The sequence below is a fragment of the Podarcis tiliguerta genome (genome assembly GCF_965153285.1).
Source record: "Podarcis tiliguerta genome assembly, chromosome: 10".
Taxonomy (NCBI): Eukaryota; Metazoa; Chordata; class Lepidosauria; order Squamata; family Lacertidae; genus Podarcis; species Podarcis tiliguerta.
Genome location: NC_139543.1, coordinates 16,446,936 through 17,600,368, shown reverse-complemented (window position 1 = coordinate 17,600,368; position 1,153,433 = coordinate 16,446,936). Strand labels below are relative to the sequence as shown.

General features: G+C 43.7%; 2 protein-coding genes and 1 long non-coding RNA gene across 7 annotated transcripts in view; 1 reads left to right on the top strand and 2 right to left on the bottom strand.

Annotated features, from left to right (window-relative positions):
* The window catches only part of LOC310658318, a 648,769-nt gene extending 243,384 nt beyond the window's left edge, over window positions 1–405,385 (top strand). Inside the window, exon 3 of the long non-coding RNA XR_014502225.1 lies at window positions 405,315–405,385. This is a non-coding gene — a long non-coding RNA (uncharacterized lncRNA). The remainder of the gene's footprint in view (window positions 1–405,314) is intronic.
* Window positions 405,386–479,464: 74,079 nt separating this feature from the next.
* On the bottom strand, window positions 479,465–1,035,784 carry GRM8 (glutamate metabotropic receptor 8). 4 transcript variants are annotated; one of them, XM_083399543.1, is made up of 11 exons: window positions 1,035,261–1,035,784; window positions 1,014,778–1,015,640; window positions 897,666–897,882; window positions 739,650–739,785; window positions 736,961–737,115; window positions 734,328–734,465; window positions 661,711–661,911; window positions 576,994–577,130; window positions 544,026–544,961; window positions 490,124–490,370; window positions 479,465–480,049 (listed from the first exon to the last, which is right to left on the bottom strand). In XM_083399543.1, the coding sequence occupies exons 2-11, from the start codon at window positions 1,015,285–1,015,287 to the stop codon at window positions 480,000–480,002; spliced, it is 2,727 nt and encodes a 908-aa protein (XP_083255669.1). In that variant the 5' UTR covers window positions 1,015,288–1,015,640; window positions 1,035,261–1,035,784; the 3' UTR covers window positions 479,465–479,999. The 4 variants fall into 4 exon arrangements, with proteins under 4 accessions (XP_083255669.1, XP_083255670.1, XP_083255667.1 ...); XM_083399544.1 differs by lacking the exon at window positions 1,035,261–1,035,784 and adding an exon at window positions 1,034,798–1,034,948; XM_083399541.1 differs by having other exon boundaries at window positions 479,854–480,049; window positions 490,069–490,370.
* Window positions 1,035,785–1,062,474: 26,690 nt separating this feature from the next.
* ZNF800 (zinc finger protein 800) lies at window positions 1,062,475–1,087,751 on the bottom strand. Of its 2 annotated transcripts, none has more exons than XM_083399600.1 (5): window positions 1,087,188–1,087,751; window positions 1,082,363–1,082,473; window positions 1,080,244–1,080,339; window positions 1,069,568–1,069,711; window positions 1,062,475–1,067,414 (listed from the first exon to the last, which is right to left on the bottom strand). In XM_083399600.1, exons 2-5 carry the CDS (start codon window positions 1,082,421–1,082,423, stop codon window positions 1,065,313–1,065,315), a joined length of 2,403 nt encoding a protein of 800 aa, XP_083255726.1. In that variant the 5' UTR covers window positions 1,082,424–1,082,473; window positions 1,087,188–1,087,751; the 3' UTR covers window positions 1,062,475–1,065,312. The 2 variants fall into 2 exon arrangements, with proteins under 2 accessions (XP_083255726.1, XP_083255727.1); XM_083399601.1 differs by having other exon boundaries at window positions 1,082,363–1,082,470; window positions 1,087,188–1,087,599.
* Window positions 1,087,752–1,153,433: the final 65,682 nt, after the last annotated feature.

Genomic DNA, 1,153,433 nt, shown 5'->3' with positions numbered 1-1,153,433 from the left:
GTGTGGGCGTTCTGCTGGGAACATGTCTTGCTTCGGGGTGTATAGTATATACTCCCTCTATTCACTGTCAAACCACTGCTGGCCATATCTCAAGAATGCTGACAGATGAATACAAGTCAGCATCCATAACGCTCAGTGTTATTTTACTTCTTTTTAAAGTAGTATGTGCGATTTCTGCTCCTGCTGGGCTCAGGGTGTCACTTGAGTTTAGACACATATTAAATATGGGTGCTTGTTTTTAAAAAACAACAACTCCGTGATGCAGAAATACATTTTGTACTACCAGCTTGCAAAAAGCTTTCCTGGCTCCCTATGTAGCAGAAGGAGGCAACATAATCCATTATTTTATTTCCACCACCAGGGTGAGAGTGGAGGAGACACACATGAGCTAAGGAAAGGCGAATACGCCTAAATAAATATAGCAAGTGAAGCCTCTCAAAAGCAAAGAGAGAAAGAGAGAGAGGCTGAGAATTTGGTGTTGTTGATTTTTTTTCCAAGGACAGACCATATGGCCTGTTTGTAGAGACGTACAAGGTCTCGCTGTGTTTTGCTTACAGCAAATAGTAACTGTTGTGTTTTGTGCAATGCCAGATGTCTAGTTAATCAGATAGCCTAATTTTTCTTAATAGGGCCAGACTAAAAATGGACAAATCCATGAAATGTGACATCCTTTACAGAATAAGCGATCAAACCTAGGCCTTCCTCTTGTGCCAGCTAAATATATTGTATTTCATGCAAACACACACAATTGACTACCTCATATTCGTTACCTGTGCAAAAAAGTCATAGCATTTAGTTTGTCAGACTAGAACTTTGGAGCACAGGGCTCAAATCTCCAGCTGGCCATGAAGCTCATTGGGTGACTATTGGCTGGGCATAAAATCTCAGCCTAATCTACCTCACATAAATTTGAAAGTGTTACTTGAAGCTTACCTTCAGTCCTGCTTTTGGATTTTCAGCAAAGGAACAACCACGTTCCCAGTTTAGCTCCCCATTGTTCCTCTGAAGCCCCTTCTTACCTGCTGCACACCTGATGTCATGTACACCCAGTTTGGTCTGTTTGAATTGTATGAGGAAATAATATTTATTTATTTATTTATTTATTTATACATACATACATACATACATACATACATACATACCCCGCCCATCTGGCTGGGTTTCTCCAGCCACTCTGGGCGGCTTCCAGCAAAACATTAAAATACAATAATTCATCAAATATTAAAAGCTTCACTAAACAGGGCTGCCTTCAGATGTCTTCTAAAAGTCAGAGAGTTGTTTATTTCTTTGACATCTGGTAGGAGGGCATTCCACAGGGCGGGTGCCACTACTGAGAAGGCCCTCTGCCTGGTTCCCTATAACTTGGCTTCTCGCAGCGAGGGAACCCCCAGAAGGCCCTCGGCGCTGGACCTCAGTGTCTGGGCTCAACGATGGGGGTGGAGAAGCTCCTTCAGGTAATACGGATACACAAATGTACTGAGTGTACACTCGTTGAATGTAATGTACGAACATCCCTAAGGTGAAAACTGACCCTTGTTAATTTGGTAAAGCCTTTGTTCCTACCTTCATGAAAATCTACACATGCGGCAACTGGGTCCAATATTTGGGGCTGTAAAGCTGAAGAAACCAAAATGTACCTTACTTAAAAACTAGGGTTGTCATACGTCTGGAATTTCCCAGACATACATGGAATGCTGCATTCGATAGCAGTGTCCAGACAGAAATCAGTTAAATGTCCTGGAAAATCTGGACGTATGGCAACCTATGTCAGCAGTGTCATTTTTGCCAATTTTCCTCAGAAATAGCAAAAAAGGGGGTCCAATTTCTTTGTGATTTTGAAAGAAGAAAAAAAAAAGCTCAAGAACTTTGGTCAAAAGAAAAAAAAAGAAACATTTCAAGATAAACTTCCTGCGATTTACAATAGCCTAGCCCATAAATTAAAAATCTCTAGCAGCATTGGGACATCACACACACACACACATGAATGACATGACAAAGATTAAGTTCTGTTTCTAAAAAAAATAACAATCCTGCATTTTTCTTTATAATATAAATTAAATGTACTTGTGATGTGTGGCCTCCAGCAGTTTTTTTTTAAGAGATAGAATAATATGTAGATGCAAACATGCATAAAGTGGTGCTGTCATTTGTACACAGTATGATGCTTGAATGAAAAATGCAAGTTATACAGCTGTGGATGCTCAATTTGTAGCCTGCCTCCAAGCAAATAAATCTCTTAAGCAACACCTTTCCATACCCCAGGCTGGAATCAGATAGAAATAAAGAATCTATTGGTGCTATCTGAGGCACCAATTTTTTACTAGTCATTTTAAATATTCCTTTTTAAAAAATATATATTTTATTAATTTTCCAATAAAAAATATACAAAACAAAATATCCAATTTATCACCAACATCCTCTTTTTGGACTTCCATCAGCATGTCTGATAATTCTCCGCTTTGCTCACTTCTTCCACATTTCTTAATTTAATATTGCACTACATTAATATCTTATTTTTGCCTTATTTTTTAAACAATATTTCTACTATACATTCTCACAGAACTTCCTGAAAACTTACAAACGTTATCTGATTATCACATATACTTTTCATATAATCTGTAAATTTGTTCCAGTCTTCAGTGAATTTCTGGTCTCGTCGGTTCCGGATCCTCCCTGTTAATTTATCAAGCTCTGCATCTTCATTCTCCATTCTTCAGTCGTAGGCAATTCTTCTTGTTTCTATTGTTGGGCCAACAAGATTCTTGCTGCTGTTAAAGATGCCCGTTACTATTGGGAAAACATGTAGTTTAGCAGCACAGCCTGCACCTTGCAAGCAGAAAGTTCAATCCCAAGTGTCTCCAGGCAGGAAAGGCTGAGCTGGTGAAAATGGGAGCTGAACAGGAAGAGCAAACAGTTTGTCACGCACTGTGGATTTTGGAGGGGTTTTTACTGAGAACTTTTGCAGATGCCATAGGAGGTTCTGGTGTGCATATTGGATGCCTGAAAGTTTCACATTCCCAACGCCTACCTTCGAATCGCGAAAACCTTAAGTAGGAATACGCCAGGCGGAAACAGTGTCCGGACAACACCTTTTTTAACTTTTTGAAATATGGTGACCCTACCTTAAGGGAACAAAGATTGGAAATGGGAATCTCAAGGTAGCATCCATCTTCTGAAAATTACATTGCAAGAAAATAAATTCCAGATTCAATTCTAAGCAATGATTACCGTATTTTTTGCTCTATAAGACTCACTTTTTCCCTCCTAAAAATAAATGTGTGTGCGTCTTATGGAGCGAATGCAAGCTGCGCAGCCATCCCAGAAGCCAGAATAGCAAGAGGGATTGCTGCTTTCACTGCGTAGCAATCCCTCTTGCTGTTCTGGCTTCTGAGATTCAGAATATTTTTTTCCTTGTTTTCCTCCTCCGAAAACTAGGTGCGTCTTGTGGTCTGGTGCGTCTTATAGAGCGAAAAATACGGTAGCTCCTCTTTTCTGAGGCCTTAAAAGGTCTCAGAAGGTAAGGACCCCTGACAGTTAAGTCCAGTCACAGACAACTCTGGGGTTGCGGCGCTCATCTTGCTTTACAGGCCAAGGGAGCTGACGTGTGTCCTCTTCTGCAGACAGTTTTTCTACTGTCTACATCTTACAATTTCTTGAAAGTTTTTGAAAGCCTATGAGAGACGCTTTCATTTTCCTACCCCATTCTTAGGACACTGTGTTAGAATTTTGGTGGGTTTGGGGCTTGTCTTGTCATTGCATGTTGGTATTCTGCAGACTCCCTGCCTGCCCATGCTTCTGGATCTACGAGAGGAGGTATCTTAGGACATCTCCCCTGGGTTTTAATAAGCTTGGGCACCCAGGGAGACTGATGACATTTGGGCTGGATCTACACAGAAGGGAAAAAAAACGCTATAAACTAGTCCTAAATTAAATCGTTAGAACAAAAGGGGGGGGGGAACACTATGTAAAATCGCATGGAAAAGTTTTGTGCTCTGCAGCGCCATCTGGTGCTGCATGTTTATAATGCGTTCAAAACACTGTTTCTTGACTAACGTTGTTGGAGGAAAGGCTAATGAAACTTTCAACACAGTCCTAATCTGCATACTTATCTAAACAGTGTGTGTGTGTGTGTGTGTGTGTGTGTGTGAGATATATATATATATATGGTATATAGTAGTCCAAATACAGAGAACATTTAATGTTTTCTTAGAAGGAGTAGGAAATAAATATCATAATTTAAACTGTCACTTTTCGTGTGCAGGAATGATCCAGAAAATTCTTTATTTCCTACACCCTTATAATATTTTTACAGCAGAGCATGCAAAAACATGCATAACAAATGCATTGCATGGTGCAATCCTTCCTGTTTCCTGCCCTTATATTTTCTCACAACAGCTTTCTTTCGACACCTGCAACCCCAACGGCACTTAAATAATGTGTGTGAAACTACAAGAAATCCCAAGTTCTGACAATGTTAAAGGGAGAATTGATTAATCTTTATGAATCCCATATAATATGCATAAAGTTATACAAGCAGAACGGAGTACATGACTTTGCATAAAGTTAGCAGTAAATTTAACTTCCTCTTTTTCTTTCCTTTTTTAAACTTTTGAAGTAATATCTCGCCCTTTTTTTCATCCTCCTGAAACGTTGCCAAAGAAATCTGAGCAACTAACTGCTTTTGGGGCATTTACCATACAGCGATGCAGCTCTCATATGGGAATGCAGAGCTGACAGGAATGGGGCAGCGGAGAGTTGGTCTTTGAGATATACAGTGGTGCCTCGCAAGACAAAATTAATTCGTTCTGCGAGTTTTTTCGTCTTGTGAATTTTTCGTCTTTCGAAGCACGGTTTCCCATAGGAAATGCATTGAGGGTTTCCCATAGGAATGCATTGACGGTTTTAAGAAAAAGGTGCAAGACGTTTTCATCTTGCAAAGCAAGCCCATAGGGAAATTCATCTTGCGAAGCAACTAAAAAACCAAAAAACTCTTTCATCTTGCGAGTTTTTCGTCTTGCGAGGCATTCGTCTTGCGAGGTACCACTGTACTGAGAGGGAAGATTTGGATTTACAATCAGTCACACAACCAGTTAAATCAATTACAGCAGCACCAATAATATGTAGCCTGTGCTATTTTTTTGAACTCTCATTAGGAAATTTTAATTGTACTTCCAAAAGCCCTGTTTTGATTCATCACCGTGGAAGACTCCTAACAGCCATCTTCTCCAATCCTTGCAAGGAAACAAATTCTGCCATGGATGCATCTTACATCTGTTGTTGTTGTTGTTATGTAACATTCCATGGAGGAACTCAGGTTGTTATATGTGAGAAATGCCATGTTGCATTTGATTCCTGATTGAAGTGTCTCAATGGGGCACTTTGAAACAAGGCATTATGAAAGCTTATACTACAATAACATCATGCTTCTCTCCCAGTTTTTTATACCAATATAATCTTTCTTAGGGAAGCCAGTAAGGATCACACACACACTCCAAAACAGTACAGTGGTACCTTGGTTCTTAAATGTCTTGGTACTCAAATGCTGAAAACCTGAAAGTAAGTGTTCCGGTTTTTGAACATATTTTTGGAAGCCAAATGTACGATGCGGCTGTCAGCTATTGTTTCCGGGGCGCCTGCACCAATCAGAAGCTGCGCCTTGGTTTCTGAAGATTTCAGAAGTGAAATGGACTTCTGGAACAGATTAAGTTTGGCGCTTTTGTTTTTGCTATTTATTTTGTGTTTTTGTTCTTGAGACTTTTTCGGTTAATTTGTTTTTGTGACTGTGTGGAACCATGTTCAGCTACCGATTGATTGACTGATTGTGTGACTGTGGACATGGATAAAAGCCCCCCATCCAAAAGATGACTATCATCAGTGCAGGTAAGAAAAAATAATAATTTTAATTTTTATCATCTACAATACTGTCTTATTTATTTTATAGTGCTGTACATTGATTATTGCTTTCATTTTATGGATCAATGGTCTCGTTAGATAGTAAAGTTCATGTTAAATTGCTGTTTTAGAGGTTGTTTTTAAAAGTCTGAACGGATTAATCTGTTTTGCATTACTTTCTATGGGAAAACGAGCCTTGGTATTGGAACGCTTTGATCAGATGGAATCATAGAATCATAGAGTTGGAAGAGACCACAAGGGCCATCGAGTCCAACCCCCTGCCAAGCAGGAAACACCATCAGAGCACTCCCGACATATGGTTGTCAAGCCTCTGCTTAAAGACCTCCAAAGAAGGAGACTCCATTTTGATTTTGGAACAGACTTCCGGAAGGGATTAAGTTTGAGAACCATGCTACCATTGTACTCACAGTGCAAGTTTTGGCTGCTCACAGTTCTCAGTTTATTGTGGGACAAGCCTGTTCTACTCCAAAATACTCACTAATTATGAGGTGCTTTGAGTTAAAGCGTGTTCTCCCTAGCAGAGAGCACGTGTTGCGGTTGGGAAAATAAGCCACCCCATTTTTTGCTGGACAGACTTGGTTTAACCCAAGCCATTAAATGGTTAATGGCCACTGGGGAATTTTTGGTTGTTGCCAATTTTTGGAGGAGGAGCCAGAGCTTTTATATACAGGTCGCCCATCTCTGGGCGTCCTCTTGGCTGTTTTGCACCGGATCAGGAGCAGTGAGACGGTTGTATATTGCCTTTCCTATTCAACTAGTTTCAATTTCCCTTCCCATATTTCTTTTGCTTTCTCAACAAAATTTTTCCCTGATTTAATTAGTTACTCCATCCCTCCCCCACCCCCAATCCTAGGCTGTTCCCTCTTTAAAACCTCTCCCTTACCCCCACCCCTGTTTATATATTATTTATTGTTATAGTTTAAGTGGGTGACAGCAGAGCCGTTGCCTGTGAGGGTGGGTTTCCCCCCCCCACCGTCCGGGAGAGGCTCCCTCTCCCTCCGGGCCCCCTGTTTTGGGTCCGAGGCATGGGGAATTCGCACAGCGGAGGTCCGCTGGGCCGCATAGGCCGCATACGCGCCCGCGGCGTTTTCGCCGGCCGTTTGGCAATCCTGCTCGTCCACCCCCCCCCTCTTACCTTTATGATCGTGGGGAGCCGCGGCGGGCCGTTTTTCCTCGGTTTTTTGCCGGACCTCGCAGGGCTGTTTCTCGCGGCCTTCTCCTAGGCCTCAGAATTGAATGAGAACACCCCCGTGGCTCCTTTGACCAGTGCGGCCGCACGCAGCGGCGCGCCGCCCATTTCGGCGGCCGCAATTTTTTCTCCCTCTCGGCCTAACGCGAGCGAGGTTTGGGCCTACTCAGGGGCCTTTTTCGCGTTGTTAGGCTGCGGCCTGGGCCCACCGAGCCGGGCACGTGACCGGGAGTCGCTGCGCCCGCCATTTTGATTTTGCCCGCGCATTTCTCCGGCGGGAAAATCCCCCTATTGGAGCGCTTCCCTGCAGGCCCTCTGGTGGCCATTTTAGGCAGCGCAAGTGTAAATTAGAGTTTGAGCTCACCCCCCCCCCGTGATTCAGCAGTTTTGAGTTCTCTTTATTTGCGCTTGCCCAGTAGGCGCTCCCTGCTGGCTGGCGCTGAAGCAGCACATAACTCCGGTTGGGGGGGAATCCTTGGATTGGATAGATAGATAGATAGATAGTCAGTAACACGACTGCTAGTCTAATTAAATTAGATCTTTAGTGTTATTTAGGTAATTTTATTTTATTTATTTTCATTTAGTCTTTTATTCATGCTGTTACTTGCATTTCCCTGAAGTCTAACTTAAACAGGAATTCCCAGGCGTGGGTGCCTGGCTGGAACAGCAGCATTGTTGCAGCTTTCTAATTTAATCTTCTCTAAACAGTAATTAGCGGGATGGCTCCAAAGAAAGCCGTGGTTCGCTCTGTCCCTTCTGCTGCCTCAAAGCGGCCAATAAAAGGCCCTTCTCAGGCTCTTCGCACACCCACTCCAGGACGTCCAATAGGGAGAATGCAATCCCTGGTGGCAAGTATGGCTGGTGATCCAGCAGCTCTGTCTCGTTTCGCAGCAGATATGGATGGATTCCTTCAACACTGCTCCTCCCAGCCCTCTACGTCTGGAAGGCAGCTTCGCCCAGCAGGGGCGGTGTCTCCGGTTTCACCGTCATCTAGTGAAGATGGTGGCGAAGGACCATCAACTGGAGAGTTTTTCGGGGATCCACAAGTTCCACAAGCCTCTGTCGTCCCTGCTGTGGTGGGCCACTCACGGAGGGCAGGCCGTACCTCAGGGAGGGCCATTAGGAGGAGGGGCTCCTCGACATCCTCCAGTCGTCGAGGGGCACCCATCCAGCCATTGGCTGACTTGGCTTCAGGTTCTGGACTTTCACGTTTGGTTTCTCATCAGTCAGTTTCAGGTGCAGCGCAGCCAAGTCATGACTCCGAGTCCTCTGTCGAGGATAGCTTGCCAGTTCCTCCCAAGAAATCCTCAGGCGGAAAGCGTCACCGTAGGAGATCTTCCAGGCGGCATGCCAAGAGAAAAAGGGATGACACATCTTCCTCTTATTCTGGTACGTCTTCTTCAAGTTCTGATGAGGGGGGCTCCTCAATGGAGCTTTATTGGGGCTTTGGCGAAGCGGTGTCGGGGCTCCCGCGGTGGGCTTGGGAACGCAGGGCCAACTCCCACCGTGCGAAATACGGGGCCGTCCAAGAGTGTAAGGATGGTGTTTTAGTACCTGACGTTAAAGTTTCTACTAATTCAGCCAGGGACATCATTCCGGGTTCCCACTTGCCCACGAAACTGCGTGCCAGAATCTTGAATGGCCGTTACGTGGACATTTTCAAGTTGGCCCCTCCCTCTGAAGAACAGGAAAAAGGGAGTTTCTCCCACAAAAAACGTTCTGGTACTCCCTCTACAGACAGGACGTTTGAGCAATGGCTGGATTGCTTCCAGGTCTTTGCTGGCGTGGTTGTGGCTGCTTATCCACGGAGATCGCTCCATTTATTAGTTTATTTAACCATTGTTCGCTCCGCTTTCACCAAAGCTGGTGAAAAAGCTGCGATCAAATATGATGAGAATTTCAGGCGCCGGGCTGCCAGGATACCTTCGGCCCGCTGGGACCGTAAGGATCTCGATGTATGGACCACTCACGTGGCCCCGCTTATCGAGAAGAAGGTTCCGGAACAGCAGAAGCTGAGAACTTCTGCGTTCAGACCGGGCCGCCGCTTACTGTGTTGGGATTACAACAAGGGCTCTTGTCAGCGCTCGCCGTGTAAATTCGCCCACATGTGTGATAAATGTAACGGCACGCATCCGGCCGCCTCGTGTTTTGGCGGCCGGCGGCCCTTTCGAGGGGGGAGAGGGGGGGCTCAGCAGCCCCCCAAGGCTGCCCCCCTCCCCTCGTCCTCAGGAACTGGAAAGTAGCGCCCTGACTTCCTTGGCCTATACTCCAGTTCTTCTTCCAGCCCTTCAAGTTTGGTTGCAGTTGTACCCTAACCGGGTTGCTGCGCAATATCTTAGTGACGGTTTTTCTGTTGGTTTCAGGATTCCGGTAGCCATGCCTCCCGTGGCACGGAATCCCTCTAACCAAAAATCAGTGCGTGACCTGCCTGAGGTCGCTCGTAAAAAGATTGCAAAGGAGGTGGCTTTGCAGCGCATGGCTGGTCCTTTTGATGCACCCCCTTTCTTTAATTTGCATATATCCCCATTGGGTATAGTTCCCAAAAAGGCACCAGGTGAATTTCGTTTGATTCATAATTTGTCGCACCCCAAGGGGTCCTCAGTCAATGATGTCATTCCTCCGGAGCTTTGCTCAGTGAGGTATGCCTCGCTTGACCACGCGATCAAGATGATTCGTGGGTTTGGGCATGCTGCCTTGCTGGCTAAATGCGATATTGAATCGGCATTTCGTTTGCTGCCCATTCATCCGGAGGATTTCTGGCTCCTTGGTTTCCAGTTTGAGGGCAAATATTATTTTGACAAGGCCATGCCTATGGGCTGCTCGATAGCTTGCGCCGCATTTGAATCGTTTAGTACATTTTTGGAATGGGCCCTCAATTTTAGAACGGGATTGGGCGGAGTCACGCACTACCTGGATGACTTTTTATTGGTCTCGGCCAGTGATACCGGCAATTGCGCGGTGTTGCTGCAGGCCTTTGCTGATCTTACAAAGGAACTGGGTATTCCACTAGCTGAGGAAAAAACTGAGGGTCCGTCGACCCAGCTTATTTATCTGGGTATTTTGTTAGACACGGTTACTCAAACTTCCAGCTTACCGAAAGATAAGCTGGTCGCTTTGAAGAAGATCATCGAAGAATTGCTCCCGTTAAGGAAGGTCTCATTGCGGCAACTTCAATCGCTATTGGGACACCTGAACTTCGCGTGCAGAGTGGTGGCTCCTGGGCGCCCTTTCTGTTCGCGATTAGCGCGGCTCACGGCGGGCTTGAAGGCCCCATATCATCGAGTTCGCCTTTCCAGTGGGGTAAAAGCTGACCTCGGTATGTGGCTGGAATTCCTGGAGGAATTCAATGGAGTGTCATTATGGCAAGACACGCTAAACTTGCAGAATGACTTCCAGGTTCAATCGGATGCCGCAGGCTCACAAGGGTTCGGGTTATACTGGAAGGGAAGATGGTGTGCCATGCGTTGGCCGCTTGCCTGGCAGGGAGGAGCCATTACGCGGGACCTAACCTTTCTCGAGTTTTTTCCCATTGCAGTGGCAGTGCACTTGTGGGTCGCTGAGTTCAGGGACCATCGTGTTTGCTTCTGGACCGATAACCAGGCGGTGGTGGATGTATTGGCCAAGCTGTCTTCACGCTCCCCCAGGGTGTCTGCCCTCTTACGGGCCTTTGTCTTACATTGCTTACGTAATAATATAGTGTTTTCAGCTCGTTTTGTTCCTGGGGTGTCTAACGAAATTGCTGATGCTCTGTCCCGTTTTCAGATGGAGCGGTTCAGACTCCTGGTTCCAGAGGCTCGGAAGCGTCCGGAGTATTTCCCGGATCATCTCTGGAACCTTGGCAGCAATTAGTTTTGCAGGGAGTAGCGGCTTCTATTTCCCCTTCCACACTCAGGTCCTATACTAGGGCTTGGTCTGATTTTATGGCTTTTATGCAACAGTCAGCCAGTGGGACTGGAGGGTTAACACCCACCTCTTCCCAGGTGTTGAGATACCTGGCTCATCTATTCCAGTTGGGGCGGGCGGCGAAGACACTTAGAATTCATGCGGCTGCCATAGCATTTTTCTGCAAATCATTTTTTGATAAAGACCCTTGCGCGAAGTTTGTAGTGCGGAAGGCGTTGGAAGGTTGGAGTCGACTTTGTCCTCCCCGCCCTGCAGCCCGTCGCCCAATTTCTTTTGACTTGCTGGAAAAGATGCGCAAAAAGTTGCGGAACGTGTGCTGGTCGAGGTATGAGGCTCGCCTCTTCTCGGCAGCCTTTTCCATCGCATTTTTTGGAGCATTGAGAGTGGGGGAACTGGTGCTGGAGGTTCACAGGGGTGGCCGAACCAGGGGTCTTTTGCTTCAGGATGCCCAGTTACTGCCCACGGAATTGAGACTCACGATTAGGAGTTCAAAAACGGATCAAGTGGGCAGGGGAGCCCTTATCCGCCTTCCTGCTACATGTGGGGCCGGCCCTTGCCCGGTAAAAGACGTCAGGAGGTATTTGGCGGTTCGCCCCCCAGGGGATGGCCCTCTGCTGTTACATGAGAGCGGGCTGCCTCTGACAAGGCAGCAATTTGCCAAGATAATGCGTAAAGCGATTATGGCTTGTGGTGACACGGCTTATGGTTTTGCCCCCCATTCCTTCAGGATTGGTGCCGCAACGACGGCTGCGCACTGGGGACTTTCAGCCGCCAGGATAAAGGATCTGGGCCGCTGGAAGTCAAAAGCGTTCAAAGGTTACGTTCGCTGATTCTTTTGTTCTTACACGTTTTGCTTGTTTTATCATAGGTGTGTCAGCCGTCCGCATCTGGATGGTGGGGCACAGCATCATGCATTGGGCCGGCATCAGAGCTCGGCAGTCCAACTTGGGTCCAGGTCTTGGCCTTCCTCCACACGTGCGGATCACTTGGCTATCCAGAAGGGGAATGCGTTGGGCCGAATTCCTGCCGATGTTTCGGCGGCAGGTGCTGCTGGAAGGGCCGCCCACGGCTGTTGTGGTTCAGCTGGGTGAGAACGACCTGACTTCATTGGACTGTTTTTCTTTGCGTGCTGCAATTTTGAGGGATCTGGCGGAGCTGCGGTCAGTGGCGCCGTTAGCAAAAATTTTTTGGTCAAAACTCTTGCAACGACGCATCTGGAGGGGGAGTCGTTGCCCGGCAGCCACTGAAAGGGCCAGAAAACGTATTAATTCTGCGGTGTCTAAGAAAATTTTTGAGCTGGGCGGAGATGTAATTTCTCACCCCGAAATTTCTTTTCAGTCTGAATCCTTTTTCAGAGATGACGGTGTGCACCTTTCTTTTTTGGGAAACGACATCTGGCTGGGTGCAGTGGTGGCTAAGCTGAGGGCTTGGCTGGGTTTGTGAGTGGTTTGGCGGGGAGCGCGAGGCTCCATGGCGGTTAGGCATTGGTTAAATTGGTGGTGGAGGGGTAAGTGCCTACCCCTCCAATGGTGGTGCGGAATGGGAATTCCGTTAAAGGAATCCAGGGGCTTGCCATTCTTTTCGTCCTGTCCCTGGCAGCGGATGTTGGGCCGTGCAAGCCCCACAGGAACATGAGGGTGAGGAGTGAGGGACTGTGACCCAGCTTCATTTCCTCACCCAATACTTGTTTCCCACGCTGGCTTCCGTTGGAGTACGGAAGTCAGTTCTGTCCCTGGGCAAGGACAGATAGTCATAACCAATGCCTACGCAACCACTCACATTTTTTGTATTTTTAATAAAGTTGTGGCCAAAATCATGCCAAAAACCCAAACAAAAATGGACGTGTGATGTTTGAATTTTTTGGGGTTGGGTGGCTTTGGGACTCAACTCGCAAAGCGTGTTCTCCCTAGCAGAGAGCACGTGTTGCGGTTGGGAAAATAAGCCACCCCATTTTTTGCTGGACAGACTTGGTTTAACCCAAGCCATTAAATGGTTAATGGCCACTGGGGAATTTTTGGTTGTTGCCAATTTTTGGAGGAGGAGCCAGAGCTTTTATATACAGGTCGCCCATCTCTGGGCGTCCTCTTGGCTGTTTTGCACCGGATCACCCGCCCACCCTCCCTTTAATTAGGGGGGGTTTTTTGTTCTTTTGACCTTGCTATTACCTGTCATGGAGTCGTCTGCCTTAGAGCAGGGGCTCGGTAGGAATTTTGCCATATGGCTGATTGGCTGGTGCCATTTGGTTTTTGCCTACCGGGTAGCAAATCGTCACAACTTGTAAGGTTGGCGGTTAGGCATTGGTTAAATTGGTGGTGGAGGGGTAAGTGCCTACCCCTCCAATGGTGGTGCGGAATGGGAATTCCGTTAAAGGAATCCAGGGGCTTGCCATTCTTTTCGTCCTGTCCCTGGCAGCGGATGTTGGGCCGTGCAAGCCCCACAGGAACATGAGGGTGAGGAGTGAGGGACTGTGACCCAGCTTCATTTCCTCACCCAATACTTGTTTCCCACGCTGGCTTCCGTTGGAGTACGGAAGTCAGTTCTGTCCCTGGGCAAGGACAGATAGTCATAACCAATGCCTACGCAACCACTCACATTTTTTGTATTTTTAATAAAGTTGTGGCCAAAATCATGCCAAAACCCAAACAAAAATGGACGTGTGATGTTTGAATTTTTTGGGGTTGGGTGGCTTTGGGACTCAACTCGCAATGTCCCATTTTGGAGCCCATGTAGCACTTGTTGGTGTGTATGCTCAGAACAGATTTCTTCCTTTGACCATTCACTCAGCTTCACAGAAACCACATTTCCTTCTTTTTAAAAATATCACCAGGCTCCTCCCCTTGCTACAGACCCCCCCCAACAGAAAGTCACAAAGGCCTGAATGGTAGGATAGCTCTTACTGTCAGAAAGTTATTCCTGATGTTTAGTCAGAATCTCTTTGCACCTTGTACCTTGAACTCATTGGTTCCTCCAGAGCAGCAGCAGAAGAAGAGTTTGGATTTGATATCCCGCTTTATCACTACCCGAAGGAGTCTCAAAGCGGCTAACATTTTCCTTTCCCTTTCTCCCCCACAACAAACAATCTGTGAGGTGAGGCTGAGAGACTTTGAGAAGTGTGAGTAGCCCAAGGTCACCCAGCAGCTGCATATGGAGGAGCGGGGAAGCAAACCCGGTTCACCAGATTACGAGTCCACCGCTCTTAACCACTACACCACACTGGCAGGAGAAAACAAGCTTGCTCCATCTTCCATGTGACATCCCTTCGAATATTTGAATATGGCTATCGTATTTCCTCTCAGTCTACTCTTTCCAGGCTAAACATCCCCAGCTCCTTCAACCGTTCCTCCTAAAGCTTGGTTTCTAGATCATCTTTGTTGCCTTCCTCTGCGCACGTTCCAGCTTGTCAGCATCCTTCTTAAATTGTGCTTCCCACAGTTACTATAGATCTTACTACAGATCTCCATATGATGCTATAAAGATGATCACCCATACCTGTATGACAGAAGAACCACACTGCAAAGTCGTACCTTCCATTTCATGGCCACAGGCCAAAATTCCAAATCTTTATTTCTTTCTCTGATTTAAAATTGTGACGCCCAGAACTGGCATGTGTCTGCTTTGGGGAAAATGGATGACCTTTATAAAAGGAAATGAAGCAAACAAAGATATTTGGGAAGTGAATAAAGGGCTTATGTAGGAGTTCGATACACTTACAGTATTATGTAGACACAGGAGTATGTTAGCTAAATTGAGCCATTCTGTAAGTGCAAGTCCCATTCAACCTGATATGCTTTGTATGGCATAAACATGCAAAATGGGCATATCTGTAAACTTCTGGGATATGGCACACCAAAAGAATCTCAGAGAAGAGTAGAAGTGATTGCTCTTGTGTTTGTGTGGATGCGTTTGGGGCTACCTTTGAAGGTGACCCGGAAACTACAACTAATCCAGAAAGCAGCAGCTGGGAGCAGCCACTGAGACTGTATAACAGTGATCCAGAAAGACCTACATTGGCTCCCAGTACGTTTCCAAGCACAATTCAAAGTGTTGGTGCTGACCTTTAAAGCCCTAAACAGCCTCAGCCCAGTATACTTGAAGGAGCGTCTCCACTCCCATCGTTCTGCCCGGACACTGAGGTCTAGCACCAAGGGCCTTCTGGGGGTTCCCTCCCTGCAAGAAGTGAGGTTATAGGGAACCAGGTAGAGGGCCTTCTCAGTAGTGGCGCCCGCCCTGTGGAATGCCCTCCCATCAGATGTTAAGGAAATAAACGACTATCTGACTTTTAGAAGACATCTGAAATGTGTGATCTTTTATCATGTTTTTAGTATTCAGTTGGGAGCTGCCCAGAGTGGCTGGGGAAACCCAGCCAGATGGGTGGGGTATAAATAATATGTTGTTGTTGTTGTTGTTAAACACAGCATACCTACATTTGATTAATATTCAAATCAGTCTTAAATTATGGGTGTAGTTCATATACAGTGGTACCTTGGGTTAAGAACTTAATTTGTTCTGGAGGTCTGTTCTTACCCTGAAACTGTTCTTAACCTGAGGTACCACTTTTGCTAATGGGGCCTCCCGCTACCGCCGCACTGCGGGAGCACAATTTCTGTTCTCATCCTGAAGCAAAGTTCTTAACCTGAGGTACTATTTCTGGGTTAGCGGAGTCTGTAACCTGAAGCGTCTGTAACCTGAAGCGTCTGTAACCCGAGGTACCACTGTATTATGGAGTGCAGGAGTCAGGAAGGCAAGGGAGCCATCACCTTTCCTGTGTTTCAGATCTCAAGTCATTATTCTCTGGAAGCATCTATTTCCCTTGTCGGGTTGGAGATCTCTGGGTTTGAAAACGCATTCCCCAGGGGTGCACTTCACTGAAGATTATTTTCAGTCTGCATATATGCCATTGCTTACATTGTCACAAAGTAGTAGAGTTGCGATATTAAGACTAAAGAGCGAGTCAAGTAAAATAATGCCAAGAGATAGAAAATAAAATGCATGGAAAAAGAGGGCTTGTCAAAGATGATATAGGGTCTAAGTCAACAGCCCAGAGAAAAGAATGGAAGGCACTTTTATGCTGAAGAACCTTAAGGGAGGAATCAATCAAGGTCGCTTGGATGCTAGAGGACAATGCAGCAGATCTGATAATAGGGATGACTGAGGAATGTGCCAAATGGTGAGAATGCTCTTTCTAATCGACCAGCACTTAAGAGCGTAGGAGCAGCTCTTATTGCTGATACTAGTATTACTAAACCTGGTTTTGAAGAAGCATCAGGTTACTAAAAATTTTTTTACAAAGCCTTCTGGAATGGGCGATGTCACTCTACTTCAGAACAGGAGAATGGTCTTATAGATATGAATCAGTGTCCAAAACCAACAGAGCAAAACAAGTGCTGGGTGCCTGGAATGCAATCATAACTTGTTCAGTATTCAAAAAGGTAAGAAGTTAGAAAGAAAGTAGCTATAGATGCATCTTGAGGCCATGTAGCAACAGTGGCGTAGCGTGGGTTGTCAGCACCCGGGGCAAGGCAAGTAATTTGTGTCCCCTAACCAGTGGATTTGCGCCCCCTAACCCTAACCCCCAGATGTTGTGCCCGGTGCGGCCGGCCCCCCTGCACCCCCCACGCTACGCCACTGTATAGGAAAGTTTAAATCTGGCCTCATTCCTCATTCTGTTCCTATAGGGCTGCCATGTTTCAATAAGTAAAAATCAGGAAATAACAGTTGTTGAAAAAGTTGTTTAGCTTTTTTTCGGGGAAATGAACCTCAAAGTTCACACTTCCTGGTTCTGTTGTTGGCAAAAACCCAGACATTTTTTCAAAATTTCCCCTGACGCTAATTTTGCTGTTTGAACCCCGGAAATGTACAGGAAAATCCAGACGTATGGGACAGTTTTCCTTATCTTTAAAGATTGGAATACATCTCAGCAGATTTCATTTACTGTTGGCCATTGAGACTATGTTATTTTTTCCTTACTAGAGTACATTTATTGTTGAGCATTAAAACACAATAATTCTCTTAAGAATTAAAGTTGCAACTCACTTACCTGGACATAAGCCCTGTTGAATTTAATTTGACTTAGATGTGAGTATTCATGGTTAGGATTGTGTTTGATGCCAGGAGAGGGACAAATCATTACATAGAATACGAGGGGGGGGCGAATCCTGCACTCCTGGCTTTCTTAACCATTTCCTAACCATTTTATAGGGTCACTGTGAACATCTTCACTTGCCAAGTGAGGAGCAGAAATAAACCAAAGTGCAGCAAGAAGAATACTGGTCTGGCTACACAGTAAATATCAAGATTATCCACAAATAATATAACACAATGCAAACTTTTCCAGCTTAATAATACTTGGAGAAATTACTCAGAGATTGAACTACCTGTGGTAGCTATTCTAATACACATTTGGATGATTATATGAGCACATATTTGCCATGTGGGGAGATGAAGCAATATATCCAGTCTTTTGGTTATGGCTCAGCTTTTTCATCAGCTGAAAGAGAGAATCAAAGAAAGGGAGAAAATGAAACATAAAAGCGAGTCCACTTCTCTTTGACTCATTAAGTGCAGATGCAGAGCTCGTATACGGCAACAGATGGCCAACCTCTGCAAACAAATTAGCCTGTAGACAACCATTTTCAAATTCAATTAAATGTGAATCAAAATATTAATTAGGGTTTAAAAGCAGAAGCTTAAACACAATAAATAACATAGTATTGGAGCGCTGTGAAATCCAATTGCCGAGCCCAGAGAGCTCCAGTCGCTTTGAGATGAGTGAGTTTTCCAAAGTCTTCTTGGCTTCAGCTCAGAAATGATCTGAGTTCTTCTCATTAAACATGCTAAGAATCAGGAACATTTCCTTCAGCCAATTGAGGGTTTCAGAAAAATGCTCCTGCCCAACCCTACCAGCTGCCAAAGCCTTCTCTGCAAACCCTAGCTCCCCAAAGGTCATTTCCCCATTCCTTTTGTTGTTTACCTGTCAAGTGACAGCAGAAACAACATTTCAAAAGGAATAGAGAGATTGCGGGGGTAGATACAAAGGTAACATTAGGGCTTGCTCCAGTTGAACCACAAGGCTCCACAAGGCCAATTGACACCATTTGCCCTGTGGGAAGGAAGAAGAGCGCAAGGAGATGGGCAAAGACAACATCTGGGCCTACCCCAGTCAGACTGACCCCATCCCATCGCAGGGCCAAAGGACACCATCTGCTGTGCAGGAAGGAACATCTGACACCAGCTCGTGCTTCACTGGGACTGGTTGTTTTGTGAGCGTGTAGCTCTTAGTGTATCTGTTGTGTCTCATAAATGTTGTTAATTAGCACCTTTTGGGGACTCTTGCTGACAAGCAGGATCTAAATCTACTAAATAAATTTCCAAGGAATTGGGAGACATGGGGTGGGGGGCAGCCCCAAAAGTGCAGGTATGTTGCGCCGTTCTCTTCCTCATGTTTATCAACGTAACAGGGCAAATAGCAGCACACTGGATACAAATCCCGGAAGGCTATAGGACAGGTAGCCAGTGGAATAGTGGGGGGGGGGCACAGGGGTGGTTGCCCCAGCTGCAAAATTGTTAGGGGCACAAAATTTCAACACCCAATGCTGCATGCTTCCATTGCTGGGCTCTGTTGAAAATGGGCTCTCCATGCAAAACAAGGAAGTGACCTCTCCAGACAATGGAATGACTCTTGGCTGGGTGATGTAGACGCCATTAGGCAGTTGAATGTGCATGAGTACTCCGTCCATTTCCCTCCCTCCCTCCCACCCCTCCATGTGGCCCCGGGCAGTGGCAGCCCATGCTATGTCACTGGATTTAGCTGTTTCAGTGGCTGCTGCAATGGTTTAACAACACTAAATTTGAATCCGGTCAGGAAAACTTGGATGGCATCGCTACAATCACATGCTTATTGCCAGAATCACATTAAAGGTGAACTGCAATATGTGAACTGATTTGTATGAAGAATGAAGCGAACTTCAGCTAATTGGCTGGAGGTCAGATTCTCAACTGGACCAAAAGCAGCCAAAGGCAAGAGGCAGGAAACATTGTCATGGACATAGCAAGTCTGCCTTACTACTCAAGCAAAATCTTGCTCAAATAAAAAAGCTAGCTTGGGAGGAAAGGTTTCGTAGGGCCTCCTGTGTTTCCAGTGGCTTGTGAGATAAGCACACCATCTTCAAGCTGTGGGGGTCACCTGACAGCACTCAGATGAGAGATTGGTGTCTCAGGAAGTACGGAGCTAGCTTCTGGAAGTACTGCTTTGAACTTCTCCAGAGGCTTTGCACAAATATGTTCTTCTCTACATGGTAAGAATTCCATCTCAAACAAATAAGTAGCAGAGACTTTATAGGGCCCATAACTGCTGAGAGCCACATTGTAACTGTGTTAATCCTGGTGCTTATCTCTGCTTGTCCAGATCAGGAGATCAGCCGAGCCGCATTAGAGGTACAGCACATACTGGGGATTATTCTGGGATTGTTACATGCAGTTTTACCTTCCCCTGTCCTTTTCCAGGCACTTCTTCAGGTACAGCCAATTCAGTGCTAAACCACATAACTAGTTGGCACCTACATAGAGCCACATTATACAAAAGTTTTAATGTATTCTCAACTAAATGAAGGCAGCGATTTCTCTTTGTTCAGGGTGCTCCAGCAGAATCTAATAAATGCTTCCCGAATACTATATTTTAGTCAAGAACAAATCAGACGTGTTTCCCAAGACTAATGGTTCATTAAGCACTACATTAATTTGCAGAAGGGTAAATGGCAGTTTCCTCCAGAGTAGAGGCACAAACTATGATGTCTTGGCCACATTCCCAAGTGGTAATTACAGCCTTCCTAACTTCATTCTCTGTACTGATTACATGGCTGTGTGAGAGCGCGTGTGTATTATGGTTTTGCACCGACCACGCAATTTGGCTTGGGCTCCAATTTGACGGTTTTTATAAAAGCTCAATTTGGCTCAGAGCCCTTCAGCATCTGCCCAAATCGTCTCGGAGAGGTCTGAGTTTCGCTTGGTCACCTCAACCCTTGATCATATGGAAGGGGGGAAAATGCTAAATATCTTTCACCCCTTCTGACAGAAGTAACCCCTCCAGAATAGGTAATAGCTGTATAAATCACAGAGATTTCATAGATTTCATAGAATCATAGAGTTGGAAGGGACCACAAGGGTCCATCTAGGGTTTCATTTCATGCCCACCCAATAAATGGCCAAGAAAGGAAGTTTATTTTTAATATTGATGCAGGGACTTCCTTTATGATTTCATTTTATTCGTTATTTTTCAAAACAACCTAAATGTAAATTTGAGGTCTGGATGTATGTTGTAATGAATGCTGGCCTGGACGTATCTTTTATCAGGCAAATTGCTTGTAAAAAGGAAATGGGGGGAAAAACCCTGTAGCTTGAAAGATAGATTCAGAGACAGAGAGAAAGAGGCCTGAGGATGCTCATCATCTGACACCCTGGAGGAGCCACTAACACTCAGTATAGATCAGAAGTAACAAATGTGTGGCTCTCCAAGTATTTGACAGCATGGCCAAAAGTCAGAGATGATGGCAGATGATAGGACCTTCAAAGTGCCCCCATTTTCCAAGAACAGTCCCATATTTTCAGAAGCCATCCTGGTTTCTGATTTGATCCCAGGATGTTCTGTTTTTCCTTAAAGGTAAAGAGACCCCTGACCATTAGGTCCAGTCGTGAACGACTCTGGAGTTGTGGCACTTATCTCTCTTTATTGGCCGAGGGAGCCGGCATACAGCTTCCTGGTCATGTTGCCAGCATGACTAAGCCACTTCTGGCGAACCAGAGCAGCACACGGAAACACCGTTTACCTTCCCGCCAGAGTAGTACCTATTTATCTACTTGCACTTTGACGTGCTTTCAAACTGCTAGGTGGGCAGGAGTTGGGACCAAGCAACGGGAACTCACCCCGTAGTGGGGATTCGATCTGCTGACCTTCTGATTGGCAAGCCCTAGGCTCTGTGGTTCCGCTTTTCCTTAGGGCATCCCTATTTTCATTGGAGAAATGTTGGAGGTTGTCTGGCTCATGTAGCTTACTCTATTCCTACGATCTTGCCTTCTAGAGAAATCACACCTGAGTAAGCCCTTCCACTGGAAGCTCTCATCATTTGGGGAAATGGAGAGCATGTAACAAGATTATATAGTGCAATGAATGCCACATTATAGTGTAATGAGGTTGGGAAAAAGCTGTAAGTTAGTGCCAAGGTGTCTGCTTTGCATACAGTCAGGTTCAATCCCTGCTATCTCCATGTAAGGGCAAGAAAGATCTCCTGTCTGAAGCCCTGGAAAACTGCTGCCTATCATTGTGTAGGCCAATGATCTGACTCAATAGAAGACATCTTCCCTTGTTCCAATGGCATGGAGTACATGTGAGGCATAGATCTTGCAAATAGAAATGTTAATTCCAGGCAGAGGGCCTTCTCAGTTGTGGCACCCGCCCTGTGGAACACCCTCCCACCAGATGTCAAGGAAATAAACAGCTGTCTGACTTTTAGAAGACATCTGAAGGCAGCTCTGTTTAGGGAAATTTTGAATGACAGATGTTTTAATTGATTTTTAATATTTTGTTGGAAGCCGCCCAGAGTGGGTGGGGAATAAATAATAAATTGTTGTTGTTGTTGTTGTTGTTGTTGCTGTTAATTCTACCATATTTTCATGCTGAAATATACTGGTTCACCTCAGCTCTAAATTGCGCCATGATCTGAAATGTTAAGCACGGGTTTTGCACTGCACCTTGACTGAAAGTGATATTTCAGATGTATTTTTAGAACTATGTTTTACATATCTCTAGATGAAGGAGTTGTTGTTGTTGTTTGTTGTTTAAAAAATCATTCCACTGATGCTTTGCTTCTCCCCTCAGTTAAATTGAACCACATTTTCTTGTGCGCAACGGTTAAACTGTACAATTATTCAAACTGGGTTTTGTGATAATCAGGTAGAAAATCTGTAATTGATTTGTATTTGGTTTACAGACTCCAAATAAACCCACTGCATTCTCTCGGTGTCTTTCTGCCTCACATTTTGTGTGTGCATTTTCTCCAGCCATTAAAGAGGCTATTGCACTTAAGTGGAAAATCAATAGGAAGCCAGAGGAAGAAACACAAACCAGGTGGATGACAGAGCTGTGGAATCAATTTATGCAGCAATCTTTTTCCCTTCTTGTAGAGATGCAGGGATAGGAATGTCAGAGTGCGTTGGAAAGATCTTCAGAGATGCCTATACTTGCTTTTAATCCAACTAGCAAATGAAGGCACAGCATAGTCCTCTGTGTGTTTTACTCAGAATTAAGCTCCCACAATTAAATAGGACTTGCTTCTAGGCAGAGGTGTGTGTTTGTGTGTGTATCTCAAGATTGTAGCTGGGACTTAGCTAGATTGATGAAGAAAAAGCATTTTGTATGTGTTGTATATGCGATATAACACTGTGATGCCAGATGGCGCTGTGGAGTCCTCTCTTTCCCTACTGGATTTCCTTGTATGAGTTTGCAATGCGCTTAATCTGCCCCACTTCCCAGTGGGGAGGGATTGTGGTGGACCACGTGGCCACCCACTCCCCTCTGGGGGCGGGGGGACAAAGTCCCACATCCCCTGGAGGTTCCCAGCCATGTCATTCGCTTGCCAGCCAATCCACTGACTGGGGAGGCGTGGCTGGGCCCCATTTAAACTGAGGGAGCTTCCTCCTGGCTCACTTCCTCGATCTCCCACCCTCTCTCCCTATTTTCAGGTTTCAAATTTGGCCTTGCTATGGACCTTGGTTGGTCGCCATTGAGGGGCCGGGTAGGAATTTTTCCACTTGGCAAATTGGCATGGGCCATTTGGTTTTCACCTACCTTGTAGCAATCGTCACAACTTTGGAAGGTTTGGCGGTTAGGCATTGGTTGATCTTATGATGGGGGAGGGGAGGTGTGGCCATCATCTGCTCCTCCAAGCTTAAGGGTATTCTGTTAAAGGAATCCGGGGGTATGGATCTTGTCCAGGGCTGGGCTAGGGCCATGCCATGACCCCATCGGGAAACCTGGGAGAGCTCAAGTTGGTTTGCATCGATGGGGCTCCCCCTACTGGTGGTTGACCCTTACTGGACTCCCTGCATGACGGGCAGGAGTCAGATATAGTCGGGTCAATTCCAATGCCTAAGCCAATACCACTCACATTCTGTAACCAATAAAGTGGCCTAAATTTGCCCAGTAACATTAACCTAATATTTGTGTCCTTGTGTCTTATTCATCAATGAGGGTGTGGTCCTGGGGTCTCGGCACGCAAACTGAATCGCTTCTTTGACATGTCTATATCCAGCCCTGGTGTCTGTCACTGACATTGGTTGAGTTTTGCTTATGGGACTTGGAGCAAAATGTAACTTACACAACCTGCAAAAATACTTTTAGTGCTGCACAAATTCAGTCTAGACTGCTGTGAATTAAAGACATAACTCCAAAAGGAACGAGTGTGGGTTACAGAGGTTGCCAACTTTTATGGATCAGTGGGCACATTTGGAATTTTGAGAAAGGGTTGTGGGCTCCATTCATAAAATGGCTGCCTTGGAGAGGGTATCATAACATTGTCGTGCCCACTGGTTTCCTCCTGCAATCACCACATGGCACTTCTCTTGTAATGTGTAGCTTTGCCCTTGGTACAATCCTCACTAAAGAAGTCCAAGAGTCAGCAAACTTTTTCAGCGGGGGGGCCAGTCCACTGTCCCTCAGACCTTGTGGGGGGCAGACTATATTTTGGGGGGGAAATGCCCCACAAATAACCCAGAGGTGCATTTTAAATAAAAGCACACATTCTACTCATGTAAAAACACCAGGCAGGCCCCACAAATAACCCAGAGATGCATTTTAAATAAAAGCACACATTCTACTCATGTAAAAACATGCTGATTCCCGGACTGTCCAAGGGCCGGATTTAGAAGACAATTGGGCCGGATCCGGTCCCTGGGCCTTAGTTTGCCTACCCATGGTTTGAACTCACAGTTCTTTAATTTGGGGTGATGAAATTCAGTGCTGCCATTCCATTCAGGGAACAGCTTTTGAGTCAATGGAGGCATCACGTAATGTAGAAAGAGAGGAGGTGATTTTCTCCAGTCCTCCTTTACTACAACTCCACTGTTCATCCTGAAAATCAGTTACAGAGGATTGAGGGACCCTCCAAAACAGCATAAAAGGGGTTCTGGGGTCTGCAGAGGGAAAGGAAGATAGGTACTCTCATCTCCTCTTATGTTAGCTAGTGATGGGGGAGAAATTCAATTTTCTTTTTTCTTTTAGTAACAAATGACTATATTTGTGCTTCTCGAACCAATATGGTAGCAAGAACACAATTATTATTTTTATATGTACACTTCTCCAATTTTTGCAAGGTAGTTCTCCAAACAAACCAAAGTCTGCAAAAATGCATACAACAAAGGGAAGTGGGCATGAAAATGCATACATTAGTGAAAATAACATATAAATATGCATTACATTAAGTAAAATTGCTTGTGATTATTAAGTCAAAAGTGCATACGAAAATATGTATAACGAGAAATGTAAACGCTAAAATTCCGGCCAATTTTCATGAGGGTTTAGAAAAACAAACATGATTTTCAAATCACTGTAGAAATGTGGAGAAATGGATTTAAGATGGGGAAATAAGAAACTGAAATCAGCAGACTTGTCCACCCCTAATGTCAGCATAAATACCTTTACTGGATCAGAAACCATTCCACAAATGGGATGGCAGCATTCAATTTCACAGGTTGAGCCAATTTCATTGAAAAATGTGTCAGACATTACGGATGAAAATGTGGGAGCTGCATGACGCAAAATATATGTGCAGGAAGCTTTCAGAATTGTATTTGATTCGGAATTCTCCCTGACTATTTCTGGGGAAAGAGTCCTCCGTGTGGAATTTCTTCCATGTAATCACAGGTTTGTAGGTTATGACTGAGGAAAGTTTGCTCTAAGAAAGGCTATTTCCCCTGTCCCTTTCAAGCTAAGCGAGATTGTCTAGAGAAAAGTTTTGCCTGCTTCTTTGAAAATTGTTCTAATTTTCATTTCTATCTCTCAAATGTAAGAAATTGCATAAGCGGTCAGGAGCAAATGACACACAGAAGTGGCCTGAGTGAAAAAGCTTTATTATTTTAATGGCAGCTATACTGATGTGGGCATCCACACCAAAAAAAGCGTTATTCAGTGATCGCTTACATGGCAGTAATCAAGTCAACTGAAGTAAAAGTAATCTAGCTAGACAAGCATAAATACTGATTTGAAGCGGCCCTTAAGAATGTTGTGTATTCAATAGGGCTATTAGACATACTTCAGTCCTCCATGATTTTTCTTCTAGAGATTATGCCCTCCACAGAAATAAATGGGCACAGGGGCAAGATCCAATATTTTGTTGAAAGGTAGGTCATCCAGGGCTGTACCACTGCATTCGTCAACAAGCGATAATGAAAGATCGTATTCCTGTCTCCATCATCATGAGGAATGTGGCAAGGGTTTCTTTTATTGCAGTTACTGGAAAATTTAGGTTTCAGGTCATAGCACAGCTGATCTGAAGACTTAGGGGTAATTCACATTTTACTTCCTGTGAGACCTAACTGCAAAATAATGCACAGTGTATCATTTGTGAACGATGCGTGCACATTGAAATTGTAGCTTTCCTCTGCAATAAATATGCAGAGTGGAGGCCGAGTCTTTTTGTATTCATTATACTGCAGAGAAAAGTGGTCATTTAAAAGTTATATTTGATGCTCAGCATGTGGACTTTTTATTCAGACATCCATACGTGAATACATGAACTGAAGTATGAATCAGCTCAAAGATTCAAGGTGGTGACTCTCAATATTTTGGATTCCACCTTTCTTCTGTAAGTTTCTCCTGCTTTCCCCTGTAAATGCTGGACAATGTGTACAAATTGGGACTTAATTTTTGGCACTAAAAGAAATTTGCAGACAAGAGAGGGAGAAGAGTTAAGAGCCTCGGATAGAAGAGCACCAGGTTGATGAACTATACAAAACTGATAGAAAACACTGACAAAATCCGAGACCAGGGTGAAGAGACGGTGGAAGAAGATTGGGAATTTTTAAAATATTATTTAGAGTAATATAGTATAATTAAGGAATATTGGGAGATGGTGGAATGAACTTATATGACTTTAGTAGAAATATGATAAGGATTTAAGACTTAAGATTTAAGGATTTAAGATTTAAGGTTTTTTTTTTTTTAGATTGAAGTATAGATAAATTTTAAGATTTTGATGGGAAGATAAGGTTAAAATGGATTAAGATAATTAAACGATAGTAAGCAGTGAAAGATGGAAAGAATTTGCTGATTTAATTATTAACTGGAATACAAAAAAGGGAGGTGGGAGGAGGTCAAGGAAGTAAGTCATTGAAGGATAGAGTTGTGAAAAATGGAAGGGTTTTAAAATGTTTTTCTTTTTTTCTTTTTTTCTTTTTCTTTCTCTAGTGGGGTGGAGGTGTTGTTTTATTTTTTGCTTTTTTGCTTTTTTTAAATTTTTCTTTATTTTTTTCTCTCTTTTATATATATACTGTGTTTTTTCTTTTTTCTTTTCCTTCTGTAATTATAAAACTTTTAATAGATATCATTTCTTAAAAAAAAGACAATGTGTACAAATGTGTTATGTAGTTATCAGCACACAATTTGCTTTGTTTTTCTTACTAGTTCCCAAAATTGCTCTTCTTAATATCTTACAGGCCACTGTATAATTGTGAGCGGTCTTTGCATACTCTGAAATTTTTTACACATCACTTGGGAAGACAGGCAAACTAATGGCAGTGTACTGGAAGAAGCAAAAGATCACCAGTGTCAAAGCAATGATTCTTCAACACCAACTTTGTTGGACTGGTTATGTTGTGTGGATGCCTGTTTATCGTCTTCCAAAGCAACTACTCTATTCCGAACTTAAAAATGGAAAGCGTAATGCTGGTGGTCAACAAAAGAGGTCCAAAGACTCTCGCAAGGCAAATCTTTAAAAATATAATATAAACACTGACAACTGGGAAACACTGGCCTACGAGCGCTCCAATTGAGGACAGCCCCTACCAAAGGTGCCATGGGTTTTGAAGACACTCAAACTCAGGACAAAAGGGAGAAATGTGCTAAGAGGAAGGCAAGTTTAGCAAACCCTCATCGTGATCACCTCCCTCCCAGAAGCCTATGTCCCCACTGTGGAAGGACGTGTGGATCCAGAATTGGCCTTCACAGTCACTTACGGACTCACTGTTTATGGAAAAGAATCTTACTTGGCTACAAGTGATCACCAAAGAATAATAATAATTGTGAGTGGTCTTTACATACTGCACAATGAGCATTATTGAATGTGCAGTGGTACCTCGGGTTACAGATGCTTCAGGTTACAGACGCTTCAGGTTACAGACTCCGCTAACCCAGAAATAGTATCTCGGGTTAAGAACTTTGCTTCAGGATGAGAACAGAAATCCCGCGGTGGCAGCGGGAGGCCCCATTAGCTAAAGTGGTGCTTCAGGTTAAGAACAGTTTCAGGTTAAGAACAGACCTCCGGAACGAATTAAGTTCTTAACCAGAGGTACCACTGTATATTCATAATTTGTGCATTGCTTCTCCACCCCTCTCTCTGCTCTGGCATTTGGTTGTTAGCAGTATCGAGTCTGAATCATTCTATTCATTCTATTCTACAACAAACACTCCCCTGGCTTTGATCTTAGGCCAGAGATGGGGAATTAGTGACCCTCAACATGCTGGCCAACAAGTCTCTTTATCACTGACCATTAGCCATGTCACTTGGGTCTGATGTGATTTACAGTCCAACAGCATCTCTGGAGGGCTATAAGTCCCCTGCTGCTGTCTTTGGCACTTTAGTTTGGGCGCTAGAATTTCCTCCTCCCTTAACAAGGTAGCCATCATCTATCATGGAATCCTTGTTGTTTATCTCCAAGAGTTGCCTGCAGATGCCAGTGATATGCACCTTCCTAGGTTCTCCTCTCAATTATTACAGCAGATATTTCAGGCTATGTTTCTTCATGTGTCATGATGATGCTTAATGTACTGTATGTGCAATGCTTATGTGCGTGTCAACTTGTGTGTTTGTGTGTGTCATGCTTGTGTCCTATTCAACAACACCACCTCACAGCAGAAACAGAACCAAAAGAATTTATGTGTGCACATTTCACATATACATGATTCTGGCCATCATGAAATACTTTTTTATGCCATTCTGATTTTAAAATAAATACTGATTTTTAAAATAATGCCTGTACATCACATTTGGGAAAGGTCTCTGCGTTCAAAAAGAATATTCTTATTGTAACAGAGGTAAATGGTAAAATGTACAGTCTTGATATACCGTCATGGTGATGGGGTCAATGTTGAAGTTGATTGTGTGTTTCTATTTAATAACCTCAGCTAAATCCCAAGAAAAGTCCAATATACGTAGAACCAGAGAGATTTGGATACTTTACTCCTTGTCTAAATTGCGACAGCTTTCCCTATATCAGCAAAAAGCAAGCTGCAGTGAACTTTGGCTCCAGGATAATTGCTTTTGTTAAGCTTTAAGATGCCTACAAACTTGAAAATATTTTTTTTAAAAATGTTTTCTTTCACATGGAAAAACATAAAGTGATATCAGTCAGTTTAGTCCAATTTATTTTGATAAGTATGATGTGTTTCAGACTACAGTAGTACAGAATTTGGAACAGACCTGTCTGAAGCTCAAAGGAATTCTGTTTTGAAATCTGCTTTGCCCCAAATAGTTTTCTATAAAATACAACCCAGCTGCCCCTTTATATTCCAGCCAGTTGCGTGGGTGTGGTCATTTATTAAATGTTATAAATTGTTTGCCTTAAGTAATGGGCTCAAGATGTATGGAAGTGAGAGCTGAACCATAAAGAAGGCTGCCTGCCGAAGAATTGATGCTTTTGAATTATGGTGCTGGAGGAAACTCTCGAGAGTCCCATGGACTGCAAGAAGATCAAACCTCTCCATTCTGAAGGAAATCAGCCCTGAATGCTCACTGGAAGGACAGATCTTGAAGCTGAGGCTCCAATATTTTGGCCATGAGAAGAGAAGACTCCCTGGAAAAGACCCTGATGTTGGGAAAGAGGGAGGGCACAAGGAGAAGGGGACAACAGAGGACGAGATGGATGGACAGTGTTCTTGAAGCTACCAGCATGAGTTTGACCAAACTGTGGGAGGCAGTGGAAGACAGAAGTGCCTGGCATGCTCTGGTCCATGGGGTCATGAAGAGTCAGACACGACTAAACAACTAAACAACAACAATGGGCTCCAAGCCTTTGGGCATCAGCCTCACTGCAAAAAGTGTTCTGTAGTTGTCTCAGACTGTACCAATATGACTGTATCTGATGAATGTTAGAAGAATATTGGAATGAAGTTATATGGTTTTAGCAGAAGTGTTATTAAGAACTATATGAACATTAATTGTTAAGGCGCTAAAATGGAAATTTAAAGTTAAATTGTGTTAGGATAAATTATAGAACAAAAATTGAGAAAGAGGGAAAGGATTTGTTGAACCAGCTAATTTGAACTAGAATACAAAAAAGGGAGGTGCGAGGAAGTCGAGGAAACAAGCAATGAAATGAAATTTGGATGTGTTTTTAAATGTTTTAGTTTATTCTTGTTGTTTTGTGGGATTGTTTTTTCTTTTTATTTTTGATGTACTGTTTGTTAAATTTTTATTGTTTCTTTTTCTCTCTTTTCTTTTTCTTTTTGTAACTACTAAATATTTAATAAATATCTTTTTTTTTTAAAAAAAAAAAAAGACTGTATCTGTGCATGCCTTTGGATGACCAAAAGTAGCTTGTGGACTCCCAGATATGACATGTACAGTGTTTTAACAAGGATCAGCAACAGCACTGATGCTGAATGAGGTAGGGACCTCATACATGCATTTTTGGAGGATGCAAACCATAAGCACACATTTCTGAGTTGTATTGTCCCAGAGGACACCCAGCTCAAAAATCTCAACCCAAACTTCAATTTTCAAAGTGAACTACTGTTTGTCAGAGCTGTCCTGGGATATTTCCATGCAATCTGTTTACTGAGCATTCATTCAAGTTTGCACAAAATTTGCATGATGCTTATACAACAGCGGCTGTTGGTTGAGCATTCATCTTGAATGTGCACTCCATTGACTCCCGAGACAGACATATGCAACATATTGATTGCTTTGTGTGGAGGTTATGTAGCGTCCCATTAACTGATTGGAAGCAACCATGCTTATGAACACCAGTTGCTGGAAACCACAGTGGATTTCCCACTGGCATCTGGTTGGCCACTGTGAGGACAGGATGCTGAACTAGATGGACCATTGAAGTGATTCATCAGGCTCCTCTGATGTTCTGATGATTGCTATCCCTCCTTTGAGTGCATTTTCTTACTGTGAAAGACTACCAGGAGGGATGGGGAAGGGCACGGCAGCAGTGAGGTTGGTGTGGTGCAAACACACTGGCGGAGCTAATCTGGCACTCCAGCTGGTGTGCTTGCACTGCACCAACCTAATCATGTCCTCTGCTCTCAGTAGACTACAGCAATGCTGGTGACCTGCCCTGCCCTGCCAACTGCTACTGCTTTGTTGGACTCCCATGTTTTCCAGCTAATGTAGCCTATGTGAAGGGATGTAGAGAAACCAAAGGAGAGAAGACATCAAGAAGAGGAAAAAAGGAGGGATGAAATCTGGAAAATGCACAACAGTCAGAAGAAGAAGAAGAAGAAGAAGAAGAAGAAGAAGAAGAAGAAGAAGAAGAAGAAGAAGAAGAAGAAGAAGAAAAAATAATAATAATAATGATAATAATAATAATAATAATAATAATAATAATGATAATAATGATAATAATTTTGTTATTTATACTCTACCCATCTGGCTGGGTTTCCCCAGCCACTCTGGGCAGCTCCCAACAGAATAATAAAAACACAAGAAAACATCAAACATTAAAAACTTCTCTAAACAGGGTTGCCTTCAGAAGTCTTCTAAAAGTCAGATAGTTGTTTATTTCCTTGACATCTGATGAGGTGTTCCACAGGGTGGGTGCCACTACCGAGAAGGCCTTCTGCCTGGTTCCCTTTAACCTCACTTCTCGCAGTGAGGGAACCACCAGAAGGCCCTCGGAGATGGACGTCAGCTGGGCGATGGGGGTGGAGACGCACCATCAGGTATACTGGGCTGAGGCTGTTTAGGGCTTTAAAGGTCAGCACCAACACTTTGAATTGTGTTTGGAAATGTACTGGGAGTTAATGAAGGTCTTTCAGGACCAGTGTTATATGGTTTCAGCGGTCACTCCCAGTCACCAGTCTAGCTGCCAACTGGCCAACAATCTAGATGTTGTGGTTCCCCAATAAAAGGTTCTGGTGGATGGTGTACATGATTCTAAAATGTAGTATATCATTTTATTCCACACTTGTTAAGATGACAGACTTTCCTCCTGAACTGAAGAGCAGTTTGTGCTCCCCCTTACTTTCTTTTGTTTAAAAAATCTTCCTGAAAGCTCAGAGAAAAAGCTTCCTTTGACATGTGGCTAATGAACGAACATAAATGTTATTCCTGCCGAAAAGAAAAGGGATTGGAGGGAATCTAAAATATTAGAGCAATAAGAGCCAAATCAAATATTTAAAGTAATATGACAGTTTCCCAAGGAGTTGTAAAGCTACCCACATTTTAAACAACTCTTGGGGTGCGTGATTCATGTTAAATAGGCAAGCAGGAAAGGAATCACAGCACCGTTAAAACAAACCCCAACTTTTAATAAATAAATTCATCTTGAACTTTTGCTCAAACTCTATTCCTGTCAAGGATGGGCCATAGATATATTCAAACTGTCTTACCTTATTAAAGCAAAGCCTAATTTGTCCTGCATTATATTTCCATCAGAAGCCTGTTAGATGCCACACATTGCTTGAAACATTTTTTTTAATTAAGTTTTGGAAAAATCTGTGTCAACCTTGAGAAAATGTTTGGGGAGGGGGGCAGTTCACATGCACATGTACATAGGAACACAGGAAGCTGTCTTACACCAAGTTAGGCCATTGATCCATCTAGTTCAGTATTGCCAGCACTGACTGGCAGAGGTCTCCAGGGTTTCAGACAAAGGTCTCTCTCAGCCTCACCTAGAGATTGATCCTGGGACTTTTTCGCATGCAAAGCAAATAATCATAGAGTTGGAAGGAACCACAAGGTTTATCCAGTTCAGGAATCTTTCACCCAACGTGGGTCTTGAACCCACAGCCCTGAGATTAAGAGTCTCTACCAATTGAGCTATCCCTCTATGCTACGGAGCTATAGCCACTTCCTTGCTCAACACTTCATGACTTGCAGGTGAAATGAAAACATTCATTACATTCCCACAGGAGCCCATGACAGGGGCAGTGAGTGGCAGGAAGCCCCTGGATGACTGTAACAGCTAACAATCCCAAGAGCTAGACTGAGAAGAAATGGAGAAGTTTGAAGAGTGCAGTGGCAGTGACTTCCTTGTTCCTCTCTTTCAGGGGACTGCCATCGGAACAGGGGAAGGAGGCAGGGGGGCCATTAGGATACAGAGAGCCTCTGAAGCTCCTGAGGAGCAGCTGCTCATCCAGCGGTGGGAAAAGCCACACCTCCAGTGGAGAAGAGAGAGAAGTGGCAGCCAAGCAAGGAAAGGGCTTGAGGATGCTGCTGAGAGCCCCAGTGCCTCACCTCTTCAGGCTGGCCAGGAGGGACCCACGCCCCCTCTGTCACCCAGCTTGCGCAGAGGAGTGAAACTCAAGGAGGGGAGGAGGAGGCTTGGGGTGCCGAAGTTCTTATGTTGGGGGAGAAGCTGGAAGGGGTCACTCTCGGATTCTGCAAGTGACCAGTGGCGTAGCGTGGGGGGTGCAGGGGGGGCCGGCCGCACCGGGCGCGACATCTGGGGGGGCACACGCTCGCACTCACAGCTCTCTGCCCCTACCTGGCTCACTCACTCTCTCTCACTGCAGTGCTGGCTGTGCGAATCCGATCCGAGCCGCCGGGTCTCCGCCCACTGTGGAGGGGAGGGTGCCAGGCGTGCGGTGCGGTGCGGAGAGAGAGCGAGGGACTATCTGGGGGAGGGACAGTGCAGCGGGGGGGGGGGCAAATTACTTGCCTTGCCCCGGGTGCTGACAACCCACGCTACGCCACTGCAAGTGACTAAGACGGACATGAACTTTGTAGGTCTGCACTGTAAATAGTTTGCACAAAAAAACCTGTAAAAGACAGGTCGGAGTCCTGCCTGGTTACTCATGAGCAACCACCAGCAGCATTTGACACTCTCTGTTGGTCCGTGTCCAAGAAGAATCAAGCCCAATTTAGTCCAGCATCCTGTTCTCACAGTGGCCAACGAAATGCCTGTGGGAAGTTGACATGGTGTATATTTAATGTTGTGTACTGTCCCGAGATCTGTGGGATGCCCTCCCTTCAGATGTCAAGGAAATAAAGAATTACACAGTTTTAAAAAGACATCTGAAGGCAGCCCTGTATTGGGAGGTTTTTAATGCTCGATGTTTTTATTATGTTTTTAGATATGCTGTTGTGTAAGCCATCCGGGGTGGCTAGGGAAACCCAGCCAGATGGGTGGGGAATAAATAATTAAATTGTTGTTGTTGTTGTTTAGTAAAGGGACCCGTGACTGTTAGGTCCATTCACGGACGACTCTGAGGTTGCGGTGCTCGCTTTATTGGCCGAGGGAGCCAGTGTACAGCTTCCGGGTCATGTGGCCAGCATGACTATGCCGCTTCTGGCGAACCAGAGCAGCGCATGGAAACGCCGTTTACCTTCCTGCCGGAGCGGTACCCATTTATCTACTTGCACTTTGACGTGCTTTCAAACTGCTAGGTTGGCAGGAGCTGGGACAGAGCAACGGGAGCTCACCCCATCATGGGGATTCGAACCGCCAACCTTCTGATCAGCAAGTCCTAGGCTCTGTGGTTTAACCCACAGCACCACCCACATCCCTGTTGTTTAGGGTGGTATACAAATTTAATAAATAAATAAAAATGGCTTGGAGAACATAGAAAGGCTATAACTCCCTAAACTAGCCTACTGCCCTCTGATGCAGTGGAATGTTTTACCTTATAGCATTGTTTACAGATAAGTCGGCAATTAATCTCCCCCACCCCCAGGTATACAATATTTGGAATCATTATTTCACCACTTTGGGGGATTCTGCTGTGAAACTGAAGCATTTGCACAGCATTTCAAAGTGTAAGCCCATATTCGAAAGTTCTTTTAAATTGAAACAGCAGTAGCAATGAAGAACAGCTTTCATATATGAAGCAGGCAAGTAAACAGCACATCAGTAATCTCAATTTCAAGAGTGGAATGCTGACCTGACAACACAAACCTATGCATGTCTACTCAGCTTATGTCCCATTGGGAACTCATAAAGGTTTACTTCTCTAAGTAAACATGCTTAGGCTTCCACTGCACATTAGAATTTTTCCTTGGGCTAGTCTCACAAAAGCAACATCCATCAGTGTTTACCTTTCAGGAATGCGTGTGAGGACATGGCTAGGGCTGCTTGAGAAATTTGTTAAGTCTGTATCCAAAAGTGCATGTTCTAAAGCAGAATGCACCTCCCAGGCTAATGCACAACTCTAAATGTTCTAGTCAGTGGCGTAGCGTGGGGGGTGCAGGGGGGGCCGGCTGCACCGGGTGCAACATCTGGGGGTTAGGGTTAGGGGGCGCAAATCCATGGGTTAGGGGGTGCAAATCCACGGGTTAGGGGGCGCAAATTACTTGCCTTGCCCCGGGTGCTGACAACCCACGCTACGCCACTGGTTCTAGTTTGGAATCTGCTCTGCACCTAGTTTTATAAAATGCTCCAAGGGCTGCTGTGCAAGTGGCTGAACTGGAAGAGGGAGGTGCTGCAATGGGCTTGTCCTCTTGGTAGCAGCACTGCTGCTGTGTACCGGGATGGTGTGGTGGTGGGACAGGGTGCCAGCCAGGTCAGGATGGTGCGGATGCACTGGTGGATCAAGTTCAGTGCTCAGACTGGTGTGTCTACCCCCATCTCCATATGCAAGAGCAACAATGGTGTCAGAAGGTGTTCATCTGCTGAGATTCCTGCATTGCAAGGAGTTGGGCTAGATAACCCTTGGGTCCCTTCCAACTCTAAGATTCTATGAAAGCTGATCCCTTCCCTATTGGACACTTCTTTGGTGCAGAATGATGTCGCTCCTTCTATTAGGAGCACAATTCAAAGTGCTGGGGTTGACCTTTAAAGCCCTAAATGGCCTCAGCCCGGTATACCTGAAGGAGCATCTCCAACCCCATCATTCAACACTGAGGTCCAGATCCGAGGGCCTACTGGCGGTTCCATCACTGCGAGATGTGAGGTTACAGGGAACTAGGCAGAGGGCCTTCTCGGTGGTGGCGCCCACCCTGTGGAATGCCCTCCCATCAGATGTCAAAGGGATAAATAACTATCTGACATTTAGAAGACACCTGAAGGCAGCCCTGTTTAGGGATGTTTTTAATGACTGATGTTTTAATGCATTTTTAATCTTTGTTGGAAGCCACCCAGAGTGCTTGGGAATAATAAATAATAGTAGTAGTAGTAGTAGTAGTAGCAGTAGCAGTAGTAGTAATAGTAACAACAACAACAACAACAACAACAACAATAATAATAATGTATGGGTGGTGGTGGTTGGGAAGAGGCTGCAATGGACCATAAAACAAATGAATCTGAAAGTGACACAAACTGGAATAGGACTGATTCCTCCATCCCTAGACATTCCACTGTTCCACCTGTCAGTTGTTCAAATGCACAAAATCCAAAATAAAATTGTTATCACTTTGCCGTTGGGGACATTCCTCCCCCACCACCCCAGAAGTGTATGGCATGCTTTCACCAAAAATAAACTGCTTTTGATTCCCCTGAATTAACTAGGTGCTTCACTTTCCTGTTGAAATAATGGGACTAAAAGTGCTTAAGGAACCTATTTCTGTTCCTTTGTCCTTGCACAGAGTGTGTTCCATGCAGTTAACTGCGTCAACTGATTACAGTGGTACCTCTGGTTATGAACTTAATTTGTTCCGGAGGTCCGTTCTTAACCTGAAACCGTTATTAACCTGAGGTACCACTTTAGCTAATGGGGCCTCCCGCTGCCGCCGCTGCGCAATTTCTGCTCTCATCCTGAAGCAAAGTTCTTAACCCGAGGTACTATTTCTGGGTTAGCGGAGTCTGCAGCCTGAAGCGTCTGTAACCTGAAGCATCTGTAACCCGAGGTACCACTGTATAGTTAATAATCTGAAGATAGTAATGTAACATAATAGGTCAAATGCATACCTCTTTAGACTACTGGCTGATTAAACTAGCTCTTGTTGGCGACGTTATAACAGTGTGTCTTCTTTCCACACATTTTTGCTCTCAAAGAGAAATGTTAAAGTTCATTTTTATTCCTTCTCATTGTAGTGGGGGGGGGGGACAAAATATTATGGTTCGGATCCAGAGTGTTCCTTTCATGAACAAAAGGACTCCTTGGTGGTAGAGACTGAGATTCAGAGGGTCGCCCAGCTCTCTGTAGTAGATTTTCAGGGGACACAGGTGGGTTGCAAGGAAAAAGAGAAATGGGGGTGGAATGACTTGCCCCCATCCTTCATGTGAGCATCCTGTGAGCAGACTACAGCTTATGGGAAGTCTGGATGCAACCCAATGAGAAAAAGCCCACGGTTAAAAAATACTGTACCTTTCAAGTGAACCCTAACATAGTCAATAAAACAATGTCTGAATGATGGATCCGAAGTCTCAAAAAGAGACAAAGAGGAGATCTCATGTGTCTGACCATTTTTTGGTCCTCCCGTTCCCATGTATGAATTCCCCTTTTGTTCATTTGCTCGGCTTTCAGAAATAACTCTGAATACAGGCTTTGGCCTAAAGCTGCTCCCTTGTCTGGTTCATACACTTTATTTCTGTAAAAGAAAAAAGGGAGAGAAAAACTTATCAGACAGCTGCAGCAGTTCAGCTTGCAGAAATGAATAATGTCATTTTCAAGGTAGGTAGGTCTGCAGCTGTCTTGCTGTCACTTAAAGTTTTTAAAGACAAGTCTAATTAAATGTCTACCTAAAAGGCTGACAGAATAATTTGGAGCATGCTAATGAAATTTGTCACAAGGCAGAAAAAAAATGTACAAAGTGTGCTGGTGAACATTGCTCCTGGGTAACCTAACAATCAGAAGGCATTGCTGTACTCCCTCCCCCCTCTCTGTCCAGATACAGACACAGATACACAAATGCTTTTTTGACCTAGGCACTAGTATATCTCTAATTAAACTATATTTTAGTTTTACTTCTCCACCATTCCCACAGCCTAACTGAGCATCCCTCAAGAATGTAAACTATCTAGGGCACATCTGAAAGAACTGGTTCTAAGGAGCAATGCACGTGAAACATGGCTCCTGGGGAGGCTGTTTTACATTTCCTTTAAAGAAAAATGTATTTGAAAGCTCAATTGCATAATGCTTATTTGACAAGATAAAACGCCTAAACATGTTTCATCAAAAGTGAAATATGAAATATATATTAAACGATTAAAATTGTTGAAATATTAATTGTTGACATACCTCTGTGGGATCCATAGTTCCATAGTTATGATTAACATTAACATTATTTCTTGCTTGTTGTGTTTCAGGAACAAATTTCATGGACTGTGGGTCAGATAAAAATCTGGTTCTAGGTATGGGGCCACCCATATCTATGTAAAGGATGCGGGTGGCTCTGTGGTCTAAATCACTGAGCCTCTTGGGCTTGCTGATCAGAAGGTCAGTGGTTTGAATCCCTGTGACGGGGTGAGCTCCCATTGCTCTGCCCCAGCTCCTGCCAACCGAGCAGTTCGAAAGCACACCAGTGCAAGTAGATAAATAGGTACTGCAGTGGCGGGAAGGTAAACGGCGTTTCCATGCGCTCTGGTTTCCACCATGGTATTCCATTGCACCAGGAGTGATTTAATCATGCTGGTCACATGACTTGAAAAGCTGTCTGTGGACAAACACCAGCTCTCTTGACCTGAAAGCAAGATGAGCGCCGCAACCCCATAGTCACCTTTGACTGGGCTTAACCATCCAGGAGTCCTTTACCTTTTTTTACCTATCTATGTAAACAACATGGCACCATTGCATTATGATTCATAGTTGCAGCTGGACATCAAATGTGGATAGAGATTTCGGAGTATCAGAATGTGTACAATACTTGCCTTGGAGACCAGGCAAAAGTTGTCTGACTTGACAAACTTGTTGTCAATCTCTATTCTATACAAGAAGGTTAAATTAGAAGGAAGTCGTGGGGTGGATGGTGGGAGAAGTGTTTTTTGTGACTCTGCTGTCTAGCGATAACACAACGGCTACAGGATATAAGCTACTTAGCGATGAAAAACTAAGAGCAGGTAAATGGAGTCTTACCCTAGCTAGTGCTTGGAGAGTTATTTAAAAGAAACCAGTGGCAAATTTAACAGCTCAGATTACTAGGAGGATTACTAAGGGAACAGCTCTACATTGTCAGCATTTTGACAAAGTTCACCTCAAATTCCCCTGAAACCCTCATGGGCCAAGAGATTCTTTTGCATAGAAAATAATTTTTTTCCCAAGGAAATGAAGATGCTGATAACTTGGGAAGGCTTTAAATCCAGCCCTGAAGTATGGAGTTTGCATTGACTGTAAAAGCTCTGTTGCTTATCTAAAGGAATACCACCGGATTTGTGAAAGCTTTTGCACAAAATGCCTTTGGGAATTTTACACCGCACTTCGTTTAACTGGGTTATAATTGCTAATACCCTGAAACAAAAGGCTTAATGTAAAACTTGAACTGTTGCTACCAGACAAATGAAAGTGTCATTGAGGGCATGCAAATTGCAATTATATAGGCTTTAAATTTTAAAGAAGACAAATAATGGCTACATTGCAGAAAAATCACATTATTAACACCTTGGCATTCGCCGATTTGATTACCTCCTGAAATTACACATGTACATTTAACTCAAACACTTAAATGCTCACATGTCCGTAACTCACGTTGTAACTGTTACCATTCTGAAAAGCGCAATTCGGAAAAGTACCAGTATGGGTCATAAATAATTTCATTGCTGAACAAGATAATGGAAGCACAAAACCCAAATGCAAGTTGATAGGTGTCATTTAACAAAGCAGCGCAAATGATACATTCACAAAGTCTGAGTAAAACACTCGTTTCTCTGCAGAATCCACAAGGAAGCATTGATAATTTCAAGTTAGGAGCACCAGAAAACTTATTTCCTTGAGTCAGAGATATTAAACTGCATTCTCTCAATCCTCCTGCAATAAATAAACAGAGTAAAAATGATAATACTCCAGCTTGGGTTCCCCCAGCCACTCTGGGCAGCTTCCAACAAAGATTAAAAATACATTAAAACGTCACACATTAAAAACTTCCCTAAACAGTGTTGCCTTCAGGTGTCTTCTAAAAGTCAGATTGTTGTTTATTTCTTTGACATCTGATGGGAGGGCATTCCACAGGGTGGGTGCCACTACTGAGAAGGCCATCTTCCTGGCTCCCTGTAGCTTCACTTCTTGCAGTGAGGGAGCCACCAAAAGGCCCTCGGAGCTGGACCTCAGTGTCCGGACAGAACGATGGGGGTGAAGATGTTCCTTCAGGTATACTGGGCCGAGGCCGTTTAGGGCTTTAAAGGTCAGCACCAACACTTTGAATTGTGCTTGGAAAAGTACTGGGAGCCAATGCAGGTCTTTCAGGACCGATGTTATATGGTCTCCCTCACTTATTCCTTATGACAGGTTAGTTGGTGGCATTACATGGCATTGCACTGGGTGGGTGAGGAACTCCATCTGAGGTGGTATTTGCCTGTGCGTGTCCCCCCCTCCTTGGAATCCTTCGCACAGGACAGTTGATGGTAAATGGCACTGTAACATTAGGCTGGGGCAGGGGAATGAACATCTGAGGAGGTCTTCATCTGCCCCTGTCTTTAAGATCTGTTAGATTGTTTCTAAAAAAATCTCCAGCTTGGCTTCTGAAAGTCCAGAGGGGTGGGAAGGGGCCTAGTGCCATAGGACGTTGTCGTATACCAAGTCTGCCTGCCTCAGGAGTGTCTACTCTGATGTCATGAACTGGCAGGACAATGGGGAGGATGAAAAGGGGGGAAAGGTGAGGGGTTCAGCTGGGATTGGGACACAGTGGGGCAAACAGGGGATGGAGAAGGAAGTACTCACAGGGTGACAAGGGATGGGGGTCAGTGCATAGGAACAAGACCAGCAAGACATATCACCAGAACCAGAGGGACCCCTGTCTCCACAAACATGGCGGGCTCTGAGGCTTAGGGGGCAGGGTGCTCCAGGAGGCTGAGACAGGCCAGGGCCCACAGCCCAGCTCCCTAGCTGACCAGGTTGGGCTCACTAGCTCTGGGAGAACCCTGATTCCTCAGCTGGAGTAGCCTTGGAACAGTTGAGGGTCACCTGCCTCATCAAGTGCATATGCTGCAATCAGCATGGAAAGTACAAAAGGGAAGCAGAGCTGAGATGCTATGTCTGCTCAACTGCCCATGTTGATGGATCTCAGCTTGGATGCTACAGGAGCTCTGTGAGACTGGGCTTTGGTATGGACTTTGTGTTGAATTGTTTCTTTAAATGTAAAGGTTCATCATTGTTTCACCCGGTGTGTATATCTTTAAGGGGCCAGAGCAAGGGCCAGAGCAAAGTAACGAGATCCAGCTTTACAGCTGTGAAACATAGCAGGTGCTGCTGAGTTGCATTGATTAAGCTGTGTCAGGAATTGGGTGTAGTATATAAGGAGCAGCACCTAGCTCTGCCATCACCCTGGGGGATGGGTTGGTGGTTGGGTTGTGTTTGTTTGTTAATGTATTTAGTGTAAATGGAGTTTTAGTTTTTGTAATTAAAACCTTCTTTAAGTTATTTTTGAGTCCCTTTTTAAATGCATGGTCTCCCCAGCAAGCTCTCTGCAGCGCTACCATACTGCAAATAGCCAACACTTTGGACATGTAGATTGAGCCTCGGACTGTGAACTCGACATACTGATTTGCTGGTCTAAACAAAGGCTACAGGAGGGGCCGTTTCCCACGAGGAATAAAGGACATTCTGGATTATCATATGCGTAAGAGTTGTGCTGTGGGAATTCATGAAAGAAAGCAAAAAAGAGAACATTTGGAGGGCCCCACTGAGATAATATGCTTGTATCAGAGACACGAGGTTGACTGAATCTGAAAGTGAGTTCTGACTGACCCCTTATTTTGTTCGTGGTATGAATACCTAGCAACAGGATAACCCTGAAGTAGTTGGTGTCTGAAATAATTGGGGCTGTTTTTGACATCGCAGCCATTCTGTGCTGCTGTCCTTCAACCTCTTTGTTCTTATACATTTATGAGCATTTGTAATTCTCTCTCTCTCTTTTTTTTTAAAAAGCCATTTTCTCTGTTCTGAAAAAAGCCACTCTGTTTGCTTCCACAGGAAGCAGCCTCATAATTGCAATCCCGTACCTCGTATCTGAAATGGCACCATTTTAGTAGGCTGCAACTTGTCTAACTGAACAAATAAATGAAGAGATTAAGCTGCTTTATACAAAATAATAATAATAATAATAATAATTAATAATAATTAATATAATATCATTAGTCCAGAGTAACATCAGCACCTGGTCTTCTTAGACAGCTGGCAGGACCCTAGTGCTCTGACAGGGCCCATTGCTGAAAACTGCCTCAGGCCACCGTTAAAGTTGACTAGATCTGATGACCATTTCCCCATAATGCCCTGGAACAGAGGTTCCCAAACTTCTTTGGCCCGCCACTCCCTTTTCAGAAAAGAAACCTCAGTGCCCCTTGGAAATCTACCTTCTTTCAGGGAACAAACGGAAAGATGCACTTACAAATTTGCTTTCTTTTACGTATCTATAGTTCTACCCACATCCTACGACATAGTAAAGAATGATGTTGTAAATAAGACACCTTGAAGCTGGTAATTATAAAATTATTTATTAAAACCCATGGGGCAGACCGGAGTGAAGCCTGCTGCCTCAGTCCAATCTGCCTTGGTGGTGGAGCTGGTGCCACAGCCCTCCTGTCATTGGCCAAAAGGGCAGGCAGGTTGTGATCCACTTCCTGGGCCTGGGTGAAGCCGAAAAGGGTTCACCCAAGCCCAGAAAAACTCCTAGCTTCCAGCACAACTGCCGGATCCAGGCGAGGCATTGTTGCCGTCCCGCAACAGTGCCTGACCTTATGGTAAGCATCATTATACAACAGATGAAACAGGTATGGACAGCTTTTCAAAATTCAATGACCTCCAGTTGCACCTGAGCCCCCCTGGATCATTCCAGCACTCCCCAGTATCACCCACTTTGGGAAACACTGTGCTAGAGCAATGCTACATTGGGGAAATTATTTTTTTAAAAAATCAGTAGATTGGTTGTAAGCAGGAAAACAGGCAGGTGGAGACTGGCTGAGGGAAGAATGAGGTTGCTGGTGCTGTACTTGCCATGATGAAAAAGTCTCCACGGATTGTTCCCAAGTCCAGGAATTGAATTGTTGGCCTGTTCTAGATGGAGTTGTGCATGGTCTGAAGGAGTAGGTAGTCTGGGTTTCAGATATTTCTTTGAGATCCTCTCTCTATACCACCCAACCCAGAATAGAGTCCTTCTTGTTGTCCCACCAGGTAGTTGTATGAGTGGTGGCTACATGGGATTGAGTCATCTATGTGATGGCACAATGACTGTGAAGTTCTTTTTTCCTTTAGGTGCAGACTTTAAGTGCAAATGTCTCAACTTTGATGGGATTCAAACACCAGGATGAAACACATCTAGAGCAGCCTTATTAATTTACACTGTATCTTGTTGCAACAGACACACTGATTGGTTTCCACCATGTTCATTTCAGTATTCGTTTTGTCCCATCTTACTTCATCATCTCTCACACCCCTCCCTTAGCTCAGGCGACCGCCAGAGCCCCAAGATTCCCTGACTTTAACTGAGACATCCTGTTGAATCCTTTCTTACTGAAATAGGAAATTCAGGAGCCCTCTCATCAGGCTCATGCTCACATAACAGATTTCTCCTCTAGACCCCATTCCTGAATCAAAAGAGCTGGCTTCATTCCTGGAGTTGAATGGAGCAAGTTCAAGGTTTTCATGTCCCCGTTCCTTTCTCATCTTCCCAGCAGTCATTGTGTTCTGAGTCCTCCTTGAAGCTGTCCTTTCCGGTAAATGTAAGTACGGCACCAGTTTGCTGTGAGCACCTAACTCTGACCCTGACCTACTTGTGTTTACCTCCGCTTGGCTCAAAGACAGAGCAGAATAAACAGCAGCAACTTCTGCCCTGTTATAATCACAGAAATAATATTTTCAGTGTTTTAGATATTAAGACTAGAATGAAGACTGAGAGACAATATCACTAATCAGAATAGGCAGGATTGATCTACAGGGGCCAATGGCTTTATTCGCCTTGTGTTAATATCTTCATAGGTTCATTTTTAAAACAGACAATATCTTATGTAAGAGGCAGAACTCCAACATGTTAGGTGGGTGTAATATCTCACATTGAAATTATAGAAATACTCATTTATCTTCTTGGATGTTCTGAAAGAAAGTGAGTCTCTAAGAGGTGCTGTGCTTTCCCGGTTTAAAAATATTCTTTGCAAAATGCCCCTTTTTAGAAGAAAAAAAGAACACTGTGTGCAATTTAATGCTTTTTAATCATTTCTGCTGAATTTCAGGTCACTATTATGCTTTGGCAGTGTGTTAATCATACTGGAACTATAATGAGCTCCTGTATATGCTTCAGCTTTGACTGTGGACATGTAAATTACAAAGACAAATAGACATGAGCAGAATTTTTTTTTATCATCCAACTTACTCCATCTCCCTGAGTTGTTTCAAAATGGAATAGGGCAGGTGCTATGTAAAGGCTGACCCACAGCCATTGTGTTTCTACAACACTGCGAAATCAGCAATGGCTTTTTGCCTCTTACAAAGTCATGCAAGAGTACCAAGGCCAGAACTACAGCTGAGTTGTGTTTCCCGCATTTGAACTCATTCAAGGACAGACTGCAGTGTAAGAGAGGCCGATAAAGGGAAGAGACCAAATGAAGAGGTATGAATACGGCACATCAAACAATGCAATGTGAAAAATTGGACGGCTCAAAAGCATGAAGTTGGCTAGTAAAGCATGCCAAGGCTCCCGGTGGTTAGCAAGAAAGAGAACAAAGGAAGGTGTTCAGCAATCTGTCAAAATAAAAGGAAAACTTCAACCATGTTGCTAGAGAAGTTACAGTTACAGTTAAGATAAAATCTAAGCTGAGTGTAACTATATGCAGGTCTCACTCAATTTAAGGTGATAAGGTAGGAAGGAAGGACTACTAAATTCTGTCCTTGTTAAAACGAATGGTGCATTTTAAAAAGTTGGGTGTCTCCCCCTCTCTCTGCTAAGTGGTGGCAAGAGCCCATGGGATTCCAGGCACTCGCCCAGATTCTGTGTTCCTTTGGAGAATCAAGACAAGGTGGAGATTGTCGTAGCTTTAAGAAATATGGTTTATCCACCTATTAACACCTTCCGTCTGTGTGAAATGAGTCCAGATCTTACAGCATGGCCATTTAAAGAGGGGCTTGTCCCCTACAGCAGTGTGGCCATGCTTTCCAAGGCACCTCTCCCAGCCTGCCTTCAGCCAGCCAGCCCAAGATGGATCCCAGTCTTTCTTCTTCCTCCTTCCCAGAACACCTTGCTCAAAAACTCTTTACCTGTCACCTCAAACACATACCCCACCACCTTGGCAACATCCGTCTCCCCGGGCCAAAGGATTCCTCTCAAATGACCCGTCAAGCCCTTTTGTCAAGTGAAAAGATTGCTCCTCACTAGGCCAGCCAGTCTGGATTGCATAAGCCGGTTCAGGGATTCCCTGTCTGGCAGAACTTGTAAGGTAAAGGTAAAGAGACCCCTGACCATTAGGTCCAGTCGTGACCGACTCTGGGGTTGCGGTGCTCATCTCGCTTTATTGGCTGAGGGAGCCAGCATATAGCTTCCGGGTCATGTGGCCAGCATGACTAAGCCGCTTCTCACGAACCAGAGCAGTGCACAGAAATGCCGTTTACCTTCCCGCCACAGCGGTACCTATTTATCTACTTACACTTTGATGTGCTTTCAAACTGCTAGGTGGGCAGGAGCAGGGACCAAGCAACAGGAGCTCACTCTGTCAAGGGGATTCGAACCACCAACCATCTGATCGGCAAGTCCTAGGCTCTGTGGTTTAACCCACAATGCCACCTGCATCCCGGCAGAACAAAATCTTGCCATTTTTTAATTTCTAGGGTTTAGGGGAGACATTATAATGGAATGAAGATCACCCTCTTCAGTCACCTGGCCAGAGGTGGGAAGGCAGTTGATTAGGAGCTTAGATTTGCTTAGCAGTGGGCATAGGCTCCTGGTAGGGTAGGTAGGTTTTACTGAATATGTGACAGACAAAGGAGCGCATATCAGAAACATAGCGGAGTTATATTGTGTGACCAGAAGGCGACAGCCCCAGGGAGCATTAGGAAGGAATAAAGACTCTGACAACGTGTTATGGTATTAAAATTAGGCCACAACTTTATTAAACTTCTGAATGTAGGAAGACCTTACCCACCAGGGAAGAATGGCAGATGAAGTTGATGGATTATATGGAACTGGCGGAAATGACTGGCAGAATCCGAGACCAGGGAGAAGAGTCGGTGGAAGAAGATTGGAAAAAAATTAAAGCTTATTTACAAAAACATTGTAAAATTAACGAATGTTAGAAGGATGCTGGAATGAAGTTATATGGTCTTAGCAGAAATGTAATAAAGAATTAAGTAAAAGTGGATTGATAATGGGACAAAATGAAAAATTTAAGGTTTGACCGTTAAGATAAATTATAGGACAAAAATGGAGTAAGATGGAAAGAATTTGCTGAAATAGTTAATTGAAATAGAATACAAAAAAGGGAGGTGTGAGGAGGTCGATGAAACAAGTTAATGAAAGGTAAAGATATGGAATATTGGATGTGTGTGTTTAATGTGTTGTTGTTTTTTTCTTTCTTTCCCCCCCCTTTTTTCTGTATTGTTGTATTGCCTCTTTATTGTAATTGTAATGTATGTTTTGTTAAACTTTTTATTGTTTCTTCTTCTTCTTTTTTCTTTTTTCTGTAATTTCTAAACTTCCAATAAATATTTATTTAAAAAAAATGAATGTAGGCCTTGGGAGTGTATCCCTCCCAGCTCCCCAGCCATGGGCACTGGGGCACATCAGGATGAATGGGATATGTGGGTGCACTGCAAGACGTATGTGTAGCAGGCAACTGACCCCAAATAACCACACGCAGGGTAGTTCACTGACAGCCTTTCGGTGTATGGCCAGTGACACCCATTATATAACCCCTTTTAAGAGGAGACCCTGGAATCGACGCCGTAGGGTGGTGAGTCACCACTTCACACACACACACACACACACACCCCATTATAGGGAAGAAAAAAGGATTCCACCCAAGGACATAACCGCCAAAGTTGTGATGAATTGCTATGGGGAAGACACAACCTGCCAAAGCAGGAAAATTCCTCCCCGATCCTTCAATGGTAACCAGTCAAAGACAGCAGCAGCGCCCTCTGAACAGGAAGAAAAAGTTAACCTGCAAACAAGAAAACATTAAACTAAGGGAGGGGAGGGTGGGTGAATCTCCTGAGCCGACTGCCTGGCTACTGTCAGCTCCACCACCTATATATAAATGGGACTGGCCCCACCTCCCAGCAATGAAGCTTGACTTCTGAGGCTGGGCGTGAACCTCCAAATAATAACACTGAGAGGCAGGCCAGTCCGTGTTTGCCAGTAAGTTCCCTGGGAACTGTAGCACCACGCTTGATCCAGCAAAGGGCACCAACAATGTAAAGTGTGGGTGCTCATTATTGACATCCCTAAGCTTTGCCCCTTTTCAAACAGACACACCTTACAAACCCTGAAGGAGGTCCTCCTCACAAAGAAAGGGGCACTAAGACCATGCTGCTTTCACTTCCTCCAGAGACCTAAAACTGCCTTCTCTATGCCTGCACATTGAGTGTGAATGTCAAAGAATCAGAAGCTTTTGCGACAGGCCTCTTTCTAGACAGATAGTCTAGGATGCTGAGCAGTTGGCGTTCTAGATCCCACAGGCACCAAGGCCCTTGCCCTTTCGCAGACATCCATGGATGTCAGCAGTGGGGCGAGGAAGCTTTACAGTGGTACCTCAGGTTACATACGCTTCAGGTTACATACACTTCAGGTTACAGACTCTGCTAACCCAGAAATAATACCTCAGATTAAGAACTTTGCTTCAGGATGAGAACAGAAATCGTGCGGCGGTGGCGCGGCAGCAGCAGCAGGAGGCCCCATTATCTAAAGTGGTGCTTCAGGTTAAGAACAGTTTCAGGTTAAGAACGGACCTCTGGAATGAATTAAGTACATAACCAGAGGTACCACTGTATACGCATGAAACCCATCAAGCAATTAACATGTGAAGCAGGCTTCCAACTTGCATTCAAGATATACAACAAATATTTCTCTTCTGTGCGCAAATTCAGACACACAGCTGAATCTAGGTACCCAGAAATTTTCATTTCATCTCTATTGTGCGTATTTTATAATGCCCTGAATATGAGTCATGTAATAATATGTTCCACATTTCATAAGCCTTCTCAGTGTCGTCATTGCCCGTTTTCCAACAGTGTGGCTTACAGGAAGCTGAAATCTCTGCGGATGTACTCAACAGTTAGCTGGTTATTATTATTTTTTTAGCTGACATTATACAGCCAATGTTCCATATGTGCTTCCTCCCCAGCATCTTCCCCTTATCTCAATAAGCACTAGATTGCACTGCTACTGACTTCTTTTTAGCCTAGAGAGTGGAATTCGCTTAATAATCTTATTTGTTTGTTTTCTCAGGCTATAATGGTTCATTATCTAAAGGACTTTCTACTATTTTTGCATATGGGAATATGTGAGACAAAGTAGCTCATATTGGGTACACCATCATTAATTTCTACTGAGATCCATGAATTTAACATTAAATCTACTACGGGGAAAAATATATTTTGAATGCACAGTGCTATGGCAAGGTCCCTCTTACCTCTTCGTTTTTATTAGTTAATTTGTTTGTTTTTACGCTGGTGTATGGAGTTTGGTTTGTCACCAATTAAAGCCAAGTGCATTTTTTCACCAGGTACAGTGGTACCTCTGGTTAAGAACTTAATTCGTTCCGGAGGTCTGTTCTTAACCTGAAACTGTTCTTAACCTGAGGTACCACTTTAGCTAATGGGGCCTCCTGCTGCTGCCATGGTGCCGCCGCGTGATTTCTGTTCTCATCCTGAAGCAAAGTTCTTAACCCAAGGTACTATTTCTGGGTTAGCGGAGTCTGTAACCTGAAGCGTCTGTAACCCGAGGTACCACGGTATAGCGGAACCTATACAGCCTGCACCACCTTCCATCCTATCTGGGCCAACCAGATAGATGACTACGTCAGGCATCAGAGGAGGGGAAGATTAAGCAGTCCCCCTCCAGTCATTCCCCCTGAGCCCCCCAATTTTCATTGAATCAGAATTGTAGAGTTGGAAGGGACCCCAAGGGTCATTTACCTCAACCCCCTGCAATGCAGGAATCTCATCTAATGCATCCATGACAGATGGCCATCCAACCTCTGCTTAAAAACCTCCAAGGAAGGAGAATCCACAGCCTCCCATAGGGGATTGTTCCACTGTCAAACAGCTCTTACTGTCAGAAAGTTATTCATAGAATCATAGAGTTGGAATAGACCACAAGGGCCATCGAGTCCAACCCCCTGCCAAGCAGGAAACACCATCAGAGCACTCCTGACATATGGTTGTCAAGCCTCTGCTTAAAGACCTCCAAAGAAGGAGACTCCACCACACTCCTTGGCACCAAATTCCACTGTCAAACAGCTCTTACTGTCAGGAAGTTCTTCCTAATGTTTAGGTGGAATCTTCTTTCTTGTAGTTTGGATCCATTGCTCCGTGTCTGCTTCTCTGGAGCAGCAGAAAACAACCTTTCTCCCTCCTTTATATGACATCCTTTTATATATTTGAACATGGCTATCATATCACCCCTTAACCTCCCCTTCTCCAGGCAACATGCCCAGCTCCCTTAGCCGTACCTCATAAGGCATCATTTCCAGGCCTTTGACCATTTTGGTTGCCCTCCTCTGGACACGTTCCAGTTTGTCAGTGTCCTTCTTGAACTGTGGTGCCCAGAACTGGACACAGTACTCCAGGTGAGGTCTGACCAGAGCAGAATACAGTGGCACTATTACTTCCCTTGATCAAGATGCCATACTCCTATTGATGCAGCCCAGAACATTCCTGATGTTTAGTCAGAATCTCCTTTCTTTGTACCTTGAAGCCATTGGTTCGAGTCCTATCCTCCAGAGCAGAAGAAAACTAGCTTGCTCCATCTTCCCTGTGACAGTCCTTGAGATATTTGAAGATGGCTATCGTATTTCCAACAAAGGTCCATATAGTTAAAGCTATGGTTCTCCCAGTAGTGATTTCTGGAAGTGAGAGCTGGACCATAAAGAAGGCTGATCGCCGAAGAATTGATGCTTTTGAATTATGGTGCTGGAGGAGACTCTTGAGAGTCCCGTGGACTGCAAGAAGATCAAACCTCTCTATTCTTATGGAAATCAGCCCTGAGTGCTCACTGGAAGGACAGATCCTGAAGCTGAGGCTCCAATACTTGGGCCACCTCATGAGAAGAGAAGACTCCCTGGAAAAGACCCTGATGTTGGGAAAGATGGAGGGCACAAGGAGAAGGGGACGACAGAGGATGAGATGGTTGGACAGTGTTCTTGAAGCTACCAGCATGAGTTTGACCAAACTGTGGGAGGCAGTGGAAGACAGGAGTGCCTGGCGTGCTCTGGTCCATAGATTCACAAAGTCGGACACGACTAAACGACTAAACAACAACAACAATCGTATTTCCTCTCAGTCTCTTTTCCAGGCTAAACATCCCCACCTCCTTCAACCATTCCTCAAAAAGCTTGGTTTCTAGACCCTTGGTCATCTTGACTGCCTTCCTCTGCACACGTTCCAGCTTGTCAACATCCTTCGTAAATTGTGGTGCCCAGAATTGGACGCAGTATTCTAGGTGTGGCCTGACCAAGGCAGAATAGAGTGGTACTATGACTTCCCTTGATCTGGACACTATACTTCTGTTAATGCAGCCTAGAATTTTATTTCTATTCTTCTAGGCTGGCAGCAGTGCTTTCTTTTTTTGTAGCAAGATGTTGGAGCGTAGAACTGTCTGCACATCATGCCCTTTCCTGCACCCGCTAAGCCAGCCTGTTGCCCTGAAGAATTCTTTTCTTTGCCAGAGTTGATGCAAGCTTCAACTGCCACTCCTGCTGGCTTCTGTAAATGGTAAGAGTGGGGCTGACATCTTGATATTTCCTTTGGGCAGCAAAGTTTCTTGGGCAGATGTGCAAACAATAGACACCAGGCTCAACAATATCTGTTTCTCCCCCTACCCTTATTGTTCTTTGTTTTGATTATGAAGACTCCTGATTAAACACAAAAGCTTGCTCAGTTTTTGGTGAGCCTTATCGGGACCTAACAAAGGAATTCTGGTAATGTTGCTTTAAATTCAGAACTGGAAAAACTGCATTAATGCAATCCATAGACTTGCTGTTTGCTCTTCAATGACAGTGGAAATTAGATTAGAAAAGTGTAGGGTGTTTTCTTTTTATTGGGGGCGGGTATCCAGAGATTAAGAAGCATAATATTTGCTTATATAATATGTGTGTTTTAATATTCTTGAGTAAAAAAGAGAAAAAAGAACAACAGGGAAGGGGTGGAACATGAATAAAATGAGGAACATACATATGAGGCAACTAAAGAGCTTTTCTTTAAAACTTTTCTGGCTATATTCATCACTCACTGTCATTCTAACTGTGTTTGCAAAGATCCCTCTGGGTTGTATTGAGATATTTAGTTATTTACTCTGCGGCATTTCAAAACCGCTTAGCAGTCTTGTATAAGAATGGAAAAGTTTTGCGTCTGTCACTTCTGAGTTCCACATTGCAAAGGTGTGTGAAAATGCACTTGTCTGGCAGGGAAGAGACAGTCAGCGGCCAAGAAGAAACAGGAATCTTTCCAAGGAGGTAAATCACAGAGTTGGCTTTCTGAATAAAGACCATTTAGGCAGGGAGAGCCAAATTTGATTTAGAATAATGTGAGTAATATTTACAACTCGAATGGGCTATGAATTCTAGCAAAGAATTGGATAAACCAGCAGAAACCAACATGGCGACCTCCATATTTTGTGGACTACAGTTCCCATGAACTGCAGCCTGCAATGGATCATGAAATTTGTAGTTCATCATTTGGAGGTCACCATATTGACTACCCCAGGGATTTTGGAAAGGGACTCACTGTTGTTCTAAAAGAACATCTGCTCACTACGAATCTAGGGATGTGAAGATATCAATGAAAATCTTTTGACTTTGCTTGAAATTTCCCCATTGCTCCGCTAGCATAAATACAAGACAGGTTGTTGGGGGGGGGGGAAACTGGGCAGCTTAGAAATACTTTACCTGATGCAGAAATGACTTCAAAGCAATCCATTAAAATGGCACACAGGTGTTATTCTCCACCAGACGGAAGGGAACTGGAACAACCTCTCTCTGACTGTACAAAAACTCTCTCCTGAGTTTCCACTGGACTAGGCCCATGAGCACTGACTCTGAGTCTCCATCTCCGGTCCACCTAAAATCCCCTCAAGGAATGGAATTGTGGATTTGTCCCACTTCTGAAGCCCACTTCTACACTATACTTCCGTACATATCTTCTCTTCCCTTGCCTGCAAAAGAAAAGGCATCAGCCATGAGCTAGACAGAATATTATCGTGCGACATGCATTTTACATCTGGTTATTAAATGAAATGTGTTCTACTAGCATTGTTCTTTGTGGATCCTCTTAAGACAGCTTTTGCAAGGAAGAGCTGCATGGACACAGCTGCAGATGAAATGTTTGCAATTTGCAACACCCTATCTTGTACCAGATGTTTTTGTGTTAGGCAGCAATGCACAGATAATACACTATCCCCAACTATACCAGATACAGCCTGCATTTTAATAGACAGTTTTCTACAGGATGATAAAAAAAAATGTCAAGGATGAATCTGGAGTGCTTTGTACTTCAAGCTTTTCAATATCCCCAAGTCAGAGTTATAGTACTAGCTCAAATTGCATGTTGCTGAGCACACTTTATAATACTTTTCATTGATAGATTTGAAAAGAAGAAAGGTTGTTCTTATGGTTCTTTTGGTTTCCACCTGCTTCACTCCCAGTTGCATTATTGGTTATGACAGGAGTTATGATATAATAGATCCTACATCATAAGTTGAAGGTAGGAGATGGTGTATAAAACAGCAGTGCTACATTCTGAAAATGCCTCAACGTTTATTTGGTGAAATGATTAAGTGCTTTTATGCTTATCTATGACACTAAACAATCCAAAGGCCATCATTTCCAACACTGGAAGTGGAAGCGCCTCTCGTAAGTAATAGATAATGGTAACCTCATTAGTACTATCGTTAAAAGGGATTTCATGGAATCAAAGTTTCCTCACCATTCTAGGTCAGCTGTACTAGAGGGAGCAGAAACAAAGCCACTTGATATGTCATTCTGTGGGATCTGCTGCACATGGCAAACCATAAGATGCACATTTGGCACATGGGAAAAAACAAAAAATATCAAAGGGTTCTCTCTCTTTTGTCTTTTCCATTAGATGATTCCCATTTTATATGTGTATTTACACCTATGGCACAGAAGAAGAAGAAGAAGAAGGAGAAGAAGGAGAAGGAGAAGAAGGAGAAGAAGGAGAAGAAGAAGGAGAAGAAGGAGAAGGAGAAGGAGAAGGAGGAGAAGAAGGAGAAGGAGAAGGAGAAGGAGAAGGAGAAATTTTTATTTATACCCCACCCTTCCTGGTTCAAAAACTGGGTTCAGGGCAGCTAACAACAAATTTTAAAAAGTTAATTGTAAAAGCAGCATAAAATACAGTATAAAAACATGAATAACAATAAAATTCAAAGTTCAGAAATCAATTTTGGGGAAATCCATCTAATAAGCATTACATTAGATAATCCCAGGGCTAGCTGGCTGAATTTGTCCTACTTTGGCCAGCAAGGAGGCCAGGGGAGAATTAGCTGTGGGGTCTCAGAGCGGGTAATCTTCATAAAAGGGGAAGGGGAGGGAAGGGAGGGGAAATAAAAGATCAGGCTGAATTCAAATTAAAGGCCAGGCGGAATAGCTTTGTCTTACAGGCCTGATGGAAGGAGGTTAAATCCTGAAGGGCCCTAGTCTCATGGGACAGAGCATTCCACCAGGTCGGAGCCATCACTGAAAAAGCCCTGGCCCTGGTGGAGGATAGTCTGACTTCCTTAGGGCCCGGGACCTCTAAACTATGGTTATTCATGGATCTTAAGGTCCTCTGAGGGGCCTACCAGGAGAGGCGGTCCCATAAATACGAGGGCCCTAAGCCACATGCCATACATGTGATCACAGTTACAAATCTAGATTGATGGTCCTCAAACTACCACAGTAACAGTGTCGTATTGGCATCCATCTGTCTTGAGAGACAATGGAATGTGCCTCCAGGGGCGAAGTCAAACCACTGCTTTAGCGGCACTGAAGTGACCTCCTTGGGAGTGCAAGCCTGGGGAGTGTGCATGGAGGTCTTGGGTTGCCCAGACAACAAAAATCTTCCTCTCTGCCTCACTGATGTGGTCCAGAAGACAGCAGAGCAATACATTTGACACTAGCTTGGCTGCAAGAGTTGCTGGAAGGAGATGTCCAACCATCTTAGGCACTCCACTCCAGATTTGCGTAGGGTTTCCTCCTTAGCCTTTTCTTCTCCTGAAGATATCCCACAAGGCAGTGGAGCTTTAGGATCAGAGTTTTCCTCCTCTAGAAGGGCTACCTTTCTGGGTTGATGACCCCCATCTGCCCCTTACTTCCCTCTATAGCACTTGTAGAAACCGCCTTCTTGACCATTGGACCCCAAATTGGTCTCTTCTGCTCAGTCCACCAGAGCCTCTCTTCACATGCAAAGGAAGTCCCTAACTCACTAGGGTTTGAGACCCATCGGCTACCCTAACCTGGTTTAGACGCCCAATCGAAGTCATTTCCAAGGTGTGGCTGATGTTGCATGCTGAAAGCTTCTAGGAGCCACTGGTGATAGCTGAGTGCATGGTGGGAACCAAAGGGGACCAAACTATTCTAGAAGGAGCACGACATATCCCTCACCAGTAGTACTCCCCCTCTCTTGACACCCCATACACCCCACTCCATTAATAGCTAACTGAACAATTGCCATGGCACAGCTCAGAAGCGGCAGTGCTTAATCTTACACAGGCTTCAGCTATTACCAAGTGAGGAGAAACACCTGATGTACTCTACTCCTTAATATGTGATTTTCCTCCTGTATCCTTTTTGCAATATGAATATGAAAAGTTCCTGTAATTGACCATATTTGGTTGAGAGAACTCCAATAACGCTTTTAATCTAAAAGTGTGCTTCACAGAATTTCTGGGCATTGCTACTTATTCAGCCTTAGGATTGCTTTTCTTTTCTTATATTTAAGCACATAAAAATATTAAAAGACCTTTGGAGCATAGTCTTTGTTTGCCAAGCTCTGATGAAAGAAATAAACCTGCCAAACAATTAAAATTGTTATTCAAGAAGATTAGGCTCTTTTCTTCTTTTCATAAGTTCCGTTGCCTGCTTTAGATTGGCTTACCCTTTAGTTTTTATAGATAGTTCTTTCGGCTGTTATAATTAAATGTATCATTTATTGCCATATCTGTTCCTGCTCCTGTTTGGGGAACATTAAAATTTACATTTTGCACTTCTTTGATGAGAACCCTGCCTAATAACAGTGGCACAAGCTCATTAAGGTGTCTATGCCTCTGATATGAAATGAGTCACATTTTGAGGTACAGCTATGGGGAAAATGATACTGGTTTTCAATTCCAAAACAAGGACTGCAGAAATGAAAGTCTGCCATTTAATTTTTAAGTGTGGGTACAATGATTGTGGTTCTTCCCAGTAGGAGTTTTGATGATGATGATGATGATGATGATGATAAACCAACTCTGGGTGACTCCCAACAGAATGTTAAAAATGCAACAAAGCATCAAACATTAAAAACTTCCCTAAACAGGGCTGCCTTCAGATGTCTTCTAAAAGTCAGATAGTTGTTTATTTCCTTGACATGTGATGGGAGGGTGTTCCACAGGGTGGGTGCCACTACCAAGAAGGTGCTCTGCCTGGTCCCCTGTAACTTCTTGCAGTGAGGGAACCGCCAGAAGGCCTTCGGTGCTGGACCTGAGTGTCCGGGTTGAACGATGGGGGTGGAGATGCTCCTTCAGGTATACTGGGCCGAGGCTGTTTAGGGCTTTAAAGGTCAGCACCAACACTTTGAATTGTGCTCGGAAACGTACTGGGAGCCAATGGAGGTCTTTCAGGACTGGTGTTATATGGTCTCGGCGGCCACTCCCAGTCATAATGAGATGGTAGGTCACAAAGATAAGAAAACACATAGCAAGCTGCCTTGGCCCTATTCAGTTGTTTTTGTGCTTCAAGGGAGAGCAGAGATGTACTTGTACACTCCATGTATTCCACAAGAAGGTTGCATACCTTCCATGCACCATACCTGTGCACTTCCAGGCTCCTGAATCACTCCAGCAGGCTCACCACTGAAGACTTTTGCCATCCTATGTGTGAATCCCAACTAGTGGATCTCCACGCTCCCTGTATGCAATTCTAATTATGCATTGAACACACAAGCATGGGGCTCTTGTTTTTCTGTATCCATCAAATCAGATTATGCCTTGGTATTCACCCAATTAAATTATTGTTTATTGTTAATACTCTATTCTCCTCCCTTCCTCCCAAAGGAGCCCAGGGTGGGGTAAAATTATATATAATCCCTGAGATTGATGGGTCTTTAAAAATGTTACTCTCCATTGTATCCACAAAAAATTAATTGGGGAGGACAAAAGCACCCACACATTCCAGTTAACAGTGCTGGGAGAGAGATATTTTCTCTGCCCTGCCCTGCCACGCACACCTTCTTTGCCCTATGATTCCCATTGTATCTGCCCCCAAACAGTAATGTCTACCCTTGTGGAAGAACCACTGCAGCTGTCATTCTGAAATTTGGCCTTCTTCATCTCCTCAGAAGCAGTTACCATGCCTGCAAATTGCATCAAATTTTAAAGGTGCCAGTACCACCCTTCCCCACCCAGGATGTAAAAATAAAGGTAAAGTAAAGGACAGTTAAGTCCAGTCAAAGGTGACAATGGGGTTGCGGCAGTCATCTCACTTTCAGGCCAAGGGAGCCGGCGTTTGTCCACAGACAGCCGTGTGGGCCATGTGGACCAGCATGACTAAACCGCTTCTGGCACAACAGAAACATCATGATGGAGTGCACAGAGATGCCGTTTACCTTCCTGCCAGGGTGGTACCTATTTATCTACTTGCACTGGTGTGCTTTTGAACTGCTTAGGTTGGCAGGAGCTGGGACAGAGCAACGAGAGCTCACCCCATCGCAGGATTCGAACCGCCAACCTTCTCATCGACAAGCCCAAGAGGCTTAGTGGTTTAGACCACAGCGCCACCTGCGTCCAGGATGTATGCACTTGTTTGGTAGGCACACTCCAATGAGAAAGTGCTGTCATACTATTCATCTACTTCTGTGAAAAAAGTGGGCAGTGGTGGTGGTTGCAGCTATTTTAAATTGCACATTAGCGTGAATTATGGGGTAGATGGGACAAAGGTAGCATTTTCAAAGATCAAATTTGACCCCAAATAGCAAATCAAATTGGAATGGTGCAGAGTTGCTCTGAAACAGCTCAGACTGCTTCTCAAAGCAACAGATACAGATGCAAGTCAAATCTTGCGGCCAGTATACATCCCATTGTAGCCATGGGTCCTGTGGTGAATTCTCCTTTAAAGCCAATCTATGTCCTGATCCAGGGACGCGGGTGGCGCTGTGGGTAAAAGCCTCAGCGCCTAGGACTTGCCGATCGAAAGGCCGGCAGTTCGAATCCCGCGGCGGGGTGAGCTCCCGTTGCTCGGTCCCAGCGCCTGCCAACCTAGCAGTTCGAAAGCACCTCCGGGTGCAAGTAGATAAATAGGGACCGCTTACCAGCGGGAAGGTAAACGGCGTTCCGTGTGCTGCGCTGGCTCGCCAGATGCGGCTTTGTCACGCTGGCCATGTGACCCGGAAGTGTCTCCCGACAGCGCTGGCCCCCGGCCTCTTAAGTGAGATGGGCGCACAACCCTAGAGTCTGTCAAGACTGGCCCGTACGGGCAGGGGTACCTTTACCTTTTTATGTCCTGATCCAAGCCAGATAGCTGCTCATTTCTTTTAAAACAAGAAGCATCAGAAGGATATTGTCGGGGACATTGTTGAGGAGGGCTGCACAGATGAGGAACAGTGGGAGCCTCCCCCTCCCCCTGCTCCTGCTCCGGATCCTGAATCTTCCCAGGAGCAGTGGGACAGTATAGATTTGGAACAGTGGTTTGCAGAGGGACATAGTTCAGAAGACAATAGTTGGGATGAACTGGGTGGTGAACAGCTAGGAGAAGAAGAACCAGGAGAGAGAGAGTTAACAGTCTCTGGTTCGCTGGAAAGTGTCCAACTGATCAGTCCAAGATCACAGAGAGTAGATAAGGCAGCTGCAAATAAGGCACAGTGGTTGTGAGATCAGGTTGCAAGATGAGGAAGTGACTTGGGGGGGAAGTGGGGGGAAAACCCTAACTGGGAGCACCTTTACTCTGAGAACGGACTCTGTTCTTTCTCTGTGATCATTAAAATCTCTTTGAAAGGTAAGAAACTATTTTTGCTTTCTTCTGCTTATCCACAGCCAAAGGGAGGGAGGAAGCCACTTCCCCGAAGCCTGCCAGATATACATGCATTCATGACAGACAATGTGAGCCTTTTGTAAAGATGTATCTGTGGACTAGTCCTGCGAAGCAGCCCATTTCCCAAGAAACACACAAGAATGATTCAAAATAAACTGGAACAATGATTTCTGGTTTGCTTTCGGGGCAGAACAGGGTCCCCAAATTATGTTTTCAAAAGCTGCTGTATGCATTAATGTTATGTACTGAGTTGAATAGGATCCAAAAGGCAGCAGTCTGATTGGTCCTAGAACAATAGGGTCCAGAATGAAGCAGTCTGATTGGTCCACAGGAGCCACCCAATCCAGCTCCAGGTGGAAGTGAATCTGTAACCTGATTGGCCTACAGGTGAATCCCGGAATTAGCCAATCACGTGGGGCCCATTGTGTAAATAATGTATATAAAGCAGACATTCTGGGGGAACTTCCATTCCTCCTCACCACTATGAGCTGCATAAAGAGCATGAAATCCACTTTCAACTCCAAGTATATTTCGATTAATTTCCAGACCTGCCATGTCTTGGTATCAAGCGCTCTGGAATAATTCAGATGCCCAAATTAAAGTGCCTATATTCAAAAAACTGAAGTTTATTAGGATTGGCAGTTGGATCTTACGTCCGTGCTGGCAAATGGACAGTCTCCTTTATGTCATCCGAGGACACAGGCTAACATAGGGGGCACAGACCCAGGCTGCCTGGCACATATATCTAACTCCCACCAGAGGGAAATAATGGTGGCCAAGCACAAGAGGAAAGGCTGGGGGCTGCTGTCACTGTCTGACTGCATGTACCACCTGAGACAGATCTGCATCTACCTTCCTCACCCTGACTGGTAGCAGGACTGGCCTCCCTATTTGCCTGTCAGAAGTTCTCCCTGTTCAGTTTTGTGCCATCTCTTTTAGGGTTACGTTGGCTGATCTCTGAAAAGATGGCCAATGCATAGGCATGGTAATGGCAGCTACGGCAGTATTTACATTCTACTTTGCTGGGAGATAATGTGTCCCAAATGGTTGTGATAATAACTTTTATGGGTCCAGCTGTCACGTTATGGTGGCAAGCTTGCAAGCTGCATTGGGGGAGGGGAATATTCTGTGCAGCTGAAAAACCTGAAATGGCACCAGCCTAGCTGGCTTTTATAAGAGTTGCAATCTAAAGCAGTGGTTCCCAACGGTTTGTCCCCCACTTGGAAACTGCTGAGGGTCTTCGCACACCACTTTTCTGTCTTTTGTAGCAATTATAATGCACTGTGCAACATTCTGTATGATTTCCAATTGCATTTTCATTGCTTCTTTTACTTGTTGTTACTTCTTCCGTTCCTCTCCGCCTGTCTTTCTGGTTCCTAATCCTTCCCACTCCTTTCAAGTCACTTCCTCTTGCTCTGTATTTTTGTGCTCCTAATCCTCTCTGCTCCTTTCAAGTGCTTCCTCTCTCTCTCTCTCTCTCTCTCTCTCTCTCTCTCACACACACACACACACACACATACATATCGCTTCTGCTCCATCCTGCCACAGCTCTTTTCATTCTTTAGACTTGCCGAATGAAGTTCATGGACCACTCGTGGTCCATGGACCACAGTGTGGGAACCTCTGATCTAAGAAATACAATCTTGGAAGAAGAATGTAAGGAAAGTCTGTTGGGTCAGTCCAGCAACTCATCTAGTCCAGTACTCTGTTTTCACAGGAGTCAACCAGATGATGACCATGGGGAACTGTCAGGGAACTGCCATCGGAGCCAGAAGGAGAGGGAGGGCTCCAGAGGGATTCCGGAGAGCATCCCGGGAGGGAGAGAAGCAGCACATCTTCTGGGGAAGGAAATCAGCGTAGCACCAGTGGAGAAGAGGACCAGCAGGGAGAGCACGGGTCCTCCGATGCCCACACCCTCCCCGTGCAGAAGGCTTCCGCGCAGGGAGAGTAGGCGGCGACTAGGCGTCAAATAACTTTTATGCTGGAAGAAGTTCAAGAAACGCCCACTGACGGATTCTGCCAGCGATTGAGACAGCCACGGGCGAGTGGCTGTCCAGACAGAAAGGGTTCACTCAGGCAACCCACCCAGGTGTGGTGCCGATTTACGCACAAGCAACCCCTAGAACCATTACAGGAACCTATAAGCAGGACCTGAATACAGCAGTGCTTTCTCCACCTGCAATTTCCAGAGCAACTGGTAATTTTATTTATTTTTATTTATTTAATTTATATACCGCCCTATACCCGGGAGTCTCAGGGCAGTCCACAGAATAAAATCAAGATTTAAAACCACAAAATACATAATAAAAAACAAAAAAACAACCCAAGAGCCCCCCCCCCCAAAAAAAACACATTTTAAAAGGGCATAGGATGTCAACCAGATCAACCAAAGGCCTGGTTAAAAAGGAACGTATTTTGCCGCACCTAAAGGTGTGTAATGAAGGCAGCAGGCGAATTTCCCTGAGGAGAGCATTCTACTGATGGGGAGCCACTGCAGAGAAGGCCCCGTTCTCATGTTGCCACTCTCCATATCTCTCGAGGAGGAGGCACACGAAGGAGGGCCTCAGAAGATGATCTCAGGGTCTGGATAATCAGAACAACTGGTGTCCAACAGTGGATGTAGAGAATTTAATGTGAAACTTATCTGCAAAAAATAAGGTTGCCATGTGTCCTCTTTTTCTAGGACATGTCCTCCTTTTAATGGGTAACATTTCTGTCCTGGTGGATTTTTTAAAATCTGCCAAAATGTCTCTGGCTATACTTTCTGGATGAGACATAGACATAACTGGTGGCTGAAGACATGCTTTTTCCTTTCTCTTCTCCTGCCCTACTCAGGAATATATCACAGCTTCCATAACCTACAAATAGTAGGGGTATTTAAAATGAGAGTCATCATAGCGTCTTCTTTTTTGCTCTTTAAAATATGGCAACCCTAACAGCCCTTACATTATCAAATGAACAGCTGATTCCCTACTACACACATACACCTACTATCCAATTCCCTAGCTTTTGTGCCCTAAACTTGGGAAAAGAATACATTTCTTGTGTGATCTGATCTGCTTTCCTTATATTGAACAATATGTCAATGTTGACAACCTTAATCTATTCTATCCCTTACCATTATAGGTGATTTATCTCAATTTATTAACTAGATTTTCTGTGTGACCCAGCAATATCACCATCAGATTCAATAGATCGTGTCCTCCCTAAAAGAGGGCACATGTTGCAGTGAGACCTGGAGACTGGCCACCTGTGTTGTGGGTGGGAAAGATTGGTCAGCCACAACACCTGATTGGTAGGTCCCTCGATATTGGGTTCAATCTGGCCAATGGAGCACAGTCCAAACGGATTGAGGGACCTATATATACCTATGCACGTGACCCAGAGCTTCCTCTTTCGGCGCATGTATTCGGAACACCCGCCCACCTCTCCCTACTTTTAGGGCTGTGCGCTTGACCTTGCTATGCCGTCGTGTGCCGTCTGTCATTGGGACAGGGGCATGGCAGGAATTTTCCCCACTTGGCTGATTGGCTGTTGCCATTTGGGTTTAACCTGCCACATAGCAAATCGTCACAACTTGTAAGGTTGTGGATAGGCTCTGGTTCAGGTGATAGGGATGGGAGAGTGGTCTCGCCATCCCTATGTGAAGGATATTCTGTTAAAGGAATCCAGGGACTCAACTGGTTTGGTCAACACCTGTGAGGGGGTTGTGCCCATGACTGAGTCCAAGGGGGCATCTGGGTGGTGAACATAGTCTGTTCCCGGCTTTTCACCTACCCAGGTGTTCACCCTTGGCTGACCTATGCTGGTGCCCTGGGTTAGCGCTGCCTGCAAGGGTGCAGAGGGCTAGTCGAACCAGAGCATATGCAACCACTCACCTTCTGTAATCAATAAAGTTGTGGCCTAAATTCTGCCAAAAACCAAAACTAAAATTTGAGTCAAGTGTGAATTTATTTAGGGGGGAGGTCTCTGGGTCTGAAGGGACACGGGTGGTGCTGTGGGTTAAACCACAGAGCCTAGGACTTGCTGATCAGACGGTCAGCGGTTCGAATCCCCGCGACGTGGTGAGCTCCCATTGCTCAGTTCCTGCTCCTGCCAACCTAGCAGTTCGAAAGCACGTCAAAGTGCAAGTAGATAAATAGGTACCACTCCGGTGGGAAGGTAAACGGCATTTCCGTGAGCTGCTCTGGTTCACCAGAAGTGGCTTAGTCATGTTGGCCACATGACCCGGAAGTTGTACGCCGGCTCCCTCGGCCAATAAAGCGAGATGAGCGCCGCAACCCCAGAGTCGGTCATGACTGGACCTAATGGTCAGGGGTCCCTTTACCTTACTCTGGGTCTGAAGACGCAATACCATTTATAGTCTTAATGATTGTCATGCCTTGTATCTGATAGTTCTTAATTCCTGGGCAAGACTACCAAGAATGAAGGAACCCTGCTTAAACACTAACAGATCTCCAGCTGTCAGTTCACCCCACATCTGTTAGCATCCCAGGAGTATGAAAAAAGTGCCCTATGCAATTTAAAACTTGACATCATACCAGCACAGATGGTTTTAGGAAACCCACTGGCTTTTATCACCTACCAACTTTAGGTGCTGACTTCCTTGGGCTCACCATGGCAACTGCTTCCAGAATCCCTTCTGGTGTTCAGCGGCAGGCAGTACCTTTTCTGTCAATCAGAACCAGATACACTACGCTAAGCAGCCATCTAGCCTTCATTTGACTACAAGAATGTATTTGATACTCTTTTAAAATTAGGGGTTGCTGATTGCCAGGGATTTCATTCTTCGAGTGGGAGAAGAGGTTATCGAACTGAATGTAATGTGGAGAGACATGATTTGGGAGAGATCAATGAACTCATTCAGCCGAGCTCAATTTGTCCTTGTGAAGATTTTATGCTAACCTCCTCCATCACGGTCTGGGAAACTGTAGCTGGAGGTCTGCAGAACATCACCCCAGGAGTGGCTGCATTTATATCTATTTTTAAATGGAAGGATGGAGGGAGGGAGGGGAGAGCATTCTCAATTATACAAGTCTCAAGAGTGCTGGTATTCATTAGAAGGGCTAACTTCTTCTGTCTTTGCCGTGAGTATCTAAAAATACTCGTGTGGCTGGTTCACAAATAAGCCAAATGACATAAGAGATGTAGTCTGTGCAGAACCCAATTAGCAAACAGTTTGATGTGTAGCAGAGCGTCAGGAAGCCGAGCCAGAAAATGAGTTGCAGGAACAGATGGAGCGGCGATTCGCGTATGTTGTAAAGACGATCATCGCAAGGAAAACATGAATGGAAATAACAGCAGTGAATGTCAAGCTAAACAAACTCAACCAAACAGCAGTGAGTTTCAGACAGAGCGTTTCTGAATACGGGAAAGTGTGCAGGAAGAACAATGGAAAAGTCCGCAATATCATGAATATGAACGATTCTGTAGCATCAGGTACTCATACCAGTATCCAGGGAAAATTGGATTGGCTCAAAAGTGAAGATGTTGTGCTATTTGCTGATGTTTATGCATGCCATTAAGGGACGCGGGTGGCGCTGTGGGTTAAACCACAGAGCCTAGGACTTGCCAATCAGAAGGTCAGCGGTTCGAATCCCCGCGACGGGGTGAGCTCCCGTTGCTCCTGCCCCTGCCAACCTAGCAGTTTGAAAGCTCATCAAAGTGCAAGTAGATAAATAGGTACTGCTCCGGCGGGAAGGTAAACGGCATTTCCATGCACTTATCCGGAAGCTGTACATCGGCTCCCTCGGCCAATAAAGCGAGATGAGCGCCGCAACCCCAGAGTTGGTCACGACTGGACCTAATTGTCAGGGGTCCCTTTACCTTTACGCATGCCATTATTTTTGTTGTGCTTAGACCAGAGGTTCCCAAAGTATTGTCCATGGATCACCAGTGGTTCCTGAGCTTCATTCAGTTGGTTCACAGCAAGTCTGTAAAGAGCAGTGGCAGGATGTGATAAGTGGGGAGGGGAGAGAGAAAATTCACTTAAGAGGAGCAGGGAGGATTAGGAGCACAAAAATTCAGAGCAGGAGAAAGTGACTTGAAAGGAGTCATAACATTCACAATACATACACTTCCCCAAGCATTTCAGCAAAGCAAAATGTACTCTCTCTGATCCTGTGGAGTCAGAGTTAGCTCTCTGGTTCTATTTTCATGTGAATACTTTGATTTTATATGATTTTAACACTTTAGTGTGGATTTCGCCTCTTCAAACTGCTTTGGGATCCTGGTCCATAAAGTGGTCCATAAATTATTTTAATATTTATAAACAAATAGCTCATCATAAGCAGACCTTTAAAAAGCTGGCACTTTTAAAATTCCATGCTTTTAGTTCTTAGAACTATTTTGCCTTCTCCTTGCTCCTGTTTAAGTGCTGCCTACTGATTTTATGCTGGAGTAGGATCTTACACTGCGTTTTATTAATTTTGTGCTGGTGTCACTTTTATATATGGGATATTTTTAGGACTGTTGATGATATTTGCATTTTATTGATTTTAAAATTATAAGCTGCCCAGAGGACAGAGTTGATTGGGTGGCAAAGAAAAGCCTAGATGATTAAATGAACCTTGCTATGTGAGCAACATTGTCAAGTCTACCTATATTTCTTTTCTTTTAAATCCTTTGGGCATGTGTGCAAAATATGGCTCTGGATAAGTATTGGCTCATCAGAACTCTGTAATTCAAATAAAATATTGATTTGATATGCTTGACATTGGCCCTAGGCATGTCAGGAGGTATCTTCTCACCCTTCAGGACTTTACAGGTTCCTACATCAACTTAAATTGTCCCCCTGGGCCAATAGGAAGCTGCTGGGAAACCTGGTATGACTCAAGTTGATTCAAATCTCTTCACTTCGTGTCATGAGTGTCAAAATCTGCTTTCACTTTTCAGCTTTATTTATGCTGTGAACATATTCTCATTGCTTCAACCATTGCTATTCCTCTTTGCCTTCACTGTCTCCTGCCTCATTTGCTGACCTTGCTTGAGCAATTTTAAGGATGATGACCATGTGAAGACATCATGGCTGCTTGTAATCATGTGGGCAAAAGGAGCAGCCTATTCATTCAAAAAACACATGAATGGGATTTACTAGCATCCTGGTTCACCTCCTTTCCCTGTCCAGCCTGATCCGAATTTCTTCTAATTCTGCTGCTTCACCCCACTGCCAGGTTTTGTTCTATAGCTGGGAGCTCTGGCCTTGTTTACAGGGTTGCACATTCTGTCTGAAGGTAACATATCCTGGTATCATGCATCCTCATGTGGATCTCTCTGATACTTGGAGGTGCTTGCCAGTGATTTCTAGAGACTATTGCTAAAAACAATAGTTTCCACTTCCTTTGCCAGCCCCCTCTAAAATAGAGAATGAGAGGTATTGCAGCTAACCATTCTCTTCCAATTTGTAAGGAATGTAAGACCATTCAAAAATTATTCAAGAAACCTGTGTGGAACAATTTTTGAATTGTTCTTCTGCAATGTCTCTCCTGATCTGAACCTACCTGGATTCTTAGATCTTCACCTGAGGGAGGCTTAGAGTGTGAGAACAACATATAGGATCTTTTTAGTTGTCACCCTCTCTGCCCAGTGAGGTCCACCTGTCCCTTTCATTAACGTATTTTTGGTGCCAGGTAAAGGTTGACCTTGGATGCGGGTGGCGCTGTGGTCTAAACCACTGAGCCTAGGGCTTGCTGATCGGAAAGTCAGCGGTTCAAATCCCTGTGACGGGGTGAGCTCCTGTTGTTCAGTCCCAGCTCCTGCCCACCTAGCAGTTCGAAAGCACACCAGTGCAAGTAGATAAATAGGTACTGCTCCGGTGGGAAGATAAACGGCATTTCTGTGCGCTGCTCTGGTTTGCCAGAAGTGGCTTAGTCATGCTGGCCACATGACCCAGAAGCTGTCTACGGACAAATGTCGGCTCTCTCGGCCTATATAGTGAGGTGAGCGCCACAACCCCAGAGTCATTCGCGACTGGACCTAATGGTCAGGGGTACCTTTAAAGGTTGACCTCCCCCACCCCCAGGACTTTGATGGCCTGAGCTGATGAGAAGAAATGCCATGGTGCATCCGCACTAGTGAATCTGAACACCCTCATGTGCTCCAGCCACAATAAACCACATCTCTCGTGTACTGGTCTCTACAGCCACAGGAGGCACTGTAAGTCGCCAATGGTTTGACTCCCGAGGTCTCACTCTTCCCTTGTCTCTCTGGACAGACAGATACCAACATGATAGCAGAGTCATCTTGTTCTTTGACAGAATATATAATTTACAATTAAATTATGACATAACATATGGCTATCGTTATTTGAATCTTCTAAGATGTATTCAAACTGAACAATTGCATCCACATTAAATTTTATTGGGAGGTTTCTAATGGATTTCATGCTCCGCTGTAAAGGTAAAGGACCCTTGGATGGTTAAGTCCAGTCTAAGATGACTGTGGGGTTGCGGCGCTCATCTCGCTTTCAGGTCGAGGGAGCTGGCGTTTGTCCACAGACAGCTTTCCGGGTCATGTGGCCAGCATGACTAAACCGCTTATGGTGTAATGGGACACCATGACGAGTGCCAGAGCACACGGAAACACTGTTTACCTTCCCACCACAGCGGTACCTATTTACTTGCACTGGTATGCTTTTGAACTGCTAGGTTGACAGAAGCTGGGACAGAGCAACAGGAATTGACCCCGTCTGAGATGGCCAGGGAATCCAATTCAGAGGCTGAACAGGAGGAATCCCAGCCTGCACAGGAGTCCCCGCCTCCAGGGCCGGCTGAACTGGGGCAGGACCTTGTTTCCGAAGCGACAGCACCTGTGCCGGATCCTCAGGAGCAGGCACCAGGTGAATCCACTCTGGCTCCGGAGGTGGTTGAGGACACAGTGCCTGCAGGTGCGCCTCTCCCAGCCCTGTCAGGGGAAGGTAAGTCTCCCCCTGGGTCCAGTAACCCTCCAGCCTCTCCTGAGCTGCAGAGGCTCAAGGCAGAGAGGCGGAGGGAACTGGTTTCTCCCAGGAGGAGTGCTCGCCTTAAGGCCAGGAGAGGGGGGTCTCCTGGGGGAAGGGACCGCCCCTGGCCTCAGAGAAGATAAAGGCCAGTCAGCTCGGTCCCAGGTTGCAGGAGCAACATCGTTGAAGAGCTGTTTCGGCCAGCACCCAGTCCTGTTCCTCCAGAGTTCCTGTCCTTGCCCGGCTCCTTGCTTCGGACCCCGCTCCGCCCTCGGAGGACAATCTACAGACCCTCGACCCAGGACCCTGACCTCGCCTCCCGGTAACCTCCCCCCAGGACCAGCACACTGTCACATGGACTCGAACTGCTGACCTTCTGATCGGTAAGCCCAAGAGGCTCAGAGCTTTAGACCAGAGCACCACCTGTGTCCCTTGCTCCACTTTATAGTTAGCTTGTGGTATAAAATCCGTTCCGGTTTTTCCTACTGACCTACTGCTTTCTAGAGGCCTACGTTCCCCTTCTTGCAATACTCCACTCCAACAGAGGACTGAATAATATTAATTTCATCATGTTGAAAGCAACTAATTATAATTCCGATCTCTCTGGGTCACCCACGGTTTGCATAAGTCCTACAGTGTCCATGTTTGCTGCCCCTCCAATTTAGCTGTCACGGGCAAATTTAATCAGAGGTGATTTTCTACCTTCCATTAATGGGAGAAAAACCCCTCAAATAACGTTCTGTGTCCTGGCCTCCAAAGTGCACCACAAGAGAACTTACCATAAATGATTATTCTGCACCTGTCACTTTTTAATCCATGCCATGATATTTTTATCTGCTTTGGACTTAGTCAAGTGTTAAAAATGAGAGGCACAGTATCAAATGCCTCGCCACGTTCTAAATATATCCACCGAAAAGAAAGTATCAGCCACAAAGAGTCTTGAACTCTCAATCTCCTGCTCCAAAGTCAGAGGCCCTATCGATTAGTCATCAGACAGTGCACACTAGGGGCATAATCCTGCAACCCTTCTGAAAGTGCTGCTATTGAAGTCATTTGTTAGAAGGCGATGTTACTTCCCAGAAGACCCAGGCTATTTTCTTTTTATAATACAGTGCAGTCAAATTTCTTCCAAGCTTCACATGCATCTTTGGGGGGGGGGGGAGGCTTAAAAAAGCGAATCCTCCACCAAACATTAGGGAATAGTAAGAAGGCAGAGGATCAAACCATGGCTCAGCATAACTCCAAATCTTCCAGCAGCTGTCATTGCACTCGGGACACAACAGAGTGGCGTACTAAAGTACAAGTTATAATGAAGTATGCCGTTATGCATGCCATCTGCTTAACCTTTCACAGATAAAGGCTAATAATAGTGGCATGGTTCAAAATCAGAAGAGACTATATAGAAATGGAAGTTTATGGGCCAAATTCTGCAGGGCTTATGGTGAGCTTTGCCTGAGTTGTACAGTGGTGCCTCGCAAGACGAAATTAATTCGTTCTGCGAGTTTTTTCGTTCTACGAGTTGTTTCGTCTTGCAAAGCACCACTGCGTATTGACGGTTTCCCGTAGGAATGCATTGGTGGTTTAAAAAAAAAAAGCCGCAAGACGTTTCGTCCTGCGAAGCAAGCCCATAGGGAAATCCGTCTTGTGAAGCAACTCAGAAAACAAAAAACTCTTTTGTCTTGGGAGTTTTTCGTCTTCCGAGGCATTTGTCTTGCAGGGCACCACTGTAATTTCAAACCCGGTCTCAAATGGCAGGGCAAAGTAGCCCTGCCTTCCAAAATGGAAAGACAAAGAACTAAAGAAGAATGGCTAGTAAAATTAAAGGATTGTGCTGAAATGGCCAAATTTGCTGTAAAACTAAGAGATCAAATGATGGGCTGTTTATGGAATATCAGAGGCCTTTTTGGATTACCTGTCAAAGTATTTTAGCGATATGAAATTGTGAGCAGTATTTGATATATGAGCAACGGAGGGGCAGGGGCGGGGAGAATGATGACAAGATGGAGTTTAGTACCAAGTACAGTGGTACCTCTGGTTATGAACTTAATTCGTTCCAGAGGTCTGTTCTTAAGTTGAAACCGTTCTTATCCTGAGGTGGGCTTTCGCTAATGGGGCCTCCTGCTGCACGTGCGCCTCTAGCGCACAATTTTCGTTCACATCCTGGGGCAAAGTTCACAACCAGGAGCAGCTACTTCCAGGTTGGCGGAGTTCATAACCAGAAGCATGCATAACCAGAAGCATTCGTAACCAGAGGTACCACTGTACAGTCGTACCTTGGCTCCCAGTGTGAACAGATCACACTGTTGACCAACTCTTTCTTCAAAGTATCTGGCAGCAGCTTTCAGTGTGGTGTAAGTGAAACCATATACTGCCAGGCATTGTAGAATACACTTCAGTCATGCAATAATCTGCCAGCCATTGTAGAATTGACATTTATCAAAGGAGAACAGAAAAATTGAGCTGAAACTCATCTTTATTGTATTAAATTGAAAGCATTAAAATATCAATTTTGGTGACATTTTTATGATGAACAAAATATAGCTAAGTACACACAAGTTGTTCTCATTTATTACTTGCCGAAAAACACAGCATTTACTTGGTTTCCTGATAGTAAACGGGGAGAGGTGCAATATTTATGCCATTTAGCTAGACTAGTACATTCAACAAATAATCTAGCAAAATTTGCACTAGATTATTGCAAGATGCTGTAAATTTGGCTGCCTTTGGAAATGTCTCTTGGTGCAAAATGCAATGGATGGACTCTTAAATCACATGAGCCATAGCTTGCCACCGTCAAGGATGTCCCTATTTTTATTAGAGAAATGTTGGAGGTTATGCAGTGTATCTTCATTGGCTTCCTTAGAAGTGCTGGTTGCAATCTTTTCAAGCCCTTTACTGCTCCAAGTGGACTTCCTACGCCAGGCATAGGCAAACTGGGCCCTCCAGATGTTTTGAGACTACAACTCCCATCATCCCTACCTCATATGACCAGTGGTCAGGGATGATGGGAGTTGTAGTCCCAAAACATCTGGAGGGGCGAGTTTGCCTATGCCTGTCCTACGTCCATATGGGTCAACCTAATAGTTAAAATATTTGAGGGCTTCTCTCCAGAGATTAGATAGGTGGAGACTGGGGACAGGGCCTTTGACATGTTGTTGTCTCAGCTCCCCAGGGATATTTGACTGGAGTCAGTTTTGCTGAGCACGGTTGGCGCTGTGGGTTAAACCACAGAGCCTAGGACTTGCCGATCAGAAGGTTGGTGGTTTGAATCCCTGTGACGGGGTGAGCTCCCGTTGCTCTGTCCCAGCTCCTGCCAACCTAGTAGTTCAAAAGCACATCAAAGTGCAAGTAGATAAATAGGTACCGGTCCGGCGGGAAGGTAAACAGCATTTACGTGTGCTGCTCTGGTTCACTAGAAGTGGCTTAGTCATGCTGGCCACATGACCCGGAAGCTGCACGCCGGCTCCCTCGGCCAATAATGCAAGATGAGCACCGCAACTCCAGAGTCGGTCACGACTGGACCTAATGGTCAGGGGTCCCTTTACCTTTTTAGATGCCACATGGACATGCCTTTATTTGCCTGGGATTTTAATGAATAACCCTCCCCCCATAATGATGATTTTACTGCTGCTTATGATCTTTATCTGCTTTATTTTTCTTTTCTTTTCACTGATGTTTTTCTTAACATTTTCATGATGTTTCATAAAAAGGTAAAGGTAAAGGTACCCCTGCCCGTACGGGCCAGTCTTGACAGACTCTAGGGTTGTGTGCCCATCTCACTAAAGAGGCCAGGGGCCAGCGCTGTCCGGAGACACTTCAGGGTCACGTGGCCAGCGTGACAAAGCCGCATCTGGCGAGCCAGAGCCGCACACGGAAACGCCGTTTACCTTCCCGCCAGTAAGCGGTCCCTATTTATCTACTTGCACCCAGAGGTGCTTTCGAACTGCTAGGTTGGCAGGCGCTGGGACCGAGCAACGGGAGCGCACCCCGCCGCGGGGATTCGAACCGCCAACCTTTTGATCGGCAAGCCCTAGGCGCTGAGGCTTTTACCCACAGCGCCATACTGACCTTTTAATTGGTGGCTGCCTTGAGAATTTCATAAACTAAGAGACAGGTCATCAATATCTTAAATGTATATACTATAAATAAACATTATTGTGGGTGGGTGGGAAGTGGGGGCATCAGAAATCTCCAGCAGTCTCTACTCAGGAAGAAATAGGCCCTATAGCAACTGCCTCTGAAGGTTCCTACCACTTTGGTAAGTTGAAAAGTCTTTCCCCCCAAAATTATATTCTGTCACAGATGACACCATGTTGCTAATCTATATAACCTGGATCACAGGCTGCTGTACTTGAGAGAGGGGCAGGGATGTTTGCATATGTAGACAATCATTTCCTAACCTTTCAAGCCTTTTTTAGTTTATTTTATTTTATATATTTATATTCCACATAATATTAAGATAGTTTCTATAAATAGTTTGCAAAACAACAAATACCATATGTATGTATAACAACCAACAAAACTGAAAAACTACGGTAAAATAGAAAACTACAAGGCAATATAAAACAATCAAATCCCCAAAGAGTGAAAACATAGCAGCACACATTGAAAAGATCATTTTAATTAATTAAAAAGGGGTCCAACAGAGCTGGTTTTTCCAGACTTATGAGGAATTAAACCTCTTTTAGCATGCCCCCAATTGCTGCTCTCTAAATGTATGAGCTGGCATGAATTCTATTAAACCAGTAACAGGAGCAAATATTTGACGGCTTCAGACACCTTCCTGTGTATTCACCTTTCAGAATGTTTAAAAGATGCTTTGCTTAGATGCCTCCCAGATAGGCCGGTTCAGGTGTAGATTTATCTACAGCTGTCTTCGTTTGGGTACATATCTCAAACCGCATTCACATTTAAATGCATGCTATCTAGATGCCATTATCATTTTTCGACAGCTTAAGAGGACAGAGCTGACACTTCCTTTATCCTAAGGAATGTATTCAGCTTAGGATATTTCCTTCAGTTTGAGGCAGTGCATTCTCTCTGGCTGTAGAGTAGCCGTTTAAAAGAATTTCTGAAGAGCACGATGGAATTCTACACCAACTAAAGAACCATTTCTTTCCATGAAAATGTAATCGGGCCAAGAGCTTTTGCCCCCTTCCACTTGAATGGCTTTCTGTCATGGCATCATTCTTTCCTTTTAAAACAACGTTTTGCATACCTCAGGCTCTCTCTCTGCTCAATGGGAAAACATTAAATAAAGAATGAAAAGATTGGTCTTTTTAAAAATTCATCAGGGTTGCCGTGAGTCACAATACAAAGAGAACCATTTCCACTATTCTCACAGAAATATATAGTCCATCAAAAAACATTAATAACCTACGGTAAATTTTAAAGTCTCTGGTGTCTGGATTAGCTGATGAAGCCAAGGAAGTGCTGTTCTTGTTGTCGTTCCACCCATCAGGAAGGGCTTAACAGTTGTGATAGAGCCACTGCGGTAGCTTTTTGGCAGACTGGTCACTGTTGCTTACCAGGAGGGAGATGTGCTGGGACAAGATTGTGGCAAGATTGGCATGGTGCACATGAACTGGTAAAAGGACCTGATTGTCAGGATGCTGTCAGTGGCTCCCAGCTGGTTGCCCAGGAAAGTATAAAGACAAGGAAAATTTCTTACTGTCCTTTTTTATTTCAATCTTTACAGACAGTGGCTATAGAACCCAGATTCTTGGATAAAGGCATTGTCCCGAGTGAATCTCCACCCCCCCCCCGGTCTCTCCCGCTTCCTCATTTGTCACTTCTACGGGTGCTGCTATGTGCCTTCTGCCTTTGAGCTCTTTGCTCTCCTACTTTTAAGGCTCGCTGGGTTCTGGGAGATGGAGGGTCTGGAATGCTTTCTAGTGACAACTTGTCAGCCAGGTGTTGCTCTGGCTCTCCCATGATTTCCCAACATTCCCCCTTGTGGCGATCACACAGGGTCCCCGGACGTTTAACGGTCTATTGATCCCTGTGCCACCACTGTGCTTGCTTCCCCACTCCCACCAACCCATTACTCTCGGGTACACACTGAGTCCAGACAGTTGTTAAAGTTGAACCAAATAAACAAGTTTATTTTATAAGTATTAACAAGTTTATGGTTTCTCAGATAATATTCTTGTCAGTTTCTTAACTTTAGTTTCTTTACCGGCCTGTACCTTCCTAATACCTTCTGACTATTAGATCAACTGTTTGACTGACTCCTCTTAACACATTCTCTCACTCTCCCACATCAGACTAGCCCAACCCATAGACTTATCCTCTCCGTCTCCTCTCTAACTCCAGACTGACTTCTTAACAACTCTAACTCTAACTCCTCCTCTTGGGTTCCTATTGGTTAGTCATTTTACAATTAGCTAACCCTTTCCTTATGAACCCAGTATGATGTCACACACCTAGGAGGGCAAATGCCACACCCCTCATCTGCCTCTGGCCTGCAACCTCCCTCAAACCACTGTAGTAAATCTATACTGTCTTCCTCTTCCTGGAAGGGTCAGGGTGGGGAGTTGGTCTCCACTATTCCTCTGCCCAGTCCCTGACACAGATTGACTCTACCGTGCATTTGCACTGCACAAACCCACTTGCCGTTTCCCCCCTCACAGTGAGCAACAGTCACCCACTAACCAGCAGTCTATTGTAGCAGCTGCCCCCTCTTCTGTTGGTCATCATTTTGTCATCCCCTCACTCGCTGATGATGACTTAGTGATGTTCAACGAGTACCTTATGGACCATGTTTCTGCCAGAAGAGGCTGATATTTCTGAGCTCTTGGTAGCTCCAACTGGTCTTCTTATTGCAGGAGCCATTTGTTCCTCTGCCAGAGCAACCTAAGAATGAACCTATTCCACCTGGATTTCATAATCCTCTCATAGGGTTTTTTCTTTTCCAGGACACATCCTCTTTTTCAGGGGTAAAATTTACATCTGGGTGGATTTTTTTTATATAAAATTTGCCAACATGTTTCTAGCTATACTTTCTGGATGAGACATAGACATAACTGGTGGCTGAAGACTTGCTTTCCTCTTCTCTTCTCCTGCCCCCTCAGCAACATATCACAGCTTCCACAGCCTACATACAGTAGGGGATATTTAAAATGAGAGTCGTCATAGTGTCCTCTTTTTAGCTCTTCAAAATATGGCAACCCAGCCCAGTAAGGATTTGGGTAAGAGAGAGATGGCTGGGAGACAGGGTTTGGTCATTTTGATAACTTTGAACCATCCTTAAAAGTGAATTGAATGACAAGTGAGAGCCAGTGTGGTGTAGTGGTTAAGAGCAGTAGTCTCGTAATCTGGGGAACCGGGTTCACGTCTCCGCTCCTCCACATGCAGCTGCTGGGTGACCTTGGGCCAGTCACACTTCTCTGAAGTTTCTCAGCCCCACTCACCTCACAGAGTGTTTGTTGTGGGGGAAGAAAGGAAAGGAGAATGTTAGCCGCTTTGAGACTCCTTAAAGGGAGTGAAAGGCGAGATATCAAATCCAAACTCTTCTTCTTCTTCTTCTTCTTCAAGTGGAAATTTTATTTTCTTAATTACAGAGATGGACTTACAGGGGAACAAATGTGAAAGTGACAATGCCAGAATTGTGAATAAACAAATGTAATAATGATGTGGACTGGAAATGGACCAATTTGGCTGTCCCTTACTGGTGGCACTAGTATCAATCCCCATCCAGATTCTTTAGTAGAGCATTCAAGTAATTGCAGCTCTTTACGTCTAAGTTCAGAAAACACTTTCATTTTTTCTCTCTTACTCGGTTGTTATCAAATAGCTATATTTTTTTTTTTACAAGCGTAAATATGGAAGGAAATTACGAAGGATTCTGTAATTCATGCAATGCAAGAAAATCACGGGGTTCTGATTTTTATTCAAGCCATCTTCTAACTCTCTTGTTCCCAGCATTCACCGTGCCCCTGCACCTTATTCATACTTTTTTTTTAAAAAAAGGAAGAAAAATCATTAGGAAGCTGCCAGCTGAAAAGCACCATGTGAAGCGCTATTGTCAAGATATTCTTATGAACTATGTGCACACAGTTGATCCTCCACTTACACTGTGGGAGGTAGGAGAGATGAATGAAGTTATTAAGGATTTTGGACCAGCTACATCAACATATTGTCAGCACTTAATGCTCAGCAAATTAGTCACACTTTCTATTTAATTGCTGATGTTTCATAAAAGTTTACCATGTAAATCCATGTGTATTATCATTACAGAATTGTAGGCAATTTCGTATTAGTACTGTATTCTCATTAATCACCATTCTTAGTTGAGGATTATGATTTGCTGGATTTAAATACTACCCGGAGGCGGGGGAGGGCATTAAACAGGCACATTAGAACAAAGTCTGAAATATTACTTTCTGATGTCAAAGCTTAGATTAGCATTCAGGTAAAGAGGTATGGAATGTCCCACTATGGAACAGGACAGAGATCTTGTGTCAACTCTTTTCCTAGCCAATGTACAAAATCCCTTCTTGAGTGGAGCCTTTTAAAGTGCTGAATTTGCACTACTCATAGTCACCATAGACATTTTGCTCGCTTTCTTCTGCACTTTTCCTTCTGGATGAACCTGGTTAATTTGTGATTTCATATCTCAAGGTCTGTCCACACTTTCTGGCAAAGTGAAGGTGGATTTATTTATTACTAGCAGCTTCATACGTAGGACCACTCAGGAATTCTAAAATACAAAACACAAAGAAAGAAAGAAAAGAAAACCAGTGCAGTTTTGAAATCAGTGGTTCTAATCAGTGCAGTTTTGAAAGGTTTTGTCAGCCATCTTGATTCAAAATGGCATCCGGTTAGTATCCAAAACACAGATTGAAACCTGTTTCTCAATCTCAGGACCTAAAAAATCATCTCATCCCTTATATACCCTGCCATTCACTGGACTCTGTAGGAGAGGCCTCCTGAAGATACCATCCTATTGAAATACCCATTATGCACACTACAGTGGTTCCTCGGGTTACAAACACCTCGGGTTACAAACACTTCAGGTTACAGACTCCTCTAACCCAGAAGTAGTACCTCAGGTTAAGAACTTTACCTCAGGATGAGAACAGAAATTGTGCAGCGGTGGCGCGGTGACGGCAGTGGGAGGCCCCATTAGCTAAAGTGGTTCCTCAGGTTAAGAATGGTTTCAGGTTAAGAACGGACCTCCAGAACGAATTAAGCTCATAACAAGAGGTACCACTGTATAGGAATCGGGGCTTTAGTGTTGCAGCACCTACCCTTTGGAATTTAGCAATCCACCTGCAAGGAAGCTAGCACGACAATCCTGCTCCACCCACCAAGCTTCTTCTGACAATAATCGAGCAACGTCTTCAGATGGAGTTCTGGCAAGAAGCACTGCTGCAGTGGCAAGTTGAAACTTTAGCAGCCCTATTTTCAGAATCATAGCAGCTGGAAAGGTAAAAGGTAAATGACCCCTGGAGATAAAGGACTTTCAGGATGAGGGAGCCAGCGTTTGTCCACAGAGAGCTTTCCAGGTCATGTGGCCAGCATGACTTAACTGCTTCTGGCGCAACGGGACACCGTGATGGAAACCAGAGCACACAGAAACTCCGTTTACCTTCCCACCACAGAGTTACCTATTTATTTACTTGTCCTGGTGTGCTTTCGAACTGCTAGGTTGGCAGGAGCTGGGGCAGAGCGACAGAAGCTCACGCCGTCATGGGGATGTGAACCGCCGACCTTTTGATTGGCAAGCCCAAGAGATTCAGTGGGTTTAGACCACAGCGCCGCCCGCATCCATATAGGTATAGGTATGGGTGGAATTCACAAAGGTTCATACTGAGGCAGAGAAAGAAAAAAGCCAATGTGTAAGAGTGCAAGTCTGGATTCAGCTTCTCTTATATCAAAATTCAAGACGTCTCCTAATAGGCAGTCTAATGACATAGTTTTCTTTCATGACAGGCACTCCTCTGTCCATTTGTGATAGAATACAAACCACTTTATTACAGGTACTTTGGAAGCTAGCCGAGCATGCAGGTATCCATGGATGCCAATATTTTGTTGCAGAAATGTGAGCCTTAGCGTTTGTGAAGAGCTAGCATGAACACAGTAAATTGGACTCTCTCTGCCCAGCACATGAACAGGAATGCATACAGATACTGTTAATTCCCCCCCCTTTTCCCTCCCCCCCCCCTCTTTTTTGGTTTCTTACTATGAGGTAAAGCGTGTTCTCCAATAAATGAGAGCACGTGTTGCGGTGTGGGCCACCGGGCCAGGCCTCTTGTTGCCAGGCTGGTTAATAGTTATTGCCTGGCATCTGTGATTGGATAACCGGGTTGCTGGGGCAAATTGTATGTTGCAAATTGAGTGGGTGGGACCATAGTCTTTAAATATTGGTGCACTCTGGTTTCTCTTTTTCTTTGCAGAGTGCATCGGATCACGGATCAGGAGCAATCTTCTCATTGTCTGGTTACATTTCTTTATTTCCCCCCTTCTTTTTAATCCTCTCTAGTCCCTTAATTAATTTAATTCCCCTCTCTAGTCCCTTAATTAATTTAATTCCCCTTTTTTCCTGTTTGATTTCCCACCCCACCCCTTTCCCTGCCCTGTGGGAAGATTCTCCCTGTACCTGTGAGCGCTGCCTGTGCATAATCCTCCTGGGCTTGCCTTTCCCAATAGGGAGAGAGCCCCCATTTGGGGCTTTCTTTTGCAAAGAGGTTTCCCCTATTTTTGCATGTTTAATTGTGGGGCTAGTCAGGGCTGTTCTCAGCCTAGCTAGAATCACTTTGTTTATAGTATCCCCAAAGGTTGGCTTTATTTTGGTTGCATGCAGTGCTGTTGGCCGAGTTTTAATTTAGCCTTGGGCAGGAGCACTATATTGAGTTCCTTTAATATTGCAATGAGACAAAAAAGGCAGAGAGCAGAAGCATGGAGGCCTTCACGGCCTTCTCGGCCTGCACACATCATTCAAGCCTAAGCCTGCTACAGTTAGCAGTACAGTAAATTCCCAGTTTACCTGGAATCACTTTCGTTTATAGTATCCTCATAGGTTGGCTTTATTTTGGGTGATTGCAGTGCTGTTGGCCGAGTTTTAATTTAGCCTTGGGCAGGAGCTCTATATTGAGTTCCTTTAATATTGCAATGAGACAAAAAAAGGCAGAGAGCAGAAGCGGGGAGGCCTTCACGGCCTTCTCGGCCTGCACATATCATTCAAGCCTAAGCCTGCTACAGTTAGCAGTACAGCAATTGTTAGTCTCTGTGGCATGTGACTCACTTTCTCTATAAGAATTTATCTGTTTGCAGGCTCACTTGTGGCTAATGTATATCGTAGGCAGACAGAGTGGAGCCAGAGGCTCTCCGTGCCTCCAGTGAGCACTCTGTGTATGCTCTTTAACTATGCTGTTTCTGAACAAGTTTATTTTCTTCAAGTTTGTTGCCCTGATAGTGGCAACTGCCATTTTAGAGACGAGCCATTGTGGCTTAGTGGCTAGAGTGCAGGACTAGGACCTGGGAGACAGGGTTCATATCCCCCACTTAGCCATTCTTATCACATAACAAAACAAGCTGCTCCTTTTGGACTATTCTGTTGCATGGTAGTTCGGCCCACTTGTGATATTGCTCCCAAAAAGAAGTTCGGGTTTCTTGAGGGCATGCTTCCCTCTAAAGGGCAAACAGGGGCACCTGGACAGGCGGTGGGCTGCCTCGAGTTTGTTAACTCATTGGAAACATTTATGTCTGGCCTAGCAGGTGATCTTAGGGCTTGGCCCGCTTGGCCCTAGAATTTGATGGCCTCTGGCAGCGTTTCCGGCCTGAATAGCTTCCCCATGTGGTGCACAAAGCATTGGTTTCACCAGTTCCTCACATTTAGTTTTTTGCAGACTATGACAGAGCCTTTGCAGATGCCTCCAGAGATTGCTTCTCCTGCAGAGGTTGACTTGCTGATGCCCTAGGTGCCTTCTTCCAGAAGGAAGCGTCTTCAGAGGTGGCGATCCAGGAGCAGGGAAAAGGGGAGCAGGGATGATGCTTACACCTCCTTGCAGGTATGTCAAACCTGGGTCTCTAGGGACCATCCTGGATAGCTCAGCTGGTCAGCGTATGGTGCCGGTAATCCATCAGATGTCTACTACCAGACTTTTAGAAGACATCTAAGGCAGCCCTGTTTAGGGAAACCTTTAATGTTTGCTGCGTTACTGTATTTTAATCTGTTGTTGGAAGCTGCCCAGAGTGGCTGAGCAAGCCCAGCCAGATGGGTGGGGTACAAATAGATCATCATCACCATTATTATTATTATTATTATTATTATTTTGTGGGAGAGTGGACTAGATCATCCTCAGGGTCCCTTCCACCCCACTATTCTTTAAGTTGCAATTCACTATGGGAACGTTAGATGCAGGGCTGCCATTATCCCCTCAGCTTGCTAGGATCGCAGGGATGGGGACATGTGGACCACTTGCGCAGCTCCACATTTCAATTGGAAATTCCCTGAGCAATAGAACCTTAAGCTGTATGCAGGAAGCTGGCCCGGCAGCAGCTTTGTTGGGACTTTTTAGGGTTTCTGGCCGGCGTTGGCCCTGTAAATCTACACGTCATGGTGGCAACTCAAGGCAGGGCATTCTGCCCAAGTGGGGGCTGGCGACTAGCAAGCAATAACTCGATACCTCTCACCCATATTTCCATAAAAATATCTTCCTTGAAAGCCTGGCTAAAAGGTTATCTAGATGGGTCAGTGGTTTTGTGCTTGTGGGAAGGGTTTTTCCCAAGGTTTGGGATTCCTCTGGCTTTTCAGCCAGTGGCTCAGAACACAGCAACTCTAAGCCAGTCAGAGAGCTACCTGTGGTAGCAAGTAAGAAGGTTACGAAGCAGCTTTCATTGGGATGCATGGAGGTATCCCCTTGATTCTCCTGCTATTCCTATTTTCATTTATCCCCTTTAGGGATCGTCCCTAAGAAAGCCCCATATAATCCCCCTTATAATTTATCGCATCCCATAGGCACCTCAGTGAATGACTCTCTGGAATTGTTCCGTGAAATATGCATCTTTGGATCAGGCAGTTGAGCTTACCAACAAATTGGATGAGGGCCTGGTTGACATTATGCGATATTGAATTGGCTGTTAGGCTGCTGCCAGTTCACCCTCTAGATTATAAGTAGTTGGGCTTTAATTGGATGGTCCTTAGATTTATAAGGCGATGCCAATATAAGGCGATGCCAATGGGTTGCGCTATAGGCTGTGCAGCACTCAAGTCCTTTCTGGTTTGAACATTGCGAGTCAAGACTCGTTTAACTGGGGGTACCATTATTTGGATTATCTTACTGGCTGGTTCATGTGACATCAGCCTCTGCTAAGGCTTACTGTACGCCCCTTTTATTCCCTGAGGAGCTGGGTGTTCCCAGTGGATAGGTCAGTGGCTCCACTACCCCTTTAACGTATTTGGGGGCTAGCTGGATACCGTTGCTCATACCTTTGCTTGCCTGTGGAAAAGCTGTTTGCCGTGAAGGACGTTATTCTTGTAATACTTCCTCTGATAGCAAATGTTGCTTTGTCAGATTTTATCATTGCTAGGTCAGTTTAAAAAATAAATAAATAAATAAAATAAAATTGGCATGCAGGGTGGTTGTTCCAGGCTGCCCCTTCCATTCCTGCTTGGCCAGGTGGTCTCTTCATCATCCTGTACAGTGGCCTTGAGCCTGGCAGGGCAAGGCAATCACATGTGACCTAACTTTTCTTGAGTTTTCCCCATTGTAGTGTCAGCGCACATCTGGACTGAGGAGTACAGGGACCGTCGGGTCTGTCTTGGTCTGATAACCAGGCAGTGTGAAGGTCCTGGCAAAATGGTCCTCATGCTTCGGCAGTCTCCGCCCCCCTTTTATGTGCTTTCCAGCTGCACTGCTTAAGGTTTAATATTGCGTTTCTGCTCGTTTTATTACGGGATCATCTATTGTTTTCACTGTCACTATATCCCGTTTTCAGTTGGAGAGCTTCAGATCCTGGGCTCTGGACGCCCAGCTATAGCCGGATTTTCTGGAGCTCCTGTGGCGCTTTGGCAACAATTGATAATTTAGAGGAGGAGTAGCTTACATTTCCCCTTCTGCTTTCAGGTCTTATGAGGAGGCCTGGACTGATTTCTTAGCGTTTAGCTGGCAGTCCTCGGCCATTCAGAGGAACTTGCCTCCATTCTCTGAGCAGGACCTGCAGTAATTCGCCCACCTGCTGCAGATCGGATGCACTGTTAAAACTATCAGAATTCAGTCCGCTGCAATGTCTGCTGGAGTAAAGCTTTAATTTTTCAGAGACTCTCCTAAAAGTGTGTCGTGCGCAGGGTCTCGGAAGGTTGGTAAAGGCTCCAGCCTTCACAGGACTGCAGGCAGGAAGCCGGTCAATCTTGACCTATGCAGTATCCGCAACAAGTTAATATTTGTCTCCTGGTTCTAGTTCCAGACGAGACTTCTTTCAGTATTCCATTGTAATTTTGGTGTACTGAGGGTTGGGGAAATTGGAGCCAGCACGGGGCTGAGAGTTTGGAGGCTTATTGCCTCTGGATTTTTCCTTATCTGCTTTGGAGCTTGTCATAAGTGTCTGGAGCTCTAAGTCAGACCTAGTGGGCAGGGTTGCCATCATCGGGCTTCCATTCACAGATAAGGTGGGCCCTTGCCCTGTTATTGTATACTGAAATATTTGGCTTTTCGTTCCCCGGGGGGCTGGCTCGATTCTAGAAGTTGCTGGTTCTCGTGGGTTGCTCCTTCGGGATATATGTGTTTCCCTTTTGGAGTTGAGACTTGTAGTGCGCAACTCCACAAACTGACCAGCTGGGTCGGGGGGGAGGTTGTCCGCCTCCCAGTGACTGGGGAGGTGGGCCCGTTCCCGGTCAAGGATGCAAGGATGCAAAGAAGTACTTGGCCTTGAGACCTCCTGAGGACAGCCCCCTACTAATGCAATAAAATGGTCACCCTTTGGCGCGACACCAGTTCACATAAGTCATACGTAAGGCCATCTCTGCTTGTGGGATCTCGGCCTCTGGTTTCGCTCCTCATTCCTTTCGCATAGGTGCAGCGACTATGGCAGCCCATTGGGGCTTCTCAGCCACCAGGATCAAGGATTTGGGGAGATGGAAATCGTATGCTTTCAAGGGTTATGTGTGAAACAAAATGCTGAGTTTGGTACTAATGCTTGTTGTTTCAACCCTTGTAGATCCCACGCTGGTCCACGTCTGGATAGTGGGACACAGCATCGTTCATTGGGCTGGCAGCAGAGCGAGGCAGTCTGCAAGGGGAGCGTGTCTCGGCCTCCCACAGCACGTGCAAGTGTCATGGTTTTCCAGACGCGGAATGTCATGGGGAGAGTTTATGCCGCTGATTGGTCACTGGCTGCTCTCAGACCTCCCCACCCTATGGCCATAGTGGTGCAGCTGGGAAAAAATGATGTGGCAACTATTGATTGCCTTGCTTTGCGCACCTCAATCCAAAAGGGATTTGGAGGCATTGGCAGCCTTATTACCTTCAGTGAGAATAATTTGGTCTCACTGGTTGCAGAGGCAAACCTGGCGCGGTGTTCCCGCCCGGAGGCCGCTGAAAGGGCCAGGAAGCGCATTAACTCTGCTGTTTGCGTGAAGGTATTGGAGCTGGGTGGTTTGGTGATTTCGCACCCAGACATTAATTTTAAGGCTGAGGCCCTTTACCGGGCAGATATAGTGCACCTCTCCGATTTGGGGAATGATGTTTGGCTGGATGTGGTGGCTACTAAATTGGGTTCCTGGTTGGGTTTGTGAGTGGTTGGCGGCGAGCGTTAGAGCTCTTGTGGCGGTTAGGCATTGGTTATAATATGCTGGTGTTGGAGGGGGCTGAACAGGCGGTGCCTGCCCCTCCTATTGCGATGAAGGGAATTCTGTTAAAGGAATCCTGGGGCTTGCCATGATTTCGTCCAATCCCTGTTATGGGACCAGGGCCGCCCAATCCCTGTTATGGGAATCCCTGTTATGGGACCAGGGCCGCCCAATCCCTGTTATGGGAATCCCTGTTATGGGACCAGGGCCGCTCAATCCCTGTTATGGGAATCCTTGTTATAGGACCGGGCAGGCAAGCTTTCGGGGAGCTGCTGGGGAGAGCGGCGTGGGTCCGACGCTTAGCTCAGGTGACCCCCCAGTTTGACTTTCTCTTCTACTGGCTACCGATCGGACCTCGGGATGCCAGTTCTGTCCCAGGCGGGGGGACAGATAGTCATAACCAATGTCTAAACAACCACTCACTGATTTTGTATTTTAATAAAGTTGTGGCCAAAATAGTGCCCAAAAACCAAAACTAAATTACGTGTTATGTGTGAAGTTATTTGAGGGGTGGCCTGGGGACCTACACGCGCAAAGCGTGTTCTCCAATAAATGAGAGCACGTGTTGCGGTGTGGGCCACCGGGCCAGGCCTCTTGTTGCCAGGCTGGTTAATAGTTATTGCCTGGCATCTGTGATTGGATAACCGGGTTGCTGGGGCAAATTGTATGTTGCAAATTGAGTGGGTGGGACCATAGTCTTTAAATATTGGTGCACTCTGGTTTCTCTTTCTCTTTGCAGAGTGCATCGGATCACCCGCCCACCCGCCCTCTTTTCCGGTTGACCTTGCTTTGCCTGTCATGGGGGTCGTCTGCCTTGGCGCAGGGGCCTAGTAGGAATTTTGCCATTTGGTGATTGGCTGTGCCATTTGGTTTTCGCCTACTACTCTGCAATTCGTCACAACTTGTAAGGTTGCGGTTAGGCATTGGTTATAATATGCTGGTGTTGGAGGGGGCTGAACAGGCGGTGCCTGCCCCTCCTATTGCGATGAAGGGAATTCTGTTAAAGGAATCCTGGGGCTTGCCATGATTTCGTCCAATCCCTGTTATGGGACCAGGGCCGCCCAATCCCTGTTATGGGAATCCCTGTTATGGGACCAGGGCCGCCCAATCCCTGTTATGGGAATCCCTGTTATGGGACCAGGGCCGCTCAATCCCTGTTATGGGAATCCTTGTTATAGGACCGGGCAGGCAAGCTTTCGGGGAGCTGCTGGGGAGAGCGGCGTGGGTCCGACGCTTAGCTCAGGTGACCCCCCAGTTTGACTTTCTCTTCTACTGGCTACCGATCGGACCTCGGGATGCCAGTTCTGTCCCAGGCGGGGGGACAGATAGTCATAACCAATGTCTAAACAACCACTCACTGATTTTGTATTTTAATAAAGTTGTGGCCAAAATAGTGCCCAAAAACCAAAACTAAATTACGTGTTATGTGTGAAGTTATTTGAGGGGTGGCCTGGGGACCTACACGCGCAAAGATTATGCATTCACTCACACCCCACCCAGTGCATACGGAATCTGAAAGGATAAAACTCCTGATTGGCATTAGAAATTCTTCATTCCTGAGACTATTCAGAATGCAGCCAACATCTTAGTTACATTTTAACTTCTTTTGTGGTAATTTCTTCAGTGGTTTATTAAACTTATTTGCATGAGAAGGAAAGGCGATAAACTTAATAATCAGGTTCTTTCTGCAAGATAGCGGAGAAACTTAGACTTTATAGATGCATTATCATCTATGTTTTCCACAGTCATTTCATCTCAGCTTTTTTGCAGCCTATACGAAACGGTTCCTACCTGTCTGAGCTGCTGAAGAGTTGAAAATTATATATACATTTTAGCTATAAATTGTGGCCTTAATTTCATCCAGTTGCTATGCCTTGGCCTCCCCATCTTAAAATTCAAATCTCAGCCCAGATATAAAATATGATATTGTCTATTTTATCTTTATTAAGAATGTATTGGTCTTCATGATACACACTATATTTATCCCTATTACCAAAAAGTAATAATTGATCAACAGAATAAGTAAGGAGAGAGGCTGATGCCTCATCTACATTCTACAGTGGAAGCAGTATCAGACCACTTTAAACAGGCATGGCTTCCGCCCGAACAATCTCAGGGACAGTAGTTTGTTAAGGGCGATGAGTGTTGTTCAGAACTCTGATTTTCCCCTCACAGAATTGCAGTTCTCAGAGTGGTTTCACAGTTAATCCCACTTCCCGGGGAACTCTGGGAATTGTAGCTCCATGAGGGGAACAGAGGTCTCCTAGGAGCTCTAAGCTCCAATTCCCAGGATTCCTTGGGACCTGCTCAACAGAATGAAGATGGCAGGCTGGGGAGCAAATGCAGCGGGGCTGATTGCATTTTGATGCAAGTGTAGCTATATGTAAAAGGTAAAGGGACCCCTGACCATTAGGTCCAGTCGTGACCGACTCTGGGGTTGCGGAGCTCATCTCGCTTTATTGGCTGAGGGAGCCAGCGTACAGCTTCCGGGTCATGTGGCCAGCATGACTAAGCCGCTTCTGGAGAACCAGAGCAGCGCACGGAAACGCCATTTACGTTCCCGCCGAAGCGGTACCTATTTATCTACTTGCACTTTGATGTGCTTTCGAACTGCTAGGTTTGCAGGAGCAGGGACCGAGCAATGGGAGCTCTCCCCATTGCAGGGATTTGAACTGCCGACCTTCTGATCGGCAAGCCCTAGGCTCTGTGGTTTAACCCACAGCGCCACCCATGTCCCTTCCAATGACCATAGGGATGTCCTATTCCAGAATTAATATTAAATTATTATTATTATTATTATTATTATTATTATTATTATTATATTATTATTATTATTATTAACAACTATTTATGCCCCTGTCCATCTGACAGGGTTGCTGCAGCCACTCTGCAAAGCTACCATCATATATAAAGCATAATAAAACATTAAAAAAAACACCCTTCCCTATACAGGGCTGACTTCAGGTGACTCGGGGGTCAGATAACTGCATACCCTCCAGCATTTCTCCGTTGAAAATAGGGATGTCCTACTGTAATGGTTCTAGGGGTTGCTCGTGTGCAAGTTGCCGCCAGTCCTGGCTAGGTTACCTGGTTGAACCCTTTCTGTCTGGACAGCCTCAAGTTTTGTGGCTGGCAGAATCCGTCAGTGGGCGTTTCTTGAACCTCTTCCAGCATAAAAGCTGTTTGACGCCCAGTCTTCTCCTACTCTCCCTACGCGGATGTCTTCTGCGCAGGGAGGGTGTGGGCAGCGGAGTACCAGTACTCTCTCCGCTGGTCTCCGGCGAGGAGTCCTGGAGCCACCTCTCTGATTCCCCCATCTGCCCCCCTTCTCCACTGGTGTTACGCTGATTTCCTTCCCCAGCGGATGGGCTGCCTCTCTCCCTGCTGGGACCCTCTCCGGTATCCCTCTGGAGCCTTCTCTCCGCCTCCAGCTCCGATGGCAGTTCCCTGACACCTACCATAGCCTCCAATATTTCTCTGATGAAAATAGGGACATTCTAAGTAAAAAAAACAGGGGACATTCTGGGATCAAATAAGAAAGTAGTACGGCTTCTGTAAATCCAGGACTGTCCTTGGAAAATAGGGATACTTGGAGGGCCAGGGATTAGAGTGAGAATGCTGAAAACTAGGGCCTGATTAGAAGTACAGTGGAGTTTTATAATCTTTATTGGTTTCCGCAAAGAGGCAAGCGTGCATTTTTGTTTTATGAATAGATATCCAGCTGTAGGTGTTGTGGAATGGGTGCTGACTAAGAGATGGAGAGGATCTGTTGCTGTTTTAAGGTCAGAGGCCAAATCAAGCTATAAATTGTTTTCTTCCAGAAGCTATGGCTTTGTGGGCTTATTCTGCTTTCAGCATGATCATTGCTTCAGCACTGAGCAATAAAACATCATCTTTGGGACCAGAGCACTGACATGGCACTCGTATTTTGCACGGGAGTTTGCTCTTTGGAGTATCAATTTCTTCTTTATTAAAGGGCAGAAGGGGGGAAATGGTGGCGCCTTTCATCTTCCGAAACATTATATTTCCCATGCAATTTCTTGCTGCCTGCAGGATAAAAAAAATCCCCCTCATTGTTCAGTCACTTGAAAAACTGTGTAGGTAGCCTTAGGTTAGGAGGGATTGAAATTAGGAAGAGGATAACACATTAAAAGTGCCCACTGATCTGCTGCTGCTCTCGACTAATTTGTAAAGTTTGAAATAGGTATTTTTTCATAATGGCAAGAGGATTTCAAGGTCACGGGTAGAAGCTCCTTGCTTGAACACGAGCCAGGTGGCATTTGAGAACAGTTATAAATACATGCTTAGGAAAATGGGATGAATCCGTTATCCATTTTGGAGAATAGAAAGCTGAGAAGTATATTTGGAAATCTGTACGGGTTGGCAGGCGGATTATCCACAGAAGTACATAAATAATACAGGCTGTAAACTTCGAAAGAGGTTTAATTTGATCAATGGATGGCTAGTTCCTCTTATAAATGATGGTGCTGTGGTCTAAACCACTGGGCCTCTTGAGCTTGCCGATCAGAAGGTTGGCAGTCCGAATCCCCGCAACGGAGTGAGCTCCCGTTGCTCTGTCCCAGCTCCTGCCAACCTAGCAGTTCAGAAGCACACCAACACAAGTAGATAAATACTGTAAGTACCGTTATGGCGGGAAGGTAAACAGCGTTTCTGTGCGCTCTGGTTTCCGTCATGGTGTCCTGTTGTGCCAGAAGTGGTTTAGTGATGCTGGCCACATGACCCGAAAAGCTGTCTGTGGACAAACACTGGCTTCCTCATCCTGAAAGTGAGATGAGTGCCACAACCCCATAGTCACCTTTGACTGGACTTTACTGTCCAGGGATCCTTTACCTTTTTTTATATATAAATGATCATGTACTTTAAATTGTGGATTTCTTTCCCTGAGTTGAGATCTGTGGCCAGCATGTGTGTCTGCCCCACTCCTCCATCACGTGTTCAGTGATTGCACAAGGGAATCTTGTCTAAGAAGGACTTGATTCTCCCCACCCCACCCAGGGCTGTCTTTAGCATATGTGCCACCAGGGTGCAAAGATCCGCCCAGGGCCACCCTCCATTCAAACACTGATAAATTATATTTAATCTGGTCCGCACAGCATCCCAAAATTTAGTTTAGCCCCCAAATTAACTTCCGCGCCATTGGACAAGGCCGACAATGCCCCACCACCACCCCTCACCCGCCCCGACACCTCCTGCCCCACAGACTCACGCTGCGCTGGCAGCCAAACCACCAACACCATGGCACCCAGCCGGCCTAAGCCTGTCGCTGCGCTCCACCGCCAGACGCCAGGCCCGAGGGAAGCACCTTCTTGCTCCAGCCCCGCCAGCAAAAGGCAGCAACCTCCCAAGTTTCCCCTTCGAGGGGGAGGCCAAACTTCTAAGGGGGCCAGGAACCCGGTGGGGTTTGTCTTGTCAAGACTACATGGTAGCAACATTGCATTATCTTGTGTTGCCGCCTGAGGGTTGCCTTTGCAGTTTTCTCATTTGCTCCTCTCAGAGGCGGGCGCCCTACAGAATTCGGCACTTGGGTGCCCACACCCCTTGCACCCCCAGGTAAAGGTGGCCCTGACCCCACCCCACATTCAGCTGTGTACAGTGGTATCTCAGGTTACAGACGCTTCAGGTTACAGACGCTTCAGGTTACAGACTCCGCTAACCCAGAAATAGTACCTAGGGTTAAGAACTTTGCTTCAGGATGAGAACAGAAATCGCACGGCAGCAGCGGGAGGCCCCATTAGCTAAAGTGGTGCTTCAGGTTAAGAACAGTTTCAGGTTAAGAACGGACCTCTAGAACGAATTAAGTTCTTAACCCGAGGTACCACTGGATATAGAATAGCTGTGCATGCTGGAATGGACCAGCCAAAATGTTGGCTGTGGGCCTCTGGTTTCAACAGTATTACTAGTAGTGGGACTCCTACTTGTGTGTAGGACCTCCTGACAATATCATTCCCTTCAACTGATGTCGCACAGTGGCCAAACCAGAATTTATCCCCAATAAGTCTTTTCGTTTTGCCTATTCATCAGAACAACAATCAGAGCCTCTTGTGAAGATATTAATGACATATGGATGAATATCTAGCGAGGAGCTTGCGTTTCCACCCTCCCACTTCCCCAGGCTTAGGATAATGCGGCAACTTCTAAAGTCAGAGATTACAGATTTTCTGAATTATTAAGGAACTTCATCAGTACAAGTGTAGCGTTGTTCAAACACACTGACAATAAGCATTCCCTGTTTTTGTATTATTTCCATTTCAATTAGCTTTGCAGCTCGCTTGCTTGATTTTTAGTGAGATGTGCATTTCTGCTGTATTTCTAAGACACAAAATAAATGAATTAAGGAGATGCTTGGGTTTCATACTGGGTCGGGGATTTGCATACCAAAAAGCCTCCTGAAATATATAAACTCCCTTTCATACCAGTGCGTAGCAATTATTTTTTATCCACACAATTGTCCTTTAAAAGGGGGAGGGGGGACTGTCCGGCTCCATATCTCATTGTTTGAATCAGATGAAGCACACATTGTGGCTCTGCTATATCATGACACTATAGACTGTTTATCTGGGCATGTCTTTCTTGTTCTATGGTACATACTGGAGGTCCACTGGCTTAATTACTCTGTAATACCATGGGTTGGCAAACTAAGCCCCGGGGGCCGGATCTGGCCCAATCACCTTCTAAATCCAGCCCACGGACAGTCCGGGAATCAGCATGTTTCTACATGAGTAGAATGTGTCCTTTTATTTAAAATTCATCTCTGGGTTATTTGCAGGGCATAGGAATTTGTTCTTTTTTTTCTTTCTTTCCAAAATATAGTCCCATATAGTTTCTTTCCAAAATATAGTCCCACAAGGTCTGAGGGAGAGTGGACCAGCCCCCTGCTGAAAAAGTTTGCTTATCCCTGCTGTAATACTATTGGATGTCAATGATTTATTTAATTTATTTATTTTTGTAAATAAACCCCGTATGATTAAAGTGAGATAAAAGCTTACATTATTCTTCACCTTACAGTGCAACTAAAGTGTGAAGCACTTTACATCTGGAAAGCCTGATCCTCAAACAAACAAACAAACACCTCTGGGTCTAGGAAGTGGAAGGGGCAAGCAGATTAGAAAACGGAAGAATGGTATAAAGAAGTGTGGGATATAGCCATTAATGATAAATTAACATGTGCCATTAAGGTAAGATGGGGAATGCACAGGAGAAATTACCGTATTTTTCGCTCTATAAGACGCACCAGACGACAAGACGCACCTGGTTTTTGGAGGATGAAAACAAGAAAAAAAATATTCTGAATCTCAGAAGCCAGAACAGCAAGAGGGATCACTGCGCAGTGAAAGCAGCAATCCCTCTTGGTGTTCTGGCTTCTGGGATAGCTGCGCAGCCTGCATTCACTCCATAAGACGCACACACATTTCCCCTTACTTTTTAGGAGGGGAAAAGTGAGTCTTATAGAGCAAAAAATACGGTATTTTGAGGAGATATGGAAAGTGTTTGTAGAATTTGTTCTGTTAAAACCGAAAGGGATCAAACCATTGCAGGAGGTGTTGAAATTTTGGGAGATTGGATAGTTACAATGGAATGGTCTTGGTGGTGGGGTGCACATTCTTATTCTTATTTATTTTTGATTATTACTTTGTCAAAAAAAGAGACAAACCTCTGGGTAAAGAATTTCATATATGCTGCAGGGTGCTGTAGGGATATTTTATGCCTTTGCTCCCATCCCTGTTGGTAACATGGTGACTGCGTTGTTCTGTCATCAAATCCCTGACTTCAAAAATATTTTGTGGCATTCTGACATAACACCAGTCCGTATGATTGGAACAGTGACAACTCTCTCTCTCTCTCTCCTCTCTCGTTTTCTCTCTCTCTCTCCTCTCTGTGTGTAATACATTATATAAATTTTATTAGATTTTATAAAGAGAGATACAAAGATTATTATCAACTATCCTTTTTGTCCAGACTAAAACATTAATCTTGATAAAATAAAAACATAGAACGAGAGGAAAAGAAAGAAAAAAGAAGGGGAAAGAGAAAGCAGGAGAGATAAAGAGAGAGATAGAAGAAGGATTAAATGAGAGAGAAGATAAGAAACTAAGGAACTTCTGATTCTTTGTCAGCTATATAAAAACATTATTCAACTCATCCACTCCAATATAGCACCCAGCACAACTACTTTCTATAAACCAACATTATCTTCAACCTTCAAACCCAAATGTCATTATTTCATTTTCTTTTCCACGCAAAATGTCTATGAGAGGCTTCTAATCTTCAGTAAATGTTGACAATGATTTTTCTCTGATTAAACATGTCAATTTTGCCATCTCGGTTACGTCTAATCATTTTAACAACCATTTCTCCATCGTTGGCAATGATGAGTCTTTCCACCTTTGTGCATAGAAAAGTTTGAGACCTGTCGGCTACCCTCACCTGCTTTAACCAGCCAGTCATTATTTATACTCTTCACCTCTTAAAGCAGGCATGGAGAACCCGGGAGCCTCAGGACAAACACCCCCCTGCGGCATACTCTTCATGAAGCCCTACTTTGCACCTTCCATGAGTGTTTTTGCCAGGCTGGAATCATCCTTGTTGATAGATAGATAATAATAATAATATTTATAAAATATTTATATTTATATAATTATTTATATCCCGCCCTCCCCAGCTGAAGCTGGGCTCAGGGCGGCTAACAACAATAAAATAATACAACATTCTAAAATCATTTCATTATAAAATTAATTCAAATCAAATTGATGGCAACCATTGGGCTAGAGTTCTGTGAAGATTGCCAAAGGAGGGAGTCAGGCTGTGCCCTGGCCAAAGGCCTGGTGGAACAGCTCTGTCTTGCAGTCCCTGCGGAAAGATGTCAAGTCCCGTAGGGCCCTAGTCTCTTGTGACAGAGCGTTCCACCAGATCAGGGCCACAGCCGAAAAAGCCCTGGCTCTAGTTGAGGCCAGCCTAACCTCTCTGTGGCCTGGGACCTTCAAGATGTTTTTGTTTGAAGACCGTAAATTCCTCTGTGGGACATACCAGGAGAGGCGGTCCCGTAGGTACGAGGGTCCTAGGCCGTATAGGGCTTTAAAGGTTAAAACCAGCACCTTGAACCTGATCCTGTACTCCACCGGGAGCTAGTGCAGCTGGTATAGCACCGGGTGAATGTGATCTCGCAGCCAGGACCCCATAAGGAGTCTCGCTGCAGAATTCTGCACCTGCTGGAGTTTCTGGGTCAGTCTCAAGGGCAGCCCCACATAGAGTGAGTTACAATAATCCAGTCTGGAGGTGACCGTCGCGTGGATCACAGTGGCTAGGTCAGGGTGAGAGAGATAGGGAGCCAACTGCTTTGCTTGGCGGAGATGAAAAAATGCCGCCTTTGTTATAGCTGCAATCTGCGCCTCCATGGAAAGATAGAGAAACTTTATTCGCATTAGCCAACGGCCATAGCAACATAAAACAAGCAATATATACAATTAAAAAGACAACAATGGGTAAAAAGGGCATTCAAATGACCAAGATTATAGTTCAGATAGTGATCCTTAATCTCATTGCACCCTCGATAAACCTAGCAGCCTTTGCTGTTGTCTGATCATTTTGATCTGATAAAAGAAAGAGCAATGTGGCCGCAGATGGGCGGCCTGGGATGGTAAGTAAGAGTGGGGTGATGATCTCATTCCTCAGATCTTTATAAAGGAGGCAGGACAGGAGAACATGAGCCTCGTTGATGCTTCGTAGTTGGTTGGATGAATGGCAGGGAGGAGTGTGTGACTGAAGAAACTATTTTTGTGTACAGAGGTAAAAAACCAAACCTCCATTTTTCTCTCTAGTCCCACTCACCTCTGAGATTTGGCCCTTGGAAACTATCACCCCCCACAACCCCATCTTGAAACTACTTTCATGTCAGGATCTGAAGCTCGCTACCATTTAGTCTGCATCAGGCACAGAGTCCTTTCTCCATATCTTTTATTATAAAATTGTACAGGCTACAGTGGTACCTCGGGTTACATATGCTTCGGGTTACATACACTTCAGGTTACAGACTCCGCTAACCCAGAAATATTACCTCGGGTTAAGAACTTTGCTTCAGGATGAGAACAGAAATCGTGCTCCGGTGGCGCGGCAGCAGCAGGAGGCCCCATTAGCTAAAGTGGTGCTTCAGGTTAAGAACAGTTTCAGGTTAAGAACGGACCTCCGGAACGATATAAGTACTTAACCTGAGGTACCATTGTATAGGTTCCCATGCACTGCAAGAAGATCAAACCTATCCATTCTTAAATCAGCCCTGAGTGCTCACTGAAGGGATAGATCCTGAAGCTGAGGTTCCAGTACTTTGGCCACCTCATGAGAAGAGAAGACTCTCTGGAAAAGACCCTGATGTTGGGAAAGACTGAGGGCACAAGGAGAAGGGGACGACAGAGGACGAGATGGTTGGACAGTGTTCTCGAAGCTACCAGCATGAGTTTGACCAAACTGCGGGAGACAGTGGAAGACTGGAGTGCCTGGCGTGCTCTGGTCCATGGGGTCACGAAGAGTCGGACATGACTAAACGACTAAACAACAACATAGGTTTGAAAAACAACATGTCTTCAGATGTTCTTGATCTCTCAGATTTGTTAGCTGATTCCTGTGATTAGCCACACCACCAATCTCTCTGCCCTTATCAAATGATCCCTTGATGGTTTCTAGATATCATGTAATGGTAAAGTTCTCTACTTCCTATTCTAACTCTCAAAAATATGTTCGTCATACACTTCCAGGGATGTATGGCTGTGAAGGGAGGCTCAACAAAATGTTTTGAAATTGTTGGACAGCATGGTTATCTGTGTTCAGGTAAAATGTAAATTTTCAATGCAGTAATAAAACTTTCAAAGCATCACAGCGTTATTTGGTGGAATATCACATTTGCTGTACAACGGAGTGCTTAGCTTTGGCACTGAGCTATTGAGAAAGTGAATGAGTGGATTAAGTATGTCACATCCAATAGATTTATATTTAGCCTTCCTGTCTAAAGTTCCAAAATGAATGTTCTGGAATTGATTTGAATGAAGAGTTGGAATAAGCATTGGTACTATTATCCTTTTTGTAACATTCTTTCAAATCAAGGACAAGACAGATACCAGTGCTTAGCCACAAGAATCTTTAATGGAAATCAATTGGTTCTTTTCTGTTAAAGATCACCAACATAGAACTTTTCAACAAACGTAGTTAGCACATAATTATGAGTTTGGCATCCATGTCCTAATGATGGGAGAACAAAAGTCATCTTTGGTCTCTTAGTGACTTATTCCATTTTTAGCCATTTCTTGATACCTATGGTAAGAAGAGTTTTAATCCAAAACACCATCTCCCCTGTAGCTACAATTATTGGGATGGGCCATAGTTTATTGCTATCATGTGTAATCTAAACGGCCTCAGCCCAGTATACCTGAAGGGGTGTCTCCACCCCCATCGTTCGGCCCGGACACGGAGGTCCAGCATCGAGAGACTTCTGGTGGTTCCCTCATTACAAGACGTGAAGTTACAGGGAGCTGGGCAAAGCCTTCTCAGTGGTGGAACACCCTCTCATCAGATGTCAAAGAAATAAACAACTATTGGACTTTTAGAAGACAACTGAAGATATCCCTGTTTAGGGAAGCTTTTAATATTTGAAGAATCATTGTGTTTTAATATTCTGCTGGAAGCCACCCAGAGTGGCTGGGGAAACCCAGCCAGATGGGTGGGGTATAAATAAATTTATTATTATTATTATTATTATTATTATTATTATTATTATTATTATTATTATTATTTCTGGTATCTCAAAGTACAGCGATCCTGTAGAGCTGCTGCCAGTTGGTATACTGAGCTACATTGACCAATGGTTTGACTTCTTATAAACTGTGAGAAATCAAAATGGACAAATCTGTCCATCTCTATATAGGAAATATTCTCTATATCAGAAAAATAGAACTAAAAGCATTTGGATTTCATTTTGATTGGAGAACTTCTTTCCATGTAGGAAAAAGCAAAGGTATGAAGCATACCCCTCAACTGTCCTGGTTTTGGGGGGTGTCTTCCCGCACAAGATTGTAGCCCCGGAGGACACACATTTTTTGGCAGCATGCTCTAGCATGGGTCATGTGTCTTGCGTGAGAGTGCAGCCCATGCATCCCAGTTTTCCTCTGGGACATGTTGGAAGATATGATGAAGTGGTGCTGCTACTGAGGAATGTTTCAGGTTTTATATACAGTGGACGCTCGGGTTGTGAACACAATCCTTGCGGGAGACACGTTCGCAACCCACAGGGCCGCGTCTGCACACACACGGGTTGCAATTTGGTGCTTCTGCGCATGCGCGAGTGCTGAAACCCGGAAGTAACATGTTCCGGTACTTCCGGGTTTCGGCGCATACATAACCCGAAAACATGCAACCTGAAGTGTCTGTAACCCAAGGTATGACTGTAGTTGCAAACATGTGCTGTACTTCTGACGGTCAGTTTTTGGGAATAAACAACACGGAACAGATATTCTACCATACAGTTATACTTTGGTTTTTGAATGCCTTGTGACTCGAACATTTTGGCTCCCGAATGCCACAAACCTGGAAGCAGGGGCGTATGAAGGGGGGCGGAGGGGGTGGGATGCCCCAGGCACTGCCCTGGGGGGGTGACAAGATGGCCTTTCCCCAGCTGTAGAGCAGCGGAGGGCCCGCACGCAGTCAGTGTGGGCACTGCTTGTGGCGCATCCACACGGCATCTGTACAGGCTGCCACTTGCATGGCGACTGTATGGGCTGCAGTGCCTGTGCAGTCCGTATGGACATTGCACAAGCATCACTGGGCAGTTCACCCCGCCCCTTGGTGTTCCACCCTGGGTGATGGAGAGGGTTCCTCCACCAAGTGCCCGGAAGTGAGTGTTCTTTTGCAAACGTTCTATGGAACCTGAACGTCCAACGCAGTTCCGTGGCTTCCGATTGGCTGCAGGAGCTTCCTGCAGCCAATCGGAAGCCGCGCCTTGGTTTCCAAATGTTTTGGAAGTTGAACGGACTTCCAGAACGGATTCTGTTTGACTTCCGAGGTACGGCTGTACATTGCTTGTTTCCTTCCTACAAGCATCTGAATACATTGTTTGATAGAGCACTCTCAATCTTCATGTGTTGTGTGTTAGGGAGGTTCACCTTTAAATATGAACTCCATCAAATATATCCTCTATCATCCAGTTGTATCTCTGTCTTGTTTTAGGAAGTATGAATTAAATTTGCCTTTAAATGAAAACTGATCCAAAATTGTCCAGTCATCCCACATTATCCTTACTTTTCTATCCTTAGTATCTTCTGCCTTTGTTGCCCTCTCCTTTCTTGAAATTTATATTGTTAGCTCCTTTATGCAGGCCTGGTCTTTCTGGCTGATGGTTTTGATGCCATTGCTACTCATTCATACTGCAATGTGTTTGATGGAGCTGACATCTGAAGATCCTATAGTAGTTACTCCAACCTTCTGTCTTTCTCAGGGGTAAGAAAATGAGTAATGCGGATCACTTCCAAAGTCAGAATGTGGAACAGCAGAGAATTGTAGCAACCTGGTGTTGCTCCTATAATGTAAAGCCTTGATAAAATGATTCCTCTTAGGCTAGGTAGCAATTGTCCCAAGCAACTTCAGTAACTTGAATTCAGTCGCATCTATAGTCAAGAAGTATTTTTTAGACCGGTTCCACAAACATTAATCCACCTGGGGTTTTTACAAAGATGACACAGTTCTTGTGCTTAGTAGATTTTCATTTGCTCTCTTCTTAATCTCCTTTGATGGAAGGTGTATGGCCTTTGGCATTGAGTTCATTCTGTATCAGGGAAAGAAAAATATCCTTGCATGGTTGTATTCATCTGATGACTGGATGCCGAACTAGGATAAGACCGGACCAGATTGCTTTTTGTTTGTTTGTGAAGACGATTCTTACAGAAAATGGCATATTTAAGAACTGCTCAGGTCATGATAGAATTCTCCCTCAGCTGATTTTGTGCATAGCCATTTCCTATACCAATAGCCACTAAATGTGAAGACTGCAAACATAAGTATCAGATATGTTATGTACTGAAGTTCTCATCCTGGGCCAGCAGGGGGATACTGTAGATAGTTATGCAAATAAGGGATTGAAAGTGACGTTCAGTTATTGGATAGTTTTACAAAGTTGTTACAATTATGTTGTACTGGAGCTCTATATAAGCAGGCTGACTGAACCCTTCATTTCAGTTCTGTTCTGGCCCATAGCTGTCAAGTGAACCATATTTGAAGGGACCGTCCCTTATTCCAGCGCCATGTCCTGCTGCTGTCCCTTATTGATGGATGTCCCTTAAATGTCCCTTAAATGATGTCCCTTAAATTTCAAAGGAAGCAGCTCCTCTCCCTCCCTCCCTGCTGGCCAGGGAGGAGGGAGGCTCCAACTGTGTTGCTTGGCTGTGTTGCTCACCCAATAAGAAGTCTAAGAACGACTGGGGGGTGGAGCTTGCATGCCTTGTGTGTGGCTAGTTAATGCAAGCTGAGGGGGTTTTTGAATGCTGGATGCCATTTTGTTACACGTGCTGCTGCAAACTTTGCAGTGCAAAGCCAGGCTGGGGAGCCATCTTAAGTTTAGGCTGCATAGGCCTTGTGGTGCATGTGATTCAGATTCTATTCAGTTGAACCTCTGATTACAAAGTTGGTTGGACAGTGTTCTCGAGGCTATCAGTATGAGTTTGACCAGACTGCAGGAGGACAGGAAGACTGGAGTGCCTGGAACAGGTGAGGCTGCAGGTCCCTCATTTTGGCTGCTGGTCATTTAAATGTGGCGCAAAAATGTCCATGGGGAATCAGTTTTGAGCAACACTGCTGTGATATAACTGTTTCTTGCACAATGGCGAATGGAGGGAGCAGACCATGGTTTGCAGAATTATATAAATCAACCCACAGCACTCCCCCAATTTTTGCATTACAGTAGTCTAAGAGCTAGTAGATACATTTAAAGAAGCAGAGAAATAAAATTTATGATTCACATTTATTTCTCCATGTGAACAGGCCCCATCACAACAATTATTCCAGAACGTTACACATAATAATAATGATAATAATAATAGCATCTTCTTGACACATTTTCATCTTTCCTTCCTTGCAATAGAATGCTTATCTGAGATTCATGTGAACTGATCCCGAAATGAATGCATGAGAATGATCCTCCTTTACCTTGCTAACTTAGAGGGTCCTGCTTTGCAGTGCAGTCAGAGACAGATGCCTTCCCCTGATTTATGGCAGTAATTTAGCTTTGTTCTGCAACATGACTTAGAGAGTTCTGTCAAAATTATTGGTTTTATTTTCAGTTGGCTAACTTAGTTGTTCATTAGGGTTCAGTGCTTAAAGGTGACCCAAAGGGTTGTTATTTTTTAGCTGCATTAATTCTAGACCCATGTCTTCAAATTGTCCGTGATGTGTTTAAAGCATCTTCTGTGAAAATGTCTGTTTGTAATACAGGGAACAGACAGTAAGGGAGCCTCCCCTCTTTGCCCTATGGAAAATAGCCATGGTGGAATAATTTCCCCTCTACTAGGCTAAGAAACTAAAGAGGCAACAACCTCCGCTTCCAAAATACTGGAAAAATGTGTCTAATTTGAGAGTGCACAGCAGGTACATTGACATTTACTGGTAGAGAACTTTCAGTAGATCAGTCAGATTTTCTGACTCCTAACTGCTTAACAACAGCTGAATTCAAATAACCTCCCACTGCACAGAGACTTCTGCCCCAAATGACTAACTGTTGAACCGAAAAAAGCTGGAAAATCTAGAGGTATATTTTATGCATAGAAGGACGGTGTGCTCCGTTCATTTCTGTGCTGAGAACAAATTTCTGGGCTCAGAATTCTTTGATTCTAACTAAATGTATTTTGTTCCTGGCTCTGGTTGGTAGATCTGGGGTTTGTAGCAGAAAACAAATCAGAACTCCACAGCCAGATCTTTGCCCACCCCTGGTCTAAATCACAATTTAGCCAAGAAAATACATGGCTTACAAAGACCCTCTACTACATGTTTTTAAGATGTTGCTGTTGTTTTATCACTTGTTTGCCACCTTGGCATGGCAGGCCCAAGACACCGAAAGTACTGCAGATTGCTATATCGGCATCTTTAAGTAAAATCACCTCAGCTAAAGGTAGGCACTTGGAATAACAATACGCTTCGGCTCCATTCTGCAGGCAGCAAAGTCACACCTCTTCTCCTTTGACTGCTGTGAAAGGAAGAGCACATTACACAACAAATTCCCCTCACTAGGCTGAATATCCAGACTCAGAAAGCCAGTTAAAACACAGAAGTTATCCTTAACTGCAATGCCAAAAAATAAATAAAATAAAAATTGCTTCTATCCAATATCAGTGGGAGGATATAATAGCCATGCTGTTTTTCAGACCTAAACTTCAGAGCTGGATCAAGAAGCTTTCATTTTCTCTTGAACTGTTAACAGTTGGTAACAAAAGACCTGAAAACTCCTGCAAGATTAAATTTGTGTTAAGATGAACTGAAGTATTCTGTATATCTACCCACCTGCACTGTATTATACCTTCTCTTATATTTGCTATGCCCAGATAATAGACAATCTAAATAAGTTATCCATAAAGATAATAATAATTGATAATCAATTATCTAAGAAGGAAATCATTGTATATTATTAGTAAGCTGTTCATAATATTTGAACTTCTGGGTACTAAACACAAAACTGTTTGGTTTTTCCCTCTGAATATCTTAGCATACTACTTTCATTCCCACATCCTCACTAATCAGTCACATGTGGATGAAACTCTTTCAGGAATTACCTTGGTGTAGTAGGATGAAGCGATAGATTGCCATTACTGGATATTGCATATAAAATAGGATATAAGATTTCGGCAACTATGGATAAAGACCTTGTAATGGCTAAACATAGAATTTTATTGCTACCTCATCTACTTCTTGGATTCTTCTTAGTCACTATTGTTGTTGATGTTGTTAAAATTTGTATACCATCCTTCATCTGAAGATCACAGGGCATTTTACAATATAAAAACAAAAAAAAATAACATTGTTGTTGTTTAGTCGTTTAGTCATGTCCGGCTCTTTGTGACCCCTTGGACCAGAGCACACCAGGCACTTCTGTCTTCCACTGCCTCCTGCAGTTTGGTCAAACTCATGCTGGTAGCTTCGAGAACACTATCCAACCATCTGGTCCTCTGTCGTCCCCTTCTCCCTGTGCCCTCAATCTTTCCTAACATCAGGGTCTTTTCCAGGGAGTCTTCTCTTCTCATGAGGTGGCCAAAGTTTTGGAGCGTTAGCTTCACGATCTGTCCTTCCAGTGAGCACTCAGGGCTGATTTCCTTCTGAATGGATAGATTTGATCTTCTTGCAGTCCATGGGACTCTCAAGAGTCTCCTCCAGCACCATAATTCAAAAGCATCAATTCTTCAGCGATCAGCCTTTTTTATGGTCCAGCTTTCACTTCCATACATCACTACTGGGAAAACCATAGCTTTTACTATATACAGACCATACATAGCATAACATAATAACAAACGAAAACAATAACCCCCCCCAACAGAGTTTAAAAGGCCATAGTTTGTTCAATTACCCAAAGACCTGGGAGAAGAGGAATGTCTTTGCCTGGAGACAAAATATATTTAATGAAGGCACCAGGTGAGCCTCCATTGGGAGGCTCCCTCCACAAGCAGGGAGCCACTGCAGAAAAGGTCTGTTCTCGTGTTGCCACCTTTTGGACCTCTCACAGAGGAAGCACACAAAGAAGGGCTTCAGATGATGATCACAGTCTATTTTGTACAATTAGGATGCAGTCTAGTGGTGTGTGTCCTGCTTTGCATAGTTTCAGTGGCGTAGCGTGGGTTGTCAGCACCCGGGGCAAGGCAAGTAATTTGCGCCCCCTAACCCGGGGCAAGGCAAGTAATTTGTGCCCCCCCGATGCACTGTCCCTCCCCCAGATAGTCCCTCGCTCTCTCACCGCACCGCACGCCTGGCACCCTGCCCTCCACAGTGGGCGGCGACCCGGCGGCTCGGATCGGATTCGCACAGCCAGCACTGCAGTGAGAGAGAGTGAGTGAGCCAGGTAGGGGCAGAGAGCTGCGAGTGCAAGCGCGCCCTCCCCCAGATGTTGCCCCCGGTGCGGCCGGCCCCCCCTGCACCCCCCACGCTACGCCACTGCATAGTTTTAAAAAACTTTGCAGATTCACAGGAAATGGTCTAGATGAACTTTAAATAGGGATGGTTGAATCTGTCATTCTTAGCAATATCTGGAAGATATCAGGTGGGGGGAGGCTGACATAAAGAATAGCTTTTGCTCCCCGTTTGATGTGGGTCACCTCAATCCTGTCAGTTTCCCCATAACTATTTGCCGCATTTCAAACCTCAACAATGCACACTTACTTGTAGAGTGTAGCTGCACTTGTAAATTTCAATAGCACACTGATTGAGGTCCCCGCAGCCTGTGTTGTTTTCCCCCCACAAAATATTTTGTTATACTTCCCCAGGGGAGTTCTTGGCAGATATATTGTATTGCTGTTCTGTCACTATTTTGTAGTGAACACCACAAAATGCTCTCCAGTACTTTCCCCAATGCTACTAAGAGTCTGAATCTAATCAGAATCAGAAATATTGAAAATGAACCGGCATGGAGACAGGAGCATATTGTTATTTCCAGAGGGTGGGAGGGAAGTCTGAGGCACAGAGGTAAATTTAAAGTTGGAAAAAATGTCTCTAACATATTCCCGATATCTAAATCTCATGTATTATGAATATGCCATTTCATTTTCTCCCAGCAATTGTTTATGGTAGCATCGAGAACGGTTTGCCTTCATGTCTTGTGGGGGGGGGGGGAGGCATAAAATTGAAGGTTCAAATAATAGTCTTGCGACCCCAATATCTGAACTGTGCAAGACTCCAGATGTTCCAGGGTTTGGTTTCCTCGGAATGAGAGACAGTGGAGACTGTGGTGTCTTTAGGATTTATGGTTTATTTAAACATATATACAACCTGAGCAAGGGGACGCAGGTGGCACTGTGGTCTAAACCATTGAGCATCTTGGGCTTGCCAATCAGCGGCAAAGGAGGAGGAGGAGGAAGGAGCAGCCCGAAAGGACCCTCACTCGAGTATAAGGGGGGCTTTTTCGGCATAAAAAATGTACTTGAGTATATATGGTTTGTTATTATTCAAATCAGTAGTTTTTTATCTAGAATTGCATGGTGGCTTAACAAACCCTTCCTACTTGTTGAGTCTATTTAATCTGAATCCCCCACCCCACCCCCAATCTCCCATAAGAAAGTACAGTGGTACCTCGGGTTATATACGCTTCAGGTTACATACGCTTCAGGTTGCATATGCTTCAGGTTACAGACTCTGCTAACCCAGAAATAGTGCTTCAGGTTAAGAACTTTGCTTCAGGATAAGAACAGAAATCGTGCTCCGGTTACATACGCTTCAGGTTACATGCGCTTCAGGTTACAGACTCTGCTAACCCAGAAATAGTGCTTCAGGTTAAGAACTTTGCTTCAGGATAAGAACAGAAATCGTGCTCTGGCGGCGCGGCGGCAGCAGGAGGCCCCATTAGCTAAAGTGGTGCTTCAGGTTAAGAACAGTTTCAGGTTAAGAACGGACCTCCGGAATGAATTAAGTACTTAACCCGAGGTACCACTGTACAAAGAGCTGGTGATTTCTTCATGTCTTAAATGATCATAAATGATAAAATAGTGTGTCAAAATGAAAGCAGGCTGAAATTCTACAATTCCTTCTCTTCATGGTTCTTGAAGCCTATCACATATTCTGCATCTGCTTCTTCTATAGTGACTCTCTGGAGTCAATGAATATTGTTATTTCCTCTTCAGAATGGCCATGGGACGTAGTCTGCAAGTTAAAACATTGCCAGAAGATCCTTTTTTTAAAAAAAATCTGTTGATAAAAAGAAACACATTTTATCAGCAACATGCATCATGGTGTGTCCTGTCTAGCTTTGCAGAAGGGTATAACATCTGACAGTGACTCAGAGGGTAACATAGATTAATGGATCTGCTTTTTGCACCAAGGCTGTCACAAAGGGTGCTATTACTGGAAAACACAGCTGACTCCTTTTACTCCTCTTTGTCATCATCATAGTGAGAAAGTGAGGAGGAAAAGGAAACATCTGTGACCAGCTCACTAATGGACTACCAGAGCACCTATTTATATGCTGCAATTGTTCACTGTGGAAATGTGTTTCTGTAATGAAAGTTTATTATTTAATTTAGGGATCTTTATTTTGTTTTGCACATATCAAAACAATCCCCAAAATTCTTCTCACACCTTATTTCAATGAACATGGACGGAACATATGTAGAAGTCTCTCCTCTCACAATATAATTCCCCCAAAAAGCATCCAGTGTTTCTGGAAGATGTTGTGTCCAGAATAGATTCACCAGTGCTCTTTTTCTAGAACTCACCATGAACACCTCCCCTGTTCTCTTATAATGGCAATGGTGCCCACCTCAGAGGTGCCAGAACTGAGTTCTGGTGAGTTCTGACTGAAAGAAAAAAGCCATGGGATTCACACCAAAGTGGAAAAAGATGTCACTATTCTATCAGGAGCCATCTTGGGTTGCAGTCAGTACTTACATGATAGCTAAAGTATGCTGGTTTTGTGCCAAACATTCCTGTTTGGTTATATTTGCAGTAAGCAGTTAAAAAACTAGCAAGCAGAAGAGGAGGAGGAGGAGGAGGAGGAGGAGTTTGGACTTGATATCCCACCTTTCACTCCCCTTAAGGAGTCTCAAAGTGGCTAACAATCTCCTTTCCCTTCCTCCCCCACAACAAACACTCTGTGAGGTGAGTGGGGCTGAGAGACATCAGAGAAGTGTGACTAGCCCAAGGTCACCCAGCAGCTGCATGTGGAGGAGCAGGGAAGTGAACCCAGTTCACCAGATTATGAGTCCACCACTCTTAACCACTACACCATGCTGGTACAAACAGTAAATGTGCAATATTCAGAGGCATTATGACAGTAACATGTATTGATGGCATGAGTCGATCCCAGAGAATATATAACAATTGTACCTTCCTAAGAGCATAGGGTGACATTGTTTCCCATTTTACAGAGGACAACCCTCCATTTGCAAGCATCCTCTGTTTGAAAGGCTGTCCAATCCAAGTTTCACTTTAAAGATAAATAACCTTAAGAAGAGAGAACTGGGTCCCAGAAGATCTCCTTCTGCAGTTACCATGCGGGCAGCAGGTACAGGTCACTGGGCCCCAGACTTCCCCAATATGATGAGACGTACTGTCTTCCCATTTAAATTATGTGATGTGTTTCTAGAAGCTCATATTTACATATAGCATAGCATGCATGCATTTTTGCAAATTGGCATCCTCTTTCATCTTCGTTTGATGTGATGCATTTCCTCTTCTTTGACAAAGCACAAGTGCCCATCCTGAAATGGCACCAGCTGCCTCTTTGCCGCTAGGTTCAGTCTGAGGTGTGGATAGCAATCTCAACACAAAATGAGAGTGAGCCAATGGCAGTTGTTGATGGTGTGGTGAGAGACTGCCAGTCATCTGATTTCTTGTTGACAGTGCCGGATTTACGTATAAGCTAAACAAGCTATAGCTTAGGGCCCCACTCTCTTGGCGGCCCCAAATTTTTTTAAAGGGGGGAACTGGATACTTCTTAATTGTATTTCAGTTCAACAATTACTTTGATAAAATACTTATTTTGTTATGTGCAAATGGCTATAGATAACTATTAGGTTATAGCATATATTCAACACAAAAAACACCAACAATTTGTTGTTGACAAAGGACAGCTGGACATATAAAGGGCCCTATTACCTTCAGTAGCTTAGGGCCTCATCAAACCCCTAAATCCGTCCCTGTTTGTTGATCATGTCACTGCTGCTTACTAGGAGGTAGCAGAGGAAGCATGAGGTAGGCGCAGTGTAAACACACCAGCAGAGCTAATCCAGCACTCTTGCGCTTGTACTGCACCAACCTTCTTGTTGCCTTGCCCCTCTACCTCCTGGTAAGCAGCAATGACACAACCAACTGGTGGTCAGGCAAATAGCAGTGTCCCAACATGTCTTCTGCTACTTACTACTAGTTGATATAATCAGAGGAAGCGGCCACGTACCATAGGATGGTCCATGAGAGCCCTACTTTGTATTTCTTTTCATAGACATATTAAATCTTTATTCAAATTGACAGTTACGGACGCCATGTGATATAATTTTCCTTCTTTGTATAATCTTGTGAGCAAAATTTATAATTTTATATTCTTTAAATGCATTTTTTATTGTTAGCTGCTTTGGGCTTCTGACAAGAAGAAGGAAGGGGATATAATTATATACAAATTAGCATGAATAATAAACTCTATTCATCCAGGAATGTTTCAACCTGGGCTAACACTTCTGGGTGCGATACTTGCATGCAAATGGCAAAGAGCCATCAAATTTTGACGAAACATTTAGAAACAACTCAATTAAGCTGTATGCCAATTTGAAGGAGTAGACACCGAAAGGATCACAGCCACCTCTGAAACAAAATACCCTAAAGTAATTAGTAGCAGCTTATCTAGTGAATTGATTCTCTTCATTTTGACTCCATCCCTATTTATTTCCATCATATAGACCATGCAGATCCGCTTAACACAAGGGTAGAGGTTATTCTTATCACCCATATTGAGGATGAGTGACTGTGATGGCCTGGAACTCGGGCTCAGACTCGGAACCAGAGGAGTCTCAGTCTGCACTGGATCCTCTGCCTCAGGTGGCATCTGAATCTAGTTTGGAGCCTGATTCTGAAGAGCCTCAGTCTGCCCAGTTTCCCCTGCAACAAGCATGAGCTGGGCCAAGTCAGGGGCCTGAGCCTGCCCTGGCTCCAAATGCGGGGATTACCTTGTTGCCTCCAGCTGGGCAATCACTTACAGCTGCTCCACTACCAGTTGGGTCAGGAGAGGCTGAGGCAGCCTTTGGGTCTAGTACCCACCGATATCTCCTGAGCAGCAGAGACTTAGGTCGGAGAGAAGGAGAGACCTGAGTACTCGCAGGAGGAGTGCTAGCCTTCAGGCGAGAGAGGGAGGTGAGTCACCGGGGGATCAGGACAGGCCGTTACCCCGCCAGAGATAAAGGGCTGTTGGACCCTGCCCCAGGTTGCGGGAGCAACATTGCTGTTTGCAAGAACCTGCCTAAGACCCAGTGCCTGACCTAGCCTGGTTTCCTGCCTTGGCCCTGTCGGATTGATGCTTCACAAAATCCTTGGATTCGGGACCGGACCTGGACCGCGTTGCTTGGGTTAACCCCCGGGCCCAGCAGAGTGACCACCACTCCCAAAACAAATCAAAGCAAAATTCCATCAGTCAGCCTGCACCGTATTCCACCTGAGCAGCATCATGTGACTGCCACTGAACTTTGCTGAACTTTGCTTGAAGAGACTTTTAGCATACTACAACTGCCAAAATACATACATTTACTAGAATTGAGGTTGTCTTGAGCTTGGTTTTCACCAGCAGCAGTCAGGGCCTAAGTGGGTTGCGTATGATCGACACATCCTAAAGGACCAAATATTTGGATGCTATTGTTCTTTGCCATGCAAGATTTTGCAAAACTCCTAGTCCTACCTCTGAGCACTTCTCTACTTGGAAGACAAGCACTGTTAAATAACATGTCACCCTGAACACTGGAATATACCCCAGGGCATATTTATCACCTGATTCAGATCACATCATTAAGAATCTGGCTATCTGTCAGGTTTGGGAGTCAGGCTAAGGTCTTCAAACTTTATGTATGATGAAATGTGAAAACCAGTGCTATTTTTTCTAGAAAAAGAAGTGCCGGAACTCAACATGAACACTTCCCTCATTCTGTTAGAATGGGAATGGCGCCCACCTATGAGGGGCCAGAACTGAATTGGGAAACCGATAATAAATGTTGGAAATGTAATGAGACTGAAGGTACTTTCTTTCACCTCTGGTGGACGCGCCCAAGGATTAAGACCTTCTGGGAGATGATATATAATGAAATGAAAAAGGTATTTAAATATACCTTCTTGAAGAAATCAGAGGCCTTTCTCCTGGGCATGGTCGGCCAATTGGTGCCAAGGAAGGATAGAACCTTTTTTATGTACGCCACAACAGCAGCAAGAATACTTATCGCAAAGTATTGGAAGACACAAGATCTACCCACCCAGAAAGAATGGCAGATGAAGCTGATGGACTACATGGAATTGGCGGAAATGACTGGCAGAATCCAAGACCATGGAAGAGTCGATGGAAGAAGACTGGAAAAAATGTGAAGTATATTTACAGAAATATTGCAAAATTAATGAATGTTAGAAGAATACTGGAATGAAGTTATATGGTTTTAGCAGAAGTGTTATTAAGAATTATGCAAAAACTGATTGGTAATGGGCTAAAGTGGAAAGCTTAAAGTTAGATCGTGTTAAGATAAATTATAGAACAAAAAATTGAGAAGGAGGGAAAGGATTTGCTAAATTAGCTAATTTGAACTAGAATACAAAAAAGGGAGGTGTGAGGAAGTCAAGGAAATAAGTAAATGAAAGATAAAGATATGGAAATTGGATGTGTTTTTAAATGTTTCTGTTTTTTCTGGTTGTTTTGATGTATGGTTTTTTCTTTTTACTTTTGATGTATTGTTTGTTAAATTTCTTATTGTTTTTTTTCTTTTTTCTTTTTCTCTCATACCTTTTTTTGTAACTATAAAACTTCTAATAAATATTATTTTTTTTAAAAAAAACAGAACTGAGTTGGGAAAAAAGCCCTGGTGATAACCATGAAAGCACACACATATAACTAGACAAAAATAATGTAAGCCATACTAAAAGGGTTGTTGAGTTGCATGTTGTTTCCTTGAACAGAGTTAATTCTACTGACAAGAGAGCCCTGTGTCTTCTGTGCTGACCTGAGTCTGAGATCATGACATCATGTGCATATACCACCACCTCGTGTCCCATTCTTCTGCCATTCCTCCCCACCATCATCCTGAATGTACCACAATTGGGAGCAGGGTCAAAGGTTTGGATCAACTCTAATTTTATTACATTGTTACTTTATTGCAATGGGTCAAGCATTGCCCTCCTTCTTTCCCTTCAGTGAAATTTCTACTGCGGGTAATTTTCCCCCATGTAACACCAAACCACACATCTTATCATTAACCCGTCAGCAATAACTGAAATGATACAATATGCAAGAGTTATTTCAATTAACCTTTTTTTCTCTGTGGCTTGACAGGGCCCATTGTATCTTCTCCAAGGGCATTGTAAGCTGCTTTTTCTATGTCATGGTTTGCCGGGAATGACCCATCAGATACTAATTGGAGATCTGGAGATAATGCTACTCACTCTACATGGGGCTGTCCTTGAGACTGACTCAGAAACTCCAGCGGGTGCAGAATGCCGTGGCGAGACTCCTTATGGGGTCCTCTCCGCGGGATCACATTCACCCGGTGCTATACCAGCTGCACTGGCTCCTGGTGGAGTACAGGATCAGGTTTAAGGTGCTGGTTTTAACCTTTAAAGCCCTATACGGCCTAAGACCCTCGTACCTATGGGACTGCCTCTCCTGGTATGTCCCACAGAGGACCTTACGATCTTCAAATAAAAACATCTTGGAGATCCCGGGCCACAGGGTGGTTAGACTGGCCTCGACCAGAGCCAGGGCTTTTTCAGCTGTGGCCCCGATCGGGTGGAACGGTCTGGTCACAAGAGACTAGGGCTCTGCGGGACTTGACATCTTTCCGCAGGGCCTGCAAGTTGAAGCTGTTCCACCAGGCCTTTTAGCCAAGGCACAGTCTGACCCTCTCTCTCCTTCTGTAATCCTCATAGAAATCTAGCCCAATGGTTGCCATTAATTTGATTCAGAATTGATTTTAGAATGTATTTCAATTAATTGAATGTGTGATTCTATGTACACTGTGCTATTTTTACTTGTTAGCCGCTCTGAGCGCAGCTTTGGCCTGGGAGGGCTGGAGATAAAAAATAATAATATTATTATTATTACTACTACTACTATTATTACATGTTAACCTTGGTGGGAAGCAGCCCAGAACAAGTGAGCTGTGCCTGTATGTTTATAGATGAAACAGCTACACTAATACCATTTTGAAACCTCTTTTCAGTAGACACACTGCTCCAAAGGAAACGAATGAAGCAGACTTCACTTTGGAAGCCGTGTGACATCATTTCATGTGACACAATATTTCAGTATCACGAAAATAACTTCCTGATCCTAGATTGCTCCATATTGACCTTGTCTAATCTCTCCATGTTATCCTTCAAAATCCCTTCCTCTTTATTTCTCTTTTTATCTTTCATTTTTTTTTATCTCACTTTGGCAACTTTAAACATTTTCCCCATTTTCCTGCCTTATATTGAGTTAGATCATTGGTTCATCTAGCAGCGGAGTGTATGCCTGTGCTGCCTGGGGGGGGGGGCGTGCTCCCGAGGGTGCCCTCCCAGGTGCGGGATAGTCGCTCGGGTGCCCCAAGTCGCATGCACACCCTGCAGCCAGGGGCGGAGCAAGCCACCTATGGCGGACATTCGGCACACCGCCCACCTGCGACTCCCAAGCCTCCCCCAAACTGTCAAAACGAAGGGGGAAGGGGGGAATGCCACAGGCAAAGTGGTGCAGCTCCCCCCTTCCCCCGACGGTTTGTGGTAGGCTTGGGAGTCGTGGGCAGGTGGTGCGCCAAATGTCACCCCCCTCAATGAGGGCACCTGGGGTGGACCGCCCCCACCGCCCCCTTCCTCCGCCCCTCGGTTCATCTAGCTTGGCAGTGGCTCCTCTGGCTGCCAGTGGCTCCCCAGGAAGTCAGGAAAGGGTTTCCGAGCATGGATCAGTCACCTCCCCAATGCTCTCCAAAATAATGACGCATCATCACATACTGTCACTCCCACGGACAATTGCACCTCATTTTCAACACACATGGCTGTGGTGTAAGAGATGATTTCCAGCTCTACATTTAAAAATGTTTATTTTTTAAAGCAGCCTTCAGATCTCCTCTTAACTGTAAACTTTTTACAGGAACTTGCCCACAAAACCCCCCTCAAATGTTCCCAGTCTTTACATCGTTTGCGCCCTCCCCGCGAAAACCCACATTCTTGAGTTCCAGCAGAATTGTTCAGTTGCATCCATCAAGAGGCCTATTATTTTTGATGATGATAATTTATTTTTTGTACCCCGCCCATCTGGTTGGGTTTCCCCAGCCACTCTGGGTGGCTTCCAACAAAGATTAAAAATACATTAAGATGTCACACATTAAAAACGTCCCTAAACATTTCTGCCTTCAGATGTTTTCTAAATGTCAGGTAGTTGTTTATCTCTTTGACTTCTGATAGGAGGACATTCCACGGGGCGGATGCCACCACCAAAAAGGCCCTCTGCCTGGTTCCCTGTAACTTCACTTCTCGCAGTGAGGGAACTGCCAGAAGGCCCTCAGCACTGGACCTCAGTGTCTGGGCAGAATGATGGGGGTGGAGATGCTCCTTCAGGTGTATTATTTTTGAAGGGAAATCAACCTTCGTCCAGCCAGTTCATCACACCTGAGTAGTACATGAGGGGTAGCAGTGCAGGGCAAAGTGGTCCAAGGGCTTCTTAATTTCTTCTTTTCTCTGTGATAAAGGGAACTAAACCAACTGGGTACTGATATCAAGAAGGTCCACTTGCAGGTCTCCACCGAGCAACTGATGGGGATGAGAGAAACAAGAATTTTCAAGCTGCAGCTTGGCAGCTTTTGCTTGCAAGATGTAGTTGTTTCTCCTGTCCCCATCACGTGAAGAATCAGCTGTGGGTTTTGCAGACAAAAGCAGCAAAGCCTCTCTTGCTACTGTTGCATGTGAACAGCCAGAACAAGCAAGATCTCTATTCCTTTGCATCAGTCAAGGTGTGTGTGCGGGATCCTGCTTAGTGCTGGGGCTGGTGCATGAAAGAGCTCACAGCAATCACATGCACCCAAGGCCAGCACTTAGCAGGATCAATCTCCCTTCTCATTGGCTGATGAGAAGGGAGAGCAATCCTGCTTAGTGCAAGGCTCCAAAAGGGCTGTTTGAAGCATCTGCCCCATTCACCTTTTAAAGAAGGAGTGTGGGGCTTCGGCTGCTTCAAACCGCAGTTCTCAAAAGCGCTGTTTGAAGCAGGTTGCATGCTTCTTCTGTGAGCAGGCAGGCAGCTGCAGGGGGGAGAGTCTTCTTCTCTATCCCTCTGCTGCCACCGCCACCAGCTGGCTGGCAGGAAAAGTGCACAAGCTGCTTCAAACAGTACTTTTGAGTAGGATTTAGTCTACATTCATCAGTAGATGAGCAGAAATTGAACCCTGCTGCCTTGGCTGCACATGTCTGTTCTCTGCTGGGAACAGGGCATTCAGCCATGCTGACATCACCTGTGATGTCTGAAGATGGGCAGGTGGATGTGGGTTGAGTAAAATGGTCTCATGTGCCAAAGTGAACCCACTGGCAGGTCAAGACTGGCACATGGGCAAAAGCTTCCCCACCCTTGACTTAAGGGTTGAAACCTAAATTAAATAAGTGGTCAGAAGGGTAGAGGAAAGGAGACACCCACATGCACCTATTTCCCCCACCCATTGCTGCTAGACCACCTCCTTTATGGCAGTTTCAGATTACTCTGGGTGGACATGATTTGACTCATGGTGATTCTAGGCTGCCTCAACATCCTCCAACTGAATCTCCAGTTGACCCAAATTGGCCTGATTCCATCTGGGATTCAGCCAGAGCTGGTGCACAGGCGTAGTCAACCTAGCGCTTAGCATCGCAGCCAGAAACAAATTGGAAGCCAGCAAAAATGAGGAAGAGCTACTGTAATATGTTCTGAGAAGCAAACGCCCCAAGCCACTCTGATAACTGCATTTTGCATCAACTGCAGATTCTGAACGTTTTCCAGGGCAGCCCTTTGTGGAACACATTGCAGCAGTCCATTCTGTATGAGATCAGGACCTGAATGAAACTGGCCAAAGTTGCACGATCTAGTTAAAGGTGCAGCTAGGTCCATGAACATGGGACGTGGGTGGCGCTGTGGTCTAAACCACTGAGCCTTGGGCTTGCCAATCAAAAGGTTAGTGGTTTAGGAAAGAATTTGTTGAGGAAAGGATTTGTTGAACCAGCTAATTTGAACTAGAATACAAAAAAGGGAGGCACGAGGAAGTCAATGAAACAAGCATATGAAAGATAAAGAAATGAAATTTGGATGTGTTTTTAAATGTTTTAGTTTTTTCTTGTTGTTCTGTGGTATTGTTTTTTATTTTTATTTTTGATGTATTGTCTGTTAAATTTTTTATTGTTTCTTCTTTTCTTTTTTATTCTTTTTCTTTTTGTAACTATTAAACATTTAATAAATATTATTTTAAAAATAAAAAAACAAACACAAAAGGTTGGCGGTTTGAATGCCTGAGAAGGGGTTAGCTCCCGTTGTTTGGTCCCAGCTCCTGCCAACCTAGCAGTTTGAAAGCACGCCAAAAAGTGCAAGTAGATTAATAGGTACCACTCCGGCGGGAAGGTAAATGGCGTTTCTGTGCACTGCTCTGGTGTCGGTGTTCCATTGCACCAGAAGAGGCTTAGTCATGCTGGCCACATGCCCCGGTAAAACTGTCTGCGGAGCAGACAAATGCCGGCTCCCTCGGCCTGTAAAGCGAGATGAGCGCCGCAACCCCAGAGTCGTTCACGACTAGACTTAACTGTCAGGGATCCCTTTACCCTTTACCTTTAGTCCATGAGCATTCCCCAAATGCAGACCTGATCCTTCAAGCAGAGTGCAGTCCAAGCCCTGATCACCCATCCTACTGCTGACCAACAACACTTTTGTCTGGCCTGGATTAAATCACAGTTTATTAGCCCACATCCAATATTAAAGCTTCTTGGTTCATTAAATGAAATCTCTGCCTATAAAAAGTCCATGTCTTCTTTATGCATCAACATATATCCAAGGCCTTCATCTTTTAATGGTTATGTCTTCCCTCTGTTAATGTGTTTATTATGTTGTCAACATTTTGTATTTATAAAAGGTCTGTACATTGGAAACAACTGCGTTTTACTATATGTATTAAACTTTACATAAACAGCTTGTTTTATGGGATGTAGTTATAGATTTGCTACTCAGTGTTGCAGAGAATCTTTGCATGGGGAGCTTGTATCCAGGCAGATTTCTCGAACGTGTTCCTTTCTTAGAAATTCTAAATGCCATGTGGTGTCAAGAGTTAAGCGCTCCAGGGCTAAAGGGAGGATTAAGATGTTGGTGTGAAATCAGCGCTGTTATAAATCACCTGCTCACTCTGGAATTCAATATAAAAGGTCTAGGAGGGACTTACAAAACCAAAATGATGGCATTGCTATGTCTGAAGATGTGAGCCACATCATATTGGTCTCCCTTTGTGTTATCCTGGGCACGCTAATAAAACATCAGCCTTTGGAATAATTGGGAATAATTCTGCCACTGCAGACAAGTAAGGCGCAAAGGTTTCACATGCAATCATACATGCGAAGATCGAGATCAAGCCCAGGATAAGCTCAGACTCCTACTGGCATTAGACAGCTATTCTCCCCATGTGGATGTTCTGCAGGTGAGTCTCAGGCATTTGCCAGAACATGGAAACTTTGTACCAGGGAGGAAGTGCGGGTACACAAGTCCCAACATCCTTGTGCATGTCATGTGCTTCCTCAGTCCCTGATTATTTCTGTGTTGAGTAGGAAGCTCTGCAGGGGACTTCTAGACATGATTACTTGAACATGGTAAAGGTAAAGGGACCCCTGGCCATTAGGTCCAGTCGTGGCCGACTCTGGGGTTGCGGCGCTCGTCTCGTTTTACTGGCCGAGAGAGCCAGCGTACAGCTTCCGGGTCATGTGGCCAGCATGACTAAGCCACTTCTAGCGAACCAGAGCAGCACATGGAAACGCCGTTTACCTTCCGGGCGGTACCTATTTATCTACTTGCACTTTGACGTGCTTTCGAACTGCTAGGTTGGCAGGAGCAGGGAGCGAGCAACGGGAGCTCACCCCATCTCGGGGATTCGAACCGCCGACCTTCTGATCGGCAAGTCCTAGGCTCTGTGGTTTAACCCACAGCGCCACCCGCGTCCCACTTGAACATGAGTACAATGCAATTATTTATTATGATTATTATTTATTAAATTTTATATGGCCCTCTACCCGCAGGTCTCAGGGCAGTTCAATAATGCCATGAATAATTGGAGACACTTTATCAGGGTTTCCAATCCCGCAGAGTTCTGCTTGCATTTGAGCAAATGTGGGTAGAAGCCCTCTGCAAATCTCCCCCATTCAACACAGAGATATTTGCAGACTGAGGCTGCACAAGCCTAGGAACATTGGGACTTTGGCCACCATGCATAGATAAAATAGGTCACATGGTCAAGCAAATGACTGAACATGATTATGCCCTCTATATAATCTGTCAGTCTGTGTCTTCTCCCTGGAACTCCCCCCTTCCTTCTCCTTGTTTTCGGAACTCGGGCTTCTACTGTGAGCCATTCACAAGCTTTTTTGCGGAGAAAGTCCTGTTGCTCCGCCGTGACCTCCGTGCCAATTTAGATACAGTGACTGAACTGGAGGCCCCTCGGCTGACTTCAGGTCCAGTGTTGGACCATTTCGATCGGATACTCCCTGCTGATGTGGATAGATTCCTCCAAGTGGGTAGGCCCATCACCTGCCTCCTTGATCCGTGCCCATCTTGGCTGACTAGGGAGTGTCTAGATGTCACGCGGACGCCCCTGGTTGAAATTATCAATTTGTCCCTTGGCACGGGGACATTCCCAGGGGAACTGAAGGAAGCAGTGGTGTGTCCACTCTTAAAGAAAACTTCACTAGATCCCTTAGACCTATCCAATTACTGCCCAGTTTCAAATCTTCCATATCTGGGTAAGGTAATTAAGAGAGCGGTTGCTGAACAGCTTGTTAGGTTTCTGGAGGAAACATTGGCTTTAGATCCATTTCAGTCCGATTTCCGTCCTGGTTTTGGGACCGAGACGGCTCTCCCGGTGGAGTACAGGGTCAGATTTAAGGTGATGCTTTTGACCTTTAAAGCCCTTCACAGCCTATGACCCTCGTACCTACGGGACCGCCTCTCCCGGTATGTGCCACAGAGAGCCTCAAGGTCCATAAATAGCAACACCCTAGTGGTCCCCGGCCCTAAGGAAGTTAGATTAGCTTCAACCAGAGCCAGGCCCGTTTCAACTCTGGCCCCGGCCTGGTGGAACGCTCTGCCTCATGAGACCAGGGCCCTGCAGGATCTGATTTCTTTCCGCAGGGCCTGTAAGACAGAGTTGTTCTACCTGGCCTTTGGCTCGGAGCCAATTTGATTCCCTCCCCCTCTTTCTTTTTTCTTTTCCTTCTCCTCCTGCGATGAGGCTACATTTTAATATTTTAATGTTGTATTTTAATTTTGTTTTTAAGTTGTAATCATTCAACTTGTTTTTATTATTGCTTGTTAGCCACCCTGAGCCCGGCCTTGGCTGGGGAGGGTGGAGTATAAATAAAAAAATATTATTATTATTATTGCTGCAACTTGGCTGCTCCTCCCTCATTCTGCATTCCTGCCTAATTACCTCCTCCTATCTCTCCACGCTCGAACGCGGGTGGCGCTGTGGGTTAAACCACAGAGCCCAGGACTTGATGATCAGAAGGTCGGTGGTTCAAATCCCCGTGATGGGGTGAGCTCCCGTTGCTCGGTCCCTGCTCCTGCCAACCTAGCAGTTTGAAAGCACGTCCAAGTGCAAATAGATGAATAGGTACCGCTCCAGCGGCAAGGTAAATGGCGTTCCCGTGCACTGCTCTGGTTCGCCAGAAGCGGCTTAGTCATGCTGGCCACATGACCCAGAAACTGTACGCTGGCTCCCACGGCCAATAAAGTGAGATGAGCACTGCAACCCCAGAGTCGGCCACGACTGGACCTAATGGTCAGGGGTTCCTTTACCTTTACCTTTATCTCTCCACGCTCTCCTCCTCTGTCAGCAATGGGACACAACTGACATAGGGGTTGTTTTTAAAAGTCTGGAATGGATTAATCCATTATGCATTACTTTCTATGGGAAAGTTTGCCTTGGATTTGGAACACTTTGGTTTTGGAACAGATTTCCAGAACGGATTAAGTTTGATAACCAAGTTACTGCTCTATCTCCAATAGTTCCATTTTTCTCTTCCTTCCCCTCTGCCTCTCTTTCTTCTACTACTGCAGGGATGGAGGGCCTGTATCAAGGCCAGATGTGATTGGAAAACAACTGCCATCATCCCTGCTGGCTGAAACTGATGGAAGTCAAAGTCCAGCAACATCTGCAAAGCCACAAGTTCTCCATCCATGTCCTAAACTTAGGATGTCCTGGTGGCCTCAGAGGTAACAGCAGTAAAGCTCATTTCACTTGCAAACCTGTAAGCACATCAGTGGTTTGTTCCGTCTTCCACCCAACGGCAGTGACTTTTCAGGAGAGTCGCTGCAGCAGAAGCCGGTTGATCAGAAGATCAGACTGTGCACCTTCAAGGTTCTGTGTCATGCACCCCTTGGTTCTCTTGTTTCAAATGTCTAGCAAGATTTTCATAGCTGTGGGGCAGTGCTCTCTGTTGGGTCTGTATAGTTTCAGATCACAAAACTCACTCACACTTCTCAGCCTCGCCACACAACTCCAGTCGTCATAATCTATTAATGTGTAGCCTTAGCATCCATATACTATTCCTCTATACTTCTGCTGTGCTTTGATGACACTTTACAGCTTAACTTCCTTTTTCTACAGACAACTATCTCATTGCTGGTCTTAAATCAAACATCAGGGCAAAGGAAAAACACTTTCCAAATTAGGAATATTTGATTGTAAAGCGCAGGTGCATGTTAGTTCAGAGAACAATCCCAAATGAATTGAGAGTGCTCCTTGATTGTAAATGGTCTGCGGTAGGCATTCTCTTCTGCGAGGTTTTTCCTTGACTAAAGTAATGCATCGATTAAAAGTCATTAAACCTGACAAAATTTGATTAAACAGACGACGGAAAAAGGAGTGCGGCAGACACCATGCATAATTAAAATATTCCTCCATCTTGCACCAGAGAATCTGGCAAGAGGAAATATGAAAAATTAATTGTCCTCCCAAGCATTTAAGTGGTAGATCCTGCCGCCAAGTTCAGGGTCAACCTGGATAGAATGTGATTGAATTCAAATCCTACATTCGAGCTGGAGTTCTGCAAAAGTCATAGGAAGCAAACCATTAAAATAACAACAAACTCATCCACTGGTGATTGGGGCCCCTCCAAAAAAGTATAGCGGTTTCTATCTTTGATGAACTGGCAATAGGCTTGTGTCAGGAAATATTAAGAATTCATGACCATCGGTAATTAGATCCACTTTCTTCAAGTTGTCTGCTGTAATCTCTCAATGTCTCCCGTATAAGTGAAAATGGCATACGCTGTACTATTCAGACTGCTAATGGCCTTCCTCTAGGGAAACTCTGTAACATCTTTCTAAATGTATAAGGCATCTATAGACTTTCCATATGTATAGGAGCTGTCAGGATCCATTTGAAGCAGGCCCACAATTCTGTTTCCCCCCCCCCAAAAAAAAAAAATTGACAAAGGAGCTCAGAGGGCTTTGATGATTTTGCTGCATATGTTAAAGACTATGGCCAAAGCTTAAGCACTTCCAACCCTATCCTGAGTTTTGCAGCCACGTGATGACAACAGTGCACTGCAATGGCAGAAAGACATGAAAATCACATTCTTCTGCATATTTCTGGTTTGTACCTAATACAATCGCTTTCATCTGTTACATTCTGCCTCCCATTGAGGCTGGTGGGGCAGAATACAGGGAGTTTAGACAGCAGGTAGAGCTAGAGGCAATGAGAGCCAATGCCAAGTACTGTACAGCCGTACCTTGGTTTTTGAACAGCTTAGTTCTTGAACGTTTTGGCTCCCAAACGTGCAAGCTCAGAAGTGAGTGTTCCGGTTTGTGAACTATTTTTGGAAGCTGAAGGTCCTCTGCGGCTTCCTGCAGCCAATTGGAAGCAGCATCTTGGTTTTTGAACATTTTGGAAGTCGAGCGGACTTCCAAAATGGATTCCAGTCAACCTCCAAGGTACAACTGTAATTCTATAATAACCACAATAATTTTATTATTCATACCCCACCCATCTGACTGGGTTTCCCCAGCCACTCTAGTTTATTTCTAGAAATACAAATTTTATCGTTTCTAGTTTCCCAATCTCCTCTCTTTTGAGTTCTACAAGGGCAACACTGAGTTTGAGGAAGAAGAGGCTGTCAGACTGGGCAACCTCCTGAACTGGATGGAATTAAGAAGGGTGGTGGTGACTGGCTGGGGCAGACTGAGGTTGATAGTGTGCCTCCCCACTTGCCCTAAGGGGCCAGCCCCCACTGACGTACATGTGTTGCTCCTCTCTCTTTTGCCTCTCACCCTACTCACAACTGTCATGCATTAAGAAGATTTCCCAGAAGGAAATGCAACCTTTAGGCTGAAGAAGGTTCCCCATCCTTGGGTTACAAGGACAGCTCTGATGTTAGAATATTAACATTTGCAATAAACTTCAGACAATACTTATATGCCAGATCAGTGATGGCCAAACTTGGCCCTCCAGCTGTTTTGGGACTACAGTTCCCATCATCCCTGACCACTGGTCCTGTTAGCTAGGGAAGATGGGAGTTGAAGTCCTAAAACAGTTGGGCCAAGTTAGGCCATCACTGTGCTAGATAGACTATCACTCTGTCTGCAGGAGTTGTCAAATGCACCTTAGTGACCAACCACAAGGGATTATACATTGGCTGAGTGGGACGGAGGGAAGCATAACCTGCTTATGTGCTCCTCTTAATAATTTTCAGTTGCCACAGATGGAAACACTAAATACCTGATAGTATTCTGAGATTGGTACTGTAACAGGATGGATTTGCTCTGTTTACCTCAGATGCATGGGGAAATGACGCTCCAGTCAAAATGTAAAAATCCATGTTTGCCAAGTGAGCAAAGGGTTAAGAGTTCCTGTAAATTCCTAGAGGGCACTCTGTGAGGTCACATCCTCTGCTTCCCAGGTGGGAAGAGTAAGGATAGAAATATAATCTTGATCACTTCTCTCCACCTGAAGAACACTCTCTTTCTGCAGCGTAGGGGTAGGATGCAGGCTCTGTGTATTCCTGACCACAGGCACCATATTTGATCTAAGCCATGTATTTCATGGTATAGAAAGGTATTTTACCTGACTTATTTCACTGCTGCTTCCTGCTTGAATCCAGTCTGCAACTTTGTGTAAGTAAATATTTTTATATTTTTAACATTGTCAACTTTAGTGTTGTAATTTTATTTAAGGGATGAATGCCAAGGCATCCTGAATAAGTACAGTGGAACCTCGGAAGCTGGACACCTTTGAACTTGAACATTTCGGCTCCCAAATGATCAAAAACCGGAAGTGATTCTTCTGGTCTTGGAACGATTTTCAGAAGCCAAACATCCGGCACGGCTTCCGGGGCCTCTGATTGGCTGCAGGATGCTTCTGCAGCCAATTGGAAGCTGAAGCTTGGTTTTCGAACTGTTCCGGGAGTCAAACGGACTCCCGGAATGGATTAAATTTGAAAACCAAAGTACAACTGTATGGAAAACTACAAAACTTTGTCCAAAGTTAATGCTGCAAAAGATGGCATATTTTTAGCTCTGCTAAACTAGACAATCATCTTACTCAAGTGAGTAAGGGTAATTAATCAATAATATATCCTATCCTACCTTCCAAATCCATCCCAACAAGATAGAATGCTCCATATTGGAGTGTTCATTTTTATAGGATCAGGGTTATGGTTTCAGCTCCTTCTGTTTTACCAGCACCCATAATATGAACATAATCATGTTATAATTTACAAATTAGTATAAGAGAAGAGCCAGATGGAAACACAGATAAATAATTAGTTGAGGCTAAGGCACAGTTGTTTTGGTCAGGTTTTTCTTCTCTGTCTGTGAGGTGGACATTTTGCCAGCATAGTACAGTGGTGCCTCGCAAGACAAAAAGAATCCGTTCCGCGAGTCTCTTCGTCTTGCGGTTTTTTTCGTCTTGTGAAGCAACCCTATTAGCGGATTAGCGCTATTAGCGGTTTAGCGGCTATTAGCGGCTATTAAAGGCTTAAGGGATTAGCGGATTAGCTGCTAAAAGGCTATTAGCAGTTTAGCGGGCTTAGTGGATGAGCTGATAAGCGGCTTAGCGATCAGCTGTTAAGCGGCTTAGTGGCTTGGGAAAAGGGGGGGGGGAAACCCCACAGGAACTCGCAAGACATTTTCGTCTTGCGAAGCAAGCCCATAGGAAATTCGTTTTGCGAAGCACCTCCAAAACGGAAAACCCTTTCGTCTAGCGGGTTTTCCGTCTTGCGAGGCATTCGTCTTGCGGGGCACCACTGTACTTGTTACTTCAAGGGAAAGTAGATACATATGTAAATGTGCTTAGGCCTTCCTGCTTGTGTTAAAGCCCTATTTCCTTTTCCAGAGTTTATTTGACTCTGAAATCTGCCACAATAACAACTTGGTTGTTTGCAGGTAGCGACATCTTGAGAAGGAGCTCTCGTTGAGGCATGCTAGGGGTATTCAACAGGCCCCTGACAGAACAATGAAAAATTAAACTGTTTGGCCTGTAATTTGTTGTTACCTTGGAAGGTTTGTGTGTTAGTCATCTTGCTACAGGGCAGAAGCATATTTCTGGGGAGATTAGCAAATTAATTCCAGGTTGGCAATTGAACTGAGCTGACAGAAAATGTGAAATGTTAAGGGCATTTCATGCATTTAAAAGGACAGGTAATGGCTGCCCTTGACTCTTCAAATTTTATAGGCATTATGAGTTATTCTTTCCCTGAGAAGACGGTGGCAGAGGTTATCATCCTGTCCCTAAGCACATAAATACCCATTGTCCCGAAATGCACCAAAAATAATACTCCAAGTCAAAATTAATTAAATGTGCTAGCATGCTAACTTTCTGTGTCACTTGTGGTTGTGGTTACAAAAATAAAAAATAAATACCGTACGTTGCTGGATAGTAGAGAAGCCATTTTGTGAGTCTGGCTTCTTGTGAACATATGAAACAAAAACAGTACCATGCACATTCGTGGGGGGAGGGGATATCAGTGGGATTGTCTGCAGAAAAACAAATATTTTTTGACAGGGTGGATGACCCTGGGGTGGGAGAAACTCCCAAAACAGCTTCATGAGGACTAACCATGATCAGTGGCCACATAATGCTGACAGTCTCTTGGGGGTAGGGCTGAAATACCTGGTGAGGCAGGAATCAAACAGAGCATTGTGGAGGAGCAAATACTGTAGGTGACTGAGTAGAATACAGAACAAGGAGACTTAACATGGCAGCATTTTCTTGGTGGGTTCACCATTGTTATGAACCTAAAATGCCATTGCAGTGGTACCTCGGGTTACAGATGCTTCAGGTTACAGATGCTTCAGGTTACAGACTCCGCTAACCCAGAAATAGTACCTCGGGTTAAGAACTTTGCTTTAGCATGAGAACAGAAATCGTGCGGCGGCAGCGGGAGGCCCCATTAGCTAAAGTGGTGCTTCAGGTTAAGAACAGTTTCAGGTTAAGAACAGACTTCCAGAATGAATTAAGTTCTTAACCTGAGGTACCACTGTACACCAATCTATGGTGTGATCACATTTTGAATACTGTGTAGGAATAATGTTGCATAGCAGCCAACTGCTAGGGGCCAAAGTCCCTTCACCCCCTCCCCAATAAAATATTTTAGGGGGCCAGGGGCCATCAAAGTTTATGGTCATTGCTATTCAAATGGGTGTGTGTGTGTGATCAGTTATGTGAGCTGGGGCTTACCTACCCTCCCCCCATATTTTGTTCAAGTTGGCCCCTTTGTCTAGTTGCCTCAACTTAGAAAGACTATTGAAGAGGTAGGAAAGGTTGAGGAAAGGGTAACCAAAAAGATCAAGGGGAAGGAACAACTCCACTATGAAGAAAGGTTGCTGTGTTTAAACCCCAAATGGCATTGGTTCTGTATACCTGAAGGAGCATCTTCACCCTCATCATTCAACCCCAACACTGAAATCTAGTTCCAATGGCCTTCTGGCAGTTCCCTCACTGTGAGAAATGAGGTTACAGGGAACCAAGCAGAGGGCCTTCTCAGTAGTCGCACCCACCCATGGAACACCCTCCCATCAGAAGTCAAGGAAATATACTCTGGTTTCTCTTCGGATCGTATAAACCTTTCACCTTTTACTAGAAGTCAATGAAATAAACAACTATCTGACTTCTAAAAGAGAGCTGAAGGCAGCCCTGTATAGAGAAGTTTTTAATGTTTGATGTTTTATTGTTTCTGCCATTGCTGGAAGCTGCATGGAATGGCTTGGGCAACCAAGTCAGATGGGTGGGGTGCACTACTTATTATTATTATTATTATTATTATTATTATTATTATTATTATTATTAGTGACATGATAGAAGTATAAGATTATGCTCGGCATGGAGAAATCGGATAGAGAAAAGTTTTTCTACCTCTCGCTCCCACAGAAGGTAGTGATGACCACCCATGTGGATGGCTTTAAAAGAAGATTAGACATATTCAGGGAGGAGAGTGTCATTGATGCCTACCAGCCATAATAGGCCGCAACTCTTTGGAAAACCAGTTTCTGAAAACAACAGGAGGGGAGAATGTTCTTGTGCTCAAATGCTTCTTGTGAGTTTCCCACAGGCACCTGACTGGCCACTGTGAGAACAAGATACTTGGCTAGATCAGCCATTAGCCTGAACAGCCATTGGCCTGATGGTCTTATGTTCTTATATTATGCAAAAAAGAAGACCATTGGCATGTAGAGAGCCAGCCAAAGAGGCAACTACCATACTCTGCATCACATCTGAGAGCTCCCAGCATGTTATGGCTATTTGTGCACAAGGAAGCTCTGCAATTTTATCAGCGAAATGGATCTGTGTACTAGAAGCGCATGCCAAATCATAAATATTCTTGTTTGTTTGTATTTAAAGAGATGGCCTCGGCAGAATTCTAAGTAATCCCTATTGGTGAAATGTTCGTGAGATGGCAGTCTGTGTTAATTATATTATTAGTTGCTATAGAACAGGCACGTCCAACACGTAGATCGTGAGCTACTGGTAGATCACTGGATGTCTGTGGTAGGTCACTGGTAGATCACTGGCTCCCCCCAAAGAAGCTCAACAACTTTGGCTCCCTAAAAAAAGCTCAACCTGACCTGAATCAACTTTGACCTGAACCCCCCAAAAGGGGGTAGATCACTGACAGTTTATAACTCTGTGAGTAGATCGCAGTCTCTTGGGAGTTGGCCACCCCTGCTATAGAACACCCATAGAAAATAATAACACCACAAGGTCTTAAAATCCTTTAATTTCCCATGAGTTGACTTTGAACATATGCAAGTCCAGCCTGTCGGGCCTTGCTGAATGGTGTGTTCCTGAATTGTACATGCCTCCAACTATTGTATTCTCTTGTTTCCCTCTCCACCCCTGAACAAAACAACAATGGTCTCTTCCTTTGGTTTAGGAACCAAAGCTCCGGGCTTAATAAGAAACTCGGCTCTTTTATGTCAAATCTGCAAGCATATAGATCCAGTATTCTCTAGCTCGCTGTGTGCATAACTGCCGATTTTCAACTTTCTTGCAAACCAAAACCTGACATTATTGTAAACACTAAACTTTAGGGCCTAAAGAGACCGATGAAGCCTACACTTGGGTTTTCCAACTGTATCGCTTCTTTAGTATGTTTTAAGTATGGACAGCCTCGAGCCAATTGATGCAATAAACTTGAGCTTTATAAGGTCCCAAGAAGACATAACCAATTTGATTTACCACTGAGGCCCTCCTTCATATCGCATGCCCTTGTTACCAGCTCAGGTGATGTAGCTTTCTAATGCACAACAAAGGAGTCAGCTGTTCATAATAGCTCTTACAAAACTTCCAAGGTCTGCAATGAAACCAATAATTTTGTTTCAAAATGTTATAAAATCGGATGAAGTCAAGGGGCGTTTTATATCTCGGAGCACTTTGCTGGGGTGGCATTGACACTTTTATAATCACCCAACGCTCTCCTTTATGCATCCTCCTGCATTTTTAACAGAAGAGGTTAGCCGAACCAGAGGAGCCAGTGCTTGATTTGTGGCTTTGCCTGCGCTACATCCCATAAAAGATAATGCACTCTCAATTACCCCGAGCTTGTGTTTCATTATTTAAATGAACCAAATCATTGCTCTACCATGAGATGCTAATGCCACGCCACATGCTCCTCCTGCCATCAGGTCCCATCAGCTGGCCTGCTGCCCATTTGCAAAGCACCATAAAAGGTTCTGATGGACACCTGGGAGCTCTCTTTGTAGCTTCTGAAGTATGGTTTTCATTTAAGCACTTCAGTGTGGGCTTTAATGTTCTCTGAGCAACACTGCTGTCATGTAAATGGGCAAAAGCAATCACTGTGGATCACCAAACGTGCCTGAGGATCTGTTATTACATGGGGACTGTCGCACAATGTGTGTCTGTAGAGTGATGGCGGGGGGACAATCTAAGAAATACAGATTAAATACAGATCCTTATTCCCCCCGTCTCTCCTTTCTCTTTCCACCCAACCGTATAATGCATAGGACAACAGTGTCTCATACCAATTGTAAACGAACTATGAAAAAGACTCTTACAAATCGAAAGCGGAGACACTATAGTGGTACCTCGGGTTAAGTACTTAATTCGTTCTGGAGGTCCGTACTTAACCTGAAACTGTTCTTAACCTGAAGCACCACTTTAGCTAATGGGGCCTCCTGCTGCCGCCGCACTGCCGGAGCACGATTTCTGTTCTCATCCTGAAACAAAGTTCTTAACCTGAAGCACTATTTCTGGGTTAGCGGAGTCTGTAACCTGAAGTGTATGTAACCTGAAGCGTATGTAACCCAAGGTACCACTGTATATGTACTTTTCTTTGTTTATTTGTTCATCTGTTACACAAGAAAATTAAATATAAAACTTTTTAAAAGTTAATTGTTCAGATATGCAAATTTTCAGAACTTAAAATTGTAATCCCCCCCCATTGTTTAAATTAAAAATCCCCAGATTATAATATTGTGGTTATGATTTAACAGATAGAAGATAGGGTGCAGCAGAAGGGACGCAGTTTCTAGTCTAAGGGGCTCAGCTTCTAGCCCAATTAATCTGAAACCATTTAGAGCTGTCAGGTGTCCATATGAAAGATGGACATGTAAATACACTTTAAGTATTGGGTTTTAAACCTGAGGATTGGAAGAGTCTCTGAATAAAACCAAGAAAAATGTCACCTTTAAGCACTTCCATATTTCACTCGTTGGTGTTTTCTGGGCTGCTGTTACGTATGCCTGAGAAAATGACTGCACTGATTCATTCCCAACCTTAATTTGTTGCAAGAGGAGCACAGTGATGGACATGAAAATGAACCCGTCAACGTTTCTTTCATACGTTGTACAGCTGATTTAAGTGAGTTTCATCAACAGAGCCCTGATGAAACTACCTTATTCACTCTTGTACAGAAAAGTCATGGGAAGGTGACAAGGAGGACAAAAATTGTATTTTCATGAAAAATAGGATTTCTAACGTTTTATACTATAAGGAATTAGGAATCCTATATTTTATGAAGCTATCAAACTCCCCGCCTCTCTTAGTGCGACTTGGGACAAAGAACCACACTGTGAATGTCAAACATGTTTAAAGCCATTGACTGGCTTGAAGTGAAAGGGATTCTCATCAGCTGAAAGTGAACTACATAAGGAACACTGAGCTGACTTAAAAATAGTGAAAGGGTTCGTGGATATCTGGGGCTGACAAGCAGAGAGAGCAGCCCCATATATTTTAATATAATAATTATAATTATGCAATATCATATAAACCCTTATACAACCCATGTGCAGTTTGCACCCAAGAGGAAGGCTAGAAATAGGCTTATAAATAATCCAATATATTCTGCCAAATGTTATGGCCTTATTTTAACCAGGAGTTCCTCAGAATATTAGATTTTGAGTACACAAGTACACACGTACTTGAATTATGTTCACGAGCAAGGCAGAGGGCACTGATATTCAGGGAGAACTCATAGATAGCTCAGCTATGGAAAACAGGAAGACGCGAGTCCATGCTTATTTTTAAAGAATAAAAGCCCCACTGCCTTAGTTTCCTAGCTGACTCCTCCAATGATTGTGAATTTCAGTCCCCTTTCCCACAAAAATAATAAGCAGAAAAAGCACCCAATCTCATAAACTGTTAAAGACAGCCCTAGTCTGCGGCAATGCAATGAGTTTCTCTGTAGTTACTCTCTAAGGATCTTTCAGGTTACAAGTCATATTTTATATGGTATTGATTTACCATACAATGGGCCGCGATATTTTTCAGTGAAATCAGTTCATGCTAGGGATGGGGGCAAAATCTGATTTTCTTTGCATCTTAATGAGAAACCACTAACCTGCACTTCTTGAACCAATGCGTGAACCCAAAGCACAGCTGTCCTTTGAAATTCGCACTTCCTGAATTTTGCAATGCAGTTCTTCAGTGTAGCTATATATAAGCACTTATTAAGGGAAAGTATGCATATATATAGATGGAGACAACATACAAAAATACATTATAGTAAGGGAAATTGCTTGCAGAAATGTGCATATTAGTCAAAACTGCACACGAAAATTTATCAGGAGAAATTCACACACACACAATAATTTTCATGAGGGTTAAAAAAATGCAAATTGCTGTTGAAATGTGGAGACCTTAGTTTAATATTGAAAACAACGAGAAACAGAACAGAAATAGACCACCCCTAGTTAACAAACTCATGAAGTTTTGCAATCATATATGTGAACAGACTACAAATTTCAGTGAATGTGAATGTGCATGGAAGACTTAGTTTCTATAATCTAGGAAATGATCACAAAAAGGCTGGCCAGCACTGATAAGATTTTCATTTGTGCCGCTATGTTTAGTTTTGGATGGTACATTTCACAAAAGAGGATGGGAGCCTGCTGAGGGTAATATAAAAGAAATCATAGAAGGCCAAAGGAATCAGACACGCTTAGCCTACAGAAATGAACAAGGCTGAACATGTTGACAGCTTCCCAATACATAGAAGGATGTCAGAAAGACAAAGAGGAACAATGGCTCACCTTATCAACTCAGGACCAGGCCAGACCAATGCTTTCTAGTTATAGGATAGTAGATTTGGGATGGGCAATTCTAATAATATCTTCCTTACTGTGACAACAAGCTGTTGAGGGAGACTGTGATTTTTTTGTTTTGTTCTGGGACATTTCACACAAAAGCTGCATGGTAGCACTGTGAGAGGTAGCCGCAGTTGTTTCAACCTGTACCTCAGAACTGCCGCCACAGTCTCTTTGGCCAGCAATAGAAGCAGTATTTATAGAATCAATGCTGTGGCCTCATTCTCCCACTAGAAGACTAGAATGAAATTCATATTTCCCCCGGGTCCTATTCCTCTGCTCACACAGCATGTGTACAGCAGTAGAAATTAGGCTTTTGGGGTCCATAGGAAGTTACTTTATACTGAATCAGACCATTGGTCCACTGAGCTCAGTATTGTCTACTCCAGGGGTAGGGAATCCATTTCAGTCCCAGAGCTGTATTCACTTCTGAAGACCTTATAACAGTGCTGGGTGGAGCCAAAAGCAAAAATGGATGGAACATTGCATGCAACTCTTACCTTCATCCAGTAGGTTGCATTTCAGCCATGTACACATCAGCCATGTCTACACATACATGCACAGCCCTCTGTGTCAGTTTGCATTTCTTAGTGCATTAAGTATTGATCTGATGTGTAGATATCTTTCCTGTTATGGTCGATTCAGGAGGGTTTTGGAAGCTTCTCTGCGTGAAAGAAACAAGCAGAAGGCTCGTGATGTTTGGGTTATTCCTTCAGAGAAACTTCGTGCAACTGACTTAAACTGATTCTGTTATCTTTTTCTGTAAAGGCCATGCTGACTATAATAGTGAGGCCAGAAGGTGCCTGGGATTCACTTTCTCTTTCTATCTCTCTTCCTTCTGTTGTGGCATTACGTATCTAGTGTTACGGTTCAGTCTTATTATAAATTAATTAACGTTATGTCAGCTGCAACTGGATTTCTTATGGCCAGTGCCAATCCAGAATGTATTGAATTTGTGACCATTGTGCTCATTTGCCTTTGGTAGCAGTAAAGCTCTGCTGGATGAAATACAATTGCCTCTGGTCTATTTTGGGGGGGAATCCTGCAACGTGTTTAAGTTTTGACACTGCTAGCTATACATTGGAGTTCTGCTCTGGATCAATAAGAGTAGAATTTCATGATACTCTGTACTTTATCCAGGCATACAAGGACATATTAAGAGGTAGGCAGCACAGGCCTGGTGAGGGGTGTGGCATGGAAAAGAGTCGTGTGGGGCACATATTCAGCTCTCAAAAGTTGACTAAGTTTCCCCACTCCTGGTCTACCTTGACTGGCAGTATCTCTCCAGAAAGGTGTCCCCACCACCATCCTTCATCCTTCGCTGGAGAGGTTGGTGATTCAGCACAGGACCTTCTGCAGACAAAGTAGGTGGTTTAAGCTGCTGACTGCTGAGCTATGGCTTAGACAAGGATGCAGTAATTAGCCTGTGTGTGTGTGTGTGTGTGTGTGTGTGTGTGTAAAAGAGAGAGAGGAGTATTTGAAAAAACTGCACCTATTAAAAATGTTGAAAATTTTCACTGTGCTATACAGGACACTATACAGTGGAGTGAAGGGACAGTCAAGCCAGTTACATCATAGTTTCCATCAAAGCTCTTTAGTAAATCTCTAGCCTCTTGGAAATAGCAGGCCACTTATTTTAGTAGCTTCATGTAGCAAACCAATGGGGACAGCTCCTTTCAACTTGGACTTCAATGGCTGTTTTGCAGAGACCTTCTGTGGAGTGCCTAAAATAGATCCGAGAGCTCTGGCTTTAAGCAAGTGGAAGGAAAGCTTGCCTCATTCCCTGCATCTAAAAAGAAACGCAGGGGAAGAGTATTGGACTTGCGATCTCTGCTACTGTGCTGCTTCCCCTTTCAACATAGTCTGTAGCAGTAGTCTGCTCCTCAGGGCCACTAACGGCTGAACTTTATGCTTATTGAGTCTCTTGACTTTGAATCATTATCTGATTCTGGGTGGGATATTGATTTGGTCTGAACCAGCTGAGCAATATATCACCGGTCCCTTTTTGTTTACTGCCTGAAAGCACAATGGTTCTATTTATCTCTAAAGGAGGTTTTAGTCTTTGTCATAGACCTTTATCTTTTGGAGCCCACAAACACACATCTTCCTAACATGAATCCAGACTTTCAGTAGCTTTCGGGGGCATTGCACTGGTGTGACACAAATGTAGTGATAGTCTTTAAGTAGTTCACTTTTCTAAAAGCAGAGAAATGTATGATATTGCAAAAGAGGCAGTGATGAGGATGTTAAATAAGAAGTCATGATTAGAGGAGGACTTTTGTACGAACCCCTCCATGCATTGAAAAACATTGATTAGCCCTGTCCCTTGACATCACCCCATTTCTGTGGGTTCAGCTGATGTCAGATGGAGTTCTACACACAAGGTAGAGCTCTTCCTTGTAATGAGGAACCAAACAATCTGTGGAACGCATGGATCTTATGGGAGTGAACAGAGCTAGCCTGCATTGCAACAGTGGGACTGGACTGCATTACACCCTCTGTGCATTCTTCCAAAGCATGGAGGGCTTTATCTGAACTTCCCTACAATATCCAACATCTTGGATATATATTAGGAACAAGGAAAAGATTAATAAGTTTTGGAATGCAAGTTCTGATGTACTGTGGCATTACAATTAATAAGTACTGTGGATAATTTTTAAATGCATCTGATATAGTTTCAGTGAAGGAGGCTACCCATCTTTTCCCTAGGCAATACAGACTCTTTAATAATCAGTTACCACTGTGTTCATTATTCTAAGTCTAGACAGGTGGAAATGCAGATCTGCAGTTTTTAGGGAGGATAAAAGTTGAGAGACACCTTGCTTTTCAAAGCATCCAGTAGTGCTAGACAGAGCGACCAGGTGTGGGCGAGATTCTCCAGTTAAAATTATTAATATTGGGACATTCCACATGGGGGACACACAAGGAGGAGCATCCTTGTTCTGGCCCATGCCTTTCATCCTATGTGAATTGAAAGGCAGCTGTCAGAGGTGGGGAGCCCCTACAAGTATTGTTGTTGTTGTTTAGTCGTGTCCGACTCTTCGTGACCCCATGGACCAGAGCACGCCAGGCACTCCTGTCTTCCACTGCCTCCCGCAGTTTGGTTAAACTCATGCTGGTAGCTTCGAGAACACTATCCAACCAACTCGTCCTCTGTCGTCCCCTTCTCCTTGTGCCCTCCATCTTTCCCAACATCAGGGTCTTTCCAGGGAGTCTTCTCTTCTCATGAGGTGGCCAAATTATTGGAGCCTCGACTTCAGGATCTGTCCTTCCAGTGAGCACTCAGGGCTGATTTCCTTCAGAATGGATAGGTTTGATCTTCTTGCAGTCCATGGGACTCTCAAGAGTCTCCTCCAGCACCATAATTCAAAAGCATAATTCTTTGGCGATCAGCCTTCTTTATGATCCAGCTCTCACTTCCATACATCACTACTGGGAAAACCATAGTATAGGGGACTTCAAACAGTTCTTATTATAACATTCACAAGGCAATAGGGATAGGAGGCATAGCTAGCATGCTCATCGCCCCCCCCCCCCACTGCACGTGTGAAATTTCCTGATTAGCAGAACACTTGGAAAGGGCATATGTTGCACCTAGTGTAGCACATTCCGAGCATATGGAAATCAGCTCACTGTAATATCAGTTTGTGCTTCAAAGAAGCAAATCTATTTTCTGCCATTATACCAAACCTAAGAGCTATAGCTCTAGTGGCGGTGATGGTGAATGGGGATTGGAGAGCTAAGAGGAACACACAGCTAAGATAAATGTGGCTGGCCTGTGTTATGACAGTGTTTCCATAGGTGCAGCTTGAAAATATAGCTGCATTTCTTTTGAGCTAGAAATATCGGGCAAGAAAGGCCATAGTAAGCATCTTTCAAAATAATCTTGAGCTTGATAAGATAACCTCACCTGTTGCCTGATTAATGAAAGTGCAGCATAGGTGTGCTTCCCAAATTAGTCTTCCTTGAACCTAGTCAATGTCTATTGAAGTCGACAGAAAAGCTTTCATTGATCCGGTAAAGTATCGATTCAGCCCCCAAGTCTCTGGAGCGGCACTTGGCATAGTCAATGGAAAACTTAACAGACTTTAAAGGGGATGGATGTCCATCTCTCAAGTGTAAAACTAAAATGGCTGCTTCGAAACAGGATATTTTTGAAAGGCATTTGTGATCATCATTCAGAGTCTAATGGTATAGCAGATGCATAGATCTGAAAATGTATGAATGTGCCAATTTTTTTTGTTTTTGTTTTGTAGTTTACAAAGTAAACCCACCAGTTAATGAGATGAAAAATGAAAATTGCTCTTTTATTGAAGCACTGCATTCCCCCCTCCCCTGCAAAAATTAAAATAAAAAATGAATTTGGTGATATCAGCTACACTGGTTTCCACTAGAATAGTTGGCAAGGCACAAAACAAAATGGAGAATTAAAACTTGAATAAAATGAAAACCTGGAGAATTAAAACCAACATCACAAATCAGTACAGTAAATGACACCACCCTGGCTTTATCTTTTGTTGTTGTTCTTAATTACAGCCTGATCATGAGTAGGTAGCTCAAAAGTAGAGATGGAGGAGAAATTCCTAATCAGCACTTTTCAAAACAAGATGCTAACTAAAACACCACCATTCCTCAAAATTCACAGTTATCGAATTTTGCAATGCAGTTCTCTAGCCACATACTGTGTTTGAAAAAGCAGGTACCAGTGAAAATCACAGAAATGCATCCCATTTGGGGAAAGTGGTTTGCAAAACTGTGAATATTTGGCCAAATTGCAGACAAAAATGTGTATATTTGGAAAAATGCGCACTAAACTGATGATGAATTTTCATTAGGACTTTTTTATATATATATAAATGCAAATTGAGGTAGAAATGTACGTAAAATAATGGCCACTGACATTACAAAACAGTTTTGTCGATGAAAAGTTGAGTAAAATAACAGCGATCTCTGGATCACAGGAGAATATTATTCAGAAAAAGCTTTAACACCTTGAAGGGCAAAGTTATGTTGTTTATCTGAAGAGCACTCGTGGTACAAGTAAATTGAAAAGGTAACTGAAGCCACATACCCCGCAGCCTAGATCTAAGCCAAGTTCCCTGGATTTATCATGCATATTGCTATAGCATATATATTTAGCTCCTGCTGTAGTGCTGGCTTTTCCCCCTACGCTATTGCGAATCTCGAATTAAAGATAAAAATGAGGCTTTGCATTGGGTTGGTGAAAATTGCAGCACCCTCCATCCACAGAAGCAATTTCACCTCAGTGATATACCAAAAGAAGTGTGCATTATATAGCAATGATGGTGCTGCAAATAGTCACCCACACGGTGCTCATCTCTGTGTATCAGGCCTTAATTTCAAGTGCCATAATCGTATCATAATCTTAACAGAGTCTCATTGCTCTCATAGTGAAGAAAGCAGCATTGTAAACTAGAGGCCATCAACTGTAATAAAGGAGATGACACATTATTTTAATCAATTTTATATAATAATAATTAATAATAATAATTTATTATTTATACTCCGCCCATCTGGCTCGGTTTCCCCAGCCACTCTGGGCGGCTTCCAACAGAACACTAAAATACAATAACCTATTAAACATTAAAAGCTTCCCTAAACAGGGCTGCCTTCAGATGTCTTCTAAAAGTTTGGTAGTAGTTGTTTTCTTTGACATCTGGTGGGAGGGTGTTCCACAGGGCGGGCGCCACTACCGAGAAGGCCCTCTGCCTGGTTCCCTGTAACTTGGCTTCTCGCAGTGAGGGAACTGCCAGAAGGCCCTTGGCGCTGGACCTCAATGTCTGGGCAGAACAATGGAGGTGGAGACGCTCTTTCAGGTATACTGGGCCAAGGCCGTTTAGGTCTTTAAAGGTCAGCACCAATACTTTGAATTGTGCTCGGAAACATACTGGGAGCCAGTGTAGGTCTTTCAAGACCAGTGTTATATGGTCTTGGCGGCCGCTCCCAGTCACCAGTCTAGCTGCCGCATTCTGAATTATGATTCCCCCCCCCCAAAAAAAAAAAACCCACAACCAAGGCACTTTAAATCAAAATTCTACCATGATGACCCGACCCATTCTCTCTCTATATATGTTCCATTTTGCTGAGTATTTGTTCAGGCACTGTATGAACCATTTGCACAGTTGCACACCTTGGATGTGTGGCTATACCATGCTTATAAGTCTGGCAGTGGGCCAGACATACTGATTGTCTTCCCTTTCCCCAAGAGCCACCCAACTTGCTACGCTTGTAAATTTTATTTGTTCTACTACATTAAAATCAAGTTCTTTTTATACTCGGCAAATGGATAGCATATGATTTGCCTTATTTAATTTGTTGGAATTTATTTATATAATACACAATGTCGGCATTTACTTGATATACAGAACTTTCTCAATGGTAAAAATATATACATATCTGTGATGCGGTAAAATTGTAAAACAGAGATACTATGAATCAGTACATCAGTGCACTGTGTATTTTGTGTGTGTGTTGTGTTTATTTTAAAAAGCGAAACTGATCTGTTGCTGCATATTTATTTAATACTTGTAGGGATATTCCACTTGTACTTTTGAATCAGAAATAAATGGAACAATGGCTTAGTGTAGATTTCGGCAGTCGTTTCCCTTTCGTGAAGAATTAGGAATGGCTTGATTAAATTACTTTCTTGCTCACACTTTTGTATAGACCAAGTATCTATATCATGTCCATCAAATATCCTCCTTTTCATAGCTTAAAATGTGTTTTGATAAAGCTAAACTGTTCACTGGGATGTAAGGCACCTTAACCAATGTGGGCGCCTCACAATTACTTCCACATCAACAGGGATGCACGTAAATATATGTGTTTTACTTGCTCATGAGATTCTTCACATTGACCTGCATTTACATACAATACAAGAGGATGACCAGTTCCCTTGGTGATTCCTTTGTTTGTGTTGAATATATGCCCTGGTATAATTCATGAATCACATGGATGGATGCATTTAAATGTTGCTCACCCGGCGTGGGAGCAAGTGCAGAGACAGTAATGCACATACTCTTAGCAGCATGTGCCAAGAGAGGGGAGTCCTTCAATTTACTGGATTTGCATGGTTATTACTGACCACTTCTCACCCAACCCAGAGAGAGTCCATAATCCCACCCCAAGGATAGGCAAAAAATACATGAGTTCAGAAAGCATGTTGGCATAATTAACCTGTTGAGTTTTGGCTGGGGAGTCCATGAGTTAACATCCCTTATGCTTTTACCTGGCTGGAATGTGTCATTCAACTGTGATCATGCCTCTTACATGCAGAAACTTCTGAGTTCTGTGTGACTGAGATGTACAGTGGGAAGAGTCACATCCATTGTCCCAACCATGTTGGTCTTAGGTCTTCTCATCATTGCCATGTAGCCCATGGATGGTTCTCCATAAAGAAATAGGCCAAAAAATAACTATTGAATAATTTGTTTATCTGGATAACCGAAGGAGCATCTCCATCCTCATAGTTCAGGCCAGACACTGAGGTCTAGTTCTGAGGGCCTTCTTGCAGTTCCTTCATTGTGAGAAGTGAAGTTACAGGGAACCTGACAGAGGGTCTTCTTGATAGTTTGCTAAGTTTTATGGCGAAAGTCCATCTTTACACTATAGTGCCATTACAGAGTCAATATAGTCATGAATCAAAGGTCAATGTGTATGGCAGTTCCCAGTTTTTAACTATTTCTGCTCTATCTCTGCTCTAACAAACAACTAATCCAGAATGCAGCAGCTAGACTAGTGACTGGGAGCAGCTGCTGAGACCACATAACACTGGTCTTGAAAGACCTACACTGGCTTCCAGTACGTTTCTGAGCACAATTCAAAGTGTTGGTGTTGACCTTTAAAGCCCTAAATGGCGTCAGCCCAGTATACCTGAAGGAGCGTCTCCACCTCCATTATTCTGCCTGGACACTGAGGTCCAGCGCTGAGGACCTTCTGGCGGTTCCCTCACTGCGAGAAGCCAAGTTACAGGGAACCAGGCAGAGGGCCTTCTCGGTAGTGGCACCCGTCCTGTGGAACACCCTCCCACCAGATGTCAAAGGAAAAAACAACTACCAGACTTTTAGAAGACATCTGAAGGCAGCCCTGTTTAGGTAAGCTTTTAATATCTCAAGAACTATTGTATTTTAATCTTTTGTTGGAAGCCACCTAGAATGGCTGGGGAAACCCAGCCAGATGGGCGGGGTATTGATAATAATAATAATAATAATAATAATAATAATAATAATAACTGCCAACAGCAAGTTAGACATTTCTTGCTAAACTTGATGTGTTCTCAGTGTTGCCTCTTTCCTATATAAATCACCCTCAACTGCTTTCTTACCTGGGAGTAGCAAAATGATTCTTGACAGCATCTAATGTGTAATCAAACCGCAAACCTTCAATACTCACAGTTTCTCCCTCACAATAATTGACACCTTCTGCTGCCGCCCCCCCTCCTTGTTTCCATTCTTACAGTAAATTTCACAGTATTTGCATCTGCATTTCACTCATTAAAGCAAAACAAAACCCTACCACATCTCTGCAGTAGGAGATGATGATTGAACAGCCTTTTGTATTCTTTGTTTTTCTATTGATATTTGCAATTGTTGCTAATTTCCTTTCTTCTTGGCGCTTGCCTGGTGAGCCCGTTTACCTAACATTGGATCATTCAGAGGATTTTAAATAAGGATGTGTTTTAAGACTGGGAGCGCAAGTGTTTTCATAGATGCCCTACTCATTTGGTTACAGCATTTCTTTGCTTCTCAATTGATTAAAGGGACAAAAATGCTACATCAAATTTAATGCATTTGCAGACAAATTATTATTAGCAGTAGTACTAAATTTATTGCCCACGCTGCACCAGCAGGTCGCAGGGTGGATTATAACAATTTAAAATTCAATCTTAAAACAGATTAGAATCACAGGATAGGCTGGGCCCTGCAAACACACATCTCAGGTGTCAAATGCCAGGGGACAGAGGTGAATGTTCAGCGTCTGCAAAAGCGTGTTCTCCTTCATGGAGAGCACGTGTTGCAGTGGGGTCTACTGAGCCACCCCCTTTGTTGCCAGGCAGGTTCTCCAAGTTGGCCTGGGGGCAGCAATTGGTTTGCTGGGTTGCTGGGGTAAAAGTGATGTTGCAATTTTGGGGGGAGGGGTAAAATGTTTAAATACTCTGCACGCAGCTTGGGGCTTTCTCTTTTGCTGCGTGCAACAGATCACCCGCCCATCCGCCCTAGAGTAAGGGATTGTTGCGTTGACCTTGCTATGCCTGTCATGGGGTCGTCTGCCTTTGAGCAGGGGCCTGGAAGGATTTTTTCCATCTAGCAAATTGGCCGGCTGGGTGGTTTTTGCCTACTGCATAGCAAATCGTCATAACTTGTAAGGTTGCAGTTAGGCATTGGTTATAAATTCATGGAGGAGGGGTTAGGATAAGCTGGGCCTGCCCCTCCGTGGTTGCTGTGGAAAGGGAATTCCATTAAAGGAATCCTGGGGCTTGCCATCTTTTCGTCCAATCCCTGGAATGGGACTAGGGCCAGCAAGCCTTCGGGGAGCATGCGGGTGAGAATTGAGGGCCTGTGACTCAGTTCCAATTCTCCTCCGACTTGTTTTCCCACACTGGCTTTCGGTGGTGCCCAGAAGTCAGTTCTGTCCCCAGGCGGGGGGGGGGGGGGGGCAGATAGTCTTAACCAATGCCTAAACAACCACTCATGGTTTGTAATTGAATAAAGTTGTGGCCAAAATCATGCCAAAAATCTTAAACAAAAAATACGTTTCTGTTGTGAGTTATTTGGGGGGTGGATTGGGGACCTCAACACGCAAAAGCTGTATAGTGAGAAGCCAGGTGTACCTAGGGCTGCCATATGTCCAGGGTTTCCGGGACATATCTGGGATTTTGACCTTGAAAATCACGTCTGCGGAAATTTCCATTTCGTGACATAATGTCTGGGGAAACTCTGGCATATGGCAACACCACTTTTTATTATTATTTTCAAAAAGCTCCAACAGTGGTGAAAATAAGCTCCAAAAGAAGGCAGATTTGCCCAAAGGGTTTAGCACACATGTTGGGTGGTGGGGGCTGAGGCAAGAGGCAGGCGGCGGCGTCTTGTAGGGAAGGGGCTTTGGGGGTGTTGGAATATTCTAGAAAGAACTTGAAATTGGTCTTGAACAGGTTGATAGGCAACAGAAAAATCTCCCCAGCAACAGGTGCTTTTTTTTAAGGGCATGCAGTCAGTAAAGGTCAGTCAGTGTGTAAATAAACAGAAGTGTAAATGAGTTGAGAGTAGATGATCACCCGCCAACATTTGACCCTGGAGGGTGATAGGTATGTGTCTGGTCAAGCAGTGAAAAACACCCCCAAAACAACAACAACAACACCCTCAGTTTCCCCAGGCTGAGGGAGAGAGAAGATGTGCCGAGCTCAACTCAACTTTCACACTTGACTCTCTGAAGAAGGTGGAACTACCAAGAGGGTCTCTCTGCTGATCTTGATACCTGGGAGGTTCTCCAGGGTAGGATGTAGGGGCCTAGGCGATTTAGGACTTCAAACGCTAACACAAGCACCTTAAATTGGGTCTGGAAAACCGGCAGCTAATGCAGCTGTTTTAGAACAAAGGTTATATGCGTTCCAAAAGCATCCCAAGCCAGTAATTTATACTCTGTTCTCTTGGCAAAGATAAGCATGTGCCTAGGCTATGGCCAGCACCATACAGATCAGGTCCTCCTTGCTATCTTCATCCCCAGGGGCAATCAAGATATTAATTGGTGAGGATCATGGCCAGATAGTCACACAAAGCATGATAGATCGAGCTGTTCTGGGAAAACGTTGTGTAACTGCTGGACATGGCTTAAGGACATGGCTTAAGGATGATGTTCTACCTATCTTTCTGAAAGACAGGTCCTTTCTGAAAGACATCTCCTTTGGATGCAGAAGGTCCCATGAGTAATTCCTGGCATCTCCAGGTAGCGCTGAGAGAGACTTTTACCATCAGTGTAGACAACTAGATGGACCAATGGTTTGACTCAATATAATTTTGCTTCATATTTTCCTAAAAGTATAATCTTTAAATCAGTTTAAATACAGTGGTACCTCAGGTTAAGTACTTAATTCGTTCCAGAGGTCCGTACTTAACCTGAAACTGTTCTTAACCTGAAGCACCACTTTAGCTAATGGGGCCTCCTGCTGCTGCCGCGCCGCCAGAGCACGATTTCTGTTCTCATCCTGAAGCAAAGTTCTTAACCTGAAGCACTATTTCTGGGTTAGCGGAGTCTGTAACCTGAAGCGTATGTAACCTGAAGCGTATGTAACCCGAGGTACCACAGTAGTTTCCAATTAGAGGAACAGGGTGGGTCCATATATCAAGTGTTTGAGTCCATGGTAAAGAGATATATCTTCGGCATTTGATAGCTATAAAATGAAGGTACCAGACTCAACTCTGTTGTTGTTTAGTCGTTTAGTTGTGTCCGAATCTTCGTGACCCCATGGACCAGAGCACACCAGGCACTCCTGTCTTCCACTGCCTCCCGCAGTTTGGTCAGACTCATGTATGTAGCTTCGAGAACACCGTCCAACCATCTCGTCCTCTGCCGTCCCCTTCTCCTTGTGCCCTCCATCTTTCCCAACATCAGGGTCTTTTCCAGGGAATCTTCTCTTCTCATGAGGTGGCCAAAGTATTGGAGCCTCAGCTTCACGATCTGTCCTTCCAGTGAGCACTCAGGGCTGATTTCCTTAAGAATGGATAGGTTTGATCTTCTTGCAGTCCAGAAGCTATGAACTATGCCGAGCAGACTCAACTCTACTTAGGGTCAAATAGATGTGTTGAAACCTCTGATAAGACGTTCTAGGGCCCAGTTAAAAACACACAAAGAGATGAAGTTAAGGAACTCCAGAGACTAAACCAATACATCTTGATTAGGTCAAATACCTTAATGAATATTCCATAGTAATGCTCACACTGCCTATTCATTCTGGGAAGCGTTCAGTGGACTGCTCATTTCTGGCAATCACTCATAGAGCCTTGACACTGAATTGCATTCAAGGATGGTTACCTAAACAGAGATTCCGTAGTGTTTTCAAGGTTTTTGTAAGTAGCTGAAGCCTTCAAGAATGAGCAATTCTGAGTACAGCAACAGAATGAAACAAGCTGAGGAAAATGTTAAAAGAATATTTTTGTGTTTTTTTAAAAAAAGGAAAGAAAAACAAAATATAACACTCAAATGGAAGTTGAAAACTATTGACAATATACTGAAATTTGCCATGCTGAACACCGCCCAAATGAAGATTAATCTCTCCACCTTGCGCTATGTTTGAGTTAAGAAAAGATTTTTTCAGGTAAAATGAAATTCTTCAGACTAAAAGTATAATATAGTTCATTGATCCTAGGACGGGACACCAATGTATTCATGAGCTTACTTTGTATTAGCATTTTCTTCTTCTCTGTACAAAGGATGCAGGACAACATCTGAAATATATATATCTCCCGATAGGAGACAGGGGCACTTTGTATCCGTCCTGCCCACAGAAAATAAAATAATGAATGATCAGAGAACATGGTGCTTTTCACGGAATACATAATTCATTTATAATTTATACTTTGATTTCCTTGCCACTGCTTTTATTGCACAATAATATTCACTCCAGCAGACATTATTCAACAGTTGCTCATGCATGGAAAAACTAAATGATCTAAAACATTGAAGGTGTTTCCATTTCTTTCTCCCCCTCCCCCTCATAATTTGCCTTTTACAGTGGAATTTATTTTGCTTTCCTAACCACAGGTATAAAAAAGGAAAGCAATTTCAAGCAGCATAATATCTTTGCATTAGGCCATATCTTCTCTCCTGTCTTGATTTTTATTTAATGGTTACCAGAACAGACAAGCTTACATCTCTCCCCCCCTCAAAAAAAAGTCCATTTGACAGCTAGTCATGTTAGCCAAGTACTTCTCTGCAGCTTTTCATCTCAACATTGATTTTCCCCACCATCCCTGTCAATGGACAGTCATTTCTGCCTCATAGCCAGAATGGATTTATCACCTTATAAATCTCCTCTGGCGTTTGTTGTAACAACAAATATACATGAAGACTGACATCAGGTGTAGTGTCCTGCCTTAAGTTCTCACTGCCAAATTTAGTATGTTCCCTTTCCTCTGGAAGCCTCCCACTTTTCTTTCCCAACATTCCAGAAGATTCTTCAAGTTGCTCTTTGTTCCATACCATACAAAGACAAAATTTGATCAAACACATACCCTCCGACATTTCTCCAGTGAAAATAGGGGCATTCTATTCCATACCCTCCAGCTTTCTCCAGTGAAAATAGACCCCTTCCAGCATTTCTCCGATGAAGATAAGAGTGTCCTTTGGAAAAGTGGGACATTTTGGGATCAAATCATAAACCAAGATGGCTTCTGTGAATCTGGGACTGTCCCTGGAAAATAGGCACACTTGGAGGACCTGCAAACAAACATAGTTGTGCTTTGTTGACACACCATTGCTTCAGTTCTATAATCTTGCTTTGAGGTTTTGGTCAAATGGGAGGGGGGTGTCAGTTTTTGTTCTTAAAAAAAACAACCACCCTGTTTATTTCTGGAAAAATAAGAATGGTGATGGCTATGGTCAAAACTCCTTTCCTACCATCACACTGCGCCATGAGCAAAATAACAGGGGTTTTTTTCCCCATCCAGAACTCAGCAGAACTTAGTTCCGCCACCTCTCAGGTGGGTGCCATTGCCATTATAAGAGAACAAGGGAGGTGTTCATGGTGAATTCCAGAACCTCTTTTTCTAGAAAAATACCACTGGGTGAGAGAGAGAGAGAGAGTTCTTTCTCTGTTAGCCAAGCAGACCATGCTCTGCTACACACATCACAATTTTGTCCTCTTTAGTTGTTACACCCATGAAAGGGCTACGCAACTTGAAAAAGTGTGTTATGATGGTACCTTTAGTGCCACCCTCATTGCCATGTGACTCTTTCTGACATACCCGTGTTCTTCTGCAATGGGAAGCCTTTTCTGTTTATGGAGGTTCTCCGTATAATGAAGAGCGGTGCATAACCAGGATTCTAAGTTTCACAGAGAGCCTTCACAAGTACAGAAGTCTCACCACTGCACCCTGCAACATCTGGAAGGATAAGGATCTGGGCATGGTGAGGCGACAAAGCAGAGAGCCAGTGGGCTTATGCCCACCCTCTCCTCTCATAGGATGAAGATCACATGTTTCTAAATGTCCAAAGAAAGCTTCTGTTTATGCTTTATCTTTCCTCCTCCTTTTGTTTTCCTTTTGAAATTCACTGTTGCAGAGGTGGCAACCCATGGCCCACGTGTGGCTCTCAGTCTTTTAACTGCACCTTCCTTCCACCCTGCAACAGTATCAGGACAAAGAAAGTAACTGGCAGACAGAAGAATGGCAGACAAAATTAATGGGCTACGCAGAATTGGATATAATGACAGGAAGGATTCAAAACCTGCGGCACCAGAGATTCACAGAAGGTTGGAAGAAGTATACGAATTATTTGAAGAGCAACCGTAATCAACAAATTACATTAGTGGGACCACAAGAAGTTTTGTAAGGAGAAATAGATGAAAAGTTGCAAAGCAGAAAAAGAATAGAGATATTGGGTATGAGATTTAAATGTAAGAAATGTATACTAAGTGATTAGACTGGAAAATTTTCAGATGTGATTGATGGAAGTAAAAAAAAAAATTGTATAAGATGTAAAAGTATGTTTAATTACTGTTGAAAATGGTATGTTAAAAAACTAATAAAAATTATACATATATATTTAAAAAAGGACAAAGAAAGTAACTGGTCTGGCAAGTAGACTCCTGTTCAAATTCAGAGCCCCAACCACAGTGCAAAGCAGGATCCACCTGTCTCCTTGTCTCTCCCAATCTGGTCTGCAGCTCTTGAGCCATGGCAAGGTATGGCAAGTATGTTAGATGGCTGGTGGGTGTTTGTGAGTGTCCTTTTTTTCATTCTACAACTCAGCTCTCTGGTGATTTGCCCTCTGTCTGAGCTTGCAGAACTTGGTCACCATGGGGTTTTGAGGAAGTAGCTGATGGGGCTGAAGACTTCCGAAGCAATAGTGGAAGAGACAGACAGAACCTGGTCAGAAACTGACAATATAAAAGATTTTGTCAAGCACCCTGAAAAAGAGGCAGAAGAAGTCTCTCCCAGTCTCCAGCACAGGATTCAGGACAGCACTAGTTTTGGCTCTCTGTGCAGCTGTTAAAGGCACAGTTTGACTTCATCTAATCTATTGGATTTCCTGTCCAATCAGTTTGACTTCATCTAATCTGTTGGATTTCCTGTCGGGCTGTGAATCTCAACAACAGGCATCCCAATACTGCCTCGGTTTCTGGTTTCTATATTAAGCTTGACAATTGACTTCTCTGCAGTTTTCTTGCCTGGCTTATACCAGGACTAAATATGACCCTGAAATATGGCAATGAGGAGAGAGGGAGGGCGATGTTGCCAAAAATCACTTGATTTAAAGAGCAAGGATTTTATCTGAAGGGCTGGGGTAGGGCCTTTGACTGTATAACGGCTCCCATCTTGCATTTATAACGGAACCTTTCCCAAGTGCATGAAGAAATAATTGGCCTTGCCAAATAAATAAGGCGTTACGTGATAAAGCAATGAAATGAATGAGAGTATCTGACCATCTGAACAAATAAACTTGATTAAGAGCCTGTTGGGAGGAAGCAAAATATGTCAAGACAATATCGGCTTGGAATTCATGTCGAAAGAGCAGTTTATCTCCAGACGAAACCTGCTGGAGGAGACACCTCTTCACACTGAAAACCTACATTGGGGAAAGAAAACAGAAAAAAAACAACCGACCTCTCATATCCTGACTGCTTTGAAGCTTCCTTTGTTCATGTCCCTTCTTCTGAGACAGGCTTATGCAACGATTAGCTGTGGACTGCTAAAACAAATACTCAGAAAATCCAATTAATTAGATTTACTAATGTGCCTGGTAAGGCGTTGTGCTGTTTTCTACCCAATGCAGAGCATACACACCGCCACTCATCCGTACTGGCTGCTTGTATTATCCTACAAAGCCCTAAATATTTGGGTGTTAATAATAATAGTTAATGCAATTCTTCTCCTTTCTGTTTTAAGTCCCAAGGCCTCTAGAATTAAGAGATGAGACAAAAGAATCCACATTTTCTGCAAATACTTTCTCAGTGCTGCTGATGTATGCCGTTTGACAATTCTTCAGCATTTCCTTGGCAAAATACCCCCATATTCTTTGACATTGCTCTCGCTCTCGCTTGCCCCTCAGTGACCAAACTGAGGGGTGAAATAGCAACGTGAAATCTCGCCTATCATTTGGGTGTAATTACTCCTCTAAGTGCCGTATTTTTCGCTCCATAAGACGCACCAGACCATAAGACACACCTAGTTTTTGGAGGAGGAAAACAAGAAAAAAAATATTCTGAATCTCAGAAGCCAGAGCAGCAAGAGGGATCGCTGACCCAGACCAGATGGTAAGTGGCAAGAGCAGGGCCCTCAGGCACTCACACAGGGAGTCCTCCTGGGCAGCAAAGCAGTCCTTTTGAGGCTTCAGGCCCCACCCCAGGCCAGATGGTAAGTGGCAAGAGCAGGGCCCTCAGGCACTCACAAATTGCATTTGGATAGAAACTGCTTCTCAAATGGCTAGGCCTAGTCTTTATAACCCTGTACCTTCTTCCAGAAGGCAGAAGCTGAAAGAGATAATTTCCGGGGTGTGCACTACCCTGTTGCTATCTCTGCAGCTTTCTTATGGCACCTGGAAGCATAGATTTGATCCAAGGTGGGAAGAGTGCACCCAATTATTCTCTCCGCCGTCTTGACAACCTTGGACAGCATTGTTTTTTCCCTGACCGTGCAGCTCCCAAACCACACACACAGACCATAAGTTAATATACTCTCAACAGTACAATGGTAAAATGCCATCAACAGGTCCTTTGAGAGATTATTTTTCCGGAGGATTCTCAGAAAATATAACCTCTGCTGTGCTCTCTTCATCAGGTCTTTGCTGTTTTCTCCCCAGGTTAGGTAATCTCTCAACTCCATTCCCAGAAATCGAAACACCGAGACCTGTTCCACACACTTCCCCTCAATAATAAGCGGCTGAATATTCGATTTACATTTCCTAAAGTCATGGATTCTGGCACCTCATCCATTGTTTGTGACCTGTTCAACTTTCACCCACTGGATTCTGTTTCACATTCATCAAAAATCCATGCATTTAAGAGCTGAGAGTTTCCCCCTTATTGTAAATTTTGAATCTAAGGTGAGAATTCTATCTAGATCTAGAGCTTCCCTTCTGGCCTCGTCATTCTTCTTTTCTCTCCCCTCATTCTTCCCATTCTTTTTCCTCCCTCTTTCTCCTCTCTCAAAAAGATGGTTGCCATGCCGCTGATGCAACTTCCTCTTGGGAAGCCCATCGACTGAAGAGCCATTGTCATTAGACTCATTATAGCTTCATAACTTCTGGACCGGAATGCTGTAAGTGGCCATATAAGTGTGTGAAAATTGACTTTAGTTGATAATACAGTTTTGTTGCCTGCATCCATTTTATCTTCCTGCTTTTGTGATATTTCTGTGCTAGGGACTTGGGAATAGCATAGCTGAACATCCCAGAGGCATACTCAAATCCTTCATTTCAGGTCTTGGAACATTAGCTTATTTCACTACCAGTTGCATATATATATACCAGATGGCAGGGGAGAGGACGGAGGGAGGAAATCTCTTCTTCAACTTCATCAGCTGAAAAACATTAAAAGAATGCTAACATTTTAGCAATGCTAATTTATGTAACTCCATGTTGCCTGGCAGATGGATACCATGATCCTGTCTGAAAATAATTACGTGAGGAACTGCCAGATAATAAAATAGGAACTTAAGCCAGGAATAGGCAAAGAAGTACCCTCTAGATGATGACCCATATCTGGGTTATAAACTAAGAGAGATTCAAAACAAAAAATAAAGTTTCTATTTTCAATCTATTTTTTTCCATTATTATTTTTTTACTTCTCCTACTCAGTCCTTAACATGATTTCAGCAAAACCACAGGAAGGAATTTTTTTCAAATTATTTTTTTTTGCAGGGCCCCTAACATGAAAGCTGTGCCAGCAACCAAGCTCTGTTCTTTTGTGTACTCACTTAAATATATGGTAAGCTACTTGTACCCTTCTGCCATACTTGTAAATTTTTTTATTCCCCTTTAGCTGCTTGATTTATCTCCACACCCACACAGATCCCCTTTATAAGAATTCCCATTGACTGAAGTGATACTTGTTTATGTGAGCCAAGCTGATAAACTGCAGGCCCGGCTACTGCTGGGTGTAATGCTGTGATGATTATGACGCCACAGATGTTGTTTTCTTTGAGTAGGCAAAACAGGCTTAAAAAACAAAACAAAAAACACACGACACAGGCCTTCCCTTTGATCCCTCCGAAGGTCCCTGCAGCCAAGTGGCAGCGATTCAACATCAACAACCACCACAAAGCAACTCTGGCTTTTCGCTTGGTGATAAATCACTCCTATTTCATCTGACTCAACTTGATCGAGAAAGGCCACCTGCTTCATATGGAACAGGATTGCAAGGTGCAGGTTTGTTTTCTAGATGACATAAAAGGTAAAGGTAAAGGGACCCCTGACCATTAGGTCCAGTCATGACCGACTCTGGGATTGCAGCACTCATCTCGCTTTACTGGCCAAGGGAGCCAGCGTACAGCTTCCGGGTCATGTGGCCAGCATGACTAAGCAGTTTCTGGCGAACCAGAGCAGCACACGGAAATGCCGTTTACCTTCCCGTCGGAGTGGTACCTATTTATCTACTTGCACTTTGAGGTGCTTTCAAACTGCTAGGTTGGCAAGAGATGGGACAGAGCAATGGGAGCTCACCCTGTCGTGGGGATTTGAACTGCCGACCTTCTGATCGGCAAGTCCTAGACTCTGTGGTTTAACCCACAGCGCCACCGCGTCCCTTTCTGAATGACATAAATTGAAGCAAATGAAGTTCATGCATACAACAGAACTTTCCTGCCTTCTCCTTCCACCGCTGTGCCCCAGTGAACCCCCAGAACAGATTTGGGAGGGGAACATCAATTAGCAATAATCATGGCTTGGATGAACCTCATTGGCTCTGATGCCTATGGAAGACTTTCTACAAATGTTACTGATTGGGAATTTCTTTCTTTCTTTCTTTCTTTCTTTCTTTCTTTCTTTCTTTGGAAAAATGTATTGGGTTAGATCTTGGGCATCCTGTAAGGGAACTACCGCTAAATGAAGAAGGGGATGTGATTTTTCACCAATTCTTCCACATCCAGAGAGCGTCTCCACTCCCATCGTTCTGCCCGGACACTGAGGTCCAGCACCAAGGGCCTTCTGGGGTTTCCCTCCCTGCAAGAAGTGAGGTTATAGGGAACCAGGCAGAGGGCCTTCTCGGAAGTGGCGCCCACCCTGTGGAACGCCCTCCCATCAGATGTCAAGGAAATAAACAACTATCTGACTTTTAGAAGACATCTGAAGGCAGCCCTGTTTAGGGAAGTTTTTAATGTTTGATGTTTTATCGTCTTTTTAATATTTTGTTGGAAGCCGACCAGAGTGGTTAGGGAAACCCAGCCAGATGGGTGAGGTATAAATAATAAAATATAATTATAATTATCCTCAAGATTCCCTTTACCTCCTGAAAAGCTGCTTTTTTGGGGGGGGACCCTCTGTTACCTGATCTGCTTGTCTGTCTTGTGAGCACATGCATGCAAACACATATCTTTGATTTATATTCACTGAAAAGCTAATTTGGGGAGATTAGCAATACTGTATTGTTATTACTAATATTTATTAAATTTGTATACTATCTTTCCTCCGAAACTCTAGGGTGGTTCACAACAGAAAAATACAAAATGAGAATACATAATATAACGGAAACAAAAACCAACCAATACTGCTCCTCCCACAAACAATATTATCCTTGGGAACTTTACCTGAGACAACATCACACATACTGCATGGTTTGTGTTGGCTGTGATTACATTGCTTACTTTGGGGGATTAAACAATTGTGTATTAGAAAACACCATCTCTGTTGTTGTTTAGGTGCTTGTTGGAAACTTTCAACAAGACCTCTAAGTAGAGATAGTTGTGCCAGTTGCTGTTGTATAAGAAGCTGATTTTATATATGAATCTGCTGTTTTTAAAATTGTTTCATATATATTTTCGCTTTAAATTTTGTTTATACCTGCAATTGTTTTAGCTGTTTTTATGTATGCAGTTATTTTAGATGTGTTTTTATTATAGATTGCTTCAATCTACATTGAAGCATGCAGATTCCATGTGCCTCACAGGAAGCAATTCATAAATGAAATGAAATAAGTAATAATAACATCAATGACTAGAAGTAACACCAATAACAAGAAAATAATATTTATGTGCTTCCTCTGGAGAGCTAAAAATAAACACTCCGCAGTTGCAATGACAATATTTCTTTATGGAAGAATAATGACTTGAATGTAAGAACTTCCCAATATAAAATGATATAAAAGCAGCAGAGTGGCTTTTCAGCTTGAAGCACCACCACAGAAAAAGACATAATATGAAGGGTTAATAATGCAGTAAACGAACTAACCCATCCATACATTGCCTGGAACATATGCTTAGTTACTATTTCAGGAACAGAGGGAAAGACTAGAGGCAGGAATTGCCTTAAGGTGAATTCTAAAGCCTCAGCTTTGCCATGGAGGAACGTGGAAGAAAGAGAACACTATTATATGAGTGAGATCATGGGAACAGAATACAGGGAGAGGGAAGGAGAGTGAGATGCATTTGGGACGTGGGTGGCACTGTGGGTAAAACCTCAGCGCCTAGGACTTGCCAATCGCATGGTCGGAGGTTCGAATCCCCGTGGCGGGGTGCGCTGCCGTCGTTCGGTCCCAGCGCCTGCCAACCTAGCAGTTTGAAAGCACCCCCGGGTGCAAGTAGATAAATAGGGACCGCTTACCAGTGGGAAGGTAAACGGCGTTCCGTGTGCTGCGCTGGCTCGCCAGATGCAGCTTGTCACGCTGGCCACATGACCCAGAAGTGTCTGCGGACAGCGCTGGCTCCCGGCCTATAGAGTGAGATGAGCGCACAACCCTAGAGTCTGTTAAGACTGGCCCGTACGGGCAGGGGTACCTTTACCTTTTTAAGAAGAGTGAGATGCATTTGTCCCAGTGAGGAAGGGAGAGAATGCTAAACCCAATTTTCCAAATTTTTCAGTGACAAGTGGAAATAGCATCACACTAAGCTTAGATGCTTTGGAAAGGAGGGAATAGTTGATCGAATTAATCCTTCCACCTGTCAGAAATGTCTAATCAGAGTGGCCAGTTATCTGATCCCGTGGCTACTTCACCAGGTTCTTGTGAACCCATCAAATCATTGGCATTTTGAATAAAAAATCCCCCCTTCCCGAAAAATGCCTGTGGGTGCCTTCCTGATTGCTCCTGAAGCAAAATAACAAATATGGCTCAGAGGGAACAAGGACAGCCAGAGAATGGGAGAGTGTAGTGGATTTAATAAAAGTCTCTAGAAATATATAAGAGCCAACTCTCATTGCCATCCATGGAATAGAGTTCCTGAAAAAGCATAATAATAATAATAATAATAATAATAATAATAATAATACCCCGCCCATATGGCTGGGTTTTCCCAGCCACTCTGGGAGGCTTCCAACAACATATTAAAATACAGTAGTCCATCAAACATTAAAAGCTTCCCTAAACAGGGCTGCCTCCTTGTTATTGTATAGAGCTGCCTCCTTGTTATTCAAAAGGTTGAATAAACCAGGCATGCAAAATTTGATCTGAATCTGAAAGGACGTTTTTCCGTAAATATCCAGGCTTGGACAAGAATGCCATTACCTAGCCAGAGACATTGGTGGTGAGTTCCTCAGTTATGCCTATTAAGGGCTAAAGCAAAGTCACAGGAGCGTTTCCATCTATCCAACAATCTTATTCTAATAAGGGTATATCACGCTTGGTAGTAGTAGTAGTAGTAGTAATAATAATAATAATAATAATAATAATAATAATAATAATCCGGTTGTTCCAGCCACTCTGGGCGGCTTCCAACAAATTAAAACACAATACAACATCAAAGATTAAAAACTTCCCTGAACAGGGCTGCCTTCAGATGTCTTCTAAAAGTCATAGAATCATAGAATCATAGAGTTGGAAGAGAACACAAGGGCCATCGAGTCCAACCCCCTGCCAAGCAGGAAACACCATCAGAGCACTCCTGACATATGGTTGTCAAGCCTCTGCTTAAAGACCTCCAAAGAAGGAGACCCCACCACACTCCTTGGCAGCAAATTCCACTGTCGAACAGCTCTTACTGTCAGGAAGTTCTTCCTAATGTTTAGGTGGAATCTTCTTTCTTGTAGTTTGGATCCATTGCTCCGTGTCCGCTTCTCTGGAGCAGCAGAAAACAACCTTTCTCCCTCCTCCATGTGACATCCCTTCATATATTTGAACATGGCTATCATATCACCCCTTAACCTCCTCTTCTCCAGGCTAAACATGCCCAGCTCCCTTAGCCGTTCCTCATAAGGCATCGTTTCCAGGCCTTTGACCATTTTGGTTGCCCTCCTCTGGACACATTCCAGTTTGTCAGTGTCCTTCTTGAACTGTGGTGCCCAGAACTGGACACAGTACTCCAGGTGTCTGACCAGAGCAGAATACAGTGGCACTATAACTTCCCTTGATCTAGATGCTATACTCCTATTGATGCAGCCCAGAATTGCATTGGCTTTTTTAGCTGCCGCGTCACACTGTTGGCTCATGTCAAGTTTGTGGTCAGCCAAGACTCCTAGATCCTTTTCACATGTACTGCTCTCAAGCCAGGTGTCACCCATCTTGTATTTGTGCCTCTCATTTTTTTTGCCCAAGTCAGATAGTTGTTCATTTCCTTGACATCTGGTGGGAGGGCATTCCATCAGGGCAGGCGCGACTGCTGAGAAGGTCTCTGCTTGGTTCCCTGTAGCTTCACTTTTCACAGTGAGTAAACCACCAGAAGGCTCTCAGAGATGCATTACCAGGTCTGGGCTGAACAATGGGCGTGGAGACGTTCCTTCAGGTACACAGGGCCAAAGTCATTTAGGGATTTAAAGGTCGGAACCTTGAATTGTGCACAGAAACGTACTGGTGAATATTTGTATAAGGATGAGCTTGGATCTTTCAAGAAGTACAATTGTATGTTTAATTAAGTCAGGTTATGATTGTTGTTGTCCCCATTCATTCATTCATTCATCCAGCATGGTTTTACTAATAGCTGTTGCTCCCATTAGATGTGGCAATGAATTATAGAATTAAATAGGGCCATTTCAGCCTTCTGTTTGTGACTGGCACATTGGGACATGCTTGTGACTTGTACCATAGGGACTTCCCCTAATTTACCACAATGTGACATAAAGGTAAAGGTAAAGGGACCCCTGACCATTAGGTCCAGTCGTGACCGACTCTGGGGTTGCGGCGCTCATCTTGCTTTATTGGCTGAGGGAGCCGATGTACAGCTTTCGGGTCATGTGGCCAGCATGACTAAGCCACTTCTGGCGAACCAGAGCAGCGCACGGAAATGCCGTTTACCTTCCCGCCAAAGCGGTACCTATTTATCTACTTGCACTTTGAGGTGCTTTCAAACTGCTAGGTTGGCAGGAGCAGGGACTGAGCAATGGGAGCTCACCCCGTTGTGGGGATTCGAACCACCAACCTTCTGATCAGCAAGTCCTAGGCTCTGTATTTTAACCCACAGCACCACCCGGATCCCACACTGTGACATAGTTGAGAGCAAAACCAAATAATGCATACAGATATGGAGCATGTGCAGAGTTCCAGTTGAACTGAGTACAGTGTGGGAGAAGAGACAGGTGGGCTGCAGTGGGAATTGGCAAAAATCGCTTCCTCCAGCAGGAGCAGTCACTGCACCTAAGTCCGTTCCACGAGTGGAAAAAGCCATTCGTGAAAATGGCTTTCTAGACTCAATCTTCTCTGAATGAGTTTAATACATGGGTTGTTTTCCCACTATACTCAGAGTAGAACCACTGGAATCAATGAACCTGTTAATCATGTCACATGATGCCAATGGGTCTACTCTGAGCAGGACTAGCATTTGCCACAACCCCACAGGTAGTATTCTGTTAATTTTACTCACAGCAGATCCACTGAAATTAATGAACATGTCTAAGATAGGTCCATTAATTTCAACAGGTCTGCTCTGATGAAACCACCCTATATATTTAAAGACATATTTAGAGTAACATAATTATTTTGCAGCTGTTCCACAAAGGTTTACTTCTCATGAAAATACTTCTATTACTTCAGCAAGAATGCTGTCATACAGAACACATTTTCTTGGGTTGCATTTTAATACTGGCAATATTACCATTAGGGAAATGTAAAAAAGTGTAGTAGCAAGATATTAGGCTGTGCTGTACAAAAAAGCTTCCTGTCAATCTTGTATTGACAAGTGAGATGTATTGATCAGTTAGGTCTTTGCAGAAGATTAAGCTGCCAGAGCAGAGAGTAGGGGCACACACACACACACACACACACACACACTGCCATTCTTTTCTGAATTTATTTAACAAAATAAAATGATTAGCCTTTGAGACTAAAATCTCTCACAGTGCCTCTAAAATTGAAAACGTCTCTGCGAATTGCCAGAACAAGTATGAAAACAGTTCGATCGCTTGGCAAATTAGCTGGTAGCAAATTACCGTATTTTTGTGTGTATAACACGCCCCCTGTGTATAAGACGCCACCTATTTAGGGGGACTCCAAATTAAGAAAATGGGGGGAGGGTTGCCCTTTTTTTGGAGGGGATTGCCCACAGTTTTTTAGCTGGGGGGGGGGTGCCTAAAATTGCTCACCTGCCTGACCAACGATGACAACTGCACGGCCACCAAATGCACCAATCGACTGCCCACTCACCGCCAGCTACCACCAATCGACCACACTATTGCTGCAGAGCCAGTCTATCAACAGCACCCTTGCTGCAGCCACAAATCACCGCACTCATGGCAGCAACCAATCGTCAGTCCACCCTCTACACTACCCGTGTATAAGACGACCCCAAATTTTTAACATCTTTTTTAAAATAAAGAACCCTCGTCTTATACATGGAAAAATATGGTAGCTACCAGAATCACCGGTGGGATTTTCAGCTGTTCCTCCTCTTCCTGGTATATTCACATTATAAATTCTTTCTTTGGAAAGCTAGCTTGAACTTGGATCCCATCAATTTTAAGGCCAAACTACACATTACATTAGGGACGCGGGTGGTGCTGTGGTTAAACCACAGAGCCTAGGACTTGCCGATCAGAAGGTCGGCAGTTCAAATCCCCATGATGGGGTGAGCTCCTGTTGCTCGGTCCCTGCTCCTGCCAACCTAGCAGTTCGAAGGCACGTCAAAGTGCAAATAGATCACTAGGTACCGCTCTGGTGGGAAGGTAAACGGTGTTTCCGTGTGCTGCTCTAGTTCGCTAGAAGCGGCTTAGTCATGCTTTGGCCAAGAAAGTGAGATGAGCGCTGCAACCCCAGAGTCGGTCATGACTGGACCTAATGGTCAGAGGTCCCTTTACCTTTACCTTTACACATTACATTGGAGCTCCAGGTTGGGAAATCCAGCTAGACATGGATGATTCTAGAAATCTTGTGATCAGTTTAATCTTCTTGAATTTCTTCTAATTCCATCTCACTCCTTCTCAAGCTCGGTTAAAATATGCATATTTTAACAAACCCTTCCATGTTACATGCATGCTACATACAATGTCCATATTCTGCCTTTTGTTTTCCGGATAGTAAGAGGCTCCCTTCCTCTTCTTGTTCCCTCCACACTCCAGGCAGTGGTGTTGACCTAGGTTCCATTCTCTGTCCTCTCAGTCCAAGACTAGTCTCAGTCACTGCATTTCGGATCATAAAAGTAGGTTTCAGATTTTCAGACTAAGAGACCAGAGGCGACCAGGTGAGTTTTCATTCCAAAATTATATATTTATCGATGGCATATGTGTGTGAAATTGTTTTGAGCCTGGAGCAAAAACCTAGCAAAGAACCCTGCATTTTTCTTACCCTTTGAAATAGTACATATCATATGTTGCCTGGGATCAAACAAAGGTGAACAGTGGTGAGCAGATCACAGAAGAAGGCCAAATTTAGGTGATCACATAAACAATGGAATTTCATGGAAGCTGCTGAATGAATAAAAATTGACTCTTGTGCTGAAATAAAAATTATCCAGTCCAAAAATATGGCTCAAAACTCACAGAACTTAACTTCAAAGCAACATAAAAGAATACAAATTACATTAGTTGCACATTTCTTACGCTGATCCCGGCATTAGGCAAAATAACTTAATTACGAATATCTTGTATTGTGAGCTAAAATCAAAGCTCTGCCTCTGCAGCCGCTATAAGCCTCAGGCTCTTTGCTGGAGGCAGAGAGAAAACACATCCATTCTCTTCAGTAGCTTAGAACAAAGAGACACCACACCCAATATGGATGCCTACCAGATTAGCATATGCATAGACCTGTAATACTACCCTTTTCATGTGATTCTGAGATAATCACCTTGTGACTGAGCCACAGAGTCCCATGATACAGCCCCATTATGATTAACCTGGTAGGCTCTTCTTCAACAATACAGGAACATCATATATTTCCCATTTCAATGGACATTAAACAATTATACTTAACATGGACTGCGTCCTTGAAGTCTGATGATGCCCATGCCTTGCTTGGAGGGTTGATTGAGAAGGTTGCATAAGTGTATAGAAACTAACCAACTGCACAAAGAGAAGATTTATCTTTACCACTCTGCTCACTTTTTTGCTTCAATAATAATAATAATAATAATAATAATAATAATAAATTTTATTTATATCCCACCCTCCCCAGCCAAAGCCGGGCTCTAGATGCTCTTACCACCAAAAGGTTTGGGCTGAAAAGGGATCCTTGCCCCATTTTGGATTTATATCTTTAACTGAAAATGATATTTATTTCTAATTCCTTTCTATTGACAAATTTGCTTGCCTTTCCCCATGTAAAAGAAAAACCTAAGCTAGATTGACATTTTTGTTCACAATGACTTCAGCACTATAATTTTCATGCATAAAGACTTTGTAGAATTAAAGGAGGGAGGGGGGAACGGTGTCTAGGAATTTCCCTGCATGTCTGAGCGAGCGCTTGCTTTATTGCTTCAGCTAATGCATTAGATGTGGAAACTGTTGTTGATCAAATGCTTGAAAGATACTTTGCTTATTATGGTTGTGATGAATGTTAAAAAGAAAAGTGCTGAATAAGTCTAGCAGGCCTCCAAGTGGTAATATTTCTCTCTCCTTCTGATTACTTTGAAGATATTAGAGAGGAGCTGAAAGTTCTCAAGCACCTCCAGGCATTGTTAGTAACATCTGTTTTCAAGTTTTCTTTGCAGGTTCCTGTAAATATAGTTTCAAAGTCACCCATTTATAAACTCCCTATATTTCAATTTATTATTATTATTATTATTATTATTATTAACCTCATCATCTTTCCAAGCTGAACTGACTAGTACATAATCTTTTTTGTTCCTTATAACAGCTGAAATCAAGTTCAGAGCCTGTGTAGTCAATAAATGGTGATCTTTGAACCATATTTTGAAGCACAAACAATTCCAATCTGTTCATGAAATTGCCCCATGTTTACTAGGCACTGAGTGAATAGATGTGCCAAAGAGGAAGAGGGAATATTGTGAGTTGTTTGAAGACGAATACTAGCTATGTGATAACGTTCCAGTATTGTTATTTCCATGCTTCTGCAAACTTACATTTAAGAGTTTACATTTAAGAGTTTACAGCGATACAGTAATGATTGGGATCTATGCGTAGTGGGTTCGTCTTAACTCATACTGGGCGGGGCTCTTGCATTTTAACTGCTGCTGTGCTGAAACTTGTTTTGACATTTCTTGTTGGTTCAAGTTTTATGTCACACAATCTTATAACTATATCTTTGCAAGGTTCAAAATCCTGCATAACCCCCCCCCCCCAAAAAAAAAACCCCAATTGATGCAGAAAAAAACGGAATGCAACATATTCACAGCAGCACAATATGGACCACCTTCAAGAGAAGACTTGCTGGCGCAACCAAGTCTTAAGCTAATGCCTAAATTGCATTAATGATGGGGCCAGCCTAACCTCAGTAGGCAAGAAAGCTCCATCATCTTGGCACCACAACACTTAATGCAGTCTTTTCAGTTGATAGCATAGCATTACAAGGAGCTGTCCATGGTACCTTAGTTATATATTGTAAAGGTCAGGCAGGGTATAACAGGTGAGGCTATCCTTGAAGTACACTGCATCCAACTCTGACTTATAGGATTTTGCCAATCTCCCTTCCTCCTTACAGCTGTCCCTCCTCCAGTGCACTGAGAGAAGAGAGGGCAAAAAAGTAAGATACTCTGAGCCCGGCTTTGGCTGGGGAGGGTGGTATATAAATAATAATAATTATTATTATTATACTAAGGAGGCATGGGTAGCTGCAGTGGCGTAGCGTGGGTTGTCAGCACCCGGGGCAAGGCAAGTAATTTGCGCCCCCTAACCCGTGGATTTGTGCCCCCTAACCCTAACCCCCAGATGTTGCGCCCGGTGCGACCGGCCCCCCTGCACCCCCCACGCTACGCCACTGGGTAGCTGTACTCAACAAGTGAGAGGCAGGGAGCTTTGGGTTGGGTGCTGTAATTTGGAAGTTATTTATTGGATTTGCAATAGTGGACTGAGGTAAGAAGAGGAAGAGAATGGAGGAGCAGTTGGTGCTTCTTTTGATTTTTGCATAACATATTTTATTATTGTATAGGATACTCCTCATGGAACAAGCCATTTTTGCATGGTGTATTGAAATGGTGTTCAGCCAGTGGATGGTGGTTGAAATTTTGGGCTGGAAGGTGGGGAAGAGGGAGGTGGGGAAGAGTCATGGAATGTTGTGGTATGAGTGTGTGAATTGTTAGTTGTGTGGCTTATGGGAATGTGCTGGCTGAGGATTGCCTGAGTTGAGTGAGGTGTTGTTGTGTAGGATATGGAACTGAGCCAGAAATAAGGCATGTGTCAATGTTGTTGTTGTTGTTGCTGCTGTTGCTGCTGTTGTCAGATTTATATCCCGCCCTTCATCATAGGATCTCAGAGCGGAGCAGTTCACAAAATAAAATACAGGATAAACATGGTAACATGGTTTGGACACTTGCTGAAAATTTGCCTGCCTTCTGATGCTGTTGCTGACAACTGATGCCAGTTATTAGACATGGCCTTTTAAAGTTACCATATTTTTTGCTCTATAAGACTCACTTTTTCCCTAATAAAAAGTAAGGGGAAATGTGTGTGCATCTTATGGAGCGAATGCAGGCTGCGCAGCTATACCAGAAGCCAGAACAGCAAGAGGGATCGCTGCTTTCACGGTGCAGAGATCCCTCTTGATGTTCTGGCTTCTGGGATTCAGAATATTTTTTTTCTTGTTTTCCTCCTCCAAAAACTAGGTGCATCTTATGGTCTGGTGCGTCTTATAGAGCGAAAAATATGGTACATTTTGAACTGATTGTCAAAGCTGTTGGATTTATTCTATTGCTGTTACTGTATTTTCAACAAACCACCTTGAGATATTTCCATAATAGTCTTGAGAGAGTTTGAAAATAGGCAGTACAGTATATAAATATTTAACTAAATAATAGTAAAATAGGTAATTGGTGAATGAATATTCAGCAGAGCACTAATTTCAGCAAAGATTTCTTTCTGGTGATTTTGGCCGTGATCAGTAGTAGCTGTTGTTTTGTTTTTGTTTTTTTTTAAAAAGAACAACAATCTTTTCCTGTAGCTGATTGCACTGGTAATGAAGCTAATAGGATTACTCTTAAGGGGCTCACACTGCTGTGAATATATATGTACGAAATATAGTTCAGTGACAGAGTGTATGCTTTGCATACAGAAACTCCCAAGGCCCAGTCCTTGATGTCTCTAAAGAGGGATAAGAAATACTGAAACCCCTGGCCAGCTGCAACCAGGCACTGCAGACAACCTTGAGATAAGTATGGCTTGTAGAAAGAGGCTTCCCATGTTCCTAAATGTCAGAGGTGGTAAATCTCATGCCCAAGACATGTCTAGGCCTCTCTGTTGTAGCCCCATCTGAGTCCTGTTGCTGAACAAGCAGGGGCAAGGGTCTCTGAGGAACTCTTGGCTAAGAGCAGAATCCACATACAAAGTCAAGCCAAGCCAGGGGTCAGGGAAAACAGATTCAAGGATCCAGCCTCAAGGTCAGGAAATCCAGATGATTACAGAACCAAGGGTCCAGTCCAGAGGCCAGGGCTGGAAATTACAGGTGTTGTTTCCAATATCTGACCACTGCTGAGAGCTCTGTTCAAGAAGCCCAGAGCTGGTTCTCATCAGTGCCAGCTGGTTCTCATCCGTGCCTTCTGTTCTGTGACCTTGAAGGCTGATCAGGTGCAGGTGGAGTCCCCCATCTTCAGACTGCTGTTCAGCAGGCAAAACTGACTCCTGGCTCATGACACACACTCTCTGATCCTCGGAACGCTCCCCGGGACGCACACCTCACTGGACTTACTTTGCACCATGTGTATTTCTGGTTGGCTGGAATGTGTCCTTGAACTTTGGTAATGCCCTTCCAATTGGAGAGCTTTCTCCAGATGGAGAAGGCTGTGTGAGTATCTGTATTTTGCCTACTGTAGAAAGGCAAAATTTACATTTGTTGCTCCACCCCTTTCTGCCTCTCGCCCTGTCCAACACTGGCATGTGGCTCCAAGAAGAAGAAGAAGAAGAAGAAGAGTTTGGACTTGATATTCCGCCTTTCACTCCCCTTAAGGAGTCTCAATGCAGCTAACCATCTCCTTTCCCTTCCTCCCCCACAACAAACACTCTGTGAGGTGAGCGAGACTGAGAGACTTCAGAGAAGTGTGACTAGCCCATGGTCACCCAGCAACTGCATATGGAGGAGCAGGGAATCAAACCCAGTTCACCAGATTACAAATCCGCCACTTTTAACCACTACACCATGCTGGCTCAGAAGGGAATCTGTCCCTCAGGCTGAAAAGGTTTCCCCACCTCTGCTGTATGTGACTCCACTGCATTAATGTTGTTGCGCTAGGCAATTTCAAGGCTGGCCTGTGACCCACTGTGTTATGGGAGATGGAACTGTTAAATTCCCCTTTGACCAGAAGTGGCTTATGGTATGAAATGGAACCACTACACTAGCTTTCTGGCAGGTGGGTCACTGTTGCTTCCTGAGAGGGAGAGGGGAAGGGGGCAAAACACAAACCTCCCCACTGCCTCGCTCCTCCTCCTCTCTCTCCAAGGAAGTAACAGTGACCTATCTGCCAGGAAGCTAATGTGGTCATTCCACCCCATACAGCGAGTCCCTTCTGCCTTTTACAAATAAATAAGAAAACCCAACATTGCTCTGGCCCTGGCTTCCATGCAAATAGCTCATTGCATTGGCAGTGGGCAGAGCTGTCCTATCATATTTTGCTTTCCAGACACAAATGTTCCTTCACAGCTGTGACAGAGCAAGCCATTGTTTGCACAACTGAAACAAGAGCAGATGGTTGCCAGAATTACGTAAAGGCTTCATGGAAAGAGAATTCAAGTTGCTGTGCACAGAGTGATTTCCTTTTGCTTTCTTATGGGAGAAGACATAATATTGCACTGGATAGATAATAAATTAGGTTGAGGAACTGTTGAACATATGGGTCGGGGAATTGTCTCCATAACCTTCTCCTCTTGTGTTCTGTAAGTGCTTTGATCTAAGCTCTGTTAATGTTTTATTTCCCTTCTTCGTTGTCGCTGATGGACAGCTGTTTCTCCATAAGGCCCTCTTAGCTCTAATAATCAGGATGGGGGTGTTCTGGCAGAAACCCTCTACAGCATCTGACAACGATAGCACTAAGGTTGGAGCAGCTATGCAACAAACAAAATCTGTGTCACAAAATGTATCACCAGCCCATCAATGGCAATGTTAACATTAAACATTCAGTTGAAATCTCTCAAAGCTTTAGATGTCACCATATGGGTTTCTAGCTATGACGTGGAGTATCAAAATAGGAACCTTGGAAAATTCAAATACATTTTCTGCCTATCAAGGTTGAGAACATTTTAAGGAAAGCATTGACAACCTCAGGAGATTGTGGAAACTGCAACACACACACACATAACGAATGCTACCTACTTAAATCTTCCTTTTGTTTACTTGTGGATAGTCCTTAGTTATTTTATTTTTCTCTTAGATGTGCCTGCATTTCCTGGCATACTTTTCAGCCTCTTTCACGGTTTCAAGAATGTCCATGGGGCCTAGGGGTAACAGGAGCAAGCCACTTCCCCAATATTATCACACCCAGCAAAATATGTGAACAGATCCTAAGTATACATGCATAGGCTCATCCATTCAATTGAGAATCCTTTTTTTGTGTAGAGCAGGCATGGCCAAACTTGGCCCTCCAGATGTTTTGGGACTACAACTCCCACCTGTTGGGATACGGCCAGGGAGACAAAGGCCATCATGCCTCCACGTCGTCTCAGGACAATCCATCAATCTCCTGTAGATACAGTATCAGTCAATTAGCGACACGAGCCTCGGAAATAGCTGTCCACATCCCAGGACTCATGCACGCCCTTTTCGCAGAGTTCGCACAATGAAAGTTGCACTCAGGAGAGCCTATTTACAACTTTATTCAGCGTTGGTCAGAACAAAGGAAAAACATGACTGCCTGCCTGCGTGTCGAGGCACAGAGAGAAAACGAAAGCTATATACAAAACAGAAACTTCCTGTGAGCCGGAAGTACGCAGACTTTGTGACTCACAACAGCCTGCTCCCTTTTTAAGGAGGAACGGAAATATCCTAACACCACCATCCTTAGCTAACAGGACCAGTAGTCAGGGATGATGGGAATTGTAGTCTCAAAACATCTGGAGGGCCACGTTTGGCTGGCCTGGTGTTGAGCCTGTTAACTAAACATCATTAATGGAATACCTATAGGTTAGGAGTGAGACTGGTTCCTATAACCCCCCACCCCACCTTGCCCATACATATTTACTTACTCTAAATGTGATATGAAAAGATCTATAACACCTGATGTACCCACACACCAGTGTTATGAATCCATGGGAGCCAGCACTGCTAAATCATGGGGGGAAGCCATTTTTAGTGGCAGCTAAATTACTTGTATCAAGACTGCAGTCTCTTGTAGAAAAGAGAGATAGAGAAACATCAGATCAAGAATAATGAAGTTCAAATGAAACTTTGAAGTTTACACGGTCTCATAAGTTAGCCATCATCTTTAAAGAAATCAAAAGTTTGTTATAAACATAATATAAAATACGATTTTAAAAGTATTATTTTTAGATTTACCTTGTAAAATGCATATACATTTTTTATTTTTATTGCATGCATAATTGTCTCATCAGAATTATCTCTAATACAGCTAGCTTCTTTTTCTCAAAGATGATCATTTTGACCTTTTATAAAGCTTTCACACGTAATTGCAGAACATCGTGATAAATATATACTATAAATACTGAAGAAACGAACTCCGGCTTATCATATGATTGCATTAGCTGTTGCCTTCTATAGGAAGTAGATTATAAAGAGTGTCACCATTTGAATATGACATTTTCCCAATGGCTGTCTTCACTATATCATGTTCTTTTCAGCTTGCAAATCAAATGTATTTGACATGAGGCATGTCACTTATAGGCATCAAACTACCTTTCCTCTCCTTTATCCATCACTGCCAACATGGGCAGATAACTAAAGAAGAGAGAAAAAGATCATGATAATAACCCTCTGTATTTCTATAGGAAAATATATTCATTTTCAAAAAGCTATCTGTTGCAGAGGTTACTGAGAATGGGAAACTCAATTATTTTGACTTGATTGAGACTCGCTTCAAAATCTTACAAAAAGAAAAGAGAAAAATTGGTGTCGCAGACGTTGATGTAAGACACCCAGAATTGAGAGGAGTCAAATCCATGAGTTTTATTATATAAATTGCCTAAGCAGTGTAAATAAAAATATACCCCCAAAATACAATGATGCAGTTGATGAGAAAGAAGCATTGGGGTTTTCTTTCATTTTCTATTTTTAACACTTTCTAGTCTCTTGACTAGAAGCAGGTGGTGCTGTGGTCTAAACTACAGAGCCTAGGGCTTGCCGATCAGAAGGTCGGTGGTTCGAATCCCCATGACAGGGTGAGCTCCCGTTGCTCAGTCCCAGCTCCTGCCCACCTAGCAGTTCGAAAGCACAAAGTGCAAGTAGAAAAATAGGTACCACACTGGCGGGAAGGTAAAAGGCATTTCCATGCGCTGCTCTGGTTCGCTAGAAGCAGCTTAGTCATGCTAGTCACATGACCCGGAAGCTGTCTACGGACAAACACCGGCTCCCTCGGCCTATAGAGCGAGGTGAGTGTGCAACCCCAGAGCTGTTCACGAATGGACTTAATTGTCAGGGGTACCTTTACCTTTAGTCTCTTGATTGTCCTGTGTTTTTTGATGGAGTCCACATTTCTTTTCAGGCTCTCAGACGGAGGGCTTGAACCCCTCATGGCTTGCCCTGTAAACATCTAGCCCAGCAGCATAAACCCAGTCAGTTGCATTGCGTATTAGCAATTCAGCCACTCAATTCTGAAATATTGCTCTCAGCATCAGACACTAGCATCTTCTATGTGACTGATGAGCATTTAAAAGAAATCACTATTGGCCCGTGATTAAAATGCCCAGTATGAATCTGTTTTCAAGATATACAGGACGTCCCAGCGCTCTTGTTTGGCAGAGTAGCTAAATTACAGCTAGGAAGCCAGATCATGTGTGATACTGACTCTTTTCTTGAAATTAAAACAGTGTCTGAACACTTGTTTAAATATTTAAAAAAAAACTTCTACTTGCAGAACATATAGCTAAAGAAGAATATATACAAAGTATTTCCATTCCAGTTTTTTTTAGTTGAAGATTACAGCATCTTCCTTCAATAATAATAATAATAATAATAATAATACCCTGCCCGTCTGACTAGTTTGCCCCAGCCACTCTGAGAGGCTTCCAATATATATAAATATATATAAACATAATGAAACATTAAACATTAAAAGTTCCTATGCAGGGCTGCCTTCAGATGTCTTCTAAAGGTTGTATAGTTAACATCAAACATTTCTCTGATGAAAATAGGGACGTCCTAAGGGAGAGTGGGATATTCCAGGTTCAAATCAGAAACTGGGATGGCTTCTGTAAATCCGGGTCTGTCCTGGGAAAATAGGGACACTTGGAGGGTCTGTATATTACACATTTTAAAGAGCAAACATGTGTCCAAAATGCTGCTATCACTCTTTAACACAGGAATCAATGAAATTATAAGTAGCAAGATTTTTATTTACTTTTGAAAAAGTACAAACTTGTTTTTTTAAAAAATAACCAATGAAAACCAAATGTAAATCTACAAAACTACAGGCCAACAAAACTGTCAAACAGAAAAAAGGAAACCTATATAAAGAAACTAAAAAATATAATTTCTTTAAGTATTGCAGAAGCATGACACCAGCCAGTGGGATTGTTAGATGACAGAGGTGTAAAAAGAACATCAAGGGAAGGCGGGGAAATTGCCGAGAAGCAGAATTAATTATTTGCATCTGTCTTCACAGTAGAAGATGATGGAGAGAGATACAGACTTGAAGCAGTTGTTTTCAGGTGGTATATCTGATGAAGTGTCACAAAGAGGAAAGAAGATAAGAAGTTTAATAAAAGGTGGTGAATTAAAAAGTAATGCATTACCACAGCTGGGTGGCATTTGCCTGGAACTTTGCAAAATGCTCAGACGTAAACTTGTAGAACCAACACATTTAATACCAGCTGAAAGTGTTGCCTAGCATTGCCTGGGAACTCAAGAAAGAAAGAAGGACGGAAGGAAGGAAGGAAGGAAGGAAGGAAGGAAGGAAGGAAGGAAGGAAGGAACCGCCTAAGCTTAACCCACCTCATTTGCTGCCACCCAGCAAACTGGCTCCTGCGTCATCTACTGCCATCATCCCTGGGGCCATAGGCAATGGCGAAAAATAGATCAGCCCCTAGCACTGGTCCAACACAGAGTTTGTGGTCAGTTCTTAGTTCCCCATCTTTCCACCCCCTAAGTCCTGGGGTTGCTTCTTGCTTCCTTCATTGCAGGGGTTCCAACCTGAATAAAATATGGGGGAGCAGGTAAGCCCCATCCCACATAATTGATCACATGATGCAGCACACACACACACCATGTGAATGGCAATGCTCATCAGCTTTTTTGGAGTGCTGGCCCCCTCAAATATTTTATGGGGGGGTGAAGGGACCTTGGCCCCTAGGATTTGGCTCCTATGCTTCATTGGGGGTCTCTGTTTTCTTTGCAAGTCCTTTTCAAGGGTCTGCTTCTGTAGCACATGCCTTGCTGGTAATATGCTGGCGAAGCGGATTGCTGTAGCTTACAGGATTGAACCCTCAACTCAACAGACTGAGGTTACAGTGGAACCTCGAGTTGTGGATGTAATCTGTCCCAGAGGTATGTCCACAACTTGAAGCGTTTGGATCCAGAAGCTCTGCGTCTGCGCATGCGCGAAGCATGATTTAGTGTTTCTGCGCATGTGTGAGCAGGAAAACCCAGAAGTAACCCGTTCCGGTACTTCTGGGTTGCTGCTGCAGCACACAAGACAAAAACATGCAACCTAAAGTAGATGCAAAATGAGGTATGACTGAATAATAATAATAATAATAATAATAATAATAATAATAATAATAATAATATTATACACTGCCCATCTGGCTGGGCTTCCCCAGCCACTCTGGGCGGCTTCCAAAACAATATTAAAATACTGTAATACATCAAACATTAAAAGCTTCCCTAAACAGGGCTGCCTTCAGATGTCTTCTAAAAGTCTGGTAGTTGTTGTTCTCTTTGACATCTGGTGGGAGGGCATTCCACAGGGAGGGTGCCACTACTGAGAAGGCCCTCTGCCTGGTTGCCTGTAACTTGGCTTCTTGCAGTGAGGGAACTGCCAGAAGGCCTTCAGCCCTGGACCTCAGTGTCCGGGTAGAACGATGGGGGTGGAGACGCTCCTTCAGATATACTGGACCGAGCTTATACCCAGAACAAACTTAGTTGGTCTCTAAGGTGGTACTGGACAATTAAAAAAAAAAATTAAATTTATTTTGACTGTATCAGACCAACACGGCTACCTACCTGAATCAACAGACTGAGGTTCTTCTCAGTCTGACTATGTACACTGGGAACAGGAATACATACATAGTTAAAGCATAGTGCACAGGCTGTGAGAAAGTCCTCTTGCAAATACATTCCCTGTCTCCAGTTCCCCTTTGGGACTTCAGAACTCCACACTACTGAATCAAGGGCATCCTGATCAAATTTGCAGATGACACCAAACTGGGAGGGGTGGCTAACACCCCAGAGGACAGGATCACACTTCAAAACGACCTTGACAGATTAGAGAACTGGGCCAAAACAAACAAGATGAATTTTAACAGGGAGAAATGTAAAGTATTGCACTTGGGCAAAAAAAATGAGAGGCACAAATACAAGATGGGTGACACCTGGCTTGAGAGCAGTACATGTGAAAAGGATCTAGGAGTCTTGGTTGACCACAAACTTGACATGAGCCAACAGTGTGACACGGCAGCTAAAAAAGCCAATGCAATGCTGGGCTGCATCAATAGGAGTATAGCATCTAGATCAAGGGAAGTAATAGTGCCACTGTATTCTGCTCTGGTCAGACCTCACCTGGAGTACTGTGTCCAGTTCTGGGCACCGCAGTTCAAGAAGGACACTGACAAACTGGAACGTGTCCAGAGGAGGGCAACCAAAATGGTCAAAGGCCTGGAAACAATGCCTTATGAGGAACGGCTAAGGGAGCTGGGCATGTTTAGTCTGGAGAAGAGGAGGTTAAGGGGTGATATGATAGCCATGTTCAAATATATAAAAGGATGTCACATAGAGGAGGGAGAAAGGTTGTTTTCTGCTGCTCCAGAGAAGCGGACACGGAGCAATGGATCCAAACTACAAGAAAGAAGATTCCACCTAAACATTAGGAAGAACTTCCTGACAGTAAGAGCTGTTCGACAGTGGAATTTGCTGCCAAGGAGTGTGGTGGAGTCTCCTTCTTTGGAGGTCTTTAAGCAGAGGCTTGACAACCATATGTCAGGAGTGCTCTGATGGTGTTTCCTGCTTGGCAGGGGGTTGGACTCGATGGCCCTTGTGGTCTCTTCCAACTCTATGATTCTATGATTCTATGAATCTCCCAATGTCATTTGTGCCATCTGCTGATTGACAAGTGGGTAGCTCCGCTTACCCATCAAATTTGGCCCACAAGGCAGATTCTGATATGGATCGGGCCTGTGCAGCCAAAAAGGTTTTTCCACCCATGCTGTGGAATTAAAAACTATTCATATAGCATCATTATTTTATATGTATTTTTTGTCACACTGCCCATCCCTACTTGAAGATGTCTGAGCTTATGAAAGTGGCCACATACTGATTGCCCAGAAGTGCACAGCCAACCACTCCAATTATACAAGGAGCTAGTCAACTTGGTTACTATCTGGCCCAGGGATGAGCAAACCTTGATCAGAAATGGTCTGTGCTGTGATACAACTTGTAACAAATGAGAGAAAGTACCAACGATTGGTGCGGGGGGAGTAAAATCTGAAAGGTGGACAGCAAAGAAGGTTTATTGCCTTTCAAAAGGGGCAGTTAGATGCACAGTACTGAGTTTCAATGATGTGCTGTTGTGTCTTTGGACAGTGGTTCACAGTGCTGTGCAACAGCCCCTGAAGAAGAATCTGCAAAATGCATTGCACTAATGAATCTTTTTTTCCCCTGAGCGCCACTGAGATTTTATTTTCTTTCCTCCACCTTTTGTCCTATAATAAAATTCACCACACCGTATAGCCATGCAATAAGACCTTCTTAAAATAAGCTGGCATCACATGGCAAAGGGTTACCTGCTCTTTCCAGTGGGAAGGAAGGAAGGAAGGAAGGAAGGAAGGAAGGAAGGAAGGAAGGAGACCATACTTCCCGTTCCTCTGTGCTTTTTTATAAATGACTTGATGTTCTACCACAGGAAAGCAGCCTGTGGCCCAGCAGATGCTGGGGCCAATGGGAGTTGAAATCCAAGAACATTTGAAGACCTCAGGTTGCCCATCCCCTGATGTATCATATACTGACAGTAGAATCTTATAATGCCTTCTCAGAAGTAAATGCCATTGAGTTCAATGGGACTTACTCCCAAGAGTATGGGATTGCGGCCTGATCCCTTTGCTGTGAGCTTTCGGAGGAATCGTGTTTCTATTTTTGCCGGGCTGTAATCTACTCTATCAGGGACACTGGTGGTGCTGTGGGTTAAACTACAGAGACTAGAACTTGCTGATCAGAAGGCCGGTGGTTCGAATCCCCGTGACGGGGTGAGCTCCCGTTGCTCGGTCCCTGCTCCTGCCAACCTAGCAGTTCGAAAGCTCGTCAAAGTGCAAGTAGATAAATAGGTACCGCTCCGGCGGGAAGGAAAACGGCGTTTCCATGTGCTGCTCTGGCTTGCCAAAAGTGGCATAGTCATGCTGGCCACATTACCTGGAAGCTGTACGCCGGCTCCCTCGGCCAATAAAGCGAGATGAGCGCCACAACCCCAGAGTCAGCCATGACTGGACCTAACGGTCAGGGATCCCTATACCTTTACCTTTTAATCCACTCTATCAGATACATTAAGGGTTATTCTGAATTATAAGTATGGGAGGGGTTGGCAGGGGGGATATAGCACATTACTTTTTTAGGGGGGATATTGTAAAAAGTGAGGCCAGAGGAAAATGAAATTCAGAAAATACAGACTGCGATAATTGCATAATTATCACTGCCTGTACTTTTCGGTGTTTTGTTTCCATCACTCTCTGTACTTTTTCTGCCCGTCATTTCTTCCTGACCTCACTTTTTACAATCCCTTCCCCCCCCCACCCCACCCCCATGCATCTGGTGACATCGACTGTACTCCATGAAAGCTGATGCCATAATACATTTGTTCCTGTTCCCAGCAAAAACGAAAAAGAGTTTCATGGCACCTTAAAGACTACAGCTACCCCTCTGGGAATTAATTCATGTAGTATTCATCGAGTCTCTTTTTCTTTATCAAAGAAACTAAGCAGGTGATTGTGGTGTGTCTGAATACCAGGCAATGCTCCTAAAGTAAGCTTTTCTTTCCCTTCTCAGTTTTGGTGTCTATTATTCATTCTGTCTCTCTCTCTTAAAGTGATGCTGAAAAAAAGAAGAATTTCTGTTCAGTATTTAAAACTGCATTTCTTGTTAAATTATCTCAGCTGAACACATGAGAGGAACAGCAATGTGAAGATTTAGAAAGCCTTAGTGTAGTGAATGGATTACTTTTCATATAAAGAACTCCATAAATTCTGCTTGCAATCCCCTTCTTCCAGGTGCCAGAAATCCCATTGATTTTTATAAAGATGGATTACCATCCTGCAATGACTTTTCATTTTCACCATGATTTCACTAATGGCAGGACTTCCGCCTCCAACAGATAAAGAAAATGATTTTAAAACCTAATGAATAGGAATCAGATCAAGCAGCTATCCTTCTAGCCAGATTCTTGTCTGTCCTTCCCCCACCCCCCTGAATCTCCAATTTAAATTGAAAGGTGTCTGTTATTTAAATACATTGCCTTCCTTTTGGTAACATACACAAATCAAATACAATTGCAGCCCCTTTGCAGAGTGTGGATTTGCCAGCACACCCATAGAGAAGACTGCAGATGCACAAATTATAACAAATTTCAGGATCTGCAAAAACCATCAACTGGATTAACAAAATCATAGGAGTCTGGGAAGGTGGGTTATCCAATAATAAGGAAGCAGATGATCCTCCCCATATTCTGGGTATATGTTCAGCATCGGTCTGTGGCCACATAGCAAAGGACTGTAAGGAATTTCTCCCTCCTTGCTACTTAAACCTTAGGTATGTTAACCTTAGCCTGACATAATGTGGAAGGATGTGTGGATCCAGAATTGGCCTCCACAGTCAACTTACAGACTCACTGTTAAAACTGTGTTTATGGCAGACAATCTTACTCGGCTACAAGTGATTGCCAAAGAAGAAGAAGACAATGGAGGCAGCATAGTATGCCTTCACTGCTGCTAGGTGATTCCTTCGGTTACTTCAAACCTGTCATCAGTGCCAATCTGTCAGTGGAAGCTATGAATAACTTGTATATGCATATGGAATGGGTCCTCATCCCTGCAACTACCTTCCTCATACATATCTTGGTTTCTACGTGTTGTTTTACTTACTTTCAGAGAGGCCTTTCTGGTAATTTTCAAACTCTTGTTATTGATTTTAATTATTTGCATGTGGATGGGGAAATGGTACAAACATATATCAACCTCTAAATATTCCCAGCACATTTCTCCTGATTTGCAAAACACACACCAGGAGAATAGCCCCGCAGCTTCGTTAGTAGGAGATCAGTACTGTGGTTTTTCCCCTGTTTGTTTTGCATATCATAGCTGCAGTTCTTAATGATCTGGGTCTGCAGTTGTGCTAAGGCATGAGATTAAAATAAAATAAAAGCCACAACATGATTCCTTTCCATTTATTGCCAGCATCCATATGATGGCTAAAGAAGCTTAACGTCGCCGCCACTTGCTGGCAGCTAGTGATGCAGGATAATCAAAATTAGCTCCCATTCTGTTTGTTTATTAGCCACATGTGTTGATAATAACTCCCGCATCTGCAGTGATTCTGGCTGCAATCCTATCCACAGTTGATACCCTTGTACAGCTCATTGAAGTCACTAAGATTTATGCACAGCTCACTGAAATCACTAAGATTTAGTCACAATCCTTATGTAGGATTTCCAATTTGTTTGTAGTGATGAAAAGCTTGCATCTGGCAAAATGTACAAAAAAAGAAACAAACCCTTAATGCTTTGTTGTTTTAATTCACAGTTCTGTGGTCCTTTCCATGTAGGTTTCCATTGAACTCATAGGTCAAGCCAAGTGATTGGTGTGGGATACGTAAATACAACTGTGCCAATGTGCCATTCCATAATGTAATATGACTTGGAAGTGGCCATTGTTATGCCACAGTGTGTTTCAGGCAAAATGCACCCATGCAAGTGTGGAAGTAAGGGTAGCAAAATTGCAGCTAAGAAGCTCAGATCATATATATGACTGACTCACTCCTTTGGAAATTAAAGCAATGTCCAGAGTTTAACATTCAAAAGCTTTACTTGCAGAATCTTATAGTTATACATCAATTAAAATATATTTACAATCGCATGCTTATCCAACCATGCTTACAGTCTCTTCTTCTAAACTTCCAAACAACTGTATTTTCCTCTCTTTCCAGAGCTCAGCACTCAGCCTTATGTATTGAGATTAGGCTGTGTGCTGAGGTTAGGCCAGGCATAGGCAAACTCAGCCCTCCAGATGTTTTGGGACTACAATTCTCATCATCCCTGACCACTGGTCCTGTTAGCTAGAGATCGTGGGAGTTGTAGTCCCAAAACATCTGGAGGGCTGAGTTTGCCTATGCCTCGGTTAGGCCATGCCTTGCATCTCCTACGAGAGATTTCCACTTTCACCTTCTCCTGCAGTATTGCTCTCTTTCTTTCAATCAGAGAAGTTGCACTCCAGCACTCTATTCAACATAGCAGTGTTCACAGTGGATTCTAAAACACAGTCATCTTGCTTCACATAAAATGGAAACCTCTCCTTCACTAGATATCTCCCAAGTGATGAGCACTACTAGAGAACCCAATCAAATTTAAACACATAGTAATGCATACAAACATTTACAATTTCAGTGAATTAAATTACTATACTTAAACAGCAAGTGTTTAGTGCTGAGTGTGAAATAACTACACTCAATAGGTGTGCATGACTTGTAACTTAAAAAAAGTTTAGATAGTGCTCTTGTGTGCTTCACATCCTTGGAAGGCTAATCTGTGGCCTTCCAGATGATTTTGGACACCAATTCTCATCAGCCCCAGTCAACAGGACAAATGGCAGGGATACAAATCGACAACAGATTGAGGCCCCCAGGCTCCACATCTCTGCAGGAATAATTGCAATACAATTTAGTACTTTAGAACACAAGAGAAACCATTTTACATATTGGAAACTTTTTTAAAAAAATAATAATTCTTGTTTAGAAGCTGGAGTTCAATGTTTTTTAAACTAATCTTTCATTAGCTGAAGTAAAACAGACAGCACCGGTTGTGGAGAACAATCTTGTCTTAATGACATACGGAGTGCATTAAGTACACAAGCCAATTACTATCTGTTACAGGCATAATAGCAAATAACAAATGAGAACATCAAGCCCTTGTAGTGCTGTAATTATCTGAATCTTTCCCGACCCATGCAAGATAAGTTACATATAATTCAGAGTTGCTTTGTTTTTCTCCTGTGCAGACAAGATTGAGGCAAGCCCAGAGGGAACAGCTGAACTAACCAAACTCACTTCGCACAAACTTCCACTGATATGAAACTCCATTGAAAGGTCAAGTTATTAACACCACAATACCATACATATCTGCTCAGAAGTACGTCACACTGAGTTTCATGGGTCTACTTCTAAGGGAAGTGGGTGTCAGGCTGCAATCCTATGTACTCATACAGCAAAGTGGGATGAGGGGGTTTCTTTGGTGATTTTAATCCAAACCTACATAATCTCCACTTCCTGAACCAATGCATGAGCAACAACAACAAAGGCCTTCCTTCAAGATATACACTTCTCTGAATTTTGCAATGCAGTTCAACTGAGCTAAAGGTAAAGGTAAAGGGACCCCTGACCATTAGGTCCAGTCATGACCGACTCTGGGGTTGCGGCGCTCATCTCGCTTTATTGGCCGAGGGAGCCGGCGTTTGTCCGCAGACAGCTTCCGGGTCATGTGGCCAGCATGACTAAGCCACTTCTGGTGAACCAGAGCAGCACACGGAAACACCGTTTACCTTCCCGCTGGAGCGGTACCTATTTATCTACTTGCACTTTGTGCTTTCGAACTGCTAGGTTGGCAGGAGCTGGGACCGAGCAACAGGAGCTCAACCCGTCGCAGGGATTCGAACCACCAACCTTCTGATTGGCAAGTCCTAGGCTCTGTGGTTTAACCCACAGCGCCACCTGCGTCAACTGAGCTACTGATGAGCAAACAGAGCATGGGCCACAGCTTTTTCCAGATTAAGGTAACAATATCCACACAAAAATTTGTTTCTCTCATGTTTTTGACAAATGCATCCTTACTTGGCTTCAGGCATATTGCTCATTATTTGTGGGTGGATGGGTAAGTCTTGATATATGACAGTATTTAACTTCTGTGGCCTTTTGTGGCAACTTTTAAACTCCCGGCGAAAATGTTTCCATTTCTGTTTCTCCCTTATACTGCTTTAATGCTGTTTGGGAAAAAATATATATATTCCTTGACCAGTTTAACTTCACTTAACTGAAAGTTCTGGACACATCTATTTTTGATGTTGAGTCATGGTCCCCTTTCTTAGGCATATTTCTGTTCCATTTTACTGCTAAAGTAACTCAGCAGATCGCCTTTGTTAATGTGGAAATAGGAATAAAATCCCACAATGTATCCTCAGACTATTCCTCATATTACCTATAAATAATACAGGTATCTGGGTACTCAGCAACAGTGCTACTTCCTAGTCTACAATGTTCTACAAAATACTGGAAACAGCTATACAAAACAGCATTAACACTGCTGAGCTTGCATTTTTGGGAAGAACTATTAAGCCCTCCAGGAAATTCTATAAATCACTCTGTCCACTGATACACCTACAAAAGCTGATTGCAGATGGTAATGGACAAGTGATATGGAAAAAACATTAGTGGCTGCTGGGGGGGGGGGTGATAAAAACCCTGGAGGTATCCAAGTGGGAATGTAAACAACTTTCTCCATTGTGGAACATGAAAAGCAATTAAAAATATATTCTAGCTTATCTATATCACCTTAAGTTCAATTAACTAAGTTCGGTCACACATATTATTTGTGTTTATAACTTCTGCAAGTGGATTCCCTATCAACAAATCAGTGTGATTCAATCTAGCCATCTCATATTAGAACAAAAAACATCCACTAATTTCAATTATTTCCAATAATGATGTTCTCCATCCAATTTTTTCATCAAGACACCTGCCTTTTCTATATAAAGTTGGCATCTAGGGTTGAATTGAACACTATGGGAATTGGTTTCCTTAAGTTTATTGATAAACTGTTTCTTAAGAAAATAATCTTTACAATGTTTTGGTGTACAAAAACAACCAAGATAAATACCAATTAAAATCAACCATACATAATAATAATAATAATAATGATAATGTCAGTATAAAAATATCCATCCTGTCCAAACATAAACTCAGCATGCTCTCAGCAGTTTAGAATTTTCCTATCCATATATGAGTCTCCTAGATGTATAAAGTACAATTTAAAATAAAATACGATGCTATCCTTTATAAGTTTCCACTCTCCTTCCAATTCCCTTGTTCCTGGCAGGACTAGAAATTTTGGTCCCATAACAGCAGAAAGGGAATTAAATCTCCTGTCCTCCTATATTTTGTCAAGTTATCAGATTTCACCTTTTAAAAAAACCAAACTGCATCAATATAATGCCTATGTCCCCGTAGCCATTTTTAAGGAAGGATTGGTCTTTGAAAATGTAGCAGCATTAATTCTGCATGAATATATATGCACATGAAAATTTCAAAAATAAATTCAGAATACTCAATATGCAATTTGAAACTAGCAAGCAAAGCGTGATCACAGCATGAAAAATTAAGGAAGCGAGGTGCTACTTTATCCCTTAAAGTAATTTAACATGTACTGCGGCAGTGGGGGAAATGACAAATTCCATGTTATGGATTATTAGAAATGGGACAAAAAACAAGATAGTGAGGATCATAATGTTGATGTGTGTGTGTGTGTGTGTGTGTGTGTGTGTGAGAGAGAGAGAGAGAGAGAGAGAGAGAAATATATTTGGAATACTATACAGTGGTACCTCAGGTTACAGACGCTTCAGGTTACAGACACTTCAGGTTACAGACTCCACTAACCCAGAAATATTACCTCGAGTTAAGAACTTTGCTTCAGGATGAGAACAGAAATCGTGCGGCGGCAGTGGGAGGCCCCATTAGCTAAAGTTGGTACCTCAGGTTAAGAACAGTTTCAGGTTAAGAACGAACCTCCAGAACGAATTAAGTTCTTAACCCAAGGTGCCACTGTATACAGTTCTGGTTTTCTCATCTAATATTTACACACATACTGCCATTATGTTTACCTCAATGCCATAGCATACCTCCACCCCATAGTCATCTGCTTGAACACTGTGAAAACAGGATGCTGGACTAGACAGGCCAATGGCTTGAAAAGCTTTATCCCTTGATTTTTTTGCACACCATACCTCCTTTAAAAGCAGAGAAAAGAGGCCAGGCTCCTTAAGAATAATGGCAGTAAAAAGAAAAGGAGAAGGAAGGCTTTGAGCAACAGCACAATCCTGTGCATGTTTTCTTGGACTGTGTTCAATGAGGCTTACCTCCAAGTAAGGGTGTAAAGGATTACATACAGCTGGAAATTACTTCCAACTAATTTCTCGCTGTGCTTTGGGTCACCCTAATTTGACTAGAATGAATGTTGAAGTAAAAAGATGGGGAATGGTGCTTTGCGATCCATTGTTGTCTCTGATATGTGTGCGCGCAAATGAATTAACTGAACTTAAATGCATAATTAGGCAACTAATAACACTGAAAATGCTGTTGCATGCTTAAATTGATAATTGTACCCCCAGGCACAACCAATTGTTCCTGAGCTGGCATGTATTAGTAATTTCATTGCTAATAAGTAGCAGCCACAGAAAGTCATGGAGCCCTTTAAGAAGTGAATTTGAATCACTGGGACGACTCATAGAAAAACAGCCCCTTCCATGGGCAGTGCTGCTTGGTAATAATAATAATAATAATAATAATAATAATAATAATAATAATTTTATTATTTATATCCCACCCATCTGGCTGGGCTTCCCCAGCCGCTCTGGACAGCTCCCAACAAAATATTAAAATACAATAGTCCATCAAAGATTAAACAGGGCTGCCTTCAGATGTCTTCTAAAAGTCTGGTAGTTGTTTTTCTCTTTGACATCTGGTGGTAGGGCGTTCCACAGTGTGCGTGCCACTACCAAGAAGGCCCTCTGCCTGGTTCCCTGTAACTTGACTTCTCGCAGTGAGGGAACCGCCAGAAGGCCCTCGGCGCTAGACCTCAGTGTCCGGGCTGAACAATGAGAGTGGAGACGCTCCTTCAGGTATACTGGGCCGAGGCCGTTTAGGGCTTTAAAGGTCAGACCAATCCTTTGAATTGTGCTCGCAAACGTACTGGGAGCCAATGTAAAGTTTCAAGACTGGTGTTATGTGGTCTCGGCACCCGCGCCCAGTCACCAGTCTAGCTGCCACATTCTCGATTAGTTGTAGTTTTCGGGTCACCTTCAAAGGTAGCCCCACATAGAGCGCATTGCAGTAGTCCAAGTGAGAGATAACTAGAGCATGCACCACTCTGGCTTGATCCCGTTCTATTTAATGTTCTGCGGACTTTTTCATAGTTCCGTAATGAAAAAAAGAGTAGGAATTTCAAGGGCTTAGGATTTCAGCTCACAGGGCAGCCTATAAAGGCCCAGTCGGCTGCCCCCCACCCATATGTCCTCCATGGAGGCAGTGGCGTAGCGTGGGGGGTGCAGGGGGGGCCGGCCGCACCGAGCGCAACATCGGGGGGGGCACGCTCGCACTTGCAGCTCTCTGCCCCTACTAAAATCCACGGGTTAGGGGGCGCAAATTACTTGCCTTGCCCCAGGTGCTGACAACCCACGCTACGCCACTGCATGGAGGTAGGAGTTAGCACAGGGCACAACAGCAGCTGCAGCAGTAGCAAGGGCAGAATGAGCACACCTTATTCCATTCAGTTATTATCACGTGGCTTTGAATGCTTGAATAGAGCTAGTGTTAGGAAGGAAAGGTGATGTAAGGTCAGACAAAAGTTGCTTGGTGTAGTGAGAAGGGGATGGATAGATCCACTGCTCGCTTTTCTTTTTAAAAAAATGTTTAGGGGGTTCTCTCATTTCATAGCCGTCAACGTTTCCCTTTTTTTTAAGGGAAATTCCCTTATTCCGAATAGGATTCCTCGTAAGAAAAGGGAAAAGTTGACAGCTATGTCTCATTTTGACTCAAGAAAATCACCATTTTATAGTTCAAATCGAGGGAAACAAATAGAGTAAATGGACAAAAGTACAAAGATTCACAAAATGTTTAGGGGTATGCATACCCCTGTATCCCCCCAGAAAAACAGCACTGGCTAGATCAGTCTACTTCAGGCCTGCCCCAAATTTGATGTCTTCACCCATAAGTCTGTTCCATCTTATTTCTGTATCAATCGGTGTAAATACTTATATAATATTTTAGTTTAGTTTTTGTTCTTTTTGGGGTTCAGAGGTTGATGAGTTCTCTAGAATTTGCCTGGGATCATCCCAGAAATCACCTGATCTTTTCTTGGGAAGGGAGAGCAGGAAAACTCAGGTAGTATTATCAAGCTGATCCGAAAATACTGAACAAAGCCTTCTTTCCTCAACCATGCAGCCATTTCCTTCCTGCCCTTAATTTAAAAACAAAACACATATTTAAATATGCATTTTGTCACAAAACACATGTTTCAATGCATATGTTCCCCCCCTCCCAATGGACACATTTCACAACATATTTTACTCCACAATACACATTTTCAATGCATTTTGGTACTTTTCTGGGCCAATAACTACATTCCAACATTTAGAAAGGTGCAATTTAAAAAAAAAATAAAAATCTGAGGGATAATTATGTTTTTGTCTGCACATTAGATGCAAATCAGGCTGGTTCACATTGGAATTCACAGAAACCAGATTCCTCAAGCATCCCCACAAAGAAACAGATATTCTCTTTGAAAGACAAATGGAAGAAAATGTGTTCCTTAAGTCTGCACAGTGATGGATCTCATTTCTGTCATATAGTGTAAATACTTGTATGTATCTGGTGCCACCTCCTTGCTATTGTACCCTAAGCAATATACAAAAAGGTTATTGAATCCATCAGTTGCGCTCTGGGTAATAATTCACAAAAGCTATTTATTTCCTTCCGTATACCCACATCATAAATTTCATCCCTATGGATTTTCTCTGCAGTTTATAGGCCAAAATCTATCATTAATGTTTAAGCAGGCTGCCCAATGAAATTGATAGGGAACATGGATTAATAATGGATAGATATGGATTATTATTATTATCCAACTACATTATTTCCATTTTACATGTAAGGTGTTTTCTGCGGCTCACTTTTTCAAAGACAGAAGACCTGTTTTCTCCTGAAACCAATTTCCCTTAATGGAGTAATTTGGGATAGAGAGGTTGTTTACCCTATCAAACTTACCTGTCATTCCTTGTGTTTGAAAACAAGGTGGCATTTTTAGATGTCTGCCATTTTAATTAAAAGCAACTTAATTTTCAGCTAAGCAGTGCCAGCTTGTCCATTAGGACAATAAAACATTCTTAACACTAAGATCACAAAAACCAATTGCTAATGGCACAGTTTTATCAGGCATCCTCTGAAACTGCTTGGCAGCGCTATAGTCCTGTTATCTCCCTCAGTTTTGTGTCTTTTGGGGTGGAAAAAACAAAAACAAAAACCCAAACCCATACATTTCAATTTGCGAACCAATTTTTGAGAAGGGGAAGGGGACTCGGACTTTCACCCTTGATAATTTGCCCAAAAGCTTGCAATGTCCCAGTCGGTGAAGTTGCTTCACTGCTGCCAGCCATTTTTTTCTACCAATTTCCCCTCTTTTTGTGGTTTTCTCATACTCACCAAATTGTGGGCAAAAGAAAACTGCAGTTGAGATGCATAATTAAAGCTCTTCCTCAAGTTTCCAGCTCACTGCAGTGAAGGCCCCTCAGTGGCAATAAGAAGTATGGAAATGGGTTGGGATTTTTTTTTTTTTGAAAAAAGAACTTCATAATAATAATAATAATAATAATAATAATAATAATAATAATAATAAGAAGGTTTCCCCAGCCACTCTGGGCAGCTCCCAAAAGAGTATTAAAAACATGATCAAACATCAAAAACTTCCCTCAATAGGGTGCCTTCAGATGTCTTCTAAAAGTTAGATACATTGGTACCTCTGTACAGTACTTGATTCATTCTGGAGGTCCGTTCTTAACCTGAAACTGTTCTTAACCTGAAGCACCACTTTAGCTAATGGGGCCTCCTCCTGCTGCTGCTGCACTGCCAGAGCACTATTTCTGTTCTCATCCTGAAGCAAAGTTCTTAACCCGAGGTACTATTTCTGGGTTAGTGGAGTCTGTAACCTGAAGCGTATGTAACCTGAAGCGTATCTAACCTGACGTACCACTGTAGTTGTTTATTTCCTTGACATCTGATGGGAGGGTGTTCCACAGGGTGGATTCCACTACCAAGAAGGCCCTCTGCCTGGTTCCCTGTAACCTCACTTCTCACAATGAGGCCCTCGGCGCTGGACCTCAGTGTCTGGGCTGAATGATGGCGGTGGAGATGCTCCTTCAGATATACTGGACTGAGGCAGTTTAGGGCTTTAAGGGTCAGCACCAACACTTTGAATTGTCTTCGGAAATGTACTGGTAATTGTGTCAGAATGAACTAAGCAACTACAGAAGCTTGTGGCAGCAACGGACACCTCAAGCATGCTCAGAAGTTCCACCTCTTACTGTATACATCTGAATAACAGGAGCTGGAAACTTGAAAACACTGTTGCCCTCAGGATGTGTTCCCAGCCATCCTGTAGACATCTGGTTGACCACTCTCAGAACAGGATGCTGCACTAAATGGGCCTTTGGCCTGATCCAGGAGAGTCATCTTATGTTCCTAAGGTATATCATTTAAATCAGAAGTGAGGACTTCTGCTTCTTGCTGAGAGAATGTGTTTGGTCCTCCTCTCACTGGGTGATGGGGACAGATTTGTCCCCTTCTGATTTTCATGACATTCACAAACAAATGAAGCATTGTAAACATATGTGCTCCTTGCATTTGCACATATTTTGTGCAAACAACTTAGATATTATTATTATTATTATTATTATTATTATTATTATTATTATTATTATTATTATTTGGTAGATGCATCCTCTTAATAATTAATTAAAAATGAAATAGAATTTGTCTAGTGAGGCATTTGATAAACTTCCTGCTCTTGTACTGAAGGCCGCTGGAAGTTTCTTTATTTGTTATTGTAAACGACAATGAATATTTCACACAGTGGTGTTATTACAATATTATTTTAAAGAAATAAAATTAACGGGAGTTTTAGCTATTACCATAAAGGAGCTGGGCAACACATAGAGTTATTTACTAAGCACCTCTAGAACTGTTAATATGCAGAGGAATAATAATTTGGAGAATAATTTTTAAAGTCTAATACAAATGACAGCAAGTTAAGGAAAAATGGGTCATGTGTTTTAATTAAGCTGTATATGAGAAAGAGGAGCAAATGTAGATTAAATGACTATTAGGGATATAGATGATAGATTATATAGATTAGAGAGATAGATATAGAGCAGGGTTTGGCAAGGTTTACTTTTCCTGGGCCGGTTCACTCTTGCGGAGAGCGCTCCGTGGGCTAGATCGCATCTCCGCAGATGTTATTTCTGGCGCTGTGGAAGTGAGTTTCTGCTTCGCCGGTTTAGCGCAGCACACGGGGACTCGCCAAACAGGTAGCTTGGTTCAGGGGAGGCTCATGGGCTGTTTAAATGATCCCCATGGGCCACTTGTGGCCCATGGGCTGCAGGTTGCTGATATAGATAGATAGATTTGCTGTTGTTTAGTCGTGCCCGACTCTTTGTGACCCCCTGGACCAGAGCACGCCAGGCACTCCTGTCTTCCACTGCCTCCTGCAGTTTGGTCAAACTCATGCTGGTAGCTTTGAGAACACTGTCCAACCATCTCGTTCTCTGTCGTCCCCTTCTCCTTGTGCCCTCCATCTTTCCCAACATCAGGGTCTTTTCCAGGGAGTCTTCTCTTCTCATGAGGTGGCCAAAGTATTGGAGCCTCAGTTTCAGGATCTGTCCTTCCAGTGAGCACTCAGGGCTGATTTCCTTCAGAATGGATAGGTTTGATCTTCTTGCAGTCCATGGGACTCTCAAGAATCTCCTCCAGCACCATAATTCAAAAGCATCAATTCTTCGGCGATCAGCCTTCTTTATGGTCCAGCTCTCACTTCCATACATCACTCCCGGGAAAACCATAGCTCTTACTATACGGACCTTTGTTGGCAAGGTGATGTCTCTGCATTTTAAGATGCTGTCTAGGTTTGCAAACAAACACAGTGGCACCAGGTATATGGAGCAGAGGGGACTTCAGCTACCCCAATATTTTTGGCAAGAGGAAGTGCCCCCCCAATATTGAGGGGCTTGTTACCTCCTGCTCTTGCCAGGCACCGTCTGCATGCCCCAGCCCCAGCATCTGCCTGGCAGTGCAGGAGCCAGCAGGAGCTGGGACAAGTGCAGAGAGTGATATCTGCACTATCTCATCCCAGCCGCAGCCCAGGAGCCCAGGAGCTGGGCTATGGCTGGGGCGAGTTAAGCAACCATCGCCCGCACTTGTCCAAGCCTCCAGGTGTCCTGCCAGGCTGAGCCATGTGACTCGTTACATGACCGTGTTCCCTCAATGGGAGGGGTGCAAGTCAGCACCACTGAACACACACACACATATTTGAATTGAGTTATACACTTCTTCAGGTGTTGGGTTTAAAACAGTGATGAAAACCTGTGGCCCTTCATCTGTTGTTGGACTCCAACTCCCATCAGCCCCAGACTGTCTTCTCGGTGGTCAGGGATGATGGGAGCTGTAGTTCAAAGAACTACATTTGGTTTAAGAGACGAATTCTGCCGCGCCGACCATAAATAACACATAACAATGATTTCAAGGTTTACACATATCCTTGATTATCAAAAGAGCATGTCTTTGATGCTCATGTGGGATGTGGGTGGCACTGTGGGTTAAACCACAGAGCCTAGGACTTGCCGATCAGAAGGTCAGCGGTTCGAATCCCTGCGACGGGGTGAGCTCCCATTGCTTGGTCCCTGCTCCTGCCAACCTAGCAGTTCGAAAGCACACCAAAGTGCAAGTAAATAAATAGGTACCGCTCCGGCGGGAAAGTAAATGGTGTTTCCGTGCGCTGCTCTGGTTCGCCAGAAGCGGCTTAGTCATGCTGGCCACATGACCCGGAAGCTGTACGTCAGCTCCCTCGGCCAGTAAAGTGAGATGAGCCCTGCAGCCCCAGAGTCATCCATGACTGGACCTAACGGTCAGGGGTCCCTTTACCTTTACCTTGATGCTTATGCTGAGTAATGCGCATAAAGATAATATGCATCTTATGCGTAAGATGCACAGCTTGCGTCACTTTCGAGCCATGAATGAAACTTTATTTGCATCAGCCATCGGCCATATCAACTAAAGAACATTGCGATATACAGAGAACAAAATAAAAAGTCAAGTATATAAAACACAGTTTAGGGTCCTGAATGAGCAGATGAACAGTGGACCTTATTCTGATTGCCCCAGCTAAGATCCTTGCAACCTTTGCTGTCATCTGCTCCTCTTGATCTGCCAGGAGAAAAGACACTGGGGCAGTGGTTGGGTGACCTCGAAAGGACAATAAAAGAGGGGTGATAATCTTGTTCCTCAAATCTTTGTAAAGAGTGCACGCAAGGAGGGCATGCGCCACTGATTTGGTACTGCCATCTCCACAGGAGCATTTTTTGTGTGGAATCTGTTGGAATCGTCCCTCAAGTACACCCAAGGGCAGTACATTCAGTCTTGCAAGGGTAAAGGCGCGTCTGTATTTTGGAATTGCTAGGTTATGCAGATAGGGTGCCAGAGAGTTGAAATGGGAAGGTGGAAAATAGTCATACCATGGGCAAAATTTCCTTATTGTGGCCAGGTTGTTCTGATGCTCGGTATTGTTTAGGCGTTGGCAAATTAGACTGTTTGCTTTACTGTAACATACGGTGAGTAGCTGTTGTGGGGATAAACCACAAGTGTGAAGTTTTTGATCGACAATTTTACACCAGGCACTCCGAGCCATGCACTGAATTTTGCATGCATAAAACCGTGTCTTTTAGCCTCATTGGAAGATGTAGAAATGACTTAATTGTGTGTTCTCCTCCCATGTAGCTCCTTCGTAAAAAAAGAATCAATGCATTATTCAAGTGTTGCTAAATAAGGGTTTTTAATGGCTTTTGTGGGGTATGAAAATTTTATGTGTGTATAGAAGGAGAGTACAGAGAGTACAGCAAAGTGTTATGTATCCAACACACTAAGAATGCCAAGTGTCAAAAGAGCCAGAACAGAGACTCTTCTACAATTTGAATCATAGACCGACTGACAAGATAAAAATATATTTTTTAAGAATCTCTTGAGGAAAAGCACCTAATAGTTGCAACAATGAATCAGTACATTACTAAAAGGGGTGTTGATCCTTGAATAGGAAATAAAACCTTCAATTGCAATTTTCTTCAAGTCAAAGTGGCTCCAAATATTGTCTTCTAAATCAGTGGCACTACTACTAAAAATAATCTCTTTTCATTTAGCCCATCTTTTCCCATATTCAGCTGGCATATTGACAGCCATAAACCAGTAATTAAAGTCTCTATATTATTGTTCATAATTGTCTGAAATGTAGCATAGTGCCATACAAAGCAGTGCAGAAGGTGATTTTTATTTTAATGTGATCTGTAGAGCTTGAAGGATTCCTAGAGTCAGATCTTCTGTAGAAAATATTAAGACAGCATATTCACAGCATGGGATATTCTTCATGCCACGAACCCTACAATCTCATTATGCAAATGAGCCTGCTCATGTTATTACATTTCCACATTCCAAGCTCAGTAGCACAGATGTTATCCTGCAATCGCATCCAGCTCAGCTTCTTCATTTTTTGCTGCCGCCTTCAGAATAGCCAACTTAAGGCATTATTATTTCACTCCGCTTTTAACAATCACGCAGTCTGTTCAGACTGCTTCTTTGCTGGAATGCTAAATCATCGCACATGTGACCTTTCGACTTTAGGTAGCATGTACTGAAATTAAACAGGATCAAGTACAGTGGTGCCTCGCAAGACGAAATTAATTCGTTCCGCGAGTTTTTTCGTTGAGTGAGTTTTTTCGTCTTGCGAAGCACCACTGCATTTAGACACTAACAACGGCGGGGAGGGGTGGGGAGAAGCAGGGCAGCTGCCGCAGCCGGTACCTCGGGCTCACCCGCGCCTTGTGGCCACCGCGCGACGCGGCTGCTGGAGGGCGGCGGGGCTCAGGAGCGCGACTCTGGCTGCAGCGCTGGCTGCTGGCGGCAACGGCTCTCTCAGAGGAGCGCACGAGGGTGGTGGGCAGCGGCGCGAGGCAGCCAGAAGGTCGGCCATCAGCCGGAAGGTCGGAGGGAGCCGGAGGAGTCGGCAGCCGGAAGGTGGGAGGGAGCCGGAGGAGCGGGGAAGCGAGCGTGTGTGCGTGCAGTGACCGTCGCCATGACAGGAGAGGCAGGGCTGTTTCGTCTACGGAAGCAAGCCCTTAGGAAAATCCATTTTGTGAAGCACCTCAGAAAATGAAAAACCCTTTCGTCTAGCGAGTTTTTCGTCTTCCGAGGCATTCGTCTTGCGTGGTACCACTGTATAGGCCTCTCTACCTGTCCTTAATTAAACAAAACCCATACAGTCGTGCTGCATTGTAATATTCCCAAATGCCACAGCGAGTGAACTTGGAATTATGGGAAGAGTATGAGGGGAAAGGTATATTGCTTCCCGACCCTGTTTTGCAATATGAGTCATGGGGAAATTGCTAACCAGAGTGTAAAAAAAAGAAGAAGAAAAGTCCAAAATGATGGGAGCGAGTGAAGTGTTCTCCCCACATCTACACCGCTTGTCTTTCCATTAAAAAAAATCCTCTCACAATCTAATGTCCATCTAATGTCACTGGGAGTGACATTAGATGGAGGACTCTTTGGAAGTGAGTTTCGTAAGAAACAGAAAAGTAAAATAATTATGAGGGGAAGTTATAGAACCCTGTTCTTTGGTTGATGTTCAATTGCTTGTACAATTCTTTAACACGTCATACTTGGAATTCCTTTTCTCCCTGCATCTATAAGCTTGACTTCGATAAAAAAAATCCTCTCACAATGTAGAAATAAACAGCACCTTGGGATGGATGATCTAAGGGTTTTTTCCCTCCTGAAAGGAGTTTTCCTATAGCAGAGAAAGCCCTTTCATCCATAGAAGGTCTCCTTTTACCAAAGGAAGACATTTTCCATTGAAGCAGAGGAGCGTTGAGATCCAACATATTGATAAGAATCTATCTCAATGAACCAACAAACACAGACAGTTTCTTGATATGGTCAATAGTTACATGTTACTGGAATTGCTTATGCCAGACTAACACTATTGATTTGTGGCAGATTTATGGAAAAACCAGCACACAAAATCACTTTTCCCAACTCATTTGTAGTTCTTAAGCACCTTTCTCACCCAATCTGCCATTTTATGAGTGCTGAGTGGATTTTATAAAGCCATCTATACACCAAGTAATATTTCATTTGGAAATCTATCTTTCTAGTGGGACCCACTTGGCTGTTATCATGATAATCAGCAAACTATTTCACCCCCCCATTCTGTGATCCAGAGCTCTCCTTCCCCACCTTTTTATGTAGTGTAAGTATAGTTACGCAATCTCCCTTTACAATCAATTATACATGACAAAACACTGGGTTTTATGCAGATATTGTCTTCCGGGGCACGGGGCAGATCCTGCTTTTAAGCTCTTATCTACTTTATCTTAGTCTATAAGAAGTTCAACTCCTGAGAAAGCTAAAGGCTGGGCCTATTTACTTCATGGTAATCTCTGAAGAAGTAATGAAAAGCGCAGGCATATTGGTGTATAATTAAGCTAGCTGATGGATTCCAAAAAAACTGTTTACAGTCTTATAAAATGGTGCATATAAAAATAAATGCAAACCGATCAATTTTATGTAGGCCCTGTAAAATATACTTCTTGCCTTTCAACTTACTGGGTTGCTGGTAGCGATAGTGTTGTTTTTTTTACTTTTTACTTTTTTGGGGTAGCATATTTTACACAGGGAAAAGCTTCTCTTGCCTTTTAGAATTTTAACTTGTTTCATCGAACAGCAATAACCGGAGCCTGGTTGTTTAACAATCCATCTAGGAATAGTATTGCTGCAGCCTTTCCAAAGTAGATTGGCTTGCGTGGGGATTATATATATATAAAAAAATGTTAATGTTAGCCTGCCAGCTATAAACAGATTTCATTATTAATTTGAAATGTCACATTATCTCAACTAAGTTATATACGTGTCATTAACTCAGAGAAGAGAAGAAACGTGCAAGTTTTACGATGCATTGCCTCAAAATATTTCCACTATATACATAGATGGGAGCTTTGATAAATAATTTTGCAATTGGTTTGTGGGGTGCCTGGAATGCCCTCCCCAGGGAAGTTTGGTTGACACCTTTATTATACACCTTTAGGCATCAGGCGAAACCATTCCTCTTCAACCAGACCAGGGGTCTGCAACCCGTGGCTCCAGAGCCGCATGTGGCTCTTTTACACCTTTGCCGCGGCTCCGGGGCGGATACTAGCGAGGGGAGGAGGCGCATTGTGCGCCCCGACACTCCCCACTGTGGCGGGCGCTGTACTGGCTGTGACGTCGCATGGGGGCGGTGCGTGCATTAGTCACGCACCGTCCCGACATCGCCCACCCGCCCGCTACATTGTAAGGGGCATGTACGCTGGTCACTGCATTGGAAGGGGGCATGTACGCTGGTCACTGTTTTGAAGGGGAGTGAAGAACACACACACACACAAAAGGTAACTTGTTAATTTAATGTTTATTTCTATGAGGAGGAGTAACTCTGAGGGGTCAAACAAAGAAATAATAAAAAAGTGATTAAAAAGTTATTTTTATAATGACAAGTTTTGCGGCTCCCAGTTTTTTTTTTCCTTCGGAAACGGGTCCAAGTGGCTCTTTTTGTCTTAAAGGTTGCAGACCCCTGAACCAGACCTTTGACTGATTAAGGAGAGCTTAGGGTGGAGTTTTTGCAGTGATGTTGCAGTCTGTATAAGTCTGCAAGCTGGGGAGAGGGTCAGAGGCACGTTTTGGAGCATGTTTGCTTTTCTTTTTGAATCCAGGTCTGTGCAAGGAGGGGTTCACAAATGAGGAGCCACCACAGAACAGGCCTGTTCTTGTGTTGCCACCCTCCAGACTTCTTAAAGAGGAGGCACGTGAAGAAGCCCCTCAGAGGGGGTTGGACTCGATGGCCCTTGTGCTCTCTTCCAACTCTATGATTCTAAGATGATGGTTGAAGGGCCTGGGAGTTCTCTGACTGTCTCCTCTCTGTGAGGTCCCATACCCTCAAGAGCCAAGTTAGTAGTGAGGTTTCCTTTAAGAAGAATCTTCTAGGAGCCACAGGTGAAAGCTGAGTGCAAGGTGGGCACCAAAGGTGGACAGACAACCCCAGAAAGAACACGACGTGTCCCCCATCAGAGGTACGATCCCTCCCCAAACAGTTTATATACAATATAATATATACATTAAAATTATGTAGGTTCCGAAATCTACATATAAATGAGTCTATCTCTGCTTCAGATGGTCACTTTCCACAAGTTGGAAAGGAACAGAAGCAGCAATGCATCTAGAAACCCATACATGGGTTTCATGGGTTTAATGCCTTAGTCCTGCCACGTTGACTAACTCTCAAGTAAGCATCATAAGATTGTAGCCCTGAGTGCTGGTTCTGATACATATCTGCTTGAAAGAAAACTCCAGAGAGTTGACTGTAACTCATTCAAACAAGTAAGTTTGTACATATGCATCTGCCTCTCTTTTTAACATAATTGCAGAAGGGTTTTAAGGTAAAGCATTGCGCTAGGTATGTATTGCTAAACTCTTGTCAGTATTATGTGTTTCAGGAGAGACTTGTTTTGTTCTCTTTGTTACAAAATGAACGTGTAAAATATGCTGTACCTTTTAAATACGGCCTGTGTTTCTCTTGACTTCATTAGAAGTGCGTGAAGTCTCATTGCTAAAGAAACTGTAAGGCTGTGTATTTTTTATAATCATTGTTTAAATGAGTGTTTAGTTTGCAAAGCAATTTCCCCCCCTAAAAAATAAGTACAAAATATACATTTTCCTGGAGCAAATGAAAATGTCCTTAGAATACATCTCCCATCTGGGGGTTAAACTAATTAGCTGGTTTTGTAAAATGTTTTTACTCAGGAGAACACAACACATTCAGGCATCTATTCCAGAATAGTATTTAAAATGGATTATATAATCTAGGAACAGCTGAAGAACCATTTTTTTCAGAAGGTTAGAAGGGGAATGAAATGAAGAGGAGTTGCATTATCCCATTACATTATGTAACGAGAAAAAAGTCATTATGATAAAGTGTTTTGTACGGAGGGGTGGTGTATTACTTTTGTGCGTGCGTGTGTGTGCGCGCACACACACACACACGGATGCAATGTATGTTATATTGTAAGAATCTAGGGTTGCTGAGCGAAAACCCAGAAACACAACAGTTGTGTCACAGGCACTTATCAGGACAGTGTCGCAGCAGGGCAGCAAGCCGAGGCAACTGAGTGCCCCAGCAGAGACAACTCAGTGTAGGCACCATTGTGCCATTGTTGTGGCAGAGTCTCAGCCTCACTGGTGCTGTGCCCCTGCACCATGCAGGTAAGTTAAATATACTCAGAGTCGAGAGTGGATTTCATGCTCTTTATTCAGCTCATAGTGGTGGAGAGGAATGGAAGTTCCCCCAGAATGTCTGCTTTATATACATTATTTACACAATGGGCCCCACGTGATTGGCTAATTCTGGGATTCACCTCTAGGCCAATCAGGTTGCGGATTCATTTCCACCTGGAGCTGGATTGGGTGGCTCCTGTGGACCAATCAGACTGCTGCATTCTGGACCCTATTGTTCTAGGACCAATCAGACTGCTGCCTTTTGGATCCTATTCAACTCAGTACATAACAGTAAGCCACCATGAGGCCATTTTGGGAGGGCAGCAGCATAGCACTGCTCTGCCATGCCAGCTACTCTTGACATTTCGTTAGCTGTTCTCCCATGGAGGGATCATGGAATGGATAAACAAAGTTTCACTGGATATGTCTCTGTCCTCTTCGACTGCTGTCTTTCTGCACAGGATAAGTATGAAACAAAAACAGCCTGAATTGTTTGCAGTCCATTTTGCTGTGGAATATGTATCCAGCCCTGGTGAAGGGCCCAGGCAGTACTACAGGGGTGGAGTGGGGGACAGGAAAGGTTCGATTCTAGACCAGAACTGCCGGGGGGGGGGGGGAAGACACCCAGTGACATATTTTCAGGACCCTAGCAGACTTGGAATACTCAAGTCTCAACTGGCCATTTTCTACTACCTGGGACTATTTATCACAGGCCTCCCTCCTTTGATGAAGAGGGGCGAACAATGGCTCCTAGCGACAATGGCTATGTTATGCCTCCATGGTCTGAGGCAGTAATGCTTTTGAATATCTGTCGCTGGAAACCACAGGAGGGAAAAGAGCTATTATATTAAAATCCTTCTTGCTGGTTTCCCAGAGGCATCTGTTCAGCCACTGTGAGAATAGGATGTTGGACTGACTAGGAATAATATAATCATAATTTATTATTCATACCCCTCCCATCTGGCTGGGTTTCCCCAGTCACTCTGGGCGGCTTCCAACTAAGTATTAAAATACAGTGGTCTGTTAAACATTAAAAGCTTCCCTAAACAGGGCTGCCTTCAGATGTCTTCTAAAGCCTGGTAGTTGTTCTTCTCTTTGACATCTGGTGGGAGGGCATTCCACAGGGCAGGTGCCACTACCGAGAAGGCCCTCTGCCTGGTTCCCTGTAACTTGGCTTCTCGCAGTGAGTGAACCGCCAGAACGCCTTCGGTGCTGGACCTCAGTGTCTGGGCAGAGCGATGGCGGTCGAGATGCTCCTTCAGGTATACTGGGCCGAGGCTGTTTAGGGCTTTAAAGGTCAGCATCAACACTTTGAATTGTGCTCGGAAACGTACTGGGAGCCAATGTAGATCTTTCAAGATCGGTGTTATGTAGTCTTGGCGGCTGCTCCCAGTCACCAGTCTAGCTGCCGCATTCTGGATTAGTTGTAGTTTCCAGGTCACTTTCAAAGGTACCCCCACGTAGAGTGCATCGCAGTAGTCCAAGCGGGAGATAACCAGAGCATGCACCACTCTGGCGAGGCAGTCCGTGGGCAGGTAGGGTCTAAGCCTGTGTACCAGATGGAGCTGGTAAACAGCTGCCCTGGACACAGAATTAACCTGCACCTCCATGGACAGCTGTGAGTCCAAAAGGACTCCCAGGCTGTGCACCTGGTCCTTCAGGGACACAGTTACCCTGTAGATGGGCCATTGGCTTGATCCAGCAGGCTCTTATGTTTGTATGATTTCTTACCTGTGTGTTGTTTGCGTTGGTGAAAGGACTCAGTGGTGTATGAAGCCCTGGGGAAGAGGATGCCAGTTCCTTGATTCAATCTAACTCAAGGTCTGTAGTAGCTGGAGATCCAGGCTCAGTAGAATCATGGATGCTTGTATTGGGCTAATTTGGATCAGGGTTGAGGTTCATTACCAGCTCAGTGTTCAGCCTTGGACTCTTACCTTCTGTATCTGTGAGACAGCTGAAAGTTGGGGCTACGACCGTGAGAAGCAACTTCAGGAAAGAACAAGCGCGGGTACGGTAAATGAGCAATCTCTACATGCCATTTTGAAAATGCAGATGAAGAATCCGCCGGGTTTGAAAATAAAATTACTGCATATAATAGACTTCCTTCTGTCAGCTCTGGGAAAGTTGTTCTTTCAGTCACTTAAGTAAAATGCCACCCACACACTGAAAAGACAGACTTTTCAGGGTGAACTGAAAATAAGATCCTGGCATTTAGATTTTCATATGAGAAGAGAAGCACTTAATGGCATTTCTTGCCTGTCAGAAGACTAAAACAAGCCCTTGAACTAAGCCTCAGTTTGCTTGTACTTGAGCTACAAAATTATGCATCTTTTAAATGAAAAAAGTTTTGGACTTTCAGACCCAGAAGATAATCTTTTCCTCCGCTTTAATTTTTTAATATCTACATGGTGATTAAGTGCTAAAGTTTACATTGTTCAAACTCAACGAAACCATATATAAAGTTATAAACTAACAGATTGCCACACTGCTTAGATTCCAAGTATGCGAAATCTCTGTAATTAACCAAAACATTTGAGAGTTTTGTCAATTAGCAGCAGCAAGGAGAGAGATCAACCCACATCCAGCCACAAATTAAATTGTCTATTTTGCTCAAAAGACCCCAAACTCCCTTGGAGCAATGCCTCACAGAGCAATCACTCGCTAAGTGCCCAGTGTCTAGTGCATCATGCATGTCACCATACCCCATATGACATCAGAGCAGGTCAGCCAATGGCATCACATGAGGCAGAGCAAGCAGTGAGAATATAAGTGATGGAGAAGATTTCAAATGTGAGAACATCAAAGAAGGAGAACGTAAACCAGGACAACCAGGAAAGGAATCTGGCAACTGTTCTCTTCATTCCAGTGAGCCTTCTGGCATGTTGAAGTAAGGCAGAGGTCAGCAACCTAAGGCCCATGGGCCAGAAGCGGCCCATGAGGGTCTCTTAACAGACCCATGAGCCACCCCCGAACTGAGCCGCCCGCTCGGCGAGTCCCCGCGTGCTGCGCTAAACCAGCGCAGCGCAGCACGGGGAATCCCTTCCATGGCTCCAGAAATCCCTTCTGCGCAGGAACGATTTTTGGCATCTGGACATGCGCAGAAGCGATTTCCAGCACCGTGGACATGCGCAGACGTGATTTCCGGTGTCACGCTGTGCTGGTCCGGCCCACGGAGGATCTCCCTGGGAGTGATCTGGCCCATGCCCAGTAAGCCTTGCTGATCCCTGATGTAAAGGTAGCAAAAATGCAGCCAAGAAGCTCAGATCATATATATGACTGACACCCTTCTTTGGAAATTTAACCAATGTCCAGACTTTAACATTCAAAAACTTTACTTGCAGAATCTTATAGTTACAGATGAATTAAAACATAATATTTACAGTCACATGCTCATCTCAACATGGGCTTTCAGTCTTTTCTAACTTCCAGACAATTGTATTTTCCTCTCTTTTCAGAGCTCAGCACTTTGAGCCTTCTGTATGTCAATTAGGACATATTTTGCAGCACCTATGAGAAATTTCCACATTTATCTGCTCCTGAAGCTTTGCTTGCTTGCTTGCTTGCTTTCAAGCAGAAACAAAGCACCCCAACCCTCTATTCAACTTAGCAGTGTTCGCGGTGGATTCTAAAACAGTCATCTTGCTTCATATGAAATTGAGTCTCTCCTTCACTCTATGCCTTCTATGTGACCAGTGTTACCCAATCACATGAGAACTACTGAACTCTAGAATTCATCTACCAACCAACCAAATTTAAACATATAGTAATGAATACAAGCATTTACAATTTCAGTGAATTAAATTACTATACTTAACATGGCAGCACAGTTATATATGATTCTCTTTCTTTACGAAGCAGATAATAAGATTTATTACAAAAATATTTCCCAACTCAGCACAAATAAACATGGGTCATTAACATGGCTTTCAAATACTCCTCTTTATAAAATAGCTATTTCAACCACAAGCCTTCCTAAGCATTGTAACGCTGATGTACTGGTGTATCCGGTGAACTAAAAAAAATAAAAAAATCTTGCTTATATAATTAATTAATTAAAACGAGGTTTTGGAAATCTGATGTACTTCTGGCAAGTATCATTCTGCCAATAATCTATGGTGCAGCCTGGTTGAATTTATTTCTCCTGTGGAAGGAATTTGTAAATGCCAATTACAATCTGTTAAGGTGTCAGTTCAAGCTCATGTACTACAAAGCTCATTAATATCAGCCGTTTCACAGATTTTAATGAAAAGGTCCACTCTGTCAATTTCACAAAATGAGATGTTAAATCACGCTGAGAGGGAAGTAACACACATTCAACACAATATGTGAAACACCTTATCTTCGCAGATCGCTCATTGCCCGCTTGACACCCATTCTGAATGTGAGAGAATGCGAGGAATGCAGTGGGCTGGGAGAAGAAAAATAAATTTATGTCTGCACATTCATACTCACAGAGAGGGTTGCAAAGGACAGGCTAAACTTTGCAATGGGAGATTCTGCCCCCCCCTTTTTTTTCAAAAGGTCTAATTAGCATGTTGAGATTCCTTGGCAAAAGAAGGTCATGTTATGACAAATGCCTGTTATCATCGAAGGCGCATCTGTGAGACTGAGCGTCGCAGCTGTGGCTATCACAGAAAGTTGCATAATGAATGTGACTTTGTAGAACAATCTTAAAGTCAGCTTCCTGTGAACTAGCTTGATTAATGATTTTTATTGATTGGGAAAAAACACACAAAAAACGCTACTGCTATGATTCTTCTATAAGGTCATGCCATGACATTATTTTGTCTGTCTCTCAATGAAAGTAAAAATAAATAAAAAGGGAATGAAGCTAACTTGTAGGAACTGCTCCCCAGAGACGGCAGCTTTCTACTTGCCATATATTGGAAGAAAACATTATCCAATCATATTCGCTCCCCCATCGCATGAGATGTTGGCCCAATTAAAACGGGGGAAGAGGTTGAGGACTGAATCTAATTGCTCTGGCACATGCAGATAGGTTATCCCAGATTCAATCCCTAACATCTCCAGTAGGGCTAGGAAAAATTATGTCTCCTTCCAGGCAGCTTCTTGTAGTCCTATATAAGGATACAGCGCATTCTGTCAGCTCATGTGTAGTGAAGTTGGGAAATCTTAGCAGGTTAAAACTTCGGCTCATGCTGAATAAGAACATTGTGGGAGAGTCAAATATTGGAGAATTCTGGGAATGTGTATTTGCTTCTTTAAATTGCAGACTTTTTGTCTTTAAGAGTGTGAAAAGGAATCTGAGGGGAAGGGAGTTTCTAGTTGATTTGTGGTTCTTGACACCTGGCTGTCCCAGACGTGGATTCAGTGTGAATGGGTTATCTTGTTAATTTACAACTCAAAGAATCTGGTTGTCTGTGGGAATGCTTTAATCTTCAAGGCGCCTCTGATAAACAGGATTCAGCTGTGGAGTCCACTAACAAGTTTGAGTTCTGGTTCTGCCATGTAACCATTGGCGAATTGCTAATTAATCTAAAGAACTGATTGGCTTTGGAGTTTTGAATCCACATGGGTTCAAATGGGATAAAGCCTGAAGGAGGTAAAGGTAAAGGTAAAGGCACCCCTGCCCGTACGGGCCAGTCTTGACAGAGTCTAGGGTTGTGCACCCATCTCACTCAAGAGGCCGGGGGCCAGCGCTGTCCGGAGACACTTCCGGGTCACGTGGCCAGCGTGACATCGCTGTTCTGGCGAGCCAGAGCCGCACACGGAAACGGCGTTTACCTTCCCGCTAGTAAGCGGTCCCTATTTATCTACTTGCACCCAGGAGTGCTTTCGAACTGCTAGGTTGGCAGGCGCTGGGACCGAACAACGGGAGCGCACCAAGCCGCAGGTATTTGAACCGCCGACCTTTCGATCGGCAAGTCCTAGGCAAATTGCTAATTAATCTAAAGAACTGATTGGCTTTGGAGTTTTGAATCCACATGGGTTCAAAGGGGATAAAGCCTTAAGGAACCAACTTGCAATTCGATGCAGCCCATCTTACCCAGCAGACCATCTTGCTAAGCAGCTGCCGCTTCACCTACTCTACTCTGAAATGTGAGACCTTTGTCATGCAGAGAGGGCCTGACCTGATGCAGAGGGATGCGGAATCAGCTGAGAGCGTTAGGAACTGTACTAATTCTTCTTTTCGTTCTCGTTGTGAGTATGTTTTGTAGCCAGTGATATTATACAACATTTTATTTTCTGTTTGGGATTTGTAAGAGATGTGCCAACTTTTATGTTTGAACAATCTTGTTTTTGAATAAATTCTGGAAAGAGGACTTTTCCCTGTTTCTGTCTTTTGTGCCTTCTGCCGGGGAAGCTAAACCAGCACCTGACAGTTGCCTACCAGACCTGTTGGATTTCTGTCTGTGCCTTCCTTAGGTTACTTTTCTGGACTGTGCTAAGATAAGGTAATGGTGGCAGCAACTATGGTTTCTGTTTGTTTTCTGTTCTGAAAAAAGCTTCTGCGTACCCCTCCCTCTTTCTCAGCCGCGTCTTGCCAGACTTGGAGGGGAGGTGGGGGAGTGGGCATGATTACCATCAAGCTGCCATCATTGAAGTGGACCTGGTTCAGGATCCAGTGGATCACTGGCCAGCTCAACCCATCCCTACACTGGAACAATCCCATCTGGGGCTTTCTTCATACTATTGATAGTGGAAATCCTGACAGTAGTCCTGTTGCCCATTTGTATCTCCAGTGGGCATAATGCAGACCTCCAGGCTGGATGAGTGATGCTTCAAGAGGGTATTTTCAATATTTCAAGGCATTTCAAGTTCTTGAATATCTGTCCAATCCAACTCCAGTGAATTCTTTTGCTCATCAACAGTGCATGGACTGCAAACTCGGCAAGCCACAGTTTTCCCTGGTATGGAAATAAGAATTTCTATTTAAATTATGGTCATCAGTTCCAAATTTGCGTGTGTACATTTAATTAGTTTGTGTTCTGTGGGGTTTTTTTGTGGGGATTTCCCCCCTTTTCTGCAATACATAAGTAGCCACCTTATTCAGAGACCTGTGGAAACTACCAATAATGACTTTGCCTGTACAACAAGCTGATCTTTGTTGTTGTTGTTTAGTCATTCAGTCGTGTCCGACTCTTCGTGACCCCATGGACCAGAGCACGCCAGGCACTCCTGTCTTCCACTGCCACCCGCAGTTTGGTCAGACTCATGTTTGTAGCTTCGAGAACACTGTCTAACCATCTCGTCCTCTGCCGTCCCCTTCTCCTTGTGCCCTCCATCTTTCCCAGCATCAGGGTCTTTTCCAGGGAGTCTTCTCTTCTCATGAGGTGGCCAAAGTACTGGAGCCTCAACTTCACGATCTGTCCTTCCAGTGAGCACTCAAAGCTGATCTTACTCAGGACCAAAGAAAACTATGTAAAACTATTTATGGTAGCTGCAGAGCTGTGTGCAGAGGTGCATCTGCCATTGAATTCCCTAGAACAATGGTTTTTAACCAGTTTGGCCTGGCACCCTGGGGTGCCTTGAATGATGGTCATGGGTGTCACTGGTCTCTCTTTCCTCCCCTCCCTCTTCTGAGGGCCTCTCACGTCTCTGCCTCCCAAAGGGTTGCACAGCTGTTTGTTGCAGCAGCTCTGACTACAAGCTCCCCAGGTGAATGGCGCCTCTGGGGCTGGTCAGGGGGTGCTTCCCAGGCCCTTGTGGGGCAGTGTGAGGAGGCACCTCTCTTTGGGGCAGGGAGGGCAGCTCAGAGACCAGGGGAAGCAGCTGAGGCTGCCCAGAGCACTTTCAAGGGAAAGGGAGGGGAGAGGAGGCTAAGGGAACACTCCACAAGGGAGTGTGTTCCAAAAAGCATGAGAGGCTGCCAGCTCTACAGGCAGTGGGGTGACATAACTGAGCAACTGAAACCCACAGGGGTGTCACAGGAAGAATGCAGTTGGTCAAGGGAGCTGTGGACCCCAAAAGGTTGAAAACCTCTGCCCTGGAAAGTAATTGGAGCATGCAGGTGGTCAGGTGGAACTTCCATGCCTTTGCTGTAGGCATCTGAGTCTAATTAAGGAATATTGGGAGATGGTGGAATGAAATTATTGGACTTTAGTGGAAATATGATAAGGATTTGTGACATTAGGATTTAAGGGTATAAGACTTAAGGGTTTTTTCTTTTATCTCTCTATTAGATTGGAGTATAGATAATTTTTTGGATGGTTGAAGGGAGGATAAGGTTTAAATGGATTAAGAAAAACAAGTGGGTAAACAGTGAAAGATGGAATGAATTTGCTGATTTGATTAATAATTGGAATACAAAAAGGGAGGTGGGAGGAGGTCGAGGAAATAAGTTACAGAAGGATGGAATTTTGAAAAATGGAAGTGTTTTCTTTTTAAAATGTCTTTGTTTTTTGCTTTTTTCTTGTTGGTGGGGCAGGGGGGAGGTTTTCTATGTATTCTTTTTAATTTTATTTTTTGTTTTTCTCTTTTTCTTTTTTCCATTGTATTTTGTCTTTTTCATTATTTTTTTTGTATTTGTAAAAAATGAAATAAATATTATTTTTTTAAAAAACAAAAACATCCCCCTCTGGAGACAAACAACTAAAATATCTGCTAAACAACTAAAATGATCTTAGGGAGAAAAGCCATTGAATGGAAAAAGGAACCTGTTTCCTCTTGCGGCCTATGCTGTGGTTACAAACATCCTTACACGCACCCCATTTTGTAGGGAATTATCCAGGTCCGAATTGCATCTTGTTGTCATCACAACCAACAGCATCCTTAAAGGCAGACGTTGACTTGACATCTAGGGTATACTACTGTTGCATACATTCTAACTCAAGCCTCGTTGATAAAAACAAACATTCTGAAGTTATCCTGGGACCATATAGATTTCTGCTTGGTTTCACTGTACTGGTTGAAAAGTACAGTGGTTGAACTTAAGATCTCAGTAAAAGGAAGCCTGAGGGAGAGAGATACAAATGGAAGATCATAGCCATTGGCACTAATACTATAATACTCTGCAATAACCATTTATATGGCAATTTAACATGCAAGTATCCTTAGTTGCCTTACATGAAATCAATAGAACCAGCTGTGGATTACTGCTCTGCCTAAGGAATTTCTTCGAAAAACTAGAACAAGAAGCAAAGCACAAAACAGTCCAACCCCAGGTTTAATTTGGTCCACTGAAAGGTTAGATGCTGTTTTTGCAACATTACAAGAAAGACCATCCTTTGAGGTGCACAATAGTTTGGCTGTGTATAGAATTAGTTATTTTAAAAGCTGAACAAAAGAGGAATGTTTCATGCTAGATAGCTGTTAAATAATAGCAAGCAGGTGTGCCAGGCACTGAGATTTCAAGGATGTTTGTTTTGCTGAAATGATGGATCAGTGCTTGATACTCTTTTATATTTGAATTTAAAATGCACTGGTTTATCATTACGCAAAGTCACATTCTTGTTCATATCACAAGCATTGATGGAGGTGAGTATTCTACAGACTCTGTAAGCAGCATCAGAAATGTAGAGCACAAAAGGGAAATGAAATTTTACTGCATACAAATATAAATGTGTATAAACTCGATGATGATATTCTCATTATATGGTGCACTGCTTGAATTCCTTCATATATGTACGGCCAGTTAATCAGTCAAAAATACAAAGCAATCAACGTGTCCACAAGGCTACCACACACCACTTCAAGCCAACTGTCCACAAGGATTCAACCACAACATGGTATAGAATTCAGTGGCGGAGGAAGGGGGCGGGGGGCGGCCGCCTTGGGTGCCATCTCTAAGGGGGGTGACAAGAAGGAACCCCGCGGGGGGCTTGCCCCACTGACCCCAGCTGCAGCAGCGGCGGAGAGATCCCACTGCCATCCATATGGCACTCAAGCAGTGCTATCAGCAAACCACCCCGTTGCGCAAGTGTGGCGCCACTATGTACTGTGCATGTGCATGCACATGCACAGTACGTAGCAGCGGCGTGCATGCGCCATACGTACAGCGCACATGCATGCACTGCCAGACAGTTTGTCCCACCTCCGACACGCTGCACCGGGTTCCATTTAGCCTTCCTTTGCCACGATAGAATTAGCAGTGCTATACCAAAGTACAGTGGTACCTTGGTTCCCAAACAGCTTAGTTGTCGAACAAATTGGTTCCAGAATGCCAGAAACCCAGAAGTGTTCCAGTTTGCAAACATTCTTCAGAAGCCGACCATCTGATGTGTCTTCCGTGGCTTCCGATTGAGTGCAGGAAGCTCCTGCAGCCAATCGGAAGCCATGCCTTCATTTCTGAACAGTTTTGGGAATCGAACGGACTCCCAGAACGGATTAAGTTCAAATACCAAGGTACCAAGTATATCCTCTAATTTCTCAAAGGTTTTCATCTCTTGCAAAAAAGAGGCATTCCGTTTTTTCTGCCTCATTCTCGAAGAACTTTAGAAGTTCTTTCAAATTTCTCTGGCTGTGGAATTTTGAGGGTAACATGTTTCTTTTTCATCCCAATGAATGTTTCATCAGCACTCTGCAGCTGCCCACAGCTGCCCACACTTCCTGATCTGAGAGAAGCCCAGTGGGAGGATTTCCCTTGCGATGCCTTCCCTTGGGCTTTAGCAGAAGTGTGTTCGCCCAGGGAAGGAGCTGAGTGCCGACTACCAGAGAGGTAAACTTTCTGAAAAAAGACACAAACACACCTCAGCCACCTCGAACATAAGCAAAGTGTGGCAAAACGCCTACAGCCCACCCACGAGAATTTCACCAAACTCCTGTTTGATAACTTTTTAATGTAATCTAGCTTCTCATTAATTGATGGAGGGAGGAAAAGTGAGAAGAAACGTGTGTCCAGCTTATGTGGCTTTGCAAATAGGTCTGTGTGGGTTTGTTTTTCAGTGTGCTTATTTTCAAGGATTTTCAAGCATTTGGGTGGGCATTTTGTAGCCACTGATGTGAGGTCCCAGCTTGAGCCCTTAAAACTTTATGCAAGATAGTGCAGGTGAAAAAGGCTACTTCCCAAAAACTGCTTTCGCACAAATTATGTACCTCTTTGCTCCAAGTCCTTCCCCCACAAACACTCCCCGCATCTTCCAACTCCCTCATTTAATAATAATAATATTTTTTTATATATATATCCCGCCCTCCCCAGCTAAAACCAGGCTCAGAGCGGCTAACAACAGTAAAAATAGCGCAGTTTACATAAAATCACAGTCAATTAATTGAAATACATTCTAAAATCAATTCATTCTAAAATCAATTCAGAGTCAAATTAATGGCAATCAATGGGCTAGAGTTCTATGAGGATTACAGAAGGCGAGAGGAGGTCAGACTGTGCCTTGGCCAAAGGCCTGGTGGAACAGCTCTGTCTTGCAGGCCCTGCTAAAGATGTCAAGTCTCGAAAGGCCCTAGTCTCTTGTGACAGAGCATTCCACCAGATCGGGGCCACGGCCGAAAAAGCCCTGGTTGAGGCCAGCCTAACCTCCCTGTGGCCTGGGATCTCCAAGATGTTTTTATGTGAAGACTGTAAGGTCCTCCGTGGGACATACCAGGAGAGGCGGTGCCATAGGTACGAGGGTCCTAGCCCATAGGACTTTAAAGGTTAAAACCAGCACCTTATGTTGGTGAAGTGTGTCCCTTTATATTCGCCATCACCCTGATATTCACCTTCTGACACACCCATCTCTGCATCAGGGCAACCTCTGAAAAGGACAACACAGTCTCTAGCTGCTGGAAGAGGCTAGCCATTGGGGTCACTTCCAACTCTACAATTTTATGATTCTATGTCACTGTGTAGAGGTGGGTAGGTGGCTAGATCTTACTTGAGTGAGCAAGCCAGAGAAGAAGAACCAAAATGAACTTCAGGAGAAAAACAACTTCTTGAAACCAGTAGAATACAAAATCGAATACATCGAATACAGAAATAAATCTTGGGCCTATTGAGATTCGCCATAACCTTCCTTGGGTGGGTAATTTTGCAGACTGATTTTCATTCTCCTGGGTATGACATGGGGATAATAAGGATTAGGCTCACAAGTTAATTGCAAAATTAAGCAAACAACAACAACAACAAAAAATAGAAAGCATTTTGGACCCACTGGGTCAAATTCAACTAAATGAACTATTTCCTTGGTCCTTGAATTTTGGGTGGAATTCCACAGAGTGCTAAGGAAATTAGTGCAAGCATTGCTGATTGCCAGATGGAATGATCTCCCCTCTGTGCTGTTCTGGGTGGGTCTCTCGATACTCTTTCTTTTTTCTTTTTTTGGTCAGTGTGGTGTAGTGGTTAGGAGCGGTAGTCTCGTAATCTGGGGAACCGGGTTCGCGTCTCCGCTCCTCCACATGCAGCTGATGGGTGACCTTGGGCCAGTCACACTTCTTTGAAGTCTCTCAGCCCCACTCACCTCACAGAGTGTTTGTTGTGGGGGAGGAAGGGAAAGGAGATTGTTGGCCGCTTTGAGACTCCTGAAGGGGAGTGAAAGGCAGGATATCAAATCCAAACTCCTCCTCCTCCTCCTCCTCCTCTTCTTCTTCTTCTTCTTCTTCTTCTTCTTCTTCTTCTTCAGTGTGTGGTGATGGGAAGCCTTGTTGTACTATCAGGAATCTTTGTGCTGGCTTCTTCGAGTGGAATGGGTTAGTGAATATGGTCCAAATCCTACATTTATAAGCATACCTTCAAGCAAGTAGGTCCCACGGTTAGGCTCATGCCGTGAAATGGTAGTTATATCAGCATCATGTTCATTATCATAAGCCACAATATGGTCAGCATTTACCTTTTAGAATCGCATTTTGTCTGTCTCCCACGTAATATTTAATATTCACTGAGCAGCACTTTGATATTCTTATTAAATGGAGCAGCCAGATACAGTTAGAGAAAGGGCATATGCATAAGGGAGCTATCAACAGCCTTTTGTGAACAACTGAAAAACCAATTAATTTGACACTTCTTTTACTTCTACTGTGTAGTTATCCAGACAAGAATAGACAGTATATTCAGGACATCGTAAAGATTAAATATTCCCAAACAGGTTCTGCTACTGTCTTCACAAAAGGATTTAAGATATGTTTGGCATTTCCAGTTAATTGTTTATGTAAATCAAAATAAAAGGAGGCTAAACTCTTGAAGAACTTCATTGTTTGGCTTACTGTAGTCAAACAGGATTTTGTTTTGTTTTGTTTACAAATCCTGATGGATTCCTCATTTGTCACACTTCACACAGTATTTTAGCTAATGATCTAATTCCCTCCTCACCATTTCAATCTGTTTCTGATATGCCACTGTAGATTGAGTGGCAGATGTGGTTCAATGGAATGAATTTCTGCATTCAGTAAAAGGTATGGATTTATTTTTTCTGCTACTGATGCTCACATGCATAGTTACTCTTTCATACATTTCACAATTCACCTGATAGTCTTGCTTGTTTTAACTGCATTATTTAGCTCCCTTTCAGAATAGAGTAAAACTTATTTACACTGTTGAATTTACCTTAATGCTGCCAATGTTTTCAAATGTACACAATTCCCCCCATATATTCAATAAACGTTTTCCAGTCTTCTCTAAATGTATGTTCTTCTTGTTCTCTTGTTCTATATTTAAGTCCACAAGCTGTGCATATTCCATCAGCTTAAGTTGCCATTCTTCTTTAGTTGGGACCTCGCTCGTTTTCCATTTTTGGCCTAACAATACATGGGCCGCAGTAGTGGCATACATAAATAACTTTTTTTGACACCTGGGAATTTCCGTCTGAATTATCCCCAACAAAAAGGACTCTGGTTTGTTTGTTTTTTGAAAGGTGCTTTTAAACATTTTTTTCAATTCATTATGGATTATTTCCCAATACACTTTTACCCTTTTACAAGTCCACCACATATGAAAGAACGTTCCCTCAACCTGATTGCATCTCCAGCACATATCTGATTCAGGCTTATACATCTTAGCAAACCTGAGCTCTCAACACATAGAAGGGGAATGGAGATAGAAGAAATGGACAGAGCTCTCCTGTCACACTCCCCTGTCACACACTGTTTTGACCAAGATGAATGACTGAACAGGACTTTTAAGTGTTAACCCCTATTTGAAAATGAAAGCTAGAGATTATCTGGGCATTAGTCATACCCATCTGTAAATTGCTTTTGGATATAATAAAAGTACCTGGGAAAAATAAGTTTTTTTTCTCCAGGTCAAAAAATATATGACGCGTTGAATGCAATTAATCTTCATTCAGTTGTGCTTTCACAACAGTGTGAAAAAACCTGGTGTTCCCGAAAGTTCAAAAGATAACAAGTACTTCTCACTCTTAATGAATTACAAGAGATATTGGCAAAATATGTGTCTAGCAGCAGTTGTCAGAAGCAATTTCTTTCAAACACATTTTGCAGTTTAATCATGCCGCAATGTGTGCCTGAACTTTTAAACTTCTGGACCAACTAATATGAGCATGGCTTTCTATAATAAGAATATTTCAGGGGGAGGGGGGGAAGAAACTAGAGCAAGATTAATTGTCACACATTAAGTCAGTGAATGGTACTTATGTCTCATTCATTAGTGTAGGTCTCAGAGTCCTTCAGGGAGTATCAAATCATCCCACAATAACCCCGAGTAATGAATCTGCACTCAGTGATCTGATTTAACCAAAACGCTTCATATCAGTTAATCGACATGAATATCTTGACATTTGCAAGGAGCAATTATGCAAGACAGCCTTCGACATGAAATCACACAATGTGGCACTGGTTGGTACCAATTTCTGCTCGTGCAGTGTTGGAGATCTCCCTCCTATTGGCACCTATCAGAGTCCTCTCCAGTCCCAGTGTTAATTGCCACATGCAGGGGATGAGCAAATCTCATGGATATGGTTGCTGGGGAGGGAGTGATTAAACCTCCCCTCCCGGTGATCTCAATAACAATGCCTCCCCATTACAAACTATCACGTTCCATGAGTTGGTGCCAAAAGGATGGTGAAGTTGAGGGAGGTAGCATATACAGAGTTATTGGATCTCACCCATGGAAGTGGCTTTAAGGCCCCATCTTCACTATGCAGTTGCCCAGGCAGGCACCTTATGTGACCCATGAGAGCAGCAAAATAACCAGACTGTACAACGGTGATGGAATAAAATCAAGCCAAATCTTTATTGACAGCAGCAGGCAGGCAAGGGTTGGCATGACAATCCTGTCCCAGGATCAGTTCATCATTCCACAAGCCCCATGTTGATGGAATGGATCCTATAGGTTTGGATCACTCCAAACCTGTATGACGAAAGCCAGCCAGTGTTGAACCTTGCTGTGGTGCAAGCCAAGGAAGCAAGGTCTCACTGGGCGACGAGGGTGCAGATTCCAACCAGGCATATACAAAACCCACGTTTGAGTTTGTGGTGGTCAATCCTCCCCTCAGGTCCCTTATGGGGGGTCCCCTATACTTTGTTGATCCTGCCCAATGCTATTTCTGCACTCAGACAAACAATGTTCTTCCACCTAACAAAGGAAAGCCATAATTTCAGTGAGGGAAAGGCAAAAGAAATCCCAACCAAGTGCCAATCAGGTTGAGAGAAATTTCCGGCCCTTTCAAACAATGACCCAGAATTGTTCAGTGTAGGCTCTAACCTGACAGTGGGCAAGTGGGAAGCTCTCAAAGCAAAATGAATGTGAGATCCAAGGAAAGCAGCCCTCCCCTCTTCAGCAAGGGCTCATGGGACAGCTTTTTCCCATGAGCCCACCACACAGAGAAGATACTGGGCAAAACCATGCCCAGTATTTTGCTGCAGTCTGTGGGCCACAGCGCTGCTGGGAAAAGGCACCCTCTGCTTATTGGGCATGGAATAGGTCTTAAAGCAGTGTTATACAGTCATGGCCTTTCCCTACAAATCCAAGGAACTGTTAGGATATCCCTATTCCCCTCAAAGAGCTACAGTTCACAGTTCTCTGGGAAGAGGGGTTGATTGTTGAACTACTGTGGGACTAGAAAACGACCCTTCTCTTGGTTTACTGCCAGACAGGATGGAACAAAAGGGAAAACAAAATTTTGGATTATTAGTCCAAAATTAGTCCAAGCATGTGTTTTCTTTGCTCATTTCTATTCGATGGAGAAGATATTCTCAAGGGAACAGAGGGCTGGGGCTTTGTTCTCTTCCATATGGGTGGGATTCATGATTAGATCCTAATATTCAGCATGGTGTAGTGGTTAAGAGTGGTGGACTCATAATTTGGTGAACCGGGTTCGCTTCCCCGCTCATCTACATGAAGCTGCTGGGGGACCTTGGGCTAGTCACACTTCTCTGAAGTCTCTCAGCCCCACTCACCTCACAGAGTGTTTGTTGTGGGGGAGGAAGGGAAAGGAGATTGTTAGCCGCTTTGAGACTCCTTCGGGTAGTGATAAAGCGGGATATCAAGTCCAAACAACAACAACAACAACAACTCTCCTTCTTCTTCTTCTTCTTCTTCTTCTTCTTCTTCCTCTTCTTCTTCTTCTTGTCTTTTTACCTAGACTGGGAAAACACGGATCGTATTTTAAACCTCTGAAAAAATATACATAAAATACAGCGAAATATTTCATTAAGACAGATATATTCTGTAAACAATGTACTGCTGGTTATTTAGGCTATCTTTCACTGCAGTTTTTTTTTAAGAAAAAATGGAATAAAAAACCCCCTCCCTTTCCTGCTTTCCCCTCCTTTGATTCCATGGTGCTTTCACATATAAAGCACTTATCTGTCAGCAGTCAAAAGTCACAGAGGTATTACAGGATCTAGTACTGGGAGATAAGATGTGACATTTAGGATATACAGGGAGAAACATGCTACCCATCCCCTTCCCTCCCACCCCAGCATTTACAGCAATAGCACAATGGCAAAATGGTAAATCAGTGGTAAATGAAATGAAGAAAAGGCAAATATTCAGCCCTGATGCTCAAAGGCTGAACCGTTCTATTAGCTACCACTTTACTGCATGTCCTGCATTTCAACAGGCAGAAGTAAATGGGCATAAACTTTGCATTTATGTCTCATTTTTCTCAGTTCTCCATTAGGCAAAGGACTAGTGCTCAGTGGTTAAGTGCCTCCTTTGCAGTCCCTGGTATCTCAGAAAGAGATGGGGAAGGCTCCCTTTCTGAAATCCTGGACAGCTGCTGCCAATCAGTGTAGAAAATACTGCGCTAGATGGACCAAGGGTCTGACTTGGTATAAAGCAGCTTCCTATATACTTATGTAGGGATGTGGGTGGCGCTGTGGGTTAAACCACAGATCCTAGGACTTGCCAATCAGAAGGTCAGCGGTTCAAATCCCTGTGACAGGGTGAACTCCCGTTGCTTGGTCCCTGCTCCTGCCAACCTAGCAGTTCAAAAGCACATCAAAGTGCAAGTAGATCAATAGGTACCGCTCCAGCGGGAAGGTAAACGGCGTTTCCGTGCGCTGCTCTGGTTCGCCAGAAGCGGCTTAGTCATGCTGGCCACATGACCTGGAAGCTGTACGCCGGCTCCCTCGGCCAATAAAGCGAGATGAGCGCCGCAATCCCAGAGTTGGTCACGATTGGACCTAATGGTCAGGGGTCCCTTTACCTTTACCTATATACTTATGTGGATATTGCACTATTCAATCAATACATTCCATAATTTGCAGTTCGTTCAGAATGCAGCTGATGTCTACAGTCACTCTATGTTTTCTCTTCAAAGATGGACATTCCTGACTTATCAGGCCCTGAAATCTGCGAGGCCACACAGGAAGGCTCCATAACTGAACTATGGGCTAATAACGAAGCCATGTTTATTAGCAAATAATTCATCTTTTTTTTCCAGAGCAGGCATTGCCCTTTTGTTCCGACATCCAATATAATTAAATTTATGAGTAAATAAGCTTATTCAAGGCTTAATTAAAATGCAGGCATGCCCTCTGTCTCATTTATTCAATGTAAGTAGGTTATTAATTATCCAGTTAGAAAACAACTTAATGGCTACTGCTCTCTTTCAAAGTTTGCAGTTAGTACAAACAAGTGGGACTGACAACAAAGGTCTGGGGATTTTTGTCACTCCATAACAGGAGTCCTCCTTTTCAGGGTTCAAACCAACCAACCAGCCACAGCTTCCCACAGGATCCTACATAAGCTCCTAACACCTCAAACAGACAAATTCATTTCCCCCTGCTCCTCATTTTCCTTTTTTTTTCTTTTCCAGATCTCAATCTTTCTTATTTAGTCAAAGGTCATCAGTTGTGCAAAAAATTCTGGAGTGTCACTCAAAACACGGTTAAACCAAAATTAGCATAATCCTCTGCAATATCCAATATAATATAAAAACTACTCATTCCGAAAGATGCAGAATACAAGCATTTATAATTTAACTCAGCACTTTGACACAAAATTGGAAGCTTCCAACTTGGCATTCTCCACCCACTTTTTCATTTTTCTAAGTCGTGCTGGCAGTCACTGATATGGGATTTGGCCTGTTCATTCATATATATATATATATATATATATATATATATATATATATGCAGGTTTTGGTGTCCTCGGGTGTCTTCCCGTGTAAAAGTTGGGGTGTCTAGGCGACGTTTCGACGAGGTCTCACTCGTCATCTTCAGGCTGGTGCTTTCGGCTTCTTGTTACTGGAACAGAGCAGGATCTCAGTGTTTGAGTTCCTATAAATACTGTTGAGGAGGTGTGGTGTATAGCCTCCAATGTTCTGGGCAGAGAGGAGGTTCCCAGGCTAGTGTGCCTTTTCTTCTTTTGTTCCTTAATTACTTGAGGGATATCTTGAGTGATTTCTTGAGTGATTTCCTGAATCCCACTTAGGTGGGTCATTAGGTGTGGATTAGTTGCTAAAGCCTTCGTGTCTTGAACTCTTGAACTTTGTGAAGAGTTTTTCTGAGAAGATGGCTGTACTGCACTTGGTTGTGCTCTGGCTTGGCTTCGTGTATAGGGGCGAGCTGTGGTTTTGTGGCCTGTGCCAGCCAGATCTGTGTAGGGATTGCAGGGGGGTGCAGCATCCGGAGGTGCCACCCTGGTTTGGCTACTGGATGGTGTCTGTAATTTATCTGTGGAGAGGGTCTGGGTTTGGGTCTGGTGTGGTTGATTGGTGATGGCGTTCTGTGTGCCTCTGGATCTGGTGTCAGATTTTGTGGGGAGGGCTAATTTCCAGATGTCTGGCAAGCGGGATGTGTCGTCACGCTTGTTCATGTTGTGAGGGTGTTTCTCTATCTCGATGGCTTCCATGATTATTCTCTTGTGGTGATGTTCCATGTTAAAGAGCAATTTGGAATCTGCAAAATTAATTTCGTGTCCTGTTTCTTTCATGTGTTGGAAAAGAGAGGAAGTTTTTTCTTCTTTTTTGACGGCATTCTTGTGTTCTGCGATACGTGCATTTATTCGTCTGTTTGTTTGTCCAATGTACGTGGCTGGGCAGACTTTGCAGGGTATTTCATAGACCCCTTGGTTTTCCAACTGAATTTTATCCTTGGGGTTTCTGAGGATATTGGCTATTTTTTGGTTGGTGCAAAAGGCTGTTTTGATATTGTGTTTATGGAGGATTTTGCTAATTTTATCTGTAGTGCCCTTGATATAAGGAAGGAGGGCTATGCCATTGTTTTCTTCTGTGTCTTGGTTTTTGGGGGGTGTTTCTTTTTGGATTAGCTTCGTAACCCTGTTTTGCTGGTATCCATTGGCAATTAACACATTTGAGAGATTCTGTAACTCAGTTGTCAAGTGGTCTTCGTCAGCCAGGCGTTTGGTTCTGGAGATGAGAGTCTTGGCTACGGAGTTTATTTGTGCAGGGTGGTGGTGTGATTGTGCATGTAAGTAGCGGTTGGTGTGTGTTTTTTTCCGGTAGATAGTGTGTCCTAGGGAGCCATCAGGTTTTTTGTAGATTAGGACGTCAAGGAAGGGAAGTTGGTTGTTGGTTTCTATTTCCATAGTAAATTGTATTTTGGGGTGTAGGCTGTTGAGATGTGTGAGGAAGCTATCCAGTTTTTCCTTCCCGTGTGGCCAAATTACAAAGGTGTCGTCAACATATCTGAGCCAAAGTTTGGGTTTGTGTTCTGACTTGTCTAAAGCATTGGTTTCAAAGTGTTCCATGTACAGGTTAGCGATGACCGGTGAGAGGGGTGATCCCATAGGTGCTCCTTCTATCTGTTTGTATCTTTGTCCATTGTGGATGAAGTACGTGTTGGTTAGGCAGTGGTTGGTCAGGTCCAAGATGTATTCGGGGGGATTGTATTTGTTTTGAATGGCTGTCAAGGCTTCATTAATGGGCACTTGTGTGAAGAGAGATACAACATCGAAGCTCACAAGTAGGTCATTGGGTTGTAGGTTTTGCTTCTTTATTGTTTCTATGAACTGGAAGGAGTTTGGAACGTGTGAAGAGATGGATTCTGCATAGGGCTGAAGTTGCTTGGCGAGAAATTTAGCGAGATTTTGTAGAGGTGAGCCTATGGAGCTGACTATTGGTCTGAGTGGTGTTCCTTCTTTGTGTATCTTGGGGAGGCCGTAGAGTTTGGGGCATCTGGATGATTTTTCTCTGGGGATGATTCTTAGCTGGATTTCTTCACTGATAGGAGAGGCTTTTATTTTGGATTTGGTGGTTTTTTCCAGATAGGTGGTGGGATCTGTTTTTATAGGTTGGTAGGTAGGGTCTTGGAGTAGATATGATAGTTTTGCTTGGTAGTCCGATGTGTTCATCACAACAGTGGCATTACCTTTGTCTGCTGGGAGAATGATTATGTTGTTGTCTTTCCTCAGGTTGGTGAGTGCTTTCTGTTCTTCTTTGTGTAAATTGCTTCTGGGTGGTTTGCTGGAGCAGAGGATGTTGGTGACTTCAAGTCTGATTTTATTGGCTTCATCTGGATTGATTTTGGTTAGGCTAGCTTCGACTCCGCATATGATGTTTTCTGTGGGGATGCGTCTCGGGGCGACTGCAAAGTTGAAACCTTTGGAGAGTACTTTGGTTTCAGTTGAGGTGAGGATGCTGTCTGATATGTTATGTACTGTTTGTTTCATGGGTTGTTGTGGAGGGTGGCTGGGCTTCTGGCGTTTCTCTAGTTTGTGGAGTTTGTTGTGGACGAAGACCACTTGACAACTGAGTTACAGAATCTCTCAAATGTGTTAATTGCCAATGGATACCAGCAAAACAGGGTTACGAAGCTAATCCAAAAAGAAACACCCCCCAAAAACCAAGACACAGAAGAAAACAATGGCATAGCCCTCCTTCCTTATATCAAGGGCACTACAGATAAAATTAGCAAAATCCTCCATAAACACAATATCAAAACAGCCTTTTGCACCAACCAAAAAATAGCCAATATCCTCAGAAACCCCAAGGATAAAATTCAGTTGGAAAACCAAGGGGTCTATGAAATACCCTGCAAAGTCTGCCCAGCCACGTACATTGGACAAACAAACAGACGAATAAATGCACGTATCGCAGAACACAAGAATGCCGTCAAAAAAGAAGAAAAAACTTCCTCTCTTTTCCAACACATGAAAGAAACAGGACACGAAATTAATTTTGCAGATTCCAAATTGCTCTTTAACATGGAACATCACCACAAGAGAATAATCATGGAAGCCATCGAGATAGAGAAACACCCTCACAACATGAACAAGCGTGACGACACATCCCGCTTGCCAGACATCTGGAAATTAGCCCTCCCCACAAAATCTGACACCAGATCCAGAGGCACACAGAACGCCATCACCAATCAACCACACCAGACCCAAACCCAGACCCTCTCCACAGATAAATTACAGACACCATCCAGTAGCCAAACCAGGGTGGCACCTCCGGATGCTGCACCCCCCTGCAATCCCTACACAGATCTGGCTGGCACAGGCCACAAAACCACAGCTCGCCCCTATACACGAAGCCAAGCCAGAGCACAACCAAGTGCAGTACAGCCATCTTCTCAGAAAAACTCTTCACAAAGTTCAAGAGTTCAAGACACGAAGGCTTTAGCAACTAATCCACACCTAATGACCCACCTAAGTGGGATTCAGGAAATCACTCAAGAAATCACTCAAGATATCCCTCAAGTAATTAAGGAACAAAAGAAGAAAAGGCACACTAGCCTGGGAACCTCCTCTCTGCCCAGAACATTGGAGGCTATACACCACACCTCCTCAACAGTATTTATAGGAACTCAAACACTGAGATCCTGCTCTGTTCCAGTAACAAGAAGCCGAAAGCACCAGCCTGAAGATGACGAGTGAGACCTCGTCGAAACGTCGCCTAGACACCCCAACTTTTACACGGGAAGACACCCGAGGACACCAAAACCTGCATTCCTGTACCCGTGAAAATCTACGAAAGCATATATATATATATATATATATAGCGAGAGAGAGCTGCAACTAGGAAACCAGCTAAGTCAAATATAATCCTGTGTGTCTGGTTGGTTGACAAAAAAACAAATATATCCTCTCCTACCCAATTTCTTTGACTATAGTCTTCAGCAGTGCTTTTTTTGTGGGGAAACTCAAGGGTACGCAGTACCAGCACTATTTTTCTAGAAGAAAAGGTAAAAAGGTAAAGGTAAAGGACCCCTGGACGATTAAGTCCAGTGAAAGGCTCTCATCTCGCTTTCAGGCCAAGGAAGCCAGCGTTTATCCACAGACAGCTTTCCGGGTCATGTGGCCAGCATGACTAAACCACTTCTGGTGCAACGGGACACCATGACAGAAGCCAGAGTGCACGGAAATGGCTATAACCGTCCCCTAATTATCTGCTTGCACTGACGTGCTTTCGAACTGCTTAGGTTGGCAGGAGCTGGGACAGAGCAATGGGAGCTCACCCCATCATGCATATTCGAACCATTGACCTTCTGATTGGCAAGCTTGAGAGGCCCAGTGGTTTAGACCACAGCGCCACCCACATCCCTCTAGAAGAAAAGCACTGGTCTTGAGTGACTATATACAGTGGTACCTTTGGTTAAGAACTTAATTCGTTCTGGAGGTCTGCTCTTAACCTGAAACTGTTCTTAAACCGAGGTACCACTTTAACTAATGGGGCCTCCTGCCGCCAACGCACAATTTCTGTTCTCATCCTGAAGCAAAGTTCTTAACCCGAGGTACTATTTCTGGGTTAGCAGAGTCTGTAACCTGAAGTGTCTGTAACCTGAGGTACCACTGTAAAGGAATTGCAACACTCTAGGCTTGTTCATGTGTTGAACTGAACACAAGTGCAAGCGCTCTCTACAAATGTACATCTGTATATCTGAAAGGGTGTACAGTTGCTTATTTGTACTGCTCAACTATTGCAGCCAGTGTGGTGTAGTGGTTAAGAGTGGTGGACTCGTAATCTCGTGAACTGGGTTCGCTTCCCTGCTCCTCCACATGCAGCTGCTGGGTGACCTTTGGCTAGTCACACCAGAGAAGTCTCTCAGCCTCACTCACCTCACAGAGTGTTTGTTGTGGGGGAGGAAGGGAAAGGAGATTGTTAGCCATTTTGAGATTCCTTAGGGTAGTGATAAAGCAGGATATCAAATCCAAACTCCTCCTCTTCCTCTTCTTCATTATCAGCTACATAGACTATAAATTCATTGAGCAACCCTTACATATTTAAGGGTTTCTGCAGCTGGTTGTCCACACTGACGCAAATGCTTCTCCAGAGGAATCCCTCTAAACCAGCCTAACAAAACTACAGAGGTGAAGGGAGCCTATGATATCCTATCTTGAGTTCAAGGGAGATGCTCTTTGAGCATTAATCTCTGCCAAGAACTTGCGAAAATCCAAACCCAAAATATGCTGCCTTAACAGGTTGAAAGCTTTCTTTTTTCCCTGCATTTAGCAAAAACTAAAATCAAATACCAGATAAAATCTTATCACAGCTATTCATTTATGAACTGATTTAACCCAGCCACTAACTGGAACGCGCTTTTCAAACTGACATCAACATCCTGAAGACAACTGAGTATGCTTAGTCCCCGCTGGGCTGTTTTGTGTCATTCTCTTTCTTTCTTCAGCTCAGAAGCAGCTTGGTCATGCTGGCCACATGACCCAGAAGCTGTCTGAGGACAAACGCGGGCTCCCTCGGCCTATAGAGCGAGATGAACACGCAACCCCAGAGTTGTCCGCAACTGGACCTAACGGTCAGGGTTACCTTTACCTTTACCAAAGCATTTATTTCTGTGTGTCCCAGTCCTTTCCCAAACTAATATGCACTAATCACTTCAGTTTGCTATTAAAAGGAACGAGGGAGGCACTGCAACACCATGTTGCAGTGTGGAATGCTTCTGTTGAGCATTCCACCCCCTCCCTTCCCTGCATTCTCTACCTGGGTATTCCTGTTCCCCTCCAAAAAAAGCATCCACAGTCATCATTGCAACTGTACATGCTCAGGCCCCATAGAACTTTGGCCTGCTAGTTCTTCAATTTTTTCATTGATTTCTATGAGCAACTATCACTTTCTGTCCATGGGCAAATTTTAAAATACCATGTGAATCAGGATATGACCAGTCTAAACAATTAGATGACTCTCTTACCCCTTCTATATCAATGTATCTCTTCCTCCAACTTCCATTTCCAGACACTCCATCACATTCCTCCTTCTACCTGGTTTTCATTTTTTCCTCCCTCTTGGTGGTCAATAAACCATTTTATTGACACGAAGCTGTGCACTCACTTCCTGCTTGGAGAGGGTGTTAAATGATTACTATTATTTTGTATTTCTGAAAATGTCATGGTTCTTCTAAATTTGCTGATATACCCTTGCATGTGACTGTGGCAGTTTCGGCTACAGAAACAACAGCATGCCAGACATTGAATCAGAATGAGACTATTTATTTATTTTATTTTAAAGCATTTCTGAACTACATAACATTTAAAAAAATCTTTAAGTGGAATACAAAGATATGCCATAAAAACAATAAAACAGTATCATAAAAACAGAGGTACAACATAAAAATCAGTAAAGCAATATTATAAAAACAGAATTTCAGTAATAACAGGGTTCAAACTTATGGATCAGAGAGAGCCGGGGCAAAAAATATGTCTCTATAAGACATCTGAGATAGTGGAGGGCATTTTATAATGCAGGGCCAATATAGCATGGTGTGTTTTGTGGGTTCAATATACAGCAACATTATGGAGGAAAATGTAAGTGAAGCATAATGAATGTGGTCTTTACTTCCATCTTGAGATTCCTATCAATATCATAGCTATCTTCAGGCGTTAGGAAGAGAGCTTTTGGGCCATAGCTCAATGATATAAAACCTGCTTTGAATGTAGAAAGTTATAGGTTAAAGCCCTGGCATTTCCAGGTAGAGCTGGAAGAGAAATCCACTGACAGTGGGCACATATCTACCAAGCCTTCTGCCAGCAGGATGCTTGGACTCTTAGCTTCCTTTCTGTTTTAAAAAGTAAGTCAACTGGACATCTCTAAATACTGAGCCCCATGAGCCAATGACCTGACTCGGTATACGACAGTTTCCTATGTTATTGAACGTGGGAGGAAGCAGTGGCAATCTGCAGAGGCTCCTCATGTAGTTTTTGAGCACTGATTATGCAGGGTTCAAAAATGTTTGGGGAAGCCTCCATGGATGTGGAAGTCTCCCTGGTGCAGACAGTTTCCCTTCATGAAGAGACAGAGAGGCACTGATCTAGCTGACTTATCCCTGCTGAACTTCCTCAAATGTTCACATAACCTTCTTTGTAATTCTGGAACAAGACTCTTGTAATTCTAACATTACTATTATTATTATTTATACCCTGCCCATCTGGCTGGGTTTCCTCAGCCACACTGGGCAGCTCCCAACAGAATACAGTGGTACCTCAGGTTACAAACACCTCAGGTTACAAACACTTTGGGTTACAGACTCCGCTAACCCAGAAGTAGTACCTTAGGTTAAGAACTTTGCCTCAGGATAAGAACAGAAATCATGTGGCGGTGGCACAGCAACAGTGGGAGGCCCCATTAGCTAAAGTGGCACCTCAGGTTAAGAATGGTTTCAGGTTAAGAACGGACCTGTAACCAGAGGTACCACTGTATTAAAAACACAATAAAACATCAAACATAAAAAACTTCCCTAAACAGGGCTGCCTTCAGATGTCTTCTAAAAGTCAGATAGTTGCTTATTTCCTTGACATGTGATGGGAGGGTGTTCCACAGGGTGGGCGCCACTACCGAGAAGGCCCTCTGCCTGGTTCCCTGTAACCTCGCTTCTCGCAGTGAGGGAACTGCCAGAAGGCCCTTGGAGCTGGACCTCAGTGTCCAGGCTGAACGATGGGGGTGAAGACGCTCTTTCATGAATTCACAAACATCCCTTTATTTACTTACTTACCCTATTTTTTTATTTACTTACTTACCCTAATGTTGTTTTGAATTTTCAGTCATTCTCTGAATTTTTGATACCTGGATTTGACTCCCATGATTTGCTGATTTCCACATCTCATATTATTTTATGGTGGAACAAGCAAAGGAATCTGAGCATTTCACCATATTTGATGGCTGACAGGCAGCAGTATTTAGGAGAAGTCATTGAACTTCATCTACGATGTGGTTTCTGCACTGTTTGAGAATCTTAATTGACTAGCTGATGTTTAAAAACCTCCCAGGCTTTGATTGCACAGTCATACTGAATGGGGGTCAAATTTTATTAGCAGATATACAGGTCAATAGGAACTACGTTCCTGTAGCCCATACTAGAATTAGTCCCATAAATAATAAATAGCTATATACGAGGGAACAGAATTAAGAAATACAAGGAAGGGAGAAAAAGCTTTGCCCTTGGCTGAAATGAAATGGAAAAGCAATGAGGCAGAGAAATAGACAAAGACCATCACTATCCAAAGTGAGAATTGTATAAAGCATTTACTTGATGATATGTCTTCTTCAGGCAGATATAGATATACTAAGTTCTACATGCGCACCTCATAATATGTAGTATAACTTTAATTGGGTCTTTTCATCGTTATGCTGAGCATATCCCTGAATTCACGACTGGCAACCATAGATGCTGAACAGTGGCAGCCATTGCTGCCAGGCCCTTTTAAGCTGTACTATATGTTACAAAGCAGGAAAAAAATCTGACATAGGGCAACTATTTTGGGTGAAAGGCCTATATTTATAAGTAGTTCTGCCCCTATAGTTAAGGGATTGTGCAAGGGGTCTAGAATGTTCTCTAAAAATAGACACGCACATCTGGGCTGGCCCGAACCATTTTGGCACTTGCGGCAAACCACAAAATGGTGTCCTTCTGTCGGGGAACAAGGTGGGAGTGAAGATCTACAACAGGAACAAGAGGTAAGTGGTGGTGGTGCTGGGAATCAAAGCAACCTTACCCAACAGTTGCAGGAGAATCAAAGGCCATAACTGAGGTGGAGAAGGGGCCCTCTCTGAATCACACTGGGCAGGGCCAGAAGGCAATGTCTGCCATTTCCTCCATAGGCATGGGAGGAGACCGGCAGTGCCTCCTAATTGCCAAGAGAGTGTTGTATGGAAGCATGGCGGAAGAGGCACTTCTAGGGAAGTGGCAGATTCAGCTTTCAAGGAGTGCACCGCTGCCAGTGCTGCAGCCACGGTGGCGGCAGCAGCTGATGCATTCATTGGAGGCTGAATCTGATGCCCCTGTGGACCCTGCCACCTGAGGCGGTTGCCTCACCTTGCCTCAAGGGTGGGCTGGCCCTGCCTGCCCCACAATTATCTCTCTCCCTGTCTGTCTCCTTGCTGACCTTGCTGGCTGTCAGATTCCCTCACATCTCCTGCCCAAAGTAAGCCCTTACTAGGCTTTGGGAAGAGGGTGGGAAGGTGCCCTGTCCCAGCTTGGTGCCCTGTCTGGGAGAACCAGTCACACTGCCCTAAATCCACCTCTGTGGGTGGCATAAGACGCATGAGGAATCCATGCTTCCTTTTCTCAAGCTAGTGAGGCAATAGATGAAGGGGGAGTAGTATATTTAATTGATGGGAATGTACACGTTCCTTCTTCATAGATTGTATCAGAATCACAAAAGCCTAAGTCAACCTCACTTCCATTGAATCATAGAATCATAGAATCATAGAGTTGGAAGAGACCACAAGGGCCATCGAGTCCAACCCCCTGCCAAGCAGGAAACACCATCAGAGCACTCCTGACATATGGTTGTCAAGCCTCTGCTTAAAGACCTCCAAAGAAGGAGACTCCACCACACTCCTTGGCAGCAAATTCCACTGTCGAACAGCTCTTACTGTCAGGAAGTTCTTCCTAATGTTTAGGTGGAATCTTCTTTCTTGTAGTTTGGATCCATTGCTCCGTGTCCGCTTCTCTGGAGCAGCAGAAAACAACCTTTCTCCCTCCTCTATGTGACATCCTTTTATATATTTGAACATGGCTATCATATCACCCCTTAACCTCCTCTTTTCCAGGCTAAACATGCCCAGCTCCCTTAGCCGTTCCTCATAAGGCATCGTTTCCAGGCCTTTGACCATTTTGGTTGCTCTCCTCTGGACACGTTCCAGTTTGTCAGTGTCCTTCTAGAACTGTGGTGCCCAGAACTGGACACAGTACTCCAGGTGAGGTCTGACCAGAGCAGAATACAGTGGCACTATTACTTCCCTTGATCTAGATGCTATACTCCTATTGATGCAGCCCAGAATTGCATTGGCGTTTTTAGCTGCCGCGTCACACTGTTGGCTCATGTCAAGTTTGTGGTCAACCAAGACTCCTAGATCCCTTTCACATGTACTGCTCTCAAGCCAGGTGTTCAGAGGTAGAGGATCTTCTTTACCTGCAGAAGGTCCCAGATTCAAATCCCAGAATCTCCAGGTAGGACTGGGAGAGACTCCACCTGAAACCTGGAGAGTTGCTGCCAGTCAATGTGAAGAATGCTGAGCCAGGAAAATCACTGGTCTGGCTCAGTAAAAGGCAACTTCCTATGCTCCTTCCAGCATCCCCTGCTTGTTTGTGTCTGGTGGATTGGCCCCTAATCTAAAATCTGTAGAGAGCAATCCTGTTTCCATCACCAAATTAGTACGACTGCCATTCAAGCTGGTCACAAAAGGTGGGCTGCTCATTGAAAAGACATTGCCATTCTCAGGGTCAGCATCCTTCTCAAAGGCCACCTGTGTTTATTAATCTGTGATAGCCATGTCAACTCAGAATAGGCCATGGATCAGTAGTAGAGGACATGCTTTGTGCATAGAAGGCCACAGGTTCGATCTGTGGTATATTTATTTAGGACAGAAAGCTCTTAACAGGAGCAAGGCTGTAAGAGATTGCCTGCCTGATATCTTAGAGATTTGCTGCCAGTGAGGGAGCCAGATAGATCAGCAGTGAAAGGGCTGCTGGTTGTAGCCACAAGACATAAATTAGTGCTATAAAAGGAAAGGTTTTGCTTCTGGTAATCAAATATTAAGACACTTACTTATCTGCATTATGAATGTTGTGTTTGTCATCCAACCCATTACTTCTTCAGGAGACATCTACCTATACGTTTGGGATCCGCAGCAATCTGTAATCAATTTCTAATAAAGAGACATTTTTATTGCTTTATAAACACACAGTGTTATTGAATCATAAAACAGCTAATTAGTTTGGTGAATTTAGAATGCTGTGTTTGCACATGAAAGCTAATTAGTCATTATATCTGCTCCTGAATCATATAACCACTCTTCTACTTTACTGGTGACTGTAAACCTAAGTTCAGGAGTGCATGGTGGCCTTTTGACTCAAGACACAATAAGATGCTCTCATTTAGAACTTTACAAATAGTTTCTTGGCTCTATGCCTGAACACCATTCATTGTTCACATACAGGACCCTGGAATGAATAGCACAACTAGCAAGTAATCGCCTCATAAGTTGCCTGATCCATCTTATGAATAAAATTTTATCTGTATTCTCAGTGTAAAGTTAACTCAAGGGAGACCCATAGCTCAGTGGTAGAACACATGATTTGTATGTAGAAGGTCTCAGATTCAAACCCTGCCATATCTAGCTAAAGGGATCAGGTTGCAGGTGATGTGAAAATTGCCTAACTGAGAGAGTTGTTACCAGAGTAGACAATACTGGTCTAGATGGGCAAATAGCCAGACTTGGTATGACAGCTTCTTAAAGGTAAAGGGACCCCTGACCATTAGGTCCAGTCCAGGCCGACTCTGGGGTTGCAGTGCTCATCTCGCTTTATTGGCCGAGGGAGCCCGTGTACAGCTTCCGGGTCATGTGGCCAGCATGACTCAGCCGCTTCTGGTGAACCAGAGCAGTGCACGGAAATGCAGTTTACCTTCCTGACAGAGTGGTATCTATTTATCTACTTGAACTTTGACGTGCTTTCGAACTGCTAGGTTGGCAGGAGCAGGGACCGAGCAATGGGAGCTCACCCCGCCGTGAGGAATCGAACCACCGACCTTCTGATCGGCAAGCCCTAGGCTCTGTGGTTTAACCCACAGTGCCACCCGCGTCTCTTGACGGCTTCTTACATCCCAGTAAACTAAAATCTGGGTGACATTATAATGTATTTAAGTACAGAGAAAATCACTTCAGTAATCCTGCTTCCACCAGCACTGACAGGAAAAGATGTCATCTAGTTATGGGGTTTGGAATGACCATGTATTATTATTCTAATAATTATTATTATTAATCAGCAACTTTATACAAAAGAAAAAGTCTCAAAGCAACCCGACAAGCAAAAATACAACAAATGAACAAGAAAATAAAATAAAACAATGAACAAAATACATCAAATGTTCACCTAGTAGCATAGCAAGAAGGGCAAGTGCTACCCACCCCACTAAAGGATGAGCACCATTTTAGGAGGCAACTTTATTACCAAAGGGTGAGTGAAATAAATAAAGAAATATGCTTTTCATCTACTACTGTAGTTAACCGGTGCAAAGCTCAGCACAGGGATTGATACAGTTTCTGGGTGGATTGAAAGTGTCAGAATGAGTAACTCAGTCCTCTCGATTTTTGATAACCTATTTGACAGCATCTTATGAATTCCTCTGTATAAGTGAGACCACCAACAAAATAGTTTAGGTTTCCACCCACTCCATGCCATTTCCTTCTCCACCTCAGTTTTCTGGATTTTTTTTGCCCCATGAGCTCTGAGCCTGCTTAGACCTAAGTGGGATGATTTTGGGGGTTCGTCCCCTTTCAGGATTTTATCTAAGGGTTTGTATTACTTCCTTACATCTTCCCCAAGTCTGCCAATATCTCCCCTCTTGTGTGTTGATAGTGCCAATTTGGCTACATAATAATACGCACTAATAATTCATTCCCAAGTTTTGAGCCAACATTTTGTTAACGTGAAGTCCTTACTCGTGATGAGACTCTTATTCAGAGCTTTGAAATATCTGATCAGATTCTCAGACCACGTTGGCTTCTGCCTGGTGTGCATCTTTTCCATTTGAGTCCATTGTTTCTTGAAAACATTTTATGCAATTGTAGCTCCCTATCCAGCAATGCAATCCTTTTTCTAGAGGCATGTGTGTTTCAGGATGTGATTAGAATTTCATAGCAGCTGTCCAGCATCCTGGGTGCTGAAAAGGACCGTTCTCAAAGGGGTAATATGATAATACTGACATCCAATACTGTGGATGTCTTAGGGAGGAGAAAGCTCTCCCTGCCCCTATGCGGAGAAAGCTCATAATTACTGAGCTGATTCCAAATTGAGCTGAGAAGGAATTTGTCCATCACTAGCTGAAGGTCACTTAACCCACAGAGATGTGTTCCAAGACACTACTCCGATCACCCTTCTCTACACTTCAGAAATGCTGGTTACAAATCAAAGCGGAGCAGTTTTTCTCACTACATTTCAGAAAATCAACAATCCTTCAAGCTAAGTCTGGCAAAATTGCTTGTGTAGATGTGTTGTAAAAGTACATTAGACAAGAGAGGGAAGAGGGGGGGGGGAGGAAAATCTCATTTGGTGTCAGCATAATAGAGTGAAGCCACATTGCTCCTGAAAGAGTGATTGGAAAAGGCAGGCTTCCAAAGAAACACCGCCCACATCTGAACTTCAGCCATTTCAATTTTGCCATAGTGTAATAGATTCAAGCTAAAGAAAGCAGCACAGGGAATGAGATACTTAGAGAGGTTCCCCTCCCCCCATTCGTAAATAGCTTCATAGATTCATAGCGCTGCATTTGTATGTAATAGCAAGCAGACCTTTGTTCACAGCCTTCACAGGAGGTCCCAAGATTGTCTTAGCATAGGGGTGACGACCCTGGCCCTAGACTGCCATAGAAGACAAAACTGGGTGAGATGACCAACAAGAGTGGTAAAAGGTAAAGGTAAAGGTACCCCTGCCCGTACGGGCCAGTCATGACAGACTCTAGGGTTGTGCGCCCATCTCACTCAAGAGGCTGGGGGCCAGCGCTGTCTGGAGACACTTCCGGGTCACGTGGCCAGCGTGACATCACTGCTCTGGCGAGCCAGAGCCGCACACGGAAATGCCGTTTACCTTCCCGCTAGTAAGCGGTCCCTATTTATCTACTTGCCCCTGGGGGTGCTTTCGAACTGCTAGGTTGGCAGGCGCTGGGACCGAGCAATGGGAGCGCACCCCGCCGCGGGGATTCGAACCGCCGACCTTTTCAATCGGCAAGCCCTAGGCGCTGAGGCTTTTACCCACAGCGCCACCCGCGTCCCTGACAGTGGTACCTCAGGTTAAATACTTAATTCGTCCCGGAGGTCCGTTCTTAACCTGAAACTGTTCTTAACCTGAAGCACCACTTTAGCTAATGGGGCCTTCTGCTGCTGCCGTGCCGCCGGAGCACGATTTCTGTTCTCATCCTGAAGCAAAGTTCTTAACCTGAGTTAAGAACTTTATGGGTTTCTGAGTTATTTCTGGGTTAGCGGAGCCTGTAACCTGAAGCGTATGTAACCTGAAGCATATGTAACCTGAGGTACCACTGTAGTCTGAGCTGCTCTGAGGTAGTTTCCAGTGTTCCTCCATGATGTCCACCTGCCCTTTCTCCTCTTCCAACTGCTGTAGAGCAGAACTCCATCATAAAGCAACGAGTTCAAGGAAATTATTGGTGTAACAAACCTCTCTGCGGAACACCTCCATGCCCTAAAGAAGTTAAGTGTTAGGAGATATTAAATACGTTTTTCAGATCTGCTCAGGACCCACTTCAGTTACTTTTCTGTCAGTCCCAAGCATCTACAGCTGAATCCCTGTGTTCAGTTATAGTAAATATCCCACCATCATAATGTCTTGACATAGAAACTGATGCTAATGGTTTGTAGTTGTGTTCATCTGAACCTTCCATTGGTTATTTTTTTTCAACATTTGATGAGCTGAAGACATGTCTGAAAAGGGCAGGGGGAATGGGGAGTTCAGAGGAAGTGTTACAATTTTGTTTCATTGTGAACACTGCTATTTTTCTGGAAAAAGAGTTGCCGGAATTAACCATGAACACCTCCCTTATAATGGCAGTAGAGCCCACCTGAGAGGTGCCGAAACTGAGTTCCTGCAAGTTCCGGCTGGGGAAAAAGCTCTAATTATGAGCATTTGGAAAGTTTATGACATGAAGCCGGCAGGACTTTTTTTTTTTTTAGAGTAAAAATATAAATGTTGCAAACGTTCTGAAATATGTTGAATCAGTGACTGCAGACAGCTAGTGCCTTGCAAAGTGAGCAGATGATGCTACAGGATGCAGAATTAATGTGGGAACATATGTGTTGTGATTACACATATTCACCTTGATACTTAGCAAGACAGCAACTCGTTTATTTCTGTATTTTGCAGAAGATGTGTGACTATTTTCAAACTCTATTGCATTTCCACTGGACTTCATGATCTAGTTTGCCAAGGGAAGGATTCCATTAATCTGTTCCTTCCATGTACACAGGCTGGCTTGTTCTTCTCATCCAATGCCAAGGGTGCTCTTTGGAGAGCACAGCTGCCCCATTCCCTTTCCACCAAACCACATATTGCTCAGACAACCTAGTTATTTATGGACATTTTTTAAAAAATTACTAAGGTGTATCATGTTAAGCTAAACTCCTTTATTGCAATTTAATTATAAATATTCAAGAGTAGAGCTTTGAACCTTGTGAAATCTCCTCTTACATTTTGAATGTTTGGTGTTCTTATTATATTTTTAGTTATGCTGTAAAGCCCCAGAGTAGCTGGGCTAACCCAGCCAGATGGGTGGGGTGTCAATAATAAAATTATTATTATTTATTATTAAACACTCTTGCCTGTCCATGTGTTTCAGCATTAAATGACACCCATATCCATTGCACAATTAAGACTGAAGAGATTAAACCCAAACATTGTGCATATTAAATCTAGACATTGCCATTCAGATGAATTAAGGACAGGTCCCCAGTCTAGGCTACAAACTCATTCCATGAGGAAAAGACTGAGGCTAAATTACAGATCATACTTGAGTGTTTTTATGTAAACGTATCTCCTATGTCCAGATCTTCTATGCTCATTTGATGTGATTTGCTGAAGGCCAGTGGTGTGTGGTGAATTTTTTTTTTTTTTTTTGTAGGGGAACAGTTAGGGCCAGAGGTGCCAACTTGTGGGAGCAATGGGGGGGTGTTGCACGTCTGATGTTGCATGTGTGAGCATTGTGCCTTCCTTCCTAAGCCAGGCAGAGGCTTTCTGGTCTTTGGGAAGGAGGCCCATGGGGAACATGTAGGGTACTAGCCTAGTCCCCCTAGTCCACTGCGTTGAGAATTCCATTACTCCCGAGCTGCAGGTGTGTGTGTGTGGGATTGTTACATGTCACATGTCTGTTTACATTCCAGCACTGATTGTTGAAGTATTGTGAGAGGAAATTGAGACACACTGTTTCTGCTCTGTATAGCTTTTGCAGCTGTCTCTCCTAGACACAGAGAGAGCCCATGTTTTCTTTGTTCTGTTCTGTTTGATTTAATTTGCAATAAATGAGGCTTAGATGTTACTCCTCAAGGCTGAGCTTCTGCTTTGAAATCTGCTTGTCATGTGCTCATGTCCCTGGATATGGGCCACATCAGCATGATGGGAGACCAGAGTGATGAATCCTGGACCATGCTGCGTTGTGGGGGAGGCACCAGGCCTTGGTGTTATCACCCAACACACTGACCACATGCCACTGCTAAAGGCAGTGTTTCAGTAGCACAAATAACATTTCCAAAGTGAGGTGCAGGGTCAGAATACTGAGAAAGAGGCAGAGAGAGTTCTTGTGTAGAAAACTCTAGGATTGTGGTGTGTGCATGAGGTACCTCCATGGAAGTGTGATCGTGATAGATAAAATGTCATGAATGAGACAGCTCCCAGTGAAGGTTTGCAGCCAACTGAAGAAAGCAGCCAGGAACAGAGAGAGTTAACTGTCATGCAAGAGGAACATCGGCTAGTGCCAACTCCCATGCCCCTTGGAAGGAAGGGAGAGAGAAGGAAGTAGTCTGTCAGAACGGGAAGACATTGGAGCTGATCCAATCCCTCCTAAGAGTCGGTTAAGGGGAGGGCTGTTAGACAGGAAGCAGAACAAGAGACATAAGATACACAAGTTCAGTATCTTCTGCAAAACTCGGAAGGGGTCTTCAGAAGGGTCATCTTTAATGGTGCTGGAGGCTTCGTTAGAGCTGTCCGGAGCGATCTGTTTGTTTTTGCAATAAGCCTCCTTTTTAATGAGCTACACTTACTGTGTTATCAAGCTGGGAACCTGACATAAAAACACAACACTGACATGTATTAGAGCTGTCCATCAGCACAGTGTGAAGGCTGAATAACAAGGGAATTGGGGTGCTGGGGGTTGACCTCTTCCAAGTCAAAACACAGTGTCAATAACCCCCATATTCTTCACAAGGCCTAGAGTTATCCTTCTAAGGATGAGTCCTGAAGCCAGATATTCCTAGCATTGTCCCTTTCTTTTCTAAGTATTATGTTCCTCATGATGTGTACCCCCTGGAAACAATATCACAAACGCAGTTTTCCTTGCAGTTTTCATCCTGAGATGAAACACTGGGGGGTCCTTGATACCGTCAGATTGTGAAAACCCAAGGCAATTAAGCTTTGCTCAGTCCACTTACGAAGGACCGAGTGAGAAAATGTGAGGCACATTTATCCCTGAAGAATGAAGGAGACTGAGCTTCCCTTTCTTTGTGCCATGATTGGGACTATAACATCCAGCTGTGCCTCATCATACATGAAAGGAAATATGTTCAATTGTTTGTGTACAGATTCTGTGCACGCTGAGACACACCGTGATAGGATTTTCCTCTCATTTTTTTTAGTGTTAATTTTTAGAGCCCCATCCCTTAAGACCTCTTTGATTTATCTCACATGGATTTTCTGTTACTGTCTCCACCCCCTCTCCAAGATTTGTTTTCATGTATATTTATAGTATCTTGCCGCTGAATGAATTAACGGGGTGGTGTGGGGATTGCATGGTCAAGGAATACGGAAGCAGTTGCCAATAACAGATGAGATTTTCAAAAAGTGATGGAACTTTCAAATGACTCGTAGGCAATCGCATAACAATTCCAAGGTTATGAAGAAAGATTACAGCATCTGGGGCTTTTCAATTCAGAGGAAAGGTGAGTAAGATGTGTCATGAGAGAAGTATATAAAATTAGGCACAGTATGGAGATGGTGGATAGAAAAAAGTTTTTCTCATAACACTAGAATTCATGGGCAAGCAGTGAAGCTGAATTTTGGAAGACTCCGGACTGCTAAAAGACAGTAATTCTTCACTCCCAGATGAGACAGTGGTGCCAGCCAACTTGGATTGCTTTAAAAGAGGATTAGACAAATTAATGGAGCATAAGGTTATCTGTGCTTATTAACCCTAATAGCTATATTCTTTTTTTGGAAAATAATATTTTATTAAGTTTCAACATTTTTAACATATACAGTCAAAACACAATTTTGTCTTTTCTTTTATTTTTGTCAACTTCCCACCCCTTTCCCATAGAGTCCTACCCACTGTTGTTACATACATAAACAACTTTCACATTTTTTGGTGGAATTTCTGACCCTATAATCCCTAACAGAAATGTTTTGGGCTTTTAAAATGTATACAGTGGTACCTCGGGTTAAGAACTTAATTCGTTCCGGAGGTCCGTTCTTAACCTGAAACTGTTCTTAACCTGAAGCTCCACTTTAGCTAATGGGGACTTCTGCTGCCACCATGCTGCCGGAGCACGATTTCTGTTCTCACCCTGAAGCAAAGTTCTTAACCCGAGGTACTATTTTTGGGTTAGTGGAGTCTGTAACCTGAAGTTTATGTAACCTGAAGTGTATGTAACCCAAGGTACCACTGTATGCTCATTTTAAACATCCTTTTTATCTAATCATGTATCATTTCCCAAATATCCTCGCTTTCTTGCAAGTCCACCACATATGAGGAAAAAAAGATCCATTTACCTGTTTATACTTCCAGGAATCAATAGGAACCATCTTATGCATTTTAGATAATTTGTTTGGTGTTAAATACCATCTGCCTAATGCAGGGGTCGGCAAGGTTCACCTCGCCTAGGCCGGTTCACTCCAGCAGAGATCCCTCTGTGGGCTGCATTGTGCACATGCTCACAATTTCTGCATCTGCATCTGCGCAGATGCAATTTCCGGCGCCACAGAAGTGAGTCCCCATGCTGCGCTGCGCCGGTTTAGCACAGTGCATGGGGTCTTGCCAAGTGGGCAGCTCAGTTCGGGGGCGGCTTGTGGGCCTGTTAAATGACCCCCATGGGCCACTTGTGGCTCATGGGCCATAGGTTGCCTGCCCCTGGCCTAATGGCTATGTTCTATCTCTAGAACATGCCAGTATGGTGTAGTGGTTAAGAGCAGTAGTCTTGCAATCTGGGGAACCGGGTTCGCGTCTCCGCTCCTCCACATGCAGCTGCTGGGTGACCTTGGGCTAGTCACACTTCTCTGAAGTCATCCAGCCCCACTCACCTCACAGAGTGTTTGTTGTGGGGAAGGAAGGGAAAGGAGAATGTTAGCCGCTTTGAGACTCCTTAGGGTAGTGATAAAGCGGGATATCAAATCCAAACTCTTCTATGTTCTAACTCCAAATACGAGTTGATGGAAACCACAGGAGTGGACTTTTGGCCTTCTCACAGACATCTTGTTGGCCACTGTGGGAACAGAGCCCTGGGTTAGATCCAACAGGTCTTCTACTTTTTCTACTTATTTTCCTAATCATTTGAAAACATGGAAAGGCTAATCTTGGTGCACACACTGGGTGAGCGCCACTGAAAATGACAAGAACTGTGGTTTCCACATAAAATGGTTTGCATTCCTAGCTCACCGTGTCAAACTTTCTTGCAGAAAGACTTTATTTGGAAGTGCATAGACGCCTTCCTGTCTCATAATCAGCACCGGGCAGTGTGTGTGTGAATCACAATGCCTATTGACCTATTCTGCTCTGTTACAATCATTAGGCTCTATTCTTTAGCTTGCAATCTCTAAGCACGCTTGCTGAGAAGCAAGCCCCATTGAAATCAATAGGATTTGCTTCCAAGACAATGGGGGAATATTCATCACTGCGCCAATGTAACTGTGATGTTTACATCCTGGGAGTTGCATGCCATTCTTTATGTATAAATCCCATGTCAACACATTACTTTATGGCAGGGCAATTTCAGGTTCATTCAGGAGTGGAGCCATGTCAGGCGGCAGAATACCAAGAGGTGGCATGCCCATGGGCACCATACCTGCCCTGCCTCTGCTACCACCAGCAGAGAAGCGCAGCAGCGTCTGCTTCCAGTAGGATTTGCTAGGACATAGTTCCGTTCCACTTAAAAGGGTACAGGCATGACTGTTGTGTGTCACATGCCTGTTTACTTCCAGCACAAGTCTGCTGGGAATTTCCGTTTGTATATTGCTTTTGCTTTTAGCTGTTTTGCTGGAGATGAAGGGAAGCAGACATGTTTTCCTTTGTTCCTGAACTATGCTGAATAAATGCTGTAAAATAATGCTTACACATGGCTCTGTCCACCGCTTCTGCTGTGAGAAGATTGATTCACTCTGCTTGATAGAGCATGCATGGGGCTCTAAACGTATCTGAGGCTCGTGTCTCTGATTGATGCTAACAACAACAAAATAATACAACATTCTAAAATCATTTCATTATAAAATTAATTCAAATCAGATTGATGGCAACCATTGGGCTAGAGTTCTGTGAAGATTGTGCCCTGGCCAAAGGCTTGGTGGAACAGCTCTGTCTTGCAGGCCCTGCGGAAAGATGTCAAGTCCCGCAGGGCCCTAGTCTCTTGTGGCAGAGCGTTCCACCAGATCGGAGCCATAGCCGAAAAAGCCCTGGCTCTGGTTGAGGCCAGCCTAACCTCTCTGTGGCCTGGGACCTCCAAGATGTTTTGGTTTGAAGATTGTAAATTCCTCTGTGGGACATACCAGGAAGGGCTTCAGATGTTAAAACCAGCATCTTATACCTGATCCTGTACTCCACTGGGAGCCAGTGCAGCTAGTATAGCACCGGGTGAATGTGATCTCGCAGCGAGGACCCCATAAGGAGTCTCGCTGCAGCATTCTGCACCCGCTGGAGTTTCTGGGTCAGTCTCAAGGGCAGCCCCACGTAGAGCGAGTTACAATAATCCAGTCTGGAGGTGCTTTCTTGAGATTTCAGTAAGAGATCTTGAGGTTTCAAGAGATTGAAACCGAGCTGCACTGGCATAGGAAGGGAGGGCGGTGGGAGCGCACCGCCCCCGGCACCATTGGAGAAGGGGTACCATTGCAGCTGCCCCCCGGACACACACCGCACACCCCCTACCACTCTGGGCACCATGCCCCCGGGACACACACCACCCCCCTGAGATGTGTGCCAGCCACACCCCTGCCTGCTCTCCGCCCCCGGTGCTGGAGCATGCAACTTCACCACTCCCTTGCTGAAACCTATCGCTGCACAACCCTGGTAAGGTAGGCTGCAGCAGTGGCAGGGTGGCGACAGCAAGGTGGGGTGACACCTTCCCATTTTGCCTCAGGCGGCAAAACAGGATGCACCACCCCTGAGTGGAGGTATAATTTCAGTCCTGCCCATAACATCACACCAGTTCCTTTAGCAACCACACGTTCCGTCTCCAAGCTCCTGCTCATGTGTAACAGCTCTATGCAACTGAGGCAGCCTCCTGTGAAATCTACTGTGGTGAAATAATTTGCAAAAACTGCAAGGGGAAAATGAGTTTTAATGAGATTTCTTAGGAGAATCCACACACCTCTGTTGTTTTGTTGCTGGAGAGATGAGAGGGCCCCAGAAGCAATATCTGGCCTGGAGCACATAAGCAGACAACTGTCCAAAAATGTGGAAAAAAATCAGCCACATATAATATCTTTAAAAGAACTCCCAGGCTGAACTCATTTGCTGTTGAGGTTCACAGTCCTGGAATTATTTCTGCAGTAATTATGAAATTGTTCACTGAGTTTAGATTAACTAATCACAGTTTTATTAATAATTTGGCATTCTATTCATTATGTAAATACATCGGGGTGGCTGTTGGTGCGGCACATGAATTTCTAATAGGTCAATAATGAATTGAAGCTGCAGCGCTGCTCTTCTTGCCCTCCCACCGCAAATGCATTCTCGAGATTGCTTGAGGTCAACATGCAACGTCAACTTTGCCAGAACAAACATTTCAAATTATCTTTAGGGAGAGAGGGAAACCATGCTGCTTTTTAGGACTGGTGATGCAGTTGAAGCTTTTTAGTATGGCTAAGATCTGAAAAAGCAGGGAACTGGTAACCTCTTTGTGTTGTTGGATTTCCAGTCGCATCAGTCCCAGACAGCATGCTCAATATGATGACGAGAGTTCCATCAAGATGGAGGGACACAGGTGGCGTTGTGGTCTAAACCACTGAGCGTCTTGGGCTTGCCAATCAGAAGGTTGGTGGTTCGAATCCCCGCAATGGGGTGAACCCCCATTGCTCTGTCCCAGCTTCTGCCAACCTAGCAGTTCGAAAGCACACCAGTGCAAGTCAATAAATAGGTACCGCTGTGACAAGAAAGTAAATGTCATTTCCGTGCTCTCTGGTTTCCGTCATGGTGTTTTGTTGTGCGAGAAGCAGTTTAGACATGCTGGCCACATGCCCAGGAAAGCTGTCAGCCTGAAAGTGAGATGAGCACCAGAACTCCGTAGTCGCCTTTGACTGGACTTAACCATCCAGGGGTCCTGGATGGTGACTGATTAACCATGCCTGATTTATTCATATATTTGAAACAGATTTTTAAATGTTTTGGAGGTTCATAATGCTGTTTAATTGCTTTTCTAAATTGTATTGTTTTATTCCTTTAGTGTTCACTTCCCTTAGCTCCTTGGAAGGAAGAGCGGGAAAGAAATAGAAAGGATAGAAAGGGTTGTCACATGGAATATGCAACAAGCTAGTTTTCTCCTGCTCTGAGGGTAGGACTCAAACTTCCAAGTTACAAGAAAGGAGATTACGACCTAACATCACGAAAAACTTTCTGACAGTAAGAGCTATTCAATAGTGGAACGGACTCCCTTGGTAGCTTGTGGGCTCGCCTTCCTTGGTGCCAGGCGGCAGAGGAACCAACCCCCATGACAGATTGCCAGGAATGGACAAGTCAGGGGAAAGTCCTTATCACCTGCTTTTATTCAGTATTCACAGAGAGAGGCTTGGGGGTGTGGCCTCTCAAAATAAAGGCGTTGCCCTGACTGAGTCTTCACCCCTCCCTCTCTCCTGTCGCTATGGGTGCTGAGAAGTGCCCTCTGCCTATGAGCTTTCTGTTCTCCTACTTTCAACACTCACAGGGTTCTGGGAAAGGGGTGTGTGGAATGCTTTCTAAAGACACTGTGTCCGTCAGAATAGAATAGAATAAAATTTATTATTTATACCCCGCCCATCTGGCTGGGTTTCCCCAGCCACTCTGGGTGGCTGTTCCCCCTCTGGTAGTTATTCTTCCTCCTCTCCCATTATTTCCCAGCTTTCCCCCTCATCTGCCTCTGAGCTGTGATCTCCCTCAAACCCCTGTTGTAATTCTTCTTCTTCTTCTTCTCTGGAAGGATCATGCTGAGGAGGTGGTCTCCACCATTTCTCCTCCGCCCAGTCCCTGACACTTGGAGGCTTTCAAGCAGAGCTTGGATAGCCATCTCTCATGGATGCTTTAGCTGAGATTCATGCATTGCAAGGGGTTTGGGATAGATGACCCTTAGAATCCCTTCCAACTCTACAATTCTATGATATGGAGAAAAAGAAGGAATGGGAAGGAGGAAGATAAATATATTGGTCTGACTAGTTCCATGTAGCCAAGGGAGCTGGGGCTTTGTGTTTTAACAGCACATGCTATCAATGGCTGCTAACCATGATGGCTTTGTTCTGCCTCCACTGTCTGAGGCAGCATGCCTTTGAATACCACAAGTGCTGAAAATCACAAGTGCTCATGCCATGTTTATGGGCCTTCCATAGTATTTAGTTGGCCATTGTGAGAACAGGATTTTGGATTAAATGGCCCTTGGACCTGATCCAGTAGTGTTCTGTTTGTGCTCTTCTGTCTGCTATTGATAGATAGAAAGAAAAAAAAAATCAAATATTATACTAGGTATGTGAAAACACTTGGGTATCTCCCAGGTACCTTTCTTTGACTTCTTGCCTACGTCTTTCATGCTTCCATAACTGAAACCTGCAGTTCCCTTACTGCAGACCAGTAACTTTCCCAGCATCATGTATCCTGGGAACTTTTGGCTGAAAGGGTTTTCCTGATGATTCCAGGAAGCCATATACTTTATCCTGGCTGCATTTTGAGTTTCACTGGCTAACTCCACAATTACACTTGGAAATGAAAACGTAAAGCTATTTCTCCCCGAGCTCATGGTGGGCCTGCTTCTTATTCACTAAGTCCTCCTTTCCTTTCTTGCCCAGATAAGAAATAAAACTGGGGCTTCACATTGCTTAACTTGTCATATGTTCTTGCTAAATTCCCTGATCAATCAATTTAGCTTCTCTCTCTGGAAATTTCCCCCCTCCTTCCTGCTGGCTTCAGCACCACATGTTTATGCTAATGGATATGTTTATCTTCTACCAAAGTCAATTACTCTTTTTCACTTTCCTCTTCTAGGGATACATATTATCTACACAGCCTATGTGGTTACTGCATGCGTACGCACACCAGGCTGCAGTGCTGCCAGCAATTGTTTTCGCAGGGAAAAAGCATCTCAAAGAAAGGCTTTCGCAGCACTGTGCTAATACACGCTTTGTGGTGAGCAGTAACCCATAGTCCCACTCCTAATAGAGACTCGGATGCTTCAAATCAATGACTAACGTAAGCCTTATTGAGTTCGGTGGTACTACTCAAAGAATGACAAAGACTATATCCAACCCAACGACTTGTACTGTCAGGCGTGGGGAATTCTCTCCTTCCCCAGTAGCCTCAAGGATCAAAGAAGAAACAAGAAAGTTCATATTTATAGTTTCATTCAGTGATCAGGATGTGAGACAAGAATTCAGTCCTTAACTCCATAGTGTCGTTGCCAGTGGCGTAGCGTGGGTTGTCAGCACCCGGGGCAAGGCAAGTAATTTGCACCCCCTAACCCAGGGCAAGGCAAGTAATTTGCGGGCCCCCCCCACTGCACTGTCCCTCCCCCAGATAGTCCCTCGCTCTCTCTCCGCTGTTGCTGGGGAAAGATGAGGAGGAGTTCAGAGTAAGCAACATCTTACTGTGCAGGGGGGGCCGGCCGCACCGGGCGCAACATCTGGGGGGGCGCACTCGCACTCGCAGCTCTCTGCCCCTACCTGGCTCACTCACTCTCTCTCACTGCAGTGCTGGCTGTGCGAATCCGATCCGAGCCGCCAGGTCGCCGCCCACTGTGGAGGGGAGGGTGCCAGGCGTGCGGTGCGGTGCGGTGCGGAGACAGTCAAACATCTTTGAACCCTTTGCTCTTGGATTCTAAGTGAACGTCAAGTACGAGGGGATGGTGGCACTTCTGTGCTTTCCAAGGACATCTCTGCTGGCAAATCTCTCACTTCCCCTCCTTCTCTTAATACCTCATAACTTGGCAGCTCTGGGTTCTGCTGCAATTCAAGCCTGTCTCCCTCTTCTCTTGAAACTACTGGAGATTGGGGGGGGGGGGCGAACCCCACTCCTCCTCCGAAGGAAGCAAAGGAGGCGGATTGGGTGATTCCCAGCCTTCTATTTCAGTCCAGTCCCTGATATGTACAGTGATACCTCAGGTTAAGAACTTAATTCGTTCCGGAGGTCTGTTCTTAACCTGAAACTGTTCTTAACCTGAAGCACCACTTTAGCTAATGGGGCCTCCTGCTGCCACTGCGCCACCGCTGCACAATTTCTGTTCTCATCCTGTTCTTAACCCGAGGTAATATTTCTGCGTTAGCGGAGTCTGTAACCTGAAGCGTATGTAACCTGAAGCATATGTAACCCAAGGTACCACTGTACTTACTTTATTTTCTTTTAAATATATGTCTCAAACCATCACTTGAGTGCACTTGAGGTATTTGGAGTTGATCTTTGGAAAGGTTTCCCTAGTCTCAAAATTCATGCTCATTCAAAGCACTAATATGGCTTCTATTATTATTATTATTATTATTATTATTATTATTATTATTATTATTATTATTTTATATACCACCCTTCATCAAAAGATCTTAGGGTATCCCTAACGAGGCATTCTTAAATTTCACCTGTGCAACAGAACACGAGGCATGCATACCAGCCATGCTGTGTTGATTGGGAAACTTTGGAAATTGCAGACACGCTTGTATGACCAGTTACGAACTTACAATATTCATTGTGATCAACAACTCTGATTGCGCAGCACTTGTGATTACAGGGACCGTAACTGTGTTCAGCTGAACAGTTAAAAGGTAAAAATAAAGGACCCCTGGATGGTTAAGTCCAGTCAAAGGCAACTATGGGGTGCAGCACTCATCTTGCTTTCAGGCCGAGGGAGCCGGCGTTTGTCCACAGACAGCTTCCCGGGTCATGTGGCCAGCCTGACTAAACCGCTTCTGGCACAACGGGACACAGTGACAGAAACCAGAGCGCATGGAAATGTTGTTTACCTTCCAGCCACAGTGGTCCTATTTATCTGCTTGCACTGGCATGCTTTTGAACTGCTAGGTTGGCAGGAGCTGGGACAGAGCAACGAGAGCTCACCCTGTTGCACGGATTTGAACTGCTGACCTTCTGATCGGCAAGCCCAAGAGGCTCAGTGATTTAGATCACAGCGCCACCTGCGTCCCCCTCAGCTGAACAAACCCCTGTTGAAAGTGAGAATCAGGGTGGAGAGATAAGGCAGCCCCACATCCCCTCTGATAGAAAATGCATGACTATGACTACGATCTCATAGATATTTGGCTTTTAAAATAGAAACATCGCCACCCCCACCCATCTTCCACACCTCTCCCCCTCTCCCCCTTTTCTTCCTAAGGTCTCAACAACTTAAACCGATTTGTAAAAATGTTACATGGAAAAACTACAAGAGAAAGACATTACACATACTTCTGTAAATCAAGAAAATCTTTAATAATATTTATTTTTATTTTATTTTAAATTATTCTAGTTATTTTAAATTTATTTCAATTATTTTATTCATGTGCTTCAAGTAGAATCATTCAGACCACCTAACACAGTAATGATTTGATGTACAGTATGCAACCCTAACAGCCACTGAAGAGACATGTATAGGAAATCCAGCTCATATATATCTATATTTTTGTTAGGGTAATGTAAGTGACCTAAGCATATATCTTTCTTATCCAGTATGGTCTACAAGATCCTGGGCAAAGAAATGAGGTTTACATCTTCATTTGTGCAACAGTGAGCTTGCTATCAGCACCTACTAAATAATAATAAGAGGGTTCTGTGTGTAAAGCAATTTACAGGCAAGTAGTAAAAGTTTAAATTTTATGCTCTGCTTAACAAGCAAGCAACCAGCCTGTAGCTGGATGAGTAAAACTAAAGTGGCTGGCTCTTTTTTTTTTTGGTGGGCTGTTAATCAGATACAAGCCAGCAAACTTGGCCATATTTCTCTCTTGAATGCATGTAGGACATCTTGTGTACGAACATGGCTTTTCTGATTCCATTATCCTCTTGTTGTCTTAGGCTGCAACAAACTTATTGCCTAGTAAGTACATCCCATAAATGTAGTGGGACTTACGATTGAGTAAAGTTTCATAGGATTTGACTGTCGTTCGCAGCACACTTTCCCCATCACTAAAGTAACCTCTCCCACTTTCGCTGTCTGCCACTAAAGCAAGCCCTACTCTTTCTAATCACTGTTGATCAGAGCTACGCTTCCCAAAGAGAAGTTCGGAACAGCTCTGGGAAAATGAACAATGAAATAGTTCAGGGTTGTACATGAAAAGGTAGATGCATGTCATCACAAAAAGTAGACACATGCCAATTGCAATCAATCCCATTGGGGAAAATGTTCAAAATACATTAGCCAATTAGAGCAATCTTTCATACCATGTGATGTTCCTAATCTACCACCTGGGATACTTTAAGAGTTGAGCTGTAATCTATTCAAAGAAAGCACTAGGTGGCAACGTCTGCTGACAAGTGTGTGAGCAAGATTTCCAACTTCAAAGCATGCCGCAGACACTGCAACAAATGAAGTTCTCTCATAGCCAAGAACGAGCCCCAAACTGAACTCTGTGTAGGCCTGCCTTAGGCTGAATACATGGTGTGAATGCTCAATCAGGCCAGCAGCAAACACAATTATATGCTGTCTATTGCATAATGAGAAGTACAGAATCCCATGCACTGTGCTGTTTAAAAGCTGGATTTTAATGGGTTGTGTCCTGTTCTGTTAGGTACCTAGCCTATACAGTCCAAGAAGGGTAAGGGGGAACAACCTTCATTTCCCAAGTCTTTGGTCAACTTCATCCCCCAAAGACTCAGTGTCTAGCCCTGGGTGAAGGAAGACAGACTAGATCAGTAGTGAGCCCAGCAAAACCCACCATTTCTGTTAGGATTATTGCTCCGTGTTTGCAGTCATGAGATAGTTGTCTATCACATGACAGTGTATGTTTTCATTCCACAGTGTGGGAAGTGACGGAGACAGCATGTTTTGGTGTTACTGTGTTCCATGAAGTGGGACTATTAGCCTTTGTTCTTTCTCTTTTTGCTGTCTGGTGAGAAAGAGGGAGGAGCTAAGTCAGAATGCTCTGGGTGTATTATATAAACGTAGATTAGCCAAAATGCTGTGTTATTGAGTTCTGTTACGCAAATTGCCAATACTCTGTGGATCCCTAAGTTCATCGCCCAAAGACCCAGTGTCCAGCCCTGGGTCAAGGAAGATAGACTAGATCAGTAGTGAGCCCAGCAGAATCCACTGTTTCCTGAAAATACTTTGAGGCATCCTATGTTTTACTGAACATGTGAGGAGGATTTTGGGTATCACATAGCAGGACAGAGTTTCAAACAAAGATGTGCTCTCCCAAGCCCACATTCCCAGCATAGTCACTTCTGTTTTAGTGATGTCTATGCTGGCTGGGTCATGTCCACAGAATGGAAGATGAGAGGATTCCCAGTGATGTGCTTTATGGGAAGCTGGCTTCAGGCACCAGGCCTGGTTGGACAGACCAACTCTGTGTTACAAAAATGTCTGTAGACATGACATGAAGGATGGCAACTTCAAGCCCGCCATGTGGGAATTACTTGCGGAGGACCGCAATGCCTGGAAACAAGTCAGGTTGTGTATCCATGGCAGTGACCAGAGGAGGACTGACCACTGGAAGGAATGCAGAGAGAAGAAATGCCATGTGTGGCGATTAAAGAAAATTATATGAAAATGATGTATAGATGGTATCTAACTCCAGCTAAATTAGCAAAAATCTATAAAAGTAAAGAAAGCAAGTTTTGGAAATGTAAAGCAACAGAGGGGATGTTTTTTCATATGTGGTGGGATTGTAAAATTATAAAGAAATATTGGGAAATGATTTATAATGAAATGAAGATGTTTAAAATAACCTTTGTTAAAAAAACCAGAAGCTTTCTTATTAGGTATCATAGGAGTGGCCCTATCAAAATAACAAAAGAACTAGTTAATTTATGCAACAACGGCTGCACGAACCTTATTAGCACAACAATGGAAAGAAGAAGGTGTCCCATCTAAAGAAGATTGACAAGTTAAATTAGGAATATGCTGAAATAGCAAAATTGACTATGAAATTAAGAAGAGACAACAACGAGTTTAAGGAAGAATGGAAGAAGCTTATTGAATATTTACAGAAATAATGTGCACAGGTTAATACATTAGCAGGGTTTTAAGATTACTTGTGGGACGTGGGTGGCACTTTGGGTTAAACCACAGAGCCTAGGAATTGCCAATCAGAAGGTCGGCGGTTCGAATCCCCGCGACGGGGTGAGCTCCTGTTGCTCAGTCCCTGCTCCTGCCAACCTAGCAGTTCAAAAGCACGTCAAAGTGCAAGTAGATAAATAGGCACCGCTCCGGTGGGAAGGTAAATGGCGTTTCCGTGCGCTGCTCTGGTTTGCTAAAAGCAGCTTAATCATGCTGGCCACATGACCCGGAAGCTGTATGCCGGCTCCCTCGGCCAATAAAGCAAGATGAGCATCGCAACCCCAGAGTCATCCGCGACTGGACCTAATGCTCAGGGGTCCCTTTACCTTTTTAAGATTACTTGTAATTTTGTTATAAATGGATAATAGGGATTTAAATAGGTTAAAATTTAACAATACACATGCAGTATGTTGATAGATAATAGAAGCAAGGAAGGGATTAGAGGGAAGTCAATTTGTTTTGTTTTTGTATTGTTGTTGTTTTTATTTTTGTTATTTTTGGAAAATCAATAAAATGTTGTTAAAAGAGAGAGAGAAAGAAGAAATGCCATGGTGCATCTACAGCAGCACAACCAGATGCCTTCATTTGCCCCAGCTGCAACAAAACATGTCTCTCCTGTATTGGTCTTTACGGCCACAGCAGGCACTATAACCCTCCAACAGTTTGACCTCCTCTCCCAAAGGTACACCCTTCATTGTTTCTCCCAAGACAACAATCAGTATTGCATCCATTCTAGCAGCTGACCTCCCTGTTCTTAAGAATTGGCTACTGTTGGGAAGGAATTTCCTAGGATTCTGTCATTTCACATACGTCAAACTATACATTTACAGAATACATTTGCACCTGTGTTAACATATTTTCCCATGTACATATATGTAGATAGTTGAATAGATGAGTATATATGCACTATATGATGATCAGCAGAAAGAGATGTTGAATTATTTCTAAGCACACAGCTCGATCAAGTGTATATTATGGAGGCACATAAACATTATTTGCATGCTTCTTTCACGCTGTGTTGCTTTCATATCCCAGCTATGTCTCCATAATGCCGATATCTTTCACAGCAATAAGAACAGCCCAGATAACGTTTCCTTCTGTGTGGATTTCATTTTCAGCCATTCTAGCTGTTAAAACAGTGGTGCTCTCCAAAAGCCCTCCAGAGAAGCAAAATCCCTGTTCAAATAAAGACAAGCCAAGGAACATGAATGATGCAATATGAAACATCCCTCCGAGGCTACAATCCCAAACATGAGTGCCTTCCTCCTGTGCTAAATACATATATGGCTAGATAAGAATTGCATATGGCTGATTTTCAAAGTCATGGGAATAAGCAATCTTACTTCTTATCTCATCTAACACACGCTAGTCTCATTAATTTCATTTTACCTGCTGTGATCAGATTCTCTGCTACGTACGGAAACGACAGGAGATATATATGGGCTATTAGGAATGAATTATTAAATTAGATGGATAGACAGACAGACCCAGCCGCCCTCAGGCATTAATTCTTAAAAACATCTTGCATTTTCAATCAATATATACTAAAGCAACGGAAGGGAGAAATGCGCACAAGCCACTCCCCAGAGCAGTCAGTAAAGTTAAGGCTGATTATTTACTACTGTAATGTCTGTTCTTATGAAAGTCAACAGGTCTTTTTTAAAAAGAAAAGGGTGGGAGGAACCAAACAAGGGTGTGTGTTGTTTTTCTTAAAAAATGTAACCACATAAAGTACCTTTCACCAGGTAAATAGTTGTGATACAAGGGCTTTTTCATTCTGGAAGATTTGTGGTGGGAAAAGCAGCTGTAGTAATCTAGGTAAAAGGTAAAGGACCCCTGGATGGTTAAGTCCAGTCAACGACGACTATGGGGTGCGCCACTCATTTCGCTTTCAGGCCAAGGGAGCTGGCGTTTGTCCACAGACAGCTTTTCGGGTCATGTAGCCAGCATGACTAAACCACTTCTGGTGCAACGGGACACCATGATGGAAACCAGAGCACACGGAAACGCCGTTTATCTTCCCGCTGCAGTGGTACCTATTTATCTACTTGCACTGGTGTGCTTTTGAACGGCTAGGTTGGCAGGAGCTGGGAAAGAGCAACGGGAGCTCACCCTGTCACAGGGATTCGAACCGCTGACCTTCCTATTGGCAAGCCCAAGAGGCTCAGTAGTTTAGACCACAGCGCCACCTGTGTCCCTTGCAATCTACCCGCAGAACACACTCAGCCTCACTTGAGCAAAATGCTCATCTGTCCCAACAACCATTTATGGTTACCCTATTGTCAGTAACATCAGCTGCTTCTTCCCATTGGGGGGCAAACCTGTATCTGGATTCTACCATGTCAGATTAGAGGGGTGTGTGATATTAAAAACAACCAGGGATGGGGTATCCATAGCCCTCTAGAAATTGCTAGACTCCGATTCCCATCAGCTGCTGCCAGAATGGCCAATGGACAGGGTTGATAGGAGGTAGTCTAGCATCATCTGACCTTGGTTTCCTATCCATGATAAAACTGAATGTGCCTCCCATAAAAATGAAAAAGACAACAACAGCCCACCTAATCTGCATATGATAGGTATCCTATTTTACTAACATTGGTGACTATTAGCTCTTTTAAGGATAAAATTTATTTTCAGTTTTAATTGCAGAAGAAAGAGAACAGAAGCATTTTGTTTCTTTTCTTTCTTTCTTTTTCTTTTTTTTGCACAGTAACTTAAGTCTCGAAAGCAATCCTGATGGCTTTATCTCCCCTCCCTGCCACCAGTGTTGATGCTGGGGTTGGGGATCGTAGCACGGTAAGCTGGTGGCCATCATTACACCTTGCAAATTCCATAGTATAACTATGTGCTGTATAAAAGAGTACCGTATTTTTCCGTGTATAAGACAATATTTTTTCCTTAGAAATAATAGCCAAAAATTGTACGTCGTCTTATACACGGATAGCAGAGGGGGGATGGGCAATTGGTGGCAGCAGCCAGCAGGAGATTGGCCGCGTCGATTGGGCATGTGATTGGTTGCTGCGGCAAGGACTGTTGACAATTGGCTGTGGTTGCGGCAATTGGGTGTGCTATTTACCGCAGTGGTGAGGCGTGCGTGCAATCGGCTGTGGTTGCGTTGAGTGTTTAGGCGGTGAGCGTGCAGACAATTGGTGGCCACAGCGATGTGTGCGATTTGCGTTGGCTTGCAGGCTGTAACTCAACAACTTTTTACATTCCCCCCCCCCCCATTTTTTGTTGCGGTCCCAAAAAATAGGGGTTGTCTTATGCATGAGGGCATGTTATACATGGGAAAATACGGTACTTTCTTTTGTTTGTCCTTCATCCTCCAACATGCAGCTTCACTGAATGGCTCCAGTTTTAGCGTTTATTAGAGAGGAAAAAATGTTTTCCCGTCCATTTTATCTACACTGTGCATTATTTCCACTCCTATATCATGCCCCCCTCCTAACTCACCTTTTTTCCTAAACAAAAATTTCCACATGTTGCAATCTTTCCTCATGATCCAGCCCCTTCACCATTTTGGTTGCCATTTTCTTTTCTTTTGAAATTAGATTTTATTTAGACTTTTCATAATATGTTACGATAATAAAACAAACTAATTTTAACAAAAACAAAGAATCTAGAGAGAAAGAAAAAATGAATATAAAGTCCTCCTTCACAGGTAGAGCTTAACTTGTTACATGCAGAGAAAAGTGAGCCTTTCCTGCTCTCACCTGCATCTTCTCCTAGCCTGGGAGATATCTTCCCTGTTTCTCACACAGGGTCAATCAACAAACCGCCACCTTCATCTGCATGTTAACTACTTCTTAGGTAAAGGCAAAGGTAAAGGGACCCCTGACCTTTAGGTCCAGTCATGACCGACTCTGGGGTTGCGGCGCTCATCTCGCTTTATTGGCCGAGGGAGCCGGCATACAGCTTCTGGGTCATGTGGCCAGCATGACTAAGCCGCTTCTGGCAAACCAGAGCAGCGCACGGAAACGCCGTTTACCTTCCCGCCGGAGTGGTACCTATTTATCTACTTGCACTTTGACGTGATTTCAAACTGCTAGGCTGGCAGGAGCAGGGACTGAGCAACGGGAGCTCACCCCATCGCGGGGATTCGAACCTTCTGATTGGCAAGTCCTAGGCTCTGTGGTTTAATCCACAGCGCCACCCTTGGTTGCCATTTTCTGAAACTCTGCCAGCTCTACTATATCCATTTTTTGAGCTGTGGTGACCAGAAGTGCACTCAGTACTCCAAATGTGGTCACATGGAGAACTAACCATGTCTTCTTCCTTTTGTGTACAGTAGGCCCTGGTTTCTATTATTATTTTGCTGTTGCAATGAAAAGCAACGATGGCTGCTGCAGATCACTAGCAGAATTTTTACTGAAGCCAACTCTTCCGTTGAAGCTGCTAGCAGAATATTTACTGAAACCAAGTTTTAAACCCAGAGCCCCATGAACCCTTTCTGCAATGCCTCAAAGCACAAAGAGACACATTCTGAATCTCTTTCCATAGTATGTCTGCGTAAACATCCTGAGAAATCTTGCACTTGATAGTAGTAATGTTCATCTAGGCAGTAGCGTAGCGTGGGGGGTGCAGGGGGGGCCGGGCGCACCGGGCGCAACATCTGGGGGTTAGGGTTAGGGGGCGCAAATCCACGGGTTAGGGGGCGCAAATTACTTGCCTTGCCCCGGGTGCTGACAACCCACGCTACGCTACTGCATCTAGGGCAGGCCACTATCAAGATCTCAGAAAGTATTCTACTATAATGTCAACAGAAACCCCAGGGTGTTCTTAACTCTGGTCCGGCTAAATAAATCTTCACGGTTGCAGCTGTTGCTTTAATTGTCTGTCCTAGATATTGTAAAACTCCTTTTCATCATCTTTGGAAGCTCCTTTGCCAGATGCAAAATTAGATGCTGTCCTACATCCCTGTGGCCCCATGTTCCAGAATTGTGGACCCATAACATTCAAACTCTTCCAGATGAAGCCAGGAGATAGCTCTGCCTGCTGACATAGTAAACAACAGCCTCTAAAGCAATTTCTTTCTCCTGGGTGTTGGCAACTTCTGCTTTATTTATCCTTCGTTGTTATGGCACTCAATGATGCTTCTTTGGCTTCCCAGCTAGAATCCTGGCACAATCTTTCCATATATATTTTTCTCTCAAAGCACAGCAGAGTGGCCTACAGCATTTGTTAAACCTCCAGGACATCATGCTGCCTTTTGTAATTGTTTGGAAAGGAATTAAAACAACAACAACTTGGATTGGGAGGTGGGTGGGATGTGAATGGCAGAACTGGCACGATTCATCTCCTTGATAATCACAGCTTTGGGGCTGTCCCCATCCACAGTAAGAAACTTAACAGCTCCATTAATTTCAAATCACAAAATCTGGTGCCGTCCCCCTCAAAAAAAAAAAAAACCCTTGCCAGAGTCTTGTGCCACTAATCTCCAGTGCAAGTGTCTGTTGACACATCAAATTGGGATTCATAGTTAATGTCTTTAAAAAATCAGCATTGATGGATCTCATCCAAACCTGTGCAACAGTTTTGCACTAGTTGTGCACTGTTTTAAGCTACAAACATCCAGTTTCTAGCACTACCAGCAAACGTGCACTAAAGAAAACCACAAGTGCATAGCTCCAACATTTCTCCAATGAAAATAGGAGTGTCTTATTCCATTATTATTATTATTATTATTATTATTATTATTATTATTATTATTATTCCCTGCCCATCTGACTGGGTTGCCCCAGACAGTCTGGGCAGTTTCCAAATAATAGTGATGATGATGATGATGATGATGATGATGATGATGATGATGATGATAATAAACATTAAACATAATAATAATAAACATTAAACATTTAAAAACTTCCAGATGGCTTGGGGGTCTTATAGCTCCCTACCATCTAACGTTTCTCTGAGGAAAATAGGAATATTCAAAGGAAACACAGGCAATTCCAGGATCAAATCAGAAACCAGAATGGCTTCTGTAAAACCAGGACTGTCCCTGGAAAATCGGGACACTTGGAGGGTCTTCTTGAAGTGTGCAACAGATATTCCTGGTGGTGATTCCTCATATGAACACTTAGAAGTCAACACCAATATCTCCAAAATTTATCCATCAAACCTGAGCCAGGTTTGGATTAATTTCAGCCTCAGGGCCACATTCTCTCATGATCAACCTTCCAAGGAGATGCATGCCTGCAGTGAACAAGGACTGAGACAAAGGAGTGTGGAGCAATAGCTGTGTGTCTGACCTTTGTACAGCAGGAGTGGCTTGTGGTCACCACTCCACACCTGGCTTTCTGGTATGTGGTTGCACTAGCAGGAATGGTGGATTGCCTCTGTCAATGTGATCACATAGTGACAACCTCCTCATCAGATTGACCCTCCCCATCTCCCTCCAGGTAAGCTGAAAAACCACCTGTGCTGAGAGTTCAGGTGTGCATCACTGTTGCTCCCTGTGGGCTACGTCTGAGCCAAGCAAAGTCAAGAGTGTTTTTGTTCGTTTGTTTGTTTACATGCAACAACGTTCTCCTTTCCCTTCCTCCCCCACAACTAACACTCTGTGAGGTGAGTGGGGCTGAGAGACTTCAAAGAAGCATGACTGGCCCAAGGTCACCCAGCAGCTGCATGTGGAGGAGCGGAGACGCGAACCCGGTTCCCCAGATTACGAGTCTATCGCTCTTAACCACTACACCACACTGGCTTTGACCATGTGGCAGGCTGGCACTGTTAGCGAATCAGAACGTTCTTTTGATTTCTAAACTTGTACTGAACTTCACTCAGTCAAATACATCCAATACCACATATATAATTTTCTCCCTCCACCCTCGAAATGCTGTTTTCCTGTACGTTAAGTTGTTATTTACCTGCTCCCTGTAAAATAAATGTCTGGGTTATGTTTATACACACCGTGTGCTCTTATAAATCAACAACTTCAGTTTGTTCAGGGCTAGTTCAACACCATTTCCTGACATTTCATTTATTTCAGGGACAAAACTCCCAGTTTTAACAGAACATTGCCTTATACCATTCTCACCTTTTCCTTTCATTTCATGCTGCCTCCCTCCCTCACCCACCCACCCATCCCTACAACATTACATTTTGTAAAAGTGTGCCATCTCTTGGGCTGGATACAGCTGCAACCGTTCCGAAGAATTGCAGCCACGTTACCCAAAATAGCTAGGAAAATACAAAAACATATCCCTGAAAGATAAATGCCTTCCAGTTCATAATAATACAAGTAGCTGTGTGCCTAACTACACCATTCAGAGGAGACGATAATCTGAAATTCAGCAAGCAACAAAGTGAAAATGGCAGATAAGTACTGAAATCAGTATAAAGTTAAGACCAATTGCATCGTAAGCAATTTCACATATGCATTTATTTCATCCATTGCCTCCCTCTCTCCCTGCTTTGTAGTGTTGGTTTTGAAAGTGCCTTTTTCGCGAGCCCTCTAGCAGTGCCAGATTTATGCATAGGCTAAGTAGGCTGAAGCCTAGGGCCTCTAAATCTAGGGGGCCTTGCCAGCCTGCCCGCTCCCCAGTGCCACAGTCTCCCCTCTCCCAAAATTGCAAACCCAAGACTTCATGCGAGGGCAGGGCAACTCAGGCCCACCAACTATGAGACTCAGGGCTAGCCAATGGGGCCCAATTTGAAGCAGTGGGGCACAACTTGATTTTTTTTTTATTTTTTATTATTTTTTTTTTTATTTTTTTTGTAGGGCCCCAGTTCACAGCCGAAGTGCAAAATCTTATAGATATAAATAAAATCAGATTTAATAATTATTTTGGGGGGATGACGGAAGGATTTTATTTTGGTTCCAGGGATTAAGATAAGGAAGATGAAATATTAGGAGATAAGGGTATGCTATTATAGGGTTTAAGATTAGAAGATTTAAGGTAAATTTTCTTTTTCCATTATTGTTTTCTTTTCTTACAAGGGGTAAAGGTAAATAAGTGAAAAAGTAGTAAAAGTGGGATGGAATTTGCCAATTAGATTAAAAATTGGAATACAAAGAGGGAGGGGGGAGGAAGTCAAAGAAACAGGTCAAAAAAGAAGGAATTAGAAATTTTGAGTTGTTTGGGTTGTTGTTTTTTTCTTTCTCTTTTTGAGTTTTGTTTTTTGAGATTTTTGGTGTTGGGGGGTGGGGAAGAGGGTTTTTCTTCTGTTTGGGTTTTTTTTTTTTTGCTTTTAGTTTTTCTTTCTTTTTATTCTCTCTTCTCTTTTATGTGTTTTGTATGGATATGTTGTGTTATGTTATTGGAAAACTTAATAAATATTATTTTTTAAAAAATAGATATAAATAAAATCCATCTAGATTGCCCTGGTGCGGGGAGCCCCTTAGGAGCAGCCCGCGGGCCCAATTTGGCCCAATTGTTCCAATTCTCTTAAGGTCAGCCCTGATGAGTCTGTGCAGGGGTTGGACTCCCGCCCCCCAGATCTTTGCACCCCGGCGCCGCATATGCTTAAGACAGCCCTGCACGATGGCTCAACCCCTGTCTCAGAAGGAGGGGGCAAGGGGGGGCCAAGACAGGCCTGCTCCACCCCACCGCAGCCCTGTTTTGCTCAAGTTTGTGCCACGACCTCCTGGCACATGTGGGGAATGGATTCCCCATGGAATTAACATATCACAACTTCCAGAGCGGCTTCCCCTTCTTCACTGTGCCACAGCAGCCGCTGTGGCCTGCCTGTCTTACGACCTGGGAGACAGAAAGGAAAATAAAAAGCAGAGGAAGTAACCAACCAGTTATTCACAACAGAAAATATCATCTGGGGACCACAGCTGAGGACCTGCCAAGCTATCAACAGCTGTGGACAAGTAAAGACAGGGAGCCAAGCCACATGCACCAGTGTGGTGTAGTGGTTAAGAGTGGTAGATTCGTAATCTGGGGAACTGGATTCACTTCTCTGCTGCTCCACATGCAGCTGCTGGGTGACCTTCAGCTAGTCACACTTCTGTGAAGTCTCTCAGCCTCACTCACCTCACAGATTGTTTGTTGTGGGGGAGGAAGGGAAAGGAGAATGTTAGCCGCTTTGAGACTCCTTCCGGTGGTGATAAAGCGGGATATCAAATCCAAACTCTTCTTCTTCTTCTTCTTCACCAGTGATGGGTGATAATGATAATGATAATGATGATGATAATAATAATAATAATAATAATAATAATAATAATAATATTTCTATGCCACTCATCTCCTCTGGGCCTCGGAGCTCCTCCTACCTTCAGAGTTCCTTTTCATGGTCACTGATGGGCACACTTGGTCCAACTGCTGGACTAGTGATCCTGAAGAGCTGCCCAGCCCAGCTTCAGGTCCCCCACGAAGTGCCTCCCTTCTAGAACCCACTGCTCTCAACCGACTCTCAACTGCCTCCCCCCCAACATTCACTCTCCCTTTCCAAGCCTCCTCCAGTCTTCTCTCTCCACCAGAATTCCTCTCTCTCTCTTCCAACCTTCCTCCCTGCTTGACATTCCCTTGGGAATTCTAATAGAATCACCTTAATTACCCTATTGCAAAAACAGAGGAAGAGGTTACAGATGGGAAATGTCCGGGAATCCCAAAGCCTGAACTCACAGACCCTGGTTTATTATGTCTCCCAGGAGGACTCAGTATCTACCCTGGAACCTTTCTCTGTCCCCTCCCTGTGTCAGATTAAAGATTGTAAGCCCCTCGGGGCAGGAACCTCTTTCTCAAGGGTCACATGCAGCAATGGTGCAAACAAATAATACAAAATAAATCTCGCTACGCTCCTGTCCCGTGCAAGCTGAAGCCCACCAGACGCATTTCCCTGGAAACTAAAGGCTGTGTACACACCATCCATTTAGGGCTCATGCTTATGAGAAGGAGCTAAGTCTGTTGACCTGCATTGCTGAGAGGCAGGGACTCAGACCTTAGAAATACAATGGGCAGAGAGGGCTCCTTGTGACATCCTTTCCCCTGCTCTCCTGGCGAGAAAGGAGCATGTTGCACTTCGTGTTCCCCTGTCTCATCCTTTGACCCGCGTTGGATGCAGACCTGCCTCTTCCGCATGTTATCATGTAAATACCAGTCTTGTTACAAAAGTTGGGTGCCACCCCTACACTCTGCAAGATGCCGGGGGGTCCAGGCACTCACCCAGGGTCCGTGTTCCTTTGGAGAATGGGGACATGGCAGAGACTGTCATAGCTCTAAGAAATACTCTTTATTCCCCTATTGGCCCTTTTCCACCTGTCTGGAGGGAGTCCGTATCTCACAGCATGGTCCTGTCAAGAGGGCAGCCCTGGAGTCCCAGGCTTCTCTCGCAGCCTCTCCGATGGGCCATCGACCCCTTTTGGCATGTTCCTGTCTCTATCCCAGGTGAAGCCCTGGCTTGGAAAGAAATCTGAGCCTGCACTTTCCCACAGACTTCCATCTTCCTTTCAATACTCCAGAGCCTCAAAATCCTACCATTTATTACTCTCTATGGTTTAGGGGTGTCCCCTGCAAATCCATCCCACTATTTTGCCTGCACAGTTTTTACTGCTACTGTTGCTATGAATCAACACATGATAATAAAGTAAGGAAGGCTTGTTTTTAAACTTCTCAGCTCGCTGCCTGATTCTTTCTGAAGTGCCCTAAGAAGAGGGAAGGCAACTTACTTCACAGCTGGACTTGCTGAAAACCAGGTTTCACAGCCTAATTCCTAAGCTTTTAGTTTTGCTGCCAAGAAGGGGATTTTAAAACGCTGTTCAACTCACATTTGTGGGTATCTGGAGGGATAGATTTCAATCAACGTATACTCTCCTTCCTGTTAAAACCCATCTCACACAGTGTCAAGATCCCAAAACTTTGGCAGGCCATCTTATATACCTCCAGCCTTTCCATGATAAGGTAAAGATAAAGGGACCCCTGACCATTAGGTCCAGTCGTGGCTGACTCTGGGGTTGCGGCACTCATCTTGCTTTATTGGCCGAGGGAGCCGGCGTACAGCTTACGGGTCATGTGGCCAGCATGACTAAGCCGCTTCTGGCAAACCAGAGCAGCACACGGAAACACCGTTTACCTTCCCACCATAGCAGTAACTATTTATCTACTTGCACTTTGACGTGCTTTTGAACTGCTAGGTTGGCAGGAGCTGGGACCGAGCAATGGGAGCTCACCCCGTCGTGGGGATTCGAACTGCCGACCTTCTGATCGGCAAGTCCTAGGCTCTGTGGTTTAACCCACAGCGCCAACCGCGTAAGCAATTCTTAATTATTACGATTTTACAGAAGCATCTTGCTGGGTGGGGCAGGGCCACTCTGTTAGCTTCCTAACAGGTGGAAAAGGGAGAGGGTTGAGGAGGTACAAATGTACCAGCAGAAACACTGGATTGGCTCTGCTGGTGTCTTTGCACCGCACTGACCATCTTGTTGCCTCCGAGCTCTCTCTGGGGAACAACAGAGCAGCTTCACCCCACCCGCCAAGTCACTTTTGCATATTTATTGCCATAAATATTCAGAAAGGATCATGTCTGGTGGTGGCTTTGCACTAGCAGAATATTCTCCTTCCAGGCAAGAACCCGTTTCATCAATCTCCTTACTTACAGAAGCATTCCATGCTCCGATTCTTACTATTGCAGGAAACCCACAAGAGCAGAGAGACCCCTTGAGGGCCACAGGTGATTCAAGGAGGAGGTGGGTGATCTACAGGATACATCCCAAGAATACTATTGTTCTTATAAGTTCAGGCATTGCTTGAAATACTGGGAAAAGTTCAGCCACAGTGAAACATTTCCCCCCGCATTGCTTTGGGGTAGGGACGAAATAATAATGTAAAGATAATATAAAATATAATCAATTGTTTCCCTAAACTTGGAGAACAGAAGTTATAGTAGATTATTCTGCTACATTGCCTTCAGGAAAGAAAAATCTTCTGGTATAGGTTTTATAGCTCCATCAGTTATATTAATACAAATTGCTATATTGATTGTGGTAAATGGGGTATATAATCATAGATAAAGAAGCCATTTCAACATCTTTAAAGCTAAATAGAGTCTGGGTGGAGCCAGATTTTTATCTTACCATAGCAAATGAGAAGACAGCCATTTCTTTTTTAGCAGATAAGCACTGCTATAGCCTTTGTGTATGCAAAGATAGTGCCAGACGACTTTAACCAGGGATGGAGAACCAAAGGCCAGTGGGACTAGATGTGATCTTCTCTATGTGGGCCTCATGACTTCCCCCAGGTCACACATCCTCCTGAGCCATCTTCTCTATGTGGGCCTCATGACTTCCCCCAGGTCACACATCCTCCTGAGCCACACCCTTCCCCAGCCCTGCTTTGCCTGCTCCTTGAATGTTTTTGATTGGATGGAAGGTGTCCTTCAACCCTCATAAGGCTTCTTATTGCCTAGATGAAGAAGAGAGAGGGATGGGCGAGTGTGTGGAAAGTATTATACAATACTGCATAAATGTAAAATTCACATTTGCCCAGGCTGGTGGTTTTCCCAGTAGTGATGTATGGAAGCGAGAGCTGAACCATAAAGAAGGCTGATCGCTGAACAATTGATGCTTTTGAATTATGGTGCTGGAGGAGACTCTTGAGAGTCCCATGGACTGCAAGAAGATCAAATTCTATCCATTCTGAAGGAAATCAGCCCTGAGTGCTCACTGGAAGGACAGATCCTGAAGCTGAGGCTCCAATACTTCGGCCACCTCATGAGAAGAGAAGACTCTCTGGGAAAGACCCTGATGTTGGGAAAGATGGAGGGCACAAGGAGAGGGGATGACAGAGGACAAGATGGATGGATAGTGTTCTCGAAGCTACCAGCATGAGTTTGACCAAACTGGAAGCAGTGGAAGACAGGAGTGCCTGGCGTGCTCTGGTCCATGGGGTCACGAAGAGTCGGACACGACTAAACGACTAAACAACAACAACAGCAACAATGGTGGTGGGATCAAATCAGGCCAAAAGTCGAAGCAAAATAGCTGTAACCTCCAGGGGGAAGCAGCCTTATATAGGCTTTCCCATCTGCTCTGCAGCAAGGGCTTATGGGACAGCTTTTCCCCATGAGCCCATCACACAGAGAAGATACTGGGCAAAACCTTGCCTAGTATTTTGCTGCCATTTTGGGGCTACAGAGCTGCCAGCAAAGGCATCTTGTGCTTATTGGGCATGGAAGGGGGCTTATTGCTCTGACCACACTTGCCTCTGGCGCTGCCCATCACTGGCATTAAGCCCCTGGAAGCATTGTCTGAAGGGAATGTGGTCCTGATAAAGTTTCCCACCACTGACTTAAACTTTTCCTCTCTTATTAAAGATGGGCATGTGGAGAAGACAAGGCTACCAAGTTTAGCTTTTTGGACACACAAAACACAGCAATTATTTAGCAGTTGACAGTATTCTGTAATGGATGCATTTCATTCTTGGGTGAACACTCATTTCAAACAGGGCTATTGCACATCACCTTGTCCTCTTGTGAAATTAGGGTGCAGCTTATAGTACCAACGCTTGAGGAGTTCAGCTACAAGCTGACCTCATCTGTCCCTCTTGGAACAATGCATAAATTGGTGCTCAGTTTTCCATAAGCATTTGCACGTCCTGAATATTCTGACATCGTTCTCAGCTCAAAGTGCATTTTGAGTGAAAACACATTTTTAAATACATATTTAAATGCAGTGTGTGCGTGCATGAATTATTTTAAAAATTAAGAAATAGGATACAATAGTTTACGAATGAACCAAGGGACATGGACTGGGAATAGATTGATTGACTCATCCCTACACTAGAGAAGACCAAACATTCTTGAGAAATGCCATGTCTTCCAGGAAAACATGTCCATCATTACTCATCTTCTCATTGACTCAGTCTTGAGAAGGAACCCCAGGATTTCCCAGACCAGTGTTTGATACCCTGATCTAGAAAATTTAGGTTGCATCATGGACCATTTCCTTAGTATGAGGAGGGGGAAACTATGACCCTCCAGGTGTCAAACTTCTATCGACCACAGCCAAAATGGCCAATGGTTAGGGATGATGGGAGTTGTAGTTCAGCAGGATCTGAAAGGTGACAGGTTCTGCATCCCTGTCTAGGTATGTTATTTTTCTGATTATTATATTATGCTTCTTAAATTATATTCTGTACAGTGGTACCTCCGGTTACAAGCTTAACTCATTCTGGAGGTCCGTTCTTATCCTGAAACTGTTCTTAACATGAGGCGTGCTTTCGCTAATGGGGTCTCCTGCTGCACGTGCATCTGGCGCACGACTTCTGCTTGCATCTCGGGGCAAAGTTCACAACCCGGAGCACCTGCTTCTGGGTTAGCGGAGCTCGTAACCCGAAGCGTTTGCAAGGAGGACGGTTCATAACCAGAGGTATTGCTGTATATTATAGCTGTATGCTATTTTTAAAGAGTTTCAGTTACTCATTTACTGCGATATTTCAGATCTGGAATAGGTGGCATTATAGTTACCTAGAACCCAATGTTCTTACAGCATGAAGAAACAGGATTTGTGGAGCAGTTACCGTATTTTTTGCTCCATAAGCTGCACTTTTTTCTTCCTAAAAAGTAAGGGGAAATGTCTGTGCGTCTTATGGAGCGAATGTGTGGTCCCTGGAGCCAAATTGCCCAGGGGCAAAAAAGCAGATAATCCTTTTTTTTTTTTTTTTTGAAAGAGGGACGTGGGTGTTGAAACAAAGCTGCTGATCGGCAAGCGATCAGAAGTGAGATAAGGGATGTTAGCAATAAAGGAGGCTGCCTGGGAGGGGGTAGGTAAAAGCCCATGGATCCTCAGGATTTTTGCAATGGGTCACCCCAAATTCACCATCAGATCACATAGCATGTCCATGACTACAGCCTGCACCAAAAAATAAATAAATGCATCCACTGTTTTGTGGGGCTGCAGTGGCACAAAAACGTGGTTATAAAGCATGGATCCACATGGATTCTCGGGATTTTTGCATTGGGCTAACCCAAACTCACCGTCAAATCACATGTCTGTGGCAACAGCATGAACCACAAAAATCATACATCCACTGTTTCATTTAGAATATATATTTTTCTTGTCCCCCCCCCTTAAAAACTAGGTGCATTTTATGGTCAGGTGCATCTTATGGAGCGAAAAATACGTTAAATAATATTCCGTTGCCAAAAAATTCTGCCGTGAAAGGAAGTAAGAACATATGGACATAAGAGCCTGACAGATCAGGCAAATGGTCCATCGGTTCTGGCATCCTGACCTCAAGATAGCCAACCAGATGCCTGGGGGGGGGGGGGACTGGCAAGTAGAACCCGAGCACAAGAGCACTCTCTACTCCCATGGCTTCCAGCAACTGGTATTCAGAAGCATGCTGCCCCTGACTGTGGAAGCAGCACATAGCTATCCTAGCTATTGATAGTCCTATCTTCTATATCTACATTTCACATACAAAACTAAATATTCAGAACAGCCCTTGCAAATAAGTGCTAAGACCTGTTGTGTGCTGGGCACCTTGGATTGGGGGTGGGTAGGGAAGGGTTTAGGTATGCGCGCAGACCCATGTTTAAGCATCACATCAACATGACTTCAGTTAAAAGAAAAGGGGTCAGTTTTAGCTAAACATTTAGATTCAGCTTTATTTGTTATCTCTTCCACTCAGTCGTATCGATCTGCTGATGGCCGATGCAAGAAAGGTACTAAAATGGCAATTGGTTAGGCTGTTAAATCGCCCCAATTTTCTGCTGCTCCAGATAATCCCATTCTCTACTGCTGAGTTAAGACCTTAGTTGGCTGTTCTTCTGAACTGTCTGTCAGATATAGATTTCTATATGTTTCTGCCAGGATTCAGAACCTAATTGTTTTACTTAAAAGCAAATTTGGATAGGGCGTTGTTGGGTTGAAATAAACCACAGACGAGTGACAAGTGTCATACGGGAGGCATCTCTCGAGCATGTCTCAGAGAGTCCCTTTTATTGAATATTACAGCATTGCCACGTATGTGCTTGTTGCTGATTGGTTAACACAAAGACAAAAGCAAGGGTTGCATATAGGCTGCATATAGGCATTAATCATCAACAGATTAAAGGTTGGGAAAGGAACACAGAGTTGGACAGGTATGAAAACCTCCTTATTAAACTATTTACTAATGATTGATATACTCCTTTATTAAACTACTGATTGATATAGCAAAACTTAAAAGAGCATAACCATCGCATTCCTAGATGTGGTCAACCACACATTAAGAACAGGAACAGGTGAACTTAATATGAACTGAACATTCTAGGCAGAAAAAACTTCCCATCAGGGCGTCGCAGCAATTTCCCCTCCCACCCCTCACCACATGTGAATTTATCACACACGGCTGCAGCGGGGGGGGGGCAGTCCTTTCAGTCCTTTCATCTGAAATATTGGGGGAGCCCTGGCTCCCTGCCCCCCCCCCACTCAGCGCCTATGGTCAGGTATATTAGCAATGTAGGTAAGTGAGGGGCAGGAGACAGTGGTGACACTGAGGGAAATGGCACCAAGAAGAACGAACAACTATTCATGAAGTAGTAGATTTTTCTTTTTCCTTTTAGTAATTTGGATGTGTTGGATATGTGCTAATTTTAAAGTGATTACCCAAATTAAGGAGTAGCAAAACACACACACACACACCAAATTTAAACATGGAGGCCACAATATAGAAGGAAATTTGGAGCACTTAGCTCTATAAACTTAGGCCCTCCAAAATTGATGATGGATTGAGAGTGATGAGATTTAGATAAAAAACAAACGCTTTAAAATTATGGGTCAATTGCCACTTCTTAGAGTATCCTGTAACATTTCATGTCTGGATTACTGGTAGATGAGGACTATAGCCGTAAAATGTAAATTGGCTTGTAATACAGTACATCAACTTGTAGTTAGTAGAAACCACTGTTTCTCTCTGGTTTTATTGACAGCTTAATAACACACCCACAGTGCCTTAAAGCTGATATACTGTACTTCATACTATTTTCAATAATGACATGAGGAAGTGATGAGAAGAGTGCAATCCAGGGAAAACTGGTTGTGTTTTAAGTTCCATTGTAATGAATAAGTATGTGAGAGGACATTAAGCATACTTGTGTGGAGGGAAATGTGGTGTACATAACATGCATATTATCTTAAACTACTGGTAAGTACTTCAATGGGCACTTCAACAGCAGTTATTATTGCCTTTCTCTGGATGCCAGACAGAAACCCCAACATTTGCAGCAGTTAGTTAAACATGTGAAATCTTCTGTATTCTTTATTTTGTTAGATTCACACAGATCGGCTGGAATTAATCTATGAATGAATAGGAGCAAAAATGTTCCTTGGCCGCTCCTAACCCCATAATAACTGTGTTTAAATAGATTCCTCACACATGAAATGGAAACCGCAAAGTGAGAACCACTTCCCTGTGGAGTGACATTATGCTGCTGACAAATTGGTGTGAATATTCTGCCCTCTTGGGTTGGGGAACAAGCATGTTGGGTGCCTCTCATCCAATTGGCACCCAACTGTGAGCTAAAATGTTGATGGAGGCCAGATGGAGGCCATCAGCTCTGCCTACACAATAGTCAAGTACACACATACACAGAAAAATACACACACACAGCGCAGCGCAGCAAATACATATAAGATACTCCTCATAGAAACTGTTCATTGCATGGTTTAGTAAGAAGAGTTTGGATTTGATATCCCGCTTTCTCACTACCCACAGGAGTCTCAAAGCGGCTTAGCAACCTCCTTTCCCTTCCTCCCCCACAACAAACACTCTGTGAGGCACCACAGTTCAAGAAGGACACTGACAAACTGGAACGTGTCCAGAGGAGGGCAACCAAAATGGTCAAAGGCCTGGAAACGATGCCTTATGAGGAACGGCTAAGGGAGCTGGGCATGTTTAGCCTGGAGAAGAGGAGGTTAAGAGGTGATATGATAGCCATGTTCAAATATATAAAAGGATGTCACATAGAGGAGGAAGAAAGGTTGTTTTCTGCTGCTCCAGAGAAGCGGACATGGAGCAATGGATCCAAACTACAAGAAAGAAGATTACACCTAAACATTAGGATGAACTTCCTGACAGTAAGAGCTGTTCGACAGTGGAATTTGCTGCCAAGGAGTGTGGTGGAGTCTCCTTCTTTGGAGGTCTTTAAGCAGAGGCTTGACAACCATATGTCAGGAGTGCTCTGATGGTGTTCCTGCTTGGCAGGGGGTTGGACTCGATGGCCCTTGTGGTCTCTTTGAACTCTATGATTCTATTCTATGATTCTAAGTGTGACTAGCCCAAGGTCAGTAAGTACGCAAAGAGCCCCTACATTTCATAGATCACTATTTTCGGACAGGGCTTAAATTTGGGCTTCCTGTGGAAGACAAAAAGGATGTCGTACAATGGCAACATTATATTTCTTCACAAACTCAAGTGCTTCTTTGGATTTGTACACTGTAACCAAAGGTGGCAGCTCCCATGGGCCCTGGGTACCCAAGCACTCACAAAATTCCCCATGAAGGGTCCGGGCACTCACAAATTTTGGTGAAAGGGCCATGACTGCTGCATGGTACCCATGGCCCCGGGCAACCATGGTCACAGGGCCAAGCTGGCACTCCTGACTGTAACCAATGACCAAAGTCCTTTAAGTAAGAATGGAGAAGTTTGGTTTGGTATGTATGTACAATACGAAATCAAAGTGCAACTATTTCCACTTTACTGAATTTTGCAATGCAGTTCTTTAAACGAACAAAATGTCTGCAAAATGCATTTGTCAGGGAAAGTGTGCACGGAAGTGCTCATATTAGTGAAATAACATACAAAATACAGTGCATTAGGGGGAAATGTGTATCTGAGAAGCAGGGCCAGATTTAGGTTTGATGAGGCCCTAAGCTACTGAAGGTAATGGGGCCCTTTATATGTCCAGCTGTCCTTTGTCAACAACAAATTGTCGATTTTTGTGTGTGTTGAATATATGCTATGTGGTAATTTATGGACCTAATAGGTATCTAAAACCATTTGCACATAACAAAATATGTATTTTATCAAAGTAATTGTTGAACTGAAATACAATTAAGAAGTATATTAATAGTGAAATACAATTAAGAAGAAGTATATGGGGGGGGGCAAGAGTGTGGGGCCCTAAGCTATAGCTTGTTTAGCTTATAGGTAAATCTGCCACTGGTGAGAAGTGAACTTACTGGGAACCTGGCACAGGGCCTTCTCAGTAGTGGTGCCCGCTGCAATTAATCCAGAATGCGGCAGCTAGACTGGGAGTGGCCGCCAAGACCACATAACACTGGTCCTGAAAGACCTACATTGGCTCCCAGTATGTTTCCAAGCACAATTCAAAGTGTTGGTGCTGACCTTTAAAGCCCTAAATGGCCTCGTCCCAGTATACCTGAAGGAGCGTTTCCACCCCCATCATTTAGCCCAGACTCCAAGGGCCTTCTGGCGGTTCCGTCACTGTGAGAAGTGAGGTTACAGGGAACCAGGCAGAGGGCCTTCTTGGTAGTGGCGCCCGCCCTGTGGAACACCCTCCCATCAAATGTTGATGAGATAAACAACTATACGACTTATAGAAGACATCTGAAGGCAGCCCTGTATAGGGAAGTTTTTAATGTTTGATGTTTTATTCTGTTTCTGTATATGCTGGAATCCGCCCAGATTGGCTGGAGCAACCCAGTCAGATAGGCAGGGTAGTAGTGGTAGTAGTAGTAGTAGTAGTAATAATAAAAATAATCATAATCATAATAATAAATCTCATGTTCATAGTCTGATAATGTATTTTAGTCTTCAGCATGAACTACCTACTGTTCATGAGAGCCAGTGTGGTGTATTGATTAAGAGCGATAAGACTCGTAATCTGGGGAACTGGGTTCAATTCCCTGCTCCTCCACATGCAGCTGCTGGGTGACCTTGGGCCAGACTTCTTTGAAGTCTCTCAGCCCCACTCACCTCACAGAGTGTTTGTTGTGGGGGAGGAAGGGAAAGGAGACTGTTAGCCGCTTTGAGACTCCTTAGGGTGGTGATAAAGCGGGATATCAAATCCAAACTCTTCTTCTTTTTCTTCTGCATAAGGGTTAAACTGATCAGCAGAAAGGAACATATCACAGCTTGACTAAAAAAAACACATAAGGAGGATGTGCAGTGCACTCCTGTATTTATTTACTCAAAAGTAAGTCCCACTGTGTATATAGCATCAAAGCCTAAATGGAGATAATATAAAAAGCTGTAGGCAAAGTGTCCCTGTGCTGAATGCTCTTAATTACTCAAATTATACCAGAGTTATATAATAACAATTACTGATTATTTTGCTATTTTTTTATTTTCTTTAGCTTCACACTATTCAGTTATGATTGTTAACTCTGATACATTGTGATTACAGTTGTAATCACTCATTAGAAATAAATTTAAGCGCCATCATCTTTATTGCTGGCTTTCATCAAAAGGTTTATAGAAAGGGCTATACAAAGGATACCGTTGAACTAGTACAAGGTATTACAAATAATTTTAAAATGGGTGAGGTAAGGGGAGTGAAGTAACCAAACAGCAACGATGTTAAAAGAATATAGGGTATAATGCAACATTGTGTGAGAGGACTTCCACTTCCACAACAGCACTTCAACCTTTTCCCCACTCCCCTGCAGCCCACCACAGGCTGCCCAAAATCTGCTCCAAAATGTCCCTCAAGACAATCACTATCCTTCTTTACAGTATTCACATTGCTGTGCCAAATGCGGATGACACGCACTAATGTGTATCTTAATATCGGTGCTATTTTCTAGAAAAAGAGGTACCGGAACTCACCATGAACACCTCCTTCGTTCTCTTAGAATGGCAATGGCGTCCAGCTAAGAGTTGCCAGAACTGAGTTTTGGTGAGTTCCGGCTGAAAAAAAGCCCTGCTTATTACCTTGTTATTTTACTCTGCATAACCTGTAGGACAACCTTTTAATGAGGGTGAAAGAGGAGAGCGCAAAATATGGTCTGAAGCTGAACATCAAAAAAACTAAGATCATGGCCACTGGGCCCATCACCTCCTGGCAAACAGAAGGGGAAGAAATGGAGGCAGTGAGAGATTTTACTTTCTTGGGCTCCATGATCACTGCAGATGGTGACAGCAGTCACGAAATTAAAAGACCCCTGCTTCTTGGGAGAAAAGCAGTGACAAACCTAGACAGCATCTTAAAAAGCAGAGACATCACCTTGCCGACAAAGGTCCATATAGTTAAAGCTATGGTTTTCCTCGTAGTGATGTATGGAAGTGAGAGCTGGACCATAAAGAAGGCTGATCGCCGAAGAATTGATGCTTTTGAATTATGGTGCTGGAGGAGACTCTTGAGAGTCCCATGGACTGCAAGAAGATCAAACCTATCCATTCTGAAGGAAATCAGCCCTGAGTGTTCACTGGAAGGACAGATCCTGAAGCTGAGGCTCCAATACTTTGGCCACCTCATGAGAAGAGAAGTCTTCCTGGAAAGACCCTGATGTTGGGAAAGATTGAGGGCACAAGGAGAAGGGGACGACAGAGGACAAGATGTTTGAACAGTGTTCTCAAAGCTACCAGCATGAGTTTGACCAAACTGCGGGAGGCAGTGGAAGACAGGAGTGCCTGGCGTGCTCTGGTCCATGGGGTCACAAAGAGTCGAACACAACTAAACGACTAAACAACAATAACAACCTGTAGGACACACCTGTCTGCTGTTCCTTGCCTGATCTGGCCTAACTTTCTTATTTACTCATTTATTTATTTCTGGCTGTACTTCTTATGTCGGTGTGTGTACATGTGCACATTAACACACTCAAACGCATACAGATGTGTTGTAGGCTCCGAAGCACGAATTTGTGCTTCTGTACCTTTACTACCAACTAATTTGTTAGTTGCAAAGCTACACGATTCTTTGTTTTTTTCCCTTTCTAAATGTTTGCACAATCTGCTTGTGTGTGGCTCAGGAACTTCAGAGAAAACATAGCTACATAAATGAGAAGTGCGGTTAAAGAAAATAAGAAAGCAACAAAAAGTGAATTTGTTACCGGGGAAATCGGATTTTGCCTCTGACCATTGTGTGTCAATCTTATCTTTAGTTTTGGCTGGTGTGCAGCTGTCCATTGAGTACATGAATACACCACTTAGGAATGTGGTGTATTTTTTCTTCAAAGCTTGATATGGACATCTTTGATTTATATGGCAAATCAAAGTGACAATGAGTAAAAGTTGCAGTGGCAGAGGCTGCAATCATTTCAACTATTCTGGTCCCATTTCTGCTTTGTATTTTAGAATCTTTCCCCGTGCTTAAATAAATCCCCCTTTTTCTCTCTACTTGAGAGACCAGTTGCCACTATTGGTCAATACATGCAATTGGCAGCAAATAAAAAAAAAAAAAATCCAGTTGTTGTTTTATCCAGAAAACTAGGCCCCTGGTTTCTCAGCATTTGGTGTGGAAATCTATACTAGTTGAGAAAACTGGGTGCTGACACCAACTCCTGGGGGGGGGGGCAAATATATTTGGAGTGGGGGCCCACAAATGTCCAAAAAGCATGGAGGTAAAGCGTAGAGTTGAGGGTGGTGCAGCTTCAGTGGCCGACTCCTTCTCTTGCTGCTGCTACAGAATGGACGGAGGGTTGAAGCAATCTCCCACTGGTGGTGGTGCCAGCAGCAGGAGAAGCTGGTGGCCCATATATAGTGGGACACGGGTGGCACTGCGGTCTAAACCACTGAGCCTCTTGGGCTTGCCGATCAGAAGATTGGAGGTTCAAATACCCACGATGGAGTGAACTCCCGTTGCTCAGTCCCAGCTCCTGCCAACCTAGCAGTCCGAAAGCATACCAGTGCAAGTAGATAAATAGGTACCTCTGCAACAGGAAGGTAAATGGAATTTCCATGCGCTTTGGTTTCTGTCACGGTGTTCCATTGCGCCAGAAGCAGTTTAGACATGTTGGCCACATGACCCAAAAAGCTGTCTGTGGACAAATGCCAGCTCCCTCGGCCTAAAAGCAAAGACGAGCTCTACACCCCATAGTCAAATTCGACTGGACTTAACCATCAAGGGTCTTTTACATTTACCTTTTCCCTTTTTTTTACTCAGGGCAGTTCACAAGATAAAATGACAATATAAAAACACAAAATGCATAATAAAGGTGTAACAGAAACAGCCGAATAACGACCCCCCCCAAAAAAAAACCCTCATAAAAACATATAAATACAATTGATAACATTTTTTAAAATTTAAGAATACTTAAAAAGCTGTTTGAAGCTATGCGGCTGCCATGTTTGTCCCCACCCCCTGCTCTTCCCTGGGTCCTGGCACCATCTGTGTGCTGTCAGGACATCGACACTGCACACACGATGTTGGCGCTCTCAATTGCCTGTGTGAGCTGGCACTTCTGATACTGGAAGTTGCCTCAATGAGCCGAAGACAGGATAGTTAATGAGAGAGGCCTGTGGCATCCTTTATCTTTTTTTGTGAGATTTACTAGGATGATATTTTAAACTGACACTGAAACAATAGGGAAAAGTAGGTCTCCAACTCTTTGGCATTAGCAGATATTGATCAAAGGATTCTCAGCATCTTGCTCAAACAAAACATATTTGAGAGTTAATGTAACTGTATATAAATATACAGGGAATTGTCACTTCAGGACTGTTGCAATGCAAAATTATGGCATGCATATTCTTGCCATCACATCTTAATACAGTGGTACCTTGGGTTAAGTACTTAATTCATTCCGGAGGTCCGTTCTTAACCTGAAACTGTTCTTAACCTGAAGCACCACTTTAGCTAATGGGGCCTCCTGCTGCTGCCACGCCGCTGGAGCCCGATTTCTGTTCTCACCCTGAAGCAATGTTCTTAATCTGAGGTACTATTTCTGGGTTAGCGGAGTCTGTAACCTGAAGCGTAGGTAACCCGAAGTACCACTGTAATCAGCATTTGAGATCCATGTAAATCATTCATCACAGAAAGACAGAAGCAGTTAATATTCAAATTAAGAACCAGCCACAACTCCCATTGGAGCATCCAGTTTAGCCAATAGGTGGTCAAATGTTGACTTGGGCTGTAGCCCTAACTCACCTGGGGGCAGAAATAGCTGGCTGGGCAGGTGTCAGGGACTGGGCAGAGGAGGAAATGGTGGAGACCTCCTCCTCAGCCTGACCCTTCCAGAGAAGAAGAAGACAGTTCAGAATTACAACAGGGGTTTGAGGGAAGACACAGCTCAGAGGCAGATGAGGGGGAAAGCCAGGAAATAATGGGAGATGAGGAGGAGGCAGAGCCGGAGCAGCTGGCTGACACATTACCACTAGAAAGCATTCCAGGCCCACCATCTCCCAGAACCCGGCGAGCCTTAAAAGTAGGAGAGCAAAGGACTCAGAGACAGATGGTCCCTTACCACCAACTGTAAGGGTGGTGGTGCTGTTGACGAATAAAGAAGGGGTTGGAGATTTACTCGAAGCAATGCCATTTTCCCATTTCTAAGCCTCTCTCTGTGAATATTGAATAAAAAGCTGTTGGCAAGAACTTTCCTTGTCTTATCCGTTCCTGGCAACCTACTGTGGGGGTTGGATCCTCTGATGCCTAACATGGGAGTGGAGCCACTATATTTCCCTCCTGGCATGTGGTTATTTACTGATGCTTACTGGGAGAGGGTAAGTGGCAAGGAGGACGATACAGTGGAAATATAGCATGATTACCAGATTGGTTCTGCTGATGCATTTGCACCATGCCAACCTCCCCACCTCCTTGCTCCCCACTTTCCAACTCTGGTAAGCAACAGCGCTTCCTCTTCCAGGAAAGTATATCTAAAACTGCAAGCAGCTATTTTGTTGTTTGGTCATTTAGTCATGTCCGATTCTTCGTGACCCCATGGACCAGAGCATGCCAGGCACTCCTGTCTTCTACTGCCTCCCACAGTTTGGTCAGACTCATGTTTGTAGCTTCGAGAACACTGTCCAACCATCTCGTCCTCTGCCATCCCCTTCTCCTTGTGCCCTCATCTTTCCCAACATCAGGGTCTTTTCCAGGGAGTCTTCTCTTCTCATGAGGTGGCCAAAGTATTGGAGCCTCAGCTTCAGGATCTGTCCTTCCAGTGAGCACTCAGGGCTGATTTCCTTCAGAAGGGATAGGTTTGATCTTCTTGCAGTCCATGGGACTCTCAAGGGTCTCCTCCAGCACCATAATTCAAAAGCATCAATTCTTCGGTGATCAGCCTTCTTTATTAGACTAATAAATAAATAAACAAATCATCATTTGTGCAAAGTGTTGGCTTTTCTCTTCCTTTACTGTTTAATCTAAGGAAGACATTGAATTTCATATACTGCTACTGATCCTGGGGTGCTTATTTGAAGTCAAGCAGCTAATTTAGAGAAGGAATTGATTAAATGGTCACACAGTAGAAATAATATGAAAGCATTTTCTCCTCTCATTTTCCCTAATGGTAAAGTTCTAGCAATGATCTAGGATGACACATTAACACTGAATAAAATAATCAATAGTGGGGTTTTTTAATAAAAAAAATACTTTCATCTTCCCAGCTTTGCCTTTTATAGTGAATTCTTTGTAATCTTATATTCTGCAAGGGGGTGACCTGTTATGGTGCAATGACAGTTGGTGGTTATCTCATATGACAGATTAATGTGGTCAGCACAGGAAATTAATATCAGAATCACAGCATATAGAGAGGTAAACAGGCAGACATATGACTGGAATATTGGACAGAAATACAGGTGCGTACTTTTACCTTCTAGACCATTCAAGATAAACACCACATGCTTCATGTTTGGAAGATGTTCCAGAGTGAGACGAGCTTATGTTTCCATCAAATATATGCTTGACTTAGACTTCAACGAATAATAAAAAATAGTGACATCACTAAGTTTTCTAGCTCAGAAATGTGAATATCTGGGGCTAACGGTGCTCTCATCAAATATAAAGCAGGCCTCTTACCAATTTTAGACTTATCAGTTTTAGATTTATTGGCTCTTAGACTACGTTGCTTCTACTGAATAATGCTGTGATGTCCTTTTACACAGTTTCAGGGAGGACCCAATAACCAATGACTTTGAGTTGCCTTTATCTCTGCCAGTCCGTTGGTCAACAGCTACAAACCAACGAGAGCCAATACAACATTAAAAAGCCTAGCCTATTGAAACTTGACTTTTGGAATCCTATTGTCTAGTGTAAACTGCAATGGCAGACTTACATTTCTGGGGCCCTGAAGCTTGAACTGTTATGGTGGGAGGCTTCGCAACCAGCAATGAGGCCTGGATAACCATGGTTACCTTCATCAATGAGGTTGAGGAGCTAGGGCCATGACAGGCCTCTGGGAACACCGAGGAGAGCTACAGGCAGGTTCCCCCGATGTGGCTTCCTCTTTTGGTGGTTTACCCTTACTGACTTCCTGCATACGGGGCAGGAGTCCGATAAAGTCCTTTGCCAATGCCTAAGCCAATACCACTCACATTTGCAGTAATCAATAAAGTTGTGGCCTGAATTTTTGCCCATTAACATTAAACCAAAATTCTGTGGCTGTGTGAAGCTTCAGGTTACATACGCTTCAGGTTACAGACTCTGCTAACCCAGAAATATTACCTTGGGTTAAGAACTTTGCTTCAGGATGAGAACAGAAATCGTGCTCCGGCAGTGCGGAAGCAGCAGGAGGCCCCATTAGCTAAAGTGGTGCTTCAGGTTAAGAACAGTTTCAGGTTAAGTATGGACCTCCGGAACGAATTAAGTACTTAACCCAAGGTACCACTGTGTGTGTGTACACACACACACACACACACACACACACACACACCTAATTCTATATACTTGTTTTTTCTCTTTGTGAAGTTCTTCAGGCAACTGTTCACTTCCAGCCATGTAATCTATGATGGACTATATCTGTGTAATCTCATATTTTAGCTGTAAGTGTTTGATTTTACTCATAATTTACAAATCCCTTTGGGAAAATGTCTCAGAAATTGTTGGCATTCTGACATTCTGACAGCTAGGACAACTCCATTACATAAGACAATTCTCAAATTTAGGGCTGGTCAACGGATCTAAAATTGACAGCATAATGCCCAGTTCCTTGTAACCACATTGACAGCTTGTTATGTGCTTCATTTAATCCCCTCTAAAATGCTGCAAACCACTAAGTCTACTATACTTTGCATGCCATCAGTATTAAACCCAGAAATGCTTTAAAAAGCAAGTTCAATAAAGGCAACTGAAGCATTAAGTCTTGCAAAGCTCATGAAGCATTGTTCAACATATTTAAAAAAACCAACAGGTTCTTTATTATAGGACAGGCGCATACATGCGTCATTACTGATCAGATCACATACTTCAAAAGCAAGGCTCCACCAATGGTGGACTGTTGGTTCACAGCCAATTATTGTGCAAGTCTACCAGTTTTTAACCACACCACCATAAACTGCCGAAGAAAGGATAGTCAGCTATGATATCTATATGGGCTGTTTGCTTCATTAGAGTAATCAAAGGGTTTCAAGTGCTCCCAAGTTTTTTTAATGACCTCTATATCTCAAATAATAAGTTGATTAGGAAAAGGCAAGCTGCAAGCAGCAGCATGCAAGTTGTTCAATACAGCACAGAATTGTGTAATTTCATTTGACTCATTTAGTTGAATTAAATTGCTTCTGAATTTTTCTGACTTAAAACAATTTGCACTCAGTTTTATAAATGGGCACAATTTAGAATTTGTATATAATAAAGGTAGTGAACAGTGAGCGCTACATAGATAGAAAAAAAACATTAAATGGTTTTCAGCTTCTTAATGATGTGAGCTATTGACAGAGTGATTACTGTAATCACCTAGAACGGCTACATTTAAAGATAATTCCACATTTGAGAGATGGGTAACTTACTCTAGGCAACACAAACACTAATTTCTGCCCATTACTTGGGAAGCCTTTCATGATTTAATTAAGTGATGATCTGCTATAGTACAATTGTGATCTGTAATTCTGAAATTTTAATCAGCTAAATCTCTATTTGCCAAAACATTTTTTACTAATAAACTGATTGTTGCCAAAAGCTCATTTTCAGTAACCTGAGTCCTCACCAGGGTATCTTTCAGAATGCCATTAATTTGAAAAAGGTCAAGTAAAAACACAACACGGCAGAGGAATATAAGAAATCATTGAACCAAGAAGACAAGATCAACGTGAAATGTTGGCGCTGACTCAATGACAGCAAACGATGTGTCTGCAATAATCCCATACTTTATGTGGTGTTGTTTTTAAAAAGAGATTGGTTTATTTCTGACCAAGTGATACTCTGAATATACCCATTGAAATCAATGTACTTAAGTTAGTCATTACTAATTTGCAACCCCATACATGCCTACTCAGAATTTCTGTTGAAGCCAATGGGCTTACTCCTAGGTAAGTAGGTCTAGAATTGTGGCCAAACTTGTCGGTTGATTTCCATGGGTATATTTTGAGTATTATTTGCCTGGATACAACTGAGCAAGACTGTCAGCACAAAAATGTCTCCGATTGTTACTGGAGAGTGCAGATAGTGGGTCTGTGTACACAACTGTAGCCAAGCTATCCCAGTTCAGGAATTGCCGTAGCTGTCATACCAAGTGAAGTTCGAATAAGACGTTCCCAGCCACCAAAGACATCAGTATCACCAGTGACAGAGCTTTATCTGGGAAAACTCCCAAATTTGCTCCTTCAGGGAGATTGTGACCCCATCAAGGGTAGGTGACTTACCAACTTCCTGGATGTGGGAATCATTCACCCACAGACCCTCCATCTTCCCAGGGTTCAGACTCATCCAGCCCAATGCTGCATCCAGACAGATGCAGGGCCTGCTCAGCCATTCCTGATTCAGATGTTACAGAGAAATAGAGTTGGGCATCATCAGCATACTGATGACACCTTGCTCCAAAACTCCTAAAGTCAGCTCCCAATGGCTTCATGTAGATCTTAAAGAGCATCAGACACAGTATAGTGCCCTGCAGCAACCCATAGCTCAAAAGCCAAGTGGCTGAGAAGCACTCATACATTGCTTCCTTTTGGAAGCTAAGACTCGAACTGCTGCAGAACAGGGTTCCCAGTAGTCATCTCCCATAGATGGTCCAGGAGGATACCATGGTTCAAGATATCAAAAGCCGATAAGAGAACCGGTAAGAGCAACAGAGTTGCAATCCCCATCCTCCTGATAAAGGTCATCCATGAGGGTGACCAAGGAAGGTTCAGTCCTGAACTTGGGTCTGAATCCAGATTAGCTACAGGAATACCTGTAGCTATGTCACCTCAGAGGCACATATCGCAGATGTTTTTATTTTAACTTGTGGTTTTGTTTTGTTTTAAAAGCATTAAGTACAAGTCTCTCTCACATACTTTCTCTCTTTATACACACAGCATTGCCTATTATTTTGCCTTTTACATCCCCAACAGATGGATTAAAGGCATATCCACCTATAGCTCAGTTCACTGAAGATAGGCATTCATCCAGGGTGAGAATGATTTTTCACACCCATCATTTCCAGAGGCATATAATTTAGTCACAGCTTCTATTTATTAACAGATATAATAAGCTTGACTTCTATTTAATGCAGCTCTGTGTGTTATGTATCTTTAAGAATCACTCACATTTTCTTCTGTGAATTATCACCCAGTGTTTGGGTAATAAATGACCATTCCCACTTTAATATATGCATTTTTGGGAGGATTACATAATAAGTAATAATATTTTTTTATTTGTATCCCGCCCTCCCCAGCCGAAGCCGGGCTCAGGGCGGCTAACAACAATAAAATAATACAACATTCTAAAATCATTTCATTATAATATTAATTCAAATCAAATTGATGGCAACCATTGGGCTAGAGTTCTGTGAAGATTGCCAAAGGAGGGAGTCAGGCTGTGCCCTGTCCAAAGGCTTGGTGGAACAGCTCTGTCTTGCAGGCCCTGCAGAAAGATGTCAAGTCCCGCAGGGCCCTAGACTCTTGTGGCAGAGTGTTCCACCAGATCGGAGCCACAGCCGAGAAAGCCCTGGCTCTGGTTGAGGCCAGCCTAACCTCTCTGTGGTCTGGGACCTCCAAGATGTTTTTGTGTGAAGATTGAAAGTTCCTCCGTGGGACAAACCAGGAGAGGCGGTCCCGTAGGTACAAGGGTCCTAGGCCGTGTAGGGCTTTAAAGGTTAAAACCAGCACCTTAAACCTGATCCTGTACTCCACCGGGAGCCAGTGCAGCTGGTATAGCACCGGGTGAATGTGATCTCGCAGCGAAGACCCTGTTAGGAGTCTTGCCGCAGCATTCTGCACCCGCTGGAGTTTCTGGGTCAGTCTCAAGGGCAGCCCCACATAGAGCGAGTTACAATAATCCAGTCTGGAGGTGACCGTCGCATGGATCACAGTGGCTAGGTCAGGGTGAGAGAGGTAAGGAGCCAACTGCTTAGCTTGTTCTAGGCTTAGAACCAGTACTATTCTTCTAGAAAAGAGGTGGTAGAACTCCCTTGTTCTCTTATATTGGCAATGTCGCCCACCTGAGAGGTGCCATAACTGAGTTCCAGTGAGTTCCAGCTGGAAAAAAGCCCTGTTTTGAATGTACCTAGTTTATGTCCTATTTCAGGATATACCATATGTTTGGAAATAGAGAGTGCATGCTAAAAGCAAAGATTTAGCACAGACTGGGCACCTTTTATGAATCCAGGACAAACCTTGAAAGCAAACATTAATCTGCAAGAACCTCTGCAGGGTTTTAGAATTCATAGAGACACTGCAGTTTAGTTGCCATGTGCGTCCTCAGACATCAGCAGACAAGCTGTCTATCAGATCATTTTTATCCAGGAAGACTTCATAATACGGGAGATCCTCTTTCTGAATCAGGAAACATAGATGTAACTTGATATCAGTGTCAGCCAGTCAGTCTGCTAAGAAAGATATTTTCACTAATTCTGGAGACCCAAGAGAGAAATTTTGAAAAGTGTCTGTGTGAAATGCTGAATCTCACAATTAAAATAGAATAATAATACTTGTTATCAGAGTCAGCAACTGGTCTTCACACACTTTTTAACACCATGCTAGGGAGAGGGCAAAACAAAACTAAGCCTAGCATAAAAATAATTATCATTTGCTGCCACCAATTTATACTATCTTAAAAGGTAAAGGGACCCCTGACAATGAAGTCCAGTCACGAACGACTCTGAGGTTGTGGCGCTCATCTTGCTTTAAAGGCTGAGGGAGCCAGCGTTTGTCCGCAGACAGTTTTTCCGGGTTATGTGGCCAGCATGACTAAGCCGCTTCTGGCAAAACCAGAGCAGCACCCGGAAACGCTGTTTACCTTCCTGCCAGAGCAGTACCTATTTATCTACTTGCACGTTGACGTGCTTTCGAACTGCTAAGTTGGCAGGAGCTGGGACCAAACAATGGGAGCTCACCCGGTCACGGGGATTCGAACTGCGGACCTTTCAATCAGCAAGCCCAAGCGACACAGTGGTTTAACTCACAGAACCACTCATATGTAAAGATATTCATAGAGGTGTAGCGATGTCTGCCAGTGTCTGGGGTGAGTGTGAGCGTACAGTGGTACCTCGGGTTACATACGTTTCAGGTTACAGACTCCGCTAACCCAGAAAGAGTACCTCAGGTTAAGAACTTTGCTTCAGGATGAGAACAGAAATTGTGCTCTGGTGGTGTGGCAACAGCGGGAGGCCCCGTTAGCTAAAGTGGTGCTTCAGGTTAAGTACAGTTTCAGGTTAAGCATAGACCTCGGGAACAAATTAAGTACTTAACATGAGGTACCACTGTACATGTGCCAGATGGTGGCAGAGCGCACTCGCCCAGCCTTCTTCGCCGAACGGGCACTGCGCACAAAGGTGTTTTTCACCCTCCATGCTCCCCAGCCATTGTTACTGCCAAACGGGCGCTCATGAAAAGAGTGAAGAGCACCCTCTGCACCCCCCCCAGCCCCTGTCGCTGATAGGTGGGCACTCACATGCTGGATCTCTGTGGGGGGCGCCTGGTTCACAAATATCCCAACGTGTGTCCAGGGCAACACCCCTCCGGCACTTCCTATGCTACAGCACTGAAGGGTACATTTGTCAGGGACTGTGCTGAGGAGGGCTGCACTGAGGAAGGATGGTGGGAGCTACCCCCTCCCCTGATCCTGATCCTGAATCTTCCCAGGAGCAGGAGGACAGCATAGACTTGGAGCAGTGGTTTGCAGAGGGGCATAGTTCAGAAGGCAGAAGCTGGGAAATACTGGATGGGGAACAGCTAGCAGAAGAAACACTAGAAGTGTTAACAGATCCACAGTCTCTGGACAGCATTCACCTCAATTCCCCAAAGTCTCTGAGAGCTCAGAAAGTGTTAGAACAGAAAGCGCAGAGGCTACAAACTCAGATTACAAAACGTAGGAGTGACGTATATTAATAGGGACGGGGTGTGTGCCTTAACTGGGAGCACTGCCATTCTGGTTTGTTTATTGTTGTTTAGTTGTTTAGTCATGTCCAACTCTTCGTGACCCCATGGACAATTGCACCCCAGGCACTCCTGTCTTCCACTGCCTCCCGCAGCTTGGTCAAACTCATGCTGGTAGCTTCGAGAACACTGTCCAACCATATCATCCTGTCATCCCTTTCTCCTTGTGCCCTCCAGCTTTCCCAACATCAGGGTCTTTTCCAGGGAGCCTTCTCTTCTCGTGAGGTGGCCAAAGTCTTGGAGCCTCAGCTTCAGGATCTGTCCTTCCAGTGAGCACTCAGGTTAGATGCTTTCTTTTGTCCTTCCCTGTGTTTATTAAAGAATCTAACTGGTAAGACATTCCTTTCATTTGATCTCTTGGGAGCCAGTGTGGTGTAGTGGTTAAGAGTGGTAGTCTCGTAGTCTGGTGAACCGGGTTCACTTTCCCACTCCTCCACATGCAGCTGCTGGGTGACCTTGAGCTAGTCACACTTCTCTGAAGTCTCTCAGCCTCACTCACCTCACAGAGTGTTTGTTGTGGGGGAGAAAGGGAAAGGAGATTGTTAGCCGCTTTGAGACTCCTTAAGGGGAGTGAAAGGTAGAATATCAAGTCCAAACTCCTCCTCCTCCTCCTCCTCCTCCTCCTCTTCTTCTTCTTCTTCTCTGCCACAGGGGAGGAAGCCAATTCCCTGAAGCCTAACAACATTCTTATACTTGAGGAAGACCATCTGAGGGACCACAGGATTTGGCAAAACTGCTGGCACACTTCCGGAACTGCCGATAAATTACTGCCATGATTTATTGATTTGATCTTGAAATTGGTTTATTAAAATTGTTTTTTGGTAAAATCAAAAACGTATTAGGAGATAATTTATGAGAGGGCCCCCAAGATTTCAACTGCCTAGGGGTCTCCCACAGGGTTTAATCTGGCACTGCACCAAACTAGATAGACAGTAAGGAAATGATGATGATGATATAATATGAATGCATGCATATTGTATCACAAAAGATTAATCATATAGAAGAGGAAACATCATACGCCAATACACTGTGTATTTTGTGAAATTACTCCTCAGCAGAGAAGCTGCCAGTATTTTCTAGAGTTCCAAGCTATGTAAATGGGTTTCATGGAAATATGAAAGGTATAGAATGTGATGGATTTTATGTCATCCATCAGACACTAAAACATTTTCTGCCTGATATTCTTATAGGGTATTTTCTTTTTTTACGTACTGTACTGTGTCTGGTTGTAAACTTGGATGATGAAATGGTGCGTGAAATGCCTGTTCAGCACACAAAGAATAGACATTATGATCACTCTAGTGCCATAGTGTCAGATTTGAGAGACTCCCAATTTCACATTGACAGGCTAAACACAACATATTTTTCATATGGAACAGAATAAGGTAAGTCTGAAATACTGTGTAGCCTTGTTGATCTAATATATGCTGAAGGAAAAGCTTGCCAGGGTGAGCCAGCTTGAAAAGCCAACAAAAGAATCAGAAAATCATCCTTCCAACAAAAGAGACAGAGAGGATCATCCTTGGGAGACCTCTGTCAACATTCCACTTCTTCTTAGCTGTAGCAAAGCCACACAAATATTCTGCAACAGATGTGTAGCGCAGATAGGCTTTATGAATGTTTACTGGCATCTCAGCCTTGTATAGCCAATGTCCTTTAATAACAGTTTTAGGAGCAGCTCTTCTGCAATATAAGGAACTATGCAAAATGACAACCATGATAATAAATTATGTCTGCAATCTTGTACTCACTTACCTGAGAGTAAGCGCCATTGAACTCAAATGCATTCACATCTGAGTAGACATGCACTGTTAGTCATTAGTTGGGGATTTTTTACATGGCAACTATTTCTGTGCAGAAAAGCACAGAAGAAACTTAGTTGTGCACAAATAGAAACCTTCCCATGACTGGGAACTCATGTCAGGCATGTATAACGTACAGCTCTCCAGATGTTCTTGGATTCTAACTTGCATCAGCCCCAGCTAGCAAAGCTAATGGTCAGGGATGTTAGGATGCTGGAAGTTGCAGTCCTGCAATAACTGGAAGGCCAAATGATACCCCTGGTGTAGATAGTTGACCATCTCCATAAGATTTCCAGGAAGGAAAAACAGACCTGAGACTTAATCCCGAAAATGGTTCTTATTAAAAGGCAGTAAGGTGCAAAGGTAGTCAAGTTACTGAAGGCTGTATCAGAGAGGAAGAAGGAAGAGAAGTGGTCACAGCCCAAGGACCGCTGTGCTAATCCTTCAGGAGAAAATGAAGAGCAGAGGAGAAGGAGGTTGTGAGTGGAAGGTATCCTTAGCTTGCTAGAATGAACAGAAAGGAGGAGAATGAATTGTTATTGGTAGATCAAATCCAACAAGAATAAATGATCAGCTATTCTGAGACCATGACAGTGCATTCACCATGTATAAACTCAGGAACTCTGGAGAACCAGATTTCCCCTCTGGTTAAAAACATTGCACCGAAATATAAATATAGGTGTCTGGCTAAGAGCTGAGGGATAGGCAGGGAGAGAACCATGGGAAACCATGGGAGACTCTCCCAAAGGCACCAAAAACCTAGAATAGTCAAGTATCCCTAAGCTGTGGTAGGGCTTCCACAAGACAGGAGTGAGAGATGATAGATGGCCACGTCATGAGGAGTTTCAAGAACAGCCAGGCAACATGGCTGTTCCTATAGGTGCTCTGAAAAGCAGCTCAGGGCTCCAACAGCCTTAGTCCAGGGGTTCAAAAACAATTCTACTGTACTGCTTAGAAAACAAAAACAATAGGTTCTACTGGAATTTATGAGGGACAAAAAGCAGTGGGGATAGCAGGGATACCCTCTGAAAAGAAGGCAACAGATGCTGGACCTCTAAGTCACAAAAGTGCTCCAGGCTTTTTATACTGTCAATCAACAAGCGCCAAAGTGCCATCCTGATTGCATTAGGATGGGCAAGAGACTTGACTTAGCACATGCCAGGGTTCCACAGCCTGGGGCATTCAGCTCTGGAGTTTTTCTCTTTCACTTTGATGGAGGGTGGAGGCTAGTCCTGACAGTCAAGCGCCTTCGCCATGAGCTATTATCCTTTGCTTGTGAGAAGCAGAGAACAGGAAAGTATGAGGACAAAATGGAAACGAGCTGGCAGGCTGTACATCTACAATATAGAGTGGTACCTTGGGTTAATAACTTAATTCGTTTCGGAGGTCTGTTCTTAACCTGAAACTGTTCTTAACCTGAAGCACCACTTTAGCTAATGGGGCCTCCCGCTGCTGCCAGAGCCCGATTTCTGTTCTCATCCTGAAGCAAAGTTTTTAACCTGAGGTACTATTTCTGGGTTAGCGGAGTCTGTAACCTGAAGCGTCTGTAACCTGAAGCGTATGTAACCCGAGGTACCACTGTATACAGACTATGAGTTCTGTTTTACAGAGTTGATGTTTAGTCAGAGAGGAGGTGTTGGGAACATGAAAATCACAGACTAGAGGAGACCATAGTCAGAACTACTTAAAATCTTGGCAGATATCCTTGAAACACCTGTCCTCTGTACTCCTCATTCAGCCTTGGACTGCCTGAATGGGATTTGTAATTTGTATGATTCACATGAAGAAAGAAGAATTGCTTAACTAGGGTGGTTCAGAGGAGTGGAAGAAATAGTCAAGTATTTTATAATCTCTTGTGGAAAGGAGATATTTAAATTTTGGGCAGAATCCATTGTGTAGTAATTGATGTGACAATTAAGCACATAATTAGCAGAACTGGACTGCATATAGACATTTAAAGCATCCCCCCTCCAAAAAAGAGAGGATAATGGAAACTGCAGAGATAGTTCCCAGCACTCTTAACAAACTACAGTTTCCAGGATACTTGGGTATGTGGGTTTTGCTTTAACTATTTCTAAATGAAAGCACAAGAGTTTTGTGAATATTAAACAATATGGGCTAGTGGCCCTGTGGTGAATTCTTTTCAGTTGCAGTAATTGAATTGTCTCGGTTCCTTGGGTACGATTCATAGAATCATAGAATCATAGAGTTGGAAGAGACCACAAGGGTCATCGAGTCCAACCCCCTGCCAAGCAGGAAACACCATCAGAGCACTCCTGACATATGGTTGTCAAGCCTCTGCTTAAAGACCTCCAAAGAAGGAGACTCCACCACACTCCTTGGCAGCAAATTCCACTGTCGAACAGCTCTTACTGTCAGGAAGTTCTTCCTAATGTTTAGGTGGAATCTTCTTTCTTGTAGTTTGTATCCATTGCTCCGTGTCCGCTTCTCTGGAGCAGCAGAAAACAACCTTTCTCCCTCCTCTATGTGACATCCTTTTATATATTTGAACATGGCTATCATATCACCCCTTAACCTCCTCTTCTCCAGGCTAAACATGCCCAGCTCCCTTAGCCGATCCTCATAAGGCATTGTTTCCAGGCCTTTGACCATTTTGGTTGCCCTCCTCTGGACACGTTCTAGTTTGTCAGTGTCCTTCAGCTATGGGTTCAAATAAGCACCATTTTTTCAGGGCACTTGTTCTCTGCTTATGGAATGTAGCCATCGGACATGCATAGAATGATATGCGAGAGATGATGATGATGATGATGATGATTTATACCCCACCCATCTGGGTTTGGGAGCTGCCCAGAGTGGCTGGGGATGATGATGATGATTATTATTATTATACATTGTCTAAAATGGCTTCAAGCCAACCTTCACTGTACCCTCTGCCTTATTATTTTTAAGAAAGTTGTGATAGGGTGATCAATGCTGCAACGTATATTTATTTAGATATATTTGCACATGAGAACAGCTCTGTGTCAGAGAAATGTTTGGCAAGCACGGCATCTCCCATCATGTATTCGGAAGAAAGCCCACCACGCTTTTACCATTTAGTTTCTGGAGGCCTGGGAGTCCCTTCAAGCCCAGGTGTTACAAAACCTGGCTGGAAACGGCAAGGAAAATAAGAGCCACGAAGCAAACAACTCCTTTTAAATGAATTTGGCAAAGGAGGAACCACTTTATTTCATAGATACAGAAAAGGATGTTGCCCCACACTAGGGTCACATGAATAATTAAAGCCCATCTTTGTTCAAGAACACGAACAGAATGTGAAATAGATGCAAACTGGCATGTTATCTCTACTTCAGACCTTCATCCGTTGGCATGGTTTAACCACCGAAATGAGGTTTGAAGACGAAGAGAGGCACCTCTGCTTTTAATCTTTAATAAGCCATCTCCACGAACGGAACTGTAATTCAGCAGGCTGAACCAAACATGGCTCCCACTGTAAGACAACATTTATTTATTTCCAAAGAAGGCATTGCAACTAAAGAAAAAGATGAGCTGTCCAGATTCTATAAGGAGAAAGTATAATTTTACTTTATTTCAGAGGAATGGGCCTAGTGCTCGACTCTAAACTAGCAATCCTATCTAGAATAATTGGGTGCACTCTTCCCACCTTGGATCAAATCTACACTTCCATCTGTCATAAGAAAGCAGCAGAGATAGCGCAGGATAGTGCGCACCCCGGAAATTATCTCTTTCAGCTTCTGCCTTCTGGAAGAAGGTACAGGGTTATAAAGACTAGGACTAGCTGCCTGAGAAACAGTTTCTATCCAAATGCGATTTTGATTTTAAACGCAGTGTAAGGTAGTCTCTATGGGAGTATATTGTATTCAATTATGGGGTAGCAGGGGTTTTAGGGGGGTAACCAGGCTGGGATAGCTGGGATAGCAAGCTTGTTGGTTTTTGAATGTCTGGTGTAGATTTTTTCAATTTCGTTGTTCTGTATGGGACAATGACAATAAAGATTATCGTATCGTATCATAACATATTGTATTATTCAGAACTTTGCATATTCTTCTGGAATGAAGGGTTGCGTGTCGAGGTCCCCAGGTCCACCCCAAATAACTCACACATCACACAGAAATTTTTGTTTAAGATTTTTGGCATAATTTTGGCCACAACTTTATTAAAATACAAATTTGTGAGTGGTTGCGTAGGCATTGGTTGCGACTATCTGCCCCCACCATGGGGGACAGACTGACATTCCGCACAATGCGAAAGTCAGAATGGGGGAATACACTTGGGGGTTACGCGGAGCAGGGAACCTGCCCTCACCCCAAATGCAACCAGGAGCTCATTGCTATGGCCCGAGCCCCCTTGACAGAGTGGACAAGCAATAGTTAGCTCCCAATTCCTTTAACAGAATCCCTTGCAGCAGCAGCATTAGAGGGGCAGGCACAGCCAATCCATGCCCCTCAACCAACCAAACCATAAACCAATGCCTAACTGCGAACCTTACAAGTTGTGACGATTTGCTACGCAGTAGGCAAAACCAAATGGCCCCAGCCAATCAGCCAGATGGACAAATTCCTACCAGGCCCCCGCTCCAAAGCAGACGACCCCATGACAGGCATAGCAAGGTCAAAGCGAACAACCTTAATTCTAGGGAGGGAGGGACGGGCAATCCGATGCACTGGCGAAAAGAGGAAGCCCTAGCCTCGTGCAAGGAGTTTTAGTATTTCTGGCTGTCAATCAATAAATGGCAACATTAACTTCTTCCCAACTACAAGAGAAGCCCCAATCGCATCAGTGGACAACAATCAATTAGCCCGCCCTCAAACTCCTGAAGGCCCCCACCGCAACACGTGCTCTCCATGAAGGAGAACACGCTTTATGACAACATCCAGCAATACAATTGTTACGAGGGGCTCATCTTTACAACCATTTTATACAGTTCCCCATGTGAGGGCCTCACAGATCCTTGCAATGTCAACCTGGAAAGAGTCTGTCTCTGGTGCTTCCCCCTCACAGGTTACAATAGTTGGAAACTTTGTGATAAAAATGGAGACAGATAAGCCTGATAAGTGTCAAGCAGAGCGTTGTGAAACTATAATATATAGCAGGGTAGGGAACCATTGTCAACTGAGGGCCGCATTCCCTCATAGGGTATCCTTGGAGGGCCACACATGCCAGGGATAGGTGGGGCAAGCGGCAAAAGGGGGCAGGGCAGTGGACATGATTCTTACCTTTGTGACCACAGTCATGCAAAAGTCAGTGGTTTCGACACCTGCATACACCTTTTCCTATGTGCCGTTATCACAGTTCAAAAACACAGTTTGGCCAGGCAACAACACACAAGTGTGGAACAGGGTCGTTGAGGAGCATGGTGTGTGTGTACTAAAAGGACCATGTGCTAAGGAGTGTCCCAAAAGCCTGTTGCAGATATTTTGGGTATTTGAAGTGACCGGAACAGACTCCTTTGGAAATGAAACATTGTCCAGTCCCATGGAAATATTATTCAAACTTTTAACGGCAGAATTAAAACATCAAAAATATCTATGGGGTCTTGTGCTGTCCAGCACAGGCTCAACAACTTTTAAAATATGAAATAATCCAAACAGACCTATAAGCAAATCTCTCTCTCTCTCTCTCTCTCTCTCTCTCTCTCTCTCTCTCTCTCCAGCCTGCTTCACTGCATTGTTCTCTCTGTACCATTCAGAGAGACAACTCCATTTGCATATTCAGTCCACTAAGTTCTGGAGACAAAGACTCAGAGGCAACTCCTTTCAAAATGGGTGAAAGAGGAGAGCGCAAAATATGGTCTGAAGCTCAACATCAAAAAAACTAAGATCATGGCCACTGGGCCCATCACTTCCTGGCAAATAGAAGGGGAAGAAATGGAGGCAGTGAGAGATTTACTTTCTTGGGCTCCATGATCACTGCAGATGGTGACAGCAGTCATGAAATTAAAAGACGCATGCTTCTTGGGAGAAAAGCGATGGCAAACCTTGACAGCATCTTAAAAAGAAGACATCACCTTGCCAACAAAGGTCTGCATAGTTAAAGCAATAGTTTTCCCAGTAGTGATGTATGGAAGTGAGAGCTGGACCATAAAGAAGGCTGATCGCTGAAGAATTGATGCTTTTGAATTATGGTGCTGGAGGAGACTCTTCTTAAGGAAATCAGCCCTGAGCTCACTGGAAGGACAGATCCTGAAGCTGAGGCTCCAATGCTTTGGCCACCTCATGAGAAGACGCCCTGGAAAAGATCCTGATGTTGGGAAAGCTGGAGGGCACAAGGAGAAGGGGATGACAGAGGACAAGATGGTTGGACAGTGTTCTAGAAGCTACCAACATGAGTTTGACCAAACTGAGGGAGGCAGTGGAAGACAAGAGAGCCTGGCGTGCTCTGGTCCATGGGGTCCCGAAGTGTTGGACACGACTAAACGACTAAACAACAACAAATCTCTCACATGATCCCAGATTTAAAACCCTCACATGTTAGCTACCAGAGAACAACTATCAGTTAGTTAATCATTAACTTTGCACGGAGCTCAGAGTCCTTTAGAAAACAGTTTTGTGTTAGCAATACACATTTAGCCATTTTCCATTTTAAACCTTCATTAATGCACAAACATTTATCATTTCTGTGTGAATGAAACTGTTATACTTAATGGGGCCAGATAGAGAGGCCTGGGACCTGGACTTACACAAATAAACACAGACACAGTATATTGATAATATTTCTTTATGAAACTAAGCAGTTGGTTAACAAAAGCACTCGGAACACTGAATTCTCAGAATGTTCTTAAATATTTAAACATTTACAGGAAAACAGTATTGCATAACTGCTTACAAATGCTGATTAAACTAGAGTGTTTATTTTGGGGTTTTTTTGAGACAACTCTAATCAGAGTTTCACATCTTTCATATTTCAAAAGCATGTCTTTCAATTCAGGGATATATTGTTCAGTCAGATTTCCATGTTAACTGGCATGAAGAATGAGTTAGGCAAAGGCTAAAGTAAATTAGAAGATAGAGCAGATAGGAAATAGAACCTTAAAATGAGGATCACACTAATTCCCATTATCTGTCAAGTTCATGTTATACAGACCTATTTCTTCATTTCCAGTGCAATACCTTGTAATGTCCCACAGAGTTTTCACTCTTAAAAGTCTGACAAAATGTAACATGTCATATATAAGAATATAAATGGTAAGCTCCTGATAAGAGGGTGAAAAAATGCTGTTCTTTTTATCATTTCTTTTTTAAGCTGGAAGCCCTGGAGACTGACACACAAGTCAGCGGAAGCATTTGGTAAGGCTGTAGGAACTAAAAAAAAGGGGGGGGACCATCAAAATGAAATCTGAAAGGAAAGATTTAGGAATTCTGAAGCTTCTGAACTTTGGGGAATCTATTTAACTTGCAAATTTCACAAGAAACAGGAACAGCAAAGCCTTGTGGCACCTTAAAGACTAATATATTTATTATGGCATAATATTTTGTGGACTACAATTCAGTCCATCAGATGCATGAAGAGTTTTCCTGAGATGTGTGTATGTCCATGAGGTTTTTGGGGGGTTGGGGTTGGGGTCATAATCAGGTCAGAGGGAAATTAATTGCAGAAAAGTAAAGGCAGTGATTCACCATTGATGACACAGGAATCCTGACATCAGGAAGGCAATGAATACTTATAATGTGCTAAAGGTAAAGGTAAAGGGACCCCTGACCATTAGGTCCAGTCATGACCGACTCTGGGGTTACGGTGCTCATCTCGCTTTATTGGCCGAGGGAGCTGGCGTACAGCTTCCAGGTCATGTGGCCAGCATGACTAAGCCACTTCTGGTGAACCAGAACAGCACACGGAAATGCCGCTTACCTTTCCGCCGGAGCGCTACCTATTTATCTACTTGAACTTTGACGTGCTTTTGAACTGCTAGGTTGGCAGGAGCAGGGACCGAGCAACGGGAGCTCACCCCATCGCGGGGATTCGAACAGCCGACCTTCTGATCAGCAAGTCCTAGGCTCTGTGATTTAACCCACAGTGCCACCCCCGTCCCATATAATGTGCTGAGCATCCTTTATTTCAGCTTGAAAGTAATAGCATAGACATTGTTGGCACCCATCTATCTCAGGAGAAAATGGAGGAGTGCGCCTTTGGGGATGAAGTCAAACTGTTGAAAAGTTACAGCATCTGTAAGAGACCAATATGGGAGAGACATGTATTGTTGTAGCTGGGGCAGATGAAGGCATCCAATTGTGCCGCTCAGATGGTGTTTATTGCCTCTGTGCTCCTCCCAGTGTTCATAGCATTAGAAATGTGAAATGTGATGGCAATGTTGATAGAAGGGGTGGAGTTTGTATGCTCCTCCGCTGCATTGTTTACTTTCACCAGGAATGCCGTCAATCTAGTTTTCAAAAGATCCAAAACTAATAATAATCATAGGAGAGAGAAAAACTCCTAGGTACAGATTTATTTATTTTTTAAGGTAGAAAATTCTACATGATTTCTGATTATTAGTTTTGTTGCTTCCATGTGTTTCAGTTTCTATGGTAATTTGGTGTTGTTTTGCGATCATGGACTTCCTTTGTTTCTGAGCACAACGGATAATCATTTAATTGCTTGTATACTCTCCACACCTCCACTCATTTTTGTGTCTTGTCTCCTACAATCTGTTTCAGAGCTGAAATCTTTTGCTGCTAATCTGTTTCAGAATGTCTAATTATTTCATAGTATGAACTTTCTGCACACACAACAGCATAGTTCTAACTATAGCCCCTTTCCATAGGCAGTCTGCTTTTGCTTGAAACATATTACTGAAGCGGTGTTTTGTGAGCTGGTTGATTGTATTGAAGGGGAGAAAGATACCCACAGGGACTAATGGAAATTAAACTACAAACACTTAGTATATTTCATGTAAGATGAACTAAGAGGCAGTTCACACAAAGCCCAGGCTTCTATGTACTGTAGGGTGCAGAAGCAAATGCCAGGCCTCCACAAAAATGGTGGACCGTACTTTACAGTCTATAAGACACCCCCATGTTTACGATTCCCCCTATTTGTGGGGACTCGAATTTAAGTTGTTGAGCCTTTTTTGGATTGGGGGGGGGGGTTGCACAGAGTTGTACAGCTTTTTTGGGTGGGTTGCTGAAAATCGCTAACCTTCAGGACCAATGCTGACTACCACCGGCAGCCGCCAACTGACCACCCACTTCCCACAGCGACAGCCAATCACCAACAGACCCTTCCACAGCTGAAAATCACAAACCTGCCTGAGAAAAGCTGTCCGCTGACAATCGCGTGCGTCCCAGAACATCAGCCGCCAATCGCAGCAGCGAAAGCCAATCCAAAGCAGTCCTTGCTGCAGAAACCAGTCACCATCCCAACCAGAGCAGCAGTAGCCAATCCAAAGAAGCTCTTCTAGCAGACAACAATCACACATCAAATCATCGCTGACAAGCTCCTGCTCGCGGCTACTATCCATGTATATTATACTATGTATATTAAGAGACATTAAGAGACGCCTGCTTCTTGGGAGGAAAGCAATGACAAACCTAGACAGCATTTTAAAAAGTAGAGACATCACCTTGCCAACAAAGGTCCGTATAGTAAAAGCTATGGTTTTCCCAGTAGTGATGTATGGAAGTGAGAGCTGGACCATAAAGAAGGCTGATCGCCGAAGAATTGACGCTTTTGAATTATGGTGCTGGAGGAGACCCTTGAGAGTCCCATGGACTGCAAGAAGATCAAACGCATCCATTCTTAAGGAAATCAGCCCTGAGTGCTCATTGGAAGGACAGATCGTGAAGCTGAGGCTCCAGTACTTTGGCCACCTCATGAGAAGAGAAGACTCACTGGAAAAGACCCTGATGTTGGGAAAGATGGAGGGCACAAGGAGAAGGGGACGACAGAGGATGAGATGGTTAGACAGTGTTCTCGAAGCTACAAACATGAACCTGACCAAACTGCGGGTGGCAGTGGAGGACAGGGGTGCCTGGCGTGCTCTGGTCCATGGGGTCACGAAGAGTCGGACACGACTGAACGACTAAACAACAACAACATATTATACTATCCATGTATAAGACGAGGCACATTTTTGAACATTATTTTAGAGTAAAAAAACCGCACCTCATCTTATAGCCAGGAAAGTATGGTAAGTCAAGGGTAAGTGCAGGGCCAGAATGGGGAGGGAGGCAGAAGGCTGGATGCAGGGAACCCCCTTTCACAAAGAGGGGGAAATTTTGTCTCATGAGAGTGTGTGTGCCCCTCAATCCCCATCCCTTGGCCTGTCCTTTATTTTGCCAGCCCTGGCCCGCATTTTGCCCAGCCGAAGGTGGCAAACCTATCTGGTAGCTTCCAGTTGTTTTGGACCCGAATACCCATAGAAATACAGCAATATTAAAGTGAGCTGAACTTTACCGTTTAAATTAATGGGCCTCAAATTAAAAATGCTTACATTCTGCAGATTGGTGCCTTGGTTCCCCCCCCCCACACACACACCCTCAAGCTACAAACAACATTTCGCCTAGATTTGTCAGGCGTAAGCCAGGAAGTATCATTATCAAATTTCTCCTACAACATTCACGCATAAGACTAACAAATCTGTTTGTTCCCTTTCTTCATTTCTTTCTTTGCTGTTTTGCAGCGTGCTAGAGACTGAGTTACAAAACCGTGACTTTATTTCATGTGATAATTAATAGGCGCTCCTGATAGACACAGACCAGAGACGGAATGTACAAACAGTCAAGTTGTAAATTGGATTGTCAGGACTCATAAATCCGTTACCGTCCAAAGTGTGTATGTCGCACTAACAACGTTTTCCATTTGGGGTCTCAGGCACAAAATTTACTTGCCAATTTGTCACAAAGGGAGTGGGGGATGATGCGCTGTCATACACTGATGGGGCTAATGAAAGCAATGGAAGACCTAGATTTGCTGCATGTTTATAGCCCATGCAAACTAATAATTATTAGTAGCTGTTGTAGTCATAGGCATAATAGCACTTAAAGCCCGCACTTCGCCAAATGTTCCCAGGGCATGTTACAAAAACCACAGTGAAAACAAGTACAATTTATATTAAACAGGTAAAATAAAGCCAGCACACCATGGTTAATTTATAATGCCCCTTCAAGCCTAAAGAACTTGTGAATTGCAAACCTTGTGCTCATGACTGGGTTTATGAACAGATTAGTCCTTATGGTAATGAGTTCTACCTTCTTCCAACAAAGCATCTCACCCATCAACTGTCCTGGGAGCAATTATCACGGTTACTTTTGTGATGATTGGCATTAAGAAATAAAATATGCACTAAATAAATTATAATGCCCCTTGAACAATGGTACGTCAGGAAATAGAAATAGAATCAACACAAAGAGGACATTTTGTGTGTTTGTGTGTTGAGAGGAAGGAAGAATGGAAACTGCCATCACTGCCTGATAAGCCTTTATAACCCAAAGCCATTGTGGTGTAGAAATTAGAGTGTTAGACTAAGACCTGGGAACAGTGGCGTAGCGTGGGTTGTCAGCACCTGGGGCAAGGCAAGTAATTTGTGCCCCCCCCTGCTGCACTGTCCCTTCCCCAGATAGTCCCTCGCTCTCTCTCCGCACCGCACCGCACGCCTGGCACCCTCCCCTCCACAGTGGGCGGCGACCCGGCGGCTCGGATCGGATTCGCACAGCCAGCACTGCAGTGAGAGAGAGTGAGTGAGCCAGGTAGGGGCAGAGAGCTGTGAGTGTGAGCTCCCCCCCCAGATGTTGCACCCGGTGCGGCCGGGCCCCCCTGCACCCCCCATGCTATGCCACTGCCTGGGAAGCCAGAATTCAAATCCCCACTCAGATCTGAAGCTCACTGGGTGATCTTGGGCCAGTCACTACATCTCAGCCCAACCTACTTCACAAGGTTGTGGGGGTTAAATGTGGAGGCGGGGTGCAGGGAGAGCCAGGTGCACCACCTTAAGCTTGTTGGAGGAAAAGGTGGGATATAAATGTAATTTCATTTCATTTCACTTTTAATTCATATACCACCTTCCTATATTACTATATATGGGGCTGAAGAAACAACAGAGATCACTCAGCTTATAACAATCTGATCCAGTAAAAAAATGCCATAATAAAAAAATAACTTCAAAATGAACAGCCTCTATCAAATAATGTAACAGCCAACAATCCATTAGAATGCAATAGCACAGAATAAAATTAAACATCCACAAATAATAATTAAACAGAAATACACTCCTAATAACAATTACAGTAAATCATTTCTAAACTATAATTGATACAAATAACAGCAAGTTACTGTGCATAATGTTATACAATACAAACTGAGAAGCAAAGACACACATCCCTAAATGCAAATAAATAATTCCCACCCACCCTAAAAATGTGTACAGTGGTTTCACACTGTCTCTGGCCTGTCCCACCACCTCTCAGATTTTGGCTGATTTCCACCCCCCCCCCCCGGAGAACTTGGAAGCTTGAATCTAACTTTACACTTTGCAGAACCACTGACTATGCTCATAACATTGAGTCAGATGGGGCAGTGAGGTGACCGAGGTGCTCTGAAATGTGCACATGTCCATAAATCCACAAGAGAAGAAACATTTTCCTGACCTACCATGATGTAAAGCAACAACAACACTTCCCCCATATAAAATAGATTTCCTCTTTGGCTTCCAATCAGTTAGATCTGCAGGAATGCCAAAAGGATTACACCTTGACAGGCTGAGAGAAATTGCAGATAGATGCAGGCTACAGAGAAGAGATTTGACCTAGCAATTCAGCTGACAGTGAGTGAATTTTACTCCTGGAAGTCTGCTGGCAAAAATCATACCGCTATAGAGTTTACATAAAACACTGCTCAAATCCTCAGACCTCTTATTCCTCAGTAATCCTATTGATTTATTTATGCCCCGAGCCGCATTGATTACTTGTAAGTAAGTGCCTTGCCACCGCATTGTTTTCCTCCAGCAACAATGGGCATGGAACATGGCTGTGGCATGGCTAGATACAGGGTGCCGGAGGAGTGATTAAAGGGAAACAATTATATGAGAATAGATAAAAGAGGAACAACAGCAGCAAAACAGTAAACAGTGTGAAAAATTCCTTTGCTTCAGCAGAACTGTGAGCGGGAGAGTACAAAGACATCAATTAAACTACCTCTTAAAGAGTTGCCACAGTTTTAACCTGATAAAGGCAAGAGCAGCATTTTTCAAAGTGATTAAACTAAGGTTTAATATCTTATGCTTCTTCCTTGGAAGCAGCAAACCGTCATAACAATCGTGCGTGAGGTTAATGCACCAAAAACCGAATCTAAACCTCACCCCTCCGTTTCTTCACTTGTTGGGAGAGAGTGGACGGTCTGTGAATCTCATCTCTGGACTTTTTAAACATTGATGCATATAATAAGAGAGGAAAGTGATCTGGATTATTGTAGGGGAACAGAAGAAGAAGAGTTTGGATTTGATATCCCGCTTTATCACTACCGGAAGGAGTCTCAAAGTGGCTAACATTCTCCTTTCCCTTCCTCCCCCACAACAAACACTCTGTGAGGTGAATGGGGCTGAGAGACTTCAGAGAAGTGTGACTAGCCCAAGGTCACCCAGCAGCTGCATGTGGATGAGCGGAGACACGAACCCTGTTCCCCAGATTACGAGTGTGCCGCTCTTAACCACTACACCACACTGGCTCTAGTGAATGGGCACTCATGGGGTCCTCTTGTTACTTAGGCCCCAATTTATTTATGCTTTTAAAGGCAAGCACCCTTCTTGTGCTCAGACAGAAAACTTGCAAGTAGACAGTGTGTTTCATTGATACTGTGGACTGTCTCCACCTCAAAATCCAGGCTACCATACTTTCCAGTATCTGAGATGAACGTTTGCAGGATGGTGAATCTCTCTTCTTGCCTGAGCTTGTTGGCTTCTTTCAGTTCACTTCAACCAGACCCTCCAAGCGTTCCTATTTTCCAGGGACAGTCCCGGATTTACAGAAGATTTCTGATTCCATAGGATCATAGAACTCTAGAGGACCATCTGAGGACCATCTAGTGCAACCCCATTCAGTGCAGAAATATGCAGCTGTGCCATATGGGGATCAAACCTGTGACCTTGGTATTATCAGTGCCATGCTCTAACCAACTGAGCTATCCAGCTATTTTCATTGGAGAAATGCTGGAAGGTATGGAGTTATGCAGCTCTTGAGCCAAGGCGATAAGAAACAATACAAGCTTTAGAAGACATCTGAAGGCAGCTCTGTATAAGGAAGGGTTTTTAATGTTAAAGTTTTATTATGTTTTTATATACGTTGGATGTCAGAGTGGCTGGGGCAACCCAGTAAAATGGGTAGGGTATTATTATTATTATTATTATTATTATTATTATTATTATTATTATTATCATGGAATAGGATGTCCCTATTTTCAATGGAGAAATGTTGGAAGGTATGCTTCAATGACTTGTGTACTCTTTAGCATATACAGTGGTACCTCGCAAGATGAATGCCTCGCAAGATGAAAGAGTTTTTCGTTTTCTGAGTTGCTTCGCAAGACGAATTTCCCTATGGGCTTGCTTCGCAAGACGAAAACGTCTTGTGCCTTTTTTAAAAAAACCGTCAATGCATTCCTATGGGAAACCATCAATGCACAGTGGTGCTTCGCAAGATGAAAAAATTCACAAGACGAAAAAACTCGCAGAACGAATTAATTTCGTCTTGCAAGGCACCACTGTAAAATAATACCACTTCAGATAATGTACATGACTTGTATCTCTTTTGAGATGAGTTCAAGTTCCCCTTTCTGTGGCTCATCTTCTTCCTCCTTCCCTTACCCCTCCCTCCCCAGAACAGTGTCATGTTAGAAAAGTTCTCCTGGGTCAATTTAGCCCCCTGAGCTTTTGTTCTGTTTGCCTTTTACGAATTCTCTTTCAGCTAGCTGCAGCTAAAGCCCAATGGGTATTGTTAAAGTCTCGTAAAGGGAATTTTAAATCATTACAAATACATTACACTAAATGTTGCCACATTTAGCTTTTATTAGCAAAGGGTTTCGTTTATCTGCTGTTGTTTTTGTGCACATTATATTGTGTAAATGCAATTCTGACACTTCTGTTTCCAAGCATGCTACATGTTTAGCTGTTTCTGAGGTGTTGATCTTGCAACGCAGGACAGTGTTGAGTGTTTCTTTTCATGATAATGGCTGCCGTGTGAAAGGGTTCACAACCACACTGTCACCATTACCTAGGAAGGATGTGGAGGAGCCTTTACAGGAGCCAACATCTGTATTTAATTTTATCTATATGTATGATATTTATAAGGGACACGGGTGGCGCTGTGGGTAAAAGCCTCAGCACCTAGGGCTTGCCGATCGAAAGGTCGGCGGTTCGAATCCCCACGGCGGGGTGCGCTCCCGTCGTTCGGTCCCAGCGCCTGCCAACCTAGCAGTTCGAAAGCACTCCCGGGTGCAAGTAGATAAATAGGGACCGCTTACTACTGGGAAGGTAAACGGCGTTTCCGTGTGCGGCTCTGGCTTGCCAGAGCAGCGACGTCACGCTGGCCATGTGCCGGAAGTGTCTCGGGACAGCGCTGGCCCCCAGCCTCTTTGAGTGAGATGGGCGCACAACCCTAGAGTCTGTCAAGACTGGCCCGTACGGGCAGGGGTACCTTTACCTTTTATGACATTTATATCCTACCTTTCCTTCAAGGAGCTCACATGGTTCCCTATCTCCCCATGTTACCCTGACAACAACCCTGTGAGGTAGGTGAGGCTGAGCATTTGTGATCCAAGGTCACCCAGTGAGCAGGGTTTTTGAATGAATGAATGAATGAATGAATGAATGAATTTACTTTATTACGGTCACAGAGCAACATGAACAAAACATCTAAATAAATAGCATAACAGTATCTCTAAGCCGATGATTATTAAATAAATGGGAGCAAGAACCAAATGTAAATTAAAACATATACATAGAATACTTGATTAAACATAGGTAATGGATGAGTAAAAACTGATAAGAGAAATTAAAAGAGATCAGTTAAAAACAGCAATATGGGGTGGGGCTTCAGAAGTGGGGATCTAACAATATGGGCCTTCAATTTAGGACTGATTTGTAGCATAGATCATCCTTCAACAGATATCTATCATGGCAGCGGAAAATCTGGCAACTAAATATGTGATGTATGGGCTTTCCTCTTGTAGTAATAGGGAGATGTAGTGTTGTTCTGAATGCCCAGGGAACTTATATAGGATAGGCTGGATAAACCTGCCTCGAATGTCTATGTAATACTGGCAAGGAAGAAGGGCATGATCCGTTTTTTCCTGCTGCCCAGAGCACCATGGGCATTTCCTCTCCTCCTATGGTATCCTCTTATAACGGCCTTCCTGGACTGCTGAACGGAGGGCCTGACATTGGGCCAAAGTGAAAGCCCTTTTGGTATTTCAAGGTTAGCTATGTACGGCATTTGGGAAGTCGAGTGTCTTCTAGGTTTTTGAACCATTGTCCTACAGGGTGCAGTGTCAAGCAGTCCTGTGGACAAACTTGGATAGGCTTAGGTTTTCCCCAAGCAAATCCCCATCATAGTCTCTCCCACAAATAATTTTGTACTGAGCAGAAAGAACAGCTTGAATGCTTATTCTTAGGGTCTGAAAAGTACCTGGGCCATTCTTGGGTGACTCTGAGCACTGCATAAAATGTTTGAAGTGCTGGATTTTTGCTGCACTGGCCCATAGAACAGAATCACCCTATAAATGCAGAAGCAGTAGCTTATGCAAATCAGACTGTTATAGTGCAAGTTGAGCTCTAATTAAAGCAGTTGATTTGTGTGAAGCATATGACATTAAGGTCATTATTACAATTATAGTTAGCTGCCTTTCCCCCACACCCTCTCATGTGTGAAACCCCCTTCCTTTGAAATATATTATCTAATTTGCATTTTATTCCAGTATCCTGATATTTGATCCTTCGTGTACATATTTTAACTCCCACAGCAGACTCTACCAGATAATACAGGATCGTTGAGTCAGCAGCCTAAAGGTAGCACAGCATGTAATTACTGTGTTTCCTCTTCCAGTCTCTACTGGGGCAGACATCTGCTTTGTAGGCATGGAAAAATGACTCATACAGCAACAAGGTAGACCCCTGGATCCTCAGTGTAACCTCTGTACAATTCCAGTTCTCAGCGTCAGTATAAATGTTGTACTTGTAGGAATGTTACAGTCTGCTTCTCTGACAGTCAGCTCTATTGCACAGGTTATTCATTCAAAGATGAAGACCAGGTTAGTCTGCTCCTCTTCCTTGTGGTGAAGAGTTGCGGTAGACCATGTGGCCACCCGCTCTCCCCAGGGGCGGGGGACGAAGTCCCGCGTTGCCCTGGGGATCCTGGCCACGTCAACACTCAGCCAGCCAATCCGCTGGCAGGTGGGGGCATGGCCGGGACCATTTAAAGGGAGGCGCAAGCCAGAGGGCTTCCTCCTGGCTTGCTCCTTCAATCTCCCACCCTCCCTCCCTTGTTTGCAGGTTTTCATTGGCCTTGCTATGGACCTTGGTTGGTTGCCGTTGAAGGGCCTGGTAGAAATTTTTCCACTTGGCAAAATTGGCACGGGCCATTTGGTTTTCGCCTACCTCATAGCAATCATCACAACTTTGTAAGGTTTTGCGGTTAGGCATCGTTTGACCTTTTGATGGGGGAGGTGAGGTGTGGCCATCACCTGCCCCTCCAAGCTTAAGGGTATTCTGTTAAAGGAATCTCTGGGTATGGATCTTGTCCCAAGCCTGGGCCGGGGCTAGGGCCATGACATGACCCCTTTGGGAACCCCTGGGGGAGCTTGAGTTGGTCTGCATGGACGGGGCTCCCCCTTCTGGTGGTTTACCCTTACCAGACTCCATGTGCAGTGGGCAGGAGTCAGATATAGTCGGGTCCATTCAATGCCTAAGCCAATTACCGCTCACATTTTGTAATCAATAAAGTTGTGGCCAAAATTTACCCAATAACATTAACCTAATATCTGTGTCCAGGTGTGTTTTATTCCTCAACAAGGGGGTGGTTGCGGGGTCTAGACATGCAAAAGATGTTTCCTTGCTGCAGAGTGTTTCTTTTCGTTATTTGTTACTTTGTCATCACAATCTCGCAGTTTCTTCCATGGAGCTTTACAGCTCTTCCACCACTTGCAAGGTGCTTCTTTGCTGAAAATCATTTCTATTCTTTGCAGAAAATAAGTCTGTATGTGGATTCCTTTGCATGCCCAGGTTTCGTCGCAATTAATCCATGCACACAATACATCTCTTTGCATCTCTGAGTGCATAAAGGTCTATAGAACAGGGTGAATATATATCAGTGTTCCATTTTGCATTTATGAAGATTATTGTTTGCTTCTCTGTATCAAAACAAAACCAAACCTGTCCCATATACAAAGACTACGTCTTGGCATCATTTGTTCACTCACTTTTTTATAGAGTCCCGTTTATTGTTCTGCCAGTTGGTCTCCATTCACTTCCATTTTCCATTCATTCCAAAACAAACACACATTGAAAGCAACCCTTAAATAAGAAACTACAGAGTACACCAACATTCAGAATATTTTAATAAAAATGTGACGGGAGGACAATTCCTTCTTCACTTCAGGGATGTGGATGGAGCGTATGATCCCACATACCACTGAATCCATTTGGGAGCACAATCTTACATATCTGCCTAAGGAATGCTTTGTTGCTGAGGGGAAAATGGAGTGAGGATCCAATACAGTGGTACCTCAGGTTACAAACACCTCGGGTTACAAAGACTTTGACTCCGCTGACCCGGAAGTAGTACCTCAGGATAAGAACTTTCCCCCAGGATGAGAACAGAAATCGTGTGGTGGCAGTAGGAGGCCCCATTAGCTAAAGTGGTACCTCAGGTTAAGAACAGTTTCAGGTTAAGAACGGACATCCGGAACAAATTAAATTCATAACCAGAGGTACCACTGTATAACTTTCTCAGTAGAAGCTTGCCTTGGCAGCAATTAGTCCTAACTTGCATCCAAAGTTTGTTCTACAGGAAATAATTGCTGTGAATCTACTGGATTCCTTAAAACCTCTTTACTTTAGACACATATTTAGACGATGTTGGAGACAGAAGGGCTGTGGAGAGAATCTTCTCTTGCCTTCTATAGAGTTGTGTGGTGATAAACAACCCCTTTGGGGAAAGAAGTTGCAGCATGCATAAATATTACTTTGAAAATGTCCCTCTCCTTCTCCATATTTTAAGCTTTGTTCCTAGCAGCAAGGGCATGTCAAAACTCCAGTTGGCATGGTTTCTAAGAGCTCATTTCCCAACCAAGGGCATTATCCTAAAACATTGGAAGTCCTCCATTACTCCTAGCACTGACCAATGGCTGAGGGATTCATTAGACCAAGCAGAGGTCTGCTCTAAGCAAGATAACTCTGGAAAATGTCATGCCATTTGGCAGAATGTTCTGGATTTGTATGGCGACTGGACTGTGTGGCTGTGAAGCTTACTTGTGTGCCTCGTTGATCGATTTGGCAACTGAACTGAAGTTTTATTTGGTTTTCAATCCTCGTTTTTCTGTCTTCCTCTACTGCATATTCAGTAACGCAACTCCCAACTAGAGAAATGAATTTTGGGGTATAGGGAAATTGGGAAAATAATCCAGATATAGTACTCTGAAGAAGCAAAGACTCAGAAATATGCCATACTGTCAGGGCTTTTTTTCAGCCGGAACTCACCAGAACTCAGTTCCGGCACCTCTCAGGTAGGTGCCATTGCCATTCTGAGAGAATGAGGGAGGTGTTCATGGTGAGTTCTGGTACCTCTTTTTTCTATAAATAAAGCACTGCATACTATCCATGTCTGTCTTTTACGTACTTACCACTTCTACGTGTGCATCTGTTGTGATAGGACCTAAAAGCAGTGGGAATGGAGAATAGATCCCCAGAAATCTTTGAATGAATGACAGTTTAATCAGGTACACACAGAGCATGATTGTAGCAACTGCAAACCTGCAACAAACTAATAAGAACTGTAATTATCCAGCCAATACACTATTCTTGGTATCCTACTAAAATATGAATGGTTCGGAGTGAAGGGCACGGTTTTATCATCCATCCTAATTACTGAAATTACCTTCGGTTATCTAGGTATATTATGCAAAACTCACCATAAATTCTCATTATGGAAGATGCAGACTATGGAGCTGTGTGGATGAAATTACATCCGGAACCCCTAAATCAGAAAATATGAGTTTTCTAACCTCATTACTATGAAGTATGTTTCATCCATCAGAGAGGTATATTGGCAGGCAGCCATATACCTTTTATTCCATAAAAGCAGGGGTGACTACCCATTGGGGCTCCAGATGTTGCTGTACTACAGCTCTCATCATTCCTATTGGTCATGCTGGCTGGTACTGATGAGAGTTGGGAGTTCAACAACATCTGGAAGGCCACAGGTTAGCCATTCCTGCCATATAGCGTCTATCAGCTGTTCAAGGATAGCCTGTCTCAGCTGAACTCTTTGATCCACCTGGATTTTTCCATCACTTTAGAGTTTCCATGGCTACAGAACCCATTCCTGGTTCCGCTGAAGCTGCTTGCTATGGGACTTGTGAAGCCTTTAACATTCACAGAATGTAGTTACGGAGAAATGACACATTACAGCTAAGTTTGTTCAGTGTTTGCCCAGGCTCCATTTCCTTCTCTCTGCAAACTACCGTATTTTTTGCTCTATAAGACTCACTTTTTCCCTCCTAAAAAGTAAGGGGAAATGTGTGTGCATCTTATGGAGCGAATGCAGGCTGCGCAGCTATCCCAGAAGCCAGAACAGCAAGAGGGATCGCTGCTTTTGCTGCGCAGCAATCCCTCTTGCTGTTCTGGCTTTTTGGGATTCAGAATATTTTTTTTTCTCGTTTTCCTCCTCCAAAAACTAGGTGCGTCTTATGGTCTGGTGCGTCTTATAGAGCGAAAAATATGGTACCTTTTGTTCTGCTCCATGGGACAAACCTATGAAGGGTTTTTAATTCCCTTCCCACAGCATCACGAACTGCACGTCTCCCTGTCACCGTCATGAGCTGGGGAGAGGGGAATGAAGGAGATAAAATCTAGAGGAGGTGGGCAAGTTGTGAGGAGATGGGAGACTAGGTGAGCTGCGAGCTGAACAGGAAATGTAAAGGGAAGGGAACCCAGCAGGGTTGGGGTGGCAGAGGCTGGTAAGCAGATGGGGTTGGTCAAGCTCATAATAATAGTAATAACACATTGTGTGGCGAGATCCCGCCTCCCCCAGGAAGAAATAAAGACACATAGGACACCAAGTATTAAGGTCAATGGGCGAAATAGGCCACAACTTTATTGATTACAGGAATGAGTGGTATTGGTTTAGGCATTGGTTCTAAAGACTAGCCGGCTTCAGCCCGATTGCATGAAGACCGGCAAGGGTTAACCAGCAGTAGAGGGAGTCCTGCTGAGGCACGTCAACTAGGAGCTCCCCCGGGGTCACTGTTCGGGGGTGTGTTTTAGGCCCACACCTCCATAGGTTTCAGACAGGGCAACGCCCCCCGGAGTCCTTTATCGGACTACCCTTTGCTGTGGGGGGAGACGATGGCGCTTCCTTCCCCCCTCACATACTCTTAACCCTCTCTTACCAATGCCTAACCGACAATGCCAAAGTTGTGACGAGTTGCTATGAGGTAGGCGAAAAACCAATTGGCTGAAATTACCAATTGGGAAAAATTCCTACCAGGCCCCTTGCGGCGACCGACCATAGTCCATAGCAAGGTCCAGGTGCGGCGAAAAGAGGGGGAGCCTCGGCCGCGCCGGCCCTAAATAGGCCAGGCCACGCCTCCCCCCTCAGCCAGCCTATTGGCTGGCTGGCTGGATGACGCGGCCAAGGATTCCCCTGATCTCGCGGGGGCTGGGAGCGTGACGCCTGCAACCCCACCTCCTCCCAAGCTCAGAAGTGGCTTTGCCATCATTCCTCAAATACAGAAGCTGATTAAAATGGTGACATAACTTGGGGGTCATGTGATAGCTGTTACTTCGCATACGAATAAGTACAATAATGTGTTTATTTACTGTGAAATATTTTTCTCCCCCGCTCCACTCTTCCTGAGGTGGGGAAATGTGTGCAACATTCCTATGAACCAGAGCTGGGTTTTATTTGAAGTTGGGGAAAAGAGATGTGTAATCTTTCCTTTTGAAATGAATTGCAGAGGCACCAAGGTCTATTTGAGCTGAACCTTGACACTGCTTTGAAGTGGCGCAAAGCAAAGTGGAACACAAACACACACCCATTCCACTAGTTGGAAATGATACAGACTGTTTTGTGATGAATGGTACTGGCAAGCCATTGACTCAAAAAATGAGCAGCGGCTCCTGTGCTTTTTGATAGCAAGGGAGGAGAGAGACTCAGTGTTTGCCATCGGGGATGGCTGTTTCCAGCTGCCTTTTTCTGACCTTCAAGTCCAAGAGCCGTCAGGTGGGAGCTGCCTTTAAAAAAATGAGAGGGGCAGGAGCAGTCGGTGAGGAGGGGTGCCACCACACAGCTGGCCATGGAGTCACTGTCATTTCCCAGGTGGAGGAGGAAGAAGAAGAAGAAGAAGAAGAAGAAGAAGAAGAAGAAGAAGAAGAAGAAGAGGAGGAGGAGGAGGAGGTGGAGGAGGAGGAGGAGTTTGGATTTGCTACCCCGCTTTATCACTACCCGAAGGAGTCTCAAAGCGGCTAACAATCTCCTTTCCCTTCCTCCCCCACAACAAACACTCTGTGAGGTGAGTGGGGCTGAGAGACTTCAGAGAAGTGTGACTGGCCCAAGGTCACCCAGCAGCTGCATGTGGAGGAGCGGGGAAGCGAACCCGGTTCACCAGATTATGAGTCCACCGCTCTTAACCACTACACCACACTGGCTCAGAAGCACCACCCAGATAGACCGGAGAGAGACTCTTTGTCATCAGGGGCTGGCTGTTTCCACTTTCCTTGCCCTATCCTCCAGCCATGGGAGCTTTCATAAATGAGCTGCTTCCAGACATACTCTGGGTATAACGACCCCTGGTAACGAACCAGCTAACCAGCAGTAAGCAGACTCCCGTCAGTTCAAGATAGCTTTATTTACAGAAACAAGCATACAGAGCGGAGCTTCGCACTCCCTCTTAGTGGCAATAGATCTTCTAATCTGAATCAGAGTTCAGCCTCCAACAGGAATGATGCCAGAACCTCGTATTTCTACCCCTCCCCTTCCGCTCCTCTTTGCTGCGATCCCAGCATCGAGACCTAGGACTGGGATCTTGGAGTGGCCCTTCCCCACTGTCAGTGGATAGAGTTTCTGAGCCTCTCCTATCCATTTGCAGCCTCGCCTTGCCAGGGCCACCTTCCAACTCTTCCTCTTCATCTGAACTAGGACCTTGTGAAGGGCAGGCTGTGGGCTGTCAACTTTGGAATCTAGCTCTTCTCTCTCATCAGAAAAGTCAGCCTGTGGACTGTTAGTTCTGAAGTTTAACCCTTCTGTTGGGTCCTGGGGGGGACATGTTCCTGACACTGGGGGCTTTCTGGGCTTTGGGGTTGACTGCCTGCTGAGGGCCTAAAGGGCCCTGTCCTTGCCTCTTTCCACCTGGCTTGGGGCGGGGCCTGACAAGCTTCATAAGGACTGCGGCTGCTGCTTAGCACCAAGGTCTCCTCTTTTAAATTGTTTTTAATTTTCATCTGTGTTGTTTTAAATGAGACCATCTTGGCTGTGAGCCCTGGAAGACCTGCACCCTGCCTTACTGGGCCTTTTCCCATCTGACTTGGGAGAGCGGAGTGCTGACTGACTCCAGCTACAAAAGCTGAGGCTGTTGAACTGATTCTTGGGCTGGAGTATTAGTTACGGGGGTTTGAGAGAACTGTTGCTGTTATTATTGTTCTATCTTTAGTTTTAGATCTCATGATTTATATGGGAAATGTTTCCATTAGGTTGTGTACTTTTTGATGTGATTTATTTATTGTTGATGACTTCTGTTACATCTGTAATTATGGAAATCTTGTCACGTTGTGTGCCGCCTTGAGCATAGTTTCAACTATGGAAAGGCGACATACAAACAAAATGATGATGATGCATAAAAATGGGGGTGATGCTGGGTATTAATGTCAGCAACATTTTTGTTACTTTTTGATTTGACGGTATTGGGTATTTTTTTTTATCTATTGATGGGCTTTATGCTCACATGGATGCTGTTGTATGTTAAATGAACTTATAATTTGGGATTTTTTTAGTGTTATGTTGTAGCAATATAATGATGTAGACTGTTTGTTGCTTATGTGCACCATTCTGACCATACTTGTAGAAAACCTCGTATGTGAATAAATTGATTTTGACTATATCTAATGTGTATTTTGAGGAATCAGAATCCTGGGAATGAACCTTGAACATCAAGAAGTAATTCTAAGAACATCTTTGCTGGAATCAAAAGGACTAGTTTATTAATTAGTCAGATGAGCTCACAAAGAGACTGTTTCTAGGGAAATCATACAGTTCAGAGAATTAGCCCAAAAAACCCACAACTTTACATTCATGGAAACATCGTTCTGTGTATGACAAATACAATATTCCTAATTGTTCACTAGAGCATTTTTAGTTTATTGTGTGCATCAAGGTTAATAGTATGTTGATATTAAATATGTGGCATAGGCATTTTGAGTATTATATTTTGAGTATTATTATTTTTTAAATATTCCATTTAACCTTGAAGGAGGAAATACTAATTAAATACTTTATCCCACGTCACTGATTGTGTGTGTGTGTGTGTGTGTGTGTGTGTGTCCCCTACAAGCCTATATTTGTGTACTGAAAACACAATGCTAACGTTAAAGAATTTCCGTTCAGCTTAATGGCATTTCTTTCTTCAGAGTTATTAGGGCAAAAGTGGGCAATCTGTTTGCCCATACAGTATTAGGTAGATGGCAAGGACTTTGCACCAGTGGACATGGCTGAGTCAGTGACAAGGCAAGCCTGGGCTGGTGGCCAAACAGTTCACACACAATTACTCTAACTCGTTCTTTCTTTCACGCAGCTACTACTATGCTACAAGATCCACTGTCCTGTGATATCATATATGAGTTTGCACTACTGATGAAGCCCAGGACAGTGAAACAAGGCTAATATTCCAGAAATCCTTGTCTTAGACTCTGTGAAAGGATTCTGTGGAACTGCAACAACCTTTCGTGTGGATTGTTGGACTCTATGAACAGACAGGTGGAATAGACACTTTCACATATATGGACCTCATGCATAAACTGATTAGAGAATGAACTGATCCACTGGGTCTTCTACATTTTTCATTGAACTTTATGAGCTACTTCTGTTGAAATCTACAATTCAATACAATGAATAGTATATATTATGTTTTCAAACGTATAGCCAGTTACGTCTTGTGTGTTTATTGAATATGTTTCATGTAACCAGAGGTTCGTTGTTGTTTTGCCCACCGGCTATCTGACAGGCTAGGGAAGCACAATTTACATGGAAGACTGATGCACTGGGATACCGCTCCTTGTATTCTACTGTCCACATCACAATCATTATCTCCTCATCAGCACATGGGGACAACAAACTTAGGCAGCAGCAAGGATACTCATCGCACAGTACTGGAAGACTCAACAGCTACCCACAGTGGAAGAATGGCAGATGAAAGTTATTGACTATATGGAATTGGCAGAAATGACCGGCAGAATCAGAGACCAGGGAGAAGAGACGGTGAAGGAAGACTGGAGAAAATTTAAAGACTATTTACAGAAACATTATAAGATAATGAACGTTTGATGACATCGGATTGAGGGTGAATGGGTATTTGGGAAAAAGTGATTAGAGAAAGATTCAATATTTTGTCAGACTTAAGGAAATGCAACTATCTATTAGACTTTAAGAGTATCAGAAAATCAAAATATGATAGAGGGAAAGAATTTGCAGACAGAATATTTGATTTGGAATACAGATAAGGAAGGTCTGGGGAAGTCGGAGAAATAAGTTAATGTAAAGAATACAAGGAGACAAAAATTGTTTTCAATATGTTTATTTTCTTTGTTGTATTTTGCTGTTTTGTGTTTGTGTGTTGTAGTATCTATTTTTTTGTTTTGTTTTGTTTTTTGTTGTGAGGTTGTTTGTGTATTGTTGTTTTATGCCTTTTTGTAAAACTTAATAAAATATTATTTTTTTAAAAAAACAAACTTAGCAGGATTTGGCAAGTGCGGGGGCCACCGTAAAGGCCACTGAAGGCCACATGTGGCCTGCAGGTTGACCATGTGCTCACTAGAGAGTACCCTAGGCCCTTACCACCATAAAACAGAGGATAAAGCAGGCTAGCCCACTAACCTATATGCCAGCTAGCCATGAGCAGCAGTCCTTCATGCAAGGAGGGATTGTGAGACAATCAGGATTTCCTCTTGCTCACAAGGAGCCTTACGATGTACCACTTCCAACTTTAGGTGAGGCTCACATCAACTTGAATGGTCATCCATCCCAAGGTACTTCCCTCACACAGACAACTAGGCAGTCAAACAATTGCAAGAGGTGTTGAAATTTTGGGAGGTTGGATAGTTACAATGGAATGGTCTAGGGGGTGGGGCGCACATTTTTACTCTTACTTATTTGTTCAAAATAAAAAATAAATAAAATAAAATTTAAAAAGACCAGGCATCAGGCAGATGCCTAGTGACACCCAGTTTTCTATGCAAAGGGAAACTTTTTTGTATGGACTTCTCATGTTAACTCTACCCAGTGCTATTTTTCTAGAAAATTAGGTGCCGGAACTCACAATGAACGCCTCTCTTGTTCTCTTATAATGGCAATGGCGCCCACCTGAGAAGTGTCAGAACTGAGTTCTGTTGAGTTCCATCTGGGGGGGAAATCCCTAACTCCACCTGTAAATGGATGTGGTACAGCTTAAACAAAGGTTTATTATCCCTCAGTGAATTATAAGCCTGAAATGTGATGCAAGTCAGTTAAAACCAATGGGAAGTAATTGTCACAGTTTTTAAAAATGGCAAAAACGAGAAATTTAGCATTGAGGAAATGACAAACTAAGAAATTGTGTGTGTTCTCATGTTCAGTCCAGGCACATGTTTACCACTAGAGAGCCATAGAGTGTAACGCTTTGGATTAAGAGTTGAAAAGACCATAAATATTGGCTGAAGACAGCAGAAATTGAAACATCAATTTGATATATGGCCATGAGCTGGAAGACTGGTGCCCTCTTCCACAATAACAAAAAAGAGAGAAAAGGGTAGGATTGGGAAAAGGAGGGAGGGAGCGAAAGACTAGCTAACAAAACTGATGTCCTGATCTTGAGTGATTAGAAAGTTAGAACCAATCAGAATGTTTTGCTTATCTGCTTCAGCCTTGTGCAAAAAGGCCTCATGAGATAGCCTGGCTATTGGTGGATAAGTGCAAGTAAGTATATACAGTGGTACCTTAGTTCTCAAACGCCTTGGTACTCAAACAACTTAGAATCCAAGCACTGCAAAGGCGGAAGTAAGTGTTCCAGTTTGTGAACTTTTTTCAGAAGCCAAACGTGCTCCGTTTTGAGTTTTACGCTTCTGATTTGAATGCCATACTTCCATTTTGAGTGTTACGCTGAGGTCTGTCTGTTTTTGCTTTTTATTTTGCGTTTGTTTTTGTGGCTCTTTTTTTGTTTTTGTGACTGTGTGGAACCCAGTTCAGCTACTGATTGACTGATTGATTGTGTGACTGCAGTACATTGTTTATTGCTTTCATTTTATGGCTCGGTGGTCTTGTTAGTAAAATTCATGTTAAATTGCTGTTTTAGAGGTTGTTTTTAAAAATCTGAAACGGATTGATCCATTTGGCATTACTTTCTATGGGAAAGTGTGCCTTGGTTTTGGAACACTTTGGTTTTGGAATGGACTTCTGGAACGGATTAAGTTTGAGAGCCAAGGTACCACTATGCTTGTAGAAGAGATTTCTTTCAGGTTTGATATGTGAACAAGCCAAGAAGTAAATTAGGAGAGAGAGAGAGAACTCACACATGACTTCAATTTTCTACCTGAATTTTACTTAGGAGGAGAGAAGCAAAGATAATTAACACATTTTCAAAATGTGAGAGAGGTGGCAATTTTGAGACCAAATGCAAATTAAGTACTCTTACGTTGCTGTTGTTTTTCTCATGGGAACACTGTAATGGCCACCTCAACTCTAAGATGTCAGACAGGCGGGCTGCATTGGTGGGCTGCCATAGTTTGTTTGTTTTTTGCTACATCTGGAAAGTTTGCATCAGAGCACAGAAGGGAAATAAAGGCATATCCTTTCCCTGCTTACTTTTACCTATGGTTGGGTAAATCTGTAATTGCTGGTTTCTTTCAGTTTCAGTTAAGTCCTGTTTTCCCCATTTCATCACTGGTTTATAGATCTATTTATTTTTAAGGCCTTAATGAAAATTCAGCAGCAATTTAGTGCAATTTCCCCCCTAATATACACATTTTTTTGTCTGCAATTTTACATAATACCGTGGTACCTCAGGTTCAGTACTTAATTCGTTCCGGAGGTCCGTTCTTAATCTGAAACTGTTCTTAACCTGAAGCACCACTTTAGCTAATGGGGCCTCCTGCTGCCGCCGTGCTGCCGGAGCACAATTTCTGTTCTCATCCTGAAGCAGAGTTCTTAACTCGAGGTACTATTTTTGGGTTAGTGGAGTCTGTAACCTGAAGCGTATGTAACCTGAAGCGTATGTAACCCGAGGTACCACTGTATACATATCTGTTCAAAACAATCCATATCATCTGTCTATCTATCTATCTATCATCTATCTATCTATATCTATCTATCTATCATCTATCTATCTATCTATCTATCTATCTATCTATCTATCTATCTATCTATCTATCCATCTATCCATCTATCTATCTGTCCATCTATCTATCTTGCACATTACTTAGCTGGAGAATTGCACTGCAAAATTCGGAGAAGCGCAAGTTTTGGAAGATGTCTGGGTTTTAGTTTGCATATTAGTTCATAAAGTGCAAATTAGGGAGGTTTGCCTTTAAAAGTGAACCAATTGAATCTCCCCCTCCCTACTCTTTGCTCATTTTTCTCTCCTCTTCCTCCATTGACTTCCCTATGATGATGCTTCTGTTGTGATCTCAAGGCAAGGAAAAGTCCCCCCAAACTTCATAATGCATTGTGCGCATTGATCACGCAACACATTTCCTGTGCATGTCTCTTTGGAGGTAAGCGCTATGGAGTTCAAGGGGGGTTACTTCCAGGTAAGTGTGTACTGGATTGCAACCTACATAAGTCAATCACTCAAACAATATTCGTTCCTCAGATTTGTGGTGCCACTAGGCAGATACTGCATAGCACCGTTGTTTAAGGTTGAAAAGTCAAAACCATCTTTACCATTCCTACGTAGTGTAGAAAATGTTCGGTTCATAAAACCTCTCTGCTCACAGTCTGGGACTTAAATATATACCAGTGTAACCCAAGCGCTGGTATGTTAAAGTGACAACTTGTGTTTGTGACAAATGACTCAGAAAAAAGTCATAAATGTCACCCCAAAATGCATCAAGCACAACCAGGGGGGTGGGGAATGTAACAAAGTATACTGTATAATAATGGACTACATGGAATTGGTGGAAATGACTGGCAGACACAGAGACCAGGGAAAAGAGTTGGTGGAAGAAGACTGGAAAAAATTCAGAGTGTATATGCATAGACACATCATATTTCCAAATAGTACCAATAAAGGGGGGCAAGGAATTGATGTTCCAGTAGACAGGAAAAAGGAAATTCTGAAAATGCTTAACTGAGCTTCAGCTGACTCAGAGTCAATACAGTGAGCAAAGTCGTAACAGCTGGTGATAATCCTTGACTATCTTGAAAAGAAGGCTGTAACATGTCACTGATGCGATCAGAAAACTTAAAATGGCATCAAAACCCAGTCTTTAAACTAAAAAAACTCAACGGAAAGCTGGTGCGGTTGTGATGGTGTTGAATAATGCATTCACTGTGAGTTAAACAATAAAAACTTTGAAACCCTTGAGGAGCATCTTTTCTTCATTTAAACCTTACGCCTGCTATTCCAGTCCATTATTGACTTAACATGTGTCTGAGTTGGAGCAGAAGCTTCCCAGGCTTTGGGAAGAAGTTGTCAGGGGAACATAAAGGGGACTAGGCTAGTCCCCCTAGTCCACTGACCACACACCACTGATATAAATCCTAGCTATAAAGGCTCAGGGGACGCGGGTGGCACTGTGGGTTAAACCACAGAGCCTAGGACTTGCCGATCAGAAGGTCAGCAGTTCGAATCCCTGCAATGGGGTGAGCTCCCGTTGCTCAGTCACTGCTCCTGCCAAACTAGCAGTTCGAAAGCACGTCAAAGTGCAAGTAGGTAAATAGGTGCCACTCCGGTGGGAAGGTAAACAGCATTTCCATGCGCTGCCCTGCTTTGCCAGAAGCGGCTTAGTCATGCTGGCCACATGACCCGGAAGCTGTACGCCGGCTCCCTCAGCCAATAAAGCGAGATGAGCGCCGCAACCCCAGACTGTCAGGGGTCCTTTTACATTTAGAACAGGGGTCAGCAAGGTTTACCCTCCATGGGCCGGATCACTCCCACGGAGATCATCCCTAGGCTGGACTGGCGCAGCGAGATGCCGGAAATTGCATCTGCACATGTCCGTGGCATTGGAAATCGCTTCTGCGCATGCCCAGATGCTGAAAATCGCTCCTGTGAAGAAGCGATTTTCGGTGTCTGGACATGCGCAGATGCAACTTCCAGTATCTGCACATGCGCAGACACGATTTCCGGCGCTGTTCGACGAATCCCCACGTCGTGTTTCGCTGATTTAGCGCAGAGCATGGTGGACTTGCGGAGCGGGCAGCTCGGTTTCGGGGTGGCTCGTGGGCTGGTAAAAGGGTCTTCGTGGGCTGTATCTGGTCCATGGGCAGCATGTTGCTGACCTCTGATATAGAACGTATGGCCTTCTAGATGTTCAGCTCCGTCTCCCACCATCCCAAGATGGCTTTGGCTGACAATAGCTTGAGTCCAAGAACCCCTGAGGGCTGATTATACTCAGGCAGTAGAGGAAATGATCAAGAAAACAAATAATATAGTACACCGGCAAAGAAAACAACCTGTGTCTAGACAGGTAATATTTGTTCTATATGCTAGTAAAAGCAGTCACATTTCCAGCCATCGACAGTGATCTATTAGGCAGCTCTGTATCATATCAAGCACTGAATAAAAAGAAAGAAAGAGGCAATTTTGCTGTGCTTTTGGAATTTAATATTCAGGTTAGTGGACTCCAACTGAAAACAAAAAAGGCAGGCTAGTGGATCTGATTGCAGAACTAGAGGCTTGCAGTGCACTAATGAGTGAGTTTTCTAGCCAGCGCCTCACAGGCTGCTTTGTGGTCTTCTCCGATTTCTCATTTCTTCCTGGCTCGCAGCAGCCGGCTTTCGCAAAACAGATCTGATTGGGTCACGTGTCAAACCGATGGGTCTCTGCAGAAAGCAGTGTGGAAGTGTTTGAGACTGAGCATGGGGATTGCAAAGGCTTTGATGAAAGATGCATTGTGAATGAGAGAGACTGAGATGTTATGCTAAAGGAAAAGAGCCGCCTGCTTGGGAAGCAAGCTGTTCTTTTCCTTTAGCACAGGGTGGAACATCATCATCATCATCATTTTATTATTTGTATCCCACTCATCTGACTGGGTTGCCCCAGCCACTCTGGGCAGCATCCAACAAATATAAAAGCGCAGATAAAAAAGTCAAACATTAAAAACTTCCCTATACAGGGCTGCCTTCAGATGTCTTCCAAAAGTCGTATAGTTGTTTATCCCCTAGACAACTGATAGGCGGGTGTTCCACAGGGTGGGGGCCATTACCAAGAAGGCCCTCTGCCTGGTTCCCTGTAACTTCACTTCTCACAGTGAGGCAACCACCAGAAGGTCCTTGAAGCTGGACTTCAGTGTCCGGGCTGGACGACGTGGGTGGAGACGCTCCTCCAGGTATACAGGGCCAAGGTTGTTTAGGGCTTTAAAGGTCAGCACCAACACTGAATTGTGCTCAGAACCATACTGGAAGCCAGTGCTGATCCTTTCGGACTGGTGTTATGGTCCTGGCGGCCACTCCCAGTCACCAGTCTAGCTGCTGCATTTCATGAAATCAGGCAGAGGGCCTTCTCAGTAGTGGCGCCCGCCCTGTGGAACGCCCTCCAATCAGATATCAAAGAAAAAAGCAACTATCTGACATTTAGAAGCCATCTGGTCAGCCCTGTTTAGGGAAGTTTTTAATGATTGATATTTTAATGTATTTTTTGTTGGAAGCCACCCAGAGTGGCTAGGGAAACCCAGCCAGATGGGCGGGGTATAAATAATAAATTATGATGATGATGATGATGACTATAGTGTGATCTTCAAAGTTAATTGTGAGGACTAAAGGTCTCTCCATGAACATGTACACCAGGTCTGAACATCATTAATGACTCTGACCTTGTTTATGCCAAAAAAGTGTGATGGTGTCTTCTTCACCAAACCTGCATTGGCCATTTAAATAAGAGAATTAAAAATGATAAAGTGGTTTTTCTTTTCAGCAGTTTCTTTTCTTTTAGCTACTCTAGAAACTGAAGAAACTGAAGAAATGTTTTGCATGTAGTCCAAACAGCACAGAGGAATAGAAGACATGAGGGGGCCTGAATAAATGGACAGTTAATAAGTTAGTAAGTTTCCTCTGTCTGAAAGGAGCATTTGAATGAAAAATGCAGGCAAAATATTCACCTAGAAAATATTCAGGCCAAAGGGGCAGGTTATGTTTGTACAAGAGGTCCAATGTGTTGTTCTCTCCATTGCTTGTTCACAACTCCATAATTCTTCCTTTGTCAAAACTGAAAGCTGAGGTGATCCTAGCCAGTCATATAGGCAGTGTGATGAAGTCACTTCAGCTGGGAGCCAATCAGATTTTGCAATGCTATTATGCCACAAAATCACCTTGGTGTGAGATCAATGTGCCTTCTTCCATTGCTCTGTATGGATAAACTGCATCACACCATTTTGAACAGCTCTTAAAAATTACAGTTCTCTGCATTTCAGAGAAGCTTTTCATGAAAAGTAACCCTTGTTTCATCTCAGCCCTTGAGATTAACTACCACTGTCCAGATCTAGGATATCCCCCCCAGTGCTTTCTACTTTCTCCCCCTCTGCTTCACAGTGACATTATTCTTGTTATCTGAGCTGTTGATCAGATTCCGCAGTCCATTCACCCTTATCTACCTATGTTTGTCTGTGTTCTGCTTTGTACCTCTGCTGTTCCTCTGCTTTTCTCTCTCAATGCAACATCCCAGGATTCCTAAAAGCTCTTTGAGTCAACTTCCTTCCCTGAGTTCCCTAACAGGAGACTGACACTAATCTGCTTTGAACAGTGAGAAGGAAGGCATTAATTAAGGAGGGGGTCAAAAGCCTAAAGAGATTGTGTCAGAGATTATCTTGAGACAAGTATTACACATGAATGACAACATGGACTTTCATGTCATGGTACTGCCACGTGGATAGCATTTACACAAAATATTGAAATTGATCTTTTTTTTTGCTTTCTTTTTTTGCATTTTACACCATGTGTGCACTTATTGGTGCAGTTATTTAGGAAATCTGCTTCTGAAGGAAGAGAAAAACAATTGAAACAAGCAAAACAAAACCATTTTCAGCAGAGCTCTTGAAAGCAGGTGTGGCATTTGCCCTCTTAGGTGTGTGACATCATACTGGGTTCATAAGGAAAGGGTTAACTAATTGTAAAATGACTAACCAATAGGAACCCAAGGGGAGGAGTTAGAGTTAGAGTTAGAGTTAGAGATGTTAAGAAGTGAGTCTGGAGTTAGAGAAGGGATGAGAGGATAAGTCTGTGAGTTGGGCTAGTCTGGTCTGAGAGAGTGAGAGAATCTGTTAAGAGGAGTCAGTCAAACAGTTGAGATAATAGGTCAGAAGGTATTAGGAAGGTATAGGCCAGTAAAGAAACTAAAGTTAAGAAACTGACAAGAATATTATCTGAGAAACCATAAACTTGTTAATACTTATAAAATAAACTTGTTTATTTGGTTCAATTTTAACAACTGTCTGGACTCCGTGTTTTACCCGAGAGTAACGGGTTGGTGGCAGCGGGGAAGTGAGCACAGTGGTGGCACAGGGATCAATAGACTGTTAAACTTCCGGGGACCCTGTGTGATCACCACATGAGGAATGTAGGATTGTCTAACAGTGGTTCTCAACTGACATTAAGATTCCCATTTGTGCAATGGGGAGGGAAGTAGCGTTCAGCCATTTCCCATTCCTCTGCACTCCCCTAAATCTGTTCTAGACTTCCCTTAAGCAGTTTTGGTGGGGGTATCGGGGTAGCTGAGGGTAATCGCCAAAAAATTCTTTCCTCTCCATTCCACTGATGGAAGCATCAGTGTCAATTGAATGCTACTGTTGGATACAACCCAATATCTCAACCCGTAGGATTGTATCTAATGTAAGTCATATTTAGAGCAGACCCACTGAAATTAATTAACACAGCTAACTTACATCTAGAGACATCACCTTGCCAACAAAGGTCCGTGTAGTAAAAGCTATGGTTTTCCCAGTAGTGATGTATGGAAGTGAGAGCTGGACCATAAAGAAGGCTGATTGCCGAAGAATTGACGCTTTTGAATTATGGTGCTGGAGGAGACTCTTGAGAGTCCCATGGACTGCAAGAAGATCAAACGCATTCATTCTTGAGGAAATCAACCCTGAGTGCTCACTGGAAGGACAGATCGTGAAGCTGAGGCTCCAATACTTTGGCCACCTCATGAGAAGAGAAGACTCACTGGAAAAGACCCTGATGTTGGGAAAGATGGAGGGCACAGGAGAAGGGGACGACAGAGGACGAGATGGTTGGACAGTGTTCTCGAAGCTACAAACATGAATCTGACCAAACTGCAGGTGGCAGTGGAAGACAGGAGTGCCTGGCGTGCTCTGCTCCATGGGGTCACGAAGAGTCGGACACGACTGAACGACTAAACAACAACAACAAACTTACATCTATTGATTCCAATGGGTTTACTTCAAATAGAACTTTGTTGGATACAACTCAGAGTCACTAACAGAACAATCCTATACACAACTACTCAGAAGCCCAACTTATTACAGTTAGACTTACTCCCAGGTATGTGTGCGAAGAATCGCAGCCTAAGGTGCAAATCCCATGCAAACTTGTCTAGGAGCAAGTCCCATTCAATTCAATATGCCAGATAGGACTGCATAGAATTGCATTGTCAGATTCCTATGTGAGAAGTATAGGGTCTGTATTTCCACAACTGAATATTTCCCTGGCTTTTTCCATGAATATAAGGGCATATGAAGAAAAGCAGTTTCTTTTGCGGCTAGAATCTTGAAAATAGAATTTCTGTAGTGTTAGAATATATTTGTCTAACACATATGATTGATCACCAAAAGAAATGCCCTTTTTATAATTTGTCCTCAAGTAATGAAAAACAATAGCTGGGGATGTGCGATAGAATCTTTGATCTGATCAAAACAGAATGATTCTGACATTAATGAATGTACTTATACGCTGCCTGCCATCAAGGAAGACATGAAATATTTAAACCGTCATCGTGATACCATCGCTAGGCCACTGTAGCCTCTTTTCTAATATTGTCTCCGAGTAAATATAGAGGAAGTTAATGAGATCAAATTACCGAAATGATAAGAACACGCTGGAAATTCCTGCAGTGAAAACCAATTTGCGTTTCTTCCCCTTCCACAAGAAGGAGGGGCAAGGAATTTGAAAATGGCAGGCGTTTGTTGTAGTGGCAAGCTAAACGGAAATGCTGAGCCACAGAAGTGGTGGTGGTGCTGAATTCACTAGCTTTTGTAATTTCAAAACTAAAGCATTCAAGGTGGTCACCCGAATTCAAACCACCTTTGCACAGAGCTGAGAGGTACAGCAACTCCTCCTGAACTTCAGCAACTCCTGCAGCCAAGCTGGCAAATGTATTGCTCTGCTTTCCTTTGGACCACATGAGGCCACATGAGGCTATGAGGCTTGTTGTCTGGGCAGCCCAGGACCTCCAGAAACTTGCGCCCTGGAAAGGTCACTTCAGTGCTGCTAAGACAGCGGTTTGACTTCATCCCCCGAGGGAGACTACATTGTCTCTTGAGACAGATGGATGCCAACCACCTCCTCCTCCTCCTCCTCCTTCTTCTTCTTGATTTAGTTGAGAGGCAATGAATTGCATAGTGTGGGGAGAGACAAGTGAGCATTAATGCTTTGTTTCTTAGGTAGGCATGAGGCCACAATCAGCATGTATATAGTGGTACCTCGGGTTACAGACACCTCGGGTTACAAACACTTCAGGTTACAGACTCCGCTAACCTGGAAGTTGTACCTCAGGTTAAGACCTTTACCTCAGGATGAGAACAGAAATCGTGTGGTGGTGATGCGGCGGCAGTGGGAGGCCCCATTAGCTAAAGTGCTACCTCAGGTTAAGAACGGTTTCAGGTTAAGAACGGACCTCCAGAACAAATTAAGTTTGTAACCAGAGCTACCACTGTAATGGTTGAAAAGTGTTAATTTTTTTCTGTTTTGGACACTCCCATTATGTCAGATGCCCCCCCCCCATGACATGGGTCATGGGTCAGTGTAAATGAAACTCACGCTTTCTCTTTTATTAAGTGAATTTTGTTTATAAAAAGCTGGTGTGAGGGGGGAAAAGAAAGAAGGGGGAAAATGAATGAGAATTAAAAAGAAAAGAAAAAATACATTGCCATGCATTAACATACAGGTATGTATATTCTTATTATCCTAATACAAACTTAATGAACATGTGATTAACACTAAATCAACCTGACAGCCTGGCAGTTGAAAAGATATGTACTTCTGAGAACCAGCTCTTCCTTGATGCATCTGGCCAACTGGTTATTGTCAACTGCCCCGTGATCTGGCTGGATAAAAGGCAGGGTGGAAATAAAATAAAATAAAATTAAAGTGCAGCTCCATATTTACAGAGAAGCTAGTCATTCCACTATGTGTCATGGTGCCTCTTGCAGTGTAGATAGGGATGACCACCATTGCAAAATAAAAAATATAAATTCCAACCCTGCACTGCATTGAATCTGTGAAAACGCAGAACTCATCAGCGTTATGAACTGGCAGAGGTCTATTCACTGGTGGAGGAAGGGGGTGCAGTGAATGCGGCCCGCCCCAGGTGTCATCACTGAGGTGGGGTGACTGTCAGGAGCTCGTCCTACACTCGAGTAGGACCCTGGTAGAGACATATGCCCAACTGGCATGTTCCCTCCCTCCTGCTTGATTGTTCAGGAGCTTCAAAAGCTTTCTTCTGACCGAACATCACAGTGACTGATGCCAACAGACACCAGCACACTTAGGGATCCACAGAGTCTTCACAGCTTGCATGACAGACCTCATCAACTCAGCATTTTGGCTAATCTACTTTATTTACATATAAACACACACAGAGCACTGCAACATGGCTCCCTCTCTCTCTAGCATCAGACAGCAAAGAGGAAAAGGACAAAGGACAATAATCCCACTTCCCAGAACACAGTAACACAAACATCCTGTCTCAGTCACTTCCCACTCTGTGGAGTCAAAACATACCACGTCATGTGAAAGACAACAATTCCATGACTGCAATCACGGAGCAGGAATTCTAACAGTGACATCGCCCCCCTAGGACGTTCACAGCGGGTAGCGCCCCCCCAGGACACTTGCCCTGCCCCCACGGGCAGCTAGCCCTGTCCCCGGGTGCACAGCATGTGTGCCACTCCGGGTGCCGGATCCAGCTCTGCCTCTGGCAGAGGAATAACTTTATATGAGATTTGTCTATGTTGAGATGCATCTGCCAGTGACAAATCTGTTCCAGTTTTCATTTAGCAAGATTTATATCCTTCCGAATAGTAATGAAAATGAATAAGCAGCTTACTATATAAAACAGTACTATAACATACTCATTAAAAATATTGATAATAGACCTAACAGCATTATCAAAATACAGATAAAATCAACAACTTAAAAACAAGCATACATAATAAAATTATGCATCTGGGTAGACTTGCCTAAGCAAATATTTTAGCTGGCATTGGAAACAATGCGATGAAGGTGCCTGCCTGATATCAAGAAACAGGGAGTTCCAGAGATTTGGTGCTGCCAAAAGATTGATTCTTTGCAAGTGCAGAGCAAATGCTATGTGGGCACTTGTAGAAGTGAGATGAGAGGTTTTGCATTGTTACTTTTAACCAAACTTTTCAGGGAAAACCAGGGGGAACCATGATTCATAGCAGCAGGTGCTTGTTCTGAAAGCAACTGGATGGTGGAATCAGGGTGCAGTTCATGGGGGAGTAAGTCAACGGGAGTTTAAAGTGAGAAAAATAAGTTTGTGCCTTCAAGCATCTCACACAGCCACCAAGAATGAATGAATGTAAAGTCAGCTTGACAAAATCTTGGGAGCACGAGATAAACTTCAGTTGATGACCTGTCATAAGAATATTCCTTTCCACAGTAAGATGTTCTTTTGAACCTGATAGAAAGAGATTAGGGTGATGGGTGATGACACATGGATTAAATAGTTGCAGACCTTATTTTTCTGGTCAAATGTATAAAACACAAAGTCATTTGGAACTTTTAAGTAAAAGTACACGAAGCAATCATTTACATGGCTGAGACCTTGGATCATATGTCATCAAAATTCAAAACACTCCCACGGTAGAGAAGTCCATTTCTTTTATGTTCTGTGCCAAAGTAAGAACACAGTTCATCTGAAGTTATTTGAAAACGCTATAAATTTCTGAAACTGTTCCACACAGCAGTCATACAAATTAGCTAATAAGCAGGGCTCCCTCCCCCCTTCAGTTTGAACTTACTGGAACTCAGTTCTGGCACCTCTCAGGCGGGCACCATTGCCATTATAAGAGAACGAGGGAGGCATTCATGTTGAGTTCCGGCACCTCTTTTTCTAGGAAAATAACACTGCTAATAAAGTCTACTTAATCACCTTGCTTTTTTCCCCCTTATTTTACTTTTTCCTATTTTAAAAAACAATATATTGGAATCCTTTTCACTCATCCCCCTCTCTGTTTTGAGAAAATAAGGGGAGGATAATTGGAGAGTGGGGACGCGGGTGGCGCTGTGGGTAAAGCCTCAGCGCCTAGGACTTGCCAATTGTCAGGTCGGCGGTTCGAATCCCTGCGGCGGGGTGCACTCCCGCCGTTCGGTCCCAGCGCCTGCCAACCTAGCAGTTCGAAAGCATCCCTAAGTGCAAGTAGATAAATAGGGACCGCTTATAAATAGGGAAGGTAAACGGCGTTTCCGTGTGCTGTGCTGGCTCGCCAGATGCAGCTTGTCACGCTGGCCATGTGACCCGGAAGTGTCTGCAGACAGCGCTGGCCCTCGGCCTCTTAAGTGAGATCGGCGCACAACCCCAGAGTCGGACACGACTGGCCCGTACGGGCAGGGGTACCTTTACCTTTACCTTTAATTGGAGAGTACCTGTTGGACCTACCGCTATCATGTGGTTCATTGACTCCATCCCAATAACCACATATTCCATCAGCAAAGAGGGGTACCCTAAACACATAAATCTGTTTGTACATGGAGCTCCACATGATTGGGAACCCAACACGCTCAAAGTTTCCATTTGAATGGTGCATCTACGTGCATACAGTTCTATGCACATTAGTGCTGTGCTGAAGCCTGATTGGACAAGTTTATGCTGGATAAAGCTCTTCTCTTTGGTGATCACTTGTAGCCGAGTAAGATTGTCTTCAATAAACATGGTTTTAACGGTAGGTCCATAAGTGACTGTGGAGGCCAGTTCTGAATCCACACGTCCTTCCACAGTGAGGACATAGGTTTCCAGGTGGGAGTTGATCATGGTGAGGGTTTGCCAAGTGTGCCTTCCTCTTAGCATGTTTCTCCCTTTCGTCCTGAGTTTGAGCATCTTTAAAGTCCCTGACACCTTTGGTAAAGGTTGTTCTCCAATTGGAGTGCTCGCAAGCCAGTGTTTCCCAGTTGTCGGCTTTTTAAGATTTGCCTTGAGAGAGTCTTTAAAAGGATGTCATATAGAGGAGGGAGAAAGGTTGTTTTCTGCTGCTCCAGAGAAGCGGACACGGAGCAATGGATCCAAACTACAAGAAAGAAGATTCCACCTAAACATTAGGAAGAATTTCCTGACAGTAAGAGCTGTTCGACAGTGGAATTTGCTGCCAAGGAGTGTGGTGGAGTCTCCTTCTTTGGAGGTCTTTAAGCAGAGGCTTGACAACCATATGTCAGGAGTGCTCTAATGGTGTTTCCTGTTTGGCAGGGGGTTGGACTCGATGGCCCTTGTGGTCTCTTCCAACTCTATGATTCTATGATTCTCTTTTGTTGACCACCAGCATTACACATTCCATTTTTGAGTTCAGAATAGAGTAGTTGCTTTGGAAGACAGGCATCTGCACAACATGACCAGTCCAACAAAGTTGATGTTGAAGGATTAGGCTAGCAATGGCTACTAGTGACGGATTATGCACTAATTCAAGTGTCAGTGACATTATGCCTCTGAAGAACAGCTACTAAGGGCAGAGTGCTGCTGCACTGAGGTCCTCAGTGAAGTCTTCCCAAAGGCCAGACTTCAGCCTGATCCAGCAGGTTTCTTACATTCTTATCAGATGGCCCATGGACATAGTCCATAGGAGAGTATGGGAGGAACAAGTTTATTCATTCTCCTTTGAAGAATTATTCCACATTGACATGGCCAAATGCTCAGCCAAAGCTTTCATACTGAGAGCTTTCCCCAGCCCACCTGAACACCTTCAGAACTTCATCCACCCCTCCCCTTCACACCCCATTAAATTAATCCACTTACTCTTTCTATAAATAATTGAGTTTTTGAAAATAGATAACTTCTAGACAAACCCAGCTTTTCACACACACATAGCTACAGCAGGTGCAGAAGGAGATTTCTACTGCTGCCACAAACAAAGCTATGGCATGAATATATATTCTCCCATGCACTAAAATATTTTAATTAACTAAAGAGAAGTAATCTGCAATGGAAGAACCTGGCATGTTCAGTGTCTTAGGATAGCTGGCTGTTGTTTTCCCAGATTAAATGTGCGCTGTAGCACATATTTTTTGTTTCCAATGCCATTTTTTTGTGGGGTGGCATTTGTTCTTTTTAAGTATTAATGAAAATGCAGCCTTGTGAAGCCACACGAAACTATTTACTTCTAGCACTGCAAAGGATTGTTTTTCTCTGCAGCAACAGCTGTACTAGGGCTGACATATGTTTGGAAAATCCCGGACATCGCCAGGGTTTTGATCCTGAAAATGGCATCTGGGCAGATTTTTTAACATCTACTTTAATGTCCGGGAAAACCCAAAAGTATGGCAACCCATGTTGGTACTATTTCTGGGTTAGCGGAGTCTGTAACCTGAAGCGTCTGTAACCTGAAGCGTCTGTAACCTGAGGTACCACCGTAATAGCTCTCTTCAGGGACATGAAAATGTCTTGTAGGTGTGGGACCATGGGACCAGTCTTGCACTGTCCACTCCTGGTCTTTCCGCATTGAGTGGCAGTGTATGAAGGGGGCTTGTAAATGAACACGCTCAGAAGCTTGAACACACTCAGAAGCTTCCCTGTGATCAGGAACCTCCATCAGGCTGAGTTGTTAGGAGCCCCACTTCCCCAGAGCTACCATTCCCAAGGTTCCCTGGGAAGAAGGATTGATTGTTTGAGAATTGTAGCTCTTTGAGACAGATAAGAGTCTCCTAAGACCTCTCATCATGCCACAGGTCCCAGAGTTCTTTGGGGGGAAGCCAGGGCTGTTCAAAATGGTCTTCTCATGCTTTAAATGTATGGTGTAAATGTGGTCAACGAAAGATAAGCACAGCTGTTAAGGAGAAGCAGCACTTTCTTCTCACACGGCTTCCTAGGCAAATGTGAACATATGGTCTATTAAAAAAGCACAGCGTGGATTTGAAGTTTCAGTTCAATAGCAAGCCTGGTTAGGTTTTCAAACTCTGAGTAATATAAATTAAATTGGTCACAAAGTGCAGAATTCCCATTTCTTCCAGGTCCTTAGAGTTTATTATTACTGCACTCTTGTCTAGCAGGAAATCCTCTTTGAAGCCTCTTGTCAGGACTTCTGCTACTTGAAACATAGTTGCTTTGAAGATGTTCATTGGGGAAGATATAAAAAAAGCCCCCACAAAAATTGGCTGAAATTAATTCCTATTTTTACATGATTCTTGGGGGGGGGGGTCATAGGTGAGATAATATCCATTCATTAACAATAAAGTTGATTGTGTTGCCTTAAAGTGGGAAGCTAAAACAGTAGGATAATATTTAAATAAAATTATTGGTATAGTTAATGATGACAACACTAATGTTCCTCAGTCCTTGTTGGGCCATCTATTCTTTCAAGTACCGTATTTTTCGCACTATAGGACGCACCAGACAATAGGATGCACCTTGTTTTAGAAGGGGGAGAACAAGAAAAAAAAATCTCCCCCTCTCTGCCCAGCGCCCCTTCAGCAAAGCGGCAGGAGGCGCTGCACAGAGAGGGGGAGAATTTCCCCCCTCTTGTTTCTCCTTCTACTACAAGATGCCATTTAAGGTGCGTTCAGGCGCCTTCAGGCGCCTACCTCGGAAGCCTGGAGAGTGAGAGTCACGGGGCTATGGCGTCTTCACTCCATAGGACGCACACACATTTCCCCTTCATTTTTGAAGGGGAAAAAGTGCGTCCTATAGAGCGAAAAATACGGTACATTTACCCTTTCCACTTGGCTTTACATCTGATTTCTTATCTATCATAGTTCCTGGTTGTTATGTCTCACCACTGAGATCTGTTTAAAATTTAGGCTCTAATCTCAGTTCACCCCTTTTCTGCATCACTTTGCCACATTTAAAGGTCACACGAAAATTCAAAATGTGCATATTTCCCAAAATGCATGCAATTTTGCATACAACTTTACCCAGCCTATTATTTCTCCAAGCTATTATTTCTCCAAGCAATTTATCCGAGAGAGAGATTGGCTCAGCGAAGGCAGTTTATTGAATAAAGATATTTGACGTGATCACTTCTCCATTTGCACCTGATTCCTTTTGGCACAACTCTATAACATCTGTCATTCACCATATTTTTTGCTCTATAAGACTCACTTTTCCCCTCCTAAAAAGTAAGGTGAAATGTGTGTGTGTGTTGTGGAGTGAATGCAGGCTGCGCAGCTATCCCAGAAGCCAGAACAGCAAGAGGGATCGCTGCTTTTGCTGCACAGCAATCCCTCTTGTTGTTCTGGCTTCTGATATTCAGAATATTTTTTTTCTTGTTTTCCTCCTCCCAAAACTAGGTGCATCTTATGGTCTGGTGCGTCTTATAGAGCGAAAAATACGGTATCTCCATCCAATCATGTTTCAGCCACTGAGTTTTGGCCTCTCCTCTTCCTTTTCCTCCTCAGCTGCCCAACTGCGAAAGCTGAGTGTGTGAAAAGTCGTAAGCGTTAATGCTTATTGACAGATAATTTGATTGAACATGAAGCCATAATTGAACAGAAGCTCACAACAGCTTTATAGTGTGTATTTGTGCGTATGTACCCATCCACTGCTATTACAGCACATTCGACTTCAGTGCGTCAGCATCCAGCAAAACAAAACAGAAAAGGAATCAACATAAATTATGGACAAATTCCAAACCGTTTGAGAAAATCATCTTTCACGACTTGTTTCGAAAGAAAGCTTTCCCTGCCCCCCACCTCTCCCTTTATTCTCTGTGGTGGACTTTTCAAACGTTCTGTTTCCTGTGATCCTTCTCAATAAAAATGCAAGGAGGCATTTTAAATAAAACATGATTTCTGCCACGATTGCCTCTCCGAGATAAAGTGTTTTCTGCAAAGAGAGAGGCTACACAATGACAGTTGAACCTCCGAGTCACAAAGGCGACGTGCGGCACTCTGCCAGGCAGGCAGTCCCTGATGAAAAAGAAAAGATTGATATCCTTCCTGACTCCAGTGCTCTGAACCCTTCAGGTATTATAGGGGCGAGTCTCATAGTAACTTACTTCAGCCGCGCTTGGAATGACCTAGACGCTATCTGCTAGTCTGATAGAACAAGCCATGATGTCAGGATTCTAACAGCAGCCAGCATTGCAGCAGAATTTCAATTAGTCAGGTGACAATCAACTGCAGCCCCAGAGGAATGAGCGACTGGATCAGATGTAGGGGAGCCCTTTAGCACTGGCCCAGAAAGCTTAATTGTGACACCGGTTACACTGATGGGCAGTGCTCTCTCTGTCACCACTTGGGGTTACTTCTTATATATTTTTGATTTCCCATTGCTGAATTTTTATTTCAAAGAAACGGCTCCACTGGACTGTAAATCGCTGAGTGTGATTTAGTTACTCTGCATGGCTGTAAACAAAAGAACGAGGGGAAATGCACTAGGACTTGACAAAACAGATCAGGAGGCAGGAGACTCATACATGCTGCCTTTTCTTCTTTGAAAACTCAAAGCAATCCTTTTATATATATATAGCATAGAAACTCTTGGATTTTAGTACTTGGGTTCTCTTTGGGGGCTTGTGTTTGCCCCTTGATCCTCCATAGTGTTTAACTCTATCTACCCCAGAGAGTTTATTCATTTGCCGGCCATATGTCAGGGAGAAATTCAACTGGTAGAGAAATTCAACTCATCCCTGTATTTGTACAGAAGGGAAACCTGCAGTTGTGTCCAGTTTCTTCCTGCAGTGTTTGGACCCTCTGAGGAGGAGCACTGAAAAGCATACTTAGGATGTAGGGCTCAAACCAATGGCTTCAAGTTACAAGAAGGAGATTCCAGCTAATCATCAAGAAAAAACTTTCTGACAGTGAGAGCTGTCCGACAGTGGAACGGTCTCCCTTGGGAAGTTGTGGACTCTCCTTCCTTGGAGGTTTCAAAGCAGAAATTGGATGACTATCTGTCTTGGATGCTTTTGTTAAGATTCCTGCATTGCAGAGGGTTGGACTAGATGACCCTTGGGGTCCATTTCAGCTATAATTCTATGGTTCTATTGATAACTTAGGCCGATACTCTATGTAAGGATGCATGAAACCTTGACACTTTCTTTAGTGCAGGCCTAGGCAACCTTCAGCCCTCCAGATGTTTTGGCGTACAACTCCCATGATCCCTAGCTAACAGGACCAGTGGTCAGGGATGCTGGGAATTGTAGCCTCAAAACATCTGGAGGGCCGAAGGTTGCTTATGCCTGCTTTAGTGGATGCCTTTACCTCCAAAATGTTATTGCATACACCTTCAATAGCAAATTGCAGTCTTCACAAGGGTACATGGGATATTCTGGATGGATAGTTATTTTGCAAGATAGTGATTGTTGTTTATTGCATCCTGGTGTTATTTTGCATCCCCCCCCCCTTTGAAAGACACACTGAAATAAGAGCTTGCACTTTTCACACAGGGGCACACATCCTTCCCACTATTAAAACTTTAGAAAATTGCATAGGGAGAGATCCTTCCTCTTTAAAGATGACAGGCTAGCGATTTCACAATGCCCTGCTATCGCTGGTCTTTGTCCTCCAACAAGGCTTGCATTATAAAAGGTGCCAACAATCCCTGTTACTGCTTCCTCGCCCCCCCCCCCCCCATAGATCTGCAATAACCTTTCAGATCTGTGCTCAGGAGGCTTATTCACAGCTGCAAAACCACAGCAGTGATTTTCACCCCTGAAAACAAACAAAAACACACCACACTCTCACAAATATTTGTTATATCCCTAATCCAAGGCAAACATACTGGGAACTCTGCATGGGCTCAGTAAACTCATACAATGAATCTGTTGCTAGACTTTAATACTTTAGGTAGCATTTGGGGTTATAGCACAGCCTCCGAGCTAACCTGTTGCAGGTTTTTGTTTTTCTAAAAAAATGTGCAGGAAGGTGTTTCCTTGTGAGTTTTTTCTTCAAAGAAAATGCAGGGAAGTTTAAATTTCCATAATGCCCACCATCTGAACTGTACACATGGAAAAGGTTCAAAGAATGCACTCTCCTGTGCCCTTAAAAATATCTCTCGGTTGTCACCTTTTATTTTCTAGTTTTTCCACCTGTGTGACAAAGGTCCCTTACCCTGGACCGATGGAGATGCCATGTCACAAACCTCAGACCCAAGAGATTTGGGCTGAGGCTCACATGAGTTGGAGGATCAAACACAGAAATCAGTCCCTTTCCCTGGTTCCACAAGATTCAAAATGAGAATTATTTGAGGAGGTAGTGGCAAGCACTCTTCCTGAACATCTGGTATGTTCCCTTTTGTTTCTCATCTCATCACAGTGAGACAAGGGCAGCCACCATTCTCATGGGCCCTTTTTCCATGTGAGATGCCAGTGCCCTGAGTCCTAGACTGCATGGCTGGCTTGGAAGGGGTTCTGCTCCATGCAGCTAGTCACTTGTTTTTGATGGCTTATGGTATCTTCCTGTAGCCTTACTGCCATACTGCCTTCATGACCTCCTCCAAGGGAGAAGCATGGATGAAGCAATGGCCCTGTGACATGCCTTTCTCTCTCCTCCTCTAATTCTGTCATCCTGCTTGCCCCCTTCTCTCTACCATGAGTAGGGGGCTATGCCAGGCCACCTCTCCTCGCAGTTTCAGGATGATTGCCACCTAATAAGCACAGTGCCACCCACACACCCTAGTGTTTGTTCATCTTGGGGCTCAGGCATGAGGATGAGACAGCTGTGTAAAATATGGCAAACCTTCCTTCCCCCTTCCTTTGGCCTTTCCCCTCACCGGGATCAGCGAAGAGCAGTAAATTTCTTCTGCCCAGTGGCAGCACTGCCATAAATACACCTCTCTTGCTGTTAACTGTGTCAAGGGGATATTGAGTTGAATGGGTTTCCAGGGTCACACTGCTAGCTCCCCCCTAACAGCATTCAAATTTTGCAGCCCCATCCCTCCATGTGCACCCATTAGGCATAGATGTTCCCTAGATGGGAATATTATATGTGGGGAACTGGAACTCTGATCATTGAAGGTTCCAGCTCCTGCAAAACCCTTTTGATGCTGTTTTGCCCCTTTCTACGCAGGTGGCGCTGTGGGTTAAACCACAGAGCCTAGGACTTGCCGATCAGAAGGTCGGCGGTTCGAATCCCCGTGACGGGGTGAGCTCCCGTTACTTGGTCCCTCCTCCCAACTTAGCAGTTTGAAAGCACATCAAAGTGCAAGTAGATAAATAGGTACCACTCTGGCGGGAAGGTAAACGGCGTTTCAGTGAGCTGTTCTGATTCACCAGAAACAGCTTAGTCATGCTGGCCACATGACCCGGAATATGTACTCTGGCTCCCTCGGCCAATAAAGCGAGATGAGTACCGCAACCCCAGAGTCGGTCATGACTGGACCTAATGGTCAGGGGTCCCTTTACCTTTACCTATTAGTGATTAATCTGTTTTTCTTATGACACATATGCCTTTCCCCTCTTGTTATACCTCTCCTTCATTGATCTTGATCTGGGGTTGATTGAGTCCTTCTGACACCACAACAAGCAGCAATCCTCATAAAGGAAGATGTTGGTTTGAACTGCATGCAGAGTCTTAGGCTGATGGAATGATGGATGTGGAGAAGGGCTGTGTTGTGGCGACAAGAATTTCTGAATAGGTACACCAATTCGAAAAGAGGATGTGGGCTGTAAATGTTCTCTCCAAATGATCTCTCGCATAAAAGACCATGAAATGCAACGTTTGTCAAAGGGAATGAACGAACACATTTGTCTTGTGATTTTTAATTTTTTTTAAAAAATAAAAGCAACTCTAAATCCAACCAATTTTCAGCGATCCGCATGACATAAATTTGAACTGGAGCAGTGAAGCAAATAAGCAAATATTTTAGAATCACTCATGAAAGGAAATGATTAGACGCAAATTGAAAAAAGGTTCCTATTTGAGCTACCTTCAGCATTCGTAAATGTTTCTGTAATGAGCCTGAAGCACCTAATTGGATCAGACTTATGGTCCATCTAATTCAGTGTCCCACTTTCTACCACAGCTTTCCCTGTTTTTTAATTCTTTTGATTATGGGGACTCTAGCTAGCTGCTTTGACTAATGGCTTTTTCTAGACTTCTCTCCACAACTTTGCCAATCCCTTGTTAAAGCTTTCGAAGCGACCATTACCACTTTTCTGAGAGTGAAATAAAAGGAGTGAATGAAGTATAATAATCAGCACTATGATCAACAAAAGGAACATAGCATATACAGTGGTACCCCGCAAGACGAATGCCTCGGAAGACGAAAAACTCGGTAGACGAAAGGGTTTTTCGTTTTCTGAGGTGCTTCGCAAGACGGATTTTTCTAAGGGCTTGCTTCGCTAGACGAAACAGCCCTGCCTCTCCTGTCATGGTGACGGTCGCACACTCGCTTCCCTGCTCCTCCAGCTCCCACCTTCCTGCTGATGGCTCCTCCGGCTCCCTCCCACCTTCCGGCTGACCTTCCGACCTTCCGGCTGCCTCGTGCCGCTGCCCACCGCCCTCGTGCGCTCCCCTCAGGAGCCGTTGCCGCCAGCAGCCAGCGTTGCAGCCGGAGTCGCGCTCCTGAGCCCTGCCGCCCTCCAGCAGCCGCGTCGCGCGGTGTCCACAAGGCACGGGTGAGTCCAAGGACCAGCTGCGGCAGCTGCCCTGCTTCTCCCCACCCCTCCCCGCCGTGGTGCTTCGCAAGACGAAAAAACTCGCTCTACGAAAAAACTCGCAGAACGAATTAATTTCATCTTGCGAGGCACCACTGTATATCCTTAATTGCCATGCTTGAGGGATCCTCTCGAGCATCAAGTATCAAGGATCAAAGCAGAAACAAGAAAGTTCGTAATTATGGTTTTATTCAGTAATAGCGGAGCAAGGCAAAGAATCCTTCAATCCATGGTGACATTGCTCACTCTGAGCCCCTTGCCTTCCTTTCCCAGCAACAGCCTGTGGCTCTACAGAAAGCCTCAGCAGTCAAATATATTTGAGTCCTTTGCTCTTGAATTCTAAGTGACCTGCGTGTACGTGGGGAGGGTGGTGGTTTTATGCTTTCTAAAGATGTTTCTGTTGGCAGTTCTCCAACTCCCCCATCTTCCCTAAGATCCAGTGCTGAGGGCTTTCTGGTAGTTCCCTCACTGCGAGAAGTGAAGCTACAGGGAACCAGGCAGAGGGCCTTCTCAGTAGTGGCGCCTGCCCTGTGGAACACCCTCCCATCAGATGCCAAGGAAATAAGTAACTGTCCTATTTTTAAAAGACATCTGAAGGCAGCTCTGTTTAGGGAAGTGTTTAATGTTTAATGCTGTATTGTGTTTTCAATATCTAATTGGGAGCCGCCCAGAGTGGCTGGGGAAACCCAGCCAGATGGGCGGGGTATAAATAATAAAGTATTATTATTATTATTATTATTATTATTATTATTATTATTATTATTATTATTATTATATTCTCCCAATAGCTCATAACTTGGCAACTCTACATTCTGCTATAATTCAGCCTGGTCTCTCTCTTCTCTTGGAACCACTAGGGAAGGGGAGGGTATTCTTCGCACTCCCCCTCCTCCTCCGAAAGAAGCAAAGGGGGAGGAGGGAGCGATTCCCAGTCCAGTCCCTGACATTAATGAACTGTGGTGATTTTGAGAAGGGGTATAATAGGATACTTTGGCCACCTCATGAGAAGAGAAGACTCACTGGAAAAGACCCTGATGTTGGGAAAGATGGAGGGCACAAGGAGAAGGGGACGACAGAGGACAAGATGGTTAGACAGTGTTCTCGAAGCTACAAACATGAATCTGACCAAACTGCGGGTGGCAGTGGAAGACAGGAGTGCCTGGCGTGCTCTGGTCCATGGGGTCACGAAGAGTCGGACACGACTGAACGACTAAACAACAACAACAACATAATAGGATACAGTCCTGGCCCATCCCAGCTCAGGAAGGCACACATCTGATAGTTAAGTCTTTATCGATAGCAACTCCTGCAATGCTTTGGATGCACATGAACACACATGCTTCTACCACTAAGCAGCTGTCCCTCAGATCTGTGCTTTCGGGAGCCATTGCAGCAACAGTGAGAACCCACCCCTCTGCTGGCTTATATACCCTCCTCTGTGTGCCTGCAACTTGAGACTTCTCCTGCATAGAGGTAGCCTCTGCTCTTCCCACCTTCAGGCCCCTCCTGGTTGCAGGAGACAGCAGGGGAAGGCGTGGAGTCTATCACCAGAAAAGCCTCTTCTTCAACCACATCCTGTATGCCTTCCTCCATCTCAGACACTCTTACTCCTCCTCCTGCCCCAACGATTGCCTTGTAGGGGCACCAAACCCTATAAATCGCTGCTCCCCTCTCCAGAGTCCCTTCCCTGGTCCCTTCCAGTCCCTGACAGGTACTCTCATTCCCAGCACTTGGCACAGAAGAGGCAGTGAACAATTTATACCTTTAGTAGCCATCAGAGGTAGGAATGGAAGGCTCTGTCCATTTCAGTTCTCCCCATTTCACTTTTCCTCCTAGTCTTAAAATAATTTCTCCACATTTTGCAGCAATTTGTGAATGTGGTTGTGATTATGGTTACCAGATTTTTTTTCAATGAATCTGGGGACCCTTTTTTTTTTTTTTTTTTTTTTTTTTTTTTTGAAGCTGAGTAGCAACAGGGAGTCAGTAGTGGGGATGGTGACGCAAAAGATCCTGGGCCCAATCATACATGCATATTGTATAAAGGTGCAAAGCCCTTCTTTCGCACCCTGTGAAACATAAATGTGCAGAGTTTTTAAAAAACTGGGCAACAACCACCCACCCGCAACTCCCGAGCCTCCCCCAATCAGTCAAAACAAAGGGGGAAGGGGGCAGGAGATCTGTACTGCCAGACGTCCCCGGTTCCCCTTCAGCAGTGGCAGCAGCAGCTGCAGTCAGCAGCCAGGAGCCAGCCTGGTAGCGCAGTTGGCTCTGGCTGGCTTCAGGAGCTGCTTGCTTTTGCTGCTGTGGCGCCCACCAGTTTGCCTCCTGGAAGTCCCCATATGATGTGTCTTGTGTGCAACACATCTTATGGGGACTTCTGGCAAGGAAAAATGGCGGGCGAGCAGCACGCAGCTCCTGAAGCCAGCCAGAGCCAACTAAGCTACTAAGCTGCTGAGGCTGCCACCGCCACATTTTTCGGGGACAGATTTGCAAATCTGGGGACATTCTGAGGATGGAATTTGTCCGGGGACGGATTTGCAAATCCGGGGACTGCCCCCGAGAACAGGGGACGTCTGGTAACCCTAGTTGTGATGCAAGGCTAGTTCACATCATAATGGGTGCTTGATGGCTTCCAAATGAAGTGTGTGTCAGGGAATGGTCTGGATCTGAAGATTGGGGAATGCAGTCACAGGCAGATCAGCTTCTCTCAGAAGAGGAGGGGGAATATTCAGCAGGCCTGCCTCCAGCATTTTTCAGAAACAGAGAGAGAGTCAGACAGAGACACAGAAGCTGAACAGCTTGGAGAGGAGTTGCCCAGCTATGAGATAAGGACAAGGGAACCTGAAGGGAGGGGACAGCTAGGAGATACGTCAATTGAGAGTGTGGGGGACTACCCCCCCTCTCCACAGACTTGGCGGTCTGAATGTATCAGAGAACAGAGGAGGCAGAGGGAGGGAGGAACTTATCGTTGTGCTTTTCTTGCTTTGGAAGTTGGAAGGAGGGTTTAGAGTAGGAAACCGCCCTCCTTGTGGAGAGCTGTGTATTTTGTGCTTGCAACATGAAGCTGTCATAAAAGGACTATAAACCTATCAACTGCTCATTAATTCTTATCTGTGAAGTTACCAACATGAGGGGAGGACTCTCCGAGCTTGACAGTGTGTGACTATTAAACAGAGGTCTTTTGCAAGAGCCAGAGGTTCAAGGAAGGTGACTCACACTTTCCAAGCCCCCATGATGGGCGGGGAGGGTTAACTAAGGGCGGTGTGTGCATATGAGCGAGAGATAGCAAGAAGGAAGAAATGAAACCCAGATCTCAATATTTAGGGAACTGGATTGCTGTACATCATCCTGTTTTGCGTGTGTGGCTGACATTTACATGCTTGTATATTTTGTGAGCCACACTGAGCTATTTGAGAGAATAGATAGATAGGTCAAATCAAGCTACTTACACACTGGAGCTGTGCACAGACCCTGCAATCTGGCACTACAAAGTGGCCCTGATCAAACGCTGGATAATTCGCAGCCAACTCAACTGTACACAGACCTCCAAACCAATTTGAGGACCTTGCAGAGTCATGCAGCTGGAAGGGGAAGGCAGGAAACTTGCCTCTCCTTCTAATCCTCTCCCGGTGATATATTTGATCAGGAATTTAAACCTAGAATAAATATGTTTTTGTGAGAGGAGAGAATGAGACACATACAGACTACTTGGGCATCCCGGCCTCCCCTCCTCCTCCTCCTCCTCCTCCTCCTCACTGCCAAACTGCTCTCCACCCCCTTTTGACAATGCAATAAGGCTTCAGGTGGCAATCCAGGGCTGCCTCAAACCTATTCTGGGCGAGTCCCAGATCAGCCCAAATCTTTGCAATCTGGCTTGGGATCGTAGATCCGGCCAGATCCAGTAAAAGCCCCTTTACACACCCTTTTCCCATTATATGTTGCATTCATAGCCATTCTGATCACTACAAAGTCTAAATTGAGATAATTAGGCTGAGTTAAAAACAAATAAATCATGCCAATCTATCCATGCATTCAAATGTTTGGGAAACTGGTGCTGTTGTTAGGTTTTGTTTCTTGGAGATTTCTCATGCTTGCTTAATGAGAAATTATAAATTATGAATGCAATGCTCCATGGTCACATTTGAATTATTTCCTTTTTTCCTTGTACTCATTATTAGGATGACAATAGGTCATGTTGTTCCACTTTGTGTTCTCATGGCAATTGATCAGAGGAACACAGCAGAGTTTTGGACTGTCGGTGCTTAAATGTCTCTCTTCTCATGTAAAAGAGGTAGATCCTTTTATTCAGATTCCGTGAATTCGTTCACTGGTTATTTCCATTCTCATTGCCTTATAATAGCAATGACTTGCGTGGGTAGGATAGAAAGATTAGATTTAGCCTGCAATCCTTGTTAAATGTGATGTGTAAACACCTCTAATGAGACTGACCTCAGAGTGGATGATCTGTTATTGGCATCAGAGAGGTATTTTCCCATGACCTGTCATTAGATGGAATATGGTCAAATTGACTTGCTCCAGTCAGGATCCTGGCAACTTTCTGAATGCTTTTCTAGGGCTGCCCCCTTGCAGAATGCATTACACTAGCATAATCTCTAAGTAACATTAATGTAGGGCAAACAATTACTAAAATTATTGTTTTAACATGCAAATCCTTTTTTCTTATTATAAATTGTGTGACCAGGCCAACACAGCCCCAGCCCCCATGGACCACAAGAAAGGAATAAAGACTCTGACAACATGCTATGGAATTAAATTAGGCCACAACTTTATTAAGCTTCCAGATGTAGGAAGACCTTGGCTTAGGCCTTGGGCGTGTATCCCTCCCAGCCCCCCAGCCGGGGGAACTGGGGCACATCAGGGTAAATAGGATATGGGGGTGAACTGTGAGACGTATGCGTAGCAGGCAGCCCAGCCCATATCCCCACACACAGGGTAGTTCACTGACAACCTTTCGGTGTATGGCCAGTGACACCCATTATATAACCCCTTTTAAGAGGGGACCCTGTAATTGCTGCAGGGGGGTGAGTCACCACTTTATGCCCCCCCCCCCCATTATAGGGAAGAAAAGACTAAAGGATTCCACCAAAGGCCATAAACCGCCAAAGTTGTGACAAATTGCTACCAGGAAGCCAAAACCTGCTAATGCAGGAAAATTTCTTCCCGGTCCTTCAACAGTAACCAGTCAAAGACTGCAGCAGCGCCCGCTAAACAGGAAGAAAAAGAAAACAAGAAAACATTAAACTAAGGGAGGGGAGGGTGGGTGAATCTCCTGAGCCAACTGCCTGGATACTGTTGGCTTCACCCCCTATATATAAATGGGACTGGCCCCACCTCCCAGCAATGAAACTTGATTACTGAGGCTGGGCGTGAACCTCCAAATAATAACACTGAGAGGCAGGCCAGTCCCTGTTTGCCAGTAAGTTCCCTGGGAACTGTGGCACCACATGCGATCCCGCAAAGGGCACCCACAATGTAAAGTGTGAGTGCCCATTGGCTTTAAATAATGCACTAGCATAAAGGTAAAGGTAAAGGTAAAGGGACCCCTGACCATTAGGTCCAGTCGTGGCCGACTCTGGGGTTGCGGCACTCATCTCGCTTTACTGGCCGAAGGAGCCCGCGTACGGCTTCTGGGTCATGGGGCCAGCATAACTAAGCCGCTTCTGGCGAACCAGAGCAGCGCACAGAAACACTGTTTACCTTCCCGCCGGAGCAGTACCTATTTATCTACTTACGCTCTGACATGCTTTTGAACTGCTATGTGGGCAGGAGCAGGGACCGAGCAACGGGAGCTCACATAGCTTCTGGCTTATTTTGGATGCCTCCTGACACCAGTGCATTTCTTCTGCCTCTAGGGAATACATTTTGCAGTTTTGATAGTGCTAAAAAGAAAGTAAGAAGAGCTTATGATTCAGGGAGCATTCATCAAACCTCTAGCTAAGATCCATTTCTGCAAGCATCAATCATTTTGTTCTAAGACACACATTCTGAAAAACTTGGCAGCTGAAAGACAACTTTTTTTATATACTGTGGAAATTTGTATAAAGTCATCTCATCCAATCTTTAAAAAAATATTTCTCTGCAGGTGCTGTGCTTTCATCGATATTGGATGAATTGTTACATGCAAATAGCATCCAGCCTAGATTTTAAACTCCCACATAGCCCAACTGGGAGGCTACCATCTACTTGCAAGCCTATAATTTCTCCAGATAACTGCAGAAAATTAACCTGTGTGTGTTTCTTTCAGTTTGGGAAATGGGCATGCAGGGTGTTCCAAATGATTTGGCTCTGCAGATTCAGCTGTTTGAAAGAACATAATCTGTTTCTTTTGAACCACACGGCTGTATCATAAGCAACATTCTACTTGGAGCTTTGTCAGCAGTGCAGAATAGTCAGGAATCAGTTAATTGTTGTTGTTTAGTCATTTAGTCATATCCGACTCTTTGTGACCCCATTGACCAGAGCACTCCAGGCACTCCTGTCTTCCACTGCCTCCCACAGTTTGGTCAAACTCATACTGGTAGCTTCGAGAACACTGTCCAACCAACTTGTCCTCTGTCGTCCCCTTCTCCTTGTGGCCTCACTCTTTCCCAACATCAGGGTCTTTTCCAGGCAGTCTTCTCTTCTCATGAGGTGGCCAAAGTCTTGGAGCCTCAGCTTCAGGATCTGTCCTTCTAGTGAGCACTCAGGGCTGATTTCCTTCAGAATGGATCGGTTTGATCTTCTTGCAATCCATGGGACTCTCAAGAGTCTCCTCCAGCACCATAATTCAAAAGCATCTATTCTTCGGTGATCAGCCTTCTTTATGGTCCAGCTCTCACTTCCATACATCACTACTTGGAAAACCATAGCTTTAACTATATGGGCCTTTGTTGGTAAGGTGATGGGTTCAGTTGCAAACAGGGGTGCCAACTTGAATAAAATATTACGGGGGCCAAAGTAAACTCTGCCCCGCAGAATCGATCACATGACATGGCACATGCAGACCATTTGAATGGCAAGGTCTACAAACTGGTGAAGGGGCTGGCCCCCTCAAATATTTTAGAGGTGGCTAAGGGACCTTGGTCCCTAGGCGTTGGCTCCTATTGGGATGCGGGTGGCGCTGTGGGTAAAACCTCAGCACCTAGGACTTGCCAATCGCATGGTCGGTGGTTCGAATCCCCGCGGCGGGGTGCGCTCCCGTTGTTCGGTCCCAGCACCTGCCAACCTAGCAGTTCGAAAGCACCCCCGGGTGCAAGTAGATAAATAGGGACCGCTTACTAGCGGGAAGGTAAACAGCGTTCCGTGTGCTGCGCTGGCTCGCCAGATGCAGCTTGTCATGCTGGCCACGTGACCCGGATGTGTCTGCGGACAGTGCTGGCTCCTGGCCTATAGAGTGAGATGAGCGCACAACCCTAGAGTCTGGCAAGACTGGCCCGTACGGGCAGGGGTTCCTTTACCTTTTACCTTTTTAAGGGACCTTGGTCCCTAGGCGTTGGCTCCTATTGTTGCAAAAGATGGGCTTGAGTCTGCAGGTTGTTGGGAATGCTATGCTGCTCCTTGAGGTGCTAACTGTTCTTTCTGGAAAGCTTCCATTTGATGCTCTCGTTGCTGCATCCTGGGTTGTATCAGGATATGGGTAGATAAATGCCCAGAGTAAAATGCTCCTTCGCTGTCAGTCTCATGTGTAAGCTCTGTAAGTAATGAAATAGTAAAACTTTTAAAAAATATGTTAAATCCTCCACTTCATTCATATTTCCCCCCATATCTGAGCACAAAGGAAAAGGAAAAAGAAAAGACACCTTTGATTATTTCAGAAATTGAATTGGATATTTTGCCGCTCTGAAACAATATGCGGCCTTTACATTTTTAAAAGCCTCATCCTATAGATGTATAACTGCAGTATTGGGAAAGAATTCTATTTTATTGTGCAGTGAAGGATTTTTCCCGCTGACAAAGTGAAGGAACAATTAATTTCACTACTAATAGCATATTCTAAATTCTGTTCCAGCTGAGCCACTCCGAAATAGCTCATTCTCATCAGGTGTTAAGTGCTCATCCTTCTTGAATTGTCAGCTGGCATATGGTGGGATATGCATCACCGAAATACCTGAATGCTCAGTTGAAAGGCATCTTTTATCAGGTTCTCACATGAATATTTTCTTCATGGAAGACTTAAGAAATTCTACTCATTTGGCCCTGCTTTTCAGCTCAAGTTTTTTTCCACTAGAATTTTAATTTGGAAGCACACTGTCCAAAGTTGGCCGAGGTGCTAAGATACCAAATCTTGACTTGTTGCTTCTTTTTGCTACATTGACTTTGGCTGAGGCTTCTTATTCTTATGAACCCAAGCATTTTGTCTCTAAGAAGAGTGAAGGAAAAGCAGCCAATGTGTTGAAATAGAGAAGGTTGAGTTTCAAACAAAAGTGAACAATTCATTTGCACTTTGTACAAAAGGGATGGAGGAAGGAAAAGTCTTCACTTGCCAACTTTTAAATTTATGTTTCATGGCTTAGAATTAAGGTAAAGGTAAAGGACCCCTGACAGTTAAGTCCAGTCATGAACGACTCTGGGCTTGCGGCACTCATCTCGCTTTACTGGCTGAGGGAGCCGATGTTTGTCCGCAGGCAGTTTTTCCAGGTCATGTGGCCAGCATGACTAAGCCACTTCTGGTGAACCAGAGCAGCACACAGAAACGGCATTTACCTTCCCACCGGAGTGGTACCTATTTATCTACTTGCACTTTGACGTGCTTTCGAACTGCTAGGTTGGCAGGAGCTGGGACTGAGTAAAGGGAGCTCAACCTGTCGCGGGGATTCGAACCGCCAACCTTCCGATTGTGGCAAGCCCTAGGCTTGGTGCTTTAGACCACAGCGCCACCTGCAAATTAAGGCCACAGCAAATTTCCATCCTGTTCAAGAATGAAAGAAAGTGTGTTGGTAGTGATGTGTTGTATCCATTTGGTATCCCTTTGATGAAAGACACTTTGATCCAGTAGAACCTTTGGTCAGTGGAAGCGGAATAGGGATGGTATCTGGTGATTCCTCATCCCCTCTTTAGCACTCAACAGCACTTCACATGCTATTCCAAAGAGTCCTCCAACGCTTTGGAGAAGATCTGGAGCCATGCAGTAGGTGTAGGTGGGAAGAAAAATCAATTCAATTGCAAAATAAGCTTGGGATGTGTTGAAATTTCTCGGAGAATAATTTTCTGACACATTTTTGAACATTTTCTTTTTTGAGTTCCTCCAGAACAGTTGGAGAAATCCACAATATTCCATGAAATGTTCTCTGCAATTTTGCCACCCATGAATCCAGTGCTTACATTGTTTATTATTTCAATAATGTTGAAAGTAGCCGTGAGCTTGGCCTCAACTCATTTCATATCTCCTCTCTTATCACATCACTTCCTTCATCCACCACTACTAACTAATCGAGTTTCAATTCCAAGTTAAATGACCCAAAAATTATCAGATGGTAAGAAGGTTTTTAAAGAAATAGAAATTCTGTTAAAAAATCCTCCTGCCTCAAATATTTAGCAAACTGTCCATCCCTAGAGAGGGAACAAGTTTTCCTTTGATCAGATCAAACTCTAATTATACCTATTGTCCAACAATATGTTTAAATTCTCTCCGGTTTTAGTTTGTTGTTGTTGTTGTTTTAGCAATTGTCTTTCTGTACATAAATCAGTTTGAAGTATTACCCTAGAAGAAGACTGATAATTTTATTTAAGGCTTATCAAATTCTTAATGCATTCAGGTCACAGTTAATAGTGTTTCATCAGCCATCCACCTAATGAAAGAGTCTTCAAAGTCCCTCCATTATATCATGCGAGTGATATAATCTATGCAGACCTTCAGACTCAGGGCTAAAGTCTGTGACTGATAAGTAACACATGCTTTACATCAGTTGATTATGAATGCCAGATTACCTTCCTGATTGTTTTCTTCTTCTTTAATTACATAAAGCCATGAAGAACCAAAAGATGATTGTAGCATGTTGAACGAAGCAATAGTAGTAATTACTATCATTTGGGTTTTAATGTGACATATTTGGAATAATTATTTGCAAAAGCTGCATAACTGAAGTAAGAAGGGCAAGGTTATTTCGCTGTTATGTAAATTACAAGTGGATTAGAGAGCTACAAATGCAGAGATGCCGAATGAGGGGCAAGGTCCGTTAAGAGCAGATAGACTTCCTTCCAACAGGGGGAGCTACCCCTGATGACCAATATTAAGATTTGCAAAATAGGCCAGGAAACTGAGGGAGGATATAAAAGTCAGCAGAGTCTGTAGCATGCCCAACTTTAAAAGTCCGACCTGGATGGTGGGAACAAACCTGTATGCTGACCAATCAGGGCACTGTTTAAATTGGTGTGTTAAAAGAAATATGTTGCAGTCTCATTTTTGTTGCAGAGAAAGGGAAAGCATCACTCATGATGCAATAATACACATGCATTCCATAGGATGGACACAGAGCTCATTGAATCCTTCTTGCCCTCCTCCAGCTGACTCTCTACTGCACACATCACACCAGCCATCATTTCCAACAAGAGACCAGCAAGGAGACCACAAGTTGCTCCTCGGGTACCTCGGGTTACATACGCTTCAGGTTACATACGCTTCAGGTTACACACTCCGCTAACCCAGAAATAGTGCTTCAGGTTAAGAACTTTGCTTCAGGATAAGAACAGAACTTGGGCTCCGGAGGCGCGGCAGCAGCCGGAGGCCCCATTAGCTAAAGTGGTGCTTCAGGTTACGAACAGTTTCAGGTTAAGAACGGACCTCCGGAATGAATTAAGTACTTAACCCGAGGTACCACTGTAATATGCAACTTGTCCCTCAAGTGTGGAGAGCACTGTCCTGCTTACAGGCTTCCCAAAGTTATTTGGTTGGCCACTCAGAGAAAAAAAATGCTAGACTCGATAGGCCTTTGGCCTGATCTACTACGGCTCTTTTCCCTTAAAGTTTATTTGCTAGAAGATAATTCCATACAATTCTGGGCTTTCAGGATGAAACACACTGCGTTTCTTCTAGCTCCTTGATTAAAGTGCAACTTTCTGTATGCCCAGATGAGCATTTCTCTGAAAGTTCAGCTAAATGTCATTTCATTGTACGTATGAAATATCTTTTGTTTCCATCAACATATTTTCATTTCATGGTGGTGGAGATATAAGGCTTGTCTTAGCTTTCCATATTTATGTACATCTTAATAACTTCCCTTGGCAAGTAGGGGCCGTCTAATCAACAGATGGTAGACATTAATGCCTCCATTCTCTATATATTTGAGCAAGCTCAATTCAATGTTACTTCTTCTGGAGTTGATGTGTAAACTGGGTATCTGAACCATTTGGTACAGTAGTACTTATTTAGGGAATAGGAATGGCATCTGCACATTAACAAATAAAGCAGGATTCTGCTCTCTCTCTAATCCTTGGTGTCGTATTTTCTCATGCATTCAGAAGCATCTTTGGAACTTTCTCCTACATTCTTCTAATCATCTAAATTTATCAGCCTCCTCCTTGACAATCTGCAGTGGCTGATTCATCCAGCTATGCCTAGTCACACAACAATTATACCTGATAATAGAATTCAATCTTCTCATAGACTTAATAGGGGCGATACGTACATCGTTCTTTTTTATCAGCCCAACTCCTGAGTCACATCTGATTTATTTTGGGCGCCGGGTGTACTACTTCCTGTCTCTTTGTACTTCTGCAAAGAGAACACATTGAGGGAAAACTCTTTCAAGCTATTAAGAGGCCCAAGACTTTACCCCCCGCCCCCCCCAAAAAAAGGATTTTCAGAAAGCTACAATTGGATCATTCTCAGCACGTGCACAACTGATGAATGAACTTTACATTCACTGATATTTAACTGCATTAATAAGTGATTATTCAGTTGTGTTTGACTGTTCACATTAATTCCTTTCACAAACACATACCTTTGTGATTAAGGTGCAAATATTTTGCCCCTGATCTCTAAGGGTCCCTGTACCCATAAGGGCAGATCTTGACTTGGCACTAATGCAATGGTATATTCAGAGAGGAACAAACAATATTGTTTTGCACAGCTTGGCCTCACAAAGGTATCTAAGAATTTTACAAGAATGAAATGGGGAAGCAGGAAAAAGAAAAAAGAGCAGCTCATTCTAAGGATGACTGGAATGACACCATCCAGCCCAAAGACTATTGCAATGAGAGAGAGCTTTTCAAAAATGTATATGGATAGAGCAGGTGAATCAATGGGCAAATCAGTCTCTCTCCAATCCAAGTCAATTTCACACATGTTTTGCCTATAAATGCATGTGATAATTATCACATGAGTCCGTAATTATCATTTCTTTCAAAAAATAATAATGTGGGAATGTTCAGGGTGGCAGGAGATGATATATTGTTTATTAATATCCTTCCTAACTTGCGCTAGCAAGTTCCTTTTCTTAGTAGAGCTACATTCCCCTTTTTACATGCACAGCAGATAGCTGGTTGCAGGCTTATGTCTCACTATCATACAATTCAATCCGTCTTAGATTGAATTGTACGTTCCTGGTAAGTTCCCTTGAATCCCTCTTAAAAGAATAAAGACGCCACAATCTTATTCAAAGTCAATAAAAGAAGTTTACTTAACATCAGTTCACCCTGAAGGCAGACTTAGTTACAAATATGCACATGTGGATCTACCCTATAAGGGGTGTTTGTGTGGTGTGTGTGTGTGTGTGTGTGATCCCAGTGCTTCTGCTAGCTAAGATCCTAACAGAGCAGTCCTAGCTAAGAGATGGTCAAATGAAGAAGGAAGTGAAAAAGAGGAAGGTGTGCTGCGTGACTCGTCCTTTTGTTACCTGGACAGGTAAGGTCACACCCACCTTTAGTCACATGCAAAGGAAGGATGCTCCAGCCAGGAGGAACAGGAACTTTTGACTGGCTGGACCAAACATTTCCCTGCATGTCTTCTCTAGCATTACAAGGAATGTTGTACTTGACTGCTCCCATTGGATTACATCCCACAAAAAATGCATCGAAATCTGCATTTAAAATCCTAAACATACCTTGAAATAAATAGAGAGAGAGAGCAAACCAAGGACTACATAAAAGAATACAGGAAGTGTGAAAGCCAATGGATAACTAAGTTCCAATCTGTCAGTCATCTTTACAATCACCCACTATCTAACTTTTTTTTTAGTAGCAGGGATTGAACTTTGATGCACACAAATAAGAGTTGGTGTGTTAATGGTATAATGTACTCTGTCACAGTGCTGTGGTTCTTCTAGAACAGGCATGGCCAAACTTGGCCCTCCAGATGTTTTGGGACTACAATTCCCATCATCCCTGACCACTGGTCTTGTCAGCTAGGGATGATGGGAGTTGTAGTCCCAAAGCATCTAGAGGGCCAAGTTTGGCCATGCCTGTTCTAGAAGAACCACAGCACTGTGACAGAGTACATTATACCATATGTATATATGCCTGTTTTAGAATCAGATCATACAGAAAACTTGCTCCAATATAAATTACATTCAATAGGATAAAGTGATTATAGTGAACGAGAGGATTGAACTCTATTAATTTTTAGCACTGATATCATCCCACATTGCTTTAGAGGAAATGTATGTAACAATGCTGCTCAAGTATTACAGTTCCAGATTGCTGTAATCAAAATAGGATGCAGTTTGGGCTAAAAACAATTAGTTTTTCTTAATTTCCCCTTCAGTTATGAGGCAGTTAACTTGATGGCTAGGTTCATATCCTCTTCATTGCCCCTTCTAGGGAAAGCTCTCATTAATTGCAGAATAAACATTGAATTTAGTTAATGAAATATGTAACATGGTTAGGCATTCATCAGGTACGCATGAATGATCAAATAACCTGTCCTAAAAAACTATATTGTTACAGAGCTCGTCTTGATTTCCAAATGAGCCACTGTACAAATATATCTGCCTGACACAGTTTTCCTGAGGTATTACCACTCAGCCATTTGAAATGTATCGTTTTTATTATTGCTTACACAAATCATTAATAAATAATTGCTTTAGAATGAAATACAGTCATTCCAAAACAAACATTAATTCTTATAAGCTGTTGGGTATAAAGTCATATCAACACACTGCAATCCTTTGCAAAGTTGAGCAAGCCTAAATCCATAGATTAAACTGACTAATTATATTTAGCCAGGACTGAGCTGATGATGTAAATGCACAAGTGTTATTCTGCATTACAAAGTGGCGCAAATTATTTTTGTGCCCCTCTATATTTTGGTACCTCCAAAAGCAATAATATAAGTATGTGGAGAGTTATCACACTTGGAAAAGATCCTTCATTTCCATACTTTTAAAAATGTGCATATAGCAAAATCAAGCATATGAAAATTCATTACCATGACTTTAAAAAAAGAAAACTTTCTGCATTGCTTCTATTATTTAGGCTGTGAGTCCCAGAAGACTTGCTCCCAGTCTTGCAGGCCTTTTTCTACCTGGGCACGGTGGGCAGGGCCCTGACTGACACCAGATAAAAAAGCTGAGGTAACAACAGCAACAGCAGCAACAACAAATTTATTTATACCCCGCTCATCTGGCTGGGTTTTCCCAGCCACTTTGGGTGGCTCCCAACAGAATTTTAAAACCACAATAAAACATCAAACATTAAAAACTTCCCTGTACAGGGCTGCCTTCAGATGTCTTCTAAAAATCAGATAGTTGTTTATTTCTTTGACATCTGATGGGAGGGCGTTCCACACGGTGGGCGCCACTGTTGGGGCATTGTTTAGGGTGGGTTGCTGAGGAGAGGGATTGTTGCTCACAGATTGGAATGTCTTTTAAAATCTACAGATGTACAGATATGGTGAATCTTACCTCTGGTCTGCATGCCTAGTGGTGAGCCTAGCACTCATTCTGTCCTTTTCTTCTTCATTTGTTTTGTGGTTATGATGAGATACCACCGCATTCTTCGCCACCTGGGTCTTTATCATAAATAGACAAACATATATAAATGTATCTGGCTTTATTTTACATGGGAGTCGTTTTCTGTGACTGAAAACCATCGAGCTGCTTGAAGCTCTAAGTTATTTCAAAAGTACTCCATTTGAGCAACGGTCCAGCTTTGAAAGGGCAGAGGGATCTCAAGGCCTATGATGCAAAAGGAAGAAAAGGCCCATGCATCACACTTCACCCAGAAGAAAACATAACAGTAGAACAGCCAGGAAATGAAACTATTTGAAGATATCAAGTAAGATGACACAGATGGATCATTTAAGGACTTCTGTAGATAACCAGCTTCTTCTGCCAGATGACCATTTATCAGAATAGATTGGCTGAGTTTATAGAGCTCATGTTGAATATAAGGCAATGACATATGGACCAATATACTGAAAAATGAGCCATACAATCAGAGTTTGATGCTCCCCTTGGGAGCCAGGAGATGGCATTTGTTTAGCTTCTCTCTGTTATTTTGGAAGTGTTTTGTCACAAAATCATTTGCTGGAAGATCGCTTGAGTTTTCAAGTGTTGATTGTGAAGAATAACATTTATTCAGTTGGATTGTCTTGATGCTGTGGTGTACTCCATCTATTTCAGTTTCTGCAGGTCAACGAAATACATTTTCTCCAGCAGTTTTGCATTGCAAGTAAAAACCAACAGACACACACACACACACATTTTGTTATTTGCCCTGTGAATAACTCAGGAATTTTTCTAAAATATTTGAAAGATTGATTTGGAAAAGCTTATCAGGGCTAGCAACCAGAGGCCAGGGATGAGTCCTTGGATTACCAAGCAAGGAAGAAAGAAGGCAGCTAAGTGGGTGAAGAAGTATTTCAGCCTGAATTTGAGTGACAGATTGCTTAGATTGAGAAGCAAGCCAGATGGGACCTTACTGGCCCTTTATCTCACCTGATTTCTGCTGTCTGGAAGCTGTAATACTAGCTTTCCTAGCCATCTACAACAGCAGCCAGCAATACAACTGAGATCAGGCTAATGGCTTCAACTCTTCACAAGCTTCTATGGTGGTGCAAGGGAGTAAGGTGCTTCACCCCTGTTGCCATATTCCTTATTTTAGAGCTCTTGCATCTTGCAAAGCTGAGGAAAATACTAGCAAGGCAACAAGTAATAACCATTATACCCCAATTCTGCTGTGGGGGCAGGGGAGAGAGGGGGGGAGAGAGAGATGCTTACCGTGATGATGATTACTGATCTGGACACTGGCTCTGCTAGTCTAAGAATTGTCAGTGGTATTTGTGCAATGAGGCTCTATCACCCCCATATAATAAAAATGAAGGTGCAGCATCAGTTGCTCATGCCATTGTGTATTCACACCCAACTAGGGCCAGTCTTGCCATAGAGCAGAGTGAATCAACTTCCTTCATATGGCAGCATGTGGGAAGGATAGGTGAAGCCAGAAGCTGGCTCCTGAATGGTGCAGCAACGTTTGTTCTAAGTATTGATCCCAGCAGTTGTGATGGTACCATGGGGGCTCTGCTTCAGGCAGCATTATATCTTAGCCGGCAAAGCATCTGCTTTATTTCATTTTTCCTGATTTACAAAAAAAAAATTGTAGGCCAGTAAAGCATAGCACAATCAATGAGGGAGAGAGGGAGAGAATTACTCAGTGGAAGGCCATTGAAACAGATAGGTCCTTAAGGCCTTTTGAATTCCCTGAAGTGTATCTACTGGAACAAAGGAAGCTGGAGAATACCAAATCAGACCATGGGTCTGTGTGATGGCCTGGGAATCTGATTCAGAGGCTGAACCTGAAGAATCCCAGCCTGCACAGGAGTCTCCATCTCCAGGGCCGGCTGAGCTGGGGCAGGGGCTTGAACCTGAAGGCCCCCCACCTGTGCCGGATCCTTAGGAGCAGACACCAGCTGAATCCGCTCTGGCTCCGGGGGTGATCGAGGACCCATTGCCTGCAGGTGCTCCTCTCCCAGCCCTGTCAGGGGAAGGTGAGGTTGCCTCTGGGTTCAGTAACCCTCCAGCCTCTCCTGAGCTGCAGAGGCTCAGGGCAGAGAGGTGGAGGGAAATAAGTTCTCGCAGGAGGAGTGCTTGCCTCCAGGCCAGGAGAGGTGAGTCACTTGTGGACCGGGGCTGCCCTATGCCTCAGAGGAGATAAAGGCCAGCCAGTCCCAGTCCCAGGTTGCAGGAGCAACATTGCTGGTTACCTGTTCCTGCCGGCACCTTGTCCTGCTTTCTGCCAGAGTTCCTGACCACACCCAACTCCCTGCCTTGGACCCCGCTTCAGCCTCGGACCGGACATGGACCATGCCGCACGGTAGCACCCCCCTCCCGGAGCAGCACAGTCTAATAAACTAAGTACAGTGGTGTCTCGGTTTTCAAACATCTCAGAAATTGAACATTTCAGTTTTTGAACACCGAAAACCAGGAAGTAAATGCTTCCATTTTCGAACGTGCCTCAGAAGTCGAACAGCTTTCACTGATTGTGTCTCATTTTTCTTAAATTTGGAGACCACCCTTTGCACCTCAGTTTTAGAATGTTTCGGAAGTCGAACAGTCTTCCAGAACAAATTACATTTGAAAATCAAGGTACCACTCTATTGACTAGTAGCAGAGCTGCAGGATTTCAGACAGGGATCCCACCCAGTCCTGCCTGGGTCTTTTGCATACAAATCAGATGTTATACCACATAGTTGCTGAGCTCCCCTTTAGAAGGGAGTTCTAAGGTTGCGGGCCCAACATGGAAGACATTTTGTCTTTATGGGCACCAACCTCACAGACCTCAAAGCAGAAGCGGATTTAGGGAAGGATGACTGGTTTGGCCCTGGAGGCACCACAACTGTGATTTACAATGGAGCAAGAGAGAGAAGGGGGGTGGCGCTCTGAAATTTGAGACCCCCAAGCTCCACCACTGCTCAGAGGTGAAACCAGCAGAGAGAATTCTGCAGAGATCTCAGTGCTCAGGAAGGACAGTACAGCCTGCCCAACATACAACGCAGCTCTAAGCTGTTCAGGGTTTTAAAGTTTAAAACCAGCTGTGTAAATGTCTGTGCTACCATCCATTTCACAATACTACTGCATGCTGTGTCAGAAGTCTCTTTCGAAAGTCTTGAATTTCAGCAGTCATCACACAGATTTGGTCAAATGGATCTCTGTGTTCTGCACATGCTCTGTGGGCATCTGTAGCAAAAGATACGTACAGTGGTGCCTTGCAAGACGAAATTAATTTGTTCCGCGAGTCTCTTCGTCTAGCAGTTTTTTCGTCTTGCGAAGCAAGCCCATTAGCGGCTTAGCGGATTAGCGCTATTAGCGGTTTAGCGGCTATTAAAGGCTTAAGGGATTAGCGGATTAGCTGCTAAAAGGCTATTAGCGGTTTAGTGGCTTAGAAAAAGGGGGTGGGGAGCGAAAAAAAATCTCAAGACTCGCAAGACATTTTCGTCTTGCGAAGCAAGCCCATAGGGAAATTCGTCCTGCGAAGCGCATCGAAAAACGGAAAACCCTTTCGTCTAGCGGGTTTTCCATCTTGCGAGGCATTCGTCCTGCGGGGCACCACTGTATTACATTTCTGGACGTGAAGCACTAACTCAGGTGTTTTGGCGACTTTTATACCAACATGCCTCTTTTGCTTCTTTTTCTTTTCTTTCAGTTAATTATAATGAAAACTAATTAACTATTAATTAACACTATTAATGAAAACCATACATTCTGGGGATTTTACTGCTTCCCTGGCAGTGCACTCTTTTCATTATCAAATGTGCACCTACAGAATTCTTTGCTTGCTTCTTTTGACTGATTTGTTTATGCAAGACACCAAAAAAGATTGCAATTAACATCTTCTCCACTCATTCCCTTTCATCTTGAACAAATATATGCAACATGGCCAGTGTAATCAAAGCCCAATTTTCCACTTACGTTTGACTTTTCATCTATGCCCTTATTTGTTATCTTGGAGACTGAATTTGTTGTTGGTGGTGGTGATTTTGTGCATATTCATATATGTGCTTATCTGCTTTATTCTAAGAAAACACATTCATTCTGACTCCTATATTGCTGGGGTGAAACTTTAACATCATCCCACCTCTTTGACATCGCTCATTAAGAAGTTAAAAGAACTTTGCACAAACAGTTTAGGCTTGGGGGAATTGAGAAAAGTGTGTTCATCTTTGTATGCAGAGATGCAAAACTTGCTTTTTGACTATTTGTATTAATAGCAAAGCATGCATGCACAACCATATGTAGGAAATCAAGTCAAAGAACGAAAGATGGGCCAGATTCACAGAAGAAGAAGAAGAAGAAGAAGAAGAAGAAGAAGAAGAAGAAGAAGAAGAAGAGGAGGAGGAGTTTGGATCTGATATCCCGCTTTATCACTACCCAAAGGAGTCTCAAAGCGGCTAACATTCTCCTTTCCCTTCCTCCCCCACAACAAACACTCTGTGAGGTGAGTGGGGCTGAGAGACTTCAGAGAAGTGTGACTAGCCCAAGGTCACCCAGCAGCTGCATGTGAAGTGATTTTGAGCAGGTCTACTGCATTGTCTTCTGACTCACAAAGAAGGCTTGGGCCATGACTATTATGAGAGTAAGCAGACATCCCTAGTTGAAGAAGTAGGGATGGGTCAAATTCAAAGAAACAGAAAATAAGCTGCATGATGAGAGTCCTGGGGAGTCATATTCCCAGCCCCAATAGCAATTCCAGAAGAAGAGCACAAATGTGGCCGGTGCAAGGCTGAACTGCAAGGACTGCATTTCAGCTATTTAGAGCCTCAAAGTTTGAAGAGCAAAAAATAGCATGCAATTGTAAAATGCAAGGACTGCTTTTCATATTTACGATGGACACAACTCTGCTGAGACTTACTTTATTGCAGCAGGTAGTCTTGCAGAGGAAAGAGCTGGAATTGCACAACATCAAGGCCTCAGCCACCCCCGCTGAACAGTTGATAATCTAAATTGGGACCCAGAAGGCTGGATAAAATCTGGTTGTGGGCCATATCCATCCTCTGGAAAAGGAAACCCCCACTCTTGTCTTATCCAACATTGCATGAATATATTGGAGACAGCAAGCTCCACCGCTATACATCTGTATTTCTATGAAATCCAAAATACATATCTGTACATAAGAGTGCTCTCTTCAGACACTCATGAATACATCTGGAGATCCAGCTACACATTCACAATATTTCCATGGATATTGAATACCTGTGTGAGACTTTTCTGGTTTTATGGTGCATACAGAAACAGGTCTACGCCCTACCACATGCAGTGTCCCCACATTGTTGATCATGCCAATGGATTGAGGTTCACGTTGTGTGGCAGAACATCTAGTCTTCAGTAATAAATAAAATAAAATGATAATCCTTATCAGTCACTTCATTGAAACAATCCTCACCTCTTTACCACCACCTAATGGGAGCAAGCACATTCTAATTATTTTAAATTTGATTTTATTAGGCGGGAGTGCTTAATGATTGAATTGAATAGGGGTAGTTAATTGAAAGGAAATGGATTTAGTGGCAGGATATGGATCACTAGAAAGGTGAAATTAAATAAATAGAAGCTGATTTGGGTGATCTAGGGCAAGCTGCCAATTAAAGAAATCTGGAAGGTGATTTGAATGGGAAATTAAAATTCTGTGAGATTTAAATTCTAAGAATTACATTGACTGATAAATCAGCTTATAGAAATTAAGTGAAAATTGGAGTCCTCTTTTGCTTTTAATAGCAAGTATCTCCTTTTGAATTATGGTGCTGGAGGAGACTCTTGAGAGTCCCATGGACTGCAAGAAGATCAAACCTATCCATTCTGAAGGAAATCAGCCCTGAGTGCTCACTGGAAGGACAGATCCTGAAGCTGAGGCTCCAATACTTTGGCCACCTCATGAGAAGAGAAGACTCCCTGGAAAAGACCCTGATGTTGGGAAAGATCACAAAGGAGAAGGGGATGACAGAGGACGAGATGGTTGGACAGTGTTCTCAAAGCTACCAGCATGAGTTTGACCAAACTGCGGGAGGCAATGGAAGATAGGAGTGCCTGGCGTGCTCTGGTCCATGGGGTCACAAAGAGTCGGACACGACTAAACGACTAAACAACATCTTCCTATTGGCAATGTTTAAGTGGTCACCCTTTCCTAGATCAGCCTAGTGACAAAGCAAGTTGGGTACATTTGTTTTCAAACCCCAAAACTTCAGACTCAGCCCATGCCTGGATCCATTCCAGATTAGACCAAGACATCTGAGTCTGGGATTTAAAATCATTTATTGCCAGTATGCAGCAGTTATTTGGGATATTTCCCCACTGCCTCCCTCCTGTCAGTTTTTCAAATTGTCTTTTCTCCACCACTCCCAAAAAGAAGGAAAAAATGCTTCTAGTTTCCTGGTCTTCAGCTATCATTGCCAACATCAATATGGCAAGAAACCATTTTAGCACAGATGTCTAGCGCAATTCTAGGAAATCTGCATTCCACAATCCTGTATTGAATTTAAGACTTGTGCTTTGTGACACAATTGTTAGAACATGCATTTCTAGACCACTAGTTTAGTATTAAACAAATATATAATACTGGCCACTCTCTACCACCAGACCTCATTAAAATGCATATCTGTTGGAAATTGCATTAACATATCTAAATCTAGACTTAGTGAAGAGCTCAGCACTGTAATAAGAAAAATTCCCTTTAGCAACAAACAGTTGCTCAAGTATTAGAATGACCCCCCAATTCAATTTAAGTTCTGAAAATACAAATAAAGAACTAGCTTGCTTATGTCTTAAATACACTGTGAGAATCAATCTAAAATCTGAAAGAAAAATTATGTAATCTTATTAGACAGAGGGAAATGAAAATGAAATTATTGGAATACACCAGGGAAACTAGTTGGAACTGCCCGGGCAAGGGTAAAATAATAAAAGCAATATTTAAACCATGTCCTTCTTGCCTGGAGCTCCTTAATAAAAGCTTCACTGTTCAATTCAGTTGCACCCACAAATAATAGATGCAATTCTCGACCGGCCAAAATTTCAGCTTCATCTGGCCATTCTTGGCATTTTCAAAGCTTGTTCCTTGAACTGCAATAGAAATTCCAGCCATTCTCCTCATTTGTGGAATGCTCTTCCTAGGGAGACTTGCCGGGCACCTTCTTTACATATCTTTAGGTGCCAGGCGAAAATGTTTCTCTTCAACCAGGCACTCAGCTGATTAACATTCCATGGCTTAAAAAATGTGTTTGTGGGAGAAGGGTTTATTGACTTAGTTTCAGTTTCATTTAAGAGTTATCGTGTGTTCTCATTTTGTATTTTCAGTTGTGAACCACACTGGGATCTTTGGATGAAGGGCAGTATCCAAATTCAATAAATATTAAAATAATACTAAATACTTTCCTCAGGTCTGAAGGATTAGGACACCCCTGAATAAATGAGTCTGGATGACAAAGGTCTGGCTGTAAAGGGTGCATTGTCTAGGCAGGGAACCTGTGGCCCTCCAGACGTTGAATTCACCTCTCATATTTCCTGATCTTTGGCCATGCTGGTTGACTGGAGTCCAACAACATCTGGAGGGCCACAGTATAGCACAGGGTTTCCCAAACTTGGGTCTCCAGCTGTTGTTGGACTACAATTCCCATCATCCCTGACCACTTGTCCTGCTAGCTAGGGATGATGGGAGTTGTAGTCCAACAACAGCTGGAGACCAAAGTTTGGGAAACCTTAGTCTAGCAAATGGTCAGTGGTTCGGGGCTGCCACGAGGATACCTGCTGGTGTTATGGAACAAATAAGTATATATACAAACACTTAACCGTTGAGGACATTAGTATAGGAGGCCATGGACATGAGCGTTGAGAAAATACCCTGAACAACATAATCTATGAAGAGGTGGCTTAAGACATTGCTAAATATTTAAATACAATCATTGGCTATATTGTTTAACTTTGGTGAACCCATTAATTAGAATTCACACATTGTTCTGCTGATCTTGCTACATAGCTGACACCAGTAGGTTCAACTTTTGCCTCAAGATCAGAGGAACTGACTATCCTGCTTTAGTGAAGATTTCAAGAAGGTGCAGTGAAGCGAACGATTGCCATTCTGCAATGTTTATCCCCTGCTGTGCCTGTAATCTAGTGCATGAATTTATTGTAGTAAAGCATTAATAATAATAATAATAAATTTTATTTATACCCCGCCTTCCCCAGCCAAGACCGGGCTCATGGGGGCTAACACCAGGTATAAAAACAATTGATTAAAATACAACTTGAAAACAAGATTAAAATACGACATTAAAATGCAGCCTCATTTCAGTGGAAACTCAAATCAAAAACTTTTGGGGGATGAAAACCTCAAATCTTCACCAAGGCCAACTATCCAGACTGGTCCTACATGGGCCAGAAGAAAGCCAGGGAAGTCCCCAAATAGGAGTTCCATCACAGAAGGAGAAAGGAAAAAGGAAAGAGGGGAAGGGAATCAAGTTGATTCCAAGCCAAAGGCCAGGTGGAACAACTCTGTCTTACAGGCCCTGCGGAAAGAAATAAGATCCTGCAGGGCCCTGGTCTCATGAAACAGAACGTTCCACCATGCCGGAGACAGTGTTGAAAAGGCCCTGTCTCTGGTTGAGGCTAATCTGACTTCCTTAGGGCCCGGGACCTCTAGAGTGTTGCTATTTGTGGACCTTAAGGTCCTCTGCGGGGCATACTGGGAGAGGCGGTCCTGTAGGTACGAGGGTCCAAGGCTGTGAAGGGCTTTAAATGTCAAAACCAGTACCTTAAATCTGCCTGTGGGTACAGGCATTGTGCTAGAATTTACTTGCCGTGATTGTATTATTGAATAACAGTTGCATTATTTTTCACAGGAGCATAAGATGAGTCCTGTGGGATCAGACCAAAGGCCTACCAGCACTCTGTTCATGGCCTGCCCAAAAGCAGGAAATGAGAACAGCATCACTCTCCTTGTTGTGATTCTCAGCAGCCAGTATTCAGAGGCTGAGGTATAATATAGCCATCATGACTGATAGCCTTATTCTCTCCAAATTTCTCTAAAACTGTTATAAAGCTGTCCAAAATTCTAGCTATTACTAATAATAAATAATTTTTTATTTATACCCCGCCCTTCCCAGTTCAGAAAACCGGGCTCAGGGCGGCTAACATCAAATTTAAAACACTTAATTGTAATACAACATAGAAGCACATAGAAGATACTACATCTTGAATTCCCTTTGGTTGGCTTTATTAAATCCATAACTGGTCTTGGTCTATGTCTGTGCTTACAACCCCAGGTGGATATTACTTCATAGAGCTGTCAACACACATGAAATGCATTGATAAAATAATTGGGTTTGCTTCTCCCCCATTCCTTACCCCATTTTTTACTTTTTGGTCTATCCTCCATTGACAGCATTCAGAACTCAACATTTGCCTAGCTGGAAGAAGGGAGAAAGCAGGAGATAAAGAAATGAGCCATGGGTATCTGGGGTATTCTGGAGGTACAACTTTGTCAGACTTTATCACAACCTGAAATAGCAATTTGGTTCCCCATATATTGAAAAAGAAAAAAACAACAACCCTGGTTTGTTTAACCCTAACCTATTGTAGTCTCATAGGCCACGTTCTAATTCTGCATTCCATTGTACACTTCTGGTAACTTCAATTTTATAAGTTACTCTCTACTTCAGCAGTGCATCATCTGAATGCAGATGTTTTGTTGAGATGCAAGTGATAGTGGAGGAAAAAAATTGTTTTCAGTGCTGATTCAAAATGTTCTGCTGTCTGAGTCAGAGCCCAAATGTTGCCATCCTTTGCATTGTCTGTAGCCCTTGGAAAGGTCTTGCTGCACTATTCAGGCACCAGTTTCTGTCTCCATCTATTTTCCCAGCTGCATCCCAGGTGGCCATCCCATCTTCCCCAACAATAAGTCTGGAACAGAGAAAAGCAATACATTTGAAACGGTGACTGTACTCAGCAAGCTATGGTGAAAACAAAGAAAATATTCTGAAGTATCCACACAGCTCTTGAAAAGTGCTGCTCTGGGGTGCTCCTAACCTCAACTGAATCCTATGGTGGTAGCTAATTAAAAGCAGTTATAAAAACAAGACACAAGAACTACCCACTCTGGAAGAATGGCAGATGAAGGTGATGGACTATATGGAATTAGCAGAAATGACCGGCAGAATCCGAGACCAGGGAGAAGAGTTGGTGGAAGAAGATTGGAAGAAATTTAAAGATTATCTACAGAAACACTGTAAAATTAATGAATGATGGAATGATGTTGGATTGAGGCTAAGGGGTTTTTAGCAATAATGTTTGAAAGATTAGGAAAAAATGGAATGTCAATAGAGGGAAAGGTAAAGTTAAAAATATTAAGACCAAAATTATGATAAAGGTAAAGAGGGAAAGGATTTGCTGAACAAACAATCGAACTATAATACAAAGGGGGGAGGTGTGGGGAAATCCAAGAAACAAGCTAATGTAAGATATGTTCTGAAAGATGGAATTGTTTTTAATTGTTACTATTTCTTGTATTATTATTATTATTGATATTTTTCTTTTTTGTTTGTTTGTCTTTTTCGTTACTTTGTAAAAATCTTAATAAAATGTTATAAAAAAATAAATAAAAGCAGTTATAAAAACAAATGGCATATCATGGAATGATTGCTACAGCTCTTGAGTTGCGATTGCTCAATGAATCATAATTGGTTAAGCAAAACGGCAAACATTGTTTGGATTTCCAAAGATGGGAGAGCTAGATCAACTCTGCAATATTGAAGGAACGAGTCAGTAAGAATTCTGGCAGATGTTTGACCTTACCAGCAGGATCATCTGCTGAAATGATGACTTACTCTTCATTACATATCCAAACTATCCATTAATAAGCTACCCACAGGACCATTACCTCTGGGACACTTCCCCCGCCCGTTCTGTCTCATTTCCTGTGTGTCAGCAATTAGCAGATTCACTGACAGAGACTTTGTAAATAAAGAGAAGCTCTTGTAATCAGCACAGCTGCTCTGGAGGAAGGTAGATGTGACAACCCTCATATTAATGAGCCTGCGCTTTTGGTTTGCAAACATTAGACCCTTTGACGCATTCATTACATGAAGGGAATGATTGTTTTCAGGTTACGCAGCACTTGATGTCTTTTCAATGTGGACCAGTGCAAAATTAAGAAAACGGAACACATTAGGCAAGGAAAACAGCAGCTTAATAATTCAGACACCCTGGAGGATTTTGAAATTGCCTACAATCCAGATCAAATGTGTGATAGTGCCACACATACAGCAGATAAGCCAATTTACCACGTTCCAGGAAAGCAACAGAAATCAGTTAATGCTTTTCTGGGTCCTTGTTGTTTTTGAGATATACACATAATACTCTGCATGTGAAATTCCTTAGCATTTGATCACATTTTAAGTGTTTCACAGATATTATATCAGTAATCCTTACCAAACTGCTGCCCTGCAAGCTAACATAAACATAGCCATAATTATAACTAAAGCCTGCAAGCTTATATTCGCTAACTTGGAGTGTGCCCCGCTGTAACCAACGTCCAGATTAACAACATTTATTTGTGTATTAACATTGCTTACCTAACTTCACAGTAAGGTCCCTAGGTGGGTTACAATAAGCAGGCAAAACTCTTCCAAATGGAATAGAACAGTATAGATTCAACATAAGTGAAGGGCACATAGGATTTGGCTGTAAGGCTATCTGGCCACCAATCAGGGACTACTAGGATAAGGCTGTCAAAGGCTACTAACCATGATGATTAAGTTTGGCCTTGACTGTTGCAGGTCATATGCCTTTGAATACCAGCTGGTGTGATTTGCAGGTGGGTGAGTTCTGTTGCACTCATGTTCAGCTTGCAGGCTTCCCATAGGCTAGCCACTGTGAAGACAATGTTGGACTAGACGGGCCTTTGACTTGGTCTAGCAGGGCTATTAGTATTGTCTTACATAGCTAACCTTATAAAAGGGTAAAAGAGTATTGGGAAATAATTTATAATTATGTTTAAAAACACTTTTCCAAAAGAAAAACCAGAGTCCTTTTTGTTGTGGAAAATTCAGATGGAAATTCCCAGGTGTCAAGAAAAGGTTATGTATGCCACTATGGCGGCCCGTGTTTTGTTAGCCCAAAAATGGAAAACGAGCGAGGTCCCAACCAAAGAAGAATGGCAAATTTAGTTGACAGAATATGCACAGCTTGCAGACTTAACATATAGAATAAGAGAACAAGAAGAACATACGTTTAGAGAAGATTGGAAAACGTTTATTGAATATATGGGAAATAACTGTGTACAGCTGAAAACGCTGGCAGCATTAAGATAAATTCAACAGTGTAAATAAGTTTTGATGGATGCAATAATGGAATACTGAATGGTATAGTTTATATAAAATATGCAGGGATTTATGCTATGCATGGAAAGAGAAGAAAGGAAGTCAATGATATTTTAAGGTTGTTTAAATGAATATTCTAAATTGTAAAACCTTATGCAGAACTTAAGCATGGGCCTCTTTTTATGAGATGATGCATTGTTGATTACAGTGGTATCTCGGGATTCAAACGGAATCCGTTCCGGAGCCCCGTTCACATCCAGAAGCAAACGTAACTAGCGACGGCATGTCTGCACATGCACACGTTGCTTTTCGCTGCTTCTGCGCATGCGCGTGACGTCATTTTGAGCGCTTGCGCAAGCAGCAAAACCCGGAAGTAACGTGATCTGTTGCTTCCGGGTTGCCACGGAGCACAGCTCAAACGCACCCAACATGAAGCATATTCAACCCGAGGTATGACTGTACTTAGAATAGCAGCTACAGTCTTAACTTTCTCTGCAGACCCAGATACCATTTGGCTTTTCTTGGCACAATTTCTTTCCCCCCTCAAACTCTAGTTCCATTTTACCATTTTACCCTGGAGAGAGAAAGAGACTTCAACCCACTTCCATCCTGATACAAGAGATAATTGAATTCACAGTTGTATGATTCCACAATAACTGACCTATAACTTTATGCAGCGTTAAAGCACCTCACACTGGGATGACTCAACGGGGTCCTCACATCTGTCACACCACCATAGCGAGCGTATATGAAGCACTGCTGATCCATAAATAATACCACGGCTGCAGATTACCCAAGTTAAAAGTCCAATTTTGCTGGGAAAGGTCTGTAAAGAAATTTCTGTCATATCCAGCAGAATACAGAGTCTACAAGTCTCCCTTTGGACCAGCTTGCGACCAGCATCATCAATTTTACAAGCAACTATTGTGGTGACCTACAGTGTCACAGTTAGAGCAGGACAAACGGGTCCAAGTCATGCATCTGGCTATACAGTTGAGGGAGAAATTCAACCCAGTTCACATTTAAAAGCAAACCTAACTAATTTGCACTTTCTGAAACAATGCATGCAGTAAAGCGCAGCCGTCCTTCAAAATTTGAAGCTCTCTGAATTTTGCAGTGCACTGAATTTTGCAGTGCACTTTCAGTCAAATAATGTGTGTAAAAATGCATGCACTGGGGCAAAGTGTGCATAGAAATGCACATATTAGTGGAAGTAATAGACCAAGCAATTTCTAAAACACACACACATAGCACACTATGCATAAAGGTAATAAAATATGATTAACCGGGAAGGAAGTTTGAGACTTGTGAATAAACATTTGGTTGTTAGCTTATCTGCAAATTCCGATGTCTGCCATATTGGTAATATAATTCTGCCCAGAGCCCTCACAGTAAGATAGTCTATATATATATAAAACTGTTGGGTTTTTCATAACCAAGGTCAAGGTTAATCTGCCATCACTCATAGGAATTATTATCCATGAAAATCTGTCAGAAATATGTTTCAGGCTTTTATTTGCCCCTCCTTCCCATTTTAATCAATACTAAATTTCTCCTTTGTCACATCGTTGCTATTCCCTACACTACCCTCAGTGTGTCAGGCTATATGGATGATCCTAGAATAGCAGAAGTGGAAGGAAGATCTCTTGAGGTAATAGAAAAGTATGAAGTGCCCACAACTGTCCTCTTAAGCGTGATGGTACAATCAAAGAAAGCAGCAACACACTGAGAACAACTTGATATGGCATTACTAATGCAATCCACAAATGTTCTATAGAATTTCCTTCAATTTGCAGGGGGAATGCACTGAAATAACCCCCAAAGCTGCCTGCCAAATGCTTGATTCAAGAAATTCCCTTTCATTTGGAAATGGTTTCAGTCCCCACAGAAGGATGCATGCAAACCACCTGAGGCCAAATGGTGGGTACTCTGGGTTTATGAATTGATTACTTTTTAAGGGCCTATCTAGACTTAAACTGGTTTAATTGTCAGCCCCTCTCCATAGGAAAGGGCCTCTCCACACCAATGGCGGGACATGACAAGGAGAGCTAGCAATGTCCGTCTACCTCAGAAATTGCTACTGAACTTGTGACTGAATGATATTCCCTGATTTCTTGGACATGTAAAAGGGAAAAAGAGTATTGGGAAATGATCCATAATGAATTGAAAAAAATGTTTCAAAATACTCCCCCCCCCCCAAAAAAAAGACAAAAAACTAAACAAAACACCAGAGGCCTTTCTGTTAGGGATAATTCAGTCTGAAATCCCCAGGTGTCAGAAAAGGTTATTTATGTATGCAACAACTGCGACCCATATTTTGTTAGCCCCCAAATGGAGAACGAGAGAGGTCCCAACCCAAGAAGAATGGCAACTTAAGTCGACAGAATATGCGCAAGTTGCAGACTTAACATATAGAATAAGAGAACAAGAAGGACATACGTTTAGAGAAGATTGGAAAATGTTTATTGAATATATGGAAAATAACTGTGTACAGCTGAAAACAATGGCAGCATTGATAAATTCAACAGTGTAAGTAAGTTTTGATGGATGTTATAATGGAAAACCGATTGGCTTAGTTTTTGTAAAATATGCAGAGATTTAAGATATGTAAAATGAACCATAGAAAGAGAAGAAGAGAAGTCATTGATATCTGAAGGATGTAAAACATGTATTTGAAATGGTAAGACAGAAACTTTAATAAAAATTATAAAGCAGAATGGTATTCCCTGATTTCCCACAACATTTTACCCACCATATTGGTAAGTCAGAAGAGAGCAGCAATACATTGCTGGACTATGATAAACACATTTACATCTCAGATAGACCATGTGTAACTATTTTGTCCCCACAGATACAAAAGCAGCTGTTGTTGCTAGTTACATTCTGATGTAGAGATATCTCTGTGAATATAGAGAAAGCAACCCCATTAGTCCTATGGTTGCTGTTGATAACAGTTGTGGTCATTTTATAGTGGCCCTCGCTGAGCTCATTCATTTCCAGCATTTAATATTTATAGACTGGAGCTATTAGCATGGGTACTTATCTACCAGGATTTTGCCTTTAGCACTGGATTTGCTAGGCACATAAAGCTAGCAGATGGCTAATGAAGTGCATCCTTGTTATCTTTAATGAATGATGTGGAACTGGTGATCTCAAAATTGAGGATACTGCTGTTTTTTCAAGGAGATGGGTTTGAATTTGGAGGGAGCATATTTTTCCATGGTAATTTGGGAAGTGCCCCTCTAACTCTGCAAATATTCAATCTGTTTAATTTCAATTTCTCAAATGCTGTACACCACACATTTCTGCCATTTTGCAGAGGGCAAAAAGAAGTTGCTGCTAGCATCCCATGCCCACAGAACTATTTTTACTGTGTCCTCATATATGCCAGACTTTTTTTGATTCTGAATTAAGGGTGATATGTCAGCATGTTAGCACACTCAGATTCCAAGGAAACAGGCAATATCATTTCACTAATATGTCAGCAGTCTGAAGAATTATGCAGAACAGAGGATTGAGATTTGAATTTCTGAGGAAATGGATCTTGCCAACTTTTCTGCTCTTGAGAGTCCCATGGACTGCAAGAAGATCAAACACATCCATTCTGAAGGAAATCAGCCCTGAGTGCTCACTGGAAGGACAGATCGTGAAGCTGAGGCTCCAATACTTTGGCCATCTCATGAGAAGAGAAGACTCACTGGAAAAGACCCTGATGTTGTGAAAGATGGAGGGCACAAGGAGAAGGGGACGACAGAGGATGAGATGGTTAGACAGTGTTCTCGAAGCTACGAACATGAACCTGACCAAACTGCAGGAGGCAGTAGAAGACAGGAGTGCCTGGCGTGCTCTGGTCCATGGGGTCACGAAGAGTCGGACACGACTGAACGACTAAACAACAACAACTTTTCTGCTACAGAGCAGTTAAGGTCTTACTCTGTTTTAAAGTTTTGTGATATAGCTGTCTGCATCTAGATACAGTAGTTTCATTGTGTACAGTAAAGCCATGTTGTATTCCTGCACGTGGACCATGTTAAATGCCAACCATAAATTTCACTTATGAAGCAAGTTGCAAATTGGCCCAAATATGATTTTCAGCTTTCAGGCGTTTGAAAAAGTGAAAGCCATTTCTTTCTTCTTCTTCTTCTTCTTCCTCTTCCTCTTCCTCTTCCTCTTCCTCTTCTTCTTCTTTTGTAAATTTTCTAGAGACTGCCAGTGTAGGAATCTCCTATACATACATAAATTATCCACCCATCTCTCTATAGATTCTCAATAAGATCACTTTGGGATTTAATTTTAGTATGCAAACCTTCTGACACCCATATGTCATCACTGAGGGATAATATATATCTGTAGATCAGCCCTCAGTCCAAGCTTTTCTAACAGATTCATCTATGTAATGTTTAATACATATTTATAGTGTGCTACACAGAAATAAGGGACACGGGTGGCTCTGTGGGTTAAACCATAGAGCCTAGGGCTTGTCGATCAGAAGGTCGGAGGTTCGAATCCCTGCAATGGGGTGAGCTCCCGTTGCTCAGTCCCTGCTCCTGCCCACCTAGCAGTTCGAAAGCATGGCAAAGTGCAAGTAGATAAATAGGTACCACTCCGACAGGAAGGTAAACGGCATTTCCGTGCACTGCTCTGGTTCGCCAGTAGCGGCTTGGTCATGTTGGCCACATGACCCGGAAGCTGTACGCCGGCTCCCTCGGCCAATAAAGCGAGATGAGCGCCGCAGCCCTAGAGTCGTCCACAACTGGACCTAATGGACAGGGGTCTCTTTAACTTTACACAGAAATAAAAGGCCCAAAGAGCACTGGATCAGAGATTTCTGCAGGTAGATAGTTCAAGCTAAGAATCTGTGTTCATGTGTTAGGCAAGATTAAAACTTAGTAGGTAATCTGACCCAGGAGAAATGTTCCCCTAATCCTAAATATGCTCTGTTCAGTCCATTTGCTCACAGTGAAACTAACTTTCATGTCTTGTTTCATGCACGATCCCATACATCCAGTGGTAGCTGGTGCCCATTGTGAGTGGTAGGGCAGGACACAGGGAGATCAATGTTAGGTAGAGCCAGATCCAATGATAGAGGAAGCCAGAGATGCCTGCCCTAATCCACCCATTGAATAAATTCTTGTCCTACACAGGCAGTCACCTAGTTCAGATGTCTCATCTGCTGTTCAAAGGACCATGGTTTGTTGGGTCAGAAATTTATTAATTTTCCCATTTCATTGTACATTGTACAATTTCATTGTACACAGGCTGTACATTGACAATAAAGGCATCATTATTATGTCTGACTTAGTAAACCAGATTGTCATGGTTTCCCAACTGGAAAACCGTGGTTTTAGTACTCACAACAAAATCAGGATTATAAACAATGGTTCGTTCCTGATTTGCAACCCTGGTTTTTGTAGGAACTACTCATGTAACAGTGTCCTACTTCTGAAAGTCACGGTGGAAAGTGATTTAACACACCAGGAAGTCTTGTGTTAAGCAGGCAATCAAGTGAAGTGGAAAGAGGAAGGAGCAGGTGGGTGTTTGGAGTGTTCCTGAAAAAACAAAGCATAGTATGTTGGACCAAGAAGTTTACTTGTATGAAAATATAATGTATGAATAAGCTCTTAGGTTTAGGGTGCAAAAGCAGGCCCTAGCATATACACACACACCGTCCACCTAATTCCATTGCCTATAGCCTTCCTGTCTTCAATAGGCCACTATCCAAGCAGTCTGATGTCTCTCATGATGGGAATGGTACTGGCAAGTCCACAAATAATGAAAGGTGGTTTGACCTTGATTTCTTGCTAGTTTCAGGTGTGATTAGAAGATAGTGTTGAACAAGGGACGTGGGTGGCGCTGTGGTCTAAACCACTGAGCCTCTTGGGCTTACCGATCCGAAGGTTGGCGGTTCGAATCCCCACGACGGGGTGAGCTCCTGTTGCTCTGTCCCAGCTCCTGCCAACCTAGCAGTTCAAAACACACCAGTGCAAGTAGATAAATAGGTACCACTGCAGTGGGAAGGTAAATGACGTTTCCGTGTGCCCTGGTTTCTGTTACGGTGTTCCGTTGTACCAGAAGCGGTTTAGTCATGCTGGCCACATGACCCGGGAAGCTGTCTGTGGACAAATGCCAGCTCTGAAAGCGAGATGAGCGCCACAACCCCATGGTCACCTTTCACTGGACTTAACCATACAGGGGTCCTTTACCTTTTTTAAAAAATTAGGGGTATGTGAAATGCCCACAAAAAATTAATGTCTCTTCTTTAACATAATTTGGCTTCCCTTGGTCCCTAAAGCGAAACATCTAGTGAGGAATGCCCCCCCCCCCAAAAAAACCCACACTTAAAAATATTTTGAACCACAAAGACTAACAATATTTTTCAGTGTGTAAGTTGCAAAAAAACAACAACACACACACACAACCTACATAGCCATTCGAATATGGAAAATGATGAACAACTTATTTTTAAAGCGGCTTCTATGCTGAAAGCAAAGGATAGAAATATGTGTGTCACAGTGAAAATTTACATTTTGCTGTGTATGGATATATCTTCATTTTTAATTCAGCCTTTCCAGCCCTAAATCAACAATACTGTATTGCATCTATGTTCTCCGTTTCATTATTATGGATGCAGAGTAGTAAATGTAAAAAGAATTGAGGCTATAAAAAACCCTGAAGATTTTATTTTCTGAATAGAATAGAGGGTTTTGCCTGTATCTGGAATGAACACTATCTGTCAAAGTGAAAAGGGAATCCAAATCAGTCGGAAGCAGAAGCCTAACAACAAGAAATACTGTTGAGGATAAAGCAAAGTGATAACAACTGACCTGTAGTTAATGAAATCGGGTGTAGGAGAAATAGCAAACAAAGGAAGAAATATCACTGCTCCATATACAGAGGTTCAGAAATGAGATGGAAATGTTCCGTCTATTCATCTTTGTGTGCATGATAAATGCAGCATAAACTAATATTGTAGACAAAAGAACAATATCTCCTAAGTTCTCCTCTGGGATGCTATGCATATCCATTATTTTCTACGCTATCTGTTTCTGTGTGCATGCACATCTTTCAACTTGTGGGTAAGTGTCTCAAATAGGTAGCATGTCTGCCAATGTTAACAGTGCCATTGCAAAGAAAGAAGCAGCTTAATTATGCAATGTAGCCGATTGCAAAGGTGATGCGTAGCAGTACTTCGGAACTCAATCAATGCACACTGCTACTTGTGCCTTAGCATGAGAAACAGATTGCAAATAATATAGCCACGTAATGATCAAATGATGTGGATCTGCTTTGCAGAAATCACACGCATCCATTCTTGAAGATGAGTGTCCTGAACAGGGGCTGCCAGTGTGCAGGGAGATGGAAAATCCCATGCTAATAAAGAAACCGGTTTTGTATATCCATAATTTCCCAGCGCACACAAGAGTGGCTTTTCTTGTATGTACATTGCTCTGGTTTGTCAAATTAATTGTTTCCAAGTGTCAACCACCCACGCTTCAAAGACAGATGGCTTTAGGGCAGTATTATCACAAGGCTAATCTGCTGAGAGTGGAGGTTTGGAGAGGAGGGGGGTAGCGGTGTTTTCTACCCCAACAGCTGATATGTTCATCTGTTCAACTGGGAAAGAAAAAAGACTGGAATCTCCCCATCCCAGCCTAACTGACAAGCATTGCCATGCTAGATTGCCTACAGGTGGTGCTGTCACAGTACTGATGAGAGCTGGACAGAATTCAGATGTCATTTCCCCCAGCAGCAATTGTGATCCTCAGCTAGATGAGATGGATGGCATGCTTATCAGATGATCAGCATGCTATAATGCAGTGATACTGTTCCACTGCTGGTATTCAGAAGTATGATTACCCTAACCCTTAGGGGAAGAAGCATGAAGAAGAAGTATGGAGCCTTGATATGCCATCTAGCCAACTGGAAAGGGGATGAGTAACCAGCCTTGAAAGGCAAGGGCTTCTTCTATTTCAGCATTTGACCGGCAGCAGCTGTGCCCCAAAACCCTCAAAGTCTTGCAATGTGGCTTTAGCCAGTCGCTGTTAGGCACTGAGTCAAAGGTTTGGAGGCTTTTCCAAGATTGGGCTGTTTTTTACCTGCCTTGCACAGCAGACAATTCCTGGCTAATCCCATGGAATATCTCTGAAGGAACGTTTCCACCCCCATCATTCAGCCCTGACACTGAGGTCCAGCTTCGAAGATCTTTTGGGGGTTCCCTCACTGTGAGAAGTGAGGTTACAGGGCCTTCTCGGTAGTGGCACCTGCCCTGTGGAACACCCTCCCATCAGATGTCAAGGAAATAAACAACTATCTGACTTTTAGAAGACATCTGAAGGCAGCCCTGTTTAGGGAAGTTTTTAATGTTTGATGTTTTATCACTTTAACAACAACAACAACAACAACATTCTGTTGGGAGCTGCCCAGAGTGGCTGGGGAAACCCAGCCAGATGGGCGGGGTATAAATAACAAATTATCATCATCATCTCTGAGCAGATGGGGTGGGTTGGCACATGGACAAAGGTTTGGTTCATTGAAGGGGTAGGCCTTTGGCAAGCAAGCCCTCATTAGCGCCATTCCTGCTCAAAATGGGCAGCACATCCATTGCCATCTCTTCTTTCCCTACACTGAAGATTGCGTGTGGAGCAAATGTACCCCTTGCCCAACAACCAGGAGTGGAGAATAACATTCCGCTCAAATATTCTTCACTATTTTGTAAACGATTTTAACTCCGATCTCTAAAATATCAAGAGTATCATAAAGCTTTCTGCATGCAAAGGTATCTGTATTCTGAAAATGGTTAAAATGTGCTTTCCTCTCCTTTGTGTGAATAATTAACAATCGCATCGTGCCCACGGCAGACCTTCTCGGAACCTGACTAGCAGATCAGACTATAAACAATTACTTAGGTGTGTGGATTTCTGCTATTGTGTAATTAAGGCAGCAATCTTGGCATAATGATGCCTCTTTCTGTACAAAGGGTTAGGCTACACTTGAGGGACATATCTCCTCTATAATTCGACAGGCTTATCTCCTCTTTAATTCTATGGTTAAAAAATGAAGCAGAAATAATACAACTCGAACAACTTTTTACTTTTTCCCTCAAACCAAATTGATTCCACTTCTTTTGTAAAAACAACAACAACTGATCTGGAGAAGAGGAGGTTAAGGGGTGATATGATTGCCATGTTCAAATATCTAAAAGGATGTCACATAGAGGAGGGAGAAAGGTTGTTTTCTGCTCCAGAGAAGTGGACATGGAGCAATGGATCCAAACTACAAGAAAGAAGATTCCACCTAAACATTAGAAAGAACTTCCTGACAGCAAGAGCTGTTCGACAGTGGAATCTGCTGCGAAGGAGTGTGGTGGAGTCTCCTTCTTTGGAGGTCTTTAAGCAGAGGCTTGACAACCATATGTCAGGAGTGCTCTGATGGTGTTTCCTGCTTGGCAGGGGGTTGGACTCGATGGCCCTTGTGGTCTCTTCCAACTCTATGATTCTATGATCTTTTCTAACCTCTTGTGTCTTTGCAAACTCTCTTGTGAATACAAGCACAATGGATCTTTTGGAAAGCAAGTTTAGAAGCAGGGTGGACATATCACAAAAGCTGACTTAGCTGTAAGAGCAGCAATTTGAATTACCATCAGCAGCAGGCATAGACACTGAAATCCACATGGCTTTACAGTGGTACCTCGGGTTAAGTACTTAATTCGTTCCGGAGGTCCGTTCTTAACCTGAAACTGTTCTTAACCTGAAGCACCACTTTAGCTAATGGGGCCTCCAGCTGCCGCCGCAAGATTTCTGTTCTCATCCTGAAGCAAAGTTCTTAACCCGAGGTACTACTTCTGGGTTAGCGGAGTCTGTAACCTGAAGCGTATGTAACCTGAAGTGTATGTAACCCGAGGTACCACTGTACTGTCTTATGATCTTGGTGAGCTTACATTTGGATTTGAGGAGTAAAAGATTTCTTGACAGAGGGAACACATGCTGTCAACCAGGTGTATAAAACTTTCAATAGATGCTAAGATTTTAAACAATTTCTGTGAGAATACTTGCTCCAGTGGCTGCTGGGAAACTAATAAAATTGCTGATGGAGCTGTCTTCTACATGCCTACTCAGAAGAAACTCCCATTGAATTCAGTGAGGCTTCCTCAAGGGTAAGTGAATATTGGATTACAGCCTGAGGCTGATATCCAACTAACTTATAGAGTAGAACTGTCTCCTCTGATTTCAGTGGGTGTGTTCTGAGTATGACTAATTTTGCATACAACCTTGAATCTATTAAACTAAATCAAGGGTAGCTAATATAATGTCCCCAGCCAGCATTACCAATGGTTAGGGATGGTGGGAGATGTAGTTCATTATCTGTTTTCCATTTTTACATGGCAATCCATGGTACCATCATTCTATAGTTAGTTAAGTATAATGGGGAGAGTGCTGGATGTTATTTTAAGCCTCTCCCCATCTCTCTTCTCAGCTTCACCTGTCTCCCAGCTGCAGTATGAATAAAATATATTCCTTCATTTTATGTTTTTATTATGCGTGTTCCCTGCCCTGGGATATTGCTGGGGGTGGGGTGGTTTATACATGTAAATAAACAATTTAAATATTTATGCCCTACCTTCCCTATGAAAGTTTGAGGTGGCTCACAAACTACCTACTATTAATTACAATATAAAGATGATTCAGAAATCTAATACAAAAAATCAGAGTGACCTAAAATAACAGCCAGAAGCAGCTCATAGTGAAACTAACCTCCTGGTAGGCATACTGCTGCTGCCTAATGAGAGAGATGAAGTGAGGGAGAGGGCAGGGCAGGGCAGGTACGTAGGCAGAGCCAATCTGGCGGTTTTGCTGTTGTAACTGCACCCCTTCCAGTTCATAAGTGCAAATGAATTTCATGCCACGGAGCTAGCACTGTGGCTCCACACCATTGGGCAAGCCACATCTGGGAACAACAGATTGAGAAACAAACTTTTTTTAAAAAAAAATTATTCAAAATTATAACGAGACATATTATCCAAAAACATATCACCCCCCCATTTTTCCTCCCTCCCCCCATCCCACACAAAACCCACCCAACCCCACCCCACCCCCCGACTTCCCTCAGTTCCAGTCTTTGGTTTCTCTAAGAGTGCTGTTTTCTGCATGTTACAAAGTTGTATAGATCCTCAAACTATTTAGCTGATTATTATCAATAAAAGGTTTGTGAATGTTTATTCAAAACCTGCCAAGGAGTCCATTTCGCTTCGTTGCATCTTCAGATACTTTGTAAAGGGTTTCCATTCATCCTTAAAGTCACAGTTATCCTTGTCCTGTAGCTTATATGTCAGTTTTGCCAGTTCTGCATAGTCCATCAATTTTTCTTGCCATGATTCTTTAGTTGGGGAAACAAACTTTTTTAAAAACAGGAGCAATCAAATACTACAAAACCCATCACTTCCCCACCACGAGAGTCTTAAAGGCCAAAGGCTTTTCTAAACAACATCTTTTAAACACCAGGGTAAGTTCTTTTCTTTTCTTAGGAAAAGAGGTCACAGAACTCACCATGAACTGTTGGTTGGGAACCTTGTTCTCTTAGAATGGCAGTGGCACCCACCTGAGAGATGCCAGGAACTGAGTTCCTGCTGGGGGGAAAAGCTCTTACTCTGGTTAATGACCAGTAAATAGGATGGGAAGCAGATCCCTCTGGGAAAGAACATCTGAAGTCTGGGCGCAACAACATGAAAGGCCATCGCCCACATTCCCTGCATGTTTTTAACTGAAAGGAACACCTCTACAGGCGATATTCATGTGTGGGAAGGCTCAGTAACGCTAGATTACATTTCATCTACTCTCAGCAACACACCACCCCTCCTCAGCCTGTCTTTAAAGCACAAACCTATGTATATTTCTTGAGGGAAATGTGACAGAGTTAAATGGTCTGTTTCTTCCCCATTTTGATGTATCATTAAATCTCTTACTCCACCTGAGAAGAGGCAGTTCCCACAGTCCCTTGCACAAGCTAACACTGTCCTACATGAGTGGAAAAAAACATAGTTTTCCACACTTCCTCTGCGCTCTTTTGCAGGGAATCTGCACTCACTGCAAAACTCTACCCTGCCTTTTGACTCACGGAGTCCACTTGAGTCAAGCGGATATCCGTTTTTATCATGTATTCCCCATCTAGACCCTTCCCCTCACCTTCCTCCTCAGTTTCTCACATGAGAAGTATATAGGGCAATTCAGAATAGTCACATAAAATGTCAAGCTATTTAAAAAACATCACCTTAAAGAAAATGGCTTCCCCTTCTCCACATCTAGGAGTCTTTGCTAATGCTTTTGGTGCAGCAGTGTAGTGTCGGTTGCCAGTGCCCGGGACAGGTGGTGTGTGGTGTATATGTGTGTGTGTGCGCTAGCTTGGGGGGGCAACACAGTCGATGCTACAGGAGTGACCCCACCCATACCGGCAGGTTGACACAGCCCTTAGTGAGCTGAGAGGAGCACCAGGCTGCACTGTGCCAGGAGACCTGCATGGGGGTGTCTGGTTCACACCCACCCACACAAAAAATTGTGTGCCCAGGGTCATAGCCCGCCTGGCGCCCCCACACAACCCCCTGTTTTGATGCAATATAAATTTGAAGGTATTCAAGATGGACCAGGAGGCACAGGCAGCTGTGGAGCAAGCCGATTGGGTGCCTGGGTTCGTATGTGTGCTCTGAGCCCTACAGCTGAGGTGGAGGCAGAGGGCGGACCATCACTTTACCTTTACTTTATTTACATATTAACACACACGGAGCACTGCAACATGGCTCCCTCTCTCTCTAGCATCAGACAGCAAAGAGAAAGAACATAGGAGAGTAATCCCACTTCATGGAATACAAACATCCTGTCTCCGTCACTTCCCACTCTGTGGAGTCAAAACATATACCGTCATGTGATAAGCAACAATCCCGTGACTGCAACCATGGAGCAGAAATTCTAACAGGACTGCCCCCACCGCGCACCCCCTTCCTCCATCCCTGGGCACAGGTAGCTGCCTCCCAAAATGGGTCATGTGTCCTCCATCTCTTGTCCTTGACTGTCACTTAACTCTCAGTAGAACCTATTAAAACACCTGTGTCTGGACTGAACACGATATCCTGGCACAGTTGTGGGGGGGGGGGGCATTTCTGCTGGCTATTTCCTATGTCAGTTTGCTCCATTGTATTGGTTTTGTCCGCTTATTTCATTTGAACTGCCCTATTCTGGATAGGGACACGATTGGCGCTGTGGGTAAAACCTCAGCGCCTAGGACTTGCTGATCGCATGGTCGGCGGTTTGAATCCCCGTGGCGGGGTGAGCTCCCATCATTCGGTCCCAGCTCCTGCCCACCTAGCAGTTTGAAAGCACCCTTTAGTGCAAGTAGATAAATAGGTACCGCTTTATAGCGGGAAGGTAAACGGCGTTTCCGTGTGCTGCTCTGGTGCCGGTTCGCCGGAGCAGCTTCGTCATGCTGACCACGTGACCCGGAAGTGTCTGTGGACAGCGCTGGCTCCCGGCCTCTAGAGTGAGATGAGCGCACAACCCTAGAGTCTGTCAAGACTGGCCCGTATGGGCAGGGGTACCTTTACCTTTATTCTGGATAGATAAAAGTAGGAAGTAACTATCGGGAGTGGCTCCCACATTGTTAATGTAACATAACAGGCTCTGAAGTCATTTGTCTGAAAGTACTGAAAGATCACTAGCAAACTGTTCAGGAAATCTCTTCTCTTATCTTGGAGATTGGGAACCAGGACCTGAATGCCCAAAGTTAGACTTGCCCACATTGAAGCCTTTCCTACGCTGCTGTATATGGTTCTGCCAGAAGTCCTGTCATTAAGTTATATTAAAAAATTGTTTCTTTTTAATTTCCCCCACCAGGTCTTTTTATAGCCATTTCAGCTTTAGCTAAGCCAGCTCTGCCAATTAGTGACAGACCATTTCCTTCTCTAACGGCTAATGTTGATGGAAAGCAAAAATCACTGCGCTTTCTCTATCCACTGACATAAATGGTCTACAGTATTTAAATGCTACGTAGGTTTCTTCGTGCTTTGCTGGGAACTGTTCACCGTGCACCTTTCTGGTGGTTTATTGATACCGCCGCACCTGCCTTGGTATCTATTTATATGCTTTACGTCTCACATTAAATGAATATAGAGAAGTCTGGGCATGTTTTGTATGCACCACAAATAGACTTCAGGTATGGCATAAAACACCAGGCCGGTGTTCCTGCTGGGCTTCTGCTCATGTTCACATTCATGGAAACATTCTAGGGTGGTGTTCACACTGCTGAAAATGTAACTTTGCTCTATTGAATTCCTTGCTGGGTTTTTTTGGATCATGTCACGTACTACCTCCTCACGGGGAGCCCCAGCACATTCACTGCCACCAGTTTTAGTACACAAGGAAGCCTCACAGAGGTTGTCAGAGGTGAATGGCAATATGGTTTGAGCATTTTTTTAATAGTGGATTTTTCTACTTATGCGCCAGGTGGCTCAGAAATATTGCTAGTATTACAAATATAATAAAAATGCTCTGGGTTCCTTCTGACAGCGCCAGGTTCATAGATCATTCTTGGAAACAGCCCACAGTTGTGAAATATTTATTTATTTTTATTTCCCTTTCATATCCTAGCTTAGAACATTCTTATAATTGGATATTGCTGTAGATGCTTAACAGAGTTCCTATAATATGAATTCTGATAGAAATCCATCTTTTCGCCTCCTTTCTTTCCTGCTGTATGTATTTTCTTTTTCTTAAAAAAAAAAAGAAAGTCTTTTCAATCTGCTTCAGTATTCAGTCACCCTGTGATTGAATTTGTCTGACTTTTGCAAAGAAACAAGGCCACGTTTCTTGCTATCACGGTAACACTTGTATGTGGAATATAAATGAGGTGAAGGATCTGTCAAAGGCGCTTACATGGACAACAGGCAAATGAGAACCAGCCTTTTCTTATTGATGTGAATTCCAAAAGACTAATGCTTTTATGTTTTCAGTAGTAGCGGTATCAAGAGCCAAAGTTACAGCTAGATCCTGCTTTCCTTCTTTATTGAGGGGGGAAATATAACTATGAAAATATGCAGTTCAAGAATCAGCCTTATTGAAAAGGAGTTATTTCAAGTGGAAGTGTCTGAGGATGTGTTTATGCAACCCCTTTGCAGTGCACTGAAGTTGTTGTTGTTTTGGTGCATTTAACAGCTCTTTCCACCCTAACTGTTCACATCAGCATGATTTCAATAGTGTCAAATTTGTTTCTGGTTGTGCAGACACTTGTTCTAAGGAAGACACTGGGAAGATGAAGTCACTCCCCTCTGAGATGGTGTCCACATCTTGGCTAGAGATGAATTAGGAATTGCTTAAGGACTGCGGTCGGTGTGCAGCTGATTTGAGAAACAGCATATCAAACAATAATATGTTGTAACCAAGTACAGGGTACTTCTGTTCTCCACTATTGGATAGTCTGGCAGTTACGATTGAATTTGTTCCATTTGGCTTTTCTTTTTTCTTTTTTGTCCTGCTGCTTTCCTCTGGAAAACCTCCTGTTTACTGCTGAATTGGAACAAGCGTCAAAGTTGTGGCTCAACAACAGCAACAAAAACCCTCTCAGACCCATGACTGGAATATCTCTGGATAAACCAAAGTGTGGTTGGGCCCTTACAAAAGGGACACAGGTGGCGCTGTGGTCTAAACCACCAAACCTCTTGGGCTTGCTGATTGTAACATCAGCAGATCAAATCCATGAGATGAGGTGAGCTCTCATGGTTTTGTCCCAGCTCTTGCCAACCTAGCAGTTTGAAAGCATACTAGCATAAGTAGATCAATAGGTATTGCTTCAGTGGGAACGTAAACGGTGTTTCTGTGCGCTCTGGCACTCGTCACAGTGTTCCGTGCACCACAAGTGGTTTAGTCATGATGGCCACATGACCAGGAAAAGCTGTCTGCAGACCAACCACCGGCTCCCTCAGACTGAAATCAGAAATGAGTGCTGTAAAGGTAAAGGTAAAGGGACCCCTGACCATTAGGTCCAGTCGTGGCCGACTCTGGGGTTGCGCCGCTCATCTTGCTTTATTGGACGAGGGAGCCGGCGTACAGCTTCCGGGTCATGTGGCCAGCATGACTCAGCCACTTCTGGTGAACCAGAGGAGCACACGGAAACGCCGTTTACCTTCCCGCCGGAGAGGTACCTATTTATCTACTTGCACTTTGATGTGCTTTCGAACTGCTAGGTTGGCATGAGTGCTGTACCCCTAGTCTAATTTAACTGGACTTAACCGTCCAGGGGTCCTTTACCTTTACCCTTTAACTGAAATGACTGATGTGACTGTTACTCTGCTACTGATTTGCTGTTGTTGTCGTACCTGCTCCTTTTTTAATTATGATTTGTACTATATTTAATTTTAGTCATTCCCCACCTTGGGATCACTTTCGGATGAAGTGCAAATTTAAAATACTGTATTTCTCTGTGTATAAGACTATATTTCCCCCCAATTTTTTTAAGTTTAAAATTGGGGGTCGTCTTATATGTTGCAATTAAATATATAAATAAATGTATTCATTAGTTTTGGGCTCAAAAAATATGTCTTATACATGGGGGCGTCTTATACATGGAAAAGTACTTTAAAACAAACAAATAATCAAGTAAGGGCCCTGAACTGATGTGGTGGGGGTGTCTCATCAGAATCCTTACGCAAGACTGCCCTGCTCCCTGTCATGTTGGGTACAGGGCTGAGGCACAAAAGTTCACCTCCTAAATTTAACTGTCAGCTCTATAAAACAGGCTAGATGAATGTTCAAATGACTTTGGAACATAGTCTCCACAAACCTATTCATCATTCAGCCTTATGGAATGCCTAATATAACATTTCCTTAACAAATATAACACTGTCGTAAAAATGAATGGTGGCTTACACTCTTCCTGGCATTTTTTCTCGTTTAATTTAATGGACCCAGTGTCCTTAATTCATATCCTAAAGTTTGTGGCGCTCAAGGGTAGAGAGAGTGAGGGCAGGATCCTCTTTCTCAATATAATGCATATTCCATTAGCTATTTTGGTACGGAAACAGGGGCAAGGCCAAACTGAAGAAGCCATTTTAAAACCCACCTGTATTCTTTTTTGATACAAAAGTGTGCTCGTATCAGGGCTTTCATTGAGCCTCAGGCATAGCCATTAAAAGATCGTCAAAATAGCAATAAACACCGTTCCCTTCTGTAAAATGGGAATCAAAGTGTCCTACCTACCTCAGAGTTCTCTTATGAAAATAAATGAAATCAGGAAATATTGCCTGCAAGGCCAATTATCCTGATTAATAATACTCATGGAGTCAGATAAATGAATGTCACTATAGCAGGGTCTGGCTGCTAATGATGCCATGTATCAAACTCAAGTCAATTTCCCTGCAAGAAGCATTCATCAGACCCAAACGACGAAAAGTGGAGTGGATCCTTAAGAGCCAATGGTGGTTTCATGCATATATGCGTTCTTCTTAAATCACTTCAGTATTAACAGAGCAATCCTAACCCCCCCCCCCCCAATGCTGATAGAGAGCACTAGGAAGGTGTACAGCCACCTCCCTGCTTGCCTCCATCAGTTGAGAGGAGCATTGATGGTGGGAAAGTCTCTGCTGCTCTACCCAAGATGACTGGGAACCAGCCTCAAGTCCTAGGGATGGGTGAATCTGTCAATTTCTGTGTCTCCCAGTTTCTTATTCACTCCCCCCATCCTGCATTCAGCTCTCCAAATCTCCTTATCAGTACACAATTTTTTTTAAGTCATCGTGAGAATTCATCAGCATTTTAGTGCAAATTTCTCCCAATCAACACATTCTTTTAGTGTGAAATTTTGCCTAATAATACATATTTTGCAAAGCAATTACCCTGAACATAATGCATTTTTATGTACACTTTACATCAGTATCTTCTTCTTCTTCTTCTTCTTCTTCTTCTTCTTCTTCTTCTTCTTCTTCTTACATATTACTTGCTCGGAGAACTTCATTGCAAAATTCAGAGAAGGGCAAATTTCCAAGAATGGCCACATTTTCATTTGCTTATTGTTTCAGAAAGTGTGAATTTGGCAGATTTGGATACAAACTCAGTTGAATTTCTGTCCCACACCTACAAAGGCCCCCACAAATCCTCCAACAGGCCTGATCTTCAGGCCCCTATATGTCGCCTCTAACTGTGTGTAAGGGGAGGGGGGATTGGGGTTTCAGCCCCATTTTAGCTTTCTACAGCAGTAAAATGTCTGGGTCAGGCTTGTCTACCCTTTCTATGCTAGGACTACGTCCTTAGAGCCAGGTATACACACAAGTTGAAGAAAAAAGTTTCTCTTCAGAATTGACTTCTCTGTCTCTAATAAATCTGTATTTAAACTACACTAGCAGCTTTCACCTAGAAAGACAATTCATTCTATTTTTTCCTAGAGGTAAACAATTCTCTAAAGCTTATTAATGCATAATCTCATTTTTGTTGGGGGGAAACAAACCATACACGATATCTTGAATTTTCTCACAGCAAGAACTGGTATGTCTTGGGTAGCCTTAAGTTTCATTTAGTGGATTTTGATAATTGCTTTTCATGTTCCCAGGCTAGCCTTACAATCTATCTTTGGAGATTAAAATAATAATAACGAAAGCTCTTTGAACACGAGCACAACTTGGAAGTTCAGGTATTCTAGAATTCAGGAGCTTCTATTTATTTATTTTTATAGAAGCATTATAACTAGCCTGGTAAAGAAAAGACACAGTTCCTTAACAAAATAGATGCATTATAATCACAGCTTTCTTTGAAAAAACTTTTCTGTTCCTACTGTATGAAATGAAAAGCATGAAGACATCCTGCAGACCTGTAAGCTTTGTTATGAGTAAGCAGGTATAGAATTGCACTGCTAATGTGACAAATTCCTGTGTGAATATCATTCCCCTCAACACCACATTTGTGACTGTTTCACTATATGTGCAATTGTAGTGTTAAAATTTTTTGCACAAATCACACATTGTAACATACAGTGGTACCTTCGGTTAAGAACTTAATTCTTTCCAGAGGTCCGTTCTTAACCTGAAACTGTTCTTAACTTGAGGTACCACTTTATCTAATGGGGCCTCCTGCTGCTGCCGTGCCTCCGCCGCGCGATTTCTGTTCTCATCCTGAAGCAAAGTTCTTAACCTGAGGTACTATTTCTGGGTTAGAGGAGTCTGTAACCTGAAGCGTCTGTAACCTGAAGCATCTGTAACCCGAGGTACCACTGTACAGGTCTGACTTTGGATGTCTTCTAAAGGTTACTAGTTACTTATCTCCTTGGCTCGCAGGTCACATAACTCCATACCCTCTGACCAAAATAGAGACATCCTACCATACCCTCCAACATTTCTCTGCTAAAAATAAGGATGTCCTAAAGAAGAGCAGGTCATTCTATGATCAAATCAGAAACTGGGACAGCTTCTGCAAATCTGGGACTGCCTGTGGAAAATAGAGGGTCTGCTGCTGTTTTAAAGCTGAATAACTAGATAGAGCAGTCATTTGAAAATGAAGCAGGACTCCTGTACCTTTAATACTTGTGATTTGCAGAAAAAATGAGAAGCTTCAGCAAACGTGGCTTTACTCACAGCCCAAAGTCTTAAAAGTCAACGAGTCTGTTCTCCCTAGTTAGAGAAGGTTTGGGGAGTGGTACCTTTACCTTTACCTTTATGAGCAAAGTGTTAGACCTATCTGACAATGATCCCTTCTTAACCTGAGGTATTATTTCTGGGTTAGTGGAGTCTGTAACCTGAAGCATCTGTAAGCTGAGGTACCACTTTACACACAATCTGTTTTAGAAGCATAGGCCGGGGGGGCTGAAGGCCTCTCTGCCCAACATCCATGACTATCCATGAGTCTAGTCAATCCATCCATACTTCAGGGAAGGGGCACATAGCTCTATGGTAAAGCATCTTATTTGCACACAGAAGATCTCAGGGTCAAACCCCAGCAATTCCAAATAGGGCTGGAATACCCTCCAAGTGTCTAGGGACAGTCCCAGAATTATGAAAGCCATCCCAGCTTCTGATTTGATCCTGGAATGTCCCTGTTACCCCGCCAGTGCTGCTGCTGCCAAGCTCAGGGAGGAGGAGTAGGAGGCGGTGCTTGTCTCAAGTGACAACAGTGGTTGCGGCTGCAAAAGAGCATCTCATTGTCTCTCCAGGGCTGACACTGCTGGCCTCCTCTCTTGGGCCACTCATAGCAGCTGCTGGAGAGAGGGCAAGGAGGAGAGGCTGCTGTCACTGAGGTCCAGCCCCTTTTGATGCACTGGCTCTGAGGCACAGGGCAGAGCCATCATGGGCAGGATGAAAGGGGGAGCAGAGTGGAGCACAAGGCGTCTAGTTTTTAAACAATAAACAATAAACAATAAACAAACGCTTTGTGAATCCACATCCAATCTGGCACCTTTCTAAAAAAATATTTAATGGTGTGTTTTTCTTTTTGTAAATCTACTAAAAAATAAAATTTAAAAAATGGGGATGAAAGGGTTTTCTGAGGACGGTGGAGAAGAGGAAGAGGAAGAGGAGGAGGAGGAGGAGGAAGAGTTTGGATTTGATATCCTGCTTTATCACTACCTGAAGGAGTCTCAAAGCGGCTAACATTCTCCTTACCCTTCCTCCCCCACAACAAACACTCTGTGAGGTGAGTGGGGCTGAGAGACTTCAGAGAAGTGTGACTAGCCCAAGGTCACCCAGCAGCTGCATGTGGAGGAGTGGAGATGCGAACCTGGTTCACCAGATTATGAGTCTACTGTTCTTAACCACTACCCCACACTGGCTCTCCGGTGGAGGGTGTGTGTGCTGTGTCCTGTTTGTGTAGTGGTGGTGACATTTGTTCCACTTCTGACATAGGGTTGCCATACATCCTGGATATATTCGTAATACTGCAGTCGGCAGCAGTGTCCGGGCAGAAATCGTGGAAACGTCTGGGAAAATCCAAACGTATGGCAGCCCATGTCAACAGTGCCATTTTTGCCATTTCCCCTTTAAAATAGCTCAAAAACAGCATTTCTTTTCAGAGCTTTTTTTGAAAGCTCAACCACTTTGAAATATGGCAACCCTATCCGATAGGAAATGCTCTGCAAGGAGGGTACAAAAATTGGCAAGGTTGGTTGGAGGGGAAATAAGAAATGTCCCTATTTTCATCTGCCTGAAACTCTGGAAAGCTGCTTTTATCAGTCAGCGTTTTTCAAAACTGAGATAAATGGGCCATTGGTCTGACTCTGTATAATGCCATTTCCTATGCTCTAAGCCCCCTCCAACAGTCCACTGTGTCTTTCTACAGGAAACAGTCCTCAGCAACCTCCTCGAGTGCTTTGAACTGTGCTAATGTCTCTTGCTTGTCTTGATGGAGGTGAGTGTATCTATATCTGCACAGCTGGAATGTAGCCTACTGTGCAGGATATTGGCGTATAATCGTCCCCTGTGAAGTGGCCCTAATTTGAAAGTATGTTACATTATCTCCGATTATTCTTGCAATTTCTCACTGCCAGAAGGGAAGAAAGTTGAACTTACCTAAGGGCGGACTGATTTCCTCTGCTCCATTTCCGAATTTGGGGTTTTTCCCAGTCTTCTGTTCTCCTTTGCCTGTGAAACTGAAGTGGAGAATTTCTATAATTAATTTTGGAAACAACGCGCACAGTTTCCAACACTTGCATTTTCCAGCTTTATGGTCCTTTAAGTGACGTATTCCCCTCTTTCCTATTTAAGTAATACATGTGTAGATTAAAAAAAAGATTTTATTTTATTTAGTTAATAGAAAGCTCCAGGTGCCTTAGTTCAAAGGCTATTGAGAATCCTACTATATTTTTAGCTGTGAGAGACTGGCTTTTACCACCATTGGCTGTTGCAATGTTATTATCTCTGTACAGATAATAACAGATTCAGGGGGTGACAGAAGATAATGTTGAGTTTCAGAAACAGCGGCTTCTACAACCCCCATATTCCAGGGCTGGGGCAGATTGGTTTAGGCTAGAATCCTGTACTATCTCTCATAGTATTGCAAAAATGAGTAAGTTTTAAGAAAAGGAAGAGGGCGTGTGAAAAGGAATGCAAAGCGAAAGCAAGAAGCAACTATTACTTTTTAATCATAGTGAGATGGGTTACACCATGTCTGCATGGGGAGAATAGTGGGGGGATAAAAATATCTCTACTAGTTGCAAAATTTGTCATCCTAAGAATCCTAAATTTGGTACGGGACATTTTTCTAAGTTAGAGCGATAACGCAGTAGGAATCCGGCACAATGGAGTGTGGGTTATTCACCTCTACAGCTGACTCATAGATTCAAATGCACACAAAGGCAAGTAGCACAATGAAAAAGAAGCAGCATGCGGAGCTATCCATAATCAGAGGCAGCAGGTGAACAGTGGGCTATTAATAATAGTGGAAATCCACATCATCCTGTGCACTTCTATTTATTAGGACCTGGATTTTGGATACTCAAAGATGGCTGCTGTTGACAATTCTACTTAGAGAAGGTAGAGTTGGCATCTTCAGTGCCTCCCTTTGCATGGAGGAGCAGGTTGCAGCCACAGCAAAGGTGGCATTTTTCCATCTCCACCGTATCAAGCAGTTGGTCCCTTGCCTTTCTCGCCCTGATCCGGTCACAGTGATCCATGCGATGATCACCTCCAGGCTTGATTATTGTAACTCGCTCTACACAGGGCTGCCCTTGAAGCTGACCCAGAAACTCCAGCGGGTGCAGAATGCCACGGTGAAACTCCTTACGGGATCCTTGCAGTGGGATCACAGTCCTGCAGTGCTTTACCAGCTGCACTAGCTCCCGGTGGAGGACAGGGTCATGTTTGGACCGCCTCTCCTGGTATGCCCCGCGGAGGACCTTAAGGTCCACAAATAAAAACACTTTGGAGGTCCCAAGCCACAAGGTGGTTAGATTGGACTCAACTAGGGCCAGGGCATTTTCAGTACTGGCCCTGACTTGGTGGAACGCTCTGTCACAAGAGACTAGGGCCCTCGGAACTTGACATCTTTCTGCAGGGCCTGCAAGACAGAGCTGTTCCACCTGGCCTTTGGTTTGGACTCAGTCTGACCCTTATGTTTCCTTCCCCTTGTGGTTTTGATTTATGGGATACTATTAAAATGAGTGCAAGTAGATAAATAGTGCAAGTAGATAAATAGGTACTGCTTTATAGCAGGAAGGTAAACAGCGTTTCCGTGTGCAGCGCTGTTGCTGGCTCGCCAGAGCAGCTTCGTCACACTGGCCACGTGACCCGGAAGTGTCTCTGGACAGCGCTGGCCCCCGGCCTCTTAAGTGAGATGGGCGCACAACCCTAGAGTCGGACACGACTGGCCTGTACAGGCAGGGGTACCTTTACCTTTACCTATTAAAATGAGGCTGCATTTTAAATTGTAATTTTACCTGTATTTTAATAAACTGGTTTTGTTTGTTTATTTGTTTGTGTCCCCCCCTTAAGTTTTATTGTAATTTTATTGGTGTTAGCTGCCCTGAGCCCGGCTCTGGCCGGGGAGGGTGGGGTATAAATATCATCATCATCATCATCATCATCATCATCTTCAGCTTAGGTCCCTTGGTATTGTATCTAGACATGCTAGCGCAACTAACTAGACACCTGACAGATTTAGAACTGAATTTTAGTGTAAGGTGTTCTGAGGGGAATCCTGAACCAAGGTCTGCAGCAGCAGGCATTATGCCCTGCAGCAACACCATTCTGGATCTTCAATAGTCCACGCAGACCTGGCCTTAGGGGAGCCTTCCTCAACTCAGTGCCATCCAGATGTTTTGGAATTCAACATGATCAACTGTGGAGAAAGGATTGTCCTCTACCTTGCAATCCTAGCTTGAAGAGAGCCAATGTTTCTCCTTCCCTGAATACTGTCAGCTGTCTCTCCAAGTCAATTGGGACACATCAGGCCCTGTAAATGTCCTTGCAGTCAAACCGGTTTATTGATCTGAGGTTTTCAGTAGCTTATCAGTCTGCAAAACTTGTCTTGATTGGGATGATTCCGCCTATTGCTTATTTTCCCCTGACTTCTGTCTTGGATTGCAGCCTCATAGCTGCTTCTGTTTTCTTCAGCTCTCTAATGTTGCCATAGAAAACAACAACAACAACAACTTTATTATTCATACCCCATCCATCTGGCTAGGTTTCTCCAGCCACTTTGGGAGGCTTCTAGCACATATAAAAAATGTCAAACATTAAAAACTTCCCAATACAGGGCTGCCTTCAGATGTCTTCTAAAAATTGTGTAGTTCTTTATCTCCTTGACATCTGATGGGAGGGCATTCCACAGGGAGGGAGCAACTGCCGAGAAGACCTTCTATCTGGTTCAGTGTAACTTCACTTCTTGCAGTGAGAGAACTGCCAGAAGGCCCTTGGAGCTCAGTGTCCGGGCTGAACAATGTGGGTGGAGACGTTCCTTCTGGTATACTGGGCTGTTTAGGGCTTTAATGGTCAGCGCCAACACTTTGAATTGTCCTTGGAAACATGCAACCTGGATCCCAGCTACAGCCCATCTCAGAGTTAGACCAAGGCCTGCATATTAACAATGGCAGGTGGAGCATTTCAGTAAGACAGCACCTTATACCTCACCTATACAGTGGTACCTCGGGTTAAGTGCTTAATTCATTCCAGAGGTCTGTTCTTAACCTGAAACTGTTCTTAAGCACCACTTTAGCTAATGGGGCCTCCTGCTGCCGCCGTGCCACCGGAGCACGATTTCTGTTCTCATCTTGAAGCAAAGTTTTTAACCCAAGGTACTATTTCTGGGTTAGCGGAGTCTGTAACCTGAAGTGTATGTAACCCAAGGTACCACTGTACATTCTTCTAAAGTATGGTTCTTGCATTGCCCCTGTATGCCTGACATTTTCACTCATGCAATTCCAGCAGTTGACATGGTTGTGTACCATGCAAGCTAGACATTGCTACTGTGATGGATACAATCACACAGGGCACATTACCTCCAAAAGTGTACAAATTTTATAACAAGGAACTGCTGGGGGGGGGGGGGAGGACGTAACCATTGGTGCTTCTAAATATGCTTGTTAATGAAATGGCTCATGATTCAGAAATCTTGGACAGAGGTTATAGGTTAAAATGCATAAGCATGGTGTCAGACCTTGGGGTGATGGGTTTGTGTTTCAGTGACTTATTTCCACTCCACCAAGCTAGGGGTGGCTGGGCAGGCATTAGCTCTGCCCAGGGTATCCTGAATTGGCTCTGGATACTTTACGCTGGTGCTTAAGATTGCTCTGTAACACACCAAGTATTCACAGTGCAGGTGAACCTAATATGCTAAGTTTACGCAGCATGGTACGCAGGGAACCATTTTATTTGGTTGGGGAATTTTTATAGAACTAGCAGAGGCTGATGGCTCCACATAAGTAAGCATCAAAGATATAAATCAATATATATTTACTGAAGCCACAGGGGGGACAGAAAAAGCGCAATGGCAAAATGCCAGCCTCTCTCCTGAGAGAGCAGACTGTTAAATTATTGTTTAATGTGGGAAGAGGGGAAATTTGAAGAAATTAGTTAACGGCAGCATAACAGGAGGAATGGACTGTAGGGTGTCACCATGCAAAATAAAAGGATTACACATATTAAAACGCTAATCTGTTGTGGAACTGGGATAAAAGACCCCTAAAGTCAAGGACAGAACTGTTAATCACTCAGATGTCTTCCTGGAAGCAAAGAAAGAAAGAAATGCATTAAAAAAAACCAACCACCCATTGACAGCCATGGTTCAGTCTTTCTCCTTTCACACACTACCGCATTAATACATTTTCAGTGACTTGGGGGATTTCCAGATACTTCTGTCCATCTCGTCCGCTTAGCCAATCAAAAGATCACTCGCAGCAGATCCCATCCCCATCTCCAGGGAGCACAGGCGTTGAGTTGCACCCAGTCTTGGGGGATAGGCTAGGGGCTGCATGTAATGTTACCATGTGGAATGACTGTCACATTGGGATAGGCTGCCCAGCCTTCCTAATAGTAATAATAATATATTATTTATACCCCACCCATCTGGCTGGGCTTCCCCAGCCACTCTGGGTGGCTTCCAACCAAATATTAAAATACAGTAATGCATCAAACATCAAAAGCTTCCCTAAACAGGGCTGCCTTCAGATGTCTTCTAAAAGTCTGGTAGTAGTTGTTCTCTTTGACATCTGGTGGGAGGGCGTTCCACAGGGTGGGTGCCACTACTGAGAAGGCCCTCTGCCTGGTTCCCTGTAACTTGTCTTCTGGCAGTGAGGGAACCATCAGAACGCCCTTGGGGCTGGACCTCAATGTCCGGGCAGAATGATGGGAGTGGAGACGCTCCTTCATATATACAGGACCGAGGCCGTTTAATGTAACATTTGCATGCCAGGCCACACTGGTCGGCCCGGGGTGACTTCATGCCAAACCAAGCTGCATTGGGGCAACATTCCACCAGGCCCCCTCTTCCCCCTCAAGATTGGAAGGGCTGAGCCCCATCCAAGCGGACATTGGGGGAGCTGTAGAGGCCTCAGCCCTATACAGTTGGTGTGTCTATCAGGGAAGGAAAACCCCTTTTTAAAAAACAGAATTCATTGGAGTTGGGTGGGAGCAGTGATTTCCCATTCCTCAGCCTTTGTTTTTAATCTCAGAAATGCATATTAGAATTAATTGTCTCTAAACTCAAAGAGAATTGAATCTATCCCCACTCCCTAATCACATCTTCCATCACAAATAACCCCACTGGTTTCAAATGGATGGATGAGTTGAGGCTGGAAGCCATTCAAGAATATAAAGAACAGTTAAAAAAAGTTAGAGAGAAACACAGATGTGAGGCAAAGATGTGCTTGACAGAAAAGGTGACCATGAGCCCCCTCAAAAATGATTATGTAATCAGCACAGGCTTTGCTTTTAGACATTCAAAGTTCAAAGTAGCAAGTTGCCGCTACCCCATGAGGTGCATAAATTCGGATATTTGCGCAGATATTTGCCATTTTGGGGGACGTGTGTCAATGAAGGTATTGACCTATTTCGGATCAAGTCCTGTGGGGAGACAGCTGCCCTGAAATACTCTGGGATGGCTGTTAAAATCATTAAAATATACTGCGTGCCTCCTTTTTTGTTGATTTTCTATAGAAAATGAGTGAAGAAAACGAGTGTCTTCTTTCTTGAAAGTGTGAAGACCACAATGATCATTCTCAATGATGCTCAACAGCAAGAGAAATTTCCTGGGGCTTATTTACATGAAAAAGAGAAAAGTGAAGCTGAAGGAGGCAAGTCCAATGGACTGGATATAAAAAAGAGCAATAAAAGAATGTGCTATTGTAGTATTATATGAAGAATAATGTAACCTTCAACAAGTCCCTACAATATTAGTGGAGCTGTGAGGTGCACCATATTGTTGAATGAAATAATTATCATTTGCATGTTAGGTAAATTATTATTTTGTCTGGGTAAGATAACAACACAAATTTGCTCTCTATTTAATGCAATACAAAAAAAAGGAAGGAACAAGGAAAACAAGAAGATTTAGGGACCAACTCTAAATGTACGTAACGTTACATAGAATCATAGAATTGTAGAGTTGGAAGGAACCCAACTCCTTTGCACTGCAGGAATAAATCTTACAATAGTCAGGTGGGATGGCCTCCTCAAGATGGAATTTTTTCAGGGTTTTTTGTGGTTGGAACCAAAGTACAGTCCAACCAAGATGATGGACTGGGTTTTGCCTTCTTCCCTCTCCTTCTGAGGCATGAAACAGGATGAATGATCACTAATAATTTAGGAAGAGGAGGAGTCAAATGGCATTTTTTTTCTCAGCTGACCCAGGGGGTGAGCTTTGCTGCTTCACCTCTCTGAAGCTGCCACAGGTCTGAGGTGAATGGCAGTCAATGAAAACAAGAGTTCTGTAGAACAGAGCTTGCTTAACCTGCTGATGGACTGCTGGACTGATTTGCATGTGTTGAATCAGAGTATACATGGGTTAGCCAGTGTGGTGTAGTGGTTAAGAGCGATAGACTCGTAATCTGGGGAACCGGGTTCGCTTCCCCACTCCTCCACATGCAGTTGCTGGGTGACCTTGGGCTAGTCACACTTCCCTGAAGTCTCTCAGCCCCACTCACCTCACAGAGTGTTTGTTGTGGGGGAGGAAGGGAAAGGAGAATGTTAGCCGCTTTGAGACTCCTTCAGGTAGTGATACAGCAGGATATCAAATCCAAACTCTTCTTCTTCTTCTTCTTAGCCCAGGTCCTGATTAGACTCAACATATCCTAACAAATCTTCAAAAGCTGGTACATTGAGTTATGAACTGGGTGTGCAACAGAGCATATACAAGACCAGTCTATCATGTTAAAAGCTATGGAAAAACTCGGCATAAGCTGGAGATGAAGTGATCAAGCACACTGGCCTTTAGATGCAAGAAAACGTCAAAGCAGTAAGCATGTTCATCTTGAATGCAGTGTAATGTTCATTCACAAAACAGTACCAAGTCGTTCATGAAACTCATCTGCCAATCTAGCAAAATGTATTTATTTTTATTGATTTGATTTTAGTCAAAATCATGCGGAGAAACTCACAAGATCTTACCCTCCTGTCAGGAATCGGACTGTCAGAGGGCGAGATGGAGGAGAAGGAATGGTGGAGATCTCCTGCTCCTTCTCCTGATGCTGCAGGAGAAGAGACAGCCTTGATTGACATCAGGACTTTGAGGGGTTTGAGGAAGGTCACAGCTCAGAGACAGAGGAACAGAAAAGTTGGGAAGTGTTAGAAGAAGGGGGGGGGGGACTGTGGCAGGGCAGCCAGGCGACACGTTGTCACTGGAAAGTATTTCTGATCCCCCTTCTCCCAGAATGCGGTGTTCATTAAGAGTACAGGAGCAAAGGACTCGAAGACATTTGTCCATGAGTGGCCACCATAAGGGAAGATGCTGTTGCTAGGGAAGAGGGAGGTGGAGCCCAGTTTGGAGCAAGGCTATTGTTAAGGTTTCGTTTGTCTCTCGCTATTAGGGTTGAATAAAACTCATTAAAAGGACTCTACCTTGTTTTATCTGCTCTTACTGCAACTGGGGGAGTAATAGCTTTCCCAAAGCCTTGACACATCCACAGCCATAAATCCCATTATGTGGCCCAAATGCTGCCATTTTCAGGTCCCTTGAAACCTCCTTAAATGCAGGTTCATAGGATTATAGAAGGGACACTGCCCTAGAGTTGGAAGAATCATAGAAGCATAGAAGCATAGAGTTGGAAGAGACCACAAGGGCCATTGAGTCCAACCCCCTGCCAAGCAGGAACCACCATCAGAGCACTCCTGACATATGGTTGTCAAGCCTCTGCTTAAAGACCTCCAAAGAAGGAGACTCCACCACACTCCTTGGCAGCAAATTCCACTGTCGAACAGCTCTTACGGTCAGGAAGTTCTTCCTAATGTTTAGGTGGAATCTTCTTTCTTGTAGTTTGGATCCATTGCTCCGTGTCCGCTTCTCTGGAACAGCAGAAAACAACCTTTCTCCCTCCTCTATGTGACATCCTTTTATATATTTGAACATGGCTATCATATCACCCCTTAACCTCCTCTTCTCCAGGCTAAACATGCCCAGCTCCCTTAGCCGTTCCTCATAAGGCATCGTTTCCAGGCCTTTGACCATTTTGGTTGCCCTCCTCTGGACACGTTCCAGTTTGTCAGTGTCCTTCTTGAACTGTGGTGCCCAGAACTGGACACAGTACTCCAGGTGAGGTCTGACCAGAGCAGAATGCAGTGGCACTATTACTTCCCTTGATCTAGATGCTATACTCCTATTGATGCAGCCCAGAATTGCATTGGCTTTTTTAGCTGCCGCGTCACACTGTTGGCTCATGTCAAGTTTGTGGTCAACCAAGACTCCTAGATCCTTTTCACATGTACTGCTCTCAAGCCAAGAAGAGACCCTGGGGTTCCCTGCAATGCAGGAATCTCAGCTAAAGCATTCATAGACAGCTGGTCATCCATCATTTACAGCAGAGGTGCCCTCTGTATTTATTTATTTTTGTACTACAACTCTCATCAACCCCAGCCCGCATGGCTACCATCCAGGGATCATGGGAATTGTAGTTCAAAACAGCTGGATGGAGCCTCACTGGCTGCCCCTCATTTATGGATTTCTCCTTATATGATTCAACTTGAACTTTATATGGTTGGTAGCTGTTACCAGAACAGATTTTTAGTATCAAAAGAGGCAACTGTGTTCTAGAAGCTTTGCGGTACAAGTTAACAGGAAAGGTTAAGCACAAGGATTTAACAATGTTGCTAGCTAACGTCATGTTTGTTATTGCACACCCTCAATATTGCAAAGGATTCTTCCCAAGGCAATGCTAACTGCTGATTTGGAATGGCACACAACTGACTTAAAAAATAAGAAAATAACATCAGTCAACACAAGTGACCTATGCACTGGGAATCTGAAATTTGTGAGGCAAATGCTTTTTGCTTCAGCAGGCATTCAGTGTATCACTGAAGGACACCGCCTAAGGCTAGTGTGTGAAGCCAAAAACACATGTGCTGTAAATGTGAATAGCAAAAAGAACTATTAGCAAAAAATATATATGTATAACTACCCCATTTAATAATAAAATAAAATTTCATCCTTCTCCCCCTCTTGTCGATTGCATATGTGACATGCAGCGTATATAAATATTCAGTGGTGACTTGTTCAAAGAGCAGCAATTGCTTTAGATAATCAGATAATGAAATCCATCATCAAGTTGAACCCTAATCTGCATTTTAATGATTTTTAAAAATGTGTCCCTGCTCTGAAAGAGGAAGCTACGTATTGCTAGCATTATCCCATGCCTTTCATGAGGCTGCCCATTATAAACAGCAATAATAAATCTGGTACACAGACGTGTTAAAAGCATCATGATAGGGTCAAATGCGAGTAAAATGTCAGGGATGGTGTTTATTATAGCCAAAAGATTGTCGCTTGTGTTCAGTAGCATATTACAACAGTGGTCAGTCTTCTTCATCAAGGCTGCGATGGAATACTGATCAAAATGCATTTAGTAGCAGGTCTATTCTTTTTTCTTTGTACAGGAAAACATTCAGTGTCATATAAGCAGACCTCTACTTCCTCTCCTCACCCCTTGCAGCCCCCTGTTCTGCTCTGGTGTTCTCCCCAACCCTGCAGAGCAGATTTGGGGGCTGTGGAGAGACTACAGGAAGAGTGGCAAATCTATTCCATAAATGGTATCCATTCTGGTGATGAACAGAGATGGCTTGATTTCACCCATAATAACTCTGATAAACATTTTAGAGGTTCACCATGCCAGGACAACAAATATTTGTTTATTTGTTTATGTATTTATTCCCTAGAATCGTAGAATTGTAGAATTGGAAAGGTCATATAGCCCAACTCCCTGCAATGGAGGAATCTCAAGTAAAGCATCCAAGACAGATCGCCATCCAATTTCTTCTTAGAAACTTCCAACGAGGGAGAGCCTACCACATCCCGAGTCAACAGTCAGCCAGTTCTATATATATATACCAACAACATAGTATTGGCAAAGTCATCCACTCACATATTGTTAAAAGGTAAAGGACCCCTGGACGGTAACGTCCAATCAAAGGCAACTATGGAATTGCGGCGCTCACCTCGCTTTCAGGCCAAGGGAGCCGGCGTTTGTCCACATACAGCTTTCCAGGTCATGTGGCCAAACCATGACTAAACCGCTTCTGGTGCAGTGGCGTAGAGTGGGTTGTCAGCACCCGGGGCAAGGCAAGTAATTTGCACCCCCTAACCCGTGGATTTGTGCCCCTAACCCGTGGATTTGCATCCCCTAACCCTACCCCCCCAGATGTTGTGCCCGGTGCTGCCGGCCCCCCTTGCACCCCCCACGCTACGCTACTGTTCTGGTGCAACGGAACACTATGGCGGAAACCAGAGTGCACGGAAACACTGTTTACCTTCCCACCAGAGCAGTACCTATTTATCTACTTGCACTGGCATGCTTTCAAACTGCTAGGTTGGCAGGAGCTGGGACTGAGCAACTGGAGCTCACCCCATCATGGGGATTCGAAACTCTAACCTTCCTATTGGCAAACCCAAGAGGCTCAGTGGTTTAGATCACAGCACCACCCACGTTCCGGCTTCTCTCACATATTGTACATATAGCAATATCTTTCTGTTTGAGCTTCTGAATCAAAGAAATGCATGTTTACACAATATTAGAATGGAGTTAATTGAGAGCATGAGAAATTCTGGCTGTCCAGCATCAACATACGACCATAATTTAACAGGATAGTGTGAACCAATAACATTTCTTTTGAATTCGGCCCTTGTGAGTTATAAGATTTAGCATCACTTATTTGAAGGCATTTGGGCTCTGAATTGAGAAAGATCTTTCCACTGACTTTAATGGTAGATGTGCTATTCAGGAAATATGAGGATAAAACCTCCCCAGTAAAATCTTAATGTGGTCTTACATCCTAATTCATGACCTAAAATAAAAGGTTATAACATAGTTCATTGAATGTTTATGTAGTAGCATTTTATTTTATTCCAATAGTGGCCAATATTTTCATGATAATATGATTTTGCTGGTGACAAAGTTGCAGGTGCATTAAACCCCATCACACCCTCCCCAATTCAGCAATCCAAACTAGTGGAAGCAGGATGAGCTTTAAAGGAGGGGGGTGCATTGAGAAACTGCAAGTGAAATCCTGCTTCTCTGCGTTCCTGAAAAAGCAACCGTTGTTCTGAAAAAGTATCCCATTCTTCTGTAACCACAGTCACACAGAGAGGTGGTGGTGGGGAACTGATATTCCTTTTGTCCCAATCAGTATGTGTATTCAAGAAGACAAAGAGTGATACACAACCATTGCCACAATCATACCATTCATTCATGGAAAGTCAAAAAATTCAATTCAAATACTGAAGACTAATTATGCATGGCGTTTTGAAGGGGGGCTTCCTGCTGCATACACTCCAATATTTCAGTGATGATGATGATGATGATGATGATTTATACCCAGCTCATCTGACTGGGTTGCCCCAGCCACTCTGGGCAGCTTCCAACACATATAAAAATATAATAAAACATTAAATGTTTTTCAAAATTTCCCTATACAGGACTGACTTTGGATCTCTTCTAAAGGTTGTATAGTTACTTATCTCCTTGGCTTGTGGGTCACAAAACTCCATACCGTTTGACCAAAATAGGGACATCCTACCATACCCTTCAACATTTCACTGCTGAAAATAAGGATGTCCTAAAGAAGAGCAGGTCATTCTATGATCAAATCAGAAACTGGGACAGCTTCTGCAAATCTAGGACTGCCCCTGGAAAATAGAGAGTCTGCTGCTGTTTGAAAGCTAAATAACTAGATAGAGTGGTCATTTGAAAATGAGGCAGGACTCCTGTACCTTTAATAGTTGTGATTTGCAGAAAAAATGAGAAGCTTCAGCAAACATGGCTTTACTTACAGCCCAAAGTCTTAAAAGTCAATGAGTCTGTCCTCTCTAGTTAGAGGAGGCTTGGGGAATGCTGTGAGGAAAGTGATGGACCTATCTGACAATGATCCCTAGTGAGCTTATGTGGCTGTGGTGTCAGTACTTTGAGAGGCTTGATCTAGATAATCCCCACCATATCCCAGAGCAATATTAGGCCAGAAGCATTGTGGGAAATTCAAAAGGATGGCTCGATCCAGCCAAATGACCCTGCCTGGAATGTAGAGAAGAGCAGGGATATCTTGGCATAGAGTTTATGTTGGGGGGGTGTCTGTCAGGCTGCAGCCATAATAAGATTTAAAAATATATGCTTCAATAATTATTCTTCTTTGGCGATCACTTGTAGCTGAGTAAGATTGTCTTCCATAAACACGGTTTTAACAGTGAGTCTGTGAGTGACTGTGGAGGCCAATTCTGGATCCATACATCCTACTGCAATGGGGACATTGGTTTCTGAGTGGGAGTTGATCACAGTGTGGATTTGCCAAGCATGCCTTCCTCTTAGCACATTTCTCCCTTGCGTCCTGAGTTCGAGTGTCTTCAAAGCCCATGACACCTTTGGTAAAGGCTGTTCTCCAATTGGAGTGTTCGCAGGCAAGTGTTTCCTAATTGTTGGTGTTTATACTACATTTTTTTAAAAAAAATTGCCTTGGGGCAGTCTTTAAACCTCTTTTGTTGACCACCTGCATTACACTTTCCATTTTTTAAGTTCAGAATAGAGTATTTGCTTTGGAAGATGATAATATTGTCATATGAAATGGCAAGCTGTTTATTATGGGATTTATTTGATTATTTTACATTTATCCCTCTCTCCCTGATCTGAAGCATATAACAAAGCATTAAAAAGAGTATATAAAAACTGACTAGACTATCCCATTACAGCAGAATAAAATTGTATCCAACCAAAAACACATTAAATGCTCTGTAACAAATCCCTATATTGTATCCATTCATTGTAACATTTTTAATAGGTGAGCTTTTGAGTTTCGGTTGATCTCATTGTGAAATTATGTGCCAACATATTTGTTTTCCTGTTTCCTTCTTTCTCTCACTCTCTTAAGTATTGCCTGATGGTTCTTTGTTTATACAAGTCAACAGGGATGTTAGGTAGGAAAGCTACACTGGTTTTTGTTATAATCAAAAACTTTCTGAATCAAAAGGATTGTATATTCACCTGATGCGGAAGGAATTCTTCCATGTCTCAGTGTGGAAATGTCTAAACCTGGCTCTTCACTCCGGCAAACCAGAAAGTGATTATAACTCAGGAAACATGAACTAGCATCCTTCTGGTCTCTTGGTTCTTCATGCTGAAACCTACATTTTGCTCACTGCTCTGGGACTTATTTGTTCTCCAAATGCTTCTTTGATTAAACATTTGAACTTCTAACAATAAGGCACCACTGTCAAGAGAGGGCACTTATATAATGACTCTGCACAACATTTTAATGTTATCACCCCATTACCATTTGTCACCAGTCATGTTCATCATCCATGTCAGGGTGATTAATGACACTACGCCTTCTGGTGTAGCAGTGTACCAACTTTCTATTTTTTATTATTTTTATTATTTTTATTATTATTATTATTCAAATTAAAATTTTACAGAGATATATCAAACATAAATCATAAAAAAGATTTCAAGGAATCTCCTGGACTTCCATCCTCTCCTTTATGGGTCCTATCAATAATCATTTCCTCCAGCATCTTTTATGATGATCCAAATATTTTACACCTCAATTGTGTCCAGAATTCACCCTTAAACTACAGGTGAGATTCCAATCCCACTAATGATTTTAACTGTTTACAATGGTCTTTAAGATAAGTTATACATTTCCCCCATTCCTTATTAAAATTTTGGTCTTCCTGATTTATGACTCTTCCAGTCATTTTAGCCATTTCAGCATTGTCCATCAACTTCATCTGCCATTCTTCTCTGGTAGGAACTTTATCTTCTTTCCGGCTCTGGGCCAATAACATCCGTGCAGCCATGGTCACATACATAAATACTCTTTTCTGCTCCCTTGGGATTTCGGCACCAGCAGTGCACCAACTCTCATCAGACCCACCCAGCATGGCCACTGGTCAAGGGTGGTGGGAGTTGTGGTCTAGCAAAATCTGAAGAACCACAAGTTAGTCAACCCTGCTCTATGGGATTGGGCTAATGCAATAACATAGATATTTACATGGGCTCACCACTATATGGACATGTTTTCAACAACCTCAGTATCAGGGCTAGAATGTGAAAATGAACTACACATTAGAGCTATACAGGCAGCCTCTTGGGTCACATCCACATCATGCATTTAAAGAATTGGCTTCCCCCTAAGAATCCTGGGAACTGTATTCTGTTAAGGGTACTGGGAATTGTAGCCCTTTAAGAAATAAATTGTGGCTCCCAGGATTCTTTGGGGGAAAGCGATGCACTGTAAAAATACAGGGTTGATGTCACCTTAATGACATGGAGGAAACATGGTTGATAGGATAGCTATCTGCTTCATTTTGATGCACTGCACTTCTGCTTTGAATAAATAGTTGAAGTAAATAATATTTTGCCTTGCAATTTAAGAAAAGCAAAAACTCTGTCTCACCCGACCTGCTCAGTTTCATGCTCAAAGAGTTGGGCGCACTTGTTTGAAAATATCAGTGATTATATACCACTTATATGACAAAATGGCGTCTAAGTGTTTACAACTATAAAATCAAATATCATTAAAATACCCAAGAACTATTCCGTCAGAGCATTAAAATGTCTTAAATTAAAATATACAATAAAACAAGTCAGATACTGTATAAAGCACAGCATTTAAAATATTTGAAAGAACAATAAGATCAGTAGTTCAATTCAGGGAATCCTTTGCTAAAGAAGTGTGTTTTTAGAAGCTGGCGGAAGGCCAGTACTGATGGGTCCTCTCACATTTCAACAAGAAGGGCATTCCACTAAAATGATAAGTATATATTGCCCGCTTGCTAACTTCTGGTTTTTCAGAGAATCCTGAGGCTTCTCATAGAACAGCATGAGCTTCTGTTTACTAAGAGAGATGCCATCACAATTTTACTTTAGCATATGGACAACACTGTTAAAAATACCCCACTTCCTTCTCAATGCTCCGTCAAGATCTGTACAATCAGTTAAGAGTTTTCACAAGTATATTAGGCTTAAGCCATTAGTGTGCAGGGAAGGGATTTTGGGTTTGTTTGTTTTCTACAACAACAATCATTGTCAGCTATATTCAGTAACTTCATATATATTCACTATTTGCGCGTGTAGGTCCCCAGGCCACCCCTCAAATAACTTCACACATAACACGTAATTTAGTTTTGGTTTTTGGGCACTATTTTGGCCACAACTTTATTAAAATACAAAATCAGTGAGTGGTTGTTTAGACATTGGTTATGACTATCTGTCCCCCCGCCTGGGACAGAACTGGCATCCCGAGGTCCGATCGGTAGCCAGTAGAAGAGAAAGTCAAACTGGGGGGTCACCTGAGCTAAGCGTCGGACCCACGCCGCTCTCCCCAGCAGCTCCCCGAAAGCTTGCCATAATCCTATGACAAGGATTGCCCGGTCCTATGACAAGGATTCCCATGACAGGGATTGGGCGGCCCTGGTCCCATGACAGGGATTGGACGAAAACATGGCAAGCCCCAGGATTCCTTTAACAGAATTCCCTTCAGCGCAGTAGGAGGGGCAGGCACCGCCTGTTCAGACCCCTCCACCACCAGCATATTATAACCAATGCCTAACCGCAACCTTACAAGTTGTGACGAATTGCAGAGTAGTAGGCAAAAACCAAATGGCACAGCCAATCACCAAATGGCAAAATTCCTACTAGGCCCCTGCGCCAAGGCAGACGACCCCCATGACAGGCAAAGCAAGGTCAACCGGAAAAGAGGGCGGGTGGGCGGGTGATCCGATGCACTCTGCAAAGAGAAAGAGAAACCAGAGTGCACCAATATTTAAAGACTATGGTCCCACCCACCCAATTTGCAACATATAATTTGCCCCAGCAACCCGGGTTTCCAATCACAAATGCCAGGCAATAACTATTAACCAGCCTAGCAACAAGAGGCCTGGCCCGGTGGCCCACACCGCAACACGTGCTCTCATTTATTGGAGAACACGCTTTATCGGGGTGTCATATTAGATCAAGGTTAGTTAACAAGAAAGGGTTACAGTATTTATGAATTTGTCCATAAAGGTTGTTTCATCTTCAGAAGACTGCTGGAAAGTCAAATTACTTTTTGCTGGGCCCAGGTTAACTGTGAGAAATAATTAAATTGGCCCAAATCTTGGGGAAATAGTAAGTTCAATGATTAGGAGTCACAGAAGCTTTGTTAATTAGGAGAGTCAAGTTCTTTGCCATTTATTTTATGTTTGGAGACATCCATACTAAATTACAAATTAAACAAGAAAGTTGGGGATTGCTTGAATGATGCTTCACAAAGCTCAGAATTCTGTGACTTGTTCAACATGTTCAGGAAAAGAAATACATTTTTTTTTAGATTGGCAAAGAGATAATAAAAACTGGGAAGATGACCAGTGATAAAAGTCCTGCTGTTGAAACCAAGTATTTCTATAAAAACTATTTAGTTAAACCATTGACCCAGGTAAGGGAAAATATGGTCTGTGTTAAAGTAGGGGTGAATCTATTTTACTAGCAATGAAAATATGTGCCCCTGTGAATATGTTGTTTTCTTAGTTATTTAGTAATAATATTTCTTATCCAGTCTTCGCATCAAAGTGGTTTACAACAATAGGATATGATAAAACAATTACAATTATAAAACACATAAAACTATCCCAAAGAGTGCAAACCAAATATAAATTTACCAAAAGAGGTTGGTCCCATGAAACAACCACCACCCTTATATACTTGGGAGTCCACAGCCCAGTTGTGTTAGGAGAACAAAACTAAAGAGGCAGGATACATGCTGGGGGTAAACTTTTTGTTGTTTAGTTAATTAGTCATGTCCGACTCTTCGTGACCCCATGGACAAGAGCACGCCAGGCACTCCTGTCTTTCACTGACTCCCGCAGTTTGGTCAAACTCATGCTGGTAGCTTCGAGAACTCTGTCCAACCATCTCATCCTCTGTCATCCCCTGCTCCTTGTGCCCTCAATCTTTCCCAACATCAGGATCTTTTCCAGGGAGTCTTCTCTTCTCATGAGGTGGCCAAAGTATTGGAGCCTCAGCTTCAGGATCTGTCCTTCCAGTGAGCACTCAGGACTGATTTCCTTAAGAATGGATACGTTTGATCTTCTTGCAGTCCATGGGATTCTCAAGAGTCTCCTCCAGCACCATAATTCAAAAGCATCAATTCTTCGGCGATCAGCCTTCTTTATGGTCTAGCTCTCACTTCCATACATCACTACTGGGAAAACCATAGCTTTTACTATACCGACCTTTGTTGGCAAGGTGATGTCTCTACTTTTTAAAATGCTGTCTAGGTTTGTCATTGCTTTCCTCCCAAGAAGCAGGCGTCTCTTAATTTCATGACTGCTGTGATCTGCAGTGATCATGGGACCCAAGAAAGTATAATCTCTCACTGCCTCCATTTCTTCCCCTTCTATTTGCCAGGAGGTGATGGGCCCAGTGGCCATGTTCTTCGTTTTTTTGATGTTGAGCTTCAGACCATATTTTGCGCTCTCCTCTTTCACCCTCATTAAAAGGTTCTTTAATTCCTCCTCACTTTCTGCCGTCAAGGTTGTGTCATCAGCATATCTGAGGTTGTTGATATTTCTTCCAGCAATCTTAATTCCAGTTTGGGATTCATCCAGTCCAGCCTTTTGCATGATGAATTCTGCATATAAGTTAAATAAGCAGAGAGACAATATACAGCCTTGTCGTACTCCTTTCCCAATTTTGAACCAATCAGTTGTTACATATCCAGTTCTAACTGTAGCTTCTTGTCCCACATAGGGATTTCTCAGGAGACAAATGAGGTGATCAGGCACTCCCATTTCTTTAAGAACTTGCCATAGTTTGCTGTGGCACTTCATTGCTAGGGCCATTTTATTAACCCCAGCGTTAAGAATATTAGAACTTAGGACCTCATCAATTTCTAGCTTCTGCATAAGGAGAATGAGACCATGTGTGGGAAGCCATCAAAATACTCCACCAGGCTTCTAAGCCTCCTGGAACTGAGTGAGACTATCCTGCAGGAAGTCAGGCTGGTACTTCTCCCAGCCCTTATTCCCCCTGCCACACTCTTAATGCAAGGAAGGATGTCTTGCTGATTCATGTCCCCTCCAAGCCACCAGATGATGGAGTGAATAACATAGGTTAACCTCAATGGTGACCCATGTCCTACCCATAGGGCACAAGGCCCTGTGAGCAAGCCCCTGGAACCACCAATTGCCTGAAAAGTGCCTTAGGCTGCTCACCATTTCCCATTGGACTTACCCCCTCTCTCCATTTCCACACACCCACCACAGAAGACGGGCAAATCTCTGTTTAGTCCTGTTCACTCTCTCCCCCTGACTGCTTCCAAAGCCTCCCTCTCATCCCCTTATGCAGAACCACCAGAAAAATAATAATTTCCTCAGCTGGATTCCATCTGGGTGATAGATATTCATTATTATAGCAGATGCACTTTCCCCCTTATTGCAATGCTTTTCTTTTGTCCATAGAGCTATTAAATATAGAAGAGTACAAGGCCAGGTGCTGCCTTTTCTAGAGTAGGAACGTTGGCAACTTCTAACAAAAACAGAAGCAGGCGTGGGAATTGCCTATGCTTACTGATTCATCCAATGCCCAGAATGGAAATCAACCCAGTGGTATTCACTGTTGTTGTTGCTTTCAGTATGCAAACAATGCATAATTTATTATGGTTTTTCTCCCCATTTGAATTGCATCTCCTTTGCAATGGAATGAATGGGATGGGATACTGTAACGACAACATAACTTGGATGTTTTACGTAATGAATTGCATGCGTTAAGTAATTTCACCGCAGTGGGCAGGAAGACGGATAGTGGACAGAAAGCTGTAGCTAATGGCAAAAGATGAACTGCAATGGAACAAAAGCAGTGCTGCATATGACAATTACAGACAGAAAGAAAAGGATTTCTTACATCCCTAATCTAGAGCCCTGAGCCCAGCTTCCTTACCCTTTATCCACAACTAGAACTCAGTTCAAGGAGAGTCCATCCTTCTGCACCTCTGCTTAGGTTTTGTATACATTGAAAGCAACATGATCCTAATTCAAAGGCATTCCTCCAGGGTAATAAATTCAAGAAGTCAATCCCGCTTAGAATATATTTAAACACTTCCCCATGTAAACCATTGATGGTGTACAGTGACCTTGAACCATCTTTGCACTGTAGAGGACAGGAGAAAATAGCTACCAGCTTCCTGTTCCCTAAAGTCTTAAATGCAGACTGGAGAAGGGGTTGTTATAGTGCCGAGCTGTAGTAAGTAACCTCCTACCTTATGCTGCTCTAATTGTAGGCTGCACAGAAAATTGCAAAATGCATCAGATGTTGTCATGTATGCCCCGAAGAGAACTGCAATTCAAATAAAACCGATATCCATCGGGTGGATGAGCCTGTCTCACTCTAAGGTAATGCTGAGATAAAAGTGTCTGAATGGTTCCCAGCAGATGCTAAATGGCATCTGTCCCACTCAAAAGGTACCCAATATAGTAACGGTACAATAAGCACTAGATTGTGTTTGCTGCTAATGTACATTACTTGCACATGTGCAACTCCAGTGTTTAATTCCCTAACACAGCACCTTTGCTAGCTGAGGCATCTTTGTAACATAATGATCATTTTGCAGTTTGGTAATATAAAAAAGATTAATTGTCAGCAATAACTTCCTGCAGATTGGCAAATCATAAACACCAGGGAAGAAGAACATTAGAACTATGCATTGAGCCATGTAATGTATTTACTAATGTCTGGTGGCTCCTGGCAATGATTTTTCTTTATACATCAGTTACATGTGTACTTTCTGCCTGGCTTAGCTCAAACAAAACCAATGATTAATATGTAAGCACGCTAGTACAGGTATGCAAATTCACCTTTTAAATAACATATATGGTGAAAACATCTTTCTCATTCTCCCTTTTTTTATGCTGATCCCAAAGCAAATGTGGAAGGGGAGAAATCAGCTTTCCTTCTCAGTTCCAAATCCATTATTATTATTATTATTATTATTATTATTATTATTATTACTATTAGCCCTTCACCCTAAGAACCCAGAACAGGCTACAACAATTAAAACAGAATGCTAAAAAGTTCAATGTATGTAAAATTTCTTACTGACTCCCTGTTTTTTTTCATTCTCAGAACAGCAATTGTCTTTAAATGTTTCATTAAGTTAACAACCATGCAGCTAAGAAGTAGCAATCACCAGCAGCAGAAACTCATCTGTGCCCAACAGGAAGCTTCTAAGTAAAGGCGCAGGAGCCTTGTTAAGTGGTTCTTTGCCTATTCACACTGGACAGAGTGAAGCAATAAGCGCATCTTTAGTGTGGTGGGGGGACACACAAATCAGGTCTGCAGAAGACTGGGGAACAACACAGTAAAGCACTGGAATGTGATCGCCTCAATCTGGTGGGCTCATGGGGAAAAGCTGTCCCATGAGCCCTTGCAAAGGGGAGGGGAAAGCCTATATAAGCCTGCTTCCCCTAAAGCTCAGGGGCATTTTGTCTTGAGAGCTTTCCACCTGCCAACCTTCGGGTTAGCGCCGTCACTGAGCAATTTGGGGTTGCTGGTTGACAGGGTTGGAAATCACCCCCCCACGTGCTTCAGATTCTTAACCTGATTGACACTTTCGCTGGGTGGTGTTTGTTTGTTTTGGTCTTTCCCTCAGTGAAATTATGGCCCTCCTTTGTTAGGTGAAAAACGTTGTTTGTATAAGGGCAGAAAGATCATTGGGCAGGATCAACATAGTATAGGGGGGTCCCCATAAGGGGCCTGAGCGTAGGACTGACCTGTCAGGAGCTCAGCCTACACTCGAGTAGGACCCTGGCAGAGACACATGCCCGACTGGCATGTTCGCTCCCTCTTGGTCGATCATTCAGGAGCTTCAAAAGCTTTCTTCTGCCCGAACATCACAGCGACCGATGCCAACTGACACCGGCACACTTAGGGATCCGCAGAGTCTTTGCAGCTTGCATAACAGACCTCAGCAACTCAGCATTTTGGCTAATCCACTTTATTTACATATAAACACACACAGAGCACTGCAACATGACTCCCTCTCTCTCTAGCATCAGACAGCAAAGAGAAAAAGAACAAAGGACAATAGTCCCACTTCACGGAACACAGTAATACAAACATCCTGTCTCTGTCACTTCCCACTCTGTGGAGTCAAAACATATATTGTCATGTGAAAGACAAAAATCCCATGACTGCAATCATGGAGCAGGAATTCTAACATGACCATGGCACCCCCAAGCTCAGTGTTGCGATATCTGCCTGGTAGGAATTTGCACCCTGGTCACCCAGTCAGACTTTACTTGCTCGGCTTGCACCATGGCAAGGTTCAACGTTGGCTGGCTCCCATGGAACAGATTTGGGGCAGTCAAAACCTGGCAGGTCCATTCCATCAACACGGAGCTTGTGGAATGATGAACTGATCCTGGGACCCGATGCCATACCAACCCGTACCTTGTCTGGTGTTGTCAATAGAGATTTGGTTTGGTTTTATCCCATCACCGTTCTACAGACTTGTTATTTTGCTCATCTCATGGGTCACAAAATGTGCCTGTCTGGGCAGAAGATGAATCTTAAACACTGGCAGAGTCACACATAAAAAAATGTACATTTTTTTGTTTTAATTTTTTTATTAAAGATTTTCTTGTTTTACAGAAGTAAGTGTAATGTCTCTCATATTTTTTTCCATGTAACATTTTTACAAATCTGTTTCATTTGTTGAGACATTAGGGGGAGAAGAGCAAAAAAGAAGGGGTGGAGGGAGGGAAGATGGGTGGGGGTGGGGTTGATATGCCAAAAAAGAAACTTTGATCAAACTGTTTTGGTGTGAGCGGTGGGATGTGGTTTTTCTGTTTTGTTTTGTTTTACGCTTCCCATATCTCCCCATATGTCGACATCTCCACCCTTTTTAGACTTTTATCTGTTTTGCTCTGAAAAATAATTTAGATTTCCCTGCTGACTTTTCTAGTTATCTCTCCTTTGTTTGCCTAGAAGAGATTCAATAAAACACTGTGGATATTAATTTTCTCCTTTTATGGCAGTTGAGTTGATTCTAAAAATAAAATGAAGGCAATCTCACATAGCCACTTCCAGGCAACATCTATTTGTTTTAATACCACCACCCCTTGCTCACTAGGTACAAGAGAGCGCTTTTGCATTTGAATTCTTAAACCTAAATACTAAACGTTATAATCTCTGATCACTGTTACACACCTGTGAACAGCTTTCATTCCACTAAGAAAACATTGTGCATGCATTGGCTGGAAGAGAAGAATTTCCTGTAGCTCTGCTTGGTATGATCTTTCCACTCCCCCTTTGGCTATATTTCTAATGTGTCCACCAAGAATACTTGCAAAGTGAAATTTCAGCTTATTATTATTCAGATAAGGTCACAGGTGCTCCAGTGCAACCTTGTCTGTTTTAACCAAATTCTTCTGCTCATCGAACAGCTAGGTCTAGACAAGAGACAGTTTGCATACCCTCTAACATTTCTCTGATGAAAGTATGGACGCCCCGTTCCATAAGGGTAATTTATAACCCCCCCCACACACACACATCTTCCATAAGGGTAATTTATAACCCCCCCCCACACACACATCTTACTGGGTTGCCCCAGCCACTCTGGGCAGCTTCCAACGTATATAAAAACATAATAAAATATTTTTTTTTTTTAAAAAAAAGCCAAGGAGATAAGTAACCAAACAACCTTCAGAAGACATCTGTAGGTAGTCCTGTATAGGGAAGTTTTTAAAAAAATTATAGTTTAATGTTTTATTATGTTTTTATATATGTTGGAAGCTGGGGCAACGGAGTCAGATGGGCAGGGTATAAATAGTAAAATGATGGTGGTGGTGGTGGTGATGGAATAGGATGTCCCTATTTTCATTGGAATGTTGAAGGCTATGCAAATCTGTCAATTATGGTTTCTCTGTTTCTCATTTTCCCAATCTTAAGTTCAGTTTGACACATTTTCACATCAGTTTGCTTTACAAAAAAAACCCAACCCTCATTAAAATCCGGCAGCATTTTAGCATGAATCTCTGTATGCAATTTTGCCTAATACACACATTGTTGCTAATCAATCTTCCTTAATATAACACATTTTTGCACGGCATTTTCACTAACATGCATATTTATACTATACTATACCTAACATACTATACCCTAGTATTGGCGTTATTGAAACATGTTACTTGGCTGGAGAATAGCACTGCAGAACTCAGAGAATGCTAATGCTGGATGGCTGTTGGTTTTCTTATTATTCTTATTATTTATTAAATTTATATACCACCCTTCATCCAAAGATCATCAGATGGTTCACAACATAAAAATACAAAATGAGAACACAAAATAAATAATGAAAAACCCCAAACCACTAACACCCCCCCAAAGAAATTTAAAAGGCCACAGAATGCTAATCAGCCAAAGGTCCAGTTGTAAAGATATGTAATGAAGTTGCAAGGCAAGCCTTCCTGGGGAGAACATTCCACAAAGAGGGAGCCACCACAGAAAAGGCCCACTCTCATGTTGCTGCCCTCCGGACCTTTCGTGGAGAAGGCACACAAAGAAGGGCCTCAGATGATGATCTCAGAGTCCAGGTAGGTTGATATGGGAAGAGGTGGTCCTTATTCTTTTAGATAGATAGAATTAGATAGGTTCACATTTAAATGCAAACTGAATCTAATTTCTTTTGCATCTGAAAATGGCGGACAATGTGGCTAAACCAATGTTTTCCAAATTTATGCTGACAGCAAGCCAAATTAGACAGGAAAACAAAACAGTACAGTATATTGAGGGATCAATTTAAATGGGAGATCAAAATCTGCCAATGATTTAAATAAATATGTTCTTTTCATTTCATTAGAGACTGGCTAAGTTTAATACAGATGTAGACAAGATGCATGATGGTAAACATGAATGAAGAATACATAAGTTTACGCAGCCTGGTTTATTCTTCAACTACAACTAGATTTATCTTCCCACTGTCATTTTTCTTTTACAGCTTTCTTCCAGTGTCTCTGTCAAATATAGCTGCTGAGCAACTTTATCATTTTTTGTGTGAACTCTGCTGGAAGAGCTGAGTTAGAATTCCACTTTATCTAGTTTCTCGTAACAGATTTATATTAATTTATTTTTGTGTAATTATATTTTCCATGTGTACTTCTAGCATTGGAGCATATTTTTCACAGTAAACTAGGACATGACCCAAGACAACATTAAACTTTTATTACTATGTAAATAGAACTGTTAATTGCTTCTCCAGGCACCAACTTAAACTTGCTTGCTTGTAAGGTCATAGCCAATTTTGTCTATAAAAGTTTGGCATGGTACGGAAATGGCATATTGATGGATTGTACGCCAAAGTGTTTGTGACAAATGCGTGCAAGGTTTTTTCCATCTGACTTTGCTTTACTCAGAAAACAGCCAAAGAGAGTTAGCTATTGATAACACAAATACTTCCTCTTGATACACTCAAATTTAATGATGCACAGAGATTTGGAAAACACCACCAGAGGCAGTCATCACTTTGGCAAATCATCCTCTTGGCTACAAATCATCCTTTTGGCTACAGGGAGGACATCAAGGGGAGGGTTAGATGACAGGTTTTAGTTGCACCTTGTATTTTTCCTAGCCAGCAAACAGTTGCTTAAATATCAGATTTATTAATACTATTGTTATTTTCTTGCCCTTCTGTTTATTCACCCTCATCCAACACATTACTGATTTCCAGCACCAATTTGGGGATTCCTTTGACTCACTGGGAGCTAAGCAGATGGAAATGTGCAATCGTCTGTCAACAGCATGGTGATGTTACCGTACTTCAAATCCCCTGATATGCAACTCCAGTAGTTTCATGTAGATGATATAAAGCAAAGGGGACGGAATGGAACCCAAAAGCTCCCATATGGCAGAACAGAAATCCCTCAGCATCGCCTTGTCACATCTACCTGACAAGGACAAAACCATTACAAAGCAATGCCATGTACTCTGACGCAGGTGCTACAGATTGACGGAATCACAAGCTATTGAGATGTCCAGCAAAATCAACATGGGTACATTTTCCTTGCCTCTCACTGAAGGACATCATTCAGAGTGGCCAAGGCAGTTTCATTTGGAGCTCTGACACCCCCTGAAGGAAAATATATTTAGGAAATGTCAATTTGTGGTATAGTGAAGATGAAGCAGGCTTGTCCTGTTATTTATGGAGCTCTTGACTACCTATTGTCTCTTTATCTTCTCTACTGTGAGTATTGTTTTGTCCTTGAGGGAGAAGAAAAGCCGCGTTGGATCAGACCAAAAGCTAGTCTCTTTTATAAGAAACGTAGAAAAGTCTTAGCAAAAATCGGTAATTGAAACATGTGACGTGTAGGAAGAAGGGACGAAATTTTTAAATGAAAGTTGAAAATGTTATTGCACTGGAAGCAGCAAAGGAGTGAAGAAAATAGAAGGAACATCTCTCTCTCTCTCTCTCTCTCTCTCTGTGTGTGTGTGTGTGTGTGTCAGATTTTCAGGTGAGGAAAAACTCCCTTTTCTCACCATCAACTCTGCTGAGCTCCAGACACAAGATGAAGCAGTTTCTTTTGAGGAAGGCAGATGGTTTCTGGAAGAAGATGGAGTAAGATCATACAGAGGGATGAAGAGTTGTTTGGTGATACGATTAGAGCCATCTGCCCATTTTATTAAGATGAGAGCTGTCCATCTGTGGCAAGGACTGATAACTTTGTTACTAGCGAGCTATTAATGTAGTGGTTTTCAAATCTAAAATATTTGCTTCGTGAAAAATGACCCTCCTGTCTCCAAGGAAAATTCATTTAGAGCATCTGTGACGTGCAGGGCATGAGAGGCAGGTGTGCTGGAGAGGGAGCGGAAATGAGGGGTCTTTAATAAGAAACCGGGGGGTTGCAGACAGGTCCAAAGGGATTTTAGTGCAGTATGCTATTGCTCTCTTTTCTTTGTAATGGCATATGTTCATTAACTATCGTCAAACAAACTGGTGATTCAGGCCTCGCCTTTTAGGGCAATTTGTCAGACGCTCTGAAAAAAGCAAGATATGATGAGAGCAAAAGAGAGTGCGCTTTGCTAACGAAAGTCAAACCCAGAGGGTGTCCATTAGCACTTCAAACAGCTTTTGGAATACGAAGCAAATATTAAGAAGAGCTTGACTTACTCCGCTAACCCGGATGGCCAAACCGGCTGGTCAGAATCTGCCTTATCGTTGAGCACGGTTTCATGTCATTCTGCATAGGCCGTCTGGCTGTGCCTCAAGAGCACTAAAACAGTGGAACATATTGCACGTGGAGGTCCCCCAAGCCACCCCAATAACTCACACTTCACACATCAATTTTTGTTTAAGGTTGTTTAAGTTGTTTGGCCACAACTTTATTTAAATACACACATGTGAGTGGTTGCTTAGGCATTGGTTACGACTATCTGTCCTTGCCCCTGGAACAGAACTGACTTCCGGATTTCAGCGGAAGCCAGTCAGGGAGAACCATAGTGGGGAGAAATGAAGATGGGCATCAGTCCCTCATCTCTCACCCTCTTGCCCCCTGGGGCTTGCACGGCCCAAGTCCGATGCCAGGGATTAGGACGAAAGGGATGGCAAGCCCCTGGATTCCTTTAACAGAATTCCCTATGCAGCACCACCATTGGAGGGGTAGGCACTTACCCCTCCACCAACCAATTTTAACCAATGCCAACCACCAACCTTACAAGTTGTGATGATTTGCTACGCGGTAAGCAAAAACCAAATTGCAACAGCCAAATGGACAAAATTCCTACCAGGCCCCTGCCCCAAGGCAGACGACCCCATGACAGGCATAGCAAGGTCAGAGGACAACGAACCCCCCCTTTTCAGTGAGGGTGGGCGGGTGATCCAGTGCACGCAGCCCAAGATAACACCCCAGGCTGCGAGCCCAGTATTTAAGACCTCTGACCCCTCCCACCATTTAGCAACATAACAATCTCCCCAGCAACACTCCTTGCCCAATCACAGAATGTGGCCAATTTGCCCAACAACAGTGGGGTGGCTTTCAGACCCCCACCGCAACACGTGCTCTCTGTTATGGAGAACACGCTTTGTGTTACACCAGTGCTCTGGAATCGCCTGGCTTTCTGTAGACTTTGAGGAATCATTCCTGGTGATTAATGCTCCAAAGAACTGAACTGTGCAATCAAAAAATGGGGGTTGGGGGCTTGATGGTCAGATGGAAATTAAGACAGTGGAGTCCCCCCCCCCCCAATTTCCATCTCTTTGGCCTCTGTGAGAACAGAGTGCTGGGCTAGATGGTATGATCCAGCAATGCTTTTTTTTCCACAAAAGGGGTTGATTTCCACCAGTTCCGGAGCTGTTGTAAATTTCTCCTGGGTTTAGGGATATGTCAGGGGGCTGGGAAAACTGTGGGTGCTTTAGATCAACGCCATTTTCATGTCTACCCCTGGCTCACCCTCAGACACCCTTGTTGGCCCTTCCAATGTCAGAGCTCCCAGTGGCCATAGTATTGCAGTCTTGTGCAATTCCTCAGTTTAGGGCTGGCCCAAGGCATTGTGTTGCCTGAAGGGGAAGAGAAAATCCTTCCCTCCTTCCTACAAAACAAAGTACAGTATATAGTATCCAAAGGTGGCCATGTTATTTTGATTCCCGAGAAAACCCATAAGTCCATCTCCCTGGGAAGTAAAAATGCAATAATCGTAAATGAGAAAGTTATCGCTTCCTGCCCTTTCAAAACACTCCAAATCAGCCCCACTTTACATAATAGTAGGCCCAAAGGGATGTGGGCGGCACTGTGCTCTAAACCACTGAGCCTCTTGGGCCTGCCGATCAGAAGGTTGGCGGTTCGAATCCCCGCAACAAGGTGAGCTCCCGTTGCTCGGTCCCAACTCCTGCCAACCTAGCAGTTCAAAAGCACACCAGTGCAAGTAGATAAATAGGTACCACTCCGGCAGAGAGGTAAATGACGTTTCCGTGCTCTGCTCTGGCTTTGGTGTTCCATTACGCCAGAAGCAGCTTAGTCATGCTGGCCACATGACCCGGAAAAACTGTCTGCAGACAAATACTGGCTCCCTTGGCCTGTAAAGCAAGATGAGCACCGCAACCCCAGAGTCGTCTGCAACGGGACTTAACTGTCAGGGGTCTTTTACCTTTACCTTTTTTGGGAAATTGTAGAAGAATTTACTCTGAAAATGTATTCTTTCTGGCTGCTCAAACATATATGAAACTCCCTTCACTTGAGAACTTTGAAGCCCAAGTCCTGACTTTTGTTTAAGGTTGCCATTTGATTTTTTTTCTATACTTTTGTGTGCTTTTACTGTATATTTTTGTAGCTTGTACACCTGGACTGTCAGGTTGGAGCAGGCTAGGAATCTAAATAATTAACAGTATGTATTCCCACTTGGCATGAGTTCCAGAATAGTGCAGAAAGCAAGAGAGGACAGACATTTCCTCAGGGTAGTGGCATAATAGACTCATGCAGTAAGCAGTCTTTGCCCCCCCAAATAGGTTTATTTTCATTCCGACACTAGCAAAATAGTGACTGAACTGTACAGGGAAAACACTGTCCTGATTTGGTATTCCTTAAGAATAAAACCTCAGCAAGATCTCCATAAATGCCTCTGTGCAGATACAAGCGCTGGCTCATTAAATATCAAACAAACATTCAATATTAAACAAACATTTGACACGGCAAGATTGTGGCTCCCCTCCAACGTTGTTCAACTCACATCTCATTACGTATCTGCAACAAAATGGATCATTCATGTGACCCATCACCATGCACTCACCTCAGAGTGATGGGTGGAATCTAGATAATGAAAATTTTACTGCAATTTGAATTACAATGTCTACATTTCTATGAGAGTCAGAACGGCTGGTTAACCAACAGAGATGCCAATTTTTCAAATGGGATGTAAAACATAGTAGCCCCAACATTTTATTAACAACAACAACAACAACAACAACTACTTTGCTATTTATATCCCACCCATCTGGACGACTTCCAGCACATATAAAAACATAACAAAACATCAAACATTAAAAACTTCCCTAGTGCAGGCGTGGGGAGCCTTGTGAACAATTTTCTGAGACCCAAATACCAGTGGCAGTCATGCAAAAGCCAGAGTTTCTACAGACACCACACATCTCTCCACCCTCCTTCTAGGCAAGCAAAGGGCATCATCACAACTCAAGGATACTTTCCGGCCGTGCAAAGGCATTCCAGGATGGTGAAGTCTGTGGATAGGAATGATCTGTGAAGCATCTCAAGGCTCACCACCCAGGTCTAGGATGAGCCAGGAACTAGGAGACCAGCCAGTAGTTTGGACCAAATATGAACACAGGACTGGAGGATATATCAAGGGAAGGATTGAGGAGCAAGACAGAAGTCAGGACCAAGACTACAGGAACACATCTGAGCTCAGGATGACCTTGTTGCTCGAGCAAGTTTCAAATGGAACAATAAGCACTCTCTCTTTATTTATTTTTTTTCTCTTCCTCCTGCCCTGGAGGATCCGCTGGTTGGTTTGTGTGGAAGAGTCAGTCCATGAGCTGGAGACAGTTCACTGAAAGAGATCAGATTTTCATCACATGGGATCTAGCAGCTCCTAAGTGTCAGTGGACTCTAGACTGGCATTTCTGGTACTAAAGCAATGTGAACACAGTCAGTGATCTAATATCCAACACTAATCAAATGAAGCTTACACTACAGAGATGCAAGCGTAGATGATGCCAAATTTGCATTCATGGGCCATCCTAGCCAGTAGTGACTTTCTATTCACTACTAGGAGTTCACAGAATGCACCGCTCTCTTATTTTTCATAACTGTGCTAAGAAGGCAACGTGCAACTCCAGAACTGCCTATCTAGCTCTGAACATAGCACCACCTTCTGCTGGAAGAACAACATTGCTCCATTAAAGGTTCCCATTATCCTTTTATGTAATTTCGAATTAATGTTGCTCCTGTAGCTGATCATATTTAAATCCTAGCCTTAACTCTCTCCTGAATGTTTTATCCTTATTGCTGTCTTTGCTGAGATCAGTGATCTACTTCAACACTCAAACCCAACTTTCATTTTTCATGCCGTAATATAACTCTAGAAACTTTATTTTAAAAACTACAAAGCATTTGAAATTTGAGTCACATAAAATGAAAGCCTTTGATCAACTGCAGTTCTTAAGTCTAACTGGATACAAGGCGTAGATAAAAGTCCAGTAATATGCTGTTAAACACAAAGAGCCAGGTAAGTTGAAAAATGCTCCTTAACATGTCTGGTCAAGTTATATATAGTTCTCTCAGAAGATTCGTAAGATGGAAGAATTCCTTTTCATTCTAGCAGCTACTTTGATTTCAGTCACTTAATGTGAAAAACCTTCTTTTACGTTAAATATATAGTATTATTTTTCTTATCTAGAATTTGGTCTACAGTCCCTTAAAAACAGGAAGGTGTGATTAACTGCATGCATGTATATGTACTAGGGGGGATGTAAATTTCCAAACTACTTTAGGAATCAAAATGCAACTTCCATACAGAATCATGTTTTTACCATGGGAAAGGAATGCTAATCATGACAACAAGCCGTTAATCAGACCCCAGGTCCCTAGTACTCTTTGCAGAATTTGGTTAGCTTCTGGTGAGTCTCATCTACCTGTTGTTTCTTTCAAATTTGCTGAAGTTACCCAGAAAACAGAGCTCTAGTTGCTTTAACTAAGTTAAAATATTCATTAGCATCTGTCTCAATGTAAATTGAGTCATGCAGTTAAATCTTATGCGTGTTTACCTGTAAGTAAACCCTATTGAGTTCAATGGCATTTACTATAATGAAAGGGCACACAAAACTACAGCTTCAGATTGCTATAAATGTAGTGGACACAGATGCTATTTTTCTTTGGAGTATGTCAGCTTATTATTTTCATGAGAGAGAACACAACATAAGCCTGTCACAGCCTGAGAAATTATTTTTTATTATTATCTCAGTTGAAAAAGATATGCCAAGGACTTCTTCTCCATCAAAAGATGCAATGAAAATAGTCAATGAACTAGGCCCTTTAGAATCTGCCAATAACTTGCTGAAGCATATGGTTTTGAGAATACTTTGGCCCCAATATCTGAGCTTACGTCTGCTTGAAAGCAAAACAAAATGGGTATGATTTGATGAGTTGGAAGAGGCTCACCCAAACACAAATCTTTTTGGTGGGCTATGTTGCTACAAACATCCCTGAAAGCTAGTCTATTGATTGCTCTGTCTTTCTGGAGAAAATCCAGAGCAGAAACAAATATTGAGCTCGAGCAATCCCAAGAAAATGATCCTCTACCATTTGATCTCTTCATTTCATCAGCCTTAAGTATGGAATTACCAACACAGTGCTCTGCAGTTGCAAACTGGGGTTCATGGGAGTTGCAATTCAAAAAATATGGAGGCCACCACATTGGGGAACCCTATCTCAGGTAGTCTCATGATACTAAAATTCCCCAGGGGTCCCCAATCTAAGTACCATCCCTCTGAGAATTAAAGTGAAATAAGAATATTCAGTGAGATTTTCCCCATTCTGGCCCATTCATGCAGCAGAGTGGAGCAATATGCATGAGGGCACCATTGTGACATGGAAAAGGGCATACATGTAGGTAGGAATTTGTATCTGAATGGTGTCACAAGACTTTATCATGATCTGTCTCTAATTGGAATGAGGACATCATTTTGTCTCTATTTTAGGCAGCAAAATGAATTGGGCCAGTATGCTCTGAATCTCCATTGTTGAGCATCACAGATGGAGAGAGTGTGGTTGCTTATTCCTATGCCAGAAACTTCCTGTATTCTTCCAGAAGCTGCTGCATCTTTGTTTCATCTTGCTTGAACTAATTGGAGCTGGAGTACTTTTAAGATTATCAATATTTGTCTTGCTATTGTCTTGTTGTTTTGAGAGTTTTAAAGTGGAGTGTTAACATCATGTCCTCAGCTGCCCTGAGTTTCCATTAAGAAAGAAAGGCAGGATATAAATTGAAGACGGGGGATACTGAATTAAATCCCAGGCCCTCTCCCCAAGACTAGAAGTTGTTGCATGCCTTAATGAAGGACAAAATTGTCTCCGATACAGAATCATACAAACTCATTGTGTCTCTCCATAATAGGCCCAACTTGTGGGGCAGCTGTCATTATGGACAAGGAAGGAGCTAGTCTGCCTCAGGATCTTGAAGGGCCTCACAATCTCACACAGCCCTGCAAGATTTCAGAACAGGGGCATAGGAATCGTGGCTTGATTTCCTAGCCTTCCCTTTCTTGGTTTTATAGTTTTCCATTGAGGCATTATGTGACTGCTAGCTTACAAGGTGAGAAAGAGATTTTACTCCCAATCACAACTGGCTCTTGGTTTTCACCTTGGATAGCAGGTTATTATTATGTGTTTGACCGGTAATTATTATTATTATTTTATTTTAACAAATGGGGAAGAAATGACATTGGGCAGGATCTAATCATAAGGGGCACCCTCCACCCTCAAGAAATTGGGGTCTTAAGGGGACACACCAGCTCCTGAGCCAACTCAGCTCAGGTTGCCAGTGAGATTCCAGTTGCAGTGTTCTGCACCACTCTTAGTCCTTTACATTGGTTAACTCCCAGTGGTTTTCCCAGTGGAAAGACTGGGATGGTATATCAAACTTCATATCAGACGTATGCAGATTCCAAAATAATTATAACATTATCCTTCAACCAGCATCCATGTGTGTGTACAAAAAATAGAAATATACCACGGGCCCATAGATGCTCAGGCACATATGAAGGTATCCAAAAATGAGAGCAAACACAGAAGAGAAATGCCAGTTTTGAGGACATTCTAGAAATGGCCAGCAAAGTGGGAAAACTGCAGTTTGCTCAAAACCAACGTAGAAAATTTCTAATTTGTGCATCAGCACATTCCAAAATGGAGTTTCTAACTTGCACAAAGACGCTTTTCCCCAGTTACCTGGAAACCCCTTAATGACAAGTGGTACTTGGCTTAGTGTCAAAAGTGTCGTCAGCTACCATGGCCAACTGTTGTCCTCCTGTGTGTAAAGGAATTATAGCCAGCATCTGCCTACAGTTTGTACACACGCTCCCTTTCCATTGTGGGGATATATAACCGACAAAGCAAAAGATCTGGCCTTGGTCCTCATTCTGCTCAAACACCTCAGCTGAAAGCAATTAGTGATTTTATGCTTCTTAATTAAAAATTATGGCACATACCTTGTGTGCCTGCCAGACAGGTTGAATTAGGAATAATGTATTAATGATCTAACAGTGTATAATTACTGTTATGAAACCAATACAGTACACTGTGTAGGAAGTGAATGCCACAGAATACTCACCCCTTGTCTCCCCTCCTTCTAAAACAAAACACTGTCAGTGCTTATACTGTAGAAATGGTCAGCTTCCCTCCTACATATGGATAATAGTAATTCTTCTTTGCTTGCATGGCACACAATCGTACTTCAAGCAATCTAGAAAAGTGGCCAGTGCATTATAATGAAATGAAGTGCATTGATGCTGCAGAGAGCAATGTGCTTGTCAGGGTCTGGGCAGAGGAGGAATGGTGAAGACCCCCTCCCTAGCCTGACCCTTCCAGAGAAGAGGAAGACAGTTCAGAATTCCGAATGGGATTTGAGGGAGGACACAGCTCAGAAGAAGATGAGGGGGAAAGTTGGGAAACAATGGGACAGGAAGAGGAGGCAGGGCTGGAGCAGCAGCTGGCTGATATATTGTCACTAGAAAGTATTCCAGACCCACCATCTCCCAGAATCTGGTGAGCCTTAAAAGTAGGAGAGCAAAGAGCTCAAAGACAGAGGGCACTTAGCAGCACCAGTAGAGGAGGCGATGATGATGATGAATGAGGAATAGGGAGAGGAGATTCACTTGAGACAATGCCATTATCCAAGAGGCTGTGTTCCAAAGTCTCTCTCTGTAAATATGGAATAAAAAGTGGATGGTAAGAAACTTTTCCTTGTCTTTGTACATTCCTTGCTTGCAATCGCCTGACAGTGCTTTACTTTGATGCCATACACCTTGCAGTTTAGTGTAAGCCAGAGAAAGAATTAAGTTTAAAAGCAAGGATACTGAGGTCCAGCTCCAAGGACTGTAATGTAATGTTTTATTATGTTTTTGTATATGCTGGAAGCCGCACAGAGTGGCTGGATAATAGGTGGATAATGATGATGATGATGATGATGATGATGATGATGTTGAGAGAAACGACAGAACAAAGAAACAGGAAACCAGTGTACGTCACATCCAGTCTCCCTTTCCTGTGGGAATCCAACAGTAACTTGAACTGTGGAATCTAAACATTGTCTTGTGACATGCATTTGCTGCTCAGTGAGAGAAATAGAAACCAACAGATGGTATCTGTAATTGTTTCTTTGAGGTAAGAGACTTTTTAAACCACTTTTTGGGACAATTGTCTCACAAAGTATAATCAATGAAAAACACCAAATTGGTTAATACAGCAATAAAATCCTTCTCCAGTTTCAGTTGGTATCACTACCATCATGGCAACTTGGACTTTCCTATTTGATGGAGAAATTAGATGCTCAAGGTATGGATCTGAGCCATTAAGGATTCACTAAATGCCACTATCTGAAGCTGTCACTTTCAGTGCTCACAACACCTCTGTCTTATTTGAATTAAGTTCCAGCTTGCTTAACCTCCTCGAGCCCAGAATATCCCAGTTCAAAATCTCAACAGCATCCCAGGGACAACCAGAGCTGAGTGTCATGGACATATTGGTGACATCCTCTGGATGACTTCTCCCAGCAGTTCCATGAGGATGTTAAACAGCATGGGGGACAAATCTTATGGCATGCAATAGGTCAATGACCCTCCTTCATGGATCACTGCTTTGTCATGGTGAAGGAGCTTGAATAACTCAGAAAAGCTATGAGGTATGCCCTGCAGGGCTACCCAAGATGGACAGGTCATAGTGGAGAGTTTGGAGTAAACGTGATCCACCAGGAACAGGGACCGGCAAGCCACTCCAGTATCCCTGCCAAGAAAACTCCATGGACAAAAAAAAGTAGTGATGTATGGAAGTGAGAGCTGGACCATAAAGAAAGCTGATTGCCGAAGAATTGATGCTTTTGAATTATGGTGCTGGAGGAGACTCTTGAGAGTCCCATGGACTGCAAGAAGATCAAACCATCCATTCTTAAGGAAATCAGCCCTGAGTGCTCACTGGAAGAACAGATCCTGAAGCTAAGGCTCCAATACTTTGCCCACCTCATGAGAAGAGAAGACTCCCTGGGAAAGACCCTGATGTTGGGAAAGATTGAGGGCACAAGGAGAAGGGGACGGCAGAGGACGAGATGGTTGGACAGTGTTCTTGAAGCTACTAACATGAGTTTGACCAAGCTGTGGGAGGCAGTGGAAGACAGGAGTGCCAGGCATGCTCTAGTCCATGGCATCATGAAGAGTTGGACACAACTAAATGACTAAACAACAACAACAAGGTCAAGGACCAAGGAGGAAAACAGAGATCACCCAGCATTATCATCTGGATTTGATCCTGCAGGAAGGACCGGTGCCACCTATATGGGAAACACACCTGAAGACATATTGTCTATCGAGGAGCTGTAGTTGCCTGTCACAATTCGTCCTCCATGCCACCAACATATAAGGCCTTCACTGCTCTTTTGGGCAGCAGCTGTTGCTAAACAGTTTCAATTTGCTAATCATGTGTCTTGTTCATTTGCCAACCTTTGTATCTACAAGAGATAGCATACGGGCTGTACCATCTTGGGATCATAGCCTAAATACTTGTGAGAGATAACAGCTACTGTACATGAGGAGGATCCCATGATTAATAGCGATGAAGGCTTATTGTTGGCAGCTGTAGCCCTAATCATGCAGTCTACCCCAGGTGTAGGCAATATAGTAAAATTGCACCAAGTCATCATGAGATAGGCAATTAAGCTTATCAACCTCAGGGTTCAGACACAAGGGGAGCTTCAGCACGGACCTGCAGGCCTGGGGTGCCGTGTCACTTTGTGGCTACAGAGGGCTCCACTCTGCTGCTGTATTTTTGGGGCTCCTGGCATCTGTATGGAGATGTTGCTTGCTTGGTATGGTATATTCTTATGTATACGTCCACTCACCTTTTCTTGGTGGGCGGTGTTGCAGCTGGGCAGCCGGGTCACAATAGGGCCCAGATTAGGGACGGACAGTGTTCTCGAAGCTACCAGCCTGAGTTTGACCAAACTGCGGGAGGCAGTGGAAGTCAAGAGTGCCTGGCGTGCTCTGGTCCATGGGGTCACAAAGAGTCGGACATGACTAAACGACTAAACAACAAAATAGGGATGGAGGGTTCCACCTTCCTCCTATGTCATGCCAGCCATGTCATCGTTGCTGGGGGACCTGTGCCCTGTAGGACGGCCCCCAGCCAATCAGCTTCAGGAGTGGGTTTGGCTGCAGGAGATTTAACCCAGAGTGCAGCCAGCCATCACCCTCTCACTCGACCCTTCCCCAGATCCAAAAGGATTGTTTCATTGTTTGGATATTTGTTTGCTGTGTTTTGCTTTTGTTCCTTTGTTAAAAAAATATTTTTATTAGACAATTTCAACATAGCAAATCAATCCAAATAATCAATTACATTATTTTTTTCCCCTTCCCTGACCCCAATCCCTCCCTCTCCCCCCCACCCAGGACTTCCCTCAGCCCCCCTCTCTGGTCTCTTTGCACATATTGTTCTCTGCATGTTATAAAATTGTACATATCCTTGCCTTATCTATCATGTGTTGAACTAATAAATTTGTGGCCAAGGGGTCCAAATCATTTTGTTGTCTTTTTAGATACCGTAATTTGTAAATAGTTCCCCTCCTTCCTTGAAATCACAATTGTCCTTATCACGCAGTTTGTATGTCAGTTTAGCCAATTCCACATAGCTCATCAATTTTTCTTGCCATTGTACTTTTGTTGGGATTTCCTCATTCTTCCACCCTTGTGCTAACAAGACTCTTGCCACTGTTGTAGCATACAAAATGAATTATTTGTTTTTCTTGGCAGGTCTTATCCTACAATCCCTAATAGAAATGCTTCTGGTTTGTTTGTTTGTTTGTTGTTGTTTTTACAAAAGTCATTTTAAACATTTTTTTCAATTCATTATATAACACTTCTCAAAATTTTGTTCATTTTTAAACATAGATTTTTTGTGTCTGTTGTTCTCCCAGCAAAGCCTTCGAGGACCAGCTGGACTGCTGCATCTTTACTTGCAGTGGCGGCAGCGATATTTGGCTTAATGACATTCCAGCATGTATTAGGGATTGGTTGCAGGTGTGAGGGTGTTGGTGGTGAGCTGCTTGGACTCGAGTGGCAGTTAGGTACTGGGTAAGCGATTGTTAGATTGCGGGGGGAGGTTGTAGCCTTACCTGCCCCTCCTCAGTAAAGGTATCCTGTTAAAGGGATCCAGGGTGTGAATGTTGTCCGATGCTTAGACAGGGGCTAGGGCCATGTCACAGCCCCTACAGGGACCCATTGGGGTGCCCCTATTTGATGTAAGTCATAAGGTGCTCCCTATCGGTGGTTTACGCTCAGGTGGACACCCTGCAGATGTGCAGGAGTCAAAATACAGCCTGGCTTCACCCCAATGCCTAAGCCAAACTGCTCACATTTGTAACCAATAAATGTTGTGGCCTATTTCATACGCTGGTGGTGCTGTGGTGTAAACCACTGAGCCTTGGCTTGCCAGTCAGAAGGTTGACGGTTCGAATCCCTGTGATGGGGTGAGCTCCCATTGCTTGGTCCCAGCTCCTGCCAACCTAGCAGTTCGAAAGCACATCAAAGTGCAAGTAGATAAATAGGTACCGCTCTGGTGGGAAGGTAAACAGCGTTTTTGTGCACTGCTCTGGTTTCTCCAGCAGCGGCTTAGTCTTTGCTGGCCACATGACCCGGAGAAACTGTCTGCAAACAAATGTCAGCTCCCTTGGCCAGTAAAGCGAGATGAGCGCCGCAACCCCAGAGTCGGTCGCGTCTGGACTTAACTGTCAGGGTCCTTTCCCTTTACCTTTTTATTTCAACCCACAAACCAAAATACTTTGCATCTGGTCTTTATTGTTCTCCTGGGAACTTTGGGGCTCAGGTACCTTGGCTCGCAATCTGCCTACTGTCTAATAAATCTTAAAACTTCTCAACCACTTGTGTGTCTTGCGCTACTTTCGAATCCCAGAAAAAGAACCCCCTTGGCTTTGGCAAGACCCCACCATAGCACCATGCATCTGATCCTCCAAGTTGCCCTAATCCAGGCAACTAGTTTAGTGGCTATCATGGTTGATGGTATGCTTCAGAGGGAGACATGTTTTCCAACCAGACTTTGCTTCAGGTTCTCTGTCTTGAGAACTTAACTTGTCTACAAGTCAGAATCCACCATCTATTGTGACATTCACAGGCTATGCTGAAGATCACTTATAATTCAAACTTTCGTTGCCTAGGACAAAGTAGGCTCAATACAAAACTTGGTGATGTTTCTCCCACAGAGTCATATCCTACCTGAGGACAGTGTCATTTCCCATTGACTCCATTTCTTAAAAACACCAGACAGTCAAGCTGTGAGAACAGCCAGAGACTAAAAAAACACAGACGACACGCTGCACTGAGATGATTCCTAGGTTAACTGCCTTGACTTTTACATTGCTGTGCCACTACTGATACTTTTCACTATCGTCTACTTTTGGTGTTGCTTTCAGTTTTAGGCAGAACGGTGCCTGTTCTTTGGATGGAAGACAACATGACACTGAGTGTTAAAAATGCTTGGTTTCAGAAGCCCCTTTTCAATGCCTCCGCTGACGTGTTCACAATAAATGGGAACAGGCCAGCTAGGTGAAAAACAATGATTCTGTCATTGGGCTTTTTAGGCCAAGCAAGAGGAAGGAGTTGTGTGTGTGTGTAGATACTATCCATGCTCAGAAGCAAGCCCCACTGAGTACAATAGAATTTACTTTTAAGTAAAAGCACAGTCTTAGCTTTTACTATACATTTTTACTCAAATGTAAGTCCCTTTGAGTACAGTGGGGCTTAAAGGTAAAGGTAAAGGGACCCCTGACCGTTAGGTCCAGTCGTGGCCGACTCTGGGGTTGTGGCGCTCATCTCGCTTTATTGGCCAAGGGAGCTGGCGTACAGCTTCTGGGTAATGTGGCCAGCATGACTAAGCCGCTTCTGGCAAACCACAGCAGCGCACAGAAACGCCGTTTACCTTCCTGCTGGAGCGGTACCTATTTATCTACTTGCACTTTGAAGTGCTTTCGAACTGCTAGGTTGGCAGGAGCAGGGACTGAGCAACGGGAGCTCACCCAGTCGCAAGGACTCGAACCGTGGACCTTCTGATCGGCAAGTCCTGGCTCTGTGGTTTAACCCACAGTGGGGCTTACTCCCAAGTAAATAGATAAGCTTACAACAATCCTATACTCATGCATCTGACTGTAAATAGCAAATGACAAAATATGGTGCATTTAAAATAAATTAATCTTCATCACCACATGGTAGGACAGACAGGTAAGTCCAGTCGAGTTCAACTATGGGGTGCAGCACTCATCTCCACTTTCAGGCTGAGGGAGCTGGCATTTGTCCACAGACAGGTTTCTGGGTCATGTGGCCAGCATGACTAAACCACTTCTGGCACAACAGGACACCGTGACGAGTGCCAGAGTGCACGGAAATGCCATTTACCTTCCTGCCACAGAGGTACCTATTTATCTACTTGTGCTGGTATGCTTTCATACTGTTAGGTTGGCAGGAACTGGGAAGAACAACGGAAGCTCACCCCGTCACATGGCCTCAAATTGTTGACCTTCTGATCAGCAAGCCCAAGATGCTCAGTGGTTTAGACCACAGTGCCATCCGCTCCCTTCACGTGGTGGGACATTTATAAGAATAAATAACCTCCAAAGGTTGGAGTCTATTTCTGATTATGATTTGCTTTTTAAAAAAATAAATAAACCACCTGCCTATACAATATAAACTCTCCCTTATCAAGCGAATGCAATATAGACATAGCTGGGGTGATTTTAAAGTCTTCCTCCCACACAACTTTCATTAACCTAAATGGGCAAGCCTTCAGTGGATTCTGACTTCTCAAAATAAGTATGAGTGATGATTTAGTGAAAGCTGCTTCCCACATTGCATTTTGCAAATGCAGAATGCTCACTTCCATATCTCAAAATGTGCAAAGATGTCTTTTACAAGAATGAATATTGCAGACGGCTGGCTTTTCATTGATCTAAGAATCCATCAATAAGCTTTCTAGAACTTCACACTTATAGGGTGTTCCTATCATTTCCCATCTTGTGATGACACATACAGGGGTTTTTTTCATCCTGTAAAAATGACCACTGAAACTGCCAGTTCTAAGTCTACTAGATTATTGAATGCAGGCGCCTTGTGATTAATCTGTGAAGTCTTGAGCTTTCAAAAACACAGGAGCCAAGTGTCTCAACTTTTAGTAAGTGCTTTACATGATGAGCACAGGAGAATGGGCAGATGGGGGGGGGGGTGTCGTATTATGTAGATCTTCTTCTTCTTCAGCAATCATTCGTAGCTGAGTAAGTTTGTCTTCCATAAACACGGTTTTGACAATGGGTCCGTAAGTGACTGCGGAGGCCAATTCTGGGTCCACACGACCTTTCACAGTGGGGACATGGTATGGATTTGCCAAGCCCTCTCTGTGGAACACCCTCCCTTCAGATGTCAATGAGATAAGTCACTATACAAGATTTAGAAGACATCTGAAGACAGCCCTGTATAGAGAAGATTTTTTTTGTTTTGTTTTTAAAGTTTTAAATTTAATTATGTTTTTATATATGTTGGAAGCAACCTTGAGTGGCTGGGGCAACCCAGTCAGAAAGGTAGGGTACAAATAATAAAATTGTTGTTGTTGTTGTTGTTGTTGTTGTTGTTGTTGTTGTAAGGCAAATAAAAGAACAGTGTAGGACAGGAGCTGCACATCAAAATTTGGGGCATTAGTATTCCATTAGAACTGAAAAGACCTACTCAGATATGGGACCAGAATCTCGCTCACACATGATACGGATATTTAAGAGCCAGAGATGATTCACAGAGCTTTGTATGAGACTGTAAATGTCTAAGTGGCTCCGATACCAGGAACAGTACAAAATGCTTAAACCTGATTTGTTCAAAAATGCTCCAGACTCTAAGGGCATCTGGATAAAAATAACAACTTTGGCCTTGGGGAGACCTATACCTAAAGCAGTAGGCATGCAGAAATTGCTTTCTGAATTATGTCCCTGTTCTTTTCCTCTGACCTTCAAACTGCCCATCTCTGGACATAGTTCACAATGTCAGCCTCCTTGCGTTTACTTTTTGAATCCTTTCTCACACTGAGGCTGAGTACGAGGTTGAACCACTGTTTAAACTCTTCTAAACAAAAAAAGGGACCCTTCTAGCAAACGGAAATGTCATAGGAGGACAGATAATCTAATCTGGTCCCCCCACCTCGTCACTGTCCTGGTCCTAGCTACAGGATAACACAAAGTATAACTAACCACATCCTTAATTAAGATGCTGAGCTAAGAATCTTCCGTCTCATTTTCCTATCTTAACGCTGTGTAAATAACTACACACATCCTAAGTAATAACATATCCAGGGACCAACTCTTAAATACCAAAATACCCTTGCAAATGACTAATGTGCGTATTGGTATTATTAAAAAAAATCGATATTCATTCACTCCCCTGTACACTGCTGTGCACTTAAAACATGATTACTACAAAACAATATTTGTTTTCAGGAAGAACAATACCATGTGAAATAATATATTAAACAGGAGAGATCGATACTTTATCACCGGTACAAAAGCATTAAGTTGTCAAGGTACTGAGAAGCAAATGATACAAGGCAGTATGCCCTCTGCGTGCATATTTGAAAACACACAAACGCATACACTTAAGAAACATAGAATCTCCCCGGTGTTTTGATTGAATTTACTCTTTTCTGTATCGCTTTGTGTCGAGGGATCCATTAATTTATTCAGCTGAACTTGCAGCAGTCAAGCAATGAGTCGATGACAGGGATGGGGAATCTTTTTCAACCCCAGGAAAACCTTCTACCTTCTGAGGGCTGGGTGTCAGGTGGGTGGGGACAGGAGCAAAACTGGGCAGAGGAATGAATGTAAATGTTACCTTGGCACCATAGGCTATTTTCTACATCCATTCATTCACCTCTCTTTGTCCTCCAGTTGGACAAGCAACAGGCATTATCTGAGTTCAAGACACACTCTTGCCAGGCAACAATGCTTGGGGTGCAAAGCTGGACCAGTGAGGTCTGTAGCAAGGAGAAATAAGCTGTGGTCTAGGAAGAACTCTGAGAGCCAGATGGAGAGGACTGGAGGGCCACATTTACCTCCCAGATTCCCCAGAGAAGATGTCACCAGGCTGACAGGAAGTGCTAGGTCAGGAAAAGGCTGGATGCTTGGAACGCAATTGACTTTTATTTGCAGAAAATAATGCAGCAGGGTCTTCCTGGATGAACTCCTTCAGCTTGAGATGTTGCTGGAAACTGAGTTCTGGTCCCACCTTTCCCCTCTAGCCCCTCTTTCTTGAGCCCTCCCCAATGGAGACTATGATGAGGGTGAACTCCTCCTCTGGGCCTTTCTGGCCCTTTGCTTGACAACATACGGGATGTGAGAGGAGGAGAGCCAGCAGGACCGAGACTGTCCTGTTGTGGGATGGCAGGTGTACACTCTGGTTCCTCCCTGTCTGTTCTCACACTGAGATGATCATCCTCCAGCCATGTCCTGGAAGGGTCTTCTATGTCTGATCCTCTTGATTGCTCCAACCTCCTGGTCCCAGCACCTTCCAGCTCATCCCTTCCCGAGCTTCCTCCAGACCCAGGGTCTAAGTCCTCATTTTCCCTGTCCTCCTCCTCATCCAGCCTGTCCCAGACAGAAGAAAACCCTGCTGTATTGCACCAAAGCCATTTGTTCTCATGATGTCTAACCAGATACCTAACGTAAGATAACAGGAAAGTGAAACCCTTTCGGGACACGGGTGGTGCTGTGGTCTAAACCACTGAGCCTCTTGGGCTTGCCTTTCAGAAGGTCGGCAGTTCGAATCCATACGATGGGGTGAGCTGCATTGCTCCATCCCAGCTTCTGCCAACCTAGCAGTTCAAAAGTACACCAACGCAAGTAGATAAATAGGTACCGCTATGGTGGGAAGGTAAACGGTGTTTCCATATGCTCTGGCTTACATCACGGTGTTCCGTTGCACCAGTCATGTTGGCCACATGACTGGAAAGCTGTCTGTGCACAAACACCGGCTCCCTCAGCCTGAAAGCGAGATGATTGCCACACCCCCTTAATCGCCTTTGACTGGACTTAACCATCCAGGGGTCCCTTTACCATTTCACCTTAGCAGGCAAGTCATGAATACACTAAAAGTCTCCCAAGAATGCCTGGATTCCAAGATGGCCTCAGGCTGTCAATCAATGCCTATTTGCATGAGAATAAGCTGAGCATGAGAAAATCTTCCTTCGCTTGATGCTAGACCAGTCTTTCTCAATCTTGAGCCCTTAGATGTCTTTTGACTACAACTCCTAACATCCTTGGCTAGCAGGGCCCGTAGTAAGAGATGATGGAAGTTGTAGTCCCACCTTGCCACCACTGCAGCCCTCCTCTTCTCCATTCTAGGATGCTGCAGATGCTTAGCCAGATGGAGGTCACATAAGCATCACAATGGCACCACGCCATCTGCTGTAGGGGGCAAAGTGTCATCAGTGCACTGATAATATGCAGTTCTATTTTCCCATAACATGTGAGCCAGGAGAGGTTGAGCATAGTGTGGAACATTTTCAGGATGCAGTTGTGGAATGAATGAGGGCTACCAAACTGATCTTGGGAAGATAGGAATACTGTTGGTGAATGATTCCTGTGTCTGGGAGATTGGCCATTTGCTTTTTCTGGATGTGTTTGTTCTCCATCTGAAATATTTGTAGATTTGTAGCTTGATGCTGCTCCTGGATCCATCGCTTTCACTTGAGATGCAGGTAGCTTCAGTGACTAGGAGTAGGTTTTGCCAGCTACAGCTGGTACTCTAGCTGTGGCTATTCTTGGACAGAAATAGCCTGGTCACAGTGATTCATGCACTGGTAACCTCAAGGCTTGATTATTGCAATGCACTCTATGTGGGACCACCTTACACTTGAACCAGAGGCTCCATCAGGTGCAATATGCTGTGGATAGACTGCTGGTGGGAACAGACGATGACCAACACATAACACTAGTGATAACAACAACTTGCACTGACTTCCCATATGATGCCAAGACAGGTTCAAGGTTCTTGCATCAATTTACAAGGCCCTTATGAACTTTTGCCCAGGATATCTTATCCCTTATATCCCTGCTGAATTACTAAGATAATTGGCAAAGGCTCTGTTCGCCGTCTCCCATGATTCAAATGTCTGGCTTGCAGCCAGTGTTATTTTTCTAGAAAAAGAGGTGTTGGAACTCACCATGAACACCTCCCTTGTTCTTTTATAATGGCAGTGGTGCCAACTTAAGAGGTGCCAGAACTGAGTTCCAATGAGTTCCAGCTGGAGAGAAAAAATTGCTCCAGGAAGTGAGAATTGGATAGTGTTGCTTACCAGAAGCCACACATTCAGAATTGTGGGTCCAATCTTATAGAACCCCCCATGGTCTGACCATCTAGAACAGATTTCAAGGGGTCAACGGTGGCCGCAAAAGGGGAGGGGAAACTGGAAAACAAATAATCTCCCCTTCTATTTTGTATGCGGATGCCTCCATTGTTGCAGTAGTGTATTTCTTGCGATCAAGTCTGCCATGTGAAATGTCCTCTTAATTGCTTGGTATCAAAGCAAATAGGTCAAATGTTTTCAAGAATAACCAGTAAATAATGAGGCACAAGCTAATCTCACATGTGTGACCTTGAAACGTAGCACATTTTGTTCTCTCCTCCATTATATTGTAATTTTCAGAAATAGTGGAGTTGTGTGCGGCACTTGGAAGGAATCATATCATGGTATCAGCCTGGATAAAATGTTGCTGCTGCTGCTGTTGTTTTCTCTCTCAAGTACGAATCACCAAGTGATTAGAGGCTAAAAGGCCTGCAGTGATACTGAAAGTTTTTTTTTTCTTTTTTCAGGCTGACCCTGGTGAATCGCCTAACGTTTGGCAGATTTTCAAATAGCATATTGACTTGTTTTATCCAAGCGTTTTTCTCCCTCTTGTCTGGTGAAAGTCATCTACGAGTCAGCCAGAGCTGTTTTTCAATTATAATATGACACCACTCATTAGAGCATCTGAAAACAGCAGAGCAAACTGTGTATATTAATTTATGCATCATAAATTAATTAAAAACAAAATTCAGGAGTGGGGGGACACAATGATATTAGCCTGAAGACCATAGGTTTCAGAAGCAGGGCTTTTTATATTTAAAAAATGTACTGTAGTTGATTTGCTTTTGAGACAATGAAGAGAAGATAGATGACTGGATATGCAGTCAGATGCCCACCTAATTTGCAGTTACAGTTTCTGTTAAGTGCACAGATTTCCTTCTCTACGTTAGGGAAATTAAACTTCGGATTTAAGAACTCTTTCAAAAATAAATTCATCCCTAAAAGAACTGCTTCCTGATTCTTAATATCTTATCACTATGATAAATTTGACAAATTATTGGCATGCTTCACGTCATCTTTGCAGTATGTGAAAAATTCACAGAACATCTTCTGCACATTTACTTAGAAGTAAATTCCTTCAAATTCAATGGAACTTGCTCATTAGTAAGTTGAGACATAGAAACACAATAGTTGTCCAAGAATCTGAGGCTTCTTTTCCATTTGTCATTCTGTTACAAGGGGAAAAGGCAATTGCTGAATTCTTGCCTTTTAACTAATGACCCCTTCTATTAAATAGTGTGAAAAAAGTTGAGTAAGTAATAAATACTGGATATGAATATTCTGTATTTGAAATACTGTGTTTGAAAATACATCCTAGTGAGATCAACAAAGGCAGATGAACGTTAGTTACACTCAGTTATGCATTTGGTTGAAAATTAGGTTTATACTTGAAGTTCCTGATTCAGCAAGTGAAATACATCTGGAAGCAGATGGATCTTCTTAACCAGATTCGGATGTAACTATTGCTGCTGGTTTTCTCTCTGCTGATAGGAAAAGGTTGAGAAAAGCCAAAAGTAGGCTAACCTTTGATGATTGACCAAGTAAGACTGGATCACTCGAATTTTGGTGGTCTTGTTCATTTCTAAAAGCAGAGACAAGGGCTTTTATTTCCAGAAGCCATGCTGATTCTTTCCCAGCAAGGCTTGTTCTTCCATATGGTTAATAATCCTGTCTTTAATAATGTTTCCTACTAATTTAAGGAAGAGGTGCCATGCAAATATGCCTATAATTTGTTTGCTTTTTTAAAAAAAAATGTTATCCCAATGGCTACCTATGGCAAGGTGGTTGGCTTCAGTGACAAGTTACATATTTTTTGTAGAAGGTCAAGAATTTCAGTTTCTAAAAATTGTTGGGTGTGTGCCACCTTTACCCATTTTTAAAGAAAAAATTCAATGATCTGTCTATTTTCCCAAGAACTTTGTATCTTGTCACTTCTATCTGACACAGTTCTTCAGATGCCCTTCCAAGAAAAGAAAAGATGACTCAGGTATGATTAATCTGTTCAATATATTTCACAATGAAGACCAATTTAAAGAACTCATTGAGCCTTTCTCCTACAGTAATTTTTCTTGCATTTGTTCTCTACATGGATAGTGCTGGTTTGTTAGGACCACACACCCAACACCACCCAGGTGGGCCTTCCATGGAAATTAAGACTGCTGTGGTTACTGCAGTTGCCTCACTCAGATTTCTCCGGTGAGCACTGTGCTCAACACCATCCTTGCCATCCCTTTCTACAGCTCCCTCCCTCAATAAACATACCAGTTCAACAGCAGGGTGGGCAATGGTGCTCAACCTGACATTCACTCCAGATGTACTAGGAGAAGCAGCCACAGAAGCTGCTGTCATCTTTATTACCACAGAATGTCTCTGAGCCCCATGTGCAGAGCTGAAGGACATGCTGAAGTAAGATGGTGATGAAAAAGCTACCATTCCAGGACAAACCAAGTAAGTATTTTATTCTTGGAGGAACTCTGGTATGGCAAATCTGCATCCACACTAATAATAATAATAATAATAATAATAATAATAATAATAATAATAATTTATTTATATCCCACTCTCCCCAGCCGAAGCCGGGCTCAGAGCAGCTAACAACAGTAAAATGATGCAACATTCTAAAACCATTTCATTATAAAATCAGTTCAAATCAGATTAATGGCGACCATTGGGCTAGAGTTCTGTGAGGATTGCCAAAGGAGGGGGTCAGGCAGTGCCCTGGCCAAAGGCCTGGTGCAACAGTTCTGTCTTGCAGGCCCTGCGGAAAGATGTCAAGTCCCGCAGGGCCCTAGTCTCTTGTGACAGAGCGTTCCACCAGATCGAGGCCACAGCCGAAAAAGCCCTGGCTCTGGTTGAGGCCAGCCTAACCTCTCTGTGGCCCGGGACCTCCAAGATGTTTTTGTTTGAAGACCATAAGGTCCTCCATGGGACATACCAGGAGAGGCGATCCCGTAGGTACGAGGGTCCTAGGCTGTATAGGGCTTTAAAGGGTGGGAATGGCAATATATTCTCTACATATAGCACAATGTCAAACATGGGTCATTTCTGATCTTACTTGGGGGAGCCAGGGATTGCATTCAAAGCAGATGTTCTTTTACTGGGCTACAACCCTTTCCCAACTTCTCAAGTTTAAGAATGACAGAAAAGGACAATTCCTCTATTAGTATAGGCTGCTCATGGAATTTCATGGAACCCACATGTTTTGGATGTAAAAATATTTTAGGATTCTAGTATGCTTTAAAATGCCACATTGCTTCTGTGTAAATTTCAGATTTCCTTGATATGCAGACCAGTATCAGTACCAAATCAGTATCAAACTTTAATTCGGTCACAGACCGGCATAAGATAAAGCGTACAGATAAATTGAACACTTTAAACAGGTAAGGAATAAAAGCTAGTAATTAAAAGGTGATTATATCATGCATACTTAAAAAGATAGACACAGGGACCAGAAATCATGCTTCTTCCAGGCAATTGAAGCAAAAGGCTGATATGGACTTACAATATGTTTTCAGATACACAAGGATGGGACTCAAGGAGACAAAAGAACAGTGATCTAGGTATTAGCTTGCCAGAATCCTATCTCTCTTTACAGGTAATCAATGAAAAAGGCATAATGGATCCTGAAAGCAAAGTTATGGAAGGCTTCCCTAACTCTTTTCTCAAGGCACTTTTCTCTCCACAAGGAAGATTTATCATATTTTGCAAAACTCTGTTTGTTACATTACTCCATGTCCATATTTCAATTTCAGTAGCAGGGCTAAATAGACAGTAATGTCTCTTAAGAACGTAACAACCACAATCAGCCAAGCCATGCATACTGAAGAATAATAACTGCAAATAGCCTAGAACTCTCTGAGACATCCTCATAACATTCTATGTTGACGCACTCCAAGAGTAATTTTATGAATATTGTTTCTTTGTAAACATAGACAACGCTACATCTCTGTTACATCCTACAGTGAAAGAGCCAATAAACTTGGCAAAGCAGGTATTTAGAGTAGGAATAACACCTGCTCCTGCATGGACTTTAAATTTGCTTTTCCACCCAGGGAAGATGCTTGCATGGCCACCCTAAGGTGTCTGAAACGTAATAATATCTGCATGTTAGACATTCGCACCCCAGGACAGAGGAGCATCATCTCAGTATGTTCTTACCTGCATGCAGAAAGCAGACTGTTTCTTCTTAATTACTGCAGGAGAGGATTATTTTAAACCTCTTCCCTCACATATTGAAGATGCTACAATTGCAATGAACACCTGTAGTAAAATGAACTTCTATTTTAGAAGTGTTGACTCATACAAATTCAAATGTAGTTATGGGCTGCAAAACCTATGTTGATGTTGTCACCATGAACACCACAATGGCCACGTGACTCACTGAGGTAACCTGGGAACATTGAATAATAATAATAATTTATTATTTGTACACCCCCCCCCCATCTGGCTGGGTTTCCCCAGCCACTCTGGGCAGCTTCCACAGAGACCAAAAATACACTAAAATGTCACACATTAAAAACTTCCCTGAACAGGGCTGCCTTAAGATGTCTTCTGAATGTCAGGTAGAGGTAGTTGTTCATTGCTTTGACATCTGATGGGAGGGCATTCCACAGGGCAGGTGCCACTATCAAGAAGGCCCTCTGCCTGGTTCCCTGTAGCTTTGCTTCTCGCAATGAGGGAACCGCCAGAAGACCCTCCGGGCAGAACGATGGGGGTGGAGATGCTCCTTCAGGTATACTGGGCCTTTGAGGATGTTTAGGGCTTTAAAGGTCAACACCAACACTTTGAATTGTGCTCGGAAACGTACTGGGAGCCAATGTAGGTCTTTCAAGACAGGTGTTATGTGGTCTTGGCGGCCGCCCCCAGTCTCCAGTCTAGCTGCCGCATTCTGGATTAGCTGTAGTTTCCAGGTCACCTTCAAAGGTAGCCCCACGCAGAGTGCATTGCAGTAGTCCAAGCGGGAGATAACTAGAAAAACACATATCTTAGGGAACTCCAATATTACAGATGTGGATGTGCTGTAATAATTTCTAGGGCCTTCAGGACAAGATTATGATGGAAAAACTGTGTTCCTCCTGATGTTGTGGGAGTCTAATTCTCATTAGCGCAGCAAGCATGGCCAATGGTGGGGATGATAAGAGTTCTAATTTCCCACCCTTGCCTGAAGGACAGAAATGGGGTTCTGTCCTACAGCCCTGCCTCCTTCTTGAACAACCAAGTGAAGCAGGATGGCATGAATACTAGTGAGTTGGGCAGAAAAGGGATTGGTCGGCTGATAGGCGTACACGTCACCAGTGATGACATCCAAAGATCTGCAGGTAATTCCTTCATCAAGGAATCTGTAATGGCTACATAAGGTGTCCATGCATTTTATCTGTCAATGTCACCTTGGATTTTTTTAAAATGGTAAAGTGGGCTGTAAATGTAACAAGTAAATAAACAATTTTGGAACCTCCAAACCACCTCTTTTATTACTTTGTTAAATGTACAGCTGGATAGTTCTAAAAAATCTGGCTTTTGAAAAATGAAAAGCAAATACGATCCCGGCAATTGGTGGTCAAGTGGGCTCAAGCAGCCAGAGTTTGTTGGCTCTTGGAGTGTATGTGTGTGTGTGTGTGTGTGTGTGTGTGCGTGAGAGAGAGAGAGAGATGTAGGGCATTTGCTTTCTTGAGAATTCTGCTTCTGGGCCCTGTTCAGTGCTATATGGGGGGGCCTACAGACTGCCAGTAATCTTCAGAAGGGATTTACATTTCTGAACTAAAGTAGGTGAAAGTGCTCTGTCACAGCAAATACACTTTTTTAAATGGATTTTTTTCTCTCTTCATTTTGGAAAGTGGTAGGGCAATGCATTGAAAACTGTGGAGTAGTTAAATAGCTAATGAAAAGACGTTGCCCCACAAGCAAATTGGGAATAATGCTGATTGTCATATACCGTATTTTTCGCTCTATAAGACGCACCAGACCACAAGACGCACCTAGTTTTTGGAGGAGGAAAACAAGAAATAAAATATTCTGAATCTCAAAAGCCAGAACAGCAAGAGGGATCGCTGCACAGTGAAAGCAGCAATCCCTCTTGCTGTTCTGGCTTCTGGGACAGCTGTGCAGCCTGCATTCGCTCCATTAGACGCGCACACATTTCCCCTTACTTTTTAGGAGGGAAAAAGTGAGTCTTATATAGCAAAAAAATACCGTAACTGCTCCATAACCGAAACAGGAAAAATGCTCAATAAGGACTAGACATAGCCTGCATACATATTACCATTTACTCTGGTTTTAGTGTGCTCCCACCACTGGTGTTTGAAGCTATGTTTACATGGCAGAAGCCACAATCCATATCGATCATGCAGTTTCTCAAGAAATGCTCCTGTTTGATGTGCTTCCCCTCAAAACGGCTTCCACCCAGTTTTGAAAATGTGAGCCACATTTACTGAGCAGTTGAGCTGAGGTGTGTACATTTGTAGTTAATAATAAATAATAATAATAATAATAATAATAATAATAATAATAATAATAATAATAATAATAATTTTTTATTTATACCCCACCCTCCTCAGCCAGAGCCGGGCTCAGGGCGGCTAACACCAGTAAAATTACAATATAAACATAATAAGGGAGGGGGGGAAACCAATTTAAAATACAGGTTAAAAATAAAATTTAAAATGCAGCCTCATTTTAATAATAGCCCATAGATCAAAACCATAAGGGGAGAGAAACGTAAGAGTCCAAACCAAAGACCAGGCGGAACAGCTCTGTCTTGCAGGTCCTGTGGAAAGATGTCAAGTCCTGCAGGACACTTGTCGCTTGTGACAGAGCATTCCACCAAGTCGGGGCCAGTACTGAAAAGGCCCTGGCCCTAGCTGAGAACAATCTAACCACCTTGCAACATGGGACCTCCAAAATGTTATTTGTGAACCTTAAGGTCCTCTACATGGCATACCAGGAGAGGCGGTCCCGTAGGTACGTGGGTCCTAGGCCACTTCCTGAAAATGAGTTGCGAGGTTGCAGGCAGAGGGGAACCAAACAAGTAATATGCATAGATGAAGACATCCTTGCCTCTGGTGTATACAGCAACATGAGGATGCGTCTTGAAATGCAACAGGGGGGCGACAACAACCACCACCGCCTCACTTCACCTTAAGCCACTAATTTGTACATAAGGTAAAAGGTAAAGGTACCCCTGCCCGTATGGGCCAGTCTTGACAGACTCTAGGGTTGTGCGCTCATCTCACTCTAGAGGCCGGGAGCTAGCGCTGTCCACAGACACTTCCGGGTCACGTGGCCAGCGTGACAAGCTGCATCTGGTGAGCCAGCGCAGCACACAGAACGCCGTTTACCTTCCCGCTGGTAAGCGGTCCCTATTTATCTACTTGCACCCGGGGGTGCTTTCAAACTGCTAGATTGGCAGGTGCTGGGACCGAGCAACGGGAGCGCACCCCGCTGCGGGGATTCGAACCGCCGACCATGCGATCGGCAAGTCCTAGGCGCTGAGGTTTAACCCACAGCGCCACCCGCGTCCTTAATTTGTACATGGCCCCAGTCTAACCACTGTTTAAGCTTTGCAAAGGGAAATAGGGTGATTGCTGAGTAAACAGGCCCTCTGGTGAAGCTCTGACTTTTCAAGCTTTCCTGCTGCTCTTAAGGAAAACCATTGAATATAATCACAGTTTTTCTCACATTCAAGAGGAACAGTAGGTGGGCGGTGGTGTAAAGATGAATAAAGATCAACTTCTCATTATGTATGAGACGTAATTCCCGAGATTAAAAAGTCAATTTCCATTCTGATGTAGTACTTATTTACTATATAGACTCCAGACTATTTTCTTTTGTTTGCGTAAGTGCTTTGAGGTCTGCAATCACAAATACATCAGCCTGGAAAGAGTTGATTCCTCGCTGTTTGAAACTTGCGATTATTTTCTGGCAGAGTCTGAATTGTATTTTACCATCCCCTTCTATACCAGAGGTTTACATGCACCCAAAATATATAGTATTTAAGTGTTCATGTAGGGCAGCCATTTTTAAGCTTAAAATAAGCATTTATTATGGTTATGTGTCGGGCCTTTTATTTCTGTATAAGAAAACAGTATTATATGGTCAGTATTTCAGTGGAAACAAGTACAGTATGCGAATATTGCAGGTGATTCAGAGCCACCTAATATACAAATAGCAGTGGTTTGGCATTGTAAAGGTCTCCGGATCCAATATGTTGTGTTCAGCTAAATGTTACTCAGAGCAGAACCATAGAATTTAATGGACATCACCAGTTAAGGCCACTGGGTTTGAGTATGACTCAGATACAACCTTGCATGTACAGGCAATGACAATTTGTGCTGGTTTTTGTGGGGGGGGGGGTGCCTGCCAACCTAGCAGTTTGAAAGCATCCCCGGGTGCAAGTAGATAAATAGGGACCAGCAGGAAGGTAAACGGCGTTCCGTGTGCTGCGCTGGCTCGCCAGATGCAGCTTGTCACGCTGGCCACGTGACCAGGAAGTGTCTGCCTATAGAGTGAGATGAGCGCACAACCCTAGAGTCTGGCAAGACTGGCCCGTACGGGCAGGGGTACCTTTACCTTTACCTTTGTGTGGGGGGGGGGGGGGTTCTGTTCCTGGCTACCGTATGTGTTGGTAGAGTGTGCATAAGTCCACCCCGCAATGTCCCATTACACCCAATTACACCCCAGCTCACCCCCCATTATGCCCCGTTCCATTACATTATGTTCCACCACTGTCCCCGTTCTGCCCTCTCCAGATCCAAAAGGACTCGCACATCAGCAGTCATGGGTCAATTGAACACACACAAAATGGTCACCGCACAGATTATGAACCACACAAAAATAACCGCTGTTGGATATACTGAGCTGGACGTACAGCTAAAGGAGATCTATAGATGAAAGGTTGTATAAAAAATTAAAAGGAAGGAAGGAAGGAAGGAAGGAAGGAAGGAAGGAAGGAAGGAAGGAAGGGGTAAGGGTGGCAGACAGACAGAGAGAGACAGAAAGAGACTCTTCAATGTGCCACAAGATTATTTGATTTTTGTTTTTCAATAGCAAATAGTAATGGGAAAACTTCCATTAAGGATAGGAAAGGAACATTGCAAGCAGTGTTTCCAAAGCAGACACACTTTTTAAAAATCATTTTTATTCGATTTTAAAGACATAAATTTATAACAAAACCACAAATGGCCTCAGCCCTGTATACCTGAAGAAGCGTCTCCACCCCCATCGTTCAACCCGGACACTGAGGTCCAGCACCGAGGGGCTTCTGGAAATTCCCTCCCTGCAAGAAGTGAGATTACAGGGACCAGGCAGAGGGCTTTCTCGGTAGTGGCACCCGCCCTGTGGAACGCCCTCCCACCAGATGTCAAGGAAATAAACAACTATTTGACTTTTAGAAGACATCCGAAGGCAGCCCTGTTTAGGGAAGTTTTTAATGACTGATGTTTTAATGTGTTTTTAATCTTTTGTTGGAAGCCACCCAGAGTGGCTGGGGAAACCCAGCTAGATGTATAAATAAGTAATTATTATTACTATTATTACATATACATATACATAGATTTCTCTGAATCTCACGACTTCCCCCATCCCCTCTGTGGGCCCTATTGTCAACATTTTCAACTGCATATTATTTCATAATATATATTTTATATCAATCCATATTGTCCATGGTATTTGTTACATTACAAGTGAGATTAAAATCCTACTAACACACAAAGCAGACACACTTGATCTTGATCTGCCAATACGAATGCAAGGATCAGGGAAGGGGCTCACTCCAGACTATGGGTATTGGTGGATTCCTACTCTCTTGTGAATTCCCATACAAGCAGGTTCAAGGAATGTCTTTCTTCCTTCTTTAAAAAGTAACTTCAGCGGTCAAAGAGGCTGACCAGCATGTGTTGTTCCTGCTGCTGGGCACACCAAAATCAATTTTGCAATGGGCCTTGATGATACCAGCGTGGTGTAGTGGTTAAGAGTGATGGACTCATAATCTGGTGAACCGGGTTCGCTTCCCCGCTCCTCCACATGCAGCTGCTGGGTGACCTTGGGCTAGTCACACTTCTCTGAAGTCTCTCAGCCTCACTCACCTCACAGAGTGTTTGCTGTGGGGGAGGAAGGGAAAGGAGGTTGTTGGCTGCTTAAGGGGAGTGAAAGGCGGCATATCAAGTCCAAACTTCTACTCCTCATCGTTGTCCTCCTCCTCCTCCTCCTCCTCCCCTTCTTCTTCTTCTTCTTCTTCTTCTTCTTCTTCTTCTTCTTCTTCTTCTCAGTGAGAATGTTACATAATTGTGTACAATTTATTCATTTTACATACATTTTACATATTTTATGTACAAGTCTCCCTACAACTCTAACGGGGAATTAAACATAAAATATGCAATATGTACATAACATGCCCACTGAGAACGATAGTTATCAAGAACCATGGCTGTCTTGGTTTCAAAGCCCTCTGTGCTGGCTAGCCACTCTTAGGTAACTGAAATTCCCTTTGAAAAGAAAAATGACAGGCAGCCTTCAAAAATCTCTCAGTGGTGTACAACATAAAAACAACAGACAATATTATTAAAATGTGGAAATTGTTCAATTTGGTTGTGTACTTTTTGATGCGTTTTATTTATTGTCCATGACCAGTTTTGTAATGGTTTTAACTATGGGAAGCATGCAAATAAAGTGTCATTGCAGATGAAATCATGAAGGGGCTACAGATAATGGTTTTGTTTATCATCCAAGGCCCTGAGCTTTGTCTGGAAAAACTCTTTTGTGTGTGTGTTCAGTGCAGAAGAAGTGTTGGATCTGGACCTGGGTGTTGTGGATATGCTAGAATTCAGATAAGCTGTTTCCTTCTAACATAGTCGGTACTTGTCCTAGTGTGACATTTCACATACATACATTTACTGGTCATTCCTGAGATAGATATTTCTCCCGGGCGGTTCCTCTAGGGAACCGGCTTGCTGTGACAATTGTCTATCCTTGCAATTGCATGTCACCAAGCAAGCAAACCAAATCTTCTCTCTCCCATTCCTTCCAAAGTAATGAAGCGTGCAGGCAGGCAGTCTGGTGACTTGTCTCATTAGTTATATCGTATTGCAGGAAACAGAAACACCAGTCGCTCTGTCTCTAGCTAGTTGCAATTTATCGAACAAGCCAGCTCTATGATGTCAGCCGCACAGCTGTCCCTTGGATGCCAGTGTTCCTTGCTGAGAAGTTGTGAAAAGGACAATGCACTTTGGAGAAAATAACAGACGGAGGGGCTTCTTCAAGAGCAAGGCTGTCATGTAAACTGGTATCTCCTAACAGAGAATCTTACTGGAGCCAATTCACCCATGCATGTCATCACTTCTTTTGACTGTAATATGAAGTGATCACTTGACTCTCTAAATTACCCAAATTATATGAAAAATAATAATCAACATAGATAGCATCATCAAGTGATAGATGTGCATGCATGAATCTGTCCTATTAGCATTTGCCCTCTAAGGCTAAGCAAAATGGCATTTGATGGAATATCAGAGAATTTGGGGGGGCAGGGACACTTAGATACATGTTTGTCCTGCTTTTGTGACTATTGTAACATTGCTTACTTTATTGTGTTTTTGATATACTGGTAAGTTGCCTTGAGAACTTCGGCTAGTAGGTAGGGTAAAAATACTCCTAAATAAATAAATTGCCAGGGTTCCAAAAAACCACTCCCCCAAGACTATTGTCTGGACTTTGCCCCATATGTAGGATGTCATGAGCACTTCTGCCCAAGAGCTTCAGAGGAGTCGGGAAGCAGCCAACAAGAGAGAGACTCACGTTCTTCCCAGACAGTTGCAAATGGTAGTTTATCAACTCCCCCTCGCTGTGAGAATGACAGGAATGCAGAGAATGTGCAAGAGAGAACCCGACTCTCTCAAGTGACACAGGCGATGACAGAAGGTGGGAGGGAATGCAGTTCCATATGGGAAGGGGAGTTAATTTATCCAAGGGGCTGACGTATGGGAAAGGTCTTAGATAGAAAACAAAGCCGGAAATGGAAAGGGCATAGGTTCTGGATATTCTGCCATACCCGGAATCACTCCCCAGAAGGGTCAACTAATTCACAAGTCACGGACATGCAGATAGGCGTCTGAGGCTGAGTGTTTGTATTGCAATAAATCTTCCAGCTAATTACAACTTGCTTGCTGTTTTATCAAGACAGCATCCTGGCTCCTGACATAGGATCAGAATCACTGTAAAACAATGCCCCCAATACCCACCCCATTATAGCCTCCAGGAGGCTATAATGATCAATGGTAATAAATACCCAAAGAAATACTGAGAAGAAGGAACCAAGTTGCATTTCCCTTGCTCCACTCTCAATAAAGATCACCCATGAGGGCAACTAAGGCCAATTTGATCCCATGATCATGAGTGAACTCAGAATGAAATGGGTCTAGACCAGGGTTTCCCAAGCTTGGGTCTCCAGCTGTTTTTGGACTACAGCTCCCATCATCCCTAGCTAGCAGGACTAAGGGTAGGGATGATGGGAATTGTAGTCCAAAAGCAGCTGGAGACCAAGTTTGAGAAATCCTGGTCTAGACAATCCATATCATCCAAGGGTGCCTGTGGTTGCCCCACCATGACCCTCTCCACCACCTTCCCTAAAAAGCAGGTTTTGGTTACTGGAGATGCCAGGGATTGAATCTGAGACCTTCTGCATGCAAGGCAGATACTGTACCACTGAGCTAGGCCTCTCCCTCTCCCCACAAAGCATTCAGGGACCCTTTTGGTTCCATCAGTCTCTGGCAGTGTGCCATCTTGTGCAGGCTTCAGGGGGAATTATTGCCATCAGTCCAAACGTCACTAGATGGTGGTCAGATGGTTTCGGAGAATGTGGATTTAGTTAGTTAGTAAGTAAATAAGCTTTACTTATGCCAAAAGCCATGACAAAACCACACAGACACTATCAAAGATGTATATTTCTATATATCTACATATAAATAAAAGAACCTCTGCCTAAACCATCATAAAATGCAGGTACATGCGTAAACTGAGGGCCTCCACACAGCCTTGAATATTTTTCTATTTAGACCTCTGAATCTCCCTTCCAGTTTACTGGTGGTCAGGTGGTGTTGGAGAGTGTGGGTTTAGTTGATTCACCTTTAAATGTGAACTGAATCTATTGTCTCTTCCGTCCCTAGACTGGGAACAAGGAGAATGGTGCCTGTTGTCATCAGCGTATTTTTATTACTCATTAAATGGACACACTTTTTCCTTTTAACTAGCCTTACTTGTCTCTGGAGACAAATCTCCCCATCACTAGTGCTCCTAAATGTAAATGTTGCTTCCTAAGAAAATGGACAAAATAAATTTGCCTGTCAGGAATGGCTGGCAGGGATAAATATGCACATTGGATACACATTCAATATGCTAAAAGAATCGAGGTGGAGAAAACTGCAGAAATTGCATAAAGCCAACCCTTTAGAGGTGATGAGGAACCACATTTTTTCCCTCCGGTCAGGGCATAGTTGCAAATGTTAGTTGCCCCTGGAGATGGATTATATTATAGGTCACGTACAGACTCAGGCTGCATCTGCAAATGTCACCCTGCTTTAAACTGGTTTAATTCTTCTGCAGGAAAAAGTCTGCGTGAGACACCAGGGGATCTGAAAACTGCTCTTTCCCTTAGGAAATTGCAGCTCCTGGGGTTCCTTGTGGCAATCTGTGAGAGATAAACTGGTTTGAAAATAGTTCACAATTCTGGAGCAGATGGAACCTCAGTCAGCAGCTCTTTTCACACACTTACACACATGTCTTATTGATTTTGTGTGCCCAATTCTGCATATTGCCGAATAAGAACTACTCTGATTCACTTCAGGAAGATCAAACGCAAATGTAACATAATAAAGATGAAATCACAAATTTATTGGGCTTGGTGGGATAATTAGCATGCTCAAGGATGGAAAAAGAATAATAATTACTTTGCATTTTCTTTGGTATCAGCTGCATACAAACTTCAGATAAACCTTATCTAAGTAATACAGTGAAAAACATCCTGATCCATTTATATCTAGCCACAAATAACACAATGAATATTGTAATGAAATATATGAAGTTGAAAGAGGAATTCCTGTTTTTTTAAAAAAATCACCCAAGACAAAAAAACAAAACATCAAGCTAAAAGTAATAATAAAAACATCATAAAAGCAAGAAGAATAAAATTGCAAGGCAATAAAATGAAAATCATAATCATCACAGAGAGCTTTAAAATGAATTAGTGGTGTAGAAGGTGTTCCATAGTGGAATATAAGGTTCATATATGTACCACTCATACCAAATACAGACCCTCCGAGTGTCCCTATTTTCCACGGACAGTCCCAGATTTACAGAAGCCATCCTGGTTTCTGATTTGATCCTGGAATATCCCTCTTTTCCTTAGAATGTCCTTATTTTCATCAGAGAAATGGTGGAGGGTATGGAGTGAGCCAAGGAGATAAGTAACTATACAACCTTTAGAAGACATCTGAAGGCAGCCCTGTGTAGGGAAGATTTTTAAAACAATGTTTACTGTTTTATTGTGTTTTTATATATGTTGGAAGCACTTAGCCAAATAGGCGGGGTATAAATAAGAAAATTGTTATTATTATGGAATAGGATGTCCCTATTTTCATCGGAGAAATGTTGGAGAGTACGCAAGAAATCATGAATGTTGCCCTCTAAAACCCTCATATTTAGTGGGAATGTGATTTATATCACCAAACAATCTCATTCCCACTGACGGAGGAATATTTGATTCATTTCAAAACAATGCTGTTTGAATGATATCAGCCCAGCTTCTTCCTGTATTAACACCAATTCTGAATGTTTTTTAGTTCAAACACTGCAATTCAACTGCAGTTTCAATCAGCTTGAACTCTGTGCTCAGATAGTAGTGCAGACAAGCCCTTGGGCAATCCCTGCACATCTTTTGATCCAAAGACTTCTGCACTTTCAAAATAAACAAGAGGCCTGTAAAGGTCAAGCTTCTTCACACACACCACACGGAAACAAGAACTAACATCTCTGGTGTTTGTTGTTAAATGATCACTACAGAAGACACTTGATAATAGATGAGGGCAGAGTCATGGAAGACAGAAAGAGGGGAATGTAAATGCATATCTTGCCCTCTGATTCCATAGGTTCGGGGCATTGCAGCCAGCTTAAAATGGTGAAAGAGAGACCTGTGCAATTTTGCTAAAAGATTTTTTGGCATCTTCATCTTTGACAGCCTATTCATTCTCGTGAACAGCCTTTCCCCAGAGTAACAGCAGGGATCATAACTCCCAATTGATCCCATTAGGGAAAACCAATCGCCTCACCGACCTCAGGCCTTGGTTTCTCAAAGCCCACTTGCCTGCCTTCTCAAAGCCAGGGGTGGGGATTCTTGGGCCCAGGGAAGTTCAACATGGAGGTCAAAATAAGACCCTCCAGTTCTCAGTTCCCTGCACAATCACTTTCCTCTGGTGATTTTACCTGGTGGTAACAGGCACCTGGTGTCACCTGGTGGTGACAAACCTAGACAACATTTTAAAAAGTAGAGACGTCAATTTGCCAACAAAGGGCCGTATAGTAAAAGCTGTGGTTTTCCCAGTAGTGATGTATGGAAGTGAAAGCTGGACCATAAAGAAGGCTGATTGCTGAAGAATTTATGCTTTTGAATTACGGTGCTGGAGGAGACTCTTGAGAGTCCCATGGACTGCAAGAAGATCAAACCTATCCATTCTGAAGGAAATCAGCCCTGAGTGCTCACTGGAAGGACAGATCGTAAAGCTGAGGCTCCAGTACTTTGACCACCTCATGAGAAGAGAAGACTCCCTGGAAAAGACCCTGATGTTGGGAAAGATGGAGGGCACAAGGAGAAGGGGACGACAGAGGATGAGATGGTTGGATAGTGTTCTCGAAGCTACCAGCATGAGTTTCACCAAACTGCAGGAGGCAGTGGAAGACAGAAGTGCCTGGCATGCTTTGGTCCATGGGGTCACGAAGAGTCGGACACGCCTAAACGACTAAACAACAACAGGCACTTGAATTATGACCACTCTTGTTGCCTGGATGGAGGCTTGGCAGCAGGGTGGGTCTGGTATGGACAAATTTGATTCAGTTCACATTTCAAGGTGAACCTGCCTAGTTCACACTTCCTGAAACAATATGCAGACCAAAACGCAGCCATTTTTCAAAATTCACACTTCTTCGAATTTTGCACTATGGCTCTCAGGCATGTGTGCCGCAAAAGGCATACGTTTGGGAAAACAGCATACCAACGCATTATATAAAGGAAAATTGTTTTGTAAAAATGTTTGTGTTTGGTAAGACTGCATACAAAAATGTGTACATTTGGAGAGATTTGCGGGAAAATGCTGCTGAATTTTCACGAGGATATGTGTGTGTGTGTGTGTGTGTGTGTGTGTGTGTGTATAGTGGAAACTCATGTGGGAATGTGCAGAACTGATGACATGAGATAAACTGAAACTAACAGATTGTATGTGGCCCCTGGAAGTCTGACGATGAAGCAATGTGGCCATTAGCCTGAAAGAGTTCCCCACTCTAAGTTTTACAAGGATTTCTTCTTAGCCTTTGGAATCTGTGCTCCCAACACTGAGGGGAACATATACATGCTGAAAATCTGCTCTCTTTGGAGAGGTTGAGGTATAAAATAGTCAAATAACTCGCTTCAAGGAGTCTCTCTTGGGCTTTCATGTTGAAACCAACTCCTCAGTGCAAGGGGTACTTCACTGTTATGATTTGGCTTCATGTTCTTCTCACTTCTCTCTTCCTGGGTAGTGCTTTGCGACCTACGGAGACCCAAAAGAATTCATTGAAACAGTTTGCCTCCTCTTTCTGTTTTTCTTGAACAGCTTTTCAGTGCTGCAGAAAATAACCAGAAGAAACTCTTTTGTGTTTAACATCCCACTCTTCCCGTGGCATCCCCTGCACCGCTGCGCCTCTTGATACCTGTTGGTGCAGAAATTTTAATCATACCCAGCTGGTTATTGCTGGTTGGTTCTCACACTGACTTGACATACTTTATCAAACGTTCTTTGAAGTTGTCCATTTTTCTCTACAATTGCGTGGTTGACAATAACTCCTCTCCATACCACACTATTCTCCCACTTTTCTCAAACATATGCAGAAGCAAAACCACAGGGAACAGGCAGAGGGCCTTCTTGGTAGTGGCGCCCGCCCTGTGGAACACCCTCCCATCAGATGTCAACGAGATAAACAACTACCTGACATTTAGAAGACATCTGAAGGCAGCCCTGTTCAGGAAAGTTTTTAATGACTGTTGTTTTAATGTACTTTTAATTTTTTGTTAGAAGCCACCCAGAGTGGTTGGGGAAACCCAGCCAGATGGGCGGGGTAGAAATAATAATAATAATAATAATAATAATAATAATAATAATAATTTCATTGTATTCTGCATATTCTTTTATATTTGTTGTTTCTAGTTCTTTTACAAGCAAAGCTCTTCGATTACCAAACCGGAAGTCAATCAATTAACGTGTCAGGGTCTGAAGGCCCTCTCTGAATATGTTGTTTGATAAAGGTATACACCCTGTTCAGATGTTCCAACCCCTGCACAATTATTTTCATGTGAGGCAAAGAGTGCTCTCTGGCCCCACCCACCCTTTTGCATAACTATTACCATTCTTCACACGTGCATACGAGCTCACATATGCTTGTGTGGTTGAATGGCCATCTGTCATGGATGCTTTAGCTGAAATTCCTGCATTTCAGGGGGTTGGACCAGATAACCCTTAGGTCTTTTCTAACTCTAAAATTCAATTATTCTATGCCTCCTCTTCTTTCCCAGGGAATGAATTCTCAACCTTTCCCCACCTACTCCCACCAGCTGACCATTCTGGGTTATGAATCAGCAGTAATATTCCCAAGGAAAGGAGATGCATTTTGTCCAGTGGGGTGGAGCTGTAATGCTATTCTCCCAACGACAGCAGGGAGGTTGGGGCTATGTAAGTGGACCAGCAGAGTCAATCCATGGCTCTCCTGATAAGTGACAGTGGCAGTGATGCTGGGAGGTTAGCATTGTGTGTCCTTCCCACTGGTTGAACTCTTTCTGAACACAAACAATGGTTAGCCAGTAATGAAAATATGTTAGCTATTTTACATTCTGGTTGTTGACCATATCCAAATGCCAGCAGAGCCGTTTCCTTGCCACAGGAGGAATCGTGCAGTGGCTTAAACATGCATCTGATTCATTTAAAGGGTTCTAACAAACAATCAAGCAATCAGCTTGTGTAAAACATCACATTGCAACACTATAATTAGTTTTAGTCTTGCCAAAACGTGACAATTATGCAGTGGGAAGATGAAAACATCTCAGAAGTGCATAAATGTAGGTAAATTTGACATTCACGAGCAAGGAATCATGACATTCTCCTTCCCTGGGTACCATATATTACCTAAAACAAGTGACACATGAACTAGTAGCTCCGCTTATCACTAAAGACTTCAGACATCAAATACTATAGCAAATCAAATTATTTTATGGAGCAGTGTTCAGGCAGAAATGTGCACACTAGGGCTGTCAGCAAAAGCCTGACACCTGAACTGAATTGTGCCAATTTGGATGCTTCACTTGAGATTCCTGCATTGCAGAGGGTTGGTCCAGATGACCCCTCTACAGTTCTATGATCTGGGCTTGGGCCAAGTCATGTTGAGACAACCACATATACTCCTGGGTTGGGTCAGGCTGCCCAGTATGATCTGAGGCTGCCAAGGTATGGGGAACGCTGCAGAGGTCTCCTTCACCAGTGTATTCCCCACAGTGAATGTGCTGGGGAATCAGGACCCAGCAGGATGGAATTCTCCACTCACCCACTGATAGGTGGGAGCATTCTCAATGTTCAGATCTAGCCTAACACAACCTTTCTATCCCTGCTGTAAGTGCTATGATATTTTGTTGACAGTGCCCAGCAAGTGACACATACTCAAGTGCAGAGTAAAATTTAACAAGGTATATCCATATACCATATTTGAATTATGGTGCTGGAGGAGACTCCTGAGAGTCCCATGGACTTCAAGAAGATCAAACCTATCCATTCTGAAGGAAATCAGCCCTGAGTGCTCACTGGAAGGAAAGATTGTGAAGCTGAGGCTCCAATACTTTGGCCACCTCATGAGAAGAGAAGACTCCCTGGAAAAGACCCTGATGTTGGGAAAGATGGAGGGCACAAGGAGCAGGGGACGACAGAGGACGAGATGGTTGGATAGTGTTCTTGAAGCTACCAGCATGAGTTTGACAAAACTGCGGGAGGCAGTGGAAGACAGAAGTGCCTGGCGTGCTCTGGTCCATGGGGTCATGAAGAGTCGGACACGACTAAACGACTAAACAACAACAACATCCATCAGTTATGGCCTTATCACTGTCCAAAGCCTATGAGAGTGAGCAAAAGCAAAGCTAGGAATGAGTTAAACATGCACATCTGGAATGGGAGAGATTCTGAAACTGAGCTTTAGCAGAGAGCAGGTCTGAGTTGCATTGCGTTTGGTACCAGCCAGAATTCCATGCCAGTTCCCTCCATATATCTGAGCTTTTTTTGTGAATTATCTGAGATAGCCTGAAAAGAAAAAGGAAAACTATTTCAATTGCAAGGAATCTGGAGAGGGAGATTTGAAGCATCCACAGTGGGGAGATGGGGTTCATCCACTCATTGTTACTGCTAAGTGTATCCCTTTGTTTTCATTTATCCATCTCTCTACCACCAGCTTTCATCTTACCCAAGTATTTCGGAGAAGAGGAGATGAGAGTCTCTCATCTCTCCATTCCCTGTAAGGCCATAGCGGGAGGGGGGGGGAGAGAGCCTTGTTTGTAATAATTGGTTTTGCTGCAATTTGGCTTGGAGAAACTTTCACTGATAAATAAAGCTGCAAACCTACGCCAGCTCTAACGCAATAACAAAGCTCTCTTGCTAATGATGATTGTTCCTTCAGTAATTGTATGTATAGCTCCTGTAATTAGAACTTTATTTATTATGTTAATTTACTACACTATGCACACTAATTAATTATAAATGCGATCAGAGTGCTTGATATTTTCGGCAAGTGATGTAGCAAGAAATGATGTAATCCATGTTTTAATTAAATTGTGGCATCTTGGCACCCATCCGGTTGGAGCTTTTAACTGAAATGTGCTGCTACTTGCCATAAAGGGATCGTTTAACCCTCACAACACACATTTTGCCCCAGATTGTGAGCTGCGAAAATGGCCTTGGAGTCGCATTGCCATGTTGATCCTAGAAAATGAAAAAAGAATAAAAATCGTTAAGGTGGAAGTTACCGGATCCTTCTTTGTTGGTGATAATGCCTAAGCTTTCAAGCTCCATGGAGAAGTTCATTTCACATAATTGTATCTCATGTTCAACATAATATAGTATAGGCTGAGAAGCTTCATGAGTTAGACTTTTTTCTTTTTTAAAAAAGCAAGACATTCAATCCAGGACTTAACTATATTTCTGCTTTCTATATTTGCCCCCATGCTCTTGCTCTGCCTCTGGGTCCAATCTGCCCCATAAAATCATAGAGTTGAAAGGATCCATGAGAGTCATCTATTCAAACCCCTTCAATGCAGGAATCTGTTGCCCAACATGGGGCTCCAACTCACAACCTTGAGATTAAGAGTCTCATGTTCTACCGACTGAGCTATCCCAGGAGCTATTGGCAGAGCACAACTACTGTTTCACTCTCATAACGTACTGCCTCTTATTTTCTGGGCAAGACAGACAGAGCGGGCAATCAAGTGACCATTGTAATATCATCACCATCATTACCAAGAACCCAAAAAACCAATGGGTCCGGCCCTTGTTGGTTTGGCAGCAGCCAAATGACCTGAGTCTAAAAACACCCCTGCCATTCCTTACTACCCACCAGTCTGGGCTGAGAGATCCCCAGTGCCTTACCTTAATGTTCATAGAAATTATAGCTAAAAGTCACTCTGTTCCTCGAGTCCCCAGTTCACAAAGTTACTTATAGTAGCAACAAAGTTAACTTAGGAACTGAATTCAATACCTAAGGTATTCTCCAAAGAAGCACACCCAGAACAGATGAGGTAGGTTTATTTTAAAAATATTGAAAATAGCAGCATAAAAGGGAGTCCTTAAAACAGTGAGAAATACAAGTAAAAAGTGTTAGAATTCCTGCTCCATGATTGCAGTCATGGGATTTTTATCTATCACATGACGGTATATGTCCCACAGAGTGGGAAGTGACAGAGACAGGATGTTTGTGTTATTGTGTTCTGTGAAGTGGGACTGTTGTCCTTTGTTTTTTCTCTTTGCTGTCTGATGCTAGAGAGAGAGGGAGCCAAGTTGCAGTGCTCTGTTTATGTTTATATGTAAATAAAGTAGATTAGCCAAAATGCTGAGTTGCTGAAGTCTGTTATGCAAGCAATGCAAACTCTGTGGATCCCTAAGTGTGTCAATGTCTGTTGGCATCAGTCGGTGTGATGTTCGAGCAGAAGAAAGCCTTTGAAGCTCCCGAACAATTGACCAGGAGGGAGGGAACATGCCAGCCGGGCATGTGTCTCTACCAGGGTCCTACTTGGGTGTAGGCTGAACTCCTGTCAAAAAGATGGCCCTGTTAAAAATGGCACCAGACCAACCTCTGGACCCAATTAAAAATGCTGGTTTTGACCTATAAAGCCTTAAACAGCTCAAGGCTGCACTACGTGAAAGACCAGCTCTCCCCATATAAACAGTCCTGGACTCTGCATTCATCATCTGAGGCCCTTCTATTGTGCCTCCTCCATGTGAGGTCCAGAGGGTGGCAACATGAGAACGGGCCTTCTCTGCAGTGGCTCCCCATTTGTGGGATGCTCGCCCCAGGGAGGTTCGCCTGGAGTCTTCATTACACACCTTTAGGTGCCAGGCAAAAATGTTCCCCTTCAACCAGGCCTTTGACTGATTAATATTCTACAGCCTTTTAACTGTGGTACGGGAGTGTTATTGTTTTGCTGTTTGGTTTTATTTATTTACTTGGACTACCACAATGTGCTCTACGTGGGGCTACCTTTGAAGGTGATCTGGAAACTACAAAGCGTGTTCTCCCTAACAGAGAGCACGTGTTGCGGTTGGGGAAAACAAGCCACCCTGTTTTTTGCTGGGCAGATTTTGGATAAACCCAAGCCATTAAGTGGTTAATGGTGTTGCTGGGGATTTTTGGTTGTTGCCATTTTGAAGGAGGAGCCAGAGTTTTTAAATACAGGTCGCCCAACACTGGGCTTCCTCTTGGCTGTTTTTGCACCGGATCACCCGCCCACCCTCCCTTTAATAGGGGGTTTTTTTTGTTTGCTTGACCTTGCTATTGTCTGTCATGGGGTCGTCTGCCTTGGAGCAGGGGCTCGGTAGGAATTTTGCCATCTGGCTGATTGGCTGGTGCCATTTGGTTTTCGCCTACCGCGTAGCAAATCGTCACAACTTGTAAGGTTGGCGGTTAGGCATTGGTTAAAGTGCCTACCCCTCCAATGGTGGTGCGGAAAGGGAATTCCGTTAAAGGAATCCAGGGGCTTGCCATTCTTTTCGTCCTGTCCCTGGCAGCGGATGTTGGGCCGTGCAAGCCCCACAGGAACATGAGGGTGAGGAGTGTGGGACTGTTGCCCAGCTTCATTTCCTCACCCAATACTTGTTTCCCAAGCTGGCTTCCGCTGGAATCCGGAAGTCAGTTCTGTCCCTGGGCAAGGACAGATAGTCATAACCAATGCCTAAGCAACCACTCACATTTTTTGTATTTTCAATAAAGTTGTGGCCAAAATCATGCCAAAAACCTAAACAAAAATTGACGTGTGATGTGTGAATTTTTTGGTGGGTGGCTTTGGGACTCTACACGCAACTAATCCAGAATGCGGCAGCTAGACTGGTGACTGGCAGTGGCCACCAAGACCACATAACACCGGTCTTGAAAGACCTACATTGGATCCCAGTACATTTCTGAGCACAATGCAAAGTATTGGTGTTGATCTTTAAAGCCCTAAACTGCCTCGGCCCAGTATACCTGAAGGAGAGTCTCCACCCCCATCGTTCTGCCCAGACACTGAAGTCCAGTGCCAAAGGCCTTCTGGCGGTTCCCTCACTGCGAGAAGCAAAGCTACAGGGAACCAGGCAGAGGGCCTTCTTGGTAGTGGCGCCTGCCCTGTGGCACGCCCTCCCATCAGTTGTCAAAGAGATAAACAACTACCTGATATTTAGAAGACATCTGAAGGCAGCCCTGTTCAGGGAAGTTTTTAATGTGTGACATTTTAATGTATCTTTAATCTTTGTTGGAAGCTGTCCAGAGTGGCTGGGGAAACCCAGCCAGATGGGTGGGGTACAAATTATTATTATTATTATTATTATTATTATTATTATTATTATTCCTATATTTTATTCTGTGAACCACCCTGAAATCTTACAATGAAGGGCAGTCAATAAATCTAATAAATGAAAAACCTCATCAGGACATGCACTCCGCAGGCAGGGAGCCACAACCGAAAAGGCTCTCTCCATTGTCACCATACTGCAAGCCTCCCTCAGATTAGGTACTCAAAGGAGGCCCTAAAATGAGGATCAGGTAAGAGGGGAAGCAGGAGTTGTGGCAGTCAGCAAAGCTTTCCACCCCCCGAGATGTGGGCCTCAGGAGGGGCCCAACAAGGATTACCCTTGGTGCCAACCACAGCTCAAGGATCTGAAAATACTCCACCTATTCTACCTCAATTGACCACAAGCACCCAGTTTGCATCCCTCCATCATGGGGAGCCAGCTTTTTTGCTTGTTAGTTTTTTTTTGTCTTCAAACTGCTGCGAGGAAGGGAAACTTGGGATATCTATGTAAAATAACAATGAAGCAGGCGACATCCTTTTTCAGAGACTAACTCATTTTGTCACCGAACCTTTAATCCAAATGATCGCCAGCAGATTATGAGGAAAAGCAACAGATCTGTTTATTTTCTTTAAAAACTAAACACGTTCTAGTCTTTCGGAGATCACCTTAAGCCTTTTTCCCCGTGGGTTTCCTGAAGTGTTGACAATGTTCATCCATCGTACGCTATTATCACTTTAGCATAGTTGCTAACAGCATTTGCTTTTTTAAGGGCTTCATTTTTCATTTTCGAAATAAAGGGACCCGTTAAGACCGTCATTCAGAATATGAACTGTGAAGGGGGGGGGGGGGACATTTTAAAAGAACCAGAGAATCGATTGTGTCTTCTGCTTGCTGGCTTCAGCACATTCTTCAAGCTGTCAGCGTTTGGGTGTCCTACGGAAAGCACAGGCAAAGCCTCAGAAAGCAAACCTCCTTGGAAAGGAGAATGAGTTATAAAGAATGTATGCCTTTTTGATGCTGAAATATGAAGCCGCCGTTATCCAAATAAATATCTAGATGCACAGAAGCCATTTATCAAGATCAAGAGAGTGCTTTTTCAAAACCCCAATGAAATGGTCTTCTGAAATCTGCCTCTCAAGTTAAATCTGTTTTAAACTCATGGTTAGTGGCAAGAATTCAAAGAGCAACTTTCTGCTGCTTCTTGCTATTCCGGTACAGGAGATTTCCCAGCTCATGCTATTCATTGCTTTTGGAACGTAGCAACGTGGGAACAGAACCGCCAAGTGTCCCTATTTTCCAGGGACAGTCCCAGATCTGCCTACACTGCTGGACTGACACCAGCCCCAAACAGCATGGCTGTTGCACCCTCCTTGTGCCACCCTGCCCAGATCTGAGCCTTGCAAGGCTTCTCAGAGAGGGTGGTGTGGGTATGCAGCAGCCATGCACCCCTAGATAGCCTCGCACTATCAGAGCTTGAGTCAGTCATACAATGGCTGCTTCACCTTGGTTGTGCAATACTCATTCATTCGTTCAAAGCATTTATATATCCTGTTCTTAAGCTAGAAAAGCTCCTAGAGCAGATTAAAGGTAAAGGTACCCCCTGACCGTTAGGTCCAGTCGCGGACGACTCTGGGGTTGCGGCGCTCATCTTGCTCTATAGGCCGGAGGTCATGTGCCAGCATGACTAAGCCGCTTTTGGTGAACCAGAGCAGTGCATGGAAATGCCGTTTACCTTCCCGCCAGAGTGGTACCTATTTATCCACTTGCACTTTTACGATACGATGCAATACAGTATCTTTATTGTCATTGTCCCATACAGAACAATGAAATTGAAAAAATCTACATAAGACATTCAAAAACCCATAAAAACTCTGAAACCCCATTTAAAATACAAATACAAATATAGTCCAACAATATCTAGCCAGCCACAGGTAACACATCCCTGTTGGAAGGGGTTCTGGAGGTGCCTAGTATGAGAGCCAGTATGGTGTAGTGGTTAAGAGCGGTAGTCTTGTTATCTGGGGAACCGGGTTCGCGTCTCCGCTCCTCCACATGCAGCTGCTGGGTGACCTTGGGCCAGTCACACTTCTTTGAAGTCTCTCAGCCCCACTCACCTCACAGAGTGTTTGTTGTGGGGGAGGAAGGGAAAGGAGAATGTTAGCCGCTTTGAGACTCCTTAAAGGGAGTGAAAGGCAGGATATCAAATCCAAACTCTTCTTCTTCTTCTTCCTACTCTCACTTCATTCAGGGACACCCTGCTGAGGAGAAGCCCCAGGTCTACAGCTGCAATGATGCTCTATGTTTCCCAAACTTTCTCTCCTCCCAATCCCCATGGACTACTTTAAAATTTTTGATGGTCTTAGTGGACCATTTAATGATTTTTCAGACAATTGTCGTAATTGGAACATGCTGTGCTAGGTGGTATATTCATTTCAACTGTATTTTTTTATTGCCGCTTTTGTTTCTTGTACGAGGTATCTTATTGTATGGCAATTTGCATTCAAATTGTAATACATCAAAATACGATATGAGAAACAAAGCAATGATGATACAGCTGAAAATCAAGATGAATATTGAATGAGAAAGTGCCATGGACCACCAGAATGAACCTTGCAGTCCACTGGTGGGAACACGTGTTATGTGGGATGTACGTCCAAATTAGCACAATGGACATGTTTAATTTCATCGTGTGTGTGTGTGTGTGTGTGTGTGTGTGTGTGTGTTTGTAAGGAACTAGCAGGGGAGCACTAATTGGGACATGACAGCATATGCAGTGCAGCTTTCACAAGCTATTTGCATATAGACAGTTACAAACAGCTGGGGTAGACATAAGTAGCCAATTAGTTAATTACTGACCTCAGAATTATCACATAAAAGAGAGATTGGTCATTTAAGTGTCTGATTAGGGTCTATTCTCTTGCCGGGCTAAGATTTGCAGATGTAAGCTGCTTCATGGGGGGGGGGGGAGAGAACCACCTCATTTAATTCTATACATGAAATTAAGCAAAATAAAAGACTGGCAGAAGCATATTGATAAGCAGAGGGCACAGAAACATATTAATGATTTACTTAATGTGCTCAGTGATTTCTTTTAAATTGATTCATTCAGTATAATTTGTTGCAATCCATGAGTGCACATGATAGGGAGCTCTTCAGTGAAGTTGTGTTTTTTTTAAAAAAATAGCTCTTATTTTTCATTTTCAAGGTTCCTAGATGTTAAACTAATTTAAAAAGATGCCATCCTGGCACTTGAAAGCAGTGCAATATCCTGAATCACGTGTGCATTTAATAGCATTGTGTGTCAGTCACGAAAGACACAACCATGAATTGAAATATTTGACAAGGAACACCTAAGGCCAATGCACATGGCTACTTATTGAATTTTTGTTCAGCTCGTGCCAACCCTTTCCCTCTCCATTGCAGTGGAATGAGCACATGGGGTCAGTTCACACATTAGTCAGATGCTTCCTGATTTCTCCCTGGCATCAGGTGCTTTTGTCTACAGTCGGTAGGAAACGGCAGAGCAGGGCAGCTGATGCCAGAAACAGCGAAGAGTGAAAAAAGCCTGGGCTGGAGCCTCCTTGCTTCCTTGCAGCAAATGGAAGCAAGTTAAGTTTCCATTGAGTGGAAAACAATAAAGGTAGCTCTCTGCTTCCAAAGAACTAAATGGGCTAAAATGAGCCTCTCAGCTATGAGCTCCTGTATTGGCTACATGGACTGGCAGCAACTACAGGAAAACTGAAGCCTCTGTGCAGATAAAACCTCCTCTGGAGGCAAGCATTTGAACTGATCCACCCCAAACCCCACCACGCACCAAAGCACAACTTATTGTACGGCTATCAATAATGTGTCTAAATTACTAGTTCAGCACCTTAAGAATTCAAACATAACTTGGAAGTGCCAACAGGCAGAAGGGATTTTTTTTTTCCCCATTTGCGGTGGACTTGTAAAAAAGCAACAGGGCTTCTGAGAAATTATATATAATGTATTTTAAAAGATATTCAAAATCGCTATTCCCCCCAAGCCTGAAGTGTTCTTATTAGGAATAATAGAATTAAAAGTCCCAAAGGTGATGGTCAAAAGATTCCAATGCGGTGTACTGTGGGAATGTTCAGGGTGGCAGGAGAGGATATTTATTAATATCCTTCTTCCTAACTTGCACTAGCAAGTTCCTTTACTTAGCAGAGTTTACATTCCCATTTTTACATGCACAGCAAGTAGCCGGTTGCAGGCTCGTGTGAGCCTCTCACTGTTATACAGTTCAGTCTGTCTTCAGATTGAATTGCACATTCCTGGTAAGTTCCCTTGAAACCCTCTTAAAAGAATAAAGACTCCACAATCCTATTCAAAGTCAATAAAAGAAGTTTACTTACATCAGTTCACAGTTGGATTCCTGAAGGCAGGTAAAGGACCCCTGACAGTTAAGTCCAGTCACGAACGACTCTGGGGTTGTGGTGCTCATCTCGCTTTACTGGCCGAGGGAGGTGGCGTTTGCCCATAGACAGTTTTTCCAGGTCATGTGGCCAACATGACTATGCTGCTTCTGGCAAAACCAGAGCAGTGCATGGAAATGCCGTTTACCTTCCCTCCAGAGCAGTACCTATTTATCTACTTGCACTTTGATGTGCTTTCGAACTACAAGGCTGTCAGGAGCTGGGACCGAACAACGGGAGCTCACCCCGTCGCAGAGATTCAAACCACCAACCTTCCGATCGGCAAGCCCTAGGCTCAGTGGTTTAAAGCACAGTGCCACCCACGTCTCTCCTGAAGGCACACTTAGTTACAAATATGTACATGTGGATCTACTGCACATGGGGAAATAATCCCAATGCTTCTGCTAGCTGAGAGCTAGCAGAGCTGTCCTAGCTGAAAGTTGTTCAAATGAAGAAGGAAGTCAGAAAGAAAGAGGTTGCTGCGTGACTCGTCCTTTTGTTACCTGGACAGGTTAGGCCAAGCCCACCTTCTATCACATGCAAAAGGAAAGATGCTGCAGCCAGGAGGAACAGGAAGTTTTGACTGGCTGGACCAAACATTCCCTCGCATGTCTCCTCTAGCATTTCAAGGAATGTTGTACTTGACTGCCTTTCATGGATCACATCCCACATGTACAACACAGGAACAGTAAAGTCCCATCTGCCGATGTGGCAAGGTGAAACAATTGCCTTAGGGCAGCAGATACGGGCCTACTCACCACCCAATTCCTCCTCTGCCACTGATGCCTTCTCCTCCTTCACGCCACTGACTCTTTCCCTCTTTTTCAGCCTCCTTTCTCTCCCCTTTTTATGTGGACGGGGGGGGGGGAATCAGTGGAGTCAATGGATCAGGGGAGGAGAAAGCAGCATTGGGGGGCGGGTATTGAGGTCAGGGGAGAATCAGCAATCTCTATGCTTCTGCAGCAGCAAAATGTGCTGGGCCTGCCCTGAAAACAATATTTTAGCCTGGGGTGAAATTGTGCTAGATTTGTAATTCACTTAACATTATGAGCTGGACAAATTCATGTTCTTATCCTGGAAATTGTTTCCCGATTTTATTAATAACGTAGAACAAAATCCACAGGAAAGCTTTGGAAAACACAGTTCAGAGCATATTTTTACACTCGAAAGGGAATGGTTGGTCTGAGCTTAGCGGTGATATCCTGAGTGGCAGGAGAGATAAATCACATCCTACTTCTGTAATTGCCTCTGAGAAACCACGGGAAAGAAAGGTTTTTGCTTTAGAATCCCCAGTTTTAAAGTAAAATAATAATGCACAGTGCTATTTTGTCTGTGTTGCAAAACAGAAGAAGAGAAGGATGGATTGAACTATTTACGGTCATTGCTTAAGGAATATTGTAATTGGTGCCTTCTCCCGTGGTTTCATCATGGATAAAGGAACAGAAATCTAATAAATAACTTAACTGCTCATGACAGAACTGTAGGCCCAAACTACAGCTATTGACATAATATAGTGCTACAAAATAGGGATATATGGCAATGATGTTTCTTCAAACTACATTTCAAAGGGAGACCCAGGGAGCAATCGTATGAGGCCAGGGCAGGCAGATTTGAGGCTCTAGGATGTCATGAAATTCCTTCTCCACAGGAAAGTCTGTGCTCCTAAAAGGAGGTACACAATCACATCCTTCCTCGTTGCAGTGCCAGTTCCTTAATCAGTGCTTTGATACTGGAAAATACTGAAACTGGGCATTTTAGGGGTGGATCAGAGGAATTCACAGATCTACAGAACCTAAAACCCATCCATTCCTTAAACACACTTTCAAACCATCGAAAAAAACAACCAGCTCTGAAGCTGGTGTGGTTGCTTTCCCCCCATTGCAGCTAAAAATTAGTATCTGGCTAGTACTCTTTACACTTGCATAAAGAAAAGGCAACCAGAGATACCAGCAAAAGATATTGGATTATAAGTGGCTGCCCTCACTTTCTGCCCTTGCCCATGCAAGGTCTCATGGACCAGATCATTGGCACATTTAGTCTAGCATTCTGTTCTCATCAACCACATGTCTATGCCATGTCCACAAGCAGGACACTGGCACCCCAGCACTCTTCCCTCCTGCAGTTTCCAACAATTGGTATTCAGAAGCATACTGCCTTCAACAGAGGAGGCAGAACATAGTCATCAGGGTTAGTAACCAGTGTTCTGAACATAATTCTTGATAAATGAGACCAGCTAGAATGTAGAGCTAGTTCATGGATGGGGGGGGGGCAGCAGAGTCAATGGCCAGGAATTATGGGAGCTGCTGCTCAACAAATATATCAAATGTCACAGTTCCCCCAACCCTAAGCTAGATAACCCATGGAACTGACCCAACATGTCAATTAGAATGGGCCAAAGAGTAATCAACATTCTCACAGAATTCATCCAGAGCCTGCCAGATTTTGAGGTTGATTTCATTATCTCAAAAATCTGTACACAGAATCCAGGTGGCTGTTGTTTGGACTCATGGAGTTTGTAAAGACCTTGCCATCTACTTTTCTTAGATGTGCTTCTGCTCTTTCCTTATCCGGAAGCAAGACTTCTGAAAGAGCAAAGCCGTTGTCATCTTCAAGCTGCTTTAAAAAGCCTTCCCAGCTTTCTGCTCCAGTTGAAATCTCTTCATTGGTACATGACTAAGGTGAAGTGACTGACACAACCCGATGTGGCACATCACAGAGCGACTCGACTCTCAGGAAATTTAAAATGACAAGAGTCCCCAGACTCCGCAGTGAATGAAAATGCAATTTCAGTCCTAGCCAGGACACTTTTAGAAAACAGGGGTTTCCTACCTTCGTACCTGTTACTGCTACACCTGTGTTTAAATAAATAAGCCAAACAGGAACAATTAGGGATGGCTACCAAGAATCCTGTGTTCATAGTGGTAGAAGATGCTTCAGACCCTCAGCCCTGGAGCACGCCCTGTTCTTCAATGAATGATTATAAGTGAGAAGCCAGCTTCATTGCAACATACATGAACAGCGATGGTCTGGGGTGATGCTTTAAATCATAGCTGAACTCATTCAAAAATGCAATTGTTGGCAAGACACTAGAAGAATTGTTGTTTAGTCATTTAGTCGTGTCCGACTCTTCGTGACCCCCTGGACCAGAGCACGCCAGGCACTCCTGTTTTTCACTGCCTCCTACAGTTTGGTCAAACTCATGCTGGTAGCTTCAAGAACACTGTCCAACCATCTCATCCTCTGCCATCCCCTTCTCCTTGTGCCCTCCATCTTTCCCAACATCAGGGTCTTTTCCAGGGAGTCTTCTCTTCTCATGAGGTGGCCAAAATATTGGAGCCTCAGCTTCACGATCTGTCCTTCCAGTGAGCACTCAGGGCTGATTTCCTTAAGAATGGATACGTTTGATCTTCTTGCAGTCCATGGGACTCTCAAGAGTCTCCTCCAGCACCATAATTCAAAAGATCAATTCTTCGGCGATCAGCCTTCTTTATGGTCCAGCTCTCACATCCATACTAGAAGAATATTTTAGTCTGTATCAATATGATCTCTTTTATGGGTGTAGTTAGAGCACAGAACAGTTCATGCTGTTCCTATGAACATTGCATATTGTTACCATGTGATGGAAGTGGCTGGACCTCCCCCCTTTTTTGGCCCCCAGTCTTAGCTGCCTACTCCTACAGCAGACTGATCTTTAATGAGTCACCAGGCTCCCATTGGCAAGTAGAAATCTCCAGAGGAAAGCTGTGATGACTTAGACCTGGATTTGTGTAGCCCAGCACCTGCATAAGCCTAGCCCTTTAAATATGCATATTCGTAAAAGAACATCGAAGTCTGCTCAGTTATCAAGTAAAAGAAACAGCCTTCCCAATTCCTTTCCAAAAGGTTCCAATCAACACACAGTAAATTAAGATAACACCAAGTAAGTGGATTGCCTGTGCTCTGTGAGTGTGGTCTTTGTCTGTGGAAGGAGCTGCTCTTATCTCCTTTTTATTTACATTTCCACTTCGTATTTACAGTTCCTTGCCCTGGGGCTGTGAAAGGTATGCAGTGAATTCTAATGCGCTGTTTGCAAAAGTTACAACTGTGTTAGCAAAAAGCCATCTGGAAACTGCCTGCAAAGTATGCCATCAGCAACCAGCATCGTAGCGTAACCACTAGGGACCTGGTACCTCAGTAGGGCCCACCAGGATTGGCGGTGGCCCCTGGCCCTCCCCATTGGGCAGATGGGTCTGTGAGCCGCCACCTAAACCTCCATAGAGCTCCAGAATGACGCTATATCTGGTGCTCTGGATCACTGAAGAAAAGTAAAATGGCGTCTTCCAACTGGAGAAGGATGAAATTAGTCTATTATCTGGTCCATGCCAGTTTCATATGTGCTCATTCTTAAATATCTTCTATCCCCTTTCCACAGTAATTTGTGATATTTTTAAAATATATATTCAAAATTTCATTTTTATATAATTTAAATATGTAATGTATCAGGAAAAAAATTCAAGATAGCAAAAGAGTTCTGGCAAAACGTGGTTCAAATCATGCCTGCAGGTGGGGGAGAGGAGTGGAAAGAGGACATGAATATTCACCTAGAAAGCCATGCATGATATTGCTGCAAATAGCTCCCAGTTTGTGCAAAAAGTTGTTTTTGTTTCGTTTTGGCACACTGGAATCGGTGAAAGGACTCAAGTAATGATTGGCTTTTGTTCTATGCAAATGCTGCTTATTGTTGTTGTTTTGCTTGAGTTGTTATGCATTTTAAATACTGAAAGCCACGTTAAGCAAGATTAATGAGACAGTCAGATAGAAATACTGAAACTAAAACAAGCGCAATCATTTTTGTCCTATATTTTGTTCATTTTGAAGTTACATCAAAGTAAAATTAAAAAGTGCATGTCTATATTCGGTTCGGTTTTCATTTATTTAACTTTTAACCTTGTAAAAGTAGAACTCCAAAACAGTTGGAGGTTTAGCCTGTTTCCCCCAATAAGGTTTGAAATTAGATCCTTTTTTAAAATGACTTTTTAAATTCACATGCATACAGGCCATTATTTTTTTTTAATATAACTTTTCCATTTGCAAGGCTGTCCTGCATAATTCAACAAGGTGGTTTTTATCACCCTTTAGTTGGTAAAGCATAGACGCTAGCAAAAACTAGAAAAGTTATGGTGAGAGCTGAACCCATAACTTTGGGAAAGTAGCAAAATGTTCTCTCACCATTCTGCCTCCCAGTATACAGCAAGTAGATAAAAGTAGTCTGGCTAATGAGTGGCAATTTGGGCAGATTTAAACGGAGACTGATAAATAGATCTCGTTATAGTTCCTCCTCCAAGTTACACCTCTGTTGGCTTTAATGGTGTTACTGTAAATTTATTTCATTGTAAATCAGAGCTGCTAATAGGCTCAGGTTTCTTAGTTTTGTATGTTTTATACCTTTTGAGCAAGAAGGCCCTGGAGCTTTAATTCTGAATGAAGTGGTTGGAATTGTGCCCAGAAAACACGCTTGCTAGTCTCATTAAAGGCAAATATTTCTATTACCAAACTCGAAAGCCTATTGTGGGATGCAAAAGGGGCTGCCACTTCCCCTACAAAACAACTGAATACATTTCCAGCAGCTTATCATCCTTCTCTGAGGGTTCATTGAAGAACCTAAGACAAAATTATCGCAACTACTGGGTTCAGATAGCAAGGAATATCTTACCCCAAAGAGGGGGGCAAATAATAACTAGGGGTGATGATCCAAATACAGTGGTACCTCGGTTTACGAATTTAATCCATTCTAGAAGTCCGTTCTTAAACTGAAACCGTTCTTAAACTAAGGCGTGCTTTCCCTAATGAGGCCTCCCACCGCCAGTGCCCTTCCACCTTTCGGCTTCCGTTCTTAGACCAAGGTAAAGTTTGCAAACTACTTCTGGTTTTGCGGAGTTCGTCAACCGAATTGTTCGTAAACAGGGCTGTTCTTAAACTGAGGTACCACTGTACTTGAAAGGTAACAAATTTAGTAGAATTGCCATCCAAATTTGCAGCGCCTTGTGTTGTGTGATTTGTGTTGTGTATTGGAAGCTCTTTTCAGTGGGTAGCAATCTTCAGCTGCAATCTTCAGCAATATTCCTGGTTCCACACACCTCTGCCTTAGTGTGGTCCCAAGATGATATTCAATCACAATCTGATGCAGAAATATGAAGAACTGAACTTAAGACTGGGGGGAAATGAGAACCCAAAACTGGTAGATCTCTCTCTCTCTCTCTCTGATATTGGTTGAGATGACCCAGGTTCTGCTTGGAAATTATCACATGAGACTGATATGAAGATAAAGCCAATCAAGCCAGCATATCTTAGTTCTTCATTTGGCACTTCAAAATGAAATGTCAATGCCATCATGGTTTGGCTTTGGGCAGAAGTTGGCTGCCTCTTGCAAGTGAGCGAAAGGGCAGGTTTGAGTTTGCAGGCTAGGAACATAAGACGAATCATTAGCATTTGAAGCATTGATCATGAAACAGTCTCTTCTGTATTCCCATCCTATGGGTGCACAAAGAGATGAAAATGTTGGGTGACCATTCAATTGGCTATTTGCATAACTAACCATATTACAGCTTCGGGCTTTTTCCTCTTAAAAGCATTCTTTGTTTGAAGGTAATGACTAGCAGTGTCACAGCAGTTTTTGCAGAATAACAATCAATCCTGGATAGGAGTGGTTCATGCAAGGATTTTTGTCTCCCGACTGCAACATCCAGTGATGATCTGTATTTGTGAAGAAGGCAACAAAGACATAAACAGAGGCAGATTTTTTCATCTTTCTTTATTTATTTGCAGATTGCTGCAGCTGAGACTCAGTGCTTTTGGGTGAAGTTCACACGTCCAACAGGCAGTCATGTAAAGAAATCAACTGAACAAGTGTGATATACAGCAAGCCCTTTACTGGAACATATTGAAATGCAGTTTATTTGGAAAACAATTGTATGTGGCATTTGTTTCATGTGCCCTATGATTTCTTTTACCACATCTACTATAGAATTCCCAGCAAGGCCAAGTGTCTTGCTGCAAATGTCATAGGATTATCTAAAGGGCAGAGCTAGTCTTAACGTTAGGCGGAGTGCAGCAGCTGCCTCAGGCAGCATATTTTGTGGGATGACAGCATGATATTGGAGGAGAGGGCTATGCATGGTACATGCCTTGCCCTACCCCATTAAGCTAGCCTGCTTCCCTGAAAGGCAGTGGAAGACCCCAGGGCTGTGCAATGGATTTGGCTAAATACCGACTTCTAAATAGAAATAGACTAATCTGGGGGGTGGGTAGGGTGGTAATAATAATAATAATAATAATAATAATAATAATAATAATAATAATTTATTATTTCTACCCCGCCCATCTGGCTGGGTTTCCCAGCCACTCTGGGCAGCTTCCAACAAAAGATTAAAAGTACATTAAAACATCAGTCATTAAAAACTTTCCTAAACAGGGCTGCCTTCAGATGTCTTCTAAATATCAGATAGTTGTTTCTTTTCTTTGGCATCTGATGGGAGGGCGTTCCCCAGGGCGGGTGCCACTACCGAGAAGGCCCTCTGCCTGGTTCCCTGTAACTTCGCTTCTCGCTGTGAGGGAACTGCCAGAAGGCCCTCAGAGCTGGACCTCAGTGTCAGGGTTGAACAATGGGGGTGGAGACACTCCTTCAGGTATACTGGGCTGAGGCAATTTAGGGCTTTAAAGGTCAGCACCAACACTTTGAATTGTGCTCGAAAACGTACTAGGAGCCAATGTAGGTCTTTCAAGACTGGTGTTATGTGGTCCCGGTGGCCACTCCCAGTTGCCAGTCTAGCTGCCGCATTCTGGATTAGTTGTGGTTTCCAGGTCACCTTCAAAGGTAGCCCCACATAGAGCACATTGCAGTAGTCGAAGCAGGAGATAACTAGAGCATGCACCACTCTGGCGAGACAGTCTGCGGGCAGGTAAGGTCTCAGCCTGCATAACAGATAGAGCTGGTAGTCAGCTGCCCTGGACACAGAATTGACCAGCCTGGGCTTAGCTTGGGCTAAGTCAAGTTGAGCCAGCACCAGATGTTAGAGGTGCTTTAAGTGGAATCCCTAATGTGGTCCTTGTACAGAGTAGAAATGAATTTTCTGTCCACTACAAGAATAAGTTCCAAAGCTTTGCTGCAGAACAGTCTTAAGGCAGTTACAAATAATTATTGCAAGATACAAAACAAAACATTGCTCTTAAACAGGCAAGTTAGTCCCAGCTCCTTTTTAGTCCTCGGTTTTGTCCAAGAACTTTCCTCTCTCTTGCCCCATAAAGATCCTAAGCAACTTGCTTGCACTGCTTAGCAATTACTGCCACTGCTGCTGCCCCCTTCAGTGACAAGCATATATTGTTCTCAAGTTTCACCTTCAGGCTGTGAGACATATATAGCTTGGGTTTCCAAGATGAGTCATCAATTACTCCAAAGACTGAAGAGAAACCCACTACCATTTCTGCTGCATTTGCCAGAGTGAAACCTCTCGTGCCGAATGTAAACATCTCTTTGCAAAATGTTTTCAAACCCAATGCATTCAAACATTATAATATTTTTTTTCTTCATATTCAGTTTATGCCTTTAACACCAGATCACTTCTAGTCAGGCCACATCTAGGGGTGTAAAGGGGCAGGGGAAGGCTTCAGGGAGGCATCACTAGCTTGTTCCCTGCAGAGAATGTGCCTGGGAAGCAAACCCCTGGCAGGATTGAATCCTCCATTTACCAGCTGGTGAGCAGATTCAATATTGTGGCCTGCAGGGAGCTCCTTTGAAGTGAGTGGCTCAGCACATGCACACCTGTTCACCTAAGCGAAACCACCGTCAGAGCATAGGCCATTACTAGTTGCAAATAACTAATTTCTTCTTTAAAAGCAGTATTTTGAATCGGTGTCAAACTATTGGCAAAAAAGGCAGAGAGCTGATCAAGAGGAACAGGAAGTAATGCATATGATGTTTCATTTTATTACTTGTAAAATCCCTCTGAGATTATTACAATCTCAGCCCCTTATGCACTGACATTTGACTGTCGCTAGTACTTGGTCTCCCTAATCATGTGCTTGTATTCTTACACACTGCCTGAAATTCTCCTGTTTATTTTCTATATAGAACAGGGATTAGGTAAACCTTTGCTTGAAAGCATGACCTTTGTAGAACATACCTAGAAACTATTTTTATTCTTCTTTGAATTTAACCTTTCAAACAAACCCACCTTCTCCCCCCCCCCAACACCTTGGTAGCAAACATTCTTTACTAAGGGTTGCATTGTTTATGCCCTTTTCACATATGCTATTTATTATATAGATGGTTAGATTATTAACTAAAAATGCAGCAGACAGTTTCATGATGTTTCTTTTACTGCCCATCAAGGAATTACCCATTCTTTTCTGAATGTTTACGTTCTGAGATAGAAAAATTTACTTTGCATGTCAATAACACATCTCCTTCCTTTGCAGATGTGCTGTTTGAATAGATAGTAAATTTCCAAGAATTCCCTTCCCATAAATATCCCTTCAGAGATAAAGCAGGACTAACAGGAGCCATGCTGTTTCTGTGGAGCTAAAAAATTGATTCCATTCCCTCTCCCTGGACACTGATTCTCAGCCAGAAGAGGAAGTACAACAGTTTGAGACCTCAGAGCCAAGGTGGCATTGGAAGGTACAGTGTACAGTAGTAGTAGTAGTAGTAGTAGTAGTAGTAATAATAATAATAATAAATAATTTATTATTTATACCCCGCCCATCTGGCTGGGTTTCCCCAGCCACTCTGGGCGGCTTCCAACTGAATATTAAAAACAGTACAGCCTTAGATATTAAAAACTTCCTTAAAGAGGCCTGCCTTCAGTTGTCTTTTAAAAGTAAAATAGTTGTTTATTGCCTTGACATCTGCTGGGAGGGCGTTCCATAGGGCAGGCGCCACTACCGAGAAGGCCCTCTGTCTGGTTCCCTGTAACCTTACTTCTCGCAATGAGGGAACCGCCAGGAGGCCCTCGGCACTGGATCTCAGTGTCTGGGCTGAACAATGGGGGCGGAGAAGCTCCTTCAGGTATACAGGACCGAGGCTGTTTAGGGCTTTAAAGGTCAGCACCAACACTTTGAATTGTGCTCGGAAACGTACTGGGAGCCAATGCAGATCTCTCAGAACCAGTGTTATGTGGTCCCAGTGGCCACTCCCAGTCACCAGTCTAGTTGCCGCATTCTGGAATACCGTATTTTTCGCCCCATAGGACGCACCGGCCCATAGGACGCACCATGTTTTTTGGGGGGGAAATAAAGAAAAAAATTTTTATTTCCCCCTCAGGCGCTTGTGGGGCCAGGAGCGGGGAGAAGCGCTTTTCTCCCCACCGCCAGCCTTCACATCAGGTCCGGGGACAGGGGGAAGACTCGCTGCGCCTCCCCACTGTCCCGGGAGCTTGTGGGGCAGGCAGCGGGGAGAAGCGCTTTTCTCCCCGCCGCCAGCCTTCACGTCAGGTCCGGGGACAGGGGGAAGACGCGCCGCGCCTCCCCCCTGTCCCCAGAGCTTGCAGGGCAGGCAGCGGGGAGAAGCGCTCTTCTCCCCGCCGCCAGCCTTCACGTCAGGTCCGGGGACAGGGGGAAGACGCGCCGCGCCTCCCCCCTGTCCCCGGAGCTTGCGGGGCAGGCAGCGGGGAGAAGCGCTCTTCTCCCCGCCGCCAGCCTTCACGTCAGGTCCGGGGACAGGGGGAAGACGCGCCGCGCCTCCCCCCTGTCCCCGGAGCTTGCGGGGCAGGCAGCGGGGAGAAGCGCTCTTCTCCCCGCCGCCAGCCTTCACGTCAGGTCCGGGGACAGGGGGAAGACGCGCCGCGCCTCCCCCCTGTCCCCGGAGCTTGCGGGGCAGGCAGCGGGGAGAAGCGCTCTTCTCCCCGCCGCCAGCCTTCACGTCAGGTCCGGGGACAGGGGGAAGACGCGCCGCTCCTCCCCCCTGTCCCCGGAGCTTGCGGGGCAGGCAGCGGGGAGAAGCGCTCTTCTCCCCGCCGCCAGCCTTCACGTCAGGTCCGGGGACAGGGGGAAGACGCGCCGCGCCTCCCCCCTGTCCCCGGAGCTTGCGGGGCAGGCAGCGGGGAGGAGCGCTCTTCTCCCCGCCGCCAGCCTTCACGTCAGGTCCGGGGACAGGGGGAAGACGCGCCGCGCCTCCTCGCTGTCCCCGGAGCTTGCGGGGCTGGTGGCGGGGAGAAGCACGCATCTCCCCGCCGTCAGCCTCTAAACCACATAGGGAGACAGCGGGATGGCGGCGTTCCGCCTCCCTGCTGTCCCCCGACCTTGTGGGGCTGGCGCTGCGGCTCTCCTGAAGCCTGGAGAGCGAGAGGGGTTGGTGCGCACCGACCCCTCTTGCTCTCCAGGCTTCAGCGAAAGCCTGCATTCGCCCCATAAGACGCACACACATTTCCCCTTCATTTTTGGAGGGGAAAAAGTGCGTCTTATAGGGCGAAAAATACGGTAATTGCAGTTTCAGGGTCACCTTCAAAGGTAGCCCCATGTAGAGCGCGTTGCAGTAGTCCAAGCGGGAGATAACTAGAGCATGCTCTACTCTGGCAAGACAGTCTGAGGGCAGGTAGGGTCTTAGCCTGCGTACCAGGTGGAGCTGGTAGACAGCTGCCCTGGACACAGAATTAACCTGTGCCTCCATGGGCAGCTATGAGTCAAAAATGACTCCCAGGCTGCGCACCTGGTCCTTCAGGGGCACAGTTACCCCATTCAGGACCAGGAAATCCCCCACACCCGCCCGCCCCCTGTCCCCCAAAAACTGTACTTCTGTCTTGTCAGGATTCAACCTCAACAGAACAATTTCTGCTGCTCCTCAGAGAAAGAAGAGATGTGTGGTGGTTGCAGGTGACTCCCTACTGACGGAAACAGAGGCAGCAGTGTGTGTAGGAATGATTCATGCTTTCAATTGTCTCTACCTAAATGCACGGAGTATGAGAAACAAGCAAGAGGAATTTGAGCTCTTAATACAGGTTGGAAAATATGACATAATAGGCAATACTGAAACCTAGCACAATGAGACTCATGAAAGGAATATAGAAATGGAAGGGCACAGCCTGCTCAAAAGTAATAGATGGAACAGAAAGGGATGAGGAGTAGCATTATGTTTAAAGGATGTGTACACTTGTCGAGAGATCCATGACTTGGAGCACAGAAGGCAGATTGAAAATATATGGGTAAAAATTGTAGGAGAGGGAAACAACTGTGATCTTAATGTGGGTGTCTGATATAGATTTCCAAGCCAGACTAAAGACCTGGACGATGCCTTCCTACAGCGGATTACCAAACATTCAAAAAGGAGAGATATGGTAGTTGTGGGAGACCGCAAGTAGCCTCATTTCTGCTTACTCTGCTAACAGTGTAAGGTCCAACAAATTCCTCAATTGCCTTGCTGACAACATTTTCCAGAAGGTGAAAGGGATAATCTGTCTTGGACCTGGTCCTCATCAACAGGGAGGAACGAATCGACAAACTGAAAGTACTGGGAACCTTGGGAAGAAGTGATCAAGTCCTCTTGGGTTTCCTTATATAAAGGCAAGGTAAAGTTGAGTGCAGTCAGACACACATAAGCTCTGGACTTTAAGCTGGTTTCAAAGAGCTTAAGGAAGTACTGCCAATAAACTCTGCCAAGAATGTAAGGTCCAACAAATTGCTCAATTGCCTTGCTGACAATTTCATTTCCCGGAAGGTGCTGAGAACCAGGTCTAAGAGAGATGGCCAGCTTGTTGCTGGTAAAATATGCACACACACTGCAATTAAATCATCTTTAAGAGACTTGCTGGATCAAACCAAAGGTCTATCTAATTAAGCATCTTGTTTGGTACAGTGACCAACCACAGTCTCTGGGAAATCCATATGAAGAATCATCTTTTTCATCTGCCACTGTTCTGCATTTGGTATTTAATGCCAAAGTGTTTTTGAACTGGAAGTTTTGTCCCCATTCTGCCCCCTTTCCTCCCCCTGTTCTGCTTTCTTCTGGGTCCAAAGGACCCACATGTCAGCAGTCACGCATCAGTTGAACGCACACAAAATGGTTGTCGCTTTTATTTATATTGTTTCTGATTCTCCTGCTGAGCTCATTCCTTCTATAAACTAGTGGATTCCAAGACAACAGTTTGAGTCCCTCTCTTAAGAACTTGTTCAATATTTAGTAGGAAAAGCTAACTTGTTCTGTAACTATAACTAATTACAGCAGAATTTCTCAGTGTTACTTTTTAGGCTGCTTACAATTTTCAAAGCATTTTCCACCATCCAAACATTTAAAGAAATCTGTGCCAGTCATCAAATGGTTTGCCTTACAAAATGATCTATGTTGTTAATATGTAGAAGGCTGAAATCTATGGTAACTTTGGACGACATAGTTTAACTGGAGCACACATAATCTTTTAACAGCATATGTTGTACCAAAGCCTTTGATTCCTCATCCCTAGGAATAACAGGATAAGGACATCATCAGAAATAAGCAGAACAGAAACCTCTGAAAAGATGCCACAGAGCCCATTTTTATAAAGATTAGAAATATGCAGAACGGCCTAAGAGGCGATATTCTAAAAGCAAAACCACTGGAGACAATTCAAAAACAATCACGGGAGATGGCATTCTGAAGCTTTGAAAAAGAAATATATCCTGATAGACCAAAGGTATGTCTAGGCCTAAACTTCATTCTCAAAACTGATTGTTTTGAGTTGACCTGGGAACACAGGAAATTGCCTTATACCAAGTCAGACCACTGATCTATTTAGCTCAGTATTGTATCCACTGACTGTTAGTGGCTCTCCAGAGACAGAAGTATTTCCAAGTACTTTTTAGAGTTGCTGTGATGGAACCTGAGACCTTCTGCATATAAAGAGCTATTCTCCCCTTTAGGTATTCTGAAGCTTTGGAAAACAAATATATTATGCTAAACAAATATGTGTGCAGGCCTGAAATTCTGAAAATTCTATTTGCATATATGCAGAATACAGAAACGGGAGCACATAAAAGAAGACCCCACACGTATGTAGCATTATTCTTTCTTAAACAAGTTTCTTGAAGACGAAGCCAGTTTCCTGAGGTGAAACTCCATCTCCATAAGAATGAAATTGCACCACAGAAGTTCCTTCTCTGTGAAAGGAACCAAATGTCTTCAGAACACCTCTCCTGAAATAACAGCTGTCCCCCACTCTTCATTAAATTCTGCCACATGGATATAAATTAAATATTGGTTGTTTGGGAGCAAAGGAATGTTTTTTTTATCTCTAGCGCTCTTCCAATTAAAAAGACACATAATTGCAAAGCATGTGTGAGATATTTTGAGTAAGGAAGATCTGGCACAAGCAGAAGAGAAGATATAACCATGGCTGAAAGGAAAACATTCCATTTGATTTTGTTTGTCCTTTTCAAAAATAAATACGTTCCCTAATTGTAGAAAAATGCCACAAGGGAGGCAATAAAGGTGTTGTCACTAGCTCATAGGAACAAATGCCACAAAAACTAGGATATGAGTGCCAATAAAATATATACCAGTGGAGCAGTGGGAAAAGATCAGTGGAAAGGTTAAGATATGGAGTAGTAGAGAGCAGAACTGGCTTAATATTTTTTTGTGGGCACTCAGAGAAAGGGTATCTTGACCCCACAGTTATAGTTTTCTTCCTCTGTCCCCGTCTCCACACATCAAGACTCCATTCCATAAACATCCTTCACCATCTGTCAATTTCTTTCTTTCTTTCTTTCTTTCTTTCTTTCTTTCTTTCTTTCTTTCTTTCTTTCTTTCTTTCTCTCTCTCTCTCTCTCTCTCTCTCTCTCACACACACACACACACACACACACACACACACAAACACTGCTTTGTTCCTCCACAGAAGCCAATGAAATAACCAGCAATCTCTTGATGAGAATAAAACCTGGAGGAGACAGTGGTTTGCCCTCCATTTATTTCATTGCCATGAATAGGGACACCTTCAAGAGCGGCACTTACAAAGCACTTTTTACGTGGCTGAAGCGATGGCTCAGTCGGTGAAGCATGAGATTCTGAATCTCAGGTTCATGGGTTTGAGCCCCACTTTGGGCAAAAGATTCCTGCCTTGCGTGAGGTTGGAATAGATGACTCCCACGGTCCCTTTCCAACCCTCCATTTCCATGAAAAGGTAAGGTTAGTACCATGGATGATAATTCAAAAGAGAAGCTGAATGCACAACAGCACTCTCCCGAGGCTTCACATTCACATTAGGTCACAGGGGTCAGCAAACATTTTCAGCAGGGGGCCGGTCCACTGTCCCTCAGACTTTGTGAGGGGCCGGACTATATTTTGAAGGGGGGGGGGTGTGAACAAATTCCTATACCCCACAAATAACCCAGAGATGCATTTTAAATAAAAGGACACATTCTACTCATGTAAAAACACGCTGCTTCCCAGACCATCCACGGGCCAGATTGAGAAGGCAATTGGGCCGCATCCGGCCCCCGGGCCTTAGGTTGCCTATGCATGCATTAGGAGCTAATTAAAACACAAAGCAGAGCTAAGCTGATCTCAAGCTCTCTGGAACTCACAAAAACGGGATAGACAACAGGTGGTGTTTACAACAAGGATTGTGAAAAAGCACAGATGAGGCCAACAATCTCGAATAAGTCTTTCGCCCTTTCTGAGCTGAATGTACCAAAATAGGAGGCGGAAAGACAGGGAGGAAGAATCTTTCAAAGCTAATCATTGATGTGAGAGCACAAACTCAGGTTTCTCTACCTCCAAGGTAGAGATGTCGTCCATTGGACGACATCATTTTATTCCGCTGTCATAGTGTAGCTTGTAACAACACAGATGTCCATGCAGCAATAAACTCTGAGAGGTTGAGGATGAAAACATAACACTGCTTTAGTATTCATGGCATGGAAGTGAGTCTAAAAATCGAAAGATCGCAGGGCTCTCCATAAAGCCCAATGTGCTGGTGGCGCGCAGTGCGTTTTCTAACCATGTTATGGATGGTGTAACTTTTGTGCCACTGCATTACTTCCCCCTTGCAAACTAGTGAAGTTATGTTTGCAATCCTAAAATCAATATGAAGTAATTAGGGATCTTAAAAGCAGGGTTTTTAATGCATCTCCACCTAAGAATGAAGCGTACAGAACAGGAAAGGTCTGTAGCAGTCAGGGAACCTGCTGGAAAGAGTCATAGCCATGCTCTGGTTTGTGATAACTCTTTGAGAAGAGGTTTAAACCATACTAGGCAAAAACTCATCATTTGGTGGGAATGCATAGAGAGTGGATGTGCTGTTGCTCACATTTATTCTCCACACTTGGGTGCCAAGCCAAATATATGTGGCATCCTGCACCCCTTTTCTTAATTCATGGTAGTACAGTGGTACCTCAGGTTAAGTACTTAATTCGTTCCAGAGGTCCCTACTTAACCTGAAACTGTTCTTAACCTGAAGCACCACTTTAGCTAATGGGGTCTCCTGCTGCCACCCCGCCACCAGAGCACAATTTCTGTTCTCTTCCTGAAGCAAAGTTCTTAACCTGAAGCACTATTTCTGGGTTAGTGGAGTCTGTAACCTGAAGCGTATGTAACCTGAGGTACCACTGTATATGGATAGGTAAGATTGCTTCCTGGCATGAAGGAGCCCTTGGCAAAAGCCTTCTGGTGGTCCCTCACCAGAATGGTAACCGCCACATGAACAGATGTTGAGACTTTGGTTTTCTAGCAGCTTTTGGAGTGAACAATTAGTGGGCTGGCAACAAGTCAAGTTAAACGGAGTACGCGAGAAAGTCTGCTTGCAGATAAGGAAGCCTAGCAACAGGTGATGATTAGCTAAGTTCTTCCTTATAAGCAGAATGACAAAGCAGTTTTCTTGTCGGAGTATTGGAGTGCTGAAGTTTGGAAAGAAGCTTGGATCTAGTCCGTGTATATGGTGACTTGTACGAAGCTGTGCTTTACTCTGCTGTATATAATAAAGCTAACTAAAAATCAAGTTACTAGTCAAGCAAGTTCCGTTCCTGTTCGTCGTCCTGGAATTGTACGATTTGGCAGCTGGTAGCAAGAGTTTTGGTTGAGATCCATCAACAACAGATACATGCAAAAATGCTTACAGCTGTATAAAAATGCATGTATTAATATGCTTATACAGTTATGCTGCAGATGTAAAGCACAGTGTGAGGCTTGACTCTTTTATGCTTATCATACATATGGCAGACATAATTTTGCATATAATTAACTAGGCTTCCCCCACCTTTTTTAAAACCGTACAATGTATGAGTGACTTTGACATAAATGGACATTCAGTGGAAAGGTAAAAGGTCAAGGATGCCTGAATGGTTAAGTCCAGTCGCAGACAACTATGGGGTGTGACGCTCATTTTGCTTTCAATTCGAGGGAGCCAGCGTTTGGGCATAGATAGGTTTCTGGGTTATGTGGTCAGCATGACTAACCAACTTCTGGCACACAGAAGACTGTGATGGAAGCCACAGCGCATGGAGATGCTGTTTACCTTCCCGTCACAGCAGTACCTATTTATCTACTTGCGCTGGTGTGCTTTCAAACTGCTAGGTTGGCAGGAGCTGGGACAGAGCAACTGGAGCTCAGCCTGTCATGTGGATTTGAACTGCCGACCTTCCAATCGGCAAGCCCAAGAGGCTCAGTGGTTTAGACCACAGCGCCACCCACGTCCCTGCAAGAGGTGGCCCAATGCACAAAATGCTTAGTAAGGCTGGAGCAGCCAAAATCCATGTATGAATACCTTTAAAGCAGATTACTCCTACATCTCTACACACAGATGTGTGACATTGTTCTAGGAGTTGCGTGGCAAGGCTCCGAACCCTCCCGCTATGTTGGAATAAAGACACTTGACACCAATATTTTAGGTTGATGAGCTAAGCGGGAGTGGGAACCAGAAAAAAGAAGGGTCGAGTTCCTGCCCATGTGCAATTTAAATGCTGCGCGCCACACCCCCGGCCAACCAGATTGGTCGGCCTAGGGCGCGGCGGGGAGGAGACTCCCTATGACATGGGGGCAAGCCACACCCCCACACAGGGGGCAGGATCATGTCCAGCCAGCAAGTCCATTTCCCCGGGGAAGGGAAATGGCTATACAAAAGGGCTGGCTATGTGTGAACTGTGCTTGAGAACAGCTGTTCTGTTGGTATTGTAAGAACCTAAGAGAAGCCTGATGGAACAGGCCAATGGGCCACGTAGTCCAGCATCCGGTTCTCACAGTGTCGATCCAGATGGTCCATCCCACAAGCAGGACCTGAGAGCAAGAGCACTCTTCCCCTCTGTGGTTTCCAGCCACTGAAATTCAGAAACATTACTGGTTATGATCATCGAGGCAGAGCATAGTCGCCATTGCTAGTAGCCATGAATTTGTCCCATCCTCTTTTGAGAAAAGTCTAGATCGTGACCATGACTGCCTCTGGTGGGAGCAAGTTCCATATTTTAACCATGTGGTGTGGTGTGTGCAGAAATACTTTCTTTTATCTGTCCTGAATCTTTCAACATTCCACTTCATTAAAGGTAAAGGGACCCCTGACCATTAGGTCCAGTCGTGACCAACTCTGGGGTTGCGGCGCTCATCTCGCTTTATTGGCCAAGGGAGCTGGTGTACAGCTTCCAGGTCATGTGGCCAGCATGACTAAGCCACTTCTAGTGAACCAGAGCAGCACACGGAAACGCCGTTTACCTTCCTGCTGAAGCGGTACATATTTATCTACTTGCACTTTGATGTGCTGTCAAACTGCTAGGTTGGCAGGAGCAGGGACCGAGCAATTGGAGCTCACCTGTCATGGGGATTCGAACCGCTGACCTCCCGATCGGCAAATCCTAGGCTCTGTGGTTTAATCCACAGCGCCACCCGTGTCCCTTCCACTTCATTGGATGTGCACAAAATCTAGTGTTATGAGGTGGGGGGAGCTTTTCTTTACCCACTTTCCATTTTATGCACAATTGTTTAAACTTCTAAACATTAGGGAGAACATTCTGATGGTCAGAGCTGTTGGACAGTGGAACAGACTCCCTCAGTAGGTGGTGGATTCTCCTTCACTGGACGGTTTTAAGCAGGTTGAATGGCCATCTGTCAGGGATTCTTTTTAAATAATATTTTATTGAGTTTTATGACAAAAACTTAAAACAACAATAAACAAACCACCTCACAACAGCACCTAAAGGTAAGAGAAAAAAAAAACAGAAAAAACAGAAAAATAGATACTACAACACACAAACACAAAACAGCAAAGATACAACAAAGAGAATAAACATATTAAAAACAATTTTTGTCTCCTTATATTCTTTACATTGACTTCTTTCTCCGACTTCCCCAGACCTTCCTTCTCTGTATTCCAAATCAAATATTCTGTCTGCAAATTCTTTTCCTCTATCATATTTTAATTTTCTAATACTCTTAAAGTCTAGTAAATGGTTGCATTTCCTTAAGTCTGACAAAATATTAAATCTTTCTCTATTCACTTTTTCCCAAATACCCATCCGCCCTCAATCCGATGTCATCAAACATTCATTATCTTATAATGTTTCTGTAAATAGTCCTTAAATTTTCTCCAGTCTTCCTTCACCGTCTCTTCACCCTGGTCTCTGATTCTGCCGGTCATTTCTGCCAATTCCATGTAGTCGATGACTTTCATCTGCCATTCTTCCAGTGTGGGTAGCTGTTGGGTCTTCCAATACTGTGCGATAAGTATCCTTGCTGCTGCTGTAGCATACATAAAAAATGTCCTATCCTTCTTGTGCACCTGTTGGCTAACCATACCCAGGAGAAAGGCCTCTGGTTTCTTCAAGAATGTGTATTTAAAAACTTCTTTCAGTTCATTATAAATCATCTCCCAGAATGTCTTTATCCTTGGGCACGTCCACCAAAGGTGAAAGAATGTACCTTCAGCCTCTTGACATTTCCAACATTTATTGTCAGGTAAGTGATAGATTTTTGCAAGCTTGACTGGTGTCATGTACCACCTGTATATCATTTTCATAATATTCTCTCTTAAGGCATTAGATGCTGTAAATTTCATACCAGTGGTCCATAACCTTTCCCAGTCAGCAAACATTATGTTATGACCCAAATCTTGGGCCCACTTAACCATCACTGATTTCACTTCCTCATCTTGTGTATTCCATTTCAACAGCAAGTTATACATTCTTGACAGAGTCTTAGTTTTAGGTTCTAACAGTTCTGTTTCCAATTTTGATTTTTCCACCTGGAAGCCAATTTTTCTATCCATTTTGAAAGCCTCCATTATTTGATGATAATGGAGCCAATCTCGAACCTTGCTTTTTAATTTATCATAACTCTGTAATTTCACTTTATCACCATCTTGCTCTAAAATCTCCCAATATTTTGGCCAATTGGCCTCCATATTGAGTTTTTTTAGTGCTTTTGATTCCATTGGGGACAACCACCTTGGAGTCTTATTTTCAAGCAAATCTTTATACCTCATCCAAACTTTAAACAGTGCATTTCTGACAATGTGGATTTTAAACATTTTGTGCACTTTAACCTTGTCATACCATAGATATGCATGCCAACCAAAAGCATTATTAAATCCTTCTAAGTCCAATATGTCGGTGTTTTCCAGAAGTAGCCATTCTTTTAACCAGCAAAAAGCTGCTGCTTCATAGTAAAGTTTCAAGTCCGGCAGGGCAAAGCCCCCTCTTTCCTTAACATCAGTTAATATTTTAAATTTTATCCTTGGCTTTTTGCCCTGCCAGACAAATCTAGATATGTCCTTTTGCCACTTCCTGAAACAGTCAATTTTGTCTATAATCTGCAACGTCTGAAATAAAAACAACATTCTTGGCAATACATTCATCTTTATCACAGCAATGCGACCCATTAGCGAGAGTTTCAAATTAGACCATATTTCTAGATCTTTCTTTATCTCCGACCAACATTTATCGTAGTTATCTTTATATAAGTTCCCATTTTTAGCAGACATAGTAATTCCCAGGTATTTCACTTTTTTCACTATTGTCAATCCTGTCTCATTCTGAAACTTTTCTTTCTCAGTTTCTGTTAAATTCTTTGTCAAAACCTTAGTTTTAACTTTGTTTAGTTTAAACCCTGCCAATCGACCAAACTCTTGAATCAATTCTAAGACTCTTTTTACACTGGATTCTGGTTCCTGCAATGTCAAAACTAAATCATCTGCAAATGCTCTTAATTTATATTGTTTAGATCCGACCTGTATCCCTCTAACCAATTGGTCCTGTATCCCTCTAACCAATTGGTCCTGCCAATTGGAGCCAGTGTGGTGTAGTGGTTAAGAGTGGTAGTCTCGTAATCTGGGGAACTGGGTTCGTGTCTCCGCTCCTCCACATGCAGCTGCTGGGTGACCTTGGGCCAGTCACACTTCTTTGAAGTCTCTCAGCCTCACTCACCTCACAGAGTGTTTGTTGTGGGAGAGGAAGGGAAAGGAGATTGTTAGCCACTTTGAGACTCCTTAAGGGGAGTGAAAGGCGGAATATCAAGTCCAAACTCTTCTTCTTCCTTCTCCTCCTCCTTTGCCCAGCCCCCTGACACCTACTTTACACCACTAATCTGATATGCATAATTGTGCCTATTGTGAAGATTGGGTTCAAACTATAGATATGGTGACAAGTAACCCACCCAGCTTGCATGTCATTAGTGTTTATCTGCACAAAGGAAACAGGTGACATTTTAAGGCTAACAAGGCATGAGGATGAGCCATTTGAGTCAAGCGTGACTGATTCATTTTGATTTCTTTTAATGCAGAGAATGCTCCTTTCTTAGACTGACCTAATTGTTAAGTGCCTGAGTAGGGAAGAGCTTTGATCTCTGCATGTATCTCAGAACACAATTATTATTTACATAGTACATCAGAGAAGAAAGGAGGGAAAGGATACCTGTAGGCAGATCTGACTAACAAATTCTTTTTGCAAGGGGGGACAACAGAGAACAAGATGGAGAATCGGAAATTACAAGAATAGTACAATGTATGTGTTTCTTCAATTGGTGTGTGTTTGTGCGTGGAATACTTTGAAGTGAGTCCATCACTTGTATAAAGTTGAAAGATGAATCTAAGGCTGGGCAGACTTAACCAGAACAGACATCATAATGAGGGATAAGGTAGGTTTCACCCATTTTTTCCAAGTTGCCCTACAGTGCAATGCTATACATGTCTACTCCGAAGTAAGGCCCAATGAATGGAGTGGATCAGACCAATGGGCTCTCTAGTCCAGATGCCTATGTGAAGCCTGCATGCAGGTAAGATAAAGGTAAAGGGACCCCTGACTGTTGTTCAGTCGCGAACGACTCTGGGGTTGCAGAGCTCATCTCGCTTTACTGGCCGAGGGAGCCAACATTTATCCGTAGACAGCTTTTCCGTGTCATGTGGCCAGCGTGACTGGGCCGTTTCTGGCAAACCAGAGCAGTGCATGGAAATGGCGTATACCTTCCCGCCGGAGCAGTACCTATTTATCTACTTGAACTTTGACGTGCTTTCGAACTGCTAGGTTGGCAGGAGCAGGGACCAAGCAAGGGGAGCTCACCCCGTCGCAGGGATTCGAACCACCGACCTTCTGATCGGCAAGTCCTAGGCTCTGTGGTTTAACCCACAGCGCCACCCACGTCCCTTGAGCCCTCCATAAAATCCCAACTCTCCCAAAATAGTGCTAATGCTCCCCTGAAATGTTCTTCTCTTCTCTTTTTATTGTGTATTGTGTATCATTGTCTGCCATGGACCTCACCTACAATAGAGCTGACCTTCTGATCGGCAAGCCCTAGGCTCTGTGGCTTAGACCACAACACTACCCGTGTCCATTCTAGTCCAGATGCCTATGTGAAGCCTACATGCAGGACATAAGCACAATTGCCCATCTGTGATGCCCAGCAGCTAGAATTTAGAACCATGCAGCCTCTGATACTATGGGTATTATAGCCACTGTAACTAGTACTCACTGACAGACTTACTCTTCATGAATATTATTCATGAAAGCCATTCGAGTTGGCGGCCCTCACTACTTTGAGGTACATGTGCAGAGGATTGCAGCCTCAGGCTTCTGAATCCTAACACAATCCTTCTAGTAGACCATTTTCAAGAATGCAGGGTGAGTGTATCAACCCTGGAACCCAGTGAAGTTGGTGGAATATGTTGCTAAGGGAGAACCTGAATCATACATTCATTTTCAAATGAAAAGGCTATATATTTGTTCTCTCCAAAAACTTGTTTGAAAGAAAAAACCGAACTGTTCCGCAATTTCACGTTCAACCAATCGAGCAGCTTTACCACCTTCTAGGAATTCTTTTTCTGTCTCCTTCTCTGCTGAGGAATGCCTGCTTCTATATCACAGCTGCTGCAGCAGCAGATCCCGGGGGCATTTTCTAGTGTGTATTCTCATTTCCTTCAGAGCTCTGGATCTCCTGTTAGATTGATCCATGACACTACAGAAATTGTGAACCAGGTATATATAGAATTATGGTTTTGAGAGAAAGGACAAGGAGTGGAAGTAAGAAAAAAGAACAGAAAAAGGCCGAATCTGCACCATACATCTAAAACACTACCATGTTTCTGTAAACAATTAATCTCCCCCCTCCCCACAAAAATCCTGGGAACTGTAGCTGAGAATTGTTAGGAGACCCATATTCCCCTCACAAAGCTGGTTTAACCACCAATTGCTCTTCCCAGGTAACTCTGGGAATTGTACCTTCATGAGGGGACTAGGGGTCCCCTAAGACCTCTCAGTACCCTTAACAAACTACTACAGTTTCCAGGATTAATTCCAGGAAGGCATGACTTTTTAATTTATGTATGTGTGATAGTGCTTTAAATGTATGGTGTGGACATAGCCAAAGTGGAGAAAATAGACACATGAAAAATATACAAGGTGTGTCCGGAAAGTTCGTTGAATGGTCACAGAAATCGGACAGCAAGAAATATTCAAACATATAATAGGCATCAGAAACCCACAAAATGCTCACAATTGTGTACGGAAATGAAGCTGTAATTCGAAAGACAGTGTATGAGTGGTCTAAGCATTTCCGTGAAGGACGGCAAGCCATCAAAGATGACTCTAAGTCTGGCAGACCGCCGACAAGCAGAATGGTGGAAAATGTCGGCAGAGTTTGTGAGTTACTGGTGTGGGATCGGTGTTTGCCTGTCTGAATGATGGTGGAAGAATTGCATATTTCACATGAAATTGTTACTGAGGTTACTGAGTTGTCCCACCCTCCATATTCTCCCAATCTGGCCCCACCGGATTCTTTCTTTTTCCAAAGCTGAAATCTGCACTGAAAGGGCACAGATTTTCCATCATTTCACACATCCAAGCTGCTGTGATGAAGGAACTGAAAGCAGTATGAAAAGAGAACTTCTCCAGAAGTTTCCAACAGTTCTATGAATGTCGTCAACGGTGCCTTGTATCAGAGGGGGCCTACTTTGAAGGCCTGTAAGGCCTATGCTCTAATATTTCTCTCTTTTCTGATTTCTGTGACCATTCAACGAACTTTCTGGTCACGCCTTGTATATATATTGTGTGCTGGGTTAAAGATAAGTTCAGAGACTGAAAAGGCTGAAGACCACAGCCCTAGAACATAATTTAAAACTCTCTTAAGCGCTAGACTACATAAGCTTGGAAGCAGGGTTGTTGTTGTTTAGTCATTTAGTCGTGTCCGACTCTTTGTGACCCCATGGACCAGAGCACGCCAGGCACTCCTGTCTTCTGCTGCCTCCCGCAGTTTGGTTAAACTCATGTTGGTAGCTTCGAGAACACTGTCCAACCATCTCGTCCTCTGTCGTCCCCTTCTCCTTGTGCCCTCCATCTTTCCCAACATCAGGGTCTTTTCCAGGAAGTCTTCTCTTCTCATGAGGTGGCCAAAGTATTGGAGCCTCAGCTTCACGATCTGTCCTTCCAATGAGCACTCAGGGCTGATTTCCTTAAGAAAGGTTTGATCTTCTTGCAGTCCATGGGACTCTCAAGAGTCTCCTCCAGCACCATAATTCAAAAGCATCAATTCTTCGGCGATCAGCCTTCTTGATGGTCCAGCTCTCACTTCCATACATCACTACTGGGAAAACCATAGCTTTTACTATACGGACCTTTGTTGGCAAGGTGATGTCTCTACTTTTTAAGATGCTGTCTGGGTTTGTCATTGCTTTACTCCCAAGAAGAAGGCGTCTTTTAATTTCGCGGCAGCTGTCACCATCTGCAGTGATCATGGAGCCCAAGAAAGTAAAATCTTTCACTGCCTCCATTTCTTCCCCTTCTATTTGCCAGGAGGTGATGGGACCAGTGGCCATGATCTTCATTTTTTTGATGTTGAGCTTCAGACCATATTTTGTGCTCTCCTCTTTCACCCTCATTAAAAGGTTCTTTAATTCCTCTTCACTTTCTGCCATCAAGGTTGTGTCATCTGCATATCTGAGGTTGTTGATATTTCTTCCGGCAATCTTAATTCCGGCTAGGGATTCATCCAGCCCAGCCTTTTGCGTGATGAATTCTGCATATAAGTTAAATAAGCAGGGTGGAAGCAGGGTGGACAGATGCAAAAGAGGACAAGACTCCTTCCCATTAATAGTTGTGCAGAAGAGTTGTGCGACACAACAAGACACATAGGCTGATATTCCATCTTCTGTACAACCGCTAAAAGTGCAGAAGCACTGTTCTCTCTCTTTTTCTTTTTTTACCTGGCCATTCTAGTTGGTAGCAATGGGCTCACTGCAGTTCAGGGAAGTTTGGTTGCATTAATGATCTGCTCCCTGAGGGTCGCTGATAAGCTTCAATGGGATATTAGAATTCCTCAGAACACAGTATAAAAGCCACTGAACACAAGGTCTTTCCCCCACTGATAAGGTAATTAACACTGTCATAATATCAAATTAAACTCTCCTGCTAGCACTTCCCTAATAAGTGGTTGTTGCTGTTACTCTACCTCCTTCTTGCGTATCCTGCCTGTTGGAAGGAATTAAGAGCTTTCTTTCTTTCTTTCCTTCTTTCTTTCTTTCTTTCTTTTCTTTCTTTTCTGAATCACCATCATTCTAAGCTATATCTCCAGAATATACTTTCAGGGCATCTGTCCAAAACATTCCCCGCTTTAGGCAATAAACTACCAGCAGCCAGGCATTTGAAATAATCACATTTTTGTTATTTTATCTTGCAAATTGTGCACTTCATAGCTGCCATTCGGAGAAAAATACCCTGAATTTTAGATAAAACTAATCATCCTGTCATTCTCGGTTCAGTGTCACAGGAGAGATGATAGTGACAGATGAAAATCCACACAAGGAATGATAACCTCTGTATATCAAAATGACTGCAACTTGTTTTGCATTGTCAGATAACGGCGGTGACTATGAAATGAAGAAATTAGCATTTGGCAATAAGAAAAAAGAGATTCCCCTCCCTTACTGGTGAGTTACTAGAGGCATGTAGAGCCAGTTGAAAATAAATAGAGGCCAGGTGTCAAAGTAACCTTTTTTGAGCCTTCAAATGCCTGCCATGTGGCATTACATATATCCATGAATTTCCACATCCCGGACTGAGAACTTCAAAGCTTCTTTTACAAGGAACTATCTGGAACATAGAGCAGATCTGAGTTTATTTTCACAAAACTCGCAGAGTATGTGAGTGAGAACGATAAAAAGGTAAAGGTACCCCTGCCCATATGGGCCAGTCTTGACAGACTCTAGGGTTGTGCGCCCATCTCACTCAAGGAGGCCAAGGGCCAGCGCTGTCCGAAGAAACTTCCGGGTCACGTGGCCAGCGTGACATCGCTGCTCTGGCGAGCCAGAGCCACACACGGAAACGCCGTTTACCTTCCCGCTAGTAAGCGGTCCCTATTTATCTACTTGCACCCAAGGGTGCTTTTGAACTGCTAGGTTGGCGCTGGGACCGAACAGCGGGAGCGCACCCCGCCGCGGGGATTCGAACCGCCGACCTTTCGATCGGCAAGCCCTAGGCACTGAGGCTTTAACCCACAGCGCCACCCGCGTCCCTATGTGAGTGAGAACGATAGGTGCCAGGTAATGATTCTGATCTGCTCAGACTCCTTGATCCTTTCCAAAGTTCAATGACCAGTTTCAAGCTCTGATTATTATTTGTTTGATGCTGTTTATGAATCCTTTCCTATACAACATCCTGGAGCGATTTAGCAATGAAAACACATCTAAAACCATTTAATATGCAAAAAAGCACCTTACCTTAGAGTATATATAAATGTTCCTTATATAAATACCGTACTTTTCCGTCTATAAGACACCCCAATGTATGTCACCCCCTATTTGGGGGGACTGAGATTTCAGAAAATGGGGGGAGAGAGCAAAACGTTGTTGAGCTTTTGGGGGACATTACTGAGGGTTGTTGAGCTTTTTTAAGGGGGGAATGCTGAAATCCGCTCACCCACGCATCGCAAAATCCACCTCCCATCTGTCCCCTCGCCGGCAGAAGCTGACAACCGCCTGCTCAATTGCCGCAGCATTGGCCAATCAACAACGACCATTGACGCAGCAACCAATAACACACACAATAGCCACTGACAGCCACGGCAGCAACCAATCAAAGGTACACCCTATGCGCTACCCATGTTTAAGACGACCACCACTTTTTTGCATGATTTTTAAGGGGGGAAACCTAGTCTTATACATGGAAAAGTACAGTAATTTATTTATTTATTTATTAAAAATAAAACCCAGTACAGATGCAGACTGTGATAAGGACATCTCCATTTAATAGGCTTTTAAAGTCAGAGCTATTCGACCTGCAGGGTTTATCTTCTCCTGTGGAGAAGTCCCTTAATCCTGTCTATGCCCCCAGAATGTTTGAAAGCCAATACAGTACTATTCATGGTGCAAAGGGGTTGATGTGACATCAGTTTCTGAGTTCCAGTACATTAGCAGCATACAGCTTGAATGAAACACTATCAAAACCCGCAAGTATTTGCAAAGCATTGAATGCCAATCATGAACCCCAAGTTTACACACATTTGCTGCCCTGCAACTGATGCTTCAAAATGCCACAAGTTTGTGTTCACCTCACATCTGTCTCCATGCTCAGATTCCTTCTCAAAAGCCCTTAACCCTTCCATTCCCATCAAAAGGATCTGCCCACTTTATCTCCTGAGTAGCAAGACTGCTCAATACTAAAGTCTGATAGCATTCACTAAAGCTCAGAATTTGTCAGTGTTTGAAAAACGCAAAGGTTCTGACCTCCTTTTTTACTCCGTTGCCTTGTCCTCAGACCTTAGTTGGCACAAAAGAGTCTTTGAGAAAAAGTATTCTTGCAGAGTGTTGCTGATTTTATTCTTAAAAAGTCTTCTTCTCCAACCACGACCAACAGCTTTTTACACACACCAAACGCAACCAGCTTTCTACCGTCCAACCAACTCATCACCCAACGCTAACATTGACCACTCTATATATACAAGTACAGTGGTACCCCGCAAGACGAATGCCTCACAAGACGAAAAACTCGCTAGACGAAAGAGTTTTCCGTTTTTTTAGTTGTTCCGCAAGACGAATTTCCCTATGGGCTTGCTTCGCAAGACGAAACGTCTTGCGAGTTCTTGCAAGTTTTTTTCCTTTTTCTTAAAGCCGCTAAGCTGTTAATAGCCGCTAAGCCGTTAATAGCCACTAAGCCGCTAAGCCGCGAATAGCCATGCTTCACAAGACAAAAAAACCGCAAGACGAAGAGACTCGCGGAATGGATTAATTTCATCTTGCGAGGCACCACTGTACAATTTGGTGAAAGGCTGCACTAAACGGCCTCGGTCCTGTATACCTGAAGGAGTGTCTCCACCCCCATCGTTCAGCCCGGACACTGAGATCCAGCGCCGAGGGCCTTCTGGCGGTTCCCTCATTGCGAGAAGTGAGGTTGCAGGGAACCAGACAGAGGGCCTTCTCAGTAGTAGCACCCACCCTGTGGAACACCCTCCCTTCAGATGTGAAGGAAATAAGTAGCTATCCTATTTTTAAAAGACATCTGAAGGCAGCCCTGTTCAGGGAAGTTTTTAATATTTAACGCTGTATTGTTTTTAATACTTGATTGGGAGCTGCCCAGAGTGGCTGGGGAAACTCAGCCAGATGGCCGGGGTATAAATTATTATTATTATTATTATTATTATTATTATTATTATTACATGAGTCATTGTAGGCCACTGACTCATGCTGACTTAGTTCTGTTAGCAATGAAGAAACAGCGGCCAATTTTTAGTTCTCGGGCTGTGTGAAGTTATATAGTAAGAAATGCTGCTTTTCACTCTGGTGATGCGCAACAGTATAGAGAAGCCAGAGCCAAACTGAAAAAGGGCATTAAGAACGCCAAAGCTATGTACTGCCGGAGGATCGAAAAACATTTTGAGAGCTCCGACCCTCGTCGAGTATGGCAAGGCCTGCGACAAATTACAGGGCAAAATATTAAAAACGAACTGGCTAGCAGCAGTGCGCATTTAGCTGATCAACTGAATCAATTTTTTAGTCGCTTGGAGGTGGGAACTGGAACTACTGACACTACAGCATTGGCTACCAGCACATCATCAGAAGCTACTACTGATAGACAACTATTTTTACTACAGACCTCTGATGTACAACGTGCCTTTCAGTGCATTAACATTAGGAAGGCAGCTGGACCGGATGGAATCACGGGACGGGTAATTAGGGACTGCGCTGCAGAATTAGCTGGTGTATTTACGGACATTTTTAATCTATCCCTGTCGCAGGGTTCTGTCCCTACCTGTCTGAAGACATCGATTATAGTGCCAGTCCCCAAGCAGTCAGTGGTGGTATCTCTCAATGACTATAGACCAATAGCCCTAACATCTGTCGTTATGAAATGTTTCGAGAGATTGGTGCTAGATCATATTAAGGCTGGTCTTCCATCCCCTCTAGACCCGTTCCAGTTTGCATACAGAAGAAATAGATCTACTGATGATGCTATTTCCATCGTTGTCCACACTGTACTGAGTCATTTAGAATGACAGGGAACCTACGCAAGGCTGTTGTTTGTGGACTACAGTTCTGCCTTCAATACAATTTTGCCAGACAGGTTATTTCTTAAAATGATCAATTTGGGTATACATCAGAAGATCTGTCTGTGGGTAAGGAATTTCCTGACTGACAGGCCGCAGACAGTGAGAATGGGACCTTACTATTCTTCTACTCTAGTATTAGGCACAGGAGCTCCTCAGGGATGTGTGCTAAGTCCCTTTCTCTATTCCCTGTACACATCTGATTGTACCCCACTGTATAAGTCCAACACAATCATCAAATTTGCGGATGATACAACAGTGGTGGGGCTCATTAGTGAGAACGATGAGACTGCTTACAGGAAAGAAGTACAGGGGTTAATTCAATGGTGTAAAGAAAACAATCTTATGCTTAACACCAAAAAAACCAAAGAACTCATAGTTGATTTTAGGAGAAAGAAAAGTGTATTTTTACCATTGCACATAAATGGCGAGGAGGTGGAGAGGGTTGGTAGTTTTAAATACCTGGGCATTTATATCTCTGAGGACCTCTCATGGACTGCAAATATTAACATGGTTGTGAGGAAGGTGCAGGGGAGGTTGTATTTCCTGAGAATGCTCAGGGGACTGAATCTATCTCAGCACCTACTCCTGTCCTATTATCACAGTACCATCGAGAGTGTCTTAACCTATAGTATATTATCGTGGTATGGAAGCAGCTCTGAAACGGATAAAAAAGCTTTACTGAGAATAACAAAAATTGCCCAGAATGTTATAGGGCTCCAGCTACCAACCCTGGATGAGATCTTCACGTCTCGCACTTTGAAGAAGTCACACAATATCCTGAGAGATCCCACCCATCCTGCTCACAACTTCTTTGAACTGTTGCCTTCGGGCAGAAGATATAGGACAATGAAAACACGAACCACACGCCTTCTGAATAGTTTCTATCCAAGAGCTCTGATTGTACTAAATAATGATCTCAGGGCCAGTTGTAAGAAATAGCAAGCAGGGAGTAGGAAGGAATGAGATAGGGTTTAGGTCATGTTATGCTTTTAATAGGTCATGTTATATTCTGGATTATGTATGTTTTATAGATTATGTCTGAATGGGATGAGAGTGTTGGAGAATAGAATAGAATGTGTATGTGAAGCCGGTCTTTGGGTGGGTGTTTGATTTTCGTTGTTGTGTATACTGTGTATATACAGACAATGACAAATAAATTTCTATTCTATTCTATTCTATATAGTAGATATATGACAGCTAGGTTTTGGAGGTTTTTTAAATTAAATTTTAAAAAATAAAGTTTTCTGTAGATCTTTTACCAATACGTGACTTCATTATCTACCTCTGAGGATGTGAATACGGCACACTGGGAGAAGAAGAAAAAGCCACTCACCTCCAATGCCTGTGAATCCATCAAGAAAACACTAAATAAATAAATAAATAAATAAATATTAGTAAATACTTCAGTATCAGTATACTGACTTGTTACTTTACATAGTCAACCAACCACAAGGTTCAGTACGGACCCCAGCTAGTACTTGATTCAGCTTCAACCAACTTGGAGGCTTTTTGATTTGGTTGTAGTGCTAGCAATTTTCAGACCAATTACCCACAAAATATGTTGGGATGGGTGAGAAAGGAATCACTTCATCTGAAGAAGTACAGCAGCTACTATGTGTTGCATCCCAGTGATGTTACTTTTAGATATTTTCGTTTGTTTATTCTAGTCGAATAGATGCTAAAAAATATGATCAGTGGATGACTTTTTAAAAAACACCTAGCAGCCATAAAAAGAAAAGAAAGAATATCAATTTGTGTTGGGGAAATTCAGTTTATAATTAATAATGTATGCCACACAGTAAATAAAAAAGAATCACCTAGGAAAGATATCTTCTCTACCTCACAGCAGGTGGTGATAATTTCAACTGAGGACACTCTCCCTGGTGACTCTGAAAGGGTTGCCAGATGTTACTAAATAAAAAGCCTGACAGGAGCTCATAGTCTCTAGACTTTCACAGGGAATACCAATGCACTACAAACATGAACGATTCAGTCAAAACGAGGAACCTCCAGGTCCTGTCTCTCTAAAAAAAATGAATATTTAGAAGTTTCTGGAACTCATTTGCCTTATACTCAATTTATAGCTATTTATTCCAGTCTAAAATAAATTTTTGCTTGCTTCTATGTTGTGCCTCTAATATATATATTGGAAATATGTTTGTTTATCTGTCTTCTCTATCTTTCTATTCTCTGTGCATTTAAAGACTTGTTGAGAAATGGTCACCTAATTCTGCATAACAATTCCTGAGGGGGAAGATCTCATTTTTTTCTAGTTTTGAATGCTGTAGGAAGCCATTTTGAATCAAGATGGCAGACGGAAACTTCACCGATTTGGATGTCCCTGAAGATATCGTCCCCCAATTTGTCATAACAGTTCCCAAGATGGAAGAGTGGATTTTGGCCTATGTTTTAATACTGTCAGACACCATTTTGAATCCAAATGATGGAACAAACTGTTCCAAACTGTGCTGATTTGGATCCCTCTGCATATATTGGCGTGCTGTTTCCTGAGAGTGAGGAGTAGGTTTTGGTCTACATTTGAATACTGTCAAGTGCCATTTTGAATCCAGACGGCAGTCCAAACTGCTCCAAATTGTTTTCTTCTCTTTCTTTCTCTTTTTTCCTTTGTTTTCTTGTCATGGTTAAACTTCGGTCAATTTGTCACCCGCAGTACCTGTTTTATGCGTCACTATGTTTCTCAGGCAGAATTGAGGGACAAGGAGCTGTTGGGGTGATGCCAGACTGTTTTCCTTCTTATATTCCCCTCTCTTTCATTTTCACAAGTGTTTGCAATTAAAAGCCCTTTGCATACTTTGCTGTATATCATGTGAGTTCTGATCCCCTCCCAAAAATTCTATCTTACATCTGATTATGAGAAACCAAATGTTGTGAATCTTGCCCAATTTGCCAACATTGTTGATTTTGGCTTCAGGGGACCCTGCTGTTTGTCTTTTTATTTCTGTGTGCCACCTTCTGAAAAAAGCATACTCCTTGCAGCTAACCACCTGCTATCACACTCAAATGCCAACAAATCAGGTATTTGGTTCAGTTTCTTCTTTGCTGATTGAGGAGCACAAAAATATTTTTTATCCCAGTCTGCATCAGTCTTGGGTCTTGAATTATTTCGTATATGAACATGTTTTAGTTATGCTTATATTGTCAGATGGTTTTGATACCTTCCATTGGAAATTTAATGAATAAAAAGCCCCATATTGTTACAAAATTCATAGTACTGATGAAGAATTTTGAAGAGATGCTTTATGTACTGAGACATCTGTATATTTCTTGCACAGATGATTTCTCTGGACCCAAGCTAATTGTGCTCTTAATTTCTCAGATGATTTCTTTGGTAGAAAATCAGATGTCTCATTTAGTATTGGTCTTCCCATTGTTAAACAGAAACATGACCTGCAAACTCTTTCATGGCATGGGCACTCAACATGGCACCAGAACTACCATCAGCCTCAGTCATTGTGGTCAATGTTCAGGGATGATGGGAGTGGTTGGGCAACTCCTGTGTTGTTGGACAACTAGGAGGGCACAGCATAAAATACCCTTGCTTCATGGAAAATGTAAAAACTCCTTTACTGCTTGGATATTCCATAAGGAATGCAGATTCCAAAGTCTGAAATGGGAAAAATAAAAAGGAAAGAAAAGAAGACTAACAATTTTCTCTCTCTCTCTTTCAAAAAAGCAGTGGAGCTGAACCTGGAAAACATTATTACCCCAGTCAAGAGGAAAAATAGTTCTACATCAGCGGTATGCAGTCAGTGGGTTGGAGAAAATAGACTACTCCCCTAAATGTTCCCCTGGTGCCTCCTCTACGAAGCCCAGGAAGCGTTCACCCAGCTTAGGGAGGGAGGAACGATACTCTTGACAGGGCCGAGGGCCCACTCAGCTTTGGGAAGGAGGCGGGATGGCTCCAACATGTTGTCAGAGACCTAGCACCACCTTCCCAAAGCCTGGTCAGCTTCTGCCTGGCTTATGGAGGGGGGTGCAATGCTCACATGTGCAATGTCAAGCTGTTGCGACATCACCCATAATTGCCCTCACAATACAGGAAGTGTGCTTATCTGGAGAGGCAATGCCCCTGTGACTCTGGACAAATAGAAACAACCGAGCATGTGCTTCGCCAGTGTCTTTATTATAGAGACATTCATACGAGCCTCATCTTACCATTACTGCATAAGTACCCAGGGTGCACAGGACAATTCTATACCTCCCTGCTGCTTTCAGATACCAATGCTGCTGCAACATACAATGTTGCCAGATTCTGCACAGCAGTGCTCAGAATTCATCAGATGATGACCTGTGCCACAAATCAGATATAATGAGCGTGCACTGTAGACTGATAAAAAGGTAAAGGTAAAGGACCCCTGACAGTTAAGTCCAGTTGCAGATGACTCTGGGGTTGCAGCGGTCATCTCGCTTTACTGGCGTTTGTCCACAGACAGTTTTTCCGGGTCACGTGGCCAGCATGACTAAGCTGCTTCTGGCGCAACAAACACTGAAACCAGAGCAGCGCATGGAAACGCCGTTTACCTTCCTGCCAGAGCGGTACCTCTTTATCTACTTACACCTTTTTTTTTTTGGTGTGCTTTCAAACTGCTAGGTTGGCAGGAGCTGGGACCGAGCTCACCCCATTGCAGGGATTCGAACTGCTGACCTTATGATTGGCAAGCCCAAGAGGCTCAGTGGTTTAGACCACAGCGCCACCCATGTCCCTTTTTTGTAGCCTGATAGCTGTGGTCTTATATATACTAGCCTTTTGCACTCTTTGACTCTTGTCTCATGTTCCTAACCCTTGTTTTAGACTTCCTTAGCGTCTTTTGGATTCTTATGCACACACACACACACACTATATATATATATATATATATATATATATATATATATATATATATATATCTGTCTTTAACTCCTATTAGGTTTTTAAAAAATGATTATACCCCTCCCTCCTTATGCTGGTCTATGATCGTAATATGGTGTTGTTGTTGTTGCAATTGCCCTCACAAGCTGGTGCCTCTGGCCCTAACTGTTCCCCCATGAAAAAATTCGCTGCATGCCACTGTTGTACATGATTGGGAAAACTGGGGTGACTGACTAAAACCTCCTTCATTTCAATAGGACTTAGGTTTAGCCTGATTTGTGTTTGGTTTTAAAACAAGTGAATACCACTAGATCTGAGTTAGCCTTGTATCTTCATACAGGTGCACTGATCTGTGCACTATCCCCAACATGAATTGTGTTCTCTTCCAGACTCGATTGTGACTCTCATGGTACCTCAGACAATATGTGCCACTGAGTTTGGTGGGACCAACTCTGAGGTAAGTGTGTATACAGTGGCGTAGCGTGGGGGGTGCAGGGGGGGCCAGCCGCACCGGGCGCAACATCGGGGGGGGGGGCGCTCGCACTCGCAGCTCTCTGCCCCTACTAAAATCCACGGGTTAGGGGGCGCAAATTACTTGCCTTGCCCCGGGTGCTGACAACCCATGCTACGCCACTGTGTGTATAGCATTGCAGCCTTAATCCATGGCTGGTTTTCAAATATCCTCACTGATACTAACACTACTGCTGCAACCCATTCCATTCATCTAACTCTAGCTTTCTCTGCTTACTGTAAATTTCCTTTCCTGTGTTTGTTGTTATTCACTCTTAAGAGCAAACCCGAAGGCAGAGAGAGAGAGAGAGAGAGAGAGAGCTCCCTTGCATACTTCCCTATATAATTTCTTGAAAAAGAATAATAACAGCCTGACCCCATCGATTATCCTTTGTAGCTCTTGTGAAGTCAGGGCAACTACAGAGCTGAGAATTGGATTTCCAGAGTTTCAAACTGCAGCCCAAGGAAACAAGGCTAATGCCAGGGCCATGATTAAGTTTTGCCACATTCAATTTTGAAGAGCTTGATGTATGCAGATCCCTACTTGTCGTTCTTAATCTGCCCCCTGGCACGCGTCTTATTTGCAAATATGGTACCACATCAAGCAATCTTTCTAACTTAATGTCCAACGCGATAGTGAAATACGCCTGTCATATATGTGCACTTTGAAATTGGATCACAGTGATAGAACACAATAAAACAGGCATTTTGTGCCCCCACATCACACAGCGTCTGTGGCTTTCTCATCTAGATTGCGAAATGAGGGATACATATAAACAAGCAAGGTGAATGCATTCTGATTCAATAAGTCTTGCATAGTGGAAAGTTCAGAAATAATGTCTTCAGACATTTCTATGCTTGGGTTAATAACAATACCTTGAGTATCTATTTGTCATTGTTTTTAAACTATTGAAGTGCAAAATGGTAGTGAGTTGCTTAATAAAAGCTTTAAACCATTTTAACATAGTGGCCTCACAAATCTCTCATATTGTGGCTTTGTGTCCAGATGCATTGCCATGCATTCAAGCACAGGGTGTATGGATGAACTGGTGGACATTCATGTATGGAATCCAGTGGAAGTTGGCAGGGTGGCGTCAGGAATGAAGTTGCCATGCAGAAGCCTGGGTGATGCTGTCAGGTGGTAGTCATCCACTTCCCCATGCCTGCTTTTGCCTTGGAAGCTGGCAAAGCTTTTCCCAAGACACCTGTGAAAGTAATGAAGAGAACCGCACGACATAAGCCACCTTCTAATTCTAAATAAGTGTCTTTCTAAATACATCCATATAGTGTTCATGGCACCTGTTCCCTCACGATGGATAATGGGAGGCTGTGCAGACTCTTCCCCAGCTGTTGCCAGTGGCATTAGACTCACTGTCATGGCACAAGCAGACATGGTGGCCAACGGGAAAGACTGGGAGAGGGGTGGAGGAAGGAAGAAGGCTCAGAATAAGGAGAAGACAGCTTAGGGGAAATTGGGGCAGGCAGGGCCAGCTGGAGACCCAAGAGAAATCTGAGTTGACTGGCTTTTGTCTGCTTAAGTTGCCCACATTTTCTGCTGAAAACCTGGGAAGAATTGTCTGGAATATCAAAGAATTTTGAATACCAGTGATGGTAGAGAGTTTGAATGATGGAGAGCCCCACGAGCAATTCAGTCTCAGGGAACTGGTAATTGAGGGCAGAAGCTACGCTGCCAGAGAAGGAATTTATAAACACAAGATATGACAGAGTATCCACTAGATGTAAGCCAAAAGGAACAGGGATTACTTCTTGTAAATAGACTTTCAACCTTCTGCAATTTATAAGCACAAGATGGTGACAATATTTGTTCATTCAGAATGAGGGCAATCTCTCATGCATCACCTGTGTTCTTTCACTACCATTCAAATGCCCTTACTCTCAGCTGGCCTGAGTAACATGGTCACGTAGCCAGCTTGGACTGACAAGATAGCGTCATGATCCCTTTTTGCTTGGGATCTATTCAGCAATAAACAGTGCTTTTTTTTCTGGGGTACTCAAAACTACACAGTACCAGGACCTTTCCCCTCAAATGTTAAAAGTATGGCATCCACTGCAACAACTTCATGGTGAGTACCGGCACCTACCTACCATATTTTTCGCCCTATAGGACGCACTTTTTCCCCTCCAAAAATGAAGGGGAAATATGTGTGCGTCCTATGGGGCGAATGCAGGCTTTCACTGAAGCCTGGAGAGCGAGAGGGGTCGGTGCGCACCAACCCCTCTCGCTCTCCAGGCTTCAGGAGAGCCGCAGCGCCAGCCCCACAAGGTCGGGGGACAGCAGGGAGGCGGAATGCTGCCATCCCGCTATCCCTGGACATGGTCTGCAGGTGGATGGCAGGGAGAAGAGCGCTTCTCCCTGCTGCCTGCCCCACAAGCTCCGGGGACAGCTGGGAGGCGCAGCGCGTCTTCCCGCTGTCCCCGGACATGGTCTGCAGGCGGGCGGCGGGGAGAAGAGCGCTTCTCCCCGCTGCCGGCCCCACAAGCACCTGATTTTTTTTCTTTATTTTTTTTCTCTTTATTTCCCCCCCAAAAAACTTGGTGCGTCCTATGGGGCGAAAAATACGGTACCTTCCTTCCTTCCTATTAAAAAAGCACTGAGAATAAGTCTTGTAAAAGTTGCCAGAGCAAAAAGAAAGCAGTTGCTACAAACATCTTTGTGCAGAACTAGGAAAGATAAATGGTAACATGTTTGTTTGATGTGTGTGTGGGATCCCCGGGAAAGCTTTGATCACATGTGAAAAGTCAGGGACAGTTCTAGGCCACACTGAATGGAGATGAGCATTTTTAGATACGACAGACACACTCATCCAAACAGGTGGGGTATTTTTAGTGATTTTTTTGTGTGCTTCCTGGACATCTACTTTTTTGAATTTAATGTGCCTCTATTGCTGAACCACCATCGTATAACCAAGGTATTATTTGGTTGTGCGGTGTGTGAAGTTCTATTCTGAATGCTGAAGAGGCTTGGCATATTCTTTTTATGATAGTTCATTAATGCTACATCTGTATTGGTTCATTTGGTTATTTAAAAGATGTATTAAATTTTTTGCATCTTAGTTTTGATGAACAGTTATCTTGTGGCTGCTTGGCTTAAGTCTCTGGAAACATCTGGGACTCTCTGTGCATCTGCTTAGTATGATGACACTGAGTATTTGTTCAGTATACGATTACCAGCCTATCAGGGTAGCCATACATTCAAGACTGACAGCACAATCCTGTCAATGTCTACTTAGAAGGAAGTCTCATTGAGTGCACTTGGGCTTTCTTCCAAATAAGTGGGTATAGGATTGTAGCCTAAATACAGCCTAGCTTGGAAATAAGTGAATTGGATTATTTTTTATTCATTTTATAGATGGTAGGAAAAAAAGTGTCTGATATCCCAAAGCACACACTGACAGCCTCGATGCCAATCCAAATATTTCCCAGCAACTCTGTATCTCCTTGATCTTAATCCTATATCAATACAGACAAGAAGTAGTAAAATGAAGGACTTCTAGGCTGAAAGTCATTCTCTGTCTCTGCCTCCCTGTTGAAATAATTTGTTGCCCTGTCTTGCTGGCTTTAGGGGATTTACAATTAGATCAGTTTCACAAACAACCTGGATTTGCACCTACCTTTTGAAGTAGTTTGTAGTAGTAAGGGTGGTTGTGGTTGAGTTCCACCCCTCCTTCCATATTAACTTCAGCAATAAAAGTGGTGTGCTTCTTTTCCTTTCTTTGTGGCTGAGAGCTGAATTAAAAACACTGATACCAGTAGCTACTTGAACTATAGCTCACTTTGGCCCATGTAAACATAAAGAGAACCGGCAGAGGAAAAGCTATCAGTGCAGGAGCTAGATAACCAAATTTCAGGCAAATGCCCAAAGGTATGCAGGTGGGCAAGGGACACGAGTGGCGCTGAGCCTCTTGGGCTTGCTAATCAGAAGGTCGGTGGTTCGAATCCCTGTGACAGGGTGAGCTCCCATTGCTTGTTCCCAGCTCCTGCCAACCTAGCTGTTTCAAAGCAAGCCAAAAGTGCAAGTAGATAAATAGGTACTACTCTGGCGGGAAGATAAATGGCGTTTCCAAGCGCTGCTCTGGTTTCAGTGTTCTGTTGCGCCAGAAGCAGCTTAGTCATGCTGGCCACATGACCCAGAAAAACTGTCTGCAGACAAACGCCGGCTCCCATGGCCTGTAAAGTGAGATGAGCGCCGCAACCCCAGAGTTGTCTGTGACTGAACTTAGTTGTCAGGGGTCATTTAGCTTTACCTTTTTATGCAGGTGGTCAGTTCCTGCAAGGATGGGTAGAACCAATTCTTCCTGTCCTGAAGGAGAGGAGGGAGGCATTCCTGCATGATCACCCCCAGAGATGCCTCAACTCCAAGTGGATGGGGAGGCAAGATGGCCCAAATTCCCACCACTGGGTCCTGAAACCCAGGAGCTGCCCATCACCCACAGAGGTGCCTAAGGGGGTCAGTCAGCCGACCTACTTCTTCCCTGCCTGCCAAAGTAACCAGTTTAACCAATCAAGTATTTAGCAGACCACCATCCAGTTCCAGGCAGTGTGGAGCAGGTGAAAACACCAGTCTGCTGGGTGGACGGAAATTTCTACTATGCCCAAAGGTCAACACCATAGCCACACCATGAAAGAGGAACTGTTGATGGGTGCAACCACCAAAAAGAGGTAAGAGACTAGCCACATACGAACAAATTGCATGTCGATGCAAATTAAGAATGGATAGATATGAAGAAATCTGGAAGGAATATTTAAGCGATAAGGCGGATGGTGATGGGAAGTAGGGGGATGAGAGGTGGGGAAATATTGTTTAAAAGGTGTAGTCGTAGGTATATCAGTACTCAAATCTGAAATGGTAAATTGTGTTATTAGTGTTGTTGCAGTTTGTGTTGTATGTGTTTTTTTTTGTGGTTGTTGTTTGTATTGAAAAAATGATTAAATATTAAAAAAAAAAAAGAGGTAAGAGAGTGGGAGCAGCTTGTACCTATGTGCACTGTTACCTTGCTCCCAAAGTTGTTACAGAGCACAGTGTGTCTGAGGGGAACCCGCTTGCCCTTTAGGCAGATGGCAGATGAGGCTTCCACCCTAAGTCCTTTTTGGAAGGGGTGAAGGGGTGGGACCAGGCGGAAAAGGACTATTGTTATCCTTCAAGGAAGCAGAGTGTGATCTCTTCCAGCTCTTCACAGATTATAGCATCCATCTCCAGCCATCAGCTTCTAGGGACACTGGGGCAATTGACCAGTGAACTTATTGCACCTATTGCCCCTTGCCTGTCTAAACACTTAGATACCAAGCCTGTTTGTGCATACCACCCCAAGTATACTAGCACCTGATTCTACAGTCTCCCACATTATAGCTGCAATTTCCCTAGCACACAATATCTATCCCCTTCACTGCAGGAGGGGATATTCACACCAGGCATTTGAACGCAGCCCTCAAAATGGCAACGAAACAAGTCTCAACATTTGCAAAACATTCCTTTATTAATAGAAATAAATTATTTTGTATAAAAATTTGCATGCGTCAACCATTGCATTTATCATTAGCACAACGCAGGGCTTCAATTCAGTCAGCCATCTTCACAAGGAACAAACTTCATCTTCGTATACAAGTTGAACAAGTGTGGAACGGGAATGGAAATTCTCACAATCACAAAAAAGTACTTACAAGTAGAACATCAGACATGGTTTTTTTTTATTTCAACAGCATTTTTTTTCCACAAGCTAACATTTTTTGTTTTCCTTTTGTGATTCACCTTCTTTCATGAGTAAACAGTTTGGACATTTGACACACAGTCATATAATATATTTCTGGGCGATTTCTCTCCCAACCCACCCGCCCCTCCTGCTTTGGGCTCAAGGTTAGTCTTTGTCCTTTTACAGTTTAGACTATGGTCTAGAGACATCTCAAAGGCTGAGTTCTCATGGTGCTATAGTCAACGTTGTTCTTAAGTTCGCATCCTGCAAGTCTTCAGGTAGGTTTGGTTTCCTCACTCAGTTTCCATGATTGCTGTAGCTGACATAAGTCGTCTTGCTGGAGGAAGCTGCGGGCAAAAACAAGCAAAGATCAGCCAAACAGAGAAAAGCCCTTCTTATGGATACGGAAAGAAGCTTAACAACCCTGTGAAATGTTTCGTGCTGGTGATGTGCCATGTCTTCAAAGAAACTGAACAGAATTAGGCATGGGCGTTAACCAGGGCTGCTGACAGACACAGTAGACAGGTTGTTTTTTTTGCTCGGGATCACGAAGAGATTCTGGTCTCAGCAAAGGCCATCACACAAACCCATTTCAACACAGTACTTGAACCAAATATACCTAGCATTGTGGGGCAATCCCAACAGTGGTGTCAGGGCTGGTTACTGAGGTGGTGGAGTGGTGGGGCAGGGCAGTGGAGAAGTCAAGGATGTAGCAATGCGTCGGGGCTGCATGGGTGGAGCCAAACCTTGTTATCTCCCACTTGGACTACTGCAACGCGCTCTACGTGGGGCTACCTTTGAAGGTGACCCGGAAACTGCAATTAATCCAGAATGCGGCAGCTAGACTGGTGACTGGGAGTGGCCGCCGGGACCACATAACACCGGTTCTGAGAGATCTGCATTGGCTCCCAGTGTTTCCGAGCACAATTCAAAGTGTTGGTGCTGACCTTTAAAGCCCTAAACGGCCTCAGTCCAGTATACCTGAAGGAGTGTCTCCACCCCCATTGTTCAGCCCAGACACTGAGATCCAGCGCTGAGGGCCTTCTGGCGGTTCCCTCATTGTGAGAAGTGAGGTTACAGGGAACCAGACAGAGGGCCTTCTCGGTAGTGGCACCCACCCTGTGGAACACGCTCCCTTCAGATGTGAAGGAAATAAGCAGCTATCCTATCTTTAAAAGACATCTGAAGGCAGCCCTGTTCAGGGAAGTTTTTAATATTTGACGCTGTACTGTTTTTAGCACTTGATTGGGAGCCATCCAGAGTGGCTGAGGAAATTATTATTATTATTATTATTATTATTATTATTATTATTATTAACCAGCACCCCTGCTAGTATCCTGACCACACTGCCTGGGTAAGTGGCAGTATCACCCTATCAGGAAGGTGGCAACACAGCACCTCCCCAGCCTGATGACCACATGCATCTGAACAGATCTTCCAGAAGTGACCTGGTCCGTCTGAGGAAGTTCCGCCAGTAGGGAGTCTATGGAGAGAGAGCCTCATTCTGCTTCCCTCTAGCCATAATCCCTGGAATGGCTTGAGAGCTATGGGATTTGACATTGCTCCCAGATAGGGTTGGAGGAGAAATTTTATTCAGTCGCCATTTAAATGCAAATCTATCAAATTCACACTGTCCAAATGTAAGAACTGAAAAACGGCCATCTTTAAAAATTCGTACTTATCTGAGTTTTGTGCTGCAATTCTCCAGCCAAGGCTCACAAATATTTTATTATTTAATTTATTTCATAAAGTTTATATACTGTAAAATAAAATAAAAGCAAAACTCAAAGCGGTTTACAAAAAAAGGATGCGTTTGGGAAAAGTGTACCCCAAAATGAATATAGTATACAAAAATGTATCATATTAGGGGAAATTGCTTGCAAAGATGTGTAGTCGAAACAGCATATAAAAATGTATTTCATAGGAAAGATTTGTGCAAAAATGATGATTAATTCTGATGAGGATCAAATAGAGAAAAGCACACCACTGCAGAAATTTGGAGAATTGAATTTAAGATTGGAAAAACGAGAAACTGGGAGAACCAGAATGAATATCTCAGGGCACTCCCAGAAGCAGCCAGCAGGGAGCTTTGCAGAAAACATTGCACCACTGCAACCACTGAGGGACATTTTTAAATAGTTAAAAAGCAAGAAAAATTGGAAAGCACTTGGCCACATTGTAAAGTATAAGTGAAGTAAGCAGCAACCCTCTCCTGAAAATTATAGAGAAATTTCTCCATCTTTGGGGGTTTTCAGAAAACTTTGTTTAACTCCACTTACCCAATGAAGGAGATTTTCTGCACTGCTTGTGTTCAATCTTCCCATTTAAAATGTTATTAAAAGAAGAAGTAACAAGTTCTCCTGAGCCTATGGCTTCTTAGGGTAGTCATGAGCCTAAATTAACAGTACTCCTAAGAATTTGTGTGTGATATCTGAAAAGTTGCTCACCTTCTTGTCAATTTCATTTCGTGGTTTTAAAAGGGAGATGAAGAAAACACTGACTACCAGTGTACCCAGCTTTCCTCTTCTCTTTTTATTTCATGAACATCTTCTCAAGCATCATCCACAATTTACTATAATGAGCTTACTGCTTCTGTTTGGGGATTTGAAAGCCTCAGCAGCTGGTATCTTGGTTTTAAAGACTGTGGGCAATTCACAGTTGAAATACGAATCACACTTGGCAAGCATAGGTGACCAGAGATGGCTGTATATTTGGCACAATAAACTCGAGGAACTAACAGACTTTTAAAAGATCAGTTTAGTCCTTTGGAATAATATAAAGACAAATCAAAATGACATGCAGCTCTCTTGAATTGAAAGCAGGCATTTCAATAACCAGGCTGTCTCCCTAGCAAGTGGGTAATAGGGGTGGTAACGAAGTTTTACTCAAGAATAGACCCATGGAGCTAACTTAGTAATGTTCCTTAATTTGAGTGACTCTGCTTTGAGTAAAGATTAGTTGAATACCACCCTACGATTGCAGTCAGTGAATTGAGAACTATATATATTGCACAGGAGTGACTAACTCGTAGCCTGCCAGATTTCACTATAGTACATCAGCCCTAGCTAACATGACCACAGGTTCGACGTTCATGGTATAATATAGCTCATCTACACTTAAAATACACAGGGTATCTGTTAAAGTTTAATATGCATAAAATGTAATGTTTGTATGCATTGATGTTTAAACAATTCATGTATAGCTTTAGATTTGCAAAGAGAATTTTGCATTAAGGAGGAGGTTTCACTCTGGCAAATGCGGCAGAAAAGGGTGGATATTTCAATTTCAGGTTAATTGATGACTTATCCTAGAAAACTGCTATAAATAAGAGTGTATGAGTGGAGTCCCCTGCTTAATCAGTCAGACACCACAGCAGGTCAGGCCAGATTTCTAACAGAAGGGAACTACTACTAGAACACGTTAAACATGTTGGCCATTTTATACGCAAGAAAATCAGGCTTATTTTGCTCTACACAGTTGCTAAGCAACGCATGCACACAGGCCCAGTTTGAAGCCAGGGCTCATTGGATGCAACCATAACTGTTAATTAGTTCTGCACCCTGCACCTTGCTATTTGACCTACTAACTGCTTGAAAACTCTAAGAAAAGAAAAGAAAACCTTAGCCTAACCTTTTTGGAGGATTTACCTGTTGTCACTTTTCCGACAATGATAACAATACTATGAAGAAAGCAAGGATCCTCATGAGTTTTGAATAATCCCAGCCTCATGAAGCAGTTTGGGGAGGGTGACATGAGAACCTTTGATCCCAGCCTTGTCCTCAAGGAGCTGGGATCGGATGGTGCATGGGGTGCCCACAGGCCCTCCACAGGCCACTTTGCGAGGCTGGGATCTGATCAGAGTCCAGCCTCGCAAAACATCACAGGGCTGGTTCAGGGAGGGTGGTGTGAGCAGCGTCCCCCCTCCTGAGAAAAATGTGACCGGGGCAATCACCCTGGCAGCTCCCCCCCCCACACACACACTACAACCACAGGCAGTGGAGCAACTGTTGGGCCCGAATGGTCTCGTGGGCCCCAATGCTAACTGCTTCAGGGCTGATGAAAATTAAGAAGATAAGGAGTCTGGCTGTGCTGGGCCTGGGGGTTAACCCGAGCCACACAGTCCAGGTCTGGTCCTGAATCCAAGGATTCTGTGAGGAGTCAGTCCAACAGGGCCAAGGTAGGAAACCAGGCTAGGTCAGGCACAGGGTCTCAGGCAGGTTCCAGCAAGCAGCAATGTTGCTCCCGCAACTTGGAGCAGGGTCCAGCAGCCTTTTATCTCTGATGGGGTAACGTCCAGTCCTGATCCCCTGGTGACTCACCTCCCTGTCTCGCCTGAAGGCAAGCACTCCTCCTGCAAGTACTCAGGTCTCTCCTTTTCTCAGACCTGAGTCTTTGCAGCTCGGGAGATGTCGGTGGGTTACTAGACCCAGAGGCCGCCTCAGCCTCTCCCGACCCAATTGGTAGTGGAGCAGCTGTAAGTGATTGCCCAGCTGGAGGCAACAAGGTAATCCCCACATCTGGAGCCAGGGCAGGCTCAGGCCCCTGACTCGGCCCAGTTGGTGCTTGTTTCAGGGGAACCTGTGCAGACTGGGGCCCCAGACTCGGTTCAGATGCTGCCTGAGGCAGAGGATCAGGTGCGGACTGAGACTCCTCCGCCTCCGAGTCTGAGCCTGAGTCTCAGACCCATCGAGTCCAGAACCCTGCTTCTTGTAGTTGGATTCCCCCACAAGCAAGACATGAAGGCAACAGTACTCTCACAGTGTTGCTCCCAGATGGAACTTAAAAGGCCTCTTTAGCAAATAGTTAGCATGTGGGCTGGGAAGAGCAAGGAACCAGTGTGACGTTAACATATGAGAGAGTGCTGGAGGTGAAATAGTTAAACAGGTTGCCCAGTCAGGGCCCAGGGGGGTGGAGTCAGTGGAACTATAAAACCAGCTCTGGGAGGTGCAAAGGGGGGAGTTTGTTGGGAGTTGGGTGGTTGGTTGGAGTGGGAGTGAATTGGGATAGAGTCTGTAGGTAGGTTGAGTTAGTGTAGGGAAATTAGCTGAGTCAGGGACAGTTAGGAGCCAGGAAGACAAGTAAATATCTGAGAGGTGGTTTAGTGAGTGAGAGCAGGTAGCGGAAGTTATAGGTCTGGATAGGCACCCCATGATTATAATTGACCAATACCGTTTATGAAACCACACGCTTGTTAAACTGCAAAAAATAAAAGGAAGTTTATGTTCCAATTTAACTCTGACTGGACTCAGTATTGTACCAGGTAGGGCCTGGGTGGTGGCAGCGAGAAATAAAGTGGTGGCACAGGGATCAACAGACGGTGAAACGTCCGGGGACCCTGTGTGATTGCCACAACCAGTTGCACAACTGATCCTGGGTTTAGAGCTAGATGAGTTTATATCATAATCATCACTGCTCAGGGAGAAACACCGAGTTTCAAAGCAATTTCAAAACGCACCACGTTATAAAAATACATTGTAAAAGTGCTGTTGTGCCCTTTAGGTCACGAGAATCACGACAGAGTCAGGAACTGAACCTAGAAGTCTGCTTAAGCACACCTATGTGCAACTAAGCCCCAATGCTATCATACCCCATTGAGATCATATTCCACTAAATGCACGTTCTCAACCTGACTGTTGAGTTTCATTCCCTCCACGGCACCATGCTTCCCCTCGCCCCGTCACTGCAAATGATGTCATTGCCGCACAATGCCGTGACTGCCACTGCAAAAGTAATTTGAGACCTGAGGGTCACCAACTGTTAGCAAGAAGGAATATTTTCTAGATGGTATTCTGAGTACTATTACAGCTAGCTGGTTTCAAAGAGCAGCTTTCAAGAAACTCAGCGATAAGTGTGCTGGTGCCTCTAAAAAGTTTCCGCAAATTATTTTGGCAGCAGGGAGTAAAGTTAAGATGGTCTAATAGCTACAGGATGACTTTTGAAAAAAGCAAGAGCCAATTCTGAGTTGCCTGTCTTTCAGCCAAGACAGCTCAATTACACCAAGGGGGGGGGGGGGCTCCCGAGAATGGGGATGTGTTGCCTTTTCTAATCTTCCTGCTTCTCAAGCAGTAAACAACGAGGATCAACACCCTGAAGGCAGACACTGAAGATGAGCTTTAAAATCATATCAATGTTTCGGGGCTGAAGCCAAGATAAGACTACAGTAAAACACAAAAGCACTTTGCTGCGCATCAAGCTACTGGATGGAATAGGTTTGCTTCCAGTTGTCACTCAGAAATCACATTTAGAGAGTGCTTATACTAGATTCAGCCACTCCCATCTAGCATGTAGATAGGGAACTCGCTCGCTGAGTGTTGGTCCTCATGAAGCCAAAACAGCACCATTCACACACAATAGGAAGGCTTTTAGAAAACTTGGGGCAATCCTAAGGTTTGCAGAAACACTCGTGTAATTTTTTTTAATAAAAAATATATAAACCCAAGCCTTTAAAAAAAAGCTTAATAAGGATGGAACGTATTCAGTGAGTGTTCAACACTGAGAGGCTGTCTCTTTTCCTTTGTATTCATTCTGGGCCTCTGAGACATTTGTGAGAGGAACCGAGACATTTTTACCTTCCCATACTGGCATATGAAATCAAGAAAGCTTAATGATAGCATTGTGATAAACTGATCAATATTGTTGGGTTTCTGATTGCCTTTTCTTAAAAAAGCAAACTGCTTTGAGGGTGGCTCCTCCCACAAAATAAAACAGTGGCCATTATTTTGATGAATAATAATAATGATGATGATAAAAATCCTTTGCCAAGCATTGCTAGTTCCCTAATTTATCATTGGTGTCTGTAATTCTTCCACAGCATCCAAATGTCTGGAAGATACGGCTGTTTCCACCATAGCGTACCGTACACTTCCTACATTTCTCTCTGCCACGCAGCCATTGAAGGAACAAGAGCAAACTTCAAGATCTGCTGTTGCCAACTCCATTTTCTCTTTAGCCAGCGCTCCCCCCCCCCTGGCAAAACGCAATGGTAAGCAGCAGCACTACCATATTTTGTGGTGGGAAGGAGGCAGGAGGGCTCTCAAACCCCATCAGAGCATCGTGCCTCCTTCCCCAAGCCCTGGAAGCATTTGGCCAGCTTAGGAGTGGGCTTTGGGAAGGTGGATAGAGGGCTCTCAGACCCTTCAGAGCATCACCTCTCCTTCCCCCAGCCTGGGAATTTTTTTCCCAGCTGAGGAAAAGGGGTGCAATGCTCTGACAGGATCCTAGAGCTGCCTCCATCCATACGGGACCCCCTCTCCCGGTATGCCCCGCAGAGGACCTTAAGGTCCATAAATAGCAACACCCTAGACGTCCTGGGCCCTAAGGAAGTCCGATTAGCCTCAACCAGAGCCAGGGCCTTTTCAGCACTGGCTCCGGCCTGGTGGAATGCTCTGTCTCATGAGACCAGGGCCTTGCAGGATCTGATTTCTTTCCGCAGGGCATGTAAGACAGAGTTGTTCCCCCTGACCTTTGGCTTGGAATCAACTTGATCCCCTTCCCCTCTTTCCTTTTTCCTTCTGTGATGGAACTCCTATTTGGGGACTTCCCTGGTTTTTTTTTCTGGCCCACATAGGACCAGTCTGGATAGTTGGCCTTGGTGAACATTTGACGTTTTCATCCCCAAACAGTTTTTGATCTGGGCTTCCACTGAAATGAGGCTGCATTTTAATGTTGTATTTTAATCTTGTTTTTAAGTTGTATTTTAATCAATTGTTTTTATACCTGGTGTTAGCCGCCCTGAGCCCGGTCTTGGCTGGGGAGGGCGGGGTATAAATAAATTATTATTATTATTATTATTATTATTATTATTATTATTATTATTATTATCCCAAAGCTGGGCAGGTCAAAGCCTCTTCACTTGGGTAGCAGTTCCCCAGTAGGTGGGTGGATAAGGGAGCAGCAAGCAGCTAACCCACTTTCACTGCCCAGCCTTGGTATCAGGCCACACCCCTCACCCTCCCTTGACGACAGGAACTAATTTTTTTTCCTAGAAAAAAAAGCACTGTCTTTATCTGGTATGTTTATGCCTCATTTAAAAGAACGATCATAATAAACATTATAATTCATGCTTCATGCTTCCATATCTGCAATACTGAGGGCTGTTTATTTTCTTTCAAAGCATATCCTTTTCTCATATCAAATTATGAATCATTGCTAAGCCTACAAAATCCAGAGAACCGGAATTTTCAGATTTTACCAGTAGCCTTTTGTGATTTGGGGATCGACAGCACTGAATAATTTCTTTGTTGCTCTGACATTTGTAAAAGCATGCTATTGGAAACAAACCTTTTGCATTAAAAAATACTTTCTTTTCTTTTCTTTTTCTCTCTTTTACCAAGCATGCAACAAAATGCAGACTTCATTGTGGTGAAGGCCAATTCATCTTTTGTATTTAGCCTTTGACTTTGCCCAGATCTATTTTGCCTTTTTAGATGAGTATGCAGGCAAATAAATGTCATATAACATGCTATGACAACATGCTCCCATAGAGTGCAATGACTAACCTACTTGAAAGAGTTATTTTGAGATGTGCCAGGATTCATGAACCAATTCCAGAAGGGGAAGATCCAGCTTTTCTAATTGCATATTTTGCTAGTTGGTGATGAAATTTGCATACTTAGACAAAGGGACACAGGTGGTGCTGTGGATTAAACCACAGAGCCTAGGACTTGCCGATCAGAAGGTCGGCGGTTCGAATCCCTGTGACGGGGTGAGCTCCCATTGCTCAGTCCCTGCTCCTGCTAACCTAGCAGTTTGAAAGCATGAAGTGCAAGTAGATAAATAGGTACCGCTCTGGCGGGAAGGTAAACAGCATTTCCGTGAGCTGCTCTGGTTCGCCAGAAGCAGCTTAGTCATGCTGGCCACATGATCTGGAAGCTGTATGCTGGCTCCCTCGGCCAATAAAGCGAGATGAGTGCCGCAACCCCAGAGTTGGCCACGACTGGACCTAATGGTCAGGGACCCCTTTACCCTTTATCTTACTTAGAAAATAGACAACAGATGAATTTACAGATCGTCCTTTACCAATTGTTAACTTGCAATGATGTGTGCATGTGATCACTTGGGAAGTTGGTTTTCTGTGTTATCCTATCAAGCAACAAGAATAATTTTAACATTCCTCTGCTTCTCAAGATTTTTTATCAGGTGTGGAAGTGCCAAGCATATTCCCTGGCTAATGCATAGTCAGTGCTAGCCTGAAGGGAAATGCCTTGCTCAGGTGTAGTTTCCAATAGGTAATGGGAAGTCTGACTGAACAGTGTCACCAGCTCCATGTTGAAAACACATGAGTAAGGCAACATTCTTCAGACAAGAAGGTTGGTCTTGTGTCTTTGTGTAGTCAGAATGAATGCCAGAAGTAGCATCACTTAGAACAGTGATCTCCAATCTTTCTTCCTAACACACACCACTTACAAATTCTGGGGGTCTTGGTAGGAAACTTAATGATTTTTCTGTCTATTGTAGCAACTGGAATGTTCCATGTATGATTTTTAATTATAGTTTTGTAGCTTCTTTTATATTCTAATACAGGCTTCCTCAACCTCGGCCCTCCATATGTTTTTGGCCTACAACTCCCATGATCCCTAGCTAGCAGGACCAGTGATCAGGGATGATAGGAATTGTAATCTCGAAACATCTGGAGGGCTGAGGTTGAGGAAGCCTGTTCTAATACAATATGAATTCCATAGAATACATAAGAAATAAAATAAGCTATTAAAATGCAATTAAAATGTGAATGTTTCATGTGATAGATGTGCCATCTCCCATCTTCAACCACAAATCTATAGACATACTGTGGACCACTTGAATGAAGCTTGTAGACCGCTGGTGGTCTGAAGACCACAGCTCGGGAGCCCCTGACCTAAGGAGTTCCTGTTGGTCTTCGTCACTCACTAAGCCAGCATTTTTCTTGTCCTAGAAAGAAAAAACCACCTACTTATTGCAACATGGCAAAACCAAGGTTGCACTTAAGACTGAGGGAGTGGAAGATGATGCTCAAATTTTAGAATTATTCAGAAGGTCATAAAGTAAGATAAGGATGACATTACCTACACAGACTTGTAAAAAGTATATGTATGTATAACACCAGCAATAAATGCAATATTGGAATTTGAAAAGCTCTAGTGGGCATTTGCAATACAGCTTTGCAATAGTGAAATAAGAAGCCCATCATCATTATATAATCAGATCAAGGATAAAACTTTTTTTGAAGTGGAGTTTTTCCCCTAAAATGATCATTTTTAATTTCTTTTGCTACAGATTTTTTTTTAAAGCGCCTTTAAAAAATGGGTACATGATTTTTGGCACACCTCTATGTTCATGCAGGTCAAGCCAAGTAAAAAATGTGGTTTATTAAACATTCCTGTGAACGTACATCTATTAGGAAGTGCTGCCACTCTTGACCATGGTTAAGTCTACGGATGACTTACTGTTGGTTTCAAGACTTTCACAAAGTTCAGTTTTGACCTCGCCATTTGGTCTGTCGTTTCCCTTTTGGATCAGCTTGCTTTGCATTGTGGCTGCTGTGACTACAGCTTTGAAACTCCTCTTCCTTTTCTGAACATTTTGCTCTGGATGAAAAATGATAATATAAACCTTGGGCATGTAGAGCATGCCTAGAGACACAGAAGCACTTAAACTCATGGATATTGTAAGTGTCGTTGTCTGGATGTACATCTAGAAAAGAGAAAACATGATACAATTAGTGCCAGTTGGGCTAACAGAGGAGACAGGGATACACAGAATTGTTCACGGGAGAAGACACTCCAAAACAAAACCATACAGGCCTAATAAGGTTAAAAAGTACCACTCAAGTGTTATAGTGTTGCAATTTCATGGCATTGCTCAGATATTCTGCTACTTTCAATAAAAGATATTCTGCAGCTGTTCAATAAAAAGGAATGCTTGTAGGAGTCAGAACAATTTAACCTCTTGTTAGAAACTCGGCTCTTCCCTTGCCGGTCCTGGAAGGAGCCTTTAGAAAAGTCCCGTATGCTCAGAGACTTTGCACCTGTCCATTGGGAGAGATAGGAAGCCCAGAACACTTGTTCTTTAGATGTTCCTTTGATGAAAAGGCATGTAGTAAGATCATTGATCCCCTACTGGTGAGGCTCACCGACCTCCTGCAAAAGCAAAAATTTGACCTTTTCCTGTAAGGCAAAGGTCAGAAGATGACCTGGATGGTCGCCAGATTCTGTGTACAGATCTGTAGGCGCAGACCATCTCCCAACTCAAACTAGTCCGTCATGAAAATCCCCAAACTCAGTTCCATGGGTGACTCTAGGTCAACTCCCTGCGATAGTTTATTGTTGTACATTGTTTTAATTGTCTGTTTTTCTTCTGTGCCTGTACCCCCAAGTGTGTTTTCTAAGCTGGTCTCCAACTGTAATAAATTATTTTAATCTTAACCTCTCCTTCGGCATAGCGTGTTCTCCTTCATGGAGAGCACAAGTTGCGGTGGGGGCCGCTAGGACACTCCAAAGTTGTGGGGCAGGCTAATTGATCTTTGGCCACTGATGTGATTGGGCTTCCCTTGTTGTTGGGAAGAAGTTAATGTTGCCATTTGTTGATTGACAGCCAGAAATGCTAAAACTCTTTGCACGAGGCTAAGGCTTCCTCTTTTCGCCCGTGCATCGGATTGCCCGTCCCCCCCCCCCCCCGAATTGGGGTTGTTCGCTTGACCTTGCTATGCCTGTCATGGGGTCATCTGCTCTTGAGGCAGGGGCCTGGTAGGAATTTTGTCCATCTGGCAGATTGGCTGGGCCAGCTGGTTTTTTGCCTACTGCGTAGCAAATCGTCACAACTTGTAAGGTTGCGGTTAGGCATTGGTTTATGGTTTGGTTGGTTGAGGGGCATGGATTGGCTGTGCCTGCCCCTCTGATGCTGCTGCTGCAAGGGATTCTGTTAAAGGAATTGGGGGCTAACTGTTGCTTGTCCACTCTGTCAAGGGGGCTCGGGCCACTGCAAGAGCTTCTGACTGCATTTGGGGTGGGCTGAGGGCAGGTTCCCTGCTCCATAGCTAGCCCCAAGTGTATTTCCCTTTTCTGACTTTTGCATGCGTGCGGAATGTCAGACTGCCCCCCATGGTGGGGGCAGCTAGTCACAATCAATGCCTAAACAACCACTCACATGTTTGTATTTTAAGAAAGTTGTGGCCAAAATTATGCCAAAACCTTAAACTAAAATTTTGGTGTGATGTGTGAGTTATTTGGGGTGGCCCTGGGGACCTCAACACCAAGGGGCTCAAACATTTGTCATGAATTATTGCATAAATCAGACAGTAGAACAAAACAGATGCAATAGTCTCAACCTGTCCTAAACCACAGCAACAATACATCTCTGAATATGGGACCTTTGAGAACCTTCCCTGAAGAATTGCAGATGACATAACGTTAAACCTTGCAAGAGAAGAAGCTCTACGTTGGTGAGGATTGTGTAGGTGATGTGGGTATGGAGCGGCCAAACAAAAGTAGGATCCCTAACCTCAGCTGTGAGCAAGATTTGTTGGCTGTGCTACTGAGATTTCGAAATTCAATCTCTAGCAATCTGCGCTTCATTGTCCGGAATGCTTACAACAATGGGAGCATAAGTAATGAGTCCAAAGATAGGCCAATGGTTTTAATTACATCTCAATGCAAGGTAACCATTGGGATTGCAATGAAAAATTAGGGAAGAGGGATCGGACTTGAAATGGAGACATAGCCAGAATTTTTATAGTAATAATGCATTGGAAACATTAAGGTTGAAAATACTCATTGTGTGTTGCTTCATATTGGAAACTTATGACGTCACACCTTTAATTGACTATGTTAGAGTTAGTATGACATGGTTGTTAGATTGTTAGAATGACTTGGACCAAGGAAATCAAATTCCCAGTTAATTCCTGGGCCAGTTATTATTTTTCAGCCTAATCAACCTCACATTTCTGTTGTGTCTGTAAAACAGGGAGCGGGGAAAACCATGTATGCCACCTTTACCTCTAATTTTGGACACCTCTCTCTAAGTGCAGAGGGGAAAACATCATCAGGGCTACCTCATGTGTGTGTGTAAACACTAAGACTGTATAACAATGCTGGAATAAAGGTGGTTTAAAGCCATGCAGGCGTGAATCTCCTTTTAAATTGTATAATTTCCTGCTGAAGAAGAACTTTTGAGATTGTAACTCATTTGGCCCCTTCAGTATCTCTTTATTCATGCACAATATTGTTTCAGTATTAGGTTTGTCTAATACATCACTTTGCCAACAAAGGTCCGTATAGTTAAAGCTATGGTTTTCCCAGTAGTGATGTATGGAAGTGAGAGCCGGACCATAAAGAAGGCTAATTGCCGAAGAATTGATGCTTTTGAATTACGGTGCTGGAGGAGACTCTTGAGAGTCCCATGGACTGCAAGAAGATCAAACCTATCCATTCTGAAGGAAATCAGCCCTGAGTGCTCACTGGAAGGACAGATCCTGAAGCTGAGTCTACAATACTTTGGCCACCTCATGAGGAGAGAAGACTCCCTGGAAAAGACCCTGATGTTGGGAAAGATGGAGGGCACAAGGAGAAGGGGACAACAGAGGACGAGATGGTTGGATAGTGTACTCGGAGATACCAGCATGAGTTTGGCCAAACTGTGGGAGGCAGTGGAAGACAGAAGTGCCTGGTGTGCTCTGGTCCATGGGGTCACGAAGAGTCGGACATGACTAAACGACTAAACAACAACAACATTAGGTTTGTCAATGTTAGTTATTGCCGGCCGAATATTGATAGGTATTTTGGTTCAACATGTATATTTAGATTTACATTGACATTTTTTGTTCATTTGGTAAAGCTTTGAATCCCATCCATTCACTCTTCCCTTTCATCCACCCAATATTCCAGCTGACCAGGCATACCTACCACTGGTACAACAAAGTGCTACTCATCTCATCCTGAATCACACGCTAGACTTGTCATTGTGTGTTGCTAATCATAGCAGCAATGAAAGAGCCAGTTTTAAACCACACAATTCTGTTTTATAATTATTTTTCACAGCTAGAAATGATGGAACGTCTTACTATCACTCTGCATGACTTAAGCAGAACTCCCTTAGAATTTCTGTATACCCTGTGAGTGAAAAGGAGGGTTATCATGAAAGCCATTCCATGCCCTTATTGATAAGGTTTCAATGATATTCTATCTTGTCTACTGTGTTTTATGGCACAATGAACACTCACACAGTAACCTAAAAGTGCTTTGTAGAGATATTCTGTCAGTAACAATCCCAAACCTTCTTTTCAAATGCTTTACTGGAGCTGGTGTTCTGTCAAAGTTAGACCAGAAAGAAAGATGAGGTGATAAAAGGTGTAATGTAGCCCGAATAACAGTACATTTTTTTAGTGCTCTTTGTTGCAAGATGAACAGTTTTCAATTTCATATTTTATTTTTCATTACTATATAGACCAGGGTTTCCAGCTGTTTTTGGACTACGACTCCCTTCATCCCTTGTGGTCAGGGATGGTGGGAATTGCAGTCCATAAACAGCTGGAGACCCTGATATAGACCATTAGCAGATGGCAAGATGGGGCACTACTGTTCACTGATCTTCACTTGGTCGCCTTGCTGTTGCTTATCAGGAGGTAGAGAGAGAGGGAGAAGATAGTGATGAAGGAAGCGCGGTGCAAACACATCCATTTGTTCCATCACTGCATTTGCACAGCGCTGACCTCACCACCATTCAACCTTCCCCCTCTGCCTCCTGGTAAGAAGGACAAACCATAGCTGTCAACTTTCAGATTTGAAAATAAGGGATCAGCAGCCTCACCTGTCCCAGAGACAGTCTACGGGATATCTAACAATCCGAGATAGCAGCGGGAAGCAGCGGGAAACGGCGCTGATATAAGGGAATTTCCCACACACAAAAAGGGAAGGTTGACAGCTATGGGACAAACCTAACCAATCAGAGGGCAAGTGAGCAATGGTGCCCCAACACACTTTCCACTACTGTTGCAAAAACCCAATAATTCTCATTTTAATATCTTTAGGTAGAAAGCCTTAAGACGCTATAGTTTCACACATAAAGATAACCACTTACACACACATTCTCAACAGCTTCGGCACAGAGAATATGTAGATAGGCCTCTGCTTAGGTAAACTGCTGTGTGCTGAAACAGAATTGGAAATAGGGTAGCACTGGAAACGAAAGGAAGCTGTCACTTTATATCATGTTCTTTCCTTTGTAGAAAAACCTTTGCATAGATGTTTGTACTAGAAAGTGGCTTTCCTTAGCAGCCTGATGCAAAGTACCATGTAATTTGCTTTTAACATTTGATTGAATTTGTATCCTCTTTGATTGTTTTCTACCTGGCAGATGAAGCCAATGTTATGTTTTAAGCTTTTTTAATTACTTTGCATCATAGGTGGTTTTTGTGAGTGCCTGCCTTAGCTTTGAAAATAAACTGTTTCAGCAAATAAGGTGGTTGTTGTTGTTTATAAAAGCAAAAAAATCAATAACCTCAATGCACAAAGACAGTTCTGTTTAATTCACTATTAAGCTCTGAATGACACACTCTGAATTAAGCTCCTTGCTGTGTCATACTGTACTCTATAGGCAGTAGGGTCATTGCTTAATTGAAACCAACCGAAATGTTGCAAAATGGTAAGCTAGCAAACCCTTCCTCAGCCAGGGTATTAAACTAAGACAGGGGTAGGCAAACTAAGGCCCGACGGCTGGATGCAGCCCAATCGCCTTCTCAGTCCGGCCCACGGACAGTCCAGGAATCAGTGTGTTTTTACATGAGTAGAATGTGTCCTTTTATTTAAAATGCATCTCTGGGTTATTTGTGGGGCATAGGAATTTGTTCATTACCCCCACTAAAAATATATATATAGTCCAGTCCACCACATGGTCTGAGGGACGGTGGACCGGCCCACAGCTGAAAAAGGTTGCTGACCCCTGAATTAAGACAAGAGAGGGGTGAAAAGTATTGCTGTTAAGGGCCACAGATATTGCTAGCAGAGGTAATGGTAGAGACTGCTTGTTGTTGTTGTTTAGTTGTTTAGTCGTGTCCGACTCTTCGTGACCCCATGGACCAGAGCACACCAGACACTCCTGTCTTTCATGGCCTCCCGTAACTTCGTCAAACTCATGTTCGTAGCTTCGAGAACACTGTCCAGCCATCTCATCCTCTGTCATCCCCTTCTCCTTGTGCCCCCAATCTTTCCCAACATCAGGGTCTTTTCCAGGGAGTCTTCTCTTCTCATGAGGTGGCCAAAGTATTGGAGTCTCAGCTTCAGGATCTGTCCTTCCAGTGAGCACTCAGGGCTGATTTCCTTAAGAATGGAGAGGTTTGATCTTCTTGCAGTCCATGGGACTCTCAAGAGTCTCCTCCAGCACCATAATTCAAAAGCACAATTCAAAAGCATCAAGTAGAGACTGCAGTCACTTCCAAAAACAGCAGTTAGTTCAGAACACAGCTGCTAGCTTGGAGGGGGGTGTATTGTAAGGATGTGTGGCCAGATGTGCTTAGAATCCTCTCCTTGATCCTCCAGTAAAGATGATGTCATCTTTACCCAAGAGTAGGGCTGCCAGGGGGGAAAGGAAGCATCACACACCCAGCTTCCTGTCAGTGGCCCTGCAACATCAACTTCGTTGACTGGTCATGTTGTGTGGATGCCTGATTCTCATCTTCCAAAGCAACTACTCTATTCCAAACTTAAAAATGGAAAGTGTAATGCTGGTGGTCAACAAAAGAGGTTTAAGGACAGTCTCAAGGCAAATCTCAAAAAATGTAGTATAAACACTGACAACTGGGAAACACTGGCCTGCGAGCACTCCAATTGGAGAACAGCCTTTACCAAAGGTATCATGGGCTTTGAAGACTTTCAAACTCAGGATGCTAGGGAGAAATGTGCTAAAAGGAAGGCACGCTTGGCAAATCCACACCATGATCAACTCCCGCCCGGAAACCAATGTCCCCACTGTGGAATGACGTGTGGATCCAGAATTGGCCTCCACAGTCACTTACGGACTCATTGTTAAAACTGTGTTTATGGAAGACAATCTTACTCGGCTACGAGTGGTCACCAAAGAAGAAAGAAGAATACTTCGTGCTGTGAGTGGACCACTGGATTGGCTCTGGCATTATGCCTGCACTTAAATCCCTACTATCTTCCCCCTTTCTCAGCTTTCTTTGCTGAGAAAGCTCAGCAAAGATGTTGATCAGGCGCTGACTAAAAGTCTAAAGTAAAGGATTGGAGCTGCAATAGACTGCCTCAGGAGGTGGACTTGTCTTCAGTGGAGTTATTTAAGCAGAGGCTGTCAGGGATGGTGTAGCTGCAACGTGCACTGGAGATTCTGCATCAAGCATGGAGTTTTATTAGATGACCTCCAAAGTCCATCCACTTCTCTAATTCTATGAATAGTTTGAGACAACTTCACCTTGCCTTTGTATAATGAGACCCAAGAGGACATGATCACTTCCTCCCAAGGTTCCCTATACTTCCACTTCATTGATTAGTTCTCCCTTGTTGTGAGGACCACATCTAAGACAGATTATCCCCTTATTGCTTCTTCCACCTTCTGGGAAATGAAATTGTCAGCAAGGCAATTAAGGAATTTGTTAGACCTTACATTCTTGGCAGAGTATACATTCCAGCAGATATTGGGGTAGTTGAGGTTTCCCATGACTACTGTATCTCTTCTTTTTGAATGCTTAGTAATCTGCTGTAGAAGGCATCACCCAAGTCTTCAGACTGGCTTGGAGGTCTACAGCAGACACCCACAGTAAGGTCACTGTTGTTTCCTTCTCCTACAATTTTTACCCATATACTCTCAATCTGCCTTCCATGCCCCAGGTCCTGAACTAATTAGGATCTAAATAACAAAATGTATCCTCTGCTCATGTGAACCATCCTACCAACTTTTTGTCATTGGAAGATACCCTTTTCTCAGGCCTGCCTGAGATTTAGTTAGCTGGCATGGAAATGACAGGGCCTTCTTACCAGTGGGACCCAAGTTGTGGAATTCCTTTGTCCAAAGCATTTGGAAGAACTTTTAGGCACTAAGCAAATACTGTGACTTCCAGCCATTTGCTGTGAAATGGTTCATTCGTTTGAAGACGTCTTTGTGTTGTTATTTTTTTGGTGCTTTAGTGTGTTTGCAGTTCTTATGACTAATTGCTTTGTTTTATTAGAAGTTTTGCATGACTATTATGAGTAATAGAAGCCCCAGGGGGCTTCAGTTGTAGAATTGAAAGGCAGGGTATAAATATTTTAATAAACACAGAGAAAATGAGAAGACAATTCCTCAATTACTCTTAGGGTTGTTCTTGTTGCTGTGTACTTGTCAGGGAAAACAATTAGGCTCAGATATTATTTCCCACTTAATACTAAGCAATTTACAAAACTTTTAATAGAGGACAATAGTTCTAATCTGCCCACATTCACATTATTAGCATGAACGTGTCCAATAACAATGTGAATTAATTACATTATCATTTGAGATTTTAAGCCAAAAATGCATTTGTACCCAATACACACTGTTAATTAATCCAGTCTGCAGGTACATGTGCTGAATGCTAATTAAAAGTGTTGCCCACAGAGTAAATCAACAAGGAAATTTGGCAGATGGGAAGCCTCTCAAAATAAATTCAAATAGACTGGCGAATCTTCAAATGCAGTGCACCTAAAAATAAGGGAGCTAACTTTTTGGAATATTCAAAAGCTGGGACATCAGCCTGGAAAGCTGTAAATTGTTGGTTTCATATTCACAAGCTAAAAAAATATAGCTTGGACCTGAGATGCATTAATAAAATGAAGTTGGTGTTGAGTTTGGTTTCTCTGTCTCCACATTTTAAAGAACATTCTTGTCGAATTCCATGGTTATTAATGAGTGCAATCATCATCATCATCATCATTAGTAGTAGTAGTGTTCAATTTATTATCCATCCTTCACAAGAAGGTCCCAGGATGGGTTACAGCAATCTAAAACTTAGCATTAAAAACAGTTAAAACAAATCAAATTCAGAAGAATAGGGTGAGCCCCCAACATATCTCAGCTGTCAAAGGTGTGTGTCTTCAGCATCTGATGAGAACATCTGATGTAGCAAACACATCTCTGTGAGATAAGAATGTTGCCAAAAGAAGTAGTTTCCTTCTTTAGCTATAAAACTTAGAGCATGTACCGTATTTTTCGTCCCATAGGACGCTCCGTCCCATAGGACGCACCTACTTTTTTGGGGGGGAAATAAAGGAAAAAAATTTTTCCCTTTATTTCCCCCCCAAAACCAGGTTGGGGAACAGTGGGATGGCGGCGCTGCGCCTCCCCGCTGTCCCCCGAGCTTGTGGGGCTGGCCGATGTCTGCCCGGCGCGAGGGCGCTCTGCTTCAGGGCGCCCCATGCGCCGGGCGGCAGGCTGCCGCCCGCAAGCCTTGCGCGCCGGGGGGAGTTCTCCCCCGGTGCGCAAGGCTTGCTGACACTTGCGCGGAGCACGGGGCGTCCTCCGAAGGGCGCCCCGTGTTCCGCGCTGCAGGCTGCCGCCCGCAAGCCTTGCGCGCCGGGGGGAGTTCTCCCCCGGCGCGCAAGGCTTGCTGACACTTGCGCGGAGCACGGGGCGTCCTCCGAAGGGCGCCCCGTGTTCCGCGCTGCAGGCTGCCGCCCGCAAGCCTTGCGCGCCGGGGGGAGTTCTCCCCCGGCGCGCAAGGCTTGCTGACACTTGCGCGGAGCACGGGGCGTCCTCCGAAGGGCGCCCCGTGTTCCGCGCTGCAGGCTGCCGCCCGCAAGCCTTGCGCGCGGGGGGGAGTTCTCCCCCGGCGCGCAAGGCTTGCTGGCGCTTGCGCGGAGCACGGGGCGTCCTCCGAAGGGCGCCCCGTGTTCCGCGCTGCAGGCTGCCGCCCGCAAGCCTTGCGCGCGGGGGGGAGTTCTCCCCCGGCGCGCAAGGCTTGCTGACGCTTGCGCGGAGCACGGGGCGTCCTCCGAAGGGCGCCCCGTGTTCCGCGCTGCAGGCTGCCGCCCGCAAGCCTTGCGCGCGGGGGGGGAGTTCTCCCCCGGCGCGCAAGGCTTGCTGACGCTTGCGCGGAGCACGGGGCGTCCTCCGAAGGGCGCCCCGTGTTCCGCGCTGCAGGCTGCCGCCCGCAAGCCTTGCGCGCGGGGGGGAGTTCTCCCCCGGCGCGCAAGGCTTGCTGACACTTGCGCGGAGCACGGGGCGTCCTCCGAAGGGCGCCCCGTGTTCCGCGCTGCAGGCTGCCGCCCGCAAGCCTTGCGCGCGGGGGGGAGTTCTCCCCCGGCGCGCAAGGCTTGCTGACGCTTGCGCGGAGCACGGGGCGTCCTCCGAAGGGCGCCCCGTGTTCCGCGCTGCAGGCTGCCGCCCGCAAGCCTTGCGCGCGGGGGGGAGTTCTCCCCCGGCGCGCAAGGCTTGCTGACGCTTGCGCGGAGCACGGGGCGTCCTCCGAAGGGCGCCCCGTGTTCCGCGCTGCAGGCTGCCGCCCGCAAGCCTTGCGCGCGGGGGGGAGTTCTCCCCCGGCGCGCAAGGCTTGCTGACGCTTGCGCGGAGCACGGGGCGTCCTCCGAAGGGCGCCCCGTGTTCCGCGCTGCAGGCTGCCGCCCGCAAGCCTTGCGTGCGGGGGGGAGTTCTCCCCCGGTGCGCAAGGCTTGCTGACGCTTGCGCGGAGCACGGGGCGTCCTCCGAAGGGCGCCCCGTGTTCCGCGCTGCAGGCTGCCGCCGGCAAGCCTTGCGCGCGGGGGGGAGTTCTCCCCCGGTGCGCAAGGCTTGCTGACGCTTGCGCGGAGCACGGGGCGTCCTCCGAAGGGCGCCCCGTGCTCCGCGCTGCAGGCTGCCGCCCGCAAGCCTTGCGCGCCCAGGGGAACTCCCCCCAGGTGCGCAAGGCTTGCGGATAGCTTCCTGGAGCCTGGAGAGCAAGAGGTGTCGGTGCGCACCGACGCCTCTCACTCTCCAGGCTTCCGCGAAAACCTGCATTCGCCCCATAGGACGCACACACATTTCCCCTTCATTTTTGGAGGGGAAAAAGTGCGTCTTATAGGGCGAAAAATACGGTATCTTGATTGGAAATGCTTTTTTAATATCCGCTCATCTTTGCTTGTTTCTTACAAAGGCCCCCACATTAATATTAACTCTGTTTTTCTTCTCCAAACCCTTTACCTGGGAGGAAATCCAGGAATGAATAATAAGGGCATGTAGAATACTAATACTATCAGAAACATCCTTTCAATTCTGTAATCATTAACCTGATAAGAGCTTTGGTTTGATGTGATGTGCTTGTTTATTTATTGCATGTGGCACTAGTGTTAAAGTTCAAGCGCTTGATATCGTATCCTATTAAATGAAGTATGGGGTTTTTTCACTTGGGAGGGGGTAATTTTGTTGAGCATCTTCATAGCATAATTAAGCCGCTCTCCTGTGCAAAACGATGGAAGCTGAAATCAGTAACAGCTGGCTATCCCAACGGCTAGATAAATGCAGGGCATCTTCACATTGGCAAAGCTGTGCAAACACAGCCAATGTATTAAGTCGGTAATGATACATTGGGCCAGAGACTTTGGTTATAACATTCAGTTTGAAGACTGGGAAAAACTATGGAAGGAAAACCTAAAATTTACAGCATGTATGACACTGAAAGAAAATGTTATGAAAATGTTTTATAGGTGGTATATAACACCGGTAAAATTAGCGAAAATGTATAAGACATGCAATAAGTGTTGGAAATGTAAAGAAAAAGAAGGTTCATTCTACCACATGTGGTGGGAATGCAAGAAAGTGAAAGGCTTCTGGGAAATGATATATAATGAATTGAAAAAGATTCTAAAATATACTTTTACAAAGAAGCCAGAGGTCTTTCTGTTAGGTATTTTAGGAAAGGAGATTAAGAGAAAGGACAGTAAGTTTTTCCAATATGCAGTGACGGCTGCAAGGGTGTTGCTGGCTCAGAAATGGAAACAACAGGAAATACTGACAATAGAAGACTGGAGATTGAAGTTGTTAGACTATGCTGAATTGGATAAGATGTCTGGGAAGATTAGATACTTAAGAGACCAAAAGTTTACAGAGGACTGGAGAAAAATTGTTGAATATCTGGAGAATATAAGTGAGGGCCAAATAACGCCAGAGGGTTTTAAAAGAGCACTGTGAAAATGTGAGAGGTATTGCTAAAAGGGAATAGAGGAAAAAGATTCAAGCAATGACAATATAAACAAAGGAAATGCGTAAATTAATAATGACTACGAAAGATTTATGGAAAAGCTGAAGGAAGTTCAAAAAGAAAGATTTGGAAAAATTTGGGTGTGAAAACAATGTATGTTTTGTTTTGTTTTTGTTGTAAATTAGTAAAAAATTATTTAAAAAAACAACAACACAGCCAATGTATTGTGTTAATGGTCATGGCGTAAGGCAGAAGGAAAAAAGCAGCTAAAATTAATCAAGAAAAAGAAAAACAAATAACACCCTCTCGCCTTTAGCATTCTTTTCACTTTCAGTGCTCCCAGAGATCATGCTTAATTGCTGTTATGTTGGTAAATGCAGTGCTAAAGTCACCAGTAATTTAGGGAAAGTGACAGTGTGGGGAGAAGCAGTATGTCTGTTCATATATGCTTCTTCTGCCCCCCACCCCAGTGATGGATCTAGAACAGGGCTGCCCTCTGTGATTTCCTCTCCAGATGTTGGTGCCCTCCAGATGTTGTGGACTACAACCTCCACATCTTTGACCATTAGCTATGCTGGCTGAGGCTGATGGGAACCGTCTTCCAAAACATCTAGAGCAGGGGTTGGCAACTTTACTGGGGGGGGGGGCTGGTTCACCGCACCACAAATCTCCTGGTGGGCCAGAGTGCATGCACACATGGCAGAGGGGGCTTTTCTCTCCCCCTCTCTCCCCCAGCCCCTTCCGTCCCCCTGCCTACTTAGGGTGCTGCTGAGAGGCAGAGGCTCGTGGCAGCAGTGGCGGCGGAGGGACGAGCAGCGCAAAAGGGCTCCTTTCGGGCTGCTCATTCCTCCTCCTCCCCCGCTGCCGCCAGCCTCTGCCGCTCACAAGGGCAGGCACAGGAGCATAGCTGTCAACGTTCCCCTTTTTAAAAGGGAAATTCCCTTATTCTGAATAGGATTCCTCGCAAGAAAAGGGAAAAGTTGACAGCTATGCACAGGACCCACGCTTGGCAGAGTGCTGGCATGGGTGGTGGCAGCCGTGGCAGTGGCAAACAGCTTGCTCTGATGAGGAGCTGCTGGAAATGCGCTTGGCCATCTCAGCCCAGCCCTCTTCCTCCTCTCGGCCATGTGCAGCCGCCGCTCTCCCATTGGCCAGGGCCTCAAACATTAGCAGGTGATTGGCTGGCAATTTGCTGCAGCAGGAGGGGGGTGGGAAGAGGGAGGAGGTTCCGCCATGGTGGGGGGGGGATGTCAGTGGGGGGGGGAGGTGCCAGCACCGTGAAAAAACAACAACTATGGAATCCCTATGCCAATCCACAGAACCGGCCATGGGCCTTAGGTTGCTGACCTCTGATCTAGAGGCTACCAGGTTAGCTACTACTGCTCTAGAAGTTGTGAACACCTTAAAACTCTAGCAAATGATGAAGATGATTGTTGTATTGTTTCATATGAGAGGGTTTGCAAAAAGTCTCCAAAACATTTCTTGAGAGTCCAGTCTCAGAGTACACCAGTAAAATAGTCCTTCATTACTACAGGACAAATATTTGCCTATTTTTGAGCAGCAAGCCCTGATTACAGTGGTGCCTCGCAAGACGAAAAGAATCTGTTCCGCGAGTCTCTTCGTCTTGCGGTTTTTTTTCATCTTGCGAAGCAAGCCCATTAGCGGATTAGCGCTATTAGCGGTTTAGCGGCTATTAGCGGCTATTAAAGGCTTAAGGGATTAGCAGATTAGCTGCTAAAAGGCTATTAGCGGCTTAGATCAGCTGATAAGCGGCTTAGATCAGCTGTTCAGTGGCTTAGGGGCTTGGGAAAAAGGCTGGGAGGGGAAAAAAACCCCCAGGAATCGCAAGACATTTTCGTCTTGCGAAGCAAGCCCATAGCAAATTCGTTTTGCGAAGCACCTCCAAAATGGAAAACCCTTTTGTCTAGCGGGTTTTCCGTCTTGCGAGGCATTCGTCTTGCGGGGCACCACTGTACTTTAACGGTCCATTTAAAACATGCTTTTGGCATTTCACATGCTCTCAGTCCAGGGTTTCCCAAACTTGGGTCTCCAGCTGTTTTGGGACTACAGTTCCCATCATCCCTGACCACTGGTCCTACTAGCTAGGGATGATGGGAGTTGTAGTCCCAACAACAGCTGGAGACCCAAGTCTCGGAAAGCCTGTCCTTGTCTTTTTCCTCTTTCCACCCATCTGGAAATTGTGTAGACTGAATGTGTGGATGAGAAGCACACACTTCTCCTGTCTCAGACCTCCCACACAGAGCTGATGAATAAATAGAAATTAGGTAGAGGCATGGATGCCATCCAGTTCCCCTTCCACAAATTAGATGTGCACTGTTTCCAACAGTATGAGAAGGTCTAGTGCAGAGGTTCTCAAACCATTGTCCATGAACTGCTGGTAGCTCCATCTGTTGGATGGTGACCAACTCCATCCACCAGCACCAGATCTGTGGGAAGTTTGCAGAACAGTCAAGAATAACTACTTGGATCTCCACTTGATTCATTTTGTCCACTGCTGATCCTGGTGTTGATGGAAGATAGATAAAGATAGCCGAAGGAGCTTCTCCACCACCATCATTCTACCCAGACACTGAGGTCCAGCGCCGAGGGCCTTCTGGTGGTTCCCTCACTGCGAGAAGCCAAGTTACAGGCAACCAGGCAGAGGGCCTTCTCAGTAGTGGCACCTGCCCTGTGGAACGCCCTCCCACCAGATGTCAAAGAGAACAACTACCAAACTTTTAGAAGACATCTGAAGGCAGCCCTGTTTGGGGAAGCGTTTAATGTTTGATGCATTACTGTATTTTAATCTTTTGTTGGAAGCTGCCCAGAGTGGCTGGGGAAGCCCAACCAGATGGGTGGGGTATAAACAATAAATTATTATTATAAATTAATTTAATCAAGGTTTGGTCAAAACAGCCTTTAATGGGATAACAAGACCCTGTTCAAAATAGTTGATTTTCACAACACACTACTGGTTTCTACAACACTGCCAATGCTGAAGGAAAAAAATAATGCTTATCAAGTAGTCCACTGAGAATTACTTTCAGGTGAATCTTGAGTAATGCATGTTATTGAAATCAGGGGGTGGTCTATGATAAAGTGTTTGAGGGTGGGGTTTTTTGGACCTCATGCATAAATAACTTAGCATCTAATCACATTTTCTTAATTATATTTAAAATGATATTGAACACATAAATGAAATGAAAATTTGAAAAATGTGAAAATGAAAAAATGGGTCCCTAGGTTGACATTTCATTGAAATTACCCATATGCTAATGTTTAAAATGTTCATTTGAATGTTTTCTATCCGAGTGGATTCTTCCTAGTGAGTTGATTCTGAGCCTCATTTATTCATCATGAAACGCTGTTTCTAGAACGTATCCTGCACATCTTTGTTAAATAGATACATGAATTTCATTTTAAATGGTCTACGCGATGGAGACCTCTTAAAAAGCATGAAGCACCCTCTCTTCAACCTTCTTCCAGTTCAACAAAGAAAGCTTCTATCTGCCCTTGGTTCTGTGACTTTCTCTATTATGCAATTTGTTATGATGCTCCACAAGTAGAACTTTTCTGTCAGGATTAATCCATCACAAAGGACTCAATTGTAAAGTGTTGCCTTAGTTCTTGGGCAAGCAAATCCATTGATTTAAATTGGCACTTTGGTTGAATAATTACTTTAGAGCTGAGCTTGTAGTTTTCCGAATATATTGTACATAAAAAGGTAAAGGTACAGCACCCCTGACCGTTAAGTCCAGTCACGGATGACTCTGGGGTTGCGGCGATCATCTTGCTTTACTGGCTGAGGGAGCCGACGTTTGTCCGCAGACAGTTTTTCTGGGTCATGTGGCCAGCATGACTAAGCCGCTTCTGGCGAAACCAGAGCAGCACACAAAAACGCTGTTTACCTTCCCACTGGAGTGGTACCTATTTATCTACTTGCAATTTGATGTGCTTTCGAACTGCTAGGTTGGCAGGAGCAGGGACCGAGCAACAGGAGCTCACCCCGTCGTGGGGATTCGAACTGCCGACCTTCCAATCAGCAAACCCTAGGCTCAGTGGTACCAGGGAAGAAGCTACAACCATACTGAAGGAAATGACTTCTCAGGGGAAAACAAGAGTACTTTTTAATTAGAAGCTTAACATTTAAGACAGGCCTGCACAACTTGTGGCCAACAGCACAGAATGCCAGCCTTATATAGCAGATCATCAGTAGAAGGTTTATGGATCTCCTGTATTATTATTTTTACTGCCTAGGATTGCAATAATAGAGGATTCGTCAAACACCAAAGACCACAATAATAGAGGATCTATCAAGGTCACAATGCAATGTCCACCTTGGCAGGTCACAAATTATGAGCATCTGGTTACAGGTTTGTTCTTTACCACATCCCATCACCTGTGAATGAAATTTGCTCATTCACAGACTTCTATGCTTGAGTGAATATATTTCTTAGACTGCTATAGAACTGGTAGGGAACTCTGACATGATACTAAGTACATGACAGTACAATTGCAAGTCTAATGGGGATAATATGTCATTATAAATAATTAACAGTTATTAGAATGAGTACTTGCAGTTCTAAAAGAGCTTTACAAGGAATTTAAAAAGTGCTTTTGTATATTGCATCTCGCCTTTGAAGTTAGCCATTTCCCCTCAAGCAAACCATTTTCTCTCATCCGAGTCTTCTGACTGCATTCTAGATCTTATAAATATGATTCTTCAGATTTATAAACCACCACAGCCTGGTGTACAATAACATAGGAAAGTATGAAATGCCAAAGAGACAAACTCTTAAAAAAGAAGGTAAAATGCAACAGACTCTAAAAAGCAGAAAACCATGTTTTAAATTTGTGTAGTTGATATCCCATAAATGGCTGGGTCATACTTCAGGGAAAGCCATATTAAACTACCAAAAAACTATCAAGACAACTGGCACATGTCGGATTTCAGCAGGAAACTAATTCCAGAGGGCTGGAACTGCAACACCCAAAGACTGCTATCTAGAGCAAAGTAATTATGGTGCTGGAGGAGACTCTTGAGAGTCCCATGGACTGCAAGAAGATCAAACCTCCATTCCATTCTTAAGGGAATCAGCCCTGAGTGCTCACTGAAAGGACAGATCGTGAAGCTGAGGCTCCAGTACTTTGGCCACCTCATGAGAAGAGAAGACTCCCTGGAAAAGACGGGAAAGATAGAAAAAGTTGGGAAAGATGGAGGGCACAAGGAGAAGGGGATGACAGAGGATGAGATGGTTGGATAGTGTTCTCGAAGCAACCAGCATGAGTTTGACCAAACTGCGGGAGGCAGTGGAAGACAGAAGTGCCTGGTGTGCTCTGGTTCATGGGGTCACGAAGAGTCGGACACGACTAAACGACTAAACAACAAAGTACATTTGTAGAGCATGTGGTACCCATGACAATAACCCATCAGAGGAGTGGAGTTGCTGACAGAAATATATGGGGAGAGGCAGCCCCTTAGGTAACCTGGTCCCAAGTTGTTTAGGGCTTCAAACACTAAAAACACGATTTGGCATGTCTCGTAAGCAGATAACCAGACAGCACACCAAAATTCAGCTAAGGAGTCAGTCTTCACAGATTTCATCATAGAAGCTAAACTGGATGATGATATGAGGATGATCATTCACAATTGCATAATAGTATTTCCCTATTTAAGGATTTGTTATTTAACAAAACGTATATGCTGATTGAATAGATATGAAAACAACCCTCTATCTAAGACAGCGGTTCTCAACCTGTGGGTCCCCAGATGTTGTTGGACCACAACTCCCATCATCCCTGAGCTCTGGCCTTGCTAGCTACGGGTGATGGGAGTTGTAGTCCAACAACACCTGGGGACCCACAGGTTGAGAAAGGCTGCTCTAAGAGGTTTACAATATAAAATAAAACAAACAAATCTCCGTGCAGTCAACTAAAGACAAGCAACCACCCCCTGGCCCCCCAACCTCTTTCACTGCCAAGGGAAAATAATGAATGAATAGAAAAAGAACCTACCCAAGTGGTGCTGACGCAAAACCTCACACGTACACTAAGGAACAGAATGTAGGTTTACTACCACCCCTCTTCCCCCCTCTCTTCTCCCCCAGCTTTATATTCTATACAACATTGATGTCTTACATCGGATGTACAGTGGTTACAGGTTACAGTTGCTTCAAGTTACAGACTCCACTAACCGAGAAATAGTACCTCGAGTTAAGAACTTTGCTTCAGGGTGAGAACAGAAATCATGTGACGGCAGCAGGAAGCCCCATTAGCTAAAGTGGTACCTCAGGTTAAGAACAGTTTCAGGTTAAGAACGGACCTCCAGAATGAATTAAGTTCTTAACCCGAGGTACCACTGTAAATGATCTGTAGACCTGAAAATAGAGACGATAGCATGTACTTTTGTAACTCAAGAAACTCTTTAATAAAATTTGTTTTTTAAAAAAACTGTCAATGAAAACAGTTAAAAACAGGTATTAAAAATGATTAAAATCAACAGTAGCTTTTTAAAAAACAAACTGGCACTGTAGTGAAAAGGGAAGAGCTGTTTGACTTTTCTTTTTACAGCAGCAATGATGGTGACATCTTCTCGAATGCCCGGGATAACTGATGGGCACACCTTGCTCTGACAACTGTATGTAGTGAAAACAAAGCTCTCGAGTTTTACTGCTGTTTCTGATAGGTTAGCATAGAGAAAATGTTGGATACTTCTTTCACCTTCTTATTTCACATTCTTATTTCTTATTTCATGTTATCAGTTACATGGCAAACCTTCTGTGCAAGGTTGTTTACATTTATTAATTAAAAGCTCAGGGTGACATTTCAAGGGGCTGAGATCTTTCATGGTGTGTTTTACAAGCTGAACCTCTGCAGCCACGAGTGAGCACTGAGGTCAATGCATCTGATTTCTAGTAACAACGCAAAGGATTGCATAATCATTCAGATTCTAATAAATTGGACATTATACTGCAGTTTTTTGGGAGTTGTATGTGGGGGCATGGCTACAGACTCTCAATGTGGGTGCAGATTTGTGGGCTGTTGTGATGTACTCCTGCACTTCAAAATGTGCTACTACACCACAGATGGCAAATAATACTCTGGTGCCACTGATTTACTGGCCGGTTCACACCTACTTTCTAGAGCAGCAGTATCTCCCACTAAATTCAGCAACACAGTTATTCATCTCAGTACTACAGACACAACAAAGTGAACAGGTATTATTGACTGAACTGGCAGTGCAGGCAAAGCAGATAAGCAATTTACTATTAAAGTTACAGCTAGGGTATACTATTGCTGCTTTGAGACTATGAAGGCATCTCACACCCCAAAAACCATTCACTTCTGCTTTGCATGGCTTTGCTTAAGTTTCATTTTATGTTTTATGGTAGAATATGTTTTACCATTACAGTACTGTGTACAAACTGCCACCTAGGTTATCACATGGTACATTGTACATTCTTTCATCTGAATATAAATTATGTGTGTACAGTGGACGCTCGGGTTGCAAACGTGATCTGTGTGGGATGCACGTTCACAACCCACAGCGTTCACAGTCCGCGTCTGCGCATGCATGAGTTGCGATTTGGCGCTTCTCTTCTGCGCATGCGCAAAGTGCAATTTAGTGCTTCTGCGCATGCGTGACCACCGAAACCTGGAAGTAACCCATTCCGGTACTTCCGGATTTCAGTGGTCCGCAACCCAAAAAAATGCAACCTGAAGCGGCTGTAAAGACTCTCCTCCCTGGAAGGGAGGGGAGTGGTTGTGGGCGGGAGCCCGAGCCCCGCCCCCTAGCAGGGGGCGATAGCCCCCTGCCTTCCCTCTTACCTGGCTGGCGCCCACGCCCATCAGCAGGCACCCAATCAGGTGCCGCTGAGGAGGCGTGTCCTCCAGCATTTATGCTGGGCGCCAGCCCCTTCCCGGCCTCTCTTCTCATCGATCTTCGTCCCGTCGCGAGTCACCCACCCTCCACTCCCTTTAGCTTAGGGTTGACGTTTTTTCTTGGCCTTGCTATGGACCTTAGGTTGGTCGCCCTGGTTGACTGGGGGGCCTGGTAGGAATTTTTCCATTTGGCATTAGGCCTTTTGGTTTTTTCGCCTACCTCGTAGCAATCGTCACAACTTTTTTGTGGTATTGGTGGGTAGGTTAGGCATTGGAATAATGTGTTGTTGTGTGTCGAAGTGCTAGGTGTGGCCATCGCCTATGCCTTCAATTTTTGGGTATTCCGTTAAAGGAATCTGGCGGTCGTGTATTCTGTCCGATGCCTGCTTGGCGGGAGGCCATGGCACGACCCTCGGTGACATCAGGGGAGAGTCTATAGTTGGATTGGCATCAACAGGCTCCACCTACTGGTGATTCAACCCCTGTGGTAGACATCCAATGCCTAAGCCAATACCTTTTCACTGCTGTAACCAATAAAAGTTGTGGCCTTTCCTTGCCCATAAACCTTATATCACATGTCCTTGTGTATTCATTCCACATCGCGGGGCTCGGGTCCTCGAACCCACAACCTGAGGTATGACTGTATTGCATTATTTGGGAAGGACCTGCATGCATAACAATCACAGCTTTCCTTTTCAAAATACTCACAAGTAGGTCCAATTCCTGGTGCCACTTATACGTATTTTGGAGGCAGAAGTCATAATTTATATGCATGTGCACTTCTCTTAACAGATGCAATATATATATATAGACTATGAAAATTGGAGTCTGAATATAGTAGGTCACAAGAAGCAAATCCCTTAGTCTTGTTTCTGTAATAATAAAGCAGTCTAAGCCTAGAACTAGATATCTTTGAGATGGGACCAATTCAGACTGTGGGTGGGGTTAATATGGTGGATTGCTTCTCACCAACACATTAAAATGCTCCTGAACATTGAAAACCGGTGTGTGGGGGGCAAGGCGAGAGAGTTCAGAACCATTCCCTCTGACATTTTGTTTGTTTGGGCAACCATTCAGTCATGTTAACCCCCCAGGATATCCCAAACACAGATTTTTAACTTCTGCACCAGCTCTCGAATTCATTATCCCTCTGCTGTTCACACAAGAACCACAAAGCAAAAGACTCTTCAAGAAGTTGAACGGAAGACATTTGGGGTGCAAGATGCATGCTTGCCAGTTGTGTGCGAGATAATAAGGTTTGGGAAAGAAGGCTGGGGAAGAAATCTTTCAGAGCTACAAGCAACTGACAACAACAAGACAAGCAGATGCTACAAAGAACAGTGTCCATTACCACAACCAAGTCTTAAATTGACACTCCTGGGATTGTTGGACAACCTTCACCCTTTTAAGGGGGAGAATAAAAATAGATTTTCTCTGGCTGAGCTGAATGAAATCGTGCTAAGCTCGTCTCCCAACTAGAAGATGCTTTATGTCAACTTTATGCTAAATTCTTCCCTGCGAAGCCTTACTAACTCTCTCTTACAGCATTACTTCATCTCATCCTTAGTCATGCTGATCTTTTTCTTTGAAAAAGAAAAGAAAAGAAAATCAATAGATATTAAATTTAGACTGAAAGACACACAGACCGAACATTCGCCTTCCTACGGAATAATTCTGCTTACTCCAATCCAGGCTACCAATAAACCCAGTGAGCAAAGAAATGCCATAGCTGGATTTTACTAGCTACTTTAGTATAAATATAGTACAGAACAAATTGTTTCAAGTATCTAAGGAGTGACTGTTCAATGTGATTTAGTGCACTAATAGTTTGTAAAGCATTGGAAAAAGCAAATAAATCAAACCCTCTGGCAAACTATACCTGCAGATCTGCAGGGTAATATTTAGGATTCTAAAAATGTAGGAACAGATCCAGGATGTCCTGAGATAAAATATTTTACTGGTACAACACAGTTTATAAGCATATCTTGCCTGGCCTACCAGGTTTCATTAAGAGATACTAGATGGCCCCTAAAGCAAGCATTATTCCCATTGAGTCCAAGGCCTCCCCACGGCCTCGATTTTCAGGCATAATCACATAAAACCTATTTAAAACACAACCCTTACTGATCCCAGATGTCTTTTGATGTATTAATATTTTTTCGCAAGCTCCACTTGAATGAGTGGTGAGAAGTTCCAGGGGCAGCACTTGTCAGGTTTTGTTTCCTTTGGATGAGAGAGCACCGAAGACTTATGGCATCCTTGTAATATTTACAAGCAAGAAAAAAGTGCAAGCAGAGCAGCAGTAGAGACAAACAGGACACACTGGAGATCTGCTGTGCCACAGATCACTAGAGAGAAGCCCTTCTCCTTCGAGGTGCTTTTAACTTTCTAACACAGCTAAGGAAGGATGGATGTGACCATTTCTGTTTCTCCTTTTTCCAGTCTTAAATTCTGATCTCAGTTTGCAATTAAAAAAAAATAAATCCTCATGGAAATTCATCCGCATTAGGGTGCAAATTTATCTTAATATAACCACATTTTTATGCATTCTATATTAATTTATCCTAATATGCACTTTGTTCAATTTTTCCCAATATTCACATTTTTGCAAAGTGATTTCTCCTAATATAATGCTTTTTGTATGTAATTTTCACTGGTATATGCATTTCTACGTACATTTTACCCATGTATATGCATTTTTGTACACCTTACTTGCCTGGAGAACTGTATTGCAAAATTCAGAGAAGCGCAACTTTCAAAGGATGGCCACATTTTGATTTCTTTATTGTTTCTGAAAATGTGACTTAGGTAGGTCTACCTATAAATGCAACCTAAACCAAATTTCTCTCCCATTGCGACCCACAGCTCTTTCCTGTTGCTAGGCACCTCTGGATGACCACTTTATTGAGCATCTACTCTGATTTGTTTGTGGAAAAGTCATCTCACACTTTCTGGTACATTTTCAAGTCTCTTTTGTTATTGTAAAATGTTGAAACTTTGGGAGAAGTGGTTTTGTTGTGCAAGAACTCCCAATTACCTATAATGAAGCACCCTCATTTTGCAGGTATGTGATAGAATCCATCCCCCAAATAGCGATAGTCTAGAAGCACACTCTCTGTCTTCCAAACTTCAAACTGCTTTCCTTCTCCTTCTCTAGCTGCATTTGGCCTTCCCTCTCATCTGGCGAGTGTTCTGGCATATCACCATTCCAAAGCTGTGATCAATATTTCATTCAGACACGGAGAGGTTTCAACAATCTCAGTTCTCCGCAGCAGATCATTTTGGAGTATTAACCAGCAATCTGCCTGACAAAAGGGAAAGCCACCCAGCAGCTGTAAGCATAGTAAACTGGAGTTAAATCGTTCTTCTTCAGAATGCCCTTTCCCACATTACCCATATGCCCTCCTTTTTTATTTTTCCATTTTTTTCTGTTTCCAGCACCTGTGCAATTTGATTTCTATACAATGTAATTTGCCTCTTTAGTCACATGGTGTGGGCTCTATGACAGAAAGCAAACCTGGCAGGATTCTTTCTTTCTTTTTCAAAACACTCTGATTTTGTGCATTTAAGGAGCAGCTACATGGGTCTTTTCTGAAGAACGGTTGCTAACCTGCTCTAATAAACTACTGGTGGAATGTCTTAGATATGGGTCTGATTCAATCACATGCAACATTGGGGGGGGCACTTTAAAAGGCCAATGTATTGAACAGGTAGGTTGTGCTAAATCTTCCCATTGTATGTGCCTCTTATCCTTGTATTTGTCTCTCCATGCTCCCCCCCCCCGCCCCCAGATGAGCTCCAGTACGAAAAGTGAACCCACTTGCAAGAGGCTTGTTTTGTGGAAACCAACCAGGTAGTGACAGTTCAGGGTGGTGAAAGGGAGAGGTCAGTGTTCCCCTGCAGATAAGCCAATTAAAACTCCGGCTGCTACTTTTTGCACCAGCTTCATTTGCAGTGTCGAGCAAAGAACAGTAGTCCAGCTGAGAGTTTCGTGGGCAGAGATAACTGCACCCAGGCTATCTCAGACCATATAGGTGGTGAGCTGCTCATCATTGGAAAAAGGCACTCCATGCCACTGAGGCCACCTGGGCCTTCAATGACAGAGTCAAATCCAGAAGTATCCCCAGACAACACATCTGATCTTTCAGGGGGAGTGCAGCCCCATCTATAACAGGCTGCCTTTCAATTTCCTGAACCTGGGAATTACCAATCCACAGTCCTGTCAGGGTTCATCTTCATTTTACTAGCCCTCATCCAACCCATTACTGCCTGGCCTAACAACTTTCCAGGTTCACCTAACTCAGATAGCAAAGATAAACAGGGTCGTGACGTCTGCTCATTGATGTGATCTTGCTTCACATCTCCTGATGGCCACTCCCAATGGCTTCATGAAGATGTTAAAAGCACAGGGGGAGAAGATGGAACTTTGGAAGCCCCCACAATACAACTCCCATGGGACCCAACAAATCCCAGCATCTCACAGCTGCTCTTTGAGATGAACCCTACAGATAGAAGTGGAAGCACTGAAACAGTGTGCCTCCAATGTCCGATCCACAGTGGATCAAAAAGAATGCAATGGCCAAGGGTATCAAAAGGCACTTATGTAGGGATCAAAGATTACCAACAGGGTTGCGGATTGAAATGAGTTGAGGTAATCCGCTTTCTCTAGGCATGCCGGAAGTTGGACAGCTGCCACCACCTCTAAATTCTCGGTTTTGTAGTAAAATCATTTGTATTTAATACTGTCATACTGAGGATACAGATGTACTCTTCTCCAAAGAATGAAAAATTGTAATAGTACTCTTTACTAGCACTGGGTAATATACTAGGGTCTTATAAATGAAACTTAATCAGTTGAGCAAGCAAATGAAAAAAAGCAGCATTGAACATGAAATGTGTTCTATTTCTTCCTAGGAAGAGACAGCAAATCACACTAATGCTTGCTTTCAAATGCAAATGCTGCAGGACCAATCTTTATGTGTAAAGTAAGAAAATGGAAATGAGGTGGCATTAAGAGGTATTTAGGTAAAGTGCACCGGGTAACAAGAACGGCATGATTTACCTATCTGCAATATTTACCATTTTCATTCCAGGGACAAAAATGGGATACATCTATTAACTGTTCACATAGTCAGTTCTATACGTACAAGTCAGTAGTAGCTCAGAGTCTTAATCCTAGGTAAATGTGCATAGGACTGCAGTCTTAAAAGTGTGTGTGTGTGTCGAACGTAGCATTACCAAGATCAAGCTGTTATTATAATGCATGCTCCTAATTAGATACAGTGGTGCCCCGCAAGACGAATGCCTCGCAAGACGGAAAACCCACTAGACGAAAGGGTTTTCCATTCTGGAGGTGCTTCACAAAACGAATTTGCTATGGGCTTGCTTCGCAAGATGAAAATCTCTTGCGAGTTCCTGCGGGGGTTTTTTCCCTCCCCCCTTTTTCCCAAGCTGCTAAGCCGCTTAACAGCTGATCGCTAAGCCGCTTAACAGCTGATCGCTAAGCCGCTTATCAGCTGATCCACTAAGCCCGCTAAGCCGCTAATAGCCTTTTAGCAGCTAATCCGCTAATCCCTTAAGCCTTTAATAGCCGCTGATAGCCGCTAAACCGCTAATAGCGCTAATCCGCTAATGGGCTTGCTTCGCAAGACGAAAAAACCGCAAGACGAAGAGACTCGCGGAACGGATTCTTTTCGTCTTGCGAGGCACCACTGTACAAACATTGCTATGTTATATACATCATAAATAACCAAGCATGTATCTTCATTAGATTGGTAATGAGTAGACATTATAGGCCACATTGATAGGGGTTTTCAGAATGCAAGTTTGTTTGCCTTTGAAGGACATACTGGAGGGATGCAAAGTTCCATGATAATCTACAATCCTGAAGCAAGTGAAGCGTTCATTGCCCCAATCAGCCAAGGCCTGGGCAAGTTGAATGTCCTCTGGCAGAAATACTTACCAATGCACATTCAATTTGTGGAGGCAATTGGACCCTCAGTGTCCTATCATCCCAACATTATTTGGGAAGGAAGAGCTTCCACTTTGATCTCTTGGTTTCCCTGTATACATCTTTAGAAGCGGATCAGAAAGATCCTGTTTAACTCTTGCTCTAAAGTTGGCATTGGAGATAGTCCAATGCACCAATCTTAGGTCACTAGCCAAGAGATGGTTGCCAGTGGGTTGGTCTGAATTCAAAATGCTTGAAGAACACAGAGTGAACGAAATGTTCTACAACTAGGACAGAGTAAGAACAGGAAAATGCAGCCTTTACAAGGTCTGCACAACTGAGTTCCATTCAAAAACTAGAGTGAGAGAAGTGTGTTTCTGAGATATAGGCACTATTGTTGTAGGTTGGATGAAGCCAGGGGGTACGGACATTTTCTGGTCAGTAGGCACATTTGGAATTTTGAGAAAGTGTCATGGGCTGTGGGACAACACAAAATGGTTGCCATGGACCTGTGGTATAACACAAAATGATTGCCACATCTAAAAGAGCCACTACACGTTAAAGGTTTGAAGAAGCTTGAGATGGCAATGTTGTCCTCATTCGTAGCCCAACACCTCAATCCTATTTACTAAGAAGTAAATCTTGAAAATAATTTACGTGTATGTGGCTGAAAAATCAGGGGACCAGTTGGGCCATCAGTCTAGCAATTCTGGAAAACTGTCATTACGATACAAATTTTTGTTACTCTAATTTCTTTTTTGTAATCCTGTACAATTAGGATTTTTACTACAGAAGTGGAGATCTTCTTCCATAAAACATCTCTCTGGCATTTAAATCTACTTCATTTATTTATATGCTGCTTAAGAACAAAAGAGTCTCAAAGCATTCTGAATATCCTAAAGGTTGTGCTGTGCTTCAGCAGGTGTAGGTGGACTGCACATATAGATTTTACAAAAAGAAAAGAAAAGGGGGCTAAACGTCCTGCAACCATTTTTGAGCAGATATGTTTAACACCAATATAGTGAGTGTTGTCTCATGTTAGTCTACTCAGACCATACTCATTAAATTAATCAACTGACTTTTATGGGCCGACCAAGTGTGGTTAGCATTGGCAGCAACTAATAACGCTTGAAGGAGTAGCATCATGTAGGAATATACAATTTCAGGAATGGATAAAATTGTGGAAAGTAAATTTGAAATTTACAGATTGCATATTATTGAGAGAGAATTATATGAAAATGATGTACTGGTATTTATCACCAGTTAAATTGACAAAAATGTATAAAAACGAAAAGAAAGAGTGTTGGAGATGTGAAACAGAAGGTACGTTCTATCACATGTGGTGGGTTTGTAAGATGGTAAAACCCTACTGGGAAGTGATAGAAAATGAATTGAAGAAAATGTTAAACAGCCTTTTTATTAGGTATTTTAGGTCAAGACATACCAAAAGAAATGAGGATTTTATTTATGTATGCCACTGCAGCAGCAAGAATGTTGAATGCACAAAATTGGAAGACTGGAGAAATACCAACTAAAGATCAATGGCAAGAGAAGTTGATGAACTATGCAGAAATGGCAAAATGACAGAAAGACTAAGAGAAAAAGACAACAGAGACTTTGAAAAAGATTGGGAACCATTCATATTATATTTGCAGAAACAAAGAAAGGTGATAGACTTGATGGCAGGATTTAAATAAACATCCACATTATTAGCATCAGAAAATGTTTGGAAGATAGTGAAATAAGATGGTGTATTTAATTTTATTTTTATGTTTTTAAGGTTTGATGTTATGTTATTAATAACTTTGTCTGTTGAGAGATAGCAAAGAGGGTGAAAATGGAAACAAACCAGAAACACAAGTTTGGGGAAGTCTTGGAGGGGAGGGAGGAATATATAGTAAATATTAAGAATTTGAGATGTATGTAATGAATGAAAATGAAAAATGATTTTTTTTAAAGAAAGAAAGAAAGTGTAGCATCATGTTTTGCTTTAGAGAAAAGGTAAAGGGGGTGGAGGGAGAGAGATGTACAAACAGAACTATATATAGTTATTTATCTCTATCTCCATAAAGAGCGCCGTCGTTAAACTGCTGATGCCACAACAATTATGTCAAATTAGAGAATCTTACCTACTGTGGAATTTAAAAACCTCTATTGCAGATGAGAAGTCATGCATTATGCATTTAAGGAGGTATCAAACACGGTGCCTTGCGTGATTAGATGAAAGGAAGGTGGCAATTAGGAGAATCAAACCTGCAATAACATTCCTTAAGAGATGCCTTTGTTGGTATGCAACATGATGCAGGTCTCCTTGACTAAGAGAGCAAAACCATGGAACACCTTCAAGGAGGACCACCAAACAACTTCCTTTATTCCGAATATAGGCAAGGGATTTCTACACCGCCTTGATCTCATCAAACAGAATAACTGAGTAAATGACCAGAGCTCACATTTACAGCGCACATTGCACAAGCAGATGGCACCTAAGTTGACAAGGACTGTGTGCATCAGAAGGCTGATCAGAAGCACAAAAACGGCACGAAGCTGCCCCAGAGGCACATCGTTGTAAGGGCATGCTAATGTGAAGAGTGCAAGCAACCAGCAACACAGCAAAGCACACCATTACAGCATTTAAACACAGGGCTTTCTTTCTTTTCAATCCACACTAAAAACAATCTGTTAAAACAGCTGTGCCTGAGGCACACACACACCCCTTGGACTGCAAATCTGACTGCAAAGCTGAATGGATTTTTGGTTTGGTTTTTGGCATGTCCAGGGCTAAAAAAACTGGGGGAAGGACTTACTGTATAGGGATGGGGGGGGATTAATTCAGTGCGCATTTATAGGCAGGGCTACATAATTCACAAGTAGATAAATAGGTACCGCTCCAGCGGGAAGGTAAACAGCGTTTCCGGGCACTGCTCTGGTTTACCAGAAGCGGCTTAGTCATGCTGGCCTCATGACCCAGAAGCTGTGCACTGGCTCCTTCGGCCAGTAAAGTGAGATGAGCGCCACAACCCCAGAATCGTCCGCGACAGGACCTAACGGTCAGGGATACCTTTACCTTTACATAATTCACAGCTTCTGAAACAACACAACAAAACACAGCCATCTTTCAAAATTCTCTGAATTTTTCAAGGTAGTTCTTCCACCTAGTAATGTGTCCTTCCTCTCTCTCTCTCTCTCTCTCTCTCTCTCTCTCTCCACACACACACACACAAAAGTGTGCGTAAGAATACATTTATTCTGAAAACAACATATAATCATGCCATATTGGGGGAATTTTCCTTGAAGAAAATGTGTATATTAGGCAAAATTCCATATAAATTAGGAGAAATCACACAGAAAGCTACTGAATTTTCAGGAATTTTTTTTTTTAAATGCAAATTTATGTGGAAATGTGGAAAAATGAGAAACTGAACAAAACAAAAAAAATTGCTATCCCTAGGTTTGCTATCCCTAGCAAGGGAGTTGAGAACCCGGCAGTCCACAACACTTTACTTATGGGCTGCATTTGTCTGGAATAGTCATATGGGGATGACCTGAACTGAAATATTAACTGCTCACCTCAGTTTTAGAGAAAACAAATGGAATTCCTCATTTACAGATATATACATTTGGGTGAATCTATTTCTAAGGCTGACTTTACATTGTTTGGGAACTCTGACAACTACATTTTCCTGCTGTCATAATGGATAATGTGTACACCATGTAGATTTATTATTCAAATAACAGTCACTGAGAAGCTGCCTTACTCCACTCAGACTTTTTCCAGCATGGGGGCGGGGAGTGTGAAAATGTCCAAACTAAATTTTCAGGGAAGAGCTTTCAGAACCCAACATTTGGAGGGATGACTGTTAGGATTCCTGCTCCATGATTGCAGTCATGGGATTGTTGTCTATCACATGACGGTATATGTTTTGACTCCACAGAGTGGGAAGTGACAGAGACAGGATGTTTGTGTTACTGTGTTCTGCGAAGTGGGACTATTGTCCTTTGTTCTTTTCTCTTTGCTGCCTGATGCTAGAGAGAGAGGGAGCCATGTTGCAGAGCTCTGTGTGTGTTTCTACAGTGGTACCTCGGATTAAGAACTTATTTCATTCTGGAGGTCTGTTCTTAACCTGAAACTGTTCTTAAACTGAGGTACCACTTTAGCTAATGGGGCTTCCCGCTGCTGCCGTGCCACCGCCGTGCGATTTCTGTTCTCATCCTGAAGCAAAGTTCTTAACCTGAGGTACTATTTCTGGGTTAGTGGAGTTTGTAACCTGAAGTGTCTGTAACCTGAAGTGTCTGTAACCTGAGGTACCACTGTATGTAAATAAAGTCGATTAGCCAAAATGCTGAGATGCTGAGGTCTGTTACGCAAATGGCACAAACTCTGCGGATCCCTAAGTGTGCCGATGTCTGTTGGCATCGGTCGCTGTGATGTTCAGGCTGAAGAAAGCTTATGAAGCTCCCGAACGATCGACCAGGAAAGAGGGAACATGCCAGTCGGGCATGTGTCTCTGCCAGGGTCCTACTCAAGTGTAGGCTGAACTCCTAAAAACTTTCACACGTGAAACAAGCATGTGGACCAGGAGGCATGGCAGAGGCGGTGACCCATTGGGAGACAGCACAGCTTCAGAGCTAGGAAAGGGAGCTGACTTTCACTGCCGCTCCAGGCAACCTGGTGGGGGCTCTACCCGTGAACCCCCCCCCCCCGGGATGCTCCAAACAGTCCTGGCTGTCCCTTCATAAGGAAGGCATTGGGTGAGTGGTGATGGGGCTGCAGTGACGTGGGTCTCCCTTCCTGGATTAGTTCAGAAATACTGAGCAGCTCGGAAGTTTGGCAAATCTGAACCTGCCAGATCATGCCGTGGCAATGCTTCTTGCACTGCCTAGATTGGCGGTGGGTGGAAAGAGTGGGAAGGACTGCAAACAATGGGAAACCTTTTCGCCCACGCCAACAAAAGGAAACACAACAGAACAGGGTGAAAAGCAAAGGGCAAAGATGCAACAATTGTGTCTGAATGCTGTAAGGGCACAGCTTATTTTCCAGAAGTGTCTGGAGCGGCAGGTTATGGTTCAGTGCAATGTCTTTTCTTCTATCCTTGAAAAGCATTCTGCGAACAAGATGGATGCATTTTCAGCTATGGAGAGACTGCTTTCTCCTTCTCTCAGTCAAACAGAGTACTGTTGTTCCACACCACTCAAAAAGTGCCCCAGGGGTTACTCAGCAGAACGTAGCATGAAGTGTGGCAAACACACACCGTTGGCATTGTGTTTGCTAAAGAATCAACAAGACACAAACGCGAATAGATAAGCAGAAAGATTGAACTTCAGAGTAGAAAGACCAGGTAAGATGTATTTTCTAGAATGCAGCTATTGATTATCACCCCTCCTGTTTTGAATACGTATTGTGCAGACGTCAGTTCAGGGAGAGAATGCTAAAGAGTCAAGCACGGTAGCGTTGAAGAATTTCACTTTAATAATAAAGCAGCTAACCAAAGTCAGGGACACACATTCATCCATGTTCAGCCCCAGGTTTTAAAGCGCTGAGCTGCAATTGTGCCATTTGTTTTGTCAACTCTCTGTAGCCGACCAGGAACGATCATGTTCCAAGGCCACCGGATTTAAATGACAGCCATGTACTGCAACAAAGAATGACCTTTTAGCAGTTGACTACTAAATCTCTTTAGTGGTCCCCAAGTGTTCAGAAATGCCCTAATTTCTATGCACCCTTCAAGCTATGCAGCATCTGCTAAGACCAGCCAAACTAGCAGTTCATACGGCTGTATAAAATGGCAGAATTTGAGGACCTTTAAGCTAATTGAGGCAATGATTGGGAATGAGACATAAATATCATCACACCATGCCCTTAGGAAGACATGTTCCGAGATGGTGAAATTCCTAGCCAACATTTGACTCAATTTCACCTACCGTACATTTTTAACTGATGCTAGCAAATTATTTTACTGGAGAATTTTTTTTAATAACAGTAACAACAACAACAACAACAATTCTCTAAACAAAAGAGCAAGCACCTTTGTTTTTAAATCAAAGGATGACAGATGTTTTCAGAGTAAATCTCTGCAGCATTAAGCACACAGTGATGAAGAGCCTGCAACAATGTCTAACTGCGAAGGTTTGTAGTTTGATTTTTGGTGTGAGGCCAGAGATGTTACAAACTTGCCCCTATTTTCATCTGTATTTAGAGAGCATGTTGTAAGGCATGAGCATGTTCATGAGTATGCATCAGTGAGACTGGTGACTGGGAGTGGCTGCCGAGACCATATAACACTGGTCCTGAAAGACCTACATTGGCTCCCAGTACGTTTCCAAGCACAATTCAAAGTGTTGGTCCTGACCTTTAAATCCCTAAATAGCCTCGGCCCAGTATACTTGAAAGAGCGTCTCCACCGCCATCATTCAGCCTGGACACTGAAGCCCAACTCCCAGGGCCTTCTGGCAGTTCCCTCAATGAGAGAAGTGAGGTTACAGAGAATCAGGCAGAAGGCCTTCTCAGTAGTGGCGCCTGTCCTGTGGAATGCCCTCCCATCAGATGTCAAGGAAATAAACAGATGCTTCAGGTTACAGACTCCGCTAACCCAGAAACAGTACCTAGGTTAAGAACTTTGCTTCAGGATGAGAACAGAAATCGTGCTCCGGTGGTGCAGCGGCAGCAGGAGGCCGCATTAGCTAAAGTGGTGTTTCAGGTTAAGAACAGTTTCAGGTTAAGAACAGACCTCCGGAATGAATTAAGTACTTAACCCGAGGTACCACTGTATTCTCTTGGGAGCCGCCCAGAGCGGTGGAAACCTAGCCAGATGGGCGGATATAAATGATAATGATGATGATGATGATGATGATGCACATGCATGGACTCTGAAGAGATCATGCTAATTACTTAGGCATAGCAATTAATAATTAGTGCCTATCATTTCCTACTTTTAGTTAACGAGTTGGATCAAACTCAGAGTGGACCCACTGAAGTTAACGAACCTCAATTAGTCAAGTCCTTTTTTCCAATTAGTCAAGGGTTAGACAAATTCACTGAGAATATGGCTATTGATGCTTACTAAACACAATGGCTATGGTCTGCCTTCACTGTTGGAAGCATTATGTTTCTGAAAGCCAGGAGCTGGGACTCACAAGTGGGGAGACGGATGTTGTCCTTGAGTCCTGCTTTCTGGCTTCCAATAGGAATCTGGTTGGCCAACGTGAGATGCTGACCTAGATGGGGCATTGGCTCAATCCAACAGCGCTCTTGCATTTACTCTGCATAGGAATAAAATTGGATACATCCCAACAAATCTCCTGGCATGGATATTCTAATTGATTGTGGCACTGGAAGTGTAAAAAATCCAAACAGCCTCCCTCCTATGTAGGCAATAGTGGAGACTGTGGCATCTTTGTGATATATTCTTTATTTGCACATATATAAAGCCCGAGCCTGCGATGGAGGGGTTCACAGCATTAACACCCAAAAGAGTCTTGCTTCTTCCACAGCAGCAGCCTTGGATTCGTCTTAACACTTGAATAATTTGTGCTGTTCTTTGGGAATGGAATTCAAATATGAATTTGCTGTCCAGTTCTGCCTATCGGAGCAAAATTCAGAGTTGATAACATTTACTCTGACAAGTGATTTCTGCCCAACAAACCAAACAATGAAAAAAAAGGCCTAGGCAGACCGAGAGGGAGGCAATTAACTACCTAGCCAGATGTTTACCAGAATTCAATTAATTACACACTTTTAAAAGCATGTTTAGTTGCTGGGATGGTGTTGTAAATGTGTCTTAAACTAATTCTGCTTCTCTTTTATATAAAGACCTCCTATGAGGATAGTTTGAGGAGTTATTCCTTAAAAGGGGGGTTACAACCGTACTACTCTCATAAGTTTTTTTCTGCACAATTAACCCAGCCTAGCCTCTAATACACATCCCATCACCACCTGGCAGATGAAATTGGTATATGCTTGTGTACTTTTAATACCACTATTTTCACATCAAATACCACAAACGTAGGCTGCATTCACACAACAGTTCATTTTCTCTGTGTTTCCTTAACTGTCAATTTGTGCATTATCTGTCAATTTTCACACTACGCTAAAGCTGCTTCTGGAAATCAAGCAAAATATTGTGGTATTTTAGTACTCGTTTCTGTGTTAGCTGCTTCCAGAAAAAAATAAAAAATCAGTTTGCCATTCCTTTAGCCTAGAAAATCACAGGAGTAAAGTTGCAAAATCTGGGGTGGTGTTATTGTTATTGTTATTATTAATTAAATTTGCACAGTGCCCTATACCCACAGGTCTCAGTGAGGTTCACAGAATAAAAACACAACATAAAAACATGAAATACACGATCAAAAAATAAAATGAAATGAAAACCAAACCAATGACCCTCACCCAAACACATTAATCAGCCAAAGGCCTGGCACCTAAAGGTGTACAATGAAGGTGTCAGGCGAGCCTTCTTGGGGAGAGCAGTCCACAAATGGGGAGCCACGGCAGAAAAGCCCTGTTCTTGTGTTGCCACCCTAAGGACCTCTCATGGAGAAGGAACATGAAGGACCTCAGAAGATGATCTTGGGGTTTGGGTGGGTTTATATGGAAAGAGAATGTCCTAGAGGTATTGGCGTCATGAGCCATTTAAGGCCTGTGGTATCTTGTCAAAGAACCACAGTTCAATAGTGCAACAAGTACTGCAGTGTGATGGAAATACTTGTGAATACACCCTCTAGTCTCTTCTGTTACACCTTCTGTATGCTGTGCTAATTTACTCTATGATACCCTATCCTGCGCTGCAAGTCTCTTAACCAGTTAACGCTTTATGACTTATTATAAGGCTGAAATCTTATTGACACTTTACTGCCTAAAAGGTAAAGGGACCCCTGACCATTAGGTCCAGTCGTGGCCGACTCTGGGGTTGCAGCGCTCATCTCGCTTTATTGGCCGAGGGAGCTGGTGTACAGCTCCCGGGTCATGTGGCCAGCATGACTAAGCCGCTTCTGGTGAACCAAAGAAGCACACGGAAAGGCTGTTTACCTTCCCGCCGGAGCGGTACCTATTTATCTACTTGCACTTTGACATGCTTTCGAACTCCTAGGTGGGCAGGAGCTGGGACCAAGCAACGGGAGCTCACCCCGTCACAGGGATTTGAACCCCCAACCTTCTGATCAGCAAGCCCTAGGCTCTGTGGTTTAACCCACAGCGCCACCCGCGTCCCAGCTTTACTGCCTACATGACCCTTAAAATAGTTATATATCAATCATGAATACACAGCAATTCCCATTCCTATGGGCCAGGTCCACAGCAAGTTCGCTAAATATGTGTTCTGTTCCATTTCAGAAAAGGCTTTCCATTTATAACCAACCCTTTACTTATTTCCTGGGCATGACATTACTGAAACCGAATGTCAACAAGTCATTTCATGTTCCCTGTCAGCTACCATCACTTTGCAGCCAGACCAATCTGCTCCACTTTTGCACTGTCCCAATATTTGCTCATTCGGCTAATTAAATGAGTGCAGATGTACTTAAAAACAAAACTTTAATAATTTATGCTGTTATGCATTATTGTGTAAACAAACATTTAATAAAAGTTTTATTCTTTTAATAAAAGAAAAAGGTTAAATTCCAGCCACAATTGAGGCCAAGACATGGCAGAGGTTACCAACAAACCTGGATTTTTATTTTTATTTTTTTAAAAAGGCAATATGATGAAGAGTATCCAGAATATTTGGTAGATTTAGGTTGTGTGCTTGAAACTGGGGCAACTGGAGCCATTCCAGTTCTAAAAGGATGGATTCCAAAAAGCAGCATGTCATCTCAAAAGAGAAACAGAATTTGGACAACCCCTTTTGAATTTAACAAAATCAATTATATCAGCAGAGATTCCTAAAAAGGACCATCTGGCGTTGCATCTTGACACTGCCAGACAGCAACAAAAGGAGGCTCTGTATATCTTGCTTTCTCCCAAGTGGATCTGTTTTGTGGGGGGAACCCTGTATAGTCCAACAAGTTAACAAGAAAGCTTCTTTTGTGTTGTTGTTTTTTGGATTGGTGACATTTAGGCTGAGTTGAATATTCAAAAAGTGCAAAAAAGTTTGCAGCCTTAACGAGCAGTACTTCATGAGCAGGATAGCACATATTGTCCAGTGAATAAATTAAGAAAGCAAACGGGGAAATAATATATCTGTTTTCCAGAAAGTTGCCATTGGCCCATTTTCTAAGCTCCATTTTATTAACAAGTTGAGGCTAACAACCCCCCCCCCTCTGCCTCCCCCCCCAAAAAAGAAAATAAGTGCAGATCACTTATCCTGAGTAATACTGGAATGGCTACCTGAAGTGTATAGATTAACTCATCAACAAAAGACATGTCGGACCAGGAACCATAACCACAGCGGAATACGAATGCATCTCTAACAGAAGAAAGGTCAACAGCAAAATCATTCTCAAACACAGTAGTATTCTATCTTTTCAACCAAACAACCCTTGTTTAGCCCACCTAGGCAACTGGAGGTCCTCTTAATTTTTTACCACATATATGTATTGTGATTCTGCGGCTGCTGTGGTACTCCTTTAGGTCAGCCCGGGCCGTAACCCAGCAGCCAAAGTCCAATTCTGCAACCATCAGCACATAAAGAACAAATTATGGATAATACAAAGCTACCTTAGCTTTTTTACAAAAGAGGCAACATATTGGCGGAGATGTAATAAGGATAATGCTTCATTGAAACATTTGCTTATGCAATGTCCTATGCTTATGAAGTTTGGGGAGAAAGTGTTAGCTTGCATAAATATTATATGGGGGGAGGAAACTGATACTGTCAGAGGATAATTTTATTTTGAATTATGTACCTGCTATATGGAATTTGGCAACTGTCCAATGTAAATTGATTCTTTGTGGCCTCACCATGGCTAAAAGGCTGATATTGATCCACTGGAAATATAAATCTATGTCCCCCCTTTAATCAATGGATAGAAGGTATGACAACATATGAATGGATAGCTTCTAGCAAAGGTTTTCAACCTTTTTTTATCCCACGGCTCCCTTGGCCAACTATATTCTTTCTGCAGCACCTCTGTGAGGCTCAGGGGCCCAGTTATGTCACCCCTTGCCTGCAGAGCTGGCAGCCTCTCACCCTTTTTTGAACACCCTCCCTTGTGGAGTGTTCCCTCAGCCTCCTCTCCCCTCTCCTTGGGAGACCTCTGGGCAGCCACTTCTGCCGCCCCTGGTCTCTGAGTTTCCCCCTCTGCCACAAAGACAGGTGCCTTCTCACACTGCTCCACAGGGGTCTGGGACTTGCCTGTCCATTCCCAACAGCAATGGCTGGTGGGCTGGCTGCTGGGTTCCCTCACCCGCTTGCTTGCTTGCTTGCTTAGGCCAAGGCTGCCTCAGCTCCTGGCAACCAGCACCCCCTGGCCAGCCCCAGAGGCACCATTTGCCTGCAGAACTTGTAGTCTGGGCTGCTGCAACAAACAGCTGTGCCTTTGGGAGGCAGAGATGCAACAGGGCATCAGAGGAGGGAGAGGAGGAAAGAGGGACAAAGATCAGTAGTGCCCAAAGCAGCCCTAACCATCATTCAAGGCACTCTACGGTGCCACGGCACACAGGTTGAAAACCACTGGCTTTTGGATACAGATTGTGTATGGACAATTTATAGTAGGCTATAAATAAATAAATGTATATTTATTACAATAATAATTTCACTTCTATGCCTTTGGATTAGACAAGTATGTACAGAATTATAGTACAGTGGTGCCTCGCAAGACGAAAAGAATCCGTTCCGTGAGTCTCTTCGTCTAGCGGTTTTTTCGTCTTGCGAAGCAAGCCCATTAGCGGATTAGCAGATTAGCGCTATTAGCAGTTTAGCGGCTATTAGCGGCTATTAAAGGCTTAAGGGATTAGCGGATTAGCTGCTAAAAGGCTATTAGCAGCTTAGTGCCTTAGAAAAAGGGGGTGGGGAGCAGAAAAAAACCCCCAGGAATCGCAAGACATTTTCGTCTTGCGAAGCAAGCCCATAGGAAATTCGTTTTGCGAAGCACCTCCAAAACGGAAAACCCTTTCGTCTAGCGGGTTTTCCATCTTGCGAGGCATTCGTCTTGCGGGGCACCACTGTACCGGTATTTTTCTCTTCACTTCTTTTTTTTGTATTTTTATGCACTTTTTGTTCCCTTTTTATTTTTCCCTTTTTTGTTTAAATGAGATATTTTCAATAAAATATGAATATTAAAAGCAGGACAAAATATAAATATTAAAAGCAGAACCAAAAAAGAGGAAACCTAAGACCTTGGAAAAGAGATGGACTGTAGGGTGTCTAGTACTCCCCTTATTTGTTTTTGTTGTTGTTGCTAATTTTCAAATGAAATTTATCCAGTGTTCTAGACCAAAAACAAAATTAAGATTATTGGGCTTTGTAGTTTAGGGATTCTAAAACCTAAGAAGAAGCCGCAGCGATATGCAGCTGTTCTCTTAGTAGAACAGCAATCAAGATAGCTAGAGCATGAGGACCACTTAGGAGGTTCAAATATTTTTCTCTCTAGCAGTTACAGCATTTGTCATGAAATTAGCATTGCCCTGAGAAGAATAGCATTTATCATAGTTTCGAATACTGCATGTTGATGAGAATGCATCAGAGGCACAGGTGAATTTGTATACTTTATGTCACCTTTGCTTCAGACCGACTTTAAATGAAGACATGGCATATACCCCAACTCCGGTCTTCCATTCCCCCAGGCCTTAGATTTTTGCAACATTGCTGCATTAAATTCAAAGGATCTTTTTGATTATAGCTGTTTAAGACACAGATGCAAAAGCCTGCTTCTCATATAATTAGGAACCCATTTCCTGTGGTGGTGGTTTCTTTCTTTCAAGCCATCTGTAGTTTTCTTTCTTCCTCTGACCTCAATAAAAGGCCATTTAAACAACTTTGTTGAACAACGGGGTGATGCTCCTGAGAAGCTGCTTTTCAAATTGTTGACTTTAATCAGGTCCAATTTTTTTGAGTTCATCATTTTCCGCAGCTAATTGCCTTACATAAGTTTGCCTTCCAAATAAGACTCTGTGGTAACTGCTTTTAGGTTATGTAACGTACAGCGGGGCCAAGTACTCTTAATGGCTTTTTTATGTAGCCGCTGCTGTGAAATCTGTATTTTTCCCTTCCTGTGTTTTAATGTACAGGACCTGTAAGCTCTATGAAACTTCTCCTCTTCAAGCAAAGGGTCAGCCTAAAAAAACCCTATAGTATTATGCATTTGGTTTAAAGTGAATGACATCTACACACACACACACAGGAGTACCTCACTTATGGCCGCATGAACTTCATCTTGGGATAAGAGAACTGAAAATAATTATACAGTGGACACTCGGGTTGTGAACGTGATCCTTGCAAGGTGCACATTCGCAACCCAGCAATCGCAACCCGCAGCAGCGCTTCTGCACACACACGGGTTGCAATTCGGCGCTTCTGCACATGGCGCGATTTAGCGCTTCTGCACATGTGAGCCCCCCAAAATCCAGAAGTAACCCGTTCTGGTACTTCTGGGTTTCGGCAGGTCTGTAACCCGAAAAAATGCAACCTGAAGCGTCTGTAACCCAAGGTATGACTGTAATATATTCCACACCTGGCAACCAGTGTGCCCCTTTGGTTTCAGATAGTACATGGGTAGATGAGTCTATGAAACCCAGGACACAAATTTTCACAGCTCTCTAGCAGCTATGGTGGCTCCCTTATCCAGAAGGAATGTATTTAGCATTAACTCTAAGAGTGTAGACTCGATTCTGTCCATACAAAGTGTCCTAGGAGGCTTTAGTACGACCCTCAGCCACCTCAAAGGTAAAAAAGGTAAAGGACCCCTGGACAGTTAAGTCCAGTCAAAGGTGACTATGGGGTTACAGCGCTAATCTCACTTTCAGGCCGAGGGAGCCAGTGTTTGTCCACAGACAGCTTTCTGGGTCATGTGGCCAGCATGATTAAACCGCTTCTGGAGCAACTGGACACTGACAGAAACCAGAGTGCATAGAAATGCCGTTTACCTTCCCGATGCAGCGGTTCCTATTTATCTACTCGCACTGGTGTGCTTTTGAACTGCAGGTTGTCAGGAGCTGGGACAGAGCAATAGGAGCTCTCCCCATCACAGGGATTTGAACTGCCGACCTTCCGATTGGCAAGCCCAAGAGGCTCGGTGGTTTAGGTAAGCTCAACCCCACACCCATGAGAAGTCTAAAGTGCCCTGCAAAGGAGGAAGAAAAATGGAAGTGTATTTTTGTAGGGGTGGGGAAACTTTCAGGAAATTGAAGGACTGGTATTTAGATGAATTTTAAGAGTCAACTAATGAATATGTCATCTGTTTTGCCAAAATAGCAAGTTACACAAGCATTGGTTTTGCAAACCACTAGCAAGTGATCACTGGATAATCATTTGGACATCTCTGAGACACTAAAAAATAATTTACAGCTAGATGACTATCCATATATTATTATTATTATTATTATTATTATTATTATTATTAACAAATCTTATCTCCCCACCAGTGCCCCAGTGATGGAAGAAATATCAGTTTGTCAGAGTAGTGCAAAAAAATACTGACATCTTCCTGCCTCAGTAAGTTACATTAAAATCATTCATTGATTTCTGAGTGGTGGAAAACTTTAGTATCTCTGAGCCTCTTTTCTCCTATAAAAACTGAAATGCTTCCTTTCTTTTGAAAAAAAAGAAAGGAAACCAGTATAGTATTCATCTGTTCACTCAAAACAGAGCTGTTTTAGGCACTAATATAATAAATGATATCTTTATTATCTGTTGAATGAACATGATTCATCCACCTGTCAAAACTTGTAAGAATAGGTAATGCAAGGAAATTAAAGTAGTTCTTTTCAGCGAATAGGGATGTACTTTAGACAGTCATCTATCCTCAGCCAATTCTGGTGCAGCCTGCCATTGTAACTTAATTTTACCCAGAGGTTCATAAAACATCTGCTTTAATCATGCGGCCAATTTCATTCTTTACACTACAGAATGGCAACCATCATGACATTAAGGAAAAGTCTGTTTCCAGAAGCTCCGAAGTTTTAATGCCTTGCTGTGGAAGTGTGGAGCCAAAGGTTATATATTGGACAGTCTGTTTTCTTATAGAAATGTTCCATTTCTAATTTCAGCAGCCTTCATGACATTTGCCTATATGCTGGGGATATGCTGTTTGATGGCTTGAGGGCTTGACCTCCTTCCCCCTATAACCAGATGATTGCAAAGTTCTGCACTGCTTGAATTGGGTTCCTTTTCTTGTTGCAAGAGGTGTAGCGAAAGACAGCATAGCCATGACAAAAGAAGGAAATGGAAAAAGTAGCTGAACAATGCAGGATTGTTTACTGATGATGATTTAGATGGCTCGTGAAACAAACTCACATATATTTCATTTATGAACACTCAGTGAGTCCCACTGCCAGAAACTACCATAAATAAAGATGGTGCAGAAAGAGAAACAGAAAGAATTCAATACTTGGTTCCTCAGCTTTTAATCTTATTCCCCATGCTGTTTAACATCTACATGAAACTGCTGAGTGGGGTTGTCTGGAGTGTTGGAGTATGTTGTCAGCAATATTTTTGTGACACACAGCTCTACATCTCCTTTAGACCTGCAGGTGTGGCAGAGGGTGTGCTAGACCAGGCATGGACAAACTTGGCCCTCCAGATGTTTGGGGACTACAACTCCCATCATCCCTAGCTAACAGGACCAGTGGTCAGGGATGATGGGAACTGTAGTCCCAAAACATCTGGAGGGACAAGTTTGGCCATGCCTGCACTAGACCAATGTCTTGCCTCAGTAATGGACTTGATGAGAGCCAATAAACTGAAGATCATTTCAGGTAAGATTGAGGCATGGTGAGAGGGTGGTTCCATAGGCGGTTGGATGAGAGGTTGCTTGCTTGCAGGTACTCTCAGATCAATTGTTGTCATTTGAGGCTCAGGTAGCTTGGTGGCACAGTTGTGCCTCTATCTGGACAGGAATAGCCTGCCTTCTGTTGTGGATTTCTGCAATGCATTATACATGGGGCTGCCTCTGAAGATGGCTTGGAAACATCAGCTGGCGCAGAATTCAGTGTCCAGCTTGTTCACTGGGGCAAGATGGTTACAGCATATAACACCAATCCTGGCCCAACTGAATTTGCTCCCAATTAGTTTCCATGCCTAATTCAAAGCGCTGGCTTTGACTTGTAAGCCTTAAACAGTCCAATACCTCAAGTACTGCCTCTCCTCATATGAACCAACCCAGAGCCCACACCTGAAGCACTTCTTCATGTACCCCGTCGACAAGAGGTCCAGAAGTTGACAACAAGAAAATGGGCCTTTTCTGCAGTGGCTCCTCATTTGTGGAATGCTCTCCCCAGGAAGGCTCACCTTACGCCTTCATTACATATCTTTAGGCACCAGACAAAAACATTCCCCTTTTGCCAGGTCTTTGGCTAATTAAATCTTTTAAACTATGGGGGAGGTAATTGTTTAGCTTGTTATTAGGTCACATATTTTTCTGTTTCTACATAGTAAACTGCCTTGTGATCGTCAGATGAATGGCGGTATAGAAATATAATAAATAAATAAAAATATTACAGAAAATGGAGAGCTTTCTACTTTGATATGTGTAGGAGGTTGAACGCCAGCAAGTGGCACCTATAATCATTTTAAATTCCATGTAAACATCCATCCATACAGTTGTAGTGATTTTGTATAGGCAACTAGATGGGTTTTAACTCTAGAGTCAACTTGCAACTTGTACGGGGGTTACATTCCAGGGATTGCATGTAAAGCTGAAATTATGTATAGTCACAACAACAATGAAACCACATCCCTACCTTTCAGAACCTGGCACATTATGTAGGTCTTGCCCTCCATACAAAGGAAGAGAGCTTTTAGGCTCCCTACCTTGCTTTCACTCCTGCCAACCTAGCAGTTTGAAAGCATGCCAAAGTGCAAGTAGATAAATAGGTACCACTCTGGTGGGAAGGTAAACGGCATTTCCGTGTGCTGCTCTGGTTCGCCAGAAGCGGCTTAGTCATGCTGGCCACATGACCCAGAAGCTGTACGCTGGCTCCCTTGGCCAATAAAGTGAGGTGAGCGCCGCAACCCCAGAGTTGGTCACGACTGGACCTAATGGTCAGGGGTCCCTTTACCTTGCTTTCAAGGGACTCAAGTGGCACGGTGGTCTAAACCACTGAGCCTAGGGCTTGCCGATCAGAAGGTCGGCAGTTCGAATCCCTGCGACGGGGTGAGCTCCCGTTGTTGGGTCCCAGCTCCTGTGAACCTAGCAGTTCGAAAGCACATCAAAAAGTGCAAATGTTGTTTCTGTGCGCTGCTCTGGTGTGGGTGTTCCGTTGCGCCAAAAGCGGCTTAGTCATCCTGGCCACATGACCAGGAAAAACTGTCTGCAGAGCAGACAAATGCCGGCTCCCTCAGCCTGTAAAGCGAGTTGAGTGCCACAACCCCAGATTCATTCATGACTGGACTTAACTGTCAGGGGTCCCTTTACCTTTATCTTGCTTTCAGAATTCTGGAGGTTCTCGTGAGATCTTGGGTGGCCCCGGGAGACCTTTCAATAGTCTCCCCAGAGTCCAGAAAGCAAGTCTGAGAGCTTACAAGTTCTTTCCATGAAGGAAAAACCTGGGACAGAAATAACTTTTAAGCTCTCCACCTTATGTGCATCTAAGTTATGTGGCTGCAGCTGTCCAGCCCCCAATCACATAAAGCTGTGATCATGCAAGTTAAATGCACACAAGTTACAAGTCAACTGTATTATATTGGTCTATTCTATTTTACAATGTGTTTTATCCTGCCCTGAGATGACTTGTGAGGAAGGGTGGGGTAAAACTCCTACACATAAAGAAGTAAAACATCTTTATTTTATATGTATCATTTAGGGACAAAGAGATTTTACTTGTAGAAGACAGCTACTTAGTATCCTACAGAATGATGATGATGAATAACAGCTGCTGCAGTGATAGTGAAGAATAGTGTGCACAATTGCATTATATTCTCCCCCCCCCAAGTATACTAATTTTGCCATGAACTTCCCCTTTATTTATTGCAAGTTTTCTTTTGAAGAGTGTATGCAAATATTCTAGAGATTCTAAGATGAACTGTAAACAAGTCTTGTAAGAAGTGCTTCATTTAATTTCTTTTGCCATTTCCTTATCAGGACATTGTTATGTGTATAAATTCCTTTTAGCATATTTTATGGTGTGTTAACATCATATAACATTTTCCTTTAGAAGTTTTATATCAACGCGGAGAACTCAAATAGCCTTGCTAAGAAGAATCATTATAAATTATGGTATGCTTTTGTCAGGTACCTTAGAAAACAAGCAACGTACATAAAACTAAATAGCATTAAATATTGGCAGTTCAGTCTCCCAAAAAGATATTTCTTTATGGGAGTGCAGATACATAATTATATTTCTGAAAGTACGTTCTTTATTAGATGAGGCAAGTAACAATTCCACTTGATTCGCTCCCTGCTCCAGCGAGACATCTAAATTACAGTGTGAATGTGAAGGAACAGGAACATTGTAAGAAGAAATTTATATGTAAGAATGTTGTTCTGTTGTAAAAACAATGGTTTGTAACTAGCTAATTAAATGAGATGGAAAGACTTGCATGTGGAAACAAAGCCTGGAAGATACAGTGTATGGGGTTTTTTCAGTTGGCAGTCTCCCAAGAAACAGCTAGGTTGATACAGTTCACACAGAAGTGACCATGTGTCTCATAAAATGTACTGTTATGATAGCCAGCAGTAGGCTTTATATGGGTTGATAGACTTCAACAAGTCAAGCTGTGATAGATCCTTTGGTGAACGTTCTGTTTAAACCTATTGGTCCTCTGTTATGGTCCAAAGAGATGTGAAGTCTTTAAACAGAACCTTGTGATTGTTTAGAGAGTCCTGCTAAAGAGACACAATCCAAAATATTACAAGAGTGTAGGAGAACGTGAGAAGATGAAAAGAGATTATCATCAAGGGGCTGAGGAAGAGATTCAGAAGAGGCTAAAGGCAGGCTTGATTAGAATCTGGAGGTGACAATAGGAACAACCAAAGGAAGCTGCCCAAAGTCTGAGTGAGGCTGAGAGTTGGGAGAAACTTGTGGCAAAAGGCAGTGGTCCAAGCTGAAGAAGAAGCCAAAACACCAGAGATGAGGCTGAAGCTGAGATAGTCTGCAGGGAGAAAGAACCTTCAGCTGCAGTCCATTAAAAACAGCTTCTCCATTTGAACCAGGAAGTGACCTATCCAGACAATGGAATGGCTCTTTTTTCCTTATCTCTGCGGCTGCTTTCTCCTGGGTGACAGAGGTGTCATTAGGCAGTGGAATGCACATGGACACTCCATCAGTTTCCCTCCCTCCGACCCAGCCACTCCGTGCAGCCCTAGGCATTGGCAAACCATGCTACGCCCTGGGGTAAAGTGTTGTTTTCCAGATGCTGTTGAACTGCAGCTTCCATAGTCCTTGACCATTGTTCATATTGGCTAGCACTGCATGGATCTGGAGACCAAAATGTGCCTTATCACATGACAGAAATTCTTAAGCATACCAAATACATCTGGTTAAGAAATGGAAAACAATGCATGGCTTATTTCGATGGGAAAGTAAGGTTTCTTTTTGGAGAAGAGATATGAATTTAAATACCTTTAATTGTGCCAGTATTACATAAATAATGTGTCTGGTTTACTTAGTTGTATCATAACAGAATTATGTATTTCGGTTTAGGGTGTTGTAGTTTTTGGTTGTTTTGTTGTTTTGTTGTTGCCTGTATGTTTTTGTTGTTAATGAAAACATTCCAACCTAAAAATAGCCTTTCCACAGCATAGCCAACCAGTTGTATATTCATGAGCATGGCTTACTAAATTTTGCTCATTTAAAAGAACAATTAACTGGACACATGTTTGAACTCTTGTGCTGAGAGCCACAAAGCTGTGTGTGAACAGATTTTTATTTATGGCAGACAGCTCAAAGAAAATCTGAATTGCAAAATCATTGAATTAGCATTTTGATTTAGGGGTTGTTTTCCTTCTTTTTTAAAAAGTGAAATTCTTAATATGCTGCAAAAAAAATATAACCCCTCAGATTTAGCGTAAATCTACATCACTCCAGCCGGAGTTGCAAAGTATCTTATCTCTTGAATGTGGAAAGAATGATATAACCTGTCTTATCTCCAAAGGTTCAGGAGACATTACACTTTTAGGAAGACACTGGCTGCTTGAATTGTGAAAACTCGGAGCACTGGTGGTTGATCCTTATGTTGGTGACAGATAACGAAAGATCAACCCAAAAAATCTTCAGCCAAAAAAAAAAAAAATGTGTGTCTATATCTTGGGCCCTTAGTGTGGTGACATCTACCCTTTGGACTCTTGTCAGGTCTTTCCCCCCAATTTCAGGTTTCCAGGGCTGTGAATGCATTGTCATGTGTGAATTGAACACACATAAATTGGGGGGGGGGGGGAGATGCCTGTACTTCTTGTGATAACCACATAATAGAAAAAGTAGTGACTGCTTGCACATTTAAGCCAAAGTCTGAATGTTAACCCAGATAAAGCAGCACACATATACATGCCCTAAATCAAAGGTAAGGAGCCTTCTGGAGACCAAGGACTGCAATCCTTTACAGACAACCTTTTGGGGTCCACATACACGAGGTGGGCAAAGCAAGAGACAAAAAATAGGAGCAATGGATGTGCCTCCTGCCTTTGTAATGGAGGGTCCATTCTTGGCATGTGTAAGTGAGACATTTATATACACACCCTACCATAGCTGTCAACGTTTCCCTTTTTTAAAGGGAAATTCCCTTATTCTGAATAGGATTCCTCGCAAGGAAAGGGAAAAATTGACAGCTATGCACCCTACACATGCATAAATCTATCAATCCTTCAAGCACACAAGAGGCACTATCATGGTTAAGGAAACATTGCAGCCCTGACAAAGTACTTGAGGAGACAGCAGAGAAAGTATTGCAGAATTTAATAGGTTTGGAGAGTTGGAAGGGACCATAGGAAGGGATCATCTAGTTCAATGCCTTGCAGTGCAGGAATATGCAGCTGTCCCATACAGAGACTGATTCTCGGTAGTGGCACCCGCCCTGTGGAATGCCCTCCCATCAGATGTCAAAGAGATAAACAACTACCTGATATTCAGAAGACATCTTAAGGCAGCCCTGTTCAGGGAGGTTTTTAATATGTAACGCTGTACTGTTTTTAACACTTGATTGGGAGCCGCACAGAGTGGCTGGGGAAACTCAGCCAGATGGGCGGGGTATAAATAATAAATTATTATTATTATTATTATTATTATTATTATTATTATTATTATTATTATTATTTTCTGCAAGCTTGGCGTTATCACCACCATGCTCTAACCAACTGAGCTATCCAGGCTGGTGAGTGGTGTGGCCTTAGGAAGGGGTGTGTCTTGGGAAAATCTGAAGGCCAGACAGAAAGGCTTTGAAGGCCACATTCAGTCTCCAAGATGGGAGTTACCCGGCCCTGTCCTTCAACAATATAGGTTTGGCAATGAAAATAGTCCCTTAAAAGCAACACAAAGAGAAACTGGCCTGGCCTCAGGAGGATTTGGGGTGGGGAAGGGGGCATGGTGCTTTGAAAGTACAGTGGTACCGCGCAAGACGAATACCTCGCAAGACGGAAAACCCGCTAGATGAAAGGGTTTTCCATTTTTTGATGCACTTCGCAGGATGAATTTCCCTATGGGCTTGCTTCGCAAGACGAAAATGTCTTGCGAGTCTTGAGATTTTTTCCGCTCCCCAACCCCTTTTTCTAAGCTGCTAAACCGCTAATAGCCTTTTAGCAGCTAATCCATTAATCCCTTAAGCCTTTAATAGCCGCTAATAGCCGCTAAACCGCTAATAGCGCTAATCCGCTAATAGGGTTGCTTCACAAGACGAAAAAACCGCAAGACGAAGAGACTTGCAGAACGAATTTATTTCATCTTGCAAGGCACCACTGTATCTGGATTCCCTTACTAGATGACATATAATCCTGTTTTTTTGTGGGTGGTTCCAGAAGGCTGGATGGCAGAAAATCTCCAGGCACACAATAATCACAACGTGTGTAAATGAAAAGGCAGCCTAGAAATGAATTGGATGTTTGTCCAAGATCACCTTTTGTCAACAATACACTTGTTTAACTCCTGTTTGCTTCCCTGGAAGTTGCACAGTAGATGTTTCCATTAGATTTTAACCTCTGCTAGCAAAAATTTTCCGGATCAAATGGAAATAAATGCACTCGGGGCTCCTGCTGTGAGGGAAATATATGCATGAACACATCTGCTTTGAAAGTCATCTGTGGACTTACAGTCTGAATGCATTCCTCCCTGTATCTGTCCTAATCTTAACAGCCAGGATTCCTCTGCTGTGCCTAAGATACATTAAAGATTTCCCCTGACATACTTCCCATGGACTGAGACAAACTAAAATGGGCACAGTTATTAGTTCTTCTACACATAGCTACCAGCAAGAGTCAAACACTTCTCCCATCACTTTATGCAGTCTGTAGAAGTCAGCAGGTTGCGTCAGAAGCCACAACTTGACCTCAGAAATCAGCGTTTCATTGTCTGGAAAAAGCTTGCCCTTCAAAAATATATTTATGTTTGGAAAGAGGTGGAAGTCTGATGGTGTGAGAATAAGGGGTGTGAGGAAGGATTTCATAGCCACAGGACCATGCTTCCATCTGAGCAACACGTGAGTTGTGAACCAGGGTGTTATCCTGCAGGAGGCAGACACCATTGGTCAGCATACCACACCTCTCGGTTTTGTTGGCCTTCCACAATTTCTGCAGCAGTGAAGCGTAGTATGTCCCGATAATTGTGGTACCCACTGCCAGGAAATCCATCATCACTACCCTGTGCTGGTCCCAAAAGGCCAGCCCACTGATGGTTGGCCACATGACTACTTTGGAGGTGGTGAGAGAGAGTGCTTCCATTGTCTGAACTGGGATTTAGTCTCTGGGTCATAACGATCGACCCATGTTTTGTCCTGAGTAATTAATCTGGCAAAGCAGTCATCATGGTTTTTGTGACACATGGCCAAACGAGCCCTTGAGCATGTGACTCGTTCCTGCTTCTGGAAAGGCATCAGCAGCCAGAGAACCCACTGTCTGGACACCTTTCCTGTGTGCAAATGGTCATGGGTGATTTTTTTCTACAGAGCTCACACTGATCTTGGCGAATGGTTATGCAGTGATCCTCCAGAATGGTGGCCTCCTCTTACCAGATGGTGTCTTCATCAATGGAGGACTGTGGTCACCCAGGAATGGGAGCCATTCCACTGACGTTCAACCACACTTGAACTGATGATGCCAGTACTTGACTACATCATATGATGGGGCATCCTCCTCATAAGTCCCTTTCATCTCATTGAACATCTCCCGTGGTGTGCGCCCTTTCAAGTACAGGAACCTGATGACTGCTCTGCATTCAACTGGTTCCATTATCAGACGTTGCTCCATGTTAGCATGAATGACCCTGGTACATGACTACCTTTAGGGTTCGGTTCTTTATTAAAAAATGATAGCCTTTTGCTTCACATATAAGAACACACCATCTTCATGCAGTGGAAGGTCACATATCTTTGTTTCATGGCAAACTGGGCAAGCATGGCCCACTTAGCATCTTTTAAGAGGTACAAAGGTATAGAAGCTTTACCCATCTGCAGCAGTGAAGAAAATAACGTGCTGGTGATTGCTTCTTTCCTTGGAGGGATTTATGCCAGACCCGAATTGGTGCCTGCTGTGCTCAAATCCACTGTAACTTGGTTTATAAGAAAAGAACAAGCAAAGTGTCTTATCTACCTGCTGCATAATTTATCAGTACCAGGTTCTTTGATTCATTTTTTGATACCTATTTTTGGGGTTCTTTCCTAATAGAAAAAAAGTATGACTTGGAAGAGGGATGGCATGCAAGACTGCGAAGTGACACGTGTCTGTGTGTAAATAGATGCAATTTGTATCTGAATGTTGTGGTAAGACTTTTCAAGAGATTCACCCTTGAAAGTGGGTTGCCTTTTGGGCTGTTTCAGGTGGCAAAAGGTCTGGATTTGGGGTTGTAAGGCTTTATCCCAACCCAGGGGATAATCAAGGCAGCATAATGTAGTAATTGACGTTCTGGACTAGGACTTGAGATCAGGGTTCAAATACCCAGTAAGTCATGAAGTCCAAGGGGTGACATTGAGCCAGTCCACACTCTCCCAGCCTGACCTACCCCACAAAGTTGTTCTGAGAATAAAACAGAGAGTAGATCTTCCATGAGCTCATTGGAAGAAAAGGGGATATAAATGTAATAAAGAAAACAATAAATAATATTTGAAGTCTCATGGATTTCTATAGGAATGCTAAACTTAGCTCCTTGTCCCTGACATCAACAGTCCTTAAATAGTGCTTCACTTGGCTAGATCATGTTCACTAGCTTCATTTTAGGTTTATCCTTCATTGCGGCCGAACAAATGAGTGAGACTACTGTAGAAAGGTGAAGCTTACATTTACTGTTCTGTCCACTTTTTCCTTTGGTGGCTGTACACAACATTCAAGTGGTCCCTAGAAGGGAATATATCCATCAGATTGAAAAAGCTCCCCTGTCCCTGAACTAGAGGGTCTAATTAAAAATAACTGGGTGCAATAAAGTGATTTTAAAAGCCTCCTTAAAGGTGGGAAAGGATGGGGTTAGATGACACACACCTCATTTTTTTCTACTTCCGACCACAAATGAAAAGCCTCTCCCTTTTGTCCTCATCAGCTACGTCTTGGGGAATGCTGAGAATGGTCCTCAGAAACCAATCAATGACCTTAAGCAGAAACATGGGAATATCAGCAGTAGATGGCATGAAAAACTGCTAGTGTGGATAATCCTTTATCGATTTTTGAGTTGTATTGCTTTTGGTTTAACTGACTAGACACCTTCTCCAATATCAGATGCAGATAGGATCCCACAGGTTATCTTAACATCTCTGTTAGCATCCGGAATGGAAGCATTCAGCATGTTGCCTATTTTACATACCTCTGTTGGATGAAAAGTAATAGAGTGAGACAATAACAGAACGCTGCTCAACCCCGCCTCTTGCGATTACATCTGTAAATGTTTGTTGCCAATTGAGCAAGACAAGAAATGGCAGTTATAGCTGGAGCCAGGCTAGGGTTGCTGTCAGATTTGATTTATTGTTGTTCTGCTCTAGTGTGGACAAGTATCCTAGCTCCTCCTCATGTCAATTTATATTCCATTTAATTTCTGTCTGGTAAAGAATTAAATGTGGTTGGATGTACAGAGGAAGCTTAACTCGGAGTACTGCATGCAAAAGGTGCAACAAACAACCCTTTCACTTCTACAGTGAAATAACTTCTCTAGATTTGCTGCAATTGGCAAGAGGTGAGTCACCTTGTCTATATCGCTGCTCTTTTTTACAGTCTTGGTAAAGGGGCAAGATTATGTGTAATTAGCAGCCAAAATGTATAGACTGAATAGAACTGAACTTCTTTATAAATTATAACTCCCACTTTTACATTTCCTCCCTTATGCCCGTGTGATTGTGTGCTAATTTAGGATTATACATCATACCAATGAAGTGGGCTTTATGCTATAATACTTCGCTAAAATGAGATCCAACATAGCACAAACAGGCACCTGCTCATGCAATTGGTTTTCTCCTTTCTCGCATTCCCTCTACAGCCCAAAGATATTAACCAAAATATTATTTTAAAGCCACTTCTGCCCTACGGAGAAGGTGGGGTTGCAGGCTTCATGGCCCCACCAAGCGTGCAGTGGGTGGGGTCCAGTCCACGCGTGATTGGGGGGATTCCCAGCCGCGTCACCCCCTGGCCAGCCAATCGGCTGGTTCAGGGGGTGTGACCTGCCCTATAAATGCCTAAGCCAATACCACTCATCACCTGCAACCAATAAAGTTGTGGCCTTATTTAGCCCATTAACCTTAATAATTTCGTCATTATTTCAATGGGGGGGGGGGACTCGCCACGCAACTACTGCAAGATGATTTTCCAAATGATTCACACCTTTCACAGGATTTTGCTCTCAGTCACAGAAGCAGCTTGCCAGGTGGGGAAGAGCTAGCACCTCGGTGGTTGGATTGCTATCGATTTCCAGGAAGGAGAGGGGAAGAGTTGAGGTGCAAAGGCACCAGCAGAACCAATCCAGCACTCCTGCCACTGTGTTTGCACTGTGCTAACCTCTCCACCTCCTCACCCACTCCTTCCTAGTAAGCAACAGCAATCTACTTGATGGTAAGCTACCACAGTGGCTCCAGGACAACTGGTCAGCTGCTTCTGTGTCTGTGAAAGTTGTAGACATGGAGCATTGCCATCCCTGGCCCCATAAGTCATCTGAAATGGCATTGTGGTGCCCATGTGGTTTTTCTGGAATATAGCCATAAGGGAGGCAGTAAAAAAAATGCTCTCCAATAACGTGAACAAAAATTACTCAGAGTTGCACATTATTTCCCACATGGAATCCGTGTCTACTAGAGTTATGGAAGAAGTTGCATCTGCTTCTATTGAACACTAAGGACTGCTGTTCAGTCCTGCCAGCAGATTATTAAGAGTTTGCACTGAAACCAGAAATCTCTGCTAAAACACAATCAGCAAATTCACTCCTTCAAAGTTACATCACTTTGCTTGAGCTAAATACACTCAAGCGCTGAGAACCTAACCTATGAATTTGCATCAGATCACCTACATGAACTAAATACACTCAAGAGCTGGGAACCTAACCTACAAAATAGGCTCAACGTTCTGACACCACCATTTATTTTTTCTTTGCTGGCAATGATCATTGTCAAAATGCTTCTCATTTCATTCCCAGTATTTCCATTCCTTTTCGTGAATGGAAATTGTTTGAAACCTTTAAAGAACCACCATGAAACACTGATTCATTGTTATGATATCACACTCTTCCTGTCTCCCCCTTTCCGAGTTTGAAACACACCATTTGAGAAACGAATTTCTCACCATTTGAGAAACAACCAACAGTGCCCAGAATACATTTTCAAAAGTGAAGTTTCTGTCAAGATCAACCTAAGCTGTACTAGGAGACAACATCAGAATCAGGAAAAGCCTAGAGCATGCTCTTGATAAACTTGCTGAACAAAAGACATGCCAATCTGAGTCAAACAGTTATGTTATGTACTGAGTTGAATAGGATCCAAACTGCAGCAGTCTGATTGGTCCTAGAACAATAGGATTCAGAATACAGCAGTCTGATTGGTCCTAAAACAATGCAGCAGTATGATTGGTTGGCAGGAACCACCCAATCATGCTCCAGATATAAGTGAATCCACAACCTGATTGGCTTACAGTAGAATTCCAGAATTAGCCAATCATGTGCAGCCCATTGTGTAAATAATGTATATAAAGCAGATACTTTGAGGGGACTTTCATTCATTCCTCCTCACCACTATGAGCTGAATAAAGAGCATGAAATCACTTTGCGACTTTGAGTATATTTCAAGTTACAAAGAGAAATTATTCTCTCACGCACAAACTGTAGGGACTTGGGGTCATCCACTGAAGCGGAGTGGATTTAGGTTCAGACCAAGCAAGAATAAAATATCTTCACACAATGCATAATTGAATTCATTACCATAAGCAGTAGAGGTGTCACTGATTTAGAGCTGTTTTTTTTTAAAGGGCTTGGAAATTTCATGCAGAATAGACCTATCAGTGGATTTCAGCCATCATTGCTAAATTGAGACTTCATGTTTAAAGAAGCTATGCCACTGAGTACCATTTGCTGGGAGAAACATAGATGGTTGTAATTTGGATGATTCCATTTTTAAGAAATCTGCATAAGCCAAATTTAAGTGGGTCAACATAATACACACATACACACACTATATTTTTTAGACAGTACATTTTATGCAATATACATGAAAGTGGGTTTTTTAGGGTATCTGCATCGGGGAGAAAATTCTATTTCTACTATTGCAAGAAAGGACCAGGTTCTGAACATGCTGTGCCAAACTCTCTCATTTCAACAACTTCATATAAATATTCAGAATGTGGATAATTTCCAGTCTTTTTAAAAAACACCTTTTAATCATCCATTTTTAAAAGTAGATTATTTAATTCTAATGAATTATTTCCCCAAACTTAGAAATACCTAGGTGCTCCATCCACCAAAGTGCTGCAAAGAAGAAAGATGATAATTTGGTGATATTAACAACAACAACAACGCCTTTTTAATGATCAAATTACACAAAGTTGCTTTTAAAGCATTTTTCTTCTCTAAGAATATACCAGTCAGAGTTTACTCTGCCGAAGTAGCTTCAATCGTCAGCACAGGACATCTATGAGTTGACATAAACGTGCAACTGAACAACAAGAAGAAGATGAATAAAGACAGGTCACTGCCACTCACCTTTTCTGCTGACTGTGCAGTTCCAAAAAAGATTGGAATAAAAGCTAACCAAATGATACAGGTGGTGTACATAGTAAATCCAATTGGTTTCGCTTCGTTGAAAGTCTCTGGAACGCCTCTTGTTTTGATGGCATAAACAGTGCATGTTACCATTAACAGAATACTGTATCCAAGGGAACAAATGAGAGATAGATCAGAGATGTCACATTTGAGAACCCCACGAGCATTTTCAGGATCCAGAGTCCTCTGCTCTCCATAGTCCACGATGATATGTGGAGGATCGACACCAAACCAGATGAAGACTCCAAGAAGCTGCATGGAGATGAGGCTGAAGGTGATCACCAGCTGGGAAGCCGGGCTGATGAACTTTGGAGCGGTGACTGATTTTTTCCCTTGCTCAAATATTCGATGGATTCGGTTTGTTTTGGTGAGCAAAGCTGCGTAGCTGAAGCACATGCCCAGCCCGAGGAAGATCCGCCGCAAAGAGCAGATGGCAGTGTCTGGACTCGCAATCATTAAAAAAGTGATGGAGTAACAGAGGAAAATCCCAGTCAAGAGGACGTAGCTGAGTTCGCGACCCGAGGCCCGGACAATTGGCGTGTCGTTGTGACGAACAAACGTCACGATGACAAAGGTGGTTGCGATGATCCCGAAGATTGCTATGAAGACAGGCACAATAGCCCATGGGGAATGCCATTCCAGTTTGATGATGGGGATCGGCTGGCAGTCGGTGCGGTTCGCATTTGGCCTCTTATCGAATGCACACATTTCGCAGGTGACCTCGTCCACTTGGTAATGGTAACCTTCGCAGCGTTCACAATGCCAACAGCAAGGCACTCCCTTGACCATTTTCTTCCTTTCTCCCGGCTTGCAGGGCAAACTACAGACCGATGTGGGATGAGTTCTGTCTCTGTTATCCCACTGCATGTCTTCTACCTGTGGTTATATATATTAAAGGGGGAAAATTAATGAGCCTTTCATTTTCTCCCATTCATAATATCCTAATCCTGGTCACAGGTTTGTCATAAATCACCTTTGTGCTGACAGTACAAATGCAGTTTACCTTGATAAGAAACCCGTTTTTCTCTCATATTGACTTTATGAAACTGCTAAATGATTGTGCCCAATAAATCATTTGTGCCACGGGCTTGATGAGTGCCATTAGTTTCTATTTACCTCTTTACTGCTGACCAAATTGACATTTGTAGAACGATTTATCGACTCCAGGCTAGTTTTGAAGCAAGACACCCTATAAAAAGGAATTTATGAGCCAATCACGTGCAAATAGAGTTCTCAAACATTTAATTAGGAAATAACGGCAGGTGGGTATGGAACTAATTTTTGCATTACAGTATAAGGAGAGAATAAAAATATTGGTGCATTGACCTGCAAAGAGCAAAAACTATTATGGAATTAATGGGTCTATCTTGATTTTAGAAGTAAAACCATGAAGCAAGAGAGCTTTTTTAAAAAAGAGAGAAGTAGCAGCGCTTTTCAACTTTGTTTCAAGCTCTGTCAATCCCAGTACTGTAACCCCTGTTGCAGTCCTTCCTGTTTCACTACCTATAGCATTATCCCTTGCTATCCAGTGTATCAGCCTTTTTAGGCTTGTAAAGAGTTCATCTGTTCATATAAAAGTACCTTTATGCTGCCCTTTCACGGAAAATCCTTCCCATGCCACCTTAACAAGAACATTTAGAATATATACAATATAGGTGCACATCTGCTGCAAGGGTAGGATAAAACGTGTTCTAGTTTTCATCAGCCCTAGCCAGAATGGCCAATGATAAGGGATGATGGCTGCTGGTGTCCATATTGGGCCCTATGACTGGAGGGGAGATTCAATTGATGGTTCTGCTTCTTAGAATTCCTGCTCCATGATTACAGTCATGGGATTGTTGTCTATCACATGACGGTATATGTTTTGACTCCACAGAGTGGGAAGTGATGGAGACAGGATGTTTTGTGTTACTGTGCTCAGTGAAGTGGGACTATTGTCCTTTGTTCTTTTTCTCTTTGCTGTCTGATGCTAGAGGGGGGGGGGAGCCATGTTGCAGTGCTCCGTGTGTGTTTATATGTAAATAAAGTAGATTAGCCAAAATTGCTGAGTTGCTGAGGTCTGTTACGCATGATGTGCAAACTCTGCAGACCCCTAAGTGTTCCGGTGTCAGTTGGCATCGGTCGCTGTGATGTTTGGGATGAAAAAAGCTTTTGAAGCTCCCGTACAATTGAGCAGGAGGGAGAGAACATGCCAGTCGGGCGTGTGTCTCTGCCAGGGTCCTACTCGAGTGTAGGGCCGAGCTCCTGACACTGCTGCTGGTTGTAACCTGAGACAGGGCCATCTCAGTGACAGGTCCCCATTTGTGGAATGTCCTCCTTTGTCTCTTTCTCTCATTCTTACCTTTCTGGACGAATTATTATTTTAAAAAATCCTGCCTGAATGATACAGCCTCTGGCAACCTTGAGATGGTTAGCTGTGAGGGCATGTGATAGTTTTACATGGGGATGTGAGTTGTGTTAGATTTGTTTAAAAATGTTTAGAAATGTCTTTATTTTATTTTTGTTGTTGTTTTAAGTATGTCACTTCTCTGTTTGCCACCTGGGCTCTTTTGGGAGGAAGGGAAGCTTATAAATTTAACAGACATTATAAATAAAATAAAACATCTGGAGGTTTGCAAGTTCCCCATCCCTGCCCTATAACCTATTCCAGAATCCTTTGTAATGTGCCCTAGTACCATCTCAGACAGCTAACTGTGAACAAAGGGTAGACCATTTGAAAATGGTTATTCTAAAGGTAAGTAAGAAACACTGGATCCTAGGCAATTCTATTGTTGGGTTGAATGAGAGGGCTGTGGTATTCCTTTAATCTTCTACTAGGCAGTATTTCACAGAATTTCATCCAACTATTGTCATTGCACTTAAAGTAAAGGATGCCTCTCAGAATGTTTGCAGTTGTTAAATACACTTTGAAATGTCCCACAGGTTACAGATTCCGGGGGCAGCAGAGGCAATAAATCCCCATCTCGAGAAGGTCAGTAGTAATGATTCATATAATAGTTTTCATTCCAGTGCCTCTGACAAATAAACTATGTAACGCATAATTCATATTATGACACCCTACTGGTACAAGCGTTGGGAAACATTCTGGGTGAACAAGATTGCTTCTAATTTCTGGAAATAAAGGGTTTCAACAGCCCTAGGCTGTTATGTCACAGAAAGATTAAAGACTAAAATGTGGTGTTTTGAACATCAAAAATGCGTGAATAAAAATAGGAGATATTTAATACCAATGACTGTATTTGGGAAAGGCTGCGTGAACAGTAATTTTTCATGCTCACATTCAATTTGTGTGACTTTATGAAGTCAGAGGCTCATAGGACTTGCATGCTTTCTTTTGCCAACTTTCAACCAAAGCATAAAAGGATTTTACCATTTTTTATGTAATGGGTTTGTTGAAAAGGCTGGCTTGGGGTTTCTTTTTTACATTTGAGAACTGAGCAGATAAGGTTGAACAGTTTTTGTATACAAGTGAGGAGGAGAGGAGATAGAGGGATGCAAGGACTTGTTTTTTTGTTCCTTGTTTTTGCATTGTCCAGTGGTGTACTGGTAAATTTTGAAGTGCAGGAGGTCCTACACACATACCATGGAGAAACAATTCATAACCTGAGGCCGAATTTATCAGCTGGCAGTCACAGAATAGTGAGCTGGCAAAAGGATGCTATAGTGGTTTGGAATGTTGCAATTCAACCTGTTGTAACTACAGTCCTATGAATAGTTACCTGGAAGTTAGCGCCATTGAACTTAATGGTGCTTACTTTCAACTGCACACAAGATGCTATAAGACAAAATGATCATCAGGCAATCGAAATGCAGCCCTTAAGTTAGAAATGCAAACAACCTTGAAAAGAAGTGCAACCATTTAAGCTAGCAGCATTTCCTCCTTCTCGGACTTCCTCTATGCTAAACCCTCATGAATAACTGCAAAACTTGGAAGCATCAATTTACAGATTTGTTCATAGGAAAAAACTACAGATAGAAAAGGGCCAACAAATGAAACTGCCATTGACTATGGTTGATGATGGTGAGAGGGTTCCATTTTTAGCTCCAGCAAACATGGGGAGTCTCCCACTCTGTAGAAAGGCTTTCCCATCCATCTTGAAGTCACGTTGGCAGAAATGCTGTAGGGATATCGCGGAGCGGGGAGTGGGGTCCGGAGGGAGCACACTTTCCCGCCAGCAGGCAGCCACAGTCTGCCTGCACGCGTGACCTTGGGGTGCAGGGCAAACATCCCCCCCCCCCCCCGACAAGCCACAGCTGTCTGGTACATCATTCCACCTATGTCTGACCTTTTGCGGTCTCAGAAGTCAGCGGTGTTCTGTCTGTAACTTTTTCCCTGAGACCTTTTTTCTCTTACGTCATACACTGTGCAAGGGGAAAATGGCGCTGTGGAACAGGTGCCAAAATAGCTTTGTACCACCCCACGATCTCGGGACGGAAGATGTGTAAAGGTCACAGCCCCAAATGTATCTGCCTAGCTTGCATATTTGTCTCAATAAAAGGAGGCTGCACAGGAATGGTGGTAGCTCGCTACAGCCCACCTGTGCGCAGCTCACATGATGATCAACACCTGTCTTGGGCCTTCACTTCAAAACGCCAGCTTTCTTCTGAGAGCAAAAAGAACTGTGCAGCTCCTAGATGGAAATGAGAACTAACCTGGGTCCCACAGAATAAGTATTTGAGTGTAAATAACTTTGGCTGGATTGTGCCGAACCCCTCAATTTAATTTATTTCAGAAGTTTATTTGGATAATCCAAGGTTTTGCACAGGCTTGCATGCAAACAAGCTCCACACTTTCCCCTCTAAATGATACCTTTCTCCTTTTTTTCTTATCTTTAATTATGATCGCTTCAGTGACCAAAACTGAATGATAAAGGAACACCTCTATATTTCTTTGTTATTAGAAGTGAAATGAGGGCAAGTTTGCTGGCGTGTGGTTTTCTCGCAGTTTGAAAAGGCATAATCACCACCCAAGTATTAGCTATGATTCATAATTTGCTCTAATTCAAACCCCTGACATGTCATAAGCTAAACATTAAAAACATAGGCACCCATGCCACTTAATGAGAAGAATGAGTGGACCAGGACAGGCCTTCTGAATTGAGTGTACCATTTGATCTTTAATGACAACACTAATCATTCATGTTGCGAAAGCTGAATTAAGATGAGGGGCATGGGCTCAGCATGTTATGCATAGAGGTTAATAAGCACATTCACCTTCCGGGCTCTTGTACAACCATTAAATTGATTAGCAGTGTGGTTGACAACATCCAGTGCGCAAACAATAACCCTACATATAAGCTAGCCAGTTGTTAATAATAATAATAATAATAATAATAATAATAATAATAATAATAATTTTTATTTATACCCCGCCCTTCCCTGTTCAAAAAACCGGGCTCAGGGCAGCTAACAACAAATTTAAAACACTTAATTGATGCAACAAAATACAGGATAAAATACAGTATAAAATACAGTATAAAACGTGAATAACAATGAATTGAGAATTCAGAATCCATTTAGGAGGGAAATCCATCCAATAAACATTAGATGCATTTGCCTTAAAAATTCTTTTTGGGTAAGATTCCGCTATGATGAAGTACCAAGGCTATTTTCACTTCCTTTCGGTGGTTGATGAAATGGGCTACATATGTGGAAGCACCTATTTACTACATCTGTATCCTGTCATTCCTTCCACAGAATTCATGCAGGCAACACAGGGTTTCAGGCAGGACTGACTGTCCCAAGACAACTTGCTACCAAAGACAAAGTGCCAGATAGCAGCATTGCTCATGTTTCACATGCAGAAGTTGAGCAGACTGGAATCTGGATATTACTCTGGCACTGATAACAGGCCAGCATCCTCCACCACATAATTTGCTACTTTGGTGAGCACACAACCCTCTGGACTCCAGCAAAGGGGAAAGGCCAGAGTGCCAGTTGGTACAGAGCTGGTCCTGTTTTACTAGGTAGTCTGCCATTCAGACACAGATAACACGACCACCAACATTCCTCCAATGAAAATAAGGATGTCCTATTCCATCATCATCATCGTAATCACCACCATCATATTTATACCCTGCCCATTCATGCTGGGAGGCTTCCAACATACATAAAAACATAATAAAATATTTAAAAACTTCCTTATACAGGGCTGCCTTCAGATGTCTTCTACAGGTTGTATTGTTATGTATCTCCTTGGCTCAAGGGGTCACACAACTCCATACCCTCCAACATGTCTCCAATGAAAATAGGGACATCCTAAGGAGAAGTGGGACATTCTGGAATCAAGTCAGAAACCAGGGCAGCTTCTGTAAATTTGGGATTGTCACTGGAAAATAGAGACATTTGGACAGTCTTGCTGAACTCCAGAAGACCTGGCCTCTAGACCATGCTGCAGGTTCCAACCAAGAGCTACATGTCTGGTGTTTTTATTGCTGCTATTAGCCAAAAGTTTTATATGGCCTGCTTCAAGATCCCCTCAGCAGAGAATGTGTCTACTCTATTCTGGCATAAGGTCCATTCCCAAAATAAGGCAATCATGGACTGTATGCATTTGAAGTAAATACCATATTTTTTGCTCTATAAGACTCACTTTTTCCCTTCTAAAAAGTAAGGGGAAATGTGTGTGCGTCTTATGGAGCGAATGCAGACTACGCAGCTATCACAGAAGCCAGAACAGCAAGAGGGATTGCTGCTTTCACTGCGCAGCGATTCCTCTTGCTGTTCTGGCTTCTGAGATTCAGATTTTTTTTTCCTGGTTTTCCTCCTCCAAAAACTAGGTGCGTCTTATGGTCTGGTGTGTCTTATAGAGTGAAAAATACGGTAGTTATTGTGAGGTTTGATGTGCATTGCACCCTGCCCAAGCACATAGATGATTTCAGAAATTAGGTGTGAATCGCCTATGCTAAAGCAAATGTAACCCATTATGAATCTTTTTTTAAAAAAGAAAATAATAATTGGTTTCAGCTTTAGCATCTCAGGCAGCTTGTAGGTGCATGCTAAAATTAGAAATATTTAAAACAAACTGTAGATAGGAAACAAGTCAAGGAAACAAGTCAAGGGCAACCAATCTATCAGAATGCAAACAGACCCAGAAATAAAAGCTGTCAAAAACCTGGATTGACAGTCAGTTTCATTACTGCATTTGCCAAGGTTCCTAAGAATGGCCTCAGTCCCTCCACCTAATGTGTGCCTGCTGACTGAAAAATGGTTGTGATGTGCTGGAATTTCCAATAGTTCATCTGTCTGAATATAACACCCCATGGTATTATTTTTGGATCTACACGTGGACTAAATAACGCTCCATTGGTAAATCAAATATAAATGTAAATGACGCTATTATCCAGAACCTTCCTACAAAAACCAACAATATAGAAAATGTCTATATTTGGAATTTGGGGAAAAGAAGCTCAAGGAGTGTTCTAATGTCTCCTGGATTAGCAAAAGATGAGGTCATCTCGTAGACGATTACCAAACTGGGAGTCAATTATTACTAGAAGCTTTGATCAAGATTTCAAATGAAATTGCTGTAAAGAATCATGACTAATAATTGTTCTACAATGACCGCTCCCCATAAAGCGGGGGGCGCCCTTTGCATGGACACGCGCAGCCCCTGGATCTGGAGCAGCTCCATCAGCATAGGCTTGGCTTCGCCTTCCCTCAGGTGGGATACCTGGAGGTCTCCGCCTACCCCAGTCAGTTGTCCAATCCCACCTGGGGGAAGCGTTACCAAGGAGACCAGGCCAGGTAGGGGAGGGATTACCTGCCCACACAATAGAGGGAGGATCTTACCTGGGAATCCTCACTTGGCTCCAGAGCTTCTCCCACCCTACCCACCCTCAGTTAATGTCTTATTTTACAGGTTAACTTTTCTTCACAGGTATGCGGGCTCTGCTACATTAAGGTCGCTGTTAAAGGGCTAGAAAGGAATTTCCCTACATTGGCAGGTTTCGCCTTTCCCGTAGCAAAACGTCACAACATTGGCGGTATCAGGCCTTGGGCGGAATCCTTTAGTCCATCTTCCTCTTTGCAGCGGCGATACCAGGGTTCCCCATTAAAGGGGTTTCTGAAGGGAGGCTTTGACCGTACGCCGAAAGGTTGTCATTGCTCTCCCCTGTGGCAGCGGCTTAACGGGGGCGGCTATCTCTGCTTGAACATATGTTCTCCAGAGCCGGCCCATCCCCCCCCCACTGGATAACCCTGATGCTCCCTAGGTCCCCGGCTGGGGACTGGGGAGGGAGAACGCCCAACGCCTGAGCCAAGGTCTACCCACATTTGAAATTTAATAAAGTTGTGGCCAATTTAATCCCATAGCACGTTGTCTTGAGTCGTTATTCTACATGACGGGGGGGGGACCGCTTGGGATCTGGGGACTCCGCCTGTCCATGCAATTTTCCAGTCCACTAGAAAAACATTACAAACTTCTGAAAAAATATGTTGTGTATCTTATTTTTTACTTTCTTCTTTTAATCTTATTTTTTGAACTTTTTTTTAAAAAAATGACAGTTCAGTTCCTTCATATTCCAAGTTGCCACTGCTAAACTCTTGGAGCATAATCCATAATCTTCCATGCTTATTTTTTCATCTGTTTTCCCTCATTACTTCTATTTGGGATGTAACTTTACTTGAGACTTAATATTAGGTAATATATCATCTTAAAGTATAATTAAATAAGAAATGGAAGTAGCTTTTTCCTCCCTCTGGAAGAAATTATATATCTGCTTCTATCTATAAATAAACTGGACATCATCATTATCTATGTATATGAGGCAAAACTGACATAGTACCAATGATTTGCATCTAAAACGATTAAGATAAAGAACTTTGTTGTAACCTTAAACAAAAAGAAGACATTCAAAAGCCAAACTTTGCAGGGGAAAAGCCTTCTCAGTTATGTTTTTTGTTGTTTTTTTTAAGAAAAAGCAATACAGTTTGGCAATGACACTGCCGAGATTTGAGTGCAGAATGAAAATTATGTGTGGATTCACTTAGCATATCCATTCATCACCTATGCTACATGTTACCAGAGGGAATGCATAACAGAGTGTTTTGTTTTAGTTAGGTGTCTCTTGGTGAATTCATCTATTTTTCAACAGATCCATCAAGCGGAAGAGAAATATGCTCCATTGATGCCCATGTAGAATATACTTCACCACACTAATCTGTAGCCTCTCAATTGGTTTGACATTGGGGTTGCTTGTTGGTTGTGTGTTTTGTTTTGTTTTGAGTAGAGGAAAGAGACAATACAAGTGTTCTGCTTCCTGTATGGCCTTTTGATTTAAGCAAAAGAAAAATTCATCATCATCATCATCATCATCATCACTTATTTGCATGCCACCTTTCCATAATTAAACCAGGCTCAAGGCAGCATGCAAAATGAAAATGTTTACTTGATTACAAAAATATTACATGAGGAATCACAGTTGTTGACATCCATCTGTCTTGAGATGTGCCTCAGGGGTGAAGGCAAGCTACTGTCTTAGCAGCACCAAAGTGAGGTCCCCGGAATGCAAACTGGGGTAGTGTGTGTGTGTGTAGAGCCTGGGCTGCTCAGACAACAAGACCCCCCTCTCAGACTCACTGATGTGGTCCAAAGGAAAGCAGAGCAGTATTTTTTGGCACAAGCTTGGCTGCAGGAATTGCGTGCCAAGGCTTCATGACCTGCGGTTCCCTAGTGGATAAATAAAACACACAAGCAAGTATATTTGGTTTATGGGTTCAAATAGGCCACAACTTTATTGGTTACAAATGTGAGCGGTTTGGCTTAGGCGTTGGGTGAAGCCAGACTATATCTCAACTCCCGCCTGTCTGCTGGGAGTCCAACTAAGGGTAAACCACCAATAGGGGGCCCCTAGGACTTACATCAGGACGTGGGTGGAGCTGTGGGTTAAACTACTGAGCCTAGGGCTTGCCGATCAAAAGGTCGGTGGTTCGAATCCCTGTGACGGGGTGAGCTCCTGTTGCTTGGTCCCAGCTCCTGCCAACCTAGCAGTTCGAAAGCACGAATTGCAAGTAGATAAATAGGCAGTGGCGTAGCGTGGGTTGTCAGCACCCGGGGCAAGGCAAGTAATTTGCGCCCCCTAAACCGTGGATTTCTGCCCCCTAACCCATGGATTTGCGCCCCCTAACCCTAACCCCCAGATGTTGCGCCCGGTGCGGCCGGCCCCCCCTGCACCCCCCACGCTACGCCACTGTAAATAGGTACCACTCTCGTGGGAAGGTAAATGGCGTTTCCATGCGCTGCTCTGGTTTGCCAGAAGTGGCTTAGTCATGCTGGCCACATGGCCCGGAAGCTGTACGCCGTCTCCCTCAGCCAATAAAGTGAGATGAGCGCCACAACTCTAGAGTCATCCGCAACTGGACCTAATGGTCAGGGGTCACTTTACCTTTACCTTTAAGACTTACATCAAATAGGGGCACCCCGAGGGGTCCCTGTTGGGGTCATTACATGGCCCTAGACCATGTCCAGGCATTAGACCAAATTCACACCCCCGGATCCTTTCAACAGGATACCCTTAATGATGGAGGGGCAGGCGGTGGCTACAACTTCCCATCCATCCAAACAAAGGTTTAAAGGTAAAGGTACACCTGACCATTAGGTCCAGTTGCGGACGACTCTGGGGTTGCAGTGCTCATCTCGCTTTATTGGCCGAGGGAGCTGGCGTACAGCTTCCGGGTCATGTGGCCAGCATGACTAAGCCACTGCTGGCATACCAGAGCAGCGCACGGAAACACCGTTTACCTTCCCGCCAGAGTGATACCTATTTATCTACTTGTACTTTGATGTGCTTTCCAACTGCTAGGTTGGCAGGAGCTGGGACAGAGCAATGGGAGCTCACCCAGTTGCGGGGATTCGAACCGCTGACCTTCTGATTGGCAAGCCCAAGGCTCTGTGGTTTAGACCACAGCGCCACCCGCGTCCCTTAAACAAAGGCTTACCCAATGCCTAACCTCAGTTGTGATGCTTGCTACGAGGTAGGCAAAAACCAAATGGCAGAGCCAATTTGCCAAGTGGGAAAGATTCCAGCCTGGTCCCAGCAATATGGCTTCCTACGATTTGTCCATAGCAAGGTCATAATGCATCAAAACAGACAAAGAGGGTGAGGTGAGTGTGAAATCCAGTGAAGGGTGCGAGAGGATGACTTCCCTGCCATGCTGGGGTTTAAATTCCCTGTGGACATGCCCCTGCTGGCACTGGTTGGTTGGCGAGGCCCGCCCCTTGAGAGAGGGCATGCCCAGCACCAATGATGCAGTGAGCCAATGGCGGGGAGCACGCCAGTCTCAAACACTGGTTGGGTAGCCTGGGGCTGGCTGCAATGTCGCCCACCAAATAAGGCAAGTGGACTTGCCAGAAGGAGGTGTACAAGGCACCATCCAATCATCTTAGGGTGGTATATAAATTGAACAAATAATAATAATAACAATAATAATATTAACATTAGTAATATAGCCAATGTTTGTCATACTCAAGGTAGACCCTTTGACATTGATGGACATGACTACTTACTAGCTAGTTACATAAATTTAGTGGGGGTCAACTGAGCAGTTGGATACAGCGCTTAAAATATGTGCATATTAGATTATAGCAGTATTTTATTTATTCCCATGCATTTATATCTCAACCTTTCTTCAACATGTGGCATTCAGCAGGTTGGGATGCTTCAGGAATTTGATCTTTGAGAATCCTTACATGAGACGACTTTATCTGCAACTCTTGGAATTAAGCTGTCAAGTGGATTTCACACTTCTTTGAATGTTGCAACACAGTTATTGGCAGTTTCAAATGTATGCAAATAGTCATTTCAATATGTATTTTGAAATCAAGTACAAATTCAAATATTTTGGAAGGGTTTTTTGTTTTTGTTTTTGTTTTAAAATTGCAGATGAATACCAGAAATGAAATGGAATTAAGGGTGAAAACAAAGAGAAGTGGAAGACACCAGAAACAGATGGATTTTCCAATTCCCTCTAAAGGGTGTTCAGGTGCCAAGCACTAAACACGAGATACAAACCTGCTTAAATTTAGCCTGGTTGCCCTGGTATTATACAAAGCCAATTCTGATGTTTCAAAATACTTGCCAATGACAACTGCAAAAATATGAAGCCCTTGCTCTCTTATGAGTCTTTTGGGGGAAACACACCAAATTAAGACATGCTTGTGCTTTTTGCACCCCATGTAAAGCATGCACATTTTGTATTTGGGAGGTAAATGCACACTGGTGAGATTCTGTCTTGCCAGCACTGATTAAAAACATCCTTATCCTCTCCACTTCCTTAGACTCTAGGACCGGCTGTCTCTGGGATTAAGTAAAGCTTTACTGTTTATCTTGTGCTCACAATAAGAAAGGGGTTTGATCTAGGGCAACAGTTGGAGATAACAGCAAGCGCAGAACGGAAGGAGAAATTGAGAAGTAGAGCCAGAGATGAATAAATATGTGGTTGCAAAGCTCTTTGCCTCCCAAACAGCAGCAGTGCGCAGGACTGTGATCCAGTGCTATGCTATTAAACTGTAGCTGAGCACTGCGAGGGATGAATTTGGAAGAGGGAGCACATCAGGCTACTGAACCATAATCTACACCAGCTGCCTATTAGCTTTCAGGTAGAGATTAAGTGCTTGGGTTTTGCATGGCACCTAGGAATTAATTTCCATTTGGCTCAATTAATTGCTTAGCAGTTGTACATTTTAATTGCCATTAATGCACTTAGAGTCCAGGCTGGGCGCATTCTTTTAAATGAAAAGAAATAAACAAACATTCTTTTTTAAAAAACAAAACAAAACACTACATTACCCTGCATTACCCTTTTCTATTTGTTTTCTTCATGGCATGTTGTTTTTCTAATCAGGATCCTTCTCGGGGGACTTCAACAGAGGTTCCGGAGACCTCAATTTTCACCTGCCCAGTGTGATGAAAACACACCAGCAGATTAAAAGGGGGGGTTTGTCATCCTCGTAGCTTTGGAGAGGCAGGGGAAACTGCTTTCTCTAAACACTCAAAATTGGAGATGGACTATTTAGGGAGCCAAAGTATGCCTTCTGGCCAGTCTAAATACGTGCACTCTAGCTTCCTACCCTATGGCATGCTTAGACTTTCCAAAGCGATTCTTGAGGCCCATTTCCCACAGAGGAAAAAAAATAATGCATCAATGGAATCAAAATATCAGTCAGAAGAATGAGACAGATGGATCACTCAGTAAATCAATGTAATGAGTACAGGAGAAGAAGCCAACCAGAACTGAGGCAAGCCAATAAGTTTTCTAATTTCTTTACAGATGTGTCTTTTTAAAAAATAAATAAATCGGTATTTCCTCTATTTCTCTGATGTTCGTGTCAGGATTCTGATCTGCAGAACTGATGCTTCGATCTCCAGACTTGGAATGTTGGGGGCAGGGGTGGCACCAAAGGGAATGACCCCAAAGTCTTTTGTGAGAGCAGCTTTGTGGGGAGGGGAGGACAAGGACCAACTGTACGACATCATCTTCTCTGGGGATGGCCTTGCCCAAATTGCTATTTAGCTTGTGTGTATTTTTAATTTGACGGTTTTTTTGTTCCTTTTAATTAAGGGAGATACGATTGTATGAGAAGAGCTGAGGTTTTGGCCAAGGAAAGCTATAGTATGGGGGGGTAGGTCAGAGCTGGTAAGAGGTATATAGGTATATGACACAGGCACATGTGCCAGCCTGGGACACAATTCCTACCTAGGGAATTGTGGTGGTCCTATCAGCCAGCCCTCAGGTCTGTGGCTGCCACCGTTGAATGCCATGATTGTGGATGGGGAGGCCAATCTGGTCTGTATTACCGGGTGGGTGAGAAATGGGGAGTTGGTCTCACCCACCAGTGTACTCAAAAGCATCAGGGATAGGGAATTGCTGTAGTCTATAAAGAGTCCATCTCTCTCTCCAAGCTCTCTGTTCAGTTGAGTGGGGGTTCCTGGTACTGGGTACCGGTAATCAGGACAGATAAGGGATTATGTTAATTTACTGGCCACCTTGCTGTCCAACAGTCTGCCTGCCTGAGCTGACTGGTTTTGAAGGCAATGTTGAGGATTCCCAGACTGCTGGTGTTGGGAGACATTAACATCTACGCAGAAGGTAGCTCAGGACTTCATGGCTGCCATGATGACCATGGGGCTGTCCTAAGATGCCATCTTCCCAACACATGTGACTGTGGAGCCCCCGGTCGTCTCACGGACTATTGACCCGTACACCACTAATCCGCTGCCACCAACCAGATCCTCCCTGGTAAAATCACTTCAGTCTCAGTCAGCTTTTCAATTCATAAAGAAGAGTGTATTTTATTTCAGACTTAAAACAAAACTATTACAGCATTCCAAACAGTGTTCCTCTTTACTTTCTTAGTCTTATGTTCCTCTATCTCTGCTACCACCCCACACTCAAGGACCAACTGCCCTAACTGTCTCTCTATTACCAACTGCCTTTCCCAACCAGCCAACCCACTCTAACCAACCAACCACCCACAACTCCCAACGAACTAACTCCCAGAACTCCTTTATAGACCCACTGACTCCACCCCCTGGGTCCTGTCTGTGCAACCTATTTAACTATTTCCCCTCCAGCACTCTCTCATATATGGTAACGTCACAGTGACAGGTCACACTATGGACCTTGTTTTCTTAGGCAGGAACAGGGTGATCTGAAAGTAGGGGGTATTGACACCAGTCCCTTGTCATGGTCAGATCACTTCATGCTGAGAGGTAGACTCTCAGGAGTCTTCAGTGTGAGGTTCCTCAGGGTTCAATTTTATCCCCCATGCTCTTTAACATTGACATGAAACTGCTGAGTGGAGTCATCCAGAGTTTTGAAGTGTGCTGTCAGCAATAAGCTGATGACACACAACTCTACTTCTCCTTTATATTTGCAGGTATGACATAGGATGTGCTGGACCATTGCCTTGGTAATGGACTGGATGAGAGCTAAAATACTGAAGCTCAATCCAGCTAAGACTGAGGCGCTGTTTCCCTAGACTGGATTGATGGGAAGTTGCCTGTTCTTGGTGGCTGTTCTCTGCAGGAACATATTGTCAGGAGTGGGGTGAATACATCACACTGCAACATTTAGCTGCAGGTCACACCTCTCTCTATTTTCTTTTATCCAGAGCAAGAATGACCATCTTCCAAAGCCTGGAAGTGTATTTGCTGCTCAATTTAATCCCTGCCTCCCATCATAGACGGTCAAGTTCTAAGGCTGAGTGGCATCATTTAAAGACAAAGATGCAATGTTATGGTACATGTGAGATTGGACATAGCCAGGGTATTGCATATAATACCCCAATCTAGGCTCTATTTCTCTGCCTCAGTTCAATTGTAAAATGAGCATTAGATGGCCTCTCTCTAGTGTGCGGATCGATGAAATAAGGCAATCAGGTTGGGGTTATAAATAGAATGGGATAAACTTATCCTCCAGCAAGGAGACTATTGCTTACAGGATGAGCCCTGCCATGAAGCTGGGTGATGCAGCCTCCTTCAGGAGGTACCATGAGGTGTAGGACAGAGGAAAGCAGGAGATGGTGCCTGAATGGTGCAACCAGACTTTGAAAAACCTATGTTGGAACCTAGCTAAATGTCCCTGGCTTATTCTGGATATTGGACCGAATCATGTCTATGAGGCCAGGAAGCAGCTCCAGGAAAAATACAATGGCTGGATCACTGAGCATGACATATGAGAAGACAAATTCTAATTAAATGACATGATAATAAAAACAGGTAAAAAAACCAACAACCCAAAACATTGTGACATGTGATACAAAGCAAAGCAGGAAGACGTAGAAGGGTTGCAATTTAAAAATGCAAATCTTATTCAGGTCCAATTTTCTTTTTTCCTGAGTGCCACTGTAAGTTAGAAACATTTCTGAATACCAGCCCATGAGTGATAAACTGGCATTATGTCTGTAATAAAAGTGAAACTACTCCCCACTTTTATTTATTTTTTAAATCTACCTGACAATTTATTTACTTTTTTTTTTTTTTTTGCATAGTAATTTGTTCCCAATCAGTCACTTGTAAACAGACCAAAGAATGTCACAGTGATTTTAAAAATTTGAGGGTAGGTGCAGTAGGTAAAATATAATCCATTGTATCTACTCACCCATTTTTCTAAATTGATATATCTAAAGGATTTCCATATTTGACTTTTAATGTCAGACATCAAACATGTGTCCATTTGTTCTGCTGGCTTTCAGTTAAGTTTACCTGGGACTAGGGATGAGGGTGCAATTCAATTCAGGTTACATTCAAAAGTGAACCTATGTAATTCACACTTTTGAAAACAATATGAAAACTCAAAACACTGCCTGCAAAATTTGCACTTCTCTGAATTTTGTGATGCAGCTTTCCAACTAAACTATGCTTACAAAAATTCACTTATTGGGGAAGGGTGCATAAAAAGTATATGATTATGATTATGAGTTGCTTTTTGCCATGGCAGCTCAGAGTCACTTCCAACCTTTTAAAACAAAAGATGAACACATACATATATTAAAACCAGCAGTAAAAATAAAATAAAAACATCCCACCCATGCAGAAAAGGTCATAGATGATTAAAAGCCAAAGGTCTGATGAAAGAGGAATGTTTTCACCTGGTGTCTAAAGCAGCCATTCTCAACCTTGGCTCTCCAGGTGTCTTTGAACTACAACTCCCATCATCCCTGACTGCTGCCCCTTCACACTGGAGATGATGGGAGTTGTAGTGCAACCATCTTTGGGGAGCCAGGGTTAAGAAAGGTTGGCCTAAAGATATGTAAGGGTGGCACCAGGTGAGTCTCTCTGGGGAGAGCATTCCCTGAGCAGAAATAACATACAAACGATCATTATATTAGGGGAAATTGCTTTCAGAAATGTGTAAATTGCTCAAAACTGCATACAAGTATGAGTTTAATGGAAGAAATTTGAACACAACTGCTGACAAATTTTCATGACCAAACTAACCTTGTCCTGATAAAAGTACTGATGAATGTGAACACAATCTTGGCATAAAGTTCAAATGTCAGGGACACTTCAAGTTTTCAGTAAATGCAGTATTTTGGCATTGCAAAGAATACTTCACATCAGCTGGCTGCAGCTACTTCTCCCACTGTCCATAGTAATAAAGACTTCCCCCAAATTCCTGACCCTGGGGAATTTCTTAGAAGTGTATGGACTTACTAAGATATATAAGACTGGATCAGATAAGTGCTGGAGATGCAATGAAGTTGAGGGAATGCTCTTTCATATGTGGTGGACTTGTAAAGGGGTAAAAGAGTATTGGGAAATAATCCATAATGAATTGAAAAAAATGTTTAAAAGTACTCCCTCCCCAAAAAACAACAACACCAGATTCCTTTTCGTTGGGGATAATTCAGATGGAAATTCCCAGGTGTCAAAAGAGGTTATTTATGTATGCCCCTATTGCAGCCCGTGTTTTGTTAGCCCCAAATTGGAAAATGAGCAAGGTCCCAGTTAAAGAAGAACGGCAACTTAAGCTGATGGAATATGTGCAGCTTGTGGACCTAACATATAGAATAAGAGGACAAGAAGAACACATGTTTAAAGAAGACTGGAAATGTTTGTTGAATATATGGGGGGGGGGGATTGTGTACACTTGAAAACGTTGGCAGCATTAAGATAAATTCAACAGTGTAAACAAGTTTTGATGGATATAATAATGGAAAGCTGAATGGTTTAGTTTATGTAAAATATGTAGGGATTTATGATACGCAAAATGAACCATGGAAAGAGAAGAAGGGAAGTCATTGATATTTTAAGGTTGCTTAAATTAATATTCTAAATTGTAAAACACAGAATTAAATAATAGTGTGTGTGTGTGTGTGTGAATGAAGTGCACGGACAATGTCTCTGCATCTTGCATTGAATGTAATTTACCGGTAATACCATCTGTCCAAATGTATGGGCATTATATCTGTGTAAGATAAGCCAGAACAATGCTGTGTTCTGTTTAACAATAAGCTGTGGGGAGCTTAGCACTATGAGACGCTCTCAGTAAGCTAGTGTGGGGATTTATGCCATGGTATGTTCAATTTTGGCATGAGACATTATTTACATGGGTAAATACAAAACACTGCCATAGGAGACAGTGCCAAATAACATCTTGCGGAGGCCCCAAGGAAACTGAAATCTTGGGGGCCCCTTCACATTGAACTAAGAAAGCTTGATAGTTACTTTCTTTCAAAATCAAATCAATATTATTTTTATCCATTGTTGGGGGGGCGGACCCTAAAAGGCTGGTTCCTACTCTGAATATTTGGCAATCTGGCACTGATAAGAGAAAACTCACAGCAGTGATTTCCCCTTGCACAGCCTAGGCTTAGAAAGTGTGGGTGGGTTGTAATTTCTCTTCCATTTCCAGCCCAACTGAATAATTCTTTTAAGTAATTTCCCCAAGCTATATGTATACTGACCTCTTGACGGGATTTTGTTAAAAAAAATTAAAAAGCAAATCAAAAGGGGTGGAAATCATATTAAATGTAAAACGGATAACAGTTTATTTAGGATGGGGTGTTATTACAGTGCATAAAAGAACGAACATATAACTAGCTCTGTGTTGTTTGGGTGTGAAGTGCTTGTGTCTGTGAGTCAAGAATTCATGCATCATTAATTTTAAATGCACAGTGATAATGGGTTCCTGAGAAGGTTTCAAATAATCCTTTCATTACTCCTGTCATAGATCAATTGTCTCTCAGGCTATACCTGTGGCTGAATAGGACGAAAGCAACATCGGTGAAGGATTGTACAGATTTAACAGCCAAGCATAAGATTTCAAATCACCTGACTTCACATTGAACACACTACCTTTCGATGGGAATGTTTCGCAGGTTCACTTCTGTGTTGTCAGGTGATGAGAAATCAAACTGGCTACATTCATATACATTCAACACCACAATGTCCCTGCCTCAAATTATTTGTGTGCAGAGATCTTTCACACTGAAGGTCCTATGCATGTTGGCACACTGTGTAAAAACCAGGCGAAATCGTAATTATTTTAATTACAAAGAGTTGCGCTTAACCCTGCAATGAAATCAACAGGATAAATGTGCTTAACATTGGGAGAATTGTGCTTTAGGCTAATGAACTAAGAATTATGTGCGGTTCTTCCTGTTATATATGCTTTATAGCCTACTGAAAAATCTTATTCTAGATTGATTCCCCTGCCCACTCCCCATTTAATGATTTTTAATTTACTAGGAGAGCTCCAGCTACCGAAAGCACATTCAGAACAACTAAAGGTAATTTAACCAATGGCCAATTTTGGCACCTGAGTTGAAGTACAGTTTAATTTTCATTTAAAAAATAATGAACTAGCATCTTTAGTGGAATTTTCATGCCGCATTTCAGCGAAGACAATGGAATCTTCAATTTAATACCAAAACGCTGCTGTTAAAACACTGAATGCTTGTGTGAAACCGGAATCCATGTTTGTATGTGACAGTTGCAATAATACTGGCAAAATCTTTACAGTAGCTTTCCTTGGATCGATGAGCTCCAATAAATATTACCAATGATTTAGTAGAGAAGGGATTGTCAACCTTTTGGGACTAGTGAACACATTTCAAATTTTGAGAGCATGTTGGAGCACCAGGTAGAAACAGTTGCCATGGAGTGGGCATGGTGTAACACAAAATGGCTGCCACGGGGAACCATTCCCATTTCACAGAAATCACTTAGAAGTTACCTGCTCATTTTGCCACCTAACTTTATTTCTAGCAAAGCTAGAAATTTACTCTTTGAACAAATGACAGCTCAGAGTCTGGGGCACCTGCCCAGGGGTACTTATGAAAGAATTCATGGGTGCTATGGCACCCATAGGCACTGGGTTGGAGACCACTGACATAATGTGGTATATAAATGTATTAAGGGCACTGATATTGTTTTTGTCAGCGTGGTGATTTTGCCTTCAGAAATATAATCTTGTTCAAATCTAACTCAATGCTCCCCCTGTGTGGGAGTCACAAAAAGGGCATAGCACTCACTACCGGAGCCAGAACCTTGCTACAAATTTGAAGCTGAATTTTTCATCGCATTTACTTGCTCAGGATTGTCTGAGCATCCCTCATGCTTCATTTGAGAAACTCAACTCTCATTGACCCTGACATGATAAAGTCAAAATCTCTCCCTCTCTTTAGCAGACAGAGGTCAGGCTGCAATCTAAAATATTTCTATTTCTAATCATAACAACACTTCTTAGCATCTGCTTTTCCTACACATGTGCTTTTCCTGATGCTCTATCTGCTCTGTGTATGTGTATGTGTATGTGCATGCGCGCTGCCACTTGCTTAAGGATGGGAAATTGACTACAGAGCAAATGTGTCACTATGTAACAGTCTGTCTCTCTCTCTCTCTCTCATTGGAACCCCGAGCCAGAGGTTTCTCCAGCTGTTTAGCAAAAGAAGCTTGGGTGTATAAGTATCAACCTATGCAGTTGTTCATATTTTATTTCAATACATTTTCCTGTAAGGGCAACGTCTTCAACAGCATGGTGAAATGCATTCTCTTTGGGGTTTCAATTACCCTACAGTTTTTTCTGTCCCCCTTCTCCCCAGTCTCAATATTTTAACTACAGGCTGAGCAATTACAAAGCCTTATCCCATCACGCTGTAAGTGTTCTTGAAGACTAGGCCTACAGACCCCATCCTCTGCCTGCCGCTATTGATCAGGCTGTTAAGCCTGGCACTGGCACTTTCTGCAAAGAGGCTCCCTGATGAATTCAGACTCTGTTAGAGAGGGAGAACACCACATGAGTTGTGCTCTCTTGTCAGAACTATCAAATACCTACATCTGTCTGAGCAAAGGCTAGCAATCCGCCTCAGCCATCCAGCAAACTTTGCCTACTTGGTTTGGAGACAGTAGTCCTGTCAGGACAGGGCTTTGAGGCAGGAGTCTCTGAGGGCCCAACTCAGAGAAAATGACAAAGAGGATTCCCAGTCACAGCAAGACTGGTTTGCCACATGTTGAGGGAAATCCAGTACATCACATAACCATCTAAAAAGTGGCTCTACACCACCTCTGTAAGTCCATGAAGCCCAATGTGTAAAAATTACATATAGTCCAAGGGAGTGCTTTCAGGAACAGATCTGTAAACAATGAGACCACAGTGCTGGTATTCTTCTGGCTATTCAACTCTCAAGGAAACCTGAGCAATTCCTCAAGTTGTTATGTTGTTTATGCACACACATCCATACTCACACACAGAACTGCAAGCATTTTGCAATCTGGGTGTTGTTTTTTTGTGCATCTTCCCCTCCCTCCTGCATAGATCTGTTTGTCAGTCCCTGTACTTGGGCCATCAAGGGTCATAACTGGACATTATGAAAGTCACACATCTCCAGACATGAGGGAGGCTGAATCATTAGCACAGACTTTAGTACCAACAGATAAAAATATGTTACTGTTCCTGGTGACCTCCAGATGATGTCGGATTTCAATTTCCTTAATCCCCGGTCATCAGCTATGCTGGGAAAAGCTTATTCAACTTGTGATCTATCAACATCTGGAGGACATTACACTGGCTATCCCCAATCTAAGTTGACCAATTCTCCATTCATAAATAGAGGACCCCTCTGCGTACATGGAGCATTTCCCTCCACAGAACAGGAAGCCACTGCACAAAGAGAGCTTAGGATCACACCTATAAGATAACAAATGTACCAAACATTATGAATTCAGCCAAAATAGAATGGTTCCCAGTGCGGCCAAATGGCATGCACACTTAGGTCTTAGAGGACCTTCAAGATAAATTCCTACAGCTGTGGGGCAATCTGTCATCTCTTCCCATGCCATATGAACTTGGTACATCCCTTGAATTGTCAAGAGAATTCCAGCATGCTCTTGACTGAATTCTAAGAGCCACGAAGCCCAACCTAGAGATATAAAGCAACAAACACTATTGCTTCCAAGTTGGGACTGTAACTCCCTTCAGCCCCAGCCAGTATGACCAGTGATCATGGGAGTTGTAGTCCAACAACATCTCAACAGCCACAGGTTCTCCACCTCTGCCTTAAAGTATCCCAGGTCGCCTCTGTCTGTTGAAGAGAAACCAATGACTGAGCCAATGACTGAGAATAAAGGTGTTGCATATGCTCATAGAAAGTTTCCCCAAGAAATTTCGCTGTCACGCCACTGAAAATATGTTTTGGTATTCCACGTCCCTTTTCTCTTTATTGTTTACTTCAACATCTCCCCCTTCTTTCCATGGAAGCATCTTCCTAGTTACCAGAGGCAAGGTAAAATCACCAGAATATAAAGGTACTTATTCATTTAGAGTGTAAGGACAATGTAAGGGTATTTATTAATTTAGAATGGCTGGGGAAATCCAGTCAGATGGGCTGGGTACAAATAATAAAATTATTAGTATCATCATTATCATTATTCTTATGAATCAGTAGCAGCCATATCCTGCTTCAGGTGGCTAAATGGTTCAGGCAGGCCTCCCTTGCAGCAAACAAATAATTTCTCTTGAAAAGACTTTGCATTTTTAAAAAAGCAATATTCACTGCAAACTTTCTCAGTGTGGACTGAGGTTTTCTGACCCTTTCTCTGCAGACACATGAAAGTCAAATGACCACATCAACTAGGATGTAGACCAACTCCTACAGCATCCTAAATTCAGAAGTCAGTTCTTTACCTTACTTGACTTTTTTTTCTTTCTTTTCAGCTTGGCAGTCCCATGAAGGAGGCAGAGCTGAACTTCCTTTGAAAATTAATAAGCACTCCAAATGTATTTCTGGCTGAGGCAAGGCATATGGTAGGCCATGCTGCTGAGGAAACTTGTCAGTCGGCAGTTTTACAGCACACGTGTACAGCATTCACTGGTAAATGACCCAATTCTAAAAGAAGATTCATTATTAATCACAAAGGGAAGTAGATTTCCTAATTTATAAATGCCAAGGACTGCACGCTTGTTCTTAACAGCTTTCCTCCCATGGAAATTATAGAGCTGAGAACTCAAATTTGCTAAATCCACACATTTGTCATGAGGCAATACATGAGACCGGTGCGCAAATATTGTAGCTAAATGAATAAAACATGATTTATTTTCATTCTCTTAGATGAAGATTCTAGTTTGTGTGCTTTGTACTCATTATAAAAATCAACATAATTGTTGATATGGGCAGGGACTTTTATCATCCTGTACTCATTGTGAAAACAGTATATGAGGTGCTGTGAGGTTAAGACGTGTCAAGAATGGTAACGCTTAAGATGCCTACAATGAGTTCAGCCATGTAGCTGACGTGAATAGAATTGATCTGGCTATGCAGTCGAAGAATGGAATGAAGAAACAGTCTTACATCAGGGATGGGGGAACCTGTGGCCTCTCAAATGTTGTCCAACTCCAGCTCCTATCAACACCAGCCAGCAAGGCCAATGGTTAGGAATGATGGGTTCTGTAGCCCAAAAACATCACATCATCCTGTGTTGGGCTTGTGTCTTTGAAGGCCTGTTTGAGAGTCTGGCTCATAAGTCAGCACAATAACCAAATTTCATCTTCAGTGTCAGATCAAGCCGATGCTAGCAGTGAAATTTTACCTAGTTAATGCACACACACATACACAAACATTTTTATGGCCTAAAGTGGTATTTCGAGGTGAACTTGTAGGCTCTTGCTGAGGGAAAACTTACATAGGGGTATGCAATGCAGCCACAGGCAGCACTTTGGACAAGCAGAACAACTTCCGCTTAAACTATAGTAAAGATTCCTAAAATTGTATCCATACATATAAGCTAGCATATGCACATTTTATGCAAATCTGCATCCCCTATCTTCTTTTTGTGTGACTTGCAGAGCTCTTTTGGGTCAATACCAACTTCCTTGCCATACCAGCTCTTATTTTTGATGTTGCCCATGACAGCCATTTTGTGGTGGCACCCATGACGCTTTCATCAATATATGAGTACCGGCACCTCATTCCCACCCCCACCCCCACAAAAGAAACAAACCCTACTGGCAATATTATTAATTAAGTAACTAATTAACCAATTAATTTATTTATAGTCCACCTTTTCCCCTGACAGGGACTCAAGGTGGCTTACAGATAAAATAATACATATCCCCCATATGATTACCTCTAATACACAGCAAAAAAGATTAGAAGCTCATATTCCCCCCCCCAAAAAATGACACCTGAATTTTTTTTTTTATTGAATTTTGTTGATATTGATGCTGCATTTTATGTTGTATTTTATGCTGTTTATGCTGTTTTTAAGTCACATTTTAATCAGTGTTTTATATTTGCTGTTAGCGGCCCTGAGTCCAGTTTTTAAACTGAGAAGGGCGGGGTATAAATAAATTATTATTATTATTATTATTATTATTATTATTATTATTATTATCAAGTGCCTAGTGAACCACCATAAATAGTTATTGGGCACATTCAGACTAGAGGCTCAAAAGCTGTTCAGGGGTTCTTCCGATAAATATTCCTTCTGAAACAATATGAATTGGTTTCCATGAGACAGTTTTTCCCCATCAGAAAGTTGACTAGAAAATGGTGTGAATTCCAGTCTGCTAAGATAGGCCAAATTCTATTCTTTCATGAAGACTGATACCTAGAAACTGACATGATTTTGTTCTCTTGCCCTTTCAAAATTCTGCTTGCCATCAACTGTTGTTTTAAACATGGCTCATTTAGTGGGAGGCAAAAGACCCACCACAACCCTGGGCAGCGCTCATTAAATAAAGTATATAAAAAAGTCTCTTCCTAGAAGCTGTGTTTGCTCCAGAGAGAATCTGAAAGGTTAGTGTGCCTTGAGGAAAGCATTTACATTACTGAGGACTAAAGGCAGAAAGCAATTTCATAGCTGGAGGGAACCCTGAAGTCAGTGAAGTCTGCTGACAGAGACAGCCTTGGGGACTTGACAATGTCTTTATCAGGCTCGAGTCAGCATTTTCTGCCCAAAGGGGAAGTCAGAATCACACCAGCAGGAGGACAAGTGGCGAAAGAGAGCCTGAGGAACTGGAGCAGTTGTCTGTAGACTCAAACTCTGAAGTAGAAGAAATCTAAATATGCGGTGCCAAGCCAAGCCAAGAACTATTAATGTTCTGATGGTACTGAACAATCAGGGCTTAGAAACCTGGTACAGTGGTGCCCCGCAAGATGAATGCCTCGCAAGACGGAAAACCCGCAAGACGAAAGGGTTTTCCGTCTGCAGAGGCACTTCGCAGGACGAATTTCCCTATGGGCTTGCTTCGCAAGACGAAAAATGACGGAAAAAAAATTGAAATTTTTTTTGCTCCTAAACCCCTTATTCTGAATCGCTAAGCTGCTAAAAGCATTTTAGCAGCAAAACCGCTAATCCCCCACCCCTAAAAAAGCCGTTTTTAGCCCTTAAAGTGCCAATAGCGCTAACAGCGCTACTCCGTCAATGGGCTTGCTTCGCAAGACGAAAAAACCGCAAGACGAAGAGACTCGCGGAACGGATTCTTTTCGTCTTGCGAGGCACCACTGTATAGGCACTCCTTGTCACTGAGATCAGCAGTGCATCCAATGAAATGATGTTTTCAGGAGGAGCATCCCTAAACTATGAATGCGCTCCTTCAAGGGGACTGCAACCCTATTCAAAACAGGCTATTTCATCAAATCTTGGAAGTGGCAACCACCTATCTAAATTCTGGATCCTATCTAAATTCATACTCAATTCATTGGTCCACATCCATTCCAGCCGCGCCAGCCCCACCCTCGCCTGCTCTCTGCCCCCTGGTGCCAGAGCATGAAGCTCTGCCACTGCCTGGGGTGCAAGGGGTCTTCACCCCCCCAATAAAATATTTGAATGGGCCACCCTCAGCCCTGTATACCTGAAGGAGCATCTCCACCCCCGTTGATCAGTCCGGACACTGAGGTCCAGCTCCGGGGGCCTTCTGGCAGTTCCCTCCCTGTGAGAAGTGAGGTTACAGGGAACCAGGAAGAGGGCCTTCTTGGTAGTGGCGCCCTCCCACCAGATGTCAAGGAAATAAACAATTACCTGACTTTTAGAAGACATCTGAAGGCAGCCCTGTTTAGGGAAGTTTTTTGATGTTTTATCATGTTTTTAATATTCTGTTGGGAGCTGCCTAGAGTGGCTGGGGAAACCCAGCCAGATGGGCGGGGTATAAATAATAAAGTGGGACTATTGTCCTTTGTTCTTTTCTCTTTGCTGCCTGATGCTAGAGAGAGAGGGAGCCATGTTGCAGATCTCTGTGTGTGTACCTCGGGTTAAGAACTTAATTTGTTCTGGAGGTCCATTCTTAACCTGAAACTGTTCTTAACCTGAGGTACCACTTTAGCTAATGGGGCCTCCCACTGCCTCCGTACGATTTCTGTTCTCATCCTGAAGCAAAGTTCTTAACCTGAGGTACTATTTCTGGGTTAGCGGAGTCTGTAACCTGAAGCGTCTGTAACCCAAGGTACCACTGTATTACTACTACTATTTCTACCCATGTTTGATTCCTCACGAGGAAATGCAAGTCAAGCTAGGCTAGGTCTTGCTCATAACCTGCTGCAAAGAGGTATAGACCTATATCTCTGTAAGAAAAGATGAGAGAGAGAGAGAGAGAGAGAGAGAGAGAGAGAGAGAGAGAGTTCCATGCACTTCACACACATTATCTTGCTGTAATCCTTAGGTAAGGAAGGTCAGTATTAATCCATTTTACAGCTGGGCAGGATGAGGTTGAGGGAGAGTGGCTTGCCTTGAGCTACCTAATGAGCACAGAGCAGAGGCAAAGTTTGAACTAGGGAATTTCTCATTTATACTGCATGGTGCAGGCTCCCACACATCTACTCAGAAGTAAGCACTGTCAGGTTCAATGGTGGGTACAGGCTTGCAATCCTAGCACCTAACTCTGCAGTCGTAACTCCACTTCCCTGCAGCAAGCACCATTGAATTCAATAGGATTTATGTCTGAGTCGACATGGTTAGGACTGTGCGGTAAGCCCCCATACTACCCTAGTTTTCTGTGCATTGTAAGTTATAATCCGTGAACCTATTAAACGGCAATATACAGTTGATCTATAAGTTCAACCTTGTTAAAACAACGCGATTTATACCCTTTGTGGCCACAGACAGTTTGATCCACTACCTTGTTAAAAGAAGGCAATTTACATCCATTGGGATCACTGGTCCTAAAGTTTGGCTTGTATCCAAGGCACTTTGGTTTAAACAGGTTGTGGATCAGGCTCCTAACAGCCCTGACAATCAATAAGATTCAACTGGCCCCAGTGCATTTTATATATATATATAGCTGAAATGCCCATCATGTGATAAATTTCACAATAAATACCATGTGCAATAAACAAATGCACTCGGTTTAAGTAAATTGGCTCATTAAATGTGTATTTGCCTGACTGTAAGGTACATAGAAACCCGCTGCTTTGCAAGAATGATAGCAGAAGTTGTCTTATCTAGCTACTCAGTTATATTTGGAATAGACTTTTCTGCAAGTGGGATCTAAAACAAAATGTTACGTTCTCTCTCTCTCTCTCTCTCACACACACACACATGTAAAAATGATCCTCTTCAAGAGTTCTGCCAGCCTAGCCTAGCTCCATGCTTGAAGCCAGTCAGCCAGTAAATAGGCTTTTCTGATTTTCTTTTCCAAACACCAGTAAACATTCATGGTCATTGAGCATTTTTTCAATCATCATTGGGGTGATCATATTAGGGGAAGGACCGTAGATCAGTGATAGAGCATCTGCTTTGCATGCAGAAGGTATCAGGTTCAACCCCAACATCTCTAGGCAGTGCTGGGAGAGTGTCCTGCCTGAATCTCTGGAGAGTTGCTCTCAGTCAGGGAAGACAATATTTAATAATAATAATAATAATAATAATAATAATAATAATAATAATATATTATTTATACCCCACCCATCTGGCTGGGCTTCCCCGGCCACTCTGGGCAGCTTCCAAAAAATATTAAAATACTGTAATACATCAAACATTAAAAGCTTCCCCAAACAGAGCTGCCTTCAGATGTCTTCCAGAAGTCTGGTAGTTGTTGTTCTCTTTGACATCCGGTGGGAGGGCATTCCACAGGGAGGGCACCACTACTGAGAAGGCCCTCTGCCTGGTTCCCTGTATCTTGGCTTCTCGCAGTGAGGGAACCGCCAGAAGGCCCTCGGTGCTAGACCTCAGTGTCCAGATAGAACGATGGGGATGGACCGTTTAGGGCTTTAAAGGTCAGCACCAACACTTTGAATTGTGCTCGGAAACGTACTGGGAGCCAATGTAGGTCTTTCAAGACCGGTGTTATATGGTCTTGGCGGCCGCTCCCAGTCACCAGTCTAGCTGCCACGTTCTGGATTAGTTTTAGTTTCCGGGTTACATTCAAAGGTAGCCCCAAGATCCACCAATGGTCTGACTCAGTATAAGGCTGCTTCCTGTAATTTTTATGAGTAAGCCCATTTAATTAATGAGACGTATGTAGAATTGCACTCTAGGGATGGGGGAGAGGATGAAGACTTAAAAACAAACAAACCATGAACAAATATGGAATTGTGGAGATTGGAAAAATGATAAAGCGAGAAAAAACAAAAAACTGACCGATTCATCTATCTTTATTCTGAGTAGACATGTATAAGGTTGCAATGCCAGTGGCCAATGCTATCCCCACTTCTGAAAACATCCAGTCCCTAAGTATTTTATTAGAAGGAGCAATTGCTCTTGGCCAGGGGTCAGCAAACATTTTCAGCAGGGGGCTGGTCCACTGTCCATCAGACTTTGTGGGGGGCCGGACTATATTTTGAAGGGGGGGGGGGTGAACGAATTCCTATGCCCCTCAAATAACTTAGAGATTCATTTTAAATAAAAGGACACATTCTACTCATGTAAAAACACGCTGATTCCTGGACCATCCGTGGGCCGGATTTAGAAGGCGATTGGGCCGGATCCGGCCCCCGGGCCTTAGTTTGCCTACCCATGCTCTTGACCCCAGACTGCTGTTAGCAATCTGCTTCTTCGGGGGTTGTCAAGAGTGGGCCATTGTTTGGGAAGATTACTGGACAGCTGAGACACTGAAGGGATAACCAATTAAGGACTGCAATATTAAGCACACTTTTTGAAAGTTAGCCCCTACTGAACAAGGTACTTATTTGTGGCTGAGCCTACATCAGATTGTATTTCAATTGCCAAGTAACATAAAAAAAAAACAGGAAAAAAGTGAACTGGTTCCTTATCGCAGGAAACCCCTCTTTGTTCCAGAGGTGGAGTACCTATGGCTCTCCAGATGTTGGTGGAACTCCAACTCCCATCAGCCCCAGTCAGAATGGCCAGTGGTCAGGAATGATGGGAGCAGTAATCTAGCATGTGGGGGCCAGGGGTTCTCCACCTCTATTCTAAGGAGCTTGGGGGAGCCTGCACAGCATTATTTGATTTTATCATTACAACTTTACGATGACCATGACTTGTCAAACGCTACTCAGTCGAGCTTAATGGTTGAGGCGCAATCTGAGCAATGCCCCCGATTCGGAGCCGAGCAAAGTGAATCTCCTAATTATCTACAACACACAAATTGTAGCAGAGTAATAACCTTAATGAAGCTTAATGAACCACAGAAATAAGTGCAAGTATAATAAAAAGGCAATGTCCAAAGCTCACATCTTAAGCTTGATTGGATTTCCAGAGGTATGTGTGTTATTAGCTTAATTCCTCAAAGACAGGGATGGTGAACTGGTAGCCCTCTTGAGGACCTGAGGACGTTGTTGGACTACAACTCCCATTACCCCTGACCATCGGCCATGCTAGCTTGGGCTGATGGGAGTTGGAGTCAACAGAATCTAGAGGCCACAGATTAACCACCACTCCCCAAAGTCGTAGGATAAAAGTCAATAGACTACCATTAAGTCAACTGGTTCACATAATATGGAATGCATGTTCCATATTGGTATTGGGTATGTGTCATTCCTTTTAAAAAAAACCCCACACACCTCTAAGTAATCATACCATCAGAAATTGTAGCAATTGATAACTCATACACAAATTGAGAAGAAGGTATGGAGGGAAAAGCAGACAGAGGCATATATTTCAGTAATATCCCATAAACCCGGACATTTTTTAATTAAGAGAGCACAATGTCTGCACATCACATCTAAACAGAGTATAGGCAGAAAAGCAACTATACAACTGGAAATACAGCAGAGCTGATTCAGTAAATCGTTTGGGGGAGGGATGATTACATCCAAATAAACCTGAAAACAGTAATTTAAAATGCATTCACGGGATAGTAGCACTGAATGGTAGCCGTACACAGAACCTAGAATTTATCAGGGGGCGAAATGCCTGGAAACAAAGGATTTGTTCCTGTTAACTACAAAGTTTCCAGACTGGAACTGCATCCCAAAACTGTCCCTCGCTTCTTCTTCCTTCCTTTCTTTTTAAAAAACATATTTTATATTAAAGATTTCTTGCTTCTTTTGTGTTCTTCTTCCTGTTTTCTTTTCAGCAGAGATTTATAGTTTAGGGGTGGACTCAAGACCACAGAAAAGCAGAGGAACCGATTCCAGCTTCTGAGCCAAAGACCACAGCTTTGTCTTTGCACCCAAGAAAGAGCTAGATGGCCTTTTGCCAGGGAGCAATAGAAAGAAAAGAGCAGATATGGTAAAGGTGTTTTATCACTGTAGCGGCTGGAAACGGGAAGCTATTATATGCATTACTGTTGGTAGCACACTGATAATTACTGCAAAGTAGTCTCCGAGGAACAATCATTTGTAAATACTTACACTGTTCTTTTTGTTATTGTTTATCATGGGCCTGTTACACTACGAACCAAAGCTATACAATGCCTGTTTGGTCTGTCAGGAAATACAGAATGATAAATGAAGCATTTAAAGGTTTGCACCCCTTTATTTGATACTTATATAGTATTAAAAAAAAAATGGGGGAGGGGAAAAATAGCCAACTCAAAATCCAGCTTTGGTTTTAGACCATAACTATGGCACTTCACTAAAAATATATATTTGCACGGGTCTGTCTTCTGAGATCAAAGCCCACACTCACTGTAGCTCCTAGTCCAGCATTTATCAAATGACAACACCTTCCCATTTCATTTGTTCTGTCAAAGGACCCCTGAGCACCTGCTGCAGAACTTTTCCATAATGGGGAGGATTTGGGGTGATATTATAGCTCAGGGTAGCCAGCACAGTGCCCTTCATATGTTATTGGATTATAACTGCCTTCATCCACAGCCAGCACAGCCAATGGTCAGTGATGATGGGAGTTGTGGGTCTACAATATCTGAAGGGTTGTTCTAGAGAAACATTCCATTCAACTCAGCTTCCACCCTTCAGGTATGCGACCTGAGCTGTTAATGTATGAATTTTTTTTTGCAAAAATGGGTGACCAGAAATCAGGTCTTATCTTATAGATCTCCACTGGGATCATGTCTTCTCCTGGAGCTTTATTAGCTAGTTGTATTGCGATTAGCCTCTTAATCTGATTGGGTGTGACGTCTGGCCATTCTGGCAGTTCTAATAACTGAGTACAGTAAACTTGTGGGGGTGAGTCAGGACAGGGGCCATATATTCCTGTAAAATATGTCACCCAATCCTTTCCTTGGGCAGATGCTTCTAACAAGTAGCCCAGCCCATTTGTACCTTGGGCAACCAGATGCCAAAATCTCCGTGAGTCCTTTTGAAGTGCTGCGTCTCCCAATGCTTTCCATTGTTGTTCATAATATATTTGTTTCTTGCTTTTAGGTAATAATTTATAATTGTATCGTAATTGGGCTACCTCAGCTTGTAGAGCAAGATTGTGCTTATCCTGTTTTAACTTCAATTTTCTAAGTTCCCTAACTAGGCATTTTTTGCTATTCTGACACTCCTTATCAAACCAAGTCTCTCTTTTAAACTTTTTGTTTTTTATCACACGAGATAAAAGAATTCTCTGTTACTGGACACTAGGCTACCATTCAACTCTATTCAAGTAGTGGACAGGTTTGCTGGGCTCCACCACTCGCCCATGTGTAAGAGATGTTAACACACCAGGACCAATTTCTGATATTGGTAGGGAAGCTGACTTTCAGGAAAGCTTGTTCGCCATTACTGCATGCAAAGGTGGACAATGTAATATCCAGCACTACACTGAATAACTTGGACAGCTTTTCTGCTAACCCCATCATTCTCCGGAACACAGTTTCAAAAACACAGTCCTGACTAATCCACCTTGATCAGATGTACCTGAACATTTGATCTTACCTAATTAACCAACGCGTATTAATTGAACACTGATACATCATGCAATGCTGGAACAGCGTTTAAAGAAACGTTTTATTTATTTTTCTTATTTCTGAATAAATTTTGTTTTAAAAAGAATACACGAAATAATAAAACATTAATCAAACGCTCATAAGAATTACGAAAAAGTAAACAATTTATTTTTACAAAAGTGAGGAGTTATCCAGCACCTTGTTTTGTATTCCAGTATAGCATTAAACAGTCTCTGCCCCCAACATGCTGTTTGACTCCAGTTCCCATCAATTCCAAGCAGAATGGTGAATTATCAGGCATATCTTGGAGGCAGCAGGTCTCTGAATAATAGTTTTGGGGAATCACAGATAAGGAGAATGCTGTTGCACTCAGGTTCTGCTTATGGGCTTCTCACAGGCATCTAGTTGGCCACTGTGAAACAAAATGCTGGACTAGAGGGGCCTTTGCAGAAGAGGTCTCTGATATTTTAGTGATGACACTATTGTCCAAAACAACTGGATGTTTATTTTATATTAATCACAAACAGTATGAAGCAACACCTGTGCCTTCTCTTTTGATATCGACCCTTTTAGTATTCTTTAACAGGAATGGCTTTAAGTTTGAGAAACACGTTGTTTAGAAGCTCTGAGGAAACAGTGCAAGGAGCGTTCTGTTTTATTTTGCTCCTCTTAAGTAAGAGTAGCCAAATGAGCTAAACTGTACAATTGAAAATAACAATGTGCAATGACTTACACTTAGATGAAGCTGGTTTGTCCAGTGTCCAATGATTTTGTATTCTGCGGTTCTGTTGGTTAGCTGATATTGAAAGATATCATAGCGCCCAGGTGCATCTCCATTCTCATTGAAAATAACAGGTGTTCCAGCACTGCCTGTAAGAGATCGTAACACAAGGATTTCAGGTTTCTGTGTTGTTGTTTTTAAATTACGGCATAATGTGCTGAAAATCAATTGTGGTTGGAAAACAAGATTTAGCAGTAATGCGATCACCATGCTAGCTCTACCACAAATCCACAACTTTCCTAGTTACAATCACTTTTCTTATGGTTTAAGGAAGAGGTTTCTACAGCGGACATGTCTTGCTGGGGAAAGTAACGCACATGAATTATGACAACTATGACTACACTTGGCCGAAGCGGATTTGCATCACTTCCAGCAATACTGAAAAGAGAAAAAGAAAAGGGAAGAAACATGAAAAGCACTCCACTGTTCAAAAAAGAGAAGCAGATTTATCTAGTCACACTACTGGCTAAATCCTTTTGCTCTCTGGCAAATTGGCTTGGAGTTCAGATCAGTAAGGATTCACTGGGCTGCCAGCTGTGTTAAACTATTTCCTATCCAGTAAGAGACAAGGAACACTAAAACTCCATTAATGAGTGACTTGGGGGCTACCCCAAAATCCCCTTCCGCAACCCCCCCTTTGTTTCTGTTTGTCGAACCAGTCCTCTTCAAAGGTAAAGGTAAAGGGACCCCTGACCATTAGGTCCAGTTGTGGCCGACTCTGGGGTTGCAGCGCTCATCTTGCTTTATTGGCTGAGGGAGCCGGCCTACAGCTTCCGGGTCATGTGGCCAGCATGACTAAGCTGCTTCTGGCGAATCATAGCAGCGCACGGAAACACCGTTTACTTTCCTGCCAGAGCGGTACCTATTTATCTACCTGCACTTTGACATGCTTTCGAACTGCTAGGTTGGCAGGAGCAGGGACCGAGCAACGGGAGCTCACCCTGTCACGGGGATTCGAACCGCCGACCTTCTGATTGGCAAATCCTAGGCTCTGTGGTTTAACCCACAGCACCACCTGTGTCCCTGTCCTCTTCAAACAGACATGTAAAAGAGTAAGGCAACATCACTCAGCGACAGTAGGGCAAGGTGGGGCAAGGCAGGTGGAACAAGTCCTTGCTTGGTCAGCAGAGAGTCCCATTTCTCCTCCAATTCTTCCTCTGGAAACAGCTCCCAGAGGTTGGAGGGTTGGGCAAGGCAGGTGGGGGGAGCCCTTGCCTGGTGGCTAGCACAGTCACATTCCCCTCACCTGATATAAACAGGTACCACCATCATTTTCTCAAAGTACCATGTGATAATTTCTGTTTAACACAAAGAGGCATTTGCCTTTCAAGATATCTATAGGGGAGGAGGGAGGAAGAGAATTGCTGAAAATTACATTTCCTATAGAACTCCTCTAAATATGCCCCATTATCACTTTGAGCCTACACTCCATTAGAGCCGTAATTAGTCAAGGAAATAACGAGGAGGGGGAGAGAATAAAAGAGAGAATACCATTTACTCTGTCCACAGTCATATTTATTTAACATACATTATTAGAACTATCTCCCTAAGAAAATATTCCTCCTTCACTCCCTGTAACAAGGAAAACGGTCAAATGGAGCAGCTTCGGTAATGAACAGTCACCTATGAGGCAAATATTTCTGAAAGACTGAAGGAGCTTGAACACACATGAGAGCTCAATTTAGTGCCTATTAGCCAGAAGACATACCTAGAAAGAAACATAATGAACTAAGAATGTTCACATACGGCATAAGAAATGAAACAGGAAGCGCTTCATCCTTATGAAGACCTTTTTATTCACTTTTTATAACAACTTGTGTTTTTTATAGATCTGGGATTCGCAATTTTACATTTTCTATTTTGCTGTAGATCTGCCAGAAAGAACCATTTTAATGCTGCTTTTATGGCTTTCCGTTGCATTTTCAATGTTATATTTTATCTCTTTAATTTTGGGGAGCTGCCCAGAGAATGCATGTTATTGGGTCGCCACACAAACGCACTATATCAATAAATAAATTCATTTCTATAATGTCCAATTGTGAAGCTGGGGGAAATCACTGGAGAGCGTGTTGGAGATGAATGAGGGAATCTCAGTTCCAAGTTTGTATTTGGCTAGAGAACTCACTGTTCCAGTTTGCACCTAATTCTCAACCACAGTTCAGCGCTGTGTGAGTAAGCTGAAACAAGCCCGAGCAAAGTCCTGAGCTTGCATGCCTACTAATACAGTGGGGAGATAGACTCCTGCAGCATTTGGTTTCACTTCATGTGAATCCTGGCTTGCGTGGCAAGGCCCCAAACCCTCCCCCTTTGTTGGAATAAAGACACTTGACACCAGTATTTTAGGTGAATGGGCTAAAAAAGGCCACAACTTTATTGGTTACAGAATGTGAGTGGGATTGGCTTAGGCATTGGAACCAAACCAGTTCTGTTGACCTTTAAAGCCCTAAACGGCCTTGGTCCAGTATACCGTGGTCCAGTCTCCACCCCCATCATTCTGCCTGGACACTGAGGTCCAGCACCGAGGGCCTTCCGGCAGTTCCCTCGCTGCGAGAAGCCAAGTTACAGGGAACCAGGCAGAGGGCCTTCACGGTAGTGGCACCCATCCTGTGGAACGCCCTTACACCAGATGTCAAAGAGAAAAACAACTGCCAGACTTTTAGAAGACATCTGAAGGCAGCCCTGTTTTAATGTTTAATAGGTTATTACATTTTAATATTTTGTTGGAAGCCGCCCAGAGTGGCTGGGGAGATCCAGCCAGATGGGTGGGGGTATAAATTATTATTATTATTATTATTATTATTATTATTATTATTATTATTAACCAAGTATATCTGATGCCTGCCCACCATGTAGGAAGTCTCAGAAGGGCTAACCACCAGTAGGGGGAGCCCTGTTGAATCACATCAACTAGGAGCTCCACAGGGTCACCGATAGGGGTTGTGCCATGGCCCTAGGCTTTGGATGGGGCCACACCTCCCGGATTCCTTTAACGGAATACCCTTGAAATAGGAGGGGTAGGTGATGGCCTCTACCTTCCCTCACCACCAACCGGATACTCCAATGCCTAATTGCCAAACCTTACAAAGTTGTGACGATTTGCTATGAGGCAGGCGAAAAACCATACGGCTGGTGCCAATTTGCCAAGTGGAAAAAATTCCTACCAGGCCCCTTCAGGAGGCGGCCAACTGAGGTCCATAGCAAGGTCAAAGGATTAAGAGTCTAATCTTAGGGAGGAAGGGCAGGAGAACTGTGCGAGCAGGAACCAGAGAAAGGGGGCGAGTTCCTGCCCGTAGGCTGCTTAAATGGTGCACGCTACGCCACCTGGCCAACCGGATTGGTCAGCCTAGGGCGTGACACGGAGGGGACTCCCTATGATGCAGGGGCTAGCCACACCCCTGTGCACAGGGCGGGCTCGCATCCAGCCTGCAACTCCATTTCCCTGGGGAAGTGAAATGGCTTTGTTGTTACATACAAACCAAAGATAGTAGTTTGCAACAAGTACTGTTTAATTCAACAGAGACCGCTTGCTAGGAGCCACTACACTAGAGCCCTCCCATGAGACTAGGGCCCTTCAGGATTTAACCTCCTTCTGTTGTGCCTGTAAGACAGAGCTATTCCACCTGGCCTTTACTTTGAATTCAGCCTGATCTTTTATTTCCCTTCTCTTCCTTCCCCCTCCCCTTTTATGAAGATCACCCGCTCTGAGACCCCACAGCTAATTTTCCCCTGGCCTCCTCGCTGGCCCAAGTAGGACTAATTCAGCCAGCTAGCCCTGGTGATTATCTAATGCTTATTAGATGGATTTTCCCTAAACTGAATTCTGAACTTTGAATTTTATTGTTACAGTCATACCTTGAGTCGAATGCGCTTCGGGTTGAGAGCGTTTGAGTTGCGCTCTGCGGCAACCCAGAGTGCGTTACTTCTGGGTTTCGCCACTCGCGCATGCACAGATGCTCAAAATGACGTCACACGCATGCGCGGAAGCGTCGAAACACGACCCGCACACTCGGAGATGCGCCGTCGCGTCTTGCGTTCCATTTGGGATGTGAACGGGGCTCCGGAACGGATCCCATTCACATCCCGAGGTACCACTGTATTGATATTTTTATACTGTATTTTATGCTGCTTTTACAATTAAGTGTTTTAAATTTGTTATTAGCCGCCCTGAACCCGCTTTTTGAACCAGGAAGGATGGTGCATAAATAAAAATATTATTATTATTATTATTATTATTACACTAGCTGCCTAGCTTGTGGGTTGCTGTTGTTCACTAGGAGGGCAAAGGGCAAGGCAGTGGGAAGGTTAGCACAGTGCAAATGCACTGGCAGGAGTGCCAGATTGGCTCCACTGGTGTGTTCGCACTACACCTACCTCCCCACTGCTTCCCCTTTCTCCCTCCCAGTAGGCAACAACCACCCACCTTCTGGAAAGCTCATCATTGCTGGAAAGGTAGGACAGAAATTTAGCTAATAAATCAATGGAGCTTCCAACTCCTGCTTTGAATAGGTATAAAACCACACACTTCATTGGGACTTACTTACAGGATCACAGCTTTAGCAAACTAGAAATTGCACATGTTTCTGAGAATTACTTGGCTCTGAGAAATTTGATATAGGCAGTGGCTGACAGCAACAGACACGTATTGATTTATCTGCAAAGGTGCCTAACATTAGTGCATTGGTCAGCATTCTGTAGATGTAGGTAACCTTTTTTTTAGAGAGAGAGGGAGACAGAGAAAAACATGTCAGACTCTATCAGCAGTCTATCAGCACAGTCCGACGCTGCATTTTAATTAATATACTGCTGTTTTGCTTTGGATGCTGGATGAAAGTGTGTCGAGGTGGAACACACTGCACATCCAAAGTCTCCTACAGCAACGGTATCCCAGAGCTTCTCAAAGTCTTTCCGTACAATTCAACGGCAGCAACTGTATAGCAAACTGGGGTTCTGAAAATGCTGGAATCCCAAAAAACAGGATGGTAGCAGCTGGCAGGATGAGGTGGCTTGGCTTACAGGACTTCCCCATGTAGAGGTCGTTGCTGTTAACCAAGCAGGGAGGCAATGCAGAGCTCAGCACAGTGTGGAAGCAGCAGTGGAAGCATCAGATTGGCTCTGTCACTGCACCAACCTACCTGCCACTGCACCCCTTTCTGTCTTGTTTATTGGCAGCAGCTTCCACATGCCAGGAGCTCGTCCTACTCTCAAGTAGGATCCTAGCAGAGACACATGCCTGACTGGCATGCTCCCTCCCTCCTGGTCTTTCGTTTGGGAGCTTCAAAAGCTTTCTTCTGCCCAAGTATCACAGCGACCGATGCCAACAGACATTGGCATACTTAGGGATCCACAGAGTCTTTGCAGCTTGCATAACAGACCTCATCAACTCAGCATTTTGGCTAATCTACTTTATTTACATATAAACACACATGGAGCACTGCAACATGGCTCCCTCTCTCTCTAGCATCAGACAGCAAAAAGAAAGAACAAAGGACAATAGTCCCACTTCACAGAACACAGTAACGCAAACATCCTGTCTCCATCACTTCCCACTCTGTGGAGTCAAAACATATACCGTCATGTGATAGACAACAATCCCATGACTGCAATCACGGAGCAGGAATTCTAACACCACATTGGGAAGTCAGGGAAGGCATGCGACACCACCACACCAGCTACTACTGGAGCAGAGAAGGTAAAAAAGGACCCCTGGATGGTTAAGTCCAGTCAAAGGTGACTATGGGGTTGCAGCGCTCATCTCACTTTCAGGCCAAGGGAGCCAGTCTTTGTCCACATACAGCTTTCTGGGTCATGTGGCCAGCATGACTAAACCACTTCTGGCGCAACAGAACACCGTGATGGAAATCACGTGAAGGTAAATGCTATTTATCTTCCCGCCTCAGTGGTACCCATTTATCTACTTGCACTGGGGTGCTTTTGAACTGCGAAGTTGGCAAGAGATGGGACAGAGCAACAGGAGCTCACCCCCATTGCTGGGATTCGAACTGCCAACCTTCTGATTGGTAAGCTCAAGAAGCTCAGTGGGCTAGACCATAGTGCCACCTGTGTCCCATGTTGGACCAGAGAGACATGCCCACTACAGGGTACATTTGCCCTCCCTGCACTAAATCTTCCACTGCCCAAGAGACAAGTCAGGCAAAGGCCTGTATTTCAAAGGGCAAAACAAATGCTTTGCATGAAAAAATCCTGCAGTTCTGTCCTTGACATGTCTTGGAAGAATTGAGAAAGGGTCCCCTGCCTAAAGCTCTGGAGAGCTGTTGCCAGTCAGTGTAGATGATACTGGTTTAGATGGGGCAATTGCATGGGGCAGTTTCCTGCATTCTCTGTCAGAGGAAACTGTTGTAATGAGAAAGCATGTGTAAGCTGGTTCTCTCTTGCATATGTATGGCTACTCCTTGATTCCTGGTGAAAGGTACGAGCAAGTAATCAGTGTGAAACAACTTCTACAAAGTATTAAACTCAGATCAGAAATACAGTTCTTTAATAGCAGTGTTGAATGGCAGTGTAGACCCCACCACCACCACTTGCAAGACATCTTCTACCAAGGAGAAATTAAATATAGACTTCTGGGCAACCACGCTAAACAATTGTTTCATGATTGTCAATTTGTCAATAAATTTAGATCAAATGAAACAAGACGCATCAAACATTTTCAAAATATTGCCCGTAGTGGTGTACTGTGTATATGCCAACTTGTATAATGCTTAGTTTCGTCAACAAAAAGGAGCACAGTTTTTGTGGCATGCTGCAATGGCACACCAAGCAGCACACAAAACACTGCTTTAACTAGCATCTGTGTGAGGCAAAGCAGGTCTCCAACATTATGCTGACCGAATCACATTCTCACTAGGAAAGGATTCTGGACAAAACTGCTGACTCCACAGCATACAGCAATCCCTTGAGATGGTCCATTTCTCCTGAGTCACTCTCAGCTCTGGCATCTCTTATTTGTACTAAGTTTGGAAACTAGCTTTGTGATGTCCTAATGGGGGAGGTGATGCCTTTGTCCATTGCATTGTGTCATTCCATGATGTGCTTAGAAAATTCAGGGCTGTTAATGTCTGTCATTGAGTTCATCCTACTGATAAGAAGAAGAAGAGTTTGGATTTGATATCCCGCTTTATCACTACCCTAGGGAGTCTCAAAGCGGCTAACATTCTCCTTTCCCTTCCTCCCCCACAACAAACACTCTGTGAGGTGAGTGGGGCTGAGAGACTGCAGAGAAGTGTGACTGGCCCAAGGTCACCCAGCAGCTGCATGTGGAGGAGCGGGGATGTGAACCTGGTTCACCAGATTACGAGTCTACTGCTCTTAACCACTACACCACACTGGCTCTCACTTATCACACTGATAAAATAAACTCCAAGTAATGGGGGCTCCGAATACTTTTAATTCTAATATTCATAATCCACGCCATCAAAAAGCCAGATGCCTAGATTTAATTCAGAGAAAAGCAACTCGGTTAGGCAGGGTAACTCCTTCAAAAGCAGGCAAGAATGATTTTGGACCAGCATGTGATCCTTGAACGCTGCGCCGATCAAAATAAAAATTGCTTCAAATATGAAGCCATATTGAGAGTCTGCTGTGGTTTATAGCCTCATCTGTCATTATCATTAATTTCTATAATCAGTTTGAGTGCCAGGGATTCCCCCCCGCAAAAAAAACCTGGATTGCTTTCCTTTTTAATTAGCTGTTAAACGCAGCCACAAAATTGTCTGATGTAGATAAATTAAATTACAGTGGTAGATGAAACAGAAAAAAGAAGAGCAGTGATATGAATGTACAGTACTCAGGTGCCCCAAAGACAATCTTTAAAAAAAACAACTTTAAAAATGGATGGTTGCTAATCTGCTTACCTCTATTGTGCATTTAACAGAGACTGATATAATAGGTTTAAATGGAAAGAGAAACTTATAAAATGTAGAGCTCACTTTAAAGACAGAATGCCAAAGAAAGAATGATAAACAACTAAGTGGAACTAAAGCATTCTAATTAGAGACTGTTACACTGGCAGATAAAAGTGCGCTGCATCCAGTTTCGTGATAAATGAAGCTATTATCAATGCAAACCCACAAACAGAAGAATGCTTTTCAATACGGGATTGAAAATAGAAAATGATTGTCCTCCAACAGCTATTAGAATCGGCATAGACAAAGGCAGGATCTATTATCAGAACAGTGTAAAACAAATGCACATTTTGACTTGGTGGCTCTAAAAGATTCTTCTAGCATAGAATTCTAGCCCGCTCTCAAATGAGTGTGCCAGACATTGCAGAAAGGTACCTGCTTGGGATCTTATTGCACAAAAATCAATAAAGCTTGGCTTTAAATATTTTCCACTTCTTTTTCATTTCATTTCTTTAACAGTATCTGTATACTGCTTCACTGTAAATGAAACCTCTAAGCGGTTTACAGATTTAGGATTAAGATGTAAAGTAGATGATCTATGAAACTGAAGATCTTTCCTCCGACAATGACCAGTGCTGGATTACAGACCGGGACTTTGAAAGCATACATACAATAGAAAGGAGATTTAGTGTACTTTTTTGCCACCTGTATGACAATATTGTGCCAGATAAATGACAAATCAGAGAAGAGGTCTCAGATAATATCCCACCCACTCAGTTAGTCCTGATGGAGAGAAGAACCAAAGCTTCACTTCAAATCCTGCTGTCCAAAGGGTCTTCATCAATGGTTTGTTGTTTGCCATAACCACAGTTGCCCTGCATGACATTTTTTTGGACTTCCAGCATCTTGTGCAGTACAATCGCATAAATCTTTAGTTTAGGGATTAACTGATCAGTCTATTTTTGTCCCGGGTCCATTTTGCATCTGCTTTTATTCTAAGTCCATTCTGTCCTATTTCTGCACACATATACTTTTTCTAGAGTACACAATTAAGTTCTGTGTGTGCATTTCAAAACGTGTTTTACCCAAAATCCATTAATGCACCTTGATGAAGTTTTGAGCTGGAAAATGTTATCATAGAATTTGGAAACGTGTGAAATCCAAAGAATAATTAATTGCACCCAATCTTTAAAGGTAAAGGTGCCCCTGACTGTTAGGTCCAGTCGCGGATGACTCTGGGGTTGCGCGCTCATCTCGCTCTATAGGCTGAGGGAGCCAGCTTTTGTCCGCAGACAGCGAAACCAGAGCAGCGCACGGAAATGCCGTTTACCTTCCCGCCGGAGCAGTACCTATTTATCTACTTGCACTTTGATGTGTTTTCAAACTGCTAGGTTGGCAGGAGCTGGGACCGAACAATGAGAGCTTACCCCATCGCAGGGATTTGAACCGCCAACCTTCCGATCGGCAAGCCCTAGGCTCTGTGGTTTAGGCCACAGCGCCACCCGCGTCCCTATTCAATCTTTACATTAGCCCAAATTAGACCAACACAAAATGCTCCTCCAACACAAATTAGACCAACACAAAATGCTCCTCCAACACAAATTAGACCAACACAAAATGCTCCTCCATCCATGCTCAGACACAAGCCACGCTGATTTCAATGTGCTTCACTCTGACGCAACTGAGCATGCGATTAAATGCTCCTATTTAAATCAATGAAAACATTGTCCTTTATTGATTTAAATACGGAGATAACCAGGCTTTGCATTGGAGAAAACAGCAGATAAAAGATGAACAGGAACCTTGCTGCTGGATAACTTCTTAAAGAGCAAGACAAGAGGAAAGGCAAAAGATTATGCAGAGGCAGGGCAGCCCCAACAATCACCTGGGATTGATGGCCAACGCGTGGGAAGGTGACTCAAAATCCTTCACTGCCATGATTAGAAAGTCCACTTGCAAAATATGGTGCAGGCAAAGCCAAGAAGATGATTGCAGCACCTTGGCAACCCTTAAACCCTCACAAGCTGCTTCTGTGTCATACTTTGATAAATCTCTGCCCCGTGTGAAATGTACATTGAGTTTGTTGGTTCTATGTATTTTTGTGTTTTTGTGTTGTAAACCACCCTGTGGTTCCCTGATGAAGGGCAGTATAGAAATTTAATAGAGAAAAGTAAGTAAACAAAATAGTAATAATTTCAGGGTATTTATTTAATCGCTTGCATTACAAAAAGGCATGGTAGTGAAAGTATTAGTAATATTCAGTTTTCCCTTTCTAAAATTATTTATTAAAGCTCAAGAATGGCTTATGTTTTTGATTTTGATTTTTTAAAATCCTGTTTAGGTTCATGATTAGTCTGTCACGGGCTTCCTCAAACTTGGCCCTCCCGATGTTTTTGGGAGGCTCTAGCTGATCCCTAGCTAGCAGGACCAGCGGTCAGGGATGATGGGAATTGTAGTCTCAAAACATCTGGAGGGCCACGTTTGTGGAAGCCTGGTCAATCATTACCTTCAAGGAATCACATTTACTCATCCCTACCTGCTTTGCTTCATCATCATCATCAAATTATTATTTATACCCCCACACATCTGGTTTGGTTTCCCCAGCCATTCTGGGTGGCTCCCAACAGAATATTAAAAATACAATAAAACATCAAACATTAAAAACTTCCCGAAACAGGGCTTCCTTCAGATGTCTTCTAAAAGTCAGATAGTTGTTTATTTCCTTGAAATCTGATGGGAGGGTGTTCCACAGGGCAGGCGCCACTACCGAGAAGGCCCTCTGCCTGGTTCCCTGTAACCTCACTTCTTACAGGGAGGGAACCGCCAGAAGGCCTTTGGCACTGGACCTCAGTATCCGGGCAGAACAATGGGGGTGGAGACGCTGCTTCAGGTACATCCTTCAGTTACACTTCAGTTGTTGTAGCATTTCCATAGCAAAGCCATGCAAAGCATGCAATCTGAACTTACAAAGGGCTGCTCAAAAATGCATTCCACTGCATTCAGTGTGGCTTACATTTGACTGTATCCCTAGTATCATTACAGTATCCCTCGCACCCTTTCTGCATAATAAATTGTATTCATTCTCAACCATCAGATAGGAAACACAGAGACTGTAGAGAAATCTCATCCATAAGCAGCAAAACCATTAAAGTTGAGATGTTGGGGTTAGCAGACTATTTACAGATTGGAAATGGAGGGATAAGAAATCATTACTATTCTTTACTGTCTTAATCCTTGGTAATTAGAGCAACTATCAATGGATTATTGTTCAGTGTAACAAGAAAACTATTTGCTGCGCTTGTTGCAGGGATATTAATACCCAAAGTCATATGCAAACTATCAATAAAGCATTTAAAAAGACATCTTAATTTGCCATGCCATGCCTTCAAAGAACTTATTAGGCCACAGGTTTAAGCTTATCAATGGAAAACATTATCCTGTCTCTGATCCAAAACGAGAGATGATGCCTTGTGGCCTTTTCTGGAATTAAGCCTTTTGAAATAATTCCGGTGAAGTTAATCCCTTTGGGGATGGAATATTGAAATTAGCGCAAGATTATAAAGCAGCCACCTTGTTTTTTATTTTATTTATTTCAGTATTAAAAGCTTCTGCCTTCCAAGGTGGCTCACAACAAATAAAACCATAATGTAAAATAACACTTCTAAAAAATACAGGCGTAAGGGAGGCAGCAACTGAAAACAGTGCCAGCACAATATAACAAAACAAATACAGTGGTACCTCGGGTTAAGAACTTAATACGTTCTGGAGGTCCATTCTTAACCTGAAACTGTCCTTAACCTGAAGCACCACTTTAGCTACTGGGGCCTCCCGCTGCTGCTGCGCCACCAGAGAACGATTTCTGTTCTCATCCTGAAGCAAAGTTCTTAAACTGAGATAATATTTCTGGGTTAGCAGAGTTTGTAACCTGAAGTGTATGTAACGTGTGGTACCACTGTACCATAAAAAGCTGACCAGAAATATATATTTCAGAGTTTTCTAAAAACCAACAGAGAATTCTTCCTTAAGAATGAAACATGTAACTCAGGGTCAAATGATATGTTGCATACAAGAATGTACTTAATTCCCCTGAGAGCCAGGGTGGTGTAGTGGTTAAAAACGGTAGTCATGTAATCTGGGTAACCGGGTTCGCGTCTCTGCTCCTCCACATGCAGCTGCTGGTGACCTTGGGCCAGTCACACTTCCCTGAAGTCTCTCAGCCCCACTCACCTCACAGAGTGTTTGTTGTGGGGGAGGAAGGGAAAGGAGAATGTTAGCCGCTTTGAGGCTCCTGAAGGGGAGTGAAAGGCGGGATATCAAATCCAAACTCTTCTTCTCTTCTTCCCCGGGCTACTGCTTCTAGGAAAAGGAGTTTCCAGGAGGCAAAATGGCCCTCCCCTCCCCAAAGATCTGCCCCTGTGCCCTCCCTGACCCTGTTGCACCCTCACCTCAGGGTGGGGCATGTGAGGCCCCACAAGCACTGCCCCAGAGGAAAGCACTTGCAGAACATCACCATTGGGAGAGGGTATGAGGCTCAGCAAGAGGAGGATCTCTTGCCATGGAGTGTGGTGGAGTCTCCTTCTTTGGAGGTCTTTAAGCAGAGGCTTGACAACCATATGTCAGGAGTGCTCTGATGGTGTTTCCTGCTTGGCAGGGGGTTGGACTCGATGGCCCTTGTGGTCTCTTCCAACTCTATGATTCTATGATTCTAGGATCTGCTGCTTTTCTGGAGCCTGTTCTCCTGAGGCAACTGCCTCACATCACCTCATGGGTGGGCCAGCCCTGTGTTAAACCTTGGTTTAGTGCTAAGTATATGAGCTGCAGCAAGATCAAACAATGCCTTGGGGTCCATATATCTCCCTTCCCTCCTCCTCTATGTCTCCACGCCCATCGTTCAGCCCGGACACCAAGGCTCAGCTCCAAGGGCCTTCTGGTGGTTCCCTCACAGCGAGAAGTGAGGTTAGAGGGAACCAGGTAGAGGGCCTTCTCGGTAGTGGCGCCCGCCCTGTGGAACGCCCTCCCATCAGATGTCAAGGAAATAAACAACTTCAGTGGTACCTCGGGTTAAGAACTTAATTCGTTCTGGAGGTCCATTCTTAACCTGAAACTGTTCTTAACCTGAAGCACCACTTTAGCTAATGGGGACTCCCGCTGCCGATGCGCCACTGGAGCACGATTTCTGTTCTCATCCTGAAGCAAAGTTCTTAACCCGAGGTACTATTTCTGGGTTAGCGGATCTGTAACCTGACGGGTCTGTAACCCAAGGTACCACTGTATCTGACTTTTAGAAGACATCCCTGTTTAGGGAAGTTTTTAATGTCTGATGTTTTATTGTGTTTTTAATTTTCTGCTGGGAGCTGCCCAGAGTGGTTGGGGAAACCCAGCCAGATGAGCAGGGTATGTATGTACAGTCATACCTCGAGTTAAATATGCTTCGAGTTGAGCGCGTTCGAGTTGTGCTCCTCGGCAACCCGGAAGTAACGGAGTGCTGCTTGCGCACGTGCAGACGCTCAAAATGACGTCAAGCGCATACGCAGAAGCGGCAAAAAGTGACGCGCGTGTGCGCAGACACTCCGTTGCTAATTACATTTACCTCTAGATGCGAATGGGGCTCCGGAACGGATCCTGTTCGTATCTAGATGTACCACTGTATGTATGTATGTATGTATGTATGTATGTATAAATAAATAAATAAATAACTACTACTACTACTACTACTACTACTACTACTAGAGAGCCAGTGTGGTGTAGTGGTTAAGAGCGGTAGTCTCGTAATCTGGGGAATCGGGTTCGTGTCTCCGCTCCTCCACATGCAGCTGCTGGGTGACCTTGGGCTAGTCACACTTCTCAGAAGTCTCTCAGCCCCACTCACCTCACAGAGTGTTTGTTGTGGGGGAGGAAGGGAAAGGAGAATGTTAGCTGCTTTGAGACTCCTTAAAGGGAGTGAAAGGCGGGATATCAAATCCAAACTCTTCTTCTTCTTCTACTACTACTACTACTACTACTACACAGCCAGCAAAAGAGCTTATGTGGAGGGAATTCTGGCTGAGATCTGGGGATGAATCAGATATCATGCTTTCAAACAAACACTGATCAGACACTCCAACTGCCAACCATAGGTTATGAATCTACCTTGTTTAACGAAACCAGAGCTTATCCTTAAGCAGGGGAGGCAGGAGGCGAGTAGTGCAGTACTGAATCGTGGTTTAACACTATGTGTGAATGCACACACTGGCTAGTGTCAAGCAGGATGGAGTGTATACATAACTGGGTGGTCATCTATATGTTCTGGCGAAGAGGGCAGAGAAACCTGCAGATTGTGCCCAGGATGCCAAATTAGTCCAAACGGCTAATTAGTGATATGTCTCTTCGCTTTCTGCTAGAAAGGAAGAAATGTGCGTCGAAAACGATGCCCAGAACTGGCCAACTCTGAGCCAATTTAAAAGGGCAAGGCCAAACCTGCTGAGTTAAAAGCAATTCACACCTACCTCTTGGTTAGAAGTAGCGCAGCGTGTGAGAAGCACACCCCGCCAGGTGATGCAGCAACATATGTGAGATGCTCTGTTTTGAGAATCTCAAAGAAAAAAATATTTAAAGCCCTCGGAGCAGCTGCAGTTCAAGAGAATTTCTGAACTTGAAAAATTGGGATGCCGAGCTTTGTGTGGCAAAATCCTACCTCCCCTCGCCGTTTCCTGCAGCAGTCTTAACGCTAAACCTTAGGTAGCAGGAAAGAAAAGAAAGGGATTGTGCTGATTCAAGTTTAAAGATGTAATTGTGCCAGATTGGGAACACGAATATGGTACATTGTTACGGAACTGTATTATTTCCTGACTGGAGAGCGCTGACAGTCCTATACGCTGTGAGTTGTGATTATATCCGTGCCATCTGCGTTGTATTATCTCTTAGGCTTCCCTCTCAGGCCTGCTCAGTTCCTTAGCAGGGATTAAAATGTTTAATTTATTCTGTTTTCTGAAAGTGTCACGATGACATAAAACTGACTGGTTTCAAACAATTAATTGCACCCACCTAAGGAAAAGTGTGAGGTATATACAGTGGTTCCTCAGGTTACTTAGGCTTCAGGTTACAGACTCCACTAACCCAGAAATAGTACCTCGGGTTAAGAACTTTGCTTCAGGATGAGAACAGAAATCGTGCTCCAGCGGCGCAGCAGCAGTGGGAGGCCCCATTAGCTAAAGTGGTACCTCAGGTTAAGAACAGTTTCAGGTTAAGAACGGACCTCTGGAACAAATTAAGTACTTAACCTGAGGTACCACTGTACATACATATTCCTCATCAAAAAGGAACTCGCTTTTTCATATGAGAATTTTCACATCACAAAATTAAATTGCAGCTGAGTGGATTCGCATGTTTACCTGCCACACGCAATGCCACAGTTTTTCTCTCTTTATGCAAGTGAGTCTCTGTGTGAGTTTTTTCCTTTGCTTTTTCTCCATGGTATTTTTCTAGAAAAAGAGGTGCCAGAACTCACCACAAACACCTCCCCCGTTCTCTTAGAATGGCAATGGTGCACACCTGAGAGGTGCCGGAACTGAGTTCCGGTGAGTTCTGGCTGAAAAAAACCCTGCTTTTTATAATGGTGCTGGTTCACCATGACATGGCTTCAATATACATGGTGCCAGAAACAATCCCAGAGTTCTATATTTTCTATACCACTGAATAATCAGGGCTGCCCAGTGAGAAGCTCATCTCCACTTAAATTAGAAATGATATGAGTTCAGGATGGGAGAAGGAATAAGCAGAATCCTAACAATTCTTCTTGTTTAGACAAGCCCACCCAGATGCTTAGAAAACTGAGGTAATTTTAATCTGTTTTTGTATTCTAACTTTTGTACAGATTCAAGTATGGATGTGATCCCCCCCCTTGATTTTTTTGTTTTGTAGTTTTTGTAAACAGCTTTGAGCTTTGTAAACAATCAAGCGGTGCATAAATTTTATGAAATAAATAAATAATAAATAATATTTTTGGGAGTCCATCCAGGGCTTGACAAATGACTGTCACTGCCACGCTCCAACTGGTTGCCCTCAGGCACTAGGGGTCCCAAGCTCAGGAGATATAAGCAGAGTCCCAAGTGTAGCCCTTCCGAAACAAACCAAACTCAAGCATGGTGAATCAATCTAGGTCCAAATGTGGGGTCCAGAAAGAAAGTCAAGGAACAGCAGAGGGAGTTCAGGCAAGATGGAGAAAGTAGAACCTGGCACAAGGAGCCACAGGCCTGTGTTGTTTCCAGAATCTGGAAGGCTCAGGAAGAAGACCTTATTTTTTTGGTCACCCAGACCACTCCCTAGCCACAGCTGCTGGTAGTAAAGAGGTTTCAGGGGACTGCTAACTCTTAAGAAGACACCTTACTCATATATAGAGCAATGACTCCGGGTCCATAAACCACATTTCTGCTCTTCAGCCTGGGCCTTCCCCATTTGGCTGGCGCTGTGGTCTAAACCACAGAGCCTTGGGCTTGCCGATCAGAAGGTCGGTGGTTCATATCCTCACAACGGGGTGAGCTCCCATTGTTCAGTCCCTGCTCTTGCCAACCTAGCAGTTTGAAAGCACATCAGAATGCAAGTAGATAAATAGGTACCACTCTGGTGGGAAAGTATACAGTGTTTCCATGCGCTGCTCTGGTTTGCCAGAAGTGGCTTAGTCATGCTGGCCACATGACCCAGAAAAACTGTCTGCAGACAGACGTCAGCTCCCTCGGCCAGTAAAGCGAGATGAGCGCTGCAACCCCAGAGTCATCCGCGACTGGACTTAACGGTCAGTGGTCCCTTTACCTATTCTTTTTTATTGCTATCTTCTTCTCTTTTTTATATGTTGTTGTTTAGTCGTTTAGTCGTGTCCAACTCTTCGTGACCCCATGGACCAGAGAACACCAGGCACTCCTGTCTTCTACTGCCTTCCACAGTTTGGTCAAACTCATGTTAGTAGCTTCGAGAACACTGTCCAACTATCTCATTCTCTGTTATCCCCTTCTCCTTGTGCCCTCCATCTTTCCCAACATCAGGGTCTTTTCCAGGGAGTCTTCTCTTCTCATGAGGGTGGCCAAAGTAATAACCATAAATAAATTAGAATAAAAAGTGCACCCCACCACGCAGACCATTCCATTGTAACTATCCAACATCCCAAAATTTCAACACCTCTTGCGATGGTTTGACCCCTTTCCATTTTAACAGTACGCAGTCTACAAACACCTTCCATATCTCCTCAAAATCATTTCTCCTGCATATTCCCTGTCTTACCTTAATGGCACATGTTCATTTATCGTTAATAGCTATATTCCACACCTCTTTATACCATTCTTCCATTTTATAACCTGTTTGCCCCTTCCACTTCCTATCTATAATAATTTGTACAGCTGTCAATAAATTTGTGAGCAAGTCCTTCATAGCCTGTGAACTTTCCACTCTATCGTAAATTGATAAAAATGCTGCCTCTAAATGGATGCTGGTATTCTTGATGACTAAATGGTGGTGGCCCCATCTCCTCCTTTTCTTCTGACAGCTCCTGTAGTTCTTCAGTAGTTTGCACACCAAAGGATCCCTCAAGGGGATCCTCAGGGCAAGAAGGAACCTGCTCCTCAAGGTCCTTGATCTGTGGGGTGTTTGGTTCGTTCTCTGTGTCTGGTACCAGCTCAGGGCCAAGCATGGCAATCTCTTTGTGCCTAAAAGCTCTCTCTACCAATCTCCCAAACACTCCTTTTACCTTCCCTGGTAAGCAGCCAGATCAGGAGCAGTAGCACTCCCGTTGTGAACATTTTGCACCCTTTGAGGCAACCCCTCCGAGGAGTTCTTTTCAGAGACACAAAAATAGTCCCAAAACTCAGTTCTCCTTTTGGCTTAGCTTTAGTTGCAATCCAAAAATCAATTAATCTGAAAGCAGCGCCGACTGAAGTCAATGTGTTTTGCTTTCCCTTTGCAGGGGATCTTTTGAGTATTCATGTTTTCTGTTGGGTTCCTAAATAAATTTCAAGCATGTTCCATACAAGCTAGGTCTGGAGCATCATTTAACACTGCTTAGTGCTGAAAATCGCTGCTTCAACCCCTAATCTGTCAACAGAGATAACAGCTGTCACAAAAGCAGGGGCTCGTCCAAGGTACAGTCTCTCACAGAGAGTGCCACTTCGCATAATAAAACACCGTTGCTGCAACAACACAAAACATTGTGAACTTCAGAGGCTCACAGGGGAACACCACAGTTCGGGAGCCAAGCCAAGCCAACCTGTGGCTATTCTGCATCCTTGGATCAGTATGAATCTGCCGCAATCCATTCATGAGTCTCACCCTGGAATCCTTAACAGATGCTAATATTGCTCCTGAATCTTTGTGCACAGCAAAGGGGATAATTTCTAATTTGTTTGCTCAAATCTGTACAGTGGTACCTTGGGTTGCAAACACTTCAGGTTACAAACTCTGCTAACCTGGAAGTAGTACCTTGAGTTACAAAGTTTGCCCCAGGGTGAGAATGGAAATTGCACACCAATGGCGCGGCGGCAGCGGGAGGCTCCATTAGCAAAAGCGCACCTCAGGTGAAGAACGGTTTCATGTTAAGAACAGACCTCTGGAACGAATTAAATTCATAACCCAAGGTACCACTGAATTTGCTTTCATTAAAGGATGCTTTAATGATGTTTATCTGCTTTCGTGAAAGGGACTGACTTATAGAATCTTTAAAGGAAAGAAGCTAGTAGCCTATACAATATCAAGTATGGATCTGTCTCCCACTTTATCTTCAGCAAAATAATAATAAAAAAAGCTTCATTAAGCTTTACAAACAGTCAAGGAGTTTGTGTGCATGCACACACACACACACACACACACCTTGAATTGAAATAAGATGAAATATTTCAAATTAGAAAAAAAACATTTATTTCCTTATACCTTCTGTATCTGTGTCGTTGTGGTGGTGGTGGTGGTTTTACAATGTCAGGTGAAGAGATGGCACAGGGAAGGCATGTGGAAACTATTTCCATTATACTTCTGTCCAAATACATATTGATAATTTCAATGACCTTTCAACATCTCACATGGTTCCCACACATTACCCTTCACCAACCACCATCTTATCTGTGTATCATCTTTTCTCAAGTTCCTTTGCCCCTTCTTACTCACTTAACAACCCCATGGTATCTTCCCATTTTGTCACCCAATTTTAATCTGGATACTGCTGTTCCAGAGGTCACACATTATGGCCTGTAAACGTAACTCTAAGTAGCTTTCAGGCTGAAGTTTTATTAAGACACAAGCAATGTGCAATGGATTTATGGCAGTGTGGTTAAGCGGGCTGGCACAAGTATCCAAGCCAAAGGAGACTCTTAATGTCTCATGCTGAAGTTTCCCTAACAAGGATTAGGTGATTAAGCACCCTGATGTACTCATAGCTTTGATAGTTAAGGCTTCCTAGCCTTACAGTGAATGCTACATGCTAATACTGGTATCAGCGTAAAGCAGCATTTGAACTGAGAGCTTGCAAGTTGTCATTGAGTGGAACACTGGGTCCTCTCTCCTGCACCCTAAATAGCCACTCTGGAAATTAATACTTAAATGGGCACAAGATGTTGGACATAACATAATGATGGCTTACTGGGAACAGTTATGGACCACTGGTATGAAGTTTACGGCATGCAATGCCTTAAGAGAGAATATTATGAAAATGATATACAGGTGGTACATGACACCAGTCAAGCTAGCAAAAATTTATCATTTGCCCGATAATAAATGCTGGAAATGTAAAGAGACTGAAGGTACATTCTTTCACCTTTGGTGGACTTGCCCAAGGATTAAGACCTTCTGGGAAATGATCTATAATGAAATGAAAAAGGTATTTAAATATACCTTCTTGAAGAAACCAGAGGCCTTTCTCCTGGGCATGGTCGGCCAACTGGTGCCAAAGAAGGATAGAACTTTCTTTATGTATGCCACAACAGCAGCACGAATACTTATTGCGCCGTATTGGAAGACACAAGAACTACCCACTCTGGAAGAATGGCAGATGAAGGTGATGGACTACATGGAACTGGCAAAAATGACTGGCAGAATCAGAGACCAGGGAGAAGAGATGGTGGAAGAAGATTGGAAGAAATTTAAAGACTATTTACAGAAATATTATAAGATTAAGGAATGTTAGAATGACATCGGATTGAGGTTAAAAGGTTATTAGCAGCAATGTGGTGAAGGAGTATGAAAAATTCGAAGGTAAAAAGGTGTAAAATTTAAGGTTCAATATATTAAGATATTAAGATAAGATTAAGATACATTAAGATATCAAGATAAAGGTTAAGATAAGATAGAGGGAAGAGATTTGCTGACTAAATATTTGAACTGGAATACAGTGAGGGGAGGTTTGGGGAAGTCTGGGAAATAAGTAAATGCAAGGAATATTATGAAAATTGAATTGTTTTTATTTGTTTCTTTTTTCTGTTGTTTCTGTTTTTCTGTATTTCTGTATTTTTCTTTTCTTGTTTTCTCTATGTAAAAATCCTAATAATTTTTTTTTTTAAAAAAAGGAAATTAATTCTTAGACAGAAACCAGAGGCAGAGTTAGAAGAGAGTGGTGGCTTCACCCGCACTGGGCAATGAGCCGAGAGGGCACAACAAATACAAACAATGGAAGGCAAGAGGTGGGAGGGTGCCAAATTTTGGCACAACACAGGGCGCCACTGGAATTTTAAAGCCCAAAGTCATAAACCCTATATCACACTCCTTTCAAAGGGTTGAAGGCAAAGTGGTCTTAACAGAAGTACTAACATCTGTATAGGGTCAGCATTTAGGACTCTAATATGTATTTAGGAGACTCTTGAGAGTCCCATGGACTGCAAGAAGATCAAACCTATCCATTCTGAAGGAAATCAGTCCTGAGTGCTCACTGGAAGACAGATCCTGAAGCTGAGGCTCCAATACTTTGGCCACCTCATGAGAAGAGAAGACTCCCTGGAAAAGACCCTGATGTTGGGAAAGATGGAGGGCACAAGGAGAAGGGGATGACAGAGGACGAAATGGTTGGATAGTGTTCTTGAAGCTACCAGCATGAGTTTGACCAAACTGCGGGAGGCAGTGGAAGACAGAAGTGCCTGGCGTACTCTGGCCCATGGGGTCACGAAGAGTCGGACACGACTAAACAAAGAGATGTATTTAGTCACAGTGATGGAACAACAACATCCTTGCAACCTCCTTATCAGAATGGATATATTCCAGCTGTCTCAGATGTGCTTCTTGGGTCTAAACTGAATCTTCTTTTAGTGGGCCCAAGCATGAATGGCTTGGGGGAGAAGGCTGAATGTGATCCGCAAAAATGTTGAACTGGATAAGATCACACTTGGAACCAGGGTTTTAGTCTGTGACCAAGGGGTAATTCTCCTCAGTCTGTTTTCCATTGTGTTTTGTCGGATATTTCAGGCAGGAGGCCAAACAGGTCATAAATGATGCTGTGGGACTCTATTTCCACCATCACAGCAAGCAGGCCCAATGGTCAGGGGTGATGGGAACAACTGTTATTTTCCCTCAGATTAGTCAGGACCTGTAGAATCAGTCTCTGGCTCAGGGACTTCTTATGAGGCCTTGCTGAACTTTGGTTGTGCCAACACAGCTTGAACCTTCTGAGTTCCCTTTGCGAAGGCAAAGGCAGCTAGCTATCTCTGGAAAGTGGAAAGTTCTGCAAACTTTTTCAACAACTGCCAAAAAAACCCCTCCAGACTCACCCGTAACTGTTCACAGACAGGTTACACTGAAACACAGGAGACTGCTTCTTTTTACCCTCTCTTCCTTAGAACATATAATCATCATCTCACCCCTCCTTCCTATATCTACAGCTGTCATTTTCCTTATCTAAATATCTTTCAACCCTCACAGTATCCAAACCACAGTCATTTGCATTTCAGTTTCCCTCCACCATCTGTGCTTAAGGGCTCCATTGTAACTGGCCTAGTTCTCTAGAACCCAAAGCCACTAATCTCTGCTCACCATCTATCTCTATCCCTGCATTAGAAGTTAAGTTGATGGGCCAAGCAGCATGGGCTTCAGCAGCCTGCATAACAACTAGTCATCTTGCTCTTTTATATTTCTGTACTGGCGCTTCAAGCCACAGAACCATTTTACTCACTGCCTGACATTTTGCACAAATAAGCATTTAATATTCATATACAATGGCATTTCATCTAATTATCCCAAGGAAGCAAGGCAGTATGGATATTTCTAAAGTAACCTCTGTGACACGCAATCATTTCCGGAAAAGTTTCCCAAAGTGTTATGCTCATGAAGACATATGAAAGCCACAGGTTCATATAGGACATATGAACAGATCCATCAACATACTTATAAAATCTGCAATGTGTTATATATAGGGCTGGCTCTGAAAATGGTTTGGAAACTTCAGCAAATGCAGAACAGGAGCTCACCCCTTCGTGGGGATTCGAACTGCTGACCTTCTGATCGGCAAGCCCAAGGCTCAGTGGTTTATACCACAGAGCCACCAGTGTCCCATTAAATAAGCAAGCAAACAAACAAACAAACAAACCAATCTTCATCAGAACATTTTTTTTATATTCTCTCCAACCCAAAGTGAAAGATGAACTTCTGTTCATATGTGCCCCTGTGAAAAGTACTGTATACTAAGTTTAAATCAAATGATCACTGATTGGGATTCAGTTTTCACTGAGGCTACTGAAAGTCTATCGGTTGGCTTTTGGAGGAACTGCAAATGGACCCCTGAGACCTCGTCTCAAGAAAGTTTTGTGAATGCACCATGTCTTCCTGCTTCAATTCCAGACTGGCAATCGCATCTTTCACAAAATGTTGGAGCTTCAAGGCACTGCAGATGAAACTTCAGAAAGGATTTATTGATGGGGTTATGTTACACAAGTATTAAAGAGTGATCATCCCTTTAGGAGATGTGGGGAAGGATTCCACTTAGTAGCTTATATTTCATCAACTGAAGTATACATCAGAGAAAGTTAATCCAAAACTGTGATAGAACTTTACTTTCCAGACAAAGATAAATCATATTGTTTATTTTCTCCAGGTCAGTACCCACAAAGCTCTTCTCTCTCATGAAAGATGACTGTTGTAACATTATATAGTCCTTACACTGCACCATCTGGAAGCTAGTTTTTAAAAGCACATTATCAAGGAAAATTGATGTGTAACACAGGTATTTCCTTCCTAGTTAACTAATTCCATTACCTAACCAGTAGGACTGCAGACTGTAATGACTGAATCAGCAGATTAATCAACCATCATGTTAATTGATTAAATAATTGGACATTGGTTTTAATCAATGCATAGTGGGAGTAGCCCTAGTTGTACGAAGTTATATGGTTTGGGGTTTTTTTGCATATTGCATTTACTCGTAGATTGCGGTTTGAATTTGGGATTGTATCCAACAAAGTCGTGGCTTGAGGGTTCCCCTCAATCATCTGGAGCAGATTTGGGTATGGTACTGGGGACCAGGTAGTGGGAATAGAAGGAGGGGAAGTTCTGTTGCATAAGCAGAAATTTTGCTCAGGCAATGACTTAGCTGACCCTTTGCTTTTAATGTTGTATTTTATGAATACTCATAGCCTGCCTGGGCACTTCTGAGAAGAAGGGTGGGATAGAAGAATGAATAAAGCCATTTAACTGCCTTAGGGATTCAAGTTCAGCAATCTGTAGGGTTTACTCCTTAGCCTTTTCGTCTCCAAAAGACGTCCCGCAAGGCGGCAGGTATGGATTTTTCCTCCTAAAGCCTTTCTCATGAGTGACTATAGCCACAAGGCAGAGAGGGTTAGGATGAGTTTTCATTCTCCTAGATGGGCTACCTCCCTAGGTTGATAAACCCTATCTCCCTGTCTTGTAAAGGTAAAGGTAAAGGGACCCCTGACCGTTAGGTCCAGTCGCAGACGACTCTGGGGTTGAGGCACGCATCTCACTTTACTGGCTGAGGGAAGTGACATACAGCTTCCAGGTCATGTGGCCAGCATGACTAAGCCACTTAGAATCATAGAATCATAGAATCATAGAGTTGGAAGAGACCACAAGGGCCATCGAGTCCAACCCCCTGCCAAGCAGGAAACACCATCAGAGCACTCCTGACATATGGTTGTCAAGCCTCTCCTTAAAGACCTCTGAAGAAGGAGACTCCACCACACTCCTTGGCAGCAAATTCCACTGTCGAACAGCTCTGGCAAACCAGAGCAGTGCACAGAAACGCCGTTTACTTTCCTGCCAGAACGGTACCTATTTATTTACTTGCACTGGTGTGCTTTAGAACTGCTAGGTTGGCAGGAGCAGGGACCGAGTAACGGGAGCTCACCCCATCGCGGGGATTCAAACCTCTGACCTTCTGATCAGCAAGTCCTAGGCTCAGCGGTTTAACCCACAGCACCACCCACGTCCCTTTCCCTGTTCTGTAGGCACTGCCTAATTGGATGTCTTTTCACTCTTCTAGCACCACCCTTCCACCCACAGCCTCTGCCAGGTGCACAGAGGTCTAGTCTCGAAAACCTCAGAGCCAATCTATAATAAATGGGCAGATTTGCAAGAAACAGTTTGCAAGAAATCCCAACTGTTACATACCTCCAGAATTCATTTCTACTCTGGCTCGTTGAGTTATTGAAAACCTTACATTCCTCTCCTGCCTCACAATAAATGGATTATATCACCTTTTCTTTGCCTGATATAAAATATATAGTTGAGAATAAGCCCCATCCTCTAGCCTTATGTTTGAAGTAAGTCTCATATCACAAAACTCTGAGGTTCGCTCATGAATAACTCAAATGGCACCAGGAGGCTTCAGGGTGTGATATTACTATCCCATGAATGCACATCTCTTGTGGATGAAGCTGTCACTATAATAAATGCATCCAAGGCATGTATTAATGGGCCATTAAACCATGCCTGTTATGACTCATTATATTAACTCACATTATATTACCTAGGATGTCATATGAACTTTACTTCTGCAGGAGTTCTTTAAAAAAACCAACATGAAATCTAGGTTTCCCAGTACGAAGTGTTTTAAAGGCCAACAAAAATTACTTTTCCAATAACTGAAAATTCTGCTCCCACAGATTAAAAAGAAGAAGAAGAAGAAGCACTCTCCCTACTGCTGACATTCAGCCCCAATACATGGAAGGCAGCAGGAAAAGCAAAAGTGCCCTTGTTTTCATCTGCACATGATAGCAAACAAACAAGAGGGAGAATAGGTCCCTTTTCCAACTGGGAAATGTGAATGGATAATGTTAGACTCTCCAGCATACCTCCAATATTCTATTCAATACTATTCAATACAGTGGTACCTCGGGTTAAGTACTTAATTCGTTCCGGAGGTCCGTTCTTAACCGGAAACTGTTCTTAACCTGGAGCACCACTTTAGCTAATGGGGCCTTCCCCCGCTGCCGGAGCACGATTTCTGTTCTCATCCTGAAGCAAAGTTCTTAACCCGAGGTACTATTTATGGGTTAGCGGAGTCTTTAACCTGAAGCGTATGTAACCCGAGGTACCACTGTAATCATATTAATCATAATAATTTTGCTATTTATACCCCACCTATCTGACTGGGTTGCCCCAGCCACTCTGGAAGGCTTCCAACACATATAAAAACATAATAAAGCATTAAACATTAAAACTTCCCTATACAGGGCTGCCTTCAGATAGCTCAGGGGTTGCAGAACTCCATGTCCTCCAACATTTCTCCAATGAAAATAGGGATGTCCTAAGGAAAAGTGGGACATTCCGGGACCAAATCAGAAACTGGGATGGCTTCTCTAAATCAGGGACTGTCCCTGGAAAATAGGGACACTTGAAGGGTCTGTAATGATCAATAACAGGCGTTGAAAGAATGAGAGACACAAACGGCCTTTCAACCTCAGCAGAAATTAAACCAGCTGAACGATTTTCGTGGGAGACCTACTTCTAAGCTAAATAACATCCTGTGGCTTCATTTTTCTCCCACATTTATAGCATTCTTTGCTTCATTTCCCTCCCCTCAATTCTTGGGGTTTGTTTTTGCCTTTATATGCTACTTCTTTTCCAGCCGTCCGCACATGCCTCCTCAGGGAGGTCTGCCTCACATTTTTGAGAACTCTGGGTATGCATAATTAACAGGCGGTTTTATATAGGCACCATTTATTTAATGGTGCATTCTTTGACATTAACCATAGGAAAAGGGACCCCCAAAAGCTGTAGGATTTTTTAATGAAAACAATTCAAATATATTTTCTTCAGTTGAAACCAGAGTTTATACTTTATGCATGGGCCACACTCACCCCATAGATTTAAATAACTCTTGCATGACTTTAATGATCATGGAGAATCCTGGCAACTGTGATTTATTGTTTGTAAGCCGCTTTGAGATTCATTTGAATGAAAATAGAAATACAAATAAATACAAAATAGAAATACAAATAAATCAAATCAAATATTAAGGGTGCTGAGCCCACAAAACTACAACTCCCAGCACCCTTAAACTACATTTCCCAGGATTCTCCATGACTGTTAAGTGGTATATCAGCTACTTTTAAAATGAGGCTGGATTTTAAATTGAATTTTAACCTGTATTTTAAATTGGTCCCCCCCCCCCATTATTATTTTTTACTGTGATTTTATTGGTGTTAGCCACTCTGAGCCCGGCTCTGGCAGGGGAGGGCAGAGTATAAATAAATTACTACTACTACTACTATTAGGTGTGGATGTGAGCAGTGTATGTGTGTCATACCTCCAGGAATGTTGGCCAACCCAGCAGTAGGGAACAGGAACCCAAACCCAACAAAATGCATGCAGGTCTCACTATCTGAACACAATGCATTCTCAGTTGAGCAATCCTATATGGAAATTTCTGATGCGTTCCTGACCACAGAATTCTGACCCCAAAATGACACCCAAAAAACTTGGAAAACCCTCTGAAACCTTGGAAAAGGCCAACAAGAAAGGGGGAAAATCCTCTCTCATTTGTTCAGTCTCTCTCCTTTCCACTCCCTTCCACCATGTTTTTGAGCGAAACAGCTGCCACAGACCAGCAAAGAACACATCCAACTGGTTCGGCATCTGAATTTTCAGGGTGTCTAGCAACATTTTGGGTGTTAATTTCTTGTGGACGGTAAACTCAAATTAATCCCAGCCCCTCATGAGAGCAGCTACTGCTACTGGTTTATTAATTTATTTATTGAATCAGTTTCTATACCGTTCCACATCTGAGGATCACAGAGCGGTTTTTAATATAAAAACACAAAAATACATGTCACAATAGCAAACAAAAATGATGCACCCCTTCTCCGTTTAAAAGGCCGTACATCGTTTAATTTGCCTACCCTCCAACATACCTCGGATGAAAATAGGGACATTCTATTCTACATCGGTATCACTGTTTGAGCATTTCCTCTTGGTCAAGTACAAAAGTTATTAGAGGAAACACAAACTGGCAGTATTTTAAGCACAGAAATCTTTGGATTTATGTATTGCGTTTAGAGAAGCCTAAGGGGAAAAGAAAACCCCAAATCAATAAATATAACTCTGTGTTTGTGTGTATGTGGGGAGGCTATGTGACATCATCATGCATTTATGAGTGTTTTGGAAGGTGCCAGGCAAACCTCTCTATCTCCTTATCTATCTCCTTAGTGTGGCATGCGTTTTCATAAAGAGGAAAGACAGAAAATTAATACCTGGAAGTGTCAGAATGAAGCATACAGCATGTCAACTATTGGTGGCCTGATTGGGGATGTGAAAAACCCCGCAAAAAAAACACCAGCTAACTGAAGGACTGGTAGTCTTTATGATGGCATCATCGCTGCATTTCCATCAAGAAGGGCCTGTTGGCCTCAGACCCTCTTTTCTATCAAGGCCTGTTGCCGAAATAATTTATCCAGAAAATTGCTTCCTATTGTCATTAACCATGAAGAGATCGGGTATTATTGAGGGACAACAACAACACAATCCATGTTCATTTGTGCTTCGTAAATCAAATGAAAATCTCAAGGTTGTTAGGGCATTCAGGAGGCATTAGTAAACACAGCTCGTGATGAAGTGAAATGTCAAGCTGCTCGGCAGAACATCTGAAACAGGAAGGGTTGAAAACACCAAGGGAATGCTTACAGTGGAACTGGCACAATGTAAATTTTTTAAAAGCACAAAGTGCTTTTTCTATGCAGTACCTGGAATTTAAAGCGTATGCTGTGGCATTTGCTTCTCGGGCCTTATGAACACGTTGCCTTCAGCAAGCTCACCATTATCCCATGGTTGATCTCTCCTTTACATCTCTGGGAAGATTATTCATATTACAAATGATGAATCACAGAGCCGAGGTGACAAAAATGTATATTGATAAAAGGGAAAGGGAAAGAAATTGCTGCTACCTCAAGCAACCTAAACTATCCTTCTGAGCATCAGCTTGCAATTTTATTTCAGGACCTGAACTTTTCTCAGCAAATGAGTTGTGCATTATCACACAGGGGCTGCATTGCAATGGCGAAGGTGGAAGAACGAAGCGACGCTACTGAGAAAAACAGTTGCATTTTGAATTCAGGCATGTAATATTTAGTTTAATGGCATCTCAGCTGGGTAAGAGTGATTGCAGTAGATGGATAGTTTCTAACATTCCTTCTCCTCTGTAACAATTTTAAAAGGCAGGGATAGTTAGAAAATATACCTGCAAAAATAGATGAGGAGCGCTCAAGGAATGATTGGGGCCCTGATAACGTGTGTTTTGCAAGCAATTTCTAAATTAAGCTGCTTCGCTCAGATACGAGCTCCCCTGCCCATTTCAAAAGTAATGAATGAAACCTATGCTGGTGGCTGAAGCCCACTTCATGTTTTGTATGGGAACAATAAGAATCTTCCACTAGGCGTGGGCCAAAATAGCTGTTCTCAGCTTGCCATCCTACTCAAAGCTGCTAAATGCAGAGCACCCATTTCAGTTTCATGATGAAGGTCATGGTTTGACCCTGAAATGACCTCCAGAGGGAATCAGCCTACAGTTGTGGTGGTCCCTTCCCAAATACACTTTGGGGAAGAAGGAATGGCAGTGGTGCCCAGAGCCCTGCTTCTGCTGCCCACTGCTAATCCTGCTTTTGGGGACGACTAACGTGCTAAATAGAAGGGGAAGAAATGGAGGCAGTGAGAGATTTTACTTTCTTGGGCTCCATGATCACTGAAGATTGTGACAGCAGTCACGAAATTAAAAGACGCCTGCTTCTTGGGAGGAAAGCAATGACAAACCTAGACAGCATCTTAAAAAGCAGAGACATCACCTTGCCGACAAAGGTCCGTATAATTAAAGCTATGGTTTCCCCAGTAGTGATGTATGGAAGTGAGAGCTGGACCATAAAGAAGGCTGATCGCCGAAGAATTGATGCTTTTGAATTATGGTGCTGGAGGAGACTCTTGAGAGTCTCATGGACTGCAAGAAGATCAAATCTATCCATTCTGAAGGAAATCAGCCCTGGGTGCTCACTGGAAGGACAGATCGTGAAGCTGAGGCTCCAATACTTTACTCCCTGGAAAAGACCCTGATGTTGGGAAAGATGGAGGGCACAAGGGGAAGGGGACGACAGAGGACGAGGTGGTTGGACAGTGTTCTCGAAGCTACCAGCATGAGTTTGACCAAACTGCGGGAGGCAGTGGAAGACAGGAGTGCCTGGCGTGCTCTGGTCCATGGGGTCACAAAGAGTCGGACACGACTAAAGGACTAAACAACAACAACGTGCTAAAGTCATTCTAGATGCTCCAAAGCTAGCCCACAAAACTAATATTTTATGGATTGTTTATGAATTTGCTCATCCTTTAAGCTCAACTGCTGCATTCCTCTTGCATGTGCAGTTACCCTCTGAAGCCCATTTGGTGGCAACTCATGAGTGGTCTTTCTCTGTGGTGGCAACCCATACATGGAACTCACTGCCCCAAGAGACGAGGTGACGCTGCTTTCCAGTCCTCTTTAAACAAGTCTTGATTCTGCTATTGCTTCATTTAATGCAGGGGTATGAAACATGTAGCCTTCCAGGTGTTGTTGGACTACAAGTCCCATCATCCAGGCATTGTCAGGGATGATGTGAGTTGAAGTCCAGCAACATTTGGAAGGTTACTGGTTCCCTGGTTTAATTCACTGATTATTAGTTTGGGCGTTTTGTCTTCTTGCCCTTTTATGCTGCTTTTAGTCTAGCAGTTCTGATTTAATGAGAGGTTATTATTTTTATCCTTGTTGCTATGTTTTGTAAATCACTTTGAGTGGCTCTTTTTCGAAAGTGAAAAGGGGGATATTTTTGTTCATAACAGTTCATGGCAAACTGGTGCAGTGAGCTTGCAACCCTTGAAGAACATAGCTAGGCAGACTACCCAAAGATGATATGGCAGTACTTATATCTCCTGACACATACAACACATCTACCTCATTGCAGATGCAAATATAATCAGCTGACTTTTCCAAATATGAATGTTCATCCTGAAACTCCATACACTTTTTAAGTTGCCAAAAGAACCCCATCCCTTAAATATTAAAGTTATCATTCAGGATACATCACTGAACAATTTCTCCACGAAAATATGTTTTTGCATTTCCTAATTTCAGGTTTTCTTGTTCTTTGGCATTTTCATTAATGCCTGCACTATCACATTTATATCACATACTGAATAGGTTCCTGATTAGTAACTCTAAATAAAATACAGATGACTATCACACGGTTTCTCCCTGTCTACTTCAGAACACAACACAGTATAGAGGACCTTGAATTCAGTACAAGTTGTGACACTTAGTAGTTACAGTCAACACAAACTGCACCTCAGAAGTGAATTAAATGCTTATATCCAGAGTGGTTTACAATTAAAAACAAAACCCAACAAACTTTTTTTTCACCCACTACTCTTCTCCTAAGTATCATGGCTCCTCTTCTCTTTGAATTCTCTCAATTCCAGCTAGTTGTTACCAGAACTCTGCAACTTAAGAAATAGTGCCTGAATTTGCTTTTCTCCTCCTACCTCCCAAACTCTTTTCCTTTTGTGTCACACCTTTTTAAATCATAAGCCCAAGTGGAGGGACTGCCTTATCAATGACAATCATAAGCCGCTCTGAGATCGTTTTCAGGCTGAAAAATGGATTAAAAGTACTTTTAATAAATACACACATAAAATCAGAGATGTTTAGCATAGGCATGCTGTTGTCATTATGTCAGTCACTTACAAGTTCTGCCAAATATTGGATTGCCATTTGGTAAAATTCTGTTTCTTGTAGCCAATTTCAGTACTTATCGACAAGGCCTTAATTATGAACCACAGGTGGTAAAAGAATTATCGCTGGATTCATTTGGAGAAAAGGAAACTTGGCTAACCATCGCTGTTGTCACTGCTAATCTATTTTAGCACTCTGGAGGATAATAATGCCAATTTTGTTAGAAGCTAAAGAGAAATGGTTGAAGCAGAAAACTGAGTTCAGAACCTCCCCTCGATTCTGTTCTCTAACTGTTCCATTTATCTTTTTTTGTATGGTGTCCTCTGCAGTGCAGACAGATGCCTAATTACTGAAGTAGCATGGTAAGAAAAGTTCAGGTGGAAGCCTGTTCCAACTCAGATAAACTGCAAATGCATGTGCCAAATCTTTTGCAAGTTCACATTTGTCAGAATGGAAGGTGATTACGATCAGAGAGAAAAGAAGGGTCTTAGCGAGGAAGAGGTTTGCTCTGCGTTCCTCTATCTGGGGCAAAGGCAAGGAAGATCCATTGGAGACTGTTACTTGAACACATGGTGAAAAGCAAACATTAAGTTTCTGTCCTGAAGGACGAATGAGACTATAATAAAACCAAGTAAATGAGCACCATGCCACCACTAACAGCACAATAAAGTCTTGTGAGTTTCTGCTATCTACTGATGAATATAATTGAGCATCTGGTTTACACTTTTCCTTATCGGAACAGGCACAGTTTGACTGACCCAGCCTAGCCTAGTGCTTGGAAACATTTATTTACTAGAATAAAGTATTGTAAAATGCATCACCTCATGTTTCTACCCCGTCCTTAGAGCTGAGTTCTTTTAGATCAGGAACAACCATCCACAACAAAATATGAGGATCTGGAAAGTCACTAATATCTTGTATATTCTGTTGCCACAAAACTAACTTTTATGAATATGGTGGATGCCAAACCTCTTTTGATGGATAGATCTATGCAGCAGTTTCTTTCTGCAAACCAATTGCCAAAACCCCTCCATTATGAAGCCTCACAGCTCAAATTTATGGTCCACTCTACTAAATTTATAACCACAAAATGAAGAAGAAGAAGAAGAAGAAGAAGAAGAAGAAGAAGAAGAAGAGGAGTTTGGATTTGATATTCCGCTTTATCACTACCCGAAGGAGTCTCAAAGCGGCTAACATTCTCCTTTCCCTTCCTCCCCCACAACAAACACTCTGTGAGGTGAGTGGGGCTGAGAGACTTCAAAGAAGTGTGACTGGCCCAAGGTCACCCAGCAGCTGCATGTGGAGGAGCGGAGACGCGAACCCGGTTCCCCAGATAACGAGACTACCGCTCTTAACCACTACACCACACTGGCTGAAGAGTTTTATCATAGGCCTTCCTTACATTTTCAAGCATAACGTTGACCGGCACTTCTGAAAAAGACTGGCTTTCACCTAAAGGAATTTCATGTTTATGAAAACTCACACATACAACATATTTCCGCAGGTCCATCTTTTCACCCATTTTATTAGATTAGATGGTAATCTAATAAGTTTATGTGGGGTGCTGAATGAACTAGAAAACATAGAGCACTCTATTATACTTCAAGTCCAGAAGCAGAATCCATCTGGTCCAAACTCTGTCACATCTGCTTCAGAATGTTATAGCAAAGAAGGAACAAGGGAGGAACAAGGGGAGTTTCCACTGGGCACAGAAGGATGTATGGGGGTTAAAAAAAATTCAATTAACATTCGGTCTAGACTCTGGAAGGAATCTCCATTTTAAATTCTGTCCAAATTCTAGTTGTCAGCATACCAATAAGGATGGGGAGAAGAGTTCGATTCAGTTTGCATCTGAAGGCATTTAATTTGCATTTTCCAAAACAATATGCAATCCCAAACGCAACCATCCTTCATAATTTGCAGTTCTCTGGACTTTGTAATGCTGTTCTTGAACCAAGTAATGTGTACAAAAACGCATATACTAGGGTAAAGTGTGTGTTAAAGTGCATATATTAAATAACATAGTAAATTGCATTATATTTGGATAAATCGCTTTGCAATTATCTTACCAACCCTCACCTTTTTCTCCCCGCTCTTTGCATCTGGACAAACCCATCGCCCACATCTCATTCTATATTTAATGGATGGGAGAGTGCTTTAAAGAACCGTTTGCCAAACTGCTCTCTGAAGTGCCTCTCAGATTCCTTTAAATGTTGCTCCAGTGATGTTTGACAGAGCATTCCTTTAAACACCGCCTCAGTTATGTTTAATCGGCGGGGGGGGGGGGGGGAGGTTGCTTCAGAATGCAGTTTACCAAATCAATCTCTAAAGCACCTTCTACCCTCCTTTAAATATTGCTCTTTCCTCAGCAATTATTCCAAGCTGTTGGTGGCCATGCATAATAGCCATTCTTCTTACAATGATAAAAGGGGACAGAGAGAGAGAGAGAGAGAGAGAGAGAGAGAGAGAGAGAGAGAGAGACTAGGCAGAAGTGCATAGAAACACATGTACTGTATTTTTCGCTCTATAAGACGCACCAGACCACAAGACGCACCTAGTTTTTGGAGGAGGAAAACAAGAAAAAAAATATTCTGAATCTCAGAAGCCAGAACAGCAAGAGGGATCGCTGTGCAGCGAAAGCAGCAGTCCCTCTTGCTGTTCTGGCTTCTGGGATAGCTGCACAGCCTGCATTCGCTCCATAAGACGCACACACATTTCCCCTTACTTCTTAGGAAGGAAAAAGTGAGTCTTATAGAGCAAAAAATATGGTATATTCAGAGAAATTCTAAAATGCTGAGGTATTTCATGAGAATTCTTTTCCTAATTGCAAATAGATGTGGAACTGCAGATGAAAAACTTAAAATTAGAAAAACTGAGAGAAACCAAAATGGACTTGGCCATCCCTACATACGCTAGTGGCCAAAATTTTGGAAAAAGTGTATTTCTGAAGTTTGATGGCTCATAACACTTCCTTTTTTTTTAGTAATACCATAAAATTATATATCAATGGAAAGATAATTTAATGAAGAATGTAATGAAACCATGTTTGTTCAATTATCTGTATTCTGTCAAATGTTATAGCTGAATAACCAGAAAAAGGAAGCACAGCTTGCTTAGGTTGGTATGTGGAGCTTTCCTTCATTTGAATGTAGCCAATGAGCTCGAGTGTTTAGAGCAGGCATAGGCAAACTTGGCCCTCCAGATGTTGTGGGACTACAACTTCCATCATCCCTAGCTAACAGGACCAGTGGTCAGGGATAATGGGAATTGTAGTCTCAAAACATCTGGAGGGCCAAGTTTGCCTATCCCTGGTTTGGAGAGCTAATCTGGTGTTATGAGCCATCAAACCTCGGAAATACACTTTCCACAAAAGGTTTCTACAGTTTTGGCCACTAGTGTATGCCTACACACACACACACACACACACACACAGACAATAATCTGACCCAGTGTTCCAGGCACTGGAGCCAACTCCAGGGGGCTGTGAGTGCTTTGGTGCCCACAATAATATATTTGTGGGGCTGAGCCCCCACAAAGACAATGAGCAAAGTTGAAGCCCTTCATTGAGGGAACCCACAACCTTTGGTTCCAGTACCAGCAGCCATTTTGAGATGGCTACAACCAAAAGTTACAAAGGGACACCACTTGTACCATCTTCGATTTATAAGTGATAAGGAAGTTAAATGCCTGGCTGTACAATTTGGTTGCTTGTGCATTCAGTACAATTCACTCTTGTGCAACTCTGGTATTACAGACGCAGGGCAGCTAGGAAAATCAGCTCATTAAAAAAGGTTTCCTAGGTTTTGAAGCCTGGAGCAAGATTAATTAAAGTCAATGAGTGCTTAAAAAAAGGGGGGGGGGAAGGGAAAAAGAAATTAACATAACATAAAGCAGGGAAGCAAAATAAAGCTAGTCATACACAAAACCCACTAATTTGCTTGAAATCTTTCCAGGTGACCTAAAAAGCACCTGATGTAAATGTTACTTGACAGAGGGGCATACGTTAAACCTAAAGAAGAACAGATCCCATTGAGTAAAACCCATCTTCTGTTTCTTTGCTCCTGCCTTTCATGGAGAATGACTATTATTGTTCCTGATTAAATAAATGAAGTTTGTTCAGCTTGGGCACAACCAAATCCCATTCAAATCCTAGGTTTGTACATTCCCACTGCAGGAACATAAATCACCGTGTCTCACCCGTAGTGATGCATTGTCAGGGCTGGTTCAGTTGCAGGTCAGCACAGAGACTCAGAGGTGAGCAGTAAAGTGCATTCTTTATTCAAGGAAACAGAATACCAGCAGAGAAACCGACAGGCAAGACTGGTCCCCAGTAAAGCAGTTTCCAGAGCTGGCGGTCTGGGCCTCCCATTTCCCCCTAAGTCTCCTTAAGCGGGATGTTTTCCAAGCAGTCTTAAACTCTGCTGGGGGGTGATCACTTTGCTCCTAGTTCTGCTACATGCAAGGCCCTCTGTGCCCTTGGAGACAAGGGAGGAGGAGAGTTTAATACAGTGGTACCTTGGGTTACAGATGCTTCAGGTTACAGACTCCGCTAACCCAGAAATAGTGCTTCAGGTTAAGAACTTTGCTTCAGAATGAGAACAGAAATCGTGCTCCGGCGGCACGGCAGCAGCAGGAGGCCCCATTAGCTAAAGTGGTGCTTCAGGTTAAGAACAGTTTCAGGTTAAGTACGGACCTCCGGAACAAATTAGGTACTTAACCCAAGGTACCACTGTACTGTAGGACCAGCAGGCTCCTGTGAAGCTGTTGCAGCCCATGTCCCCTCCCCGTCCCCCTGCTCCTCCTCAGCTGCCTGTCCCACGACTGCAGTGCTTTCTGCCTCTGGTTCCTCTCTCACACTTGTTCAGAGTCCAACCATCCTGCCCCTGCCCTCATCATCCTCTGACCTGTCTCCAGCGTCTCCATCACCCTGGCTCTGCTCATTCCTCCTCTGAGGCTTCCCTAGGAGGTTCTCCGGTGAGTGTCTCCCATCTCTTTTCATTGTCCAGCCAGCCCCTGACTTGTATCTATTGATTTTTCATGATTGCAGCTGTGAAACATCTGGTGCAGCGACTGGCTGAGCAGCCCCAATTTCACAGAAAGAGCAGATCAGGGAAGTAAGAGCTGCCTCTGGCTGAGCTGTTCCTATAGTAGAAAGTGGCAAGGTCAACAGAGGGGGACAAGGTAAGCCTACCTTAGCTTTGATGATGATGTATAGTGGTACCTCAGGTTAAGTACTTAATTCATTCTGGAGGTCCGTTCTTAACCTGAAACTGTTCTTAACCTGAAGCACCGCTTTAGCTAATGGGGCCTCCCGCTGCCGCCGTGCCGCTGGAGCATGATTTCTGTTCTCATCCTGAAGCAAAGTTCTTAACCTGAAGCACTACTTCTGGGTTAACAGAGTCTGTAACCTGAAGCGCATGTAACCTGAAGCGTATGTAACCTGAGGTACCACTGTATTCAACTTATACACTGCCCTATACCCAGAGGTCTCAGGGTGGTTCACAACAAGACCACAACATATAAAATCAAACCAAAAGCAATAACCCAATAACCCCCCTCCCCAAAGCCACATACGAAAAGGGTGCTGGATGTAAATAAAATCAACCAAAGGCCTGGTTAAAAAGGAACGTTTTTGCCTGGTGCCTAAAGGTATGTAATGAAGGCGCCAGGCAAACTTCCCTGGGGAGAGCATTCCACAAAAAGGGAGCCACTGCAGAGAAGGCCCATTCTCATGTTTCCACCCTCTGGACTTCTCGAATGAGAGCCTTAGAAGATTATCTCAGGTTCATATGGGTTCATATGGGAAGAGGCAGTCCTTGAGGTATTGCGGTCCTGAGCCATTTAAGGCTTTATAGGTCAAAACCAGCACTTTGAATTGGGCCCGGAAACTAATTGGTAGCCAGTGCAGTTGGACCAGGATTGGTATAATATGTTCGAACCACCTTGCTGTGATGACACTTTTGGTGGGTAGGGAAGAGCTAACTCTGAGGTGGGGGAATGGGGAGGACACAGCCTAATACATCTCATCAAGCACAGCACACTAGTGTGAATGAGAAACATCAAGATAGATTTGGGAGGCATCAAGTTTTCAGTGCTCATATGTGAACCAAGGTGCACAAACATGAATGTAGGAACAGCGACTCATACACACACTGAATGTCCTAGTGTGGACACAGCCTGAGAAAGTATCAGTCTGGCCAAAGAAGAGAGGCACAGATAGTATTCTTTTGGGAAGAAAGTGAGGGAGACGAAAGAGGAGCTATTGCTCTATTTTTCTTTGCCCAAATTCTTTTTACTGCTTCATTATTTCTCTTCAACATTTATTGATTGCTTGAAGAAAAAAAAACACTTCAGAAATGAAAAGTCAAATGTGAAAAACCCTCATTCTTTAATTTAAAAGCTATTAGTGAGCTTAAATATCTTAACTTTAAACGACAGCACTCCCACCCGCTTCTTTCTCCCCCTTTCTTACTCTGAATCCACTTCTACATTATGCTGCTGTTTTGCTTGGAATTCCTGAAACCGGGCCAGAGCAACAGACAGGAAAATGGACCAATGGGAAGAGATCGGACAAAACTCACCAAGGATGGGTTCATCTGGGTTCAGATTCCAAGCCTGATGAGAGCTCCTCTGAAGAGGATGAGCTGTATCTTAGAACCGCCACCTTCCTCAAGGGCTGGAACAATTGGGAGGTGCCTCACACTTCTCAAAGAACAGCCAGAGGCTGCCCTGCAGGTATCTCATTACCCAATAAGGTTGCAATAGCAAGGAATTCAATGTCTTATGTCGATATTCCTATGCCAGTTCTCCCTGGTCCTTTCACTACATAATAATAATAATAATAATAATAATAATAATAATATTATTATTATTTTATGTATACCCCACCATCTGGCTGGGTTTCCCCAGCTACTCTGGGTGGCTTCCAACTGAATATTAAAAACAATACAGCATCAGACATTAAAAACTTCCCCAAACCTCATGAGAAGAGAAGACTCCCTGGAAAAGACCCTGATGTTGGGAAAGATTGAGGGCACAAGGAGAAGGGGACGACAGAGGACGAGATGGTTGGATAGTGTTCTCGAAGCTACCAGCATGAGTTTGACCAAACTGTGGGAGGCAGTGGAAGACAGGAGTGCCTGGCATGCTCTGATCCATGGGGTCATGAAGAGTCAGACACGACTAAATGACTAAACAACAACAACAACAAAACAAAGCCCCCTTCAGTTGTCTTTTAAAGTAAAATAGTTGTTTGTTGCCTTGACATCTGCTAGGAGGGCGTTCCACAGGGCAGGTACCACTACCGAGAAGGTCCTCTGCCTGGTTCCCTGTAACCTCACTTCTCACAGTGAGGGAACCGCCAGAAGGCCCTTGGTGCTGGACCTCAGTCGCTCGGCACTGGACCTCCGGGCTGGATGATGGGGGTGGAGACACTCCTTCAGGTATACAGGACCGAGGCCATTTAGGGCTTTAAAGGTCAGCACCAACATTTTGAATTATGATCGGAAACGTACTGGGAGCTAATGAAGACTTTTCAGGACCAGAATGTCAGGAGCAGCAACGATGGCCCCGATCCAGCTTGTGAAGTGGTCATTGGACAGTCCACAGGCTCTACACCATCAGCTGAGAAGGAGGCAGATCCTGACGCTGTTAAGTTTATTTAGCATGTGAGGTGGCCTCTGCTTTCCATTTATGTTTCATCATTTGCATTTCATTCTGAACATGATTCCTTACATTTCACAATCTTGGCTGGTCCCTATGCTTGAATTAATATGAATTTGCTCCTGACTCGAGGGCACAATTTTCCCTGCCTTTTTTTAAGGCTCTGCCTTCCTCTCAAATCTGGCTAACATGCTTCTCTGGGCTTTAGATGAAGAGCAAGTCTGTCGTGCAAATGGCAGTAAGCCCACAGGGGTCTCACTAACCAGAAATCCTTTCGCTGAGAGCCTTTACGATATTTATCATAAGGAATGATAATAAATGAGAAACCCCTGAAAAATAAGAGGGAGAAATGCTGTTTTGATCTGCTTCTGCCCTCAAACAGTGGAGAAAGGAAGTCACTTATATATCTTGTTTGGGGATTGCAGCATTAGAAAATAGCCTGTCTCCTCCTATTGAAATAGTTAGCTCAGACGATGCAATGCAGACAAAAGGCCCGTGTTTTACTTATTGGGACTGCTCTGGATTGACTACTCAATTATCAGGCTTGATGATGTTTTCCGAGTGCCTATTTGTGGGCAGTAAAACCTTACATCTGATATACAATTAGGGGATGGATACAAACCGAAGCCCCCATACAAGACATCACTGTTTTTCCATCTTTCATAAGCACAGTTCTGGCACACAGCACACAGGGTATGGAGGCTGAACTTTACTTATGTAGCCCATATGCTGAGGGCTGTCTAGCTGTGAGGGAGTTTTCTTTTGGATGTTTAGCCTGCAACAATGCCTGTCAAAAAAGCAAAGCTGGTTGTTTCTTAAGTTATTTACTGCTTTGTTCTGTTCAGGAAACTTTCACTAAATTTTTCTCTGTGGACTCCATCTGTTTTATTCAAGTGTCTATGCTAATGCAGACCACAGGTGAGGGTTACATAACTGAATGTTGTTCCATACAGAGAAGGAAGAAGAGAATAGGCACATAGTTATGTATATTTGTGTTGTTTTTAAATGGAGACTATATTTATGTGAGCTCCACACTTGCACAGTCTCAAGTGGTAGAGCTCAGACACAGGTTCGCCTCTTGGGCTTGCCGATTAGAAGGTCAGCAGTTGGAATCCACACAACGGGGTGAGCTCCCATTGCTCTGTCCCGGCTCCTGCCAACCAAGCAGTTCAAAAGCACACCAGTGCAAGTAGATAAATAGGTACCGCTGTGGTGGGAAGGTAAATGGAGTTTCCGTGCACTCTGGCACTCATCATGGTCCTCCATGCACCAGTAGCGGTTTAGTTGTGCTGGCCACATGACCCAGAAAGCTGTCTGGGGACAAACGCCAGCTCCCTCAGCCTGAAAAGTGAGATGAGCACCACACCCCATAATCGCCTTTGACTGGACTTAACTGCCCAGGAGAACTTTACCTTACTACAGTGAGAAGTGGGCTTTAAACATTGGTCTCTATAATTTATCTACATAGCACGATTAGTGTATGTGGTGCTCTACACAATGCAAATAGGAGATTTCATCAGACAGAAAGCATTTGAAGTGACATAGGCCAAGATCCCAAGATCCTTCAACACACTGACAGGGGCTTTGCCAACTCTCATTTCTAATTCAGTTCCCTTGTACTAACTTGTATGTTGAGCCAGAAGAACAAGTAGCTTTTTAGAAGCCATGAGGAGTTGCAATAGTGCAAAAAGTTCAAATGTGTGTTCACAAGATCCCACATTTCTAGTCCCATTTAATGGGCTAGCTTGCAGTTCTGAATCAGCAGTTGTTTAAATATGGTTTCACTGTGTAATATAAGAAGGATGGACTAACTGACTGAGATTCTGGGCTAGAGAGTTCCACTCCATCTGATGGCTTATTTACTAAATCACCTCGTCAGGTCAGTTAAACATGAGCATGTGGAAATGAGAATTAAGCTGTTCAATTATTTGGTAGTGTGACTGCCCACTTTAAGTTTATGAATAGGGTTGTAAATTATTCCTTAAAGGTTATTTGGAGAGCTCCCTCAACCCCCCCCCCAAAAAAAACACACACACCATACAGCTGTAAAAAAAGAAATAAAAATGTAAGTTTAGGGGGTAAAGTCTATTCTAACCCCCTGAAAGATGCTTTTCCATACCAAAAGCACTGGCACTTTGCATGCTATCTATTGTGCATATACTGAATGCCAGCCAATATCAAATGTGTCCATGTGCAAAATATCACTCCATGCCAGCTATCTTATATTGGACGTCGAAATCCAATACCTTTGGGGTGTCAGCTAAAGAGACAAAATTTTCTGTGAACATTTGATAGATATTTGAATGGCTAGAGAATATCTGGCGGAGTATTCGACGTCAACATTTGCAGATGAGCGCATTCATTTCAGCTCACCTGCTAATGTAAATGGCTTCTTGATGGCATTGGAATTGCCCGATCTGAGGGTGCACTGAGCATTTATCCTACCCCACAGCTAGGTAAAAGTGACACATAGGTGCTGCGAGCTCCTCTGGAACCCAGCACTTAAGTTTGGGGTCTGTAACAGCAAATTGAAATAGAAACCCTCAGACACAAAACACTTCCATACACAAGGGAATGGAAATCTTTTGACAATGGGAACAGGGAGAAGTAATTGATTCTGCTCTCCCTTAAAATTGCTTTACACAAATCTTGTCACATTTCCTTGCTGGTGATGTATCACATTCAGTTATATCACTATTGCTCTGTTGCGTTGCATGACAGACATGATATGAGCCATCTTGATGAGACACAGCATTCCTCAAAATATGTACCACAGGCTTCGTTTGCGCTCAGCTCTGCTTTCTGTCCAGAAGAAATATGCTTCTTCATTACTTTAAACTGATCTGCAATTAACTGGGATTAAATTATTTTCCTACTAGCCGAGTGCAATTAAGGGTGACACATCTCAAGTAATTAATATTCCTCGATCTATTCCGACAGTTGGCAGGTAGCAATCTGCTGTATCCTTTGATTATCGATCTTGCTATTTGTTTTGACAATTCCCAGTTGGCATGATTCGGTTATTTACAACACAGCAACTCCACAGCTACTACCGCCAAAAGCAAAGTGCAAGCGAGCATAGAAAAGCATCATGCACAAAAGACCTACCACAAACTCTGGCTGTCGAAAACAGGAGCTCACATCGAATCATAGAATCATAGAATCATAGAGTTGGAAGAGAGCACAAAGGCCATCGAGTCCAACCCCCTGCAAAGCAGGAAACACCATCAGAGTACTCCTGACATATGGTTGTCAAACCTCTGCTTAAAGACCTCCAAAGAAGGAGACTCCACCACACTCCTTGGCAGCAAATTCCACTGTCGAACAGCTCTTATTGTCAGGAAGTTCTTCCTAATGTTTAGGTGGAATCTTCTTTCTTGTAGTTTGGATCCATTGCTCCGTGTCCGCTTCTCTGGAGCAGCAGAAAACAACCTTTTCCCCTCCTCTATGTGACATCCTTTTATATATTTGAACATGGCTATCATATCACCCCTTAACCTCCTCTTATCCAGGCTAAACATGCCCAGCTCCCTTAGCCGTTCCTCATAAGGCATCGTTTCCAGGCCTTTGACCATTTTGGTTGCCCTCCTCTGGACACGTTCCAGTTTGTCAGTGTCCTTCTTGAACTGTGGTGCCCAGAATAATGAAGCCCAAACAATTTCTTCATGGTATTTGTGTGGCATCTCATAATATAGAGTTCTCTAGTCAACTTACAATAAATACATACAAAATAAATACAAATATACACATAAAACATGTTTCATGACCTGTTCCACAAAACGCTCTCCACTTCTCATTAGGATGCTACTGAAGGAGCTTTTCTCTCCCCATCGTTCAGCCCAGACACTGAGGTCCAACTCCAAGGGCCTTCTGGCAGTTCCCTCATTGTGAGAAGTGAGGTTGCAGGGAACCAGGCAGAGGGCCTTCTTGGTAGTGGCACCCACCCTATAGAATGCCCTCCCATTAGATGTCAAGGAAATAAACAACTACCTGAATTTTTGAAGCCATTTGATGCCAGCCCTGTGTAGGGAAGTTTTTAATGTTTGATGTTTTACTGTGATTGATGTTTTAATTTGCTGGAAGCTGGCCAGGATGGGTGGCATATATATAAATAAATAATCATCATCATCATTTTGAACACTGGCTCCGCCCTAGTGGAACGCTCTGTCTCATGAGACCAGGGCCCTGCAGGATCTGATTTCTTTCCGCAGGGCCTGTAAGACAGAGTTGTTCCGTCTGGCCTTTGGCTTGGAGTCAATTTGATTCCCTCCCCCTCTTTCTTTTTTCCTTTCTCCTCCTGAGATGAGGCTATGTTTTAATGTTGTATTTTAATCTTGTTTTTAAGCTGCATTCATTCAACTTGTTTTTATTATTGGTTGTTAGCTGCCCTGAGCCCGGTCTTGGCTGGGGAGGGTGGGGTACAAATAAAAATTAGTAGTAGTAGTAGTTGTAGTAGTAGAACTCCCACAAATCTGAAGGCGACTGAAACAGTAATAGGAAGGGAGGTGGGAGAGAACTATCACACATTGGTGGAACCCCCACCACTGTGGAAATTTTTCCAGATTGTGGATGCCTGAAAAGGATTCTAGTTGTTGCTTAATTGAATGTATCAATAGTCTTTGTGCTCTTCCTGGTTGAGGCGGCTTTTATTTTTGCAATTGTGTTATTATCATTTTCATGCTCTTTATATTGTGTAAGCCACTTTGAAAGACTCCTTTTTGGATGAAAAATGTGTGGTATACCTTTTGGTATAGAACTGTAGAGTTGGAAGGGACTGTGAGGGTCATCTAGCCCCTGCAATGCAGCGATCTTTTGCCCATCATGGGTCTTGAACCCACAACCCGGAGATTAAGAGTTTCATGCTCTACTGACTGAGCTATCCCAGCAGAAAATGAATAAAAAATAACAAAGACTTGGCAGAAGAGACCTTCACCTTTTGATCCACTTACGGTACTCTAAATTGAAAACACAAAGCAAATGCAATGGAATCTGTGAATTAAGATACCTTGCTGGCATAGAATAATCTGCGAAAGACTTCATGAACTATGAGACTGCCTTGAATAAGGGGAATGTAATAAAGTGCTGAGACGCAGAGCAAAAGCCCTGTAGAAAGGTTGCGGTGTGGGTTTTGGGGTTGTTGTTTTTTGCAATTAGTATACTAATATTTACTATTGAAGAGAAAAGGTCAGTTCCTTTTTATATGCTGAAGTTACAATTTGCATAATTGCTCTTTAATAGCCGTGGGCAGGTTGCATTGACCTCTGGTGATGTCATCAGCCATATGCTTCTAAATACAGGTTCAGACCTTTCCAAAGCTCAGGAAAGCGATTAGCAGAGCAAATGGAAACAAATTCAGATTGGAGGGAAAAAATGAGTTTCCTCTTATGCTACATTATTACATACACACAATTACCTGAGAGGAGTTGGGAAAGGGAAAACAGAGGGTGGGGAAAAGTGGCAGAACTCCAGTGCCATCATTTCAGCAACAGAAGAAGAGGCTACCTATTACAAAGGGTTTTTTCAGGCTCTTTTCTTATATATGTTTTCAGCATATGAAGTTTCTGGGAAAACAGATAAAATAAATCCTGTAAAAACCATTCGGCGTGAGAAACAAAGGCAGTAAAGGAATTTATTAATGGCAGTGGCAATCCCATAATAAAAATGCATCTGTTGCAAAGTGCTCCCGATGGAAATCCAGATATGTGTGTGTGTTTCAAAAGCCTTTCTTCCATTGCAGGAAAAAAAACCACCATTTGCTTAAACTGTCCATCTAAGAACAATTTGCTGCTCTACAGATTATCTACATAAAAAGAAACGAGAGTCAGCCCTGCAATTAGCCATTTTTGTTTGATTCTTTCTTCTCTGTTTTCAGTGCCATCTGCCTGAGGTCAACTCATTTGTCAAATAAAACACACAATGCCATACCCAAGTTGTATTTTAATAAGGTAAGATATATATATATAATAGTAAATGCAAACTGTTGCACCATTAAACAGAAAACTTTTCATGTTCTACAATAGCAGTGTGCCAAGCACTGACTTTATGAGAGCGACAAGTTTGCACATACAAGTGCTCTATTAATTTACCTTTCCTTCCCCTAGCAACAAATTGGTGGCTAGGCAGGAAAAATGCACTCAGAAAAAGCTTCCCCTGGGCCTTTTCCTCTCTCCCAACAATAAATAGATACATGACAGTCAACTCTTTGCTCCTGAAGTAACCATGGGGGAGACAACTGAATTCAGAGACAACATGCCAAGCTGTATGCTTTGTAGAGATTGAAATGAAGATAATACAGATCAGAGATGGGCAACCCAATGTCTTCCATATTTTGTTGGACTATAGTTGCCCTGAAGACAGGAGTGCCTGGTGTGCTCTGGTCCATAGGGTCATGAAGAGTCAGACATGACTAAATGACTAAACAATAACAACAATAGTTGCCCATCATCCTTGCCCACTGGCCATGCTGCCTTTGGCTGATGGGAGTTATAGTTCAGTAACATCTGGATGGCCATAGGTTTCCCACCCCAAGGCAGTTCATATTTTGAACCATTTACTTCCATTATGTTAATTTTCATAGAATTATAAAACTGTAGAGTTGGAAGTGACCTCAAAGGTCACCTGGTGTAACTTCCTGCAATGCAGGAATCTCAACTAAAGCATCCATGACAGATGGCTTCCAACCTCTGCTTAAAAACCTCCAAGGAAGGAGAGTCCATCACCTTCTAAGGGAGTCCATTCCACCAACATATAGTTCTTCCTGATTTTCAGTCTGAATTTCCTTTCTTGTAACTTGAATCCATTGGTTCACATCCTGCCCTCTAGAGCAAAAGAAACAAGATTGCTCCATCTTCCATGAGACCATTTTTTAAGAATTTTGCAATGATAGTGGGTTAATGTCATCCCCCTTTCACTTTCCTACTGGAAATTCATTTCTCCTGCCTTATTTCTGTTATAAGCCTTTCATGCAAAAGAGGTTGTGAGTGTTTTAAAATGTTTCTCCAAGATATGTAAGCATTAATGAGGCAAGTCCTGCTACCTAATGATAAGAATAACATTAATTACAAGTGTGGCTTTAAAATCATTCAGCACCTTTTCAAAAATAACTCCCATTACGCTTCATTCTTCACACTCTCTAATCTAATTTTAGTTCTTTGTTCCAAGGATCTGAGATATACAGAGTATGATTAAGTCACCAGGGGAGTATTATCCACTAATGTGTGATTGATCAATAGAGAAAATTTTATTACAATGATAATAAAAAGTGCTGTTATTATAATATCTATATTTCTATAGCTTTTATATGTTGCATTTTAAAAGCTGCCTTGAGCTCTTTTGAGAGGTTGCAAACAATCTGAATAGCTTTGAGGGACACACATTGCCGCTTTTACCAAATTAGCTATCAGTACCAATCCAGGTCAGAGAACAGCCATATATGAATCTCAAACTCGGAAGCTTGAGCTAGAAACTAAGTCTAAAGTTGTGTATACAGAAGATACTGCACAGACAGCATGCCAGACACAGAGAATGGCTATATAGATGTTCTGGACCAAAATTTCCAACATCCTCAATCATTGGTCATGCTGATGGGAGTTGGAGTCCAACAACATCTGAGGGACAATTAGCAATATCTTAGTGTTTACACCTGATCTGTCCAATCAAGTGGCTTCAGAAGTGAAAGGTCAATGATCTACAACAGTTCTTCCCATTTTGCAGCAATTTGAATTTTTTAAAAAAGGGAAAAAATCCTCAGGAAAATCCCTCACCATTTTAGTATGAATTTGTGCTAATTTTTAATATGCAGTTTTCACTAAGGTACACTTTTTTGCAAGCAATTTCCCGAAATATAATGCGTATGTTATGTTCACCAATATATTACTTTTATGCATACTTCTCTTGTATATGCATTTTTGTAAACATTTGTTGGAGAACTGCTTCACAAGATTCAGAGAAGTGCAGATTTTTAAGATGCCTGTGTTTTGGTTTACATCTTGTTTCATAAATTTGATAGATTTGAATTTTTCTTCCATCCCTTGTTCCAACCTAGCCTCAGTGGCTCCAGCAACAAAGGCATCCTTTGTTATCTAAGTAGGCCAGTTCTACTGTAAACTGTGATTTTAAGATATTGTATTTTACTGTTTTATGTTTGCCACTCAGAGAACAACATTTTCTGGTGGCCTTGTGTAAATATAATAATGTAAACTTAAATAAACAACATACTGCCTTCTATTTTTAAACCCATTAGAAATGCATATTGCAGCTTTACTGCATGGGAAATGTGTGCCCTGGTGATGTGTAACATTATCAAGGACATGTCAGGACCATGGAGAGCACCCTGAAATTCTGAGCTTGCAGCAAGCACTACGAGACAAGAGGTGGATATTCCCAATTAGGAGAGTTGATAGAGCTAGTGAGAGGCAGGACTTGGAGGTTGGATGAATTAGAAAAGACTATAAGGCAGGAAAATCTGAGGAAAAAGCAGAAGAGCAGGGGACAGATAGGTGTTCTGTTTATCAAACAAGAGTTAAAGGATAGGCAATTTAAAGGCTTCTCATTGCTAGCTAAGCAATTACTCAGGTGATGAGCATCTCTGTTCCCACTGAGACAATGTTCTGACACATGATCAATAGTGCCCCAGTTCATTTATCAGGCCAAGTTCCAACCTCCATCCCTATTTCTGTTGCCTGGCCCTCTATCCCCGCTCCCCTTCCCAAGACTTGTTCTCTGCATACATTTCTGCAACAAAATTTTATTGTGCCGGTATGCTTCATTTGGCAATGGTCGCCACTGCAGGAGTAGTCTCATTAATCTGCAGGACTAACAACCTGGTTTTGTTTGCAATGCCAGAGATGGTGACTTCATGCTGTGTCCTGCATCTCACATTGCTGTAAAGGAAGAGATCGGTCCCATCCAGATGGCAACCTCCCATACTCTCCAATTGGTAGACGGGCACGAAGCCAATGTTGGAAATGAACAGAAATCTGTTTGTCCCCTCGGAAAAGAACAATGGTGGGAAGTACTAGCAGAGCTGGCAGCAAAATAACAAACAGAAAAGGACTGGTGTGATTCCAGGTAATGACACACAAACATCATTCCTTGAGTGATGGGTGCCAAACTCATCTCCAAGCATGTCAATATCCTTCTTAAATTGTGGTGCCCAGAACTGGACACAGAATTCCAGGTGTGGTGTGTCCAAGGCAGAATACAACAGGGCTATTACTTCCCTTGACCTGGACACTATACATCTGTTGATGCAGTCGAGAATACAATAGGTTTTTTTGCTGCTGCTGCATCGTTTGTAGCTTGCAGTCTACAAAAACCTCTAGATCCTTTTCACATGTACCACTGGCAATCCAGGTGTCCTCCATCTGAGATTTGTGCAGCCAGTTCTTCTTGCCTAAGTGTGGAACCTTACATTTGTCCCGATTGAAATTAATTTCGTTAGTTCTGGCCCAGTTCTCCAATCTGTTAAGGACATTTTGAATCCCAATTCTGTCTTCTGTGGCATTAGCTACCCGTCCCAGTTTGGTGTCATCTGCAAATTTGATGAGAAATTCCTTCAACTACAGTGGTACCTCGGGTTAAGTATTTAATTCATTTCAGACGTCCGCTCTTAACCTGAAACTGTGCTTAACCTGAAGCACCACTTTAGCCTCCTGCTACCGCCGCGCCACCGGAGCACAATTTCTGTTCTCATCCTGAAGCAAAGTTCTTAATCCGAGGTACTATTTATGGCTTAGCGGAGTCTGTAACCTGAAGCGTATGTAACCTGAAGCGTATGTAACCCGAGGTACCACTGTAAGACAATTACAAGGATGCTCAATAACAGCAGCAAACAGCTCCACTGGTTTTCTCAGAAGAGTTATTGGTTAAACATTTGTATTGCATGCAGGCTTTTCATGGCTTCACAAAAAAACCCCTACAATGTATGAAGCATGCAGCCTGAAATCCTCAGATTATATCTTCCCCAAGAGAGTCCCAAAGGCTTCACTTGGTTTACTAAAAAGTAAATAATTGACTCATCTCTTTCCCCCCGGCCCCAATATACAATTCACGGAAAATGTAAATGAACAAACAGGATAACAAGGATATACCTTTTTTAAAAAACGACCACCTCCATAGCTCCATCAAATACTGTGCTTATTAATTAAAATTTGGTGGTGTAAGAACTCAAACAGAGCACAAAACTAAAGCAGATTTGTATAGTTCCAGCGGCATGCTGCTGTTACACAGAATAATGTAAAGTTATTTGCCACTTCATTCTCTGTTTTCCTTTTCTGTGGAATGGTTTTTCAAGCCTTGAGATACAGATGCAAAGGTCTGATTTTATCTCTAGCAGAGTTGACAGAAGCTTCCCTTTTAGAAGGAGGGGGGGAAAATCTCTATAAAGTAAAATAAGTAAAATATCAGCATTCTATAAAAGCAGATGCCATCTATGCTACAAGTACTCAGAAATCGCAGGGCTACTGACAAAAGGCAAGGGTACTTTTTATTAAGAGGATCACATGAAAGATGAAGCTTGGCAAATCTATATCTGCACATAGAATTGCCTATCACGATTTCTGCTGCTGCCAGGGTGTTGTTTATCTGCTTATGTTGAACGCCATGTTACATGAGATGCAAGTGTCACAGAAGACTGGAAATAAGGTTTCATCTAGCTTTGTCCATCTAGATCAGTATTGTCTACACTGATCTAGTTTTCCAGGATTTCAGGCAGGTGTTTGACCCTTTTCTATTGTTATTTTTGATCCTCTCTGTATGATGTAGTCAGATCCCACTTCTGCCCTCTCCCCAGCTGCCTCCAAATTCAACCTGAAAATGCTCCAATGAAAACCTTTGGCTCAGTTCTAAATTGTTCCAGCTTCCTCCACAAAGCCACTTCCAAGCTAGGGAGGAGGTGGGGTTGCGGGCTTCACGCCACTCCCCCCACACGCAGGGGCTGGCTTTCAGCCCCCACGATACCAGGGGAATCCTCGGACGCGTCATCCCCCCGGCCAGCCAATCGGCTGGCCCGGGAGGCGTGGCCCGCCCTATTTAGGGCTGGCACGGCCGAGGATCTCCCTCGTTCCCACGCCTCAGCTGATCAGGTTTCCCCTCCCCTCCCACCCATTAGGCTAGGCTCTCTGACGTTGCTATGGACTTCAGTTGGTCGCCGTCGAGGGGCCTGGTAGGATTTTTTCCAGTTGGCAGATTGGCACCAGCCACTTGGTTTTCACCTACCTCATAGCAAACCATCACAACTCCCGGTATGGGTGGTTAGGCATTGGTAGGGGTGTTGTTATGCAGATGAAGGGGGGGAGGAAGTGCCATCACCTACCCCCAAAACAAAGGGTAGTCTGGTAAAGGATCCTGGGGGCGTGGCCTTGTCCTAAGCCTATGGAGGTGTGGGCCCATGGCACGCCCCCGAGCGGTGACCCCGGGGGAGCTCCTAGTTGATGTGCATCAGTGGGACTCACCCTACTGGTGGCTAACCCTTACCAGTCTTCAAGCAAGCGGGCAGAAGCCGGTTAGTTGATAGGACCAATGCCTAAGCCAATACCGCTCAATTCCTGTAATCAATAAAGTTGTGGCCTAATTTGACCCATTAACTCGGATTCTTGTGTCTCGTGTCTTTATTTCTGTGGGGGAGGCGGGAACTCGCCATGCAAATACTTATAGAGGTTTGGCACTTTGAAATTTCAGTGGCAATTCCAGCTGTGAGCACTGGACAACAAGGAGCCTGAGCAAGTGAGTACCGCAAGTGATTATAGCGAACTGAAAGTGTCAGAAAAGAGACGCTAAAAAATTGCTGCAATGCATTGTTGTCATTTGCTTGTATATTCCCCCCAACAATAATTAATATTCTAAAAGCAAAAGCTAAGAGCCTTGCTGGATTTAGCTAATGAGGAAGCTGTCAATTTCAATTTCTCATTTTCCAGAGGACGTGGAAAGGTCTGAGTGACCCTAAATTGGCCAGGTCTGTTCCCACAGGGTTGGTCACCTCAACCCAGGTGTCCTCCTCACCCCCTACCCTTGAGATATTCTGATCTGAATCTCCTTCAGGTAAGAGTGGTGGAGGAAATTTGCTCCCACTAATCGCCTGACCACCATTTTCCAATGTCTGCATCATTTTCCCATATACTGCATATAGGCAGGAAAGGTTATATGCCCTTTTGGGCACATATTCTTTTCCTACTATATAGACTGCTGTGTATATTTGTGTATACAGTGGTACCTCGGGTTAAGTACTTAATTCATTCTGGAGGTCCGTTCTTAACCTGAAGCACCACTTTAGCTAATGGGGCCTCCTGCTGCCGCTGCGCCACCGGAGCCCAATTTCTGTTCTTATCCTGAAGCAAAGTTCTTAACCTGAAGCACTATTTCTGGGTTAGCGGAGTGTGTAACCTGAAGCGTATGTAACCCGAGGTACCACTGTATTGCTACCCAATATGCCCAATACGTTCCATTTCTTTTACTACTGTATACACTGTTGTGCACACATGCCTCTAATATACACATTCTTGTGCTCATTCTTTGCACCACAAAATTAAGAGAAGTGCTAATTTCAAAGGATAGCCACATTTTGGTTTGTATATTAATTCAAGAAGCACAGATGTAGTGGGTTTGATGAGAGTGGCTGGGGCAACCCAGTCAGATGGGCACGATAAAAGTATATTATTATTATTATTATTATTATTATTATTATTATTATTCAAGCCAAAGCACATTTCTTTCGCATCCCTGGCTGGATTAAACCAAAGGGCATTCTAGATCATTATCCTGCTTTCCTCAGCGAACCAGGTGCCTTCAGGAAACCCACAAACAGGACCAGAGGGCAACAGCTCCCTCCCACAGCAACTGATTCTATGTAGCCATTATCACTAGTAGCCGCTGATACACAGAGCTGCCACCAGACCTTCTTCTCAGTCAGAATTGGGTATGTTTAACCTGGTAAAGAGAAGAAAGACTGAAAGGAGATATGATAACCATCTTCAAATATCTATATGACTGTCACATTGAGGCCGGAGGAAGCTTGTTTTCTTCTGCTCTGAAGGCTAGGACCAATGGCTTCAAGTTACAAGGAAGGAGATTCTGACTAAAAATTGGGAAGAACTTTCTGACAGTAAGAGCTGGTTGACAGTGGAACAAATTCCCATGAGAGGTAGTGGACACTCTTTCCTTGGAGGGCTTTAAGCAGAGTTGGGATGCCCATCTGTCATGAATGCTTCAGTTGAGATTCCTACATTGCAGGGAGTTGGACGTGATGGTCCTTGGGGTCTCTTCCAACTCTACAATTCTATGATCATATGATTTGTAGGTGGCAAAATAGAAGGAGCATTTCAGCTTTAAAAGCAAAACACACTGAAGTTGGGGGAAAAACAATGTTTTCCATGGAAAACAAACAATCTGATTACATAAATGTGCACAGCTGTGGCAACATAAGGCGTAGCTTGCACCAACAAGCTTCAGTAGCATCTCTGTAGGACAAGTGGAACAAATCCATCCTATTATGCTGCCTGTAAATCGCAACCCCATTATAATTGCTTTCTATTTCTATAATGTAGCAAAGACGCACAGGTGCTGACACAGGCTGCTAGGACTGCACATGAGTCAGTTCCACCCCCCCCTCCAAGCACTTCTAAGCCCTGTAATGGCTTTTAACATGTCTGCCATTCTATATTTGGTGAAGGAATGGTGTGAGGCACTAGCTGAGGAACCCCCAAGGAACAAAAGTGGTCAGAGGGAGAAGCCTGGGAGGAGGAAGTGTTGGAAGCTAAATAGGCAACAGGGTTTAGTGAGCAGGGAGATTCTGTGGCAGAGAGGAGTCCAGAATCAGAATCAGAGGTGGAAGCAGGAGAGGAAGGAGGCCAAAAAGGTAGATATGCTAGTGAAGAAGCCAGGGTGTCCCCCCCTCCTGCTGCAACAGGTATGCTAGCATAGCCTCAGATTGCTTGGGTAGAACCCTGGAGGAGGAAAAGATTTAGGCAGCCTCCACAACTGCCTCATAGGGGCAAGACCTATTGAGAAAAGTTACTGTGCTCATTAGGCCTGGCGCTCCTGAGCTGAACATGTTTCTTCCAATAAAGAGTTAACTTCACTTACTGCATGTGATTTATTCCTGACACCGTGTCATGCGAGGAGAGTCTGCCTCTCCCTTCGGTAGCTTCACAGATAAGAATTAACAAGCAGTTTATATTTTATAGTCCTTTTTATCCAGGCCTCAGGTTGCAAGCAAAAATCCACATCCCTCCACAAGGAGAGCGGTTGGCTATTCTAATTCTTCCCCCTTCCGTCTTCCGCAACATACTAGACACCAACAGGAAGTCCCTCCTCCTCTCTGCATCCTTTGTTCTCTAATACAGTCGGACCTCCTAGTTTGTGGGGAGAGAGGGTTTCCCACACTCTCTAATGACATCTTTGCTATCTGTCCCCTCCCTTCTGTTTCTCTTGCCATTATCTCATAGCTAAGTAACTCCTGTCTAATCTGTTCTGTGTCTGTGTCTCTCCCAGCTTATGAGACAGCTGTAGACAAGGGGGGGTGAATCTCCCCCCTCCAGCTCCTCTTCTCAGAGCAGCTGATCTGCCTGAGAATGCACCTCCCCACTCTTCTGCTGCAGACCATTCCCTGACAACACTGGCTCAGCAATTGCAATAAGGTGGCAATATGCTGGATCAGCTCATGACATATTCTTCTTTTCCTTGTAGCCAAATCAAAATTCCTCCTGATTGTGTGCCCATTCCCTTGACACATGAAGCAATCTAGACTGGTAGCCTGGATGGCACAATGTGCCTAGGGGATATAGCATCATTGAACATCAGGAGAGATGGGGGAGGGGTGGCTGGGCTGGACTAGATTTTCCCTTCCTCCCTACATGTCAACTTCAGCCACCTCAAATTATTGACTTCCTATCCTCCACCTATATAACATCCTGCCATGCCCACTTTACACAGAGAAGCTAAACCCAGATTTCCATTCTCCTACGTGATGTTTTATGAAAAGTTCATCATGGAGTGCACCCTTATGGTCAAAGCACTTGAGTTCCAGTAGCTAAGAATCAGCTACAAGACAAAGATTGTCCTTTAATTTGCTCGGGAGGATAATTGTGTACCGCCCGATGAAATAGCATTTGGAAATATCCTTTTCATAGTATGACCTTTGAGCAGTAATTATGCAGATCTCTGTGGAAGATCCATCACTGGCTATCTAGGAAGCATCGCGGCACCACTATGGTTATCAAGTATATCTGTAAATATAATTCATCTGGTTTCTACTGAGAATGAGATGCTTGAAGAATTTATTAAGAAATTAATTGCCATGCATGCTAGATGGTTTCGCTACAACAGGGAAATCTAAGAACCTCAAATAAAGTTGTGTGATTGCAAAACAAGAAATGATTGGCATGACATTTTTAGCAACAGTGCTAATTTTAGCAGTCTCGTATTAATCTAAAATTCATTTTGATTCCTCCAGATAATACATTTTAAATCACACTTGCCAACAGTAACTGCCAGCACTGAAATTAGTTCTTTTAGCAAACACTGACATTTTCCTCAGTATATTAAAAAGTGAAACGGGACTAGGTTGTCTGATGAACTATTTAGCTTGATGAAGCAAAAGCTCTTGCAATATGCTCAAGGATGCCTGATGTGAGCAGAAATTTGAGAAATGCTTGTCTCTAGATAATAGCCTTAAAATATATTTGCCAAATGGCAAGACATTCCTGGCTCAACCCTACAGGTTTTACGTTTTCCTTTGGATGAAAGTGCCCTGAATTTTCAAAGTGTATTTGCAATATTCACAAACATACAAGTAAACTATAGCAAAAACAAAGGCACACTTCTACTTAGCAATGTGGGTGAATCCAAGATTCTCATTTCTCTATGCGTCCATATCAGTTTCTGGTCACCATTTTTAAGTCCTCATGAACATTTATAAGCATTTTGGTGTGAATTCACCTAATATGTAAATGTTTGTATGAAATTGTATTGCCTAATACACACATTTTTGCAAAGAGTTTTATTATAATACATATCTGTATGCAATTTTCATGAATATGTATAATGCACACTTCAATGTAGAATATCCACTTTTCTCGATATTTCTTGGTTAGAGAAGTTTATTCAAAATTATGAAAAGTGTGGATTTTGAAGGATGGCTGTGTTTTGGTTCTCTTATCATTTCCAAGAGTATGAAATAAAAGTCACCAGCATCTTATTGTGAATTTATCCAAATATATGCATTATTGCATTCAAATTTGCCTAATAAACAACATTTGTGCAAAGCAATGTCCTCTTTTTTAATGCTGCTTTCACTAATTTATTTCTTTTTATGTTCCTCAGTATATATACTGGAACACAATACTTGGCTGCATTGCCAAATATGAAGAACTCTAGATTTCAATGGATGGCAGCGTTTCAGTTCTCATATATTCTGGGGAAGTGTGGATTAGTGCAAATGGAACTCAATTTCTACCCCATCCCTACTCCAGTCAGCAAATCCACTAAGCTTGCAACCGACTTCCAAAGGCAGCCCCTGCAACCCCAGAGTACTTCACTTCAGAACAACACAGCTCTCTATGTTTTTCTGTCTCCAGATGCAAACTGCAAACTGAACTATACCTGCTTTTTCATGGTCCCTGATCACACAGAGGTTTCTACTCATGTTTAAGCGGACGCGAGCAAAAGCTTCTAGAAGACCTTCTCTGCTCAACACGGAAAAAGTTGGTGACAGCGTGGGCATATCCAACCCTGTATATGCAACCCTGTCCGTACTCCTGCTTTTAAACATTACATGCTCGCACAAATGCCTGAACACAGGTATTTATATGGTCCAGTATATTTGAAGGAGCATCTCCACCCCCATCATTCTACCCAGACACTGAGGTCCAGTGCCGAGGGCCTTCTGGCGCTTCCCTAACTGGGAGAAGCCAAATTACAGGGAACCAGGCAGAGGGCCTTCTAGGTAGTGGCGCCTGCCCTGTGGAACGCCCTCCCACCAGATGTCAAAGAGAACAACAACTACCAGAGTTTTAGAAGACATCTGAAGGCAGCCCTGTTTAGGGAAGCTTTTAATGTTTGATGCATTACTGTATTTTAATCTTTTGTTGGAAGCCGCCCAGAGTGGCTGGGGAAGCCCAGCCAGATGGGCGGGGTATAAATAATAAAATTATTATTATTATTATTATTATTATTATTATTATTATTATTATTAGATGGTTCCTGTAGATGCAGGCATGCATAAATAGAGTGAAAAACACACTCAGAAACAAATTGCATTGTTTTCAATGTGATTTGCTCCCAGGTGAGTGGGCATAAGATTGTCGGGAGGAATTCAGCATTGCGCTATGACAAATGTTCCATTAGCACAACGGTTTGTCTGATGGAACAAGCTCCCCTCTCCTTGTCCTGCATGCTGTTCCTAGGGGTTTTCTGACACTCAAACACCAGAGGCAATTAGTGGGGGGGGGGGTGTGCAATGGGGGCATGGCAGGAGGGGGAAAGCAGAAAGCACTGCATGGGCATCCACTGATAGGACCAGTTAGTCGAATCCTGCAGTTAGAAATTAGGGTATCTAAATCCTTCTTTGCAATAGCCTGGGGTCTGGCTGAACCTCCCACCTCCCACTTGGTATTGGTTATTTATTTGACTCACGTTGCTTTATATTTTACCTATTACAGCCTATAAAACAGGCACAGGCATACCCGCCTCTCCAGATGTTTGGGACTACAGTGGTGCCTCGCAAGACGAAATTAATTCGTTCTGCGAGTTTTTTTCATCTTGTGAATTTTTCGTCTTGTGAAGCACGGTTTCCCATAGGAATGCATTGACGGTTTTAAGAAAAAGGCGCAAGACGTTTTCGTCTTGCGAAGCAAGCCCATAGGGAAATTTGTCTTGCGAAGCAACTCAAAAAACAAAAAACTCTTTCGTCTTGCGAGTTTTTCGTCTTGCGAGGCATTCGTCTTGCGAGGTACCACTGTACAGCTCCCACCATCCCTAGCTAACAGGAGCAGTGGTCAGGGATGATGGGAGTTGTAGTCCCAAAACAACTGGAGGGCCGAGTTTGCCTATGCCTGCTGTAAAACTTTGTTCCAAATGATTATACTGGCTGTGAATAATAAAAAGGGGTGGGGGGAGCTAACTGGAAAACACTAGCATAGTATCAGAGATAGAAAAAGAAAAAGAATGAGTACTTTACATAATTCCACCCTGCTTGTTCTCATTCAGAACAGACACCTAGCTGGTATGGGATAGAGACTAATAGACTGAGCTGTCAATCGGCGGAAATTCTCACTTTGAGCCTTACATCTGTCCTGATCTCATTAGGTAGCTTTAGGCATGCCACGCAGCCTCAGCCTCTGTCCTACCGCATTATTAAAACATTATTAATGGTAATAATAACAAATTGCCACACAGGGTGGTTGTAAGGATTAAATATACATGGAAGCACTTTGAACACTTGAAAATGCTATACTAACGTTAAGCATTATTGCTCTACACATTTGTGATGCTAAAGGAGGCTAAACAGAGAAAACCAGTGTGGAACAATATTTTTTTAAAAAATACATAGCCACCTCCTTTCTCTAATGCTTGCTTTTCCAAAGCACTTAGCTGATGCTGACTGACAGCTGTCAAAATGCAGGCATGTGAAAACAATCAATTTCATGGTCTCTGAATAATGCAGAAATAAATAAGCCACAAATGTCTCACCACCAGCCCAGGCTGAATAGTTTGTATACTTTCCGTAGTTTTAAATGAGCCGTTTCTAATTTTGCGTAGGTGACCCTTGTTTATCCTGTTGTTTTTACAGTCACGCACTTGTTGAACCAAAGGCTTCTTTTGCTGCTAACCTTCTGGTATTAGTATTTCATTTTTATATGCCCAGAAGTGCACAGGTCAAGCACTAGCCGGTGATGTGGTTTTGTGGAAGTCATTCCCATTTGGGTTCATGCTTTGTGCTGTCCCACAGTTCCTACGCTATTATCAGGTTTCGTATCTGACAGTCTCTTCCCATTCCCCTACTTTTCTTTGTGGTGATGAGTTAATTCACAGAAAGCCCTGCGCTCGTTGTCATTAATTTTTATTATTATATTTAAAAAATCATTATTAGCAAGTCAGGGCCATAAAGATGAAACCATCTACATTTTCAAGAAGCATTTCTTCTATTGATCTGGGTGTTATTGATTTCAGTGGAAGGGTCCCAAGGGGGAACAAAACAGATGTGTGATAAAGAAGCAGCTCTGACGGTAACTTGCAACACAACTTTCATTCTTTCGCTAAAGAAAAGGAGCTCTATTGTAGGTAAGGTCCATTGCAGACCATGATACACAATACACAATAAAAAGAGCAGAGAAAAACATTTCAGGGGAGCATTAGCACTATTTTGGGAGAGTTGATATTTTATGGAGGGCTCAAGGGACGCGGGTGGCGCTGTGGGTTAAACCGCAGAGCCTAGGACTTGCCGATCAGAAGGTCGGCAGTTCGAATCCCCACTACGGGGTGAGCTCCCCTTGCTCGGTCCCAGCTCCTGCCAACCTAACAGTTCGAAAGCACATCAAAGTGCAAGTAGATAAATAGGTACCGCTCTGGCAGGAAGGTAAACGGTGTTTCCGTGCACTGCTCTGGTTCGCCAGAAGCGGCTTAGTCATGCTGGCCACATGTCCCGGAAGCTGTACGCCAGCTCCCTCAGCCAATAAAACGAGATGAGCGCCGCAACCCCAGAGTCGTCCGCGACTTGACCTAACGGTCAGGGATACCGTTAGATGTAAGCCGCCTCACCCCAAACCTCAGTGACTGATGGTTTTACACTAAAAGAGCAGGGTAAAAAGCGTTTTGAGAGAAGATAGGCATAAGTACTTGAAATGTTAATTACTGACAGTGTAAGATTTCATATGAGGGATAGCAATGAAAAACGTCAGAGCACAGATGCATGAGGGAACAAAACAATTCAGCTGTTTTGGCATTCTTTTTTGGCAACCCCCACTTCAGCACTCATACACGAACCCGATTAAATGCCGATTGCTGAATACATCTGCACTCATGTGTGCAATTTTCAGATTCGTGCCACACAGCACAGGTGCTCGAGAGACTTTATCATTTAAAAACTTATTCCCCAGGCTATTATGCAACATTACTTTTTACTGTGGATTTTTTTTTTTTATACAATGCTTTTGAAAGGTTGTTGGTTTTGCTTGATAATTGTTGATGTTGTCGTTGCTTGCTGCTATATTATTTGGAATATGAGAGATGGGCAAAACAGCCTATTCGTATTCTGTGTCCCTTTGTCCATTCTTTCCACTTCTGTACCATTTTGCAATACAAAGAACAACAACAACAAAAGGAAACAAAAATCTGGACAAAAATACAAATTTGGATATATATTTATATATGTATTTTTAAACATGCATTCTCTCAAAATGCACACCTTTAAAACATTTTTCTGTCACAAGATGCATTTCTAAACCTTTTCATCCTCTCAAAATACTTGCTTTTAAACCCGTAATTTGGCCAAAAACTGTATCACAATTTTCAGGAAATGCAAAAAGTCATCAGTTGCACATCAATCCAGGAAGTACAGATCAGGTGTGTTCTTGCTGAAGATCAAATTTCTCAAGCATATTATTTTTCAGTTATTGTCAAATGAGTTCAAGTTTTCTAGGCCCAGCATAACGACTAGAAGCAAAAACCAAGAAACGAGGCAGCCCTTACAATCTAATTGCCATCATGGTTCTCAAATGATTCTATTTCCTGCTTGGCAGGGGGTTGGACTTGATGGCCCTTGTGGTCTCTTCCAACTCTATGATTCTATGATTCTACACAAAAGGAAGAAAGGTACTGGATAAAAGAGAACAGGAAGCAAACACAGACACTAATTCTTACCCAGGCTTCATTTTCAGCATATATGCTAACTCAGAAGTAAGGTCTGCATAGGGCTGAAACCTGGAAGTTATATAATGTTCCTTATGATGCCCTGGGTGAATTAAGACAACTGCACAATCCCAATATTTCTGCCACTGCACATTCCAACACCACCCACCCAGGAAAGTATTTTTTCAGGTCATAACCTTCAATATTTCTGTGGTGAAAACAGGGACGTCCTATTCCATACCCTCCAACATTTCTCCAATGAAAATAGAGTACCTACGGCTCGTACCCACGGGACCGCCTCTCTCGGTATGTCCCATGGAGGACCTTACGGTCTTCAAATAAAAACATATTGGAGGTCCCGGGCCACAGGGAGGTCAGGCTGGCCTCAACCAGAGCTGTGGCCCCGATCTGGTGGAACACTCTGACACTAAAGACTAGGGACCTGCGGGACTTGACATCTTTCCGCAGGGTCTGCAAGACAGAGCTGTTCCAGTAGGCCTTCGGCCAAGGCGCAGTCTGACCCCCTCCTTCTGTAATCCCCATAGCATTCTACTCCAATGGTCATGGCCCCAAGCTTTTCAAACCACCTCCTCCTGAAACTGAGAAACTGTACCTCTTTCCTACAGAATGACTGTAAAACGTGGACATATTTGATCAGATTGCATTCATTTGAGAATGTACTGACATAAGCAGAAGTCAGTATATTAGAAGTTGTGACTCTATGATACCTAGAAAACGCTTTTTAAAAAATCAATTTTGGGTATGGTGCCAAGAACCTTTTGGCTTCTGCCTGAACACTTGCTCTAAGCCAAAGAAGCCCCAACATGCCAAGAAAGCTAAGCAACAAAAATAAGAGGCAGTGTGATAACATTCATATGCTGCCATCTTAAAGCTAGCAGCAACTTTTAAAGTCCTCGTGAAATCAGTGGGTCTCTTTTTTCTGTAGGTTTGTAACTGTGGTATAGTAACACCGAGACCACAATATAATATTAGGTCTCTTCAACACAATGGTAAGACAACAGTATACTATTCACAACCATATGCATTTCAAAGCAAAACAGGCATATACTAGAATTCCTTTAATTTCTATTTCAACTGAACATTTGTACCATTCAAAACCCTGAGCTTGTTTCAACACTGAACTGGTAGTACAGGCATAGGCAAACTCCGGCCCTCCAGATGTTTGGGACTACAATTCCCATAATCCCTGAAAACTGGTCCTCTTAGCTAGGGATGATGGGAATTGTAGTCCCAAACATCTGGAGGGCCAGAGTTTGCCTATGCCTGTGGTAGTATGTCCAAAAGAGGAGCAATTTTAAAATATTGAATGAAATGATTCTCACTAAAGACTCACTCAAGTACCAGTTCATGAAAACCATATCTTTAGACAGATGCAAGGAATGTAGTTTATCTAATTTGTAGAACATTGTTTCACGAACGGCAAAATTCTATGGGGGGAAATATGTTCAGACTTGATGTCCGTGATGTCAGTTGTATTTAAACCTAAGCACGTAACTCCAATGTCTTCAGGTGTGCTCAGAACAGAGCGATTGGGATCAAACAGCAGGTGCACTTCTCAGCTTGAAAGGCATATTTACTGTTGTCTTCATAAGAAAGGCTCACAAATCACACTTCAAATAAATCTTTATTCAACCTATTTTTCAAGAATCCCTATCAGGGTTCATTCTGATTTTATTGTGATCAACAAGAAAAAAAACCAACCCCACTATTATTGTTGGTTTGAATCTGAGTGATAGCTCATCAAGCAGCCTTCCATTGAATAAGGTGGTGTACTGTAACATTTAAATTATGCCAGCTTTCAAATAGCTGGGTATCCAGTAGCTCAGTTTCACTCAAACAAAATGAAGTGATTGACAGAATAATTAGCTGTCATTATTACTCAAGACAGCTCTGAGCGTATCATGTAATCTTCCACGGCTGCTATCCTCTCATTAAAAGTTTAAATTTCATTATGTAGCCAAACTCTTCAGTCCTTTTCAGAAGTTATCGCTCAGGCTTTCGAAACTTGTGAGTTGAGAGAGGACACCAGAGGACAGGCCTAATCAACATACATAACTTCGTGGTGGTAAATAGTCAATGAGGTCCAACCAGGCCTGGTGTCAGTGGTTGGCCAAGTTGGGTACTGGTTGTGATCACATGGCGGTGAAGGGACATCCTTGGCTGACTCAGCCGCTCCCCCCCGGAAAGCTCCATTTTGCAGCTTTCTGTCTGCCTGCACATTTGGGGGGGCAAAAAGGAGAGCTCCACTCAGGCAGAGAGACACTGATATCATGGTATCACTAGTGAAGTGATGCAGGCAGAAGCCAGCAGGCCTGAGCAGAGGGGCACCTCCATCCAATCTAACCACACATACCCCAGTCTGGCACAAAATGGATTTGTATAGCTCTGTTAATCTAAAGGAAAAAGTAGTCTCTCTCATAAATAGAGAAGTATATGATTCTTACAATGGTATTTGCTGTCTGGAGTGTTTAAATGGTTTCTTTATAAACTTAAATTGCTAGCTGATTAATCAGGAGTACCTTTTTAGTGGATCAAAACATTTTTACATTTGGTTAATTTCATAATAGTGCCTGAATGTTCAGTAAAATACAACCACATTCTAATAAAATAATAGTATCACCTGCGAGCCTGATTACCGTATTTTTTGCTCTATAAGACGCACCAGACCACAAGACGCACCTAGTTTTTGGAGGAGGAAAACAAGAAAAAAAATATTCTGAATCTCAGAAGCCAGAACAGCAAGAGGGATCACTGCACAGTGAAAGCAGCAATCCCTCTTGCTGTTCTGGCTTCTGTGATAGCTGTGCAGCCTGCATTCGCTCCATAAGACGCACACACATTTCCCCTTACTTTTTAGGAGGGAAAAAGTGAGTCTTATAGAGCAAAAAATACGGTAAATGGACTTTTAAACAGACATTCCCTACATACGATTTATTTTATTTTCAAAACTTCTAATCCCTATTTTCTAAGGAGCTATTACAACGCCGAAACAATATTTCAAATACAAAACAACCCCCAAGTTAAACCCAATCATAAAAAGCAAAGTCCGGACATAATTCCAACGAAGAGAGACAGAGAAATAACCGGATTGCCATTTTTGAACAGTCACATCTTCATCAGCAACCTGAAACCATATAGGGATGAATTCTGATTCAGCTTCCTGGCCAGAACATTCCATAGGGTGGCTACCATCACAGAGTATAGCCTAGTCAATTCCTCATGTAGTCAACTTATCTGGAGATGGCCTCAGCTGATGATCAGAGCATGCAGGGAGGAACACATTGGAAAAGGTTTTACAAATTAACACCAGCAACTTTAAATGAGCCCAGAAACAAACTGGCACTGTATTATACAAATGTTTGCTTTGCTTATTTAATCAAATATACACGTTTTCTACTGTTTATCCTACTTCCCCCCGGTTAGCTGTAGTCTATTCAAGCTACTATGATGAAAATGTTGTGAAATTAGATTTTGACATTGTAAGGCAGCCTACCCTTCGATATGTTTTGGTTTTTTTATACAATTTGATTTCAATTAGCGCTGTGCCAAATCCAATCCTCCAGTTTTGGGAACTCTCCTTACCCTGCCTACATAGACACATTTTTCTGAAATAATTTCCAAGGAGTTTTAAGGAATGTGGGGACACTAGCATCACAAGATGGCTGAGGCTCTTTCTTTAACAAGAAGAATGCCAACTGAATCAAATTTCTCCCCCCGTCCCTGGGATCAAAGGGACATCAGGGTAGAACAAGTCTAGAATACGTTTTTTGGCTGTATTGAAGCTAACATTGCCTAGAGGGATTGTTGTTATTTTTAAAAGACACACAGTATCTATAAAAGAAACACAGTGCAATTCTGTGTATTTTTACTCAGAAGTAAGCCCTATTGAGTTCAAGGTCTCCTATTCCCTGATAAATTTGAATAGCCGGGGTGACTAACTTTTCTGCCTTATATTTTATTGTGACAAAGCTCCCACCATCCTTGCCCACTGGTCATACTGGTAAGGGGGTGATGGGATCTGAGAGTCCTTGGAGGGCCACAAGTTGGCTACCCTCATTGTATAGGATCCCAGCCACATTTACCAATAAAACAAAATCAGTTTTGTCTTTTGAGATGCAGCCCTGCTCGGTGGAATAAAGTAACAGTTGCCTTTATGTGTGTTTTTTTATTTAATTTTTTAGAAATTTGTTTTTGTAGGATGTGTTGGTTACCTGGTCTCCGTTTAAGTGCAAAGCATATGAAAACATGTCCAGAACGTTATGTTAAATAGAGCAAATCTTGGTAGCGTACATTAGCATTCTGCTTCCTGGAGTGGCTGAAGATTGAATCTGAGCGACGCATCTGTAGGCTTTAAAATTCATAATAGAGTCTGGCAGATAAAGCTAAACTGATTATGCTTCCCTCATTCTCCTTTTTCCTGGATTTGTTTCAGATTTCTATGGGTAATCATGGTTTATCTTTTTTCCCTTTAATTATTCTTTTTCAAATGGCAACTGTGTGAATGGAATAATGAGCAACCATTGGGGGAAGCTCTCTCAAAATGACATTATTATTATTATTGTACTGAATCAAACAGCAGTCTCCCGTATTGCAGGGGTGACTGAGAAATCCACATTTTAAGACTGGGAGGAACAGTAGACCTGTATTTTTGAGGAATGAGAAAACCACCATAAAATATCATTTTAGAGTGCACAGATGAGTAGGAAGGGGGGGGAGCTATTAAGAAAAATGTTCAAATCCCTGTTTTAGCAATTTTTAGGAACTCACCATATGAGTGTTCACATGTTATATTCAATGTGCAGAGTCTGTATACCTGTGTGCACAATAGTTGAGTTGTAACTTATACATTTAACCACACATAACATTCAATGAGTGTTCTATTTCACACAAACATTTGTCCGTATGTAGAGACAGCTCGAGTTCAGTGTGTGAACAAGTATCATAATAGGATTACAAAAGTGTTGGCTTGTTATGTTGTTTCTTGTTTGGCTTTGGTACAAGAAGTGTTTCCTTAATCTAATCAGGTTTAAATTGCCATCTGATTGGCTATGCAGAATTGTGTCTTCAGCATATACTGTAGTAGTTTTCCGCCTATAGGACACCCCCATGTATAGGACGACCCCTATTTTGGGGGGACTCCGGTTTAAGAAAATGGGGGGAGATAGCACAGAGTTGTTGAGCTTTTTTGGGGGGGTGGAATTGCCGAAAATCACTCACCCACCACTGACGATTGCGCGCACCAACCAAGATCCGCAGCCACCAATCAACCACACTATTGCCACAGAGGCAGCCAATTGCAAACAGCCCTTCGCACAGCCACCGATCACCCTCCCTGTCGCCACAGAAAATCTCCTGCTCGCAGCTACAACCAATTGCCCAACCCCCCTCTGCACTACCCATGTATAAGACGAGGGCAAATTATTAAGCCAATTTTTAAAGAAAAAACCTGTGTCTTATACATGGAGAAATATGGTACATTCTGTGATCCCTTATTAGCTGGGATTACTGGAAGTGAAATGAAACAGGATGGCACAAAAGCTGAAGCAGAGTTGGGAAACAGTGGTTGTGATGTGTTGTAAACTGTGGGGGGGGGGAAATGCAAAATTTAAAAGGTTTCAAGTCATAAAGCAAATCAGCAGAACATTCAGGTCAGCCTTTTGAGAATGTCATTCTGGACTCACAGCTATCCATGGAGGCACAGGTCAATTCTGTGTCCAGGGCAGCTCTTTATCAGCTCCATCTGGTACGCAGGCTGAGACCCTACCTGCCCACGGACTGCCTCGCCAGAGTGGTGCATGCTCTAGTTATCTCCCGCTTGGACTACTGCATTGTGCTCTATGTGGGGCTACCTTTGAAGGTGACCCAGAAACTATAACTAATCTAGAATGTGGCAGATAGACTGGTGACTGGGAGCGGCCGCTGAGACCCTATAACACCGGTCTTGAAAGACCTACACTGGCTCCCAGTATGTTTCCGAGCACAATTCAAAGTGTTGGTGCTGACCTTTCAAGCCCTACATGGCCTCGGTCCAGCATACCTGAAGGAGCGTCTCCACCCCCATCGTTCTACCCAGACACTGAGGTCCAGTTCCGAGGGCCTTCTGGCAGTTCCCTCCCTGCGAGAAGCCAAGTTACAGGGAACCAGGCAGAGGGCCTTCTCGGTAGTGGCACCCACCCTGTGAAACGCCCTCCCACCAGATGTCAAAGAGAAAAACAACTACCAGATTTTTAGAAGACATCTGAAGGCAGCCCTGTTTAGGGAAGCTTTTAATGTTTAATAGGTTTTTGTATTTTAATATTCTGTTGGAAGCCACCCAGAGTGGTTGGGGAAACCCAGCCAGATGGGCGGGGTATAAATAAATTATTATTATTATTATTATTATTATTATTATTACTGATACTTGACCTATAAAGCCTTAAACCTCTCTGGATCACATTCACTCCATAAGATGCACACACATTTCCCCTTACTTTTTAGGAGGAAAAAAGTGCATCTTTTGGAGCAAAAAATACGGTATGTAAAATACAAAATGCAGATACATTTTGGTACATAATAGGAACTCCTCATCTAGAGGTGAGCAATCAACAGCATAGCCACCAATATCAAATAATCAAACTGAAATGATCTGATGGGCTCTGGCAGCCCAGATAATTTGAAATGGAAAAGTAAGTGAATGCAGGACATGGCAAAGACAATAGTTGCTTAGGCAAACATTGACTCATGTTTTATTTATTTGGACGAACCAGTCAGAAGGCTATTTCATGCAGCCAGACTCTTGAGTCAGCAATTTTGCTGAATTTCCAGTTCTTGTGGATTTTGAGTATGGTTCCCACCTGCAGCCTAAATGATGGTAGGTTTTTTACAGCTGACCTTGAATACTTATATACTGCTATATATACCTGTTTTGTTCTTTTTAAAAATGGACATATACCACAGCAGGTTTGAATACATACACACACCACTTTCGAAATGAATAGAATAGAGTGTTATCACTTTCCTGGTTACTACGGGCCCTTTCTATTTCCAACAATAACATTTAGAAAAATTCAGTCCCTCTACCACTTGATAGAGGAAGCTGAGGCATCAAGAAAGGATCATCTCCATTTCAGGAGCTGAAACAAAACGTATTGATTAGATTAGACTTCAACATAATTATAAAAGTAGAGAAGAAATTATCATAGATTTTTTAATGTGAAAATTCACTGGTGCATGTAACTCTGATCCTCTAGTGCCAATGGAGATTACAATCATATAATATAATTTTCCAATTAAGAAGGCGATATGAAGGTTCAGGGAGAATATCCTTATTAACCAAACGAAAAAGACTCAGGTGTATCATCCTCACGGCATGCCAAATGAAACTTGGTAATTAATGCTTCTCCATGGCTAGGCACGTAAATGGTGGTCACTCTGCTTATCACTGTGGGACTCAAACCTGTGCTTTTCATGAGTCACATAGAAATGTTTAATCGCAAAATTAGTACAATGGATTTAGTCAGAAGCTTCTATTTTTGGTCAATTTACCTATTGGATATCTGTATGTTTTTCTTTTCTGTTACATTATTATTTTTCTTTTCTCTTTTTTCTGTTTTTTGTTCAGTTTTCTATTTAAACATTCTTTTAAAAAAATCTTTAATTTAGTGAGTGTTTGTTCTTTGGTATTATATGTATTTTAAGCTCTTGTTTGTTGAATAAAGCTTTCAATAAAAAGGAAAAAAAATGTATTTTGCATTCAAAATACATGACAGGAATTCATAATGGTGGGTCTTTGTAGCTAAGAAGAGCAAATCCTTTTCATTTCTGAATATGGAGGTTTCATTTTTACAATGCATTTAAAAATGTTTATCAGTAGGGCTATGCATGCCCCTCCCCCATAAATCAAGCACTTCAGATGAACCCTGGTCCAATTTGGAGCCACCCCAACCTGGACCCAGGTCCTGAATCAAAGGGGTGGATGGTTGTGATTGCAATTTTGTTTGGGTTCAGAACATCATTTAAATGGGGGGGGGGGCACATAAGCCCATCTACGTGTGTCTCTTTCCCCACCTCCTGCCCTCATGGCCTAACTACCATCTTTTGACAGCCCTGAATCACTTGAGGTGGACCTGATCTGTGTTTAGGTGATCAAAGGATGCCTGACTCACTCTAGCCAAATCATGAGTCAACGTAAAGCAACCCAATTTGTTTTAGGATCCAAGATTCTGACAGAACCAGTGCACAGCCCTGATTGTCAGTCTACTGCAGTATTACGAAGAAGAGGAGGAGGAGGAGGAGGAGGAGGAGGAGGAGTCTGGATTTGATATCCTGCTTTATCACTACCCAAAGGAGTCTCAAAGCGGCAAACATTCTCCTTTCCCTTCCTCCTTTCCCTTCCTTCCCCACAACAAACACTCTGTGAGCTGAGAGACTTCAGAGAAGTGTGACTAGCCCAAGGTCACCCAGCAGCTGCCTGTGGAGGAGCAGAGACGCGAACCTGGTTCACCAGATTACGAGTCTACCGCTCTTAACCACTAAACTACACTGGCTCTAATGCATCTTTAGACTGCTTTATTATCTAGTTTTTAGGAATTTTTTTGAATGTTGTTGTGTCTTACTGTTTTCATGTAACCGCTTTAAGGTCTTTTTGTTATATTAAGCACTGTGTGTGTCAATTCCTTTAAAGAGAGAATGCCAGAGGGCCAGCTATTCAAAGGTAAGAAAACTGCACTCTTGACCTACTCAATAGCATTTTCATCTAACTCAGCGGTTCTCAACCTGTGGGTCCCCAGATGTTGTTGGATTACAACTCCCATCATCCCTGACCTCTGGCCTTGCTAGCTAGGGGTGATGGGAGTTGTAGTTCAACAACATCTGGGGACCCACAGGTTGAGAAAGGCTCATCTAACTTCTTAAGTTTCAGGATTGAAAGCAGAGTTCATAAATAATCAGACTTGTTTTGCACACAGAAGGACAATGTTTAATCCCATAGGGGCAGACCTTGTTAATATGCCATCCTATGTGAGGGCAAAACTTGACCACTGCCCAAAGCAGCCTTCCCAAAGCTGGGTAAGTGAAGTGTCAGGTTTTGGAAAGAGGAGGTGCAAGCCTCTGGTAGGGTCATATAGACCTCCCATCTCCTTTTCAAAGCAGAGCAAGCACTGACTATGCTTTGGGAAGGAGATGGAAAAGTGCCCCCTCGGTTCAGCGCCCATGTGGTGGAACTGGTCACAATGTCCTAAATCCACTTTTGCCAAGCATCTCCACAGGGAGATGTATGAAGTCATGGAGAGCCCTTGCCAGTCAACGTAGACAATAATGGCCTAGGTGACCAAATGGTCTGACTCTGTAGGCAGCAGCTTCCTATGAAGTTTATCCTCTGTGAATCCTGGCAGAAACTAATTTCTGGTCTAGCATGGAGGTTAAGTGGCATTTTTATGGATTTGCTCTAGTATGGACACAGCCTAACTCATGCAACGCTCCTTGTCAACCTGTGTTTTTCTATTAATTCCACTCATCACCCACATTTTCTCCAAGGACCTTGCCCAACATAAATGGAATTACCTCATTTCTCTCTCATACAACAATCCTATGAGGTTGGTAGGACCTTTCTGAAGGGCTCCCAGTGAGCTTCATAGCTGGATTGGATATAGCTAATGTCCAACACTCTGCCCGTATGAAACACACCACACTCTCCTAGGACAGTGCATGTCATTGTGGCAGAAATGTTGCCCTGATTCTCGATGAAGGGTGTGTGGGTGTGGGTGGGTGGGTGGGTGGGTGCATTTTAGATTTTCTTCACTTAGTTTCACAACTCACACAGTTATAATTGACTGTGAGGCCCAACGTGCTTGGGCACAAATTTGAAAAGCAGTTGACTCTTTGTAAATGCCAAAATCCCTAGAGCACATAAATAATAATTAAATAACCGTTCCCTAACAAAACAGGCAATGCCTGCTAATTATAAATTTATCCTGTCTGTAATTGTTGCCTCAGAGAATTGTGTCTACCTGAATCCTTTTAACGTTTCAGCAGCTGCTGATTTCTCTTCAAAGGAGGAAAGTAGACAATTTGTCACTGTTGGTGACCTGCCTGAAGAATGACTTTCATTGTTTTCTTGAGTTAGCCAGTAACTTTCCGTTTACATAAATGAACTGCGGATGAAGGCTCTTTGTACTAACAGTCACTGTCCTTTAAAGAACCTTCTGTAGTCTTTCTTCTGCCACATCTGCATGTTCTTTTCTTTTTTTACTTTATAATGAATATATTTTAATGAATAGAACACAGGTAAGTGAGAGTCCCATGGACTGCAAGAAGATCAAACCTATCCATTCTTAAGGAAATCATCCCTGAGTGCTCACTGGAAGGACAGATCCTGAAGCTGAGGCTCCAATATTTTGGCCACCTCATGAGAAGAGAAGACTCCCTGGAAAAGACCCTGATGTTGGGAAAGATGGAGGGCACAAGGAGAAGGGGACAACAGAGGATGAGATGACTGGACAGTGTTCTCAAAGCTACTGACATGAGTTTGACCAAACTGCAGGAGGCAGTGGCTGGCGTGCTCTGGTCCATGGGGTCACGAAGAGTCAGACACAACTAAACAACAGCAACAAAGGGAGCAGGATGATACAACATGCATTCACCCTTTATGGCCAACCCAATTGCTTGAGTATGCCCTGTCAATCCAACTTGGCAGCATTAAAGTGGTTAAACATACAGTAGGAGAAATATGGTGTCAAGATCCCATTCTGCCTGATGCAGGGACTAGGAGCTGACTCTTTGTTCAGAAGCTCACAAAATTCCATGCCAGCCACATGACTTTCTCCAAAGGTCACTGCTTAGTTCATCCTTTGCACATAATTATTATATCCACTGAAATACTTATTATGATGCAGTTTGTACCACATATTAAAATTACAGTGGTACCTTGGTTCTCAAATGCCTTGATACTCAAACAACTAGGAACCCAAACACTGTAAACCCGGAAGTAAGTGTTCCAATTTGCGAACTATTTTCAGAAGCCAAACGTACTCTGTTGTGAGTGTTACGCTTCTGATTTGAGTGCCACACTTCTGTTTTGAATGTTACGCTGAGGTCTGTCTGTTCTTGCTATTTATTTTGCCCTTTTGTTTTTGCGGCTCTTTTTTGTTTTGTTTTTGTGACTGTGTGGAACCTAGTTCAGCTACTGATTGATTTTGTGACTGCAGTACATTGATTATTGCTTTCATTTTATGGATCAATGTTCTCATTAGATAGTAAAATTCATGTTAAATTGCTGTTTTGGGGTTGTTTTTAAAAGTCTGCAATGGATTAATTCCTTTTGCAAAGGCAGAACAATTTGATAGAATACATAGAGTTAATAACCATGACTGCAAAACTAAGGAATAAGGATGAGTTGAAAAGAAGAGAAGAATGGAGGTGTTTTGGAGATTATCTTAGAGGGTACAATATACAATTTAACCTGCAAGTAGGAGTTAACATATGAGCAGCGGTTAATATCAAAAAAGGAAGTCTTGAGGCGATAATGGGTGAAATATCAGGATATGCAGCATATCAAGATTTCCCTAGAATGCCACAGAGAGATGGATTGGGAAGTCTTAGGAAAAGAGAGAAGTGATGGATACTGTACGATGTGTGTATAAAAGCTGTCAAAACTGCATAAATAAAAGTTTTAAAAATAAAATTATTTTGTACTGGGCAGAATCACAATGCTAGCTTCCCAGCAGGCAGGTTGCCATAGGAGCCAACTCCTAGGGCCCGATGTTCCCTTTGGCCTCCCCAATTAAATATTTGAGGGGGCCACCCCCCCAAAGTTACCGTATTTTTCGCTCTATAGGACGCACCGGACGATAAGATGCACCTAGTTTGGGGGGGAGGAAACAAGAAGAAAAAAATTCTGAACCCCAGAAGCCAGAACAGCAAGAGAGATCTGGCTTCTGGGATAGCCTCTTGCTGTTCTGGCTTCTGGGATAGCCTCTTGCTGTTCTGGCTTCTGGGACAGCCTGTGAAGCCTCCGCAGGGCAGTGGGGTGAAGGCACCCCGCTGCCCTGCGGAGGCTTTGCACAGCCACCCCCAAGCTAGAACAGCAAGAAGGAGAGCTGTACAGCACTCCATCTCCCTGTTCTGGCAGTGAGGTGCCTTCACCTCACTGCCCTGTGGAGGCTTTGCACAGCTAACCCCAAGCTAGAACAGCGAGTCGGAGTGCTGCACAGTGCTTCGTCTCCCTGTTCTGGCTTTGGGCTTAGCCACGCAGCCTGCATTTGCTCCATAGGATGCACACACATTTCCCCTTACTTTTTAGAAGGGAAAAAGTGCGTCCTATAGAGCGAAAAATACGGTAATGGGCGCTGCCATTCAAATTGTGTACCTGCACCACTCTTGTGATGGATTATGTGGAGCGGGGCTTACCTGGATCCCCCAATATTTTATTCGTTGGCACTTCTGAGGGGTTGCTGTTGCTTACTGGAATGGAGAAGGGTTACGGTGAGGCAGCAGGGAGGTTGGTGCTGTGGAAATGGAGCCAACCTGCTGGTCCCACCAGTGTATTGACCTACTCTCGCCATTGACCCTCTCCCTCTCGGTAAGCAATAATGACCCACCTGCTTGGAAGTTTGCATAGCATCTCCATGTTTAGCCTGGAGAAGAGGAGGTTAAGGGGTGATATGATAGCCATGTTCAAATATATAAAAGGATGTCACATAGAGGAGGGAGAAAGGTTGTTTTCTGCTGCTCCAGAGAAGCGGACACGGAGCAATGGATCCAAACTACAAGAAAGAAGATTCCACCTAAACATTAGGAAGAACCTCCTGACAGTAAGAGCTGTTCGACAGTGGAATTTGCTGCCAAGGAGTGTGGTGGAGTCTCCTTCTTTGGAGGTCTTTAAGCAGAGGCTTGACAACCATATGTCAGGAGTGCTCTGATGGTGTTTCCTGCTTGGCAGGGGGTTGGACTCGATGGCCCTTGTGGTCTCTTCCAACTCTATGATTCTATGATTCTATGATTCCATTTCACCAGGTGAACCGTTTCTGCTAACACATGAAAGATGCCATAGGTTGTATCTGCACCCATTTGTATTGGGCTTCATGCTAAGACAACTGCTATTGCTGCCCACCATAAATAGTTCCAGGGACTATATTTTGAGAGCCATCCCTTTCCTACTCGAGGCTAGCAAGTACAGTGGTACCTCAGGTTACATACGCTTCAAGTTACAGACTCCGCTAACCCAGAAATATTACCTCGGGTTAAGAACTTTGCTTCAGGATGAGAACAGAAATCGTGAGGCGGCAGCGCAGTGGCAGCAGGAGGCCCCATTAGCTAAAGTGGTACCTCAGGTTATGAACAGTTCCAGGTTAAGAATGGACCTCCGGAACAAAATAAGTTCTTAAACCGAGGTACCACTGTAGGGGAAAACAAACTTCATCAGAAAGTGTCATGGGTTGGGGATCAGTTTGTTGGTGTGGGGATAGAGGAAATGGTCCTGTGTAGCATAGATTGACTTTTTAAAGCGTTAGCCATAGCAGGTAGCTCCTGACTGGACTCACGGGGTAGCAAAATTTACTCTTAAACCACTTTGTCTGTGGTGTAGATATGCCTAGTGATTCATTATTTTCTATCTTCAGAAAACCTTTCCCCTGAAGGAACATAAAACAGATCATGATTTTTCAGTAAAAGGAACTATTGGTCACACAAGGTAATGATCTCTCTGAGTCTGAGCGAAAAGCTAATTCTGATGTATTTTTTTTTTTAAAGATATCCTCCACCTACTGGCAGCACACTTTAGCTGCTGATGTGTAAGGAAGGGTGAAACCATTTTTAAAAGGTGTGTGAATTTATGAGCTTGCATATGCCTAGCGCTGCTAAAATATCTGCCCTCAGCTACACGTTGACCTGATTTGAACGTTATTTTTGCAGTTGCAAAATCACTATCATGTGGTCTTAACACGTAGATTTTACATAGGGGAAGATTTCACTGGACTGCTTCTGTCACATGGCAAGAGCTGGTATTGATGAAGAGTTTGTAAGGGAAAAACAAATGCCAGCTCTCACCACGTGAAACCACATGCATTTATGACTATTTGTTGGCAGTGTTCAGATGAGGTGAATTAATGTTCACAACATTAGGTTTTAACCTTTAAAGCCCTATATGGCCTGGGACCCTCATACCTATGGGACCGCCTCTCCTGGTTTGTCCTATGGAGGACTTTACGGTCTTCAAATAAAAACATCTTGGAGATCCCGGGCCACAGGGAGGTTAGGCTGGCCTCAACCAGAGCCAGGGCTTTTTCGGCTGTGGCCCCAATCTGGTGGCCTGCTTGGCAGGGGGTTGGACTCGATGACCCTTGTGGTCTCTTCCAACTCTATGATTCTATGATTCTATGATTCTATGATTCTATGGTGGAACGCTCTGTCACAAGAGATTAGGGCCCTGCAGGACTTGACATATTTCAGCAGGGCCTGCAAGACGGAGCTGTTCCACCAGGCCTTTGGCCAAGGCACAGTCTGACCCTCTCTCTCCTTCTGTAATCCTCATAGAACTCTAGCCCAATGGTTGCCATTAATTTGATTCTGAATTGATTTTAGAATGTATTTCAATTAATTATGTAAACTGTGCTATTTTTACTGTTGTTAGCCGCTCTGAGCCTGCCATTGGCTGGGGAGGGCAGGATATAAATAAATTATTATTATTAGTAGTAGTAGTAGTAGTAATGTGACAAATAGGCTCAAAACACTACTTTCCAGTATTAAGCCTACTTCAGCTACTGAATTGTGTGCACATGCATGAGACAGAGAGAAAGAGGAAGGAAGGAAGGAAGGAAGGAAGGAAGGAAGGAAGGAAGGAAGGAAGGATCACAACCACACTCCCTGGTCCTCACTGCTATTCTTTCATTTGATCTTCTTTGCCACCTGTACAAGCTTTCTATAACACTTATATTACATGCATGTTCAGAAGGACACTAGTGCAAGTAGATAAATAGGCACCCCTGTGGTGGGAAGGTAAACAGCATTCCTGAGCGCTCTGGTACTTGTCACGGTCCTCTGTGCACCAGTAGCAGTTTACTCATGCTCGCCACATGACCCGGAAAACTGTCTGTGGACAAACATTGGCTCCCTTGGCCTGAAAAGCGCGGTGAGTGCTGCACCCCATAGACGCCTTTGACTGGACTTAACCGTTCAGGGGTCTTTTACCTATCAGGTGTAGAAATCACATGCATGAAAGGGCTATACAAAGGATGTCAGACAGCATGTGTGATCCCTTCTCACTCATGATATTTTCAGTGGTTGTCTGAATATCTTATTCCTTTCGCAAGCTATAGTTTTCGCCCTCTGCTTTCCACTAAAGAACCCAACAGACAGAAAACTGCATTATCTTCTGCAGGATGGTTTGCAATAACATCCATGAATCTTAAGATTTAGACCTGGAAACAATGTGTTTCTCCACCACACTGCTATTCTAATTAGAATGCCAAAGCTGAAATTTACTACACATGCTCATGTGCCACATTCCAATGAGGTGTGGAGCAGAGAAGGTGCTCCATGCTCCACAGCAGAGAATCCATCTGTGAATAAACAGAATTCTGCCTACGAAATGAAATGCTTCTACGGAAGGAAACACCCCTGCCATTTATCACATTGCTTTATCTCCTTTGAAACTTCACTCCAGTTTCCCAAACATTCAAGCTGCTCTTGTATAATTGTATAATTTATACAATTGGAAGGGACCCTTGCCCAGCCCCCTGCAATTCAGGAATCTCAGGAAAGGTAGCCATCCAGCCTCTACCTAAAAGCCTCCAAGTGAGGAGAGTCCATCCACCACATCTTGTGGGAGTCTGTTCCACTGTCAAACAGCTCTTCCTGTCAGAAGGTTCTTCCTGATGCTTAGTCCGAATCTCCCTTTTTGTAACTTGAAGCCATTGCTTTGGGTCCTAGCCTCTGGAGCAGGAGAAAGCAGGCTGGTTCCATCCTCCATGTGACAGCTCTTTAAATATTTGAAGATGACTATCATATCTCCTCTTAGCCTCCACTTATGGCTTATGTGTGTGGTACGGAAGCTGTACTACCCAGGACAGGATGGGGTTGCACAGGGTTGTTAAGGCAGCAGAGAGCATTGTTGGCTGCCCACTCTCCACCTTAGAGCAGATTTATGCCACGAGGTGCCATAGGAAGGCACTGGACATAGTAAAAGATCCATCACATCCTGGTCACTGTCTCTTCGAGCTCTTGCCATCGGGACGGAGATACAGGACGATGAAGACAAGAACGAGCCGTCTTAAGAACAGCTTCTTCTCCAGAGCGATCTCAGCCCTGAATGGGAAGCCCGGACTTTGAAAGTCATCTAATCTCCCTTGCTGTATTTTACTATATTGTTTAATTAGTGTTTTTATGGAGCAGCCAAGTAATTTCGTCGTCCCCGAAGGGGGCAATGACAATAAAGATATTATTATTATTATTATTATTATTATTATTACTTTACCAGGCTAAATATACCCAATTCCCTCAAATATTCCTCATAAGGCTCAGTTTCCAGACCCTTGATCACCATAGTTGCCCTCCTCTGCACACGTTGCAGCTTGTCAATATTCTTCTTAAATTGTGGTGCCCCAAACAGGACACAGTACTCCAGGTGTGGTCTGACTGCACAGAATACAGTGGTACCTCGGGTTGCAGACGCTTGAGGTTACCGATGCTTCAGGTTACAGACTCCGCTAACCCAGAAATAGTACTTCGGGTTAAGAACTTTGCTCCAGGATGAGAACAGAAATCGTGCTCCAGAGGCCCCATTAGCTAAAGTGGTACCTCAGGTTAAGAACAGTTTCAGGTTAAGAATGGATCTCCAGAATTAAGTTCTTAACCAGAGGTACCACTGTAGGAACAGGATATTATAGAGGTACTTTTCCTTCCTTCCTTCCTTTCTTCCTTCCTTCCTTCCTTCCTTCCTTCCTTCCTTCCTTCCTTATGGGCTTTTCTTTCTTTTAGTTAATAATGTAATTAAAAGCTTAATGCAACATAGAAATGCCCATTAATACTTTGCCTTAGGGTTGATTCATACAGCTGACTGCCTTCCACAACATTTGCATGCATCTAATAGGGCTTGTGAGTGGTCTGCTCATATGAGCCGCGAAATGCCGGAGGAAGGGATGTACACAAAGCCACAGCAGTGACTTTGTTGAGGAAGGGGGCGAAAACTTGGAAATCTCCAGTCAGAAGCACAGAATAAGCTCCCACCACCCTATTAAGCCCTATTGAATGTAAACAGTGAATAATGGAATGCATAAATTATACCAGATTTATTTGTAAAACTACTTGCAAACTACAATGTCATTAAAAATATCAAAGCAGTGTACAACACACACACACACAAAATAAGATCAAAGCACACAGATCAGCTAACTTCAATAGAAGGGGGGAGTTTTGCCTTAAATTTTATCTGCATGAGCCTGCTGGCACAGAAAACTTTTCAGCATTTATAATGATGATGATGATGATGATGATGATGATGAAGGTGCCTTTAAATCTCTGTAGGAAGAATATTCCACAACTACCTGCTGATATCAGATGAACATCACCTACTCTGGGGACAACCAAATACACTCCTACAGATTATCTCAGTGATCGAGCTAGGATGTTCAGTAAAAACCAGGATACTCCAAAGATGTTGAGCTCCCCCCCCCCAACCAAAACACCAAAAACTCATGATTTTTTTATTGATTTGTCTAAGATCCAACAAGGCCCCACCTTTTGGAAATTTCCCCCAGACATCAATTCCGCCTTTGGAATCATAGGAAAAACTAGTGTGAGTCTTTTCAAAATAGTGTCCTATACTGTGCCTATCTGCTCCCATCAGCACAGTAGCCACCATACTATCTGGACCAGGTCCAAAGGCAACTTCACAAAGAGTGCATTGTAGTAATCCAGCCTTGAACTCAGCAGTGGATGAACTACAGTGGTCAGACTAACCTTCTCCAAGAAAAACCACAGCTGGAGAACCAGACCAAGCTGGCCTAAAACTCTCCTGACAAGTCGAGCTTTTAGCGACACAGATGTACCCCCCAAGCTACTCTATGAACTTCTGATTTTTGCTTGCTAAATGTATAGGTAACAATTATTTTGTCGATAAACATACAAAACAAGATCTGGAAAGCCTAACAAATTTATCTGAGAAGGTTTTGCAAAACACAGAAGCTATCAGCCAGATTTTCTAAGGAGACCACTTGCAAGGAACAAGACACAGAGACCTGGAAAAGTAATCAATTTCTAATGTGGTGTGTTCTGCTTTTTCCTACATTTCCCAGACGATTCTTAATGGATACCTGCTAGGGCCTATGTCAACCTGGAATCATAGCTCCTGGTTTTGGAGTTCTTCCTTCAGCAAAAGGCAGCTAAGTATGTTTAGAAACCCAAAGAAGCAAGATGAAGGCAGGTCCAGGTCCTACATAGAAGGACACTTATTTCAGCAGGGGGGGAAACAGTTTTTCATACTTCAGGATCTCATAGGCCAATTATTGTGACCAGGTTTATTGACTGCTGGGCACCCATAGTTCTCCACTTCTAGCTATAGGAGCTCCCTCAGGCTGGTTATAAGGAGATCTAAATATTTTGCTTCCATGGCCAATTAAATGTAGTGATTTATTTCATCCAAGCCAAAACTATACAGAAGTTTGCATTGACTACAGTTTACGGAAACAAGCCAGGATCACATACCATGGTTTGAAGTTAATTACATTTTTTGAAAACAAGCCAACACTAGTCACAGTTCCTCAAGGTTCAGGCATAACAAATAAGTGTCGGGAGCTGAAAATGGAAGGGCAACAGCCTGATTTACATGCGGTTTCAAGCCCTGGACGGTTAAGTCCAGTCAAAGGTGACTATGGGGTTGCGGCGCTCATCTCACTTTTCAGGCCGAGGGAGCCGGTGTTTGTCCACAGACAGCTTTCTGGGTCATGTGGCCAGCATGACCAAACCGCTTCTGCTGCAACGGAAAACCATGACGGAAACCAGAGCACATGGAAATGCCGTTTACCTTCCTGCCGCAGCGGTGCCTATTTATCTACTTGCACTAGTGTGCTTTTGAAGTGCTAGGTTGGCAGAAGCTGGGACAGAGCAACAGGAGCTCACTCCATTGCACAGATTTGAACCGCCGACCTTCTTATCAGCATGCCCAAGGATCTCAGTGGTTTAGACCACAGTGCCACCTGCGTCCCTAAAACAGAGATAGGCTACTCTATTCTCCAAATGTTGCTGGATTAATAATAATAATAATAATAATAATAATAATAATAATAATAATAATAATTCATTTATACCCCGCACTCCCCGGCCAGAGCCGGGCTCAGGTGGCTAACACCAGTAAAATTACAATAAAAACATAATGGGGGGGGGGATTTAAAATACAGGTTAGAATGCAATTTAAAATGCAGCCTCATTTTAAAAGTAGCTCATAAATCAAAACTGTAAGGGGAGGGAAAGACCAGACTGAGTCCAAACCCAAGGCCAGGCGGAACAGCTCTGTCTTGCAGGCCCTGCAGAAAGATGTCAAGTCCCGCAGGGCCCTAGTCTCTTGTGACAGAGTATTCCACCAAGTCGGGGCCAGTACTGAAAAGGCCCTGGCCCTAGTTGAGACCAATTTAACCACCTTGCGACGTGGGACCTCCAAAGTGTTGTCATTTGTGGACCTTAAGGTCCTCTGATTACCAGGAGAGGTGGCCCCATAGGTACGTGGGTCCTAGGCCGCATTAACAGTTTCATCATCCCTGATAATTGTCCCTGCCGGCTGGCACTGATGGCAGTTGTGGTTTAACAACATCTGGCATGTGCCATGTTGGGTTCTCCTCCACTAAATCGCAGAATGGCCTAGGTTTTCACTCTAAAGTCCAGAAATCAGAGACTGGCATCTTAGCAATTGCTTGACACCGTCTTATTTGAAGAAAGCACATAAAACATAGGAATCCTTTATCTTGAAGATTACAGATTACAGACAAATAATTCTAGTACTACACTTTGCTCCAGAGGAGTAGCTTTAGCAATAGGCCGGCCAATCAATTCTATTGCCGCTTTGCTATTGCCCCAAGGAGGTATCTGTTCCGTACACATGGCCTGCTTATCCTTGGTAAGGAAAGCGGTTGACAGCTTAATCACTTTATAAAGCTGCCTTGGAGCAAAATATGTCTATATGAATGAATGTTTCAGTTTTGCCTGAATCCACAGAAGCCCAACACCTTAGACGAGAAATGCATGCTAAGGATCTCATAAAGTACAAGGCTTAGGGGGTGGTTATGCAATATGCTCCCCTCTGCTTGATCAGCAGGCAGAAGTGTTGCGTGACAGCTGCATTTCTTTCAGGAGGAAGACTACTCATGGGAAGTGCAGGGGGAAAGCTCTATTAACCCCGCTGATGCTGCTCTTAGAATGTACATTCAAGAATGGGAGAAAACCCGTAAAATACACAGCACAAGCTCACATCAGTGCCTAGGTACTCCCATGACTCCCCATGCAAAAACCTGTGAGGGCATCTTGAGATCAACTATCCTGTGAGATGGATAAGCTGGGAGATCACATATTCTGGGAAGTGAGCAAGTGTGTGTGTGTGTGTGTGTGTGTGTGTAAAATTTAGCTTTTAGTCCTGTTATGCTTGTAGATGTTATTTCATAGTTATCTTTTGCATTGTCACATTTCAGAAATCCGTACTGTGAAAGCTGCCTATGGGGCATGCTTTGCTTGAAAATTTGACAGATAAATATTTCAAACAAAGAAAAATCAAACAAACGTGGCCAACATACAAGACCCACTTTAACTTATCTAAAAGGTAAAGGTAAAGGACCCTGGTCAAAGGCGACTATGGGGTTACAGCACTCACCTCGCTTTCAGGCCGAGGGAGCTGGTGTTTGTCCACAGACAGCTTTCGAGGTCATATGGCCAGCATGACTAAACCGCTTCTGACACAATTGGTCACCGTGACGGAAACCAGAGCACATGGGAACACTGTCTACCTTCCCATTGAAGCAGTACCTACTTATCTGCTTGCACTGGTGTGCTTTCGAACTGCTAGGTTCACAGGAGCTGGGACAGAGCAACGGGAGCTCACCCCATCGTGGGGATTTGAACCTCTGACCTTCTGATCGGCAAGCCCAAGAGGCTAAGTGGTTTAGACCACAGAGCCACTCGCGTCTAACTTATCTACTGTACTTTGGGAGAGGTAAAGGCAGTGGCAAGAAACTGGTGCAAGAAGTGACTGGACCTGAAGGAATGGGTTTCCCAAACCCAAAACTGACTGTGACGGCAGTTTGAAAACTGCACCAAAATCCCTATTATTCCTTAGCTAAAATCCATTAACTTGAGCTCTGAGTCAATGTATAAACAAAAACCCACCTGTGCTTGAAGCTCTCTCCCTTATCAGTCCGTGGCAGCAATGAGTGACCTTGCCAAGTTCCAGTAGAGCAGGGATGATGTGTGTGTGCCTTATCTTATGTGCTGACCACAAAAGACGCACAGACCCAATCTGGGAACAGCGCCAGAGCGTGTTCCCGGAGATGATGACCTATTCTTCCCAGATAAGAGTAGGAAGAGGAAGATCCTTTTATGGTCAGAAGTACAGGAAGCAAGATCCTTTTATGGTTGAGAATACCAGAGCAGGAACATATGTGATGTCAACCTGCGTACATAGGCTGACGTGGTTGGGTTCCTAGGGAACGAGGGAGAGGGTGCCTGGAGGATATATATACTGCATGAAACTTCTCATTTCTTTGGACTTGCTGTGGACTTAATCACGCAAGTGCCTTCTGCTATCCGGAGAGCAGAATAAACTCTTTCTTGGCATCAACCTCGGTGTCATTCGACTTCCTTCCTCCTGTCCCGGAGCAACGCAGACCCAATTGGTGAACTCCAATAAGGCTACAGACCCAATGCAGAATTCTAGTCTGATAAACTTCTGACATAATGAATAGACTCATATAATGAGGTCACTCAGATAGAAGCTGGTTCATTCAACTTATTTCCAATGTGGTATGTGGGGGGATATCTATAATTCAGTGCCACCCTACCAACACTGATGAAGTTGCCTACCTTGATGGGTTGAGACCATGTGGCAATGAAGTCAGGGCCACACAGCTGCACCAGTAGGAGCACCGCTGCCAATCCAGTGCTCTCAAGCAGCCTCAAGCTTGACACTTCACACTTAGGTAAGCAGCAGTGAGGATGGTATCATGAGACGGCTCTGCAATTTTATCACACCACATACACCTAAACTAGATCTATGATCTTTTAGCAGCTCTGAGGATGCTGCTGCATGCAGCTTCTACATAGTGAGTGTAACATGTAGACCCTCCAAAATATTCAGAGGACTGCCTTTGAAGATTTGTGAAATTTTCATAATAATGATGTTCAGAGTCTACTGAGGTTGTATAAACATGCTGTCCAAAATCTGTGGAGAAGAGCTGGTAAGTCTTATGGAAATGGGAACCTCAGAAAATTTGCCTTCCTGCCGTTGTCCACCTCACCTGATTTCCCTTCCGGCCAGTGACAACAACCTTCCAAAACACAATTGTGGCAGGATTGTGTGCAATCAAAGAAAACAAGACCTTCCACAGCACATACCTGCTTCTTTCTAACAGAATCATACTGGGGTATGCTTATACTTGTCCTTATTTATAATTTTAGAAAACATGAAACACACAGGTTTATGAACCAAATGACCAGCAAATGTTATTTATATTCTATTTCCCCCCGCTCGCTACAAATCTAGGGCACCAGCAGCTAAATATATAACATCACAACAGCCTAGGTCGACATTTTACATCGTTCTACGGAGTTCCCATCGGTCACAAGTTTTATCATTCCAATAAAGCACTCTGAAATGTTATAGAAACCAAAGACTCTCAGTTTTCCACATGTGACTGGATCAGTCACTGAAACACCTCTACATGGAAAAACCAACTGATTCTGTTTTCAATATGCCTTGCTTTCTGTTGGACTGCTAGATGTCTCAGAACCAAACAAAATAGCATAAACTGCTAGATTATTATTGAGAAAATGACAAATAATCACTCTATACCCTCATCCCGTGACAAGTACTGGTGTTACCCCCATTAAGATTGCACTGAGTGAAATGATTTTCCATGTTCAAACTGTAAGTTAGGGAAACACAGCTAAACAAAATCCAATGTCATATCAATTATATCGGTTCACTGTGCTACAGAGAGTATGATCGCTCTGCTGCCATGAAAGTGTCACAGAATATTACATGGATGAAGCCGTTGGGGGAATAAAATTTTCCTTACAACACAAGCACAAGTAAACAGGAGACATTAAAGCAAGCCATCGTATGATTGATTATTCAAAGATCAGACATTATCCCTTAAAAACAGAGGGTGGATGCTTCTCCAGTTATTAAACTTTTGCATTTGTCCCTTCATGCACTAAGGCTATATCTACAACAATTTTTCAAAGTTCACGGGTTAAACAAGAAACCAACTTTAAACAGTGACTATCCAAGCAAAGGGTCTTGATTTCAAAATAATAAAGGAGATAGCTATTATGGTCCCTTCCTTGTGAAGTTGAGCATCGTTCCCAAGGAAGATATTCCAAAGCATTGGGAAAGAATATGTTAGTAAGAGGGAGACAGATTACTTTTTCTAACACATGAGGTCTCAAAGCCTGAGCTTTTGTTTGCTTCACACTCACAGCTTTTCAACCCTGTTTTGTTTATCACTTGAAGCCTGGGGTTCCTCATATGGAAATTCCCAAAGAAAGAAAGAAACAGAAGGAGCGTTTATTAGGAGAGGAGACATTGCCTAGCACAGCAAACATGCCTATCAACCCATCTATGCCTTTATTTATTTATTTCCCCTTTCTGGTGCATTACCTGAAGCAAAAGCAGTTTCCACTTGGAAGCTAAATTGAAAATGACCTTGTGCTTTTTTCTTTTTTCTTTTTTTTTTCTTTTTTACAAAAAGAGAAGGCGGCTGGCAGCTGAGGTCACTGGAGTATAGTGTGATCGACAGTGCAAGTCTTCCTATAGTTTGCAGGCATGTCTGGCAAAAGGAATTATACTGTAAAGAACCTTCTGTCATTTGCTTTGAAAGCAACATTAAAAAAAAAAAATCTAATCTAGCACAACTCTGGTTTTGCAGGAGGGAATGGGGGCTTTTAGGAAATGTCTTTCACCCTCCTGTTCTTTTCCTCAAACTAATACACATTAAGCAATACTAACCATCTTTTCCTAACAGGTAGCTCCCAGCTGCAAAATATTGTTTATCCACATAAAGGTAAAGGGACCCCTGAGCATTAGGTCCAGTTGTGGCCGACTCTGGGGTTGCGGCGCTCATCTCGTTTTGTTGGCCGAGGGAGCTGGCGTACAGCTTCCGGGTCATGTGGCCAGCATGACTAAGCCGCTTCTGGCAAACCAGAGCAGCGCACGGAAACGCCAGAAGCGGTACCTATTTATCTACTTGCACTTTGAAGTGCTTTCGAACTGCTAGGTTGGCAGGAACTGGGACCGAACAACGGGAGCTCACCCCATAGTGGGGATTCGAACCGCCGACCTTCTGATCAGCAAGTCCTAGGCTCTGTGGTTTAACCCACAGCGCCACCCACGTCCCTGTTTTTCCACATACCTCGATTTTATTTTATTTGAGGGGGGGGGCTAAACACACAACCAAAACCAAAAGAAAAACCTGATACTCATCAAGATGTGGCCAAATTGCTGAGGTCAAACACAATGGCATTTTAAAAAGAAAAGTGATTTTTCCATTAGCCATCTTTAAAAGATGAAGCCAGTTTCAAATGCTGTTCTACTGCAGGGAAATCATTAAGCTAATTTAATGGCAATTAAAGAGAGAGAAAGAGAGTTTGCTATCGTTCTTTTCCTTAATGAGCATGCTAACTATCACAGGCATAGGAGGTTAGCCAATAAGCAGGAGCTGCTTCTAGAACAGTCATTTTCCACTCCACTGTTGTGATTGACAGGGACTTATTTTTAACTTCTATCTTTCACAGGCAAAGCTTAGGTGGGGAAAAAAAATAAAATCAACGTTTCAAAGTAGGTGGGAAAACATACTGTGTGTGTGTGTGTTTTAAGGGAAAGAGTGACTTCTGTGTTTGAAAGTGTCCTATATAGAGATGAAAACACATCTTGTCACTTCTGAAGTATATTTAGAGAAGTTAAAAATAGTGCAAACGTACCATTGAAGTTCACCGCCCGGATGTAACTAAGCAGCTCTTTGCCATCGACGGTGCTCATGCGTGGACACAGGCCAATATATCCAGGACAAATATCTTTATGCATGTTGTGGAGTGCATACGCCATAGAGTACACAGCATCAATGACAAACTGGACCTTTCCTTCTTGCTCGTAGGAAGAGTCCCTTGCAATTCGTTCTAATCCTGCAGGGGAGGAAGGAAGCAAACAAACCAGATGATTAATGTGCTTTATTCTATAGCTTCTGGAAAGTTACTTACATGCACCTAAAAAAATGTGTGTATACCGTATATATTCAATTCACTTGTTTATTTAATTCACGTTCCCGAGCACAATTCAAAGTGTTGGTGCTGACCTTTAAAGCCCTAAACGGCCTAGGCCCAGAATACCTGAAGGAGCATCTCCACCCCTAAAGTACAGCCCAGACACTGAGGTCCAGCTCCAAGGCCTTCTGGTGGTTCTCTCCCTGTGAGAAGTGAGGTTATAGGGAACCAGGCAGAGGGCCTTCTCAGTAGTGGCACCCGTGCTGTGGAACGCCCTCCCATCAAATGTCAAGGAAATAAACAACTACAGTGGTACCTCGGGTTAAGTATATAATTCGTTCCGGAGGTCCGTTCTTAACCTGAAACTGTTCTTACCTTGAAGCACCACTTTAGCTAATGGGGCCTCCTGCTGCACCGCCGGAGCACGATTTCTGTTCTCACCCTGAAGCAAAGTTCTTAACCTGAAGCACTATTTCTGGGTTAGCGCAGTCTGTAACCTGAAGCGTATGTAACCCGAGGTACCACTGTATCTGACTTTTAGAAAACATCTGAAGGCAGCTCTGTTTAGGAAAGTTTTTAATGTTTGACATTTTATTGTGCTTTTATTATTCTGTTGGTAGCTGCCCAGATAGGTGAGGTATAAATAATAAATTATCATCAGCATCATTTTTTATTTGTATGCTGCCTTTCCACAATTAAAACAATGCTTGGCGGCTTACAATATGAAAAGATTTACATAATCACAAGCATAGCAAAATAGTCAAAAATAAACAAAACACATCAAAAACTACATGACCAAACTGAACAATTTCCACAGAAAAATAAAGATACAAAAAGGTAATATCAGTAATATCAGTTAATATCAGTAACAACAGCAAAAACTCCCAACAAAACTTCCCTCAAAGGACCCCAGTCCTTGCTGGGCAGCAGCCGCCGCAGCCATCCTTATGAGGCCTGTCAGGTCCCGCCCTGGGCCAGGTAAAGAGTGGCAGGACCAGGGTCCTCAGGCACTCATTATTATTTTTATTATTATTAAGAATATTTATACAAGAAGCTCTCAAAAGATCTGGACAATGTAGCCACATTCAAAAACATTTGCGGAAATAACATGGGTTTGCCTCATTTTTGGACTTCCCTCCTATTGTCAGACAAGCACGACCACAGAGATTTCTGGAACTAGCGGACCTTGTTTGGTCTATGGTACAGCCAAGTCTTCCATAGATGGCAGTTGCTAAGCAACAGCCTCTCACAAAGGACCTCTGCATCAAGAGAGTGGGGCAGATCACCTGGATCCAGCTCACACCATGATGGAAGCAGGTTTGGGGGACTTTTTTGGGTTTTTTTGACAAACTTGATTGCAAAATTTGAAGCTATTGCCAAACGTAAGTTTTTGTCTTCTAAGACTAGAGACACACTGCCAGCCAAAACAAGGCCTATTTTTTTTTACCCACAAAAATAAACTACACAAAACAGAAATATGACCCTCTCCAGTTATTGTACACTGAGCCACCCTTATAAACTCATTCTGGGATGGTAAATAATGAGAACATTTCAAGAAAGAGTGCCTAGCTACATAGACTGTCTCCAAAGCCTCTGTTTTCAGCTTAGTGACTCTCACTGAACAGCTGGCTAAAGTTATTTATAGGATATTTTTACAGCATTCTGTCAGTCTGTTTTAAATGAAATGGAGAGAATACCTTTATTCCCCCCCCCTACATCTATTGTCTGATAAACATAACATGCTGGAAGGAAACTGTATTTCGTGCCAAGAGGTGCCACCATCTTTCACTGTGTTTAAGGCTGCCTTATGCTTCACTATTTTTAAACAGCAGCAGCAAAAGCATGGCAGACAGAAAACCGAGGTCAACGCATAACTATTTCAGGTTTTAGGGAGAATGTGAAGTTGCCAACATTCAGATTCAGCTGTCTTGGCACAGCATAAATTTTGTTTTTTGTTATTGTTATTGTTTGTTTTTTGTTACTGAGAAACCCTTGCATTATTATTTTTTAAGCAAACCCATTAGATACTGACAAATATTTTGGGTTGCATTCAATTAAATCTTTTCAGAGTTGACTCACTAAAAGTTAACCACATACATTGTGGTCTTCTTGTGAACTGCCCTGACACCTCCGGGTATAGGGCGGTGTATAAGTTGAATTAATAATAATAATAATAATAATAATAATAATAATAATAATAATAATAAATGTTCACTTCAATAGTTCTACTCTGAGTAGAAGCCAACTGCCCAAGGAAAAAGCCAACACATCACATATTACTTAGCACAATAAGTCACAATATATCTAATTCTTAAATCACTTATATTCTGGGTGTTGTTGTTTTTTCATCCCAGTGCACTATTAAATGGATTGCATACAAAATCTGTCTTTAATTTATTTTGCTTCATATGTGCAAACATTTAGTAAATTTGCTCATTTTAGGTGTTATCCATAATCTGCCTAATCACAGCTATTCAAAAGGAAGTTCCCCCCTTTTCAGCCACTACGAAAAATCCACTTTCACAAAATCCACTCTTATTTTAAGTGCACAGATGTAGCTCCTTCATTCCTCTTGCTGGTCACAGCCCATTTACTTTTCAGCCATGGGCTTGCTGCTAATGAGATAAGAAAAACTGACACCAGATGATCTCCAGGTAAATGCATACTAATCATGCCATAACAAATCTGTTATTGTTATCCATTATTATCAGAATTAGTAAGAGAATAAATGTGGGCTCTCTTGTCTTCAAAGATGGAGTCCTGTTGAAAGTTCTTTCTGTTTCAACAATGAAATCAATGGAAGAGTCACTTCCGGGTTTGCAGCGTTCGGGAACCAAAACATTCAGGAACTAAGCTGTTTGAACTAAGCTGTTCAAAAACCAAGGTACAACTGAAAATGGACTGTATTCGGATTCTTTTCATGAGAAATTAGACAGCAGTGAGAAACAGCTACACTGGTACCTTGGTTCTCAAACGTCTTGGTTCTCAAATGCTTTGGTTCTCAAACGCCAAAAACCTGGAAGTAAGTGTTCCGGTTTTCGAACATTTTTCGGAAGCTGAATGTCCAATGTGGCTGCTGACTATTGTTTCTGAGGCGCCTGCACCAATCAGAAGCTGTGCCTTGGTTTTCAAACATTTTGGAAGTCAAACGGACTTCCAGAACAGATTACGTTGGGCGCTTTTTTTCTTGCTATTTATTTTGCGTTTCTGTTTTTGAGGCTTTTTCAGTTAATTTGTTTTTGTGACTTTTTGGAACTCAGTTCAGCTACTGATTGATTGTTTGACTGTGTGACTGCAGAAATGGATAAAAGCCCCCCATCCAAACAATGGCTAACATCAGTGCAGGTAAGGGGGGGGAATTAATTTTATTTTTTATCATCTACAATACTGTCTTATTTATTTTATAGTACAGTACATTGATTATTGCTTTCATTTTATGGATAAATGGCCTCGTTAGACAATTCATGTTAAATTGCTGTTTTAGGGGTTGCTTTTAAAAGTCTGGAACAGATTTATCGGTGATGCACTACTTTCTATGGGAAAGCGCACCTTGGTTTTGGAACGCTTTGTTTTTGGAATGGACTTCTGGAATGTATTAAGTTTGAGAAAGCCTCTCCTCCTTACAGAGAGGAGGAGTTGTGAGCAGGAGCCGTTTCCCGTGTTGGCAGGGGGCGTTTCAGCCCCCTGCCCAGCTGCCCTGGCTGCCGCGCCACGCCCCCAGGTAGCCAACCAACCAGGTGGAGGCCTGGGGGCGGGGTTTTGCCGCTCAAACGTGGCTGCGGCAGCACTTCCCTTTCATTCCGCTGCTGGTTTTGGTCGGATCACCCACCCATCCTCCCTTTAGTTCACTGCTTGGTTCTTGACATTGCTATGGACCTGTCGTTGGTCGCCTTGGTTGTCCAAGGGGCCTGGTAGGAATTTTTATCCAACTGGCAAATTGGCACCGGCCACTTGGTTTTTTCGCCTACCTCGTAGCAAATCGTCACAACTTTTAGGTATTGGCGATTAGGCACTGGAATATGTTTGTGTATTGGAGGGCAGGGTGTGGCCATCACCTACCCTTCCACTTTATGGGTAAAGGAATCCGGCGGTCGTGGATCCTGTTCGACGCCCTTGCTGGTGGCTAGGGCTATGGCACGACCCCTGGTGACATCAGGGGGAGCTTTCAGTTGTATTTGCATCAACAGGTTCCTCCCACTGGTGGTTAACCCTTGTTAGACTCACCCCTCCCTGAGGGGGTGGAGTCACACTCTGTTGTTTTATGCTGTGCCTATGCCAATACCTCTCACACGCTGTAATCAATAAAGTTGTGGCCTTTTTTAGCCCATTAACCTTATATACTGTGTCCATGTGTCTTTCTTATCCCCAAGCGGGTGGCGGGTCCTTGAATCATAACCAAGGTTCCACTGTAATTGATTGATCGTATTTATTCTCCACCTTTTACTCCAAGGAACTCGAAGTGGAATATCTGGTGTCCCCCCCCCCTAATTTAATCCCCACAGCAATCCTGAGAGGCAGTGACAGATAGCTTTATGGACAAGTGGGAATTTTGACCTTGATTTCCCAAGTCCTAGTCCAACACTCTAACCATTACACCCCCACTGCTTCTAAATAAACACCAGAATGTGTTTCCTATATCAGGCAAGCCTATATTTTTATTGTGTTAAACATTTTTTTTTTAAATGTTTTTTTCTTGAAAATTAATATCCAATATGCTCTTCCACCCAAAAGGAAAACATGTTTGTTCTTTAGCACTACTAAAAATATATGAGGTGTAAATGTTTCCACTCTGACACATGCATATTGAGCACTTCCCTTCTTAGTCATAAACACATAATCTTGTAAACCTCACAGCTTCAAAACATCAGTAATATAAAATAATTGCAGAACCGTATCCCAATGTCATTAGCGGAAATGTCAAAAACATATTCAAATTATCTGCAGGAATGGCGTGGGGGCAGTGCTTTTTTTTCTTGGGAGGATGCAGGGGTACGCATACCCCTAACCATTCTGTGAATCTTTGTACTTTTGTCCATTTACTGTATTTATTTTTCCCAATTTGAACCATAAAAAGGTGATTTTCTTGAATCAAAATGAGAGTACCCCTAAACATTTTTTTAGAAAGAAAAGCACATGCAGGGGGGAAGAAAGAGAGAGGAAATGGGGGGGAAGGTATTCTTATGTTGAATTTACAGTTATTTCAATATCAAAACTCGTAACACAATGCAACAAGAATTTGTACAAAAATATTAGTCACCCCAAACATGATGTAAATTCAGTCATTCCAGAAGGGGAAAATGGGTATTGTGCAGAAGGCGCAACATAGACACAGAGTTATATCCCGCTTTATCCACTACCCCAAGGAGTCTCAAAGCGGCCAACAATCTCCTTTCCCTTCATCCCCCACAACAAACACTCTGTGAGGTGAGTGAGGCTGAGAGACTTCAGAGAAGTGTGACTGGCCCAAGGTCACCCAGCAGCTGCATGTGGAGGAGCAGAGACGCGAACCCGGTTCACCAGATTACTAGTCCACCGCTCTTAACCACTACACCATACTGGCTCTAGTCATAGAAGGGACAGGACTAAGAGGGATGGTTGGGACAGTTGCAATTGACTCATGTCTGATTGGGTTCTGAAACTGACTCACAGCTGATTTAACCCTTGCTTGGTGCCTAATAAGGCCCCTTTTTGGACTAATTACTCAGGGTCCCAAACCTACCAGTGTATTTGTTAATTGCATGCTGGTTAATTGGTGCTGGTTTGGCCACATAAGTATCTGCATTATCAAATTAGGAGAAAACAGCACTAAAATACTAGTAAATTCACAGGAGGTTTTTTTATATATATAAAAAGAAACTTATTTGGAAATGTGGAGAACAGAATTTAAGACTAGAAAAAGGAGACATTAATTGATCATCTAGATAGGCAGTTATTAAACACAGAAATTTAACCAGTGAACAGATATGGTGTGATATTTATCACTGAGAGGTGATATGATAGCCATCCTCAAGTACCTAAGGGGCTGTCAGATGGGGCAGACTTGTTTTTTGCTGGAGGGTAAGCCCTGAACTAATGGCTTCAAGTTACAAGAAAGGGATAAAAATATGAAAACGAGAGGCTTGAGATTTGCCCATCCCTAAGCAGTCCCAGTCCCTTGGCCTCTGGAACCAGATGCCAATAAGAGGTTGTGTGGGTAACTATCCCCCGACAAGTGCTGTGCTTAAAAGTATCCTGCTGTGTTCTTGTGTCGTACTAGTTATTACCACAACACTAAAGTAAAGGACTCCTGGATGGTTAAGTCCAGTCAAAGGCAACTACAGTGGTACCTCGGGTTACAGACACTTCAGGTTACAGACTCCCCTAACCTAGAAATAGTACCTCGGGTTAAGAACTTTGCTTCAGGATGAGAACAGAAATTGTGCTCTGGCGGCGCAACAGCAGCAGGAAGCCCCATTAGCTAAAGTAGTACCTGAAGTTAAGAACAGTTTCAGGTTAAGAATGGACCTCCAGAATGAATTAAGTTCGTAACCTGAGGTACCACTGTATGTGGTTGCAGCACTCACCTTGCTTTCAGGCCGAGGGACCCGGTGTTTGTCCACAGAGAACTTTCTGGGTCATGTGGCCAGCGTGACTAAATTGCTTCTGGTGCAACCGAACACCCTGACTGAATCCAGAGCGCACAGAAATGCCATTTACCTTCCTGCCACAGTGCTACCTATTTATCTACTTGCACTGGTGTGCTTTCAAACTGCTAGGTTGGCAGGAGCTGGGACCGAACAATGGGAGCTCACTCTGTTGCAAGGATAAGCCCAAGAGGCTCAGTGGTTTAGATCACAGTGCCACCCGCGTCCCAACACGCCTACCACCCAGATACTTAATATACCCCTCCCTGAGTTGTGAAAAGTCTGGTGCAGGTAGACGAGGGAGAGCTCAAGGTGAATGTGGGAGACCTTCCCAAAATCCCTACTCAACCCCCTTCAAGGGGGCATCACCCATTCAAGCCCATACAGTGGGAAGCACAGATGGCACATAGGAAGTGGAGAGGGGCTACAGTGTGGCCTGCCTTATATAAGGCACACCAGGAATGTGCCCATAATTGGTCAAGCGTTCCTCTAGTGTTGGCATGCCGACGTGCCCAATCCATGCCCCCCGGTCTCCCTCACACACATCCTTTGAAGCGGGTCATTCTGACATCGCTTCTCCAGTATATTTCCGTGGGAGCTGCGAAGTTTTGTCTCCTTTTGAAAAAGCAGGTAATTCTCCCCATTAATTTATCCTTTATATTCTGCCTTAAGATTCCATAGTCTTAGCATGGGCAGCAACATGTGACAAAAAATGCATCTCTGTATCCAGTTGCTTCACAGTCTAAATACTCATGATATTTTAGGGTGCTTATATGTGAAGAAGTCAGTTGTTTGATTCATCTAATCAAGAAACTGACTTATTACCTGACAACAACCCTGCCCCATGATATAGTTCTATTAATCAATTAATCCAATTTTTTTTTTGTATACCACCTTTCCATACTTAAAACCATGCTCAAGGCAGCTTGCAACATGAAACATTGTGCATAGTTACAAACATAACAAAAGTAATAATAAACAATAAATTAAACTCATCAAAAAGTACACAGCCAAATAGAACATTTTCCACATAAATCTAGACAGATATAAAAAATAAAGATACAACAAATTATTATCAACAACAGCAACAACACCTCTACCGACACCCCCCCCCAAAAAAAAACACACACACAACACCCTTGTCCAAGAGTTTGTTCCTCTGGTATGCCCCCCCCCCAGCACTCTAGATCTGCTTGTTTCTTAAGAACTGTTCTGTTTCCATTTGCAATTAAACCTTCTACATTTCAGATTATATCCAAAAACAGAGTTCCATGTAGGCATCTTCACGGCTGTGTCATTTTGTATAATCTAAACGTATTGCAAGTAGGCAGATGCATAGCTTTTCTCTCTTACGAGATCCAATTAAGGGGAAATATGTAGTCCAGTTTTCTTAGAGTTCTGGTTCATACCAATACTCATTATTCAGAGGTCTACTTTATTGCCAGTGCACATGAGAGTTAGATAGATAACTTCTTATTTGCAACATAATCTTTCATTTTCATCCCTTGCAAACATGTCGCTCATAAATCACATTGCCACATAAATTAGAAACAAGTTTATTATTTTATTAGCCCTATATGTCTCTTCCTAATTAAGTACTGAGGGAATGAGATTACAGTTTTCTGCATACTCTCTCTACCTCCCTCTCTCTAAACTGCTTCAGGATTCCAGCTTTCCTGAAGTACCACAGTTATAGCAAAGCCCATCTTTGCTCTCCACCAATATATACAAACAAAAAGGAACAAGGTTGCTAAGAATGTTCCCAATCTAATTGTTTCAAGATCTAAAACAGTAGTTTACCCAGGTGACAGTGACTCATCAACTTAATTGGCTGTAAAATTTAATTATAGCTGTACTTCCCAAAGTAAATGTTAATGTATAGCTGCAAAATGATGCATATCGTGAATGCCATAAATATAAGTCAACCACCCACCAAAAAATGTCACACCTTTGGTATTCTCTGTTATGAAATATGCTTGCACCGGTCACTGGAAATGGAATCATGACATTTTCACAGTGTGGATTTAAGCTATATAAAATGCCTATGTTGAAATACCAACGTTTCTCTCATCAGTACAACACTACGATGGGGAAAGCTGTATCTGGTGAAAATTTACTCTTCCGCTGTTCTTTCAGCTACAGTTGCTTCTCTTTCTCAGGGTCCGGGTTCCAGAATCTGGAAAAAACTCAAGTTCTTGTGTTCTCCACTATGAAGCTGTAAAGAAGGGGCAGCAATTCCACAAAGTAGTTCAAACGAGCTAGCCAACTATGATGTGTAGAAAGAAGAGCAAAGTAAACCAGAATCAAGCTAGGCTTCAGTATACCTGATGGAGCGTCTCCACCCCCTTCATTCAGCACGGACACTGAGGTCCAGCTCCGAGGGCCTTCTGGCAATTCCCTCACTGTGAGAAGTGAGGTTACAGGGAACCAGGCAGAGGGCCTTCTTGGTAGTGGCACCCGCCTTGTGGAACGCCCTCCCATCACATGTCAAGGCAATAAACAACTATCTGACTTTCAGAAGACATCTGAAGGCAGCCCTGTTTAGAGAAGTTTATAATGTTTGCTGTTTTGTCGTGCTTTGGGTGTTCTGTTGGAAGCTGCCCAGAGTGGCTGGGGAGGCCAGCCAGGTGGGCGGGGTATAAGTAAGATATTTTTATTATTATTACTACTACTACCCCAGGTGAGCTCTCTCAGTGGGGCTGCCACCCCAGCAGAACAACCTGAACAGACAGTTTGGGGGGTTTCTGGGCTGACTGCCATAATAAGTTCACCGGGCTCTGAAAAATACAGTCACACCCTCCCCGCCCCGCAACACATAGACTACTCCCTGCCTTGCTTCAGTTTTCATTTTTAATACATGAGCACTGGGCATGAGAGATGCTAGAAGCCTGTGTGAGTGGGCATAGCTCCAGCCTGAGTGCATAGCAAATGAATTTTGACCATACTGCCCAGGGCTCTCTTGTCTCCCAAGGAAGAAACCAGGCATTTCACTCACTCCCAGTCCCTCACTGCACTTTGGATAAACAACAGTGGTGAGGAAGGGAAGAAGTGAAAAGGAGAGGTTGGGCAATGTTTTCCTTGAACTAGCCCAACTGATAGGTCTTGTGGCAGTGGCACAAGATGCCAGGCCAGACACTTTAAACACAATGGAGGTGTTGGCAAATTGGGCTGACTGAGTATGACGGGGATGCTGGTAACAGGGACCAAATGCTTGCTGCGAGTCTAACCATTCATCTTCCTGAACACACTTTTTCAAGGGTGAGGGACCCTTTTTCAGGCCACTTCTTTCCACCTCTTTGCATATCTGCCACACAACCCTTGTGGATTTGGGGCTCTTGCAGAGCACAGCAAAGTCTACTGTGCCACTATGAAAGTTGGCAGAACACACTAAAAGATGCCCGTCCCTTTCTAGGGCATATATCAGAGGAAGTGCTGAGTGAGCAAGTATGCCGGTTTGCTCTTGCCGGTTCGCTCATTGAAAACCTCTGGAGAGTTCCTGAATAATCCCCGAATGCTGCTTGAACATCACTACATCACAAGACTTGATACTTTCTGGCCAAATTGGCTGAGCAGCCATAATAAGTGACGGAGGGCATGGCAGAAATAAGTCTCCACCAGCTGCTATTAACTGAGCTCCTTTGTTGTATTATCACAATAGCCCTGTATTCACTTTCACTTCATGTGTAGACTAAGCACATGGATTGGGACTGGAGCTTACATGGCGGGCTTCCCGCTCACACTCCTGCCATTTAGTGGAAGATGAGAAGTGGACCATGTAGGGTCTGTTATTGTGACTGAGAAGTTGGATCCTCCTAACAGAGGGTCCATGTTGTGCTCGGCCCCTGAAACTCTTCCCCAACTGGCTTGTGGGCGGGGCTTGTCCCGATCCAAGCCGGTGGTGCCACAGTTATGCCAATGGCCTTTAGCCAATCAGCAGCGTGGCAAGGTTGGGTGTATCTATTTGGCAGCACGACGTAGGGACCTCCTTTTGCTTCGTACTGCCGAACACCAGCCCGCCCACCCGTTAATTAGGTCGTGTTTGGCCTTGCTTTGGGACTTCGGTTGGTTGCCGTTTTGGAACAGGGGTTGGGTAGGAATTTTTCCCACTGTGGCAGATTGGCTGTGGCCACTTGGTTTTTGCCTACCTCTTAGCAATCATCACAACTTTATAAGGTTTGGCGGTTAGGCATTGGTTTAGAGGAATGTGGGGAGGGGAGGTGCAGCCATCACCTACCCCTCCAATGAATGTTGTTGTTGTTGTTTAGTCGTTTAGTCGTGTCCGACTCTTCGTGACCCCATGGACCAGAGCACGCCAGGCACTTCTGTCTTCCACTGCCTCCCGCAGTTTGGTCAGACTCATGTTTGTAGCTTCGAAGACACTATCCAACCATCTCGTCCTCTGTCATCCCCTTCTCCTTGTGCCCTCCATTTTCCCCAACATCAGGGTCTTTTCCAGGGAGTCTTGAGGTGGAGTCAGAGAAGTCATGAGGTGGCCAAAGTATTGGAGCCTCAGCTTCATGATCTGTCCTTCCAGTGAGCACTCAGAGCTGATTTCCTTCAGAATGGATAGGTTTGATCTTCTTGCAGTCCATGGGACTCTCAAGAGTCTCCTCCAGCACCATAATTCAAAAGCATCAATTCTTCGGCAATCAGCCTTCTTTATGGTCCAGCTCTCACTTCCATACATCACTACTGGGAAAACCATAGCTTTTACTATACGGACCTTTGGTGGCAATGAATAGGGTATTCCATTAAAGGAATCCGGGGGTCTGGATATCGTCTGAAGCCTGGAGAGGGGCTAGGGACATGCTTGGACCGCTGGGAACCCCAGGGGTGAGCACCAATCAATATACACTGACGGAGATCCCCCTGCTGGTTGTTTACCCTTCCAGGCTTCCTGCAGGGTGGGGCAGGAGCCACATATAGTTTTGATACTAATGCCTAAGTCAATACCAGTCACATTTGTGTATTCAATAAAGTTGTGGCCAAAATTTGCCCATTAACATTTAAACTAATTTCTGTCTCCACCGTGTCTTTATTTCCATGAGGGATGGGTTTTGGGGCTCGGAGCACAACCTGGAGAACCCAGGGTTCCCATTGTCAGTATAAAGAGTTGCACAACATTGTCGAATCAGTGGTCACCTGCTGAACATATACATGTTCTGGAGCAGTATTAGTGGGCACAATCCTTCACCTGCCACTATATGTTGAGTCCAAATGTGATAAGAAATTGACCAACAGCAGCAGGACAGACAGTAGGGCCTAAAAAGAGAGTGAGAGAATAGGGAAACATGGAAGGGAGGGAATAGTTTGGAGCCTGATTAGAAGGAGGCAAGGGTAAAAGTTGAAGGGGAGATGGAAGAGTGATGGATCCCTGCTGAAGAGGAAAGAGGATACAGTGGTACCTCGGGTTAAGTACTTAATTCGTTCCGGAGGTCCGTTCTTAACCTGAAACTGTTCTTAACCTGAAGCACCACTTTAGCTAATGGGGCCTCCTCCTGCTGCTGCACCGCCGGAGCACGATTTCTGTTCTCATCCTGAAGCAAAGTTCTTAACCCGAGGTACTATTTCTGCGTTAGAGGAGTCTGTAACCTGAAACGTATGTAACCTGAAGCGTATGTAACCTGAGGTACCACTGTACTGAGAAACCGAGATGGAAAGGGAAGTAGATGTGCAAGTGAGAGAACCAGAGGTCAAGTTCATATCATCAGGAATGGCAGAGATGAACAAGGCTGAAGTTCATATATGAATTTGAAATACCCATCCAAATATCTGACTTCCATAGAACGTTCAGAGTTATGAAGTACTTTGAACAGAAGAGTTTGGAATAAATAGACTCCTGTACCACATAACTCCTGAGTGACTATGGCTATCAGAAGTTGAACCTGCCCATAAATTGTACACCAAGCAATAAATAGCGGCAATGACATTCGAGTTAGTCCATTATTCTGCCTATAGACAAAATACCAGGGAGGAAACTTTCCACAGACGTCTCATGAAAGAGGATACCTCTATGGGTGATTAATGTGCCTTTGCTGCCCAGGCTTTAGATACAACAAGCAGTGGCAGCCCTTAAGGGGCTTAGTCACTCTTTAGAACTGGCTACAGGAGAGGCACAGGAAATGTTGTAGGAGGGGGATAAAAGGTGATTGGGTGGCACTGCAGTGCCACTGTGATAGGAGGCTTTCACTGGTTTATATAATTTCATTCCAAACATCAATCACCAGCTCAAGCTTCATTTGCGATGCAACCCATGTCTCCTGCAGCTTTCTTAAATATTTACATAATCACTTAAACTCCGCAAAATTCTGATCTTGCATTTTCCATTCTCGAGCGACAAAAGACACTTAATCAGAATGGAGATATGAATCTCTGACTTAAGGGCTTTAGCATTTCTGATTTCTGTATCACAGGACATTTACAGTGCTAGCTCTTCATTGACTTTTCTTTAGCCTGGGGCTTAACAGAAATGGAATTTATTTGGGTGGCCTGAATCTATTTTTATCGTAACGTCGCAACTCCGTAAGGCTCTAAGTCACGGAGGGGAAACCTTTTCAGCCCGAGAACTGCATGGACTTGTTGTGGGCTGGAGGCAAAACATGGGAAGGGCTCTAACCTTTGCACACAGTCACACTGCAGCCCTGCAAAAGTTTCTTCACCCAAATCCATGTCTTTCCCTCTCCCCCCAGACAAACAACAGGCATTATCATCAATGCATTCCAGCCAGGCAAAAGCAACTGAGGAGGGTGTGAGCAAGAGATGGGTGTGGCCTAGGCAAGACCTAAAGGAAAGATGGAGAGGCTTGGACAGTGCTATTTTTTCTAGAAAAAGAGGTGCCAAAACTCCTCCCTTGTTCTCTTACAATGGCAATGGTGCCCACCTGAGAGGTGCCAGAATTGAGTTCTGGTGAGTTCCAGCTAGGGGGAAACAGCCCTGGACTTGGAGGACCACGTTTGACTAGATGTACCTAACATTTTCAGCAGAGAATATTCTTCTGAACTATATACCTACTATATAGAAGTTAACAACTGGACAACAAAAATGGATCTTACGTGCTAAATGGTAGCCAAGAGATTGATATTGATGAACTGGAAGAATAAAGACATGATCTCTTTTAATCAATATAATATGGTAACACTTGCCACGGTCTGCTTACAGACATAGACTCTGCCTGGATAAATATGACAATATTTGAAACGAATTTGTACAAAATGTAATATTTACAATAGCATTAGGATAATAATATAAAATTTAGAAAAGAATGTATGGGTTAGGATATTTTTGTATATGTTCAAAAAATTTCCCCCCTTTAAACAGTTGTGTGTTTTGTTATTTTTTCTTCATTATTTCCCCCCCTTTTGTATCACTTTATTGCTTTATATTTTATTTTTTCCCAATAAAATATAAGAACTCTATCAAAGATTTAGAATAATATCAACAATAATCATTCAGAATAATGGGGCCACAGGGGCTTCTGCAAAACCATCTTGTCCTGAGGGGAGTGGAAAGAAGTATGTAAACAAACAAGTGGCCTTTTCCATTTTAACTTTTCTTATCTTAAATGATACTTACTGTAATTTCAAACAAACTACTTTGTGGGCTCCACCTGAAAAGCAGTGTAAAAAAATATTGTATATAAATAAGCAACATTTGTGTTTGGAGTTGCTTGCCACAGATGCGCCAATTTTTCTTTGATGCTCTAAAAAGCTAAAATGCAGCAACACCAGCAATTCAAGCAACATGGGAGAGACAAATATATCCCTTCTGAAAGGTAAAGGTAAAGGTAAAGGACTCCTGGATGGTTAAATCCACTCAAAGGCGACTATGGGGTTGCGGCGCTCATCTCACTTTTCAGGCTGAGGGAGCTGGCATTTGTCCATAGACAGCTTTCCGGGTCATGTGGCCAGCATGACTAAACCGCTTCGGTGCAACAGAAGACCGTGATGGAAACCAGAGCAGTGCACGGAAACGCCGTTTACCTTCCTGCTGCTGCGGTACCTATTTATCTACCTGCACTGATATGCTTTTGAACTGCTAGGTTGGCAGGAGCTGGGACAGAGCAACGGGAGCTTACCCTGCCATGCAGATTCAAACCACCGACCTTCCGATCAGCAAGCCCAAGAGGCTCAGTGGTTTAGACCACAGCCAGTCATGTGGCCTGCAGATGACAATAGCTGAGATGAAGTAGTTGAGATCAGAGATGTGAATGTATGGGGGAAACAGTTAAAAGGGGGGACGACAGGGTTTTGACACTGGACACAATTGGATACATTGGTTACAATTCAGGGAAAGAGGTGGCCATTTTGCTGTCACAAGACAAGCATTCTCATCTGTGTACCAGAAAAAAGAGGGGGATTAGCTTTTAAATTGTACAATTTAAGAGCCAGTGTGGTGTAGTGATTAAGAGCGGTAGTCTCGTAATCTGGGGAACTGGGTTTGCGTCTCCGCTCCTCCACATGCAGCTGCTGGGTGACCTTGGGCCAGTCACACTTCTCTGAAGTCGCTCAACCCCACTCACCCCACAGAGTGTTTGTTGTGGGGGAGGAAGGGAAAGGAGAATGTTAGCCGCTTTGAGACTCCTGAAGGGGAGTGAAAGGCGGGATATCAAATCCAAACTCTTCTTCTTCTTCTTCAATGTTCATTTCCACCCCCCTCCCAGCCCGGTAAGGTAAAGGTAAAGGTACCCCTGCCCGTACGGGCCAGTCGTGTCCAACTCTAGGGTTGCGTGCTCATCTCACTTAAGAGGCCGGGAGCTAGCGCTGTCCGGAGACACTTCCGGGTAACGTGGCCAGCGTGACGAAGCTGCAGCTGGCAAGCCAGCACCAGCGGAGCGCACGGAAACGCCGTTTACCTTCCCGCTATAAAGCAGTCCCTATTTATCTACTTGCACTTAGGAGTGCTTTCGAACTGCTAGGTGGGCAGGAGCTGGGACCGAACGACGGGAGCTCACCCCGCCGCGGGGATTCGAACCGCCGACCATACAATCAGCAAGTCCTAGGCACTGAGGTTTTTCCCACAGCGCCACCCGCATCCCGTCGCAGCCCGGTACTTGCACATAATAAACTCTTCTGGGATGTAGGGCCAATTTTCCTCCACGCCACTATTTCTGGCCTTTAATTAATTATTTCCCTCCCTGCACCAGATTGAATGTGAAGGCTTATGGAACGTTGTTTAAGAGACATAATGTGATTATGCTAATGGGAGAAGGTATGAATCTGTTTTTGGTTTACTGTACCAGTTGTTTGATTAATGCCTCCAATCATCATAAAGATCAGTGCATAAAATAACTATCACTTGCCGGGTGGAACACACTCAAACTGCTGTATTTCAGATAATGAGCTTTATAGAATAAATTATAAGCCAACTGCAGAAATAATGAGCCAGGGCTGCAGTGAAATGCACACAGGTGCACATCTACGCCAGTGTGCAATTTGGCCTCCAAAGCTGTGCTTTTCTCTCTTTTCTTTTCTTTTCTTTTTAACAACGTCTGTTAAAAACTAAAAAATAAAATAAAATGTAAATGTAAATAGCAAAGGCTAATGCTTAGTTAGTCATTATACCATTAAGAGGTGGGTGGGGTGGGAATATTGAAAACATTTTCATATCTGTTTTTGCTTTGCAGAAGATTCAGACGGGATTATGGGGAAAGGGCATCTTGTTTGTTTATCGTATTTATGGGTCACTCTGTCACAATCCTTCCTGGAGCACAGATAAAACGCTTCAATAAACTGATGCTGGGAGGAGGCGATCTCACGTGGAAGCACATCCTATCAGGTTAGATTGTGTTACATCTGAGTGAGCTTGTGGAGTCTCTAATCCATGACTTGTATCCAAATGGGCCCTTAGTGTGAGTGGAAGGTACATCTACTCCCCCAGTGGCATCTCCTAGTAGGAGCCCTTCCTGAAACCCTGGACAGCTCCTTTTCCCAGTCAATGTCAACAATACTGAGATAGCTGAGCCATGATCTGACTCAGTATAAAGAAGCTTCCGATGTTCCATGTTCACTCACTTAAGTTTTTCTGGGGCAATATTTCCCCAATATTCCCAATCTTGTACCCTTCCATGTTTTACAAAACACCACCCACTACTGTCAGTGGGTGGAAGAGACTCCATTGGGTGTGGGTGGAAAAGCTCAACAGGGGCTAGTGCCAGTTTCTCCAGCTCTTGTTGGACTACAATTCCCATCATCCCTGGCCACTGGTCCTGGTAGCAAGGGATGATGGGAATTGTAATAATAATAATAATAATAATAATAATAATAATAATAATAATTTATTTGTACCCTGTTCATCCGGCTGGGTTACCCCAGCCACTCTGGGTGGCTTCCAACAAAGATATATAAAAATGTCACACATTAAAAAATTCCCTTCAGTTGTAGTCCAACAACAGCTGGAAATTCCCTAAACAGGGCTGCCTTCAGTTGTAGTCCAACAACAGCTGGAGACCCAAGTTTAAGACAAACTGGGCTAGTGGAACACATACTTTCTCTTTCTTTCTTTCTTTCTTTCTTTCTCTCCCTTTCTCCACACACACACATTTGTAAAGTATTAAGCAGAGCTTTAGACAAGTCTGCTCTGCATCCCTGAAGGATGCAGTTAATCACCTAAAATAATATACAGTGGTACCTCGGCTTAAGAACTTAATTAGTTCTGGAGGTCTGTTCTTAACCTGAAACATCAAACATTAAAAACTTCCCCGAACAGGACTGCCTTCAGATGTCTTCTAAAAGTTGGATAGTTGTTTATTGCCTTGACATGTGATGGGAGGGCGTTCCACAGGGCGGGTTCCGCTACCAAGAAGGCCCTCTGCCTGGTTCCCTGTAACCTCACTTCTCACAGTGAGGGAACTGCCAGAAGGCCCTCGGAGCTGGACCTCAGTGTCTGGGCTGAACAATGGGGGTGGAGACACTCCTTCAGGTATACTGGACTGAGGTCAACAATCTTAATCCAGAAGTTTCTGTGGGCAAGCTGCTTAACCTTCACTATTCCATGGATTGAGGCCGCGGTTATTTTTTTAAGGCTACTTGTAAACTTAGATAGGACTGGCAACGTAATAAAAAGCTCAACAGAAGGAGAGTGAGAAAAGACAACATCACAGTAATTACTATTCAGGGTTGGGAAGCAGGAATATCTCCACATACCCCACCCCTGACTACAGTCAGTTTTAATTATGACCCTGGAAACAAGGAAACACATAAAGAAACAGCTAAAAACAACCAGCGAGTTCCCATGTTATAAATTTATGGGTTTTGAAGGCTGTTTATCTTCAGTGCTGTGACACAGAATTGGAAATCTGTAGTTATTAGGCTATCGCTCTCTTCAGAAATGGCAGCATCCAGATGTACCGGTTAATGTTCTACAAAAGCTAATTTATTTTTTAAATAAAACTCCAGCGATCATGCCATAGAAGACAAGCTTTTTAAAAAAGCTATTCTACATTTTTAAAAGAAAGGTTTCCCTTTTCCAATTAGGCCTATTGGGCTTCTCCCCCTTGGCCTGTGAGATTGTTTGGCCAAAAACATGCCCAAATGTCCGTTAACCCAACATCAGGCATGGGTCTGCTAAAGACACAGAGCCCCTTTTTAAAGGTAATTTCAGGAGCACACCCAATGCACCTCATATTTTTCTTTGTTGTTGCGGCTTGAATTCTTCTTCTGGTTCCAGCCACAGTTGCAAACACTGAATCTTCCTTTGTAGCTCAAGAAGGGGTCGCAATCATCCTTTGCAACCAGACTTGCATTCAAGCTGGGGATGCAAAGAAATAATTGGGAGCACACTCACAGTTCTTCCATGAAGTTTAGCAGCCCCGATGTCCTGTGATATGATGTCAGATATGACACCAGGTTATATGACATCGTATCCATTTGTCAAAGTGATGCGTGGAGGGTCAGGTTGCCTTGGCATTATAGCAACTTCCTATACAGTGGTACCTTGGTTCTCAAATGCCTTGGTTCTCAAACGCCAAAAACCCGGAAGTAAGTGTTCCAGTTTTTCAGAAGCCGAACGTCTGATGCAGCTGTCAGCTATTGTTTCTGGGGCACCTGTAGCAATCAGAAGCTGCGCCTTGCTTTTCGGACATTTTGGAAGTCAAATGGACTTCTGGAACAGATTAAGTTTGGCACTTTTGTTTTTGCTTTTTATTTTGAATTTTTGTTTTTGAGGCGTTTTCGGTTCATTTGTTTTTGTGACTATGTGGAACCCAGTTCAGCTACTCATTGATTGATTGTGTGACTGCGGAAATGGATAAAAGCCCCCCATCCAAACAATAGCTATCATCCACGCAGGTAAGAAAAGAATTAATTTTATTTTTTATCATCTACAATACTATCTTATTTATTTTATAGTACAGTACATTGGTTATTGCTTTCATTTTATGGATCAGTGGTCTCATTAGATAGTAAAATTCATGTTTAATTAGTGTTTTAGGGGTAGTTTTTAAAAGTCTGGAACATATTACTCTGTTTCACATTACTTTCTATGGAAAAGTGTGCCTCGGTTTCGGAATGCTGTGATTTTGGAACGGACATCCGGAATGGATTAAGTTTGAGAACCAAGGTACCACTGCATTCTGATGTTCTGTGTTCCCTCTCATGCACAGATTTCCCCACAAGGCAGGTGACTCTGCCCAGGCATATTCATGACAAAAATGAATATTGTATCATCTCGGAATACAAAGCATAGATTTCATTCCCCCCCCCCCCCGCTTTGACACCAACTGCTAAAAACCTGCCTTTAAGACATAGAGAGACACAAAAACTATGAATATTTCCTCTTGACCACTGGGTGGGTTTTGCTTGAATGCTCAGCGAAGATGAAAAACACTTGATTTTGGCAACCAAATTCACTTCAGAGGCGCTTCAGTTGTTAGTGCCCTTTGAGGATCAGGCTGCTTGTGAAGCTGTGAAATTTATTGGTGTACTTTGTGTGTTGCAGGCAGGTGTTACAATATAGCCCAGTGGGAGGCCTGTGAAAGTCCATTGATTTTAATGGGCTTAAGCACACCTAACTCTCTGTTGGGTTGTGGCCAAAGGGCAAAGTGGGACATTATAAATGAAAGCTAGTAAAAGGAAAACACAGGCTGCAATCCTATGGACAGTTAACCTGAGCATAATCCCATTGGCTTCGGTGGCATGTATATGCATACTGCTGCTCACAATGTCTTTATGCGGCCAGAAATGGGATACTAATTGTCAGCTCAAAGACTTAAAACGATGCTATGCTCAGCTTGTAAAAGAAAGGAGGAACTGGCTGCAGCCCAACCAGTAAGGGAGCCAATAAAATTAAACGTTGGGAAGGTGGGGGAGATACCCTGGCGACAGAAAAGAAGACATTTTTCAAAGTGTATCTAAATTGATAACTGAAGATCTTTCAAAAGTGCTTAATGATAGACATTCACCCGGACTGCAAACCTGGCTCATGCCTTAATGAAAAAGCAGAGTCGGAACGTAACCTCCCATTTCAAAACTGCGAACAGCTCAACAAGCAGTCTTGAAATCTGTCAGTTTTAAAGTGTGCCAATGTAAGCAGCAGATGTGCTAATATGTTGAGAGGCACAAGCTGCAGAATGCAATGCAATTTATATTTTATAAAGTGAGAACATTATGTTTGTCATATAGTGGATAAAAGAATTGTCAATCCAAGGTGGGGGGGAGGAAATAGATTTTGAAAGAACACCCAACTTGTTGTATAAGCTGGCAATTTCACATGATATGAAGAATTCCAGAAAAGTTTAATGCACTCCAACACCCTAAACGTTTCCCATGCATTTACAACTTTCACCCCCATTCCTCTCAATGGGATATGGATGTAATGGGTCTCTCATTTCTGCCATCTAGAAGAATCACGGCTGGGAATCAGCAGAGCTTCTGCATGATAACATTTGAAATCATTCCAGATTGTACACATTCCTAATTCTCACAGGCTTTCGTAAAGCACAACAAAATGTGCATTGGCCACAAAACATCATATGAAGCTGCAAGGCTTTGCCATCATAGTTGCTGGGCACAGGTGGATCTGTTTTCTCCAAGGATGCTTCCTTATAGCAGCAGCAGCAAGACTGGCATCAGGAATCAGCACTGTTGAAGAGCTGCCAACAGCTTGAGCCCTCACCACAGGCTCCAATGTCAGCCTCCTACCCAGATCTGGCAGAAAGCCCCAAAGAGGCATCAGGGCTTGGTGGCAAAGGTTCCCACGTGGTATTGGGTGATGTGGGGCTGCTGTGGCTCTCGGTGCATAATTGTGGCATGTGAAACACAACAGCAGTCAAGTACAACATTCCTAGAGTGAACATGTTTACACATGGGGAGGAATGTTTGTCCAGCCAGCAGGTAAACTTCCTGTTTCCTTCTGGCTGGGGCAAACTTCCTCTGCATGTGACTAGAGGTGGGTATGGCCTCACCTGTGCAGGTAATGACAAAAGCACAGGGCAGGACAGCCATCTTTCTCTCTTTGACTATATGCATCAAAGAAGCAACATCTGCTTAGCCAAAGATGCTCTCTTGGCCTCCACCCAAGAGAGGACAAATGGACTGCCTCCTTATGAGATAGTTTCCAGGTGTATGTTACTTTTCTAAGGTAAGTCTGCCTTCTGGGATCTGATTGTGAACAAAATGTGAGTAAACTCTTTTTATACTTTTATAGAAGACTGTGTCGTGTCTTATCTTTTATGAGGGAATAAGGGGGAAATACCAGAACAGTTATTATAGAGGCTTTAGTGAGCCTGAGCAAACACATCCACTGTGAGTTTAAAAAGGGGAATGTTACTCTGCTAAATTGTGAACTTGTTAAGACAAGTTGGAAAGGCTATAATCAAACAATATATCCTCTCCTGCATCCCTGAACATTCCCACACTAATGTCCTTTAAAAGCAGCTAGAAGCCATTTGCTGTCATGAAAAGTCTGGGACTGTCTGACTTTATCGTATATACATGAAACAAACGATTAAAAGGGGGTTGTGCAAGACAATGCCTGTTTATTTGACTATCTACATGTTTTGTAGTTAATTCAGATGAACATGCATATACTGTATAAAACAGGGATAGCCAATGTCGTGAACTATAGATGCTGTTGGACTACAATTCTCATCATCCCTGACCTTTGGCTATGCTAGCTGGGGCTGATAGGAATTGGAGTCCAACAGCATATGGAAAACTCTTCATGGATTCCCCTGCCCCGCCCTGGCATGCAACCACTGAATGCAAAAACTTTCAGGGTCTCTGCCTAATTTGCTAAAACAAAGTAAGTTATCAGACTGAGATATTAATACACATTGTGGCAGGGAGAAGAACCCAGGTTTGGGTGGGTCTCCGTTAGGCTTGGGGAAAAAACGGGTTGTGGAAAACAGTTCCTATCAGACTAAAGGATTAATAGGCTTGGAGGGGAAAGAGCTTGTAATAGCTTAAAGGTAGAACAGAATCTTTCTGAAAAAGGAAGGTAAGGAGAACGACAACACCAAAACCTGGGTTCCTCTGTAAACAGTTTACTTCCCATAACTATGGAGAACCTCCTGTTGTTATGTGATTTTTCCCCTCCTGGGGAGTGAAGATGGGCTGCTGTGTTTTGAATTGAGGCCAATATGAGACCTGATTTCTCAGCCACACAGGAATTGAGAATTGTTATTCAAATAAATTATTTTGCTTTTCTGTTGTATATCCTTGCTGAGCTGTGTACACGTGGAAGCAGTGTCAACAGAATAAATTTAGGCAGCCAAGGAGTCAGATAGCCACCATCTTATCTGAATCCCAGAAACCAAGTACTGTATATTCTTAACCATTTAACTGCAAAACACACAATTGTGGTGTGTGTGTGTATGTGAAAGAATGTGTATATTACTAGACCCAGAATTTTTAGAAACAAGAATCCTGCTATCAAGGAGAAACAAAGATAGCTGAAAAGATTTATCGTTTTTATAATGATTTTTTTTAATTCCTTTGTTGCTGTTCTATTATTAAATTTTGCAGCAAGATTTACCTCCATCAAGTGAATCTCTAATAACTTGCTATTCGGGGAATCTCAAAAGGGAGAGTCTCTAGTCTTCTCGTATTTTTGTTACACTGTCACTAGACACATAAAACAGCCAGTGGCACTAGCCAAGTTAATTATCTACATTTTTTCCACATGGCCCACTGTCCTGAAAACCAACACACATTAACCTTGCAGTGTGAACTGCCTCAGACCTTCTGCACTGAATGAGATTACTCCTAGTCCCAACTGGTCTTTGTCAATTTTCCTGATCCTATGGGTTGCCAAGTTCATGCTCCACAGTAGCTAATATATTAATTTTCCTTAGAGAGAGAAAGTAACTTTAAGTTCACATACACTACCAGGCAACTTGGAGACATCTGAGGTGGTATGGAGCAAATATCCAATTTACAAACAAGCGTTGGAAATTGAAACATACACAAGGTGTTTAATAGATCCTGTGCAGAAACACAGTGGAATTTTTTGAGTTGCAAATTAAGTGGGTAATCCAAAATACCAAGCCATGTTTATGTGCTGGTGCTAGGATTTGTTATTTGATGAGTATGTTATTAAATAGGTACACAAACACTGGTGTTCAGGAGGGTTCTGCTGGATGTATTTGCATTTCAATATAAACATCATGGTTCATAGCAAACCAAATCAGAAATCAGAGATCTAAAGAGATCAGGGAAACTCTAATGGCCCCGAATATCCATGGAACACAGTACAGGCATAACTCATTAGACAATAAAGCAAAGATATGGAGGTGAAATAAACAGACAGCATCACAGAGGAAGCCAAATGCTTGAGTATGAGAAATAAACAAGACACCTGGATTCAAATCCCAGCATAGGTACTGCCTGACAGTGTGATCCTTTACAAGTTTACTCAGAATAGAGGAGAAATTCAGTTCAGTTTGCATTTAGAGATGAACCTACCAAAACAGCACAAGGAGCAAAATACACCCACCTTTCAAAATTCACAAGTCCCTGAATTTCCCAATGCTGTTCTCCAGCCAAGTTATGTGTACAAAAATGTAGCCACTGAAAGTGTGCAGGGAAAAAACGCATATATGAATGAAACAAGCATACAAAAAGTAATTATGCTCTGCCAAAATGTGTATATTAGGGGGGAAATGTGCACGCATTAAGAGAAATTCACGCAAAATGCTGGTCAATTTTCTGAAGACTTTTCAAGCTTGTGGGAAAGTGTGGGGAACCAAATTTAAGATTGGGGGGGAGGGATGTGAAACTGGGAGAAAATTAAATTAGCGGTTTCACCCAACCCTAGTCTTAGCCAAAGAAGCCTAAAATGTAGGTGTGCACATACATACACACACACACACAGCGAGAGAGAGAGAGAGCAAGAGAGAGAGAGAGAGAGAGAGAGAGAGAGAGAGAGCAGGGCTTCAAGGCTTACTTCTAAATTGTCTCATGAGACTTTGGACCCAACTTTCCTGCAAGCTGATTTTTCTCCTTTCTGTTGCACTCAGTTTAGTCATCAGTGTAGCAGGCAGCCCCATTCTTATCCCAGGGATTCAAGCAGCCTTCATGCATTCTGTCCTATTTCAGCCTCAGCAACAGTCCCAAATGAAAGTATGAGCAATATCCCTAAATGAATATTGGTATATACATAATTGGGAATCAATGTCTTCTTGAAAATGATGCAATGCAGCCATGCAAACTAATGCCAGTGTACTGGAAGAAGCAAAGATCACCTATGTCAAAGCAATGATTCTTCAACATCAACTTTGTTGGACTGGTCATGTTGCGCAGATGCCCAGTTATCGTCCACTCTATTCCGAACTTAAAAATGGAAAGCGTAACGCTGGTGGTCAACAAAAAAGGTTTAAAGATTCTCTCAAGGCAAATCTAAAAATATGTAGTATAAACACCGACAACTGGGAAATCAAATTGGAGAACAGCCTTTACCAAAGGTATCATGGGCTTTGAAGATGCTTGAACTCAGGACAAAAGGAAGAAATGTGCTAAGAGTAAGGCACACTTGGCAAACCCTCACTGTGATCGACTCCTGCCCGGAAACCAATGCCCCCACTGTGGAAGGACATGTGGATCCAGAATTGGCCTCCACAGTCACTTACGGACTCACTTTTAAAACTGTGTTTATGGAAGACAATCTTACTCAGCTATGAGTGATCGCCAAAGAAGAGGAAGAAGATTCATTTCACCTGGTTCATTATTTCTGCCTTCGTTTTGACACACTTTTCTTCAAGAACACATACCTTACAAATGATATAGTAAGTGAATGCTTGGTAGCAAATCGCCTTTGCAAAGAGCAGCTTATTTGACTGTTATTGGATTACTGCTTTTAGCGCCTGATTTTACTTTGCAGTTCTTCCATTTTCCATCAGAATCCTTTGGGAGTTCAATGCCTTGGTTCAAAGCAAGGGGGTGGAGAGGAGAAGGAAGGAAGTGCTGGATATTATTCTAAGGAAACATTGGCATTAATTCACATGACATAAAGCACTAGTCAAATGTAAGGTTAACAAGGGATTATCAGTATCCACTTCACAGCTCTTGCCCTAGAGTAAATCCTTTTCTGTCCATTCAATTCTCTACAGGAACAACAGCAAGATGTTTAGAATGAACTCTGACCATCAAGACAGTTGCTGTGTAAGGTAGGCTCAGCGTGTCATTCCATTTGAAAAGCTGCTAAAGCCAGTGATTTCAAAGACACAGCATTGCCAAAGGCTATGAACTGAAACAGAAAGGAAGCCCGTTTTCTATTTGATGATGGGGATTTTTTTTTTTAAGGTTGCTTATGATGCAATTCTCCTTCATGGATCACTGCCTTGTCGTGGTGAAGGGGCTTGAATAACTCAGAGAAGCTATGAGCTATGCCGTGCAGGGCCACCCAAGATGGACAGGTCACAGTGGAAAGTTTTGACCAAACGTGATCCACGTGATACTGGAATCAGCAAGCCACTCCAGTATCCCTGACAAGAAAACTCGATGGACAAAGACAACAGGCATATGGAGTGCCCGGCGTGCTCTGGTCCATGGGGTCACGAAGAGTCGGACACGACTAAACAACAACAAATGATGCAATTATATCAGACACTGACTTTTTTGAGAAGCTCTGAACTGCCAATCCTCCCAAGAGTACCCACATACAGAGATACCTCGGAAGTCGAGCGGAATCCGTTCTGGAAGTCCGTTCAACTTCCAAAATGTTTGGAAACCAAGGCGTGTCTTCCGATTGGCTGCAGGAAGCAAATTTAAAAACTCAAACAAATTTACCCCTACTAATCTAGTAAAAATACCATATTTTTCCGGGTATTGGACGAGGTTTTTTGACACAAAAATCATGTAAAAAAACTGGGGTCGTCCAATACGCGGTTAGTGGCATGGGGGGGGGGGAGATGCCATTGCACACAGGGAGTGATCTAGGGGCACTGGCTAGTGGTGTGCGGCTTCTCCCAATGCCACAGCAAACAGGGAGCGATCTGGGGGCGCTGGCTGGCAGCGCGCAGCTTCCCCCGATCCTGCTGCGCGCAGGAAGGACTCCCTGGGTGGTTTCCCGCGCACAGCGGCATGGGAGAAGGTGCACTCTGGCCAACCTACCGGCTGGCTGGAGCGCAACTTCCCTCAATGCTGCTGCGCGAGGGAAACACTCCCTACCTGCGCACAGGAAATGATCTAGGGAGTGTTTCCTTCCCGTAGCTGAGTGGGGGGAGAAGCTCAACAACGTTGGGCCATCTCCCCTCATTTGCTTAAAATTGAGTCACTAAAAATAGGGGGGTCTTATACATGAGGGCAGGGATGCGGGTGGTGCTGTGGGTTAAACCACAGAGCCTAGGACTTGCCGATCAGAAGGTTGGTGGTTCAAATCCCCATGATGGGGTGAGCTCCCGTTGCTCACTCCCTGCTCCTGCCAACCTAGCAGTTCAAAAGCACAAAGTACAAGTGGATAAATAGGTACTGCTCAGGCGGGAAGGTAAACGGCGTTTCCGTGCGCTGCTCTGGTTCGCCAGAAGCAGCTTAGTCATGCTGGCCACATGATCCGGAAGCTGTACGCCAGCTCCCTCGGCCAATAAAGCGAGATGAGCACCACAACCCCAGAGTCAGCCACGACTGGACCTAAAGGTCAGGGGTCCCTTTACCTATACATGGGGGCATCTTAAAGACAGAAAAATACAGTATATATGAAGTGCAGAGTCGGAAGGGACCACAAGAATCATCTAGTCCCGTTTTTCCCAACATGGGGACACACCCCACGGGGGGGGGGGGGCAATTTGATTTTTAAGGGGGCGTCTGATAGACGGAAAAGTTTGGTACATGTTTTGAAATCCGAACTACATAAAGGTACAAGCCTTGTGCTGTTATGATGCAAGCTTTCCAAAAGGACGTTTAGAAATGATTTTGCAATCCACGTGCTCACAGACCCTTCTCCATGTTCCAAGCGCCATGCAGAATTTCTCCCATTATGATTAGGAAACATGTAGCCACAGGAACTGTCAAACACAACATCAACCAGTGCTGGTGAAATGTGCAGCTTGGTGAGCTCCCGGCAAGCCGCCTTGTTAGCGCTGTCTGCTAATGAGCACTTGCTTGCGGAGGCAAGTAGGGAGAGCAAATGTGCAGCCATGGCACGCACACCCACCCACACCCCAAACGAAGCAAAAGAGACCTCTACCCCGAAGCATTGTCTAAAGGAGGTTTGTAATAAGCTCACTTCTAATCTGGGGGGTGCTGCTGCCCTGAAAGTGTTGCCCTCGCTAACAAGGGAAAAAGTTTAGATCTCCCCTTCATCCTGCCCACAGATGGCTCGCTGTCTCGTTTTTTCCTTTTGTCAGTATGCCATGTACAAATGCCTTTCCTGCTGACATTTCATCTTGTACAATTGCCGTGCTGTGGCTGGTGCAGAATATAGTACCCTTAGATTCTGATTGATTCTAAGAAGTTCAATTATCTGACCCTAATCCTACCTTGCTGCACTGATTACCACCAGTCAAGGGTTTGCATTAGTTATGAAGTGTTCTGTTGACCTAGAAGGTCCTTCAGAAACAGGGATCAGATTACCTTTGTGAATTACCGACTCCCGCTCATCTGATTGTTAATAGAGGTCAGCTAATTCCTTCGGTGGACAAATTTCCAGATATCGTGTGTTTATAAAGCCTATCATTTTTTGATCGGTAGTTAATAACAATGGCAGCACTGGAGAAATTAGAAGGAGCAATTGTACTTTAATTCCTCCAGTCAAGGTCTCCGCCAATAATAGACTTACCACTCTTTTTTCTCTCAAGGAAAGCTCATTGCCTATTCATGGCAGATTGATCCCAAATTTAACCTTGTTTTAAATGCAAGCCGATGTGTTTTCATTCTGAATCATGCGACTGGGATTCTAAATGGTTTTAGAATGTACTGAAATATATAAAGGGGGGATGAACGGATTGTCTCAGTGCACCTGAAATATACATGTGCGTGTATTGTGAGAGCTCTGTGAAAGTTGGAAATGTCTGGCACACCTTCGCAAATATGTTATACCCTGACCTTCCTGAAGTACCTAGCCAAACTTTCTTGGTTGTATTTTTGCTTCTGAAAATAGCAGGAAGGGGGCTGATTGGGACTCTTTTGCACAAGAAGGGAAGGAGTACAGTCCCAGTGAAAATTGCCCTCTCCTAAAGCTGATATTTGCACCAGGATGAAAGCTACCAGTGGGAACAATGACAATGCATGAAATGTGTCTCTTGGCACACTTTTCAGAAAGTGAGAGGTGGCAGTGACAGAGAGCCAGGAATTATTCTGTGGCTTGCATTTGAGCTAGGGAAGAATTTCAGGGCTTTTAAAGGCTTGGCTTTTATTTGAAATCAAAGTAGATCAGGGCTAACATTTCTGAGGCAGGCTTGGGAAAATGTCAACAGCATCCCCAGTCAACTCACAAATTCCATAAATCCCAAATTGCCAATGCTTTAATTGCACACAATTCAAAACCAAATAAGACCCTTGACCTTTTCTCTCTTTTTTTAATAGCTGGCCAACCAGGTAGGGATAAGGAAACTGAGGGAAAGATGAAGTTACAGAAAGCAGCCATCTCCGTTTAGGGTTTTGTGGGAGAGAGATGAGAGGCTTTAACCGAGGCTTTTCAATGTCCAGAACTGCTGGTGGTAGTTGCTGTGCTCTAACAGCCATTGTCAATCTATATAATTTGGTTTGAAAATCTACACCAATCCTAACTCCATTTACCTGGGAGTAAGTCCTATTGAATTCAATAGGACACACTTCTGTGCAGGCATGGTTAGGATTGCAGTGTCAGGCTGGATCTAGTCCCATCAAAGAAGCATTTCAGTTAAACACGTTGCAAACTTTGTATGAGAAATCGGGTTAGCAAAAACGGAACTCCACAGCGCCATCTGGCGTCACAGTGTTAGAATGCATAAACAACGCATACAAAGCGCTTTTTCTTTGCCAAGGTAGCTAAGTCCTTGGTCTCTTTCTCTCCACAAAAGTTGATTGAACTTCCCTCTAACTGGGAATGGAGAGCAGACAGTTTCAACAATCGTATTATCAATATTCTATTTTTGTTTCTCAAAAAAACCCAAACACACAATGATGAGTGATAAAAGTCAAACGACTGTCAATACTCAAAATCTCTTTCTTAGAGACGTAACTGTAATTTGACTGTCTAGCATTCAGGAGACACTCTGGGGTGTAAAGATGGTTTTATTGTTTGTGATTAAACCAGCTAGACATCACAGGTGATTAAACAACGGCTTCAAAATAAAAAGGGAAGAATATGTTATTTTTTCTTTAAAAAAATAACAACAAAACAATCAGGGTACTGTGGTGATGAGGCTTAAAGAGAAGTATAACTCTGTAAATCTGACAAAAAGCCATCAACTTCTAAAGAAAGCATTGAAAACATGGTGTTTATTTTTTTGCATTTAAAAAAAGGTTTCAGGTGTTGTTTGTATGTTAGCGGGTGCCTAATGAAGATCAGTGGAAAAATATAACCAAAATGCTAAAATGTGCTTCTCTATCTTTGTGGATCACGGTTATATAAAAAGCTAGGTGTTCTGTTCTTAGTTTGGGAAGTATATTTTTGGTCATGTTTATGCCTTTTTTCTTGCTGCATGAAAAATCCTACTCTGCAAAACTCAGAGAGCCTCCTGCAAGGCGAAGTGACATTTGGTGCTTATTATTGTGAGTTTCTAGATACGCAGATGTGGATAGAAATAAATAAATGGGTAACTAGGCTTGGCAGGTCCTCTGGTTCTTCAGAGGGGGGAGAAATGGGATTCTGGGGAAGGGGGGAGAAGCACTGTTCATTCATTGTCTGCCCTATGATCCTGAAGAGACACAACACCCTATACCTTAATGCAAGCAGTTTTCATTAGTGCTTGAATTTATCATCTATGCCAGGGGTGCAAAACCTATGGCCCTACAAACATTGGGCACTGCTAAATTTGAAATATGGGGCCATATATGTAGATTTGTGTTTGCTAAAGTTTATTTACACAGGCCAATTGTGATTTTCTCTGGGGTGATGTAATCTACACCTCAGCCCAGATGACCCAAGAACAGTTGAACATCAATGCATTTGCCATATGTCCTCTTTTTCCAGGACATGTCCTCTTTTTCATGGGGAGAGTCGTCATAGCGATCCATAACAGAAGTCGGGAAATGTGTCCTCTTTTTTGCTCTTCAAAATATGGCAACCCTAACAGAGCCTGCTGCAAATCCTTTTAATTGCCCCTGGGTTATCTCTAGATATAATTACATTATTCCTGCAAATTAATATGCTTTCCAGTAACCCAGATCACCCGCACAATTTAATTTTCCTCTAATTTATTAACCACAATATGGGCACATAGGAACTTAGAAAAAAGATTTGGGAGACCATATTCCATAGGCACACCCCCTGACTATTTCCCATGCCTCCAGACATTTCTAGACTACAACTCCCATCATTCCTGATCACCAGTCATGTTGTCAGAGGCTGATCGGAGTTGTAACACCAATCCTCTGGACCACCCTACTTTAACTACTCTTGACTTAAAGGTAAAGGGACCCTTGACCGTTAGGTACAGTCACTGATGACTCTGAGGTTTCGGTGCTTATCTCGCTTTATTGGCCAAGGGAGCTGGCGTACAGCTTCCAGGTCATGTGGCCAGCATGACTAAGCCGCTTCTGGCGAACCAGAGCAGCGCACGGAAACACTGTTTACCTTCCCGCTGAAGTGGTACCTATTTATTTATTTACTTGCACTTTCATGGGCTTTTGAACTGCTAGGTTGGCAGGAGCAGGGATCGAGCAACGGGATCTCACCCCATCGCAGGGATTCAAACCGCCAACCTTCTGATTGATAAGCCGTAGGCTCTGTGGTTTAGACCACAGCCCTGGGTTATATATAATTCACTCTCCTATCCAATTCTTAGAAAATATAGGAAAAAAACTAACTTGAATCGTTCAACTGGAGCAGAAATGAAAGCACCTGAGAAAAACAAACAATAGTATGGGACATGAACCTAACAGCTACAGTGGTCACCGTCCTATGCAATTCAGTTAGACATTTTCAGCATGATGGATGCCCTGAACTTTTGGAAATCATGGTTTAGAGGCCTTTCAGAACATAGCTCTGGTTACCTGTCCAAACCTCAAACAACATTGATGCAACAAATAAGTTTGATATGCAGTTGAAGAAATGATTGGAATAAAGAACTGGAATGTATACTATTACCTAGACAGTGGGGAAATGCCTTGGCTTCAGTATCAGAAATATCAATGGATCATAAACTAAGGCTCATACAACAGAAAATACTATTTAGAATCCAATGGACTCTAAGTTTGTATAAGATAGGACTATCTAATGTAGCTCTTTGTTGGAGATGTAATATAGCCATTGCTTCCTTGAAACATGCTTTTACTGTGTCCCACAAATACTAAATTTTTGGAGAAAGTGCTGGACTACCTAAACAAGACACTATGGGGGGGGGGGGTGAATAAGATTTTCAGAGGTGAATATGCTCTTGAACTATATACCCATTGTATGGAAATTGACAACAGGACAACGAAAATGGATTCTACACTCCCCAGGGGTGGTCAAGAGACTGATACTGATGAATGGGATGAATAGAGATACGATCTTAATCAATGCCTTGAGAACATGACTACATTGGTAGCATAGGAACAGATAGCTTATACACACAGACTTTCTTTGGATAAATGCAATGGTGTTTGGAATGAGTTTATACAGAATATAATAGGCTTGGGAAAGTAGCATCTTGGAATAATGGCATTGCTCTGAGTGAGTCTCCACCCCTCCCTCTTCATGCATCATCACTACGGGTGCTGAGAAGTGCCCTCTGCATTTGAGCCTTCTGCTCTCCTACTTTCAATGTTCTCCGGGTTCGGGGAGAGGGGGGTCTGGAATGCTTTCTAAACACACTGTGTCCGTCAGCTGTTCCCCCTCTGGTGGTTATTCTTCCTCCTCTCCCATTATTTCCCAGCTTTCTGCCTCATCTGCCTCTGAGCTGTAATCTCTCTCAAACCCCTGTTGTAATTCTGAATTGTCTTCTTCTTCTCTGGAAGGGTCAAGATGGGAAGGTGGTCTCCACCATCCCTCCTCTGTCCAGTCCCTGATAGGTAACGTAATTCATCATCATCAACAACAACAACAACTTTATTGCACTAGCCAAAGGCCATGGCATCATTCACAAGGGGGGGGGGGGAGAAAAGCAACAATAACCATAAAAACCATAAAAACATCCAGCCCTGCAGATACAATAAACGATGATCCCGTCTCCTAAAAATTATTTGTTGCATATGTTAGAAGAGCAAGGGGTTCTCAGGTAGAACTTGCCAGCTTAAATGTCTGAATCACCTTTGCAACAGACCGCTATTTTATCTAGTCCTTTTCTCCTGATCTTCTTAGCTGCCAATGCATACAGTGCTAATTTATAAGTTATGAAGTCACAGGTAATGTAATTATATTGATGTTTTTTCTCATTCTCAGTGACCTTTTTCTTTTCTTTCTTTCTTCACTCAAAACAAAAAAAGAACAAAAACCATGTTGGTGCAGATGATGACTGTTGCATAGTGGCCACTTGCAACTTCACTGCGAAACACTTGCAACCACTGAGGAATCTAACTGTGTGAAGCATCTGTTCACATCAAAAGGATACCAAATGGATTGACAGCTGACTCATACCTCAACACTGGTAATAATAATAATAATAATAATAATAATAATAATAATAATAATAATAATAATTTATTTGTACCCCGCCCATCTGGCTGGGTTTCCCCAGCCATCTGGGCGGCTTCCAACAAAGATGAAAAATACACTAAAATGTCACATATTAAAAACTTCCCCTGAACAGGGCTGCCTTCAGATGTCTTCTGAATGTCAGGTAGTTGTTTATCGCTTTGACATCTGATGGGAGGGCGTTCCACAGGGCGGGCGCCACTACCGAGAAGGCCCTCTGCCTGGTTCCCTGTAACTTGGCCTCTCGCAGTGAGGGAACCGCCAGAAGGCCCTCGGAGCTGGACCTCAGTGTCCGGGCAGAACGATGGGGGTGGAGACGCTCCTTCAGGTATACTGGACCGAGGCCGTTTAGGGCTTTAAAGGTCAGCACCAACACTTTGAATTGTGCTCGGAAACGTACTGGGAGCCAATGTAGGTCTTTCAAGACCGGTGTTATATGGTCTCGGCGGCCGCTCCCAGTCACCAGTCTAGCTGCCGCATTCTGGATTAGTTGTAGTTTCCAGGTCACCTTCAAAGGTAGCCCCACGTAGAGTGCATTGCAGTAGTCCAAGCGGGAGATAACCAGAGCATGCACCACTCTGGCGAGACAGTCAGTATCCTCCACCCAACCAGAGGACAACAGGCTAATTTAGGGTGCACAATGCAGGTCTCATGGCACGCACAGCTATGTTTTTCTATGGAAGGGAAAGCCCAGGAGGATATTACCCCAGAGTCATCCACCTGAGGTGCTTGTCTCACTCTGTCTAATGGTAGGGATGGCCCTTCTGGAGCACCAGTCATTTCCTTAAGATTTGTTTAAAGGAAAGATGGTCACAGCTTTTAAAGTACAGTGGTACCTCGGGTTAAGAACTTAATTCGTTTCGGAGGTCCGTTCTTAACCTGAAAATGTTCTTAACCTGAGGTACCACTTTAGCTAATAGGGCTTCCCGCTGCTGCCGCACAGCCACCAAGCGATTTCTGTTCTCATCCTGAGGTAAAGTTCTTAACCTGAGGTACTATTTCTGGGTTAGTGGAGTCTGTAACCTGAAGCGTCTGTAACCCGAGGTACCACTGTATACAGATGCATTAAAGTCTGCCAAAGATGCCAAATTATTTCCTCGTGTAATTTCACTGACTTCAACTTGCTTTTTGATCTCTCTGCCTGCTTAGCGTTTTCACCACAACTGAAAAACAGGTTTTAGAGAAAGATCATATATATATATATATATATATATATATATATATATATATATATATATATAGTATACATTCAGCAAAATATTTGAATTGCATTTAGAATTCAGCGGCTACAGTCCATTAAAATTGAAATAGTTTCTCTCTCAGCATTATTCAAAGAGGCCAGCAGTGTGCTGTTGTCCATGACGTCATTTTTATTATCTCTGCATCCTTTGAGAAAACCTGAAGGAGGACTCTTGCTCTCTAATCTGGGATGGGTATTTTGTTACATAATAGGAGATGCATCAGAACCGTGACTATATTAGGTGTCTGAAGAATGGAGCTAAAAGCACGAGTACACAAAGAGTCACAAAACTGAACCGGGGCCTGGACAGGGTGGGGGGAATAGGAAGCTGCCTTCTTCTGAGTCAGACTGTTGGTCCATCTGATACATTATTTGTTAGTTTCTGTTTCTCATTGAGCAGCTGCTGGGAGTCACAGGACTCTGTTTACATTCCAGAGACCTTGCAGTCTCACAGGAAAGGGAGACGGGATGTGACGTTAGTGGTTTCCTGTTTCCTTTGTTCCTTTGTTTCTGTTGCTCTCTGCTTCCATAAAGAGAGGATGTCTTTTCTGTTCTGCGTAGTTTAGAAATAAAACTCTTTACAATGTAGCTCACTCTGTCTCATCCTTCCCTGTGCTGGGAACTCTGCTGGGAGGACATGCCTTGGAGCCTCATCAAAGGCTCGAGGTCGTTATTCGTCGGAGGGGATTTCAAAGGCTCGGCTGGGACGAAGATGAGCCTTATCAGCTTGGCCGAGCTGAGATTCCGACATTATTGTCCACACTGACTGGCAGTGGCTCTCCAGGTGTCAGGGACTGGACTGAGGAGGAATGGTGGAGAGCGCCTCCCTCCCCTGAAGCTTCCAGAGAAGAGGGAGATAGTATAGATTTAGAACAGTGGTTTGCAGAAGGTCACAGTTTATAGGCTGCAGAGGGGAGAAGCTGGGAAATATTGGGAGAGGTGCAGGGGAGAAACTGCTAACAGATTCAGTGTCTTTAGAAAGCATTCCAGACTCTCCCCCCCTCCAATGGCGGGAATTGAAAGTAGGAGAACAGAAAGCTCAGAGGCAGAAAGCACAGATGGGATGGCGTATAATAGGAGAGATGGAGGGGATTGTTGGCAAGCAGCCAAGGAAATGGGGACAATTGGCCCACCGGCCAGTGTGCCGGGCAAACTCCAGTCCTTGGTGCAGCATGAATCTGCGACCCGAGCTTCAGAAGCAAGGGCACGCTACTCAGCAGAGTAAATGCTGTGCAAACAGAAGTGACAGGAGAGGCTGTGTGAGCATATTTACAAGCAGTTTATTCACTGTACAGCAGGACAAAAGGAAACATGTCTGATCTCCTTCGTGTCCAAAGCCAAACGGCTAAAGCAAAAGCTATGCACAAACGGAAGTTCCCAGCAAGCTGTGCTGGAGTGTAAACAAGCATGTGACACACAACAATCATGCCTGTTCCTTAAGGTGGAATGGAATATCCCAACAGGGATGAGGCTTTACTCAGAGCAACACCATTATCCAATAGATGATGTTTCTACATCTCTCTCTCTCTCTGTGAATATTGAATAAAATATCTTGGTAAGAGCTTCTTGTCTTTCCTTTACTGGCAGCCGGCCGTGAGGGAGGGGGATTGGATTCCTTGACACCAGGGTAGCAGACAACACTTTCTCCCAGCCCTACCTGGAGATATCAGGAATGGAATTTGAGGAATATCAGGAATTGAATTGAATCTGCATGCAAAGCAGATTAGGGCTGGGCAATATATCGTCCCAAACTGGTTTGAAGTCCATATCATTGGTTTGCCAGCTCAGCTCTCCCCTGCCTCCTACAGTGGGCAGCAAATCACAAGAGCAGTCACTGGCAAAAATCACGATGCAGGGAAAACCGTGAAGCCAGCCAAAGCCTCTACATAGCTCCATTCTTATTTCAGATATATCAGTATATCTTGGTGGTGGTGCCCGCCCTGTGAAACGCCCTCCCATCAGATGTCAAGGAAAGAAACAACTATCTGACTTTCAGAAGACATCTGAAGGCAGCCCTGTTTAGGGAAGTTTTTAATGTTTGATGTTCTATTGTGCTTTTAATTGTTTTGGGAGCCGCCCAGAGTGGCTGGGGAAACCCAGCCAGATGGGCGGGGTATAAATAATAAATTATATTATTAATATTATTATTATTATTATGTTCAGCTGGTGATATGCGGCTGGTGAATGGAGTTCCACTGGGTTCATACAGCTGACCCCACAGGGTTGTTTAATGAGTAAAATAAATATCCAGTGCTCCTATAAGAGATACAAGATACATTTTAAAATATTTGTTTTGGGTTTTTTTAAGCAGTGATGGCACAACACACTTCAAGGGGTTGCAAAGATATTTTTGTAAGGTAATAACAATGATCTTTCGTTTGTAGCACTAAAATCACCTGTTTGGGCCCTTGATGTTCTGACATATTGTCGCATGACAGCTGAGCAATCTCACTTTTACCAGATGAGAGAAATTCTTTGCAAACTTGCTTTCTAAATGTTTTCTGGTGAAAACCAAGGTGATGAACTATTGAACATTCAGTTCATTAGTTGTCATCCAATGTGACACCTCCATCTTTCAAGCAGCACTGCAGAAAATCAAAGCTTCGCAGGACTGCACTTAAAAGCTGGATAGAGAACCATATTATCTTAAAGTAACATGTCCATGAAGGCTACCTCTCAGTGGAACTTAAAAGGTAACCATTTTCAGACATCCATAAATTTGAGATACAGAGTGCATTGTATCTACACGCCCTTATCAGAGAACATATCTCCAAAGAATAATGAATCCCACATCTGCAAATATGCAGTCATTGATGTTTTTATGTAGGATTTTTAATTTTAGAAGGAAGATGTATTTTCATGGGTATCAGATAAGTCTGGAAGCAATGATCCCTGATCTCTCTGAGTTAAAAAAATCTCTTACTGCTGTGGGAGCAGGGAAGTTTTCCATCTACAGTGGTACCTCAGGTTACATATGCTTCAGGTTACATACGCTTCAGGTTACAGACTCCGCTAACCCAGAAATAGTGCTTCAGGTTAAGAACTTTGCTTCAGGATGAGAACAGAAATCGTGCTCCGGCGGTGCGGCGGCAGCAGGAGGCCCCATTAGCTGAAGTGGTGCTTCAGGTTAAGAACAGTTTCAGGTTAAGTACGGACCTCCAGAACCAATTAAGTACTTAACCTGAGGTACCACTGTACACAAAAAGCAGGATTTTCACTCAAGCTATTCAACACTTCAAAGAGTTGTCATAGTTGCACCCTGGGACAATTAGGCAAAATCTGAGGAACTGCTGAAAGTATCTCTCTCTATCAAACATTGGCATACAAAATCTTTTAATAACTAGTTGTATACACAACATCATTCACGGACGTCACGAAAGGGTTTTTCAAAATTCCGAAACTGAAACCTGGTTACCGTTTTTAATTAATAATTACATTGACTTTAGTGGAATTATTCAAAAGATTTTTTCTTTTAAAACATCATCATTGCTGGCTAATTGCTGCTGTCTTTCAGGGATTTAGTTTATAATCAGCTTTAACTTAAAGCTTGCTAATATTTAGATTGCAAAGAAAATATCTGTCGCAGAGCTATAATTAGGACCACTTCATGTGCTATGATTTTTAGATAAGGTTTGTTTATGCATGGATCTGACAAAGTAATCTATAATTGAGACACAGATGTGGATCATGCAGAAACACTCATAAGAAACCCAGGACTGGCTGCAGCAACCGGTAAAGTATAGATACCAGGTTTGCTGCCATATGAAGTATATAATAATCCAAGGCCCTCCTCCCCTTTTCTTTCCTTTGCTGGGAACTCTTCCCCAGAAGCAACTAACTTGGCACAGCTATTTCCTTAGAAGTCCATACCAACAATCAAAAAGTTGATAACTCTTGATGAATAGTGCAGATGCACATTTATAGACTTCAGTGAAATTCATGCTTGAAGCACCCATGAGGACAAGAAATAGGGGCAGTGTACAGTGGTACCTCAGGTTACAGACACTTCAGGTTACAGACGCTTCAGGTTACAGACTCCGCTAACGCAGAAATAGTACCTTGGGTTAAGAACTTTGCTTCAGGATGAGAACAGAAATCGCGCTGCGGCAGCGGGAGGCCGCATTAGCTAAAGCGGTACCTCAGGTTAAGAACCGTTTCAGGTTAAGAACGGATCTCCGGAATGAATTAAGTTCTTAACCCGAGGTACAACTGTATGAGGAAGAGCCAGGCATCAAAAGAAATTTTTTCCTGTCAGGCTATATCCTGAAACTGAAAGAAGCACCAGTTCAACAAATAACCAAAATGTCTAGTTTTAACATATATGGATAGATATGTAACTTTCCATTAGGAGCACAGATTCCATGAACTAGTTATAAATTAGCCACATAGTTTGCAATACAGCAGTAGCGAGCACTGAATGAAAAACAACTACAGTGTGTAGCACGGAGAATATTTTCATCTTTATTATTACTACAATCAACTGTCTTACGTGTTTTACAACCACTTGAAAGATAATTACTAATCTTATTATAAGATTGTCTCTTATTATGACAAGTTGTTTTGTGTATTTACTTCTTATGTCTTTCCTTACCATTTTATCTTTTCATAAGTATTGACAGGTGTAGGTTAACACCATCTTTGGAGAAATATTTCCCCATTCCCCCTGCTTCCTACTAACCCTGAACTGAATGCTACTTGCCAAGGGCTTTTCTAGGTCTTGTCACAGACTCATAGCACAAGTTTGCATAAATTTTGCACATGCTAATTAATGTATGTACAGATGCAGGGACGCAGGTGGCGCTGTGCGTTAAACCACAGAGCCTAGGACTTGCCGATCAGGTGGTCGGTGGTTCGAATCCCCGTGACGGGGGTGAGCTCCCATTGCTCGGTCCCAGCTCCTGCCAACCTAGCAGTTCGAAAGCATGTCAAAGTCCAAGTAGATAAATAGGTACCGCTCCGGCGGGAAGGTAAACAGCGTTTCCGTGGGCTGCTCTGGTTCGCCAGAAGCAGCTTAGTCATGCTGGCCACATGACCTGGAAGCTGTACGCCGGCTCCCTCGGCCAATAAAGCGAGATGAGCGCCGCAACCCCAGAGTCGGTCACGACTAGACCTAATGGTCAGGGGTCCCTTTACCTTTACCTTTTACAGATGCAGAATGAGGCTTCTCCTTAAGCAAAGGAACTGAGAGCGAAAGCTGTTCCTTAAGCAAAGGGGTTGCTTCAAATAAGTTGTCCCATTTGCGCAAGGATTTCTGCTTCCACAAGAAAACTTCCCCTTCCACTCCTTGATCCACATATATCCCAAATCTCTCCTGGGGATCTCCCCAGACCTCTGGAGCAGATCTTGTGAGGGCATGGTGAGAGGAGAGGGAGGAGAAGCCCCATTCCACAAGAAGAAGTCTTGCCCCCACGGGACAGCTTTGTTGGATAAACCCCTTCATTGTTTTAAACAATTTTTTTAAGGGAGGATGGGCAGACATCAGGGGCCTGGGGCAAAATACTCAGGCTCTCTTGGCCATCACAAACAACAATCCTGCTATTTGTGTTAATTTTCTTAACTATTGGTTGCTTTCTGCCATTTTCTTTTCATTTTTTTGCCCCAATTAGCTGCTTGCAAAATGTGAACTCCACTTGACCAAACAAGACCTTCAAACAGACAATTTCTTAGGCAAATGGTCTTAAGTGAAAACAAACTCTGAGGGTATCTTCTTGTAAAGGAAAGAAACGCAATCTAATATCAAACTGAGTGAGATTTGTGTTTGTTTCTCATTTTTCTCCCATTCATTTTCAATCGTATAAGACAGTACTCTGAATTTATATTATGGAGGGAGTTATAGTCCATATATATATGCATTTGATAATCAGGTAATTTCATAAGGATAGCTTATATAACAGAGAGAGTTTATTTCATTTTTCTTAGTGAACATGTGTTGATGGGAAGATTAAGAAGAATGGAAACGCATTAAAATGAGGGCCAGTGTTTTCCAGCCAATGAATTACCCGCTGGGTGGTACTGGGTCAAATAAATTTGCACAAGTGCAGATGGCCCAATCAATCCTGTCCAAAAATGAAACATCTGTTTGCTTATTTTCTAAGCAGCACATCAGCACGGGATGGATCAAAATGCTTCTGAAAACCCATGGTTCAAGCAGATGGACCACCTCGCAATGGGACATCTGAATCATTGCATGCCAGCACTCTGTAGCAGCTGCAAATAAGACTCTGCAGAAATGGTGGATTAGAATGAGATGGGAAGATGTGCCCACAACCTGAAACCACACAACCTCACTGGCCCAACACTTAGCTATTTCCCTGACATCAAAAATAAAATTGAAAATCCACTCCTTAGCTTTTAGGGCTAAAATTCCTCTTATATGCTGCATCTCAGATGCACTGTGTCTATGACGGTTTTGAGAAGCATTTGCTCATGTGTTTAAGTAATGATGGAACAGCTTGGCAATGAGCAAGCATGGTGGTCTTTGGACTATTACTTTACAAGAATAAAACAAAAGGCTCAGCTACACTGTTAGAAGGGACGTGGGTGGCACTGTGGGTTAAACCACAGAGCCTAGGACTTGCTGATCAGAAGGTTGGCGGTTCGAATCCCTGCGACGGGCTGACCTCCCGTTGGTCGGTCCCTGCTCCTGCAACCTAGCAGTTTGAAAGCACCTCAAAGTGCAAGTAGATAAATAGGTACCGCTCCGGCGGGAAGGCAAACGGCGTTTTCGTGCGCTGTTCTGGTTCGCCAGAAGCAGCTTAGTCATGCTGGCCACATGATCTGGAAGCTGTACGCTGGCTCCCTCAGCCAATAAAGCAAGATGAGTGCCGCAACCCCAGAGTCAGCCACGACTGGACCTAATGGTCAGGGGTCCCTTTACCTTTACACTGTTAGAAGGATGACTGGGAAAAACAATATGCTTTGTGGAATACATCCAATTTTTTTTAAAAAAAGGATAGTAAATATTTTTTAGAACAGTACACATCTGGAGGGATGGGGATACTAGGTTTATTTAATGTATTTAGGGAAATTTCAGAAATTACCGTAAGTGACTGGCAAATATAGTCATCATTTAACTCTGACGCGTAAAGAAATACTTTCTTTTGCCTGTCCTCAGCTTCCAACATTCAGATTCATTGAATGCTCTCAAGATCTGGCATTATGAGCAAGTTGCGGGTTTGGGGTTTCTTTTGATGATGAACAGCTGGAAGAAAGCTCCTGTTGCTCCTGTTGTTACTTCAGACTCTGGAGTTGACCCTATTTCTGTTTCCCTACAGATTATATATAATATGCTACAGGATTCCTTTTTTTGTGCTATGGTTTGACGTCCTGCTTACTGACTGTTTTGGATATTAATGTAATTCAATAGGTAATACAGTCGTACCTCGGGTTACAGACGCTTCAGGTTACAGACGCTTCAGGTTACAGACTCCACTAACCCAGAAATAGTACCTCGGGGTAAGAACTTTGCTTCAGGATGAGAACAGAAATTGCACAGCGGTGGCAGCGGGAGGCTGTTTCAGGTTAAGAATGGACCTCCAGAACGAATTACTGTATTTTTTGCTCTATAAGACTCACTTTTTCCCTCCTAAAAAGTAAGGGGAAATGTGTGTGCGTCTTATGGAGCGAGTGCAGGCTGAACAGCCATCACAGAAGCCAAAACAGTGAGAGGGATTGCTGCTTTCACTGCGCAGCGATCCCTCTTGCTGTTCTGGCTTTTGAGATTCAGAATATTTTTTTTCTTGTTTTCCTCCTCCAAAACCTAGGGGCGCCTTATGGTCTGGTGCGTCTTATAGAGCGAAAAATACGGTAAGTTCTTCACCCGAGGTACCACTGTACACAGGCCTGCTTGTTGTCCAAGAGTCTATTCATCTGTCTCCGTTTCTAAATTAGGCAAAACAGAATAATTGAATCATAAAATTGTAGCATTGAAAGGAGACCCAAGCGTCATCTAATTCAACTCCCTGCAGTTCAGGAGACTCAACTAGAGCAGCCATGGCAGATAGTCATCCAACCTCTGCTTAAAAACCTGCAAAGAAGCAGAGTCCACAACCTTCCAAGGGAGGATGTTCCACTGCCAAACAGCTTTTACTGCCAGAAAGTTCTTCCTGATGTTTAGTCGGAATCTCATTCTTGTAACTTGAAGCCATTGGTCTGAGTCTTAAGCTTTTAGAACAGGGATCAACAGCATGGTGCCCACATACACATATCTGCCCACAGAAGACTTCCCTGGTGCTCATAGTGTCCCCTCACCACCCCAACTCTGACTGAAATTATGCTTAAAACAAGAATTCTATCAAAGGCAATACAATAGGTTGTTGTGTGCGCTTCGTTGCAGTCATGTGCTGCTGCCGACAGTTTATCTAGTCAAAGATGCCAATAGGCCCCCAAAATATGGGTGACCCCTGACTTGGTACTAGGGCAAGAGACTAACAGGACAGGTGAAAGATCGTATCCTTGAGTGATGCATGACAAAAGACACTCCTGACCCTCTTTGTTGTTTTGGCAGATGCTGAGATGAAAGTGCATATTTTACGTTCGTGAGGTAAATGCAGAAGAGGCCCTAGAGCAAAGACACTCAAAGTTGCATTTTTCCTCTGAGCTTTGAAAGCCACGACAAAACACTATAAATATGCAGGTGTCAAGCGGTTTGAATGAAGCAGGAATCATAGAATCATAGAGTTGGAAGAGACCACAAGGGCCATCGAGTCCAACCCCCTGCCAAGCAGGAAACACCATCAGAGCACTCCTGACATATGGTTGTCAAGCCTCTGCTTAAAGACCTCCAAAGAAGGAGACTCCACCACACTCCTTGGCAGCAAATTCCACTGTCGAACAGCTCTCACTGTTCGAGGAGGAAAGGAGCAAACATTATATATGTATGCATGGATGTCTACATGGCAGCACGTGTGTAGGAATCTATTTACTTACAAATATATTCATATACCACCATCTCAAAAAACATCAGGGCAGTGTAGAACAATTTTTCCCAAAAAATTAAGCAATATGAGATCAATAATAATAATAATAATAATAATAATAATAAATTTTATTTATATCCCGCCCTCCCCAGCCAAAGCCGGGCTCAGGGCGGCTAACAACAATTAAATAATCAAACAATCAAATAATCAAACATTCTAAAAACATTCCATTATAAAAATTAATTAAAGTCAAATTAATGGCAACCGTTGAGCAAATTCTGTGCAGGTTGCCAGAGGAGGGAGTCAGGCTGGGACCTGACCAAAGGCCTGGTGGAACAACTCTGTCTTGCAGGCTCTGCGGAAAGATGTCAGGTCCCGCAGGGCCCTAGTCTCTTGTGACAGAGCGTTCCACCAGATTGGAGCCGCAGCCGAGAAAGCCCTGGCTCTAGTTGAGGCCAGCCTAACCTCTCTGAGGCCTGGGACCTTCAGGATGTTTTTATTTGATGAGCGTAGGTTTCTCTGTGGGGCATACCATTTAAATGACTGGCTCTTCAAGAAAAATACAGGGCTATAGCCAGTAAAGTCATCTCATTAGCACAAAGACTTCTGCTTCTGCAGTGTAACTTCCCCTGTGTGTCCCCAAACCTATTGTGGGGTTTTACCCAACCCCACAGAGGAGTTTTGGGGAGGGCATTGGGGGCACACAAGGAGAGAAGAGGGGGGGGGAGGTTCCATTGTACAAATGGAAGTCCTTGTTTTAACAGAAGGACGTTTATATATATATAAAACCAATAATACACATATGGAGGGGCAGGGGATGTGAGTAATGGATAGGTTAGTACTGTACAGAGCTATTTTAAAACCCATGCCCCAAATCATAAAACTGGATAATCCCACATCTAACTATCAGATAGCTACTCATAACACAAGTACAGTGGTACCTCGTTTTCGAACATCTGCACCGACGACCATTTCGGGACCTGAGTGCCGAAAACTCAGAAGTAAGTGTTTTTGAAAGTGCCTCAGAAGTCGAACGGCTTCCACTGCGTGTTTTTCAATTTTCTCAATTGAATTTGCAGACAGCCCTTTGTGCCTCGGTTTTTGAACGTTTCAGAACTTGAACAGTGTTCCAGAATGGATTATGTTCGAGAACCGAGGTACCACTGTATACATTTACAGCTATCACTTTAAAATGCACACTTACTTTTACTCTAAATATACCACTCCCTAAAATAAACATCCATATTTGGATGTGTGGTGGGGAGAGTGGGTTTTTAACTTACTATGAATTTCTGATGCATTTTGTTTAATCTTGTTTAAACAAGACTCATTGACACTGAAGGAAAAGCCTGTTAAAATGTCCCCCCATGCCCGTCAACATTTACAAAAGATTAATAGCTTATTATTTTTTGTTTTTTTACATCAAGATGCTAGGAGATGGCACCTTGGAAAAAAATATATATCTGTGGGAGTTTTTTTAACCGTAATGTATCTTCATTATATGCAAATTGCTCATTTTCACTTTAATAAATAGTTCTTAAATTAGTTACTCAAAACAGTACTTTGCAGTGTGGTGGAAACTTAGCATGATCTGATATACTTTAAAATTAATCATCCAGTCTAGAATCTGGCACCATTACTCATGAATATGTAGATTAAAATTCTGTATTCATTATAGATGAGGTTGTACCCAACTAAATCATTGTTCATGTGGAATGACGTCTGAGACCACAAGAGAATTTCCCCTCGCTCTCCAGCCCCTGGGCACCCCACGAATCTGCACTGGGGTTTTCCTTGACCCTTCAGAGCAGATTTGGAGATGGTACAGGCAGACATGTTGGAAGAGGAGAAGAAGGGAGGGAGCACTTCTCAAAATTGTTCCACACATGCAGTTATTTACTTGGATACAACCCACGGCAATTGACATCCTGAGCAACAATACAACATAGAAAACAGAATCGACAATTATTGATGCAATTTTTAATTTTGACCCTATGTTTTCCTGAATAGAGTTTCTGAGGGTAGGTGGGGTTGGTGAGCAAAGCCAGCTGGGCAAAGCCCCTACTTTAAACGTATTATTAAACAAAATACTCAGCAGGATGCAATGCCATAAAATGTTGGAAATATACCCATTGGAAAAGGTCTGGACCAAACACAAACTGCACTGCTGATACCACTCACTTGTCACATCCATATATCTAACCAGTTCAGATTAAAATGCCCAATAATATTTTAATAAAGGTTTCCAGTCACACAGGAAAAATTAACCAATGAGGTACCATAGAGGGTTACCAGGGAGAGCAATTACAAAACTTTGGTGCCATCACAAGAATTCTCTGCTCCAGAAATTACAAGGTGTAATCTATCAAAAACATAGTGCCTTGAGCGAAAAATTTGGCTACAGATCTCAATGTTCATATGGGAGAAGTCATTGCTGAAGATACAAAGAATGAGAATGACTGCTAGGGCAATGCTTAGCAAAATAAGATGCATATATTTTTCCTTTTGGTCTCCCTGAGCGGCACATAACCTAACCTAACATCCTACATCAGAACACTGATCTTTTGGGCTGACATCAAGTAACATGTCATCTAGTGAATTTTTGGGGCATGGGAAGGAAAGCTAGTATATTCCTTGAATAAACAAACTTGCTTACATATCAGCTAGCTGGCACTTCATACAACATTTGGGTTGATAACCTTCTTTCTGTCAACCCACAAGGCACCCTGTTTATTTAGCACTCATCCTGATTGGATGACACAAAACATAATAATAATAATAATAATAATAATAATAATAATAATAATAATAATAATAATAAATTTATTATTTATACCCCGCCCATCTGGGCAGCTTCCAATCAAGTGTTAAAAACAGCACAGCATTAAATATTAAAAACTTCCCTAAACAGGGCTGCCTTCAGATGTCTTCTAAAGAGAAGATAGCTGCTTATTTCCTTCACATCTGAAGGGAGGGCGTTCCACAGGGCGGGCGCCACTACCGAGAAGGCCCTCTGTCTGGTTCCCTGTTACCTCACTTCTCGCAATGAGGGAACTGCCAGAAGGCCCTCGGCACTTGATCTCAGTGTCCGGGCAGAACAATGGGGGTGGAGACGTTCCTTCAGGTATACAGGACCTAGGCTGTTTAGGGCTTTAAAATGTCAGCACCAACACTTTGAATTGTGCTCGGAAACGTACTGGGAGCCAATGCAGATCTCTCAGGACTGGTGTTATGTGGTCCCGGCGGCCACTCCCAGGCACCAGTCTAGCTGCCACATTCTGGATTAATTGCAGTTTCCGGGTCACCTTCAAAGGTAACCCCACGTAGAGCCCAGTAGTCCAAGCGGAAGATAACTAGAGCATGCACCACTCTGGCAAGAGGGTCTGCAGGCAGATAGGGTCTCAGCCTGCGTACCAGGTGGAGCTGGTAGACAGCCGCCCTGGACACAAAATTAACCTGCGCCTACATGGACAGCTGTGAGTCCAAAATGACTCCCAGGCTGCACACCTGGTCCTTCAGGGGCACAGTTACCCCATTCAGGACCAGGGAGTCCCCCACACCCACCCGCCCCCTGTCCCCCAAAAACAGTACTTCTGTCTTGTCAGGATTCAACCTCAATCTGTTAGCCACCATCCATCCTCCAACCGCCTCCAGGCGCTCACACAGGACCTTAAGTGGAGGTAAGACTATGTTTGGTCTTTTCTAAGCATTCATCCTGATTTTGTTTATGATGCTTGCACACCTTCCAATTTATCATTCATTTGTTCCATGCTTTTCAGTGCATTTCTCTGTCACTTTCCTTACTGCAAAAAGTCCATTGACAGAGCGCTTTAATCCACTTTAACGGCACAAACCCAAAGTTCTGGTATGCATTTGAATCCGTCCCACAAAATACTGGCAGTCTGGAGGTGACTCCATTTTGTTTGAATAGGCACACAATAGTCCATATAACTTGAGTCATTGTGTGGCAGGATTATCAGCCTGTCCTTCAGTAGAGATCAATTCTTGATGAGGCTACATGCTGACAAAAAACCCTCTGATTGGAGTGCTAGCCATGGTATACCTCTTGCCTCAACCAGTCACGGTGTGCCAATTCGAACTAGGTGGGGGAAAGGGGGGAGAAGTTGAATCAAACTGAAGCAAGGCCAATAAATGATTGTGTGAATCAGCCCTCAATTATAAAAGAGAACAGCCTCCTTGAGGGCAGCATTTTGTAAAGTTTCTCCAATATTTTATACCTTGTTATTTCCAAAACTCTGTACACTTTCCTATAGGTCAATTTGATCTGTCAGACAGACCGACCATATGCTTCACTATCAATTACTGGCAACAATGAGAATCCCTCTGAAAAACTCAAGGGAAACTTCCAGATTTTTTGTTCAGTAAGAACTGCCATATCATCCTGCCGACTTCTAGCAGCCTAGATCAATCATTCAAAGCAATCAGCCAAGAGAAAGAACATGCACAGAGGCTTCCAACATAAATCTTAGTTATCTGTTAAGATGCACATATCAACTTTTATATTTTCTAGCAATGTATATAAAAAATAAAAACCAATCTCACACAAAAGCCAGTCCTACATGTCATATTTGTGTACATTTGTTTGATGTTTAGCGTGGCTTTCATTTGCCAGTGGTATCCGCCTCACTCTATCACACACCCAAATCTCCATCTGTTTCAACAAAGCAAAGAGATTCAACTCTTGTAGTTTTTGTGACAAGCTTAAAAAAAAAAAGACATCTTTTGGAAATGAATGTCAGCTGAGCAGCAAAAGTGTGTGGTTTATTGTTCCCAGATTTGCTTGTGTGGTGAATTCTCTGACAGTTCCATTGGGCTGGTTTAGACGTAATATTTAGATGTGATGAGAATGAGCCTAGATGTGATTCTGACTCAAGCATTCCTCTTTCCCCAGCCCAACTGTGAGCAGAAGTCCACAATCCTTTGCTTCTGTTGCCTGACAAAATGTGATTAATCTTAGCTATGGTTGTTGAAACAAGTCAACTGCAAAAACATAGCGTAAGAAGATGGTTCCCCCACACACTAAACCATAGTTAAGATTAACTACGGCAAACTCGGCCCTCCAGATGTTTTGAGACTACAATTTCCATCATCCCTGACCACTGGACCTGTTAGCTAGGGATGATAGGAGTTGTAGTCCCACATGTGGAGGGCCAAGTCTGCCTATGCCTGAACTATGGTTTAGGGTTTGGACATAACACAGGACCGTAGGCCTATTCAGGTGTTCAGTAAACTCAGGTGTAAGCAGTCATACAAGGTGGAGGGGGTTTGCTTCCAAGCCTTGCCCATCCAGCACATCATTATTACAAGTTTGAGAGTAAAGGTGTCATTTTTCCATCTCCGCCCTATTAAGCAGTTGGTCCCTTACCTTTCTTGCCCTGATCTGGCCACAGTGATCCATGCAATGGTCATCTCCAGGCTTGATTATGGTAACTCGCTCTTGAAGCTGACCCAGAAACTCCAGCAGGTGCAGAATGCTGCGGCGAGGCTCCTTACGAGGTCCTTGCCATGGGATCACATTCATCCAGTGCTTTACCAACTGCACTGGCTCCCAGTGGAGTACAGGGTCAGGTTTAACGTGCTGGTTTTGACCTTTAAAGCCCTATGCAGCCTAGGACCCACATACCTACGGGACCGCCTCTCCTGGTATGCCCTGCGGAGGACCTTAAGGTCCACAAATGACAACATTTTGGAGGTCCCAAGTCGCAAGGTGGTTAGATTGGTCTCAGCTAGGGCCAGGGCCTTTCAGTACTGGTCCTGACTTGGTGGAACGCTCTGTCACAAGAGACTAGGGCCCTGTGGGACTTGACATCTTTCCGCAGGGCCTGCAAGACAGAGCTGTTCCGCCTGGCCTTTGGTTTGGACTCAGTCTGACCCTTATGTTTCCCTCCCCTTATGGTTTTGATCTGGGCTATTATTAAAATGAGGTTGCATTTAAAATTGTATTTTTAACCTGTATTTTAAATTGTGTTTCCCCCCCCCCCATTATGTTTTTATTGTAATTTTACCGGTGTTAGCCGCCCTGAGCCCGGCTCTGGCCGGGGAGGGTAGGGTATAAATAAAAAATTGCAGCAGGAAGTTTCCTTTACTCATGGAAGCTCCTTATGCAATTTTGAACCCTGCACAATCAGGGTTTTGAGCTGTGCCTTCACAAGTAGAGGAGATTCCTCACTGCAGGTCTTCAACCTCAGACTTGTAGAGGACTCTACATGGAATAGAGACAGCATGCCAAAGTGGGCAGAGATTGGCAGTACATGTCTTCTACTTACGTGGGTGTGGTGACTGCCCAGATAGGGCTTGCATCTTACCTAAGAAGGAAATAGAAGCTTCCCATCTCATCCTCATGGCCACTCCAGGGAAGAAGAAGAGAAAGGGAGCACATCAGCCAAACGCTGTCAGTGGTTTATCCTCCTCACATATGTTTTGCCATGTATGAACTGTGCCATTGAGTAAACAGGAAGTTGTTTGTGCAACCTTCAAGTGGCCTCTTGGAGCTATTTAAGTGGTATATCCCACTTTATAATGATAAAACTAAAATATCAGATATTACCTAAGAGAACCTTGCAACGACACTACGATCCAAAATTGAAAGCATTTTGATGCTCGCATTGATGGTGGAAAGGTAGCAAACTGGGTATTGATGGTCGTTAGATTTCATTTGCATATTCGGATAGCTTTGAAAACAAATTCTCTCTCACACACAAATGGAAAATCCTATGCAGAAAGCTTTTACTCTGCTTTTCATACAAAATGATAAATGTGCCCAGTACGAATAGAAATATATTTATCTGTTCCTGTTTTTGTTTTGTTTTTTGACTCTCATTCCATGGACTTCCATTGTTGACTTACCCAAATAATAAGGCATTGTGACCATGTTGTTACCATGGAGTCTAATTCATGCACTAATCAGAAGGGCATTTTGTAGAGCATTAACAACAAAGTTTCGGTCAAAATGGACATTTTCCAGTTCCAGGGTTGGCGGAACTATTAAAACACTCCAAATGCTTTATTTAAATAATTAAAACAATTGGGGAATAATTATTATTGAAACTTAAACTGCTAATTGGTCGTTTTCAGTGTTGGTAAACGTTGTTGAAGCACCACAAGCGCTGATCAACCTTGCAAACAGAGTGAAGCCATGCTAATCAGGGCAAACAGAAGCATATTTCTGTTCTGTGCAGAATGAGATGGGGTGAATGCACATTCCCCAGCAGAGCAGAGAATTCTCAGCACCTTCATGAAAAGTACAATTCAACGCAGGGAGCCATGGCACTAAATTCACACAGCAGGTGTGCCCACAGAAGCATATAAAATCTATGATGGTTCAATGAAAGGCCTTTTCTTAGCTCATACTATGGTTCGTCAACAAAGCTCCGTTTAGTCAATGCAGGCAGACCGGGCCAAGCAAAAGGCTTCATTTCTTCAGCTGACTACAGGCATCCACCAACCTACATGGCTATTATGTTCTGAGGGCCCGTGCGCATAAGTGAAATTGAATAAAGTGGGGAGCACCCCACTTTAATATGCGGGGAGGCGAGGAAAAGAGACTCACCCTGGAAATCACAAGAGACCACTGCCCGGCCTGTCCTGAACCCGCCTGCCCGCCCAAGGGCAGCCAGTGAGTGTGGCGGCAGCTGGCATGGAGAGCAAGGACCAAAAAGGAGGGCCAACAGAACTGGTGCCAGGGTGGGGACATGCACATGTGGTGGAATGGTGGCAGCAGGGAGAAGGTGCTTCCCACTGGCCGATCAAAGGCCTCCTTCCCTCACTCAGGCAACAGCCCCAAATGAAGGCCAATATATTTATTTCTTTATTTCACTGAGATCCGCATAAATGGGATACGCGTACGTGGGGGGGGGGATTTCCTGTATTAAAAGTGCATTAATGATTAGAGCAGTTCGGCGATGGATATGAGGTGTGCACTCTCCCCTCCAGAGGACTTCAAGCAGAGTCTGGTCAGCCATGTGTTGGAGATCCTCCTTTTGTGCAGAGGGTGGGTCTGTTTAACAGCTGTCAGATTTCGGGGAATCGGATCCCTCCCCCGGTGGTAGGGGGCAGATCAAATGAAAGGAGCGTTCTTACCAGTTAGTTTCTTTAATAATCACAGCGAGAGACAAAGGCATGAATATCTCTCTAGAAATGGCGTTGCTCCCCGTAAAGGTTGACCCCTCCATCCCCATTAATCTACATCACTCCTACATCAGGTAATCTGTGCTAGTTGCCATTGAGCTTTCCGTTCTACCACTTTCAAAGCCAGTCTAGTCTTAGGTGAAGGGGGGTCAGGAATGCTGTCCAAAGACACTGAATCTGCCAGCTGTCTTTCTCCTGGTATTTCCTCTTCTAGCTGTTCGTCACCCAGTATTTCTCAGCTTTCCCCCTCTGGACTATGCCCTTCTATAAACCACTGTTCTAAATCAATACTGTCCTCCTGCCCTTGGTAAGGTTCAGGAGAAGCAGGGGCTCCAACCAGTCCAGCCCCTGACATCAGCCCATGTTCAGTGTAGGGGAGGCCAACCCAGGAACTAAGCAGGACCAGCAAACAGTCTCCAGTGCATTATGGATTTTTGACATGATATTTGCTGAGACCTTTGGCTGGTGCAATAGAATGGACTGCCAAACCTAATGGCATTCAGGAGCAACACAGAGGGACCCCTGGACTATATGGTATAAAAGCCTCCTTCCAAATCAACTATTCTCTCATTTTATCTCAATGTAATCTAACTCAGTGAAAGGTTCTGCTAGAAATATGAAATAGTCATTGTTCTTTCAAACAGAATACCACAGTAACAGCACCTGACAATTATCTGTGTCGCTGCTCTTTGTAGCTAGAATTTCAAGAAAATTAGGCGCAAAGAACAAAGAGCATGACACAATGGGATCTTCTATGCAAACTAGATGTTATCTAGAAAAATCTAATTTAAGATGTTATCTTAAAAACCTTTATTGGAGGTTTCTAAGCAAATGCTGGATAGCCACCTGCCATGGATGCTTATGTTGAGATTCCTGCATTGCAGGGGGTTGGACTAAGTGGCTCTCAGGGTCCCTTCCAATTCTACAGTTCTATGATTCTATGAAAAATGTGTATATGGCAAAAATGTGTATATTGGAGGGGATTGCATATGAAAATGGACATCAGGACAACTAAAAGGCTGATTTCCATGATGATGTTTTCAATGCAACTGATGTGGAAATGTGGACAACTGAATTTACGACTAGGAAAAAAGAGAATTGACAAATTACCACATCCCTATTTACAGGGCAGGGCAGAAAGGAAGTAGGGTATTAAACGATCTGTCAACTTTCACTCCAAATGTCCCCTGATTGTTTCACTTTCAATGACAGTGACTGGAGGGGGAAAGACCCTTTACACTAGGAATGGGATATTTGCAGGAGAGAATCAGTGGTGAAGAGAAAGATAAGTACCCTCCCAGATCCCACATTAGCACTGTGAGAAAAAGGTAAAAGGTAAAAGGTAAAAGTAAAGGACCCCTGGACAGCTAAGTCCAGTCAAAGGCGATTATGGGGATGCAGAGCTCATCTCACTATCAGACTGAGGGAGCCGGTGTTTGTCCACAGACAGCTTTCCGGGTCATGTGGCCAGCATGACTAAATCACTTCTGGCACAACAGAACACCATGATGGAAACCAGAGCACTCAGAAATGCTGTTTATCTATTTATCTACTTGCACTGGTGTGCTTTCAAAGTGCTAGGTTGGCAGGAGCTGGGACAGAGCAACGGGAGCTCACTCTATCACGGGGATTCGAACTGCCGACCTTCCAATCAGCAAGCCCAAGGTGCTCAGTGGTTTAGACCACAGCGCCACCCGTGAGAAAACAAGGGTTTGATAGACGCAACATTTCTCTTGTAACAACTTGTACTGTGCAACTCATTAACACCTTGCTTCCTAACTTTCCATTCGATACGAGTGTTAAGATGAAACATCACTGGGCTAAAACTTCAGAACAAAATGGGGGAGGCCAGGTGTGAAAACCCCAACTGTGCTTTTAATTGCTTGTCCTGTGGCTGTCCAAAAACTTCACAGCTACAGAAGTGAACTGCAGAACAGTGGCAGAAGAGAAAGATGAGCAATCCAATTGATTAGCCAACTGGCCCTCTCCTCCCATGCCATACTATGACAGCCACACTCGGCAGCGCAGGGGAGGGGAACATGAGATCCTTCAGGAGCCCTTGCTAGAATGGGCAAAATGGGATTGTGGGAGCTGCAGTCTAAGAACACTGGGAAGATGGCAGATTCGACATCCCTGGCCTAAGCAATCAGCAACTCAACTCTTCCTTTCCTTAAGCAACATGTCCACAGACCCTCCAAGTGTCCCTATTTTCCAGGGACAGTCCCAGATTTACAGAAGCCATCCCAGTTTCTGATTTAATCCTGAATGTCCCGCTTTCCTTTAGGACATCCCTCTTTTTGTCAGAGAAATGTTGGAGGGTATGGAGTCATCTGACGCCCGAGCCAATGAGATAAGTAACTATACAACCTTCAGAAGACACCTGAAGGCAGCCCTGCATAGGGAAGTTGTTGTTATTTTAAAAAAGAAGTGTAATGTTTTATTATGTTTTTATATATGTTGGAAGAGTGGCTGGGGCAGCCCAGTCAGATGGGCAGAACATAACAACAACAACAACAACAACAACAACAACAACAACAACAACAACAACAACAACTTCTCTGTTTTCATCAGAGAAATGTTGGAGGGCATGTCATCATTACCCACCCCTATCCTACAAAATCACAGGGCAGCTTACAACAATCTAAAATTCAATATTAAAAACAGTTAAAACAAATTAGTCACAGGAAGAGGGTGGGCTTGGGAAACATACATCTCCACTAAACACTGGAGATGTGTTTGTCTCGCTGAGGAAGGAATTCCACAATACAGGGGCTGCCACTAAGAATATCCTCTCCTGGCCCACCACCACAGCCTGGAAAAAACTTCTGAGCATGGTAGAACAGCCAAGAGAGACCAGAATCTGCTCATTTCAACACCTGAGGGGGTCTGGAGAGAAGGTGGCAATTATCTATTTGGGGCCTAAGTCATTTAGGGCATTAAACTAGTGTGAGCACCTTGATCTTGAAAACCTGCTTCATCTTTGAAGGTTCCCCACCTCAAAGGGGAGGGAAGAAAGCATAAAAACATAACATTTTCACAGCACATTAAAGCAGTAAGCTGCCTTAAAGAATGATGTTGCTGATAATGATGCTGCAAAACCAGGGCTATAGGACTGGTTCAATGCATACTCTGCAAAATAGGCCTCATTCTATCATCTGATTTACAAAAAAAAGGGGGGGGGGGATAAAATAAGTTTTCTCATATCAACCTGAATTTAGAGCGTAATTTTGCTCACCTCAAACCATGGCTATGCTATGGATGTGCTGTAATATCCGTTTATTATTATTATTACTATCATCATCATTGTAGGGGGAAAGCAAACAAGATTCTGAGGGTCAAACAACCTCAGTGCTGAAAGAGGACAGTCAGGACAGCAATCAGCAGGCAAAATGACTCCCCGCTTAGCACTCAATCATTTCTAGGCCTCTAGTGCTTTGTCAGCAACCTTTCAACATAACAATACATTCAATTTATGCGGTGCTTCACATTTTGAAATCAGTTAAGCACTATTAATTGGTCCAATCAATGAGGCCCAAGGGAGCAAGCAAAAGGTGGCTTTAATGTGATTGACTCAGCCTGCATATGTTCTGCTACGACCAGCTGCTCAATATTTGGAGTCACACACATTTTGGGTGCAGGAATGTGAAATCAGCCCCTATGCCCCTTCAATTTGGGACTGGGTACATCCAGGGGGTGGGAAGTCTTATTGTTTCTCAAATATTTAATGGGCAGTCTCAGCTATGACATGAGCTTTATGTATGAGCATAATACCCAACCCAAGATATAAAAAAGTAATTTATCCCATCCTTGAATATTTCCACTATGTTCATCTTCTTTCTTACTTTTAATTTGTTGTTGTTGTTTAGTCATTTAGTTGTGTCCGACTCTTCATGACCCCATGGACCAGAGCACGCCAGGCACTCCTGTCTTCCACTGCCTCCCGCAGTTTGGTCAAACTCATGTTGGCATCTTCGAGAACACTGTCCAACCATCTCGTCCTCTGTCGTCCCCTTCTCCTTGTGCCCTCCATCTTTTCCAGGGAGTCTTCTCTTCTCATGAGGTGGCCAAAGTATTGGAGCCTCAGCTTCAGGATCTGTCCTTCCGGTGAGCACTCAGGGCTGATTTCCTTCAGAATAGATAGGTTTGAACTTCTTGCAGTCCATGGGACTCTCCAGAGTCTCCTCCAGCACCATAATTCAAAAGCATCAATTCTTCGGTGATCAGCTTTCTTTATGGTCTAGCTCTCACTTCCATACATCACTACTGGGAAAACCATAGCTTTAACTATACAGACCTTTGTTGGCAAGGTGATGTCTCTGCTTTTTAATATGCTTTTCTCCCAGTTAATTAATTAGGGGTCTATAATTCTGCTGCAAAATAAGCATTTCAGTTAAGATTTGATTTTAGCAACTAAACATGCCCAATGTGGTGGCTACAGAAACCTCAGCAGATTGTACGAAGATTGGGCTACACTGAAGAGTTTTCTCCTTTCCCCTGTCAATACTTCAGGACAATGCAACTTTTCCAATGCAAAAGTGGCCTTGCTAACCGCTTGACAAAAAGTGGCCCTGTCAGATAATGGAGTCTACAGCATAGCCAACAGGGGTGCCCTGCCCCAATAATCAATCACATGATGCAGCGCATGAACAGCATTTGAATGGCAATGCCCATCAACTTGGGGGGCTCCAGCCCCCTCAAATATTTTATTGGGGGGCTGAGGGGACCTAGGCCCCTAGAAGTTGGCTCTTATGATAGCCAACATGATTTCCTGCAGCTGTTGTGGCCTTCAGTTTTGAGACCCTATTTGGGGATGCAATTTTTATTTCTTACATGCCCAGGAGATTACATTTAGAAGTTGCACCGAGCATTACCACAAAAAACCCTCTAATTGTTCAGATTGTTTTTATTCCTGTGTATTATGTGACAGTTCATTTTGTGGGCACCTGGTTATCCCATGTTGTTTTAAGTTGAAAGGGTTTTGGGGTTTTTTTTAACATTATCAGAGGCATATATTGTTTTTTCAGTGGAAATAGATTTCACTAAAATGTTTTTCACATATTACAGATATTGCATTAGTTGATAATATTTTACCCCAGTCTTTTTTCATCATGTCTACAGTTGTTTGGGATTGATTTCTCTCTTTCTTCCTCTCTTCCTTCCTTTCATTCTTTTGCTTTCTTTCATCTCCTTTGTTTTGTAATGTATCATATTGTATTTTGTATAGTCCAAGTTCCACCGCCCCTCTTTCCAAAGTGCTTGCTTTGTGAGTGAAATAGACTTGGAGTCCTGTAGTGATTTCATGCTCTTTATTGCAGCTTGTAAAACAGTGATTGAATTGCCCCCCAAACCTCAGGCTTTTATATACATTATTTACACAATGAGTCACGTCTCATTGGCTGATTCTGCTTTCCTCCTGGGGCCTGATTGGTCTTTTCCTGCAGGCCAATCAGTTGTTGCAGTCTATGATCCTACCAGCCTAATAGGCTGATTAACTTCCTCCTGGAGCCTGATTGGTCTTTTCCTGCAAGCCAATCAGTTGTTGCATTCTAGGATCCTACTTGCCTATTGATCAAAGCTTAGTACATAACAGTGAGGTATGGTGAGTACCCCTGCTACTGAGCTAAGGGCTCCTTCCAAACATCATGTGATGGCCTGGGTTTTGAACTCGGATGCTGAACCTGAGGAATCCCAGCCTGCACAGGATTCCCTGCCTCCAGAACCAGCTGAGCCGGGGCTGGGGCATGAGCCTGAAGGGACCTCACCTGTGCCGGATCCTCAGGTGCAGGCTCCAGCTGAGTCTGCTCTGGTTCCTGAGGTGAGGGAGGACCCACTGCCTGCAGGTGCTCCACTCTCAGCCCCGTCAGAGGAAGCTGAGGTTGCCTCTGGGTCCGGTAACCCTCCAGCCTCTCCTGAGCTGCAGAGGCTCAGGGCAGAGAGGCGGAGGGAACTAAGTTCCCACAGGAGGAGTGCTCGCCTCCAGGCCAGGAGAGGCGAGTCATCTGAGGATCAGGGCTGCTCTATGCCTCGGAGCAGATAAAAGCCAGTCAGCCCCAGTCCCAGGTTGCGGGAGCAATGTTGTTGGTTGCCAGTTCCCCAGTTCCTGCCTGAACCCTGTCGTGCTTTCCCGCCGGAGTTCCTGACCAGCCCTGCTTCCCTGCTTAGATGCCTGTTCCTGACTTCACCCGACTCCCTGCCCTGCACCCAGCTTCAGCTTTTACAGACTGCCTCCTTGTTGCCTCTTTGAGCACGGACTGGACTAGGACCTCGCCTCTCGGCTAACCCATGGGACCAGCACACCATGGGACCAGCACACATCACTTCACAAACACACCCAAGCTCCAGCCGATATACGACCGGATAATGAATGGGCATGCAAGTCTAACCTTTAGGGCCCTATCACATTCCAAGAGAACAATCTCCATTTGTGTGCAGGCAGGACATTCCAATGAACTGCACATCTTTCCATTTTGCCTTCTTAGATTTTTGCAAGCGGTGAATTTTTTGCCACAAGCCCTTTGGGATTTGGAAATCTTAATATGCTCTCTCCCCATCCCACCCTCTAAGCTTATATTATGGCATTTCCAGACACTACGGCTTTTGTGTTCTTCTTCTTCATGGCCATGTCAGAAATCAAGGGCAAAACCAAAACAAATACCGTATTTTTCGCTCTATAAGATGCACCAGACCACAAGACGCACCTAGTTTTTGGAGGAGGAAAACAAGAAAAAGAATATTCTGAATCTCAGAAGCCGGAACAGCAAGAGGGATCACTGTGCAGTGAAAGAAGAAATCCCTCTTGCTGTTCTGGCTTCTGTGATAGCTGTGCAGCCTGCATTCGCTCCATAAGACGCACACACATTTTCCCTTACTTTTTAGGAGGGAAAAAGTGAGTCTTATAGAGCAAAAAATACGGTAATTGGTAAAGGAGCCATTCTGAGGCATAGCTACCTTTTCTAAAGGAGTTTGTTTCTGACGCGCAGCATAAATTAATAATGCAGAGTTTTTAAAGAATAAAAGCTTTACTGAATTAAAATAAACTTCTTCATAAACAACATGGTTCCAAACAGTTTGACTGAGATTACATACTGCTCACAACTGAGGCAGTCTGACTCTGATTGACATCTTACAGAGAGCATAAAAGAGAAACTGGCTGCTAAGTCACATGTCAGAGTGGCTCAACACTTAGCAGTTAGGCCTGAATAACTTTAATAGGCCCAAATGTTTGTGCAGTCCAAGCACTTCCCGGCCTGCTTTGCTGCTTCTGCTCTCATGTGTCTTTGTCACATGACAGTTTCATGATGAGATATTATTGCCGTTGTCTTCTATTGGGGATGTGTTGCGATACTGCACCTCACAGAAAAGCATTCTGCTGTAGTAGCAGCTGCCAATCAGTATGCTTCACCACAGCCTTGTCACAGGTGCCTCAAAATGGAGGTTTATAGTTGCTCACTGAGCCATGGATCTTGCCTGTCGACCCTAGTCGACAGGAGAGAATGAACCATTAAATCGTCATATGTTGCATTTTATGTATACCATATGGACCTCCTTCAGCTAGATAGTTTCAATGTTTATAAATAATTGCTGAACAAAGGCACCCAAGGCTACAGAAAATGAAAAAACACACCATAAAATAATTCTGTTCCTCAAACACACATGCCCAAACCCATGACGCACAGAATCGAAACCAATTCTATAGGTAGTTAGCTGTGTATAACGGTCAAACACTGGTAGACATTTTAAATAAATTGCCCCCCGCCCCTGCATTTTTACCCAGATTCAGCATTAACAGAATTTGGTATGTCCAAAATTCACTTTAAGAACCATTACTGCAGATGAAATGTTTTAAATGTGTTGTAAAGTGCAGTATACAAATGTGGCACTAGATGGCGAAAGTGAGCTATGCAAAATTCAATGTCTTTTTTCAAAACTTTTTTTAAAAACATTCTCACAGCCTTTTTAATATGTGTGTGTAGATTCTGCCCCAGTCTCATTTTAATCTCATTTTAAGGGCTGTAGATCCATAGTAGAGCACATGCCTTGCATGTAGAAAGTTCCAGAGTCAATCCCCAGCAATCTCCAGGTTGAGCTAAGAAAGACTCCTAACTGAAATTCTGGCATAATAATATGGAGTTTAATAGGCTGATGATTTGACTAAGTCTATGGCAGATTCCGATATTCCTGTTCTGAAGTTTTACACATGGGGAAGCAAATGTGAGGAAGACATACAGGATTCAGGAGCATAGATTTAGTCACACTTATATGGAGAGCCTCTACAGATACACAAGGCACTGTGGGATGTAATCCACTGGGAGCAGTCAAGAACAACATTACGTGTTTTGCCAGAGTGGTCATGCAGGGGATGCTGGTCCAGTCAGTTGAACTTCCTGTTACACCTGGCTGGAGCATCCTTCCTTGCATATGACTGGTAGGCGGGCATGACCTTTCCAGACCTGGTAAAAGGCCAAGTCAAGCAGCCACCTCCCTCTCTTCGGTCCTCTTTTTTGTCCTGCGAACTTCCTGATTCACCCAGACTGTACTCCTGGCTGCCAACCATCAGTCTCCCCTGATTATCTCCCATATGGGGTAAACCTGTTTTTACAAGTTTATGACTTTAAACCTAAAGCCTGCCTTCAGGGATCACACTGTGCTCTGCCTGATCATGAGTAAAACTACTTTTTGTTACTTGTGAATAAGACTGTGGCGTCTTTACAGTGGTACCTCTAGTTAAGAATGTTCTGGAGGTTCGTTCTTAACCTGAAACTGTTCTTAACCTGAGGTACCACTTTAGCTAATGGGGCCTCCCGCTGCTGCCACACAATTTCTGTTCTCATCCTGAGGCAAAGTTCTTAACCTGAGGTACTATTTCTGCGTTAGCAGAGTTTGTAACCTGAAGCATCTGTAACCTGAAGTGTCTGTAACCCAAGGTACCTCCTTATTCTTTTAGGAGAGATCAAAGGGGTCTTCCCAGGAATAATAGAACATATCTCAATTTGGGCAAGCCAGATTGAATTGTTTACTATATGAAGAGGCTCACACGAGTCTGCAGCCAGCTTTCTGCTCTGTAAGAAGGGGAATGCACTCTGCTGTATAAAGAAACTTGCCAGCACAAATTAGGAAGGATATTAATAATCAATATATCCTCTCCTGCCACCTTCAACATTCTCACAGGCACCTCTCTGGAGATGTTCACTGTAAATGCACAAAAATAAGCAAGCCAGTTGCACAGCTCTAAGGGCTGTTTTACCTGGGTTCCCTCTTCAGGTGATAATGCTAAAGTGCTTTAGGAGGATGTAATGAAGCTCCAGCATCATAGTTACGTGGCAAATGCTCAGTGCCAGCGTATGATCCAAAAATAGTGTTGGACTTGAGCCTGAACCATTCTTCTCAGTCATGAACCCACGAGCAGAAGAACATCCCTCAATGCTGGTTTTTCTATCTGCAAAATAGCATACGTCGCTGGACTATTGTGAGTACGGCCACAGTGAGGCGGTTTGTATTCTAAAATGCGACGGAATTGGTAAGTTTCCCACGCCATGAGGAAAACAGCAGTAAATGTCAAGACACTGCAAGCTGAACAGCATTTGGATCACACGTCATATTGACAAATATGTCATATTGACAAATATAGACACGCACAAACATATACAACCGGAGAATAATAATAATAGAATCATAGAGCTGGAAGAGACCACAAGGATAATCTAGTCCAACCCTCTGCAATGCAGGAATCTTTCGGCCAATGTTGGGCTCAAACCCACAACCCTGAGATTAATAGTCTCATGCTCTACAGACTGAGCTATCCCAAGCTTTGTATTTGTATACTATTTGACTGCAGTAAAACCTCTAAATGGCTTACAAGAAAATACAAGAATAAGATGGAAGGGCTCACAGCATTAAGACTCCAACAGACCTTGTTTGACCATTAATTTTTCTGGAAAGTCCACCAAAGCTATAGGTATGGTTTCAGCACAGTAAGTCAGGTTGTGGCCTTCCCAGCTCCAGCCTTCTCAGACTAGGTTCTGACCTATTTTCCCTCCTATCTCTAGGAGGATGTGGCATCCATCCAGGTGATGCAGGTGGGGGGAAGCCTACTGAAAGCATCTCTAGCCAATTGTTTCCATGGCAACAAAGTCAACTCTTTAGATATGTAGAAAACAACAACAGTGCTTGACAAGCTGGCTAACAAAGAGACAGGCTTGACTTTTTCAGCAGTTATTTTTACTACAAACGCCAGTCTTAGAGATACAAAACCTACTGAAAGGGTCGCAAAGGCATCATCCGAAACAATCCCCTTCATTCCTTAAGAATAGATGGTAGATAAACAGATGGATATATATGTAGCTGAGCAATGCAGAATAAACCCTTGTATTCTTTAAGCTGAACAAGCAATTAAAAACCAGCAATGGCTTGGTCATCCATACAGTGAGGAAGTTTATCCTAAAGAGAACCACACAACCTTGAATGAACAAGTAGAAGCTTATGGAAACATGATTTATTCACATTTATATTGTATATGAAAAATGAGTGTGCCCCTTCCATATTGTGAAACAACAGCAGTTTGAGTGGAAGGATCAGATGGGTTTTTAACCATCTAGACTTGGAAACAACAACTGCAGTCACAAAACTCTACTAGCACCACTAACAGAGAAAGTACACATTTTTCATGCAGTGAACCAAATTGCTTTTTTGCTCAACACAAAACATCTGAGGTTCAAACAGCAGCAATTCTTGTTTCAGTGGCAGGATACATCTATTATACAGGTGTACCAAATAATGCCCCCTCCCACCCAAAAATATGATTTTGTTTACCTCCCGGGAATATCTCGTCACTAAAATAAATGACTATTGCAGGGAATAAATAAACCAATCTGTCTAATAACCATTAATGTGCCCTCCTGCCTTGACTAATATTGGAAGTGGGAAAGGTCACATCTATCAAGCATTAATGTTTAGGGTACTGAATCTGAACAAGATATCTTGAAACAGGCTGCAGTCCTGTACAAAGTTATTTAGAAGCAACTGCCTGTGGCTCAGTAGAAGTTATCAAATGCAAAGTTGCAGCCACAGAACAACTATATATTTTGGGAAGTTACCTGTTCTCTATGCATTTGGACACCTCTTCAAATATCATAACCACATTTTGTGTACATAATTGTTCCCAATATAAAATAGCAGGTTTTCATCTATGTTTGGTTATGATTGAAAACCATTTTGAATCATGATAGAAGGTTGGACTTTTCAAAGGTGTTCTGATCTTAATCAGATCTTAAGGAGAAGGTTTTGGTCTATGTTTAAGACACAATTTTGAATGAAGATAGTGGAATGAACTTTTCAAAACTCCAATAGTTTTAACCACTGATTTCAAAATTGCACTTTTTTTTCTTTTCTTTGTTTCCTAGCATTCCCGAGCAGTGCTGGGTAGGAGGCCGCTAATATTGTACAGTGGTACCTTGGGTTACAGACGCTTCAGGTTACAGATGCTTCAGGTTACAGACGCTTCAGGTTACAGACTCCGCTAACCCAGAAATAGTACCTCGGGTTAAGAACTTTGCTTCAGGATGAGAACAGAAATCGTGCAGCAGCGGCACGGCAGCAATGGGAGGCCCTATTAGCTGAAGTGGTACCTCAGGTTAAGAACAATTTCAGGTTAAGAACGGACCTCCAGAATGAATTAAGTTCTTAACCTGAGGTACCACTGTATAAAGGAGGGGGGTAAAAACAAGTACAGTGGTACCTCGGGTTAAGTACACCATGTTGGGGAAGGCTGGTATATAAGATATGATAGAGTTTAACCAACACTTCCTGTATGGGCCCTAGATAACTTCCACTTTTCTCTCAATAAATCTTACTACAATTATTTTCAATGCTGCTTTGTTTGTCCCTTGGCTGTGCTTGGACATGGGTCAGTTTCCTGTTGCTTAGAGAATGCTTGATTCTTATCCATTCCGCAGGGCAAAAAAAGGGGAAATATCTGAAGTTGTAAGGATATTGGGACCTAAACTTAAGGCTTTACAAACTCAGAATCCTTCCTACTGTCTCTTGGGAACTCAGCCAGCATGTAATCAGTTGTACTGAGAGATCTGCAGCATTTCTTTTTGTCAATTTTTAAAATAAATCTATAGCGTAATTAAATCAGCAGACACATCCCTAGCAAAATGTAAATATTATTAAGGACAGCCATGTTTTATTAAGGTCAGAGAAAATGATCTGCAATGAAACTCAAATCATCATTCCCTGTTGTTATTTTTTTGTCATTTTCTTGCCCTTAAATCAGCTTATTTGGGGGACACACTGACATCTTGCAAATCATATACAAATTTATAAAGTGGAGACTATAAAGTGGAAGCTGCTGGGATATATCTCTCATATTTATTGCATAATTGAATCTGTAACTTAAATGTGATGCGAGTAAAACTAGCTTTCTTTATAATAATGAAGTGGAACTGAAGAGACAAATCTGCCTTTTTCTAGGGCATATCATCCATACAGACAGCAGTGACAAATCTGGCTATATACATCATGGGTTTTTCAGAACATTTGACAAGAGTTAATTAATTAGTTTTATTCATAACTAATCAGTGATGTCACTGGAACCAAGTTTGTTTCATTAAGTTCCTTGTATATAGGAATAGGTTATATAGTGCATTCTGAGGATATACTGGCTCCATACAGATAGCTCAAAAACTATGGTTAAGGAAGCGTAAGTATAATATGGTGTGATGTCTGAGTTAATGATGTGTGAACTCCCTCCAATGGAATCTAATTTAGGCCACTAATTAAGAGCTTCTTCTGTAAATTATCAAAGTAAAGGTAGCTCTTTTTTTAGGGGGGGAAAGTTCTCAATTGGTTTACATGATTTTGGTGCCTGTTCATGTATCATATCCCAATGCCCTTACTGTTGGTTGGCTTCAAGGCAAGATGGCAATGCCAACAGGTCCAGTGGCAGTAGACAGGGAAAGCCTCACCCCCAAACTTTTGGGTGACTACCATCTTAGCGTAGGTGCATGTCCCACAGGTAGAAAGTGACAGACCCATTTTAACTTTTCCAAATGGTTAGGAAGGTTGGTTGAATAGGGCCTAATGCATATGATTTGGAACTGAGCTATAGTAAAGTAAAGGGACCCCTGACAATTAAGTCCAGTTGTGAACGACTCTGGGGTTGCGGAGCTCATCTCGCTTTACAGGCCGAGGGTTGTCCGCTTCCGCAGACAGTATGCACACTTTTACTTGGGGGGGGGGAGAGAGAGAGAGAGAGAGAGAGAGAGAGAAGAAGGAAACATTACTTGGTGGAAGAACTGCCTTGCAAAATTCAGAGAATTTTGAAAGATGGCTGTGTTTTGGTGTGTTGTTTCAGAAACTGTGAATTATGTAAAGGTAAAGGGACCCCTGACCATTAGGTCCAGTCGCCGACGACTGTGGGTTTGCGGCGCTCTTCTCACTTTACTGACCGAGGGAGCCAGCGTACAGCTTCCAGGTCATGTGGCCAGCATGACTAAGCCGCTTCTGGCGAAACCAGAGCACCGCACAGAAATGCCGTTTACCTTCCCGCCAGAGAGGTACCTGTTTATCTACTTGCACTGGAGTGCTTTCGAACTGCTAGGTTGGCAGGAGCTGGGACCGAACAACGGAAGCTCACCCCGTCATGGGGATTCAAACAATCAACCTTTCAATTGGCAAGCCCAAGCGGCACAGTGGTTTAACCAACAGCGCCACCCACGTCCCGTAGTAAAGTACCCATTGTTTATATCCCAAACCTGTGGCAAACTTGTTGCCAGGGACTGGTTGAATGAGATAGGATGGTAGATGTCTCCTGCCCAAGAACTGCCCAGGGAAGGCACAGAAGATGATGATTTAGATCCCGAATCCTGCTGCTAGGACACCGAAGAGCAGTCTGCAGAAACAATGAGCTAGGAAGCACTAGAACCAAGGTGTTTGAGCGATCAAGAGTGGTCAGGAGAAGGAGGGTCTTCCAGGACAGGGTTAGAGGCTGAGAGTCACAATGTGAGTGCAGACTCAGACAGAAAGGAGTCAGAGACTGGCCCTGCTACCACCAGGAGCACAGTCCCAGTGCTGCTGGCTTACCACCCCACCCCCCGACACCCCACTCGAAGACAGTCCTGCACATTGCTGAGCAACAGACCAGACAGGCCCAGAGGAGGAGCTCATCCCCTGGACGCAGACTTCATCTGCTTGGGAGGGATCCAGAATGAAGGCTAAAGGGAAAAGGACAGAGCTTCTGGTCAGTTTCAGCAATGTCTCAGACGGATTCTGAGCAGAGGACTTTGCAGTGTTGCTATTTTCTGTTAATAAAGAGCTAAATGCCTTCCATGTCTCCTGCAAGTGTGCCTGCCCTGTGGTTGATCTGGCTCACTTGACAGCTCCTTGACACCTGCGCTTGAGGTGTTGTATTTTCATACTGTGCTTGACAGACTGCTGTCCCCTGCCTTCACAACCACCCACAAAGACCCTAAGCATAGAAAATGTGCTTGCCAGGAAGACGACTTGGCCCCTGATCCCTATGGCTTTTGGCCTGGAGCAGCATCCAGACATCTGAACCTGGAACAGAATGCACAGACACAGGTTTCCCACCTCAGTATATTTAGACTTTACTCACAGTGCTCCAAACAACTTCAAAAGTAAGTGTCTTCTGCTTTTGTAAGTGAGCGTATAGATCTGGGGTTGATAGGATTCAAGCTGCAGCTTCTGTCAGAATAAGTGCATTACTGTTAAGCTGGGAAGATAAACTGCCTTCCTAACACCCATGAACTGGGGCATGACTCATCACATGGTGGTGGGGGAAAGCTACAAATCTAAAAGGGATGGGTCTGCTGACAGAATCAGAGGCTCAGTATCCCTGCGGTGAATACAAATAGAACAAATACAACATAGTTAATTGAAATGTTTTGCTTTCTTCTCATTGCATTTTTCTTATTAGAGGAAGCAACCAAAAGAAGAAGAAGAAGATGGGCGACATGGAAGTTGTGTTTTGTCTTAGCTTGAATGTCTACCTCATAGGAACCGAGTATGCTTTCCCAAAACAGAATTGTGGGTTTTTTCACCAAGATGGGAACAGAGGGCCTTCTTGGTAGTGGCGCCCACTCTGTGGAATGCCCTCCCATCAGATGTCAAGGAGATGAGTAACTACATAACCTTTAAAAGACATCTGAAAGCAGCCCTGTATAGAGAAGCTTTTTAACGTTTAATGCTTTATTATACGTTGCAAGTTGCCCAGGGTGGCTGGGGCAACCCAGTCAGATGGACAGGGTATAAATAATAAATTATTTCTTTCTTTCTTTCTTTATTTATTTATTTATTTATTATTATTATTTTATTATTAGTCAAAAAAGCTTTGCAGGCATCGGCGACTTGCATGTGATCATTTGCCTCCAAAGTGGTAGGTAGAACAGGAAGCAGAGTGTGAACCAACAGGTGATTAGCCCTGCTAATGCTTATAGTTTCCAACTTTATTTAAATTTATCTATTTAAATTCTTAAATTTAAAAAACCCAAGCCATCTTTAGGGGGGATACTCATGTGCTCCTGTCACCATTGGATAAGTTGTTTTTTTTGGGGGGGTGAGAGAATGAGTGGCTATTCAAAATAGGATGATCTAGTTACATTTATATATCACCACCTTCTAAAAATTCAGTACTATGACTATTTCCTTTGGCACAACCCCATGACATCCCCTCTGCATTATTTTAGTAGCAGCAGCAGCAGCTGTATTGATGGCTCTGTTGACACACAAGGAGTCTCCAAGCGACTTACCAAATTTAAAAACATAAAGCATGGCATAAAATAAAAAAGAACAATGTATTATAATAAAATCCACATTATATCCTATAAAATAAGCAGCAGCAAAAGCTCCAGCAGCAAAATGCACCATCAATAGACAGCAAAATCATCACAAAGGTATGGGGGGGGTGTGTCTTTACTTTCTTTGTCTGCCATGCCACCATCGTTTAAGCAACTATTCCGGTGTGAAATTAAATGCAGAAGAGACCATACATCACGTAAGTCATTTTGTAATGATAAGAGTGCTAGAGTTTTAACATAAGACCTGAATGGGGCTTATTACTTGTGATTTGGGTGCTATGCCTCTGCTAAAGCGTGTTCTCCTTCATGGAGAGCATGTGTTGCGGTGGGGGCCGCGAGGACACTCCAAAGTTGTGGGGCGGGCCAATTGACTGTTGGCCACTGATGTGATTGGGCTTCCCTTGTCGTTGGGAAGAAGTTAATGTTGCCATTTGTTGATTGACAGCCAGGCTTCCTCTTTTTGCCCATGCATCGGATTGCCCGTCCCTAGAATTAGGGTTGTTCGCTTGACCTTGCTATGCCTGTCATGGGGTCGTCTGCTCTTGGGTCAGGGGCCAGGTAGGAATTTTGTCCATCTGGCTGATTGGCTGGTGCCATTTGGTTTTTGCCTACTGCGTAGCAAATCATTACAACTTGTAAGGTTGCGGTTGGGCATTGGTTTATGGTTTGGTTGGTTGAGGGGCATGGATTGGCTGTGCCTGCCCCTCTAATGTTGCTGCTGCAAGGGATTCCGTTAAAGGAATCGGGGGCTAACTGTTGCTTGTCCACCCTGTCAAGGGGGCTCGGGCCACTGCAAGAGCTCCTGGCTGCATTTGGGGTGAGGGCAGGTTCCCTGCTCCGTAGCTAGCCCCAAGTGTATTCCCCTTTTCTGACTTTCGCAGGCTTGCGGAATGTCAGACTGTCCCCCACAGTGGGGGCAGCTAGTCGCAACCAATGCCTAAGCAACCACTCACATGTTTGTATTTTAATAAAGTTGTGGCCAAAATTATGCCAAAAACCTTAAACAAAAATTTTTGTGTGATGTGTGAGTTATTGGGGTGGCCCTGGGGACCTCGACACGCAATACATATCTGCTGCCTGCCTTGTAACTTCTCTTGCTGATGGACACACCAGTTTCTCCCTCTAATGCCTGCCCACCATCCCTTGGACTTAAGTGTCTACAACTTGCAAACCAGTCAAGATCTGGGTGCTTGGGGGAAAACGACGATCTAAACTATCACACAGTAAATGCATATGGCTCTTTTTCTACTATCGCCTCCTGAGATATGATCTGTGGTCTAAAAGGCAGAGTTAAGTGTTCTAGACCCCCCATATATTACTTAAGAAAATGCTTTGATGACAGTGAGTTGATTTAATGTTACATCCAGCAGTGTGGACCTCCTTGCTTTAGCTGAGTTTATCAAACACAAGTTATAAATATTCTGAGATGATGCCAAGATAAGAATAAGGCAGGGAAGATTAATTCAATCCATTACTGCCCTGAAACCCTTCAATGTCCAATGTAGCAAAAGCTGAGATAGCTAAACAGAGAAAACACAAAGAACATCTCCATTCAGTTACTGCTGGTAATTAGAAATTGTTTACAGCCCTCAGTCCAGTTTGCCGCTTTGCATGTAGAGAATGACGTTCGACGCAGAGCAAATTTGTACATATCTCAGAAAGTGTGGGGTTCATCCACATAATCTAGCCACACAAGATGGATCTCATAAATGTTGTGTACAGGTATATAGGGACGCAGGTGGTGCTGTGGTCTAAACCACTGAGCCTCTTGGGCTTCCCAACTGGAAGGTCTGCAGTTCAAATCCCCACGACGGAGTGAGCTCCCATTGCTCTGTCCCAGCTCCTGCTAACTTAGCAGTTCGAAAGCATACCAGTGCAAGTAGATAAATAGGTGCCGCTGTGGCAGGAAGGGAAACAGCGTTTCTGTGCGCTCTGGTTTCCATCATGTGCCAGAAGCAGTTTAGTCGTGCTGGTCACATGACCCAGAAAGCTATCTGTGGACAAACACCGGCTCCCTCAGCCTGAAAGCGAGATGTCAAAGAGAACAACAACTACCAGACTTTTAGAAGACATCTGAAGGCAGCCCTGTTTAGGGAAGCTTTTAATGTTTGATGCATTACTGTATTTTAATATTTCGTTGGAGGCCTCCCAGAGTGGCTGGGGAAGCCCAGCCAGATGGGCGGGGTATAAATAAATTATTATGATTATGATTATGATTATGATTAGCACTGCAAACCCATAGTCGCCTTTGACTGGACTTAACCGTCCAGGGGTCCTTTACCTTTTTTTCTTTTTTTATATAGGTACCTACCATACCTTGCGCTTTATGTGCGTCATACATCCATACCATGGAGTCACTCCACATGCTGAAAAATCTTCCTTACATTGCTTCTTGTAAGAAATATGCTAATATGCTCCTTAGAAGACGTCTTTAGTTCCCCCAGCAACAGCAAGGATATAGTCCCCCAGCATTCATTGCCACTTATCATAAGCAGCAGCAGCTAAGTGATGCTTTCACCTGTTCCCACATGCACTACTGTGTGGTATGGTATCAGGAGCACTAGTTTTCCTTACATGGAAAATTCTGACTCTTAGAACACTGCATGAACTTCTTCAGGGACAAGAGGGATACTGTGATGGCCTGGGAATTGGATTCAGAGGCTGAACCTGAGGAATCCCAGCCTGCACAGGATTCCCCGCCTCCAGAACCAGCTGAGCCCCACCTGTGCTGCATCCTCAGGTGCAGGCACCAGCTGAGTCTGCTCTGGCTCCTGAGGGGGTGGAGGACCCATTGCCTGCAGGTGCTCCACCCTCAGCCCCGTCAGAGGAAGCTGAGGTTGCCTCTGGGTCTGGTAACCCTCCAGCCTCTCCTGAGCTGAATGCAGAGGCTCAGGACAGAGAGGCGGAGGGAACTAAGTTCCCGCAGGAGGAATGCTCACCTCCAGGCCAGGAGAGGCAAGTCACCTGAGGATCAGGTCCGCCCTATGCCTTGGGGGAGATAAAATCCAGCCAGCCCCAGTCCCAAGTTGCGGGAGCAACATTGTTGGTTCCAGCCCGATCCCTGACCTGCTATCCTGTCGGAGCTTCTTACCTCACCTGATGCCCTGCCCTGCACCCAACTTTGACTTCTACAGACTGCCTTCATATTGCTCCATTGACCTCGGACTGAACTCGGACCTCGCCCTCTCGGTTAGCCCCCGGGACCAGCACAGATACAAAGTTTAAGCTCTCAAAACAGCCTGTAGACTAACTTTCATAACGTTGTATCCACAGTAAAGGACCAAGAAGGTGAGATTTTCAATTTGGGTGACTTTTCCATAGTTTTCCTGAGGATTCAGGCTCCCTGAGGGAATTATATTTTAGTGCCACTGAAGATAGCTTACACAATGTGGACAGAGAGAGGAAGGAGACATCTCTAGAATACAGGGCCATTTCTACATGCCTGTCAATATTCAGGGGAGAAGCTGAATACCAACCAGAAAGCTTTTAGCTGTAATCTAAAGTGGCTGAAACCACACAATCAAATTTGACCGGGAAGATGGTTTACCAACTTTGACCAAGATTCGAAATAAATGATATATCCAATTGGTGCCCTTGCATGAGTTCAGGGGCTTTTGATCCAGGGGAAATCCTTTCATTTCTATCAGATTTATGACCCTGCTATAAAGGTTCAAAAGTGTGGGTATATATTGATATGTTAATATGATTGGATTCAAAGTAAGAAAACCATTTTTTAAAAAACCATGTTTTATGACACAAACTCTCATCGAAGCTTATTCGAATGTTAGGAACCATTTGCAGGTGACTGATCAGTGCATGGATAGTTCGTTCTAATTCTTAAACCTCAAAAAAAAAAATCCCTAAGAGGGGAACCCAAAACAGATAATTGAACTAAGCAGTTCCTATCCATCAAATATAGATTTTATATCTATTATAAGGCACCATAAATGTCTCTCAGTGAAACAAATATTATGGCTTGTTCAAGACCTGCACAAATTAGGCAAATCTGAACTTGCTTTAGATGGCTCATGGAATCTCTTCTCCATCTCTATTTTTAACGCTGCAGTTAGTCATTATAGGCATTTAAAGGCTGATTAGGTTTGCAGAATAGTTAAAACAAAATGCTAACCATACAGAAAGATAAAGCTGCTTCCCTCTCAGTAAAAGGATATGCATGAAGGAATAATTTTAATTAACATTTTGGGTGATGTTTCAATGAGAGCATCTCTGTGCTCCAAAATTTAAACCAAAGCGTAAAGTAAGTCATTCGGGTCAGCGTTAGGTGAGTAACTCAGACTTGATCTTAATGGAGTTGAACCTTCTGTACCACCTACACAATCTGGTTCAAATTTTTCACAAAAGGAAATCATATATTATGCTTGAGACAATGAAGTGTGACTGATATGCATACAACTGATTAGCTAGAAGCAAACCAATATTTAGCTTAGTCCTCAAATGTACATAATTCTAAATGAAAGCATACATTCCAGTTAGCTCTTCTGCTAGTCTCTCACTTTACATCTTCCGCTGAAAATATGTATAGTTCTCCAGTATTTTATCTACTGAAAATGTACTCCAACACATTACAGTTTACTAAGATTGGCAAGTGATTAAGTTTTTATCGATTAGCCACATACTTCTTAAGCTATTAATCAATAAATTGACAATATAAATATGCATATTACCATTTATCACTTAGTTCTAGAAAGTCAAAGCATCTTCGATATTTTCTATTTCACTCCATATCACAGCAACAAAACAAAATAACTTCAACACTATCAATAATTAAACTTGGAAACCCATTAATCATCAAGGAAAAACTTGATTGATTAAACTTCCAGTTAAAGCAATTTAATCTCACATATGAATCCTGCATATCAGTACATTCCTTATATATATATTAAATCCTAGACACTAAATTTTATTTATATTGACAGATATTTCACTGCAGAATTTCCCAAAAGGAAATGCCCAAAAAGAAAAGTGGCAGTATACCTTTGGCCATAGGTTGTACTTAATCATCACAGGAAAAAGATTTGACGGAAATGTTAGTAAAATATTTCACTCACATATTTTGGTTGACCACAATCACATCCAATCCATCTACCCTATATAACTAATTAGGAAAAATATATAACCAACCACAGGCAACAGTTTGAGATTGAGCTCTACTGGAAATGAACTCCAAGAGTTCATGATGAAATCAGTCACAAATTGCTTCTATAAATCTAAAAATTAGCAGTCAATGGATCTTTTAAAAAAACTTGCCAATATATGAGTGAGATTGCATGATTCAGGTTAAGAATAGGTGTGTTCTGACCTGGGGAACTATTCAACTGCTCAACAAATTTCAATTTCTTAACAAAGTCCTCTCAAGAGAGGCAGCAACGACTATTCATAAATTTACCTGTGCATTTCTTTATATTGCTGTTCCTCTTTCCATGAGAACCCAACTTGCATCCAAAGTTTTCTTCCCAGAATTCTGCAAACCACACATTCCTTCTGTTATTTGCTAGAGTTCGGCTTCTAAAATATCTGTCGAAACCTATGATGAAAAAACAAACACATACAAAAACAGGCATTAAAATTACATTTTACTATGCAAAGTGAAATGCTTGCTTTGAATTGTATACACACATATGTATATCACATAAAATATTTTAATAAATACCTAAATCGCTTTTTAAAAAACTATTGTATGTCAGGCAAAGAAAATCCTATGCAGTGGTACCTTGGTTCTCAAATGGCTTGGTACTCAAACACTTTAGTTCTCAAACACTGAAAACCCAGAAGTAAGTGTTCTGGTTTTGGAACATTTTTCAGAAAGCAGAATGTCCGATGTGGTTGTCAGGTATTGTTTCCAGGGCACCTGCACCAATCAGAAGCTATACCTTGGTTTTCGAAAATTTCGGAAGTCAAATGGACTTCTAGAATGGATTAAGTTTGGCACTTTTGTTTTTACTATTTATTTTGCGTTTTTGTTTTTGTGGCTTTTTCAGTTAATTTGTTTTTGTGACTGTGTGGAACCCAGTTCAGCTACTGATTGATTGTGTGACTGCAGAAATGGATAAAAGCGCCCCATCCAAACAATGACTATCATCAGTGCAGATAAGAAAAAGAAATATTTTTATTTTTTATCATCTACAATACTGTCTTATTTATTTTATAGTACAGTACATTGATTCTTGCTTTCCTTTTATGTATCAATGGTCTTGTTAGATAGTAAAATTGATGTTAAATTGCTGTTTTAGGGGTTGCTTTTAAAAGTCTGGAATGGATTAATCCTTTTTGCATTACTTTCTATGGGAAAGCAAGCCTTGGTTTTGGAACGGTTTGGTTTTGGAACGGACTTCTGGAACAGATTAAGTTTGAGAACCAAGGTACCACTGTACATGTTTTTTCAGAAGTAATTCCCACTGAGTAAAATGAGTCTTACTCCTTAAGTAAGTATGCTCAGGATTCTAACCTAAAGTGTACATTGGTGATGATCAGAGAAACCTAAGTTGCATTTAGCTTCCTTGGTGCATATTCATGTAGCACATGAACGTAAGTATTATAAATAATATTTTTTTAATATTTACCATTATCATCATTGTTATTATGATTAAGAATAATTTTTTTAAAAAAAACCAGCATCCCTGATCTGGGGAACATTCATAAGTTGTTCCACCTTAATGCCTTTCAGGAAGGGTTACTGACCAAATTAACAAATGCCCCCTTTTTTGGACAAGGTTCTTAAGAGGGTGGTAGTTGTTGACTTCCATGCATTCTCGGAGAATACACGTTACCTAGATCTATTTAAATCTAGCTCCAGGCTTGGTTTTTGCATTGAGGCAATCTTGGTCAACCTGATGGATGATCTCTGTTGGAAGAAGAACTGGGAGAGTGCAACCTTCTTGATTCCGCTTGATCTCTCATTGGCTTTTCATACCCTCCACCATGTTGTCCTCCTGGACTGACTTTGGGAGTTGGGGACATGGGAGTATGGTAGCTTCATACCTACCTCCAAGGCCAGTTCTATAAAAAGCATTAGGGCACTTCTGCTCAGCCTATGGCAGGTCAATGGGGGTTTGGAGTATGGTATAATTGATTTGCTGATGACACCAAAGCTCTATTTCTCCCTATCATTGTAATCAGGTGAGGGGATACAGATGCTGAAAGCAGTAATAGACTGGAGCCAATAAACTGGCTGGAGTGATGGGAACTGCACTTCACCAACATCTAGAGAGCCACATATTAGCCACTCCTGATGCAAACTGACTAACAAGGTCTCACCAGAGACCCTTTCCATCACATGCAACACAATCCCTTTTCTTAACTAGACGTGCCCAAGATTAAACGTGGCATCTTTTACAACAAAAGCATTTATTCTGTGACAGCACTTTGATCTGTCCCCATATGAAATCCATTTGAAGAGCTTCAGCCCATGTGGCTACCCTACGGAAAATGTCCTTGTCTACTCTAAAGGTATTAAAAGACATGTTCTTTGCAACTCTTGCTTTTAGATAGGTTACAGGACTTCTGCCCATTATAGCACCGTTTTAGAATCTGCAAATAAATAGGATGGTATAGTCTGCTTCCCGGCCATAAGCAACAGGCTCATCAGATAACACAAGGAAATTGGCCTGGAGGGTGGTGAAAGAGCACAAAAAGAGTTACGGCTGACATTGCAAGAAGGCGATGTGAATGGTGGGGGGAAAACTGGGCATATATCACACACAGCCTATGGGAAACAAAATTTACAAATACAGCTAGTTGTAGAAAGAAATTTCTTTGTATTTTGCAGAGGTTGCATTGGAAGTGCAATGAAATCTACATTGACTGATCCACACTACTGGTCTGAAAAACTATTTGGCTCAGTAATTATACATAAGGGAACCAAGGGATAATGCCGCTGAAGGAAAAACAGTGCACAAGTAAGTAAAAGTCTCCTTCAGTATACCATAAAGGAGTTTTAACTCCCTGCTGCACTGAGCTCAAGGAGATCTCTAAATTGTCTTTTAGGGACTCCATAGACCAGAGTTGATGGGATTGTCTTACCATCGATGGAAGCTCTTTTGGGCAAAATGGTGACTGCGCCTTCTGCAATCTCCTCTTGCTGGTAGACAGGTGCAATCTTAGATCCCCAACTGTCTGAGCCGATCCAAAGAAAATGTCCAGTTTGATTGGTTTTCTTTGCTGCTTCTAATATTCTCCTGCAAGTAAGTAAACAGAAGAAGTCATTCTTTTAAAATTGACACTGAAAATGGTTACACATAAGGCAATTGCAAAAGTGGTTGCTTTTATCCTGTTTATCAAGCATTCTTTCTGATAGAACCAAGTATTCCCCCTGAAAATTTAATCCTGTACATGGTAAAATTTGCCTTTAACCTTGCTTTCATGCTTCTTCAATATTCTTTTCTTTTTCACAACCCCAGGTTACTTGAGGTGCCAAGCTCAGATCAGAGACAAAACTCTTAAGGCTCATATAAGCCTACTTTAAATGAGAGTTGAGTTTTCAAAATCTCCAAATGCTTCTCTGGCTTGGATAAAAATCTGAGCCACAGTAGAATTCATGGCTTCCACCCTGTTTACTCCTGTGAACCCTTGCTGTCACCCCAAAGCAATCCCTGCAATCCTTACCCCCAAAATATGTTCATCCTTTGCTTTACTCAATTGTCAAGAAATGGTGGAGCAACAGTGCTAGGAGCAGAAGTAGAAGAACTAGGTAGGGGAGACAATGTTGCTCCTGCAGTTTGGTGGGGATGTGTTTTCTTCCAGCCCTTCTGAGAGAAAGAGCCATGAGATCACTGCTGCTCCAGTAAGGAGGTGGGAAGGGAGTTGGTCACATGCCCACAATTGGCCTATAGAATGATGTTTGAGAGTGAGTAGTTAAGGAGGTGCCTCTCCAGACCTTACTCCAGGCAAACCGCGGTCTTCCAGATGTTTTGGGAGTTCCCATTATCCCTGACCACTGGCCCTGTTAGCTAGGGATGATGGGAGTTGTAGTCCCAAAACATCTGGAGGGCTGAGTTTGCCTATGCCTGCCTTACTCTCTCCAGATTTGAAGTGCCCCTCTCCCTTTATGCAGGTTGAGATATAGGCTAGCTGCTAGTTTCACAGGGTTGAGTGAGAAATTTTGGGTGGCCACTCATCTTTAAAATCTCTCCCTTTTTAACTTACTCCAACCTGTTGGGAATATTTAATTGGCATTTGCAGAGAGGCGTGACTTTGCTTGCCAATTTGGTATTGAGTTTGGGCAGGTGAGGAAGCAGGAGGAGAAAAAAATCTCTAGGTTGACTGAGGCAATATTGGGTTGGAGTGGCGCTGTGGTCTAAACCACTGAGCCTCTTGGGCTTGCCGATCAGAAGGTTGGCGGTTTGAATCCCCACGACAAAGTGAGCTCCCATTGCTCTATCCCAGCTCCTGCCAACCTAGCAGTTCGGAAGCATGCCAGTGCAAGTAGATAAATAGGTACCGCTGTGGCAGGAAAGTAAACGGCATTTTCCTGTGCTCTGGTTTCCATCAGTGTTCCATTGCGCAAGAAGCTGTTTAGTCATGCTGGCCACATGACCTGGAACACTGTCTGTGGACAAATGCTGGCTCCCACAGCCTGAAATCGAGATGAGCCCTGCAACCCCTTAGTCGCCTTTAACTGGATGTAACCAGTGTACACTGAAGAACAAGGCCTGGGTATGCATGTGGGGACCAAATGAAGGTTTATCTGACAATGAAGGTTTCTTTCTTTCTGGATCCTTAGCTGAGAAGCCACATCTTAAGGCTGTAGCACACGCCATGGATCTGGTATGTGTGGAAGAGAGTGATTTCCCTATAAGAGTCTGACAAAGCTATCGCCTGCCTGCCCATTGAAATACAATTTGTTGGATTGGATCAATTTGGTCCATTTGACCAGCAGGCCCCCCATTTCATGATATTTAAATCAAGAAAACCCATGCCATCTCTTGAATTTTCTTTCAGCCTGGGGTGGGGAGAATGAAGGTTCCCCCCTTCCATCCATCTTTCTGTGTCACCCTGATGTGATAGTTGGTTTCCAGAAGAGCTCTTCCATGCTCCCATGGGCTTTTTGACCATTATCCACCATGTCACAGAGACAAAGAGAAAGGGAGGAAAGAGGCACACATGTCTTCCTCCTCCTCAAGCTCTGCTGCCGCTGTTCACATCGCTTTCACCCCTGCTTGAATGCAAGCCAAGTGAATGCAAAGTATTTGGATAGCTGGAGATTGGTGGGGGTGATTTTAGGAAATAGCAAGATCATGGGTCCATTTTTTCCAAGTTATTAAACTGGCTCAGAAACCTGATCCATGTTTTTTCTGATTTTGCTACCCTCCAAAAACACACAAACACACTTGACTAATGTCCACGTTAATAAAAGGAAAGCTCATCTAATTCTATATCTGAAGAAGTGTGCATGCACATGAAAGCTTATACCCAGAACAAACTTAGTTGGCCTCTAAGGTTCTACTGGACAATTTTACTTTTATATTCTATATGATAGGAACTACCAATTTGTCATTCTTGTCAACCTGAAGTTGTTAGTAACGCAGGAGTCCACTATGCGCCATAAAATTGCAACATCCCTCTCCCCACAGATCTCAAGATTGCAAGCATATCTGTCTTGATGTCAGGCCTAAAGGCATTTAAGGCAAGCAGCATGTGTGACTAAAAATATGACTTTCAGCAGCAAGTTGCCCATCCCGTGCAAGACAGAACTAGAGAAAGAAGTAAGCACCTGATATCATCTTCATTTGCAAACATGATCACCGCACGAGCATTTGGAGTCTCCATCAAGCGTTTGATGATCTTGTCAAATTCTCCTGGTCTTGGCTCACGGGGGATTTTTAGAGACTGAGCAATGCAGACACCACCTAGGCAGGGAGGGGGGGAAATAAAAAAAAAGCAAGCTGATTGGTGACAAGCTTGAAAATATTGTTAGCATATGATCACCATATTCCATGCACAACAGAAACAGCATAGTAGTTTCATAGGAAACTGCCAAGCCAAACTCACTTTGGAAGTGCAATCTTTCAGTTGCAATACGCCCACTGCCGTCCAACAAAACTGTAAAGGTAAGGGGGCCCTGACCATTAGGTCCAGTCGTGACTGACTCTGGGGTTGCGGCGCTCATCTCGCTTTATTGGCCAAGGGAGCCGGCGTACAGCTTCCGGGTCATGTGGCCAGCATGACTAAGCCGCTTCTGGCGAACCAGAGCAGCGCACGGAAATGCCATTTACTTTCCTTACCTATTTATCTACTTGCACTCTGATGTGCTTTTGAACTGGTAGGTGGGCAGGAGCAGGGACTGAGCAACGGGAACTCACCCCATTGCAGGGACTCGAACTGTTGTCCTTCTGATCAGCAAGTCCTAGGCTCTGTGGTTTAACCCACAGAGCCACCTGCGTCCCATAACAAAACTGTAGATGGCTGTCAAATGCTCCAAATCCATTCTCCCTCCCCCTGCCCTTTTATCACAGACTCCCATCAATGACAGAAAAATACCATTTGTTTAGCAGGTTCAGCATCTCCCTTGAACACTGTGACTAAGCATGATGGTAAGAATGCAGTTCACTCAAAATATTGTGGTGGGTACAGTGAAAGTGTATTCTTCTCTTGGGAACCACAGCCGTATCTATTCCAGTTGCTAACCACAGCAGTTTAATTAAGTTGCCTTCGTTATTTAAACATCTAATTAAAGCAGTGTTGGGTCATCAGTAAAACTCCCATGTTACTCACAGGTGAACCAGCAAAAGCCCAATGAGCAGAAGTATATTATACGCATACACACATTTTCCTTACAAAATCTGGTTGTGCCTATTAGGAAAGCTGTATGCCCTCTATCAGGGACACGCTGTGGGTTAAACCACAGACCCTAGGGCTTGCCGATCAGAAGGTCGGTGGTTCGAATCCCCGCGAAGGGGTGAGCTCCCGTCACTTGGTCCCTGCTCCTGCCAACCTAGCAGTTCGAAAGCACGTCAGAGTGCAAGTAGATAAATAGGTACCACTCCGGCGGGAAGGTAAACAGCATTTCTGTGCGCTGCTCTGGTTTGCCAGAAGCAGCTTAGTCATGCTAGCCACATGACCCGGAAGCTGTCTGCAGACAAATGCCGGCTCCCTCGGCCAGTAAAGCGAGATGAGCACCGCAACCCCAGAGTTGGCCACGACTGGACCTAATGGTCAGGGGTCCTTTACCTTTATGCCCTCTATCAAATGTAATACTTAGGGTTAATGGAATGCCATTTAACTTATTGAAAAGGTGGTACTTCAAGACTATGCCTTGTGAGGTTGTGGCAAGTTTGTCTTCTTTCTTTCTTTTTTCCAGCCCTGAAATGGGCAGAATACAGGGTTTATGAGAATACCCTTTAATCCTCTAGTTTAGGAATATTTTTAATTGCCTTCCAATACTGTGATTGTGCAGTCTTGCAGTCTTTTGATTGCTGATTGATCTGTGGCATTTTATTGTGATCTATTTTTATGTTTTGTTTTAAAAAGTTGACTATTGGGATCTTTGGACTGAAATGCAATGCATAGCTAAACTGTAGCAGTAGTAATAAAAAATAAATATAGTTATTAATGGTGTTTTAAGCTACCATGTACTTTGTCAGATACCCGCAGTCTTTGTCCATATAACCCAACATGCTCTGAAGAAACTTTTATTACATTTGAAATGGTGAGGTCACTATATTTCATGTTGTGGGGGTGGGTACCCAAGCACAAGGGAGATTCAGGGTTGCCAGAACTTCATCCTTATTCAACAGCTAGTAAGCAGGTGGCGCTGTGGGTTAAACCACAGAGCCTAGGACTTGCCGATCAGAAGGTCGGCGGTTCGAATCCCTGTGGCAGGGTGAGCTCCCGTTGCTCGGTCCCTGCTCCTGCCAACCTAGCAGTTCGAAAGCACGTCAAAGTGCAAGCAGATAAATAGGTTCCAGTCCGGCGGGAAGGTAAACGGTGTTTCTGTGCGCTGCTCTGGTTCGCCAGAAGTGGCTTAGTCATGCTGGCCACATGACCTGGAAGCTATACGCTGGCTCCCTTGGCCAATAAAGCGAGATGAGCGCCGCAACCCCAGAGTCAGCCACGACTGGACCTAATGGTCAGGGGTCCCTTTACCTTTACCTTAAGTGTACAGTGGCAGTACATTTCATAGTAGGGTTATTCAGAAAGGGACTGACAGTAACATTGGCATTTATTTATTTATTTATTTATTTATTTATTTAAACCCTCTATAGAAAGCAGTGCCAGATTTATGTATAAGCTAAGCAAGCTATAGCTTAGGGCCCCATTCTCTTGGGGCCCCCCAAAAAATGTAAAGAAAAAAACTGGATGTACATTTCCAAAAAATAAGATAAAAAACAAATAAAATCAAACCTACATACAGCAACAGTGTTTTGTGTTGTGTAGGCTCCTATGATGTAAAGAAATGGGCCACGCCTGATGGACTCCTCCCTAAATTATTACTGGTTTGCTCATTTCTATATCAATTAGTTTGATAAAATACATGTTTTGTTATCTGCAAATGGTTTTAGATACCTATTAGGTCCATAAATTACCATATAGCATATATTCGACACAAAAAACAGCAACAATTTGTTGTTGACAAAGGACAGCTGGACATATGAAGGGCCCCATTACCTTCAGTAGCTTAGGGCTTCATCAAACCTAAATCTGGCCCTGATAGAAAGTGATGGTGCAACTGCAGTCAGAATACTGTTGACAGATAGAGTGCCCCATCTCAACAAGATATCTTGACATAGCTTCCATATACAGTAAGAGGAAAGCAATATGTAGCAACAAATACGGGACAGAGAAAATGAAGTACCGTATCTCTCCACACATAAATAACTCAGCCTTTGCTCCCCAAAGACGTGATGATAGTCAAATTTACGGATATGCATCTATCAGTGTCTACTTGTCAGGCACAATAGCTAAATGGACCTTTCAAGTTCAAGGGTAGGATACCTCTGAATACTAGTTTGCTGGGAGGCAGACAACACAGAAGGGTTTGGTATTCAGGCTATGGCTCTGAGCTTGCTGGAAGCATATATCTGGTCTTTATTGGAACAAGATGCTGGACTAGGAAGGCCTTTGAACTGAGTATTGTTGCTGTTTCATGATTGATATATTCCAACAGTGCTAAATATTGGTTAGGATGGAATGTGAATCTTTTACAGCAGCTACTTTTCTAAAAGAATCAAGTAGAATTTGACAGTACAGAGGAACTGTGATAGCTAGAATGCACGAGCTAGTAAAACAGCATTTATGAACATGACCCAAAGCTTTTCTGGCTGATGCACACCTTTCTTTCCTTACTAATTCAAGTGGCTTTCCACCCCTACAGCTTACCTCTTTTTCATACAAAGGCAAGAGCAATATAATTTCAATTTTTTGCAAGGCAACAGAATTTGCACCACAGTTAAATCAATTCAGGGGCAAACAGCAATCTATTAAATAAAAGTTAAGCTTCAAGGTCCATATAGTTAAAGCCATGGTTTTCCCAGTAGTGATGTATGGAAATGAGAGCTGGACCATCAAGAAGGCTGATCACTGAAGAATTGATGCTTTTGAATTATGGTGCTGGAGGAGACTCTTGAGAGTCCCATGGACTGCAAGAAGATCAAACGTATCCATTCTTAAGGAAATCAGCCCTGAGTGCTCACTGGAAGGACAGATCCTGAAGCTGAGGCTCCAATACTTTGGCCACCTCATGAGAAGAGAAGACTCCTTGGAAAAGACCTTGATGTTGGGAAAGATTGAGGGCACAAGGAGAAGGGGACGACAGAGGACGAGATGGTTGGACAGTGCTCTCGAAGCTACCAGCATGAGTTTGACCAAACTGCAGGAGGCAGTGGAAGACAGGAGTGCCTGATGTGCTCTGGTCCATGGGGTCATGAAGAGTCGGACACGACTAAACAACTAAACAACAAGCTTCAATCAGCAATGCAGAAATTCTGGGGCATGAAGAAATTTAAAATAACATGCAACTAATAATACATTGCCTTGGAATACATGCTAAATTTGTAGGGAACAACCATTAATAGTTAATAAGATCCAACACTGTGCCTACATTATGAAGATGGAGGGAAATCCTAGCTGCCTAGGACTATCAATGGGCATGTAGATACAAATTTGGTCAGTCAAAATAAGGCAAAGTTATTTTTTGTCGTGGAAAGAATACCTTCTTAATTAAAGTGCCCCACATGAGGAAATTAGCTCCAAAATATGTTGAGTATCTTGCACAATAATGTGCTATTTACACCAAATGCTGTTTACACAGTGTGTTGTTTTACACTATTACACAATGAAGCTGACCCTATGAAAAGACTAAACATTTTAGAAATCTCAGCCAAGTGGCCATAAGTCTCAGGGAAAGTATGCATTTTTGTACACATTACTTGATTGGAGAGCAGCATCATGAAATTCAGAAAAGTATGAATTTTGAGGGACTTATGTGTGTTAGTTCTTGTATTGTTTCAGAAGATGTGATTTTGGTATGTTCACCTTTCAGTGGGAACTGAATCAAACTTCTCTGAAATCCCTATGCATGCAATATTGTTTCATTTCCACATATGTCTGGCAACCTCTAAATCCTTGGCTGGATCAGTTAGCCTAAAGCTGTTAGCCTAAAGCTGACCCAACGTGACAATAAAATTTGCCTTAGATCCAGTGCTTTTTTTCTAGGGGTACGCATAGCCCTAAGCATTTTGTGAATCTAAGTCTGGCCTCATTGAGGGGCAGTATTTCAATCTGATCAGGAAAATGAGAGTACCCCTAAACATTTTTTTTTTGGGGGGGGGAGCACTGCTTACATCAAACCAGACCATTGACTTAGTTAGTTTTTTGGCTAGCACTGCCTTCTTCCCAGCCCTTATACAGTGGTACCTTGGTTCCCAAACGGCTTAGTTGTAAAACAAATCGGCTCCCGAATGCTGCAAACCTGGAAGTAAGTGTTCCAGTTTGCGATCGTTTTTTGGAAGCCGAACATCCGCCTCAGCTTCCGCTTGAGTTCAGGAAGCTCCTGCAGCCAATTGGAAGCCGTGCCTTGGTTTTCGAGGTTCAAGGTACCACTGTAATAATAATAATAATAATAATAATAATAATAATAATAATAATAATAACAATAACAATAATAATAATAATTTATTATTTGTACCACATCCATCTGGCTGGGTTTCCCCATGATATACATCAGGGGTGGCCAACTCCCAAGAGATTGTGGTCTACTCACGGAGTTAAAGTCTGGCAGTGATCTACCCCCTTTTGGGGGGTTCAGGTCAAAGATGTTGATGAAAGTTGTTGAGTTGTTCTTAGGGAGGAGGAAAGCCGCATTTTTTTGGGGGGTGCAGCGAAAAATGGTTGAGCTTTGTCTTTTTTTAGGGGAGCCAAGCTTCTTGAGCTTCTTTGGCGGGAGCCAGTGATCTACCACAAATGCCCAGTGATCTACCAGTAGGTCACAATCTACCTGTTGGACGTGCCTGATATACATGATACAGTGGTACCTCAGGTTACATACACTTCAGGTTACATACGCTTCAGGTTACAGACTCCGCTAACCCAGAAATAGTGCTTCAGGTTAAGAACTTTGCTTCAGGATGAGAACAGAAATCGGGTGCGGCGGCGCAGTGGCAGCAGGAGGCCTCATTAGCTAAAGTGGTGCTTCAGGTTAAGAACAGTTTAAGTACGGACCTCCGGAACGAATTAAGTACTTAACCTGAGGTACCACTGTATAGGAAATGCCAATGATTCTCTCTGGGAACTTATGCAGGAGATGCATGCCTTCCGCCAGCAGGCAATGGCAAGACAACCCTCCATTTTATTTGCCACTGGTCTTCATGTGATTTCTTGTGTCGTTTTTAAACTTTCCACCTACTAATATGATGCTAGATTATCACCAAAGTCTCTCCAAGTTAGCTTGGTTGTTTTTGTCTGGCCCTGACCTAGGGACCCATTGGGATTCAGCTGTATTTCTTTTTGCTGTTGACTCTTCCAGAGCCTTCAGGAACTTTGACTTGTGGGCTTTCATGGTGTCATACATTTTAAAAGACAGATTGACATGAATGTATTTAAATAATACGTTAATAACAACCTCACTTTTCTGACACACAGTCAATCAGATAAAAGAGGCCGGCTATTTTTGAATTAATGGGGCTTCAAAGCTGACAACGTATGCTTTGGGTTCTTTGGGAAACAGTGAACAAATATACTGTTATTTTTTGTTACCCAAGTATTCAGAGCTCTCTAAGACACACTCTCTCTCTCTCTCTCTCTCTATATATATATATATGAAAAAAACATTAAGCTTTCAGTCACCTCCTAAAATCATCCATGCACAGGAAGGAAAACTGATTCTTAAGGAAAAGTGACAAAGGAAGGACAATATGTTACCTCATAAATTTCACTAATAGAATTTTCAGCTCTTGCTAGTCATGCAGTGGCTTTTAAGAAAACCATTCCCCTTGCATGTAATAGACCCTGAAAAGTTACAAATGCTTATCTATTATATACTGCATTCTGCCATCCAGAAAGAATGGCTATCTAGGAATGAAGAAAGAGGGAGGGGGGAAAAAAACACACACTGCAGTATCCGAATGGTTGTTTTCCTAGAGTTTAATGGCACCAGAGAAATGCCACTTCCATCATTACAATAGTTCATTCAATCATGACTACACTGGGCATCTTCACATCTCTGTGTTGAAGAATGTCTTTGACACTAATAGAAACAAATCAAAATGCACTTCAGCTATCCCACTGCATTCATAATAAATTCCGCAAGCTATTACCTGACAAACGCAGCAATTGGTTTATCTCTTTATCTGTACACTACCCACCCTGCGCGTTGGAAGCAAGGAGCTGTATATTGATTTATAGGAGCCAATCAACACTGGAAATAACATGACAGGGAAACATTAAGCACCGTATTTAAACAGGGTTTGCAAACATAATCCACAAACACATTTATTACGCCTGACTGGCAATAGGAAAGTGAAATCATAAGAGAGGAATATTAGATCATTGGGGGGGGGGAATTGGGGTGTTGGAATCAGTGTATGGCCTTCAACAGGTCAGCTTTTCTGAACCTTTGGCTTCCTAGGGATGATGATAAGGACGGGGTGGAAATAATAATAATAATAATAATAAATTTTATTTATATCCCGCCCTCCCCAGCCGAAGCCGGGCTCAGGGCGGCTAACAACAATAAAATAATCAAACAATCAAATAATCAAACATTCTAAAAACATTCCATTATAAAAATTAATTAAAGTCGAATTAATGGCAACCGTTGAGCAAAATTCTGTGCAGGTTGCCAGAGGAGGGAGTCAGGCTGGGACCTGACCAAAGGCCTGGTGGAACAACTCTGTCTTGCAGGCTCTGCGGAAAGATGTCAGGTCCCGCAGGGCCCTAGTCTCTTGTGACAGAGCGTTCCACCAGATTGGAGCCGCAGCCGAGAAAGCCCTGGCTCTAGTTGAGGCCAGCCTAACCTCTCTGAGGCCTGGGACCTTCAGGATGTTTTTATTTGACGAGCGTAGGTTTCTCTGTGGGGCATACCAGGAGAGGCGGTCCCGCAGGTACGAGGGTCCTAGGCCGTATAGGGCTTTAAAGGTTAAAACCAGCACCTTAAACCTGATCCTGTACTCCACCGGGAGCCAGTGCAGCTGGTATAGCACCGGATGAATGTGATCTCGCAGTGAAGACCCTGTAAGGAGTCTCGCTGCGGCATTCTGCACCCTCTGGAGTTTCTGGGTCAGTCTCAAGGGCAGCCCCATGTAGAGCGAGTTACAATAATCCAGTCTGGAGGTGACCGTCGCATGGATCACAGTGGCTAGGTCAGGGCGAGAGAGGTAAGGAGCCAACTGCTTAGCTTGGCGGAGATGAAAAAATGCCGCCTTTGTTATAGCTGCAATCTGCGCCTCCATGGAGAGGGAGGTGTCGAAGATTACACCCAAACTCTTAACAGACGGTGCTGGCACTAATTGCACCCCCGCTAGAGATGGGAGTTGCCCCCTCAATCCCATATCGTCCCGTCCCAGCCAGAGGACCTCTGTCTTCGAAGGATTTAACTTCAACCGGCTCCCACGTAACCATCCAGCCACAGCTTCCAAGCATCTGGTCAGTGTGTCTGGGGCCGAGTCAGGGTGGCCATCCATCAACAGATAGAGTTGGGTGTCATCAGCATACTGATGGCAGCCCAGCCCAAAACTCCGGACAAGCTGGGCGAGGGGGCGCATAAAGATGTTAAAAAGCATCGGGGAGAGTATCGCACCCTGGGGCACTCCACACACCAAGGAGTGGCGGGATGACAATTCCCCCCCAAGCGCCACCCTCTGTCCCCGACCGGAGAGAAACGAGCGCAGCCATTGAAGGACTGTGCCCTGGATCCCCACGTCGGCAAGGCGGTGGTCCAGGAGTTCGTGATCGACCATGTCGAAGGCTGCTGACAGGTCTAGAAGAATCAGCAGCCCCGACCCGCCTTGATCCAGCTGCCTGCGGAGATCATCTGTTAGGGCGACCAGAGCCGTCTCGGTCCCATGACCAGCGCGGAAGCCGAACTGGAATGGATCCAGAGCCGATGTTTCATCCAGAAACCTACCAAGCTGTTCAGCAACCGCTCTCTCAATCACCTTACCCAGGAATGGAAGATTCGAAACCGGGCAGTAATTGGATAGATCTAAGGGATCTAATGATGTTTTCTTTAAGAGCGGGCGCACCACTGCCTCCTTCAGTTCCCCTGGGAATGTCCTGGTGCCAAGGGACAAATTGATGATATCCCCCAGGGGGGCCCGCACCTCGTCTGGACACGCTCTAATCAGCCAGGACGGGCACGGGTCGAGAGGACAAGTAGTGGGCTTTCCAGCTCGGAGGAGTCTGTCCACATCGGCTGGGGATATCTGGTCAAAGTGGTCCAATACTGGACCCGAGGACAGTCGAGGGGCCTCCAGTTCCTTTATTGTATCCAAATTGGCAGGGAGGTCATGGCGGAGCAACAGGACCTTCTCCGCAAAGAAGCTCGCAAATGCCTCACAGCTGTGTGTCAAATTATTATTTAAATTTGGCTGTCCTTCAAGGGATGTTAAAGACCGAATTATACTAAATAATTGCGCCGGGCGAGAGCTAGCGGATGCAATGGAGGCTGAGAAGTAGGACTTCTTAGCGGCCTTCACTGCCATCTCATAGGTTTTCATAAAAACCCTATAAGATGTTCTTGAAGCTCCGTCACGGGCACCCCGCCATACTCGCTCTAGCCGTCTGAGGTCCCGCTTCATTTTCCGGAGCTCCTCGGTAAACCAGGGAGCCCGGTTTCTGCGGGGTCGCAGAGGGCGCTTAGGTGCGATCTCATCGATGGCTGCCAGGAGCTGGGCATTCCAGCCCTCAACAAGCTCAGTCAATGAGTCGCCAGGGGGAGCAAGGTCCCGCAAGGCTTGGCGGAATCTATCAGGGTCCATCAGCCTCTGCGGGTGAGCCCAAATCGGCTCGCCACCTAAGCGGGGTGGGGGTGGAACATCAATCCTGGCTTTCAGAGCGTAGTGATCAGACCATGGCACCTTCATCGAAGGAAACATGATCACATCTATACCAGCCCCAAAGATCAAATCCAGCGTGTGGCCTGCTTGATGTGTGGGGCCCGAAACAATGTTTGTATATACTTAAAATGTTGAAAGTTCTTCTCATGCATTTTCAGAATATCACACCATATTGCAGATAGGATCAAGAGACTGAAACGGAAGGAATAATGGGTTGTCTATGTCAGTTGGATGAAGATGTCATCTATTCAGAGTAGAGCCATTGAATCTACCTTAGTCACATCCATTGACTTCAGTGGATCTGTTTGGATTTGAGTTTGGATTTGATATCCCGCTTTATCACTACCCTAAAGAGTCTCAAAGCGGCTAACATTCTCCTTTCCCTTCCGCCCCCACAACAAACACTCTGTGAGGTGTGTGGGGCTGAGAGACTTCAGAGAAGTGTGACTAGCCCAAGGTCACCCAGCAGCTGCATGTGGAGGAGCGGGGAATGGAACCCAGTTCACCAGATTATGAGTCCATAGCTCTTAGCCACTACACCACACTGGCTCTCTGTTGTGAGTAGTACACTGTTCTGAGTAGTAGCATTGAATACTGCCTTTAAAGCAAGAGTGTGGAATCCGTGGTCTTCCAGGTATTGCAGAATTAAACTTCCCACATTCCTGGCCATTGACCATGGCTTAGAAAAGGGTCCTGCTTGACCACTCATGTGATGTTAGGCATAGAAAGTGCTAATATACTCATGAGGAATTGGGGAAAGAGTTGGGGCAAGAGCCAACCAGATGCCTTTGGGAATCAGATCAAATTTCTCAGTGAAACAAACCAAGAACGTCCCATATATGATCTCAGTGCCTGTGGATCTTTGACTCAGAACAAGCCCTTTAAACTGCTTCTTCCACGTCAGCCTCTTTCTCAAACCACTCAAGATTCTGAAAAATGTTGTGATTTATTGCTGGAGTTCTTCATAAATAACCATTATAATTCCATTTGTCGTTTTTCAGTGAAACCTAATGCTGGTTATGAAAAAAAGCACATTGTAAGTGCTGAATGTGCAGATGATAAATAAAGGGTTGTTCTTCCCCCTTCTGAAGAAGAAAATGCTTTAAATGAAGTGTTCATTGCCATCGATAGCTTGTTTCCTTTCCATTACAGCCGTGGGAAGTAGAATATCAACTTAATGCATTCAGGAACATTTGAGGTTTTGAAGATAATACCAGTAAGATCGATAGCTTTTTTTCCTGCTTTGCTTACGAAACATCAAAAAAATATGGAAACTCTGATGTTACTTCCTCTGTCAGGTGAGCAGTAGAATGATAAATATTCATTACAAGTATCATGAGCCCAAACAACAGTTCCCCCATGCTGTTCTCTGGTAGCGATCTTGAACAGAGGAGCAGGACCACCATAGCACAGTGCCTCCCCAATTTCCAAAAATACTCCAAAAGGGCGTTGTGGTCAAGCGCAGTGCTTTCTTTCTCTAGGCGGGGAAGACCTACATTGGCTCCCAGTATATTTCCGAGCACAATTCAAAGTGTTGGTACTGACCTTTAAAGCCCTAAATGGCCTCGGTCCAGTATACCAGTATACCACCTCCATCGTTCAGCCTGGAGACTGAGGTCCAGTGCCGAGGGCCTTCTGGCGGTTCCCTCACTGTGAGAAGCCAAGTTACAGGAACCAGACAGAGGGCCTTCTTGGTAGTGGCACCCGCCCTGTGGAACGCCCTCCCATCAGATGTCAAAGAGAAAAACAACTACCAGACTTTTAGACGACATCTGAATGTTTGATGCATTATTGTATTTTAATATTGTGTTGGAAGCCACCCAGAGTGGCTGGGGAAGCCCAGCCAGATGGGAAGGGTATAAATAAATATTATTATATTATTATTATACGCCCGTTTCACACCACCGCCACCAGCCCTTCGGCGAATGAGGCAGGCAGCAAACAGAGAAGGCAGCTGGGGCTAAGGTGGGGTGGGGAGGAGGACTACTTGCCCCCCTCGCAGTGTGCATAGAAATTATATATATATATCTAGTGAGTCATGGGTTCCCTTCGCCTGGAGTATAGGATTGTAAGCCAGGTAGATATATTGTGCCTCTGCAGTGGTTGCTGTTACTGTCTGTTCAAACATCCAGTCTCTTCACATACCTATATTTCCCCAGTGTTGTGTTTCTGCTGAAATGGGGTGGGGGTGGGGTTCCCCTAGAAAAGTAAAGGGGCCAAGCAACAAGAAGACTTTTCAGGGCAAATGGTGAAATTGCTACACTGACAATAATCGTTCCAAGATTAATTGAATTTATTCCCCAATGGCTTTTAAAAAGGCCATCTTATTCACCTGAGGGATAGAAAAGACATTAAATGTGAGGAACTTCTTAGTAACTTTACATAGCTTATGGAAACTTGTTGGTGAGGCATTGAATGTTAAAAAAAGAAAGAGTAGCACCGAGTAGATATTTATTTTAAGATAATTTCACACCTCTTGAAATCTGCCATACAGAGTTGTTTCATATTTTCTTCACAAATATACAAAGAAAGAAAAATAAAGCATCATATGTATTTGCTCATTCTCAATTTTAACCGCCAGCACAACTTTACTGCAAATATTGCCCTAAAAATAACTATAAGCCTACTTTTTCTATATACTTTCTACACTACAAATGTATGTAGGGGAAAAATTTTGATTTTATTACTTGCTAGACCATCTTCTCCCCTGGCCATGCTGGAAGTAGCTGCACTATGTCGCAAACGTCACCCTCCCAGAGCCCCAGGTGAACCATTATTCCAGGAGTGGCATTCTCATCGTGTGAAACTTTAAATATAATGACGAACTAACAGTTAGGAAGTCAGGGACCCGGGTGGCGCTGTGGGTAAAAGCCTCAGCGCCTAGGGCTTGCCGATCGAAAGGTCGGCAGTTCAAATCCCCGCAGCGGGGTGCGCTCCCGTTGCTCGGTCCCAGCGCCTGCCAACCTAGCAGTTCGAAAGCACCCTCGGGTGCAAGTAGATAAATAGGGACCGCTTACTGGCGGGAAGGTAAACGGCGTTTCCGTGTGCTGCGTTGGCTCGCCAGATGCAGCTTTGTCACGCTGGCCACGTGACCCAGAAGTGTCTCCGGACAGCGCTGGCCCTCGGCCTCTTAAGTGAGATGGGCGCACAACCCTAGAGTCTGTCAAGACTGGCCTGTATGGGCAGGGGGTACCTTTACTTTACCTTTAACAGTTAGGAAAACTTTGGGAAATCAGAACTAACTTCCATGCAGGGTGCTCGCTTTTCCTTTTCCTTTTCATCCCATCATTCATTCAAATGTTTGCAATATCCTGACTTTGAAATCTTATTGACTTCAGTCGCAAAGTTAAGCACAAGAACTCCACTACAAGAAAATGACTATGGCAATGTAGCCATAGTCTAAGGTGAGCTGAGTCCATCTGCTGCATCTGCTTGAGAAATTAGCCTCCAGCTGCCTCCTGTTGCCAGATGTAGAAATACCAATTTAAAAGGCTTTTGTTCCAATTATAAAAGCAATGTAAAGAGTTGCTGGTGCTATTTGTCTCACCATTAAAAAACAAATCCTCAGAATACGACTTAACCATGCGTGGCTCAAGTTGCAGAATGCCGCTAATGGGGCTAAGTATATCTCTTATCATAGTATTGACTAATGTAAATTGGCCTTAATTTTCTCATATATGAACTTTTGAGTGTCTAGGTGTAGCCCATTACAACTGCAAGCCAGTCTTACACCTACTAAATGCAGGCAAAAGGCTCTCATGCTGTGGTTCTTTAAAACATTCACTTCTATTTAAAAGCAAGCAAACAATATTTTGGCACAGTTCTCAAGCACTGTATATAACTCTGTGTTTCCCCCCTTACTGTGTCCATGAATAATATCTCTAAGATTATTACACCATGTTTGCAATGCAAAGTTCATGTGTTCGTGGCATGGACAATGGGCTGTGCAAGCCAAGCACACAATAGAGGACCTACAGAGACCCCTTTGTATTTAAAAGCACACATTTCTATGGAAAAGACTGCAGTGGTTGAGCTCTCCGCCTACATTTCCTGGGAAACACAATACTGGCATATATTAGTCCCCTCGGTATGCAACTCCAGTATTACAGAAAATAACTCCTAAAACAAATATTTCCCATTTGAATCTCAGCAGGACGGAACAAAGCAAAGCCATCATGGTCTGGGATCTCTCATTCCCCCTTCAAAACTGAGAAGCATGAGGATGATGGAACTATATGATGGAACATGGTGGCACTGGCATGATAGATAGGCAAGGTATGGGCCTATTCAACTTCATAGGGAACTACTAGCAGGGAATGCTAGATAAATTTGGTTCAGTTTGCATTTAGAAGTGGTGACCCTTTCTAATTAATAATAATAATTTATTTGTATCCTGCCCTCCCCGGCCAAAGCCGGGCTCAGAGCGGCTAACAACAAGTAAAACTAGCACAGTGTACATAAAATCACACAATTAATTAAAATACATTCTAAAATCAATTCAGAATCAAATTAATGGCAACCATTGGGCTAGAGTTCTATGAGAATTACAGAAGGAGAGAGGGGGTCAGACTGTGCCTTGGCTAAAGGCCAGGTGGAACAGCTCCGTCTTGCAGGCCCTGCGGAAAGATGTCAAGTCCCTCAGGGCCCTAGTCTCTTGTGACACAGCGTTCCACCAGATAGGGCCATGGCCAAAAAATCCCTGGCTCTGGTTGAGGCCAGCCTAACCTCCCTATGGCCCAGGATCTCCAAGATGTTTTTATTTGAAGACCGTAAGGTCCTCTGTGGGACATACCAGGAGAGGTGGTCCCGTAGGTATGAGGGTCCTAGTCCATGTAGGGCTTAATTCAGCTTCCAAAGCAATACACAAACCGAAACACAGTGCTCCTCTGAAATTAACACATCACTGACTTTTCCCAATGCAGTTCTCAAGCAAGTAATGTGTACAAAATGTGTATATTAGGGTAAAGTAAACAGCTGGAACTTCAAAGCATAGCATTACCTGATGTCAAATTTGGCCCTCCAGGGGTGGGAGTGATATGAATCTGGCCTGCCGACCAAAAAAGATTCCCCACCTGTGCTTTACACTATAGCTGTTACTGCAATCTGCTTCTCCTGGGCTAGACATAGATTTGTAATGAAAGTTTTGGTTATACAGGTAGCCTGATCAAATGGGTACTCTCTGAGTCATTGTCTCCTCTTCATCTGGGGTCTTTTTATGAGAGTCACTGAATTTGTTCTTGAAATCCCTTTGGCAATCTGGGCTACCATACATGATACACTTTACCCACTGAATAGAAACATCCGTATGATAGTGATATGAATGCATGTATTAATTGGACCCAAAAACACGGTATCAGCTTTCTAGAACCAACCAAGGTAATGTATGAATCAGGGTGAAAACATCATATGCACAGCCGTGTTTGGCAACAGTTAATAACACCATTGGTATATATAGCTCTCAAGGCAAATCTAAAAATATGTAGTATAACTGGGAAACACTGGCTTGCGAACACTCCACTTGGAGAACAGCCTTTACCAAAGGTGTTGTGGACTTTGAAGAAGCACAAAGTCGGGGTGAAAAGGAGAAATGAGCTAAGAGGAAGTCACGCTTGGCAAACCCTCACCATGATCAACTCTAACTCAGAAACCTATGTCCCCACTGTAGAAGGATGTGTGGATCCAGGATTGGTCTCCATAGTCACAGACTCACTGTTAAGACTGTTTTCATGGAAGACCATCTTACTCGGCTACGAGTGATTGCCAAAGAGCATTGTTAACTCCTTAACATGGACATTATCAATAATTTTGGAATGTAGACATGACTTTTGGAAATAAAGGGGCACATTCAATCAGGGGGAAATTGTTTATGCTAAATGGAAAGGAGTTAAGCCAAAGATGGGTGTGTCCAAAGTCAAACACCTCTTTCTCATTATCCTTTTCTGCAACCCTTTCTCTCTCACTCCTTTCTTTTCCCTTTCCCTCTCTTTCATAATCTATTCATTCTCTCATACACACACACACACACACACACACACTCCATTTATCTACCTGTCCATCCATATTCTCTCTTTCTCTAACACCTTCACAAAAACACATACACATGAAGGTGCACTCCAATCATCCACCATCTTTCTATCTGTTCATATATACAGTGGTACCTCAGGTCACAGACACTTCAGGTTACAGACTCCGCTAACGCAGAAATAGTACCTTGGGTTAAGAACTTTGCTTCAGGATGAGAACAGAAATTGTGTGGCGGCAGCGGGAGGCCCCATTAGCTAAAGTGGTGCTTCAGGTTAAGAACAGTTTCAGGTTAAGAACGGACCTCCAGAACGAATTAAGTTCTTAAGCCGAGGTACCACTCTATCTATCTATCTATCATCTATCTATCTATCATCTGAAAATTCAGGAGCTAGGACAGAGTGGCAAAACAGCAGCTGAACTGCAACTTTAGAAAGCAGACCTAACAAGTTTGTCTTTATGAATTTTGCACTCCAATCATCCACCATCTCTCTAGCTGTTCATATATATTAAAGTAAAGGTAAAGGTACCCCTGCCCGTACGGGCCAGTTGTGTCCGACTCTAGGGTTGTGCGCCCATCTCACTTAAGAGGCCGGGGGCCAGCGCTGTCCGGAGACACTTCCGGGTCACGTGGCCAGCGTGACAAGCTGCATCTGGCGAGCAAGCGCACAGAAACGCCGTTTACCTTCCCGCTAGTAAGCGATCCCTATTTATCTACTTGCACCCAGGAGTGCTTTTGAACTGCTAGGTTGGCAGGCGCTGGGACTGAATGACAGGAGTGCACCCCGCCGCGGGGATTCGAACCACCAACCTTTCAAGCGGCAAGTCCTAGGCACTGAGGCTTTTACCCACAGCGCCACCCGCGTCCCTCTCATATATATTACCCCTCTCTTTAACAGACATACACAAACATGCGGACACAGAGAGACAAGCACACACTCGATTCATCGATCATCAGCCCATTCACACTTTTCTGCTTGATCTTTCTTTCCCTCACACGCATGCACACTACAATAACTGTCAGCACTTCTAGTGTAGCATTAATGCTCTACTCATAAAGGAATAAAAAATAGCTCTTGGGGAGTGGATAGGGAAGGTTCTGAATCAGTCCCTCCCTGCCGCTGTACTTTATCTTCCTTTTTTTTAAAAAAAAAAGTTTCTGCAAGATTTATTTTTCACTACAAAAACTCAAAGGCTTTCATACATCCAAATTATACCGCAAAATCCAATAAAAGAGCATTAAAATACATTACCAGCCAGAAATACAAGCTAACCAACCAGAAAGAAATCAAACACAGGCAGGGTAGCAGGATTCATGAATAAATACTTCATAGGAGGTGTTAAGTGTTGAGAGTTGTCTGACTATTTATCTAGAAAGGTTACAGGCATTAGCTGCTATCCAGCCCATGGGGTGGGGGCATGGGATAAGAGATATATACTCTGTGATTTCTTCTGTTATAGCTTTTGTAAATACAATACATTTATGTTTTCTAAATATGAGCCCAAATCATAGAACCAGAGAGTTGGGTCATCCAGTCCAACCCCCAGCAATGCAGGAATCTCACCTAAAGCATCCATGACAGATGGCCATCCGACCTCGGCTTAAAAACCTCCAAGGAAGGAGGTTCATAGCTGATTTATTCCCAAGCATTCATGAGAGTATTGTTCCCTGCACTTCAGCCTGCTTATTTGTGACTGTTGGGGGTCTACCGGTTTTAGCTATATTCTGAGCAGGTTGCGTCAGTGTGATAATATCCAATATTCACCCCTTTTGCATTGAATCCATCTGGCTGCTGCTAAAGCAAATCTAACCCTTTGAAGGAAAAAGTAGTGGCCACATAAGGACGGCTTGGATGTAACCATCTTGGCTTACGGTGAGGCAGGATTTGGTGGAGGGAGAGCCAAAAGCGCCACTTCTCTCTCTGTCCTTCCACCTCCCTCTTTCTCTGTGCTTGCTATCTGCACAAAATTAAGCTCAAGTTAATCACTCCTGCTTAAATTCACAATTTTCCATTACTGGGTATTGGTTTAATCTGGTTCTCCAAATCACAATACGAACCAAGGATCACAGCATAGCTTAGAGTTCAAGCATTACACTGGTTTCCTCATGCAGATATAACAGGAAACTATGGTATACAGACCCTCCAAGTGTCCCTGTTTTCTAAGGACAGTCCCAGATTTACAGAAGCAGCCCCAGTTTCTGATTTGATCCCAGAATGTCCCACTTTTCCTTAGGACATCCTTATTTCAATCTGAGAAATGTTGGACAGTATGGTAAAAAGGTAAAGGGACCCCTGACCATAAGGTCCAGTCGTGGCTGACTCTGGGGTTGCGGCGCTCATCTCGCTTTATTGGCCAAGGGAGCTAGCGTACAGCTTCCAGGTCATGTAGCCAGCATGACTAAGCCACTTCTGGCAAACAAGAGCAGCGCACGGAAACACCGTTTACCTTCCCGTCGGAAGTACCTATTTATCTACTTGCACTTTGACGTGCTTTCAAACTGTTAGGTTGGCAGGAGCATGGACTGAGCAAAGGGAGCTCACCCCGTCATGGGGATTCGAACCGCTGAACTTCTGATTGGCAAGTCCTAGGCTCTGTGGTTTAACCCACAGCGCCACACAGACATCCCTATTTTCATCGGAGGAATGTTGGAGGGTGTGGAGTTATGCAACCACCAAGCCAAGGAGATAAGTAACTATACCACCTTTAGAAGACATCTGCAGGCAGCCCTGTATAGGGAAGGGTTTTTTTTAATACTAAATATTTAATCTTTTATTAAGTTTTCATATATGTTGGAAGCCACGCAGAGTGGCTGGGGCAACCCAGTCAGATGGGTGGGGTATAAATAATAAAAATCATTATTAATTTGAGGAATAAACATTATATAGAATGCAAACAAGCCTCAGGAGTGCCTATTGGGAAGGAATAGAACACTGTAAAGGGAACTGGATTAGAGCAGTGCCTGGTCAACTGTAATTCACACTTTAGAAAACTGTATTTATGATGTTTGGGATGTTGCTCAGATATCTAGAGAGGGTTATTCTTCCTCTGGCAGACTACCATTCATTAATTCTTTCTCTAGGTCAGCCTGCCCAACCTCAAGTCCCCAAATGTTGTTGGACTACAACCCCCATCAACCTCAGCTAGCATGGTCAATGTTCAATGATGGTGAGATATATGGTAATCCAAAATCTGAGGACACAAGGTCAGGAAAGGTTGTTCTGGGTCGTACTTCTCAGACCTTTTCTTCTCTCAAAGGGTTCCATTTGGTACAGAATACACTGAATAATTCAACGTGAAAGGGTTAACATTGGATTTAGCTCAAGGCTGACCAAAACTGCCTCCTCATCACTAAACCAAGCCTGGGGAGCAAAACAGTAAAAGCGCCAAAGGCTTCCCTTCCTTGTTGCTGGTTGCTGGCTGAAATTACAGTAACTGATCAAAGACAGCGAAGAAAAATAACTAGGCCAAGAAGGGGAACACTCTTAAGGGAGGAGTTAGCAAGCAAGCAGGCTGTTTCTCAAGAACCAGAAGCAGAAATTTAACAGAGAGAAGGTAACGGGACAGGATAAGTCAAGTGGAACTATTTCCTTGCTGCAGAAGAGCTAGCTCACAGCCAGTGCAGTTATAAAGCTTCAAAATTATTTAATTTTGTGGCAGGGAGGGGAGAGATTATGTCCTGCCACTCTACAGGAAATATCTTAAGATGGTTAACAGCCCTGACCCCAGAAATCTACACCCACGCTAAGGGGGAATATGCACCCTGGGCAGAAGGGGAGGCTGTGAGTGCAGAGCATCCATTTCTAGCAGGAACTAGGAAATGATACTGAAAACATCTCCTTGGTATGAAGAGAATACACAGCATCATTTTCCCACTGGGGATTTAGGCAATGGGCAAAGGTTTAATTTAAGCTGCATCACTACAACGTAAGTGATTCTCTCATGATCTCTCATAATGCAAGTGCAATTACTCAGTAGCCCACAACTTCCAGTAGCCACCCACAAAGGCCGATTCTCACATTGCTGTATCCACGACAATCTGTAATCGCACCTTTATCTAATTCCCTAACAAAGGGACTGGCTAACATCATGGTATCTGTTGACCACACAGTTCATCAAGGCAGTGCTCTGGTGGAGTTAAATGGGAGGGAAAAGAATTAATAATTCAGCATACTTTACTTTGAAAGCATCAAGAAGCACTCAAGATCCAGGATACTGAAATATATTGGGTTCTGAGGGATGATGGACAGTGCTGGTATCATTTTAAGATTCCAAGATAGCGCAGGACCTTGTTGAGTGAGAAAATCTCGCTGTCAAAAAGGTGTGTGCGCGTGTTTTCCAAGTATATAGCACATATACTAATTCTACACACACAAAAAACAAGTTTCCGAAAAAGATTTCTTCTTCCTCTGAAGCAGCAGCAGCATAGGATGTGTCGCCATAAAGAACAGCATATCTGAGACATAACCGCAAGGGCCCTTCTCTCACCACCAGCAAAGCTAATGACAAATATCATTTTTGCAAGTTTGCAGAAAAGCAAACACCCTTTTCATTCCTGTTTTGACTCCTCGCTGTTTGCGAAAATGAGAGCCGGCTTTCACAGCTTCGGAAGTGAGAGGCTGAAGAAAGACCTGATCGGCACACAGAACCAATGTGTATGGCAAAGTGTAACACAAACCTGCAAAAAGCTCTCATAAGCTGCTTCTGCAAAACAATGGCCTCGTCTGAGTTATGACATGACAGGCTCCTATGGAAGTCCTATAGCCTTCGTATATAGCAGCATTTCTAGGATGTTTGGGATTTTCATTTTATCATACCAGAATGGACTTTCCAATGGCTATTTCCCAGCCATCATACCCAGTGATGATGCCTGACCGCTATGCCAACTTCTGCCTAAAGATTGGCCTTTGAAGATTATGTTTCCATTAGTGGTGTTCAGGAAAGGTGAGAGGTGAACCAAGGCATTCATGAATGCAACAGTGCAGGGGTTCGCGAACTGTGGTCCACGGACCACCAGTGGTTCACAAGCATCCCTCAGCTAGTTTGCGGCATGCCCATGTTTAATATCCACATTGATTTTTAATTATATTTCTGTTGCTTCTTTTATTTCTTATATTGTGATTAATTGCATCGCCATTTGAATTCCATGCAGTGCAAGTTGCAAAAGGAAAAAAATACAAGATAAGAAATAAAAGGAACAATAGAAACACAATAAAATAATGTGCGACCTTGTGTAGTTTGCGAACATAATAATAAATTTTTATTAATCTCTCTCCCTTCCCGTTTTAAAAACCAGGCTCAGGGCAGCTAACAGCAAATATAAAACATTGATTAAAATGCGACGTAAAAACAGCATAAAACAGCATAAATACAACATAAAATGCAGCATCAATATCAATAAAATTCAAAAATTCAGGGGTCATTGGAGGGAAAGAAAAAGAAAAAAACCCCAGTCAGTAGACATCAAAAGATCACCAGGGCTAATTGGCCAAGTTGTTCCTACTAAGGCCAGCAAGGAGAACAGGGAAGAATTTAAATGTGGGGTCCCAGAAAGGGTTTCTTCATAGAAGAGGAAAGGGAAAAGGGAATAGAGGATCAGGCTAATTCAAATTGAAGGCCAGGCGGTATAGCTCTGTCTTACAGGCCCTGCAGAAGGAGCTCAAGTCCTGCAGGTCCCTAGTCTCGTGGGACAGAGCATTCCACCAGGTCGGAGCCGTCACTGAAAAAGCCCTGGCCCTGGTGGAGGATAGTCTGGCTTCCTTAGGGCCCAGGAGCTTTAAGCTATGGACCTTAGGGTCCCCTGCGGGACATACCAGGAGAGACGGTGTCAGGGAACTGCAGGCAGCAAGGGAGGAGAGAATCAGGGGGTACAGAGAGAGGTCTCCACTAATCAGCAGTGAGTCCTCAGAGGACAGAGAAGAGAGCAGTGAGTCTGGGGAGGAAGGGGTGCTTCAGAGAGAGGGGGATCCACGTCACAGGGAAAGACGGAAGGGGCTGGGCCGTTGGCTCTGTTGGTCTCGCGGGAGAGGGAAAAGAGAAAGTAGTTAGAGCAACGCCTCGTGAGAGACGGGTCGCTTTGTTTATGCTGGATGTAATCTTGTCGGAAAGCAATAAAGAAAGGAATTTATGGCGACTGGCCTCGAGTGAGTCTCTGCTAAGTGCAGTCACGGAGGGAGGAGGCGCGCGTCACAGACGGTCCCGTCGGTATGAGGGTCCTAGGCCGCATAGGGCTTTAAAGGTCAAAACCAGCACCTTAAACCTGACCTGATACTCCACCGGGAGCCAGTGCAGCTGGTAGAGCACTGGGTGAATATGCTCCCATGGCAAGGACCCAATAAGGAGCCTCGCTGCAGCATTCTGCACCCGCTGGACAGTTTCTGCTGGGACAGTTTCAAGGACAGCCCCACGTAGAGCGAGTTACAGTAGTCAAGCCAGGAAGTGACCACCACATGGATCACTGTGGCCAGGGCGGGAATTCCTGGCAAATAACAGTGGCTATGAGAATGCAAGATTACCCAGACGCATGATGGATGGCATGGGAACCAGCTTTCGTTACCTTAATCCTACACTTTGCTGACCTAGACAGAATCCAGTATCAACATATCCATGAACCACATCCTAACAAGACCTTGTTTTTCACAACCTTGCTAACTGCCTTGCTTTTTCATTTTCTTAATGACATATGAATAGCCTTTCTGATGCAGACCAAAGTTCACGCGATCCAACCAGCATCCCATTTCCAGCAGGGGCCATCCAGATGCTTCTCTGAAACCCATAAACAGGGCCTGGAAGCAACACCTCTGCCCTGCTGGAACTGGAACCCAGAGGCATCTTGCCCCTGAATCTCAAGGTAACGTTCAGCTAGAAACCTTAACAGTGTTAGGAACATAGGAAGTTGCCTTACACCAAGTCAGATCTTTGGTCCATCTTATCACTGTACAGTGGTACCTCGGGTTAAGTACTTAATTCGTTGCAGAGGTCCATTCTTAACCTGAAACTCTTCTTAACCTGAAGCACCACTTTAGCTAATGGGGCCTCGTCAGGGAACTGCCATCGGAGCTGGAGCTGGAGAGAAGGCTCCAGAGGGATGCTGGAGAGGGTCCCAGTAGGGAGAGAGGCAGCCCATCTGCTGGGGAAGGAAATCAGCGTAACACCAGTGGAGAAGGGGGGCAGATGGGGGAATTGGAGAGGTGGCTCCAGGACTCCTCGCCGGAGACCAGCGGAGAGAGTACGGGTACTCAGCTGCCCACACCCTCCCTGTGCAGAAGACTTCCGTGCAGGGAGAGTAGGAGAAGACTGGGCGTCAAACAGCTTTTATGCTGGAAAAGGTTCAAGAAACGCCCACTGACGGATTCTGCCAGTGACTGAGGCAGCCACGAAACTTGAGGCTGTCCAGACAGAAAGGGTTCAACCAGGTAACCTAGCCAGGAGTGGCGGCAACTTACGCACGAGCAACCCCTAGAACCATTACAGGCCTCCTGCTGCTGCCACACCGCCGGAGCACAATTTCTGTTCTCATCCTGAAGCAAAGTTCTTAACCCGAGGTACTATTTCTGGGTTAGAGGAGTCTGTAACCTGAAGCATATGTAACCCGAGGTACCACTGTATTCTCAATGCTGACTGGCCAAAGCTTTCCAAGCTTTCAGAGTGTTACCCGGCCGTAGCAGGAGATGTTTGATAGTGTTTTTTATATTCTGTTGGGAGCTACCCAGAGTGGCTGGGGAAACCCAGCCAGATGGGCAGGGTATAAATGATATATGATGATGATTTAATCTAGGACCTGCTATATGTCCCATCCACCAGAATTAGTCAAGCTGTCCTCGGTGAATCTGTCTAATCTCCTTTTAAAGACATCTAAGGACATCGGCAGCAGATCCTGTAGCAGCGAATGCTTTAAATTACTTAGGTAATGAATGAAGAAGTGCTTTCTTTTGTCTGTCTGGCTTCTGCTGTTCCTTAATTTCATTGGTTGAGCCCAAAGTTAGTGTTACAAGGCATGAAGAAAGATAGATTTCACATGCATAACTCACGTAATCCCCAGCACAGTATTATTTGCACTCATATAAAACACGACAGTCTCTATCACACACAAAGTTGTACATTCTCTCTCCCACATTCTTAAAACTGGAACGATTCACAAGAAAACCATTGAGCCTGCTCTGTGGATTACTAGGTTGTACTCCTTTGTTGTCGCTGTCCCAATGTTTTTCTTCATGTCTACGGATTCCAGAATTTCCCTCTGAGCGATTCATCATTGTATAAGTCTTACTAGAAGCCATTGATCTGCGGTAACTGGCACTCTGAGTGGACTTTCAGATTGTGATTGTGGCATGTCAAAAAAGCTCATTGTTTTGAAGTTCAAAGATGAACTGGATTGCACTGGGATGCACTCCTACACACAACAAGTCTTGCTGAAATCAATGGGACTTACTTCTGAGTAGAAAATCCATGGGATTGTGCCATGAATTTTATTTAAGTCAATGAAATATTAGCACAGGTTTCGTAGTCTTTTGATGTGAAAATTATAAAGAAAATTAGGCAACAGGAGAGGGTCCTCTATTATTTAAGAACTACTTCCTTATGGCATCATTTTTTAAATATAATTTTAGGTGAAATTCCATCCAATTCACTCCAGTTCTATTTATACCATTGTCCCTCCCTGGGACACGGGACGAGGGTGGCGCTGTGGGTAAAAGCCTCAGTGCCTAGGGCTTGCCGATCGAAAGGTCGGCGGTTCGAATCCCCGTGGCGGGGTGCGCTCCCATTGCTCGGTCCCAGCGCCTGCCAACCTAGCAGTTTGAAAGCACTCCCGGGTGCAAGTAGATAAATAGGGACCGCAAACTAGCGGGAAGGTAAACGGCGTTTCCGTGTGCGGCTCTGGCTCGCCAGAGCAGCAATGTCACGCTGGCCACGTGACCCGGAAGTGTCTCCGGACAGCCCCGGCCTCTTGAGTGAGATGGGCGCACAACCCTAGAGTCTGTCAAGACTGGCCCGTACAGGCAGGGGTACCTTTACCTTTTACCCTCCCTGGGATGGTACAGACCATAGCGTACCATTATAAAATAAAAATTACCAGTACAGTCGTACCTCAGAAGTCAAACAGAACCCATTCCAGAAGTCCTTCCAGAAGGAAGCTCCTGCAGCCAATCTGAATCCACGGAAGCCCCATCAGATGTTCAGCTTCCAAAAGAGCATTCAAAAACCAAAACACTCACTTCCAGTTTTCAATCATTCGGGAGCCAGAATGTTCGACTCCCAAGGCGTTCGAGAGCCGAGGTACAACTGTAGTAGTTATATAGTTGTCATCCAAACTACCACAGTAGCATACAGTCTAGTCATTGCAGAAACAGCTGCAGTAAGTGTCAGCAAACAGAATCTTGGGGCAGTTGCTTGGCTCCATGTACTCTGGCAGGGCCAACATGGCTAATGGCACCCATCCCAGGCATAGGCAAACTTGGCCCTCCAAATGTTTTGGGACTACAACTCCCATCATCCCTAGCTAACAGGACCAGTGGTCAGCGATGATGGGAATTGTTGTCTCAAAACATCTGGCAGGCTGAGTCTGCCTATGCCTGCACTACCTCAAACAACACTGTGCTCCCACTCAGCACTGTTGCTGTCAATATTCGCTCTGGGCACCATGCTTTGAATTTTGAGGCATCTGAGAGAAGAAGAGGGGACGCGGGTGGTGCTGTGGGTTAAACTTGCCGATGAGAAGGTTGGCGGTTCGAATCCCCGCGACAGGGTGAGCTCCTGTTGCTCAGTCCCTGCTCCTGCCAACCTAGCAGTTCGAAAGCACGTCAAAGTGCAAGTAGATAAATAGGTACCGCTCCTGTGGGAAGGTAAACGGCGTTTCCGTGCACTGCTCTGGTTCACCAGAAGTGGCTTAGTCATGCTGGCCACATGATCCGGAAGCTGTACGCTGGCTCCCTCGGCCAATAAAGCGAGGTGAGCACCGCAACCCCAGAGTCGGCCACGACTGGACCTAATGGTCCAGTCCCTTTATCCTTTAATGGTCCTAATGGTCCTAATGGTCCCTGCCCCTTTATCCTTTAAGAGAAGAAGAGTTTGGATTTGATATTCCACTTTATCACTACCCTAAGGAGTCTCAAAGCGGCTAACATTCTCCTTTCCCTTCCTCCCCCACAACAAACACTCTGTGAGGTGAGTGGGGCTGAGAGACTTCAGAGAAGTGTGACTAGCCCAAGGTCACCCAGCAGCTGCATGTGGAGGAGTGGAGACACAAACCTGGTTCACCAGATTACGAGACTACCGCTCTTAAGCACTACACCACACTGGCTCTCCACCGCAGATTGCACCTATCCACCACAGATTGGAGCTGAGAAGCCATTTGCCCAGAATCCAAATGCATTTCTGTCACCCAGCAGTTGATGTCATCAAAAGGAAGAAAGCGATGGGTGGGTGGTAGCCATGCCAGGCATGGTCCAAGTCAGCACCAGAGGTGCATTGACAGCATCATACTGAGGGCCTTGAATATATTTGTTCCCCCAATCAAAAAGATTCCATTGGCCCACCATTAGGGAATAATTTTAGTGTACCAGCCCTGGAACATCTTAAATTAGGATTGATTGCAAGGTACCCCGATGCCACGGCAGATCCCAGCATAGGCTCTCGAGACGACTGACTGGAGTTAATGCACTTCTAAATTGCAAATACCCACAATCTGTATCCTAATTGGCAAGTTCACACTCTATTATTTCATTCACTGCTTAAGCCGCTTACATAAAAAGAGCTGGAAGCAGAGCTCTCTTTGCTTCATGTGGGTCAGGTCATATTTATGCCCAAAGTCTTTTCACTGTAAATATACATTTTCTCCCTCCCTTGAACCACCCCACAAGCTAATCTATCCCCGGATGATTTCCTTTGCACAGCAGTTTCTTTTTTTAACTTCCCTTCTTGTTTTAGTTTTAATATTTAATTGGTTATATAACACACCTTTGTTGTTTTATTTTACAACTGCTTGTTAGTAATTGTTGTCTGGGTGACCCGTTTTTCTCTTGCAACGTTCCTTCTACCTCTATGGTATTAAAAACTCGCCTTGAGTTCTAACTTTTAAACTTAAAAAAAACTAAATACTAAAAGAGCATTCCACTCATAGAGGTCTGTGTCTTTCTGGTGCTATTTGGCTAAACAAAATTAAAGGCATTCTTGCTATTTGTCATTCCTTTTCCTAACTTTCTGCAAACTGCAACTGCTTTGGTATACAGTGGTACCTTGGTTCTCAAACTTAATTTGTTCCAGGAGTCTGTTCAACTCCCAAAACTGTTTGAGAAACGTTCACAAACCGGAACACTTACTTATGGGTTTGTGGCATTCAGGAGCCAATCAAGCCGTTTGAGAACCAAGTGTAATGGTTCTAGGGGTTGCTCGTGCGTAAGTTGCCGCCACTCCTGGCTAGGTTACCTGGTTGAACCCTTTCTGTCTGGACAGCCTCAAGTTTCGTGGCTGCCTCAGTCGCTGGCAGAATCCGTCAATGGGCGTTGCTTGAACCTTTTCCAGCATAAAAGCTGTTTGACGCCCAGTCTTCTCCTACTCTCCCTGCGCGGAAGTATTCTGCGCAGGGAGGGTGTGGGCAGCGGAGTACCCGTATTCTCTCCACTGGTCTCTGGCGAGGAGTCCTGGAGCCTCCTCTCCAATTCCCCCATCTGCCCCCCTTCTCCACTGGTGTTACGCTGATTTCCTTCCCCAGCGGATGGGCTGCCTCTCTCCCTACTGGAACCCTCTCCGGCATCCCTCTGGAGCCTTCTCTCCGCCTCCAGCTCAGATGGCAGTTCCCTGACACCAAGGTACCACTGTACTGACTCCTCTCTGTTTCTGAACTACAGGTTCCCCTCACTGAGGTCACATCCACCCCATACATTTTTTGAAAAACTATTAAAGTGATATAATAGTCATGAAGAATCGTGGGAACTGTAGTTAGTTAAGGGCACTGCATTTCAGTTCACTCAGTACACCACTATCAAAAATGTATAATGTCTGCAACAGGAGCGGGAAACCTGATTTTAAGAAATTGCATTAAATTATAGTAATTTGGTTTGATTTGCAATAATTTGGAAAATTAATAAAAATAATTTTTAAAATGTATAATGTCGATGTAACTGCAATTGAAAGGAAAATTAAAGTTGACATCTAAAGAAAAGGCATGGAAGTGTGGAAGAGAACTGAACATGAGGCCAGAAGTTGAACCTGCTGGTTTTGCTACAATACAAATGCCACTAAAAACAGCAAGTCTATTCAGCAGTGAGGACTTGTAACAGTGAAACCAGAAGGCAAAGCCTCTGTAGTTATTTCTTTGTGTGCCAGTCCCTTTCAAGAATCCAACTCAGTAACACCAGTCAAGTATTCTAATACCCGTATTCATGAAATTAATTTGGACATGGTAGCAGCAGCTAAAGAAGAACTAATTTCTGTTGTGAAAATATCAGAACATGGGGCCAGGCACCTTAATAAAGGTAAAGGTAAAGGGACCCCTGACCATTAGGTCCAGTCGTGACCGACTCTGGAGTTGCGGCGCTCACCTCGTTTTATTGGCCAAGGGAGCCGGCGTACAGCTTCCGGGCCATGTGGCCAGCATAACGAAGCAGCTTCTGGCGAACCAGAGCAGTGCAAGGAAACACCATTTACCTTCCCGCTGGAGCGGTACATATTTATCTACTTGCAATTTGACGTGCTTTTGAACTGCTAGGTTGGCAGGAGCAGGGACCGAGCAACGGGAGCTCACCCCATTGCGGGGATTCAAACCGCTGACCTTCTGATCGGCAAGTCCTAGGCTCTGTGGTTTAACCCACAGCGCCACCCGCATCCCAGCCACCTTAACAGAAATGTTTAGAACTAGTTTACTCACACCCTTCTTCCCCAGCACTGGTTGCAGATGGTGTGATGGGGCTGCACCCTTCATTTGACTGCTTTCCAGGTGAATCACTGTTGTATTCCAAGATGGGAAGCAGGAGAAAGGGCAAGCAGTGCAGTGGTGAGGTCAGTGCGGTGCAAATGCACCAGCAGACCCATTCTGTCGTTGCTGCCAGCATGTTTGCATTGCTCCAACCTCACTCCTTCCCATCTGCACCCAAGTGTGCAGCAGCAATTCAGCTAGAGGGAGGTCAATTGAATGGCACAGTGTCCCCATGCTCTCTGTTACTGCCCCATGTTCAAGGTGGCTGCAGCTATCAAGCACTAGCAGTGGAAAGGCTAAGTGAAAATGCCCTCCCCCAATTCTCCACACCATTTGTGGATGTTGAAATGGGAGAGGGGATTTGATTGAGGTGAGGGGAAATTCTCCAATGCTCTTCAGCGGAGGTGAAAGAGAAAATTCTCAGAAATTCTTTCAGAACAGTATCTTTTGAGAAATTTCAGTTTAGTTAATGTTGGACACAATTCTATTGCTATTTCATTTTGGTGAGTAAAGGAGGCAATATGTCGAGATAGGAGAACTTTAAAGGCTAGAAACTGGGGAGGTTGTTTTGCTTAATGTTCCTCAGGGTCCCCCTGAAATCTAGCAACAGTTCAGGAGGAACTCAAAAGAGAACATCAGAAAATGTTTTTCTGAGACATTTTAGCCCAGCCTTCTGTACAGAAGTAGACATTTTCTTCAGACAGGGCATGATAAACGTACTACTATGAAAGGTGGAAATAAATTCACAGGGTATTATATGAAGAAATAGTTTCTATGTTCTTTTTTAAAAAAAGTATTAGAACTATAGGAGCTGGCCAAGTACCAGAAGTGCTGAACAAATAGAAGGGATTGGCTATCACCATCATACTCAACATTATGTCTCATCTAGTTGTGTTCATTACAACCCTGTAATGTAAGCCAGTTTTATTGTTCCCAATACAGCAGTGGGCAGGATGGACACTGAGTGACTTACCTAAGGCAAATTTTAGTGAGTTCCTGACAAAATTCTTACTAGGGACTTCCTGATCTGTTGCTCAGTTTCTTAGCTACTATGCTATACCAGCTCTCCATCATATGCTGCTTGGGATTCCCAGGAATGTATTCTAGATTGAGAACTGGACCAAATGTTTGCTTGGACTGATCCGTCAAGCTAAATCTTATAATCTAAAGTTCAAGTTAGTTCTTTGACACGGTAGCTCATCTCTTGCAAAGCTGATCTTATTTTCCAGGAATTCCACCGAGGTTAAGCTCAATAAATAATAAATAAAAGCTTTGCAATTTGCAAATGAAGCTTATCAACCCCAAATGCAAATTCCACCCGTACAGATAAAATTCTAATGTGATAAGGGATAAATCCATATCAAGACAAATCTTTCTCATTAATAACCTCAGACCCCAAGAGTTAGAGGTGGTGTATCTGTTGATTTGCACCATTTTCCAACAAGACTAGAAATGCATTTGCAGCAGCTTCTTCTTCTTCTTCTTCTTCTTCTTCTTCTTCTTCTTCTTCTTCTTCTTCTTCTTCTTCCTGAAAATAAGCTAAAGGATGTTCTAACTTCCCCCAAGCTGACCTGCTCTCCTTTTAGCTTTAAGGTATGTGCAGATGGAGCGGCCAATAGTGAAATATGAACAGCTACGCTATGTTCATTGCAACTGTAAACAAAATATGTCTGGCCTAGTTTTACCTTTCAGGCCAGCAGCCAGCAAACATAATTGGCTCTCCATATATTCACAGTCATTTTAGCAACAGAGGCATTACTTTAGTGATTACGCAGATCAAGTATCATCTGAGCTAAATTGACTTTATCTGTCAATATTAGCAACTGAATAAACTCAATGGTTTTCATTTTGTGAAGGTGGAATGCTAATATTCACTGCCAATTGAAAAGGGATGGGTTGGAGCACAGAGCCAACCCATGGAGTTCTGTTGTGTGAAGTGAAGGACAGGATGATTCCTCGACTGTTCCACAAATAGAGGCCAACCAGACCAACAGCCGCCTCTGACTTCAGCACTGGAGAATGGGTACAACATTCTCCATGGCACCTGATGGCAAAACAGCTTAGGAGGCAATGGACAAGATAAGTGACACACGCAGCTCTGCCCTCCAACTGGATACAGAAGGAGCTGCTGGTTTTGGTTCCCTCCATTTCTCATTTTTCCAGTTGTAAATTCAGTTCTCCACATTCATGAAGCATTTTTATTTTATTTTTTAAAAACCTCCTCGAAATTTAAAACACCTTAGTGCAAATTTCTCCTGATACTGTAAGCACATTTTTTTGTATGTAGCTTTGATTGACGTACATAATTTTATTGCGTTTTTAATATTCTGTTGGGAGCCCCCCAAAGTGGCTGGGGACGCCCGGCCAGTTGAGCAGGGTATAAGTAATAAATTATTATTATTATATTATTCCTGCAAGCAATTTCTCCTAATATTTTTGCATGTTATTTTTACAGGCAATTCTTTCCTACTATATGCAAATCAGGAAACATCGTTTGGTTGAAGAACTGCATTGCAGCCTTTGGAGAAATGTGGATTTTAAAGGAAAGTTGTGTTTCGGATTGCCTGTTATTTTGGAAAGTGCAAATTTGATAATTTCACTTTGAAATGCAAACTGAAATTAATTCCTGCCCCATCCCTACCTTCAGCCTATGCTCCTTCCACTCCCTGTCCCTTGCTATTACATACAGGGAGCTTTTGGAGGTGAGGAGAAGAAGAAGAAGAAGAAGAAGAAGAAGAAGAAGAAGAAGAAGAAGAAGAAGAGGAGGAGGAGGAGGAGTTGTTGTTTGGATTTGATATCCCGCTTTATCCTGAAGGAGTCTCAAAGCAGCTAACATTCTCCTTTCCCTTCCTCCCCCACAACAAACACTCTGTGAGGTGAGTAGGGCTGAGAGACTTCAGAGAAGTGACTAGCCCAAGGTCACCCAGCAGCTGCATGTGGAGGAGTGGGGAAGCAAACCCAGTTCACCAGATTACAAGTCTACCGCTCTTAACCACTACACCATACAGGTGTAGTAAGGGGTTGCCTTTCCATTAGATAGATTGAGGCCAACTGAAGCAGTTTCCTCACTTTGTTTAATGGTAGGATCGGTCCTGCTCCTCGCCCCCCCCCCCCCGCAAAAAAAAATACACAGAGACACACACATTAGGATGAAAGTATTAGTCTTAACACTCTCACTCTTGTGCTAATTAATGCCACACAAGAAATTTTACACAACATCTTAAGCAGCACAGTCTGGAACACAACACTGCCTACTAACTGCAGATATTCTGTTTAAAAAGCATGAAAAGAGGACCTAGAATAAACTAGGACTTCCTCTCTCTGCTCCCCACTTGCTGAGAACAACTGAAGTCTGTCTGAGGGTACAATGAAATGTTGTGGAAGACACATGGCTGAAAAAGCACTGGCATGCCTTGTTCGCTTCAGGTAACTCCTAGAGAAACCCCATTTCTACTCAACATGATGATCAGCTGCCAGTGGCGAGGCCAGGGCAATCTCACATGGTATTGAAGTGACGGTGATGCTGTTTTCAATAGCAGTTCCACATTGTCCATGTTCAGTTCCTCCCTAAGGCAGTTGCTTGCAGTGAATTTAACGCACAACACCCACCCGACGAAGACATCAGTTTACCTTCAGAACCACATGTCATAGCACTGCGCACTTCACAGGTGCACTGGGTAAGTACAAACATTATTCTAGATAATTGACAGAACATCTTGTGCAAGAGGGAAAGATTGAATGTGCAGCAAATACGATCACTTACCAGTGATATAAACACACACACACACACACACACACACACACATACATACACAGTGCTATTTTTCTAGAAAAAGAGGTTCCGGAACCCAATATTAACACCTCCCTTGTTCTCTTATAATGGCAATGGCACCCACTTGAGAGGTGCCAGAACTGAGTTCTGCTGAGTTCTGGCTGAAAAATGCCCTTTATGTGTATATACAGTATATATTCCATGACATGACTCACATGATGACTATCCCTGGAACAATTCTGCATCTATTGAAGTAATCATTCATAAAAGCCCCCAATAATCCTTCCACATTAGAATCCTGAACAATCTGTTCTTTTATTTAAACCGGGGTGAAGGGTCTGGGCAGTGGGCCCAATCGTTATCTCCCCCACTCCTTGTAGGTCATATCTGACAGGTGGGCCAGGATACCCACCTGTCAATCACCTTGTGTCACAAGGATGTCAGGCAGGTGACCCCTTTTTGCCTGCAGAGTTTGAAATCCAATGCAAATGCACACCTTAGAGAGCTCTGTGGAGCCCCTGTAGAGTGTTTTGATAGGGACTTCACAAGACATGTCAATCAGCTGTTACAAGACCAACCATTAGCCGGCTAATTGGGCCCATGGGCCAGAGATTTCCCAGTCCCTGATTTATACACCATGGCTATTCTACAGAAGTGCAGTTGTGTCACTCCAGTACATGTTTTGCTTTTGGTTATGATTGCTGATGACGCCCCCCCCCCCCTTTACACAAAAGGATAGGGTAAAAATCGGAGCAAAAATTACCTTCAGGCTTGACGGCATTAGTACATTTCCATCTGCCCAATTCTCTTCCCTTGTAAAATATGACGAGAATAAAACTAAATCTTGTGTACTACTTCAGTTGCTGGGCACCATTTGAGAGTTTAGTGATATTAAGGCACTGCAATACTTCTTCCATAATGGAACAGCAAAAAGAGAAATGGCTTTAGTCAGTGAGCAAAGGAGTCATTTGGCAGTCCTTGCCTTAAATAATCCTACTGAAGTCAAACTTTTTTTATAAAAAAAACAACCTGTAATCGCGGAGTTGGTTTTATCACTGCGGCAGCTTTAAGAGAAGCCTGGAGGGTTTGGTTATGAGATTTGGTTCAGAGAATCAGGCTTATGAAAATGGCCGGGTGTCTTTTAAGTGCTGAATGCCAAAAGGTGAACTATCCTTGGGGGCGGACAAAGTTTTAGGAATGGATCTGCTAATTATCCTTGACTGTGTCATGGAAGAGCAAACGATTAGCACAAATAATAAAAGCCCTAAGGAGTGCATGCAGAACCAGAGGAGCTGGGGGATGACAAAATGTGTTTCGGAAGGATAACGCTAGTCTCTCTGACTTAAGGGGGGGAATGCTCGAGCAGAGAAATGCACAGGAATTCTGCACATGGCATTTCTTCAAGAGCCTGGAGATGGGATGAAAGCGTGTCCCTGCGCTTTGAGGCACTATGTGCTCATTTTTTAAAAAAAATGGGCTGTTAAAGAAGATATTGTGGGCAGTGCATTTAAATGTGCAATAATACACTTCCATATTGACAGCTGAATCCTGAAGGTGCAAAGCACAATAGAAAACACATGACAGACTTTAACGGGGGCAGGGAGAGATAATATAGAAGTATTTTTAAAGTGGATAACTGCATCTCTGCTGCTCGGCAAATTCTCATCTCTGCAGAATCTTGTGGTGTTGCCTGGAATTTAGAAACTTACCTTTCCTTCTGTTGATGTCCATTCCTGCACTCTGGTTTAAGGAGAGCTTATGGGCAGCTGGAAACAGCATTCTGTCACTATTTCTCAACTACTGATTCTCATCGAAGCAGCGGCCCCCTTCTCTGTGCTTTATGTGTGTTGTACAGTGTTGCAGCTGCTATGATATGAATGGCTGGATATTGGCATGGGCAGCGATTAAAGTAATGGCATGGCTTGCCAGGTATTCAGGGCAAGTAAGCATTGGTGACGTCTCTGCAGGAACAGAGCTGGTCAGGAGCCAGCAAGAACAACTAGGAGTAAATCTCAGATTCTCATTCCAATCGCCTCAAGTTCTGGACAGGACAGCATCACACCTTATCTCAAAGTCCACAGAAACACAGCAAAATTCATAAAGACAACCTTGTTAGGCCTACTTACTAAAATTGCAGGGCAGCTGCTGTTTTGCCACTATGTACTAGCTCCTGAATTTTCAGATAGATGATAGATAGATGATAGATAGCTAGAGAGAGAGAGAGAGAGAGATAGAGAGAGAGAGAGAGAGAGAGATGATAGATAGATAGATAGATGATAGATAGATAGATAGATAGATGATAGATAGATAGATATAGATATAGATAGATAGATATAGATAGATATAGACAGAGATAGATGATAGATAGATTAGACAGATGATAGATGATAGATAGATAGATAGATAGATAGATAGATAGATAGATAGATAGATGATAGATAATAGATAGATAGATGATAGATAGATAGATAGATGATGGATAGATGATAGATATAGATACTGTATATAAAAATACATAGATACAGGAACACATATACATGCTGGGTTGTTGTTGTTTAAAAAAGCATTCAACAGCACTTCACACAAGTTTGCTCCCTTTTGGGATTTAGCTAATCACAGATATAATAGATTATGATTAACCAAACAGATATTTAATTTCTGCTGCAGAACATTTTGGCTTCTGCCTTTGTCTGGTGAAAATGAAAGGATGATACTGCCAAGGTGGCCATTACAGAGTTATGAGGCTGAAATGTTCAGGAGGACTTCATTTGCCAAAACTAAGTGATGCTTTGTACCACGCTCCAGGTTGACACTACGTGATGTTAATGTCTCCAGTATGGAACCAGAAGTTCTCTCTCTAAGCTAACATGGTAGGATCAGCTGGCATTTCTCTTGCCGTTATTGATAACTCTGACAGGCTGCGGTTCTCAGAATCGAAATGCTTAGCAACTCCACTCCTGCGGTTAAAAGGGCAGATATGTGGTTTCTATCATGTGCATGTAAGTCAGTTGTAGTTTTACCTATTTACTGGATACAGCATCCTGGTTGTTTGCACTCAGTGATATGGACTACACTGCAGATGATGCTCTGTTTGATGTGTTAGGATTGGATTTTGGATTTGATATCCCGCTTTATCATTACCCTAAGGAGTCTCAAAGTGGCTAACAATCTCCTTTTCCCTTCCTCCCCCACAGCAAACACTCTGTGAGGTGAGTGGGGCTGAGAGACTTCAGAGAAGTGTGACTAGCCCAAGGTCACCCAGCAGCTGCATGTGGAGGAGCGGGGAATCGAACCCGGTTCACCAGATTATGAGTCCATAGCTCTTAACCACTACACCACACTGGCTCTCAGATGTAGCATGTCGTACTCACCCATCCTGGTACTTTTGAAGGCAGCTGTATCCATGAGAGACCCACAGGTTTGAGTGTTGTTTCTGATGCTTTTGAAAACAACCACCGTATTTTTCTGTGTACAGTGGTACCTTGGGTTAAGTACTTAATTCATTCCAGAGGTCCGTTCTTAACCTGAAACTGTTCTTAACCTGAGGTACCACTTTTAGCTAATGGGGCCTCCTGCTGCTGTCACACTGCCGGAGCACGATTTCTGTTCTGATCCTGAAGCAAAGTTCTTAACCCAAGGTACTATTTCTGGGTTAGCGGAGTCTGTAACCTGAAGCGTATGTAACCTGAAGTGTATGAAACCCAAGGTACTGCTGTATTAGACAAAGTTTTTTGACTCAAAAATCATGTCAAAAAACTGGGGTCGTCCAATACATGGATAGTAGCATGGGGGTGGGGAAGATGCGGCACATTTGCCAACCAGCCGATTGGTGGGAGCGCAACTTCCTCTGATGCTGTGTGTGTGGGGGGGGGGGATGATCTAGGGAGTGTTTCCTGCCTGCAGCTGTGTGGGGAGAGAAGCTCAACAACTTTGGGCCATCTCCCATCATCTGCTTAAAACTGAGTCACTAAAAGTAGGGGGGGGGGTCTTATTCATGGGGGCATCTTATAGATGGGAAAATACGGTATATATGAATTGCAGAGTTGGAAGGGACCACAAGAATCTTCTAGTCCCGTGGTTCCCAACGTGGGACACATGCCCCACAGGGGAGCAATTTAATTTTTAAGGGGGGCAATTTGAGAATGTGTTACTAACAGTGAATGGCCTTTTAGGCTTCCTCCATGTGAATAGGACTTCACTCTTTGAAGAATAATAATAAATTTAATAATAATAAATTTTTATTTATACCCCACCCTTCCCAGTTCAGAAAACCAGGCTCAGGGCAGTAACAACAACTTTAAAACACTTAATTGATGCAACAAAAGCAGCATAAAATACAGTATAAAACGTGAATAACAATAAATTCAGAATTCAAAAATCAATTTAGGGGGGAAATCCATCCAATAAGCATTAGATGATCACCAGGGCTAGCTGGCTAAATTAGTCCTATTTGGGCCAGCGAATTATATGCCACATGGGTGGGGCATTAAGATTTTAGAGATGCTTAGGTGGGGCATGGCCAAATAGGTTGGGAACCACGGATCTAGTCCAATCCCCTGCAGGGCAGGAATCCTTTGTCCAATGTGGGGCTTGAACCCACAACCCTGAGATTGTGAGTCTCAAGCTCTACTGACAGCTATCTCTCACCGGATGTCAGGGGAGCCGACTTGGGTCCCAGGTTGCGGGTGCCCAGTGCGTGGCCCGGGCCTCGTGTGACCTCAGAAAGCATCTCTGAGGTCTTGCGAGGTCCCAGACATGACTCCTGGTGCTTCACAAGGCACCCAAAGTTGCATCAGGGTGGGTGCTCAGACACCCAGAGCCCCCTATAGTTGGCGCCCCTGCCAGATGTGTTCCAAGCAAGAATCTTTTCTGCCACTGCTACTTGATTCTTTTAACTGCAAGCATCAGGGACCAGACCTGCCACCATGTCATGTGCTCTGTTACTGAGCCCTAGACCTTGACAGTGATGTTCAAACTGGCCGTGGTGCATTCAAGCACTGTCCTTATTCTGTTGGTCCTCTGTGATATTCCTTCTTTGTAGGAATATCCTACTATTACCTACTTTGCTTAGTCAAGTAAGCAGTGATGTCTCTCTCAGGAATTTTGTTTCTCCCTCTCCACCTATTAGGAGCGAACAGGCTGCATGAGTCTTTCTACCCGCTCAGATATAATTTGCCAGATGATGCAAGTTTTTCTGCCTGGTCCACATCCCACCCATAAAGAAGGAGGCTGGGGAACGTCGCCCCCAATAAGATAATTGCCTCCCCGGGGAACATGGCCATGTTATCTTCATAAAGTAATGAGGGCAGTAAGTGTTGTGCTAGAAATATTGGCTTCTCCTGTCTGGAACACAGCATTTCAGGGGCAATTTTTGTTATTCAGAGAGGCCATGGCTGAGAAAAAGAATACAAGCCTTGGGAACAGAATGTCACCGATTCAAGCCCTAAAATCTTCAGGTAATGGATCATGTGAAGTAGGGCTAAGAAAGACCTATGTCTCAGAGCTTAGAGTCTAAGAAAGGCCTATGTGTCAGACTTAAGAAAGGCAAGGTAGACAATCAAGGGTTTAATAGTTTCACTTGATATAAGCTAGGCCCATATATAACCTTTAACAGATGTGGCAGTGTGGATAGAATCAGTTTTAATCCTTTTTTCATGGGTGAATATTCCGTTGAACCTTGTCATAAGAAAAATAAAAAAGAGAATCCGCTGGGTCAGGCCAATGGCCCATCTCGTCCCGCATCCTGTCCTCAAAAGCGGCCAACCAGATGTCTGCGGGAAACCCGTAAGCAGGATTCAAGCACAAGAGCACTCTCCTCACAAGAGCCAGTGTGGTGTAGTGGTTAAGAGTGGTAGTCTCGTAATCTGGGGAACCGGGTTCGCGTCTCCGCTCCTCCACATGCAGCTGCTGGGTGACCTTGGGCCAGTCACACTTCTTTGAAGTCTCTCAGCCCCACTCACCTCACAGAGTGTTTGTTGTGGGGGAGGAAGGGAAAGGAGAATGTTAGCCACTTTGAGACACCTTCAGGTAGTGATAAAGTGGGATATCAAATCCAAACTCTTCTTCTTCCTCCTGCCCTGTGGTTTCCAGCAGCTGGTATTCAGAAACATTGGTCCCTCTAAGTTGTAGAGACAGATCACAGCCATCATGTCTTGTAGCCATTATCTTTGTTTTTCAGCACTCTTCCAAGGCATTTATTTTGTGCAGCTGATATCCAAGAGTTGTTAGGAGGCCTCTACAATTCCCTGGGAAAAGGAACTGATTGTTAAACCTCTCCAACAATTGTAACTCTGTGAGGGAACTAGCTTTCATCACTCTTAACAAACCACAGTTACCAGGATTCTTTGGGAAAGGTATGGTTCCTTAAGGGATGCGGGTGGCGCTGTGGGTTAAACCACAGAGCCTAGGGCTTGCCGATCTGAAGGTGGGCGGTTCGATTCCCCGTGACAGGGTGAGCTCCTGTTGTTCGGTCCCTGCTCCTGCCCACCTAGCAGTTCGAAAGCACGCCAGTGCAAGTAGATAAATAGGTACCGCTCCAGCAGGAAGGTAAACGGCATTTCTGGTTCGCCAGAAGCGGCTTAGTCATGCTGGCCACATGACCCGGAAGCTGTCTGCGGACAAACACCGGCTCCCTCGGCCTATAGAGCGAGATGAGTGCTGCAACCCTAGAGTCGTCCACGACTGGACCTAATGGTCAGGGGTACTTTTACCTTTATGGTTCTTTAAAGTGGTATAATAAATGTATGGTAGAGATGGAGCCTACGTCTCATGGCATTTTAGCAGACAAGAGTAAGGTGTGCAGAATATCCAGAAACACTGCAGGCTGAGATGCTTATTGTGGTACAGCTGTCTTCCAAATATCTTCCCCCCACCCCCATGAAGTGCACAATAGATAGATCAGCAAGGTTTACCTCGCCTGGGCCAGTTCACTCCAGTGGAGATCCTTCTGTGGACTGGATTGCACGTGTGCTTGAGATTTCTGGCGTCTGCGCAGACACAATTTCTGGCACCGCAGAAATGAGTTCCCACGCCGTGCTCCGCTGGTTTAGTGCAGCACACAGGGGCTCGCAGGGCAAGCGGCTCGGTTCAGGGACGGCTTGTGGGCCTGTTAACCGGCCCCCATGGGCCACTTGAGGCCCACGGGCCTTAGGTTGCCTACCCCTGAGATAGATGAATATTTTGTGGGCTTGGTTAAAAAGATTACCTAGACTCTCTGTGCTTGCTTGTACTTCTAAATCTTTAATGGGAGAGTTTTGGAAAGGGAAGAAAGTGCCCAGTTACCCAAGATGAAGTTATTGTCCTACTCAAATACATACTAAGCTGTAGAAGAAAGGAAGAAAAAAATATATGCTCTGGGGGAAATGCTGCAGAGAACAGCAGCGAAAGAGCTTAGTTAGAAAAGTACTTCTTTGCAAAAGTACCCTCCAACGTTTACTGGAAACGTTGTCTTTCTGAGGCAATGAGCTTAGATAAGGCAGCAGCTTCTGAAAAGCCTGCAATTGCACAGGTATACAATTAACTTCACCACAAAATGTGAACACTGTGCATTAGTGGACATCATTATTCCTGTAAAACATTACCACAAAGAAGAGCGAGTTTTATTGTGAATCTAATTTCCTTGTAGATAATTTATCAATAACCTTTCTTTTATATCCGCATGATTGATAGACTTCTCAACATGAAGAATGCCGGCAGGTTTGTGCTTTTTTTATTATTTAGAAAAATGCTAGCTACGGTAATATGATGGGTCTTTCTTCCTTCCTTTTTTTTTTAAAAAAAAAGCTCTGTTTTTTAAAAGGTGACGCCAAAAACTATACCACACAAAAATCTATTATCCCTGAAACATTATAAAAGAAAAAATATATATGCATGCATACATATTATTCAGCATCATTAACTTCACAACTGTATTAGTCATTCAAGCTTGGCCCAGGCGTAATGGAAGGCAAATTAAGCTATATCAATTGGTCTGAATAAAGACATCTAACAAAGCAACATTATTAGTCCAGTAGGCTCTTGGGAAACAAACTTTGGGTCTGAAACACTAATAAAAAGTACATGCTTTTCTTTCCCTGAAAAGCAGCTCTGTAAAGGATGACAAATGAGGCCAAGGATAGAATGGGGAGTGTGTCCCTTCTGAGTCTCTTGAACCTTTCATTGTCTTCTGATACTTGACTAAGCTACCCTCCTGAACTGCTGGACAGTGTTGAGAGGAGGTGGGACTGCTGTTCTCTTATCTATTGGTAGAATACAGAGGGCAGTATTCCTGTATTTGCGTGGTGAGTTCCCGCCTCCCTCCCCCCCGGTGGAAATAATGACACATGACACAAGTATTTAGGTTAATGGGCTAAAAATGGCCACAACTTTATTGGTTACAGGTGATGAGTGGTATTGGCTTAAGCATTGGTCCTACCGACTATTCGGCTTCAGCCTGTTTGCTTGAAGACCAGGAAGGGTTAACCACCAGTAGGGGGAGTCCTGCTGATGCACATCAACTAGGAACTCCCCCAGGGTCACCGCTTGGGGGCGTGCCTTAGGCACTCACCTTCATAGGCTTCAGACAGGCTTCAGACTACCCTTCGCAGTCTGGGGGAGGTGATGGTGTTTCCTCCCCCCATTCATCTACATAACAATACCCCTACCAATGCCTAACTGCCACTCGAGCAATCGCTCACCGCCAATACCCTCAGACCTGCAAGCAATCCCTAATCCCAGCGAATACATCAGCCAACCAGACATCATTTCCCACACTGGAAAGATGTACGCCCTCGTCTCTGGACAGTGTTGTGAGGAGGTGGAACTGCTTTTCTCTTATCTATTGGTAGAATACAGAGGGCAGTATTCCTGTATTTCTCAAAGGAATTGTCCTCTGGGGTTCCACAAGACTTGGATCTGTACATCAGGTGCTTTCCAATAGCTACATCAGGAGTAGCTAACATGACACTCTCCAGAGTGTCATGGTAAAAGGTAAAGGGATCCCTGACCATTAGGTCCAGTCGTGGCTGACTCTGGGGATGCGGCGCTCATCTCGCTTTATTGGCCAAGGGAGCTGGCATACAGCTTCCAGGTCATGTGGCCAGCATGACTAAGCCACTTCTGGCAAACCAGAGCAGTGCACAGAAACACCGTTTACCTTCCCGCAAGAGCAGTACCTATTTATCTACCTACTTTCAAACTGCTAGGTTGGCCGGAGCAGGGACCGAGCAACGGGAGCAAACCCCTCGCGGGGATTCTAACCACACCCTTCTGATCCGCAAGCTGTAGGCTCTGTGCTTTAACCCACAGTGCCACCCGCGTCCCAATGAGTGTCATGGTACTCTGTGTATTAGCTGTGCTGGCTGGAGCAGATGGGAACTGACCAGATATGTGCGGGTATAGAGTGGTATATAAATAATTTGGCCTTATTGAGGGGCAGCATTTCAATATGAGTAGAAAAATGAGAGTACCCCTAAACATTTTTTTAGAAAAAAGGCACTGTTAATAATAATGGGACGCGGGTGGTCTAAAGTTCCACTGAGCCTCTTGAGCTGGCCAATCAGAAGGTCGATAGTTTAAATCCCCGCAATGGAGTGGACTCCCGTTGCTCCCGTCCTAGCTCCTGCCAACCTAGCAGTTTGAAAGCACGCCAGCGCAGGTAGATAAATAGGTACCGCTGTGGCGGGAAGGTAAATGGTGTTTCTGTACGCTCTGGTTTCCATCACGGTGTCCCATTGCACCAGAAGCGGTTTAGCCAGATGACCCAGAATGGTGTCTGTGGACAAACAGTGGTTCCCTTGGCCTAAAAGCGAGATGAGCACCACAACCCCATAGGCACCTTTGACTGGACTTAACCATCCAGGGGTCCTTTATATTTACCATTATTATTGTTTTTGTTGTTGTTATTCAGAAGAAGAAGAACAACAACAACAGTCCAACAACATTCCAAGGGTACCACCTGGCTACCCCTGAGCTATTAGCAGTTTTGTTTTGTTTTTTTCAGTTCCTTTCCTAATGATTCCATGGACTTCACCTTCTTCACAGCCACTGGGATGCCATCTCCATTGTGCTATCTACCATGCCCAATACGCATCACTTTACATTTGTTTATACTGAATTGCATTCGTCATTTTTCCACCCATTCTCTCAGTTTGAAGAGGTCATTTTGGAACGCTTCACAATCTGTTTTAATGATTGTGAGAAATTTAGTATCATCAGACAACTTCATTTCCTCACTACTCACTCCTAACTCCATATCATTTATGAAGAAATTAAAAAGCACGAGTCCCAATACCTTTTTTGGGGGGGACTCCTTCTCTTCTGTCCATTCCCCCCCCTCACTCTTTGCTCCATGTAACTTAACCAATTTGTGACCCACAAGAGAATCACACAGAATGAATTTCCGCAATGATGAAGAACAAAATATTTGCCTAGTATTTTATTAAAAGCTCATTACGTGTAGCTTTTAGCACTAAGAGGCCAGCTACCTTAACCTTTCTTTCTCAGCCCTGACTTCAACGTTGCCTTCCTCCTCCTTCAGTTCTGGCTGTCTGCTTTGAATCTGATCATTAAATGGCAGCAATTATTTTCCTCATTTAAATGAAGCCCAGCTTCTTCGCGCTGCTTCCAGGCAGGCTGGCATGTTGACCTGCAATCCTGAAAAATTTGTTTGTAGTAAACATTTATGAGGTGAGGGAACAGCTGCAGGTAGCAGAGCCAGCCTCAAGTCCCTCTCAAGCAGCCATGCCCATAAAAAGAGACCTCTATATGGATGTGCTGGTCCCGGGGGTAAGGTACCTTGGGTGAAGCAGAGTCCACACGAAGAGGGGCAAGGTCCGAGGCAGAGTGCCGGGCGGTGAACAGGAACGCTGGAACAGGAGGCTGTGCAGGGAACAGGAACACCGGATGGTCGGGGACAGGAGGCCGAGCAGGGAACAGGAGTACCGGATAGTCAGGAACAGGAGGCCGAGCAGGGATCAGGAACGCAGGAAGGTCCGTAGCCAACAACGACGTTGCTCCCGCAACCTGGGGCCGGGCTGACTGGGCTTTTATCCTCTTCTAAGGCCAGGGGCGGTCCCGGCCCCCAGGAGCCCCGCCTCCTCTGGCCTTAAGGCGAGCACTCCTCCTGGGGGCAACCAGTTCCCTTCGCCTCTCTGCTCTAAACCTCTGCAGATCAGGAGAGGCCGAAGGGTTACTGGGCCCTGGAGGAGGCTCACCTGTGGCCACTGAGTCGTCAAGCCTCTCTGGGGCCAGAAGGGCTTCACCTGGGGCCAGCTCCTGATGCACTGCCACAGGTGCAGGCTCTTCAGCATCTAGGCCTTGCCCCAGTTCAGCCGGCCCTGGAGGCGGGGACTCCTGTGCAGGCCGGGATTCCTCTGTTTCATCCTCCGAATCGGAATCCCAGGCCATCACACCATCCCCCCTCCCAGGCCCCCCCCTCAACCGAGGGTCCGGACCCGGCTTGCCGGGGTACGTCGCATGGAACTCTCGGAGGCAGGCAGGTGCGTGGACGTTGGCCGCAGGTTCCCAGGAACGGTCCTCCGGTCCGTACCCCTTCCAGTCAATGAGATACTGCAGCTTTCCCCTGCGGTATCGGGAGTCCAGGATGCGTTCCACCTCGTACTCAGGCTCTCCCCGAACCAACACTGGCTGCGGTCGGGGACGGTTCGGGTGGAACTCGTCGGGTGGGGCCACCGGACTCAAAAGGGACCTGTGGAAGACCGGGTGAACCTTCAGGGTTGCGGGTAACCGGAGACGAAATGCCACAGGAGAGACTTGGTCTACGATAGGGAACGGGCCGGTGAAGCGGGCGTCCAACTTCCGCGAAGGTCGAGAGGGGTGGAGGTGGCGAGTGGAGAGCCAAACCAGGTCACCGACGCGAAGTTCCGGCCCCACCTGGCGGTGGCGGTCGGCCTGGGCCTTGTACGCTTCCTTGGCCTGGTGCAGTTGCTCCACCAAAAGCTGTTGCTGGGACTGGAGCTCTTGAAGCCACTCCGTCACCGCCGGGACTGCGGATGTCGGCAGCACCTCTGGAAACAGCCGTGGATGATAACCATAACTGGCCTGGAACGGGGTCTGCTGGGTGGACGCATTCACCGCGTTATTGTAGGCGAACTCCGCCAATGCCAGGTGGTCGACCCAGTCATCCTGCTGGTAGCTGCAGTAACACCGGAGGTACTGCTCCAGCACCGCGTTCGCCCGTTCCGTCTGGCCATCGGTCTGTGGGTGATAGGCTGACGAGAGGCAGACCTCCGTCCCGAGGGTCTGGTGTAGTGCTTGCCAGAACCGGGATGTGAACTGAACGCCCCGGTCGGACACCACGCGCTCAGGTAGGCCATGCAGGCGGAAGACATGCTGAAGGTACAGCTGAGCAGTTTCCTTGGCTGTGGGTACAGATGGACAGGGAGCGCAGTGCACCATCTTGGTGAAATGGTCGGAGAAAACCAGAAGGCAGGTACAGCCACGAGACGAGGGTAAGTCCACTACAAAGTCCAACGAAACCGTGTGCCAAGGGTGCGGTGGAACTGGCAATGGCTGAAGTAGGCCGGGGGGTCGCCCGGTAGGTCCCTTAGCGCGCCGGCAGACATCACAACCAGCAACGTAGCGAGCCACGTCAGCCTTCAGGCGGGGCCACCAAAACTCTCGACTGACCAGATGGGTGGTCCGATACCGTCCAAAGTGCCCCGCTGCTGGGGCATCATGGGCCATCCGGAGAACCTCCAGCCGTAGTGGCCCTGGCGGGATGTACAGACGACCGTGGTGCAGCAGAAGGCCCTGATGCAGGACCAGCCCCGGATACTGTGGGCTGGACCCTTCAGCCAGCTCCCGGAGTCGTTCCTGGGCCCAAGCGTCGACCCGCTGCTGTTCCCGCACCCGAACCTGCAGTGGCTGCGCCTCCTGGGTGGCCAGGAATGCAGCCGGAGGTAGGATCGTGGTGGGTTCTGCTTGCTGTACCGTGTCTGCGTTGTCTTCAGGTTTCCGGGACAGGGCATCCGCCTTCTGATTCTGAGAGCTAGGGATGTAGCGGATCCGGAACTGGAACCGGGAAAAGAACAACGCCCACCGGATCTGTCTTTGGTTCAGCTTGCGGGTGGTCTGGAGGTACTCCAGGTTCCGGTGGTCGGTTCTCACCTCCACCGGATGTCGTGCCCCCTCAAGATGGTGGCGCCAGACCTCAAAGGCTACCTTGATGGCCAGTAGTTCCCGCTCCCACACAGTATAGTTACGCTCCGCTGGTAGGAGCTGGCGGGAATAGAAGGCACAGGGTAAGAGTGGCGCTTCAGGACCAATCTGTTGAGACAAGACGGCACCGAGAGCCGTACTGGAAGCGTCGGTCTCCACCACAAAGGGTCGAGAGGGGTCAGGATGTTGTAAGATTGGTGCCCTCTGGAAACAGGCCTTCAACCCCTGAAACGCCTCCTCTGCCTCCTTGTCCCAGGAAAACGGCGTCTTTGGGCGCAGTAGCCGGGTCAACGGGGTGGTGCGATGAGCATAATCAGCGATGAAGGTCCGGTAGTAATTGGCGAACCCCAGGAAACGCTGTAGGTCCTTGCGGTTCCGGGGTGCCGCCCATTCTTGAACCGCTGTCACCTTCCCCGGGTCCATTTGCACCCCATCTGGAGAGAGCCGGTGACCAAGGAAGTCCACAGTCCGCTGATGGAACTCGCACTTGCTGAGCTTTGCGTACAAACGGTGCTCACGCAAGCGCTGCAGCACGGTCCGGACATGTCCCTCATGGCGGGCCGGGTCACGGGAGTAAATCAGTATGTCATCCAAATACACCACCACGTACTTGTCTAACAAGTCCTGAAACACGTGGTTGATGTAGCGTTGAAACACAGCAGGCGCGTTGCACAAACCGAAAGGCATAACCAAATATTCGAACTGCCCGTACCGGGTCCCAAACGCTGTCTTCCACTCATCCCCGGCTCGGATCCGAATCAAGTTGTAGGCCCCCCGGAGGTCCAGCTTGGTGAACACCTGTGCCCCTTGCACCCGCTCCAGCAGCTCCGAGATAAGGGGCAAGGGGTACCGGTCTGGGACGGTAATTTTGTTCAGGGCTCGGTAATCATGGCAAGGGCGGAGTTCCCCACATTTCTTCTTAACAAAAAGCACCGGTGCCGCGGTGGGCGAGGTGGAAGGCCTAATGAACCCACGCTCCAGGTTCTTGCGCAAGAAGTCCTGCAAAGCCTCGCGCTCTGGCTCTGTTAGGGAATATAAGCGACTCACTGGTAAAGGCGCTCCGGGTTGGAGGTCTATGCCGCAGTCAAAAGGCCGATGCGGCGGCAGCTGGTCTGCCCCCCGTTCCTCGAACACGTCCTGGTAGTCCTGGTACACGGCTGGGAGCGTGGGTGCTGCCTCCTCTGAGGGCGCGGACGCCAGCGTTCCGGATTGAGCATGGGAACATGGGACTGGGAAGTGCACGGTCCGTTTGACCCAGTCAATCTGAACGTTGTGGGCTTCCAGCCAGTCCATCCCGAGCACCAGGGGGAAGCGGGGCATAGAGGCAATGTCCAAAGTTCGCAACTCCCGGTGCTGCTGGAGACACAGGACCAGAGGCTGGGTCTCCTGAGTAACGGCACCTGACCGCAGAAGTCGTCCGTCAATCGCTTCCACCTGGACCGGTACTGGCTTGTTCCGAAGTGGCACCTGATGATGGGCGGCAAAAGCAGCGTCCATATAGGAGCGGGTTGCCCCTGAATCTACCAAAGCATGGGTGAGGATCCAGGGCCCACCTGGAGGGTATAAACGTACCGAAACCATAAGATGTTGCAAGTCCATTGGTGCGGGCCCATTCTGTACGGGTTGGGACCCCCGGTAGCTAGGGCCATCAGCTACTGGGGTTGGCGGTTTCCCTGCGGCTGGCGTTTCTCAGGGCAGGACCGAGCGAAGTGTCCACTTCCGCCACAGTAAAGACAGAGATTTCCATCCCGACGCCGCGCCTTCTCTGTGGGGGAAAGGCGTGGCCGCACTGCCCCGAGCTGCATAGGCTCCTCCGTTAAATCAGTTGTGACCGTGGGGCTGCCGGAAAAAGCTGGTGCCGTGAACTGGAAGTGTCGGCGACCCCGGGCCTGACGACGATCCTCCAACCGGTCGTCTATTTGTAGACTCCGTTGAATGAGAGTGTCCAGCGTGGTGGGGCGTTCCATTGTGGCCAACTGGTCCAGTACCTCGTCCGAAAGCCCTTCGAGATACTGGTCCCGCAGTGCCGAGTCATTCCAGGTCAAGTCCTGTGCCAACAGCCGAAACTCCGTGGTATATGTGGCCACCGTGGACTTGCCCTGTTTCAAATGCCGAATCGCCCGGTTGGCTTGACTCTCTTTCTGGGGGTTGCCGAACGCGGCCTCCAAACGATTGCAAAACCCCGTATAGTCTGCCAGCAAGGGGGAGTCTTGCCTGAGTAGCGGCAACGCCCACATGGCCGCCTGGTCCTTTAACGAGCTAATCAAAAAGTGCACCTTGGTACGGCCGTCAGGAAAGTTCCGGGCTCGCCCCTGAATATACAGTTTGGCCTGGGCCAGGAACATGGGAAAGCTGGCCGGGGCTCCATCAAATTTCTCAGGCAAAGCCACTGGGTACTTGCCCGGAGCCGGGGCGTCGGCCCCAGGAGCCGGTAGGGCTTCCAAGCGTTGCTGAAGTGCCTCAACCGCGTCACTGAGCTGCTGCACGGTGTGAGACAAGGCCTGGTTCTCCTGGGCCAAAGCCACCAGTGCAGCCGCCTGTTCAGCCATGGCCTCTGGCTCTTCCCGAACGCACCCCTACGAAGGGGGGGTGCGGGAGGTGGCGGGAGCAAACTGTGCTGGTCCCGGGGGTAAGGTACCTTGGGTGAAGCAGAGTCCACACGAAGAGGGGCAAGGTCCGAGGCAGAGTGCCGGGCGGTGAACAGGAACGCTGGAACAGGAGGCTGTGCAGGGAACAGGAACACCGGATGGTCGGGGACAGGAGGCCGAGCAGGGAACAGGAGTACCGGATAGTCAGGAACAGGAGGCCGAGCAGGGATCAGGAACGCAGGAAGGTCCGTAGCCAACAACGACGTTGCTCCCGCAACCTGGGGCCGGGCTGACTGGGCTTTTATCCTCTTCTAAGGCCAGGGGCGGTCCCGGCCCCCAGGAGCCCCGCCTCCTCTGGCCTTAAGGCGAGCACTCCTCCTGGGGGCAACCAGTTCCCTTCGCCTCTCTGCTCTAAACCTCTGCAGATCAGGAGAGGCCGAAGGGTTACTGGGCCCTGGAGGAGGCTCACCTGTGGCCACTGAGTCGTCAAGCCTCTCTGGGGCCAGAAGGGCTTCACCTGGGGCCAGCTCCTGATGCACTGCCACAGGTGCAGGCTCTTCAGCATCTAGGCCTTGCCCCAGTTCAGCCGGCCCTGGAGGCGGGGACTCCTGTGCAGGCCGGGATTCCTCTGTTTCATCCTCCGAATCGGAATCCCAGGCCATCACAATGGATCTACACAATAAACATGTCGGGCAGATATTTATCAACCATCTGCACAGCCTCTGCTTGCATTCAGTTTGGCGAGAAATGGAGGACGGGAGAGCCAAAACCTTTCTGACAGGACCCTCCTTATTCTGAATTACTGTGGCCGTGATGCCATTTCTTTCTGTATATATTTGAGTGGCTAGTCTATTCTCTGCCTTCTGAACAAGACGGTGACAAATAGTGGGCGTGATAGCACGATTTAAACTAGTTGGGTAAAGCCTGTGACTGAAAAAGTGGATTCTGTGGCCAAACACAAATTTGAAAATATATGGAAGCTTTCCAGCCAGAATTCTAACATGGAATCAGTTAAGAGAGCCAGGGAGTTAGCTGGATCATGAACTGAAACACGGATAAAATGTGAAGAGAAGAGATCTGGGGTTTTTTCAGATTTAACAGAGTTAAATAATGGGTGTGTAGCATAACAGGGGAAGCTGTTTCTAAAAATGGCAGGGGAGAGAACAATGGCTTGGACCCCTCAAAGTCATTCCATTACCTAAAAGAGCGTCTCCACCCCCATCGCTCAGCCCAGACACTGAGGTCCAGCTCCGAGGGCCTTCTGGCAGTTCCCTCTCATTGCAAGAAGTGAGGTTACAGGGAACCAGACAGAGGGTCTTCTCGGTAGTGGCGTCCGCCCTGTGGAACGCCCTCCCATCAGATGTCAAGGAAATAAACAACTATCTGACTTTTGGAAGACATCTGAAGGCAGCCCTGTTTGGGGAAGTTTTTAATGTTTGGTGTTTTATTGTATTTTTAATATTTTGTTGGAAGCTGCCCAGGGTGGCTGGAGAAACCCAGCCAGATGGGCGGGGTATAAATAATATATTATTATTATTATTATTATTATTATTATTATTATTATTATTATTATTAAATTAGTGCAAGGATCCATCTGTGCAACAGAACTTCTCCTCCCCTTCCCACATGCACACACCCCAAATTTCTTCCCAATGGTTGGAGGGGGGGAATCCAGATCAGATTGAGGAGGGGGCATGAGCAGTTTGTAGGAAGAAGAATGAAATAAAGTACTATTGCTCAGGGTGCAGAGACTTGTGCTGACGGGATGACTTCATTGGATGCCACCCAGTATTTTCATAATCCTCTAGGCTCCCACAGCATGCTTTTCATATCTCTTCTGCCATACCTTTGAAGGTTTTTCAAAATGCTAACATTTTTTTGCACCGTTGGTTCTGGATCGGATTCATGCAACGAGCAGATAACAAAAACAATAGGTAACAGAACAATGCAATATGATTAAGGGGACTGATCCACTTTGCTTGAATGGGTGCTGAAATGGTCTGGGATGACTTCACAGCTGAAAAGAGGCTCAGTGAAGTTTTGGCGTGCATCAGAAATGAGAAGCACAGGATAAGCCCCAGCAGTCAGCAGGGAGAAGGTTGCTTCAGGCAGAAGAATTTAGGGGAACAGATAAAGGCAGAGATTGTTGTCTGAATGGGGGAGCTTCAGGCAGCAAAACGACTTGGACTGCTGCTGTCGAAGCTTGATTTGGGGCAATTTCCCAAAGCAGAAAGCTGGTCAACACCGTTGAATTTTAAGGTGGAGGGATGGAATCACTTTTGGTGTGAAACCAGAGAGGCATCATAGTTTAGTATGAAGGCCTCCCCAATACTCCAAGGGTTTGAAATTCATGTCTTAACCCTATGTTTCTTCTGAAGAGATAAATTAAATCTACTGTTGGGATCTTGATCAAAGTGAACTTGCAGGACCGTGCCTTCGATGAGCTTATTTATACTGAATGGTGGTTGGTGTTTCTTGTTTATGACCAACAATTTAGCAACTGGTGTTGATTTAGTTCAATCTTTCAAGTGCTGGGGTTGGAGATGAACGTAGCAGATTTATTTGCTTCACCTATGCATGGACTGTGGAGCTTTTTGTTAAGGTTGTGTGTGAGCAAGCTGCCTTTCTTCCTAACAAAAGCTTTTACTCTGACATTCTGTATATACATTTATTTGCCTTTGCCCTTTTCCATTATATCACTTCCAGATTCTATTATTTCCAAACTCTGCTCTAGTAAACAATGTTTTCATGTGCCTTATCATTTGTATTTTTCTTCAGTAAGGGACAAGGTACTAAAATAGTTTGATGTGTATGCATTTGTACAAAATTTGACAATACAGTAATCAAGAGTTTACATGTCTATCTTCATGTTTCAGTAATTAATTCCTATTTTCCTAATTTTCACTGGTTGAGATATGCAGACCATTTGGCAGAAGAACTTCAATGAGCACAAAGCCTAGTGCCTGAAGCTCTAAAGACTTCTGCACTCTGAAAGAAAAGAACCTCATAAACATGAAGAAATCCGACGACGTTTCTTGCTACCGTCACCACGGCTAGTTGACAAAGAAAAATCACTTCCAATAAAGCTTCAGATCCATACTTTATGGAGTTTTGCAGGCTGCTGCAGTTGCTTCTGTATTATGACTCTCTAGCTTTGACCTAAAATTCTAAGTCAAAATGCCCAGGTGAAAACTTCAGAGGAAAACTGCCTGCCCTGTTTGTATAGTAAGGGAGCTGGTGGCGTGGTGAAGTAATGCCAGTACTAGGCGTAGGATATTTAAAATGCACTCAAACCAACAATACATGTATGCTAAATAGACACATGATAGGAGATGAAGTGCAGAGTCCTGTGAGTTTCCTAGAGAGGACTCTAAGAGACACTCCCACTGTGCCCTGTCGGGGGGAGGCATAGCCATACATATAATCTACACATCTGGCCAGGGCATTTCCTCTTTGCTCTCTGCATCAATAGGAGTATAGCATCTAGATCAAGGGAAGTAATAGTGCCACTGTATTCTGCTCTGGTCAGACCTCACCTGGAGTACTGTGTCCAGTTCTGGGCACCTTGGTTCAAGAAGGACACTGACAAACTGGAACGTGTCCAGAGGAGGGCAACCAAAATGGTCAAAGGTCTGGAAACGATGCCTTATGAGGAACGGCTAAGGGAGCTGGGCATGTTTAGCCTGGAGAAGAGGAGGTTAAGGGGTGATATGATAGCCATGTTCAAATATATAAAAGGATGTCACATAGAGGAGGGAGAAAGGTTGTTTTCTGCTGCTCCAGAGAAGTGGACACGGAGCAATGGATCCAAACTACAAGAAAGAAGATTCCACCTAAACATTAGGAAGAACTTCCTGACAGTAAGAGCTGTTCGACAGTGGAATTTGCTGCCAAGGAGTGTGGTGGAGTCTCCTTCTTTGGAGGTCTTTAAGCAGAGGCTTGACAACCATATGTCAGGAGTGCTCTGATGGTGTTTCCTACTTGGCAGGGGGTTGGACTCAATGGCCCTTGTGGTCTATTCCAACTCTATGATTCTATGTTTCTATATTTCTGCACTTTCACCTCATCTCAGCAATGTGAGAACATTTCCATTTTAAACTAGACCAATGGTTCCCAACCTTTTTTGAGCCATGTCCCACCTAAAATCTCTAAAATCCTGATTCCCCCAGCCCCGTTACGTATAATTCTTATTACTCACAAAGTAAATTCCTATTCATGTGGAGGAAGCTTAAACGGCCCCATGTTGGGTACCACAGAACTAAAGTATGTCTTTGTAACTGGATTACCATGTTAAGCATGCCTGAACAAAGCTGCTGTATCTGTGACTCTTCAACAAGTATTCTAAGTGAGTAAATATATATATATTTTTTTTACCTTTTACAAGATTGTCTGTGTAATTTTTGTTTTATGGGGGGGGGGGAATAACAGAAGAATCTAGTCTGCCTTAAAGCATCCTGGATTACTTAAATTAAAAAGGCTAAAACTAGCCTATCAAAGCTTCCCCTTTAAGCTGCAAAGGGATGCACTCTGCTGAACTCACAGACGTGAGGAAGGAAGGATAATATCTACTAAATATATCCTCTCCTAGTATGTCTACATATGCTAGGGAGGCAGTTGGCACTGTTGCTAAACCACTAAGTTGTTCTGTCCCTGCTCCTGTCAACCTAACAGTTCAAAAGCATACCAGTGCAAGTAGATAAATAGGCACCGCTGCAGCAGGAAGGTAAATGCTGTTTCCCTGCGCTATCGTTTCCATCACAGTGTTCTGTTGCACCAGAAGCAGTTTAGTCATGCTGGCCACATGACCCGGAAAGCTGTCTGTGGACAAACACTGGCTCCCTCAGCCTGAAAGCAAGATTAGCGCCGCAATCCCAAAGTCGCTTTTGACTGGACTTCACTGTCCAGGGGTCCTTTACCTTTTACCTTTTACATATCCTTACACTAGGGTGCAGGGACGCAGGTGGTGCTGTAGATTAAACAACAGAGCCTAGGACTTGCCAATCAGAAGGTCAGCAGTTCGAATCCCCATGATGGAGTGAGCTCCCATTGCTTGGTCCCTGCTCCTGCCAACCTAGCAGTTCGAAAGCACGTCAAACTGCAAGTAGATAAATAGGTACCGCTCCAGTGGGAAGGTAAACGGCATTGCTCTGGTTCGCCAGAAGCGGCTTAGTCATGCTGGTCACATGACCCGGAAGCTGTATACCGGCTCCCTCGGCCAATAAAGCGAGATGAGCGCCGCAACCCCAGAGTCAGCCACGACTGGACCTAATGGTCAGGGGTCCCTTTACCTTTACACTAGGGTGCTATGGAGACATTCAGGATATCAGGTAGGGAGTGAAGGGTAGGCAGGGAGAAACAAACCAAGCTTGGATGAAGCAACCCATGGCTTGTTTGCTCATCTGTGATTCGTTCAGCAAACCATGGTTAAAACAATCCACGGCTAAGCACTATGTGTGAAGCTGATTCCCAAATGCTGTGCTTGGACAGAGTTATTAGTTGGGTGTTTAAACACAGTGGAGCATTCAAAAACATTTCCCCTTACTGCTAACAGTGTGAACCGGTACAAACTCAGACTCTACTACATTTTGCCAAATATGATGATCACCCTTATAATAAATTTGGAGTACTATGTGGTCCAGAAAGCACACATATTTTTAAGATTACATTAAAGGTTCTTTATGTATACATGCACAGCTGAACAAGAAATGTTAATTCTATTCTTTATTCCCAATGCACATTATGAAACTAGTAGAAAAGTTGTAAATTATCCACTTGCCCCCGTTTTAATGTGGAGCTATATAGATATATCACTGCGTCCAAACCATGAAAATGTTCAAATGTCTAAAAAGGTATTGATCTAAATTATTCCAGGCTCACATAAAATGAAGATAAGGAAAATCCTTTTTAAATGTATAAAGGTTAAGCATATAAAACATGTAAGATTATCTAGCTGGCTTTTAACATGCTTTGTAGGGGGGCAGATTACTCAAATAAAACAAAATTCATCCACTGTAGTTGCTGATCAAAGGATTTCTCCCCATTATTTTAGATCTAATAGTTCCAACAATGTCATTAGTCTGGCTGTCTTTTAAAAAAAATTCAAAGCTGCTTTTAATTTACTTTGCTATCATTTACACTGTGAATTGATATTTCATTTCATTAGCTTTTTGCACTGGCTTTTATTGAATTTCATACACAGCAACTGCCAAACCCAGGGGAGTTTGCCTTGGTGTCGTAAGAAGTACTGAATACAGACATGCGCTCTGACAGTTCACTGAGCAGCGCTGGTACGAGGAATATTTAAGTGAAAGCTTTGGACATACAAATATCCTGGTGGTACCATTTATGTAGAACTCGTCTTGCTACCCTCTCTCATTTGCAAGGGAGGAATATAACAGAGCGGCTACATCGAGAACACTTTCCTTTCTCACTCTCTCTTTGAACACATACGTTTTCTGTTCAGCCTCAGCAAGATAAATGGAGGCTGCAGAAGCCTACGGGTTTTCTACCTCTGCATGCACTCAAACTAATATGCGAGGGCAAAAACCTCACTGTGCTGCGAGCACAGGACCTGCCTGCCAATGTCCACAATACGCAGCTTTGCCCTCTCTATTCTTCTGACCTTTAAATGCTGAGCAGAAAGGTCTGAAGGGAGGCTCTAAGAGTGTGCATGGAATTCATGGACATAAGGTCTTAAGAACAGCCTCCTGGGACTGGTCAGTGGCCCATCTAGTCTAGCAAAGTCCACAATGGCCAACCAGATTGCCTGTGGGAAGATGGTAGGCAAGACCTGAGCACAAGAGCACTCTTTCCTTCTGCAGTTTCCAGCAACTGTTGGTTGGTTGAGTACTACTTAGGCCCTTGGCCTTGGGCTGTTTCTAGCACCCCAGTGCAGCTATCATGCTAACCTGAACAAAATCCAGACATGGAGGCGGGCTCCTTGAGACATGGCCCAAGCTCTTAGTGCTGAATTTCACCCATTTTTTCTTCTTCCATATTTCACCAACACAGTTGTCATGCACTTCCATATTCTGAACTTAAAAATGGAAAGCGTAATGCTGGTGGTCAACAAAAGAGGTTCAAAGACTCTCTCAAGTCAAACCTAAAAAAATGTAGTATAATCACCGATAACTGGCCTGCAAGTGCTCCAATTGGAGAACAGCCTAAAGGCGTTATGGGTTTTGAAGACACTCGAACTCAGGATGAAAGGGAGCAGGGCTGTCTTAGGTACAGTGGTACCTCAGGTTACATACATTTCAGGTTACATACGCTTCAGGTTACAGACTCCGTTAACCCAGAAATAGTACCACGGGTTAAGAACGTTGCTTCAGGATGAGAACAGAAATCGTACTCTGGTGGTGCGGCAACAGCAGGAGGCCCCATTAGCTAAAGTGGTGCTTTAGGTTAAGAACAGTTTCAGGTTAAGTACGGACCTCTGGAACAAATTAAGTACATAACCAGAGGTACCACTGTATGTGCGGCGCCGGAGTGCAAAGATCCACCTGGTGCCCCCAACCCAGTTGCTCAGTCCCAAGCGTGCAGGAGGGCGGAACCAGCCAGTCGCCTCAGTGTCTTTTTGGCTTGGTCGCCTCCGAACTTGTGGCACAGCAGAAGAGCCCACCATGGCACTCCGGCTGATGGGCGGGCTCTTCCCCAGACTCAACTCTCAGGCCCCGGACTCTCGCCCTGGCGCCCTTGAGAGCCTGGCACCCTGGTGCCCCACACCCCTAGCACCTATGGGTAAGATGGCCCTGAAAGGGAGAAATGCGCCAAGAGGAAGGCACTTTTGACAAAGCCTCACCATGATCAACTCCCACCTGGAAACCTATGTCCCCACTGTCGAAGTGCGTGTGGATCCAGAATTGGCCTCCACAGTCACTTACAGGCTCACTGTTAAAACCGTGTTTATGGAGGACAATCTTTCTCGGCTACGTGTGATCGCCAAAGAAGAAGCATTTCCATAAAGAGTAGGAAAGGGACTGCATTTGGAAACTATCTGCTCTCCATCTCTTACCACGTGTTGTACACATATCTCACGAGTAATTGAACACCTTCCTGCTGTTCTTATAATACACATTCCACCCATTATAATGATGGCCATTGTGCTAGCATAGGAAAAAAGGCCGTTGAAAATATACATGCTTGTTTTGCCGCCCAAGACCTGCTTTGATTCGGGAACACTCACTTCTGATTTTGCTCCACAATAGGAACGGTAATTGCCGAGTCAAGTGTAGCCCTACCTGAAATTGTTAAGTTGCGGGAGTCTCTTATGTTACAGTACAGAGGGGAGGAAAACCACCATCGTGGCTGCCACCCCATCCAAGTGGCTGTTAATAATGTAATAATGCAAAGTGCTCACTTTAAAAGCTTTGTAGAATAATTGATTTTTGCATACTGTGTCTTAACTCATGTTAGCAAATTCCGACTGCAACCAGGCTTTTTACGTAAGTGCTTCGCTGAGGACATATAACAATTTTATCAGAATACCCACAGTTAGAGCAAATCATGCCAACTACAGCAGCCTGCTGAGACTAGACCTACCATAAGCATTCCCATTTAAGCCTCTTGCATCCTCTGAGTTTCCTTCTATGGATCTGGCGGGGAAGTCTGGGGCATTTGTGCAGCTATGGTGTAAACATGCAAGTAAAAAACATCTACTGAGAAGGAAAACAGGCAAGCATTTGTTCTTCGGTTGCTGCTGTTTCTCCCGTCTTCCTTCTCTTCCCAGAATCTCGTTTGGCTCTAATATTGACAAATGGATGCTCTCTATCCAGGCTTCCTTGCCTAGGGGTTGTGGGGAGGGGGGCAGATGTGGGATATAAAGCTGTCAGTCAAGTCCAACATTCCGAGAGGACTAGCTGCCTCTGTGTGGCAGGCAGTTTTGTCGGTTGGTTTGTCGGTTGCCGCAAGGAGTGTTAACTGGTAACTGCTCGGATGCAGTCTTCTCATGACTCACTACTATCTAGTACAGTCACACCTCGAGTTACAGACAATTCAGCTTGCGTTTTTTGGGGTTACGGACCTGCCAAAACCCGGAAGTACTGGAATGGGTTACTTCCGGATTTAGAGGTCGTACATGCGCAGAAGCACTAAATCACGCTTTGCACATGTGCAGAAGCACCGAATCGCAACTCGCACATGCACAGACGCGCCACTGTGGGTTGCGAATGCTGCGGGTTGCAAATGTGCATCCCACATGGATCGCGTTTGCAACCCGAGCGTCCACTGTATATAGTTTATCTGTTATGTAACCTAAGCCTGCCTTCAGGAACAACTGTGTAAAGCTGAATGAATCTGATAGTAAAGTAGTTTATGTTGATATGATTCAGATTCATGTGTGTTTTCTTTAAGAGGGACAGAAGGGATTATCAACCAGGAAGGTATAATTATTGATAGGACTCAAATGAGTTAGCAACCCGCTTGTCACTGCATAAACTCAATCAGGGGATCGTTTAAACTCTGCTAAATTATATAAACGTTCCCACAGAGTCACAAGAAATTACACCTGTCTGTCTGTCTGTCTGTCCGTCTCTCTCTCTCTCTCTCTCTCTCTCTCTCCCAACATTGCAGGAAGCAGGAAGTGGGAAGGCCAATACAGAACAAAGACTAATAGTAGGGGGATATAATTATACAGCTTAGCTATCAACACACTACATACTCCACAGCAGGAAATCAATGCATGTTGCCTACAGCCTTGCGTTATTTCTTCAGTCTGTCAACAGAATAGTACAGAGTAGCAAGGCTTTGCCAATCTGACTACACTGGGGTTGCCACATTTTGACCTTATGGACATCGGTACCCTTCGACACATCAGTGGTGCAAAACCAAGGGGGCCTTATTCCAGCCTTACTCACGGCTGCTACCCAATCACACCATCACTTTAAAGAGGTATTATTTAAAATATTAATTCAGCAAAATCAATAAATGCATAAGCTACATAAATATAGGAAAATCCAATCTTTGCAAACTCTAATGTCATAGTCAATATGTAATAAACGCTCACTGTTTTGAGGAAACAAAGACTCGCCATACTATTTCCCCCTTTCTTCTATGGTCAGAGGTTTCCCTCCATCTGAGCAGTCTCCAGTGCCTTTTATTAGTGATGTTCTAATCACAAAACCTTAATTATTTCAACTGTTTCATATTTCAACTCTATCAATGCATAACGTATTGATTAATGATATATACATCCTTACAGCATTTAAATGCATCAGACACAAGAAATTCACTAGGGTGCTCTTTTTAAGGAATAGTTCATCTTAATAAAAGTATGAGCACGCTTTATCCCTATTAAGTTTTCTTAACTATATACAGGAGTAAACTATGCACAATCCATAACAATCATGAACGAAGACATCCCTGGGATACAACTTCTCATTATTAGACCTGGTTAGTCAGATGCAGAAGACATGATCAGAAGTAACCTGCTAAAAAGCCTAAACTTACAGAGAGAATCAGAAACAAGGGATGAGATCCAAGGAAGTCCATCTGCGTGTGCCACAGATTCTCCCTGGTGCAATGGGATCGTCCTCTCTCCTCCTCCCCCCTGTAGGCCTAAATTACATTTTATTATATGGTACAGTTCTGCCCCTGCTCCTGCCAACCTAACAGTTCAAAAGCACACCAGTGCAAGTAGATAAATAGGCACCGCTGCAGCAGGAAGGTAAATGCTGTTTCCCTGCACTATCGTTTCCACCACAGTGTTCTGTTGCACCAGAAGCAGTTTAGTCATGCTGGCCCCATGACCCGGAAAGCTGTCTGTGGACAAAAGCTGGCTCCCTCGGCCTGAAAGCAAGATTAGTGCCGCAATCCCAAAGTAGCTTTTGACTGGACTTCACTGTCCAGGGGTCCTTTACCTTTTACTTTTTACATATCCTTACACTAGGGCGCAGAGACGCAGGTGGTGCTGTAGATTAAACAACAGAGCCTAGGACTTGCCAATCAGAAGGTCGGCGGTTCGAATCCCCATGACGGGGTGAGCTCCAATTGCTTGGTCCCTGCTCCTGTCAATCTAGCAGTTTGAAAGCACATCAAAGTGCAAGTAGATAAATAGGTACCACTCCGGCGGGAAGGTAAACGCCATTTCCGTGCGCTGCTCTGGTTCTCCAGAAGCGGCTTAGCCATGCTGGCCACATGACCCGGAAGCTGTACGCCGGCTCCCTTGGCCAATAAAGCGAGATGAGCGCCGCAACCCCAGAGTCGGTCACGACTGGACCTAATGGTCAGGGGTCCCTTTACCTTTACCTTACAGTAATTGCATACCCTCCAACATTTCTCTGGTGAAAACAGAGACGTCCTACCATATCCTCCAACACTTCTCTGATCAAAATAGGGATGTCCTAACAAAAAGTGGGACATTCCAAGATCAAATCAGAAACCGGTGTAAACTACTTTGTTTACACTGAACAAAACAACTCACAACGTTTCAATTCATTTCCGTCAGTTCGTGCTGCTTTCATGGCCACCGACAATGGGCTACTGTAATCAAGCTTTTCCTTTTCCTCCAGTTCCACATATTCTACAAATTTCTGTTATGATCAGCCAGGTATATTTTAACAAACTACCATACCAAACAAAATAAATGGGGGGCATGGGGCTTCTGGGATTCATAAGCAAACATGTAGCAAAACTACCTTCATGTGGCATGCAAATTCCAGCAATTTTTATTCTGCTGTTGCTGACCCTGACAAGCAGTTGTTTTTTGCTCACACCGAGAAGCAAATGCTAATGCAAACACCTGGGAAAGAACTTGTTTTCAGAAAGTAAATAATCTACCCTTCTTCCGCTAATAATGCAGAATCATTTTCCTTGGCTGGGGAAATCCTAGAGGGGGAAAAGCCTGAAAGGAGAAGGAAATGAAAGGTAAGATCTTGAACTCTTGCTATTACTGCCCTTGGGCAACATAGCAGTGGTGGTAGAATCACACAAATAAAGAGCGTGGTTGTTTCTCTGCCTTATGCCATTATACTGAAGAAAGAAGCAGGCATTCCTGTTTAGTGTAAATAAAAGTGGCTTGTGCCTAATTTAACAGAGAGACTGGGTAATACAAACATGGGTAAGACTGACTGAGTAATACAAACATGGTCTCAAGAGAGATCAAGGGTGAATACAGACAAGCATTTACCAACATACCATAATGTCTCCAAATGTCCCTATTTTCCAGGGACAGCCTCGGGTTTACAGAAGCCATCCCAATTTCTGATTTGATCCTGAAACGTCCCACTTTTCCTTAGGACATCCCCACTTTCATCGGAGAAATATTGGCAGGTATGGAGATAATAATAATAATAATAATAATAATAATAATAAAAAATTATACCCTGCTCCTCTGGCTGGGCCTCCCCAGCCACTCTGGGCGGCTTCCAGTAAAATATTAAAATACAGTAATCCATCAAACATTAAAAGCTTCCCTAAACAGTGCTGCCTTCAGATGTCTTCTAAAAGACTGGTACAGTGGTACCTCGGGTTACATACGCTTCAGGTTACAGATGGTTCAGGTTACAGACGCCGCTAACCCAGAAATAGTACCTCAGGTTAAGAACTTTGCTTCAGGATGAGAACAGAAATCGCACAGCGGCAGCGCAGCGGCAATGCGAGACCCCATTAGCTAAAGTGGTGCTTCAGGTAAAGAACTGTTTCAGGTTAAGAACGGACCCCTAGAACGAATTAAGTTCTTAACCCGAGGTACCACTGTAGTTGTTGTTCTCTTTGCCATCTGGTGGGAGGGCGTTCCACAGGGCGTGTGCCACTACTGAGAAGGCCTTCTGCCTAGTTCCCTGTAACTTGGCTTCTCGCGGTGAGGGAACCACCAGAAGGCCCTTGGAGCTGAACCTCAGTGTCTGGGCTGAATGATGGGGGTGGAGACTCTCCTTCAGATATACTGGACTGAGGCCTTTTAGGTCTTTAAAGGTCAGCACCAACACTTTGAATTGTGCTTGGAAACGTACGTATATAGATAAGTAACTATACAGCCTTTAGAAGACATCTGAAGGCAGCCCTGTTTAAGGAAGTCCCCCCCCCCCCCGTTTTTAATGTTTTATCATGTTTTTAGATATGTTGGAAGCCACCCAGAGTGGCTGAGGCAAACCTAGTCAGATGGACAGGGTATGTTGTTGTTCTTCTTGTTGTTGTTGAATAGGATATTCCTAATTTCATTGGAGAAATGTTGGAGGTTATGCGTAATGTGTGTGTAACCTCTTGGTAAGCTGATCATTCCCCTTGTCCCATCGCTTTAGGTTGAGGATGTTAACCAAACTTTGCATTTCGCCTGAAATGCAAGGAAACAGGGAAGTGACAAGGTTCTTCTTAACACTTGGCAAAGCAATGTAGATCCCAGTCATACTGGTAGCAACCCCATGTGAGTGCCTTTGGAATCACAATACTTATGGATGAGCTTTTAGGCAGCACACAGGTTGAGGTGCTGTATGGGAAAACTTGCACATCTGAATGGAGCGAACCCAGTTTTGGGAGCTGTGTGCACCCAAAAGTTTTTGTTTTCTGCAAACATCACATGGTGGGGCATATAGGAGTCAGAGTGGTGGGGAGGGAGTCAGCAGAAACTTGACATAGGGTGAGAATCTGGATCAGGGCCCCGTGGCTGCTTTCCCTCAAATGTAAACGATTCAGCCATGGGCACCATTAACATATAATAAATTTGAATTTATGCCTAAGCATTGTTGGTCCTTGGAAGCTCAAATATCCTGACCTATTGCACTACTCAGGGACCGGTTCAATTGGAAGACACTTGGCCATGGAGAAAACAGTCAGTCCCCAGACTCTCATTGCATTGCTTTGACTGTTAAAAAGAATTACAACCAATCTTTCTGCATGCGCTGGCCTCAAATGATCTCACTTCTCTGTGACTTTGCCCGAGTCCTATTGCAACACACACACACACACACACACACACAACTACATATGGGTTGAGAACCTATTTAGTGGAACAGTTTAAAAAGTGCCAGTGCCCAAAGACAGCTGATAGACTCAGTCCAGAGGATCTGGTCTAAGGTTAATAGGACAGTTGTTGCTGTTTTTCTCTGCAGAGCTACATGCAGCTTAGCGATTTGGGCATTTCATTCGGTGCTATTTAGGCCTTCTTGGTTTTTCTTTTACATTGCCCCCAGTGACTGTGTTTACCGAAAATGTGCATGATGGGTTCTTTTAAAAAATAAAATAAAATAAGAGAGTCAAGCTATATTCATGTAAAAGAAATGAGAAGAAGCAGGTTTCAATTCACAAGTTCACACCTAAGAGCCCTAACACATGGATAACGAAGTTGCTTTTCCCAAAATTATATCTTGCCTTTCCTTTCTTCTGTTGAAAACATGCAAGCTAAAACTGCTCCATTTTCATTCCCATTTCGTGGTTTCCATTCATTTGTACTGAAACTGTTTTACCCCAGCCACCCCTCTTCAATCATCCCCTTTCTTTCCTTTTGCACAGTTAGCAAGTTGCTTGAAATGTGCACAAAATCCTCAGAGAGCGAAAACCTTCACTGCATAATTTAAGAGCAGAGCTCATTACCCCTCTCCTTCGTTTGGAGTGCTTGGAAATTCTTATGCACCTCGAGGCTAAGGTGGGAGCTTCCAAATCATGATGCCTAACAGCCTTGCATACAACACACAAGTCCTACAATGCACGTGCTCCTGGAGAGAAATGCCTTGATGCCAACGCTCTGGGAGTTAGCGCTAAAAACAATAATCTAGCAAACAAGAGTTCTGCATTTGTGAAGAATCCAGGCTGACTAAACTTGAAATAGTCACTGCTCCTGTCAGCAGGCAAAAGGTTCGAGACCCTATTTGCCATTTAATATTTTCATAGCCCACAGCAAATTGGAGATTTATGTGGTCAATGTGTGTCAGGTTCCATGGCCGCAGTCCCATGTGCCTTATTAAGATGGTCAGATCTACCACAAACAGATAAATGAACTCTAGCCCCATAACAGGAAGGAGCCTGGGAAAAAAAATCTAAACCTCTGACACCGTAATAAAATGTAACAAGGAGGTTACAGAACACTCACTATTGCCAATTAATTCTCCACTGCCAATGCCTTCTGTGGGTCATCTGTACAAGCATGGCCTCATGAGCGACTGAGGACATTTCGTGTTCATTAAAATTGTGACGTGAATGCTAAAAGATCAACACGCGCAATCTTTTAGCATGTGGATTTTGAGCCTCTTTGCTTTCTTTCAGCTATATGAACAATCCTCTACTCCAACCTTTTAAATCCATTACAGATCCCGGAGCACACAAACAGGACTCATTCAATGGCTTTGATCAATGGTGGCTAAATTTATTTATGCTCAATTGTCTGGTTTCTGTGTATTTTGCTAGTCTGGTCATACAAAGGAAAATGAGAGGATTTGTTATAAGCCGGATTTGCTGGGGGAGGAGGGAGGACAGGTGGTTGTTCCAGGTGTTAAAGCTACAAAATAACAACAACCAATTGAAACTATGGGCTTGCCCGCATTTGAGCATTATTTAGCTTTTGATCCACTTGATTCCCCTATGCACATTAAGTATAAATAGAGTGTTTCCATGCCCTCCGTTTCACTTACGAAATGAATTCCAGGTTCCGCTAAAATTCAAGTTTATGTTACTCATCTTAAGAGCTCCTCTTGAATTCTCTTAAGAGTATTATCATGGTGATCCAGAAGAACAATGAAATCAGGCAGAATGAGATAGAGGAGACAAGATGCAATGGAGGAGTGGTCTCATTTGCCTTTCACGGTGGTGAAGAAATGGTGTATCACAGTGGCTAAGAGACAGAGCTATGGACTGGGAAGACACTGGCTTGAATCTTACTTCTGCCATGAACTTACTTTAAGACCTATTGTCTTTCACTCTCATTCCCCCCACCCTTGCGATCTACAATATGGAGGATAATAACATTGATTTGCAGGGTGTTGCAAGCACCTAGTGTAGTGGAGTCTGAGCAACAGCCTACCAGAATCAGCATTGTTGCCACTACAGGGAATGGAAGTGGCAATGTGGTGGTGGGTGCACAGGCAGAGTTGCTCCTGCTCGTGTATCCATGCAGCCTCCTGTCACCCTGAAACCACAGTCCTTTCCTGGAAGCAAGTCTCAATCACTTTGGTCACATCCACACCATGGATTTTCTTCCACTAAGTTTTGTTCAGAGCAGACTCATTGAAAAAAATGGATCTATATTAGTTGTGCCCAGTAATGTCAATGGGTCCACTCTGCATATGACTAACACTGGATACAACTCCATGCATTTAACGGGCATGGCTGTCATGGAATTCTATTCAATATTGATTCAGAGTAGATTCCAATGTGTATAGTTAGCAGAGCAACAACTTAAACCAGAGTAACAACTTAAACCAAAAAATAGGATTCCCAAACAAAAGGATTCCCAAACAATTAGACCAGAGGCAATTGTATTTCATCCAGCAGAGCTTTGCTGCTACTGAAGGCAAATGAGCATAATGGTCACAAATCCAATACATTCAGGATTGGCCCTGTCCATAAGAAATCCAGTTGCAGCAGATTTAACTTAAACTTGCAATAACTTATAATAAGTTTAAACCGTAACATTATATACAGAACGCCACACCAGACGGAAGAGAGATAGAAAGAGAAAGTGAAGCCCAGGCTCTTTCTGGCCTTACTTTTATAGTCAGCATGACCTTGACAGAAAAAGATAACAGAACCAGTTTAAGTTAGCTGTACGGAGCTTCTTTGAAGCAATGACCCAAACGTCATGAACCTTCTGCTTGTTTCTTTCACACATAGAAGCTTCCAGAAGCTTCCAGAACCCCTCTTGAATTAATTAGAATAGGAAATATCTCTACACATCAGATCAATACTTTCTATACTAAGAAATGCAAACTGACAATGGCTCCCCACAAAGAATCCTAGAAGCTGTTGTTTGCCCCTCAGTGAGTTACAATTCCTAGCACCCTTGACAAACTACAATTCTCATGATTCTTTGGAGGGCATCATGTGCTTTAAGTGTATAGCTGTGCTGGTGACACTTAAGAAAGTTCTTCAACATTCTCTCTCTCAACCTTTCTGGTTTATCCACACACACACCTCCTTCATATGACTCAGAGCTTAAACTTTTATATCAAATTTGTTGACTGGAAATGTACAGAATGCTTCAATATTGAAGTTTCTCTTTTAGAAGCATCCTTGATTTTGTCTGCATAGTAAAAAAAAAGGAAAAGGAAAAGAAAAGGATTCCTTTGGGGTGTTTTTTCAAGATCAATCAACATTAGGCACTTACAGCGCTGAAAAGGCTAGGAGAGTTAGTTATTTAAAAAAATCTGTGTAATTGACTGGCATCTTGCAGCATCAAGTACAAAAAAAGTGCTGCTTTAAAACCACACCAGGCATCTATTTTAGCCCTGGATTTAGTCAATCTCGGTTGGCAGCAGGTCTCACTTCAAAGTTTCAGAGAGCACTTCATGGCATCTTGAAGAGCTCTAACATAGTTCAGCTAACAGAGATGTAGAAGGTGGAGTAAGTATAGGATGGAGTTATATAGTATGGATCAGGGATGAGGAACCTGTAGCGTCCCCCATCCCAATATATTGTTGGACAGCCAACTCTCGGCAGCCCCACCCAGTCCTCAGGGATGATTTGCCCCTGTTTATTTAAACACTAGGGACGCGGGTGGCGCAGGGACGCGGGTGGCGCTGTGGGTTAAAGCCTCAGCGCCTAGGGCTTGCCGATCGAAAGGTCGGCAGTTCGAATCCCCGCAGCGGGGTGCGCTCCCGTTGTTCGGTCCCAGCGTCTGCCAACCTAGCAGTTCGAAAGCACTCTCGGGTGCAAGTAGATAAATAGGGACCGCTTACTAGCGGGAAGGTAAACGGCGTTTCCGTGTGCGGCTCTGGCTCGCCAGAGCAGCGATGTCACGTTGGCCACGTGACCCGGAAGTGTCTTCAGACAGCGCTGGCCCCCGGCCTCTTTGAGTGAGATGGGCGCACAACGCTAGAGTCTGTCAAGACTGGCCTGTACGGGCAGGGGTACCTTTACCTTTACCTTTATTTAAACACTATCTATGATTGAATGCGGGTGGTGCTGTGGGTTAAACCACAGAGCCTAGGGCTTGCCGATCAGAAGGTCGGTGGTTCGAATCCCCGCAACGGGGTGAGCTTCCGTTGCTCGGTCCCTGCTCCTGCCAACCTAGCAGTTCAAAAGCACGTCAAAGTGCAAGTAGATAAATAGGTACCGCTCTGGCGGGAAGGTAAATGGTGTTTCCGTGTGCTGCTGTGGTTCTCCAGAAGCAGCTTAGTCATGCTGGCCACATGACCCGGAAGCTGTACGCTGGCTCCCTTGGCCAATAAAGCGAGATGAGCGCCACAACCCCATAGTCTTCCGCGACTGGACCTAATGGTCATGGGTCCCTTTACCTTTACTTTATGACTGAACTCCATACAGCAAAACCTTTCCATGTCCCTGTAACAGCTCTGCAGTCTACAATCCAATTATAACAGTGCAAGCACTATTAATTCCAAGAGGAATGACACACACACATAAGCGGTTGCAGGGGTGCAGCTGAACACCTTGATCCAAGCATCTGTTGTCAGTGAGACATTCAGAGCTGTTATGCTAACATCCGTTTGGCTGACTGCTGTGTTGCAGCTGCAGCAACCTCCTCTTCTCTGCTTGAGGAATGAAGCACCCCACAGTTGCTTGCCCAGGACACTGGGGGATGGCAGCCTTTGTTTCCTAGCAGACTAGGAAAATGTGGCATCAGGTGGCCCCCAGCAATGGCACATATTTCATTCATAAATTTGTCCAATTGCTGCATTAATCTGCAAAATAAAAATAAAGTCTGCACACACCCAAAAAACATATTTTTCTTTATTAGATCCTACTTCTCTTCTAAGGAGCTCAAGGTGGCAGACATGATTCTGCTTCCCCCAGTTTTTTATTCTCACAACAACCATGTGAGTTAGCTTAGAGCGCAGTTCTCAACCTGTGGGTCCCCAGATGTTGTTGGACTACAACTCCCATCATCCCTGAGCTCTGGCCTTGCTAGCTAGGCGTGATGGGAGTTGTAGTACAACAACATCTGGGGACCCACAGGTTGAGAAAGGCTGGCTTAGACCATGGGTAGGTAAACTAAGGCCCGGGGGCCATATCTGGCCCAATCGTATTCTCAATCCAGTCTGCAGACGGTCCGAGAATCATCATGTTTTTACATGAGTATAATGTGTCCTTTTATTTAAAATGCATCTCTGGGTTATTTGTGGGGCATAGGAATTCATTCATTTTTCTTCTTCTTCAAAATATAGTCCAGCCCCCCCCCCCCCCAGGTCTGAGGGACAGTGGACTGGCCCCCTGCTGAAAAAGTTTGCTGACCCCTGCCTTAGACTGAGAAAGTATTTTAAGACACATTTAACAAATGTATTTCTAGACTTAAAATACACATTTTGTTGTTGTTGTTAAGCTGAGAATGGTATAGCAAATTTCAGAAAAATATAAAGCCTGAAAGGTAAGTATGTTCCGATCTGCTGACGAGTCTAACAGGTTTGGGATCAAAGCAGTTCATATTAGAAGTCCTTGAAGCCACTCCACAGCAATGACTGTGTTCCCTATGTGAAAGGGAGAAGGCAGCATTTGAAATTCGCCAGGCAGTAGGTGCATTTTGCACCTGGCTATCAGCCACTTGCGACCAAGGCCTGTCTGCTGGCTCTCAGCCAGCAGCACAGGGGCTTCAATCCTTACAAAGGATGTAAGTCACACATTTTTCTCTGTATATGTAACTACTAGCTAAAGCCTGCCTTCAGGGATCATACTGTGAACTGAATGTGAGTAAACTTCTTGTCACTTTGAAGGAAAGACTCTTGTGTCTTTATTCATTTTAAGGGGGATAAAAGGGGACACCAGGAATAATCCAGTCTGATCAAGCCAGACTGGATTGCTTAACTAAAGAGATTCAAATGAATCTGCAAACTAGCTTCCTACTGTACTGAAGGGAATCTGCTTTGCTACATGACTCAGTAGCGTGAGTGAAGGAAAGATAATATTTAATCAATATATCCTCTCATACCATCCTTAACATTCCCACAATGCCCAGCAGGGCTAAGAGAGACTCCCTGTCTGAACTCCTGAAGTGACACTGCCAATCAGATAAGCCAATAGGACAGCTTCCTATGTTCCTAAATCGGTTCTCTTGCCTGTTTGCTATCCTATCACTGCTACTGCATGAAGCTGCTGCATGCTATAACTGTGCAAATTCCCTCTGCCTTAAGAGCAGTTAGCCAAGTGGTTGTAGCATAGCAACTTTCAGTTTGCTACAGGTGCATGTACATTAAAAAGCCATCTGAAGCCCATTGTTCTCCGTGCTTTGAGTCTCAGGTTGAGATGACAGTCTCAACCCTCGCTTATTTCCTTCGATGTGGAAAACTTAACAGGTAAGTACTTTGCATCCCATCTTAAGCAGGCCTGAAAATACTGGTTTGTGAATCTGAGCACGTAACTCAGTCAAGGTTGTAAGAGTTTACATTTCTCCAAAGTGAACTTTGCCGTATTACACTGATGTACTGACGTGATTCCCACCCTGGGACTACTCTGCTGGTTGCAAACATGGAATCCAAATTATTTACACAGCATAAACATCCAAAAGTTTCTTAGGGAGGACAAGAGCGCATGCAGAAACAGGCTACTCTGGGTGCTCTATAATCCCCTGAGTCCCAACAATTCCTTCATTTTGCTTAAGTAAGCAGTTTCTTTGTGATCCAAAACGCTGACTAAATTCTCTAATCAGCTTTTGTTCAGAAACTATTTATTTCCATCTGCATTACAAATGCTGGATTTTAAGCAACCTATCAACAGTGCATAATCCAGCAAGTGATCTTGTCAGCGTGCCTTTTTCCCTCTCTAGATGCTGCTCCTGCATTCTGCACTTCTGAAAGGGAGAAATAATAGGATTAGAGAAACACTGAGGACAGGAGCGATGTCAAACAAAAGGAAAACATGCTGCTATTCTAAAGCATTCTCATGGCGCATTGGGAATTGTAATCCATTCATTTGCGCTAAAGACTTGTGTGTGCTCATTATGCAAGGGACATAAACGTCTGGCATATTTTGATACTGTTGTCTTGCCTGCTGGGACCCATAATTAAAACACATTCCAGGAAATGCAATTTTAAGACATCTAGTGACTGAAAGTATGGGCCGCTTCACCAATACGCCATTGTCTGAGTATTTTAGTGTGCAGAAAAGCCAGCTGACAGCTAGTCTTTACAGGGTTAGGGTTAACAATCAACAGAATATGGGAAATGGAAGATGTATGTCAGATGCCTGGAGCAACATTTCAGGTGGTTTTTCATATCTCAGATGGTCTGGGAAAACTCAGCTGTTGTTTTCTCATCCTCAGTGTGCCCCTTCATTGATGTAACTGGTAGGGCTTATGATTCTGCTGTTCAGCTTAGGTCTACCTAGGACCTAGGATGGGCAAGGAAAACTAAATCTGTAGTCAGAGAGAGGCATAGGAATCTTATACCACTATAAGATTGTTAAGGATAATGGTTTAATTTCATGAAATGGGAATGTTGCTTATGTTGAATTGCTGTGTATTTTTAGCATGGGGTTTTTTCCTTTGGCAGTAGCTCTCTCATGTGATTGGCTGAGTGTGAGTCACATGAGAGAGGCATTTCATTCTGTTGTGACTGTTATTCAAGCAACTGTCATTTTTAACTGTTTTCTGTTCTTCTCTCTGTTGAGAGAGGTTTCTTTGGATGCTGCTGAGGACAGTGTGTGTCGGTGTGGTCTGTCTGGGGTGAAGCAGACAGGGAAAGATCCCTAAATGTTTATAGGGAGGAGCCTGTGCTCGCTATATGGGACAAAGTGAATTAGTATGAGATTAGAGCAAAATATGGACGCGGGTGGCGCTGTGGGTTAAAGCCTCAGTGCCTAGGGCTTGCCGATCGAAAGGTCAGCGGTTCGAATCCCCGCGGCGGGATGCGCTCCCGTCATTCGGTCCCAGCACCTGCCAACTTAGCAGTTCGAAAGCAACCCCGGGTGCAAGTAGATAAATAGGGACCGCTTACTAGCGGGAAGGTAAATGGCGTTTCCGTGTGCGGCTCTGGCTCACCAGAGCAGCGATGTCACGCTGGCCACGTGACCTGGAAGTGTCTCCGGACAGCGCTGGCCCCTGGCCTCTTGAGTGAGATGGGTGCACAACCCCAGAGTCTGTCAAGACTGGCCCGTACGGGCAGGGGTACCTTTACCTTTACCTTAGAGCAAAATAACTATATCAATACAAGGTGTTTCATTTTGCACTGAAATACGGGACAGTCCTGTGTTATATGGGGAAAAGGGCAACCCTAGCACTGGTTGAAATCTCAGCACTCTTTATCACTGAGGCTGATTTTTGTTTTAGAATTTCCTGTTACAGGAGTTAAAACCATGCATGGTGGCAACAAATAGCTTGCATTACACAGTAATAATTTTAAGGGCACATTCTCGATATAAATAACTCACTTTCAACCTTAATAAGCCTTCTAAAAATTATTTCAGTAAATTCATTATATAGATGTCATCTTGGATTATGATGTTATATACTAGTGGGTTTTACCTCCTCTCTTTGTTCCATGCTGATAAGCACCATTGTTTTCTTTTGAAAGCACTGCTCTTGGCCTTGCCACACTTTCGTTTACAAGAGTAAATATGCATGTCCTTAAAAAATAAGGCTGTCCTTCAACCTCTTTTCTTAACTACAGAAAGCTGTCTCAACTTGAGAAGAATGTTAATATAAGAAGGGGAGAAAAATGTTCTTGACCCTTTTGAAAAATTGTTTTCTAATTCAAGTCCGTTACAAGCCAAAAGCAAGGCTAAGATAAACCACTCACGTTTTCGCTCTTTTCTTAGAAATGTGAAGCACTGATAGAGGATTAAAAAGACAGCCAAACTACTCAATATCTACTTTGCTTTCATCTTTACAAGCAAGTACTTGAAAGTGTTTAGCAACGATACCCAAAGCGGAAAAAGGAAGAGGTGATCGCTCACAATAAAAATGCAGCATATTGACAAAAAATACTTTATAAAACGTAAATGAATTTGTGTCACCGAGGACTAATACCATTCTCCTGAGCTTTCTTAAATGAGAAACTTTCAGACCTACCGTATATCTTGTCTGCGATCCTAATGAGAAGTTGTGTGATATCACAATATTGTGCCTAAGTTTGGGGGTGAGGAGATTAATTTTACTGGGTATCACAGTCCCAATAGATAGAACAAATACTTTGCAAGGACTCTAAGGAAGTGAATATCTTACTAATACATTAGCACATTGTTATCAAGGATAAACTGAGTCACATCATCATTGACCATGGGTTGTATCCAGCCTCATATAATGAACATGCTTAACTCTATAGAGCAAGCTGTCCCATCAGGCTTAGTTAGGTCACATCTCTCACCTTAGAAGTAAGGGCTACTAAACTCTTTGTTATCCCTCTTTCCACCATTTTTTCCACTGTGAACCAACAAGTAAGGATGTCTAAGCTGGATGATTCAAACTTAGACCACATAGTTTTAGAAAGCTATATTTGTGTTTCTATACAAATAATTTAGAAATGTTTGCCACTTTTTGTAACCTAAGTTTAACTGCCTGTCTTTTCTTGCTGCTGTGCCAGAAAGCGCATGAATCTGATCTTTGAAGAGTTTGTAAGTAAATGATTTTTAACTTACCAAACATGTGGACAATTTCTACACTAAGGGGAAGTGGATAGCATTGGGATAGACTTAGAAGAGGATACAGTGGTACCTCGGGTTACATATGCTTCAGGTTACATACGCTTCAGGTTACAGACTCTGCTAACCCAGAAATATTACCTTGGGTTAAGAACTCTGCTTCAGGATGAGAACAGAAATCATGCAGTGGCAGTGCGGCGGCAGCGGGAGGCCCCATTAGCTAAAGTGGTGCTTCAGGTTAAGAACAGTTTCAGGTTAAGAACGGACCTCCGGAACGAATTAACCAGAGCTACCACTGTATTTTAAAGCTCTAGCAGCCTATATTTCCATGCTTGACTTTTCTACATGTTTTGTGATTTTAAATCTCTGCTGGGGTTGTCTCACCAAAGAGTACTTGCCCCAAACCTGGTTCTACGCAGACAGGGAATTCTCCTTTTGTTCTTTAAACAAAATCCAACATTATTACTCTCTTTCTTCAACAAAGAAACTGGTTGAGTAGATTAGGGGAACAACTGATGTAATAATGTATCTGGATTGCATTATAATAAAGCTTCAGAAAATCAAATGAGAAAAATATACTACACAGTGTTGTCAGTATGGTGTATTGGTTAGTGGAGATCAGGGTTCTAATCCCTACTTAATACTGCCTCTCAGCCTAACCTACCTCACAGAGTTGTGGCGAGGATTAAATGAGGAGGGAAGAACCATGCATGACATCTTAAACTCCTTGGACAAAAGGTGGGCTATAATTGCAATAAATAAAATAAAAAAAATATTTTTAAAAAATGTGCATAGTGCTCATCTGGTTGAAAATTTAAAGGCTATAAACAGATGCTCCAGAGTAAGGTAAAGGTAAAGGTCCAGTGGTGGACGACTCTGGGGTTGCGGTGCTCATCTCGCTTTACTGGCCAAGGGAGCCGGTGTACAGCTTCCGGATCATGTGGCCAACATGACTAAGCCACTTCTGGCAAACCAGAGCAGTGCACGGAAATGCCATTTACCTTCCTGCTGGAGCGGTACCTATTTATCTACTTGCACTTCATGCTTTCGAACTGCTAGGTGGGCAGGAGCAGGAACCGAGCAACAGGAGCTCATCCCATCGCAGGGATTCGAACCGCCAACCTTCTGATCGGCAAGCCCAAGGCTCTGTGGTTTAACCCACAGTGCCACCCACGTCCGTTGTGCTCCAGAGTAGCCTTCACCAACCGGATGCCTTCTGATGTTTTGGATGGCAACTCCAATCATCCCAAGTCAGCATGGCTAATGGCCAGAGATTGTCATTCAAGACATCTGGAGGCACTAGGTAGGCGAATATCAGTATTGGGTCTGGTGTCAATCAGTTATCTTTACTAATGAATTGGCTGAAGGAGTCAGCAGTACACTAATCAAATTCATAGATGATACAAAATGAAAAAGGGCTGTAGAGACTTCAGGAGTTGGGCTACATTCCCAACTTAATATCAAACTCTATATTAAATGAAGCATGAATTAATTCCCATAACTTTTTAGAAAAACCAGCTATGTTATGCTGTGCCATTAAAGGCTTACACAGTTTGAGTCTGCATTAACAGAAGCTTCGTTTCCAAAACCTGGGAGCAAATATTACAGTTTTATTGACCAATAGCTGAACCTCACCTGAAGCGTTTGGATCAATTCTGGGCACCACAGCATACCAAAGAGTTGGAAAAGATTCAGAGAAAAGAGGGGGGGAAAGGATCAAGAAAATGAAAAATACTTGGAAAGAATTTGTTGGAGGTATTCCAAAAAGAGAAGAAAGGCAATTCAATCTTAGATACTCTATCTTCGAGCAAATAATTGTGATAGGCATGCCAACTTTCATGAGTCAACAATACTTTTCAGAAAGTTCATTGTGGAAGGCAAAGCTGCCAAATGTGTTTCTCAAGCATTCCAACAGTATCTTAGTGGCAGCAAAGGAAGTAAGTGCATATACATGAACATACCACCATTTACAGTATAGTGTAAAATGTAGGGCTGAATCTTCTCCCTGAACCCAGTTTGGAGCCTGATTCAGACCCAGGATAACACTGACCTAAGCTGGCCTGATCTAGGGACTCACCCGAAATGTGGCTTTAAATCCAAATTAAACATGTGGTCTATGACAAGGGTGGGCGGAGAAGGAGACACAGAGCCTTTTGTGACCACTGCCTTGTCTCCTCTCCATATCACCTGTTTATTTGATGTTTCAATCTCTAATTAAACATGGTGGCAGTGGCAAGGAGAGGGCGAAAGGAGAAAGAGGCAGAGATTTTCACTTGGATCTCGTTCTCCCTCCTCTGACCACATGTTCAGCACCCTAATTAAATGTGCAGTCAGTGGCAGCAAGGGAGGCAGGGAAAAAAGACAATTTCTTGTCTTCGGCGATCACTCGTAGTGAGTAAGAGTCATTCTGCTCATGCGATGGCTTAGTTAGATACAGCCCCAAACCATGATGGAAGGTTTTCTCTTTGCTTCACTCACTTCATTCCATAACTAAAAGCAGATCAGCTCCAAAATATAAAAAATATGAAAGTATCTCCTATATTGAGTTATGATGATGGTTCCATAGTGAGTTATGAAGTATGCTTTTTTAACAGCTTCTGATTTGAGCTATGCATGTTTTTATTTCCAAAGGCAACCTGAACTATGAATGTGTTGACATTTTGCTGTTACTGTTTGTTATCAGTTCAGAATTTGATCTTGCCAATGGTTATTAATTATGTCAAGGATGTGTCTTATGTCCTCTTGTCCTTGCCCTCACTGTGGCTTTAAACTAAAAGAAAGAAAAGCAAGCTCATTTATGTTCAGAATCCCAGGCAACATGCATTCAGTGTGCTAATCCCTGTGAATGCACAACTCTTCCCCATGTATGCATATAGGCAAAAGATGTGTGCAGTGACATCTGCACATAACCGGTCTGCAAATATGAGCTTCTATGTGCTTGAATCATTTTTGTTTTGTTTCGTTTGCTACTGCAAAATGGTTTCAGGCAAAGCATCCAGACTTTAGCTACTGTTTGGGAAGAGAAAATGTCCACTGGGACGAATAGGAGTTATGGCTTTGTCTTCAGGACTAGACTTTAGCATCAAAGGTGAATGCTGTCCTACCATGTCTAAGGTCCATTTGTTCTACCATAAACACATATTTTATTGAAGAATAAAAACCCACAACGATGCCCGCCTATTCGATTGTTAAAAGATTTTAACACACACTGGAGCATAGGTTCGGCATTGTAGCTCAATGATGTGTTATTCTTTTTTTCCATTGCATTTCTCTGTGTACAGAAGCCTATTTTTGAAAGTCCCCAATGTCTTTCACTTTCCAAGACATTCCTGTGTCTAGGAGCCAGTTCAAAAAGTCAGAGAAAGAGTTGTGATATATCATAGATAGGACTCTGTTCCCCCACTTCAAAAGCTTTTTTTGATCTGGAAAGCTAGGAAGAAACATTTTAGCATAACCTTCTTCCCAAATATGCCAGGTTTCTTCACATGGGGAGTGAGTGCTGGGCAGGCCAGAACCATTTTGGAGGGCTGGTAGAAGGCAGGCTAGGAGAGATGGCTGGGGACCCAATTCTGCACTGCTGTGGGAAACAAAGCCATGAACCTCCTGGGTATCTGAGGATCTGAAGCCATCTTCTAACAAGATAATTATTCTGTGCAGCACATTTCCATGTATAGTTGTCTGTTTGTTAGAATAAAGGTGGAATATACATTTTTTGGATGAACAAGTCAGCAAATAAATAAATAAATAAATAAATAACTGTGGCGTTTGCCCTCCTAGGTGTGTGACATCATACGGGGTTCATAAGGAAAGGGTTAACTAAATGTAAAATGACTAACCAATAGGAACCCAAGGGGAGGAGTTAGAGTTAGGGTGGTTGAGAAGTGAGTCTGGAGTTAGAGAAGGGACTGAGAGGATAAGTCTGTGAGTTGGGCTAGTCTGGTGTGAGAGAGTGAGAGAATCTGTTGAGAGGAGTCAGTCAAACAGTTGAGATAATAGGTCAGAAGGTATTAGGAAGGTATAGGCCGGTAAAGAAACTAAAGTTAAGAAACTGACAAGAATATTATCTGAGAAACCATAAACTTGTTAATACTTATAAAATAAACTTGTTTATTTGGTTCAATGTTAACAACTGTCTGGACTCAGTGTTTTACCCGAGAGTAACGGGTTGGTGGCAGCGGGGAAGCGAGCACAGTGGTGGCACAGGGAACAATAGACCGTTAAACGTCCAGGGACCCTGTGCGAACACCACAATGACCAAAACATTTATTTCAACCAAAATGTGCAGGGGAACACCAAGATCCACAATTCACTGCTTAACTTCATAGATTATTCATTCATTACCCGATGGTCCTTACACGTTTCTTCATCTTACAAGATTCCTGTTGACAACAAGTGTGGCTGAAAACTAACACGTTCAGCAGGAGAGGTGTCACATTTAAGGAATGTATAATAAATGTGTTTTATAAAACATATGCTACATTTCAGGCCAAAGCTATTTGAAGCCTGTATGTTTTAGAATAGGGTACCTTTAATGGTAAAGGGGAGGGAGAGAGACGGGGAGAGAAAATGAGCAGAGACTCAGTATGCCAGGGGCATCAGAGTGAACACTGTTGGAAAACTGCCGGCTTTTTGCTTGATCCTGCAAATCTGTTCCTATGTCTGTGTTAGAAGCACTGAATATATACTATTGGGTGTACAAGAAAGCACACTTCTGGAGAAAGCCAATGGCCCATTGAGTCCAGCATCCTGTTCTCAAACCAGATGATTGTGGGAAACCTGAAGACAGGACTGTCTTGCCAAATCCAAGGTGGTTCTTTTAAAAGGAGATTCGGAAGTAATACAAAACACAAGTGAGTGAGAAGATTAAATATGTTATTCAACACAGCAAGCAATATATACATACCCAGCAAGCACCCTCAATCTGCCACCTGAAATAATAATAATAATAATAATAATAATAATAATAATAATAATAATAATTTATTATTTGTACCTCACCCATCTGGCTGGGTTTCCCCAGCCACTCTGGGCGGCTTCCAACAAAGACCAAAAATACAGTAAAATGTCACACATTAAAAACTTCCCTGAACAGGGCTGCCTTCAGATGTCTTCTGAATGTCAGGTAGTTGTTTATCTCTTTGACATCTGATGGGAGGGCTTTCCACAGTGCGGGTGCCACAGAGAAGGCTCTCTGCCTGGTTCCCTGTAGCTTTGCTTCTCGCAATGAGGGAACCACCAGAAGGCCCTCGGCGCTGGACCTCAGCGTCCAGGCAGAGCAATGGGGGTGGAGACGCTCCTTCAGGTATACTGGGCCGAGGCTGTTTAGGGCTTTAAAGGGCAACACCAACACTTTGAATTGTGCTCGGAAACATATTGGGAGCCAATGTAGGTGTTTCAAGACCGGTATTATGTGCTCTCGGCGGCGGCCCCAGACACCAGTCTAGCTGCCGCATTCTGAATTAGTTGTAGTTTACGGGTCACCTTCAAAGGTAGCCCCACGTAGAGCACATTGCAGTAGTCCAAGCAGGAGATAACTAGAGCATGCACCACTCTGGCGAGACAGTCTGCGGGCAGGTAGGGTCTCAGCCTGCGTACCAGGTAGAGCTGGTAGGTAGCTGCCCTGGATACAGAACTGGAAGCCCTCAAGAAGTGGTGAAGTGACTTCCATAGGTAGTCTCAGGTTGCACGGCCCCACGACCATCAATCCGTGCACGAGCTTCTCTCAATCCCTACCCAAAACCATCCGATTTATAGATAGCTAGATAGCTAGCCCATGTGGCTTGTTTGACTGGCTACGTGCAGGCATACGTCACTGTCTACAAGCAGATTTTTCATTAGCCACCCTCTCCCAATGCCTTTCTCCAAACACTGTCCAACATCAAAGAAGGTACTCATTACTATCTCTTCCTTCCAACAGATTAGGACATTAAAGGCTGTTCTCAGCCATCAAAGAGCTTAACAAAAGATAGGGGAAAGGAAAGAACAGGGGCAGGAAGGATAACCATGTCAGATCACTAACTCCTCAAAATAAAAATATCTGCTAGAAAAATGCAACCTGTCCAGCTGACAGAAGTTGTACGACTCATGCAACACGTTGGCGACTAACCTACACACAATAATTACCAAAATAATTATACATTCTTTATCAATCTTCTGAGAAAAATACAAAACCTTGTGCAAAGCCACAGAAACCTGCGAACTACCCAGTCTAAGATGAACTTATAATGTCTGATTTCAATAGATTTTTCAAATGCTTAACCCAGCCTTTTGTTTTCTTTATCTTTTTAGGTAAGTTCATGAAGATACCAACAAAAGGTAAGTTTGGTGTTGTTCACAATACCGAGAGATGCTAGTGAAGTTGTAAAAAAGGTAAAGGGACCCCTGACCATTAGGTCCAGTCGTGGCTGACTCTGGGGTTGCGGCGCTCATCTCGCTTTACTGGCCAAGGGAGCCCACGTTTGTCCACAGACAGTTTTTTCCCAGGTCATGTGGCCAGCAGACTAAGCGAAACCAGAGCAGCGCATGGAAATGCCATTTACCTTACCGCTGGAGCAGTACCTATTTATCTACTTGCACTTTGACGTGCTTTCGAACTGCTAGGTTGGCAGGACTGCCTTATAAAATCTGAAGAAGTATGAATTTCTAAGGTTAGCTGTGTGTTGGTTTCCATATTGTTTGGGGAAGTGCAAAATTCACAGTAAAATACTGAGTGAACCTAATTTCTCTCCCACTCCTCTTTGTGACTATGGGGAGAGAGTCCAGAACAAGCTCTCCCAACACATGCCATGTTTTACTGAGGTTGACCTTGGTGCATGTGAAAGCCCTCGTAGTTCATCTACTTTCTGTTTCCACTTCTAGATATCTTTAGAATCTAAAACACTTCCATTTGGTTGCCTGTTTTCTAGTATTCCTCATATTAGACTTCCACTTTAGCACTCTGTCAGTTCCACTGAGCCCTTTATGATCTTCCCATCATAAGTAGGTTCCTCAACACATCCATAACCATGTATCATGGAGCTTTCTAGAAGCTGGCTGCTTTTCCCTGATACACCTCTCCCAGCTCTGAAAGACAGAGGCAGTCAATCAGCTGCTGCAGAGGTGCCGAATTGTGCCCAAGATTGAGGGGGCCTGGCATGGACTGCATGCATGTGGTGTCATGTGTGAAACACATGTCATGTGTGTGGTGTCATGGCATGACATGCATATGGTGTCACGTCATTGGGAGGAGGCTGAGCACAGAGCTCAGCACAGTGCAGCTTCAATGACCAGTGGCTCCTCCTCTCTCAGGCTGAGGAGGAGCTCAGCTCTGTGCACAGCCCCCTCTGTCCCCTCAACATTGAGAGGGCCTGGCCCCCTTCAAACAGATATTGGGGGCCCCAAAGACACCTCAGCCCCACACAGTTGCCAACACTGAGCTGGAGTGATAATCACTGAGTGGTTGAGCAAATGATAACCTCAGCACTTCATGTGCTCCATCTTCACCACTGATGGGGTTTCAGTTATTATGGAACGACTGCAGTAAGGCTGTGTCGACTGAATGAGTGGACTGAGAAGAAGCAGAACAAGAGTGACAGTGGAGCGAAGGATGAAGGACAGATAAACACTGAAGTAGGTTGCTATGATAAGGACGCGGGTGGCGCTGTGGGTTAAACCACAGAGCCTATGACTTGCCGATCAGAAGGTCAGTGGTTCAAATCCCTGCAACGGGATGAGCTCCCGTTGTTCAGTCCCTGCTCCTGCCAACCTAGCAGTTCAAAAGCACATCAAAGTGCATGTAGATAAATAGGTACCGCTCCGGCAGGAAGGTAAACGATGTTTCCGTGCGCTGCTCTAGTTCGCCAGAAGTGGCTTAATCATGCTGGCCGCATGACCTGGAAGCTGTACGCCGGCTCCCTCAGCCAATAAAGCGAGATGAGCACTGCAACCCCAGAGTCGGCCACAACTGGACCTAATGGACAGGGGTCCCTTTACCTTTAGGTTGTGATGGGTAAACATATGCCAGCCTTTCCCAGCCTGGAGTCCCCCTGATGTTCTCGTACTACAATTCCCATCATCCCTTACCACTGGACATTTTGGCTGCAGCTGATGGGATTTGGAGTCGAGCAACATCCAGCGGCACCAGGTTGAGGAAGGCTGCATGTCTGCGGAAACCACAAATATGAATGAGCTCTATATCCCGCTATTCCTCAATAGGATTTATCATCGCTCGGGCAATTGGAGTAATATGATGCATTGGGGAATAGAGGTATTGGATTTTAAAGGTCCCTTCCTGCTGCCTTCTGGCTTCCTATCCCATAGTTGTCTGAGTCAGTGTGAGCACAAAGAGCACTATCTATCAGAAGCAGTAATATTTCTAGGAGAGCTGACTCATCATGGCAAAGAACTCAGAGGCTAGTAACAAGAGCAGGGCACTTTTAAAGTGTATTTAGTCACCAACTTTTTAAAATTAATAAAGTGGGCACACTTTATTCTACAGCTGGAAATAGGTTGCTGATTAAAAACGGGTTTTCATCTTCAACTGTGGCTCCTACTTTTATGTTTTCAAACATCCTGGCAAAATGTCTCAGAACATGTGCTGACTCCTTTGCCATTGTGAAAGGGACCAGATTAAGTTTTTAAAGATGTGGGCCCAAGAATATACTGCTTCTGAACATACATAGACTGCATATTATAGCCTAAACATATGCCACTGAACAGGGACGCGGGTGGCGCTGTGGGTTAAACCACTGAGCCTAGAATTTGCTGATCAGAAGGTCGGTGGTTCGAATGCCTGCGACGGAGTGAGCTCCCGTTGCTCGGTCCCAGCTCCTGCCAACCTAGCAGTTCGAAAGCACGTCAAAGTGCAAGTAGATAAATAGGTACTGCTCTGGCGGGAAGGTAAACAGCGTTTCCGTGCCCTGCTCTGGTTCGTCAGAAGCGGCTTAGTCATGCTGGCCACATGACCCGGAAGCTGTACGCCGGCTCCCTCAGCCAATAAAGCGAGATGAGCGCCGCAACCCCAGAGTGGGCCATGATTGGACCTAATGGTCATGGGTCCCTTTACCTTTACCTATGCCACTGAATGCTAACATTGACTGCCTAGTGGACTTTGGTAGGACTTTTATAAAGAGCAGAATGCAACAAGGCAGAGCAGTGCTTATGCATTTAGTTTCGTGGCATGGGCAGGTTAACCACGTTTAAAACAAAGCCCCTATCACCTTAGTGCACTTATATGTACTATAGCCACTCACACATATATGTGCTATAGCCACACACTTAACAGAGAAAACAGCAAGGGCTTCCCCCCTCCCTGGCTTTGCGTAGCCCCTTGTTCTAGCAGCCACCAGCAATATTACATTCTGGCTGTAGTAGTGAAATTGTAGCTAGTTTGCAATTCTCTAAGGTTTATTTGCTCTAATTTGACTTACGGTAATACCAGGATGCAGTTTTTTAAACAACAACACAAGGGGAATCAAAGGTCAGGCTCACTTGGAGATCTGCCCTAGGAGTTCTCTTCCCAGATTCTAGATCTACAAGGGTGGCTGACTGTGGCTATTCAGCAATGAACTCTCTCCAAAAAGAAAAAGAATTCATTTATTGGGCTGAGTTTGAAACAGGATCCAAGGTGAACTTTGTTGCAGATATTAATACTGTACAGTTTGAAGAGACTGGAAGCCGAAGAACTGACTTCTTTTGGAAATGAACCATTGTCCAGACCCATAAAAATATTATTCAAACTTTTACAAGCAGAACTCAAAACAAAACGCAGGCATGAAAGATACAACCACAACATCCATACGATGTATTGTGCTGTCCAGCAGAGGCTCAGAATCTTAGAAAATATGAAATAATCCAAACAGACCTATAAACTCTCTCTCTCTCTCTCTCTCTCTCTCTCTCTCTCTCTCTCTCTCTCCACAGCCTGCATTCCAGCCTCCAGGCTGTTTACTCTCCCTTCAGAAGAGTTTCATTTACAAAGACTGAAAGGCAACTCCATTCAAAATGGTGATTTGCAACCCAGTACCTTCATCACATGATCTAAGGTTACAACACTCACATGTTAGCTACCAGAGAACAAATATCAGTTAATTAATAACTCAGAAAGAGCTCAAAGTGCTCTCTTGACTTTAACATCGCTCCATGGAAAATCCACATGTTAAACCTTTTCACCGATTCACATTTAGGTGTCAATTAAACTCATTTCAGTGTCAATTAAACTTAAGAAACTTTGACTACAATTCTGCTTGAATACCATGGGAGACTGTCTTGCAAAAGTCTGAAGCACCTCTTTACTTTCTGCAGCACTGACGATGACAGGAGCCAACTACTATGGAGAATTACTAAATATAAGGGAGCAAGGTAGATCAGGTGAAAACATTTGTCAGCATTGTGCAAGTGCAGAGTTCCACACCAAAGAAAGTTTCACATTTCTAACCAACACTCATTTCAGCACCTTCTCTTAAGGTCCGAAAACTCATCCCAGTTTTATAATTGGTGATAAATATATATTTTAACAGCTCACTTTTTCCTATGAAATGAATATGGAAACTTGCTAATTAAGGTTAGATAGGTACACACTGCTCTGGCTTTCTTAACGTTCATCATGTTATCTGCAGCTAAGATGCCTTTCTGCAGAGACACCTAAAAGTCTATTCACCAGCAGAGTTGTAGAGACCATTTCTTGTTTCGAATGGGCTCCTCAGCAAAACATAGCTTTCCCCCCACCCCATAAGCTTTACATCAAAAGCACACAGCAGGTAAACAATTGTCTGCTTCCACAGTGCAAAGTCATTACAGGAGTTACTAGACTGCTTCCAGTACCAGGCATCAAAGTGACTTGTCACATTCAGCGGAAACTCTAGAAGTCGTATATGACATATTTTTACAGACAGTTCCAACCTTCGCAGGAGATCTGCTGTAGAGTCGCACGCATGAATTCACAAAAGCCAAAGCTTATAACCCACAACTCCTGCAGCTTAAAAGAACTGGAACACTACTTGATGAAATAACTTTTCATACTTGAACATCAAAAGAAGAAGAAATGAAGTACTGCTAATGACTGCATAGGGAGGGCGAGGAAGTGAAGCTTGGCCGGCCACTACCCACTGTTTCTTCCAAATCACCCACTGTCAAAAATCCGTTTTCTGACCTTGGTTCTTAATGTGATCATTTGGACCATTCCTGTTCTCTAGAAACACTTATGCAGAAAGCAAACATGGGTAAAATATAGGGGTGTGGAATTAGCCACATGTCCTACGTCAGGATAGTTCTCTATATGAAGGGCTGTCACATGGCATTCTTCTATAGAAGGTGTCCTCTACTTGAAGGGTTGCCCAGTGGAAGTCCAATGCAAAGATAAAGAAGCTTAAGAAGGCAGAGCAGGAGGACAGCAGGAGGACATTTAGCACTAACAACATTTAGCACCTGGAAAACAGACTAGTGGGTATACACCTGCTGTGGTGAAATGGATTGCATTTCTATTGAAATTATAGTAATTATTGCTAAATGTGTGTCTAGACATATAAAGTAGCATATGTATAAGTTATGTGGATTGATGTCCTTTTCCATGATGCATAAGAGGAACTCCGAGATTTTGGTCCAGATTGGGGCCATGATATTAAAAGGTTTACAGTTGCTGCAGTACTTCCTGGTAAGGCAGGACTCCCCAAGGCAAAAACCATTATTGATCAGCGCATGAAGGATATTGAGCAGCAGAATAATCTAGCCTATATTAAGAAATTTAGTGCTTGGTACGCTTATCTGCCTCCCTCCTATTTTGATCTTCAGGCACCTTATTTGTCTACCTTAACCATTCCAAAATTCAGGCGGGCCTTTACACTGGCCAGACTAAATATGTTACCCTCAGCTTTTCTTGAAGGTAGATATCAAAAAAATTCATTCGAGAACCGGCTCTGCCCCTGTGGAGCTGGCTATGTAGAGACGGTGTCACACGTTCTCTTGTCTTGCTCCCTATATAAAGATCTCAGGGACGAGACCATTACGCCGCTCCTATCTGCCATCCCGGGCCGTTCTTGTGAAGCCAAATTGTTCTCACTCCTAGCCGACCAGAACAGCTCGACAACAGAGAAGGTTGCTAAATTTATCGAGAGAGCAATGAGACTGAGAGCTGTTATCTGAATGACACCAGTGTCATCACCCGGATTCCTCGCCTAGGATCTTATGATTATTATCATCATTATGTTTTATTATTATTATTTTATTACTTCTGCCAAGTTTTAAGTACTGAGATTATTAATTTACCTAGGGTTTTAATAGGTCACAAGATTTTATGGTAACTATATCTGTAATGTATTTCTGTTGGTGTTTGTCCTTTGATGCTATGGCCTGTCGGCTACGCAAATAAAGTCTACTACTTCACTTCACTTCCTGGTAACCAGGGAAGCGGTGTGCATGGTAAAGGCAACCCATTTGTTACATGGTCTGGAAGTAAATACAGTGGTACCTCGGGTTACATACGCTTCAGATTACATACGCTTCAGGTTACAGACTCCGCCAACCCAGAAATATTACCTCAGGTTAAGAACTTTGCTTCAGGATGAGAACAGAAATTGTGCAGCAGCAGCACAACGGCAGCAAGAGGCCCCATTAGCTAAAGTGGTGCTTCAGGTTAAGAACAGTTTCAGGTTAAGAATGGACCTCCGGAATGAATTAAGTTCTTAACCCGAGGTACCACTGTATAGTGGTACCTTGGCTCTCGAATTTAATCCCTTCTGGGGACTCCGTTTGGCTCCTGAAATGGTTCAGAAACCAAGGCGCGACTTCTGATTGGCTGCAGGAGCTTCCTGCACTCAGTTGGAAGCTGCAGAAGCAGCAGTTGGACATTCGGCTTCCAAAAAAGGTTCACAAACCAGAACACTCATTTCTGGGCTTGCAGCGTTCGGGAGCCGATTTCTTCAGGAGCCACGCCGTCCAACTACCAAGGTACCACTGTAGTACAGAGGTGTCCTTGCCTGCTCTCCAGCTTGCTGAATAATTCAATAATGAACAAGCATTTCTTTGAATCACAGCCTAGTCAAGAGGAGCAGCCCAGCAGTCTCTGAGCAGCTGTGGACAAAGGGTTCTGAGGAGTGATCAAGAAGTGAATGAGTTCTGTGTTTCCTGTTCCTCCACGATGCCAAATTGTCCAAAATCAAATTTCCTCATGTCCACTAACTACAAGCTATGAAAGATGTGCCAGCGCTGCGACTCCCCCAAAGAGGAGTGATATGAAGTTGCTGACAAGAAGAAGCCCACTGGATATTTACCCTTCCTGCTCATGCTACAGTGTCCCACATGCCACTATCTCAGCTACTTTGGAAGCAAGGTCTTTAAATGGACTAAAGGGCATGGCCTTGTAAACTTTGCCACAGCCTCCATAAAGAGTTAGTCAACCTGTTCTTTAACTGTCAAAGGCTGCATTCACTCTGGAAATCTGTCAGAGGCTTCGTGAAGAGTCAAAACAATGGGAGGAGCCAAAACCATCTCTGTCTTTTCTTTTGTTTTCTGCTACTCATTCTTTTCTCTTCTTCCCACTCCCTTTTCTCTCTCTCTTTTTCCCTACTTAGTGGGCTGTCGGGAAAAACACAGATTGCTCTTTCCAGAGATCTGATCACAAGAACTGAAGATTGCCCATCTCTGCTCTAGGTCTGCAAGCGACCTCTTAAACATAGGAAAGGCGACTCATCAGTATTCAAGCTTTTATTTTTGCATCTTGCTGTAGGGCTATTATCTTCTGTTGCTTCAGAGCACAGCCAGGGCTGTGAACTACAGAATATCAACAGCAATAAGGCACAATTAAAATTACAGAGAGAAGGGGGAAGGGGTTTATTAAAACAGAAATGCTACTGTACAATCATTCCACGCACTGGTGAAAATCGATAGGCAATGATTTTGTTGTAAACATGAGAAGTTAACGAAAAAGTTGTACTCTAACCAAAAAAATAAATAAATCCTAATCAATTTATTCTTTGTTTCCAAGGGTGATAAGAGAATACAATCAAAATGAAATACTCACAATATATCGAATGTACATGTTCCTCTGTGTATTATTTGTTCTTCATATCAATGCCCATGTTTCGCTTTAATGAGTTATTTTCATTCATCCATCTCAAGGCACACTGTGAATACTGTGCATTCAATTTGGAAGGCTATTGACTAATAACAAAGGCTGAGGTCCTATGTCTTACTGTTGATTCACAATTCCCACTGGAGTCAATGGAGCTAGTGGTGTGGGAGCCATTGTTCTTTCCATCCACCCCACACCACTCCAGGAAAGCCAGTTGTCCCAGGGTGGATGGAGTCCACCCTTCTTTTACTAGATCTGCTCCAAATTCCAGAAAGGGCAACTCTGGCATCAGAAGAATTCTCAGTGCTGGCATCTCCAGTGTGGTCTTGAACATTTATCACAGTGGTGCAGAAAGTACACGTGCTGGACCAACCACCACAAGAAGGACCACAACAACTCTAACACCATGCACCCAAGACCTGCTTCAGAGAAGCAGTCCCAAATGATACAGTTGTGATTTCAATGTCACTGAGAAGTACAGGAGAATATAAAAGGATTGAATTCCTCAATCCATTTCCCAACACAGGTCATCCACCAGCATGACCAAAGGCGGTTTCCATTCTGAACCAGGCCAGAAGCTGTACCTGAATGAATAATAATAATAAAAACAGTCTGGCGTTGAGATTTCATAGCCTTTTCCAATACCTTGGTTAAGAATGATAAATTTGACCCTGACAATAGTTGACCAGATCATTAAATTTTAAACCAGTGTTTCCTAAACTTGGGGCTCCAGCTGTTTTGGGACTAGAACTCCCATCATCCCTAGCTAGCAAGACCAGAGGTCAAGGATGATGGGAATTGTAGTTTGAAAACAGTGGGAGACCCAAGTTTAGGAAACACTGTTCTAGACTGTGTTGCTTTAACAGAGGCGGAGCTACCACCTGCTTCAATGTGGACACAACCATCCTTTCCCTTAAGGAAGCATTGGTAACCACCAAGGCCTTAATGAAAGCCCAGCTTCAGTTGCTTTCAATAGCCAAGTTGTACGAAGAACAAGTGATAGGTGTCAAACATCCAAGTAGCTTGTCTATATACTCAGTCTCCTAAAATTATGTCCGCCTACTAGTTATATGTGGGAATAAAGGGATGTAGGTGGCGCTATGATCTAAACCACTGAGCTTCTTGGGCTTGCCGATTGGAAGGTCAGCAGTTCGAATCCATGTGACGGGGTAAGCTCCCGTTGCTCTGTCCCAGCTTCTGTCAACCTAGCAGTTCGAAAGTATACCAGTGCAAGTAGATAAATAGGTACCATTGCGATGGTGGGAAGGTAAATGGCATTTTCATGCGCTCTGGTTTCCGTCACAGTGACCCATTGTGTCAGAAGCTGTTTAGTCCTGCTGGCCATATGACCTGGAAAGCTGTCTGTGGACAAACACCGGCTCCCTTGGCCTGAAAAGCAAGATGAGGACCACACCTCATGGTCGCCTTTGACTGGACTTAACTATCCAGGGATCCTTTACCTTTTTTACCTTTTTTATATGTGGGAATATAAGAATGGTTTAGCATGGATGCATGGGGTAAACAACATGGAGTCATCCTAGATCACTGACATGCTGACTGGGGATGATGGGAATTGGATTCCAACATCTGGAAGGCAGCACAGTGAGAAACCACTGGACTAGCTATTCCACTGAAATACTGTAACATGGGTCCTTGACCTTATTGCTCTGATCTAGGAGTTTTAGGTTCTGCACCAATTCAGGTTCTGCAAAACCCTATCCCAGCATGAAATCTAGTATGTAAATGATCAGCCAGGATTTAGAAAAACAGCTGTAAATTAGATTTCCAGAAGCATTTCTTTATCACATGAGCATTAAGTGAACTGGGTGGTCTGTGTGTAAGTCAATAATCCTGTGGAATCTAGTTAATCATATGTAAAAGGCTTACAGCTTCCCTGCTATTTCAAGGGAAATGGGAGCATATGGACTTCCGTTATTACCATAACTAATTTATACTCTTCAGGGCCTACTCAAAATGGTTAGAAATGAAACAATATATGCTATTTCCATCTAATTATCTAGATACTATATTTAGCACAATCCTTGTTTTATCTGCATGCTGTTTAGATGGCAAAAGAACAACAGCCTAAATAAATAATGCTTAGTGTAAAAAAAAGGAAAGAATCTGTCATATTATATAAAATGACAGACCACACAGTCTCAAATTGATGTCGCTCTTACCCGTGTGTGTTAAAATGGGATCCTGTCACTGGAACAGAACAGCACAAAGGTTTTGGATTTAACCAAAGTGCCTTCTTCCTGACAAAATCCCTAAAACAATACATGTGGCATACCTTCCGAGTACAAAGCAATGATGAAAAATCCTTGTAAAAGATAAAGGCAACGTGGAATTATGAAAATGAAATTAAATGAAAGCTGTTCTCCAAATGAGGAACCTTCCAGCACCTGCTTGACTTGCTTTGGTGACCTTCCTCATGCCATTAGCAAAGGACTTAGTGGTCAAAATCTTTCATGAAACACAGTTCTTGCATAAACACATTTACAGGACTTAAAGGGTGGAACACTCTGCTTATGAATAAAACTGCTTATGAGACTTCCAGTCAGGCCTGGCATCCAGAACCCAGCACACTGGGACATCCACTGTTTTAGTGTGTATTTTTCTTAATATGTGCATGTTTGTATGCAACTTTGCCTAACATACACATTTTTGCAATGTAATTTTCCCCAGTATAATGAATATTCTCATCAATATACGCACATTTATGCACACTTTGCCCCAGTATATGCATTTCTGTGCATATTATTTGACTGGAAAAAATGCACTGCAAAGTTCAGAGATGTGAAAATTCTGAAGGATGGCTGTGTTTCAGTTTCAATACAGTTTCAGAAAGTGCAAATGATGTAGATTCGCCTTTAAATGTGCACTGATTCAAATTTCTCCTCCATCCCTACTCAGAAGTGACTGGCTGTCTTTGACCTTACACAATTTCAGAACAACTGAAAAGCAAAGGATCCTTTCTTTCAGTCCATTTCATACACCTGGATTGTTCAGTCCCTGCTCCCAGCCCCCTGTCTCCCTTCTGCAAACAAGCAAAGTTACATCCACAATGATAAGTCACTTTTATTCCCCTTTGTTAGTCTCGATTATTTTCTCTCGAGTATCCTTTCAGCCATCCAGTTTGAAGTTGACTTCTGCCATCCTAACAACAGCCTGTTCTGCAGCAGGTAAATTGTCAGTTTGTTACAAGGCTACCATTGGCAAACAGTCTAATCACAGAGTTTGTGAAAGAAATCAAGGCCAGGGCAAGTTAAGCTTTTTTGCAGCTGCAATGTGGTTATCCAATATGCGGTTTTTCTGCTCTTTTTGTCTGGTACATGGAAGCCGTTTTCATGATTAAAAAGAGCAGGAATGAAACTATGCAGGCTGGAACACCCATGACATTATATGCCACATGTTCAGTGAAAGTTCTAAAACAGAACATAAGAAGAGCCAACTGGATCAAGCCACTGATCACAACCAGATGCCTCTGGGAAGCCTGCAAAGAGGTAGAAAAAGGTAAAGGACCCCTGAATAGTTGAGTCCACTCAAAGGCATCTCGCTTTCAGGCCGAGGGAGCTGGCATTTGTCCACAGACAGCTTTCCAGGTCATGTGGCCAGCATGACTAAACCGCTTCTGGTGCAACAGAACACCATGATGGAAACCAGAGCGCATGGAAATACTGTTTACCTTCCCGCCGCAGCGGTGCCTATTTATCTACTTGCACTGGTGTGCTTTTGAATTGCTAGGTTGGCAGGAGCTGGCAGAGAGCAATGGGAGGTCGCCCTGTTGCGTGGATTCGAACTGTCAACCTTCTGATCGGCAAGCCCAAGAGGCTCAGTGGTTTCGACCACAGCGCCACTCGCATCCCACAAAGAGGACCTGACCACAGCAGCTCTCTTCCAACAACTGGTACAATGCCTCTGAAAGTAGAAGTAGATCATAGTGATCAAGGCTAGTAGCCATGGCTAGTCTTCAACTAAGTTCTAATCAGAGTAAACCCACTACAATTAATAGTCATAAGTCGGTCATTTCCATAAATTTCAATGTGTCTACTCTGAGTATGACTAATTGTTGGCAACAACCCTATGTACACAGAGCTGTCCATATGTAAGATCCCCTTCTTTTCAAATGTTGCACATGACCACAAATTTAGGGTTAAGGCTCAAAAAGCAAAGTCCATGCCTTCTCCATGCATTTGGTCCATGCATGAAGCTAACTTATGAAAATGGCTACAGTTGTTCTTCAAAACAGCCGAGCAGGGATTTGTATCCATAGCCAACACTGCTTCTCACTCCTGCGATGCTTAACTACTGAATTAGATAATTTACAACATGGACCAAATTGCAGGGCTCATAAACTAAATTAATTTACTTGCAAGGGAGCTAAGTTGTCTGCCTTACAAGTACAAGACACAAACGTTCTTCCAAAGCAGCAGGGAAAGGATTTGTAGCTAATGCCACTGTCTTAAATTCTTTAATGCTCAACTATTGTATTAGATAACTGATGACATTAAGATGGGGTGATGGGGGTATAAACTTAATCTGGCTATAATACAAAATTCAGAAAGTAAAACCGTTTCTGCTAAAATTATAAAACGCTTAAGACAGGGTTTATTCCACATATTGGATCCCCAGAGTAAAACTTTGCCCTTTCAGATAATTTCTTTTTAAAGTGCATGACAAAAAATTCTGCTGAAATATGCAAGTTATAAAAGAGCAGTACAATTAATGCAATGGCCTCTCCATTGATTATATACTAGTAATGATATTTCTGTATGTAGAAAGCCTGACAGAATTAACCCCTAGTTTAGTTCAAATTAATCAAAGACCATACTGCGGGGGGGGGGGGGAGACCAATATAATCGGCTAATAGACAAATTACATCTTTCAAGATTTCAGATTTCTATAGCTTCAGGAATTACTCAAGATCTGCACAATCTTGTTTACAACTAAAGAATGAATTGAACAGCTAACAGTTTCCTGAAATCACATCACAAAGAAAGATTTATGCACTCTGGAATGCATTATGGCGTGTTGGAATGCACTGATGTGCACAGAAGTGAGATCTATATGTTAGCGTCTCATTTCACATCCGTCCACAACCATATGCACAGATGCATAAATGACTCCCACAGCATCAGGCATTATATGGAAATGAAATGTACTCTGAATGGATTGACCATTTCAGTCCTGCTAGGAACCTATTTGTAAAATATAAACAAGATCTTGACTACTGCAACTGGAAAGAGTTGAAACTTTGATGCTATGTGGCTTTGCTAAGACCAGTTTTATGAATTCTTCTCTAATATTTAGAAGCTACCTTAAACAGTAATATCAAGCCATTGCTAGTAGAGGGACACATCTCAAGGAGGTTCATCAACTTAGGCTTCAGTCCTATAAACACTTACCAGGCCCATTTAATTCAGTAGGGATTGCTCCAGAGTAGACATGCAAAGGACTGCACTGTCACTGTATTAATTGGGAAATACCAACCCAAGATAATCACTACCTTTTTAAACTTCTAGCTGCAAAATTCCTTTTTAAAGCATGAAATATTCATTTCAGTTTATTAAGGACCACTTTAAAGTCTTGCCACCTGCTGTTCGCTGAACAAGAATCATGCAAACCTTTTAGCTGTTGGAAAGGTAGGTTCTTTTGATTTGGGAAATAGTCTCAATGTTATTTTGTTTTTACAGCACAGTCTAGATATAAATATTGCATAACCAACAATACTGAACCATGTGGCTAAGGCAGTTGTGCATGTTCGAATATTCACTAAATTCAGTGAGCTTCCAGAAATCACCATCTGTTGCAGATGATTCTGCAGAGTGTTCTAGGGGTGCAGGCTCAGTTCATGCAGAGTGTTTATCAGGCTTATTGGGCTTCATTCCCACCCCCCTTAACTGAAAGTGCACTCCAGAAGATACCAAAACATTTCCAACAGCTGTACATTATCAACACATTCTTTGCATGCAAAGAGACCAGATTGCTGGCATTTCCGGGTATCATTTCCTAAGAGCAGACAGTGTACACCTTGGGTCTGACTACAACTCCATAATTTCTTATCACTGTCCATGCTGGCTGAGGTTGATGTGAGCCACCTATAGCTGCCCTTTAACATCTGGCTACTCCTAACATGGCTAGGGAGACACATATATAGTCGTACCTTAGAAGTTGAACACCTTAGTTCCTGAAAGTTTTGGCTCCCGAACGTCACGAAGTGACTGTTCCTGTTTGCGAACTATTTTTGGAAGCCGAATGTCCAGTGGGGCTTCCGTGGCTTCCGATTGGCAGCATGAGCTTCCTGCAGCCAATCAGAAGCCGTGTTTGGGTTTTTAAACGTTTTGGAAGTCAAATGGACTTGCAGAACAGATTCCGTTCGACTTCCAAGGTACTACTGTAATTCCTGTAGCATTGGAGTTGTGTTTTTCTAAATTGAATAGGCATTCCCAAGAGAATTATACACTGCTCTCCCAATGTCATGCACAGTTACACATAGGTTGTCTCAATAAGCGACTCTTGCAGGGGTGGTCAGAAGTAAGGTCTTGAGGATACCAGACTGCAAGGAAATGGTATGATTTTCACTTCTGATGATCAGCAGACAGACCACTGAGTCCAGCAACATTTGCAGTCCAACAATATATGGAGGAGCGACGCGGGTGGCGCTGTGGGTTAAACCACTGAGCCTAGGATTTGCCGATAGGATCAGAAGGTTGGCAGTTCGAATCCCCGCGACGGGGTGAGCTCCCATTGTTCGGTCCCTGCTCCTGCCAACCTAGCAGTTCGAAAGTACGTCAAAGTGCAAGTGGATAAATAGATACTGCTCCGGTGGGAAGGTAAATGGTGTTTCCATGCACTGCTCTGGTTCGCCAGAAGCAGCTTAGTCATGCGGGGCACATGACCCATGTACGCCAGCTCCCTCGGCCAATAAAGCAAGATGAGTGCTGCAACCCCAGAGTCGGTCACGACTGGACCTAATGGTCAGGGGTCCCTTTACCTTTATCTTTAATATATGGAGGTAGATACGGATTTAGGTGAGCATGACCGATTCGGTCACAAAGGGCACACAGCCTTGGGGATGCCACAACTATGATGTAGAATGGAGGGCGAGAGGAAGGAGCACTGAATTTGGCATTGCACAGGGTGCTGTGGAAATTTGAGACCCCACCACATTGGCTGTCCTGCAGTGGACTAGGCAGCCCAATGATCTCTGACTTAGTATCCAGCAGCTCCCATGCTATTAAAATCCATTTAGGTTTAGGATAACGATGATGCAGGCAGTTCTGTAGACCTTACAGCCCATTCAAAAAGAACCACTGAAAAACATGCCCAAGCCACAGGTTTTTGGGGTACAACGGACATCTTTCACTTCCCCATTTTATCTGATCCCATTGTAGTATGTTTCAGCTGCTAGCCACTATACTGTTAGTCCGTAGAGAGAAGACTTTCTTTGTGACTATCTAGAAATCAGAGAAGGGGCTTCTGAAAATACTCTGTGTTGATGGGAGTCTTACCAACTGAACTCCTTGTAGGAATGGATTTAGACACTAGGAGAGGCTGTTTCTTATTATTATTTGTTGCTCATGTCAGTGAGATCAGCAGAGTACCATCCTTGGCAGCTTAAACTTGGAAGCTAAGAAGAAAGGTTGATTTCATCTTCTAGAAACACTAATCCATGATGTTTAAGACAGACTGGATTTTCCTGGTATTCTCCTCCCCTTAAAAACAACAACACACACACACGTTGAAGAAATAAAAGTAGTATCTACTTACATAATCTAGGTCTTGAAGCAACAGTTTACAGTGGCAAAACGAGGGCAGGTTTATAATTACTATAACACTGGGTAACAATTTTTTATTTTTTGACTGTTGTCTTGATTTCTACTACTGATTTAGGGTATTTTTGCACTGCTGAATCAGGAAATGGCATCCATTTCTCTCCATCAGGTCAGGTTGACTGTAAACTGAATGGTGGGCATTGATAAAGGTAAGTACACGTAAATTGCATGTTGCTTCACCATTTTTCAAACTTCAGGGCTTGAACTTCCATTTCTTGGAACTCCTGGAATGCTCAGCAGTAGGGAGGTCTCTCTTCAGAGTCCAACAGTAGTCAGCCATCATGACTGCGTCCCAGCGACCCTGATACCTGGTCTCCATCTCTTCAATGTCCTGATGGAATCTCTCCCCCTGCTCGTCACTCATTGAACCCAGGTTCTCCGGAAACCGGTCCATATGTGAAAATAGATAGTGCATCTTGATGCTCATGTTGCAGCCCAGGTTTCTGAAAGCAGTCAGCATGTTGTTGACAAGTTCTGCGTAGTTTCTGGCCTTATTGTTGCCAAGAAAGTTTTTCACTACCAGAACAAATGCCTTCCACGCTTCCAGTTCCACTTCGTTCATTAAGTTTCCGAACTCTGGATCTCTGATGAGCTGACGGATCTGAGGACCGTCAAAGATGCCAGCTTTCAACTTCTCCATGGTCAATCCTGGAAAACCCTGGCACAAGTAAGTGAAGCAGTCACCATCCTTGTCCAGAGCCTTGGTGAACTGCTTGATTAAGCCAAGCTTGATGTGCAGCGGTGGGAAGAGTATTCTGTCTCTGTCCACCAGAGGGTCGTTGATGACGTTCCTTTCCTCCCGCACAGGCCAGTTCTTCTTCGTGTAATGCTGAGCATGGTCAGCATGCACAGAAAACATGGGTACTTGGTGAAGCCAGACTGTTTGTTGTCCCAACAAAAAGTTCACCATCTTCAGGTCAACACAGATAAACCACTTATGCTGATCATAACCAATTTTCTCCAGCACATACTTCAACGCTTCATAGTTCTCCTTCAGTGTACTTGAGTGAGCCAGGGGTATAGAGACAAACTGGTTGCCGTTGTGTAGCAGAACACATTTCAGTGATCACTTGCTGCTGTCAATGAACAGTCTCCAATCTTTGGGTTCGTACTGTGGCACTCCAAGCTTGAGCAGAAGCTGCACAATATCTGCACAGTACACCAAGTCCTTCTCTTCCGAGAAAAAACGGAGGTACTCTTGATGCCTGTTGTGGAAGAAGCTGATGCAAGCACTGTCAGAGAGGAGGTTTTTTTCCTTCAATCTGGATGCCAACAGTTCGGCAGAGTCCTTTGACAAGCTGAGGTCGCGAACTAGATCATTCAACTCCTTTTGGGAAAATGGATGTGGAGCATCATCTTCAAGAACCACTTCTTCTTCTTCTTCATGTCCTTCAACACTGGAGGCATCTTCGTCACTAATGTCAGGAAGTTCTCCGAAGATAGGCACTGGAATTTCATCACAATGAGCTACAGGATGATGTGCTGATTGAAGATCAGGATACTTGAGGCTGCTCCGGTTCTTTCTGTTAATCCCAGCCGCACCAATTTATGGAAGATTTGGAGGTTTTATGACTTCAAACTGATCCCTTTTCGACATAATCACCCAGAACTATCGGACCTGAATACTTCTTGTCATTAAAATAATCATTTCCAATCAAAACAATTATTTGACATGGCATTTTACCCCCACCAACTTCTTCTAAAATGCTCCACAAAAGCGTACATGTGAACAAAAACGTAAAAAAAGACATGTGGCCATAGCTCAAAAACTTGACCTGATTGAGCAAAACCAATGTGATTTTTGGATTCAGTGCATCAGATTCGTCCTAAATCAACTGAAAAAACGCAGGCAACAAATTTGTTGTTGACCAGTGTAATCTAAGTTACAAAAATACAAAATGTAAGTTCAAAAATGGTGTCTGAGCTCAGACATGCACGTGTAGTCAGCTTGGAAACATGATGAAGAAAGAGATGGCTGCTGGTGGTTTGACTGCAACAATGTTCCACACTCCTTCCTTCGGAATTTGCAAAATAGCCAGCCAGGAGCTGAAACACTATTGAAAGCAAGTATCTATTTGCACATAGCAATCTTTAATTACTCCTACACACCATCAGCTCTTGTCCAGAAAGGAAATGTTTGTGCTCCCTTGTCATGCTGAAGTAAGTTGGGTATATTAGCTTAACTGCCTGTGCGGTAGTTATTCACACATCTATCCAACTCCCATTTAAATCTCATTAAACTATTTGATTCAATTTCCCCGTAGGAGGGAATTCCACAGATTAATTATGTTGTGTGAAGGAGTTAGTTATCTTTTTCTAAATTTATCTACGGTAAATTTGCTACCGATCTATTCCAGTAAATGACCACTGATTTGCTGTATCCTTGTATTTCAAGACTGAATATAAGGGAGCCAGCCATCTGTCTTCACTAACTTCCTCATTATTTTACATTCTTCCTGTCGTGCCTTCTCTTGCTGTCTTTTCTAAACTAAATGATCCAAATCTGCCCTTGTATTTTATTTTTTAAAAAAGACTGTTCTAACCTTTAAATGTTTTCATTCCCTCCTTGTGAACCATTTCAAGGTCACCAGTATCCTATTTCAAGTGAGGTACGGTTGACATGAAGAATTCACAGTCTCATTCTTTTTCGGTTTCACATTTCCGTTACCCTCTTGTCTCAAGCCTACACCTTATTAATTCCTGTTCTGACCTAATGCAAGATGATGCTGAAAGTAGATCTGATTATTGGTTTCCTCTACAATCTTGTCTTGCTGGGCTGCTTGAAACAGAATGTACCCCACTAGACTTTTTCCCATAAATCTCTTTACTTCCTATATCCACAATGCACTGCATTTCAAATTCTACCACAGAGGTGGGGAACCTGAGGTCATCCAGATGTTGTTGGCTCATGAATCCAATCATTCCTGACCATTGGCCATGTTGGCTGGGGCTGATGTGAGCTGAAATCCAAAAACATCTGGAAGACCATTCCTGTTCTATCAACTTCCTACTCTTGTTTAAGCTTTTAAAAGTACTTATTTTTATTACTATTATTTATTAAATTTATATACTGGCCTTCAATCCAAGGTTGTAAAGACTGTGGAGAGAATAATTGGGTGCACTCTTCCCACCTTGGATCAAATCTATGCTTCCAGGTGCCATAAGAAAGCTACAGAGATAGTGCAGGATAGTGCGCACCCCGGAAATGATCTCTTTCAGCTTCTGCCTTCTGGAAGTAGGTACAGGGTTATAAAGACTAGGCCTAGCTGCCTGAGAAACAGTTCCTATCCAAATGCGATTTTGGTTTTAAACACAGTGTAAGGTAGTCTCTATGTGAGTATATTGTATTCAATTATGGGGTATCAGAGTTTTTAGGGGCTAACCAGGCTGGGATAGTTGGGATAGCAGGCTTGTTGGTTTTTGCATGTCAGATGTAGATTTTTTTCAATTTTGTTGTTCTGTATGGGACAATGACAATAAAGATTATCGTACAGGGCAGTCTACAGTATGAAAACACATACTGTAAAAATACATACTGAAAAAATACATTAATGTAATAACAAACAAAACAATAATTGCCCCACACAGTTTAAAAGGCCACGGCTTGTTTAATTCACCAAAGGCTTGGGAGAACAAAATAATATGCAAAATATGTATAGGTCATCAACACTCTCATCACTTGTTGACTTTAATTTAGGGACAATGAACCTTTGGCATGCTGGTTGTTGTTGGACTACAACTCCCATCGTCCTTAACCATTGGCTATCTTGGCTGGGGCTGATGGGAATTGGAGTCCATCAACATCTGGAGATCCAAAGGTTCCCCAGCCCTACTGTAATTCATGGGACTTTCTCCACTGCCTTTAACTAGGCATTGCGGGACATGAAAGTTCTACCCAAAGTGATAAATCTCTCATGGCTCATCCAAGCCAACATGACAAACATAGAGGTGTGAATTGCAGAAGACCTGTCGCTTTCATTCTTAGAATGCCTGCCCACATTTTCAACCAAGTTGTGTGCACACAGAAAAACATCTTTACAAAATGCCACCAAGACAACTGAATCAGAAGTGCCTAGGAGCTGGCAGAACAAGGCCATGGCAGTGGCGTGCAGTGAGTTACATGTGAGGAAAATTGTACAGCGGGCTCCATCTGTACAATAGGGATAAAAGAAGTAGCAGGCTTGTTTTTACGCGCATCAGTGGAAGTGCTTGCATTATTCATGACTGCAGCCTCTTTCGCTCCCCCCCACCCCCCGGAAAAAAAAACATTACAAATAAGGCATTTTCTCTCTCCGCAAAAGAAACCAAATCTGCAGTCCTTGCGCAGGCTGCTTCGGGTGTCATCTACAAACACTACATCCCGAGAAACAGCGTGGGCTAGAAAGGCACTGCTCATTGACAATCTGAGATAACCAAGGGCTTTATTGATCTTCTTTGTCTCCTTCTTTTCCTCCACTAAGCGAAAGAAAGAATGAATGGTAAAGAGCCAGTGTTGAGATATACGGTATTCAAAAAAAGAACTAAAAGGACATGCAGCAAAAGCATCAGTCATGGAAACGGCGAGCGCAGGATTATTAGCTCTCGGAGCTGCTGCAAAAATGTATTTTCCTTTCTCCGTACTCTATCTACAGGTGAGTTCTCAACCTTCAAAATTAACACCCCCCCCCCAAAAAAAACCCCCGTATAGTTGCAGGGTGGGGTTTTTTTTAGAGATAACAACATAACATCCAAGACCCAAACAGCCAAAAAGATTCTATCATTCTGCTATGTGTATAGAGTTCTCTTTGGAAAATAAACTGCCATTTCTATTCTTCAGCATTTTTCATTGGTATAAAACCACTACTGCAGGCAGGGAAGCTACACAGACATAATAAGAGGAGAATTATGTCTGGTGGCATTTGGAAAGTATTATTCCTTTCCCCACTCACCTTTTTCTTATTTTACTCCCTTCACTTCCTAGTGTCATATACTGTATTTCTTTTTAAAATAAGTAATCTAGATGAAATAAATGCTGATTATACCCCATGCAGGCCAACCATAAGAACTCATGACTGGACAATTAATACTCAGTAGCATATTGAAGTGGCAGTTAACAACTGGCATTTTATAAGCTGGGAAATAAATGACTAGAAGCCAGTTGTAAGATTAATTTATTAGCAGAGTCTTCCAGGAGTTTGCAGAGAGGAAGTTTCTTATCTTTAGTGTAGATCCTATTCAACACAAAAAACGCCAACAATTTGTTGTGGATAAAGGACAGCTGTACATATAAAGGGCCCCATTACCTTCGGTAGCTTAGGGGTTCATCAAACCTAAATCCGGCCCTGGGTGTAAGGTAAAGGGTAAAGGGACCCCTGACCATTAGGTCCATTTGTGGCCAACTCTGGGGTTGAGGCGCTCATCTCGTTTATTGGCCGAGGGAGCCGGCGTACAGCTTCTGGGTCACGTGGCCAGCATGACTAAGCCACTTCTGGCGAACCAGAGCAGCGCTCGGAAATGCCGTTTACCTTCCCGCCGGAGTGGTACCTATTTATCTACTTGCACTTTGATGTGCTTTCGGACTGCCAGGTTGGCAGGAGCTGGGACCGAACAATGGGAGCTCACCCCGTCGCGGGGATTCAAACTGCCGACCTTCTGATCGGCAAGTCCTAGGCTCTGTGGTTTAACCCACAGCGCCACCCATGTCCCGTGGCCCTGGGTGTACTCGAGTACAATTGATTACCATGTGTACTAAACAAGCTGCATATGAGTCCAAGACACACATGCCTGTGCACCCCACAGTTACTGTAATCTCAGGAAAGTCCCATGGCACAGAGATACAGGTCTAGAGGGTCACATAAACCACAGAGCCTAGGACTTGGCCTGCAGTTCATTACCTTAGACGTAAGGTTTTAATGCTATACAGTACACACATCCCTCCTCTCTGAACTCATGTACAGTGGTACCTTGGGTTAAGAACTTAATTCGTTCTGGAGGTCCATTCTTAATATGAAACTTTTCTTAACCTGAGGTACCACTTTAGCTAATGGGGCCTCCTGCCAAGTTCTTAACCCGAGGTACTATTTCTGGGTTAGCGGAGTCTGTAACCTGAAGCGTCTGTAACCCAAGGTACCACTGTATAGGACTGCACTGTGATAACTGTAAAGCTAGCGTCTTTGGCATCTTTTCTGAGAGACGAGCACCGCTGGGACTGTCCTTAAGGCTATGTGATCTTATAATGGCAGATGGCTCACTGCCCGGCTGATCCCGAGTGCTTTTGGAATGATACCAATATCGGGAAGATTTATGCACCTCTTCCTTCATTCAAATATGCTTTGAATTATAATCAATCAACATGAGCAATACCGGACAAAGAAGGAAGCTTCTCGGGTTAAAGAAGGTAGTGAGAATGAATTATACAAATCTGATGTTATCAAATTTAGGCTGGGAATCAGACAAAGGACCTAAACGTAGGGCTACATAAATAAGCAGCCCCAATCAGTCAGCTGAGGCTGAATTTAAGGATTATTCTTATTATAAGCACTCATAAAATTTGCAGTAGGCAAATGCCATCTTTAAAGAAAAAAATATTCTTTTATTTCATAAAGGAAAGAGCCCAGCATCTAAGAACTCTGGTACAACACATACACATGTTCTCTAAAGAAGCAGAAAGCATGTCTCCTGATGTTTGGCTCAAAAACAAATTCTAATTGATTGCTTAACCAATTAAACTTCATTAATCAACAAAATAATTCTTTCACTGGGTGACTGGCCTATTTTAACTGTTAGATGTATAATCCGTTGAGATCTTGCATCGCAAGACTCAGTGGCTGGTATTTATCTTCAGAGACAGCCCAATACTGATATATGGGTTTGAAAGTATTTGTTGGTTTCACTTTATACATTTCTACCGTATCTTTTAGGGCAAGCACTCACAAGGAAAATATTAAAAGCAAAACAAACAAACAAACATCAGATTAAAAACATATTTGACCGGCCAAAAATAAAACAAATGAAAAGCTTGGTAGAATTACAGTAAGTCTTTTTGGACTACATTAAAACTACGAGGCAGTTTTATGTAGAATTCCTCTAGAGGGGAGGAATTCAACAACTGTGGAGTCACAACTAAAAAGGCCCTCCCGCAGGAAGCCACCAACAGAGGCAGATGTAGGAGACAGCAATCAGTACAGCTGGACTGGGTGCAAAACCCCAGGGGTGTCACAGGTGTGCCACAACTATTCTGTAGAATGGAGTATGAGAGGCAGGGGGCAAGGAATTTTGGTGTTGCACAGGGCACAGCTGAAATTTGAGACTCCAGGGTCCGCCATTGCCACCAAGCTGATCAACCTTTAATGATCCTCTTTAGCATTCACATGCCTAAGCCTTGCATTTAGCCATTCAAACAAAGACAAAGCACTGTGGCCAATGTATTGCTGTAAATGTTGCTGCTTTTACAAGCACAGTCTTAATTAGCTTCCCAAGATATTGGCTATTCCCCTCCAATACATATGTACATAAACAGTTCTGTGTGTCGTGCGGGCTTGTATTATATGAAAAACGACTACTTATCAAACTCATTTCAGGCAGGAACGAGGCACCGTTTCCTTTTAAAATTGATGTGTTTTTAATTAAACAACTAGCTTTGATCAGCTTCATCAAATGGATTCTCCCCCCCCCCTTTTTTAAAAAAGCAAGGATTTAGTGAGGCAGACCAAATAATCCTATTCCTGACTAGCATTTCGCAGTGAGAACTCATGTTTTGCTTCTCATTAATATCGTTTGTGATGCTCTGAAGAGTGGTTTTTGTTTGTTAAGTGCTGCCGCGAAGCCAGCAGAGGAAAGCTAAGAAGTTTTTGCAGAGCCTGGTGCAAGAACACAAGCTGTGACCTTTCTCTCCCCCCTCTGAACAAAAAAAGTATTTGTGCAGTTGAAAGCACAATTTAGGAAACGATAAACTTGAGCACATGGGAGCGAATGTGTAGCTGTTTGGAAATAAAAACACTTCTAAAAACACCTGTGGTTTCCAAGAGCTTGCCAGACAAACCCAGTTGGAGCAATGCAAGTGAAAGACAAATGCTATACAAACATTCATCCTGCCAAGTGCGGCAGAACCACTGAGAAATGCTAAAACATGTGTCATGCATTCTGAATTTTAGCAATGGGTGCCTCCAGACAGTCCTCATTTTCTGTCACCAACCGACAAATTCAGGTTGTGCAATTATGGTTGATTAGGAGGTCTTGCACAGCAAGTCCGTTTCTCAAAAAATATCGGACTTTTTGTGATAAGTAAAGAACAGAGAAATGCATGGGGAAATGTAGAAACTGGAGGATGTGATTGCAACATCCTCTACCCACCCCACAAACAAATCACAATGAATGTCATTCAAATAGGCAGAGGTGTGCAGACATATCAGGATCCTCAATAAAAAATTCATCTGTAAGCATCCGATATTACATGGTGGGACACAGTCAGGGCTGTCTTTAGCAGATGTGGCGCCGGGGTGCAAATATCCGCCCGGCACCCCCCAAATTACCACGGATAGTGTTGGGTTGGTCGTAGCTGCGCACTGCCAGCCATCCGGGGGGCGCAACTCTCCCCCATGCCACTGTGGGAGAGTGATCCCCACAGAGGCTTGGGAGTGAAGTTGCGCCCCTCCCAAGCCTCTGCGGGAGGAGAGCGCAGCTCCCCTCCCAAGCCTCCTCGGGAGGAGAGCAATCCCCACAGAGGCTGCCAGCCTTATGGTTGATGGGGCACAGCTGGTAGGTGTGAAGGGAAAGGTGAGACCACCGGCAAAGCCCCACAGCTCCCCCACTTCCTGGGGCGCCCCTGAGAGGCTGGCGCCATTGCGCAACACACCACTAAGCCCAATGGGAAAGATGGCTCCAGACACAGTCCTACAGGAGGGCTAGCCATTTATTTTTTTAAGAAAGCAAAATCCCACTGACTCTAATGCAAATTCTCTATTTCATTTGGCATTGTTTTAAGAGTCAGTATCTAAACAGCTTTAGCAGCAATGATAATTGGTGGCAGCTGTATTCTTTGATTTACATTTTTCAGCGTGCAACCCATTCGTGACAGATCACATGTGGGTCCTGAGGCATTTTTCGCATGTTCAACTTACAACTTTGAGAATTCTAACTCTCTTTTTCAAAGTAAGTTCCTAGCTCTCCTGCCCCTGTGAGAGAAAACATGGCATGTTAAGAAATCAAAAGCAAAGGACGTGAGGCAGAGGGTCTGATTTCATTCATGTTTTTAAACCTCTTGGTTCCATAAATCAATACAAAGGCCATTTTCAGAAGTGTACGTTTTGCCTCTCTTTCATTTCTCCTCCCATTTTGGCCATGTTCCCAAAATGACACAGTCCAATGTTTACCACAAAAAAGCCAGAGACTTGTGGCACCTTCAAAACTAAAATAGTTACAGTGGTATAAGCTTCCACTGAGCAGTTTCCCTCATTTAATGGCTTAAATAACAAACCTAGGACCTTGTAGAAAGCATGGGCTCTACCACCGATAATCTCCAAAGTTTCTGCAGTGAGGAACTTTAAAAAGCACAGAAGAAGAGAAGGTATTTTTAACGCTTCACATTTCCAGGTACAGCTGGGGGAAAACCCTTGTCTGAAACCCTGGAGTACCACTGCCAATCGGTGTAGACCAGAGATGAGGAGTCTGTAGTTCTCTGGATATTATTGGACTTCAACTTCCATCAGCTCCACCCACAATGGTCAGTGATGGGCCATAAGCTCCTTATTTTGGGTAGGCAATACTGAGCTAGATAAAACAACCATCTGATTTGGTGTAGTACAGCTTTCCCTGTTCCTATAGTTAATGTTTCTTCTTGGAGTGGGGTATTAAATTTCCATGTTCATTTTCTTCAGGACATCCCATTGCCAAGGCAATCAAAGAAAGATTAAGGTTGCCAAACACACAGAAGGTTATACCCAAAGTAGGGGCGAATTCAGTGAATAATTATTAGGGATAATATACAGCTGAAATGTATCTTCAGAAAGCTAAGGCTAAGGAGCAAACCCTACACAAATCTGGAGTGGAGTCCCTAAGACGGTCAGATGGTGCCTTGTAAGCCTCCTTCCAGCCACACCTGCAGCCAAGCTGGTACCGAACATATTGTTCTACTTTCCTTTGGCCTATATCAGCGAGACCAAGAGAGAGTTCTTGTCATCTGGGCAGCCCAGGACTTCCAAACCCACTGTCCAGTTTTGTGCCCTGGAGAGTGTTAGGAGTTCAGCCTACACTCGAGTAGGACCCTGGCAGACACATGTCTGATTGGCATGTTCTCTCCCTCCTGGTCGATCGGGAGCTTCATAAGCTTTCTTCAGCCCAAACATCACAGTGACCGATGCCAACCGACACCGGCACACTTAGGGATCTGCAGAGTTTGCGCAGTTGGATGACAGACCTCAGCAACTCAGAATTTTGGCTAATCTGCTTTATTTACATATAAACACACACGGAGCACGGTAACATGGCTCCCTCTCTCTCTAGTATCAGACAGCAAAGAGAAAAAGAACAAAGGACAATAGTCCCACTTCACGGAACACAGTAACACAAACATCTTGTCTCTGTCACTTCCCACTCTGTGGAGTCAAAACATATAGCGTCATGTGATAGACAAAAATCCCATGACTGCAATCATGGAGCAGGAATTCTAACAGGTAGGTCACTTTGGTGCTGCTAAAGCAGTGGTTTGACTTCATCCCTGGAGGCACACTCCATTGTCTCTTGAGACAGACAACAGCAACAACAACAACAACAAAATGCATTACAGAAAAGCAAGTCCTATACTCCACTAATGTTCTTTAAGTACCTTAGTTTGGAGTCCTTGTAAATAAAAATAGACACATTAATTCCTACTAGAATATAGCAGTCCAAGCTCTTAAGTATGCATGAACACAATACGTCTATGCAAATATATTAAAACAAACTAGCCTGCTATGAGTCAGTCCATTTGAAATCAATTCTGTCCCCCAATGCCAGGGAAACTTTTGAGGTTTCCTTCTTTCCTGGATGAAGTTGTTGTTGTTTTTAAGCACAATCCTATATACGTCTACTTAGAAATATGTCCCATTGAGATCAATGGGATTGCTCCCAGGTAAGTCTAATTAGGCTTGCAGCCTGAATCACTGAATATCGAGTTTGAAGATGGGGGACATAAAATTTGTTCTACTCAGCAGGAGTGCAAAAATCCAAGCCGTGTGGAACCAATGGGATTTCTCTCTATAAAGGGATCAGAAATTGCAGAAGCAGGAACCCCACCATCTTTGCCTTTTATGGAAGGACTGTAGCTCAATGGTAGAGCATCTTTCTTGCATGCAAATGGTCTCAGGTGTTTCCACATAGGGCTGGAAAGCTTAGAGATTCCTGCCTGAAACCCTGGCAGTCAGAGTGGACAATGCTGTGCTAGATGGACAAATGGTCTGACTCAGTCTATGTAATCCCAATGTTAAGTAATTTCAGGAGGATGCCCCCAGGTATCCCAGAGTTACCTCAGAGTTCACCTGGGAAATCTCTAATACTAAAGGGGATTAAAAGCCCGACTCATCACAGGACTCTTCAGGTCGGCTTTGCACATAAAGTGAATTTACTGGCTCGCCACCAAGCTGACAACTCAGAAAAAGGTTGACATAAATGATCGTACACTCCCCAACCTTCCCTTCAAGCACTCAGATGCAGACTTACATTCCAACAACCCTCGAGGCTCAGTCCCCAAACCCCACACTAAGGCTGTAAATAGATTTGAAGCACTTTTGTCAATTAGAGTCTCTCTCGCACGCTCTCGCTCTCCTTCTCCAGTTCAGTTTTGCTCCACAGTAGTCAATCCCACTACCCCAATTTATCCTAGCATGGTGCATCACTGAGCATTGTTTTAGAACCACCACAGTGGTCTTCTTCTTCTTCTGGCCCACCTGTCTTTGCATCCAGACAGACAGCAAGCAGGATGCAGCAGGATGTTGCTCCCTGTATTACCTGCCCGTGACAACTATTGTCATCCACTGGTCTTTCTCTTCACACCCTCTTTCTTCCCAGCCATACCCTCTCAACTCCCACTGCCATCATCATCTAAAAGGCCCAGAGACTGTTTGTTGTCAGAAAAGGCTCAGAAAAAGACGGCTGACCTTTCTGAGGAAATAAAACAGAAGAGCAAAGGCTGGAAAGGAAGGGAAAATGAGAGAGGACTACATCCTGGAAGCAGGTGATTGTTAAAGTGAGCTAGGGTGGAAGATCTATATTAGCCAACTGGAACCCAAGGAAGCTTAGAAACTGTGGTTAAACAAAGTGTCTGCTCTTTTGGGAGCAGTCTGTTGAAAAAGCCTTGCTTTGGCCTCCTATATGCTGCCCCCTAACTGGCTGCAAGCTTCCCAGTTGGACCTACCCTATGAAACCACCTGCTGTTGTTAACCACACTAGAGGAGGTCCACACAAACCCCTTCACACGTTAATTTATGAAGGGGTGGTCAGCTTGAGCCGGTGAACGGTGCACAGCAAGCACACACACTTTATGTTCAGTGGCTATGAGAAAGCAGTATTGAACTTGTAGAGATGTACAGGCATAGAACTCCTCTACACAAAGGATTGGGCTAAATCCCCTCTTGTGTGGAGGAGCCCTATGTGCAAAGGGCCACTAAATACGCAGCTGGAGGTGGACATGTCTGGTGCAAAGATGGCTCTAGCCAATAAAAACCAGAGAGCCCCTCACATGTGCTTTGAAGTGATTCTGGAACCCACCTTAGTTAGCAGAGAGCTAACTAGATGGCATAGACATAGGACTGATTCAGACCACAACCTGATCCTGAGTTCATAGCATGCTGTTGATTCATATTCTCATTACACCAGGGACCTTTGGTGAAGACAAAAGGTACTGCTCTGTTGACCAAGCCCAGGTAGATAGCAAGGCTCCTGACATTTACCCTTGGCCAGTCCAGCAGTTTCATATTGCCTGCTTCACAGGGGCTGATATGGCACATGTTTATGCCCTTGTGTCCCTAAAGAGAGTCGTGAAACCTCAGCCTGCACAGTCCTAGATAACCTATCAAGCTAGGTAGAAGCCCCAGGCGAAAATTGTGCTCACAGCCCAATGGAGTTCCAGTTGAATGGAAGCAGCAGCCTCGCTGTGCAAGATTGCAGCTCAGGATCCACGGGGCTCATTCTTAAAGCCCACCACCCATTAGCTGGCTGAATTCTTTAGAAGTGCCGCTGGTAATAAAATTCCCTTTCATCCCTGAATAGTTTGCTGGATGCTAGAAATTTCACTTCAGAGGCAGAGCTGAGAAGACAGAGCAGCAAAGTGCATCTGGAGCAAGATCTCAACACGAAAATATTGCTGTGCTTTTGCAAAAGCACAGCAATATTTGCGTGTCGAGATCCCGTAACCACCCCCTCGTCGATGAATGAGACCCAAGGACACAGAATTTAGGTTAATGTTATTGGGCAAATTTAGGCCGCAACTATATTGGTTACAGAATGTGAGCGGTATTGATTTAGGCATTGGAATTGACCCGACTATATCTGACTCCTGCCCGTCACGCAGGGAGTCCAGTAAGGGTCAACCACCAGTAGGGAGAGCTCTGTCGATGCAAACCAAGGTTTCCTGATGGGGTCATGGCATGGCCCTAGCCCAGCCCCACACTTCGGACAAGATCACACCCCGGATTCCTTTAACAGAATACCCTTAAGCTTGGAGGGGCAGATGATGGTCACACCTCCTGCCTCCCATCACAAGATCAACCAATGCCTAACTGCCAAACCTTACAAAGTTGTGATGATTGCTACGAGGTAGGCGAAAACCAAATGGCCCATGCCGATTTGCCGAGTGGAAAAATTCCTACCAGGTCCTTCAACGACAACCAACAGCGATCCATAGCAAGGCCAATGTTGAAACCTGCAAATTAGGGAGGGAAGGCAGGAGATTGAGAAAGTGAGGAGAGAGGAAGCTCTCTGGCTCACGCCTTTGTTTAAATGGGGCCTGGGCACGCCTCCCCAGCCAGCGGATTGGCTGGCTGGGTGATGGCATGACCGGAAGCCTCCAGGTGATGTGGGACTCTGTCCCCCGTCCCCGGAGGGGAGTGGGTGGCCACGTGGTCCACCGCAACTCTTCCCCACTGGGAAGTGGAGCAGACTTGCCACCATTTTGCATTTATCTGAGCAGCCTTCACCATGCCCTGCCATTGGGATTTGTTCCTAGGACTGCCTCCTTTTCACAGCATGTGCTTCTGGGGCCTTAACAGCTGTTTTAAACCCCAGAATGTTAGGAGCTGATGCTTTCCCCATTACCTGTGCCCAGGTAGCAAAAGCAAGGGGTGCTGAGCATCTAGGATTCAGACTGCAGTTAAAGACTCAGAATAGGGGACATTAGGAAGACGGCAGCCTTGAGAGCAAGCTTATTTCTTCTTCTTTCACCATGCGTCAAATGGCAGGAACTTCTCTAATCCTGGCGTTGCACTTTCTTTCTTTTCATCTTGTTACTCCAAAACTCTTGGAAACAAATTAATCAACTCCCTACTGTCTTAATGCCTTTCTTAGGATTTTGGTGCATTTTGTGTCATAGATTAATTTGTATCATTTAGTTCTTGACTTACAAATCAATCTCTCCGGTTCCTGTCCTTTTGAGGAAGGGAACAAGGTTGTTCTTTGAATCTTAACTTTTTTTACTGTTATCATTTCAGAGCCAGCATTTCCATAAAATGTATGGAACTGTAGGAATGGCGGAGAAATTTGAATCCGTTCTCATTTAAAGGCAAACTTACCTGGTTTGCACTTTCTGAAGCACAGTGCTAACTGAGACACAGCCGTCCTTTGAAATTTCCCCTTCTCCACATTTTGCAATGAAGTTCTCCAATAATGTGTACAAAGATGCACGTACCAGAATAAACTGTGCATTAAAATGTATAAACGGCGTTCCGTGTGCTGCGCTGGCTCGCCAGATGCAGCTTGTCACGCTGGCCATGTGACCCAGAAGTGTCTTCAGACAGCGCTGGCCCCCGGCCTCTTAAGTGAGATGGGCGCACAACCCTAGAGTCTGTCAAGACTGGCCCATACGGGCAGGGGTACCTTTACCTTTTTATTAACAAAAATATCAAAAGCAAAAGCACATACACTGAGGGGAATCGCACCCAAAAAAATGTGTATAGCAGAAGAAATTCACACTAAAATGCTGATGAACAAATGACTTTTTTTTCAAAAGGAAATCACACACTAACACAGAAATGCGTTAAGAAATGCCTGGAGGAAGAACTGTGAGGGGAGAGACTTCATCAGGCAAGGCCTTCTTCCACTTGCCTTGCTTCACCCCCTAGTCTCTGCTTCTCAATTTGTATTGTATTATTTTATGCATTGTGGATTGCCGTTGTTTTATTGATTGTAGTTTAAAAATTATTTATTGTAATTGTTAAGAGTGAATTTCTGTTTAATTTTTATATGCTGGTATTATTCTATATTATTCTAGTGATTGTTGAATGTTACTTTTTGATGTTGGTTGCTTATTTTAAAGTTATGTTTTCTAATCACATTTTTGTGTTGCATTAGATTGTTATAAGGTGTACATTCCTTGTTTCTTCAGCTTGTAAACCGCCTTGGGTATTGTAAGATAGAAAGACGGTATACAAATTAAAAGTGGTGATGATGCTGATGGTGTTGAAATGTGGAGAACTGAACTTTGGTTTGGAAAAATGAAAAGCTAACCATAATAGTTATGCTCTGCCTCTATGGTCAGAGGCAGAAATTCTGAACACCAGCAGTTGGCGGCCACCAGAGAAGAGAGTGTTCTTGTGCTCCTGCTTGCAGGTTTCGCCACAGGCACTGTGATAACAGGATGCCACTGGCCTGATCCAGTAGACTGTAATGTTCTTACTGATCATGATGTGGACATACAGTGGTGCCTCGCAAGACGAAAAGAATCCATTCCGCGAGTCTCTTCGTCTTGTGGTTTTTTTCGTCTTGCGAAGCAAGCCCATTAGCGGATTAGCGCTATTAGCGCTATTAGCGGTTTAGCGGCTATTAGCGGCTATTAAAGGCTTAAGGGATTAGCGGATTAGCTGCTAAAAGGCTATTAGCGGCTATTAAAAACTTAAGGGATTAGCGGATTAGCTGCTAAAAGGCTATTAGCGGCTTAGATCAGCTGATAAGCGGCTTAGATCAGCTGTTAAGCGGCTTAGCGAACAGCTGTTAAGTGGCTTAGGGGCTTGGGAAAAAGGGGGGGAGGGAAAAAAAAACCCAGGAATCACAAGGCATTTTCGTCTTGCGAAGCAAGCCCATAGCAAATTCGTCCTGCGAAGCACCTCCAAAACGGAAAACCCTTTTGTCTAGCGGGTTTTCCGTCTTGCGAGGCATTCGTCTTGCGGGGCACCACTGTACTTGAAGGAATTTCAAATGGAGGCTCCAGCATGAAACTGCTGGATGACAGTTCCACAAAAGGTTTTATTTATTTATGCCATTTCCAGTGCTTTTCCCCCGCATACCCCTAAACATTTTGTGAATCGAAGTTTGGCCTCATTTAGTGGCAATATTTCAATACAAGTAGGGAAATGAGAGTACAGTGGTACCTCTGGTCACGAACTTAATTCGTTCCGGAGGTCCGTTCTTAACCTGAGGTACCACTTTAGCTAATGGTGCCTCCTGCTGCCGCCGCGCCGCAGTCACACAATTTCTGTTCTCATCCTGAGGTAAAGTTCTTAACCCGAGGTACTACTTCCAGGTTAGCAGGGTCTATAACCCGAAGTGTTTGTAACCCAAGGTACCACTGTACCCCTAAACATTTTTTTTAAGAAAAAAAGCAGTGGCCATTTCTAAACCTACCTGAAAAGCCCCAAAGCAGAGTAGAACGGTTTTCCTTTACCACTCCAGATGTTAATTAGCTCAGGATTGCCAACTTGACAGCTTCACAACTGATGACTACTTCGTTTGCATGCTTTCTGGTTCCAATTGATTTCTCACTATCTTTTTTGTGTTTCGTTTCCCTTCAACCCCACTGCTTACTACTCCCTTCTTGTGGGTGGGTTTATATATTTCTGGAAACACTTCATATGTCTGATCAAAGTGGACTCCAGCCACAAAAGCTTACATGATAATAAAAACGGTTCGACAAGAGACTGTTGCTTTTACCTGGATTCATCATAGACTCTTACAAATATACCTACAGTGGTACCTCTGGTTAAGAACTTAATTCATTCTGGAGGTCCATTCTTAACCTGAAACTGTTCTTAACCTGAGACACCACTTTAGCTAATGGGGCCTTCCGCTGCCACTGCGCTGCCACCACGCGATTTCTGTTCTCATCCTGAGGTAAATTTCTTAACCTGAGGTACTACTTCCGGGTTAGCGGAGTCTGTAACCTGAAGCATTTGAAGGGTTTGTAATCCGAGGTACCACTGTATTTAAAGAGGGGGAAAGGCAGATGGCAGAGAATGAACCTCACCCACTATCTATGCAGGTTCTCATCCTACTGCTCAGGAAACGACAATTTATTTCCTCTTGGAAAACAAGTACAGTTCTCTGAGGAACAGAATGTCCCAGGCCTGGTTTCTGAAAGTATGAGCAGATGCGATGGTACAGATGGAAGACGTGTCAGGAGTATCCTTGGCGATATCCTTGGGGCAAAGCGACCAGATGTCCTTGATTGTCCAGGATAATAAAGAAATAATGCCACCTATTCTGGGAAGATGGCAGACCGGGAGGTATCATAATTGTTATGCATTACAAAACATGACGGGAGCTACATTGCCAGCCAGGGCTGCACACTCCACACTAAAATTCTCATCACAGCCACTATTTGAAGAAGACGTACTAATGGTGGCCATGAATGATAAATAAATAATACGCCAATAAATAAATAATACAACAGCAAGGTTCAGTGTAGTTAAACATGAATGTCAATCGCAGCCATTCATCTTCTGCTTATTGTCTAGCTCATACCTTGCTTCCCTTAGCAGTGGAAGAATTCGGCAATCTTATTCCCTATATCCATGCACCTGAGCAGTAGCAAGCAGTGACTGCAGGGGCCGAGAGACCTGTGCACTATGACTGGGTCAACCAAATGCAATAGGGCACGGATGTCCAACAGGTCGATCATGATCGACTGGTCGATCCCCGGGAGGTTTCGGTCGATCGCTGGCTCCTTTGCCTTTGAGGCGGCATAAGAGCATCCCGCTCCACCCCCTCGCCCCGTCCTCCATTTCCGCATGATCGCTGGAATGGAAGACAGAGTTTTCACTGTGAGGCAGATTGATTCCTTAGCGATCATTGCGTGAGCAACTTTTGACATTTACCTCTGCATAACTGGACTTTTCTCCCTAAAGAAAGCTCAACAACTTTGCCCTAACCTGCCCCCCCAAAAATGGGACATTGCTCCCTAAAAAACAGTCAACAGCTTTGACCTGAAACACCCCCTCCCCAAAAAGGGGGTAGATCACTGTCAGTTTTTTATTCTGTGAGTAGATCGCAGTCTCTTGGGAGTTGGACATCACTGCAAAAGGAGACAAGGTTTCTTTATATTTACATTTGCATAGCGCAGCAAATGCTGGCAGATGCATCCCCCCCTTCACCCTTAGTAGACATATGGTATTCTAGGCTCCACTCGTACCTCTGTGCACATCTTTGAACATCTGATTGCCTTCAGCAACATAGTTCATGCTAATGAAATGGTTCCGAAAATGAGAAGCGCAACATTTTCAATTCCAATGTGCGAATGTCGCTGAGCCCAAATTTCTCAGAAGACATTTTCCAGAGGAAATTTGCGAGAATTTCCCCCTTTTTAAAATGGTGGCGACCATCGTTTTCTCCCACCACCATCCCCTGCACACACGCATGTGTACATGCGTGCACATGGTGCCCCAGAATGCCTCTAGGTCTGGGGACAATGGGGATGATGCAGGATGATGGCCAGGCTGCTAACACATTTGCTGCTAACACAGCAGACACATACACACACAAAAAAATCATATGAAAAAGAAATAAGCTGTGCTAGGGAGCCCTTCTGGTGGTTAGCAGCTAATAAATACAACAATTTCTTGATGCTTTCTCTAACTTCCTCAGTGTTTACTATATCAAAGCCAACCTGCTATCAAAATGATAGCATGAGCATTAACAGTATGATACATTTTTTCTAGGATGAGGGGAATGGGGACCTGTGGGATTCCAGATGTTTCTGGACTCATCAGCTCCAATGAACATGGCCAATTGTCCCACTTCATGGAAGACAGTAACACAAACATCTTGTCTCCGTCACTTCCCGCACTGTGGAATGAAAACATACACCGTCATGTGATAGAAAACAATCCCATGACTGCAAACACAGAGCAAGGATCCTAACAATTATTACTCCAGAAACATCTGGAAATACATAGGTTCCCCAGGTCTAGGACAATAAATGGACAGACTACATAGTGAATTTTCACTTCCTTTCAGCAAAAGTCTCCTCCTTCAAACAGATCCTTTTCTTCACCACCAAAGGATCCACACAACAAGAGGTAATTATGTTATTTATTGAGAAGCATGGCTATTTCTTAACACCCCAGCTCTCATAGCACACAGATGCTTCATGCACACATCCCAGTAGAGTAGAACCCTCTGCAAATAGTTGTGCAGAATGTAGTTTTGTTCATTGTTAATATCAAGTGTGATGCTATTCATTGTGCCCCCCTCCATTTTCTAACTGGGCCCTCATTTAGAGGATTTCTGTCCCCCAGTTTCCAACCAGATTCTGAAAACAGTTTTGGATGTTACAGTAAGTATAAAAGGTAAAGGGACCCCTGACCATTAGGTCCAGTCGTGACCGACTCTGGGGTTGTGGCGCTCATCTTGCTTTATTGGCCAAGGGAGCCGCCATACAGCTTCCAGGTCATGAGGCCAGCATGACTAAGCCGCTTCTGGCGAACCAGAGCAGTGCACGGAAACGCTGTTTACCTTCCCGCTGGAGTGGTACCTATTTGTCTACTTGCACTTTGACATGCTTTCGAACTGCTGGGTTGGCAGAAGCTGGGACCGAGCAGCGGGCTCTCACCCTGTCGAGGGGATTCAAACTGCCGACCTTCTGATCAGCAAGCCCTAGGCTCTGTGGTTTAACCCACAGCACCACCCGTGTCCCACAGTAAGTATAGGGTGGGATTAAAAAAAAAAAAAGAGTGATCCTTCCATCTTCTTTCTGAACTTCCAGAGTAACACGCAAACCATGTTCAATAAGAAGCCCAAGGAAAAGCTAAATCCAGCCAATCTGCATGGACTATTGTTAACAGACAAGTTTAGGCCAGGAAAGCAAACACCACAGAAGAAAATGAGATTTGGGCTTCCTTAATATTTGCACTGGTTTAGCCTATTTTTAAAAAATTCAAATTGCATGTCACTTCCCTTCAAATCACAGCAGGTCTGCAGCATCACATTTGTTAAATCCTCATGACTTTAATGCAACTACCTGTCTGTGTGAAAACCCAGTCACTCTAGTTTTTCTTTGCATGTCTGATCCAATCACCATGGCCCTTATTCATTGCCCAGCTGCCTCTTTTAATAGTGCTCTTGTTGTTGCAAGTGCTCTTGGCAATAGTCTGTCTTCAAGGCAGTGGCTCCAAGGTGCACTGGTGAGGCATACGAATAACACCATGCATAGCTGAACTATGGAATGTGATACAATGGAATGCGGTGGTGGTTGCCAACTTGGATGAATTTAAAAGAGAACGAGACAAATACATGAAACATGACGTTATCCATGGCTACTTGTCATGATGGCTATATAATACCCACAGCATCACACCCAGTATGCTTCTGCATAGCAGCTATGAGGGGAAGAGTGGTACATGCTCTGGTAATCTTGCACTTGGACTACTGGGGCTACCTTTGAAGGTGACTTGCAGACTGGTGACTGGGAGTGGCTGCTGGGACCATATAACACCGATCCTGAAAGACCTACATTGGTTCCCAGTATGTTTCCAAGCACAATTCAATGTGTTGGTGTGGACCTTTAAAGCTCTAAAAGGCCTCAGACCTGTATACCTGAAGGAGTGTCTCTACCCCCACAGTTCAACCTGGAAACTGAGGTCAGCTCTAAGAGCCTTCTGGTGGTTCTTTCATTGCGAGAAGCGAAGTTACAGGGAACCAGGTAGAGGGCCTTCTCGGTAGTGGTGCCTGCCTGTGGAATGCCCTCCCATCAGATGTCAAAGAGATGAACAACTACACAACATTCCGAAGACAACTGAAGGCAGCCCTGCATCAGGAAGTTTTTAACATCTGATGTTTTGTTGTGTTCTTTTATATTCTGTTGGAAGCTGCCCAGGGTGGCTGGGGAAACTCAGTCAGTTGTTGTTGTTGCTGCTGCTGCAGCCTTATCATCATCGTCATCAGCATTACAGGACATTTTGCACATACGTATTTTTCCTGCTGTTGCTTTTAGAGCAAGTTCTTATTCTTCAATCAAGTAAGAGATTGTTTTCTATGAGACTTGGGTACCACTGTGGCCCATGGGGTCAAAGGGCATGCTGACAACTGTAATTATTCTCTACAGGAATCCATCTTAAGGAACAGCATTTATTTGTAATTTAGATAATCAAATGTTTGTCTGAATGATAATGAACTCCAGATAAATAACAGTGATCTGTTTAGCAATGCAACTCTCAGGAGCAAGCCCACTTCCCCTGTAGTCCCACTCTCTTAGCCAGTTTTGTCCTTACTTTCTCAACCAAGCAACCATCTCCATCAATCATACAAAACTTTCAATATGTGTCACTGGATTAATCCCAAGGGAACCACAAAGCAATCCATTCACGTAGCTCTGGCAGAATGCTGCAATATTTGCATCGTGGTGTTTTGGCAGCAAGAAAAATGGACGTGGAACTCATAATTCCTGAAGATGCATTTCTTCTGCCACTACGTACAGGAAACCAGTTTGCTACATGATATACTCCTCATTACTTTCATTTGTCTCAAGAGTGCGCTCTTCGTGTGGCTGTGGGGCACATGGAGGAACAGCATCCCATATCAGCAGAGAAGAGGCTAAGAAGATGGACTTCTTGATAGGAGAGACAATGACAGAAACTGGTAGCACTCTGGTGCTGAAATGACTCTAATACGAGACCTCAGTCAAGTTATCTGCCTAATCTCATCTCTTACCGTCTTTTCCTGATTCGTTTAATTAGACCAGTGTTTCCCAAATTTGGGTCTCCAGCTATTTTTGGACTAGAATTCCCATCACCCTTGACCGCTGTTCCTGTTAGCTAGGGATGATGGGAGTTGTAGTCCAAAAACAGCTGGAGACCCAGCTTTGGGGAACACTCAGTTAGACTGTTTCTCCCAATGCAGCTGGCATGTAAGGAGTCATGTGTGCTGCTTCCACATGACTGGCACGTCACATGATGAGCTGTTCCCTGTGTGCTATCTCACCCTGCAAAGCATGTGTTTTCATGCTGCAACAAAACTGATTCCCAGAAACATTTGGAGTGGAGGCAATCTACTAATTGGGGGGTGTCTCACATCTTGTGCCAAACTACTTGGGCAGAAACACAGTTCAGTTGTGTGATAACGAGTACAATTATTGCACATTATTCTCCATAGAGGCTACGTGCCATTTACTCCATTTTCTGAAGGAATTTCCTCACATTTGAACACTAAACAGCAGCAGCAGCCAGCACTGTTGAGGGCCTGGTGACAGAAGTTTCAAGCCAAACAGAACACATTTAGATGCAGTATTAGAAGATTGCTCCTAAGGCTTGTTTGGAGGCGTGGCTTACAAGGAAATAACTTGGTGATTAGGGTCAACTCTATATCAGCAATGCAATGTGGAGTCCCAGTCACTGTGAAGAAGTGGCTTTGTGTTGTGTTCCAGATGAACCAGTTTTAAATCTCTGCTAAAGTCAATGGGAAAAGAGAGGCCTTTGTCTGGTGGTAGCTGATGCCCATTGGGACTAGTAGGGAGGAAGGTAGGGTGACCAACAGCAGGTGAAGACAAAGCCAATGACCAGCAGAGGCAACTAATTCTAGTTTTCTCCCAATCCTCCTCCCTGTTGAGTTCTACAACACTAAAACTCAGGAGGAGGAAGCTGTCAGGCTGTCCTTTCCCCTTGACTGGTTGTCAACAACAAGGCAAGCAGATAGTGGCTAGGGCTGGGCGATATATCAAAATATCATCCAAAACCGGTTTGAAGTCCATATTGTGATATCAGTTTCATAATTTTTGACCTGGCAATATATTGCAAGTCATGATGTGTGTGTGCGCAGACACGTGTGTGTATATATACTATGCAAAAATCACAATGTGGGAAAACAGTGAAGCCAGCCATTGCCTCTACAAAGCGCCATCCTCATTTCAGACACTGTAGTAGATCAGTATACCACGGTGTTTAGCTGGTGATATATCATTAAGTTGAAAACCAGATATCGCCCAGCCCTACTGCTCGCCTCTACACAGTTCCAACCTTATTTCAGACATTGTGATATATTGATATGTCATGATTTTCAGCTGGTGATATATCGCAGGGTTGAAAACCAGATGTTGCCCAGCCCTAGTAGGGGCTGTTTGAGATCAAACTCAGGTTCCTGAGGCAGCACCCTTTTAACCTTCATACACCAGCATCCAGTGGCTTGGCAAGCATTGGATTGCAACTCTTTTAAGAAGAACAATGTGGTGTAAACTTTACTCTCCAGTATAATGGAGTAAAAGTCACTTCACCTTTCTACCAGTTGAAAAACGCATCTCTTACTCAACGTTTTCCATACTCATCCTTCAGCTAAAGATGATTCCAGCTCAATCACTGAAATTATCTGCAGGAACGATGCTGGTCATTCCCCGAATTGGCAAGGCTCCTTTGATAACAAGAAGAAACCTTTAGTGTCATTGGCTCAGAATTGTGGAATACTCTGCCAATAGCGACTCGGCTGGTGCCTTCTGTTTCAACTCTTCCATTCTATCAGGCTTATGTGGATAACTAAGAATACATTTTTCCATAATAGTTAGCTGATTTCTGATGTTAACTTTTTATATATTCATTTTTGTATGGTTCTATGGTTTCCTCAGCGCTTCTAATATTGGATAGCTTTAGCATACTCAGGAATCAAAATCGTTGTGACCCTTTTGTAGGAAATGTATACTTTCCGTTCAGATTTTTAAAAAAATTAATAGTGGTATATAACTATTTTTTATAAATAAACAGTAAGTACTTCACCGGCCTTGAACCGAAGGACTGTGCCTTTCTGAAACACAAACATTTGGTTAATACTACAGCTGTTTTGTTCTTTTTGTTGTTTTCAGAGCAACGCAAGGTAAATGTCATAACACAGAATTGTGCTGGTGGGTTTTGTCTTGGTTTTTGCTTGTTCATAGGGGGTAAATGATTCCTCCCCTGAGAAAGCCAAGATTTAGACATGCCATCTCAAGACTAAGGAAGACAAGGCACTGGAAGAGTCCCTGAGGAATTTAGCAGTACTGAGCTAATATGAAAAAATTCCAAGCCTCCAGGTATTTTAAGGCAGGAACTACATAGTTTTCAAGTCCCTGGGTGGCTGCAAGCCAAAACTGTAAGCTGGAACGATACTATATAGAGCAATACAAGGAAATTATTCGGCCACTGCAAGAGTTTCTTTCCCTTTTTATGCTCATCTCACCTCTACATGCCATTAGATGATGTATAAAGTAATTAGCTGGTGTGTGCAAAAGGAGTAATAATATCTTCTGAGGTTATAAAAAAATCTCTTTAAAATTGCTTTACTTGAAGAACTGACAAAGGTAATCAATATTTCCTTGAGTCACCTGAAACAAGCCGTAATTCTCCTCTAAAACACTAAAAAATAATGCAGGAGACTGGCTAGATTTTTCAGCAGGGGAAATCTTGCTAGTACAGCAGTGTGTTTTTATTGGACTTGAATACCCTCTACTCATGTGTATAGGCATAGCATGGAAAGCAACCAACAATAGGCAAATACCAATAACTGTTTTCTACCAATGGGAAGAAATGACATTATGGTACTGTTTTTGACAGGAGAATGTTGCAAGAGGTGCCATTTCTTCATAGTGAATGCTTTCTTCTGAACACACAGGCTGATACATATTTATTTACAACATGGCAGGCTTTAATTTTTCAATAATTTTCAAAAGCATGGTTTAACAGCAGTTGTACTACACAAAGGGTTATTCGGGGACAAAATCACTACTATGGGAGAATGAAGAGATACAATGCAGGTTGTGGCTTCATTTCGCTATCTGAAATGATCCCATGAGTTCACCCTACGGCTAGAAGTTATCCGATACACAGCCCATTATTCTATATTTATTGAATTTTTAATTGTTATTATTCGTAATGGTAACAATGACCAAGAGCTTCCTCGATCAAGCAATGTATAGGTGTTAAAAAGAGTTATTCAGTGCAAGGTGTGGGAATGTTAAGGATAGTAGGAGAGGATATATTGAATAATATCATCCTTCCTTCACTCACGCTAGTGAGTGATGTAGCAGAGCAGATTCCCTTCAATATAGCAGGAAGCTGGTTTGCAGATCCGTTTGAATCTCTTTAGTTAAGCAGATTGGACTTTTCCTGGTGTCCCCTTTTATCCCTCTTAGAAGAAGAGTCTTTCCTTAAAAGTAACAAGAAGTTTATTCACATTTCACTTCACAGTTCAATCCCTGAAAAGCAGGCTTCACTTAGTAGTTACATAACAAACTGTGAGTTCGTTTCACATGGAGATTGAGCTCATGTGCTGCTGGCTGAGAGCCAGCAGACAGAAAAATTACAGTAAGAAAACAAAATGGCCGCAGGAAAGCAGCATGGCAGCAAGAGAGCAGCAAGCAGGAGAGGAGGAGGAGGAGGAGTTTGGCCTTGATATCCCATCGTTCACTCCCCTTAAGGAGTCTCAAAGCAACTAACAATCTCCTTTCCCTTCCTCCCCCACAACAAACACTCTGTGAGGTGAGTGAGGATGAGAGACTTCAGAGAAGTGTGACTAGCCCAAGGTCACCCAGCAGCTGCATGTGGAGGAGCGGAGACGCGAACCCGGTTCCCCAGATTACGAGTCCACCACTCTTAACCACTACACCACACTGGCTCCCACTGGCTTCCTCCCAGGGGGAAGATGCTCCAGACCAGTGGAACAGGAAGTTATACTGACTGGAGTAACATCCCCTTGCCTGTGCCCACACTAGGCAAACAAGGAATGTTGCACTTGACTGCTCCAATGGATTACATCTCCTACAAGGTACTGTATTGTGACCAATGTCATCCAGAAGAGTGATTGCACCAGAGCTGTTTTTGTCCACTATGGCAGCAACTGTTGTTTAAACAGTATTTCCTGAAATCATAACAAGGCAGCACAGGAGCTCTCTGTTACTGTACTACCTCAACCGCAATGCCTCACTCTGAGGAACAATATCTCAGAAGGATGCATGGGGTAGACACTCTGGAAGGCACCTATTGGCTGGTGTGCAGGAAGAAGGGCCCCAGGAAGTGAGTCAAGTAGCCAGTAGCAGCACTCAGGTGGCTACTCAACAATGAGAGTGGTGTCCGAGAGTCACAATCTGTCATTCTACCTGATCCGCCATGCTGAGCACATAGTCGTCATTAGGGGTGGGCAATAACAGCTTTTCAACATCGCAATGCATCACCAGCTAAACACTATAGTGATACTTCGCAAGGTTGAAAAGTGGAGGGAGGAACATGCAGCATTGGCCCTGACCCCGTGAGGAACTGGGGGTGAAACTGGCATCACTCTATTGGGAAATGATCCATAATGAATTGAAAACAATGTTTAAAAGTACTTCCCCCTTCAAAAACCTAGAGTCCTTTCTGTTGGGGATAATTCAGACTGAAATTTCCACATGTCAGAAAAGGTTATTTATGTATGCAACAACTGCAACCCATATTTTGTTAGCCCCCAAATGGAAAATGAGCAAGGTCCCAGCCAAAGAGGAATGGCAACTTAAGTTGACAGAATATGCACAACTTGCAGACTTAACATACAGAAATAAGAGAACAAGCAGAACATATGTTTGAAGAAGATTGGAAAATGTTTACTGAATATATGGGAAATAATTATATACAGCTGAAAATGCTGGCAGCATTAAGGTAAATTCAACAGTGTAAGCAACAGTGTAAGCAAATGGTATACTGTATTTTTCGCTCTATAGGACGCACTTTTTCCCCTTCAGAAATGAAGGGGAAATGTGTGTGTGTCCTATGGAGCGAAGACGCCATAGCCCCGCGACCCTCTCCCGGCTGGAGAGGTGACGCGCGGCTATGGCAGGAGCCTCTTTATCCGCGCGTCACCTCTCCAGCCGGGAGAGCGCGCGCGGTGCTAAAGAAGCCATAGCCCCGTGACCCTCTCCCAGCTGGAGAAGTGACATGTGACTATGACAGCAGTCTCGCCGCTGCGCCTTTCCGCTGCTCCCTGACCTGCTCTTTGGGACTGGTGGTGGGCTTCCCCCCGCCAGCCCCAAAGAGCAGGTGGAAAGGAACCTGAAGCCTGGAGAAAAAGAGGGATCGGTGTGCACCGACCCCTCTCGCTCTCCAGGCTTCCAATGTAGCCACCTGTATGCACCTTAAACGGCACCTTGTTTTAGAGAGGGGGAAAACAAGAGGGAGGAATTCTCGCTCTCTCTGCGCAGTGCCTCCTGCCGCTTTGCTGAAGGGGCGCTGGGCAGAGAGGGGGAGATTTTTTTTTTCTTGTTCTCCCCCCTCTAAAACAAGGTGCGTCCTATTGTCTGGTGCATCCTATGGTGCGAAAAATACGGTAGTTTTTGTAAAATATGCAGGGCTTTATGATATGTAAAATGAACCATGGAAAGAGAAGAAAGGAAGTCATTGATATCTTAAGGATTTAAAAATGAGTATTTTAAATTGTAAAACAGAAAATTAGAGAGAGAGAGAGAGAGAGAGAGAGAGAGAGAGAGAGAGAGAGAGAAAGAAAGAAAGAAAGAAAGAAAGAAAGAAAGAAAGAAAGAAAGAAAGAAACTGTCATCGCTCCCCACTCCTGCCTCTACCACGCTCAGCACAGGGAGGAAGGAGGCAGTGGAGAAGGAAGGTAAGACACAGGCAAGCCCCACCTATGATATATTATGGGAGGCACCATCACCCTTTAGCCCTCAAACCAGCCCTTGCCCAGGCCTAGTCACCATGGCTCAGGAGGGAATCCTGTGTGGGCAGCCTGAGTTGAAAATGCTACTCAAAAAATACCCCTTAATGTGTTGGTCTCCACTCTGAAAGTGTGCCTGACAAATTTATCCTTTCATAAAACATCTATTAAACATTCATTAACACTTTATAAACTATGTATAAATGTTCCTTTACTATATTGAAGTGTATTTCAGACATTTCTGCTCAAGGACTTCAGCTAAGCCAGTATTTCAATGAAGCATCGCTGTAAACACTGCCATTCGTGGGGAAAGTACCTCGGATGGTGAATTACTTTATCACTGCAGTGTGGAGAAAACTCTTGTCAGCTCAGATGAGCTTCGCCTTCAGGGAGCCCTTATGCAAGACAAACCCTTATGCAAGACAAACACACACACAGTTCTGGCCCCCTGATGGAGAATGCAAAACAATGGAACTCCACTCAGGCAGAGCTCCCCTCCCCATTCAACCTTTCCCCCAAAATCATCCACCTATGTTCAGATTTATCTCTATAGGAAGTAAATATCAAATGTGGCCCTCCAGGCTTCCCAATGCGGCCCACGGAATTCTTCCCGGGCCACACAGCCATCAGCCTTTGTATCTTTTAGCTGCCTGTGGAGCAACCAACTTTGAAGATGTTTCTTTATTTCATCATATTCTTTCAATTCTAATTTCCCTTCTTGTTCTACTAGCAACTCTCTATATTTCAGCCAGTCTCCCTTCTTCCCGAATACTTTTAATGATAATGCTTCAATTCTTTATATTTGTCCCATACCTTAAACAATGGTTTCCTTATTATATGATTGTGGAATCCTTTATGAATTTTCACTATTCCATACCATAAATAAACATAATAAAAAAATTCATTCCAGTAGCACCTTAGAGACCAATTAAGTTTGGTGGGGGTTTTTTTGTTTTTTTTCAAAAAATAAATAAATTGATTTTCCAATTTTATATCAAACAAAAGAAAACATCAAAAACATACAAACAAATATTTATCCTTACTATAATAATTCCATTTTTTTTTTAACATTGTCAAATGACTTCCTCAAATCCCCCTAGCTGAGTTTCCATATACTCCATTGTAGCAGTTTTCCAAAACTTGGTCAAATTACATCTTTCTTTCTTTTCATTTTAACTTTAACATAGTATTTTACAACATCACATTTTTAAATCCTAGGCCTATTTGGTAAAGGTAAAGGGACCCCTGACCATTAGATCCAGTCGTGGCCGACTCTGGGGTTGCGGCGCTCATCTCGCTTTATTGGCCAAGGGAGCCAGTGTACAGCTTCCGGGTCATGTGGCCAGCATGACTAAGCCGCTTCTGGCAAACCAGAGCAGCGCACGGAAATGCCGTTTACCTTCCTGCCTATTTATCTACTTGCACTTGGATGTGCTTTGGAACTGCCAGGTTGTCAGGAGCTGGGACTGAGCAACGGGAGCTCACTCCGTCACGGGGATTCGAACCGCCAACCTTCTGATCAGCAAGCCCTGTGGTTTAACCCACAGCACCACCCGCGTCCCTGGCCTATTTGGTACTTTCAAGTAATTCTATTTATGTTATCTTAACATACTTAGCTAAATAATCTTTGAATTTCTTCCAGTCCTCTTGGTGCTCCTCCTCCCTCTGGTCACGGACTCTTCCGGTCAGGTCGGCTAGCGTCCAAAAATCCATCATCTTCATCTGCCATTCCTCCAGTGTTGGGACCAACTAAGTTTGTTATTGGTATGAACTTTGGAAGAGTGGAGATAAAGTTCATCAGTGTGGATTAAGGATTTTCGAATATGGCTGTTCAACAGTTGTGGTCGGGGTTGTTGTTGCTTTTTTTAAAAAAGGAGATTAGTCACAGTGGGCTGGAAGGAACTGTCATATTATTCCCAAATCTAAGAAGCGGCATAAGAGATGGCTCAGCCCCCAAACATATTAAAAGTAGAAAATGGGGGGAGGGAGGGACCATTGGGTATAGCTAATAGGGAAACATGGCAAAGTAGAATGTGCAGGTGAGAAAAATGAAACCTTGGGGAGGGCAAGATAGTTACGTTGTGCTGTTGATAAGAGATGAGAAGCTCATTAAAGGACAAGGTGGCAGACGAGTGCCATCTCAGTAAAGCAACAAGACAGTCTCCTGGCAGAATGGGGGGGGGCAGGAAGGGGGAACAGCAAGGAGAACTAAATATCTTCAGTAACTAAGACATATAATGGAGTGGGTGAAAAGGGAGAGGCTGAGTAAAGGACAAATGAAAGAGACAGGAGAGATGGTGTAATAGACACTAACAGGAGGAGGAGGAGCAGGTATGGGATTTCAATGAGAATGTGTCAGACTGGTATTTTTCACTCGTAATGGGCTACAGAATGAAGCAGCAGCCTTAATGCAGAAATGGAGCTAGCGACAGATGAGCACTTTCTCTCTCTCTCATGGACAAAATAACAGAAATTTTTTAAAATAAACAAAATAGAGATGGGAATCCCAGTTGTTCATATGGGTGGGAAACAGAAGATTTCTTCTGCATTCCACCGACATGCTATGATTTGTCATGGAATCGTAGTGTTGGAAGGGACCCTGAGAATCATCTAGTTTGTGGGTAGGCAAACTAAGGCCCGGGGGCCGGATCCGGCCCAATCACCTTCTCAATCCAGCCCGCGGACAGTCCGGGAATCAGTGTGTTTTTACATGAGTGGAATATGTCCTTTTATTTGAAACTGCATCTCTGGGTTATTTGTGGGGCCTGGTGTTTTTACATGAGTAGAATGTGTGCTTTCTGTGTGCATAGGATGTGTGCATAGGAATTTGTTCATCCCCACCCCCCCAAAAAAAAATATAGTCCGCCCCCCCACAAGGTCTGAGGTACAGTGAACCGGCCCCCTGCTGAAAAAGTTTGCTGACCCCTGATCTAGTTCAAGAATCCCAGCCATCTCTGGGTAGACTCAAACCACCAACCTATCTCAACCTGAGATAGTTCAGCACCATGCTCTAACCAGCACAGCTCATGTGTTCGTTTATTAGCTTTTTCTCATTCCAGTAGGCAAAGCAATCAAACAGTTCATTAAAGAAAAACCATGAAATGCAAAAGGCACCTGCTTTCTGATGGGCAATATCCTAGGAAGTTAGGGCATAACCCAATAAACCACCCAATAATAAATTAGCTATCTTTGCAGAAGGGACACAAACTGCTCATCCCATGCAAAATGATGGACATCGTATTTAGACTGGATGTGTGTGTGTGTGTGTGTGTGTGTGTGTGTGTGTTGGCATTTTAATGTTTGAGTAGCTCCCTGTACTGATTCTTTACATTCTTGCAGAAAGGATCTGCTCAATGGTTAAACCACAGCTAGCAAGCATAAGTAGAATAGTGTACCTTTGGGAATTGCATCATACAGTAATAACAGACCAGCTCTGCTCTGCTCCAGCTTGAAAATGCTGAAATCACCGCAGCACATGTGTTCAAATAAAATCACTAATGGAACGAAAGTTGCACAATGACGTGGTCATGCCACAACATTAACCCAGCCAAGGGAAGCCTTCCACCTGCAATTTTAGCATTTGTTTTCATTTTCACTCATCGACAACGACCTGCATGAAACGATAATTTACACTTCTGACAGAATTCTGCATTGAATCGAGAATAACCCATTGCTGCCTTTCAAATCACACTGCTGTGCCGACAATTTACTTAGTGGCATTAAAGTTATGTTTGTGCAAATGAGACGGAGCCAGCGAAACCTAGTCTTCCACCTCCTTTCACTTGTTATTTCCCCCCCTTTTTTCCTAGTTGCATATTTCAGAACAATACACCAACTGCTATGCCTGTTGAGCAGCAGCAGGTAAGCCACGCTGATGAAACCCTTCTTCTTGTTACTTCCCAGGGGAGCTTCCTTACATACCGTTTTTTTACACACACTATGGGAAACCCCATTGTATACTAGGGGCAATTAAAATGCTGGCATTTACAATCCTCAGCAGTTGATTTTAGTGTGGCATTTGCACAATCCCAGCCACTAAACAGAGAAGACAGGAGCAAAACACGGCTGGCAAGGTAAACGGAACAGTAGAATAACTGCAGGAGCATTTCAGGGAGTCTCGCAGTACACAGATGCTAAATAATTCACCGAAAATTAAACGTGGCACATTTCTTATACGTTCCCACCCTCATTCATAACTGAGCTGGAGGCCAGAAACAGTCTCGCAACAGTGGTCCATAATGCCATACCCTCCCAACATTCCTCAGGTGAAAATAGGGACATTTCCACTCCCCCCAACAGACTCTTCTTGACCCTCCCCGTATTTGCCCCCCTCCTCCACAGAGCGTTTCCTATCAGATGAGTGTGAACACATCTTCCACAGTCCTGAGAAAACCCCTTAATCCCAATTTTATTTTATTCTATTGGGTGTGGGTGGCGCTGTGGTCTAAACCACAGAGCCTAGGGCTTGCCGATCGTAAGGTCGGTGGTTCGAATCCCCACGACAGGCTGAACTCCCGTTGCTCGGTCCCTGCTCCTGCCAACCTAGCAATTCGAAAGCACATCAAAGTGCAAGTAGATAAATAGGTACTGCTGTGGTGGGAGGGTAAATGGTGTTTCCGTGGTTTTGCCAGAAGCAGCTTAGTCATGCTGGCCACATGACCCAGAAAAACTGTCTGTGGACAAACGCCGGCTCCCTCAGCCAGTAAAGCGAGATGAGCGCCGCAACCCCAGAGTCGTCCGCTACTGGACTTAATGGTCAGGGGTCCCTTTGCCTTTATGGTAGATTTACAAAAGAAAAACACATACTACTAAATAAATTTTAGAAAGGGGAAAAAATGCAAAGTCTTATAAATATATGCACAGTCCCAGCTGCTAAACAGAGAAGACAGGAGCAAAACATGGAGCAAAAACATATATAAAAACAAGACTCCTTGCACTCCATTCTGCTCCCCCTTTCTTCCTGCCCAGAGTGTCCCTGCCCTCTGCCTGCCCTTCAGAGCCGGCGCATCACAATTGCCCAAGCCCAATTGTGATGAATGGGAGATGTGCCACAGTTCAATGAGTGGCTTGGTGGGAGACCGTGAACACTGAATTTAATATAATCCAGACTGCACTATCCACTATCATTCTCCATGAACCTGGGACAGCACCTGGAGGCCCAGCCCTACCGTTAGGTAGCATGAAAGTGCTGCCCCAGACAGCTGGTTTTGAGTGTCATGAAATGGCAGCAAATTGCTGTCTAGCTTTGTTGTATTTTTACCGCCAGGGTGGGGGAGAAGCAGTAATCACCTCAATGTATACCAGGTACCTCAATTTGGAGGGGAAGGCAGGAGGCCATCTCCTGCCCTGCCTCAGGCTCCAAAATGTCCAAGACTGTTCTTGATGCCATGATAATCATAACAGATCCAAATGCTATTTGAATGAAAACATCCCTGACTGTCCTCACAAATTGCAATGGTGTGAAGTGTTTTGGTCTCCCCTTTACAAATGATATCCTTTATGATGTTATACATTTATATTTCCGAGATAAAGCCATCTTTCTTTAGTGGAGTATCTGTCTTGATTCTTAAGGGAAGCATTCCTACCCTAGAATGGAGCTCTTATACTTTTATAGTAAATCACCCAGGTTCTCCATTTTCTTCTTATTCCTTTCCCTCTCTCCTGACAAAGACATTTCTCTTCTTTGTTTTGTCTGGATGAGAGCAATAAGCTGCTGTCTCAAAGTAAAGCTTTTAGTTTGCCAGGAGCCTAATGGCAGACTATATATGACACTGCATTTCCCCTCCATCTACTTCCGATAGCTTTCAAACAAGGAGATGTGAATATTAACAAGTGTCGGTGCCTCCCTCCCCTCTGCCCCATCTGAGCAACATTTGCTACATCAACAGTGAGCGTAGAAAAAAGCAGGAACGATATTAAATCAAGAGATGTATAGCACCTAAAAATACCACACGCAAAAAGATTCTGTTATAAACTCTAATTTCATTAGCTGCGGATGCTGAAAAGGCGCGTTCAGCAATTAACAAGATTAATGGACAAAAACAGCAGGTCTAGAAAAAAAAATGTTATTCAATCTTTTTCCCTCTTACGACTGTGTTTGATGAATGATCCCCATACTTCAGCTTTGTACTTAACCTATCACAAGTTCACTTTACTTATACAACAGAGGGAAGGGTTTAACAAATGGCCTACATCGCAGGAAAAATTTCTGAAAATCCCAGCTGTGGGTTTGTCTGGGGGAAATGAACAATGCAGTAGCTGAGATTATAATGCAACCCAATCTTTCGGGTGTTCTCCTGCGCAGGACCTACTGAAATGAGTGAAAAGCACATTAATACTCTTGCATAGGACCCATTCATTTCAACGGAACTTAGAATCATAGAATTGGAGAGTTGGAAGGGGACCCGAGGGTCAACCCCCTGGAATACAATTTTCCTACCCACAGCCATCCCTGGGTGGGCTCAAACCACCAACCTAATGGTTAACCTAAGATAACTTTCTAGTGGATTATGCCTTAAATCAGGGGTAACCAAATCATTATCCCTCAGCTCCGTCACCTCTCAGGTGGGTGCCATTGCCATTCTAAGAGAACAAGGGAGAAGTTCACTGCCTTCAAAAATAGCACCTTCTGGCCCCTGAGATAAGGTTTTATGAATGTGCTTGAAACAACAGACAATGAGGAAGTATGTGTTACTCCAACCATATGGTTAGTCTAGAGGTTTCTTTGTTCCGATGCATAGAAGACTACATTTCTAATTGCAGGAGAGTTAAATAGGCTGATCGCCGAAAAATTAAATAGGCTGATTGTCGAAGAATTTATGCTTTTGAGTTATGGTGCTGGATGAGACTCTTGAGAGTCCCATGGACTGCAAGAAGATCAAGCCTATCCATTCTGAAGGAAATCAGCCCTGAATGCTCACTGGAAGGACAGATCCTGAAGCTGAGGCTCCAATACTTTGGCCACCTCATGAGAAGAGAAGACTCCCTGGAAAAGACCCTAATGTTGGGAAAGATGGAGGGCACAAGGAGAAGGGGACGACAGAGGATGAAATGGTTGGATAGTGTTCTCAAAGCTACCAACATGAGTCTGACTAAACTGCGGGAGGCAGTGGAAGACAGGAGTGCCTGGCGTGCTCTGGTCCATAGGGTCACGAAGAGACGGACACAACTAAATGACTAAACAACAACAACATTAAGTTTCACCTCTGGCAGTACAATGCTATCTCAGGAGTGAACCCCAGTGAGTTCAGTGGAATTCGCTCTCAGGTAAGTATATACAGTAGAGCAGATTAAGGCTGCTAATCTGGGAGTCTCTCTCTGAGCTTTTGGTGCAGCTGCTATAGATCAAGAGAAGAAAGAGGCTGGTGAAGGAAAGATACCTGCAGGTTCTGAAGAAAGATTTCAGCGTGGTCCTGTGATGTTTCTCTAAACAGAGAGAGAATGAACAATGAGTTTTCACTGTAAGAACTTTGCAGAACAGAACCAGGGCTGAAGGGCAGAGGACAGCTGTAGCTGCTGGAGACTGTTCTCAGAGTTCCTTGTTGGCTATGATCATCTTGGAGGTGAGTCCTGGAAGACCTGCTTCCTGCCTTGCTGGCCTTTTCCACCTGGCCCTGGGGGAATTGCAGTGACTGACTCCAGCTACAAAAACTTAGGCTGATGAACAGACTCTTGTGCTTGGGTGTTTTTGTGGGTGGGGGCTTGTTGCTGTTGATATTCTGTATCTTTATTTTTAATTGTGATTTAGGTGGAAGTTGTTCAGTTCGGTTGTGTATTTTGGGATGCTTTATTTATTGTTTATGACTATTTTTTGTTATGTTGCAGTTATATATTTTGTTCATGTTGTAAGCCACCTTGAGCATGGTCTGAACCAAGCTGGTGTCCTCCAAGTGTTGCTGGAACACAACTCTCATTATTCTTGGCCCCTGAATTTGTATTTGGGAGATAATCTCTACTACCAAGTTATCTGATGTTGTTAGCCATACAGAATTAGATATTGTTTGGGGGCCCTGAACACCAATTTGGCTTACGCGGGAAAACTATCAAATGTCCCTAAATGTAAATTAGCATGCGTAATCTTACCAGGATTTGAATTCATTTTCAAAGGTGAAAGATTAGTGTATTAAGAAATTCATTATGAGATTTGTGATTGGGGGATTTTTAGGTTTAAAAAAACATCTGAATAGAGATTAACAAGCAATCCAGCAGTGTATGCAACCTGGTCCAAATTCCTATCTGACCTATTTCCTTTGAAATTGCATTGATCTTAATAAGTGATTTCTATGTTATACTGAAAGATGTTCTGCTATATAAACATGTGGGACCGTCTCATTCAGCAAACCTGTTCTGTGCTTGGGTTCTGCAGCTGCCAGTGCCAGTTTCACTGGTAAGATAAATGCATTTTCCAGTGAAAAGCATCATGTCTAAAGTAAATCCAGATTCATTTATTTTTTGCACAAAAATACGACAAACTCTGTTAAGGATAGTCAGAACTAGTATTGACAGTGTCCAAATTAACGGCAATCATTTCGCTGATACTAAACAGGACAGAGTGAAATATTAACTCAAAGGGCTAGGTGATCAGCAAAATCACAATGTGCAGGCAGTGACCGACATGCATGGGGGTTAAGTTCTGAGGCACCCATTGAAAAAGCCTGCAAACACCCTGCTCCTCACACCCTGCCCCCACCCCACTCCTTTTTGTGATGTTTCAGTGACATTTTCAGGTCACTTCCGCTTTTGGCAAGATGCATGAGTGTGTGGTCATTCACATATCAGACCAGGAACAGTGAAGGAGAATTGAAAGAGAATTAATGGGCAGCGATAAGAGAGACCACCGATCATATGTTGCCCAAGGACTCTCTATATCAGGGGTCGGCAAGGTTATCGGTCATGGGCCGGATCACTCCCACGGAGATCTGTGGGCTGGACTGGCGCAGCGCCAGATATCGCGTCTGCGCATGTCCACGGCACCGGAAATTGCTTCTCTGCATGCCCAGATGCCGGAAATTGTGCCTGCGCAGAAGCAATTTTCGGCATCTGGACATGCACAGATGTGATTTCCGGTATCTGCGCATGTGCAGACGCGATTTCTGGCACTGTTTGGCAAGTCCCTGCACTGTGCTGTGCTAGTTTAGCGCAGCACACGGGCGGCTCAGTTCAGGCATGGCTCAGGCTTGACAACCATATGTCAGGAGTGGTCTGATGGTGGTTCCTGCTTGGCAGGGGGTTGGACTCGATGGCCCTTGTGGTCTCTTCCAACTCTATGATTCTATGATTCTATGATTCTATGGGCTGGTAAAATGGTCTTCATGGGCTGCATCTGGCCCATGGGCTGCATGTTGCTGACCCCTGTTCTGTATCCTGAATGTTGCACTATCCGGGACTTTGCCAAGCACATGCATCTGATGGCTTGCAGGCAACTCCCTTTGTAGCTACTTATTATATCCCATGTTATAGTGGCTCTGAATTTCAGCTCTTTTATCCTCCCATTTTGCTGAAATTGGGGGGCAGGGTGACAGTTTTATAGTCCAGTAGCTCTTATGTACAGAAAAATACCGTCCATAAAAAGCATCTCTTTGATTAGAAAACAACAACTTGTGGAGACACATACTTCTGAAGCTAAATGAGAGCCAGAGTTGTGTACAGATCAGAATGTCGGCCTAGGGCTAGAGAGTCCCAGGCTTAGCTCTCCATTCAACTATGAACAGTAGGCAGGCCACAGCTAAAAAGGTAAAGGACCCCTGGACGGTTAGTCCAGTCAAAGGTGACTATAGGGTTGCAATGCTCATCTCGCTTTCAGGCCGAGGGAGCCGGTGTTTGTCCACAGACAGCTTTCCGGGTCATGTGGCCAGCATGACTAAACCTCTTCTGGTGCAAGAGAACACCGTGATGGAAACTAGAGCGCACGGAAACGCCGTTTACCTTCCCACCACAGCGGTACCTATTTATCTACTTGCACTGGTGTGCTTTCCAACTGCTAGGTTGGCAGGAGCTGGGACAGAGCAACGGGAGCTCAGTCCTTCATGGGGATTCGAACCGCCAACTTTCTGATTGGCAAGCCCAAGAGGCTCAGTGGTTTAGACCACAGCGCCACCCACGTCCCGCTAGGCCAGCCATAAGAACATAGAAAGAGCACTGCTAGATCAGGCCAAAGGTCCATGTAATCCTGTTCTCCTGGTAGCCAACTAGATGCCTGTGGGAAGTCCATAAGAAAGGATGAAAATGCAGCAGCATTCTCCTCCAAATGCACTGGTATCCAGAGACGAACTTTAGTTGACAGTGGAGGTAGAACATAGCCATCCTTATCTCTGAGGCTAGTATAAAATTGCAGGAAGAAGAATCATTTCACTGCCTTGAGATCCTTAGACAAAAAACTAGATATATACATGGTTGTGTTTTCAAAATAAGCAAATAAATGCTGATATGCGTGAGTTGCACAAAAGTTTTTGATGATACATGGAAAAGAATGAATGTTCATACAATAATGTTAGCCAAATCCCTCATTACCTGATGTGCCTAAAATCAATAAGCAAGCTTAATTTACAAGTCTCTGGTAAAGACCTCATTAGCTTCTAAACTTTGGTTGATATCCAGCATTTGTCATACTCAGAGTAAATCTACTGAAATCAGTAGATTTATGTAGCCCTAGTTATTTAACATACAGCAATTCTGCTTAGTTGGATATCGCCGGTTCTATTGGATCCATAGTCAAAGAAGATCAATGAATTAGTAAGCCTATTTTCCGATTAGCGCCAGGGTGAAAAAAGGAAGCCGAGAACTCTCTAACCAATTCAGGGGGGGGAGGGAGGTAGAGGATAAATTCATTTTTCTCTGAACATCATGTACCGAGAAAACAGAGACTCCATTTCTGGACTTGAATCTAAAAATGCCTGATGGGAATTCAAACCAGCTATTATGGCTTTTTGTGAAAATTGCCTTGACTATTCCACTCATTTTTTTCTTCTCCTTCCCACTCCCCTTATTGAAATAAGCCTGGTAAAACGTGTGTCATGTGTATTTCTTTCCCTTTCCCTAAATCTTTTAGATGTTATGTCTGCTTCTCCTCTTGATCTTTTTCTTTTTAAAACAAAAAGCATGGGCTTCCTTTTCTTTCAGAAGCCATATATGCTTTGAAAGAAGGCCTAGGTCCTTCCAAGATAGAAACACCAAGGGGCTTGTCACAGCAGGAAGGGAAGGCAGCCATGACTCTTCACCAGAATAACTCATCTCTGCCTCTTCAACTCCATCGTCCAACTCGCCAGCTTGACTTATTGACTTCTCTCTGTCATAGACTCTCCCAGCTCACTAAGCACTGTTACCCCTTCAGCTTCCAACATCTCTTCCCAATCTTCTCTTTCTGGCCATGCATTGTCATCCCACCACCGCTCCCCTGGCTCTGAGCTTTCTTCCCTTGGTGGTTCCCAAGCTAGTTGCTGCCACCATTCCTCTGTGTCCAGCCAGTCCATGGCAAAGTTGTAGCCCTGGTTGAAGAAGGCTGGTGCTTTAAGGCAGGTGGTTAAGAAAGCCCAACAGAGACTCCATCTCCTCGGAGTATTGCAAAAGAACAATGTCAATCAACATTTGATGATGAAGAGTTTGGATCTGATATCCCGCTTTATCATTACCCGAAGGAGTCTCAAAGCAGCTAACATTCTCCTTTCAATGGCTCTCTTCAGGGTCTTCTTGGTGCAAAAAATTATTTTAGAGAAGTACACTTGGCCTCTCAGGCACGGCAGTGTTGTGGACCAGTGCCACTCTCCCAATTCAACCCAACGACGGGACGCTATTTGGTAGCAGCCACCAACCGTTGGAGACTTTACAGCCTACCTTGATGACCCTGGCCACGGATGCAAGCCTACCCGCAAAATTGGCCTGTCGCAGGTAGGATGGGGGCTGGCCATGCATAGGGGGCAGGCTCAACCCAGTCTGTGGGCTTTGCTTGGGTCTGCTCCTGGGCATATTAGAAAGCTCACATTTTTTTGCGGGGGGGGGGGTTTCTCATAACATTGATGCATCTACAGATCAAGACACCGGCTTCGTAGTCCTTGCTGCAAAGGAATTGGCCTTTGCTAATTGGCCTTACAAATCATACTCTTTCATAACAACTCAGTAACGGTAAGAAGAGAGTGCAGTTTCGCCTACACCAATACGTTTGCTCTTGCTGCTTTGTCATCATAAATTCTATGTAGATCATAACTACCTGTGTTGAGCACAATTGAGTGTCGGGAAATAGAGCAATTCTCTTACAGCCCCAAAGTTAAATGCTGTTATCGTTACTGCTAGCACAGTGGATGAGCTGCATGATAATCACCTGATTAGTCCATACTGAACAGCTTAGGTTCGGGGTGTGCATGTAGGCATGTGATCCTGGATGATTTGATTGATTGATTGATTGATTGATTGTATGTTTTCTGCTGCTTTTCATTAAAATCATTAAGTGGTGTATCACGCAGAAACAAAACCACAAGGGAAGCCAGTGCACACACTGCGATAATAAGAGAAACAAGGAGCCACCGCAACACATTAAGAACAAACCGATATTAAGTACCTGGAAAGGCTTGGGAAAGAAAAGAAATGGGTGGAATACATGGGAAAATAAATGGGTGAAAAACGAGCGCCAAAAAAACAGTGTTGGAACTTGCTATAACTCAAGAGGGGAGTTGGTTCCATAGGGAAAATATATACAGTGGTACCTTGGGTTACATACGCTTCAGGTTACATACACTTCAGGTTACAGACTCCGCTAACACAGAAATAGTACCTCAGGTTAAGAACTTTGCTTCAGGATGAGAACAGAAATCGTGCTCCGGCGGCGCGGCAGCAGCAGGAGGCCCCATTAGCTAAAGTGGTGCTTCAGGTTAAGAACAGACCTCCGGAACGAATTAAGTACTTAACCTGAGGTACCACTGTATACAATCTAGAGGTTTTGTTGTATTCGACGATTCAAAAATCTTGGCAGTGCTCTAAGTCCTATTTGGGAATTATTTTCCTTTATGTACTGACAATTATGGTAGGGAGAGTGGGGGAATGCTGAAGGGGGGCCCCATCTGAAGGGGGAACCCCCCTTTTGATTATGCAGGATTTTTATACATGCAATAAGCTTTCACAGGCATAGGAAGCTCTCTGCTTCAGAATAATGCTTTTCAACACACAGAGAACTGAAAAGATGGAAGCCACAATGTACTGGAGGGGGCAGAGCTTGCCAGTATGTCCCCGCTGTTAGCAAACTCACTTCAATCATGCAGGAAGAGTCCAAAGAGAAAAGTCTTGATAACAGTTCACTGAGCAAACTGAGCAAAAGCAGTGTATACCGTATTTTTCGCCCCATAGGACGCACCAGCCCATAAGGCACACCTAGTTTTTTGGGGGGGGAATAAAGGGGGGGATTATTATTTTTCCCCAGGCGCGGGGCTGGGGTGGGGGAAGCCCGAGCTTTCCCTACCCAAGCCCCCAGAACAGGCAGCTCTCCCCAAGCCGTGGGAGCCCAGCGCTGGGCTCCCACGGCTTGCGGAGAGCTGCGCGAAGCCTGGAGAGTGAGAGGGGTCGGTGTGCACCGACCCCTCTCGCTCTCCAGGCTTCAGCGAAAGCCTGCATTTGCCCCATAGGACGCACAAACATTTCCCCTTCATTTTTGGAGGGGGGAAAAGTGTGTCCTATAGGGCGAAAAATAAGGTAATTTGAGATTAACAGAGATGTTTTGCCTTTCTTACTTCAGCCCTTGTACATAGCAGAGGGTCGTTCAACTAAATATATGTTGGTGGTGGTAGGGAACCCCTGAGAACTACGTAGCCAATGAGAGCACATTGCAGCTCACTGAATATTACGTCACTCTGCTTGGCTGCTAAGCAACACCTCCACCCCACCTCCCTTCTTCGCTAGTTGATTTCAACACTGAAGCAATTAATTCTTAAATTACAAGGTGAATAATCCCTGCTGTTGCACTTCCAACACCCTTCATTTGATTGCCATTGCACTAGGGCAGGCTTCCTCAAACGCAGCCCTCCAGATGTTTTGAGACTACAATTCCCATCATTCCTGACCACTGGTCCTGCTAGCTAGGGACCATGGGAGTTGTAGTTCCAACAACAGCTGGAGGGCTGAGTTTGAGGAAGCCTGCACTAGGGGAATGAATGCACATTTGGGGCTGCAGTTCCATTGTATTCTGCGTCTGCTACCCTGCAGCACTTTTACAAGGGAGTAAGCCCCAGTGAGCTAAGGCCCACTGAGCTAAGATCCCTCCAGGTTGCTGGGTGGTGGTTGTTTTCTGCAGGTGTATTTTTGCCTCACTGATAGTACATTAGTGGTGTATTTATACTCGACCATCTGTTCACCCTTACACTTTATTAGCTGTTCTACAATACTTCCCCAATTATGCATCCTGCATTATTGCTGTCCAGAGGGACAATCTTGTGTTGTAATGCAATAAAAGCAGAAGAACCGCCCCCCCTCCCTCTTGGAACGTTTGTGGTATGCAAAGTTACAGGCTCTCATCAGGAAGCTAGGGGACATTACTGACTGGAAATAAAGCAATACGGCCATCCCAAAACTTGCAGGTGCAAATGGCTTTCAGAGCACGATTGCGTGCAACTGGCCTTGATACCGCCATGAACACAAATAATCATGGGTGCACAATAAAAAAAGGACATCTGGAGGGCCTCCTTCTAAAAAAAAAACAAAAATGCTTAAGATTGTGAGGTAATTGGCCAAATGTCTAATTCTTCTTCTGACTTTGTTTGGAAAGCTAAGTGTTAGCGAAATTCCAAGATTGCCCCTTGCCTTTGTAAAAGAAAATTATTTTTCTTAAGTTCTGAAAGGAGAAATATGATCCTTGTTATAAAACTGATGGAGGACAAAAATGGGATTTCTGAACGTCTGTGTGCTGCAGGCTTGTTGGGAAGCCCCTCTGGCTGACATGGTCTTCAGTTCTCTCTAGAGTGTGGGGAGGTCAAGATCAACCCAAAGGTTTTCTTCAAAGAAAGAAAATAAACTTGTTTTCTCCTGGATACGGTTTTTAATTGCTGAAGTATATATGCATTTACTTTTTATGGAATGCTTTCAAAATACATAGGAAGGTGCCATATCCATGAAGTTCAGTATTGAATTGAAATACTTTATTGTCACTTGTACAACTTGTATACAGTGAGATTACACAAGCACCCCCCACTCAGATCTCTTAGTCTTAATTCCCTTTGTTTACTGACGCACACCCACCAAACCCGAAAGTCAGTTGCCCTGTTGTTACCTTTCCATTCAGCAGCCTAACAGCCCACGGATAGAAGCTGTTATTTACCCTGTTGGTGCGACTAATCATGCTTCTATATCTTCTGCCCGAGGGCAGGAGATCAAGAAAGTGCCGGCCAGGGTGTGAATCATCCCTAAGAATTTTCCTCTCTCTCCTGAGGCAACATTCTTCCACGATGTCATCCAGCGGATTCACGGGACAGCCCATAATATCTTGTACTGTGTTCACTGCCCTCTGTAGGCACTTCCTATCAGTTGATGTCAACCAGCGTACCACACCATGATGCAGTATGAAAGGACACTTTCTATTGTGGACCGGTAGAAGGAGATCAGAGCCAGTGTGGTGTAGTGGTTAAGAGCGATAGTCTTGTAATCTGGGGAACCGGGTTCGCGTCTCCACTCCTCCACAAGCAGCTGCTGGGTGACCTTGGGCTAGTCACACTTCTCTGAAGTCTCTCAGCCCCACTCACCTCACAGAGTGTTTGTTGTGGGGGAGGAAGGGAAAGGAGAATGTTAGCCGCTTTGAGACTCCTTTGGGTAGTGATAAAGCAGGATATCAAACCCAAACTCTTCTTCTTCTGAAGAAGAAGAAGAGCCAAACAATAAATAGAGCAAAAATACTGTTGGGACTATGCTAATTTGGCTGGAGAGTGAAGATGCTTTATGGCCCATATGTATGGAATCCTGAGAGGATTTCTGTCTAATCAGGCGCTCATCACATGTAACAGGAAGAGGGTGAGTGACAACCTGACTGGTTTCTGCTACTATTGTTTGCTTGTTATATTTATATACCGACCGTCATCCAAAGTTGCATTACAGGACTAATTTTGACATTGACCGAGTTCAGTCTTGAACAGAGCCTACATGAAGTGCCAAGGCTCCATGGGATTGTAGTGACCAGTCCCAGCACCAGCAGTGGCCCATTAAGCACTCCAACTCAATAGTGTAACGCTGGAAAACGTTGGTCACTTCTCCTACCTAGGCAGTTATCTTTCCACAAGGGCAGACACTGATGCCAAAATCTAGCATCACCTGAGCTCTGTGAGGGCAGCTTTTTCCTGATTGAAGTGCAGAGTGTTTGAGGACCAGGACTTTAGCAGGAAAACCAAGATGCTTGTTTACAAAGCTATTGCACTACCAACCTTACTGTATGCTTGTGAAATGTGGACAATTTATAAACACCATCTCCAACTCCTCGAAAGATTCCATCAATGGTGTCTCCAAAAAATTTTACCCATCACTTGGGAAGATAGGCGAACTAATGCCAGTGTACTGGAAGAAGCAAAGATCACCAGTGTTGAAGCAATGATTCTTCAACATGAACTTCATTGGACTGGTTGTGTTGTGCGGATGCCCAATTATCGTCTTCCAAAGCAACTACTCTATTCTGAACTTAAAAATGGAAAGCGTAGTGCTGGTGGTCAACAAAAGAGGTTCGAAGACTCTCTCAAGGCAAACCAAAAAAATGTAGTATAAACACTGACAACTGGGAAACAGTGGCCTGCGAGTGCTCCAATTGGAGAACAGCCTTTACCAAAGGTGTCATGGGTTTTGAAGACAAACTCAGGACAAAAGGGAGAAACGCACTAAAAGGAAGGCACACTTGGCAAACCCTCACTGTAATAAACTCCCATTCAGAAACCAATGTCCCCACTGTGGAAGGACATGTGGATCCAGAATTGGCTTCCACAGTCACTTACGGACTCACTGTTAAAACCGTGTTTATGAAGGCAATGTTACTCAGCTACGAGTGATCGCCAAAGAAGAAGACTGGCCGGTGGCCCAACCTGTCATCCACTCATTCACTTACTCACTGCTGGGCCCAGCTCCCATCTGTGGTGGCCAGCTAGCCAGTCTCCACCACCTGGCTGGGATCTGGTCTAAGGCAGGCATGGCTAAACTTGGCCCTCCAGCTGTTTGGGGACTACATTCCCCATCATCCCTGACCACTGGTCCTGTTAGCTAGGGATGATGGGATTTGTAGTCCCAAAACATCTGGAGGGCCAAGTTTGGCCATGCCTGGTCTAGGGGGTCCTTCTCAAAGCCTGGTATTCTGGGCTTTGAGAACAGAGACCACTGCCTTCTTACGTTCCTATGTTTAAGCCATCCTTTTCCAAACTGAAAGATGTTTCTTCTTTCCACTGGACACTCAACAGACTTGTGCATCTTATCACGGTAGAAATGCACAATATGTAGAAAGCATGAAAAGAGGAAGCGTAGACAGGACACACTTCCTGCCCCCTATTTCTGTGCGTTCTCTGATGTAGTCCTTATTTTCAAAAAGGCCAATATGAATTGCTAGGGAAACACCAATCTCTTAGATAGAATTTCAGCATCTGAAACAATGAGTTCTAAATGAATTTCAGTGAAACAAAAATCTTAAAATCCAGAGCATTGTAGCACAGCACCAAAAGCAAAAGTGACAGAGAAGACACAGCAGAACTTCTAAGTAAAAGAGAAAGATCTCCATAACCGGAGAAACAATTTGTCTTCCAGCCAGGGATAAAAGCTTTTTTAAAAAAAATAAAAAAATCTACAAAATATGCATATTGCTGCAAACTCAATTTATAGTGATTGTATCACAGCTTGTAATTTGCATTTAAATCAGGCATCTTTTTTGCAGAAAGAGAAAGAGAGAGACATAGCAGTCTTTCTAAGTATTACAGAGGCACAAACCAATGCATATTTTTCTCAAATGAGTAATGAAGAGTGGTGCTTTCAGTCTAGAATTAGCACTGATTTCCAGCAACTCTATAAGTAGTTCTCAAGGTAATGGAAATGTACGGAACATTTGGATAGGTAAGAGAGTAAGTTGTTATCACAAGTTTTAAAATGTTCCAGTTCTCAGCAGAAGTCCAGAAGAAGTCTTTAGCAAATCTGAAGTGTGATTTCACTGTATAGATGATCAACAGAAAAACAGTAGAATAGAATGCAAAGCATAACATTTCCATTTTCTACATAGATAGAATCTGGTCTATGTTAAGCAGTCAGCATGCCTAGGAAAATGTGTGCATAAAAATGAAAATGTTAATGAAAATGACGAATGGAAAGTTGCTTGCAAAAATATGTACAAGAGTCAAAATTGCATATAAAAGTATATTTACTAGGAGAAATTTGCACTGAAATGCTGGCACTTTTTCAGGGGGGTCTTTTTTATGTGCAAAATGCTACACAGTGTAGAGAACTGAATTTAAAATTGGAAACATGAGAAACAGAGAGATGGAAGATTGACAGATCATTCCATCCCTAATGAATCGATCAACCATTTTCTGAAGTAGATGCTTTCTAAAATCAAGGTCTGTTTTTGTAAATTTAACCAACCTTGAAAAGTCTTCTAATTTCACTTCACTATTTGTGCACACACATGCAAAAAAAAAAAGGGGGGGGGGTTTCAGTAGAAGCCATCATTCCCCTCTTAAGAATAGCTTTTTCCTCCTCTCATGAGGAAGAAAAGTCACGAAAAGTGCTATTCTCAGTATGCAGTATCCTCCTAAATCAGAAGCCTCACAATTTTATTACTAGGGAGTAATTTATCTTCTCTTAAACTCCCCAGGAAACAGATCACATTGCATAATTAAAAATGTATTAAATTTGCTAGGGAAAAAATAGCAGAAGATAATTCTGGCAAATCTTTGCACATATGAATGTCTCCCATTTTAATACAGTTTGTTTCAGGTTCCTTTCAAACAGTGTTCCAGTTAATTATGTGAGTTGGCCATAAAAAATAAAGTATGGTTCGCCCTTTTATTTATAGAAGGAAATGGTTTAGTGCACAAAAAGCTTCAGTTAAAGTCAACAGCAATGTGCCTCAATTAGGGATGGAGGAAGAATTTGTTCAGGTGATGCACTCCTGGATTTTGCAATGTGGTTTTGGTGAACAAGACATGCCTGTTCTCCTGAACCTTCCTGAGAATAGGAGGACAGTATAAATACAGAACAGTGGTTTGCAGAAGGGCATAGTTCAGAGGCTGCAGAGTGGAGAAGCTGGGAAATATTGGAAGAGGGACAGCAGGAAAAAGAAGAAGCACCAGGGGAGAGACAGCTGACAGATTCAGTGTCCTTGGAAAGCATTCCTGACCACCACCCCCTCTCAGGACCAGGCGGGCGTTGAGGGTAGTAGAACAAAGAGCTCAGGGGCACAAAGCTCAGATTAGCCAATACAGGGTGAAATAGAATAGGAATGATGTAGGGGGGTGGGACTTTACTCGGAGCCAGTGGCGAAGCTGCATGTTCTGCTACCGGGGGTGGAGAGCAGGCGGGGGTGTGGCTGGCACCCCCCGGGGACATGACGTGCTTCCCAGGGGCATGGCATACCGCCCACAGGGGAATGGCAAGCATCCCAGGGGTGTGGTACGCCACCCGTGAGGGCGTGGTGCACAGCCCACAGGAGTGTGACGTGTGTTCTGGGGGTGTGGAACTATGTAGATGTGAACAGTAGGGCTGGGCAATATCTGGTTTTCAACATCGTGATATGTCACCAGCTAAACAGCATAATATATCATGTCTGAAATATGGATGGAGCTATGGAGAGGTCTTCGCTGGCTCCATGTTTTTCCCCACATAGTGCGTATACACACATACACACACACACACCATGATTCGTGATATATTGCCAGGTCAAACCGATATCATGATATGGACTTCAAACTGGTTTTGGACGATATATTGATATATCGCCCAGCTCTATCTACAATGGGGGGAAATGCATTGGGGGGGGGGGATATGCACAGAATAGGACAGAACAGCCCAAGACTGGAAAAATGAAATGGGACAGACATAAGATGATTTGTCTATCCCCAGCACCTATGGACAATTTCATTAATGTTACTGCTAAAGACTATTTAACTAACAGGAAACCCCTGAAAAATAAGAGGTATAAACGGCCTCGGTCCAGTATATCTGAAGCAGCGTCTCCACCCCCATTGTTCTGCCCGGATACTGAGGTCCAGTGCCGAGGGCCTTCTGGCGGTTCCCTCATTGCGAGAAGCAAAGTTACAGGGAACCAGGCAGAGGGCCTTCTCGGTAGTGGCGCCCTCCCTGTGGAACGCCCTCCCACCAGATGTCAAAGAGAACAACTACCAGACTTTTAGAAGACATCTGAAGGCAGCCCTGTTTAGGGAAGCTTTTAATGTTCAATACATTACAGTATTTTAATATTTTGTTGGAAGCTTCCCAGAGTGGCAGGGGAAGCCCGGCCAGATGGGTGGGGTATAAATAATAAATGATGATGATGATGATGAAACCGAAAGGTTTTCAGAATAGAAAAAGAACATCTAAGGGGGGGGGGATATGAAGGGGGGGGGGAAATCAAACACACAAGCTTAATGGCCACAGAATGCTAGGTGTCTATTGCTGGCAGTGGGGGGAAATGGGCAACTGGGAGCAGAGAAGGAATAAAGAACCAATCAAGAGGGCATTGATAGCACGCTGGAACACTGAACAAGAGCATTCCACACTGCAACATTTTATTGCAATCCCCTTTTATAATTTTCTGTAAACATGCACTTCATCCAGGCAAAAACTGCACACAGAAGCAGTTACAGTAAAACAAACAAAACATTATCAGTGAAATCTTGACGGAAGGAATTCAGTGCCAAAATCCTTATTCCTTGAAGGGGAGCCAGGACTGTACAGATTCAGCCTTCCAGAATACCATCATCTGAAAGCAATTTAGAGTGAATACACACTTTATTTTAAACATATTGGACCGGATTCAACTACCCCATTCCGCTAGCGGAAGCCAGCTTCAAAGACTCCTACTAGCGTAATGGGGTTTCCCTCCTCTTCTTCCCTCAGGCTTCTCCCAAATTAACTTTGGAGGTTTGAGAGATTCCCCCAAAATAGAGTGCAGGGGAGAAAAGGGAAGACCATTCCATTGGGTGGTAATAATAATAATAATAATAATAATAATAATAATAATAATAATGAAAATTTATTATTTATACCCCAGCCACTTTGGGCGGCTTCCAAAAAAATATTAAAATACTGTAATATACTTAAGTTGACACAGAAAATAAGTTTGCTGCTTGTTCTCTCGGGAGATGATATGCATATGGAAGTCCTCATGTTGCAGAGTTTTCGGGGTATGTAAGGACCCCCGGAACGAATTAAGTTCGTATCTGGATGGTCCACTGTATATACGGTATATAGGGACTTTTCATGAACTTTTAACGAAACATGTTCATCATGCGTTGAAAATTGGTGAAACTTACCAGGTGGAAAGTTACACATGTCCATTAAAGAACCAGCAAACATATTGCAGTCACTAAATTACGGCTATAAGGCATTACAAAAAAAGGAGAATATCCCAATTTTGCCCTGTCTCAGAGGGTGAGGAAATCATATATTCTAATTAATTCCATTAATTAATTTTTAGATCTTGATCACATAAGCCGAGCTTGTCAAAACTTTATTCCTTAAATTAATGGGAAGTGGGTATCGTCGTTCCCTTAAGTGAATTTGAAAAATCTCAGCCTTCAGCATTGCCGCAAGGATGCAGAGGGAAATCCAATTAAACTGAACTGCAAAGTATGGTTTTGTGCATAGTTTTTAATGCAGATGTCTTACGCTCAAGTAAACAGTTTGGAGGGGAGGGCTGAACCCCTTGCTGAAGTAGCAGAACATTATGTTTATTAACACCAGCAAGAGTAAGAATAGCCCCTTTTTTTTGCAATAAGATCCTGAAAAATATGTTGCACTTTTAACAGGTTCTGCAATAACTGGTGAAATTGCTTAATTCTTTTCCCCTGGAATTCTTTTTAATGCTCCTGCAATATTAATGCACTGGAGAGTTTTGTGTGGCAATGATTCACATGTATCTAAGACTTCGTTGCTCACTTTTGGTATTTCATATTAATTACAGTTTGCAAGTTAAAATGCACTCATCAATGGAGTTCAGCTCCAGGCTGAAGGTCTGACCTGGAGCAGACCCTGCATACAGCCAGTGTGGTGTAGTGGTTAAGAGCGGTAGACTCATAATCTGGTGAACCGGGTTCGCTTCCTCACTCCTCCACATGCAGCTGCTGGGTGACCTTGGGCTAGTCACACCTCTCTGAAGTCTCTCAGCTCTACTCACAGAGTGTTTGTTGTAGGGGAGGAAGGGAAAGGAGAATATTAGCCGCTTTGAGACTCCTTCAGGTAGTGATAAAGTGGGATATCAAATCCAACTCTTCTTCTTCTCTTCTTTTATGTTTTATGGAAAGCAAGGCTATTCAGCAGCAGAAGCAGAATCAGGAGAATTCATAGAACCATAGAATTGTAGAGTTGGAAGGGACCTCAAGAGTCATCTAATCCAATCCATGCAATGCCAGAATCTCAGCTAAAACAACCATAACAGATGGCCATCCAACTTCTGCTTAAAAACCTCCAAGGAAGGAGAGTCCACCACCTCCCGAGGGAGACCATTCCTCTGTCGAACAGCTCTTACTGTCAGAAAGTTTTTCCTGATGTTTAGTCAGCATCTGCTTTCTTGTAAATTGAAGTCCTACCCTCCAGAGGAGAAGAAAACAAGCTTGTTCCCTCCTCCATGTGACAGTCCTTGACATACTTAAAGATGGATATCACATCTCCTCACAGTCTTCTCTTTTCCAGGCTAAGCATACCCAGCCCATTCAACCATTTACAGACCCTTTCTCATATTGGGAATTACTGACACAGGCTGCATCCACACCATACATTTAAAGGAAAACACACACCACAAGAATCCTGAGAACTGCAGTTTACCTTTCCCAGAGCCGCAATTGTCATGATCCTCAACAAACCACAGTAATATATGGCGCTCACTTTAAATTTTATCAGTTTTTTATTTCATAAAATGCATATATCTATTGATTGGGAGGGAAATACACACCTCAAAACTCTTTACAAAAAGAATTCAGCAATGAAAATAAGCAGAAGCAAAGATAAGCCCCTAACCAGATTATAGAACATGTCAGCAAATGGGCTCACCTAAACTGAAATGTTTTTAGCAGGTACCAAGGAGAGTACAGTAAATGTGCTGGCCTGCTGTCAATAGGCTGTGAGTTCCAAAATGTGCTGCTGCCACACCAAAGTGTTAATTTCTTACAATTGTGGAACAAGTACAGTTGTGCCTTGGAAGTCGAACGGAATCCGTTCCTGAAGTCCATTCGACTTCCGAAACATTCAGAAACCAAGAAGCGGCTTCTGATTGGCTGCAGGAAGCTCCTGCAGCCAATCGGAAGCCGCCTTGGATATTCAGGTTCCAAAGAACATTCGCAAAACGGAACACTCACTTCCGGGTTTGTGGCGTTCGGGAGCCAAAACGTTCGACTCACAAGGCATTCAGGATCCAAGGTACGACTGTATTATGTGGCACATGTAACAGTACCAGTTCCACACTTTGAAGCTGTTGGGTGGGGATATATGGAATAAGGGGAATGTCAGGGACGCAGGTGGCACTGTGGGTTAAACCACAGAGCCTAGGACTTGCCAATCAGAAGGTTGGCGGTTTGAATCCCCGCAACAGGGTGAGCTCCCGTTACTCGGTCCCTGCTCCTGCCAACCTAGCAGTTTGAAAACATGTCAAAATGCAAGTAGATAAATAGGTACCGCTCCGGCGGGAAGGTAAACGGCGTTTCCGTGCACTGCTCTGGTTCGCCAGAAGCGGCTTAGTCATGCTGGCCACATGACCCGGAAGCTGTACACCGGCTCCCTTGGCCAATAAAGCGAGAGGAGTGCCGCAACCCTAGAGTTGGTCACGACTGGACCTAATGGTCAGAGGTCCCTTTACGTTTATGGCATGTGCATGGCCTTAAACTGGGTTCTCGGAGCTTTAAATGTTAGGCAGCAGCCAATGCACTATATGTTCAATCAGTGAAGGAATTTCTGATGGTGCAACAGAACATGTTCCTTCTCCTTACCTCTGTTTGCCCTGGGCCCTCCCCTTATCTGATCCAGAGGATTAGAGAAGACTTTGGAACAGATTTAGGGAGTGTCAAGGGGACACACTGGCAGAGGAGAAGGAGGGAAAGTTGTGTTGCGTAGCCCAAAGTCTCTGCACTGAAAGAACAAGTGTGTTGAATATTGAATTTAAAAATAAAATTACCTGCTTTAAAGAATGAAAAATTGGACAGTCCTAGCTACATAAACAGATTCTGCTGGCACAACAGCATTCATTGATTTGCTTTCCCAAAAGACTATCCTATATGAGTCAAGGCCAGGCTGAGATTCTGGCCGACACGGTGACTTGTGGGGGTGGAGATGGCTTTTCAAGTTCCCACTGCTACTGACAGACCTCTCTGATCCAGATCTCATACACATTCAGCAGGGGAAGAACGAAACTTATAATGACACTGTGTTAAAATGCTTTTGCTTCGTGACAGTGTAAGTAATCGTTTAACTTCGAATTCAAGCACAACAAATTCATTTACAATTTTCCCAACACAAACGCCTCAGAAAAGAAAGATTACAAAGATCCCTGTTATCACCAGGGATTTGTCTATTTAAAGAAAAAGGCAATATTAGTATTTTAAAACATTTGAGCCAATCCCCCACCTGTCAAACTAAAAAGAATATTTCTTGCTAAGTGCAAAATTATCATCGTCTTTTCAGGTACATATCATAGTGGCAAGTAGTATGACATTTACAAATTTTTGAACGTGTATGGACTTTTCCCTCAGCCATATATTAATTTCAAGCATTTCAGATGTCAACCAGCAGTACAGATGTTTAACGTCTTCTTGCATACTTTGGGTTTCCCATGCACACATGCACTCAAGACATATTCTCCAAAATTTAAGCTGATGCATATCTATCATCTATCTATCATCTATCTATCTATCTATCTATCTATCTATCTATCTATCTATCTATCATCTATCAATCTATCAATCTATCTATCTATCTATCTACCTAGCTATCTATCTCTCTATCACACTACCAGCTACAATTTGGTTGCATTACCAAATTACTGTCTGTACATCTCCAAGGGTGTACAAAGTCTTATACAGGGCACAGAAGTGACACAACAATGTCCAGAGAGCCAGCCACTACGTTGCTATAAATGGCTTCCTGGGATTGCTACACTACACAACACATGCAACAGCACCAACTCTCTCAGATTACAATAGAAACATACAATACTGCCTTATAGGAAATCAAACTACTGATTCATCTACATTGTTCAGTATGGTCTGCACTGCCTGGAATCAGCTCTCCAGGGTTTCAGATAGTACAGTCTTCTGGATCCATAACAGATGCTCTTAACACTGAGCTATAGCACTTCTCTTCTGATCTACAGACCTTTCGTTTCTGAAGGGCCTCCTGCCCTTTTCTTGTTACACTTCCTTTTCTACTCACACTGCCTACCCAAACCAACATCCACGTTCAAGATTCCCATCCATACATAGTACAGTGGTACCTTGGTTCTCAAATACCTTGGTACTCATATGATTTGGTTCTCAAATTCTGAAAAACCAAAAGTAAGTGTTCCAGTTTTCGAACGTTTTTCAGAAGCCAAATGTCTGATGCGGTTGTCGGCTATTGTTTTCGGGGTACCTACACCAATCAGAAGCTGCGGCTTGGTCAAACGGACTTTCAAAACGGATTAAGTTTGGCACTTTTTTTCTACTATTTATTTTGTGGTTTTGTTTTTGAGGCTTTTTTGTTTAATTTGTTTTTGTGACTTTGTGGAACCCAATTCAGCTACTGATTGATTGATTGATTGATTGTATGACTGCAGAAATGGATAAAAGCCCCCCATCCAAACAATGACTATCATCAGTGCAGGTAAGAAAAAAATTATTTTTTATCATCTACAGTACATTCTTATTTATTTTATAGTACAGTACATTGATTATTGCTTTCATTTTATGAATCAAGGGTCTCGTTAGATAGTAAAATTGATGTTTTAGGGGTTCTTTTTAAAAGTCTGGAACAGATTAATCCATTTTGCATTACTTTCTATGGGAAAGCATGCCTTGGTTTTGGAACGCTTTGGTTTTGGAACAGACTTCCGGAACAGATTAAGTTTGCGAACCAAGGTACCACTGTAACCCTGAAACAAACTGTTTCCCCATCTGGCACAAAACCCTTCCCACTGTATCTCTCGCTTCTCATTTCTGAGAACTCACACCAACTTCTTTCATCTCACATGGAAAGCTTTAGAACCGTGTAGAAGATATTGCCCTCAGCATGAGGATCAGCATTCCCATGGTGAACTTTTCTTGCCTCCTAGCTGCAGCAATTAGTAAACTCATTATGCATGTCATGTTCCCATCAGCTAAGTATTTCCCTGCCCACCAACCACAGCAGTGGCTAGTTTGTTAGCCGAGCAGAGAAAGCTGTTGCCCTACAGTTTCAACCAGCATGGCGGATTCTACTAAGTCCAGATGCTCCAACATTCCTCAGATGAAAATAGGGTCATTTCTCACTCCCCCACCCCAACTGACCCTCTTCAACCCACACATTTTCAGTCTCCCTGCACTCCCAGCATAAAGCATTTCCTATCAGAAGAAAGGCAAATGCCACTGCCATGACACCAATGGAAGACAACACACATGCCCTCCACCATCCTGAGAAAATTCCTTAATCTCAATTTTATTTTATTTCATTCTTTGGTAGATTCACCAAACACACACACACACACACACCCCAAAACACACACACACACACACACCAAAACACACACACACACACACACCAATAAATATATTTTTAGAAAGGGGCAAGATTAGATATGGATGTACAAAGCAATTAAAAATAAATAAATCAAGACTACAGTGGTACCTCGGGTTAAATACTTAATTCGTTCCGGAGGTCTGTTCTTAACCTGAAACTGTTCTTTACCTGAAGCACCACTTTAGCTAATGGGGCCTCCTGCTGCCGCCACACAGCCGGAGCATGATTTCTGTTCTCATCCTGAAGTAAAGTTCTTAACCTGAGGTACTATTTCTGGGTTAGCGGAGTCTGTAACCTGAAGTGTATGTAACCCGAGGTACACACTGTACTTGAGCTCCAAATGAATCCCTCTTTCTTCCCACCCAGGGCAGCCCTGCCTTCTTGCCTCCCTTCAGAGCCAACTTGTGGGGCTGGGCCTCAGTGGTGGCAGTCTCTGCTCCTCCTCACTCACTCACAAGCAACCACTACAAGCTGCCCAAGGGAGGAGGCCAGTAGCAGCAGCCATGGAGAGGCAATGGGATGCTCCCTCACCGCCGCCCCTGCTTGGTACAAGCACCAGCTCATCCTCCTTCTTGAGCTCAGTGGCGACGGCATTGGCAGGGGAAATAGGGACATTACGGGATCAAATCAGAAGCTGGGATGGCTTTGTAATTCCAGGACTGTCCTTGGAAAATCAGGCCGCTTGCAGGGTATGTAATCAGGGGTGGGAGAACCCTTTTTGGCCTGAGGGCTTTTAATTTTTGATTGAAGTTTTTAATTTTTGATGTCTTGCAGTGGATGCTCGGGTTGCGAACATCATCTGTGCGGGAGGCACATTCGCAACCCTCAGCGTTCGCAAACCTGCATGTCTGCACTCACGCAGGTCATGGTTCAGTGCTTCTGCGCATGCACACACACAGAAACCCAGTAGTAACCCGTTCCAGTACTTCTGGGTTCAGCGCAGTGCGCAACCCAAAATCACACAACCTGTGTCTGTAACCTGAGGTATGACTGTAGTGTGTTTTAATTTTTTGGAAGCTGCCCAGAGTGGCTGAGGAAACCCAGTCAGATTGATGGCATATAACAAATTGTTGTTGATATTATTCTTATCATCATCACCATCATCCTCTTCTGGATAAACATCCCGGCGGAGATGGAGTGCCTACAGCAATAGCGAGAAAGCAAGTGCGGTCGACGACAAAAAGTAGACAGACCATCCGATCTGAATTTCAACTCTGTGTGATGTAGGTCTCTGTCCTTCTCTGCCAGGTAAGCAGGAGGCACGATGAAAGTTCAAGGGCACTTTCCAGGCAGACAAAAACAGTCAAAGGGGGTGTAAAGCAGAAATGGTGAGAGGTGTGGCCTAGGTAAGGTGTTGTGGCTGGGGAGAGGGTGTAGAGTATTGTATTCCTTTTGCTACCCTGGCACCGCTAGCTTGGAATGTTTAAGTGATGTCATGACCTTCCTATCTATCTGTATACATCCTCTCCTTATCACCGTAGACTGGAAGAATGTTAAGTGCACTCTGTACAATCTCTGAGTACCACCCTATCAATCATAGATTACTGTGTTCCTGTGTTCCCTCTATCTAATGATACGTAATGTCTCACACGCAACCCCTTGTATGTATATGCAACACTATAACTTGTAACGCACACCACGTGTAACCAATCAGCACCAAGCACATATGAGGCAATTGGTGTAATATACAATAAAAGGGACTCTCCGACACTTGGTCGGGAAGATGCCTCCCAGATGACACCCACTACTCGTCTGTTGTTTATTCAACCCAACAAGAGGGTGTGGCTTGGGGACAGTCCCAAGAGTCAGATGGAGAGGCTTTCATTTTGCGGGCTTGAATTTCCTCACTCCTAGAAGAACCGTCAATACGACCTATAGCAAGTGAGATTGGAAAATAAACTGTGTGGAAATAAAAATATTAACTAAAGCCTTTGTTTTTGGAAATATCTGGAAAGAAAATAAAAGGCTCTCTTGCGATGCAGTTTTTAATCGGGATCCGCCATTATGAGACAGACTATGTTGCAAGATTAATAGTCATAGGGGGAGGCGAGCCATTACTCTGTTATCATGTTTGTATTCTAAGTTCGACTTGGCAAATCTTCCCTGGAAGGCTAATTTATGGTGCAACTTGTCTGGCAAAATTAATGAGCAAACGCCTAGATTTTATTTCATCGGAACTGAGAAAGATGGCGTCTGCCACCCGAGGAGGACTTTTGGATCAGCGTGTGAAGATTTATTGCAAACAAAAGACTTACCAGCTTTTTAAAAAAGGGAGAGCCTTACAAAGTTCACACAGAAGCATAATATTGCTTACTTTAACTCACCTGTGGAAACAAGTCAGAGGCTATTCAGAAGAAAAAGGATAACAACAAGAAGATTAGAAGATGGGACTGGTGAACACTAAAAGCAGCAGAAATATGAGATGATTGGACCCTACTGAACTCGAAGCATGGGAAGCCCAAACAAACATTTATAAGTTGGCAAAATATTTGGACTTATGATATGTATTGGTATAATTTGGAATGATTAATGTGATACGATTGGATTGTTAAATGGAAAACTTAATAAAAATTATTTTTAAAAAATGAATTTCCTCACTCCTGTTCTAAATGCAGGTGGGGCACAATGCCTGAAGGACGACGTGTTGAGCGTGAGATCTGGACTGGCTCGTCGTAACTGCAGAATAACCCCTTCCCCAAACAACTCTAAACTTTCCAAACTGCAGAACAATTACACACACACACCCCACTCAACCCCTTCCCACTGACAGATGATCTGGCTCCTCCGTATTATGAGCAGAGAGTAAGAGAGAGTTCAGAAGGTGCTAAATGTTTCCCCTTAATAATAAGCCAGAGCGTTCTGCCTTGTCGTTTTTTATTCTCTCCCTTAACCGCCTGTCAAAAGAGGCAGCTACTTCCCATCAAGACTCATGTTGATGCTTCACTGGCCACAAGCAGGGATAAAACCTGTCCTCCAGCATTCCACACATCCCATTAAGGGGACGGATTGGATTTTGTAATAAGAATGTTGCAATAACCGAACCAAGCAAAAAAAGCCAGCACCCTAGAGAGACTTTGTTTAATCATTCTCCGCTGCCAGACTTTGAGAAATGAAAGGCCAGCCGCTGCTCTTTTCCCTGCTTGCGGCTCAGGCTCCCTGGCTGTCACTTCTCTGGGACACATGATGCTCAAACGAGGCACAAAAATATATATGAGAAAGATTAGGGAGAAGGAAGCCTCAATTTACCAACAAACATTTTGATAAACCGAGGAAAGGGAGGAAATGCTGGAAAAGGAACAGCTCTGGCAATCCGAGTGAGAGCTTGGTAAAAACGCCATTCGTCTTCAGGGATGTCTTGATCAAGGCAACTCTTCCATGTTCCCATCATGTCAGTGGAAGACAGATGGTCCTGATGGGGCAGCTCACTGGATGCTGCATGCTGGATCTTCCTCCTTTGGCAAGAGCCATTGTGTGGTTTCTGTGTGTAATTTTTCCCCCATAGCGTAAGTTACCGTATTTTTCTCTCTATAGGACGCACCCGACCATAGGACTCACCTTGTTAATAGGGGGAGAACAAGGGGGGGAAATTCTCCTCCTCTCTGCTCAGCGCCCCTTCAGCGAAGCGGCAGGAGAAATGGAGCCCCTTCCATTTCTCCTGCCGCTTTGCTTAAGGGGCGCTGCACAGAGAGGGGGAGATTTTTTTTTCTTATTCTCCCCCACTAAAACAAGGTGTGTTCTGTGCTGTCAAGGTGCGTTCACCCGAAGCCTCCAGCTACCTTGGAAGCCTGGAGAGCGAGAGGGGTCGCTGCGCACTGACCCCTCTCGCTCTCCAGGCTTCAGTGAAGGCAACCTGAAGCCACAGGAGCGCGGAGGGAGCGTTGCTATCGCTGAAGCCAAGGAACCTGCATTCGCTCCATAGGACGCACACACATTTCCCTTTCATTTTTGGAGGGGGAAAAGTGCGTCCTATAGAGCGAAAAATACGGTACCTTTGTTACTCAATAAAAAATATTTTTTAAAAAGTTGCTTTTGTTACTCAACCATTACATTCCAATTCAACAAAACTACTGTATTGACTTCCCAGCTCACCCAAAATCGATGTTTATAACTCAAATTACATACAATTGTGTTCCATTGTTCCGTCTTATCTAATTTCATCTTCTCTAACAAGTCTCTTGGTATACTCTGCTGTTTTCTTACACTTCAAACCCCGATGTGGTTTTTGCTTATGGGAAATAACTTTTTATATGGGCTAGAAAGGGTTTCCAGTCTTCTTTAAAAGATTCTGAATTTGTATCTTTTGTCAGCGCCATCCATTTCGCCATCTCTGCATATTGCAAGATTTTCACCAGCCATTCTTCCTTTAAGGGTGTTCTCGCCTCCTTCCATTGTAGTCACATATATAAATACTGTTGAGGTTTTCTTTGGGATTTCGCTGTCTAGCAACCCTAGGAAGAAGTATTCTGGCCTCTTGGGAAAAGTCACTTACCCTATTTTTTGCTCTATAAGACTCACTTTTTCCCTCTTAAAAAGTAAGGGGAAATGTGTGTGCCTCTTATGGAGTGAATGCAGGCTGTGCAGCTATCCCAGAAGCCAGAACAGCAAGAGGGATTGCTGCTTTCACTGTGCAGCAATCCCTCTTGCTGTTCTGGCTTCTGAGATTCAGAATATTTTTTTTCTTGTTTTCCTCCTCCAAGAACTAGGTGCGTCTTATGGTCTGGTGCGTCTTATGGAGCGAAAAATACGGTACTTTCCCCCCCTTAATTTCATTAATGACAAGGGCTGTTGCTGATGCCTATCCCGCTGCCCATTTTTATCCCCTGCCCACTGGCCTGGCCCTCCAAGAAACACCAGAAAGCTCAGTCTAGTTGAGGGGTGAGGAGCCTTTCTCACACCGAGGGCCACATTCCCATCTGAACAACCTTCTGAGGGCCACATGCCAGAGATGGGTTGGGCCAGAGGCAAAAACAGGTGGAGCAACCAATTTATAAAATAAAATAAAATTGTACAGTAGTGTGTAGTTTCTACACACACTCTTCCCAACTGTCTATCCAGAGAAGCAAGAACCATTATCAGAGTTCAAGGAGACATACCAGACAGGCAAAAATGCCTAGGATGCGAAGAAATGCGCACTACGTGGGGCTACCTTTGAAGGAAACTACAACTAATCCAGAATGTGGCAGCTAGACTGGTGGCTAGGAGCAGCCACCAGGACAACATAACACCAATCCCAAAGGATCTACACTGGCTCCCAGTATGTTTCCAAGCACAATTCAAAGTGTTGGTGGTGACCTTTAAAGCCCTAAACGGCCTCGGCCCAGTATACCTGAAGAAACATCTGCACTCCCATCGTTCAGCCCGGACACTAAGGTCCAGCGCCGAGGGCCTTCTGTCAGTTCCCTCCCTGTGAGAAGTGAGGTTACAGGGATCCAGGCAGAGGGCCTTCTCAGTAGTGGCACCCACCCTGTGGAACACATTTCCAGTAGATGTCAAGCAGACAACTATTTGCCTTTTAGAGGACACCTGATGTCAGCCCTGTTCAGGGAAGCTTTTAGTGGCTGATATTGTATTGTGTTTTTAATATTTTGTTGGGAGCTGTCCAGAGTGGCTGGGGCAACCCAATCAGAAAGAATTATTATTATTATTATTATTATTATTATTATTATTATTATTATTAGGGTCAAGTGAAGAATGTGTCCTGAGGAGAGGAAATGTGGCCTGGGGAGAGGCCTAACACTCCATACCCCTGTTTTATCACATCTTCACATTTGGGCATTTTTAGAATCAGTACTTTCTCACTTCCATTTGCCACCACTGTCCCAGGAAATATTAATATTCAGCTCAGATGTGTACTACATGTGATCTTTGCAGATGCCTAATATAAACCTGTGACATGTTATTGTGGTACTGCGTTGACCTTTTCATTATGCTGCATTTCAACCGACAGTCCGTTCCTTTTTCTCTTCCGCATAGTTAAGGAAGTGACAAGGAGAAAGGACAGTCAAATGCATTTGCAAAATGTTTAAAGGCTCAGATTATCATAACCTAAAGCGATACGGAATTTATTCATCTTTTACTAAGAGCTGGGTTTTTTTTGTTTAAGTCACCAGACCAGTCCTTCAAACAGTTCCCATTCTGTTCATCAGCAAGCTATTAAATACCTGGAAGATCCAAAAATCTTTCCAAAAATTGCATAGTGTTAAAGTAGGGGTGGGGAATCTGTTTTAGCCTGAGCTCTGCCTTCCTTAAAGGTAAAGGTACCCCTGCCCGTACGGGCCAGTCTTGACAGACTCTAGGGTTGTGCGCCCATCTCACTTAAGAGGCCGGGGGCCAGCGCTGTCCGGAGACACTTCTGGGTCACGTGGCCAGTGTGACATCGCTGCTCTGGTGAGCCAGAGCCGCACACAGAAACGCCGTTTACCTTCCTGCTAGTAAGCGGTCCCTATTTATCTACTTGCACCCGAGAGTGCTTTTGAACTGCTAGGTTGGCAGGCGCTGGGACCGAACAGCGGGAGCGCACCCCACCGTGGGGATTCGAACAGCCGACCTTTCGATCGGCAAGCCCTAGGCACTGAGGCTTTTACCCACAGCGCCACCCGCGTCCCGCGTCACTGCCTTCCTTAGTGAGCAACTATTTGCCAGTGTTGGGAAGAGGGGAAGGAGCAAAAGAGGTGACTTTTGCCCTTGTACTGTAAGCTGCATTCCAGCCTTGCAAAAGTCAGGTGTTTGTTTCTACATGCAGATAAATGCCTTTCCATCCTATCCTCCACCCAGGAATCATCAAAGGACACATTGCAACCAGGCAAAAGCATGCACGAATGTTATTGGCCCAGAAATGGAAAGAAGATAAAATTCCAACCAGAGAAGAATGGCAGATCAAGTTGATGGATTATGCCAAAATAGCCAAAATGACCGGAAGAATCAGAAATCAGGAAGACCAAAATTTTAATAAGGAATGGGGGAAATTTATAACTTAGCTTAAAGACCATTGTAAACAGTCAAAGTCATTAGTAGGATGGGAATATCACTTGTAGTTTAATGGTGACTTTTGGACACAATGGAGATGTAAAAGTTTTGGATTATCATAAAAGATGCAGGAGAAAATGATTGACCATAGGACCTACAAAGGAGAGGAAGGGAAGTCCAGGAGATTCTTTGGAATCTTGTTTTTATGTTGTAAGTTGGATAATGTGACTGTAGAATTTTGATTTGAAAAACCAAATAGATAAATTTTAAATAAATATATAAGCAAGTGAGAAAAGCGAAGGTAGAGTAAAGCCAGGGGTGGGTGTAGCTTGATAGAGAAGGTGCTGCCTGGACAAAAACAAGAGAGCCAAAGTTTCCAACCCTTGCTTTTAAAAAGCACACTTTCCCAATAAATATCCCGAGGAGCGTCTGCATTAGTTGATAATACGCTAAGAATTGTGATGAGAAAACTGTGTTCTTATATCTGTGTATGAAGAGGAATACAAGTGACTGGGCAATCAAGATCTCTGAGACACAACTTTTTCAGCTGCTGAACCACATTTCGGCTGACCTCGACTCCTGTTTTCTTTGGTCATGGCAACTTCAGTGATTCAGAGGCACCAACTACCCAACATTGCAGGGTGGTGGCAATGTGTGAGCTGTGTGGGTGCAACCATGGGATCAGTGGATTGGCTCCACCAGTGCACTCGCATGGCCCCAAGTTTGTTGCCCACACACACACACACACAAACACACACACCAGAAACGCCACTAGAGGGCAGCTCTGCACTCCTTCTACAAAACAACCAGCTGCTCCACCTTTGTTGGACCACCTTTGTTGGTTCAAATGCCCACTCACCCATAAAGGTCACTAAGTAACCTTGGCCTCTGGGCTCTCTCAAACTGGTCCACCTCACAAGGGATCTCCAACACGTCACACTGAAGTAATTGGGGAAAGGGCAGCTTGCCCAAGACTTCCCCCACCCAATCAGGGGTGGCCCATCCCATATTGGTATCTGAGGCAAAACAGGAAGATGCCACCCTTCTCCACAAACACACACACTGCCTAAGCCTTGCTTACTCGGGTTGCACAATAGCAGCTTCCAGCGAGATTTTGCAAAACCGTGTCAGAAGGAGTGATGGAAGCACTGCCCCATAGGATTCCACCACCCGAAGCAGGATGAGTCACTCCACCTCATCGGCCCTAGGTACTGTGGGTGGAAAAGTAGCAAGTATGTTGAGTGATTCTCTGTAGTGAGAGTTTCACTGAGAATAGGTTGCAAGAGTGACACTGAGCAAATTAAACTTCATGGCTGCATATTTCAGGATGCCGCAACCACCACACCCACCATGCACTGTTCTCTTTCATCATTTAATGGAGGCTTAAAAAATCCATTGTTCTTCAAGAAGACCCAATTTCCCAGACAAAAAGGAACAACTCTAATGAGCACAAGATAAAGATCAAAGAAATGGTGGAAGTCATGCTAATGACTTAAGAACTAGGGTATGTTAGGAGTTAGTCACGTAAGGGGGAAATGGATGGACAAGATTAAGAACTTCATACAATGCAATGGAACAGGTATACCAATTGTAGAACTTAAACACCTAAAATTATTGATTATCACACAATGCATATTTTTCTTCCTCTCCTCGATGTGTTGTATTGCCCAAAGAGTGTTTGAGGTACCGTTTGCCAATGTAAAAGCACTGAAAGGCAGGCTCACCGTGTGTGCAGAATGTGAGGCCTGCAAGTTCACAATTCACCTGTGGAATCCAGAAGACAACATAGTGTAGTCACCACGTCATGAGGGAGCCATATATCCTTGAGAACACAACATTCTTACACCCACTCTCTAGTATAAAAGTACTTAATGACCCTGTCTTATTGCACACTGAAGCAATAGGAGGCACATACACAGTCTACGTCAGGGCTGGGGAACCTGTGATCCTTCAGGTTTTGTTGGACTACAGGTCCCATCATCCTTGACCACTGCCTGGGTTGATGAGAGTTCAAGAGAGAAATTGGAGACGCTACAGCATCCACATCTCTTGTTAACCATCAAAGATTTAACTACCACTGCTACCTTCCAAACCAGGCCTAGGAATTAGCTTGCCTTTTGTGACTGCCACTTTTAATTTACACGGGTTCCTGGTCAAAACATTTCCTTGCTAACTGGGCGCAAAAATGTCACACTGAGAGACAAATGAGAAACACAACCAGCCACCACATGCGCAACTTCCCTCAAAAGGTATCTGCAGGGGCTAATTATTCCATGCAGGTTTAAGCCGGCAGAACCAAGCTCAACAGTTTACCAACTTGCCAGCTCTAAACACAGTTGTTGCTTTTTAACTGATGTCCACTTACCAGTTTCCCTCGAGATCTGTGTGAATGCTTCGACGCCACTCTCTCCATAGTTCCCCTCTGAAGCCAGTGTCGAAACATAGTTCCATCCAAGTGCTGTCACAATATCAACCATGGCTTGGGCTTGATAAGAGTCGGGTGGGACCACCCGGGAGAAAAAGTCATACCTGGTGTTATCACTTAACTCTGGTGCTGTAGATGCATAGCTGATTTGAGGTATCTGCAGGGGGAGGAACAGAACAAAGGTAGTTTTTACATCTCTGAAGCGTAAATTACAAGCCAAGTGTGATCTCCAATGTAAGTCATCCACAAAGGAAGCACCTTGATTTCAACAGGTCTACTCAGGGTATCCCCTTCATGGATCACTGCCTTGTCGTAGCGAAGGGGATTGAATAACTCCAAGAAACTATTAGCTATGCCATCCAGGGCCACCCAAGACGGACAGGTCATTAGCCGAGAGTTTGGACTAAATGTGATCCACCTGGAGAAGGAACTGGCAACCCATGAAAACTCCATGGACATAAAATAGGAGAAGTTTTGAGAAGAAAGTGAGAGTTTCCAATGCATGCTCTGGTTCATGGGGTCACGGAGAGTCGAACATGACTAAGACGACTAAACAACAAACAACTCAGGGTATAAGGTAAAGGTAAAAGACCCCTGGGTTGTTAAGTCCAGTCAGACTTCATTATGGGGTGTGGCACCCAGCTCCTGCCAACCTAGCAGTTTGAAAGCATACCAACATAAGTAGATAAATAGGTACCACTGCAGCAGGAAGGTAAATGGTGTTTCTGTGCACTTTGGCACTCATCACAGTGTCCTGTTGTGCCAGAAGCAGTTTAGTCATGCTGGCCACATGACCCAGAAAGCTATCTGTGGACTCCGGGTCTAACTAACACTGAAAATCTGCTTTAACTAAAGTTAGCAATCAAAACTAAGCTGGAAATTATCAGTAAACCTTTTGAGGCACAAATACCAATAATAAACCTGTGATTTTATGGATACATATCAACAGACATGCAAACGTTTATACCCGATACGAAGTATCTTTTTATAATATACAAGAATAAAATAAATATTTTAAAAATCTAATCTAAAAAGAAACGGGAGCAAAGAGAAGGGAAATGGAAAAAAGAAACAGAAAAAAGAAAAAGAAAATTTAAAGGGGGGAGGATGAAAAGACTTCTGATTCCCTGTCTGTCAGCTAAATACAGTAACTTGTTCAAAGTATTCACTCAAATTGACAACCAACTATTTTCTAAAAGCCAATATTATTTCAATCTTCAAATCCAGATATTACAAGTTAATTTTCTTTTTCATAGGAAGTGTTTCAGATATTCAATAACTGAGGTTTATTCATTTCAGTGGGGCCTACTCTGAGTAGGACTTAGTTAGGAAGGCTGCTTTATACCAAGTAAGATCTGTTGGCCCATTTAGCTCAGTTTTGTCCGCACTGACTGCCTTGCCAGGATTTCAGACTCGGTTCTCTCTCAGTCCTACCTGGAGATGCAAGAGAACTGAACCTGGGGTGTTGTACATGAAAAACAGATGAATACAACCCAAAGTACACATGTTTCTAAAGACAAAAAAAGTGCTCCAAAGCTTGATTATTCCAAAGAGAAACCAGTTTTTAATTTGTATGCAGGGTCCTCAAAAACATGGATATTATTTCACTCCTCCATGTTTTTTTCTTTTAAAAAAAACCAAAATGGCTGGAAAACCCTGCATTCCTCAAAACTTAATATGATTCCTATATTGTTTCCAAAGGGAATGACTAAGTACATTTCAAGAAGGGTTCTTGGGGTTTTTTTTGTCAATAATGTGTGCTGTCGGCAATGCTACTAAATAAAAATTACAACTTAAAAATTATGACTTTCGCTCGGAGCTGTAAATTTTATGAGTTTATCTTGACAGTAACAGTCCTATAAACCCCTGTAAAATTTTCCAGTACATTAATCATAAAGCTAAGTCAATCAAGGGACCCGTGAAAGTATAACTGAGCACTGTCCAAACTGAGCCACATCCATAAATGAAATATATCAAACCTATACATGGTTCTTGATTTCTGGACCCCATAGTGCAGAACAAGGCTGGGGCACGTCTGACCTGATGGTTGAATTACAAAGCCCTTCTCACACACCCCTTCAAACCACGTCCACGTGCCCGACCCCGATATCACATGGGAAGTCAGGCGTGATGCAGGTAAAAGTTGTGAGCACCATCACTTTGAGGTTTGTTTGTATTTAAACTACTTTCAAAAGGCCCAGTCACCTGATGTGATAATGACATCAGATGATTGGCAGGTGGTAAGCCTCATACAAAAGGTTGTAAAAGTTGACATTCATGAGGGGAGGAGGTTGAGATCTGGCCCCACCCTAGTATAGAACCTGAAAAGCCAGGCACAAGAAACAGAGGCTAACATGCTACTAAACCCAAAAAGTTTGTCATATTTTTCACGCATTCACGTTTGTTCACTACCAAGGGAAGGCAATAAAGTTTCTCCCGTTGGCTAGAAAGGAAACACCCATTCCAAACCGGCCAGGTGCGCAATTGCCCTAACATCTCCATAAGGCCTACTTAACTGTGTCACAACAAGGGAAAATAATAGGAGTAGAAATATACTTTAGTAAGTCTGGTAGTCCCACACCTGCCATTGACATTGCGTGACCTTAATCAAATCTTTCCTTTAGTGACTCATTTGTTTTCAGTGCCCTTCTAAGGTCTAGTTTACTGTGTCAGCTGTTGTTGGGAGATGATTGCGAAGGGCATCAGGAGTCTACATTTTAAAAAAATATGGAAGAGAAGAGAGTTTGGATTTGATATCCCGCCTTTCACTCCTTTTAAGGAGTCTCAAAGCGGCTAACATTCTCCTTTCCCTTCCTCCCCCACAACAAACACTCTGTGAGGTGAGTGGGGCTGAGAGACTTCAAAGAAGTGTGACTGGCCCAAGGTCACCCAGCAGCTGCATGTGGAGGAGCGGAGACGCGAACCTGGTTCCCCAGATTACGAGACTACCGCTCCTAACCATTACACCACACTGGCTCTCAGGATGCCCTGAAAGATGTAATGTACTACCCACATGAAAAGCATGGAGTGGGAATCCATCATTAAGGAGAAGTCATTTTAGGCTATCTCTTTAAGCCACAAATAAAGATTCCTCCAGTTCAAACATTGGATTATTACTTTATAGATACAGGCACCGAAACGTTGACATTTTTAGTCTTCTGAATGTGACATTTTTCCAAAGGAAGCAAAATTGTCCCCTAAACGCTAATTTCTGTCATGCTGGTTTCTCAGCATGTCACCCTGCAGTTCCTCAGGGGATGCTGCTATCTGGAACGCTAGCCTGGCAACAATGGTCACAGCATCCATAGAAGCTTATCCCTGGAGTTTTCATAATGGTTTCCTTGTTACAGAGGATGAGGCTCGGATGAATGGTTCCCTTTTCATTCAAGGCTCAGACTTGACTAGGAACAACAGGTCCACGCAGATCCCCGCAAATAGGCCTGAATCAGGTGCCTCATAGGGCCAATAATGTCCTATGCATATTCATTAACCCACATGCCAAATGTTTTAAAACTGCCATCAAATGTCCTTGCCCTTGTAAGAAGCTGTTGCAGGTGAAGGCCTGTGAGCAACGTCATCGGTGGGGTGTTTCTAAAACTAAGGTGAAACAGTAAAGTCCCCTTGCTATTTTTGCTACTAGATGCTGCATGCTGTTTTAAGTACAGTGGTGCCCTGCAAGACGAATGCCTCGCAAGACGGAAAACCCGCAAGACGAAAGAGTTTTCCGTTTTCAGAGGTGCTTCGCAAGACGAATTTCCCTATGGGCTTGCTTCACAAGACGAAAATGTCTTGCGATTCTTGAGGGTTTTTTCCGCTCCCCAACCCCTTTTTCTAAAGCGCTAAGCGGCTAATAGCCTTTTAGCAGCTAATCCGCTAATCCCTTAAGCCTTTAATACCCGTTAATAGCCCTTAAACTGCTAATAGCGCTAATCCGCTAATGGGCTTGCTTCGCAAGACGAAAAAAACCGCAAGACGAAGAGACTCGCGGAACGGATTCTTTTCGTCTTGCGAGGCACCACTGTATTCCTAGCAAACTACAGTTCCCAAGATACTTTGGAGGGAAGCCATATTTGTTAAAGTGGTCATAGAGATCATAGAATTGTACAGTGGTACCTCGGGTTACATACGCTTCAGGTTACAGACTCCACTAACCCAGAAATAGTACCTGAGGTTAGGAAATTTGCTTCAGGATGAGAACAGAAATCGTGCTCCAGCGGTGCAGCAGCAGCGGGAGGCCCCATTAGCTAAAGTGGTGCTTCAGATTAAGAACAGTTTCAGGTTAAGAACAGACCTCTGGAACGAATTAAGTACTTAACCCGAGGTACCACTGTAGAGTTAGGGTCTGAGGATCATCTAGTCCAGGTATAGGCAAACCAAGGCCCGGGGGTCAAATCCGGCCCAATCACCTTCTAAATCTGGCCCGCGGACGGTCTGGGAATCAGAGTGTTTTTACATGAGCAGAATGTGTGCTTTTATTTAAAATGCATCTCTGGGTTATTTGTGGGGCAAAGGAATTCGTTCATTCCGCCCCCCAAATATAGTCCAGCCCCCCACAAGGTCTGAGGGACAGTGGACCGGCCCCCTGCTGAAAACATTTGCTGACCCCTGATTCTAGTCCAACCCCCTGCAATGCAGGACTATGCAGCTGCCCCATACTATGATTGAACCTTCAACCTTGGCATTATCAGCACCATGCTCTAACCAACTAGGCCAATATATAAGTGCTTTTAATGCATGGCGTGAATGTGGCCTTGTATTCCTTATGATAGTGAAACTGAACCCAAAACATAGACAGAAAATAAGAGTGGCTTGGAAACAGAATGGATTAAAAAATAATAATGCATGGATACAGATTTAAAGTGAATCTGTGTACACCCCGAGTATACTGTAACACAGGCATTAAATGCACATAGAGGTGAGAAGATGGCCTGATAGACGTTCCCCTATGTGCATTTGGCATAATGTCTATAAAAGCCCAGGTAAAGGGACCCCTGACTATTAGGTCCAGTTGTGGCCGACTCTGGGGTTGCGGCACTCATCTCGCTTTATTGGCCGAGGGAGCCGGCGTACAGCTTCCGGGTCATGTGGCCAGCATGACTAAGCCGCTTCTGGCGAACCAGAGCAGCACACGGAAATGCCGTTTACCTTCCCGCCAGAGGAACTACTTGCACTTTGACGTGCTTTCAAACTGCTAGGTTGGCAGGAGCAGGGAGTGAGCAATGGGAGCTCACCCCGTCGCGGGGATTTGAACCGCCGACCTTCTGATCGGCAAGTCCTAGGCTCTGTGGATTAACCCACAGCGCCACCCTCTTTCCATGCAATTGGGACCCTGCCTATTCAAAAGTTCTCTGAACAGTCATGGACAGAACCTACAAGTGCAAGCTACTTGCACGGATCTTTTCCGACTTCACACCAAACATAACATCAGCTGCAAGCACAACCTATTTGTTCAGAAGAACATCTGAATAGCGTCCATCTCCTTATAAAATATAAACCTATCCAATGTGAAATCTGATAGCAATGAGATATCAGGGGAAGGGAGGGGGAAATAACCAAAGGAAAACAATACAACATTGTGCGCATGGTAAGATCAAAAGAGTTACTCTCCCTATTTTGCTACAGTTTTCTTCATTATTTTAGCAATTAATTGGATTGGAGTCTCTCAAGGAAACGCTTGGAGTGAAGGGCCTGAGGGAATGACAAAATAGCAATTTCTCCAGTTTTCCAAAAAAGGGAGGGAGCGAGGGAGGGAGGGAGGGAGGGAGGGAGGGAGACTTCTAGAGAAATGGGAAATAAGTACAAAGGGAGATCTTGCATCTGAAATTATGCCATGACGGTGCTGCTGAACTCAGATCTCTTGTAGGCAGCTCTTTTTTCCAGCTGGAACTCACGGGAACTCACTTCTGGCACCTCTCAGGTGCCATTCTAAGAAGAAGAAGAAGAGTTTGGATGTGATATCCCGCTTTATTACTACCCAAAGGAGTCTCAAAGCAGCTAACATTCTCCTTTCCCTTCCTCCCCCACAACAAACACTCTGTGAGGTGAGTGGGGCTGAGAGACTTCAGAGAAGTGTGACTAGCCCAAGATTACCCAGCTAGTCTAGAATGTGGAGTAGCAGAGAAGCGAACCCGGTTCCCCAGATTACAAGTCTACTGCTCTTAACCACTACACCACACTGGCTCTCAGAGAGAGAATGACAGAGGCATTAATGGTGAGGTCCGGCACTTATTTTTCTGAAAAATAGCACTGCTTGTTGGATGGGTATACGCTTCCTCAGAGCACTAAATGAGTGCACCCAGAACAATAAGCAAGTGTTGAGGGTCATAGAATAACTTTTGTTATCTCTGCAGCTGTGATCTCCTGGGTGACATGGACACCATTAGGCAGTTGAATGTGCCTGTTTCCTCCATCTGTTTTCCTCCCAACCTCTCTGTATGGCCCCGGATGTTGGCAACCTATGCTATGCCACCGGTTGCAGGGGGAAGCCTAAAATCACCCTTGAGCACTTAGTGATTAGAGACAGTGCACTTGCTTGGCAATGCTGGTAAAAAACAAATGAAGAAACCCTGACTGCTGGTCTTTCTTTATCAATATCAGCGCCTCCTCACCCAGAATGAGAGGAACAATAGAATCCTCAAGGCTTTCACACTCAGAGAGCTGCATCATCCAGTGTCGCATCGTCCAAAATGAGAGGCACGCCACAATCCTCAAGGCTTTCACACTCAGAGAGCAGGAAAAGCATATTGCTTGTTTCACTGACTGGCTAAAGGGGGACATCTCTTGCATGCAGCTACCTCTAAAAGAAGTGAAACTGATCTCTTGGCACTATCAGCAACACCTGCACCAGTTTCCCACCAAGGAGGGAGCCAAACACCCACCAATTTATTGGGAATCTTTTGTAGATGCTACTGTTTCCTCAGCTACAGTCTGTAATCACAGTCTCCAAATGCAGGTGGGTATCACAGTCTCCAAATGCCATCGTTTAGATGACATCCCCTCCTGTAACGTGGGACAATAAATTAGGCGAGATTTTCTAAGGGAGACAATTAATGCTCTATCCCAATCTTTTTGCATCCTTATCAGTTGACACAAATACAGAAGAATCCTAAAGCATAGCTTTCATAAGATTATAAGATTTTCACATTTCTCAACCAGATTCTTATGGGAAGTCTGAAGACCTGAGTGAACAGCAGAAGATAGATTATTACCAATTGATGGCATAGAAAACGTTCACCTAACATTGCCAACAGAAAGTTGGACTGACTGGTTTATGCTTTCACTTTGGGTGGGAATGTCCAACAATGTGGGTGTCCTGGAACATGGTTGCCAATTATGGCCAAGAATTACCCTGCATTAGACTGTCTGTAGCTAACTATGATTGGGATGCGGGTGGCGCTGTGGTCTAATCCACTGAGCCTCTTGGGCTTGCGATCAGAAGGTTGACGGTTCGAATCCCTGCGATGGGGTGAACTCCCATTGCTTGGTCCCAACTCCTGTCAACCTAGCAGCTCGAAAGCATGCCAAAAAGTGTAAGTAGATAAATAGGTACTGCTCCGGCACAAAGGTAAACGGTGTTTCCGTGCACTGCTCTAGTTTTGGTGTTCCATTGTGCCAGAAGCAGCTTAGTCATGCTGGCCACATGAGCTGGAAAAAACTGTCTGTGGAGCGGACAAACGCCAGCTCCCTCGGCCTGAAAGTGAGATGAGCACCGCAACCCCAGAGTCGTCTGTGAATGAGCTTAACTTTCAGGAGTCCTTTACCACCGTCGTCTTCTTCTTCTTCTTCTTCTTCTTCTTCTTCTTCTTCTTCTTCTTCTTCTTAGCTAACTATAAATGCTATGCTTCATTGTCATATTATACCTATTGACCCTGGATTCCTGTAAAAAGACCTACCTAATCAATTGTGTGCAGCAGCAAAGCCATGTGTGGCATGGGACTGGGAGTTACTCTGAAGTAGCAGCAGTTGGTTGATAAAAAAATTTGGGAGAATATGGTAACTTTCAGATGACCTATTCATCCTGATTTCTTCTCTTTTCTTTTTGCACAAATTGCAGGGAGGTTAAGATGGCGTTGGCTACTTATTGAGAATTCACTCTGATTTGTTTGCAGAAAGGTTAATTGCATCAAACAGCTGTCAACCCATAGTTTCCAGTGCATTTCTATTGTCACATTCCTTATCACTGACAGCATGATATTTTAGGGAAGCGGGTTTATTGTACAAGAGTTCCAAATCAACTTCAATTGCACAACCTCAGTTTGCTGGCAGGCGAATCCCACCTGAAAGCAGTGACAGTATGGAAGCCCTCCGTGATTAAGTACAAACCTATTTGGCAAATCCAGCAAGCAAAAAATCATAGAATTTTAGAACTGGAAGGGACCTCAAGGGCTATCTAGGAATCACAGCTAAATAATCCTCGACAGAAGGGCACCCAACCTCTATTTAAAAACCTGAAAACAGAATTTCCTGTTTGTTTGTTTGTTTTGTAGTAAGTAGTTATAGCACACATTTTCTGTTTATCTCCTGTGTGGAAGCCATTCTGATCCCATTGCAAACAAACACATAGATGCACATTTTGCTTTTCCACCTGTGATTCAGCTACAAAACTTGCATATTCAAAGCCTATCAGCAGTGAGTTTGCTTCCCCCCTTTTTCTCTTAATTGGTGAACTTGCTGTATTGTTATACAGTGTTTGTCCTTTTTCTTGCTGGGATTTTTAACTTTATTTCAAGAAAAAAATTCAGCGTGCAGATGGTGAACAGAAGAAAATGAATGGACAAAAACCAGAAGGAAGCACAGCAGCCACAGGCTGCTAGAGAAAGAGTTAGCCACCATACTACCCCCCAAAATACATGCATATTTTAAAAAACCACAACAAAAAGTCAGTCAGAATCTAGCCTTGTTCTGCAGTAGTCTATTCTGCAGTTGTTGTCCCCCCATAACAAATTAAGCCAATAGTATTAGCAAAGAACATCGCCACCCTAAGGAATGAGAGAGGACATTTTCCTAGATGGGACAAAGCTGCAAGCACATTTCACGACAGGCTGTCCTATACATAATAAATGTTCTTATTTATTACAGGCTCAAAAGTAATCAGCTGGATTAAACAGATGATGCAGTCTTCTTCTAGTGACAGACAATTAAACATTTGCACCATGTTTTGTCCATTCCCCCTTGTTTGATGTTATTCCGATAGACAAAGGGATTACATGATTCCTTTGGCGCTTAATGTGAAAATGAGAGGAGAATGAGGTGGTTTTGGAATGGACAATCAAAGGACCTCAACTGAGTACACATTGAGTAAGAAACCATGAAATAAATTATGACTTTTATCAAAATTCCTGAAAATATTTGGTTGGTAAAAGGAGAAAAAATGAACCTGTTACGGTTTACAAGCTCTGTTACATAAGGATAAGGAATTTAGGCATTCGATTTATATGGCTTTTACATTACAAAAAAAACACACACTAAGTGCATTTTTATGTTTATGGAATATAATGCTTCCTAAGTAGAGTAACTGCAACAATCTAGTAAATTTGGTAATGTGTATTTTATTTTACTTTTTAAAAACTCACTAAATTCTGGCTACATACACAATATAGATCTTCAGCTACTGAGGTATAAATTGGCACAGGATTTTTTTTCTTACTGTCATTTTAAAGTTTTTTTGGGGGGTTTTACAGTCATTTTAAAGTTTTGACAACCAAGTTTCACCATGACAGTGCTTTTATAAAGTGTGTTTCTCTTATTAAAGCCTTGCTCAGTGCTCCTGATTTCAGGGAGGTTTCCAAGTATTTTCAACTGAACATGCCTAGAAACTCTCTGAAGACTTCTGTATTAAAGACATGAACGTCAAAAGAGGAGCCCAACACACCTGGGAATGTTGAGGGCACGACTTCTGTGCACACCTGTATGGTACCCCAATCCACATCTTTTTTAAGCCCTCTGGTGTTCGAGTCATAATCTGAACATGTCTTACACATCTTCATTCTTAAAGGTGGCATCAAGGGATGTTGGAAAATATGGAAAAGCGTGTTCTCTTCATGGAGAACATGTGTTGCGGTGGGGTCTAACAGGATACCCCCCCCCCCTTGGTTACTGGGCGGGACCGTTTGGATGGCCATGACTGTGATTGGGCCAATTTGGGTTGTTGGGGAGATTTTGATGTTATCATTTAGAGGGTTGGTCCGAAGGTTATATATTCTTAGCACACAGCTTTTTTCAGTCTCTTTTGCTGCGCACATCGGATCACCCGCCCACCCTCCCAAATTTAGGGCTCTTGCACTTGACCTTGCTATGCCTGTCATGGGGTCATCTGCTTTTGGGGCAGGGGCCCGGTAGGAATTTTGTCCATCTGGCTGATTGGCTGGTGCCATTTGGTTTTTGCCTACTGCGTAGCAAATTGTCACAACTTGTAAAGTTGCAGTTAGGCATTGGTTAAAGTTTGGTTGGTGGAGGAGTAAGGGTTGGCTGTGCCTGCCCCTCCAATGCTGCTGCTGCAAGGGAATTCCGTTAAAGGAATCCAGGGGTTTGTCATGCTTTTGTCTGTATCCCCGGCAAAGGGCTAGGGCTGTGCAAACTCCCGGGAGCATGTGGGGAGGGGTGACGGTATGGTGCCCAGCCCCATTCTCTCCCCAGTATTGTTTTCCCTTACTGGCTTTCGCTGGAATCCGGAAGTCAGCTCTGTCCCAGGGTGGGGACAGATAGCCGTAACCAATGCCTAAGCAACCACTCACATTATGTATTTTAATAAAGTTGTGGCCAAAATTATGCCAAAAACCTTAAACAAAAATTCTGTGTGAATTGTGATTTATTTAGGGGGTGGCTTGGGGACCTCGACACACAACAGGAGCAGCAATTGCCAATGTTCGCTTATTTGTCCCATGTCCAGAATGGAAATCAATCCAGGGACTGTGACTAGTAATTGCTGTTGCTGTCAGTCCAGAAATGCTACTCAATTGATCCCCGCCCAACCTTCACTCAAGTTTCATTGTGTTTCCTTTGGACTGAAACGAATGGGTTGGGATGATGCAATGATAATTTAATTTATGTACTTAATTGTGTAAACGATGCAATTTTGCTGCAGCACACCGTGAGATGAATAATGAAGTTTTTGAAGGAATATGAACTGTAGCAGAAAAGAAACAGTACTGCATGTGAGGAATACAGAGAGTAAACAGTAAACAAACCCTAGCGACAGAAATATTGACATAGGGCTAACCTGGAAAGACACCTTTAAAATGTTCCCAATGTTTAGCCATTCTACCATTGTTTCTCTTTTTGTCTTTCTTCCTCCTCTCCCTCTTCCATCTTCTTTGGCCCAATTAATAGCTGTGAAATACCATCGACCTTATTTTAGTCAAGCGCAAGCCGACACAGGTAGAGGCAATTGGGGGGGGGGGTGAGGAACTCTGCCTGAAGATTTACAGTACAATAGGCCTATGATAGAATTTTTATACTCAATTTTCTTTCTTGTCAGAGTCTTGTAGTAATTTACAGCAGATTTTGTTGGGAAAGTTCCTTGGTATTTTTCCGCTCCCGTGGTGTGGGGTAACACTTTAAAAGCCCTTAAAGAGTTGGGCTTGCATGATTTGAAACATGTTTAATAACTCCCGGGGGGAACAGGGCAATCTTGGCACCATATTAAAGGAAAGTCAAAGCAATAACTCCCTGACACCAGAAAAGGCTTTTTAAAATAATAACATAAAACAAAACAAAACACTGAGCTTGCAGTTACCAGTGTTTCAAAGGGTGAGCAGAAGTTTAGGCGGGCATTAGCATTCACAAAACAGAGCACTGGGGAGAGGTTCTGGTGGTATAAATATCAGAGACAGCCGAAGAAAACAAGAATGGGGAGTTTTCTAGAATGGGGAAAGAGCTTTGTGTTGCTTCAGAATTGTGGCACGAGGCAACGTCTCACATTGCCTGACCAGGTGGCGACAGCCCTAGCCCCCAGGGATCATAAGGAAGGAATAAAGACTCTGACAACGTTACATGGAATTAAAATTAGGCCACAACTTTATTAAACTTCCAAATGTAGGAAGACCTTGGCTTAGGCCTTGGGCATGTATCCCTCCCAGCCCCCCAACCAGGGGAACTAGGGCACATCAGGTGTTATGTACTGAGTTGAATAGGATCCAAAAGGCAGCAGTCCGATTGGTCCTAGAACAATAGGGTCCAGAATGCAGCAGTCTGATTGATCCACAGGAGCCACCCAATCCAGCTCCAGGTGGAAGTGAATCCGCAACCTGATTGGCCTACAGGTGAATCCTGGAATTAGCCAATCACGTGGGGTCCATTGTGTAAATAATGTATATAAAGCAGACATTCCGGGGGAACATCCATTCCTACTTACCACTATGAGCTGAATAAAGAGCATGAAATCCACTCTTTATTTCATCAGGGTAAATGGGATAAATGCTCTGCGAGACGTAAGTGTAGCAGGCAGCCCAGCCCATATCCCCGCACGCAGGGTAGTTCACTGACAGCCTTTCAGTGTATGGCCAGTGACACCCATTATATAACCCCTTTAAGAGGGCACCCTGGAATCGCCACTGCAGCGGGGTGAGTCCTCACTTCATGCCCCCCCCCAATTATAGGGAAGAAAAGACTAAAGGATTCCTCCCAAAGCCATAAACTGCCAAAGTTGTGATGAATTGCTACGGGGAAGACAAAACCTGCCAATGCAGGAATATTTCTTCCCAGTCCTTCAACAGCAACCAATCAAAGACTGCAGCAGCGCCCGCTAAACAGGAAGAAAAAGTTAACCAGCAAACAAGAAAACATTAAACTAAGGGAGGGGAGGGTGGGTGAATCTCCTGAGCCGACTGCCTGGCTACTGTCGGCTCCACCCCCTATACAGTGGTGCCTCGCAAGACGAAATTAATTCGTTCCGCGAATCTCTTCGTCTAGGGGTTTTTTCGTCTTGCGAAGCAACCCTATTAGCGGCTTAGCGGATTAGCGGTTTAGCGGCTATTAGCGGCTATTAGCGGCTATTAAAGGCTTAAGGGATTAGTGGATTAGCTGCTAAAAGGCTATTAGCGGTTTAGTGGCTTAGAAAAAGGGGGTGGGGAGCGGGAAAAAATCTCAAGACTCGCAAGACATTTTCGTCTTGCGAAGCAAGCCCATAGGGAAATTCGTCCTGCGAAGCGCATCGAAAAACGGAAAACCCTTTCATCTAGCGGGTTTTCCGTCTTGCGAGGCATTTGTCTTGCAGGGTACCACTGTATATAAATGGGACTGGCCCCACCTACCAGCAGTGTAACTTGACTTCTGAGGCTGGGCGTGAACCTCCAAATAATAACACTGAGATGCAGGCAGTCCCTGTTTGCCAGTAAGTTTCCTGGGAACAGTAGCACTGCGCACGATCCCGCAAAGGGCACCCACAATGTAAAGTGTGAGTGCTCATTCCCCACTGTCAGGTTGTTGTTTTTCAGGGGTTACTCAAGGGTACACAGTACCGACACCTCTTTTTGTTACCGCTAAAAAGTGTGGCACTTACTGCAACAACTTCATGGTGAGTACCAACACCTATTTTTCCAGAAAAAAAGCATTGCCCACCATACATTTCATCACAGCAAGGATGGGCATGCGATCGTAAAAACTGGCCTCACTCTTTGACCTCTCTGCTACCACCATCCCTGCCTTCCACACACTGGATGCAATGTACAATGTAAAGCTTTATTGGGGCCATTCGAAGCCCCTACACAATTAGAATTGCATAAAGGATTGCAAGTACGAGTGGACAAGCTCCTCCTTCTTCAGCTGTTGCTCTTGTTGCCCTGCACAAGATGGTGGAATAATGCCAAAATTCAAAGAGGCAAGCTTTCCTCTGCTGTATTTCTATGCTCTGAGTGGGGAGCTGCTTGCCCCACAGCCTTTGAAGGCACAGAAATCCTGCTGCAATGCCTTCCCACCCCAAATATTTGACGCATTTCATCACTTGATTTCTTCTCTTGAGGAGAGGGAGTGCATGACATGGTTTGGACAAAGCGCTACAATGAAAGGGGAGCTTGTAGGCTGCAGTGGAGCGTATGTGTTAATATTTAACACTGTACTGTTTTTAACACTTGATTGGGAGCCGCCCAGATTGGCTGGGAAAACTCAGCCAGATGGGCGGGGTATAAATAATAAATTATTATTATTATTATTATTATTATTATTATTATTATTATTATGCCCACCCTGCCCAGGGTGGGCGCGCGGCATGGAGGGTGTCCTCCCAGGCGAAGGATAGTAGCTTGGGTTCCGGGAGCAGAGTTCAGCTCCCCCCCTCACACCGACGGCTCTGGGTAGGCTTGGGAGTTGCTAGTGAGCAGCACACCAAATGTCACCCCCCTCAGTGAGGGCACCCAGGGCGGTCCGCCCCCCTTCCTACGCCCCTGCTTGTAGGTTGTGCCTCTATGCCTTTAAAATGTATCTGTAGATGTTCAACAGGTGAAGCCTCTCTCATCACTGCATGTCCATATGTTGACTGTATGCTTGTCACGAAGGATTTGAAAGAACACAAGTCCTTCCCAGAGAAACAGTGTGAACCCCTGCTAGGAAAAAAAGGAAGTAACCTTTGTCTAGATTCTTGGTATACAGCATTATTATTTCAAAATGCCACATTGTAGGGGTGTCTCTTTGATACTGAGTTTCTCCATTGATTCCTGCACAGGCTTACCCTGCAAATGGCTGGAAGTTCCAGCAAAGGTCCATTAAGGCTGCAGAATTTCATTCATGTGGTCCGGTGGACTAACTGAAGGCTGTTCAGTGATTCATATACAGTCGTACCTTGGTTCTCGAACTCTTATGTACTGAGCTGAATCCTAGAACAATAGGATCCAGAATGCAGCAGTTTGATTGGTCCGCAGTTGCCACCTGATTAGCCTACAGAAGCAGCCCGGAATTAGCCAATCACACGGGGCACATTGCGTAAATAATGTATATATAGCAGACGTTTGGGGGAAAGTTTCATTCATTGCTGCTATGAGCTGAATAAACAGCATGAAATTCATACTTGACTCCGAGTATATTTCATGAACGGAGTCTGTTCAACTTCCAAAAACATTCACAAACCAAGGTACAGCTTCCGATTGGCAGCAGGAGCTTCCTGCACTCAATTGGAAGCCACAGAAGCCCTGACAGACATTTGGCTTCCAATAAAAGTTTGCAAACCAGAACACTCACTCTGGGTTTGCAGCGTTCAGGAGCCAATATGTACAAGTCTCAATGCGTTCGAAAACCAAGGTACAACTGTACCTGGTGTGGTATAGCTACAGTTGGCAGCTTTACACATTTGCTCTGGACTCTTTTTCTTTAGTTCCTCTGCTGCATGGGGTTCCCAACAGGAGTATACAAATCCTGGGATGCCAGATCTGCTTTTACCAGCATCCTTCTTTCAGAGAACGAGTGTGGAGCAGTCTTATAAGGCCCAACTCCTAAGCTCAGCGGTCCTACAGAGCAGCCCCGAGGATGTAGCTTTGAGAAGGAAGTTGTTCCAGCACTATTTCATTTTCAATCTAGGTTTCCACATTCAATCTAGGCATAAAGAGACTGTTGAAATATCCTGCATGCTTCTCAGCAATGTTTTCTCTGCCCAAAGCTATAACAGACCAGATACGAATTGCTAATAAGTCATTCCATATTGACGCTCGCCATCTTTGGAGACCAGTGCTATCTCCTCATTCATGCAAGTAATCCCACGGTACCTTTTGTCATCTGATAGTCCAAAAAGGAAAATTGCTTTTTTTTGTCAGAAGAAGCAGGAAACCAGCCAGTTTGGTTTTAATGTTTCAGGTCATGAATTTCCACTAGCAGGCCTTGGGGTAGAAATACAGGCTCTTTCTTGTGTTGCTGAAATGTTGCCTTATTACATATTTATCACCAATTATTCAGAGCCTTAGTCTTCTGAGATATTTATCACCTCCTCTTGTACAACAGCAAGTTCTTTGTGAAGATGAGAGCTTCGCTGGAATTAAATGGATCCTAAAGCCCTGAAATGGAAGACTTCCATGGGGCAAAGTGCAGGTCACCATTCCCAGCTATTTCTTAGTTCTCTAAAGTGCCATCTTTGTCTGCCTTCACCATATAGAGTTCAGTAAGTGAAGTGATGTTTTAGTGCATGCAACATAAATGGACAAAGATCAAAGCAGGCTTCTGATACTGTCATTTTAGTGTTGTGGTTCTAAGCATTAAAAGCCTGTGCTGCATTAACACTTTGCTTTTTTTAAAAAAAAAATCAAATTAAATCTTTGGCACCTCAACAATTTGTACTGGTGGCACTAAGACTACCAGATTCAATATTTCCATCAAGAATGTATAACATGATCTATATGTTCTCTCACTAAAGTGAGAGAACACCCACTTTGGAATAGTAATATTGCTGAGATTTAGAATGGAAAGGGAGAAGTAGGATTTGACCAACGCCCTTGCATGACCACATTGCTTGCAAATAATGAACTCTTGGCGATACAAGACAAAATCCCTCTGCATTTTGGCTAGACTCATAAATAAGCTGTGGCCAATCCACAGCTGGTTCTGTTGCTTCCTTCCCCCCAATACAGTAGTACCTCGGGTTACAGACGCTTCAGGTTACAGACTCTGCTAACCCAGAAATAGTACCTCAGGTTAAGAACTTTGCTTCAGGATGAGAACAGAAATCGTGCTCTGCCAGCGCGGCGGCAGTGGGAGGCCCCATTAGCTAAAGTGGTACCTCAGGTTAAGAACAGTTTCAGGTTAAGAATGGACCTCCAGAACGAATTAAGTTCTTAACCCGAGGTACCACTGTATTTAACTTCCATGAGCAGCATGATGGATGGGCCAGGTTTTTCTAAACCTTTTCTGGGAATTCGCTGGTAAAAGTTCAAGGAGGACTATTTTTAAATGGGCCTTAAAGACCTGGGTGTTTCATGGCTACTTTTAATTGATGCCAATATTCACTTATTTTTATTTTACAGTTACGGTGTTACAGTTGTGTCTTTATTGTGATCTATAATGTTATTTTAATGCTTTTACTTGAGTTAGTAGCATTTGATAGATATATAAAATATTACTACGCAGAGACCCGTTAAAAACAAACTAAAGCACTGAAATGATTGCTAACACAAATTCCTCATAGAAAGTGAGTTAAAATGCAATGGGTTGTATCTTGTTGCAAATAGCTTGGCTCCTTCTGGAATGACAGGTAGAAGCTAACAAGTAATTGGGGTGGGGAAAAAGAATTGTAGGTTTCAGAAGTTTTCCTCAGAGTAGACCGATTACAATTAGTGGGGCTAAATTAGTCCTGCCCATTAATTTAAATGGGTCTATTCTAAGTAGAAAGTACTTGGTGCATATATATTATTATTATTATTATTTATTATTATTATTATTATTAAAGATTTTCTTGATTTGCAAAAGTACACGCCTTGTCTCTCTTTTCAAATTGTACAGTCTTCTCTACAGATCAGTTACATTTGTTATGAGACATGAGTGCTGAGTACAGTATAAGGTCAGGAAGACGAGGGGGGAGAGGAGGGGTGGCGGTGAAATTTCTATTTATTGCCGTGTACGTGTGGGATTTCGTATCAGCGTAAACTAGACAGGTTCTCTTTCCATTTGCTTGTTACGTTTCCTTGGTAGTGAGAGAGGTTGGGGGCCCGAGGTATGGTTGGTTGTCTGTGGGTGGCTGCAATGGAGTTGTTTGCCTCTGTGATGGGCTTGTTGGGTCACGTAAGCCAGATTCATCTGTATGCTGGTGGCAGGTTCTTGTTGTCTTATTGGGCTGTGTATGTGATAAAGGGGAGCCATACTGGGGTGAAGGCATCCTCTTCTATTTGTCCCCATGCCAGTTTCAGTTTATTGCAGGCTTCCTCAACCTCGGCCCTCCAGATGTTTTTGGCCTACAACTCATGATCCCTAGCTAGCAGGACCCATGGTCAGGGGTGATGGGAATTGTAGTCTCAAAACATTTGGAGGGTTGAGGTTGAGGAAGCCTGGTTTATTGGTTCACTTGGTGCATATATAAAATAAAGAATAGGACCAAAAGAAAAAGCACTTAAACTGAGAAAATTTCTTCGCCAAATCTTTGTACCCATAAAAAAGAAATTTAGCAACTGCTCCTGTTAATGTTTTGTACATTACCCAACAAGCAAGCCAAATGTCACTCTGTGGTCCGGCAATTTCTGACCAGCCTCACCACCTTCTTTGTGGGATCCAGCACTGGACCCCAACACAACATATCCTTAGCCCAACACTTCCGGCCAGGACCCACTAATGATGCTTTCTCTGGGCACCCCATTCATCCCTACCCCCCAGTTCACTGTTATGAAGACCCCCAGGTGGCTGAATCTAGCTTCTACACCTTCTACACCTTCATTTTGCATATCTTGTTCAATGAGTATAGGAGTTCCACACTCCTACAGAGTTGGTGCTTTGAAGTAGATTGCAGCAAATTTAATTCCGGCCCAAGAATAGAGACAACATTTATCACCACATTCATTTTTATCAACATCATGTGTAACGTAGGGAACAGATAGGCATGCCAACACGTTCAGCAACCATTGCTAAAAGTACAAAATCAGTCCACTCCAGTTCAAAGAAATGTTGCCTTCTGTTTCCTTTTTTTGCAATGGAAAAGGAAAACTGACAAAGGCATCCATGTTCAATCTTAAGTATCAAGTCAAAATACAGTCGCTGCAACGGGAGTTGAGGCAAACCAGAGTTCTTGCAAAGCTGTCGTCAGGTAGTGATTTAGGGCCAATTGATACAGCTTCTCATCTCAAATGGCTTACAAATTTCTACAGGCGTGGAAGGCCCAAGCATTTAGGCAATGTGCTGTCACTGTATTCCTTATGTGACATTGCTTCTGCTCCACTAATATCATATTTGGAAGACAGAAAGGTGCAGATAACGCCTCTGTTTTCAAGTTCTCCAGTCTAGGTGAAATGGGCACAGCTCTTCTCAAAGAACTAGGTGATAACACTATGAGCAATCCTAGGCTTTCCACCACATCCACCCCAGGAAAGGCAGGGCTTTATGAGTGCGACCTCTGCAGCCATGCCACTCATGGCAGCCAGGCCAGGAGGTGAGAGGATAGGCAGGTCGCTGTACCAGGCCAGATCTGGTGCACTGATCAGGACCAAACTCAGTCAGATGCCTCAGGTGATGCGAGAGGGCCATGACTCCAGAATTACCTGCATTCCATGGGCAGAAGGGGATGTGCCAGTAGAGTGACACTGGAATCACTCTGCAGCCAGCAGCGAGGGGGAGACCGACAGAGCCTGGCAGGGGTGGACACCTCAGCCCAATCTCCCGACTCCAGTCTAGTTCAAAGGGTGCTTGGATTGTTCCATCCAATGCTGTTTATCCAAAGGAAAAACAATACTTTTCATTCCTGGTATAATCCAGGCTCATGGGGTGTACAGTGGTACCTCGGGTTACAGACGCTTCAGGCTACAGACTCTGCTAACCCAGAAATAGTACCTTGGGTTAAGAACTTTGCTTCAGGATGAGAACAGAAATTGTGCGGCGGCAGTGGGAGGCCCCATTAGCTAACGTGGTGTCTCGGGTTAAGAACAGTTTCAGGTTAAGAACGGACCTCCAGAATGAATTAAGTTCTTAACCAGAGGTACCACTGTATTCCTAATGTTCCAAAATGACATTCAGAAGCAACTGGAAGCACACGTGACCTTCCTCCTGTGGAGACTGCTGTAACTTAACTCCTTGCTTATCAAGGAACAGTTTGGTGGTTCATTTCCACCAAACCCTGAACCCAATTTTTGTGCAGGAACACACCACAAAATGATTTTGCAAGACATGTGCATCACAGAATAAGATATCACTTGCTCTTCAGTATTCACCTGCTCGGAACATTTTCATTATCATACTGCACAAAGAAGAGAAAGCACGGAGGCATATTAGGCTAGTTTAGCGATAATGCTAAGCCATGGTTTAGCATTACAATATGAAGCCTAGCCTTTACCCGGCTTCCGCATTTCGCTTTCCTCCTCCTCCTCTTCCATTTTAACCCATAGCTGTGAACTTTTCCCTTTTCTTGCGAGGAATCCTATTCGGAATAAGAGAATTTCCCTTTTAAAAAGGGAAAGGTTGACAGCTATGGTTTAACCACAGCCATGTCATCCAAACCCAACAATCTGTGGCTTTAGCAAAGCTAAGCAGGGTCCGGTATGGTTTCACATTGGATGGGAGACCACTTTTGGAAATTCCTGGATTTCAGGGAGTTGGACTAAATGACCATCGGGGTACCTTCAAATTCTACAAATGTATGATTCCACAAACCTAGCACAGGATTGTTATTAGGACAAAACAGGGGGATCTTGAGATCTTTGAAGGAAAGGTGGGATATGAATGTCATGAATGAATGGATGGAAGGATGGATGTTTGGCTAGATGGATAAACAATTTTGAGCCTAATTGGGTGCTAAAATGTGGAAGCTTTTGAACATACAGAAGATCATTCTCCTGCAGTAACCCACACCTCTCAGAGATGCTTGTCAGCAGCTGTGTTTTACTCCAATCAGCTCTTAAGTGCTAATGAGCAGACACTTCTCTAATCCAATAAGTGATCGTTCTCTATCACAGTATGTTAGTTTGCTTCCTCTCTTGTGTCAATATACCAGTGTAAATGTAGTAATTTTTTTAAAAAAGGTATTGCGCACTGTGGGGTACTAGAAATTCAGTGTTGCTTCCTTTTTTAATAGGGTAAGGGCATGTGAAACTCATTAAAAAGTCCTTTTTAATGAGAGCTGTTGCAAAGGAATGTAATCTTTGATTGCAGAATTTGGAATCTCATGTTAAGATGTGGGGTGAATGGAACAAAATGGAAGAAACATTCCGCTCCATGCCCTGCAATGCTACACTTTATGGCAAAAAGACATTAAAAGGCACGGTATGCATTATGCAATATTTTGCATTTAACACTCATCTTGTCACACTGTGCACAGCTTTGGAAGTCTGCGAAAATGAGGCTGCACCTAAGGACAGCTTGGGCTGTCGGCACGGTTTTTCTCCACAAGGCAGCCAACTGATAAATGTTTAACAGTTGCCTTTTCCCAACAAGGGAGCTGTGCTATAATACTTCCATCACTTTTAAATCCAGCTTCTTGCTTCTCTCTTTTTTAAAAAAATAATAATAATAATTAAATAAACCAAACCAAACTCACTGCATTAAAACAGCTGCACATTAAATTTCCCACCATCTGTAAGCAACTTTTATCTAAATATTTTAAATCCAGGCAAGGTCCACATTCTGCAGTAGAAGATGAAGGAGATGAAGATCAAATGAATGATATTCATGGGAAGAGTGGAGAAAAAGAGAGTGGAAAGTTGAGTTTGTGAAGGGCTTTTGCACTCTTCCTTTATAGTTTTAGAGCTCTCCCAATCAGCAGATCAAAAGGAGAGCAAAGATGATCAGACAGCCTAAGGGATTTCTTGAACCATTAAAATTCTGTTTCTACTTATTGTGGGGAAACTCACATTTCATGACATCACTTGCTTTGCCTGGACCTGGAATCTTCCTCAGTCTCTGCATGTGTGTTCAAAGGTTCTAAAACACACCTAACTTCACCGCTTGAATAAAATAGTCTTTCCATTTAACTTGGCCTTTTAGGATCAGTTTGTAAGCTTCTTCCTTAATTGGTTGAAAGTTGACAGCTGAAGCAGCCCACCAGGTAAAGCACAGCCGCCATACTTGTTTCTCAGCAAGTGGGTTGATGTCACTTCCTGGCAAAGAGAGGGGAGGTGTATTGGAGAGGGCAGCATGGTGCAACTGCAATAGCAGGAGCACTGGATTGCCTCTACCAGTAAACGAGCACATATTGGAATGAAATCTGGTGCATACATTCTAAATTTTCAGTTTGAACACAGCACATATTTCATAACCATTTGACTTTAAGCTGTTTCTTTAAATTTAATCCTAGAATCATAGAATCATAGAGTTGGAAGAGACCACAAGGGTCATCGAGTCCAACCCCCTGCCAAGCAGGAAACACCATCAGAGCACTCCTGACATATGGTTGTCAAGCCTCTGCTTAAAGACCTCCAAAGAAGGAGACTCCACCACACTCCTTGGCAGCAAATTCCACTGTCGAACAGCTCTTACTGTCAGGAAGTTCTTCCTAATGTTTAGGTGGAATCTTCTTTCTTGTAGTTTGTATCCATTGCTCCGTGTCCGCTTCTCTGGAGCAGCAGAAAAGAACCTTTCTCCCTCCTCTATGTGACATCCTTTTATATATTTGAACATGGCTATCATATCACCCCTTAACCTCCTCTTCTCCAGGCTAAACATGCCCAGCTCCCTTAGCCGATCCTCATAAGGCATTGTTTCCAGGCCTTTGACCATTTTGGTTGCCCTCCTCTGTACACGTTCTAGTTTGTCAGTGTCCTTCTTGAACTGTGGTGCCCAGAACTGGACACAGTACTCCAGGTGAGGTCTGACCAGAGCAGAATACAGTGGCACTATAACTTCCCTTGATCTAGATGCTATACTCCTATTGATGCAGCCCAGAATTGCATTGGCTTTTTTAGCTGCCGCGTCACACTGTTGGCTCATGTTAAGTTTGTGGTCAACCAAGACTCCTAGATCCTTTTCACATGTACTGCTCTCAAGCCAGGTGTCACCCATCTTGTATTTGTGCCTCTCATTTTTTTTGCCCAAGTGCAATACTTTACATTTCTCCCTGTTAAAATTCATCTTGTTTGTTTTGGCCCAGTTCTCTAATCTGTCAAGGTCGTTTTGAAGTGTGATCCTGTCTTCTGGGGTGTTAGCCACCCCTCCCAGTTTGGTGTCATCTGCAAATTTGATCAGGATGCCCTTGAGTCCATCATCCAAGTCGTTGATAAAGATGTTGAATAAGACCGGGCCCAAGACAGAACCCTGTGGCACCCCACTAGTCACTCTTCTCCAGGATGAAGAGGAACCATTGATGAGCACCCTTTGGGTCCGGTCAGTCAGCCAGTTACAAATCCACTGAGCGGTAGCATAGTCAAGACCGCATTTTACCAGCTTCTTTACAAGAATATCATGGGGCACCTTGTCAAATGCCTTGCTGAAATCAAGGTAGACTACATCCACTGCGTTCCCTTCATCTACCAGGCTTGTAATTCTGTCAAAAAATGAGATCAGGTTAGTCTGACATGACTTATTTTTCAGAAATCCATGCTGACTATTGGTGATCACAGCATTCCTTTCTAGGTGCTCACAGATTGTTTGCTTAATGATCTGCTCCAGAATCTTCCCTGGTATTGATGTTAGACTGACTGGGCGGTAATTATTTGGGTCCTCTCTTTTCCCCTTTTTGAAAATAGGGACAACATTTGCCCTCCTCCAGTCCGCCGGGACTTCGCCTGTTCTCCAGGAATTCTCAAAGATGACTGCCAGTGGTTCTGAGATCACATCTGCCAGTTCTTTTAATACTCTTGGATGCAGTTCATCTGGCCCTGGAGACTTGAATACATCTAAACTAGCCAAGTATTCTTGTACTATCTCCTTAGTTATTCTGGGCTGTGTTTCCTCTGCTGAATCTTTTGCTCCAAATTCTTCAGGTCGGGCATTGTTTTCTTTATCGGGGAAGACTGAGGCAAAGAAGGTATTGAGGAGTTCAGCCCTTTCTGTGTCCCCTGTTTGCATTTCACCATCTTCTCCTCTGAGTGACCCCACTGTTTCTTTGTTCTTCCTTTTGCTACGAACATACCCATAGAAGCCTTTTTTGTTGCTTTTAACCTCTCTAGCAAGCCTGAGTTCATTCTGTGCTTTAGCTTTTCTGACTTTGTGTCTACACGTGCTGGCTATTTGTTTGAATTCCTCTTTGGTGGTTTCCCCCCTTTTCCATTTTTTGTACACATCCTTTTTTAATCTTAACTCAGTTAAAAGTTCTTTAGATAGCCACCCTGGCTTCTTTAGGCACCTTCCATGTTTCCGTCTCATTGGTATTGCCTGAAGTTGTGCTTTTACTATCTCCCTCTTAACAAACTCCCAGCCATCACAAACTCCCTTTCCTTTTAGTATTACTGTCCATGGGATCTCACCCAGCACTTCCCTAAGTTTTATGAAGTCGGCTTTCTTAAAGTCAAGAAATTGAGTCCTAGTATGCTTGGCTGCTCCTTTCCGTTGTATAGTAAACTTCAGAAGAGCATGATCACTTGCGCCTAATGATCCTTCCACTTCTACCCCATTAACCAGGTCATCGACATTGGTTAGGACCAGATCTAAAATGGCTGTTCCTCTTGTTGCTTCTCCCACTTTCTGGACAATGAAGTTGTCTGCAAGGCCAGTGAGGAATCTGTTTGACCTTATGCTCTTGGCTGAGTTTGACATCCAACAAATATCTGGGTAATTGAAGTCCCCCATTACTACTATCTCCCTTCCTTTTGCATGCTTGGCCATCTGTTCCAGGAAGGCATCATCTATGTCCTCCGTTTGGCTTGGGGATCTATAGTAAACTCCCACAATGAGATCACTATTATTCTTCTCTCCCTTAATTTTGACCCAAATGCTCTCACTTTGGCTTTGAGGTTCTAAATCTTGGATCTCTTCACAGGTATACACATCCCTGACATATAACGCCACTCCTCCTCCTTTCTTGTCTGGTCTGTTTCTCTGAAATAGATTGTATCCCTCCATTTTTACATTCCAATCGTGGGACTTATCCCACCAGGTTTCAGTGATGCCTATTATGTCATATTTAGTTTGCTGTACCAAGAGCTCAAGCTCATCTTGTTTATTTCCCATGCTTTGTGCATTAGTGTACAGACATTGAAGTCCATTAGTCATTCCCCCGTGTCTCTTATTTAAGGATTTTTTCCTCCCCCATACTAGGCACATTTAAAGCACATAAAAAGGTAAAGGTAAAGGACCTCTGACAGTTAAGTCCAGTCTCAAACAACTCTGGGGTTGCGGCGCTCATCTCACTTTATAGGCCGAGGGAGCTGGCGTTTGTCCGCAGACAGTTTTTCCAGGTCATGTGGCCAGCATGACTAAGCTGATTCTGGTGCAACAGAACACCAAAACCAGAGCAGCGCATGGAAACGCCGTTTACCTTTCCACTGGAGTGGTACCTATTTATCTACTTGCACTTTTTGGCGTGCTTTCGAAGTGCTAGGTTGGCAGGAGCAGGGACCGAGCAATGGGAGCTCACCCCATCACGGGGATTTATTGCAGTTTAACAAGCGTGTGGTTTCATAAACTGTATCAGTCAATTACAATCATGGGGTGCCTATCCAGACCTATAACTTCCACTACCTGCTCTCACTCACTAAACCACCTCTCAGATATTTACTTGTCTTCCTGGCTCCTAACTGGTCCTGACTCAGCTTATTTCACTACACTAACTCAACCTACCCACAGACTCTATCCCAATTCACTCCCACTCCAACCAACTACCCAACTCCCAACGAACTCCCCTTTCGCCCCTCCCAGAGCTGGCCTCCCAGAGCCTCTGACTCCACCCCCTGGGTTCTGATTGGGTAACCTGTTTAACTATTTCACCTCCAGCACTCTCATATGTTAACATCACATTCTGTGGTTTAGAATCTTGAGTACTGTAGTTTGCCCATCACAGAGCATCATTAACAAACTATGCTTCCCAAGATTCTATGTGCTTTAAATATATGGTGTACATGCAGTCAGAGTCTCACATAAAGCTTTAAACAAAGTACATGAAACCAGGGACACTCGTTACTGAATGCCAATTTCACTCACTGATTTCATGTTCAGTGGAAGTTCTTCTTTCTACTTTTTTTATTAAAAAAAATAATAAACACTGGTTTCATTAGAAGTAAAGAAGAACTTCACTTGAAACAACAGCAATGAACAGCTGTCAGGTGTGCAGTACGTAATTTCCCATCCTTCCTGTGCTTACACGAAAGCCCGGCTGAGGATGCCATGGAGATTTCAGGAAAGGCAAGCACCCAGGAAGCCTGGAGAGGTGATTTGTAAAACTGAAGAACGGTTCCTCACAAACACTCCCTGGCCAGATGAAAATAAGCTAAGTTAAACAACAAAACCCTGCATTCAACACATGAGAATTTATTCACTGTTTTGGCACAGAGCTAAGAAAAGGCAGCAATGACTTCCAATAGTCTTCCCTCACTGTAGCATTAGGAGAGTCCACAGGGAGTACAGAATTGTCTTTCTGCCATTTTTGGATGCATATTTTTCAAAGTTTCTCCCAGAAGAAGGAATAGCTGTTTTCTGCTTCCTAATCCGCATGCCCATTCCCTGTTCGTCTCTGCACATTCTTTGCAGCCCTCTTTGTTGTTGTTATCATTCTTAAATCTTAGAGTCATAGAGTCGGAAAGGTTCAGGTGGTCCAACCCTCCTGCTTGATAAAGGAATACGAGAGCTAGAGGAATAATAGAATTGGAAGAGACCATGAGGGTCATCTAGTCCACCCCCCTGCAATGCAAGAATCTTTTGCCCAACACATGGAGCTTGAACTCACAATCCTGTGATTAAGGGTCTCATGCTCTACCAACTGAGCTACCCCAGCAGATATTCATCAGATGGCTGTTCAGCCTTTGTTTGACCTTCAGTGTGAGAGAGAGGCCATCAGCCTTGTACATTCTTGGTCTTTGATTGATGTGCTTTTACCAGTGGCAAATGGTCCATAAGAGCAAACAGAGTTCTGTTCCACCAACATGAGTTTGCCCTCAGTCATCCCCTATATGCCTGCATTCTTGCTTAAAACCAGTCAAGGGAATGGCCCTGGCCATCAGCTTCCTCTTCTTCTGTCTCAGTGTTGCCCTCGTAAAACTCAGCAGGGAAGAGGATGGAAACTAAACTAGCCTTTTATTGGCTCTGGTACCAGCTACTGTTGAGCTCCCTGTCTGCTGGTCTACCAGTCCCAATGGGCACCAACTACCACTGGTTCTTACAATTTAGATGTTTCTCCTAATGTTCAACTGAAACTTACCTTGGTCCTGCCCTCTGGGATAGTAGACAAGCCTTTGTCTTGTTCCATGTAACAGTTTTCAGGTTTTTGAATAATGTCATCATGATATCCCCATGGTCTTCTCTGCTCTTTTTGGGTTTTTTTGTTGGCATCACCCTACCTCAAGAGACAATGGAGAGTGCCTCCAGGGAGAATCACAGCGCCTGCTGTGGCTGCAGAGAAAGCTAACTTGTAACTGCTGCCTCCTGCATTGTTTTTGCTACATGAGCAGCACCTCTCTGGGGTGCAAGCCTGGGCTATGTGTATGGAGGTCCTGGGCTGCCCAGACAACAAAACCTGCCTCTCAGCCTCACTGCTGTGGTCCAAAGGAAAGCAGAGCAGTATGTTTGACACCAGCTTAGCTGCAGGACTTGCTGGAAGGAGGCATACAAGGTACCATCCAATTGTCTTAGGGGCTCCACTCCAGATTTAGGTAGACTTTATTTCTCCCAAAGATGTCTCACATAGGCAGCGGTATGGATTTTTCCTTGAAGTTTACCCCCAAAGCTTTTCTCATGAATGAGTGGAGGTTTAGGACCAGAGTTTTCCTTCTCTTAGATGGTCTCCCTTCCCAGGTTGATGAGCCTCATCTGCCTCTCACTTCCTTCTACAGTGCATACAGAAACCATTGGACCCACTACTGGTCTCATTAGCTTGATCTGCTAGAGCCTGTCTTTGCATGCAGGGGAAGCCCCTAACTCACCGAGGGTTCGAGACCCATCAACTACCCTCAAACTGGTTTAGCTGGCCAGTCAAAGCTGTCTCCCAGGATGTGGCTGCTGTCGCATGCTGACAGCTTCTAGCGGCCACAGGTGAGAGAGGACCAAAGGTGGAGCACAATGTGATTTAAACCAGAGGTACTACCCCTCCTATAAAACCCCATACACCCATTCTCTACTCTAGGCTAAAAATAGCTAGTGACTTCAACCTCAATGGACCTAAATTTTTCCTGCCATTTTTAGCAGCCTTTACCTGCCAATCGTGAATCCACTCCTGCTATAAAGCATATTGCTACCTTGAAAATCCAGTGCCAGGAATTGTATTCCTGCTGTGGAATACCGAACTAGGCCTTCCTAGCAAGTGAGTCAAGCAAGACCCCTGCCTGTGTATCTACAACAATTACTGCAGCTAACCTCCTTATTTTCTCAGCTGGGTGATACGAAATGGTACTGCCCACTGCAAAAGACTGTGTTATTCTGTGTATCCTCTTGCATACATCTACTTCTTCCTGGTCGCCCAGATCACAGAGTCCACATTCAGGAGTAGCAAGAGATTGAAGGAAACTGGCTCAGAATAATCATGTCGCAGAGTCCTTGTATGCTACTTCCCAAGGGAGAGGAAAATGTTAAGGCTTTGTTAATTTGATATCGTCTCCTGCAGTAAGCTCTCTACTATTGCTCTAACATGGCTCAGCTGGTAGAGCATGAGGCTCTTAATCTCAGGGTTATGGGTTCAATCCCCATGTTAGGCAAAAGATTCCTGCATTGCATGGGGTTGGACTAGATGACCCTCATAGTCCCTGCCAACTCGATTCTTCCACCTATAAATGATAAGGAGCAGAGCAGATCAATCTCTTTGCACTTCAGAGATGACTACACACTTCTATTTCCCACTGAAGTTTTTAGCTATGGGCGGTTGCAGAACCTCCTGGTGGTTTTTGCAGGATTTTGCTACCATTATTACATTGAATTGAATTAAATGTGCAAAAAATCAGTGTCTTGCTTGAATTCCTCAACATTCTAAATAGAAGTGCAATTGATAAGAATCATAATAAGCTGGACATATTGACTTCCACGAATAAAATCACACAGTGCCGCCACAACTACAGTCATATTTCGGGTTGAAGTAGCTTCAGGTTAAGCATTTTCGGGTTGCGCTCTGCGGCGACCCGGAAGTAACGGAGCGTGTTACTTCCGGGTTTCGCCACTCGCGCATGCACAGATGCTCAAAATGACGTCACGCACATGCGCAGAAGCGGCGAATCACAGCACGTGCAGACGCAGATGCGCAGACACAGGGTTGTGTTTGCTTCAGGATGCGAACGGGTCTCCGGAATGCAGTAATCAGCCTTCTTCAACTTGCTGCCCTCCAGGTGTTTTAGACAACAGCTCCCATCATCTCTGACTCTGGTTTTGGCCAATGGGAATTGTAGTCCATGAGAAGGCTGCCCTATTTTATGCTAAATTTCCAAATGAGATCCAGTCGCAGGGGGAAATGGATTAATTTGTGACTGACATTGTTACAAATACATGCATTCCTCCAAATCTTTACAAATCCACATGACTGCTGATTCAAAGCTTTTCACTTTTTTTTAAAAAAAAAAACACCCCACACAATTATAATAATACCTATCCTTTAAAGGGACTTAATTTGCCTGCAATACAGTGAAGCAACGATTAACACGAAATTGCTAAGAGAAGATTGAAATGCTGGCTTTATATGCACAGATGTCACAACAGTCGGAAGCTAACAAAAATGCTGGCTGGCTTTAAACATACTTCTTAGCATTCAAGCTAACAGATGAACACAGTGTGCAGCGTGGGAGCATAAAAACAGGGCACTAATCTCATTCCATTCACTGAACTGCCTACCCAGGATTACCTGCAAGAGATGAATAAGTCACTATTATGCATTGCGGACATTTAAACTATATTTCCTTGTGTATAATTAAACCTACATATTGAGGTCATTATGAGATTTGCCTCCTCCTGGAGCAATGTTTTTTGCACCAGGTTCCTGAGAAATCTTATCCAGACAGGAAGGTCTGCATATTCTTTTTATTCAGATTCATGGTAACCTTTCATTAATTACTTGCCTGGGTCTTATAATAGTTGGAATTCAAGTATCTATTAGAATGCATTGTATCAGTCTACACGGTAGCAGCTCCCATGTTACCTCTTTAAGCTGTCAGATAAAGGAAGGAGGGAAGAGTTTTCCCAGCTAGGGGTGAAGGATGAATTCATCCAGCTCACATTTTAATGGAAACCCGCCAAATTTGCACATCCCACCTTGCGAACTGAAAAATGCAGCTCTCCTCTGAAATTCACACTGTTTCCAAATCTTGAAGTACAATTCTCCAACCCAAGAATGCATCGGAATATGCATAAATGAATGAAGAGTGGTTGAATGAGGAATCTGTGCTCTCTGCCCCACCCCCACCCCCCCAGAATGCTGTTGGACTCTAATTCCCATCATCCACTGCCAGCAAGATTGGCCGGAGTTGTAGTCCCACAGCATCTTGATGGCCGCAGGTGACCCAAACATACAGTAAAAAACTTTTACCCATAATAGCTCCTTACAAGAAAGCATTACAACCAAGCCTATTCTTGAAACTTGGAGGTTGCACGGTGTTTAATGTAAAAGTTCTCTAAGACTTCGCATGGCAGTAACGAGTTATCCATGTCTAGACTCTTAAATGAGTGTGTTCATATTGGTTCCAATCAGTGCTACTTTTCTAGAAAAAGAGGTGCCGGAACCAGTGGTGTGCGGTGAAATTTTCCGTAGGGGAACAGTTAAGGCCAGAGGTGCCATCTTGAGAGGGCAATTGGGGGAGCTGATGTTACGTGCGTAACATCCTGCTGTCATGCATATGAGCATCACACGTCCCTCCCTAAGCCAGCCAGAAGCTTCCTGGCCTTTGGGAAGCAGGTACCAGGGCTCTAACAGCATTCTGGAGCCGGGTGGACTTTGAGAAGGTGGCAGGAGGGCTTTTGGACTCTGTCAGAGCATCATGCCTGCCTCCCTCCCTAAACCAGCTTTGGGAAGGAGGTTCCAGGGGAACATTTAGGAGACTAACCTAGTTCCCCCTAGTCCACTAACTGCACACTCACCATGAATGGCTCCCTTGTTTCTTATAATGGTAATGGCACCCAACTGGTCGGTGCCGGAATTGAGTTTCGTCAGAGTTCCAGCTTTAAAAAAGCCCTGGTTCCAGTGTTCAAAATCTATCCAAACTTTAGTTTCTGCTTCACAACATATTAAAGTCCATGGGCTTCTGAAACTAAACTTCTCATTTTCCTTTTGTGTTCCAAAATGTGGATTTTAAGTGCATGCTGTGTTTTGTTCAGATAAAACATATTGTATTTGCATATTATCAAGCAAGCCACATTCCCACCAGAGCAATTGTAAAATATGCTTCCTACCATCATGAGAATTTGTAAGCATTTTGGTTTCAAATGCTTTTTAGAAACAACAATTGTGGTATTTGAAATGTCCGTGTAAAACTGGGCCATCTGTAATTCTAACAAAATCCAAATGAACCAATTCAATTTTCATGCTTCCTCTTTTATATAAACCAAAGAATTGGAAGCCTAGAACAACCTGGCATTGTATCTAGAATATGTTCGTAATGATATATTACTTTTCTAAGACCATTCATCAAGGGGGTATAGTCAAAACAAATAACATTTTTTTACTTCTGCAATTCCTTGGGGTTATGCAACAATTATTACCTAGATTTACTATGGCCTGGTTCAAACACAATGCTAAGCCATGATGTGCTTCATTTAACTATCATTTGTTTCAACTTATGAACCCAGCCCAGCAGACTAATCATGGTTTATTTTCCACTAACAAACCATGATGTGAAGCCCAGTTTTGCTGCAGGTTTTCAAACCATGGTTTGTATTGCTGGCATTGTGACAAACTTCAAAATTCTTGCTTAACCATGATTTTTTCAGCCACCCCAGACACCTGCCAAAGTACAAAGCACTAAACGAGAACAGATAGGAAACAAACCCAACTTTTGAGGAACAAGCCATGGTTAAAATAAACCATGGCTTGGCATTACGTATGAATGCTGGTGATAAATGTCATTTCTGACTACCTGCATCACCTCACCAAGGATACAGCCTAATTCAAGGGGATCTGCAAAGGATGTAGAATATCAACATTTTCATCAAAGCTACCATTTCTATTAAGGGGGAGAACTGACTAATGTTTCAGATAAAAGGAATTTAAATTACCATAGAGCAAAACAACAATCATGTTAATTGGTTTTGGATACGTGTCAACTTCTAGTTTTCCATTTTGACTGTGTACCATTAAAACCATATCTAAAAAAGAAATGGATAATCTCAGATGGCTGGACTGAATTGATCCACCTAAAAAAAATGTCATTTATTTGTATAACCCATGAAAAAAGACCAAAAGGTCATCTGCGGTTTACTATAGTAAACTACAATATCATATGTCATGACTCATCACCTAAAACTTGCAGCGTGTAGTGAGAGCTGTGATGAGGACAGTGCTCAGGCTACATCCTTGAGGAGTAGGGGAGAAGAGAACCGCCAGAACATTATTTGGGGTCCTCCTGGCCAGAGGATACAGCCCTGCTATCATACCCTGAATCAGTGGGTGACTGATTCGGTCCCCTCAGCCTCACAAAAACCAAAGACTACAAAGTAAAGCAGGGGGCCTTTAAGCAAGTAGAACCCAGCACACTCCGGTTCCTGGAAGCTTACATGAAGCTTCAGTTTGTTCCAGCTACTTGTAGAGCATCTTCTCTGGTTGCAGCAGAAGGACAAAGCTTCAGCCAGCAGGGTCCCATTAGAGCCACCCAAGAGCCTTTTCTTGTCTGAGTTCCACTTTGATTTGATGCAGACTAGACAAAGCTATGGTTTTCCCAGTAGTGATGTATGGAAGCGAGAGCTGGACCATAAAGAAGGCTGATGGCCGAAGAATTAATGCTTTTGAATTATGGTGCTGGAGGAGACTCTTGAGAGTTCCATGGACTGCAAGAAGATCAAACCTCTCCATTCTTAAGGAAATCAGCCCTCAGTGCTCACTGGAAGGACAGATCCTGAAGCTGAGGCTCCAGTACTTTGGCCACCTCATGAGAAGAGAAGACTCCCTGGAAAAGACCCTGATGTTGGGAAAGATTGAGTGCCCAAGGAGCAGGGGACAACAGAGGATGAGATGGCTGGATAGTGTTCTCGAAGCTACTAGCATGAGTTTGACCAAACTGTGGGACGCAGTGGAAGACAGGAGTGCCAGGCGTGCTCTGGTCCATGGGGTCATGAAGAATCGGACACGACTAAACAACTAAACAACAACGACAATGCCCACTTTGCCTGAGAGCCTCAAGCTCCCATCATTGCATCATGGTGTTAGAAGGTACTTCATTTTGTCCAAACCCCACTTGCCTCATTCAACTGATTGGTAGATGTCCGTATTATGAAGCACCCCCAACCCCCACGAATAATTTGCAACATTTAGGATGAAAGCTAGCTGGTTGCTTTTATTAATAGCCTACGGAGTATCAATCTCTAAAATAACTTAACCTGCAATATATTAAAGCTCATTTCTCTTGCTCTGACGTTTAGATTTGCTGTCTGTTGTATCCTTGACATTTTGTTTTATATATGCATTTGAGCCATCTAATAAAAATAAGCACACCATTCAGCAATTTAATAAAACCAGAAATCAATGGTGTTATGGGGCAAAAGTGTTCTAGGCAATGATTGTGGCATTACCACCAGATCTCTGTTACGAGCCGTCCTATTCTCGTGTAGGACCCTGGCAGAGACATATGCCCGACTGGCATGTTCTCTCCCTCCTGATTGATCGTTCAGGAACTTCAAAAGCTTTCTTCTGCCCAAACATCACAGCGAGTCTTTGCAGCTTGCGTAACAGACCTCAGCAACTTAGCATTTTGGCTAATCGACTTTATTTACATATAAAACACTCAGAGCATTTTGACTTAGCTACTTCCTCTTTCTCATCAGACAGCAAAGAGAAAGAACAAAGGACAATAATTCCATTTCACGGAACACAGTAACACAAACATCCTGTCTCAGTCACTCCCCACTCTGTGGAATGAAAACATACACAGTCATGTGATAGACAAAAATCCCATGACTGCAGACACTGGGAATGAATCTCCAGTAACCTCCCCCGATTCATGCACTGTGTTGCAGTCATCAGTGTAACTACAACAAACATACAGAAGTCATACACACAGTATACCTCTGTATCACCCGTTCCATCCTTGGAACTACCTGTAACTGGACTGGCCTTGGGCCTTACCATCTTGCACTTCTGACTAGTCTTGGCATCATAACCCTTATGACTATCAGGAAGTCTCACACTTGGCTTTGTTGGGACTTGAACCCTAGCCTCATTCCTCTCTGAGGAATCAGTGTTGGCACACACAGCCTTTGGACGTGGTTCTGCTTCCTTTTCTGAGGAAGCAGTGTCTACCCTCACAGTCTTTGGGCATGGTTTCCCATCCCTTGAGGACAAAGCCTGTATCCCTTTCAAGCCTTCGGGTTCCAAGACCTGTGTCGAGCCACTAACCACAGCTAAATCTGCAACAGCTGTGTTAGAAAACTCCTGAGCATATCTGGTGGGCATTTCACACTTTGTAGCTCCTCCTGATCCACGCATCTGGCGCATCTCCTCCACTGTATCAGTGGAACTCACCTCAGTGTTAGCATCAGCAGCAGATTCTGTATTAGAGCCTTCTGCAGTGGGGTAGCCTTGGAAAATATCCTTATTTCCCCCCCATTCTGCTAACGCCAGCAAACAGTGCTGGAAGGTAAACAGACATGTGACATCTAACAATCCCACGTCTGTAACTAAAGGTGGAATGGAAAATTTTCCAACAACTTCAACCTTTTCCATCAGTAAGGCCAATCTCATCAAAGCTAATCACATTTTGTCAGTGGAAGATTCCATTGAAGAAAGGGAGTTGCACTCATAGAGAAGAGAAGGAATTAAATTAGTTATAGTGGGAAATCATCCCACCCCTTTGAGTTGTAGGTTTATGTTGAAATCTGTGTCCTTTGAAGAGAATGTTGTTTCCTTCAACTGGCTCAGTACTCCCCACTTGAATATCAATGTTTGACCAGCCGGGAACAATCTGGGTTAGTGTCCACGCATCAGGCACAGACACACACAAAAGCTGTCATTTGCTATTTACCAGATTAGCACAAAGACTAGCTAAGTACCCAGTGCCATCCATTTCTTTTTCACTTCTAAAACACACTCACACAATATTCTCAGGAAATGAAACTCACTTGAGAGCCTCCTCAAACTGCATCAAACACTTAATTGCATCAATTTCCACACTTCACACCCTCCCCACAACCACTTGTTCATATCTGTGATAGGAACAAACCAAAGAATAAATAAAATGTGTCAAAACTGTCCATGTAATAACCAGTCCTGACTGGATTTATTCATTTTATGCAGGATATTTCAGGCTGAGATGGCATCAGGCAAAAGGATGTCAAATACATTCTTTTGAAAAAGTCAGAATATTGCAATTATATATATTTTCCCCCTTACCAACTATTAAAATTGTCTCCGGGGGAATTGTGAAATTGCAATATTCACCCTGACATGAACCATGGGAGAGCCAAATGTGTTTTTCTCCTGATCTTTGATAGCTGGTGTCAGCAACTGGAATAAAATATACATAGCTCATGTCAGTAATTCTGAAACCACTCCCTCTGTAGATCAAAGCCTTTTACATCTAGGGATCATTCAAAGGATCATTTCATCATTGCGGCCCACATATCTCACCAGTCCCAGACACCCTAGTTAAAAAACAAACAAACCCAAAATTGATTTTTGTAGAAAATTGAGTGCGTTTAACTTTCTCTGGGAGGAATCTGCATTCTCCTCCACCCAATAATTGAAATAAATTAAACAGCATGTGGCAATTTCCCTAATGTGTGTTAATTTGCATGCATTCTGTAAACGTGGGCACTTTGGAAGATGTAGAATGCTTACACAAGGGTGTAGATAGCGGGGGAGGGGGAGCTGGATGAGATTCACAGGACATTAGTAGGCATTAAGTATGTAAGTAGGGAGTGACAAACACTACCTGAAAGGAGATTAAGGAGCTGCGCGCTAACTATCAGAATTATAGTAAAGTCAGTTGTTCATTTAGTTAATTTCAGACTCTGGACTTAATGTTCTTATGCAGGGTGGAGGAAGATGTTCTTTAGATGTTTCACTTCAGTTACTTCAGTGTGCTGTGAGTCAACCCTGTGGCATTTAGTGACCATCCTGATCAATCCTGATCAATGGGGGCTCATCCTGATCAATGGGGGCTGTAATGATCTCAGGCAGGCAGGCAAGCTCTGATAAGAATTAATGAGTCTTTGGCAGTCTTATGGACGTTTATTTACAATATACATCCGGAGAGCGGCTCCGAGCCTGCCACCATTGCTACAAGTTGGTCACTCTGAGTCTCCGCCCCTTTCACAGCACAAAGGGTGCCGGAGTCCAGTCCTTCCTCTCTTGTACTGCTGTTGCATTTTAACCCTTCCAGCTCTTCTAGTTCTGGGAGAAGGTGGGTTAACTCTCCCTACCCGCCCCCCACTATGAAAAGAAGGAGCCTCTAAATGCTGCCTTTCTCCTGGTTGCATAGCAACCCCCTCAATGCCGTCTATCTCCTCCCCTCCCTCTGTCTGTGACAGTGGTACCTCGGAACTTAATCCGTTCCTGAAGTCCATTCTTAAACCAAATCCGTTCTTAAACCGTGGTGCGCTTTCCCTAATGAGGCCTCCCACTGCCAGTGCCCTTCCACTGTTCAGCTTCCATTCGTAGACCAAGGTAAAGTTCACAAACCGGAACACTACTTCCGGTTTTGCGGAGTTCACAAACCGAATAGTTCATAAACAGGACTGTTCGTAAACCAAGGTACCACTGTATATATATTAAATATTCAATCTTTATTCGTTTATAGATGGCATACACACAAAAAGCACACAACATAATTCACAAATAAAAAGAAGGGGGGAGGGACAAACAAACAAAAACAATACAACTCAAAAACACAGAAAAATTTCAGCCACCGACTTCCACCCTGCTTAGTGTGGGTTCTTTGTTTCCTTATTACTTGCCTCTATTTTTCAATAAACTTGACCTGTATTAAATCTTATTTGTGTTCTTTTTACCGTACGTCCTTCCAAGAATTATTCAAAGCATTCTAAAGATTTAATATGGGGACAATGTTCTTTTAAATATTGTCTATAAATCTCCCATTCCTTTTTAAACTTTTGGGCCTGTCGATCCCTGATCTTCTCCGTCATATCTGCCAATTCCGTGTATTCAAACAGTTTAACCTGCCACTCCTCTTTTGTTGGAATTTTATCTCCTTTCTATCACTTGGCCATCAGCATTCTCACTGCAGTTGTTGCGTACATAAACACCCTCTATGGGGATGGAGTTCCACATTTTAGGGGCTGCTATAGAGAACGTCCTCTCCTGTGCTGCCATCCCCAACAAAGTTTCTGAGTGCAACAGAACTAGCAGGAGAGCCCCCTTGGGATGAAGGTGGACTTTCCAATATTTGGGGCCTAGTCATTTCTGGCTTTCAATGCCAATGTGAGCCAATGCAGTTCTTTGTCTTCACCTCCCAAGGAAGACTTCAAAGGCTCTTACGTCACACAGCTGGCACTAAAGCAATTTAAGATGCCTGGTTCTGCTCATTTCCAATCATTACCCTGGATTTTTAACACAGGTACCTCGGGACCTGTAATGAAGCTGAATCAATAGATCTCTTGTTTTCCTAACACAACATCTCAAACTTGCTCCGTTACAACAGGAACATATGCCTCAATCAATAATGCGTCCTTAGGAGACATATTTATATTGAATGATTGTGTTAATACACATCCTCAATGGAGCAGGAAGAAACACATTTCTCAAAGTAGCTCTGGAATATGTAAGTAGTAACAACAGCACTTAGAATTTATATCGTGCTTTAGTGAGAAGAGAGGTAAGGTTTGGTCACACCGCTCTCCACCTCACCTGCACACTCACATCACAACAGATTCAGATTTTCTGGGGTCCCTGGGATAATTCTTGGTAAATGTTCGAGACTTTCCAAGGAAAACCAACATAGGGTGGTCCTCCTTTGCCCTTTCTGCCATTGCTTTCCTTTTCGCGAGTCAGGTTGTCCCTGTAACGTGGGTGAACCAATTGCCTGGAGAACTTTCTGGAGATAGGAGAGGCTTTGTATGTCTCTTCTGAATTTGTCTGGGTCCTTTGGTGCATCCGCTTACAGGGATGGGGGACATGTGCCCCTCCTGGTGTGGTTGAACTTCAACTCCCATCATCCCTGGCTGTTGAGGTTTATGGATGTTGGAGTCCCACAACATCTGGTGAGCTACAGCTTCCCCATCCCTGATCTAAAGAATACAGTGGTACCTTGGTTTAAGAACAGCCCTGTTATTATGAACTATTCTGTTTAAGAACTCCGCAAAACGGAAGTAGTGTCCCAGTTTGCAAACTTTACCTCAGTCTAAAAACGGAAGCCAAACAGTGGAAGGGCACTGGCAGTGGGAGGCCTCATTAGGGAAAGCGCGCCTTGGTTTAAGAATGGTTTCAGTTTAAGAATGGACTTCCAGAACTGATTAAGTTCATAAGCCGAGGTACCACTGTGTAAAGATTGACAGCACAGGTATGCTTAGAAGCGGAGACCTACTGAATGGATCTTCCAAGTATGTGTGTGTAGAATTGCAGCCTTAATCCTGGTCTATAAATAAGAATATGTGTGTGTGTGTGTGTGTTGTTGTTGTTGTTGTTGTTGTTTAGTCGTGTCCATCTCTTCTTGACCCCCATGGACCAGTTTGGTCAGACTCATGTTGGTAGCTTCGAGAACACTGTCCAACCATGTCGTATTGGAGCCTCAGCTTCAGGATCTGTCCTTCCAGTGAGCGCTCAGGGCTGATTTCCTTAAGAATGGAAAGGTTTGATCTTCTTGCAGTCCATGGGACTCTCAAGAGTCTCCTCCAGCACCATAATTCATATATTTATAATGCTTATTGAATACTTTAGGCAAATTAACCTCTAAAAGTCAGCTTCTAAAATCTGCTACAAAGCACTATCAAGATCAAGTAGCCACAACTGATGATGAAAATCATGAGGATGTGAGAAACACACTGAAAAAGAGAGGACCTCTACTTCTCATGGCAGCAAAGATATCATCAGCTGCATCCACACCATCTATTTAAAGAACATTCAAGCCTGGGAACAGAAGTTAACCTCACACACAGATACAATTCCCATCAACCTTGTTGTTGTTTAGTTGTTTAGTCATGTCCGACTCTTCGTGACCCTATGGACCAGAGCACGCCAAGCACTCCTGTCTTCCACTGCCTCCCGCAGTTTGGTCAAACTCATGCTGGTAGCTTCGAGAACACTGTCCAACAATCTCGTCCTCTGTTGTCCCCTTCTCCTTGTGCCCTCCGTCTTTCCCAACATCAGGGTCTTTTCCAGGGAGTCTTCTCTTCTCATGAGGTGGCCGAAGTATTGGAGCCTCAGCTTCACAATCTGTCCTTCCAGCGAGCACTGAGGGCTGATTTCCTTCAGAATGGATACGTTTGAACTTCTTGCAGTCCATGGGACTCTCAAGAGTCTCCTCCAGCTCCATAATTCAAAAGCATCAATTCTTCGGCGATCAGCCTTCTTTATGGTCCAGCTCTCACTTCCATACATCACTACTGGGAAAACCATAGCTTTAACTATCACCCTTAACAAATTACAATTCCCAGCATTCTTTGGGTGTGCTTTAAATGGATGGAGTGTACGGAGGCATAGTTTCTGATCTAGATATCTATTTAAAGTGGAACTTTACTATGCAATGGTGGCCACTCACACAAATATTCATTAATGCTGCCAGCTGTTATTTAAGACCACTTATTGTTGTCCAAAGCTGATTTCAGTTCTCACTGACTTTGCTGCCGTTCCAGCGCAAAGAAGATCTGCTCAGGAACTGAGGTCAGTTCAGCTATGCTTAGCTGCAGCCCTAAATCCATTGACCTAGAATTAAACCATAGCGAACACAGCCAGAAACATACAGTGGTACCTTGGTTCTCAAACTTAATCCGTTCCGGAAGTCTGTTCCAAAACCAAAGCGTTCCAAAACCAAGACGCGCTTTCCCATAGAAAGTAATGCAAAATGGATTCATCCGTTCCAGGCTTTTATAAACAACCCCTCAAACAGCAGTTTGACATGAATTTTACTATCTAATGAAACCATCGATCCATAAAATGAAAGAAATAAACCATGTACTGCAGTCACACAACCAATCAATCAGTAGCTGAACTGGGTTCCACACAGTCACAAAAACAAAACGAAAAGAGCCGCAAAAACAAAAAGGCAAAATAAATAGCAAAAACAGACAGACGTCAGTATAACACTCAAAACAGAAGTTTGGCACTTAAAACAAAAGTGTGGCACTCAAAACAGAGCATATTTGGCTTCTGGAAAAAGTGTGCAAACCGAAAGACTTACTCCCCGGTTTGCAGTGTTTGGGTTTCAAGTTTTTTGAGTACCAAGGGGTTTGAGAAGCAAGGTATGACATATATACAGTTGGGCTGCCTATGAGTATTTTGTTGAAGAAGAAGAAAATTCCTTGCTCCATTTCCCATTTCAGCTAAAAGCAACTACTAAATAGTTCCTTCCCTTTGTGCAAATTCACCAATTAAAAACAGTAGAAAGCCTAAATAACTGTAAGGCTTATGTGGCTAGGTGGATTGCACAATTTCCTCCAAGAATTAAGGGTGAAAGTGGAATAAGAAACAGAAACCATAGAGAAATACAACTCAGTGGTTCCAGAAGACAGGTGGTGGGTGACTCATTTCATGTAATTCTCTCCCATGTTTGACCATTAGTGCACAAGGCAAATGATAGCACCAGATGATGAATCCTTTGCAATTTCCGCAGCAGCACCAAACCAGAGCAAGTTCACCTGAAGTTCAGGCATGGCTTGACAAACTAGAATAAGTGCTTCGTAGAAAACCCTCTGGAGGGGCAAAAAAACACAGCTTGTCATAACTTCCTTGCAGCCTCCTGTGTGTGACATTCATTACCTTGGTTCAGCAAAGTGGATACATATTCAGAAGCAGACTTAGACATGGAGATGTAGTTGTGAACGTGGATTTGTTTTCAGGATAACACACATTCAGATGCAACTTGTTGGATGGGGCCGAGCTGCTGGGCTAGCTTCCTGGCAGGTTGCTGAGAGAGAGACAGGTGAAGCAGCAAGGATGCATACATGGTGCAAATGTGCTAGCAGGATAGCTGAATTGGCTCCACCACTGTTTTCACTGTGCTGACTTCCTGCCTCCTCCATTCCTCCCTCCCTCCCTCTCTCTCTCTCTGTAAACAACTGTGACTCACCTGCCAGGAAGCTAGCATAACAAACCACTTCTGTTCACATTGCACTACTCGGTACGTTTCCGAGCACAAGTCAAAGGGTTGGTGCTGACCTTTAAAGCCCTAAGTGACCTTGACCCAGCATACCTGAAGGAGCGTCTCCACCCCCATCGTTCAGCCCGGACACTGAGATCCAGCTCCAAGGGCCTCACTGCGAGAAGTGAGGTCACAGGGAACCAGGCAGAAGGCCTTCTTGGTAGTGGCACCTACCCTGTGGAACACCCTCCCATGAGATGTCAAGGAAATAAACTTTATTTCTGACTTTTAAAAGACCTCTGAAGGCAGCCCTGTTATAGGGAAGTTTTTAATGTTTGATGTTGTATTGTATTTTTCATATTTTGTTGGAAGCCGCCCAGATTAGCTGGGGAAACCTAGCCAGATGGGCAGGGTACAAATTATTTATTTATACATACATACATACATACATACATATGTATGTAGACTGATCGCCGAAGAATTGATGCTTTTGAATTATGGTGCTGGAGGAGACTCTTGAGAGTCCCATGGACTGCAAGAAGATCAAACCTATCCATTCTGAAGGAAATCAGCTCTGAGCGCTCACAGGAAGGACAGATCCTGAAGCTGAGGCTCCAAGACTTTGGCCACCTCATGAGAAGAGAAGACTCCCTGTAAAAGACCCTGATGTTGGGAAAGAAGGAGGGCACAAGGAGAAGGGGATGACAGAGGACGAGATGGTTGGACAGTGTTCTCGAAGCTACCAGCATGAGTTTGAACAAACTGCGGGAGGCAGTGGAAGACAGGAGTGCCAGGCGTGCACTGGTCCATGGGGTCACGAAGAGTCGGACATGACTAAACAACTAAACAATAACAACAACACATACATACATACAGACCCCACCCATCTGGCTGGGTTTCCCCAGTCACTCTGGGCGGCTTCCAGCAGAATATTAAAATACAATCGTCAAATGATTCATCAAATGTTAAAAGCTTCCCTAAAGAGGGCTGCCTTCAGATGTCTTCTAAAAGTCAGATATTATTCTTATTCTTCTTAATATTATTATTATCTAGGTCTCACTAAGCTGGCAAAATGCAATGCATCTTTCGATGGGGCAAAGATTCAGATCCTGACCCAAGGTCGCTAGCCATGGCTAGAGCTGGACCCTAGTGACTGAATTTATTGAGTTTCATTCTTGGCTTTTATAACCCACTCAGTCCCTCCAAGCCTCTGAAGGTTATTCTTCAACAGAAAATATAAATGAAATTAAACACTGTTAAATCAACCCCATACTTACTCACAGCTATTATATTCCTAGCCAAGGAAGAGAAGAAGCTATGCCTGACATGAGCAATTAAATCTGCACAGAAGCACCTGGCTTTCTATTTGCCCTTCTCCAAGTCTTTTGCAATGGTAAGTGCATATGACTGGATCTCCCATCTGCCCGCAAAACCGCTGACCCTCTGCAAGCTGCAGGTGTGTCATCCTTTACGATTGCACACTCAGGACTTTAATCCGAAAGGGCATTTTCTCCCAAGTTCTTCCAGCGAGGCAGGAGTAAGTCAAATATGATTCAACAAGACATAATAGTTCTGGAAAGTGGGGGGGGGGGGAGGAAGCGTAGCAGGTGCATTATAGCATGAATAGATCTCTAGACGAGACAGAAATCCGAGCTCTGCAGCCGTTTGCATGCAGCACTTAGCCACCCTGAACGAAATGTGCTTGTCAAAAGGGAATCCACACGCAGAAGGATTCGGAGGGGGTGGGGAAAGGAGACCTGCTATTACTGTGCTAGTCAAAGTGCCATCATTGCGACGGGAGGCAGAGAAGGCCAAATGCATTGCATTTGGGTTGCTGGGGGGTTTTGCAGCCACCACAATGATGTCCCTAGATGCAGAATTTCTTCTTCTTCCTCCCCTCTGATTCCGTAATTGCAAATGACAGCCTCCAAAGGCCAAACTTGCACCCTCAATTGCAGCCTGCTTCCCACACACAGCGTGCAATGTCTTTTCTTTAGGTTTTGTAGGATAAACTAGATCTGCTGCTTTCAGAAACAAGGTTGCAGAGGGAGGTAGGGTGAACCCTCTCAGACACAGAAGTAGTCTACTACCTCCTCAGCAAAGGCTGGAAGCTGGAAGTGGTTTTCCGCAGGCAGAAGCTGCAACTGCTTTTCAACATAAGGTAAAAAGGTAAAGGACCCCTGGACGGTTAAGTCCAGTCAAAGGTGACTATGGGGTTGCGGCGCTCATCTCGCTTTCAGGCCAAGGGAGCCGGCGTTTGTCCACAGACAGCTGGTCATGTGGCCAGCAGGACTAAACCGCTTCTGGCGCAACAGGACACTGTGACGGAAGCCAGAGCGCATGGGAAAGCCGTTTACCTTCCTGTCACAGCGGTACCTATTGATCTACTCGCACTGGCGTGCTTTCGAACTGCTAAGTTGGCAGGAGCTGGGACAGAGCAACAGGAGCTCATCCCATTACAGGGATTCGAACCACCAACGTTCCGATCAGCAAGCCCAAGAGGCTCAGTGGTTTAGACCACAGCGCCACCTGTGTCCTTGGGTATCTCTACACACACACACACACACAGAGAGAGAGAGAGAGCGCATCTTTTCCTCAAGGACTACCAGATGTAGTTATATCTAATGTGTGCTCCTAGCAACTTTTTGAAATCTGCTAGGCCAATGAATTAAATGCAATGAGATTAGCCGAAGGGAAAGGAAGTTGGTGATGCCCCATTCTTCCCAACCCCAGTGCCTTGTTTCCTGGTGGTACACACCAGCACACAGTACCATTTTCCCCTTGAAAGTTTAAAGCTTATCGTGTTCATGTTTCATTAATATTCAGTCCCTATCGAGTCCTGCCACAGTCACCTCCCAGGTTCAGTTTTTGACCCTGACACTGTTCCTCTAATGCAAACAATTATCCCAAATCTTTTTTATGCCCAATCCTATCTGATTTGGGAAACAAACAATCAGTGACACTAGTGCAAGAACAATGAAGAAGAAAACAGACAGTCTGGATGCACTTCCAGAGACAAATTTGAATACACATCTGACCTCATGTGCACATCCGAAGCGTATGAGCTGTGGCTTGTTAATACTGCGTGAATCAGTTGCTACAACTGCTTTCTAAGGGGAAGATGAGACCCTGCTTGGAAAACAACACTGCGGTGTTTGGCCTGCATGTTAGTTCATTTTGTGAATTCTGTGGCTTTGTTTAACTTATATCTGCTGCTTGTTGGTTAAGGGTTTTTTTATTTATCTGATTTGATTGTGTTGGTAGTTTCTTGTTTGTTCTCTTATCTTGAGCAAATTGCTTTCATGTTAGAAAGGCAGGCTATAAACGTTTGAACGAAAAGGCAAAGAGCATGAGGAAGCATAGGAGAAATCGCTGTAAAAATAAGGGGCTGGCTTATGCATATCTTTACATGTTTTACTGTGAACTGAGGGTGTTATCAAAGCAGTGCTGGACCTGGCAACCTCTACCTCTGATCTTTCCCCCTCTTCTTCTTTTCTGTTACAGCTGGTCTGCTCAAAGGACATAGCAGCCATAGCCATAAAGGTTTTTCACAGCCCTTTTGGCTGCTTTGGTCTACCTGCGCTGCCATCAGCCTTGGGTAACAGGACTTAGGTGGCTCTTGATATGGTGAAATCTGAATTATGAGGCCCTTGAGTGACCAACATGAACTCCTGTATTTGCTGAAGTACCATATTTTTCTGTGTATTAGACAATGCTTTTTGCTAAAAAAAAAAGACAAGAATTGGGTGTCATCTTATACACTGATAGTGAATGCAGAGGGAGGACATGTGATCAATGGCAGCAGCAAGCAGGAGACTGGCAGCAGCGATTGGGCAGGTGATTGGTGGCTGCAGCAAGGCCTGTTGGTGATTGGCTATGGCAAGGTGGGCATGCGATTGACAGCTGCAGCAAGTGGGTGGGTGGGCTGTGTCAGGAGCTCGTCCTACACTCGAGTAGGACTCTGGCAGAGACACATGCCCGACTGGCATGTTCCTTCCCTCCTGGTCAACCGTTCAGGAACTTCAAAAGCTTTCTTCAGCCCGAACATCACGGTGACCGACATTGGCACACTTAGGGATCCACAGAGTCTTCGCAGTTTGCGTAACAGAACTCAGTATTTTGGCTAATCTACTTTATTTACATATAAACTGCAACATGGCTCCCTCTCTCTCTAGCATCAGACAGCAAAGGGAAAAAACAAAGGACAATAGTCCCACTTCACAGAACACAGTAACACAAACATCCTGTCTCCGTCACTTCCAACTTTGTGGAGTCAAAATATACACCGTCTGATCAGCAAGTCCTAGGCTCTATGGTTTAACCCACAGCGCCACCCACGTCCCTATACTGCCTATGCCCCTCCCCCCCGAAAAAAGTCTTAGCAATATTAAAATCCTTAAACACCATGATCTAGTGGAGAGAATAGTTTGTAGGCCTGAGAGATCTGGCTTCAAGTTTCCCCTTTCCATTCTATAATACGAGACAAGTCACTGGTCATTGTCTCTCAGGACTTCTCCATATGAATTACTTCGATTGCATTTTAGCTTTTGTGGGCTAGTCATGCAAGTCCCAGTTTAAATGCAATGTCCCATCCACACATACTGAGAGATATGGTGTTGCCAGGGGTGGAATAGCTTAGCCCACAAAGCCGTATAGAGGATGAACTAGTCTCAATGATATTTGGAGATTCACTAGGATAAAGCGGGTGAATGAAAAAGTCCAGTAGCTAGAAAAATAATCACAAACTTTCCCAACCTAGTTGTAAAGTCCTGTGTTAAAGATGGCATGGAAGTGATATCTAAGTTTTTGTTTGCTTGCCTATTCAATGCATAGTATAAAAACTAGTGCTGTAGCTGTGTGCTCCAAACCTCTCCAGAGAATATTGTTTGAAGTATGATACCGGCATACACATTTACAAATACAGTCTCCATCACACAAACACCTTACACAATTATATCACCAGTATGCTAGAAGATATATAAGAATCTGCAGTCTGGTCACAATGAGCAAAGGAGCATTAGCAAACCAACTTTCATGTTGATACAAAATTTGATCGATTTTGGTTGGCCTTGCAGAAGCCCTGCAGACCGGAATAGAAAATCATACAGAAAGTTCTTATCTTGATTATAAAGTAATTCAGAGGGAGAATACACAGTTCTCCTGTTGAAATTCTCTGGTATAGCAGAGATAGGTGCATGGTCGCAGATTTGCCACATCTAATTCTCAGAATGAATAGACCCTTCACTGCTTGTGATATGAAATAGCAGACATTCATTATGTTCCACGGAATTGTGGTGCTCTGCCAAATTATCTACAGCCCAGATAAACTAAAGTAAAGAGGCCCAGATAAAGCATGTCAGGTGTTCATGTGCTTCAGTGTTGTGGCTCACAAGTAAACGTTCCTCTGCATTTTAACTGTCTTTTGATGGTGTTCCTATTTGAGATTGGAATAAGGCCACATTCACAACATACATTTAAAGCACTGTATAAACTACTTTAAACAGTCACGGCTTCGCCAAGGGGAATTCTGGGAGCTGTGGCTTGTTAAAGGTGCTGAGAGTTGCCAGGAGACCTCTGTTGCCCTCCTAGAACTACAATTCCCAGAGTTCCCTGTGAAGAAGAATCGATGGGTTAAACCACTGTGAAAATTGTAACTCTGGGAGGGCAATAGGGAGTCTCCTAGCAACTCTCAGCACCCTTAACAAACTACAGTTCCCAGAATTCTTTGGGGGAAGCTATGACTGTTTTAACTGGTATCATAGTGTTTTAAATGCATGGTTTGAAAGAGACCTAAAACCAACAACCAGAAATATATATGGCAAAGATCTGCAGGATGCAAACATGGTTCCAAGCTTTGTTGTGTGTTTGTTTCTACTACATGCATTGTAAGTGAGAAGGGAGCAGGGAGGGTTCTTGAATTCCCATACCTCTTTGAAGTTCTACTAATCTTTTGAGGACCCAGAGTATTATCAATGCCATTTACTGGTGGCATCGAGGCTGAAAGGGGGTGAGGAGAGGGGGTGGGATGTTGAGAGAAACTTTGTAAATTGCAAATCCTGCCATAAAATTGATTGCTGGGGGGTGGGAACGAAGGGAAATTGAAACATTATCCACTAATGTACTAGCACAGAAGGTCAAGCTTTTTGAAGGAGCAGTCAGATTGCCAGTCTGAAAAATCAACAAAGATTTCAGCTATTTCCATTCCTTGAGGAAATTCCATTAAAATGTCAAGTGTTAATTATTGTTGGTTATGCCTAATTAAAAGAGTAATTTATTAACATGTGGATTTACTGATGCATAGTATATAGACTTTTTTTTTTTTTTTTTTTGCCAGCCCATGGAACTGGACTTTGGCTTGTCCCAATAGTGAATGCTACTGGGCCATTTTATTCACTTTTGAGAATGCCCTTCAACTCAAATTATGACCCTGGATAATTTGTCATTTATTATCCTGAAAGAGGTAATAAATACCCTAATAAGTGGCCATGGTGGCTGCATTTACGCAGCTCAGGACCTCAATACCAGAAGAAGAAGAAGAAGAAGAAGAAGAAGAAGAAGAAGAAGAAGAAGAAGTGTTTAGATTTGATATCCCACTTTATCACTACCCTAAGGAGTCTCAAAGTGGCTAACAATCTCCTTTTCACTTCCTCCCCCACAACAAACACTCTGTGAGGTGAGTGGGGCTGAGAGACTTCAGAGAAGTGTGACCAGCCCAAGGTCACCCAGCAGCTGCATGTGGAGGAGCAGGGAAGCGAACCCTGTTCACCAGATTACGAGTCCACTGCTCTTAACCACTACACCACACTGGCTCTCCCCATACGAACCAACCCTGACCCTGCACATGTCATCTGAGGCCCTTCTCTGTGTTCCTCATCCCATAGAGGTTCGGACTGTGGCAACATGAGAACGGGCCTTTTCTGTGGTGGCTTCCTGACTGTGAAATGCTCTCCTCAGAGGTGCCCACCTGGCGCCATCACTACATGTCTTTAAGCACCAGGCAAAAACATTTCTCTTTATCCAGACCTATGGCTACTAACTAATCTATGGCCTGTGAAAGTGAAAGGAGGAGAGGACTGTTATTTTGTCTGTCTGTCAGCATGCTTTTTATTATGTTTTTCATTATTGACGTTCTGTAATGTGAGTGAGGAGATTGCCGTTGTGTGGACTTCCTATTGACATCTGGGCTGGATCTGCACAGCTATAAAAAAAAACTATTGTGGAAAAAACCCGTTTTAAAGCTCACAATGGAAATTATCATTGACTTTGGATTTCAGCTCTACATCGCCATCTGGTGTCACATTGTTGTACTGCATTTATAATGCTATAAATAGACTAATGTAGCTGAGTCCCTGGGTTGTATGCTGTGAAAACAGGGAGCTGAACTAGATGACCCTTTGCCATGCTCCAGAAGGGCTCTTCCTGTGTTCTGATGAGGGTTATTTAAGGCCCTCCAAGTGATTGTGCTTCCTTGCGAAGCGCCCACTTACTCTCTTCAATAGGGAGAGAAGCTCTGAAGGCTTATTATCCACATGCAACAAACTGATCTTTTAGATACCTGAGTCATTCAAATATAAGCAATGGCAGGAACCAATCATATGTTTGGCTGACGTGTAAAGGGGACAGTTCATAACATACAGTGGTACCTTGGGTTAAGAACTTAATTCATTCTGGAGGTCCATTCTTAACCTGAAACTATTCTTAACCTGAAGCACCACTTTAGCTAATGGGGCCTCCCGCTGCCGCCGCACGATTTCTGTCCTCATCCTGAAGCAAAGTTCTTAACCCGAGGTACTATTTCTGGGTTAGCAGAGACTGTAACCTGAAGCGTCTGTAACCTGAGGTACCACTGTATAGCATACAACCAGTTTCCACACGGGGGCAGCCTTGTCTCCCACCCCCACCCTATACAATATCCACTGAGAGCTATAGAATGTCCCCCAGGCCTGTATTCCAAACACCCAGCAACAGGCTGACCTCCTTTCCAGATTTCTAAAAAGAAAAGGGTTTTTATTTTTAACAGACAGAAACAGCCCTGAAGCTCTTGAACACCTCGTAAAGGGATCTGCAGGAAGTAGAATGACATGTCATTTATTCATATAGGGCAGGGGTGTCCAACAAGTCAATTGCGATCTACCTGTTGATAGTGGGGTGTACCTGATCCTCCCCCCAAGCTCAACAACACTGGCTGATTCCCCCCCCCCAAAAAAAGGTGAACAACTTAGGCTGATCCTACTCCCCCCCAAAAAAATTATGGGATGTGGGTGGGTTAAACCACTGTGCCGCTTGGGCTTGCTGATCGAAAGGTCGCGGTTCGAATCCCCTCAATGGGGTGAGCTCCCGTTGCTCAGTCCCAGCTCCTGCCAATCTAACAGTTTGAAAGCATGCCAGTGCAAGTAGATAAATAGGTACCGTTCCAGCGGGAAGGTAAACAGCTTTTCCATGCGCTGCTCTGGTTTCACCAGAAGTGGCTTAGCCACATGACCTGGAAAAACTGTCCGTGGAAGTGGACAAACGCTGGCTCCCTTGACCTTTAAAGCGAGATGAGCGCCGCAACCCCAGAGTCGTTCGCAACTGGAACTTAACTGTCAGGGGTACCTTTGCCCCCCAAAAAGCTCAACAACTCCAGTCAATCCAATGGGTAGATCACTGCTAGTTTATTTATAGTGGGAGTAGATCGCAGTCTCTTAGAAGTTGGACACCCCTGATATAGGGGGAAGTCAATTGCTGTACTTGGGAACTGCACTGTGCTGATAATCAAATCCACCCCAAAGCCCTGAATTGGTGGGCACAAGCAACACTCAGAGACAGAAGCAATGGACTGGGTGGGGCAGAGCCGCTACATTAGCTTCTCAGCATGTGGGCTGCTGCAGCTTACTAGGAGGGCGAGGCAGAGGAGCCAGGCAGCAGGAAGGTCAGTGCAGTGCAAACACACTGACAGGAGTATCAGACTGACTCCACCAATGCGTCTGCATTGTGCTTGTCTCTCCCGGTAAGCAAAAACATCCCACCTATTAGAATAGCAGCTACACATCACCCAGCAAGCCCAACAGGTATGGAGAGAGATGCCATCAGAGATACTACTTCCCTTTATTTAGCATCAAACCCATTATTTAGTACCAAGTCGTTGCCATTTGCATTGGTTCAGTTCATTTCTTTTGTGGCTGCGAGGATACAGAGGCTGAAATTAAATACAGAAAAGCTTTGCAATTTACAAACCCAGCAGATGACACTTAAAGGCAATAATTAAATGATCCCTAAAGGTGGGGGAAAATCCACTTGAAGTAATGAATTAAATATTTTCAAGCATATGTTTGTAATATAAGTACACATGTTCTGATTACATCGTCCTTCTGTTGACTCAATGCATTTTATATTTCTTAATTTGCTGGAATTATTCATCCATCTATCTTGCCAGCAATTTTAACCTGTATTCCTAGTACGCATCAAACTAAATTAGAAACAGTCAACTTTAGTGACTCACATTAATGGCATTTCTCTTTATAGTTTCTCTAACCTTAAAAAAAAAGTGGGGATTAATTTATTTGTGAGCCCATAGCCATTATCTCAAGATAAACATCAGACCACAATAATCGCAAAGCAAATACCAACTTATTAAAAGCGTATGTCGTTAAAAGTCAAAGACTAATATATACCTTAGTGGAAAACACTGCATACTTAAGCTGCCATTAGGCAAACATTTCTAAAACCACTTTATGTTTTGCTGTTTCATTAAATTATTAACCAATTAATAAACGTAAAGCTTCATAATTTGGACCGCATGTGGTTTTCTCATACTGGAATCAGATCTCTTTCGTGCCAGATGTGGAAAAAGGAAGCGCTGTAATCTATTTGCAGTGTGTGCCAACCACATGGATACCACTTGGTATGTGGAAACTGTCAAAAACCTCAAGCAGCTTTCTATAAATCCCAGCACTTTATTGTGGCATTTACAAGAAAGAACAGAGCAAACAGCTATTGCAATCGGCAAGAGAAGTCGAGAGGGAAATGCAAAGCCTCTGTGTATCTTCACACTTACAGCGGCAGTGTGGGCCACACTGACTCATGCTGCAACCTAGCATAAAACTCTTCAGAAAACACTCTAATAAATTTCCTCCAGTTACTCTCTTCATCGCAATAACCAGGCTCACTTGTCATGCTCAGTCAAACCCATGGCTTAGCATAAACAAGCAAGAATGTGGAGATCACGGTCACTTCACTCCTATGTTGCGTTAAGCCGTACTTTGACTGCAATGCCATCCAAACCTTTGCTCCTGGTTTAGCTCTTTTCAGACTAACCATGAGCCATAAGCAAGGTTTGTCCTTGGCTTGCGACTAGCCTGGAGAGAACTATATCAGTTTAGCTAACCAGTTTAGCACAGCAACACAACAGCTTCCCCAAACTAGTGTTTCCAGAGAACAGAGAGCAAACATATGCATGTGTGCATAGATGTAATGAAGACATGTTGAAGCAGTGATTATTCAACATCAACTTTGTTGGACTGGACATGTTGTGCAGATGCCTGATTATCGTCTTCCAAAGCAACTACTCTGTTCCGAACTTGAAAATGGAAAGTGTAATGCTAGTGGTCAACAAAAGAGGTTCAAAGACTCTCTCAAAGCAAATCTTTAGAAATGTAGTATAAACACTAACAATTGGAATAAATAAAAAAATTGTCCAGTAGCACCTTAGAGACGAACTAAGTTTGTTCTGGGTATAAGCTTTCGTGTGCATGCACACTTCTTCAGATACCTTCTTCAGCACATGAAAGCTTATATTCAGAACAAAATTAGTTGGTCTCTAAGGTGCTACTGGACAATTTTATTTTTATTTTTTATTTTGACTTCGTCAGACCAACACGGCTACCTCCCAGAACCAACAATTCGGAAACACTTGCCTGTGAGCACTCCAATTGGAGAACAGCCTTTACCAAAGGTGTCATGGGCTTTTAAGACACTCAAACTCAGGATGCAAGGGAGAAATGTGCCAACAGGAAGGCACACTTGGCGAATACACACTGTGATTAACTCCCACCCAGAAACCAATGTCCCCACTGCGGAAGGACGTGTGGATCCAGAATTGGCCTCCACAGTCACTTGCGGACTGACTTTTAAAACCATATTTATGGAAGACAATCTTACTCGGCTACGAGTGATCACCAACGAAGAAGAAGAAGATGTAATGAAAGCATTAAACACATTTGTTCTGGATAGTTGTAGGGTGCACAAAATCACCGAAACCAGATATTTATTGCAGCGACTAAGAAAAACATCTTAAATTCTTACAGCAAAATGTTTTGGCTTCTGCCTTCATCAGTTGCTCAGATAAAAATGATGCTGTTTCCAAGGCGGCAGTTACAGAGCTTTGAGGATCGAATGGTCAGAAAGCCTACATTCTCTGAAGCTAAGTGATGCTGGTTTCGGTTTTGTTGGTCTCTGTAACACACACACAAGGCAAGACACCATACCTTATTCTGCTGAGCACATTATTTGGAGTAGGTTCTAACCCCCTCCCCCCGAAAAGACCCTCAAATATCACAGAGGCCATCAAAAGACGACTCAACATTACTCTTCCAAGTTCGGCTTCAGTACCATAATCATTATGGTACCTTGCCTCTTTCCGGCTGAGGACATACATTAACACCTTTCCGTGTTCATGAAACAATCAGTGGCTACACTTTTACTTGCCAATGTCTTTACACAAAAGACTAATCCTGGCAAAGGAAGCTTAACAGCACCTGGCCCCGCTGTGTGTGCACCTGGGTCCTACTGTGGAGACTTAATAAAAAGCACAGTGGCATAGAGATGCATACTGAAGCACAATAATGCGCCATCCCAAATAGCACAGAACACAAACACACACTCAGGTTGATGTAGACAATAGCACTGTGGCAAGCCGAGAGGCATGGAATGAAGGAAAGCCGCAATAGAGGGTCTACATGCAATGAGAGACAACACCAACTGTAGATGTGGAAGTGAGAAGAATTCACTTTAGAATGTGCAGATACATGCACAAATGTACATGTACACAAATGTACACTCAAAGAACCATATTCCAGGTCTTTCTTAATGAAAAAAATCTAGTTTATAAACCTTCAAAATTCTAAGAAGCGTAAAACAGGTAAAATACAAAATCCACACTTGTCCCTGCTGCACTGCTTAGAGTAATTTTTCTGGTCTTTTATATACTTTTCTTAATGCGCATGGCAACTGCTAAAAAAAATACTTTCCCCCCCCTGTAACCTGGTTATCTGCATCAGCCAATAATAATGATATACAGAATGCTGAAAAACCCTGTAAGGAGTTAGCCAAGAGAATATGAGTCACCATCGTAAATCCTTATAGATTTACATCTGAAGGCAGCCCTGTTTAGGGAAGTGTTTAATGTTTAATGCTGTATTGTGTTTTTAACATTAGGTTGGGAGCTGCCCAGGGTGGCTGTGGAAACCCAGCCAGATGGGTGGGGTATGAAGAAGAAGAAGAAGAAGAAGAAGAAGAAGAAGAAGAAGAAGAAGAAGAAGAAGAAGAAGAAGCAGCCTAATAATTTATGTGCCACTGATTCAGCAACAAACCACCACATGGGCAGAGTCCATGTGAGAGGCAACACTCTTCAGTAAATTTCACAAATTAATTGCACAAATAAATTACACAAATATTCAGCTGCCTGATTACGCAACAGGCAGCTGTCCAGACTGAGACGAGCAGCTGAATTTTGTCAATCAACAAACATCTTTGATTCTTTGGACAAGGCCTAACTAGGCCATAACGTGACCTTTCATCCCAATTTATTGCATAGAAAAGCCAAGGGTGAAAATCTGATCATGTCCTGTTTTCATCCATTTTTTTGTACATGAGTCCAACATAACCAAAGGTCATGAAACATGAAATAAGGTTGCCCCAAACTAGTACTTAATAGTATATAACCAGCCATTTGCTTCCATTGAAATCGTACCAATTTCAATTCACAGGTGAGATGACAAACTAAAGATGAAACTAGATATTAGCTTAATTTGAATGAGGGGTCAAATCCTGACTCAGCCATGAAGCTCAGTGGATGACTTTGGGCCAGACACTATCTCTTCTAAAGATAAAATGAGGGAGCAAAGAAATATGCTCATCTCCTTGGAGGAAAAGTGTAATATAAATGCGGGAGATTAACCTATTTTTTTGGGCCTATGTGTAAGATCAGGATGACTTAATAGTGACATATCATCACTTTGTGAGAACAGTGCCCTCAGTAATTTTTCAGGATCACCAAACTATCCCCTTCTCATTTCTCCGATTCGGTTACGTATATAGGCTGCAATAATTTGATAGCATGAGGAATAAGGCACACTTGCTATGGATCAAACAGCATTCATATGAACTATGAAAATTCATTTTCTCCAGATAACAAAATTAATCAGTCCTCTAGACTGACAAGAGCGTCCTGATCCTAAGGACATGGGGGGGGGGGGAGATTTGAAGTGCCTGACTTCAAACACTTTGAAGTGCATCTGAAAAGACTGTAAGTAGATTTGCTGACCATCGTTTCCACTGCTATCTCTAAGAGCTCAGTTGTGGTAGCTTGTTGGCTAAATCTTGATTCTAGAATGTAAGTGGCTTTAATCGGAACACGCATTAACAGCCTTGCGTTATTTCTTCTGAAAATCAAGATGTTCCACATCTTGCCACTTGAAAAATAAAATGGAGACCGGATCATTCGCTCAGTACGTCCGAATGATACGGGTTTTGATATAGTCAGTTAGGCAGCACATATAGAACTAGGCACCCCTGTTGTAAAGGAATCGGTAAGAGGAGAATGTAGAGGGTAACCTTCCAACCCTACAATTGTATGATTCTATTATTCTACTTCCAGGAAGTATGCTTCATCTGCCCCTGCTAAAAAGAACAGTAAATTAAGGCATATACCCGTATTTTTCGCCCTATAAGACGCACCAGACCACAAGACGCACCTAGTTTTTGGAGGAGGAAAGCAAGAAAAAAAATATTCTGAATCTCAGAAGCCAGAACAGCAAGAGGGATCACTGCGCAGTGAAAGCAGCAATCCCTCTTGCTGTTCTGGCTTCTGGGATAGCTGCGCAGCCTGCATTTGCTCCATAAGACGCACACACATTTCCCCTTACTTCTTAGGAGGGAAAAAGTGAGTCTTATAGAGCAAAAAATATGGTACCTTACCTCCTGCACCCAGAGAACACTAATTATTTTTTTGAAAAAATCATACATATTGCACACACTGACAAAACAGCTTCCATGCTGCCAAACTTTGTCCTGGCCTATCAACTTGGACATTGGGCGGGACTGTGTCTTGGCAGAAATTCAACAGGTGCAGCTTTCCCTCACACTTGTTAATGCATATACTATATAGAGAATTTCTGCCTGAGACATCTGTAAAAGCCACAGTGCTCCCCAAAACAAGAGACAGCAACAAGGATGCTGAATGTCCTGCTAGAAATTCAGTGGTGCAACAGGTTCCCCAGTCACTTGTGCATAGCTTCCTAAGATCTGCACAGTGTTTATTTCCGTATAATCACTAGGATACACTCCAAGCAGCTCGTGGTGTCTAGAGTGAACCCTGCTTTTTCTGATGAATGCTCTACTTTTGAATTTCTTAGCACGACAGTTAATATCTCACAGATATGTACTAATCTTACTGAATTTACATTTCTCAATACCCATCATTCTAATTATCATCCTCCTAGTTTCGTTCAATTTCAGAACTGTATTTTTCTCTCTCCTTTTAAGGCATTAAATCCGGTTTATGCGTGCCATCAATCCATCACCCTGTTTCAAAATGATACATCGGTTTTCTCATTTCCTTGCTTCCCGCTCCCCAATCTGATCAGCGATCCCACAGAGACATTCCCACTGCTTTCCATTTCGGTTAATCAGGTCCTCCCTTAAAGAGGGCAGGTGTTGCGGTTAGACCTGGCAACCAAACTCTGTGTTGTGGGTGGGTATGATTGGATAGCCACAACACCCAATTGTTATTTCCCTTGATGCAGGGTTTAATCAGGCCAATGGAATGCAAGCTAAACAGTTTGAGGGACCTATTTATACCCATGCACATGACCCAGAGCTTCCTATTTCAACTCGTGCAATCGGAACACCCACCCACCTCTCCCTATATTTAGGGCTGTGCGCTTGACCTTGCTTGACCTTGCTATGCCGCTGTGTGTCGTCTGTTAGTGGGACAGGGGCATGGCAGGAATTTTCCCCACTGGGCTGATTGGCTGGTGCCATTGGGACAATGAAGGCAGCCCTGTTTAGGGAAGTTTTTAATGTGTGATGCTGTATTGTTTTTAATATTCAGTTGGAAGCTGCCCAGAGTGGCTGGGGAAACCCAGCCAGATGGGCGGGGTAGAAATAATAAATTATTATTATTATTATTATTATTATTATTATTATTATTATTATTATTATTATTATTACAGTGGTGCCCCGCAAGACGAATGCCTCGGAAGACGAAAAACTCGCAAGACAAAAGAGTTTTTCATTTTCTGAGTTGCTTCGCAAGACGGATTTCCCTATGGGCTTGCTTCGCAAGACGAAACGTCTTGCGCCTGTTTTTTTAAAACCGCCAATGCATTCCTATGGGAAACCGTTGATACACATTGGCGCTTCGCAAGACGAAAAACTCGTAGAATGAAAAAACTCGCAGAACGAATTAATTTCGTCTTGCGAGGCACCACTGTATATGTATTTTTGTGCTTTTATATTGTAAACTGCCCTGAGATTCTTGAATGAAGGATGGCATAGAAATAAATCATCATCATCACCATCACCATCATCCCCCTGCCCAGATCTTGAATTTCAAACAGCATGACGATCTCTACTTTGTTAAGATTTGGCACTGATATGTGGCAGTGGGCTCCAACGACAGCATAAAGGTGCAAATGCAATCACCGTTTCTAACAGGTGCTGCGGAACGAAGTGAGAGCAGGTAAATCATTCCAACATCCTGTTGTCTATAATAAACTAAACAAGCATGCCATTACTGAAACAGGCCCAGGAAAATTTGCAAAAATTATCACCGCACACCGGAAAAATGACAATCCAATCTCCTTTTTTTTTTTCAAAGGCTATGTAGTGTATTACAGCTGGTGAAGCTACATTACTTGAGTTGGTCGTTCCAGGAAGGGGGGCAAAAAAGGAAACAGAGTGGGGAATCCATATGTACTCAGCTGAAAATGCCATCAAAAATATTGGCCATTGTGCAACAGCTTACAAGAGTGAGCTGTGACAGTTAGTCAGAAATGAACATCCATGTACGTAACTCCATCTAACGCAAAAATTCAGCCCTGCCATCCTGTGGCTATTGGCCTGTTAATCAGAAAAGCAGGATGCCAGAACTGATAGAGCAAAAATAAGTACACAGATCAGCCAGACAGAAAATGAAGCAAGGCAAACAAATCATTTATGTTACTGAAATCGTTGTTACATTATGACACATTGGTTTAGTACTGGAGCAAGATCACTTCAAGTGCAGCTTTCACCCCCTTGCATACCAAAAAGGTATATGATGCTTCTAAAGTGAAGTTCTAGCCCCATGTAGTTCACTTGATGAGATTCCAGCCAAAGGCTATGAGCTGTCCAGGTTCAAACAATGCATCTCTAGCTCAGAGACTATGACAACCAGAAGTTTAAAAAAGAGTGGGAATCGTTTTAGAAGACATCCGAAGGCAGCCCTGTTTAGGGAAGCTTTTAATGTTCAATGCACTATTGTATTTTAATATTTTGTTGGAAGCCTCCCAGAGTGGATGGGGAAACCCAGCCAGATGGGCGGGGTATAAATAATAAATTTATTATTATTATTATTATTATTATTATTTGCAAAAATACTGTAAACAAGTTGATATATTAGCAGGATTTTACGTAAACCCTTGCGACTAGCAGAAAATTAGATAAAATTAAGGGAAATAATAATTGGAAAAGTGTAAGTATGGAAATGGAGCAGAACTTTGTTTATACTATATAAGGAACCAGAAGAGGGTATGAAGGGAAGTCTAGAAATTCAAAGAATCAACAAAGAGAAGACTTGTGAAACTGTATTTGTATAAATCTAGATCTGGTAGAAATGTGAGTTAACTTTTGTTTTTAATTGTGAAAACGTAATTGTGGGAAATTGATAAAATTTTATTCACAAAACAGAAGCAGCTTAGTCATGCTGGCCACATGATCCGGAAGCTGTATGCCGGCTCCCTCGGCCAGTAAAGCGAGATCAGTGCCGCAACCCCAGAGTCGTCCACGACTGGATCTTATGGTCAGGGATCCCTTTACCTTTAGTAACCTGGTTTCTTAGAGATTTATTATGTACAACAGCAGACTCATAAGTTACTATATACAAGTTACAGATACGGATTTTAACTCTTTCTCTCTCAACAAACGTCAACTCACTCCAAGACTCTCCTACACACAGAAGAAAAAGAAGAGGAGGAGGAGGAGGAGTAGTTTGGATTTGATATACGGCTTTATCACTACCTGAAGGAGTCTCAGAGCGGCTAACATTCTCCTTTCCCTTCCTCCCCTACAACAAACACTCTGTGAGATGAGTGGGGCTGAGAGACTTCAGAGAAGTGTGACTGGCCCAAGGTCACCCAGCAGCTGCATGTGGAGGAGCGGAGACATGAACCCGGTTCCCCAGATTACGAATCTACCACTCTTAACCACTACACCATACCACCACATGGGTCATTCTGCCTATATGGGTGACCTCATCCAATACAGTGGATGCTCAGGTTGCAAACGTGATCCGTGCGGGAGGCATGTTCACAACCCGCAGTGTTTGCATCTCGCAGCACTGTTTCTGTGCATGTGTGAGCGCCAAAACCCAGAAGTAACCCATATTGGAACTTCTGGGTTCGGTGCAGTGCTCAACCCAAAAACGCACAACCTGAAGTGTCTGTAACCCAAGGTATGACTGTAAAAAGGTAAAGGTACCCCTGCCCGTACGGGCCAGTCTTGACAGACTCTAGGGTTGTGCGCTCATCTCACTCTAGAGGCCGGGAGCCAGCGCTGTCTGCAGACACTTCCGGGTCACATGGCCAGCGTGACAAGCTGCATCTGGCAAGCCAGCGCAGCACACGGAACGCCGTTTACCTTCCCGCTAGTAAGCGGTCCCTATTTATCTACTTGCACCCAGGGGTGCTTTCGAACTGCTAGGTTGGCAGGCGCTGGGACCGAGCGACGGGAGCACACCCCGCCGCGGGGATTCAAACCGCCAACCTTTCGATCGGCAAGTCCTAGGCGCTGAGGCTTTTACCCACAGCGCCACCCACGTCCCTTCTAAGGTATGACTGTAGCAGAGCTGTATCCAAGGCTCCCATATCTCCAGACAGAAACTCCTCCTGCTCAGTCTCCCTGGCCTTTGGCCAACTTACTAATTGCTCACTCTGCAAAGCTGCACAGAAGCATGGAGGCAATGTCCCAACAGAAACTGCCTTGAACTGAGTCAAATCATTGGTCCATGTAGCTCAGTATTGCCTTCACTGACTGACAGAAGCTCTGAAGTTCCTCATGCAAGGCAGATGCTCTTCTACTGAGCACTGAGCTACAGACCTGAAAACTCGATGAAAAATGAAGTGCCTCCCCACATCAAACAAAGAATAAAAAAAAAAACTTTGTGGGGTGGGGTAATATTCCAATGGGTTCTTGCCTATGGATTAATTCCAGTGGAAGAAACAAATTTGATGGTCCACATTTGTCCTAGTAAATTAAACTGATCTCCGTCTCTAAAGTAAATCTCAAACAGCCTAGAGGTCAGTGAGGCCTATATATATATATATATATATATATATATATATATATATATATGCAGGTTTTGGTGTCCTCGGGTGTCTTCCCGTGTAAAAGTTGGGGTGTCTAGGCGACGTTTCGACGAGGTCTCACTCGTCATCTTCAGGCTGGTGCTTTCGGCTTCTTGTTACTGGAACAGAGTTACTCTGTTCCAGTAACAAGAAGCCGAAAGCACCAGCCTGAAGATGACGAGTGAGACCTCGTCGAAACGTCGCCTAGACACCCCAACTTTTACACGGGAAGACACCCGAGGACACCAAAACCTGCATTCCTGTACCCGTGAAAATCTACGAAAGCATATATATATATATATATATACAACAACATGAACAAGCGTGACGACACATCCCGCTTGCCAGACATCTGGAAATTAGCCCTCCCCACAAAATCTGACACCAGATCCAGAGGCACACAGAACGCCATCACCAATCAACCACACCAGACCCAAACCCAGACCCTCTCCACAGATAAATTACAGACACCATCCAGTAGCCAAACCAGGGTGGCACCTCCGGATGCTGCACCCCCCTGCAATCCCTACACAGATCTGGCTGGCACAGGCCACAAAACCACAGCTCGCCCCTATACACGAAGCCAAGCCAGAGCACAACCAAGTGCAGTACAGCCATCTTCTCAGAAAAACTCTTCACAAAGTTCAAGAGTTCAAGACACGAAGGCTTTAGCAACTAATCCACACCTAATGACCCACCTAAGTGGGATTCAGGAAATCACTCAAGAAATCACTCAAGATATCCCTCAAGTAATTAAGGAACAAAAGAAGAAAAGGCACACTAGCCTGGGAACCTCCTCTCTGCCCAGAACATTGGAGGCTATACACCACACCTCCTCAACAGTATTTATAGGAACTCAAACACTGAGATCCTGCTCTGTTCCAGTAACAAGAAGCCGAAAGCACCAGCCTGAAGATGACGAGTGAGACCTCGTCGAAACGTCGCCTAGACACCCCAACTTTTACACGGGAAGACACCCGAGGACACCAAAACCTGCATTCCTGTACCCGTGAAAATCTACGAAAGCATATATATATATATATATATATATATATATATATATTTAATGAATATTAATTCTGACTTCCAATTTGTGTTCTTTCCTAATTAGGTTTTGTTTTCCAAAAGTGAAGGAAGTGGAATGGACAGATTAGAGTATTAAGATTTGCTTAGAAGTGCCTACAACCTTACCACAAATAACTTCCATGTACGCAAGCGGAGAGAGTTGCCCATTCGCAGCAAAATGTTCTAAGACGGTGTGACCAATTTGGACCAACAGATTGTCATCCATGGTACAATGCGTATTCTGTTTAATTGAGTACATTTTCTAATGTGCTGCAGAATTCACATTTTAAGGCTTGCCCGTTCTCTCTAAATGGCAGACTGCCTGTCCCTGGCCTTGTTTTTGATCCCACTGTCCACTCGGTTGTGGGAAACTCTCCCTACTGAAGTGCGCTGGTCTCCATCATCAGTAACTTTTGGGAGGAATTTGAAAATGTTTCTGTTTACCCGGGCATTTGATGGCTGAGGAATACTGTTCCTGGCAACCCCAAGATCATTAGAATATGTTTATATGCATGAATTGGGACGCGGGTGGCTCTGTGGGTTAAACCACAGAGCCTAGGACTTGCCGATCAGAAGGTTGGCGGTTCAAATCCCCGCAACGGGGTGAGCGCCCGTTACTCGGTCCCTGCTCCTGCCAACCTAGCAGTTCGAAAGCACGTCAAAGTGCAAGTAGATAAATAGGTACCGCTCTGGCGGGAAGGTAAACGGCGTTTCCATGCGCTGCTCTGGTTCGCCAGAAGCGGCTTAGTCATGCTGGCCATGTGACCCGGAAGCTGTATGCCAGCTCCCTCAGCCAATAAAGCGAGATGAGCGCCGCAACCCCAGAGTCGGCCACGACTGGACCTAATGGTCAGGGGTCCCTTTACCTTTATATGCATGGATTAAGTATGTAAAGTATAAATGAGAATAATAATTAGAAAGGGTTACAGTGGTACCTCGGGTTACAGACGCCACTAACCCAGAAATAGTACCTCGGGTTAAGAACTTTGCTTCAGGATGAGAACAGAAATCGTGCTCCGGCAGTGGCATGGCAGCAGCAGGATGTCCCATTAGCTAAAGTGGTGCTTCAGGTTAAGAACAGTTTCAGGTTAAGAACAGACCTCCAGAACAAATTAAGTTCTTAACCTGAGGTACCACTGTATAAGAGATGCATTATCCAAAGAATGCAATGATAATATTCAAATTTGAACCAAAAGAAGTAGAGTGGTGGTGGAGGGAAGTCACGGGGATATGTAGGGTTTGTGTTTGTAGTATAGGGGGTATATGTATTTTTTCTTTTTGTATCACTATATGTTACTTTAGTTTATTTCCATTTTTTGTATCATTTATTAAGAATAAATAAATATTTTTTTTAAAAAAGAACATTTTTAAACTGTAATGACTTTCAGATGTATTTGATTGTAAGTTGTCAGTTTGTTTACCACTCTGGGCTCCTTGGGGAGGAACGACGGAGTATAAATTCAAGAAATAATAATAATTAATAAATGGTGCCTGGATGGAATGTCAACTCTGTAAAAATATGAGTCACTTCAAGGGCTGGGCAATGTATTGATATATCATCCAAAACTGGTTTGAAGTCCATATCGTGATATCGGTTTCATAATTTTTGACCTGGCAGTATATTATGAATCATGGTGGGTGCCATGCAAAAATTACAATGTGAGGAAAAACCATGAAACCAGCCAATACCTCTACATAACACCATCCTTATTTCAAATATCGTGATACAGTATATCGGTATATTACAATGTTCAGCTGGTGATAAATTGTGATGTTGAAAATCAGGTATCACCCATCCCTGGTCTCCTCTGTTGCTCCACCCACTTCTTTTTCTGGCTCCACCCACTCCTAGTACACAGCCCTCAGAAGGGGAATGCATGCAGCCTTTGGGCTGCAAAAGATTTCTTGCTTCTGAATTAAATGAAGAACTTGTGAAAAGCAACGAAGGAGCATGTGTACACTAGAATCCTCACAAAAAGGTTTAGCTCCTTTATTTCAAATTTCTTGGCGTAATGAAATTTTAATGTAAAAAACTGCACTTCTTTCGTCAAAAGTTATGATGTTGTAGAAGACTTAGCAGAGCAGAAGAGGCAGTCGCTTAATTAGGACCCAGCTCCTACTGCAATTCAATCATGCACGTATGAAGTGATGATAGGTTCAAAATGCAGGGTCAGCGCATTACAGGAGCTAAAGCAGCGGCTGGTATATTTATGAACCACAAAAGGAAACACCTGCACGTGAGCCAGAATGCAGGACTTTCTTTGCGTGGGTTAATGACAAGTTGTACTAAATTTATCCACCCTAGTATTTACTCATCACATATTTCATAGCGGCTGTTGAGCTTACACAGTGAGGAAAGCACAAATACAGTTTACTGGGAATAATATGCATTAGAGTTTTCTTCTCCGCTGGGCTAACAAAAGAATTTTAGGGAAATTAGGCTCCCCTCCTAATCACGTTGCCCCTATTAGAAAGCTTTAGATGTGCTCCTTAATGTGCATATAAAACTGAAACACCAAAGAGCTGTGATTGTCTGTGATGACAATAATGAGCAAGATGGATCCATGGTCTGGCAGCTTCCTATGGTCATTCTAGGCTCTTTAGCAAAGTTCTTAGTAGTAATAATAATAATAATTTATTATTCATACCCTGCTCATCTGGCTGAGTTTCCCCAGCCACTCTGGGTAACTCCCAACAGAATATTAAAAACACAATAAAACATCAAACATTTAAAACTTCCCTAAAAAGGACTGCCTTCAGATGTCTTCTAAAAGTCAGTTATTTATTTCCTTAACATCTCATAGGAGGGTGTTCCACAGGGCAGGTGCCACTACCGAGAAGGCCCTCTGCCTGGTTCCCTGTAACCTCACTTCTCTTAGGGAGGGAACTGCCAGAAGGCCCTTGGAGCTGGACCTCAATGTCTGGGCTGAATGATGGGGGTGGAGACGCTCCTTCAGGTATACTGGGCCGAAGCCGTTTAGAGCTTTAAAGGTCAGTACCAACGCTTTGAATTGTGCTTGGAAATGTACTGGGAGCCAATGCAGGTCTTTCAGGACTGGTGTTGTATGGTCTTGGCGCCCACTCCCAGTCACCAGTCTGGCTACCACATTCTGGATTAGTTGTGGTTTCTGGGTCACCTTCAAAGGTAGCCCATGTAGAACACATTGCAGTAATCCAAATGGGAGATAACTAGAGCCTGTACCACTCTGGCAAGACAGTCTGCGGGCAGGTAGGGTCTCAGCTTGCGTACCAGATGGAGCTGGTAGACAGCTGCCCAGGACACAGAATTGACCTGCAAACATAAGTCATCATGGCCAATGATGGGAGTTGTAGTCCAGCAACATCTGGAGGGTCACAAGTTCCCCATCCCTAGTGTTGACAGTTACTGGATTAGATAGACAATGGTCTGGCTCTATATAAACAGCTTCCTATGTGTACCTTTTGCACAACCCTGGTGCATTACAATAGGCAAGGAAGAGCTGCTTTCAGAAAGAAATGTGCCTTCATGTAAGAGTAAACAGGCCTTTCTTCTTGATTGGTTAGTTTTGGCTGAAGAAATTGCTAGACTGAAGGCCACCAACTCCACTTGGCTGGCTGTGAATGAGCAAAACGGGTAGTTTGCATCCCAGATCAGAGTGATGTTGCTTTCTAAAAGGTCAACATGAAGTGTTATTTCCTGGGCAATTTTAAATATGGCACGTCAAGTTTTGTGATAGTCACTGAGCAATTTTAAAATTGCATGCAATGAATGGAATTAAATTAGCAGTGTCGTTTTCATTCCTCCTAAATATATGACAGCCAGAGACTTGCATGCATGCTTTTGGCGTGGGGCTTTCCTTTCAAACATCACAAAGTGATTCCCGTTCAAGACTGGTTTTTTTTTTTTTTCTGGGATCCCGGGTAGCCTAACCCAGAGATCAGGACTGCCAGAGTTTGTTCCCTCCTAAGGTATTACGCTGCTTAAAAGTTGGGTGGAATTCAGCAATGTGAAATCTAAACACTCCGGCTCAATTCATTTTGGAATTACGGAGAATATCTGCACTTAAAAGAGTCTGAAACACTTCACAAGATTCTCTGTTGAGATGCTGTCCTACAAAGGGCTGTGAAGGGGCCATTGTTTGGTGATGAAGCAGACATTTCGCCTGCGAAAGGTGCTTTGCGGAGCTGGAAAAGACGCTTCCTAACCACTTCCAGTAGATGGAGCAATCACTGGACTTAGTACAAGGCAATGTTTGGTGGGTGCATCTGGTGGGTGTGTCCAGTGGATGCCCCTATAGTGAAAAACAGAGTTCTCAAGAGATGCTTCTTTCATCACTTAGCACAGAAAAGCTTACATGACGAACAGGCTTTAAAACAGCCTGATTGTTTTTTCCACACCTCCCTCCTTCCCTTTCTCTCTCTCTCTCCAGCTCACTCTGCTTTCAGTTAAGAGTCTGCTGGGAAGGCAAATATATCTTATCTGAACTAAAGCACTTGAAGGAGAATATAATTCAATGGCTTGCATACAATTTCCCTTCCGTTTCAGTCCCAGAGGGAAAGTCAAGTCAGTATTTGATTTGGAAAAGTTTGAGAGGCACAATAAGAAGAAAGACTATAAATATAGACTCAGGGAGAAAGGAGACATGTTTCCCAGCAAAGAAAAGATCCTTGATTTGGAGACAGCAGGTGCTTTCATTGTCCGGGGGTGGGGGGGGTGAGCTTGAGCAATTGCCACTTAGAGGAGGTTTTCATCTCCCAGTCTTGGCATTTCTTCTTGTGATCAATTGCAAAGTTTCTATTTGCATCTTCTCCCTTTCTTTAGCTTTTTATTTTGCATTGAGAGGCAGGAGCCGATTAGGCAACTTAAATGGTTTAGGAATTAACTTCTTAAGAATTAAGTTCTTAAGATTTAACTCCCTAAGACCACACAAATTTAGAGTCTCTCTGCTTTGACATCCCCCCGATAACTCCCTGAAACACAAACCTTTTCATCATTATACAAAGGTGCACTCATCACCATCGCTATATATTCATAGTTAGGAATCTTAAAAAAAAAAAAAAAGACCAGGCATGTAATTCTTTCCCAAATCTCACTTGAGATATTTCATTCAGAATCTCCTTCTTAGTAGCAAAAAATAACAGAGAGCCAAGGCAATGAGTTCTAAGGCTGTCCCATCCTTGTTTCAGCCAAGCTCTAGACACTGGGTCATTAAATAATGAGAAGTGCAGAGTCAACAGACCCTTTCACTCCATCAGAAGTCACAAATTCTCTTTTAATCTGCCACTAGCATGCATATACCTTTGGCATGGAACTCCTTTAGATTTCTTACTAGACTATAAAAAAAAAATGCAAGCCCAGCAGAGTCTCGGATGCTCCCAAATGATAGATAAATTATCCCATGCTGAGTTGTTTTCAGTTGCAAATGCATCCAGCAAATTATATTTTTTTTAAAGAAGCGTTTTAATTTCTTTTAGAGTCTGATTTGAAATTTGGTTTTTATTGCCCTGTGGATTTCATCTCCTACATAAGAAAAAAAAATTCTGCTAAGCTTTCTTGGGGAGCTGCCATCAACTCAATGGAAGTGTAAACATCTTGTTCAATCCCTGGCACTGCTAGCAAAGGAAAAAAAGAGCCCAGGAAGCAATGGGTTTGGAGAGTCTCGACCAGTCAGGAGGCAATACTGGGATAGGTGAACCAATGAACAGTTATCAGTGGGTAACTTCTAACTTAGAGTTTAAAAGTAAAGGTATCTTGGGGAACAGCTGAACATGGATTTTGCCTCCATTTGATGGTCATTTATTGGCTTATATGATAAGCCAATCACAAGGATGGCAAGTCCCAATGAAATGTTGCTTTATTTGGTATACAGAACATGTGTTCTATATTCTTCCCATATGAGGCCAGTTTTATTATCTCATGAAAATGCAGTATATTTCATCAGGTAACAGCTGTGAACCTGTTGTTGCTGTCATCTTATACACAGTTTTCATCTTCTTCTTTATTTAATTATTATTATTATTATTATTATTATTATTATTTATTATTTCTACCCCATGCATCTGGCTGGGTTTCCCCAGGCACTCTGGACAGCTTCCAACAGAAGGTTAAAAATACATTAAACACCACTCATTAAAAACGTCCCTATTTTACTTTGTATTTCTCTCTGGATTGTTATTTTGACTTCATAATAAAGTCCTGAAAATTTTAAAAAGCAAGGAGGGTTACCAGAGCATGCATTAAAGCAGTCAAATTTCAGTATTCAAGAAGGGCCATGTTTTGTGTACTAATTGAAGTTGGTAGGTCATGTTTCTGATCACTGGCTCATCCTAGGAATTTGGGAGGAATCCTGGACCCAGAAGCACTTCCCAATGATAACTGTGTTTCTTCTGACATACTGTGGTGACCACATGTAGATCAATATCCACTACATCACCAGAACTGACATTGGCCACCATGCATAACTCCCTCTGATCACCATTGAGTTTCGACTTATACATCCTCAGCTAGTCCACTAGAGACTTCAAACACAAAATCACCATGCCTGAGCCAGATAGCATGGGGGTGGGGGGGGGAGATCTAGGTGTCTCATTCCAAAGCTCCGGATGATTTCCTCCAGCAGTTCATGTGATGCTGAAATGCATTAGAAACAGAATAGACCCTAGGGGCCACAGAAGAGAACTTCTTCTCCTGGGAACAACTGTTGTTGCTGATACGGTTTTTATGATGCTGTTTTCCTGCTGTTGTTTGTTTTGTTTTATTGCTAGGAGCATTTAATTGTGCTGTGATTTATATATTTTTATTTGCAAGCTGCCTTGAGTTTGATTTCATAACAGAAAGGTATAAATGTTCAACAAACTAAATAGAACCGTTCTCCAGCACCATCTTTCAAAACTTCCCAGTGAGACACTTTAACTACTGGAAAACACAGTGCCAGCAACCCCGCAACCTTACTCTTCAGTCAATGGACAATGATCTACACCAGGGTTGTGGAATCCTTTCTCGGCCCGAAGGTTGCAATCCCTTATATGACAGCCTCTCTCAAAACTTCTGGTCCACAGATGTTGTTGGACTACAACTCCCATCGTCCCTGACCACTGGTCCTGCTAGCTAAGAATGATGGGAGTTGTAGTCCAGCAACATCTGAGAACCCAAGGTTGAGAAGGCTGCCTTATGCTCAACCTTCCAGGGACCACATACCAGTGACAGAGGCAGAAGCAGGCATGGCCAGAGGCAAAAGTGTATAGTAGACTAGTTTCTACCCCTCTCCATCCTCCATCCAGCCAAGCAAACACTATAAGAGTTTAAGGACACATTCCAACCAACAAGGGTGCAGAACAGAGCTGGTGAAGAATGTGGCTTCGTTCCGGAGGTCCGTTCTCAACCTGAAACTGTTCTTAACCTGAAGCACCACTTTAGCTAATGGGGCCTCCTGCTGCTGCCACGCTCCCACCGCGCGATTTCTGTTCTCATCCTGAAGCAAAGTTCTTAACCCGAGGTACTATTTCTGGGTTATCGGAGTTGGTAACCTGAAGCGTCTGTAACCTGAAGTGTATGTAACCCAAGGTACCACTGTACTGTAAATCCCACTCTAAAATCCAAAAAAAGAAGTTGTTGTCTAATGTCCCCGTTTATTAATCAAGCATAGGGAAATGGTCTGTCTTTATGTGTACCTGAAATTGTTCTTCCATGACTACCCTTTTGAACTACCAGCCCTGCTTCTTTCCACCCAGGTCTAGAATTGTCCTGGCATGCCAGAATTCCTCTGACTTTTCATCCCCAGAATCTCCAGATTTTCCAGATGCCTTCATTCCATTCCCCCCAAGTTTTTCAACTTCTCTCTTCCTAAATCCCTTAAAATGTCGGTGTCTTCTTTGCTTCCTTGAATGATGCCTTATCTGCTTCCCGGGCAGAACCATAAGCAAGGGGTGGTAACAGCAGTGGCGTAGTGTGGGTTGCCAGTGCCCGAGGCTGCATGGAGCGGAGGGTGGGAGGGAGGGAAAGGGACAGAGGACACATGCTCATTCAACTGCATAACAGAGTCCACATCACCCAGGAGATTGCAGCCACAGAGATAAGAAAAAGAGAGTCATTGTGTTGTCTGGAGAGGTCACTTCCTGGTTTGCTTGAAACCATTTTCAATGCAGCTCAGTGACAGAAGTGTTCAGCTGTATTGAGGCAGCACTGGGTGCTGAATTTTTCAGCTCCCTAACAATTATGCACCTGGGGCAACCATCCCTGTTGCCCCATGGGTAACAGTGCCCTTTTCCTCTTTCCCCTAAATCTATTTCCTGCTTTCTCTAAATCCCACTCCAATTTCTCCCTCCCTCCACCTCTTCACCATGCAAACATGCCACCTTTCCTTCTGCTACCTCTTTCTTTCTTTCTTTCTTTCTTTCTTTCTTTCTTTCTTTCCTTCCTTCCTTCCTTCCTTCCCTCCTTCTCTCTCTCTCTCTGGGATGCCATTCATAGTTAGCCATTTACCTCCAACCTTGCTATATGTTTGTCAATAAAACTTATTTTTCTGAAATGCTCCGTCTTCATGGATCTTTCAAGACTCTACTACCCAGACTTAACCATCTGGACACTGCCCATGCTTGACTTCTATGCATTTTGTTTAGATTGCTGGTTTTGGTCAGCTCTACCAGACTGACAGCAGCCTGTCCATGGTGGAAGATTGTTAGGAGTCATAGTGGAAAGCAGTTAGCAAAATTAATTCCTCCAAAAATTAGTGTTTCAGAATAACTCATTCCCTGATCAAGCAACTTGCAGACTAAATACTAAATACCACTCTTAATGCTTAAGTTGCATGTGAACAACAACTTTACAATACAAAGCTTCTTGGATTTGCTAGGGTACTAATAGAAAGGCATGTATCAGAAAGGGTGAGAAAGAGCTTTAATGTTTTTTAAAAATTAGAGAGTTAAAAATAACCGGCTTATTTAGAGATACACATACCAGATGACTGAGTTCGCAGTTATGTGTGGAATAGTAATATAACTGAGAAAAGAAATCCCCTTTTTTTGAAAAAATGAAGGCTGAATATTTCTGAAATTCAGGTGACACACCCCACCACCACTATTTCCAAATGTGTTATGTTTCATCTATTATTTTACTTTTTTAAAAGATGAGTGTAGTTTAAAAGATGAGTGTAGTTTGAAAAGCACTTAAGGCAGGAAATTATCTATTTCTATCAGACCAATTTCTAAGTGATTCTTTAACCTGCTAAAGAATCTTAGAGGCATCTCAAAAACTGACAAGAAATGTATGTATTATGATATGATGATCAGGCGGAAAGAAATTCTCTATCATTCTACTTGAGTTCTAAATTTCAAATTACATTTGCTAGCTTCTTCTGTGCCCTCACATTGGTCTCATTATTCCCACATGCCCTGGATTTCTTTCTAATTATCTTACTTAGGCCTTCCCAGGTCTTCCCTTGCGACATTCACCAGTCAGCATGTAAGCTAATATGAAACAGATAGGATTTCAAACATTGCCCCCTTTCACATCTAAAAGCCCCGGGGAGTCTCATGCCACTAAATAGGGAAAGCTGTCTTTGACTTGTGTGCCCTCTTGAACATTATCCTATGCATGGTTCACTTAAGAGCTGAGGCTCACCAGAGCTTACTCTATGAACCTGGTTTTCATGCCAGCACATGCAAACAGTAATCCATCTCCAACAAAGTAAATGACTCTATACCCTCCGGTATTTGATAAACAAAATTAGATTCCCCCATCACTAACTAAAAGATAATATTTTTTTACACACACCCCTCATATATGAAGAGTTGTGGGGAATGTCTCTGAAGAGTTTCAAACTTGTAAATGACATTAATCACAATAATTGTCCCATCTGCAGCTGATATAAGTAAAATCAAATGAGCTTTATCCCAATAGACTCAAAGGTTTGATGTGCCCTCACAGAAATCACAAATCATTAGCAACCTCACCTTTTTATTTTATATTTAGGGAAGTAAGTCTAAAATGGAGACCTGGATTCATGTATCCTTTTATTCGTGAAGCTTACAGGACCGGTCACTATTGCTCAGTCTACCCTACCTCATAGGGTTGGTGTGAGCATAAAAAGGACCTTAGGAACTTTGAAGTTGTTGTAGGAAAGATGGAATACAGGTATATCCAATATGTTTCCAGACTTCTTTCTCCTTCAGCTCATAATCTTAAATTATGTAATTTTCTAAAATGATTACGCTCTACAGTGATTTTCATACATGATTAAACTCTTATGGTTCAATCTAATGTTTAAATCAAAGGTCATTGAGAGTGGAAAAATACTACTACGGCTACTGCAGTTAACTGGGCCCATTTAAAAAGCCTTTAATAACCCTATGTTTCTTTTAGGAAGACTTGTAAATAGCACATAAATTCCAGCATCTGATGGAATCCCATGTGTGAATCAAAATATTAGGCTGCCAAAAACATCCATCTACAAATGAAAAAGGTTATTTTGTATTTTAAGAATTCCCATGATAGTGAAATGTATAGCATGCAAAAGAACTTCTAGAGTCGAGCTTTAGAGTACTGTTGACTAGTTTGTTCTGTCTCAAATAAAGAAACCTACTTCTTTATTTAAATAATAATAATCATCTGGGACTTAATATGAAGTATGTACATTTAGGTACAGTTAGCTCCACAAAATATCCCACCTCCCAATCATTTCCCCACAAAAAGTTCAAAACTTACTACACACAAGTAGATTTATGAGATCTAGCCTGGTGTGCTGTGAAGTAGGTATACTTAACAGCACAATCCTAACCATGGTTGCTCCTATTGGAATCAGTGAGGTTTCTCGCAAGCAGGTGGGGACAGGATTGGAGTTTTAGCCTGTAAACTTCAATATTAGGTAGAAGCTGTTCACAGACAAGCAACCTTTGAGTATTCTCCAGATCAGCTACAGCCATGTGCAAATAGCTCAATTTAAATAAATTCAAATAGCACCAATTAGCTGGGGTGGGGGGATAAATCTAACCTCCTTCCACTCTCAGACCGGTGATCAATGCTGTCATTGATCATCTGTGTTCCTGGGTCCAACTTCCATGCATGTTTGCCTCCAGTTGGATGACTGAAGAAACTTACATCTCAAAATAGGGAGGACGGTCTGTTATTCCCACACTGATCTGTTCTAAAGGGTTAATAATTGGAAAGGACATAGGTAAAGGTAAAGGACCCCTGGATAGTTAAGTCCAGTCAAAGGTGACTATGGGGTGTGGTGCTCATCTTGCTTTCAGGCCACTGGAGTTGGTGTTTGTCCACAAACAGCTTTCTGGGTCATGTGGCCAGCAGGACTAACCTGCTTCTGGTGCAATGGGACACCGTGACGAGCGCCACAGCACACAGAAATGCCGTTTATCTTTTCGCAGCAGCACACCTAGTTATCTACTTGCACTGATGTGCTTTTGAACTGCTAGGTTGGCAGGAGCTAGGACAGAGCAATGGAAGCTCGCCACGTTGTGTGGATTAGAACCGTTGACCTTCCAATCAGCAAGCCCAAGAGGCTCAGTGGTTTAGACCACACCACCACCCGCTTGCCAAGGGAAAGGACATACAACAACTAAAGTCCCTATTGCTCTTCTTGTCTCCATTATCAGAATCTGTCTGGGGAGCCAATGTAGAAGTTTAAAAAGCACACTGGACAGACTAAGAACACCAGATTTCAAATTCCCACTAAGCAAGGCATGAACTGCCTGGGGTTCATGGGAGGATGCAGCAGGTTAATTCCATGTAACCTTTATCTGAGTTCCTAGGAGAAGAAAGGCTGGCTACAGATGTAGAATACAGTCACCAATTGTGGCAAAGAGATTGGTTTCCTTTTGGATCAGCCAGGTGGTTTAAACTACAATTCCTATCAGATGGCTGGGACTGATGGGAGTTGCAACCTGGTGCCACGAGGTTGGAGAAGGTTGCTTTAGACCTTTATTTACTTACTGTCTGGGAGCAGCCTCTTAAATCTTCTTATCAGTGCTGTTTCTCATAAGCTACTGCCAGTCTCAAATGCTGCCAATTGTCAGACACCTTGTTTATGTAGCCAGTGATTCATTGCCCAAATTCAGAAATCACTTGATTGATATTTAGCCAAAGCAGAAAGGGGCATCATTATATTCAAGTTAGTGGGAACTTGTGACTTTGGGATCTAACTTTCTGTGATGTGTCTGATTTATTGTTGCTTCTGTTTAATCTACATCCGTATGTAACCTGTAGGCAAGCACCCTTAAATAGGTTATGGGGGGAGAGCAGAGGTCACATTTGGCCTTAACTTCTGCTGACAGCCCTGACTAGGTGCTTGCTGTTAGCCAATGAAATGGTCCAGATGCAGTCATCAATACCAATAGGCTTTTTTGCAGCTATTTAGCAGGTCAAGACAGCTGTCAAGGTGGTTAGTTTAGGTTTCTTCAACATGCAGCAGAATCAGAAGCTCCCTTTGACTCCCTGCATATTTTTTTGTTTTTTTAAAGCAAATCTTGCACAGTCAAGAACAGAAGACTGAAATAAAAATCTGATGCTTGCTAAAGGGACTGAGGGAGGAATATAGCTACTTCCTTCTCTTTTCTTCATTCATGCAAGGCGAGCTGTAATCCATCTTTCAGATCAGATGAAAACAGCAGTAGTTGAAATATGGTGAGATTTTCATATGAAGCCGAAGTGAGTCAACAGTGTGCAGCTCATGTTTTAACCATTTTTTCCAAAGGCGCCCGCTATATTACTGAATAAAGCACTTTGCATTTTTGTACCTGCGGCAGGGGTTCAGGCGTTGCCCTCCAGTCTCAGGTTGATCTGGTTAGTCTAAAACCAAACCTTTGTAAAGATCAATGCAAGGATACAGTAGGGCGGACAAACCAAGCTAGGATGGAAAGGAACAGCCTGTGGCTAAACAAAAGGAAAGAGTCTGTTAGATCTGGTTTCTCTCTCACACTTGTCTGGTGCTTTTAAAACTTAAAAAAAAAAATATTCATTCCTATGAATAACTGAGGAATACAGCCTTTCATGCCACTACAGAAGGGATTGCTAAAGATGAATCACAAATTAAGGCCTGTCCAGAGGCCTTAAGAGAGAACATACGGAGAGCTTTGCTGGCTCAGAGTAACAGTTCTTCAAGACCAGCCTTCTGTTTCCAGCAGTGGATAGCCAGATGCTCATAAGAAGCCTACAAGCAAGGGGGAAATGTAAGAGTCCTCTCCCATTGTTTGTACTCCAGCAATTCCCCATAAACATTAAAACTACATTGAAAGCCATAGCTAACAGCTGTTGGGTGGCCTATACTCAGAAACTGTTCTAGACCACCATTCTCTGAAGCCATCTAAGTAACTGAGCATCACCACATCTTCACAGAAATCATAGAGTTGGAAAGGGCCCTGTTCACTTACCTGCAATGCAGTAATATGCAGGTGTCCCATATGGGGCTTGAACCTGCAACCTTGGTGATACCAGCACCACGCTCTAACCAATTGAGCTATCTTGTGACAGATAATTCCATAGGTAAATTGTTGTGTGTTGTATGAAGAAACGCTTCTGAATCTTGTGTCAATCAATTTCATTGGGTGACCCAGAGTTTAAGTATTATGAAAGAGATAATGCATCTATTCTCTCCATTTCTGATGTTTTTCCCCACTTAGTCATTCACCTCCTACACTAAACAAGCCCAGCTTAAATGCTTTAGCCTTCCCTCGTAGGGAGCGTGCTTCAATTCCCTGATCATTTTGTATTCAGTGAGATCCTCTGTGAGATGGGCAATCAGAACTACACCAAGTATTCCAAATGTGGCTGCATCAGAGATTTATATAAAGACATTAGGATGCTTGGCCATTTTGTTTTCAGCCCATTTCCCAATAATCCTCAACATGGGAGCTGCCTTTTTTTCATTGCCATTGCACATTGACTTGACATTTTTAATTTGAGCTCCCTGTCCACCATGGTCACAGAGCTCTTTCCTAGATGGCCTCAGATCCCATTAGCCTACATATGAAGATGAGCTTGTAACTGTGTGCATTTTCAAAACCTCTGTTGCCATTTTGTTGTCCATTCTCCCAGTTTAGAAATGCTGTTTTGGAGTACTGCACATTCAGCTTGAGTTTTTTTCATCCCGGTTACAGATCCTTGGGGGATCGCCTTGCTTGCATCTCTCAGTTGTGAAAATTACTGCTATGTTCCTACTCTCAGCTTCCTTTTAAACAAATTGGATCTGCTACCTAAATTCTTGTAAATTTCAGCAGTGGGGCCAAATCAGTACCACCAATTCACCTTCAAGAGGAGCATGCACATTTTCACAAAACCCATAAGCATAGCTGTCAACCGTCCCTTATTTGGCGGGAAAGTCCCTTATCCCAGCGCTGTGTCCCGCTGCTGTCCCTTATTGATGATGTCCCTTAAATTTCCCGGGTTTCAAAGGAAGCAGCTCCTCTCCCTCCCTCCCTGCCAGCCAGGGAGGAGGGAGGCTCCAACTGTGTTGCTTGGCTGAGTTGCTCACCCAATAAGGAGTCTAAGAACGACTGGGGGGTGGAGCTTGCATGCCTTGTGCTGATCAAATCAGCCGCATTGCCTGGGGACTCGCCTTTGCTCAGCGCTTCCCAGCAGAGAGGTGACGGTGGTTTTCCTTGCTGCATCCCCTTTGCCGGGTTACTGCACTGTGGGAACCACTGCTTGAGGTTTCGTTTGGCTGCTGGCTGGGCTTTCTGCCTTTGGCTTGGAGGGGCTCAAAAGTTGAACATACCTGTGCTTGGAAAATCCCCTATTTTGGCTGCTGATCCCTTATTTTTGAGGCTGCTTGTCCCTTATTTTCAAATCTGTAAGTTGACAGCTATGCCTATAAGTGATATCATTACACAAGCTATGGAGATATTAGGGGAAGGGAATTCAGGCATTCAAACATCATGTGATCAGGGCAAATGGGAATGAGCCCATTGTCCCCACCCCTGCCATCCACATCACTGTTACTGACCTCATCACATTCCATGTGTTGAGAAGGTGAACTTCTGCAATGGGGAGTCAATATTAGTATAGAGCCAGCCCACCCATGTGGCAGATTGAGGCAGCCAACTCAGGGGGCAGAATCTGTGGGCATGCCGCCACTGCCACTCATGCAAAACCCACTCGGGCTCAGAGGATCAGGGGGCTGGATTGCTCTGCCCATGCCTACCATTGAAAGGTTTTCACTCAAGTCATATTATGAGACTGGGCATTTGCTACCTATGTGGCTGGACATTGGCTATGTTTGAATACAATTACTGTAACCTGTTAATGTAAGCTCCTAAGAGAGGTGCCATCATTACCAAGATTTATGAGCAGAGCACGAAACATAAAACTGTGGTAATTGCTTCCAAACTGCTGGGCTATTTTGCCAGTTAATATACATTATATAATTCCCAGAGTAAGCCACCAGAAAGGCATTATGCTTAATTCAACTCCTCACCTGCCTCTCTTGAATATTTCCACTATAAACATGATGAAGAATATGTTGTTCAGCAATATGTATGAGCACATATTTCTGGGAGGAGGTAGGATTTTGTTACCTCCAGCAGCCGGAACAATCTGTTATTTTGCTTTGTTGCCACATTACATTGATTTAGGACTGCAATTTTCAACTCTTTTATAGAACAGAAACTGATAATTTATTAATTCCCCCCACTACTAAAATTCCCACTTGTTCAAAATTCTAAAGAGAGTTAATCAAAATTGTGCTTATTTTACTTGAGACTTTGTTTGTTTAAGATACAAATAAACAAGAAATTAAACAGTTGTAAGCAGGAGGGGGGATGCAGAGTTCCAAACCCATATGGATTATGTATTGAAATAAAATAGCTGTGACTACTGAAAGAGATTTAAAAGCATTAAGAACATAAGAGTATAAGAAATTATTATAAGCAAAAGTTATCATTTGCAACCCTATCTGAGTGCTGGGCAGAGATGTTTAAACCTTTCTTCCCATCCTAGAGTTGTGAATACAGTGGTACCTTGGAATTGTGCTTATTTTACTTGAGACTTTGTTTGTTTAAGATACAAATAAACAAGAAATTAAACAGTTGTAAGCAGGAGGGGGGATGGAAGTCGAACGGAATCTGTTCCGGAAGTCGGTTCAACTTCTAAAATGTTCAGAAACCGAGGCACGCCTTCCAATTGGCTGCAGGAAGCTCCTGCGGCCAATTGGAAGCTGTGGAAGTTGCATCGGATGTTCGGGTTCAAAGAACGTTTGCAAACCAGAACACTCACTTCTGGGTTTGCGGCGTCTGGGAGCCAAAACATTTGACTCACAAGGCATTTGGGATCCAAGTTACAACTGTACTTGGATTTATTTTTTTCTGCCAGATCAGGCCCCTAGGGTACAGGTTAACCACCCCTATATTATGCTACATTTTATCACAACTTCTCATTGTGGGTGCTGGAAGCAATGGGTCAGATCCAAACCAAGGGTAAGTGAGGGGTGGGCATCTTGCTCACCATAAGAGATTCAGTCCCAGCTTTGGGGTCCAACTCAGATGCAATACTCAGGTTGCTTGATGGCCCCACCATATCAGTTTGCACCATGGTTTATGCAACTCACATCAAAAGTTCATGCAACTTCCATAAATGGTGTTTCAGTATTGGCCAGCATTTGGGCTGCCTGATGACTGGGGCCCTAACCCAACTTGGTGAGCTGTAAACAAGAAAAGTTTTGGCCATCACTACATCTTCCATGTCATTATTTCCTTCATCCATCCACATGACACAAGTCTAGTACGCACATATACATGTGTGGGAGTATTTTCAATATCCCTCCCGCAAGGCAAAAACAGGGAGCACAACATTTTCCCAGGGACAGGCAGGAGAAACTAGAAACTGTATTTGGTAAACAGGAACAGTTGGAGTGCCCAGGATTCAGAAAGCTTTGATTCCATCAGAGATTTGCCTAGAATTGCACAATACCATTCAAGTGCTTTTTGCGTTCAAGGCAAATGGTGCTCAGATACTCTAAAATAAAGCACACCGCTCCAAGACTGCATATTGAATGGAGATTCTAGACACGCTCATTGTGTTGGTTCAAGTTTAGGCAGCTCATTGACAATATGAGCTTCGAAAGCATCTGAGGCCCCCTCAGCACTTTAAATACGACGTTATACCATTTCTGATGCTGAAGTGTTTATCACCTGAAACGTATCCTTTTGAAATGTTTCAAGTGTCACACAGAATGTTTACTCATTCAGCGATCAAGGCCAGACATAGGACTTGTGCTTGAAAAACAACAGCACTGCCAATTCATTGTTCCGTGAGGGAGAATGGGTGATGCACAATCGCGACGCTGGAGGTACGTGCCCAGGAAACTCACATCTAAAGTGCTGGTACATGCTTTCACATTATTCACTCAAAAATAAGTCATTTCCATGTGACACCCTTGTTTTTGTTCATTTGCACTCCCAAACAGCCTGTTGTAGTAGTATATTTTATTGAATAATAATAATAGTAATAATAGTAATAGTAATAATAATAATAATAATAATAATAAGCTGTTGATCTGTGTCAGCTCCCCAAACTACTCTGGGTGGCTTCCAGCAAATTAAAATGTCAAACACTGTAAATCATAAAACATTACAACTACCCTATATAAGGCTGCCTTCAGATGTCTTCTAAAAAAGTCAGATAGTTGTTTATTTCCTTGCAATCTGATGGGAGAGCGTTCCACGGGGAGGGTACGACTACCGAGAAGGCCCTCTGCCTGGCTTGCTGTAACCTCACTTTTCACAGGGAGGGAACTGCCAGAAGGCCCTCGGAACTGGACCTCGGTGTCTGGGCTGAACGATGGGGGTGGAGACACTCCTTCAGGCTGAAGCCAAAATAAAGTAAATCCCAACACTCCCGGTGAGAAATCAGGGAGAGTTGTTAGACTCCAGGCCAGGAGGCTGCTCCTCTAAAGCCCTGAATACTTCAAAAGGTATGTGGAGAGAAATAGCCAAAATAGCCCCCAAAGTGTGAAGATGTTCAAGCCTGAGGGTTGAACTGCATACAGTGGTACCTCAGGTTAAGTACTTAATTCGTTCCGGAGGTCTGTTCTTAACCTGAAATTGTTCTTAACCTGAAGCACCACTTTAGCTAATGGGGCCTCCTGCTGCTGCCGCGTCGCCAGAGAACGATTTCTGTTCTCATCCTGAAGCAAAGTTCTTAACCTGGAGCACTATTTCTGGGTTAGCGGAGTCTGTAACCTGAAGTGTATGTAACCTGAAGCGCATGTAATCCGAGGTACCACTGTACTATGTGAACCAGCATGGAGGCCCTTAGTTGTCATCAGGCATACAGATAATACCTGAACAAAAATCATCCTTCTAGATAGAATTAGCTGAGGCAACTTCCGCTGGGAGATCGTTGCAGGTGATGGAAGGGTTAACCTGTGGTTCCCCCAATGAAGATTGGGGCTTTAATACTAGTTGTGCAATTAATTGAAATAAACAGAGCATATTGCTTGATCCTCATAGGAACAATTCATCTGCTCTATGGGCTCTGTCCAGGGTCCTGAAAGGTCTTGCTTTGACGGGTCTTGTTTACTGGTGTTCTGATCAGAGATTTCACCCAGTGTACCAGACTTCCTCTCCCTCTGCTCCAGGCTGATGTGACTGGACCTGTAACCTCCTGGTCCATTCATGGGATTCACCCCATGAGATCTGGGCACTGGGGGAAAACCTGAGAGACTCTTAAAAGCAGATTGTGTCGTGGCAAAGGGAGTCTCTTCCTTTGTTTGTTTTTAACCATAAATCCCACTAGCTGTGCCCCACCTCTTTACAGTATCTGAAGTAGCTCTCTGGATCCTAGCCGGTGCTTGTTCCATGATACTACACTGCAAATCCTAATTCATATAGGTCTCATGGAAACATAAGTACTCTCAACTATAAACCATTGTTCTCTAGATCAGAGGTGGACTACCTGCAGTCCAGGAGTTATATACAGCCACTGACAACATTTTGTGTGGCCTCTGATACCCCCTGAAGCTTCCACATTATGCAATCAGTGCTCCTTTTCCCTGTTCCTCTCTTTGTTATTTTCCCTGTCATTTTAAAACATTCCTTCCTTTTATGTAGTTTCAGAACAATTGGAAGTGGCAGTATTATTTGATGGAAATAAATTTATGATGATAGTTTTTTTAAAAAAGAAAGAAAGAAAGAAACCATAGTTTTATGACTTGGAGAAAAGAAGTTTTCACACACAGATGTCAGAGAACAAATTGATAGATATTTGCACACTGACATCAGAAAGTGATTGCTTTATCTTGCTTTCCAGAATAATAGCTGCATTGGTTTAGTCTACTTTGTAAAAAGATCCTCTGTATATGAGTATATCAAACCTCATGGGACTTACTTCTGAGCAGACCTTCCTAGGATTAGGAATTCTGTCCTGGTGAAAACTGAAGCAGGGCAGTCTTTAATTCTGGATTACTTAATCCATAATACTTTTATCTCTTGCCTTGCCTGTCATTAGTTCAAGCTTTGGCCATACCTGACATTTGACTTCCAACAGATTACCCCAAAGAAATGTGACCATCAATAGGACAAAAAAGTCTGCCCCTGCTTTAGACATATTATGAATATGAATTTGTGACTCTCATAAAGAATGACCCAATTCAGGCAGTATACCTGTAGCTATTTCACAGACTATGAACAAAAGGACCCAGGGCCATAACATGGGGGGCTGCCGGGACAATGGCCCTGGCACATTTTTCTGGGGGGTGCTACTCATGCCACTCTGCCAACCCTGTGCTACTTTGTGAGTAGCAGGCGAATCATTCAGATCAGATCCCAGCCTCACAAAGAGGCTCAGGGCTGGCAGGGCAGCATGAGAAGGATGCAGCAGCCATGTGCTCTTTGATCCCAGTGAGGGTGTGGCTGGGATCGAAGGGTGCATGGCTGTTGCATCCTTCTCACGTTGCCCTGCCAGCTCCAAGTCACTTTGTGAGGCTGGGATCATTCCAGCCTCACAAAGTAGTTTGGGGCTGTTCTGTCGGCAACGGCGGTGAGGGCTTGGCTGTGCTTGGACGGTGGGCTCTGCTCACCCTCCGTGCCAGCCCTGGGCACCAGCAAACCCTGCTACACCACTGAAAGGACCCCAATATACTGACAAATAAGCAGGTGCTCCTGGTGGTAGAAAATACTCTCTCTCTACTTCAAGTTTTTTGGGTGTTTTTTTTAAGGAATAGAAATGCAGTGGTTAATTCCAAAATAAATCTGCTATCATTATTTTGACATGAAGGAAAGAAAAACAAGGCCAATTCATCAAACTTTCATAAGCTGATTGCCCAAAAGCAAAACAAAATCTGTGTTGAAGTTCATAGGATTTTTTTTTATATAAAAAAAAATCACCATGACAATATAATTTTAACAAGGAATATTCCATCCCATTCAAACTTGTGGTGTGTGTAATTTCTTCATTAAGGACTGGGCAGATAGTGACATTGATAGATGATGCCCTTAGCTCTTGTGCACTGGTGGGAGTTGATTGCATAGATTATAGGAGATAGGAAATGAGCATGTTTTAAAATGAATTGTTATGCTGAGCTAAATTCCAGGAGTTTGGAGCTTTTTCAAAGTTAACTTTGTGCTGTGCAAACTGAACTACTGCAGATAACTGAAAATGTATCCCTGTTAGATGTACCATTCACAGCAAAAGGAAAAGATATATCTTTCTCCTTTCTATATTTCAAAGGTTCTTTTGTTCCTGCCATCTTCAGCAGAATTGGAATGCCTATTTACTCCCATGTTCTGAATCGTGCAGACAAGCCACTCCAGTCCCCAGAGTCCTCTAATGGAGCATTCCTAGGCAAAGCAAATAAGATTGTAGGCTACTCTGAAGATGGGATGAGGGAATCTTTGTGGACTGAAAAAAACCCAGAAGGAGGGCCAGCAACATCTGACAGTCCCAAGAGCCTTTTCATTTAGTAAATATTGTCTGCAAGTGTTTAATGTATTAAAACTACAGTTCTACAGTCTGGAAACTTGATTTTTCTTAAGGACTTTGCATTCTTTGGAATCTGATTAATACTAATCTGTAAACTAAATCCCACAATTTGTTACTTGACAGGAGTCCCCACAATACAAGAAAGGCATAAAGGTAAAGGGACCCGCTGACCGTTAGGTCCAGTCGTGACCGACTCTGGGGTTGCGGCACTCATCTTGCTTTATTGGCCGAGGGAGCTGGTGTACAGCTTCCGGGTCATTTGGCCAGCATGACTAAGCCGCTTCTGGAGAACCAGAGCAGCACACGGAAACGCCGTTTACCTTCCCCCCGGAGTGGTACCTATTTATCTACTTGCACTTTGACGTGCTTTCGAACTGCTAGGTTGGCAGGAGCTGGGACCGAGCAATGGGAGCTCACCCCGCCGCGGGGATTTGAACCGCCAACCTTCTGATCGGCAAGTTCTAGACTCTGTGGTTTAGACCACAGTGCCACCCACGTCCCCATTAATAATCAAATTACCTCTGTGTGATGGCATGCCTATTTTTCTTCTCTCTTCAATCAGTTTAACCTACGTAGGAACCTCCTTGAATTCCCATTAGAACATAGATACACATGTGCTATCTTGCTGCCCTGAATGGGACCCAGTACTGATGATGAAAAAAATGTCTTGATTAATTCCCACCCTACCAAAAAAAGCTCCTGGAGAAGATATGCTCCCTGGAGAATTATTCAAATCGAATCCCAGTTGGTGGTCCCCAGTCTTTGCTTCATTGTTTACCCATGTCAATCATCATGGGAAGATTCCCCAAAGATGGGGAGTAAGTATAGTTGTCCTCACTCACAAAAAAGGTTCCAAGGCTGATCCAAAGAATTTCATACCAATTAGCCTACTGAGTAGGGGTTGGGTGGCGCTGTGGTCTAAACCACTGAGCCTAGGGCTTGCCAATCAAAAGGTTGGTGGTTCGAATCCCCGCGATGGGGTGAGCTCCCGTTGCTCTGTCCCAGCTCCTGCCAACCTAGCAGTTCAAAAGCATGCCAAAAGTGCAAGTAGATAAATAGGTACCACTCCGGTGGGAAGGTAAACAGCGTTTCCGTGCGCTGCTCTGGTTTCAGTGTTCCGTTGCGCCAGAAGCAGCTTAGTCATGCTCGCCACATGACCTGGAAAAACTGTCTGCAGAGTGGACAAATGCCGGCTCCCTTGGCCTGTAAAGCGAGATGAGCACTGCAACCCCAGAGTCGATCGCGACTAGACTTAACTGTCAAGGGTCCCTTTACCTTTACATTTACCTTTAGCCTACTGTGTATCATGTCAAAATTATACTCAAAGTATCTATTGGGAGTCCTACAATGAAATTGTGTGTGTGTGTGTGTGTGTGTGTCAAAATAAAAGCCAGCACCAGGGGGAGTCATGCAGTGCTATCCTAAACATGTTTTCTCAGAAGTAAGCCCCACCATGTTTGGTAAGGAACAAGCATGTATTGGATTGTGTCCTTATCTATATAGAATATAGATAAATTTAGTGACATTTGTTATAAGAAAGAAAGATATTCCCAGATATTGTTTAAACGATGCTAAGTGTTAAAATGTGTGCCGTGAGCACACCCAAAGGAGAGCATCAAAAATATTTATGTTCCACATCACTCATCAATGCTGGGCAATAAAAAAGCAAGAGAAATGCTTGTATGATTACATCTACAAAGAACAATTGAAATCTAAGTGCACAAATCACAAATGCGATCTTGCAGCTAGTTATTAGCTGTGACTAACTGAAGGTGGGGTTGTACTCTGTGATTGAAAACCTACTCCTTCCCCATGCAAATGTGCAATCATTGACCGCTATCTACATATGCTTTATGTTGCGCTAATTTATACAGCTGCACCTAAGAATGCCCCTACTGTGCATGGGGAAGAACATTGCTAATGTTATAAACGTCAAAATGATTGCTGGTGTGTCGGTTCATGGAATGATCAGAGCTCTGGGTTGCATTGCTTAATATTTCTAAGTTTACAGCGTAGGGTTGAGAAGCAAATCATTATACCCATTGCTCTTGGTTCTAAACTCACAGCTACAGCGCCTGCATGACAGATGTTCAGATGGCAAAAGCTAAATTGCTTTCGGGTATGAAACAAACGCCTGTAGCTTTAAGATACAATCCTGAGGTATAGGAAACCGCTGCTGCTGCTCTGAATTCATGGCCAAAGTTTGAGGTTGTGTTCATTAAAAAAACCAAAAGAGCATTCTTCAGCTAAGATCAAGGTATGGGTCAAAGCCAGAAATGTACATGCACTTATTTATGTGTATAGGTGCCTCTAGGTAAAGTAAGATGGTAGACAGTAGGGAGAATCTCCACCCCCATCGTTCAGCCCAGACACTGAGGTCCAGCTCTAAGCGCCTTCTGGCAGTTCCCTCACTGAGAGAAGTGAGGTTACAGGGGACCAGGCAGAGGGCCTTCTCGGTGGTGGTGCCTGCCCTGTGGAACACCTTCCCACCAGATGTCAAGGAACTAAACAACTATCTGACTTCTAGAAGACATCTGAAGGCAGCCCTCTTTAGGGAAGCTTTTAATGTTTGATGTTTTATTGTGTTTTTTAATATCCTGTTAAAAACACAGTGGTTTTTTTTAATATCCTGTTGGGGACGCGGGTGGCGCTGTGGGTAAAAGCCTCAGCGCCTAGGGCTTGCCGATCAAAAGGTCGGCAGTTCGAATCCCCGCGGTGGGGTGCGCTCCCGTTGCTCGGTCCCAGTGCCTCCCAACCTAGCAGTTCGAAAGCACCCCCAGGTGCAAGTAGATAAATAGGGACCGCTTACTAGCGGGAAGGTAAACGGCGTTCCGTGTGCTGCGCTGGCTCGCCAGATGCAGCTTGTCATGCTGGCCACGTGACCCGGAAGTGTCTTCGGACAGCGCTGGCTCCTGGCCTATAGAGTGAGATGAGCGCACAACCCTAGAGTCTGTCAAGACTGGCCCATACGGGCAGGGGTACCTTTACCTTTACTAATATCCTGTTGGAAACCGCCCATCACCTCTTGCCTCCCCCAGTAGCTGGGCATTCAGTATTATGAGCCCAATTCTGTAGAGCTCCCTCCCAGCTAAGATCAGGCAGGGCCCCTCTCTATCCAGAGTCTTGCTGGGTCAGGCCAGTGGTCCATCTAGTCCAGCATCCTGTTTTCACAGCGGTCAACCACAGAACTGTAGAAGTTGAAAGGGATCCCAAGGGTCATCTAGTCCAACCCCCTGCAATGCAGGAATCTCAGCTAAAGCATCCATGACAGATGGCCAACCAACTTCTGTTCAGAAGCCTCCAAAGAAGGAGATGTAACCATGGAGGCAGAGTATAACCATCCTGGCTAATAGCTGTTATTATATTCTTGATGGCTTTATCATCCAGGAATTGACCATCAGACTGTATGCAAACTGTGCAGGACAGAGGCGACTGTATGTTCACAACCTTTCTGTTTCATTGGGCATTTCAAGGAAGTTTTCTGAATTTCATGATTAATCCATATTGATTTTACCCACTGCATGCACTTTCTAATCTTTATGAACACCACTTAGAAGTTTGGGTAATTAAGCGGTATAGAAGCAGTTTAAAAATAAACAAACAAACTCCCATTTGCAGTGTGGTAGGCATGCTAATCAAAGGAGAGAAATGAATAGGACGTCCAGAGTTTGACACAAAATACCAGTGGGCGCAGGTGGCACTGTGGGTTAAACCACAGAGCCTAGGGCTTGCCAATCAGAAGGTCGGTGGTTCGAATCCCCGTGACGGAGTGAGCTCCCGTTGCTCGGTCCCTGCTCCTGCCAACCTAGCAGTTCGAAAGCACATCAAAGTGCAAGTAGATAAATAGGTACCACTCCAGCGGGAAGGTAAACGGCATTTCCGTGCGCTGCTCTGGTTTGCCAGAAGCGGCTTAGTCATGCTGGCAACATGACCCAGATGCTGTACGCCAATTCCGTTGGCCAGTAAAGCGAGATAAGCGCCGCAACTCCAGAGTCGGCCACGACTGGATGGTCAGGGATACCTTTACCTGCCAGTGGCTTGGGCCCCCTGGAGCATGTCTACAAAAGTGGTCATGGCTCTGCATTTTGAGTTTGCCGTCTGCCTGCCCCAACAGGAACTGAAAGAGAGATAAAGTCTCGTACTTGGCTTCGGAAGCTCTTGAAGAGCAACTGGGAATCTTACAGGTGCCACAAGCAATGGCAGAGACAAGACCACTCCCACTTATTGTGTTGGAAGCGTTGGCCTACCTCTGATCTGAGTGCTGGGCTTTGGAGGCACTCAGAAGCCAGATGTCTTGCTGCCTCCAAAACTATGTGCAATTTAAAAACAAGGCAAGAACCTAAAGCCAGCCGAAGCATACAGCTTTATCTCTTATCTGTGCTGGGCTTTGCAGAGAGAAAAATCAGCATCTTAGAATAAAAGAACCATAGAATTGTAGAGATGGACTCCAAGGAGTCGTCTAATCCAACCCACCACAATGCAGGAATCTCAATTAAATCATACATGACAGATGGCCATCCCACCTGTGCTTAAAAGCCTCCAATGAAGTAGAGCCTGCCATCTTACTGTTCATGAGTGCCTCCACAATTCAGCAAACCACATTTGCAGAAATTCACTCTTACTAAGGATCTACACCTGTCCTCTTTTGCCTCTGACCACCCGAGTTTTCTCTTTCCTCAGTGGAACATGATTCTGAGTAAGCATGCATAGGACTGGGATTTGCAGCTCAATTTCAGTGAAGTATCATAAATTTCAGCGGGAATTAAAGTTGCAGCTAACCTGTACTTGATTCCATCTATGAAATTTCTCCTTCTCCTTTCTCACACTCCATGTGATTTCACTTACTGTAACATACACTTAAACAACGTCTTGTTTTTCAGTCACTGGGTCTGAAAGGCATCCCTGGTTAATGTCATATATACTTTCATTAAGACCTTCAAGAATGTGTGAGTTTTGCTTTTCCCCTCCAGTCTTTTGGAAGCAAAGAGGTGCCCTGGACTTCAGTTACAAAGGCCTGGTCACTTCTGCTACAGTGAAGGCTTATGAAACTGTCCATTCACTTTGTTTTATCTGTCCATGAGACAGTAAATACTATGGCTCATTTGGTCCATGTTTCAATATCTTAGTGGTTTTAACTTTGTTCCAGTAAGGAGCCTACAGGGCTGCAGCCGATAAGTGTCATAAAATGGAAAGTTATTTTCTATTATAATATGGGCACCAAACTCAAGTAATGAACACCATTCATAATGACTACCAAGAAAGCCAACAATAAATGTCATTCTTAATCCCCGGGATATAAAACAATATAAGTTATCACGTACTGGAGAACTACTTATGGTTAAACAAAAACACAGCATATGTACATTCTCTCCCTCCAGACAAAAACTTATGACTCATTCCAAGACGCAGAAAACATTACAAATGTCTACGTTTCTTTACGTGAACTGATTAGAGACGTTCCTTTAATTTATCCCCCACAATGCTTAAGCATGAATTTCATTACGGTCTTCACAAACACAGCCACAAACATCTTGCATTGAAGTGGAGGGCTTTTTTAATATATATATACCCACATTGACCCTGATTGCCAATGCTGTGAACAAGTTCAGGACTATTAAAAGAAACTTCAATGTATGGAACATAGGGTTGCTACCTGGTGCTGAAATGATTTCAAAGCAATATCTGTTGCAGCCTAAAAGGATGGCCCCTCTAGAATTTGTCATGCATGCACACACATACAAATGAATTTGTAAATCTGTCTGTGCTTGGCTAGCCAGAGCTTAAATATATGACCTTTCATAGACCCTTTAAACACATGCATTTGGAGAGGATCCTTAACTTGGCAGAGAGATAAAGATAGAGAAGACCTGAAACACAGGACAAAACTGTATCAATACAGGATGCAGTGTTTTACATTGAAATACAGGACAATATTGTATTATACAGGACAGGTGGCAACCCTACATGGAATTGTCAGGGAGGCTATGTCCCACAAGTGGACCCTGAAAGGAATGGCTATGCCATCCTGGAGCCAAAATCTGGGGCCTTTTTTTATGTACAGGTGATAACATCCTTGATCACGGAAATATCCTTCATTGCAAAAGACAAGGGCCAACATTGATGCCAAAATCCAGCATCGCCTGAGCTCTGCAAATGGAGCTTCCTTCCGTTTGAAGTGCACAGTGTTTGAGGACCAGGACATTCACAGGGAAACAAAAATGCTTGTTTACAAAGCTATTGTATTACCAACCTTACTGTATGCTTGTGAAACATGGACCACTTATAAACGCCATCTCCAACTCCTTGAAAGATTCCATTAGCGGTTTCTCTGAAAAATGTTACACATCACTTGGGAAGACAAGTGAACTAATGCCAGTGTACTGGAAGAAGCAAAGATCACCAGTGTCGAAGCAATGATTCTTCAACACCAACTTCATTGGACTGGTCATGTTGTGCGGATGCCCAATTATCATCTTCCAAAGCAACTACTCCATAACAAACTAAAAATGGAAAGGGTAATGCTGGTGGTCAAAAAAAGAGATTTAAAGACTCTCTCAAGGCAAATATAAAAACATGTCGTATGAACACTGACAACTGGGAAACAATGGCCTGCGAGCACTCCAGCTGGAGAACAGCCTTTACCAAAGGTGCCATAGGCTTTGAAGATGCTAAAACTCAGGACAAAAAGGAGAAACACGCTAAGAGGGAGGCACACTTGGCAAACCCTCACCGTGATCAACTCCCACCCGGAAACTTGTGTCTCCACTGTGGAAGGACGTGTGGATCCAGAATTGGCCTCCATACTCACTTACGGACTCACTGCTAAGACCGTGTTTATGGAAGACAATCTTACTCGGCTACAAGTGACTGCCAAAGAAGAAGATTTCAAAAGACATTTCGCTATTCAGCAATTTGATGGGGTTGATGTTATCCCTCACCCACGACAGTCCTAGTCTGGCAATTGCCCATACATGTGTGGGCTAGAGGTGGGTAGGGAAAGGAGAATACACACAAATACTGCCTCCAGCATCCCCATGGTTTCTAGAACAGCTTCAGACATTCCCATCCTGAGAGGCTGTGCTTGAGAGCTTCTGGCTTAGTAGCCTCCCTGTCAGGAATGCAGAGGTTTTTTAAACCAGAAAAAGTATGTTCAGAACAGTGAGTCCTGGTTAAAAAAAAACCAAAAAGAAACCTGGCTGCTGTATTCTATGGGAGGTGATTATGTGAGTCATTGTATAGTTTTATCATGCAAGTTATCAGATGCTCTAAAGCAAGTTCTGAAGCCCTGCCTAAACAGTAATTACAGATTGTGTATCCTCAAGAGAACAGCGTGACAGTCAAAGCAAAAGAACTCCACATCCATCCACCCATCCATCCAGGAGGAGGGGGAGTCAAAACTATATCCAGATTACCGTCCCTTCAAGATTAAGACTGTTAAAAGTGGAAGCCCAAATCCATGGGAAAATGACTGAAGAAACAAACGGCTGTCATTATTGCAACAAAAGCCTGGTATTAAATAGTGGGTGATAAAAGAAGATTAAGAGAGGTGTGCTAGAAATTACATTAATTCTATCTAGGTGAAGGGATTATTTCCTCCTCCCCCCCCCCCTTTAAATGCTTGAGAAAAATGACAGCCAAATGAGATTGGAAAATGACTTGCAGGAGGACAATTATTCGTTTTCCTTAATGCTTCGGGAAACTTTTAACACTGAATCGTATTAAAGGTTTACTGCTGCTCGTGTGTGCCTGGGAAATTAACTCCTGAAGAGAACTGAAAGGTATGGCATGTGAAGGTCAGTCAATTATCCCCTATCACATGCACACACGCCCCAATAATTTGTCAGAATGAATTGCAGCAATCATGGAGAGTTTTTTTTTAAGGATTGTTTTATTGGTTGTTTCTGTCATACTTGTATCCTACCTAAAGTGTTCAACCAGCGTTACATGATTTTCCCCTTCCCCTATTTTGTCCTCACTGCAACCCTGTGAGGTGGAGCTAAAGGTAAAGGTAAAGGGACCCCTGACCATTAGGTCCAGTCGTGACCGACTCTGGGGTTGCGGTGCTCATCTCGCTTTATTGGCTGAGGGAGCCGGCGTACAGCTTCTGGGTCATGTGGCCAGCATGACTAAGCTGCTTCTGGCGAACCAGAGCAGCGCACAGAAACGCCGTTTACCTTCCCGCCAGAGCAGTACCTATTTACCTAGTTGCACTTTGACGTGCTTTCGAACTGCTAGGTTGGCAGGAGCAGGGACTGAGCAACGGGAGCTCACCCCGTCATGGGGATTCGAACCGCCAACCTTCTGATCTGCAAGTCCTAGGCTCTGTGTTTAACCCACAGCGCCACCAGCGTCCCAAGGTGGAGCTAGACCAAGGTTATTCATGTCCTGTCTAAGAGGGGATTCCCTGCCACCACTCCCACAAACCCAGGCCTCACCAGTTGTACCCCAGCTATTGGGGAAAATCAGGCGGGTATCTAACAGAAGATATGTCCAGGCAACTTTGCCATGAATGATGAAAGAAGTTTCAGTAGGCCATGTGACTTTTTTAGCCCTCAACTGTTCAACCCTCCAACCTTTAAACAGTAATAATTGACCCTGGTGGGCAAAGGTGATAGGCAGCAAGTCTAGTCCTGTCATGGAACCCTAGTAAATGGTAAATCACAGGATAGGCTGATGCATCTCCATGTGATAAGGCGAGTGTGAATTTGCCTGGGCAAAGTAGGTACAGTGGTACCTCAGGTTAAGTACTTAATTCGTTCCAGAGGTCCGTACTTAACCTGAAACTGTTCTTAACCTGAAGCACCACTTTAGCTAATGGGGCCTCCTGCTGCTGCCGTGCTGCCAGAGCACGATTTCTGTTCCCATCCTGAAGCAAAGTTCTTAACCTGAAGCACTATTTCTGGGTTAGCGGAGTCTGTAACCTGAAGCGTATGTAACCCGAGGTACCACTGTACTATCACAAAGATGGCTATCTGTATATATTGTGTTCCACTTTTGTTTTCACAACCATTTCTCCATAAGGTCATGCATGTGATTGAATGAAGACATTGAGTAGTGGCAAGTGTAGCCAACACGGTCACTTCCAGATGTTTTTGGACTCCACTCTCATCAGCCCCATCCAGCATGGCCCACGGTCAGAGATTATTGGAGCTTTAGTTCAGCAATATCCGGAGGAGCCCACATTGGTTGCCCATGATGTAGTGTGATCCAGACTTTAGATAGACAGCTTTGAGGGCAACAGCTTCAATACAGCCAGTTTGAGCATAAGGGAGAGGTCTTTCTCCATGGTGGCTCCATGAATTCAATCTCCAAAAAACCACAGGTTTTTGTATTCTATTTTATTATTGTTGGGGAAAGTTTATTTTTATCTGTCATTTTGTACATAGCCGTGAATGCGTTCTACTCATAAAAGTGGCCTATAAATATTTTAAATAAATACAGAGTGATAAAAAAATAAAACATGTTGCCAGAGTAGTGGCAACGAGTGGATGGGGCTCTGTTTCTAGGCAACCACAATGTGATTATTTCCTCACTTAACTGACATGGCAAAATGGACCACTAAAGCAGAAGGAAATGGACAGAGCAGCAGGAGGAGGAGCTTAGCTAGCAGGGGCCACAAAACTGAAGAGGTCTCAAACCTTGGAGGAACTAGCTGTTTCTCTAATACTTAGGAATGGCACTGAACAGTGCGCTATCTTTTTTTCTTTGCTTGGGCAGGCTTTTAAGAATCTCTCCCTTGCAATAAACCTCTAGAATATATTGAAATTTTCAATCTCTAGGACTCCCAGTGTGGCATTTTTCACAGGCGTGAAATTCCTCTTGCATTAAAAGACAGAAAGCGGGTAGCGGGGAGTGTATTGATGAACTGCCAGCTTGGGGGGGGGGGAATACAGTGCATCAATTTCACCATATAAATAAGAACATGATACAAGCATATTAAAGGTAAAGGGACCATTAGGTCCAGTCGTGACCTACTCTGGGGTTGCGGAGCTCATCTCGCTTTATTGGCCAAGGGAGCCAGCGTACAACTTCCAGGTCATGTGGCCAGCATGACTAAGCCGCTTCTGGCGAACCAGAGCAGCGCACGGAAATGCCGTTTACCTTTCCGCCAGAGCAGTACCTATTTATCTACTTGCACTTTGACGTGCTTTCGATCTGCTAGGTTGGCAGGAGCAGGGACCGAGCAACAGGAGCTCACCCTGTCACAGGATTCGAACCACCAACCTTCTGATCAGCAAGTCCTAGGCTCTGTGGTTTAACCCACAGTGCCACCCACATCCCATGCCACCCGCGAACCAAGCATTTTACCTGCACTTAAATACACCCCCCCTCCCCACCCCAAAAAATCGTACTGTGAATTATCTGCTTTTCGGGCGATGCCATACCTGTGAACTGCCCCGGAAAAACCGGGACCTCCAATTTTTTCCCACAAGACCACAATGGCCATTTTAGTTTACAGTTTAAGCTTAGTTAAAGTTGTCTTTGCTTGCTCTGTCCTCAGAAATATACTGCAAAACCCATCTCCATTTGGTCCTCTCTTTTTTAGTGGAGGTAGTTACCCCCTTCAAGGGCAGGAAGCGGGTTTCGCTCTCATAACAACAGTATCCCAAGGGCAGCAATCTACTTTACATTGCAGAAATGAATGGTGATCGTTCAGTTAGATGGGATGCAAAAAATGGTGTATGCATTGCAGGAAATGGATAAGAGTGCCACCTAAACCTGCCCTCTGCTTATGACATTCCCAGTTTCTTTGAGAAGTATATTTTGCCTCTTACTCTGTTGCAAGCTTCATCCTGTCATCTTTATCCTTTGGCACTCCTTAGGAGCTGCTGGCAGAGACATCACCTTGCCAACAAAGGTCTGGTTTTCCCAGTAGTGATGTATGGAAGTGAGAGCTGGACCATAAAGAAGGCTGATCGCCGAAGAATTGATGCTTTTGAATTATGGTGCTGGAGGAGACTCTTGAGAGTCCCATGGACTGCAAGAAGATCGAACCTATTCATTCTTAAGGAAATCAGCCCTGACTGCTCACTGGAAGGACAGATCCTGAAGCTGAGACTCCAATACTTTGGCCACCTCATGGGAAGAGAAGACTCCCTGGAAAAGACCCTGATGTTGGGAAAGATGGAGGGCACAAGGAGAAGGGGACGACAGAGGATGAGATGGTTGGATAGTGTTCTCTCGAAGCTACCCGCATGAGTTTGACCAAACTGCGGGAGGCAGTGGAAGACAGGAGTGCCTGGCATGCTCTGGTCCATGGGGTTACGAAGAGTTGGACACGACTAAATGACTAAACAACAACAACAGGAGCTGCTGGCAACCAAGCTCAGTTACCTGCAACACTCAGTCCCTTTCTCTACCTCTGTCGTGGGTAACCTCAGCCCCTGGGGCCAAATGAAGCCCTCAAGGTCCCTCTAGCTCAACCATTGAGCACTCCCAGCCAACACCCTCTTGGTTCTGGCCTCACCCTGTTTTTGTCTGGCCGTAGTGTGCCTGTGAACTCTGACAATGCCTCTGGGTTCCCAAAAAGCAGAATCAGGTGTGAGACTGTGTGTAGACTCTTGCCTATTCTGCAAAGGTGAAATTAAATTAGGCAATCTAGCCAGTTTTGCCTCTGGCCTCACCAGAAAGAAGTGCAACCCCTGTTCTACATAGCCCCCTCCTGGTTCACATCTCCCAGTCACCCTGATGAGTGATTTTGTGGGGGTGGGGGTGGGGGTGGGGATAAAAAGGTAAAGGGACCCCTGACCATTAGGTCCAGTCGTGACCGACTCTGGGGTTGCGGCGCTCATCTCACTTTACTGGCTGAGGGGCCGGTGTACAGCTTCCGGGTCATGTGGCCAGCATGACTAAGCCACTTCTGGAGAACCAGAGCAACGCATGGAAACACCGTTTACCTTCCCGCCAGAGTGGTACCTATTTATCTACTTGCACTTTGACGTGCTTCGAATAGCTAGGTTGGCAGGAGCAGGACCGAGCAACGGGAGCTCACCCCGTTGCGGGGATTCGAACCGCCGACCTTCTGATCGGCAGGTCTTAGGCTCTGTGGGATTGTTAAATTTCATAGAATCATAGAGTTGGAAGGGACCGTGACAGTCCAAGCCCCTGCAATGCAGGAATATTTTGCTCAACATGGAGCTCGACCCCTCGACCCTGAAGAGTCTCATGCTCACTGAGCTATCCAGACCAGGGAACCAGGCAGAGGACCTTCTCAGTAGTGGCTCCCGCCCTGTGGAACACCTTCCCACCAGATGTCAAAGAGAAAAACAACTACCAGACTTTTAGAAGACATCTGAAGGCAGCCCTGTTTAGGGAAGCTTTTAATGTTTGGTGGACTATTGTATTTTAATATTTTGTTGGAAGCCGCTCAGAGTGCCTGGGGAAACCCAGCCAGATGGGTGGGGTATAAATAATAAATAATTGTTGTTGTTGTTGTTGTTGTTGTTGTTGTTGTTGTTGTTATCAACTACCAGTTAGTGCAGCAGAAGCAAATGATATGTAATTGTAGACCATGGGAGCTTTAACCCTCTCCTGCTCTGGCTTGTGCATGAGCTCAGAGGAATAGTTGCTGGACAAAACAGATCCTCTTTAAACAGGAGCAATGTGACATGCAACACAGTTTGGTACTAGGATCTCTCCTCATAGAGACCTAGCATTATACTTGACCTTGAAAAGCCTTTTGCTGATGGATGGGTATTGGATAAGAGAATGTCGCAGGGCAAGTTCCCCAGGTCAGATGGAACGCTTCCAAAATGAGGCGACATTTTTAGAAAAGCAGGCAGTGTAAGTGCTTTAAATACATATTGAAAAGGCGCTGAAATGTCATCTCACCCCGCCCCCCATAAATGCAGAACAGTGCTATACTGCTTGAGAAAGCAACTCCATCACATTTCTTTAAAAATGTAATGCGTGGCTAAAAGCTACAGAAGTCCCCAGACACAGTTCAACAGATGGAAAAATGCTTCGCTTCCAAATCATTCTATGTTCTAGCAGCAGCTCTGCAGCAAAAGTGGGGCAAATGGGTACAGCGTCCCCCTAGAGCTGTACTTTACTCCACCATCACTCCCAGATTTTTAATTGTGTGTGTGTGTGTGTGTGTGTGTGACATGACAGGCAATGATCACCTTCCTTAAAAGGATAGATTGTTTTAAGAACTGGAGCAAATTAAGACTAGGACTGTGACTGCCCCACCTAACAAGGAAGGCTGGCTACGGGGCTGTCTAGTAGGCTAGATGTTTGTGATCATGAGTTCCCTCCTTTCATGGCCAGGTAAGGACTGTAAGGTACAATACTGTTGCATGCCACCCCAATCTCAAAATGGCGCAAGATTCCAGGGGTTCCAGGCGCTTACCCAGGGTTCATAGAAATGCGGCACAACAGAAACGCTGGCGTTTTTATGATATGTTTCTTTACACATCTATGAAACCTGAGCCTAAAAATGGAGGGGTTCACAAGCATCAAACCCCCAAAGGGTCTTGTTTCTCCTACAGGCAAAGTTCATGCTCTCTGCCTCTTTGGATTTCCAGCTTGTTGCTTTCCTTCTGGTTCAGATCACAGCTTACTAACCTCTAAACTCTGGCTTTGTCCTTCCAGCTAACTAAGAGCCAGATATATATACCATATATCATAAACACACCACACTCTCCACTGTGCCTCATTTTCAAAATGAGACACAAACCCTGGGTAAGTACAGTGGTACCTCGGGTTACATATGCTTCAGGTTACAAACGTTTCAGGTTACAGACTCAGCTAACCCAGAAATAGTACTTCGGGTTAAGAACTTTGCTTCAGGATGAGAACAGAAATCGTGCTCCGGCGGTGCGGCAGCAGCAGGAGGCCCCATTAGCTAAAGTGGTGCTTCAGGTTAAGAACAGTTTCAGGTTAAGAACGAACCTCCGGAACGAATTAAGTACTTAACCCAAGGTACCACTGTATCCATTTACAGTTTGGCACAAAGACCCATCTCCTTTGCTTTCTTAATGGCTCATTACCTTAACTTTGTTCTCCTAATGGCCCTTCACCCAGGCGATTACCTGAACATAGGAAGCTAGCCTGGCCTAATTGGCTTCTAACACTTGCTGGGTCCAGGGAATAGGTGTCTATTCACCCAAGCTTTGATTAAATTGTAACACTTGCTGGATCCAGGAATTTATAGTGGTCTGACATCCACAAATCCATAACACCCAAATCTAGACCTAGGGGAGTGTGTTCCTCAAAATCAGAGTCCTGGAAGTCACCACTCAATGATGGAAGGAGAAAAGCAAGCAGGAAATCCAGTGGTACCTCGGGTTAAGAACTTACTGTATTTTTTGCTCTATAAGACTCACTTTTTCCCTCCTAAAAGGTAAGGGGAAATATGTGTGCATCTTATGGAGCGAATGCAGGCTGCTCGGCTATCCCAAAAGCCAGAACAGCAAGAGGGATTGCTGCTTTCACTGCGCAGCGATCCCTCTTGCTGTTCTGGCTTCTGAGATTCAGTATTATTTTTTTCATGTTTTCCTCCTCCAAAAATTAGGTGCGTATTGTGGTCTGGTGCATCTTATAGAGCGAAAAATACAGCAATTCATTCCGGAGGTCCTTTCTTAACCAGAAACTGTTTTTAACCTGAGGTACCAATTTAGCTAATGGGGCCTCCTGCTGCCACTGCGCCACCACGGCACGATTTCTGTTCTCCTCCTGAAGCAAAGTTCTTTATCCGAGGTACTATTTCTGGGTTAGCGGAGTCTGTAACCTGAAACGTCTGTAACCTGAAGCGTCTGTAACCCGAGATACCACTGTACCAGGAGGAATCAAGAGGCCAGGCTCCTAATACCGACTCTAATGAGACTGACTGATCTAGAGCCTTCATACTAGCTGCCAATCGCAGACGGGAATGTTAGGCACCGTTATTCCCTCTTTGGAGTTCTTGTCCCAGGCCTGAACACCAAGGAGGCAACACCTTGTTGGAACCTATTGTGCCTTTAGAAGGATTTGAAACAGATCCTGATCATCCATTATCAAACGTGTGATGCCACAGATGAGGTCTTTCTGAACAGCCGGTCCAGTACAGGTGCCTTGAGCTATTTTAACCCAGGCGGTTGCCATGGGTGCAGAATCACTGCTCATCATGTGCTACAGACACAGTCTCAAAATGAAGCAGTTCACATTACCACAATTTCATTGACAGGGCCACACTCCACATTTATACATAGCGCTGTCCTCCCACTGCACAGCTGACCTATTTTAAACTTGTTTTACCCGTCAAGACCAAAGGAACACTGTGATCTGCAGTTATGTGATAATGCCATCCTTCAAAGATGAGAAGCCTCCCTATGAATTCCTGTACCATGGTTGGGGGGTGGGGTGGGGCAAGACACATGTGGCAATTAAACCAGATCAACTTTAGACAGACCCTCTAAGTGTCCCTATTTTCCAGAGACAATCCCGGATTTACAGAAGCCGTCCCAGTTTCTGATTTGATCCCAGAATGTCCTACTTTTCCTTAGCACATCCCTATTTTCCTCAGAGAAATGTTGGCCCGTTTGCAACTCCTGAGCCATGGACGTAAGTAACTATACAGTGGTACTTCGGTTTAAGAACAGTCCTGTTTACGAACGATTTGGTTTACAAACTCCACAAAACTGGAAGTAGTGTCTCGGTTTGAGAACTTTACCTCGGTCTAAGAACAGAATCTGAATGGTGGAAGGGCACTGGTAGAGGGAGGCCTCATTAGGGAAAGCACGCCTCGGTTTAAGAATGGTATTGGTTTAAGAACAGACTTCCGGAACAGATTGAGTTCATAAACCAAGGTACCACTATACAACTTTTAGAAGATATCTGAAGGCAGCCCTGTATATGGAAGTTTTTTATGTTATTATAGAATAGGACATCCCTATTTTTATTGGGTATGCTTTAGAGTTACGGCAAATGCAATATTCAGTACAAATAAGGACTGAATGTCTAAACGCGCCGATATAAATTAAATTATAGTGTTAGGTTGCAATCCTAACGCCACTGACCTGGGAGTAAGCGCCACTAAATTCCATAGGACTTACTTCTGAGTAGACCTGGTGAGGCTAGCACTGGTAATGGTTGCAGTGCTCTTGCTCTCTCCCCAGCTCAATCTTTCTTTGCCTTGCTGGAGAGAAAGTCTGGGAATTCAAGCCCAAGGAGTCAAATGCCAGCTTGCAGTCCCACAAATTGGACTCCATGGGCCACTTATTCCCTGCTCGGTGCAAACTGAGTATACACAAATGTAATTCAATTGCATTTTGTGGAGCAAGTGCCAGTTAACAGTGCAGAAAGCCTCAGAAGCATCAGACTTCAAATTTACTGTGACGGGCTGAAATGAACAAATATATATATATATATATATATATTATTTTGCCAGAGACAGGAGCTTGGGGGAAGCTCCCTGCTGTGCTTCACTTGTTGTAGTCAATCGCTAGATTGGCATGGTAGGAAGGAGCTCAGCATAGCCCTAGGACAATATTAGCCTGTACTAAATCCAGAGGCACCTGCATTCATGAGCTTTATGGGCCCCTTATCTCTTTGCCTTTCTGCCACAGATAACGACTCATCTGTTGCTATGCGTTTGTATGCCAGTATCTCAGACGCTGCTGCTGCTGCCAGACTCAGTTGACTTTCCCAAAATGAAGAGAGGAACCATTGCTTCCTGGCTCCAAGTCAGGATTCTAGAGTCTGTCCTCTTTGAAGGACTCCCAATCCTACATTTCTCAATCAAATTAACTGATGGTCAGATATGCTGCTGTACTCACAAACATTTCCTGAATGAGGGCTGCAAGCACATGGAGAGGAAGTGGTCTATAGTCCATGGCCACATGGTTTCTTGGCAGACCTTTCCTTTTTGTATGGCCTAGGAGCCTAATACATATTGCACACCTGACAAGGATCTTATTTCCTGGATGGGGGGGGGGGAGAGCAAAATAATTGGTGTGCTGCCAGACTATGTGAATTTCCTGGTTGGAGGAGAAGTTGAAAACAAAACAAAACAAACAAGGGCTTCACTCTCAGAACAGCTTATGAACCTAGCAGTGTTCATTCTGGAATGAATGATGGAGAGCAGAAGTGAGCATCCATTCTTTTTTGTGTCAAAAGCAGGGTATGCGCAGGGTAACCAATGTGGTCCCTCTCAAATGTGGTTGGGCTCCAGTTCCCATCACTCCAAGCCAGCATGGCCAATGGAGAGCAGCACCCTTTTGGCTATCTCTGCTCAAGTCAACTGAACAGTTCATTTCAGGGTAAAGGTAAAGGTAAAGGGACCCCTGACCATTAGGTCCAGTCGTGACCGACTCTGGGGTTGCGGTGCTCATCTTGCTTTATTGGCTGAGGGAGCCAGCGTACAACTTCTGGGTCATGTGGCCAGCATGACTAAGCCACTTCTGGCGAACCAGCGCAGCGCACAGAAACACCGTTTACCTTCCCGCCGGAGCGGTACCTATTTATCTACTTGCACTTGGACGTGCTTTCAAACTGCTAGGTTGGCAGGAGCAGGGACCGAGCAATGGGAGCTCACCCCCTCACGGGGATTCAAACCGCGGACCTTCTGATTGGCAAGTCCCAGGCTCTGTGGTTTAACCCATAGTGCCACCCACGTCCCTTTCATTTCATTTCATTTCAGAGTACAGACCAACAATCCTGGCTTTCAAGAACAAGCATCAGACCAGCACATTCCTTCTTTTGTCCGGTAACTTGGGAATTACGCTAGAGTTCCCTTTTACATTCAAAATCGGAAACTCTGAGGAGCAAAGTGTGGTTTAAGGTATACTAACATTAGAATCATAGAATTGTACAGTTGGAAGCAACCCCAAGAATCTCAATTAAACGTCCATGACAGATGACCATCCAACCTCTGCCTTTAAGCCTCCAAGGAAGGAGAATCCACAACCTCCTGATAGAGACCATTCCATGGTCAAACAGCTCTTAATGTTGGAAAGTTTCCTAAACTAGGGCTGAAACCAGGATTTCAAAGGCGTCCAGGATCTTAGGCAAGGCAATCGAAAAATCGTGGGGTTGGGGGGGGGCAGGGTTCCTTAAAAAGCTTAGTAACTTCTGGGGTTTCCTGGCAACCCTATCTAAACCAGAGTTTCCCATTTCAAATAATAAATTCTTAGGCAAACCAGGACTAAAGAACCTAAGTTGATGCATGAAGGTAGGAATGTGCAGGCCTGACGTTAATTATCATTACAGGCAACTTTCAACTTGCGCACATTTAACTTTTGCACATTCAGGTTTATCCACTCAGCAAAAAAATAAAAATTGGGGGGGGGGATTAATGAAAAAGTGGGTGGGAAGGGGGCAAGCATGGAGGGAGAAGACTTTGGCAACCCCGCCCTCCATTAAACCCAGTGTGTTTTGTCTAAACTCAATTTTGGCTTCCATGTGCTATCCCCAGTACGTAATTGTGACGTTAACATATGAGAGTGCTGGAGGTGAAATAGTTAAACAGGTTACCCAGTCAGAACCCAGGGGGTGGAGTCAGAGGGACTATAAAACCAGCTCTGGGAGGGGCGAAAGGGGAGTTCATTGGGTAGTTGGTTGGAGTGGGAGTGAATTGGGATAGAGTCTGTGGGTAGGTTGAGTTAGTGTAGTGAAATAAGCTGAGTCAGGAACAGTTAGGAGCTAGGAAGACAAGTAAATATCTGAGAGGTGGTTTAGTGAGTGAGAGCAGGTAGTGGAAGTTATAGGTCTGGATAGGCACCCCATGATTGTAATTGACCAATACCGTCTATGAAACCACACGCTTATTAAGCTGCAAAAAATAAACAGAAGTTTATGTTCCAATTTAACCCTGACTGGACTCATTATTGTACCAGGTAGGGCCTGGGTTGTGGCAGTGAGAAATAAAGTGGTGGCACAGGGATCAGTAGACAGTGAAACGTCCGGGGACCCTGTGTGATTGCCACAGTAACCCCTGCATAAATGGAGTCGCCTGTGTTGCAAAACCAGCACTTGTTGTCATTAGGAGAGTAAAGCTTGTGGTTCAAATTATGCTCATGTATCTGAGACAACTTCCCCAGACGCAGCGTGTCCTGTTGCTATCATAATCTTTGCTAAAGAGGTAAATGACACTGGACACCCTCCGAGATCTGAAAGCAAGAGCCACACTTTTGTTGCCTGTCACCTTTGTCCAGCTGACAGATTACTCCTCTTCAGCAGCGAAGGTGGAGAGAGAGAAATCTGCTTTGCTTCTACTGTGCCATGCTGGGCTAGGAGGAGGGGGTGGGCAATGAACATAAGGCAATGGGGGGGAGAGCTATTTTAGTTACAATGTGCTCGCCAGGGACCTGGTGTGGCATCTGTGGCTCTCTGCAGCACCAGCAAATAGAAGTTTGCTTCAGATGAACATTACACTTAGATGAAATGGTAATGAGGAGCATTTTCATCTTAAACTGTAACCCAGTATAGGTGCTGTTGGTGGTTGGCTGTGTGATGTGCAGAACTGGAGACTATGGGACATTTAACGGTGAGCACCAGTAACACCCAAAGTCCAAAATATTGCTACATGCCAACCCAATCTCTGAGCAACGCAATATTCCAAGAATTCCAGGATCCTACCTGGGTGTGTATTTCCCTTGGAATGAGGCACGGCAGAGAAGGCAGTGTTTCTATAATATGTGCATACAGTGGTACCTCGGGTTACATACGCTTCAGGTTACATACGCTTCAGGTTACAGACTCTGCTAACCCAGAAATAGTGCTTCAGGTTAAGAACTTTGCTTCAGGATGAGAACAGAAATCGCGTAGCGGCGGCGCGGCAGAAGCAGGAGGTCCCATTAGCTAAAGTGGTGCTTCAGGTTAAGAACAGTTTCAGGTTAAGTACGGACCTCCGGAACGAATTAAGTACTTAACCCGAGGTACCACTGTATATGCAAACTGAGCCTATGATGGAGGGGTTCACCGCATTAACACCCCCAAGAGGGCCTTGCTTTCCCCATAACCCCCAACCTTGAATTCAAACGGAAACATCCCTCTTACTACCCATTGCTTCCCAGTCTGAAACTTTGCTTCTAGCATCTAGCTCACATCACTGAACTCTCAGCTCTTGCTTTTTGTCTTTCTAACTGCCAGCCCACTCCTTTGCTCTCTGGTACAAACCGCTCGCTTTGTTCCCATATTGGCCCATTAACCAGGCTTTCACCTCATCAGGAAGCTACCCTGGTTATTCCAAGAATTAGAAGGGGGACCAGACATACATTTCCCAGCAGGGGAGAGGGGGGCGTTAAAGTCATAAAAATATAAGAAAAACACTGCCAAATCAAATCAAAAGTCCATCTAGTCATATATCCTATTCTCTTAGCAGCCAACCAGATACCTGTGATCAACTTGCAAACAGGTCCTGACTACAGCAGTATTGTATGATGGGGTTTCGTTTAAGAAATATTAGGATATGTTCCCAAATCACACTCTGTGCTCGCTCTGCTTTAAACTGCCACAGGGTTCCAAGCTGCTTTGTATACTAAGAATTTCTGTGTTCCCTATTCCCTATCATGGGGTATCTAAAATTGCTAATGACCTCCTCCACTTTGGGCCAAAGTTGGTAAAATTTACGGGCACAAGAGCTCTCCTAGAGTAGATTAAGCCCTCCCAAAATGCAGACATATAGGTTCATGGGCTTTTAAAAGTAAAATGGATTCACTCTGTGGTAAATAATTATATGGTTCAGCTCTGTACTGATCTTTTGTCTGCCCAGAACTTCCAACATTCATTTGATGACTCTGGGTTCTAGCTTCAAGAGAGAAGGAAAACAAATTATGCCTATTTCTTTTTTCACACTGTGCGTAAATCCATACACCTCTGTCAATACACCCTTGCTCAATTTTCCCCTAAACTAAGCTAAAAAGCCCCAAATGCTGTAACTTTTACTCATCCAGTGATGTCTGCTGATTGGCAGGTGGGTGTACACCTGTCAACATTTCTCCGATGAAAATAGGGGCGTCCTATTCCATAGTATGATGGGCAACTTCCAACTCATATAAAAGCACAATAAAATATTGAACATTAAAAAAACTTCCCTATACAGGCCTGTCTTGAGATGTCTTCTAAAGGTTGTATAGTTACTTATCTCCTTGGCTCGGGGGACACATAATTCCATACCCTCCAACATTTCTTCAATGAAAATAGGGATGTACTAAGGAAAAGCAGGACATTCCAGGATAAAATCAGAAATCAGGACGGCTTCTGTAAATCCAGGACTGTCCCTGGAAAATTGGGACACATGCAAAATAACCAATGCAGTTGATAGCCTTCAAATGTACATACATGAAATTCCCTATTATGCCTAACAAGTGTTCCCTGATTCACACAGTCTGATTCTCACAAATGGCTGGCCTATGGCACTTCAAATTGCGAGTTTGAGTTCCTGTTACGGCACACTCTTTCTCGCACAAAAAGAGACAAATTCCTATGTACAGAAAACCAAATGTCAAGGAGAAGTTTTGCTGCAGCAAGCATACCACATAGCTAATGCATAAACTGGGCGTCATCCAGAGGAAATCAAGCTTCTCCTCTCCATTTGTGCATCTCCTTATACAGGGCAGAGTTTATTCTGCACTAAATAAATAAATTCAGCACCAAATCAATAACAATTCTGTGCTGAAGGAAGCTGAGTTCTGTGACCTGCATTACAAACTCAGTGCGTTTCCAGAGTCCCTCTTATTTTGCATAAGCTATTTTGCATAACATATTCTGGTTTTGCTAGCATTGTAGAGGAGCAAGGAGCTATGATAAGCCCAAGTCCTGCCCTCAACCATGGGAAATTATATTCAGGCATCCTTCTAGTTCTTGAAATTGTTGCAGGCCTGGCCCACACACTTTCAAGAATAGCTTTGCAGCTGCTAAGGACTACAAACTTGATCTTTTTAAATTTTAAAAATACAAGACATATGAAATGAGAGTTTGAGGTCATTGTGTCCCATTGTCTTGAACATTCGCTTCAACCAGGATTTTAATTGGCTCCATCTCCTCCTAGTAAAACCTTCAAATTAAAGCAAAATAAAACCGCTAAGAAGAATGGGATACACTGGTTCAAGGGAAAGAAGTATAATATAATATATAACACTTCAGGATCGGTTATGACACTAGATACACATGAGAGTTAATTTTGGAATTGGAGATAAGTTGTGTGGTTTCCAATTTCATGCATCCTTTCAATTTTTCACATAATTTCACACTATAACAGTTTGGGATGCATCTGGATGTTTAACTTTCCTCTAAGTTTAAGTGCACAATAAAATCTGTTCACATCATTATGGTAAGTTATCAAGCATCAGTTTGCATCTGCCTGTACGTTCAAGCTCCATCAATACTGCCACGAGCTGAGCAGAATCATATCATCACGGACCTTTACGAAAAGGAGCAACTGGGAGAAGACAAACTAGCACTCACGCCATGACTACAGCGCAGGTTGTGTGTTACAGTTGTGCATGTGATGTGCAACTAATATATGGTGCTAAGGTTGTACAACAAGTGTGAGGAACTGTTGGCCCTCCAGATGCTGTGATACTGTAGCCCCAACCAGCATGGCCAGTGGCCAGGAAGGATGAGAGTAGTAGTTCAACAACATCTGGAGGATCAAAGTTTCCCCAGACCTGTTGTACAGGCTCAAACCAAACTCAAAAAGGCTATAGGAAGCATTAGCCTCTCCACTTTCTCTGCATAGCTCACCTGTGGCTGTAATCAGATTCTGAACCTGAGAATCCGGTATGTGTTTTTTCACTCCCACTCATAGCACAGAAACGTCCTCTGACACCTAGCAGACGCCAGAAAGGGTGAATCATGTTCATGACACCTAGGGTGTAAAAGTCTACAGTCTCCTGCAAAACCCCAAATTAATGCACTGTTAAGTTGACACTCCTTCAGCTCAAGAAAATTAACACAAATTAATGTTGATGCTAATCAATCCAAGCAATGTACATGGAATTTGAAAATCAATTATCTCTTCCAAGTGCAGCAAAATATTTAGCGCAGTGTTTTGGCACTGAGAGTTGGATTGTGCTCCCTGAACCCTTTGCTGTGTGCTCACATCTCCGAAGAAAGAACATTAGTCGGCACAACTAGTCATATCTTGTTTGCAGTAACTCACAGGGAACTGACTGGACGTATTTCTGAGTATTCATGCACAGGAATGAGTTAGCTATTGCACCCAAGGCCCAGGGCTTTTTTTCAGCCACAACTTGCTGGAACTCAGTTCCAGCTCTTCTCAGGTGGGCACCATTACCATTATAAGAGAACAAGGGAGGCATTCATGGTGACTTCTGGCAACTCTTTTTCTAGAAAAATAGCACTTTCAAGGCCCATTGAAGTTCATGGGGTTGAAAGTAATCACAAGTAACTTACTGCACTGGTTTCAAGAATATTTTTTTATTAACCAACCAATCACATAAAATCAAACCAAATTACATAAATTCCAAATTACACAGCCGAATTTTAAATTTTTGTTGGGGGTACCCATATTTCAAGTTCCGAAGGGGATCCAATCAATTTCTTGCTTCTTACTGCTGTTTTAATGTCCACAAATCTAACCTTATGATGTTCACAGTACTATCCAGTCCTTTCTTCTTGTTTTTCCACATCTCTTGTTGTTATTTTCATATATTTTTCCTTTCTGTTTGTGACCTCAGATAGTCTCCACAAGCTGGTTAGAACAGTTTGTAATCCTGCGTGGATATTATTATTTTTTTATCCAGTATTATTATTTTTTATCCAGTATCCAGACGTTTTCCATGTAACATCACTTCCATACATCAAAACAGTCTTAGCGTCATTAATCTTTACCAATCTGCCTCCTTTCTCAAAACCTCTGAGGAGATTCACCAGGAATGCAGTCTGAAAACAAGTCCGTTCCTTCTCTCGGCTATAAATCCTTTGGCAAGATGGTGACTCTGAATTAATTGCTGTGCCATTCCAAAAGCTCTTATTGCTTCTCGATCTCCATAAAGCATACTTTTGGTTAAAGTTTATCTCCACACAGACCTTAATCATCCTGCTTGGGTCAGTTCAACTGACGATTCCAATGAGGAGGGGTTCTTGTAAATCACATAGAAGGAAAGTAAAAAAGGTTCCCCCCCCCCATTCAGTCCCATTGTCAACATACCCAGCCTTTGGTGTATCTTCATCGTAAAATATTCCTGTTTCTCCAACCTGTTGTCTTCTTTCGCAGAGGTCACTTAAATTAGCAGACTTCACCCCCCTTCTTCACTTGAAATATGTGCATTTGCTTCTTTTGTAATTAATTATTCCAAATTGCTGCAGCTAGTGCGCGATCAGAGACAGCGTCCAGGAGAGCTGAGATTCACACGGGGGCATTCTGCCTAGGGCCCTCACCCCCTTCTTTCGAATTAGGGGGTGATTTATGGGCACAGCAGGCAAGGGCAGTGTTCCCCATTTCCTTGGGGCAACAAGGGAGGCTGCCTACTCCCATAACAGCCTCTTAATTACCCCATGTGGGTCAGAGAGATGGTATTGTCGGCCATCTTCCAATGCGCCCCCTAGTGGCCCCCCTTACTGCACTGGTTTCAGTAGAACTTTAGAACGATAACTTCCCATTAGCTTTGGACCACAGCACCTCTGATAGACCACTGATTGGATTATTGTTTATGATATTTAAATGTTGCATTGCCAAAACAATGAGCACTGAAGTAACTGGTGTCAGCCAGTATTCTTTCTCACATAAAGAACAAAAGCAACCAAGTAAAAACAAATGTTCCTACTTGCTAAAAAGAAAAAGTCAGTTGCAATATACCAAAATTAGCAGCATGCAAATACCCACATGCCGCTTCCAGTTCATGCAATGTAAAACTTGCATATCCATTTTCCCATCAAAAGAAGCATGCCTCCAGTTCAAAATAAGGCCAATGAACATTGTAATGTGGGTGGAGATATGTAGCTGGATTTACATCTTTGGCCCAATACACAGGATTCTGTTGCGACCAAGAAGAAGCTTTATTGTTGAGTCGCTCAACCTGGACTTCAGTTTGTACAGACCCTCTGACATGGCACTTGACGCTTTCTCAGGGATTACAAAAAGGATTTTGAATTATCAACACGCACATACATTAAGATAATCTCAGACCAAGCTCTCGGTGTCTCCATTTTTGGTGGTTACATGGGGTGTCTAGTGAGAACAGTACATTCTCTGTGGTGGCACCCCAACCATGAACTACCTTTCACCTGTTGCCTTCTTCACTATCTTTTAGGTATCAGGTGAAAACTTATTTTTGCAAGCCGCCTTGCCAATGATGTCAGAAAGATGGAGCATTCGTTTCTTAACAAAAATAAATAAATGTCTGCAACATGTCTCTCATTTAGCTTGAATGAGGAATTAAATGTAATAATCATAATCATAATAATTTTTTATTTATACCCTGCCCTCCCCGGCCAGAGCTGGGCTCAGGGCAGCTAACACCAGTAAAATTATAATTAAAACATAATGGGGGAAAAACCAATTTAAAATACGGGTTAAAATACAATTTAAAATGCAGCCTCATTTTAATAGTAGCCCATAGATCAAAACCATAAGGGGAGGGAAACATAAGGGTCAGACTGAGTCCAAACCAAAGGCCAGGCAGAACAGCTCTGTCTTTCAGGCCCTGCGGAAAGATGTCAAGTCCCTCAGGGCCTTAGTCTCTTGTGACAGAGCGTTCCACCAAGTCGGGGCCAGTACTGAAAATGCCCTGGCCCTAGTTGAGACCAATCTAACCACCTTGCGAGTTGGGACCTCCAAGGTGTTGTCATTTGTGGACCTTAAGGTCCTCCACAGGGCATACCAGGAGAGGCGATCCCGTAGGTATGTGGGTCCTATGCCCCATAGGGCTTTAAAGGCCAAAACCAGCACCTTAAACCTGACCCTGTACTCCACCAGGAGCCAGTGCAGTTGGTAAAGCACTGGATGAATGTGATCCCACGGCAAGGACCCCATAAGGAGCCACACCGCGGCATTCTGCACCCGCTGGAGTTTCTGGGTGAGCTTCAAGGGCAGCCCCGAGTAGAGCGAGTTACAATAATCAAGCTTGGAGGTGACCATCGCATGGATCACTGTGGCCAGATCAGGGCAAGAAAGGTAAGGGACCAACTGCTTAAGATGGCGGAGACGGAAAAATGCCACCTTTGCTGTACACATCAGCTGATGAAAATAACGGCAGGCTAGATGGGTGACACTGTGGGTTAAACCACAGAGCCTAGGGCTTGCTGATCAGAAGGTCGGCGGTTCAAATCCCCACGACGGGGTGAGCTCCCATTGCTCGGTCCCTGCTCCTGCCAACCTAGCAGTTCGAAAGCACCTCCAAGTGCAAGTAGATAAATAGGTACCGCTCCAGCGGGAAGTTAAATGGCATTTCCGTGCGCTGCTCTGGTTTGCCAGAAGTGGCTTAGTCATGCTGGCCACATGATCCGGAAGCTGTATGCCGGCTCCCTCGGCCAGTAAAGCGAGATGAGCGCCGCAACCCCAGAGTCGGTCACGACTGGACCTAATGGTCAGGGGTCCCTTTACCTTTACCTTTAGACTGAAAGGAAGGGGGTTCAAAAGCCCTGAAGTTCCTTACTGATGCCAAAGAGTCGCCATCAGGTTAGCAAGTCTAAATTAGCAGCCTTTGCAACAGCATCCGCTTCCCCAAGATCATGTAAACACACTGTTTGGAGATAAATTTATACTAGGTACAATGTGGGTGTACAAGAAAGAGGCAAAATGAACAATTCCCTGCACTAATTGGAATGATTACAATCTCTTTCATGTGGATAGTAGGAGGACTGACTGATAAGAAAGGCGTCTTCAGAAGCAACCAGAGTGCGGCTCCTTTCTCCATGAAGCTCCAGTGTGTATATAAATTAATCACAGGATTTAATCATTACTGGGCGGAGTAGGGAGTTCCCCGTTGCTGTTATGTTCTTGTTTAACAAAGATAGTACAGTTCTTGCCTAGCTGTGAGATTGGTGTATCTTCTAAGCCTTCAGGGACACTTGAGAAAGATCAAGGAAGCCTATACATTTTTGCCCATCTTAACGATGCAATTGGAGCAAAGCATTAATTTACTTATACCTACTTTTGAAACAAGTGATCCTCAAGGCAGCTTACATCAGGATGCAATAAATCAACACACACAATCCCCAAAATCCTCACAAAGCATGCATTACTTGTGTGATCAAGAGATGCAGGGATAATCCTGGGCATCAAGAGTGAGGGATGCCAAGTTTTCACCTTGTTATCAGGTAAAGGTAAAGGACCCCTGACAGTTAAGTCCAGTCGCGAACGACTCTGGTGTTGCAGTGCCCATCTCGCTTTAACGGCGGAGGGAGCTGACATTTGTCCGCAGTTTTTCTGGGTCATGTGGCCAGCATGACTAAGCCACTTCTGGCGAAACCAGAGCAGCGCACGGAAACACCATACCTTCCCACCACAGTGGTATCTATTTATCTACTTGTACTTTGACATGCTTTCGAACTGCTAGGCTGTCAGGAGCTGGGACCGAACAATGGGAGCTCACCCCATCACGGGGATTCGAACCGCCGCCCTTCCGATCGGCAAGCCCTAGGCTCAGCCCCTAAAAGGTTGTTCCATGAGTGGCTGTGGCTAAGGAGACAGGTCTGCGCAATGCACAGCAAGCAATAAAAACATGGAGCAGCAGTCATTATGTTTTATCCCTCTAAGAGCAGGATAACAGAACGACTATATGTGAACAGGTGTTATGCAAACAGCCACTTCTTGCAGAAGTGAGAAAAAGCAGCCTCGGAAAAGAGTGATTTGGAGTGGGAAAGCAGCAGTAGGCAGGTTCAATTTGTCTCTGCTCCTCCCCACACCCCACTCTCCGCAAAAAATCCCTCTCTGCTTGCAGCTGCTCATCCTCCCCATGGTTGGGTAGAGAGGGGGGAATATGTATCTGAAGCCTTGGGAGAGGTGGTCAGAGGTGGTTTTTCTGCAGAAAATTGGCAGGCATGCAGAATCATTAAACATCTTAGAGACACCATATCCCCACAGACCCAGTTGCTGGAAATCACAAGTGAGGAGAGTGCTATTGCCTGCAGGATTTTCATAAGAACCGGTTGGCCACTGGGGGAACAAGATGCTAGACTAGACGGGCCATTAGCCTAAACCAGCAGGACTCTCCTTACTTTCTTGTGACCCTAGCCATTGCCTGCATCCATACTCTGAGTGGCTTTCAACATATATAAAAACATAATACAGCATGAAACATTTTTTTAAAAAACAAAAACAAAAACCTTACAGGGCTGCCTTCAGCTGTCTTCCAAAGGTTGTATAGTTACATATCTCCTTGGCTCGGAGGTTGCATAACCCCATACCCGCCAACATTTCTCCAAGGAATATAGGGACATCCTACCATACCCTCCAACATTTCTCCAAGGAAAATAGGGATCAAATTCTGGGGTCAAATCAGAAACCAGGATGGCTTCTGTAAATCCAGGGCTGTCCCTGGAATATAGGGACACTTGGAAAATAGGGACACTTGTTTATTCCCCTTTTGTTCTTCTTATACATCAGGCTTCCTCAATCTCGGCCCTCCAGATGTTTTTGGCCTACAACTCCCATGATCCCTAGCTAGCAGGACCAGTGGTCAGGGATGATGGGAACTGTAGTCTCAAAACATCTGGAGGGCCGAGGTTGAGGAAGCCTGTTATAGATTTTCACTCATTCCTTCTTCCCTGGTAGGGGGTCTGCCATTTTGTGGTTTGCCTCAGTTGCCAAAATGCATTGGGCCGGCCCTGACTGTAAGTCAACACTAAACTATGCATTGTGTTTGGCTAGGGGTTGTGGCTTGTAAGGGATAAATAAACACGATATTGGGTTTGCAAAAGCATTTGACTGTGTCGACCACAGCAAACTATGGCAAGTTCTTAACGAAATGGGAGTGCCTGATCACCTCATCTCGCTCCTGAGAAATCTCTATGTGGGACAAGAAGCTACAGTTAGAACTGGATATGTAAACAACTGATTGGTTCAAAATTGGGAAAGGAGTACGACAAGGCTGTATATTGTCTCCCTGCTTATTTAACTTATATGCAGAATTCATCATGCGAAATGCTGGCCTGGATGAATCCCAAGCTAGAATTACGATTGCCAGAAGAAATATCAACAACCTCAAATATGCTGATGACACAACCTTGATTGCAGAAAGTGAGGAGGAATTAAAGAACCTTTTAATGAGGGTGAAAGAGGAGAGTGCAAAATATGGTCTGAAGCTCAACATCAAAAAAACGAAGATCATGGCCACTGGTCCCATCACCTCCTGGCAAATAGAAGGGGAAGAAATGGAGACAGTGAGAGATTTTACTTTCTTGGGTCCCATGATCACTACAGATGGTGACAGCAGTCACGAAATTAAAAGATGCCTGCTTCTTGGGAGAAAAGCAATGACAAACCTAGACAGCATCTTAAAAAGCAAATACATCACCTTGCCAACAAAGGTCCGTATAGTTAAAGCTATGGTTTTCCCAGTAGTGATGTATGGAAGTGAGAGCTGGACCATAAAGAAGGCTGATCACTGAAGAATTGATGCTTTTGAATTAATGTGCTGGAGGAGACTCTTGACAGTCCCATGGACTGCAAGAATAACAAACATATCCACTCTGAAGGAAATCAGCCCTGAGTGCTCACTGGAAGGACAGATCATGAAGCTGAGGATCCAGTACTTGAGCCACCTCATGAGAAGAGAAGACTCCCTGGAAAAGACCCTCATGTTGGGAAAGATGGAGGGCACAATGAGAAGGGGACGACAGAGGACGAGAGTGTTGGACAGTGTTCTTGAAGCTATCAACATGAGTCTGACCCAACTGCGGGAGGCAGTGGAAGACAGGAGTGCCTGGCGTGCTCCAGTCCATGGGGTCACGAAAAGTCGGACATGACTAAATGACTAAACAACAACATTGGGTTTGGATGTGATGCTAAGCTCTCTTTTTACTAATTTCTTCACACACTTCTGCAACAATTGAATCTGGATATCAATCTTGCTCCTACTGGTATGCCAAGAGCCAGAGTTATTCTTGGCCACAGCAGAGTGTGACAGTACTTTGGGAAATGGCTTTGGGAGAGTGTGAGGGATGAAGTTGTTCTTGAGGAAGAGGAGGCTGAGACAGTGAACTGCCCCAGGCCTTTCAGGGAGTCTGGGCTTCAGCTTGAACTCATGTGATAAGATTCGCCAATGACAATATTGTGAAGAACAGAATGTTGATTTCCTCCATTCCAAAGCAATTTTGTGTACTTCTCTCAAACACCTATATAAGCCCTAAAATACAAGTCCCTTCAAATATCATGTTCTAGGTTCTCCCCTACCCCACTCTCATTAAAGTTATTTTGCATGATCTATAATTAAAACCTGAAAGAGATATCGCCTCCTTTTGCCAGCAACTGTGTTACATCAATTAAATGGGTAAGTAGGAGCTTCCCCAGAGGGGGGCACCATGTGACTCTGTATTGATTAAGACTGCAGTGGAGTGTTATTTGCAATCTCATTGCATAATGGAAATCAGGAAGTAGCTGTCATGCTTTCAGAAGACAAATTGCTGCTATCGGAGACAATTCATTGGCTTCTCTCCTTCTTGCTGTTCTCAATGTGCAGCTAATGCATGTTCTACAGGGATTAGTTTCTAAAATCAGTCGACTTTGCTGTCTCCAATAGTAAAAACGAGGGAGAGCTGTAATCTAGTTGACCCTGCATTAAGTGACCAAGATGTCTATCACTACTTCTGATTTATGTATTATTTAACCGGGGTAGAAAAGACTTGAGAAAAAGGAGCAGGCAATTAAAAAAAGAGATGCGTACAGAAGGCAGTATGATAGTTACCTGCAAAGACAGGAATGTAATCAAGAGTGACTCAGATTTTTGGGGGAGGGTGGGTTTAAACTACCACCTAGACAGATCATTTTCAAACACTCATTTCTATAGCAGCATTTTTAAGGTAGGAAATAGTAATTCCCTGCAAACCTCTGAGCCAATACTCACAAGCAGTGCTATAAAGAAAAGGAGTGTTTTGAGCGTGTTCAGATGCTTTTATTCTATGCTGCACTCTCAGCCATTTAAATATAAAAATGATTTCCATGATTCTAAGCACTCTATAGCATAATGATTCGGGAGGGTAGACAAATATGTCTCACATCCTTACTAAGCTATGCTGTTTGACAGCTGAGCCAGAAAAGTTGCATTTCCTTCATCCTGATCTACTTCATAGGATTGCTGTATTCTCTATTGCCCAGGAGGGCTTAAGTTATAAGATTTAGCTAGAGAGCATTTGGAAAAATTACTTGATGGTAAGAGCAGCTCAGCAATGGCAGCCAGTGCCCTAAAGGAGTGGTGAGTTCTCTCTTGCTAGAGGTCTATAAGCAGAGGCGAGTTAGGTGTGCTCTCATTCTGGATTTCCTACATTAAGCAGTTGGTGTTATTCAGGTCCCTTCCAGTTCTATGATTCTAAAACCACTTTCCAGAACTCTGTGAGCAATGGCAAGATACAAATATGAACAATATTTCTTATAAGCTTTCACTGATCTGATCCTTTCCACTCATCATGTCTGGCAGCAGCTGGAAAATTGCAGGCAAGTGAATTCACACCAGATGTGTTACTGCATCTCCAAGGAATGCCATGAGGAATGGCTGGGAAAAAAGCATCTCTTTCAAAAGCATGTGTCTCAGTTAGGGATGTTAGAGATAGTCTGCATTTAAAGGCACATTTACCTAATTTGCACTTCCTGAAACGGGACGCGAACCAGAAACGAAGCAGACCTTCGAATTTTGCAACGAAGCTCTCAAGTCAAGTGACATGTACAAAATATGCATATACTGGGTAATGTACGCATAAAGATGCACGTATTAGTGAAGGCAGCACAGAACAATGTGTTAAATTATAGGAACCTGCTTTGCAAAAAGATGCACTGGGCAAAAGTACAAGACGTGTATTTTAGAAGAAATTTGGTGAATTTTTGTGACTTACAAAAATTGCAAACTGATGTGGAAATGCGGAGAAAGGAACTTAAGCGTGGAAAAACGACAAAATGAAACTGAGAGATTCATCCATCTCTAGTCTCTGTGGTGTAAATATTCCTTTGGGTGACCTAGGACAGTTGCCAATGGAGAGTCAAACTACTCCTTTGCCCTCTATAGCATGACCATCCCTAAATGCTTAGAGCCATGTTGACCGCCAGTGTGGAGGCTCCATAGGACAACTGCGCCATCCTCCAAAAGGAGAGCTTAATTCTTGGCAACTTAAGGCAGCATTCAGCACTGTCCCCCATCTCTTGTTTGAAGCTTGTGGCTGAACTGCTAGCCAAATGCTAACTCAGGTTGTCGGACATTTTCATGTATGAATGAAAAGGATAGAACTTTCGCAACATTCAGCTCAGATACTTTGCAGGCTTTGCAAATGGAAGCGGTTCACATATCTGTGTTTGTGTGTGGTGTGTAGGCTTCGTTATAAGCATGATCATTCCCAACAGGAGATGAGAAGAGAACTGGGATAATAAGTGTCACTCCAGATAATAAGAAGCAGCATCCATGGTATGTACTGAAACCATCTAATGCACCATTATCTATTTACCATCCTGCAGGATTTAAAATTAAATGCTAGCTGCCTAATCAGTTCCAACTGAGTTTATTGATTAGGGCTCTGTCATCTGTCCACTGTGCTTGATGAGTCTAGAAGTGGCAGTTTACCTTTCCACTGTTTATGCTCTAGGACATAATAAAGTATATGATGAAGGTAATCAATTACACGTCAACGCAATTGTTGTTCTGAAGCAAGCTGCTGGGACTCGTCTGGGAAAAATTATAACCTTGCAAAAATTAAGGAAGAGGCTCAGTTTCTCAGAGAAGTAATGACACTTCATTATATTTAATTTGGTTAGACATACGGATCAATATTTCCAGCATTCCAGGCATATTTGCCCATTTAAAAGATCCTCCCTGGTCCTCTTACAAGCAGATTTGTGTGTAAGACTTGGATCTGATTGTCCTATAATTGTGTTGTCAGACAGAGGTAGTCTAGAAGAACTCACAATTAAATACAGAAATAGCCTGAGCCACAACAGTGAATACACTGAAGTATTGATAGTTGCATCTACCTCAATTAAATGATCCATTAAGTTCACAGGTGCATAACCAAAGTTCTGCAAAACAAAAGTCTGCACTAGCAATTGTTAAACACACCATGGCTTCTGTTCTGCGCAATGTTCCCGTTCTGGATCCTCCAAGCCAAGCACAATTCAGAGCACTGTCCTTAACCTTTAAGTGAGGAATAAGAAACCCTTTTTTTCAGACCGAGGGCCAAATTCCATCCTGGACCACCTTCCAGGGGCCACATAACAGTGGAGCGCAGAGACAGAGGTAAAAATGGTTAGAGCAATGAGTGTAACTTTTATCTTTGTATATAGACCGGCTTCTATATTCACACATTCATGCGCTCCTCTCTATCCCCCATCCAGACAAACAAGGGTTCAAGACACACTCTAGCCAGGCTGAGGAAAGTGTGTGCTCTGGGGAGAGTCCTAAAGGCCAGACAGAGAAACGCAAATTACCACATTTGGCCCCCAGGACCTAACCCCTGCTTTAAAGCAAAAATAGCTAAGGGTCTAAATGATTGCTTTTCCTCCCACACAAATCTGTCTGAGTAATAAGATCATCCTCTTAGGCCTGTCTGCAAGTCTGCATGCCACCAGGAGCAAGGTGGGTAGTGACCAGAGAGAGAGTTGATTCAGTTGTGACATCCCATCTTTGGTGTGGAATTCCGTCCCCAGGAAGGTTTCCCTGGCACCATCTCTGTTTTATTTTTATACTCAAGAGAATGTCTTTTTTTAAAAAATTCCAAAGCCATTTAGATTTATCAGTCTGTAACAGGATTTTTTACCTGGGAATTTAATCTGCCCTGCTGCGTTGAGGCATAACTTCTAACCCTATATTGTTGTATTTTGTTATTATCCCATCTAGGCCACTCTTAAAGTTGTTTGAATGGACTTCTGCTTCAAAGGTTTCGAAATAATATTAGAACACACACACATGTCTAAGCAGAACTCCACATATGACTTGTAATGTGATCTTAAACCACTGAGACTCTTGGGCTTGTCGATCGGAAGGTTGGCAGCTCGAATCCCATTGCTCTGTCCCAGCTCCTGCCAACCTAGCAGTTTGAAAGCATGCCAGTGCAAGAGGATAAATAGGTACCACTGTGGCAGAAAGGTAAATAGTGTTTCCGTGCACTCTGGTTTCCGTCACAGTGTTCTGTTGCGCCAGAAGCGGTTTAGTCATGCTGGCCGCATGACCCGGAAAGCAGTCTGTGGACAAATGCCAGATCCCGCGGCCTGAAAGCGAGATGAGGGCCGCAACCCCATAGTCATCTTTGACTGGACTTAACCATCCACGGGTCCCTTACCTTTTTAACTTATTTTAACTTTGGTAATAGTAATAAACGTAGTGAAGTCTATTCACCCCCTACCCCAGGGGTAGGCAAACTAAGGCCCGGGGGCCAGATGTGGCCCAATTGCTTTCTCAATCCGGCCTGTGGACGGTCAGGGAATCAGCGTGTTTTTACATGAGTAGAATGTGTCCTTTTATTTAAAATGCATCTCTGGATTATTTGTGGGGTCTGCCTGGTGTTTTTACATGAGTAGAATGTGTGCTTTTATTTAAAATGCATCTCTGGGTTATTTGTGGGGCATAAGAATTCGTTCATTTATTTATTTTTTTCAAAAAATAGTCCGGCCCACCACATGGTCTGAGGGATGGTGGACCAGCCCACGGCTGAAAAAGTTTGCTGACCCCTGCCCTACCCCAAGTCTACAAGCCTACACTGTCATTCAACTCCCACCACTCTTCTCCAACATCTCCTCAAAGGGAGAAGATATTTGACTATAAGCTTCTCAAGGCAGGGACATTAGCATGTCCTGTGAAGTGCCATGTGCATTTCTATATGGCACTTGTTGATAATAATATACAGTCTACAACAATCTTCATTATTTCCCCATTAGACCTTTCCTCTCTCTCTCCCTCTCTCTCTCACGCACACACGCACGCACACACACACACACACACTTAAGATATGAAATATTGTCCAACACATACCACATATATGAATAGGGGGATACAAATTTATTCCCCCTAATATTTGAACTATGGTTTGTATTATATTGGGGAAATTGTTCTTGCTGGGATACCCCAAACCACAACTAGATTGCTTCTTACTTGCGTTCATTACATTTCACACATTAGATGAAGAGTTAAAAGCACACCTACCTTAAAAAGTCTTAAAATATTAGCCACCATAATGGACACTGAACTTGCAGCTGCACCTATAACCCCTGTTATCTTGTCCGGCTTTGTGAAAATAGGTGGGTCTCCATTAGCACACTTCACGTCGGACCCGTCTTTCTCTATCAAGGCTTGCACAAATGTTAAAGACTGCTCCAAAGCGTAGGTGTCCCTGGAGCAAGTGTCTAGTATCCGGACACCTAAAGTGACATTGGCAAGGAGGTCAGGGTCCTTGTTGATCTGATCGATTGCATATAGCATTGCCTCGAGCCGGTGGATCCCCTTTTCCTTCTTGAGCTCCCCACAAGGTACTCCTCTTTCCCCCTTTGCATGGACAGGGAAAAGTCCCCCCAAGATGATATCTCCATCGAGTCGGATGGAGTGGGCATATTCCTGGCCATGAGTTCCTCGCATCATCGGGAGCATCCAACAGAATTTGGCTGCGAGTAGGAAGAAACAGTGGCCGGAGACTAGATGCTTGTCCTCGTATACCATTTTTCCGGAAGGTGTTGTTGCAATCCAAGACCCAGGTTCTTCTCTGGCTAGAGGTGAAGGTGGACGATTTGAAACTGCCCCTTCTGAAGGCTACCATCAGTGCCCAATGAATCAGAAGATAGGACCATGCAGTAGGTAGAAAAGGAGGACAGTAGGGTGGTAGTTGCTTCTCAACAAAAGTCCTCAAGAAGCCTTTCACAAAAGGAATCCATTGGGGTGAACTTTTCCATGTGTTACCTTTGCTTGTGGAGTATTTTCAGCGATGGCAGACTGTCATTAGGGTAAAAGCATCCGATGCTGGGAGGAGATCAGCTGTTCACATCCTTGGATGATGTCCTGAGATGGAGACACTCCTGAAATATCAGGAAAAAATATAGAAAACTGCTTAGTTCAGCTATCTTAATTTTGCTATTACACTATTATCATTTTCTGGAACAGAGTTTATTGCTGAGGTTTTACCCTTCGTTTCCTCTGGAGATATTAACTGGTTGCTCTTTGTCAATATACTCACATTCCATTACTTGGAAACATTAGTTTCAGGGGGCAACCGAAGGGGTGACTCAAACATCTCCTCTGCGGGAAGAATTTCAAGCGCAGATGCACTTTTAGCTCACGTGTCTCAGAGGGGAATGAAGGGACATCTGCCACTTCAGATACTACCCAGTATTGTGGAAAGATGCACAACTCATCCACAAGTCTCTTTTTGGCACAAGTCTATGATGTCCGACACTACAATTCTATGATTCCATGATTACCCCTGAGAGAGCAAGGCAGCGATTACATTAGCAGAGCTGAAGCGACAGCAAAAGCTCAGTCCAACAAGGTCTGAACCGACAGTTCCATTGCATTCTATTCTTTGCATTCTGTTCCTTTGGGTTGCAGGTATATAAGCTTTGAAACATAGCGCTCATGCTGTTGAGATAATGCACATCCTTTATGTTTGCAAAACTGCATCAGCATAAGGGAATTTCTGCCCAATCATGTTCCTAAGGAAAGGACTGTATAATCTTATTGCTATTCCGCCGCATTGTTCTATACAGTGGTGCCTCGCAAGACGAAATTAATTCGTTCCACGAGTCTCTTCGTCTAGCGTTTTTTTCGCCTTGCGAAGCAACCCCATTAGCGGATTAGCGGATTAGTGCTATTCGCGGTTTAGCGGCTATTAGCGGCTATTAAAGGCTTAAGGGATTAGCGGATTAGCTGCTAAAAGGCTATTAGCGGTTTAGCGGCTTAGAAAAAGGGGGTGGGGAGTGAAAAAAAATCTCAAGACTCGCAAGACATTTTCGTCTTGCAAAGCAAGCCCATAGGGAAATTCGTCCTGCGAAGCGCATTGAAAAACGGAAAACCCTTTCGTCTAGCGGGTTTTCCGTCTTGCGAGGCATTCGTCTTGCAGGGCACCACTGTACTTTCATTCTTCTGCCTACATCTGTTTTTTGTGAGGCAAAAAAAATGGCAAACATATCTATTTCCCAAAGCTTTCCCTGACCGCTGACACCAGTGGAATGATGATTACTGACTACTGTAACTGAATTCATAGTGAATTGTTTTTATTGTATATTTAATTGGGGGAGGTGTTGAAATGGTTTTGTATTAAGTTTTTGTTTTTTACTGCACACTCCCTTAGTATTATTTTAATGAGAAGTGATATATTGTCAGTGATGTGATATTTATTATTAGTGTGGATTACAGAGCCTGTGTCCCATAATAGTTAAGAGTATAGGATGAGGACCTGGAAGACCAAAGTTCAAACTTCCACCCAGTCATAGAACTCACTGGGAGGCCTTGGGCTAGTCACTCAATCTCAGCCTGACCTTCCTCACAGGGTTGCTGTGAGGATAAAGTAGGAATGAGGAGAATTATGTACAGTGGTACCTCAGGTTACATACGCTTCAGGTTACATACACTTCAGGTTACACACTCCGCTAACCCAGAAATAGTGCTTCAGGTTAAGAGCTTTGCTTCAGGATAAGAACAGAAATTGGGCTCCTGTGGTGTGGCAGCAGCAGGAGGCCCCATTAGCTAAAGTAGTGCTTCAGGTTAAGAACAGTTTCAGGTTAAGAACGGACCTCCAGAACCTGAGGTACCACTGTATTCCACCTTGAGCTCCCTGGAGGAAAGATGGGAGGTATAAATGTAATAAATAAAGAAATGAAAATTACCCCCCCAAAAAGAAGAAATTAATTTCACCAGCGCTGCTCCACTGACCCAAGCTGTTTCACTTTCCTGCTGGAAAATTTGTAGAAACGGCGTAACTCCAGGACTTTCAACACTGCCATAAAAACAGTACTTGATCCTGTCCGTTTCTTGTCCTGCATGGCAGATTAGAGGATCAAGCGCCATAAAAGCTAAATCTTCCATCAGGTTTCGGTTTTATGTTCACAGCTGAAAACTAAAAGCTACTTTGGGGTGGCTGTAAAGAATTAACTGTATATCATATGAAATTGTGTTTGTAGTATAAGTGGATTGGACAAATTCGTGGAGGATAAGGCTTTCAACAGCCACCAGCTTATTTGTTCCATCTCCCCTGTCAGAGGCATTAAGCCTCCAGAGGCCATTTGCTGCCATATGTCAGGCCCACCTGACATATATGCTGGCCACTTTGAGAACATGATGCCGGACTGGCTGAACCACTGGCTTGATGCGGCAGACTCATCTTTATGTCTACCTCAAGGATTTGGGAAGCGGACTCACTGTGTAAAGAAACCATATCGAAACCACTGCAATATTACGGCTTCCCATGTGGACGGAAATGCAACATGGTTGAAGGAAAATGGAAGCCATCTTGTATGGAGCATCTCCACCCCCATCATCCAGCCTGGACACGGAGGTCCAGTGCCAAGGGCCTTCTGGCAGTTCCCTCACTGCGAGAAGTGAGGTTACAGGGAACCAGGCAGAGGGCCTTCTTGGTAATGGCGCCTGCCCTGTGGAACACCCTCCCAGAAGATGTCAAGGCAATAAACAACTATTTTACTTTTAAAAGACAACTGAAGGCGGCCCTGTTTAGGGAAGTTTTTAATGTCTGATGCTGTATTGTTTTTAATATTCAGTTGGAAGCCGCCCAGGGTGGCTGGAGAAACCCATAAATTATTAATAAATAAATTATTATTATTATTATTATTATTATTATTATTATTATTATTATTATTATTATTATTGATATGGCTACTAATTATGTTACCTCTATAGGTGATCTATAGTTCTTTGAGAAATGTCACTCTCCTCACTTTACAGATAGAGAACTTAAGGTTGTGTTCTTCCACTGCCTTAATAAGACTGAGGTTTGACCAAACTGCAGGAGGCAGTGGAAGACAGGAGGGCCTGGCGTGCTCTGGTCCATGGGGTCATGAAGAGTCGGACACAACTAAATGATTAAACAACAACAACTGTTTCCTGTGGGCAAGCAGCACAGACATATGAAGAAATCATGCTATCTCATACCCTCCAACAACAACAGCTTCTTTACTATTTGTACCCGGCCCATCTGACTGGGTTGCCCCAGCCACTCTGGGCAGCTTCCAATATATAAAAAAACATAATAAAACATTAAACATAAAAAGCTTCCCTATACAGAGCTGTCTTCAGACGGCTCAGGGGTTGGATAACTCCATGCCCTCCAATATTTCTCCGATGAAAATAGGGACGTCCTAAGGAAAGGCAGGATATTCTGGAATCAAATCAGAAACTGGAAAGGCTTCTGTAAATCTGGGACTGTCTCTGGAAAATAGGGAACTTTCCCACATCACTTCTCATGTTCTAGCACAGCCCTGTCCAAAGTCCGTTTCAGGGGCCTAATCTAGCCTGCCAGTCAGTTGGCCCCTGTGCTATATTCCTAAAAAAAGGTCAACAACTTTAGTCAGCCCTCATGCATTTTTATTATTATTATTCAATCTTTATTATTTTTTTATATATACATTTATACAACACTCTGTTTTTGTTGGTAACAAAAAAGAAAATGATGGCAACTGAAGCAAAGATACTTTGTATACCTCACAATACACATGACGCTACAATTTAAGAAAAAAGAATAAAGAAGAAGAAAAAGTACTTGAGGTTTTAAAAAAGACTTCCACATTCTCATTGTATGTTATCTGTTAAATAAACTTTTACCTCATAGTTACTTCTTTCTTCTATTTTTTATCAAATTTCTATGTAAATTGTCAATTACCTTTATATACTACAAGGCTCAGTCTAGGTCTGCCAGGAGATTACCCTTTACACCATGGTTCTTCAAATATTCTTTAAATATTCTCCATTCCTTGTGGACTTTTTGTTTTGTTTGGCCTCTAACTCTTCCCGTCACCTTTGACAGCTGCAAGTATTCTACCATGAATGTTTGCCAGTCTGCTATATCAGGTGTTTCAGTATTTTCCCAATTTCTTGCTACTAAAATTTTAGTGGCCCTCATGTGTGTTCACTTCATCAAATATCAAATCTGGCCCTCTTTGAAAAAAGCTTGGGCACCCCTGTTATAGCATTGCTGCAGTGGCGTGATAAGGCGCTGTGTGGAAGCAACTGCAAGGCCTCAACTAAGGAAGGTGAATAAACTGGACAATACAATGTTCTGGGATTTTAAAATTGGCCAGAACTTTATTGATTCCAGGTGTAGGTAGGATTCGGCTTAACCGTTCTTAACCTGAAACTGTTCTTAACCTGAGGTACCACTTTAGCTAATGGGGCCTCCCGCTGCCACCACTGCGCAATTTCTGTTCTCATCCTGAAGTAAAGTTCTTAACCTGTGGTACTATTTCTGGGTTAGCGGAGTCTGTAACCTGAAGCATCTGTAACCCGAGGTACCACTGTATATTCTTCCCAGCCTCCTGATGGAGAACTTAGGCATGACAGGATCAAGCCCAGAATTAATAGGTTATCCGCAGCATGCAAAGTTAGCAACATGCAAAGTTAGCTAACTGTCCAGGGACTGGGGCCTCCTAAAATAGGCCACAACCACCGCCCACCGCAAGATTGGGTAAGCAGTCCTTTTTGCACTTCTTAGGAATTTAAGAACGACACCCAAATTTCAGAGCCAAAACTCAGTTGATAGCCAAACCCAGCAATGTAAACCTAAAGTATGAACCAAGCAACCAAAATGTGATTTGACTCCTTACGAAAACAATGTGATTCCATGCCCCTGCCCCACAGTTTAACCACCCACATGACCTTTTTCCCAGGTTACCACCTCTCAGTGAATCCTGTTTGGGTTTTGAATATTCCACCAGTTAAAACTTAATAGGGCACAGACTTAACAGGAGAAGTATAAACGGAAGAGCGTTTCAAAGCCTGTGAAAATGAGTCAGGCTGAAATCTCCTGTGTTCACGGTAAAAATATCTCACTGTGATACCAAAATAAAGACTTGAAAATGAAACAGAGAGAAGCAGTGTGAACGAGAGAGTGTACCTATTAGAAATATCAGGGATCAGGGCTGTGTGAAGCACAAGGCTTTTTTTATTTTTATTTTATTTTATTTTTAAGGATAGCACCATTCTCCCTCCTATTATTTGGCTTAGGTTAAGCCTCTGTTGAGTCCAAGATTTACAGGACACCAGATACCATCAAACTGGCCTTCTTGGCACATCTCAAGGTATAAATCTGTACAGATTCTGTTCTATTCAGGTTCCTCGAGACAAGTGACTAGGACACTCTCTGCTCTTAGTTCCATATAAGTAAGTCTAAAGTAGCTTCAGTGGCTTAAATATATATCCATCTAGATTTATAGCTGTGTAACTCAGAAAGCAGAATTTGGCCCCGCTGATTATGAGTCACCCTTAACCTCAAAACACTGGACATCAGCTTTACATTTATTGGATAGTGTCTCCAGGTAGAAAACACTCCTATAAAAACAGTATCTACAGTTAACAGTAATTCCCGGGTATTAGATTATTGCATATGCTGAGTCATTGGTTCCCATTATAAACAGGGGATATGCCTGCTTCAGAATTTTAACGCAGCTATTGAAGAATGGCAAAAGTAGATCTTTCTATACACATCATTTAATGCACCTCATATTTAAATGTCAAAATCTGAAATTAAAGATGCAAGAGTATAGATGATGATGGCGATGCATGTTTTGGGGTGATACACAAGATCATGCTCCACCCCCCAAAAAAAGTGGCATAAAATCACGCAAGATCACAATGCCCAAAATGGCTGCCATGCTCTCACGAGAAAAAAATGGGATGTCCTGGTTTTTCTGGGACTGTTGACAGGTATGCAACAAGCAGCAAAATATGATGTGCAAATGAAAGCTCTCGTATTATTTTTTCACTGAATGAACTTAGAAGTGACTGGAAAGAGGAACTTGGAGGAAGCAGGTTATTTTTCTAGCAGGCTGAAAGCAAGACTCCTGTGACTTTGTGATCGCCCCTATTCCTTCAAGCACCCCCATTTTCTGTATGAATGTTAGGAACCAGGTGTATTGTATCTGCATGAGGAATGTAAAAACCAACAATATATTTGAAGGACCTCCTACACCCCTATGAATATTAGAGCCAGGCCTTAATATCAGCCTCAGAGGCCCTTCTTTGTAGGTCCTTCATCATGATCAACGAGACTGGTAGGCATTTTACACAAAACCATCTCAGTGATGACCCCATACTTACATACCCGTCAACAGTCCCAGAAAAACCAGGACATCTTTTTTTTTCCTCACAAGACCATGGCAGCCATTTTGGACATCATGATCTCATACGATTTTGGGCATTGTAATCTCGCACAATTTCACACCGCTTTTGGGGGGGCATGATCTTGTACATCACCCCAAAACGTGCATTTTGGGGCCAAAAGCACTTTGGGGTCAATTGTGGAGTGAAATTGAGGAAGAACACGTGTCCAAAATGACCACCGTGCTCTCATGAGGAAAAAACTGGAAGATGGTGTCACGGAGAATTGAGTCTCGGTTTCTGCCTTCAACATGGCGGAGGGTATGTTAACTTGTGAAACTCCCCTCTGAGGATATGCACATTCAGCCCCTCCCTTACCGACGTTTAGATGAGCCTTGAAAACCATTTTGCCTTGCTCTGCTTTTCGTTAAAAGGCGCTGTGCCGGTTCCTTTATTGTTTATACTGTTGTCCTCTCAGTTTTAAATGGTTTCAAATTGTTTTATTGGACTTGCTGTGCTGGGCTATGGAGTGGTTTTAGATTGCTGCCTTCGGGCACAGAGCAAACCCCAACTGGGCTATGGCGGCACCACCGCTGCTTCCACAGCATCATCACTCACGCCAAGCCATGAAAAACAGGCTGCTCTGCTACTCCAGCTCCAGAGCTGGAAATGCAAGCAGGCCTCTATCCCACAAACACCACAACTTGCAGCTCACTGGGCCAGTTTAGGATGCTCCACCTCTGCAACACCCCATATTGGGGCTTTGAGCTGCTTCCACCAGTGAGGATACTACCAATGGGAGCATCTATCCATCCGTATTTTCAGCAGGTAGAGTGGCGATCTCTGCAGGACCAGAGCCTGAACAGCAACAGAGCCCAGCACATGTGAACAGAGGGAGCTGGAGAACGAGCCTCTGCTTCTTGCAAATACCCTCCAACATGTGGTATGGTGGATCAGGGTTCTTGACTGCATAATCTTAATGAGTTTATTATTAATCTATATTCAAAGCTGTACATGCATGCTGCTGGGGGAGGGCTTTGGTCTTGAAAGACAGCACAGCACACACACACACACACCTGTTGCTGCTTTGCTACAACTGATTCTTTGCAACATTACCTTGATTGAATAGCTCCATAGGCTCCACATTTTTCTGAAAGATTACTCAGAAGTAAAAGGCCTCGGCCCAGTATACCTGAAGGAACATCTCCACCCCCATCGTTCTATCCAGACACTGAGGTCCACTGCCGAGGGCCTTCTGGCAGTTCCGTCACTGCGAGAAGCTAAGTTACAGAGAACCAGGCAGAGGGCCTTCTCGGTAGTGGCACACCCTGTGGAACACCCTCCCACCAGATGTCAAAGAGAACAACTACCACCAGACTTTTAGAAGACTTGTAGAAGGCAGCCCTGTTTAGGGAAGCTTTTAATGTTTGATGCATTACTGTATTTTAATACTTTGGTGGAAGCTGCCCAGACTTGCTTTGTGGTGCAGTGGTTAAGAGCGGTAGTCTCATAATCTGGTGAACCGGGTTCGATTCCCCGCTCCTCCACATGCAGCTGCTGGGTGACCTTGGGCTAGCCACACTTCTCTGAAGTCTCTCAGCCTCACTCACCTCACAGAGTGTTTGTTGTGGGGGAGGAAGGGAAAGGAGAATGTTAGCCGCTTTGAGACTCCTTCAGGTAGTGATAAAGCGGGGTATCAAATCCAAACTCCTCTTCTTCTTCTTCTCCTCTGCATTCAGTTTTATTTATTATTTCTCTATTCCACCTTTACATGGCTCTCCTCCTCCCCATATTTTTCCTCACAACAACCACCACCCTGCCAGGTAGATTAGGCTGAGAGATTTGTGACTGGCCCAAGGCAACCTTGTGAGCTTGGTGGCCGAGTGAGGATTTGAACTGTGGTCTACCAGGGCCTCCTAGTCTGGCACTCTGTAACTACACTGGGGAAGTATAATAAGCTAATCTCCAGCAGCTATTTCAGGGATTCCATAATATGACATTGTTGTCATACAGCCAGGATGGCCATGTGATCAAAGCTTTTACTTATTTAATGACATAAGGGAGCTAAGAGTAATTCAGAGGAATGTGATTTTCATTGCACTTGACTGTGACGTATTCCCAGAAACAATGCGTTGTAAGCAATTCATTTTCTGTTCTCCATACAGGTTTTCACCACCAGCAACAATGAATCACATGTCCCGTCTTCAACAGCAAGCAGTGATCTAACTCTTTGATGTATGAGCATCAAAATGTGTATGTAGTACTTTATTCTGCTTGTGGGACTTCTTTATGCTTCCACACGCTATAAACGTAGGGACATTTATAGCGTGTGGAAGCATAAAGAAATCCCACAAGCAGAATAAAGTACTACATACACGTTTGATGCTTGTGTATCAAAGGGTTAGATCACTCTCCGCTGCCTAAAACAAGGGGACATCTGATTCATTGCTGTTAATGGCTAAAACCTGTCTGGGAAATAGAAAATGAATTGCTTATAATGCAGTATTTTTAGACTATGTCACTGTCCAATGCAATGAAAATTACATTGCACTGAATTACTTTTAGGCTCTTTATGTCATTGAATAAGTAAAAGCTTTCATTATACTCCCTGGCTTATTCAAACCACATCACTTTTGCTCTATTGATTAATATTAAATATTACAGTAATACAAATGCAGTCGTCTGAACTCCTGCAGCTAACAGCGAAATAATTTCATAAACATTTGTTTTCATTGTTATCAATGCACTTTAGACAAATGAAAAAATATTGACCTGCTGTGCTATAAATCCAGACAGCCTCCTTTCATAGTCAGAATTCTTATTCAAAATAAAACCTCACTCCTGTAGCTATAAATCTGAATTAATCTAACTGTATTCCCAAGTTATCAGAGTTGTGTGGGTTGGTTTTTTTATGTATAGTTTCAGCCAGTGTCCACATGTTAAATAAATACAGGAAACATGCCTAGATTTGCATGCCACTTACTAAATGTGCATGATCAGGTGGAAGAATACCTTGAGTCTACATAGTGGATCTAAATTACATTGTGTTGAATAAGCACTCAGATGCACTAATGCATTTATCTTCAGCTGGTATGTTGTGACCTACAGGCAGGAAGTGTCACCTAGGCCAAATTCACACTATATCTTTAAAGCTCTATGATACTCCTTTAAAAAGTCATGGTTCCTCCCAAAGAATTCTGGGAACTGTAGCTTGTTAAGGGTGCTGAGAGCTCAGGGAACTCCAAGAATTAATAGCTCTCCAAGAGGAAGCGGACTCTTCTGACAGCTCAACAGACTACAGCTCCCAGAATCCCTTGGGGGAAGAAGCTATGACTGTTTAAAGTGGTATCACAGTGCTTAAATTATATGGTGCAAACAATGCCCTGGAGTGTGTTGAACCACTGGCAGACAAGCATTTTAAGTTTGTTTCAGAAAGGAGAAACAAAAGAGGAAGACTATATAAGTGGGAAAAGAAAAAACTCACAAAGAGATGTCCTGATCCAATAGAACAGAGGAGCTTCTCCTACATAAGCAAGCTTCTGTATTAGGAACCACAAGCATAAACCAGATGCACATTCCGATGCACATGGGATCATACATATAGCTGTGCTGTTTGCCTTGGTGCATGGCATTGCTTTCAACGAGATGTGGATTCAAATGCACAGAACCACTCTGGAGAAATCTACTCATGTGTAAATGCCTTTTTAGTAGTAGCAATGGACAACCAGCCTAGGATATTTTTGCAGTTTGAGTGAAAGGTGGGCCTTTCCCCCAAACAGATTACAGACTGTTGCTCTAATGCTAGAAAAGCCATTGCTCTGTATATGAATAAAGGAAGAAACTAAATGGTGTTCTGCTGGAAGGTAAGAATGGGTGGCTTCTGCAAATCTTGTTCTCACTGGTTACTGTGGACTGCAGTCCTCATTGCAGTCCAACGTGTACAAGTTGTGCTTGGTGTCAGTTGGACTTAGGCGTGATGCGCAGGAATGGCCTCATCTTCCCATACGTGGCCAGAGTTAAGTTCATGCTCAGCATGCGATTCCATGTTGACAACAGAAAGAGTAGGGAGAAAGAAGAGGCTAATGGGACTAGTCATTATTCTTATTACAAGCTCATTACTTCTTACAGAAGTCGCCAGTGTCAGCTGTAGTGTACTTTATATTAATGAACTCTAAATAATGCATCGCAATGCTAGTTCCGTGCAAAGTACCGGGTTCATTTTGGTAAGAAGACTGCAGGGAGTTTTGTTTATAGCGACTGCACTCCGATGAATACAAATAGGGAGCGTTTGGCCCTTGCACAACTTGAGAAAACTCTGCACTCCCATATGAGGGCTGTTAAAGAGGATTTGTTTGCTCATGCCTGTATTACTTGATCCCCCTAGGATGCTGCAAATCAAGTCTCTCCTTTGCTGGAGGTCTTTAAGGACAGGATGGGCAGCCATCTCTCAAGGATGCTGCAGTTGCAGATCCTGCGCTGAGCAGAGGTTGAACCAATGACATCCGAGGTCCCTTCCAATTTGACAATTCTATTATTTATTAAAATTGTATAATGCCTGATCTACAGGGCAGATCACAGTGTAAAAATACAGGGTAAAAAACCCCCCAAAAAACGATATTAAAAAACCACAACAAACCATTAGCACCCGCTTCCCAAAAACACATTTAAAAAGCCATAGACTATTTAACCATCCAAGGATCTGGTGATGGAGAAATGTTTTCACCTGGCACCTAAAGATATGCAATGAAGGCCCCAGGTGAGCCTCCCTGGGGAAAACATTCCACAAACAGGGAACCCCAGCAGAAAAGTTCTCAAGTTCTCAAAACGCTCATATACCCTCCAAAATTTCTGCGATGAAAATAGGACGTTCTATGCCATCATTGTCATCATCATTTTATTATCTATATCCACCCATCTGACTGGGTTGCCCAAGCCACTCCAGTATATATAAAAACATAATAAAACATTTTAAAACTTCGCCTATACAGGGCTGCCCTCGGATGTTGTATAGTTACTTCTCACCTTTGCTGGGGGAGGGCACATAACTCTATGCCCTCCAACATTTCTCCAATGAAAATAGGGGCGTCCTAAGGAAAAGCGGGACATTCCAGGATCAAATCAGAAACCAGGACGGCTTCTGTAAATCTGGGGCTGTTCCTGGAAAATAGGGGCACTTGGTCAATCAAATACTGCCATAGACGTTATACCACTGTTATAATTTCGTAAATATTTCTCATATTTATCCCATTTTTGTACGAATACTTGTTTTGTGTTGCCTCTCAAGCTGTTCGTCAGGTGCGCCATTACATATTCCTGTAATTTATTTTGCCAGTCCATTATGGTTGGCGCATTTTCCCCTTTCCAGTTCATTGCTAACAATGTTTGAGCTGCAGCCGTGGCATATAGAAAAAATTCTCTCAAATTTTTCAGAATATCGTTGCCGAGAATGCTTAGCAGAAAAGCCTCAGGCCGTCTTGGGGTCAGGGCCATCTTACCTATAGGTTCTAGGGATGCGGGGCACCCAGGCGCCGGACTCTCAGGGGCGCCAGGCCGAGAGTCCAGGGCTTGAGAGTTGAGTCTGGGGAAGGGCCCACCAGTCGGTTGGAGCACCACGGCGGACTCTTCTCTGCGCCGTGAGTTCGGGGGTGACCAAGCCTGTGAGACACTGAGGCGCTCCACCCTCCTGTGCGCCTGGGACTGGGCAACCTAGGGGGGTGTGGATATGCTTAAGTGCCGCATATGCTTAAGACAGCCCTGTATGAGGTTGTGGCACTCATCTCGCCTTCAGGCCGAGGGAGCCAGCGTTTCTCCACAGACAGCTTCTGGGTCATGTGGTCAGCATGACTAAACCGCTTCTGGTGCAACAGAACACCATGACAGAAACCAGAGTGCATGAAAATGCTGTTTACCTTCCTGCCACAGCGGTACCTATTTATCTACTTGCACTGGTGTGCTTTCGAACTGCTAGGTTGGCAGGAGCTAGGACAGAGCAATGGGAGCTCACTCCGTCATGGGGATTCAAACCACCAACCTTCTGATCAGCAAGCCCAAGAGGCTCAGTGGTTTAGACCACAGCGCCACCCGCTCTCATGGAGACGGCACATGAAGAAGGGCCTCAGAGGATGATCACAGCGTCTGGGTCAGTTCATATGAGGAGAGGCGGTCCTTGAAGTATTATGGTCCTGAGCCATTTAAGGTTTTATAGGTGAAAAACAGCTCTTTGAATTGGGCCAGGAAACCAATTGGCAGCCTGTGGAGTTGGGTCAGGATCGATGTAATATGCTCAAACCACCTTGCCCCAGCGAGCAACCTGGCTGCCAAATTCTGCACCAGCTGAAGTTTCTGAACTGTCTTCAGAGGCAGCCCCATGTATAATGCTTAAGCAACCAAACCCACCTTATCCAACTCCAAACAGATATGATTTCATATCTTTATTCTGTAAGGTATCTGGCACACTACCGATGCTAAATGAAAGTAAGGTGGAGACAAGAGTTACAAACCACTTCACACACATTATTTTTGATTCTGTTTCAAAGCAAGATCAAGCCTGTTTGGGCAAAACAGTTCAGTGATCCATTTTGTTTCTATACAGAATACTGAAACTGGTCATGTTCTGACAGCTGATCTCTACTGGTTAAAAAAAAATAGAATATTGGGGCATTAAAACACCACCACCACCATTGTGTTGTCATTTTAAATGAGATGCATAGAAGAGGACATGAAATGTAAATGGTTTGTTTTAAGAACGCCATTGCCCAACACGTTCTTATTTTGCTATCTCTCAGGAAAAGAGATAATGGCTTAAATGAGGAAAACATATGTAAAAATACAACAAAATCTCAATGTATCAAATGATGCAAGGAGACACAAGATTTGTCCCAGCTTGCGAGACACTGTGTGTGTGTGTGTGTGTGTGTGTGTGTGTAAAGAAACCACGTGGGGAATACTAATAGTATTCAGAATAATTCAAATTACAATTGTCCAGATGAACTGAGACTTAATTCTTAAGTCACACTGATCTTCCTATAGAAAGAGCTACAGAAAGCCCGCTAGAAATTGGGCTGATTGCATAGCTGAAACATGAAAAATGTGAATAAACACACTTTGAGGTTTTGATTATAATGTGGTGATACAGGATTTTTTCCCCTAAAGATCTTGTTATAGTTTATGTAAACTGCTTAGCAATCTCAATTAAGCAGTATATAATTTTTATTAATTAATAAACAAGTACAGCCAAGCATGGTGTGCTGGAATAAGCAAATCCTGAAAGACCGGTTTAGTGGTGACCAAAAATTTTTTTAATGTTCTGGGTGATTCAAGTATAATTCCATTGCAGTTTAAAATCTTTATAGATACAGAATTGGAAGAAAAAACCTGCAATGTCTCTGTGTATTGGAGGCACAATTTTTAAAATACAAACTCTTTCCATTCCCCCTCCAGGCACATCCTGTCAACACATCAATACAGGTAGCTGAACACACTTTAGTTCAGAGAATCTAGTGCACAATTGACGCTGCAGAAAGTACTTCTCAAAGCAACACAGACAACTTTTCTGCAACAGTCGCAACAGAAAGCCTTGGTGTCCAAAGGGGTACTGTAATGCACCACAGAAATGCGAGCCGATGTGACTAACTTAGGCTGAAGGACAAATACGCCAGTCAATCATGGACACTTAGACAACAAATCTACCCAAGCTCCTTAAATTAGTCCCCAAATACTGCTTGCTTCTGGGAGAGTATCATGGCAGTGGTAGCAGTGTTATCTGAGAGGATTCCAGTAACGCTACTCAGCCTGGATTTGCCATCTAAATATACACAGCAAGTGGGAATGGTTGATTCCCCTTCTCCAAGCTCTGCAAAGAGAGAGATGTGAATTATTCACCCTAACTACATAGTTCACCAATATTTTACCAGCTCTGTTGCTAAAAACTTGGTGAATGCCAAAAGACATGTTATATGGGTGTCTCGATACGTGTGAGAACTCCATATTTGATCAAAGCAATGCCACTAACCACAACATAAGAACATATTGTTGCATGCCACCTCAATCTCCAAGCATTGCAAGATACCAGGGGCTCCAGGAGTGCTTACCCAGAGTCCGTGCTCTCTTTTGGGGAAAGAGCACAGTAGGAACTGTGGCATCTTTATGATGTATAAAGATATATACACTTATACAACCTGACCCTACGATGGGTTCACAGCACTGACACTCCAAGAGGGTCTTGCTTCTCCTATAGCTGCAGCCCTGGATTTGACCAGACCTCAGCTTCCAGCTCACACGGCTTCTGTTGCTGCTCCCCCCTTTCCATGCTAAGCTCTTGGCTTTATCTGTAGGGAGAAGCCCCACTCACTGGGTGTCTCGTGCAGAGTTCCTTTGATCTTTGGTTGTCCTAATGGTGCATTACCCCAGGCTAAATCACAGGAGCTTTTAACACATGCTGATTCCAGGGGGTTAGAGAGGTGTCTAGCACACAACTTAATACACATGGGTCGAGCAATTTCCTGGTGTTAACTCCCCAAGCATTTATTAAATTCTAACACTTGCTCAATCCGGAAATCATAGTGGTCTGCCACCCACAAACATAACAAGAGCTCTGCTAGATCAGGCTAAAAGCCAGACTTATCCAGCATGTTGTTCTCCCAGTGGCCAACCAGGTGCATTTGGAAAACATGCAAGAAGGAGATGAGTGCAACAGAGGATGAGGAGAGGATGCTTAACCTTTTCCACATATCTAAATTCCTTGTCTAAATTGCTACCTGAGTGCTTTTATCCTGGCAGAGGGGGAAACAGAAGTATCCCTTTTCCCTCCCTGTGGTACTGCCAACAACTCTTGAAGTGGGAAGGGGATTTTGATTAGGTAAATCATGGTACAGGGGAAAGGGTTGCTTTTGGGAGCAATGAGACACCCAATGTCATGAAAAGCTGTTCGGGGGGGGGGGGGGTCTAAGAAAGCTGTTCTGGACAAATGGTGGCAACAGGTTTTTGTGGACAGCAGTGGGTGTTGCCGAACGCTGCTGCTAAGAGGCTGGAAAACTGTCAGCAGAAAGTGTGGGACACCTTCAGCAGTGAATGAAGCAAACATTGCATCTCTTGGCTACATTAAGAATTTTGGCTGTTGCTACACCTAAGGAAAGTTATTCCCTGTGATCTAATGCCTGAAGTCAGCCAGGGTGTGTATTGCAGGTACAGTTAACTTACTATTACCAATCTCTCCATCTCCTTTCTTCGCACTGTGCTTATAATATCACCCGCCTTATCATTATTTTTTTCTGAATTACAGATCTCCAGACATTGCAGCCTTTCTTCCTGGGGAACATATTCCAGCCCCTTCTCAATTGTTTTGGGTGTCATTTACTGCCCTGTTTGAGGTGCCACATGGAAAAAGTATCCAGAGTTGTGTTCAGAAGACACCTGTTTATTTCAGTGGCTCAGCTCTAAGCCTAACCAAGTCTGAGAATTCAACTGCCAGCTAATACAGTTTCATACCTCCGCACACACAACAATAAAAGGCAAATGATAAGTTGTTGGCAAGATCCAGTCCTGGGACTAGCAGAAGGCGGGTCCCTTTATCTCACAACTTATCATTACAGGACCAGGTCTTTCTCGAAACCATCCTTCTTTATCAAGGCACATAACGATTTGCAAGGCCAAACTCTCCCTCGCTCAGCAAACTCCTTACAACTTTTCCCCAAAATGAGTAAAGATTAGGAGAAGCTTCCTAATGGCAAGAGTTATGTGATAGCAGGAAAGACTGACTTGGGAGGTGGTGGGCTCTGTTTTGCTGCAGATAATGAAGGAGAGATGTTAGACAGCGATAGCTCAGGGTTTCAGTAGTTGTACCCTGTATTTTAGATCCAGCACTAGACTGGGAGCAAGACTAAATAGATGTGCTTCTTCCAAGTTCATGGTCCTAATCAAAAACCTGGCGCCATGCTGACAGCTGAGAGTGTGATCTGGGAAGCCCCCAATTCACGTATCAGCTGCCATCCATTTAGTGGGTGACTGACTGGAGGCAAATCACTGTCTCTAAGCCCCCGCTGACAATGCATTGAGAATTTAACTATCCTACATAATTCTTGTAAGGAATGCTAAAAGCTGTGTAAATGCTAACAGCCACTCTTACCCATTATTCTACCAGCATCAGTTCTAGAACATGTTTTCCATTGGGGGGGGGGACTCTTAAAATGCATCTACAGTATTTCAAATAAGCCTATTCCAACACTATCTGGGAAAATCAGCTCCTCACTGAACACAGCTGCATTCTCTTTTTAAAATATTCTACACTGATCCTCCGCCCCTCTGGTTTTTGTTAAATTAAAGACAGCCACATTCTTATGCCAGGAAAGGGGAGAAATCTTCCCAACGAGTTGAGAAACTGGGGTACAGAGAGAGAGAGAGCTACAATGCTCCTCTCTGTGCTTCACTGATCCTTCAACTGCAGCATCTTCCCATCCCCGGTCTCCTTTGTGAAATGCAAGCAGCCTTTCCAAATCAGCCTGGAGGAGGCATTGCTCTGGCCAACAGATTGCTGCAGCTCCAGTTTATCGGAAGTTCCTGTTCTGCATCAGTGACCCAAAATACTCCGATCGGAAGAGTGGAGAACAAACGTGAGAAACAGAGGAGGAGTTTCCTCGCGCTGGCCGTCATAAATGCATTTGTCGGAGAGACGTGAAAGAGGGGGAATGGAACAGGGCACATACCTAATCTCAGGAGGCTGGGCCTCCTTACACCAAACGCACTGGAGATGCTGGAGATCTGTTCGTCCAAAAGTGAACATTAATGCCCTAATGCTGCCAAGGTCACTGTCTGATCAGGAACTGCCTGTCTGGCTGCCAATTTCACCCAGCAAAAGCTGCCAAAGAGCAGCTTTCACTGGCTCTGCCAACTCTCCATACATTTGGCTGAATCAAACATTGCCAGCCATTGTATTCCAGTTCCCCTTCCTCTCACCTCTCAGAGTCAGTTTCATCCCAAACAATCGGCCGCACTTTCATTCCCAGCACTTATACTCATCTTCCATTCATATTTGCAGTGCAATCTAACTGTAGCCGTTCGTTGCAGGGGATCAATGTAAGTTCCCCTGACATCTATGGGGTGTGCTTCCAAGCAAACAGCTTTAAGACTGGGAGGCCCAGAAGTTCAATCAGCAAGCAGGATTTCACCACTTTGTTCCATTAAAAAAATCCCACAAAAACCTGCTGCTATCTGGATAGTAAATGCACTCAGGCGGGTGCCCTCTGTTGACGGCTGAGTTCTGTTTGGGTTTTTTTACTTGTCCCCATACAATTTCCTTCTGCACCTAAGGAATTTCAACCCTAATTGGAAGACTGCCAAGAGGAGGTGGAGTATTTGGCCGCCAAAGGGTGAGCAGCAACCCTTCCGCTATCTCTCATTGCAGTCCAGTCTTTTGTAGATTTTGAAATGTTAGAATGAAATGGCTTCATTCGTTCTCTTAAAAAAGCAGGTTCACAAGGCATGTAGCGTTCGAGTCTCCCCAAATGTCCTGTGTGTGCATATGTGCTCAGATGCAACTGCCACAGCCCTGTCTCCTTAAAAAGAAAGGAAGAACTGCAATTGCTTCCCTCTGCATAGAAATCCCTCTGTGGAAATGTAGCATCCTTTTTTAGTGAGGAATTTCAACCCCCAAGCTTGCTTGTAATGGCAAATGTCAGTGTGCCGGCTTGGCCTTACTGCTCTCCTAAATCCATAATTGCTCTTGATAGTTTGAAATGGTTATTGGGGGCATGTGTTTTCAGTGTGATCCATTTACCTACTTGTCTTTAAAATACCTGCCTTAAAATAATAAAAAAGGACAGATTAGACATCTCCAAAAGGGATGAGATTCCATTAGCAGACATCTCATATTCTTTTCTATAAATAGCTTTTTTCTTTCTTTCTTTTTTGGAGAGACATCAAGAGAGCTTCCTCTCCCCCCCCCCCTCCTCTGAAATACAAGTCTGGGGAATCAATTGGTGAGGGCTCCCAGGGGCTCCTATCATGTCCTGCACAATCTGACAGCTAGGATACCCCCCCCCTCCGCCAGCTTACAATTTACACGAAGAGGCACACGGGTCAATCCTGAGCGATTTTACCAGCTTGAACAAGCCTCAAGGGACCTCTCCCTCCCCCCTCTCTCCACAGTAGGGTGGGCTTGCTGATCTCCAAGAGCCTTAAAAGCTCCACTTCCTTCCTCCGGGCGGCGGTGAGGTGGGGGGTGGGGTGGAGGTTGAAGGAGGAAGTGGATCAAGCTGCTTAAATTTAAATCCTGAGATCAGAGGAAGAAATCGCGCCGGGAGGACTTTCGCCAAGCTCCGCTTTGCATAGCTTTCAAAGGAAAGTTCGGGGCAGCCCCCAAGTGCTCCCGCGCCCCCTAGGAATGGTTCATAAACTCCGGATTAAACCCAAGGGAACAGGCGCGTTTAAAAAAGCAAATAAAAAAAAAAGTCTTCAGGACTGAAAGCCATATGCAATTTTTAAAAAATCAGCAGATGGTGGTGAGGAGCCATAAATAAGAAGGGGGTCGAAACTGGGGTGTAAGCTCTGTGTGTGTGTGTGTGTGTGTGTGTGTGTTTGGATTTCATCCCTGCACCAGGCACAAGACTCCTGTTTGATCACTGCCAATTCCGTTCCCAGCTCCCCATCAGGTGTCTTTCCAGATCCGAAAGCTCCACCAAGTGCTACAGAAACAAACCCCGGCAGCTCCTCTGGCGAGCAAGTCGGATTTCTCTCAACACCCCCCACCCCCAAAAACACACACAACTTGCATTCACGCATCACTCTTCTTCCTGCCCCTCCTGGATTGCACCCCCCCCTCCCATTTCCCTTGATATCATTCCTCTCATCCCCCCCCCTCCCACATACACACTGCATTCAGCCTAATAAATAATAATAGTAATAGTAATAATAAAGCTACCTCGATTCCCCCAATCGCTCGGCAAGACTTGCAGCTCCATCGCGCGGGGAGCGGCGGGGGTCAGTGGTGGAATTAATAGACGGCGGCGGCGGCGGCGCCCGGGTAGGGAGAGAGGATTAGGTAATTTCAGCCCACCAGCCTCTCTCTCTCCAAGCGACTCCCCGCCCCCTCGGCCCGCTCCCCGCCCCCCGCGGGAGATCCGGCGATCCCGGCAGGGCTGCAAAGCGCCGGGGCAGCGGTGCCAGCCTCCTCCATCGCCGCGCCCTCGAACTTCTCGGGAAGGAGCCGGAGGGAGACTCCGGGGCTTCCGGGGCGCCTCGGCCCCGGGTGGCTTTTGGCCGAGGGATCAAAGCAGCCGGGGATCCAGTCCCCTGGCTCCCAACTCCGGGTCAACTTGATGCATGCGCTCCCGTCGCGAAGTTGCAGGCGGGGTAGGGTGCGGGGTCCCGGCTCGCTCACTCACCCGGGCTGGAGAGGAGCCCTCGGGGCGCCTTCTTGCGGCTCCATTTGCGCGCACGTTGCCTGGCTTTTCCGAGGAGGGGGAAGCAAAAGCAAGCGAGCGAGCGAGGAGCTGCACTTGTAGCTGTTCTTGGTGCTGAAAGAAAGGAGGAGGCAGCGATTCCCGAGCCTCTTACATGTGAATCACAAAATACTCCCACTGGCAGCAGCTATTGGTCTGTCTCTCAACTCCCCTCCTAATCCACCTCTTATCAGACGTTCAGCCTGGCCACGGGCGAAAGGAAAAGAGGTGGCGGCGGGGAGATAGTCGGGGAAGCTCCGTCGCTCTCACAACACCCCCACCTCCCCCACCGCAGCCCAGCCCAACCCCGGCCAATTCTGCTCCCCGCCTCTTCTCTCTCCCTCGCACACACACACACACACTCGGGGGTAGTTTTCGAGCGCCCAAACCGAAGTCACTCCTGAAATGCCGCAGCCTTCCCAACACAACGAAAAACTCCCAGAGCCGGTTGCATCGGCGAATCCTTCATCTTTCTTCCGCGCTCTCTCCGCCCCCAATTTATTTATTTTTTTAATGTGGATCGGAAAGATCACAGCAGGATCTAGTCTCCCCCCCCGCCCCCTTTCCCCTGCAAAGCTTTCCTGCGCACACGCTTTCTCTCTCCCGACCCCCCCTGCTCCCCCCCCCCTTAATCTGGCACCACAAACGCTCAGGACAAGAACTGTTTCCACCAGGTTTTATTGGAAAGGAAGAGCCAGTTTAGGGCTCGGTTGCAGAGGTGGGGGCTAATCAGGAATGTGTGGGTATGAACTGCGGCTTCTCTCTTGAATGAAGGCGAGTCAGTCAAGGGAAGCGGGGCGGGAGGAGCAAGCGAGCCTCCCTTTCCCCCAGTTGCGTGTCTATGTGTGAGCGCGCGTGAGAGTGCACTCATTAAGCGACGCGCGTCGCTAACGCTCCAGGCGTCACTCCGCGCCCAGGTCTTAAGCAGCCCCTTCTAGAACTCGCTCGGGGTCCTTCCGACGGGGGAAGCCCGACGGCGGACGCAGGCTGCCCGTCAAACTTTGCAAGGCCTCCTCTTCGCTGCCTGGAGTTGCCTCCGGCTGGCTGTCCAAGCCCAACCGTCCGAGGAAGGGGCGCTCGTCTCCCAACGCCGCGCGTCGGAGCCTTCTGCTCCGATGGCGCCCCCTCTCGTCAGAGGACAGCCGCCGGGTCGCCTCTTCCTCCTAAATCGGATGTTTCCCTCTCTGGTCTCTCCGGAAAGCGGCCCCGGAGGGAATCCGCCGCCGCGTCCGTTTCCCATGGTTCCCGATGCGCTGCGCTTCCCTCGCCCCCTTCTGGGTGCATTGCTGCCTTGGTGAACAGGTTCCATCTGCAGGCATCTGCTTGCAACTGCAGGCTCGCCCAGGTTGCCCGGGCAGGATTTTTTTTCCCCCCACCACTCTCTCGCTTCGGGTGACAGGATGAGTCACCGACGACGTCGCCCTGTCGCAACTAGAGCGGCGACGCAAGCGGGAGGGAGCGAGAGAAGACGGAGAGGGCGAAGGAGGCGCCCTGCGTTGGAGACTGGAGAGGAAAGGGAAAGGACGCGGCAGGTGCGGCGAGGTAGGAAGGAGCGTGGCCGGAGTCTGGACCGTCCAGGGTTACGGGGATCTCGCGGAACAGCTGGAGAGGGGAGTCCAGAAACTCGCAGCTTTTATTACGCGGGGCAGCGATCAATCGGTTGATTTTAAAGCTGTGGATTAAAAGCCCACCTCCCCTCACGCCGCTCAGTGATTATTTTCTGCACAAATGCTTGCCAAACCCACAAGTTTACAGCAGCCACCTTCAAAGAGGTATACTCGCACCTCCGCCCCGAATTCCTCTGGTAAGAAGCTATCTTCTGGGACTCATCCTCGAAAAACAGAGAAAGGTTCTCCCCACCACCCCGAAGAACTATTGTTTTATTTTTAGCTGCGCGTTTCTGCAGATTTGGGCTGCGTAGCCGCAAGATTCTTTTCCAGAATCACTGGAGACCGCGTTCTCGACACACGATCTACAATCAGCGTTTCCTGAAGTTGGGTCTCCAGCCGTTTTTGGGACTACAATTCCCATCATCCCTAGCCAGCAGGACCAGTAATCCGGGACGATGGGAATTGTGGTCCCAATCAGCTGGAGACCCAAGTTTGAAAAATACTGGTTTTTCCAAATCTACTGTATATACGATTTGCCCCTGAAAAGTGCTTCTTGTGAAACTGGTTTCCCTCTGAAGATGAAAACTTATCGCAGGTCGATTCGGCATTCCCCGCAGTGCGTTCATTTGAAAACTTGAAAACTCAGGACCAAACCTGAGTTCAAACTCACGTCAGACAAAAACCCACTCTTGACGCCCCCTTCCCCCGCTAAGTTATGTTCATGTTAGCAACCTAATTTAGAAGTGGGCAGGCAAAGAGAAGCCTTTTGCTGCTGCTATTGTTAAACAATTGGAGGGGTCAGTCAGCTGTTAAACAATACTTGCTGATCCCTCAGAAGTCTGTCAAGTGATCTATGCGCGCCTACTATAGTATACACAAATTTAATATGCTGTGGTCACTTCTACACCATACATGTAGAGCACAAGCCTTCACCCAAAGTATTCTGGAAGCAGTAGTTTACCTCTGATGGAACTACTGTTCCCAGCACTATGGTTCCCATGGTTTTTTTGTTTTTTGTTTTTTTGTTTTTGTTTTTTTGAGGAAGCCATGTGCTGTAAATGTGACCTTTGGCTGACAGCCAGCACAGCAAATGAGATAGCAAGAAATGAGGGGTGCTACTCAGTGGCGTAGCGTGGGGGGTGTAGGGGGGGCCGGCCGCACCGGGCGCAACATCTGGGGGGGGGTGCGCTCGCACTCGCAGCTCTCTGCCCCTACCTGGCTCACTCTCTCTCACTGCAGTGCTGGCTGTGCGAATCCGATCCGAGCCGCCGGGTCGCCGCCCACTGTGGAGGGGGGCGGTGCCAGGCGTGCGGTGCGGTGTGGAGAGAGAGCGAGGGACTATCTGGGGGAGGGACAGTGCAGCGGGGGGGGCGCAAATTACTTGCCTTGCCCCAGGTTAGGGGGCGCAAATTACTTGCCTTGCCCCGGGTGTTGACAACCCACGCTATGCCACTGGTGCTACTACCCCTTGGTGTCATGCACTCTCTGCATACACACACTGCATTTATTCAAGTGCCAACTTAAATAAATTAGGGGAAGCAGGTAAGCTCCACCCACATAATCAATCGCATGGTGCAGCACACAGACACCATCAATGGCAATGTCCATCAACTTAAGGAGGTGGCCCCCTTAAATATTTTATTGGGGGGAGCAAAGGGACCTCAGCCCCTAGGAGCCGACTCCTATGACTGCATAGCTGTATTTAGCATAAACTCATAGCATGGCCTTGGGTATTTAAGACAGTAAAACGCTTGATTACCAGTTTGGGTGGCCATAGATTTGTTGGGAAATGGGGCTCTTACGTTATACAGTGGTACCTCGGGTTACAGACGCTTCAGGTTACAGACTCCGCTAACCCAGAAATAGTACCTTGGGTTAAGAACTTTGCTTCAGGATGAGAACAGAAATCATGCTCCGGCAGCAGCGGGAGGCCCCATTAGCTAAAGTGGTACCTCAGGTTAAGAACAGTTTCAGGTTAAGAACGGACCTCCAGAACTAATTAAGTTCTTAACCAGAGGTACCACTGTAATGTTAAAGAAAGGGTTAGCATTTAACTGCTAACATGAATAAGCCCTCTACCACACATGCAAGGGCCATGGCACCCTGGGGGTAAATGCCCTCAAAATCTGGGATTCTGGATGGAAGTCTTCCCCATTCATGTCTAGTTCTCCCATCAGTTACCTTGTTAATCTTGCACAGCCATGGCCTGCTCTATGCAGGCAGAGGTGCAGTAGCAGCCTTCAATGGGTCCCTCAAGCCCACCATTCTTATTACAGCCCATTTTATAACAATCATGAGATCATTTACAAGAGCACACTGCACATTCCAAAAGTGTAATCTGCATCTAGCTTGACGATGATGCCCTAATTAAGCACCTTTCCCATAAAGCAGTTTTACAGGCCGAGATGTGCTTCACTCAATTCTGAAATGGAATTAGAGGCAACATGGGATGCCTTGACTGTGCTAGGAAATTCCAACTGGTTGGCCAAAAGAACATGGCCTGATGCAGCTATTGTCATCAGTCATGTCCACATCTGGCCTACTGTGAAACTTGCCACCCAAGGAGAGGGATTAGTCTTAAAGGTAAAGGGACCCCTGACCATTAGGTCCAGTTGTGACCGACTCTGGGGTTGTGGCGCTCATCTTGCTTTATTGGCTGAGGGAGCCAGCGTACAGCTTCCGGGTCATGTGGCCAGCATGACAAAGCCACTTCTGGTGAACCAGAGCAGCGCACGGAAATGTTGTTTACCTTCCCGCTGGAGCGGTACCTATTTATCTACTTGCACTTTGAGGTGCTTTCGAACTGCTAGGTTGGCAGGAGCAGGTACCGAGCAATGGGAGCTCACCCCATCGCAGAAATTCGAACCACCGACCTTCTGATCAGCAAGTCCTAGGCTCTGTGGTTTAACCCACAGCGCCACCCGGATGTCTTTAAACGTGATTAGACAAATGTATGGAAGACAGGTCTATCAGTGGACAGGAGGCAAGAGAGCTAATGGGGGCAGACACAGTTGATGGTAGAAGGGGACAAGCAACACCGGAGGAACCTTTATCCATTTTATTCTTTGTTTACCTCATCTTTCTTCCAAGGAGCTCAAAGCGGCATACACTTGATCTTCTCCCGTCATTTTAATCCTCACAGCATCCCTGTGAGGTGAGGGTGAGAGAGGGAGGGAGAGAATGGCTGAAGTTCTCTCAGGAGGTTTTGGGAACGAGTGACAGCAATTGGAACTTGGGTCTCTCCAGTGCTAGTCAAACACTCTGTCCCTGTTGCCTTTATGTCCTGCTGTGGACTAACCACAGCAATTCAAAGTGCTGGTTTTGGCCTATAAAGCCTTAAACGGCTCAGGACCGCATTACCTCAAGGACCACCTTTCTCCATATGAACTGACCTGGACCCTCTGAGGTCCTTCTTCATGCTCCTCCTCCATGAGAGGCCCAAAATGTGGCAGCACAAGAACGGGCCTCTTTTTTGCAGTGGCTCCCTGTTTGTGGAATGCTCTCACCAGAGAGGTTTGACTGGCGTCTTCATCCTACACCTGTAGGCACCAGGCGAAAACATTCTTCTTCAACCAGACCTTTAGGGGATTAACATATGATACCCTATTAAACGTGTCATTGGGTGGGGGAATAGCTAGGGCATTGCAATCAGAGGGGCAGGGTACAAGTAATTATAATTATTATTGAGGGGGTGTTCTTTTTATTATGGTTTTTATCTTGTATTTTTATGTTGTGAACTGCCCTGAAATCAACAGGTGAAAGGCACTATACAAATTTAATAAATAAATCGCCAGTTTTGGATGGCCACGGATGCAAACAGAATGCTGAGTGAAAATGCCCTCATATACAGCAGGGCTTTTTTCTTACTACTTTTGTCTCCCGACAATTTTTCAAGTTCCAAACAACAGCAGGGCAAAAGACATGAGTGTGTATATGCTTTACCTTCACACCACCTTCATCTTTCTTTTCTTTCAATGACCTCTATCCTTTCGTTTTGCTGTGTATCATTTTATAGTCCACTATTTCCCCCCAAATTTTCCTGCCTTTGGGCAGTTCTTTCCACCTTGATCCACCTGACAAGAAACCACTGGACCTGCCAAGGAACCCTTGAATGCTGTGAAGGATTCTGGGAAGAGCACTCTCAGGATCTGTTGGGTCTTGACATTGCACTTGGCATTGCTACCCCGCAGAGCAGTAAGGATACGATACAATACTCTTTATTGTCATTGTCCCATACAGAACAACGAAACTGAAAATCTACATCAGACATTCAGAAACCAACAAGCCTGCTATCCCAGCTTAGTTAGCCCCCTAAAAACTCTAATACCCCATAATTAAATACAATATACTCCCAATGAGACTACTTTACACTGTATTTAAAACCAAAATCGCATTTGAATAGAAACTGTTTCTCAGGCGGCTAATCTTAGTCTTTATAACGCTGTACCTTCTTCCAGAAGGCAAAAGCTGAAAGAGATCATTTCTGGGGTGCGTACTATCCTGCACTATCTCTGCAGCTTTCTTATGGCACCTGGAAGCATAGATTTGATCCAAGGTGGGAAGAGTGCACCCAATTATTCTCTCCGCAGTCTTTACAACCCTGGAAAACATTGTTTTTTCCCTGACCGTGCTGCTCCCAAACCACACACAGAGACCACAAGTTAATACACTCTCAACAGTACAATGGTAAAATGCCACCAATAGGTCCTTTGAGAGATTATTTTTCCGGAGGATGGGATGCCGGGGATCTGTGACGGCATCTGCGTAGTCAATGACATCAAAGCTCCAGGCACAGATAAGCAGATGAAGGATACAGGGCACAGACATTTCAAAGTGGCATCTGACCACATCTCCAGCATTGTTTTATCATTGCCAAAGCCACATCAGGTCTCAACTTAAATACAAACTTGAAATATCTCTTTGACGCAACAATGAGGACATTAAGCATATGTTCCACCATGTGCTTCAAATCTGTAAGAATGACCCATTTCAGAGTGCAACACGATGGCTAGAAGAAGCTGGATTTAGAGCAAAAGGCATACGCTAGTGATGGATCTGAAATCATGGTAGCTTTACTAGCTGCTGTTGTTATGAATCGCCGCGGTCACTCTAGGCAGCTTCCAACAAATTAAAACATCAAACATTAAAAACTTCCCTATACAAGGCTGCCTTCAGATGACTTCTAAAAGTCAGATAGTTGCTTATTTCCTTCACATCTGATGGGAGGGTGTGACTACAAAGAAGGCCCTCTGCCTGGTTCCCTGTAACCTCACTTATTGCAATCAGGGAACTGCCAGAAGGCCCTCGGAGCTGGATCTCAATGTCTGGTCTCAATGATGGGGGTGGAGATGCTCCTTTAGAATTATCTGGCGCTGTGGGTTAAAGCCTCAGCACCTAGGGCTTGCCGATTGAAAGGTCAGCGATTCAAATCCCTGCGGCGGGGTGCGCTCCGGTTGTTCGGTCCCAGCGCCTGCCAACCTAGCAGTTCGAAAGCACTCTCGGGTGCAAGTAGATAAATAGGGACCGCTTACTAGCGGGAAGGTAAACGGCGTTTCTGTGTGTGGCTCTGGCTCACCAGAGCAGCAATGTCACGCTGGCCACGTGACCCGGAAGTGTCTTCAGACAGCGCTGGCCCTTGGCCTCTTTGAGTGAGATGGGCGCACAACCCTAGAGTCTGTCAAGACTGGCCCGCACGGGCAGGGATACCTTTACCTTTATAATAATAAAAAGCTTGTATACTAGTGACCAAAATTGTGGAAACCTTTTGGGAAAAGTTTATTTCCGAGGTTTGATTGGCTCTCTAAACACTCATGCTCATTGGCTACATTCAAATGAAGGAAAGCTACTGCAAATCAACCTAAGCAAGTTGTGCTTCCTTCAGTGGCGTAGCGTGGGTTGTCAGCACCCGGGGCAAGGCAAGTAATTTGCGCCCCCTAACCCTAACCCCCAGATGTTGCGCCCGGTGCGGCCGGCCCCCCCTGCACCCCCCACGCTATGCCACTAGCTTCCTTTTTCTGGTTATTTGGCTATAACTTTTGATAGAATACAGATAACTGAACAAACTTTGTTGCATTACATTCTTCATTACATTATCTTTCCATTGATATATAATTTTATGGCATTACTCCCAAAACAGTGGTGTTATGAGCCACCAAACGTCAGAAATACACTTTTTCCAAAAGGTTTCCACAATTTTGGCCACTAGTGTATATCACAATTTCATAAAAAAAATCATCAGTAGTTTACAACTAAACACACACAATAAAAACCTTTTAAAGATGCTTTCTTGGCTGTCTGCCTAAATCTGGGGACATAGAAAGGTTTTCAGTAAAGGATTAAAGCTGAATCTCTATTGGAAAAGCATTCCACAGGCCTGGGTCGATAAAACGAAAAGTTCAATTTTGTGTTGACGTCAGATGAGCTTCACTAACTCCAGGGATGACCACTGATGCCCCTATAGATCTCAGTGATCAAGCTGGGGTATAAGGGTTCAGGAAGTCCATAAGATACTCTAGATCAAAATTGTCTGGGGCCTTGCACATTAATGTAAGGACTTTGAACCTGACACAGTAATAGACAGGCAGCCACTGCAGATGTTTTAACATTGGCGTCATATGTTGCCTGCCACCTGCAATCTGACCGCCACATATGGCACCAGTTGCAGATCCTGGACCAGGCCCAAGGGCAGTCCCACGTAGAGGGTCTTACAGTAACCAAGCCGAGAGGTTACCAATACATGGACTGCAGCGGTCAGACTAAGGTAAAAGGTAAAGGACCCCTAGATGGTTAAGTCCAGTCAAAGACGACTATGGGGTTGCAGCGCTCATCTTGCTTTTCAGGCCAAGGGAGCTGGCTTTTGTCCGCAGACAGCTTTCTGCATCATGTGGCCAGCATACTAAACCACTTCTGGCACAACAGAAGACTGTGACGGAAACCAGAGCACATGGAAACACTGTTTACCTTCCTGCTGCAGCAGTACCTATTTATCCACTTGCACTGGTGTGCTTTCGGACTGCTCGGTTGGCAGGAGCTGGGACAGAGCAACAGGGGCTCACTCCGTCGCGCGGATTCGAACCACCGACCTTCTGATCGGCAAGCCCAAGAAGCTCAGTGGTTTAGACCACAGCGCCACCCGTGTCTGGTCAGACTATAGCCAGTGAAATGGCCATAGCTAGTGAGCCAGACAATGCTGGTAAAAGACACTCCTAATAACAGAAGATTCTTGGGCCTCTTCGAACAGAGATGTTTTCAGGAATACTTCCAAGCTAAGCACCTCAACCCAAACAGGTACCTTGTCTATCTCCCAGACATGGGGACTCACCGCCCAAGTGTCTTGGGATACCAGATGTCATGGGTAATTATTACATGCTACACAAAGTCTCTGTCCATCTGCATCTCCAGCCTAGGTAGCTCCTAGCATCCCCATGCTAATCACAGCTGTGAGTATTAGAATTTGGGGTGCTCCCTTCCACAGATCCTTAGGTGCAAAGCAATGGCACGACATATGTAGAAAAACAGGCAAGCTATGATAAATGGCGCTGGCAGACTAAGGGCATTTCCAAGCCACTCGAGTCTCGTGCCTGGTATTAGGGTTAATGAGTCTTGCCTTATTGTAGCTCACTCTTGTAGCCTAATGACTAGCAATCATAGATGGTGTAATTAGATCGGGTTTTATTCCAGAGATTTATTGAAGAGGCAGAAAAATTCTTATGCAATTGCAGAATTTATGATTATTAACTGCCACCTCATCTGTCATCGTAATGGGATGCTAGCAAAATAATAATACTAATAAAAATTCCCCTGTTTTCTGTCTGATAACTGAGATAAATCCTATTGTAGAAGTGTGGAAGACTTTTTACAAGCCTTCCCCCCCCCCCCCAGCGGAGCAGATGTTAATATTTGAGGCAAGATACACCCACAAAAATCTTTGGTTTTGCTGCTCACTGATATACTAACCATTTCCCCCAAGTAGGGAGTTCCTGTCCTCAAACCCAGATGAGGAGTGGGATATTTGGGGGGGGGGGGGGAGAATCCAAAGAATTAGATGTAGTTCTTCAAGGCCAGGAGATTCAATTTTTCTGCACATAATTCGATATCCTCTTAAAGCTTTTGTTCCTTGTGTAAGTTCAAAGAAGCATTTTGACACGGTTGTGCAATTCAAATTCTTTTCCTTTTCTGGAGTTGCAGTCAAAACCAATCCCTAAAGTGCCTATTCCCATTGAATTTACATGGCTTCCTCTAACTGTTTGAGGAGGGGGGGGTTCACAGGAGCTCGGCTACGCAGTAATTCCAAGGAAAGATGCCCCAAACCACCAAAGTGATCAGGTCTAAGGATTTGTTAAGGAAGGGTACAAACTTACAGCAAAGGTCCAACAGCTCCCTCCTTGCCCTGGGCTCACAGCTTTCCATGGGACAGACTCCATGGCAAGGAGATGGCTTTTCCACACCCAAGCAAAGATGCAATCTTTTTAGGCCCAGGTGGCTCCTATTAACTATTGCCTGGGATCCCTTGGGAACCCAGGTGGCTGCTATTAACCATTGCCTGTCCCTCTAGCTATGCCTGGGGCCTGCGGATGCATCAAGGGATGTGAAACACAAATGAGCTCAGCGCTACATTGTGACCATCAATATGCTGCAAACAGGGTCAACACACATAGGAAGCTGCCTTATACTGACCCAAGCTATCGGTCCATCACATTTGGTACTGTCTACTAGGGACGCGGGTGGCGCTGTGGGTAAAACCTCAGCACCTAGGACTTGCCGATCGTCAGCTCGGTGGTTCGAATCCCCACGGCGGGGTGCGCTCCCGTCATTCGGTCCCAGTGCCTGCCAACCTAGCAGTTCAAAAGCACCCCCAGGTGCAAGTAGATAAATAGGGACCGCTTACTAGCGGGAAGGTAAACGGCGTTTCCATGTGCTGCACTGGCTCACCAGATGCAGCTTGTCATGATGGCCACGTGACCTGGAAGTGTCTTCGGACAGCGCTGGCCCCCGGCCTCTTAAGTGAGATGGGTGCACAACCCCAGAGTCGGACACGACTGGCCCGTATGGGCAGGGGTACCTTTACCTTTTTACACCTGCCTTCTTCAGCCTGGTGCCCTCTAGAGCAGTGTTTCCCAAACTTGGGTCTCCAGCTGTTTTTGGACTCCCATCATCCCTAAGCTAGCAGGACCAGTGGTCAGGGATGATGGGAATTGTAGTCCCAAAACTGGAGACCTAAGTTTGGGAAACACTGCTCTAGAGGTTGTTGGACTCCAATTCCCATCAGCCTCAGCCAGCATGACCTGTAGTCAGTTATTATGTGAGCTGTAGTCCAACCACACCTGGAGGAAATTGGGTTGAAGAAGATTGATCTAGTAGCTCCCCAGATTTTCAGAGAGGAGTCTTTCTCAGTCCTACCAGGAGACGTAATGGATTGAGTTCCAGACATTTGGGTTTCAAGGCAGGTGCTCCACCAACAACCTTCCCCTAAGGTTATAGGTTATCTACCAAGAAAGTGACTGGAATGCACTTTAGATGCATCCAAGTGTTTGGGTACACAGAATGGAATTTTTATTTTATTTTTTACTTTGATTAATAGCCTCTCTGTTAGATCTCTACCTGCTCTGCCTTGCCAAAATGATTTAGCACATGACTAGTGTGCAAGACACACAAGCCCAAAGTGTCCTTTGATATTATTATTATTATTATTATTCATTAAATTTCTACCCTACCCTTCATCCAATGATCACGGGGCATCTTACAAGGTAAAAACACAAAAATACATAACATAGTACCCTCCAACAGTTCTCTGATGAAACTAGAAATAGCCTATTCTACATCAGAAAGCATCTCTCTCACACACAGATGTCATAGCCTGGAGAAGAGGAGGTTAAGGGGTGATATGATAGCCATGTTCAAATATATAAAAGGATGTCACATAGAGGAGGGAGAAAGGTTGTTTTCTGCTGCTCCAGAGAAGCGGACACGGAGCAATGGATCCAAACTACAAGAAAGAAGATTCCACCTAAACATTAGGAAGAACTTCCTGACAGTAAGAGCTGTTCAACAGTGGAATTTGCTGCCAAGGAGTGTGGTAGAGTCTCCTTCTTTGGAGGTCTTTAAGCAGAGGCTTGACAACCATATGTCAGGAGTGCTCTGATGGTGTTTCCTGCTTGGCAGGGGGTTGGACTCGATGGCCCTTGTGGTCTCTTCCAACTCTATGATTCTATGATTCTATGATATACACATCTACATCGGTCACCTCAAGCCAATTGCAACCTCCCCGCCTTACCTATCTCACAGGGTTGTTGTAAAGAAAAAATGTGGGGGCAAGGGACATTGTATAACACCTTCCACAGATAAATGCAATGAAATAGAATTGTAGTGGTAAGACGCCTTGAGTCCCTGTCAGGGAAAAAGGCAGGTAACAACAACAACAACATTGCAGGGTAAGGCTGCTCAGTCTTGAGCCAGTTACCTGGGAGAAAGTTCCATTGAATACCATGGGACTTACTTCTGAGTAGACAGTGTAAGGCTCCATTTACAATAAAGGAATAAACATTCCCCACATTTCCTAAGAAATGTCTGGCTGCAAAAGCGTTGCAATTAAAGAACTTAAAGTGGATTTTCCATCAAAATTATAGGAAGGGCTTTGTAGGCCAGATTCACCATTTCCTTCATTTGGTGAAGGGATTTTATTTTCCATACAAACAGGACTCCTTTCTTCTACACACACACACACACACACACACACACACACACACACACACACAGCACTTTTAATTGTTCTCAGGAAAAAGGAAAAGTGGGACATTCCAGGATCAAATCAGAAACCGGGATGGCTTCTGTAATTCCAGGACCATCCCTGGAAAATCGGGACCTGTGAAGGGTATTATTGTCATTATTAATATTAGAAGATAATGACAGGACAGCCACCAAGAAGCATCATGTTTGGGCTGGGCATTGTTGAAACGCACAGCTTTCAACCGTATCCATGCTTACATTCTTTCTTCCTGGAAAAAGTATCCCAGAACATACCTGCTTAATTTTTTACCAAGCCAAGTTGGGTGGCTAAGGGATTAACACTGCTTCAGTGGGAAACCAATTTTCTGCTAGCATTACAGTGGCTCAAAGACAGAAAAGACCTATTGTAGACCAGGCATGGTTGACTTTCCAGAAGAGATGTGAACTGCATAAAATTTAGGAAATTTTGTCTGACTTCCCAGGCACTTTTAAGCTAAGCACCAGCCTGAGTTCAAAGACATGCCCCAGCCATCACTGCGCCTCCTTACTCCTCAAACTGACCTCTATTTTTATATTTGCTCCCATAATCTCTTATAGCTTGCTGCTCTGTTTTGCTTTTTCAACTTCAATCCCTTTTCTAGTTCCTACCTCTTCTTTAGCTTTCATTCTTGGAAGTCACTGAATTTAGTCCTAAGGTGAATTCCAACAGAGTATAAACATTTTTTTTTTCCAGATTCTGGAGCACAGAAATTCGTGTTGGAGCCAGCTTATCAATACTTTATCTAAGGATCATTTGTATTCGGTTTTGGGTTGTCCCTTTTCCCCATCTCCCAAGTTCCTTATTATGGCGACACTAATGGTATAATACAGTTTTTGTTACATCTATGATTTTGATTAAAAAATTCACAGCATAAATTAAACTATAAGCCTGGTTTTATTTTCAAACTATAGACAGAATTTTTCTGGGTCCATCCAGTAGGATGGTCAGTCCTCAGTGTGGTGCAATGGTTAGCATGCCAGACTAGGGCCTGGGAGATCAGGGTTAAAATCCCCACTTGGCCCCATGAAACTCACCTTGAGCTCTTTGGGGGAAAAATGGGATAGAAATGCAAGTAATCAATCAATCAATCAGTGATTACACTTGTGTGTCATTGAAGTTTTGCATATTCTTCTTTCCAGTACAGTGGTGCCTAGGGTTAAGAACTTAATTCGTTCCGGCGGTCCGTTCTTAACCTGAAACTGTTAACCTGAGGTACCACTTTAGCTAATGGGGCCTCCTGCTGCCGCTGCACCGCCACCACACGATTTTTGTTCTCATCCTGAAGCAAAGTTCTTAAAACCTGAGGTAATATTTCTGGGTTAGTGGAGTCTGTAACCTGAAGCGTCTGTAACCTGAAGAGTCTGTAACCCAAGGTACCTCTGTAAAGTTTTCATTGATCAACAGTGGGTCACATATAAGAGTGCATTGGCAGAGATTGAACCACAAAGTGCTGTGCAACCAGCCCCACGTATCCGGGCAGGATGTGAGATCCACATTCTGTATATGTCACATTTTTGGAGGCGTGTGATGTCGCACATCTGTATTGCAGTGGCCGCTCTCAGTGGCTCCTTTTCCTCCTCCTCTCTGTGAGGAGAATCTGTGAGGAGACACGCCTGTGACACATCCTTTTCTGTGGGGAGGGGCTCGGACTCTGCCTTGAAAAAGGTGACTCACTGGCTGGCTGCGGAGGGCAAAGCTGAACCGTTTCTTTCTCAGAGGTAGCGACGCAGAGGCTGGCTGGCTGCCTCTCTCAGGCTTTGTTAATTGACTTTCTGGGTGCCTGGCCCCCAAAAGTGGGGGTGCCGAAGCCCCCATGGCCCCCTGGAGTAGGCTCCTATGTAAAGGGCAAAAGCCTGGTTATAGTAAAACGTTTTCTTTTTAAAAATACATTTATTATTAATTTTAACATGCAAATTATAAAACATACCCACATATTATAACAAATACATTCTTTTTGGACTTCCATCAGCACCTCTGATGATCTTCCACCTTAATCACCTTTTATGCATTACTTAATTTTATATTGTCTTTACCGCTTTTAACCTATCATCTCCCCTTCTCCAATTTTACAATATTTCTGACAATACTCCTCACTTCTTGCAAACCTACAAACGTCGTTTGTTCGTCACAAATACTTTTCATATAGATCATAAATTTACTCCAGTCTTCGGTAAATCTCTGGTCCCGTCGGTTTCGGATCCTTCCTGTTAATTTGTCTAGTTCTGCATAGTCCATCAACTTCATTCTCTATTCTTCAATTGTTGGCAATTCTTATTGCTTCCATTTTTGGGCTAATAATATTCTAGTATAGAAAAACGTTTTCATCTGGTGCTTAAAGATACGCAGTGAAGGTGCTAGGCAGGAGAGCATTCCACAAATGGGGAGCCACTTCAGAAAAGGACCATTCTTGTGATGCCTCCCCTCCTGACCTATTGTGGAGGAGATACTTAAATAGTTATCCTTCATTAGGCATAGCAAGCCACACATTATCAAACAGACACCGTATACAAATTGTGCAAAATACGAGCTCAACATAACAAGGATGGTCCCGGTCAGATCTTTAACTCCAGAGAAAGGAGGAGATACATGAAGAGCAGCCTCAGATGATGATCGCATGGTCCAGGTCAGTTCATATGAGGAGAGCTGGTCATTGCACCTTGGGGCATTGCAGCCCTGAACCATGAGGCTTTATACTTCCAAACCAGCATTTTGAACAAGGCCTAGAAACTAATTGGCAGCTAGTGCCAATTTGCATCAACACAATGAGGATATTTTTATATGATCAATAGCGTAGACCAAAGGTTTTCAACCTTTTTTGAGACCATGGCTCCCTTGACCAACTGCATTCTTTCTGTGACACCCCTGTGGGGCTCAGGAGCCCAGTTATGTCACCCCTTGCCTGCACAGCTGGCAGCCTCTCACCCTTTTTTGAACACCCTCCCTTGTGGAGTGTTCCTCCAGCCTCCTCTCCCCTCTCCTTGGGAGTCCTCTGGGCTGCTGCTGCCACTGCCACTGCCACTGGTCTCTGAGCTGCCCCCCTCTGCCCCAAAGAGAGGTGCCTCCTCACACTGCCCCACAGGGGCCTAGGACTTGTCTGTCCATTCCCAACAGCAAGGGCTGGTGGACTGCCTGGCTGGGCTCCCTCACCCGCTTGCTTGCTTACTCTGAGGCCACCTCAGCTCCTGGTAACCAGCACCCCCTGGCCAGCCCCAGAGGCACCATTCGCCTGGTGAGCTTGTAGCCAGGGCTACTGCAACAAACAGCTGCACCAGCCTTTGGGAAGCAGAGATGTGAGAGGGCACCATAGGAGTAAGGGAAGGGAAGAGGGACAGAGGCCAGTGTTGCCCGCGGCACCCCTGACCATCATTCAAGGCACCCCAGGGTGCCACGGCACACTGGTTGAAAACGACTGGTGTAGACTATATTCTGAATTATACTTGGCTTTCAGTCTTGCAGACAAACTAGAAATTAAACTGTGAGACCTGTGATGTGCTCCCTTAAAAAAAAAAAAAAAAAACCCTCCTAAATGGAACTGTGGAGATGGGAAAATCTGCTAATTTGATCAAGGAAGCAGCAACCCTTTCCCTACGTCAGAAATAGCCAACATGGTGCCCTCTAGATCATCATTTTTGACCACTGGCCATTCTTGTTGGGGCTGTAGGAAGCTGGAGTCTCAACATGATGTTGGCGGCACACACCCTATTGCCATTTTTGTTATTTAAATCACACCTTTCTGTCAAGGCAAGATTTACTGGACAGAGACAAACTATAGGTGCCTATCTCATGCTTGTATTTACACACACATGAGAGAGAGCAAATGGGACATTTGGTAAACACAGAGAAAGACGATTAATAACTTCTCCTCTGCCACTGTTTTCCTGATCATATTAATTTCTCCTGATCAAATCAGCTCCTCCCAAGTAACTCCCTACACATTCCCCAGTGCTGTATTTAGATATATAAGAAAGGAGGTGAGGAGTTATCTCTCAGCATTATGTATACTTTGGCTCAAGAACTATTTGAAATATGGCTCACTACAATTCAACAAACCACTGCATTATTAGGAGAAAATGAAGAACCTTGACAAAATGTGTGTTGATTTTTAAAAAAAGAAGAAAGAACTTATAAATTCATGTTTAAATGTGAAACCCATATTAAATAATAATTAATGGAAGCTGTCTGAGAGACTTTAATTTGGCCTTTCAATATGCCAAAGCCTAAATTCTAATCTTCCATTGCCTTTAATAAACATATCAGCTGCTCAAACATAGATTAATTTTTCTATTTGAAAACAAAATGGCTTTTGGTGTGTTTTTTTAAAGGCTTTTGATCAAAACATTCATTTTCTCAGAAGATATTTATAAAACAGCAAAGCACCAATGAATTAATTAAACTATACAGAGATGTTTTAAAACCTCTCTCTTTTTTTTAACCAGGAATCTCTGGTGCATCCAGTGATTTTTGGCTTAGTTACATAAATAGAACTACAACGGAGCAGGGCACATATTCAAGGTGGTTTAGTACACTAAAAATCTGTTCCTGTCCTCTGACAATGTTTTCATATGTAGCAGGAACTCCCCCCCCCCCATCATTCAGTTTGTAGAAACTTCACACACACTCACACTCACACACTACATATGCTACACTTCTGTTATAAATTCATAGAAAATCAACCATACATCGGATTTGCACTGTCCCACTTTTATTTTGCTCCATGAAGGAAAGACTACAAAATGGGGAAGGTTTGATACAGGGCGCCATAATCCCTTCACCATTCCAGCACATCCACAGGAGCCCTGCCCAGTTGCTATGCCAACCCTGATGATCCCAGACAGAAGACAATCAAAATCACAAAGAACTTGCATATGGGAGTGGATTCAGCATGATCAGATTTCCCTCAGGGGGCAGGAAACTGCGACTACCTTTTGTCTTCAGAAAATGACTCATGGGGAGGGGTAGAGGGGAACCAGCCAGGTGACAGGACACTCAGGTTATCACCACAACTCCTCCCTCAACCCCTCCTTTCTGTAATGTATGCATGATGTTTCTGGGGGTGGGCTTGACCTAGAGGATGGGAATTTCAAAAGTTTTTATAAGGTCTTGCACACCATTTTCTGTGTCTTTTCCTCTCTCCTGCGAGTGAGCACCATGGGCACCAGCCAGCCCCCAGTGCCACAGCTAATCTACACATTCAGAAAGAAAATGTAGGATTGGAAACCCCAGTCACCACTTCTCTGCTGAGGGGATGAAGGTCAGAGAAGGTGCAACGTTCTTCCACCATCTTCCACACTTCTCTCAACTGTGGTTTCTGAAAGTGTCTCTGTGCCAAGTGGAGAAAAATGTGCTCAGTGGGGAGGTCATTTTTTGGATTTATTTTTTTAATGTATCTTCCAATCTTAATAAATTTTCACCTATATAATCAGGGTGATCCGCCATTAACTTTCAAGAGCTCCCCCCACCTTCTGTCATCCAGAAATTTGCCTGAGCGAGTGTGGAGCAGAAGCTGAGCCCCATGTCTGGGCAGAACTACTCTATCTGAATAGGATTCCCACTCACAGAAGGTACCTCTGCCCAATTTTCTGCAATCTGCACCTTAGCACCCCTAACTCCCTACCACCGCCACCGCGCCACATCCCACTCCAGCCAGCATGGTCCCCTGAGCATCCTTTGCTTCAGGTTTCCTCAACCTCGGCCCTCCAGATGTTTTGAGACTACAGTTCCCATCATCCCTGACCACTGGTCCTGCTAGCTAGGGATCATGGGAGTTGTAGGCCAAAAAACATCTGGAGGGCCGAGGTCGAGGAAGCCTGCTCTACTTTGTAAAAGAACAGCAGCATGAGAGTTTTCTGGCAACCTGACAACAGCTAATCTTCCCATGTAATCTTCTTCTCATACTGACCTCAGACAGGCCTAATGACAACTTTATACAGTCTCCTTACAAGCTCCCTATTTGTATTCATTGTTTTGTACTCTTCTTTCTCTCTCTCTCTCTTTTTCAAAGCTTCTTCTGTTGTTAAAGGGAAAATCCATCTTCTTCCCCCCTGGCCAGGACCTTAGCCTCTTGCCATGAGGAATAAAACCACACTATTTCCCAGAATACAGTGGTTATTTGAAGAAACTAATGATATGAGGAGTGCGGGAATGTGAAAAAAAGACACAGCGCACTTCATTCTATCCCTTTCAACCATCCACAGCACTAACACACCCCAGTTTATAAAAATATGCAGTAGAAACAAGATCCTGCAATAAGCACACAGCACAGTCAGACCATAAGACACTAGGAAGGCATAAGCTGCTGTTTCCTGTCACAGTGTCTAAAGAAGTCAGTGTAAGGGCCGGGGCGGCCTGGTGCATTTCACCACCTGAGGCAAAAGATGAAGGTGGCGAAACCGGCTGCCAAAATTGGGGCAGAATGGCGGCTTCTGGGAGATTTAACCATTTCCCCCCACAAGATATTGCCGGAAGCTGCCTCTGGGGCAGGAGACCCACAGGGGCTCTTCCTCATGGGATTCCGCTGCCCAAAGCAGCTGCTTCAGTCTACCTCCTGGGCGGGCTGGCCGGCCCTGCTAAGGGCTAAACAGATCACACACTCCACAAACAAGAATCTAGAGCACTAAAGGGAATAGACACAATTCAGTCTTATTCTACGGTTCTACAATAACTACCCACAAGGCTCCAGCACAACAAGCAATAATTGCCAGTCAATAGCTCATTGCACCTTCTTGACTGTTTCTATAAAGGGGGGGGGGTGGCACTTTTTCTGATCTGCAGGTGGAAGCAAGACCTATATTCGTATTGGTTAGTTTAGAGCAAGGTCATTGAAGGAACAGACGGACTTTCCTAGAATCAATGGAAAGCCTAGCTGCCCCCCTCATCTTTAAACAACAGACCTGGTGCAATAATTGCTTTACAGGTGTTCATCTGCAAGCTGTTCACAAAGCTTAGGACCTTGGCCCATAGGAATTGACTCCTATGCCCTCCTCCCCGCCAAAAAAAAAAGTGGTTACAGCATGGAGCAAAACCAGGGGTCAGCAACCTTTTTCAGCCGTGGGCCTCAGACCTTGTGGTGGGCCAGATTATATTTTGGAAGGAAAAAAATGAACGAATTCCTATGCCCCACAAATAACCCAGAGATGCATTTTAAACAAAAGCACATATTCTATTCATGTAAAAAAACCAGGCAGGCCCCACAAATAACCCAGAGATGCACTTTAAATAAAAGGACACGTTCTACTCATGTTAGAACACGCTGATCCCCGGACCGTCCGCGGGCCAGATTGAGAAGGTGATTGAGCTGCATCCGGCCCACGGGCCTTAGGTTGCCTACCCCTGGGCAAAACTCTGTACATACATCTATTTCCCCCAAGTGTGTGTGCTTGGAGTCCTTTGCTGTCTTGCAGCTTCCAAACACCACATTCACACAGAGTGATGTGTATTACAGTGGTACCTCAGGTTACATACGCTTCAGGTTACATACACTTCAGGTTACAGACTCCACTAACCCAGAAATATTACCTCAGGTTAAGAACTTTGCTTCAGGATGAGAACAGAAATCGTGCTCTGGCAGCGCGGCGGCAGCAGAAGGCCCCATTAGCTAAAGTGGTGCTTCAGGTTAAGAACAGTTTCAGGTTAAGAACAGACCTCCAGAATGAATTAAATTCACACTAAACCCAAGCAGGAAGGGCATATGTAAGGAAATGGCTCCAGGAGAGAGAGAGTTTTGGATTTGATATCCCGCCTTTCACTCCCTTTAAGGAGTCTCAAAGCGGCTAACATTCTCCTTTCCCTTCCTCCCCCACAACAAACACTCTGTGAGGTGAGTGGGGCTGAGAGACTTCACAGAAGTGTGACTGGCCCAAGGTCACCCAGCAGCTGCATGTGGAGGAGCGGAGACGTGAACCCGGTTCCCCAGATTATGAGACTACCACTCTTAAGCACTACACCACACTGGCTCTCACGAGTTATTTGCCTGAGGATAAACATCCATATGTAAACTAGAACAGAAAGGCCTCAGTTATTTCCACTTTATTTAGCACCGAATAAAAATGTTTTCACTGAAGAACTGTGAGGTGGGTTCCAAAGGAACGTGACTTACAACACCTCTTTTGATACATAGGGATGAATTATTTGAAGCTTTTCCTTCACTATGAAATACAGACTGAACGTATTCAATAGGAGGATCACTTGTTGGCAAAGACAGCAAAATCGGAGCAGTTGATAGCCTTTTAATCAAATTCATTCTTTCCCACAAGTTAAAAGTTAATGTAGGCCATCATTTCATTCTCTCCCACTCGGTTTGTGGGCAGACAGAAATCAGAATGAAGTCAATGCTGATTTATCTTTCAAAGCGAGTACAGGATTGCTCTTTCAATCAGCGCGGAATTGTCCCCGAGCCTTCAATAGAGCTACACCAAATTACACTGTCAGAGTATGTATGTCAGCATATAAAAAGATTTGCAGCTTTACAAATTTTATCACTTTGAGATGCGGCAAGCCTGATGAGTCTCCATGTGACACAAGCAAGGAAACTGCTGTTATCATTTCTTGGTAGCTATTTAAAACGTCATCCTTAAAACGCCCGGGGGCAGACCTAAACAAACAGCATCTCCTCCCGTCGCAATATGCAATAGTTTGAGGAGATGCACCTGCCATTTCTTTCTATGCTACGGATGTATCAAAGCCAAATATTACATTCAGCGTCCCAACCCCTAGACTGTTGCTCCTCTTATCTCCCCCAGCTCATTCCAATTACCTGGCCCTCCCTCCCTTCATCCTGCTCACTCCTGAATTGCCATTTCATCAACCCCAGAAGCTACTATTTACGTAACCTCTTCCCGTCGCCCTGTTTACATCTTTGCAAGCATGTTTTCTATTCCTCAATGGGCCCCTTTAATGAAAGGTGCTCTGTTGGTAATGATCCTTGGCGAATCTTGGCAGTTTCAGACTCTTTCCTCGCCTCTGATCATTGCCACGCTACTCTCCCTTGCCACCTCGGTTTCATTCATCAAAAGGTATGAAGCATTTGAATTTTGGCATTGCTGGGTGTGTGTTTCTTTACAATCAGGGAAACTATGCAGTGCTCTGTGGCAGCAAGGGAGTTTTCCCCGCCCTTTAGAATTTTTAACTACCTACACTAAAGTTCTTCTTACACGTACACGTAGCAAACTTTATTCGCAAACATCTTAAATGAAGAAAGCATACCAATTTGAAAAATAGAAAAGACCTATGAAACAACAGGGACATTGCTGTGGAGACAGGATATTACTGCGGGTTCGTCTCGAGCGGCACAATAGGAGTAATTAAAAAAAAATCAAACCAAGCTTTGAAGAAGATGCATAAAATAGCACACGTGTAGAAAGAGAGGATGGGACGCGGGTGGCGCTGTGGGTTAAACCAGAGAGCCTAGGACTTGCCGATCAAAAGGTCGGTGGTTCGAATCCCCGCAATGGGGTGAGCTGCCGTTGCTCGGTCCCTGCTCCTGCCAACCTAGCAGTTCAAAAGCACGTCAAAGTGCAAGTAAATAGGTACCGCTCCGGCGGGAAGGTAAACGGCATTTCTGTACGCTGCTCTGGTTCGCCAGAAGTGGCTTAGTCATGCTGGCCACATGACCCGGAAGCTGTACGCCGGCTCCCTTGGCCAATAAAGCGAGGTGAGCGCCGCAACCCCAGAGTCGTCCGCAACTCGACCTAACGGTCAGGGGTCCCTTTACCTTTACCTAGAAAGGGAGGGTGGTGTAACTAGGTGCTAGTGACATGATGGACACTATCCAATACATGCCCATAAGGTTCCTGCGACCATAACACACATCAATATTCCAAAGAAAGCGTTGTGAGGGATGGAGGAAAATCACAGCCGTTCAATACTGTGGTTTGAGCTCTAGCAAATTAGTCCATGCAGCGAACCACATTGCAGGGCGGGATTGCCTGCCAAATACACTAATTCAAACTGCCCAATCATGGGTACCTGAAGGGGTACCCTTGCTGGCAGACCATGACATGAATGCTTCCACTCTGGTCCACTGGCTACACTGAAAAGCTGACTTGTGGAGTCATCAAAGTCTTGGGTGAATTAGTTCACCACCCAGACCAAAGAATAGGTGCATACTCAGGGTACCCCATTAGAGCAGTCTAGGTGGAAGTCTCTGTCCAAAACCCAAGCATGGGGTAGACAGGCCATAGAGCTTCCCACAGTGACCTGGGGATGGCCACCTCTGTAGATTGGCATCTTGGGGAGGCCACAATCCTTGGCAGAACCCTGTAAAAAAAATTCAGCCCTCTGGCAGAAGGCTGAAATGGATAGATACCCAACGCCTTAGCCGATGTCCACCGACATCTGAAATCAATAAAGTTGCAACTATTTTTATCCCGTATTGTTGTCTTGTCAAGTTTGTTCCTTTGCCCCTTAGCTATAGCCTCCACACAGGGAAAGGTGGTGCTGTGACTGGGACCACAATGTTCTAGGGCATTTTTCTATGTCTGGTGAATATAGGCTATATAGAACGCTTTCTAAATCGCAGGGTTGCTCAGCTGTTTTATGAGCTGAGATGGCTGTAGATTGTGCGCACGCACACGATAACAGTCACAGTGAAAGCAAAGGTTATTAGTACAGGCAGAAAAGGCACTGATCCTGTACCAAATTCCCCAAAAGCAACGGGTGCAGCCTTCCCACCCAAGACTCAAGAGCAGTTTTGGCTAACTCCAGTTTAAAACTGACAAGGCGCTCTCTCACACCTTTCAAACTCAGATTGCCTCTAGCTGTTCCTGTCCCGTTCTCAAACTCTGAGGGGCAACACATCCCAGAGACTGCAAAAATACCCCAGGTCATTTAGAGCCATTCAGCTCATTTTTATAAAAAAAGTGACTCATACTTGAAGCAAAACCATAGTATTGGGCCTACTCACAATGAGTGCGAGAAAGAGATCTGGACACCTTATTACAAAAAAGTGAAGGGGGCGGCACTGAAGCAGCAACACTAATCAATAAAACCTTTAGCACGTCACAATGAACTAGCCCATCTGTTCATAGAAAAGCATCACAAATTTAGAAAGCTGTGAACTGTGTACAGAAAACAGCAAGTCTAGTTCAATCAGGGCCTCATTCATTCACCAGAGACTGAAGCAGCTAACGTAAGCTTTTGTGACTACGTTATGTCCTACTTAAAACACACACATAGTCCACCACAACTATAATCCTATGTACCATAGCCTACTGAAGTCCCCCGCTTTTCAACAAAATATTAAGACAGAGCAAAGTATTGTGAGATGCTGCCATCTATTCACTGGATAATGTAATAACTGTTGAAACAGACAAAGGGCAGCAGTTTTTATTCACCTATCTATCCACTAGCAACAAACTTGGGGTTGTATTTGCACATCCAGGCCTAAGAGTCAAATCTTATTTTATTTACGTGGGCTTTGATCCAAATATATATTTCACGAGTGTGTGCTGCAACCTGGGGGAAGACACACACCACGAGAAATATGTTCAGAATTGGTTGGCATCATATTATCATCGAACATTGCTAAGCCTATTTGCTGAAGAGGACCAGCTCTGTAGAAGGTCCTAAAAGTCCAGGAATGGTCCAGACTGCTTGCACTGGTTTACTGAGTGTTGAGGACCGCTGAAAAGAGGGGGGGAAGCTGAATTCTGTTGTAGTGTGGGAACGTATTTTAATACTCAGTAGTATGACCACAATGTACTGAGTACATTACACAGGCTATAAAATCTTGTACTCTTTAATTATACTTCCCAGATCTGCATCGTGACTTTTTAGGTAAGCTAAAGGACCCCTGGATGGTAAAGTCCAGTCAAAAGTGACTATGGGGTGTGGCGCTCATCTTGCTTTTCAGGCCGAGGCAGCCGGCGTTTTGTCCACAGACAGCTTTCTGGGTCATATGGCCAGCATGACTAAACCACTTCTGGAGCAACGGGACAGCATGACAGAAACCAGAGTGCACAGAAAAGCTGTTTAGCTTCCCGCCACAGCGGTACCTATTTATCTACTTCCACTGGTGTGCTTTCTAACTGCTAGGTTGCAGAAGCCAGGACAGAGCAACGGGAGCTCACCACTGTCGTGCGGATTCGAATTGTTGACCTTACTATCATCAAGCCCAAGAGGCTCAGTGGTTTAGACCACAGCGCCACCTGCATCCCTTTTTAGAATCCACATCCTACAAGGACCCTTCTGAAACATCATTAATTGAAGCCAGCTAGTTATTCCTATATAAGTAACTCCACCTAAGACATGGGTAGGCAAACTAAGGCCTGGGGGCTGGATCCGGCCCAATCACTTTCTAAATCCAGCCTGCAGATTGTCCGGGAATCAGCATGCTTTTACGTAAGTAGAAAGTGCCCTTTTATTTATTTGTGGGGCATTCGTTCATTTCCCCCCAAAAATATAGTCTGGCCCCCCCACAAGGTCTGAGGGGCAGTGGACCGGCCCTCTGCTGAAAAAGTTTGCTGACCCCTTACCTAAGACATCTGAAAGGCCCTGATTCAGAGCGTTTTTGGTGCCACAGACAGGAACCTACTCATGTAATAATCTTTATAGTAGTGAAGGAGTCATACTTGAAATGTGAGGATAAGATGCTTATGTGGAAATAATAACAAAGAAACAAAGAAAACAAACCAATTGGGGATAACTAGGGCAGGATTTCTGGAGTCCAGTGATCAGAAATATTTGCATTGCAGGGGGTTTTACTAGATGACCCTTGTGTTCCTTCCAATGCTATGATTCTATGTCTTTGGAAATCTACACGCTCTATAGATTGGGTGGAGGGAGAGCAAAGCAATTACAAATATAGTTTGTTTGTTGGGTGCTTCAGCCACTTCAAAAGAATGGTGTTTATAGACTGTGGGATAACGAGCCTCATATAACCAACATGCTTAAGTCTAATTAACGCATGAAGGGGTTAAAACCATAGAGTAAGCTGTCCTGCCAAACTTCCCCTACCTTGGGGGGAAATAGGTAATCTATCCTGTTGTTCCCCCTCAATTTCAATGTGTGAAGAGGTTCAAGCTGGTTGCTCCACCTGAGACCACAAGCCACTCAATAATTTAGGAACTTGCACTACTTTGTAAGTACACTAAGTTTTACTGTCTGTGCAATTTTTTCTGATCACTGTATGGAAAAGCACATGAATCTGACCTTTGGAGAGTTTCTAAGTAAACCATTTTTAGCTTACCAAACGGGGTCTTTTTCTATGCTAGTGAAGAAGGAAGCTTTGGAACTCACCTGAAATGGCATATTTTAAAGGTCTAACAGCAGACATTTCCATGCTTTACTTTGCTCCATGTATTCTGATTTTTAATCTCTGCTGGGGTCTTCTCATCAAAGAATGCTTGTCCCAGACTTGGCTTTGGAGATCCAGGAATTCTAAATTGCACCAACATAGATAGCTCTGAAAAATCTGTAATGTGACCTGTAATTTTCTTAGTGTATTTATATGCAGTGCTTTTTTCAGGGGTGGGTGGGGGGTGAGGGTGCGACGCATACCCCTAAAGGAAAATGAGAGTACCCTTAAACATTTTTTTAAGTAAAAAAGCACTGCTTATATGTATTTATTTCCCCAACATTTCTTTCTGTCAACACTTGATTAAGCGACCTGAAGGAAATTTAGTAACAGCTTACAGAAGTCAGTTATCAGACTTGAAAACTGTTTTTAAAACTTGCCATTCTGCAATGGCCTGGATTGCCCAATCATTTGAGATCAGAAAACTAGCTTATATGGCTTTCATCAGTGTGAACACACACACAAATATCACTGTATCAACACTCAGATGATGGGACCATAACGCTCTCTTTACACATGGCCCATTCCAGCTGAAAACAGGTTAGTTACCTGCAATCATTATGCAAGTGGTTGTCTATGGTTCTCTTGCAGTTTCCTCAAGAGAAGTCAGTTATTAACTTTACTGATTAGGTGAAGTTCAAGAAGCAGTGAATGTGAAAGAGCAAATGGACATGGGAGTCATCATTGACTAGGTTGGTGGGAGTTTGGCTGTATCTTAGAGAAGGCAAGTTTGACCCAGGAACCCACCACTGAACTGAGTTGGTCAAGGTGAGTTTTCTGGATGTAGCAAGTGTGGTAAGCCACAATGAAGGATGCTTTCTACTGAAGGTTACAGGTAGAAGCACCACTTACTTGGCTCAAAAAAATCAGTTCTGTTCACTCACTCAATTATTCAAATCAAAGTTAAAAAAACACCCTGTTTTGACCGTTTCCCTTGCACAGTCAAGCAATCCAGTCCGCCCCCTCCTTCTCCAAGCACCCCTAACCTTCTGTCTCCCCATCAGACCCAATAGTAAAAAGGTAAAAGGTAAAGGACCCCTGGACGGTTAAGTCCAGTCAAAGGTGCTCATCTCGCTTTCAGTCCGAGGGAGCCGGAATTTGTCCACATACAGCTTTCCTGGTCATGTGGCCAGCAGGACTAAACCGCTTCTGGCGCAACGGGACACTGTGACGGAAACCAGAACACATGATAACGCCATTTACCTTCCTGCCGCAGCAGTACCTATTTATCTACTTGAACTGGTGTGCTTTTGAACTGCTAGGTTGGCAGGAGCTGGGACAGAGCAACGGGAGCTCACTCTGTTTTGGGGATTTGAACCACCAACCTTCCAATCAGCAAGCTCAAGAGGCTCAGTGGTTTAGACCACAGAGCCACCTGCGTCCCTAGCCCCAAGAGTACCTGGGCACTGAGATAAAGGCTAGTATAACCCATATTATTCTCAGAGTTGTAAACACGCACAAATTCAATAAAATCAAGTACAAACATTCGAGTACATTTACCTCAAATAACTTCCAGTCTGCTTTATTTCCAAATAAAGTACATTTCTCCAAGAAGCAAGTGTATTCAAACATAGAACATTTCCAGCAACAGTTACAGTCTATTTTCCATTCACAGTTTTGTTTTTTTAGTGCAAAGCACTAAAAGGCCAAACACTTACCTATCCATAAAAGAATATTTTTTTTTATTTATGATCAACATTTTTAGATATATTTTATACAAAAAAGTATATATGGACACAAGGCATTCCCTAAGCAAGGGAGTCGACCAATATTTTAAAAATGGCATTTCTTCATTTGTACATCGGGTTGGATCCAGAGAGAGTCCCTTCCGTGAACAGAAGGGACCAAGAACCAGCAGAAGCTCCCACGGGAGGAAGGTGAAGCGAGGTGGTTTTTGCCACTTCCTCTTTCCTCTCTAGCCCTCCATGCCACACCTCACACTGCTCTGGAGGCGGGAGAAGGAGGAATCAGTGAAAATAGCTTTATCTGCCTTCCTCCAGTAGGAGGATCCTGTGAGTGGGATCCTGTTCACAGGTCTTCTGGATCTAACCCATCATCTTTTAAACTGTGGCAATTTGACACAAATCACTAAACATTTTCTAAAAATTAAGAAAGCGCAGAAACCTGCCAAAAATTTCATAATGGTAGGTATACTAATGTTTTGCTATAGAATCGATTATAAAATAAGATAGGAAGCAAGAATTTCATAAACTTTACAGTGAAAGTCAAGTGCCATCTACAGTGGTCATTCAACATCTTGTGGGCAGAAAGAAAGAAAGAAAAAAAGTCCTTCCACTATCTTCCGTTTAAACAATATTTAAGGAACTACGGTTGTATATGAATTGTCTACAAAACCCATCTACTATCTTCACATGAACATTAGTGTACTGTGTTTTAAAAAATAACTAAAATTTTAAACTGCATCTATTAAAGTGCTTGTGTATAATCTTCTTTTTAAAAAAACACAACAATTAAAATAGGGGAATGTGGGTCACTTGTAAACTTCCATATGAAAGACTGACCAATATGCTAACCATGCAAAATTACTATACATTTTTTTTTTTTTGCAGCAAGTTCAGTACAGTCAAACTTAATACTCCCAAAAAAGTATTGAACCATGAATTGAAATTAGCGCCAATGCTAAAAAATATTACGATTCAAATTGCAGTTCATTCAAATTACGCTAAGAAACTGCTCATATACATTCATCTGTAAAAAAATATTTTTAAAGTACATCACACAACAAGTGTTTGCTTAGTAGTATATCACAATGGACGTAAAATCTGTTCAGCAAAATTAGAATTAAGTAAGGGCCAAGTCTGGAACGAATGCTCCAAGTTGATAACGTCCTTAAAAAGAATAAGTCTTCAAAAATGGTTTGCAAAATTTCCCTTTTAAAATGTTCATTTTACTGTTACCAGCACTACTGCACACATGAAATAAGAAAGCTGGCTATTAATTCAAAGGGCTATTTTTAATGGGGTTTAATCGCTCTTGAAAAACTCAGACAAGACGTTACCTTTTAGGAACAATCAATACATTTACTAAGAAAATAGCTTATAAAAATATTTCCTCTCATAGAACTATTTCAAGATATTAGTGGTTCTAATTCCAAATTTTACCACACATCATCTCATGTTAAGGAGAAATACATATATCAATATAATATTTAGCCAACTTAAAAAAAGGGGCCTTTACTTGTAGGCAGCACGAACATTTTCCACACAAAAGCCAGAAGCACTTTCTGTGTCCAATAAGCTGACTGTGGTTTTGGTAAGAATAACCCATATCTTTATTATTTAGCCTTTAAAAGACAAAACGAAAAACCCACCAACTTCCCCCCAGCAACCTGAGGGTGGCTCCCAAGTGTCTGGAAGCTTGTCTACATATAACCTTTTCACATTAAAACCAGAATCCACAAGTGGTTTAACTCTGGAAAGATACCTTCACCTAATGGGAACTTTGGATCTGAATTATCAACATAGATATACTCTTAATAAACATCTGTTAGAGATTAATAATCTTTTGTATAAAGTAGTAATTAAAAAAACAACAACCCACCAAACTATTTTCTCCTTGATGGCTGGTTGCCCAACAACATTTCAACTGAAGCTAGTTAAGACTGTTGTTTTGTATGTCATGTGAAATTGCCACTGAACTGTAGAATATCCAATATCCCCACCCGCAGGTGTCTAAACAGGGTACGTGGAAACAAACGTTAAGGTTAAAATGCTAGCTATAAAGGTCCAGGTACCAAAATTCTAGCTCAGGGAAAAAACTGAGATTTTAGTTTCTCTAAGAGGAATGGACATCTTGTGTCAAACAGAGAAACGGAATTTTAACGCAAAAGTGTTGACTCTAAACTATAGAGCTATATAGAGCTATAGACCCTAGATTTATGCTCATCTTAAGTATGCTAGCATTTATGCAAAACTCTGTATGCCAGAAATATTTGCTAACAGACTAAAACCACAGGGAAACACAGCACTAACAGGCTATTTCAAGCCCATCAAAGGCTTTCCTCTACCTGGTCAGTACCAACGAAGTGCAAAATTAATTTAAAAAAACCTTTGGAACTACGGTCCCTACCGCTAAACATTATGCCCCAAACAACTTGTTACAGAATATTATTAAACTTTCAGGAACTGACCATGTACAACTGTGCTAGGTTCACTTTCTTGAACAAAGACAAATTCATATCGAACCCTATAAATATGTGGCTGAAAAGAATAAATGCAATATTCTTTTTATGTTCTACAGCGTCAGAGTCTGAGCTAGAAACACCAGCCGAAAATTCAGGCAAACGTTTTGCAAGGCACTAGTTGTTCCTCAGCAGACAAGAGCTTTAGATCTCGTGCTTCTGCCTTTGGTTGTATTGTTTTCTTCGGGCAAATGGGATGCATTTGCCTTATGAGTCTTCTTGTGATGTTCTAGGAAAGTCTTTTTGGCAAACGCTTTCCCGCATTTATTGCATCTGTGCAGAGAGAAATTCTTTGTGACTTTCACTTCAATGCCCACATCAGCCCCTTCGTACTTCTTGCTTGGCGAGTTCGAGGTGACGTCCGGCTTTGCACCATTTTGCTTACTTTCATCCCTCGGAGCGCCTCTCCTCGTCACCTTGTTTAAAACGCAGTCAATGGGCTTTTTCACCGCTCTGATTTCCAAGCTCGCCGTTATCTTGCCAAGGTAACGCGAAGACTTTTTGTGGACCACGGTTATATGTCTGATCACGTCGCGCTTCCGGCGGGTTTCGTAAGGGCAGAGCGGGCAGCGGTAAAATTTCACAAAAATGTTATTTCCATCCGTGTGCAACTCGATGTGCTTCGTTAGATTTTGCTTCGACGTAAATTGGCGTTTGCAGAGTTTGCAGTAAAGCTTTTTAAAGTCAAAGCCAACGGAAAGTCTCGGCTTCCTGGGCTTTCGGAGACCACTTGCAATGGACTGATTACTTGACTTAGAATTTTCAGAGCTCGGCTTAACTTTGCTTTTCTTCGTGGGTGGTGCGTTCTTCCTTTCAGTGGAAGAAGATGCATTCTTTCGTTCAGCGGACGATGCATTCTTTCGTTCAGCGGACGATGCATTCTTTCGTTCAGCGGATGATGCATTCTTTCGTTCAGCGGTTGATACATTCTTTCGTTCAGCGGATGATGCATTCTTCCGTTCAGCAGACGATGCATTCTTTCGTTCAGCGGATGATGCATTCTTTCGTTCAGCAGACGATGCATTCTTTCGTTCAGCGGATGATGCATTCTTCCGTTCAGCAGACGATGCATTCTTCCGTTCAGCGGATGATGCATTCTTCCGTTCAGCAGCTGATGCATTCCTTCGTTCAGCAGATGATGCATTCTTTCGTTCGGCGGATGATGAGGCATTCTTTCGTTCGGCGGATGATGAGGCATTCTTTTTCTCAGTCGATGAAGATGCATTCTTCCTTTCATTCGAATGATTTGTTCCCTTTGTTTCATTCTGCGGAGGGCTGATGATGGGAGGCACTGATTCCGCAGATTCTGCTGGTTCCGTTTTCTCTTTCACTTCTGTGCTTACTGCGTTATTGGGCTTCTTCTCTCTTTTAGCATTTTTTGCCGAAAGGGTGATCTTGTGAACAATCTGCATATGCCTTTTGAGCATTACCTGCGAACTGTATTTCCTCTTGCACAAAAGGCATTTGCAGGTGGTTAAGTTGTATTCAGCCTTAAGGGACTTTTGTTTTCGGGTCTTAACAGATTTTTTAGCCGATTCCAAGGACAAAGGTTCCCCAGGCTTGGTAGCTATGTCAGGAGTGATGGAATCCCTCCTCAGTCCCCTGTGAACTTCATCAAAATGCCTCCTTACATTGGCTTTTGTAGCAAAGGATTTATAGCATACAGGACAGCTCCTACCCAGCGTTACAAGAATGTTCTTATTGCGCCCCCTTCCAGATGTCTGATTTGGCCGCCTTTTAATTTCAATAAATTTCTTCAGTTCTTCCATCTTCTTCTTGTGTACTTTTCTAATATGCCGGCGTACACTGCGTCTGGAATGAAATTCTTTTTTACAGAGGCAGCAAATTAACTGGTGACCCAAATCTGGTTTATCACGTTCCAGCTTAGGCTTTGTTGACAGGGACGGTTCTTCTGGAGTCAATATTACCTTGCTAGCAGCAGCAGCCACAGGAATCTCTGCCGTTTCTTCCTGTGAGGGACTAGGAACCGATTTAGGAGGTTCTGCGGTAGGTTCTGGCATTTCTGCTACAGGAGCTGGTTCGGAGGTGACACTCATCTCAATGTTCTCAACTGTGCTATCCGCCTTCGAAACATATTGAAAGACAGCATTCCGGTTTGTCTCTATAGGTTCCAAACGGATTATATAGTCTTGCTTGTCCACTCTAGGATACATAGCTTCCAGGAGATCGCTTATGGCTTGGCTCTGCTTATCATTTACATCAGGAGAGTCTGTAGATTAAAAAAATAACAACACAATGCTTACATTATAATATTTCACAGGTGTCACGCCCAACAAGAAATCGGGCGGTGGTGGTTGGTGTTCTTTTTTTAAAAAAAATAATTTTTATTAAATATTTTCTTTGTTTACATCGTGCATTGTCTCTTTTTTCAGGTTGTGGATTAGTTACATATGATGTGAGACATCAAGTGTTGTATATAGTACAGTGATACCTTGGTTTACTCATACCTTGGTTAATTCATTCTGGAGGTCCGGTTGTAAACCAAAACAGGTTGTAACACAAGGCGCGCTTTCACCAATGGAGCCTCCCCCCCCCCCCCCAAAAAAGTGGGTTGTAATCCAAAAAAGGGACACACACTTCAGGGTTTGACGTGGCTGTAATCCAAAACGGTTGTAATCCACAACGGTTGCAAGCCACCCCCATTGTTCTGCCCGGACACTGAGATCCAGCTCTGAGAGCCTTCTGGCGGTTCCCTCTCTGCGAGAAGCCAAATTACAGGGAACCACGCAGAGGGCCTTCTTGGTAGTGGCACCCGCCCTGTGGAATGCTCTCCCATCAGATGTCAAAGAGATAAACAACTGCCTGACATTCAGAAGACATCTGAAGGCAGCCCTGTTTAGGGAAGCTTTTAATGTTTAATAGATTATTGTATTTTAATATTCTGTTGGAAGCTGCCCAGAGTGGCTGGGGAAACCCAGCCAGATGGGCGGGGTATAAATAATAAATTATTATTATTACTATCATCATCGTTGTTGTTTTTGTTTTTGTTGTTGTTGTTGTTGTTATTACCACCAAGGTACCACTGTTTGAGTTGGGGGAAGAAGAGGGGGGAGAAGGGTGGGATTGTGAAACTTGCATTCTCTTATACAGTGTAAATGTGCAGTTTTGTGTCAGGGTCAACGGGGTAGATTCTCCTTCTACAGTGGTACCTCAGGTTAAGTACTTAATTCGTTCCGGAGGTCCGTTCTTAACCTGAAACTGTTCTTAACCTGAAGCCCCACTTTAGCTAATGGGGCCTCCTGCTGCCGCCGCACCGCCAGAGCACGATTTCTGTTCTTATCCTGAAGAAAAGTACTTAACCAGAGGTACTATTTCTGGGTTAGCGGAGTCTGTGACCTGAAGCGCCTGTAACCTGAAGCGTATGGTAACCCGAGGTATCACTGTACTCATATTCATATTGCAACTTTTGCTTTTCTACTTTTCCAGTGTTGTCTTCCTTTATATTGTTAAAGGTAAAGGTAAAGGTACCCCTGCCTGTACGGGCCAGTCGTGTCCGACTCTGGGGTTGAGCGCCCATCTCGCTTAAGAGGCCGGGGGCCAGCGCTGTCCGAAGACACTTCTGGGTCACGTGGCCAGCGTGACATCGCTGCTCTGGCGAGCCAGCGCAGTACACGGAAACGCCGTTTACCTTCCCGCTAGTAAGCGGTCCCTATTTATCTACTTGCACCCGGGGGTGCTTTCGAACTGCTAGGTTGGCAGGTGCTGGGACCAAGCAACGGGAGCGCACCCCACCGCGGGGATTCGAACCGCCGACCTGACGATCGGCAAGTCCTAGGCGCGGCGCTGTCTTTTGCCATTGTTACTGCACGGTGACACAGGACTGTATTCGAGACTTGCACCAGCAGAATTCTGCTGGCACAACAGGACTATCATTTCCTCTCCTCCACCGCATGCCCTCCAAACCTGCTCCATATGGGCCCCCACTGACTCATGGGGGGGGCCAGACAAAAGTCTGCCATGCCCACTGAGCTGCAGTGTTGGTTGTGGCCCACATTAATGCAGTAGTGCTATGTCAGTAATAAGAAAAATGAAGACACACTGTGATACACAGATACTGCATTCTAGGTTTAGAGATTCAGTTGTACCTTGGTTTTCGAACAGCTTAGTTCTCGAACGTTTTGGCTCCCGAACGCCACAAACCCGTGAGTGACTGTTCCGGTTTGCAAACTATTTTTGGAAGAGAAACGTCCAACGGGACTTCCGCAGCTTCCGATTGGCTGCAGGAGCTTCCTACGGCCAATCAGAAGCTGCATTTTGGTTTCCGAAAGTTTTGAAAGTGGAACGGACTTCCGGAACAGAATCCGTTCGCCTTCCAAGGTACGACTGTACGTTGAACAAGAGACTTGAGAGAACAAAACTTACTGTCATCCATCCGGAGACTTGGAGGACAGTAGAACTTCTTGTGGGTTATTAAATTCGGTAGTCCTCTGAAGAGGCTGCGGCACAATTTACATTCGAAGATAGTGTCCACATCTTTCAGCAAAATATGTTTAAGTTGCTTAGTTCCTGAAACATATAAAAAGAAACATATAAAAAGTTACTACTAGGTGCATTCGAGGCATGATCCAGGTGAAGGTAAGTACTTTAAATGTTCAATTATGTTTATGGGAAAATTAATCAAATGCCAACATCATTCCCACAGACATCAGTAAGACTAATGGTTACTACCCATACTTACCCCACTGAGTTCCATGAGACTTACTCGCATGTAAGTGTGTACAGGGTAGCAACCCTTAAGTACTTAGTTTTTGGCCCCTTGGGCTGTGGAGGGCTTGCATGGTGGTCAATAATGTTGAGGGCAGTAAGGAGTTAAACTGCTGTGCCTCGGCTCTAAAGGGGAGGGTTTACCTGCCAGGAAGTGATGTGAGCAATCTGGAATGCTCTGTGTGTTCTGTGAAAGCGAAAGCAGTTAGTTGAGCTGCTCAACTCGGAAAGAGCAGAGCTGGAAGAGATGCAGCTAAACTCTGATGGACTTTTGTCTGTGTTTTCGGAACAATAAAAGACTTTAAGGAAAGAATCTGCTGTCTTTTAATTAAGCCTTTATCACACGTGACGCTGCATTAATCTCTGCTGAGGAGTTTTACGACCGAGAAGAGGCGAGCAGTGGAAACGTGCCGGACACCATTTGTTCATAAATCTGTCTGGGAAGATTTATGGAAGCAGTCGTACTCACTAATTGTAGCACCCTGCTTGTGGTTAACGCTTAGCTGGAATGAAATATTCAACGCAGCAATAGAGAAATTAAAATAATAATTTATTTGTCAGACAAATAAATGATTGGCACAGTGGTATATTTACCAAAAGCTCTGCACACCCCAGCCCTGGTGACCAGCACTTATATTCCCTCAGCCCAACCTCCTTACTCCTCCTTTTGGCTGCCTCTGTCCAATCAGCCTGGTTGAAATTCCTATTGGCTGTTTGCTAGAACCAATCATAAAAGATACACCCATTTCCTATTACCTTTTATGGGAGACAAAGAGCTATATTTCCTTCTATCAATCTCTTACATTTGCCTTGACAAGGCGTCTTAAATATCAGATCACCCTTTGCTCTTTGCTCTTCTGCCCTTTGCTCTTCTGCCCTTCTAGCAACAGGGGAAAATGGCTAAAACAGATGGCTCATGGTTTCAAATTTTGTCATATAAACAGAGGTCTTGGGTTCACCTTCTCACACACCATCAATGAAATAAGAATCTAACATAAGAATCTAACATCTCTTACTTTCTACATTCTTTTACATTAAAGTCACATTAAAGTCAGTACATATATATATAGATTGATTTTTAGAAGGGAAGAACTTATTAAAAATCAAGTTTCTAAAATGACCAAAAGAACAAGAACTGTTTCCAAAGTGACCCAAAAAAACAACAACCTCAGAGCAGTTTCTCTTCCTCACCAGGCAGCAGCTGTTGTTGCTTTTAGCTCTTTGCCTTTTAACCTTCTCAGGATATCTTAAACCATGTTTTGATGGGAGGCAATATTTACCAACTCTAATTAGTGTTTTTGCAGCTTGGATTGTATTCTGTAATTCGTATGACCTTTTGTTCCCAGCTTTTGCTCCTTTTTACAACTTTGAGGTACTGCAACAAATCAATGAGGGGCCCTTGTTCAGGAGTCAGGAGAATAAACAAAAAGACTCTCAGCCAGGTGGTTTCTGCCTGGCCTGGAGCAAGCATTTGGAGCAAGCATTTGGAGCAAGCATTTGGAGCAAGCATCTACAAATATATTTTTAAGCTTATTTTAAAATACAGATCTTTGATCAGATGCCTCATTATTACCTTACAAATAAGAATAAGAATAAGAATACGAATAAGAATTTATTTATTTATACACTGCCCATCTGGCTGGGTTTCCCCAGCCACTCTGGGCGGCTCCCAACAGAATATTAAAAACACAATACAGTGGTACCTCGGGTTACAGACGCTTCAGGTTACAGACTCCACCAACCCAGAAATAGTACCTCGGGTTAAGAACTTTGCTTCAGGATGAGAACAGAAATCACGTGGCGGTGGCGCAGCAGAAGTAGGAGGCCCCATTAGCTAAAGTGGTGTCTCAGGTTAAGAAAAGGTTCAGGTTAAGAACGGACCTCTGGAACGAATTAAGTTCTTAACCCGAGGTACCACTGCATAGCATTAAATATTAAAAACTTCCCTAAACAGGGCTGCCTTCAGGGGCGAATCTTAAGGCCAGGGCAGTTTAGTATGGGCACAAGTGGTCCCTCAAACAGCCTGCTTAGGGCTTTAAAGGTCAACATGAGTACTTTAAACTGAGCCTGAAAACCAATGGTACAGCACAGGGTGGATAAAACTCAATGATTTTTTTTATTTTAAAAAATCAGATTTTTTAAAATTTAAATCATTTTTTAATTTAAATTGGATTTTTAAAATAAAATGCTTTTGGAGGAAAAATCTTTCTAAAGATAGTTTTCTGTTTAAGTTACATTATATTCCAAAGTCTATTCATCAGGAAATAAGGATTTGTTTTAAATTTTTCATGTGTGCTAAAACTCAGTCTACGTTTTTTGTTTTTGTTTTTTTTAAAAAAAGTTTAACCAACATGGATACATATGCTATAATGTTATTGTTTTAGTTAAATTGTTATTAAGGAAATGATTGTTTTTCTCCTTCAAATAAAGTACCGCAGAAAAGTTTTCCAAATATAAACAGTCAATTTATTAAACCTCACAATAATTTCATAATTATCACTCTATGCATTTCTAATAGTATAACCAAATCAGAAATTTTTATATAACTGTAAAAACTACTCTGAAAATTTATTATTCCAGAAATAAAAACTTCATCTGGTTGTAAATATTAAAATTATACCAGCAAGAATGAGTCCTTCTATTTAAAAAAATGATTTAAATCAAATCTTACTGACTAGTGATTTAAATCATGATTTAAATCGATTTGATTTAAATCAAATCCATCCTGATACAGCATGTGGTGTGCCCTAAACAATGCCCTAAGCAAAGCAGTGCTTGCATTCTGAAGCAGTTGAAGTTTCCAAATAATCTATAAAGGCAGCTGTAGAGTGCACTATAAGAATATGGTCTGGATGTAAAGAGAGCACATTTAACGGGAGATTTGCTTTATTTAGATTAGATAGTTTGGACTGGTTCACTAGCTTTGGCCCTACTAAAAGGCACTCATAGCCACCAGACTCAATATAACTAGCATCAAGTTCAGGAAAATCCCCTAACTTGGTTCTTTCAGCGACCGTGTTATCCAACCCAACCCAAGTCAGTTCGACCAGAGCAGGTAGAATAAAGGGATAGAACTATGGGACAATACTTTGCTCCAAATCTCCTCAAATGACTTCTTTCAGCAGCTTCATGAGAATGTTAAATAGCATGGGAACCTCAAAGACAAATAAGACGGAACGGAAATCGTCAAACACCACCTTCGGGGTCCAAACCTCTGGAATGTCCCGGTCCAGAGAGACAGCCCATTGTTGATGGTATTTAAAGCTGTTTAGAGGCCCATCAGAAAAGAATTAGACGATCCCTAAAAATATACCAGTATAAATCATCCAACTGGGTGACTCAAAAACAGGCCAAGGCCAGACGGAAATCAGTTAGACCCTTGAACACAAACTAACAACAATCTTGAGTAATTTATTTCAAACCCTTCAACATCTAGTTACTGAATAATGAATGATACTTTCTATGATGTATTCTTATCCATATATTTCTCTCTCTTTTTTTAACCAAATCTGGACTTCAAGATGCTGTAAAGTCCTGTTTAAAAGTGTGAATGTGGATATGCCTCTCTCAACATGAAACAATATCAGTGTAGAGATCCAACTGATGCTACTAAAAGCCTATTATTCCTATTACTCCTGTTGCTCTGTCCCAGCTCCTGCCAACCTAGCACTTCTAAAGCACACCAGTGCAAGTAGATAAACAGGTACCACTGCAGCAGGAACGTAAACGGCATTTCCATGCGCTCTGGTTTCCGTCACGGTGTTCCGTTGTGCCTGAGGTGGTTTAGTCATGCTGGCCACATGACCCGGGAAGCTGTCTGTGGACAAACACCGGCTCCCTCAGCCTGAAAGCGAGATGAGCACCGCAACCCCATAGTCGCCTTTGACTGGACTTAACCATCCAGGGGTCCTTTACCTTTATTAGTCCAATACTGCAAAATTGTATATTTTTCACTAGCATTATTTCTTTCAGATATAAATTATATAAAATCAAAGTCCATTTCCCCCAAAACACAAATTTATTTAATATTAAAACATCTATTGAATTAATTTTAATGCCACTTCCCAGAAAGCCTTAGGAAGACATTAATGAGGAAGTAAAAACAAAACACACCAAAAAAGATTAAGATGCTTGTTTTCAGCTTAGTTATTTTACCTAGTATATTGATAAAAACTACGGTTTCAAAAGCAAGGATCATATAATAGTACGACTGTATAATACTTATACTATTTTCACAGGCAAATATAACAGTTAGAATGGTACTAAATGGGCAATAGAATGAGGCTGCAATTCTGTGCAAAACTGTTATTTCGGTGTTTGAAGGGATCACCCAACAACATGCTTGGTATATGGAACATTATTTCCATTTTCAAAAGTTTATTTGCCTAGCACACGATCAGGTATCCAGATTGATCAGGTGTGACCTGGTAAAATATCCTAAAAGCTAAAGACAAACTTGGGTCCACACTGCATCCCTTTTATATAAAAGTTTCAGAGTTCCTTTTCAAAGCACTTCTATTTCTCTTATGTCAAACACCTGAGCAAAAAAGCCATTTGTAGTCCCATAAATTATTGCTGCTGCTATTTGACAGCGCCGGTGCCCTAAGTAAACACTCGAGAACATAGAAATGTCAGGCCATGGAGCTGACTTGCCATTTAAATTAGACTTACAAGAAAAAGGCTGGGGTGGAGGTGTGTTCAGAGATGAACGAACAAGGATATAGGGCACGGGGAAGCCAAGTGGCGGGCTGTGCAAGGCTAAGGTAGTTCAGAAAACACTTTGAACTCATTGTATTGGAGAAGAAGCAGGAAGTTGCTTTCCTTTTAAAAAGAGCTATACTAGGTCTAGGGAGCAGGATATGTGAGGCTATGAAGACAAAAGCAAGAAGAAGCAATAACTACAGATGCTATTCCAGTAAGGAGTGAGAAAATGGTGTGAAGGGAAACTGAGAAAATACATACAAGGCTTTAAAACATAGCTGTCATCTTACAGATTTGAAAATAAGGGAACAGTAGCCTCGAAAATAAGGGATCAGCAGCCAAAATAAGGGATTTTCCAAGCACAGGTATGTTCAACTTCTGAGCCCGTCCGAGCCAAAGGCAGAAAGCCCAGCCAGCAGACAAAACGAAGCCTCAAGCAGTGGTTCCCACAGCGCAGCAACCTGGCAAAGGGGATGCAGCAAGGGAAACCACCGTCACCTCTCCGCTGGGAAGCGCTGAGCAAAGGTGAGTCCCCAGGCAACGCAGCTGATTTGATCAGCACAAGGCATGCAAGCTCCACCCCCCAGTCGTTCTTAGACTCCTTATTGGGTGGGCAATGCAGCCAAGCAACACAGTTGGCCGGCAGGGAGCGAGGGAGAGGAGCTGCTTCCTTTGAAACTTGGGAAATTTAAGGGACATCATCAATAAGGGACAGCAGCGGGACACAGCATTGGGATAAGGGACTTTCCCGCCAAATAAGGGACGGTTGGCAGCTATGCTTTAGGACCAAGAGATTTTTGTTAAAAGATGTTAATCGCGCAATTTGCAACTCACTTAGCTGAAGTAAACCTGGAGTTCTTTAGCCACTTCTGCATATTTCATACTAAAATAAGAGTTTGCAATGCACGGACGTTTACTGAAAAGGACGGGAGATTCTGAAACAGAGTCAAATTACTACCATCCTCTTTCCAACTGAAAACATCAGCCTCTCTTGTACTACACAACAGCAGTGCAAGTGTGTTAGTATGCTCAGTGCAATGTGTACGGGTGACTGAAGTACACTCTACCGGAAACAGTAGAATAGATTCCCCCACCATGACTTGTCTTTCCGTTTTTCAGGGGAGACATCTTTCACTTTTTGCAGAACTCTGTAAGATACCCTACACTGATGGCACATACAAATAAGAGGCCTAATAATTATTGCGTTATCAAGGAAATAAGCATGGCAGTCCTAAAAAGAGGTATAAATGATGCACATGACAACACATGTGACTGGGAGTGGCCGCCGAGACCCTATAACACCGGTCCTGAAAGACCTACATTGGCTCCCAATACGTTTCCGAGCACAATTCTAAGTGTTGGTGCTGACCTTTAAAGCCCTAAACAGCCTCAGCCCAGTATACCTGAAGGAGCGTCTCCACCCCCATCGTTTTTCCCGGACACTGAGGTCCAGCTCTGAGGGCCTTCTGGCGGTTCCCTCCCTGCAAAAAGTGAGGTTACGGGGAACCAGGCAGAGGGCCTTCTTGGTAGTGGCACCCACCCTCCCACCAGATGTCAAAGACTATCTGACTTTTAGAAGACATCTGAAGGCAGCCCTGTATAGGGAAGTTTTTTATGTTTGATGTTTTATCATGTTTTTAATATTCTGTTGGGTGCTGGAGAAACCCAGCCAGATGGGAGGGGTATAATTAATAGATTATTATTGTTGCTGCTGCTGCTGCTGCTGTTGTTGTTACACACATATTTTACGTAAGTTGCACATTGTGGTGTTACACTGGTCACAATAAATGCTGCATATTAAGTACTTTTCAGATAACTTCTCCTCACATTTTCCTATTGCTAATAAGCCTAAAGAGGAGGATAAAAGTTAAAATGTACAGATTTTCTTTTCATTTGTTGAGGGAGAATTGGTATTGTTGTGGCCAACATAACATCTTCAACCAATGTAGGCTTTATTGCCCTGAGCTTACAGGACTTTGTTCCTAACATAACATTCATTGTCAGTTCACCAAATGAGGAAGCAGAATTATCAATGCAATAAAGTGCCATTAATTTATTATCTATTTTCTTGGAGAGGTCTTTAACTGAAAATTAGAGGGGCGGAAGGGGGGGGGGGAAAGATTAGAGAAATTCTGTGTCATCTTGCATGTCTCCATTCTGGTTGTCACATGTCCACTGCCAACAGTTTTGAAAAACTGTTGCCAGATCATGAAACTATGGGAAATTATCTTTAAAATGATATACAACAAGTAAACTAAACATGAAAATGAAAAATGGGTTGGTATTTCCGTTCCAAATACTAGCAGAAATAACTCTGCTAGTATTTCCTTTTTCTAAGGTTTATTTCAGATATCATTCCGAAGTATGTTCTGTAAAGATTAACTGTGTTGTTCTTGTTTTACGTTATCTAAATTGATTCTAAGTAGCCAGGAAACATGTTTGAGAAAACACAGCTTGGCTTAATGTCTGAATTAAGATACCAAACATGGTCTGCTGCTTCTCTTCTGGAACCCAGATACAACTAAATTCACAAGTTTTTAATAGACTGAAAATGAGAAGAAAAAACAGCTCTAAATCACTGTTTGCCTGACTGTTAGGAAGCTTGACCCATGGTTTGGTACTTAACAATAGTTAGCACAACAGTGATGTTTGAACTTAGATGATAGATAGATGATAGATGATAGATGATAGATAGATAGATGATAGATAGATAGATAGATAGATAGATAGATAGATAGATAGATAGATAGATGATAGATAGCTGCTTCCTCTTTATAGCTTTCATTACCTGGCCCATTCCACAGTAGAGTATAATTATTCTAACTGGAAGGAAGCAGGGGCTGGATAGAAACTTACAGAAGTCCAGTACTGTCTTACCAACCATTTTGAACACAGTATTATTATTTTATTCTGGGTATTTCTATATTGCCTTGCAACTAAATTATCACTTAGGTTTACATATGAAAGGAATTAATACAAAACAGCAAGGATAAAAACTGCTAACAATTAAAACGCTAAAAGGTAGAAATACAAGTAGCATAAAACAATAAGCACCTTAAAAACGCCTTAAAGGTAAAGGTAAAGGACCCCTGGAGGATTATGTCCAGTCAAAGGCAACTATGGAGTTGTGGCACTCATCTCGCTTTCAGGCTGAGGGAGCCATCATTTGTCCACAGACAGCTTTCCAGGTCATGTGGCCAGTGTGACTAAACTGCTTCTGGAGCAACAGAACACCGTGACAGAAATCAGAGTGTATGGAAATGCCGTTTAGCTTCCCACCACAGCAATACCTATTTATCTACTTGCACTGGCGTGCTTTCGGACTGCTAGGTTGGCAGGAGCTGAGACAGAGCAATGGGAGCTCACCCCATCACGTGGATTTGAACCACCGACCTTCCGATCAGCAAGCCCAAGAGGCTCAGTGGTTTAGACCACAGTGCCACCCGCTCCCATAAATGACTGTAGTTAGCAATACACACATCCATTCAATCGCTATCCTAACTTGAAAAGACCATCCAAATAGAAACAATATACTACAGTCCTGCTTGACAACACCAACCTTGAATCTTTACTCCTTTTTTCAGAAAGCAACAAGACCACATTGGACATTCAACCTAAGCCCGAAATTTCTAAGGTCACAAAGGAGAAATTCCAAATTTCTGCAAACAGGGCAAAGAAATGCTTCTTCCCTACAACACAAACTAAGCATATGCAATTTATTACGAGATATGGCAAAAGCCACTAATTTAGATGATTTTACAAACGGAGGGGCAAGATTAAGGTTAGAGTAGATTTACAGTTACCAGTTTTCTGTACCTAAATTTATTTATTTATATTTTATTAAAATATTTACAGTGGTACCTCTGGATGCGAATGGGATCAGTTCCGGAGCCCCGTTCGCATCCTGAGTAGAACATAAGACGCGACTGCGCGTATCACATTTTGCCGCTTCCACAGATGCGCATGACGTCATTTTGAGCGTCTGCACATGCGCGAGTGGCAAAACCCGGAAGTAATGCGCTCCGTTACTTTCGGGTCGCCGTGGAGAGTAACTTGAAAACGCTCAATCTGAAGCACATTTAATCTGAGGTATGACTGTTTACGCTTCTTATACGGGCATCTCAAGGCAGTCAATAACAATATCATACGTAATTATTATACAGTAAAATAAACAATCAAACATCATTTTTATCTCATAACAGCTGTCACCCATTGCCAGCAAAAGCCATGATATAAAAAAAACTTTACTGCATATCTCAGATCTGCACTGCTATTGTAAATATATAATTTGTGGTGAACATTTTCCCAAAGGGGTTTTCAAAATTTGAAACGCTACAGTCTCAGCTATGATGTATACAGTAAGGTCGTACCTTGGAATTCGAACGAAGACCGTTTGATTTACAAAACGTTCAGAAACCAAAGTGCGGATTCTGATTGGCTGCAGGAAGCTCCTACAGCCAATCACAAGCCGTGGAAGCCCCGTCGGATGTTTGGCTTCCAAAAATAGTTGGCAAACCGGAACAGTCACTTCTGGGTCTGTGGCATTCGGGAGCCAAAACGTTCGAGAACTAAGCTGTTTAAAAACCAAGGTACGACTGTACAACCAAAGAACATTACAACAGAAGAACATTTAAAAAGCTGAAACAACAACAATAACACCCTGTCTGATCAACATTCACCGCAGGACACCAGCAAAGGCCAGGGAGTACCAGAAGCATCTGACTGACTTCTTACTGTTGGTAATAGAATAGTAGAGTCGGTGAATCTTGGTTAGACCTATTTATTCATTTAGAAATTCTCCAAGTCCTCATCTTAAAATAGGAACCCAGGGTGGCATACTTATAATCAAATATCAATACAATAATTAAAACAAGCAATTCTTAAAACAATGGTTAGCATCCAGCTGAACTTTCCTCAGTGCCAACCCACCAAAATTAATGGACTGAAGTTAGTCATGTGCATTACAGTGGTACCTCGGGTTAAGTACTTAATTCGTTCCGGAGGTCCATTCTTAACCTGAAACTGTTCTTAACCTGAAGCACCATTTTAGCTAATGGGGCCTCCTGCTGCCACCACGCCGCCGGAGCACGATTTCTGTTCTTATCCTGAAGCAAAGTTCTTAACCTGAAGCACTATTTCTGGGTTAGCGTAGTTTGTAACCTGAAGCGTATATAACCTGAAGCATATGTAACCTGAAGCGTATGTAACCCGAGGTGCCACTGTAATTTCAGTGGGTTGTATCCAAGGATATCAGTGTGAACATGAACTAATTTGCATGGGCACAAGAGAACTTTACTTTTTTCTCCTTCCACCTTCACCCCTAAAACTGCTCCAGAGTTTGGGGGGAACCCCCAGAGCAGATTTTGGAGGAGGGAGAGAAGAGGTTCCATATTACCTGCGGAAGTAGGCTTGCATGTGCAATTATTTTGTTGGTTACAACCCAGTGGTTCTACTGTGAATATGACAAATGTTGGATACAACCTAAAATCAAATCCATCAAAATCCAAGAGCGCCATTTTTCTTAAAATGTGAAATAATGATTTTAGATTGTTCATTAGATGTTATTTATGCCACCACTCAAGCATTCCAAACCTTCAAGGCAAAATAATATATAGAAAAGAACCTACTCATACCTGATCGAAAACATTCAATAATTTGCTGAATGCCGGATTTTGATGTCTGAAGAGGCTGCTGCAATAAAGGATGATCTCCAGGTTCCAGTATATGCACTACAAAATAGTCACAATAAATAGTAAATAAAAGAGCTTAGGGTACATGTCCACACATAAATGTTATGTGCACTGAGGCTGTTCTATTAAATTTCTGTTAAAACATTGCAATATAGTCTGGACATCAAAAATGACAAATATGTAGGTTTTTTATTGCTATTTCCAAAACAACTGTAATGTCTGTGACTGTCTCAGTTAAGCTCAAAAAAGCATATTCACACACAAATAGAGATACAGTGGAACCTAGGTTCTCAAACGAACTCCATTCTGGAAGCCCGTTCAGCTTCCGAAACGTTCGAAAACCGAGGCGCGACTTCCCATTGGTTGCAAGAGCTTCTTGCCCTCAGTGGAAACCGCGTCGCACGTTCAGGTTCCAAAAAACCTTTGAAAACGGAAGCATTTACTTCTGGGTTTTCGGCGTTTGAGAACCGAAACGTACGACAATGGAGGCATTCGGGAATAAGGTTGCACTGTATATATTTACAGCTTATCTAGAAAGCAGTTAGTACTAGAAATGGCAAATAACATTTCTGAAAGATAGAATACACGTCATCGCTAGAAATAATTGCCATAAGGTTTTACCAATGTCGTCTAGAAATTCCTACGCTCATGTACCTACATTCATATTAGGATTATGTTTGCTACTCAGTTGCATTAATCTTAATTTAAGGAATGAATTATGATAGTGTTTGTTAACTCTGTTGAGTCAGTCAAGACGCAACTGAGCATCTTTGCAAGAACATTTATTTCAATCACAGCTTTTTATTTGTAAAGATTCCTAACAGACATGTCACCCGATTAAAGAAATCGGAGATGATTAGCCATAGACGGTATAGTCAAGTAATCATCTGATCAATTAATTCTATATAGGTAACAACCCTATTCTGAAGCAACTTACTTTCTTTGGGTTGTACCCACTTAAGTCATGAGTTGATATTAATGAGCTTAAATTATTAAAATCCATTTATTTCAAAAGTTTACTCCAAGTGTGACTTAATAGGATAAAACCCTTTGTTTTTAGATGATACATACAGTATATGCATTATAGTAAAGGTAAAGGGACCCCTGACCATTAGGTCCAGTCATGGCCGACTCTGGGGTTGCAGCGCTCATCTCGCTTTATTGGCCGAGGGTGCCGGCGTACAGCTTCCGGGTCATGTGGCCAGCATGACTAAGCCGCTTCTGGCGAACCACAGCAGCGCACGGAAACGCCGTTTACCTTCCCGCCAGAGTGGTACCTATTTATCTACTTGCACTTTGACGTGCTTTCGAACTGCTAGGTTGGCCGGAGCAGGGACTGACCGCCAACCTTCTGATCGGCAAGTCCTAGGCTCTGTGGTTTAACCCACAGCGCCACCCACGTCCCTATATGCATTATACCTAGGATCAATTTAAAAAGACACTCCAACTATGTGAGAAAAGGGGGAACACACTTTTCTCCATCTTAAGTTGGTACTTGCCATCTGCACTTGTATTTCTTAAATACACACAGAAGCAGACCTCTATTTATGTGGCTGTGCATATTTAGTCAATTAAAATGTTTTTATACATGCCTTCTCAAGCTCAGGTAAGTAGGTTAGTAGGTATCCTATCTTAAGTTGAAGCACCTACTAATGTGTATATCTCTCTTCATTTTCTCGTTCCAAGTGTTTTAGGTTACAAGCCATTTTTTTAAGCTCATGTGGTTATTACAGCAACGTGCCAACATCATTTGTATTTGTATATATTTATATCAAGCTATTTGTACGCTGAATAAATTTTGTTTTGCAGGCCTTGGAAACATAGTTTCCAAAAATGTTTATTCCCTACCTTCTCCCTCAACCCAGTCTACAAAAAGGAAACACAGATTTAAGAAGTTCTCCATCAAAACCCAACCATTTTAAAAATTCTGGCAATACAACAATATTTGAAGATGTCCTAATTCCATTACAGCAGCATAATATAGGCTATCTTTTCCCAACAGCGTCTTACTGCATTTATTTATTTCTTTTTTAAGGAAGGTAGATTACTAAAGCACTATTACCTGGTTCACAGCAGCCATGGTGATGGTGGTCAGTCTGACAACACTTGTCCCTTAGAGGCATTTTCTACATCAACGCCCTACTTTCCTTCTACATCTAGTAGCTCGTTTCTGCTAAAATAAGCAAATTTTCTATCATTTACCAAGGAAAATAAGGTTCTGCAGTGTTACATGACTTCCCTGTAAAAACCACTGATCTAAGAACGAGCGGTAAATATTGAACATGTATACAAAGAACAATTCCACATATGAAAAAAACGAAATCTTCTTAACTCCACCATTGTTACGACACGGATACATGGATAAATTTTGTTTTAGAAATAGCTATTGCAATCAGAGGCAGCTTAAGTTGCATCAAACGGGCTTGGAAAAGAGGCAAGTCATTCCCTCCCAAATCAGGAAAGTTCTTCACTCCTTTTCAGCGCTAATTCAAATTAGCTGATCTAAGCTCTGTAAACCCCCAAATACATTTTGTCCCACCTCAATCCCCAACCCTACTTATTCCCAGTGGCGTAGCATGGGTTGTCAGCACCTGGGGCAAGGCAAGTAATTTGCGCCCCCCCCCCCGCTGCACTCTCCCTCCCCCAGATAGTCCATCGCTCTCTCTCCGCACCGCACCGCACGCCTGGCACCCTCCCCTCCACAGTGGGCGGCGACCCGGCGGCTCGGATCGGATTCGCACAGCCAGCACTGCAGTGAGAGAGAGTGAGTGAGCCAGGTAGGGGCAGAGAGCTGCGAGTGCGAGCGCGCCCCCCCCCCCAGATGTTGCGCCCGGTGCGGCCGGCCCCCCCTGTACCCCCCACGCTACGCCACTGCTTATTCCTTCTCTCTAACCCCCCATTATGTTTGAACCACCCTGTGATGAAGCAGGGCATATACGTAGTTACCTGGCTGGTTAGCCAGTTATACTGCTTCAAGAACAGCAAATAACTATGGGATGTGTAAAGGAGGAAAGTTTCTCCAGTGCACCAGTCTCTGGGAAATGTAGCTTTCCTGAAAAGCACTGCTGGAACTCTTTTCGGGAATCTCTTTTCTTCTCTTTCCCCCATGGCTATTTGCTACTTTCCAGCTGGGAAAGGGCGCTGGAACAGCAATTATTGTCTTGACTTGGATTTTAATCCAAAAGGGAGAATAATTCTCCTGGATTCTTTCAGCCGAGCGTTAGAAACCTATAAAATGCACATCCGAGTAACCGAAATAACAGTTTCGCTCAGCTCTATTTACAAACATTTTGTAATGCAAACTGACATTCAGAAAGGATTTTATTTATCGGAATGATGGACAGATGATGGCCTACTCAAAAAAAAGGGCTGTTTGTGGTTTTCAGCACTCCACCAGCATCCAATCAAAACAGGAGAGGCGGGAACAGCAGTGAGTTTAAAAAACTTCAGAAATACACTAGAGTAAAGCGTATCTACGAGCTTATGGAGTGCCTTTACCAATCCAGTATTTTATATGCAACTTGTTCCTAAATATCCTCCAATACAGATTTCAAATGACATGCATCACATCATTGCCAACTTCTAAGCCACCAATCTCCTTTGCAGCCTCACACATTTTTGAGGCTACATACATAGAACTGCAGAATTTTGGGCAGGTTCCCTCATGCTGCAACTGAAGGAGTTTGCAGATAAAGTATATGATGCTTGCTCCTTCGTAACAGCCTAACATTTAATTCTGTTTCTACGTGTACACACGCCACATTGATGGCTTTATGTTTTGAAGCGGTCTATAAATTGGTTTAATAATCGTGAACCACAAGAGCTCCTTCGGGAGTAACCATTGCAGGCCATGCCTTAACACATTTACTTTCCATTCAAAGGAAAAGTACTGGTACTATGTTGTCCAGTTATACCAGCTCTTACTCTATTCCCAACATAACAATGGAAAGCGTAATGTCGATGAACAATAGGTTCAAAGATGCTCGCAAGGCAAATCTTTTAAAAATGCAGTATAAACACCGACAACTGGAAAACACTGGCCTGCGAGCGCTCCAACTGGCCTCTGCTAAAGGCGTCATGGAGTTTGAAGACACTCAAACTCAAAATGAAAGGGAGAAATGTACTAAGAGGAAGGCATGCTTGGCAAATCCTCATCGTCATCAACTCCTGCCTGGAAACCTATGTCCCCACTGTGGAAGGATGTGTGGATCCAGAATTGGCCTCCACAGTCACCTACGGACACACTACTGAGACCATATTCATGGAAGACAATCTTACTCGGCTCCTAGTGCTCACCAAAGAAGACGAATCATGGCAAGATCTACACACAACTCAATCCAAGCATGTTTACTCAATGATAAGTCTCTTTCCCCCCCACAATGGGACTCACCCCCAAAAACAGATATGTAGATTGCAGCACCAGCATCTAAATAAATGATCAAGCTTTGTGTCCTTGACGAAGACTATCTCATCTCTAAGTCTATATACAGTGCATGTGGACCAGTGTTAGAAACTTAAATATATCAGCTAGGCACCAAACAGCTCCTTAAACCAGATATGCATTATAACATGTAATATGTCAAATGTACCCAGTCAAGGTAACACGACATCCCAGAATACTAGTTCTATCACTTTTCACCAGCACCTGTTGCTTCCCCATGGGCTGGAAAATGTGTTTAATTGTTGGCAAACACTACTATATTTGAAAATGCACATTTCTCTGCACAAATATCTCCACCAAAAAAGTCATCCTACCTCTTGGCACCTCCTGTCTCCCTTCCTCTCTATATATGCAGCAAAACACTCCCTTAACAACGTAAGCGAGACAATTTTAGAACTATCTACAGAACCCATTTTGTTGTCTCACTTTCTGTGGACTATTTTTATGCACACTGCTTATAAATGGAAATAATTAAGCAGTATATAAACGTCATAGGTAGATAACAAACCTATTTTTATTGCCAGGAATCAATGACCACATACAGTCTACTGCAACTGAGGAGTCAAAAACAGTCCCTTCTTACCTGACAAGTCAAACCATGCAGTTCCACACCCTCCCAACCCCCCCAATCTCACATTTACCATAAATGAGGGATCAAGAACTTGATCCAAACCTATTCCCAAGCTAGGCACTCCCTTGTCCTCCAGTTGTCAAATATAAACCAAAATAAGACGTGTCCTGTGCACGTAGCTTCAAACATGTGATGATGTAAAGGAGATCAGCGCCACAGAAGTCAGCATTGCTGCACCGGGTAAATGTCCTGTTGCTGGAGGATATGTAGGATCAATCTGTTGGCCCTATGGCAAGAGATGTTGCAGCCTGGCAGATGGGGGACAATGCACTGGCCCACTATCCTTGGCCAAATCCTCAGAGTGTCCCCTTGCGAAAAGTCATGACTATCCAGGGGCGGACTTTGGTAATACAGTGCCGTAGCTATGCAAGAGCTAGCCAAGTTTTTTGCCCTGGGTGAAGCCTAGAGGGATGCCACTGAGGCTCCCAGCCTGTGTGTGTGTGTGTGTGTGTGTGTGTGTGTGTGTTTGCACGGCAGTGTTAGAAACTGAGATGTGAAAGCTAGGAGCTAAACGGCACCTTAAACCTAACAATACAAAGTTGAAAATGAATGAACAGCAGCTAAAATATTATGTTCATTTTTCACATGGTCTAGTCATTTCCCTGCCTACCCCCCTAATATTCTGGATTTCTTCTCCAGTCTTCAGAGAGTAGCTGGAAGTGGGGAGGCTGAAAAAGGTCCTCCTTTCCTTCCACTCCACAGTTTTAATCTGAAATCTTAGGCGCAGTACTGCGCCCAGAGCTCAAAAACTGCTCGCGTTAGTAAAATTTCCTGTCGCAAAACGCGCCTGGAACAGTGGGAGTTTCAAACACCAGCACCCACAAATGTGCGTGAGGGGCAGTGCCAAACTGGGTCTTTGACCCTTGTGAAGTAACGCCTAGTTTTGCCCCTGGGTAATATGGCACTGTGAGTGAGGACGAAATTTGGCACACACACCCCAAATGTTAATTTGACAATAATTCATAAAGGGGGGAGGGGGTTGTTATTGTACTTCACCAAATCCTAACCTATTACAGGATTTGTAAGAATACTGGGGTTTTCCCCCTCCCCACCTTTATTTTCCCTTCTACCCAGGTTCTGTTTCTCTTTTTCCTTTTCTCTCATTTACTTACATCTCACAACGTTTAGTGTACATATAATCATGTACTTTTTGAACTTTCAATAAATATGTTTTTTAAAATTGGCAATAACTCAATTTGGCATGGTTGCTTTTTAACCGATCTTCTCAGTAGGTACCCACATAAATATACCCACATAAATATAAGATATTATCATCACCATCCTTCGGCTCAGCGCCCTGTGATGTGGAACTGCCCAACACTGCCCTAAATCTGGTGCTGGGCTGATCCATGCCACACACAGGAATGCCAACCAAGACCATGCCAATCATTACAACCTGGCAACCCACCCCATCACTAGCCTTTCCATCAGCGATGCAGGAACAAAACAACAACAAGCATTCCAATACAGAACCCACATTCCCAAACACACACACACACACACACACACACCCCTCTCCCTCTCTGGCACTCATCCCTCTCCACACAAGTTCCCTCTCCCCCGAACACATCACCTCCTCCCAGGTTACCAATTCCTCGCGCGCTCTTCCGGGGCCACCTGTCACACGGGTCGCCCGCTTCACACAACCCAGCATCGGCGCGCGAGGGGAGGGGGCGGGCACGCGCGCGTATACCCACACACGCCAGCCAAACCAAACCAACCAACACGCATCTCCTCCGTGTTTTCCGCGGCGGGCGAGGGTGCCCGCGACGGAGGGAAGGCGGAGAGGCGAGTTTCAGCGGCGGCCACACTTACGGGAAAGGCTCCTGCGGGAGACGCCAGCCCGGCCCGAGCGAGGCGCGTGGGGTGCCTGCCGGGCGGGCAGCGGCTGGGCGAAGCCCCTCTTCGCCTGCCCGCCACCGGCCGGCGGGACGCGCGCGGGAGGCGGAGAGGGAGGAAGGAAGAAGGAGCCCCTGGGCTTCTCCGAGGAGGCGCAGGCAGCAGGTGACAGCGAGCAGGGCGCCCGGAGAGGAGGCTCCGCGGAGGCGGGCGCGGGGGACCCTGCCACCGCCGACGATGCGGGGCCCGGCGGGGAAGGGCAGCGCGCTGTTGTCGCCGCGCCCCGACGCGAACTCGCCGTCGCCTGTCCCGCCCAAGCGGCCCCGCGACGCGACCCCGGAGCCGGATGGGCGCAAGGGCAGGAAGTGACTGCGGCCGCGGCAGGCCCGGGGCAGCGCACGGCGCATGCGCCGCACCCGGCTTTTTCCCTCCTCTCCGCCCCCTTCCCAGCCTCCTCGCTCCTCTCTCCCGCTCGCGCTCTCCTCCCACAAGAGCCCCGAGCGCGCAGGTGGCTGTTGTGCTCCGCGGGGTTCCCGCCCGACGGCGACCAAAGTTGGCGGCGGGGGCAAAGTTGGGCGCGCGGCGGCGGGGTCCCCTGCGCGCGCCTCTTCTCCAACATGCGCCTCAGCCAATCAAAGGAAGGCACCTCGAGGCCCGCCGGGGCAAGAAAGGGCTCCTTGCCTTTTTTCCCCCTCTCTCTCTCTCTCCCAGGAGGCTCCGGCTGCGCTTGGCTCGCTTGCGCCCTTTGGAGCCGCCGTGGCGCGCGCCTTGGTGCCAGGGCGCACGGCTTGGCGAAGGGCGGTGGAGCCGCCGCCGCCGCGCCTGCCTTCCTGCCTGCTTTTCCGCGACGCCAGCGAGCACGGCGTGGCACTCCGACCCGCGTTTAGAAAGGGGCTGAGCGAGGGAAATGCTCCGGCTGCGGCGCTTGGGTAGGTCTGGCGCCCTGGAGCAGCCGCCTCGCCATGGTTTTTACGCACTCGCAGAGGCGCGCAGGGCGAAGGGAGTCGAGCGCGCGAGGGGAAGAGGAAAGTTCCTCCACGCCTCAGCTCCCTCGGATGGGAAGCATCGGGTTCTCCGGGCGCGCTGTTTTCTCCGCTGGTGGGAAAAAAAGGCTCCATCCGTGGAGCAACGGTCTCTTCTCTGCCGTGCCATTCCCGGCTTACTCGGGTTTCGCGACAGGCGCGCATCTTAGCAGGCTTTTAAAATCCCGCCGGCCGATCGACTTCGCGTGCCCGGTCTAAATTCTCTTTTTAAAGTTTTACCTAGCAATCCAGCCGCCACGTCTGTGTTTACAAAAAAAATAAAACGCTGGTTGTGGCTGGTTATACCGGTGCGCGGGGAACCCTAATGGCGAGGGACTTGTAGATTCTGTGCACATGCAGAAAAAAGCATAATTCTGAGAACCTCTGTCTTTACAAAAGTGAAGTGTTTTTAATGTTTTGACCGCAAAGATAAAGTGGAGCAGGCAACTCCGTAGCTGGATGAGAGGACAGTGAAGTATCCAAGCAGAGTGATAAAGCTTCTCTATTAAGTGAAGTTCTTTGGATGCTTCCAGGTCCGTTGAAAATGGACTGCAAATTAATCTGAGCTTGGAACAAAATATATTGCATCATCTCCAGCAGATAATTTAATATGAATAAATTACTCTTGCATTTTATTTATTTGTTCATCTAATTTGTAGTCTACCTCATATTGCAACAGAAATCCCTTAGTAGTTTACAAATCCCAACAGAGATATAATTATACAATACAAATTCCACATTCAAAACAGCAGTACGACGTAATTGTCATCAGCATCACAATTCCAAATTTTAAGTAACATAAATAAATGTCCCTCAATGCAAACTTTAATTATAAGAAGAATCCAAAATTAACCATATACAAAACATAGCAAGATACGTAAACATTCAATGCAATATATATAGTTACAAATTTATAAATATATAAAAAGTATACCACATGTCACTCCATCTATCTACTTCTCACTTCAATAAACATTCCAGTGTTGAAATAACAAAAATCTAACCAATACAGAAGAAAGGTCCAAGAAGTAAAAGCAATCAAATAGTAGAAAAGTCAAGAAGCATTTGTTTTCTCACCATCTCCTCATCTGGGGCAATACAGACACCCTCTCCCTACCCTCTCAACTATGGCGATTAAACCCTACCCCACAAACAGGTTATTCTCCTGTGGGCAGTTGGGCATGGCTACCACTATATAGAGGGACGCGGGTGGTGCTGTGGTCTAAACCACAGAGCCTAGGGCTTACCGATCAGAAGGTTGGTGGTTTGAATCCCCGCTACGGGGTGAGCTCCCTTTGTTTAAGAAACGCGGGTGGCGCTGTGGTCTAAACCACAGAGCCTAGGGCTTGCCAATCAGAAGGTTGGTTCGAATCCCCACAACAGGGTGAGCTCCCGTTGCTCAGTCCCTGCTCCTGCCAACCTAGCAGTTCAAAAGCATGTCAAAGTGCAAGTAGATAAATAGGTACCACTTTGGCGGGAAGGTAAACGGTGTTTCCATGTGCTGCTCTTCGCCAGAAGTGGCTTAGTCTTGCTGGCCCCATGACCCAGAAGCTGTATGCCAGCTCCCTTGGCCAATAAAGCGAGATGAGCGCCACAACCCCAGAGTCGTCCGCGACTGGACCTAACAGTCAGGGGTCCCTTTACCTTTTACCACTATACATGTTTCTCACTGCCCCACAGGGAGCATCCTAATCAATCAGACCCAAAGTAAATAAACACAATTTCACTTAAAGAACAACAGCCCAAGAAGTAAGACAAGTAAGTAAAGAGGTGGCACTCTGAAGCAACAAACAAAGGAGGTTTCTCCTCCTCTGGGTCATTTACTTCAAATTTTTGTGTGTCCTGGGATCCTGTAGCAGATTTTGTGGGAAATTCTCCCCTAATGCCGTTGGCTTGATGGGAGATTGGAAAGGCATGGGCATGGGCATTGATTTACAGAAGCAGTAATTCATGATGTGTCTGCCCAGATGTTTCAGAATAACACATTTCTGTTGCCATCCTGACCACTCCAGCACAATGAATAGCACGAAACTTGTCACCATGTTTGCTTTGGTGATATTTGTAGTTCATGGTAAAGGTAAAGGTAAAGGTACCCCTGCCCGTACGGGCCAGTCTTGACAGACTCTAGGGTTGTGCACCCATCTCACTCAAGAGGCCGGGGGCCAGCACTGTCCGGAGACACTTCCGGGTCACGTGGCCAGCGTGACATCGCTGCTCTGTCGAGCCAGAGCCGCACACGGAAACGCCGTTTACCTTCCCGCTAGTAAGCGGTCCCTATTTATCTACTTGCACCCGGGAGTGCTTTCAAACTGTTAGGTTGGCAGGCGCTGGGACCGAACAACGGGAGCGCACCCCGCCGCGGGGATTCGAACCGCCGACCTTTCGATCGGCAAGTCCTAGGCACTGAGGCTTTTACCCACAGCGCCACCCGCGTCCCCGTAGTTAATGTTACAGCATGCCTTTTTGCTACTGTAGGTAGCCATGCTGGCAATCATGGAACCATTTTTATTTCATCGCTTCTAGATTTTATTCTTCCACTACTCTAAGCCTTGTAGCATGTGTGCCCATTCTGAACAAGCTGTCCTGTTTGTGTAATGGTGTTTGTATGTTTGTTGTATATCACCCTATGCTCTTTTGGAGGATGGGTGATTTAGAAATATGCTTTTAAGCAGTCCAATCTGGCTTTTAAAGATAATTCACCTTGTCTGGTTCATTAATCCCCCTCCAAGGCTAAGAGGTCTATTTAATGCAGAATTGCAGCCAAGACTTTCCAGCTGAACTGCTTTGGAGATATAACTTGAAGAAAAGCTGCGACTTACAAAGCTGTGGTCAGGTAAAGACTTGCTGTTGTGCTGGGCATGAAAGATCTTGGGTTCTGCTAATTTCTTGCTTCCCAAATACTTTCTCATTTTAGTTGTTCCGAGAACGGTCATTTCAATTCTGACCACACCGACTCTTGTTGTTATTGTAGTTTAGTCGTGTCCGACTCTTCGTGACCCCATGGACCAGAGCACACCAGGCACTTCTGTCTTCCACTGCCTCCTGCAATTTGGTCAAACTCAGGCTGGTAGCTTTGAGAACACTATCCAACCATCTCGTCCTCTGTCGTCCCCTTCTCCTTGTGCCCTCCATCTTTCCCAACATCAGGGTCTTTTCCAGGGAGTCTTCTCTTCTCATGAGGGGGCCAAAGTATTGGAGCCTCAGCTTCAAGATCTGTCCTAGTTGTCTATGTCCATGGAGTTTTCTTGGCAGGGATACTGGAGTGGCTTGCTGGTTCCTCCTCCAGGTGGATCACGGTTGGTCAAAACTCTCCACTATGACCTGTTCATCTTGGGTACCCTTCACGGCATAGTTCATAGCTTCTCTGAGTTATTCAAGCCCCTTCACCACGGCAAGGCAGTGATCGACTCTTACTGTCAGTTAAAAGGAACCCCATAGAGCTTCTGTCAGGTACAGAGTGGTGAGCTAAGTTTACAAATAGTCTGACGTCTGGTGTAAGGCAGTTTCTGAGGCCTTTTCCTCATTCTGTATCTATCTTGCGTGCAAGAAACTATACAGTAGTACTTCAGGTTACAGAAGCTTCAGGTTACAGACGCTTCAGGTTACAGACTACACTAACCCAGAAATAGTAACTCGGGCTAAGAACTTTGCTTCAGGATGAGAACAGAAACTGTGCAGTGGTGGCAGTGGGAGGCCCCATTAGCTAAAGTGGTACCTCAGGTTAAGAACGGACCTCCAGAACGAATTAAGTTCTTAACCTGAGGTACCACTGTAATGCATTTTAGGACAAAATACAATGTGGACAGCCAGACGAGCTACTGCATTTTGCAAGCCAAGCAAGCAGTCCTACCCAGAAGTTGCTTGCCAGGTGAGGTGAAACCACTATGCTATCTTCCCAGCAGGTGGGTCACTGTTGCTTACCAAGAGTGGGAAGGGGTAGGAGGTGAGGATATTGGCATGATGCAAATGCCCTTGGAGAGCTAATCCAGCATGCTTTCCAGTATGCTTGTGCCACACTAACCTCCTAACTGCCTTGCCCCTCTCCTTCCTAGGAAGCAACAGCAACCCACCTGTCTGGAGGCTAGCATAGTGGCTCTGCCCTGCCCATGGAGCTACTTCTTTTCCACCCTGCCCCATCATCCGCTTGGTGCTTTCGCTTTCCCCATCTGAATCATAAAGGTAAAGGGACCCCTGACCATTAGGTCCAGTCATGACCGACTCTGGGGTTGCAGCGCTCATCTCGCTTTATTAGCCGAGGGAGCCAACGCACAGCTTCCAGGTCATGTGGCCAGCATGACTATGCCGCTTCTGGCGAAGCATAGCAGCGCACGGAAACGCTGTTTACCTTCCCACTGCAGTGGTACCTATTTATCTACTTGCACTTTGATGTGCTTTCGAACCGCTAGGTTGGCAGGAGCAGGGACCGAGCAACGGGAGCTCACCCCATTGCAGGGATTCAAACCGCCGACCTTCTGATCAGCAAGTCCTAGGCTCTGTGGTTTAACCCACAGCGCCACCTGCGTCCAATCTCATATCTCAATCATAGCCCAATACAAATTGGGAATGTCCCTTCCTTTCTACATATAGACAGTCATGTTGAAGTGGTAAGTCCAGGGACTCTCACTTTGCACTCAGCTCCTAAGAAGACATGGGAAGCATTTTCTACAGCCATATTGCCCTGAACGTGCCTGTCTGATCGCAGAAGCTAAGAAGAGTCAGCCATGGCTGGTAGTGAGATGGGGAATCACCTGAGAATTCCAGGTGCTGTAGGCTTGAGGGAAGGGCTGTAGCTCAGCCCAGGTCCAATGTCTGGCACCTCTACATTAGGGCTGGGGAAAATTCCCTGCCTGAAACCCTGGACAGCTGCTGCCAATCAGTGTAGATAATACTGAGTTACATGCACCAATGGTGTGACTCATTATAAGGGGGCTTCCTACTGCCCTGCCTATGTTACTGTTGTCAGTTTGGGGGAGCCATATCAGCAGATATTTTAAATACAGTGGTACCTTGGGTTAAGAATTTAATTCGTTGTGAAGGTCCGTTCTTAACCTGAAACTGTTCTTAACCTGAGGTACCACTTTAGCTAATGTCACCTCCCGCTGCTGCCTCTGCACAATTTCTGTTCTCATCCTGAGGTAAAGTTCTTAACCTGAGGTACTACTACCGGGTTAGCAGAGTCTGTAACCTGAAGCATCTGTAATCCGAGGTACACAGCTGTACCAACCCTACATACCATTAAATTCTGATTAATTATTTCTAAAGCCATTTTAGCAGGGTATTCTTGTTGAAAATGACAAAGCGAAAGCAATTTTAACTTTTGGACTTGTTCCGCTCGCAGTTTCAGAGAGCCTAGGTAGAAGAATCACCTTGCAGCTAGGAGAAAGGGAAAATGAAATATGTGCTTCTGATATAAAATAGGACTTGGGCAAGGGAGTATGCCAGCTCGTCTTTGCCTCCAACGTAATCTAGGATGTGCCATCTAAGAGTAGAATGGAGGAGAGAGAGAGAGACTATTCATGGTGAATGAAAAATGTTAGAAGTCCATGCTGATGCAGTGGTGTAGCGTGGGGGTGCAGGGGGGGCCGGCCGCACCGGGCGCAACATCTGGGGGTGCATGCTCGCACTCGCAGCTATCTGCCCCTACCTGGCTCACTCACTCTCTCTCACTGCAGTGCTGGCTGTGCAAATCCGATCCGAGCCGCCGGGTCGCCGCCCACTGTGGAGGGGAGGGTGCCAGGCATGTGGTGCAGTGCGGAGAGAGAGCGAGGGACTATCTGGGGGAGGGACAGTGCAGCGGGGGGCGCAAATTACTTGCCTTGCCCCGGGTGCTGACAACCCACGCTACGCCACTGTGCTGACGTCATGTAATCTTAAATGAACCAGCAAAGTTTCTACCCTTCTCCAATGACACTTGGGAATCTAGTTGTCTTTATGTTCAATTTAAAGGAGTCTGACATTGCATAATTAAATTGCAGCTGTGAGGAATTGAGATGTGGGAGGTATTTTAACCCTTGTTTCCACCCATACCATGATTGGAACAGCTTAGCCCACTGCCCCGTTCCCATAATATGCACTGGGAACTTTTGAGCCAGTAGCTGGTTCTCTCCCAGTGAAAATGGCAGGAGCAGAGTTGTGCTTTTTTTTTTTTTTTTTAGATTGTGGCACAAATTTACTAGCGGGGAGTGAGTTCCATTGAACACAATTTGAAAAAATTCAAAATAACAGACTATCTATAGTTTCTTATGTAAACTTATGTAATTTCTGCAGGAAAAGTTAATCACAATCAGATTCCGTGGACATCAATGGAACTTGTAAATATTACGTTCTTTATTGAAAAATAAAAAGTACATACATTATTACAAGTGCACGGAATAAGATAATACACAAAGATGATGAAGGAGTAGTACCCATATAGAAAACAAAAGAGAATAATAATAATAATAATAATAAATTTTATTTATACCCCGCCCTCCCCAGCCAAAGCCGGGCTCAGGGCGGCTAACAACAATAAAAACAATCCAACATTCTAAAAACTTTTCACCATAAAATCAATCAGAAACAAATTGATGGCAACCAGCAAGCAGGACCCTGTGCAGATTGCCAGAGGAGGGGGTCAGGCTGCGCCCTGACCAAAGGCCTGGTGGAACAGCTCTGTCTTACAGGCCCTGCGGAAAGATGTCAAGTCCCGCAGGGCCCTAGTCTCTTGTGACAGAGCGTTCCACCAGATTGGTGCCACAGCCGAGAAAGCTCTGGCTCTAGTTGAGGAGCCAGAACAGAAAATAAATAAGAGAAATTGTATACATTACAAAAAAAAGGGGGGGGGTAACCAGACTTTAACCTAATGGAACTTAAGTTAGGTATGACTAACTGATCCATTGGTTTCAATGGGATGTGTAGTGCAGTCCAAGCTATACACAGAAGCGAGTATAATTGAAGCTTAGAGAGTTTACACTCTAAAATGTGTTTAGTTTCTACTAATTTTAGTTGGATAGGGGTTAATAGGCACAATTATTTTCCTGTGGCTAACATTCATTTGGTTGGCTTGCTGTGCTATTTTTTTCCAAAAGTGTTTTCAATTATTCTTTATTATCTGTGTGCTTTGCCAGCTAACATTGATGTCTTTGTTCCCTTTGATTTTTGTAGGGTGGTTTATTAAACTAATAATAAACTAAAAAAGCTAAACAAAAAACAAATCTCAATTCATCCTTAGATGTCCTTTAGGTGTCTCCTGGGGTATACTGGTGCTCTGTCTTGTACTGTACAAGTAGCCACATAGTTTTCCTAATTACTATATAGCTGTAGGGAGGGACGCGGGTGGCGCTGTGGGTTAAACCACAGAGCCTTTGGGCTTGCCGATCAGAAGGTCGGCGGTTCGAATCCCTGCAACAGGGTGAGCTCCCGTTGCTTGGTCCCTGCTCCTGGCAACCTTGCAGTTCGAAAGCACGTCAAAGTGCAAGTAGATAAATAAGTACCACTCCAGTGGGAAGGTAAACGGTGTTTCCGTGTGCTGCTCTGGTTCTCCAGAAGCTGCTTAGTCATGCTGGCCACATGACCCGGAAGCTGTACGCCGGCTCCCTCGGCCAATAAAGCGAGATGAGCGCCGCAACCCCAGAGTCGGCCACGACTGGACCTAATGGTCTGGGGTCCCTTTACCTTTATAGCTGTAGGGACGCGGGTGGCGCTGTGGTCTAAACCACAGAGCCTAGGGCTTGCTGATCAGAAGGTCAGCGGTTCGAATCCCTGCAACAGGGTGAGCTCCCGTTGCTTGGTCCCTGCTCCTGCCAACCTAGCAGTTCGAAAGCATGTCAGAGTGCAAGTAGATAAATAAGTACCACTCCAGCGGAAGGTAAACGGTGTTTCCATGCGCTGCTCTGGTTTGCCAGAAGTGGCTTAATCATGCTGGCCACATGACCTGGAAGCTCCCTCAGCCAATAAAGCGAGATGAGCGCCGCAACCCCAGAGTCATCCGCGACTGGACCTAACGGTCAGGGGTCCCTTTACCTTTATAGCAGTGGTGGGGAACTTGAGGACCCACCAGACGTTCCTGGCTTCCAGCTCCCATCAGCCCCAACCAGGATGGCCAGTGGTCAGGAGTGATGGGAACTCTTGACCAGCAACAACTGCCGGGCCCCAGCTTCACCATTCCTGCTCTACAGCTGTGCAAATGGGAGGTAACTATGAATCAAAAGCAACTAGCTAGCAAAGTTGTCCTTTTATTGAAGATAATCTTAACCTGCTCAGCAAATGAGTCACTCGTCATCATCAGCCTCTCACTTTAAATTTAGCTTCTGTTTCAGATTTACCATTAGAAAGTTGGTGGGTGGCAGGCAAGGGAGTCATGGTTATCCTTTTCTGTCTTGGTAAGTGATCATGTAAACAAATGCTCAGATGGAACCTCAGGCTGAGCTAAACTTAGGCTACACTACCGACTTGGAGGAATCTCATTAGGGTGTGCATGTGTAACCATGCCAGTGGGTGTACAGGTGTAGTTTTGTCCTTAATATTTCAGGAATCCTCTGAGCATCATAGACCCAAGTGTGCAAAGAAACTCATTTACAGTGGTAGCTCGGGTTAAGAATTTAATTTGTTCTGGAGGTCCGTTCTTAACCTGAAACTGTTCTTAACCTGACGTACCACTTTAAGTAGTGGGGCCTCCCACTGCCACCGCACGATTTCTGTTCTCATCCTGAAGCAAAGTTCTTAAACCGAGGTACTATTTCTGGGTTAGCGGAGTCTGTAACCTGAAGCGTCTGTAACCCGAGGTACCACTGTATTCCTTTTCAAAGAAATAAAATAGAACAGAAACATTGCTCCCAATCAGAAGTTGCAACTGATATTTTGCTCAAACACACCCTTAATTTTATGGTTTCCTTCCATATTTTCGATATTTCATGATTCATCTCAAGTGATTTATTTGAATATTATGCCCAGTGGCAATCTTTATTTATTTTATTGCAAAGTGATTTTGGAAGCCGCCTCAAATGGCAGATGGCAAGTTGTTTCTGTTTTTTATGACAGCATACTCTCTTTTGGCGTTCAGTTTTTATAAGAATTGTCTCTCCACGGTGAATGCAAATCGTGTCACCAGACACTCCGGAGGGAAAGAAATCCAAGGATGGAGCATGCAAAGCAACACATCTATTAAAATATTGAATACTGATGTAGCATCTTCATAGCAGTTGGCTGCAACTGGGTTACTTTTCTCCAGCATAAAGTAGTAGCAGCAGTATGGTGACTGTGCAGAAATTCTGGCCGGCAACTTAAATTCTTAAAATGCGATTTGTTTAGTTGTTTGAAATATTTCAAACACACTGTTCTTGGGAGCACATAAATTAAGTACAGTGGTACCTCGGGTTAAGTACTTAATTCGTTCCGGAGGTCCGTTCTTAACCTGAAACTGATATTTTTTAATTTTTTATTTAATTCAAAATTGTAACAAGACATATTATCCAAAAACATATCATCCTTGTCCCCCCCCATTTTTCCTCCCCCCCCCAAAACCCACTCACCCCCACCCCACCCCCTGACTTCCCTCAGTTCCAGTCTTTGTTTCTCTAAGAATGCTGTTTTCTGCATGTTACAAAGTTGTATAGATCCTCAAACTATTTAGCTGATTATTATCAATAAAAATGTCAAAGAAATAAACAACTACATTGGTACCTCGGGTTAAGTACTTAATTCGTTCCGGAGGTCCGTTCTTAACCTGAAACTGTTCTTAACCTGAAGCACCACTTTAGCTAATGGGGCCTCCTGCTGCCACCGTGCCGCCGCAGCCCAATTTCTGTTCTCATCCTGAAGCAAAGTTCTTAACCTGAAGCACTATTTCTGGGTTAGCGGAGTCTGTAACCTGAAGCGTATGTAACCTGAAGCGTATGTAACCCAAGGTACCACTGTACCCAATTTTTTAAAAAACATGTCTTTTATTTATATCCTGTATTTTATTTATATCATGAGTTTCCTTATTAAAAGAAAAAGCAGAAACAAGAGCCATTATAGCAGCCAGATGCACACAGGACATTCCACCAATCCAAAAGCCTTCAAAAAAATAAGCTGGTGTTATGGAAGTGCTTAAAGCTTACGAGGGAGGAACACATATAAAATTCAAGAAGCCCCCATTAGCATTGGCATTCCTCCAGCTCTTGAAGACACACCTGCTTCGACAAGTATTCCCTGACTCTCCTGGCTCGAACTTCCTGTTCTAATTGTTATGTTGTTTTAATGGGGTTGTTTATTGTACATTTTAATTATGGATGTTTATGCTAATGTTGTGATGTAATTGTTTTCCTGTGTAGTTCAACTATGGAAGGCTATCTTTTTATAAAGTTACAACCCACTTAAAAGTCATTTTGGCAAGTAAAGGTAAAGGGGCCCCAACCATTAGGTCCAGTCGCAGACGACTCTGGGGTTGCGGCGCTCATCTTGCTTTACTGGCTGAGGGAGCCGGCATACAGTTTTTGGGTCATGTGGCCAGCATGACTAAGCCGCTTCTGGCGAACCAGAGCAGCGCATGGAAACGCCGTTTACCAGAGCAGAGCATGGAAACGCCAGAGTGGTACCTATTTATCAACTTGCACTTTGACGTGCTTTCGAACTGCTAGGTTGGCAGGAGCAGGGACCAAACAACAGGAGCTCACCCCCTCACGGGGATTCGAACCACCGACCTTCTGATTGACAAGTCCTAGGCTCTGTGGTTTAACCCACAGCGCCACCCGCGTCCCTTATTTTGCCACTTATTTTGGCAAGTAAGTTTTAAATAATTAAGGCATATACCTCTTGGGGGAAATTGTTCACTATCATTGGAGCAACCATGTTCTGGATGCTGCATCCCACAATCAAGATCATTTTGTTGGCCTTCATCCATGCCAAGAGCACGTCAAGATGCCAGTCCAACAGTTCCATAGCATCCATGGAATGAGTAGTGGCAGAAAAGAGATAAATTTGTGTTCCATCTGTATTCTGATGATACTGCAGCCCCAATCTCCAGATGACTTCTCCCAGTACTTTCATATAGATGTTCTATAACATGTGGGTCAAGGTAGGACCTTGAGTCACCTAGTAGGCCAAAGGCCATGGGTTGGAACAGTAAACATCCAATAACATCTTCTGTTAACAAGCCACTGTGACAATACACCTCCCAGGTCCAACCAGTTTGGCTGCATGTTCTTCCCCGCTCTAGTGACCACACTAGTCAACCATCAGAATGACCAACAGCACAATGTTTGCTCAGCAGAAAGTCCTACTGAATTCAGTAGGGCTTGCTCCGAGGTAGGCTGGGAAAGGATAGCAGACCAAGACTGCTTTAATCCAAGCCTGGGCTCAGCCTGAACTGAAATGAATCCAAATAATCAGTGTTACCATCCAACCTTAACTTGTGGTGCAGATGGAGTTCTGTTTTCCTGTGAATCTTCTAGACTGCCTTTTGTTCAGCTCAATAAATACTATTGCGGCCGCCAAGACCACATAACACCTACGTTGAAAGACCTACATTGGCTCCCAGTATGTTTCTGAGCACAATTCAAAGTGTTGATGTTGCCCTTCAAAGCCCTAAACAGCTTCGGCCCAGTATACCTGAAGGAGTGTCTCCACCCCCATTGTTCTGCCTGGACGCTGAGGCCCAGCGCCGAGGGCCTTATGGCGGTTCCCTCACTGCGAAGAAGCCAAGTTACAGGGAACCAGGCAGAGGGCCTTCTCGGTAGTGGCACCCGCCCTGTGGAACGCCCTCCCACCAGATGTCAGAGAGATAAACAACTATCTCATGTTTAGAAGACATCTGAAGGCAGCCCTGTTTAGGGAAGTTTTTAATGACTGGTGTTTTAATGTATTGTTAATCTTTTGTTGGAAGCTGCCCAGCGGGGTATAAAGAAATAAATAATTGTTCTATAATGGTTCAGCTTAAGGTAGTTTACTGTCTTAACATTGGAGGAAGTGATCCTGCCTTCCTGGATTTCATAATACAGAGGCAACGGAAAGCAAAGTATAGTCAGACATGCACTCTGGACTTTAAGAAGGCCCATTTCAAAATGCTTAAGGGGCTAGAGATCTCATTGTCAGAAATGCTCAAAAGAAGGGAGTCCAGGATGAATGGGAGTTTCTTGAAGATGAAATATGGAAAACCCAAATGAAGACAATTCCAACAAGAAAGAAAAGTGGGAGGCATCTAAAAAAAACACTGTGGCAAAAGAAGCTTACAGATGAACTGAAATTGAAGAAGGGCTTGTATATGAAATTGAAGAAAGAGGAATTCACAAAGGTAGCCAACACGAGTAGCCAACAGTTTCAGGGTGAATGTCAGGCAGGTCAAAGCTCAGGAAAAGCTGGAGCTTGCAAGAGAGGTTTGCCTAGAAGAAGAAGAGCAAGAAAGTGGGAGGTCCTCTGCATGAAGAAGATGGAGAAATGCTGTTGGGTGAAGGAGAGAAGGTAGAACTACTTTGCCTCTGTCATCATCCAAAAGGAAAGCAGTGCCTATCCTGGCAATAACAAAATAAATGATGCAAGGTGGAAGCTGCAGCCCAAAATAGGAAAATATGTGGTATGGGAACACTTATGTACTTTAAATGAATTCAGATCTCCAGGGCCTCCAGTACCCAAGGGTACTAAAGGAGCTTGTGAGTGTAATCCCAGAGCCTCTATCTATAATCTTTGGGATTTTTTGGAAAACAGGTGAGGTCCCTGCAAACTGGAGGCCAGAAAATGTTTTCCCCATCTTCAGAAAGGGGGAAAAGGAAGACCCAGGTAGCGACCAACCAGTGAACTTGACGTCAATACCAGGAAAGGTGCTTGAACAGAAAGGTGCTTGAACAGTCTGAGAGCTCTTAGAAAAGGATGCTGTGATTACTTAGACCCAGCATCGCTTTCTGAAAAAACAAGTCGTGTCAAATGAATCTCATTTCTTTTTTTGATAGGGTTACAAGGTGGATCAGGGGAATGCTGTGGACGTAGTGTATCTTGATTTCAGTAAAGCTTTTGACAAAGTCCCCCATGATATTCTTGTGAGGAAGCTGGATGAGGTAACTGTTAGGTGGATTTGTAGCTGGTTGACTGACTGAACCCAAAGAGTGCTCATGAATGGTTCCTCCTCATCCTGGGAAAAAAGTGATGTGGGGTGCTGCAGGGTTCTGTCCTGGGCCCTTTGTTGTTCAATGTCTTTATAAATGACTTGGAGAAAGGAGTTGAGAGGATGCTCATCAAATTTGCACAGGACACCAAACTGGGAGAGGTAGCAGAAGACAGAATTGAGATTGAAGATGACCTTAGCAGATGGGATAACTGGGTTATGAAATTCAATAGGAACAAATGTAAGGTTATACACTTAGGTAAGAATAACCCGCTGCACAAATATAAGGTGGGGGGACACCTGGCTTACATGTGAAAAAGATCTAGGGGTCATAGTAGATCACAAGCTTAACATGAGTCAACAGTGTGATGCAGCAGCAAAAAAGTGAATGCTATTCTAGGCTACATCAACAAAAGTATACTGTCCCGATCAAGGGAAGTAATAGTCCCTCTGTATTCTGCCTTGGTTACACCATGCTGGGAATACTGTGTCCAGTTCTGAGCACCACAATTTAAAAAGGATATTGACAAGCTGGAACATGTGCAGAGGTGGGCAACCAAGACGATCAAGGGTTTGGAAATCAAGCCTTATGAGGAACAGAAGACGATCTCAGGTCCGGGTAGGTTCATATCAAAAGAGGTGGTCCTTGAGATCTTGCTGTTGAGGAAGCTGGATGTGTTTAGCCTGGGGGGGGGGGGGAAGGACACTCAGAGGCTGGTTGCCATCTTCAAATATCTAAAGGGCTATCACATGGAAGATGGAGCAAGCTGGTTTTCTCCTCTGGAGGATAGGGCTTGAACCAGTGGATTTGAATTTAAATAACAGGAAGATATTTCTGACAATAAGAGCTGTTCAACAGTGGAATGGACTCTTGGGAGGTTGTGGACTCTTCTTCATTGGATGCCTTAGGTGAGATTCCTGCATTGCAGGGAGTTGGACTAACTGACCCTTAGGATACCTTCCAACACTATGATTCTACATCTCGTTTTCTGTATATGGGCATCCCTGGAATTGCCACTGGCAGACTATCTGCCAGAAGGCGGAGATGAGCAAACTTGCTATACTCCATTTCTTTTTCACTATGTTCCATCAGCCATAATGGTCTTTTAAGCGAAATCTGTTTCCCAACTCCTTTATGCTTCAAACATCTGGTACAATGGTCTATTTTCTAAGTTATATGGATTCCAAGCTAAGTTCCTTCAGTCCCTGCTACAGCTCCCAAACTGTGTCCCTAACTCAGTTCTATTGTTGGAAACAGGTGAATGCCCATTCTCCACCAAAGCGTGGTGGGCTACCTTGAAATATTGGCTAAAGATCTCAGTATTGGGCCTGAGGAAGGGATTACTTTTACAGTGGTACCTCGGGTTACATACGCTTCAGGTTACAAACTCCGCTAACCCAGAAATAATGCTTCAGGTTAAGAACTTTGCTTCAGGATGAGAACAGAAATAGTGCTCTGGCAGCGCTGCGGCAGCAGGAGGCCCCATTAGCTAAAGTGGTGCTTCAGGTTAAGAACAGTTTTAGGTTAAGTACAGACCTCCGGAACGAATTAAGTACTTAACCCGAGGTACCACTGTACATCTAACCAATGAGGAGTTGTATCAGCTCATGGTCGAAAACTATGGCCAGAAAAGCCTTCTTGATTTTGTATTTCACCATCCTTTTTACATCATCTGGACTATGATTTGACCTTAAATCCCTGAGGTAGAGGTTATGAGATATTTCACACAGCAATCTTAGCTCTAAATCCTATGTAACCTGTGGGCCGTTTGCATCTGGAATCCACTATGGCCATGATTTTCAGTTACCATTATGTCTCATGAATGTGTCTGTATTTAACTATCGCCAGTTATTCACCAAAGCTGGACTAAAGGTATTTCCATTGGAAGTACTAAACGGCAGACTGTCTGGTATACCCCATCAGAATAGGCTCTGCTCATGCTCTCAGGGTGTTGACTCTATGAAGCATATCCTACTACACTGTGAGCAGTTCAAACAAGCCAGGGATCAATTAATTAAACCCCTATTGGTAAACTTAACTGGAAAATCTGAAACCTTCCACCTTAAGTAACTCCTTGAAGATATGCCAAATGATACTACCCTGTCCGTGGCTAAGTTCCTCTTGGAAGTATTAAGAAACAGAAACCTACATACTCTGGATAAAACATAGCAACCACCTTGGAACCCTTTCCCTGTATTTTTGTTTTATTTTGCTTTTGAAAATGTTTGAAATAAAGAATGTGTGTGTGTGTGTGTGGATGGACATTTGAAATTGTCCATCCACAATTGTCATTTGTACAACTTGTATACAGTGAGATTACACGAGTACCACCCTCCACTCAGCTCTTTTAGTCTTAATTCCCCTCGTTTACTGACGCACACCCACCAAACCCGAAAGTCAGTTGCCCTGTTGTTATCTTTTCATTCAGCAGCCTAACAGCCCATGGATAGAAGCTGTTCTTTACCCTGTTGGTGCGACTAATCATGCTTCTATATCTTCTGCATGAGGGCAAGAGATCAAGAAAGTGCCGGCCAGGGTGTGAATCATCCCTGAGAATTTTAGAGTATATCAGCATATCAGTAACAATCTGAAGCACTTTTGCTTCTCAATATCCATGCAGTTGTGCAACTGCAAATGTGGCTTCTCACATTGAATTCTGGGAACTGTACTTCAGTGAATGGGATAAACTGTGCAGCTTCTTTTGCCATTGCAGTCCTGTAGCATACAGTAGTACCTCGGGCTAAGTACTTAATTTGTTCTGGAGGTCCGTACTTAACCTGAAACTGTTCTTAACCTGAAGCACCACTTTAGTTAATGGGGCCTCCTGCTGCTGCTGCGCCGCCAGAGCACGATTTCTGTTCTGATCCTGAAGCAAAGTTCTTAACCTGAAGCACTATTTCTGGGTTAGCAGAGTCTGTAACCTGAAGCATATGTAACCTAAAGCGTATGTAACCCGAGGTACCACTGTACAGGCATCAGATTTCTGAGTTGTACAATGAATGGGATCAACTTTCATGAACCCTTGATATGCAGCGCATGCTCTAAAGTGGGGGTTGAGAACCTTTTTGGCTGTGGGATCAGATCTTTTCTCTGGCCACAATCTTTTCTCTGGCAACCCCCCTGTCAGTTATCTGTGGGTTGCATTTGCCTCATCTGTCAAATCACTTGTGCTTGCAAAGTCTGCCTGGCACTGATCCTTTCCACCTCCAAAATTGGAGATGGAAAGAATCAGAGAGGGGCAGGCTCTTCTCACCACTGAAAAAATATTCCAAATATTACTATTGCTGTTATTAAAAGTATTTTTTAAGAGGATGGATAGCTCAGCTGGTTAGAGCATGGGTTGTGGATTCGATCCCCAGCTTCATATTCCTGCATTGCAGAGGGTTGGACTACATGATCCTCAGGGTCCCTTTGAATTATACTGCCCTTCATCTGAAGATCACGGGACAGTTTACAGTATGAAGTTATTGGGCACCCAACTCCCACTAGTCCCAGCCAGGATAGCCAGCAGTCAAGGATGATAGGAGTTGTAGTCCAGAAACGTCTGGAAAACCAATCCCATCATCCCTGACCCTAGCACTTTTAATTTCAGAATTTAGTTACTGGTTTTAGGGATTATTACTGAGAAACCCATTCAGTTGAAACTATATCTATATCCTGGGATTGAACCTTGCTCTTGGTCATAATAATATAATAATTTATTATTTGTACCCCACCCATCTGGCTGGGCTTCCCCAGCCACTCTGGGTGGCTTCCAACAAAGATTAAAAATACATAAAAAGCTTCCCTAAACAGGGCTGCCTTCAGATGTCTTCTAAATGTCTGGTAGTTGTTCTCTTTGATATCTGGTGGGAGAGGGTTCCACGGGGCAGGTGCCACTACCGAGAAGGTCCTCTGCCTGGTTCCTTGTAGCTTTGCTTCTTGCTGTGAGGGAACCAGGCAGAAGGCCCTTAGCGCTGGACCTCAGAACGATGGGGGTGGAGACGCTCCTTCAGGTATACTGGGCCGAGGCCGTTTAGGGATTTAAAGGTCAATACCAACACTTTGAATTGTGCTCAGAAATGTACTGGGTAGCAGCAAGTACTCAGGCTCAGCAAGAGCTGTGTATAATTCACATCAGTAATTTCCAGAGGTTTCCACCAAACCTCTTAAGAGTGGCTGTTGTAGAGGGGAATTTCCCTGCAATGTGCATAATGAGTCATGTATGTCCCCCAAACACAGTGCCCCATCTATTTCAGCAATTAATTCTCTCTTTTGAAAAGTAGATCCATGCAGAAAACATTTTTTGTTTCGATTAAACCAAGTTCCGCTTCCATTTTGGGGGGAAATTCAAACAGATTTCTTTAGCAAGTGCTGTGTTACTTTCTTAGATATAATCTGTTTGGCTAAGACTTACCAGTAATCGTGCCACAGTTCTGCGGCAGGAAACTTAATTGTTATTACTCATGACCTCCCTTGCCTGTGCCCTTTTATATGGCATTACCCTTTCCCATCCTATACATCAGTGAAAGCCCCTTTAGAAATTCAGGTTAATGCCCACCGAAAAGCCCCTTCCCCACTTTGCCTGCCCAAGTGGTTCAGAATTTTCTGAAGCTTCAGACTTCTCTTTTTCAAGACAGTTTGACCCTTTTGATCTCTGGAGGAGTGGGCTTCTCTTCTCCTGGAGCATTAGTCAGCATCCTTTCCCTTGCATCTTAGTCCTCATCCCTTGCCTCTGATCTGCAGTTGTTATTCTATTCATGTCTGATGTTAATCAGGCGTGATTAGAAGTTTAGCAATGAGAACCATAGGAAGGCACCAGCCAACGTATTTTCAAATGGGAAGATTCTGAATAATGCAAAGAAGCCGGAGGAAACCAAGAGGCAAATATATATAATGTCTGGGATTGTCATGAACTGGCAGAACTATGGGAAGGAAGAGGAGGAGAAGAGGAGGGTCTTGGCAAGGGGTGTAACCAGCGCTGGGACAAGCTGAGGATGGGAAAGAAGATGTAGAAGTACAGGGTGACAGAGGATGATGAGGGGTAATGGTCAGTACACAACAAACCAGTTCAGTAGGACTCATCACCAGAGCCAGAAGGACCCGTCTCCATGAACATGGTGGGCTCTGAGGCATTAGGGAGCAGTGGGTGGGGTGCTCTTGGAGGCAAAGGCAGGCAAGGTCCCACAGCCCAGCTCACTAGCTTGCTAGGTGGGGCTCACTAGCTCTGGGAGGAGGTGTGTGATTCCTCAAGTGGATAGGTTTGGAGCAGGTGAGAGTTACATGCCTCGTCAAGCCCAGATGCTGCAATCGGAATGCATAGTATGAAGGGGGAGCAAAATGGTGGTGCTGTGTCTGCTCAACTGCATATGTTGAAGGACCTCAGTTTGGATGCTCCAGGTTCTCTGCAGGGCTGTGCTTTTGGTTTGGACTTTGGACACATGGATTGACTCTGATCTGGAGACTTGATGCACTGACTTGCTGCCAGGAAGGCCAAGGGTTCAGGACAGAGATCCATGATCACCACAGTTTGGGTGCATGTGTGTTTAGATAGGCACATAAGCAGATCTGGTAACAGTCTGACTAACTATATGCAGCTTGACTTCCTGATAGTCACGTGTGCTCTAATCATAGTCCTAACTTCCACTAATTAAGATTGAATTGTTAATGTCCAGCTAGAGTGTCTCTTTGAATGGCGCTGGTGGGTGGGCTAAAACATTTATTTTACTTAAGCAATCCATTGTTCTATCAAATCTACTTTCAATTCCATTATCCGTCCTCGTTAAAAAGGAGCAAATTGCTTTAGTAAGGTGCTCATCATTTCTGCAAAGTGGCTGTTGATTTTGGAAGCACCATGATAGGCTGACAGCTCTGAAGTTTAGAGAGACAGTTGATCGTGCTTTCCTATTTTGCTGGAGAATGTTCATGGGATAAAATGCTGGAGCTTGGTTATGTTATTGCTGCTTTGATCTTTCTAATATAATGGATAAGAATGTTAGCTTACTGAATGAAACCAAGATCTGTCTACAGCATTCCGTAATCTCCTTCCAACAGTAGCCAGCCAGATGGAAACTTGCAAGCAGTATGATTTTAATGGTTGTTCCTTATTGTCTGTCTGCAGCATCTCATCTCCAGAGGTGTGCTTCTTTTGAACATGGCAGATTCTTTTGGCTGTGATGGCTAATGAGCACGGACGTATTGTCACCCATGAATGTACCTAGTCCATTTGTAAAGCTTCATAATATTTTGCAACACGTGAAGAGAAAAAATGGCATTTGCCGCTTACTTGCTAACAATCACTTTCATTGATAAATGGTTAGGGTATTGTTGCGGTTGGCACCTGTCTGTCTCAAGAGACAATGGAGTGTGCCTCCAGGGGTGAAGTCAAACCACTGCATTAGCAGCACTAGAGTGATGTCTTTGGGGCACAAGCCTGTATGGAGGTCCTGGGCTGCCCAGACAACAAGACCCGCCCTCTTGGCCTCACTGATTATTGGTTATTGCAGATTAGTTGCAATGCTGGGAGGCCACACATTCAAGAAACGCAAAATAACTTCTGCTAGGTTTTGATAATGAAATATACTCTGAGTCGAGACTGGATTTCATGCTCTTTATTCCGCTCATAGTGGTGAGGAGGAATGGAAGTTCCCCCAGAATGTCTGCTTTATTTACATTATTTACACAATGGGCCCCACGTGATTGGCTAATTCTGGCATTCTCCTGTAGGCCAATCAGGTTGCGGATTCACTTCCACCTGGAGCTGGATTGGATGGCTCCTGTGGACCAATCAGACTGCTGCATTCTGGATCCTATTGTTCTAGGACCAATCAGACTGCTTCATTTTGGATCCTATTCAACTCAGTACATAACAAATAACAAAAACAAAAACTCATTTTGCACTAAATTACAATATATCAATAAGCATGACCCATCCACCAGGGTGTTGAGAGCTACATGCTGCTCTTTATATACCATACCCAACAGCTTAATTACCACAACTTAACAGCACCTGCTGTTAATGGAACGCGGGTGGCGCTGTGGGTAAAACCTCAGTGCCTAGGACTTGCTGATCGTAAGGTCGGCGGTTCGAATCCCTGCGGCGGGGTGAGCTCCCGTCGTTCAGTCCCAGCTCCTGCCCACCTAGCAGTTTGAAAGCACTCTTAAGTGCAAGTAGATAAATAGGTACCGCTTTATAGCGGTAAGGTAAATGGCGTTTCTGTGTGCGGCGCTGGTGCTGGCTCGCCAGCTTCAGCTTCGTCACGCTGGCCACGTGACCCAGAAGTGTCTGCGGACAGCGCCGGCTCCCGGCCTCTTAAGTGAGATGGGTGCACAACCCTAGAGTCGGACATGACTGGCCCATACGGGCAGGGGTACCTTTACCTTTAACAGCACCTGCTATACTGCTTCACAGCTGTAAAACTAGGTCACATTATTTGCTCTGGCCTTTAAAGAAATACACATCTTGTGAAGCAATAATGAACCTTCAAATTTAAGGAGACCATTCAACACTGATGTGGTCCAAAATAAAGCAGAGCAATACATTGGCATCAGCTTTGCTGCAGGGGTTGCAAGAAGGATGCGTACAAGGTGCTATCCAACTGTCTTGGAAGCTGTGCTTCAGATTTGGGTATAGTTTACTGCTTAGCCTTTTCTCCTGAAGATGTCCTGCAAGACATCAGTATTTAGGGCAGGCTTCTTTAATCTCAGCCCTCCAGATGTTTTGGGACTACAATTCTCATCATCCCTGACCACTGGTCCTGCTAGCTAAGGATCATGGGAGTTGTAGGCCAAAAACATCTGGAGGGCTGAGGTTGAGGAAGCCTGATTTAGGGGTTTAATCCTTCCTTGGACCCTGCTAGTATTCCTGGCAGCTGTACTGACCACAGTGTGTCTTACTTCCAAGTAAACATGTAGGATACAGAGGTGCACACTATTAGTTTTGTGTTAGGTAGGATTTCTCGGTTGTTTTTGTTTCTAAATGATCTCCAAAATGTAAACAAGGTTCTCTGAATATTTAACCACAGTTCCGTGCCATTATTGCTACATGTAAAAAATGCAAATGCCCTAAGCACAGCTATCTATAGAGCCGTATAGTGTGTATGTGTGAGCACAGGATTTTTCCAGATTGCCTTATCAACAGCCAGCAGTAGTGTGCCAATTTTCTTCCATGGATAGAACAGAATCCTAAATGGGTTCCTCCCTTCCCAATGCTTCCCAGTGCAATGTAGATGTCATTTAAATAAGCTACAGGCTGTTAATTATTCTGGCAAGTTTTCAGTTACTTTTATTTGTTCTAAAATGTAAATGTGTGAGGCGCATAACAGAGTATTTGTCGAACATGGTTTTTAATTGATTGATTTATTTTTTCTTTTAAGTCTCATTTGCCTATTTTGATAGCTTGCTACAAACTGTGATTATTCCAAATACTTTCTATATGGATGCAAAATTTCATCACATTTTCCCGTGCTACCTTCAGCATCAAATTAAAACATTAAATTGCTCAAGTGAAAGCGTGAGGGGGAGAATTACTCTGCAACCCAAAACGAAATAGTAACAAAACACTTAGCAATAATGAATGCCTGCTGTTGAAAACTACATGGAGTGCAATCACTATCTCTCGAGAAATTATATATTTTGTTCTTTTCCACTGGCTATGTTTACATTAACTAAAAGAAATGCTGCAGAACATTTTTATTTATCAAGTTAGTAAATGATGTTATTGGTGTTTTTGTGCCATTAGAAAATATTCCTACAAGTAAGATATTAAGAGAAAAAAGCTGTATTATTATTTCAAAGATGTAATTTCTTTGACACTGGCCCCATCCATCTGCACTATACACTTAAAGCAGTATCATTCCACTTTAAACAGTCATGGCTTCCCTCAAAGAACTCTGGGAAGTGTAGTGTGTTGTGGGTCCTGAGTGTTTTTAGGAATCTCCTATTCTCCCCACCAGAGCTACAATTTCCAGAGTGGTTTAGCAAGCAATCCCTCTTCCCTAGGAACTTTGCGCAGAGAGGGGTCATTGTTTCTTTGCAAATTGTTTCTTTACTAATTTACTACTATTTTACTTTACTACATTGTTTCTTTACTAATATTCAGTAAAGTGTTACAGATTACTGCAACTAAACATAGGATATCAATGTTAGGAGCTCGTCCTACACTCAAGTAGGACCCTGACAGAGACACATGCCTCACTGGCATGTTCTCTCCCTCCTGGTCGATCGTTCGGGAGCTTCAAATGCTTTCTTCAGCCCGAACATCACAGCGACCGATGCCAACAGACATTGGCACACTTAGGGATCAGCTTGCATGACAGACCTCAGCAACTCAGCATTTTGGCTAATCTACTTTATTTACATATAAACACACACGGAGCACTGCAACATGGCTCCCTCTCTCTCTAGCATCAGGCAGCAAAGAGAAAAAGAACAAAGGACAATAGTGCCACTTCATGGAACAGAGTAACACAAACATCCTGTCTCGGTCCCTTCCCACTCTGTGGAGTCAAAACATATATCGTCATGTGATAGACAAAAATCCCATGACTGCAATCATGTAGGAGGAGTTCTAACAATCAGATGGTACATTAGTTATAGTGGGCATAGCACAAACCTGCTGGAATGGAAAATGGAACTAGTAGGATATGGTTATTTCAGGATATAACCTCTATACTAGGAAGGGCAGAGCAGGCTGCAGTGGGAATAAAGTACAGTGGTGCCCCGCAAGATGAATGCCTCGCAAGACGGAAAACCCGCTAGACGAAAGGGTTTTCCGTTTTTCGATGCGCTTCGCAGGACGAATTTCCCAATGGGCTTGCTTCGCAAGACGAAAATGTCTTGCAAGTCTTGAGATTTTTTTTCGCTCCCCACCCCCTTTTTCTAAGCCGCTAAACCGCTAATAGCCTTTTAGCAGCTAATCCGCTAATCCGCTAAGCCTTTAATAGCTGCTAATAGCCGCTAATAGCCGCTAATAGCCGCTAAACCGCTAATAGCGCTAATCCACTAATCCGCTAATAGGGTTGCTTTGCAAGACGAAAAAACCGCTAGACGAAGAGACTCGCAGAATGAATTAATTTCGTCTTGCGAGGCACCACTGTACTTCTGTACATCAAAGAGGGTATAGAGCCAAACGAATAGGGATCCCAAAAGGGACAGATTCACTTTTACTGGCACTCAACCTTATTCAGTATTAGATACATATTATCCAAAATATCTCTGAAGGCAACTGGTTGGGAAAGGTGTATGGACAATCTACCTGGAAGATAATTGTATTTCGAGGAGATAGTTCTCTAACATGGTTATCATTCCTGCGCCTGTTTGCTTCCCCCTCTCTAAGCTCTTTGACGGCTGAAGAACAGCCTTTAATTTCCTAGTCCTGTTGGAAGGAAGTGATAGTGCTGGGTACCTTCTTTTGATGTTGGACAGTGTTTGAAGAACGTGAGGCATTGGAAGAGGTGGCTAATGAATAATCTGCATGTAGCTAGTAGTATGTAGGCAGTAAGGCAAGCCACGCAGGCTAACAGCTTATCTATCTATAAATCGGATGGTTTGGGGCTGAGTTCTTAGACGCTGATGCACGGACTGATGGCCACAGGGCCGGGCAAGGCTACCTGGGGGATCGCTTCGCTGCTTATTGAGGGCTTCCAAGTGGCAGGTTTAAGTGCTTGCTTGGTAATGTATATATTGCTTGCTATTTAGAATAAAAATCCTTCATCATCTCTCTCACTCATGTTTCTATTGCCTCTGAATCTCATTTTGAAAGAACCACCTTGCATTTGGCAAGACAGGAAGGCTTGTGCAGATGAGCCTGAGCTATATGGATCAAGGGTCTAACTGTCAGGGCTGGAGTCAGTATGAAAGACACAAGGCTCCATTGTCGGTGAAGTTCACTCTTTCTTCAAGGAAACAGGATACAGCTTAGCAACCTTTCCCAGCAGTTCTTGCCCCTGCCTTCCACCCTTTCTAAGGCGGCTCCTCTTCCTGCTGTTTCCCAAGCATTCTCAAACTGCCTCTGCGCACCTGTCCTGCCCTCCTCATTATTCTGCACATTCTTGGGAGAAGAGGGGGGAGCGGAGCTTGTTGCAGCAGGACAGGGAGACACCTTTAGCTGTCTCTTGACCGCCTCCCCTACCTCAGCATCAGCCTCTGAGTCTGAACTGCTCCCTATCACAGACTCTTCTTGCTCACTAAACCTTGTTGCCCCTTCAGTATACAGCCTCTCTTCCCAAGCTTCCCTCTCTAACCTCTCCTCAATGTCCCACCACCAACCCCCTGGCTCTGAGCCTTCCTCCTCTGGGATTTCCTTTGGGGGAGGTTTCCCAGCTGGTGCCTCCCACCACTCCTCCAGTGTGGTGTAGTGGTTAAGAGCGGTAGTCTTGTAATCTGGTGAACCGGGTTCGATTCCCCTCTCCTCCACATGCAGCTGCTGGGTGACCTTGGGCTAGTCACACTTCTCTGAAGTCTCCCAGTCTCACTCACCTCACAGAGTGTTTGTTGTGGGGGAGGAAGGGAGAGGAGAATGTTGGCCACTTTGAGACTCCTTAAGGGGAGTGATAAAGTGGGATATCAAATACAAACTCTTCTTCCTCTTCCTCCAGCCAGTCCCTCCCTATTACACAACCTCCTCCCTGTTGGTTCGACAAAGGCAACACAGAGAATAAGGAGAAGGAAGCTCACACCCATTGCCACCCTCTGGACTGGTTGTAAGTAAGGAGGCAGCAGGTGGGAGCTGGCTGAGGGCAGACTAAGGTTGGTTGGGAAGTGCCCCATTCACTCTAATGGACCAGCCTCCAACCGCCTCCCTTGTTAGCCATTTGGTTCTCGCCCCTATGCTCCCTCTGAATAAGGGGGCGTCTGTTTTGGCACCATTTTGTCAATAGTTGTTGACCAGCCTGCCCTCCACGAATTTGTCCTTTTCAGAAATAGCCTAAGGGCACTATCACCAACTTGGTGTTGCTGCCACTTTTTGCAGCAATGGATTCCAAAGGTCAGTTAGATACTACTGGCAACTCCAGCACATCCCATCCTTGTTTTCGTTTCTTCTTGTGCACCTCCGCTACTGCACACCACCGTAGTTGGTTTTGCTTTCTCTTTTTTTGCAATGGAGTGGGGAAAGGACTTTGTTCCTAAAAGATTGCACCAATTTGCTTCGTCTCCAGGAAGCATCAGGAAAATAAGCTGCAAGACAGTTTTGCTGCAGTGGAATTTGTTCGCTTTCATTTGTTTGAGAGGGGAGGGATGCCATAATATTCAGTATGTCAGAACTAAAGGTTATAGGGAGAGTAGATGGGAGCGAGGCTGAAAAGACTATTGCAAGACTGACATCTGTTGGCCAGAAAAACACACCCTCTGACTGTGAAATTGTTGTTAACCTTCCCAAATTTATGGGTTGTGCATTGTTGCAGAAAATTCTAAAATGGAGGTGGAGTGCCTGAAGATGATCACTTTTCATAACAAAGGGAAACTGGTCCCTTGCTGAAAAGTGAGAATAGGTGTTTCAAGCCTCTGCCCAAAGGGCAGGGTGCGCATATTGATACTTAGAAGTTGGCTCTGGCAGGCGTGAACCAAGTGAATCAAAGCTGTAAACCATGTGACTATAATAAATAATATTTTTTTATTTATACCCCGCCCTTTCCGGTTCAGAAAACCGGGCTCAGAGCGGCTAATAACAAAATTAAAACACTTAATTGTAAAAGCAGCATGAAATACAGTATAAAAACATGAATAAGAATAAAATTCAAAGTTCAGAAATCAATTTGGGGAAAATCCATCTAATAAGCTTTAGATAGTCACCAGGGCTAGCTGGCTGAATTAGTCCTACTTGGGCCAGCGAGGAGGCCAGGGGAGAATTAGCTGTGGGGTCTCAGAGCAGGTAATCTTCATAAAAGGGGAGGGGGAGGGAAGAGAAGGGAAATAAAAGATCTCTAAGCACAGTCCAACAAAGGTAGCTGGCCTGGTGGGGGAGATAAAGATCTGCCCCACTGAGCCAAAAAATGTTGCCTGCATTTCTTCTGATCAGTTGAGTATTGAGAATCTTTGTTCATTGGCAGATGACGCCATCACCAGGAAGCTAAGTCATGCCATGTTAATTGTGGTCAGGAGCCTGAGATATTGTAAGAGAGCTTCCTAATTTTCTGTGCCGGGAGAAATCGAGGTTTTGTTTTTCTTTCGATTGAGGAGCACTGGGAACTAGCATTCCAGTTTGGTATCAGGGAGGAGTGAGACTCCAGGGTTCAGCCACCGGCCGTTTCCAAGCACTGCCAGCTGACTGGCCAAAGTCAGAGGTGAGGATGGGAGGTGAGGGTGGGCGTCCTCTCCCTCGCTCCCCCCTCCCTATTACAGTCAAAGGAAGGGATAAACTATACTGTTATGTACTGAGCTGAATCCTAGAACAATAGGATCCAGAATGCAGCAGTCTGATTGGTCTGCAGAAGCCACCCAGTCCAGCTCCAGGTGGAAGTGAATCAGTGACCTGATTGGCCTGCAGGAGCAGCCAATCAAGCTTCTGAAGGAGGTGAATCCACAACCTGATTGGCCTACAGGAGCAGCCCAGAATTAGCCAATCACGCAGGGCCCATTGTGTAAATAATGTGTATATATAGCTAGACATTTTGTGGAAAGTTTCATTCATTGCTACTATGAGCTGAATAAAGAGCATGAAATTCACACTCAACTCCCCATCTCCAGAGTCTGTGGAGTTCAGGGCTCCCTTGAGGGGAGCGTGTTGGGGAAATGAGACGTTTCCCCAATGTGCCCCATTCCATACTCCCCCACAGCTGGCAGAACACCAGTAGCAGAACAGATTTGACTGTGGAGCTTGCCTCGGGTGTACCAGGTACCAGGTACTTCTCCACTGGCAGAGCAGCACTTTAGGACTGCGCCTTGAACGTCTTCCTAGTTGCTGTTTTGCTTACAAATATACATGTGCAACAGAGTAGACACAAACAATTCCTTCAGCAAACAGCACTGCCACTGCCAGTGTGGCGTAATGATTCGACTAAGGCCTGGGAGAGCAGAGTTCGAATCCCCAGTCAGACGTTGAAGCTCTTTGCGTGACCTTGGGCCAATCACCATCTCTTAGCCTAATCTGCCTCACAGGGTTGTTGTGAAGATGAAATGGGGAGGAGGAGAACCATGTACACTAACTTGAGATCCTTGGAAGATGATACCGCATTGGCCCGAATATAAGCCACACCCAAATATAAGACGCACCTTTAAAATTGAAAGAGGGGGGAGAAAAAATGGCCAAATATAAGCCACTCCATTCCTCGCAGCTCCAGGTTGCATACTGGGCAGAGAGGGGGGGAACTGCACTACATTGCCGATAGCCTTTCCCATTCCTTGCTCTCTCCCTTCCCGGCCTTGGGGGGGAGAGGGTTGGGGACTATAAGTGGGGCAGGCATTGCTTTGCTACGTTCCCGGCTGCATACCGTAAGGTCACAAATATAAGCCACCCTTTAACTTTTCACAGTTGGAATTTGGGGGGAAAGTGAGGCTTATATTCAGGCCAATATGGTAGTGTTATATAAATGAATGAAATAATAATAATAATTTATTATTTGTACCCCGCCCATCTGGCTGGGTTTCCCCAGCCACTCTGGGCGGCTTCCACAGACCAAAAATACACTAATATGTCATACATTAAAAACTTCCTTGATGTCTTCTGAATGTCAGGTAGTTGTTTGTCTCTTTGACATCTGATGGGAGGGCATTCCACAGGGCAGGTGCCACTACCGAGAAGGCTCTCTGCCTGGTTCCCTGTAGCTTTGCCTCTCGCAATGAGGGAACCACCAGAAGGCCCTCAGCGCTGGACCTCAGCGTCCGGGCAGAACGATGGGGGTGGAGATGCTCCTTCAGGTATACTGGGCCGAGGCCGTTTAGGGCTTTAAAGGTCAACACCAACACTTTGAAATGTGCTCGGAAAATTAAAATAAAATAATAATCCTGCATCAAATCCACCCCCCCCAAAGGCCAGCTGCACCTGAAAAATACCTCAACAATTTCTAGCTCTACACAACCACTTGGAGGTGGAAAATCTATGAAGCTATTTTTCTATATGGCTATATGGCTATATGGCTATATCTTTCTACATGGCTATATGGGCGTTATTAATGCAGTGCAGTTTTTCTTCAGGATTTTAATGGCATGCCAGATATATCTTCCATGCTTCATATAGGTTTCCATTACCCATCCTCGTCACTTTTGTCACAAGGAGCACCCTGGTCAACTTGGATGTTTTCGCTGCACTTGTTTGTGTATAAACTTTTGTTAAAACAAGGGTCACAAGAAGAAATGACCTTTATGCAGACACCTATTAAGGCACTAAAAGGCTTGGGCTACATTCATCTCTGCGGCATATATATAATGATCAGAACAATGACAGGATCAGCAGCTGCTAGGGGCTTGAATTGAATTCCCTAACAATGACAAAGTTTTTCCAAGCCCAAAAGACATTTTAGGGGGGGGGGGCAGATAACCCAAAAAGAAAGAAAAAATATAGGGGGGGGGTGAATGCTAGCCAACTTTGCAGCAGTTAGCATAAGGTTACCATCTGAAACATGTCAGCTTAAGAGTGGGCCACTCTTTCATACAACTTTTTATACAACTTCAGCATTCAGAACTGGTTTCCCCTCAAATAATCCCAGATGGCGTGGCCACAAAATTTCAATTCTCCCCCCCCCCTTTTTTTTTTAAGCCTCCTTTGCCGTTATTATGCAATTGAGAGAGTGCAAAAGCAAAGTTGCCATTCTCATGGCACTATTTGCATTGGCTATTATCCCCTAAAATCCCCTTTAAACAGCTACATTGTCAACCCATAGGCCCCCATTTAGGACGACAAAAAGGCTCAGATTAATTTGATCAAAGGGACGGCCAAGTACAAAATGCACTTTTCAAACTGCATCAGAGTAGGTTCCTTTTACAGATCGCTGCATAGCGGAGGCAGTGGAAGGAAGGGGAGAGGGAGGGGAGAGAGAGAGAGAGAGCTTTAGTGGGTGTTTTTTGTTCCCATGATTTGTACCAAATATATATAAAATTGACTCTGTCAGCACTGAGGTATGAGAGGCACTTTTGCATATTTGGCTTTCTGCCCCTCACACACCCCTCCCAATTGCTCCCAGAATGGGTTTTACCTAGCAGCAATTGTGACACATCTGAAGTCACAGAGGACAAGCGCTTTTTCTGACTTAATGAAAAAATTGCTACAGAAAGGTCTGTAAGAAAAGGAGAAGGTAAATTACGCCACCATCAGTTTTTCCTGTGTAAACCAGGAGGGCAGTGGATGGCCAGAGCCACGTGACATCACATGCCAGTACAGTGGTACCTCAGGTTACAGAAGCTTCAGATTACAGATGCTTCAGGTTACAGACTCCGCTAACCCAGAAGTAGTACCTCGGGTTAAGAACTTTGCTTCAGGATGAGAACAGAAATCGTGCAGCAGCGGTAGCGGGAGGCCCCATTAGCTAAAGTGGTGCTTCAGCTTAAGAACAGTTTCAGGTGGACCTCCAGAACGAATTAAGTTCTTAACCTGAGGTACCACTGTACCAGGAGCTGCAAGGAGACTTGGGAAATCGAGAGGGCTGTAAAGTGTGAGTGGGAAGGTGGCAATAGCTACCTCCTGGGGGGAGCAAATTCTGTAGACTGGCTATGCACTGTGTGAACAACTTCCTGGTGTCCGTCCTAAACCTTCCAACATTCCGCTCCATAGGATGGCCCCCAAGTTTTGGTATTACATGAGAGAGGAGGAGGAGGATGTAATGGTTCTAGGGGTTGCTTGTGCGTAAGTTGCCGCCACTCCTGGCTAGGTTACCTGGTTGAACCCTTTCTGTCTGGACAGCCTCCAGCTTCGTGGCTGCCTCAGTCGCTGGCAGAATCCATCAGTGGGCGTTTCTTGAACCTTTTCCCACATAAAAGCTGTTTGACACCCAGTCTCCTCCTACTCTCCCTGCACGGAAGTCTTCTGCGCAGGGAGGGTGTGGGCAGCGGAGTACCCGTACTCTCTCCGTTGGTCTCCGGCGAGGAGTCCTGGAGCCACCTCTCCGATTCCCCCATCTGCCCCCCTTCTCCACTGGTGTTACGCTGATTTCCTTCCCCAGCGGATGGGCTGCCTCTCTCCCTACTGGGACCCTCTCCGGCATCCCTCTGGAGCCTTCTCTCCGCCTCCAGCTCCGATGGCAGTTCCCTGACAGAGGAGGAGGAGGAGGAGGAGAAGCAGAAGCAGAAGCAGAAGCAGAAGCAGAAGAGGAGGAGGAGGAGGAGGAGGAGGAGGAGGAGGAGGAGGAGTTTGGATTTGATATCCCGCTTTATCACTACCCGAAGGAGTCTCAAAGCGGCTAACATTCTCCTTTCCCTTCTGCCCTCACAACAAACACTCTGTGAGGTGAGTGGGGCTGAGAGACATCAGAGAAGTGTGACTTGCCCAAGGTCACCCAGCTGCTGCCTGTGGAGGAGCAGAGATGCGAACCCGGTTCACCAGATTACGAGTCTACTGCTCTTAACCACTACACCACACTGGCTCTCTTCCTATCCACTTTCAGTGAGCCAAATACCAAGGAAAGACGAGGCAGCTTGAATCATTCCATATGAACCTACCCAGTCCTGGAGATCATCTTCTGAGGTCTTTCTTTGTGTGCCTCCTCCCTGAGTAGAGGCATAGCTAAGGAGGGGCAGGGGGCACTAAGTGCCACACTGCAGGGTGTGGCACTTATCCTGCCCAAGCCACACATCTCTCCTGGGCATGATGCAGTGGCTTGGGTGCCCAAAAAAGCAACGCAAACTGCAGGGTGCTAGAGCAGGGCTTGGGCACTGGGATTCTGATGCGTCCTGCTCTGCAGGCCCCCTTGCCCCTGTTAGAATTCCTGCTCCATGATTGCAGTCATGGGATTTTTGTCTTTGACATGACATGGTATGTTTTGACTCCACAGAGTGGGAAGTGACGGAGACAGGATGTTTGTGTTACTGTGTTCCGTGAAGTGGGACTATTGTCCTTTGTTCTTTTTCTCTTTGCTGTCTGTTGCTAGAGAGAGAGGGAGCCATGTTGCAGTGCTCCATGTGTGTTTATATGTAAATAAAGTGGATTAGCCAAAATGCTGAGTTGCTGAGGCCTGTCACGCAAAGTGCGCAAAATCTGCAGATCCCTAAGTGTGCCAGTGTCTGTTGGCATCGGTCGCTGTGATGTTTGGGCTAAAGAAAGCTTATGAAGCTCCCGAACGATTGACCAGGAGGGAGAGAACATGCTGGTTGGGCATGTGTCTCTGCCAGGGTCCTACTCGAGTGTACGCTGAACTCCTGACAGCCCTGTCCTCCATGTGCAGCATGCATGGTGCCCCAGGCACCCAAGTGGCTAGCTATCGCACTGTCCATGAGGGTGGCAACACAAGAACAGGCTTTTTTTTCAGTGGCTCCCCACTTGTGGAATCCTCTCCCCAGGGAGGTTCACCTAGCGCCTTCATTATGCGCCTTTAGGCGCCAGGCAAAAACATTCCTCTTTCACCAGGCCTTTGGTGGATTGTCATCAAATGCCCTTTTAAAGTGTTTTTTTGTTGTTGTTGTTTTGGTTTGGTTTTTGGAAGAGAGGTGTTCAGTTGCTTTTATTTTGATTACCATATTTTTTGCCCTATAGGACGCACCTAGTTTTTTGGGGTGGAAATCAAGGGAAAACATTTTATTTCCCCCCCAGGTTTGCGCAGCCATCCCCAAGCTAGAAGAGGGAGACGGAGCGCTCCGTCTCCCTCTTCTGCCTTCAGCGACAGCCTCTCTAGCCTCCATGGGGCAACGGCTTGCCCCGCTGTCCCCCGAGCTTGTGGGGCTAGCGATGGGGAGAAGCAAGCCTGCTTCTCCCCCCCCCCGCCAGCCTCCAGACCAGGTCGGGGAATAGCGGGGTGGCGGCGCTGCGCCTCCCCGCTGTCCCCCGAGCTTGTGGGCTGCAGGCTGCTTCCTGCAAGGCTTGCTAGCCCGCGGGACCTCCCGCCAGGCTTGCAAGGCTTGCGGATAGCTTCCTGAAGCCTGCATTCACCCCATAGGACACACACAGATTTCCCCTTCATTTTTGGAGGGGGAAAAGTGCGTCCTATAGGGCGAAAAATACGGTATGTGTTCTGTGTTTTTATATTGTGATATTATCCTGTGAACTGCCCTGAGACTTGCAGGTATAGGGCGATGTATAAATCTTAATAATAAATTATTATTATTATTATTATTATTATTATTATTATTATTGACTCGCTCATGGAGTTCATTGAAGCTGCCTGAATTGGAAGTACATAATGGAGTGTCTCTGACCTTGGTTTGGGTGGTGGTTGTTTTTGGATTGCCCTGTTGCATTCCTCAGCATCCAGACCTCCCTCCAAAATAAAACCCCAAAACATCTGGGTTAAAAAATGCCAAGAGAATTTTCCTGAGTGTTTCAGTTCATTAGTCGTTTTTGTTGTTATTATTTATAGCAATGTCTTAGGGTGGGAGCAGAAAGCAGCTTTTGTTCACTGCTTATCTTCTGATGAAGTATATCCCGCCATCTGCCAGTAATGCCCTTCTGGATTCGACGCAGGAGAAACAGTCCTGACGCTATGCAAAACGATCAATGGGCAGGCACAAATCTGACATAAAAAATGGCAATATTTGTAGGGGGGGTATTCAATCTATCAGGACACTCTGACACTGATCTTAAGGTGGCCTTGCTTGAACAAAGGGATTTCAAAAGGAGCCTCCAGCATGAAACTGGAGCGTGAAACTCTATTCATTTGGGTCTGAATAGAGACAATGTTTCCTTTCCCACTACAGATGTTAATTAACTCCGCGTTGCCGAGTTAATTGTTTTATCACCTATCACTGCTGTTCTGAAGGGTCAACTGTGCTTATTTTGCATACATTCTAGCTCCAATTGAAATGTCACTATCTGTAGTTTTGCATTTCATTTTCTGTCCGATGCCACAGCTTTCAACTCCCACTTACTACAGTGCCTTTGTGTGTGTGTGTGTGTGTGTGTGTGTGTACAGACACACACATGCATCTGATGAAACAGATTCCAGGCCGTGAAAGCTTATGCAAAAATAAAATCTGGTAAACTTTAAGGTGCCACAAGACGTTGCTTTTTCTGTAACAGACTTAATGCAGCTGCTCCTCTGGCACCTTTCAAAGGTGGATTTGAGTTCTTTTTGGGTGGCAGGTGTAACGTCTTGTGTTATGTACTGAACTGAATCCTGGAACAATAGGATCCACAATGCAGCAGTCTGATTGGTCCGCAGGAGCCACCCAATCCAGCTCCAGGTGGAAGTGAATCGGCAACCTGATTGGCTGCTCCTGCAGGCCAATCAGGCTTCTGGAGGAAGTGAATCCACAACTTGATTGGCCTACAGGAGCAGCCCGGAATTAGCCAGTCACGCGGGCCCATTGTATAAATAATGTATATATAGCTAGATGTTTGGGGGAGAAGTTTCATTCATTGCTACTACGAGCTGAATAAAGAGCATGTAATTCACACTCAACTCTGAGTATATTTCATCTTGCCAGATTAACTTGCATCAATCAGGAAAAGGACCATGCATTCTTCTCCCCTCACCTCCCCCTGTTATGAACAAGTCCAGCTGCAGCGAGCAAACTGCAGGTTTTGCTACCTGCATTGTGTTGCTTGGCTTGCGAATCTGTTTTGAGAGAGTATTTGCCAACAACCTTCTAAAACTCAAAGCTTTCTGTCTGTCCTGGTGGGCACTCGGTGCCAAGGTCAGCAGGCAACGTGAAATAAGACAGCGGGGTCCTGGGTGCCCCCCTTCCCAACATGAACAGCAACAGATGACTTGTTGGAGCCTTCCTCCATAGTAAGCGCCACAGCTGCTCACTTCTTTCTTTCTTTCTTTCTTTCCTGCCCATCTGGTTGGGTTTCCCCAGTCACTCTGGGCTAGTTCCAACAGTATATTAAAATACAATAACCTATTAAACATTAAGAGCTTCCCTAAACAGGGCTACCTTTAGATGTCTTCTAAAAGTCTGGTAAGAGACGCCTGCTTCTTGGGAGGAAAGCAATGACCAACCTAGACAGCATCTTTAAAAGTAGAGACATCACCTTGCCAACAAAGGTCCGTATAGTAAAAGCTATGGTTTTCCCAGTAGTGATGTATGGAAGTGAGCTGGACCATAAAGAAGGCTGATCGCCAAAGAATTGATGCTTTTGAATTATGGTGCTGGAGGATACTCTTGAGAGTCCCATGGACTGCAAGAAGATCAAACCTATCCATTGTGAAGGAAATCAGCCCTGAGTGCTCACTGGAAGGACAGATCGTAAAGCTGAGGCTCCAATACTTTGGCCACCTCATGAGAAGAGAAGACTCCCTGGAAAAGACCCTGATGTTGGGAAAGATGAAGGGGACGACAGAGGACAAGATGGTTGGATTGTGTCTTCGAAGCTACAAACATGAGTCTGACCAAACTGCGGGAGGCAGTGGAAGACAGGAGTGCCTGGCGTGCTCTGGTCCATGGGGTCACGAAGAGTCAGACACGACTAAACGACTAAACAACAACAAAAGTCTGGTAGTTGTTTTTCTATTTGACATCTGGTGGGAGGGCGTTCCACAGGGCGGGTACCACTACCAAGAAGGCCCTCTGCCTGGTTCCCTGTAACTTGGTTTCTTGCAGCGAGGGAACCACCAGAAGGCCCTCAGCACTGGACCTCAGTGTCCGGGTAAAATGATGGGGGTGGAGACGCTCCTTCAGATATACTGGGCAAAGGCCGTTTAGGGCTTTAAAGGTCAGCACCAACACTTTGAATTGTGCTTGGAAATATACTGGGAAACGTACAAGCCAAGGTACGGATACCTAGGAGCTGAAAGGCCTAGAGAAAGAGGGCAATTCCACTGTCTTGAATTGAGTGGGACATCCAGGAAATTAGAGAAGCCATCCTGGCTTTTGATTGGATCCCAGAATGTCCTGGGTGGCTTTTTTGGTTTCACGCTCTGTCGCAAATCAGCTGGCTCATGCCAGAGTGCTGGACCAACAGACATTGGTCTCCAAAAGAGACTCCCAAAGAGCTCGAGACCCAAAAATGTGCATCCGGATCTGGCCCAATCGCCTTCTAAATCTGGCCTGTGGATGGTCCGGGAATCAGCGTGTTTTTACATGAGTAGAATGTGTCCTTTTATTTAAAATGGATCTCTGGATTATTTGTGGGGCATAGGAATTTGTTCATTTCCCCCCCTTGAAAATATAGTCCAGCCCCCAACAAGGTCTGAAGGACAGTGGACTGGCCCCCTGCTGAAAAAGTTTGCTGACCCCTGGGCTAGAAGATGATCCTGAGGTTGCTTTCCAACTCTACAATTCTATAATTCTAAGACAGTGTTGTTATGTACTGAAGTTTTCACCCTGGGCCAGCAGGGGGATACTGTAGATAGTTTTCACTCAGGTCCACATATGCAAATAAGGGATTGAAAGTGATGTTCAGTGATTGGATAGTTACAGAAAGTGGTTACTGTTGCGTTGTAGTGGAGCTCTATATAAGCAGGCTGGCTGAACCCTTCAGTTCAGTTCTGTTCTGTTCTGGGAATAAACATGAGCTGTTTGAAGAATCACTGTGTCGTCTGATATGTTCACCCACAACTTAATAATAATAATAATAATAATAATAATAATAATAATAATAAATTTTATTTATACCCCGCCCTCCCCAGCCAAAGCTGGGCTCAGGGCAGCTAACAACAATCAAAACAATCCAACATTCTAAAAACTTTCCACCATAAAATCAATCAAAAACAAATTGATGGCAACCAGCAAGCAAGACTCTGTGCAGATTGCCAGAGGAGGGGGTCAGGCTGCGCCCTGACCAAAGGCCTGGTGGAACAGCTCTGTCTTACATGCCCTGCGGAAAGATGTCAAGTCCTGCAGGGCCCTAGTCTCTTGTGACAGAGCGTTCCACCAGATTGGTGCCACAGCCGAAAAAGCCCTGGCTCTAGTTGAGGCCAGCCTAACCTCTCTGAGGCCTGGGACCTTCAGGATGTTTTTATTTGCAGACCGTAGGTTTCTCTGTGGGGCATACCAGGAGAGGCGGTCCCGTAGGTACGAGGGTCCTAGGCCGTATAGGGCTTTAAAGGTTAAAACCAGCACCTTAAACCTGATCCTGTACTCCACCGGGAGCCAGTGCAGCTGGTATAGTACCGGATGAATGTGATCTAGCAGCGACGACCCCATAAGGAGTCTAACAAGTGTGGCAAAGGCCTTTGCTGGTGGCCCCCCTGGGCAAGAAAGGACTAACGAAACTTTTGCTTGTGTGCTGGCTTCCAGATGTCCTTTTTACTGTGCATTTGTTATTATTTGAGCTCAGCATAGTATGGGGGCAGTTAGACACAATCCTGCTTTCAGTAGTGTTTTGCCTGCAAAAGTTTTCCTTCCTTTCTAATTGCTGAAAGTCCCACAGCCTTCATGCTGAAATCCTGCAGCTTTTTATGCCACAGGTGTTCCAGTTTCGCCTGTCTTTTTGGTCCCCGCTTTTGTTGCAAGAGTGCCTCTAATGCAGTAACATTGGGGAAGCATCAGAGAACCATTAATAAGGCAGAATGATGTGAAAGCAGTCCGATATAAAGCCACCATTAATGAAGGATTTAAGCATCAATGGCATGCTGCAGAATATACCGGCAAATAGAGAGTGAGAGCAGCTTCGGGGATGACGAATTGCGCAGCACTGCCACTTAGTGGTGTCTGTTGCATAATGTTGCTGCAAGAAACGCTACACATTTTATGAGCTGTGATTTGCCGCCGCTAACATCTGGCTCGAGCGCTTGATGATCCAGAATTTCCACAAACAGGAAGAGTGCAATGAGAGCTGCAATGTGATGCCAGTCGGAAAATAATTATAATAATAATATTTTTTTATTTGTATCCCGCCCTCCCCGGCCAAGGCTGGGCTCAGAGTGGCTAACATCATAAAAACAACACAATATGCATAAAAGCAGACATCAATTAATTAAAATACATCTAAAAATTAATTCAGACAAGTTAAAATCTGGGCAGGTGGCAATTATCAGGTTGGAATTGAGAGTGGTTCATAAACAGGACCAACTGTTTCCACTGAAAAGCGTTTCCCACAAATAGCAGATAAGTTCATTATTTTTTAACAATAACATTTTATGCTTTTAGCTGTGTGCATTTTATCTGTATTTGTTTTGATTTTTATGCGCTACCCTGAGTCCTGGTTGGGGGGGGGAGGGAATAATAATAATAATAATAATAATAATAATAATAATAATACAGTGGTACCTTGGGTTACAGACGCTTCAGGTTACAGACATTTCAGGTTACAGACTCCGCTAACCCAGAAGTAGTACCTCGGGTTAAGAACTTTGCTTCAGGATTAGAACAGAAATCGTGCAGCAGTGGCAGCGGGAGGCAGCAGGAGGCCCCATTAGCTAAAGTGGTACCTCAAGTTAAGAACAGTTTCAGGTTAAGAATGGACCTCCAGAACGAATTAAGTTCTTAACCCGAGGTACTACTGTTAATAATAATAATATAATGGATATGGAGATTACGAACCTAGCCTAGGTCTGTAAAAAGAAACTGCCAATAAACTCTGCTCTTAGCATCCTGCCAACTCATTTTTTTTATTTTATTTTATTTTATTTGCATTAAGAGGGAAATTTATCCAGAAAATGATAAACTCCAGAAATGTTATATTTGAGAGAACTATTTTTTTAAAAAAACAAAGCAAAACAAAAAAAACCATCTGATTTCTAAACAAATTAAACAATATTTGTTAAAACCTTCACCACCCTGGTCAGGTCCAGTTTTGATAGAGCTAGTAACTAGATGAACAGGGGGGAAAGCATGCTCATTTGACACTGGATTGGGAAACACTTGCCTGCGAGTGCTCCAGTTGGAAAACAGCCTTTACCAAAGGTGTCATGGGCTTTGAAGACACTCGAACTCCGGATGAAAGGGAGAAACGTGCTAAGAGGAAGGCACGCTTGGCAAATCCACACTGTGATCAGCTCCCACCCGGAAACCTATGTCCCCACTGTGGAAGGACGTGTGGGTCCAGAATTGGCCTCCACAGTCACTGACGGACTCACTGTTAAAACTGTGTTTATGGAAGACAATCTTACTCGGCTACGAGTGATCGCCAAAGAAGTCATTTACAGTTCTTCTGAGACCAAGGAATTTTTTTCAAATGTGCCAAAGTGAAATACATTTATTTTGAGATGTGTTTTTCCCCCTGCCTGCCTGTCTCCTTGCATTCATTATTTTGCACAATGTTAAGTTTCCTCAGCCTTCGACCTAGAGGTTGCTCACTTCAATGTGGCAGCAGGAGGGTGTTTTCTCTTTTCAGGGAACGCACAACAATTCTCTGCTTTCTTGCAGGGCAGCATTTGCCATTTCCAAGGAGCAAATGGCAAAAATGACGGCTTCTATTTCATTTTTTCTTTGTGAGCAATCTGCAGCTTCTTGGGCAAACATTCCTTACCAGATGGAAAGAGGAAACAATAAATCCAATTTGAAATGAGTGGCCATTATTATGTTGCTGAAGAGGTCGAAGGTGAACAACCATTTCTGAAATTCTGCCTTGTAAGACATGCACTTTCTTTATAGATGAGCTCCAGAAAAAATAGTTTTAAAGTCTGAACAAGAACAGGAGGAAAAATCTACCAAGAATTCTTATTTGCAAAATGTAAAGTGGATTCATAAGATGTCTGATAAGTGTCTTGGGTTTGACTTTAGCTCAATATCTTTGTTCAGGGATTGGTAATATATGAATCTATTTTGGAGAGTATTGCAATATCCTGTCAGTAGAAACGTATAGCTCAGTTCTAATATGGTACTTTATACCAAAGTACCTGCAGGAGTCATCTGCTTTCTGAGAGAATATATATATATCGTAGTAAATGGGAAGGGTGCATATGTTACGGTTTAAATAGTTGCTCTATGTGGCACCTTTATTGCCACGCAGAAAGCCATTTTCTGTGCAACAATTCAACATTTGGATTAGGGTGCTCATCCGAGTACTGTCACAAACAGGACCTCGCGAAGAGTAAGTGATAGTGGAGAGGCAATTGCCCAGTCCAAACAGCTCGCCACAATTGTCACGCCACATTATTTACATTAAGACAGCGCCCCCAAGTCCAATTACTCCATGGGTTGGAGCATTTTCAGTAAAAAAAACAGAAGTTATGAGAGAGACAGAAAAGTCTATTTGAATTCCATGTGTTGAAGCAAATCATTTTAAAGTAGTACAAAGGTTAAGACTGAATGATATCGGATCTCATTTCTGAATGACAGCTAGTGAATTTCTGTTCTCTGAAAGTATCTCATTTATTCTAGTTTTAAAAAGTGATTGCCTGTTATTGGTTTTAGTATGCTACAGGTTCCCATATGACTCCTCTAAACATACTGAAACCCACAGCAGCTTGAACTTGTTCGAAAAATGCCCGTGGATAAGATTTAATTTCAATTTTTTTAAGCATCATTCCTCTCTTCACCGTGTCCGACCCCTTGTACTGCTTGGATATTACTATTCAGTTCTAAGGATGTGGGTTTCTGAAAATCTCATTGTCAACATTATCCATATGGCTTTTTCTGTTTCCTCTGTCTCTCTCTCCATGATCTCTATGGGAAGCTAGCAATTTTACCAGCTCCTCCAAAAATGCAAACAATTCTCGCATATTATATGCATTACTATACTTATGCACCTGACACAGCATCTTAAAAAGCAGAGACATCACTTTGCCAACAAAGGTGCGTCTAGTTAAAGCCATGGTTTTCCCAGTAGTGATGTATGGAAGTGAGAGCTGGACCATAAAGAAGGCTGATCGCCGAAGAATTGATGCTTTTGAATTATGGTGCTGGAGGAGACTCTTGAGAGTCCCATGGACTGCAAGAAGATCAAACCTATCCATTCTTAAGGAAATCAGCCCTGACTGCTCACTGGAAGGACAGATCGTGAAGCTGAGACTCCAATACTTTGGCCACCTTATGAGAAGAGAAGACTCCCTGGAAAAGACCCTGATGTTGGGAAAGATGGAGGGCACAAGGAGAAGGGGACGACAGAGGACGAGATGGTTGGACAGTGTTCTCGAAGCTACCAGCATGAGTTTGACCAAACTGTGGCAGGCAGTGGAAGACAGGAGTGCCTGGTGTGCTCTGGTCCATGGAGTCACGAAAAGTCAGACACGACTAAACGACTAACAACAACAACAACGTCATACTTATGCATAAAATAAATTCTTATATGTATATGTGCTACAGGATTCCTACAATATACAGATACAGTGGTACCTTGCAAGACGAATGCCTCGCAAGACGAAAAACTCGCAAGACGAAAGAGTTTTTAGTTTTTTGAGTTGCTTCGCAAGACGAATTTCCCTATGGGCTTGCTTCACAAGACGAAAACGTCTTGCGCCTTTTTCTTAAAACCGTCAATGCATTCCTATGGGAAACCGTCAATGCATTTCCTATGGGAAACCGTGCTTCGCAAGACGAAAAATTCACAAGATGAAAAAACTCGCAGAACGAATTAATTTCGTCTTGGGGGCACCACTGTACTTGCAACAATGCATTCATTAAAATACTTATAAATACTTATAAAAATACACTGTGGGGGAAATAGCATTGCATGGGGCTTGCCTCTTATATATATTATAATATGTGATTTTTGGTGTATAATTTTGCATACAAGTAATCAGGTATGCTGTCTCTCTCATATATATAATTTCAATATGTATATAATTTCAATGCAGCTCAGATGTAAGTGGGCAAGCCGTGCAATGCAGGCAATGCTTGAACAGGTCAGAAGCACCAAATTCCGTGCATACATCCATTTAAAATAGTTTCCTCCTCCTTGCCTGTTAAGGATTGTAGAAAACATATGACTCTTAAAATAGGCTTATATTTGCTTTGTTAGCTGTTGCCATGGTTTTTTTCAACCGGAACTTGCTGGAACTCGGTTCTGGCACTTCTCTCTCTATATATAATTTTTATTTATTTTCCATTTTATAATATATACACTCCACTTTAGAGCCTGTCAACTTCCTTCCTCATGGCTTTCAAAATTAATCTTGATATCATTGCATCTTGCACGTTTTCCAATTCTAATTACACACGTCACAAAATAACTCAAAATTTAAATAAATATAGAAAGGAAGAAAGTTCCTCATTACAAGTCTTCAAACAACCCTGCTAGTGAAGTTAATTGCTTACAATAAACTTTCAGATATCATATAAATTTACTCCAGTCCTTTTGGAATGCTTGCTCTTGCCATTTTCAGATTTTTCCTGTCGGCTTCATCAGTTCTGCAAAGTCTGTCATCTTTGTCTGCCACTCTTCTTTTGTTGGTACTTCTTGTTGTTTCCATTTTTGGGCTAAAAGAATTCTTGCCGCAGTTGTTGCATGCATAAACAATCTTTTATCTTCCCTTGGTACAGTGGTACCTCGCAAGACGAATGCTTCGCAAGACGAAAAACTCGCAAGACAAAATAGTTTTTTGTTTTCTGAGTTGCTTCGCAAGACGAATTTCCCTATGGGCTTGCTTCACAAGACGAAAACGTCTTGCGCCTTTTTCTTAAAACCGTCAATGCATTCCTATGGGAAACCGCCGATGCATTTCCTATGGGAAACCGTGCTTCGCAAGACGAAAAATTCACAAGACGAAAAAACTCGCAGAACGAATTAATTTCGTCTTGCGAGGCACCACTGTATCTTTTTGCCCACCATACCCAATAAAAAGGCTTCTGGTCAGTTCTGGCACTTCTCATGTAGGCACCATTGCCATTCTAAGGGAACGAAGGGGGTTTTTCACGGTTAGTTCTGGCACTGCTTTTTCTAGGAAAAATGACATTGGCAGTTGCTATAATTATCTGCACAACTTAACCAACCACAAGTTCAACAGAAGTAGTTCAAAGTATGCAATTGTAGTACGAACCCACTGGGTGGCAGTGTAAGAGCAGGAATGAAATTAGTTCTCAACAAGGTAAAAACAAGTCCTTCAAAATTATTTCCAAACTTTTAATAATAATAATATTAATAATAATTTATTATTTATACCCCGCCCATCTGGCTGGGTTTCCCCAGCCACTCTAGGTGGCTTCCAACAGAATATTAAAATACAATAGTCTATTAAACATTAAAAGCTTCCCTAAACAGGACTGCCTTCAGATGTCTTCTAAAGGTCTGGTAGTTGTTTTTCTCTTTGACATCTGTTGGGAGGGCGTTCCACAGGGCGGGTGCCACTACCAAGAAGGCCCTCTGCCTGGTTCCCTGTGACCTCACTTCTCGTAGTGAGGGAACCGCTGAAAGGCCCTCGGCACTGGACCTCAGTGTCCGGGCAGAACGATGGGGGTGGAGACGCTCCTTCAGGTATACTGGGCCGAGGCCATTTAGGGCTTTAAAGGTCAACACCAACACTTTGAATTGGGCTCAAAAACGTACTGGGAGCCAGTGTAGGTCTTTAATGACGGGTATGATGTGGTCGTGGCGGCTGCTCCCAGTCACCAGTCTAGCTGCCGCATTCTGGATTAGTTGTAGCTTCTGGGTCACCTTCAAAGGTAGCCCCACATAGAGCGCATTATCTCCAAGTGGGAGATAACTAGAGCATGCACCACTCTGGCGAGACAGTCTGCGGGCAGGTAGGGTCTCAGTCTGGCTACCAGATGGAGCTGATAAACAGCCGCCCTGGTCACAGAATTGACCTGCACCTCCATGGACAGCTGTGAGTCCAGAATGACTGCGCACCTGGTCCTTCAAGGGCACAGTTACCCCATTCAGGACCAGGGAGTCCTTTTAAGCTGCAGGGAGGCTGTCACAACTGCCTCATGCAGATTATTTCACTGAGCTCATGCTAACTTCTACCCACATCAGTCTACGGCACGCCAGTGGTATGAGCACTGGCATGTTTTCTGTTTCCTTGGCTGTGGTTTTAGCTTCCAGCTTGTGCCTTGATCCTGTGTCTTGGTTTGTCCTCTTGCCATGATGTCTGGTGTCCCCCATAGTTTCAGGCTCTCCAGTTCAATCTAGACTGCCATCCATGCCTCAGCCCCAACAACTGGGAGCCTCTGCTGGCTTGCGGAGAAGCCAAGTTACAGGGAACCAGGCAGAGGGCCTTCTCAGTAGTGGCACCTGCCCTGTGGAACGCCTTCCCACAAGATGTCAAAGAGAAAAACAACTACCAGACTTTTAGAAGACATCTGAAGGCAGCCCTGTTTAGGGAAGCTTTTTTTTTTTCCCCATAAGAAGAAGGATAGTGGGGGCTCCCAAGACTTCCCTAAATCGCACAGACTGGAACAATTTGAAACGCTCAGAATAATCCTTGTGTAGTCGAAGGCCTTAGTTCTCCCGGGTGCCTCTCAGCTTTTCTGGGGGGGGTGTATCGTGGATGTAAAGGCTTTTTGTAAAGGGTGGGTGGGTTGTGCTCCCTCCTTTTCAAATTTAGGAAGAAATTGTGCCCATACTTGTTCAGAAATCATGGTTCCTGATTAAGGTTTCCTTTTCCTTCCCAGTAAATTTATGCACAGCACACATTCATTTAATGCAGATTCTGAGTTTTCTGAGATTCTGACCCCAAACAGGGCAGAACAAATGGGTAGGTCTTCTGAGTGAGGTATTTAAAATTACTATTACTATATTTATGGAATGTTTAAAACAAATGCACACAGAGATGTTAAGTCTTGTATGCAGGCATCCACTTGGCATTAACAAATGCTTGACAATTTCTTACAGATGAAACTCAAATCCACAGGTTATACTTCAATAAAGAAAGTCTTGTGGAACTGTACACTTGTGCAGCTTTTAAAGGTGGCTTTTTCTGATACTGCAGAACAAAACACAGCCAAATAGCAGTATTTAGTCATTCCAACTTAGAAGCTTTATGATTAACAGTAACTGGAGATTATGAACATGGGATATTTGAATGCGGAGCTGAAGAGAGTAGAAAAATGCTGCAGAGAACTAAAGAGAAACCCCAGAGGAATAAGCATAATTTATTAAATGCAATTCTCTCTGTTGGATCAAAAAGACATATTCATCGTAACAATGTCTTCTATATTCACAGAACATAATGCCTATATGCCTTTCACACAACACAAAACAAGTTACGTAGGTTCTCCCACTGTCATACACTAATCTTTGCTTGGTTGTTGTACCTGAAAGTGAAATTATGACCTACCTGTTTGGAAATAATGGGCATTTGGTTCTCTCCTTTCTTCTGTTCAGATCTGGTTTCAAAACAGAAGGTCCAGAACACCAAAGAGCATTGGTTCCAGGATAAGGATCGGGAACCATGCTGCAGCTCCTTATAGCCACAGTGAGAGAACCTGTCCAAGAAGCACCCTGGACAGCAGCCCAAGAAGCAGTCCAGGAAACCTCCAAAATATTCACACGCAACAATATTACCAGCCACAGAACTTTCATTATGCTGAAAGCTATGGACGAGCAGGGTTGTGGCAGCCACCTCTGAACAACATGCAACCAGGAGAGTATGCCCCGTAACAGCAGAGCCCCCTGGAATTGAACCCTGCTTATGACCAGCAAGCTGCTTTTTGTGGAACTGGGCTTTGTAAGACTTCTCAGGCGAGCAACTGCCCAGTTCCATATTACGGTGCAGAGATGGTGAGGCAGCCTCCACCATCAGCTGGGAACTTCTTCATGGCATCAAGCAGTTATACTCCCTGGTCTGCAATGGGGAATTATTCAGCTACAAAGCTTTTAATGTTTAATAGACGATTGTATTTTAGTATTCTGTTGGAAGCCGCCCAGAGTGGCTGGGGAAACCCAGCCAGATGGGCAGGGTATAAATAATAATTTATTATTATTATTATTATTATTATTATTATTATTATTATTATTATTATTATTATTATTAACAGTGAACATAGGTAGGGCCTGCTGTCAGGAAATTCATACAATCATAGAATCATAGAGTTGGAAGAGACCACAAGGGCCATCGAGTCCAACCCCCTGCCAAATTAAGACATCAGGAGGGATTTGCAAACAAGCATAAGCAATTCTTGAATTTAAACATCAAATGGAAGTGCTCTGTCTTAAATGGATTATCGATCAGGCTGATAGAATAATCTCCACATAATGCATGAAGGAGGGGAGAGGGAGGGAGGACCGGAAAAGCAAATAAATGGTGTTTCATTCAGCTATGATCTGGACCTGTAAATAACTGACAAAACAGAAGTTTAAAATCATATCTGTAAGCATTTTGGCTTCTGCCTTATTATTAATATAGCGGTATAAAATGTTATAAAGCTAAAAATGGGTACAGAACCCCTGGACATTATGGACATATAAAGTGTTGTATGTATTTATATGTCATTTGGAGAAAGTTGTAATCCTCTGGCATCTTATGTCGTAAGGGGCAGGTGAGTGCAATAAACAACAGCGATAGAGAACATATGCATTGTCACTCCTTTGCAATATTTTAGTTGGTTCTAATAAAACCTATTACCCTTCTATCACTTCCATCCCCCCCCCCCGATGAACTCTGTGCAATATTTGACTGTTACTTTTATAACTGTCCTTTGTGTTGCTGTCACTATGTGAAGTAAATTATTGCTCATCTGTCAGTCTTGCTTGCACTCATCCGTATTTTATTCTGTAATTAGTATATCAGCAGATAGTGTGTGTGTATATTAATACATATTATTAGTACACTAGAAAAGAAAATCTAATGGGTGTATTTAAAAGAGGGTATTGATACCATATGGGTGTGGTAAGGAAAGTATATACCCTGCGCTGTCTCTGCTTTGTGGTCTCATGACCCTTAGGTAAAAGGTGGTAGAAAATAATTAGGTGCCCTCCCACCCCCCCACCCCCGGTTGAGGGGTGCAGTTTGTTAGACATCGGTTTCCTGCTGCTTCCACTCTGACTGGTGCGAGCTGTCCTTTTGGGCTGGGCCCCGTCCTGAGGAGAAAATGGCAGGCAGCAATGTGAGTTTCTGGGACAAGCTGTCACTCAGAGATGTACACAACATTCCTCTCTTCTAACCTCTTCTATACTCCTATGTGATTAGGATTCTGGAATGTTAGGCATTATATACCCCACTCCCAAAAAGAACTTGCTAAAGGGCTTTTGCATGCTCATAACTGACATTATCTATAGGGAGGAACACATGATGGGTATGACTACAGCCCAGTGCCGGATTTACGTATAAGCGAAACAAGCTATAGCTTAAGGCCCCACTCTCTTGGGGGCCCCAAAAAAATTTAAAGGGGGAAAAAAAACCCTGGATGTACATTTCCAAAATATAAGATAAACAAATAAAATAAAAGCTACATACAGCAACAGTGTTTTGTGTTGTGTAGGCTCCTATGATGTAAGTAATGGGCCCCGCCTGCTTGCCTGCTCCCAGTGTGGTGTAGTGGTTAAGAGTGGTAGTCTCATAATCTGGGGAACTGGGTTCGTGTCTCCGCTCCTCCACATGCAGCTGCTGGGTGACCTTCGGCCAGTCACACTTCTTTGAAGTCTCTCAGTCCCACTCACCTCACAGAGTGTTTGTTGTGGGGGAGGAAGGGAAAGGAGAATGTTAGCCGCTTTGAGACTCCTTCAGGTAGTGATAAAGTGGGATATCAAATCCAAACTCCTCCTCCTCCTCTTCTTCTTCTTCTTCTTCTTCTTCTTCTTCTTCTTCTTCTTCTTCTTCTTCTTCTTCTTCTTAAATATCACTGGTTTGCTCATTTCTGTATATAGGGTGCCTACATTCTGCATGGACTGGTTGCATGGCAACATGTGCAAATGGCTTTAGATACCTATTGGGTCCATAAATTCCCATACAGTGGTACCTCTCGTTGCGGACTTAATCCGTTTCGGGGTGCCATTCACACCCCAAAAAGTCAGCAAGTAGAGCGCCTCTACTGCGCATGTGCACGGTGCGATTGAGCGCTTCTGCACGTGCGTGAAGTGCACAGGTCGCTTCTGCGCCTGCACAAGAGGCGAACCTGGAAGTAAACACTTCTGGGGTTGCCGAGTTCATAAACTGAAAGTCCATAACAAGTGGAACGCAACACGAGGTATGACTGTATAGCATATATTCAACACGAAAAACAGCGAAGATTTGTTGTTGACAAAGGACAGCTGGACATATAAAGGGCCCCATTACCTTCAGTAGCTTAGGGCCTCACCAAACCTCAATCTGGCCCTGCTACAGCCCCTGAACTTTTCTCAATTTAGGCAGAACCCACTTGTGGTCTAATAACAAGGACATGCGGCCAAAGGTGGAGCCAGCTTCAAACACCTGCTTAAAAATCTTGGATCAAACAGCTGCTATATTGCCATAAGAGGTAAGTGTGGAAAGAGCCTATATAGCTCAGATACAATGATTTGAACTTTGGACTTGACATACTGACTTGTCACCAGGCAGGCTAAGGTTTCAGAACAGTGTGGCATTTCCAGTAAGGACTAAAAAGTCTTCCTACCTTTGTATAGCACACTGGCATCTTTGTCCATTTTTGGTCGACCGTGTTTAAGGAGGAGTAATTATACCTGAGGACGCGGGTGGCGCTGTGGTCTAAACCACTGAGCCTAGGGCTTGCCGATCAGAAGGTCGGCGGTTCAAATCCCCGCGACGGGGTGAGCTCCCGTTGCTCAGTCCCTGCTCCTGCCAACCTAGCAGTTCAAAAGCACGTCAAAGTGCAAGTAGATAAGTAGGTACTGCTCGGGCGGGAAAGTAAACGGTGTTTACATGCACTGCTCTGGTTTGCCAGAAGCGGCTTAGTCATGCTGGCCACATGACCCGGAAGCCGCCGCAACCCCAGAGTCCATTGTGACTGGACTTAACAGTCAGGGGTCCCTTTACCTTTAATTCAACCTGAAATAACTGCAATGCATTACTTTTAGGATTCTAAATCTTGTGTGTCTGAACTAGTTAACCTCCTGCTCCCTTCCAGTCTAAATCATTCATTATTTTTATATTCCCGAACCCGTATATAATTTTTGATTATAACTGATAGTTCATAGTTTGATTTCTTTCTTTTTAAAAAGTCTGCTGGAAACAGCAGGGTACAGCTGATTATTATTTTTTAAAGTCAGTGCTTCTAGTCACATCTAAGATTAGAATAATTGTAAGAAGAACTGGTGAAAGTGCTTTTTCACACAAATGCTAGCCATAGTTTCCTTTTCTATTAATGATTTTTACCATTTGCATAATATAACTGAATGTATACACATCAGAGTTTGAAAGTTAACTACTTTGGTCGCTCTGGTAGTTAATACATACAAGATGGAGCAATTACTGGATTTCCAAATACAGGAAGAAAGGATTCATTTATAACACATTTAGAGAATTCCAAGTAGCATTGCCATTTAATATCTCTTATAGCCACTGGAGACTCTGAACAGTCCAATACATCCCTTTTATCCTTTGTCCTGTTCTATCAATGGTTTCACAGCAAGCATCTAAAATTGATGGATAAGGGTTGGAATCTAATGGCTAGCTAGCTGCTGGTACATTTAATGAGCTGATCAGTAACGAACCTGATTAACACTTTGAGCTCTGCCTCTGTATTGTGTGTGGCTTGGAGAGCTTGCCTTTCAATACATTACAAATCTAATTTGGAGAAGGTATGAATGCTGCTCTCTTTTTTTTTTTTTTGCAGGAGTCATTCTCAGGGGGAAAGTGGAATAAATTGATCCGACATGAAGGTCTTGCTGGCAGGCTTGTGAAACCCAGAATTTTAAAATGGGATTTCATCATCCTGCTTGAGTCAGACTAATGGCACCTCAGGCCTGCGTTCAAATGATGGAATGTGTGAATGCACATTCTTAAGCCAGAAAAAAAACCCCATTGAAAATGACTTTTATCAAAAGCTTGTGTCCTCCGTGAGACATTAGTGCATAAATATGTATACCATCTATATTATGAGATCAGAGGCATGACAATGGATTATTTATTGCCAAAGCTGTGAATTCATTGTACAGGATCCCAGATGAATTTCCCCAGACTCACAAACACTGGCAAAACAGATCATATTCATGTGTTTTATATACTACTATGGGAAGCAGGCATGGGACCTCTTCTAGGCATGGAGAGATGAAGGAAGTTCCCCTAAAGGATGGGGCAGTAGACTTGCATCTCTGAAGATGGGTGAGTAGAAACGACCATCCTGTCTGAGGAAGGGAGGTTGTGATACAGAGAGGGACGGAGTCATCTTTGTCATCTTCTTTTCTTCCTTTCTATTTCATTTGTTTTCTTTTTCTTATTGAGAATTAAGGATCTTTGGCTTTGGCTACAATCTCAAAATTAAAAGGAGCCTGGGAATTGAATTTCTCATGTGGACAGGGGAATTATGAAACATATGAATGTGGGGAATGGCAAACAGCCTTTTATAATAGTTTATCATACTGTTCAATATGGATTCTTTCTATTTCTATGATGGGCTCTGAAAGTGGAAGAAAACAAAAAAATAGCTTTTTTAAAAAAAAAGTTGGAGTAGGTTGGTTCACATAGTAGATCCTTATATCATTATGGCAGGGGTCTGTAACCTTTAAGACAAAAAGAGCCACTTGGACCCGTTTCTGAAGAAAAAAAAACTGGGAGCCACAAAACTCGTCATTATAAAAATAACTTTTTTGTCACTTTTTTATTATTTCTTTGTTTGAACCCTCCTCATAGAAATAAACGTTAAATTAACAAGTTACCTTTTTTTTGTGTGTGTGTTCTTCACTCCCCTTCAAAACAGTGACCAGCGTACATGCCCCCTTTCAATGCAGTGACCAGCGTACATGCCCCTTACAATGTAGCGGGCGGGCGGGCAGGAAAGTGACGTCAGGACGGTGTGTGACTAACGCACACACCGCCCCCATGCGACCTCACAGCCAGTACAGCACCCGCTACAGTGGGGAGTGTCGGGGCACACAATGCGCCTCCTCCCCTCGCTAGTATCCGCCCCGGAGCCGCGGCAAAGGTGTAAAAGAGCCACATGCGGCTCTGGAGCCGCGGGTTGCAGACCCCTGCATTATGGCCACGGCCCACAATCCAGGGACATTGCAGTGCCCAGTGGAGGGCTTGGATGAGGACAAGGTTCAGACTGCTTCCTCAAGGAGAGAGCCACCCATAACTTATTCAGGGCTAAGCTGGAAGCCACCGCCCTACCACCATCTGACTCGGAGGATGAGTCCCTTGCAAGTACCATTATCTGCTTAGCAAAGGCTGTAAAATAAGACAATGGTCCATTAAACACCCAGAAGGGGAGGGGAGGCCTTAATAATAATAATAATAATAATAATAATAATAATAATAATACAAAATTTATTATTTATACCCCACCCATCTGGCCGGGTTTCCCCAGCCACTCTGGGCGACTTCCAACCGAATATTAAAAACAGTACAGCATCAGACATTAAAAACTTTCCTAAACAGGGCCACCTTTAGTTGTCTTTTAAAAGTAAAATAGTTGTTTATTGCCTTGACGTCTGCTGGGAGGGCATTCCACAGGGCAGGCGCCACTACCAAGAAGGCCCTCTGCCTAGTTCCCTGTAACCTCACTTCTCGCAGCGAGGGAACCGCCAGAAGGCTTTTGGCGCTGGACCTCAGTGTCTGGGCAGAACGATGGTGGTGGAGACGCTCCTTCAGGTATACTGGACTGAGGCCGTTTAGGGCTTTAAAGGTCAACACCAACACTTTGAATTGTGCTCGGAAACGTACTGGGAGCCAATGAAGATCTTTCAGGACCGGTGTTATGTGGTCTCGGTGGCCACTCCCAGTCACCAGTCTAGCTGCTGCATTCTGGATTAGTTGTAGTTTCTGGGTCACCTTTAAAGGTAGCCCCATGTAAAGCATGTTGCAGTAGTCCAAGTGGGAGATAACTAGAGCATGCACCACTCTGGTGAGATAGTCTGCGGGCAGGTTGGGTCTCAGCCTGAGTACCAGGTCTGTGCCAGCCCACAAGACTAAACTTTAACATTAGCACAAGACTGACATCTTTTGGCCAAAATTATGCTGACAAAATAGACTCTCTCTCTCTCTCTCTCTTCTAACTTTTATCTCCACTTATGTCCAGAATTGTTGCAGAAAATTCTAAATACCATCAAGTGAAATTGATCCCTTACTTAAAAGCAGGAGCAGACGTACTGAGCCTCATCTGCAATGATAGGGACTGATCCATTACTTACTTAAATTTGAAAATTTGTCACGGCAGGATTGAGCCATGTATCCAAAATTCAAACAGCGTCAACAAACCTTTTCAGTGGTGGCCCCCACTTTGCAAAATTCAAACAGCGTCAACAAACCTTTTCAGTGGTGGCCTCCGCTTTGCAGAATGGTCTTCAGCATGAGGTGGAACACACCCTGACACCAGATACTATGGTCCTAGTAGAGCAGCAATAAAACTGCTAGCACATTTGTAAAGCTAAACTGGCTCTGGTATGGTTTCAAATTGGATGAAGGATCACATCATGTGTTGAGATTCCTGCATTGCCCTTAGGATCCCTTCCAACTCTACAATTCTATGGTTTTAGATACCCAGTTGTTTAAGAAGGGCTGTAGCTGAAACTTGATATGCTACATGATTGTTGTTGCTTAGTCATTTAGTTGTGTCCGACTCTTTGTGACCACATGGACCAGAGCATGCCAGGCACTCCTGTCTTCCACTGCCACCCGCAGTTTGGTCAAACTCATGCTAGTAGCTTCAAGAACACTATCCAACCATCTTGTCCTCTGTCGTCCCCTTCTCCTTGTGCCCTCCATCTTTCCCAACATCAGGGTCTTTTCCAGGGAGTCTTCTCTTCTCATGAGGTGGCCAAAGTATTGGAGCCTCAGCTTCATGATCTGTCCTTCCAGTGAGCATTCAGGACTGATTTCCTTCAGAATGGATAGGTTTGATCTTCTTGCAGTCCATGGGAATCTCAAGAGTCTCCTCCAGCACCATAATTCAAAAGCATCCATTCTTCTGCGATCAGCCTTCTTTATGGTCCAGCTCTCACTTCCATACATCACTACCGGGAAAACCATGGCTTTAACTATACAGACCTTTGTCGGCAAGGTGATGTATCTGCTTTTTAAGATGCTGTCTAGGTTTGTCATCGCTTTTCTCCCAAGAAGCAGGCGTCTTTTAATTTCGTGACTGCTGTCACCATCTGCAGTGATCATGGAGCCCAAGAAAGTAAAATCTCTCACATTAAAAGGTTTTAAAAAGAAACAATTAGTAATTGCCAAACAATTTAACCTGGGTTTGTTTTCTGTCTTTTGTTTTTGGTAAAAGCTTTACTTGTGACATTTTTGCCATTGCTGTTCTTATGCACAGCGACATTGGAGTGTGCCACTGTGGTGGGGTGCAATTTTGATAGCGATAATACCCAGTTTAGCAGAAAAGGCACATTCATTTGACATGGATTACTCGGTTCCTGTGAAAGCAAGAAACATTTTAAACCTATCACGTTGGAATATATTTTCTCCCCAATGAACCTTTTTTCCCTTCAGCCTGCCTGCATCCATAATTTTACAAAAGAGTCTTCTGCCTATCAGTGTTCACTTCAGATATGATCTATCAGCACTAGCAAAAAAAAAAAAGGGATCTTCTCTTTTCAGGTACCATGTGACCATTCTGTGCTTTCTTGCTGGGCAACATTTACTATTTCAAAGAAGCAAATGGCAAAATGATGGTTTCTTGCTTATTTATTTTTCTTCTATGTGAGCACATTGCGGCTTCTTGAGCAAACATTCCTTATCAAATGGAAACGGGAAACAATAAATCCAGCTTGAAATGTGTGGCTGTTGTGTTGCTAAGGAGGGTGAGGGAGAATCAGTTCCCCAAATCTGCCTTTTAAGAAAGGACTTTTAGAGGCTGGTGAAAAGAAGAGCAAGTAAAACAAAAAACAAAAACCTGCCAGGATTTTTCTTCTCTTTTATATAGTACATGAAGATTTGCAGCCGGGGGGGGGGGGGTCACTCTTGGGTTTGATTCTAATTCAGTATCTCTGAATCATTGTTAATCAACATTATTCTCTTTTGGAAATCACTCCAATGAGCTGTCAGTAGAAATGTAAAACACACCTCTAATATTGTACTTTATATGGAAGGCACTGTGGGTTAAACCACAGAGCCTAGGACTTGCCAATCAGAAGGTCGGCAGTTCGAATCCCGTGACAGGCTGAGCTCCCGTTGCTCGGTCCCTGCTCCTGCCAACCTAGCAGTTTGAAAGAACGTCAAAGTGCAAGTAGATAAATAGGTAGCGCTCCAGCAGGAAGGTAAGCGGCATTTCCGTGCGCTGCTCTGGTTCTCCAGAAGCGGCTTAGTCCTGCTGGCCACATGACCCGGAAGCTGTACGCTGGCTCCCTCGGCCAATAAAGCGAAATGAGCGCTGCAACCCCAGAGTCGGTCACGACTGGACCTAATGGTCAGGGGTCCCTTTACCTTTACTTTACCAACTGGAGTTATCTGCTTGTTGGTTGATAGATAGGAGGTGTTTGTGTTACACTTGCCATGCATAGGGCATTTTTAAATAGTAGCTCCCCATGGCAGTTTTTTTACTGTGTGAGTAAGCCATTTCTGTGTAGCAATTCAGCATTTGGCTTAGGTGCTCATCTCAACATCATCACAGCCAACTCCCAAAGGAGAAGTGATAGTGATGAGAAAGTTGTCTCGTATGAATGACTCACCAAAACCATCTCACCATGATTTGCAACAGTGGCCATATTAAGGAAGCAACCCCAAGTCCAATTACAGCAGTTCTTTGGTTTTTTCGCCAGATAAGTTGTCGAGGGCTGATTTCTTGTCCTGTGATAAGAAAGGCTTCTATTTTGACCGCCAAACCTTTCAGGGGAGCATTTGGAACCATTTGTCACCATTTTTGAGTGAATTGCCGAAAGTCAGATTTTTGAAGAAATTGTTACCCCGGGGCTTAGGGATTTTTTCAAAAAAATCTTTTTCTGCCGGTTAAATTGTCGAGGGCTGATTTCTTGTCCTGTGATAAAAAGCCTTCTGTTTCGACTGCCAAGCCTTTCAGGGCAGCATTTGCAACCGTTTGGCAGCATTTTTGAGTGAATTGCTGAAAGTCAGATTTTTGATGAAATTGTGACCTCGGGGGTTAGGGATTTTTTCAAAAAAATCTTTTTCTGCCAGTTAAGTTGTCGAGGGCTGATTTCTTGTCCTGTGATAAAAAGGCTTCTATATCGACCGCCAAACCTTTCAGTGGAGCATTTGGAACCGTTTAGCACTATTTTTGCGTGAATTGCCGAAAGTCAGATTTTTGAAGAAATTGTGACCCCGGGGCTTAGGGATTTTTTCAAAAAAATCTTTTTCTGCCGGTTAACTTGTCGAGGACTCATTTCTTGTCCTGTGATAAAAAGCCTTCTGTTTCGACCGCCAAGCCTTTCAGGGCAGCATTTGCAACCGTTTGGCAGCATTTTTGAGTGAATTGCTGAAAGTCAGATTTTTGATGAAATTGTGACCTCAGGGGTTAGGGATTTTTTCAAAAAAATCTTTTTCTGCGGTTAAGTTTTCGAGGGCTAATTTCTTGTCCTGTGATAAAAAGGCTTCTATTTCGACCGCCAAACCTTTCAGGGGAGCATTTGTAACCGTTTGGCACCATTTTTGAGTGAATTCCCGGGAGTCAGATTTTTGAAGAAATTGTGACCCCAGGGCTTAGGGATTTTTTCAAAAAAATCTTTTTCTGCCTGTTAACTTGTCGAGGGCTCATTTCTTGTCCTGTGATAAAAAGCCTTCTGTTTTCACCGACAAACCTTTCAGGGGAGCATTTGCAACCGTTTGGCACCATTTTTGAGTGAATTGACGCAAGTCAGATTTCTGATGAAATTGTGACCCCGGGGGTTCGGGATTTTTTTCAAAAAAATCTTTTTCTGCCGGTTAAATTGCCGAGGGCTGATTTCTTGTCCTGTGATAAAAAGCCTTCTGTTTCGACCGCCAAGCCTTTCAGGGCAGCATTTGCAACCGTTTGGCAGCATTTTTGAGTGAATTGCTGAAAGTCAGATTTTTGATGAAAGTTTGACCCCGGGGCTTAGGGATTTTTGCAAAAAAATCTTTTTCTGCCGGTTAAGTTGTTGAGGGCTCATTTCTTGTCCTGTGATTAAAAGCCTTCTGTTTCGACCGCCAAACCTTTCAGGGGAGCATTTGGAACTGTTTGGGAGCATTTTTGATTGAATTGCCGAAAGTCAGATTTTTGAATAAATTGTGACCCTGGGGCTTAGGGATTTTTTCAAAAAAATCTTTTTTCCCGGTTAATTTTTCCATGGCTGGTTTCTTGTCCTGTGATAAAAAGCCTTCTGTTTCGACCGCCAAACCTTTCAGGGGAGCATTTGGAACCGTTTGGCAGCATTTTTGATTGAATTGCCAAAAGTCAGATTTTTAATGAAATTGTGACCCCGGCGCTTAGGGATTTTTTGAAAGAAAAACTTTTTCTTCCTGTTAACTTGTCGAGGGCTCATTTCTTGTCCTGTGATAAAAAGGCTTCTATTTCGACCGCCAAACCTTTCAGGGGAGAATTAGCAACTGTTTGGCACCATTTTTGAATGAATCGCCGAAAGTCAGATTTTTAATGAAATTGTGACCCCGGGGCTTAGGGATTTTTTCAAAAAAATCTTTTTCTGCCGCTTAAGTTGTTGAGGTCTCATTTCTTGTCCTGAGATAAAAAGCCTTCTGTTTCGACCGCCAAACCTCTCAGGGGAGCATTTGCAACCACTTGGCACCATTTTTGAGTGAATTGCCGAAAGTCAGATTTTTGAAGAAATTGTGACCCCGGGGCTTACGGATTTTTTCAAAAAAATCTTTTTCTGCCGGTTAAGTTGTCGAGGGCTGATTTCTCTTCCTGTGATAAAAAGGCTTCTATTTCGACCTCCAAACCTTTCAGTGGAGCATATGGAACCGTTTGGCAGCATTTTTCAGTGAATTGCCGAAAGTCAGATTTTTGAAGAAATTGTGACCCCGGGGCTTAGGGATTTTTTCAAAAAAATCTTTTTTCCCGGTTAAGCTTTCCATGGCTGATTTCTTGTCCTGTGATAAAAAGCCTTCTGTTTCGACCGCCAAACCTTTCAGGGGAGCATTTGGAACCGTTTGGCAGCATTTTTGAGTGTATTGCCGAAAGTCAGATTTTTGAAGAAATTGTGACCCCGGGGCTTAGAGTTTTTTTCAAAAAAAAAAAATTTTCCCGGTTAAGTTGTCGAGGGCTGATTTCTCTTCCTGTGATAAAAAGGCTTCTATTTCGACCGCCAAACCTTTCAGGGGAGCATTTGGAACCGTTTGGCACCATTTTTGAGTGAATTGCCGAAAGTCAGATTTTTGATGAAATTTTGACCCCGGGGCTTAGGGATTTTTGCAAAAAAATCTTTTTCGGCCGGTTAAGTTGTTGAGGGCTCATTTCTTGTCCTGTGATTAAAAGCCTTCTGTTTCGACCGCCAAACCTTTCAGGGGAGCATTTGGAACTGTTTGGGAGCATTTTTGATTGAATTGCCGAAAGTCAGATTTTTGAATAAATTGTGACCCTGGGGCTTAGGGATTTTTTCAAAAAAATCTTTTTTCCCGGTTAATTTTTCCATGGCTGGTTTCTTGTCCTGTGATAAAAAGCCTTCTGTTTCGACCGCCAAACCTTTCAGGGGAGCATTTGGAACCGTTTGGCAGCATTTTTGATTGAATTGCCAAAAGTCAGATTTTTAATGAAATTGTGACCCCGGCGCTTAGGGATTTTTTGAAAGAAAAACTTTTTCTGCCTGTTAACTTGTCGAGGGCTCATTTCTTGTCCTGTGATAAAAAGGCTTCTATTTCGACCGCCAAACCTTTCAGGGGAGAATTTGCAACTGTTTGGCACCATTTTTGAGTGAATTGCGGAAAGTCAGATTTCTGAAGAAATAGTGACCCCGGGGGTTAGGGATTTTTTCAAAAAAATCTTTTTCTGCAAGTTAAGTTGACGAGGGCTGATTTCTTGTCCCCTGATAACAAGCCTTCTGTTTCGATCGCCAAACCTTTCAGGGGAGCATTTGGAACCGTTTGGCACCATTTTTGAGTGAATTGCCGAAAGTCAGATTTTTAATGAAATTGTGACCCCGGGGCTTAGAGATTTTTTCAAAAAAATCTTTTTCTGCCAGTTAAGTTTTCCATGGCTGATTTCTCGTCCTGTGATAAAAAGCCTTCTGTTTTGACCGACAAACCTCTCAGGGGAGCATTTGCAACCGCTTGGCACCATTTTTGAGTGAACTGCCGAAAGTCAGATTTTTGATGAAATTGTGACCCCGGGGCTTAGGGATTTTTTCAAAAAAATATTTTTCTGCCTGTTAAGTTGTCGAGGGCTCATTTCTTGTCCTGTGATAAAAAGGCTTCTATTTCGACCTTCAAACCTTTCAGGGGAGAATTTGCAACTGTTTCGCACCATTTTTGAGTGAATTGCCGAAAGTCAGATTTTTGAAGAAATTCTGACCCCGGGGGTTAGGGATTTTTTCAAAAAAAAAATTTTTCCCGGTTAAGTTGTCGAGGGCTGATTTCTCTTTGAATGATAAAAAGGCTTCTATTTCGACCGCCAAACCTTTCAGGGGAGCATTTGGAACCGTTTGGCAGCATTTTTGAGTGAATTGCCGAAAGTCAGATTTTTGATGAAATTGTGACCCCGGGGCTTAGGGATTTTTTCAAAAAAATCTTATTTTGCCGGTTAAGTTGTCGAGGGCTGATTTCTTGTCCTGTGATAAAAAGCCTTCTGTTTCGACCGCCAAACCTTTCAGGGGAGCATTTTGAACCGTTTGGCAGCATTTTTGAATGAATCGCCGAAAGTCAGATTTTTAATGAAATTGTGACCCCGGGGCTTAGGGATTTTTTCAAAAAAATCTTTTTCTGCCGCTTAAGTTGTTGAGGTCTCATTTCTTGTCCTGAGATAAAAAGCCTTCTGTTTCGACCGCCAAACCTCTCAGGGGAGCATTTGCAACCGCTTGGCACCATTTTTGAGTGAATTGCCGAAAGTCAGATTTTTGATGAAATTGTGACCCCGGGGGTTAGGGATTTTTTCAAAAAAATCTTTTTGTGCCGGTTAAGTTGTCGAGGGCTGATTTCTTGTCCTGTGATAAAAAGCCTTCTGTTTCGACCGCCAAACCTTTCAGGGGAGAATTTGGAACCGTTTCGCACCATTTTTGATTGAATTGCCGAAAGTCAGATTTTTGAAGAAATTGTGACCCCGGGGCTTACGGATTTTTTCAAAAAAATCTTTTTCTGCCGGTTAAGTTGTGGAGGGCTGATTTCTCTTCCTGTGATAAAAAGGCTTCTATTTCGACCTCCAAACCTTTCAGGGGAGCATATGGAACCGTTTGGCAGCATTTTTCAGTGAATTGCCGAAAGTCAGATTTTTGAAGAAATTGTGACCCCGGGGCTTAGGGATTTTTTCAAAAAAATCTTTTTTCCCGGTTAAGCTTTCCATGGCTGATTTCTTGCCGTGTGATAAAAAGCCTTCTGTTTCGACCGCCAAACCCTTCAGGGGAGCATTTGGAACCGTTTGGCAGCATTTTTGAGTGTATTGCCGAAAGTCAGATTTTTGAAGAAATTGTGACCCCGGGGCTTAGAGTTTTTTTCAAAAAAAAAAATTTTCCCGGTTAAGTTGTCGAGGGCTGATTTCTCTTCCTGTGATAAAAAGGCTTCTATTTCGACCGCCAAACCTTTCAGGGGAGCATTTGGAACCGTTTGGCACCATTTTTGAGTGAATTGCCAAAAGTCAGATTTTTGATGAAATTTTGACCCCGAGGCTTAGGGATTTTTGCAAAAAAATCTTTTTCTGCCGGTTAAGTTGTTGAGGGCTCATTTCTTGTCCTGTGATTAAAAGCCTTCTGTTTCGACCGCCAAACCTTTCAGGGGAGCATTTGGAACTGTTTGGCAGCATTTTTGATTGAATTGCCGAAAGTCAGATTTTTGAATAAATTGTGACCCTGGGGCTTAGGGATTTTTTCAAAAAAATCTTTTTTCCCGGTTAATTTTTCCATGGCTGGTTTCTTGTCCTGTGATAAAAAGCCTTCTGTTTCGACCGCCAAACCTTTCAGGGGAGCATTTGGAACCGTTTGGCAGCATTTTTGATTGATTGCCAAAAGTCAGATTTTTAATGAAATTGTGACCCCGGGGGTTAAGGATTTTTTCAAAAAAATCTTTTTCTGCCGGTTAAGCTGTCTAGGGCTGATTTCTTGTCCTGTGATAAAAAGCCTTCTGTTTCGACCGCCAAACCTTTCAGGGGAGCATTTGGAACTGTTTGGCAGCATTTTTGATTGAATTGCCGAAAGTGAGAATTTTGAAGAAATTATGACCCCGGGGGTTAGGGATTTTCTCAAAAAAATCTTTTTCTGCCGGTTAAGTTGTCGAGGGCTGATTTCTCTTCCTGTGATAAAAAGGCTTCTATTTCGACTGCCAAACCTTTCAGGGGAACATATGGAACCGTTTGGCAGCATTTTTCAGTGAATTGCCGAAAGTCAGATTTTTGAATAAATTGTGAACCCGGGGCTTAGGGATTTTTTCAAAAAAATCTTTTTTCCCGGTTAATTTTTCCATGGCTGGTTTCTTGTCCTGTGATAAAAAGCCTTCTGTTTCGATCGCCAAACCTTTCAGGGGAGAATTTGGAACCGTTTGGCACCATTTTTGAGTGAATTGCCGAAAGTCAGATTTTTAATGAAATTGTGACCCCGGGGGTTAGGGATTTTTTCAAAAAAATCTTTTTCTGCTGGTTAAGTTGTCGAGGGCTGATTTCTTGTCCTGTGATAAAAAGGCTTCTATTTCGACCGCCAAACCTTTCAGGGGAGCATTTGGAACCGTTTGGCAGCATTTTTGAGTGAATTGCCGAAAGTCAGATTTTTGAAGAAATTGTGACTCGGGGGCGTAGGGATTTTTTCAAAAAAATCTTTTTCCCCGGTTAAGTTTTCCATGGATGATTTCTTGTCCTGTGATAAAAAGCCTTCTGTTTCGACCGCCAAACCTTTCAGGGGAGCATTTGGAACCGCTTGGCACCATTTTTGAGTGAATTGCCGAAAGTCAGATTTTTGATGAAATTGTGACCCCGGGGCTTAGGGATTTTTTCAAAAAAATCTTTTTCTGCCAGTTAAGTTGTCGAGGGCTGATTTCTTGTCCTGTGATAAAAAGCCTTCTGTTTTGACCGACAAACCTCTCAGGGGAGCATTTGGAACCGTGCGGCACCATTTTTGAGTGAATTGCCGAAAGTCAGATTTTTGATGAAATTGTGACCCCGGGGCTTAGGGATTTTTTCAAAAAAATCTTTTTCTCCCGGTTAAGTTGTCGAGGGCTGATTTCTTGTCCTGTGATAAAAAGCCTTCTGTTTCGACCGCCAAACCTTTCAGCGGAGCATTTGCAACCGCTTGGCACCATTTTTGAGTGAATTGCCGAAAGTCAGATTTTTGATGAAATTGTGACCCGGGGCTTAGGGATTTTTTCAAAAAAAACTTTTTTCCCGGTTAAGTTGTCGAGGGCTGATTTCTTGTCCTGTGATAAAAAGCCTTCTGTTTTGACCGACAAACCTTTCAGGGGAGCATTTGGAACCGTTTGGCAGCATTTTTGAGTGAATTGCCGAAAGTCAGATTTTTAATGAAATTGTGACCCCGGGGGTTAGGGATTTTTTCAAAAAAATCATTTTCTGCCAGTTAAGTTGTCGAGGGCTGATTTCTTGTCCTGTGATGAAAAGACTTCTGTTTTGACCGACAAACCTCTCAGGGGAGCATTTGGAACCGCTTGGCACCATTTTTGAGTGAATTGCCGAAAGTCAGATTTTTGATGAAATTGTGACCCGGGGCTTAGGGATTTTTTCAAAAAAATCTTTTTTCCCGGTCAAGTTGTCGAGGGCTGATTTCTTGTCCTGTGATAAAAAGCCTTCTGTTTTGACCGACAAACCTTTCAGGGGAGCATTTGGAACCGTTTGGCAGCATTTTTGAGTGAATTGCCGAAAGTCAGATTTTTAATGAAATTGTGACCCCGGGGGTTAGGGATTTTTTCAAAAAAATCATTTTCTGCCAGTTAAGTTGTCGAGGGCTGATTTCTTGTCCTGTGATGAAAAGACTTCTGTTTTGACCGACAAACCTCTCAGGGGAGCATTTGGAACCGTTTGGCAGCATTTTTGAGTGAATTGCCGAAAGTCAGATTTTTGATGAAATTGTGACCCCGGGGGTTAGGGATTTTTTCAAAAAAATCTTTTTCTGCCGGTTAAGCTGTCGAGGGCTGATTTCTTGTCCTGTGATAAAAAGCCTTCTGTTTCGACCGCCAAACCATTCAGGGGAGAATTTGCAACCGTTTCGTTCAATTTTTGAGTGAATTGCCGAAAGTCAGATTTTTGATGAAATTGTGACCCGGGGCTTAGGGATTTTTTCAAAAAAATCTTTTTTCCCGGTTAAGTTATCGAGGGCTGATTTCTTGTCCTGTGATAAAAAGCCTTCTGTTTTGACCGACAAACCTCTCAGGGGAACATTTGCAACCGCTTGGCACCATTTTTGAGTGAATTGCCAAATTTTTTTCAAAAAATTCTTTTTCTGCCGGTGAAGTTGTCGAGGGCTGATTTCTTGTCCTGTGATAAAAAGCCTTCTGTTTCGACCGCCAAACCTTTCAGGGGAGAATTTGGAACCGTTTGGCAGCATTTTTGAGTGAATTGCCGAAAGTCAGATTTTTAATGTAATTGTGACCCCGGGGCTTAGGGATTTTTTCAAAAAAAATCTTTTTCTGCCGGTTAAGTTGTCGAGGGCTGATTTCTCTTCCTGTCATAAAAAGCCTTCTGTTTCGACCGCCAAACCTTTCAGGGGAGCATTTGGAACCGTTTGGCAGCATTTTTGAGTGAATTGCCGAAAGTCAGATTTTTGAAGAAGTTGTGACCCCGGGGCTTAGAGATTTTTTCAAAAAAATATTTTTCCCCGGTTAATTTTTCCATGGCTGGTTTCTTGTCCTGTGATAAAAAGCCTTCTGTTTCGATCGCCAAACCTTTCAGGGGAGCATTTGGAACCGTTTGGCACCATTTTTGAGTGAATTGCCGAAAGTCAGATTTTTAATGAAATTGTGACCCCGGGGGTTAGGGATTTTTTCAAAAAAATCTTTTTCTGCTGGTTAAGTTGTCGAGGGCTGATTTCTTGTCCTGTGATAAAAAGCCTTCTGTTTCGACCGCCAAACCTTTCAGGGGAGCATTTGGAACCGCTTGGCACCATTTTTGAGTGAATTGCCGAAAGTCAGATTTTTGATGAAATTGTGACCCGGGGCTTAGGGATTTTTTCAAAAAAATCTTTTTTCCCGGTCAAGTTGTCGAGGGCTGATTTCTTGTCCTGTGATAAAAAGCCTTCTGTTTTGACCGACAAACCTTTCAGGGGAGCATTTGGAACCGTTTGGCAGCATTTTTGAGTGAATTGCCGAAAGTCAGATTTTTAATGAAATTGTGACCCCGGGGGTTAGGGATTTTTTCAAAAAAATCATTTTCTGCCAGTTAAGTTGTCGAGGGCTGATTTCTTGTCCTGTGATGAAAAGACTTCTGTTTTGACCGACAAACCTCTCAGGGGAGCATTTGGAACCGTTTGGCAGCATTTTTGAGTGAATTGCCGAAAGTCAGATTTTTGATGAAATTGTGACCCCGGGGGTTAGGGATTTTTTCAAAAAAATCTTTTTCTGCCGGTTAAGCTGTCGAGGGCTGATTTCTTGTCCTGTGATAAAAAGCCTTCTGTTTCGACCGCCAAACCATTCAGGGGAGAATTTGCAACCGTTTCGTTCAATTTTTGAGTGAATTGCCGAAAGTCAGATTTTTGATGAAATTGTGACCCGGGGCTTAGGGATTTTTTCAAAAAAATCTTTTTTCCCGGTTAAGTTATCGAGGGCTGATTTCTTGTCCTGTGATAAAAAGCCTTCTGTTTTGACCGACAAACCTCTCAGGGGAACATTTGCAACCGCTTGGCACCATTTTTGAGTGAATTGCCAAATTTTTTTCAAAAAATTCTTTTTCTGCCGGTGAAGTTGTCGAGGGCTGATTTCTTGTCCTGTGATAAAAAGCCTTCTGTTTCGACCGCCAAACCTTTCAGGGGAGAATTTGGAACCGTTTGGCAGCATTTTTGAGTGAATTGCCGAAAGTCAGATTTTTAATGTAATTGTGACCCCGGGGCTTAGGGATTTTTTCAAAAAAAATCTTTTTCTGCCGGTTAAGTTGTCGAGGGCTGATTTCTCTTCCTGTCATAAAAAGCCTTCTGTTTCGACCGCCAAACCTTTCAGGGGAGCATTTGGAACCGTTTGGCAGCATTTTTGAGTGAATTGCCGAAAGTCAGATTTTTGAAGAAGTTGTGACCCCGGGGCTTAGAGATTTTTTCAAAAAAATATTTTTTCCCGGTTAATTTTTCCATGGCTGGTTTCTTGTCCTGTGATAAAAAGCCTTCTGTTTCGATCGCCAAACCTTTCAGGGGAGCATTTGGAACCGTTTGGCACCATTTTTGAGTGAATTGCCGAAAGTCAGATTTTTAATGAAATTGTGACCCCGGGGGTTAGGGATTTTTTCAAAAAAATCTTTTTCTGCTGGTTAAGTTGTCGAGGGCTGATTTCTTGTCCTGTGATAAAAAGTCTTCTGTTTCGACCGCCAAACCTTTCAGGGGAGCATTTGGAACTGTTTGGCACCATTTTTGAGTGAACTGCCGAAAGTTAGATTTTTGAAGAAAACGTGACCCCGGGGCTTAGAGATTTTTTCAAAAAAATCTTTTCCCCCCGTTATGTTGTCGAGGGCTGATTTCTCTTCCTGTGATAAAAAGGCTTCTATTTCGACCGCCAAACCTTTCAGGGGAGCATTTGGAACCGTTTGGCAGCATTTTTGAGTGAATTGCCGAAAGTCAGATTTTTGAAGAAATTGTGACCCCGGGGGGTAGGGATTTTTTTAAAAAAATTTTTTTCCCGGTTAAGTTGTCGAGAGCTGATTTCTTGTCCTGTGAAAAAAAGCCTTCTGTTTCGACCGCCAAACCTCTCAGGGGAGCATTTGGAACTGTTTGGCACCATTTTTGAGTGAATTGCCGAAAGTCAGATTTTTGAAGAAATTGTGACCCCGGGGCTTAGAGATTTTTTCAAAAAAATCTTTTTTCCCGGTTAAGTTGTCGAGGGCTGATTTCCCTTCCTGTGATAATAAGGCTTCTATTTCGACCGCCAAACCTTTCAGGGGAGCATTTGAAACCGCTTGGCACCATTTTTGAGTGAATTGCCGAAAGTCAGATTTTTAATGAAATTGTGACCCCAGGGGTTAGGGATTTTTTCAAAAAAATCTTTTTCAGCCGGTTAAGTTGTCGAGGGCTGATTTCTTGTCCTGTGATAAAAAGCCTTCTGTTTCGACCGCCAAACCTTTCAGGGGAGCATTTGGAACTGTTTGGCAGCATTTTTAAGTGAATTGCCGAAAGTCAGATTTTTGAAGAAATTGTGACCCCGGGGCTTAGAGATTTTTTCAAAAAAATCTTTTTTCCCGGTTAAGTTGTCGAGGGCTGATTGCTCTTCCTGTGATAAAAAGGCTTCTATTAAGACCGCCAAGCCTTACAGGGGAGCATTTGGAACCGTTTGGCAGCATTTTTGAGTGAATTGCCGAAAGTCAGATTTTTAATGAAATTGTGACCCCGGGTGTTAGGGATTTTTTCAAAAAAATCTTTTTTCCATGTTAAGTTGTCGAGGGCTGATTTCTTGTCCTGTGATAAAAAGCCTTCTGTTTTGACCGACAAACCTTTCAGGGGAGCATTTGCAACCGCTTGGCACCATTTTTGAGTGAATTGCCGAAAGTCAGATTTTTAATGAAATTGTGACCCCGGGGGTTAGGGATTTTTTCAAAATAATCTTTTTCTGCCGGTTAAGTTGTTGAGGGCTGATTTCTTGTCCTGTGATAAAAAGCCTTCTGTTTCGACCGCCAAACCTTTCAGGGGAGCATTTGGAACTGTTTGGCAGCATTTTTAAGTGAATTGCCGAAAGTCAGATTTTTGAAGAAATTGTGACCCCGGGGCTTAGAGATTTTTTCAAAAAAATCTTTTTTCCCGGTTAAGTTGTCGAGGGCTGATTGCTCTTCCTGTGATAAAAAGGCTTCTATTAAGACCGCCAAGCCTTACAGGGGAGCATTTGGAACCGTTTGGCAGCATTTTTGAGTGAATTGCCGAAATTCAGATTTTTAATGAAATTGTGACCCCGGGTGTTAGGGATTTTTTCAAAAAAATCTTTTTTCCATGTTAAGTTGTCGAGGGCTGATTTCTTGTCCTGTGATAAAAAGCCTTCTGTTTTGACCGACAAACCTTTCAGGGGAGCATTTGCAACCGCTTGGCA

Excerpts from the sequence above, each read along its gene's own strand:
- GRM8 (XM_083399543.1), bottom strand. The coding sequence starts at position 1,015,287 with ATGGTATACGAGGACAAGCATCTAGTCTCCGGCCACTGTTTCTTCCTA. Across the intron at positions 661,912-734,327 it reads CAATATAAAGAAATGCACAG|GATTAGAACGAATTGCAAGG; the intron begins GTAAATTTATGA and ends CCTCCCCTGCAG. Across the intron at positions 480,050-490,123 it reads TGAAAGTCTTGAAACCAACA|CTTCCTCCAGCAAGACGACT; the intron begins GTAAGTCATCCG and ends TTTTGCCCGCAG.
- ZNF800 (XM_083399600.1), bottom strand. The coding sequence starts at position 1,082,423 with ATGCCTCTAAGGGACAAGTGTTGTCAGACTGACCACCATCACCATGGC. Across the intron at positions 1,080,340-1,082,362 it reads CCATGGCTGCTGTGAACCAG|TGCATATACTGGAACCTGGA; the intron begins GTAATAGTGCTT and ends ACTATTTTGTAG. Across the intron at positions 1,067,415-1,069,567 it reads AAGTCTCCGGATGGATGACA|ACTCTCCTGATGTAAATGAT; the intron begins GTAAGTTTTGTT and ends TTTAATCTACAG.